The sequence below is a fragment of the Vicugna pacos genome, unplaced genomic scaffold (genome assembly GCF_048564905.1).
Source record: "Vicugna pacos unplaced genomic scaffold, VicPac4 scaffold_20, whole genome shotgun sequence".
In the NCBI taxonomy this organism is placed as follows: domain Eukaryota; kingdom Metazoa; phylum Chordata; class Mammalia; order Artiodactyla; family Camelidae; genus Vicugna; species Vicugna pacos.
In genome coordinates this window covers 76,616,693-77,702,555 of record NW_027328741.1, presented here as the reverse complement: position 1 = coordinate 77,702,555, position 1,085,863 = coordinate 76,616,693, and the positions used below count along the sequence as shown (strand labels likewise).

General features: G+C 43.7%; 5 protein-coding genes and 13 long non-coding RNA genes across 30 annotated transcripts; 14 read left to right on the top strand and 4 right to left on the bottom strand.

Moving 5' to 3' along the window:
• Positions 1-35,928: 35,928 nt before the first annotated feature.
• LOC140694033 (uncharacterized) lies at positions 35,929-48,665 on the bottom strand. The gene is made up of 5 exons (XR_012069775.1): positions 48,410-48,665; positions 39,000-39,147; positions 37,712-37,771; positions 36,796-36,990; positions 35,929-36,049 (listed from the first exon to the last, which is right to left on the bottom strand). It is a non-coding gene; the product is annotated as an uncharacterized lncRNA (long non-coding RNA).
• A 25,888-nt stretch (positions 48,666-74,553) lies between these two features.
• On the top strand, positions 74,554-77,226 carry LOC140694039 (uncharacterized). The gene is made up of 3 exons (XR_012069781.1): positions 74,554-74,684; positions 76,642-76,762; positions 77,028-77,226. It is a non-coding gene; the product is annotated as an uncharacterized lncRNA (long non-coding RNA).
• Positions 77,227-84,462: 7,236 nt separating this feature from the next.
• On the top strand, positions 84,463-87,043 carry LOC140694036 (uncharacterized). Its single transcript, XR_012069778.1, has 3 exons — positions 84,463-84,720; positions 86,439-86,567; positions 86,911-87,043. It is a non-coding gene; the product is annotated as an uncharacterized lncRNA (long non-coding RNA).
• Positions 87,044-87,750: 707 nt separating this feature from the next.
• Positions 87,751-91,492, top strand: LOC140694041 (uncharacterized). The gene is made up of 3 exons (XR_012069783.1): positions 87,751-87,955; positions 89,724-89,833; positions 91,228-91,492. It is a non-coding gene; the product is annotated as an uncharacterized lncRNA (long non-coding RNA).
• An 11-nt stretch (positions 91,493-91,503) lies between these two features.
• On the top strand, positions 91,504-102,500 carry LOC140694038 (uncharacterized). The gene is made up of 3 exons (XR_012069780.1): positions 91,504-91,780; positions 99,045-99,204; positions 102,276-102,500. It is a non-coding gene; the product is annotated as an uncharacterized lncRNA (long non-coding RNA).
• A 385-nt stretch (positions 102,501-102,885) lies between these two features.
• Positions 102,886-332,782, top strand: LOC140694018 (uncharacterized). 5 transcript variants are annotated; one of them, XR_012069745.1, is made up of 5 exons: positions 102,886-103,161; positions 125,926-125,984; positions 126,217-126,334; positions 126,871-126,994; positions 127,255-127,530. XR_012069745.1 is itself a non-coding variant. In XM_072957507.1 (5 exons), exons 1-5 carry the CDS (start codon positions 163,159-163,161, stop codon positions 332,504-332,506), a joined length of 900 nt encoding a protein of 299 aa, XP_072813608.1. In that variant the 5' UTR covers positions 162,899-163,158; the 3' UTR covers positions 332,507-332,782. The 5 variants fall into 5 exon arrangements, 1 of the variants encoding a protein (XP_072813608.1); XR_012069744.1 differs by having other exon boundaries at positions 126,182-126,334; XM_072957507.1 differs by lacking the exons at positions 102,886-103,161; positions 125,926-125,984; positions 126,217-126,334; positions 126,871-126,994; positions 127,255-127,530 and adding exons at positions 162,899-163,316; positions 163,770-163,909; positions 168,348-168,566; positions 308,407-308,540; positions 332,258-332,782.
• Positions 332,783-413,974: 81,192 nt separating this feature from the next.
• LOC140694042 (uncharacterized) lies at positions 413,975-464,855 on the bottom strand. The gene is made up of 5 exons (XR_012069784.1): positions 464,773-464,855; positions 462,105-462,219; positions 427,497-427,594; positions 420,793-420,916; positions 413,975-414,205 (listed from the first exon to the last, which is right to left on the bottom strand). It is a non-coding gene; the product is annotated as an uncharacterized lncRNA (long non-coding RNA).
• A 21-nt stretch (positions 464,856-464,876) lies between these two features.
• Positions 464,877-1,005,222, bottom strand: LOC140694031 (uncharacterized). The gene is made up of 5 exons (XR_012069773.1): positions 1,005,032-1,005,222; positions 468,010-468,157; positions 466,722-466,781; positions 465,806-466,000; positions 464,877-465,059 (listed from the first exon to the last, which is right to left on the bottom strand). It is a non-coding gene; the product is annotated as an uncharacterized lncRNA (long non-coding RNA).
• LOC140694019 (uncharacterized) lies at positions 526,685-656,683 on the top strand. Its single transcript, XM_072957508.1, has 6 exons — positions 526,685-526,775; positions 529,952-530,125; positions 591,371-591,510; positions 595,947-596,165; positions 620,552-620,672; positions 656,330-656,683. Exons 2-6 carry the CDS (start codon positions 529,983-529,985, stop codon positions 656,652-656,654), a joined length of 948 nt encoding a protein of 315 aa, XP_072813609.1. The 5' UTR covers positions 526,685-526,775; positions 529,952-529,982; the 3' UTR covers positions 656,655-656,683.
• Positions 530,468-576,068, top strand: LOC140694021 (uncharacterized). 3 transcript variants are annotated; one of them, XM_072957511.1, is made up of 8 exons: positions 535,136-535,382; positions 536,753-536,922; positions 553,506-553,564; positions 553,762-553,914; positions 554,451-554,574; positions 564,961-565,070; positions 566,410-566,533; positions 575,820-576,068. In XM_072957511.1, exons 4-8 carry the CDS (start codon positions 553,802-553,804, stop codon positions 575,958-575,960), a joined length of 612 nt encoding a protein of 203 aa, XP_072813612.1. In that variant the 5' UTR covers positions 535,136-535,382; positions 536,753-536,922; positions 553,506-553,564; positions 553,762-553,801; the 3' UTR covers positions 575,961-576,068. The 3 variants fall into 3 exon arrangements, with proteins under 3 accessions (XP_072813613.1, XP_072813611.1, XP_072813612.1); XM_072957512.1 differs by lacking the exons at positions 535,136-535,382; positions 536,753-536,922 and adding an exon at positions 530,468-530,729 and having other exon boundaries at positions 553,797-553,914; XM_072957510.1 differs by lacking the exons at positions 535,136-535,382; positions 536,753-536,922 and adding an exon at positions 530,468-530,729.
• On the top strand, positions 559,061-560,845 carry LOC140694034 (uncharacterized). The gene is made up of 4 exons (XR_012069776.1): positions 559,061-559,207; positions 559,373-559,463; positions 559,742-559,862; positions 560,573-560,845. It is a non-coding gene; the product is annotated as an uncharacterized lncRNA (long non-coding RNA).
• Positions 576,114-588,116, top strand: LOC140694030 (uncharacterized). The gene is made up of 3 exons (XR_012069772.1): positions 576,114-576,384; positions 576,921-576,975; positions 587,867-588,116. It is a non-coding gene; the product is annotated as an uncharacterized lncRNA (long non-coding RNA).
• On the top strand, positions 657,966-682,314 carry LOC140694028 (uncharacterized). Its single transcript, XR_012069770.1, has 6 exons — positions 657,966-658,086; positions 658,294-658,462; positions 679,426-679,611; positions 680,163-680,306; positions 681,499-681,559; positions 682,090-682,314. It is a non-coding gene; the product is annotated as an uncharacterized lncRNA (long non-coding RNA).
• Positions 691,906-760,239, top strand: LOC140694026 (trafficking protein particle complex subunit 9-like). 7 transcript variants are annotated; one of them, XR_012069763.1, is made up of 4 exons: positions 711,135-711,409; positions 726,891-726,978; positions 735,864-735,980; positions 759,713-759,966. XR_012069763.1 is itself a non-coding variant. In XM_072957518.1 (3 exons), exons 2-3 carry the CDS (start codon positions 746,493-746,495, stop codon positions 759,959-759,961), a joined length of 297 nt encoding a protein of 98 aa, XP_072813619.1. In that variant the 5' UTR covers positions 742,533-742,752; positions 746,470-746,492; the 3' UTR covers positions 759,962-760,239. The 7 variants fall into 7 exon arrangements, 2 of the variants coding, with proteins under 2 accessions (XP_072813620.1, XP_072813619.1); XR_012069766.1 differs by lacking the exons at positions 726,891-726,978; positions 735,864-735,980 and adding an exon at positions 733,199-733,385 and having other exon boundaries at positions 759,713-759,968; XR_012069765.1 differs by lacking the exons at positions 726,891-726,978; positions 735,864-735,980; positions 759,713-759,966 and adding exons at positions 733,199-733,385; positions 733,938-734,115.
• Positions 1,005,223-1,025,949: 20,727 nt separating the features above from the next.
• LOC140693949 (uncharacterized) lies at positions 1,025,950-1,029,301 on the bottom strand. The gene is made up of 3 exons (XR_012069666.1): positions 1,029,119-1,029,301; positions 1,028,764-1,028,971; positions 1,025,950-1,025,999 (listed from the first exon to the last, which is right to left on the bottom strand). It is a non-coding gene; the product is annotated as an uncharacterized lncRNA (long non-coding RNA).
• A 1,913-nt stretch (positions 1,029,302-1,031,214) lies between these two features.
• Positions 1,031,215-1,041,235, top strand: LOC140694027 (uncharacterized). Its single transcript, XR_012069769.1, has 9 exons — positions 1,031,215-1,031,329; positions 1,033,288-1,033,408; positions 1,033,674-1,033,872; positions 1,035,465-1,035,581; positions 1,036,001-1,036,175; positions 1,036,294-1,036,385; positions 1,039,610-1,039,696; positions 1,040,031-1,040,190; positions 1,041,071-1,041,235. It is a non-coding gene; the product is annotated as an uncharacterized lncRNA (long non-coding RNA).
• Positions 1,041,236-1,043,108: 1,873 nt separating this feature from the next.
• Positions 1,043,109-1,048,163, top strand: LOC140694029 (uncharacterized). Its single transcript, XR_012069771.1, has 6 exons — positions 1,043,109-1,043,227; positions 1,043,578-1,043,703; positions 1,044,091-1,044,144; positions 1,044,421-1,044,615; positions 1,046,384-1,046,493; positions 1,047,889-1,048,163. It is a non-coding gene; the product is annotated as an uncharacterized lncRNA (long non-coding RNA).
• A 3-nt stretch (positions 1,048,164-1,048,166) lies between these two features.
• LOC140694020 (uncharacterized) lies at positions 1,048,167-1,084,215 on the top strand. The gene is made up of 10 exons (XM_072957509.1): positions 1,048,167-1,048,441; positions 1,055,703-1,055,862; positions 1,056,266-1,056,539; positions 1,058,936-1,059,216; positions 1,059,743-1,059,821; positions 1,080,762-1,080,788; positions 1,082,599-1,082,657; positions 1,082,890-1,083,007; positions 1,083,544-1,083,667; positions 1,083,949-1,084,215. The coding sequence occupies exons 3-8, from the start codon at positions 1,056,467-1,056,469 to the stop codon at positions 1,082,893-1,082,895; spliced, it is 525 nt and encodes a 174-aa protein (XP_072813610.1). The 5' UTR covers positions 1,048,167-1,048,441; positions 1,055,703-1,055,862; positions 1,056,266-1,056,466; the 3' UTR covers positions 1,082,896-1,083,007; positions 1,083,544-1,083,667; positions 1,083,949-1,084,215.
• The last annotated feature ends 1,648 nt before the right edge of the window (positions 1,084,216-1,085,863 follow it).

Genomic DNA, 1,085,863 nt, shown 5'->3' with positions numbered 1-1,085,863 from the left:
CTAGTTCAGAATTTGAATTGGTCTTAGTATTTTCAGAAGATGACCACTGAGCAGACCACTGGGAAAATCACCCAGCCACATGCAATGTGTGGGAAGCACTTAACTTAGGCTGCTAAGCCGCTGGGTGGGATACAAGCCAGAGAGAAGAAACATTTATTATAGAAGCCGCAGCTGATGAGAATGGAGCTACACTAACAGGAACAGCATGGGGGGAAGACACATAACAGTGTGATTACTTATCCTCTCCGTAACGCACAAGCAAATCTGCCACTGGAGCCACGACCCTCTTCCACTTATTTGCAATACAGAGACTATTTACTTTCAACAGTAGGGTACATTATCTAATGTAATTGAAATTATTATTAAGCACTGACATATTTACACAGAGCTTGGACATTCTAAAGCTTCCTTTGTCCCTTTTACTAATGCAAAAATGGAGCTAATTCACTTCTCATATAGGCTAGAGAAAATAAGTTTGCACTTGAAGTTAACTAAAGACTATAATGTACTGCAATTTAAGTGCCTAAAAGATAGTCTCTGTTTTGACCTGGTTCTAAAACTGGTGTAGAAATTATCTCAGCTGCTGGAGGAGCTTACCAGAGTCAGTCATCATGATTGCCACTTTCTCATATATGGCGTTCAGGGTCACCATGATGATAAAACTGATGAGGGAAGCAGTGATGGGCATGGCCCACCTGCACAGTCAGGTACTTTTGGATTGGGTCTGTTCCATTCAGGTTCTTGGGAAGTTTTGCAGAAAATACAATGAACACTGAAAGTCCATAGACAATGATCCCAATAACTGAAGCAATGGTCAACAGGACCTGACAACCCAAAAACCCAGCAGCATGAGACTCACAAATGATCGTATTTTTACACAGAAAACTTGCCCCCAACCCAGCTTAAACAGAAAACATGCATGTGTTGTAAACTTCACATAAACGTGAGAAGTGATATAAATCGCACGTAAATGCCATAAGAGACGTGAATATCAGGCATGTTAATTTTTAGTGGAGGAGGAATGGAAGATGTCAAAAAGAATGAGTGCATCCACTAATGTAACACGCTGGCAGCAGGAGCAGCTGTGTGCAGGGCATAGGGAATATATGGGAACTCCACTTTCTGTGAATTTTTCTGTAAACCTAAAACTGCACTAAAGAAGGAAGCCTGTTAAGTATATTTTAATGGGTGAAAATGGGGTAACTGGTGGCATGTTCTTTTGGAGGGAAGTCTGTGATAGCAGAACCAATGAAAGTATCCCTTCTACATCTGTAGAATTACTGAGGTTATGAACTAGTTGGAACCCATGAAGGGGATATGCTTCCTTTCAAGGGAGAACCTATCACTGATTCAGGGGTCAGCAGGTGCTAGCTGTCGTCTTCATTCTGAATAGAACCAGTGAAGCTGTGGACATGCCCTGAGGGAAAGAGTGGAAGTGACAGCAGGTCTCTGCTGATGAAAGCTACACATGCTTTTCATACTCCTTGAGATCTTAAAATGGCAGGTATTCCTACTCCCTGCATTTGCACAAGATTCATGTCCCTGATCCACTGTAGTTCTGACTGTGTGGACCCAAGGGCAGCGGGGGTGTCTGAAGCATAATTTGCACGTGGCTAATAGGGTTTCAGTTCCTCACTAGGCAGGTTTTTTTCTGGCCACTGAAGAATGCACATTAAAGATACCATTTTTAAACAGTTTTCCTTCCATCTACGTTCTTGGTCATAGTCCAGAAGCATGTACTCAGTGTCCCTGGCTGCTCCTGCTGGCTGCCCCAGAGAGAAAGCTACAAAGAATGTGAATTTCAGGACTAAGTGAACCACATCATGTTATTTACAGTAACAGCGGGCGGCTGGCTTGCACCTGCAGGGGAGAGCAGAGGGAGTGTTAACAAGCCCCTCCTGGAGCCACACTCCTACATCTGGATCCCAGTTCCGATGCTAGCTGTCCGGCCTTGTGCAAACTTCTTAACCTCTAGGGGCTTCAATCTCCTCACCCATATAATGGGGGGATAATAATAGCAATTTATAGGACTATTGTGATGAGTCAATTATTTACTAATTGTGAAAACAATTGGAACATTAACCACAGGCATGTGAAAAACTCTACCTAAATATAAGCTATGAATATGGTGACCAAAGACTTAAAAAGGTGTTTTTCTTAGTTTTTAAGCCATCAGTTTGTAGAGAAAGCATTTTATTTTCTCCTCTACTCTCTTTCATCATCCTTTTCTTCACAGTTAAGTCTTCATGCTTGTGAAAGGAATAACTCTTTGGTGTGTGTGTGATTAAATGTGAAAATTAGTTAAGGCTGAGAAAAATCTATTATAGAAGGTATATTAAGCCTTCCTCTCTTGTACAGCACATATAGGCCATTTAAATAGTAAGCATTTTTTTAAAGTCTGCATAATAATTTTTAATTATGTATTAAGTAAACATAATATTTAAGAATGCTTAAATGCTTACTATTGCTTCAGCACACATCTATTTTTAAAAATCCTCACAATCACCCTGTGGGGAAGGTAATATTATATCTCTTTTACAGATGTGGAAATAGAGCCACGTGGAGATGTTGCAATTTGCCCCAAATGAAGCAACTATTAAGTGAAAGTACTGAAATACTCAAACAGCCCAAAGACACACTAACTGTATATCACTGTCTCCTACATGGTCTGTAAAATCAATTCTAATTCATTTCAGAACTTTTACAAACTTGACACATTTCCATTTTTCTTCCAAGCACTTAATGGGTTCACTATTTCTTAAGAAACAGGAAAGCTTTCCATTCTCCTTCCTCAAGTTTCTTCTTATTTATCATCTTTTCTGATCATAAATTTAACATTTGCTCATTAAAGAAAATTTGAAAGTACTCAGTAGTGGACAGAACTGCTGTCCTGGATCTGTCCCCAGTCTTAGAAGAGGACCCAGAACTTGCTTTAGGATAAATAACCTCCCTTTTGTTTTTAGTCCTGTGATTTAACCTCGATTGACTCTTTCTGAAGCACCAGAAATAGATCTCAGTTGGTTTAAGACAAATAATACCCCTCATTCTATTGGCCTCGCACATGATTGGAGAATTGACAAATAACTCAGGAAAAGCCACTATTATGTGAGGAGATACATGCTGATGCCCATGTGAATCATAAGCTTCCTCTATCAAGAGAGGAAGCTGCCAAAAGAGACCTGTCTTGGTTTGGATGGATGATCTGGGATGCTGCGTGCCTAGAAGCAACATGCTGAGACATCTTTGGACACAGAATGAAGACAGGACAAAAGCAGCCCTTGACATCATCTAGGCTAGAGTATCTCTCCTTGACTGAAGCCAGACCTCAGACCTGAGGTTTTCATTTACAGGAACCAATAAATCCCATGGATCCCCATTTTTTGGTTGTCATTTAAACACATTGGAGATTGATTTTGTCACCTACAATCAAAAGACTCCAACTCTGAAAATGAATAAAAAATAATATAAGAATAATGCTTTGACCTATAGACATAATTCCTTCAGAACGGTGCATTGTTTGTATATTACAAATCATTTTATATATTAATTTAATTCTCCAATCTATCATAAGCATAACACTTTGACATGTCATAAAATATTTTCATGGACACACTTTTTCATGACTGCATACTATTCTAATTTGTGAAGAGTTGGAAGAATATTTTGGCTGAGATTTTATATATATATATATATATACACACATATAAAAGTATGTCTGTGACTTTCATCCATACTGACTTTTCCCTGCCATTTTGAAATAATTCCTGATTAAAAGTTTTTCAAAGCTGAATTAGTGGATTAAAACATATGAATATTTTTGTCTCGATATCAACTGCCAGACTGCTTTCTAAGAAGGCTTGAGGAGTACACCAGAAATTAACACAGCATTGTAAATCAACCATACTTCACAAAAATTATCCAGTAACCTAGGCATGGGATTGGTGATCACTGGCATTTCATCCCCATAAACAGAGCTGTGTCACTTGAGAGGTGGAAAACTATTTCATTTTGATGTGCACTGAGTGAATTACCATTGAAGTGTGCCATCAACTTTTTCTTTTGTGAATGTGTGTTCATCTTCTCTGCCTTCTACGCTTCTGAGATATTTTGATATTACCTTTGAAGTGTTCTGAACTCTCTATGTGTTGAAGGAATTAGCCCCTTGTCGGATTTGTAAACAAATAACATTCTCTGGTGTTTTGTTTAAAATTAGGATGCTCTGATGCATGGAAATCTTTGTATACTTTCCTCTGAAACTTACTGTTCATCTAGAGGTTGTATACTCATCCATATTTATTTCTAGTTTTTTTTTTCTAATTGTGTTACTTTTTAAATGTTTCTGGAATTTATCACAATATATGGTTCACTGTATGATTTCAATCTTTTCTTTTCCCCACAAGTAGCTAACAAGTGTTCCATTCACTGAATAACCTTTATTTATCTCCCTGATTTGTAATGCCTTCCATCTCTTATATTAAATTATTATTGATATCAGAGCCCATATCTGGACTTCCTGCCCTATTTTCTAATCTGGCTATTCTTGAACTAGTAAAACTCTCATTATCTTATTAATTATTATATTACTAATATGATTTTATTCACAATAAACCCAAATCAATTTTATAACTTCTGATATTTTGGAGATATGATCTTTTAATCTAGAATCATGTGATTAAAGCACTTTTATATCTTTCAGTAGTTTTTACTTTTATTTTTTGATAGTTCCTACTATCCTTTTGTTAGGCTATTCTTAGACATTTTACCTTGGTTGTTACACTTGGAAAATTTTAGAAATCTTAATGCCTCCATCTGGTCTCTTAATCAGACCCTGGAGAATCCTAAACCACTGATCTGATTTGAACAAATGAGGTGAAAAGAATTGGGGGAAGCACTGTGAGCAGAAGAGACTGTGGAACCTCCAGAGCGGTGCCCTGCGTTGGCTCAGATGTTCTCTGGAAAAAGTTTTCTCTATGAGACTACATAGTTCCCAGCTTGACTTTCAGTTTTCTCAGCATTTCACATTAGATTTTAAAAGTCTGTGGCAGGTTCTTACCCAGCAAAAGAGCACTTGCACAAAGGGTTATATGTATACACTTTCCCCAGGTGGTAAATGGAACACGCTCTTCTTCCTAATTAAAAAAACAAGTTTAGTCAATCAAGGGATTACAACAATGAAATGATATTTCTCCTAACTGGTCACTAAATCCTAAACATAATATAAAAAAAATTTTAAGACATAGCCTCCTTGTTTGTAAATGCATGGGTTTTTTCCTGTTTTTTTTCCTTTTCTTTCCTGTTAACGATGTCAAACACACAACAAAATATGTACAGTGTTCGTTTAAATACTATTTTTTGAAAATGCACATGTGAACAGTAAACTGTTTCCCTGCCATGGTCTGAGCACCTGACGAGGCCAAGATTTAAAGCTCTATTCCTTAGCTTGCCTTTGATTTCAGAAGTGAAGCTAGTGACAGCTTAGAGTCTGTGCAGGACAGAAAGTATCACAGGTGTCTGCAGCTAACTGGTCTCCACTGTGTGTTTCTTGGTTGAGCTTTATGTGTTAATTAGCTACAAATATGAATTTGAAGTGTTTCCATTTTAGAGTTTATATTTAGAATTTTTTAAGAGATGAAATCAGGAAGAATCAAGATTTAACTGGATTATAAGACCAGATATAGTATAATAATAGCTGTAACTAAGTACATGGCCCTTCCTCTGTGCCAGGAAGCCTTCCAAGTAGATTCAATACATTACTTCGACCCGTCCTTACCACTGTCATGAAGAAGCAACACTCTTATTCTTATTTTATAGGAAACTATGGCACAGAGAAGTTAAGTTGTCCAAGATCACTCAGGAAGCAAGCTGCTGTGTTCAAATATGAATTTAGGCAACTTCATTCCCAAGATCTCCCTACCACAACGCTGGCCTCTCTAAACAATGGAGCATGCTTTCACAAGTAAAGTAAAATACTTCAAATAAGAAACTAAAAAAAAATAATAAGGCAATTTTTAAATAAGGAAGAACGATAAAGTTAAATGAGTCTTCATCTTCAATTTTTCAACAAGCATGTTCCAATGAAAATTTAAACTTATTAGCTTGCAAATTTAAATTTAAACTTGGCAGTTTAAATGACCAAAAAACTTTTCTTCAGTATTTTTTGTATGCTGCCAATATGATAAGTTTTTGTTTTTCAGGACTCAAAAGCATTATGAACATCTAATTTTGTCTAAGATTCAGCTTTCATCTCTGAATGTACAGTCTTTCACCAACATATGCTTTTACCCCCATCTTCAGTTGTAAACAATGGTAACTATTCATAATGGGATTATTAGAAGCTTATTACATTGTAAAAGACAAATGTCACTTTCTATTGGTAGCTGAACCTCATTTTTTTCCATTTATAAAAAGAGGAGTTTGACTTGCTCCCTCCATATCTTTTCAGTGCCAACATTCTGTAGATCTGTGATTCAATTTATTAAATCTATATTTGGAGACATTTTCAGATACTCCTAGTAAAAGCATTTTTTCCCCAAGAGTTATTCATGCTCACAACCTACTCTCCTGCTGCTGCTGACTGCAAGCACCATCAGCTCTAAATTATCTCAGCTGATGGAAAGAAGCAATAATACAAATGACTCAAAAATCATCTTTTCATAGCTCTGGAATGTTGATACAAAGATATACAGTTTTATTTTTTTAATTTTGCAGCAGGAGTGGCAGCAATAAATTTACATTTCCAATTATGTAAAATGACTAGGTCAAACACTGCTCAAACACTGATGGCACCTCAAGATATGTTTCCCTGCTTCCTCTACCCTTTCTCTGACTTTAGGATGAGAGTCATGCTTCTTTGTGCACATCCCAATAGGAAGGGGGAGCAGTGACCGGGACTTAGTTCAAGACAAAGGGGCACCTAGTCTACGATGAAAAGGAGGCCGCAATAATGAAGGCGCATGTAAAAAAATGGGAGTCAACTATAAAAACCAATTTGTCTTTCCTTCTACATCTATGTCATTGCAGCTAATTTATATTTTGCATTTTTTATTGGTGTTATGAAAGGATACAAATCAATGCCTCTTTTCATATACAGTTTTACCAGTCTTTTTCTTTTCCCCCTTTTTACAGTTAATATGAAGGAAGGACCTCACTTCTCTTCTGTGTCCACCATTCCAGGCAGTGCTCCTTCAACTTGGCTGCACATTAGAATAACCAGAGGAGCTTTAAAAACTTCCCTATGCCAGAATGCACCGGAGGCCACTAAGTACCATCAGAGTTTGCAGTGATGGAATCCAGGCACCAACCTTTTTTTAGGTCCCCTGGTGATTCCAACATGCAGCCAAGGCTGACAAGTCCAGAAGTAAACAGACTCAAGTGCATCTAAACAGCGCCTGCTTTTCCTGGGTAATCTCATCTATCTCCACGTGGGGACACCGCGCCTCCTATTCTGGCCGGACTTGTTCTTCCTGCTCAACCGTGTCCCATTTGTACTCAAGTTCTGCCTGGCGCCGCTTCCAGAACTCCAAAAGTAAGGTTACTAACAGAGAGACAGAACAGCAGAATGTGGATCTTCAGTGATGACTGATGCTTCAGAAATCTGTACTTAATATTTATTACACTTAACACTTTGGTAAATGGTTAATAAAATCACATTTTATTTATAGGCGATACTAAAGAAAAAATGAGTTAATACCTTTTTTAAGAAAAAAGAATATGTAGATAATTTATTGAACTTTTGGAAACAGACTAGCTCTCTAGCTCAAGGGAAAGGTATTAACGTGATGGTCAGAGGCAGGTGACTGTGTCTGATGCTAAAGTACCTGCTACCAGCACATTATGCCCTCTAAAAACACAAATATCGGGGGGAAGGGTGGGTATAACTCAGTGATAGAGCACGTGCTAAGCATGTACAAGGTCCTGGGTTCAAGCCCCATTACCTCCATTAAAAAAAAGTAAAAAAATGCACAAGTAACTGTCACAATTTAAAAGCACTGCACGGTGCACCCTCCAAGCCTTCTCCTCACATCCCTCTGTCTCTTCTGTCCAAAGGACCTGAGGGTGGGGAAGGGGATGAGAATGCTTTAGTAGCCCTTGCATTTCTATTTTCCACCACCCCAGTCACACAAACTTAAAATAATATTCTTAAGTATGGAAAACTGCCATTTTTCTCAATCATCGGTAAAGTAATTTTTAGAAATCGTCATTGTGTTTTAAGACTCGTAAGTTTAAATAGTAGACAAAAACAACATGAAATGTTAATTGAAAATGTGGCTTCAGGGTAAATCCCCTAAGCCCTTCTTCCCAACAGACTGTTACCCCTAGGCCCCAACTCTAGAGAAATTGCAGAATAACCACTGTGCCCTCCACCGTTATACCTGAGTCTCTACAATGCTCTGAGAATAAAGAGGAAAAAGACACAGTCCCTGCTTCCGGGAGCTCCTTGGTGCACAGGACTCATCATGAAGTGATGGCTGAGAAGGCGTGTAAAGAGGGCTTGGATAACAGTCAGCAGAGGGTGCTCGGGGCAGAGAGCCGGAACTGTAGCCAAGGCTCTCCCAGAGGAGGGAACCACAGTGGTGAGATCTGAGATGCCCTAGAAGTGATCAGGTGAACGTATAATGTTAAGGCCATTTCTCCCTGGGGAGCTGTGCATGCAAAGGAGGGAGGCCAAACAAAGCCAGGTCCCTTCCAGGAACTGCAAATAGTCTACAAGCGAGCACAGGGTGTGGGAGGCAGATGAGGCAAACAGGTGGAGAGATCACAGGTGCACATCACAAAGGACTCTGTGTGCCTCCAAGGTAGAGGAGACATGCAAAGTGATCTAGAAAGAGACAAGATAGTGTCAGGGAGGACTATTGGCAGGTTCATGTGAAGGCCTGCTGAGGCCCTGCCAGGAGGAGAGAGAAGAAAACATTTCAGCAGGTGGACGGATTGGCCACAGGTGTGATGGAAGGGCAGGAAGAGGTCAAAGATGCCGGCCAGCTTTCTGGCTTTGGCAGTGTCTAAATTATAGTGCCATTCTGTGAAATAAGAAGGGCAAGAACCTCCTAGAGGAAAACATAGGCAAAACATTATCTGACATACATTGCAAAAATTTTCTCCTAGAAGAAATAAAAGCAAGAATAAACAAATGGGACCTAATGAAACTTACAAGCTTCTGCAGAGCAAAGGAAACCAGAAATAAAACAAGAAGAAAACCTATGGAATGGGAGAAAATTTTTGCAAGAGAAACCGACAAAGGCTGGATCTCCAAAATTTATAAGCAGCTCATACGACTCAATAAGAGAAAAATAAACAACCCAATCCAAAAATACACAGAAGACCTAAACAAGCAATTCTCCAAGGAAGACATTCAAATGATCAAAAAGCACATGAAAAAATGCTCAATATCACTAATCATCAGAGAAATGCAAATCAAAACTACAATGAGGTATCACCTCACACCAGTCAGAATGGCCGTCATTCAAAAATCCACAAATGACAAATGCTGGACAGGCTGTGGAGAAAGGGGAACCCTCCTACACTGCTGGTGGGAATGCAGTTTGGTGCAGCCACTATGGAAAACAGTGTGGAGATTCCTCAAAAGACTAGGAATAGACTTACCATATGACCCAGGAATCCCACTCTTGGGCTTGAATCCAGAAGGAAATCTACTTCAGAATGACACCTACACTCCAATGTTCATAGCAGCACTATTTACAATAGCCAAAACATGGAAACAGCCTAAATGTCCATCAACAGGTGACTGGATAAAGAAGATGTGGTATATTTATACAATGGAATATTACTCAGCCATAAAAACCGACAACATAATGTCATTTGCAGCAACATGGATGCTCCTGGAGAATGTCATTCTAAGTGAAGTAAGCCAGAAAGAGAAAGAAAAATACCATATGAGATCGCTCATATGTGGAATCTAAAGACTCATGGACAGAGAATACAGACTTGTGGTTACCAGGGGGTTAGATGGTGGGAAGGGATAGACTGGGATTTCAAAATTGTAGAATAGATAAATGAGATTATACTGTATAGCACAGGGAAATATACACAAAATGTTATGATAAATCACAGAGAAAAATTGTGACAATGAGTGTGTATATGTCCATGAATGACTGAAAAATTGTGCTGAACACTGGAATTTGGCACAACATTGTAAAATGATTATAAATGAATAAAAAATGTTAAAAAAAAAAAGAAGGGCAGGAAGAGGGGCAAGTCATGAGAGGAGACAACTGATTCAGTTCTGGCTGGGTGCCTGTGTGCTCCAGGAGAGATGTGCAGTAGGCAAATAAAAGTCTAGAAATCGGGAGGAAGTTCTAGGCTGAGCCAAGTAGATTTTCTGTTTCAAGAGGCTAATGGGTGTGAGTGGACAAGCTCACAAGAGGTGTATAGGGATAGCTCTCACCCTCCTGCATATGGGAAGAATTTGGGAGCCTTTAAAAAATAGTGCACCACAGCCTGGAGTGGGGCCTTTGTACTGTTTATTTTTTTTTAAATACTTCTTTCCTTTTTGTGGGGAGTATTGAGCTTTATTTATTTTAATGGAGGTACTGGGAATTGAACCCAGGTCCTCTTGCATGCTAAGCACGTGCTCTACCACTGAGCCATACCGTCCCCACCTTTTTTGTTTTTAGACATTAGCTCTACCGAGCAGTCAGGGTTGAGAATCAACCTGCAGAGAGCAGAGAGCCTTGGGGGTAGAGAACAAGGAGAAGCTGCCTAGAGTCCTGAAGACCCCACCAGGGGCAGCCGGAGACGCAGGGAGCCTCGGAAGTGCTGTGAGGAAAGTGAACCCAACACTCCCCAATAGCGAAGACGACAAACATATTTCAAGCACCCACTTCCCAGCAGTGTTTGTTCTGACTTTACTAGTTTTCCAGTAATACTCAGTGAGAATAGAAATTATCTGGACACAGGGATCAAATTCAAATGCTGATTATGACCATTCTTAGCTGCGTGATTACTGATTAAGTTACTCGTCTGCCACGTGTAAAACGGGGGACCTAGCACCGTGCTCGTGGGCTGCTGTGAGCGTAATGAAATGACATCTATAAAGGCGCTCCTGACTCTCAGAGGTAATTGCTACTATTGTCCCCATTTGGGACACCAAGAAACAGAGTCACAGAAAGCTTCAAACATTTGCCCAAGATGAGGGTTGGGATCAGGAATCAAGCCAATGACTTCTTGGATCCAGAGCCCAGGATCTTCTTACGAACAACACGGCACTGCCCAGGCTCCCTGCTCCAAAACCAGCCTCCCTTTGGCTCACTTCCATGGCAACTGCGCTGCACAGATGCCCTCACTGCCTGCCCGCCCGCCCGGTGTCTGACCCTGGCACTCCTCTCTCCGTCCCACACAGCGCTTCCTTGGGCACACCATCGCTCACGAGGCCATTGCTGTGGCTACTCGGATGTTTACATGGAAACGCAGGTGGCAGCCCAGCTTTTTGCTATAGATGCTGCTGTCAGTGGAGGCAAAGAGCTCACAGTTGGTGGGGGAGGCCACTTGTGGTCTCCTCCTTGGCTGGAGAGCTGGATGAAATCCAGTTTCCCTTTGCGACTTAGACATCCAGCATGAGAGATATGTAAGGCCATCTGGCCTCTCAACATAGAAATGATGCCCCCGCAGTCGTTCTTAACATTGTAATCTCCTGGCTCCACCAGGGAGCAGGGGCCATGGCCTGTTGTCCACCAAGTTTTGTTTCCTTGCACAACAGCTACAATGGGGTGAGTTAACACCGGACCAGAAAATCTACAAAGCCCTCGTGTACAATTTCCTGACACTTGCAGGTCACCCAAATACCCCAGATCCTCCAAGTAAACAACTAGTAAGAGGAACTGAGCTGGCTCGTCTGTCAGACCCCTGATGGCAGGACTGATTTGGCCTCTCCTGCTCTCGGGATGATCCGTTCTCCTTCTGTGTGCCCTTCCCCGAGTGAAAGGGACTGTTCTTTGTTTATGGGCTAGGGAGTATTTATGGCTGTCTGACCAGAACCTTCAAAAGTAGAGCTCTTGGTGAGAGTGGAAGCATGGCACCCACGTCTCATGAGCTCAGCTACTCAACAGCCTCATCTAGCCAAGACTGTGGCCAACACCAGGGGTCCATGCTGTTGGGTGTTGGGTCTGGAGAGCAATGCCTTCGCCACTGAGAAGCTGCCCCACCACTTGTGACCTTGTCCCCATCGAGGGGGAGGTGACGCATCCATGGGATGAAAGCCGCGAGGGCACTAGGTGACTGTGGACCAAGCTGTGACTGGCTGGTCCTGCCCCCCCATGTTATCCTCAAGTGCAGAAAATCCCCAAAAAGACCCCTGCTTGAGTGAATGGGTCACCTATAAACCAACTGTTCTTGAGCCGCCTAAGAAGCAACACAGTATATACAGTGAGCCACCCACTCACTGAAGTCCCCAAGGCTCACAGCTCCCTAATGTGACACCAGGTAATCCCAACAAACAGAAGACCCTTACTTTATAATTGACTTGAGAATTCTACTACCAACACTGCCTTCCACCTTCCACTTATGAAGTTCTTTCCACTCTATCCCCTGCTCTGCAATTGTGCAATCAGTCCAGAGCTCCTTCATGAGACAGGAGGGAAGGGGGAAGGGCACTGCCATTAAAAGAATGGCACAGCCATTAGCATCGAGACGGTGGAAAAGTCAACTCCCAGTAGATCTTGAGCTTCAATACACACTCACTGAAATACAGCAGGATGCTATATGGCACTCCCACAGGTGCCAGGACAGGTTCAAGGCTGACCATGAAAGGTCAAAGGGTGAGTGGTGGCCCAATTTCTGGTAATCGCAACACCTTCTCCAAAGCGGTTGGAATATTCCTCCCACTTATTAGCATATGAAGATACTGAGGGCATAAAAACTAACAACCACACCTCGTGGCTGCTCTCTCTGCTGAGGGAGACAGCCCACACTCTGTCTGTGGAGTGTGTATCTACTTTTCCTTTAAACTGGAGCACCCAACCCTCACGCCTCATGGCCTTTCTGTTGCCTTCTGAAACAGCCCACTCTGTCTGTGGAGTATATATCTCTCTGAATAAATCTACATTTACTGAATTGTGGCTCTCTCTTGGATTCGTTCCTGTGCAAACCAAGGACCCACACATCACGAGGTGCATCTCAGGGACCCAAATAAGACCTGGGATACGGCCATCCTCTCCCCCACATTTTCCTGTATCATATATTCCTTCCCAAAGGATCTCACCTTGTGCACTCCAAAGTAGACGGCACTCATGTGTCCTGACGTGGATCTGCTTCTGCGTTTATCATTTCTTATGTCCACTAGAATGTCATCTTCATGATGACAGGGATTTGGTTCTGTTCACAATGGAAGCACCAGCACATGACAGGTGCAGAAGAAGTATTAGCTGAATGAATGAGCTGTGGGAAGTCCTGGGAATTCAACCTGGAACCCCTAGCCACTTGGGCCCCAGCTCACTCCAGTTGCTCCCTCCTACTCATGGCTGACCTCTTGCCACCACTTTCTGCTCTGCCATCACCTGAGCCTGGATGAGCTGAGATGAGCACACACCACGGAGAGCATGGTGAATGGTTCACGTCGTTGCAACACACTCGCCCTCTGACTGCCAGGGGTTACTTAGGATGGACAAACTGAAGGGAGCACCATGTGCACCGCCCTAACCTACAACTCACTTGAAGCACCAGGAATGCACACATGGGAAGCGCAGGCCCTTTCCAACCTAAGGAGAGGGACTATGGGTGAGAAGAGGGTCTCTGTCAACTAACAGTCTCTTTACAAGCCAGTCTTAGAAAAGCTCTTTAAAGACACTTTTGGTATCTTCCTTGTGTTTCGGTAATCCCTCTAGATTTTGTCATTTTAATCTATGCATCAGAAATACAGATGCTCTTGAAATCTCTATTGATTTTCAATGAAGAAAATCCTCAATTTCCTTCTCTGCTAGGAAAATTACTGCACTTTATATAAAAAAAAGGCAGCTTCCTTTCATGAGTTTCTATCTTCAAACACCTAATTTCACAAGAATCAGTGAAGCAGGACATGAAAATCTCGCTGTGCTTTATCACCTACTGGTGGGCAGGAATGAAATGAATGAGTACTGATCTCATGAGATGGGAAGGCTGGGGCTGTCTTATTCCTGCTACAGATGGAAGGGTCCATATCTGTGAAGGGGAGGAAGGACCAAGGATGAGAAACCAACATTTTCTAACCCATTTCTCTTTTTCAGAGTCTCAGACAAAACACTGTGATTTTATAAACAAAACAAGAACATCTGCACCCTTTTAAAAGCACGCTACAACTTTACTACTACACACGGCACTCTGTCATTGACCTAAAGGCGAATGACAGCCAAGAAATTTGCGGGGATCTTATTCTGTGCTCATCCCTTTTGGTCTTTGGAAACTCAGGAAGTTTGCCTCCTCTCCCTGAGTGTCGTTTTTCTCATCCTTCAAATGGGAGTGTAACAGTCATTCATTTGCTCAGTGTCCATTCGACAACAGGAGACGGCTTATAAAAACAATAATAAAAAAAGCAAAACAGCATTTCTGATCTGTGCTTCTTCCTCCTCCTCCCTGAACATGAACTTACAGGCTAAAATGGCATCTTTCACTAAATCCCGAACGTAAGGAGCAGTTCTGATAAGGAAGTCACAGGACTGCAGGTGTAACCGAGAAATGACCCAGTGAAAAAGAATGAGTTGCCAGCAAATCCTCAAAACCCGTAAGGGTGCAAACCCTGGGAGTTACAGCCATGGGTGGGAGTTCCTTAGTTCCCCATTTCACAAAGCCGAGAACTTTGCAGGGCCCATGAAAGACACAGATAACCCAGTAAAACCACACCATGTTTTGGAGTACACCGGGGCCAAATCGCTGCTGACCTGCACTGCTGTGTGTCCCAGAGCAAGAGCCCTCGGCGGGGGTGACTGTATTTGAGGCTGGACAAGAACTTCCTGTTCTGTCTCTTTTGCTCTCTCTCTTCCTGCAATAAAACAACTGGTAGGACTCTGGTGGGGAGCACTGCACCCACATTCTCTGGGAAACCACACACCAGGCAGCTCTAACTGATCTGAGAGAGGACACGTCAATGAACATATATACACTAAAGTCAGGCAGAAGGCTGCCTGTGGCCTTGGGAATCCAAACTAGCTTGTCCTGTTAATCAGGATATTACACATCTAAAGAAAGTGTGCACCAGATGAAGACGATGCCTTAGACAGCGTCGGTGGTTATGTCCAGCAGTGTCTAAGGACAAGTCATGCTCTGGTAGATGGGAGCATTTTGGTTGCTTTAAGAGTTTGCTACTGAAGGGCTGGGACATTTCATTGGGACTTGAAACTCCAGACCTCTTTACTCACAAAGGCAGACAAGTTAGGTGAGCCAGGTCAGCCTTTATTCCAACTTCCTAACCAAAAGGCTATGAGGTCGAAAATATATTTCTCAGACTCTTCCGCAACAAGGATTCCAGATGTGGCTTTAAAAATTCCCATCAGAGACTGAGATTTGCAAATATTAACTACTATATATAAAAATAGCTAAAAAAACTAAATTTCTTCTGTATAGCACAGGGAACAATATTTAATATCTTATAATAAACTTTAGTAAAAAAATATGAAAAGGAATTCATACATATATATGTGAATATGAAAGACTGGAACATTGTGCTGTACATCAGAATTTGACACATTGTAACTGACTATACTTCAATTAAAATATATATATATATATAATGCCCATCAGCAGCATCTGAGTGTCACTGAAAGAAGAAACCCAGATGAATGGACGCTGAGGTGGTTGGATGAGCTACGTTATTTTGCTGGGGTGGATGCAGCCTGCATGGCAGAGATCTAGAAGGAATGCTCACAACAGCCACTCACTGATCTGAAAGTGAGTTAGGTTAACAGCTTTCTGAAATCCTCACTGCCCCTCCTGATGAGCCAAGTGTCTGGCGTTTCTCTGGAAATCACTAGGCGCAGTCTGGAACTCAAAGGTAAAAATTAAAAACTGCAGTCAGGTAGCAAAGAGACTGGCAGGACGCGTTGGACAAAAGTAGGTCAGAATCAACAAGGAATGGGGAGGGGATAGAATGTGTGTTGAGGACCCTGAATTCAGGGTTGGATTGTCTATGTTGAGGACTCTGAGTCAGTATGAGTAGATGGATTTGTGTGGACTATGGACTAAAATGGTGGCCATTGTTCAGATAAGTGTGATTTGGAGTATATTTATTTGAGGAGGGTTTTTTTTTTCCCCTTCAACATTGATCATTTCTAGGGAGCAGAATAATACTCTGCCACACAACATCTAAGTGCAAAAGAGATGCTATGGGATGATGGTGGTATGAAAAATTTCAGTACTGCAATTTCAAGCTTTCCTTAATGAGGTGCACAGCAGTAGGTACTTAAAATAAAATAAGGTACTTATATTAAAGACATCATCATATGTACATATCCTTTAAGATACACATATGGTGCTATAAGTGGGCCTGAAATGTGTTCTGCATTCTAAAATCCGATGAAATAAAATCAGTAGTTCAATATGCCTGTCGGCTCTAAAAACATGATGTAGCTCATGATCACAGAAAGCAAGATCAGCTAGGGAATTTGAGATTTGTCGTTTCCAGTGTCAAAGTTAATATTTTTTGCTTTACTTAAAAAGCATTTTTTTAATTAGGTCTGTCAGCATCCATTGGTATACGGGGTTCAGTAGATGTGTTCAGATGTTCCAGACAGTGAATCAGAGCAAAGACTGAGGTTTAGACAGTAGTTAAATGCCTCACCCGTGTGATCAGCATCCACAAACTGCTTTACTGAAAATCCTTAAAAGTGAGAACTTCATTAAAGCAACGATAAGTGAGGGGAAAAAATAGCTACAGACTAGTGGAAGTTTTATAACGTGTAAAAATGACAAAAGGCTATTCATGAGCATATTTTTAAAAACCCCTACACTTTAATAAGAAAAACAACAATCTGACAACAGGTTGTACACTGCTGTAGGAGAATCCATGCAGATGGACTCTTATGTGAATGGGGCTGGAGCTGTAGAATTAGTTAGTCTTGCAAGTAACTCAGTTAAACACAAATGCAAATGGGATACACTTCTAGAATATCTGAGGAAATATCTTGGAAAACTTACTCCTCTATGAAGCAATGACAATGGCAAAATTTGTCAAAATTAACCTCTGTAGAACTCTGGAAATTAAACCAAGACTTCCAGCAATCCGGGGAGTCTTTATTTGAGAAAGAAAAACAGCTAAATCTCCATAAAGATAGTGAGTTTTGAGGCATTGTAACTTGATCTACCCCATCCCTGTATCCTCACCTAAATGGTGGCCTTTATAAGCAATAGTCTCACAATCAAGGTAGGGGCAGAAGTGATTTAAAGTTACCCAAAAAATCCGCCCCCAGAGAGCTGTCACTATGTGACCTGTCACAAACTCATGCTGTGCAAACAGCCTGTCCCCAGAGTGTGTGTGGGAAAATATCAGCAGTGAGTATCTAACATTACAACTGCCTGAGGCAGTGGGACCAGTAGAGGCTAACTAGGTGCTGACTAGGAAACTTAGAAGGCAAAATTGAGTAATGAGAAGTTCTGGGGGTGAAGGTAGGGTTAAAAAGCTCCAAAAAATTCTGAGAATTGTAGAAGGCAATATACATGTGTGGCACATGGCAAGGAAAGATCTGAGAAAATCCTAAGCCTTCAACACTGGCTGAACTTGAGGTTCTGCATAAGCAAGAACTAAAGGCTACGGAAGAGCTGCTGACTGCATGCTGGTGCTGAGGGCATCCCTCAGCATGCGGACACACAGCCACCTGGCAACAGCTCAAACGATTGGCTCCAGGCATTGAAGGAAATCACTGTCCAATTATTACTACAGTGATGACAACTAGGCTTTCTTCACACACACTGATCTCATGGTCATGCATGATAAAGAAAACAGACTTTAAAGAATTTGTTCAGGAAAGTAACTAAATAAATAGCTGCAGCAGCAATGACAATGGAAGCAACAATAAACCCTTGAGATGAGGAAAATCTGGCTTTCAGATCTGCCACATTGTAATATTTTAAATGTCCAGTTTTCAAGAGAAAATTAGAAGATGTACAAAGAAACAGAAAAGTTTGGTCATAACAGATGGGGAAAAAGTAGTCAATAGAAACTCCCTGAGGTAGCCCAGACTGGACTTACTAGACAAAGATATAAATAAGCAATTACACACATGTTCAAAATACTAACAGAAACCATGCCTAAAGGATTAAATTATGTGCACATCTCATTGTACAGAGAATATCAATAAATAAAATTTATAATAAAAACCAACTAGAAATTCTAGAGATACAAATATGACTAAAATAAAAACTTCAATAAGAGGTTTCTCTGTAGATATGAACTTGTTGGAGAAAAAGTCAGTTAAATTAAAACTACTGAAATTATCCAGTCTGTGGAACAGAAAGAAAAAGGAATAAAAAAATAGAACACTGTGTCAGAGATAGGTGGGACACCATCAACAATATCAATACACACATAATGGGAGCGCCAGAAGGAGGGAGAGAAAAAAAGGGGCAGAAAGAATATATAAAGAAATAATGGCTGAAAACTTCCCAAATTTGATGACAGCATTAATTTGTACATCCCAGCAGTTCAACAAACTCCAAGTGCTATAAACGTAGAGACATCTAAAATAGGCACATCAGACTCAGTGTGTCAAAAGACAAGAATAAAGTATCTTGACAGCTGAAAGAGAAAAGTGGTTCAACATATAGAAAGGCTCCTCAGTAAGACAGTTGATTTCTCATCAAAAACCATGGAGACCAGAAGGCAGTGGATGGTATCGTCAAAGAGATAAAAGGAAAAGACTGTCACCAAGTATTTTATAGCCAGCAAAATGATTCTTTAAAAAAAATTAAAGGAGAAATTAAGACACTCCTACAAAGACAAAATCTGAAAGAATTCATTGCTAGCAGGCCTGCCCTACAAGAAATACTAAGGATAGTCCAGCAGGTGTAAATGAAAGGACACTTGCCTGAAAAATAAAGAGCACTACTACATGAGTAAAAAAATAAAACAGTATAAATCGAGTATTACATGTAAATGTTTTGTTCTATTTGATGTAAAGGACAACTGCATAAAACAATACTTATGAAACTGTGTAGATGAGCTTATAAATGCATAAAGGTGCAATTTGTATGACAGTGACAGCATGAGGAGGGGGAGGGAAAAGACTGATACCAAAGCAAAGTTTTTGTGTACTGTTGAAATTAAGTTGGTATTCATGTCAACTAGATTGCTTTAAAACAAGATGTAAATTATAATCTCCAGGGCAATGGAAGAGAAGGAGGAGGAGGAAGAGGAGGAGGAGAAGAAAAAGATAAAATAAACAAATTAAAATGACACACTTGAAAATGCTTACTTTGTACAAAAATGTGTAGTAATAGAGGAATGGGAAAAAAAGACATATAGAAAGTAGACAGCAGTTGTAACTTCAATCTGATAAGAAATTACATTAATGTAAATGAATTAAACATTCTAATCAAAATACTAAAGGCAGAAATAAATGGAATAGACAATAGATGAACAATAGAGAATAATCAACAAAAGGAATAGTTGGTTCTTTGAAAAGATCAATAAAATTGACAAATTTTATCTAGTACTGAAAAAAAAAAGAGAGAAGATTCAAATTACTAAAATGAGAAATGAAAGGAAGGATGTCACTACTGCCCTTACAAAAATAACAAGGAATGTAAGGGAATACCATGGATAATTATATAGCCAATACATGAGATAATGTAGATGAAATGGATAAATTCCTAGAAGGACATAAATGACTGAAGCTAATTCAAGGAGAAATAGAAAACTCAAATAATCCTACAGTAAGTAGTAACTGAAATAGCAATCCAAAACTTTCACACAAAGAAATGCTAGGCCCGTATGGCTTTGTTGGTGAATTCCATCAACTACTTAAAGAAAAAACAAAAACAAAAACAAAAACAAACAAAAAATGCTTCACAAATTCGTCTGAAAATAAAAAGGTGGGCACACTTCCCAATTCATTCAATGAGACTAGTATCACACTGATACGAAAACCAGACAAAGGGATCACAAGAAAACTAAAGACTATCTCTTATGAATATAAATGCAAAAAATCCTCAACAGAATACAAGCAAATCCAAAACAGTAACATATAAAATAGACCACCATTAAGTGGGATGTATCCAGGTATGCAAAGGCAGTACAACATACAAAACTCAATTCATGTAATACACCATATTAATAGAATAATGGATAAAAACTAGGAATAGAACTTCCTCAACTTGACAGAGAACATCTATGAAAAACCTGAAGCAAAGATCATACATAATGCAGAAGCACTGAATTATTCCCTCCCAAAATCAACATTGTACTAGAGGTTCTAGTCAAATCAATCAGACAAAGAAAATAAAGCCTCTAGATTAGAAAGAAAGAAATAAAACTGTTTTGATTCCAGATGACATGATATTATATATTGAAATCACAAGGAATCCACAAAGGAAAAATAGAAAAGAAAAAAAAATCCTCTTAGAATTAATAACCCAGTCTGACCAAAATTGTAAGACACAGATGAATATATGAAAAGTAATTACATTTCTATTCAACAGCAGTGAATAATCTAAAAATAAAATGAAGGAAACCTTTTCATTTACAATAGCATCAAAAAGAATAAAATAATTAGTAATATTAAGAAAAAATATGTGGAATACTGAGAAAAATATCTGAAACTTGTATATTGAAAACTAAAATACTACTGATAGAAGTTAAAAATGACCTAAAATAAATGGAAAGCTCTTCTGTGTTCATGGATCAGAAGCCTTATTATTGTTAGGATGGCCATTGTCCTCAAAATGACCTATACATTCAATGCAGCTCTGGCTTTTTGGCAGAAATGAACAAGCTGATCCTAAAACTAATATGTAAATGCAAGATACCCAAAACAGTCAAAACAATCTTGAAAAATAACAAAGTTTTGAAGTTTCCAAATTCAAAACTCACTAACAAAACTGTGATCCATACAGTGTGGTACTTGCAGAAAGGACAGAAAAATAGATTGAGAGAAAAGAACTAAGAGACCATAAACAAAGTCTTACATGCAGCCATTTAATTTTTGACAAAGGTGCCATGACAATCCAATGGGGAAAAATAATCTTTACAAAAATGATGCTGGGACACCTGTACATACACCTGGAAAGAAAGAAAACTGAACTTTTATCTTAACACCATTTATGGAAATTAACTCAAAATAAATCACAGACCTGAAACTATAAAACATTTAGAAAATGAACAATGAGGAAATCTTCAGGACTTTGGATTACAAATACTTGTAATATATGACACCAAAAGCACAAACAACAAAAGAAAAAATCAAGTAAACTGGACTTCAGTGAAATTAAAAACTTCTGTGCTTCAAAGGACTTCATCAAGAAAGTAAGAAGACAATCCACAGGATGGATGAAAATATTTCCAAAATTTTCCCTGATAAGGGACTTTTATCCAGAATAGACAAAGAAGACTTAAAACATGACAATACAAAGACAAATGTAATTAAAATGGGCAAAGAATTTGAATATATGTTTCTCCAAAGAAGACATACGAATGGGAACTAAGCACATAAAAAGATGTTCAACATCAGTAGGCATTAGGGAAACAGAAATCAAAATCACAATGACATACCACTTCATACCAACTAGGATGACAAATATATATGATATATGATATATAAATATGAATCTATAAACCCAGTAATAAAAAGTGTAGATGAGGATTTGGAGAAACTGGACTCCTCATACATTACTTCTGGACATATACAATGCTTCAGTCACTTTAAAAGCTATATTAGCAATTCCTCAAAATGTTAAAAGCAGAATACATCCCAGCAATTCCATTTTTTGATATATCCTGAAGAGAAGTGAAAATATGTGTTCACACAAAAACTTGTCCATGAGCATTTACAGCAGAATTATTCATCATCAACTGATGGATGGATAAGCAATGTGGTGTATTTATAACTATGGCATATTATTTGAATACAAAAAGGAATTTGGGTATTGATATATGCTACACTATGGATGAGTCTTGACAACGTCACACTAAATGAAAGACGATAATCAAAAAAGGCAGCATACTGTATGGTTCTACTTATATGAAATGCCTAGAACAGGCAAACCTGTAGAGGCAGAAAGTAGAGTGGTGGCTGTTGAGGGCTAAGGGAAAGGAAGGTTAGGGACTGACTTACTAAAGGGTACTGGTTCCTTTTGGGGGTGATGGCTACACAACCCTGAAATGTACATAAAACCCTAATGCACACTTTCAAAGGCTGCATTTTACGGTATGTGAATTATATCTCCATAAACCTGTTATTCTTGAAGCTGAGCCCACCTATGGAGCAACTGACACAGCACTGACTGTGGCATCCGAACGGGGAGTGACCCACCCACCCACCGCGAAGGAGAGCAGCACCTGACCCAGTGTTGGAGGGGTGCAGTCTTCTTGCCAATGGACACTGTGAGCAGCACAGATGAGGGGGCCAACAGAGCAAGCTGAGTTCATGAAACAGGGAGAAGACACAAAGACCTCTCAATAAAACCATTAAGAGCGTTCAGTCTCTAGGAGAACACATCTTTGTTTTTAAAATCTTTTTATACCTGATTTATTTTCTATTAGCTTTTTAATCTTTACTTTTTAAACAGTTCTATATGTTTACAATTCCCATTTCATTTTTAATTCTCTTGGATTTGATCTGTTATTGATTATTCACAGGTTTTAAATATTGTGTTTTGAGTTTTTTCTTCTTTGCATTAAGGTTTTAAAAAGACATCTCAACTCGATTCCTATTCTTCTTCAACTTGCTCTTCTATTATTGATTATACACTGTTTTCAAACCTTCTTTTCCTCCATTCTTTTAAAATTCTATTTCTCTCTCTCATTTTTAAGTTTTATTCCAGCATAGGCCTTAGATAGATAAAGAAATAAACCCCTTTAAGGGCCACAATAGATAACTGATACTCCTTAAGCCACAGTGCCAGAGAGATATGAGCAGTTGAAGAAGCAGAGAAAGTATTCCCAATTAAAAGAGAAAGAGAAATCCCCTGAAAGAATGATCAATGAAATAGATATTAATGGCCTATTAGATCAAGATTTCTAAAAAGAAGTGATCGAATTACTGAAGGAACTAAAAGAGATAGTATTTAGAGACATAAAATATGTCAAAAACAAAATAGTAGCTATAAAGAAGAGCCAAGTAGAATTGGTAAATTCATTGGCTGAAATGAGATCTGACCTAAAGGCAGTACAACTCAGGCTAGATAATGCAGAGGAACGAATAAGTGACCTAGAAGACAGGACAACAGAAAGCACACAATCAGAACAGTTGAGAGAAAAAAATAAAAAACCATGAAAACAATATATGGAACCTATGGGATAATATAAAGCATGCCAATCTATGCATCATAAGAGTTCCAGAAGGGGAAGAAAGAACAAAGGGGATGGAGAAGGTATTTAAAGAAATCATAACTGAAAAATTCCCAAACATAAAGAAAGAATCAGACACCCAAGTACAGGAGGCTCAGAGGTTCCCAAACAGGAAAAGCCTAAAGAGACACACACCAAGACATAACAAAATCAAGATGGCCAGACTGAAGGATAAAGAAATGATCCTAAAGGCAGCAAGAGAAAAACAAAGAGTGAGTTACAAGAGATGGCTCTCAGCTGATTTCTCTACAGAAACACTGTAGGCCAGAAGGGAGTGGAAAGATATATACAAAGTCCTGAATGAAAAAACAGATGCAGCCTAGGATACTTTCTGCAGCAAGGCTATCCTTTAGAACAGAGGGAGAGGTAATGAATTTCACAGAGAAGAAAAACTAAAAGACTTTAGCAACACTAAACCCATGCTAAAAGAAATATTGTGAGGTACACTCTAAATAAAAAAGAAGCAGGATGATACAGAAATGAGAGCTCATAACTGGAAAGGTGATAACTACCATGAATTACAAATAGAATGAACATGAAATTGTAAAAGAAGACATCTAAATCATTGAGTGGGAGAGGGAAGCAAGAAAATATAGAGTATTTTTTCTTTCTTCTTTTTTCTTAAATTTTTCATTCTAGGTAGGATGGGTTAGAGATTGCATTACTATCTGTTTAGTACACACAGTTACAGTAATTGCTTAACAGACTTACAAAAAAGTGTAACCACAAGCCAAAAACTTACAAGTGAGTAACAAAAACTAAATACAATCCAAGATAACAGAAAGGAAAATTACCATACCACAAAAGGAAGAAGAAAGGAACAAAGAAGAAATATGAAATCAACTGCAAATAAAAGTTCAAATAGCAATAAACACTCATTTATCATTAATTACTCTAAATGATAATGGACTAAATGCTCCAGTCAAAAGACAGAGTGGCAGACTGGATAATAAAGCAAAAAACTTCAATAAACTGCATACAAGAGACACATTTTAGGGAGAAGGACACATATAGATTGAGAGTGAATGGACGGAAAAGGATATTCCATGCAAATGGAAACTCCAAAAAAGCAGGTATAGCAGTTCTGATTTCAGACAAAATAGACTTTAAAACAAGGGCCATAAAGAAAGATAAATAAAGGCATTTTACAATGATTAAAGGAGCAATACAAGATGAGGATATTACAATCAATATATATGCATCCAACATGAGCACCTAAGTACATAAAACAACTACTAACAGAGATAAACGGGGAAATTGATGGGAATACAATCATTGTCAGAAGTTTTAACACCACATTAACATCACTAGACAGATCTTCCACACAAAAAATAAATAAGGCAACAGAGAAATTAAATGATACAATAGAAAAATTAGATTTAGTGGATATTTTCAGAGCATTACAACCCCCCAGAATAGGATATACATTCTTTTCAAGTGTGCGTGGAACATTTTCTAGGATTCATCATGTACTTGGTCACAAAAGAAGCCTCAAAAATTTTAAGAAGATAGAAATTATCTCAAGTATCCTTACTGACCACAATGCCATTGAAACTAGAAATCTCTTCAGAGAAACAAAGCATAAAAAAAAGGAAAGCATAGAGATTAAACAACATGCTATTAAAAAAAAATGGGTCAATGATGAAATCAAAGTTGAAATTAAGGAATACATTGAGACAAATGAAAATGAAAACAACCACAAAAAACTTATGGGACAAAGCAAAAGCAGTGCTAAGAGGAAAGTTTAGGGCGATACAGGCCTTCCTCAAAAATGAAGAACAATTTCAAAAAAACAATCTAACCCACCAGTTAAAAGAACTAGATACTGAAGAGTAAAAACACCCAAAAAGTCAGCAGAAGGAAGGAAATAATTAAGATCTGGGAGGAAATAAATAAAATAGAGATTAAAGAAATAGAGAAAATAATCAATCAAACCAAAAGCAATTTTTTGAAAGAGTAAATAAAATCGAGAACCTCTGGCCAAACTCACAAAGAAGAAAAAAGAGAGAGCACAAATTTGCAAAATAAGAAAGGAAAATGGAGAAATTACAACAAATAACATAGAAATATAGACTATCATATGAGAATATCATGAAAAACTACATAAAAAAAGGGATAACCTAGAGGAGATGGACACATTTCTGGAAACATACAGTCCACTAAAACTGAATCAAGAAGAAACTGACCACTTGAACAAAATGACCACTAGGAATGAAATCGAATTAACAATAAAAAAAATCCCTACAAATAAAATCCAGAACTGGACAGCTTCACCAGAGAATTCTACCACACATACAAAGAAGTACTCATACCAGGCCTTCTCAAACTCTTCCAGAAGATTGAAAAGAAGGAATATTCCCAAACTCATTCTATGAAGCCACAATCACCCTGATACCAAAACCAGGCAAAGACACCACCAAAAAAGAGAATTACAGAACAATATCACTGATGAACACAGATGCAAAAAAAGTCCTTACCAAAATACTAGCAAATAGAATTCTACAGCACATAAAAAAGATTATACAACATGCTCAAATGGGGTTCATCTCAGGGACACAAGGGTGGTTCAACATATGCAAATCAATCAATGTAATACTTCACATCAACAAGAGAAAGGACTAAAACCACATGATCATCTCAATAGATGCATAAAAACTTTTGATAAAATTCAACACCCATTTATGATAAAAATTCTCACCAAAGTGGGTATTGAGGGAACATAACTCAACATCATGAAAGCTATATATGACAAACCTACAGCCAGCATAGCACTGAACGGTGAAAACCTCAAAAGCTTCTCACTAAATTCTGGGACAAGACAAGGATGCCACTATCACCACTCTTATTCAACATAGACTTGGAAGTCCTGACCATAGCAATCAGGCAAGTAAGAGAAGTAAAAGGGGTCTAAATTGGAAAAGAAGAGGTAAAAGTGTCACTACATGCAGATAACATGACACTATATATAGAAAACCCTAAAAGGTCCACACCAAAACTACTAGAGCTGATCGAAGAATTTAGCAAGGTAGCAGGTTACAAGATTAATGTTCAAAAATCAGTTGCATTTCTTTACACTAATGATGAATCAACAGAAAAAGGAAGTAAAGAAATAAAACACTTTAAAATAGCACCCAAAGTAATAAAATTTCTAGGAATAAATCTAACCACAGAGGTGAGAGAATTTTACACAGAAAACTATAAACCATTGGCGAAGGTAATTGAAGAAGACTTTAAAAAATGGAAAGGTATCCCAAGCTCTTGGATTGCAAGAATCAATATTGTTAAAATGGTCACACTGCCCAGGGCAATATACAGATTTAATGCAATCCCTGTAAAATTACCCAAGACATATTTCATAGAACTAGAACAAATCACAATAAAATTTATATGGAACCATCAAAGACATAGAAATTCCAGGGTATTACTGAAGAAAAAAAAGAAAGAGCCTGGAGGAATAACTCTCCCAGACTTCAGACAATACTATAGAGTTACAGTCATCAAGACAGCATGGTATTGGTACAAAAACATACATATAGACCAATGGAACAGAATAGAGAGCCCAGAAATGAACCCAGAAACTTTTGGTCAACTAATCTTCGACAAAGGAGGCAAGAATATACAATGGAATAAAGACAGTCTCTTCAGCAAGATAAACATAAGACAAGATACAATAAACCTCCTAGAAGAAAATACAGGCAAAATATCTGACATACATCTCAGAAATGTTCCCTTAGGGCAGTCTACCCAAGCAATAGAAATAAAAGCAAGAATAAACAAATGGGACCTAAAGAAACTTACAAGATTCTGCACAGCAAAGGACACCATATGTAAAAAAAAAGACAACCTACAGAATGGGAGAATATTTTTGCAAATGAAACTGACAAAGGCTTGATCTCCAGAATATATAAGCAGCTCAAATGACTTAATAAGAAACAACCAAATAACCTAAACCAAAAATGGGCAGAAGACCTAAACAAGCAATTCTCCAAGGAAGACATACAAATGATCAATGGGCACATGAAAAAATGCTCAATGTCACTAATTATCAGAGAAATGCCAATCAAAACTACAATGAGGTATCACCTCAAACCAGTCATAATGGCCATCATTCAAAAATCCACAAATGACAAATGCTAGAGAGGCTGTGGAGAAAGGGGTACCTCCTACACTTCTGGTGGGAATGCAGTGTGGTGCAGCCACTGTGGAAAACAGTATTGAGTTCCCTCAAATGTCTAGGAATAGACTTGCCATATGACCCAGGAATCCTGCTCCTGGGCATGTATCCTGAAGGAACCCTACTTCAGGATGACACCTGCATCCCAATGTTCATAGCAGCACTATTTACAGTAGCCAAGACATGGATACAGCCTAAATGTCCATCAGCAGATGACTGGCTAAAGAAGTGGTATATTTATACAATGGAATACTACTCGGCCATAAAAACTGACAATTTAGGGCCATTTGCAGCAACATGGATGCTCCTGGAGAATGTCATTCTAAGTTAAGTAAGAACGGTAACAAGGAATAAAGACAATTACCCACAGGTACAGTTATTTTGATTAAAATATCCACACAGAAAGCAAGTCACCCCCACGACTGCTGCCAGGAGGAGCATCTGAGTGTAATAGCCCAGCCAAGCAAAGTAGAATCTGAACTTCTCTCCTTAGAATTTCCTGCAGAAAGACAGAAGGAAGTTTCAGAAGACACAAATAATCACTCTGTAGCTTCATCCTCATGTTAATTTATTTTTTTCTTTTTTGGGGGGCATAACTAGGTTTATTTATTTGTTTTTAAATGGAGGCATTGGGGATTGAACCCAGGACTTCATGCATGCTAGACATGCACTCTACCACTGAGCTATACCCTCCCTCCATCATATTAATTTCTGATTCTAAATCAAGGGGGCTTTAAGTTTAATCCTCCGACTCAATTCACTCTTAAAACATATGCGTTTTCATAGCAGCCCCCAAATTCTACCGTGAAATAAGAAGTGTTTTATGTATCATAGAAGTACAGATCACTGGCTCACCTGCTGAAGAGAGATAAATGAGAACAGAGCAAAGGAGAGGACGAGGCTGACTCCAGAGCAGATGCAGGGGATCATCACCACTCACTGGACAGTCTGGCACATTCAACAAATACCCCCAAAAATCATTCTTAACAGGCTTGATACAAGTGGACATCAACAAGTGGCTCAGTCATCTGCTCCTGCCTTATCTCGGGAATGTCCCTGGAGCAAATACATCGTAAACCACAGATAATAAGGAAATGGCTGATAATGATAACAACTGGGAGTGCAATGTCTGTCTGACAAAATATTTATAAAACTCATTGTGGGAATGGGAGAGGGCAGGAGGGATGTGACTGAGGAAGGCACTGCCCTGTATTCTTTGTATCTAGCACGTCTGTTGTTCCTAGGTTTTAAAACCTCTTCTCAGTTAACCTGGAGTAGATGGAACAGGCCAGGGAGGCAAGATTAGAAGAAAGGAGGCAGGGCATTAAGTGGTGCCAGGCTGATCCTAAAAGGGAGACCGACACAGACAGGCAGACACAGAGAGTTTAGGGATGAGGCGGAACAATGAGACGGCGGCTCAGGTGTGTCTTGCTGTTGCTGAAACTTCCCTCAACTGGCTCACTGATGACTCGGCAGTGCTGGGTAAAACCTGTGGATTTCCTCAGCTCTGAGTTCTCTCTGAGGCTTCCGGCTCAGTCTGGAGCTGAGATGAGTTCCGTGGGCTTAGCCTAAGGGGGACTCAGCTCTGAGAATAGCCTGGAATCCTGGAAAACTTCACGCAGGAACCCCGGAGGCTGGACCAGCACTCACAGGGCTGCTGTGAGACCAGCTCCATAGTCAGAGCCCTGGGCATGGACCATTCCATGGGGAAAAGGGCTGAGCCCGATGCCAAATCAGATAGGAGCGAAAAAGTGTGTTCATTCTCATGTGACTGGGCTTTGTGGCCTGGCTCACGGGTGGCAGGCTCAGGATGGTGTCTGGCAGAGAAAACCCTGGCAATGGGTTTGAGATGTCTTGGACTCTTTCTTGTTAAGCTTTTTGTAATACATTCTTATCAACTATCCATCCTGAAAATGCCAAATTCAAAACTGAAAGAATGTTAGAAGTTGCCTGCTCTAACTGCCCAATGGTAAACACACCCTGCTACAGTTAGAGAGCTGGTCAGGCAGCCTCTGCCTGGATATTTACAGTGACGGGGAGTTCATTACTTCCAAAGGTTACAAGTCGGCAGGAAGGTCAGACAGAATTTTTGAACCTTAAACAGATATCTGCCTCCTAGTCCTTGCTGAAAGGCAAGGAATAATGAGGATCCCTTCAAATGTAGTTTTGCCTGATTGTTATCTCTCTCTGTCAAAAGCACCCCAATTTTTTTTTCAAAATTCAGCTTTGATTTCTTTTTATCAAAGTAATGCCATACATTTAATAAAGAGTCAAACAGTTCTCGAACACCGATTGTAAAAAGGAGCAGTTCCCATCAACCGCCCCATTTCCTGGCCAGAAACAACCACGTTCAGCTCCTACTGCTGACTCTTGGAATACTTACTCCCTTTCTCTGACTAATATCCTTGTAACACAGCCTACTGACTTTTTCAGCTTTATGTATCACCTATTTAACTTTCTATTTTGGAAAATGAGGATTCAGCTCTCTTTCAAACCCCATCTCATCTACACACCCAAACCTTCATTCTTCCAACCTTTTGATACAATTACATTATAATTTTCATCAGCTCAGTATCCTTGATTTACATTATTATTACTCTGTACAGACTATTCAAAGCTGTAGCAATTTGTGCTAGTCTTACCTTTTCTTCCCTACTTCGTTTTCCTGGAGTTAATAATTGTCTTGGTTTTTCATAGCTTAGATTTCTGTGCACTTAATAATTCAACCTCAGACCTTCTCTTAACGAACAACTTTCACAATACTTTCCAATACATTGTCTACAAATTTCATCTCCTTGAATAAATCTCTTCAGATCTCCTTCCACATGGATTAACGACATGCTAGTCTTGTCACAGAGCTCATGGGGCCACTAGTGGGAAGTAACATGGGAATACATGGACCAGGATCAGGGAAAAGATCAACATAATTGCCTTAGCAATACATACTTAAAATTGTAGGAAAATTGTTTTCTTTACAAACACAAACACACACACAAACCCCAAAAGCCCATAAAGAATGATTAAAGAGTGGTCAAACCCATTGCCCTGCCTTCAAATTCTGTATAACATAAAACAAAAATAACAGAAGGAAGATATCATATAAATATGAATCTCAAGGGGGATTGGGTACACTCAGTGGCAGAGTGTGTGCTCAGCATGCTTAAGGTCCTAGATTCAATCTTCAGTACCTCCATTAGAAAAAAAAATTAAAAAGAAAAAAAATTATCAATTTTAAATATTTACATATTAACAAATATCCTCCTTTAAAACTGTGTTCTAAAGGATAACCCGGGTTAAGGAGAAAGTACCTCTTCATGACTGTGATCCTGCTGATAATTGAGGGAGGAAATTAGAGTATGACCACATGAAATAAAATTCCTTATGAAATAATGATCCCGGGTGACAATCATTATTGGCTGCTGTCATCACAAAAAAGAGAGTCGAATGTAATATTATGTACCTTATGACAGGAGTACAAAACTTCACATAACAATTATTTTTGCACAAAGTTGAACCTCAATCAGATCAAGCTTTTAGGGGAGGATTAAATCACTTGGCTAAAGCCAATACATAGGATGGAGAAACAAGTCTAACACCATAGGGGAGAATGAAATCAGCCAAACAGGAAATAGAGAAACCCCTCAGCAATTTCAAGGAAAATGAGAAACAGGAAAATTATAGATTAGAACGCACTTGAGAGATATGCTAGCTGCAATGTCTGAATCTTGTCTGGATCTTGATTTCAACCCCAAAACTACTTAAAAGTGTATTTTTGTGACAAGCAGGGAATTATTTTGTAACCCTAAAAAAAAGGAATATTCCAATTTTATTTGAAAGAGACCTTGTCATTTCACTAATGAAAGGTTAAGCTATGTAGGATTGTCTTCAAAATGACCCCATAGTGGGGGAGGGGAGGAGATGGAGATGAAAGATGCAACAACAGTGACTCTGAGTTTATAATTCTGGAGCTGGGTGACTGATAACACCCAGGCAGGCTGGCTGTACTGTTCTCTCTATTTCTGTACATGTTTGAATCTTTCCATAAAATGTGAAACAACAAATAGACTTCAGTGTTTTAAAACCCTCACTTTGAAGGTTAAGAGGTTTGCCCAAGTAGGTGGGCACCTGCATGGGGCACTGAGATAAGAAAGAACAGACACCTGGCTCCAGACCGACCTGGGGCTACCTTGACCCTCCTCTTCTCCTAACCATCCACAGCCAGCCCATAACTGCATCCCGTCAGCCCCACTCCCCAAATGCATTCCTCATTGGCTCCCACCATCTCTCAACTGGCCCAATCCAAGAGCCTCCTACCTGGCCTCCCTGCTTCCTGGGTCCCTGCCATACATTCTCCACATTATCTTTGCAAAATGTGAGTGAGAGAAAATTACTTAAGTGCTTAAGCTATCATGACTGCTTCTCACTGCGCTTAGAGTCTACACTCCTTTCCGTGCTCCTGATGCCCTTCTAAACCTCGCGTCTCATCACTCTCACCAGCGCTGGCTCCAGTGTCTCCACAAACCTGCTGAGCACATTTGTGCCTCGGGGCCAATGGACAAGCTGCCTCTATTCCATGGGTGACTTTTCCCAGATCTTCAAATTCCAGCCTCCTTATCGCCATCTCAGCTCACATGTAACCTACTCAAAGATAGCTTTCTTAACTCACTTCCCCCCAAGTCTCCCATCTCAACACTGTGTTATTTCTTCATTTCAATCTGACATTGTTTCCTTATTTGCACGATTATTTTTGTTTTCTCGGTTGTCCTTGGCCTCCATCCCCCCAGCAGACTTGCCCAAACAGCATAAGCCCCCGGGGAGCAGCCGGCGCTGGTGCTCTGAGAAGACACATGCTGAGTGCGACATTACAATCACGTGGTGTAGTGAAACGGTGTCGAACAGCAGATACAGAAAAGTAGTGAGAATTTCTCTCTTATTTTATAATTTAAATGAAATATAACATTTACTCCTATGTAATGAAGAATTTGGTAGGTCTTTGTTCCCAGTTCCTAGGCAGCAACCGCTAAAGCCTCGAAATTTCCCAAGATAAGACTGTCTTTGCTATTCATGGTGGAACCTTGGATGGCTTGTGTTCATGAGATGACTCAGGATGGGGACTGGCCAGCCAGAGACACCAACCATGTGATTAGAGGAGTGGGGCTTTGAGCTTTGTGACAAGTGAGTGGCCACCAGGAGAGGAAGGGGCTCAAAATTTAGGGCTAAGGAAAGGTTTGACTTACAGTTAGGGTTTGGGTTAGCCATGTCGGTAGTGACCCAATAAATCATGGCTTTGTAATAAAGCCTGCAGTAAAAACTTGGGGCAACGAAGCTCAGAGCTCCTGTGAGCTTCCTGGTTGGTAACACTCTTGGAGGACTGTCACACTCAGATGCCATGAGGACAACCCTGAGCCCTTCCCACTGGGGTGCTCTCCACAACAGCTCACCTGATGAGACCTAAGGGCTGCTGCTTGTCTGTGCTTCGAGGAGGAGCCCATTCCCTGTACAGAAGGCCCTGATCACTGGGGCAGCTGAGGTCCTCTGACGGAGGCTGAAGTGGCACTGGGAATCAGAAGCAAACAGGTGAGCGTCACTGTCACAAAATGTTCACATGTTCTGTTGATAAAATTTGGTGCTAACACTTCATGGTCATTTGTAAATAAGGGGCCCTCACTTGCCAGGAGGGATGGAGGTACCATATAATTTTTCATAATTCTCACCCAGGATTAATATTAACCCCTTGAGGGTCATTTGCAAACGTGGGTGGAAAGGAACGCTTGGATGTCACAGTCCTGGGACCACCGTGGGTACCTGGTGAGAGCCTTGCAGATGCTTAATGTTCTACAACCGGGCCAGTGTTCCACAGCAAAAATCTAGTCCACCCAAGTGCCCAAACTGCTGCAGTGGAGGGACACCTGATGGTCCAGCCCCCTCTTTGGACACCCGGAGGAACTTGGACCCTGACAGGTTAGGGGCAGGGTCAATTCTAAAACCCAGGCATTTTTGTCCCCACAATTCAGTAGTTATTCGGTGACAGCACATGGAATATAAACAACAAAGTAACTTGACATGATGTTATATATTTAGCTTACTCAAGAAACAAAGTTTAAATCCAGTCATTCTCCTTCCCACCTGACCTACTTTCCTTTCTCTTGTACTAGCACCAGATTATTACCCACCCAGCCTTAACAAGGGTCCTGACTCCACTTACCTCCCTCCCAAACACCACATGAGATGATTCCTCAGCCTGGATGTGGGACCAGCAATTACAAGAAGCTTTAGTGGAAAAGAACTGGTTATGCACAGATACCAACTAAACACTGTAGATTCCTGGTGTCCCACAATAGTAATCATGACAGCTGTTTGCAAGTGTCCCCAAAGTTCATTTAAGACTCTCACTGCTAATTTTGCTGGGACATAAATATGAAACATGTGGACTGCTGGGCTGGACTGCTAAGCTGGGTCTCTAATCCAGGAAGCTCAGTGTCTGCTCCCTGCACCCAGCTCCCTGTTCTGTTCATGCATATGCATCAAGAAGCTGTTTAGTGTCCATTTTAATATCTTAAACAGTGCATTTCAATATTGTCTTCATCCACAAATACGTGTACCACATAGTAGTAATGATCAATCTTAGTATTTGCTTTCTTTGGTCTTAGAGAGTCAGATAAATGGATAGCAAAGATAACAAAGTCATAGAGGGCTATAATATAGTATTTCCTTTATTTCAATGGCAGGATTTATTTAAAGAGCTTAGATATAACATCCTTGCATTTATGGCATCATTAAGCGTCTGAAGCTGTTACATTATAAAAACTTCATTTCTAGCGAGATGTTATCAGTTAGAGAAGAGCTCCTAAATTTGAGGGGTTGCTGTCATCTCAGACAGAGTCCCTAAAAAATGTCAGCAATCTGCAGTATTGCCATCATGACAAGAACCCAGACAGATGAAATTTGGAAAGCCCTGTGGCTTTCTAGTGTACAGACATAAAATGGTATTTCAGAGGGAAAAGCCTGAATTACAGAAAGTGATAAATGAAATGGTCTAACATGCATTTCCCTTTCAAAGAACTAATATGTCTTTTGTCGATAATAACATCTGTCAGTAATTATGAAAAGAGCTGACAGATGCATAGTACTTAATATAAGCCAGGGCAGTTGTATCACTGACACAGATTCATTAATCCCCATAGCATCTCTACGAGGTGGGTACTACAATTATCCCCATTTTATTGGTGAGGAACTTGATAGACACAGAGGGTAAATGACATTTACAAGGTCGACAGCGAGAAACCAACACAGGTGTTCCAGCTTGAGTCTACGCTCTTGGCCACTTCTCTTTTTTTTTTTTTTTTGGTGGTGGGGAGATAATAAGGTAATTCTGGTGGGGGGTGGGGAGGTAATTAGGGTTATATGTCTATTTTAGAGGACGTGATGGGGGCTGAACCCAGGACCTTATGCTTGCTAAGCATGTGCCCCATCACTTGAGCTGTGCCCTCCCCTCTAGAGTCTATGCTCTTAGCTGCTAATCCTCACTGTCCCACATGGTAACTGTGGGGGAAGTACAGTTCATTCATTCACTCGTTAAACTCAGCCTTCCCGGTGCCTGAGATTCAGCAGTGAACAAGACAACATGTTTCCTGCCTTAAATGAGCTTGTCGCCTCCTGATATATTATCTTCATTTTACCCAGGAAGAAACAAGGTCAAGAAGATTAGCCTTTTCCTGTTAACACCGGAGGATACATGAGGTGCTTTATTTCAATTCTGCCATTTGACTTACACCATGGGGAGGGAAAGCTGCCTTGCAAATCCTGGAGCTCACAAACCTGTTAATCCTGAATTTTTAACACTGTCCCTTACTTGATACTTGATCTGAGAAAGGATGAAGTAAACCTAAAAATGTTCTAAGAGAGCTTGTGGCTTATACAAGGTAACTAACCAGCCACTGTTTACTATCCTAACAGGAATCTGTAGGCATATTTCTTTTCTTTCTCTTTTTTCCTTTTTATGGGCAGCTTTTAAAAACCAAATCAAACCAACCAAACCAAATCACTGATAATTCAACAGCAGGTTCTAAATCACCCCCAAGACCGCAGCTAAACTCGGTTTAGACTTACAATGCGGTTTCTGGTGGTTGGATTGAAGAATGTATCTCTATCCTGAATATAAAAGTCTTTCATGGAGCTCTTCTCAAATAGGGCAATGAAAAACTCTTGTTCCAGTTGTTGATACTTTCATCCACTTGGAGGACTTTCATCAAACAGCGGAAGTTATCAAAGGCTGAGGACCGGGTTTTCAAATCATTGGGCTTCAGAGGCAATATTATGTGCAGTATCTCAGCGTATGTACAGAACACCTTCCACAGGGGGTGTACTTTTGCAAATACAAGCTTGTCATCCAAAACCTATATTGGGAGAATGAAAACACAAACCAGGAAAATATTTTCACATTTTTAGTATACAGATTTTTCCTACGTTGCTGGTAGTTAAAGCACTTGTGCAAACACACACATATGTCACACTGGTAAAAGTGAAGATATAATAAAAATAGATTTGCAATACATCATACATTTTTGCCTTAAAGATAATTTCTTTGTTGAAATTACTGAAAAGTTTTTTAAATTCCTTACAGTTCCTTCATAAAATAACCAATGTTGTAGATAAGGAAAAGCAAACTTGTTAATTTTTAGTCCAAATTAGTAACTAAAAATAGAAACACCAAAATATTCTTTGCAGTGGTATTGTAATGACAATTTTTTAAATTTCTGAAACCTAGAACTATTTACATATCTGTTCAATATATTGTTAAACAGCCATTAAAAGGGATTTAAAAGATTTATATTTATTGATATGGAATATATAATAAAAGGAGAAAACAAAAAAATGTGAAATAATAATTTTCCTTTTTGGAAGGGAAAAATATCTTCATTTGAACAAAAAAAAGTTTAGAAGGATTTTATGATCCTTTATATATAATTAAGGTACAGATGGTTTTTAATTCCACTGTTCTTTCACTTTCAATTTTGGGGGTAACTTTTTATAATAAAAAAATCTTTAAAAAGGTTCTTGCATAAATACATTAATAGATATATTTATGACTATATTCTCTGGCTATTAAAAAAGATCTCCTAGCTGTGGATCTGAAACTTACATTCCATAATGCAGATTCTGACTGACTCGCCTCCCAGCCCACAGCAAAGGCACGGCTAGTGTGACATGTTTCAAATACCATTCCAAGGAACATGCAGGCTCCCAGCCAATGGCTGCAAGGGGACTGACACTGATCTGGTTGCTCCCAGCTGCAGACCATCACAGATGAGGTTAGATCCACAGGCTCATATTTTCTCTGTCAAAAGAAATCAGAAAGTGTTAGGCTTTTACTTACACCAGGGAACAAGAATTTGTTTTTTTATGCAAAAAAATAACAACAAACCAATTTGAACCTGATGAAAAGACATTTACTCAAAACAGCACAGTAGCAATGAAGGTGCTCTGGCAGACAGGGACTTGTTGGATTCCTGTGAGTGCTGGACTCCTCACATGGAATTTCCTTGGCACTCCAGAAGGCCTGTGGTTGTCCTCATGGGTTTGTGGCCATAAGTGGCGCACAAAAGTCTCTGGCTTTGCCACAGTTTCAAAGCCTTTTTGGCTTATGAAAGGTTTTGCCCTCAAATGGAGTTTTCTTGAGTCCAGTCACTGATGTCATTTACCAGAGTTACAGTCCAGATCTGATATTCTAGACTCTTAATATCTTGCAGACATTCAAATGGTTCAGGTTTGGATGTGTATTCACCTCTGCAGGCCTGGACCAAATCCGATAAAGACACCCGGACAAGTTCAGCAAAATACAAAGAAATTTTTCTCTCTGCAAGACTGAAATGTCTGTGAAGCTATAAAAACATCTGCACCTACAAAAATAGGGAACCAACTCATCAATAACATATCTATCCATAATGCATGGACATTCAAAATAAATACTGTATTTACTCCTATTAAATTATATCTTGCTTTTGCCAAACTGTGTCCTAAACTGAAAGGAAAGTAGGTAAATGTAGAGAATTTTTTACCTTTTAAGAGAAAAAGGAACCCTCCTACTCGGTTGGTGGGAATGTAAATTGGTGCAGCCTCTATGGAGGACAGAAAAGAGGTTCCATAAAAAAATGAAAATAGACTTCCGTGTGATCCAGCAATCCCATTCATGGATATATGTTTGGAGAAAAATTTAATTCAAAAAGACACATGCACCCCAATGTTCACAGCAGCACAATTTAAAATAGCCAAGACACTGAAACAACCCAAATGTTCACTGACAGATGACTGGATAAAGAAGTTGTGGTATATTATATATATATATATATGTATATATACATGTATGCATATATATACACACGCATATATACACATGAACACACACACAAATGGAATACTGTTCAGCCACTAAAAAATAAAATAATGAAATTTGCAATAACATGGATGGACCTACAGGGTATTATGCTAAGTGAAATAAGTCAGAGAAAGAAAAACAAATATTCTATGTATTAACTTATATGTATATCTAAAAAATAAAACAAATTAATGACTATAATAAAACAGAAATAGACTCACAGGTACACAGAACAGACTGGTGGTTACCAATGGGGAGAAGGAGAAGAGGGGAGGCAGGAAGGGGTTAGGGGATTGAGAGGTAAAGAGTACTAAGTATAAAATGGATAGGTTACAGGGCTGTATCATACAGCACAGGGAAATATAGCCATTATTTTATGGTGACTTTAAGTGGAATATAATCTATAAAAATGTTGAGCCTCTGTTTTGTACACCTGAAACTAATATGATGCAAATCAACTACTCAATTACAAAATTTTTAATCAAAGTTTTCTTTTCATATTATTTGCAATAAGTTAGAAGCCAGCACTGTCAACAGAAACATAGTGCAAGTCACAATTTTCCAGTAATCCCATTTAGAAAATAAAAAGGAACAAGTGAAATTAATTCCAGTAATAATTACATTTATCCCAAAATATCCAATATACTATCATTTCAAAAGTGTGATTGACACTTTTAAAACTTATTAATAATATTTTACATTATTTTTGTTGTACAAAGTCTTGAAAATCTATTATGTATTTTCCACTTATAGAACATCTCAATTCACAATAGCCACATGTGGCTGGTGGCTACCATACTACACAGACCAGATTACACCATTCACACTTCTGATAAATTAACTGCTCTTACTTATTTAAAAAACTTGCAGAAAAGGGTTTAGATATTCCCTCTATCAAACAAAGCAACCTTGACAGGTGGGGATTATTTTCATTATAAAGTGAAAAATAAAGGTAAGAGAGCCATGCTTACATGTATGTTAAGGTAACAATACCTTCTTAATTCATTCAGGACTTTACAATCTTTCTTCATATGCCAAGGATTCACTGTCACTGCGCAATGTTTTTCACTACTATCATCTTTGTGATTGAGAGGCTTCTGATGACCCTGCTTTGTGCTTCTGTACATAAAGTAACAAAACAGAGAAAAAGACCTTATTAAAGATAATTTAGGGGGGAGGGTATAGCTCAAGTGAAAGATCATGTTCTTAGCATGCACAAGGGCCTGGGTTCAATCTCCAGTAATTCTTCTAAAAATAAAATAAATAAATAAAAACCTAATTACCACCCCCCAGCAAAAAATTAATTTATTACTTTAATTAAAAGTTTAAAAAAGATAATTTAGTGCAGGCTTATCAGGCTACAAGGGCTACAATGAATGCCCCCACCCATTAATTTAGAAGAAGTCTCACAGTATTTCTCAACATAAAGGCTAAAATATAATTGAGAACACTTCCTGATGGTCAGCATCATTTTAACAAAAATGTAGATAATTACGTCCCTGTTGTCAAATTTCTGTCAGAGTTGGGCATGGAACATTTAGTTAGTAAAAGTGACTTTGCAGCTCTCTTTGAAAGAAATGCTGAGAAATGATCTTTTCTGTTGGAAATTAGCCTGCTTTTAAATTCTTCAGTAGGCATAAGTGTTTACAAACCAGGCAGGAACTGGATTATATTTTACATATACTTTAGAAACTGATTTGAATTTTGCCCTCTACCTGCAAGGCTATTTCTTAGGTAATAACATAAGCAGGCCACTATACTAAATTTTGTTTCCCTGTTTGCTTAATCCTCACAACAACTCTGTAAGCTGCTATTATTACCCCCATATAACAGATAAAGAGCTTGAGGCAGAAAATAATTTGGGTAACTTGGTAAATGGTGGAGCTGGGTAAGACTGCAGCCAGTCTGACACTCAGGTCCATTCTTCTCACCAATGTCTGATACTGCTACCTACATTCAGCAATGACCACTAATTTCATATTTAAGTGTGTCATTTCTAAAAGTGCAAAGCTATATTAATACTGCTGTGTAAATTATCCGTTTGAGATGTGATTGCCAAAAAAAAAAAAAGAAATAAAATCAGGGTGCCACTGAGGGGGGGCAAACTGCATATGGACGGACACAAGGGGACTTTGTGAGGAAAAAGTTGCACAAATCTAGAAATAGCTAAAATGGCTGACTTGTACAATTATAATGTGTGAATTTTATGGCCTGTAAATTACACCATAATACAGATATTAAATTAAGAACCTGGGATACAAAATTAAGACTAAAACACATATATAAATCACACAAAGAACAACAGGCAAATATCATTATTTACTGCACCATTGTCCTTGATGCAGCTTCCTATCCTCACCCATTCCTGAAAGGATGATTCATTTTTAAAATAGTCTTTTAATTTATTCAGCAAATAATTTTTGATTGCCTACTATGTACCCAGGACTAGTCTAGGCAGTTGGAATAGATAAATAAACAATACAAAATCCTGTCCTCACGGAGCTTTGTTGGAGTCTAGCTGGGATGGGGGTGGAGATGACAATTCACACAACAGAGCAGCAGAGGAGGTGGCATGTTAGGAAAGAGGAACCATGGAAAAATCAAAAAAGGGCAAGGTAAAGAGAGTTTAGGGTATGGGATGAGGGTGATGTTGTATTAAATACCAGAGCAGGCCACACTGAGGACTGAGGTTAGAACTAAGACTTGGAGGTGAGAAGTCCCAGGTGGACGGAATAACCATCACCGAGGCCAGCGTGCACTTCGCATGTTCCAGAATGGGGGCACGGCTGGAGCTGCGGAGAAGGGTCAGTGCAGATCCTGTATGGCCTTGGAGGACGTTGTAAGGACTGTGGCTTTTACCCAGAGTGAAATGGGGAGGCACTGCAGAAGGACGACACAATCTAACTTAGGTTTTCGAGGCTCACTTGACTGCCAGGTGAGAATAGTCGAAACGGGTCAGAGATGAAAGGAGGGAAGCCTCTGAGAAGGGCTGTGCAGGAGGAGAGGACAGTGGCTCAGGGTAGGGAAGCAGCAGTGGAGGCAGGAACCATGGTGAGAAGTGGCTGGGTTCTGGATATGTTTTAAAGGCAGTGTTAAACCAGATCTATTGACAGAATTCATGTGGTATGTCAGTGAAAGTCAGAATAACTCCAAGTTTTTTGACCCAAGCAGCTGGATGGATTAAGTTTCCACTAACTGAATGGGGGAGGTTGCAGGAAGAACCAGTTTGGGGTGTAGGAGAACAAAGAGCTCAGTTTTTACACATGTTGCTTTTAAGATATCAGAGTTTCAAGTGAAGATGTCAAATCAGCAGAAGATTGTAAGAGTCCAGAGTTGGAGAGAAAAATTCTAGCAGGAGACAGAAATGTGGGAATCATGGGTCACACAGGTGGCACAGGAAGACATGAAACCCAGGTACTCAAACATTAAGATAACCTGGCATTAACCATAGAAGTTGTCCTTGAGGGCCTGCCTACTAGGTGTGGATATCAGTCCTATTTCCTGACCACTCGAGTTTTAAAAAGCAACTTACAAATTAATTCGTGCAAGACACTGCCTCCAGTGGGTGGGTCCAGAGCTGGAGTGGGAGAATTGGATGGTGCACACTACTCCCTACAGTAGAATGTGTGTGTGTGTGTGTGTACACATGTGTGTGTGCACAGGGGGATGAGATACACCTGGCTTAAGAAAAAGAGCTAGTAAGTCTAGAAGCTGAAAGATGAAAGAACATCCAGATATGGTAGAGGGAACAGGGGAAACACTGTGTACTGTAAGACATATCCCCATAATGCCATTTCCCACCATCCTTTCATCAGGAACACAGTTGGAAAGGGGGGAATTATGTAGATACGTGTGATGTACACAAACTTTCTGAGTATGTAACACAGAATATCTACATATGTAGCAAGTTAGTGATATTTATATATGCTTCAAGTTTAAAAACAAGTTCACAACAGAGGGAAAATAAAATACTGAGGAGTGGTAGAAGTATCATAGAAGGCCTTTCAATGCTCAGAATGGAAGCAAAAGCAGCTTCACCCAACAAAGAACGTCAATAAGAGTCAAGAATGTTTATATTTGCTTAAGAAATTGAGAGTTACAACTTCCTGCTTTAAAGAATTAACATAAGACAGATACCACACTATAAGCAACGTCTATACTGGAGCTTTCTTAAAGCTATTTTAGTTCCTGCTTGTTCTGATGTACTCCAGACACTCTGCAAAGAAAACCTTCTATTCAAAGGCTTAAAGGAATAAAATAAGAAATAACACTGCATTCTTTTCAGTGGTCTCTGTACTGAAAGTCACTTGCAAATACAGCACCCTGCCACAGGTCCACATTTTTAACAATAAAGACCTTTGCGCAATTTTTCAATTGCTATGTGACTTTGGGTCAGTCTCTCACTAAGAAGCAGAATGGAGTACCAGAAAATGACACATCAGGTCTAAAACTACAGATGTGGGAGATGAACCTACACCAGGAAACAGCTAAGTGGGAGGGTAAGGTTTACCTTTTAAGTTACCGTAAGTGCAGTTACACCTGCTCCCTGCTTCCCCTGTGAAGTGAAGAGCTAGTCTTTTCCAGAAAAGCTCTCATTCTGAGAACTGTCTTCTTTAAAATATTCGGAGATTCTCTTTTAAGGTTCTTGCACTTTTAAGCCTTTCCCCAACTCTACATCCTATAACAAGTGTAAAAATTATCCTATAGCCTATTGTTACAGAACATACTCTACAAAAGCTGAGGTTTCCCAGGGTTTGGATCCCAGAACTCTGCTACCAGATAATCCTAAAGCTTTCCTTCCATAACAGACTCTTCTGCCAATTCCCAGCTGTGGGCAAACTCGGCTTCTCAGATCAGGTAACTTTCTAACTCTGCCTACGAACACTCTGCTGCCAGGAAAGGAACTCTCAGACAGAAAGCACACAATGCCCCTAGTGAGGGTTGCCTCCTTCAATCAATCAAGATGCCATCACCAAGCAAATATTTAAACCTACTGCAAAACCTCTAAAGACATCTTACAAACAATATAGTTTGTATAGATGCATACTGTTTGCTCTGGAATAGTGATTTCCAATGGAAGGAACAAAGGACCACATGACCCAAGCAATTTTTTAAAACTGCACATAACCATCCCTCTTCACGTGAGGATTCAGGCAAGACGGTCTTACAGGCCTAGGTGTAACAGAATGACAGCACCTCTAGGAGTAGGTTGAAAAGCAGCGAGGTAGACTTCTAGTGAAAGGGGGTGATGTAATAGGCCCCATCGCCCACTTACCTACCAGCACAGGACAGTCATCTCAGATCGAGAACAAACACTTTGGGAAACAGAGGTTGTTTATATTTTTATGGTATTCTGGTGGAAATAATGCCCTGAGTCATGTGAAGTTGTGGCTGCAAAATTGAACAGGGGACTGGACATTTTCACATTCAGGACAAAAATAGCCCCTGGATAGCCACCATATCTGCTCTCCCCTTTGCCTGTTCACCCCAAAAGCTGCAGGACTCTCCTGCTTGCAATGACACCCACCACTTCTCACAAATTCTTGCCAAGTTCACATCAGCAGCTGGTGGTGTCAAAGTCACCATTTGTACTGCTATGAAGTCCCTCCATTTCTTTATATCCCTTCTATTTTCTCTGTTGTCTTCCTAGCTACACTTGCATTCACAAGATAGTTACCGCACTAACATTGCCTCTGTAATCAGTCCAGGATATAGGAAGTAGAGATTCAACTGTAACCAGTCCCAGAATACTTGTCATGCCACACTAGTGTCCCAAAAAATACTCTGGCATCCCTCATCTCACTCAAAGAACCACTGCATTACTTAGAGGTTGTAAAATTAGAGGGCTTTCTCTACTGGGAAACACTGTGGCTTGTGGTAGAGTTGTGATTTCAGTTTTTGCAACTACTTACAGGCAAAAAGACATGGCCCGCAAATTTTCTTCAAGCGTTTGGTATTTAAACTTTCATTAGATACAGAGCCGGTGGACTAACCGTAATCTATGAACATATGGTCATATTATCAAATAATGTTCATGTCTACCTTACAGACATGTAAGAACTTGGATTACACCTGCAAGCCTCTAGGACTTTAGAATTAGATGTGAAGCATCCTGTGAGATAAAAAACCTCCTATCCAGTCACAGAACACAATTATAGACAACATGACACTAATGTCACTGAATACATTAGTATAGTCCATGTATGGTTAAGTTACATCTCCAATTTCTCAGAGCTGGAAAGGAGATGTCTAGAAAAGCTGGAAAAGCCCAATTACCAAAACAGCTCAAAAGTTAATGCAGACTCCTGCACCTCCCAGAGCAGAGGGCGGAGGGGGCATTGCCCAACACTCTGTCCTCCCCCAGGATGTGGCATGTGGGGAAGCAGGCAGGAATGGGTGGCTGGGACTCGGAGGTGGAGAGGTGATGAAAGCAAGAGTGGAACTGCTCTGGTCCTAGAACAACAGAGCTGTAAAAAGCTCGGCTTCAGTTCAACCAACTCCCTCTCCCACTTTCCCTCCCACCTACGTGACAAACAGAGCACAGCCAGGCACTTTCTGCCCATGACGGTGACTACTAGTAGGAAAGGGACCAGGATAAAAGCATGTCCTATAAAAGATCAGTCTGATTTTAAGGCTATGTTATAAACAATGAACAGCACTGTCAGAGTGGGACACTTGTGTGGCGCTCAAGTAGGGAGGAGGAGGTTGAGGATCCATTTCCAGCACTTCCATGTCTTTTATCACTCCTATTTCTGACCTTTCCTTTGCCACTATTTGTAGCACTGCCATCACTGGCAGGTAAAGGGGCAGCAATGTGACTTGGCCGTTTGGCTGATGGGGCTACATTTCCCAGCAGTGGAATGAAAAGGCACTGGAAGAGGATCAGCTGGAAGATGTGAACTGCGGTCCTGGCCTGTGCCAAACACTAAACAGGTGACCCTGGGTTAGGCTTTTAGTCTCTCTGGGCTTCCGGCTGTTTACTTATAAAAGAAGGTTTTGTCATTGCACAAATATATCCAATATGAAATGTAACATGAAAGTCAAACATAATGACATCTCACCTGCTTGCTTCAGGGAACTGTACAAGCACTGAACACTATGTGAATGTAAACACAGTCTTAAGAAAACTATTGAGGTAAAGCACTAAACTGAACATGGAGATAAAGTTTTATGGATTTTCTTGGCTTTCTTTTTTAATTGCAACACTGAATTAATAGTTATTAGCTATAATCCACACCACCAGCACTGCGAATAAATAAAGAAGGTAAGCACTGCCTGGATGCCTGTTATTGCCCGATGCTAAGCAGGGTGAGGGGTATAAAGGAGGCTGAACAAGTGAGTCTTCTCCAGTTACCAGCTAAGTGAGGAGACACATTGGAAACCACCCAGGAATGGTACCAAGTCAGTACTCAAATCCAAGATTACAGACTACTGATCATAAACAGTACAGGAATACAAAGAGGAGCTAGAAGTATTTGGAATAAATAGGGAAGACTCTATGAAGGGGATGGGGCTCCAACTAGTTCTCAGGGCAATTCTAAGCTGTTTTAACTGAGGACTGGATAGGAAAAGGCTGGTGACTGCTGGTTTTTAATAAGGCACAGGTTACCCTAGGAGGCTAAGTTACATAATGATTGGAACAAATAAGGTAAGTCCAAAATGATGAAGGGTCGAGACTCCCTGGCTGAGATCTGGTTGTGTTAAGTCTTTGACTTGACTGTAGATGTTGGAGCGCCAAAACTCTAGGTTGACTGAAAGGGGGGGAGAGAATATCCAAGAATTCAGCAGAAGGAAAAATTCATATATCAGGGATGAAAGCTCTTCATCAGAGTATCAGCAATCAGAATAGACACTTGAAACCAAAAACATACAGTTCAAGAAGCTGACAAAATGTGGAGGGTGGTGAGAGAAAGATAAATCAAAGACCACTCCAAGCCTTGGTTTATTCAAGACCTGAAGAATGATTATCCCACTGAATAAGTGGAGACGCTGCAAGAAAAAAGATTATGAAATCAGCTTTAGACATGTTGAATCTGACGTATGAGCTAAGAGTAGGTTTTCTCTAAGAAGCTCAAAATTCAAAACTGAAGCACAGATGTTGAGTACAGGCTTAAGATGCAGATGGACAAGACATGATAAATCTCCTAAAAGAAAACATAGGCAAAACATTATCTGACATAAATCTTAGCAACATTCTCCTAGGGTAATCTACCCAGGCAATGGAAATAAGAGAAAAAAATAAACAAAAGGGACGTAATTAAACTCATAAATTTCTTCACAGCAAAGAAAACCATAAGTAAAACAAAAGGAAACAACAACCTACGAATGGGAGAAAATATTTGCAAATGATACGACTAACAGAGGCTTAATTTTCAGAATATATAAACAGCTCATACAACTTAATAACAAAAAAACAAACAACTCAATCTTAAAATAGGCAGAAGACCTAAACAAGCATTTCTCCAATGAAGACACAAATGGCCAATAAGCACATGAAAGAATGCTCGATATCACTAATAAACTGAGAAATTCAAATCAAAACTATAATGAAGTATCAGCTCCCATCAGTCAGAATGGCCGTCGCTCAGAAGTTCATGAATGATAAATGCTAGAGAGGCTGTAGAGTGAAGGGTACCCTCTTACACTGCTGGTGGGAATCTAGTTTGGTGTAGTCATTATGGAAAGCATGGAAGTCCCTGAAAAAACTAAAAGTAGACTTACCCTATGACCCAGCAATCCCACATCTGGGTATATAACTGGAAAGAACTCCAATGTGAAAAGATACCTGCACACCAGTATTCACAGCACCACTGTATACAATAGCCGAGACATGGAGGCAAGCCATATGTAGTAACAGATGACTGGATAAAGAAGTTGTGGCATATTAATACACTGGAATACTACTCTACCATGAATAGGACAAAATAAAAACATTTGCAGCAACATGGATGGAGCTAGAGATCGTCATTCTAAGTGAAAGCAGCCAGAAACAGAAAAATACCAAATGATACCACTCATATGTGCAATGTAAAAAAAGAGAGAAAAAGACACTGTGAACTCATCTACAAAACAGAAACAGACTTGCAGACTTAGTAAACAATCAAGGTTACCAGGGAAAGGGGATAGGAAGGGATAAATTTGGGAGTTCGAGATTTACAAATGTCAGCCACTATATATAAAAAGAGATTTTAAGTTAAGTTTCTTCTATATAGCACAGAAACCTATGTTCATTATCTAGCAATAACCTATAATGAAAAAGCCAATACAGCCACCAACTGAGGAAGCAAGAGAAGAAAGGAGAGTTAGTTATGCTGGGCTAGAGCCCACTTCTAAAATCCTTGTCAGCCACTGAGGCTGCCCCGAGTACAATGAGCTTTCCTCCCACGGACAGGCTGACATGACATACGTCCTGCAAACCTGGGGCAGCAGAGGCCGTCCCCAGGTCTGGCCCTAGGGGAGATGGGAGCAAGTCCACCTGCTCCCCTTGGGGCAGCACCCCTCCCTGCAGCCCCCGCCACCTGACTGCACCACGCCTGCCTCTCAGGAAACCACTGACTTGAAAACAACTGATCCACGAACCTGGGGCAGCGGCAGGGAGATGGGCAGCGACCTGGCAAGCTGGTAGACTTGCCCCCATCTCCCCCATGGCCTGTCCAGGGCTCGGCCTCTGCTGCTCCAGGCACAGTCCGCAGGTCAGCCTGCTCTCGGGAGGAGGGCACGGTGTGGTTGAAGGCAGTGGCGGGTTATGGGGTCTGCCCATGGGAGCCCTTGGATTTGCTTCAAACTCCCCAGCGCATGGCCTGAGCTTGGCCTCTGCTGCCTCAGGTTCGTGGAACTCAGGTTACAGGTCAGCCTGCTCCTGGAAGGCGGGTGCTGTACTGTCAGGGAAAGACGGCAGCTGCGATGGCGGGATTGGGGCTGCCCTGTGAGAGCGCGGGGGTTGCAACAATTTCCCGCTGCTGCTGCTGCAGCCATCCCAGCACACTGATCGCACCGAGCCCATCTCCCAGGAGCAGACTGACCTGTAACCTGAGTCCCACTAACCTGGGTCTTTAGAGGCCGCCCCTCAGGTCAGGCCGCGGGTAAGATGGGAGCAAATCCAGGGGCTCTCATGGGGCAGTCCCCATTCCATCCGAGGCCCCGCGACCGCACCGCACCCGCCTGCAAGGAGCAGGCCATCGTCTGAGGGCCAGTCGGAGATGCTCTGGAACCGTCCGGCGCCCTCCCAACTCCCGGGGCTGTACCTGCTCTCCTAAACCCGTGTATAAGCGGCGGCAAAAACGCGGTGTTCAGGAACTACTAATACCGGGGTTACCACGAACCACAGCGGCGGCTGGGTCCCGCCTCAGGGTCCTAACGGGACGCGCGGCCGGGACCTCACCTCCGCACCCCTCCCTGGGCGCCTCCTCAGCTGCACAGCCCAGGCGTCACCCGCCGGCTCCCCGAGCAGCGCGCCCCCACCAGCGCCCTCTTAACTGTCCGGCAGCGGCAGCCGAGCCGCGGGCAAGCGGCGGCCCAGGCCCCAGGCCGTGTTCCTCTTCCAGGAGCTGGTCCAGGAGCAACCGGCTGCCGCCAGCTTCCACGCGTTCTGGGTGGGTTCCGGCGTCCGCGCGTCTGTCCGTCTGCGCGTGCGCGCCCCTCCTCCTCCCGCCCGCAGCGCAAACTGCTCGGGTGGGTCTCCTGCTTTACCGGCCCTGGCCGCTGGGGCCGGGAGGAGCCAGGTGGGGCCCCTCCTGCTTGTCCCGCCGGGTCTCCATCCCCAGAGCCTTCACCCAGCCACCGACTGGGTCCTGGCATTGAACTAGAACCACGACTGCCCTAGGCCAGGCCTCACCCACCCAGCCCCACTTCCCCTGATCAACTTCCCCTCCCTGTTACTACCCTCCCACCACTGGCCAGGCCCAGTCTCCCACCAGACCTTGAAGACAGGGCTCCTTCTCCTCACACCATGGTCCCTGCCCTGACACTCCATCCTGCTAGGTCCTAACCTATGGCCCCTACACCCACAAGCTTACCCCTCATGCCTCAGCACAGGACACCCAACATCCTGAAATTATCCCCCTCACATCTCAGCCAGGTCATTTCCACTCTGATCGGGCCCCACACCTCTCAACCTGTACCCCCACACCATGGGATCCCCTTAAATCTGAGTGCACCCCTACCCTGAGCTCACTCACTCACCCTTCACCCTGTGGTTGGGGTGGGGAAATCCGTGCTCCAGTAATGATGACTACTGCCACCAGTGGGGGATCGAGCCTAGTGTGCACCTTCAGAGTTAATGTCTGAGGCTACAGGGTGAGGCAGGCTGGGATGAAGGTGGTTCCAATTCCCGCCTTGGCACCCTGATCCCCGCAGCCTGTGCCTGAACTGACCCGATGGGTCAGGTTGATCCCAGACTGCCAGCCACTGGCCTTGGGCTTTCGGTGGTTGATGGTCCTGATGGTGATCTGGACTCCTAGGGCGGAGGCACTGGGCACGCGGACCTTTGGGGTGGGGGAGTTCAGAGTATGCACTTAATCCCAGGGTTAGACAGCAGATGGTGGGCTGTGTGCATGGGGCTTTGTGCATGGCATGGACTCAGCACAGGTGGGTGCAGGGAACTTGTTCATTCACACCAGGCCAGAGGGAAGAGGGAAGGGAGATTTTAAAGTGTCAAAGTGAGGAAGCCAAAGCTTTAGAGCAAAGTAGGAAGGTGCACTGGCCAGGCCACCATGGATCTCGCCGCAACGCTTGTCCCTTGCATCAGGGGAGACTGGCAGTTGACTGGCCAATGAGACATCCCCTGCTGTGGTATAGTTTACAGGCAATTGAAGGGATTTTGAAAGGTAATTTTAATCCAATAATTTTCAGTTTCTCTGTGGTAGATTAGGTCCAAAATCATGGTGAATCTGGCAGGGATCCTGCCTGAAATCCAGCCTGGGACAGTGGAAGACCCACCCAGGAATCATCCACTTAGCTCTCACCAAAAGTCACTGTAATAGAGAAGAACAAATCTGACTCCATATTGGATCTGTTCCTTTTCCTTTAACCCTCTGCCGTGTTTTCTAGGCTTAGACTTGCAAGCTCTGCACTTTTTGTAAAACAGTGTTGCCTTTAGCCTGAAATAAACAGGAGAGCCTATTCTCAAAAGTCTGAGCTTTAAGGATATTAACACTTTGAACTCCTATAAAGATAACAAGTTTTAGAATAGAAAAAGTTTGTTTTGTTGTAGGTTTTGCAGGAACACCATGATCTGACCCACGTGGACAGCTGCAAAGGATTCCAAGAACAAAGAATTCCTACACCAACAAGTTTGCAACAACCAACCACAGCCCCTCCCCTTTTTAGTAGAAAAGGAGCCTGAAGTTGACATGGGGAAGATGGTTCTCCAAGATATTAGTCCGCCATTATCTTGGTTTACAGCTGTTTACGTAGACCAGGTCATAGTGCCTCTGTAATTCCTCTAACAAAACAAAAGTAGATTTCTATTCTACAACCTGTTGTCTTTATATAAGTGCAAAAGTGTTAATATCCTTAAAAAATCAAAGCCTTGAAAGTAGGCTCTTCTGTATATTTAAGGCTAAAGGCAAGATTGTTTTACAAAAGGTGCAGAGCTAGTAAAACTAAGCCTAGAAAAGAGGGCAAAGGGTTAAAGCCAAAAGGACAGATCTTCTATGGAGTCAGATTTTTTCTTTTCTATTATACTATATTCTATTTTTGTTTTAAGTATATAAGAATAAAGTTTAGCCTTTTCCCATTTTAAATTGTGCAATTTTAAGGAGCATTAATTGCATTCACAGTGCTGTGAGACCAGCACCACTTGTTTCAGACTATTTCCTTCCTCAAAGTAAAAGCTTGTATACAAAGAGCACCCCACGTCCTACCTCCCCTAGCCCATGACAAGCCCTAATCCCCTTTCTCTCTCTATGTCTTTACGTATCCTGGAGGTTCCCTATCAGTGAAATCGAATAAAAGGTGGCTTTTTTTTGGTTTGTCTGCCCACATATCTTAAGTAGGGACGGGTGAATTATTTTTTTTTTTGTTTTCACGTGAATTAGCATTTTTGTATTTTGAGAGGAAAGTCCAGATGGATTAAAGATGAGACGTACCAAATGAAGCCCTTTTAGTAACTCTGTGTATAATCTCGGGGTAGGCACTGCTGTTCTAACTGTGAAACCAGAGCCAGAAGGGAGATGCTTAGCTCTTCTTGTGGCAAAATAAATCCAAACAAAAGCAGAAAACAAAGGCCAAGAAAGACAGCTGGAAAGACAAACCACAGCCTGGAAAAACCTTTCCTCATGACCCAAGATCGGAAAAAAGCTTCACATCCTTGTGGTCCAAAAAGCTCTTGAAGCCCAGTGTTCTGAAAAGAAACAAAACACAAAGAGTCAGTTCCAACGAGAGGCAGTGCAGGTGGCCGGATTGTACTGGAGATGCTTGACCTCTCAGGTGAGGACACAGGCAGACAGACAGACTGCAGAGACAGCATTGGCCACCATCACCCTGGCAGGTCTTTAGCCCGGTGACAACCAGCCCTGGTGACAACGTGAGCAGGCAGAGGCCCCAGGAGGTAACCTGGAAGGAAGAGCAAATGGACGCTCCTCTCCAGCAGAACAAGGTGTAGGATACATCAAAGTGCCACAGGTGCATCCCTTCCCTAGCAGTGCTGAGCCTTAGAGAAGATCCCACCAAAGTGCTTGCACAATTTTCAAAGATAATGTTTCTTCAGTAACATGAATTCAAAATAATCAATATGTCGTCAAGGGATTTTCAGAAGTGACCTGCCCTGGACCCGTACAATACACACACATAAATACACACATATACACAAAAATATATACACACATACATACAGGAAAAGAGACAGACAGACTGAAACACAGAGAAGCAGGGGGAGACAGAGAAACAGAGAGAGAGACAACTCAGAGAGGCACTGAGAGACAGAGACAGAGAGAAGGAGCACTGGAGCTGGTAATGAGTGGAACTCACATACATTTTCACAAGTCAGTCTATGTGTCAGAACCTGGTCCCAAAGTCGATCCACCCTCCAGGGGAGGGTGTGGGGATCCCACAAGGGTGTGGGAACAGAAGGCAAAAAATAGGAAGCCATTGTGGGGCAGCCCACCACAGAGGCCGAGATGGGACACTGGGCCTGTATGTCAACATGACAGAATGACCTAGGAGGTTGTATGCCAGAGCGGACCATGTCAGAGTTGTATTTAATTTCAGTCTCACGACTGTGAGCGGGGAAGCAAGCAGCAAGGAAAGTGACTTTCTCCAGACCCCAGGGTAGACCCCGGCCTGTGTGGGGTGTGCTTTGCACTCCGCCAGCCCTCTGTGGGGTCTTTCCTTTGCTGAGTCTGTGCACGATCTCCCTGTGATGCCAGCCCGTGGGGGTGACAGATGCAATAGGTGTTTCTAGGTCTAGAGACAGGATGGCTTCTCTAGGAAGCAGGGGCCAGAATGATCCCCACTGTGCTGATGGGGGATTGGGGAGACCCTGAGAGGCACGTGGCTTGTCCAGGATGATAACACTGCTGAGTAGGGGGAGCCAGGTCTGAACCCAGCTGTGTCTTCAGAGCTGCGGCACTGGTTGCATCCAGGACTCCCCAGGGCTATGGGGGGGGGCTGAGTTGGTGTCACTGTGTGTGGACATGGCATGGAGTGAGAAATGAGAGATTGGAAGCCCAGAAAGGCCCTTGAGGAGCTTTGTGTCAGGAGGAAGCTTGGAGAAGTGGACCCCAGGAAGTGACCTCACTTCCCTGGTAATAGAGCCCAACAGAACTTGGAACCGAAGTCACCAGGCACCCGCTCTGTAGAGAAGTCCCTACTCAGCTCACCTGGTTGGAGACAGAGGCATGGTCTGCTGCATCCCATTATCCTGAGGCCACAGGCCCCGGAAAGCCCTCAGCGAGGGTCTCTACCAACGCTGCCGGCACTGGGTCAGGTCTCACCCAAGGCGCCTCTGGCCTTTTGGCCAGAGAGACCCAAAGGTAACACAGGGAGGCCCAGGGCAGGCCCCCCCAGGCTGGGCCACCACTCAGATCCCATCCAGGTAGCCACACGGCCCCATCCTGCCTGGTGGAGGTGGAGCAGTCATGTTGGGGATGGGTATCTGCCTCAAGAAAGAGCAGGACAGAGGCCTGGGGGCCCGGTCACGTAGACAGCCCAGGACAAAGCTGGCTGGCTGGGATGTGGAGAGCCGGGGAAGGGTCCTGCCGCCCGAGGTGGAGCCCATGCTCTCTGGGTATGCATTTTCCCTCCCGGATGTCTGAGCTGAACAAGGTTCCGGTCTGATCTAGCAGCAGAGGGTAGAGTCTACAGAATCAGGAGTGTTCCTGGCCGGGAAGGACTCTGAGACTTCCATGCTGGGTCAGCTGCTGGTCACTATCATTGCAGAGCCAGATACCACATGTTGAAAAGAAGCTGATGAATAAGAACACCAACGCCCCCTCCCCAAGTGAAGGACTGGTGTGTCACTCTTCTGAGGGCCAGCGCAGACTCCTGTTGGGTCTGGATATGGAGGGGTCCCCACCACCATGGCCCACAAATCAGTGGGGCAGGCCTCCGACCCAGACATCACCCAGGGCTCTCCCAGGGACCTACCCGGGGCTGACGGGTAGCTCAGCACACCCTGGTCTGACCTGGAGCACCGTGCCCACCTCGCTGCAAGTCAGGTGGAGGACCAGGAGCCCCCAAAGCAGAGACCAATGGTCAAAAAGGCAGGGCTGGTGTATGTGTGTAGGTGAGGGTGGGGCGAAGGCTGGGCCACACAGGGAGGTGTCCCTAGAGGCTACTGTTGGGACCAGTAAAAAGAATGGCCTCAGAACACCTGTCTGGAAAAATTCAGTCACAGAATACATCCTGTGGGCACTTTCTGGGTGGGAGCTGTCTGGAAAGCTCTGGGAAGATTTCTGTCCTTGTAGAGGCACATGGAAAGGGAGGCAGGTGCGTAAATTTTTCCTCTCTCACAGCATGAGGTCTTCCACAAGACTTAAAACTCTCTCCACTTCCAATAGTTACAGAGGAGGCAGGGGCAGGGGAAGATGTCAGAGACCAAAAATGGGACGAACTGGATCCAGCAGGAGACCTTGAGCTCCCTCCTGCCGCTCCTGCAACTCCTCCTGAACCTGCGTCTGCAGCTGGACTGCTGGGCAACGGAGAAACAGTTCAGGCATCACCACCACCTGGGGTAGAGCCCCCTCTGCACCCACCCACACCTTCTTCTCCAAAATGTTCTCCAAAATCCCACCGTCAGTCCCCCCACAAACTTGACGTCCCTTCCGCTGGAGATGTTTTTGTTTCATTTTCTTTAGTTTCCTTTGCTTGTTTCACATCATTTATGACATCCTTTATTTTTCTTTTTAGAGTTTCATGTAATAAAATGTAGACTTTTCCCCTTTTAAATTGTGAAATTCAGGAGCATTAGGGGCATTCACAATGTTGTGCGACCATCACTACCATCTAGTTTCACACTATTTCTTTCCTCAAAGTGAAACCTTGGATCCAGAGCATGCACTCCCCTCCCTCCTCACCCAGCCCCTGACAACCCCAAGTCCTCTTTCTCTTTGCGTGTCTTTACCTCTACTGGTTGTTCCCTGCCAATGAAATTTTAAAAAAGAATTTTTTCCTTCCTGCCCACATGTTTTCACCTGGGGCTGAGGATTTTTGTTTGTTTTCACTTGAAACATCATTTTTATTATTTTCAGGGGATATGCAGGGGGATTAAAGATGTGATGCACAAAATGAAGCCCTTTTGGTAACTCTTTGCATAATCTCAGGGTAGACACTGCTGTTCCCCCTGTGACACCACAGCCAGAAGACACAAGGGAGATGCTTAGCTCTTCCTGTGGCAAAAACAAAACCAAACGAATCAAAAAAATTAGTAAAAGCCCAGAAAAATTGCTTGAAAGGCAAACCACAACCTGGAAAATGCATTCCTCATAACCCAAGGTTGGAGAAATTTTTCCCATTCCTGTAGTCCAAAATCCTTTTGAAACTCAGTGTTCTAAACAGAAACAGAACAGACATGGGCAGTTCCAATGAGAGGCAATGCAGGTGGCCAGTGTGTATTAGAGATGCTTGACCTCTCAGGTGAGAACAGAGGCAGACGGAAACACTGCAGAGACAGCATCGGTCACCATCACACTGGCGGTTCTTTAGTCAGGTGACAACCAGCCCTGGTGACAATGTAAGCAGGCAGAGGCTCCAGCAGATCCCCTGGAGGGAAGAGTGAAGGGACGCTCCTCTTCAGGAGAACAGGGTGCAGGACGCATCAAAGGGCCACAGATGCATCTCTTCCTCAGAAGATCTGATACTTACAGTTCATCCCGCTAAAATCCTTACACACCTATTCAAAGATGCCTTTTCAAGGGTGTTCATCACAGCACTGGTTGAAACAGTCGGAATTAAAGCAACAATAATATTGATGGAGAGGGGATGGGGTCCATTCGTTCTGGTTCATGTGGATGAATGAATGCTGTTCAGTTGGAAAAGTGGGTGCCTGGTCTCAACCCAATGTCAAGGGAGGCCTCAGGGTGGAAGTATGCAGACCCACTCTCTGCATCCAGGGTCCCATCTGCACGACCACATGTGTGTGAAATCAATATAGATGGAAATTGATCTGATTGTGAGTGTGTGAGATACAGAGATGGAGAGAGACATACTGAGAGACACAGAGACTGAGACATAAGCACCAAATCATTCATGACAGACACCGCTGTGGGTGGGAGTTACAAATCACTTCTTTTTTAGGCAATATTTCAATTTTTTGTACTGTGTCTGTATTACTCTACTAATTCTAAAAGGATTAAAATCCTATGCTAATGTGACCCATTCATTACTCATCTATGGAGTAATTAAAGTACATTAATCCTATTTTTAAAAGAATTTAAAGCCTTCTCAGGACTCAGTTCCATTTCAGCTCAGTGGAAGCAGAGGTTCTCCAGGAGGTCGTGTCTCTTCTGAATCAGCATCCAATACAGGTGAGCAAGAAGTACCCGACTTGGACACTGAAGACTACAATAGATGAGAGAGTCTGTTGAGAGAAATTAAGACCTAAATTCAAAGAGAATAATCCCATATTCATGGAGCAGAAGGCTTCATTCTACTAAGATGACAAAGGTCCATGAATAGATCTAAGGATTCAAAGAATGCCTACCCTAATCCCAGGTGGTATTTTGCAGGAATTGACAATCAATCTAAAATTCACGTGGAAAATCCAGGGGGTCAGAATACATGAGTGAATCTTGAAAAAGAAGAACAAAGTTCGAGGAATGGAAAGTCAGATGGAACCCACGGTTAATACAAAACCTCTTTAAGCTGAAGATAACTGAGATTCAAAAGATGCAGAAGAAAACCTGTCATGGAAGCCAATTCTCTCCTTTCCCTTTTCCCTATTAAGTTAGGTTGATAAAAAAGCCTTTAACTTTCACCATTTAACATGGTAGGTACTTTTCTGGTTGGCTCCTGTGTGTGTATAAATAAAACGTTTCTCTCGTTCATCTCCTCTTTACTTCTGTGGGCTCTTTGGGAGGGACTCTGGATTATGGGGACCTGCTCTTTTCTCACCTTCTTTAGTGACATCTTTTGCCCATGGTGAAGATCTTAAAAAAAAGAAAAGTCTCATTGGTTTTGGGTCAGATTTGGAACATGTATACCTTTGGAGACCCCCTGGAGGAACAAGGGGGTTCAATACTGCCTGGAGAATTCACTTGTCAAAATGCCTAACAAGACGCTATTTGCAAGGTTTTTTTTTTTTTTAAAGATTCTTACCCTAAAACAAATCCCCTATCTAAACCTCTTGGATGATCAAATATAAAGAAAAAAGGAGAATCATGTCTGGCCTAAGAACACTTGCTTAACAAAACGGAAGGACAGAATCAGTTTCAGAGCAAAAATTAAAATGCATTTATACCATCAACCCTCCCACCCTTTTGTACACTGTCCTCATGTAATCTGCCAGATGGCCCCCTGGAGAACGCCCTTTGCCCGGAACTCGTGCTCATTTTCAGAGCTCGGCCATGTGGGAGGTTGGTCCCCAGGGCCTGAGAGGGGCTATGTGTGAAATCTTCTCTGCTGAGACCCAGCGGACTGAAGGGAACTGTGTTCTCTGAGGGAGAGAGAGCACACCGAGCCTCTGTGGAGGCATCTCTGAGATCCTCCCAAAGGCACACATCTCTAACTCTGGACACGGGAATTTTTGATTAGCATCTTAGTTGGAAATCTCCTCCTGGATAGAAAGAAGCAGATTCAAGATGTTGCAATTGGATGGGCAGGTCGGCCTCTCGAATTAGTCAATGAGGAGGACACGCAATTCTCTGCAGAAGTAGGAACACCCATCCCTGCTCGGCTGACGTCATGTACAGAGAAACAGACGCGACTCTAGGGGGAATTCAAAACCCACCAACCTTTCTTACCGACGTCAACATCCCCACTTTATTCTCCTGTCAGGTCTCTGCACAAAAACTGTGGCTCATCCCCAAATATCACATACCCATCACCCTGTACCACTCTGTGTCTGTGTCCAACTCGAGCATTAAGGCCTGTGACCGTTACTGTTAAATCGTGTCCCCATTTCTGCCCATCTCCCGCCATCATCCCAGTCCAACCTCGGTGTCTCTCTCCAGGTCAGCAGTACTCTTCCCACTGGCTTCCCATCAGCTTACCTTGCCCTGCTTCCATTGCTTATTCCACATACGTTACCCACAACGGTCTTATTAAAGTATGAATCAGATCAAGTTGTTCCGCATTGCAAAATACTTTTGTGATTTTCCATTGTATTCAGAAGGATATCCAGAGTTCCTACCAAGGCCCTATGTGATCCGGGCCCTCACCGATCTCTGCAGCCTCAGCTCTCACCGTTCTGCTCCAGCCCATCTTCACCGCCCCGATGGTCCCCACCAGGACAGCTGCGTTTCTAACTCCAAGTCTAGTACTTACACTTCTTCCGGCCTGGGAGGCTTTTCTTGTCTGTTACATACGTGGCTTATTCTTTTGCTTTATTCAGGACTTTGTTCAAATTATTTACCCTCAGAGAGGACTTATCTGACCAGATTATTTAGAATAGCACGCACATATTTCCTATTCAAACATTTTCCCTCCTAAAATGCTTTATGTTTCTTTGTGGCAATTATTAGTACCTGGCAGTACATCATATATTTATTTGCTTACTGGTTTACTGTCTGTCTTTCTTACTAGACCTATATTCATGGAACCACAAATAACTGTTTTAACCAGTAACTTTCAAACCACCTTTAAATGAATTCTTTTATAAGATGAGAATTTCAGAGGCTTCCACGGGTTGCTTAGGGGAAAAAAGAAAAAGGATTCAGGTTGAAATAATTTATTAAGGACCTGAGAGTTGGTTATTTATTTTATACATAGTAGTGTGTACCTGTTAATCCCAAACTCCTAATCTAGCAAAAGACCTAGCTGACTACTATTTTTAAAGGAATTTTTTTTCTTTTTAAACTGGGGTTGTTTGAGATCTCTTTTCTTCTTCATTATTTTTCTTTTTTTAAAGATTTTTTCTTATTATTTTTTTACATTGAGGTTCCGCAAATTGAATCCAGCATGTACTCTACCCCTTGAACTATACCATCCCCTCCAAAGACAATTATTTTTATACTTTGACAATACCATATTGAATTAAGATTTTTGTTCCATTTTCCCTTCATAGAGTTTATAACTGAGGGAGAGAGTCAGAGGAAGCCCTGGGCCAACCCTTCCTTCTCAGCGGGTCACTACACAGCAGAGGAGCTTGGCTGTCTCCAGGCCCAGCTCACCTTTCTGCTCTGAGGGCCGACTCAGGCCACTTCTCTTAAAAGCGGTGTGTTAGAAGCAGCAGAAAGCCAACTAGCGAGTAACAATGACTAAACTGACCCACCTGCAGTTGGACATCATCTGCTCTGAAACGAACCTCTTAAATTTCTTCTTATTAGTGGATGGTTTTCAAAAATATTCCCAAGGAGATGAATCTCACTCCATTTTTCTGGATTTCTTGGGCCTTCTATGACTTTAACTGCAGGCTTCATTTTCTGCACAACATCTGCAAGGAAGCCAGGCAGAAAACGTGAACAGACCCTGCAGGCCGCGGCTGAGGCCTCCCGTCAAACATCCTTGTTGTGCAGAGCCTACGTTCATGGGACCAGTTTCATTACTGCTGTAATTAGTTCTTGTCCAAGTGTCCCACCGGAAATGTTTCTAGATAGAACGTGGCCTGACGCAGATGAGCAGTGGGGATGTGGGGTGCAGATGACACACAGACTGGAAGGAGAAAAGGGAAATGTTTCTTCAGGCTTCAGTTTGGAAGATTTCTGATTTTTATATGGACATTAAACTTGGTCAGGCTGAAGCACCATTTGCTCTAAGACGGGGTGATGTACACGTATCCCTACAACTTCAAAAAATATGTTGAAGCTGGGCGTAACAGCCTAGGGGACAGACAGCTTTGAGTGACACCTCCGTTCCAGGATGCCTATGATCTAGGGCTCACAAAGAGGAAAAGAATACACATATTTTGCCTCTGTAGTTCTATGTGAAATTATTTTGACCCTTGCCGGATGGTGTAAGATCAGAGAGCATGTAGTCTTTCGTACATCGCAAAGACGACAAGTCTTCTTGATGAGTCAGCAGACTGTTTCCGATGGCCCGGGGTCTATGCCAGACATTAGCTGTCTAGACAAATACCACACAGCCCCCCATCCCTCAAGGAGATCACAGTGTGTCGTGGAAGATACAAAGTTAAATAGATTTTCAAAACAATGTGGTAAGAGTCACTTGGCATCATATATACTGTATGTTCAGAGGGGCTCTTGCACTGCCTGGGGCTGTGTTCTAGAAGGTAGGGAAGGTGTCAGAGAGGAAATGCTTTCTGCACTGACATCTGACGAATTCCAGCAAATCTCTAGACCAGGAGAGTGCGTGGTGGGGACGGGATTCTCAGCAGCTTGCGTGTCTCGTGCAGACCCCTGGTCATGTCTAAGAGCACTTTGCACTTAGGGAAGGAAGGTCAGTGAGGCTAGAGGCTGTGAGGAACTAACTGAAGCTGAGGCTGAAAAAAAGCAGCAACGAGGTGATGAGAAGGTGTGACGTTAAATCAGAGAGTGTGGACTTCCTCACACACGCAGCGTGGAATTCTTTGCGGTTTTAAGGAGGAGAGTGACACAGATTAGTCATTAAAAGTGAGGAAAGTGGATTGTTCACTCTAAAGTACAGCACTGGGGAGACTAGAAAGGGGTGGGAATTAATGCAGTGGGGAGCGAGGAGCAGGGACTTAGTTGGGGGACATTAAGGAATAGAATTGTAGTACTGACGGGGGTGAGGGAATGGAAAAGTAAAGGAAAACTCCCAGATGTTTGGCACAGAAAAGAGATGGGGTAGTGATGCCATTGTTTGAAAAAGTAAAACTAGTTCTGAGAGAGTGTAAATCCAGACAAACAGAGCTTGAGGTTTTTATGGGCTAATCAAATGGGAATGTCTACTTGTCAATTAGAAGTATATTTCTGGGACTGAACTGAGATGTCCATGCTGGAAAAGATTTGACAGTTAATCATTGGACAGAGAGCAGTTGAAGCCACGGGAATAAATGCCACCCACTGACAGTTTACCAAAGAAAAGGGAAGGAGGGCACTTCTGGTTCAGAAAATATGGCAGACCAGAATCTTGAAGACCCACTCACTTAAGACACATAAAAACGTAGGACAAAACGCCGCCAGTGTTTTTCTGTTTTTTTTTTAAGGGCACGTTTATTGTGGTATGATACCTGTACAATAAAATACACATATTTCACATGTACTACTTGGTGAATTTGATAAATGTCTACACCCAGAAAACCATAACCACGATCAAGATAGCTAACATTTCCATCACTCCCCAAGAGGGGCACTTTTCGAATCCCCATATTTATCCCTTCCCATCCCCTTCTCTCCCTGTGAACCGTAAGTTTGTTTCTCTATGTCTGTGGGTCTGTTTATCTTCTGTATTTAAGTTCATATGTTTCTTTTTTTGATTCCACATATAAGTGATATCATATGGCATTTTTCTCTTTTTCTGGTTTACTTCACTTAGAATGACTATCTCTATGTCCATCCATGTTGCTGCAAATGACATTATTTGTTTTTTCATGGCTGAGTAGTATTCCATTGTATAAATATACTACTACTTCTTTATCCAGTCACCTGTCAATGGACATTTGGGTTGTTGCCATGTCCTGGCTATTATAAAAACTGCTTCTGTGAGCATTGAGGTGCATGTGACTTTTTGAATTAGAGTTTTCTTCTGACATATGCCCGGGAATGGGAAGGCTGGATCATGAGTTAAGTCCATTTTCAGTTTTTAAAGGAACCTACACACTGACTTCTCTAGTGACAATGCAGCCCATATTGTGAAAGCAGAGCCATGCTCAGAAAGTAATGTGTATTTCTAAGGGCCAGACATGAAGTGCAGTGAGTGTGGCCTGTTCAAGAATCAGAGGGCAGTCTGCCAGGGCTGGAGGAGAGTGACAAGGGAAGTGTGGTACAGGTAGGAGTCAGACCATGTGGGGACATGGCAGGCTGGGATAAGGAGCCTGGACTTCCAGTAATCCCTTGGTAACCATGGGGCACTGGTTCCAGGACTCACCCTGAAGTCAACATCCATGGATGCTGACACCTCTTGTATAAAATGACATAGGACTTGCATGGGACTCATGTACATCCCCCCATCTACTTTTATATATATATACAAACTTTTTTTATTGAGTTATAGTCATTTTGCAAAGTTGTATCAAATTCCAGCATACGGCACAAGTTTTCAGTTATACATGAGTATACACATATATTTGTTGTCACTTTCTCTTTCACTGTGTCCTCCTGTGTACTTTAAGTTATCTCTAGATTACTCATGGTATCTAATACAACATGAATGCTATGTAAGTAGTTGCCTGTGTATGGCAAATTCAAGTGTTGCTTTTTGAAACTTTCTGTTTTTTCAACAATATTTTCAATCCACCGTTAGTTGAATCGGCTGGATAGGGAGGCCCTAGATATGGAGAATCCCCAAGCTCCTCCTTCCCACATCCTATATTTTCGCTGCAAGCACTGAAGGGGTCCAAACATAGAAGAGACCCATCTACCTGCTGGAAACCCTGAGGAATTCCGTCAGCGTATGTAGAGCAGGAGAGAAGGTTTAGGGCCAACTAGTGGGAAAGGAGGGCCTGCCTGGAGAGGATGGAGGAAGGACAGTAGTGGAAGCCATCACGTACTCTTACTGGAACTAGCTGATAGCAGTGAGGGACGCCAAGGAACTGGGTACACGTCACGTGTGGGGCGATCCTGGCCACCAGGTGCAGGGTTCACATAACTGGGACCCAGTTTGCAAGATCAAAATAACAAGGAGGCAAAGGGGCTGCCTCAGTCCCAGGATCCTGACAACGGCCACAGCGACGTGACCACAGCTAATGCGGTTCCTCTAGTAGAAAAAGGAAACTTTGAGACAAGATATTGCAGATTCCACCGCAGCCACACGGATAACTAGATCTCTAACCTGACAAAATGTAACCACCAGAAACAGGAATCTTTCCTTTTCTCTTCATTTGGAACTTTGGACAGGGAGTCACACATCTTTGACGGGAACCACCTATAAACCAATAGAGAGCTCACTTTTTCAGGAATAAGCATGGAGAAAAAGAGTGGGGTGATGGTTTAAAGCAGAAGTCAAAGTTGAAGCCCATCTGAGAAATGGTAAAAACATGTTTCTCAATGAATTCGAGTTATGGCAAAAAGAAGGACGAAGGTTAAGGAAATCTCTATTAATATCCATTCACCATAAAAGACTAGCCAGCCATAAAAAGACAACACCTTAAATTAATAATTTTTTTTTTTGGTGATGAAAAACAATGCCTTAATTTAAAACAAGGCTTGGGCCATCAACAACTCTCTGAGAATTGTTGACGAGGAGAACATAAATCTGCATATAGATATGTAAGTGTTCCAAGTCCACCACTCAAAAACAATTAGTCAATCATGTGTCCAGTTGATTGGGAAATCCCAATAAGTAAATAACTCAAAAGTGGGAAAGACATGGGATTAAATAGTGGTAGTGAGCAATGAAATCCAAGATGTATATACCTATATTTTCTTTGTTAATGTAACAAACTTAAAGCAACTGTCTAAAAAGTAGTAACTGGAGCACACAAACACACACACACACAATTTAGAACAACAGAGAGGTAAAATATGCTAAATTTATCATTATTGAGGAACAGGATCTAATAGATTATTTCATTTTTGAGACTCTTATAGGAATACTGGTCCAACTGCATAAAAATTTATGAACTTAGAGATGATTTATAAAGATTTAGAGAGAATTTTCTTTAAGAGGCAATATAGCTTCCAAATCACTGAAGAGAAAATTAACAATAAAAAAATTAATTAATCTAGGTAATATGGAGTAACACTGACCATATTTACCACCCTAAAATAAACCACAAAATGGATAAAATATATGAAGCAATGATTTTTAAGACACGTGGAAACCATCATCCACTAGGACCTTGCCTTGCCACCTCGATACCAAGGCTCCTAGGCCTCCTACTGCCATCACAAAGGATGTCCACCAGGAGGCGACATTTCCTTCCTCTGCTCCTACTGCAGAGCCAGTCCTGAGCAGTCCTTTTCCAGGTGTTGGCAGGCAGCTCCCAGAAGTGCTCTCGTGGGCCTTGGTCCCTTTTGGCCACCAGCAAAGGGATCAAGGATGAGCAGTGAGCCTCCTTCCTCATCCAAGACCTAGGAAACTATCTGACTTCTGAGCAGCCCTTCACTCTTGTCTGCTGTCTGGTACTCTCCACCCGGCTTCCCGAGTCCCCGGCACGGGCAGCCTGCACGCTGGCCACAGCCCATCAGAATCTGTTCCCCCGCCAAGAGGCCACGCATGATCATGAGCAGGGCTCCAGGCCTCTGGAGCAGCGCGGCTTGGACTGGGTCCTGGCCCTGGGCGCGTGAGCTCCATGCCCTTGTTTGAGTCAGTCAACATCTCTAAGCTACAGTTTCCTCATCAGTAAAATGAGGACATAATCAATATGGAAAAAAAACAGAATCTGAGGGGGACTAAATTTCTGGTGATTGAAGATAATTTTAATTTTGATTTATACAGCAAAGGACATCATACAATTTTTACTACATCGTATTTCTAAAGGACAGCTTCTACTATTAAAAGTAATGCATGCACTTACACACAAACACACGTGCAGACACACTGGCTCTAGTCCAAATACATCCCCACGGGCACACACACATGGAGTCATGTACCACCCACACACCCATAACATACGCACAACCACACACATCCTCAGGCGCACACACACACATAACATACAGAACCACATACATCCCCAGGTGCACGTGAGCACACACACACAGTCATGTACAACACACGTCCCCAGGTGCTCGCGTGCACACACACACGTCTTACACACTTTGGCGTTATTCTAAATCAATTTACAATTGAGGGTCACAGTGTCCATTGTTTTATCCACTCAGAAGATCCTGACTTTGGAGCGTGAAGCAGGAGCTCTCCTCTCTGGAGATGGTCTTTACCAATTACAGTCTCAGTAGAGCCAACATAACTGCTCTGGACCTTTGGAAGTGCAGGCCAGAGAATACCTGGGAGCTCACATCCTGTACATGTAAACATGTTAAGTGCAGTAGGTTCTAAAGTCCTGCCTTTACAAATATACGTTCATTATAAGGGGGAAGACCAGGTTCAAATTTAGAATTCCAAGACACAGGGGAGTCCGGCAAAGAAAGTGAGCGTGTGGGGAGAGCTGATTCCCAGTCTCTGACCACTAGCCTGATCCTTTTCTTCCCAATGCTGGGTCCATCCCTTGCCACAAGTGGCCTTGGATGTTCACAGGGGGACACTCAAAACTCACATTCGGGATCTGCTCATACCCTCCATACATACAGCTGCCCTTTGGCCTCTCTGTGAGTCCTGGGAATCTGAGCTTCCGGGAGAGCCGGTGCAGGCACTAGGAATGGGTCAGGGGCTGCTGAGACAGGGCATCTGGGGTCCTGGGCTTCTAGAGCATGGGATGGAGCCAATGACCCTGTCCCCTTGGCCCTGCTGACTCCACCCCATGGAGGGCGTGGCCAGAGGAAGTGTCAGGGCCAGAGGGACCCTCTGCAGTGCAGGACCCAGGGCAGCGGGCCCCCTTGCCGGGGTCTAAGAGCAGAAGGCCTAAGGAAAGGTCTGAAGAGGCTGTAAGGTATCTTCATTCCCATTAATTAAACAAAAATAAAAGCATACCACAGGCGAGAGTGGAAAGGGATTTGTTAGAACAAGGGAAGGCACTTGCCAAGGTCTGGCCATAGAGGGCTGGTGGGCTTGCCAGGTTGATGAGGAACCAAGAGGCTGTTAGTCCCCTCTGGGTCTAAACACCTCTTGAATTCCTCCGGGTGACACTGAAATGCAGTGAGACACGGAACTCTCTTAAGTTGTTAAAATCTTCATGGTGAACCATTCAACTCTCTCCTCATTCTTGGCTGCGAAAGCACGATAAACACAGGCCAGAAACTCATCAGCCTGTTGGTTGGTTCACTATCCGTCTGGCGCCTCCTCTTGTAGGAGCCATTATCACATCACCCAGGGCTGACCCGGCTCAGGATTATAGCTGATTTTCCACAGGTGGCATCACTTGCTAGTGACATGAAGCAGGCATGTTAGCCACATCCCAAACACTGAGGCTCCTCCTGGGAGGAGCCTTCAGACCCCCAGTCCAGCCTCTGCACCACGATGTTCCTTAGTGTCACTACCGGTTTGCTGCCTTGGCCTCTAGCTTTGACCAGATCCTCGCCAGATTGTCGATAAATATCACCCATATACCACACCTAAGCTTGCGGTCCAGATGTGACCATGGTTCTTATTTTCTTCCCATCGATGGATTGTTTGATCTTTGTGTAATCATGTCGACAGCAAGGCCAGTACAGCCCTCTTGAGGCCTCCCCGAGCCACCTCTGTGTATAACTGTCCTAGCACCCCAGGGGATCGGGTCTGAAGCCTGGCACTCAGACACGAGGATGTCAGCTGGAGAGACAGGAATCCACTCCTGCTGTGGCTTCTGCTGTGGCTCAATGTGGCCATAAAAACGGATCCCACAGGCCCTGACGTCACTTGACTCACTGCAGGGATGCTCCCACACTGCCGCGTTCCCCCAGAGACTGAGGGCTTTCTGCTTGTTCCGGAAGGCCCCACCCCCGAGGGGACACTGGGTCCAGTGGAGCGTCCAGCCTGCTTCCCCGCCAGCCCTTAGGGCCTTTGTGGGGCCTGGAACATCAACTAACCTCCCCTTAGGGACCCCTTTGTCCTTTGCAGCCAACAGACCTAGGTCATAAGCACTTTAACTCACCTGAGGGTGTTTTCCTCACTTCAGGGGCAGTGAGGACTGGGCTTCTTCACACTCCAAGTGCCCCCGGTCTGGATGCAGACAGTCTGGCTCTCCCCCGAGTCCTGCAGGTCCCGGCCACACCTCCTGCTGGTCACGGAGTCTGTGCTATATTCTCTTCCAGGACAACAGGTGCACTCTGCCCCCAGCCCCGTCCCCACCAGCAGTGGCAGAGGCGGAGGACAGGCGGGTGAGCTTGGGCCTGAGACACTGCCCTAAAATCAGTGCCCCAGAGGCCGCTGGTGACTAGAGGGACCACGGGGAAGAAGGCAGCATGGGATGGGAGGGGGAGGAAGGTTCAGGATAACGAGATGAAAAGGGGAACAGATAGCACCGTGAGGACCTCGACCATGAAAGGGAAGAAGATAGACAGTGGCAGCTGGAGCGGTGTTGGCGTTAAAAGCCGCGGGCTTTTTCATTTAATTTTATTAATTACCATTACATATAGTGACATATTTTTATTTGATTAAAGATTAGGTGCCATGTCATATAACAGGATATAGTATATTATTTATTAAATAATACATAATAGTAGATATACTAGCATGTTATGTTCTGTTTATTTATTATCAGATAGTATATAATACATATGTAGTTATTTATATACATAATATATAATTCATGCATCTATATAATATATAACACATAACAATGTAGGATTATGATTAATATGTTTTATAACAAGATTACATAACAATAATGTTGTAATATTATCCATTGTATACCTTCGTTCATGACACATTCTCACCTAAGGTGCCTGTCAGAAGTATTTATGTATTAAAATTAATATTATAAGAAACAGTTGTGAACCTATCACCCAACATCAGAACAGGACTATTGACAGTGACATACTGTGTCCTATCCTGCCCTAGGCCTCTTCTCACAGGAAGCAACCAGCATCCTGAATCCTGGCTTACACTTGCCTTGTGTTACTTTCACACACACAACATTTAAGATCAGTTAAAACAAATGAACTGCAGGTACATGCAACGAAGTGGATGTATCATACACCCTATGTTAAATTGAAAAAGTAAGCCCTAGAAGGTAGCCTATATTGTGCTATGCTTTTAACTGTGTATATATATGTCAATTACACTCACTAAATTAGAACAACTACAGCTAGAGTCCAGGTGGGAGAGGGACAGATAAAAGGTGAGGTGAGCAGATTTGCTGCAGGTGAACGAGTTCCCTTCAAGTAACATGTCATTCTCTCTGAAGCAGGAGGCAAGGCCATCTGCTGGGAGTCAGGGAAGAGACAGAGGGAAGCTTAGAGGTGTGCAGAGAGCATAGAATGTTGACACCACTGTGTGGCAAGTGGGGAAATGTGCTCACTAGAGAAATCCTGGAGGATTGCCTGGCAGTGGCAACATGCTGGGCATTGATTTGTAGTCTTAGAAATCTGTGCTGGGAGAGCCTGCTGCCTGCAGGCTCAGAACAAATAGAGCTGGGTGAACCGAGATGGAAGTCATCCTGGTGAGGAAATGAAAAGATCAAGGGTCAAGGGAGTTTTGTTTGTCATAAAGAGAGTGCTGACTGTGGATGCAGAGCTGGAAGGTGGGGAAGTGGAAGTAAGAGGAACATGGACAGGTAGGAAAGCAGAGGAGTCAGTGCATGATGCCCCAGTGAGGGTGAAGGAGGGCCAAGGAGGCTGGTGGAGAAGCAGCTGGATGGCTAGAGTTGGGCACATAAAGGAGAGAGGCTGGACCTGGGGTGGAGACATGCCCGGGTATGAGCCCGGGGGTAGGGTGAATGGGAGGTGTCTGGCTCAGGCTGATGGAGAAGAAGACCCTACAATGACCATACTGGGTGGTGGAGGGAGAATCAACATTGACGTCTTGATGGTAGGTGGTGAGGCAATACAGAGTTGGTGGTCCAGGTGCTCCTGACTGAGGCAGATGAGCAGGGAGGCCAGGGTGGCAGGCACTGCTAGGAATGGACTGGGTTTTCCAGGTGTTCCCAAGAGAGGAGGAGAAATCACCTCATGGGGGAAAGTGAGCACAAGGAGGTCAACCCAGGCTCCTGATCAAACGGAGAGTGTGAGGGGGCAAATCGTCAACTCCAGAGATGGTGGCCTAGGAATCAGGGACCATGGGTGAAGTGAGGGGACACTCAGAGAAGAGAGAGAGATGAGTCTTCTGGGTGTAGGGGGAAGAGAGGCCCCAGGACAAAGGAGCACAGGGGCACAGTGATGAGGATGGACTGGCTCTGTTGTGACACTGCAGGAATGGCTGGATCTTTGTCCTGAGGGCTTAGTTTGGGGGGTCTACTGGCCTCATGAGGGCCCCCCCTCTCAGCAGCCTGGACAGATGCTCCCGCTCCTGATAGCTCTGTGGCCACCACTGTTCCCGGAAGGGCTCTGCCTCCATCTTCTATCAGACATTCCTGCCCAGTCCCCGACTGCCAGCGAGGGAGCCTGGGCCTCACAGCCGTTTGCCGTGGAGGGACACAGGCTCCTTGGAGAAGCAGGCTGATCTTATTTTTCTCCGTAACCCACGGCCTAGCAAAGCGCCAGCCTATGAGTGGGCCATTCAGGGGCTCGGATACTTCTTAAATTAACTCAAAGCAGTAGAATAGCAGAGCTGGAGGAAGTGACCACTGAGCTCACAGAGTTCACTGCCCACACCCCCATTCTACAGATGAAGAAACAGAGGCCAAGCAGCCAAGGTCATGCTGCTCTTTAATGCTGGCCTCTGTTGGGCATACCAAGTGATGAGCTGCACTGAAGGGCCTGAGAGGGGGCTCTGGGGTCAGACAGCTTGGGTTCAAGTCCCACCCCTGCCATTTACTAGCTGTGTGATTAATGACTGTCCTTCCTGTAAAGTGCCACCTCATTTGTTTGTCATGAACACAGAGTTCCTTGAACAGCAGGACAGAATTCTTTAAAGGTTTGCTGTTGCTTTTGTTACTATTATCACCAAGTGAACCCTGAAATGAAGAACAAAGACAGCAAGATTTTTTATTTTAAAAGATTTTAAAATACGATGATGACTGTTTGATTTAATCTATTCAAGTTTGCATTTGACCATTATTAACAACTGCACAATGGATGACTTTTGAGGAAATGTTACTTCATGTCTTTAATTCTCACTAACTACACAGGCTATTCAACAGGAAGCAATTTTTTTTCCAGGAAGAGGGACAAAAAGTTAACAATATCTCTGTACCTCTCGGTTCCCAGTGTGTTGGTTGTGATCTGTCAACCCAACTTTGGGGAAATGCCCACTCCTCCTGAGCTCGCTGCACTGCCACGTGGCCTCCAGGGGGCGATTTACCCCCACACGAATCCAGTATCTTGGTTCATATCTTTGCTTCAGATCCCTCAAGGGCTGCCCATGCACCAGGGCCCCATCTGCCCCACCAGTCTCACCTGCTGGCCTCCAGGAAACTATCCTGGGTCTCAACCATCCTCTGTTCCTATGCCCGCCCCACTACTCTTCATTTTGTCCTTCAAGTGTGGGCTCCTGTGGCTTGCCACCAAGCAGGGGTCTCCCAGTCCTCCACCTTGGGGAACTGCATCGTCCTGCACAGTGCCTAGCGAAACTGTGTGGAGGCCGGAAGAATACAGAACAACAGGTGCTCAGAGGGGCTGCCTTTCCCACTGCAGGGGCCCTGGAGAGCTTTCTCCCAGCTGGTTATTCACAGGCGCTGAAGCTGTGGAATCTCGATCTTACCAATTTAAAGGGCATCATCACTAATTACAAAAGAAATCATTTTTTCAGTAGCAAAAGGAGAAAAGACTTTGTGCCCCATGCCCCCATCTTTCTTCCTCCGCCTTCAGAGGTGATTCTCACTCTCTGGGCAAGGGTAGAAAGCAACAAACAGAATATTATTTTTCAATGATTCTTCTTTCCCACTCTGAAGATTGCATCCCAAGACTGATGAAGGCTAGGATGGTTTGGCTTCCCTGTACTGAGTATTCGGAGGCTCAGGGTGGAGGGGGTTAGGGAGATAATTCAGCATTATGGAACCAAACAGAGACATTAAAAGGTTCTACTCTAAACAGAAAGGAAGCAGGATGCTATAGAAATGGGAAAACCATCATTGGAAATGAAATAACGAGTTACAAGACAATAAACATGAAGATGTAAAAAAGAAAAAGTATATCAAAATACAAAAAGGTGGGAAAGGGAGACGGTAGCAAGAAAAGATAGATTTTTTTCTCTTTCTTTTTCCTTTTTCTCATTATTCTTAGGATGTGTTGGAGCCTACGTGATTATCAGTCTAAAGGAAATAGATATGATAATGGGTTGATATACTTGAAAAATAGGGTAACCACAAATCAAAAGCATATAATAGAGTTAAAAAAAAACCAAAAAAGAAACAAACTCTAAATGGCTTAAAGACTTAAACATTAGACAAGACGCTAAAAAACTCTCAGAAGAAAACATAGGCAAAACATTATTTGACATATATCTCAGCAGTGTTTTCCTAGGGCAATCCACCCAAGCAACAGAAAATAAAAGCCAAAATAAACAAATGGGACCTAGTTACACCTATCAGCTATTTCAAAGCAATAGAAACCATAAGTAAAATGAAAAGACAACCTATGGAATGTGAGAAAATATTTGCAAAAGATGAGACTGAACATGGCTTAACTTGTAGACTATAAAAATAGTTCATACAACTTAATAAGAAAAAAAAAATAAACAACCCAATCCAAAAATGGGCAGAACAACTAAACAAGCAATTCTCCAATGAAGATATACAAATGGCCAATAGGCATATGAAAAAAAGGCACAATATCGCTAATTATCTTAGAAATGCAAATCAAAACTACAATAAGTTATCATATCACACTACTCAGAATGGCCACCATTCAAACATCCACTCACCATAGATGCTGGAGAGGCTTGGAGAAAAGGGAACCCTCCTACATTATTGCTGGGAATGTAGTTTGGTGAAGCCAATGTGGAAAACAATATGGAGATACCTCAAAAGACTAAAAAAAGACATCATTTGATCCAGCAATCCCACTCCTGGGCATATATCCAGAGGGAACCTTAATTTCAAAATATACCTGCACCCCAATGTTCACAGCAGCATTGTTTTCAATGACCAAGACATAGAAGCAACCTAAACGCCCACTGACAAATGACTGGATAAAGATGTAGTATTTAGATATAAAAGAATATTACTCAGTTGTAACAAAGAAGGAAATAATGCCATTTACAGCAACATGGATGGACTTGGAGATTATCACACTAAAGTGAAATAACTCAGACAGAGAAAGACAAGTAAAATATGATACCACTTATATGTGGAATTTTTAAAAAAGATACAAATAAACTTATTTACAAAACAAAAACAGACTCACAGACTTAGGAAACAAACTTAGGAGTTTGGGATTAACAATTACAAACTACTATATGTAAAACAGACAAACAGCAAGGATTCACTGTAGAACACAGGGGAAAATGTTCAGTATCTTGCAACCTATAATGGAAAAGAACCTGAAAAAGAATAGACTATGTATATGTACAACTGAATCACTATGCTGTATACCTGAAACTAACAAAACAGCTGTATATCTGAAACTAACTAAACATTGTAAATCAACCACATTTCAATTTAAAAAAAAAGATAAGCTCTAAATAGCTGTATTCGAAGAAAATCTTCAACTCTTACCTCCTACAAAAAGTAAAATGGGAAGCTTGAGCAGGACCAAATTATACTGAATGAGAGGTTACATACCTTCTCCAGCACGTGGCCCATGGTACACATACATCGTGTTTTCCTTCAGGTAAGAATGGCCCTTACTGCCCAGGGAGCGAGTCCTGCTGGGACAAGGCCTCTGTGGCAGTGGCCTCCTTGTCACCACTCCATCTCACCAGAAGGCCAGGGTTTTCAGAGGGGAGGGAACACAGAGCTCATACACTTCAGATATATTTCCTGAGAAAAACTGTGGAAAGACCAAATTCACCTGCAGTGCAGGAAACATGAGCACGACCCCTAAGCAGACTGACAAACCCGAAGCAAGTCGGCCCGATGTTCACATCGGAACCAGAACAAAAACCGTCTGGCCCCAGTTAAACGATCACCATCTCACCTGCAATGAACTGTTCGTACTCATTGTCAGGGATGTTTCTGTTGAGACTTGAGAGATCAAAAAAGTCAGACCAGGGAATCCGGACCTGGTGGATGTCCAGGCTCTGCCAATGGTAGAGGCGGCCCCAAGGGGGTATCACCAGCACCGACTCTTCCATTTTCAGCAGGGTCTTCAGGAGGAAGGCGATGTGGATACAGACGCCCCTACGGAGGCTGAAGCCCTCCGGAGGGTTGACATAACACAGAAGGTACCTGGCAGGGAGCAAAGGAGAGCGGGTCTTCAGGGCCAGGTCTCTGCACAGGAATCCCGGCTTAGATAGAACAGATACAATGGGAATCTCTTCACAGCACATGGCCTAGACTCAAGACACGTTCAGCAGCTTCTGGTTTGTATAGTGGAGGCACTGCCCACCGATCTCTGTGTGGCCAATTATTTCGAGTCCGGGAGCACATGCAGAAGACATCTTGGCATCTGTCTATCAACGCTAAGCACCTGACTAGTACCTGAGCACCCGTTCTCCAGGGGATCTCAAACTTCTTGGCCTAAAGACCCCTGTACACTCTTAAATACTGAGGACTTCAAAAGGCTGCTGTTTATGTGGGTTAAATCTATCAATAGTTCCTGTGTTAGAAGTTAAATAAGAACTTTAAAAAATGCTTATGAGTTCACTTAAAAATAATAACAACCTACTACATGATACCATTAATACTCTTAAGCAAAAAATAAGTATATTTTTCTAAACAAAAATCATTAATGAGAGGAATAGCAGTGATTTTAATTTCTGAGAATCTCTTTTGGACTGGTGAGAGCTTAATTCTATCTGCCTCTACATTACCTGTTTTGTGATATCACAGACTAGGTTTTCCCTGGAAAACCCCACAGGAAACTCGGGAGTGCAAGAGTGTGCAAAAGGCAGGTGACTTCCCGGCGTTCCTACGAAAATAGTCTTGCATCTCAGGGGCCTCGGACTCACTTTGATAACTGCTGCCCTACCCTAGGCGAGACTCTCCTACACAAGAGCCAGGCAAGTGTCCTGGCTTCTTTAATGAGTTACCGCAGCAACACCCCTCCCTTCTCTGTGTTAATGTTTCCCACAACCTCCATTACTGCAGATGAGGATGTAATCCTCAACTGAGGCCTCTAATCCCAGAAGACTACCAACCTTGAAAGGGAGGGCCCATCTACCATCTCTACACCCCGCACAGTCTATTTTGAGTCAAGCCCTAGATAACTGCTAATTGACACTGACCCTTGTCTTATTCCTGAGTTTTAGCGAAGGAGCCAACATCTGGATGGAACTGAAATTTCCCTGCTGATATACAAGGCTGATAAACCACCCTATTCCAACATCTGATTCTGGGGCTCTTCAAAACCCGGGTAAGGCCCCGCTTCATAAAAGACTGGTCCTCCACCTGCCCTTCCCAGGGGTTCTGGGAGGCCGCGGCCACGCAGGGCTACCCGGACTCGCGGTCCAAGCCCCAGAGCCCGAGGGGGAGGAAAGCCGGAGGCTGTGCCCCAGCCCTGTCCCCCCCGCCCCAACCCGCTCCCCGGCACCACAGCCCTCCCCGGCCGCCACACCAACCCGGATCCCACCCCGGTCCATGTCCACTGGCCCCGCCAACGGCGCTGCCGTACGTTTACCGTCTGTGAGACGCCGCCCCAGAAAGGATGTCGGCCGCCGACTGACGCGGCCAGAACTAGTGGCCCGGCCAAGCAAGCCGCCATCCCCAGCAGCAAACACCGCCATGGTCCCGGGCAGCTGCACACTTCCGGAGCCCGCTGCCTGCCCCAGAAGCGCACGCCAGCCCGCGAGGAGCGCGGCGTCTTTATCCATGGCAACGCCGCGGGGCCCTCCCCTAGCGCTTGCGTCTGCGTCCTCCCGAGGCTAGACGTGCGAGAGCAGAACTTTCGGAGCCAATGGGAGCAAGGGCGCGGCCAGGACGGGGGTGGAGGGAGGCTTATGGGGCAGCTGGGCGGGGCCGGGGCGGGCGGGGCCGCGCGGAGGTCCTCAGCTGCAGGTGGCACTGGCCGGAGGCTGGGGCAATGCTGCCAACAGTGGGCGGGGCGGCGGGGCAGCGGGGCGGGGGCACCCTCACCTGTCTGTGTACGGGGCTCAGCCTGGGCTCCACGGCCTCCGCTTGCACCGGAAGTGGACCCAGGCTACCGGTGGGCAAGATAGAGGACTGAGCCCAGGCAGGCACGGCTGGCCAGGTAGGGCACCTGAAGTGCAGATCCGCCAGGCCGGCTGCCGGCCTTGAATACGCGCTGCTAGGCAGTTTCCAAGAAGACGGGATCTGTCCCAAGAGGGGAGGTAGGGCAGGGTGCCAGATGCCTGGTTGGGTGCGGTCTTACAGGAGAGCCACGTTGAGAGGGTGCAGAGCAGCCCCTGTGTTGGCGGGGCTAGGAATTTGGGGTATAGGGTGGGGATGATGTGTGCCATTCCCTGTGGTCTCCCAAAGAACTCGCACCCCCAAGCAAAGGACCCTGCTCCCTCCACCCTTCACTGCATCCCCTGCCTTCCCCAGCACCACCGCCCCTGCCCCCGGAGTGTCCCATGACCTCTCCCCACACCAGGCACCGTCCCTGTTACAGGTACTTATCTCCTGGTGGTTCCAGCCCAAGGGTGGGGGCTGTATCTGACCAGTTAGGATGCCTGGAGCCTTTGTATGAAACCTCAGACTATAATGCAGGCGTGCACAGAGGCCCCTCAAACAGGATTCCCTGCATTCCCTCCCCACCACGCACCCACAGCGCAGCTGCCACACCAGGCCAAGCCTGCTGGAGGACCGCTGTTCCCTCTCCTCCTGTCCCTGATCAAGAGTGCACCGCCCACACTGCTGGGTATTTAGTGGGCCTTAGAAGAGCAGCTGGTATTTTCATGGACAAATATTTGCTCTTTTGGGAAGAGTTGAGTGCAAAGGGATGTAGGGTATGCCTTTTCTGTTGTCCTGGAACTGGTGACTAGGATGCAAACTTAAGTCAAAGCAGTTTTTAGAGAGAGCCGCAATATATCTTACCCAAAGATCACTGTTCCCCTACAAAGGCAACACCACCTGGCGGGTGGGGTCCTGGTCCCTCTTTCTGGAGGTTGGGCTTTGCACCCTCCAGCTGGGACAGAGCCCGAAACAGCTCTGAACACGCTCCAACAGGCTTTCCCAGCACAAACTGCCTTTATTTTGAATCTGGCTGAAGGAAGCAGCTGAGAAATCTGGGTAAATCTTCCTGGGTGTAACCATGCCTTTTGTGCTGAATGAAAGAGCGGCTCTCCACATGCTAACAGCTTAGAACTGAATGTGTGTCGAAGCCTTCATGCATGTAGCATGTTGGGAACAGCGTTTCATGGTGAGGGGAACTCTATAACTTACATGTGTATGGGGAAGCCCTCACTCCAACAGGCTTTTCCTGCACAAACTGCCTTTATTTCGAAATTGGCTCTTGCTGAGAAATCTTGGTAAGTGTTCTTAGGTGTAGCCATGCCCATTATGCTGGATGAAAGAGCGGCTCTACACTTTTTCACATCTCAGAAATGAGTGTGTGTTGAAGCCGTCATTCATGTAGCGTGTTGGGAACACAGAATTTAGTGGTGAGAACTATGTAAATTACATGTCTATGATGAAGCACCCTCTCAAGCCGGGTATTCCAGTGCATACTGCCTTTATTTCGAAACTGGCTTCTCAGAAGCCTGTGGTCTCCACTGCAGGTCTGTCTCCAAACCCAGGGCCAGCATGGTAACTCTGCTCCCCCTGTCTATTCTGGAAGTTCTAGGTGTCCTCCATGGCCCTTCCACCATTATGTTTTTGGAAAACCCCACAGATGGAATGGGCCTGAGAACAGGAGAGCTGGATGCCAGAAGCCACTGCCCAGTGTGAGGCTCCTGGGAGGGGCATCTCCTCTCCGTGGGCTCTGATCTAACCTCCCCTCTCCCCCACCCCCACCCCTCTCCTCCTGCATTTCCTGATTGATCCCTGGATAATGGTCCATACCAGGAATGACCTGGGAGAGGTTTTATGAGTCTTTAAGTGGAAAAAAAGAGAAATCTTTAGACAAGTTACTGAAAATAGCTTCCAGCTTTACCGACAAAGACCTCATTCCAATGTTTAAGGCTAGTTGACAGGGTGTCAAATTGCTTAACCACTCACATCTGAGCAAGTGCTACCTCTCTCTCCAGCTCCCCGCAGCATCCACCTGTGGCAACTTGGCCAAAAGAAGGCAAGAAAGCTCTTTCCCCTCGCCAGCACCAGCGTGGCTTTGGAGTCAGTGGAGGCTGAGAGAAAGAGCCCCGCCCTGAGGTTTGAGGGGCCTCCAGCCACAGCCAGAGGAGCGGGGGTTTTCAGAGTGGCCCAGCAGGGAAACCAGGCAAGGCCACGTGGCCCAAGTCTTCCCTGCCCAGAGAGCCCCATGAACTGCTTTGGGCCACACTCCCCGTTTGGGCCCCCTGCAAAAAGTTACCACGGGAGCCACACCTGAGAAGGCAGAAGGACAGCCCTTTAGCCTGGGGTCCCAGCAGGTGTGTCCTGTGAGACCTGTGGCCACATAAGTTCCTTGTCTCTCCAGGTCACTGAAGGGACTGTGCTGGGCATCTTGGTGGTCAGGGACATGGGAACACCTCTAAACTCTGAAGAAGGACAGAGAGACTCTTCCTGGAAGCAAGGATTCCAGGGAGACACCTTGCCCAGAACTGGGGGACTGTGTCCTGAGTAGACCCCTGGGAGGCAATGTGGGGCTGTGGGGTCCTCTTCTGAGAAGGAAGCAGGTGAGTTTTCCGGGGGTGGGGTCCTGCTTTGTCCAGACATGTCCTTGTGTAAGACTCATTTACAAACACCTCCAAGTCCACCTAGGGGTGGCTCCAGAGGTGGGGGTAGAGGAGGAGAGTGAAGGGTGCAGACTTAGGGCCCCCTGAGCCACCCAGGGAGCCAAGGGTCAGTGGGAACATCTTGGGAGTCTAGTGCAGGGGTGGAGGACGAGCACTAAGAACATGCCAAGTCATGCAATAAAGTGACCCGTGACCACGAGACACAGGTGGCCGTACACCAAAAGAGGCAGATAGAAATTTAGACCCAGGATCTGAGAACCTTGAGAGGGGCTGGAGGGTCCCAGGAACCCTCAGGAACAGCTCTTCTAGGGGCACAGACATCCCAATACACACATTTCTCATGGAAGCTTTTTGGGGTGCAGAGTGAGTTACCAGGATCCTGAACTTAGTATGGAATCCCACCCCCTTGTTCATCACAGTTCCTGGCAATAAATTGCTGTCATTTGTCCCTGGACATGCACAGGGGAGCTGACTGCTGTGGGGGTCACTGCAGGACTAGAATCTTCTGGTGTCTGCTCTGTGACCACAGAAACCCAGGGGGATTTCTCAACGGGAGAACCTGGAGACCATGCCTGCAAGGACCACCCTCATGGGATGGCCAAGGAGCTCGTGGTACCCAGGTCACCAAGTGACGAAGTTGTGAGGTTGCCTGGGGTATCCTGGGGCATGTAGATTTCTGAGGTCAGCACGTGGGCCCAGCACTGCTGGATGGTCTGCACAAAGAGGGGCCTGCCCTCCTGATGATGGCTCTTAACACCTGCAGGGAAACTGCTCCCAGGGCTCCTGGAGGTCCATATTGAGAGTGTCCTGCCAGCCTTGTGGGGTCACCTTCCCCTGATGCAGAAGCAGACCTCTCTCCCTTGAGGCCCAGGGGACACCTGGCTCAGGTGCCACCTGTGTGCCCTGGACACGCAGAGCCCCAGAGCTCTGGCACAGCCTGGGGTGTGGTGGTGTCCGGGCAAGAAAGGCCCTGGGAAGGGGGTCATTCAAGGGCAGAGGCCACTCTGCAGGGATGCTGGACCTGGCAGCAATGCACTGCTTCAGTACTCCCTTGGGTTGGGTCTCCAACCTGTGGGATGGAAGGGCCACTCCTTCCTGCGGTGCAGTCGGGGGAACTAGATCCATCGTCAAGGTCAGCCCTGAAAATGGAGGCTGCGCTACCTCCATTCCTGGAAAGAAAATCAGTCCCCTCCAGTCCAGGTGATTCAGAAAGTCATTCAGCAATGTTCGGGGCCCCCTCTTTAGGCTTTGAATTAGAGCTGAGCGGCTTAGGAGGCCAGATCCCTGTCCGTGGCTCCAGGAGCAGGCTTTCTGCTGGGGGACAGGATCCTCACAAACACCTGTGTCTTTGTGGGACACTCCCCTCTGACAAGCTGGGAGGCAGGGTGCGGTTGTGGGAAATCGTGTTTACATGAGCAGAGGGCCACCATGTGGTGGGGGCACAGGAGACTGTGAGAATGAGTCCCACAGCCTTTCTGGAATCAAAAAACTGGCAAATGTGAAAAAGTGTATAATTTGTTTTATTGAACAGGCTGCTTATGTACGTTTGGAGGACCAGGTTCAAGGACTCAGCATCCCTCCAGGACAATAGCCTCAAGAGAAGAACAGACAGAGCAGGAGGAAATCTGGGGTTTCTCCAAGGAATGAGGTGGAACAGGGATTTCTGCAGATTTGCAAGGAGTCCCCGACCACTGAGCATGGGGTTATAGCCCCACGAGACCCCTGTCATGTTTGGCTTGGGCTCTGGCTCTGGCCTGCTCATGTATTCTTCCAGCAGAGTTCCAGAAACTCAGAGGGTGGAATTAGAGGGGCTGCGTTTGGAACCTAGTGAGGAGTTGGAGGGTCCTTTATATTGAGTCCCTTCATCCTAATCACCGTAGCTGAAGCCCAACACCCCCCAGGCCCCCATGGTTGCCGTGGAGGGAGAACAAGCCTGGCAGGCGACCTAGGGGTCCCACTACTGTGTCCTTCCCTTGTCTTCGTTCCCTTTCACCCCGGAAGGTGTGATTGTCTCGTGTCATGGTGGCCTCCACAATGTCCCTCCCAGTAATCTCTCTTCTCCATCAGGTGGGGTTCCCAACCCCGCTCAGCCTTCTCTGCATGGATGCTGAAGGACCAGGCCCACCTGAAGTTCTGAGCTCGAGCAGTAAGGTGGAAACAAAGAAACCAATGGAAAAAAGAAGCAAGTGTTTGTGGCAAAGCTCCCCACCACAGAGAAGCTGCCCTGAGTGGAAGGGAGAGTGTGGGCATGCCCGTTTGTTTCCTATTTCCCAGTGCTCTTAGCTTTCTTATTGCCTACCTGCATGGTTACAACAAAATGATCTGCAAAACTGAAAATATTTACTCTCTCGCTTTTACAGAAAAGGCTGGCCAGCCTCTGGTCCGGTACCAGGCAAGAGATTGGAGTTCCTTTCCAGTTTGGAAACATCCTGGCAGGCCCAGGTTTGCAAAGGTCTTTAAGAGTAGTTACGGAGTCTTGCTTTTAAACTTTTTTACGGCTGTATATACTTGTGAGATGTGTTTGTGATGTATAATTCTGAGCCGGGATTTTCTCAAACTGTTTCTCACTTCTTATACCAGACATTCCTAAATTCCAAGTGGAACTGCATATTAAGGAAGCCATGGAATTTAGCAAAAGGATACAGATCTCATTTCCTTTTAAGCATCGATGTACCTCCATCATGGCAGTATTTGTTATGTGTTATTGATAGGGGAACTAAGTAGTAAACAGATTAATAGAAAATAGGGGATTTTAGGTACACAGGTTCATCTTTTCAACATTGTTTGTAATATTTGCAGTTTAAGATGACCATTCCTGAGAAAGAGGCAGCCTCTTAGAATGAAATAGCATTTCCTCTGAACCATAATTAATTTTTATTTTGTAGACAGCAGGAAGGGTAATAACACATCACACATTTGGGGACGTCAAAGAGAAAATGTAACTTTCTGGGAGCGCACTCCCCCGCCTCCCCCTGCCCTTTTTACTGTCCCATTCTCCCTGGAAGGCTCTTTCTTATCTTCTGCTCATGGCTCCAGTAACTCTTTCTTCCTCCTTGTTCCTCAGCTGGTAAGGTTAGTTTTCTACTTTGAACAAGCAAACAAGCCAACAGAAGAGAAATTTCACAAGCAACTCCCAGCACATCCGCTCGCCTTCTGATGCCTGTGACCTCACTCTCGGTGCCCCACCGCTTATTAAAAGTGGCATCGAAAGCCAGTTCCTCCAAAAGTCCCCGAGGCCCCATCCCTCCCATCTTCTCTGGGTTGTCACTCCCAAAACCATCCTCTCTTTCACTGCCTCATCTATTTTGTTCTCCTGCTAGTTGGCACCATCAGTATATAAACGTCCATCCTCTTAAACAAACAGCACTCCTTGACCCTAATTCACCCCCACCAATTGCCACCCTGTGTCTTTGCAGCAAATCTTTAAGGAGTTATTTAAACTCACTGTCTGCATCTTCTCTTGAGCCATCCCCTTTTACACCCACTCTGGCTTTTCGCCTGATCCCTCGCTCTATGGAAACTGCCCCATCAAGGCCATCAGTGACTCCATGTTGCTAAATATAGTGGTCAATTTTGACTCCTCATCATGCTTGGCCCCTCGGCAGCATTTGACCCAGCTCTTCCATCCCTCCTACCCCGTGTTCCTGCTTCACTCAACCTCCAGCCGATCGCAATGTGTGTTTCTGCTTTTGGCCTGCTGGCTGGTCCTTTGCCAATGTCTCCTGTTTTTTCCAAACATATACTGTGGGTGTTCCCCAGGGTGGGTTCCTGGGCCTCTCTTCTCTCTCTCTGCTATTCCTTTGGTGGAAGCAACCCAGCCTTGGAAATTGGCATGCCATCAATTTCTCGATTTCTCCAAAATTCCCTGATTTCCCCTTTCCATCTGAGCCTTTATCCCTGAGGCTCACATTCTTTTCCTTTCATTCATCTTGCTTTCTCATTCATACATATGTTCTACTATGTAATTACTTTTCCAAATTTTGAATCAGTACATATATATCATGTAAAATGCTCAAATATGTATTATTTCCACTAAGATGCTAATTCTACCTTAGAACATTTCTGCACTTCTGTATTTATGTGAAAAAAGTGAATAGTATTTCTACAAGCCTCATAGTTAAACACTGTGTTAGTTTGGGGCTATTATGTAACATGAAATAATGGTACATGAACATAGTCGTTTTTCATTTATTTTTATGTAACACCGAGATGAGGTTTTTGCCCTGAAGACTGGTTTTATTGAAATTTTACCTACGTTACGGACAGTCACTTTATGTGAAAGCCCTCATTTCTCCCCTTTTTTGATATATGTTCCATTTGGCTATATATAACATATACTTGGCATGAAACGAAATTCCCAAATCATTCACATAATACAATTAATATGTTTAAATTATATTTTTTAGATGTTAAAAAGAAAAAGAAAACAGATTCCTCTACCTATTAGGCACTTCTGTGGCAATATGTAATACACCCCTTAACCATGACATTGAAGAACTGAGCTGATACCAGCCCCTTTCCACCTGCTCAGCCCCACCTTTTCCCATCCCCTGTGGATGGAGAGGACATCCCTCCCATTGTCCAGGCCCAGATGTTGGAACCATGTCCTTTCTCTCTCTTTCTTTTACACTCACAGACAGCAAATGCAGCTTGTTAGAAAATTCTGGATATTCTGTCTTAATTAAATACCTGCTCTCTGCTCCCCGCCCTCCTAAGAGCCACCTTCAGCCCTTCCTGGATACCAATAGCCTTCTGTTTCCATCTTTGCTTTCCTACAATCTCTCATCCACACAGAGTCAGAGGGAGCCTGTAAAAACATACATTGGGGGTGGTGGGTGTTGCTCAGTGGTAGGGCGCATGCTTAGCATGCTTGAGATCCTGGGTTCAATCACCAGCACATTCATTAAAATAAATAAATTACCTCCCCCCAAAAAACACAAACACAAAAGCATAAGTTGGACTACATCACCCCTCCCCTCAAAACTCACTAAACGGGTCACCATGTCATTAGGAGCCAAAGTCGTCACAAAGGCCTCAGGACCCAGCGTGCTCTGCCTCTCTGCCCACACTCACCCCCTCACTCTGGGGGCCTCTGGCTCCGGCTCTTCCTTCTTCCTCCGGATCTATTCTGCTTCAAGTTCATTACTCCGTGAGATCTGCCAGGATTGCCTTAATCTCTCCTGCCTGCCTCCCACCCCACCGCCATCACCCGAGTTTGCTCATATCACTCTTTTTTAAAAATTTATCCAAACTCTTGCTACCCCAACATGCTGCCTGTTTCCTCTGCTAAAATTCTGAGCCCCCAGTGATGGGGAGTCATGTCTATTTTGTTGACTGATAAAGCCCGAGAGCCTTGGGAACGGTCTAGTTAGGAGATTCCCGTATGTAGTAGGAGCTTATACACATTTGCTGAATGAATGTAGATGCCCTGGTCCAATCTGATGGAGCACTTCTGTGACGTGCGCAAAGAATAACTCTCCTTTCCACCTGAGAGGGGGTGACAACTTCCCTGGTGATTAAAGGCAAGAATTTTTTGCTTTATGCTGTTAACCTTAGGCGGGGAGACTGGGGGATTTTCATATATATTTTTAAATTTGGTTCACTCTGCAGTTGGTCTTTGGTCTCTGTATAATTTGGAGAAACTCTTTATGAGTGATCATTCTTTGATCAGATTAAACAGGTTCCAGGGGGAAGGACCAAGCCTGTCCCATCAGCCATTCTATGTGTCTTGTCCTGGGACCCAGTGGATGCTCAGCATATAAGTGAACCGACAGGTGTGAGTGAAGAGATGGGAGCATCTCATTATTGTGGCGGATCTCTGTCCAATGCCTTGAGATTTGGGGAAGGGTTTACGAGTGCAGAAGGGAGAGGTCAGGTCCTCTGTGCTTTTCCTGAGTGCCCTGGACTTACCCATTCCCCCAGCCCCCTCTGGGTAGCCAAGCCAAGGAGCTGGGCCACCAGGGGTTGTGCTGATCAATAATCCACCTTCACCCCAATTCCGGGGGTAGGTACACATGGTTGTAGACACTGGAGTCAGGTCCTTGGAGGAATTCCTCACCGAACTATGTTTTGGACCTTTTATTTTTCTCTAGAACCTCCAGCTGAAGAAGATTGTCTTAGACACATGAAAGTTGAGGACACCTTCTGTCCCCTCGCAACCCAGGTGGGGCTGGGAGTCTGCTGTTTCTATAGCCGGTGGGCTCGTGTTGATTTGGGCATCACTGTGCCTGAATTCCTGCAGTACACTCGGTGGTAAGGATGGGGGTGCCTGGCAGGGAGGGAAGCGGGTTGGGAGACTGTACAGCTGGGCTGATGTTAACCTGGGGTGAGCGGGAGCTTGCTGATGCATGGCATCTCGGGGCAGGGAACTCTCCACACTCAAGAGGGGTTCCCACTCCCGCAGGGGCCCTTTGATCAGGGTGCTGGGCTGTCAGGGGACCACAGGGGTCCCAGTGAGGATTAGGGTGCCTTCAGGCAATGGGAAGTGTGGGGTCCAGTGGCAATTGAATTAACTGTGCACCCAAACCCAGCCCCCACCTCTTTCAGCCTGTTTCCTAATCTGCAAAACTGGAATGTTATTAAACATCTCGCGGGGTCATTGATGGGCTGGGACAGACTAGACAGTCAGGAGCTGGAATTCCTCTGTCCCCTGATTGTTTGCCTTCTTTCTGACTATTTGCTCTCACAAGCTCAGTCTCTCTGTCTCTCGCTCTTTCACTTCTAAGTTTCTCTCATGCTCTGGTTTCATTTGATTTCCAACCACCACCCCTCCCCTCCGCCAAACTCCAGATGAGTGAACTTGATTTCTATGTGTCAGTTCCAAATTCCCAGGAAAGATGCTCTGTCACCCTCTGGATCTGCTGTCCAACCCATGAGTTGTGGCCAGAGGAGCGAGTCCTTCTGGGACCAGCAGAGGGTCTCTGCCCAGCCCCCAGCCACCACTGTGGGAGCACATAGCTCTCCGTGGAGGAAGTACTGGCTGTGACCTTGTGTCACTAAGTGTGAATTTATGTCTTCTCTTGAACCACCTTCATCCTCCTAAACAAAGATGAAAATTAAACACTCCCGGGATTTGTGTCATGGAACACTCAGGGTGGGGGCTAATGGGGCTGGAATTTCTGCTGTATTTAAGGGGCTACACTGAATCCCCAATGAGAGCCTGCAAAGGGAACAGCACCGGCCCCACCCGGCACTTAGGACGCTGAGTCTGCGTGACGGTGAGCCAGGCTTCTGACCACAGCTCAGGGGTCTGGTCTGACCAATTAGCCTTTGAAACCAACCAGCTTTGGATTCCTCAATCCCACCCTGAGGTTTTACCTGAACCATCAGCTTCTGTATCTCTGAAGACAGATGCTGAGGACCCTTCACGTAAGCCGTTCGCACAGCCCTGTTCAGGCCTTTGTGCTGCACGGTCTGCCCGGCGAGCTGACCGAGGTTGGTATTTTACTGATGTTAGAAGTACTCTGGTTTCCCGATGTACTGTTTCACTGAACAAGCAACAGAAGCCACTTCTCGCTGATAAAAGCAGAAAAGGGACATAATGAAAAGATACTGGGAGTGGCCAGGACCGGAGCCAACCCAGGAGCTGTAGGAGGTGTTAGGGAGCCCCAGGCACCAGGCTGGGAGGGGTGCTACCGGGCCCCCTGCCACCCCAGAAGGGACCCCCTCCACCCGACCCTCCACCTCACTCACTGCAGGTTCATGTCCCAGCAGGGCCAGGTCACACTGAAGCCACCAGCACACACCTCAGTGGGGCAGCTGGCCCCGTCTGAGCTGCGGGCGTGCCTGGTGTGGGGAGAGGCCCAGTTAGAGGAAGGCGGTTCCCCTACTGTTCCGAGTTAAGGTGCAAGTCAGTGCCCATCACTCAGGAGAGCCAGGCTGGACGGACCTCATTGTAGTGACTAGGCTGTCTGAGTTCACTTATTATTTTCTATGTTTGAAGGCCCTGGAGGGAGAAAAAGTGAAGGTTCTAGTACTTATTTTGTGTTTCCCACGTACCAGGTGTGGTAAGCAAGCCACTTCAGACAAGGCCCGGAGCAACCACGTAAATAGGCCACGGAGCAAGTCGTGCAGTCAGGCCTCTGTGATCCCGAAACCCGTGTCCCCATCGGCTCCATAGTTACCAGTGGAAACTAGGGGGATTTATGGGACTGTGTGCTCCTGTGGGGGCTGGGATATGTGTGTTTAAGTCCACATCTTCAGAAACTCGGCTAGAACCACAGCCACTGATTGCACGGTGGCAGAGAAAGGGAGGATTCCAGCCTCTGGTCCAGCTCGTGTGGAGCTCAGAATTTCTTCCTCCTGTCCTGAAAATAACACCAGATCTGAGGGAGCTGCAAACCCACTGCTCTTCTTAGATCCCAGAAGACTGAGGGGGAAAGCTGCTCCCAAATCAGAGAGGTTGCAAAGGGAACAGCGGGCAGGCTTGGAGAGTCTCAGCTCCCAAGGCAGAACCTGCTTTTGTAAGAACCCTGGGGGCAGGCAGATTTAACAGTTCCCTGAGGCCAGCAGGAGGCTCAGTGTGGGGAAATCAGAGTGTGACAAGTCCAGGGGGCCAGTCAGAGGGGCCCCATGTTCTTTTTCATGTATTTTACATCCAGGACCATGTCCTGTTCTCAGAATGAAGGTCAGAGGATAACTCCTCATGCTTCCTGCCTGGATAGGAGAAAATAACTGTATTGAAATACACCCAGAACATTCTGTTTCATTGGGGGAAGTTGTTTTTTGTTTGTTTTTTTAATGAGAAATTATTTTACCAGAGCCTAACCAACCTGGGAGAAGGGAAATCCCTTCTGTGTCACCCAAATTGGGGTGGGGGGAAAGAGACACACTTGTGGAGGTCACAGCTCAGGGCACAGGCTCAATGAGAACTAATCACAGGACTGCAGATGCCCTGCTCTGTCCCGCTCCCCCAACACCTTACCTCCATGTCAGTAGGGCCCGTGTGTAATAATAGGAATAATACTAACAGAAGTAAATGTCTCAGGAGTGTCTAGGGAAAACCCAAAGACAGCGGGGAGATGAAAACAAGGACACACAGGCTGTTTTAGCCTCTCACACCAATAGCTGTAGCAAACTACACACAGCCCAGCCCCAGTAGATAAACAGACAACCTCACAGAAGAAATTATTTATTTTGGTTCTCTTACCCAGTGCATTCCATGGTGCATCCTCGCCTAGAATTGAGTGGAAGCAAGTCCATCTCAGAAGGGACATAACTGAAGAGGGATGGCTTCCCAGACTCTGAGGGGCAGAGAGAGCACCAGCCTGGGTTAGAGAAAGGTGAGGGGTGGGGTAGGGTGTGGGCTGCCTTCTTCCCCATATAAGGAACCTTCCTGAGGCCAGCACAGTAGGAGGGAGGGCCATGGGGTGGAAGCAGCCAGACTTCATCCTGAGAACTGTTGGGATGCCTCAAAGGGACCATTCAGGTGCCCAAACTGGGCCCTGATTGAGGGAGCCAGTCGGTCTGACTCAGAGCCCAGGACTGAGGTGGGCTCACAGCAGGCCGGTATTACTTGGCCGGATCCATTTCACTTCTCCGAAGCCCTGTGTAAAACATGAAGCGTGGACGGCCTGGTGAGCACAGCTCTGCCCTCAAGACCGGTTTCAACTCCTCTCTTCCCAGAGAACAGCATCTCTGAACCCGTCCTGGGTGACCTCACAGAGATCACCCTAGTGGCCCAGGCTAGTGACCGGGAACATGTACCTTCCTGCAGGCAACCCCTGACGTCCACTGATACATCATATACTGGCAAAGAGTGAGTCACTGTGCATTGGTCTAACAGCAGAGACTCTGCCAAAGGCCCAAGAGGTGGTGTGTGGGACATGCAGGGGTGCAGGAGTGTAAGCAGTGCAAAAGTGTAACTGGTGACAGGGGTGCAGGGGCTGTGGATGGCGCAGGCATTTCAGGGGATGTGGGGGTGGAGGGATGCAGAATTGCAGAGTGTAGCAGGGGTTCAGAGGTGCAGGGAGTGTAGGGATGCAGGGAAGTGCTCAGGGACGTGGCCAGGATTAGAAGGCAAGTTCACATCCTTGCAGTTAGCCTGACCCCGGGAGGCTATTGCAATGCTTTGGGGCGGCGGCGGCGGCGGTGGCGGTTGGGAGGCTGCCCGGGCAAGCCGGTCGATTTCTTCTCTTCCCTGCAGCCTGGCCTGGGGTGGGGCTTGGCCGGCGGAGATTCGCCAGATGTTGGACTCCAGGTAAGCTTGCTCCTGGGAGGTGGGGCGGTTAGGTCAGAGGGCGGTGGCAGCGGCAGAGGGGCGGAGCGGGTCTACCCCTGGCGAACGGGTGGAATAGCTGCCTTGTCCCGGCTGCTGGGCCTGGGAGCGGCCTCTTCTTCCCCAGGTCGCCGGACACTCCTGTCCCACTCAGCTTGCTGAGTGCGGAGTGGGGGCGGGGCCGTTAAGGTGCGGGACCCACGGGGGGAGGGAGGCTGCCGCGGAGGAGCCGATCAATTCGCTCCGCTCTCCCCGGAGGCGGAGCCAGGGGCGGCTTCTGCTGCCCTAGAGGCGGGACGCGGGTCTCCAGATGAACTTGCTCCTGGGAGGCGGCGGCGGAGGCGGCAGGGGCAGGGGATGTGTTCCAGGGAGTTGCTCCATTTCTTCTCTCCCCCACGGCCTGGCTTGGGGGCGACGTCTGCCGCCGGAGATTTGCCTGAGGTCCGACTCCAGGTGAGCTTGCTCCTGGGAGATGGGTGCGGTGCGGTCAGGGGGCTGGTAAGGTGGTGGCTGCAGGCATAGGGAGGCTGCCCCGGAGGAGATTGTGGATTAGCTCCATGTCTGCACCGCGTGGCCTGAAGGTGGCCTCTGCTGCTCCAGGTCCCCGGACACCCCTGTCCCACTTTGCCTGCTGGGGGCGGGAGGCAGGGTAGTCAGGGTGCAGGGTTGGCGGTGGTCGGGGGCCTGCAGCGGGGGAGCGGCCCATTTGCTCCCATCTTCCCCGCGTCTTGTCCTGGGGGCGGTCGCTGTTGCCCTGTGTTATGAGACGCGTGTATCCTAGTCGGCCTGACCCCGGGAGTTGGACTTGGTACTTTGGGAGTGGTGGCAGCAGCGGCAGGTTTTCCCATGGAACTTGTCCATTTGCTCCCACTTCCCCCCATGGTTTGCCCTGGGGGCGGTCCCTGTTGTCCCAAGTTCGTCGGACGTCCATCTCCAGGTCAGCCTGCTCCCTAGAGAAGGCCACTGTGAGGTCATGGGCAAGAGTGGTGGCTGCTGCGGGGGTAGGGGCTGCCTTGGGGAGCTGGTGGATTGGCTCCCGTCTCCCCGATGGCCTGGTGTGGGAGTGGCCTCTCCTGCCCCAGGTCACCAGACGCACCTGTCCTACTCAGCCTGCTGGGGGAGGGGCGCCCTGGGCGGTGCCGTTAAGGTGCGGGGCTGGCGATGGCGGGGGTAGAAGACCTGCAGCGCGGAGTCTGTCAATTTGCTCTCCTCTTCCCCGCGACCAATCCTGGGGGCGTCCTCTGCTGCCCAAGAAGCCGGATGCCCGTCTCCAGGTCAGCTTGCTCCTGGGAGACGGGCCCGATGTGGTCGAGGGGCAGAGGCAGTTGCGACGGCCGGCTGCCCCGCCTAATGGGGCCACTTCTTCTCCTCTCCCCTGACCTGGCCTGGGGACGTCCTCTCTGGCGCAAGATTCGCCTGACACCCCACACCTGGTCTGATTGCTCCTGGAAGGTGGGCGCGGTGAGATCAGGAGGTGGAGAGGACAGGGGCTGCCCATGGAGAGCTGGAGGATAAGCTCCAATCTCTCTGCAGGCCTGACGTGGGGGCGGCCTCTGCTGCCCCTCGTTCCCAGGTCACACTTCTCCGGGTCATATTTCCCCGGGGTTGCGGTAGGGTGCGGGGGCGTCGGGGTGTTGGCGGGGGTATGGAGCCTGCCGCTCGGGAGCTGGGGGTTTAGCTCCCATCTTTTCCGCAGATTGGCCTGAGGGCAGCCTCTGTTGCTCCAGGTCGCAAAGCAATTTCCCTGACAGCTTAGCCACCGGAGGTGGGCAGGATGGGCTGAGAGGGCTGAGGCAGCCGCCAAGGCAGCGACGGAGGGGGCTGTCCCTGGCCAGCTGGTCAATTTGTTCCCATCTCAACCTTTGCTGCCCCAGTTTCGCAGAACGCCCTTCTCCAGTTTATTCTTCTCCAGGGAGGTGGGCGCAGTGCATGCAGCCCGAGGTCTGGGCTCTCCCTTGGGAGGGGCAGAACTCTCTTGTTCTCCTTTGTCTTTATTCTTCAGCGAAGTGGTTACTGGACGCAATTCTTAATTCTGAGAAAGTGTAGCCTGTGTTATGGAAGAGCTGCTGGATAGTGAGGTTTCTGGGTGGATTTTCACATCAGCTGATGCCCCAGGCAGGCAGGAAAGCTATTACTCAGAGCTTCTTAGTCTGGGGTTGGGGATGGCCCCGCCATCCTCACCATGCTTTTTAAAAATGTGTTACTCCCCTCTTTTTCCTAGGTGACATTTTAGGTTATTGGGTCTCAGATTGCTGGCACACTCATCCCTGTTCTCAGACATCTTTTAAACTTGGGTGAAGTGATAAGTAGGGGAAGATGATTTACTGAAAGGTAAGAATACTTAAATTCGCATTAAAGCTACATTCTGTCAATCTTTCTAAAATGATTTTCCTCTGATTCTAAATCCACGACCTAGTGAATGTTGTACTCCTGTGTAAATCATTGATCTTCACATCACATTTGTTGAGTGGTCAACGAGATTTGTTAATTAGATTATTCCTGAAAGGAAAAGTTCAGGCTTTTCAGAATTCCTTGTCTGATGTCACCCAGGCAGTCACAGTAGAAGACAGAGCTGATATAAAAATCCCTCAGCTGCCTGAACTGCAAAGCTTCTGGGATTACTGATCCCTGAAATGCAGGTGACTCTTGATGATAATCTGGGGGATGGTTTAAATGATCAGATTCTTCCAGTCCTATAAATGGGTTCCGTGGCCCCAGCCCCGGGAGAACTGGACATAAGGGCCATATCGTGTGTGGTGGGATGGGAAGGCAAGGTGTAAGAGCTGGAATCACTGAGATTCCACACTCGCTAAACACAGACTCCAGAGCCTAATTGTTGTCAGGTTCTGTTCTGGATTTGAGAGTGTGTTCATACATGATTCTTGCCCTTCTGGAGTCACTGCCTGGGTGGAAGTAACCTTTACATAGATCTGTGGAGGATGACATTTAAGTAGATGGGCTGTTATGGTTCTCAATGTGCCCAGGCTTGCTCTTCCAGGCACTCGTGGGACTAACGCGAGTCATGTTATTCACTCATTCACTGATTTATTACCCTTGAATTGATCACTCGTCCCACAGTAAGTGAAACAAGGTAACAGGAAGCTGAGTTTTGTCCCCTCTCCTATCACTGATTGTTTTTCAGTCGGGCGCCCTGCGTATGCATTGTGAACGGTGGTATTTCGTGCCCAATGGGGCAGCACTGTCAGTTCTGAGAATCAGGGGAGACACATGGGTAGGACAGCACCCTGACACACATGGCACCCCCCATCCCGTGAGACAGAATTGTCGATGCTCAGGTGACCCGATGTAGACTGCGGTGCTAAACCTGAGCATGTTTAGTTATCCTGGTGGCTATGAAAATACAGACTACCAGTCGCTACCTCTGGAGACTCTGAGGGTGTGCACCCCAGAATTCTGCATTTTAAGAAGCACTTTAACGAATCCTGATGAAGAGATCTGAGTGTCCCACGGAGAAACACTGGTGTGCGAGGCACCAATATTGAGGATTCTCAGGGAACGATGTCTTTTTAGGATGGTCCATGGGCCCTCACTTTAGACTTTTGCCTTGGGTTTAATTGTATGTGTTCAGAAGTGATGTCTTTCAATTCCAGTGCATGTCAGCATGCTCTGTGTAGGGATTTACTCTCAGTAGATGGCAAAAACTATGATTCTTCAGGTCACCGAGCTACACTGTGAACGATATTTTATTTTGGTTTTCTTTGTAGCAATGCAGAGTCTCCCAAGAAGAGATTTAGACTCAACAGCTTTGTGTCAGACTTTGGAAGGCCGCTGCTGCCCAAGGTGTTCTCTGGCAGTGCAATGACGAATCTAGGTCCCTCTTTCACTGCTACATCAATGAAGTGGACCACTTGGACAAGGCCAAAGCTGGTATCCCTACCATAGCCCTTTACAGTGTTATTCGGCTCCAGGAAGCCATCAGATGCAGCAGGTGGCCAGAGGAGGAGCCGAACAGACTCATGAAATGTGACATCCCCAACTTTATCAACACGGACCAGAACTCTGCCTTTGTGGAAGATGATTTCCTGATTTTGTAACTACCGATTGTTCTAGAAAATAAGCCAGTTGCCCAGAACTCACACAAAGACTTGAATTGAGAAACGTGCTTTCTCAGGTATCTTTCTGAAGATGTGAAGTCTGTCTTTGTATGGAAGGAAGTCCCCTTTCACAAAACTGAATGTGTTTGTGTCTGAGAGAGGGAAATGGAGACAGAAAGACGAAGAAGCAGAAGAGAGCCCCCTCAGAAGAGATCTAGTTAAGGTGAGTTTTTGTGCCTTTAAAAAACATTTGGGGTTTTAGGGGGAACAAAGTATTTACACTGTCTTATTCTCCTCATTGGAAACCTTGGCCCCGTCGTCAGAGTCAGCGGCCTTGAACGGGGGTTGCACGCTGCGTTTCATCTGGCACTGCGACTTCCACGCTCTGCCTTTAGCACGTTGCTTTGCCTGTCAGGGTTGCCACCCTTTTAACTGTAAGGTGAGGAGTCTGGAGTAGATGATCCACCCCAGCTCTGCTGTTTTGCAAATTTCTGATTTCGTATTCGGATGAGTCTGGGATACACCCAGAGCAGTATAAACCAGGCCCTACCTCCTGCCTATTGCTGGGGCATCCCTCAGGTCTGTGCCTTCTACTCAACCCTTTACTGAGCCCAGCTTCTGTCAGGAGCCCAAGTGCCTACCGGGATGGCAGGGGACTTGTCTTTCGTGGTCACGGTGGCCAAGAATTCTATTGGTGTGCTGAAACAACTCTTCTGAGATCCTCCACCCACCCATGCTCAAACCTAATGACAGCACTACGGTTCCTTTCCTAGGAGGAGGATCAATCCATGGTGCATTTTATGACAATCCTGTCCCCAGGGATGCACGGAAGTTTATCAGCTGAGTGAGGGGAGGTGCCTCTGTGTCCCTGTATCTCTGTCTGCTCACAGTTCGCTGCCACCGGCTACTGAACAAGAAAAGTGCTATTCACCATGTTGTGTGTTTTCCAAATGTGTAGGTGATGGTCTTGTGGCTCGTGCGTGGGCTTTGATTTGGGATGGTGAAGGGCTTATAAATACCTCATCAACATGTATTCGAGGTGGCCTGGTGCCACACAGATTTGATTCATGAAGGCATCAAGCCTGCACACTGGTTTGGAAACAACTTGGTTTTGATCATTCACACTGCATGCATGACTCGCTGCTAATCTCTGGGTGGTTTTTTCAATTCAGATTTATTCACCCCATGTCTTGCTTAAGCTGAAAAATACATTTATTTCACCAGAATATTCTCTGATTCTTTGTTTACACACATCCAGTTTTTTTAATTCCTTTAAAAATGATTCTGTGTTTATAATGCCTCCTAATTTCTATCATCTCTATGTTGCCAGTGGCCTGAGACATGCACCAGATTTGATGCCAGAACAGTTCCACCAAAAGAAATCCCTTTGCCGTAATATCTTTTGAGGAAAATATTATTCTTTAAGGCTCTAACAGTAAATCGTAGAAGAAAGCATGGAACATTTCTTGTAGTTAATACATGTTCATGCGAAAAGAAATGATATTTTCATTAAACAATGTTGATTTTAATAACTTTTACAAATGTGAACATTATTATTCATAATTTAAGTAACCAGATAAAACCACAGTTATTTATTATGAAGATTGAAAACTATTTACACGGTCTCTTAATTAGAAGTAGCTTTATTAGAAGACTGAAGGGTATTTAAAAGATGGAAAAATACCCATGATGACACCATCATTTTTATTAACTAAATATCAAGAACTGTGCAGGGATAAGATTTAACCCTCTGCAAACTGCCAAGTTAGCATGAGGTAGTTTGTGGATGCTGCCAGAGGACAGGACACTCCCCCAGGATCAGAGACAAAGGACTTCCAGCCAGCACAGCAGGCAGCCTGTGGTTCAAGTTCATATTGGTTCCTGAGTTCCTTTCCTATTGCTGTTGTAACAAAGGAGCACAGACTCAGTGGCTTAAAGCAATACACATTCATCTTCTCACTGTTCTAGGGTGCAGTAGTGCAAAGTCAATGTCAGTGGGCTAAAACCAACGAGTGGCCAAGGCTAAGTTCCACACCGAGGCTCTTGGGAGGGATTCGTCATCCTACCTTTCCCAGCTTGCAGAGGTGCTCACACTCCTTTGCCCAGGGCCCTGTGTCACTGTGACCTCTGCTGCCACTTTACATCTCTGTCTCTGACTATATAGATATAGAGGAAGAGTCTTCTACATCTGGTATGGACACTTTTTCCTACATGGACATTGTATCCTTATTTATGTGCAGATGAAAACCCCTTCCCTCCAGGGTGCGGTGGCATCAGCTCACAAGATGACCACTCTGGGCTTTAATTGTCCTCTTTGTATTGTCATCAGGGAACTTCTATCTCCATAGTTAGCTCTGTGTTAATTTGTTGTTATATTTTACCCAGAATTACTGAAAGTTTTACTTAAAAGGGATCCTAATTAGCTCTGTTTACCTGTTTCCAGAGCTGAAAGCTTCAGTTCTAGAGTATCAGTTTGATTTTTCCTAAAAATACATTCCAGTATATTTCTCTGGTGAAAGTCTCTACCCTGTTATCTATTCTCCCATCATTTCCTTACTTTCTTGAATATATTAAAAGTATTTTATAGCCTTTATTGGTAACTCTGATGCCTACATCACCTGGGGTTTGCATCCTTTGTCTAATGCTCCTTATTCTCATGTTATCTGTCATATAGTCTGGACATGTTGCATGTCTAGAAATTCTTTATTACATGGCAGACATTGCAAATGAAAAATCCATGTTATCTTCCGTGAGAGCTTTTCTACCTTCCCGTTAGGCAGACAGTGTGAGGGACTGATCATGTCACTCCAATCAGGCGCTGAGGTGGATCAGGACTAAAGTGCCTTTTTTCTTAAAACAGCTTTGAGTTATACTTGGCAAAATAATTTTCACACGTTTAAAGTGTACAGCTTAATATGTTTTGACGTAAGTATATCCCCAAGGAACCATGACCACACTCAAGACAGTGAACATACCCATCACCCACAAAGCTTCTCTCCTGACTTTTGTTGTCCCTCCCTCCCTCCCCGTCTCTTCCCCTGGGAACCATTGATCTGCTTTCTATCACAACATATTGGTTTGCATTTTCAAGATCCTTATATGAATGGATTCATGCAGTATTTACTCTATGTTGTCTGACTTCTTTCATTCAGTGTAATTATTTTGAGAATCATCTGTGTTGCTGTATTAATAGCTTATTTGTCTTATAGTAGAGTATTGTTTAGTGCTGAGTTTTTACTGAAGAGTTTATTGTGAGCAGTGTTTGTATAGACTATCATTTCTTTCTGCATTTACTTCTTGATGGATGCATGGGTTATTTACAACTTGTGCTATTATAAATAAAATAGCAGTGAATATTTGGTTACAAGTCTTTGTATGGACATATGCTTTTCCTTTCTAAAGCACCAGATGAGGAATGTCTGGATTATATGGTACATAGGTGGTTACCTTTTTAAAAGAATCTGTTAAAGACTTTTCCAAAATGGTTGTACTATTGTAAATTCCTCGTGGTGTGTATCAGTTCTGGTTGCTCTACTTCCTTGCCAGCACCTTGAAAGGTCAGTCTTTCTAACTGTATTCATTCTAGTATGTATGTGAACTAGTATCTCACTGTGGTTTTTAAAAGTATTTCTCTAATGACTAATGACACCTTTAATCAGCATCTTTTCATATGCTTATTATCCATCTGGATATCTTTACTGAAGTGTGTTTTCTGGCCTCATTCATTCAGGTGTTTGAATTATTATTGAATTTTGAGACCTCTTTATTCTGGATCAGATACAAAGAGAGACCATTATCAGATATATGATCTGCAAATAGCTTCTGTCTATGGCTTGTCTTTTCATTTGCTTAGCAGTGTTTAGAAGAGCATTGAAGAGTCTTCATGTTCATAAAGTTCACTCTATCATTTTCTTTTTAAAATAGATGATACTTTTGGTGTCATAGAAAAGAAAAATTTGCCAAACCCAAGGCCATAAAGCTTAAGCCTATGCTTGTTCTCCTAGCTGTTTTATAGTTTTAGATTTCCTATTAAGATCTATGATCCATTTTGAGGTAAATTTTGTATATTTTGTGAGGTGTGGATCAAAGTTCATTTTTTTTTTTGCGTATCACCATCTAATTGTTCCAGCAATACATGCTGAAAAGATCCTTTCTCCACAGCATCCTTTTTGAGAATCAATTGTCTGTATAAGTCTTGGTTTAGTTCTGAACATTCTATTGTGTTCCATTTTTCTATTTTCCTGTTTTACACCAACACCATAATTTCTGATTACTGTAGCTTTATAAAAAAAAGTTTGAAAATCAGATAGTGCAAGTCTTCCAACTTTGTTTTTCTTGTTCAAAGTTGTTTTGGATTTTTGGGATCCTTTGAATTTTTATATGAATTATAGAATAAGTTTTTAAATTCCTTACATCCTGTTCTGCCAAAATTCCACCCATGTCTTTGGCCGTCTCCAAAGCCACATTTTCTGAAGAAGTCTCTCTAGATCCCAGGTGAAAGGAATTTCTCTTTCGTCTGTGCTCAAATCACATTTGATATTATTTGATTACATTTAATCATATTTGCCTGTATGTACTTGTCTGATCTTTCCAGCCATTTAGTAAATCTCAAAAGATTAGGAATCTTGACTTGGTTCCCTCTGTGTGCTGAGAAACTAGTTCTATGCTTTGCAGGAGTGAGCCCTGCAGTAAGAGGTATCTGCAGCACACATCTAGCTCATTGCTTGAATATTGTCAAGGAATTCTGCAGATTTAGAATTGTTTATTGATTGTTGTCTCCAAGACGGCTCAGTCTTTTTTATTTCTATTGCTACTGCTGCAGTTTCAAAGAACAATGGGCTAGTTATTTTCCAAATATCAAATCATACTCTAATTGTGTTGTCACGCAAATTATGTGCTGCTGTGTCTTAACAACCTGCTTAGTGTTCACAGGCTCCTTCACTCATGGAAAATTTGGGAGAATGTCATATCCTTAGAGATAGCAATGCTGTCTTTGGCGACCTGAGCAGCAGTATCTGAATTCACTCCTGCTGTTTTTCCAGTGTCCCCTCTAGACCTCCTCCAGCCCTCCATGGGGGGCCCTGCAGTTCTGCCCTAGAAAAGCCTGTTGCTTCTCAGGAAGACTTCCCTATGAAACATAATCATGTCCTTCTTGTGGGGACATTCAGTCCAGAGACCTGAAAGCAGGGGAAAATGTTTAGCCTGCTTTTGGTAGAACCTAAATTCTTCCATACTTGTTAGAAGCAATTTCAATGAGGAAACTGTTTTGGCATCTAACAAATCAGCATAAATGACTGATGAGGAAGATCAGCTTCCCCATCCCACTCAGTCGTCATGTTGATGTGACACACACATTGGCAAACATTTTCTCCTGTGAGCAACGTAAAGTTCAAGACGTTATGAATGGCTTTTTGTTTTTATTTCTTAGTCTTTCCACATTCACTGTGTCTCGTGAGATTATATGAATCCTGCTTATTTTCAGCCCAGCACTAAACTATTTAAAAGGATCACGTGTTTAAAAGGCTAGTGGACAATTTTTTAGAAGACAGAAATCCTTAGATTTTGGTCCCAGAGTTGAATCTTGGTTAGTGGTGAATGAAAATTCCCGTTAAAATTTTAAATTCAGTGATATAAAGTCTTAAAAATAGTTAAATATTAGTCAATTTCATTAAACACTATAAGAGTTATTTACCTTTAAGCCTGTTTCTGGGGCAATTTTGCAATGATTCCCTCCCTTTATCGATTCCCTCTTTATCAGAATCCTTGAGAGGCCCCTGTCATCATTGTCAGTATCATCATCATCATCATGGAACTGATTCTTCTGGAAGATTCTAGGAAAATAAAGAGATGGACGGGATTATGTGTAGGTCAGTGTGTGCATATACAATAAGAACAGCTGTCAGACATTAGATGCAAGATACCCATTTCATTTAGGGGAGAATGTGGTCATGAAATCCTGATGTGGTGAATGAAGGAAGCGGTGGGAACAGGATAGTCAATGGAAAGGAGGAGGAAGTGAGTGAATTGGAGAGCATAGATCCTTGGTTAGTTGATCAGCACATTGGTGAGAATGAGGGGAGTGTGATGGCAGAATCATGTCCCTCCCCGGCCACAGGGTAGCCACCTGTGACATGTTACTGTACATGGCAAAAGGGATGACAGATATTTTAGGATTAAAAATCTTAGAGGATTTCTGTCTCCTAAATTGTCTATTAGTTAGCCTTTAAACCCATGATACATTATTATAGATTAGTGCAGGGGCACAAATAAAAAGGATTCATATAATCTCACCAGAAAAACTGAATGTAGAAAGGATAAGGAAGAAAAACAAAAAGTCACTTATAAGTGCCTTGAACCATAAATTGCTCATGAGGAAATGTTACACAAGGTGAATGTCACAGCCACATACATACTGCCTGAGTGGGATGGGACAAGGGGATCCTGAGATGAGACAATAGGGTGAGTAGTCTGGATTGTCCAGGTGGGCTGAATGTAATCACAGGGGTCCTTAAAATGGAGGATATTTCCCAGCTGAGTTTAAAATCAGAGGGAGGTGTAGCGATGGAGCAATGTTCAGAAAGGCTGCTGACCATGAAAATGGAGGAAGTTGAGGGGCACAAGCTAAGGAAGGTGGGTGACCTCTGTAAACTGGAAAAAAAAAAAGGAAACATTCTCTTCTAGACCCTCTAGAAGGAAGGAACCCTGCTGGTTTCTTGAATTTATCCCAATGAGGACTGTGTTGGATCTCTGACATCCACAGCCATAAGCTGATAAGTCTGTGCTGGTTTAAGCTATTAAGCTTATGGGAATTTGTTACAGTGGTAATAGGAAAATAACATAGTGAGCGGTAGTGTAAGGGATTAAAGGTCTAGGATGGGGTGTGGAGAGAATTCTGACATTTACACCTAAAAAACAACCAGGTGAAGTGGGAAGGTGTTTTAAGGAAGACCTAACTGGCAGGGCTGTCAAGCAGACTGGAGTGAGCGAATCCTTGGAGTTAGAGGAATCAATTAAACCTCACAAGGAAAATAAGAAATAAAATGTAGCAGGGCTTCAGTGTTAGTAGATGTAGGAATGGAAATGGGCAGAGAGATATAAACATTATTTTGAAATTAGCTACAGGTTTGATGACTGCATGTTTGGGAGAGTTAGCCGATGTGTGGACTGAATGCATCCCCTCAAAATCCATATGTCGAAACCTCATCTCCCAGGGTGATGATATAGGGATGCGGGGCCTTTGGGAGGTGATTAGTGGGATAAAATGAGGTCATGAGAGTAGAGCCCTCATGAATGGTATTAGTGTTCTTATACAGGGCCCCAAAGTGCTTGCTTCTCTCTCCTCTCTGGGCCATGAAGATAGTGGGAAGACAGCCATCTTCGAGCTGGCAATCCTCTCCCAGATACATTGACCTTGAAAGCCTCAGCCTCCAAACCATAAGGAATATGCTGGTTGTTTAAGCCACCCGACCCACGGTAATTTGTTACAGAATCCCAGACTGACGAAGACAGTGGAGAATGCCACTGCGTTTTGCACTGATTGCCTGGAGAATGCTGAAACCCAGGGAAGTGGGCAGCACAGACGTTTACTCATTTAATCCTGCCAACACTGTAGGGGATAGAGTCTACATTTTCCTCGCTATTTAAAAGGTAAGGAAAAAGAGGCACAAATAATAACAATGACAACGACAACAACAACAACAACAGCAACAATAATTTGTCCAAGATTCACACAGAACTCCCTGGAGGGAGAGTGAGAATTAATACTTATGCAGGCTGGCCCCAGAGCCCCTGCTCATAACTACTAAGTCAGATCACCTTGCTTATTTAATCAGTTTTTTTCAACTGTGATATGAGTGTACTGTGTCCAGTAACTTATAATTTCAAAATACCTCACTGTAAGGGAAACATTAGTCGCAGGCATTACAACCCACAGAAAGCTAGACATACAAAAATAACTTGTTAGGGCAAGATAACCAATAATGTTTTTAAATATTATACCTGCTGACCCTTTGCAATAAAGTGTTTATTTATAATTCTGTCTGGCTACAGAATAACATCATAATCCTGCATGTGGCTGGTGGCTCCCGTGTTGGACAGCACGGGTCTAGAGAATTTAAATGACTTGCCCAGCCTTGCCCAGGAAGCTCGTGGTGGGATCAGAGCTATAGTCTGGGACTGTTCCTTCCTATCCAAGTCCCTCATGGAAGTTTAGAAGCTTCTCCTTTGGTGCCCAGCTGTCTATCCGTACTTATGACATCTTGTCAGGTGCCGCGGCCTGCTCCTGAACATCAGCCAGAACCCACTTCTGCTGTTTTTTGGCCAGGTAATACCTTCTAGCAACTTCCATTGCCTTCTTGGCATCAGTTTTTACATGGAAGGGTAGTGGCTAGAGAAGGAAATGTGTCCACATGACAGGTTTTTCATAAATATAGTAGGAGTGGTCAAGAGAAGAAAACCTCAGGAATACGAGTGGAAGCAGGTCATTTAATATACCAAATGCGTACTTTCAATGTATATTTGTGTTTCCGAGTCCACGCTTGTTCTACTCGTGCATTATAGGCCAACTCATCAGGAGACAAGGATTTGGGGCAAGAAATAGCGGCTTTAATTTGTAAAGCCAGCGGAGAAGATGGTAGACCAATGTCCTGGAGAACCATCATCCCAAGTCAGAATTCAGGCTCTTCTTATATTAAAAAGGGGAAGCGGGAATGCTTGGTTGTTGCAAACTTGGTGTATGAATTCTTTGTTGTTAGAATCCTTTGTTCTTGCAGCTCTTCACCTGGGTCAGATCCGTGTAAACCTCCAACAAGCAAATGTTATTTTCTATTCTGTATCTTGTTATCTTTATACGAATAGAAAAGTGATAATATCCTTCAAAGTCAGAGCCTTGAGAATAGGGTCTCCTGTATATTTCAGGATCTAGGCAACATTGTTTCACAAAAGGTGCAGAAACAGCAAGACTAAGCCTAGGAAACAGGGCACAGGTTTAAAGTCAAAGGAACAGATCTAATATGGAGTCAGATTTGTTCTTTCCTATTTCAGTAGTGCCATGGAGAAGGCACTGTGGGCAGCTTTCTGTAGGGTCCTGGAGGCTTTCTTTCTCAGCCTCTGTGCGCCTCTATTGAAAACCCGTCATCGCTATCTGGCCTGCTGGAAAACCAGTCCGCCTGTTTTGCCCTGAAGTTGTGTTCTGTTTATAACTCATCTCTACTCTTTGGAAAACAACTCAATAAAAACTCAGTTGGTTTCCCACCAGCCCTGAGTAGGGGTGAGGGATAGCATGTTATTATTTTATAAAAAAAATATATAAAAAAGTTCTAAAACAGCACTGGGCACATAGGAGAGAGACAATCAATGCTTCCTGGCTTAAATCGAAAATGATGACTCAGTGAGTCTATGGCTGCTGTATTTGCTGAACTAGTTACTCCTTTGCTCCATTACACATTTTTTTAACTGAAAAAGAAATATATGCATATGGTTAAAAAAATTCAAACAGAGCAAAAAATACTCAAGTGAAAGAAGTTTTCCCTCATCCTCTGTTCTTACACGCCTCCCTGGAGATGCCAATATTTACAATCCTTTGTGTGCTTTTCCAGATATGCTATGCAAGTTCCCACCAATGTATGTAAATTCCTTTAAAGTTTTACTTATTTTTAACTTAAAGGGATTTAAATCCTCAAGTGGCTTCTGCCACAGTAATAGAAAAGAAGAAATCTGACTCCATATTAGATCTGTTCCTTTGACTTTAACCCTGTGCTCTGTCTCCTAGGCTTCTTCTTGCTTATAAAACAATGTTGCCTAGAGCCTAAAATATACAGGAGAGCCTATTCTGAAGGCTCTGACCTTTAAGGGTATTTAACACTTTTCCAATCATATAAAGATAACACGTTGCAGAATAGAAAATAACGTTTGTTTTGTTGGAGGTTTACAGGGATCTGACCCAGGGAGATAGCTGCAAGAACAAAGGATTCTAACAAGAAGGAATTCCTACACCAAGAAGTTTGCAAAAACCAAGCACATAGGAAAGCAGCCTGAATTCTGACTTGGGGAGATGGTTTTCCAGAACATTAGTTTGCCATCTAGGTCTACAGAAACTTGCTATTCCATGCCCCAACACTTGGTCTCCCAACTTACTGGCCTGTCCTGCACTGAGGAGAATGAATTTGGACTCAATAACACTTCTACCTTCCTAGCAAGTTGGACACTGGGACTGAGGGCAGCTCTCCCACACACAGGGGCCTACGGTGAGCCCTTGATTATTCCCCGAGGTTGGGGTGTGATTTACCCAGGAGGGATGGGGACTCTACACCAACACTCAGGCAGTCTGCTCCTTCTGGGGCTCTGACATTTTACCTCCCGCTCCCTGCCAGCCCAACATTTGGGACAGTGGAGCTAAGGCAGAGATCGTGCCTGCCTGTTTCCCAGCGTGTAAAAGGGGAATATGTACTCTTCCCAAGGTAGTTCTGAGAAACAACACCTGCGGGTGCTTGGTTCCCTGAGCAACAGTAAACCTAGCTCCTTGTGGGGGCAACGGGTATGATACCCGTAGGGTTTCTGCAGAGACCTTAGCTGGAGGGCTGGGCCAGGGACGTAAAATATGAGCTGTGGGCAATGACGGGTAAGAGAAGGGTGTATAGGCAGTACTGCTGCCTCCTTCGGGGTGCCACAAGAGGTAAAACGCTTTCTCCCCATCTCTGTTACTCCCCTCCCAAATCCAGATAACTGCCTTCCCTCTGCTCCTCCTGTCCATGTGTCTCCCTCCACTTTTCCCCGCCTCCCCTCCTCCTCCCCTATTCTCCCTCCCTCGGTTCCCCTTCTCTCTCAGGACCCAGAGCGGATCGCTGGCCCTCCTGCGCATGCGCAGTTGCTGCCAGCTGGACCGCGGGTTGGAAGCTCCAGCTCCGAGCCGGGGATCGGCCCCAATGGCTTCTCAGCTCTGTCGCCCTGTAGGCCTTCGGCTACTGCCTGGGGCCGGGGCCTCTGGCTGTGGAATTGCAAGGTGAGGGGATATCGGGAAAGGGGTGAGGCGGCTGCGGGAGGGCGGTCGGCGTGTCACAGCCCCCCAGGGCGCCAGTCAGCGTGTGTTCAGCTGGATTGCTCGGGCCAGACCCCTCTGCCCGCGCCACCTGCCCCGGCGCCCCGGCCACAGCTGTCCAGGGCCAGGTGTGCCCCTGCCGCCTCTTGGCCCAGCCGGGCTCCCCTCAGTCCGCGGCTGGCGTCCGCTTCCCCTCTCCCGCCCGCGAGTCCTCCCCTCCCGGGCTTCCTCTCCTTGGCCGCCGACCCGTCCCCACCACTGGGCGGGCTGTGTCCCGGGCGGGCGGGGTCTGCACACCCGGACGGGGCGGGCGGCTTGGGCTGGGGCTGGGGCTGGCCTCCGAGCGGGGCTGCAGCCCGCGTCCCCCACCCCGCTCTCCCTGCCCCGCGACCCCGGGGCTGCCTTCCTCTCCCTTTCCCGATCCCTGAGGTCCAGATTAGCGGCGTGGGCGCTGCTCCCCAGGCTGAGAGCCCGCGGCTGTAACTCCCAGCTTCTCCTGGTGGAGTCGGGAAAAGGGAGCGGCAGTGCTGAGGGAGCTTCTGTCTCCTTGATCAGGATTTCTGCCCCAGGTAAGTACCTTGAACACTTTCAGGTGTTATGATGGCGGTGCTTGTTGATGTCACATGTTTTTATACTGAGAGGGATTACAGTGGTGAAAGCAGGGCTTGGTTCAGTTAAAAATGAGCTGAAGGCATGAGGCTGTCTCATCCTCCATCATTCACTCTCCCAGGGTGAAACGTGAGACCGTCGATCTTAAAAAGATACTTATAGTCCCTAACTAGTCCAGCCCAGCTATTGTGTGTTAACAGGAACAGCACAACCTGAGGCGTTGGAGACCCAGGGACATTGCACTCCTAAAGAGCTCCTGGCAAAATCTGGTTTGTTTCGTTTTTTTTGTTTGTTTGTTTTACTTAAATTGTGGGACAGACTAGTAGTATAGAGGGAAAAATAATTGGCAAGAAGGATTTTTTCATATAACAGCTTTATTGTGATATTGTTCACACACCATGAAGTCCACCCACTGGAATGTTACAATTCAGCAGCTTTTAGCATATTCACATTTGTGCAACCATTATTATTCCAGAACGTTTTCATCACATCAGAAAGACCAGTTGAAATGCATGACCTATCCACCCCTTCCCAGTGGTGGTTCTAAAGAAGTTTCTTGGCTGTTCCTGACCATAAATTAACTTGTTACATTCCATGAAATATCTGGGAGGAATTCTAATCAGAATTGCAATGAATCTGTCTATCAAAGCAGGAAGAATTAATGTCTTTATGGCATAAACTTCTTCTACACATGAATATATCTGGGACCCTATCTTTTCATCTGTCCAGAGCCAGGCCTATGGGAAATCCTCATTAATTCTTGGGTTTGTGAATGATGAGATTCAATACATCATTAGATGCAACTGTAGCCTTTCACTGAAGAGAAAAGTAACCTCGTAGAAGCCAAGTGATTCTCTGATGGTTAGAATGAGTGACCGCCAGTGCTGGAGTGTTCGAGTGGACTTGGTGCTTGCAGAGTTCTCCACCACCTACAGCTAAGGGGATTACCGTGTTCTTTTACTTTTTTTTATGGCGTTGCTTTTATTTTTACTTATTACATAAAATTATTTTTTATTGAAGTGTTGTAAATTTACCATGTTAGCTTCAGATGTACAGCAGAGATTCAGTTATAAGCTTATGCATATGTATATAAATGTTTTTCAGATTGTTTTTAGTACAACTCATTACAAGAAATTGAAAATAGTACCCTGTGCTATGTAGTAGGTCCTTGTCATTTATTTTATATTTATTAATGTGTATCTGTTAATCCTCCCTTTCCTGCCTGCTAACAACAGTTGGCTTTCTATGTCCATGAGTCTATTTCTAGCAGCACCGTTTTTGCTAGCAATATATGCTGGTTGGCTCTTTTCTGTTTCAGTAGTTCCATCTTATGTGTGGGCGTTTTTCTTCTGGTGGGCCTGTGTGTGGTTTGCACACGTGATAATAGAGATCTGTATTTGGGAGAACTCCAGGCCTCGTGTAGTCCCTCGTATGGAGCGCCCACTGAACTGATGCTTGAACTTGGAAAAAAACAGTAAATGTTGGAATTTCCACTATGGTTGAGACTTTCAGGTTTCTATAACCTCTTTAGCCCACCTAAATTTTGGCTGCACCCAATACTGGATAATTTGGTGGAACTTCATGGTATGGTGGTGTAGAGACAGGGCCTTGTATGCTTCTTCTCTTTCCTTTTTCTAACAATCATTTTCCTGGGCCTTCCAGGTACTCCCCCAGAAGGGCCCAGGGCTGGCTTGGTGCTGCACTGAGGCAATATTTGTTAATAAGTCCCTTTCCTCATCTCTTCTGAGCCTCCATTTCCTTCTCTGCACAATGAGGGCTTAGACTAGATAAGTGCTTTTCAGTTTCTTTTAAAGCCATGTTTCCTTTGAGAAACAGAAAATTCAAATCTCTCCTCCCATCACAACCCTTTAGATTTTGACACGTCCTCCAAGGAGTCACATAGCTCTTTGTGGTAAATTGATGTGATTGTGATTCCACGTGGCACAGAAAAGACTCTTCAGAGATTTATTGCAGGGAGAGGGCAGGAAAGGGGCAGTATGTCACACTTTCTTGTGTGAGCACTGGAGCAAAGGCTTGGGTTTAAATACAGTGTCTGATGTGGCATCTCTCTAATCTTGCACAATGTGATAAACCTCTATCCCTAGTTTCTTAATGTGTCAAGTTGGGGTGGTAATGTTTTAAGGCTTTTGTGAAACATTATACACATAAGCCATTTGTGTCTCGGTAGATACAAGACCTGCTAGAGAGTCGGAATTTCTTTAAAAATACATATATATTGTCCACATCACTCTGTCTGTGTGTATTTTGAAGTTCCTGGAGGGTGAGGGTTGAGTGTAATGTCCATCGTGGGACAGGTGGCCCATGGGTCTGTGTGCCTCAGATTGCCCCCTCCTCCCCAGTCCACTTCCTCTCAGTCCAGGATGAAGTTCCCTAGTAGATTTACCCAGAGGTCTTGTGGAAATGGCTCTTCATTTTATTGTTTCACCAAGGAGGGTTGCCATCATGATCTCTGTGGTCAGGTTTTGGTGACCTGAAGGCTATGCAATTGGGGATTTCTATTTTATAAAAAGAAAAAAATTACAAATACAAAATTAGACCTAGGTTGGTGGCAGGGGCTTTTGAAAGTGGGGACCATTAGCTTTTTTAGCTTCAGGTGCAGTGGCCTCTGGCCACGAGGACACATCCTCATGCTCTGAATTTGGAGGGACCAGTGGGTTCAGTGGGAATATTTACTGAGTGCATCTCATGGGCTGCGCATTGTCTTATTTGTACTGTGTGTTCCTTATTTGAGACGGTGAGCTGATTTAAACTCAATAGCCTCTTTAAAATAATAGACTTTTTATTTTTAGATGTAATGTAGATTCCCATGTAGTTGTAAGAGATAATATGGAGAGGGCCTATGGACTCTTTGCCCAATTTTCTTTAATGGTTCCATCTTGCAAAGTTGGGGTACTATTCATTCGTGACTCACTAACCCTTTTAGGTTTGTGTTATTGCCCTCATTTCTATTTATGAATAAACTGGTGTTGAGAGAAGCACACAGGTCTGCCCAGGTCATCCACGTGGTTAGTGAAGATTTGGGTGGAACGTGGGCTTGGCATTTCCAAGCAGTACCATTATGATTGTCTGTGGCAGGGAGCAGCATTCACTTTGCTTGTTTATTCATTCATTCAACAAACATTTATTGAATAAACTCTGTGGGTCAGATGCTTTCATAGGGTTATCTGATTCTTCAGCAGTATGGAGAATCAGGTAATGTTTTCTTTTTTTTTTTTTTTAATATGAGAAAAATATCTCTGAGAGGTTATAATCTCCCCAAAGGAAAAATAGCTCATAAATGAGGGATAGTACATTTGTACAGTTCCTTCTTCTTATGCAGGTGGTACCCTAGGCATTTTACATTTGCAAACTTCCATAATCCAGATATATTCTTGTAAGGCAAGTAGTTTTTTTTTAATTGAAGTATAGTCAAGTTTACAATGTTGTGTCAATTGCAAGGTGGTTTTTTTTGAATTTTGAATGGAGAAAATATTTTTTGAGGGGGTTAATTAAGTTTATTTATTTGTTTCATTTTTCTAAAATGAGGTACTGAGGATTGAGCCTAGGTCCTTGAACATGCTAAGCACGTGCTCTACCACTGAACTGTACCCTCCTCCCCAAAGCAAGTTTTCTTACCCATTATTCTGCACCTTAGGAGTTCAAATAAATTGGCGTTGAAATCCAGATATTTTGATCCTACTATGGTTCTTTGCATTATATCCTGCTGAGGGGTGGGGAAGCAGTTCCTTTATTCATTCATTTATTCAGCAGTTTTGAGCACCGACTTTGCATCAGGGCCTGCCTAGGTGCTTGGAAACAGAAAACAAGAAATGATCCTTTTCTGCAGGGGATGGAAGCCTAGACCAAAAGCTGGGTAATGTGATCTGAGCTTCAGTAGCCATGTGCAGACGCTGAGGACAAAATTATCCCCGATTTGCTTGGACTTCCCTTGCCTTCTGGCTGGTGCACACAAGGTCGCCGCATCCCAGTGAGGCCCGCAGCCCACAGCACAGTATGTACATCGATTTACCCTCCCTTCTCGGCAGGGCCTGCAACATGAACGCCCCTGACTACGTGCAGTGCGCTGAGGACCACCAGACTCTCCCGATTGTGGTCCAACCCGTAGGGATCATCTTAGAGAATTTCTTTTGCATCTATAATGGAATCTCCTTGGTGAGCCAGATCAGACCGTGCGGCTCCCAGTGGGCACTCTGTATCTACTATAGGTATCTCTATGCGCCCGAGAATGGATGGAGTGACTTCCAGACCCAACGCAATGTCATGGGCCTTGTCACCATTACTGACTGCCTCTTGGCCAAGACCTTCTAGAAGCTCCATGCACAGAGGAGCTGTATGACACCACGCTCTACGACTCTCAGCTCTTTGTCTTTGTGCTGTATGGGGAGGTGGCCGAGCAGCCGCACACCGACGTGGCCTTCAATCTACGAGGACTGCAGGGTGGTGGAGAAGAGGATCGACGACTTCACTGAGTCACTCTTCATCTTGCCCAAGTCCAAGTGGCTGGATGGGGACCCCGAAAATTCTGGGGAGAAGACCCCCCTCCTCTACATCCTATTTGAGAAGGAGGACTTCGTGGGACTGGACACAGACAGCAGGCAAGTCAACCTGAAGGCCGGGCCACCCTGGCTGTGTGACAGATTGCTTCCCTACATCCAGAATGGGATCATCAAGGAGGAGGGCTTTCTTGTAGCCAAGGCGGGAAGGAGGTGTAGCCCGCCGGTTTTCAGACGTTTAAAACTAAATCCGCCTTTGTTTCAGAGAGATCCTTTTAGGGTTAGTGTGGACACTTACTCCCCCTTTTCAGCCAGGACACTTGGGGGGACCCCTGGAGTTGCTGTCCAATAGAGTAGCCACAGCTACTGATGTTAGTAGTGCTGGGGAGGAGGCCGGTCTGAGCTGAGATGTGCTGTAGGTCAAATGCACATCAGACGCTGAAAATTGTCTAGTAAAAAGAATATAAACTATCTTGTTACTTTCTATATTGATTACACGTCAAAATGATAGTATTTTACATACAGTAGAATAAGTAAGGTCTGTTCTTAAAATCAGTTACTTGGGTTTTTTTTTGTTACATTTTAAACGTGGCAACTGGGAAACGTTATTTACATGACTCTCATTTCATTCCTGTTGGACAGCCTGTCCTGGGACAGTTTCATCCCTTTGCTTATAAATGAGACTCTGAATCCCGAGACGCAGAACGAGGTGCTGGTTGAGCTCAGGGTGGAGCCGATGTCTCCTGCCTCCCAGGCCCAGCACCAGCACGGCTCAGGCCCTCTCCCCTGCCTGACAGCCACCATGCCAAGTTAGGACATCAGAAACACTGCCAGGGGCTTCCGAATTAGCTCCTTACGCAGGGAAAGGCGTGTCACGGTGTATGGGACACAGCAGGGAAACATTCGTCCTCACTTTGTCCCTGTGATTAGGTCAAAGGCCCCACTCTGCCTTGGAAGTGCAGACGATCTCTTCTGGGCTGCCTAACCCCTCACCCTCTACTATGTTTCCCTGTGTATCTTTCAAGCTGTCCCTCGGGCAGAAGAGGGTGAGACGTCTTTGCCGAGAGGTGGTCCCCCTTTACTGGGGAGAGTGAGGTGAGCTGTGACCCCCCGGCCTACGGCCTCGGGCCTTGAGTCTGGAGAGCGCTCATGGCGGTCCCACAGGTGACGGTCGGAGGACATGGCACGTGCTGCCGGGCCCGCTGTGCAGGAGGGGCTCTGTGATTCTCTGTGATTCTAAGGTCAGATTCTACTTTCTTGTTGTTGGTAAGATGGAGGAGAAGATGCCAGAGAATTGATAAAAAGAAAATCCACACCAGTCCTGTGAATGACAGACACAGGGGATCCGTGTCCCACCTGCGTGTGGTGCCTGGCGGGCTCTGGAATAATTTTCACTTCCTCCCCGGACATTCCTCTATGGCTTAAGGAAGGGGAGAGGCATGTCGTGGCCATGATCTGTACTTGTCCTCACAGGGCCCTGTGATCTACATGCCCACACTACACTTCTGCTCCTTGGAGATGAGGTGTCAGGTTTAGGAAACTGGGCACTGCTGAGGGCATAGCTGCCAGAACCGTGCTACACCAAGGCTGGCTCCGTTCACCTCACCTGTCACCTCCTGTTGAGTCCTAAGGCGTCATTCAAGGTAGGTGCATCGGTGCAATGAAAGCAGGGACCTCCTTCACCCCCCGGAACAGACTGGTGGGTGATCAGTGGAAGCCTGGAGCCCTGCCCCAGCCCCACGCCAGTGCCTCCTATTTTGTCATAGGAGGCACTGGTGACATTTTTGCTCAGCAACTGCTTGGCTCTGATTCTGCAGAGCCAACAGAGAATGCCAGCTTGTTTTTGCCTTTTGAAGTCTGCCCTTGGGATTTGGCGGAGTAGCTGGATGTGTGCTTAGCCCATAGTGGTTGACACTGTCACCATTGTTTACCCAGAACCTCGTGTACCAGGCATGGCTGCCGGCATCAAAATACAGCAGCGCATTAAACCTCCCTCCTGGTGGGTCTGTCTGTTCTGGTACCATAAGGGCTCAGCCAGCATCTGAACGTCAGTGAGATAACGTGGCCAGTGAGCTCGGGTCAAGCACGTTCTCCTCCAGTGACTTTTACTCCATTGTTGCTTTTATTATTACACAGTCATTAATTTTTTAAACAATGCTTTGGTTCAGGAGCAGAACCTAATTCTCCCCTGTTCCTCATGGTGAGAGTGAGTAAAGTTGCCCAGCTTGAAATGCGACCACATTTTGTAGCTCAAAAGCTGTCTACACGCATCTAGGTGAAGTTTTGGTTTGGGGCGCTGACCACGTTGGGGTCCCCCGGCAGCATCGCTCCCCTCAGGCCCCTGCCTTCCCTGGATCAGGAGGTGAGGGTGGGTCTCACCGTCCCCGCGTCCCTGTCCTCATCACACTGACGTAATTTCTTGTAAATGCTGTCAAAGTCATTTTTGTTCTCGTGTGTTTCTAATTTTGGCTGTTCCTCTATTCCTTTTTCTATTTTCCTTTTTCCCTTATACCACCCCGTGAGCATGTTGTTGGGTCTGAAAATGTGGGCTATGCACACCCTGCATTGGAATAGCCAGATCGCCCTCTGTGCCGTCTCCATCGCTATAAAAAGCAAAAACTTAACAGTTGCCATGATTCGTATATTATCCTAGTCATCTTATTTTCTACTTTTTTGGAATTTTTGCTATGTTAGCACATCACCCACTGGAGTTTGATATCTGTTAAAGTCCTTGCTTTGAGGAACCTGTTAGTTCGTCCTTATATTTGGTAACAAATGCTCTCTTACTAATTTTGTTTATTTGTTTTGAAGAAGTGAGATGCGAATTGATTTAGGCGGCTGCTGAGGGATTTTTTTCATGGAGTATTTAAACTTGGAAAGTCAAAATCTGCAGCACCTTGCTTGATTCTGGCTTTTACACAAACGTGCTCGGCACACGGTTCCTGGCTGTCGCTGTGTGACGTGCGTGACGGCGCTTCCTGGCCGGCGGTCACTGGTGAGGAAGTGGCCGCCACGGAGGTGACAGCTGCAGGGGACGCTGTTGGAGGAAGCAGTCACCGGTTTTTTGTTTTTTGGTTTTTTTTTTTGCATTCACCTTCCCAGTGCCATTTACTTTACTTTGCATTCATAGAGGGGCAGGAGCGGGCCTAAAACCATGCCACTCTTTTGTTCCCTTTATGAGGCTGGTTTTTCTAAGTATCAGGAAAACATTGCCTTGTCCTAAGTAACTGGTTCCCTTGGATCTGGTGGACACAGGGACCGCTAAAGGGGACCGTAGCTTCCTCTCTGCTTCAGCCAGTGGGCATTCAGAGCCGGGTCTGTGGTTTGCCTCAGCAGCCGTGCAGGCCTCCCTGCACCGGCCTTTACTTTTACCCCTTTTTGGCAGTAAATAGCTGACTCTGTGTCTGTTGCAGCTGATGTCCACCACTGACGGCCGTGTCGTTATTTTGCGGTAGTGAGTCTCCAACACCCCTGTCAGCCATGAAGGGACCTTGCATTCTCACCCCGACCCTGGTTCATCTCACCCAGGGAAAGGGCTTGGCCACCACCGTCATGCTGGACATGAGGCCTTGTTTCTCCTTTCATGCTCTGGTCCAAATGTGGACACTTCATCCTTCACTGACTTGGTCTCGCTTGAGACAGTCCAGACTTTCTGAAAGAGTCCATCACATTCTGGGGGGGAACAGAACAGAAGTAAGAGTCGCAAGTAGGAGTCTAGGCTGTCTGGGTTGGCAAATGCAGGCTGGGATCTGTGATGGCCGGTCTGTGCCCTGGAAACTGGCCTTTCCCGTGACTCCCGAGAGAAAAGGGGTCGGAGCGAGAACAGACTTGCCTGGGTTCCTACCATCCTCATCTGCTCACTGACAGGAGTGTCAGCTAACTAGGAGCTCCCCCAGACCTCGGGCCCTTCAAACCTCAGATCACGGGAGATCCTTGAGTCCCTTCTTCTGGTCCTTCTTTGTGAGAATCCAGTGCCTTCTGAGGTGACTGGCAGCAGGAGATGCCTCCCCCTCCAGGGAACTCCCTTCGGAGGACTGTGACTCAGTGCACCTTGCTGTGAGCTTGTGGGTTTCCATCGTGCTCCCTGCAGAACCAGACTTGAGACTGGCTTAGTGACAGAAATAACAAGACTGATTCCAGGGCAGGGCCAGGTGGAGGGAACAGTGGAAATTGAATGTGACCTCAAACACCTAGGTGGGTGCTGGGGCTTTTACTAAAATGGGGAGCCTGGGAGGTACCTGCCAGGAATCGAAGTCTAGAGTAAATGGTGGACATAAGGCCTTTTTTTTTTGACATATGGCATTTTTAAGATGCCATTTGTCATCCAAGTTAGGACTTCCAAGAGGCACTCGTGTCTATGAGCCTGGGGCTCAGGTGAAGGAGCCGGACTAGAGATACACATTGGGATTCGTCATTCTTAGCTGGTGTTCACAGCCGTGCAAGTGGATCAGCTCATCTCAAGAGGTGCAGACTGTGTCTGAGGGGGGGCAGGGCTGTGCCTGGTTTGGAGGAAAGCCCGGACCATGCAGCTTTGGTGTGTCAGTCAGCGGCGTTTGTGATTTTCAGAGCAATGGCATTTATCCTTAAGGTTCTGGGGGGTGGGCAGGGCCACACAGGAAGAAATCTGAAGAGAGGGTTTTGGCCACGTGTGCGCGTCTTGGGACGATCCAGAGGCTGCAGGGTCCAGAAGGGGAAACTCCTCAGAAGCTGGAGTCGGAGTGGGGAGTTGGGAGAATGTAGTCACACTCTCCTGTGATGAAGGGAGGGAGGCCTAGGGAGTCCGCACCCTAGCGGACTCTCTTTCCCACGAACAAAAGGCAATCAGACAGAAGATTTGAGGTAAGAAGGGATGGGCGTTGGGAGAGGAGCCAACCTGGAGAACGGTGGTTGAACAATTCTTGAATAGTCTCCCTGAAACATAGAGTTAAAAAAAACCCAGACTCTTAAGAATATTGGTAGTGACTGGGGAGGAGGCAGTTGTTTTTCTGACCTCCTAAGGGTAAGGTATGTATCCGGGGATATACAGAAGAATCGGGCAGTCTGTTCCTGGGGCTTCACCCTTACCAGGGGGAACAGTGCAAGTTTAAAGGGGGAGAAGGGCAGCGGAGGGAAACTAACCAGGTCCCGTGTCACGTACCAGTCGGCCGCCCTACTTGCGTGTTGCATTCACATCCATGCCTCCCAAGTGGGCGGTGGCAGCCCCGTTTTGAAGATTGGGAAGCCTCCTCAGAGGTTTAAGGAATTGGTTCATTTAGCAGCTAGTAAATGCTGTAGCAGGATTCCAGCAGGGCCTTGTCAGACTTCAAGGGCATGTTCTCTCTACTAATTCCGGTTGTACCTGAAATGGTGAAGTGAGTCAGTTTCGGAGCCTTTCAGAGAAAGTACGCTTTAAGTGCCTCAGGACTGTTGCACAAAGCTCAGTGTTCTTTCATGGTTCGGAACCACCGCAATGCTTTTTGCCCCACAGATGTAAGGTCTTACTCCTTTGACGATGGCGTGGTTGTAAATGACATACAGGTGCAAAACCACACTTAGCAGCTTCTGAAGGGAAACTCTCCTGTTCTTCCTTGATCGGCTTTCTTCCACGGGATGTAACTGTGCTGCAGCTAAGGCCTGAGCTTTCCGTATGGAGTGAGGGTTTGATATCCAAATTTAGCATAAAACAGTCAGATGGAGAAAATCGAAGATGACAATATATTTTGGGGTTTCATTAGACAAGACATACTATCTGTTAATGGCTCATAAAGCTAATGAAATTGAGTACAGAACATTGCATTTCTTACTTTCTACTGAGAGCTGTCTTCCAACATAAGGTTCTCTGCTTTGGAACTTCAGCTCAGCCACTAGGGCGCCTGTCATTGTGTTGGTGTGATTGCATTTACACAGTGCATGTAATCTGGGCTTCCTTAGCCCCAAACACTCCAGTGCAGAATCATAGGCTGTAGCCATCACTTAGTTATACAAATACTTCTAAAACTATATGATACCAAAAAAAATAAATAAATAAAAATAAAGAGAGAGAGGGAGATTGCCTTTATCAAAGTTCCTTTGGATTTTAACTGCAAAGTGTTGTTGAGCAGCTCTGGTTTCCTTTGGATATGAATATATACATTTCTTTGCATGTAACTTGGATTTCAGGCTTGAACACCAAGCTCTTGTTTTCCATGAGCCACAAAAATCATAGCCAAATGACACACGTATGAAACAGTTTATTCTTTTTATCTGAGACAGAATCCTTGAATTTGGGACTTGAGCTGCGACTTTCCTGTTTGCTCTTCCCACCCCTCTTGTCAACTCACTCCTTTTTCCCACGTGGCCTCCAAGAGGTCATGGTCTCATAGGAGCAGGTGGACAAATACCAGTTGGTCGCCAAGCAGTGCTGCTGTAGACGGAGCCCAGCCAAGAGCTAAAGGACATCATCAGGGAGGACTTCCTGGAAGAAATTGGCTCTACATTCAGTTCTGGGAACAGAGTAAGAGTCAGCCAGGGGAAGGAATCAAGAGGGTGACTCAGGTGGCAGGAGCAGCCCGGGTAGAGGCCTGGAGGCTTGTGGGGTGGGGACTCGGGGAGACTGCCCTGTGTGGTCCAGGGTGGTGGGTGACCCTGCTTTGAAGGACACTGGAGAGGGCCTAGGGGTGGAGGGCTTTGGAGGAGCTTGGTTTTTACTAGAACTGACACAGAAGAGGCAGTGAAGGGTGTCAGCAGGAAGTGACCCTTAGGAGAGCAGCTCTGCCTGTCCTTTTGAGTCCCACCCCTTCATTCTTTTATTCACAACACACGCAATTCTGAGTGTCTAGGGGAGAGGGGGTGGACCCACAGTAGTAAGCAAAATGTACTTGCTTCTTGAGAGCTTAGCAGTGTCAGAAGTTGACTTAGATTAAAATGTTTTATTAACACAGCAGGGCACCTAATCCAAAGTGCGGAGGTTGGAGGGAAGGAAGACTTCCTTGACAAACAGTTAAAATGAGCCTGGAGGCTAGTGGGAAGTAGCAGCAGGTCACGGGGCCCCTGAGGTCACTGGGGACCTGGTACTGAGGTGAGGATGGACAAGCAGGGTCGGGGGTGGGGCTAGAACTCTACCAGGGAGCCTCTGATGGGTTTGAAGTGGGGGAGATGTAATCAAATTTGTGCTTTGGGAAGGCTGCCTTGGCTGTGTGTGTGTGTGTGTGTGTGTGTGTAGCGGGGAAGAGGGGGAGGGTGTCACCAACTGGGAGGGTCATTAGAAGACCATTCACAGGCTCGGAGGCCACCAGTGGGAGAGGGGCGTCGGGACTGCTTGGGGACCGCAGGGGCAGAGTGGATGCCGGGTTTCCTTGTGTGGAGGGCTTGTTAGCGGGGTCGCTCTAGCGACACATTGTGGCTGGAAGTAAACAGATGGAGGCCGCCAGGTGGACTTACCTCTTCTCTCCTTCCCTGCCTTGTGTGATGATCTTAGCTCTGCCAACATATGGAACAGAAGAGCTAAGTTCCAGAGTAGCCCAGGACTTTGCTGGGCTCGTTCAAGTGAGAGCAGATAGGATTTAGGCTTGTGTTGAGATCTGTAAGTTAACTTAGCTAGAAACGTCCTGTCTTTTGGATTTTCATAGGGGTAGTAATTCTTGATAAAGATTGCTTTCTTGGTGAGAGGAATTTTAATACAACTGATGTCTTTCTCAAAAAATATCTTATCTTTTAAGAAATTTAATATTCAAAATAATAGGAATATTTTAAAATGATAAACTAAGGCTTTCGTGTAGTTTCTTTGGTTTCTGAGTTGATGTGTAGGTAGACCCTTTGCATTACATAATAGCACATCTTTGACAGTATTTAAAGAGCTGTTAGTGAGCGCCCCCAATTTGAAAGCATCATTAAAGCTTGCTCTGAAATAGTGAAGTCATATAGGTCTTGTTTGCAGAAGCCAGATATTTGGTTTATAATCTGCAGCATAGCTCCCTTTATAAAATAATAATAGATTCAAAATTAACAAAGTGGAAAATAATTGATTTTTTTAAAAAAATGAAACATAAACTTTCTTGTGCTATTGTTGCAACTGGAAATTTTGAAAAGAAAAATCCTATTGTAATATCATCTAAGTGAAATACATATATGTCTGTCACATTTGAATAGTAACTGCACAGTGGTTTTTGAAGTCAGGATCATTCCAGCTCAGATACTGGCAGTGATGGTTGCTGGTTTTCAATGGAAGAGCCTAAATTTGCTTTCTTAGCTTTATTCTTTCCTTTTCTTTTCTTTTCTTCTCTTTTCTTTTCTTTTCTCTCTCTCTCTCTTTTTTTTTTTTTTTTTGGGTAGTGCGAGGGTTGAGTAGTGCTGTGCCAGCATGATTTGGGGGCAATTTGTGGGCAGATGTCGTGCAGCAGCAGTGAGATATTTCCATGCATTTTACTTTCCGGACATCACCAGGGAACATGTGTGGTTTGTGCCTGCAGGATGGGATGCTGCAGGACTCCCTGGTCCATCAATGTTATGTCTTGGAGCTGCTCCGGTCAGTGAATGATTTTCTGTGGCTTGGAGCTAATGTGGTCTGATGCAGATGATCAGATGTGTAACTAAAGTACTGTTACTTGAAATAAGAGAAAAGCTAGCAAAAATGTCTCTAAAATACAGGATGAGGGAGGAGAATTGGCTGAGCTGCTTGCAGTGGGGAATATTCTCAGGTGACTCCCTCACTTTGTCTCCTGTCACTATCCCCCACAGCCCTGCATGGCAGTCCTACTGAAGCAACCATGCACTTTCTCAGAAACGCGCTGAATTTCCTTGTGCCTCTGATTGTTCACCTTTTTTTTTTGAAAGCACATCTTGCCCTTTGCTTAAATGCCATCCCTGCTAGCCACCACTTACACTCATTCTTCTGGACCTCGTCCATATATAGCTGCTGAATGAAAGAACAAAATGTAGTATCTCCATTTAGTGGAATATTATTCAGACATAAGAGTGAATAAAAAAGAAAAAATAAATAAAGGGGAATATGAAAAAAGCCATCTGCTCTGGGTAGTCCACCCTGACTGCTCAACCCGGCCTTTTCCCTTTGAAACCCCACCCCTTATACCCCACTCTACTATTTTTGATAGTATTTACCACCTTCTAATAAAGTTTAACATTTTCAGAAAAAAAGAGACATGCTGATACCACTTCAACATGGGAAAGCCTTGATAACAGCACGTTAACTGAAAGGAACCAGACACAAACGGCCACATATTGTTGATTTCAGTGATCTTAGAAATGCCCAGAATTGGCTCATGCAGTGGCAGAGAGCAGATGATGGTTGCAAGGGGCTGGGTGGAGGGGGGTTGTGGAGTGACTGCTAGTGACAGGGGTGTTCTATTGGGGTGATGAAGTGTTCTGGAAATAGATGGTGGTGAGGGCTGCACAACCGTGAGTGTGCAGAAGACTGCTGAGCGCTGTCTCTGGGAGTGCTTGTTGTTGGGGCGGCTTTATTTTGTTCTCAACCTGTAATGTGAAGGGTCATCTTGTGCTGAGACCATTCAACTCCTGTGAGTGGTAAGGCTAAGAGACTTTGCAGAGTCATGTTTCTTTTTTCCCCCTTGCTGAGTGTAGGCAAAAATGGTTTAAGCCTGAGAAAGTGCTCCATATGCAGAAATGTCTTTCAGTTTTGGCTGGTGTAAAAATCTTGTGAGCTTTTTAATCATTTAGGACAGTCTGTAGGGGGAAACAGCCTGTGAAGCCTGGGTGAGACTTGGAAGAGCCGCGCTACCCTCCCAGACACGGGTGGGGATTTCACCCCCATTCAGGCAGTGAAGGGCCAAGACCCGTGAGAGGAGTTGACAGTCATGAATATTTATGTGTATCCGCTGCTTCATCTTGGATATTAATTTCTAGCTGAGTCATTTTGTGGCGGCAGCCTCATCCTACATCAGGAATTTATAGTATCTGCTCTTTGAGGTGAAGAGCTGACAGACTTGATTATTTAACAGTCTATCTTGTATTGATATCTCAGATTCCTTTGTCAATCACAAAACAGCAGAAATACAGACGTCCTTTAATGCCGATGTGACCTGGAGCAGGTTTAGTTTCTGTACCTCAGTGACCTTATCTGCGTGTGGGGAAGATGATAACAGTGCTTCCCTCAGAGGGGCTGGTGAGAGGAGACTGAGAAGCACAAATGGAAGACTTACACGAGATGCTCATGAATGACAAAATTTAGTGCTCTCAGCCTGGTGAGGCCTCAGGGGCAGAGATGTCAGAACAGAGCAGTCCTAGCCGGAGTTCGATCCGCATTGGCAGGTTTTATGATCACTATCACCACTGTGGGTTATCAGGTAGTTTTAAGACTTGGTAATATGAATTCATGAATAATGTTAAAGACTAGACAACTCAGATCCGGTTTACATAGTTCTCAAGATTTCCTGTGAGAAATGGATATTTTTTCCCCATCTTAAATCTGAGTGGATTCTCTAAAAAAATTCTGTAGTCCTCCATCTTTTTCCTTTAATTCTCCTTTTTTTTAAATAAAAGTTTTTAAATGGAGTTACTGGGGACTGAACTGAGGGCCTCATGCGTGCTGAGCACATACTCTCTCAACTGAGGTATACTCTCCCCCATAATTTTTTTAAACTTTACTTTCTTAGTATTCAGAGGTTAGAGGCCTCTAATTCTTTTTTTGGAGACTTGTCCATAAACCGGTAAATCTAAAATTAATGGACAAAATTTGGTTTATTAAAAAAATCATTAGAACTTTTATCAATCCATTCAAAAGGAAATGCTTATTGAGTTAAAATGCTTCTCCTTTATGGTGATTTCTAATTTTTGGTCTAGCTTAACTTATTAAAAGTAATCCTCATCATCATAATGACCAAGCTTGCTGTGAGTGGACACCTACCAAAGGCTAAACTGTTTTTCTCATGTTTTACTTCAAAGCAGGTGTTTGACGGTAGGTATCAATGTCTCCTTTTTGCAGCTGAGGGATTGAGAGGTGGGCAGCTTGTCCCAAATCAAACGCAGCTGGCGGTGCCTAGCTCGGTGCTGGAACCCAGGCTGCACAGGATGCATTCTCAATTTCTCCTCTGATCAGCCTCCCGTTGAGTGGTTTCCCGAACTCCTGTGAGTCCATAAATGACCGATTTTGGTGATCTCAGCCTGATGAGGCCTTCAAAGGAGAGACACCAGTGAGAATGTGAGACAGAGCGGCATAAATTAAAATTGTACATTTTCACAAATGTTGCATTCTCAGGTAATGACTTAAATAGTTTATGTTTTCTTTATATTAGTGCTATGTAAGCACTAAAAACAAAACATTAAAAATGATTATAGTGCAAAATAGGAGTGGGCTTTGAAAGTCCAATCATTGCTAATGATGTTGCTTGTTTTTCTCTAGTGGTGCTTATTGACAGAATAATTTACAATGACTGAATTTGTTTTATGTATGTAGTCTTAGTATGGAGGAAAAGTTTGTCAGTGCATATTGAAAGTAAAATCTTTACTCTTTTCTTTCCTGATGATAAATATGTACGTTGTTTCCATGGCTTAAGTATATTTCCTCATTTGTGAAATTTGAGTGATGCCGTTTACCATGTCTGACTGTGAGAGGTAGACGCCTTGTATACAAAGCATCCAAGAGCTGCTTAGTAAAAATGTGCTGTCACAATGACAGATAGTTTAGAAGGATCAACTGTGAATACTAAAGAGGGTGGCTTGTTTCTGATGCATATTCAATATGGATATATATGAATATGGCTTAAAGTAACAAGGATTCAGGGTTTTGTGTGTGTGTGTGCGTGCAGTATGAAGTTTTAATGAAATCTGTATCATTCTATTGAGACAGGGACTAGTTAAATTGACTTAAGCAGACGACCTTGAAGATTATTTACACAGAATGTGTATTGTTACAACTCAGTGTTCATGCTGCCGTGTAACTATACACTCAGACATTTAAATTCTAGGACTCTGACCAGAAGAATTAAGTTTAGAAAAATCCACATTGATCATTTTCAGGGAATAAGCTTCTCTCTTTTGTGATTAAAGAAAATTTTGATTTATTTTTCTGCACTCTTAATAGGTTTTAAAATATCAAAACATTGATTTGACATGTCAGCTTTTTTAATAGAAAAAAGCTCATGCTGTTTTAATATGTAAATAAATGTTTTTGTATTTCAATACACTTCTATGATTTCCTGGCTCTTTGAGAAGTATTTTGCAAGATACTTAGATTACCTCCTGTTGGAAAAATACAGACATGACTTTTATGAATATAGGCCTAGTACAGGTCTGTTGGTTTTTGCTACAGTGCAAGACATGAGGACTAGGAGAGCAGTATGTGCTACATAAGCTTTTAGTTATCTGATTCTTGTTTCTGATCCACAGGCAATTTTTGTGTTGCACCTTTCCAGGCAACCAGGAAGGCCTTTTAAGCCATAGGTGGCGCTGTTACACCTTCTTACAGTCTTAACTTTCCTGTTTGTAAAGGAAGTCTTAAACAACGTTTTTTTTTTTTTTTGATTCCTTTGCTTAGTGCTTCAGGGTAGCACAATGTCCATTATGTCTGACTAACTGGAACTATTATTCTGCTTATGTCTTAGTTTTATTCTATCATCTCGCTGTGAACATTTCAGACTTCCTGTGCAAACAGTTGCAACATCGGACTTTTCTTGCAGTGTTAGAAACCAGTGAGCCGGGATTTTATAAAAGAGCTAGAAGCGGCCTCTGGAGCACCTTAAAGCTGAAAAGTGTACTGAGTTCCCTAAGTATTATCCCCACCGCTGTGTGTCAATGGGTGGTAGGAGATTTGGTACATATACAAAGGGGTGTGGTGTTTTGAATTGGGTTTGCGTGCACGCGCTGCCACTGAGCTACGTGATCCTGAGTCAGTTCTTTCTGAGTTTTTCCCTCGTCTGTGAGATGGGGACACTCATTTCTGCTTTGTAGAATTGTGAGAATTAGAAATTATGTAAAGTGTTTAGCACAGTGTGTATGACAAGAGGGCTCATAATCTTAACTGCTGTTTGGTGTGAAGCCATCATTTGATAGTCTTTGGCAATTACTGAGAAACAGGAAAATAAGAAAAGCTGGTTTTATGATGAAAGATATTTGAGGAGGTTCCATAGTTCCTATACACATAATTTAGCATCAGCAGAGTCAGGACAGTTACACAGTCGCCCTGAACCAATGTTAAGCCACAGAATTTTTGTTACTTCATATATGTTGGGGCTTAAGGGGACCCAATACTTATACACATGTTGTGTCCAGCAGCCAACTGAGAGATGACAAAGAAGAACAGGCAGGCGATAAATGTCTCCTTTATTACTGATGAAGCCACGTTCTCCATGAAATTCAGGGCTGTGGGAGAGTGAGTGTCATGACACTATGTCCCAGAATTAGAGACTTACGCAGTCCCAGGTAACTCTGGTCCACAGCGAGCATTCCCTTGAGAGATTCTGACCCATAATGCACAGGACTGTCTTGCCATGGAACTGAGCATCCCGGCTGCTTCCTAAAGGTGGCCAACACTGGAGGGGAAGGAAAGCTTTCATATGCCCTGCTTGTCTCCCCGGACTCACACCTCAATCTGTTAGTGTGAGGAGGGCTAGCCGTGGGCCAGTGGTCAGGGGTGTGAAGGGAGAAGCAGTCTCCCATGGACCAGAGGAGTGGGGAGGAGGGAATCCCCCCTCAGATTAAACAGGTGGTGGCTTGAAACAGAAGGGTGCTCCTCAAGAGTTTATAAGAGGGGAAATAAGGATTTCCTTTGGGACTCAGAATAGTCATGAAACACAGAAGATGATTAGATGGGAGACTTGTAAATCACTTTCTTATTAAATTGAAATTTGTTGGGCACCAAAAATGTGCTACATTCTTTTCTGAGAGTTTTACAGAAATGAATCCTCCAATTTTCACAACAAGTGAGTAAGAAAGATTTGATTGTTATCCCAGGTTTACAGTGTGGAAATTGAGGCACACAGAGGGTAAGTAATTTGGCCAAGGTAACAGAGCTAGTAAGTGGCAGAGCTGGGATTTAAATCCTGGCTATCTGGTTTCCAGGCTCCCAGGGATGGGCTTTGGGTGTTTACAGGTATCTGCATCCCTGGATCTCTGTACCTCTGCATCAGTTAGACCAGAAAGGACAGGGAAAGTGGAGTTATACAGGTACTCACAGTCGTGTTTCAGCCACTGTCCATGGAGTGTGCCCCGTGATTGGCATTAATTGTTTTCCAGGCAGTAGATCTGTTCTTATAACAGAAATTTAGTCCATTGAGTTAATCTAGAAACCCTTCCTGCTCTGCTTCTGTCCACGCTTGCCATGTGACTGCCTGCCCGAGATTGGGCCGTGGAGGAGAATCTGTACTCATGGTTGAACTCTGATATTTCAATCTGGTTTGTAGTTTCACATCTCCTGTTACATTAATAAATTAAATTTCTGGTTTTCTTGCATCAGTGTGTCATAAGTTTGCTTAATGTGAAACCAGTCCATGGGAGCCGAGGGGTGCTGACGGTATAATTTCTGAGCATGTGGCATTTCTACCCGTGCAGAAATGGCTGGAGGATGTCCACCTTCCTCACTGATTTCTCCCAGCAGCAGGGTCCTCTCCCACCCCCGGATGTGAGGATGGGATCTCTCTGAGTAGGCCATTCAGAGGCCGAGTCCACCAATCAGATGAAGTACCTGGAAGTGGGTTTAATAGAAGAAAAGGGCTTCCAGGTAGTCCGATGGGCTGTTTGAGTCCGTTTGGTGAAAAGATGTCCACTCTCTGTGGTTGAGCTGCTTCTTTGCTGTTTAAAAGTCTGTATTACATGAAGGGATTTTAAAAAGCAGAAAGGTGTGATTTCAGGTGGTACATCCGCACCGGTGAGTAGTGCTGGATGACCGCCTGTGTGAGAAATAGACAGAGTCTTACAAACTTCATAAAACAGCTTTTAAAGCTCTTCCATCTGAGTGCACTTCGTATGGGGTCCAGTTCATGACTGGTCGCGCTGAGAGGGCACGTAACTGATGATGGCAGAAAGGACACGGAGGCATCAAAAAGTCCCAGACATGTTCTGTGTTTAGAGGATGGGGCACAGAGTAACATATTTGAGCTGGTTTTTCATTGAACACTTTTGAGTATTTTCTAGGACTCCCCAATCCCCCATGGTTCCATGCAGCTGGGTGTCCCCTCAGTGCAGCTGTCAGCGCTTGCCCTGGGCTGACGCGGTGTCACGGGGAGCAGGACGGTCAGTGTCCCCGGCTCCTCCGAGCTCCGTCTCCTCATCCGCAGAGCCGGGTTTCTCATCCGTGTCTACTTAGTAGGATTGCTGAGAATCACACGTGATGGTTGTCAGGTGTGATTTGTGGTTGTCTCTGTGATTGGCGTATAGTCAATATTTGATAGAAACACATGTTTTTTATTATAATTGTGGCTCCTAGATTGCAGTGGTTTTTAGTCTGCATTTATTTTTTTATATAAATTTATTCTTATTTTTAAGTAAGCACTTGTATTTATTTATTTTCATGAAGGTACTGGGGATTGAAGCCAGGAACATGTGCGTGCACAACAGGTGCTCTACAATGGAGTAATACGCACCCTCCTTGTCTGCACTTAAAAATAAATATTTCAATACACAAAATATTTCTTAAACACCATCATGGGTCCTATTTTCTGCATAGACAATTGAATACATATGCCATCTCAATAAGAATAAATGTCATAGGGACATACCTTTCTAAATCTGTTTACGTGTTTTAAAACGATCATAGCTAGTGAAAAACACGAGTCTTGGATCCACTACTTCTTAGGGTCTGCTTTGCCATCATGGGGAATTACATTCTACAGAGAAGGCTAATTGGATCTCATTGATATTTGGATGATTTTGCAATGTTCAAGGCTTTCAAAAGCTGACCGTTTTGTATTTTAAACTAACTACAAAGTTATCTTCTAGAAGTTGTAAGTCCTTAGCTTGTGAAGTGCCCAGTAATTCAGTTTGTATATGTCTGTGTCTCTGTGAACGTGTATGTGTGTGATTTCAGGAATGTAGCAATAAGTTCCATATAGCCTTCTGAAATCTTTCTCCTCCAGTTCAAGGTGTAGGTATATATTTACACAAATAAATTGATACTCTTTTGTGATTTGGCATATTGGTGGGAATAAGAGGTTCTCATAATTGTTTCAGAAGGGTTGGGGAGCATGAGCTTAGAAAATGGGAGGAGATAGAGGCAGGGAGGTTCTTTAAACTTTGTGCAAGATGAGAAACAGTAGCTTTTCTTTTTTCTTCTAAAGCAAACTGGCACTGAATTGTAACATACTAATACTCAGAATTGCTTTTCTGATCAGAGACAAGTGCCTCAGATTTTTCAAGGCAACATGAATGATGAAATGTGTTTTAGCAGTTATCTTTAAAAGTAGTTTTATTTTTCAAGTATAAGTCTATAGACTGTTCTTTTTTTCCAGCTGTACAAGAATTTCTCATTGATCCAGGTACGTGATCAATGTGTTTAGTTTCTTTGGGTTATTTATTTTTTTTTAAGTGCTTGATTCATTCTGGTGTGAATGAATGTTTAAAATTTCTGGATTTTGATCTTTAAAACTTGCTGATTTATCAGAACTGCAAAAAACCTGATGTTTGTTCCTTGTTTGGTGGGGCAACCTATTGATTTATGTTGTCTGTTATAGAGGGAAATTCTTCCTCTAGCCTGTAGATAATTAAGTGAATGGTTTGCAGTGTGCCTTAAAAATTATTTGAATGCATTGAGCATGTTTGTCCAGTGAATTTTGGATTGAGTCATAATAATGACTTTGCTTTGATTCTGTGGCTTTTGTCCTCTCCACAAGAATTTGAATTCTCTGTTGCATTTTGTATTCGTGTTCTTAACAGGGGAAGGAATTTTGCATTTTTTACAGAGGTGGGTTTTCCTATCCCCTCTGAATTCCTTCTGTAATTGATACAGCGAAAATCTGTTATTGCAGTGCTTAATTATTTCATAAAAAATTTTTTGGCTTAATCAGAAACAATGACAAAGAATGATAATAAAAAATACGAAAACCTTCCTTCCTTTGAAGAATAGAAATGAGGTGGTCAGGCTCACGCATGCTTTGTACCTGACACACTTACTCTCATGTCATTGTGTATCATGAGTCGGAGATGGAGTTGCTTCAGGTTTATAGATTTTTGTTTTAACATTTGTGTTGAATTCATTCTCTAGGCATGATGATTCCTGTTGCCTTTGTGGAAAGTGTAGATGAAGGGAAACAAATGCTTTGTTTTGTTTTCAGGAGGCCTGAGATGCTGATGAGAAAAGAGTAGAGGGTGGGCTGAGGAAAATAGTGATAGACCCTCACCTCCAGGCTGAAATTGATGAACAAAGAAATCAATTAAGTGTATTGGTATTTGACTAATAGAAGTCAGACAGCCCAGACTGTCTAGTTATGCCCAAAGGAAAGTACTGAATTCACCTGCAGAATTAGGTGCTTTACCATGTAGAAGCAGCTTAGAGCAATCAGAAAAATCAGTCTTATGATGAGATATAAAAAGAATATAATATCTTTTATTTCTGAAACTTTTCTACATTAAGTTGTGTAGAGCTAAAATTAAGTTTCAAGCACCAGGAGTTAAGAGTTTAGGTGGTTCTGTGGGATCGTTATTCAGGGATGTGTCTAGACCCTGCTGGAGTGGCCGAAGCTGGCAGGAAAAGATCCAGAGCCAGGATTTTTCATCCTAGGATGTCCTCCATAATGGTTCCATGTGGGAGCCCATGATTGAGTTAACAAGTTGTAACACATCCCAGCTGCCTGTCAACTTTAAGAAAAAAAATGTGCTTATTAACTGCTTTAAAGCAAACACCTGTGCATACTCACTCCTGTCTCCTTGCCATAAAAAGCAGAGACAATGCCTTGCTTGCATATTTGAGGTTATAGATAGCACACTGCTTATTGCATAACAATGACCCAGGCCCTCAGCTATAAACGCCAGGCCTGCGTGGTGTTAGATAGTCCATTATCCCCAAAACAGGGACCAGGCTGGTCTGGTGGTCTGCTTTGTAATGAACATGTCTAAAAAATGTATCTTGTTCCCCTCAGCCCATGACTTCCCTAAAGGTAAACTAAGCCTTAGTACTCATGGTGGAGTCTACAATCTCTGTCTCATCCCTTCTTTCCCCAAGTTCCTGCCTACTATCTCACAACTGTTATTGACTTTTTACTTTGATTATACACAATAAATATGGGAGCATTTGAGAGACTCGTGGATTTGGCTCCCTAATCCCTCTCGCTTTCTTTCCTTTTTCCGCAGTCTTGAGAAATTCATTCCGTGTCGGTAAGACTTCCGCCAGCCAGAACCCACAGTTCCAGGTGAGAAGGATGCAGGCTTTATCCCTCCTACCCGAGGGAGAGAGAGGAGATAATTGAGATATGCTCCCCTGTGGTCCCTTCCTGCCCCAGGGCCACTCCAGTTCACCTGCAGCCTTCTGGCCTCTGCTCACAGGGCCTCTGTCCCAGGATTGACCGCAGCCTTTTATTCCCTTGTCAACATTCCCTGTGCCTTTCAGAGGTTGCTCTCTTCTCTGCAATTCAACCCTGGCAGATGTGATGGTGGTCAGCGTGCTGATGGGCAGTTACTTGGGGACTCCCAGGAGCCATGCTGATTCTCCTGAGTCATTCGGGGTTACAGAACTGTCAAGCACTGCAGGAAGCCCATTCACGTGAGTTCAACACAGCATTACATCACTTTCATTTTATTTTTGAATTTTCAGTGGAGAAATTATTTGTAGCACACTGTTCCAGATTTTAGGCCGCCTGCTTTCCTCACCACCATTTCCTTGTTGGCTCTGGTGCTTGTTTTAAGAACCAGGTTTCTTCTCTGGTCATTTGTAGCACCTGGGCTTGCCGAATCCTTGATTTGCATTTGAAGCAGAATGCTTCTTCGTGATGTCAAACTGATTTTCCTTGTCATGTCTGAATATTTCTTGTACACTCAGCAACAGTTTCAAGTGAAATGCTCTTGTCCAATTTCGGTTAACTAATATTTGCTGATCTCCTGCTTTCATGCTGAGGGCAGTTTCTTCTTCCTGTAATAAATGTTAGCAATTTGCATTTACTATGGAAGGTACTAATCCGAGGTGCTTTTGTTCTTAACAGTTTTAATACAAATCACCCATTAAAATGTACAGCGGATTTTACTCTATGCCCAGAAATGTGCATCCCAGTCAATCTTAGAATATTTTCGTCCCCCCAACAGGAAACCCAGTACGCATAAGCAGACATTATCAACTTCCCCATCCTCCCCAAGCCCCAGGGAGCCACTCTTCTGTCTCTGTGGATTTGCCTGTGCTGAACATTTCATGCAAATCGAGTCACTTCATGTAAGTGGAACCGTCTATTTTGACTGACTTCTTTCACACTGAGTAACGTTTTCAATGTTTGTCCACGTTGTGACCTGGGTCAGTACTCTATGCTTTGCTATTGCTGAATAATATTTCACTGTATGGCTGGGCCCCTTTGTTTACCCATTCATCACGTGATAGACATTTGGGTTGTTTCTGTTTTTTGGCTCTGAAAATTAATGGCGAAAAGTAATGGTGAATATTCCTGTAGGAGTTTTTATGTTAACATTTGTTTTCAGTTCTCTTACTTGTGTGCCCAGGAAGCAGAATTGCTGGATCATTCAGAAGCCAAATGTTCAACTCTCTGAGGACGTGCCAGGATGTTTTCCAAAGTGGTCACGCTGTGTTACATCCTCACCAGCAATGGCTGCGGGCTCCGCTTCCTCTGTGTCCTCATTAGTGCTTGTTAATCTTTTTTTGATTTTAACCTATTGTAGTGAATGTGAAGCGGTTTCTCCTAGTTGTTTTGACTTGATTTCCTTTAGAGCTAATGTTATTGAACACCGTTTCATTGTGCTTATTGGCCATTTGTATATTTTCCTTGAAAAATATCTTTTCAGATTCTTTTTTCATTTTTTAATTGAGTTGCCTTTTTATTGTTGAGCTGTGGAATTTTTTTTTTGATACACAAATTCCTTATCAGATAAATGATTTGAAAAAATTTTCTCCTGAGTGTTGTTTTTTCACTTTCTGGATGGTGTTTTTTGAAGCAAAGTTTTAAAGTTTAATGAACTCCAATTTATCTCTGTTTTCATTTTTCCTTGTGCTTTTGGGGTAATATTTAATATCTGATGTATTTTATTAAAACTTGTATATATAAAATAACTTAATTCTTAGGACCGTTCTAGGAGATGGGTGCGGTTGTTGTCCCCAGTCTATGCATCGGAGACTGAGATGCAGAGAATTTGACTGACATATTAGTGTCAAAGCTACCCAGTGCTGTGGGAATTCAGACCCTCATGTTTTTCCCTAGCATCTGAGCTCAACACCACCATGCTCCAATCTTTCCAGGAAACGTTAATGAAAAAATCTTTACTTTTTTGATTTCTTGTTAGATTTTTTTCTTATTGGGGACCTCAAATTCTCATTTTCTTTTCGGATATCAGTGTCGATTTATTTTAGGTCTCATGTAGGGAGAAGCATTGCTATCAGTTAACTTCTTTATTACTCACTCTCCAGTGATGATTGTTGCTAGTTGATCTAATCAAGTCATGCTTAAGTCTTTCCTGCTCATGACACTAACATCAGAGTCATGACTTATAGAATGCTCAAAGAAGAAAGTACTTGATTGATTTTATTTTGCCAACCAATCAAACCAATCAAATAAAACCCTGGTGTTGACACAGACTATAAGCCCTCCAGAATAGGGTCACTGTCTTCATTGTGTTTCATTTGTTGGGTCACAGTGTCTGGATAGTGTCTTGCTGTCCAGCAGTTTTGTGAGGATACGGTGCTCGTGAATCATTGTAAGGACAGAAATTTGACAACAGACTGTGTTGTTCATTTCACGACGGAAAAGGTAATATAGAATTACTGTTCAGATCTGTTTTAAAATTAAGCTTTGAATTTTGAGAATAGTTCAAGAAGCCATACAAAGCTCTTTTTCACTAATTTTAGATCTATCTTAGACACATTATGTTTACATAGCAGAGTAACTTATCAAGTAGATTTGACAAAGGAGTGTTATATTGATTATTTGTTTTAGTTGAAATATTCTACCAGGGATAAAGTCATAAGTGCCCATAAATGAACAAATATATTTGTATTTAAATGCAACATGGGAGCAGACTACATATGTTTCTATATAATATATATGACTGTGTGTTTTAATCTTTCTGTCAGTGTTTTAATAGTTTTTCAGCAATTTTGTAACTTTAGAATTCTTCTAAAAAAATCACCCCCAATTCTAGTGCAGTTTGTACTGTGTATCCTGTCTTATGCATGGGATTCCACTGTCCCCTCAGTGAGGAATTTCCTCTCCTATTGTGTTAGGAGCAGAGTTAAAGGAACTGTGATTTCTAGGCCTTTGCTCTCCATGTGTTTGCAGTTGGCTCTCAGTCACGATTTTCCCTTTCCAGAGTTTTCATTGTTAAATTAGAATTTCTGAAAATAACTATTAATATGTTGCATTGGTCTCCCTAGAAACTTGACGTCTTTGTGCTTTTCAGTTTTCAATTTATGAAAAATGCAAATGCACTCTTGTTTTTAAGTTGTCCTTTTTCAATAGATATTTATCTCTTAATTGATAGAATAATTTTTCCCAATGAATGAATTGGTGTGCATGTTTTAAAGGATAACTTACTTTTTATTTTTCTTATTGTAACAGTAATATTCATTGTAGAGAATTTAGTAAATAAGGATTAACACAGTAATAACTTCACAATGGCCTCTAATCTCACCTGGAGATACAGTTGTAAGGTTTGAAATTGAGAATTATAAGTCCTCTCAAATTTTTCTTTTTCAAGTACGTATAGGTTACTGAGATCCTCGAATTCCCATATGAATTGTAGCAGCAGATAGTCAGTTTCTGCAGAGGAGCCCGCTGGGATTGTGATCGAGACCACGTTGAATATACGGATCGCTCTGGGGAGCACTGCCATTCCAAGAGCACTTTCTTTTGATAGGGGAATGTGTGTGGAGTGTCTGTCCTGGTATTTAGGTCTTCTTTAACTTTTTTTTTTTCAACAATGCTTTGAGTTTACAGAGTATTATTTTACTTTAATTATCTTTGCCTTTATATTGAGGACAAGTGTGCAAGGTACCGGGATCAGAAGTGTATTTGAGCCCCGCAACTTGCTGCCACCATGGACGCTGCGCTCTTGCTTCACCCGCTGTACAATCTTGCACAGAGTACGACGTCAGTAACTCTCTCTTGAATGAATGATTATATGATTGTTGGATGATGCTTGAGAGTCCTTGTGATGATTTTTTTCCCCAGCCTTTCCCCAGTTCTTAACTATGCCCTTTCTCTTCCTAAACTCCAGCCTGGGTTTCAGCCTGCCTGTGGCATTGATTTTCCTTGTCTGTGGACTCTTCCTTTCACTGGTTCCCGATAATGTTACATGTGGGCTGTGGAAACTTGCTAGATGTCAAGAAAGAGCTAATCCATTGTAGGCCAGTATTTTTAGAGTCTGTTATTGTTTTATTGATTGAAATTAAATGAGGCTGCCCCCTGAGCCCTCCCATGAGCACTTTTGACCTTCCTACAGCTGATACTGCTCTAGTTGCTGCATGTGCCCTTTCCCCAGCCTTGATTTTGTAATTGAATAAGTCACCATCACGGGAGCCCTCTCTTTAAAAGATAAAGAGAACATTTGCTCCTTTTCCCTGTTTGGGGACTTCAATGAGATGAGATCCCAGATAAAGAATGGAGCCCCACCTCTTTCTGACCCCCGCTGTTTCCGTTCCTTTCTTCAGGGGAAAAGAGTACAATTCAACAGTACAAAGATTGATTGTGAGCTAATGAGATAGACAAGACAACCGATCATTTATTAAATAACCTTTCATGATAGAAACAAATGTATTATACACACAAACAGCACACAAAGCACTGTAGTACCATGGTTACAATCGTGGGTCCGAGTTCGTGTCCTGCTCTGGAGAGACCAGTCCTGTGAGATGGAGAACTGGTAAGTCGGCTTAGCCTCTCCAGAACTGGTTTTCTGTCCTGCAGAGACGGGGCTCGCTAGGCGTCCCCCCCGTAGAGGTGCTGTGGGGTGTAAATGACGCGCGTGGGCAGCCTGAGCACAGCTGCTCATTCCTCGTAAGTGCAGGGTAGCATAGCTTTTGCGGTGATGGCTTTATGACCGCCCCATGTAGACTGCCAGTGCTCTGAAGGGATGCCTTGTGGTTTGGAGATGGGATTCTCACTTCTGTAAATACCCAAGTATAGTGTTATTGGGTCCTGCTGATTTCAGTCTATTCTTTAGAAAGTACATATTGTAGATATATTTTTCAAGCATGCGTGCTTTTTTTCTTTTACTATTTAAAGTTCTACCCTCTCATCTCTTGGTGTTACTTTTCATGGAATCCAGGAAACAGTCCTAAGCTACCTGCCTCTTCACACTTTTCCGTGGTGGTTTCCTTCCCTGATTAGAAGAGGGTTTTGCATAGGAAATTTTATTTGTTCCCCTTTTCTTGGAGTCTCTCTCTCTGTCTGCCCATCTCTCACCTCTCAATCTGTCCATTTCTCAACCCACTGCTTCTTCTGACATGTTCCAAAACGCATTTCAGGTAGCTTACAGAAGAACAGATACCAAATAAACAGGTGAGAAAATGGGGCCCAGTTCAGACAGTGAGGCTAGGAGGCGAGCCTGTGTGAGGGTTGCAGGCGTGAGACACATGCCTCTGCCATGTGACTTATAAGATCGACAGCAGCAGTGTGCTTCAAGCTCCCAGCAGACACAGGGAAGCAGGATTTGAGGGAGATGCTTACTGGCTGTGAAATAAATAAGTGACTTAGGAGAAGCCCAGCCTTTCCAGCTACTAAGGCTTAGGAGAATATTTTGAGTGTCTTCCAAAATCAGAGTATGGCATCTTTTCTTTTTTCAGAGTTCTATGTATAGTTGGTTACATTCTGTACCTGGAAATTTCTCCAAAACTGCTTCCCACGTGAGTCCCATGGCTCGGGGATTGGGTGGTTCTGCTCATTGATGGGGGTTGGCCAGAAACAGAAAATGAGAGCCTCAAAGGGGCCTGGGATTTGTCAGTTATGTTTTGTCAGTGCTGTAGGGTTCAAGAAATGCTTTCACCGTTTCTCTCCATCTGAGGCGGCAGCGTAATCTCTTACCAGCATCAGGAGCTCAGGGCCACGCGATGGTGGGGGCTGACTGCACTGCCGTCAAGACAGCTGAGCTAGTCACTGCAGGTGTGGTTCTTTTACATACTGCATTTCATGTTCTTTACTAGAATGTTTCAACAGGGAGTTAATTAACTGAGTTAATTAACATTTAATAAATATGATCTTTGTTGAAAAGACAGTTATAGGCAGAATATAAGCTGTGAAGCCTTTAAAAACGGTTTCATTACTGAAATTTCATTTGGGGAGATACACGGTTTATCTTATATATGGCTCTCTTTTAAAGTAACAAAGAAACAAGACAGAAAAGGCAGAGGATGATTTCTGTTCTTCCTCTCGGCTTGCAGGTGCCCTCACCCCCAGTAGCATCAATCAAGACACCAGCACTGACACTGGCCGTGCTCAGAACTGCCTCAGCCCTGAAGACACTGCTGACAAATAGAAGGGGGCCACGCCCTGTTACAGCAGGTGCTCTCACTTTGTGGGTCCTTATGTAACTTCGTGGTGTTAATCAGGATCGCCCGTCCTACATTGTGTGATGCTGCTGCTTTGTCTCCTAGTTACTTGTTTCTCTAAGTATTCTTGTATTATTCTCCAATGCATAGTACTACACACCTAAAAATGCTTTTTTTCAGATGAAAAAGAATGTGCATTTAAAATAATAACTCTGAAAAAGGGGGCAAAAAAGGCTATCATTGTCCCGCTATTCAAAGATAATAATTAACACGTTAACGTATATTTTCATCAGTGTGGATCACCTCTGTCATAAAAAACCAGAGAGCACTCTGTGACTGTTTACTGTGTGGACACCTCCATTTTCCATTCGGCTTTTTATATGTTTTTCTACAATATTCTATCTCCTCTGGCATGATTTTTGATGACCAGTATAGCATTCTGTCTTGTGGAGGCATTGTCCATTTTACTTCGGACTTAAATAAACTTTTAAATTCCAAGTATACTTAACTGAAATACTGAAAAGAGAACTGTGGTGGTAGAGGAAGGCCCTACCTCCCTTCCCCTTATTTCCGAAGAGTAAAAACTGTTGAAAATTTGATATATATGTTTCATGACCTTTATGCCTACGACATACATATATACACACATATGAGAATTCCATGTATACGTGTGTGTATATATGCTTTATTTAAAAATGAGACCATACTATATGTTTTTCTGCAGCTCGCTTTAATCACTCAGGTGTATATCATAGACGTCCTCCCACTCCAGACTCACACGGTCCTTTCAGATAGAGTGGAGGGGTCTCCTGATTTGCGGGTGTGGTCTCTTTCCCACGCACACCTTTGGTGAGAGAATGCTGTGGACAAGGCCCTGGACCACGGCGAAACGCCGGCTCCCTCATTGCTCGCAGCTCGTCGTGATTTAACGCATCATTGTCTTGATGGTGGACAGTTAAGTTTTCTCCATTTTCCACTGTCAGAAAGGATATTTGACTGGCATCCTTCTTGTACAGACATTCCTGTGATCTTTTATGAGTATTCCTTTAGTTAAGGCTTCTGGAAATTTAGTCCCTGGATGTGACATTTACATTCATCACAGACTCCATTCAAGTAACTCTAGAAATTCCTTCCATAGGGGAATGAAAAGATGCACAATTACTTATGTAACCAATTCTCTATTGCTGGATATGATTTCACTTCAGTTTTTCTTCCCACCATTGTAAACAGTGCTGTGTAAATGCCCTGATGGGTACATCTTTTTGGACTAAATTTGTTTTTTCCTAGAGGAAACGATTCGTAGAAGTGGTGTTGAGTCAGTGTGTACGTACGTTTTTCAGAGTTTACATATCCATTGACATGTCGTCCTCTGATAATGTCGCTCATGGTTTCTTCTCCCACAGATGGACACTAGATAGAATATCTTTTAAAAATATTTGCCAATATGATGAGCAAAAGTGCTTTTTCATTGTTTTAGTTTGCATTTGATGACCAGTGAGGTATTGAGCATTTTTCACTCATTAGCCATTTGACTTTTTTAAAATGAATGATTCCTTTTTTCCATTGCACACATTTAAGTGAAGGAGCTTCTTGTTGCTTTGTGACAGCTCTCTGTATGTTATGAACATTAACTTCTTGTCTTCAACAACATGTATCACAGAGCTTTTTCTTGTCATTTCTTGCCTTTCATTTTGTTTAGGAGGATTTTAATTTTGGTAGTGTCTCAAAATATTCTTATGATAATAAATGTATTCCTTATGTGTTTTATCTTTGAAATTTTTCTTAAAAATAATTTCTTATACTGGAATAAATCTCCTCTGTAGGTTTTTTTTAATCTCTAAGATGGAGATGATAATAGTACTTGTTAATGTAAGGGTAAGTTGAGTTAATAAGAGCAAAGTGTTGTATTTGCTGTTATTAGTACTTTTTTATATTTACATCACTGTCTGTAAATTATCTTGTGGTCCTTATGAGAGGAATAGTATTTATTCTTTCTAGGTGATTGTCTGATTGTCTCAGGACAATTACTGAAGTCATACTTTTCTCTTTGATTTGAAATCCCACCTTTACAAAATACTTATGTACACTAGAGTCTCTTTTTGAGCTCATGGTTCCCTTCTGTCAATCTGCCTTTCTTACTCCAGCACCATAACTTACATATTGTAAAAATTTATTTAATAATTGGCAGTCTGAATTTTTTTTCATTCTTTTCTTCCATCCCAAATTTTCTTGTCTAGTATTATGATTTTATTATTCCTGAAGAATTCCAAAATATTTTGTTCAAGTTAAAAAAAAATCAGATTGGGGTTGTCATGGGAGTTTTCAGTAAGTTTTGAATTATTCTGATGAGAACTTACATCTTTACAAAACTGCTCTCCTCCATGCAATTTGTTGATGTCTCTACATTCTCACCTCTTACTTTACCCCTCAGTACAGCCCTGAAGTTTCCCCATTTAGAACATGGGCATTATTTTTTAACTTATTCCAGATTATTGTTTATGTTTTTGTCAATTTTGTAAGTGAAAATTTTTTGCTATTATATTTTTAAACGCTTAAAACTGAAATTTAGAAAGGAAGATTCGGTTTGTATATACTCACTTTGTAATTTGTCATTTAAAATTGTAAGTATTAAGTAGTTGTTCCAGAATCCTTTCTTTTTTGTTTTTAAAAATTTGTGTCGAAGATTCTCAAAATGTTCATAGCTAAGTAGTATAGGTGCGGAGACAGATGGAGAGAGGTAGTGTGGCTCATGTACAAACTGTGAGCAGTTTCATGGCTGCCTTTAGGCTGGAGAAACCACAGAAGAGCCCAGGTTAGACAAGGAATGGCTTTGTATGCACTTGAAAGCCAGCTTTCCTGCCTGTATGGTGAAGCCTGGTGGGCGTGGCAGGTAGATGATCAAGGTCTGATCAAGGTCATTTGCTGCACAGAGCGCTGTGTCTGTGAGAAATGGTGACCATTGCCACGGCAAATGCTTGGTGCCAGGAACAATGCAGGGGAGCTGGGGAGCCTGTGTTAAGGATTTTCCAGTCCTGGGAGTGGGAAGATCAGACTCTGCATTCAGATCTGAGTTTGAATTAATCCTCTTTAGTTTACTGGACCTCTGACTTTTGTCAAGTTATGCATCCTGTTTGAACTCCTGCTTTGTTGTCTCTCAAAACAGAAGAATTACAGCCTGCTGCTAGAGTGTTTGATCAGGGTAAATGATTTGTGTCTATAAGATGCCACGTACAGTCACAAGCTCAGTGAGCAATGAGCTGTCCCCTCTTCTCCTGCAACTCAGTGCTCGATAAGTCATCAGCAGAAAGCGAGTCCCTAATTTGTATGTGGTGCAAGGAAGAACAAAACTAACGTCTTGCCTTTCCCTGGCAGTATTCTTACTTCTTTGCTTCATGTACCTCTTTCCTCCTTCACTCTCCCCTTTCACCTCCTCCACCAAGAGCCCGAGACTCTCTCAGAACACTAGATTCAAATTATTTAAATGTTGGCTCATTCCCATGAAATGACAGTGACTTAAAAAAACTGTACACATCCCAGAATTCATTGTATTTGATTTACACACACACACACGTGCACACACACACACACACACACACACATCAGGCTACCTCCCATTTACTGAGGGAGAAGGGCCACTTTTTCTGAGTTTTCATTTACTCAGCGTGAGAGCAGTCTCTTAAGCAGAATTTCACCTGGCTTCGTGCATGGTTTTTTAAATTGGATTTCTGCTTTTTGTCCATAAAAATATTCTCCTATTAGAAGACAGGAAGTGGAGACATAGATATTCTGCTGAGATATTGGTGTTATCATATTTGAGTTTTAATGGACATAAGGCGGCATAGAGTCATACATTATTATGGATGAGAATCCATGATGATGTAACTTGGACAAGAATCTGGGTCTCCTGCCATCGTGTCCATGCGGGTGAAGAGGCAACTGGGTGGGGGATGGCAGGGAACCTTCTTGCTTGAGTTCCAGGTTCTTGTTAGTTTTCATTGCTCAGCTGCCTTTAGTTTATGTCCATGAGGCCTCTCATGGGAAGGTCACTATGTCCTGAGAGACTGAGTTACTAATCAGCAGAAAGCTCTGGACCCACTCATATTTTCCAGAGTTTTTCTGCTGACCTGCTGACACTTTATATAAATGAGACCTAACAAACTACTGGATATAAAATCCTTATTGTTATCATTTGCCCTCGAGTTCCATAGGAATGGAGTGCTGTCTCAGGCTGTCTAAGGCTAGATCTGAACAAAGATAGGGTGATAGGCTCTGCTGCTGGACCCTCCCCAGTCGAATGGGATTTCCACCTTAGTTTTTAGAATCAGGCAGATGAGTTCAAATCTTGTCTTTACCAGTTATTAGCTTTGTGACCTTGGGGAAATAACTACTTTTTTGGTTCCAATTTTCTTTATCTGTAAATAAGTTCAGTATTTATTTTAGGGTTTTTGTTTTAGAATTGAATGTGCTAATTCCCTAATTTATTCCTCAAATACTGATCACATGGTTCTATGCTGGTGCCTTAGTAGTTGATTGCTAAGGGACTCAACAGTGAGAATGGGGATGGGGCCCCCTGGATCATACAGCTTATATTCCAGGATATGCTTGTAAAAGACAAGATTGCAGTGGATTTTTAGTAAATGACCATTCCTTTCCTAATCCCCATTGATTGTGTATATATCTTTATACTAATATATGAACAATTTTTTTTGCAGTTTAAATCTCTTTGTAGTATTTAAAGAATGTAGCTATAACAAAAATACGTGAAATAAAATGACTTGACTTTTATTTTCCTTTCAATAAGCAAAACAAAATAAAATAGAAAAGAAAAGAAAAAGTATTGAAGGAGTAGAAATAATTTTATTTCCGTGGAATCAACTCCCTATGTTAGGTTTTTCCATTGTGTTGTTCAACATCATATAAAATTGACAGGTTGTGACTTCAGTGTTGATAGCTAGGTGAGTATAGTTTCTTTTTGTGGTTGTCTTTGATGAATTATTTGCACTAGATCATAAATGATGTGCATGTTACATATTGGAAACGAGGAAACATTGGAGAGATACTACCTCCAATGCAGTCATTTTGTTACCGAGTCCAAACTCGTTCTGCTCGCCGCATGACAGGCCAATAAACCGGGAGATGAGGTGTTGGAGCAAGGAATAGTGACTTCACTTGCAATGCTGGCAGACCCAGAAGACGGCAGACTGATGTCCTGGAGAACTATCTTCCCCAAGTAAGAATTCAGTCTCCTTTTATACTAAAAAGGGGGGGGGTTGTGGTTGGTTGTTGCATACTTCTTGCTTTATGAATTGTTTGTCCTTTGAATCCGCTGTTCTTGCAGCTGTCCATGTGGATCAAATCATGGTACCCCTGTAAAACCTCCAAAAAAACAAAGGCTATTCTCTATTATGCAACTTGCCATCTCTACAGAAGTGCAGATGAGCTAACATTTTTAAAGATCAGGGCCAGGAGAATAGGCTTTCCTGCAGATTTCAGGCTAAAGGCAACTTTCTTTTTCAAATGGTGCAGAGCTACCAAGTCTGAGCCTAGGAAACAGGGCACAGGTTTAAACTCAAAGGAACAGATTTAACATAGGGTAAAAACTGTTACATTTTATTACAATTCCGTTTCCAGCTTCATAGATAATATTAGTAAGAAATATGAGCAATTTTGTATTTTTGCTTCTTAATAACCGATAAGTGTACCAACTATATTTTGTGAGCAGGGATGCTGTGCAGGCATTGGGGTGACAGCAAACTCTTGTAGGGGGTGGCCGACCCTGCAACATCTCTGATGCCCCGTGAGTTTTGGTGAGGGTCCCCGTAGCCAGGGGCTCTCTTCAGGAACCAGCATATGGGCATTGACCTCTGGAGACCTCTTTTCGGCTGCAGGAATTTTTTCAGATATTGAGATTGAAAAATCACTCCAGCTGGGAATAATTAGGGAAAAAAAAGAAAAGGAAAAGGGTTTGGAGTAGAGTAGAAGAGTAGGACTTAAGATCACGGAGCCTGAGTGCTTGGCAGCGGGGCCTCGGGAGAGAGGGGAGCAGAGGTGGGGAGGGGCCTGGCTCCGGAACCAGCTCCTGTAATTGTCCCTGCAAGCAAGCCACATAGCTTTAAATTGGCCTGGGCCACCTCTCTGGGCTGGATATCACCCTGGGCAGAACCGTGGTATCTGTAAAGTAAAATGACTTCACAACTATTGCACAGAGCTGCAGGTGTAAGAGAGCCTAAGCCTGTCTCAGTGCAGGGGACAAGCGGAAAGGAATGGCAAAATTTCCACTGACAATTGAAATTTTGTTAAATAGCCTGCTACAGTTGTTTGCATCACTTGAATGAATGCAGGCATATTTCTGTGGGCATTTATAGGTTCACTGAACCCCACCAGCCCCTCTTGCCCCCATCGGAGATGGGCTTTCTCAAGCACAGTGCCCCTCCTGCTTGGGTGGAAAACGGTGCTGGTCCTTGCCTGGGGCCGGGCTGCTGCAGGGCACTGAATCCCCGAGGCACGGCCTGTGAGACACGACAGGAACATCTCTGCTCTTGACTGGGTGCCTCCGTTTCCCCTGCAGTGTAAAAATGCCGGTGACTGAGTTAGAAGCATGCTTCCAAGCTGTCCATGTCCTTGGCATCCAGAAGCGGAGCCTGGAAGCTTTCGAATTTATCCAGAATGCGGTTTACATTCACCTTCAGCAGGTGAGTGTATGTCCTTACACAAGTGGAGGAATTACTGCAGTTTTCCTGGAACTTTCTCACTACAAGTCCATTTGATTTTTCTGTGGTAGGATTCAGTATGGCCTGCTAAAAACTCTGGAGTGAGATCTTGAAACCCTGATGAAGAGCATTATTTATTTCATTTCTCTATATGATACTCTTTTACTTTTAAAATTCAGAATTTTTGGTTGTTTCAAAAATTTTTTGGGGGGGTTGGAGAATCATGTTTACTCTTACCATCTTTGCAACCTGTTGCTTTGTGCCTCTCACCTGTCTTCTGTCACTTGTGAGGCGGTTCCATTTGTGACCCTGTCCGGGTTGTTCATGTTATAAAACATAAAGCCTGTAAAAGTACAGTCCCTTTTCCTCCGAAGACATTCCACAAATACTCCTTTAACCTGGGTGTGGTTTTAAGAAGACAGAATCTTTAGAACATGTCCTTGCAGGTTGCTAGTGCAAAATCCCAAAATCAATAGTCTAGCTCAACATCTAAAATCTTTCTAATTTACCTTGGAATTGTATGGATAAGTGAAGCAGTTTGCTAAGAACTCAGACCAGGTTTAGAATACAGGTTGGTGTAGCTCAGCAGGTCCTCCCAAGCTGATGCTCTGCCAGAGGGCGGGGCCGAGGGGAGAGGGTGGGTCCTGCCCTCCCTGAGTTGACAATTTCATGGCAAAGACTTTCACCTGGTGAAGAACTTGGAGTTTCTTCTAAGAAGAGTGGGTCTTAAAAGAGTCCAAAAAGCGCGGGAGTGGCACAGTCCCATTTGTCTCAAGTAGGGGAGAGCGGCTGTGGGGCCACTTAGGAGACTCGTGAGTCCAGGTGGGCAGTGTTGGTGGCTTCCACTTGAGCGGTGGGACGGTCAGTGTTTAAAAGCGAACATATTGAAGGCATGTTTAGATGGTAAAAAGGAAAGGATGAAGGCTGGCTGTGAATGCAGGATGGAGTAAGGCCCAGGTTTCTGGGTGGATTAATGAGGTAAATGATGGTCCTTCTGTGCTCTGAGGAGGGAAAGCTGCAGAGGGAGTTCTGCGGAAAACTGATGAGTTCAGCTGTGGGTAAAGTGAAAGGTTGTTAGATGTGTGGTCTGGGAGCTCAGGTGAGAGCCAGTAGTGAGTAGGGGGAGGTGAGAGGGACTTTCAAATAATTTTGTATTGTGAACATACAAATAAGTATGAGTAATGACACATTTAACACCTCTATATTCTGGATTTAAAGCCCAGTAACATTTTGCTATACTGACTGCAGAGGTTCTTAATATTTTTTAATAGAAATAAGTAGAAACAAAATAGTGGAGTTAGTGAGCATCTTAGAGTAGATGTGTGTCCTTGTATGTATTTTTATACCTCATCTGTTTATAACCATAATCTACAAAAAGTTATCTTGCTTAGCATAAGAGTTAAACACAGGGACGTGACACACATTGTTGGGGGTTGAAGCTGATCTTCTCGGGCAAATTATGGACCCTCTCTTTGCCTTAGTTGCATCGTCTGTGACTGCCCCAGGGCCCCTCATCACAGCTGATTTCCTAGAGTAGATGTTGGGAGGGAGGCTGCTGAAGGGAGTAAGAGGTGGCAACTGCTAGGGATATTGAAGGGAGACAAAAACAGATTAAAGCCGATAAACTGAGTACAAATACCCTCTAAATAGAAGGAATCCCGCAGTGTTTTGAGCCGCTTATCATAAGGGAAAGAAAATCACGTGGATCCAAAGCTCTTGAGCATATGAGTATTGTGGGTGGGAGGGTGTCATTATAAAAGTGTTGAGAAAAGGCCTCTTTGTTTTCCTTGACATTACCAGTAAGGATGGGGAGCAGAAGCGAAACCCTCTGCTTCACAGTTGAAGGTGCTGTTTTGTGCGAAACTGACCAAAGTTTGGAAACCAGTCATCAGCGATGCTGGCAAATGAAGAGGCTTCTGGATTGGGTGGGGCACTTGCTGTGACTTCCAGGTGACCTGCTGGCTGGGGGCTGTGTGGCGGGCAGTAGTTTTGCAGTGTAGCCCGGGCATAATCCCTAGCTCTGATGCTGCTGGTCTGATTAACAGACCTGGGCGCACACTGTCCTAATGGGGCAGCTCGGGATGTGGCCCTGCCGTGCTGAGAGCGAGAAGAGGGCTCCCCTGAGGAGGTGTCCCTGCGGAGAGTGGAAACGTACTCCTGCAGGGGAGGAAGAGCCTCTGAGCAGCGGGCCGGATGCACAGGCAAGACCAGCATGAGCACTGATGTTTCCGGGAGCCGGAAGTCATACAGTGGCCCAAACGGCCTTGTTCCTGAGAGACTGGAGGGAATAGATGCTGAAAAGGCAGGCTAGGGTCAGACCCTGTGGTGGGTTATGAGTGACAGGAGAGGATTGTTCAGGCAGGCATGAGACAACTTTGTGGGCGTCCCAGCTGGGGCGTCACGCCGAAGGGAAGAGCAGAGTTATAGACTTTGCCACTTATTAGCTGTGTGACTTTGAGCAATATCACCCCACCTCTCTCTCTATATATCTTCATCTGTAAAGTGACACAGTGACAAGGTCGTGTCATCAGAAGTATTAGCTTAGCTCTGATCCTCTTTGTCGACTCCTGTCAGTGCTTCCCTGCAAGGTTCTGCAACGGCTGCTTTTACCCTGAGACGGGAGGGCATAGAGGGACACTGTAATACCCGAGGGCAGGAAGGGGTTGCTTTAAAAGCAGACATGTAACAGCCTGCAGCTGCAGACTTGCAGGCAGTTTGGTTGACGGTCCTTGAGAGGACTTTGGAGGCCTTAGCATCGTCTTAAGTCTTGTTTCCCCTTGGGGACCGGATTTGCCTTTGGGGATTGATGTTGAAGATTTGAGCTTCTGCAAAGCTGTTTTCAGAGATGTGTATATACGTAAAATATCATATAAAATAAAATGATTTATTTAACGTGTGTGAATTTGTAGCTGTTAGGAACAGCTCTGTTGGCCTGGTCTCCACGGAGGACACCAAGGGTCAGCAGAGCGTGCAGGAGGGCAGGCAGCCTGCAGTGCTTCTGCGGGGTGTTCTCCCCAGCAGGGCGCTCTGCTGAGTTGAGTCTTCTACGAGTTTTGTTGCCAGAGGAGCAGACAGCAAATTAATGAGTTCTAGAGGGATTGTATAATGACAGGAAGAAATAGGAACCCGGAGATTTTCCGGACTAAAACACGCTTTGGTTCCTGATTCAGTGTGTTCCATTACAGAATTGATGAGTTGTGTCTATTCTGGAACGTCATTGAAATAAACGTTCAGCCTATATGTTAAGGGCTTTGTTTTATTTGGCTGGAGGACTCGAGCCGGGATGACAGCCTCTCAGATCACTCTGAGGGACTGCTCCCAAGAGGTAGGGGAGGAGCTAGGATATATAGAAGCTTACAACAAAGAGTAGGTAATTGGAACAATAAAATATTGCTTGTTATCTAAAGAAAACCAGATATCTCAAGTTCAAGTATTTACTGCTTTTCTATGTATGGTGAGAAGCAAACATTTGAGTCATTGAATTCATTCCTTTGGCAAGCCCCTGGCTATCTAGGGCCAGTATCCTGTCCTTTCTTACTCTGAGTCTGCTCAGAGGGCACCACTGTGAGTGGCTGAGAGGCCGGGCTGTAGGCATGTACTCGCTGGGGGTTGGCAGCAGCCGCTGATGACTCGGATTCAGCATTCTTTGTTTACTGTCATGGTTGCAGTATTTTCATGCACATTGTAGTATTTTCATTCACAGTGCTCCCACTTGGTCCTAAATTTGACCAATATTTTGAGAGAAATTTCATGACCAATTTTGTCCCACGGTGCTAGGATGGCTCATTCCTAGTTCAGGTGAAGAATCTTCTAAGTTGCCATTCAAGGTGTAAGTTTTTTTTTCTCAGGCCCTGTTGATACTAAAAGTTCTCTGGATCACCTGTCTTACTAGTCTATTATGATACAGAAAGTGTTTACCCATCTTTGCTCATTCCCATACCTAGAATCACACTATTATATTTATTTTATTCAGGGTTATAAATTTTATCTGTTTCTTCAAGATGTTTAGCCATCATCAATCTTGTGGGCCTAGTTACACATTGGGAAATGTAACAGACAACAATTTTATAAAATAGACAGGATATAAGTAATACAGCTAGTAACGTTAATAAAGTCACGAGTAAGAATTTAATAGTCGAGAAGTTGTATTTTTGGGTTAAAATTTTGCTTGTGTTTCTGAGTTTGATCCTATGAGAAAGTTCATATTTATGGTCAGGGTCAGAGCCGGTATTAAGTGGCCAGTTGAAATCTCCCACCTTGTAAGATCAACAGTGGCCTAAACAGAACTATAAATTCTTTTTAGAATAACGTTTCTGAGGGCTATCTAATTAGAGCCTTGGAGTAGGGAAACCCACCAAGGTAACACAGAAGTACTAGACATAGGTAATTTATCATAAACTTAACAAGTGGAGTAGATCATAATAAAAGGTTGGAGAAATTATCAAAGTAATTGGTATACAGTCCTGGTCCGGTGTCTTGGGTCAGCTGTCTAGCTCAGATGTCGTCTTCTTCTCATCCTGGTCTGGTAGCTTTTTCTCCATTTGGGCATTGTTTTAAGGTGAGCAGCACTCGATAGGCCAGTGCACTGCAGGGGATGTTTCAGATAGGAAATGAATCCGAGACTCCGTTTCCTTCAGCTTTGGTGTGTATGGTCTGGTAAAGAGTACCTGAAAAAGGGTCCTTCCATTCAGGTTGGAGACAGTTCTTTAAGTCATGCCTGTTGCAGTATGTATAATCCCCTGGCTGCAGGTCATGGGGCATTGGAACTTTACCCAAGGATAGATTTCTGAGCTTCAGAAACAAACCTAGAGTATCCTTTTCATAATTCAATTAAACCGTACAGTAATGTGACATAACAGCAAGGAATGATCTGGGAAGTGTCTTAGTAAATATGGACCTCAATTAACAAAACTAGAATTTAATATCCACTAAAATATAATTTATTTTCTCTCTTAAGTTACCCTCAGTTTTCTCAAATATAGCCAAATCAAGATTAATTTTTTACAAGTTAAGTCTGATTATTTGATCATATAGGCTTTTTTAAATTGGCTGTGTTGGAAGTTTTAATACGGAGTCTCAGGGTAGAATGTTAAGGTTTGCTAAGGCCAAGAAAGACACGTCAAGGCTTTTCATGGGTTTCTGCCTTACAGATTTAGGTAAATTCTTTTCTCTTTAAAATCCTTAAAATATCTTTATACTCCTATATCTGTTAGGAGATGATCTCCCTAATATGTTTGATAGAGCCACTGGGGACCTAAGTGTTTTTAGTCTCTTGAGGGATCAGATAGAGAGAAAAGATAAGTGTTCCAAGTGTGATTACATAGGTATAATTTATCAAATTGCTGTGAACCATAACTAGCTTAAGGAGAAGAGATTCTTTATGTCTGGGAAACAGGTTAAAAGGCAGTAGTATTTCAAACAATATCAAAAATTATAACCATATTCAGCTGGTTAATCAGTCCCATGTAACTAATTCTTTTAATGAGAGTTTTCATTAGAACTTTAAAATTTCTTACCCAGTTTAGTTCAGTGCTGTAGTTTGAAATTTATTAGAAATCAGTAAATCTCCTTGAAGAGAAAGCATTTTGCAAAACCATCAGAAGAAAACAATTAACTGTCTATAAATGACAAAAGATTTAAAAGCATGGTTAAACACCGTTACACTATAATCAATAAAGAAACCTGTTCACTATACCCATAATTATCACTGGTAACATTTCAGATAAACCAGAATTTTAGGGAGTCCATGTAATTTCTACAATACCTATATTAATAATATTTCTCATTCAATATAACCTTAGAAGTTTTATGATTCATTTGACAATTCCATGTTATTTAAAATGCCAAATGAAACTTTATAGTTAAAAATCTCTCTTTGGGATGTTTCAGGGGCCTTCTGTAGCATCCCAAACTTAACTGGAGATTAAAAGAATTTTAATTAATTAAATTAATTTTTATTTAATTAATTAGAATTTTATATTTGGGGAGCTTTTTGAAAGATTTCAGAACACTTGATCAGATAAACATATAGATCACTGTAATGTAGTACTAATTCATTAACAAGAAAATATGTCAAATGTAAAGGCAGAACAGATCAGCTAAGTGGTATAAGAAGTTTTACAATCTGTTACTGAAGGTGGATTAATATTTTAAGAAAAATTTTTCCTCTTAACAGAGAGAAAACCAAATCTAATCTTGTTCCAGCTAACTTCTAAGATTCATTTACGTTGCCCAATTTGTTTCTAAACTTAGCCAATTCTGACCACGTACAAAACTTTCCTCAGGTTTCCTTTTCCACAAGCCTTCCACAGCTTTCTATATTAGTGTGTCCTTTATTTTGTCTTCCATTCAGAGGTAACCAGCTTCAGGAGAAAGTCACTATTTTTCATTAACAAAATATAATTCCATTCTTATATCTTCCTTTACGCATTTATATTACTTTCCTAGGATACTGAGATCATTCCCTTACTAATAGAGACTATTTCAGTGTGGCACCAACCATTTATTAATATTTCTATATACCTTTAGTTTCACTGTAAGAGGAAGTTAAATGTTAAGTAATTCGTATTTCAATGTTATTTTATCTGAAAATGGCATAGCTATTTAATAAAATCTTGTCATTTAACTTAATTTAGCACAACACTAGAATTTAAAGATACCAAACACTTAGAGATTATCTTAAACATACATTTTAAAAATATATTTTAAATATTTACCCAAAGCTTTCATCTCATTTGCATTTAATTTACTTAAAATTTTACCACAGCACATTACTTTTATTTTTTTTTTGACAAATCTGCAACATATATAACAGGATCTTATTTGACTTTCATTAAATCTAGGTACAGTAAAGGTATTATACATAATATTGATGACTTTAAAGATGTCTATATTAATTAGAACATACTTAAACTAAACAATATCAAATATTATCTTAATATTGAATATTTTCCATTTCACATGACGCTGAAAGTCAATTTGTTCAGTTGTTATTTTAAAAATACTTAATGTTTAAGCTCTTATATTTTTACGTCAATTAAGCAGAGCTCTATGACTTTGAATTTTTTTTCTTTAGCAGTAGAAATATCTCACTTCTATAATGTGTACACAGGCTTATAATCAGAAAAAAGCTAGAGATCTCATAGCTTCACTTTAAAACTTACTTATAAGATAGGTATAATAATAGTTGGAGTAAGCTGAATTTGCTTGCTCAAATCATTAAGGCTTACTATTTATGAAACAGACAGTTAAAATTTCTTCACAATGTCTGAAGGACCCTTCAGAGTTCTGAGTTCTAATATGCCAAAAATTTCTTGGCCTTAAGGTTTATTTCGTTGAGCTAATTAGACTCAGTCCTAGGTCACTGTTTGTTGTATTTATATTTCTGATGTGCAAGACAAAGACACTGTCTTCCAGGTCCCCAGAGAACTGCTCTCTCACCCAGGCCGTATTTTATCTCCTTAAATGGCATTTTTGTATCAGTGAGAAGAGCTGTAAACAAAGAATTCCATGTTTTAAAACTTTAAGGCTTACTTAAATATGTCTTCCAAAACTTGCATAAGGCATTTAGTAAGATCTCTTTTCCTTGTGTTATAAGTTAAACCCAGGGTAAACCTGTATTTTTTTATTAGCCACTCAAATTAGTTTTTAGTTTTACATTATATTGGACGGCTTATGTAACTATATTGGTTTATTTTAATTTGTTCAATTAATATTTTCAGAGGGACAGATATGTGCCTAGCCTTATAATACCAAGAAGGGGAAGTGTTTTTCCTCTTAAACATATGTATCCCACGACACAAGCAAACGTTTTGTATAAAGATCATTTAAATATACCAATTTCACAAACTTTTATCTCAATTTTATTAAATCTTATACCTTTAATTTTTATATTTATTAAGTTTAATCAATAATTCTTATTTCTAGAAGGAGTGCCAGAAACCTTTTTTTGTGTGTGTGTGCATTGTATATAATTTTATAGAAGTCTTTAGGATGCCCAAGATTCAGCCAAAGAGCTTAGGCACTTCTCAGTTTTTAATTTCATTAATTGGTCTGTTATCCCAATTATTGATCAAGTATTTCAGTCTATATATACATATATTTCAAACTGTGGTAAGTAAAATGGGCTTGTTTGAACTTTAATCTTGGGGGGGAGTAGGTGAACTCTTTGGCCCTTTTTTTTTTAACTTTACGTTGTGTAGTATCAAAACCCTGTATGTAAATCCAAAAATGTCCATTTTATTTATTTGATTCAAAATAACCATATAAAAATATTTATCCTTTTGGGATAAGCCACTTATTTTTTTTTCGACATTTTTACAATCATTTTTCCAGTTATTCAACCTAATTAACATTAATTATTCTAAGTTTTTATCAGCATATCTAGAAACATTTATCAGAAAGGAAAACACAAACGTAGCTTTTCAAACCAGTTTTATTTTTTTAACTAAGTTCTTAGGTTAACCATTAGATATATTTTTCTACATTTAAACTTGATTTTAATAGAAACCATAAAACAACTGTTTATAATGAGATCTCTTTAAACTTTCACCAATTAAAAAGTTTTTCCAAATTAAAAAATCCATCATATGGCCGTCAATTTATATACAAATATAATATATATATAGTGATTTTAAACCAATAAGATGAAGAGGCACTTCCACATGAGAGTCGGGGTGTTGCCTAAATAAAATTCAAAGGTTTACTCTCCAAAAGCTAAAAGCCTTTGTGGTCCAGGCTGATGCAGCAAAGTTTAAGATGGCAAAATATCTGAAAATTGGTACAATCAAGGAATTGCTTAGAATCCCAATTTATTTGCGTGGCCACCATATGTACGCAATACTTGAAACTTTTGTATGGTGGAGTCCAAGGTTTCCTTTAAAAAATAAACTAAACATACATATACATACATACACACACTTAAAACACCCAGTGAAAGATAAAACATTTACATTTCAAGGACACAGGAAGAGAAATCCAAGTTACCCCTAAAGGGGATTTTGTTTTTATAAGTTCAGAATTCCAAAAAATGTTTTTATCAGGCCTGGTTAGTTATTTTCAGAGTGAGTTTTTTTTTTTTTCTTATTCCCAATTAATGTTGTAAATTTTGTATGTACATAAACCTGGCTGGGGTAATAGTTGGAGACTGGCAATCTGTCATTTCTTTTTCTTTTCTTTTCTGTTCTGTATTTTTTTTTTTTTTTGAAAGTTCTATTCCCCATTGTAAGGTCGGGTTCTCAGAATAAATTTGCTAGTAAGATTTCCCACAGGGACAACTCTGTGTCATGAAGTCTTTGTGTCTACCGCTCCTGGAAGATTCTCTGTCACCCGAGAAAGCTGTTACCAGCCAGGAGGATGGTCCGAATTTTGGAGTTGAAAGTTTCCTCATAAGAGTTTTACTTTTATCCTGAAAAATTCAATGGAGGTAACCAAATTGAGGAAAATATTAGACCAGACTCTTACCTAACCACTCAGTCCTGAACCCAGTGTCTTTCAACTTGGACTCACTCAGGATGTCTCCACTGGGTGAGTATTTTCCTCATATGTTTCCACCAGCCCCACTTTGGACATATCCTCAAGGTGGATATTTCCTGTTATCTTTCAACCAGGCCCCACTCAATATGTCTCCACTGGGTGGGTAATTCACCTCAGGTTCTTTCAACTGGAGGGCCACGTACCTGGATACACCGCCAGATAAAACTTAGGATCATCAACCAATATGTGAGATCCGAGAACCTAGAGAGACTCACCCAAATTCATCTGGACTTCCCGAGGAGGTGGATGGGCACAAAGGGCCACTGCTGGTACCAAGGCTCCGGTTACTTGGAGAGTTCAGGTGGAGAGAAATCTGCTGTGGTGCTTCATGGTGTCCAAAACTGTTGACTGAAATACATGTGCAGCCTAAAAGTTAAGAGTTATGTTTCATTTGGCGGGAGGACTCGAGCCAGGATGACAGCCTGTCAGAACTCTCTGAGGGACTGCTCCCAAGAGGTTGAGGCAGAGCTAGGATATATAGGAGCTTTACAACAAAGACCAGGTTGTTGGAACAATAAAAGATTGCTTGTTATCTAAAGAAAGCCAGGTATCTCAAGTTCAAGAATTTAGTACTTTTGTATGTGTGAGAGGAAGCAAATATTTGGACACACTGAATTCATTTTTTAGACAAGCACCTAGCTATCTCGGGCCAGTAGCCTGTCCTTTCTTATTCTGAGTCTGCTCAGATGACACCATTGTGAGTTGCTGTAGCAGCTGAGCTGCAGGCCTGTCCTAGCTGGGGGGTGGCGGCAGCCTTTAATGACTTGGTTTCAGTATTCTTTGTTTACTGTCATGGTTGCAGTATTCTCATTCACATTGTAGTATTTTCGTTCACAGACTGATTATGGATAATCTGCAACCTTGGAAAGCAACTGAGATGGAATTACTGCAGGTACCTTCTGCTTTAATAAGCCATGTGCAAACATAAACAGGGAGGAAGCATACACTTGGATTTGGAGGTGTAGGAAAGGGATCCTGCACATTGCAGGAGAACGCAATGCAGAATTCCTTACGTCCACCTTTCTTTACTGTAGTGGTTTCTGAGAACAGTTTATGGTAATTAACCAACATTGACAAACTGCACAAATTGCATTTAAGAGCTGGCCGGCTGAAACTTGTGTATTGGAGAGGTGGAATTCAAAGGCAAGTGGTCAGGTGGATTGGAGAGAGATGGAGCCAAGGCCTGGGCCCAGATTCCGGTTTAAATTGCCATTTCTTCACCATAGGGCCTTGGAATAGAATTCAAAATCTCTTAACCTGTTGGTGAATCTGTGAAATGGGCATAATATTCGTTTCACCCTGGGATTGTTGTAAGATCTAAAGAGTATTATAGCACACATGAAGCACTTAACCCACTGGCACTTAGCAGTGTTCACTGTGTGGGGCCGCCCCGCTTAGCATGTGTCAGAGCCGTAAAGGCAGCATTTGTCTGTTGAGGATGCACTTGCAGCCCCTTGGCTAGGTTATGAATTTGGTGATTTCCTATAATCCTTGTAATTCTATGTGCCATGGACAGTTATTTTCATGGACAGATGAGGAATCTCATGGTAAAAAGACTGTATAATTTGCCCAAAATCAGACCATAATTTTGGGTGCAGAGGCCTCGGTTCAGCATGGGCCCCTGGGCCTTCTGCCCTCTCTGTTCAGCACCAGAGCCAGATATGGAGTCGGCTGTTTCCCTGCCCAGAATATACGGCAGGCCGCAAGACACATCTGGCCCTGTGCTGCTTGAGCAAAAACTCCGAAGGAGAGACAGTTACAAAAGGGATAAACATAAAAACAGACGACAGCAAATTGTGATCAGCTCTGAGAAGGAAAGGAACATGTCTCGCCGTGCAGAGCTGGAAGCTTTCCCGTCTGGGCTGCTCTGGGGGTGTTCATCTCAGCTAAACAAGTTCTGCTGCTGCACCAAGGCAGGAAGGCAGGGCGCGTGTGGGCAGGTAGACAGGGCCTCGTTGATCTTACTCATTCCCCATTAAGCGACAGTTGTCTCGGGCACTTAACTAATAAACAGATGTTGGCCATAATCATCACGCACTTTGCTTGGTAGTTTTATTGGCCCCAGCATTGAGATGAGGTCATTGAAGCTGGGGAGTTTGCTGCATGCCCGTGATTACCTTGCAAATACCCCGACTGTTCTTTCAATCTAGACTGGTGTGGCTGTCATGTCCCAGCCCTGTGAATGGCATCGTGTAGCTTCTCCCAAGTGGCCCAAATGACTGACATTGATATGCTTAATTCGTTGGAAATAGTATGTGACAATAATAGAAAAAGGTAGTAAGAAATTGTTTGGAAAACTGGAAGAAACCTTTTCTTCCCCAGCTGGGGGAGCGTAACCCGTATCACTCACCCTACTCACTGCCTGTCACCTCCTCCCAGCCGACTCCGTGTTCATAAGCCACACTGAGTCTTGGGAGAACATTTTGTCTCATGACACTTTTGACTAGGACCTGCAACTTCTTTGTCCCTGGTTAACTCTCTCTTCAAAGCCATTCAACTTTTTTGCAGGCTCCTCCACTCAGATGTAAGAATAGCCTCTTTAAACTTCTTGATGCAGCTCCTTAATGAAGATCTTGTGATGGAAACCTAGCCAAAACTGGGATGTATGCATCTAGTGACTGCAAACTAAGCACTTTGTTAGTTCAGAATCAGAGGGGTGAGTGACTCAGGAAATGCTTTTTTAAGGTAACAAGGGGAAAGTGAAAGGACGCTTGCTGTGTAAGAAAGAAACATCTCAATCACAGCCAGTAAGGCACCTGTGTTCAGGATGGGGTGTGGCGAGTGCAGAGTTTTCACAAAGAAAATAGTGGTGTGATGGGAGCGAGGACAGTTGGGTACTTTACTGGGGAGGAAAAAAGTGGGCTGAACATTTCCTTGTTGAACAAGAGGATTGTGACATGATGTGCTTGTATTTTGGAGAGAAGGGTTTTGTGGGGACAAGCCTAGGAGTACGCTGTATGTCTGGGGAGTCAGCACAACAGAGAAACACAGAGAACCGGGCAGACCCCAAGACCCATGCTGGGGGAGAGACTGCCCACCAATTGGAGGCCTGGAGGCTGCTTCTGTCCCTTAGCTGTGGCCTCAGACCTCCCTTCACAGCCCAGTCCTGTTGATACAAGAATAAAAAACGTTGGGCATGAGAAGGGCTGTGTCCCAGGCTTTCATTGAGCCCCTGGGATGTGCCCCACCAGATTTTGTTCCTTAACTTCATGCAGTAAAGAATTCAAGAGCAAGCCAGTGTTGAGTAAAGGTAGATTTATTCAGAGAGATACATTGATAGGCAAGAGAAACTTCACGAGGTGTGGGGGTTTGATGCTCATATTAGAAGTAGGTACACACTCCACACATTGTGGGCCTTCCCCAAAGAGGGAGAGAGAGTGGTGACCGCGAGGTGGCGCTGTGTTGCTTGTTTTCTTGGGCTTGGTGGTTTCATATGCTAATAAGTAGAAGGACCAGCCTTAGGGCAAGGGGCTAGGTTTCCCAGGGAGTTGGCCATTTCCCACCCTTTGACCTTTTGTGGCTAGCATTGGGACTGCCATGTTGCCTGGGGCATGTTATTCACCAAGTTACTATTACAATGGATGTTTACTGAAGCTCAAGATCTGCTAGAAGTTAAATCTCTTCATCCTGAGCCTCAAGGCCTATTGGGGTTTGAATCCTTTAACATTTTGATGTTAATTGCTGTGGCCTTCCTTGAATGGCTGTGCTCTTCCCCCTTCCATCCTGTCTCACTGTGATGACACAGAGACAGCAAAGGTCTGGCCCTACCTGTGCTCCTGCATTTAAAGGTGGGAGGTGTGAGGTGGGCTTATGATGACCCTGAATGGTAAGAAAAATGTTTCAGATTTTCCTACGTGAGACATGGGGACCTGACAGCAACCTCCGCAGATTTATCTCACGGGCTTTATCGCTTGTGTTGTTATAGAAACAACAGGCAAGCCAAGAAACAAGTATAACTCACAAGGTTGTAGTACTGAGATTTATTTCACTGGCACGCTCAGAGGGGCTTCATTTCCAAAGCTCTGAGCACCTCCAAGACGTGCACATGAGGTTTTATAGGGTTAATTACAAGTATGGGGCTATTAACCAATAAGGCTCAAACAACAAAAAGCAAGGAATCAGTACACTGAAGCTTATCAATTTGGAACAGATCCCGTTACTGACAATTGTTGTCCTTGGATTTACGTGTTAGCTTATTAGCCCATTAAACTGACACTAAACTTCAGGTTTACCAGGTAGCTCAGCAAAACTTAGATCAGTAAACCGACACTTATCACACTTAGATTTGTGACTTAGCTTGTTAGCCCAGCTGGGGTTTTCCTTCACAGTGTCACTTATATTTTTTATTTTTCTTTTTATCTTTTTTTAAGTATTTAACCCAAATTTAATATCAGGGTTTTTTGGGAAAGAAATTTCTCTTTATCTTTTCTTTGGGGTTCTTTTGGGGGGGAGGTAATTAGATGTATTTATCTGTTGGTGGAGGCCCTGGGGCTTGAACCCAGGACCCCGTGCACGCTAAGCACATGCTCTACCACCCGCCCCTTCATCATTTTCTTTTTGCTTTAGCTGCCAAGAATCTTACAGCTGAATTTGTAGTCGGCCTTTAACACTTGCTCTGACTTCATGGAATCCATTTTTATGAGTTTATCTCCCCCTGGTTTCATTTAAGTATTGAATCTCCATTTTCTCTTCACTCTCCGTTTTGCATTTTTGTTGTTATGGTTGTTAAGCTGTGTTTAACAGAATTGTTTAAATTCTCTTTTAGCAAGAGGCTGAATGTAAATAAATATGTAAGCAAACAGCACAATTAAATGCTTTTATACATTCTGAGCTGTTTAGTAGTAACTTAAAAACCGAATTGAATATTAAAGTGATAGCATTTTAAAAATATTTTTTAATTTTTCATAAAAATATAGCTGATTTAAAATATGATATTAGTTTCAGGTGTACAATGGATGCTCCATTTATAGTTACTGTAAAACATTGTCTGTATTCCCTGTGTTGTAAGATACATCCCTCTAGCGTGTTTACATTACATGTTGCAGTTTGTATAAGAAAGTTGGGTAACGCAGAGTCTGGAACGTGGCTGTGTATGACTCAGGTTCACGCTCACCCTGCCTGTCAGAGCTCAGGCCTTCACTCCTTTCTGCAGGGGAGCGAGTGGAGGCAGCTCTCATCAGCGCTGTCACCAGCCTCTGAGTGGCAGTGACAGCAGTGACTGTGTGTGGACGTGCAAATTGTTTTTCCAAGAGCTTTATATGCGTTTCTGCATTTAATAATTAAAGCCCTCCTGTGAGGAAGCGTTTTTAATGCATAATACATTTTATTTTGATATTGATAGATTTCAAACCTCTGGAAAATTTACAGTAGTACAATAAACGCTTAGATACAGTTCACCTTATAGGGCACTATTTGGCTTTCTGTGTCTGGCTTATTTTAGCATAAAATTTCAAGGTTCATCCATATTGTAGCCTGAATCAGTACTTTATTCTTTTTGTTTGATAATATCCTTTTCCATTTTTTTTGGTTTTAGTCTATTTAAAAATATTTTCATTGAAGTCTAGTCAGTTTATAATGTTGTGTCAGTTTCTTGTCTACAGCAAAAGACTTCAGTTAAAAAGGAACATACCTGCATTCATTTTCATACTGTTTTTAAACATAAGTTACTATAAGATATTAAATATATTCTCCTGTGCTATACAGTATAAACTTGCTGTTTATTCTTTACATACTCAGTAACTGCAAATCTTGAACTCCCAATTTATTCCTTCCCACACCCTCCCCCCTCTGGTAACCACAGTTTGTTTTCTGTGACTCTGTGTCTGTTTCTGTTCTGTAGATAAGTTTATTTTTTTGTTTCTTTCTTTTTTTTTTTTAGATTCCACATGTCAGCAATCTCATATGGTATTTTCCTTTCTCTTTCTGGCTTACTTCACTTAGAATGACATTCTCCATGTCCATTGATGTTGCTGCAAATGGCATTATTTTATTATTATTTTATGGCTGAATAGTAGTCTATTGGACAAATATGCTACAACCTCTTTATCCAGCCATCTGTCAGTGGACATTTCGGTTGTTTCCATGTCTTGCTATTGTAAATAGTGCTGCTGTGAACATTGGGGTGTAGGTGTCTTTTTTAATTAGGGTTCCTTCTGGATATATGCCCAGGAGTGGGATTGCTGGGTCATCTGGGAGGTCAAGGTTTTGTCTTTTGATGAACCTCTATACATTTTTCCACAATGGCTCCACCAAACTGCATTCCCACCACAGTGTAGGAGGGTTCCCAATTCTCCGCAGCCTCTCCAGTATTTATTGTCTGTGAACTTCTCAATGATGGCTATTCTGACTGGTGAGAGGTGATATTTGATTGCAGTTTTGATTTGCATTTCTCTGATAATGATATTGAACATTTTTTCATGTGCCTACTGGCCATTTGTGCGTCTTCATTGGAGAAATGTTTCTTTAGGACTTCTGCCATTTTTTGAATTGAATTGTTTGTTTTCCTTTCTTATTAAGTGTAAAAGCTGTTTACATATTCTGGGAATTAAGCCCCTAGCAGTTTCATTTATTGCAAATATTTTCTCCCATTCCATAGGTTGGTTGTATTTTTGTTTTGCTTACTGTTTCCTTAGCTGTGCAAAAGTTTGTAAGTTTAATTAGATCCCTCTTGTATATTTTTGGTTGTTTTTCTATTGCTTGAGTAGACTGCTCTAGGAAAACATTGCTGAGATGTATGTCACATGTTTTGCCTATGGTTGCTTCTAAGAGGTTTATAGTGTCTTGTCTATATGTTTAATTCTTTAACACATTTTGAATTCATTTTTGTGTATGCTGTGAGGGAGTAGTCTAACTTCATTGATTTACATGCAGCTGTGCTGTTTTCCCTGCACCATTTGCTGAAGAGGCTGTCTTTACTCCATTGTATGTTCTCACCTCCTTTGTCAAAGTTTCAATGACCAAAAGTTTGTGGGCCTATTCTTGGTAAATGTGTTTATCCGTTCATTGATGGATGGATATTGTTAGTAACTTTTGGCTACTCTGAATGATACTGCTATGAATATTGATGTGAAATTTTTATGAGAATATGTTTTCATTCTGTTGGCTGTACAGTTGGCCCTGCATATCTGTAGTTTCCACTACATGGATCCAGATGGCTGATTGTAAAGGGACTCGAACATCCTTGGATTATGGTATCCAGGGTGTGGGGTTCCTGAAACCAACCCCCCAAAGGTATTGAGGGATGACTCTACATATAGGAGTGGAATTGCTGAGCCATATAACTCTAAGCTTTTGAGGAAATACCAGGCTTCTCCAAAGAAGTTGCACAATTGTCCTTTTCCCCTGGCCGCATATGAGGTTTCTCTGCCTCCTGAACGACATTTGTTATTGTCCGTGATTTGGTAATAACCATCCTAGTGGGTGTAAAATGAGATCTCATTTTGATTTTGATTTGTCTAGTGATGTTGAGCATCTTTTCATATGCTTATTGGCCATTTGTATATGTATCTAAATTCGTGGTAAATTTAAAAATTGGGTCTGTTTTATTGTATTGTTCAGTTGTAAGAATTCGTTATATATCCTGGATGCTACTCTCTTATTAGATACATGTTTTGCAAAATTGTTCTTCTATTCTGCACATTGTCTTTCACTATATTTTTTTTAAACATTAAAACAATTTCTTTACAGGGGAGGTAGTTAGATGTAATGATTTATTTTATTTTTCTTGCTAAGCACGCACTCTCTGACTTGAGATACCCATTTCCCCTGTCATTTGACTTTCTTGATGATGTCCTTTGTAAGAAAAGGGTTTTAATTTTGATGAAGTCCAGTTTATCTGCTTTTTTCTTCTATCACTTGTGCTCTTGGTATTGTATCCAGGAAACCAAAGCCTATCCTAGGACCACAAAGATTTATACTGTGTCTTCTTTTAGAAAGTTTATAGGTTTAATTTTTACATTTCTGTCTGTGATCTACTTTGTTTTAATTTTTATTTGTTATATAAAATATGGGTGTTCAGATTCCAGATTGATTCTTTTGCCTGCAGACACCCAGCTGTCCCTGCACAATTTGTTGAATAGACTATTCTTTCAATGGGGTGTTTTTGGCCCCCTAGTGGAAAACTGTCTGTAAATGTAAGTTTTTCCCCGTGGGTTTTTATTGTGTCTCATAGATTTATTTATCCAAACTTATGCCAGCAACATACTGACTTATTACTATAGCATTTTAGTACCTTTTAAAGTGAGTCCTCCAACTTTACTCTTCTTTTGCAAGGTTGTTTTGGCTATCCTGGGCCCCTTGCACGTCCATATTAATTTTGGGATCAGTTTTTCAATTTTTGCAAAGAAGTCAGCTGGAATTTTGATAGGGATTCCACTGTATATGTAGATCATTTTGAGGAGTCTTAATATTTTTAATAATACTGTCTATCATTCCATGGAAATGGGATGTCTTCCATATACGTAGATCTTTTAAAATTTATTTTGGTGATACTTCAAAAAGTTCAATGTACAAATCTTGTAAATTTTTGTTAAATGTATCTCTCATTTTATTTTTAATGCTGCTGTAATTGGAAATGCTGAGTTTCTTATGGGTGGGACTATATATCAATCTTCTTATTTCTAGAATTCCTTAACAGCAATTACCCTAGTTATATATTTGCTACTTAAATCTATCCACAACAATTCCCCACCCCGTGTTATAAGAAACCAAGACCCAAGTTAAGCTACCTGAACACCTATGTGGAAATGTGAAATGAGACCCTTGGGTGGGGCTTTGTGCAGATGATACTGGAGCTTATTCAGGATGGCTTCATCGTAATTCCTTTTAAACAACTCTTTCGGTGTATTTAGTCAGATACATTAAGAACATGCCCTTTTGATGTGCGGAGTAGCTAAGACTATGATTTTCAAATAATTTCTAATGAGAGTGTTGTTCTTGAAACCTAATTTGCATCAATCTTTGAAGATTTATGTTTCAGGGGCTTTGACTAAAGAACACCTGTCTTTAATCAATAACGACAACTAAATGCTCAAGCAACATGTAAGAGCTTGAGCAAACTGCCCCTACCCCATAGTGCTGGGTGGCTGCAGCTGCAACTGGAGTCAGCGCTTACCTATCCCAGTACGCTTGTGCTGATCTGCTCAAAGTGGTTCGTCCAACAGTTTGTCAGTAGTCTGTTGGACAGAGTCATTAAAAATTGATTGAAGGTTGCTGGAATGCAATATAATCTTATTAATATTAATTAAGCACATATTGAGTGCTTATTGTATGATGGAATTGTCCCTCAGCCTCACATGAATATTATTTCTCATAAAACCTCACATATTTCCTTGTTAATCTCACTTTACAGATAAGGAGACAGACAATTAGGTCTTCTCTCTTTTGGGGGAGCTCATTATCAATGATGGGAAGTTATAAGGAAAAAGATATTGATTCATCATGAGAAAACATTTTTCTGAGGGTCAGCAAAGAAGAAGATGAACACTGAAGAAGGTGATCATTGTTCAAGTGAGACAAGCCCTGGGTTGTGCGGAGTCAGCATCCCTGTCCTAGAGAAGGCACGTGTAGAGCTGCGTACTGGGTGAGGCGGCGCGGCCGCGCAGGGAACGCGGATGCTGGGCCGTTGGGCTGTGCTCAGGCCCGGTGGGGCTTTCTCCTAAGGGCAGTGGGCCATCATTGACAGATTTTATGTTGGAGAGTGGGGTGCTCTCGTAGTTCACTTTTGTCTTGTAGAATGCTTGGAAACATTTAGAAGGCTTGGCAGGAGGTGATGTGATGAGTCAGAGTAGGGTGGCTGAGAGGTGTAGCAGTGTTCAATTTTCAAGTTGTTTTCAGGCCCAGGCTTGTGGCTCAGTAGCCGTGTCAGTTTGAATGACGCACTCAAGGAAGTGAAACAATTTATCAAATCAATTGAAGCAGTGATGTACCCAATTCCCAGGACTGTTGTGGAGATCCAGTGAGATAACGTTTGCAGTGTGCAGCATGGTCCCAGCACAGAGTCAGTGCTGAGTGAGTGACAGTGAGTATCTGGTAGGTCAGGTGTGGGTGGTGGGACTCGGTGTCTGAGGATATCTGGGCCCTGAAGGAGGGGTCCATTCACATCTGTGAGTGGTGGGTCTGAGTTGGGAGAGGCACGGAGAACTTAGCCCCGGACCAGAGGCCCTGTGCAGGACGGCTATTGGAGGAGCACCGTGAAGTCAGCTCTTTGCAGGTGGAGTTGGAGGTGCCCTTGTGACATCTAAGTGCAGTGTCACGAGCTGAAAGAGGAGGTCTGGGCCCAGGCTGTGCATTTTCGAATAATGTCAACTCCTGAGGACACCGAAGTATTGATCACTGAACGGAAGTCATACTTTACAGGACAAATGAATAGTAGTATCACCTCTGTCATCAAAGCTCACGTCTATTTATTCATCACTCAGTTTGCTAATTGGGTACTTACAGAGCTCACTTCACCGTCCTCCCGTGGGCTCAGGCTCCACAGAAAAGAGCTGGTGTGTCTTCCTCTTTTCCAGAAGAAGACACATTTAGCTTGTAGCCTTCTGTACCTCGCCAGACTTAGGATATTAGTTTGTTGGTTTAATTGTATTTTCTGTTGGCCATGTCTTGACAGGAGAGAAATTTTACCTCATGGTCATGTTTCAATTAGCTGTTACTGAGAATTGCTGATCTGATACATAGTGTATGTATTATATTAACTTTGTAGGGTAGTTATCATTTTTCTGTCTTTGCCCTTTAATTTTGATTGCACCTTCAGTGTTCTATCCTTTTTGGGGCCTTATTTTTTTTTAATTAAAAAATGTCTGTTAACAGTTAAGAAAACAAAAACAAAGAAAAAATGCACATGGGAGCTAAATTTAGAAAATGTCTAGTGTGTTTTCTATCTCGGCAATGGAGGGTTCTAGAAACTCGTGAAAACTTTCATTACACAAGTTCCTTAAAATGCTGATTAAGAAATAAAACCTTCCTTCCTCATCTTTCAAGCTGCACAACTAATTGTCAAGAAAGTGAGGGGAAATTCTCAGAAGCCAAGACAAATGAGAAAGCAGGGTTTCTGGGAGATATGCGAGCCTTAGAATCCCTGGGGTGCTGGTTCGATCCTGAACTGATTTTCAGTTGCCTTGACAGGAGGGCAGGATGTGAGCCCCAGGCCTCTGACACTAGGAGTTGGATGGGGGATCATATTATGGGCCAAGCCCATCCTGAGGATCTTGGTTTACTAAAGGGTGAAATAGGAAAAAAAAAATTCCTCAAGGCAAGAAAATAAGGAAAGTCAATTTTGTTGGAAGAGGGGAAAAATAACAAATCCAAAGTAAGGATATAGTTTAAAGTTGTTCTGGCATTAGAGTGACCACAAACACCTGGCAGAAAAGCACAGCTACTCCTTGATTGATAAGTTGTGTTTTGAATGAATCAGTGAACAGCCATTCTGAAAAAGGCCTCCAGAGTCTTGTGGATCAAGATACTGGACAGCAAACACCTCCCTTCCAAGGTCTCATTCAAATAACCAGAAAGGTTTTAAAGGAAAGAAGCCATGATCATAGTTCTATTTATTAACATTTCTATATGCTACGAATTCAGAGGTGACTATGTAGTTGTCTCCTCTATTATGGACCTTACTTTCTCTTTGGGGAGACAAAATGACATAGTTGGTAATCTTGGTGGAGGGAGGTGTTAGTCTGTTGCACTTAGCCAGGAGAGGAGATTAAGAAAACAGTGAAGGGTGGGTGAAATTTTTAGCTGAGGACAGTCTTGTTTACTTGGCTTTTAATTGCAGGCTCAATGAGCTGTCACTGGAGGGAATAGATCTTACAGAGGATGGACTTAGCTCAGGCCTCATTGGAATGGACAAATGAACCTGGAGAAAGACAGTCAAATCTGTGCAGACATTAAAGTTCACTTGAACGTGCTGCATCCCTTAGCCAAAGATAGGACAAATATGCAGCAATTCTTGAGGACAGAAGAGTGGTTTTTAAGGTTCTCCAAGAATGAATCCCATGGAACCGAGATGGCCAGTTGTCAAACTGAGACTTTGTTCTTTGGACGGTGTACCCAGCAAGGGTATTGGCCTTTTATATGTTTCCATTTGTCTTTAATACATGTCTGTTAATGAGGACATGGGCACAAATGTTTGACACCTTGTCGAGGCGATTTTGGATACCTGCCTAGAAGCACGGGCACAGTTGCGGCTGCTTCATACATCTTGCAGCCCGTCCCTTTCCCCGGCTCCGTGATCACGGCAGAGTGGTTCCTTGTTGACCTGTCCGTTTCCTCTGTGACATCATAACCCATGAAAAGACCGGAGCATATTAACTTGGCTTTGTTAAAGTCAAAGAAACAGATCAAATATGGAGTCAGATTTGTTCTTTCCTATTTCAGTAGTACCATGGAGATGGCAGTTTGGGCAGCTTTTTGTAGTGTCCTGGAGGCTTTCTCTCTCAGCTTCTGGGCGCCTCTATTGAAAACCCTTCATTGCTGTCTGGCCTGCTGGTAATGCACACTGCCTGTTTTGCCCTGAAGATGTGTTCTGTTTATAAACTCATCTCTACTCCTTGGAAAACAACTCAAGAAAAACTCAGTTGGTTTTCCACCAGCCATGGGCAGGGGTGAGGTAAACCGTGTTATTATTTCATAAAATAATAGTAATAATAGTAATAGTAATAGTACTAGAAATAATAATAGTATTATAATAATAATAATAATATAAAAGAAGTCTTAAAACAGGACTGAGCACATTGGAGAGAGTCAAAAAATGCTTTCTGGCTTAAATCAAAAGTGATGACTTAGTGATTCCATGGCTGCTGTATTTGCTAAGCTAGTTACTCCTTTGCTCCATTACACATTATTTTAACTGAAAAAGAAATGCAAGCAAATGGTTAAAAAAAAAACTCAAACAGAGCACAAAAATACACAAGTGAAAGAAGTTTTCCCTCATCCTCTGTTCTTTCAGCCCTGTCTGGAGATGCCACTGTTTACTATCTTTTGGGTGCTTTTCCAGATATGCTTTGCACATTCCCACCTATGTATGTAAATTCCTTTAAAATTTTAGTTATTTTTAACTTAAAGAGATTTAAATCCTCAAGTGGCTTCTGCCCGGGTAATAGAACAGAACAAATCTGACTCCATATTAGATCTGTTCCTTTGAATTTAACCCTATGCTCTGTCTCCTAGGCTTCATCTTGCTTGTAAAAAATTGTTGCCTAGAGCCTGAAATAAACAGGAGACCCTATTCTGAAGGCTCTGACCTTTAAGGATATTTAACACTTTTTCATTCATTAAAAGATAGCAAATTGCAGAATAGAAAATAACGTTTGTTTTGTTGGAGATTTACAGGGATCTGACCCACGCAGATAGCTGTAAGAACAAAGGATTCTAACAAGAAGGAATTCCTACACTAGGAAGTTTGCAACAACCAAGCGCGTAGGAAAGGAGCCTGAATTGTGACTTGGGGAGATGGTTTTCCAGAACATTAGTTTGCCAACTAGGTCTACAGAAACTTGCTATTCCAAGCCCCAACATCTGGTTTCCAAACTTATTGGCCTGTCCTGCACTGAGGAGAATGAATTTGGACTTGGTAACACTCCTATCTACCTAGAAAGCTGGGCACTGGAGCTGAGTGTTATGGAAAGAGGCCAGCCAAGAAACAAGCACCAATCGGAGTGCTGGAGTACTCAGAATTATTATGCCGGCGGGCTCAGAGGGGCTTCTGCTCCGAAGTTCTGAGCACCTCCAAGACGTGCACATGAGGTTTTAAATACTTCAATACAAGTAAGGGGATATTAGCCAATAAGACTTAAAGAACAAAAAGCAAGGAATCAGTACACTGGAGCTTATCAATTTGTAATAGATCACGTTACTGACACTTGTTGAGCTTGGAATTACGAGTTAGGTTGTTAGGCCAATAAACTGACACTAAACTTCAGATTTACGAGATAGCCCAGCAGAACTTAGATCAGTAAACCGACACTTATCACACTTAGATTTGTGACTTAGCTTGTTAGCCCAGCTGGACTTTTCCTTCACATGAGGACAGCTCTCCCACCCCCAGGAAACCACTGTGAGCCCTTGATGTTTCCACTAGGGTGGGGTATGGTTTACCCAGGAGGGATGGGGACTATGCACCAACACTCAGGCAGTCTGCTCTGTCTGGGGCTCTGATCTTGTACCACACCACTCCCCCCAGCCCAACACCTGGGACAGTGGAGCTAAAGCAGTGATCCTTCCTGCCTGTTTCCCAGCGTGTAAAAGGGGAATATGTGCTCTTCCCAAGGAAGTTCTGAGCGACAACACCTGCGGGTGCTTGGTTCTCAGAGCAACAGAAAACCCAGCTCCGCATGGGGGCAACGGGTGTGATCCCCGTAGTGTTTCTGCAGAAGCATCTGATGGAGGGCTGGATCAGGGAGGTAAAACATGAGCTGCGGGACTTGAACTGTTACAGAAGGGTACAGAGGTAGGTCTGCCATCTCAGGGTGCCCTAGAGGTAAAGCTTTTTCTCTCCAACTCCGCTACGACACTCCCCTATCCAGACCCATCCCTTCTCTGCTCTTCCTGTCCATCTGTATCCCTCCACTTTTCCCCTCTTCTCCACCCGCTCCCATCTTCTCCCTCCCTCGCTGTCCCACCTTCTCTCGCAGAATTCAGAGAGGATCCATGTCCCTCCTGCGCATGCGCTGTCGGTGCCTGGTGGTCCCCTGGTTCGAAGCTCCATGTCCGAGCCGGGGATTGGCCCCAAATGCTTCTCAACTCTGTCCCCCTTTAGGCCTTTGGTTCCTGCCTGGGGCCGGGGCTTCTGGCTGTGGAAGTGCAAGGTGGGGGGCTCCCGGGAAAGGGTTCAGGCGGCTTCGGGAGGGTGATCCGCCTTTCACAGCCCCCAAGGGCGCCAGTCAGCCCGTGTTCAGCTGAATTTCTCTGGCCAGACCCTTCTGACAGCACCACCTGCCCCGGCGCCCCGGCCACAGCTGTCCAGGTCCAGGTGTGCGCCTGCCACCTCTCACGCAGCCGGGATCCCCTCAGTCCACGGCTGGCGTCCCCTTCCCCTCTCCCGCCCGCGAGTCCTCTCCTGCCGGGCTTCCTCTCCTCGGCCGCCTGCCCGTCCCCACCAATGGGCGGGCTGTTTCCCGGGCGGGCGTGGTCTGCGGACCTGGACGGGAGCGGGCGGCTTATGCTGGTGCTGGGGCTGGCCTCCGAGCGGGGCTGCAGCCCGCACCCCCCCTTTCCCTCCCCCCTAGGGCTGCCCTCCTTTCCCTTTCACCCTCCCTCAGGACCAGCTCAGTGGCGTGTGTGCTGCTCCCCGGGCTGAGAGCCTCTGGCTGTAGCGCCCAGCTTCACCTGGTGGAGTCGGGAAAAGGGAGCATCAGTGCTGAGCAAGCTTCTGTCTCCTCCCTCAGTGTTTCTGCCGCAGGTAAGTACCTTGAACACTTTCAGGTGTTATGATGGCGGTGCTTGTTGATGTCACGTGTTTTTATAGTGAGAGGGATTAACAGTGGTGAAAGCAGGTCTTGGTCCTGTTAAAAATGAGCTGAAGGCATGAAGCTGTGATATCCTCCTTCCTTCCCTCTCCAAGGGTGAAACGTGTGACCGTCGATTTTAAAAAGACAGTTACAGTCCCTAACTAGCCCAGCCCAGCTAGTGTGTGTTAACAGGAACAGCATCACCAGAGGCCTTGGAGACCCAGGGATATTGCAGTCCTAAAGAACTCCTGGCACAGTTTGGTTTGTATTGGTTTTTTGTTTTTCTTAAATTGTGGGACAGACTAGTGGTATAAAAAGAAAAATATTTGTCAAGAAATATTTTTTCATATAACAGCGTTATTGTGATATAGTTCACACACCATGAATTCCATCCATTTAAATGGTAAAATTCAGCAGCTTTTAGCATATTCACAGTTGTGCAACCATTATTATTCCAGAACGTTTTTATCACTTCAGAAAGAGCAGTGGAAATTAATGACCTATCCACGCCTCCCCAGTGGTGGTTCTAAAGAAATTTCTTGGCTAATCTTGACCATAAATTCACTTGTTACATTCCAAGAAAAATCTGGTAGGAATTCTAATCAGAATTGCAATGAATCTGTCTATCAAAACAGGAAGAATTAACGTCTTTATGGCACAAACTTCTTCTACCCATGAATATATTTCGGACCCTTTATTTTCCTCTGTCCAGAGCCTGGCCCATGGGAAGTCCTCACTACTTGTTGGGCTTGTGAATGATGAGATTCTATACATCGTTAGTTGCAGCTGTAGCCTTTCACAGAAGAGAAAAGAAACCTCAGTGAAACAAGTGACTCTCTGATGGTCAGAAAGAGTGACAGCCATTGCTGGAGTGATCCAGTGGACTTGGTGTTTGCAACCAGAATTCTCCACCACCTACAGCTAAGGGGATTAGAGTGTTCTTTTATTTTTTCTTAATGGCGTTGCTTTTATTTTTACTTATTTTTTAAATTATTTTTTATTTAAGTGTAGTCAATTTACAATGTTAGTTTCAGGTGTACAGCAGAGATTCAGTTATAAACATATGCATATGTATATACATATGTTTTAGATTGTTTTTAGTATAACTCATTACAAGAAATTGAATATAGTTCCCTGTGTTATATAGCAGGTCCTTGTCATTTATTTTATATTTACTAATTTGTATCTGTTAATCCCTCCTTTCCTGCCTGCTAAATACAGTTTGCTTTCTATGTCCATGAGTCCATTTATAGGAGCACCATTTTTCCTAGTAATATATGCTCTTTGGCTGCTTTCAGTTTCAGTAATTCCATCTTATCTGTGGGCGCTTTTCTTCTGGTGGCCTTTATGTGGTTTGCACACGTGGTAATAGAGATATTTATTTGGGAGAACTCCAGGCCTCTGTAGTCCCTGGTACAGAATGCCCACTGAATTGATGATTGAACTGGGAAAAAAGCACAGTAAATGCTGGAATTTCCACTATGGTTGAGAATTCCAGGTTTCAATAACCTGTTTAGACAACCTTAATATTGGCTGCACCCATACTGGGTAATTTGGTGGAAATTCATGGTATGGTGGTGTAGAGACGGGGCCTTATATTCTTCTTCTCTTTCTATTTTCTAACACTCATTCTCCTGGGCCTTCCAGATCCTCCCCCAGAAGTGCCCAGGGCTGGCTTGGTGCTGCACTGAGGCAATATTTGTTAATAACGCCCTTTCCTCTTCTCCTCTGAGCCTCCGTTTCTTTCTGTGCACAATGAGCGCTTAGACTAGATAAATACTTTTCAGTTTCTTTTAAAGCCATGTTTCCTTTGAGAAACAGAAAATGCAAATATCTCCTCTCAACCCAACCCTTTAGATTTTGGTATGTCCTCCAAGGAGTGACATAGCTCTTTGTGAAAAATTGATGTGATTTTGATTGCAGGTGACACAGAAAAGACTCTTCAGAGATTTATTGCAGGGAGAGGGCAGGAAAGAGGCAGTATGTGACACTTTCTAGTGTGAGCAACGGAGCAGGGACTTGGATTTAAATACGGTGTCTGACGTGGCCTCTCTCTAATCTTGTAGAATGTGATAAACTTCTCTACCTCAGTTTCTTGATGTGTCAAGTTGGGGTGATAATATTTTAAGGCTTCTGTGAAACATTATACAAATAAGACATTTGTGTCTCGGTAGAAACAAGATCTGCTAGGGATTCAGGGATTTGTTTAAAAAAAATTCTTGTCCATAGCACTCTGTCTGTGTGTATTTAGACGTTCCTGGAGGGTGAGGGTGAGTCTAAAGTCCATTGTGGGACAGGTGGCCCATATTTCTCCGTGTCCCAGTTTACCCCCTACTCCCCAGTCCTCTTCCTCAGTCCAGGATGAAGTTCCCTAGTAGATTTACACAGAGGTCTTGTGGAAATGGCTTTTCATTTTATTGTTTCACCAAGAAGGGCTGCCATCATGATCTCTGTGGTCAGGTTTTGAAGGGCTGCCATCATGATATCTGGTAAGAATTCTATGCAATTTGGAGTTCCAATTTAATGAAAAGAAAAAAATTACAAATAGAAAATTAGAACAAGGGTGGTGACAGGGGCTCTTTTAAGTGGACACCATTAACTTTGTTAGCTTCAGGTGCTGTGGCCTGTTGCCACGAGGACCCATCCTCTTTCTCTGAAGTTGGAGGGACTAGTGGGCTCAGTGGGAATGTTAACTGAGTGTATCTCATGGGCTGGGCATTGTCCTATTTGTACTGTGTGTTCCTTATTTGAGACAGTGAGCTCACCTAACCTCGATAACCTCTTTAAAATATTAGACTTTTAATTTTGAGATGTAATGTAGATCCCCATGTGGTAGTAAGAGATTATATGGAGAGGGCCTATGGGCCCTTTGCCCAGTTTTCCTTAATGGTTCCATTTTGCAGTGTTGGGGTACAATTCATTACTGACTCACTAACAATTTGAGGTTTGTGTTATTGCCCTTATTTCTATTCACGATTAAACTGGGGCTTCGAGAAGCACACAGGCCTGTCCAGGTCACCCACATTGTTAATGCAGAGTCGGGTGAACGTGGGCTTGGGATTTCCAGGCAGTACCATTATGATGGTTTGTGGCAGGGAGCAGCATTCACTTTGCTTGTTTATTCATTCATTCAACAAACATTTATTGAGTAAACTCTGTGGGTCAGATGCTTTCATAGAGTTATCTGATTCTTCAGCAGTACTGAGAATCAGGTAATGTTTATATTTTTTAATCTGAGAAAATTAGCTCTGAGAGGTTGTAACCACCCCAAAGGAAGTATAACTCATAAAGGAGGGATAGAACATGTGTACAGTCACCTCCTTTTATGCAGGTGGTACCCTATGCATTTTACATTTTCAAACATCCGTAATCCAGATATATTCTTGTAAGGCAAGGCTTTTTTTTTTTAATTGAAGTATAGTCAAGTTTACAATGTTGTGTCAATTGCAAGGTGTTTTTTGACTTTTGAATTAAAAAATACTTTTTCAGCTGGGTAATTAGGTGTATTTACTTGTTTCATTTTTAAAATGAGGTACTGGGGTTTGAACCCAGGACCTCGTACATGCTAAGCATATGCTCTACCAATGAACAGTACCCTCTACCCCAAGGCAAGTTTTCTTATCCATTATTATGAAGCTTAGGAGTTCAAATAAATTGAATAGGAATCCAGATCTTTTGATCCTACTGTGGTCCTTTTCTTTATATTCTGCTGAAGGGGGTTGGGGAAGCATTTCCTTTGTTCATTTCTTTATTCAGCATTATTGAGCAGTGACTTTGCATCAGGGCCTTGCTAGGTGCTTGGAAATAGAAAATAAGAAATGACCTTTCTCTGCAGAGGCAGGAAGCCTAGACCAAAAGCTGGGTAATGTGATCGAGCTACAGTAGCCATATGCAGACTCTGAGGACAAACTGTACCCTTGGATTTGCTTTGGCTTCCCTTGTCTTCTGGCTGGTACACACCAGGTCACCGCAACCCAGATGGGCCCGTAGCACACAGCAGAGAATGTACCTCGATCTCCTCTCCCCTCTCGGCAGGGCCTGCAACATGAGCATCCCTGACTACGTGCAGTGTGCTGAGGACCACCAGACTTGTCCCGTTGTGGTCCAATCCATAGAGATCATCTCAGAGGAGAATTTCTTTTGCATCTATCAGCTACTCACCTCGGTTAGCCATATCAGCCCTTGTGGCTCCCAGTGGACACTCTGTATCCACTACAGGCACCGCTATGTGCCCGAGAATCGGTGGAGCGTCTTCCAGAAACACCCCACGGTCGTGGGCCTTGTCACCATTACCGAATGTCTCTCTGCCAAGGCCTTCGAGAAGCTCCACATGCAGAGGAGCTGTATGGCACATCGCTTAATGACTCTCAGCTTTTTGTCTTTGTGCAGCATGGGGAGGTAGCCGAGCAGACGCGCACCGACGTTGCCTTCAATCTAAGAGTACTGCAGGGTGGTGGAGAAGAGGATCGAGGACTTCACTGAGTCACTCTTCATCTTGCTCAAGTCCAAGTGGCTGGATGGTGGCCCCAAGAATTCTGGGGACAAGATCCCCCTCCCCTGCATCCCGTTTGAGAAGGAGGACTTCATGGGACTGGACACAGACAGCAGGTAAGTTTACCTGGAAGCCAGTCCACCTTGGCTGTGTGCTGGATTGCTTCCCTACATCCAGAAAGGGATCAGCAAGGAAGAAGTCAATCTTGTAGCCAAGGGGGGAGGGAGGTGCAGCCCGCCGGTTTCCAGACATTTCAAAGTGAATCCGCCTTTATTTCAGAGAGATCCTTTTAGGGTTAGTGTGGACACTTACTCCCGCTTTACAGCCAGGAACATGGTGGGACCCCTGGAGTTGCTGTCCAATAAAGTAGCCAAAGCCACTGATGCTAGGAGCACTGGGGAGGAGGCTGGACTCAGCTGAGATGTGCTGTAGGTCAAATGCACACCAGACGCTGAGGCTTGTCTAGTAAAAGTACATAAACTATCTCTTTACTTCCTATATTGATTACATGTCAAAATAATAGTATTTTACATACAGTAGATTAAGTAAGATCTGTTCTTAAAATCACATTCTAGTATTTGTTTTTTGTTTGTTGGTTTGTTTCTTTGTTTCAAATTTTAAACGTGGCAACTGGGAAACTTTCTTTACATGGCTCTCATTTCATTTCTGTTGGGCAGCCTGTCCTGGTACATGCTCATCCCTTTGCTTATAGATGAGATGCTGAGCCCCGAGAGGCAGAACGAGGCGCTGGTTGAGCTGCGGCTGGAGCCGCTGTCACCTGCCTCCCAGGCCCAGCACCTTTTCAGCTCAGGCCGTCTCTTCCTGCCCGACAGCCACCATGCCAAGTTAGGACATCAGAAACACCGCCAGGGACTTCCTAATGAACTCCTTATGCAGGGAAAGGCGTATCACGGTGTATGGGACAGAGCAGGGAAATGTTCATTCCCACTTTGTCCCTGTGATTAAGTCAATGGCCCCACTTTGCCTCGGAAGTACAGATGAGCTCTTCTGGGCTGCCTACACCCCACCTTCTGCTCTGTTTCCCCATATATCTATCGTGTTGTCGCTCGGGCTGAAGAGGGTGAGATGCCTTTGCCGAGACGTGGTCCCCCTTTGCTGGGGTGAGTGAGGGAAGCTGTGTCCCCCCGGCCTACGGCCTCGGTCCTTGAGTCTGGAGAGGGCTCATGGTGGTCCCACAGGTGGCGGTCAGAAGACCTGGCATGTGCTACCGGGCCCTCTTTGGAGGTGGTGCTCTGTGATTCTTGAACTTACCTAAGATCAGATCCTACTTTCTGGTTGTTGGTAAGTTGGAGGAGAAGATGCTAGAGAATTAATAAAAAGAATGTCTAGACCAGCCCTGTGAGTGAGAAGCACAGGGAACACTAGTCCCACCTGCGAGAGCCCACCTAGCAGGCTCTGGATGAATTTTCTGTTCCTCCCCGGAAATACCTCTATGGCTTAAGGAAGAGGAGAGGCATGTCGTGGCCATTATCTGTACTTGTCCTCACAGGGCCCTGTGATCTTCATGCTCGCACTCCCCATCTGCTTCTTGGAGATGAGTTGACATGTTTAGGAGCCTGGGCACTGCTGAGGGCATAGCTCCCAGCACCGTGCTACACAGAGTCTGGCTCTGTTCACCTCACCTGTCAACTCCTGCTGAGGCCCCAGACATTAGTCAAGGTAGGTGCATCAGCGAAACCTAAGCAGGGACCACCTTCTCCCCCTGGACAGAGTAGTGAGTGAGCAGTGGAAGCCTGGAGCCCTGCCCCAGCCCCCACGCCAGTGCCACTTCTTTTGTCATAGGAGGCACTGGTGACATTTTTGCTCAACAAATGCTTGTCTCTGAGTCTGCAGACCCACCAGAGAATGCCAGCTTGTTTTTGCCTTTTGAAGTCTGCCCTTGGGACTTGGCGGAGTAGCCGGATGTGTACTTAGCCCACATTGGTTCAGCGCATTGAACATGCCTCCTTGTGGGTCTGTCTATTGTGGTACCATAAGGGCTCAGCCAGCATCTGAACGTCATTGAGATAACGCGGCCAGTGAGCTAGGGTCAAGCATATTCTCCTCCAGTCACTTTTATTCCATTGTTTCTTTTACTATTCCACAGTCATTAATTTTTTAAACAATGCTTTGGTGTAGGAGCAGAGCCTCATTCTCTCCTGCTACTCTTGGTGGAAGTGAGTAAAACGGTCCAGACTGAAATGCGACAACAATTTGTAGCTCAAAAGCTGCCTAGACGCTTGTAGGTCGAATTTTGTTTAGGGGAGCTGAACACGTTGTGGTCCCCCGGCAGCGCCGCTCCCCTCAGGCCCCTGCTTTCCCTTGAGCAGGAGGTGAGGTTGGGCCTCACCATCCCCGTGTCCCTGGCCTCACACACTCACATAAATTCTTGTACATGCAGTCAAAATCATTTTTGTTCTTGTGTGATTCTAATTTTCTCTTGTTCCTCTTTTCCTTTTTCTTTACTCCTTTTTCACTTGTACTGCCCAGTGAGCATGTTGTTGCTTCTGAAAATGTGGGCTGTGCACACCCTGCATTGGAAATAGCCAGATTGCCCTCCGTACAGTCTCCATCACTTTAAAAAGCAACAATTTAACAGCTGTTTTGATCCATCTATTATCTTAGTCATTTTTTATTTTCTAATTTTTTGGAATATTTGCTTTGTTAGCTCATCACCCACTGGTGTTTGATACCTGTTGAAATCCTTGCTTTTGAGGAACATGTTTGGTCCTCCTTTTATTTGGTGACAAATGCGCCCTTATTAAATTTGTTTCATTGTTTTGAAGAAGTAAGTTGCGAATTGATTTTGTCGGGTGCTCAGGGATTCTTTTCATGGAGTATTTACACTTGTAAGGTCAAACTCTGCAGCATTTTGCTCGATTCCTGCTTTTACACAAACGTGCTCGGCACGCGGTTCCTGGCTGTCGCTGTGTGACGTGCATGACGGCGCTTCCTGGCCGGCGGTCACTGGTGAGGAAGTGGCCGCCACGGAGGTGACAGCTGCAGGGGACGCTGTTGGAGGAAGCGGTCACCGTTTGGTTCTTTAACATTTTTTTTTTTTGCATTCAACTTCCCCGTGCCATTTACTTTACTTTGCCTTCATAAAGGGGCAGAATTGGGTCTAAAATCCATGACACTATTTGTTCCCTTTACGAGGCTGGTTTTTCTGGGTATCAGGACAACATGACCTTCTCCTAAGTAGCTGGCTCACCTGGATCTGTTGGACACAGGGACAGCTAAAAGGGCCGTAGCTTCCTCTCTGCTCCAGCCAGTGGGCATTCAGAGCTGGGTCTGTGGTTTGCCTCAGCAGCCGTGCAGACCTCCCTGCCCCGGCCTTTACTTTTAACCCATGTTTGTAGTAAATAGCTGAATCCGTTTCTGTTGCAGCTGACGTTCACCACTGACGGCCGTGTCATTAGTTTGTGGTAGTCAGTCTCCAACACCCCAGACAACCATGAAGGAAGATGATTTGGCCGACCTAGGACCCTGGATTCTCACCCTCACCATGGTTCATCTCACCCGGTGGAAGGGTTTGGCCACCACCATCATGCTGACCATGAGGCCTTGTTTCTCCTTTCATGCTCTGGTCCAAATGTGGACACTTCATTTTTCACTGAATTTGTCTTGCTTGAGACAGGCCAGAATATCTGAATGAGTCCATCACATTCTGGGTGGGGAACAGAACAGAAGTAAGTGTCGCAAGTAGATGGAGTCTAGGCTGTCCGGGTTGGCAAATGCAGGCTGGGATCTGTGATGGCTGCGCTGTACACTGGACACAGGCCTTTCCCGTGGCTCCTTAGAGCCCATGAGTTGAAGTGATAACAGCCTTGCGTGGATTCCCCCATCCTCATTTGCTCACTGGCAAGTGTGTCTGCTAATTAGGAGCTCCCCCAGACCTCGGGCCCTTCAAAGCTCAGACCATGGGAGAACCTTGAGTCCCTTCTCCTGGACATCCTGTGTGAGAATCCACTGCCTTCTGAGGTGAACAGCGGCAGGAGATGCCTCCCCCTCCAGGGAGCACCCTACGGAGGACTGTTAGTGCACCATGCTGTGAGCTTGTGTGTTTCCGGCCATGGTCCCTACAGAACTACAGTTGAGATGGGCTTATTGATGGAAATAACAGGACTGATTCCAGGGCAGGGCCTGGGGGAGGGAACAGTGGAAATTGAATGTGACCTCAGACACCTCGGTGAGTGCTGGGGCTGTTACTAAAATGGGGAGTCTGGGAGATACCTGCCAGGAATGGAATTCTAGAGTAAATGGTGGACATGAGGCATTTTTAAGATGCCATTTGTCATCCAAATTAGGACTTCAAAGAGGCACTCGGCTCTATGAGCCTGGGGCTCAGGTGAAGGAGCCGGACTAGAGATACACGTTGGGAGTTGTCATTCTTAGCTGGTGTTCACAGCCTTGCATGTGAATTAGATCATCTCGAGAGCTGCAGACTGAGGCTGAGGGGGGGCAGGGCTGTGTCTTGGTTGGAGGAATGCCCAGACCATACAGCTTTGGTGTGTCAGTCAGTGGCGTTTGCCATTTTCAAAGCAATGCCAGTTATCCTTAAGGGGCCAGGGGCTGGGCAGGGCCAGCCAGGAAGAAATCTGAAGGGAGGGTCGTGGCCACGTGTGCGTCTTGGGAAGGTGCAGAGTCTGCAGGGTACGGGAGGGTAGACTCCTCAGATGCTAGAGTTGCAGTGAGGAATGGGGAGAAGTTAGTCACAATCACCTGTGAGGGAGGGAGGGAGGCCTAGGGAGTCCCCACCCTACCGGACTCGCTTTCCCATGAACAGAAGGCAGTCAGACAGAGGATCTGAGGTGAGAAGGGATGGGCACTGGGAGGGGAGCCAACCTGGAGAATGGTGCTTGCAAAATTCTGGAATAGTCTCCCTGAAAAATAGAGTTAAAAATACCCAGACTCTTAAGAACATTGTTAGTGACTTGGGAGGAGGCAGTTGTTTTTCTGGCCTCCTAAGGGTAAGGCATGTATCCAGGGATACACAGAAGATACGGGCAGTCTGTTCCGGGGGCTTGATCGTTACCGGGGGAACAGTGCAAGTTTAAAGGGGGAAAAGGGCAGCGGAGGGAAACTAGCCAGGCCCCGTGTCAGGTACCAGTCGGCCGCCCTACTTGCGTGTTGCATTCACATCCATGCCTCCCAGGTGGGCGCTGACAGCCCCCTTTTGGGGATTGGGAAGCCTTCTCAGAGGGGTTAAAGAATTGGTCCATTTAGTGACTAGTAAATGCTGTAGCAGGATTCAAGCAGGGCCTTGTCAGAATTCAAGGGCATGTTCTCTCTACTGTTTCCAGTACTTCCCTGTTATACCTGGAATGGTGAAGTGGGTCAGTTTTGGAGCCTTTCAGAAAAAGTATGATTTAAGCGCCTCTGGACTGTTTCACAAAGCTCAGCATTCTTTGATGGTTCTGAAGCACGCAGTGATTTTCGCCCCAGAGAGGTAACGTCTAACTCCTTTGATGATGACGTGGTTGCAAATGGTGTACAGGTGCAAAACCAGACTTTGCAGCTTCTGAAAGGAAACTCTCCAGTTCTCCCTTGGTCGGCTTTCTTCCTCGGGATGTATCTGTGCTGCAGCATAGGCCTGAGCTTTCCATATGGAGTGAGAGTTTAATATCCGATGTTAGCATAAAACGGTCAGATGAAGAAAATCGACGTTGACAATTTATTTTTGGGTTCCATTAGTCAAGATATACTATCAATTAATGACCCATATAGCAAATGAAATTGAGTACAGGACATTGCATTTCTTACTTTCTATTTAGAGTTCTCTTACAGAATAATGTTGCCTGCTTTGGAACATCAGCTCCACCACTCACGGCACCTATCAGTGTGTTGGTGTGATTGCATTTACAGAGTGAATGTAATCTGGGCTTCCTCAGCCCCAAACACTTCAGTGCAGAATCACGGGCTGTAGACGTCTGTTAGTCACGCAAATACTTCTAAAATTATATGATTCCAGAAAAGAAAGAAGAGAGAGAGAGAGATTGCCTTTATCAAATTTCCTTTCAGTTCTAACTGAAAACTGTTGTTGAGCAGCTCTGGTTTCCTTTGGATAAGAATATATACATTTCTTTGCATGTAACCTGGGTTTTGGGCTAGAACACCAAGTTCTTGCTGTCCACAAGCCACAAAAATAGTAGCCAAATTGCACACGTGTGAAATAGTTTATACTTTTTTCTGAGAAAGTATCCTTGAATTTGGGACTTGGGCTGTGATTTCTGCTTTTTGCTTCCCCCACCTGTCTTGTAAACTCTCACTCCTTCCCACGTGGTTCCCAAGTGTTCGTGGTCTCAAAGGAGCGGGCAAACACCCAGTTGGTCACCATGTACTGCTGCTATTGATAGAGCCCAGTCAAGACCTAAAGGACATTATCAGAGAGGACTTCCTGAAAGAAATGGGCTCTAAATTCAGTTGTGAGGACAGAGTAAGAGTCAGCCAGGAGAAGGAGTCAAGAATGTGGCTCAGGTCGCAGGTGCAGACCGGGCAGAGGCCTGGAGGCTTTTGGCGTGGGGACCCGGGGAGAGTGCCCTGTGCGGTCCAGGGTGGAGGGAGCCCCTGCTGGGGAGGACACTGGAGAGAGTCCGGGATGTAGGGCTTTGGAAGAAGTTGAGTTTTACTAGAACTGACACAGTAGGCAGTGAAGGGTGTCAACAGAAGTGACCCTCAGGAAAGGTACTTCTGGTTTTGCTTCTGATATACTACAGACAAAAGGGTCGGGACGGGCGAGAGCAGGTATGTCTGTCCCTTTGAGATCCAACCCGTCATTCATTTATTCATAACACGTGCACTTCAGTGAGTCTAGGGGAGAGAGAGTGTAGCCACATAAATAAGCAAAATGTATTTGCTTCTTGAGAGCTTAGCATTGTCAGAAGTTGACTTAGCCTAGAATGTTCTAGGAAGAGAGGAACAAATTGTGGAGGTTGGAGGGAGGGAAGGCTTCCTTGGGAAACAGTCAAAATGAACCTGGAGGCAAGTGGGAAGTAGGAGCAGGTCAGGGGGCTCCTGAGGTAACTGGGGACCTATGTACTGAGATGAGGCTGGGCGAGCAGGGTCTTGGGTGGGGCTAGAACTTTACCAGGGAGCCTCTGAACTGTTTGAAGTGGGGTTGATGTAATCAAATTTGTGCTTTGGGAAGGCTGTCGTGGCTTTGTGTGTGTGTGTAGCGGGAAAGAGGTGGAGGGTGCCACCAACTGGGGGATCATTTGAAGACCATTCACAGGCTGGGATATGGGCTTCGGGGCTACTTGGGGACGGCAGGGGCAGTGTGGATGCCGGCTTTCCTTATGGGGGACTTGTTAGCGGGGCTGCCCTAGAGGCACCTTGTTGCTGGAAGAAAACTGATGGAGGCTGCCAGGTGGACATTCCTCTTCTCTCCTTCCCTGCCTAGTGTGATGATCTTAGCTCAGCCAACATTTGGAACAAAAGAGCTAATCTCCAGGGTTGCCCAGGCCTTTGTAGAGCTCCTTCGAGTGAGATCTGATAGGATTTAGGTTTGTGTTCAGATCTGGATGTTCACTTAGTTAGAAACATCCTGTCATTTCGATTTCCATAGGGGTTTTTATTCCTGATAAAGATTGCTTTCTTGGTGAGAGGAAAATTATTACAGCTGTTGTCTTTTTCAAAAAAAATCATATGTTTTAAGAGCTTTAATATTCAAAAGAATAGGAATATATAAAATATTTAAGGAAGTCTTTGGTGTAGTTTTTTGCTTTCTGAGCTAATGTGGAGTTAGAGCCTTTGCATTACTTAATAGCACATCCTTGTCAGTATTTAAAGAGCTGTTAGTGAGCACCCCAGGACCCACCTCTCAAAGAATCGTTAAAGTTTTCTCTGAAATAGTGAGGTCATAAAGGTCTTGTTTTCAGAAATCAAAAGGTTTTAAATACGCACCATAGCTCCATTTATAAAATAATAATAAGTTCAAAATTAAGAAAATGGAGGATAATTGATTTTTTTTAAAGCCTAAACATAAACTTTCTTGTGCTAATGTTGCAACTGGAAATTTTGAAAAGAAAAATCCTACTGCAATATCATCTACGTGGTATATATATATGAGTTTCACGTTTGAAAAGTAACTGCGCAGTGGTTTTCAAAGTCAGGAGCATTCCAGCTCAGATACTGGCAGTGATGGTTGCTGGTTTTCAATGGAAGAGCCTAAATTTGCCTTCTTAGCTTTTTTTTTTTTGTACTGAGAAGGTTGAGTAGTGCTTTGCCAGGATGATTTTCGGGCAATTTGAGGGAAGATGTCATGTTCCAGCAGTGAGATATTTCCATGCATTTTATTTTCTGGACATCACCAGGGCACATGTGGGGTTTGTGCCTGCAGGCTGGAATGCTGCAGGACTCCCTAATCCATCACCATTATGTCCTGGTGCTGCTCCGGTCAGTGAATGATTTTCTGTGACTTGGAGGTAATGTGGTCTGATGGTGATGATCAGACGTGCAGTTAAATGCTATTAATTGAAATAAGAGTAACCTAGAAACATTGCTCTAACAATACAGGATGAGGGAGGAGGATTGGCTGAGCTGCTTGCAGTGGGGTGCCTTCTCAGGTGACTCCCTCACCGTGATTCCTGCCAATATCCGCCCCAGCCCTGCACGGTAGTCCTGCCGAAGCAAGCAAGCACTTTGCTCAGAAACGCACTGAATTTCCTTGTGCCTCTGTTGGTTGGCTTTTTTTTGAAAGCACATTTTGCCCTTTGCTTAAATGCCATCCATGCTAGTCATCCCTTACACTCATTCTTCTGGACCTCGTCCATACATAGCTGCTGAATGGATGAACAGAATGTAGTATCTCCATGTAGTGGAACATTATTCACACGTAAGAGTGAATAAAAAGAAAAAAAAAGAGGAAAATGAAAAATGCCACCTGTTTTGGGAAGTCCACCCTGACTGTTCAACCCACACTTTTCCCTTTGAAACCCAATCACTTATGCTCCACTCTACTCTTTTTGATAGTACTTACCAACTTCTAATAATCTTTAACGTTTCCAAAAAAAATAAATAAATAAAGAGATGCTGATGCCACTTCAAAATATACAAGCCTTGCTAACAGCATGTTAATTGAAAGGAAGCAGACACAAACGGCCACATATTGTTGATTTCAGTGATCTGAAAAGCCCAGAAAAGGCACATGCAGAGGCAGAGAGCAGGTGATGGTTGGAAGGGGCTGGGTGGAGGGGGATTACGGGGTGAATGCTAGTGATAGGGGGATTCTTTTGGGCTGATGAAGTGTTCTGGAAATAGAAGGTGTTGAGGGCTGCACAACCGTGATTGTGCAGAAGACTGCTGAGCGCTGTGTCTGGGAGTGCCTGTTGTTGGGGCATCTTTATTTTGTTCACATCCTGCAATGTGAAGGGCCATCTTCTGCTGTGGTCATTCTACTCCTGTGAGTGGTGAGGGTCAGAGACTTTGTAGAGTCCTGTTTCTTTTCTCCCTCTGGCTGAGTGTAGGCAAATAAATTTAAGCCTGGGAAATTGCTCCATCTGCAGAAATGTCTTTCAGTTTTGCCTGGTGTAAAAATCTTGAGAGATTTTAACCGTTGAGGTTAGTCTGTGGGGGTAAATAGCCTATGAAGCCTGGGTGAGCCCGGGAAGAGCCGCGCTTCCCTCCCAGACACGGGTGGGGATTTCACCCCCTTTCAGGCAGTGAAGGGCCCAGACCCGTGGGCAGACTTGACAATCGTGAATATTTACGTGTATCCGCTGCTTCATCTTGGATATTAATTTCAAGCTGAGTCAGTTTGTGGCGGCAGCCTCATCCTACAACAGGAATTTATAGTATCTGCTCTTTGAGGTGAAGACCTGACAGACTTGATTATTTAACAGTCTGCTTTGAATTGATATCTCAGATTCCTTTGTCAAAAGCAAAACAGCAGAAATACAGACGTCCTTTAATTCCAATGTGGCCTGGAACGGGTTTAGTGTCTGTGCCTCAGTGGCCTTATCTGCGGGTGGGGAAGATGATAACAGTGCTTCCCTCAGAGGAGCTGGTGAGGGGAGTGTGAGAAGCACAAATGGAAGACTTACACGAGATGCTCATAAATGACCGAATTTAGTGCTCTCCGCCTGGTGAGGCCTTAGGGGCAGAGATGTCAAAACAGAGCAGTCCTAGACGGAACTCGATACGTGATGGTAGTTGTTATGATCAGTATCACCACTGTGGGTTATCAGGTAGTTTTAAGACTTGGTAATATGATTTCATGAATAATGTTAAAAGACTAGACATCTCAGATCCAGTTTACATAGTCCTCAAGATTTCTTCTGAGAATTGGATGGTTTCTTCCCCATCTTAAATCTGAGATGTGTCTCTAAAAATTTCCGTATTCCTCCATCCTTTTGCTTTAATTCTCTATTTCTTAAAAAACAAAGTTTTTAGATGGAGTTACTGGGGACTGAACTGAGGGCCTCATGCATGCTAAGTACATACTCTCCCAAATGAGGTATAATCTCTTCCCTGATTTTTTTTAAAATTTACATCTTAATTTTCAGAGGTTAGAGGCCTCTAATTATTTTTCTGGAGACTTGTCCATGAACCTGTAAATCTACAATTAATGGACAAAATTTGGTTTATTAAAAAAAATCTATAGAATATTCTGCAGTCCATCCAAAAGGAAATGCTCATGGACTTAGAATGTTTCTCCTTTAAGGTGATTTCTCCTGTTTGGTCGAGCTTAATTTGTTAACAGCCATCCTCATCATCATAATGACCAAACTCGCTGTGAGTGGACGCCTAACTGAGGCTAAAATGCTTTGCTCATGTTTTACTTCATAGCAAGTGTTTGATTGTAGGTATCAGTGTCTCCTTTTTTGTAGCTGAGGGATTGAGAGATGGGTCAGCTTGCCCCAAATCACACGCAGCTGGCGGTGGCTAGCTCGATGCTGGAATCCAGGATGCACAGGATGAATTCTCAATTGCTCCTCTAATCAGCTTCCCGTTGAGTGTTTTCCCGAACTCCTGTGAGCCCATAAATGACCGATTTTAGCTATCTCAGCCTGATGAGGTCTTCAAAGGAGAGACACCAGTGAGAATGAGAGGCAGAGTGGCATAAATTAAAATTGTACATTTTCACAAGTGTTTTATTCTCAGGTAATGACTTTAAAGGTAATATTTTTTTAATTTAGTGCTTTGTGAGAACTAAAAACAAAACATTTAAAATAATTATTGTGCAAGAGAGAAGTGGTCTTTGAAAGTCCAACTGTTGCTAATGATGTTACTTGTTTTTTCTAGTGGTGCTTATTTACTGAAAAATTTCCAAACACTGAATTTGTTTTATGTAGTCTTAGTATGAAAGAAAACTTTGTCAGTGAGTATTGTAAGTAAAATCCTTACTCTTTTCTTTCCTGATGATGAATATCTTAGTTGTTTACATGGCTTAAGTATATTTCGTCATTTGTGAAATTTGAGTAATATGGTTTACCTTGTCTGACTGTGAGAGCTGGACGCCTTGTATACAAAGCACCGTAGAGGTGCTTAATAAAAATGTGCTGTCACAGTGACTGATAGTTTAGAAGTATCAACTCTGAATACTAAAAAGGGTAGCTTATTTCTGATGCATATTCAATATGTATATATATGATATACATTATTATGGCTTAAAGTAACTAGGATTGTTTTTTTTTAAGTGCAGTATGAAGCTTTAATGAAATCTGTGTCATTCTAGTGAGACAGGGACTACTTAAATTGCCTTAAGCAGACGACCTTGAAGATTATTTACACAGAATGTGTATTGTTACAGCTCAGAATTCATGTTGCCGTGTAACCATCCATCAGACATTTAATTTCTCGGGATTCTGACCAGAACCATTAAGTTTAGAAAAATCCACATTGATTATTATCAGGGAATAAGCTCCTCTCTTTTGTGACTAAAGAAAATTTTGATTTTTTTCTGCACTCTTTTCAGGTTTTAAAATTTCAAAATTTTGATTTGACATGTCACTTTTTTAATAGAGAGAATAAAGCTCATGCTGTTTTAATATGTAAATAAATGTTTTTGTATTTCAATACCCTTCTATGATTTCCTGGCTCTTTGAGAAGTATTTTGCAAGATACTTAGATTACCTACTGTTGGAAAAATACAGACGTGACTTTTATGAATATAAGCGTAGTACAGTTCTGTTGGTTTTTACTACAGTGCAAGACATGAGACCTAGGAGAGCTTTGCTGCTGATTGCCAGGAGGACAGATCTCAGGTCTCAGTCTCCCCTGGTGTAAAATGAAGTGGCTGGACTGGATTCTTTCCTCTTCTAAGATGAGCTTCCATGAGCCTATGTCTTTTGTTTATATTTAGGAGTATTAGCAATATCAGATTAAATACTGAATACCCCTCCATCCCCCCGAAGCAAAGTGCAGTATATGCTACATAAGCTTCTAGTTATCTGATTCTCGTTTCTCATCTTACAGTCAATTTTTGTGTTGCATGTTTCCCGGCAACCTGGAAGATCTTTTTAGCCATAGGTGGCGCTGTTGCAACTTTTTACAGTCTTAATTTTTCTGTTTGTAAAATAAGGCTTAAACAATGTGATTTTATTTTGATTCCTTTGCTTAATGCTTCAGAATAGCACAACGTCCATTATGTCTTTCTACCTGGAAAATTTTTTCTGCTTATATCATAGTTTTATTCTTTTATCTCGCTGTGAACATTTCAGACTTGCTGTGCAAACAATGGCAAAATCGGGCTTTTCTTCTAGTGTTAGAAACCAGTGAGCCGGGATATTTTAAAACAGCTAGAAGCTGCCTCTGGAGCACCATAAAGCTGAAACGTGTGTTGAGTTCCCTGAGTATTGACCCCGCCGCTGTATGTTAATTGGTGGGAGTTGATTTGGTACATATATGATGGGGTGTAGTTTCTTGACTTGGGTTTGCCTGCACGTGCTGACACTGAACCACGTGATCCTGAGTCAGCTCGTTCTGAGTTTTCCCCTCGTCTGTGAGAAGGGGACACTCATATCTGCTTTGTAGAATTGTGAGAATTAGTAATTATGTAACATGTTTACCACAGTGGGTATGTCAAGAGAGCTCATAAACTTTAGCTGCTGTTTTGTGTGCAGCCATCATTTTATAGTCTTTGGTAATTACAAAGAAACAAGAAAATAAGAAAAGCTGATTTTATGATGAAAGATTTTTGAGGAGGTTCCATAATTCCTACACCCATAATTTAGCATCAGCAGAGTCAGAACTGTTACACAGTCGCCCTGGACCAACTTTAAGCCACAGAAATTTTTGTTACTTCATATATGTTGGGGCCTAAGGGGAACCAATACTTATACACATGTTGTCTCCAGCAGCCAACTGAGAGATGACACAAGAGTAGGCAGGTGATAAATGTCTTCTTTGTTACTGATGAAGCCACGTTCTCCATGAACTTCAGGGCTGTGGATAAATGAGTGTCATGATACTGTGTCCCAGAAGTAGAGACTCACCCTGTCCCAGGTATCTCTGGGCCACAGCAAGCCTTCCCTTGAGAGAATGTGCCCCATCATGCACAGGGCTGTTCTGCAATGCAGCTGAGCATCCAGGGTGCTTCCCTAGGGTAGTCAACACTGGAGGGAAAGGAAGGGTTTCACATGCCCTGCTTGTCTCCCCGGAATCACAACTCAATCTGTTAATGTGAGGAGGGCTAGCTGTGGGCCAGGCGTCAGGGCTGTGAAGGGAGTAGCACTCTGCATGGCCCAGAGGAGTCGGGAGGAGGTATCCCTTCCATCAGTTTAAACAGGTGGTGGGATGGAACAGAAGGGTGCATCCCATGAGTTTATAAAAGGAGAAATAAGAATATCCTTTGGGTATTAGTCTAGCCAGGAAACACAGAAGATGATTAGGAAGGAGACTTGTAAACCACTGTAATATTAATTTGACATTTGTTGAGCACCCAAAATGTGCTACATTCTTTTCTGAGCGTTTTACAGAAATGAATCCTTCAATCTTCTCAACAAGCGAGTAAGGAAGGTTTGATTGTTATCCCAGTTTTACAGTGTGGAAATTGAGGCACACAGAGGGTAAGTTGACCAAGGTCACAGAACTAGTAAGTGGCAGAGCAAGTATTTTAACCCTGGCTGTATGGTATTGTGGCTCCCAGAATGGGCTTTGGGTGTTTAGATGTATCTGCATCCCTCGATTTCTGTACGTCTGTGCATCAACTAGCCCAGAAAGGACAGGGAAAGGAGAGTTACACAGGTGCTCACAGTCGTGTCTCGGCAACTGTCCACGAAGAGTGCACCGTGATTAGAATTAATTGTTTTCCAGGCAGCAGATCTGTTGGTATAACAGAAATTTAGTCCATTGAATTCATCTAGAAATCCTTCCTGCTCTGCTTCTGTCCACACTTGCCATGTGACTGCCTGCCCGTGTTTGGGCCGTGGAGGAGAACATATACTCATGGTTGAACTCTGATATTGCAGTCTGGTTCATAGTTTCACATCTTCTGTTACATTAATAAGTTAAATTTCTGGTTTTCTTGCATCAGTGTCTCATGAGTTTGGTTAATGTGAAACCAGTCCATGGGAGCCCAGGGGTTATGATGGTATAAATTTTTAGCACGTTGTGGCACTTCTAGCCATGCAGACATGACTGGGGGATGTACGCCTTTCTCACTGATTTCTCCCAACAGCAGGGTCCTCTCACGGATGTGAGGCTGGGAGCTCTCTGAGTAGCTCAGTCAGAGGCCAAGTCCACCAATCCGAAAATGATGAAGTACCTGGAAGTGGGTTTAATAAAAGTAAAGGGCTTCCAGGTAGTCCGATGGGCTGTTCAAGAAATTTGGTGAAAAGCTGTCCACTGTCTGTGGTTTAGCTGCTTCTTTGCTGTTGAAAAGTCTGGAGTAGATGAAGGGATTTTAAAAAGCAGAAAGGAGTGATTTCAGGTGGTACGTCCACACCGGTGAGAAGTGATGGATGACCGCCTGTGTGAGGCACAGACAGAGTCTTACAAACTTCATAAACCAGCTTCAAATGCTCTGCCATCTGAGTGCGCTTCATATGGGGTCCAGTTCATCACTGGTCACGCTGTGAGGGCAAGTAACTGACGATGGCAGAAAGGACACGGAGGCATCTAAAAGGTCTCACTCATGTTCCCTGTTTAAAGAATGTGGCACAGTGTATTATATTTGAGCTGGTTTTTCACTGAACAGTTTTTAGTGTTTTCTGGGACTCCCCAGTGCCCCAAGGTTCCATGCAGCTGGGTGTCCCCTCATTGCAGCTCCGTCAGCGCTTGCCCTGGGCTGATGTGGTGTCACGGGAAGCAGGACGGTCAGCGTCCCCGGCTCCTCTGAGCTCCGTCTCCTCATCTGCAGAGCCTGGTTTCTCATCCGTGTCTACTTAGTAGGGTTGCTGAGAATCACACGTGATGGTTATCAGGTGTGATTTCTGGTTGTCTCTGCGATTGGCAAATAGCCAATAATTGACAGAAACTCTTGTTTTTTTTTATTGTAATTGTGTCTCCTAGATTGCAGTGGTTTTTAGTCTGCATTTTTTTATAACTTTACTCATTTTTAAATATGCCCTTATTTTATTTATTTATTTTTTGAGGTACTGGGGACTGAAGCCAGGACATTGTGCATGCTATGCAGGTGCTCTACAACTGAGTAATACCCACCCTCCTTTTCTGCACTTAAAAATAAATATTGCAATACACAAAATAGCTCTTAAACTCCATGATGGGACCTGGTCTCTGTATAGGCAAATGAACACGTATACTATTTCGATAAGAATAAATGCTGTTGAGACATACGTTTCTGAATCTGTTAATGTGCTTAAAAACGATCATAGCTAGTGATAAACACGAGACTTAGATCCAGGACTTTTTAGGGTATGTTTTGCCATCATGGGAAATTACATTCTACCGAGAAGGCTAATTGGGTCTCTTTGATATTTGGATGGTTTAGCAAGTGATCAAGGCTTTCCAAAGCTGACAGTTTTGTATTTTAAACTAACTACAAAGTTATCTTCTAGAAGATGGAAATACTAAGTTTGTGAATTTCCCAGTAATCCAGGGGGTATGTGTCTGTGTCTGTGTCTGTGTGAACGTTTGTGTGTGTGATTTCAGGAATGTAGAAATAAGTTCCATATAGACTTCTGATATCTTTCTCTTCCAGTTCAAGGTTTAAGCATATACTTACACAAATAAATTGATTTTCTTTTGTCATTTGGCATATTGGCGGGAATAAGAGGTTCTCATACTTGTTTCAGAAGGGTTGGGAAGCATGAGCTTAGAAAACGGGAGGAGAAAGAGGCAGGGAGACACTTCACACTTTGTGCAGTATATGAGAAACAGTAGCTTTTCTTTTCTCTTTTCTTCTAAAGCAAACTGGCTCTGAATTGTAACACACTATTACTCAGAATTGCTTTTCTAATCAGATACAAGTGCCTCAGATTTTTCAAGGCAACATGAATGATGAAATGTGTTTTAGCATTTATCTTTAAAAGTAGTTTTATTTCTCAAGTAAAAGACTATAGCCTGTTTCTTCCAGCGTCTCAAGAAATTCTCATTGATCTATGTACATGTTCTATGTGCTTATTTTCTTTTTTTTTTTAAGTGCTTGTTTCATTGTGGTGTGAATGAATGTTTAAAATTTCTGGATTTTGATCTTTAGAAAATGCTGATTTATCATAACTGTTAAAAACCTGATTGTTCTTTGGTCCTTGTTTGGTGGGGCACCCTATTGATTACTCTTGTCTGTTAAAGAGAGAAATTCTTCCTCTAGCCTGCAGATCATTAAGTGTATGGTTTGCAGTATGCCTTTAAATTTCATTGAATGCATTGAACATGATTGTCCAGTGAATTTTGAGTTGACTCATAGTAATGACTTTGCTTTGATTCTGTGGCTTTTGCTCCTCTCCACAAGAGCTTGAATTCTCTGTTGCATTTTGTATACGTGTTCTTCACAGTGGAAGAAATTTTGCATTTTTTACAGAGGTGGTTTTTCCTAACACCTCTGAATGCCTTTTGTAATTGATACAACAAAAATCTGTTATTTCAATGCTTAATTATTTCATACACTAGTTTTTGGCTTAATCAGAAACAATGACAGAGTGATAATAAAAAATAGGAAAACTTTCCTTCCTTTGAAGAATAGAAATCAGGTGGTCAGGCTCACCCATGCTTTGTGCCTGACACACTTAATCTCATGTCATTGTGTATCATGATTCGGAGATGGAGTTGCTTCAGGTTTATTGATTTTTGTTTTAACATTTGTGTTGAATTCTTTCTCCAGGCTTATGTATCCTGTTGGGTTTGTTGAAACTGTATAAGGGAAACAAAAGCTTTTCTTGGTTTCCGGAGTCCTGAGTTGCTGATGATAAAGAGTTGAGGTTGGGCTGAGGAACAGAGTGACACTCCCTCTGCTCCCAGCTGAAATTGATGAACAATGAAATCAATTAAGTGTATCGGTATTTGACCAATAGAAGTTAGCGAGCCCAAACTGGCTAGTTATGCCCAAAGAAAGTACTGAATTCACCTGCAGAATTAGGTGCTTTACCAAGAAGAAGCAGCTTAGAGCAATCAGAAAAATCAGTCCTATGATGAGATATAAAGTAAATATAATATCTTTTATTTCTGAAACTTTTCTACGTTAAGTTGTGTAGAGCTAAAATTAAGTTTCAAGCACCAGGAGTTAACAGTGTGGGTGGTTCTGTATGATCATTATTCAGGAATGTGCCTAGACTCTGCTAGAGTGGCTGAAGCTGGCAGGAAAAGACCTAGAGCCAGGATTTGTCACCTTAGGGTGTCCTCCATAATGGTTCCATGTGGGAGCCCATGATTGGGTTAACAAATTGTAACAGACCCCAGCCACCTGTCAAATTTAAGAAGAAAACGTATGCTTAGTAACTGCTTTGCAAGCAAGTGCCTGTGCATACTCACTCCTGTCTCCTTGCCTTAAAAACAGAGATAATGCTTTGCTTGCGTAGATGATGTTTTAGATAGCACTCTGCTCATCGCAAAGCAATGACCCAGGCCCACAGCTATAAAGGCTGGGCTTGTGTGCAGTTAGATACTCTATTATCCCCCAAGCAAGGACCTAGCTGGTCTGGTGGTCTGCTTTGTAATTCACATGTCTAAAGAATGTATCTTATTCCCCTCACCCCATGACTTACCTAAAGATACACTAAGCCTTTGTACTCATGGTGGATTCTACAATCTCTGTCTCATCCTTCTTTCCCCAAGTTCCTGCTTACTATCACACAACTGTTAATGACGTTTTCCTTTGATTATACACAATAAATATGGGATCATTTGAGAGGCTCGTGGAGTTGGGTCCCTACGCCCTCTCTCTTTCGTGACTTTTTCCACAGAGTCTTGAGTATTCATTCCCTGTACGTAAGACTTCTTCCAGCCAGAACCCACAGTTCCAGGTGAGAAGGATGCAGGCTTTATCTCTCCTACCCGAGGGAGAGAGAGTAGAAAATTGAGATCTGCTCTTCCGTGGTCCCTTCCTGCCCCAGGTCTGCTCCAGTTCACCTGCAGCCTTCTGGCCTCTGCTCACACTGCCTCTGTCCCAGGACTGACAGCAGCCTTTTCTTCCCTGGTAAACATTTCCTGTGCCTTTTAGAAGTTGGTCTCTTCTCTGCAATACAACCCTGGCAGATGTGATGGTGGTAAACGTGCTGGTGGGCAGTCACTTGGGGACTGCCAGGAGCCATGCTGATTCTCCTGAGTCTCTCATTCGGGGTTACAGAACTGTCGAGCAGCAGAGGAAGCCCTTTAACGTGAGGCCAGCTCAGCATTGCATCACTTTCATTTTATTTTTGAATTTTCAGTGGAGAAATTATTTGTAGCAAACTGTTCCAGATTTTTGGCTGCCTGCTTTCCTCACCACCATTTCCTTGTTGGCTCTGGTGCTTGTTGTAAGAACCAGGTTTCTTCTCTGGTTATTTCTAGCAGCTGGGCTTGCCGAAGCCTTGATCTGCATTTGAAGCAGAATGCTTCTTCGTGATGTCAAGCTGATTTTCCTATTTCTGAATATTTCGTGTACACTCAGCAACTCTTTCAAGTGAAATGCTCTTGTCCAATTCTGTTAACCCATATTTGCCGATCTCCTGCTTTCATGCTGAGGGCAGTTTCTTCTTCCTGTAATAAAAGTTAGCAATTTGCATTTACTATTTGAAGGTTCTGGCCCTAGGTGCTTTTGTCCTTAACAGTTTTAATACAATTCACCCATTAAAATGTGCAGCGGTTTTTACTCAAAGCCCAGAATTGTGCATCGCAGTCAATCTTAGAATATTTTCATCCCCCAACAGGAAGCCCTGTATGCACAAGCAGTCATTCCCATCTTCCTCATCCTCCCCCAGCCCCAGGCAGCCATTGTTCTCTCTCTATGGATTTGCCTGTGCTGGACATTTCATGTAAAACAAGTTATTTCATGTAAATGGAACTGTCTATTGTGACTGACGACTTCTTTCACACTGAGGAAATTTTTCAATGTTTTTCCAGGTTGTGGCCTGGGTCAGTACTCTATGCTTTGCTATTGCTGAATTATATTCTACTGTATATCTGGGCCCTACTGTTTACCCATTCATCAGGTGATAGTCATTTGTGTTGTTTCTGCTTTTTGTTTGTGAAGAGTAATGGCGCCGTGAATACTCCTGTAGGAATTTTTATGTGGACATTTGTTTTCAGTTCTCTTACTTGTGTGACCAGAGAGCAGAAATGCTGGGTCATTCATAAACCAAATGTTCAACTCTCTGAGGACCTGCCAGGCTGTTTTCTAAAGTGGCCACGCTGTGTTACATCCTCACCAGCAAGGGCTGCGCGCTCCGCTTCCTCTGTGTCTTCATTAGTGCTTGTTACACCTTTTTTTTATTATAACCTATTGTAGTAAGTGTGAAGCGGTTTCTCCTAGTGGTTTTGACTTGATTTCTTTTACAGCTAATGATATTGAACATCGTTTGATTGTGCTTATTGGCCATTTGTATATTTTCTTTGAAAAATACATTTTCAGATACTTTATACACATTTTAATTGAGTTCTCTTTTTCTTGTTGAGTTGTAGGAGTTTTTTCTTTTATTTGAAGATACAAATACTTAATCAGATAAATAATTTGAAAAAATTTTCTCCTCTCTGTTGTTTTTTCACCTTCTGGATGGTGTCCTTTGAAGCAAATTTTTAACATTTGATGAACTCCAATTTATCACTGTTTTCTTTGTTCCTTGAGCATTTGGGGTAATATTTAAAATCTGAGGTATTTTATTTAAACTTTTATATAAAAAATAACCTAATTCTTAAGACCGTTCTAGGAGATGGGTGCTGTGGTTGTCCCCAGTCTATGGATAGGAGACTGAGGTGCAGAAAATTTCACTGAAATATCAGTGTCACAGCTACCCAGTGCTGTGGGATTTCAGACCCTCATGTTTGTCCCCAGCATTTGTGATCTTCACCACCATGCTCCACTACTGCCTGGAATCATTAATGAAAAAGTTTTCCTTTTTTGATTTCTTGATTGTTTGTTTTCTCATTGGGGAACTCACCTCTTCATTTTCCTTGCAGAGATCTGTGTAGGTTTATTTTAGATCTCATGTACTTATTTATTACACAGGCTCCAGTGATGATTGTGCCTAGTTGTTCTAATCAATTCATACTCAAGTCTTTCCTGCTCATGACACTAAAAAGAGAGTCATGATTTACATAATGCTCAAAGAAGAATGTACTTGAGTGATTTTATTTTTCTAACCAATCAAACAAATCAAATAAAAACCCGGTGTTGGAACAGATTATAAGCCCTGCAGAATAGGGTCACTGTCTTCCTTGTGTTTCATTTGATTTGTCCCAGTGTCTGGATAGTGCCTTGCTGTCCAGCAGTTTTGTGAGTATACGGTGCTCGTGAATCATTGTAAGGAAAGAATTTTGACAACAGACTGTGTTGTTCATTTCACAAGGGAAAAGATCATATAGAAATACTGCTCAGATTTATTTTAAAATTAAGCTTGGTGTTTTGAGAAGGGTTCAAGAAACCATACAAAAATCTTTTTCACTAATTTTAAATCTATCTTAGACACATTATGCATACATAGCAGAGTAACTTATCAACTAGTTTTGACAAGAGGAGTGTATTATTGATTATCTATTTTAGTTGAAATATTCTGCCTGGGATAAAGTAATCAGTGCCCATAAATGAACAAATATGTTTGTATTTCTATGCAACATGGGAGCAGACTTCATATGTTTCTATATAATATATATGACTGTGTGTTTTAATCTGTCTGTCAGTGTTTTAATAGTTTTTCAGCAATGTTGTAACTTTAGAATTCTTCTATGGAAATCACCCCCAATTCTAGTGCAGTTTGTACTGTGTATCCTGTCTTATGCATGGGATTCCACTGTCCCCTCAGTGATGAATTTCCTCTCCTATTGAGTTAGTAGCAGAGTTAAAGGAACAGTGATTTCTAGGCCTTTGCTCTCCATGTGTTTGCAGTTGGCTGTCAATCAAGATTTTCTCTTTCTTGAGTTTTCATTGTTCAATTAGAATTTTGGAAATAACAATTAATATGTTGCAACACTCTCCCTAGAAACTTGATGTGTTTGTGCTTTTCAGTTTCCAATTTACAAAAAATGTAAATTCACTCCTGTTTTTAAATAGTCCTTTTTCACTAGATATTTGTTTACTTCTTTATAGTCAAAATATTTTCTTCCCAATGAATGAATCGGTTTGCATGTTTTAAAAGATACTTTACTTTTTAAATTTCTTATTCTAACAGGTATATTCGTTGTACAGAATTTAGAAAATAAGGATAAACACAATTATAACTTAAAAATGGCCTCTAATCTCACCTGGAGATACAGTTGTAAGGTTGGAAATTGAGAATTACAAGTCCTCTCAAACTCTTCTTCTATTTCAAGTACGGTTTGGTTACTGAGATCCTCGAATTCTCATATGAATTGTAGCAGCAGATAGTCAGTTTCTGCAGAGGAACCCACTGGGATTGTGATCGAGTCCACGTTGAATATATGGATCGCTCTGGGGAGCACTGCCATCCCAAGAATGCTGTCATTTGATTCAGGAATGTGCGTGGTGTGTCTGTCCAGGTATTTAGGTATTCTTTAATTTTTTTCAGCATTGCATAGAGTTTACATTGGATTATTTTACTATATATTTTGCCTTTATACTGAGGACAAGTGTGCAAGGTACCGGGATCAGAAGTGTATTGGAGCTCCGCAACTTGCTGCCACCATGGACGCTCTGCTCTTGCTTCGCCCACTGTACAATGTTGCACAAAATAGGACCTAAGTAACTCTCCCTTGAAAGAATGATTATATGATTGCTGGATGATGCTTGAGATTCCTTGTGATGATGTCTTTTTCCCAGAATTTCGCCTCTTCTTAACTATGCCCTTTCCCTTCCTTTCCTCCAGCCTGTGTTTCAGCCTGCCTGTGGCATTGATTTTCCTTGTCTGTGGACTCTTCCTTTCACTAGTTCGTGATAATGTTACATGTGAGATGTGGAAACTTGCTAGATGTCAAGAAAGAGCAAATCCATTGCATGCTAGATTTTTTAGAGTGTGTTATTGTATTATCGATTGAAATTAAATCAGGCTGACCCATTGAGCCATCCCCTGAGCTCTTTTTGCCTTCCTACAGGTGATACTGCTCTCGTTGCTGCATGTGCCCTTCCCCCAGACTTGGTTTTGGAGTTGAGTAAGTCACCATCACTGGAGCCCTCTCTTTAAGTGATGACGAGAACATTTGCTCTATCTCCTTGTTTGGGGACTTCGATGAGATGAGGCAACAGATAAAGAATGGAGCCCCACCTCATTCTGATCCCCGCTCTTTCCGTTCCTTTCTCCATGGGAAGAGTACAATTCAAAAATATAAAGATTGTGAGCTAATGAGATAGACAAGACAACCGATCATTTATTAAATACCCTTTCATGCCAGAAACAAATGTATTATACACACAAAAAGCACATAAAATACGGTAGTACTGTGGTTACAAACGTGGGTCCGAGTTCGAGTCCTGGTCTGGAGTGACAAGTCCTGTGAGATGGAGAATTGATAGGTCGGCTTAGCCTCTCTTGGACTTGTTTTCTGTCCTGCAGAGATGGGGCTCGCTAGGCGTCCCTCCCCCGTAGAGGTGCTGAGGGGTGTAAAAGACACGTGTAGGCAGACCGAGCACAGCTGCTCTTTCCTCGTAAGTGCAGGATAGCATCGCTTTTGCGGTGATGGCTTTATGACCACACCGTGTAGACTCTCAGTGCTCCAAAGGGATGCCTTGCAGATTGGAGATGGGATTCTCACTTCTGTAAATACCCAAGGATTGTGTTATTGGGCCTTGCTGATTTGACTCTATTCTTTAGAAAGTACATAATGTAGATATATTTTTCAAACATGCATGAATTTTTTCTTTTATTATTTATAGTTCTACCCTCTCATCTCTTGGTGTGACTTTTCATGGAATCCAGGAAACAGTCCTAAGCAACCTGCCTCTTCACACTTCTTTGTGGTGGTTTCCTTCCCTGACTAGAAGAGGGTTTTGCATAGGTAATTTTGATTGCTCCCCTTCTCTTGGAGACTCTCCGTTTTTCTGCCCATCTCTCACCTGTCCATCTGTCCATTTCTCTACCCACTCATTCTTCTGACTTGTTTCAATAAGCATTTCAGGCAGCTTACAGAAGAACAGATACCAAATAAACAGGTGAGAAAATGGGGCCAATTTCATACAGTGAGGCTAGGAGTTGAGCCTGTGTGAGAGTTGCAAGCGTGAGACACACGCCTCTGCCTTGTGACTTATAAGATAGACAACATCAATGTGCCTGAAGCTCCCAGCAGACACAGGGAAACAGGGTTTGTGGGAGATGCTCATTGGCTGTGAAATAAATAAGTGGCTTAGTAGAAGCCCAGCCTTTCCAAGTACTAAGGCTTAGGAGAATATTTTAGTGTCTTCCAAAATCAGATTATTGCATCTTTTCTTTTTCAGAGTTTTATGTATAGTTGGTTTACATTCTATACCTGGAAATTTCTCCAAAACTGCTGCCCACGTGAGTCCCATGACTCGGGAATGGGGTGGTTCTGCTCATTGACGGGTGTTGGCCAGAAACGGAAAATGACAGCCTCAAAGGAGCCTGGGATTTATCAGTTATGTTTTGTCAGTGCTGTAGATTTCAGAAAATGCTTTCACCTTTTCTTTCCATCTGAGGCAGCAGCGCGCTCTCTTACCAGCATCAGGAGCTCAGGGCCACGGGATGATGGGGGCTGACTGCACTGCCGTCAAGACAGCTGAGCTAGTCACTGCAGGTGTGGTTCTTTTACATACTGCAGTTCATGCTCTTTACTAGAATGTTTCAACAGGGAGTTAATTAACTGAGTTAATTAACATTTTATAAATATGATGCTTTGTTGAAAAGACAGTCATAGGCAGAATATAAGTTGTGATCACTTTAAAAATGGTTTCATTACTGAAATTTCAGTAGGAAAGATCCAGTTTATCTTATTTCTGCCTCTCTTTAAAAGTAACAAAGAAACAAGACAGAAAAAGCAGAGGATGATTTCTGTTCTTCCTCTCGGCTTGCAGGTGCCCTCACCTCCAGTGGCATCCATCCAGACACCAGCACTGACACTGGCCGTGCTCAGAACTGCCTCAGCCCTGAAGACACATCTGACAAATGGAAGGGGGCCGCGCCCTGTTACAGCAGGTGCTCTCACTTTGTGGGTCCTTATGTAACTGTGCGGTGTTATTCAGGATCGCCCTTTCTACACTTTGTGACGCTGCTGCGGTGTCTCCTAGTTATTTGTTTCTGTAAGTACTCGTGTAATTTTCCAATGTGTGGTACTAGACATCTAAAAATGCATTTTTCAGATGAAAAATAGTGTGTATTTAATATAAATGTCTGAAAAAAGGGTCAAAAGGATCTATCCTGGTGCCAGTACTCAGAGATAATAATTAACACATTAACATCTATTTTCTGTTCTTTTCATCAGTGTGTATTACCTCTGTCATAAAAACCAGCGAGCAATGTGTGCCTGTATACTGTGTGGAGACCTCCATTTTCCATTCGGCTTATTACACATTTTTCTACAATATTCTATCTCCCCTGGCATGATTTTTAATGACTAGTATAGCATTCTGTCTTGTGGAGTCCTCGTCCATTTTACTTTGGACTTAAATAAACTTTTAAATTCCAAGTATACTTAACTGAAATTCTGAAAAGAGATCTGTTGTGGTACCGAAAGTCCCCTACATCCCTTCCCCTTTTTTCCTGAGAGTAAAAACTGCTGACAATGTGGAGTATATATTTCATGACCTTTATGCCTATGTCATATAAATAAACACATACATACACGTATATGAGAAATCTATGTCTATGTGTGTGTATATATGCTTTATTGAAAAATAAGGCCATACTATATGTTTTCTGCAGCTCGGTTTATTCACTCAGGTATATATCACAGACGTCCTCTCCCTCCAGACTCACCCGGTCCTTTCAGATAGAGTAGAGGGTTTTCCTGATATGCAGGTTTGGTCTCTTGTGTAAGGACACCTTTCGTGGGAGCGTACTGTGGACAAGGCCTTGGACCACGCCGAAACACCGGAACTTTAGTGCCCACAGCTCACCATGATTTACCGCATCATTGTCTTGATGGTGGACACTTAAGTTTTCTCCATTTTCCACTGTCAGAAAGGGTGTTTGACTGGCATACTTCTTATACAAACATTCCTGTGATCTTGTATGAGTATTATTTTCGTTAAGTTTTCTGGAAATTTAGTCCTTGGATGTGACAACTACATAAATCACAGGCTCCTTTCAAGTGAATCTAGAAATTCCTTCTCCTGTGGGACATGAAAAGATGTAGAATAACTTATATAACCAATTCTCTATCGCTGGATATGATTTCACTTCAGCTTTTCTTCTCACCATTGTAAACAGTGCTGTGTAAATGCTCTGATAAGTACATCTTTTTGAACTGAATTTTTCTAAATGAAACGATTCCAAAATGTGGAGTTCAGCCTGTGTGTACACACGTTTTTCAGAGTTTACATATCCATTGACATGTCATCCTCCAAAAGATCGCTCACAGTTTGTTCTCTCAAAGATGGACACTAGCTAGAATATCTTTTAAAAATATGTGCCAATATGATGAGCAAAAGTACTTTTTCATTGTTTTAATTTGCACTTGATGACCAGTGAGGTATTGAGCATTTTTCACTCATTAGCCATCTGACTTTTAAAAAGTGAATGATCTCTTTTGTCCTTTGCACACATTTAAGTGAGGCAGCTTCTTGTTGCTTTGTGACAGCTCTATGTATATTATGAACATTAACCCCTTGTCTTCATCAACATGTATCAGAGAGCTTTTCCTTGTCATTTTTTGCCTTTCATTTTGTTCAGTAGGTTCATTATTGTTGTGGCCCAAAATAATCTTAAGATTGTAAATGTCTTCTTTTTGGGTTTTATTCCTGATATTATTCTTAGAAATACTTTCTTATAATGGTATAAATTTCTTCTGTAGGTTTTTTTAATCTCTAAGATGGAGATGATGATGGTACTTGTTATAGTGAAGAGAAGTTGAATTAATATGAGCAAAGAATTATATTCACTGTTATTAGTACTTTCTAATATTCACATCACATTCTGTAATTTTTCTTGCGGTCATTATGACTGGAATAGAATTTGTTTTTTCCAGGGGATTCTCTGATTGTCCCAAGACAATTATTGAATTCCTACTTTGCTTTTTAACTTGAAATCCCACCTGTAAAGAATACTTATGTACACTAGAGTCTCTTTTTGAGCTCATGGTTTATTTTTATCAATCTTACTTTCTTACACTAGCACTATATCTTACATATTGTAAACATTTATTTAATATCTGACAGTGCGATTTTTTGATTCTCTTTTCGATCCCAAATTTTCTTGGTTAGTATTATGACTTTATTATTCCTGAAGAATTCTAATATAATTTTTCAAGTTAAAAAAAAAAAGAAGTGCTGTCGTGGGATTTTTTAGTACTTTTGAATTATCTTTAGGAGAACGTACATTTTTACAAAACTGCTTTCCTCCATACAAAATGTTGATGTCTCTACTTTCACACCTCTTACTTTACCCAACAGTACAGTCGTGTACTTCCTCCATGTACAACATGGGCATTGTTTTTGAGTTTATTCCAGATTATTGTTGATGTTTTTGTTAATTATTTAAGTCAGAATTTTTTGCTATTGTATATTTTAACTGTTAAAACTGACACCTAGGAAGGCAGATTCGGTTTGTAAATACTCACTTTGTAACTTCTCATTTAAATTGTAAGTATTAAGTACTTGTTACAGAATCCTTTCTTTTCTGTTTTTAAAAATTTGTTTCCAAGTTTCTCAAAATGGTCATAGCAAAGTAGTATAGGTGGGGACAGAGATGGAGAGAGGTAGTGTGGCTCATGTACAAACTGTGAGCACTTTCATGGCTGTGTTTATGCTGGAAAAGCCACTGAAGAGTCCAGGATAAAACAGGGGTGGCTTTGTATGCAGTTGAAAGCCAGCTTTCTTGCCTGGTGAAGCCTGGTGGGCGTGACAGATAGATGATCAAGGTCAAATGGAGGTTATTGGCTGCACAGAGCGCTGTGTCTGAGAACTGGAGAATATCACCATGGGAAATGCTTGGTGCCAGGAACAAAGCAGAGGAGCTGGGGACGCTGTGTGTTAAGGAATTTCCAGCCCTCGGAGTGGGAAGATCAGACTCTGCATTCAGATCTGAGTTTGAATTCATCCTCTTTAGTTTACTTGTCCTCTGACTTTTGTCAAGCTATATACCCTCTTTCACTTCCTGTTTTCTTATCTCTCAAAATAGGAGAATTACAGCCTGCTGCTAGATTGTTTGATCAGGTTAAATAATTAGTGTCTATAAGATGCCACGTACAGTCACAAGCTCAGTGAGAAATGGGCTGTCACCTGTTCTTCTGCAACTCAGTGCTTGACAAGACATGTGGGAAAGCCAGTCCCTAATTTGTGTGTGATGCAAGTAGGAACAAAATTAATGTCTTGCCTTTCCCTAGCAGTATACTTTCAGCTTTGCTTCATTTACTTCTTTCCTCCTTTCCTTTCCCCTTTCCCATCCTCCACCAAAAGATCCTGAGACTCTCTCAGAATACTAGATTCAAATTACTTTAAAGGTTGGCTCATCCTCATGAAATGATAGTAACATAAAAAAAATCTGTGCACATCCCAGAATACATTGTATTTGATTTACACACACACGTGTGCACACATACACACACACAATCAGGCTACCTTCCACTTGCAGAGGGATAAGGACCACTTTTTCTGAGTTTTCACTCACTGAGCTTGAGAACAATGTCTCTTACACAGACTTTCACCAGGCTTCGTGCATGGTGTTTTTAATTGAATTTCGGCTTTGTGGCCATAGATATAGTCTCCTAATAGAAGAGAGAAAGTGGAGACATAGACATTCCGCTGAGATATTGGTGTCATCATATTTTAGTTGGAAAGGACTTAAGACAGCATAGAGTCGTAATATTATATGGGTGAGAATCCATGATGTTGTAACTTGGACAAGAACATGGACCTTCTGCCGTCTTGTCCACAAAGGTGAAGAGGCAACTGGGCAGGGGATGGTAGGGATCCTTCTTGCTTGAGTTCCATGTTCTTGCTAGTTTTCATTGCTCAGTTGCCTTTAGTTTATGTCCATGAGGCCTCTCATGGGAAGGTCACTCTGTCCTGATAGATTGAGTTATCAGCAAAAAGCTCTGGACCCACTCATATTTCCCAGAGTTTTCTGCTGACCTGCTGACACTTTATATAATTGAGACCTAAGAAACTACTGAATATAAAATCCTTATTGTTATTGTTTGCCCTCGAGTTCCATAGGAAGGGGTGCTGTCTCAGGCTGTCTAAAGCCAGATCTGAACAAAGATAGGGTGACAGGCTGTGCTGCTGGTCCTCCACAGTTGAAGGGGATTTCCAACTTAGCTTTATATTCAAGGCAGATGAGTTCAAATCTTGCCTTTACCAGTTATTATCTTTGTGAATTTGGGGAGAAACTGTACTTTTTTGTGTCCAAATTTGTTTATCTGTAAGTAAGTTCAGTATTTATTTTAAGGTTTCTGTTTTAGAATTGAATGAGCTAATACTCTCATTTATACCTAAAATAGTGATCTCATGGTTCTATGCTGGTGCCTTGGTAGTTGATTACTAAGGGACTCCGCAGTGAGATTGGGGGTGGGGGACCCTGGATAATAGAGCTTATATTCCAGGATATGCTTGTAAAAGACTGGATGTGCAGTGGATTTTTAGTAAATATCTACTCCTTTCCTAATCTGCATTGATTGTGTATATATCTTTATACTAATATATGAACAATTTTTATTGCAATTTAAATATCTTTGTACTATTTACAATATCTAGTTATAAAAATAAATGAAATAAAAAGATTTGAATTTATTTTCTTTTCAATAAGCAAAACAAAATAAAATAGAAAAGAAAAAAGTTTTGAAGGAGTAGAAATAATTTTATTTCTGTGGAATCAATTCCTTGTAATAGGTTTTTTGTTCATGTTGTTAAAAAGCATATAAAATTGATAGGTTGTGAAATACTGGAAATGAGGAAACAGTGGAGACATACTACCTCTAAGGCAGTCAATTTGTTACCAAGTCCAAACTCGTTCTGCTTGCTGCATGACAGGCCAATTAATCGGGAGATGAGATGTTGGAGTAAGGAAAAGAGACTTTATTTGTAAAGCTGGCAGACCCAGAAAATGGCATATTGTTATCCAGTAGAACTCTCTTCCCCAGGGCAGAATTCAGTCTCCTTTTATACTAAAAAGTGGCGGGGATGTGGCTGGTTGTTGCAAACTTCTTGCTGTATGAATTGTTTGTCCTTGAAATCCTTTGTTCCTGCAGCTGTCCATGTGGGTCAAATTATGGTGCCCCTGTAAAACCTCCAAAAAAAAGAAAGGTTATTCACTATTTTACAACTTGCCATCTATACATAAGTGTAGAAGAGCAAATATCCTTAAAGATCAGAGCCCGGAGAATAGACCCTCCTGGATATTTCAGGCTAAAGGCAACTTTCTTTTACAAAAGGTGCAGAGATAGCAAGTCTGAGCCTAGAAAACAAGGTACAGGATTAAAGCCAAATGAACACATCTAACATGGAGTGAAATTTGTTCTTTCTATTACAATTTCTTTTTCTCCCTCATAAATAATTTTAGTAAGAAACATGAGCAATTTTTTTATTTTTGCTTCTTAATAAAGGACTACAACTACAATTTAGTGAGCAGGGATGCTGTGCGTGCCTTGGTGTCACAGCAAACTCTTGTTGGTGGTGGTCGACCCTGCAACATGCCTGATGCCCCATGAGTGTTGGTGAGGGTCCCCCTAACCAGGGGCTCTATTCAGGAACCACCATATGCGCGTTGACCTCTGGCACCTCTTTTTCAGCTGCAGGAAATTTTTTCAGATTCTATGATAGAAAAATCACTCCAGCTAGGGATAATCAGGGAATAAAGGAAGAGGAAAAGGGCTTGAAGTAGAGTAGAAGAGAAAGACAGAAGCTCAGGGAGCCTGGGGGCTTGGCAGCGCTGCCTCGGGAGAGAGAGGAGCAGAGGTGTGGATGGGACCGGCTACGGAACCAGCTCCTGCAGCTTTCCCTGCACCCAAGCCACACAGCTTTTAATAGGGCCCAGGACTCTCTCCTGGCTGGATGTCACCCTGGGCAGAACCTTGAGAATCGAAGGTAAGGGGTGGGCAGCACTCACCTAGGGGGTCACTGAGGACTTTGGTCAAGTCCACATTGACTTTTCCAGTCATGTGCCTTCACCTGTTCTTTATCTCAGGATCTGAGAAGCAGGAGCAAGGAACTCAGGGAGAGATCCAGGAAGATATCTGACTGTGTTAAGAGACGACAGTCACAGTGACACTGGGAGCGAAGACACTTGCATCAAAGTAAAATAACTTCACAACTATTGCATCAGAGCTGCATGTGTGAGAGAGCCTAAGCCTGTCTCAGAGTGCAGGGGACAAGCGGAATGGAATGGTAAAATTAACACTGACAATTGAAATTTTGTTAAATAGCCTGCTACAGTTAATTTTATCACTTCAATGTATGCAGGTGTATTTCTATGAGCATTTATAGGTTCACACAACCCCACCAGCCCCTCTTGCCCCCATGGGGGATGGGATTTCTCAAGCACAGTGCCCCTCCTGCTTGCTTGGGCCACGCTGCGGGTCCTCACCTGGGGCCAGACTGCTACAGTACACTGAGTCCCCGAGGCACGGCCTGGGATACATGACAGGAACAACTGTGCTCTTGGCTGAGGGCCTCCATTTCCCCCTGCAGTGTAAGAATGCCGGTGACTCAGTTAGAAGCATGCATCCAAGCCGTCCTTCCGTGTCATCACCATCTAGAAGCGGTGCCTGAATCTTCTGAATTTCTGCAGAATGTGGTTTACAATCACCTTGAACAAGTGAGTGTGTGTCCTCTTTCAAGTGGAGGAGTTACTGCCGTTTTCCTGGAACTTACTCACCACTAGTCCATCTGATTTTTCTGTGCTAGGATTCAGTATGGTCTGCTAATAACTCTGCAGTCAGATCTAGAAACCCTGATGAAGAGGATTATTTATTTTCTTTCTTTATATGATAGTATTTTACTTTCAAATTTCTGAGTTTTCAGTTCTTGGAGGAATTTTTTCGGGGGTTGGAGAAACAACTTTGCTCTTACCATCTTTGTGACCTGTTGCTATATGCGTCTCACCTGTCTTCTGTCACTTGTGAGGCGGTTCCATTTGTGACCCTGTCCTGGTTGTTCATGTAATAAAACATAAAATCTGTAAAAGTACAGTCCCTTTTACTCCGAAGACATTCCACAAATACTCCTTTAATCTGGGTATGGTTTTAAGAAGACACAATAATTAGAATATATACTTGCAGGTTGCCAGTGCAAAATCCCCAAATTAATAGTCAAGCTCAACATCTAAAATCTTTCTAATCTACCATGGATTTGTATGGATAAGTGAAGTAGTTTGCTAAGAACTCAATCCTCCCAAGCAGATGCTCTGCCAGATGGTGGAGCCGAGGGACGAGGGTGTGTCCTGCCCTTCCTGAGCTGACAGTTTCATGGCAAAGACCTTCACCAGGTGAAGAAATTGAAGTTTCTTCTAAGAACAGTGGGTCTGAAATGAGTCCAAAAGCGTGGGAGAGACACAATCACATTTGTCTCAAGTAGGGGAGAGTGGCTGTGGGGCCACTTGGGAGACTCATGAGTCCAGGTGGGCATTGTAGTTGGCTTCCACTTGAGCGGTGGGACGGTCAGTGGGTAAAAGCGAACAGATTGAAGGCATGTTTAGATGGTAAAGAGGAAAGGATCAATGATTTCTGTGAAGGTAGGATGGAGTAAGGCCCAGGTTTCTGGGTGGATTAATGAGTTAAATAATGGTCCTGCTGTGTTCTGAGGAGGGAAAGCAGCAGAGGGAGTTCTGGGGGAAAACTGATGAGTTCAGCTGTGGGTAAAGTGAAAGGCTGTTAGATGTGTGGTCTGGGAGCTCTGGTGAGAGCCAGTAGTGAGTAGGGGGCGGGGAGAGAGACTTTCAAATCATTTTGTCTTGTGAAAATACATACAAGAATGAGTAATGACACAACCCCTGTATATTCTGGATTTAAAACCCAGTAACATTTTGCTATATTGACTGCAGGGGTTCTTAATTTTTTAATAGAAATAAAATAGATAGAAACAAAATAGTGGAGTTAATGAATATCTTAGAGTTGATGTGTGTCCTTGTATGTATTTTCATACCTCATCTGTTTATAAACATAATCTACAAAAAGTTAACTTGCTTAGCATTAGAGTTAAACAGAGGGACGTGACACACTCTGTTGGTGGCTCAAGGTGATTTCTTGGGCAAATTATGTAGCCTCTCTGTGCCTTAGTTGCATCTTCTGTGACTGCCCCCGTGCCCCTCATCACAGCTGATTTCCTAGACTAGATGTTGGGAGGGAGGCTGCTGAAGGGAGTAAGAGGTGGCAACTGCTAGGGTCACTGAAGAGAGAGACAAAAACAGATTAAAGCCGAGAAACTGAGTGCTAATACCCTCAAAGGAGAAAGAATCCCTTAGTTTTTTGAGCCACTTAGCCTAAGAGAAAGAAAATCATGTGGATCCAAAGCTCTTGAGCATATGAGTATTGTGGGTGGGAGGGTTTCATCAGAAAAGGGTTGAGAAAAGGCCTTTTGGTTTCCCTTTACGTTTCCAGTAAGGATGAGGTGCAGAAGAAAAACCGCCCGTTTCACAGTTGAAGGTGCTGTTTTGTGCGAAACTGACCGAAGGTTGGAAACCATTCATCAGTGGTGCTGGCAAAAGAAGAGACTGCTGGATTGGGTGGGGCACTTGCTGTGACTTCCAGGTGACCTGCTGGCTGGGGGCTGTGAGGCAGGCAGTAGGTTTGCAGTGTGACCTGGGTATAATCCCTGGCAGTGAGGCTGCTGATCTGACTAGCAGAACTGGGCAGACACCGTCCTAACGGGGCTGCTAGGGATGAGGCCTGGGATACCTGCCATGCTGAGGGCGAGAGGAGAGCTCCCCTGAGGTTGTGTCCCTGTGAAGATTAGAAACGTCCTCCTGCAGGGGAGGAAGAGCCTCTGAGCAGCGGGCCGGATGCACAGGCAAGACCAGCCTGAGCACGGAGATTTCAGGAAGCCGGAATTCATACAGGCCCGAACAGCCTTGTTCCTGAGAAACTGGAGGGAAAAGATGCTGCAAATGCAGGCTAAGTTCAGACACTATTGTGTGTCATGAGTGATAGGAAAAGACTGTTCAGGCAGCCACGAGAGAACCCTGTGGTTGTCCCAGTTGGGCGTCACACAGGAGGGAGGAGCAGAGTTATATACTTTGCCACTTATTAGCTGTGTGACTTTGAGCAATATCACCCCACTTCTCTCTCTATATATCTACATCTGTAAAGAGACACAGTGACAAGCTCGTGTCATCAGAATGCTTTGTTTAGCTCTGATCCCCTTTGTCCAGTCCTGTCAGTGCTGCCCTGCAAGGTTCTGCAGCGGCTGCTCTTGCCCTGTGATGGGAGGGCATAAAAGGGCATTGTAGCACCCGAGGGCAGAAAGGGGTTGCTTTAAAAGCAGACATGTAGCCTCCTGCAGCTGCAGACCTGCAGGCAGTTTGGTTCATGGTCGTGGAGAGGACTTTGGAGGCCTTAGCGTCGTCTTAAGACTTGTTTTCCCTTGGGACCTGATTTGCCTTTGCAGATTAATGTTGAAGATTTGGGCTTCTGGCAAAGCTGTTTTCAGAGATGGGTATATACGTAAAATATCATATAAAATAAAATGATTTATTTAACGTGAGCGACTTTGCAGCTGTTGGGAAGAGCTGTGTTGGCCTGGTCTCCACGGAGGACACCAAGGGTCAGCAGAGCGTGCGGGAGGGAAGGCAGCCTGCAGTGCTTCTGCGGGGGGTTCTCCCCAGCATGGTGCTCTGCTGAGTTGACTCTTCTATGAGTTTGGTTGCCAGAGGAGCAGACAGCAAAGTAATGAGTTCTGGAGGGATTGTATAATGACAGGAAGAAATAGGAACCTGGAGATTTTCTGGACTAAAACACGCTTTTGGTTCCTGATTCAGTGTGTTCCATTACAGAATTGATGAGTTGTGTCTATTCTGGGACTTCATTGAAATAAACGTTCAGCCTAAATGTTAAGGGATTTGGTTTATTTGGCTGGAGGACTCGAGCCGGGATGACAGCCTCTCAGATCACTCTGAGGGACTGCTCCCAAGAGGTAGGGGAGGAGCTAGGATAAATAGAATCTTTACAACAAAGATCAGGTAATTGGAACAATAAAATATTGCTTGTTATCTAAAGAAAACCAGATATCTCAAGTTCAAGTATTTAGTGGTTTTCTATGTATGGTGGGAAGCAAACATTTGGGTCATTGAATTCATTCCTTTGGCAAGCCCCTGGCTATCTAGGGCCAGTATCCTGTCCTTTCTTACTCTGAGTCTGCTCAGAGGGCACCAATGTGAGTGGCTGAGAGGCCGGGCTGTAGGCATGTACTCGCTGGGGGTTGGCAGCAGCCGCTGATGACTCGGATTCAGCATTCTTTGTTTACTGTCATGGTTGCAGTATTTTCATGCACATTGTAGTATTTTCATTCACAGTGTTCCCCCTTGGTCCTAAATTCGACCAATATTTTGAGAGACATTTCATGACCAATTTTGTCCCACGTTGCTAGGATGGCTCATTCCTAGTTCAGGTGAAGAATCTTCTGAGTTGCCATTCAAGGTGTTAGTTTTTTTTATCAGGCCCTGTTGATACTAAAAGTTCTCTGGATCACCTGTCTTACTACTCTATTATGATCCAGGAAGTGTTTAACCTTCTTTGCTCATTCCCATACCTAGAATCACACTATTATATTTATTTTATTCAGGGTTATAAATTTTATCTGTTTCTTCAAGATGTTTAGCCATCATCAATCTTGTGGGCCTAGTTACACATTGGGAAATGTAACAGACAACAATTTTATAAAATAGACAGGATATAAGTAATACAGCTAGTAACGTTAATAAAGTCACGAGTAAGAATTTAATAGTCGAGAAGTTGTATTTTTGGGTTAAAATTTTGCTTGTGTTTCTGAGTTTGATCCTATGAGAAAGTTCATATTTATGGTCAGGGTCAGAGCAGGTATTAATTGGCCAGTTGAAATCTCCCACCTTGTAAGATCAACAGTGGCCTAAACAGAACTATAATTTCTTTTTAGAATAATGTTTCTGAGGGCTACCTAGTTAGAGCCTTGTATTAGGGAAACCCACCAAGGTAACACAGAAGTACTAGACATAGGTAATTTATCATAAACTTAACAATTGGAGTAGTTCATAATCAAAGGTTGGAGAAATTATCAAAGTAATTGGTATACAGTCCTGGTCCGGTGTCTTGGGTCAGCAGTCTAGCTCAGATGTCGTCTTCTTCTCATCCTGGTATGGAAGCTTTTTCTCCATTTGGGCATTGTTTTAAGGTGAGCAGCGCTCTATAGGCCAGTGCACTGCAGCGGCTGTTTCAGATAGGAAATGAATCCGAGACTCCGTTTCCTTCAGCTTTGGTGTGTATGGTCTAGTTAAGAGTATCTGAAAAAGGGTCTTTCCATTCAGGTTGGAGACAGTTCTTTAAGTCATGCCTGTTGCAGTATGCATAATCCCTTGGCTGCAGGTCATGGGGCATTGGAATTTTACCCAAGGATAGATTACTGAGCTTCAGAATCAAACCTAGAGTATTCTTTTCATAATTCAATTAAACTGTACAGCAGTGTGACATAACAGCAAGGAATGATCTGGGAAGTGTCTTAGTAAATATGGACCTCAATTAACAAAACTAGAATTTAATATCGACTAAAATATAAATTTTTTCTCTCTAAAGTTACCCTCAGTTTTCTCAAATATAGCCAAATCAAGATTAATTTCTTTACAAATTAAATCTGATTATTTGATCATATAGGCTTTTTAAATTGACTGTGTTGGAAGTTTTAATACGGAGTCTCAGGGTAGAATGTTAATAAGGTTTTCTAAGGCCAAGAAAGCCACGTCAAGGCTTTTCATGGATTTTTGCCTTACAGATTTAGGTAAATTCTTTTCTCTTTAAAATCCTTAAAATACCTTTATACTCCTATATCTCTTAGGAGATGATCTCCCTAATTTGTCTGATAGAGCCACTGGGGACCTAAGTATTTTTAGTCTTTTGAGGGATCAGATAGAGAGAAAAGATAACTGTTCCAAGTCTGTATACATAGTTATAATTTATCAAATTGCTGTGAACCATAACTAGCTTAAGGAGAAGAGATTCTTTATGTCTGGGAAACAGGTTAAAAGGCAGTAGTATTTCAAACAATATCAAAAATTATAACCATATTCAGCTGGTTAATCAGTCCCATGTAACTAATTCTTTTAATGAGAGTTTTCATTAGAACTTTAAAATTTCTTACCCAGTTTAGTTCAGTGCTGTAGTTTGAAATTTATTAGAAATCAGTAAATCTCCTTGAAGAGAAAGCATTTTGCAAAACCATCAGAAGAAAACAATTAACTGTCTATAAATGACAAAAGATTTAAAAGCATGGTTAAACACCGTTACACTATAATCAATAAAGAAACCTGTTCACTATACCCATAATTATCACTGGTAACATTTCAGATAAACCAGAATTTTAGGGAGTCCATGTAATTTCTACAATACCTATATTAATAATATTTCTCATTCAATATAACCTTAGAAGTTTTATGATTCATTTGACAATTCCATGTTATTTAAAATGCCAAATGAAACTTTATAGTTAAAAATCTCTCTTTGGGATGTTTCAGGGGCCTTCTGTAGCATCCCAAACTTAACTGGAGATTAAAAGAATTTTAATTAATTAAATTAATTTTTATTTAATTAATTAGAATTTTATATTTGGGGAGCTTTTTGAAAGATTTCAGAACACTTGATCAGATAAACATATAGATCACTGTAATGTAGTACTAATTCATTAACAAGAAAATATGTCAAATGTAAAGGCAGAACAGATCAGCTAAGTGGTATAAGAAGTTTTACAATCTGTTACTGAAGGTGGATTAATATTTTAAGAAAAATTTTTCCTCTTAACAGAGAGAAAACCAAATCTAATCTTGTTCCAGCTAACTTCTAAGATTCATTTACGTTGCCCAATTTGTTTCTAAACTTAGCCAATTCTGACCACGTACAAAACTTTCCTCAGGTTTCCTTTTCCACAAGCCTTCCACAGCTTTCTATATTAGTGTGTCCTTTATTTTGTCTTCCATTCAGAGGTAACCAGCTTCAGGAGAAAGTCACTATTTTTCATTAACAAAGTATTATTCCATTCTTACATCTTCCTTTACGCATTTATATTACTTTCCTAGGATACTGAGATCATTCCCTTACTCATAGAGACTATTTCTGTGTTACACCAACCATTTATTAATATTTCTAAACACCTTTAGTTTCACTGTAAGAGGAAGTTAAATGTTAAGTAATTCATATTTCAATCATTTTATCTGAAAATGGCATAGATATTTAATAAAATCTTGTCATTTAACTTAATTTAGCACAACTCTAGAATTTAAAGATATCAAACATTTAGAGATTATTTTAAGCATACATTTTAAAAATATATTTTAAATATTTACCCAAAGCTCTCATCTCATTTGCATTTAATTTACTTAAAATTTTACCACAGCACATTACTGTTATTTTTTTTTGACAAATCTGCAACAGATATAACAGGATCTTATTTGACTTTCATTAAACCTAGGTACAGTAAAGGTATTATAGTTAAGATGGATGATTTTAAAGATGTCTATATTTATTAGAACATACTTAAACTAAACAATATCAAATATTACCTTAATATTGAATATTTTCCAATTCACATGACACTGAAAGTCAATTTGTTAAGTTTTTATTTTAAAAATACTTAATTTTTAAGCTCTTATATTTTTACATCAATTAAGCAGAGCTCTTTGACTTCGAAATTTTTTTTTTTAGCAGTAGAAATATCACACTTCTATAATCTGTATGCAGGCTTATAAACAGACAAAAGCTAGAGATCTCATAGCTTCACTTTAAAACTTACTTATATTTATAATAATAGTTGGAGTAAGCTGAATTTGCTTGCTCAAATCACTAAGGCTTACTATTTATGAAACAGATAATTAAGATTTCCTCACAAAGTCTGAAGGACCCGTCAGAGTTCTGAGTTCTAAAATGCCAAAAATTTCATGGCCTCAAGTTTTATTTCGTTGAGCTAATTAGGCTCAGTCCTAGGTCACTGTTTGTTGTATTTATATTTCTGATCTGCAAGACAAAGACACTCTCTTCCAGGTCCCGAGATAACTGCTCTGTCACCCAGACCCAATTTTATCTCCTTAATTGGCATTTTTGTATCAGTGAGAAGAGCTGTAAACAAAGAATTCCATGTTTTAAAACTAAGGTTTTCTTTATTTTGTCTTCCAAAGCTTGCATAAGACATTTATTAAGGTCTCTTTTCCTTAAGTTATAAGTTAAACCCAGGGTAAACCTATATTTTTTTTTTAGCTACTCAAATTACTTTTTAGATTTACGTTATATTGGACGTCTCAAGTAACTATATTGGTTTCCTTTAATTTGTTCAATTAATATTTTCAGAGGGACAGACATGTGCCCAGCCTTATAATACCAAGAAGGGGAAGCGTTTTTCCACTGAAACATATCTATCCCACAACATAAGCAAAAGGTTTATATAAAGACCATCTAAATATACCAATTTCACAAACTTTTATCTCAATTTTATTAAATCTTATACCTTTAATTTTTATATTTATTAAGTTTAATCAATAATTCTTATTTCTAGAAGGAGTGACAGAAACCTTTTTTTTGTGGGTGTACATTGTATATAATTTTATAGAAGTCTCTAGGATGCCCAAGTTTCAGCCAAAGAGCTTAGGGCCTTCTCGATTTTTAATTTCATTAATTGGTCTGTTGTCCCAATCCTTGATCAAGTATTTCAGTCTACATATAAATATATTTTAAACTGTGGTAAATAAAACGGACTTGTTTGAACTTTAATGTTGGGGGGGAGTAGGTGAACTCTTTGGCCCTTTTTTTTTAACTTTACGTAGTGTAGTATCAAAACCCTGTATGTAAATCCAAAAATGTCCATTTTATTTATTTGATTCAAAATAACCATATAAAAATATTTATCCTTTTGGGATAAGCCACTTATCTGTTTTTTTGACATTTTTACAATCCTTTTTCCAGTTATTCAACCTAATTAACATTAATTATACTAAGTTTTTATTAGCATCTCTAGAAACATTTATCAGAAAGGAAAAACAAAAATGTAGCTTTTCAAACCAGTTATATTTTTATATCTGAGTTCTTAGGTTAACCATTAGATATATTTTTCTGCATTTAAACTTTATTTTAATAGGTACCAATAAAACAGCCGTTTATAATGAGATCTCTTTAAATTTTCACCAATTAAAAAGTTTTTCCAAATTAAAAAATCCATCATATGGCCATCAATTTATATATATATCGATATATATAGTGATTTTAAACCAATAAGATGAAGAGGCCCTTCCACATGAGAGTCGGGGTGTTGCCTAAATAAAATTCAAAGGTTTACTCTCCAAAAGCTTAAAGCCTTCGTGGTCCAGGCTGATGCAACAAAGTTTAAGATGGCAAAATATCTGAAAATTGGTACAAAGAATTGCTTAGAATCCCAATTTATTTGCGTGGCCATCGTATGTACACAATACTTGAACCTTTTGTATGGCAGAGTCCAAGGTTTCCTTTAAAAACTAAACTAAACATATATATACTTACATGCACACACTTAAAACATCCAGAGAAAGATAAAACGTTTACATTTCAAGGACACAGGAAGAGAAATCCAAGTTCCCACTAAAGGGGATTTTGTTTTTATAAGTTCAGAATGCCAAAAAATGTTTTTATCAGGCCTGGTTATTTCCAGAGTGAGTTTTTTTTTTTTTCTTATTCCCGATTAATGTTGTAAGTTTTGTATGTACATAAATCTGGCTGGGGTTTTACTTGGAGACTGGCAATCTGTCATTTCTTTTTCTTTTCTTTTCTGTTCTGTATTTTTTTTTTTTTGAAAGTTCTATTCCCCATTGTAAGGTCGGGTTCTCAGAATAAATTTGCTAGTAAGATTTCCCACAGGGACAACTCTGTGGCATGAAGTCTTTGTGTCTACCACTCCCGGAAGATTCCCTGTCACCCGAGAATGCTGTTACCAGCCAGGAGGATGGTCCAAAATTTGGAGTTGAAAGTTTCCTCATAAGAGTTTTACTTTTATCCTGAAAAATTCAATGGAGGTAACCAAATTGAGGAAAACATTAGACCAGCCTCTTACCTAACCACTCAGTCCTGAACCCAGTGTCTTTCAACTTGGACCCACTCGGGATGTCTCCACTGGGTGGGTAATTCACCTCAGTTTCTTTCAACTGGAGGGCCACGTACCTGGATACACCGCCAGATAAAACTTAGGATCATCAACCAATATGTGAGATCTGAGAACCAGGAGAGACTCAGCCAAATTCATCTGGACCCCCCGAGGAGGCGGATGAGCACAAAGGGCCACTGCTGGTACCAAGGCTCTGGTTACTTGGAGAGATCAGGTGGAGAGAAATCTGCTGTGGTGCTTCATGGTGTCCAAAACTGTTGACTGAAATAAACGTGCAGCCTAAAAGTTAAGAGTTATGTTTTATTTGGCGGGAGGACTCGAGCCAGGATGACCGTCTCTCAGAACTCTCTGAGGGACTGCTCCCAAGAGGTTGAGGAAGAGCTAGGATATATAGGAGCACTACAACAAAGACCAGGTTGTTGGAACAATAAAAGATTACTTGTTATCTAAAGAAAGCCAGGTATCTCAAGTTCAAGAATTTAGTGATTTTGTATGAATGGGAGGAAGCAAATATTAGGACTCACTGAATTCATTTTTTAGACAAGCACCTAGCTATCTCGGGCCAGTAGCCCGTCCTTTATTATTCTGAGTCTGCTCAGAGGGCACCATTGTGAGTTGCTGCAGTGGCTGGGCTGCAGGCCTGTCCTCGCCGGGGAGTGGCGGAAGCCTTTAATGACTTGGTATCAGTATTCTTTGTTTACTGACATGGTTGCAGTATTCTCATTCACATTGTAGTATTTTCGTTCACAGACCGAATATGGATAATCTGCAAACTTGGAAAGCAACCGAGATGGAATTACTGCAGATACCTTCTGCTTTAATAAGCCGTGTGCAAACATAAACATGGAGGAAGCATACACTTGGATTTGGAGGTGTAGGAAAGGGATCCTGCACATTGCAGGAGAACGCAATGCAGAATTCCTTAAGTCCAACTTTCTTTACTGTAGTGGTTTCTGAGAACAGTTTATGGTAATTAAACAACATTGACAAACGGTGGCACACATTGCTTTTAAGAGATGGCCGGCTGCAAACTTTTATATTGGACAGGTGGAATTCATAGGCAAGTGGTCAGGTGGATGGGAGAGAGATGGAGCCAAGGCCTGGGCCCAGATTCCGGTTTAAATTGCCATTTCTTCACCATAGGGCCTTGGAATAGAATGCATACTCTCAACCTGTTGGTGAATCTGTGAAATGGGCATGATAATATTCATTTCTTCCTGGGATTGTTGTAAGATCTAAAGAGTATTATAGCACACATGAAGCATTTAACACCCTGGCACTTAGCAGTGTTCACTGTGTGGGGCCGCCCCGCTTAGCGTGCATCAGAGCCGTAAAGGCAGCATTTGTCTGTTGAGGATGCACTTGTAGCCCCTTGGCTAGGTTGTGAATTTGTTGATTTCCTTTAATACTTGTAACTCTGTGTGACATGGGCAGTTATTTTCATGGACAGATGAGGAATCTCAGGGTAAAGAAGACTGTGTAATTTGTCCAAGGTCAGACCACAATTTTGGGTGCAGGGGCCTCAGTTCAGCATGGGCCCCTGGGCCTTCTGCTCTCTCCGTTCAGCACCAGAGCCAGATATGGGGTTGGCTGTTTCCCTGCCCAGAATATCCGGCAGGACCCAAGACACACCTGGCCCTGTGCTGCTTGAGCAAAAACTCCGGAGGAGAGGGAGTTACAAAAGGGATAAACATAAAAACATACGACAGCAAACTGTGATCAGCTCTGAGAAGGAAAGGAACACGTCTCGCCGTACAGAGCTGGGAGCTTTCCCGTCTGGGCTGCTCTGGGGGTGTTCATCTCAGCTAAACAAGTTCTGCTGTTGCAGCAAGGCAGGAAGGCAGGGCGCGTGTGGGCAGGTAGACAGGACCTCATTGATCGTACTCATTCCCCATTAAGCGGCAGCTTTCACGGGCACTTACCTAGTAAACATTGGCCATAATCTTCACGCAATTTGCTTGGTAGTTTTATTGACCCCAGCTTTGAGATGAGGTCATTGAAGCTGGGGAGTTTGCTGCATGCCCGTGATTACCTTGCAAAAACCCCCACTGGTCTTTCAACCCAGACTGGTGTGGCTCTCATGCCCCATCCCTGTGAATGGCATCGTGTAGCTTCTCCCAAGTGGCCCAAATGACTGACATTGATATGCTTAATTCGTAGGAAATGGTATGTGGCAATAAGAGAAAAAGGTAGTAAGAAATTGTTTGGAAAACAAGAAAAAACCTATTCTTCCCCAGCTGGGGGAGCGTAACCTGTATCACCCACCCTAATCACTGCCTGTCACCTCCTCCCTGAGGATTCTGTGTTCAGAAGCCACTCTGAGCCTTGGGAGAACATTTTTCCTCATGACACTTTTGACTAGGACCCGCGACATCTCTGTCCCTGGTTAACACTCTCTTCAAAGCCGTTTAAATTTTTTGCAGGTTCCTCCACTCTGATGTAAGAATACCCTGTATAACTTCTTGATGCAGCTCCTTAATGAAGATCTTGTGATGGAAACCTAGCCAAAACTGGGATGTATGCACATAGTGACTGCAACTTCAGCACATTGTGAGTTCATAATCAGAGGGGTGGGTGACTCAGGAAAGGCTTTTTTAAGGTAACAAGGGGAAAGTGAAAGGACGCTTGCTGTGTGAGAAAGAAACATCTCGGTCACAGCCAGCAAGACACCTGTGTTCATGATGGGGTGTGGCGAGTGCAGAGTTCTCACAAAGAAAGAAGTGATGTGATGGGAGGGAGGACAGTTGGGTAATTTATTGGGGAGGAAAAAAGTGGGCTGAATATTTCCTGGTTGAACAAGAGGATTGTGACATGTTGTGCTTGTATTTTGGAGAGAAGGGTTTTGTGGGGACAGGCCTAGGAGTACGCTGTATGGCTGGGGAGTCAGCACAACAGAGAAACACAGAGAACCGGGCAGACCCCAAGGCCCAAGCTGGGGGAGAGGCTGCCCGCAAATTGGAACCCTGGAAGCTGGTTCTGTCCCTTAGCTGGGGCCTCAGACGTCACTTCACAGCCCAGTCCTGTTGATACAAGAATAAAAACGTTGGGCATGAGAAGGGCTGTGTCCCAGGCTTTTGTTGAGCCCCTGGGATGTGCCCCACCAGATTTTGTTCTTTGACTTCATGCAGTAAAGAATTCAAGAGCAAGCCAGTGTTGAGTAAAGGTATATATATTCAGACAGATACATTGAAATGCAAGAGAAACGTCACGAGGTGTGGGGGTTTCATGCACAGATTAGAAGTAGGTACACACCCCACAGACAGAAGGTCTGTCTTCTCCAAAGAGGGAGAGAGAGTGGTGACCGCGAGGTGGCGCTGTGTTGCTTGTTTTCTTGGGCTTGGTGGTTTCATATGCTAATAAGTAGAAGGACCAGCCTTAGGGCAAGGGGCTAGGATTCCCAGGGAGTTGGCCATTTCCCACCCTTTGACCTTTTGTGGCTATCATTGGGACTGCCATGGTGCCTGGGGCATGTTATTCACCAGGTTACTATTACAATGGATTTTTACTGAATCTCAAGATCTGCTAGAAGTTAAATCTCTTCATCCTGAGCCTCAAGGCCTATTGGGGGTTGAATCCTTCACCATTTTGATGTCAATTGCTGCGGCCTTCCTTGAATGGCTGTGCTCTTCCCCCTTCCATCCTGTATCACTGTGATGACACAAAGACAGCAAAGGCCGGGGCCTAACCGTGCTCCTGCATTTAACGGCAGGAGGTGTGGTGTGGGCTTATAATGACTCTGAGTGGTGAGAAGGTTGTTTCAGATTTTCCCACGTGAGACATGGGGATTTACCAGCAGCCTCCCCAGATTTATCTCACGGGCATTATCGCTTGTGTTGTTATGGAATCAAAAGGCCAGCCAAGAAATAAGAATCACACAGAGGGTTGGAGTACTGAGATTTATTACGCTGGCGGGCTCAGAGGGGTTTCTTTTCCAAAGCTCTGAGCACCTCCAAGACGTGCACATGAGGTTTTATAGGGTTAATTACAAGTATGGGGCTATTACCCAATAAGGCTCAAACAACAAAAAGCAAGGAATCAATACACTGAAGCTTATCAATTTGGAACAGATCACGTTACTGACAACTGTTGACCTTGGATTTTCGGGTTAGCTTATTAGCCCAGTAAACTGACACTAAACTTCAGATTTACCAGGTAGCCCAGCAAAACTTAGATCAGGAAACCGACACTTATCACACTTTGATTTGTGACTTAGCTTGTTAGCCCAGCTGTGGTTTTCCTTCAGTGTCACTTATCTTTTGAATTTTTCTTTTTTTCTTTTTTTTAATATTTAATCCAAATTTAATATCAGGGTTCTTTGGGAAAGAAATTTCTCTTTTTCTTTTCTTTGGTGATCTTTTAGGGGGGCAGTTAATTAGATGTATGAACCTGTTAGTGGAAGCCCTGGGGCTTCAACCCAGGACCCCGTGCACGCTAAGCACACGCTCTACCACCCGCCCCATCATCTTTTCTTTTTGGTTTCGCTGCCAAGAATCCTACAGCTGAATTTCTAGTCAGCCTTAACACTTGCCCTGACTTCATGGAATCCATTTTTATGAGTTTACTTCCCCCTGGTTTCATTTAAGTATTGAATCTTCATTTTCTCTTCACTCTCAGTTTTGCCTTTTTGTTGTTATGGTTGTTAAGCTGTGTTTAACAGAATTGTTTAAATTCTCTTTTAGCAAGAGGCTGAATGTAAATAAATATGTAAGCAAACAGCACAATTAAATGCTTTTATACATTCTGAGCTGTTTAGTAGAAACTTAAAAACCGAATTGAATATTAAAGTGATAGCATTTTAAAAATATTTTTTAATTTTTCATAAAAATATAGCTGATTTAAAATATGATATTAGTTTCAGGTGTACAATAGATGCTCCATTTATAGTTACTGTAAAACATTGTCTGTATTCCCTGTGTTGTAAGATACATCCCTCTAGCGTGTTTACATTACATGTTGCAGTTTGTATAAGAAAGTTGGGTAACGCAGAGTCTGGAACGTGGCTGTGTATGACTCAGGTTCACGCTCACCCTGCCTGTCAGAGCTCAGGCCTTCACTCCTTTCTGCAGGGGAGCGAGTGGAGGCAGCTCTCATCAGCGCTGTCACCACCCTCTGAGTGGCAGTGACAGCAGTGACTGTGTGTGGACGTGCAAATTGTTTTTCCAAGAGCTTTATATGCGTTTCTGCATTTAATAATTAAAGCCCTCCTGTGAGGAAGCGTTTTAAGTTTTTAATGCATAATACAATTTATTTTGATATTGATAGATTTCAAACCTCTGGAAAATTTACAGGAGTAGTACAATAAACGCTTAGATACAGTTCACTTTAAAGGGCACTATTTGGCTTTTTGCGTCTGGCTTATTTTAGCATAAAATTTCAAGGTTCATCCATAATTGTAGCCTGAATCAGTACTTTATTCTTTTTGCTTGATAATATCCTTTTCCTTTTTTTTTTCGTTTTTGGTCTATTTAAAAATATTTTCATTGAAGTCTTGTTAGTTTATAATTTTGTGTTAGTTTCTTGTGTACAGCACAACACTTCAGCTAAATAGGAACCTACCTGTATTCATTTTCATCCTCTTTTTAAACATAAGTTACTATAAGATATTAAATATATTCTCCTGTGCTATACAGTATAAACTTGCTGTTTATTCTTTACATACTCAGTATCTGCAAATCTTGAACTCCCAGTTTATTCCTTCCCACACCCTCTCCCCACTGGTAACCATAGTTTGGTTTCTATGTCTCTGTGTCTGTTTCTGTTCTGTAGATAAGTTTATTTTTTTGTTTCTTTCTATTTTTTTTTTTAGAGTCCACATGTGAGCAATCTCATATGGTATTTTCCTTTCTCTTTCTGGCTTACTTCACTTAGAATGACATTCTCCAGGTCCATTGATGTTGCTGCCAATGTCATTATTTTATTATTATTTTATGGCTGAATAGTAGTCTATTGGACAAATATGCTACAACCTCTTTATCCAGTCATCTCTCAGTGGACATTTCGGTTGCTTCCATGTCTTGATATTGTAAATAGTGCTGCTGTGTACATTGGGGTGTAGGTGTCTTTTTCAATTAGGGTTCCTTCTGGATATATGCCCAGGAGTGGGATTGCTGGGTCATCTGGGAGGTCAATTTTATGTCTTTAGAGGAACATCTATACACTTTTCCACAATGGCTCCACCAAACTGTATCCCCACCACAGTGTAGGTGTGTTCCCAATTCTCCGCAGACTTTCCAGTATTTATTGTCAGTGAACTTCTGAATGATGGCTATTCTGTCTGGTGAGAGGTGATACTTGATTGCAGTTTTGATTTGCATTTCTCTGATAATGATATTGAATATTTTTTCATGTGGCTACTGGCCATTTGTACGTCTTCATTGGAGAAATGTTTCTTTAGGACTTCTGCCAATTTTTGAATTGAATTGTATGTTTTTCTTATTAAGTGTAAAAGCTGTTTACATATTCTGGGAATTAAGCCCCTAGCAGTTTCATTTATTGTAAATATTTTCTCCCATTCCATAGGTTGGTTGTCTTTTTGTTTTGCTTACTGTTTCCATAGCTGTGCAAAAGCTTGTAAGTTTAATTAGATCCCTCTTGTCTATTTTTGGTTGTTTTTCTATTGCTTGAGTAGACTGCTCTAGGAAAACATTGCTGAGATGTATGTCAGATGTTTTGCCTATGGTTGCTTCTAAGAGGTTTATAGTGTCTTGTCTACATGTTTAAGTCTTTAACACATTTTGTATTCATTTTTGTATATTCTGTGAGGGAGTAGTCTAACTTCAATGATTTACATGCAGCTGTTAAGTTTTCCCTACACCATTTGCTGAAGAGGCTGTCTTTACTCCATTGTATTTTCTCACCTCCTTTGTCAAAGTTTCAATGACCAAAAGTTTGTGGGCCTATTCTTGGTAATTTTGTTTATCCGTTCATTAATGGATGGATATTGTTAGTAACTTTTGGCTACTCTGAATGATACTGCTATGAATATTGATGTGAAATTTTTTATGAGAATATGTTTTCATTCTGTTGGCTGTACATTTGCCCCGCCATATCTGTAGTTTCCACTACATGAATCCAGATGGTTGATTGTAAAGGGACTCGAACATCCTTGGATTATGGTATCCAGGGTGTGGGGTTCCTGAAACCAACCCCCCAAGGATATTGAGAGATGACTCTATATGTAGGAGTGGAATTGCTGAGACATATAACTCTAAGCTTTTGAGGAAATACCAGACTTCTCCAAAGAAGCTGCAACATTGTTCCTTTCCCCTGGCCACATATGAGGTTTCTCTGCCTCCTGAACGACATTTGTTATTGTCCATGTTTTGGTTATAACCATCCTCGTGGGTGTAAAATGAGATCTCATTTTGTTTTTGACTTCCCTAGTGATGCTGAGCATCTTTTCATATGATTATTGGCCATTTGTATATCTATTTAAATTCGTGGTAAATTTAAAAATTGGGTGTATTTTTTGTATTGTTCAGTTGTAAGCATTCGTTATATATCCTGGATACTACTCTCTTATTAGATACATGCTTTGCAAAATTTTTCTTCTATTCTGCACATTGTCCTTTAACTATATTTTTTTTAAACATTAAAACAATTTCTTTACAAGGGAGGTAGTTAGATGTAAAGATTTATTTTATTTTTTTGCAAAGCACGCACTCTCTGACTTGAGATACCCTTTTCCCCTGTCATTTCACTTTCTTGATGATGTCCTTTGTAAGAAAAAGGTTTTAGTTTTGATGAAGTCCAGTTTATCTGCTTTTTCCTTCTATCACTTGTGCTCTTGGTTTTGTATCTAGGAAACCAAAGCCTATCCTAGGCCCACAAAGATTTATACTGTGTCTTCTTTTAGAAAGTTTATAGGTTTAATTTTTACATTTCTGTCTGTGATCTATTTTCAATTAATTTTATTTGTTATATAAAATATGGGTGTTCAGATTCCAGATTGATTCTTTTGCCTGCAGATACCCAGCTGTCCCTGAACCATTAGTTGAATAGAGTATTCTTTCAATGGAGTGTTTTTGGCCCCCTAGTGGAAAAGTGTCTGTAAATGTAAGTTTTTCCCCGTGGGTTTTTATTGTGTCTTTTAGATTTATTTATCCAAACTTATGCCAGTATCATACTGACTTAGTACTATAGCATTTTAGTACACTTTAAAGTGAGTCCTCCAACTTTACTCTTCTTTTTCAAGGTTTTTTTTGCTGTCCTGGGCCCCTTGCACGTCCATGTGAATTTTGGGATCAGTTTTTCAATTTTGCATAGAAGTCAGCTGGAATTTTGATAGGGATTCCACTGAATATATAGTTCACTTTGAGGATTCTTAATATTTTTAATAATATTGTCAATCATTCCATGATAATGGGATGTCTTCCATATATGTAGATCTTTTAAAATTTCTTCTGGTGATACTTCAAAAAGTTCAATGTACAAATCTTGTAAATTTTTGTTAAATGTATTTCTCACTTTATTTTTAATGCTGTTGTAAATGGAAAGGCTGAATTTCTTATGGGTGGGACTATGTATCAATCTTCTTATTTCTAGAATTCCTTCACAACAAATACCCTTGGTATATATTTGCTACATAAACCTATCCACAACTATTTCCCGCCCCATGTTATAAGAAACCAAGACCCAAGGTAAGCTACTTGAAAACACCTATGTGGAAGTGAGAAATGAGACCCTTGGGTGGGTCTTTGTGCAGATGATACTGAGAGCTTATTCTGAATGGCTTCTTCTTAATTACTTTTAAACAACCCTTTCAGTGTATTTAGTCAGATACATTAAGATTATGCCCTTTTGATGTGCGGAGTAGCTAAGACTATAATTTTCAAATAATTTCTAATGAGAGTGTTGTACTTGAAACCTAATTTGTATCAATCTTTGAAGATTTATGTTTCAGGAGCTTTGACTAAAGAACAACTGTCTTTATTCTATAAAGAGAACTAAATGCTCAAGCAACATGTAAGAGTTTGAGCAAACTGCCCCCGCCCCGTAGTGCTGGGTGGCTGCAGCTGTAACTGGAGTCAGCACTTACCTCTCCCAGTATGCTTGTGCTGATCTGCTCAAAGTGGTTCGTCCAACAGTTTGTCAGTAGTCTGTTGGACAAGTCATAAAACATTGATTGAAGGTTGCTAGAATGCAATATATTCTTATTAATATTAAGTAAGCACATATTGAATGCTTACTGTATGATGGAATTGTCCCTCAGCCTCACATGAATATTATTTCTCTTGAAACCTCACATATTTCCTTGTTATTCTCACTTTACAGATAAGGAGACTGAGAATTAGGTCTTCTCTCTTTTGGGGGGAGCTCATTATTAATGATGGGCATTGTAAGGAAAAAGATATTGATTCATCATGAGAAAACATTTTTGTGAGAGTCAGCAATGAAGAAGATGAACACTGAAGAAGGTGATCATTGTTCGAGTGAGACAAGCCCTGGGTTGTGTGGTGTCAGCATCCCTGTCCTAGACACGGCACGTGTAGAGCTGCGTGGTGGGTGAGGCGGCGCGACCGTGCAGGGAAAGCGGATGCTGGGGCCTTAGGCTGTGCTCAGGCCTGGTTGGGCTTTCTCCTAAGGGGAGTGAACCATCATTGACAGATTTTAAGTAGGAGAGTGGGGTGCTCTCATAGTTCATATTTGTCTTCTAGAATGTTTGGAAACATTTAGAAGGCTTGGCAGGAGATGATGTGATGAGTCAGAGTAGGGTGGCTGCGAGGTGTAGCAGTGTCCAATTTTCAAGTGGTTTTCAGGCCCAGGCTTGTGGCTTAGTAGCCGTGTCAGTTTGAATGACGCACGCAAGGAAGTGAAACAATTTATCTAATCAATTGAAGCAGTGATGTACCCAATTCCCAGGACTATTGTGGAGATCCAGTGAGATACACTGTGCAGTGTGCAGCGTGGTCTCCAGCAGAGAGTCAGTGCTGAGTGAGTGCCAGTGAGTATCTGGTAGGTCAGTTGAGGGTAGTGGGACTCGGTGTCTGAGGATATCTGGTCCCTGAAGGAGGGGTCCATTCACATCTGTGAGTGATGGGCCTGAGTTGGGAGACGCAGGGAGACCTTACCCTCCGACCAGGGGCCCTGGTAAGGACGGCTATGGGAGGAACACCGTGAAGTCAGCTCTTTGCATGTGGAGTTGGAGCTGCCTTTGAGACAACTAACTGCAGTGTCACGAGCTTAAAGAGGAGATCTGGGCCCAGGTTGTGCATTTTCCTAAAATCTCAACTTCTAAGGACGCCGAAGTATTGATCACTGAACTTGAAGTCATACTTTAAAGGACAAACGAATAGTAGTATTATCTCTGTCATCAAAGCTCACGTCTATTTATTCATCACTCACTTTGCTAATTGGGTACTTACAGAGCTCACTTCACCGTCCTCCCGTGGGCTCAGGCTCCACAGACAAGAGCTGGTGAGACTCCCTCTTTTCTAGAATAAGACACATTTAGCTTGTAGACTTCTGTACCTCGCCAGACTTAGGAAATTAGTTTGTTGGTTTAATTGTATTTTCTGTTGGCCATGTCCTGACAGGAGAGAAATTTTACCTCATGGTCATGTTTCAATTAGCTGTTACTGAGAATTGCTGATCTGATACATAGTGTATGTATTACATTAACTTTGTAGAGTAGTTATCATTTTTCTGTCTTTGCGCTTTAATTTTGTTTGCCCCTTCAGTGTTCTATTCTTTTTGGGGCCTTATTTTTTTTTAATTAAAAAATGTCTGTTAGCAGTTAAGAAAAAAAAAGCAAAGAAAAAATGAACATGAGAGCTAAATTTAGAAAATGTCTAGTGTGTTTTCTGTCTCGGCAATGGAGGGTACTAGAAACTCCTGAAAACCTTCATTACACAAGTTCCTTAAAATGCTGATTGAGAAATAAAACCTTCCTTCCTCATCTTTCAAGCTGCACAACTCATTGTCAAGAAAGTGAGGGAAAATTCTCAGAAGCCAAGACAAACGAGAAAGCAGGGTTTCTGAGAGATACGTGAGCGTTAGAAGCCGTGGTGTGCTGGTTGGCTCCTGAACTGATTTTCAGTTGCCTTGACAGGAGGGAAGGATGTGAGCCCCAGACATCTCACACTAGGAGTTGGATGGGTGATCATATAATGGGCCAAGCCCATCCTGAGAATCTTGCTTTACTAAAGGGTGAAATAGGAAAAAAAAATTCCTCAAGACAAGAAAGTAAGAAAAGTCAATTTTGTTGGAAGAGGGGAAAAATAACAAATCCAAAGTAAGGATATAGTTTAAAGCTGTTCTGGCATGAGAGTGACCACAAACTCCTGGCAGAAAAGCACAGCTACTCCTTGATTGATAAGTTGTATTTTGAATGAATCAGTGAACAGCTATTCCGAAAAAGGCCTCCAGAGTCTTGTGGATCAAGATACTGGACAGCAAACACCTCTCTTCCAAGGTCTCATTCAAATAACCAGAAAGGTTTTAAAGGAAACTAACAATAATCTGAGTTGTATTTATTGACATTACTATATGCTAAGAATTCAGAGGTGACTATGGAGTTGTCTCCTCTTTTATGGACCTTATTTTCTCTTTGGGGAGAAAAATGACATAGTTGGGTATCTTGGTGGAGGGAGGTGTTAGTCTGTTGCAATTAGCCAGGAGAGGAGATTAAGAAAACAGTGAAAGATGGGTGAACTTTTTAGCTGAGGACAGTCTTGTTCACTTGGCTTTTAATTGCAGGCTCAATGAGCTGTCACTGGAGGGACTAGATCTTACGGAGGATGGACTTAGCTCAGGCCTCTTTTGAATGGACAAGTGAACCTGGAAAAAGACAGTCAAATCTGTGCAGACATTAAAGTTCACTTGAACGTGCTGCATCCCTGAGCCAAAGATAGGACAAATATGCAGCAATTCTTGAGGACAGAAGAGTGGTTTTTAAGGTTCTCCAAGAATGAATCCCATGGAACCGAGATGGCCAGTTGTCAAACTGAGACTTTGTTCTTTGGACGGTGTACCCAGCAAGGGTATTGGCCTTTTATATGTTTCCATTTATCTTTAATACATGTCTGTTGATGAGGACATGGGCACAAATGTTTGACACCTTGTCGAGGAGATTTTGGATACCTGCCTAGAAGCACGGGCACAGTTGTGGCTGCTTCATACATCTTGCAGCCCATCCCTTTCCCCGGCTCCGTGATCACGGCAGAGTGGTTCCTTGTTGACCTGTCCGTTTCCTCTGTGACATCATAACCCATGAAAAGACCGGAGCATATTAACTTGGCTTTGTTAAAGTCAAAGAAACAGATCAAATATGGAGTCAGATTTGTTCTTTCCTATTTCAGTAGTACTATGGAGATGGCAGTTTGGGCAGCTTTTTGTAGTGTCCTGGAAGCTTTCTCTCTCAGCTTCTGGGTGCCTCTATTGAAAACCCTTCATTGCTGTCTGGCCTGCTGGTAATGCACACTGCCTGTTTTTCCCTGAAGATGTGTTCTGTTTATAAACTCATCTCTACTCCTTGGAAAACAACTCAAGAAAAACTCAGTTGGTTTTCCACCAGCCATGGGCAGAGGTGAGGTAAACCGTGTTATTATTTCATAAAATAATAGTAATAATAGTAATAGTCATAGTAGTAGTACTTGTAGTAATAGTAATAATAATAATAATAATAATAATAATAATAATAATAATAATAATATTAATAGAAGTCTTAAAACAGGACAGAGCACATTGGAGAGAGTCAAAAAATGCTTTCTGGCTTAAATCAAAAGTGATGACTAGTGATTCCATGGCTGCTGTATTTGCTAAGCTAATTACTCCTTTGCTCCATTACACATTTCTTTTATCTGAAAAAGAAATACAAGGAAATGGTTTAAAAAAAACTCAAACAGAGCACAAAAATACACAAGTGAAAGAAGTTTTCCCTCATCCTCTTTTCTTTCAGCCCTCTCTGGAGATGCCTCTGTTTACTATCCTTTGGGTGCTTTTCCAGATATGCTTTGCACATTCCCACCTATGTATGTAAATTCCTTTAAAATTTTAGTTATTTTTAACTTAAAGGGATTTAAATCCTCAAGTGGCTTCTGGCCGGGTAATAGAACAGAACAAATCTGACTCCATATTAGATTTGTTCCTTTGAATTTAACCCTGTGCTCTGTCACCTAGGCTTCATCTTGCTTGTAAAACAATGTTGCCTAGAGCCTGAAATAAACAGGAGACCCTATTCTGAAGGCTCTGACCTTTAAGGATATTTAACACTTTTTCATTCATTAAAAGATAGCAAATTGCAGAATAGAAAATAACGTTTCTTTTGTTGGAGGTTTACAGGGATCTGACCCACGCAGATAGCTGCAAGAACAAAGGATTCTAACAAGAAGGAATTCCTACACTAAGAAGTTTGCACTAACCAAGCACATAGGAAAGGAGCCTGAGCTGTGACTTGGGGAGATGGTTTTCCAGGACATTAGTTTGCCATCTAGGTCTACAGATACTTGCTATTCCATGCCCCAACATCTGGTCTCCCAACTTATTGGCCTGTCCTGCACTGAGGAGAATGAATTTGGACTTGGTAACACTCCTATCTACCTAGAAAGCTGGGCACTGGAGCTGAGTGTTATGGAAACAGGCCAGCCAAGAAAAAAGCACCAATCGGAGTGTTGGAGTACTCAGAATTATTATGCCGGTGGGCTCAGAGGGGCTTCGGCTCCGAAGTTTTGAGTACCTCCAAGACGTGCACATGAGGTTTTAAAGGCTTAATTACAAGTAAGGGGGGATTAGCCAATAAGGCTCAAAGAACAAAAAGCAAGGAATAAGTACACTGGAGCTTATCAATTTGTAACAGATCACATTACTGACACTTGTTGAGCTTGGAATTACGAGTTAGGTTGTTAGGCCAATAAACTGACAGTAAACTTCAGATTTACGAGATAGCCCAGCATAATTTAGATCAGTAAACTGACACTTATAACACTTAGATTTGTGACTTAGCTTGTTAGCCCAGCTGGACTTTTCCTTCACTTGAGGACAGCTCTCCCACACCCAGGGAACTACTGTGAGCCCTTGATGTTTCCTCTAGGGTGGGTATGGTTTACCCAGGAGGGATGGGGACTATGCACCAACACTCAGGCAGTCTGCTCTGTCTGGGGCTCTGATCTTGTACCATCCCGCTCCCCGCCAGCCCAACACCTGGGACAGTGGAGCTAAGGCAGAGATCCTGCCTGCCTGTTTCCCAGCGTGTAAAAGGGGAATATGTGCTCTTCCCAAGGTAGTTCTGAGCGACAACACCTGCGGGTGCTTGGTTCTCAGAGCAACAGAAAAACCAGCTCCGCGTGGGGGCAACGGGTGTGATCTCCCTAGGGTTTCTGCAGAAGCATCGGACGGAGGGTTGGATCACGGTGGTAAAATTGAGCTGCGGGGCTTGAAGGGTAACAGAAGGGTACAGAGGCAGGTCTGCCGCCTAGGGGTGCCCCAGAGGTAAAGCTTTTTTTCTCCAACTCCGCTAAGACCCTCCCTTCTCCAGAGCCCTTCCTTCTCTCTGCTCATCCTGTCCATCTGTATCCCGCCAATTTTCCCGTCCTCTCCACCCGCTCCCATCTTCTCCCTCCCTCGCTGTCCCACCTTCTCTCACAGAACCCAGAGAGGATCGCTGGCCCTCCTGCGCATGCGCAGTCAGTGCCAAGTGGTCCGCTGGTTGGGAGCTCCATATCCGAGCCTGGGATCGGGCCCAAAGGCTTCTCAACTACGTCGCCCGGTAGGCCTTTGGTTCCTGCCTGGGGCCGGGGCCTCTGACTGTGGAAGTGCAAGGTGGGGGGCTCCCAGGAAAGGGGTCAGGCGGCTGCGGGAGGGCGGTCCGCCTGTCACAGACCCCAAGGGCGCTAGTCAGCCCGTGTTCAGATGAATTGCTCAGGCCAGACCCCTCTGCCAGCGCCACCTGCCCCGGCGCACCGGCCACAGTGTCCAGGGCCTGGTGTGCACCTGCCACCTCTCACCCAGCCGGGATCCCCTCAGTCCGCGGCTGGCGTCCCATTCCCCTCTCCCTCCCGCTAGCCCTCTCCTCCCGGGCTTCCTCTCCTCGTCCGCCGGCCCGTCCCCGCCCCTGGGCGGGCTGTGTCCCGGGCGGGCGGGGTCTGCGGACCCGGACGGGGGCGGGCGCCTGGGACTGGGGCTGGGGCTGGCCTCCGAGCGGGGCTGCAGCCCGCGTCCCCCACCCCGCTCTCCCTGCCCCGCGACCCCGGGGCTGCCCTGCTCTCCCTTTCCCGCTCCCTGAGGACCAGCTCTGTGGCGTGGGCGCTGCTACCTGGGCTGAAAGCCTCCGGCTCTAACGCCCAGCTTCTTCTGGTGGAGTTGGGAAAAGGGAGCGTCACTGCTAAGCGAAGTTCTGTCTCCCCCCTCCATGTTTCTGCCGCAGGTAAGTACCTTGAACACTTTCAGGTGTTATGATGGAGGTGCTTGTTGATGTCACGTGTTTTTATAGTGAGAGGGATTGCAGTGGTGAAAGCAGGGCTTGGTTCTGTTAAAAATGTGCTGAAGGCATGAGGCTGTGACATCCTCCTTCCTTCCCTCTCCCAGGGTGAAAGGAGTGATCCTCGATTTTCAAAAGATAGTTACAGTCCCTAACTAGCCCAGCCCAGCTAGTGTGTGTTAACAGGAATAGCACCACCAGAGGCCTTGGAGACCCAGGGATATTGCAGTCCTAAAGTGCTCCTGGCATAGTTTGGCTTGTTTAGGTTTTTTGTTTTTCTTAAATTGTGGGACAGACTAGTGTATAAACTGAAAAATAATTGTCAAGAAATAATTTTCATAGGACAGTTTTATTGTGATATATTTCACACACCATGAATTCCATCCATTTAAATGGTACAATTCAGCAGCTTTTTGCATATTCACAGTGGTGCATGCATTATTATTCCAGAACGTTTTCATCACTTCAGAAAGACCAGTGGAAATGAATGACCTATCCACCCCTCCCAAGTGGTGGTTCTAAAGAAATTTCTTGGCTATTCCTGACCATAAATTAACTTGTTATATTCCAAGAAAAATCTGGTAGGAATTCTAACCAGAATTGAAATGAATCTGTCTATCAAAACAGGAAGAATTTATACCTTTATGGCATAAACTTCTTCTAACCATGAATATATCTGGGACCCTATCTTTTCATCTGACCAGAGCCTGGCCCATGTGAAGTCCTCACTATTTTTTGGGCTTGTGAATGATGAGATTCTATACATCGTTAGTTGCAACTGTAGCCTTTCACAGAAGAGAAAAGTAACCTCAGTGAAGCAAGTGACTCTCTGATGGTCAGAAAGAGTGACAGCCAGTGCTGGAGTGATCCAGTGGACTTGGTGTTTGCAGCTAGATTTCTCGACCACCTACAGTTAAGGGGATTAGAGAGTTCTTTTATTTTTTCTTAATGGCATTGCATTTATTTTAACTTATTTTTTAAAATTATTTTTTATTTAAGTGTAGTCAATTTACAATGTTAGTTTCAAGTGTACAGCAGAGATTCAGTTATAAACATATGCATATGTATATATATATATGTTTTAGATTGTTTTTAGTATAAATCACTACAAGAAATTGAATATAGTTCCCTGTGTTATGTACCAGGTCCTTGTCATTTATTTTATATTTACTAATTTGTATCTGTTAATCCCCCCTTTCCTGCCTGCTAAACACAGTTTGCTTTCTATGTCCATGAGTCCATTACTAGGAGCACCGTTTTTCCTAGTAATATATGCTCTTTTGCTGCTTTCAGATTCAGTAATTCCATCTTATCTGTGGGCGCTTTTCTTCTGGTGGCCTTAATGTGGTTTGCACACGTGGTAATAGAGATCTGTATTTGGGAGAACCCCAGGCCTCGTGTAGTCCCTGGTACAGAGTGCCCACTGAATTGATGCTTGAACTGGGAAAAAAGCACAGTAAATGTTGGAATTTCCACTATGGTTGAGAATTCTATAACCTCTTTTGACAAACTTAATATTGGTTGCACCCATTCTGGGTAATTTGGTGGAAATTCATATTATGGTGGTGAAGAGACGGGGCCTTGTATGCTTCTTCTCTTTCTGTTTTCTAACACTCATTCTCCTGGGCCTTCCAGATCCTCCCCTAGAAGTGCCAGGTCTGGCTTGGTGCTGCGCTGAGGCAATATTTGTTAATAAGGCCCTTTCCTCATCTCTTCTGAGCCTCCGGTTCTTTCTCTGCACAATGAGGGCTTAGACTAGATAACTACTTTTCAGTTTCTTTTAAAGCCATGTTTCCTTTGAGAAACAGAAAATGCAAATATCTCCTCTCAAACCAACCCTTTAGATTTTGAAAAATCCTCCAAGGAGTGACATAGCTCTTTGTGGAAAATGAATGTGATTGTGATTCCAGGTGACACAGAAAAGACTATTCAGAGATTGATTGCAGGGAGAGGGCAGGAAAGGGGCAGTATGTCACACTTTCTAGTGTGAGCACTGGAGCAGGGGCTTGGATTTAAATACGGTGTCTGACGTGGCCTCTCTCTAATCTTGTAGAATGTGATAAACTACTCTACCTCAGTTTCTTGATGTGTCAAGTTGGGGTGATAATATTTTAAGGCTTTTGTGAAACATTATGCACATAAGCCATTTGTGTATGGGTAGAAACAAGACCTGCTAGGGATTCAGGGATTTGTTTAAAAAAAAAAAATCTTGTCCATAGCACTCTGTCTGTGTGTATTTAGTAGTTCCTGAAGGGTGAGGGTGAGTCTAAAGTCCATCGTGGGACAGGTGGCCCATGATTCTCTGTGCCCCTGAATGCCCCCTCCTCCCCAGTCCTCTTCCTCAGTCCAGGATGAAGTTCCCTAGTAGATTTACTCAGAGGTCTTGTGAAAATGGCTATTCATTTTATTGTTTCACCAAGAAGGGCTGCCATCATGATCTCTGTGGTCAGGTTTTGAAGGGCTGCCATCATGATATCTGGTAAGAATTCTATGGAATTGGGTGTTTCTATTTAATGAAAAGAAAAAAATTACAAATAGAAAATTAGAACAAGGATGGTCACATGGGCTCTTGGAAGTGGACACCATTAGAAGTTGGAGGGACTAGTGGGCTCAGTGGGAATGTTAACTGAGTGTATCTCATGGGCTGGGCATTGTCCTATTTGTACTGTGTGTTCCTTATTTGAGACAGTGAGCTCACCTAACCTCGAAAACCTCTTTAAAAAATTAGACTTTTTATTTTGAGATGTAATGTAGATTCCCATGTGGTAGTAAGAGATAATATGGAGAGAGCCTATGGACTCTTTGCCCAGTTTTCCTTAATGGTTCCATCTTGCAATATTGGGGTACAATTCATTACTGACTCACTAACAATTTGAGGTTTGTGTTATTGCCCTCATTTCTATCCACGGTTAAATTGGGGCTTAGAGAAGCACACAGGCCTGCCCAGGTCACCCACATTGTTAGTGCAGAGTCTGGTGAACGTGGGCTTGGGATTTCCAGGAAGTATCATTATGATGGTCTTTGGCAGGGAGCAGCATTCACTTTGCTTGTTTATTCATTCATTCAAAAAACATTTATTGAGTAAATTCTGTGGGTCAGATGCTTTCTTAGGGTTATCTGATTCTTCAGCAGTACTGGGAACCAGGTAATGTTTATATTTTTTAAACTGAGAAAATTAGCTCTGAGAGGTTATAACTCCCCCAAAGGAAGAATAGCTCATAAAGGGGGGATAGTACATTTGTACAGTCACCACTTTTTATGCAGGTGGTACCCTAGGCATTTTACATTTGCAAACATCCGTAATCCAGATATATTCTTGCAAGGCAAGGATTTTTTTTTAATTGATGTATAGTCAAGTTTACAATGTTGTGTCAATTGCAAGGTGTTTTTTGACTTTTGAATTAAAAAATACTTTTTCAGGAGGGAAATTAGGTGTATTTATTTGTTTGATTTTTTAAAATGAGGTACTGGGGTTTGAACCCAGGACCTCGTACATGCTAAGCATGTGCTCCACCAATGAACAGTACCCTCTACCCCAAGGCAAGTTTTCTTATCCATTACTATGAAGCTAAGGGGTTCAAATAAATTGAATAGAATTCCAGATCTTTTGATCCTACTGTGGTCCTTTTCTTTATATTCTGCTGAAGGGGTTTGGGGAAAGCATATCCTTTGTTCATTTCTTTATTCAGCATTTTTGAGTAGTGACTTTATATCAGAGCCTTGCTAGGTGCTTGGAAATATAAAATAAGAAATGACACTTCTCTGCAGGGGCAGGAAGCCTAGACCAAAAACTGGGTAATGTGATCCGAGCTACAGTAGCCATGTGCAGACTATGAGGACAAACTGTACCCCCGGATTTGCTTTGGCTTCCCTTGCCTTCTGTCTGGTACACACCAGGTCACCGCAACCCAGATGGGCCCATAGCACACAGCAGAGTATGTACCTCGATCTCCTCTCCTGTCTCGGCAGGGCCTGCAACATGAGCATCCCTGACTACGTGCAGTGTGCTGAGGACCACCAGACTCTTCCCGTTGTAGTCCAAACCATGGAGATCATCTCAGAGGAGAATATCTTTTGCATCTATCAGCTACTCACCTCGGTGAGCCATATCAGCCCATGTGGCTCCCAGTGGACACTCTGTATCCACTACAGGCACCGCTATGTGCCCGAGAATGGGTGGAGCGTCTTCCAGAAACACTGCAAGGTCGTGGGCCTTGTCACCATTACCGATTGTCTCTCTGCCAAGGCCTTGGAGAAGCTCCACGTGCAGAGGAGCTGTATGGCACCTCGATAATGACTCTCAGCTCTTTGTCTTTGTACTGCATGTGGAGGAAGTCGAGCAGCCGCGCACCGACGTTGCCTTCAAATTTAGAGGACTGCAGCGTGGTGGAGAAGAGGATCGAGGACTTCACTGAGTCACTCTTCATCTTGCTCAAGTCCAAGTGGCTGGATGGTGGCCCCAAGAATTCTGGGGACATGATTCCCCTCCTCTGCATCCTGTTTGAGAAGGAGGACTTCATGGGACTGGACACAGACAGCAGGTAAGTTTACCTGGAGGCCAGTCCACCCTGGCTTTGTGCCGGATTGCTTCCCTACATCCAGAAAGGGATCAGCAAGGAAGAAGTCTGTCTTGTAGCCAAGGGGGGATGGAGATGCAGCCCGCCGGTTTACAGACATTTCAAAGTGAATCCGCCTTTGTTTCAGAGAGATCCTTTTAGGGTTAGTGTGGACACTTACTCCCGCTTTACAGCCATGACCATGGTGGGACCCCTGGGGTTGCTGTCCAATAAAGTAGCCAAAGCCACTGATGCTAGGAGCACTGGGGAGGAGGCTGGACTGAGCTGAGATGTGCTGTAGGTCAAATGCACATCAGACACTGAGGCTTGTCTAGTAAAAGTATATAAACTATCTCTTTACTTCCTATATTGCTTACATGTCAAAATGATAGTATTTTACATACAGTAGATTAAGTAAGATCTGTTCTTAAAATCAGTTCCTAGTATTTGTTTTTTGTTTGTTGGTTTGTTTCTTTGTTTACCATTTTAAACGTGGCAAATGGGAAACGTTATTTACATGGCTCTCATTTCATTTCTGTTGGGCAGCCTGTCCTGGGACAGTCTCATCCCTTTGCTTATAGATGAGATGCTGAACCCCGAGAGGCGGAACGAGGAGCTGGTTGAGCTGGGGCTGGAGCCGGTGTCTCCTGCCTCCCAGGCCCAGCACCTATTCTGCTCAGGCCTTCTCTTCTTGCCCGACAGCCTCCATGCCAAGTTAGGACATCAGAAACACCGCCGGGGAATTCCGAATGAACTCCTTATGCAGGGAAAGGCGTATCACGGTGTATGGGACAGAGCAGGGAAATGTTCATTCTCACTTTTTCCCTGTGATTAAGTCAACGGCCCCACATTGCCTCGGAAGTACAGACGAGCTCTTCTGGGCTGCCTACCCCCCCAACTTCAGCTCTGTTTCCCGGTGTATCTGTTGTGCTGTCCCTCGGGCAGAAGAGGGTGAGTTGCCTTTTCCGAGACGTGGAAACCTTTGCTGGGGAGAGTGAGGGAAGCTGTGTTCCCCCGGCCTACGGCCTCTGTCCTTGAGTCTGGAGAGGGCTCATGGTGGTCCCACAGGTGACGGTCGGAGAACCTGGCACATGTTTCTGGGCCTGCTGTGAAGGAAGTGCTCTGTGACTCTTGAACTTAGCTAAGATCAGATCCTACTCTCTGGTTGTTGGTAAGTTGGAGGAGAAGATGCTAGAGAATTGAAAAAAAAGAATGTCTAGACCAGCCCTGTGAGTGAGAAGCACAGGGGACACGAGTCCCACCTGCGAGAGACAATGTAGCGGGCTCTGGATGAATTTTCTGTTCCTCCCAGACATACCTCTATGACTTAAGGAAGGGGAGAGGCATGCTGTAGCCATGATCTGTACTTGTCCTCTCAGGGCCCTGTGATCTACATGCCCGCACTCCCCATCTGCTTCTTAAGATGAGCTGGCATGTATAGGAGCCTGGGCACTGCTGAGGGCATAGCTGCCAGCACCGTGCTACACCAAGTCTGGCTCCGTTCACCTCTCCTGTCAACACCTGCTGAGGCCCCAGGCATTAGTCAAGGTAGGTGCATCGGTGCAACATAAGCAGGGACCACTTCTCCCCCTGGACAGACTGGTGAGTGAGCAGTGGAAGCCTGGAGCCCTGCCCCAGCCCCCACGCCAGTGCCTCCTCTTTTGTCATAGGAGGCACTGGTGATATTTTTGCTCAACAAATGCTTGTCTCTGAGTCTGCAGCCCCACCAGAGAATGCCAGATTGTTTTTGTCTTTTGAAGTCTGCCCTTGGGACTTGGCGGAGTATCCGGATGTGTAATTAGCCCACAGTGGTTGACACTGTCCCCATTGTTTACCCAGAACCTCGTGTACCAGGCATGGCTCCCAGTATCGAAATACAGCAGCGCATTAAACCTCCCTCCTTTTGGGTCTGTCTGTTCTGTTACCATAAGGGCTCAGCCAGCTTCTGAACGTCAGTGAGATAACGCGGCCAGTGAGCTCGGGTCAAGCACATTCTCCTCCAGTCACTTTTACACCATTGTTGCTTTTAGTATTCCACAGTCATTAATTATTTAAACAATTCTTTGGTACAGGAGCAGAGCCTAATTCTCTCCTGCTACTCTTGGTGGAAGTGAGTAAAACGGTCCAGACTGAAATGCGACCACAATTTGTAGCTCAAAAGCTGCCTTGAAGCTTGTAGGTGGAATTTTGGTTAGGGGCGCTGACCACGTTGGGGTCCCCTGGCAGCGCCGCTCCCCTCAGGTCCCTGCTTTCCCTGGAGCAGGGGGTGAGGGTGGGTCTCACCATCCCCTCGTCCCTGGCCTCACACACTCACGTAAATTCTTGTACATGCTGTCAAAATCATTTTTGTTCTTGTGTGTTTCCAATTTTCTCTTGTTCCTCTTTTCCTTTTTCTTTATTCCTTTTTCATTTGTACAGCCCAGTGAGCATGTTGTTGCATCTGAAAATGTGGGCTGTGCACACCCTGCATTGGAAATAGCCAGATTGCCCTCCATACTGTCTCCATCGCTTTAAAAAGCAAAATCTTAATATCTGTCTTGATCCATGTATTATCCTAGTCATTTTGTATTTTCTAATGTTTTGGAATATTTGCTTTGTTAGCACATTACCCACTGGTGTTAGATACCTGTTAAAATCCTTGCTTTGAGGGACCTGTTTGGTCCTCCTTTTATTTGGTGACAAATGCGCCCTTATTAAATTTGTTTGATTGTTTTGAAGAAGTAAGATGCGAATTGATTTAGTCGGCTGCTCAGGGATTCTTTTCATGGAGTATTTAAATTTGTAAGGTCAAACTCTGCAGCATTTTGCTCGATTCCTGCTTTTACACAAACGTGCTCGGCACGCGGTTCCTGGCTGTCGCTGTGTGACGTGCGTGACGGCGCTTCCTGGCCGGCGGTCACTGGTGAGGAAGTGGCCGCCACGGAGGTGACAGCTGCAGGGGACGCTGTTGGAGGAAGCGGTCACCGTTTGGTTCTTTAATTTTTTTTTTGCATTCAACTTCCCCGTGCCATTTACTTTACTTTGCCTTCATAAAGGGGCCGAATTGGGTCTAAAATCCATGACACTATTTGTTCCCTTTACGAGGCTGGTTTTTCTGGGTATCAGGACAACATGACCTTCTCCTAAGTAGCTGGCTCACCTGGATCTGTTGGACACAGGGACAGCTAAAAGGGCCGTAGCTTCCTCTCTGCTCCAGCCAGTGGGCATTCAGAGCTGGGTCTGTGGTTTGCCTCAGCAGCCGTGCAGACCTCCCTGCCCCGGCCTTTACTTTTAACCCATGTTGGCAGTAAAGAGTTGAATCCGTTTCTGTTGCAGCTGACATCCACCACTGACAGCCGTGTCGTTAGTTTGTGGTAGTCAGTCTCCAACACCCCAGACAACCGTGAAGGAAGATGATTTGGCCGACCTAGGACCCTGGATTCTCACCCTCACCATGGTTCATCTCACCCGGTGGAAGGGTTTGGCCACCACCATCATGCTGACCATGAGGCCTTGTTTCTCCTTTCATGCTCTGGTCCAAATGTGGACACTTCATTTTTCACTGAATTTGTCTTGCTTGAGACAGGCCAGAATATCTGAATGAGTCCATCACATTCTGGGTGGGGAACAGAACAGAAGTAAGTGTCGCAAGTAGATGGAGTCTAGGCTGTCCGGGTTGGCAAATGCAGGCTGGGATCTGTGATGGCTGGGCTGTACACTGGACACAGGTCTTTCCCGTGGCTCCCGAGAGCCCAGGAGTTGGAGTGATAACAGCCTTGCGTGGGTTCCCCCATCCTCATTTGCTCACTGGCAAGTGTGTCTGCTAATTAGGAGCTCCCCCAGACCTCGGGCCCTTCAAAGCTCAGACCACGGGAAAATCTTGAGTCCCTTCTCCTGGGCCTCCTGTGTGAGAATCCAGTGCCTTCTGAGGTGACCAGCGGCAGGAGATGCCTCCCCCTCCAGGGAGCACCCTACGGCGGACTGTTAGTGAACCATGCTGTGAGCTTGTGTGTTTCCGGCCATGGTCCCTGCAAAACCACACTTGAGATCAGCTTATTGGCGAAAATAACAGGACTGATTCCAGGGCAGGGCCGGGGGGAGGGAACAGTGGAAATTGAATGTGACCTGAGACAACTAGGTGGGTGCTGAGGCTGTTACTAAAATGGGGAGTCTGGGAGGTACCTGCCAGGAATCGAATTCCAGAGTAAATGGTGGACATGAGGCATTTTTAAGATGCCATTTTTCATCCAAGTTAGGACTTCAAAGAGGCACACGGCTCTATGAGACTGGGGCTCAGGTGAAGGAGCTGGACTAGATATACAAGTTGGGAGTCGTCATTCTTAGCTGGTGTTCACAGCCTTGCATGTGAATTAGATCATCTCGAGAGCTGCAGACTGAGGCTGAGGGAGGGGAGGGCTGTGCCTCGGTTGGAGGAAAGCCCAGACCATGCAGCTTTGGTGTGTCAGCCAGCGGCGTTTGTCATTTTCAGAGCAATCCCATTTATCCTTAAGGGGCCTGGGGGTCAGCAGGGCCAGCCAGAAAGAAATCCAAAGGGAGAGTCTTGGCCACGTGTGCGTCTTAGGAAGGTGCAGAGCCTGCAGGATACGGAAGGTTAGAATCCTCAGAAGCTGGAGTTGGAGTGGGGAGAAGGTATTCACAGTCACCTGTGAGGGAGGGAGGGAGGCCTAGGGAGTCCCCACCCTACCGGACTCGCTTTCCCATGAACAGGAGGCAGTCAGACAGAGGATCTGAGGTGAGAAGGATGGGCACTGGGAGGGGAGCCAACCTGGAGAATGGTGCTTGGAAAGTTCTGGAATAGTCTCCCTGAAAAATAGAGTTAAAAATACCCAGACTCTTAAGATTATTGTTAGTGACTTGGGAGGAGGCAGTTGTTTTTCTGGCCTCCTAAGTGTAAGTCATGTATTCAGGGATACACAGAAGATACGGGCAGTCTGTTCCGGGGACTTGATCCTTACCAGGGGGATCAGTGCAAGTTTAAAGGGGCAGAAGGGCAGCGGAGGGAAACTAGCCAGGCCCCGTGTCAGGTAGCAGTTGGCCGCCCTACTTGCGTGTTTCATTCACATCCATGACTCCCAGGTGGGCGCTGACAGCCCCCTTTTGGGGATTGGGAAGCCTTCTCAGAGGGGTTAAGGAATTGGTTTGTTTAGCGGTTGATAAATGCTGTAGCAGGATTCAAGCAGAGCCTTGTCAGACTTCAAGGGCATGTTCTCTCTACTGTTTCCAGTACTTCCCTGTTATACCTGGAATGGTGAAGTGGGTCAGATTTGGAGCCTTTCAGAAAAAGTATGATTTAAGTGCCTCAGGACTGTTTCACAAAGCTCAGCATTCTTTGATGGTTCTGAAGCATGCAGTGCTTTTCGCCCCACAGAGGTAACGTCTAACTCCATTGTCGATGATGTGGTTGCAAATGATATACAGGTGTAAAACCACACTTCGCAGCTTCTAAAGGGAAACTCTCCAATTCTCCCTTGGTCGGCTTTCTTCCATGGGGTGTAACTGTGCTGCAGCATAGGCCTGAGCTTCCGTATGGAGTGAGGATTTAATATCCGATGTTAGCATAAAATGGTCAGATGAAGAAAACCGACATTGACAATTTATTTTTGGGTTTCATTAGTCAAGATATACTATCAGTTAATGGCCCATATAGCAAATGAAATTCAGTATAGGACATTGCATTTCTTCCTTTCTATTTAGAGTTCTCTTACAGAATATGGTTGCCTGCTTTGGAACATCAGTTTCACCACCACGGCACCTATCAGTGTGTTGGTGTGATTGCATTTACAGAGTGAATCTAATCTGGTCTTCCTCAGCCCCAAACACTCCAGTGCAGAATCACGGGCTGTAGCCATCTGTTAGTCACGCAAATACTTCTAAAATTATATGATGCCAGAAAAGAAAGAAGAGAGAGAGAGATAGATTGCCTTTATCAAAGTTCCTTTCAGTTCTAACTGCAAACTGTTGTTGAGCAGCTCTGGTTTCCTTTGGATATGAATATATACATTTCTTTGCATGTAACCTAGGTTTTGGACTAGAACACCAAGTTCTTGCTGTCCACAAGCCACAAAAATAGTAGCCAAATTGCACACGTGTGAAATAGTTTATACTTTTTTCTGAGAAAGTATCCTTGAATTTGGGACTTGGACTGTGATTTCTGCTTTTTGCTTCCCTCAACCGTCTTGTAATCTCTCACTCCTTCCCACGTGGTTCCCAAGTGTTCGTGGTCTCAAAGGAGCGGGCAAACACCCAGTTGGTCACCATGTACTGCTGCTATAGATAGAGACCAGACAAGACCTAAAGGACATTATCGGAGAGGAATTCCTGGAAGAAATGGGCTCTACATTCAGTTGTGAGGACAGAGTAAGAGTCAGCCAGGAGAAGGAGTCAAGAATGTGGCTCAGGTCGCAGGTGCAGCCCGGGCAGAGGCCTGGAGGCTTTTGGCGTGGGCACCCGTGGAGAGTGCCCTGTGCGGTCCAGGGTGGAGGGAGCCCCTGCTGGGGAGGACACTGGAGAGAGTCCGGGATGTAGGGCTTTGGAAGAAGTTGAGTTTTACTAGAACTGACACAGTAGGCAGTGAAGGGTGTCAACAGAAGTGACCCTCAGGAAAGGTACTTCTGGTTTTGCTTCTGATATTCTACAGACCGAAGGATCGGGACGGGCGAGAGCAGTTATGTCTGTCCCTTTGAGACCCAACCGGTCATTCATTTATACATTACACGTGCACTTCTGTGAGTCTAGGGGAGAGAGCGTGTAGCCACATTAGTAAGCAAAATGTATTTGCTTCTTGAGAGCTTAGCATTGTCAGAAGTTGACTTAGCATAGAATGTTCTAGGAAGAGAGGAACAAATTGTGGAGGTTGGAGGGAGGGAAGGCTTCCTTGGGAAACAGTCAAAATGAGACTGGAGCAAGTGGGAAGTAGGAGCAGGTCAGGGGCCCCTGTGGTCACTGGGGACCTGTGTACTTAGGTGAGGATGGGCGAGCAGGGTCTGGGGTGGGGCTAGAACTCTAACAGGGAGCCTCTAAAGGGTTTGAAGTGGGGGTTGATGTAATCAAATTTGTGATTTGGGAAGGCTGCCGTGGCTCTCTGTGTTTGTATAGCGGGGAAGAGGGGGTGGGTGCCACCAACTGGGGGATCATTAGAAGACCATTCACAGGCTGGGATATGGGCATCGGGGCTACTTGGGGATGGCAGGGGCAGTGTGGATGCCGGCTTTCCTTATTGGGGGACTTGTTAGCGGGCCGACCTAGAGGCATTTTGTGGCTGGAAGAAAACTGATGGAGGCCGCCAGGTGGATTTTCCTCTTCTCTCCTTCCATGCCTAGTGTGATGATCTTAGCTCAGCCAACATTTGGAAAAAAAGAGCTAATTTCCAGGGTTGCCCAGGACTTTGTAGAGCTCCTTCGAGTGAGATCTGATAGGATTTAGGTTTGTGTTCAGATCTGGATGTTCACTTAGCTAGAAACGTCCTGTCATTTCGATTTCCATAGGGGTTTTTATTCCTGATAAAGATTGCTTTCTTGGTGAGAGGAAATTTAATACAGCTGTTGTCTTTTTCAAAAAAATCATATCATTTAAGAACTTTAATATTCAAAAGAATAGAAATATATAAAATATTTAAGGAAGTCTTTGGTGTAGTTTCTTTGCTTTCTGAGCTAATGTGGAGTTAGAGCCTTTGCATTACTTAATAGCACATCCTTGTCAGTATTTAAAGAGCTGATAGTGGGCGCCCCAGGCCCCACCTCTCAAAGAATCGTTAAAGTTTTCTCTGAAATAGTGAGGTCATAAAGGTCTTGTTTTCAGAAATCAAACTGTTTATAATACGCAGCATAGCTACATTTATAAAATAATAATTAGTTCAAAATTAAGAAAGTGGAGGATAATTGATTTTTTTAAAGCCTATACATAAACTTTCTTGTGCTAATGTTGCAACTGGAAATTTTGAAAAGAAAAATCCTACTGCAATATCATCTACATGGAATACATATATGAGTTTTACGCTTGAAAAGTAACTGCGCAGTGGTTTTCAAAGTCAGGAGCATTCCAGCTCAGATACTGGCAGTGATGGTTGCTGGTTTTCAATGAAAGAGCTTAAATTTGCCTTCTTAGCTTTTTTATTTTTGTATTGAGAGGGTTGATTAGTACTTTGCGAGCATGATTTTGGGGCAAATTGAGGGCAGATTTCGTGTAAAAACAGTGAGATATTTCCATGCATTTTATTTTCTGGACATCACCAGGGCACATGTGGGGTTTGTGCCTGCAGGCTGGAATGCTGCAGGACTCCCTAATCCATCACCATTATGTCCTGGAGCTGCTCAGGTCATTGAATGCTTTTCTGTTGCTTGGAGGAAAGGTGGTCTGATGGAGATGATCAGATGTGCAGTTAAAGTGCTATTACTTGAAATAAGAGTAACCTAGAAACATTGCTCTAACAATACAGGATGAGGGAGGAGAATTGTCTGAGCTACTTGCAGTGGGGAGTCTTCTCATGTTTCTCCCACACCGTGACTCCTGCCAATATCCGCCACAGTCCTGCACGGTAGTCCTGCCGAAGCAAGCAAGCACTTTGCTCAGAAACGCACTGAATTTCCTTGTGCCTCTGTTTGTTGGCTTTTTTTTGAAAGCACATTTTGCCCTTTGCTTAAATGCCATCCATGCTAGTCAACTCTTACACTCATTTTTCTGGAACTCGTCCATAAATAGCTGCTGAATGGATGAACAGAATGTAGTATCTCCATGTAGTGGAAGATTATTCACACGTAAGAGTGAATAAAAAAGAAAAAAAAAAGAGGAAAATGAAAAAGGCCACCTGTTTTTGGAAGTCCACCCTGACTGTTCAACCCACACTTTTCCCTTTGAACCCCAATCACTTATGCTCCACTCTACTCTTTTTGATAGTGCTTACCACCTTCTAATAATCTTTAACGTTTTCAAAAAAAAAAAAAGAAAGAGATGCTGATACCACTTCAAAATATACAAGCCTTGATAACAGCTTGTTAATTGAAAGGAAGCAGACACAAACGGTCAAATATTGTTGATTTCAGTGATCTGAAATGCCCAGAAAAGGCACATGCAGAGGCAGAGAGCAGGTGTTGGCTGGAAGGGGCTGGTTGGAGGGGGATTAGGGAGTGACCGCTAGTGATAGGCGGATTCTTTAGGGGTGATGGAGTGTTCTGGAAATAGAAGGTGATGGGTGCTACACAACCGTGATTGTGCAGAGGACTGCTGAGCGCTGTGTCTGGGAGTGCCTGTTGTTGGGGAATCTTTATTTTGTTCTCATCCTGCAATGTGAAGAGACATCTTCTGCTGTGGCTGTTCTACTCCTGTGAGTGGTGAGGGTCAGAGACTTTGCAGAGTCATGTTTCTTTTTTCCCCCTGGGTGAGTGTAGGCAAAAAAAGATTTAAGCCTAAGAAAGTGCTCCATCTGCAGAAATGTCTTTTTGTTTTGCATGATGTAAAAACCTTGAGAGCTTTTAATCGTTGAGGCCAGTCTGTGGGAGGAAATAGCCCGTGAAGCCTGTTTGAGCCCGGGAAGCACCGTGCATCTCTCCCAGACACGGGTGGGGATTTCACCCCCGTTCAGGCAGTGAAGGGCCCAGACCCGTGAGCAGACTTGACAATCGTGAATATTTACGTGTATCCGCTGCTTCATCTTGGATATTAATTTCAAGCTGAGTCAGTTTGTGGCAGCAGCCTCATCCTACATCAGGAATTTATAGTATCTGCTCTTTGAGGTGAAGACCTGACAGACTTGATTATTTAACAGTCTGCCTTGAATTGATATCTCAGATTCCTTTGTGAAAAGCAAAACAGCAGAAATACAGACGTCCTTTAATGCCAATGTGACCTGGAACGGGATTAGCCTCTGTGCCTCAGTCGCCTTATCTGTGAGTGGGTAAGATGATAACAGTGCTTCCCTCAGAGGAGCTGGTGAGGGGAGAGTCAGAAGCACAAATGGAGGACTTACACGAGGTGCTCATGAATGACCTAGTTTAGTGCTGTCAGTCTGGAGAGGCCTGAGGGGCAGAGATGTCAGAACAGAGCAGTCCTAGCCGGAGCTCGATCCTTGATGGCAGCTGTTATGATCAGTATCACCACTGTTGATTATCAGGTAGTTTATGACTTGGTAATATGAATTCATGAATAATGTTAAAGAACTAGATATCTCAGATCCAGTTTACATAGTCCTCAAAATTTCCTCTCAGAAATAGATGGTATCTTCCCCATCTTAAATCTGAGATGAGTCTCTAAAAAAGTCTGTATTCCTCCATCTTTTTGCTTTAATTCCCCATTTCTTAAAAAACAAAGTTTTTAAATGGAGTTACTGGGGACTGAACTGAGTGCCTCATGCATGCTAAGCACATACTCTCCCACATGAGGTATAACCTCCTCCCTGATTTTTTTTTAATTTACTTTCTTAATTTACGGAGTTTAGAGGCCTCTAATTCTTTTTCTGGAGACTTGTCCATGAACCTGTAAATCTATAATTAATGGACAAAATTTGGTTTATTAAAAAAATCAATAGAATATTGTGCAATCCATCCAAAAAGAAATGCTCATTGACTTAAAATGTTTCTCCTTTAAGGTGATTTCTCCTTTGTGGTCTAGCTTAATTTATTAACAGGCATCCTCATCATCATAATGACCAAACTCGCTGTGAGTGGACACCTACCTAAGGTTAAAATGCTTTCCTCATGTTTTAGTTCATAGCAGGTGTTTGATTGTAGGTATCAGTGTCTCCTTTTTTGCAGCTGAGGGATTGAGAGATGGAGCAGCTTGTCCCAAATTACACGCAGCAGGCTGTGGCTAGCTCGGTGCTGGAACCCAGGCTGCACAGGATGCTTTCTTAATTGCTCCTCTAATCAGCCTCCCGTTAAGTGGTTACCCAAACACCTGTGACTCCATAAATGGCCGAGTTTAGTGATCTCAGCTTGATGATGCCTTCAAAGGAGAGACACCATTGAGAAGGTGAGACAGAGTGGCAGAAATTACAATTGTTTATTTTCACAAATTTATAATTCTCAGGTAATTACTTAAAAAGTTAATTTTATATTTTAGTGCTCTGTAAGCACTAAAAACAAAACATTAAAAATAATTATAGTGCAAAGAGAAGTGGGCTCTGCAAGTCCAACCACTGCTATTGATGTTACTTGTTTTTCTCTAGTGGCCCTTATTGACAGAAATACTTACAAAGACTGAATTGGTTTTATGTAGTCTTAATATGGAAGAAAAGATTGTCAGTGAATATTGTAAGTAAAGTCTTTACTCTTTTCTTTCCTGTTGATGAATATGTAAGTTGTTTTCATGGCTTAAGTACATTTCCTCATTTGTGAAATTTTAGTAATATTGTTTAATTTGTCTGACTGTGAGAGTTAGACGCCTTGTATACAAAGAACACAAGAGGTGCTTAATAAAAGTGCTGTCACAATGACAGATATTTTAGATTGATCAACTCTGAATACTAAAGAGTGTCGCTTATTTCTGATGCATATTTAATATGTATATGTATGATATATTTGAATATGGTTTAAAGTAACAAGGATTCATTTTTTTTTGGTGTAGTATGAAGTTTTAATGAAATCTGTATCATTCTAGTGAGACAGGGACTAGTTAAATTGCCTTAATCAGATGACCTTGAAGATTATTTACACAGAATATGTATTGTTACAAATCAGAATTTATGTTGCCGTGTAACCATCCACTCAGATATTTAAATTTGTGGGATTCAGACCAGATCAATTAAGTTTAGTAAAATCCACATTAATCATTTTCAGGGAATAAGCTCCTCTCTTTTGTGATTAAAGACAATTTTGATTTTTTTCTACACTCTTAACAGGTTTAAAATATCAAAACATTGATTTGACACATTACATTTTTAATAGAGAGAATAAAGCTCATGCTGTTTTATTATGTAAATAAATATTTTTGTATGTCGACAAACTTGTATGATATCCTGGATCTTTGAGAAGTATTTTGCAAGATATTAGATAACCTACTGTTGGAAAAATACAAACGTGACTTTTATGAACATAGGCGTAGTACAGATCTGTTGGTTTTTGCTACAGTGCAAGACATGAGGCCTAGGATGCCTTTGCTGCCGATTGCCAGGAGGACACATTCCATGTCTCAGTTTCCCCTCCTGTAAAATGAAGTGGCTGAACTGGATTCTTTCCTCTTCTAAGATGAGTTTCCATGAGCCTATGTCTTCTGTTTATATTCAGGAGTATTAGCAGTATCAAATTAAATACTGAATATCCCTCCCTTCCCCCGAATCAAAGTGCAGTATATGCTACATAAGCTTTTAGTTATCTGATTCTCCTTTCTGATCCTACAGGCAATTTTTGTGTTGCATCTTTCCCGGCAACCTGGAAGGTCATTTTAGCCATAGGTGGCACTGTTGCACATTCTTACAGTCTTCACATTCCTGTTTGTAAAAGAAGGCTTAAATAACTTTATTTTATTTTGATTTCTTTACTTAATGCTTCAGAAGAGCCCAATGTCTTTTATGTGTGTCTACCTGGAAAAGTTATTCTGCTTATATCTTAGATTTATTGTCATCTCACTGTGAACATTTCAGACTTGCTGTGCAAGCAATGGGAAAATCGGGCTTTTCTTCTAGTGTTAGAAACCAGTGAGCCGGGATTTTATAAAACAGCTAGAAGCGGCATCTGGACGACCTTAAAGGTGAAAAGTGTATTGAGTTCCCTGAGTTTTGACCCCGCCGCTGTGTGTTAATTGGTGGTAGGAGATTTGGTACATATACGAAGGGGTGTAGTTTTTTGACTTGGGTTTGGTTGCACGTGCTGCCACTGAGCCACGTGAGCCTGAGACAGTTCGTTTTGAGTTTTTCCCTCGTCTGTGAGATGGGGACATTCATATATGAATTGTAGAATTGTGAGAATTAGAAATTATGTGCAGTGTTTACCACAGTGAGTATGTCAAGAGGGCTCTTAAACTTTAGCTGCTGTTTTGTGTGAAGCCATCATTTGGGAGTCTTTGGCAATTACTAAGAAACAGGAAAATAAGAAGAGCTGTTTTTATGATGAAAGATATTTGAGGAGGTTCCATAGTTCCTATACCCATAATTTAGCATCAGCAGAGTCAGGACAGTTACACAGTCGCCCTGAACCAATGTTAAGCCACAGAATTATTTGTTGCTTCATATATTTTGGGGCTTAAGGAGATCCAATACTTATACACATGTTGTCTCCAGCAGCCAACTGAGAGATGACACAAAAGAGTAGACAGGCGATAAATGTCTTCTTTGTTACTGATGAAGCCACGTTCTTCATGAACTTCAAGGCTGTGGGAAAATGCGTGTCATGATACTGTGTCCCAGAAATACAGACTCACCCTGTCCCATGTAGCTCTGGGCCACAGCGAGCCTTCCCTTGAGAGGACCTGCCCCTTCATGCACAGGGCTTTCCTACCATGGAGCTGAGCATCCCAGGTGCTTCCCAATGGTGACCAACACTGGAGTGAAAGGAAGGGTTTCACATGCCCTGCTTGTCTCCCCGGACTCACACCTCACTCTGTTAGTGTGATGAGTGCTAGCTGTGGGCCAGGGGCCAGGGGTGTGAAGGGAGAAGCACTCTCCATGGCCCAAAAGAGTGGTTAGGAGGCATCCCCTCCCTCAGTTTAAACAGGTGGTGGGGTGGAACATAAGGGTACTCCCCAATTGTTTATAAAAGGAGAAATAAGGATGTTCTTTGGGACTTAGGCTAGCCAGGAAACACATAAGATGATTAGAGGGGAGACTTGTAAATCACTTTGATATTAAGTTGACATTTGTTGAACACCCAAAATGTGCTACATTCTTTTCTGAGCATTTTACAGAAATGAATCCTTCAATCTTCTCAACAAGCGAGTAAGGAAGGTTTGATTGTTATCCCAGTTTTACAGTGTGGAAATTGAGGCACACAGAGGGTAATTAAGTTGGCAAAATCACAGAACTAGTAATTGGCAGAGCTGGTATTTAAACCCTGGCTGTCTGGTTTTGAGGCTCCCAGAGATGGGCTTTTTGTGTTTAGCGTTATCAGCATCCCTGAATCTTTGTACCTCTGTGCATCAGTTAGCCTATAAAGGACAGGGAAAGGAGAGTTACATGGGTGCTCATAGTCATGTCTTGCCGCTGTCCACGGAGAGTGCACCGTGATTGGCGTTAATTGTCTTCTGGGCAGTAGATCTGTTCGTATAATAGAAATTTAGTTCATTGAGTTAATCTAGAAACCCTTCCTGCTCCGTTTCTGTCCATGCTTGCCATGTGACTGCCTGCCCGTTATTGGGCAGTGGAGGAGAAAATGTACTCATGGTTGAACTCTGATATTTCAGTCTGGTTCATAGATTCACGTCTTCTGTTACATTAATAAGCTAAGTTTCTGGTTTTCTTGCATCAGTGTCTCATGACTTTGGTTAATGTGAAACCAGTCCATGGGAGCCCAGGGGTGATGACGGTATAATTTCTGAGCACGCTGTGGCACTTCTACCCATGCAGACGTGGCTGAAGGATGTCCACCTTCCTCACTGATTTCCCCCAACAGCAGGGTCCTTTCCCACCCCTGGATGTGAGGTTGGGAGCTCTCTGAGTAGGCCAGTCAGAGGCCCAGTTAACCAATCAGAAAATGATGAAGTACCTGGAAGTGGGTTTAATAGAAGAAAAGGGCTTCCAGGTAGTCAGATGGGCTGTTCGAGTCCATTTGGTGAAAAGCTGTCCACTGTCTGTGGTTTAGCTGCTTCTTTGCTATTGAAAAGTCTGGAGTAGATGAAGGGATTTTAAAAAGCAGAAAGGAATGATTTCAGGTGGTACGTCCACACTGGTGAGAAGTGATGGATGACCACCAGTGTGAGGCATAGACAGAGTCTTACAAACTTCATAAAACAGCATTAAAAGCTCTGCCATCTGAGTGCACTTCATATGGGGTCCAGATCATCACTGGTGACGCAGTGAGGGCAAGTAACTGATGATGGCAGAAAGAACATGGACGCATCAAATAGGTCTCGTTCACGTTCCCTGTTTAAGGGATGCGGCACAGTGTAATATATTTGAGCTGGTTTTTCACTGAAAAATTTTTAGTGTTTTCTGGGACTCCCCAGTACCCCAAGGGTCCATGCAGCTGGGTGTCCCCTCAGTGCAGCACTGTCAGCGCTTGCCCTGGGCTGACGCGGTGTCACACGGAGTAGGACGGTCAGCGTCCCCGGCTCCTCTGAGCTCCGTCTCCTCATCCGCAGAGCCGGGTTTCTCATCCGTGTCTACTTAGTAGGGTTGTTGAGAATCACACGTGAAGCTTCAGGGGTGACTTGTGGTTGTCTGTGTGATTGGCATATAGTGAATATTTGATAGAAACACTTGTTTTTTTAGTATAATTGTAGTACCTAGGTTGCAGTGGTTTTTAGTCTGCGTTTTTTTATAACTTTATTCTTATTTTTTTTGTTTTGCAACTTTGTTTATTTATTTTTATTTTTATTTTTTAACATTTTTTTATTGATTTATAATCATTTTACAGTGTTGTGTCAAATTCCAGTTTTCAGCACAATTTTTCAGTCATTCATGGAAATATACACACTCATTGTCACATTTTTTTCTCTGTGATTTATCATAACATTTTGTGTATATTTCCCTGTGTTTTTTCTTTTTTTTACATTTTTTATTGATTCATAATCATTTTACAGTGCTGTGTCAAATTCCAGTGTTCAGCACAATTTTTCAGTCATTCATGGACATATACACACTCATTGTCACATTTTTTTCTCTGTGATTTATCATAACATTTTGTGTATATTTCCCAGTGCTATACAGTGTAATCTTGTTTATTTATTCTACAATTTTGAAATCCCAGTCTATCCCTTCCCACCCTCTACCCCCCCCGGTAACCACAAGTCTGTATTCTCGGTCCATGAGTCTATTTCTGTCCTGTATTTATGCTTTGTTTTTGTTTGTTTTTGTTTTTTAGATTCCGCATATGAGCGATCTCATATGGTATTTTTATTTCTCTTTCTGGCTTACTTCACTTAGAATGACATTCTCTAGGAGCATCCATGTTGCTGCAAATGGCATTATGTTGTTGGTTTTTATGGCTGAGAAGTATTCCATTGTATAAATATACCACATCTTCTTTATCCAGTCACCTGTTGATGGACATTTAGGTAGTTTCCATGTTTTGGCTATTGTAAATAGTGCTGCTATGAACATTGGGGTGCAGGTGTCATCCTGAAGTAGTTTTCCTTCTGGGTACAAGCCCAGGAGTGGGATTCCTGGGTCATATGGTAAGTCTATTCCTAGTCTTTTGAGGAATCTCCACACTGTCTTCCATAGTGGCTGCACTATTCTTATTTTTAAATATGCACTTAGTTTATTTATTTTTTTGGAGGTACTGGGGACTGAAGCCAGGACATTGTGCATGCTATGCAGGTGCTCTACAACTGAGTAAAACACACCCTCCTTTTCTGCACTTGAATATAAATATTGCTATACACAAAATAGCTCTTAAACACCATCATGGGACCTAGTCACTGTATAGACAATTGAACACGTATGCTATTTCAATAGGAATAAATGTTGATGAGACATACATTTCTGAATCTGTTAATGTGCTTAAAAACGATCATAGGTAGTGATAAACACGAATCTTTGATCCAGTACTTCTTAGGGTCTGTTTTGCCATCAAGGAAAATTACATTCTACAGAGAAGGCTAATTGGGTCTCTTTGATATTTGGATGGTTTAACAGATGATGAAGACTTTCAAAAGCTGAAAGTTTTGTATTTTAAATTAACTACAAAGTTATCTTCTACAAGTTGTAAGTACTAAGCTTGTGAAGTGCTCAGTAATCCAGGGGGTATGTGTCTGTGTCTGTGTGAACGTTTGTGTGTGTGATATCAGGAAGATAGAAAGAAGTTCCATATAGACTTCTGATAACTTTCTCCTCCATTTCAAGGTGTAGGCATATATTTACATAAATAAATTGATATTCTTTTGTCATTTGGCATGTTGGGAATAAGACTTTCTCATACTTGTTTCAGAAGGGTTAGGGAGGTTGAGCTTAGGAAATGGGAGGATATAGAGACAGGGAGGTTCTTTAAACTGTGCAGAATGAGAAATAGTAACTTTTCTCTTTTCTTCTAGAGCCAACTGGCACTGAATTGTAACATAATATTACTCAGAATTGCTTTTCTGATCAGATACAAGTACCTCAGATTTTTTAAGGCAACATGAAAGATGAAATATGTTTTACCATTTATCTTTAAAAGAAGTTTTATTTTTCAAGTAAAAGGTTATAGCCTGTTCTTTCTTCCAGCGGTACAAGAAATTCTCATTGATCTATCTAAATGACCTCTGTGCTTAGATTCTTTGTGTTTTTTTTTTTTCTTTAAGTGCTTGTTTCATTGTGGTTTGAATGAATGTTTAAAATTTCTGGATTTTGATCTTTAGAACATGCTGATTTATCAAAACTGTTAAAAACCTGATTGTTCTCTGCTCCTGGTTTGGTGGGACAACCTACTGATTTCTGTTGTCTGTTCAAGAGGGAAATACTTCCTCTAGCCTGCAGATCATTAAGTGAATGGTTTGCAGTGTGCCTTTAAAATTATTTGTATGCATTGAGCATGTTTGTCCAGTGAAATTTAAATTGACTCATTGTAATGACTTTGCTTTGATTCTGTGGTTTTGATCCTCTCCACAAGAATTTGAATTCTCTGTTGCATTTTGTATACGTGTTCTTAACAGGGGAAGAAATTTTACATTTTTTACAGAGGTGGGTTTTCCTATCCCCTCTGAATGCCTTCTAAAATTGATACATTAAAAATCTGTTATTGCAGTGCATAATTATTTCATAAACTATTTTTTGGCATAATCAGAAACAATGACCAAGAATGATAATAAAAAATACGAAAATCTTCCTTCCTTTGAAGAATAGAAATCAGGTAGTCAGGCTCCCTCATGCTTTGTGCCTGACACAATTACTCTCATGTCATTGTGTATCATGATTCGGAGATGGAGTTGCTTCAGGTTTATAGATTTTTGTTTTAAAATTTGTGTTGAATACTTTCTCCAGACTGATGTTTCCTGTTGGGTTTGTGGAAAGAGTAGAAGGGAAAAAAATACTTTGTTTTGTTTTCAGGAGGCCTGAGTTGATGAGAAAAGTGTTGAGGGTGGGCTGAGGAAAAGAGTGACACTCCCTCTCTTCCTGGTTGAAATTGATGAACAAAGAAATCAATTAAGTATATCGATATTTGACCAATAGAATTTAGCGAGCCCAAACTGGCTAGAAATGCACAACGGAAATTACTGAATTCAGCTGCAGAATGAGGTGCTTTACCAAGTAGAAGCAGCAGAGAGCAATCAGAAAAATCAGTAATATGATGAGATATAAAAGGAATATTATATCTTTTATTTCTGAAACTTTTCTACGGAAAGTTGTGTAGAGCTAAAATTAAGTTTCAAGCATCAGGAGTTAAGAGAGTGGGTGGTTCCGTAGGATCGTTATTCTTGGATGTGCGTAGACCCTGCTAGAGTGGCTGAAGATGGCAGGAAGAGACCCACATCCAGGATTAGTCATCCTAGGGTGTCCTCCATAATGGTTCCATGTGGGAGCCCATGATTGGGTTAACAAATTATAACACAGCACAGTCGCCTCTGAACTTTAAGAAGAAAAAATATGCTTTGGTACTGCTTTGCAAGCAAGTTCCTGTGCATCTTCACTCCAGTCTCCTTTCCTTAAAAAGCAGAGACAATGCTTTGCTTGTGTAGTTGAGGTTTTAGGTAGCACTCTCCTGGTTGCAAAGCAAGGACCGAGACCCTCAGCTATAAACGCTGGGCTTGTGTGTTGTTAGTCTATTATCCTCAAAACAAAGACCTGGCTGGTCTGGTGGTGTGCTTTGTAATGAACATATCTAAAAGTGTATCTTGTTCCCCTCACCCCATGACTTCCCTAAACATACACTAATCCTTTGTACTCATTGTATATTCTACAATCACTGCCTCATCCTGTCTTTCCCGAATTTCCTCCTTACTATCTCACAACTGTTAACGAATTTTTCCTTTGATTATACACAATAAATATGGGAACATTTGAGAGGCTCATGGAGATGGCTCCCTAATCCCTCTCGATTTCTTGACTTTTTCCACAGAGTCTTGAATAATCATTCCGTGTCAGTAAGACTTCTGCCAGCCAGAACCCACAGTTCCAGGTGAGAAGGATGCAGGCTTTATCTCTCCTACCGGAGGGAGAGACAGAAGAGAATTGAGATATGCTCCCCCGTGATCCCTTCCTGCCCCAGGTCTACTGCAGTTCACCTGCAGCCTTCTGGCCTCTGCTCACACTGCCTCTGTCCCAGGACTAAACTCATCCTTTTCTTCCCTTGTCAACATTTCCGGTACCTTTCAGAACTTGGTCTCTTCCCTGCAATTCAAACCTGGCAGATGTGATGGTGGTCAGCGTGCTGGTGGGCAGTCCTTTGGGGACCCCCAGGAGCCATGCTGATTCTCCTGAGTCTATCAATCTGGGTTACAGAACAGTCGAGCACCGAAGGAAGCCCATTCACGTGATGTCAACACAGCATTTCATCACTTTCATTTTATTTTTAAATTTTCGGTGGAGAAAATATTTGTAGCAAACTCTTCCAGATATTCGCCGCCTGCTTTCCTCACCACCATTTCCTTGTTGGCTCTGGTGCTAGTTTTATGAATCAGGATTCTTCTCTGCTCATTTCTGGCAGCAGGGCTTGCCGAATCCTTGATCTGCATTTGAAACAGAATGCTTCTTCGTGATGTCAAGGTGATTCTCCTATTTCTGAATATTTCGTGTACACTCAGCAACTCTTTCAAGTGAAATGCTCTTGTCCAATTTCGGTTAACTCACATTTGCTGATCTCCTGCTTTCATGCTGAGGGCAGTTTCTTTTTCCTCTAATAAAAGTTATCAATTTGCATTTACTCTGGAAGGTACTGCCCCGAGATGCTTTTGTTCTTAACAGTTTTAATACAATTCACCCATTAAAATGTACATCGGTTTTTACTCTATGCCCAGAATTGTGCATCCCATTCAATCTTAGAACATTTTCATCCCCCCAACAGGATGCCCCGTATGCATAAGCAGACATTCCCATCTTCCCCATCCTCCCCCAGCCCCAAGGAGCCACTTTTCTCTCTGTGGATTTGCCTGTGCTGGACATTTAATGTAAATCGAGTCACTTCATGTAAGTGGAACCGTCTATTGTGACCGACTATTTTCACACTGAGTAACGTTTTCAATGTTTGTCCATGTTGTGGCCTGAGTCACTATTCTATGCTTTGCTATTGCTGAATAACATTCCACTGTATGGCTGGGCCCCTCTGTTTACCCATTCACCAGGTGATAGGCATTTGGGTTGTTTCTGCTTTTTGGCTGTGATGAGTAATGTCGCCGTGGACACTCATGTGGGATTTTTTATGTGGATATCTGTTTTCACTTCTCTTTCGTGTGTGCCCAGAGAGCAGAATTGCTGGGTAAGTCAGAAACGAAATGTTCAACTCTCTGAGGCCCTGCCAGGCTGTTTTCCAAAGTGGCCACGCTGTGTTACATCCTCACCAGCAAGGGCTGTGCGCTCCACTTCCTCTGTGTCCTCATTAGTGCTTGTTACCATTTTTTTTATTATACCCTATTGTAGTGAGTGTGAAGCGGCTTCTCCTAGTGGTTTTCACTTGATTTTCCTTACAGCTAATGCTATTGAACATCATTTCATTGTGCTTATTGGACATTTCTATGTTTTTCTTGAAAAATACCTTTTCAGAATATTTATTAATTTTTTAATTGAGTTGCCTTTTTATTGTTGAGTTGTAGGGGGTTTTTTTCTTCATTTGGAGATACAAATTCCTTATGAGATAAATGATTTGAAAAAATTTTCTCTAGTGTGTTGTTTTTTCACTTTCTGAATGGTGCCCTTTGAAGCAAAGTTTTAAATTTTGATGAACTCCAATTTATCTCTGTTTTCTTTGTTCCATGTGTTTTGGGGTATTATTTTAAATCTGAAGTATTTTATTTAAGCTTTTATGTATAAAATATCTAAATTTGTAGAAACAGTCTAGGAGATGGGTGCGGTTGTTTTCCCCCGTCTTTGGATAGGAGACTGAGGTGCAGAAAATTTCACTGAAATATCAGTGTCACAGCTACCCAGTGCTGTGGGAGTTCAGACCCCTCATGTTTTTCCCCAGAATATGTGATCTTCACCACCATGCTCCACTACTGCCTGGAATCATTAATGAAAACATCTTTCCTTTTTTGATTTCTTGTTAGTTTGTTTTCTCATTAGGGACCTCATCTCCTCATTTTCCTTTCAGATATCAGTGTAGATTTATTTTAGGTCTCATGTAGGCAGAAGCATTGCTGTCAGTTAACTTCTTTATTACTCACTCTCCAGTGATGATTGTTGCTAGTTGACCTAATCAAGTCATGCTTAAGTCTTTCCTGCTCATGACACTAAAAACAGTCATGACTTACAGAACGCTCAAAGAAGAAAGTACTTGATTGATTTTATTTTGCTACCCAATCAAACCAATCAAGTAAAAACCCTAGTGTTGACACAGACTATAAGCCCTCCAGAATAGGGTCACTGTCTTCCTTGTGTTTCATTTATTTGGTCACAGTGTCTGGATAGTGCTTTGCTGTCCAGCAGTTTTGTGAGGATACTGTGCTCGTGAATATTTGTAAGCACAGAATTTTGACAACAGACTGTGTTGTTCATTTCACAAGGGAAAAGATAATATAGAAATACTGCTCAGATCTATTTTAAAATTAAGCTTGGAAATTTGAGAAGAATTCAAGAAGCCATACAAAGCTCTTTTTCACTAATTTTAGATCTATCTTAGACACTTTATGGTTACATAGCAGAGTAACTTATCAAGTAGATTTGACAAGAGGAGTGTTATATTGATTATTTGATTTAGTTGAAATATTCTACCAGGGATAAAGTCATAAGTGCCCATAAATGAACAAATATGTTTGTATTTCTATGCAACATGGGAGCAGACTACATATGTTTCTATATAATATATATGACTGTGTGTTTTAATCTGCCTGTCAGTGTTTTTTATAGTTTTTCAGCAATGTTATAACTTCAGAATTCTTCTAAGTTATTCACTCCCGATATTACTGCAGTTTGTACTGTGTATTCTATCTTATGGATGGGATTCCACTGTCCCCTCAGTGAGGAATTTCCTCTCCTATTCCGTTAGTAGCAGAGTTAAAGGAACTGTGATTTCTAGGCCTTTGCTTTCCATGTGTTTGCAGTTGGCTGTAAATCACGAATTTCCCTTTCTTGAGTTTTCATTTTTCAATAAGAATTTTTAAAATAATTGTTAATATGTTTCACCAGTCTCCCTAGAAACTTGATGTGTTTGTGCTTTTCAGTTTTCAATTTATGAAAATTGTAAATGCACACTTGTTTTTAAGTAGTCCTTTTTCACTAGATATTTGTTTACTTCTTTAGAGTTAAAATAATTTTTTCCCAATGAATGAATCGGTGTTCATGTTTTAAAAGATAACTTACTTTTTATTTTTCTTATTCTAACAGGTATATTTGTTGTACAGAATTTAGAAAATAAGGATAAACAAAATAATAACTTAAAAATGGCCTCTAATCTCACTTGGAGATACAGATGTAAGGTTTGAAATTGAGAATTACAAGTCCTCTCACGTTGTACTTCTCTTTCAAGTACGTTTTGGTTACTGAGACCCTCGAATTCCCATATGAATTGTAGCAGCAGCTAGTCAGTTACTGCAGAGGAGCCCGCTGGGATTGTGATCGAGACCACGTTGTATGTATGCATCGCTCTGGAGAGCACTGCCATCCCAAGAATGCTGTCATCTGATCCAGGAATCTGCGTGGTGTGTCTTTCCAGGTATTTAGGTATTCTTTAATTTTTTTCAGCAATGTGTATGGTTTACATAGTATTATTTTATTTATTTTTTGCCTTTATACTGAGGACAAGTGTGCAAGGTACCAGGATTAGAATTGTATTATAGCCCCGCAACTTGCTGCCACCATGGACGCTGCGGTCTCTCTTTGCCCTTTGTAAAATCTCGCACAAAATAGGACCTAAGTAACTCTCTCTTGAAAGAATGATTATATAATTGCTGGATGATGCTTGAGAGTCCTTGTGATGATGTCTTTTTCCCAGACTTTCCTCTCTTCTTAACTATGCCCTTTCCCTTCCTTTCTTCCAGCCTGGGTTTCAGCGTGCCTGTGGCATTGATTTTTCTTGTCTGTGGACTCATCCTTTCACTAGTTCATGATAATGTTACATGTGGGCTGTGGAAACTTGCTAGATGTCAAGAAAGAGCAAATCCATTGCATGCTAGATTTTTTAGAGTGTGTTATTGTATTATCGATTGAAATTAAATCAGGCTGACCCATTGAGCCATCCCCTGAGCTCTTTTCGCCTTCCTACAGGTGATACTGCTCTCGTTGCTGCATGTGCCCTTCCCCCAGACTCGGTTTTGGAGTTGAGTAAGTCACCATCACTGGAGCCCTCTCATTAAAAATGAAGAAAACCTTTGCTCCTTCTCCCTGGTTGGGGACTTGGATGAGATGAGGTAACAGATAAAGAATGGAGCCCCACCTCATTCTGACCACCGCTCTTTCCGTTCATTTCTCCAGGGGAAGGGTACAATTCAAAAATATAAAGATTGTGAGCTAATGAGATAGACAAGACAACCGATCATTTATTAAATATCCTTTCATGCCAGAAACAAATGTATTATACACACAAAAAGCACATAAATTACGGTAGTACTGTGGTTACAAACGTGGGTCCGAGTTTGATTCCTGCTCTGGAGTGACAAGTCCTGTGAGATGGAGAAATGGTAGATCGGCTTAGCCTCCCTTGGACTTGTTTTCTGTCCTGCAGAGATGGGGTTCGCTAGGCATCCCTACCCCTTAGAGGTGCTGTGGGGTGTAAATGACGTGAGTGGGCAGCCCGAGCACACCTGCTCGTTCCTCGTAAGTGCAGGATAGCACAGCTTTTGCGGTGATGCCTTTATGACCACACCGTGTAGACTCTCAGTGCTCCGAAGGGATGCCTTGTGGATTGGAGATGGGATTCTCACTTCTGTAAATACCCAAGAATTGGGTTATTGGGACTTGCTGATTTGAATCTATTCTTTAGAAAGTACATAATGTAGATATATTTTTCAAACATGCATGCTTTTTATCTTTTATTATTTATACTTCTACCCTCTCATCTCTTGGTGTGACATTTCATGGAATCCAGGAAACAGTCCTAAGCAACCTGCCTCTTCACACTTCTTTGTGGTGGTTTTCTTCCCTGACTAGAAGAGGGTTTTGCATAGGAAATTTTGTTTGCTCCCCTTCTCTTGGAGTCTCCCTGTTTGTCTGCCCATCTCTCACCTGTCCATCTGTCCATTTCTCTACCCACTCATTCTTCTGACTTGTTCCAAGAAGCATTTCAGGCAGCTTACAGAAGAACAGATACCAAATAAACAGGTGAGAAAATGGGGCCAATTTCAGACAGTGAGGCTTGCAGTTGAGCCTGTGTGAGATTTGCAGGCGTGAGACACACGCCTCTGCCTTGTGCCTTATAAGATAGACAGCATCAATATGCCTGAGGCTCCCAGCAGACACAGGGAAACAGGGTTTGTGGGAGATGCTTACTGTCTGTGAAATAAATAAGTGGCTTAGGAGAAGCCCAGACTTTCCAACTACTAAGGCTTAGGAGAATATATTGTGTGTCTTCCAAAATCAGATTATTGCATCTTTTATTTTCAGAGTTTTATGTATAGTTGGTTTACATTCTATACCTGGAAATTTCTCCAAAACTGCTGCCCACGTGAGTCCCATGACTCGGGAATGGGGTGTTCTGCTCATTGACGGGTGTTGGCCAGAAACGGAAAATGACAGCCTCAAAGGAGCCTGGGATTTATCAGTTATGTTTTGTCAGTGCTGTAGATTTCAGAAAATACTTTTACCATTTCTCTCCGCCTGAGGAAGCAGCGTGCTCTCTTCCCAGCATCAGGAGCTCAGGGCCACGTGATGGTGGGGGCTGACTGCACTGCCGTCAAAACAGCTGTGCTAGTCACTGCAGGTGTGGTGCTTACACGTAGTGCATTTCATGTTCTTTAATAGGTTTCAACAGGTAGTTAATTAACTGAGTTAATTAACATTTAATAAATATAATGCTTTGTTGAAAAGACAGTTATAGGCAGAATATAATTTGTGAACAATATAAAAACTGTTTCAATACTGAAATTTCAGTAGGGAAGATTCAGTTTATCTTATTTCCGCCTCTCTTTAAAAGAGAAAAGAAACAAGACAGAAAAAGCAGAGGATGATTTCTGTTCTTCCTCTCGGCTTGCAGGTGCCTTCACCTCCAGTGGCATCCATCCAGACACCAGCACTGACACTGGCCGTGCTCAGAACTGCCTCAGCCCTGAAGACACAACTGACAAATGGAAGGGGGACGCGCCCTGTTACAGCGGGTGCTTTCAATTTTTGAGTCCTTATGTAACTGCGCGGTGTTATTCAGGATCACCCATTCTGCACTGTGTGACGGTGCTTCGGTGTCTCCTAGTTATTTGTTTCTGTAAGTACTCATGTATTTTTTCCAATGTGTGTTACTAGACATCTAAAAATGCATTTTTCAGATGAAAAATAATGTGTATTTAATATAAAATTCTGAAAAAAGGGTCAAAAGGGTCTATCCTGTTCCCAGTATTCAGAGATGATAATTAACACTTTAAAATCTATTTTCTGTTCTTTTCATCAGTGTGTATTAACTCTGTCATAAAAACCAGCAAGCACTGTGTGCCTGTTTGCTGTGTGGAGACCTCCATTTTCCATTCAGCTTATGACAATTTTTTTTACAGTATTCTATCTCCGCTGGCATGATTTTTAATGACCATTATAGCATTCTGTCTTGTGGAGTCCTCGTCCATTTTACTTTGGACTTAAGTAAACTTTTATATTCCAAGTAAACTTAACTGGAATACTGAAAAGAGAACTGTGGTGGTACCGAAAGTCCCCTACTTCCTTCCCCTTTTTTCCTGAGAGTAAAAACTGCTGACAATGTGGAGTATATATTTCATGACCTTTATGCCTATGTCATATATATATACACATACATAAACGTATATGAGAAATCTATGTATATGTGTGTGTATATATGCTTTATTGAAAAATAAGGCCATACTATATGTTTTCTGCAGCTCGGTTTATTCACTCAGGTATATATCACAGACGTCCTCTCCCTCCAGACTCACCCGGTCCTTTCAGATAGAGTAGAGTGGTCTCCTGATGTGCAGGTTTGGTCTCTTGTGTAAGGACACCTTTCGTGGGAGAGAACTGTGGACAAGGCCTTGGACCACGCCGAAACACCGGAACTTTAGTGGCCACAGCTCACCGTGATTTACCGCATCATTGTCTTGATGGTGGACACTTAAGTTTTCTCCATTTTCCACTGTCAGAAAGGGTGTCTGACTGGCATCCTTCTTGTACAAACATTCCTGTGATCTTGTATAAGTATTCCTTTAGTTAAGGTTTCTGGAAATTTAGTCCTTGGATGTGACAACTACATAAATCACAGGCTCCTTTCAAGTGAATCTAGAAATTCCTTCTCCTGTGGGGAATGAAAAGATGTAGAATAACTTATGTAACCAATTCTCTATCCGTGGGTATGATTCCACTTCAGCTTTTCTTCCCACCAATGTAAACAGTGCTGTGTAAATTCTCTGATGAGTACATCTATTTGAACTGATTCTTTTTGTAAATGAAACGATTCCTAAAAGTGAAGTTCAGCCTGTGTGTACACACGTTTTCCAGGGTTTACATATCCATTGACATGTCGTCCTCCAAAAGATCACTCACAGTTTGTTGTCTCAAAGATGGACACTAGCTAGAATATCTTTTAAAAATATTTGCCAATATGATGAGCAAAATGATTTTCATTGTTTTAGTTTGCACTTTATGACCAGTGTGCTATTGAGCATTTTTCACTCATTAGCCATCTGACTTTTAAAAAGTGAATGATCCCTTTTGTCCTTTGCAAATATTTAAGTGAGGGAGCTTCTTGTTGCTTTGTGACAGCTCTATGTATATTATGAACATTAGCCCCTTGTCTTCATCAACATGTATCACAGAGCTTTCCCTTGTCATTTTTTGCCTTTCATTTTGTTCAGTAGGTTCATTTTTGTTATGGCCCAAAATAAACTTTAGATAGTAAATGTCTTCTTTTTCGGTTTTATTCTTGATATTATTCTTAGAAATGCTTTCTTATAATGGTATAAATTTCTTCTGTAGGTTTTCTTAATCTCTAAGATGGAGATGATAATAGTGCTTGTCATAGTGAGGAGAAGCTGAATTGATATGAGCAAAGAGTTGTATTTGCTCTTATTAGTACTTTCTAATATTTACATCACTTTCTGTAATTTTTCTTGCGGTCATTTTGACCGGAATAGAATTTGTTTTTTCAAGGGGATTCTGTGATTGTCCCAAGACAATTATTGAATTCCTACTTTGCTCTTTAATTTGAAATCCCACCTGTAAAAATACTTATGTAAACTAGAGTCTCTTTTTGAGCTCATGATTTATTTCTGTCAATCTTACTTTCCTACACTAGCACTATATCTTACATATTGTAAAAATTTATTTAATATCTGACAGTGCAAATTTTTTGATTTGCTTTTCGATCCCTATTTTTCTTTGCTAGTATTATGACTTCATTTTTCCTGAAGAATTCTAATATAATTTTTTCAAGTTAAAAAAAAGGATAAGTGTTGTCATGGGATTTTTTAGTAATTTTGAATTATCTTTAGGAGAACGTACATCTTTACAAAACTGTTTTCTTTCATACAAAGTTTGATGTCTCTACTTTCACACTTCTTACTTTACCCCTCAGTACAGTCCTGTACTTCCTCCATATACAACATGGGCATTGTTTTTGAGTTTATTCCAGATTATTGTTGATGTTTTTGTTAATTTTTTAAGTGAGAAATTTTTGCTATTATATTTTTTAACTGTTAAAACTGACACCTAGGAAGGCAGATTCGGTTTGTAAATACTCACTTTGTAACTTCTCATTTAAAATTGTAAGTATTAAGTACTCGATACACAATCCTTTCTTTTCTGTTTTTAAAAATTTGTTTCCAAGATTCTCAAAATGGTCGTAGCTAAGTAGTATAGGTGGGGAGAGAGATGGAGAGAGGTAGTGTGGCTCATGTACAAACTGTGAGCACTTTCATGGCTGCCTTTATTCTGGAAAAGCTGCTGAAGAGTCCAGGTTAGACCAGGGGTGGCTTTGTATGCACTTGAAAGCCAGCTTTCCTGCCTGTATGTTGAAGCCTGGTGGGCGTGGCAGGTAGATGATCAAGGTCGAATGGAGGTTATTGGCTGCACAGAGCGCTGTGTCTGAGAACTGGAGACCATCGCCATGGGAAATGCTTGGTGCCAGGAACAATGCAGAGGAGCTGGGGACCCTGTGTGTTAAGGATTTTCCAGCCCTCGGAGTGGGAAGTTCAGACTCTGCATTCAGATCTGAGTTTGAATTCATCCTCTTTAGTTTACTTATCCTCTGACTTTGGTCAAGCTATATACCCTCTTTCACTTCCTGTTTCCTTGTCTCTCAAAGTAGGAGAATTACAGCCTGCTGCTAGAGTGTTTGATCAGGTTAAATAATTAGTGTCTATAAGATGTCACGTACAGTCACAAGCTCAGTGAGAAAAGGGCTGTTGCCTGTTCTTCTGCAACTCAGTGCTTGACAAGACATGTGGGAAAGCCAGTCCGTAATTTGTGTGTGATGCAAGTAGGAACAAAAATAATGTCTTGCCTTTCCCTATCAGTACTCTTACAGCTTTGCTTCATTTACATCTTTCCTCCTTTCCTTTCCTCTTTCCCATCCTCCACCAAAAGAGCCTGAGACTCTCTCAGAATAATAGATTCAAATTAATTTAAAGGTAGGCTCATTCTCACGAAATAATAGTAACATAAAAAAAAATCTGTGCACATCCCAGAATACGTTGTATTTGATTTACACACACACACGTGTGCACACACACACACACACACAATCAGGCTACCTCCCACTTGCAGAGGGAGAAGGACCACTTTTTCTGAGTTTTCACTCACTGAGCGTGAGAACAATGTCTCTTACACAGACTTTCACCAGGCTTCGTGCATGGTGTTTTTAATTGAATTTCGGCTTTGTAGCCATAGATATAGTCTCCTAATAGAAGAGAGAAAGTGGAGACATAGACATTCTGCTGAGATATTGGTGTTATCATATTTTAGTTGGAACGGACTTAAGACAGCATAGAGTCATAACATTTCATGGGTGAGAATCCATTATGTTGTCACTTGGACAAGAACCTGGATCTTCTGCCATCTTGTCCACGTGGGTGAAGAGGCAACTGGGCAGGGGATGGCAGGCATCCTTCTTGCTTGAGTTCCATGTTCTTGCTAGTTTTCATTGCTCAGCTGCCTTTAGTTTATGTACATGAGGCCTCACATGGGAAGGTCACTCTGTCCTGATAGAATGAGTTTCTTATCAGCAAAAAGCTCTGGACCCACTCATATTTCCCAGAGTTTTCTGCTGATCTGCTGACACTTTATATAATTGAGACTTAAGAAAATACTGAATATAAAATCCTTTTTGTTATTGTTTGCCCTCGAGTTCCATAGGAATGAGGTGCTGTCTCAGGCTGTCTAAAGTTAGATCTGAACAATGATAGGGTGATAGGTTGTGCTGCTTTACCTCCAAAGTCAAAGGGGATTTCCACCTTAGCTTTTAGAATCAGGCAGATTAGTTCAAATCTTGCCTTTACCAATTATTATCTTTGTGTCTTGGGGGAGAAACTGTACTTTTTTGTGTCCAAATTTGTTTATCTGTAAATAAGTTCAGTATTTATTTTAAGGTTTCTGTTTCAGAATTGAATGAGCTAATACTCTCATTTATACCTAAAATAGTGATTGCATGGTTCTATGCTGGTGCCTTGGTAGTTGATTACTAAGGGACTCCGCAGTGAGAATGGGGGTGGGGGACTCCGGGGTAATAGAGCTTATATTCCAGGATATGCTTGTAAAAGACTGGATGTGCAGTGGATTTTTAGTAAATATCTACTCCTTTCCTAATCTGCATTGATTGTGTCTATATCTTTATACTAATATATGAACAATTTTTATTGCAATTTAAATATCTTTGTAGTACTTACAATATGTAGCTTTAAAAATACGTGAAATAAAATGATTTGACTTTTATTTTCTTTTCAATAAACATAACAAAACAAAATAAAAAGAAGAAAGTGTTTGAAGGAGTAGAAATAATTTTATTTCTTGGAATCAATTCCGTATAATAGGTTTTTTGTTCGTGTTGTTAAACAGCATATAAAACTGATAAGTTGTGACATTCTGGAAATGAGGAAACAGTGGAGACATACTACCTCTAATGCAGTCACTTTGTTACCAAGTCCAAACTCGTTCTGCTTGCTGCATGACAGGCCAATAAATCGGGAGATGAGATGTTGGAGTAAGGAATAGTGACTTTATTTGAAAAGACGGCAGACCCAGAAAATGGCATATTGATATCCAGTAGAACTCTCTTCCCCAAGGCAGAATTCAGTCTCCTTTTATACTAAAAAGCGGCGGGGATGTGGCTGGTTGTTGCAAACTTCTTGCTGTACGAATTGTTTCTATTTGAAACCCTTTGTTCCTGCAGCTGTTCATGTGGGTCAAATTATGGTGCCCCCGTATAACCTCCAAAAAAAAGAATTTTTTTGCAACTTGCCATCTGTACATAAGTGTAGAAGAGCTAATATCCTTAAAGATCAGAGCCCGGAGAATAGGCCCTCCTGGGTATTTCAGGCTAAAGGCAACATTCTTTTACAAAAGTGCAGAAACAGCAAGTCTGAGCCTAGAAAACAAGGTACAGGTTTAAAGTCAGACGAACACATCTAACATGGAGTGAAATTTGTTCTTTTCTATTAGAATTACTTTTTCTACCTCATAAATAATTTTAGTAAGAAACATGAGCAATTTTTTTATTTTTGCTTCTTAATAAAGGACTACAACTACACTTTAGTGAGCAGGGATGCTGTGCGTGCTTTGGGGTCACAGCAAACTCTTGTTGGGGGTGCTCGACCATGCAACATGTCTGATGCCCCGTGAGTGTTGGTGAGGGTCCCCCTAACCAGGGGCTCTCTTCAGGAACCACCATATGGGCATTGACCTCTGGAGACCTGTTTTTCAGCTGCAGGAAAATTTTTCAGAATCTGTGATGGGAAAATCACTCCAGCTGGGGATAATCAGGGAATAAAGGAAGAGGAAGAGGGCTTGAATTAGAGTAGAAGAGAAAGACAGAAGATCAGGGAGACTGGGGGCTTGGCAGCGGGGCCTCGGGAGAGAAAGTAGCAGAGAAATGGAAGTGACCGTCTACGGAACCAGCTCCTGCACCTTTCCCCGCACCCAAGCCACACAGCTCTTAATTGGACCCAGGAATCTCTCCTGTCTGGATGTCACCCTGGGCAGAACCTTGAGAATCGAAGGTAAGGGGTGGGCAGCACTCACCTAGCGAGTCACTGAGGACTTTGATCAAGTCCACATTGACATTCCCAGTCATATGCCTTCACCTGTTCTTTATCTCAGGATCTGAGAAGCAGGAGCAAGGAACACAGGGAGAGATCCAGGAAGACATCTGACTGTGTTAAGAGACGACAGTCACAGCGACACTGGGAGTGAAAACACTTGTAGCAAAATAAAATAACTTCACAACTTTTGCATCAGAGCTGCATGTGTGAGAGAGCCTAAGCCTGTCTCAGAGTGCAGGGGACAAGAGGAAAGGAATGGTAAAATTAACACTGATAATTGAAATTTTGTTAAATAGCCTGCTACAGTTAATTTTATCACGTGAATGTATGCAGGTTTATTTCTATGAGCATTTATAGGTTCACACAACCCCACCAGCCCGTCTTGCCCCCATCGGGGATGGGATTTCTCAAGCACAGTGCCCCTCCTGCTTGCGTGGACCACGCTGCGGGTCCTCGCCTGGGGCCGCACTGCTACAGGACACTGAGTCCCCGAGGCACGATCTGGGATACATGACAGGAACATCTGTGCTCTTGGCTGAGGGCCTCCGTTTCACCCTGCTGTGTAAGAATGCCGGTGACTCAGTTAGAAGCATGCATCCAAGCCGTCCTTCCGTGTCATCACCATGTAGAAGCAGTGTCTGAATCTCCTGAATTTCTGCAGAATGCGGTTTACAGTCACCTTCAACAAGTGAGTGTGTGTCCTCTTTCAAGTGGAGGAATTACTGCCGTTTTCCTGGAACTTACTCACCACTAGTCCATCTGATTTTTCTGTGCTAGGATTCAGTATGGCCTGCTAATAACTCTGCAGTCAGATCTAGAAACCCTGATGAAGAGGATTATTTATTTTCTTTCTTTAGATGATAGAATTTTATTTTCAAAATTGTGAGTTTTCTGTTCTTGGAGGAATTTTTTCGGGGGTTGGATAAACAACTTTGCTCTTACCATCTTTGTGACCTGTTGCTATATGCGTCTCACCTGTCTTCTGTCACTTGTGAGGCGGTTCCATTTGTGACCCTGTCCTGGTTGTTCATGTAATAAAACATAAAATCTGTAAAAGTACAGTCCCTTTTACTCCGAAGACATTCCACAAATACTCCTTTAATCTGTGTGTGGTTTTAACAAGACACAATCATTAGAACATATACTTGCAGGTTGCCAGTGCAAAATCCCCAAATCAATTGTCTAGCTCAACATCTAAAATCTTTCTAATCTACGTTGGATTTGTATGGATAAGTGAAGTTGTTTGCTAAGAACTCAAGACCAGGTTTATAATACAGGCTGATTTAGCTCAGCAGGTCCTCCCAAGCTGAAGCTCTGCCAGAGGGCGGGGCCAAGGGGAGAGGGCGGGTCCTGCCCTCCCTGAGCTGACAGTTTCATGGCAAAGACCTTCACCAGGTGAAGAAATTGAATTTCTTCTAAGAAAATTGGGTCTGAAGAGTCCAAAAAGCACGGGAGTGACACAATCCCATTTGTCTAAAGTAGGGAAGAGTGGCTGTGGGGCCACTTGGGAGACTCATGAGTCCAGGTGCGCAGTGTTGGTGGCTTCCACTTGAGTGGTAGGACAGTCAGTGGGTAAAAGTGAACAGATTGAAGGCATGTTTTGATGGTTAAAATGAAAGGATCAATGCTGTCTGTGAAGGTAGGATGGAGTAAGGCCCAGGTTTCTGGGTGGATTAATGAGTTAAATAATGGTCCTGCTGTGTTCTGAGGACGGAAAGCTGCAGAGGGAGTTCTGGGGGAAAACTGATGAGTTCAGCTGTGGGTAAAGTGAAAAGGTATTAGATGTGTGATCTGGGAGCTCTGGTGAGAGCCAGTAGTGAGTAGGGGGCGGGGAGAGAGACTTTCAAATCATTTTGTCTTCTGAACATACATATAAGAATGAGTAATGACATAACCCCTCTATATTCTGGATTTAAAACCCAGTAACATTTTGCTATATAGGTTGCAGGGGTTCTCAATTTTTTAATAGAAATAAAATAAATTGAAACAAAACAGTGGAGTTTATGAACATCTTAGAGTTGATGTGTGTCCTTGTATGTATTTTGATTTCTCATCTGTTTATAAACATAATCTACAAAAAGTTAACTTGCTTAGCATTAGAGTTAAACAGAGGGACGTGACACACTCTGTTGGTGGCTCAAGGTGATTTCTTGGGCAAATTATGTAGCCTCTCTGTGCCTTAGTTGCATCTTCTGTGACTGCCCCCGGGCCCCTCATCACAGCTGATTCCCTAGAATAGATGTTGGGAGGGAGGCTGCTGAAGGGAGTAAGAAGTGGCAGCTGCTAGGAACACTGAAGAGAGAGACAAAAACAGATTAAAGCCAAGAAACTGAGTGCTAATACACTCAAAGGAGAAAGAATCCCGCAGTGTTTTGAGCCCCTTAGCATAAGGGAAACAAAGTCACGTGGATCCAAACTCTTGAGCATATGAGTATTGTGGGTGGGAGGGTGTTATCAGAAAAGGGTTGAAAGAGGCCTTTTAGTTTCCCTTAACGTTTCCAGTAAGGATGGGGCACAGAAGCGAAAACCACCCGCTTCACAGTAGAAGGTGCTGTTTTGTGCAAAACTGACGAAGGTTGGAGACCAGTGATCAGTTGTGCTGGCAAATGAAGAGACTTCTGGATTGGGGCACTTGCTGTGACTTCCAGGTGACCTGCTGGCTGGGGGCTGTGAGGCGGGCAGTAGGTTTGCAGTGTGACCTGGGCATAATCCCTGGCTCTGAGGCCCCTGCAAGTTTCTGCAGCAGCTGCTCTTGCCCTGCGATGGGAGGGCATAAAAGGGCATTGTAGCACACGAGGGCAGGAAGGGGCTGCTTTAAAAGCAGACATGTAGCCTCCTGCAGCTGCAGACCTGCCGGCAGTTTGGTTCATTGTCATGGAGTGGACTTTGGAGGCCTTAGTGTCGTCTTAAGACTTGTTTTCCCTTTGGGACCGGGTTTGCCTTTGCATATTAATATTGAAGGTTTGGGCTTCTGGCAAAGCTGTTTTCACAGATGGGTATATACGTAACATATCGTATAAAATAAAACGTTTTTATTTAATATGTGGGACTTTGCAGTTTTTGGAAACAGCTCTTTTGACCTGGTCTCCACGGAGGACACTAGCGGTCGGCAGAGCGTGCGGGAGGGCAGGCGGCCTGCAGTGCTGCTGCGGGGGGTTCTCCCCAGCATGGCGCTCTGCTGAGTTCACTCTTCTATGAGTTTGGTTGCCAGAGGAGCAGACAGCATAGTAATGAGTTCTGGTGGGATTGTATAATGACAGGAAGTAAGAGGGAGCCGTAGTTCTTCGGGACTACTACACTCTTTTGGTTCCTGATCCAGTGTGTCCCATTACACAATTGATGAGTTGTGTCTATTTTGGGACTTGATTGAAATAAACGTGCAGCCTGAATGTTAAGAGTTATGTTTTATTTGTCAGGAGGACTCGAGCCAGGATGACCGCCTCTCGGAACACTCTGAGGGACTGCTCCCAAGAGTAGGGGAGAAGCTAGGATTATATAGGAGCTTTACAACAAAGACCAGGTAGTCAGAACAATAAAACATTGCTTGTTATCTAAAGAAAGCCAGGTATCTCACGTTCAAGAATTTAGTGCTTTTCAATATATGGGAGGAAGCCAACATTTGGGGTCACTGAATATATTCTTTAGACAAGCACCTAGCTATCTAGGGCCAGTAATCTGTCCTTTCTTATTCTGAGTCTGCTCAGAGGGCACCGTTGTGAGTGGCTGCAGGCCTGTTTTCACTGGGGTGCGGCAGCAGTCGCTGATGACTTGTTTTCAGCATTCTTTGTTTAGTGACATGGTTGCAGTATTTTCATTCACATTGTAGTATTTTCGTTCACAGAAAATTATGATATTACCCTGATTATGGATAATCTGGAACCTTGGAAAGGAACCGAGATGGAATTACTGCAGGTAACTTCTACTTTAATAAGCCGTGTGCAAACATGAACACGGAGGAAGCATACAAAAGGATTCGGTGGTGAATGGGAAGGGTTTCTGCACGTTACAGGAGAAGGCAAGGCAGAATTCCTCTTCTTTGTGGGCAGGGACGTGAGTCCAACTTTCCTTTCTGAAGTGCTTTCTGAGAACAGTTTATGGTAATTAAGGAAAATAGACAAACGGTGGCACACATTGCATTTAAGAGCTGGCCGGTTTCAAACTTGGGTATTGGACAGGTGGATTTCATAGGCAAGTGGTCAGGTGGATGGGACAGAGATGGAGCCCAGGCCTGGGGCCATATTCACGTTGAAATCGCCATTACCTCACCATAGCACCTTGGACTAGAATGTAACCACTCTTAACCTGTTGGTGAATCTGTGAAATGGGCATGATAATATTCGTTACTTTCTGGGATTGTTGTAAGTTCTAAAGGGTATTATAGCACACATGAAACACTTAACACACTGGCACTTAGCAGTTTACACTTTGTGCAGCCACCAAGCTTGGCGTGTGTCAGAGCCGTAAAGGCAGTATTTATCTGTTGAGGATGCACTGGTAGCCCCTTGGCTAGGTTGTGAATTTGGTGATTTCCTTTAATACTTGTAACTCTGTGTTCCATGGGCAGTTATTTTCATAGACAGATGAGGAATCTCAGGGTAAAAAAGACTGTAATTTGCCCAAAGTCAGACCATAATTTTGGGTGCAGGGGCCTCGGTTCAGCATGGGCCCCTGGGACTTGTGCCTTCTCCGTTCAGCACCAGAGCCAGATGTGGGCTCGGCTGTTTCCCTGCCCAAAATATCCGGCAGGCCGCAAGACACAACTGGCCCCGTGCTGCTTGAGCAAAATCTCCGGAGGAGAGGCAGTTACAAAAGGGATAAACATAAAAACAGACGACAGCAAACTGTGATCAGCTCTGAGAAGGAAAGGAACACGTCTCGCCGTGCAGAGCTGGGAGCTTTCCCGTCGGGCTGCTCTGGGGGCGTTCATCTCAGCTTAACAAACTCTGCTGCTGCACCAAGGCAGGAAGGCAGGGCGCGTGTGGCCAGGTAGACAGGGCCTCATTGATCGTACTCATTCCCCATTAAGCGACAGCTCTCATGGGCACTTAACTAATAAACAGATGTTGGCCATAATCGTCACGCATTTTGACTGGTAGCTTTATTGGCGCCAACTTTGAGAGGAGGTCATTGAAGCTGGGGAGTTTGCTGCATGCCCGTGATTACCATGGAAATATTCCCACTGGTCTTTCAACCTAGACTGGTGTGGCTGTCATGTCCCGGCCCTGTGAATGGCATCGTGTAGCTTCTCCCAATTGCCCCAAATAACTTACATTGATATGCTTAATTCGTAGGAAATGGTATGTGGTAATAAGGGAAAAAAGGCAGTAAGAAATTGTTTGGAAAACTAGAAAAATACCTATTCTTTCCCAGCTGGGGGAGCGTACCCTGTATCACCCACCCTAATCACTGCCTGTCACCTCCTTCCTGCCGACTCCATGTTCAGAAGCCACTCTGAGCCTTGGGAGAACATTTTGCCTCATGAAACTTTTGACTAGGACCCGTGACTTCTCTGTCCCTGGTTAACTCTCTCTTCAAAGCCATGTAAATTTTTTGCAGGCTCCTCCACTCAGATGTAAGAATAGCCTCTTTAAACTTCTTGATGCAGCTCCTTAATGAAGATCTTGCGATGGAAACCTAGCCAAAACCTGGGAGGTATGCACATAGTGACTGCAACCACAGCACTTTGTGAGTTCAGAATCAGTGGGGTGGGTGACTCAGGAAAGGCTTTTTTAAGGTAATAAAGGGAAAGAGAAAGGACGCAGGCTATGTGAGAAAGAAACATCTCGGTCACAGCCAGCAAGACACCTGTGTTCAGGATGGGGTGTGGCGAGTGCAGAGTTCTCACAAAAAAACTGATGTGAAGGGAGGGAGGACAGTTGGGTACATTATTGGGGAGGAAAAAAGTGGGCTGAACATTTCCTGGTTGAACAAGAGGATTGTGACATGATGTGCTTGTATTTTGGAGAGAAGGGTTTTGTGGGGACAGGCCTAGGAGTACGCTGTCTGGCTGGGGAGTCAGCACAACAGGGAAACACAGAGAACCGGGCAGACCCCAAGACCCATGCTGGGGGAGAGGCTGCCTGCAAGCTGGAGCCCTGGAGGCTGCTTCTGTCCCTTAGCTGGGGTCTCAGACCTCCCTTCACAGACCAGTCCTGTTGATACAAGAATAAAAAACGTTGGGCATGAGAAGGGCTGTGTCCCAGGCTTTTGTTGAGTCCCTGGGATGTGCCCCACCAGATTTTGTTCCTTGACTTCATGCAGTAAAGAATTCAAGAGCAAGCCAGTGTTGAGTAAAGGTATATTTATTCAGAGAGATACATTGATAGGCAAGAGAAACTTCACGAGGTGTGGGGGTTTGATGCTCAGATTAGAAGTAGGTACACACTTCACAGACAGAGTGTGGGCCTTCACCAAAGAGGGAAAGAGTGGTGACCGCGAGGTGGCGCTGTGTTGCTTGTTTTCTTGGGCTTGGTGGTTTCATATGCTAATAAGTAGAAGGACCAGCCTTAGGGCAAGGGGCTGGGATTTCCAAGGAGTTGGCCATTTCCCACCCTTTGACCTTTTGTGGCTATCATTGGGACTGGCTTGGTGCCTGGGGCATGTTATTCACCACGTTACTATTACAATGGGTGTTTACTGAATCTCAAGATCTGCTAGAAGTTAAATCTCTTCATCCTGAGTCTCAAGACCTATTGGGGTTTGAATCCTTCACCATTTCTATGTTAATTGCGGTGGCCTTCCTTGAATGGCTGTGCTCTTCCCCGTTCCATCCTGTCTCACTGTGATGACACAGAGACAGCAAAGGCCAGGCCCTACCTCTGCTCCTGCATTTAAAGGCTGCAGGTTTGGGGTGGGCTTATGATGACTCTGAGTGTTGAGAAGGATGTTTCAGATTTTCCCACGTGAGACATGGGGACCTGCCAGCAGCCACTGCAGATTTATCCCACGGGCATTATCCCTTGTGTTGTTATGGAAACAACAGGCCAGCCAAGAAACAAGAATCACTCAGAGGGTTGGAGTATTGAGATTTATTACATTGGCGGGCTCTGAGGGGCTTCTTTTCCAAAGCTCTGAGCCCCTCCAAGATGTGCACATGATGTTTTATACGGTTAATTACAAGTATGGGACTATTAGCCAATAAGGCTCAAACAACAAAAAGCAAGGAATCAGTACACTGAAGCTTATCAATTTGGAACAGATCCCGTTACTGACAATTGTTCACCTTGGATTTTCGGGTTAGCTTATTAGCCCAGTAAACTGACACTAAACTTCAGATTTACCAGGTATCCCAGCAAAACTTAGATCAGTAAACCGACACTTATCACACTTAGATTTGTGACTTAGCTTGTTAGACCAGCTGTGGTTTTCCTTCACAGTGTCACTTATCTTTTCTATTTTTCTTTTTTGCTTTTTTTAAGTATTTAATCCAAATTTAATATCAGGGTTTTTTGGGAAAGAAATTTCTCTTTTTCTTTTCTTTGGTGATCTTTTATGGGGGCAAGTAATTAGACGTATTTATCTGTTAGTGGAAGCCCTGGGGCTTGAACCCAGGACCCCGTGCACGCTAAGCACACGCTCTACCACCCGCCCCATCATCTTTTCTTTTTGGTTTAGCTGCCAAGAATCCTACAGCTGAATTTCTAGTCAGCCTTTAACACTTGCTCTGACTTCATGGAATCCATTTTTATGAGTTTATCTCCCCCTGGTTTCATTTAAGTATTGAATCTCCATTTTCTCTTCATTCTCAGGTTTGCCTTTTTGTTGTTAAGGTTGTTAAGCTGTTTTTAAAAGAATTGTTTAAATTCTCTTTAGCAAGAGGCTGAATGTGAATAAATATGTAAACAAACAGCACAATTAAATGCTTTTATACATTCTAAACTATTTAGTAGTTACTTAAAAACCGAATTGAATATTAAAGTGATAACATTTTAGAAATATTTTTTAATTTTTTAGAAAGATATAGCTGATTTAAAATATGATATTAGTTTCAGGTGTACAATAGATGCTCCATTTATAGTTACTGTAAAACATTGTCTGTATTCCCTGTGTTGTAAGGTACATCCCTCTAGCGTGTTTACATTACATGTTGCAGTTTGTGTAAGAAAGTTGGGTAATGCAGAGTCTGGGACGTGGCTGTGTCTGACCCAGGTTCACGCTCACCCTGCCTGTCAGAGCTCAGGCCTTCACTCCTGTCTGCAGGGGAGCGAGTGGAGGCAGCTCTCATCAGTGCTGGCACCACCCTCTGAGTGGCAGTGACAGCAGTCACTGTGTGTGGACGTGCAAAGTGTTTTTCCAAGAGCTTTATATGCGTTTCTGAATTTAATAATAAAAGCCCTCCTGTGAGGAAGCGTTTTAAGCTTTTAATGTATAATACATCTTATTTTGATATTGATAGATTTCAAACCACCAGAAAATTTAAAGGAGTAGTAAAATAAAACCTTAAATACAGTTCACCTTAAAGGGCACTATTTGACTTTTTGTGTCTGGCTTTTTAGCATAAAGTTTCAAGGTTCATCCATATTGTAGCCTGAATTAGTACTTTATTCTTTTTGTTTGATAATATCATTTTCCTTTTTTTCGTTTTTGGTCTATTTAAAAATATTTTCATTGAAGTCTAGTCAGTTTATAATTTTGTGTCAGTTTCTTGTGTGCAGCACAACATTTCAGTTAATTAGGAACATACCTGTATTCATTTTCATACTCTTTTTAAACACAAGATACTATGAGATATTAAATATATTCTCCTGTGCTATACAGTATAAACTTGCTGTTTATTTGTTACATACTCAGTATCTGCAAATCTTGAACTCCCAATTTATTCCTTCCCACACCCTCTCCCCTCTGGTAACCATAGTTTGGTTTCTATGACTCTGTGTCTGTTTCTGTTCTGTAGATAAGTTTATCTTTTTGTTTCTTTCTTTTTTTTTTAGATTCCACCTGTGAGCAATCTCATATGGTATTTTCCTTTCTCTTTATAGCTTACTTCACTTAGAATGACATTCTCCACGTCCATTGATGTTGCTACAAATTGCATTATTTTATTATTATTTTATGGCTGAATAGTAGTCTATTGGACAAATATGCTACAACCTTTTTATCCAGTCATCTCTCAGTGGACATTTCGGTTGTTTCCATGTCTTGCTATTGTAAATAGTGCTGCTGTGAACATTGGGGTGTAGGTGTCTTTTTGAATTAGGGTTCCTTCTGGATATATGCCCAGGAGTGGCATTGCTAGTTCATATGGGAGGTGAATTTTTTGTCTTTAGAGGAACATCTATACACTTTTCCACAATGGCTCCACCAAACTGAATTCCCTCCACAGTGTAGGAGTGTTCCCAATTCTCCGCAGCCTCTCCAGTATTTATTGTCAGTGAACATCTGAATGATGCCTATTCTGACTGGTGAGAGGTGATACTTGATTGCAGTTTTGATTTGCATTTCTCTGATAATGATATTGAACATTTTTTCATGTGGCTACTGGCCATTTGTACGTCTTCATTGGAGAAATGTTTCTTTAGGACTTCTGCCAATTTTTGAATTGATTGTTTGTTTTTTTTCATATTAACTGTAAAAGCTGCTTACATATTCTGGGAATTAAGCCCCTAGCAGTTTCATTTATTGCAAATATTTTCTCCCATTCCATAGGTTGGTTGTCTTTTTGTTTTGCTTACTGTTTCCATAGCTGTGCAAAAGCTTGTAAGTTTAATTAGATCCCTCTTGTATATTTTTGGTTGTTTTTGTATTGCTTGAGTAGACTGATCTAGGAGAACATTGCTGAGATGTATGTCAGATGTTTTGCCTATGGTTGCTTCTAAGAGGTTTATAGTGTCTTGTTTACATGTTTAAGTCTTTAACAGATTTTAATTCTTTTTTGTGTATGCTGTGTGGCAGTAGTCTAGCTTCAATGATTAACATGCAGCTGTTCAGTTTTCCCTACACCATTTGCTGAAGAGGCTGTCTTTACTCCATTGTATGTTGTCACCTCCTTTGTCAAAGTTTCAATGACCAAAAGTTTGTGGGCCTATTCTTGGTAATTTTGTTTATCCGTTCATTGGTGGATGGATATTGTTAGTAACTTTTGGCTACTCTGAATGATACTGCTATGAATATTGATGTGAAATTTTTTATGAGAATATGTTTTCATTCTTTTGGCTGTACATTTGCCCCGCCATATCTGTAGTTTCCACTACATGGATCTAGATGGCTGATTGTAAAGGGACTCGAACATCCTTGGATTATGGTATCCAGGGTGTGGGGTTCCTGAAACCAACCACCCAAGGGTATTGAGGGATGACTCTACATATAGGAGTGGAATTGCTGAGCCATACAACTCTGAGCTTTTGAGGAAATACCAGACTTCTCCAAAGAAGCTGCAGCATTGTCCCTTTCCCCTGGCCGCATATGAGGTTTCTCTGCCTCCTGAATGACATTTGTTATTGTCCATGTTTTGGTTATAACCATCCTAGAGGGTGTAAAATGAGATCTCATTTTGTTCTTGATTTCGCTAGTGATGCTGAGCATCGTTTCATATGCTTATTGGCCATTTGTATATCTATATAAATTCATGGTAAATTTAAAAATTGTGTCTATTTTCTTGTATTGCTCAGTTGAAAGCATTCGTTATATATCCTGGATACTACTCTCTTATTAGATACATGCTTTGCAAAATTTTTCTTCTATTCTGCAAACTGTCTTTTCACTATATTTTTTTAAACATTAAAACAATTTCTTTACAGGGGAGGTAGATAGATGAAATGATTTATTTTATTTTTCTTACTAAGCACGCCCTCTCTGACTTGAGATAACCATTTCCCCTGTCATTTCACTTTCTTGCTGATGTCCTTTGTAATAAAAAGGTTTTAATTTTGGTGAAGTCCAGTTTATCTGCTTTTTCCTTCTATCACTTGTGCTCTTGGTTTTGTATCTAGGAAACCAAAGCCTATCCTAGGCCCACAAAGATTTATGCTGTGTCTTCTTTTAGAAATTTTATAAGTTTAATTTTTACATTTCTGTCTGTGATCTATTTTGAATTAATTTTATTTGTTATATAAAATATGGGTGTTCAGATTCCAGATTGATTCTTTTGCCTGCAGATACCCAGCTGTCCCTGCACCATTTGTTGAATAGGCTATTCTTTCAATGGAGTGTTTTTGGCCCCCAGGTGGAAAACTGTCTGTAAATGAAAGTTTTCCCCGTGGGTTTTTATTGTGTCTCTTAAATTTATTTATCCAAACTTATGCCAGTATCATACTGACTTAGTACTATAGCATTTTAGTACACTTTAAAGTGAGTCCTCCAACTTTACTCTTCTTTTTCAAGGTTGTTTTTGCTGTCCTGGGCCCCTTGCACGTCCATATGAATTTTGGGTTCAGTTTTTCAATTTTTGCAATGAAGTTGGCTGGAATTTTGATAGGGATTCCACTGAATATATAGATCACTTTGAGGAGTCTTAACATTTTTAATAATATTGTCAATCATTCCATGAAAATGGAATGTCTTCCATATATGTAGATCTTTTAAAATTTATTTTGTTGATACTTCAAAAAGTTCAATGTACAAATCTTGTAAATTTTTGTTAAATGTATCTCTCACTTTATTCTTAATGCTGTTGTAAAAGGAAAGGCTGAGTTTCTTATGGGTGGTACTATATATCAATCTTCTTATTTCTAGAATTCCTTCACAGCAAATACCCTAGGTATATATTTGCTACATAAATCTATCCACAACTATTCCCCGCCCCGTGTTATAAGAAACCAAGACCCAAGGTAAGCTACTTGAAAACACCTATGTGGAAGTGAGAAATGAGACCCATGGTTGGGGCTTTGTGCAGATGATACTGAGAGCTTATTCAGAATGGCTTCTTCTTAATTACTTTTAAACAACCCTTTCAGTGTATTTAGTCAGATACATTAAGATTATGCCCTTTTGATGTGCGGAGTAGCTAAGACTATAATTTTCAAATAAATTCTAGTGAGAGTGTTGTACTTGAAACCTAATTTGCATCAATCTTTGAAGAATTATGTTTCAGGAGATTTGACTAAAGAACACCTATCTTTATTCTATAACGAGGACTAAATGCTCAAGCAACATGTAAGAGTTTGAGCAAACTGCCCCCGCCCCGTAGTGCTGGGTGGCTGCAGCTGTAACTGGAGTCAGTGCTTACCTCTCCCAGTACGCTAGTGCTGATCTGCTCAAAGCGGTTCATCCAACAGTTTGTCAGTAGCCTGTTGGACAAAGTCATAAAACATTGATTGAAGATTGCTAGAATGCAATATATTCTTACTAATATTAAGTAAGCACACATTGAGTGCTTACTGTATGATGGAATTGTCCCTCAGCCTCACATGAATATTATTTCTCTTAAAACCTCATATATTTCCTTGTTATTCTCACTTTACAGATAAGGAGACTGAGAATTAGGTCTTCTCTCTTTTGGGGGGAGCTCAATATCAATGATGGGAAGTTGTAAGGAAAAAGATATTGATTCATCATGAGAAAACATTTTTGTGAGAGTCAGCAATGAAGATGAACACTGAAGAATGTGATCATTGTTCGAGTGAGACAAGCCCTGGGTTGTGTGGAGTCAGCATCCCTGTCCTGGACACGGCACGTGTAGAGCTGCGTGCTGGGTGAGGCAGCGCGGCCACGCAGGGAACGCGGATGCTGGGGTCTTAGGCTGTGCTCAAGCCCGGTGGGGCTTTCTCCTAAGGGCAGTGCACCATCATTGACAGATTTTAAGTAGGAGAATAGGCTGCTCTCGTAGTTCACATTTGTCTTGTAGAATGCTTGGAAAAGTTTAGAAGGCTTGGCAGGAGGTGATGTGCTGAGTCAGAGTAGGGTGGCTGCGAGGTGTAGCAGTGTTCAATTTTCAAGTTGTTTTCAGGCCCAGGCTTGTGGCTTAGTAGCCGTGTCAGTTTGAATGACACACACAAGGAATTGAAACAATTTATCTAATCAGTTGAAGCAGTGATGTACCCAATTCCCAGGACTGTTGTGGAGATCCAGTGAGATACACTGTGCAGTGTGCAGCGTGGTCTCCAGCACAGAGTCAGTGCTGAGTGAGTGCCAGTGAGTATCTGGTAGGTCAGTTGAGGGTGGTGGTTCTCTGTGACTGAGGATATCTATTCCCTGAAGGAGGGGTCCATTCACATCTGTGAGTAATGGGCCTGAGTTGGGAGACGCAGGGAGACCTTACCTTCCGACCAGGAGCCCTGGGCAGGACGGCTATGGGAGGAGCACCGTGAAGTCAGCTCTTTGCAGGTTGAGTTGCGAGTGCCCTTGAGATATCTACGCAGAGTCACGAGCTTAAAGAGCAGGTCTGGGCCCAGGCTGTGCATTTTCCTAAAATCTCAACTCCTGAGGACACCGATGTATTGATCACTGAACGTGAAGTCATACTTTAAAGGACAAATGAATAGTAGTATCATCACTGTCAACAAAGCTCACGTCTATTTATTCATCACTCACTTTGCTAATTGGGTACTTACAGAGCTCACTTCACCGTCCTCCCGTGGGCTCCGGCTCCACAGAGAAGAGCTTGTGTGTCTCCTTCTTTTCCAGAAGAAGACACATTTAGCTTGTAGCCTTCTGTACCTCGCCAGACTTAGGATATTAGTTTGTTGGTTTAATTGTATTTTCTGTTGGCCATGTCCTGACAGGAGAGAAATTTTACCTCATGGTCATGTTTCAATTAGCTGTTACTGAGAATTGCTGATCTGATACATATTGTATGTATTATATTAACTTTGTAGAGTAGTTATCATTTTTCTGTCTTTGCCCTTTAATTTTGTTTGCCCCTTCAGTGTTCTATCCTTTTTGGGGCCTTATTTTTTTTTAATTAAATAATGTCTGTTAGCAGTTAAGAAAACAAAAGCAAAGAAAAAATGCACATGAGAGCTAAATTTAGAAAATGTCTAGTGTGTTTTCTGTCTCGGCAATGGAGGGTTGTATAACCTCTTGGAAACCTTCATTAGACAAGTTTCTTAAAATGCTGATTGAGAAATAAAACCTTCCTTCCTCATCTTTCAAGCTGCACAACTCATTGTCAAGAAAGGGGAAATCCTCAGAAGCCAAGACAAACGAGAAAACAGGGATTCTGGGAGATAAGTGAGCGTTAGAATCCGTGGTGTGCTGGTTGGCTCCTGAACTGATATTCAGTTGCCTTGACAGGAGGGCAGGAGTTTAGCCCCAGGCCTCTCACACTAGGAGTTGGATGGGTGATCATATAATGGGCCTTGCCCATCCTGAGAATCTTGGTTTACTAAAGGGTGAAAGAGGAAAAAGAAAATTCCTCAAGACAAGAAAGTAAGGAAAGTCAATTTTTTGGAAGAGGGGGAAAATAACAAATCCAAAGTAAGGATATAGTTTAAAGCTGTTCTGGCATGAGAGTGACCACAAACTCCTGGCAGAAAAGCACAGCTACTCCTTGATTGATAAGTTGTATTTTGAATGAATCAGTGAACAGCTATTCCGAAAAAGGCCTCCAGAGTCTTGTGGATCAAGATACTGGACAGCAAACACCTCTCTTCCAAGGTCTCATTCAAATAACCAGAAAGGTTTTAAAGGAAAGTAGCAATAATCTGAGTTCTATTTATTGACATTACTATATGCTAAGAATTCAGAGGTGACTATGGAGTTGTCTCCTCTTTTATGGACCTTACTTTCTCTTTGGGGAGAAAAATGACATAGTTGGGTATCTTGGTGGAGGGAGGTGTTAGTCTGTTGCAATTAGCCAGGAGAGGAGATTAAGAAAACAGTGAAGGGTGGGTGAACTTTTTAGCTGAGGACAGTCTTGTTCACTTGGCTTTTAATTGCAGGCTCAATGAGCTGTCACTGGAGGGAATATAGATCTTACGGAGGATGGGCTTAGCTCAGGCCTCTTTGGAATGGACAAGTGAACCTGGAGAAAGACAGTTAAATCTGTGCAGACATTAAAGTTCACTTGAACGTGTTCCATCCCTGAGCCAAAGATAGGACAAATATGGAGCACTTCTTGAGGGCAGAGGAGTGGTTTTTAAGGTTCTTCAAGAATGAATCCCAGGGAACCGAGATGGCCAGTTGTCAAATTGAGACTTTGTTCTTTGGACGGTGTACCCAGCAAGGGTATTGGCCTTTTATATGGTTCCATTTGTCTTTAATACATGTCTTTTGATGAGGACGTGGGCACAAGTGTTTGACACCTTGTCGAGGCGATTTTGGATACCTGCCTAGAAGCACGGGCACAGTTGCGGCTGCGTCATACATCTTGCAGCCCATCCCTTTCTCCGGCTCTGTAATCACGGCAGAGTGGTTCCTTGTTGACCTGTCCATCTCCTCTGTCACATCATAACCCATGAAAAGACCGGAGCATATTAACTTGGCTTTGTTAAAGTCAAAGGTACAGATCAAATATGGAGTCAGATTTGTTCTTTCCTATTTCAGTAGTGCCATGGAGAAGGCAGTTTGGGCAGCTTTTTGTAGTGTCCTGGAGGCTTTCTCTCTCAGCTTCTGGGCGCCTCTGTTGAAAACCCTTCATAGCTGTCTGGCCTGCTGGAAAAGCACTCTGCCTGTTTTACCCTGAAGATGTGTTCTGTTTATAAACTCATCTCTACTCCTTGGAAAACAACTCAAGAAAACCTCAGTTGGTTTTTCACCAGCCATGGGCAGGGGTGAGATAAACCATGTTATTATTTCATAAAATAATAGTAATAATATTAATATTAGTAGTAGTAGTAGTAATAATAATAATAGTAATAATTATATTAAAAGAATTCTTAAAACACGACTGCACATTGGAGAGAGTCAATAAATGCTTTCTGGCTTAAATCAAAAGTGATGACTCAGTGATTCCATGGCTGCTGTATTTGCTATGCTAGTTACTCCTTTGTTCCATTACACAGTTTTTTTAACTGAAAAAGAAATACAAGCAGATGGTTAAAAAAAAAACTCAAACAGAGCACAAAAATACACAAGTGAAAGAAGTTTTCCCTCATCTTCTGTTCTTTCAGCCCTCTCTGGAGATGCCACTGTTTGCTATCCTTTGGGTGCTGTTCCAGATATGCTTTGCACATTCCCACCTATGTATGTAAATTCCTTTAAAATTGTAGTTATTTTTAACTTAAACTGATTTAAATTCTCAAGTGGCTTCTGGCCGGGTAATAGAACAGAACAAATCTGACTCCATATTAGATCTGTTCCTTTGAATTTAACCCTATGCTCTGTCTCCTAGGCTTCATCTTGCTTGTAATCAATGTCGCCTGGAGCCTGAAATATACAGGAGAGCCTATTCTGAAGCCTCTGACCTTTAAGGATATTTAACACTTTTTCATTCATTTAAAGATAGCAAATTGCAGAATAGAAAATAACGTTTCTTTTGTTGGAGGTTTGCAGGGATCTGACCCACGCAGATAGCTGCAAGAAGAAAGGATTCTAAAAAGAAGGAATTCCTACACTAAGAAGTTTGCAACAACCAAGCACATAGGAAAGGATCCTGAATTGTGACTTGGGGAGATGGTTTTCCAGGACATTAGTTTGCCATCTAGGTCTACAGAAACTTGCTATTCCATGCCCCAACATCTGGTCTCCCAACTTATTGTCCTGTCCTGCACTGAGGAGAAAGAATTTCGACTTGGTAACACTCCTATCTACCTAGAAAGCTGGGCACTGGAGCTGAGTGTTATGGAAACAGGCCAGCCTAGAAAAGCACCAATCGGGGTGTTGGTGTACTCAGAAGTATTATGCCGGTGGGCTCAGTGGGGCTCCTGCTCTGAAGTTCTGAGCACCTCCAAGACGTGCACATGAGGTTTTAAAGGCTTAATTACAAGTAAGGGGGAATTAGCCAATAAGGCTCAAAGAACAAAAAGCAAGGAATCAGTACACTGGAGCTTATCAATTTGTAGCAGATCACATTACTGACACTTGTTGAGCTTGGAATTACGAGTTAGGTTGTTAGCCCAATAAACTGACACTAAACTTCAGATATATGAGATAGCCCAGCAGAATTTAGATCATTAAACCGACACTTATCACACTTAGATTTGTGACTTAGCTTGTTAGCCCAGCTGGACTTTTCCTTCACATGAGGACAGCTCTCCCACACCCAGGGAACTACTGTGAGCCCTTGATGTTTCCACTAGGGTTGGGTATGGTTTACCCAGGAGGGATGGGGACTATGCACCAACACTCAGGCAGTCTGCTCTGTCTGGGGCTCTGATCTTGTACCATCCCGCTCCCCGCCAGCCCAACACCTGGGACAGTGGAGCTAAGGCAGTGATCCTGCCTGCCTGTTTCCCAGCGTGTAAAAGGGGATTATGTACCTTTCCAAGGTAGTTCTGAGCGACAACACCTGCGGGTGCTTGGTTCTCAGAGCAAGAGAAAACCCAGGTCCGCGTGGGGGCAATGGGTGTGATCCCCATAGAGTTTCTGCAGAAGCATCCCATGGAGGGCTGGATCAGGGAGGTAAAATTTGAGCTGCGGAACTTGAAGGGTTACAGAAGGGTACAGAGGCAGGTCTGCCGCCTAGGGGTGCCCCAGAGGTAAAGCTTTTTCTCTCCAACTCCGCTAAGACCCTCCCCTCTCCAGATCCCTCCCTACTCTATGCTCATCGTGTCCATCTGTATCTCTCCAATTTTCCCGTCCTCTCCACCCGCTCCCATCTTCTCCCTCCCTCCCTCCCTGTCCCACCTTCTCTCACAGAACCCAGAGAGGATCGCTGGCCCTCCTGCGCATGCGCAGTCAGTGCCAAGTGGTCCGCTGGTTGGAAGCTCTATATCTTAGCCGGGGATCGGGCCCAAAGGTTTCTCAACTCTGTCGCCCGGTAGGACTTTGGTTCCTGTCTGGGGCCGGGGCCTCTGGCTGTGGAAGTGCAAGGTGGGGGGCTCCCGGGAAAGTGGTCAGGCGGTTGCGGGAGGGCGGTCCGCCTGTCACAGTCCCCAAGGGCGCCAGGCAGCCCGTGTTCAGATGAATTGCTCAGGCCAGACCCCTCTACCCGCGCCACCTGCCCCGGCGCCCCGGCCACAGCTGCCAAGGGCCAGGTGTGCCCCTGCCACCTCTCACCCAGCCGGGATCCCCTCAGTCCGCGGCTGGCGTCCCCTTCCCCTCTCCCGCCCGCGAGTCCTCTCCTCCCTGGCTTCCTCTCCTTGGCCGCCGGCCCGTTCACGCCCCTGGGAGGGCTGTGTCCGGGCGGGCGGGGACTGCGGACCCGGACGGGGCGGGGGGCTGGGGCTGGGGCTGGGGCTGACCTCCGAGCAGGGCTGCAGCCCGCGTCCCTCCCCTTTCCCTCCCCCCCGGGGCAGCCCTCCTCTCCCTTTCCCGCTCCCGGAGGACCAGCTCAGTGGCCTGGGCACTACTCCCTGGGCTGAGAACCTCCGGCTGTAACGCCCTGCTTCTCCAGTTGGAGTCGGAAAAAGGGAGCCTCAGTGCTGAGCGAGCTTCTGTCTCCTCCCTCAGTTTTTCTGCTGCAGGTAATTACTTTTAACACTTTCAGGTGTTATCATGGCTGTGCTTGTTGATGTCACGTGTTTTTATAGTGAGAGTGATTACAGTGGTGAAAGCAGGGCTTGGTTCTGTTAAAAATGAGCTGAAGGCATGAGGCTGTGACATCCTCCTTCCTTCCCTCTCCCAGGGTGAAAGGAGTGATCCTCGATTTTCAAAAGATAGTTACAGTCCCTAACTAGCACAGCCCAGCTAGTGTGTGTTAAGAGGAACAGCACCACCAGAGGCCTTGGAGACCCAGGGATATTGCAGTCCTAAAGAGCTCCTGGCACAGTTTGGTTTGTTTTGGTTTTTTGTTTTTCTTAAATTGTGTGATAGACTAGTGGTATAAACAGAAAAATAATTGTCAAGAAATATTTCTTCATGTAACAGTGTTATTGTGATATAGTTCACACACCATGAATTCCATCCATTTAAATGGTACAATTCAGCAGCTTTTAGCATATTCACAGTTGTGCAACCATTATTATTCCAGAACGTTTTCATCACTTCAGAAAGACCAGTGGAAATGAATGACCTATCCACCCCTCCGAAGTGGTGGTTCTAAAGAAATTTCTTGGCTATTCCTGATCATAAATTAACTTGTTACATTCCAAGAAAAATCTGGTAGGAATTCTAATCAGAATTGCAATGAATCTGTCTATCAAAACTGGAAGAATTAATGTCTTTATGGCATAAACTTCTTCTACCCATGAATATATCTGGGACCCTATCTTTTCATCTGTCCAGTGACTGGCCCATGGGAAGTCCTCACTACTTGTTGTACTTGTGAATGATGAGATTCTATACATTGTTAGTTGCAACTGTAGCCTTTCACAGAAGAGAAAAGTAACCTCAGTGAAGCAAGTGACTCACTGATGGTCAGAAAGAGTGACAGCCAGTGCTGGAGTGATCCAGTGGACTTGGTGCTTGCAACCAGAATTCTCCACGACATACAGTTAAGGGGATTAGAGTGTTCTTTTATTTTTTCTTAATGGCGTTGCTTTTATTTTTACTTATTTTTTTAAATTCTTTTTTATTTAAGTTTAGTCAATTTACAATGTTAGTTTCAGGTGTACAGAAGAGATTCAGTTATAAACATATGCATATGTATATATATGTTTTAGATTGTTTTTAGTATAACTCATTACAAGAAATTGAATATAGTTCCCTGTGTTATACAGCAGGTCCTTGTCATTTATTTTATATTTACTAATTTGTATCTGTTAATCCCCCCTTCCCTGCCTGCTAAACACAGTTTACTTTCTATGTTCATGAGTCCATTTATAGGAGCACCGTTTTTCCTAGTAATATATGCTCTTTGGCTGCTTTCAGTTTCAGTAATTTCATCTTATCCTTGGGTGCTTTTATTCTGGTGGCCTTTATGTGGTTTGCACACGTGGTAATAGAGATCTGTATTTGGGACAAATTCAGGCCTCTGTAGTCCCTGGTACAGAGTGCCCACTGAATTGATGCTTGAACTGGGAAAAAGGCACAGTAAATTTTGGAATTTCAACTATGGTTGAGAATTCCAGGGTTCTATAACCTGTTTAGACAACCTTAATATTGGCTGCACCCATACTGGGTAATTTGGTGGAAATTCATGGTATGGTGGTGTAGAGACAGGGAATTGTATGCTTCTTCTCTTTCTGTTTTATTACACTCATTCTCCTGGGCCTCCCAGATCCTCCCCCAGAAGGGCCCAGGGCTGGCTTGGTGCTGCGCTGAGGCAATATTTGTTAATAAGGCCCTTTCCTCTACTCATCTGAGCCTCCGGTTCTTTCGCTGCACAATGAGGGCTTAGACTTGATAAGTACTTTTCAGTTTCTTTTAAAGCCATGTTTCCTTTGAGAAACAGAAAATGCAGATCTCTCCTCTCAGCCCAACCCTTTAGATTTTGATAAGTCCTCCAAGGAGTGACATAGCTCTTTGTGGAATATGAATGTGATTGTGATCCCAGGTGAAACAGAAAAGACTCTTCAGAGATTGATTGCAGGGAGAGGGCAGGAAAGGGGCAGTATGTCACACTTTCTAGTGTGAGCACTGGAGCAGGGGCTTGGATTTAAATATGGTGACTGACGTGGCCTCTCTCTAATCTTGTAGAATGTGATAAACTTCTCTACCTCAGTTTCTTGATGTGTCAAGTTGGGGTGATAATATTTTAAGGCTTTTGTGAAACATTATACACATAAGCCATTTGTGTCTCGGTAGAAACAAGACCTGCTAGGGATTCAGGGATTTGTTTAAAAAAAATCTTGTCCATAGCAGACTGTCTGTATATTAAGTTCCTTGAGGGTGAGGGTGAGTCTGAAGCCCATTGTGGGACAGGTGGGCCATAGTTCTCTGTGCCCCAGTTTACCCCCTCCTCCCCAGTCCTCTTCCTCAGTCCAGGATGAAGTTCCCATGTAGATTTTCTCAGAGGTCTTGTGGAAATAGCTTTTCATTTCATTGTTTCACCAAGAAGTTCTGCCATCATGATCTCTTTGGTCAGGCTTTGAAGGGCTGCCATCATGATATCTGGTAAGAATTCTATGGAATTGGGAGTTTCTATTTAATGAAAAGGAATAAAAATTACAAATAGAAAATTAGAACAAGGGTGGTTTCAGGGGCTCTTTGAAATGGACACCATTAGCTTTGTTAGCTTCAGGTGCTGTGGCCTGTTGCCACGAGGACCCATTCTCTTGCTTTGAAGTTGGAGGTACCAGTGGGTCCAGTGGGAATGATAACTGAGTGTATCTCATGGGCTGGGCATTGACCTATTTGTACTGTGTGTTCCTAATTTGAGACAGTGAGCTCACCTAACCTCAATAACCTCTTTAAAAAATTAGACTTTTTATTTTGAGATGTAATGTTGATTCCCATGTGGCAGTAAGAGATTATATGGAGAGGGCTTATGGATCCTTTTGCCCAGTTTTCCTTCATGGTTCCATCTTGCAATGGTGAGGTACAATTCATTACTGACTCACTAACAATTTGAGGTTTGTGTTATTGCCCTCATTTCTATTCATGATTAAACTGGGGCTTAGAGAAGCACACAGGCCTACCCAGGTCACCCACTTTGTTAGTGCAGAGTCGGGTGAACGCGGGCTTGGGATTTCCAGGCAGTACCATTATGATGGTCTGTGGCAGGGAGCAGCATTCACTTGCTTGTTTATTCATTCATTCAACAAACATTTATTGAGTAAACTCTGTGGGTCATATGCTTTCTTTGGCTTATCTGATTATTCATCACTACTGAGAATCAGGCAATGTTTATATTTTTTAATCTGAGAAAATTAGCTCTGAGAGGTTATAACCCTCCGAAAGGAAGTATAGCTCATTAAGGAGGGATAGTACATTTGTACAGTCACCTCTTTTTATGCAGGTGGTACCCTAGACATTTTACATTTGCAAACATCCGTAATTCAGATATATTCTTGTAAGGCAAGGATTTTTTTTTTAATTGAAGTATAGTCAAGTTTACAATGTTGTGTCAATTGCAAGGTGTTTTTTGACTTTTGAATTAAAAAATACTTTTTCAGGAGGGTAATTACGTGTATTTATTTGTTTCATTTTTTAAAATGAGTTACTGGGTTTTGAACCCAGGACCTCGTACATGGTAAAAATGTGCTGTACCACTGAACTGTATCCTCTTCCCCTAGGCAAGTTTTCTTATCCATTATTATGAAGCTTAGGGGATCAAATAATTTGTATACAAATCCAGATCTTTTAATCCTACTGCGGTCCTTTTCTTTATATTCTGCTGAAGGGGTTTGGGGAAAGCATTTTCTTTGTTCATTTTTTATTCAGCATTTTTGAGCAGTGACTTTGCATCAGGGCCTTGCTAGGTGCTTGGAAATAGAAAATAAGAAATGACCCTTCTCTGCAGAGGCAGGAAGCCTAGACCAAAAGCTGAGTAATATGATCCGAGATACATTAGCCATGTGCAGACTCTGAGGACAAACTGTACCCCCGGATTTGCTTTGGCTTCCCTTGCCTTCTGGCTGGTACACACCAGGTCACAGCAACCCAGATGGGCCCGTAGCACACAACAGAGTATGTACCTCGATCTCCTCACCCCTCTCGGCAGGGCCAGCAACATGAGCATCCCTGACTACGTGCAGTGTGCTGAGGACCACCAGACTCGTCCCGTTGTGGTCCAACCAATGGAGATCATCTCAGAGGAGAATTTCTTTTGCATCTATCAGCTACTCACCTCGGTGTGCCATATCAGCCCATGCGGCTCCCAGTGGACATTGTGTATCCACTACAGGCACCACTATGTGCCCGAGAATGGGTGGAGCGTCTTCCAGACACACCGCAAAGTCGTGGGCCTTGTCACCATTACCGAATGTCTCTCTGCCAAGGCCTTGGAGAAGCTGCACGTGCAGAGGGGCTGTATGGCACCGCGCTTAATGACTCTCAGCTCTTTGTCTTTGTGCTGCATGGGGAGGTAGCCGAGCAGCCGTTCACCGACGTGTCCTTCAATCTACGAGGACTGCAGGGTGGTGGAGAAGAGGATCGAGGACTTCACTGAGTCACTCTTCATCTTGCTCAAGTCCAAGTGGCTGGATGGTGGCCACAAGAATTTTGGGGCAAGATTCCCCTCCTCTGCATCCTGTTTGAGAAGGAGGACTTCATGGGACTGGACACAGACAGCAGGTAAGTTTACCTGGAGGCCAGTCCACCCTGGCTTTGTGCCGGATTGCTTCCCTACATCCAGAAAGGGATCAGCAAGGAAGAAGTCTGTCTTGTAGCCAAGGGGGGAGGGAGGTGCAGCCCGCTGGTTTACAGACATTTCAAAGTGAATCCGCCTTTGTTTCAGAGAGATCCTTTTAGGGTTAGTGTGGACACTTACTCCCGCTTTACAGCCAGGACCATGGTGGGAACCCTGGAGTTGCTGTCCAATAAATTAGCCAAAGCCACTGATGCTAGGAGCACTGGGGAGGAGGCTGGACTGAGCTGAGATATGCTGTAGGTCAAATGCACATCAGACGCTGAGGCTTGTCTAGCAAATGTATATAAACTATCTCTTTACTTCCTACATTGATTACATGTCAAAATGATAGTATTTTACATACAGTTGATTAAGTAAGATCTGTTCTTAAAATCAGTTTCTAGTATTTGTTTTTTGTTTGTTGGTTTGTTTTTTTGTTTACTATTTTATACGTGGCAACTGGGAAACTTTCTTTACATGGCTCTCATTTCATTTCTGTTGGGCAGCCTGTCCTGGGACAGTCTCATTCCTTTGCTTTTGGATGAGATGCTTAACCCCGAGAGGCGGAACGGGGCACTGGTTGAGCTGGGGCTGGAGCCGGTGTCTCCTGCCTCTCAGGCCCAGCACCTGTTCGGCTCAGGCCCTCTCTTCTTGCCCGACAGCCACCATGCCAAGTTAGGACATCAGAAACACCGCCAGGGACTCCCGAATGAACTCCTTATGCAGGGAAAGGCGTATCACGGTGTATGGGACAGAGCAGGGAAATGTTCATTCTCAGTTTGTCCCTGTGATTAAGTCAAAGTCCCCACTTTGCCTCGGAAGTACAGACGAGCTCTTTTGGGCTGCCTACCCCCCCACCTTCTGCTCTGTTTCCCGGTGTATCTATCGTGCAGTCCCTCGGGCAGAAGAGGGTGAGATGTCTTTGCCGAGAAGTGGTCCCCCTTTGCTGGGGAGAGTAAGGGAAGCTGTGTCCCCCCGTCCTATGGCCTCTGTCCTTGTGTCTGGAGAGGGCTCATGGTGGTCCCACAGGTGACGGTCCGAGAACCTGGCACATGCTGCTGGGCCCGCCGTGAAGGCAGTGCTCTGTGATTCTTGAACTTACCTAAGATCAGATCCTACTTTCTGGTTGTTGGTAAGTTGGAGGAGAAGATGCTAGAGAATTGATAAAAAGAATATCTAGACCAGCCCTGTGAGTGAGAAGAGAAGTGGACCCGAGTCCCACCTGCGAGAGCCCACCTAGCGGTCTCTGGATGAATTTTCTGTTCCTCCCAGATATACCTGTATGGCTTAAGGAAGGGGAGAGGCTTGTCGTGGCCATGATCTGTGCTTGTCCTCACAGGGCCCTGTGATCTACATGCCCGCACTCCCCTTCTGCTTCTTGGGGATGTGCTGGTATGTTTAGGAGCCTGGGCACTGCTGAGGGCATAGCTCCCAGCACCGTGATACACCGAGTCTGGCTCTGTTCACCTCACCTGTCAACACCTGCTGAGGCCCCAGGCATTAGTCAAGGTAGGTGCATCGGTGCAACGTAAGCAGGGACCACCTTCTCCCCCTGGACAGACTGGTGAGTGAGCAGTTGAAGCCTTGAGCCCTGCCCCAGCCCCCACGCCAGTGCCTCCTCTTTTGTCATAGGAGTCACTGGTGACATTTTTACTCAACAAATGCTTGTCTCTGAGTCTGCAGAGCCACCAAAGAATGCCAGCTTGTTTTTGTCTTTTGAAGTCTGCCCTTGGGACTTGGCGGAGTAGCCGAATGTGTACTTAGCCCACAGTGTTTGACACTGTCACCATTGATTACCCAGAACTTCATGTACCAGGCATGGCTCCCGGCATCAAAATACAGCAGCGCATTAAATCTCCCTCCTTGTGGGTCTGTCTGTCCTGGTACCATAAGAGCTCAGCCAGCTTCTGAACGTCAGTGAGATAACGCGGCCAGTGAGCTCAGGTCAAGCACATTCTCCTCCAGTCATTTTACCACATTGTTGCTTTTAGTATTCCACAGTCATTAGTTTTTTAAACAATGCTTTGGTGAAGGAGCAGAGCCTAATTCTCTCCTGCTACTCTTGGTGGAAGTGAGTAAAACGGTCCAGAATGAAATGCGACCACAATTTATAGCTCAAAATCTACCTAGACGCTTGTAGGTGGAATTTGGGTTAGGGGCGCTGACCACATTGGGGTCGTCCGGCAGCACCGCTCCCCTCAGGCCCCTGCTTTCCCTGGAGCAAGAGGTGAGGGTGGGTTTCACCATCCCCGCGTCCCTGGCCTCACACACTCACGTAAATTCTTGTACATGCTGTCAAAATCATTTTTGTTCTTGTGTGTTTCTAATTTTCTCGTCTTCATCTTTTCCTTTTTCTTTATTCCTTTTTCACTTGTACTGCCCAGTGAGCATGTTGTTGCATCTGAAAATGTGGGCTGTGCACATCCTGCATTGGAAATAGCCAGATTGCCATCCGTGCTGTCTCAATCATTTTAAAAAGCAAAAACTTAACAGCTGTCTTGATCCATGTATTATCCTCGTCATTTTGTATTTTCTTAATTTTTGGAATATTTACTTTGTTTGCACATTACCCACTGGTTTTTGATACCTGTTAAAATCCTTGCTTTGAGGAACCTGTTTGGTCCTCTTTTTATTTGGTGACAAATGCGCCCTTATTAAATTTGTTTCATTGTTTTGAAGAAGTGAGATGCGAATTGATTTAGGCGGCTGCTGAGGGATTCTTTTCATGGAGTATTTAAACTTGTAAAGTCAAATTTTGCGGCAACTTGCATGATTTCTGCTTTTATACAAACGTGCTCGGCACGAGGTTCCTGGCTGTCGCTGTGTGACGTGCGTGACGGCGCTTCCTGGCCGGTGGTCACTGGTGAGGAAGTGGCCGGCTCGGGGGTGAGCATCTGCAGGGGACGCTGTTGGAGGAAGCGGTCACCGTTTGGTTCTTTTTTTTTTTTTTTTTTGCATTCAACTTCCCCGTGCCATTTACTTTACTTTGCCTTCATAAAGGGGCCGAATTGGGTCTAAAATCCATGCCACTATTTTGTTCCCTTTACGAGGCTGGTTTTTCTGAGTATCAGGACAACATGGCCTTCTCCTAAGTAGCTGGCTCACCTGGATCTGTTGGACACAGGGACAGCTAAAAGGGCCATAGCTTCCTCTCTGCTTCAGCCAGTGGGCATTCAGAGCTGGGTCTGTGGTTTGCCTCAGCAGCCGTGCAGACCTTCCTACCCAGGGATTTACTTTTAACCCATGTTTGTAGTAAATAGCTGAATCCGTTTCTGTTGCAGCTGACGTTCACCACTGACGGCCGTGTCATTAGTTTGTGGTAGTCAGTCTCCAACACCCCAGACAACCATGAAGGAAGATGATTTGGCCGACCTAGGACCTTGGATTCTCACCCTCACCATGGTTCATCTCACCCGGTGGAAGGGTGTGGCCACCACCATCATGCTGACCATGAGGCCTTGTTTCTCCTTTCATGCTCTGGTCCAAATGTGGACACTTCATTTTTCACTGAATTTGTCTCGCTTGAGACAGGCCAGAATATCTGAATGAGTCCATCACATTCTGGGTGGGGAACAGAACAGAAGTAATTGTCGCAAGTAGATGGAGTCTAGGCTGTCCGGGTTGGCAATTGCAGGCTGGGATCTGTGATGGCCGGGCTGTACCCTGGACACAGGCCTTTCCCGTGGCTCCCATGAGCCCAGGAGTTGGAGTGAGAACAGCCTTGCCTGGGTTCCCACATCCTCATCTGCTCACTTTCAAGTGTGTCTGCTAATTAGGAGCTCCCCCAGACCTCGGGCCCTTCAAAGCTCAGACCACGGGAGAACCTTGAGTCCCTTCTCCTGGGCCTCCTGTGTGAGAATCCAGTGCCTTCTGAGGTGTCCAGTGGCAGGAGATGCCTCCCCCGCCGGGGAGCACCCTACGAAGGACTGTTATTCAGTGCACCATGCTGTGAGCTTGTGGGGTTCCGACCATGGTCCCTGCAGAACCACACTTGAGATGGACTTATTGTCATAAATAACAGGACTGATTGCAGGGCAGGGCCGGGGGGAGGGAAGAGTGGAAATTGAATGTGACCTCAGACAACTAGGTGGGTGCTGGGGCTGTTACTAAAATGGGGAGTCTGGGAGATACCTGCCAGGAATCGAATTCCAGAGTAAATGGTGGACATGAGGCATTTTTAAGATGCCATTTTTCATCCAAGTTAGGACTTCAAAGAGGCACTCGGTTCGATGAGCCTGGGGCTCAAGTGAAGGAGCCGGACTAGAGATACACGTTGGGAGTCGTCATTCTTAGCTGGTGTTCACAGCCTTGCATGTGAATTAGATCTTCTCGAGGGCTGCAGACTGAGGCTGAGGGGGGGCAGGGCTGTGCCTGGGTTGGAGGAAAGCCCAGACCATGCAGCTTTGGTGTGTCAGTTAGTTGCATTTGCCATTTTCAGAGCAATGCTATTTATCCTTAAGGGGCCAGGGGGTGGGCAGGGCCAACCAGGAAGAAATCTGCAGGGAGGGTCGTGGCCACATGTGCGTCTTGGTAAGGTGCAGAGGCTGCAGGGTCTGGGAGGGTAGAGTCCTCAGAAGCTGAAGTTGGAGTGGGGAGTGGGGAGAATGTAATCACAGTCACCTGTGAGGGAGGGAGGGAGGCCTAGGGAGTCCCCACCTTACCGGACTCTCTTTCCCATGAACAGAAGGCAGTCAGACAGAGGATCTGAGGTGAGAAGGGATGGGCAAAGGGAGGGGAGCGAACCTGGAGAATGGTGCTTGGAAAGTTCTGGAGTAGTCTCCCTGAAAAATAGAGTTAAATATACCCAGACTCTTAAGAACATTGTTAGTGACTTGGGAGGAGGCAGTTGTTTTTCTGGCCTCCTAAGGGTAAGGCATGTATCCAGGGATACACAGAAGATACGGCAGTCTGTTCCGGGGGCTTGATCGTTACCGGGGGAACAGTGCAAGTTTAAAGGGGCAGAAGGGCAGCAGAGGGCAACTAGCCAGGCCCCGGGTCAGGTACCAGTCGGCCGCACTACTTGCGTGTTGCATTCACATCCATGCCTCCCAGGTGGGCAGTGGCAGCCCCCTTTTGCAGATTGGGAAGCCTTCTCAGAGGGGTTAAGGAATTGGTCTGTTTAGCGGCTAGTAAATGCTGTAGCAGGATTCAAGCAGGGCCTTGTCAGACTTCAAGGTCATGTTCTCTCTACTGTTTCCAGTACTTCCCTGTTATACCTGGAATGGTGAAGTGGGTCAGTTTTGGAGCCTTTCAGAAAAAGTATGATTTAAGTGCCTCAGGACTGTTTCACAAAGCTCAGCGTTCTTTGATGATTCTGAAGCATGCAGTGCTTTTCGCCCCACAGAGGTAACGTCTAACTCCTTTGAAGATGACGTGGTTGCAAATGATGTACAGGTGCAAAACCAGACTCTGCAGCTTCTGAACGGAAACTCTCCAGTTCTCCCTTGGTCAGCTTTCTTCCGCGGGATGTAACTTTGCTGCAGCGTAAACCTGAGCTTTCCGTATGGAGTGAGTGTTTAATATCCAAAGTTAGCATAAAACGGTCAGATGAAGAAAACCGACGTTGACAATTTATTTTTGGGTTCCATTAGTCAAGATATACTATCAATTAATGACCCATATAGCAAATGAAATTCAGTATAGGACATTGCATTTCTTGCTTTCTATTTAGAGTTCTCTTACAGAATAAGGTTGCCTGCTTTGGAACATCAGCTTCACCACCACGGCACCTATCAGTGTGTTGGTGTGATTGCATTTACAGAGTGAATCTAATCTGGGCTTCCTAAGCCCCAAACACTCCTGTGCAAAATCACGGGCTGTAGCCATCTGTTAGTCACGCAAATACTTCTAAAATTATATGATTCCAGAAAAGAAAGAAGAGAGAGAGAGAGATTGCCTTTATCAAATTTCCTTTCAGTTCTTACTGCAAACTGTTGTTGAGCAGCTCTTGTTTCCTTTGGATATGAATATATACATTTCTTTGCATGTAACCTAGGTTTTGGACTAGAACACCAAGTTCTTGGTGTCCACAAGCCACAAAAATAGTAGCCAAATTGGACCCGTGTGAAATAGTTTATACTTTTTTCTGAGAAAGTATCCTTGAATTTGGGACTTGGGCTGTGATTTTTGCTTTTTGATTCCCCCACCCGTCTTGTAATCTCTCACTCCTTCCCACGTGGCCCCCAAGGGTTCGTGGTCTTATTAGGAGCAGGCACCCAGTTCGTCTCCATATATTGCCGCTATAGATAGAGCCCAGACAAGACTTAAGGACATTATCAGAGAGGACTTCCTGGAAGAAATGGGCTCTAAATTCAGTTGTGAGGACAGAGTAAGAGTCAGCCAGGAGAAGGAGTCAAGAATGTGGTTCAGGTCGCAGGTGCAGCCCGGGCAGAGGCCTGGAGGCTTTTGGCGTGGGGACCCGGGGAGAGTGCCCTGTGCAGTCCAGGGTGGAGGGAGCCCCTGCTGGGGAGGACACTGGAGACAGTCCGTGGTGTAGGGCTTTGGAAGAAGTTGAGTTTTACTAGAACTGACACAGTAGGCAGTGAAGGGTGTCAACAGAAAGTGACCCTCAGGAAAGGTACTTCAGGTTTTGCTTCTGATATTCTACAGACAGAAGGATCGGGATGGGCGAGAGCAGGTATGTCTGTCCCTTTGAGATCCAACCTGTCATTCATTTATTCATAACACGTGCACTTCTGTGAGTATAGGGGAGAGAGGTTGTAGCCACGATAATAAGCAAAATGTATTTGCTTCTTGAGAGCTTAGCATTGTCAGAAGTTGACTTAGCCTAGAAAGCTCTAGGAAGAGAGGAACAAATTGTGGAGGTTGGAGGGAGGGAAGGCTTCCTTGGGAAACAGTCAAAATGAGCCTGGAGGCAAGTGAGATGTAGGAGCATGTCAGGGGACCCCTGAGGTCACTGGGAACCTGTGTACTGAGGTGAGGCTGGGCAAGCAGGGTCTGGGGTGGGGCTAGAACTCTAACAGGGAGCCTCTGAAGCATTCGAAGTGGGGTTGATGTAATCAAATTTGTGATTTGGGAAGGCTGCCGTGGCTCTGTGTGTGTAGCGGGGATGAGGGGGTGGGTGCCACCAACTGGGGGATCATAAGAATACCATTCACAGGCTGGAATATGGGCATCGGGGCTACTTGGGGACGGCAGGGGCAGTGTGGATGCTGGCTTTCTTTATGGGGGGCTTGTTAGCGGGGCCGCCCTTGAGGCACCTTGTGGCTGTAAGAAAACTGATGGAGGCTGCCAGGTGGACTTTCGTCTTCTCTCTTTCCCTTCCTTGTTTGATGATCTTAGCTCAGCCAACATTTGGAACAAAAGAGCTAATTTCCAGGGTTGCCCAGGACTTTGTTGAGCTCGTTCGAGTGAGATCTGATTGGATTTAGGTTTGTGTTCAGATCTGGATGTTCACTTAGCTAGAAACGTCCTGTCATTTCGATTTCCATAGGGGTTTTTATTCTTGATAAAGATTGCTTTCTTGGTGAGAGGAAATTTAAAACAGCTGTTGTCTTTTTCAAAAAATCCTCTTTTAAGAATTTTAATATTCAAAAGAATACGAATATATAAAATATTTAAGGAAGTCTTTGGTGTGGTTTCTTTGCTTTCTGAGCTAATGTGAAGATAGAGCCTTTGCATTACTTAATAGCACATCCTTGTCAGTATTTAAAGAGCTGTTAGTGAGCGCCCCAGGTCCCACCTCTCAAAGAATCGTTAAAGTTTGCTCTGAAATAGTGAGGTCATAAAGGTCTTGTTTTCAGAAATCAAACGGTTTATAATACACAGCATAACTCCATTTATAAAATAATAATAAGTTCAAAACTAAGAAAGTGGAGGATAAATGATTTTTTTAAAGCCTAAACATAAATTTTCTTGTGCTAATGTTGCAAGTGGAAATTTTGAAAAGAAAAATCCTACTGCAATATCATCTATTTGGAATACATATATGAGTTTCACGTTTGAAAAGTATCTGCGCAGTGGTTTTCGAAGTCAGGAGCATTCCTGCTCAGATACTGGCAGTGATGGTTGCTGGTTTTCAATGGGAGAGCCTAAATTTGCCTTCTTAGCTTTTTGTTTTTTTTATAGTGAGAGGGTTGAGTAGTGCTTTGCCAGCATGATTTTGGGGCAATTTGAGGGCAGATGTCGTGTGCCAGCAGTGAGAAATTTCCATGCATTTTATTTTCTGGACATCACCAGGGCACATGTGGGGTTTGTGCCTGCAGGCTGGAATGCTGCAGGACTCCCTGATCATTCACCTTTATGTCCTGGAGCTGCTCCGGTCAGTGAATGATTTTCTGTGGCTTGGAGATAATGTGGTCTGATGGAGATGATCAGATGTGCAGTTAAAATGCTATTACTTGAAATAAGAGTAACCTAGAAACATTTCTCTAACAATACAGGATGAGGGAGGAGGATTGGCTGAGCTGCTTGCAGTGGGGAGTCTTAGTTGACTCCCTCACCGTGACTCCTGCCAATATCCACCCCAGCCCTGCACGGTAGTCCTGCCGAAGCAAGCAAGCACTTTGCTGAGAAACAGACTGAATTTCCTTGTGCCTCTCTTTGTTGGATTTTTTTGAAAGCACATTTTGCCCTTTGCTTCAATGCCATCCATGCTAGTCACTTCTTACACTCATTTTTCCGGCCTCGTCCATAAATACCTGCTGAATGGATGAACAGAATGTAGTATCTCCATATAGTGGAACATTATTCACACGTAAGAGTGAATAAAAAAGACAAAAAAGAAGAGAAAAATGAAAAATGCCACCTGTTTTGGGAAGTCCACTTTGACTGTTCAACCCACACTTTTCCCTTTGAAACCCAATCACTTATGCTCCACTCTACTCTTTTTGATAGTACTTACCACCTTCTAATAATCTTTAACGTTTTCAAAAAAAAAAAAAGAAAGAGATGCTGATACCACTTCAAAATGTACAAGACTTGATAACAGCATGTTAATTGAAAGGAAGCAGACACAAATGGCCACATATTGTTGATTTCAGTGATATGAAAAGCCCAGAATAGGCACATGCAGAGGCAGAGAGCAGGTGATGGTTGGAAGGAGCTGGTTGGAGGGGGATTAGGGAGTGACTGCTAGTGACAGGGGGATTCTTTTGGGGTGATGAAGTGTTCTGGAAATAGAAGGTGATGAGGGCTGCACAACCTTGAGTGTGCAGAAGACTGCTGAGCACTGTCTCTGGGAGTGCCTGTTGTCGGGGCATCTTTATTTTTTTCTCATCCTGCAATGTGAAGAATCATCTTCTGCTCTGGCCATTCTACTCCTGTGAGTGGTGCGGGTCAGAGACTTTGTAGAGTCATGTTTCTTTTTTCCCCCTGGCTGAGTGTAGGCAAAAAAGATTTAAGCCTGAGAAAGTGCTCCATCTGCAGTAATGTCTTTTAGATTTGCATGGTGTAAAAATCTTGAGATCTTTTAATCATTGAGGCCAGTCTGTGGGGGGAAATACCCCGTGAAGCCTGGGTGAGCCGGGGAAGAGCCGCGCTTCTCTCCCAGACACGGGTGGGGATTGCACCCCCGTTCAGGCAGTGAAGGGCCCAGACCCGTGAGCAGACTTGACAATCGTGAATATTTACGTGTATCCGCTGCTTCATCTTGGATATTAATTTCAAGCTGAGTCAGTTTGTGGCGGCAGCCTCATCCTACATCAGGAATTTATAGTATCTGCTCTTTGAGGTGAAGACCTGACAGACTTGATTATTTAACAGTCTGCCTTGAATTGATATCTCAGATTCCTTTGTCAAAAGCAAACAGCAGAAATACAGAATTCCTTTAATGCCAATGTGACCTGGAACGAGTTTAGTCTCTGTGCCTCAGTGGCCTTATCTGTGAGTGGGAAAGATGATAACAGTGCTTCCCTCAGAGGAGCTGGTGAGGGGAGAGTCAGAAGCACAAATGGAGGACTTACAAAAGATGCTCTTGAATGACCGAATTTAGTGCTCTCAGCCTGGTGAGGCCTGAGGGGCAGAGATGTCAGAACAGAGCAGTCCTAGCCGGAGCTCGATCCGTGATGGAAGCTGTTATGATCAGTATCACCACTGTGCGTTATCAGGTAATTTTAAGACTTGGTAATATGAATTCTTGAATAATGTTAAAGGACTAGACATCTCAGATCCAGTTTACATAGTCCTCAAGATTTCTTCTGAGAAATGGATGGTTTCTTCCCCATCTTAAATCTGAGATGAGTCTCTAAAAAATTCTGTATTCCTCCATCTTTTTGCTTTAATTTTCCATTTCCTAAAAAACCATGTTTTTAAATGGAGTTAATGGGGACTGAACTGAGTGCCTCATGCATGTTAAGCACTTACTCTCCCAAATGAGGTATAATCTCCTCCGTGATTTTTGTTAAAATTTACTTTCTTAGTTTACAGAGGTAAGAGGCCTCTAATTCTTTTTCTGGAGAATTGTCCATGAACCTGTAAATCTATAATTAATGGACAAAATTTGGTTTATTAAAAAATCATTAGAATATTCTACAATTCATCCAAAAAGAAATGCTCATTGACTTAAAATGTTTCTCCTTTAAGGGGATTTCTCCTGTTTGGTCTAGCTTAATTTGTTAACAGCCATCCTCATCATCATAATGACCAAACTCACTGTGAGTGGACACCTACCTAAGGCTAAAATGTTTTCCTCATGTTTTAATTCATAGCAGGTGTTTGATTGTAGGTATCAGTGTCTCCTTTTTTGCAGCTGAGGGATTGAGAGATGGAGCAGCTTGTCCCAAATTACACGCAGCAGGCTGTGGCTAGCTCGGTGCTGGAACCCAGGCTGCACAGAATGCATTCTTAATTGCTCCTCTTATCAGCCTCCCGTTAAGTGGTTACCCGAACACCTGTGACTCCATAAACGGCCGAGTTTAGTGATCTCAGACTGATGAGGCCTTGAAAGGAGAGACACCATTGAGAAGTTGAGACAGAGTAGCAGAAATTAAAATTGTTAATTTTCACAAATTTTTAATTCTCAGGTAATTACATAAAAAGTTATTTTTTTATTTTAGTGCTCTGTAAGCACTAAAAACAAAACATTAAAAATAATTATAGTGCAAAAGAGAAGTGAGCTCTTAAAGTCCAACCACTGCTAATGATGTTGCTTGTTTTTCTCTTGTGGCCCTTTTTGACAGATATACTTACAAAGACTGAATTGGTTTTATGTAGTTTTAATATGGAAGAAAATATTGTCAGTGAATATTGTAAGAAAAGTCTTTACTCTTTTCTTTCCTGTTGATGAATATGTACTTTATTTTCATGGCTTAAGTACATTTCCTCATTTGTGAAATTTGAGTAATATCGTTTAATTTGTCTGACTGTGAGAGGTAGATGCCTTGTATACAAAGAACCCAAGAGGTGCTTAATAAAAGTGTGCTGTCACAATGACAGATATTTTAGAAGGATCAACTCTGAATACTAAAGAGTGTCGCTTATTTCTGATACATATTCAATATGTATTTGTATGATATATTTGAATATGGTTTAAAGTAACAAGGATTCATTTTTTTTTTTTGGTGTAGTATGAAGTTTTAATGAAATCTGTATCATTCTAATGAGACAGGGACTAGTTAAATTGCCTTAATCAGATGACCTTGAAGATTACTTACACAGAATATGTATTGTTACAAATCAGAATTTATGTTGCCGTGTAACCATCCACTCAGACATTTAAATTCATGGGATTCTGACCAGATCCGTTAAGTTTAGTAAAATCCATATTGATCATTTTCAGGGAATAAGCTCCTCTATTTTGTGATTAAAGAAAATTTTGATTTTTTTCTACATTCTTAACAGGTTTAAAATATCAAAACATTGATTTGACATGTCACTTTTTTAATAGAGAGAATAAAGCTCATGCTGTTTTATTATGTAAATAAATGTTTTTGTATGGCAACAAAATTGTATGATATCCTGTCTCTTTTAGTATTTTGCAAGATACTTAGATAACCTACTGTTGGAAAAATACAAACGTGAATTTTATGAATATAGGCCTAGTACAGATCTGTTGGTTTTTGCTACAGTGCAAGACATGAGGCATAGGAGAACTTTGCTGCTGATTGCCAGGAGGACAGATCCCATGTCTCAGTTTCCCCTCCTGTAAAATGAAGTGGCTGAACTGGATTCTTTCCTCTTCTAAGATGAGTTTCCATGAGCCTATATCTTCTGTTTATATTCAGGAGTATTAGCAATATCAGATTAAATACTGAATATCCCTCCTTTCCCCCGAATCAAAGTGCAGCATGTGCTATATAAGTTTTATTTATCTGATTCTCGTTACTGATCCTACAGGCAATTTTTGTGTTGCATCTTTCCTGGTAACCTGGAAGGTCATTTTACCCATAGGTGGCACTGTTGCACCTACTTACAGTCTTAACTTTCCTGTTTGTAAAAGGAGGCTTAAACAACGTTATTTTATTTTGATTACTTTACTTAATGCTTCAGAATAGCCCAATGTCCATTATGTCTGTCTAACTGGAAAAGTTATTCTGCTTATATCTTAGATTTATTCTGTCATCTCACTGTGAACATTTCAGACTTGCTGTGCAAGCAATGGGAAAATCGGGCTTTTCTTCTAGTGTTAGAAACCAGTGAGCCGGGATTTTATAAAACAGCTAGAAGCGGCATCTGGACGACCTTAAAGGTGAAAAGTGTATTGAGTTCCCTGAGTTTTGACCCCGCCGCTGTGTGTTAATTGGTGGTAGGAGATTTGGTACATATACGAAGGGGTGTAGTTTTTGATATGGTTTGCCTGCACGCGCTGCCACTGAGCCACTTGAGCCTGAGTCAGTTCGTTTTGAGTTTTTCCCTCGTCTATGAGATGGGGACATTCGTATCTGATTTGTAGAATTGTGAGAATTAGAAATTATGTGCAGTGTTTACCACAGTGTGTATGTCAAGAGGGCTCTTAAACTTTAGCTGCTGTTTTGTGTGAAGCCATCATTTGAGAGTCTTTGGCAATTACTAAGAAACAGGAAAATAAGAAGAGATGGTTTTATGATGAAAGATATTTGAGGAGGTTCCATAGTTCCTATACCCATAATTTAGCATCAGCAGAATCAGAACTGTTACACAGTCGCCCTAAACCAACGTTAAGCCACAGAATTATTTGTTACTTCATATATTTTGGGGTTTAAGGAGATCCAATACTTATACATATGTTGTCTCCAGCAGCCTACTGAGAGATGACACAAAAGAGTATACAGGCAATAAATGTCTTCTTTGTTACTGATGAAGCCACGTTCTCCATGAACTTCAAGGCTGTGGGAAAATGCGTGTCATGATACTGTGTCCCAGAAATACAGACTCACCCTGTCCCATGTAGCTCTGGGCCACAGCAAGCCTTCCCTTGAGAAGACCTGCCCTTTCATGCACAGGGCTTTCCTGACATGGAGCTGAGCATCCCGCGTGCTTCCCAATGGTGACCAACACTGGAGTGAAAGGAAGGGTTTCACATGCCCTGCTTGTCTCCCCGGACTCACACCTCACTCTGTTAGTGTAATGAGTGCTAGCTGTGGGCCAGGGGCCAGGGGTGTGAAGGGAGAAGAACCCTCCATGGCCCAGAGGAGTGGTTAGGAGACATCCACTCCCTCAGTTTAAACAGGTGGTTGGATGGAACATAAGGGTGCTCCCCAAGAGTGTGTAAAAGGAGAAATAAGGATTTTATTTGGGACTTAGGCTAGCCAGGAAACAGATAAGATGATTAGAGGGGAGACTTGTAAAACAATTTGATATTAAGTTGACATTTGTTGAACACCCAAAATGTGCTACATTCTTTTCTGAGCATTTTACAGAAATGAATCCTTCAATCTTCTCAACAAGCGAGTAAGGAAGGTTTGATTGTTATCCCAGTTTTACAGTGTGGAAATTGAGGCACACAGAGGGTAATTAAGTTGGCAAAATCACAGAACTAGTAATTGGCAGAGCTGGTATTTAAACCCTGGCTGTCTGGTTTTGAGGTTCCCAGAGATGGGCTTTGGGTGTTTAGCATTATCGACATCCCTGAATCTTTATACCTCTGTGCATCAGTTAGCCTAGAAAGGACAAGGAAAGGAGTGTTACACAGGAGCTCATAGTCATTTCTTGCCGCTGTCCACGGAGAGTGCACCGTGATTGGCGTTAATTGACTTCTGGGCAGTAGATCTGTTCGTATAATAGAAATATAGTCCATTGAATTAATCTAGAAACCCTTCCTGCTCCGTTTCTGTCCATGCTTGCCATGTGACTGCCTGCCTGCCCGTGATTGGGCCGTGGAGGAGAAAATGTACTCATGGTTGAACTCTGATATTTCAGTCTGGTTCATAGATTCACGTCTTCGGTTACATTAAAAATTTAAGTTTCTGGTTTTCTTGCATCAGTGTCTCATGAGCTTGGTTAATGTGAAACCAGTCCATGGGAGCCCAGGGATGATGACGGTATAATTTCTGAGCACGTTGAGGCACTTCTACCCGTGCAGACGTGGCTGGAGGATGTCCAGCTTCCTCACTGATTTCCCCCAACAGCATGGTCCTCTCCCACCCCTGGATGTGAGGTTGGGAGCTCTCTGAGTAGGCCAGTCAGAGGCCGAGTCCACCAATCAGAAAATGATGAAGTACCTGGAAGTGGGTTTAATAGAAGACAAGGGCTTCCAGGTTGTCACATGGGCTGTTCGAGTCCATTTGGTGAAAAGCTGTCCACTGTCTGTGGTTGAGCTACTTCTTTGCTGTTGAAAAGTCTGGAGTAGATGAAGGGATTTTAAAAAGCAGAAAGGAATGATTTCAGGTGGTACGTCCACACCGGTGAGAAGTGATGAATGACCGCCTTTGTGAGTCATAGACAGTCTTACAAACTTCATAAACCAGCTTTAAAAGCTCTTCCATCTGAGTGCACTTCATATGGGGTCCAGATCATCACTGGTCGCACTGTGAGGGCAAGTAACTGATAATGGCAGAAAGGACATGGAGGAATCAAAAAGGTCTCAGTCACTTTCCCTGTTTAAAGGATGCAGCACAGTGTAATATATTTTAGCTGGTTTTTCACTGAAAAGTTTTTAGTGTTTTCTGGGACTCCCCAGTGCCCCAAGGTTCCATGCAGCTGGGTGTCCCCTCAGTGCAGCTCTGTCAGCGCTTGCCCTGGGCTGACGCGGTGTCACGGGGAGCAGGACAGTCAGCGTCCCCGGCTCCTCCAAGCTCCGTCTCCTCATCCGCAGAGCCGGGTTTCTCATCCGTGTCTACTTAGTGGGGTTGCTGAGAATCACACGTGATGCTTCAGGTGTGACTTTTGGTTGTTTCTGTGATTGGCATATAGTTAATATTTGATAGAAACACTTGTTTTTTTAGTATAATTGTAGCACCTAGATTGCAGTGGTTTTTAGTCTGCATTTTTTATAACTTTATTCTTATTTTTAAATATGCACTTATTTTTATTTATTTTTTTTGGAGGTACTGGGGACTGAAGCCAGGACATTGTGCATGCTAAGCAGGTGCTCTACAACTGAGTAATACACACCCTCCTTTTCTGCACTTGAAGGTAAATATTGCTATACACAAAATAGCTCTTAAACACCATCATGGGACCTAGTCACTGTATAGACAATTGAACACGTATACTATTTCAATAGGAATAAATGTTTTTGAGACATACATTTCTGAATCTGTTAATGTGCTTAAAAACGATCATAGGTAGTGATAAACACGAATCTTTGATCCAGTACTTCTTAGAGACTATTTTGCCATCAAGGGAAATTACATTCTACAGAGAAGGCTAATTGGGTCTCTTTGATATTTAGATGGTTTAGCAGATGATGAAGGCTTTCAAAAGCTGACAGTTTTGTATTTTAAAGTAACTACAAAGTTACCTTCTACAAGTTGTAAGTACTAAGCTTGTGAAGTGCCCAGTAATCCAGGGGGTATGTGTCTGTGTCTGTGTCTGTGTCTGTGTGAACGTTGGTGTGTGTGATTTCAGGAAGGTAGAAAGAAATTCCATATAGACTTCTGATACCTTTCTCCTCCATTTCAAGGTGTTGGCATATATTTACACTAATAAATTGATATTCAGTTGTCATTTGGCATATTGGGAATAAGACTTTCTCATACTTGTTTCAGAAGGATTAGGGAGCATGAGCTTAGGAAATGGGAGGAGATAGAGGCAGGGAGGTTCTTTAAACTTTGTGCAGAATTAGAAACAGTAACTTTTCTCTTTTCTTCTAAAGCAAACTGGCACTGAATTGTAACATACTATTACTCAGAATTGCTTTTCTGATCAGATACATGTACCTCAGATTTTTAAATGCAACATGAATGATGAAATGTGTTTTAGAAGTTATTTTTAAAAGTAGTCTCTTTTCAAGTAAAAGGCTATATCCTGTTCTTTCTTCTAGCGGTACAAGAAATTCTCATTGTTCTGTTGTAATGATCTATGTGCTTACTTTCTTTTTTTTTTTTTCTTTAAGTGCTTTTTTCATTGTGGTTTGAATGAATGTTTAAAATTTCTGGATTTTGATCTTTAGAATATGCTGATTTCTCAGAACTGTTAAAAACCTGATTGTTCACTGCTCCTTGTTTGGTGGGGCACCCTATTGATTTCTGTTGTCTGTTAAAGAGTGAAATTCTTCCTCTAGCCTGCAGATCATTAAGTGAATGGTTTGCAGTGTGCCTTTAAAATTATTTGTATGCATTGAGCATGTTTGTCCAGTGAATTTTAAATTGACTCATTGTAATGACTTTGATTTGATTCTGTGTCTTTTGCTCCTCTCCACAAGAATTTGAATGCTCTGTTGCATTTTGTATACGTGTTCTTAACAGGGGAAGAAATTTTGCATTTTTTACAGAGGTGGGTTTTCCTATCCCCTCTGAATGCCTTCTAAAATTGATACAATAAAAATCAGTTATTGCAGTGCATAAATATTTCATAAATTATTTTTTGGCATAATTAGAAACGATGACCAAGAATGATAATAAAAAATACGAAAACCTTCCTTCCTTTGAAGAATAGAAATCAGGTAGTCAGGCTCCCTCATGCTTTGTGCCTGACACACTTAATCTCATGTCATTGTGTATCATGATTCGGAGATGGTATTGTTTCAGGTTTATAGATTTTTGTTTTAACATTTGTGTTGAATTCTTTCTCCAGGCTGATGTTTCCTGTTGGGTTTGTGGAAAGAGTAGAAGGGAAAAAAATACTTTGTTTTGTTTTCAGGAGGCCTGAGTTGATGGGAAAAGAGTTGAGGGTGGGCTGAGGAAAAGAGTGACACTCCCTCTCCTCCTGGTTGAAATTGATGAACAAAGAAATCAATTAAGTATATCGATATTTGACCAAAAGAAGTTAGCGAGCCCAAACTGGCTAGAAATGCACAATGGAATTTACTGAATTCAGCTTCAGAATGAGGTGCTTTACCAAGTAGAAGCAGCTTAGAGCAATCAGAAAATCAGTAATATGATGAGATATAAATGGAATATTATATCTTTTATTGCTGAAACTTTTCTACGTTAAGTTGTGTAGAGCTAAAATTAAGTTTCAATCACCAGGAGTTAAGAGAGTGAGTGGTACTGTAGGATCGTTATTCACGGATGTGCCTAGACCCTGATAGAGTGGCTGAAGATGGCAGGAAAAGACCCACATCCAGGATTTTCATCCTAGGGTGTCCTCCATAATGGTTCCATGTGGAAGCAGATGATTGGGTTAACAAATTGTAACACACCCCAGTCGCCTCTGAATTTTAAGAAGAAAAAATATGCTTTGATACTGCTTTACAAGCAAGTTCCTGTGCATCCTCACTCCAGACTCCTTGCCTTAAAAAGCAGAGACAATGCTTTGCTTGTGTAGTTGAGGTTTTAGATAGCACTCTGCTGGTTGTAAAGCAAGGACCGAGACCCTCAGCTATAAACGCTGGGCTTGTGTGTTGTTAGATAATGTATTATCCCCAAAACAAGGACCTGGCTGGTCTGGTGGTGTGCTTTTTAATGAACATATCTAAAAATGTATCTTGTTCCCCTCACCCCATGACTTCCCTAAAGATACACTAATCCTTTGTACTCATTGTGTATTCTACAATCTCTGCCTCATCCTGTCTTTCCCGAATTTCCTCCTTACTATCTCACAACTGTTAACGAAGTTTTCCTTGGATTATACCCTATAAATATGGGAGCATTTGAGAGGCTCATGGAGATGGCTCCCTAATCCCTCTCGATTTCTTGACTTTTTCCACAGAGCCTTGAATAATGATTCCTTGTCAGTAAGACTTCTTCCAGCCAGAACCCACAGTTCCAGGTGAGAAGGATGCAGGCTTTATCTCTCCTACCGGAGGCAGAGACAGAAGAGAATTGAGATATGCTCCCCCGTGATCCCTTCCTGCCCCAGGTCTACTGCAGTTCACCTGCAGCCTTCTGGCCTCTGCTCAGAGGGCCTCTGTCCCAGGACTGACCTCAGCGTTTTCTTCCCTTGTCAATATTTCCTGTGCCTTTCAGAACTTGGTCTCTTCTCTGCAATTCAAACCTGGCAGATGTGATGGTGGTCAGCGTGCTGGTGGGCAGTCCTTTGGGGACCCCCAGGAGCCATGCTGATTCTCCTTAGTCTCTCAATCGGGGTTACAGAACAGTCGAGCACCGAAGGAAGCCCATTCTCGAGATGTCAACAGAGCATTTCATCACTTTCATTTTATTTTTCAATTTTTGGTGGAGAAATTATTTGTAGTGAACTGTTCCAGATATTTGCCGCCTGCTTTCCTCATCACCATTCCTTGTTGTCTCTGGTGCTAGTTTTATAAACCAGGTTTCTTCTCTGGTCATTTCTGGCAGCTGGGCTTGCCGAATCCTTGATCTGTATTTGAAACAGAATGCTTCCTCGTGATGTCAAGGTGATTTTCCTATTTCTGAATATTTCGTGTACACTCAGCAACTGTTTCAAGTGAAATGCTCTTGTCCAATTTCGGTTAACTCACATTTGCTGATCTCCTGCTTTCATGCTGAGAGCAGTTTCTTTTTCCTCTAATAAAAGTTAGCAATTTGCATTTACTATGGAAGATACTGGCCCAAGGTCCTTTTGTTCTTAAGAGTTTTAATACAATTCACCCATTAAAATGTACATCGGTTTTTACTCTATGCCCAGAATTGTGCATCCCATTCAATCTTAGAATATTTTCATCCCCCCAACAGGATGCCCCGTATGCATAAGCAGACATTCCCATCTTCCCCATCCTCCCCCAGCCCCAAGGAGCCACTTTTCTCTCTGTGGATTTGCCTGTGCTGGACATTTCATGTAAATCGAGTCACTTCATATAAGTGGAAACGTCTATTGTGACTGACTTCTTTCACACTGAGTAACGTTTTCAATATTTGCTCATGTTGTGGCCTTAGTCACTATTCTATGCTATGCTATTGCTGAATAACATTCCACTCTATGGCTGGGCCCCACTGTTTACCCATTCATCAGGTGATACGCATTTGGGTTGTTTCTGTTTTTGGCTGTGATGAGTAATGTCGCCGTGAACACTCATGTGGTATTATTTATGTGGATATTTGTTTTCAGTTCTCTTACGTGTGTGCCCAGAGAGCAGAATTGCTGGGTAAGTCAGAAACGAAATGTTCAACTCTCTGAGGCCCTGCCAGGCTGTTTTCCAAAGTGGCCACGCTGTGTTACATCCTCACCAGCAAGGGCTGCGTGCTCCGCTTCCTCTGTGTCCTCTTTAGTGCTTGTTACGCTTTTTTTTTATTATACCCTATTGTAGTGAGTGTGAAGCGGTTTCTCCTAGTGGTTTTGACTTGATTTCCCTTACAGCTAATGCTATTGAACATCATTACATTGTGCTTTATGGACATTTGTATATTTTCCTTGAAAAATACCTTTTCAGATACTTTATTAACCTTTTAATTGAGTTGCCTTTTTATTGTTGAGTTGTAGGGTTTTTTTTTCTTCATTTTGAGATACAAATTCCTTACCAGATAAGTGATTTGAAAAAATTTTCTCCTCTGTGTTGTTGTTTCACTTTCTGGATGGTGCCCTTTGAAGCAAAGTTTTAAATTTTGATGAACTGCAATTTGTCTCTGTTTTCTTTGTTTCTTGTGCTTTTGGGGTATTATTTAAACTCTGAGGTATTTTATTTAAGCTTTTATATATAAAATAACTTAATTCTTAGGACCGTTATAGGAGATGGGTGCAGTTGTTGTCCCCAGTCTATGGATAGGAGACTGAGATGCAGAAAATTTCACTGAAATGTCAGTGTCACATCTACCTAGTGCTGTGGGATTTCAGACCCTCATGTTTGTCCCCAGCATTTGTGATCTTCACCACCATGCTCCACTACTGCCTGGAATCGTTAATGAAGATGACTTTCATTTTTTGATTTCTTGTTAGTTTGTTTTCTCATTGGGGACCTCATCTCCTTATTTTCCTTTCGGATATCAGTGTAGATTTATTTTAGGTCTCATGTAGGCAGAAGCATTGCTATCAGTTAACTTCTTTATTACTCACTCTCCAGTGATGATTGTTGCTAGTTGACCTAACCAAGTCATGCTTAAGTCTTTCCTGCTAATGACACTAAAAACAGTCATGACTTATAGAATGCTCAAAGAAAGTACTTGATTGATTTTATTTTGCTACCCAATCAAACCAATCAAGTAAAAACCCCAGTGTTGACACAGACTATAAGCCCTCCAGAATAGGATCACTGTCTTCCTTCTGTTTCATTTATTTGGTCACAGTGTCTGGATAGTGACTTGCTGTCCAGCAGTTTTGTGAGGATATGGTGCTCGTGAATCATTGTAAGCACAGAATTTTGACAACAGACTGTGTTGTTCATTTCACAAGGGAAAAGATCATCTAGAAATACTGCTCAGATCTATTTTAAAATTAAGCTTGGAATTTTGAGAAGAATTCAAGAAACCATACAAAGCTCTTTTTCACTAATTTTAGATCTATCTTAGACACATATGGTTACATAGCAGAGTAAGTTATCAAGTACATTTGACAATAGGAGTGTAATATTGATTATTTGTTTTAGTTGAAATATTCTACCTGGGATAAAGTAATCAGTGCCCATAAATGAACAAATATGTTTGTATTTCTATGCAACATGGGAGCAGAGTTCATGTTTCTATATAATATGTATGACTGTGTGTTTTAATCTGTCTGTCAGTGTTTTTATAGTTTTTCAGCAATGTTGTAACTTCAGAATTCTTCTAACATATTCACTCCCGATACTACTGCAGTTTGTACTGTGTATCCTATCCTATGCATGGGATTCCACTGTCCCCTCAGTGAGGAATTTCCTCTCCTATTGAGCTAGTAGCAGAGTTAAAGGAACAGTGATTTCAAGGCCTTTGCTCTCCACGTGTTCGCAGTTTCCTGTCAATCACGATTTTCTCTTTCTTGTGTTTTCATTGTGCAATTAGAATTTTTGAAAATAATTATTAATATGTTTCACCAGTCTCCCTAGAAATTTGATGTGTTTGTGCTTTTCAGTTTTCAATTTATGAAAATTGTAAATGCAGACTTGTTTTTAAGTAGTCCTTTTTCACTAGATATTTGTTTACCTCTTTATAGTTAAAATAATTTTCCCCAATGAATGAATCGGTGTGCATGTTTTAAAAGATACTTTAGTTTTTATTTTTCTTATTCTAACAGGTATATTCGTTGTACAGAATTTAGAAAATAAGGATAAACACAATAATACCTTAAAAATGGCCTCTAATCTCACTTGTAGATACAGTTGTAATGTTTGAAATTGAGAATTACAAGTCCTCTCACTTTGTTCTACTCTTTCAGGTACGTTTTGGTTACTGAGACCCTCGAATTCCCATATGAATTGTAGCAGAAGCTAGTCAGTTATTGCTGAGGAGCCCGCTGGGATTGTGATCAAGACCACGTTGTATGTGTGCTTCACTCTGGGGAGCACTGCCATCCCAAGAATATTGTCATGTGATCCAGGAATTTGCGTGGTTTGTCTTTCCAGGTATTTAGGTCTTCTTTAATTTATTTCAGCAATGTGTATGGTTTACATAGTATTATTTTACTTTAATGTTTGCCTTTATACTGAGGACAATTGTGCAAGGTACCAAGATTAGAATTGTATTATAGCCCCGCAACTTGCTGCCACCATGGACGCTGTGGTCTCTCTTTGCCCTTTGTAAAATCTCGCACAAAATAGGACCTAAGTAACTCTCTCTTGAAAGAATGATTATATGATTGCTGGATGACGCTTGAGAGTCCTTGTGATGATGTCTTTTTCCCAGACATTCCCCTCTTCTTAAATATGCCCTTTCTCTTCCTTTCCTCCAGCCTGGGTTTCAGCCTGCCTGTGGCATTGATTTTCCTTGTCTGTGGACTCTTCTTTTCACTAGTTCATGATAATGTTACATGTCGGCTGTGGAAACTTGCTAGATGTCAAGAAAGAGCAAATCCATTGCATGCTAGTATTTTTAGAGTGTGTTATTGAATTATCAATTGAAATTAAATCAGGCTGACCCATTGAGCCATCCCCTGAGCTCTTTTCGCCTTCCTACAGGTGATACTGCTCTCGTTGCTGCATGTGCCCTTCCCCCAGACTTAGTTTTGGAGTTGAATAAATCACCATCACTGGAGCCCTCTCTTTAAAAGATGAAGAGAACATTTGCTCCTTCTCCCTGCTTGGGGACTTGGATGAGATGAGGTAACAGATAAAGAATGAAGCCCCACCTCATTCTGACCACTGCTCTTTCCGTTCATTTCTCCAGGGGAAGAGTACAATTCAAAAATATAAAGATTGTGAGCTAATGAAATATACAAGACAACCGATCATTTATTAAATACACTTTCATGCCAGAAACAAATGTATTATACACACAAAAAGCACATAAATTACGGTAGTACTGTGGTTACAAACGTGGGCCGAGTTCGAGTCCTGCTCTGGAGTGACAAGTCCTGTGAAATGGAGAACTTGTAGGTCGGCTTAGCCTCTCCCGGACTTTTTTCTTTCCTGCAGAGACAGGGCTCGCTAGTCATCCCTCCCCCGTAGAGGTGCTGTGGGTTGTAAACGACGCGCGTGGGCAGGCCAAGCACAGCTGCTCGTTCCTCGTAAGTGCAGGATAGCACAGCTTTTGCGGTTACGGCTTTATGATCGCACCGTGTAGACCCTCAGTGCTCCGAAGGGATGTCTTGCGGATTGGAGATGGGATTCTCACTTCTGTAAATACCCAAAGATTGTGTTATTGAGCCTTCCTGATATAAATCTATTCTTTAGAAAGTACATAATGTAGATATATTTTTCAAACATGCATGCTTTTTTTCTTTTATTATTTATACTTCTACCCTCTCATCTCTTGGTGTGACATTTGATGGAATCCAGGAAACAGTCCTAAGCCACCTGCCTCTTCACACTTCTTCGTGATGGTTTTCTTCCTTGACTAGAAGAGGGTTTTGCATAGGAAATTTTGTTTGCTCCCCTTCTCTTGGAGTCTCCCTGTTTGTCTGCCCATCTCTCACCTGTCCATCTGTCCATTCCTCTACCCACTCATTCTTCTGACTTGTTCCAAGAAGCACTTCAGGCAGCTTACAGAAGAACAGATACCAAATAAACAGGTGAGAAAATGGGGCCAAGTTCACAAATTGAGGCTCGGAGTTGAGCCTGTGTGAGAGTTGCAGGCGTGAGACACACGCCTCTGCCTTGTGACTTATAAGATAGACAGCATCAATTTGCCTGAGGCTCCCAGCACACACAGGGAAGCAGGGTTTGTGGGAGATGCTCACTGGCTGTGAAATAAATAAGTGGCTTAGGAGAAGCCCAGCCTTTCCAAATACTAAGACTTAGGAGAATATTTTGAGTGTCTTCCAAAATCTGAGTATTGCATCTTTTCTTTCTCAGAGTTTTATGTATAGTTGGTTAACATTCTATAACTGGAAATTTCTCCAAAACTGCTGCCCACGTGAGTCCCATGACTCGGGAATGGGGTGGTTCTGCTCATTGACGGGTGTTGGCCAGAAACGGAAAATGACAGCCTCAAAGGAGCCTGGGATTAAGCAGTTATGTTTTGTCAGTGCTGTAGATTTCAGAAAATGCTTTTACCGTTTCTCTCCATCTGAGGAAGCAGCGTGCTCTCTTCCCAGCATCAGGAGTTCAGGGTCTCGGGATGGTGGGGGCTGACTGCACTGCCGTAAAGACAGCTGAGCTAGTCACTGCATGTGTGGTGCTTTCACGTAGTGCATTTCATGTTTTTTAAAAGGTTTCAACATGTAGTTAATTAACTGAGTTAATTAACATTTAATAAATATGAGGCTTTTTTGAAAAGACAGTTATAGGCAGAATATAAGTTGTGAACACTTTAAAAATGGCTTCATTACTGAAATTTCAGTAAGGAAGATTCAGTTTATCTTATTTACGCCTCTCTTTAAAAGTAACAAAGAAACAAGACAGAAAAAGCAGAGGATTACTTCTGTTCTTCCTCTCGGCTTGCAGGTGCCCTCACCTCCAGTGGCATCCATCCAGACACCAGCACTGACACTGGCCGTGCTCAGAAATGCCTCAGCCCTGAAGACACAACTGACAAATGGAAGGGAGCCGCGTCCTGTTACAGCGGGTGCTCTCACTTTGTGGGTCCTTATGTAACTGCGTGGTGTTATTCAGGATCGCCCTTTCTACACTGTGTGACGGTGCTGCGGTGTCTCCTAGTTATTTGTTTCTGTAACTACTCATGTATTTTTTCCAATGTGTGGTACTAGACATCTAAAAATGCATTTTTCAGATGAAAAATAATGTGTATTTAATATAAAAGTCTGAAAAAAGAGTCAAAAGGGTCTATCCTGGTCCCAGTACTCAAAGATAATAATTAACACTTTAACATCTATTTTCTGTTCTTTTTATCAGTGTGTATCAGCTCTGTCATAAAAACCAGCGAGCACTGTGTGCCTGTTTACTGTGTGGAGACCTCCATTTTCCATTCGGCTTATTACACATTTTTCTACAATATTCTATCTCCCCTGACATGATTTTTAATGACCAGTATAGCATTCTCTTTTGTGGAGGCATCGTCCATTTTACTTTGTACTTAAGTAAACTTTTAAATTCCAAGTATACTTAATTGAAATTCTGAAAAGAGAACTGTGGTGGTACCGAAAGTCCCCTACTTCCCTTCCCCTTTTTCCTGAGAGTAAAAGCTGCTGACAATGTGGAGTATATATTTCATGACCTTTATGCCTTTGTCATATATATATACACACATACATACACGTATATGAGAAATCTATGTATATGTGTGTGTATATATGCTTTATTGAAAAATAAGGCCATACTATATGTTTTCTGTAGCTCGGTTTATTCACTAATGTATATATCATAGACCTCCTCCCACTCCAGACTCACCCGGTCCTTTCAGATAGAGTAAAGGGGTCTCCTGATGTGCAGGTTTGGTCTCTTGTGTAACGACACTTTTCGTGGGAGAGTACTGTGGACAAGGCCTTGGACCACGCTGAAATGCTGCAACTTTAGTGCCCACAGCTCTCCGTGATTTACCGCATCATTGTCTTGATGGTGAACACTTAAGTTTTCTCCATTTTCCACTGTCAGAAAGGGTGTTTGACTGGCATCCTTCTTGTACAAACATTCCTGTGATCTTGTATGAGTATTCCTTTAGCTAAGATTTCTGGAAATTTAGTCCTTGGATGTGACAACTTCATACATCACAGGATGCTTTCAAGTGAATCTTGAAATTCCTTCTCCTGTGGGGAATGAAAAGATGTAGAATAACTTATGTAACCAATTCTCTATCGCTGGATATGATTTCACTTCAGCATTTCTTCCCACCATTGTAAACAGTGCTGTGCAAATGTTCTGATGAGTACATCTTTTTGAACTGATTTTTTCTAAATGTAACGATTCCTAAAAGTGGAGTTCAGCCTGTGTGCACACACGTTTTTCAGAGTTTACATATCCATTGACATGTCATCCTCCAAAAGATCGCTCACAGTTTGTTGTCTCAAAGATGGACACTAGCTATAATATCTTTTAAACATATTTGCCAATATGACGAGCAAAATGATTTTCATTATTTTAGTTTGCACTTGATGACCAGTGAGGTTTTGAGCATTTTTCACTCATTAGCCATCTGACTTTTAAAAAGTGAATGATCCCCTTTGTCCTTTGCAAACATTTAAGTGGGGGAGCTTCTTGCTGCTTTGTGACAGCTCAATGTGTATTATGAACATTAACCCCTTGTCTTCATCAACATGTATCAGAGAGCTTTTACTTGTCATTTCTTGCCTTTCATTTTGTTCAGTAGGTTCATTATTGTTGTGGCCCAAAATAATCTTAAGATAGTAAATGTCTTATTTTTGAGTTTTATTCTTAGAAATGCTTTCTTATAATGGTATAAATTTCTTCTGTAGGTTTTTTTAATCTCTAAGATGGAGATGATAATGGTACTTGTTACAGTGAGGAGAAGCTGAATTGATATGAGCAAAGAGTTGTATTTGCTCTTATTAGTACTTTCTAATATTTACATCATTTTCTGTAATTTTTCTTGTGGTCATTTTGACGGGAATAGAATTTGTTTTTTCCAGGTATTCTCTGATTATAACAAGACAATTATTAAATTCATACTTTGCTTTTTAATTTGAAATCCCACCTGTAAAAAATACTTATGTATACTAGAGTCTCTTTTTGAGCTCATGATTTATTTCTGTCAATCTTACTTTCTTACTCTAGCACTATATCTTACATATTGTAAAAATTTATTTAATATATTACAGTGCGAATTTTTTGATTCTTTTTTTGATCCCTAAATTTCTTGGCTTGTATTATGACTTTATTATTCCTGAAGAATTCTAATATAATTTTTTCAAGTTAAAAAAAAACAGATAAGTGTTGTCATGGGATTTTTTAGTAATTTTGAATTATCTTTAGGAGAACGTACATCTTTAAAACTGCTTTCCTCCATACAAAAGGTTGATGTCTCTACTTTCACACTTTTACTTTACCCCTCAGTACAGTCCTGTACTTTCTCCATGTACAACATGGGCATTGTTTTTGAGTTTATTCCAGATTATTGTTGATGTTTTTGTTAATTTTTTAAGTGAGAAATTTTTGCTATTATATTTTTTAACTGTTAAAACTGACACCTAGGAAGGCAGATTCGGTTTGTAAATACTCACTTTGTAACTTCTCATTTAAAATTGTAAGTATTAAGTACTTGTTACAGAATCCTTTCTTTTCTGTTTTTAAAAATTTGTTTCCAAGATTCTCAAAATGGTCATAGCTAAGTAGTATAGGTGGGGAGACAGATGGAGAGAGGTAGTGTGGCTCATGTACAAACTGTGAGCACTTTCATGGCTGCCTTTATGCTGGAAAAGCTGATAAACAGTCCAGCTTAAACCAGGGTGGCTTTGTATGCACTTGAAAGCCAGCTTTCCTGCCTGTATGGTGAAGCCTGGTAGGCGTGGCAGGTAGATGATCAAGGTCGAATGGAGGTTATTGGCTGCACAGAGCACTGTGTCTGAGAATTGGAGACCATCGCCATGGGAAATGCTTGGTGCCAGGAACAATGCAGAGGAGCTGGGGAACCTTGTGTTAAGGATTTTCCAGCCCTGGGAGTGGGAATATCAGACTCTGCATTCAGATCTGAGTTTGAATTCATCCTCTTTAGTTTTCTTGTCCTCTGACTTTTGTCAAGCTATATACCGTCTTTCACTTCCTGTTTTCTTGTCTCTCAAATTAGGAGAATTACATCCTGCTGCTAGAGTGTTTGATCAGGTTAAATAATTTGTGTCTATAAGATGTCACATACAGTCACAAGCTCAGTGAGAAATGGGCTGTCGCCTGTTCTTCTGCAGCTCAGTGCTTGACAAGACATGGGGGAAAGCCAGTCCCTAATTTGTGTGTGATGCAAGTAGGAACAAAATTAATGTCTTGCCTTTCCCTAGCAGTATACTTACAGCTTTGCTTCATTTACTTCTTTCCTTCTTTCCTTTCCCCTTTCCCATCCTCCACCAAAAGAGCCTCTCAGAAAAATAGATTCAAATTACTTTAAAGGTTGGCTCATCCTCATGAAATGATAGTATCATAAAAAAAACTGTGCAAATCCCAGAATATATTTTATATGATTTACACACACACATGTGCGTGCAAACACACACACACACAAAATCAGTCTACCTCCCACTTGCAGAGGGAGAAGGTCCACTTTTTCTGAGTTTTCATTCACAGAGAGTGAGAACAATGTCTCTTACACAGACTTTCACCAGGCTTCGTGCATGGCGTTTTTAATTGAATTTCTGTTTGTGGCCATAGATATAGTCTCCTAATAGAAGAGAGAAAGTGGAGACATAGACATTCCGCTGAGATATTGGTGTCATCATATTTTAGTTGTAAAGGACTTAAGACAGCATAGAGTCACAACATTTTATGGGTGAGAATCCATGATGTTGTAACTTAGACAAGAACCTGGGTCTTCTGCCATCTTGTCCACGCGGGTGAAGAGGCAACTGGGCAGGGGATAGTAGGGATCCTTCCTGCTTCACTTCCATGTTCTTGCTAGTTTTCATTTCAGCTGCCTTTAGTTTATGTTCATGAGGCCACTCATGGGAAGGTCACTCTGTCCTGATAGATTGAGTTTCTTATCAGCGAAAAGCTCTGGACCCACTCATATTTCCCAGAGTTTTCTGCTGACCTGCTGACACTTTATATAATTGAGACCTAAGAAACTACTGAATATAAAATCCTTATTGTTATCATTTCCCCTCGAGTTCCATAGGAATGGGGTGCTGTCTCAGGCTGTCTAAAGCCAGATCTGAACAAAGATAGGGTGATGGGCTGTGCTGCTGGACCTACACAGTCGAAGGGGATTTCCACCTTAGCTTTATAATCAGGCAGATTAGTTCAAATCTTGCCTTTACCAATTATTATCTTTGTGTCTTGGGGGAGAAACTGTACTTGTTTGTGTCCAAATTTGTTTATCTGTAAATAAGTTCAGTATTTATTTTAAGGTTTCTGTTTTAGAATTGAATGAGCTAATTCATTCATTTATACCTAAAATAGCGATCGCATGGTTCTATGCTGGTGCCTTGGTAGTTGATTACTAAGGGAATCGGCAGTGAGAATGGGGGTGGGGGACCCCTGGATAATAGAGCTTATATTCCAGGATATGCTTGTAAAAGACTGGATGTGCAGTAGATTTTTAGTAAATATCTACTCCTTTCCTAATCTGCATTGATTGTTTATATATCTTTATACAAATATATTAACAATTTTTATTGCAATTTAAATATTTTTGTAGTATTTACATTATGTAGCTATAAAAATACATGAAATAAAATGATTTGACTTTTATTTTCTTTTCAATAAGCAAAACAAAATAAAATAGAAAAGAAAAAAGTCTTGAGGGAGTAGAAATAATTTTATTCCTGTGGAATCAATTCCGTATAATAGGTCTTTGTCATGTTGTTAAACAGCATATAAAATTGATAGGTTGTGACATACTGGAAATGAGGAAACAGTGGAGACATACTACCTCTAATGCAGTCATTTTGTTACCAAGTCCAAACTCGTTCTGCTTGCTGCATGACAGGCCAATAAATGGGGAGATGAGATGTTGGAGTAAGGAATAGTGACTTCATTTGAAAATCTGGCAGACCCAGAAAATGGCATATTGATATCCAGTAGAACTCTCTTCCCCAAAGCAGAATTCAGTCTCCTTTTATACTAAAAAGCGGCGGGGATGTGGTTGGTTGTTGCAAACTTCTCGCTGTACGAATTGTTTGTCCTTGGAATCCTTTGTTCCTGCAGCTGTCCATGGTGGGTCAAATTAAGGTGCCCCCGTAAAACCTCCAAATAAAAGAAAGTTTATTATCTATTTTGCAACTTGCCATCTGTACATAAGTGTAGAAGAGCTAATATCCTTAAAGATCAGAGCCCGGAGAATAGGCTGTCCTGGATATTTCAGGCTAAAGGCAACTTTTCTTTACAAAAGGTGCAGAGATAGCAAGTCGGAGCCTAGAAAACAAGGTACAGGTTTAAAGCCAAACGAACACATCTAACATGGAGTCAAATTTGTTCTTTTCTTTTACAATTTCTTTTTCTAACTCATAAATAATTTTAGTAAGAAACATGAGAAATTTTTTTTATTTTTGCTTCTTAATAACGGATTACAACTACACTTTAGTGAGCAGGGATGCTGTGCGTGCCTTGGGGTCACAGCAAACTCTTGTTGGGGGTGGTCGACCCTGTAACATACCTGATGTCCCGTGAGTGTTGGTGAGGGTCCCCCTAACCAGGGGCTCTCTTCAGGAACCACCATATGGGCATTGACCTCTGGAGACCTCTTTTTCAGCTGCAGGAAATTTTTTCAGATTTTGTGATGGAAAAATCTCTCCAGCTGCAGATAATCAGGGAATAAAGGAAGAGAAAAAGGGCTTGAAGTAGAGTAGAAGAGAAGGACAGAATATCAGGGAGCGTGGGGGCTTGGCAGCGGGGCCTCGGGAGAGAGAGGAGCAGAGGTGTGGAGGGTCCCGGCTACGGAACTAGCTCCTGCACCTTTCCCCGCACCCAAGCCACACAGCTTTTAATTGGGCCCAGGACTCCCTCCTGTCTGGATGTCACCCTGGGCAGAACTTTGAGAATCGAAGCTAAGGGGTGGTCAACACTCACCTAGGGGGTCACTGAGGACTTTGCTCAAGTCCACATTGACTTCCAGTCATGTGCCTTCACCTGTTCTTTATCTCAGGATCTGAGAAGCAGGAGCAAGGAACTCATGGAGAGATCCAGGAAGATATCTGACTGTGTTAAGAGACGACAGTCACAGTGACACGTGGAGCGAAGACACTTGCAGCAAAGTAAAATAACTTCACAACTATTGCATCAGAGCTGCAAGTGTGAGAGAACCTAAGCCTGTCTCAGAGTGCAGGGGACAAGAGAAAAGGAATGGTAAAATTAACACTGACATTTGAAATTTTGTTAAAAAGAATGCTACTGTTAATTGTATCACTTGAATGTATGCAGGTGTTTTTCTATGAGCATTCATAGGTTCACAAAACCCCACCAGCCACTCTTGCTCCCATCTGGTGTGGGCTTTCTCAAGCACAGTGCCCTTCCTGCTTGGGTGGGCCACGCTGCTGGTCCTCGCCTGGGGCCGGACTGCTACAGGACACCGAGTCCCCGAGGCACGACCTGGGATACATGACAGGAACATCTCTGCTCTTGGCTGAGGGCCTCCGTTTCCCCCTGCAGTGTAAGAATGCCGGTGACTCAGTTAGAAGCATGCATCCAAGCCATCCTTCCGTGTCATCACCATCTAGAAGCGGTGCCTGAATATTCTGAATTTCTGCAGAATGTTGTTTACAATCACCTTGAACAAGTGAGTGTGTGTCCTCTTTCAAGTGGAGGAATTACTGCCATTTTCCTGGAACTTACTCACCAGTAGTCCATCTGATTTTTCTGTGCTAGGATTCAGTATAGCCTGCTAATAACTCTGCAGTCAGATCTTGAAACCCTGATGAAGAGGATTATTTATTTTCTTTCCTTATATGATAGTATTTTACTTTCAAAATTCTGAGTTTTCTGTTCTTGGAGGAATTTTTTTGGGGTTTGGAGAAACAACTTTGCTCTTACCATCTTTGTGACCTGTTGCTATATGCATCTCACCTGTCTTCTGTCACTTGTGAGGCGGTTCCATTTGTGACCCTGTCCGGGTTATTCATGTTATAAAACATAAAATCTGTAAAAGTACAGAACCCTTTTACTCCGAAGACATTCCACAAATACTCCTTTAATCTGGGTGTGGTTTTAACAAGACACAAACATTAGAACATATACTTGCAGGTTGCCAGTGCAAAATCCCCAAATGAATAGTCTAGCTCAACATCTAAAATCTTTCTTATCTACCTTGGATATGTATGGATAAGTGAAGCAGTTTGCTAAGAACCCAAGACCAGGTTTAGGATACAGGCTGATGTAGCTCAGCGGGTCCTCCCAAGCTGATGCTCTGCCAGAGAGTGGGGTTGAGGGGAGAGGGCGTGCCCTGCCCTCCATGAGCTGACAGTTTCATGGCAAACACCTTCACAAGGTGAAGAAATTGGAGTTCCTTCTATGAACAGTGGGTCTGAAAAGAGCCCAAAGAGCATGGGAGTGACACAATCCCATTTGTCTCAAGTAGGGGAGAGTGGCTGTGGGGCCACTTGGGAGACTCGTGAGTCCAGGTGGGCAGTGTTGGTGGCTTCCACTTGAGCGGTGGGACGGTCAGTGGGTAAAAGCGAACAGATTGAAGGCATGTTTAGATGGTAAAAAGAAAGATTTAAAGCTGTCTGTGAAGGTAGGATGGAGTAAGGCCCAGGTTTCTGGGTGGATTAATGAGTTAAATGATGGTCCTGCTGTGTTCTGAGGAGGGAAAGCTGCAGAGGGATTTCTGGGGGAAAACTGATGAGTTCAGCTGTGGGTAAAGTGAAAGGTTGTTAGATGTGTGGTCTGGGATCTCAGGTGAGAGCCAGTAGTGAGTAGGGAGAGGGGAGAGAGACTTTCAAATAATTTTATCTTGTGAACATACATATAAGGATGAGTAATGACACACTTAACCCCTCTATATTCTGTATTTAAAACCCAGTAACATTTTGCTATATTGGTTGCAGGGGTTCTAAATTTTTTAATACAAATAAAATAAATAGAAACAAAATAGTGGAGTTAATGAATATCTTAGAGTTGATGTGTGTCCTTGTATGTATTTTGATTTCTCATCTTTATAAACATAATCTACAAAAAGTTAACTTGCTTAGAATAAGAGTTAAACACAGGGACATGACACACTCTGTTGGGGGTTGAAGGTGATATCTTTGGCAAATTATATAGCCTCTCTTGGCCTTTGTTGCATCTTCTGTGAATGCCCCCGTGCCCCTCATCACAGCTGATTTCCTAGACTAGAAGTTGGGAGGGAGGCTGCTGAAGAGAGTAAGAGGTGGCAACTGCTAGGAACAAAGAAGACAAAGACAAAAACAGATTAAAGCCGAGAAACTGAGTCCTAATACCCTCAAAGGAAAAATAATCCCGCAGTGTTTTGAGCCACTTATCGTAAGGGAAACAAAATCACGTGGATCCAAATCTCTTGAGCATATGTGTATTGTGGGTGGGAGGGTATCATCAGAAAAGGGTTGAGAAGAGGCTTTTTGGTTTCCCTTAACGTTTTCAGTAAGAATGGGGTGCAGAAGCAAAAACCACCCGCTACACAGTAGAAGGTGTTGTTTTGTGCGAAACTGACCAAAGTTTGGAAACCAGTCATCAGTGGTGCTGGGAAATGAAGAGGCTTCTGGATTGGGTGGGGCACTTGCTGTGACTTCCAGGTGACCTGCTGGCTGGGGTCTGTGAGGCGGGCAGTAGGTTTGCAGTGTGACCTGGGCATAATCCCTGGCTCTGAGGCTGCTGGTCTGACTAGCAGACCTGGGCAGATGCAGTCCTATTGGGGCATCTCGCGATGTGGCCTGGGACACCTGCCATGCTGAGGGCGAGAGGAGGGATCCCCTAAGGGGGTGTCCCTGTGAAGAGTAGAAACGTCCTCCTGCAGGGGAGGAAGAGCCTCTGAGCAGCGGGCCGGATGCACAGGCATATGTGTATTGCAGCCTGAGCACGGAGATTTCGGGGACCTGGAAGTCATAAAGTGGCCCGAACAGCCTTGTTCCTGAGAAACTGGAGGGAAAAGATGCTGCAAATGCAGGCTAATTTCAGACCCTGTGGTGGGTCATGAGTGATAGGAAAGAACTGGTCAGGCAGGCACGAAAGAACCCTGTGGTTGTCCCAGTTGGGGCGTCACACCAGAGGGAGGAGCAGAGTTATAGACTTTGTCACTTTTTATCTGTGTGACTTTGAACAATAACACCCCACCTCTCTCTATATATATCTTCATCTGTAAAGTGACAGAGTGACAACTCGTGTCATCAGAAGGCTTAGTTTAGCTCTGATCCTCATTGTCCAGTCCTGTCAGTGCTGCCCTGCAAGGTTCTGCAGTGGGTGCTCTTACCCTGAGATGGGAGGGCGTAGAAGGGCATTGTAGCACCCGAGGGCAGGAAGGGGTTGCTTTAAAAGCAGACATGTAGCCTCCTGCAGCTGCAGACCTACAGGCAGTTTGGTTTATGGTCGTGGAGAGGACTTTGGAGGTCTTAGCATCGTCTTAAGACTTGTTTTCCCTTGGGGACCTGATTTGCCTTTGCAGATTAATGTTGGGCTTCTGGCAAAGCTGTTTTCAGAGATGGGTATATATGTAACATATAGTATAAAATGAAAGGTTTTATTTAATATTTGGGACTTTGTAGCTGTAGGGAACAGCTCTGTTGGCCTGGTTTCCACGGAGGACACTAGCAGTCGTCAGAGCGTGCGGGAGGGCAGGCAGCCTGTAGTGCTGCTGCGGGGGTTCTCCCCAGCAGGACGCTCTGCTGAGTTGACTCTTCTCTGAGTTTGGTTGCCAGAGGAGCAGACAGCAAAGTAATGAGTTCTGGTGGGATTGTATAATGACAGGAAGAAAGAGGGAGCCGTAGTTCTTAGGGACTACTACACTCTTTTGGTTCCTGATCCAGTGTGTCCCATTACACAATTGATGAGTTGTGTCTATTCTGGGACTTGATTGAAATAAACGTGCAGCCTGAATATTAAGAGTTATGTTTTATTTGTCAGAAGGACTCGAGCCAGGATGACCGCCTCTCAGAACACTCTGAGGGACTGCTCGCAAGAGTAGGGGAGAAGCTAGGATTATATAGGAGCTTTACAACAAAGACCAGTTAGTCAGAACAATAAAACATTGCTTGTTATCTAAAGAAAGCCAGGTATCTCAAGTTCATGAATTTAATGCTTTTCAATATATGGGAGGAAGCCAACATTTGGGCTGACTGAATATATACTTTAGACAAGCACCTAGCTATCTAGGGCCAGTAATCTTCCTTTCTTATTCTGAGTCTGCTCAGAGGGCACCATTGTGAATGGCTGCAGGCCCGTCTTCACTGGGGGGTGGCGGCAGCCGCTGATGACTTGTTTTCAGCATTCTTTGTTTAGTGACATGGTTGCAATATTTTCATTCAATTTGTAGTGTTTTCATTCACAGAAAATTATGGTATTACCCTGATTATGGATAATCTGGAAGCTTGGAATGGAACCGAGATGGAATTACTGCAGGTAACTTCTACTTTAATAAGCCATGTGTAAACATGAACACGGAGGAAGCATACAAAAGGATTCAGTGGTGAATGGGAAGGGTTTCTGCACGTTACAGGAGAAGGCAAGGCAGAATTCTTCTTCTTTGTGGGCAGGTATGTGAGTCCAACTTTCCTTTCTGAAGTGCTTTCTGAGAACTGTTTATGGTAATGAACCAACATTGACAAACGGTGACACACATTGCATTTAAGAGCTGGCTGGCTTCAACTTGGGTATTGGACAGGTGGAATTCATAGTCAGTGGTCAGGTGGATGGGACAGAGATGGAGCCCAGGCCTGGGCCCATATTCAGGTTGAAATCGCCATTTACTCACCATAGCGCCTTGGACTTGAATGTAACCTCTCTTAAACTGATGGTGAGTCTGTGAAATGGGCATGATAATATTCGTTACTTCCTGGGCTTGTTGTAAGTTCTGAAGATTATTATAGCACACATGAAGCACTTAACACACTGACACTTAGCAGTGTACACTTTGTTCGACCACCACGCTTGGTGTGTGTCAGAGCCTTAAAGGCAGCATGTGTCTGTTTAGGATGCACTGGTAGCCCCTTGGCTAGTTTGTGAATTTGGTGATTTCCTTTAATACTTGTAACTCTGTGTGCCATGGGCAGTTATTTTTATGGACAGATGAGGAATCTCAGGGTAAAAAAGACTGTGTAATTTGCCCAAAGTCAGACCATAATTTTGTGTGCAGGGGCCTCGGTTCAGCATGGGCTCCTGGGCCTTCTGCTCTCTCCGTTCAGCACCAGAGCCAGATGTGGGCTCGGCTGATTCCCAGCCCAGAATATCCGGCAGGCCACAAGACACACCTGGTCCTGTGCTGCTTGAGCAAAATCTCCGGAGTAGAGGCAGTTACAAAAGGGATAAACATAAAAACAGACGACAGCAAATTGTGATCAGCTCTGAGAAGGAAAGGAACACGTCTGGCCGTGCAGAGCTGGGAGCTTTCCCGTCGGGGCTGTTCTGGGGGCGCTCATCTCAGCTAAACAAGCTGTGCTGCTGCACCAAGGCAGGAAGGCAGGGCGCGTGTGGCCAGGTAGACAGGGCCTCGTTGATCGTACTCATTCCCTATTAAGTGGCAGGTGTCACAGGCACTTAACTAATAAACAGATGTTGGCCAGAATCATCACGCATTTTGCTTCGTAGTTTTATTGGAGCCAACTTTGAGAGGAGGTCATTGAAGCTGGGGAGTTTGCTGCATGCCCGTGATTACCATGGAAATACCCCCACTGGTCTTTCAACCTAGACTGGTGTGGCTGTCATGTCCCAGCCCTGTGAATGGCATCGTGCAGCTTCTCCCAAGTGGCCCAAATGACTGACATTGATATGCTTAATTCGTAGGAAATGGTATGTGGCAATAAGAGAAAAAGGTAGTAAGAAATTGGAAAACTAGAAAATAACCAATTCTTCCCCTGCTGGGGGACCGTACCCTGTGTCTCTCACCCCACTCACTGCCTGTCACCTCCTCCCTGCCGACTCCGTGTTCAGAAGCCACTCTGAGCCTTTGAAGAACATTTTGCCTCATGACACTGTTGACTAGGACCTGCGACCTCTCTGTCCCTGGTTAACTCTCTCTTCAAAGCCATTTAAATTTCTTGCAGGCTCCTCCACTCAAATGTAAGAATAGCCCCTTTAAACTTCTTGATGCAGCTCCTTAATGAAGATCTTGGGAAGGAAACCTAGCCAAAACCTGGGAGGTATTCACAGAGTGAATGTAACCTGAGCATTTTTTGACGTTCAGAATCAGAGCGGTGGGAGACACAGGAAGGCCTTTTTAAGTTAGAAAGTGGAAAGAGAAAGGACTCAGGATATTTGAGACTGAAACATCTTGGTCCCAGCCAGCAAGGCACCTGCGTTCAGGATGGTGTGTGGGGAGTGCAGAGTTCTCAAAAAGAAAGAAGTGGTGGGATGGCAGGGAGGACATTTAGGTACTTAACTGGGGAAGGAAAAAGTTGGCTGAACAATTCATGGTTGAACAAGAGGATTGTGACATGATGTGCTTGTATTTTGGAGAGAAGGGTTTTGTGGAGCCAGGCCTAAGGAGAAATCTCTCTGACTGGGGAGTCAGCACAACAAAAAAACACAGAGAACCAGGCAGACCCCATGGCCCCTGATGGGGGAGAGGCTGCCCACCAATTGGAGACCTGGAGGCTGCTTCTGTCCCTTAGCTGGGGTCTCAGACCTCACTTCACATCCCAGTCCTGTTGATACAAGAAAAAATATGTGGGGCATGAGAAGGGCTGTGTCCCAGGCTTCCGTTGAGCCCCTGGGATGTGCCCCACCAGATTTTGTTCCTTGGCTTCATGCAGTAAAGAATTCAAGAACAAGCCAGTGTTGAGTAAAGGTAGATTTATTCAGAGAGATACATTGACAGGCATGAGAAACGTCACGAAGTATGGGGGTTTGATGCTCAGATTAAAAGTAGGCACACACTCCACAGAAATAGTGTGGGCCTTCTCTGAAGAGGTAGAGAGAGGGGTTCCTGGGATGTGGCTCTGTGTTGCTCCTTTTCTTGGGCTTCGTGGTTTCATATGCTAATAAGTAGAAGGACCAGCCTTAGGGCAAGGGGCTGGGATTCCAGGGAGTTGGCCATTTTCCACCCTTTGACCTTTTGTGGCTAGCCTTGTGACTGCCATGGTGCCTGGGGCCGTGTTATTCACCATGTTACTATTACAATGGGTGTATAATGAAGCTCAGGATCTACTAGAAGTTAAATCTCTTCATCCTGAGCCTCAAGACCTATTGGGGGTTGAATTCTTCACCATTTTGATGTTAATTGCTGTGGTCTTTCTTGAATGGCTTGCTCTGCCCCCTTCCATCCTGTCTCACTGTGATGACACAGAGAGAGCAAAGGCCGGGCCCTGCGTGTGTTCCTGCATTTCACAGCGGGAGATGTGGGGTGGGCTGAGGATGACTCTGAGTGGTGAGAAATATGTTTCAGATTTTCCCACATGAGACATGGGGACCTGCCAGCAGCCATCGCAGATTTATCTCACGGGCATTATCGCTTGTGTTGTTACGGAAACAACAGGCCAGCCAAGAAATAAGCAGCACTCAGAGGGTGGGAGTACTGAGATTTATTATGCCAGCGGGCTCAGAGGGGCTTCTGTTCCCAAGCCCTGAGCACATCCAAGACATGCACATGAGGTTTTATAGGGTTAATTACAAGTATGGGGCTTTTAGCCAATAAGGCTCAAACAACAAAAAGCAAGGAATCAGTACACTGAAGCTTATCAATTTGGAACAGATTACGTTACTGACAATTGTTGACCTTGGATTTACGAGTTAGCTTGTTAGCCCAGTAAACTGACACTGAACTTCAGATTTACGAGTTAGCCCAGCAAAACTTAGATCAGTAAACCGACACTTATCACACTTAGATTTGTGACTTAGCTTGTTAGCCCAGCTGGGGTTTTTGTTCACAGTGTCACTCATCTTTTCTATTTTCCTTTTATTTTTAAAGTATTTAATCCAAATTTAATATCAGGATTTTTTTGGAAAGAAATTTCTCTTTTTCTTTTCTTTGGGGCTCTTTTGGGGGGTAGGAAATTAGGTATATTTATCTGTTAGTGGAGGCCCTGGGGCTTGAACCCAGGACCCTGTGCACACTAAGCACACGCTCTACCACCTGCCCCATCATCTTTTTCTTTTTGCTTTAGCTGCCAAGAATCTTACAGCTGAATTTCTAGTCGGCCTTTAACACTTGCCCTGACTTCATGGAATCCATTTTTATGAGTTTACCTCCCCCTGGTTTCATTTAAGTATTGAATCTCCATTTTCTCTTCACTCTCAGTTTTGCCTTTTTGTTGTTATGGTTGTTAAGCTGTGTTTAAAAAATTGTTTAATTTCTCTTTTAGCAGGAGGCTGAAGTAAATAAATATGTAAACAAACATCACACTTAAATGCTTTTATATATTCTAAGCTGTTTAGTAGTTAATTAAAAACCAAATTGAATATTAAAGGGATAACATTTTTAAATTATTTTTTAATTTTTTATAAAGACATAGCTGATTTAAAATATATGTTTCAGGTGTACAATAGATGCTCCATTTATAGTTACTGTAAAACATTGTCTGTATTCCCTGTGTTGTAAGATACATCCCTCTAGAGTGTTTACATTACATGTTGCAGTTTGTATAAGAAAGTTGGGTAACGCAGAGTCTGGGACGTGGCTGTGGCTGACCCAGGTTCACGCAAACCCTGCCTGTCAAAGCTCAGGCCTTCACTCCTGTCTGCAGGGGAGCGAGTGGAGGCAGCTCTCATCAGCGCTGGCACCACACTCTGAGTGGCAGTGACAGCAGTGACTGTGTGTGGACGTGAAAATTGTTGTTCCAAGAGTTTTACATGCTTTTCTGCATTTAATAATTAAAGCCCTCCTGTGAGGAAGGGTTTTAAGTTTTTAATGAATAATACATTTTATTTTGATATTGATAGACTTCAAAACTCCGGAAAATTTACAGGAGTAGTACAATAAATGCTTAGATACAGTTCACCCTAAAGGGCACTATTTGCCCTTTTGTGACGGGCTTATTTTAGCATAAATTTTCGAAGTTCATTCATATTGTAGCCTGAATCAGTACATTATTCTTTTTGTTTGATAATATCCTTTTCCTTTTTTTTCGTTTTTGGTCTATTTAAAAATATTTTCATTGAAGTCTAGTCAGTTTATAGTGTTGCATCAGTTTCTTGTGTACAGCACAAAACTTCAGTTAAATAGGAACATACCTGCATTCATTTTCATATTCTTTTTAAACATAAGTTACTATAAGTTATTAAATATATTCTCCTGTGCTATACAGTATATACTTGCTTTTTATTGTATACATACTCAGCATCTGCAAATCTTGAACTCCCAATTTATTCATTCCACACCCTCTCCCCTCTGGTAACCATAGTTTGGTTTCTATGTCTCTGTGTCTGTTTCTGTTCTGTAGATAAGTTTATCTTTTTTTTCCTTTGTTTTTGTTTTTGTTTTTTGTTTGTTTTAGATTCCACATGTGAGCGATCTCATATGGTATTTTTCTTTCTCTTTCTGGCTTATTTCACTTAGAATGTCATTCTCCTGGTCCATTCATATTGCTGCAAATGGCATTATTTTATTATTATTTTATTGCTGAATAGTAGTCTATTGGACATATATACTACAACCTCTTTATCCAGTCGTCTGTCAGTGGACATTTAGGTTGTTTCCATGTCTTGATATTGTAAATAATGCTGCTGTGAACATTGGGGTGAAAGTGTCTTTTTGAATTACGTTTCCTTTCGGATATATGCCCTGGAGTGGGATTGCTGTGTCATCTGGGCCCCCAAGGTTTTGTCTTTTGAGGAACCTCTATACAGTTTTCCATAATGGCTCCACCAAACTGCATTCCCACCACAGTGTAGGAGTGTTCCCAATTCTCCACAGCCTCTCCAGCATTTAGTGTCTATGAACTTCTGAATGATGGCTATTCTGACTGGTGAAAGGTGATACTTGTTTGCAGTTTTGATTTGCATTTCTCTGATAATGATATTGAGCATTTTTTCATGTGCCTATTGGCCATTTGTATGTCTTCATTGGAGAAATGTTTCTTTAGGTCTTCTGCCCATTTTTGGATTGAATTGTTTGTTTTTCTTTTTTATCAAGTGTAAAAGCTGTTTACATATTCTGGGAATTAAGCCCTTGTCACTTTCATTTAATGCAACTATTTTCTCCCACTCCATAGGTTGTCTTTTTGCTTTAATTTTTGTTTTCTTTTCTGTGCAAAAGCTTGTAAGTTTAATTAGAACCCACTTGTATATTTTTGCTTGTATTTCTATTGCTTGAGTAGACTGCTCTTGGAAAATATTGTTGAGATATATGTCAGATGTTTTGCCTATGTCTTCTTCTAAGAGGTTTATAGTTTCTTGTCTACAATTTTAAGTCTTTAAGCCATTTTGAATTCATTTTTTTGTATGTTGTGAGGGGGTAGTCTAACTTCATTGATTTACATGCAGCTGTGCAGTTTTCCCTGCACCATTTGCTGAAGAGGCTGTCTTTGCTCAATTGTATGTTCTCACCTCCTTTGTCAAAGATTCAATTACCAAAAGTTTGTGGGACTATTCTTGGTAATTTTGTTTATCCATTCATTGATGGATGGATATTTTTAGTGACTTTTAGCTACTCTGAATGATACTGCTATGAATATTAATGTGCAAGTTTTTGTGAGAATACATTTCCATTCTGTTGGCTGTACAGTTGGCCCACCATATCTGTAGTTTCCACTTCATGGATCCAGATGGCTGATTGCAAAGGGACTTGATCATCCTTGGATTATGGTATCCAGGGTGGGGGGTTCCTGAAACCAACCCCCCGAGGACACTGAAGGATGACTCTACATGTAGGAGTGGAATTGCTCAGCCACATAACTCTAACCTTTTGAGGAAACATCGGGCTCTTCCAAAGAAGCTGCACCATTGCCCCTTTCCAACGGCTGCATATTGAGGGTATCCATTTCTCTGCCTCCTGACTGACACTTGTTATTGTCCATGTTTTGATTATAACCATCCTAGTGAGTTTAAAATGAGATCTCATTTTGATTTTGATTTTGCTAGTGATGCTGACCATCTTTTCAGATGCTTATTGGCCAATTGTGTATCTATTTAAATCCTTGGCAAATTAAAAAATTGGGTCGATTTTCTTTGTATTGTTCAGTTGTAAGCATTTGTTTTATATCCTGGATACTAGTCTCTTATTAGATATATGCTTTGCAAGATTTTTCTCCTATTCTGCAGATTGTCATTTCACTTTAATTTTTTTAAACATTAAAACAATTTCTTTATAGGGGAGGTAATTAGATTTATTCATTTTGTTTTTCTTCCTTAGCACGCACTCTATCATTTGAGCTACCCCTTTCCCCTTTCATTTCACACTCTTGATGTTGTCCTTTGTAACAAATGATTTTAATTTGATGAAGTCCATTTTATCTATTTTGTTTTATCACTTGTGCTCTTGGTATTGTATCTAGGAAGCCATAGCCTATCCTATGACCACAAAGATTCATACTATGTCTTCTTTTAGAAAGTTCATATATTTAGTTTTTACGTTTCTGTCTGTGATCCATTTTGAATTAATATTTGTTATATAAAATACGGGGTCCAGATTCCAGATTCATTCTTTTGCCTTCAGATACCCAGGTGTCTCTGCTCCATTTGTTGGATAGACTATACTTTCAATGGAGTGTTGTTGGCACATTTCTGGAAAACTGACTGTAAATGTAAGTTTCCCCCCAGGATTTTTTATTATGTCTCATAGATTTCTGCATCCAAACTTATGACAGAAGCATAATGACTTGAGTGCTATAGATTTGCTGTAACCTTTGAGTGAGTCCTCCAAATTTGCTCTTCTTTTTCAAGATTGTTTTGGCTGACCTGGGTCCCTTGCTTTCAATATGAATTTTGGGATCAGTTTTTCAATTTTTGCAAAGAAGTCAGCTGGAATTTTGATAGGGATTCCATTAAATATGTAGATTACTTTGGGAAGTCTTAACATTTTTAACAATATTTTCTACCATTCCATGATCATGGGATGCCTTCCATATATGAAGATATTTTAAATTTTTTTTGGTGATACTTCAAAATATTCAATGTACAAATCTTGTAAACTTTTGTTAAATGTATCTCTCATTTTATTTTTTATGCAGTTGTAAATGGAACGGCTTAGCTTCATAAGGGTGGGACTATATATATCAATTTATTTATTTCTAGGATTCCTACATAGCAAATACACTAGGTTTATATTTGCTACATTGATCTATCCACAATTCTTCCCACCCCCATGTCATAAGAAACCAAGACCCAGCTTAAGCCATCTGAACACCTATGTGGAAGTGAGAAATGAGACCTTTGGGTGGGGTTTGTGTAGATGATACTGAGATCTTATTCAGGATGGCTTCATCTTAATTTCTTTTAAACAATCCTTTCAGAGTACATAGTCAGATACATTAGGAAAATGCTGTTTTGATGTGCGGAGGAGCTAAGACTATAATTTTCAAGTAATTTCTAGTGAGAGTGTTGTACTTGAAACATAATTTGCATCAATCTTTGAAGATTTATGTTTCAGGAGCTTTGAGTAAATAATACCTGTCTTTATTCAATAACTACAACTAAATGCTCAAGCAACATGTAAGAGTTTGAGCAAACTGCTCCCGCCCCGTAGTGCTGGTTGGTTGCAGCTGTAACTGGAGTCAGCGCTTACCTCGCCCAGTACACTTGTGCTGATCTGCTCAAAACAGTTCGTCCAACAGTTTGTCGGTAGTCTTTTAGACAAAGCCATAAAGCATTGATTTAAGGTTGCTGGAATGTAATCTATTCTTATTAATATTAAGTAAGCACATATTGAGTACTTACTGTATGTTGGGAATTGTCCCTCAGCCTCACATGAATATTACTTCTAATAAAACCTCTCATATTTCCCTGTTATTTGCACTTTACAGATAAGGAGACTGAGGATTAGGTCTTCTCTCTTTTGGGGGGAGCTCATTATCAATGATGGGAAGTTGTAAGGAAAAAGATATTGATTCATCCAGAGAAAATATTTTTCTGAGATTCAGTATTGAAGAAGGTAACCACTGAAGAGGGTGATCATTGTTTGAGTGAGACGAGCCCCGGGTTGTACGGAGTCAGCATCCCTGTCCTGGACGCTGCACGTGTAGAGCTGCGTGGTGGGTGAGGCAGCGCGGCCGCGCAGGGAAAGCGGATGCCGGGCCGTTGGGCTGTGCTCAGGCCCGGTGGGGCTTTCTCCTAAGAGCAGTGGACCGTCATTGACAGATTTTAAGTAGGCTAGTGCGATGCTCTCGTAGATCACTTTTGTCTTGTAGAATGCTTAGAAACATTTAGAAGGCTCGGCAGGAGGTGATGTGATGAGTCAGAGTAGGGTGGCTGCGAGGTGTAGCAGTGTTCAATTTTCAAGTGATTTTCAGTCCCAGGTTTGTGGCTCAGTAGCCGTGTCACTTTGGATGACACACCCAAGGAAGTGAAACAATTTATCTAATCAATAGAAGCAGTGATGTACCGAACTCCCAGGACTGCTGTGTAGATCCAGTGAGATAACGTGTGCACAGTGTGCAGCATGGTCCCCAGCACAGAGTCAGTGCTGAGGGAGTGCCAGTGAGTACCTGGTAGGACAGGTGTGGGTGGTGGATCTCGTTGACTGAGGAAATTTGCCCCTGAAGGAGGGGTCTTGTCACATCTGTGAGTGATTGGCCTGAGCTGGGAGAGGCAGGGAGACCTTGCCCCCGACCAAGGGCCCTGGGCAGGATGGCTATGGGAGGAACACCGTGAAGTTAGCTCTTTGCAGGTGGAGTTGGAGGTGCCCTTGAGACATCTAAGTGCAGTGTCACAATCACAGAAGTGGTCTGGTCCCGGGCTGTGCATTTTCCTGCTGAGATATTGATCTCTGAACGCGAAGACATACTTTACAGGACAAGTGACTAGTAGTATCATCTCTCATCAAAGCTCACATCTCTTTATTCATCACTCACTTTGCTAATTGGGTACTTACAGAACACACTTCACTGTCCTCCCCTGGGCTCAGGCTCCACAGAGAAGAGCTGGTGAGTCTCCCTCTTTTCCAGAAGAAGACACACTTAGCTGGTAGACATCTATACCTCGCCAGACTTAGAATTTTAGGTTGTTGATTTAATTCTATTTTCTGTTGGTCATCTCCTGACAGGAGAGACGTTTCACCTCATGGTCAGGTTTCAATTAGCTGTTACTGAGAATTGCTGGTCTGATCCATAGTGTATTTATTCTATTAACTTTGTAGAGTACTTATCATTTTTCTGTCTTTGCTCTTTAATTTTGTTTGCCCCTTCAATTTTCTATCTTATTTGGGACCTTATTTTATTTTTTAATTAAAAAATGTCTATTAGCAGTTAACAAAACAAAAGCAAAGAAAAAATGCACATGATAGCTAAATTTAGAAAATATCTTGTGTGTTTTCTGTCTCAGCAATGGAGGGTTCTAGAAACTCGTGAAAAGCTTCATTACATAAGTTCCTTTAAATTCTGATTAAGAAATAAAACCTTCCTTCCTCATCTTTCAAGCTGCACAGCTAATTGTCAAGAAAGTGAGGGGAAATTCTCAGAAGCCAAGACAAACCAGAAAGCAGGGATTCTGGGAGATACGTGAGCCTTAGAAGCCCTGGGGTGCCGGTTGGCTCCTGAACTGAGTTTCAGTTGCCCTGGCAGGAGGGCAGGAGGTGAGCCTGTGGCCTCTCACACTGGGAGTTGGATGGCTGTTCTTATATAAGGCCAAGCACATCCTGAGAATCCTGCTTTATAAAAGGTTGAATTAGAAAGAAAAGAATAAAAGCATTCCTCAAGGCAAGGAAGTAAGGAAAGTAAAATTTTTTGGAAGCGGGAAAAAATAACATATCCAAAGTAAGGATTTAGTTTAAAGCTGTTCTGGCATGAGAGTGACCACAAACCCATGGCAGATAATCACAGCTCCTCCCGGAAAGAGAAGGTGTGTTTTGAATGAATCAGTGGACAGCCATTCTGAAAAAGGCCTCCAGAGTCTTCTGGATCAAGATACTGGACTCAAACACCTCCCTTCCATGGTCTCATTTAAATAACCAGAAAGGTTTTAAAGGAAAGAAGCCATAATCATAGTTCTATTTATTGACATTACTTTATGCTAGGAATTCAAAAGTGACTATGGAGTTGTCTCCTCTTTTATGGACCTTACTTTCTATTTGACATAGTTGGGGAACTTGGTGGAGGGTGGTGTTAGTATGTTGCAATTAACCAGGAGAGGAGTTTAAGAAAGCAGTGAAGGGTTGGTGACATTTTTCGCTGAGGACAGTCCTGTTCAGTTGGCTTGTAATTACAGGCTCGTTGAGTTGTCACTGGAGGGAATTAATCTTAAGGTATTTGGACTTAACTCAGGCCTCTTCAGAATGGACAAGTGAACCTGGACAAAGACAGTCAAATCTGTGCAGACATTGAAGTTCACTTCAACATGTGGTATCCATGAGCCAAAGATAGGACTAGTAGGCAGCACTTCTTGAGGACAGAGGAGTGGTTTTTAAGGTTCTTCAAGAATGAATCCCAAGGTACCGGGATGGCCAGTTGTCAAACTGTGACTTTGCTCTTTGGACGGTGTATCCACCAAGGGTATTGGCCGTTTATAAGTTTCCATTTCTCCTTAATACATGTCAGGTTATGAGGACGTGGGCATAAACATTTCACACCTTGTCAAGGTGACTTTGGGTACCTGCCTAGAATCATGGGCACAGTTGCAGCTGCGTCATACATCTTGCCGCACATCCCGCTCCCCGGCTCCGTGATCACGGCAGAGTGGTTCCTTATTGAGCTGTCCATCTCCTCTGTGACATCGTAACCAAACAAAAGATTGGAGAGTATTAGCTTGGCTTTTTTCTTTTCTAACATTCCCTTCAAATTATGATGACTGATAGTGGACCCAGTTACGTTTGCAGATGATTTACAAGTAGGGCTGTCAGTACAAACCTTGTAATCCCCGCTGTGTGATCTAGAGAAGAAAGTTACACTCTTTCCAAATTGTTTTGATGCACTTATGTGGGAAAATGATGTATGTTTGAATATGTATTTCCTCTCTTAATCATCATGGCTAGAGATGAATATTTGTAGACATGGAATGAGTACTCTGTATTTGAACTGTATGGTCCCCTAAATTCTCCCCAGCTTTTTAAAGTCATCACTGGAGTGCTACCTCCAGAGTGCCGCAAAGCATCCAACACTGCCTGCTCTTCGGACACTGTAAGTTTCCAAGTTGGAGAAGGCTGCTGGCTGGTGAGGCATTCTCTCGCACATCTCTGGTTGGGTGATGTGAGCTGAGAACACAAGAATTGGCAGACAGTAACTAACCACGATCACGTCCATTTCTGGAACACTCATGGAGGATTTTACACCTATGCTAGTGGAATACGTTATTTCATTTAGTTTTCCCAAAAATCATAATTAGATTTTATCACCTGTATTAAAAAGGAAACTGTCAAAGCGAGTGACGTGCAGACTTTGGACTGGAACACGGGTCTTTCTGATCCCTGTCTCTGTTCCCTCCCCGGCCTATCCTTGCAAATGACCAGGAGACTCTTCCTCAGTCTTGAGTTTCCCTCTGATGTTACCGCTCTCTTTGTTTCTAAGAGAGGAAAACAAGTCTAAACTTACTTTCCAGTTGGAAATGGAATGGAGAGTTAACGTTGGAAGCCGGGAGAATCTGTCCTGTGATGAAGTGGTCTCCGAGCCACTTCCACTGGGATGTCACATCACTGTCTGGGCCCCTTGCTCAGCCTGTGCACAGGTGACAGCGCAGTTGTGCCGAGCAGTCCTCCCGGACAGGGCAGTGGGTTGGAAATGAGTTTGGGGATTTGGTTTCATTACACAAGTTCCTGAGGGCCTTGACCTGGCACTTCGAGTGGGAGCATTCCCTGTCCCACAGACTGTGCTCTGGGCCCGTGCAGACCTGACGTGGCCTCAGCCTGAGTCTCAGGGCCCATGGTGATGAGGAGCATTTTAGCCCAGGGTCTGCCGGAGGCTCTGAGACTACTGGGCTGTGGGACTTTGTCCAGGATGATAATAATTCCTCCCCGAGTTTCAGATTTCCTTGCCTGTGAGCCGGGGTAGTAGTTGTTTTTGAGATGATTGTAATGATTCAGTAATGGGCGCAGCGTGTGCTGACAGGTAGCTGGGTGCTTTAGGAGCAGAAGTCGCAGTCACTCTGTCAGCCTCTCCCTGTGCGCTCTGTGCTTTGAGAAGTTGTGTGTTTGGTGAAAGTCCCGCCCAGACCCTAGGGTCTAGATGAACTGTTGTTCCTTTACTTTCCCTTCCTTTTCCTCTTTCCCTTCTCTGTGTCCCATGTTTAGGTAGCAGATTCCTCTATTTCAGGGAATAAGGGCTTTTCTAGTAAAGGGACAGGTGGAATGCGGAGAGGTGGGGCCCAGAGGGGGTCTGGAGTGTCTGCACAGTGCTGCTTCCCTGCGTTTCTGCATCCGGTCCCATCAGTGCACTAAGTCAGCCTTCCTCTTCCTTCCTGTGTCATCGGGTCTCTGTTTTAAGGGAAAACCATTTTTATGGGTCTTTTTTCACTTACGTGTTTCATTCAGATGGTTGTTGCTTTTCTCCCTGTGCTTCAGCGTTCTGAGGAGAAAATTCAGCCGTGCAGCATCCTCTCCGAGCTCTACGAGTTGATCGGCTTCCACTGCAAGTCCACCTTCTTCAAGCGGGTGGCCCCCGTGCGGCACGCGGCCCCCGGCATCCCGGAGCCTGGCGGGAAGGCCTGCTCCCGACTCCTCCTGCAGACGCTTCCTGGCTACAGTCTGTCACTGGACTTGCAGGACTTCAGCAAATGTGTTGGAACTAAAACATTGTTTCAGCCCCATTAACCATGCCTGGTTTGGGCCCTGCTGTCCTGCCTCATCAGGGTGAATCTTGATTCATTTAGAACAGGGCTCAGCAGACTTTTCCTTTCAAGGGCTTGGGGGTAAATATTTCAGGGTCTGAAAACCTCCTGATCTCTGGTGCAGCTGCTCAGCTCTACTGTTTAGATGCCAGAACAGCCAGATAGTCCACACACCCATAGAGCTTTATTAACAGCGGTGGCTGGGGCTGGATTGGGTGTATGAACTGCAGTTTGCCCCCACAGCCTCCTCAATATTGACACCTGCACCAGAGTGTACATTTGTGACAATGGGTGAACTTACACTGACATGTCATCATCACCCATAGCCCATAGTTGACACTAGGATTTACACATTGTGTTGTGCACTCTGTGGGTTTGGACAGATGTACAATGACATGTATCCACCATCACAGCATCATACAGAGTCGTCTGTCTTAGTGACCTTAAAATGCTCCGTGCTGCACCTCATTCATTGCTCTTTCCCCTCTAGCCTCTGGCAGCCACTGATCTTTCAGTCTCTGTGTTTTTCCCTTTCCCAGAACAACATACAGTTGGAATCAGACAGTTGCTGAAACTTCCCAGATTGGCTTCTTTCACTTGGTAATATGCATTTAAGGTTCCTCCATGTCTTTCCATTCCTTGATAACTCATTTCATTTTAGCACCAAATAATAGTCCATTTTCTGGCGGGACCACAGTTTATTTATCCATTCACCTACTGAAGAAGAGCTTAGTTGCTTCTGAATCCTGTTGAGTATGAATAAAGCTGCTATTAACATCTGTATGCAGATTTGTGTGTGAACATAAGTTTCCATTTCATCGAGTAAACACCAAGGAGCACAGTTGCCGGATCATATGTTAGAATTACGTCTAGCTCTGTAAAAAATTGCCAGACCGTCTTCCAAAGTACCTGGGCCATTTTTCATTCCCACCAACAATGCATTATAATTTCTGGTGCTCCACATCCTCACCAGCATTCGGTGCTGTCAGTGTTCTGCATTTTGGCAGTTCTGACAGGTGTGCAGTGGTATCTCGCTGTTTCAGTCTGCATCCCCTTGATGACAGGTGCTGTGGAGCATCTTTCCAAAGGCTTCTTTGGCATCCAGATTTCTTCTTTGATGAGGTGTGTGTTCAGGCATTTTGCTCATTTTTTAATCAGGTTATTCATCCTTCTTGTTGAGTGTAAAGAAATTTTGTTATATTCTGGATTTCAGCCCTTTATCAGTGTGTCCCTGCCCTTCACCTTCAGTGCCAGAGTTGTCCTTTGGGTCTCAGTGGAGTGTCAGATCTTCAAAGAGATTCCCTGTCTTCCCTCAGCCTAAATACTGTCCTTGTATTTTTCACTTTCATTGACTCATTTTGTTCTTTTTAAATAGCATTTCCCATAATTTGTAAGTATATTAAAGAGAAAAGGGCAATGATTGAACACCACCTGCCCCACCAGGCTGTGTGCCCTGTGAGAGCAGAGGCCCTGTCCCCACTCACCGTTTCCCATGACAGCACATGGCACATGTCCATGTAAAAGTGTGTAACGTGGGGCCAAACCTGATGAGCAGCTATGACGACATGTGTTGTCTACCATTTATTGAGTAGACTTTGTTTCTGATCTTAATTATTAAATCATATGAATGAAACTTGGTTGTTTTGAAAAATAAAACAACAAAGCACACCTCAATGTGATTGGTAATTTCTACTTAGATTTCTGACCCAGGAGGGGATGTTCACCATCATTTTGTGGAGGAGGTTGGGAAGGTAAAGTAAGAGAGTGAGATCAAATAAAGTAAAAATGATAAGAGTCACTTGGCTTTATTTTCACTGAAATAAAAGTTATTTTAAACCTTATCTCAGCTGTTGTTCTGTTGTTTTAAACATTTCTCATAGAATTAAATGGAAGCCCACTAAACCCTGAAAGGGAAACTGTGTGCTCAGGTCCTGAAAAATGTTTATGTCTATTTCTTGAGATACAAATTTCCCTGCTGGTTACAGAAATTCGAGGCGGGAACACACAGTGCACTGCATGTGTCTGCCGGCTTCACGGGCTGCTCAGTGTCAATTTCATTATCTTGGGTTACAGTTTAGGACGCATTTCCATGAGAAATATTGCTCAGACTTTTCCTGAATGAAGGATTGAATTTTCCACAGGAAATATTATGAATGAGAGTGACAAGGCACAAGGGATTCCCATAAAGGAAAAGTTGATGTAATAAACTCTCACTATGGTGAATATTTTTAATAAAAGCCAGTTGAAAATTTTATCACTAGGTCAAATGGCACAAAACCGTCTGAAGAAAAAAGATTCAAATTTTAAAGAAGAAGTGGTTTGAATCAAGTAGATATTATGATATCTAAACAATTTGTTGTAAGAACTTATACTCAGTCTTATCATAATTGCCAGTGGTAGGAAGTGGATCATTATTTATTTATTAAAAAAAAATCCACAAGGTGCTATTTGCCCCATTCTTGATGCGGCAGTCCTGTGGTTAGTTAAGTTGGGACATTTAGGAAACTTAGCTAGGTTTTCCGGACATTGATTTCAGCCACTTTATCTTTACTACAATCTCTTCTTTTGTGTCGGCATATTGTCCATACATATATATGGGGAGGAACAACCTCCAACTCGGTTTTACAGTGCAAACCGCAGGAACTTCAAACCGGCACTACGAAACAGACTGAGAAACCAGAGTAAGTGTTTCTCCTGCAACCCGTTCCCTTTGTGCTGGATGAACGAAATTCTCTCCACATGCTCAGTCTGAGAGATAAGTGTGTGTGAAAGCCGTCCTTCAGCTAGCTTGAAGGGAACACAAAGTTTCTTTTCAGTTGCAAACTCCACTCCATACATATATATGGGGAGGTACAAGCTCCAACTCGGTTTTACAGTGAAAACGGCAGGCACTTCAAACCGGCACTAGGAAACAGACTGAGAAACCAGAGAAAGGGTTTCACCTGAAAACCGTTCCCTTTGTGCTGGATGAAAGAACGTCTCTCCACATGCTCAGTTCTGAGAGATAAGTGTGTGTGAAAGCCGTCCTTCAGCTAGCTTGAAGGGAACACAAAGTTTCTTTTCAGTTGCAAACTCCACTCCATACATATATATGGGGAGGTACAAGCTCCAACTCGGTTTTACAGTGAAAACGGCAGGCACTTCAAACCGGCACTAGGAAACAGACTGAGAAACCAGAGTAAGGGTTTCTCCTGCAACCCGTTCCCTTTGTGCTGGATGAACGAACGTCTCTCCACATGCTCAGTTCTGAGAGATAAGTGTGTGTGAAAGCCGTCCTTCAGCTAGCTTGAAGGGAACACAAAGTTTCTTTTCAGTTGCAAACTCCACTCCATACATATATATGGGGAGGTAAAAGCTCCAACTCGGTTTTACAGTGAAAACCGCAGGCACTTCAAACCGGCACTAGGAAACAGACTGAGAAACCAGAGTAATGGTTTCTCCTGTAACCCGTTCCCTTTGTGCTGGATGAACGAACGTCTCTCCACATGCTCAGTTCTGAGAGATAAGTGTGTGTGAAAGCCGTTCTTCACCTAGCTTGAAGGGAACACAAAGTTTCTTTTCAGTTGCCAACACCACTCCATCCATATATATGGGGAAGTACAAGCTCCAACTCGGTTTTACAGTGAAAACGGCAGGCACTTCAAACCGGCACTAGGAAACAGACTGAGAAACCAGAGTAATGGTTTCTCCTGCAACCCGTTCCCTTTGTGCTGGATGAAAGAACGTCTCTCCACATGCTCAGTTCTGAGAGATAAGTGTGTGTGAAAGCCGTCCTTCACCTAGCTTGAAGGGAACACAAAGTTTCTTTTCAGATGCAATCTCCACTCCATACATATATATGGGGAGGTACAAGCTCCAACTCGGTTTTACAGTGAAAACGGCAGGCACTTCAAACCGGCACTAGGAAACAGACTGAGAAACCAGAGTAAGGGTTACTCCTGCAACCCGGTCCCTTTGTGCTGGATGAACGAACGTCTCTCCACATGCTCAGTTCTGAGAGATAAGTGTGTGTGAAAGCCGTCCTTCACCTAGCTTGAAGGGAACACAAAGTTTCTTTTCAGTTGCCAACTCCAATCCATACATATATATGGGGAGGTACAAGCTCCAACTCGGTTTTACAGTGAAAACGGCAGGCACTTCAAACCGGCACTAGGAAACAGACTGAGAAACCAGAGTAAGGGTTTCCCTGCAAACCGTTCCCTTTGTGCTGGATGAACGAACGTCTCTCCACATGCTCAGTTCATAGAGATAAGTGTGTGTGAAAGCCGTCCTTTAGCTAGCTTGAAGGGAACACAAAGTTTCTTTTCAGTTGCAAACTCCACTACATACATATATATGGGGAGATACAAGCTCCAACTCGGTTTTACAGTGAAAACGGCAGGCACTTCAAACCGGCACTAGGAAACAGACTGAGAACCCAGAGTCAGTGTTTCTCCTGCAACCCGTTCCCTTTGTGCTGGATGAACGAATGTCTCTCCACATGCTCAGTTCTGAGAGATAAGTGTGTGTGAAAGCCGTCCTTCATCTAGCTTGAAGGGAACACAAAGTTTCTTTTCAGTTGCCAAATCCATTCCATACATATATATGGGGAGGTACAAGCTCCAACTCGGTTTTACAGTGAAAACGGCAGGCACTTCAAACCGGCACTAGGAAACAGACTGAGAAACCAGAGTAAGGGTTTCTCCTGAAACCCGTTCCCTTTGTGCTGGATGAAAGAACGTCTCTCCACATGCTCAGTTCATAGAGATAAGTGTGTGTGAAAGCCGTCCGTCACCTAGCTTGAAGGGAACACAAAGTAACTTTTCAGTTGCCAACTCCACTCCATGCATATATATGGGGAGGTACAAGCTCCAACTCGGTTTTACAGTGAAAACGGCAGGCACTTCAAACCGGCACTAGGAAACAGACCGGGAAACCATAGTCAGTGTTTCTCCTGCAAACCGTTCCCTTTGTGCTGGATGAACGAACGTCTCTCCACATGCTCAGTTCTGAGAGATAAGTGTGTGTGAAAGCCGTCCTTCACCTAGCTTGAAGGGAACACAAAGTTTCTTTTCAGTTGCAAACTCCACTCCATACATATATATGGGGAGGTACAAGCTCCAACTCGGTTTTACAGTGAAAACGGCAGGCACTTCAAACCGGCACTAGGAAACAGACTGAGAAACCAGAGTAAGGGTTTCTCCTGCAACCCGTTCCCTCTGTGATGGATGAACGAACGTCTCTCCACATGCTCAGTTCTGAGAGATAAGTGTGTGTGAAAGCCGTCCTTCACCTAGCTTGAAGGGAACACAAAGTTTCTTTTCAGTTGCAAACCTCACTCCATACATACATATGGGGATGTACAAGCTCCAACTCGGGTTTACAGTGAAAACGGCAGGCACTTCAAACGGGCACTAGGAAACAGACTTAGAATCCAGAGTAAGGGTTTCTCCTGCAACCCGTTCCCTTTGTGCTGGATGAACGAACGTCTCTCCACTTGCTCAGGTCTGAGAGAAAAGTGTGTGTGAAAGCCGTCCTTCACCTAGCTTGAAGGGAACACAAAGTTTCTTATCAGTTGCAAACCCCACTCCATACATATATATGGGGAGGTACAAGCTCCAACTCGGTTTTACAGTGAAAACGGCAGGCACTTCAAACCGGCACTAGGAAACAGACTGAGAAACCAGAGTAAGGGTTTCTCCTGCAACCCGTTCCCTTTGTGCTGGATGAACGAACGTCTCTCCACATGCTCAGTTCTGAGAGATAATCGTGTGTGAATGCCGTCCTTCACCTAGCTTGAAGGGAACACAAAGTTTCTTTTCATTTGAAAACTCCACTCCATACATATATATGGGGAGGTACAAGCTCCAACTCGGTTTTACAGTGAAAACGGCAGGCACTTCAAACCGGCACTAGGAAACAGACTGAGAAACCAGAGTAAGGGTTTCTCCTGCAACCCGTTCCCTTTGTGCTGGATGAACGAACGTCTCTCCACATGCTCAGTTCTGAGAGATAATTGTGTGCGAAAGCCGTCCTTCACCTAGCTTGAAGGGAACACAAAGTTTCTTTTCAGTTGCAAATTCCACTCCATACATATATATGGGGAGGTACAAGTTCCAAATCGGTTTTACAGTGAAAGCGGCAGGCACGTCAAACCGGCACTAGGAAACAGACTGAGAAACCAGAGTAAGGGTTTCCCTGTAACCCGTTCCCTTTGTGCTGGATGAACGAACGTCTCCCACTTACTCAGTTCTGAGAGATAAGTGTGTGTGAAAGCCGTCCTTCACCTAGCTTGAAGGGAACACAAAGTTTCTTTTCAGTTGCAAACCCCACTCCATACATATATATGGGGAGGTTCAAGCTCCAACTCGGTTTTACAGTGAAAACGGCAGGCACTTCAAACCGGCACTAGGAAACAGACTGAGAAACCAGAGTAAGAGTTTCTCCTGCAACCCGTTCCCTTTGTGCTGGATGAACGAACGTCTCTCCACATGCTCAGTTCTGAGAGAAAAGTGTGTGTGAAAGCCGTCCTTCACCTAGCTTGAAGGGAACACAAAGTTTCTTTTCAGATGCCAACTCCACTCCATACATATATATGGGGAGGTACAAGTTCCAACTCGGTTTACAATGAAAACGGCTGGCACTTCAAACCGGCACTAGGAAACAGATTGAGAAACCAGAGTCAGTGTTTCTCCTGCAACCCGTTCCCTTTGTGCTGGATGAACGATCGTCTCTCCACATGCTCAGTTCTGAGAGATAAGTGTGTGTGAAAGCCGTCCTTCACCTAGCTTGAATGGAACTCAAAGATTCTTTTCAGTTTTAAACTCCACTCCATACATATATATGGGGAGGTACAAGCTCCAACTCGGTTTTACTGTGAAAACGGCAGGCACAACAAACCGGCACTAGGAAACAGACTGAGAAACCAGAGTAAGGGTTTCTCCTGCAACCCGTTCCCTTTGTGCTGGATGAGCGAAATTCTCTCCACATGCTCAGTTCTGAGAGATAAGTGTGTGTGAAAGCCGTCCTTCACCTAGCTTGAAGGGAACACAAAGTTTCTTTTCAGTTGCAAACCCCACTCCATACAAATATATGGGGAGGTACAAGCTCCAACTCGGTTTTACAGTGAAAACGGCAGGCACTTCAACCCGGCACTAGGAAACAGACTGAGAAACCAGAGTAATTGTTTCTCCTGCATCCCGTTCCATTTGTGCTGGATGAACGAACGTCTCCCCTCATGCTCTGTTCTGAGAGATAATTGTGTGTGAAAGCCGTCCTTCACCTAGCTTGAGGGGAACACAAAGTTTCTTTTCAGTTGCCAACTCCACTCCATACATATATAGGGGGAAGTACATGCTCCAAATCGGTTTTAAAGTGAAAACGGCAGGCACTTCAAACCGGCACTAGGAAACACACTGAGAAACCAGAGTAAGGGTTTCTCCTGCAACCCGTTCCCTTTGTGCTGGATGAACGAACGTCTCTCCACATGCTCAGTTCTGAGAGAAAAGTGTGTGTGAAAGCAGGCCTTCACCTAGCTTGAAGGGAACACAAAGTTTCTTTTCAGTTGCAAACCCCACTCCATACATATATATGGGGAGGTTCAAGCTCCAACTCGGTTTTACAGTGAAAACCGCAGGCACTTCAAACCGGCACTAGGAAACAGACTGAGAAACCAGAGTAATGGTTTCTCCTGTAACCCGTTCCCTTTGTGCTGGATGAACGAACGTCTCTCCACATGCTCAGTTCTGAGAGATAAGTGTGTGTGAAAGCCGTTCTTCACCTAGCTTGAAGGGAACACAAAGTTTCTTTTCAGTTGCCAACTCCACTCCATCCATATATATGGGGAAGTACAAGCTCCAACTCGGTTTTACAGTGAAAACGGCAGGCACTTCAAACCGGCACTAGGAAACAGACTGAGAAACCAGAGTAATGGTTTCTCCTGCAACCCGTTCCCTTTGTGCTGGATGAACGAACGTCTCTCCACATGCTCAGTTCTGAGAGATAAGTGTGTGTGAAAGCCGTCCTTCACCTAGCTTGAAGGGAACACAAAGTTTCTTTTCAGATGCAATCTCCACTCCATACATATATATGGGGAGGTACAAGCTCCAACTCGGTTTTACAGTGAAAACGGCAGGCACTTCAAACCGGCACTAGGAAACAGACTGAGAAACCAGAGTAAGGGTTACTCCTGCAACCCGGTCCCTTTGTGCTGGATGAACGAACGTCTCTCCACATGCTCAGTTCTGAGAGATAAGTGTGTGTGAAAGCCGTCCTTCACCTAGCTTGAAGGGAACACAAAGTTTCTTTTCAGTTGCCAACTCCAATCCATACATATATATGGGGAGGTACAAGCTCCAACTCGGTTTTACAGTGAAAACGGCAGGCACTTCAAACCGGCACTAGGAAACAGACTGAGAAACCAGAGTAAGGGTTTCCCTGCAAACCGTTCCCTTTGTGCTGGATGAACGAACGTCTCTCCACATGCTCAGTTCATAGAGATAAGTGTGTGTGAAAGCCGTCCTTTAGCCAGCTTGAAGGGAACACAAAGTTTCTTTTCAGTTGCAAACTCCACTCCATACATATATATGGGGAGATACAAGCTCCAACTCGGTTTTACAGTGAAAACGGCAGGCACTTCAAACCGGCACTAGGAAACAGACTGAGAAACCAGAGTAAGGGTTTCCCCTGAAACCCGTTCCCTTTGTGCTGGATGAAAGAACGTCTCTCCACATGCTCAGTTCATAGAGATAAGTGTGTGTGAAAGCCGTCCGTCACATAGCTTGAAGGGAACACAAAGTAACTTTTCAGTTGCCAACTCCACTCCATGCATATATATGGGGAGGTACAAGCTCCAACTCGGTTTTACAGTGAAAACGGCAGGCACTTCAAACCGGCACTAGGAAACAGACCGGGAAACCATAGTCAGTGTTTCTCCTGCAAACCGTTCCCTTTGTGCTGGATGAGCGAAATTCTCTCCACATGCTCAGTTCTGAGAGATAAGTGTGTGTGAAAGCCGTCCTTCAACTAGCTTGAAGGGAACACAAAGTTTCTTTTCAGTTGCAAACCCCACTCCATACATATATATGGGGAGGTACAAGCTCCAACTCGGTTTTACAGTGAAAACGGCAGGCACTTCAACCCGGCACTAGGAAACAGACTGAGAAACCAGAGTAATTGTTTCTCCTGCATCCCGTTCCATTTGTGCTGGATGAACGAACGTCTCCCCTCATGCTCAGTTCTGAGAGATAAGTGTGTGTGAAAGCCGTCCTTCACCTAGCTTGAGGGGAACACAAAGTTTCTTTTCAGTTGCCAACTCCACTCCATACATATATAGGGGGAAGTACATGCTCCAACTAGGTTTTACAGTGAAAACGGCAGGCACTTCAAACCGGCACTAGGAAACACACTGAGAAACCAGAGTAAGGGTTTCTCCTGCAACCCGTTCCCTTTGTGCTGGATGAACGAACGTCTCTCCACATGCTCAGTTCTGAGAGAAAAGTGTGTGTGAAAGCAGGCCTTCACCTAGCTTGAGGGGAACACAAAGTTTCTTTTCAGTTGCCAACTCCAGTCCATACATATATATGGGGAGGTACAAGCTCCAACTCGGTTTTACAGTGAAAACGGCCGGCACTTCAAACCGGCACTAGGAAACAGACTGAGAAACCAGAGTAAGGGTTTCTCCTGCAACCGGTTCCCTTTGTGCTGGATGAAGGAACGTCTCTCCACATGTTCAGTTCTGAGAGATAAGTGTGTGTGAAAGCCGTCCTTCACCTAGCTTGAAGGGAACACAAAGTTTCTTTTCAGTTGCAAACTCCACTCCATACATAAATATGGGAATGTACAAGCTCCAACTCGGTTTTACAGTGAAAACGGCACGCACTTCAAACCGGCACTAGGAAACAGACTAAGAAACCAGAGTAATTGTTTCTCCTGCATCCCGTTCCATTTGTGCTGGATGAACGAACGTCTCTCCTCATGCTCAGTTCTGAGAGATAAGTGTGTGTGAAAGCCGTCCTTCACCTAGCTTGAAGGGAACACAAAGTTTCTTTTCAGTTGCAAACCCCACTCCATACATATATATGGGGAGGTTCAAGCTCCAACTCGGTTTTACAGTGAAAACGGCAGGCACATCAAACCGGCACTAGGAAACAGACTGAGAAACCAGAGAAAGGGTTTCTCCTGCAAACCGTTTCCTTTGTGCTGGATGAACGAACGTCTCTCCACATGCTCAGTTCTGAGAGATAAGTGTGTGTGAAAGCCGTTCTTCACCTAGCTTGAAGGGAACACAAAGTTTCTTTTCAGTTGCCAACTCCACTCCATCCATATATATGGGGAAGTACAAGCTCCAACTCGGTTTTACAGTGAAAACGGCAGGCACTTCAAACCGGCACTAGGAAACAGACTGAGAAACCAGAGTAATGGTTTCTCCTGCAACCCGTTCCCTTTGTGCTGGATGAACGAACGTCTCTCCACATGCTCAGTTCTGAGAGATAAGTGTGTGTGAAAGCCGTCCTTCACCTAGCTTGAAGGGAACACAAAGTTTCTTTTCAGATGCAATCTCCACTCCATACATATATATGGGGAGGTACAAGCTCCAACTCGCTTTTACAGTGAAAACGGCAGGCACTTCAAACCGGCACTAGGAAACAGACTGAGAAACCAGAGTAAGGGTTACTCCTGCAACCCGGTCCCTTTGTGCTGGATGAACGAACGTCTCTCCACATGCTCAGTTCTGAGAGATAAGTGTGTGTGAAAGCCGTCCTTCACCTAGCTTGAAGGGAACACAAAGTTTCTTTTCAGTTGCCAACTCCAATCCATACATATATATGGGGAGGTACAAGCTCCAACTCGGTTTTACAGTGAAAACGGCAGGCACTTCAAACCGGCACTAGGAAACAGACTGAGAAACCAGAGTAAGGGTTTCCCTGCAAACCGTTCCCTTTGTGCTGGATGAACGAACGTCTCTCCACATGCTCAGTTCATAGAGATAAGTGTGTGTGAAAGCCGTCCTTTAGCTAGCTTGAAGGGAACACAAAGTTTCTTTTCAGTTGCAAACTCCACTCCATACATATATATGGGGAGATACAAGCTCCAACTCGGTTTTACAGTGAAAACGGCAGGCACTTCAAACCGGCACTAGGAAACAGACTGAGAAACCAGAGTAAGGGTTTCTCCTGAAACCCGTTCCATTTGTGCTGGATGAAAGAACGTCTCTCCACATGCTCAGTTCATAGAGATAAGTGTGTGTGAAAGCCGTCCGTCACATAGCTTGAAGGGAACACAAAGTAACTTTTCAGTTGCCAACTCCACTCCATGCATATATATGGGGAGGTACAAGCTCCAACTCGGTTTTACAGTGAAAACGGCAGGCACTTCAAACCGGCACTAGGAAACAGACCGGGAAACCATAGTCAGTGTTTCTCCTGCAAACCGTTCCCTTTGTGCTGGATGAGCGAAATTCTCTCCACATGCTCAGTTCTGAGAGATAAGTGTGTGTGAAAGCCGTCCTTCAACTAGCTTGAAGGGAACACAAAGTTTCTTTTCAGTTGCAAACCCCACTCCATACATATATATGGGGAGGTACAAGCTCCAACTCGGTTTTACAGTGAAAACGGCAGGCACTTCAACCCGGCACTAGGAAACAGACTGAGAAACCAGAGTAATTGTTTCTCCTGCATCCCGTTCCATTTGTGCTGGATGAACGAACGTCTCCCCTCATGCTCAGTTCTGAGAGATAAGTGTGTGTGAAAGCCGTCCTTCACCTAGCTTGAGGGGAACACAAAGTTTCTTTTCAGTTGCCAACTCCACTCCATACATATATAGGGGGAAGTACATGCTCCAACTAGGTTTTACAGTGAAAACGGCAGGCACTTCAAACCGGCACTAGGAAACACACTGAGAAACCAGAGTAAGGGTTTCTCCTGCAACCCGTTCCCTTTGTGCTGGATGAACGAACGTCTCTCCACATGCTCAGTTCTGAGAGAAAAGTGTGTGTGAAAGCAGGCCTTCACCTAGCTTGAGGGGAACACAAAGTTTCTTTTCAGTTGCCAACTCCAGTCCATACATATATATGGGGAGGTACAAGCTCCAACTCGGTTTTACAGTGAAAACGGCCGGCACTTCAAACCGGCACTAGGAAACAGACTGAGAAACCAGAGTAAGGGTTTCTCCTGCAACCCGTTCCCTTTGTGCTGGATGAAGGAACGTCTCTCCACATGTTCAGTTCTGAGAGATAAGTGTGTGTGAAAGCCGTCCTTCACCTAGCTTGAAGGGAACACAAAGTTTCTTTTCAGTTGCAAACTCCACTCCATACATAAATATGGGAATGTACAAGCTCCAACTCGGTTTTACAGTGAAAACGGCACGCACTTCAAACCGGCACTAGGAAACAGACTAAGAAACCAGAGTAATTGTTTCTCCTGCATCCCGTTCCATTTGTGCTGGATGAACGAACGTCTCTCCTCATGCTCAGTTCTGAGAGATAAGTGTGTGTGAAAGCCGTCCTTCACCTAGCTTGAAGGGAACACAAAGTTTCTTTTCAGTTGCAAACCCCACTCCATACATATATATGGGGAGGTTCAAGCTCCAACACGGTTTTACAGTGAAAACGGCAGGCACATCAAACCGGCACTAGGAAACAGACTGAGAAACCAGAGAAAGGGTTTCTCCTGCAAACCGTTCCCTTTGTGCTGGATGAACGAACGTCTCTCCACATGCTCAGTTCTGAGAGATAAGTGTGTGTGAAAGCCGTCCTTCACCTAGCTTGAAGGGAACACAAAGTTTCTTTTCAGATGCCAACTCCACCCCATACATATATATGGGGTGGTACAAGCTCCAACTCGGTTTTACAGTGAAAACGGCAGGCACTACAAACCGGCACTAGGAAACAGACTGAGAAACCAGAGTAAGGGTTTCTCCTGCAACCCGTTCCCTTTGTGCTGGATGAGCGAACTTCTCTCCACATGCTCAGTTCTGAGCGATAAGTGTGTGTGAAAGCCGTCCTTCACCTAGCTTGAAGGGAACACAAAGTTTCTTTTCAGTTGCAAACCCCACTCCATACATATATATGGGGAGGTTCAAGCTCCAACTAGGTTTTACAGTGAAAACCGCAGGCACTTCAAACCGGCACTAGGAAACAGACTGAGAAACCAGAGTAATGGTTTCTCCTGTAACCCGTTCCCTTTGTGCTGGATGAACGAACGTCTCTCCACATGCTCAGTTCTGAGAGATAAGTGTGTGTGAAAGCCGTTCTTCACCTAGCTTGAAGGGAACACAAAGTTTCTTTTCAGTTGCCAACTCCACTCCATCCATATATATGGGGAAGTACAAGCTCCAACTCGGTTTTACAGTGAAAACGGCAGGCACTTCAAACCGGCACTAGGAAACAGACTGAGAAACCAGAGTAATGGTTTCTCCTGCAACCCGTTCCCTTTGTGCTGGATGAACGAACGTCTCTCCACATGCTCAGTTCTGAGAGATAAGTGTGTGTGAAAGCCGTCCTTCACCTAGCTTGAAGGGAACACAAAGTTTCTTTTCAGATGCAATCTCCACTCCATACATATATATGGGGAGGTACAAGCTCCAACTAGGTTTTACAGTGAAAACGGCAGGCACTTCAAACCGGCACTAGGAAACAGACTGAGAAACCAGAGTAAGGGTTACTCCTGCAACCCGGTCCCTTTGTGCTGGATGAACGAACGTCTCTCCACATGCTCAGTTCTGAGAGATAAGTGTGTGTGAAAGCCGTCCTTCACCTAGCTTGAAGGGAACACAAAGTTTCTTTTCAGTTGCCAACTCCAATCCATACATATATATGGGGAGGTACAAGCTCCAACTCGGTTTTACAGTGAAAACGGCAGGCACTTCAAACCGGCACTAGGAAACAGACTGAGAAACCAGAGTAAGGGTTTCCCTGCAAACCGTTCCCTTTGTGCTGGATGAACGAACGTCTCTCCACATGCTCAGTTCATAGAGATAAGTGTGTGTGAAAGCCGTCCTTTAGCTAGCTTGAAGGGAACACAAAGTTTCTTTTCAGTTGCAAACTCCACTCCATACATATATATGGGGAGATACAAGCTCCAACTCGGTTTTACAGTGAAAACGGCAGGCAATTCAAACCGGCACTAGGAAACAGACTGAGAAACCAGAGTAAGGGTTTCTCCTGAAACCCGTTCCCTTTGTGCTGGATGAAAGAACGTCTCTCCACATGCTCAGTTCATAGAGATAAGTGTGTGTGAAAGCCGTCCGTCACATAGCTTGAAGGGAACACAAAGTAACTTTTCAGTTGCCAACTCCACTCCATGCATATATATGGGGAGGTACAAGCTCCAACTCGGTTTTACAGTGAAAACGGCAGGCACTTCAAACCGGCACTAGGAAACAGACCGGGAAACCATAGTCAGTGTTTCTCCTGCAAACCGTTCCCTTTGTGCTGGATGAGCGAAATTCTCTCCACATGCTCAGTTCTGAGAGATAAGTGTGTGTGAAAGCCGTCCTTCACCTAGCTTGAAGGGAACACAAAGTTTCTTTTCAGTTGCAAACCCCACTCCATACATATATATGGGGAGGTACAAGCTCCAACTCGGTTTTACAGTGAAAACGGCAGGCACTTCAACCCGGCACTAGGAAACAGACTGAGAAACCAGAGTAATTGTTTCTCCTGCATCCCGTTCCATTTGTGCTGGATGAACGAACGTCTCACCTCATGCTCAGTTCTGAGAGATAAGTGTGTGTGAAAGCCGTCCTTCACCTAGCTTGAGGGGAACACAAAGTTTCTTTTCAGTTGCCAACTCCACTCCATACATATATAGGGGGAAGTACATGCTCCAACTAGGTTTTACAGTGAAAACGGCAGGCACTTCAAACCGGCACTAGGAAACACACTGAGAAACCAGAGTAAGGGTTTCTCCTGCAACCCGTTCCCTTTGTGCTGGATGAACGAACGTCTCTCCACATGCTCAGTTCTGAGAGAAAAGTGTGTGTGAAAGCAGGCCTTCACCTAGCTTGAGGGGAACACAAAGTTTCTTTTCAGTTGCCAACTCCAGTCCATACATATATATGGGGAGGTACAAGCTCCAACTCGGTTTTACAGTGAAAACGGCCGGCACTTCAAACCGGCACTAGGAAACAGACTGAGAAACCAGAGTAAGGGTTTCTCCTGCAACCGGTTCCCTTTGTGCTGGATGAAGGAACGTCTCTCCACATGTTCAGTTCTGAGAGATAAGTGTGTGTGAAAGCCGTCCTTCACCTAGCTTGAAGGGAACACAAAGTTTCTTTTCAGTTGCAAACTCCACTCCATACATAAATATGGGAATGTACAAGCTCCAACTCGGTTTTACAGTGAAAACGGCACGCACTTCAAACCGGCACTAGGAAACAGACTAAGAAACCAGAGTAATTGTTTCTCCTGCATCCCGTTCCATTTGTGCTGGATGAACGAACGTCTCTCCTCATGCTCAGTTCTGAGAGATAAGTGTGTGTGAAAGCCGTCCTTCACCTAGCTTGAAGGGAACACAAAGTTTCTTTTCAGTTGCAAACCCCACTCCATACATATATATGGGGAGGTTCAAGCTCCAACACGGTTTTACAGTGAAAACGGCAGGCACATCAAACCGGCACTAGGAAACAGACTGAGAAACCAGAGAAAGGGTTTCTCCTGCAACCCGTTCCCTTTGTGCTGGATGAACGAACGTCTCTCCACATGCTCAGTTCTGAGAGATAAGTGTGTGTGAAAGCCGTCCTTCACCTAGCTTGAAGGGAACACAAAGTTTCTTTTCAGATGCCAACTCCACCCCATACATATATATGGGGTGGTACAAGCTCCAACTCGGTTTTACAGTGAAAACGGCAGGCACTACAAACCGGCACTAGGAAACAGACTGAGAAACCAGAGTAAGGGTTTCTCCTGCAACCCGTTCCCTTTGTGCTGGATGAGCGAACTTCTCTCCACATGCTCAGTTCTGAGCGATAAGTGTGTGTGAAAGCCGTCCTTCACCTAGCTTGAAGGGAACACAAAGTTTCTTTTCAGTTGCAAACCCCACTCCATACATATATATGGGGAGGTTCAAGCTCCAACTCGGTTTTACAGTGAAAACGGCAGGCACATCAAACCGGCACTAGGAAACAGACTGAGAAACCAGAGAAAGGGTTTCCCCTGCAACCCGTTCCCTTTGTGCTGGATGAACGAACGTCTCTCCACATGCTCAGTTCTGAGAGATAAGTGTGTGTGAAAGCCGTCCTTCACCTAGCTTGAAGGGAACACAAAGTTTCTTTTCAGATGCCAACTCCACCCCATACATATATATGGGGTGGTACAAGCTCCAACTCGGTTTTACAGTGAAAACGGCAGGCACTACAAACCGGCACTAGGAAACAGATTGAGAAAGCAGAGTCAGTGTTTCTCCTGCAACCCGTTCCCTTTGTGCTGGATGAAGGATCGTCTCTCCACATGCTCAGTTCTGAGAGATAAGTGTGTGTGAAAGCCGTCGTTCACCTATCTTGAAGGGAACACAAAGTTTCTTTTAAGTTGTAAACACCACTACATACATATATATGGGGAGGTACAAGCTCCAACTCGGTTTTACAGTGAAAACGGCAGGCACTACAAACCGGCACTAGGAAACAGACTGAGAAACCAGAGTAAGGGTTTCTCCTGCAACCCGTTCCCTTTGTGCTGGATGAGCGAAATTCTCTCCACATGCTCAGTTCTGAGAGATAAGTGTGTGTGAAAGCCGTCCTTCACCTAGCTTAAAGGGAACACAAAGTTTCTTTTCAGTTGCAAACCCCACTCCATACATATATATGGGGAGGTACAAGCTCCAACTCGGTTTTATAGTGAAAACGGCAGGCACTTCAACCCGGCACTAGGAAACAGACTGAGAAACCAGAGTAAGGGTTTCTCCTGCAAACCGTTCCCTTTGTGCTGGATGAACGAACGTCTCTCCAAATGCTCAGTTCTGAGAGATAAGTGTGTGTGAAAGCCGTCCTTCACCTAGCTTGAGGGGAACACATAGTTTCTTTTCAGTTGCCAACTCCACTCCATACATATATAGGGGGAGGTACATGCTCCAACTCGGTTTTACCGTGAAAACGGCAGGCACTTCAAACCGGCACTAGGAAACATACTGAGAAAGCAGAGTAAGGGTTTCTCCTGCAACCCGTTCCCTTTGTGCTGGATGAACGAATGTCTCTCCACATGCTCAGTTCTGAGAGATAAGTGTGTGTGAAAGCAGTCCTTCACCTAGCTTGAGGGGAACACAAAGTTTCTTTTCAGTTGCCAACTCCTCTCCATACATATATATGGGGAGGTACAAGCTCCAACTCGGTTTTACAGTGAAAAAGGCAGGCACTTCAAACCGGCACTAGGAAACAGACTGAGAAACCAGAGTAAGGGTTTCTCCTGCAACCGGTTCCCTTTGTGCTGGATGAAGGAACGTCTCTCCACATGTTCAGTTCTGAGAGATAAGCGTGTGTGAAAGCCGTCCTTCACCTAGCTTGAAGGGAACACAAAGTTTCTTTTCAGATGCCAACTCCACTCCATACATATATATGGGGAGGTACAAGCTCCAACTCGGTTTTACAGTGAAAACGGCAGGATCTTCAAACCGGCACTAGGAAACAGATTGAGAAACCAGAGTCAGTGTTTCTCCTGCAACCCGTTCCCTTGGTGCTGGATGAACGATCGTCTCTCCACATGCTCAGTTCTGAGAGATAAGTGTGTGTGAAAGCCGTCCTTCACTTAGCTTGAAGGGAACTCAAAGTTTCTTTTCAGTTTTAAACTCCACTCCATACATATATATGGTGAGGTACAAGCTCCAACTCGGTTTTACTGTGAAAACGGCAGGCACTTCAAACCGGCACTAGGAAACAGACTGATAAACCAGAGTAAGGGTTACCACTGCAACCCGTTCCCTTTGTGCTGGATGAACGAACGTCTCTCCACATGCTCAGTTCTGAGAGAACAGTGTGTGTGAAAGCCGTACTTCACCTAGCTTGAAGGGAACACAAAGTTTCTTTTCAGATGCCAACTCTACTCCATACATATATATGGGGAGGTACAAGCTCCAACTCGGTTTTACAGTGAAAACGGCAGGCACTTCAAACCGGCACTAGGAAACAGACTGATAAACCAGAGTAAGGGTTACCCCTGCAACCCGTTCCCTTTGTGCTGGATGAACGAACGTCTCTCCACATGCTCAGTTCTGAGAGAACAGTGTGTGTGAAAGCCGTACTTCACCTAGCTTGAAGGGAACACAAAGTTTCTTTTCAGATGCCAACTCCACTCCATACATATATATGGGGAGGTACAAGCTCCAACTCGGTTTTACAGTGAAAACGGCAGGCTCTTCATACCGGCACTAGGAAACAGATTGAGAAACCAGAGTCAGTGTTTCTCCTGCAACCCGTTCCCTTGGTGCTGGATGAACGATCGTCTCTCCACATGCTCAGTTCTGAGAGATAAGTGTGTGTGAAAGCCGTCCTTCACTTAGCTTGAAGGGAACTCAAAGTTTCTTTTCAGTTTTAAACTCCACTCCATACATATATATGGTGAGGTACAAGCTCCAACTCGGTTTTACTGTGAAAACGGCAGGCACTACAAACCGGCACTAGGAAACAGATTGAGAAACCAGAGTCAGTGTTTCTCCTGCAACCCGTTCCCTTTGTGCTGGATGAACGAACGTCTCTCCACATGCTCAGTTCTGAGAGAAAAGTGTGTGTGAAAGCAGGCCTTCACCTAGCTTGAGGGGAACACAAAGTTTCTTTTCAGTTGCCAACTCCACTCCATACATATATATGGGGAGGTACAAGCTCCAACTCGGTTTTATAGTGAAAACGGCAGGCACTTCAACCCGGCACTAGGAAACAGACTGAGAAACCAGAGTAAGGGTTTCTCCTGCAAACCGTTCCCTTTTTGCTGGATGAACGAACGTCTCTCCACATGCTCAGTTCTGAGAGATAAGTGTGTGTGAAAGCCGTCCTTCACCTAGCTTGAGGGGAACACAAAGTTTCTTTTCAGTTGCCAACTCCACTCCATACATATATAGGGGGAGGTACATGCTCCAACTCGGTTTTACAGTGAAAACGGCAGGCACTTCAAACCGGCACTAGGAAACAGACTGAGAAACCAGAGTAAGGGTTTCTCCTGCAACCCGTTCCCTTTGTGCTGGATGAACGAATGTCTCTCCACATGATCAGTTCTGAGAGATAAGTGTGTGTGAAAGCAGTCCTTCACCTAGCTTGAGGGGAACACAAAGTTTCTTTTCAGTTGCCAACTCCACTCCATACATATATATGGGGAGGTACAAGCTCCAACTCGGTTTTACAGTGAAAACGGCAAGCACTTCAAACCGGCACTAGGAAACAGAATGAGAAACCAGAGTAAGGGTTTCTCCTGCAAACGGTTCCCTTTGTGCTGGATGAAGGAACGTCTCTCCACATGTTCAGTTCTGAGAGATAAGCGTGTGTGAAAGCCGTCCTTCACCTAGCTTGAAGGGAACACAAAGTTTCTTTTCAGTATTCAACTCTACTCCATACATATATATGGGGAGGTACAAGCTCCTACTCGGTTTTACAGTGAAAACGGCAGGCACTTCAAACCGGCACTAGGAAACAGACTGATAAACCAGAGTAAAGGTTACCCCTGCAACCCGTTCCCTTTGTGTTGGATGAACGAACGTCTCTCCACATGCTCAGTTCTGAGAGATAATTGTGTGTGAAAGCCGTCCTTCACCTAGATTGAATGGAACACAAAGTTTCTTTTCAGTTGCAAATTCCACTCCATATATATATATGGGGAGGTACAAGCTCCAACTCGGTTTTACAGTGAAAACGGCAGGCACTTCAAACCGGCACTAGGATACAGACTGAGAAACCAGAGTAAGGGTTTCTCCTGCAAACCGTTCCCTTTGTGCTGGATGAACAAACGTCTCTCCAAATGCTCAGTTCTGAGAGATAAGTGTGTGTGAAAGCCGACCTTCACCTAGCTTGAAGGAAACACAAAGTTTCTTTTTAGTTGCAAACCCCACTCCATACATATATATGGGGAGGTACAAGCTCCAACTCAGTTTTACAGTGAAAACGGCAGGCACTTCAAACCGGCACTAGGAAACAGACTGAGAAACCAGAGTAAGGGTTTCTCCTGCAACCCGTTCCCTTTGTGCTGGATGAACGAACGTCTCTCCACATGCTCAGTTCTGAGAGATAAGTGTGTGTGAAAGCCGTCCTTCACCTAGCATGAAGGGAACACAAAGTTTCTTTTCAGTTGCAAACTCCACTCCATACATCTATATGGGCAGGTACAAGCTTCAACTCGGGTTTACAGTTAAAACGGCAGGCACTTCAAACCGGCACTAGGAAACAGACTGAGAAACCAGAGTAAGGGTTTCTCCTGCAACCCGTTCCCTTTGTGCTGGATGAACGAAAGTTTTTCCAAATTCTCAGTTCTGAGAGATAAGTGTGTGTGAAAGCCGTCCTTCACCTAGCTTGAAGGGAACACAAAGTTTCTTTTCAGTTGCAAACTCCACTCCATACATATATATGGGGAGGTACAAGCTCCAACTCGGTTTTACAGTGAAAACGGCAGGCACTTCAAACCGGTACTAGGAAACAGACTGAGAAACCAGAGTCAGTGTTTCTCCTGCAACCCGTTCCCTTTGTGCTGGATGAAAGAACATCTCTCCACATGCTCAGTTCTGAGAGATAAGTGTGTGTGAAAGCCGTCCTTCACCTAGCTTGAAGGGAACACAAAGTTTCTTTTCAGTTGTTAACCCCACTCCATACATATATATGGGGTTGTACAAGATCCAACTCGGTTTTATAGTGAAAACGGCAGGCACTTCAAACCGGCACTAGGAAACAGACTGAGAAACCAGAGTCAGTGTTTCTCCTGCAACCCGTTCCCTTTGTGCTGGATGAACGAACGTCTCTCCACATGCTCAGTTCTGAGAGATAAGTGTGTGTGAAAGCCGTCCTTCACCTAGCTTGAAGGGAACACAAAGTTTCTTTTAAGTAGCAAATTTCACTCCATACATATATATGGGGAGGTACAAGCTCCAACTCGGTTTTACAGTGAAAACGGCAGGCACTTCAAACCGGCACTAGGAAACACACTGAGACACCAGAGTAAGGGTTTCTCCTGCAACCCGTTCCCTTTGTGCTGGATGAACGAACGTCTCTCCACATGCTCAGTTCTGAGAGAAAAGTGTGTGTGAAAGCCGTCGTTCACCTAGCTTGAAGGGAACACAAAGTTTCTTTTAAGTTGTTAACTCCACTCCATACATATATATGGGGAGGTACAAGCTCCAACTCGGTTTTACTGTGAAAACGGCAGGCACTACAAACCGGCACTAGGAAACAGACTGAGAAACCAGAGTAAGGGTTTCTCCTGCAACCCGTTCCCTTTGTGCTGGATGAGCGAAATTCTCTCCACATGCTCAGTTCTGAGAGATAAGTGTGTGTGAAAGCCGTCCTTCACCTAGCTTGAAGGGAACACAAAGTTTCTTTTCAGTTGCAAACCCCACTCCATACATATATATGGGTAGGTACAAGCTCGAACTCGGTTTTACAGTGAAAACGGCAGGCACTTCAACCCGGCACTAGGAAACAGACTGAGAAACCAGAGTAAGGGTTTCTCCTGCAACCCGTTCCCTTTGTGCTGAATGAACGAACGTCTCTCCACATGCTCAGTTCTGAGAGATAAGTGTGTGTGAAAGCCGTCCTTCACCTAGATTGAAGGGAACACAAAGTTTCTTTTCAGTTGCAAATTCCACTCCATATATATATATGGGGAGGTACAAGCTCCAACTCGGTTTTACAGTGTAAACGGCAGGCACTTCAAACCGGCACTAGGATACAGACTGAGAAACCAGAGTAAGGGTTTCTCCTGCAAATTGTTCCCTTTGTGCTGGATGAACGAACGTCTCTCCAAATGCTCAGTTCTGAGAGATAAGTGTGTGTGAAAGCCGTCCTTCACCTATCTTGAAGGAAACACAAAGTTTCTTTTCAGTTGTAAACCCCACTCCATACATATATATGGGGAGGTACAAGATCCAACTCGGTTTTATAGTGAAAACGGCAGGCACTTCAAACCGGCACTAGGAAACAGACTGAGAAACCAGAGTCAGTGTTTCTCCTGCAACCCGTTCCCTTTGTGCTGGATGAACGAACGTCTCTCCACATACTCAGTTCTGAGAGATAAGTGTGTGTGAAAGCCGTCCTTCACCTAGCTTGAAGGGAACACAAAGTTTCTTTTAAGTTGCAAATTTCACTCCATACATATATATGGGGAGGTACAAGCTCCAACTCGGTTTTACAGTGAAAACGACAGGCACTTCAAACCGGCACTAGGAAACACACTGAGACACCAGAGTAAGTGTTTCTCCTGCAACCCGTTCCCTTTGTGCTGGATGAACGAACGTCTCTCCACATGCTCAGTTCTGAGAGATAAGTGTGTGTGAAAGCCGTCCTTCACCTAACTTGAGGGGAACACAAAGTTTCTTTTCAGTTGCCAACTCCACTCCATACATATATAGGGGGAGGTACAAGCTCCAACACGGTTTTACAGTGAAAACGGCAGGCACTTCAAACCGGCACTAGGAAACAGACTGAGAAAACAGAGTAAGGGTTTCTCCTGCAACCCGTTCCCTTTGTGCTGGATGAACGAACGTCTCTCCACATGCTCAGTTCTGAGAGATAAGTGTGTGTGAAAGCCGTCCTTCACCTAGCTTGAAGGAAACACAAAGTTTCTTTTCAGTTGCAAACCCCACTCCATACATATATATGGGGAGGTACAAGCTCCAACTCGGTTTTACAGTGAAAACGGCAGGCACTTCAAACCGGCACTAGGAAACAGACTGAGAAACCAGAGTAAGGGTTTCTCCTGCAACCCGTTCCCTTTGTGCTGGATGAACGAACGTCTCTCCACATGCTCAGTTCTGAGAGATAAGTGTGTGTGAAAGCCGTCCTTCACCTAGCATGAAGGGAACACAAAGTTTCTTTTCAGTTGCAAACTCCACTCCATACATCTATATGGGCAGGTACAAGCTTCAACTCGGGTTTACAGTTAAAAAGGCAGGCACTTCAAACCGGCACTAGGACACAGACTGAGAAACCAGAGAAAGGGTTTCTCCTGCAACCCGTTCCCTTTGAACTGGATGAACGAAAGTTTTTCCAAATTCTCAGTTCAGAGAGATAAGTGTGTGTGAAAGCCGTCCTTCACCTAGCTTGAAGGGAACACAAAGTTTCTTTTCAGTTGCAAACTCCACTCCATACATATATATGGGGAGGTACAAGCTCCAACTCGGTTTTACAGTGAAAACGGCAGGCACTTCAAACCGGCACTAGGAAACAGACTGAGAAACCAGAGTAAGGGTTTCTCCTGCAACCCGTTCCCTTTGTGCTGGATGAACGAACGTCTCTCCACATACTCAGTTATGAGAGATAAGTGTGTGTGAAAGCCGTCCTTCAACTAGCTTGAGGGGAACACAAAGTTTCTTTTCAGTTGCCAACTCCACTCCATACATATATAGGGGGAGGTACAAGCTCCAACTCGGTTTTACAGTGAAAACGACAGGCACTTCAAACCGGCACTAGGAAACAGACTGAGAAAACAGAGTAAGGGTTTCTCCTGCAACCCGTTCCCTTTGTGCTGGATGAACGAACGTCTCTCCACATGCTCAGTTCTGAGAGATACGTGTGTGTGAAAGCAGTCCTTCACCTAGCTTGAGGGGAACACAAAGTTTCTTTTCAGTTGCCAACTCCACTCCATACATATATATGGGGAGGTACAAGCTCCAACTCGGTTTTACAGTGAAAACGGCAGGCACTTCAAACCGGCACTAGGAAACAGACTGAGAAACCAGAGTAAGGGTTTCTCCTGCAACCGGTTCCCTTTGTGCTGGATGAACGAATGTCTCTCCACATGTTCAGTTCTGAGAGATAAGTGTGTGTGAAAGCCGTCCTTAACCTAGCTTGAAGGGAACACAAAGTTTCTTTTCAGTTGCAAACTCCACTCCAAACATATATATGGGGAGGTCCAAGCTCCAACTCGGTTTTACAGTGAAAACGGCAGGTACTTCAAACCGGTACTAGGAAACAGACAGAGAAACCAGACTAAGGGTTTCTCCTGCAACCCGTTCCCTTTGTGCTGGATGAACGAACGTCTCTCCACATGCTCAGTTCTGAGAGAAAAGTGTGTGTGAAAGCCGTCCTTCACCTAGATTGAAGGGAACACAAAGTTTCTTTCCAGTTGCCAACTCCACTACATACATATATATGGGGGGGTAGAAGCTCCAACTCTTTTTTACAGTGAAAACGGCAGGCACTTCAAACCGGCACTAGGAAACAGACTGAGAAACCAGAGTAAGGGTTTCTCCTGCAACCCGTTCCCTTTGTGCTGGATGAACGAACGTCTCTCCACATGCTCAGTTCTGAGAGATAAGTGTGTGTGAAAGCCGTCCTTCACCTAGCTTGAAGGGAACACAAAGTTTCTTTTCAGTTGCAAACTCCACTCCATACATATATATAGGGAGGTACAAGCTCCAACTCGGTTTTACAGTGAAAACGGCAGGCACTTCAAACCGGCACTAGGAAACAGACTGAGAAACCAGAGAAAGAGGTTCTCCTGCAACCCGTTCCCTTTGTGCTGGATGAACGAACGTCTCTCCAGTTGCTCATTTCTGAGAGTTACGTGTGTGTGAAAGCCATCCTTCACCTAGCTTGAAGGGAACACAAAGTTTCTTTTCAGTTGCAAACTCCACTCCATACATATATATGGGCAGGTACAAGTTCCAACTCGGTTTTACAGTGAAAACGGCAGGCACTACAAACCGGCACTAGGAAACAGACTGAGAAACAAAAGTAAGGGTTTCCCCTGCAACCCGTTCCCTTTGTGCTGGATGAAAGAACGTCTCTCCACATGCTCAGTTCTGAGAGATAATTGTGTGTGAAAGCCGTCCTTCACCTAGATTGAAGGGAACACAAAGTTTCTTTTCAGTTGCCATCTCCATTCCATACATATATATGGGGAAGTACAAGCTCCAACTCGGTTTTACAGTGAAAACGGCAGGCACTTCAAACCGGCACTAGGAAACAGACTGAGAAACCAGAGTAAGGGTTTCTCCTGCAACCCGTTCCCTTTGTGCTGGATGAAAGAACGTCTCTCCACATGCTCAGTACTGAGAGATAATTGTGTGTGAAAGCCGTCCTTCACCTAGCTTGAAGGGAACACAAAGTTTCTTTTCAGTTGCCATCTCCATTCCATACATATATATGGGGAGGTACAAGCTCCAACTCGGTTTTACAGTGAAAACGGCAGGCACTTCAAACCGGCACTAGGAAACAGACTGAGAGACCAGAGTAAGGGTTTCTCCTGCAACCCGTTCCCTTTGTGCTGGATGAACGAACGTCTCTCCACATGCTCCGTTCTGAGAGATAAGTGTGTGTGAAAGCCGTCCTTCACCTAGCTTGAAGGGAACACAAAGTTTCTTTTCAGTTGCAAACTCCAATCCATACATATATATGGGGAGGTAGAAGCTCCAACTCGATTTTACAGTGAAAACGGCAGGCACTTCAAACCGGCACTTGGAAACAGACTGAGAAACCAGAGTAATGGTTTCTCCTGCAACCCGTTCCCTTTGTGCTGGATGAACGAACGTCTCTCCAAATGCTCAGTTCTGAGAGATAAGTGTGTGTGAATGCCGTCCTTCAGCTAGCTTGAAGGGAACACAAAGTTTCTTTTCAGTTGCAAACTCCACTCCATACATATATATGGGAAGGTACAAGCTCCAACTCGGTTTTACAGTGAAAACGGCAGGCACTTCAAACCGGCACTAGGAAACAGACTGAGAAACCAGAGTCAGTGTTTCTCCTGCAACCCGTTCCCTTTGTGCTGGATGAACGAACGTCTCTCCACATACTCAGTTCTGAGAGATAAGTGTGTGTGAAAGCCGTCCTTCACCTAGCTTGAAGGGAACACAAAGTTTCTTTTAAGTTGCAAATTTCACTCCATACATATATATGGGGAGGTACAAGCTCCAACTCGGTTTTACAGTGAAAACGGCAGGCACTTCAAACCGGCAATAGGAAACAGACTGAGAAACCAGAGGCAGTGTTTCTCCTGCAACCCGTTCCCTTTGTGCTGGATGAACGAACGTCTCTCCACATGCTCAAATCTGAGAGATAAGTGTGTGTGAAAGCCGTCCTTCACCTAGCTTGTAGGGATCACAAAGTTTCTTTTCAATTGCAAACCCCACTACATACATATATATGGGGAGGTACAAGCTCCAACTCGGTTTTACAGTGAAAACGGCAGGCACTTCAAACCGGCACTAGGAAACAGACTGATAAACCACAGTAAGGGTTTCTCCTGCAACCCGTTCCCTTTGTGCTGGATGAACGAAAGTCTCTCCACATGCTCAGTTCTGAGAGATAAGTGTGTGTGAAAGCCGTCCTTCACCAAGCTTGATGGGAACACAAAGTTCTTTTCAGTTGCCAACTCCACTCCATACATATATATGGGGAGGTACAATCTCCAACTCGGTTTTACAGTGAAAACGGCAGGCACTTCAAACCGGCACTAGGAAACAGACTGAGAAACCAGAGTAAGGGTTTCTCCTGCAACCCGTTCCCTTTGTGCTGGATGAAAGAACGTCTCTCCACATGCTCAGCTCTGAGAGTTTATTGTGTGTGAAAGCCGTCCTTCACCTAGCTTGAAGGGAACACAAAGTTTCTTTTCAGTTGCAAACTCCACTCCATACATATATATGGGGAGGTACAAGCTCCAACTCGGTTTTACAGTGAAAACGGCAGGCACTTCAAACCGGCACTAGGAAACAGACTGAGAAACCAGAGTAAGGGTTTCTCCTGCAACCCGTTCTCTTTGTGCTGGATGAACGAACGTCTCTCCACATGCTCAGTTCTGAGAGTTTAGTGCGTGTGAAAGCCTTCCTTCACCTAACTTGTAGGGAACACAAAGTTTCTTTTCAGTTGCAAACTCCACTCCATACATATATATGGTGAGGTACAAGCTCCAACTCGGTTTTACAGTGAAAACGGCAGGCACTTCAAACCGGCACTAGGAAACAGACTGAGAAACCAGAGTAAGGGTTTCTCCTGCATACCGTTCCTTTTGTGTTGGATGAACGAACGTCTCTCCACATGCTCAGTTCTGAGAGATAAGTGTGTGTGAAAGCCGTCCTTCACCTAGCTTGAAGGGAACACAAAGTTTCTTTTCAGTTGCAAACCCCACTCCATACATATATAAGGGGAGGTACAAGCTCCAACTCGGTTTTACTGTGAAAACGGCAGGCCCTTCAAACCGGCACTAGGAAACAGACTGAGAAAACAGAGTCAGTGTTTCTCCTGCAACCCGTTCCCTTTGTGCTGGATGAAAGAACGTCTCTCCACATGCTCAGTTCTGAGAGATAAGTGTGTGTGAAAGCCGTCCTTCACCCAGCTTGAAAGAAACACAAAGTTTCTTTTCAGTTGTAAACCCCACTCCATACATATATATGGGGAGGTACAAGATCCAACTCGGTTTTACAGTGAAAATGGCAGGCACTTCAAACCGGCACTAGGGAACAGACTGAGAAACCAGAGTAAGGGTTTCTCCTGCAAACCGTTCCCTTTGTGCTGGATGAACGAACGTCTCTCCACATGCTCAGTTCTGAAAGATAAGTGTGTGTGAAAGCCGTCCTTCACCTAGCTTGAAGGGAACTCAAAGTTTCTTTTCAGTTGCAAACTCCACTCCATACATATATATGGGGAGGAACAAGCTCCAACTCGGTTTTACAGTGAAAACGGCAGGCACTTCAAACCGGCACTAGGAAACAGACTGAGAAACCAGAGTTACTGTTTCTCCTGCAACCCGTTCCCTTTGTGCTGGATGAACGAACGTCTCTCCACATGCTCATTTCTGAGAGAAAATTGTGTGTGAAAGCCGTCCTTCACATAGCTTGAAGGGAACACAAAGTTTCTTTTCAGTTGCAAACTCCACTCCATACATATATATGGGGAGGTACAAGCTCAAACTCGGTTTTACAGTGAAAACGGCAGGCACTTCAAACCGGCACTAAGAAACAGACTGAGAAACCAGAGTAAGGGTTTCTCCTGCAACCCGTTCCATTTTTGCTGGATGAACGAACGTCTCTCCACATGCTCAGATATGAGAGATAAGTGTGTGTGAAAGACGTCTTCAACTAGCTTGTAGGGATCACAAGTTTCTTTTCAGTAGCAAACCCCACTCCATACATATATATGGGGAGGTACAAGCTCCAACTCGGTTTTACAGTGAAAACGGCAGGCACTTCAAACCGGCACTAGGAAACAGACTGAGAAACCAGAGGCAGTGTTTCTCCTGCATCCCGTTCCCTTTGTGCTGGATGAATGAACGTCTCTCCACATGCTCAGTTCTGAGAAATAAGTGTGTGTGAAAGCCGTCCTTCACCTAGCTTGAAGGGAACACAAAGTTTCTTTTCAGTTGCAAACTCCACTCCATACATAAATATGGGGGGGTAGAAGCTCCAACTCGGTTTTACAGTGAAAACGGCAGGCACTTCAAACCGGCACTAGGAAACAGACTGAGAAACCAGACTAATGGTTTCTCCTGCAACCCGTTCCTTTTGTGCTGGATGAACGAACGTCTTTCCACATGCTCAGTTCTGAGAGATAAGTGTGTGTGAAAGCCGTCCTTCACCTAGCTTGAAGGGAACACAAAGTTTCTTTTCAGTTGCAAACTCCACTCCATACATATATATAGGGAGGTACAAGCCCCAACTCGGTTTTACAGTGAAAACGGCAGGCACTTCAAACCGGCACTAGGAAACAGACTGAGAAACCAGAGTAAGGGTTTCTCCTGCAACCCGTTCCCTTTGTGCTGGATGAACGAACGTCTCTCCACTTGCTCAGTTCTGAGAGTTACGTGTGTGTGAAAGCCATTCTTCACCTAGCTTGAAGGGAACACAAAGATTCTTTTCAGTTGCAAACTTCACTCCATACATATATATGGGGAGGTACAAGTTCCAACTCGGTTTTACAGTGAAAACGGCAGGCACTTCAAACCAGAACTAGGAAACAGACTGAGAAACCAGAGTAAGGGTTTCTCCTGCAACCCGTTCCCTTTGTGCTGGATGAAAGAACGTCTCTCCACATGCTCAGTTCTGAGAGATAATTGTGTGTGAAAGCCGTCCTTCACCTCGCTTGAAGGGAACAGAAAGTTTCTTTTCAGTTGCCATCTCCATTCCATACATATATATGGGGAAGTACAAGCTCCAACTCGGTTTTACAGTGAAAACGGCAGGCACTTCAAACCGGCACTAGGAAACAGACTGAGAAACCAGAGTAAGGGTTTCTCCTGCAACCCGTTCCCTTTGTGCTGGATGAACGAACGTCTCTCCACATGCTCCGTTCTGAGAGATAAGTGTGTGTGAAAGCCGTCCTTAACCTAGCTTGAAGGGAACACAAAGTTTCTTTTCAGTTGCAAACTCCAATCCATACATATATATGGGGAGGTACAAATCAAACTCGGTTTTATAGTGAAAACGGCAGGCACTTCAAACCGGCACTAGGAAACAGACTGAGAAACCAGAGTAAGGGTTTCTCCTGCAACCCGTTCCCTTTGTGCTGGATGAACGAACGTCTCTCCACATGCTCCGTTCTGAGAGATAAGTGTGTGTGAAAGCCGTCCTTCACTTAGCTTGAAGGGAACACAAAATTTCTTTTCAGTTGCAAACTCCACTCCATACATATATATGGGGAGGTACAAGCCCAAACTCTGTTTTACAGTGAAAACGGCAGGCACTTCAAAACGGCACTAGGAAACAAACTGAGAAACCAGAGTCAGTGTTTCTCCTGCAACCCGTTCCATTTGTGCTGGATGAAAGAACGTCTCTCCACATGCTCAGATCTGACAGATAAGTGTGTGTGAAAGCCGTCTTCACCTAGCTTGTAGGGATCACAAAGTTTCTTTTCAGTAGCAAACCCCACTCCATACATATATATGGGGAGGTACAAGCTCCAACTCGGTTTTACAGTGAAAACGGCAGGCACTTCAAACCGGCACTAGGAAACAGACTGAGAAACCAGAGTAAGGGTTTCTCCTGCAACCCGTTCCCTTTGTGCTGGATGAACGAACGTCTCTCCACATGCTCAGTTCTGAGAAATAAGTGTGTGTGAAAGCCGTCCTTCACCTAGCTTGAAGGGAACACAAAGTTTCTTTTCAGTTGCAAACCCCACTCCATACATACATATGGGGGGGTAGAAGCTCCAACTCGGTTTTACAGTGAAAACGGCAGGCACTTCAAACCGGCACTAGGAAACAGACTGAGAAACCAGACTAAGGGTTTCTCCTGAAACCCGTTCCCTTTGTGCTGGATGAACGAACGTCTCTCCACATGCTCAGTTCTGAGAGATAAGTGTGTGTGAAAGCCGTCCTTCACCTAGCTTGAAGGGAACACAAAGTTTCTTTTCAGTTGCAAACTCCACTCCATATATATATATAGGGAGGTACAAACCCCAACTCGGTTTTACAGTGAAAACGGCAGGCCCTTCAAACCGGCACTAGGAAACAGACTGAGAAACCAGAGTAAGAGGTTCTCCTGCAACCCGTTCCATTTGTGCTGGATGAACGAACGTCTCTCCACTTGCTCATTTCTGAGAGTTACGTGTGTGTGAAAGCCATTCTTCACCTAGCTTGAAGGGAACACAAAGATTCTTTTCAGTTGCAAACTCCACTCCATACATATATATGGGGAGGTACAAGTTCCAACTCGGTTTTACAGTGAAAACGGCAGGCACTTCAAACCGGCACTAGGAAACAGACTGAGAAACCAGAGTAAGGGTTTCTCCTGCAAACCGTTCCCTTTGTGCTGGATGAAAGAACGTCTCTCCACATGCTCAGTTCTGAGAGATAATTGTGTGTGAAAGCCGTCCTTCACCTAGCTTGAAGGGAACAGAAGTTTCTTTTCAGTTGCCATCTCCACTCCATACATATATATGGGGAGGTACAAGCTCCAACTCGGTTTTACAGTGAAAACGGCAGGCACTTCAAACCGGCACTAGGAAACAGACTGAGAAACCAGAGTAAGGGTTTCTCCTGCAACCCGTTCCCTTTGTGCTGGATGAACGAACGTCTCTCCACATGCTCAGTTCTGAGAGATAAGTGTGTGTGAAAGCCGTCCTTCACCTAGCATGAAGGGAACACAAAGTTTCTTTTCAGTTGCAAACTCCACTCCATACATCTATATGGGCAGGTACAAGCTTCAACTCGGGTTTACAGTAAAAACGGCAGGCACTTCAAACCGGCACTAGGAAACAGACTGAGAAACCAGAGTAAGGGTTTCTCCTGCATACCGTTCCTTTTGTGCTGGATGAACGAACGTCTCTCCACATGCTCAGTTCTGAGAGATAAGTGTGTGTGAAAGCCGTCCTTCACCTAGCTTGAAGGGAACACAAAGTTTCTTTTCAGTTGCAAACCCCACTCCATACATATATATGGGGAGGTACAAGCTCCAACTCGGTTTTACTGTGAAAACGGCAGGCACTTCAAACCGGCACTAGGAAACAGACTGAGAAAACAGAGTCAGTGTTTCCCCTGCAACCCGTTCCCTTTGTGCTGGATGAAAGAACGTCTCTCCACATGCTCAGTTCTGAAAGATAAGTGTGTGTGAAAGCCGTCCTTCACCTAGCTTGAAGGGAACACAAAGTTTCTTTTCAGTTGCAAACTCCACTCCATACATATATATGGGGAGGAACAAGCTCCAACTCGGTTTTACAGTGAAAACGGCAGGCACTTCAAACCGGCACTAGGAAACAGACTGAGAAACCAGAGTTACTGTTTCTCCTGCAACCCGTTCCCTTTGTGCTGGATGAACGAACGTCTCTCCACATGCTCAGTTCTGAGAGAAAAGTGTGTGTGAAAGCCGTCCTTCACATAGCTTGAAGGGAACACAAAATTTCTTTTCAGTTGCAAACTCCACTCCATACATATATATGGGGAGGTACAAGCTCCAACTCGGTTTTACAGTGAAAACGGCAGGCACTTCAAACCGGCACTAGGAAACAGACTGAGAAACCAGAGAAAGGGTTTCTCCTGCAACCCGTTCCCTTTGTGCTGGATGAACGAACGTCTCTCCACATGCTCAGATATGAGAGATAAGTGTGTGTGAAAGCCGTCTTCACCTAGCTTGTAGGGATCACAAGTTTCTTTTCAGTAGCAAACCCCACTCCATACATATATATGGGGAGGTACAAGCTCCAACTCGGTTTTACAGTGAAAACGGCAGGCACTTCAAACCGGCACTAGGAAACAGACTGAGAAACCAGAGTAAGGGTTTCTCCTGCATCCCGTTCCCTTTGTGCTGGATGAATGAACGTCTCTCCACATGCTCAGTTCTGAGAAATAAGTGTGTGTGAAAGCCGTCCTTCACCTAGCTTGAAGGGAACACAAAGTTTCTTTTCAGTTGCAAACTCCACTCCATACATAAATATGGGGGGGTAGAAGCTCCAACTCGGTTTTACAGTGAAAACGGCAGGCCCTTCAAACCGGCACTAGGAAACAGACTGAGAAACCAGAGTAAGGGTTTCTCCTGCAACCCGTTCCATTTGTGCTGGATGAACGAACGTCTCTCCACTTGCTCAGTTCTGAGAGTTACGTTTGTGTGAAAGCCATTCTTCACCTAGCTTGAAGGGAACACAAAGATTCTTTTCAGTTGCAAACTTCACTCCATACATATATATGGGGAGGTACAAGTTCCAACTCGGTTTTACAGTGAAAACGGCAGGCACTTCAAACCGGAACTAGGAAACAGACTGAGAAACCAGAGTAAGGGTTTCTCCTGCAACCCGTTCCCTTTGTGCTGGATGAACGAACGTCTCTCCACATGCTCAGTTCTGAGAGATAATTGTGTGTGAAAGCCGTCCTTCACCTAGCTTGAAGGGAACAGAAAGTTTCTTTTCAGTTGCCATCTCCATTCCATACATATATATGGGGAAGTACAAGCTCCAACTCGGTTTTACAGTGAAAACGGCAGGCACTTCAAACCGGCACTAGGAAACAGACTGAGAAACCAGAGTAAGGGTTTCTCCTGCAACCCGTTCCCTTTGTGCTGGATGAACGAACGTCTCTCCACATGCTCCGTTCAGAGAGATAAGTGTGTGTGAAAGCCGTCCTTAACCTAGCTTGAAGGGAACACAAAGTTTCTTTTCAGTTACAAACTCCAATCCATACATATATATGGGGAGGTACAAATCAAACTCGGTTTTATAGTGAAAACGGCAGGCACTTCAAACCGGCACTAGGAAACAGACTGAGAAAGCAGAGTAAGGGTTTCTCCTGCAACCCGTTCCCTTTGTGCTGGATGAACGAACGTCTCTCCACATGCTCAGTTCTGAGGGTTTATTGTGTGTGAAAGCCGTCCTTCACCTAGCTTGAAGGGAACACAAAGTTTCTTTTCAGTTGCAAACTCCACTCCATACATATATATGGGGAGGTACAAGCTCCAACACGGTTTTACAGTGAAAACGGCAGGCACTTCAAACCGGTACTAGGAAACAGACTGAGAAACCAGACAAAGGGTTTCTCCTGCAACCCGTTCCCTTTGTGCTGGATGAACGAACGTCTCTCCACATGCTCCGTTCTGAGAGATAAGTGTGTGTGAAAGCCGTCCTTCACTTAGCTTGAAGGGAACACAAAATTTCTTTTCAGTTTCAAACTCCACTCCATACATATATATGGGGAGGTACAAGCCCAAACTCTGTTTTACAGTGAAAACGGCAGGCACTTCAAAACGGCACTAGGAAACAAACTGAGAAACCAGAGTCAGTGTTTCTCCTGCAACCCGTTCCATTTGTGCTGGATGAAAGAACGTCTCTCCACATGCTCAGATCTGACAGATAAGTGTGTGTGAAAGCCGTCTTCACCTAGCTTGTAGGGATCACAAAGTTTCTTTTCAGTAGCAAACCCCACTCCATACATATATATGGGGAGGTACAAGCTCCAACTCGGTTTTACAGTGAAAACGGCAGGCACTTCAAACCGGCACTAGGAAACAGACTGAGAAACCAGAGTAAGGGATTCTCCTGCAACCCGTTCCCTTTGTGCTGGATGAACGAACGTCTCTCCACATGCTCCGTTCTGAGAGATAAGTGTGTGTGAAAGCCGTCCTTCACTTAGCTTGAAGGGAACACAAAATTTCTTTTCAGTTGCAAACTCCACTCCATACATATATATGGGGAGGTACAAGCCCAAACTCTGTTTTACAGTGAAAACGGCAGGCACTTCAAAACGGCACTAGGAAACAAACTGAGAAACCAGAGTCAGTGTTTCTCCTGCAACCCGTTCCATTTGTGCTGGATGAAAGAACGTCTCTCCACATGCTCAGATCTGACAGATAAGTGTGTGTGAAAGCCGTCTTCACCTAGCTTGTAGGGATCACAAAGTTTCTTTTCAGTAGCAAACCCCACTCCATACATATATATGGGGAGGTACAAGCTCCAACTCGGTTTTACAGTGAAAACGGCAGGCACTTCAAACCGGCACTAGGAAACAGACTGAGAAACCAGAGTAAGGGTTTCTCCTGCAACCCGTTCCCTTTGTGCTGGATGAACGAACGTCTCTCCACATGCTCAGTTCTGAGAAATAAGTGTGTGTGAAAGCCGTCCTTCACCTAGCTTGAAGGGAACACAAAGTTTCTTTTCAGTTGCAAACCCCACTCCATACATACATATGGGGGGGTAGAAGCTCCAACTCGGTTTTACAGTGAAAACGGCAGGCACTTCAAACCGGCACTAGGAAACAGACTGAGAAACCAGACTAAGGGTTTCTCCTGCAACCCGTTCCCTTTGTGCTGGATGAACGAACGTCTCTCCACATGCTCAGTTCTGAGAGATAAGTGTGTGTGAAAGCCGTCCTTCACCTAGCTTGAAGGGAACACAAAGTTTCTTTTCAGTTGCAAACTCCACTCCATACATATATATAGGGAGGTACAAACCCCAACTCGGTTTTACAGTGAAAACGGCAGGCCCTTCAAACCGGCACTAGGAAACAGACTGAGAAACCAGAGTAAGAGGTTCTCCTGCAACCCGTTCCATTTGTGCTGGATGAACGAACGTCTCTCCACTTGCTCATTTCTGAGAGTTACGTGTGTGTGAAAGCCATTCTTCACCTAGCTTGAAGGGAACACAAAGATTCTTTTCAGTTGCAAACTCCACTCCATACATATATATGGGGAGGTACAAGTTCCAACTCGGTTTTTCAGTGAAAACGGCAGGCACTTCAAACCGGCACTAGGAAACAGACTGAGAAACCAGAGTAAGGGTTTCTCCTGCAAACCGTTCCCTTTGTGCTGGATGAAAGAACGTCTCTCCACATGCTCAGTTCTGAGAGATAATTGTGTGTGAAAGCCGTCCTTCACCTAGCTTGAAGGGAACAGAAGTTTCTTTTCAGTTGCCATCTCCACTCCATACATATATATGGGGAGGTACAAGCTCCAACTCGGTTTTACAGTGAAAACGGCAGGCACTTCAAACCGGCACTAGGAAATAGACTGAGACACCAGAGTAAGGGTTTCACCTGCAACCCGTTCCCTTTGTGCTGGATGAACGAACGTCTCTCCACATGCTCAGTTCTGAGAGATAAGTGTGTGTGAAAGCCGTCCTTCACCTAGCATGAAGGGAACACAAAGTTTCTTTTCAGTTGCAAACTCCACTCCATACATCTATATGGGCAGGTACAAGCTTCAACTCGGGTTTACAGTTAAAACGGCAGGCACTTCAAACCGGCACTAGGAAACAGACTGAGAAACCAGAGTAAGGGTTTCTCCTGCATACCGTTCCTTTTGTGCTGGATGAACGAACGTCTCTCCACATGCTCAGTTCTGAGAGATAAGTGTGTGTGAAAGCCGTCCTTCACCTAGCTTGAAGGGAACACAAAGTTTCTTTTCAGTTGCAAACCCCACTCCATACATATATATGGGGAGGTACAAGCTCCAACTCGGTTTTACTGTGAAAACGGCAGGCCCTTCAAACCGGCACTAGGAAACAGACTGAGAAAACAGAGTCAGTGTTTCCCCTGCAACCCGTTCCCTTTGTGCTGGATGAAAGAACGTCTCTCCACATGCTCAGTTCTGAGAGATAAGTGTGTGTGAAAGCCGTCCTTCACCTAGCTTGAAGGGAACACAAAGTTTCTTTTCAGTTGCAAACCCCACTCCATACATATATATGGGGAGGTACAAGCTCCAACTCGGTTTTACTGTGAAAACGGCAGGCCCTTCAAACCGGCACTAGGAAACAGACTGAGAAAACAGAGTCAGTGTTTCCCCTGCAACCCGTTCCCTTTGTGCTGGATGAAAGAACGTCTCTCCACATGCTCAGTTCTGAGAGATAAGTGTGTGTGAAAGCCGTCCTTCACCTAGCTTGAAGGAAACACAAAGTTTCTTTTCAGTTGTAAACCCCACTCCATACATATATATGGGGAGGTACAAGCTCCAACTCGGTTTTACAGTGACAACGGCAGGCACTTCAAACCGGCACTAGGAAACAGACTGAGAAACCAGAGTAAGGGTTTCTCCTGCAACCCGTTCCATTTTTGCTGGATGAACGAACGTCTCCCACATGCTCAGATCTGAGAGATAAGTGTGTGTGAAAGCCGTCTTCACCTATCTTGTAGGGATCACAAAGTTTCTTTTCAGTAGCAAACCCCACTCCATACATATATATGGGGAGGTACAAGCTCCAACTCTGTTTTACAGTGAAAACGGCAGGCACTTCAAACCGGCACTAGGAAACAGACTGAGAAACCAGAGTAAGGGTTTCTCCTGCAACCCGTTCCTTTGTGCTGGATGAACGAACGTCTCTCCACATGCTCAGTTCTGAGAAATAAGTGTGTGTGAAAGCCGTCCTTCACCTAGCTTGAAGGGAACACAAAGTTTCTTTTCAGTTGCAAACTCCACTCCATACATACATATGGGGGGGTAGAAGCTCCAACTCGGTTTTACAGTGAAAACGGCAGGCACTTCAAACCGGCACTAGGAAACAGACTGAGAAACCAGACTTAGGGTTTCTCCTGCAACCCGTTCCCTTTGTGCTGGATGAACGAACGTCTCTCCACATGCTCAGTTCTGAGAGATAAGTGTGTGTGAAAGCCGTCTTTCACCTAGCTTGAAGGGAACACAAAGTTTCTTTTCAGTTGCAAACTCCACTCCATACATATATATAGGGAGGTACAAGCCCCAACTCGGTTTTACAGTGAAAACGGCAGGCACTTCAAACCGGCACTAGGAAACAGACTGAGAAACCAGAGTAAGAGGTTCTCCTGCAACCCGTTCCGTTTGTGCTGAATGAACGAACGTCTATCCACTTGCTCAGTTCTGAGAGTTACGTGTGTGTGAAAGCCATTCTTCACCTAGCTTGAAGGGAACACAAAGATTCTTTTCAGTTGCAAACTCCACTCCATACATATATATGGGGAGGTACAAGTTCCAACTCGGTTTTACAGTGAAAACGGCAGGCACTTCAAACCGGAACTAGGAAACAGACTGAGAAACCAGAGTAAGGGTTTCTCCTGCAACCCGTTCCCTTTGTGCTGGATGAACGAACGTCTCTCCACATGCTCAGTTCTGAGAGATAAGTGTGTGTGAAAGCCGTCCTTCACCTAGCTTGAAGGGAACACAAAGTTTCTTTTCAGTTGCAAACTCCACTCCATACATATATATGGGGAGGTACAAGCTTCAACACGGTTTTACAGTGAAAACGGCAGGCACTTCAAACCGGTACTAGGAAACAGACTGAGAAACCAGAGTAAAGGTTTCTCCTGCAACCCGTTCCCTTTGTGCTGGATGAACGAACGTCTCTCCACATGCTCAGTTCTGAGAGATAAGTGTGTGTGAAAGCCGTCCTTCACCTAGCTTGAAGGGAACACAAAGTTTCTTTTCAGTTGCAAACTCCACTCCATACATATATATGGGGAGGTACAAGCTCCAACACGGTTTTACAGTGAAAACGGCAGGCACTTCAAACCGGCACTAGGAAACAGACTGAGAAACCAGAGTAAGGGTTTCTCCTGCAACCCGTTCCCTTTGTGCTGGATGAACGAACGTCTCTCCACATGCTCAGTTCTGAGAGATAAGTGTGTGTGAAAGCCGTCCTTCACTTAGCTTGAAGGGAACACAAAGTTTCTTTTCAGTTGCAAACTCCACTCCATACATATATATGGGGAGGTACAAGCTCCAACTCGGTTTTACAGTGAAAACGGCAGGCACTTCAAACCGGCACTAGGAAACAGACTGAGAAACCAGAGTAAGGGTTTCTCCTGCAACCCGTTCCCTTTGTGCTGGATGAACGAACGTCTCTCCACATGCTCAGTTCTGAGAGATAAGTGTGTGTGAAAGCCGTCCTTCACCTAGCTTGAAGGGAACACAAAGTTTCTTTTCAGTTGCAAATTCCACTCCATACATATATATGGGGAGGTACAAGCTCCAACTCGGTTTTACAGTGAAAACGGCAGGCACTTCAATCCGGCACTGGGAAACAGACTGAGAAACAAGAGTAAGGGTTTCTCCTGCAACCCGTTCCCTTTGGGCTGGATGAACGAACGTCTCTCCACATGCTCAGTTCTGAGAGATAAGTGTGTGTGAAAGCCGTCCTTCACCTAGCTTGAAGGGAACACAAAGTTTCTTTTCAGTTGCAAACTCCACTCCATACATATATATGGGGTGGTACAAGCTCCAACTCGGTTTTATAGTGAAAACGCAGGCACTTCAAACCGGCACTAGGAAAAAGACTGAGAAACCAGAGTAAGGGTTTCTCCTGCAACCCGTTCCCTTTGTGCTGGATGAAAGAACGTCTCTCCACATGCTCAGTTCTGAGAGATAAGTGTGTGTGAAAGCCGTCCTTCACCTAGCTTGAAGGGAACACAAAGTTTCTTTTCAGTTGCAAACTCCACTCCATACATATATATGGGGAGGTACAAGCTCCAACTCGGTTTTACAGTGATAACGGCAGGGACTTCAAACAGGAACTAGGAAACAGACTGAGAAACCAGACTAAGGGTTTCTCCTGCAACCCGTTCCCTTTGTGCTAGATGAACGAAAGTCTCTCCACATGCTCAGTTCTGAGAGATAAGTGTGTGTGAAAGCCGTCCTTCACCTAGCTTGAAGGGAACACAAAGTTTCTTTTCAGTTGCAAACTCCACTCCATACATATATATGAGGAGGTACAAGCTCCAACTCGATTTACAGTGAAAACGGCAGGCACTTCAAGCCGGCACTAGAAACAGACTGAGAAACAAGAGTAAGGGTTTCTCCTGCAACCCGTTCCCTTTGTGCTGGATGAACGAACGTCTCTCCCCATGCTCAGTTCTGAGAGATAAATGTGTGTGAAAGCCGTCCTTCACCTAGCTTGAAGGGAACACAAAGTTTCTTTTCAGTTGCATACTCCACTCCATACATATATATGGGGAGGTACAAGCTCCAACTCGGTTTTACAGTGAAAACGGCAGGCACTTCAAACCGGCACTAGGAAACAGTCTGAGAAACCAGAGTAAGGGTTTCTCCTGCAACCCGTTCCATTTGTGCTGAATGAACGATCGTCTCTCCACATGCTCAGTTCTGAGAGATAAATGTGTGTGAAAGCCGTACTTCACCTAGCTTGAAGGGAACACAAAGTTTCTTTTCATTTGCAAACCCCACACCATATTTATATATGGGTACGTACAAGCTCCAAATCGGTTTACAGTGAAAACGGCAGGCACTTCATACCGGCACTTGGAAACAGACTGTGAAACCAGAGTAAGGGTTTCTCCTGCAACCAGTTCCCTTTGTGCTGGAAGAACGAACGTCTCTCCACATGCTCAGTTCTGAGAGATAAGTGTGTGTGAAAGCCGTCCTTCACCTAGCTTGAAGGGAACACAAAGTTTCTTTTCAGTTGCAAACTCCACTCCATACATATATATGGGGAGGTTCAAGCTCCAACACGGATTTACAGTGAAAACGGCAGGCACTTCAAGCCGGCACGAGGAAACAGATTGAGAAACCAGAGGAAGGGTTTCTCCTGCAACCCGTTCCCTTTGTGCTGGATGAACGAACGTCTCTCCACATGCTCAGTGCTGAGAGATAAGTGTGTGTGAAAGCCGTCCTTCACCTAGCTTGAAGGGAACACAAAGTTTCTTTTCAGTTGCAAACTCCACTCCATACATATATATGGGGAGGTACAAGCCCCAACTCGGTTTTACAGTGTAAACGGCAGGCACTTCAAACCGGCACTAGGAAACAGACTGAGAAACCAGATTAAAGGATTCTCATGCAACCCGTTCCATTTGTGCTGGATGAACGAACGTCTCTCCACATGCTCAGTTCTGAGAGATAAGTGTGTGTAAAAGCCGTCCTTCACCTAGCTTGAAGGGAACACAAAGTTTCTTTTCAGTTGCAAACACCACTCCATACATATATATGGGGAGGTACAAGCACCAACTCGGTTTTACAGTGAAAAAGGCAGGCAATTCAAACCGGCACTAGGAAACAGTCTAAGAAACCAGAGTAAGGGTTTCACCTGCAACCCGTTCCCTTTGTGCTGGATGAACGAATGTAACTCCACATGCTCAGTTCTGAGAGATAAGTGTGTGTGAAAGCCGTTCTTCACCCAGCTTAAAGAGAACACAAAGTTTCTTTTCAGTTGCAAACTCCACTCCATACATATATATGGGGAGGTACAAGCTCCAACTCGGTTTTACAGTGAAAACGGCAGGCACTTCAAACCGGCACTAGGAAACAGAATGAGAAACAAGAGTCAGTGTTTCTCCTGCAATTTGTTCCCTTTGTGCTGGATGAACGAACGTCTCTCCACATGCTCAGTTCTGAGAGATAAGTGTGTGTGAAAGCGGTCCTTCAACTAGCTTGAAGGGAACACAAAGTTTCTTTTCAGTTGCAAACTCCCCTCCATATATATATATGGGGAGGTTCAAGCTCCAACTCGGTTTTACAGTGAAAACGGCAGGCACTTCAAACCGGCACTAGGAAACAGACTGAGAAACCAGAGGAACGGTTTCTCCTGCAACCCGTTCCCTTTTTGCTGGATGAACGAAAGTCTCTCCACATGCTCAGTTCTGAGAGATAAGTGTGTGTGAAAGCCGTACTTCACCTAGCTTGAAGGGAACACAAAGTTTCTTTTCAGTTGCAAACTCCACTCCATACATATATATGGGGAGGTACAAGCTCCAACTCGGTTTTACAGTGAAAACGGCAGGCACTTCTAACCGGCACTATGTAACAGACTGAGAAACCAGAGTCAGTGTTTCTCCTGCAATTTGTTCACTTTGGGCTGGATGAACGAATGTCTCTCCACATGCTCAGTTCTGAGAGATAAGTGTGTGTGAAAGCCGTCCTTCACCTAGCTTGAAGGGAACACAAAGTTTCTTTTCAGTTGCAAACTCCACTCCATACATATATATGGGGAGGTACAAGCTCCAACTCGGTTTTACAGTGAAAACGGCAGGCACTTCAAACCGGCAATAGGAATGAGACTGAGAAACCAGATTAAGGGTTTCTCCTGCAACCCGTTCCCTTTGTGCTGGATGAACGAAAGTCTCTCCACATGCTCAGTTCTGAGAGATAAGTGTGTGTGAAAGCCGTACTTCACATAGCTTGAAGGGAACACAAAGTTTCTTTTCAGTTGCAAACTCCACTCCATACATATATATGGGGAGGTACAAGCACCAACTCGGTTTTTCAGTGAAAACGGGAGGCACTTCAAACCGGCACTTGGAAACGGACTGAGAAACCAGAGTAAGGGTTTCTCCTGCAACCCGTTCCCTTTGTGCTGGATGAACGAACGTCTCTACACATGCTCAGTTCTGAGGGTTTATTGTGTGTGAAAGCCGTCCTTCACCTAGCTTGAAGGGAACACCAGGTTTCTTTTCAGTTGCAAACTCCACTCCATACATATATATAGGGAGGTACAAGCCCCAACTCGGTTTTACAGTGAAAACGGCAGGCACTTCAAACCGGCACTAGGAAACAGACTGAGAAACCAGACTAAGGGTTTCTCCTGCAACACGTTCCCTTTGTGCTGGATGAACGAACGTCTCTCCACATGCTCAGTTCTGAGAGATAAGTGTGTGTGAAAGCCGTCCTTCACGTAGCTTGAAGGGAACACAAAGTTTCTTTTCAATTGCAAACTCCACTCCATACATATATATGGGGAGGTACAAGCTCCAACACGGTTTTACAGTGAAAACGGCAGGCACTTCAAACCGGCGCTAGGAAACAGACTGAGAAACCAGAGTAATTGTTTCTCCTGCAACCCGTTCCATTTGTGCTGAATGAACGAAAGTGTCTCCACATGCTCAGTTCTGAGAGACAAGTGTGTGTGAAAGCCGTCATTCAGCAAGCTTGAAGGGAACACAAAACTTCTTGTCAATTGCCAACTTCACTCTATAGATATATATGGGGAGGAACAAGCTCGAACTCGGTTTTACAGTGCAAAACTTAGGAAATTCCAACCGGCCCTAGGAAGCAGACTGAGAAACCAGAGTAAGTGTTTCTCCTGCAACTCGTTCCCTTTTTGCTGGATGAACGAACGACTCTCCACATGCTCATTTCTGAGAGACAATTGTGTGTGAAAGCCGTCCTTCACCTAGCTTGAAGGGAACACAAAATTTCTTGTCAATTGCAAAATCCAATCCATATATATATATGTTGAGGAACAAGCTCCAACTCGGATTTACAGTGCTAACCGCAGGAACTTCTAACCGACACAAGGAAACAGACTGAGAAACCAGAGTAAGTGTTTCTCCTACTACACGTTCCATTTTTGCTAGATGAACGAAAGTCCCTCCACATGCTCAGTTCTGAGAGAAAAGTGTGTGTGAAAGCCGTCCTTCACCTAGCTTGAAGGGAACAGAAGTTTCTTTTCAGTTGCCATCTCCACTCCATACATATATATGGGGAGGTACAAGCTCCAACTCGGTTTTACAGTGAAAACGGCAGGCACTTCAAACCGGCACTAGGAAACAGACTGAGAAACCAGAGTAAGGGTTTCTCCTGCAACCCGTTCCCTTTGTGCTGGATGAACGAACGTCTCTCCACATGCTCAGTTCTGAGAGATAAGTGTGTGTGAAAGCCGTCCTTCACCTAGCATGAAGGGAACACAAAGTTTCTTTTCAGTTGCAAACTCCACTCCATACATCTATATGGGCAGGTACAAGCTTCAACTCGGGTTTACAGTAAAAACGGCAGGCACTTCAAACCGGCACTAGGAAACAGACTGAGAAACCAGAGTAAGGGTTTCTCCTGCATACCGTTCCTTTTGTGCTGGATGAACGAACGTCTCTCCACATGCTCAGTTCTGAGAGATAAGTGTGTGTGAAAGCCGTCCTTCACCTAGCTTGAAGGGAACACAAAGTTTCTTTTCAGTTGCAAACCCCACTCCATACATATATATGGGGAGGTACAAGCTCCAACTCGGTTTTACTGTGAAAACGGCAGGCACTTCAAACCGGCACTAGGAAACAGACTGAGAAAACAGAGTCAGTGTTTCCCCTGCAACCCGTTCCCTTTGTGCTGGATGAAAGAACGTCTCTCCACATGCTCAGTTCTGAAAGATAAGTGTGTGTGAAAGCCGTCCTTCACCTAGCTTGAAGGGAACACAAAGTTTCTTTTCAGTTGCAAACTCCACTCCATACATATATATGGGGAGGAACAAGCTCCAACTCGGTTTTACAGTGAAAACGGCAGGCACTTCAAACCGGCACTAGGAAACAGACTGAGAAACCAGAGTTACTGTTTCTCCTGCAACCCGTTCCCTTTGTGCTGGATGAACGAACGTCTCTCCACATGCTCAGTTCTGAGAGAAAAGTGTGTGTGAAAGCCGTCCTTCACATAGCTTGAAGGGAACACAAAATTTCTTTTCAGTTGCAAACTCCACTCCATACATATATATGGGGAGGTACAAGCTCCAACTCGGTTTTACAGTGAAAACGGCAGGCACTTCAAACCGGCACTAGGAAACAGACTGAGAAACCAGAGAAAGGGTTTCTCCTGCAACCCGTTCCCTTTGTGCTGGATGAACGAACGTCTCTCCACATGCTCAGATATGAGAGATAAGTGTGTGTGAAAGCCGTCTTCACCTAGCTTGTAGGGATCACAAGTTTCTTTTCAGTAGCAAACCCCACTCCATACATATATATGGGGAGGTACAAGCTCCAACTCGGTTTTACAGTGAAAACGGCAGGCACTTCAAACCGGCACTAGGAAACAGACTGAGAAACCAGAGTAAGGGTTTCTCCTGCATCCCGTTCCCTTTGTGCTGGATGAATGAACGTCTCTCCACATGCTCAGTTCTGAGAAATAAGTGTGTGTGAAAGCCGTCCTTCACCTAGCTTGAAGGGAACACAAAGTTTCTTTTCAGTTGCAAACTCCACTCCATACATAAATATGGGGGGGTAGAAGCTCCAACTCGGTTTTACAGTGAAAACGGCAGGCACTTCAAACCGGCACTAGGAAACAGACTGAGAAACCAGAGTAAGGGTTTCTCCTGCAACCCGTTCCATTTGTGCTGGATGAACGAACGTCTCTCCACTTGCTCAGTTCTGAGAGTTACGTTTGTGTGAAAGCCATTCTTCACCTAGCTTGAAGGGAACACAAAGATTCTTTTCAGTTGCAAACTTCACTCCATACATATATATGGGGAGGTACAAGTTCCAACTCGGTTTTACAGTGAAAACGGCAGGCACTTCAAACCGGAACTAGGAAACAGACTGAGAAACCAGAGTAAGGGTTTCTCCTGCAACCCGTTCCCTTTGTGCTGGATGAACGAACGTCTCTCCACATGCTCAGTTCTGAGAGATAATTGTGTGTGAAAGCCGTCCTTCACCTAGCTTGAAGGGAACAGAAAGTTTCTTTTCAGTTGCCATCTCCATTCCATACATATATATGGGGAAGTACAAGCTCCAACTCGGTTTTACAGTGAAAACGGCAGGCACTTCAAACCGGCACTAGGAAACAGACTGAGAAACCAGAGTAAGGGTTTCTCCTGCAACCCGTTCCCTTTGTGCTGGATGAACGAACGTCTCTCCACATGCTCCGTTCAGAGAGATAAGTGTGTGTGAAAGCCGTCCTTAACCTAGCTTGAAGGGAACACAAAGTTTCTTTTCAGTTACAAACTCCAATCCATACATATATATGGGGAGGTACAAATCAAACTCGGTTTTATAGTGAAAACGGCAGGCACTTCAAACCGGCACTAGGAAACAGACTGAGAAAGCAGAGTAAGGGTTTCTCCTGCAACCCGTTCCCTTTGTGCTGGATGAACGAACGTCTCTCCACATGCTCAGTTCTGAGGGTTTATTGTGTGTGAAAGCCGTCCTTCACCTAGCTTGAAGGGAACACAAAGTTTCTTTTCAGTTGCAAACTCCACTCCATACATATATATGGGGAGGTACAAGCTCCAACACGGTTTTACAGTGAAAACGGCAGGCACTTCAAACCGGTACTAGGAAACAGACTGAGAAACCAGACAAAGGGTTTCTCCTGCAACCCGTTCCCTTTGTGCTGGATGAACGAACGTCTCTCCACATGCTCCGTTCTGAGAGATAAGTGTGTGTGAAAGCCGTCCTTCACTTAGATTGAAGGGAACACAAAATTTCTTTTCAGTTGCAAACTCCACTCCATACATATATATGGGGAGGTACAAGCCCAAACTCTGTTTTACAGTGAAAACGGCAGGCACTTCAAAACGGCACTAGGAAACAAACTGAGAAACCAGAGTCAGTGTTTCTCCTGCAACCCGTTCCATTTGTGCTGGATGAAAGAACGTCTCTCCACATGCTCAGATCTGACAGATAAGTGTGTGTGAAAGCCGTCTTCACCTAGCTTGTAGGGATCACAAAGTTTCTTTTCAGTAGCAAACCCCACTCCATACATATATATGGGGAGGTACAAGCTCCAACTCGGTTTTACAGTGAAAACGGCAGGCACTTCAAACCGGCACTAGGAAACAGACTGAGAAACCAGAGTAAGGGATTCTCCTGCAACCCGTTCCCTTTGTGCTGGATGAACGAACGTCTCTCCACATGCTCCGTTCTGAGAGATAAGTGTGTGTGAAAGCCGTCCTTCACTTAGCTTGAAGGGAACACAAAATTTCTTTTCAGTTGCAAACTCCACTCCATACATATATATGGGGAGGTACAAGCCCAAACTCTGTTTTACAGTGAAAACGGCAGGCACTTCAAAACGGCACTAGGAAACAAACTGAGAAACCAGAGTCAGTGTTTCTCCTGCAACCCGTTCCATTTGTGCTGGATGAAAGAACGTCTCTCCACATGCTCAGATCTGACAGATAAGTGTGTGTGAAAGCCGTCTTCACCTAGCTTGTAGGGATCACAAAGTTTCTTTTCAGTAGCAAACCCCACTCCATACATATATATGGGGAGGTACAAGCTCCAACTCGGTTTTACAGTGAAAACGGCAGGCACTTCAAACCGGCACTAGGAAACAGACTGAGAAACCAGAGTAAGGGTTTCTCCTGCAACCCGTTCCCTTTGTGCTGGATGAACGAACGTCTCTCCACATGCTCAGTTCTGAGAAATAAGTGTGTGTGAAAGCCGTCCTTCACCTAGCTTGAAGGGAACACAAAGTTTCTTTTCAGTTGCAAACCCCACTCCATACATACATATGGGGGGGTAGAAGCTCCAACTCGGTTTTACAGTGAAAACGGCAGGCACTTCAAACCGGCACTAGGAAACAGACTGAGAAACCAGACTAAGGGTTTCTCCTGCAACCCGTTCCCTTTGTGCTGGATGAACGAACGTCTCTCCACATGCTCAGTTCTGAGAGATAAGTGTGTGTGAAAGCCGTCCTTCACCTAGCTTGAAGGGAACACAAAGTTTCTTTTCAGTTGCAAACTCCACTCCATACATATATATAGGGAGGTACAAACCCCAACTCGGTTTTACAGTGAAAACGGCAGGCCCTTCAAACCGGCACTAGGAAACAGACTGAGAAACCAGAGTAAGAGGTTCTCCTGCAACCCGTTCCATTTGTGCTGGATGAACGAACGTCTCTCCACTTGCTCATTTCTGAGAGTTACGTGTGTGTGAAAGCCATTCTTCACCTAGCTTGAAGGGAACACAAAGATTCTTTTCAGTTGCAAACTCCACTCCATACATATATATGGGGAGGTACAAGTTCCAACTCGGTTTTTCAGTGAAAACGGCAGGCACTTCAAACCGGCACTAGGAAACAGACTGAGAAACCAGAGTAAGGGTTTCTCCTGCAAACCGTTCCCTTTGTGCTGGATGAAAGAACGTCTCTCCACATGCTCAGTTCTGAGAGATAATTGTGTGTGAAAGCCGTCCTTCACCTAGCTTGAAGGGAACAGAAGTTTCTTTTCAGTTGCCATCTCCACTCCATACATATATATGGGGAGGTACAAGCTCCAACTCGGTTTTACAGTGAAAACGGCAGGCACTTCAAACCGGCACTAGGAAATAGACTGAGACACCAGAGTAAGGGTTTCTCCTGCAACCCGTTCCCTTTGTGCTGGATGAACGAACGTCTCTCCACATGCTCAGTTCTGAGAGATAAGTGTGTGTGAAAGCCGTCCTTCACCTAGCATGAAGGGAACACAAAGTTTCTTTTCAGTTGCAAACTCCACTCCATACATCTATATGGGCAGGTACAAGCTTCAACTCGGGTTTACAGTTAAAACGGCAGGCACTTAAAACCGGCACTAGGAAACAGACTGAGAAACCAGAGTAAGGGTTTCTCCTGCATACCGTTCCTTTTGTGCTGGATGAACGAACGTCTCTCCACATGCTCAGTTCTGAGAGATAAGTGTGTGTGAAAGCCGTCCTTCACCTAGCTTGAAGGGAACACAAAGTTTCTTTTCAGTTGCAAACCCCACTCCATACATATATATGGGGAGGTACAAGCTCCAACTCGGTTTTTCTGTGAAAACGGCAGGCCCTTCAAACCGGCACTAGGAAACAGACTGAGAAAACAGAGTCAGTGTTTCCCCTGCAACCCGTTCCCTTTGTGCTGGATGAAAGAACGTCTCTCCACATGCTCAGTTCTGAGAGATAAGTGTGTGTGAAAGCCGTCCTTCACCTAGCTTGAAGGGAACACAAAGTTTCTTTTCAGTTGCAAACCCCACTCCATACATATATATGGGGAGGTACAAGCTCCAACTCGGTTTTACTGTGAAAACGGCAGGCCCTTCAAACCGGCACTAGGAAACAGACTGAGAAAACAGAGTCAGTGTTTCCCCTGCAACCCGTTCCCTTTGTGCTGGATGAAAGAACGTCTCTCCACATGCTCAGTTCTGAGAGATAAGTGTGTGTGAAAGCCGTCCTTCACCTAGCTTGAAGGAAACACAAAGTTTCTTTTCAGTTGTAAACCCCACTCCATACATATATATGGGGAGGTACAAGCTCCAACTCGGTTTTACAGTGACAACGGCAGGCACTTCAAACCGGCACTAGGAAACAGACTGAGAAACCAGAGTAAGGGTTTCTCCTGCAACCCGTTCCATTTTTGCTGGATGAACGAACGTCTCCCACATGCTCAGATCTGAGAGATAAGTGTGTGTGAAAGCCGTCTTCACCTATCTTGTAGGGATCACAAAGTTTCTTTTCAGTAGCAAACCCCACTCCATACATATATATGGGGAGGTACAAGCTCCAACTCTGTTTTACAGTGAAAACGGCAGGCACTTCAAACCGGCACTAGGAAACAGACTGAGAAACCAGAGTAAGGGTTTCTCCTGCAACCCGTTCCTTTGTGCTGGATGAACGAACGTCTCTCCACATGCTCAGTTCTGAGAAATAAGTGTGTGTGAAAGCCGTCCTTCACCTAGCTTGAAGGGAACACAAAGTTTCTTTTCAGTTGCAAACTCCACTCCATACATACATATGGGGGGGTAGAAGCTCCAACTCGGTTTTACAGTGAAAACGGCAGGCACTTCAAACCGGCACTAGGAAACAGACTGAGAAACCAGACTTAGGGTTTCTCCTGCAACCCGTTCCCTTTGTGCTGGATGAACGAACGTCTCTCCACATGCTCAGTTCTGAGAGATAAGTGTGTGTGAAAGCCGTCTTTCACCTAGCTTGAAGGGAACACAAAGTTTCTTTTCAGTTGCAAACTCCACTCCATACATATATATAGGGAGGTACAAGCCCCAACTCGGTTTTACAGTGAAAACGGCAGGCACTTCAAACCGGCACTAGGAAACAGACTGAGAAACCAGAGTAAGAGGTTCTCCTGCAACCCGTTCCGTTTGTGCTGAATGAACGAACGTCTATCCACTTGCTCAGTTCTGAGAGTTACGTGTGTGTGAAAGCCATTCTTCACCTAGCTTGAAGGGAACACAAAGATTCTTTTCAGTTGCAAACTCCACTCCATACATATATATGGGGAGGTACAAGTTCCAACTCGGTTTTACAGTGAAAACGGCAGGCACTTCAAACCGGAACTAGGAAACAGACTGAGAAACCAGAGTAAGGGTTTCTCCTGCAACCCGTTCCCTTTGTGCTGGATGAACGAACGTCTCTCCACATGCTCAGTTCTGAGAGATAAGTGTGTGTGAAAGCCGTCCTTCACCTAGCTTGAAGGGAACACAAAGTTTCTTTTCAGTTGCAAACTCCACTCCATACATATATATGGGGAGGTACAAGCTTCAACACGGTTTTACAGTGAAAACGGCAGGCACTTCAAACCGGTACTAGGAAACAGACTGAGAAACCAGAGTAAAGGTTTCTCCTGCAACCCGTTCCCTTTGTGCTGGATGAACGAACGTCTCTCCACATGCTCAGTTCTGAGAGATAAGTGTGTGTGAAAGCCGTCCTTCACCTAGCTTGAAGGGAACACAAAGTTTCTTTTCAGTTGCAAACTCCACTCCATACATATATATGGGGAGGTACAAGCTCCAACACGGTTTTACAGTGAAAACGGCAGGCACTTCAAACCGGCACTAGGAAACAGACTGAGAAACCAGAGTAAGGGTTTCTCCTGCAACCCGTTCCCTTTGTGCTGGATGAACGAACGTCTCTCCACATGCTCAGTTCTGAGAGATAAGTGTGTGTGAAAGCCGTCCTTCACTTAGCTTGAAGGGAACACAAAGTTTCTTTTCAGTTGCAAACTCCACTCCATACATATATATGGGGAGGTACAAGCTCCAACTCGGTTTTACAGTGAAAACGGCAGGCACTTCAAACCGGCACTAGGAAACAGACTGAGAAACCAGAGTAAGGGTTTCTCCTGCAACCCGTTCCCTTTGTGCTGGATGAACGAACGTCTCTCCACATGCTCAGTTCTGAGAGATAAGTGTGTGTGAAAGCCGTCCTTCACCTAGCTTGAAGGGAACACAAAGTTTCTTTTCAGTTGCAAATTCCACTCCATACATATATATGGGGAGGTACAAGCTCCAACTCGGTTTTACAGTGAAAACGGCAGGCACTTCAATCCGGCACTGGGAAACAGACTGAGAAACAAGAGTAAGGGTTTCTCCTGCAACCCGTTCCCTTTGGGCTGGATGAACGAACGTCTCTCCACATGCTCAGTTCTGAGAGATAAGTGTGTGTGAAAGCCGTCCTTCACCTAGCTTGAAGGGAACACAAAGTTTCTTTTCAGTTGCAAACTCCACTCCATACATATATATGGGGTGGTACAAGCTCCAACTCGGTTTTATAGTGAAAACGCAGGCACTTCAAACCGGCACTAGGAAAAAGACTGAGAAACCAGAGTAAGGGTTTCTCCTGCAACCCGTTCCCTTTGTGCTGGATGAAAGAACGTCTCTCCACATGCTCAGTTCTGAGAGATAAGTGTGTGTGAAAGCCGTCCTTCACCTAGCTTGAAGGGAACACAAAGTTTCTTTTCAGTTGCAAACTCCACTCCATACATATATATGGGGAGGTACAAGCTCCAACTCGGTTTTACAGTGATAACGGCAGGGACTTCAAACAGGAACTAGGAAACAGACTGAGAAACCAGACTAAGGGTTTCTCCTGCAACCCGTTCCCTTTGTGCTAGATGAACGAAAGTCTCTCCACATGCTCAGTTCTGAGAGATAAGTGTGTGTGAAAGCCGTCCTTCACCTAGCTTGAAGGGAACACAAAGTTTCTTTTCAGTTGCAAACTCCACTCCATACATATATATGAGGAGGTACAAGCTCCAACTCGATTTACAGTGAAAACGGCAGGCACTTCAAGCCGGCACTAGAAACAGACTGAGAAACAAGAGTAAGGGTTTCTCCTGCAACCCGTTCCCTTTGTGCTGGATGAACGAACGTCTCTCCCCATGCTCAGTTCTGAGAGATAAATGTGTGTGAAAGCCGTCCTTCACCTAGCTTGAAGGGAACACAAAGTTTCTTTTCAGTTGCATACTCCACTCCATACATATATATGGGGAGGTACAAGCTCCAACTCGGTTTTACAGTGAAAACGGCAGGCACTTCAAACCGGCACTAGGAAACAGTCTGAGAAACCAGAGTAAGGGTTTCTCCTGCAACCCGTTCCATTTGTGCTGAATGAACGATCGTCTCTCCACATGCTCAGTTCTGAGAGATAAATGTGTGTGAAAGCCGTACTTCACCTAGCTTGAAGGGAACACAAAGTTTCTTTTCATTTGCAAACCCCACACCATATTTATATATGGGTACGTACAAGCTCCAAATCGGTTTACAGTGAAAACGGCAGGCACTTCATACCGGCACTTGGAAACAGACTGTGAAACCAGAGTAAGGGTTTCTCCTGCAACCAGTTCCCTTTGTGCTGGAAGAACGAACGTCTCTCCACATGCTCAGTTCTGAGAGATAAGTGTGTGTGAAAGCCGTCCTTCACCTAGCTTGAAGGGAACACAAAGTTTCTTTTCAGTTGCAAACTCCACTCCATACATATATATGGGGAGGTTCAAGCTCCAACACGGATTTACAGTGAAAACGGCAGGCACTTCAAGCCGGCACGAGGAAACAGATTGAGAAACCAGAGGAAGGGTTTCTCCTGCAACCCGTTCCCTTTGTGCTGGATGAACGAACGTCTCTCCACATGCTCAGTGCTGAGAGATAACTGTGTGTGAAAGCCGTCCTTCACCTAGCTTGAAGGGAACACAAAGTTTCTTTTCAGTTGCAAACTCCACTCCATACATATATATGGGGAGGTACAAGCCCCAACTCGGTTTTACAGTGTAAACGGCAGGCACTTCAAACCGGCACTAGGAAACAGACTGAGAAACCAGATTAAAGGATTCTCATGCAACCCGTTCCATTTGTGCTGGATGAACGAACGTCTCTCCACATGCTCAGTTCTGAGAGATAAGTGTGTGTAAAAGCCGTCCTTCACCTAGCTTGAAGGGAACACAAAGTTTCTTTTCAGTTGCAAACTCCACTCCATACATATATATGGGGAGGTACAAGCTCCAACTCGGTTTTACAGTGAAAACGGCAGGCACTTCAAACCGGCACTAGGAAACAGACTGAGAAACAAGAGTCAGTGTTTCTCCTGCAATTTGTTCCCTTTGTGCTGGATGAACGAACGTCTCTCCACATGCTCAGTTCTGAGAGATAAGTGTGTGTGAAAGCGGTCCTTCAACTAGCTTGAAGGGAACACAAAGTTTCTTTTCAGTTGCAAACTCCCCTCCATATATATATATGGGGAGGTTCAAGCTCCAACTCGGTTTTACAGTGAAAACGGCAGGCACTTCAAACCGGCACTAGGAAACAGACTGAGAAACCAGAGGAAGGGTTTCTCCTGCAACCCGTTCCCTTTTTGCTGGATGAACGAAAGTCTCTCCACATGCTCAGTTCTGAGAGATAAGTGTGTGTGAAAGCCGTACTTCACCTAGCTTGAAGGGAACACAAAGTTTCTTTTCAGTTGCAAACTCCACTCCATACATATATATGGGGAGGTACAAGCTCCAACTCGGTTTTACAGTGAAAACGGCAGGCACTTCTAACCGGCACTATGTAACAGACTGAGAAACCAGAGTCAGTGTTTCTCCTGCAATTTGTTCACTTTGGGCTGGATGAACGAATGTCTCTCCACATGCTCAGTTCTGAGAGATAAGTGTGTGTGAAAGCCGTCCTTCACCTAGCTTGAAGGGAACACAAAGTTTCTTTTCAGTTGCAAACTCCACTCCATACATATATATGGGGAGGTACAAGCACCAACTCGGTTTTTCAGTGAAAACGGGAGGCACTTCAAACCGGCACTTGGAAACGGACTGAGAAACCAGAGTAAGGGTTTCTCCTGCAACCCGTTCCCTTTGTGCTGGATGAACGAACGTCTCTACACATGCTCAGTTCTGAGGGTTTATTGTGTGTGAAAGCCGTCCTTCACCTAGCTTGAAGGGAACACCAGGTTTCTTTTCAGTTGCAAACTCCACTCCATACATATATATAGGGAGGTACAAGCCCCAACTCGGTTTTACAGTGAAAACGGCAGGCACTTCAAACCGGCACTAGGAAACAGACTGAGAAACCAGACTAAGGGTTTCTCCTGCAACACGTTCCCTTTGTGCTGGATGAACGAACGTCTCTCCACATGCTCAGTTCTGAGAGATAAGTGTGTGTGAAAGCCGTCCTTCACGTAGCTTGAAGGGAACACAAAGTTTCTTTTCAATTGCAAACTCCACTCCATACATATATATGGGGAGGTACAAGCTCCAACACGGTTTTACAGTGAAAACGGCAGGCACTTCAAACCGGCGCTAGGAAACAGACTGAGAAACCAGAGTAATTGTTTCTCCTGCAACCCGTTCCATTTGTGCTGAATGAACGAAAGTGTCTCCACATGCTCAGTTCTGAGAGACAAGTGTGTGTGAAAGCCGTCATTCAGCAAGCTTGAAGGGAACACAAAACTTCTTGTCAATTGCCAACTTCACTCTATAGATATATATGGGGAGGAACAAGCTCGAACTCGGTTTTACAGTGCAAAACTTAGGAAATTCCAACCGGCCCTAGGAAGCAGACTGAGAAACCAGAGTAAGTGTTTCTCCTGCAACTCGTTCCCTTTTTGCTGGATGAACGAACGACTCTCCACATGCTCATTTCTGAGAGACAATTGTGTGTGAAAGCCGTCCTTCACCTAGCTTGAAGGGAACACAAAATTTCTTGTCAATTGCAAAATCCAATCCATATATATATATGTTGAGGAACAAGCTCCAACTCGGATTTACAGTGCTAACCGCAGGAACTTCTAACCGACACAAGGAAACAGACTGAGAAACCAGAGTAAGTGTTTCTCCTACTACACGTTCCATTTTTGCTAGATGAACGAAAGTCCCTCCACATGCTCAGTTCTGAGAGAAAAGTGTGTGTGAAAGCCGTCCTTCACCTAGCTTGAAGGGAACACAAAATTTCTTTTCAGTTGCAAACTCCACTCCGTTCATATATATGGGGAGGTACAAGCTCCAACTCGGCTTTACAGTGAAAACGGCAGTCACTTCAAACAGGCACTAGGAAACAGACTGAGAAACCAGAGTAAGGGTTTCTCCTGCAACCCGTTCCCTTTGTGCTGGATGAACGAACGTCTCTCCACATGCTCAGTTCTGAGAGATAAGTGTGTGTGAAAGCCGTCCTTCACCTAGCTTGAAGGGAACACAAATTTCTTTTCTGTTGCAAAATCCACTCCATACATATATAAGGGGAGGTACAAGCTCCAACTCGGTTTTACAGTGAAAACGGCAGGCACTTCAAACCGGCACTAGGAAACAGACTGAGAAACCAGAGTAAGGGTTTTTCCTGCAAACTGTTCCCTTTTTGCTGGATGAACGAACTTCTCTCCACATGCTCAGTTCTGAGAGATAATTGTGTGTGAATGTCGTCCTTCAACTAGCTTGAAGGGAACACAAAGTTTCTTTTCAGTTGCCAACTCCACTCCATACAAATATAAGGGGAGGTACAAGCTCCAACTCGGTTTTACAGTGAAAACGGCAGGCACTTCCAACCGGCACTAGGAAACAGACTGAGAAACCAGAGTAAGGGTTTCTCCTGCAACCCGTTCCCTTTGTGCTGGATGAACGAACGTCTCTCCACATGCTCAGTTCTGAGAGATAAGTGTGTGTGAAAGCCGTCCTTCACCTAGCTTGAAGGGAACACAAAGTTTCTTTTCAGTTGCCAACTCCACTCCATACATATATATGGGGAGGTACAAGCTCCAACTCCGTTTTACAGTGAAAACGGCAGGCACTTCAAACCGGCACTAGGAAACAGACTGAGAAACCAGAGAAAGGGTTTCACCTGCAACCCGTTCCCTTTGTGCTGGATGAACGAACGTCTCTCCACATGCTCAGTTCTGAGAGATAATTGTGTGTGAAAGCCGTCGTTCACATAGCTTGAAGGGAACACAAAGTTTCTTTTCAGTTGCAAACCCCACTCCATACATATATATGGGGAGGTACTAGCTCCAACTCGGTTTTAGAGTGAAAACGGCAGGCACTTCAAACCGGCACTAGGAAACAGACTGAGAAACCAGTGTAAGGGGTTCTCTTGCAACCCGTTCCCTTTGTGCTGGATGAACGAACGTCTCTCCACATGCTCAGTTCTGAGAGATAAGTGTGTGTGAAAGCCGTCCTTCACCTAGCTTGAAGGGAACACAAAGTTTCTTTTCAGTTGCATACTCCACTCCATACATATATATGGGGAGGTACAAGCTCCTACTCGGTTTTACAGTGAAAACGGCAGGCACTTCACACCGGCACTAGGAAACATACTGAGAAACCAGTGTAAGGGTTTCTCCTGCAACCCGTTCCCTTTGTGCTGGATGAACGAATGTCTCTCCACATGCTCAGTTCTGAGAGATAAGTGTGTGTGAAAGCCGTCCTTCACCTAGCTTGAAGGGAACACAAAGTTTCTTTTCAGTTGCAAACTCCACTCCATACATATATATGGGTGGTACAAGCTCCAAATCGGTTTTACAGTGAAAACGACAGGCACTTCAAGCCGGCACTAGAAACAGACTGAGAAACCAGAGTAAGGGTTTCTCCTGCAACCCCTTCCCTTTGTGCTGGATGAACGAACGTCTCTCCACATGCTCATTTCTGAGAGATATGTGTGTGTGAAAGCCGTCCTTCACCTAGCTTGAAGGGAACACAAAGTTTCTTTTCAGTTGCAAACGCCACTCCATACATATATATGGGGAGGTACTAGCTCCAACTCGGTTTTACAGTGAAAACGGCAGGCACTTCAAACCGGCACTAGGAAACAGACTGAGAAACCAGAGTAAGGGTTTCTCCTGCAACCCCTTCCCTTAGTGATGGATGAACGAACGTCTCTCCACATGCTCAGTTCTGAGAGATAAGTGTGTGTGAACGCCGTCCTTCACCTAGCTTGAAGGGAACACAAAGTTTCTTTTCAGTTGCATACCCCACTCCATACATATATATGGGGAGGTACGAGCTCCAACTCGGTTTTACAGTGAACACGGCAGGCACTTCACACCGGCACTAGGAAACAGACTGAGAAACCAGAGAAATGGTTTCTCCTGCAACCCGTTCCGTTTGTGCCGAATGAACGAACGTCTCTCCACATGCTCAGTTCTGAGAGATAAATGTGTGTGAAAGCCGTCCTTCACCTAGCTTGAAGGGAACACAAAGTTTCTTTTCAGTTGCCAACTCTCCTCCATACATATATAAGGGTAGATACAATCTCCAACTCGGTTTTAAAGTGAAAACGGCAGACACTTCAAACCGGCACATGGAAACAGACTGAGAAACCAGAGAAAGGGTTTCTCCTGCTACCGGTTCCCTTTGTGCTGGATGAACGAACGTCTCTCCACATGCTCAGTTCTGAGAGATATGTGTGTGTGAAAGCCGTCCTTCACCTAGCTTGAAGGGAACACAAAGTTCCTTTTCAGTTGCAAACCCCACTCCATACATTTATATGGGGAGGTACAAGCTCCAACTCGGTTTTACAGTGAAAACGGCAGGCACTTCAAACCGGCACTAGGAAACAGACTGAGAAACCAGAGAAAGGGGTTCTCTTGCAATCAGTTCCCTTTGTGCTGGATGAACGAACGTCTCTCCACATGCTCAGTTCTGAGAGATAAGTGTGAGTGAAAGCCGTCCTTCACCTAGCTTGAAGGGAACACAAAGTTTCTTTTCAGTTGCATACTCCAATCCATACATATATATGGGGAGGTACAAGCCCCAACTCGGTTTTACAGTGAAAACGGCAGGCACTTCAAACCGGAAATAGGAAACAGACTGAGAAACCAGTGTAAGGGTTTCTCCGGCAACCAGTTCCATTTGTGCTGGATGAACGAACGTCTCTCCACATGCTCAGTTCTGAGAGATAAGTGTGTGTGAAAGCCGTCCTTCACCTAGCTTGAACGGAACACAAAGTTTCTTTTCAGTTGCAAACCCCACTCCATACATTTATATGGGGAGGTACAAGCTCCAACTCGGTTTTACAGTGAAAACGGCAGGCACTTCAAGCCGGCACTAGAAACAGACTGAGAAACAAGAGTAAGGGTTTCTCCTGCAACCCGTTCCCTTTGTGCTGGATGAACGAAAGTCTCTCCCCATGCTCAGTTCTGAGAGATAAATGTGTGTGAAAGCCGTCCTTCACCTAGCTTGAAGGGAACACAAAGTTTCTTTTCAGTTGCATACTCCACTCCATACATATATATGGGGAGGTACAAGCTCCAACTCGGTTTTACAGTGAAAACGGCAGGCACTTCAAACCGGCACTAGGAAACAGTCTGAGAAACCAGAGTAAGGGTTTCTCCTGCAACCCGTTCCATTTTTGCTGAATGAACGATCGTCTCTCCACATGCTCAGTTCTGAGAGATAAATGTGTGTGAAAGCCGTCCTTCACCTAGCTTGAAGGGAACACAAAGTTTCTTTTCATTTGCAAACCCCACACCATATTTATATATGGGTAGGTACAAGCTCCAAATCGGTTTACAGTGAAAACGGCAGGCACTTCAAACCGGCACTTGGAAACAGACTGTGAAACCAGAGTAAGGGTTTCTCCTGCAACCCGTTCCCTTTGTGCTGGAAGAACGAACGTCTCTCCACATGCTCAGTTCTGAGAGATAAGTGTGTGTGAAAGCCGTCCTTCACCTAGCTTGAAGGGAACACAAAGTTTCTTTTCAGTTGCAAACTCCACTCCATACATATATATGGGGAGGTTCAAGCTCCAACACGGATTTACAGTGAAAACGGCAGGCACTTCAAGCCGGCACGAGGAAACAGATTGAGAAACCAGAGGAAGGGTTTCTCCTGCAACCCGTTCCCTTTGTGCTGGATGAACGAACGTCTCTCCACATGCTCAGTACTGAGAGATAAGTGTGTGTGAAAGCCGTCCTTCACTTAGCTTGAAGTGAACACAAAGTTTCTTTTCAGTTGCAAACTCCACTCCATACATATATATGGGGAGGTACAAGCCCCAACTCGGTTTTACAGTGAAAACGGCAGGCACTTCAAACCGGCACTAGGAAACAGACTGAGAAACCAGATTAAAGGATTCTCATGCAACCCGTTCCATTTGTGCTGGATGAACGAACGTCTCTCCACATGCTCAGTTCTGAGAGATAAGTGTGTGTATAAGCCGTCCTTCACCTAGCTTGAAGGGAACACAAAGTTTCTTTTCAGTTGCAAACTCCACTCCATACATATATATGGGGAGGTACAAGCACCAACTCGGTTTTACAGTGAAAAAGGCAGGCAATTCAAACCGGCACTAGGAAACAGTCTAAGAAACCAGAGTAAGGGTTTCTCCTGCAACCCGTTCCCTTTGTGCTGGATGAACGAATGTAACTCCACATGCTCAGTTCTGAGAGATAAGTGTGTGTGAAAGCCGTTCTTCACCCAGCTTAAAGAGAACACAAAGTTTCTTTTCAGTTGCAAACTCCACTCCATACATATATATGGGGAGGTACAAGCTCCAACTCGGTTTTACAGTGAAAACGGCAGGCACTTCAAACCGGCACTAGGAAACAGAATGAGAAACAAGAGTCAGTGTTTCTCCTGCAATTTGTTCCCTTTGTGCTGGATGAACGAACGTCTCTCCACATGCTCAGTTCTGAGAGATAAGTGTGTGTGAAAGCGGTCCTTCAACTAGCTTGAAGGGAACACAAAGTTTCTTTTCAGTTGCAAACTCCCCTCCATACATATATATGGGGAGGTTCAAGCTCCAACTCGGTTTTACAGTGAAAACGGCAGGCACTTCAAACCGGCACTAGGAAACAGACTGAGAAACCAGAGGAGGGGTTTCTCCTGCAACCCGTTCCCTTTTTGCTGGATGAACGAAAGTCTCTCCACATGCTCAGTTCGGAGAGATAAGTGTGTGTGAAAGCCGTACTTCACCTAGCTTGAAGGGAACACAAAGTTTCTTTTCAGTTGCAAACTCCACTCCATACATATATATGGGGAGGTACAAGCTCCAACTCGGTTTTACAGTGAAAACGGCAGGCACTTCTAACCGGCACTATGTAACAGACTGAGAAACCAGAGTCAGTGTTTCTCCTGCAATTTGTTCCCTTTGTCCTGGATGAACGAATGTTTCTCCACATGCTCAGTTCTGAGAGATAAGTGTGTGTGAAAGCCGTCCTTCACCTAGCTTGAAGGGAACACAAAGTTTCTTTTCAGTTGCAAACTCCACTCCATACATATATATGGGGAGGTACAAGCTCCAACTCGGTTTTACAGTGAAAACGGCAGGCACTTCAAACCGGCAATAGGAATGAGACTGAGAAACCAGATTAAGGGTTTCTCCTGCAACCCGTTCCCTTTGTGCTGGATGAACGAACGTCTCTCCACATGCTCAGTTCTGAGAGATAAGTGTGTGTGAAAGCCGTACTTCACATAGCTTGAAGGGAACACAAAGTTTCTTTTCAGTTGCAAACTCCACTCCATACATATATATGGGGAGGTACAAGCACCAACTCGGTTTTTCAGTGAAAACGGGAGGCACTTCAAACCGGCACTTGGAAACGGACTGAGAAACCAGAGTAAGGGTTTCTCCTGCAACCCTTTCCCTTTGTGCTGGATGAACGAACGTCTCTACACATGCTCAGTTCTGAGAGATAAGTGTGTGTGAAAGCCGTCCTTCACCTAGCTTGAAGGGAACACAAGGTTTCTTTTCAGTTGCAAACTCCACTCCATACATATATATGGGTAGGTACAAGCTCCAACTCGGATTTACAGTGAAAACGGCAGGCACTTCAAACCGGCGCTAGGAAACAGACTGAGAAACCAGAGTAATTGTTTCTCCTGCAACCCGGTCCCTTTGTGCTGGATGAACGAACGTCTCTCCACATGCTCAGTTCTGAGAGACAAGTGTGTGTGAAAGCCGTCCTTCAGCAAGCTTGAAGGGAACACAAAACTTCTTGTCAATTGCCAACTTCACTCTATAGATATATATGGGGAGGAACAAGCTCGAACTCGGTTTTACAGTGCAAAACTTAGGAAATTCCAACCGGCCCTAGGAAGCAGACTGAGAAACCAGAGTAAGTGTTTCTCCTGCAACTCGTTCCCTTTTTGCTGGATGAACGAACGTCTCTCCACATGCTCATTTCTGAGAGACAATTGTGTGTGAAAGCCGTCCTTCACCTAGCTTGAAGGGAACACAAAATTTCTTGTCAATTGCAAAATCCAATCCATATATATATATGTTGAGGAACAAGCTCCATCTCGGATTTACAGTGCTAACCGCAGGAACTTCTAACCGACACAAGGAAACAGACTGAGAAACCAGAGTAAGTGTTTCTCCTACTACACGTTCCGTTTTTGCTAGATGAATGAAAGTCTCTCCACATGCTCAGTTCTGAGAAATTTGTGTGTGTTAAAGCCATCCTTCAACGAGATTGAAGGGAACACAAAGTTTCTTGTCAGTTGCAAACTCCAATCCATACATATATATGGGGAGGTACAAGCTCCAACTCGGCTTTACAGTGAAAACGGCAGGCACTTCAATCCGGCACTAGGAAGCAGACTGAGAAAACAGAGTAAGGGTTTCTCCTGTAACCCGTTCCCTTTGGGCTGGATGAACGAACGTCTCTCCACATGCTCAGTTCTGAGAGATAAGTGTGTGTGAAAGCCGTCCTTCACCTAGCTTGAAGGGAACACAAAGTTTCTTTTCAGTTGCAAACTCCACTCCATACATATATATGGGGAGGAACAAGCTCCAACTCGGTTTACAGTGAAAACGGCAGGCACTTCAAACCGGCACTAGGAAACAGACTGAGAAACCAGAGTAAGGGTTTCTCCTGCAACCCGTTCCCTTTGTGCTGGATGAACGAACGTCTCTCCACATGCTCAGTTCTGAGAGATAAGTGTGTGTGAAAGCCGTCCTTCACCTAGCTTGAAGGGAACACAAAGTTTCTTTTCAGTTGCAAACTCCACTCCGTACATATATATGGGTCGGTTCATGCTCCAACACGGATTTACAGTGAAAACGGCAGGCACTTCCAACCGGCGCTAGGAAACAGACTGAGAAACCAGAGTAAGGGTTTCTCCTGCAACCCGTTCCCTTTGTGCTGGATGAACGAAAGTCCCTCCACATGCTCAGTTCTGAGAGAAAAGTGTGTGTGAAAGCCGTCCTTCACCTATCTTGAAGGGAACACAAAATTTCTTTTCAGTTGCAAACTCCACTCCGTTCATATATATGGGGAGGTACAAGCTCCAACTCGGCTTTACAGTGAAAACGGCAGTCACTTCAAACCGGCACTAGGAAACAGACTGAGAAACCAGAGTAAGGGTTTCTCCTGCAACCCGTTCCCTTTGTGCTGGATGAACGAACGTCTCTCCACATGCTCAGTTCTGAGAGATAAGTGTGTGTGAAAGCCGTCCTTCACCTAGCTTGAAGGGAACACAAATTTCTTTTCTGTTGCAAAATCCACTCCATACATATATATGGGGAGGTAAAAGCTCCAACTCGGTTTTACAGTGAAAACGGCAGGCACTTCAAACCGGCAATAGGAATGAGACTGAGAAACCAGATTAAGGGTTTCTCCTGCAACCCGTTCCCTTTGTGCTGGATGAACGAAAGTCTCTCCACATGCTCAGTTCTGAGAGATAAGTGTGTGTGAAAGCCGTACTTCACATAGCTTGAAGGGAACACAAAGTTTCTTTTCAGTTGCAAACTCCACTCCATACATATATATGGGGAGGTACAAGCACCAACTCGGTTTTTCAGTGAAAACGGGAGGCACTTCAAACCGGCACTTGGAAACGGACTGAGAAACCAGAGTAAGGGTTTCTCCTGCAACCCGTTCCCTTTGTGCTGAATGAACGAAAGTGTCTCCACATGCTCAGTTCTGAGAGACAAGTGTGTGTGAAAGCCGTCATTCAGCAAGCTTGAAGGGAACACAAAACTTCTTGTCAATTGCCAACTTCACTCTATAGATATATATGGGGAGGAACAAGCTCGAACTCGGTTTTACAGTGCAAAACTTAGGAAATTCCAACCGGCCCTAGGAAGCAGACTGAGAAACCAGAGTAAGTGTTTCTCCTGCAACTCGTTCCCTTTTTGCTGGATGAACGAACGACTCTCCACATGCTCATTTCTGAGAGACAATTGTGTGTGAAAGCCGTCCTTCACCTAGCTTGAAGGGAACACAAAATTTCTTGTCAATTGCAAAATCCAATCCATATATATATATGTTGAGGAACAAGCTCCAACTCGGATTTACAGTGCTAACCGCAGGAACTTCTAACCGACACAAGGAAACAGACTGAGAAACCAGAGTAAGTGTTTCTCCTACTACACGTTCCATTTTTGCTAGATGAACGAAAGTCCCTCCACATGCTCAGTTCTGAGAGAAAAGTGTGTGTGAAAGCCGTCCTTCACCTAGCTTGAAGGGAACACAAAATTTCTTTTCAGTTGCAAACTCCACTCCGTTCATATATATGGGGAGGTACAAGCTCCAACTCGGCTTTACAGTGAAAACGGCAGTCACTTCAAACAGGCACTAGGAAACAGACTGAGAAACCAGAGTAAGGGTTTCTCCTGCAACCCGTTCCCTTTGTGCTGGATGAACGAACGTCTCTCCACATGCTCAGTTCTGAGAGATAAGTGTGTGTGAAAGCCGTCCTTCACCTAGCTTGAAGGGAACACAAATTTCTTTTCTGTTGCAAAATCCACTCCATACATATATAAGGGGAGGTACAAGCTCCAACTCGGTTTTACAGTGAAAACGGCAGGCACTTCAAACCGGCACTAGGAAACAGACTGAGAAACCAGAGTAAGGGTTTTTCCTGCAAACTGTTCCCTTTTTGCTGGATGAACGAACTTCTCTCCACATGCTCAGTTCTGAGAGATAATTGTGTGTGAATGTCGTCCTTCAACTAGCTTGAAGGGAACACAAAGTTTCTTTTCAGTTGCCAACTCCACTCCATACAAATATAAGGGGAGGTACAAGCTCCAACTCGGTTTTACAGTGAAAACGGCAGGCACTTCCAACCGGCACTAGGAAACAGACTGAGAAACCAGAGTAAGGGTTTCTCCTGCAACCCGTTCCCTTTGTGCTGGATGAACGAACGTCTCTCCACATGCTCAGTTCTGAGAGATAAGTGTGTGTGAAAGCCGTCCTTCACCTAGCTTGAAGGGAACACAAAGTTTCTTTTCAGTTGCCAACTCCACTCCATACATATATATGGGGAGGTACAAGCTCCAACTCCGTTTTACAGTGAAAACGGCAGGCACTTCAAACCGGCACTAGGAAACAGACTGAGAAACCAGAGAAAGGGTTTCACCTGCAACCCGTTCCCTTTGTGCTGGATGAACGAACGTCTCTCCACATGCTCAGTTCTGAGAGATAATTGTGTGTGAAAGCCGTCGTTCACCTAGCTTGAAGGGAACACAAAGTTTCTTTTCAGTTGCAAAACCCACTCCATACATATATATGGGGAGGTACTAGCTCCAACTCGGTTTTAGAGTGAAAACGGCAGGCACTTCAAACCGGCACTAGGAAACAGACTGAGAAACCAGTGTAAGGGGTTCTCTTGCAACCCGTTCCCTTTGTGCTGGATGAACGAATGTCTCTCCACATGCTCAGTTCTGAGAGATAAGTGTGTGTGAAAGCCGTCCTTCACCTAGCTTGAAGGGAACACAAAGTTTCTTTTCAGATGCAAACTCCACTCCATACATATATATGGGTGGTACAAGCTCCAAATCGGTTTTACAGTGAAAACGACAGGCACTTCAAGCCGGCACTAGAAACAGACTGAGAAACCAGAGTAAGGGTTTCTCCTGCAACCCCTTCCCTTTGTGCTGGATGAACGAACGTCTCTCCACATGCTCATTTCTGAGAGATATGTGTGTGTGAAAGCCGTCCTTCACCTAGCTTGAAGGGAACACAAAGTTTCTTTTCAGTTGCAAACGCCACTCCATACATATATATGGGGAGGTACTAGCTCCAACTCGGTTTTACAGTGAAAACGGCAGGCACTTCAAACCGGCACTAGGAAACAGACTGAGAAACCAGAGTAAGGGTTTCTCCTGCAACCCCTTCCCTTAGTGATGGATGAACGAACGTCTCTCCACATGCTCAGTTCTGAGAGATAAGTGTGTGTGAACGCCGTCCTTCACCTAGCTTGAAGGGAACACAAAGTTTCTTTTCAGTTGCATACCCCACTCCATACATATATATGGGGAGGTACGAGCTCCAACTCGGTTTTACAGTGAACACGGCAGGCACTTCACACCGGCACTAGGAAACAGACTGAGAAACCAGAGAAATGGTTTCTCCTGCAACCCGTTCCGTTTGTGCCGAATGAACGAACGTCTCTCCACATGCTCAGTTCTGAGAGATAAATGTGTGTGAAAGCCGTCCTTCACCTAGCTTGAAGGGAACACAAAGTTTCTTTTCAGTTGCCAACTCTCCTCCATACATATATAAGGGTAGATACAATCTCCAACTCGGTTTTAAAGTGAAAACGGCAGACACTTCAAACCGGCACATGGAAACAGACTGAGAAACCAGAGAAAGGGGTTCTCTTGCAATCAGTTCCCTTTGTGCTGGATGAACGAACGTCTCTCCACATGCTCAGTTCTGAGAGATAAGTGTGAGTGAAAGCCGTCCTTCACCTAGCTTGAAGGGAACACAAAGTTTCTTTTCAGTTGCATACTCCAATCCATACATATATATGGGGAGCTACAAGCTCCAACTCGGTTTTACAGTGAAAACGGCAGGCACTTCAAACCGGAAATAGGAAACAGACTGAGAAACCAGTGTAAGGGTTTCTCCGGCAACCAGTTCCCTTTGTGCTGGATGAACGAACGTCTCTCCACATGCTCAGTTCTGAGAGATAATTGTGTGTGAAAGCCGTCCTTCACCTAGCTTGAACGGAACACAAAGTTTCTTTTCAGTTGCAAACCCCACTCCATACATTTATATGGGGAGGTACAAGCTCCAACTCGGTTTTACAGTGAAAACGGCAGGCACTTCAAGCCGGCACTAGAAACAGACTGAGAAACAAGAGTAAGGGTTTCTCCTGCAACCCGTTCCCTTTGTGCTGGATGAACGAAAGTCTCTCCCCATGCTCAGTTCTGAGAGATAAATGTGTGTGAAAGCCGTCCTTCACCTAGCTTGAAGGGAACACAAAGTTTCTTTTCAGTTGCATACTCCACTCCATACATATATATGGGGAGGTACAAGCTCCAACTCGGTTTTACAGTGAAAACGGCAGGCACTTCAAACCGGCACTAGGAAACAGTCTGAGAAACCAGAGTAAGGGTTTCTCCTGCAACCCGTTCCATTTTTGCTGAATGAACGATCGTCTCTCCACATGCTCAGTTCTGAGAGATAAATGTGTGTGAAAGCCGTCCTTCACCTAGCTTGAAGGGAACACAAAGTTTCTTTTCATTTGCAAACCCCACACCATATTTATATATGGGTAGGTACAAGCTCCAAATCGGTTTACAGTGAAAACGGCAGGCACTTCAAACCGGCACTTGGAAACAGACTGTGAAACCAGAGTAAGGGTTTCTCCTGCAACCCGTTCCCTTTGTGCTGGAAGAACGAACGTCTCTCCACATGCTCAGTTCTGAGAGATAAGTGTGTGTGAAAGCCGTCCTTCACCTAGCTTGAAGGGAACACAAAGTTTCTTTTCAGTTGCAAACTCCACTCCATACATATATATGGGGAGGTTCAAGCTCCAACACGGATTTACAGTGAAAACGGCAGGCACTTCAAGCCGGCACGAGGAAACAGATTGAGAAACCAGAGGAAGGGTTTCTCCTGCAACCCGTTCCCTTTGTGCTGGATGAACGAACGTCTCTCCACATGCTCAGTACTGAGAGATAAGTGTGTGTGAAAGCCGTCCTTCACTTAGCTTGAAGGGAACACAAAGTTTCTTTTCAGTTGCAAACTCCACTCCATACATATATATGGGGAGGTACAAGCCCCAACTCGGTTTTACAGTGAAAACGGCAGGCACTTCAAACCGGCACTAGGAAACAGACTGAGAAACCAGATTAAAGGATTCTCATGCAACCCGTTCCATTTGTGCTGGATGAACGAACGTCTCTCCACATGCTCAGTTCTGAGAGATAAGTGTGTGTATAAGCCGTCCTTCACCTAGCTTGAAGGGAACACAAAGTTTCTTTTCAGTTGCAAACTCCACTCCATACATATATATGGGGAGGTACAAGCACCAACTCGGTTTTACAGTGAAAAAGGCAGGCAATTCAAACCGGCACTAGGAAACAGTCTAAGAAACCAGAGTAAGGGTTTCTCCTGCAACCCGTTCCCTTTGTGCTGGATGAACGAATGTAACTCCACATGCTCAGTTCTGAGAGATAAGTGTGTGTGAAAGCCGTTCTTCACCCAGCTTAAAGAGAACACAAAGTTTCTTTTCAGTTGCAAACTCCACTCCATACATATATATGGGGAGGTACAAGCTCCAACTCGGTTTTACAGTGAAAACGGCAGGCACTTCAAACCGGCACTAGGAAACAGAATGAGAAACAAGAGTCAGTTTTTCTCCTGCAATTTGTTCCCTTTGTGCTGGATGAACGAACGTCTCTCCACATGCTCAGTTCTGAGAGATAAGTGTGTGTGAAAGCGGTCCTTCAACTAGCTTGAAGGGAACACAAAGTTTCTTTTCAGTTGCAAACTCCCCTCCATACATATATATGGGGAGGTTCAAGCTCCAACTCGGTTTTACAGTGAAAACGGCAGGCACTTCAAACCGGCACTAGGAAACAGACTGAGAAACCAGAGGAGGGGTTTCTCCTGCAACCCGTTCCCTTTTTGCTGGATGAACGAAAGTCTCTCCACATGCTCAGTTCGGAGAGATAAGTGTGTGTGAAAGCCGTACTTCACCTAGCTTGAAGGGAACACAAAGTTTCTTTTCAGTTGCAAACTCCACTCCATACATATATATGGGGAGGTACAAGCTCCAACTCGGTTTTACAGTGAAAACGGCAGGCACTTCAAACCGGCACTATGTAACAGACTGAGAAACCAGAGTCAGTGTTTCTCCTGCAATTTGTTCCCTTTGTCCTGGATGAACGAATATTTCTCCACATGCTCAGTTCTGAGAGATAAGTGTGTGTGAAAGCCGTCCTTCACCTAGCTTGAAGGGAACACAAAGTTTCTTTTCAGTTGCAAACTCCACTCCATACATATATATGGGGAGGTACAAGCTCCAACTCGGTTTTACAGTGAAAACGGCAGGCACTTCAAACCGGCACTTGGAAACGGACTGAGAAACCAGAGTAAGGGTTTCTCCTGCAACCCTTTCCCTTTGTGCTGGATGAACGAACGTCTCTACACATGCTCAGTTCTGAGAGATAAGTGTGTGTGAAAGCCGTCCTTCACCTAGCTTGAAGGGAACACAAGGTTTCTTTTCAGTTGCAAACTCCACTCCATACATATATATGGGTAGGTACAAGCTCCAACTCGGATTTACAGTGAAAACGGCAGGCACTTCAAACCGGCACTAGGAAACAGACTGAGAAACCAGACTAAGGGTTTCTCCTGCAACCCGTTCCCTTTGTGCTGGATGAACGAACGTCTCTCCACATGCTCAGTTCTGAGAGATAAGTGTGTGTGAAAGCCGTCCTTCACGTAGCTTGAAGGGAACTCAAAGTTTCTTTTCAATTGCAAACTCCACTCCATACATATATATGGGGAGGTACAAGCTCCAACACGGTTTTACAGTGAAAACGGCAGGCACTTCAAACCGGCGCTAGGAAACAGACTGAGAAACCAGAGTAATTGTTTCTCCTGCAACCCGGTCCCTTTGTGCTGGATGAACGAAAGTCTCTCCACATGCTCAGTTCTGAGAGACAAGTGTGTGTGAAAGCCGTCCTTCAGCAAGCTTGAAGGGAACACAAAACTTCTTGTCAATTGCCAACTTCACTCTATAGATATATATGGGGAGGAACAAGCTCGAACTCGGTTTTACAGTGCAAAACTTAGGAAATTCCAACCGGCCCTAGGAAGCAGACTGAGAAACCAGAGTAAGTGTTTCTCCTGCAACTCGTTCCCTTTTTGCTGGATGAACGAACGTCTCTCCACATGCTCATTTCTGAGAGACAATTGTGTGTGAAAGCCGTCCTTCACCTAGCTTGAAGGGAACACAAAATTTCTTGTCAATTGCAAAATCCAATCCATATATATATATGTTGAGGAACAAGCTCCATCTCGGATTTACAGTGCTAACCGCAGGAACTTCTAACCGACACAAGGAAACAGACTGAGAAACCAGAGTAAGTGTTTCTCCTACTACACGTTCCGTTTTTGCTAGATGAATGAAAGTCTCTCCACATGCTCAGTTCTGAGAAATTTGTGTGTGTTAAAGCCATCCTTCAACGAGATTGAAGGGAACACAAAGTTTCTTGTCAGTTGCAAACTCCAATCCATACATATATATGGGGAGGTACAAGCTCCAACTCGGCTTTACAGTGAAAACGGCAGGCACTTCAATCCGGCACTAGGAAGCAGACTGAGAAAACAGAGTAAGGGTTTCTCCTGTAACCCGTTCCCTTTGGGCTGGATGAACGAACGTCTCTCCACATGCTCAGTTCTGAGAGATAAGTGTGTGTGAAAGCCGTCCTTCACCTAGCTTGAAGGGAACACAAAGTTTCTTTTCAGTTGCAAACTCCACTCCATACATATATATGGGGAGGAACAAGCTCCAACTCGGTTTACAGTGAAAACGGCAGGCACTTCAAACCGGCACTAGGAAACAGACTGAGAAACCAGAGTAAGGGTTTCTCCTGCAACCCGTTCCCTTTGTGCTGGATGAACGAACGTCTCTCCACATGCTCAGTTCTGAGAGATAAGTGTGTGTGAAAGCCGTCCTTCACCTAGCTTGAAGGGAACACAAAGTTTCTTTTCAGTTGCAAACTCCACTCCGTACATATATATGGGTCGGTTCATGCTCCAACACGGATTTACAGTGAAAACGGCAGGCACTTCCAACCGGCGCTAGGAAACAGACTGAGAAACCAGAGTAAGGGTTTCTCCTGCAACCCGTTCCCTTTGTGCTGGATGAACGAAAGTCCCTCCACATGCTCAGTTCTGAGAGAAAAGTGTGTGTGAAAGCCGTCCTTCACCTATCTTGAAGGGAACACAAAATTTCTTTTCAGTTGCAAACTCCACTCCGTTCATATATATGGGGAGGTACAAGCTCCAACTCGGCTTTACAGTGAAAACGGCAGTCACTTCAAACCGGCACTAGGAAACAGACTGAGAAACCAGAGTAAGGGTTTCTCCTGCAACCCGTTCCCTTTGTGCTGGATGAACGAACGTCTCTCCACATGCTCAGTTCTGAGAGATAAGTGTGTGTGAAAGCCGTCCTTCACCTAGCTTGAAGGGAACACAAATTTCTTTTCTGTTGCAAAATCCACTCCATACATATATATGGGGAGGTACAAGCTCCAACTCGGTTTTACAGTGAAAACGGCAGGCACTTCAAACCGGCACTAGGAAACAGACTGAGAAACCAGAGTAAGGGTTTCTCCTGCAAACTGTTCCCTTTTTGCTGGATGAACGAACGTCTCTCCACATGCTCAGTTCTGAGAGATAAGTGTGTGTGAAAGCCGTCCTTCACCTAGCTTGAAGGGAACACAAAGTTTCTTTTCAGTTGCAAACCCCACTCCATAAATATATATGGGGAGGTACAAGCTCCAACTCGGTTTTTCAGTGAAAACGGCAGGCACTTCAATCCGGCATTAGGAAACAGACTGAGAAACCAGAGTAAGGGTTTCTCCTGCAACCCGTTCCCTTTGTGCTGGATGAACGAACGTCTCTCCACATGCTCAGTTCTGAGAGATGAGTGTGTGTGAAAGCCGTCCTTCACCTAGCTTGAAGGGAACACAAAGTTTCTTGTCAGTTGCAAACTCCACTCCATACATATATATGGGGAGGAACAAGCTCGAACTCGGTTTTACAGTGCAAACCGAAGGAACTTCCAACCGGCAGTAGGAAACAGACTGAGAAACCAGAGTAATTGTTTCTCCTGCAACCCGTTCCCTTTGTGCTGAATGAACGAAAGTCTCTCCACATGCTCATTTCTGAGAGACAAGTGTGTGTGAAAGCCGTCCTTCAGCAAGCTTGAAGGGAACACAAAATTTCTTGTCAATTGCCAACTTCACTCTATAGATATATATGGGGAGAAATAAGCTCTAACTCGGCTTTACAGTGCAAACCTCAGGAACTTCAAACCGGCATTAGGAATCAGACTGAGAATCCAGAGTAATTGTTTCTCCTGCAACCCGTTCCCTTTGTGCTGGATGAACGAACGTCTCTCCACATGCTCAGTTCTGAGAGATGAGTGTGTGTGAAAGCCGTCCTTCACCTAGCTTGAAGGGAACACAAAGTTTCTTGTCAGTTGCTATCTCCGCTCCATACATATATATGGGGAGGAACAAGCTCGAACTCGGTTTTACAGTGCAAACCGTAGGAAATTCCAACCGGCCCTAGGAAGCAGACTGAGAAACCAGAGTAAGGGTTTCTCCTGCAACCCGTTCCCTTTGTGCTGGATGAACGAACGTCTCTCCACATGCTCATTTCTGAGAGACAATTGTGTGTGAAATCCGTCCTTCACCTAGCTTGAAGGGAACACAAAATTTCTTGTCAATTGCAAACTCCACTCCATATATATATATGTTGAGGAACAAGCTCCAACTCGGCTTTACAGTGCAAACCGCAGGAACTTCTAACCGACACTAGGAAACAGACTGAGAAACCAGAGTAATTGTTTCTCCTACTATACGTTCCCTTTTTGCTAGATGAATGAAAGTCTCTCCACATGCTCAGTTCTGAGAATTTTGTGTGTGTGAAAGCCATCCTTCACCTAGCTTGAAGGGAACACAAAGTTTCTTGTCAGTTGCAAACTCCACTCCATATATATATATGGGGAGGAACAAGCTCCAACTCTGTTTTACAGTGCAAACCACAGGGACTTCAATCCGGCACTAGGAAGCAGACTGAGAAACCAGTGTAAGTGTTTCTCCTGCAACCCGTTCCCTTTCTGCTGGATGAAAGAACGTCTCTCCACATGCTCAGTTCCGTGAGATATGTGTGTGTGAAAGCCGTCCTTCACCTAGCTTGAACGGAACACAAGGTTTCTTGTCAGTTACAAACTCCTCTCCATTCGTATATATGGGGAAGAACAAGCTCCAACCCGGTTTTACAGTGAAAACGGCAGGCACTTCAAACCGGCACTAGGAAACAGACTGAGAAACCAGAGTAAGGGTTTCTCCTGCAACCCGTTCCCTTTGTGCTGGATGAACGAACGTCTCTCCACATGCTCAGTTCTGAAATTTAAGTATTTATGAAACCCGTCCTTGAACTTGCTTTTTGGGAACACACACTTTCTTTTCAGTTTAAAGCTACACATTTGGAGTGACTTTCGTACATCTAGCACAGTTGAAACTTGTTTCTGGTGGAACCCTCACCCTGCTTTCTCAGACTTTTTCTTAGTGCCGATTTTAAATTCCTGCGATTTTCAATATTAAACAGAGTTGGAGCTTTTACCTCCCCTTATATGTGTTTCTTGTCTAGTTTCCAAATGAAAAGCATCTTTTTTCCCACAAAGCTTGGTGTTTTTTTTTTTCACACACACTTCTCTGTTATAATTGAGCATGTTTATTGTCATTCGTCTATCTATCATTAAGTGAATTTTTGTCAATTTTAACACTTACTCTTGTTCTGATTATGTTTCCAAACCTGCTTAGACGTTCATGCAGTTTTCACTGTTAAATCGATTTCGAGTTATTACCTCCCAATACATATCTATATAGTTTTTTTCCAGTAGAAAAAACTATGTGTTCACAACATGCTTTGTGATTCACGGATTTCACACAAACTTTATTCTCAGAGTTCTGCATTTGAGCAGACGTCCTTTCATCTAACCTAAAGTGACTGGGTTGCAGTTGATTCACTTACTCTGGTTTCTCAGTATGTTTTTTGTGTCAATTTGAAGTTCATGCAATTTTCACTGTAAAACAGGGTTGAGCTATTTCCCCCATATATATGTATGTAGATTGTTTTCCCAGTGAATTAAACTCTGTGTTCCCTTCAAGCTAGTTTATTGATGGCTTCCACACAGTCTGAACTCTCAGTACTGAGCAAATGGAGTTACGTTTGTTCATATAGGATAAAAAGAATAGGTACCACTAGAAACTCATATTCTGTTGTCGCAGTATATTTAATATTTTTGGTTTGAATTTCATGATGTTTTCACTGTATAACCTAGTTGAAAAGTGTACCTGCCAATGTATATTTATGTAGTGTGTTCCTCACTGTAAACAAAGTATTTGATCCCGAGAAGATTTGTGATTTTCGGCTTTCACACACATTCAATTTTTGAAACTGAGTATATGAGGTGGGATTCGTTCATCTAAACTAAACAGAATGGATTCCTGTAAATACACTTACTGTGGGGTCTGAATATGTTTCCTAATTCCGGTTTGAAATTGATGCATTTTTCACTTTAAAACCAATTTGGAGCTAGTACCATCCCGTATATATATATATACAGTGTAGTTTCCTGCTGAATAAAACTTTGTTTTCCCAAAAAACTAGCTAATTGATGACTTTTACACTGACCTAAATCTCAGAATTAACATGTGGAGAGATATTCGTTCATCTAACCTTAAGGGAATGTCTTGCAGTAGAAACGCTAACTTGGTTTCTCAGTATGTTTCCTAGTGCCGGTTTTAATTTCATGCAGTTTTCACTGTAAAACCGAGTTGGAAATATTTCCTTCCCATATGTATTTATATAGTGTAGTTTTCCAGTGTAAAGAAAGTGTGTGTTCCAAACAAGCTAGTTGGTTGACGGCTTTCACACACACTTAACTCTCAGAATTGAGCATGAGGTGTGAATTTTTTCATCTAACATGAAGGGAATGTGTTGCAGTTGAAACATTTACTCTGGTTTCTCAGTATGTTTCCTATTGCCGTTTTGAAGTTCATACACTTTTCACTTTAGACACGAGTTGGAGCTTGTATCTCCCTATATATAGAGAGAGAGAGATTAGTTTCCCACTGGATAGAATCTGAGTGTTCCCAAGTTGCTTGATGATTGACGGCTTTCACACACAATTAATTCTCAGAATTGAGCATGTAGAGAGACGTTCATTCTTTTAGCAAAAAGATAATGGTTTGCAGTAGAAAGAATTACCCTGGTTTCTCAGGATGTTTCCTAGTGTCCTTTTAAAGTTCATATATTTTTCAGTGTAAACCCGAGTTGGAGGTAGTACGCCAATATATATGTATATATGTAGTGTCGTTCTTCACTCTTTAGAAACTATGTTTTCCCTTCAAGCTAAGTGATGTTTTACATTTGCACACATTCATCCCTCATAACTGAGCATGTGTAGACGCTTTCGTTCAATTATGATAAAGGGAATTCTTTGCAATTGAAACACTTACACGGGTTTCTCAGTCTGTTTCCTCATGCCGGTTTGAAGTTCATGCAGTTTTCACTGTAAAACCGTGTTGGGGCTAGTACCTCCCCATATAAAATCATGTCATGTATTTTCCCCATGAAAAAGATTGTGTTTCCCCAACAAGCTAGGTGTTTGACGGCTTTCACACTCACTTTCTCTCAGAATTGAGCATGTTAAGATACGTTCTTTCATCTTGCATAAAGAGAAGAGGTAGCACTTGAAATATTTACTCTGTTTTCTCAGTATGTTTCCTAGTGGCGGTTTGAAATTCATGCAGTTTTCAGTGTAAAAACGACTTGGAGCTATTACCTTCCAATATAGATATATGTAGTGTATTTCCCCACTCAAAGGAAACTATGTTTTCCCTACAAGCTAAGTTATAGTTTACATTCACCCTTATTCAACACTCAGAACTGAGCATGTGGAGAGGTATTCTTTCAACTAGCTTAAAGGGAATGATTTGCAGTAGAAACACTTACTTTGTTTTCTCAGTATGTTTCCTAATTCGAGTTTGCAGTTCATGCAGTTTTAACTGTAAAACCAATTTGGAACTAGTACCTCCCCATATATAGGTATTTAGTGTTGTTTCCCACTGAAAAGAATTTGTGTGTTCCCAAAAGTTAGCTTCCTAACGGGTCTCACACTCATTTAACTCTCAGAATTGAGCATGTGTTGAGACGTTCATTCATATAGCATAAAGGGGATAGTTAGTAATAGAAACACTTACTCTGGTTTCTTAGTATATTAACTAGTGCTGGTCTGAACTTCATGCATTTTGCACTTTTGAACCGACTTGGAACTAGTACCTCCTCATTTATATGTATGTAGTGTATTTCCCCAATCAAAAGTAACTGTGTGTTCCCTACAAGCTAAGTGATAGATGGCTTTCGCACAGAGTCTGCTCTCAGAACTGAGCATGGGGTGAAGCGTTAGTTCATCTAGGATGAAGGGAATGGGTTGCAGTTGAACCACTTATCTGGATTCTCAGTTGTTTCCTAGTGCCAGTTTGAAGTTCATTCAGTTTTCATTGTAAAATCGACTTCGGGCTAGTACCTCCCCGTATATATGTATGTAGTTAGTTCGGCACTCAAAAGACACTGTGTTCCCTACAAGCTAAGTGATAGATGGTATTCGCTAGCATTAAACTCAAAACAGAGCATGTGGACAGGCTATCGTTCATCTAGTATAAAGGGAATGGGTTGCACTAGAAATAATTACTCTTGTTTCTTAGTATGTTTCCTAGTGTCGGTAAATTTGCTGCAGGTTTCACGGTGAAACACTTGGACCTAGTACCTCTCCATATATATGAATATATTGTAGTTTTCCACTCAAAAGAATATGTTTGTTTCCAACAAGCTAGGTGACTGTCGGCTTTCACACACACTTAACTCTCAGAATTGAGCATGTGGAGTCTGGTTCGTTCATCTAGCATAAAGGGAATGGGTAGCATAAGAAACACTTACTCTGATTTCTCAGTATGTTTCCTATTGCCGGTTTGAAGTTCATGCAGTTTTCACTGTAAAATCGACTTGGAGCTAGTACCTCCCCATATATATATGTAGTGTAGTTCCCCAGTCAAAAGAAACTGTGTGTTCCCTACAAGACTAGTGATAGATGATTTTGCACACATTCAACCCTCAGAACTGAGCCTGTGGAGAGACGTTCGTTCATGTATGATGAAGGGAATGATTAGCTGTAGAAGCACTTACTGTGGTTTCTCAGTATATTTCCTCGTGCCGGTTTGAATTTCATGCATTTTTAACTGTAAAACAGAGTTGGAGCTAGTACCTCCCCATATATATTTATATAGTGTCATTCCCAACTCAAAAGAAACTGTGTGTTCCCAAAAAGTTAGGTGATTGACGGCATTCACGCACACTTAAGTCTCAGAATAGAGCATTTTAAGATACGTTCATTCATCTACCATAAAGGGAATGGGTTGCATTAGAAAGACTTACTCTGGTTTCTCAGTTTCGTTCCTAGTGCTGGTTTGAATTTCATGCAGTTTTCACTGTAAAGTTGACTTGGAAATATTACCTCCCATATATATGTGTATATTGTTTTTCTCCGCTCAAAAGGATCTGTGTGTTCCCTACAAGCTAACCGATAGATGGCTTTTGAACACATTCATCTCTCAGAACTGAGCATGGAGAGAGGCGTTCATTCATCTAGGATGAGGGCAATGGGTTGCAGTAGAATCACTTAGTCTGGTTTCTCATTATTTTTCCTAGGTCCGGTTTGAATTTCATGCAATTTCCACTGTAAAACCAAGTTGGTGCTAGTATCTCACCATATAGATATTGTGTAGTTTCCAATAGAAAAGAAACTGTGTTTTCCCAACAAGCTAGTTGTTTGATGGCTTTCACACACATTCAACTCTCAGAATTGAACATGTGTAGAGGCATTCGTTCATGTAGCATAAATGGATTTTGTAACTTTAGAAACACTGCGATTTGTACGTATGTTTTCTAGTGCTGGTTTGAAGTTCATGCAGTTTTCAGTGTAAAATCGTGTTGGAGCTACTAGCTATCCATATATATATATATATATATATATATATATATATATATATATATATATATATATATATATTTAGTTTAGTTCCACACTCTAAAGAAACTGTGTGTTCACAACAAGATAGGTCATTGACCGATTACACGCACATTCAACTCTCAGAATTGAGCATGTGGAGACGCGTTCGTTAATGTCGCATAAAGGGATTGAGGAGCCATAGAAACACTTAATGTGATTTCTCAGTATGCTTCTTAGTGTGAGTTTCAAGTTCATGCACTTTTCTCTGTTAAACCGAGTTGGAGCTAGTACCTCCCCATATATATTTATGTCGTGTATTTTCCCACTGAAAAGAAACTGTGTGTTCTCAACTAGCTAGGTGATTGACGGCTTTCACACACACTCAGCTGTCAGAATTGAGCATGTGGAGAGGCGTTCGTTCATCTAGCATAAATGGAATTTGAAAGCGATTATAATGACCTATGTTGGTATTAAAACAGTAAAGGGAGGATTAATTTAGAGCCTGTATAGTTATGATCAGCATACATGACAGAATTTCATTTTCAGCATAAATTTCTTTTTTTAACGTTCAGAAAACTTAATTCTTTCCTGTAACTGGATATAGATAGTGAATGTTTTAAAGTCTTTGAGCAACTGCTTTAAATTAGAATTGTTACTTTGCTTCTGGTCTTTAACCTAAGGGAATATCCAGAATTCCAGTGGCAGTTCAAAGCAAGGGCCTGAAACTTGCCTATTACTTGTTTTAAGTACAGTAAGAATAACTGTATACTAGGGTACTGTGGATAACTGAAGGGCTGCTTGGATATGTTGTATGTAAGTTATATTTTCAAAAATTATTAATATCATGAAAATCAATCAACCTTGGTGATCTATTTGGTATAATTTAATCTTTAATAACGTAAATTTTGATAGCCCTTTTATTTATGTAACTTATGAAAAATAAGTTGGCTTTATATAACTATTTTTTAAATAAATGATTAAATTTTGGGTTTTTTATCATTTGCTTATTAAAAATAGGATATTAATTACACAATATCTATTTTCCTTCAAGTTCATACATTTTTCCCAAAACTATCTTGACTTGTTTAGATAAGTTAACCCATAGTCTGATTTATTTTAAACACTCAGAATGTTCTTATGTATGTTGCTTTATTAGAGAGCAAGAATTCCTTATTATTTTTAATAAAATATACTTGCAGGAAACTATACTGGGATTCTTTCATTCACAGAGTCAAGCAATGATTCCTGTTTTGTTAGATCAGGTGTCTAGGTCTCTCAACTTCCAAAAGATTACATGGACAAAGTTAAAAACGCCATTAATGATCTACTAAGAAAGTTTATTGTGTTCCTTGATTAAAAGTATAAATATGGGTCAGCCTTAAATTCGGATGTAAAACTGTTATGAATTACATGAGTCTTCTCCAAAATTCTTTTTTTAAACATTTTTTATTGATTTATAATCATTTTACAATGTTGTGTCTAATTCCAGTGTTCAGCACAATTTTTCAGTCATTCATGGACAATAACACACTCATTATCACATTTTTTCTCTGTGAGTTATCATAACATTTTGTGTATATTTCCCTGAAAAATTCTTTAATTTGGGCTTTAAACCCTCCAGTAAAATACTGGTTTGAAGGAAGAAGAAAGTTGAGAAATGATTCAATCCAAATTCTATGGGAATAAACAAAGCTAAATGTTTCAGTCATTATTTGAAGCAGAACAGATATGTTTTCTGCACCATATGATTTTAATATTATTCATCTGAACATACGGTATAGACACCATGAGACCACAAGCCAACAAACAAGATGTCAGGTAAAGCAAGAAAAACAACTGAGGGGATTTTCTACTGCAAAATTTCCCCTAACTCGAACTGTAATAGAGAACAAATCTGACGCCACATTGGATCTGTTCCTTTAGTTTGAAGCACTGTGCCCTGTTTTCCAGGCTTAATCTTGCTGGCTCTGCACCTTTTGTAAAACAACGTTGCCTTTAGCCTAATACCTACAGGAAAGCCTATTCTTGGGGCTCTGACCTTTAATGATGTTAGCACTTCTGCACTTATGCAGGGATGGCAAGTTGCAAAATAGAGAATAACCTTTGTTTTGTTGGAGATTTACAGGGACACCACAGCCTGACACACATGGATGACTGCAAGAACAAAGAATGCCTGCAGCAAGAAGTTTGCACAGCCAACCACACTCCCTCCCCTTTTTAGCTTAAAAGGGGCCTGAATTCTGACTTGGGCAAGATGATTCTCCAGGACATTAGTCCCCCATCTTCTTGGTCTGCCAGCTTTCTGAATAAAGTTACTATACCTTGCTCCAAAACCTTGTCTCCTGATTTATTTTTTTATCGCTGTTGTGTAGCGAGCAGAACAAGTTTGGCCTCGGTAACAGAACAGCTTTGTCATTTCGTCTGATGTGAAATCTCTCTGGGTGTACACGTGCTTGCCTGGTGGTGGTGGTGGTAGTAGGCAAAAATATTTCACTTCTCCTGATTTCAATAGGCTAAAATTTCCTGCTATTTAAGTCAACTCTAGACTTTTACAGAATCACCTGCAGATGTGCTTCTGGAAGCTAGAAAAATTCCAACAATGAAAATAATTGTATTGTCTCCAGACAAGATACTTTTCCTCAAAACTGAGTAGCTGTGAGACACAATTCAGGAGTACAGATAGATGCAGTGTGCTTCATTTCCCATGTTGTTCCAACACAATTTTCCAGTTATATCAAAGTAAATTAAAATCAGTCTTCAATAGCAGATGCTCTGGCATGATACAACAATGTCAATTCCACATATTGAGCCAGAGCAGCTTTAGAGTAAATAATTTTATACCAAATCCTGCTTGATGTCCTGTCTTCTCCCTGGTGGCTAATTCCTTCTTCTGTCTTCCTAAAAGTTCTCCTGTTATGGGAAGTTAGCCTTTACTGTGCACATTCAATTGAGAAGACACAAATTAAATATAGGAGGGGATGACATGCATATTTAATTCTTACTTATACATAAATACAAACACACAGGACCTGTGTCTTGGAAGACGTCACTTCCTAATATGGGCAAGAGGATGGTCTATAGTTCAATCAATGATCTAAAATCAGTTTTCTAGGATATAATAAAGCAATGCCTGAGTTATAAGACAGAACAACCCCTGGATATGAAACAGTGGCACCAATCAGTGGGGGCACATGTGTGCACACACACACCCATGCACACAGAGCAGCCTTGGAGACACTCCATCTGTGCTGATGGAGCAAAGTCATGCTGGGGAGGTGAGGAAAAAGTGCCTAATACAATCAAACCAGGACACCTGAGGAATGGGTCATAGGAGTCAATTAAATTTTCTGGTTAGCTGTAGGTCAAACAAAAACACTTTTAGTTTCAAACGTCATTATTAAAAATTTTGTTAAAGCACAGGAGCCTGTTTTCCTGCCTTGCTTAGTGTCATATGCCATATTAAACATGACAGATTCATGCTTCTCTGACTGTGGAATGGGAAAGGCCTTGCTGTCCTATTCTGAATATTAGTCTATGTTTTGCAGCACAGTGGATACTGAAAATGGGGCAATTTGAGTGAATGGGAATGGACATAACCTAGCAGTCATTGACTGTGTGTGATCTGCCAACTTTCTCCAAAAAGAAGGGGTAGCAAGCAAATCAGATTAATTCAGGGATCTTGGGGTGGGGAGTCGGGTGGGCTGACAGCTGGGTGGTCTCATGTAGCTGTTTTACTGTGTAAAATAGTGACTATGAGCCACAGTGACACATTGTCAAATTCTTGTGCCTGTAGCTGTGATACCTGGCCAAGTCTGTGCAGCCAATTTTATCGATGGTGCATAATGAAAATAACTAACCTTCCCTGAGGACCATCTTATGTGAAATCCATTCATTGTCTCACTGAATTCCCTAAGCACACTTTTTGGTACATAACAGTCTTAAAATATGAAGCAGGGATAAAATGAAGCTCTGAAGTGTTGAAGCCTTGCCCGAAATCATGCAGTTGGGAAGACGCGGTGCTGGGAGCTAAGCTCGAGCCAGACTACAGAACCTGAAGGGCCCAGCAAGTCCCCTCACCCAGGAACCTGGCCCACAGCCACTGCCAGGTCCTGTTCTGTTTCTATGAGTGCTCATGGGAAAGTGCCAGGGACTTAGCGTAAATATGACTTGATTAAGAAATTCAAACTGGGATAGCCTTTTGTTTGGGACTGCAACCTGGGAGTGAAACTGGCAGTGAAGTAAGGGAGGAAACAGCCCTGGTTGTAAGAACATTTCTAGGGAAGAAGGCTCCCTGATGGGCTGGCATGGGAATCGCTGTGGTTGTGAGCCCCCTGTTGCCCTGTGGGGGTGTGGGCAGGGAAGGAGAGAGACTGTTCAAACTGGTCATAGTCACTACAGTTTGTAAACAGCTGAGTTCTGTTCTCTCACAGCTCAGACACATTCAGGACATGAGGCTGCTTAGCTAATGACCAACAGTGGGTAGCAAAGGCCAAGAGTGGGGTGGGGAGGAGAGATGGGACCACCTTCTAGAAGAACCTCTGCCCCAGGGGTCCAGGAATGTAATGAATGATTGGGGATTCACAAAGGGTTTATATGACCTCATCAGGTAGTTCCTACTTTAAACTGAGAGTCTGGAATATATGGTAAAATACGGTGGAATGACTGCTCTTATTTTAGGTTCTGCAAAAACTTAAACAGATGGATTTCTATCTCCATTATACAAGCACTGCTGGGTAACCTTTAGAGCCATGTGTGGATCAAACGAGTGAGTACTTATTAATACTATTACCATGCTTCTACTGAATTAACACTTCTGCAACAGTATAATGGCCACGCTTCTTAACAACTGCCTCTGTAAGAGCTCTTGTAAGTCATAAATAATAATTATAAAGAAAATATATTAAAATAATAACAATTACATTTACAACAAATATGTTGTTTATAGCGATGTCAGTGTTAGCATCTGCCTCTCATATTAAACAATGCCCAACACTGGATTCCTTAGGAAGTAATGCCAATGCATGTTTGGACTTTTTAAAGTCTTCAACCCATGAAGACTTTTTACTCACATTGGTCCACCACAGCCAGAATTGCTGTTCCTTGCATGGTGGGCTGCCATGCTGCGATGTCCTGGGCTTTTTCTGGTACCATGCGTCTATACAGGGTAGTCAAGTTTCCACATACCCACTCTGATTTGCAATATATTGTTCTCCAGAGCCAACAGATTGGCCACTGGAAAGAGGCCACAGATAAGGTGGTGAACCCAAACTGAATACCTGTTGAAGGAATGGACACACAACATGGAGTGGTGGATGGATGGAAGGACAGCATCAATTCCTTTACTCCTGTAAAGAGAGAGGGGCAAATGGTGAACTAAATCCCAAAGAGAAAAGACATTCATGGTAATAATAATGTTCAACAGTGAAAGAATCCAAACAAAAGGCAAATATAAAATCTCTCGGAAGAAGACACATTACAACCTGTTTCTTTCACGTATATACCCTTAGTAGGAATAACATACTTAAAAATCTTCAGCCAATCATAGTTATTTTCTGGTAACAAACTTGGGAATCTTGAAGCATATTATTCACTCTCAGTGTTGAAATAATACAATCTTGGAAGATGATTTGTCATTGAGGATTAAGAAAAAGAATATTGTGGTTGTATATAAGAATTTAAAAAGGAATAAGGAATGTACTTTTGGGAAAGCTCTGCATAGAGAATGTTGGAGGAAATGCACTGAAAATAGGCAAGTGAGCAAGCTCCCTTGAGTCTGGGAAGGTGAGTGCAGCACATTCAGAGAGTCTATGAAGTTATTACAAGTCACAGAAAGGTATGCAATTAAAGTGTCTTCCTAAGCAAAATATCCTTCTTCAGGAATTTTTATCTTGATATTTCTATGGTCTGTGTGGTCACAGGAAGTCAAAGTTATGGTGGTGGCTTAGAAGTTCTTTTCTCTCTGTCTGTAATTTACAGGGCATTGCTACAGATGGGGCAGCAGAGATCTGCGGTAAGCTGTTCCATGGGGTGGGGGAGCAGTTAGAAATGATAAGGCCAGAGATCTAAAAGACTTTTAGACCCTAACTGGCAGACTTTTAAGTAAACTACCACAGGTATGTAACTAAGACAGTGGATGAAAGGCAAGTTTGTAGTCCCTTTAGTGTTACTGCTCAGTCAAGGGATAGGGACCACTCTGGCCAGGAACGGCAAGACCGTGGATTGGGTGGATGAGTAGGAGGAGCTGACATTTGCTTCTGACCTGAGAGGCAGGGGTGTGTTGCCGAAAAACCGACAGTGCTGGAAAGAAGCCTCATGTCCCCAGCCTAAAAGGAGATGTCATATTCAGGGAAGTCACAGAGAAAGAACCAGAGTTAGTGATGCCACAGGGTCAGCAGCGTGGCAGCAGTGATGTCAGTATCTGTTTCCATAACCCACCTAACCCTACATGAACAAGTCTGCCTACAGGGGGCGGGTAAGTATCAGAAAAATGTGGAGTAGGTGCAGCCACTGGCAAATTGGCAAGTGGACATCTTAATGAAATGCACTGCTCACAGTCACCATATTGGAAAGAGGGCCCCACACTGTCAGATCCCTTTCTAATTCAAGAGAAACTAGAAATTAAGACTTCATTAGCAATCATCCCTGTTCAAACCCAGAAAAGATATCATTTATAATGACAACCAAGGCACAGACTATTCAGAAATAAATTAATGAAAAATGTTAAAATGATTCTGATAAATGACTTAAAAAAGAAAAAAAATGATGATTGAATGAACAATAGAATGCACCATCCTCTTCAGTTGGCAGACTCAAATTTGGGGGACATAGAACATTTTTTCTCCAAAATAAATTTAGTATCTGAATGCAAATTTACTTAATAAACCCGAATGGATTTAAGAAAAATTTCTGAAAGGTGATCCTAAATTACTTCCAGAAATATACACAAATATACAAATAAAATAATGAGGAGAGATGTTTGAATTTGTAATATTAGGCACACTCTGGAAAAGGAAAAAATAGGACCAACTGTAGGAGATATTAATCTATGGTCATGGAAACAGTATAGAAATAGTGCACTGAGAGTATGAATGAAATAGAATACATTTCAAGAATAGATGTGGATATTTAAGAGATTTTAGTAATATTATAAAACTGACACTTAAAATCAGTGGATTCAGGTACTGGTGTAATTAACTAAATCATTAGAAGGCCTGGTACATTGTCCGCACTTTTGACATTAAAATAAATTCCAGAAAATTTTTTAATTAAAAATAAAACACTAGAAATAACCCAACATGATTTAATCTGTTCAGATAGTCAAGCGAGAAGAACTTTCTAAAAAGCTTTTGGAACAAATACCAACAAGAGCAAAGGCCTAGCAACACAGCAAGGCCAGAAACGCCCCCTGTAAAACAAAACTGACCCTTGCCCAACCCTCTCTCACTGCCCTGTATTGCTCTCTGATACTTTCTATACTTTCTTCTTCCCTTTAAAGTCCAGTATCTTGGAGAAGTGCCTGCGCTGATGACTCCTCCAGGGCTCAGAGCCCTGCATCCCCCACGGCCCTCACCGCGGCACTGAGAAAGGAGTTGCACTGCCTGTGGCTGCGTGTTTCAAACCAGTGGGCATTTTCAGCTCCTGTTTATTTGATTACCAGGTAGCTTTTGCCGTGGACAAATATTTTCCTCTCAGTGGAATGTTTTCCCCCCTTAATTTTTGTTTTAATTAAATAAATATTAAAAGCCCAGGCAGAAAAGTGTGTGTGCACATATGCACACACACAGATACACACAGATCTGTTTTTTAAAAGCTACCTAAGTGTAGTCCTCCTCCGCCTTTTCCTCAGTTTAGACAATTAGAGGTGGGCTTTAGCCCTTGCTTTTATGCCCCACACAACCCCCTTTCTCACTACGCTCCTTTTATTCAGTGTTCAAATCCCTCTTAAGCCAGGTTACAGCCTTCTCTGTGTTGCCTCAACTCGTTTTCTCTCAACTGCACTGCTATTCTTCTTTCTCTTGGTGGACCTCTCTTCTCCCATTTGCCATGTACATGGCCCTTTTCCCCAAGGCCTCGTCTTCAGTCCTCCACCTGGCAGGACTGAATCGCCCCCACAGCCTCACCCACAGCTCCTCTGAGCTCCTGACTGGTGAAACCAGCTTAACAATGGACATCACCCCTTAGATGTCCCATAGACACTTCACACTCCAAATGTCACACACAGAACCATCTCCTCGAAACCAGCTCCTCCCCTTACACTCCCCCTGCAGATCTGCTCTCTGGATGGGTCACTGAAAGTCAACTCAGCAGCTCTGCGGCCCGCCGCCCCGGTCCTGCAGTCCCCACTGCAGCAGTCACCACTTATGCCGCCCATGTCTCTCTCCTTCTGCCCACGGCCTCTCTGCAGGCATGTGCCAATTGTTGACTGGGTTACCTGGGTTGGTCCCCGAAATATCCTTTCCCCCAAAATATGGGCCTCCCCCCAAAAATAGTATCTTCCATTCTGCTGCCAGAATAACCAGATATTCTGCAACACAAACATTATGCAATTCTCTTACAAATATTCCAATATATCCCTGCTTCCTTAAGGATATATTGAAGTCTAAGCACACAAGGCCCATCGTGACAGAGGCCTTGTGCACCTGATATTCCCACCTATGGATCCTTTGTTCTAGCTCTACTTGTTGTTCTTCAGTCTGGCCAAGCCACTTCATGCTGTGTACACATATATGTCTCTACCTCTCTGCATGAAGTGTCCACTCCCTCTACCACAAAATTGAGAGCTAACTTCCTTTCACCTTTCAAGATTCAGTTCAAATATTTCCAGCTCTAGGAAGTCCAATTTGTGTTCACCTGCTTAGCAATCCATTAACTACTTGCCATGCCTCGCCTGGCCTGGGAAGTGCAGACACCAAGTCTTACCTGTCTTGGTCTCCCCAGCAGTTGATGCAGTGTTTGGCATAGCAGTACTCAATGTTTGTTGGTTGGATAAATGAATGAATCAGTAAAGAGATGAGAGGTCTAAAATCGCCCCCAGTTACTCAGCTGCCATTTTGGAAAGTTTATTCTGCGGAGTTAAGGAAATGTCAGTGCAGGTGGTGGGCAGTCAGAACAGAGGTGAGGGCGTGGGGGAGACAGGCCTGTTCCTGGAGAGCGCAGGAGAGGAGTGGGTGGGAGAGCACTGGAGAGATAGGGAAAGGAGGGGGCGGGTGCAAGGAGATGTTGAAGAACAACTGATATTAAATGCAGTAAATTAAATGGAGAACATAATATATGAAGGGAAGATCAAGTTAACACAGCAAGGGTGGAAAAGGCAGTACCAGAGATGCAGAGCTCTCACTTCATCCCTCACAGCATTCCACTTATGGCACCCGCCCTCTGGGAAGGCAGCGTCAAATTCTTGAGAGACTGGTGTTTGTGCTGTGGGTGCTCTAAGTACAAAACGGTATCTTATGGCTTCCAGATTTTAAGACTGATAGATTATTTCTCTTATGTCCCATGTCTGAGTTCTCAGGCAGCAGGATCATTCACTGGTGGGGGGAGAGATATTGTGGTTAACAACTCAGGGTTACTCTAATAATCTCAAAGGACAGTGGGGAATTCATGAAAACAAATAGAAGAGAAATTTCACCCAGAAAAAACCATTTGCCATATAGAACCTTGTGGGGGCATTGGGGGCAATGTTACCGCCACCTCATCTAATAGTTGTATGTGAGTGTGTTGAAACTCCAAGCTCAAGTCACTTAAACACGTAGGAGAACCAGGGTCCAGGCTGTGGTGCTCCAGACATGGACGGGAAGATGAAAAGTCTGACTACTGCCTCCGACAGGATCACTACAGTCGGGGAGCACAATGGACATGGACACGATCATGCACCATCAAGACAAGAATCAAGTACAATTCATGCCTAGACAGGAGAGCAGATAATCTCTAAAAAGTGGAGGGGTCCCTGTCAAGGCTTGGCAAGAGTCCTTCCAGGCAGAAAAGCAGAGAAAGGTAATTCAGGCGAAGGAGACTAGGGTTGGTGGCTGCGTGCAAGGCCTAACGAAGCACGGGTGGAGGGCTCCAGGGTCATCTATCAGTAGCTGTTCCCCTTCAGCAGCTAAGAGGCATAACTAAAAGGCAGGTGGAGTGTCATTAATGATCATGGGGAAAACTGGGTGGAGGAAACTGAGGTCAGGAGATCACCACCAAAGGCAATTTATTTTAGAGGAACAAAAATAATTCAAAAAGCACTTGGAAATTCTATCTCCCATGAATGAAAAGAACACAAAATAAGTTTCACTCCAGCATTGAATACAGAATAACAGACTTCCTACTCTCAGAAATGGATTGAATCTTCTAATTCGTCAGGGATTATTTAGATAATAGGAAAACGAATAAATCTGAAAAATCTCTCTAGAATAGCTGTTACTCCATCCTGTTATGTAGGGTAGAGTTAGGCTGAATTATTTAATTGGTATTTTAATGAGACTATAAAGTTCTAAAAGCCCTATCAATTTCTCCCAAAAGCGTACAATTTTTCCTTTCATGACATTTATTTGACTTAATTAGAACAATAACTTTTTTCCAAGGCTTTTTTTGTGTGTGTTAAAATACCTAATGATATGCTGCCCCCAGAATGTTGTTGTTATTATTAATGCTGATAATACCCCCAATAAGACATATTTACCATTATGACTCATTTTGGAATAACAGGTCATTGGCTTAAAGTCCTTTTGAAAATAAGAAGAATAAACGAACATAATTTCTATACCAGGGACAGCAGCTGCACCCTTCATGGAACCTGGTCACTAAACACAGCAAAATCAAAGATGAAACTCAAATCAGACACCAGGCCACAAAGCATAGCTGACTGAAGATGCCACAATATGACCTTTCATTCACCGAGGGAACCAGATGCATTTCTATGTATAATGTATATTTTTAAAAGCAATTATTTTATATATAGAATGTAATTTAGGAAAAAGAAAACTCCATCTGTAGACTTATAAACAGGAAGCACAAAGGGTGCCTTTGCAGACAAGAACTTGCATGCATAAATGCAAAGCCTATTGACAAAAATCCTTTCCTGTCTCCTAAGTTTAAAAAAAAAAAACTACTTCAAGGCAGTGGTGAGCTGAAAGGTTTCAGATACAAAACGTGCACATCAACAGCCTTCTAGTAGATAAAAGTGCACCATGCATAATAGAAAAGATAACGTTTCCTATGGAAATCTATTTTGAGATGCAACAATTTAAAGGCAACTGAGAGCTCAAAACCAAGTTCAACCAAGAGGAACAGAGCCCAAGCAAATGTACGGAAATGGACAAAGACATTGGAGAAGGAGGGGATCTGTGTTCTACCAATACTCCAGATCAGCAAATTCATCCTGAATTCAAGCCAGTGATGTGTCATGAGGTCACTCAAGGAACCAGGCAGAAACCATCAGCCAGAAGAAATAGGAACAATATCAAAGGCAGGTGTGAGATGTGGAAGGGGTGACCCTGTGCACCTTGCTGCAATGAGGCAGGATGCGCTTGCGGGCTTTCTGTACAGGCTGACTGGCTCACATGACTCTGTTTAGAAGGATATCAGCCAACAGCTGTGCCACACGGGCTACAGCCTGAGCTGAGTCACATCTAGTAACGGTTCTGAGTTCATCCTTAGACGACATGACCAGAAGGATCTGAGAATCAATGGTGGAGACATATCTGAATAAGTATTCCATTTCATTCCTTGGCAGTAAATCTTCAGCTTTGTACAACATAAATATTGACAAAGATATACACAGGCACCCTATTTGAAAGCCTGACTGCATAATTGCATCTAATGGAAAAAAGCGGGCTCCGTTTCGGTATGCTAGGACATTGTTTGGCTTGGTAACCGATGCTTCTGAGACCCAAAGCATACTCTAGTATAACCGACAGCACAGAAATCTCCACTGATGACTTACTCATTTCAGGGTATTCATAAAATAACCCCAGTTTGCTCATGGGATACAGATGGTTTTCCCGTTCCCATCGTGGGTTGGTCTGTTCTGCTCCCGAAATTGTGGCATCATTAGATTCATGATCCAGCTGTCAAACAGATCAAATTATAAGGCAGGATATTATCAGACCAAGGTCATAAAAGTATTACTGATATCTCAAGCTGAACACATCATCTTCCCAAGAATTTAATTTCTTGTTTTCAGGATAAATTTCTTTTTATTGCTGCCTCCCTACCCTCAAATATTGTGAAAACTAGTCCTGACTACGTGCCTTGGGTTTACCAAAATTGTAACGACTACTACTACTTTATCTCCTACCTCCTTTTCAGGTGGGCATTTTAGCTTTTAGAAGATGCCTTCCCTCATTTGTCTTTTTTACCCCCACTTTTCTGCTATTATCCACCATGGCCTTTCCAGTCTGAAAATCGTCAGAGAAAATAAGTAAAAGAAAGAAATACAGGTTCTGTGAGCTGGTGATAAGTGCTGTGGAGGAAAATAAAGGAGAGTGAAGAATGTGTGCTAGGGAGGAGTGGGGATGGGGCAGTGACCTTTGAATAAGGCAAAGACGGGAGCAAAGGGGTTTGCAGAGAATGGGCAGAGGAAACAGTGATCACAGGCCTGGAGGTCCCTCACGCTGGACAGACAGCATGGAGACTGGTGTGGGCCACAGTGAATAGGAAATAAGTGGTGGTTTTGGGGGTGGAGCCTTAGAGGCTGCCGTGAGGATGTGGGCATTTTTCCCTTTGAAGGAATTGCGGAGCCCTGGAGGGTCACCGAGCAAAAAAGTGATACTCTAATTTGGATAGAACAGGTCCAAGACCCTAATATAAGCTGAACAAATCAAGGGCCAAAGAAGTGACATGCCACCTCAAATTCAGTGCAGAGCTTGAAAGAAACACAGCCTCGACTCGCAGCCCAATGCTCTGCCCCCTTCTGGATGCTGTCCCACAGAGCTGTCTCTAACGTTATGTTTTTTCCTCACTCAGAGGCTTGTGGGCCAACTGAATGCTTCCCCCTTTTTCAAATGGCAATTTGTCCTGAAAGGAAATCAGAGTTGGCAGTGAAACAAGGCATGGACCTGTAGCCTACAGAGCTGTTGTCTCTGAAAGCAACAGGTGGCACGTGGTTTACTCGTGGAGTTCAGCAGAAGAGACAGAGCAACAACAGACAACTTAGCATCTGGCTGAGCTTCGGCTGACTGCACTGCACGTTTGGATGGATTTCAAATTTGGACAGTGAGGCGGCTTCACACGAAAGGCAGGTGTATACATCATACATGCCCACACGTCTGTATGCATACACACGTAGACACACACAGAGCATATGATGTGACTTGTAAAGAGCTGCCTCTGCTTGGTTTCCCACGGCCTCTAATTTCAGCATTAACCTTTCATTGGCCATGCTCCCAGGTCTGCTACGAGATTTCTTTGCAATGGAACATGCCCTTCGCTTCACAATCTTTCCCCACTTCTTTCAATGACATTAGGGGAAGAGCAGGGAGCCCTGGGAAATGCTGGGGATATGGACTCGAGATACCGCTGAATCTGAATCCACACTTCATGGCTTATTTGTTATTTAACTTTATTTACATTCAAAATGCAATTGTTGCAGATCTCAGAAGATGATTTACACTCACTGCTATGGCAGAATGTTGCGGTTAGTAGACTCACCACTGGATCCTCTTATTCAACACGTTCTTCCAATATTTCAGATATTACTGTATCACAAATGCCCATTTCTATATTTTGATATCTGCTTTTCAGTATAATTATCTTCCTTCTTTATTCTCTAAATCTTATGGTTTTAAAACATTTTTCTGAGAAGTGTTCCACAGGCACTTTACATATGATAATTTGATAAAGAGATCCTGGAGATCAAAACCACATTTAAATCCTGAGATAAACTCAACTGTGTCATATACATGGCTAGGTTTAGTCTGCTTACTTTGTTACTTTGTTTAGTAATTTTTGTTTCAAACAACAAGATCCTTCTGTATAGCACAGGGATCTACACTCAATAACTTTTAATAGCCTTTAGTGGAAAAGTATATGACAAGGAATATATATATATAGTCCAAGAATTAAACAAGAATTGACACAATATTGTAAACCAACTATAGTTTCAACAAAAAAAGTTGAAATAAAATTGAGAGATGAAACTTCCACTGCCCAGGCTGCTATGAGGATGAAAAAATTCAAAGCAGGCCAGGTATTTCAACCCCCCTGACACAGCAAAACCCCATGTGGGGTCTTCCTTTTGAGCAGCACAGGCTAACCGGCTGTGGTCACCTGTAAATAAGGTTGAAGTCACTTAGACCCTTGGCTTGGGATCACCATGGCCACAGGGGTGGGGGTCACTGTAGCACCTACGAAAATGACGGGGCCAGCCTGCTGCTGAAGCCACTCCCCAGGCTGCAGCCCAGAGCGCTGCAGGCAGGTCTGTGGTCCGGCCGGGGGCGCACAGCTCCACAGCCCCTCGGAGCCCTGCAGTGCGGGTGGCGCTGGGACCGCACTCGTCCATTACCCTCCCTGGAACCCAGACTCTGGATTCTCCTGGGGGAATTTTTCTCTGCCTCATACTTCCTGTCTCAGCCACTTGTGGAATCCGGTCCATGCCCCAGGGAAGAAGGGCTTTTACCCTCTGGGACCCAAATCCATCACGGTTTGGATCCAGAATGAAACGTCCATGTTAACTCACCTGGCGCTCCCTTCTTGTGCTGAACTGCCCTCCCCCGTCGATGGCATTAGGTCATATTAGAAGTCCCGACTTGCTTGTCCTTAGCTAAGACTCTGAGCCTCTTGCTCAGTGTTCCTGAGTGGAATCACTCATCTGTGGCAGAAAAGCTTGGGCTGTCGTCTACCCATCATTGTCCACGGTCTTTTGGGCTTTCTGTTGGTTTAAGGTTCTTGTGCAGGGATATCAATTTGCACATGAGAAGCAACTGTAGACATTTTAAAAAATACAGACACTGGATCCTCCCCCCTCTCCTGCCAAGGCTGGAAGCTTTCTCCCTCTAGCAGGGGTTACACAATCATTTGCTTGGGAATTGACCACACATATTGGCATAATCATAGTATATTGCCCTTTACTCTGTGCTTGCCACGTGGCATTTTCTACTTCATGTTGTCTTTGTACCTTCATTATCACATTTAATCCCTGCATTATAGATTATCACCATTTCTGTTGAGGACACTCCTACTTGCTAATCTTGAATACAAGTATCTTTGATTCTCTTAAACTATTTCATTCCTGAGTTTCCTGTTCCTGAATTTAAAGAGTGAATTATGGACGCATGTATTTAAGATTCTCTTATTATATGTATCTGACTCATCCTCTAACCAAATCATATCTGGAGAAGAGAAATTTTCTCTTTTAAACATTTGCTTTTTCTTATTATATAGTAGTGCATACACACAGTGGAAAATGTAGAAACATATAAAGTAAGAAAATTACAGCAATACATTATCTAAACACCAAAGGACTATGCTATGTCATTTTGGGCATTTAACTATTTTTCTTTATATTTTATCATAAAATTTCCCTAGGAAAGTTGCTTAACCCTGGAATTGTACTAGCCTTTTGTCCAGTACAGAATAACATTCCCAGAAATGACCCCAACATCAAAATAGTATGTGAGGCTGGGAAGGCCACAGGGCACTCAGCTTATTGTCTGAGTCCTACAAAGAATGCTGTTAATTCACTGATGTTACGCATTCGATGCCTGTGAGTCATTCACTCACTCAGCTGGCTCGGACTGAGACCTACTTTATACCAGGTGCCGATCCAAGTGCTGGGGAGACCCCAGAGGGAGCCTGGATCACGGCATCACTGTCCTTAATTTGCTCCCAGAATCCTACTCAAGAACCCTACATGGGATGGGGGGGCGGAGGCAGGTGAGATATGGTGAAATTCATTTCATTATGTTCCTTTAGACATATTTAAAAAGCATGAAAATAGTCGCTAATTTTGGTAAGTTTTCTTTTCCTTTCCTATGTATTTTTGAGGATGGGTATAGTTTTGGTGCAGCAAGAGTAATTGATAGATCTTTGGTTTGTTAGGATTTTATATGAAAAATTAAGAAGGAAACTGCACTTATACAAAGAGAAGAGGCAGTGAGGAAACAACAAGCCACCCTCGAACTTGGCTACAATTCAGAATTCCTGGTTTTCAAAAAAGGGAAACATAATTCAAAATAAATTCCCTAAATATTTTAGCCCATAGTAGAAATACATGGAGGCAAAGTTCAGCTCACTGGAACCTAGAACAATGTGCTTACTTAAGCGAAGGTATAAACAGACCACAGATACTATAATGCATCCTTTATTTTAAACTAGTTCATGTGAGCAAGTTTCATTTCACATAAATTGCTAAGTAACAGTTTTGGAAATATATCCTTCTTGATTGGTAAAAATAGCTCACGGATTACCAGATTCAACAAAATTTAGTATTAAATAATTTACTTATTTCCTTCAGGAAATTATTTTGAGTAATCTGAGTTAAGTGTTTCCTCTATCTGATCTATTACTTTTCACAGAGAAAAGTAGTATTATTTGCACATGACCTACTTTTACTCCTCTGGAAATATCTGACTGTGAGCTCAGGTTAAGGGTTGTCTACTGCACAGTAGGGAAAAAAAAGTTTCATTTCACAGCGGAGATCAGAATCATTTTTTTGAGGGGCGTGGTGAGCTGGGGGACAAGGGAAATGCCTTTGTTTCGAGACAGACGCCAGGAATCCACACTGAAGCTGAAAGATGAAGCCCTTGTGAAGAAATGTGGAAGGACACACTGACACGAAAATGTGTTCACTCTGCAAAAACAGAAAGAAAGAAAGAAAAAATAATTTAACTGCCCTATAAAGAGAATGGACAGAAACTTGGTAATAAGGGAGAGAGAAGGAAGGTTAAGAAAGGGAGGAGAAACAATGAAAGGAAACTTGGATGCGGTGGGCAGAATACCAGGTTTCTGGAGCCTACAATGAAGGATGATAAGAAAAAAAGTACAGTTTAAAAAAAGTTACAAAGTTTAAAATAGTTTAAAAATTAAAAAACAAAGTTAAAAAAATAAAATTTTATAGTGGCATGGAAGATTTTAAAATGATGGAGGTTTTTTATTTCAAAATTCAAGTTGTTTGAGTTTCTCCCCCATGCTACAAACAACAATAACACCTGCTTGTGTAAGTGGTTTTGGGGGACACCACAGAGAGGGACGAGCTCTGCAGTTAGGTTGGCCAGGAGCATAATGCTGGTGTGGAAGGCAAGACAGAAGAGAGATCAACAGTTTCATGAAAACAGATACTCAAAGCCAGAAATTATCTTAAAAAGGTTAGTGTGGTAGGCAGAAAAATGTTCCCCGCCAATATGTCTATGTCCTCATCCACAGAACATAGGAAGATGTCAGATTCCCTGGCAAAGGGGCCTATGGTTGCAGATGTGGTTAAGGTTGCTAACCAGTCGACTCTAAGAGAGACCAGCTGGATTATAGATTTGGGCTCAGTGTAATCACCAGGGTCGTTAAAGGAGGAAGAAGGAGGCAGAAGAGGGGAGAGAGGAGAGGAGATCTGACCACAGGTTCAGAGTCAGAGGCACACAACCATGCTGACCTTGAGACAGAGAAAAGAGGTCACAGGCCAAGAGACGCAGGTGGCCTCTGGAAGACAGAAAAGTCAAAGATACATTTTCCCCTGAGGCCTTCAGAAACAGCCGTGTCAACACTTTGACTTCATCAGGCTTCTGCGTTCAAGAACCCTACAAGGTTAAATTTGTGTTGTTTAGTGGAGACTTTTTCTTTTTTCTTCCTACTACCATGATGTTTGGGGATACTAGTTACAACAGCAACAGAAAGCGAATACAGTAAGCTCTTTGAAATGTTCAGAAATTGCAGATAACACTGGACTGTCCACTTTGATGTGGGATTGGTCTTATGTGAAAATCAAAAGGACAGTGTGACCTTTGCTAACATCTGCTTTTCTCATTTTTAGGAAGAGAACAGTAAGTCAAAACCTCTGTTGTTATTATTTTAGACAGTGTCTCTTAAAACATTATGTAACCCTGTGCCTTAGGACCCTAAGAGAGTCTCTGTTCTTAGAAGAACCTGGATTCAGAGAGATAGGGTCTTACATCTGAGTCCCACAGTGGTCTCTTATTGGCAATGAGAGCTTGGGCAAATCAGTTACCCTCTTTAAGCCACAGGATCTTCATTTGCAAAAGGAAGATAAGAATAAGGATTGTTTGGGTGATTAAATTGTACACACACACACATGCACACATACATATATGTACAACATTTAATACAGTGACTAGCACATACTAGGCACTCAACAAATTCCTGTTATGGATTTTTAAATGCATATATAAAAGGAGGAGAATTTTGCAGGAAGTTGTAGGAAAACTTAGTTCATGGCCCCAAAAAGGGCTCTGATCAGTCAGTCCCCAGTGCTGTGCTAATAAGCAGAGACTATAGCACTTGAGGATTTATGTTAAACATAAAAAGGAAGGTATTTAAACATAATTATTAAACAGCAGGTACATTTATAATGTTGGCTGGATCATCTTATCTGGAGAGCTTTAATAAGCAGAGAGTCTCCCCTGTTCTAGAGATGGCCACGCAGGAAAATGACGTGGGTGGGTGGGCCGTTCTCACCCCAAGATCACATGACTGAGTACTCACGGAAGTAACACCTCTTGTATGTTATTCCAGATGGACTGTCCTCCCATGATTATTGTCAGCTGTGTCATCAGTTCAAGGAGACAGCCACTTGAGTCACACTGGAATATTAGAAAGAAAATCTCATTTAAATTTTGGATAGCTCTAACATGAAATAAAGTCATTATTTTATGCCTAAAATATCTAAGGAACAGAGAGTAAAGACACTCTTCATTGGGCAACTAAGAGAAAACCTGAAACAGGTTAGACTGTCAGAACACAAAGCTGTATTCACACCTCTTTATTTCTGTATTTTTACAGCCAATACACCAGATCTCACAGATAAGTCACAAATCTGCCCTTAAAGAATGTGTTGTAGAAACACGAGGAGTAGTAGTTGACAAAGTGGAACAAGAACACCTTCATGGCTGGGTTGTTCTCATAGTCAGTCTGGTCCTTGGGAGCTCTGCAGCTAGAATAAAGAAAAGTTAAGTCTGCAAAATTGTGAACGGCTTTGAGACCCTAATCAAAGCCACGGACACATGAGTTAACACGCTAAATATGTATATATATATATATATATATATATATACACACACAATTCACACTGTTTTCATATCAGCTCTTTTGAATTTCTTAACATATCCACTATGTTAATTCCAACTGTACACACTGTTGTAAGAGTTTCTCCCACTAAGAACGAAATATCCCACAAGGCAAAAAAAAAAGTCACCCGTTCCTTAAAATTTATAAGCACAAAAGTATCTAATGGGCAAGAAATTTCCTTTGTCAGGTGTAATTTGAAAGAAAGCTACTTCTAAACATCCTGCTAAATAATATTCTCTTGTCTCCCTGAACGGCAGTAAGGTAGGACTATTGAAGAAGACAAACAAAACACGGGGCAACTTGCTAGAAGCATTTGGGGAACATAAAACGGGTCATCCTTCTAGTTCAGAATTTGAATTGGTCTTAGTATTTTCAGAAGATGACAACTGAGCAGACCACTGGGAGAACCACCCAGCCACATGCAACGTGTGGGAAGCACTTAACTTAGGCCGCTAAGCCGCTGGGTGGGATACAAGCCAGAGAGAAGAAACATTTATTATAGAAGTCGCAGCTGATGAGAATAGAGCTACACTAACGGGAACAGCATGGGGGGAAGACACATAACAGTGTGATGAATTGTCCTCTCCGTAACGCGCAAGCAAATCTGCCACTGGAACCACGACCCTCTTCCACTTATTTGCAATACAGAGACTATTTACTTTCAACAATAGGGTACATTATCTAATGTAATTGAAATTATTATTAAGCACTGACATATTTACACAGAGTTTGGACATTCTAAAGCTTCCTTTGTCCCTTTTACTAATGCAAAAATGGAGCTAATTCACTTCTCACATAGGCTAGAGATAATACGTTTACACTTGAAGTTAACTAAAGACTGTAATGTACTGCAATTGAAGTGCTTAAAAGATAGTCTCTGTTTTGACCTGGTTCTAAAACTAGTGTAGAAATTATCTCAGCTGCAGGAGGACCTTACCAGAGTCAGTCATCATGATTGCCACTTTCTCATATATGGCGTTCAGGGTCACCATGATGATAAAACTGATGAGGGAAGCAGTGATGGGTGTGGCCCACCTGCACAGTCAGGTACTTTTGGATTGGGTCTGTTCCATTCAGGTTCTTGGGAAGTTTTGCAGAAAATACAATGAACACTGAAAGTCCTTAGACAATGATCCCAATAACTGAAGCAATGGTCAACAGGACCTGACAACCCAAAAACCCAGCAGCATAAGACTCACTAATGATCGTATTTTTACACAGAAAACTTGCCCCCAACCCAGCTTAAACAGAAAACATGCATGTGTTGTAAACCTCACATAAACGTGAGAAGTGATATAAATCGCACGTAAATGCCATGAGACGTGAATATCAGGCATGTTAAATTTTAGGGGAGGAGGAATGAAAGATGTCAAAAAGAATGAGTGCATCCAGTAATGTAACATGCTGACAGCAGGAGCAGCTGTGTGCAGGGCATAGGGAATATATGGGAACTCCACTTTCTGTGAATTTTTCTGTAAACCTAAAACTGCACTAAAGAAGGAAGCCTGTTAAGTATATTTTAATGGGTGAAAATGGGGTAACTGGTGGCATGATATTTTGGAGGGAAGTCTGTGATAGCAGAACCAATGAAAGTATCCCTTCTACATCTGTAGAATTACTTAGGTTATGAACTAGTTGTAACCCATGAAGGGGATATGCTTCCTTTCAAGGGAGAACCTATCACTGATTCAGGGGTCAGCAGGTGCTAGCTATCGTCTTCATTCTGAATAAAACCAGTGAAGCTGTGGACATGCCCTGAGGGAAACAGTGGAAGTGACAGCAGGTCTCTGCTGATGAAAGCTTCACATGCTTTTCATACTCCTTGAGATCTTAAAATGGCAGGTATTCCTACTCCCTGCATTTACATAAGTTTCATGTCCCTGATCCCCTGTAGTTCTGACTGTGTGGACCCAAGGGCAGCGGGGGTGTCTGAAGCATAATTTGCACGTGGCTGATAGGGTTTCAGTTCCTCACTTGGCAGGTTTTTTCCTGCCCATTGAAGAATGCACATTAAAGATCCCATTTTTAAACTGTTTTCCTTCCATCTACCTTCTTGGTCATAGTCCAGAAGCATGTACTCAGTGTCCCTGGCTGCTCCTGATGACTGCCCCAGACAGAAAGCTACAAAGAATGTGAATTTCAGGACTAAGTGAACCACATCATGTTATTTACAGTAACAGCGGGTGGCTGGCTTGCACCTGCAGGGGAGAGCAGAGGGAGTGTTTACAAGCCCCCCCTGGAGCCACACTCCTGCATCTGGATCCCAGCTCCGATGCTAGCTGTGAGGACTTGTGGAAATTTCTTAACCTCTAGGGGCTTCAATCTCCTCACCCATATAATGGGAGGATAATAATAGCAATTTATAGGACCATTGTGATGAGTCAATTAGTTACTAATTGTGAAAACAATTGGAACATTAACCGCAGGCATGTGAAAAACTCTACCTAAGTATTAGCTATGAATATGGTGACCAAAGTCTTTTTTTAATTATTATTATTTTTTTTTACATTTTTTATTGATTCATAATCATTTTACAGTGTTGTGTCAAATTCCAGTTTTCAGCACAATTTTTCAGTCATTCATGGACATATACACACTCATTGTCACATTTTTTTCTCTGTGATTTATCATAACATTTTCTGTATATTTCCCTGTGCTATACAATGTTATCTTGTTTATCTATTCTACAATTTTGAAATCCCAGTCTATCCCTTCCCACCCTCTACCCCCCCCGTAACCACATGTCTGTATTCTCTGTCCATGAGTCTATTTCTGTCCTGTATTTATGCTTTGTTTTTGTTTGTTTTTGTTTTTTAGATTCCACATATGAGCGATCTCATATGGTATTTTTCTTTCTCTTTCTGGCTTACTTCACTTAGAATGACTTTCTCTAGGATCATCCATGTTGCTGCAAATGGCATTATGTTGTCAGTTTTTATGGCTGAGTAGTATTCCATTGTATAAATATACCACATCTTCTTTATCCAGTCACCAGTTGATGGACCAAAGTCTTAAAAAGGCGTTTTTCTTAGTTTTTAAGCCATCAGTTTGTAGAGAAAGCATTTTATTTTCTCCTCTACTCTCTTTCATCATCCTTTCCTTCACAGTTAAGTCTTCATGCTTGTGAAAGGAATAACTTTTTGGTGTGTGTGTGATTAAATGTGAAAATTAGTTAAGGCTGAGAAAAATGTATTATAGAAGGTATATTAAGCCTTCCTCTCTTGTACAGCACATATAGGCCATTTAAATAGTATGCATTTTTTAAAAGTCTGCATAATAATTTTTTAATTATGTATTAAGTAAACATAAAAGTTAAGAATCCTTAAATGCTTACTATTGCCTCAGCACACATCTATTTTTCAAAATCCTCACAATTACCCTGTGGGGAAAGTAATATTATATCTCTTTTACAGATGAGGAAATAGAGCCACATGGAAATGATGCAATTTGCCCCAAATGAAGCAACTTTTATGTGAAAGTACTGAAATACTCAAAGAGCCCAAAGACACACTAACTGTATAGCACTGTCTCCTACATGGTCTGTAAAATCAATTCTAATTCATTTCAGAACTTTTACAAACTTGAAACATTTCCATTTTTCTTCCAAGCACTTAATGGGTTCAATATTTCTTAAGAAACAGGAAAGCTTTCCATTCTCCTTCCTTAAGTTTCTTATTTATCATCTTTTCTGATCATAAATTTAACATTTGCTCATTAAAGAAAATTTGAAAGCACTCAGTAATGGACAGAACTTCTGTCCTGTATCTGTCCCCAGTCTTAGAAGAGGACCCAGAACTTGCTTTAGGATAAGTAACCTCCCTTTCGTTTTTAGTCCTGTGATTTAACCTCGATTGACCCACTCTTTCTGAAGCACCAGAAGTAGATCTCAGTTGGTTTAAGACAAATAATACCCCTCATTGTATTGGCCTCGCACATGATTGGAGAATTGGCAAATAACCCAGGAAGAGCCACTATTATGTGAGGAGATATGTGCTGGTGCCCATGTGAATCATAAGCTTCCTCTATCAAGAGAGAAAGGGGCCAAAAGGGACCTGTCTTGGTTTGGATGGATGATCTGGGATGCTGCGTGCCTAGAAGCATCATGCTGAGACATCTTTGGACACAGAATGAAGACAGGACAAAAGCAGCCCTTGACATCATCTGGGCTAGAGTATCTCTCCTTGACTGAAGCCAGACCTCAGACTGGAGGTTTTCATTTACAGGAACCAATAAATCCCATGCATCCCCATTTTTTGGTTGTTATTTAAACACATTGGAGATTGATTTTGTCACCTGCAATCAAAAGACCCCAACTCTGAAAATGAATAAAAAATAAAATAAGAATAATTGCTTCAAACTTTAGACATAATTCCTTCAGAACGGTGCATTGTTTGTATATTACAAATCATTTTATATATTAATTTTATCCTCAAATCTATCATAACTCTTTGACATGTCATAAAATATTTTCATGGACACACTTTTTCATGACTGCATACTATTCTACTTTGGGAAGGGTTGGAAGAATATTTTGGCTGAGATTTTATATATATATTTATACACATATATATAAAAGTATGTCTGTGACTTGCATCCATACTGACTTTTCCCTTCCATTTTGAAATAATTCCTGATTAAAAGTTTTTCAAAGCTGAATTAGTGGATTAAAACATATGAGTATTTTTGACTCTTGATATCAACTGCTAGACTGCTTTCTAAGAAGGCTTGAGGAGTACACCAGAATTTAACACAGCATTGTAAATCAACCATACTTCACAAAAATTATCCAGTAACTAGGCATGGTATTGGTGATCACTGGCATTTCATCCTCATAAACAGAGCTGTGTCACTTGAGAGGTGGAAAACTATTTCATTTTGATGTGCACTGAGTGAATTACCATTGAAGTGTGACATCTATTTTTTCCTTTGTGAATGTGTGTTCATCTTTTCGGCCTTCTGCGCTCCTGAGATTTTTTGATGTTACCTTTGAAGTGATCTGAACTCTCTATGTATTGAAGGAATTAGCCCCTGGTCGGATTTGTAAACAAATAACATCCTCTGGTGTTTTGTTTAAAATTAGGATGCTTCTGATGCATGGAAATCTTTGTAAACTTTCCTCTGAAACTTACTGTTCATCTAGAGGCTGTATACTCATCCATATTTATTTCTAGTTTTTTTTTTCTAATTGTGTTACTTTTTAAGTGTTTCTGGAATTTATCACAATATATGGTTCACTGTATGATTTAAATCTTTTCTTTTCCCCCCAAGTAGCTAACAAGTGTTCTATTCACTGAATAACCTTTATTTATCTCCCTGATTTGTAATGCCTTCCATCTCTTATATTAAATTATTATTGATATCAGAGCCCATATCTGGACTTCCTGCCCTATTTTCTAATCTGGCTATTCTTGAACAAGTAAAACTCTCATTATCTTATTAATTATTATATTACTAATATTATTTTATTCACAATAAACCCAAAAGAATTTTATAATTTCTGATACTTTGGAGATATGATCTTTTAATCTAGAATCATGTGATTAAAGCACCTTTTATACCTTTCAGTAGTTTTTACTTTTATTTTTTGATAGTTCCTACTATCCTTTTGTTAGGCTATTTTTGGATATTTTACCTTGGCTGTTACACTTGGAAAATTTTAGAAATCTTAATGCCTCCAACTGGTCTCTTAATCAGACCCTGGAGAATCCTAAACCACTGATCTGATTTGAACAAATGAGGTGAAAAGAATTGGGTGAAGCACTGTGAGCAGAAGAGACTGTGGATCCTCCAGAGTGGCACCCTGCATTGGCTCAGATGTTCTCTGGAAAAAGTTTTCTCTATGAGACTACATAGTTCCCAGCTTGACTTTCAGTTTTCTCAGCATTTCACATTAGATTTTAAAAGTCTGTGGCAGGTTCTTACCCAGAAATAGAGCACTTGCACAAAGGGTTATATGTATACACTTTCCCCAGGTGGTAAAGGGAACACGCTCTTCTTCCTAATTAAAAAAACAAGTTTAGTCAATCAAGGGATTACACCAATGAAATGATATTTTTCCTAACTGGTCACTAAATCCTAAACATAATATAAAAAAATAATAATTTTCAGACATAGCCTCATTGTTTGTAAATGCATGGGTTTTTTTGTTTTTTTTTTCTTTTTCTTTTCTGTTAACGATGTCAAACGCACAACAAAATATGTACAGTGTTCGTTTTAATACTATTTTTTGAAAATTCACATGTGAACAGTAAACTGTTTCCCTGCCATGGTCTGAACACCTGACCAGGCCAAGCTTTAAAGCTCTATTCCTTAGCTTGCCTTTGATTTCAGAAGTGACGGTAGTTACAGCTTAGAGTCTGTGCAGGACAGAAAATATCACAGCTGTCTGCAGCTAACTGGTCTCTACTGTGTGTTTCTTGGTTGAACTTTATGTGTTAATTAGCTACAACTATGAAGTTTAAGAATTTCCATTTTAGAGTTTATATTTAGAATTTTTTAAGAGATGAAATCAGTAAGACTCAAGATTTACCTGGATTATAAAACCAGATATAGTATAATAATAGCTGTAACTAAGTACATGGCCCTTCCTCTCTGCCAGGAGGCCTTCCAAGTAGATTCTGTACATTACTTCGACCCGTCTTTACCACTGTCATGAAGAAGCAACTCTCTTATTCTTATTTTATAGGAAACAATGGCACAGAGAAGTTAAGTTGTCCAAGATCACTCAGGAAGCAAGCTGCTGTGTTCAAATATGAATTTAGGCAACTTCATTCGCAAGATCTCACTACCACGACACTGGCCTCTCTAAACAATGGAGCATGCTTTCGCAAGTAAAGTAAAATACTTCAAATAAAAAACTAAAAAAAAAATAAGGCAATTTTTTAAATAAGGAAGAATGATAAAGTTAAATGAGTCTTCATCTTCAATTTTTCAACAAGCATGTTTCAATGAAAATTTAAACTTATTAGTTGGCAATTTTAAATTTAAACTTGGCAGTTTAAATGACCAAAAAACTTTTCTTCAGTATTTTTTGTATGCTGCCAATATGATAAGTTTTTGTTTTTCAGGACTCAAAAGCATTATGAACATCTAATTTTGTCTTAGTTTCAGCTTTCATCTCTGAATGTACAGTCTTTCACCAACATACGCTTTTACCCACATCTTCAGTTGTAAACAATGGGAACTATTCATAATGGGGATTATTAGAAGCTTATTACATTGTAAAAGACCAATGTCACTTTCTATTGGTAGCTGAACCTCATTTTTGTTCATTTATAAAAAGAGGAGTTTGACCTACTCCCTCCATATCTTTTCAGTGCCAACATTCTGTAGATCTGTGATTCAATTTATTAAATCAATATTTGGAGACATTTTCAGATGATCCTAGTAAAAGCATTTTTTTCCCAAGGGTTATTCATGCTCACAACCTACTGTCCTGTTGCTGCTGACCGCAAGCACCATCAGCTCTAAATTATCTCAGCTGATGGAAAGAAGCAATAATACAGATGACTCAAAAATCATCTTTTCATAGCTCTGGAATGTTGATACAAAGATATATAGTTTTATTTTTTTTAATTTTGCAGCAGGAGTGGCAGCAATAAATTTACATTTCCAATTATGTAAAATGCCTAGCTCAAACACTGCTCAAATACTGATGGCACCTCAACAAATGTTTCCCTGCTTCTTCTACCCTTTCTCTGACTTTAGGATGAGAGTCATGCTTCTTTGTGCACATCCCAATAGGAAGGGGGAGCAGTGACCGGGACTTAGTTCAAGACAAAGGGGCACCTAGTCTACGATGAAAAGGAGGCCGCAATAATGAAGGTGCATGTGAAAAAATGGGAGTCAACTATAAAAACCAATTTGTCTTTCCTTCTACATCTGTGTCATTGCAGCTAATTTATATTTTGCATTTTTTTATTGGTGTTATGAAAGGATACAGATCAATGCCTCTTTTCATATACACTTATACCAGTCTTTTTCTTTTCCCCTTTTTTCTGTTATTATGAAGGAAGGACCTCACTTCCCTTCTGTGTCCACCATTCCAGGCAGTGCTCCTTCAACTTGGCTGCACATTAGAATAACCAGAGGAGCTTTAAAAACTTCCCTATGCCAGAATGCACCCCAGGCCACTGAGTACCATCAGAGTTTGCAGTGATGGAATCCAGGCACCAACATTTTTTAAGGTCCCCTGGTGATTCCAACATGCAGCCAAGGCTGACAAGTCCAGAAGTAAACACACTAAAGTGCATCTAAACAGCACCCGCTTTTCCTGGGTAATCTCATCTATCTCCACGTGGGGACAACGTGCCTCCTATTCTGGCCAGACTTGTTCTTCCTGCTCAACCGTGTCCCATTTGTACTCAAGCACTGCCTGGCGCCGATTCCAGAACTCCAGAAGTAAGGTGACTAACAGAGAGAGAGAACAGCAGAATGTGGATCTTCAGTGATGACTGATGCTTCAGAAATCTGTACTTAATATTTATTACACTTAACACTTTGGTAAATGGTTAATAAAATCACATTTTATTTATAGGCGATACTAAAGAGAAAAATGAGTTAATACCTTTTTTTTAAGAAAAAAGAAAATGAAGATAATTTATTGAACTTTTGGAAACAGACAAGCTCTCTAGCTCAAGGGAAAGGTATTAACGTGATGGTCAGAGGCAGGTGACTGTCTGATGCTAAAGTACCTGCTTCCAGCATATTATGCCCACTAAAAACACAAATATCGGGGGGAAGGGTGGGTATATCTCAGTGGTAAAGCACGTTCTAAGCATGCACAAGGTCCTGGGTTCAAGTCCCATTACCTCCATTAAAAAAATTAAAAAAAAAGCACAAGTAACTGTCACAATTTAAAAGCAATGCACGGTGCACCCTCCAAGCCTTCTCCTCACATCACTCTGTCTCTTCTGTCCAAAGGATCTGAGGGTGGGGAAGGGGATGAGAATACTTTAGTAGCCCCTGCATTTCTATTTTCCACCACCCCAGTCACACAAACTTAAAATAATATTCTTAAATATGGAAAACTGCCATTTTCCTCAATCATCGGTAATTTTTAGAAATCATCATTCTGTTTTAAGACTCGTAATTTTAAATAGTAGACAAAAACAACATGAAATGTTAATTGAAAATGTGGCTTCAGGGTGAATCCCCTAAGCCCTTCTTCCCACCAGACTGTTACCCCTAGGCCCCAACTCTAGAGAAATTGCAGAATAACCACTGTGTCCTCCACCATTGTACCTGAGTCTCTACAATGCTCTGAGAATAAAGAGGAAAAAGACACAGTCCCTGCTTCCGGGAGCTCCTAGGTGCACAGGACTCATTGTGAAATGATGGCTGAGGAGGCGTGTTAAGAGGGCTTGGATAACAGTCAGCAGAGGGTGCTCGGGGCAGGGAGCCGGAACTGTAGCCAAGGCTCTCCCAGAGGAGAGAACCACTGTGGTGAGCTCTGAGATGCCCTAGAATTGATCAGGTGAACTTATAATGTTAAGGCCATTTCTCCCTGGGGAGCTGCACATGCAAAGGAGGGAGGCCAAAGAGAGCCAGGTCCCTTCCAGGAACTGCAAATAGTCTAGAAGTGAGCACAGGGTGTGGGAGGCAGGTGAGGCAACCAGGTGGAGAGATCACAGGGGCACATCACAAAGGGCTCTGTGTGCCTCCAAGGTAGAGGAGACATGCAAAGTGATCTAGAAAGAGACAAGATAGAGGCAGGGAGGACTATTGGCAGGTTCATGTGAAGGCCTGCTGAGGCCCTGCCAGGAGGAGAGAGAAGAAAACATTTCAGCAGGTGGACGGATTGGCCACAGGTGTGATGGAAGGGCAGGAAGGGGACAAAGATGCCGACTAGCTTTCTGGCTTTGGCAGTGTCTAATTTATAATGCCATTCCCTGAAATAAGAAAGGCAGGAACCTCCTAGAGGAAAACATAGGCAAAACATTATCTGACATACATTTCAAAAATTTTCTCCTAGAAGAAATAAAAGCAAGAAAAAACAAATGGGCCCTAATGAAACTTACAAGCTTCTGCAGAGCAAAGGAAACCAGAAATAAAACAAGAAGAAAACCTATGGAATGGGAGAAAATTTTTGCAAGTGAAACCGACAAAGGCTTGATCTCCAAAATATATAAGCAGCTCATACGACTCAATAAGAAAAAAATAAACAACCCAATCCAAAAATGAGCAGAAGACCTAAACAAGCAACTCTCCAAGGAAGACATACAAATGATCAAAAAGCACATGAAAAAATGCTCAATATCACTAATTATCAGAGAAATGCAAATCAAAACTACAATGAGGTATCACCTCACACCAGTCAGAATGGCCGTCATTCAAAAATCCAAAAATGACAAATGCTGGAGAGACTGTGGAGAAAGGGGAACCCTCCTACACTGCTGGTGGGAATGCAGTTTGGTGCAGCCACTATGGAAAACAGTGTGGAGATTCCTCAAAAGACTAGGAATAGACTTACCATATGACCCAGGAATCCCACTCCTGGGCTTGTATCCAGAAGGAAATCTACTTCAGGATGACACCTGCACCCCAATGTTCATAGCAGCACTGTTTACAATAGCCAAAACATGGAAACAACCTAAATGTCCATCAACAGGTGACTGGATAAAGAAGACGTGGTATATTTATACAATGGAATACTGCTCAGCCATAAAAACTAACAACATAATGCCATTTGCAGCAACATGGATGCTCCTGGAGAATGTCATTCTAAGTGAAGTAAGCCAGAAAGAGAAAGAAAAATACCATACGAGATCACTCATATGTGGAATCTAAAAAACAAAAACAAACAAAAACAAAGCATAAATACAGGACAGAAATAGACTCATGGATAGAGAATACAAACTTGTGGTTACCAGGGGGGTAGAGGGTGGGAAGGGATAGACTGGGATTTCAAAATTGTAGAATAGATAAACAAGATTACACTGTATAGCACAGGGAAATATACACAAAATGTTATGATAAATCACAGAGAAATAAATGTGACAATGAGTGTGTATATGTCCATGAATGACTAAAAAATTGTGCTGAACACTGGAATTTGACACAACCTTGTAAAATGATTATAAATGAATAAAAAATGTTAAAAAAAAAAGAAGGGCAAGAAGAGGGGCAAGTCATGAGAGGAGACAACTGATTCAGTTCTGGCTGGGTGCCTGTGGGCTCCAGGAGAGATGTGCAGTAGGCAAATAAAAGTCTAGAAATCGGGAGAAAGTTCTAGGCTGAGCCAAGTAGTTTTCCTGTTTCAAGAGGCTAATTGGTGTGAGTGGACAAGCTCACAAGAGGTGTAAAGGGATAGCTCTCACCCTCCTGCATATGGGAAGCATCTGGGAGCCTTTAAAAAATAGTGCACCACAGCCTGGAGTGGGGCCTTTGTACTGTTTATTATTTTTTAAATACTTCTTTTATTTTTGTGGGGAGTATTGAGCTTTATTTATTTTAATGGAGGTACTGGGAATTGAACCCAGGACCTCTTGCATGCTAAGCACGTGCTCTACCACTAAGCCATACCCTCCCCACCTTTTTTTGTTTTTAGACGTTAGCTCTACCCAGCAGTCAGGGTTGAGAATCAACCTGCAGAGAGCAGAGAGCCTTGGGGTTAGAGAACAAGGAGAAGCTGCCCAGAGCCCTGTAGACCCCACCAGGGGCAGCCGGAGATGCAGGGAGCCTCGGAAGGGCTATGAGGAATGTGAACTCAACACTCCCCAATGGCAAAGACGTCAAACATGTTTCAAGCACCCACTTCCCAGCAGTGTTTGTTCTGACTTTACTAGTATTCCAGTAATACTGAGTGAGAATAGAAATTATCTGGACACAGGGATCAAATTCAAATGCTGATTATGACCATTTTTAGTTGCATGATTACTGATTAAAAATTACTCGTCTGCCACGTGTAAAACGGGGGACCTAGCACAGTGCTCGTGGGCTGCTGTGAGCGTAATGAAATGACATCTATAAAGGCGCTCCTGGCTCTCAGAGGTAATTGCTACTATTGTCCCCATTTGGGACACCAAGAAACAGAGGCACAGAAAGCTTCAAACATTTGCCCAAGATGAGGGTTGAGGTCAGGAATCAAGCCAATGACTTCTTGGATCCAGAGCCCAGGATCTGCTTACGAACAACACGGCACTGCCCAGGCTCCCTGCTTCAAAACCAGCCTCCCTTTGGCTCAGTTCCATGGCACCTGCACTGCACAGATGTCCTCACTGCCTGCCTGCCCTCCCGGTGTCTGACCCCGGCACTCCTCCCTCTGTCCCACACAGCGCTTCCTTGGGCACACCATCGCTCACGAGGCCATTGCTGTGGCTACTCGGATGTTTACACGGAAACGCAGGTGGCAGCCCAGCTTTTTGCTATACATGCTGCTGTCAGTGGAGGCAAAGAGCTCACAGTTGGTGGGGGAGGCCACTTGTGGTCTCCTCCTTGGCTGGAGAGCTGGATGAAATCCAGTTTCCCTTTGCAACTTAGACATCCAGCATGAGAGATATGTAAGGCCATCTGGCCTCTCAACATAGAAATGATGCCCCCGCAGTCGTTCTTAACATTGTAATCTCCTGGCTCCACCAGGGAGCACAGGCCATGGCCTGTTGTCCACCAAGTTTTGTTTCCTTGCACAACAGCTACAATGGGGTGAGTTAACACCGGACCAGAAAATCTACAAAGCCCTCGTGTACTATTTCCTGACACTTGCAGGTCACCAAAATACCCCAGATCCTCCAAGTAAACAACTAGTAAGAGGAACTGAGCTGGCTCGTCTGTCAGACCCCTGATGGCAGGACTGATTTGGCCTCTCCTGCTCTCGGGATGATCCGTTCTCCTTCTGTGTGCCCTTCCCCGAGTGAAAGGAACTGTTCTTTGTTTATGGGCTAGGGAGTATTTATGGCTGTCTGACCAGAACCTTCAAAAGTAGAGCTCTTGGTGAGAGTGGAAGCATGGCACCCACGTTTCATGAGCTCAGCTACTCAACAGCCTCATCTAGCCAAGACTGTGGCCAACACCAGGGGTCCATGCTGTTGAGTGTTGGGTCTGGAGAGCAATGCCTTCGCCACTGAGAAGCTGCCCCACCACTTGTGACCTTGTCCCCATCGAGGGGGAGGTGACGCATCCATGGGATGAAAGCCGCGAGGGCACTAGGTGACTGTGGACCAAGCTGTGACTGGCTGGTCCTGCCCCCCATGTGACCCATGTTATCCTCAAGTGCAGAAAATCCCCAAAAAGACCCCTGCTTGAGTGAATGGGTCACCTATAAGCCAACTGTTCTTGAGCCGCCTAAGAAGCAACACAGTATATACAGTGAGCCACCCACTCACTGAAGTCCCCAAGGCTCACAGCTCCCTAATGTGACACCAGGTAATCCCAGCAAACAGAAGACCCTTACTTTATAATTGACTTGAGAATTCTACTACCAACACTGCCTTCCACCTTCCACTTATGAAGTTCTTTCCACTCTATCCCCTGCTCTGCAATTGTGCAATCAGTCCAGAGCTCCTTCATGAGACAGGAGGGAAGGGGGAAGGGCACTGCCATTAAAAGAATGGCACAGCCATTAGCACCGAGACGGTGGAAAAGTCAACTCCCAGTAGATCTTGAGCTTCAATACACACTCACTGAAATACAGCAGGATGCTATATGGCACTCCCACAGGTGCCAGGACAGGTTCAAGGCTGACCATGAAAGGTCAAAGGGTGAGTGGTGGCCCAATTTCTGGTAATCGCAACACCTTCCCCAAAGCGGTTGGAATATTCCTCCCACTTATTAGCATATGAAGATACTGAGGGCATAAAAACTAACAACCACACCTCGTGGCTGCTCTCTCTGCTGAGGGAGACAGCCCACACTCTGTCTGTGGAGTGTGTATCTACTTTTCCTTTAAACTGGAGCACCCAACCCTCACGCCTCATGGCCTTTCTGTTGCCTTCTGAAACAGCCCACTCTGTCTGTGGAGTATATATCTCTCTGAATAAATCTACATTTACTGAATTGTGGCTCTCTCTTGGATTCGTTCCTGTGCAAACCAAGGACCCACACATCACGAGGTGCATCTCAGGGACCCAAATAAGACCTGGGATACGGCCATCCTCTCCCCCACATTTTCCTGTATCATATATTCCTTCCCAAAGGATCTCACCTTGTGCACTCCAAAGTAGACGGCACTCATGTGTCCTGACGTGGATCTGCTTCTGCGTTTATCATTTCTTATGTCCACTAGAACGTCATCTTCATGAGGACAGGGATTTGGTTCTGTTCACAATGGAAGCACCAGCACATGACAGGTGCAGAAGAAGTATTAGCTGAATGAATGAGCTGTGGGAAGTCCTGGGAATTCAACCTGGAACTCCTAGCCACTTGGGCCCCAGCTCACTCCAGTTGCTCCCTCCTACTCATGGCTGACCTCTTGCCACCACTCTCTGCTCTGCCATCACCTGAGCCTGGATGAGCTGAGATGAGCACACACCACGGAGAGCATGGTGAATGGTTCACGTCGTTGCAACACACTCGCCCTCTGACTGCCAGGGGTTACTTAGGATGGACAAACTGAAGGGAGCACCATGTGCACCGCCCTAACCTACAACTCACTTGAAGCACCAGGAATGCACACATGGGAAGCGCAGGCCCTTTCCAACCTAAGGAGAGGGACTATGGGTGAGAAGAGGGTCTCTGTCAACTAACAGTCTCTTTACAAGCCCAGTCTTAGAAAAGCTCTTTAAAGACACTTTTGGTATCTTCCTTGTGTTTCGGTAATCCCTCCAGATTTTGTCATTTTAATCTATGCATCAGAAATACAGATGCTCTTGAAATCTCTATTGATTTTCAATGAAGAAAATCCTCAATTTCCTTCTCTGCTAGGAAAATTACTGCACTTTATATAAAAAAAGGCAGCTTCCTTTCATGAGTTTCTATCTTCAAACACCTAATTTCACAAGAATCAGTGAAGCAGGACATGAAAATCTCGCTGTGCTTTATCACCTACTGGTGGGCAGGAATGAAATGAATGAGTACTGATCTCATGAGATGGGAAGGCTGGGGCTGTCTTATTCCTGCTACAGATGGAAGGGTCCATATCTGTGAAGGGGAGGAAGGACCAAGGATGAGAAACCAACATTTTCTAACCCATTTCTCTTTTTCAGAGTCTCAGACAAAACGCTGTGATTTTATAAACAAAACAAGAACATCTGCACCCTTTTAAAAGCACGCTACAACTTTACTACTACACATGGCACTCTGTCATTGACCTAAAGGCGAATGACAGCCAAGAAATTTGCGGGGATCTTATTCTGTGCTCATCCCTTTTGGTCTTTGGAACCTCAGGAAGTTTGCCTCCTCTCCCTGAGTGTCGTTTTTCTCATCCTTCAAATGGGAGTGTAACAGTCATTCATTTGCTCAGTGTCCATTCGACAACAGGAGACGGCTTATGAAAACAATAATAAAAAAAGCAAAACAGCATTTCTGATCTGTGCTTCTTCCTCCTCCTCCCTGAACATGAACTTACAGGCTAAAATGGCATCTTTCACTAAATCCCGAACGTAAGGAGCAGTTCTGATAAGGAAGTCACAGGACTGCAGGTGTAACCGAGAAATGACCCAGTGAAAAAGAATGAGTTGCCAGCAAATCCTCAAAACCCGTAAGGGTGCAAACCCTGGGAGTTACAGCCATGGGTGGGAGTTCCTTAGTTCCCCATTTCACAAAGCCGAGAACTTTGCAGGGCCCATGAAAGACACAGATAACCCAGTAAAACCACACCATGTTTTGGAGTACACCGGGGCCACATTGCTGCTGACCTGCACTGCTGTGTGTCCCAGAGCAAGAGCCCTCGGCGGGGGTGACTGTATTTGAGGCTGGACAAGAACTTCCTGTTCTGTCTCTTTTGCTCTCTCTCTTCCTGCAATAAAACAACTGGTAGGACTCTGGTGGGGAGCACTGCACCCACATTCTCTGGGAAACCACACACCAGGCAGCTCTAGCTGATCTGAGAGAGGACACGTCAATGAACATATATACACCAAAGTCAGGCAGAAGGCTGCCTGTGGCCTTGGGAATCCAAACTAGCTTGTCCTGTTAATCAGGATATTACACATCTAAAGAAAGTGTGCACCAGATGAAGACGATGCCTTAGACAGCGTCGGTGGTTATGTCCAGCAGTGTCTAAGGACAAGTCATGCTCTGGTAGATGGGAGCATTTTGGTTGCTTTAAGAGTTTGCTACTGAAGGGCTGGGACATTTCATTGGGACTTGAAACTCCAGACCACTTTACTCACAAAGGCAGACAAGTTAGGTGAGCCAGGTCAGCCTTTATTCCAACTTCCTAACCAAAAGGCTATGAGGTCGAAAATATATTCCTCAGACTCTTCCGCAACAAGGATTCCAGATGTGGCTTTAAAAATTCCCATCAGAGACTGAGATTTGCAAATATTAACTACTATATATAAAAATAGCTAAAAAAACTAAATTTCTTCTGTATAGCACAGGGAACAATATTTAATATCTTATAATAAACTTTAGTAAAAAATATGAAAAGGAATTCATACATATATATGTGAATATGAAAGACTGGAACATTGTGCTGTACATCAGAATTTGACACATTGTAACTGACTATACTTCAATTAAAATATATATATATATATAATGCCCATCAGCAGCATCTGAGTGTCACTGAAAGAAGAAACCCAGATGAATGGACGCTGAGGTGGTTGGATGAGCTACGTTATTTTGCTGGGGTGGATGCAGCCTGCATGGCAGAGATCTAGAAGGAATGCTCACAACAGCCACTCACTGATCTGAAAGTGAGTTAGGTTAACAGCTTTCTGAAATCCTCACTGCCCCTCCTGATGAGCCAAGTGTCTGGCGTTTCTCTGGAAATCACTAGGCGCAATCTGGAACTCAAAGGTAAAAATTAAAAACTGCAGTCAGGTAGCAAAGAGACTGGCAGGACGCGTTGGACAAAAGTAGGTCAGAATCAACAAGGAATGGGGAGGGGATAGAATGTGTGTTGAGGACCCTGAATTCAGGGCTGGATTGTCTATGTTGAGGAATCTGAGTCAGTATGAGTAGATGGATTTGTGTGGACTATGGACTAAAATGGTGGCCATTGTTCAGATAAGTGTGATTTGGAGTATATTTATTTGAGGAGGGTTTTTTTTTTTCCCCTTCAACATTGATCATTTCTAGGGAGCAGAATAATACTCTGCCACACAACATCTAAGTGCAAAAGAGATGCTATGGGATGATGGTGGTATGAAAAATTTCAGTACTGCAATTTCAAGCTTTCCTTAATGAGGTGCACAGCAGTAGGTACTTAAAATAAAATAAGGTACTTATATTAAAGACATCATCATATGTACATATCCTTTAAGATACACATATGGTGCTATAAGTGGGCCTGAAATGTGTTCTGCATTCTAAAATCCGATGAAATAAAATCAGTAGTTCAATATGCCTGTCGGCTCTAAAAACATGATGTAGCTCATGATCACAGAAAGCAAGATCAGCTAGGGAATTTGAGATTTGTCGTTTCCAGTGTCAAAGTTAATATTTTTTGCTTTACTTAAAAAGCATTTTTTTAATTAGGTCTGTCAGCATCCATTGGTATACGGGGTTCAGTAGATGTGTTCAGATATTCCAGACAGTGAATCAGAGCAAAGACTGAGGTTTAGACAGTAGTTAAATGCCTCACCCGTGTGATCAGCATCCACAAACTGCTTTACTGAAAATCCTTAAAAGTGAGAACTTCATTAAAGCAACGATAAGTGAGGGGAAAAAATAGCTACAGACTAGTGGAAGTTTTATAACGTGTAAAAATGACAAAAGGCTATTCATGAGCATATTTTTAAAAACCCCTACACTTTAATAAGAAAAACAACAATCTGACAACAGGTTGTACACTGCTGTAGGAGAATCCATGCAGATGGACTCTTATGTGAATGGGGCTGGAGCTGTAGAATTAGTTAGTCTTGCAAGTAACTCAGTTAAACACAAATGCAAATGGGATACACTTCTAGAATATCTGAGGAAATATCTTGGAAAACTTACTCCTCTATGAAGCAATGACAATGGCAAAATTTGTCAAAATTAACCTCTGTAGAACTCTGGAAATTAAACCAAGACTTCCAGCAATCCGGGGAGTCTTTTTGAGAAAGAAAAACAGCTAAATCTCCATAAAGATAGTGAGTTTTGAGGCATTGTAACTTGATCTACCCCACCCCTGTATCCTCACCTAAATGGTGGCCTTTATAAGCAATAGTCTCACAATCAAGGTAGGGGCAGAAGTGATTTAAAGTTACCCAAGAAATCCGCCCCCAGAGAGCTGTCACTATGTGACCTGTCACAAACTCATGCTGTGCAAACAGCCTGTCCCCAGAGTGTGTGTGGGAAAAAATCAGCAGTGAGTATCTAACATTACAACTGCCTGAGGCAGTGGGACCAGTAGAGGCTAACTAGGTGCTGACTAGGAAACTTAGAAGGCAAAATTGAGTAATGAGAAGTTCTGGGGGTGAAGGTAGGGTTAAAAAGCTCCAAAAAATTCTGAGAATTGTAGAAGGCAATATACATGTGTGGCACATGGCAAGGAAAGATCTGAGAAAATCCTAAGCCTTCAACACTGGCTGAACTTGAGGTTCTGCATAAGCAAGAACTAAAGGCTACGGAAGAGCTGCTGACTGCATGCTGGTGCTGAGGGCATCCCTCAGCATGCGGACACACAGCCACCTGGCAACAGCTCAAACGATTGGCTCCAGGCATTGAAAGAAATCACTGTCCAATTATTATTACAGTGATGACAACTAGGCTTTCTTCACACACACTGATCTCATGGTCATGCATGATAAAGAAAACAGACTTTAAAGAATTTGTTCAGGAAAGTAACTAAATAAATAGCTGCAGCAGCAATGACAATGGAAGCAACAATAAACCCTTGAGATGAGGAAAATCTGGCTTTCAGATCTGCCACATTGTAATATTTTAAATGTCCAGTTTTCAACAGAAAATTAGAAGATGTACAAAGAAACAGAAAAGTTTGGTCATAACAGATGGGGAAAAAGTAGTCAATAGAAACTCCCTGAGGTAGCCCAGACACTGGACTTACTAGACAAAGATATAAATAAGCAATTACACACATGTTCAAAATACTAACAGAAACCATGCCTAAAGGATTAAATTATGTGCACATCTCATTGTACAGAGAATATCAATAAATAAAATTTATAATAAAAACCAACTAGAAATTCTAGAGATACAAATATGACTAAAATAAAAACTTCAATAAGAGGTTTCTCTGTAGATATGAACTTGTTGGAGAAAAAGTCAGTTAAATTAAAACTACTGAAATTATCCAGTCTGTGGAACAGAAAGAAAAAGGAATAAAAAAAAATAGAACACTGTGTCAGAGATAGGTGGGACACCATCAACAATATCAATACACACATAATGGGAGCACCAGAAGGAGGGAGAGAAAAAAAGGGGCAGAAAGAATATATAAAGAAATAATGGCTGAAAACTTCCCAAATTTGATGACAGCATTAATTTGTACATCCCAGCAGTTCAACAAACTCCAAGTGCTATAAACGTAGAGACATCTAAAATAGGCACATCAGACTCAGTGTGTCAAAAGACAAGAATAAAGTATCTTGACAGCTGAAAGAGAAAAGTGGTTCAACATATAGAAAGGCTCCTCAGTAAGACAGTTGATTTCTCATCAAAAACCATGGAGACCAGAAGGCAGTGGATGGTATCGTCAAAGAGATAAAAGGAAAAGACTGTCACCAAGTATTTTATAGCCAGCAAAATGATTCTTTAAAAAAAATTAAAGGAGAAATTAAGACACTCCTACAAAAACAAAATCTGAAAGAATTCATTGCTAGCAGGCCTGCCCTACAAGAAATACTAAGGATAGTCCAGCAGGTGTAAATGAAAGGACACTTGCCTGAAAAATAAAGAGCACTACTACATGAGTAAAAAAATAAAACAGTATAAATCGAGTATTACATGTAAATGTTTTGTTCTATTTGATGTAAAGGACAACTGCATAAAACAATACTTATGAAACTGTGTAGATGAGCTTATAAATGCATAAAGGTGCAATTTGTATGACAGTGACAGCATGAGGAGGGGGAGGGAAAAGACTGATACCAAAGCAAAGTTTTTGTGTACTGTTGAAATTAAGTTGGTATTCATGTCAACTAGATTGCTTTAAAACAAGATGTAAATTATAATCTCCAGGGCAATGGAAGAGAAGGAGGAGGAGGAAGAGGAGGAGGAGAAGAAAAAGATAAAATAAACAAATTAAAATGACTCACTTGAAAATGCTTACTTTGTACAAAAATGTGTAGTAATAGAGGAATGGGAAAAAAAGACATATAGAAAGTAGACAGCAGTTGTAACTTCAATCTGATAAGAAATTACATTAATGTAAATGAATTAAACATTCTAATCAAAATACTAAAGGCAGAAATAAATGGAATAGACAATAGATGAACAATAGAGAATAATCAACAAAAGGAATAGTTGGTTCTTTGAAAAGATCAATAAAATTGACAAATTTTATCTTGTACTGAAAAAAAAAAGAGAGAAGATTCAAATTACTAAAATGAGAAATGAAAGGAAGGATGTCACTACTGCCCTTACAAAAATAACAAGGAATGTAAGGGAATACCATGGATAATTATATAGCCAATACATGAGATAATGTAGATGAAATGGATAAATTCCTAGAAGGACATAAATGACTGAAGCTAATTCAAGGAGAAATAGAAAACTCAAATAATCCTACAGTAAGTAGTAACTGAAATAGCAATCCAAAACTTTCACACAAAGAAATGCTAGGCCCGTATGGCTTTGTTGGTGAATTCCATCAACTACTTAAAGAAAAAACAAAAACAAAAACAAAAACAAACAAAAATGCTTCACAAATTCGTCTGAAAATAAAAAGGTGGGCACACTTCCCAATTCATTCAATGAGACTAGTATCACACTGATACGAAAACCAGACAAAGGGATCCCAAGAAAACTAAAGACTATCTCTTATGAATATAAATGCAAAAAATCCTCAACAGAATACAAGCAAATCCAAAACAGTAACATATAAAATAGACCACCATTAAGTGGGATGTATCCAGGTATGCAAAGGCAGTACAACATACAAAACTCAATTCATGTAATACACCATAATAATAGAATAATGGATAGAAACTAGGAATAGAACTTCCTCAACTTGACAGAGAACATCTATGAAAAACCTGAAGCAAAGATCATACATAATGCAGAAGCACTGAATTATTCCCTCCCAAAATCAACATTGTACTAGAGGTTCTAGTCAAATCAATCAGACAAAGAAAATAAAGCCTCTAGATTAGAAAGAAAGAAATAAAACTGTTTTGATTCCAGATGACATGATATTATATATTGAAATCACAAGGAATCCACAAAGGAAAAATAGAAAAGAAAAAAAAATCCTCTTAGAATTAATAACCCAGTCTGACCAAAATTGTAAGACACAGATGAATATATGAAAAGTAATTACATTTCTATTCAACAGCAGTGAATAATCTAAAAATAAAATGAAGGAAACCTTTTCATTTACAATAGCATCAAAAAGAATAAAATAATTAGTAATATTAAGAAAAAATATGTGGAATACTGAGAAAAATATCTGAAACTTGTATATTGAAAACTAAAATACTACTGATAGAAGTTAAAAATGACCTAAAATAAATGGAAAGCTCTTCTGTGTTCATGGATCAGAAGCCTTATTATTGTTAGGATGGCCATTGTCCTCAAAATGACCTATATATTCAATGCAGCTCTGGCTTTTTGGCAGAAATGAACAAGCTGATCCTAAAACTAATATGTAAATGCAAGATACCCAAAACAGTCAAAACAATCTTGAAAAATAACAAAGTTTTGAAGTTTCCAAATTCAAAACTCACTAACAAAACTGTGATCCATACAGTGTGGTACTTGCAGAAAGGACAGAAAAATAGATTGAGAGAAAAGAACTAAGAGACCATAAACAAAGTCTTACATGCAGCCATTTAATTTTTGACAAAGGTGCCATGACAATCCAATGGGGAAAAATAATCTTTACAAAAATGATGCTGGGACACCTGTACATACACCTGGAAAGAAAGAAAACTGAACTTTTATCTTAACACCATTTATGGAAATTAACTCAAAATAAATCACAGACCTGAAACTATAAAACATTTAGAAAATGAACAATGAGGAAATCTTCAGGACTTTGGATTACAAATACTTGTAATATATGACACCAAAAGCACAAACAACAAAAGAAAAAATCAAGTAAACTGGACTTCAGTGAAATTAAAAACTTCTGTGCTTCAAAGGACTTCATCAAGAAAGTAAGAAGACAATCCACAGGATGGATGAAAATATTTCCAAAATTTTCCCTGATAAGGGACTTTTATCCAGAATAGACAAAGAAGACTTAAAACATGACAATACAAAGACAAATGTAATTAAAATGGGCAAAGAATTTGAATATATGTTTCTCCAAAGAAGACATACGAATGGGAACTAAGCACATAAAAAGATGTTCAACATCAGTAGGCATTAGGGAAACAGAAATCAAAATCACAATGACATACCACTTCATACCAACTAGGATGACAAATATATATGATATATGATATATAAATATGAATCTATAAACCCAGTAATAAAAAGTGTAGATGAGGATTTGGAGAAACTGGACTCCTCATACATTACTTCTGGACATATACAATGCTTCAGTCACTTTAAAAGCTATATTAGCAATTCCTCAAAATGTTAAAAGCAGAATACATCCCAGCAATTCCATTTTTTGATATATCCTGAAGAGAAGTGAAAATATGTGTTCACACAAAAACTTGTCCATGAGCATTTACAGCAGAATTATTCATCATCAACTGATGGATGGATAAGCAATGTGGTGTATTTATAACTACGGCATATTATTTGAATACAAAAAGGAATTTGGGTATTGATATATGCTACACTATGGATGAGCCTTGACAACGTCACACTAAATGAAAGACGATAATCAAAAAAGGCAGCATACTGTATGGTTCTACTTATATGAAATGCCTAGAACAGGCAAACCTGTAGAGGCAGAAAGTAGAGTGGTGGCTGTTGAGGGCTAAGGGAAAGGAAGGTTAGGGACTGACTTACTAAAGGGTACTGGTTCCTTTTGGGGGTGATGGCTACACAACCCTGAAATGTACATAAAACCCTAATGCACACTTTCAAAGGCTGCATTTTACGGTATGTGAATTATATCTCCATAAACCTGTTATTCTTGAAGCTGAGCCCACCTATGGAGCAACTGACACAGCACTGACTGTGGCATCCGAACGGGGAGTGACCCACCCGCCCACCGCGAAGGAGAGCAGCACCTGACCCAGTGTTGGAGGGGTGCAGTCTTCTTGCCAATGGACACTGTGAGCAGCACAGATGAGGGGGCCAACAGAGCAAGCTGAGTTCATGAAACAAGGAGAAGACACAAAGACCTCTCAATAAAACCATTAAGAGCGTTCAGTCTCTAGGAGAACACATCTTTGTTTTTAAAATCTTTTTATACCTGTTTTATTTTCTATTAGCTTTTTAATCTTTACTTTTTAAACAGTTCTATATGTTTACAGTTCTCATTTCATTTTTAATTCTCTTGGATTTGATCTGTTATTGATTATTCACAGGTTTTAAATATTGTGTTTTGAGTTTTTTCTTCTTTGCATTAAGGTTTTAAAAAGACATCTCAACTCGATTCCTATTCTTCTTCAACTTGCTCTTCTATTATTGATTATACACTGTTTTCAAACCTTCTTTTCCTCCATTCTTTTAAAATTCTATTTCTCTCTCTCATTTTTAAGTTTTATTCCAGCATAGGCCTTAGATAGATAAAGAAATAAACCCCTTTAAGGGCCACAATAGATAACTGATACTCCTTAAGCCACAGTGCCAGAGAGATATGAGCAGTTGAAGAAGCAGAGAAAGTATTCCCAATTAAAAGAGAAAGAGAAATCCCCTGAAAGAATGATCAATGAAATAGATATTAATGGCCTATTAGATCAAGATTTCTAAAAAGAAGTGATCGAATTACTGAAGGAACTAAAAGAGATAGTATTTAGAGACATAAAGTATGTCAAAAACAAAATAGTAGCTATAAAGAAGAGCCAAGTAGAATTGGTAAATTCATTGGCTGAAATGAGATCTGACCTAAAGGCAGTACAACTCAGGCTAGATAATGCAGAGGAACGAATAAGTGACCTAGAAGACAGGACAACAGAAAGCACACAATCAGAACAGTTGAGAGAAAAAAATAAAAAACCATGAAAACAATATATGGAACCTATGGGATAATATAAAGCATGCCAATCTATGCATCATAAGAGTTCCAGAAGGGGAAGAAAGAACAAAGGGGATGGAGAAGGTATTTAAAGAAATCATAACTGAAAAATTCCCAAACATAAAGAAAGAATCAGACACCCAAGTACAGGAGGCTCAGAGGTTCCCAAACAGGAAAAGCCTAAAGAGACACACACCAAGACATAACAAAATCAAGATGGCCAGACTGAAGGATAAAGAAATGATCCTAAAGGCAGCAAGAGAAAAACAAAGAGTGAGTTACAAGAGATGGCTCTCAGCTGATTTCTCTACAGAAACACTGTAGGCCAGAAGGGAGTGGAAAGATATATACAAAGTCCTGAATGAAAAAACAGATGCAGCCTAGGATACTTTCTGCAGCAAGGCTATCCTTTAGAACAGAGGGAGAGGTAATGAATTTCACAGAGAAGAAAAACTAAAAGACTTTAGCAACACTAAACCCATGCTAAAAGAAATATTGTAAGGTACACTCTAAATAAAAAAGAAGCAGGATGATACAGAAATGAGAGCTCATAACTGGAAAGGTGATAACTACCATGAATTACAAATAGAATGAACATGAAATTGTAAAAGAAGACATCTAAATCATTGAGTGGGAGAGGGAAGCAAGAAAATATAGAGTATTTTTTCTTTCTTCTTTTTTCTTAAATTTTTCGTTCTAGGTAGGATGGGTTAGAGATTGCATTACTATCTGTTTAGTACACACAGTTACAGTAATTGCTTAACAGACTTACAAAAAAGTGTAACCACAAGCCAAAAACTTACAAGTGAGTAACAGAAACTAAATACAATCCAAGATAACAGAAAGGAAAATTACCATACCACAAAAGGAAGAAGAAAGGAACAAAGAAGAAATATGAAATCAACTGCAAATAAAAGTTCAAATAGCAATAAACACCCATTTATCATTAATTACTCTAAATGATAATGGACTAAATGCTCCAGTCAAAAGACAGAGTGGCAGACTGGATAATAAAGCAAAAAACTTCAATAAGCTGCATACAAGAGACACATTTTAGGGAGAAGGACACATATAGATTGAGAGTGAATGGACGGAAAAGGATATTCCATGCAAATGGAAACTCAAAAAAAGCAGGTATAGCAGTTCTGATTTCAGACAAAATAGACTTTAAAACAAGGGCCATAAAGAAAGATAAATAAAGGCATTTTATAATGATTAAAGGAGCAATACAAGATGAGGATATTACAATCATTAATATATATGCATCCAACATGAGCACCTAAGTACATAAAACAACTACTAACAGAGATAAACGGGGAAATTGATGGGAATACAATCATTGTCAGAAGTTTTAACACCACATTAACATCACTAGACAGATCTTCCACACAAAAAATAAATAAGGCAACAGAGAAATTAAATGATACAATAGAAAAATTAGATTTAGTGGATATTTTCAGAGCATTACAACCCCCCAGAATAGGATATACATTCTTTTCAAGTGTGCGTGGAACATTTTCTAGGATTCATCATGTACTTGGTCACAAAAGAAGCCTCAAAAATTTTAAGAAGATAGAAATTATCTCAAGTATCCTTACTGACCACAATGCCATTGAAACTAGAAATCTCTTCAGAGAAACAAAGCATAAAAAAAAGGAAAGCATAGAGATTAAACAACATGCTATTAAAAAAATGGGTCAATGATGAAATCAAAGTTGAAATTAAGGAATACATTGAGACAAATGAAAATGAAAACAACCACAAAAAACTTATGGGACAAAGCAAAAGCAGTGCTAAGAGGAAAGTTTAGGGCGATACAGGCCTTCCTCAAAAATGAAGAACAATTTCAAAAAAACAATCTAACCCACCAGTTAAAAGAACTAGATACTGAAGAGTAAAAACACCCAAAAAGTCAGCAGAAGGAAGGAAATAATTAAGATCTGGGAGGAAATAAATAAAATAGAGATTAAAGAAATAGAGAAAATAATCAATTAAACCAAAAGCAATTTTTTGAAAGAGTAAATAAAATCGAGAACCTCTGGCCAAACTCACAAAGAAGAAAAAAGAGAGAGCACAAATTTGCAAAATAAGAAAGGAAAATGGAGAAATTACAACAAATAACATAGAAATATAGACTATCATATGAGAATATCATGAAAAACTACATAAAAAAAGGGATAACCTAGAGGAGATGGACACGTTTCTGGAAACATACAGTCCACTAAAACTGAATCAAGAAGAAACTGACCACTTGAACAAAATGACCACTAGGAATGAAATCGAATTAACAATAAAAAAAATCCCTACAAATAAAATCCAGAACTGGACAGCTTCACCAGGGAATTCTACCACACATACAAAGAAGTACTCATACCAGGCCTTCTCAAACTCTTCCAGAAGATTGAAAAGAAGGAATATTCCCAAACTCATTCTATGAAGCCACAATCACCCTGATACCAAAACCAGGCAAAGACACCACCAAAAAAGAGAATTACAGAACAATATCACTGATGAACACAGATGCAAAAAAAAGTCCTTACCAAAATACTAGCAAATAGAATTCTACAGCACATAAAAAAGATTATACAACATGCTCAAATGGGGTTCATCTCAGGGACACAAGGGTGGTTCAACATATGCAAATCAATCAATGTAATACTTCACATCAACAAGAGAAAGGACTAAAACCACATGATCATCTCAATAGATGCATAAAAGCTTTTGATAAAATTCAACACCCATTTATGATAAAAATTCTCACCAAAGTGGGTATTGAGGGAACATAACTCAACATCATGAAAGCTATATATGACAAACCTACAGCCAGCATAGCACTGAACGGTGAAAACCTCAAAAGCTTCTCACTAAATTCTGGGACAAGACAAGGATGCCACTATCACCACTCTTATTCAACATAGACTTGGAAGTCCTGACCATAGCAATCAGGCAAGTAAGAGAAGTAAAAGGGGTCTAAATTGGAAAAGAAGAGGTAAAAGTGTCACTACATGCAGATAACATGACACTATATATAGAAAACCCTAAAAGGTCCACACCAAAACTACTAGAGCTGATTGAAGAATTTAGCAAGGTAGCAGGTTACAAGATTAATGTTCAAAAATCAGTTGCATTTCTTTACACTAATGATGAATCAACAGAAAAAGGAAGTAAAGAAATAAAACACTTTAAAATAGCACCCAAAGTAATAAAATTTCTAGGAATAAATCTAACCACAGAGGTGAGAGAATTTTACACAGAAAACTATAAACCATTGGCGAAGGTAATTGAAGAAGACTTTAAAAAATGGAAAGGTATCCCAAGCTCTTGGATTGCAAGAATCAATATTGTTAAAATGGTCACACTGCCCAGGGCAATATACAGATTTAATGCAATCCCTGTAAAAGTACCCAAGACATATTTCATAGAACTAGAACAAATCACAATAAAATTTATATGGAACCATCAAAGACATAGAAATTCCAGGGTATTACTGAAGAAAAAAAAGAAAGAGCCTGGAGGAATAACTCTCCCAGACTTCAGACAATACTATAGAGTTACAGTCATCAAGACAGCATGGTATTGGTACAAAAACATACATATAGACCAAAGGAACAGAATAGAGAGCCCAGAAATGAACCCAGAAACTTTTGGTCAACTAATCTTCGACAAAGGAGGCAAGAATATACAATGGAATAAAGACAGTCTCTTCAGCAAGATAAACATAAGACAAGATACAATAAACCTCCTAGAAGAAAATACAGGCAAAATATCTGACATACATCTCAGAAATGTTCCCTTAGGGCAGTCTACCCAAGCAATAGAAATAAAAGCAAGAATAAACAAATGGGACCTAAAGAAACTTACAAGATTCTGCACAGCAAAGGACACCATATGTAAAAAAAAAGACAACCTACAGAATGGGAGAATATTTTTGCAAATGAAACTGACAAAGGCTTGATATCCAGAATATATAAGCAGCTCAAATGACTTAATAAGAAACAACCAAATAACCTAAACCAAAAAATGGGCAGAAGACCTAAACAAGCAATTCTCCAAGGAAGACATACAAATGATCAATGGGCACATGAAAAAATGCTCAATGTCACTAATTATCAGAGAAATGCAAATCAAAACTACAATGAGGTATCACCTCAAACCAGTCATAATGGCCATCATTCAAAAATCCACAAATGACAAATGCTAGAGAGGCTGTGGAGAAAGGGGAACCTCCTACACTTCTGGTGGGAATGCAGTGTGGTGCAGCCACTGTGGAAAACAGTATTGAGTTCCCTCAAATGTCTAGGAATAGACTTGCCATATGACCCAGGAATCCTGCTCCTGGGCATGTATCCTGAAGGAACCCTACTTCAGGATGACACCTGCATCCCAATGTTCATAGCAGCACTATTTACAGTAGCCAAGACATGGATACAGCCTAAATGTCCATCAGCAGATGACTGGCTAAAGAAGTGGTATATTTATACAATGGAATACTACTCAGCCATAAAAACTGACAATTTAGGGCCATTTGCAGCAACATGGATGCTCCTGGAGAATGTCATTCTAAGTTAAGTAAGAACGGTAACAAGGAATAAAGACAATTACCCACAGGTACAGTTATTTTGATTAAAATATCCACACAGAAAGCAAGTCACCCCCACGACTGCTGCCAGGAGGAGCATCTGAGTGTAATAGCCCAGCCAAGCAAAGTAGATTCTGAACTTCTCTCCTTAGAATTTCCTGCAGAAAGACAGAAGGAAGTTTCAGAAGACACAAATAATCACTCTGTAGCTTCATCCTCATGTTAATTTATTTTTTTCTTTTTTGGGGGGCATAACTAGGTTTATTTATTTGTTTTTAAATGGAGGCATTGGGGATTGAACCCAGGACTTCATGCATGCTAGACATGCACTCTACCACTGAGCTATACCCTCCCTCCATCATATTAATTTCTGATTCTAAATCAAGGGGGCTTTAAGTTTAATCCTCCGACTCAATTCACTCTTAAAACATATGCGTTTTCATAGCAGCCCCCAAATTCTACCGTGAAATAAGAAGTGTTTTATGTATCATAGAAGTACAGATCACTGGCTCACCTGCTGAAGAGAGATAAATGAGAACAGAGCAAAGGAGAGGACGAGGCTGACTCCAGAGCAGATGCAGGGGATCATCACCACTCACTGGACAGTCTGGCACATTCAACAAATACCCCCAAAAATCATTCTTAACAGGCTTGACACAAGTGGACATCAACAAGTGGCTCAGTCATCTGCTCCTGCCTTATCTCGGGAATGTCCCTGGAGCAAATACATCGTAAACCACAGATAATAAGGAAATGGCTGATAATGATAACAACTGGGAGTGCAATGTCTGTCTGACAAAATATTTATAAAACTCATTGTGGGAATGGGAGAGGGCAGGAGGGATGTGACTGAGGAAGGCACTGCCCTGTATTCTTTGTATCTAGCACGTCTGTTGTTCCTAGGTTTTAAAACCTCTTCTCAGTTAACCTGGAGTAGATGGAACAGGCCAGGGAGGCAAGATTAGAAGAAAGGAGGCAGGGCATTAAGTGGTGCCAGGCTGATCCTAAAAGGGAGACCGACACAGACAGGCAGACACAGAGAGTTTAGGGATGAGGCGGAACAATGAGACGGCGGCTCAGGTGTGTCTTGCTGTTGCTGAACCTTCCCTCAACTGGCTCACTGATGACTTGGCAGTGCTGGGTAAAACCTGTGGATTTCCTCAGCTCTGAGTTCTCTCTGAGGCTTCCGGCTCAGTCTGGAGCTGAGATGAGTTCCGTGGGCTTAGCCTAGGGGGGACTCAGCTCCGAGAATAGCCTGGAATCCTGGAAAACTTCACGCAGGAACCCCGGAGGCTGGACCAGCACTCACAGGGCTGCTGTGAGACCAGCTCCATAGTCAGAGCCCTGGGCATGGACCATTCCATGGGGAAAAGGGCTGAGCCCGATGCCAAATCAGATAGGAGCGAAAAAGTGTGTTCATTCTCATGTGACTGGGCTTTGTGGCCTGGCTCACGGGTGGCAGGCTCAGGATGGTGTCTGGCAGAGAAAACCCTGGCAATGGGTTTGAGATGTCTTGGACTCTTTCTTGTTAAGCTTTTTGTAATACATTCTTATCAACTATCCATCCTGAAAATGCCAAATTCAAAACTGAAAGAATGTTAGAAGTTGCCTGCTCTAACTGCCCAATGGTAAACACACCCTGCTACAGTTAGAGAGCTGGTCAGGCAGCCTCTGCCTGGATATTTACAGTGACGGGGAGTTCATTACTTCCAAAGGTTACAAGTCGGCAGGAAGGTCAGACAGAATTTTTGAACCTTAAACAGATATCTGCCTCCTAGTCCTTGCTGAAAGGCAAGGAATAATGAGGATCCCTTCAAATGTAGTTTTGCCTGATTGTTATCTCTCTCTGTCAAAAGCACCCCAATTTTTTTTTCAAAATTCAGCTTTGATTTCTTTTTATCAAAGTAATGCCATACATTTAATAAAGAGTCAAACAGTTCTCGAACACCGATTGTAAAAAGGAGCAGTTCCCATCAACCGCCCCATTTCCTGGCCAGAAACAACCACGTTCAGCTCCTACTGCTGACTCTTGGAATACTGACTCTCTTTCTCTGACTAATATCCTTGTAACACAGCCTACTGACTTTTTCAGCTTTATGAATCACCTATTTAACTTTCTATTTTGGAAAATGAGGATTCAGCTCTCTTTCAAACCCCATCTCATCTACACACCCAAACCTTCATTCTTCCAACCTTTTGATACAATTACATTATAATTTTCATCAGCTCAGTATCCTTGATTTACATTATTATTACTCTGTACAGACTATTCAAAGCTGTAGCAATTTGTGCTAGTCTTACCTTTTCTTCCCTACTTCGTTTTCCTGGAGTTAATAATTGTCTTGGTTTTTCATAGCTTAGATTTCTGTGCACTTAATAATTCAACCTCAGACCTTCTCTTAACGAACAACTTTCACAATACTTTCCAATACATTGTCTACAAATTTCATCTCCTTGAATAAATCTCTTCAGATCTCCTTCCACATGGATTAACGACATGCTAGTCTTGTCACAGAGCTCATGGGGCCACTAGTGGGAAGTAACATGGGAATACATGGACCAGGATCAGGGAAAAGATCAACATAATTGCCTTAGCAATACATACTTAAAATAGTAGGAAAATTGTTTTCTTTACAAACACAAACACACACACAAACCCCAAAAGCCCATAAAGAATGATTAAAGAGTGGTCAAACCCATTGCCCTGCCTTCAAATTCTGTATAACATAAAACAAAAATAACAGAAGGAAGATATCATATAAATATGAATCTCAAGGGGGATTGGGTACACTCAGTGGCAGAGTGTGTGCTCAGCATGCTTAAGGTCCTAGATTCAATCTTCAGTACCTCCATTAGAAAAAAAAATTAAAAAGAAAAAAAAATTATCAATTTTAAATATTTACATATTAACAAATATCCTCCTTTAAAACTGTGTTCTAAAGGATAACCCGGGTTAAGGAGAAAGTACCTCTTCGTGACTGTGATCCTGCTGATAATTGAGGGAGGAAATTAGAGTATGACCACATGAAATAAAATTCCTTATGAAATAATGATCCCGGGTGACAATCATTATTGGCTGCTGTCATCACAAAAAAGAGAGTCAAATGTAATATTATGTACCTTATGACAGGAGTACAAAACTTCACATAACAATTATTTTTGCACAAAGTTGAACCTCAATCAGATCAAGCTTTTAGGGGAGGATTAAATCACTTGGCTAAAGCCAATACATAGGATGGAGAAACAAGTCTAACACCATAGGGGAGAATGAAATCAGCCAAACAGGAAATAGAGAAACCCCTCAGCAATTTCAAGGAAAATGAGAAACAGGAAAATTATAGATTAGAACGCACTTGAGAGATATGCTAGCTGCAATGTCTGAATCTTGTCTGGATCTTGATTTCAACCCCAAAACTACTTAAAAGTGTATTTTTGTGACAAGCAGGGAATTATTTTGTAACCCTAAAAAAAAGGAATATTCCAATTTTATTTGAAAGAGACCTTGTCATTTCACTAATGAAAGGTTAAGCTATGTAGGATTGTCTTCAAAATGACCCCATAGTGGGGGAGGGGAGGAGATGGAGATGAAAGATGCAACAACAGTGACTCTGAGTTTATAATTCTGGAGCTGGGTGACTGATAACACCCAGGCAGGCTGGCTGTACTGTTCTCTCTATTTCTGTACATGTTTGAATCTTTCCATAAAATGTGAAACAACAAATAGACTTCAGTGTTTTAAAACCCTCACTTTGAAGGTTAAGAGGTTTGCCCAAGTAGGTGGGCACCTGCATGGGGCACTGAGATAAGAAAGAACAGACACCTGGCTCCAGACCGACCTGGGGCTACCTTGACCCTCCTCTTCTCCTAACCATCCACAGCCAGCCCATAACTGCATCCCGTCAGCCCCACTCCCCAAATGCATTCCTCATTGGCTCCCACCATCTCTCAACTGGCCCAATCCAAGAGCCTCCTACCTGGCCTCCCTGCTTCCTGGGTCCCTGCCATACATTCTCCACATTATCTTTGCAAAATGTGAGTGAGAGAAAATTACTTAAGTGCTTAAGCTATCATGACTGCTTCTCACTGCGCTTAGAGTCTACACTCCTTTCCGTGCTCCTGATGCCCTTCTAAACCTCGCGTCTCATCACTCTCACCAGCGCTGGCTCAAGTGTCTCCACAAACCTGCTGAGCACATTTGTGCCTCGGGGCCAATGGACAAGCTGCCTCTATTCCATGGGTGACTTTGCCCAGATCTTCAAATTCCAGCCTCCTTATCGCCATCTCAGCTCACATGTAACCTACTCAAAGATAGCTTTCTTAACTCACTTCCCCCCAAGTCTCCCATCTCAACACTGTGTTATTTCTTCATTTCAATCTGACATTGTTTCCTTATTTGCACGATTATTTTTGTTTTCTCGGTTGTCCTTGGCCTCCATCCCCCCAGCAGCCTTGCCCAAACAGCATAAGCCCCCGGGGAGCAGCCGGCGCTGGTGCTCTGAGAAGACACATGCTGAGCGCGACATTACAATCACGTGGTGTAGTGAAACGGTGTCGAACAGCAGATACAGAAAAGCAGTGAGAATTTCTCTCTTATTTTATAATTTAAATGAAATATAACATTTACTCCTATGTAATGAAGAATTTGGTAGGTCTTTGTTCCCAGTTCCTAGGCAGCAACCGCTAAAGCCTCGAAATTTCCCAAGATAAGAGTGTCTTTGCTATTCATGGTGGAACCTTGGATGGCTTGTGTTCATGAGATGACTCAGGATGGGGACTGGCCAGCCAGAGACACCAACCATGTGATTAGAGGAGTGGGGCTTTGAGCTTTGTGACAAGTGAGTGGCCACCAGGAGAGGAAGGGGCTCAAAATTTAGGGCTAAGGAAAGGTTTGACTTACAGTTAGGGTTTGGGTTAGCCATGTCGGTAGTGACCCAATAAATCATGGCTTTGTAATAAAGCCTGCAGTAAAAACTTGGGGCAACGAAGCTCAGAGCTCCTGTGAGCTTCCTGGTTGGTAACACTCTTGGAGGACTGTCACACTCAGATGCCATGAGGACAACCCTGATCCCTTCCCACTGGGGTGCTCTCCACAACAGCTCACCTGATGAGACCTAAGGGCTGCTGCTTGTCTGTGCTTCGAGGAGGAGCCCATTCCCTGTACAGAAGGCCCTGATCACTGGGGCAGCTGAGGTCCTCTGACGGAGGCTGAAGTGGCACTGGGAATCAGAAGCAAACAGGTGAGCGTCACTGTCACAAAATGTTCACATGTTCTGTTGATAAAATTTGGTGCTAACACTTCATGGTCATTTGTAAATAAGGGGCCCTCACTTGCCAGGAGGGATGGAGGTACCATATAATTTTTCATAATTCTCACCCAGGATTAATATTAACCCCTTGAGGGTCATTTGCAAACGTGGGTGGAAAGGAACGCTTGGATGTCACAGTCCTGGGACCACCGTGGGTACCTGGTGAGAGCCTTGCAGATGCTTAATGTTCTACAACCGGGCCAGTGTTCCACAGCAAAAATCTAGTCCACCCAAGTGCCCAAACTGCTGCAGTGGAGGGACACCTGATGGTCCAGCCCCCTCTTTGGACACCCGGAGGAACTTGGACCCTGACAGGTTAGGGGCAGGGTCAATTCTAAAACCCAGGCATTTTTGTCCCCACAATTCAGTAGTTATTCGGTGACAGCACATGGAATATAAACAACAAAGTAACTTGACATGATGTTATATATTTAGCTTACTCAAGAAACAAAGTTTAAATCCAGTCATTCTCCTTCCCACCTGACCTACTTTCCTTTCTCTTGTACTAGCACCAGATTATTACCCACCCAGCCTTAACAAGGGTCCTGACTCCACTTACCTCCCTCCCAAACACCACATGAGATGATTCCTCAGCCTGGATGTGGGACCAGCAATTACAAGAAGCTTTAGTGGAAAAGAACTGGTTATGCACAGATACCAACTAAACACTGTAGATTCCTGATGTCCCACAATAGTAATCATGACAGCTGTTTGCAAGTGTCCCCAAAGTTCATTTAAGACTCTCACTGCTAATTTTGCTGGGACATAAATATGAAACATGTGGACTGCTGGGCTGGACTGCTAAGCTGGGTCTCTAATCCAGGAAGCTCAGTGTCTGCTCCCTGCACCCAGCTCCCTGTTCTGTTCATGCATATGCATCAAGAAGCTGTTTAGTGTCCATTTTAATATCTTAAACAGTGCATTTCAATATTGTCTTCATCCACAAATACGTGTACCACATAGTAGTAATGATCAATCTTAGTATTTGCTTTCTTTGGTCTTAGAGAGTCAGATAAATGGATAGCAAAGATAACAAAGTCATAGAGGGCTATAATATAGTATTTCCTTTATTTCAATGGCAGGATTTATTTAAAGAGCTTAGATATAACATCCTTGCATTTATGGCATCATTAAGCGTCTGAAGCTGTTACATTATAAAAACTTCATTTCTAGCGAGATGTTATCAGTTAGAGAAGAGCTCCTAAATTTGAGGGGTTGCTGTCATCTCAGACAGAGTCCCTAAAAAATGTCAGCAATCTGCAGTATTGCCATCATGACAAGAACCCAGACAGATGAAATTTGGAAAGCCCTGTGGCTTTCTAGTGTACAGACATAAAATGGTATTTCAGAGGGAAAAGCCTGAATTACAGAAAGTGATAAATGAAATGGTCTAACATGCATTTCCCTTTCAAAGAACTAATATGTCTTTTGTCGATAATAACATCTGTCAGTAATTATGAAAAGAGCTGACAGATGCATAGTACTTAATATAAGCCAGGGCAGTTGTATCACTGACACAGATTCATTAATCCCCATAGCATCTCTACGAGGTGGGTACTACAATTATCCCCATTTTATTGGTGAGGAACTTGATAGACACAGAGGGTAAATGACATTTACAAGGTCGACAGCGAGAAACCAACACAGGTGTTCCAGCTTGAGTCTACGCTCTTGGCCACTTCTCTTTTTTTTTTTTTTTTGGTGGTGGGGAGATAATAAGGTAATTCTGGTGGGGGGTGGGGAGGTAATTAGGGTTATATGTCTATTTTAGAGGACGTGATGGGGGCTGAACCCAGGACCTTATGCTTGCTAAGCATGTGCCCCATCACTTGAGCTGTGCCCTCCCCTCTAGAGTCTATGCTCTTAGCTGCTAATCCTCACTGTCCCACATGGTAACTGTGGGGGAAGTACAGTTCATTCATTCACTCGTTAAACTCAGCCTTCCCGGTGCCTGAGATTCAGCAGTGAACAAGACAACATGTTTCCTGCCTTAAATGAGCTTGTCGCCTCCTGATATATTATCTTCATTTTACCCAGGAAGAAACAAGGTCAAGAAGATTAGCCTTTTCCTGTTAACACCGGAGGATACATGAGGTGCTTTATTTCAATTCTGCCATTTGACTTACACCATGGGGAGGGAAAGCTGCCTTGCAAATCCTGGAGCTCACAAACCTGTTAATCCTGAATTTTTAACACTGTCCCTTACTTGATACTTGATCTGAGAAAGGATGAAGTAAACCTAAAAATGTTCTAAGAGAGCTTGTGGCTTATACAAGGTAACTAACCAGCCACTGTTTACTATCCTAACAGGAATCTGTAGGCATATTTCTTTTCTTTCTCTTTTTTCCTTTTTATGGGCAGCTTTTAAAAACCAAATCAAACCAACCAAACCAAATCACTGATAATTCAACAGCAGGTTCTAAATCACCCCCAAGACCGCAGCTAAACTCGGTTTAGACTTACAATGCGGTTTCTGGTGGTTGGATTGAAGAATGTATCTCTATCCTGAATATAAAAGTCTTTCATGGAGCTCTTCTCAAATAGGGCAATGAAAAACTCTTGTTCCAGTTGTTGATACTTTCATCCACTTGGAGGACTTTCATCAAACAGCGGAAGTTATCAAAGGCTGAGGACCGGGTTTTCAAATCATTGGGCTTCAGAGGCAATATTATGTGCAGTATCTCAGCGTATGTACAGAACACCTCCCACAGGGGGTGTACTTTTGCAAATACAAGCTTGTCATCCAAAACCTATATTGGGAGAATGAAAACACAAACCAGGAAAATATTTTCACATTTTTAGTATACAGATTTTTCCTACGTTGCTGGTAGTTAAAGCACTTGTGCAAACACACACATATGTCACACTGGTAAAAGTGAAGATATAATAAAAATAGATTTGCAATACATCATACATTTTTGCCTTAAAGATAATTTCTTTGTTGAAATTACTGAAAAGTTTTTTAAATTCCTTACAGTTCCTTCATAAAATAACCAATGTTGTAGATAAGGAAAAGCAAACTTGTTAATTTTTAGTCCAAATTAGTAACTAAAAATAGAAACACCAAAATATTCTTTGCAGTGGTATTGTAATGACAATTTTTTAAATTTCTGAAACCTAGAACTATTTACATATCTGTTCAATATATTGTTAAACAGCCATTAAAAGGGATTTAAAAGATTTATATTTATTGATATGGAATATATAATAAAAGGAGAAAACAAAAAAATGTGAAATAATAATTTTCCTTTTTGGAAGGGAAAAATATCTTCATTTGAACAAAAAAAAGTTTAGAAGGATTTTATGATCCTTTATATATAATTAAGGTACAGATGGTTTTTAATTCCACTGTTCTTTCACTTTCAATTTTGGGGGTAACTTTTTATAATAAAAAAATCTTTAAAAAGGTTCTTGCATAAATACATTAATAGATATATTTATGACTATATTCTCTGGCTATTAAAAAAGATCTCCTAGCTGTGGATCTGAAACTTACATTCCATAATGCAGATTCTGACTGACTCGCCTCCCAGCCCACAGCAAAGGCACGGCTAGTGTGACATGTTTCAAATACCATTCCAAGGAACATGCAGGCTCCCAGCCAATGGCTGCAAGGGGACTGACACTGATCTGGTTGCTCCCAGCTGCAGACCATCACAGATGAGGTTAGATCCACAGGCTCATATTTTCTCTGTCAAAAGAAATCAGAAAGTGTTAGGCTTTTACTTACACCAGGGAACAAGAATTTGTTTTTTTATGCAAAAAAATAACAACAAACCAATTTGAACCTGATGAAAAGACATTTACTCAAAACAGCACAGTAGCAATGAAGGTGCTCTGGCAGACAGGGACTTGTTGGATTCCTGTGAGTGCTGGACTCCTCACATGGAATTTCCTTGGCACTCCAGAAGGCCTGTGGTTGTCCTCATGGGTTTGTGGCCATAAGTGGCGCACAAAAGTCTCTGGCTTTGCCACAGTTTCAAAGCCTTTTTGGCTTATGAAAGGTTTTGCCCTCAAATGGAGTTTTCTTGAGTCCAGTCACTGATGTCATTTACCAGAGTTACAGTCCAGATCTGATATTCTAGACTCTTAATATCTTGCAGACATTCAAATGGTTCAGGTTTGGATGTGTATTCACCTCTGCAGGCCTGGACCAAATCCGATAAAGACACCCGGACAAGTTCAGCAAAATACAAAGAAATTTTTCTCTCTGCAAGACTGAAATGTCTGTGAAGCTATAAAAACATCTGCACCTACAAAAATAGGGAACCAACTCATCAATAACATATCTATCCATAATGCATGGACATTCAAAATAAATACTGTATTTACTCCTATTAAATTATATCTTGCTTTTGCCAAACTGTGTCCTAAACTGAAAGGAAAGTAGGTAAATGTAGAGAATTTTTTACCTTTTAAGAGAAAAAGGAACCCTCCTACTCGGTTGGTGGGAATGTAAATTGGTGCAGCCTCTATGGAGGACAGAAAAGAGGTTCCATAAAAAAATGAAAATAGACTTCCGTGTGATCCAGCAATCCCATTCATGGATATATGTTTGGAGAAAAATTTAATTCAAAAAGACACATGCACCCCAATGTTCACAGCAGCACAATTTAAAATAGCCAAGACACTGAAACAACCCAAATGTTCACTGACAGATGACTGGATAAAGAAGTTGTGGTATATTATATATATATATATATGTATATATACATGTATGCATATATATACACACGCATATATACACATGAACACACACACAAATGGAATACTGTTCAGCCACTAAAAAATAAAATAATGAAATTTGCAATAACATGGATGGACCTACAGGGTATTATGCTAAGTGAAATAAGTCAGAGAAAGAAAAACAAATATTCTATGTATTAACTTATATGTATATCTAAAAAATAAAACAAATTAATGACTATAATAAAACAGAAATAGACTCACAGGTACACAGAACAGACTGGTGGTTACCAATGGGGAGAAGGAGAAGAGGGGAGGCAGGAAGGGGTTAGGGGATTGAGAGGTAAAGAGTACTAAGTATAAAATGGATAGGTTACAGGGCTGTATCATACAGCACAGGGAAATATAGCCATTATTTTATGGTGACTTTAAATGGAATATAATCTATAAAAATGTTGAGCCTCTGTTTTGTACACCTGAAACTAATATGATGCAAATCAACTACTCAATTACAAAATTTTTAATCAAAGTTTTCTTTTCATATTATTTGCAATAAGTTAGAAGCCAGCACTGTCAACAGAAACATAGTGCAAGTCACAATTTTCCAGTAATCCCATTTAGAAAATAAAAAGGAACAAGTGAAATTAATTCCAGTAATAATTACATTTATCCCAAAATATCCAATATACTATCATTTCAAAAGTGTGATTGACACTTTTAAAACTTATTAATAATATTTTACATTATTTTTGTTGTACAAAGTCTTGAAAATCTATTATGTATTTTCCACTTATAGAACATCTCAATTCACAATAGCCACATGTGGCTGGTGGCTACCATACTACACAGACCAGATTACACCATTCACACTTCTGATAAATTAACTGCTCTTACTTATTTAAAAAACTTGCAGAAAAGGGTTTAGATATTCCCTCTATCAAACAAAGCAACCTTGACAGGTGGGGATTATTTTCATTATAAAGTGAAAAATAAAGGTAAGAGAGCCATGCTTACATGTATGTTAAGGTAACAATACCTTCTTAATTCATTCAGGACTTTACAATCTTTCTTCATATGCCAAGGATTCACTGTCACTGCGCAATGTTTTTCACTACTATCATCTTTGTGATTGAGAGGCTTCTGATGACCCTGCTTTGTGCTTCTGTACATAAAGTAACAAAACAGAGAAAAAGACCTTATTAAAGATAATTTAGGGGGGAGGGTATAGCTCAAGTGAAAGATCATGTTCTTAGCATGCACAAGGGCCTGGGTTCAATCTCCAGTAATTCTTCTAAAAATAAAATAAATAAATAAAAACCTAATTACCACCCCCCAGCAAAAAATTAATTTATTACTTTAATTAAAAGTTTAAAAAAGATAATTTAGTGCAGGCTTATCAGGCTACAAGGGCTACAATGAATGCCCCCACCCATTAATTTAGAAGAAGTCTCACAGTATTTCTCAACATAAAGGCTAAAATATAATTGAGAACACTTCCTGATGGTCAGCATCATTTTAACAAAAATGTAGATAATTACGTCCCTGTTGTCAAATTTCTGTCAGAGTTGGGCATGGAACATTTAGTTAGTAAAAGTGACTTTGCAGCTCTCTTTGAAAGAAATGCTGAGAAATGATCTTTTCTGTTGGAAATTAGCCTGCTTTTAAATTCTTCAGTAGGCATAAGTGTTTACAAACCAGGCAGGAACTGGATTATATTTTACATATACTTTAGAAACTGATTTGAATTTTGCCCTCTACCTGCAAGGCTATTTCTTAGGTAATAACATAAGCAGGCCACTATACTAAATTTTGTTTCCCTGTTTGCTTAATCCTCACAACAACTCTGTAAGCTGCTATTATTACCCCCATATAACAGATAAAGAGCTTGAGGCAGAAAATAATTTGGGTAACTTGGTAAATGGTGGAGCTGGGTAAGACTGCAGCCAGTCTGACACTCAGGTCCATTCTTCTCACCAATGTCTGATACTGCTACCTACATTCAGCAATGACCACTAATTTCATATTTAAGTGTGTCATTTCTAAAAGTGCAAAGCTATATTAATACTGCTGTGTAAATTATCCGTTTGAGATGTGATTGCCAAAAAAAAAAAAAGAAATAAAATCAGGGTGCCACTGAGGGGGGGCAAACTGCATATGGACGGACACAAGGGGACTTTGTGAGGAAAAAGTTGCACAAATCTAGAAATAGCTAAAATGGCTGACTTGTACAATTATAATGTGTGAATTTTATGGCCTGTAAATTACACCTTAATACAGATATTAAATTAAGAACCTGGGATACAAAATTAAGACTAAAACACATATATAAATCACACAAAGAACAACAGGCAAATATCATTATTTACTGCACCATTGTCCTTGATGCAGCTTCCTATCCTCACCCATTCCTGAAAGGATGATTCATTTTTAAAATAGTCTTTTAATTTATTCAGCAAATAATTTTTGATTGCCTACTATGTACCCAGGACTAGTCTAGGCAGTTGGAATAGATAAATAAACAATACAAAATCCTGTCCTCACGGAGCTTTGTTGGAGTCTAGCTGGGATGGGGGTGGAGATGACAATTCACACAACAGAGCAGCAGAGGAGGTGGCATGTTAGGAAAGAGGAACCATGGAAAAATCAAAAAAGGGCAAGGTAAAGAGAGTTTAGGGTATGGGATGAGGGTGATGTTGTATTAAATACCAGAGCAGGCCACACTGAGGACTGAGGTTAGAACTAAGACTTGGAGGTGAGAAGTCCCAGGTGGACGGAATAACCATCACCGAGGCCAGCGTGCACTTCGCATGTTCCAGAATGGGGGCACGGCTGGAGCTGCGGAGAAGGGTCAGTGCAGATCCTGTATGGCCTTGGAGGACGTTGTAAGGACTGTGGCTTTTACCCAGAGTGAAATGGGGAGGCACTGCAGAAGGACGACACAATCTAACTTAGGTTTTCGAGGCTCACTTGACTGCCAGGTGAGAATAGTCGAAACGGGTCAGAGATGAAAGGAGGGAAGCCTCTGAGAAGGGCTGTGCAGGAGGAGAGGACAGTGGCTCAGGGTAGGGAAGCAGCAGTGGAGGCAGGAACCATGGTGAGAAGTGGCTGGGTTCTGGATATGTTTTAAAGGCAGTGTTAAACCAGATCTATTGACAGAATTCATGTGGTATGTCAGTGAAAGTCAGAATAACTCCAAGTTTTTTGACCCAAGCAGCTGGATGGATTAAGTTTCCACTAACTGAATGGGGGAGGTTGCAGGAAGAACCAGTTTGGGGTGTAGGAGAACAAAGAGCTCAGTTTTTACACATGTTGCTTTTAAGATATCAGAGTTTCAAGTGAAGATGTCAAATCAGCAGAAGATTGTAAGAGTCCAGAGTTGGAGAGAAAAATTCTAGCAGGAGACAGAAATGTGGGAATCATGGGTCACACAGGTGGCACAGGAAGACATGAAACCCAGGTACTCAAACATTAAGATAACCTGGCATTAACCATAGAAGTTGTCCTTGAGGGCCTGCCTACTAGGTGTGGATATCAGTCCTATTTCCTGACCACTCGAGTTTTAAAAAGCAACTTACAAATTAATTCGTGCAAGACAATGCCTCCAGTGGGTGGGTCCAGAGCTGGAGTGGGAGAATTGGATGGTGCACACTACTCCCTACAGTAGAATGTGTGTGTGTGTGTGTGTACACATGTGTGTGTGCACAGGGGGATGAGATACACCTGGCTTAAGAAAAAGAGCTAGTAAGTCTAGAAGCTGAAAGATGAAAGAACATCCAGATATGGTAGAGGGAACAGGGGAAACACTGTGTACTGTAAGACATATCCCCATAATGCCATTTCCCACCATCCTTTCATCAGGAACACAGTTGGAAAGGGGGGAATTATGTAGATACGTGTGATGTACACAAACTTTCTGAGTATGTAACACAGAATATCTACATATGTAGCAAGTTAGTGATATTTATATATGCTTCAAGTTTAAAAACAAGTTCACAACAGAGGGAAAATAAAATACTGAGGAGTGGTAGAAGTATCATAGAAGGCCTTTCAATGCTCAGAATGGAAGCAAAACAGCTTCACCCAACAAAGAACGTCAATAAGAGTCAAGAATGTTTATATTTGCTTAAGAAATTGAGAGTTACAACTTCCTGCTTTAAAGAATTAACATAAGACAGATACCACACTATAAGCAACGCCTATACTGGAGCTTTCTTAAAGCTATTTTAGTTCCTGCTTGTTCTGATGTACTCCAGACACTCTGCAAAGAAAACCTTCTATTCAAAGGCTTAAAGGAATAAAATAAGAAATAACACTGCATTCTTTTCAGTGGTCTCTGTACTGAAAGTCACTTGCAAATGCAGCACCCTGCCACAGGTCCACATTTTTAACAATAAAGACCTTTGCGCAATTTTTCAATTGCTATGTGACTTTGGGTCAGTCTCTCACTAAGAAGCAGAATGGAGTACCAGAAAATGACACATCAGGTCTAAAACTACAGATGTGGGAGATGAACCTACACCAGGAAACAGCTAAGTGGGAGGGTAAGGTTTACCTTTTAAGTTACCGTAAGTGCAGTTACACCTGCTCCCTGCTTCCCCTGTGAAGTGAAGAGCTAGTCTTTTCCAGAAAAGCTCTCATTCTGAGAACTGTCTTCTTTAAAATATTCGGAGATTCTCTTTTAAGGTTCTTGCACTTTTAAGCCTTTCCCCAACTCTACATCCTATAACAAGTGTAAAAATTATCCTATAGCCTATTGTTACAGAACATACTCTACAAAAGCTGAGGTTTCCCAGGGTTTGGATCCCAGAACTCTGCTACCAGATAATCCTAAAGCTTTCCTTCCATAACAGACTCTTCCGCCAATTCCCAGCTGTGGGCAAACTCGGCTTCTCAGATCAGGTAACTTTCTAACTCTGCCTACGAACACTCTGCTGCCAGGAAAGGAACTCTCAGACAGAAAGCACACAATGCCCCTAGTGAGGGTTGCCTCCTTCAATCAATCAAGATGCCATCACCAAGCAAATATTTAAACCTACTGCAAAACCTCTAAAGACATCTTACAAACAATATAGTTTGTATAGATGCATACTGTTTGCTCTGGAATAGTGATTTCCAATGGAAGGAACAAAGGACCACATGACCCAAGCAATTTTTTAAAACTGCACATAACCATCCCTCTTCACGTGAGGATTCAGGCAAGACGGTCTTACAGGCCTAGGTGTAACAGAATGACAGCACCTCTAGGAGTAGGTTGAAAAGCAGCGAGGTAGACTTCTAGTGAAAGGGGGTGATGTAATAGGCCCCATCGCCCACTTACCTACCAGCACAGGACAGTCATCTCAGATCGAGAACAAACACTTTGGGAAACAGAGGTTGTTTATATTTTTATGGTATTCTGGTGGAAATAATGCCCTGAGTCATGTGAAGTTGTGGCTGCAAAATTGAACAGGGGACTGGACATTTTCACATTCAGGACAAAAATAGCCCCTGGATAGCCACCATATCTTCTCTCCCCTTTGCCTGTTCACCCCAAAAGCTGCAGGACTCTCCTGCTTGCAATGACACCCACCACTTCTCACAAATTCTTGCCAAGTTCACATCAGCAGCTGGTGGTGTCAAAGTCACCATTTGTACTGCTATGAAGTCCCTCCATTTCTTTATATCCCTTCTATTTTCTCTGTTGTCTTCCTAGCTACACTTGCATTCACAAGATAGTTACCGCACTAACATTGCCTCTGTAATCAGTCCAGGATATAGGAAGTAGAGATTCAACTGTAACCAGTCCCAGAATACTTGTCATGCCACACTAGTGTCCCAAAAAATACTCTGGCATCCCTCATCTCACTCAAAGAACCACTGCATTACTTAGAGGTTGTAAAATTAGAGGGCTTTCTCTACTGGGAAACACTGTGGCTTGTGGTAGAGTTGTGATTTCAGTTTTTGCAACTACTTACAGGCAAAAAGACATGGCCCGCAAATTTTCTTCAAGCGTTTGGTATTTAAACTTTCATTAGATACAGAGCCGGTGGACTAACCGTAATCTAGGAACATATGGTCATATTATCAAATAATGTTCATGTCTACCTTACAGACATGTAAGAACTTGGATTACACCTGCAAGCCTCTAGGACTTTAGAATTAGATGTGAAGCATCCTGTGAGATAAAAAACCTCCTATCCAGTCACAGAACACAATTACAGACAACATGACACTAATGTCACTGAATACATTAGTATAGTCCATGTATGGTAAAGTTACATCTCCAATTTCTCAGAGCTGGAAAGGAGATGTCTAGAAAAGCTGGAAAAGCCCAATTACCAAAACAGCTCAAAAGTTAATGCAGACTCCTGCACCTCCCAGGGCAGAGGGCGGAGGGGGCATTGCCCAACACTCTGTCCTCCCCCAGGATGTGGCATGTGGGGAAGCAGGCAGGAATGGGTGGCTGGGACTCGGAGGTGGAGAGGTGATGAAAGCAAGAGTGGAACTGCTCTGGTCCTAGAACAACAGAGCTGTAAAAAGCTCGGCTTCAGTTCAACCAACTCCCTCTCCCACTTTCCCTCCCACCTACGTGACAAACAGAGCACAGCCAGGCACTTTCTGCCCATGACGGTGACTACTAGAAGGAAAGGGACCAGGATAAAAGCATGTCCTATAAAAGATCAGTCTGATTTTAAGGCTATGTTATAAACAATGAACAGCACTGTCAGAGTGGGACACTTGTGTGGCGCTCAAGTAGGGAGGAGGAGGTTCAGGATCCATTTCCAGCACTTCCATGTCTTTTATCACTCCTATTTCTGACCTTTCCTTTGCCACTTTTTGAAGCACTGTCATCACTGGCAGGTAAAGGGGCAGCAATGTGACTTGGCCGTTTGGCTGATGGGGCTACATTTCCCAGCAGTGGAATGAAAAGGCACTGGAAGAGGATCAGCTGGAAGATGTGAACTGCGGTCCTGGCCTGTGCCAAACACTAACCAGGTGACCCTGGGTTAGGCTCTTAGTCTCTCTGGGCTTCTGGCTGTTTACTTATAAAAGAAGGTTTTGTCATTGCACAAATATATCCAATATGAAATGTAACATGAAAGTCAAACATAATGACATCTCACCTGCTTGCTTCAGGGAACTGTACAAGCACTGAACACTATGTGAATGTAAACACAGTCTTAAGAAAACTATTGAGGTAAAGCACTAAACTGAACATGGAGATAAAGTTTTATGGATTTTCTTGGCTTTCTTTTTTAATTGCAACACTGAATTAATAGTTATTAGCTATAATCCACACCACCACCACTGCGAATAAATAAAGATGGCAAGCACTGCCTGGATGCCTGTTATTGCCCGATGCTAAGCAGGGTGAGGGGTATAAAGGAGGCTGAACAAGTGAGTCTTCTCCAGTTACCAGCTAAGTGAGGAGACACATTGGAAACCACCCAGGAATGGTACCAAGTCAGTACTCAAATCCAAGATTACAGACTACTGATCATAAACAGTACAGGAATACAAAGAGGAGCTAGAAGTATTTGGAATAAATAGGGAAGACTCTATGAAGGGGATGGGGCTCCAACTAGTTCTCAGGGTAATTCTAAGCTGTTTTAACTGAGGACTGGATAGGAAAAGGCTGGTGACTCCTGGTTTTTAATAAGGCACAGGTTATCCTAGGAGGCTAAGTTACATAATGATTGGAACAAATAAGGTAAGTCCAAAATGATGAAGGGTCGAGACTCTCTGGCTGAGATCTGGTTGTGTTAAGTCTTTGACTTGACTGTAGATGTGGGAGCACCAAAACTGTAGGTTGACTGAAAGGGGGGGAGAGAATATCCAAGAATTCAGCAGAAGGAAAAATTCATGTATCAGGGATGAAAGCTCTTCATCAGAGTATCAGCAATCAGAATAGACACTTGAAACCAAAAACATACAGTTCAAGAAGCTGACAAAATGTGGAGGGTGGTGAGAGAAAGATAAATCAAAGACCACTCCAAGCCTTTGTGTATTCAAGACCGAAAGAATGATTATCCCACTGAATAAGTGGAGACGCTGCAAGAAAAAAGATTATGAAATCAGCTTTAGACATGTTGAATCTGACGTATGAGCTAAGAGTAGGTTTTCTCTAAGAAGCTCAAAATTCAAAACTGAAGCACAGATGTTGAGTACAGGCTTAAGATGCAGATGGACAAGACATGATAAATCTCCTAAAAGAAAACATAGGCAAAACATTATCTGACATAAATCTTAGCAACATTCTCCTAGGGTAATCTACCCAGGCAATGGAAATAAGAGAAAAAATAAACAAAAGGGACATAATTAAACTCATAAATTTCTTCACAGCAAAGACAATCATAAGTAAAACAAAAGGAAACAACAACCTACGAATGGGAGAAAATATTTGCAAATGATACGACTAACAGAGGCTTAATTTTCAGAATATATATAACAGCTCATACAACTTAATAACAAAAAAACAAACAACTCAATCTTAAAATAGGCAGAAGACCTAAACAAGCATTTCTCCAATGAAGACACAAATGGCCAATAGGCACATGAAAGAATGCTCGATATCACTAATAAACTGAGAAATTCAAATCAAAACTATAATTAAGTATCAGCTCCCATCATTCAGAATGGCCATTGCTCAAAAGTTCATGAATGATAAATGCTAGAGAGGCTGTAGAGTGAAGGGTACCCTCTTACACTGCTGGTGGGAATCTAGTTTGGTGTAGTCATTATGGAAAGCATGGAAATCCCTGAAAAAACTAAAAGTAGACTTACCCTATGACCCAGCAATCCCACATCTGGGTATATAACTGGAAAGAACTCCAATGTGAAAAGATACCTGCACACCAGTATTCACAGCACCACTGTATACAAGAGCCGAGACATGGAGGAAAGCTAAATGTAGCAACAGATGACTGGATAAAGAAGTTGTGGCATATTTATACACTGGAATACTACTCTACCATGAATAGGACAAAATAAAACCATTTGCAGCAACATGGATGGAGCTAGAGATCGTCATTCTAAGTGAAAGCAGCCAGAAACAGAAAAATACCAAATGATACCACTCATATGTGCAATGTAAAAAAAGAGAGAAAAAGACACTGTGAACTCATCTACAGAACAGAAACAGACTTGCAGACTTAGTAAACAATCAAGGTTACCAGGGAAAGGGGATAGGAAGGGATAAATTTGGGAGTTCGAGATTTACAAATGTCAGCCACTATATATAAAAAGAGATTTTAAATTAAGTTTCTTCTATATAGCACAGAAACCTATGTTCATTATCTAGCAATAACCTATAATGAAAAAGCTGATACAGCCACCAACTGAGGAAGCAGGAGAAGAAAGGAGAGTTAGTTATGCTGGGCTAGAGCCCACTTCTAAAATCCTTGTCAGCCACTGAGGCTGCCCCGAGTACAATGAGCTTTCCTCCCACGGACAGGCTGACATGACATGCGTCCTGCAAACCTGGGGCAGCAGAGGCCGTCCCCAGGTCTGGCCCTAGGGGAGATGGGAGCAAGTCCACCTGCTCCCCTTGGGGCAGCACCCCTCCCTGCAGCCCCCGCCACCTGACTGCACCACGCCTGCATCTCAGGAAACCACTGACTTGAAAACAACTGATCCACGAACCTGGGGCAGCGGCAGGGAGATGGGCAGCGACCTGGCAAGCTGGTAGACTTGCCCCCATCTCCCCCATGGCCTGTCCAGGGCTCGGCGTCTGCTGCTCCAGGCACGGTCCGCAGGTCAGCCTGCTCTCAGGAGGAGGGCACGGTGTGGTTGAAGGCAGTGGCGGGTTATGGGGTCTGCCCATGGGAGCCCTTGGATTTGCTTCAAACTCCCCAGCGCATGGCCTGAGCTTGGCCTCTGCTGCCTCAGGTTCGTGGAACTCAGGTTATAGGTCAGCCTGCTCCTGGAGGGCGGGTGCTGTGCTGTCAGGGAAAGGCGGCAGCTGCGATGGCGGGATTGGGGCTGCCCTGTGAGAGTGCGGGGGTTGCAACAATTTCCCGCTGCTGCTGCAGCCATCCCAGCACACTGATCGCACCGAGCCCATCTCCCAGGAGCAGACTGACCTGTAACCTGAGTCCCACTAACCTGGGTCTTTAGAGGCCGCCCCCAAGGTCAGGCCGCAGGTAAGATGGGAGCAAATCCATGGGCTCTAATGGGGCAGTCCCCATTCCATCCGAGGCCCCGCGACCGCACCGCACCCACCTGCAAGGAGCAGGCCATCGTCTGAGGGCCAGTCGGAGATGCTCTGGAACCGTCCGGCGCCCTCCCAACTCCCGGGGCTGTACCTGCTCTCCTAAACCCGTGTATAAGCGGCGGCAAAAACACGGTGTTCAGGAACTACTAATACCGGGGTTACCACGAACCACAGCGGCGGCTGGGACCCGCCTCATGGTCCTAACGGGACGCGCGGCCGGGACCTCACCTCCGCACCCCTCCCTGGGCGCCTCCTCAGCTGCACAGCCCAGGCTTCCCCCGCTGGCTCCCCGAGCAGCGCGCCCCCACCAGCGCCCTCTTAACTGTCCGGCAGCGGCAGCCGAGCCGCGGGCAAGCGGCGGCCCAGGCCCCAGGCCGTGTTCCTCTTCCAGGAGCTGGTCCAGGAGCAACCGGCTGCCGCCAGCTTCCACGCGTTCTGGGTGGGTTCCGGCGTCCGCGCGTCTGTCCGTCTGCGCGTGCGCGCCCCTCCTCCTCCCGCCCGCAGCGCAAACTGCTCGGGTGGGTCTCCTGCTTTACCGGCCCTGGCCGCTGGGGCCGGGAGGAGCCAGGTGGGGCCCCTCCTGCTTGTCCCGCCGGGTCTCCATCCCCAGAGCCTTCACCCAGCCACCGACTGGGTCCTGGCATTGAACTAGAACCACGACTGCCCTAGGCCAGGCCTCACCCACCCAGCCCCACTTTCCCTGCTCAACTTCCCCTCCCTGTTACTACCCTCCCACCACTGGCCAGGCCCAGTCTCCCACCAGACCTTGAAGACAGGGCTCCTTCTCCTCACACCATGGTCCCTGCCCTGACACTCCATCCTGCTAGGTCCTAACCTATGGCCCCTACACCCACAAGCTTACCCCTCATGCCTCAGCACAGGACACCCAACATCCTGAAATTATCCCCCTCACCTCTCAGCCAGGTCATTTCCACTCTGATCGGGCCCCACACCTCTCAACCTGTACCCCCACACCATGGGATCCCCTTAAATCTGAGTGCACCCCTACCCTGAGCTCACTCACTCACCCTTCACCCTGTGGTTGGGGTGGGGAAATCCGTGCTCCAGTAATGATGACTACTGCCACCAGTGGGGGATCGAGCCTAGTGTGCACCTTCAGAGTTAATGTCTGAGGCTACAGGGTGAGGCAGGCTGGGATGAAGGTGGTTCCAATTCCTGCCTTGGCACCCTGATCCCCGCAGCCTGTGCCTGAACTGACCTGATGGGTCAGGTTGATCCCAGACTGCCAGCCACTGGCCTTGGGCTTTCGGTGGTTGATGGTCCTGATGGTGATCTGGACTCCTAGGGCGGAGGCACTGGGCACGCGGACCTTTGGGGTGGGGGAGTTCAGAGTATGCACTTAATCCCAGGGTTAGACATCAGATGGTGGGCTGTGTGCATGGGGCTTTGTGCATGGCATGGACTCAGCACAGGTGGGTGCAGGGAACTTGTTCATTCACACCAGGCCAGAGGGAAGAGGGAAGGGAGCTTTTAAAGTGTCAAAGTGAGGAAGCCAAAGCTTTAGAGCAAAGTAGGAAGGTGCACTGGCCAGGCCACCATGGATCTTGCCGCAACGCTTGTCCCTTGCATCAGGGGAGACTGGCAGTTGACTGGCCAATGAGACATCCCCTGCTGTGGTATAGTTTACAGGCAATTGAAGGGATTTTGAAAGGTAATTTTAATCCAATAATTTTCAGTTTCTCTGTGGTAGATTAGGTCCAAAATCATGGTGAATCTGGCAGGGATCCTGCCTGAAATCCAGCCTGGGACAGTGGAGGACCCACCCAGGAATCATCCACTTAGCTCTCACCAAAAGTCACTGTAATAGAGAAGAACAAATCTGACTCCATATTGGATCTGTTCCTTTTCCTTTAACCCTCTGCCGTGTTATCTAGGCTTAGACTTGCAAGCTCTGCACTTTTTGTAAAACAGTGTTGCCTTTAGCCTGAAATAAACAGGAGAGCCTATTCTCAAAAGTCTGAGCTTTAAGGATATTAATACTTTGCACTCCTATAAAGATAACAAGTTGCAGAATAGAAAAAGTTTGTTTTGTTGCAGGTTTTGCAGGAACACCATGATCTGACCCACGTGGACAGCTGCAAAGGATTCCAAGAACAAAGAATTCCTACACCAACAAGTTTGCAACAACCAACCACAGCCCCTCCCCTTTTTAGTAGAAAAGGAGCCTGAAGTTGACATGGGGAAGATGGTTCTCCAAGATATTAGTCCGCCATTATCTTGGTTTACAGCTGTTTACGTAGACCAGGTCATAGTGCCTCTGTAAATCCCCTAACAAAACAAAAGTAGTTTTCTATTCTACAACCTGTTGTCTTTATATAAGTGCAAAAGTGTTAATATCCTTAAAAAATCAAAGCCTTGAAAGTAGGCTCTTCTGTATATTTAAGGCTAAAGGCAACATTGTTTTACAAAAGGTGCAGAGCTAGTAAAACTAAGCCTAGAAAAGAGGGCAAAGGGTTAAAGCCAAAAGGACAGATCTTCTATGGAGTCAGATTTTTTCTTTTCTATTATACTATATTCTATTTTTGTTTTAAGTATATAAGAATAAAGTTTAGCCTTTTCCCATTTTAAATTGTGCAATTTTAAGGAGCATTAATTGCATTCACAGTGCTGTGAGACCAGCACCACTTGTTTCAGACTATTTCCTTCCTCAAAGTAAAAGCTTGTATACAAAGAGCACCCCACGTCCTACCTCCCCTAGCCCATGACAAGCCCTAATCCCCTTTCTCTCTCTATGTCTTTACGTATCCTGGAGGTTCCCTATCAGTGAGATCGTATAAAAGGTGGCTTTTTTTTGGTTTGTCTGCCCACATATCTTAAGTAGGGACGGGTGAATTATTTTTTTTGTTGTTTTCACGTGAATTAGCATTTTTGTATTTTGAGAGGAAAGTCCAGATGGATTAAAGATGAGACGTACCAAATGAAGCCCTTTTAGTAACTCTGTGTATAATCTCGGGGTAGGCACTGCTGTTCTAACTGTGAAACCAGAGCCAGAAGGGAGATGCTTAGCTCTTCTTGTGGCAAAATAAATCCAAACAAAAGCAGAAAACAAAGGCCAAGAAAGACAGCTGGAAAGACAAACCACAGCCTGGAAAAACCTTTCCTCATGACCCAAGATCGGAAAAAAGCTTCACATCCCTGTGGTCCAAAAAGCTCTTGAAGCCCAGTGTTCTGAAAAGAAACAAAACACACAGAGTCAGTTCCAACGAGAGGCAGTGCAGGTGGCCGGTTTGTACTGGAGATGCTTGACCTCTCAGGTGAGGACACAGGCAGACAGACAGACTGCAGAGACAGCATTGGCCACCATCACCCTGGCAGGTCTTTAGCCCGGTGACAACCAGCCCTGGTGACAACGTAAGCAGGCAGAGGCCCCAGGAGGTACCCTGGAAGGAAGAGCAAATGGACGCTCCTCTCCGGCAGAACAAGGTGTAGGATGCATCAAAGTGCCACAGGTGCATCCCTTCCCTAGCAGTGCTGAGCCTTAGAGAAGATCCCACCAAAGTGCTTGCACAATTTTCAAAGATAATGTTTCTTCAGTAACATGAATTCAAAAAAATCAATATGTCGTCAAGGGATTTCAGAAGTGACCTGCCCTGGACCCGTACAATACACACACATAAATACACACATATACACATAAATATATACACACATACATACAGGAAAAGAGACAGACAGACTGAAACACAGAGAAGCAGGGGGAGACAGAGAAACAGAGAGAGAGACAACTCAGAGAGGCACTGAGAGACAGAGACAGAGAGAAGGAACACTGGAGCTGGTAATGAGTGGAACTCACATACATTTTCACAAGTCAGTCTATGTGTCAGAACCTGGTCCCAAAGTCGATCCACCCTCCAGGGGAGGGTGTGGGGATCCCACAAGGGTGTGGGGATCCCACAAGGGTGTGGGAACAGAAGGCAAAAAATAGGAAGCCATTGTGGGGCAGCCCACCACAGAGGCCGAGATGGGACACTGGGCCTGTATGTCAACATGACAGAATGACCTAGGAGGTTGTATGCCAGAGCGGACGATGTCAGAGTTGTACTTAATTTCAGTCTCACGACTGTGAGCGGGGAAGCAAGCAGCAAGGAAAGTGACTTTCTCCAGACCCCAGGGCAGACCCCGGCCTGTGTGGGGTGTGCTTTGCACTCCACCAGCCCTCTGTGGGTTCCTTCCTTTGCTGAGTCTGTGCACGATCTCCCTGTGATGCCAGCCCGTGGGGGTGACAGATGCAATAGGTGTTTCTAGGTCTAGAGACAGGATGGCTTCTCTAGGAAGCAGGGGCCAGAATGATCCCCACTGTGCTGATGGGGGATTGGGGAGACCCTGAGAGGCACGTGGCTTGTCCAGGATGATAACACTGCTGAGTAGGGGGAGCCAGGTCTGAACCCAGCTGTGTCTTCAGAGCTGTGGCACTGGTTGCATCCAGGACTCCCCAGGGCTATGGGGGGGGCTGAGTTGGTGTCACTGTGTGTGGACATGGCATGGAGTGAGAAATGAGAGATTGGAAGCCCAGAAAGGCCCTTGAGGAGCTTTGTGTAAGGAGGAAGCTTGGAGAAGTGGACCCCAGGAAGTGACCTCACTTCCCTGGCAATAGAGCCCAACAGAACTTGGAACCGAAGTCACCAGGCACCCGCTCTGTAGAGAAGTCCCTACTCAGCTCACCTGGTTGGAGACAGAGGCATGTTCTGCTGCATCCCATTATCCTGAGGCCACAGGCCCCGGAAAGCCCGCAGCGAGGGTCTCTACCAACGCTGCCGGCACTGGGTCAGGTCTCACCCAAGGCGCCTCTGGCCTTTTGGCCAGAGAGACCCAAAGGTAACACAGGGAGGCCCAGGGCAGGCCCCCCCAGGCTGGGCCACCACTCAGATCCCATCCAGGTAGCCACACGGCCCCATCCTGCCTGGTGGAGGTGGAGCAGTCATGTTGGGGATGGGTATCTGCCTCAAGAAAGAGCAGGACAGAGGCCTGGGGGCCCGGTCACTTAGACAGCCCAGGACAAAGCTGGCTGGCTGGGATGTGGAGAGCCGGGGAAGGGTCCTGCCGCCCGAGGTGGAGCCCATGCTCTCTGGGTATGCATTTTCCCTCCCGGATGTCTGAGCTGAACAAGGTTCCGGTCTGATCTAGCAGCAGAGGGTAGAGTCTACAGAATCAGGAGTGTTCCTGGCCGGGAAGGACTCTGAGACTTCCATGCTGGGTCAGCTGCTGGTCACTATCATTGCAGAGCCAGATACCACATGTTGAAAAGAAGCTGATGAATAAGAACACCAACGCCCCCTCCCCAAGTGAAGGACTGGTGTGTCACTCTTCTGAGGGCCAGCGCAGACTCCTGTTGGGTCTGGATATGGAGGGGTCCCCACCACCATGGCCCACAAATCAGTGGGGCAGGCCTCCGACCCAGACATCACCCAGGGCTCTCCCAGGGACCTACCCGGGGCTGACGGGTAGCTCAGCACACCCTGGTCTGACCTGGAGCACCGTGCCCACCTCGCTGCAAGTCAGGTGGAGGACCAGGAGCCCCCGAAGCAGAGACCAAAGGTCATAAAAGCAGGGCTGGTGTATGTGTGTAGGTGAGGGTGGGGCGAACGCTGGGCCACACAGGGAGGTGTCCCTAGAGGCTACTGTTGGGACCAGAAAAAAGAATGGCCTCAGAACACCTGTCTGGAAAAATTCAGTCACAGAATACATCCTGTGGGCACTTTCTGGGTGGGAGCTGTCTGGAAAGCTCTGGGAAGATTTCTGTCCTTGTAGAGGCACATGGAAAGGGAGGCAGGTGCGTAAATTTTTCCTCTCTCACAGCATGAGGTCTTCCACAAGACTTAAAACTCTCTCCACTTCCAATAGTTACAGAGGAGGCAGGGGCAGGGGAAGATGTCAGAGACCAAAAATGGGACGAACTGGATCCAGCAGGAGACCTCGAGCTCCCTCCTGCCGCTCCTGCAACTCCTCCTGAACCTGCGTCTGCAGCTGGACTGCTGGGCAACGGAGAAACAGTTCAGGCATCACCACCACCTGGGGTAGAGCCCCCTCTGCACCCACCCACACCTTCTTCTCCAAAACGTTCTCCAAAATCCCACCGTCAGTCCCCCCACAAACTTGACGTCCCTTCCGCTGGAGATGTTTTTGTTTCATTTTCTTTAGTTTGCTTGTTTCACATCATTTATGACATCCTTTATTTTTCTTTTTAGAGTTTCATGTAATAAAATGTAGACTTTTCCCCTTTTAAATTGTGCAATTCAGGAGCATTAGGGGCATTCACAATGTTGTGCGACCATCACTACCATCTAGTTTCACACTATTTCTTTCCTCAAAGTGAAACCTTGGATCCAGAGCATGCACTCCCCTCCCTCCTCACCCAGCCCCTGACAACCCCAAGTCCTCTTTCTCTTTGCGTGTCTTTACCTCTACTGGTTGTTCCCTGCCAATGAAATTTTAAAAAAGAATTTTTTCCTTCCTGCCCACATGTTTTCACCTGGGGCTGAGGATTTTTGTTTGTTTTCACTTGAAACAGCATTTTTATTATTTTCAGGGGATATGCAGGGGGATTAAAGATGTGATGCACAAAATGAAGCCCTTTTGGTAACTCTGTGCATAATCTCAGGGTAGACACTGCTGTTCCCCCTGTGACACCACAGCCAGAAGACACAAGGGAGATGCTTAGCTCTTCCTGTGGCAAAAACAAAACCAAACGAATCAAAAAAATTAATAAAAGCCCAGAAAAATTGCTTGAAAGGCAAACCACAACCTGGAAAATGCATTCCTCATAACCCAAGGTTGGAGAAATTTTTCCCATTCCTGTAGTCCAAAATCCTTTTGAAACTCAGTGTTCTAAACAGAAACAGAACAGACATGGGCAGTTCCAATGAGAGGCAATGCAGGTGGCCAGTGTGTGTTAGAGATGCTTGACCTCTCAGGTGAGAACAGAGGCAGACGGAAACACTGCAGAGACAGCATCGGTCACCATCACACTGGCGGTTCTTTAGTCAGGTGACAACCAGCCCTGGTGACAATGTAAGCAGGCAGAGGCTCCAGCAGATCCCCTGGAGGGAAGAGTGAAGGGACGCTCCTCTTCAGGAGAACAGGGTGCAGGACGCATCAAAGGGCGACAGATGCATCTCTTCCTCAGAAGATCTGATACTTACAGTTCATCCCGCTAAAATCCTTACACACCTATTCAAAGATGCCTTTTCAAGGGTGTTCATCACAGCACTGGTTGAAACAGTCGGAATTAAAGCAACAATAATATTGATGGAGAGGGGATGGGGTCCATTCTTTCTGGTTCATGTGGATGAATGAATGCTGTTCAGTTGGAAAAGTGGGTGCCTGGTCTCAACCCAATGTCAAGGGAGGCCTCAGGGTGGAAGTATGCAGACCCACTCTCTGCATCCAGGGTCCCATCTGCACGACCACATGTGTGTGAAATCAATATAGATGGAAATTGATCTGATTGTGAGTGTGTGAGAGACAGAGATGGAGAGAGACATACTGAGAGACACAGAGACTGAGACATAAGCACCAAATCATTCATGACAGACACCGCTGTGGGTGGGAATTACAAATCACTTCTTTTTTAGGCAATATTTCAATTTTTTGTACTGTGTCTGTATTACTCTACTAATTCTAAAAGGATTAAAATCCTATGCTAATGTGACCCATTCATTACTCATCTATGGAGTAATTAAAGTACATTAATCCTATTTTTAAAAGAATTTAAAGCCTTCTCAGGACTCAGTTCCATTTCAGCTCAGTGGAAGCAGAGGTTCTCCAGGAGGTCGTGTCTCTTCTGAATCAGCATCCAATACAGGTGAGCAAGAAGTACCCGACTTGGACACTGAAGACTACAATAGATGAGAGAGTCTGTTGAGAGAAATTAAGACCTAAATTCAAAGAGAATAATCCCATATTCATGGAGCAGAAGGCTTCATTCTACTAAGATGACAAAGGTCCATGAATAGATCTAAGGATTCAAAGAATGCCTACCCAAATCCCAGGTGGTATTTTGCAGGAATTGACAATCAATCTAAAATTCACGTGGAAAATCCAGGGGGTCAGAATACATGAGTGAATCTTGAAAAAGAAGAACAAAGTTCGAGGAATGGAAAGTCAGATGGAACCCACGGTTAATACAAAACCTCTTTAAGCTGAAAATAACTGAGATTCAAAAGATGCAGAAGAAAACCTGTCATGGAAGCCAATTCTCTCCTTTCCCTTTTCCCTATTAAGTTAGGTTGATAAAAAAGCCTTTAACTTTCACCATTTAACATGGTAGGTACTTTTCTGGTTGGCTCCTGCGTGTGTATAAATAAAACGTTTCTCTCGTTCATCTCCTCTTTACTTCTGTGGGCTCTTTGGGAGGGACTCTGGATTATGGGGACCTGCTCTTTTCTCACCTTCTTTAGTGACATCTTTTGCCCATGGTGAAGTTCTTAAAAAAAAGAAAAGTCTCATTGGTTTTGGGTCAGATTTGGAACATGTATACCTTTGGAGACCCCCTGGAGGAACAAGGGGGTTCAATACTGCCTGGAGAATTCACTTGTCAAAATGCCTAACAAGACGCTATTTGCAAGGTTTTTTTTTTTAAAGATTCTTACCCTAAAACAAATCCCCTATCTAAACCTCTTGGATGATCAAATATAAAGAAAAAAGGAGAATCATGTCTGGCCTAAGAACACTTGCTTAACAAAACAGAAGGACAGAATAAGTTTCAGAGCAAAAATTAAAATGCATTTATACCATCAACCCTCCCACCCTTTTGTACACTGTCCTCATGTAATCTACCAGATGGCCCCCTGGAGAAGGCCCTTTGCCCGGAACTCGTGCTCATTTTCAGAGCTCGGCCAAGCGGGAGGTTGGTCCCCAGGGCCTGAGAGGGGCTATGTGTGAAATCTTCTCTGCTGAGACCCAGTGGGCTGAAGGGAACTGTGTTCTCTGAGGGAGAGAGAGCACACCGAGCCTCTGTGGAGGCATCTCTGAGATCCTCCCAAAGGCACACATCTCTAACTCTGGACACGGGAATTTTTGATTAGCATCTTAGTTGGAAATCTCCTCCTGGATAGAAAGAAGCAGATTCAAGATGTTGCAATTGGATGGGCAGGTCGGCCTCTCGAATTAGTCGATGAGGAGGACACGCAATTCTCTGCAGAAGTAGGAACACCCATCCCTGCTCGGCTGACGTCATGTACAGAGAAACAGACGCGACTCTAGGGGGAATTCAAAACCCACCAACCTTTCTTACCGACGTCAACATCCCCACTTTATTCTCCTGTCAGGTCTCTGCACAAAAACTGTGGCTCATCCCCAAATATCACATACCCATCACTCTGTACCACTCTGTGTCTGTGTCCAACTCGAGCATTAAGGCCTGTGACCGTTACTGTTAATTCGTGTCCCCCTTTCTGCCCGTCTCCCGCCATCATCCCAGTCCAACCTCGGTGTCTCTCTCCAGGTCAGCAGTACTCTTCCCACTGGCTTCCCATCAGCTTACCTTGCCCTGCTTCCATTGCTTATTCCCCATACGTTACCCACAACGGTCTTATTAAAGTATGAATCAGATCAAGTTGTTCCGCATTGCAAAATACTTTTGTGATTTTCCATTGTATTCAGAAGGATATCCAGAGTCCCTACCAAGGCCCTATGTGATCCGGGCCCTCACCGATCTCTGCAGCCTCAGCTCTCACCGTTCTGCTCCAGCCCATCTTCACCGCCCCGATGGTCCCCACCAGGACAGCTGCGTTTCTAACTCCAAGTCTAGTACTTACACTTCTTCCGGCCTGGGAGGCTTTTTTGTCTGTTACATACGTGGCTTATTCTTTTGCTTTATTCAGGACTTTGTTCAAATTATTTACCCTCAGAGAGGACTTATCTGACCAGATTATTTAGAATAGCATGCACATATTTCCTATTCAAACATTTTCCCTCCTAAAATGCTTTATGTTTCTTTGAGGCAATTATTAGTACCTGGTAGTACATCATATATTTATTTGCTTACTGGTTTACTGTCTGTCTTTCTTACTAGACCTATATTCATGGAACCACAAATAACTGTTTTAACCAGTAACTTTCAAACCACCTTTAAATGAATTCTTTTATAAGATGAGAATTTCAGAGGCTTCCACGGGTTGCTTAGGGGAAAAAAGAAAAAGGATTCAGGTTGAAATAATTTATTAAGGACCTGAGAGTTGGTTATTTATTTTATACATAGTAGTGTGTACCTGTTAATCCCAAACTCCTAATCTAGCAAAAGACCTAGCTGACTACTATTTTTAAAGGAATATTTTTTCTTTTTAAACTGGGGTTGTTTGAGATCTCTTTTCTTCTTCATTATTTTTCTTTTTTTAAAGATTTTTTCTTATTATTTTTTTACATTGAGGTTCCGCAAATTGAATCCAGCATGTACTCTACCCCTTGAACTATACCATCCCCTCCAAAGACAATTATTTTTATACTTTGACAATACCATATTGAATTAAGATTTTTGTTCCATTTTCCCTTCATAGAGTTTATAACTGAGGGAGAGAGTCAGAGGAAGCCCTGGGCCAACCCTTCCTTCTCAGCGGGTCACTACACAGCAGAGGAGCTTGGCTGTCTCCAGGCCCAGCTCACCTTTCTGCTCTGAGGGCCGACTCAGGCCACTTCTCTTAAAAGCGGCGTGTTAGAAGCAGCAGAAAGCCAACTAGCGAGCAACAATGACAAAACTGACCCACCTGCAGTTGGACATCATCTGCTCTGAAACGAACCTCTTAAATTTCTTCTTATTAGTGGATGGTTTTCAAAAATATTCCCAAGGAGATGAATCTCACTCCATTTTTCTGGATTTCTTAGGCCTTCTATGACTTTAACTGCAGGCTTCATTTTCTGCACAACATCTGCAGGGAAGCCAGGCAGAAAACGTGAACAGACCCTGCAGGCCGCGGCTGAGGCCTCCCGTCAAACATCCTTGTTGTGCAGAGCCTACGTTCATGGGACCAGTTTCATTACTGCTGTAATTAGTTCTTGTCCAAGTGTCCCACCGGAAATGTTTCTAGATAGAACGTGGCCTGACGCAGATGAGCAGTGGGGATGTGGGGTGCAGATGACACACAGACTGGAAGGAGAAAAGGGAAATGTTTCTTCAGGCTTCAGTTTGGAAGATTTCTGATTTTTATATGGACATTAAACTTGGTCAGGCTGAAGCACCATTTGCTCTAAGACGGGGTGATGTACACGTATCCCTACAACTTCAAAAAATATGTTGAAGCTGGGCGTAACAGCCTAGGGGACAGACAGCTTTGAGTGACACCTCCGTTCCAGGATGCCTATGATCTAGGGCTCACAAAGAGGAAAAGAATACACATATTTTGCCTCTGTAGTTCTATGTGAAATTATTTTGACCCTTGCCGGATGGTGTAAGATCAGAGAGCATGTAGTCTTTCGTACATCGCAAAGACGACAAGTCTTCTTGATGAGTCAGCAGACTGTTTCCGATGGCCCGGGGTCTATGTCAGACATTAGCTGTCTAGACAAATACCACACAGCCCCCCATCCCTCAAGGAGATCAGAGTGTGTCGTGGAAGGGAAAAATTTAAATAGGTTTTCAAAACAATTTGGTAAGAGTCACTTTGCATCATATATACTATATGTTCAGAGGGGCTCTTGCACTGCCTGGGGCTGTGTTCTAGAAGGTAGGGAAGGTGTCAGAGAGGAAATGCTTTCTGCACTGACATCTGACGGATTCCAGCAAATCTCTAGACCAGGAGAGTGCGTGGTGGGGACGGGATTCTCAGCAGCTTGCGTGTCTTGTGCAGACCCCTGGTCATGTCTAAGAACACTTTGCACTTAGGGAAGGAAGGTCAGTGAGGCTAGAGGCTGTGAGGAACTAACGGAAGCTGAGGCTGAAAAAAAGCAGCAACGAGGTGATGAGAAGGTGTGACGTTAAATCAGAGAGCGTGGACTTCTTCACACACGCAGCGTGGAATTCTTTGCGGTTTTAAGGAGGAGAGTGACACAGATTAGTCATTAAAAGTGAGCAAAGTGGATTGTTCACTCTAAAGTACAGCACTGGGGAGACTAGAAAGGGGTGGGAATTAATGCAGTGGGGAGCGAGGAGCAGGGACTTAGTTGGGGGACATTAAGGAATAGAATTGTAGTACTGATGGGGGTGAGGGAGTGGAAAAGTAAAGGAAAACTCCCAGATGTTTGGCACAGAAAAGAGATGGGACAGTGATGCCATTGTTTGAAAAAGTAAAACTAGTTCTGGGCGAGTGTAAATCCAGACAAACAGAGCTTGAGATTTTTATGTGCTAACCAAATGTGAATGTCTACTTGTCAATTAGAAATATATTTCTGGGACTGAACTGAGATGTCCATGCTGGAAAAGATTTGACAGTTAATCATTGGACAGAGAGCAGTTGAAGCCATGGGAATAAATGCCACCCACTGACAGTTTACCAAAGAAAAGGGAAGGAGGGCACTTCTGGTTCAGAAAATATGGCAGACCAGAATCTTGAAGACCCACTCACTTAAGACACATAAAAACGTAGGACAAAATGCTGCCAGTGTTTTCCTGTTTTTTTTTTAAGGGCACGTTTATTGTGGTATGATACCTGTACAATAAAATACACATATTTCACATGTACTACTTGGTGAATTTGATAAATGTCTACACCCAGAAAACCATAACCACGATCAAGATAGCTAACATTTCCATCACTCCCCAAGAGGGGCACTTTTCGAATCCCCATATTTATCCCTTCCCATCCCCTTCTCTCCCTGTGAACCGTAAGTTTGTTTCTCTATGTCTGTGGGTCTGTTTATCTTCTGTATTTAAGTTCATATGTTTCTTTTTTTGATTCCACATATAAGTGATATCATATGGCATTTTTCTCTTTTTCTGGTTTACTTCACTTAGAATGACTATCTCTACGTCCATCCATGTTGCTGCAAATGACATTATTTGTTTTTTCATGGCTGAGTAGTATTCCATTGTATAAATATACTACTACTTCTTTATCCAGTCACCTGTCAATGGACATTTGGGTTGTTGCCATGTCCTGGCTATTATAAATACTGCTGCTGTGAGCATTGAGGTGCATGTGACTTTTTGAATTAGAGTTTTCTTCTGACATATGCCCGGGAATGGGAAGGCTGGATCATGAGTTAAGTCCATTTTCAGTTTTTAAAGGAACCTCCACACTGACTTCTCTAGTGACAATGCAGCCCATCTTGTGAAAGCAGAGCCATGCTCAGAAAGTAATGGGTATTTCTAAGGGCCAGACATGAAGTGCAGTGAGTGTGGCCTGTTCAAGAATCAGAGGGCAGTCTGCCAGGGCTGGAGGAGAGTGACAAGGGAAGTGTGGTACAGGTAGGAGTCAGACCATGTGGGGACATGGCAGGCTGGGATAAGGAGCCTGGACTTCCAGTAATCCCTTGGTAACCATGGGGCACTGGTTCCAGGACTCACCCTGAAGTCAACATCCATGGATGCTGACGCCTCTTGTATAAAATGACATAGGACTTGCATGGGACTCATGTACATCCCCCCATCTACTTTTATATATATATACAAACTTTTTTTATTGAGTTATAGTCATTTTGCAAAGTTGTATCAAATTCCAGCATACAGCACAAGTTTTCAGTTATACATGAGTATACACATATATTTGTTGTCACTTTCTCTTTCACTGTGTCCTCCTGTGTACTTTAAGTTATCTCTAGATTACTCATGGTATCTAATACAACATGAATGTTATGTAAGTAGTTGCCAGTGTATGGCAAATTCAAGTGTTGCTTTTTGAAACTTTCTGTTTTTTCAACAATATTTTCAATCCACCGTTAGTTGAATCTGCTGGATAGGGAGGCCCTAGATATGGAGAATCCCCAAGCTCCTCCTTCCCACATCCTATATTTTCACTGCAAGCACTGAAGGGGTCCAAACATAGAAGAGACCCATCTACCTGCTGGAAACCCTGAGGAATTCCGTCAGCGTATGTAGAGCAGGAGAGAAGGTTTAGGGCCAACTAGTGGGAAAGGAGGGCCTGCCTGGAGAGGATGGAGGAAGGACAGTAGTGGAAGCCATCACGTACTCTTACTGGAACTAGCTGACAGCAGTGAGGGACGCCAAGGAACTGGGTACACGTCACGTGTGGGGCGATCCTGGCCACCAGGTGCAGGGTTCACATAACTGGGACCCAGTTTGCAAGATCAAAATAACAAGGAGGCAAAGGGGCTGCCTCAGTCCCAGGATCCTGACAACGGCCACAGCGACGTGACCCCAGCTAATGCGGTTCCCCTAGTAAGCCAGAAAAACGAAACTCTGAGCCAAGATATTGCAGATTCCACTGCAGCCATATGGATAACTAGATCTCTAACCTGACAAAATGTAACCACCAGAAACAGGAATCTTTCCTTTTCTCTTCCTTTGGAACTTTGGACAGGGAGTCACAAATCTTTGACGGGAACCACCTATAAACCAATAGAGAGCTCACTTTTTCAGGAATAAGCATGGAGAAAAAGAGTGGGGTGATGGTTTAAAGCAGAAGTCAAACTTGAAGCCCATCTGAGAAATGGTAAAAACATGTTTCTCAATGAATTCGAGTTATGGCAAAAAGAAGGAGGAAGGTTAAGGAAATCTCTATTAATATCCATTCACCATAAAAGACTAGCCAGCCATAAAAAGACAACACCTTAAATTAATAATTTTTTTTTTTGGTGATGAAAAACAATGCCTTAATTTAAAACAAGGCTTGGGCCATCAACAACACTCTGAGAATTGTTGACGAGGAGAACATAAATCTGCATATAGATATGTAAGTGTTCCAAGTCCACCACTCAAAAACAATTAGTCAATCATGTGTCCAGTTGATTGGGAAATCCCAATAAGTAAATAACTCAAAAGTGGGAAAGACATGGGATTAAATAGTGGTAGTGAGCAATGAAATCCAAGATGTATATACCTATATTTTCTTTGTTAATGTAACAAACTTAAAGCAACTGTCTAAAAAGTAGTAACTGGAGCACACAAACACACACACACACACAATTTAGAACAACAGAGAGGTAAAATATGCTAAATTTATCATTATTGAGGAACAGGATCTAATAGATCATTTCATTTTTGAGACTCTTATAGGAATACTGGTCCAATTGCATAAAAATTTATGAACTTAGAGATGATTTATAAAGATTTAGAGAGAATTTTCTTTAAGAGGCAATATAGCTTCCAAATCACTGAAGAGAAAATTAACAATAAAAAAATTAATTAATCTAGGTAATATGGAGTAACACTGACCATATTTACCACCCTAAAATAAACCACAAAATGGATAAAATATATGAAGCAATGATTTTTAAGACACGTGGAAACGATCATCCACTAGGACCTTGCCTTGCCACCTCGATACCAAGGCTCCTAGGCCTCCTACTGCCATCACAAAGGATGTCCACCAGGAGGCGACATTTCCTTCCTCTGCTCCTACTGCAGAGCCAGTCCTGAGCAGTCCTTTTCCAGGTGTTGGCAGGCAGCTCCCAGAAGTGCTCTCGTGGGCCTTGGTCCCTTTTGGCCACCAGCAAAGGGATCAAGGATGAGCAGTGAGCCTCCTTCCTCATCCAAGACCTAGGAAACTATCTGACTTCTGAGCAGCCCTTCACTCTTGTCTGCTGTCTGGTACTCTCCACCCGGCTTCCCGAGTCCCCGGCATGGGCAGCCTGCACGCTGGCCACAGCCCATCAGAATCTGTTCCCCCGCCAAGAGGCCACGCATGATCATGAGCAGGGCTCCAGGCCTCTGGAGCAGTGCGGCTTGGACTGGGTCCTGGCCCTGGGCGCGCGAGCTCCATGCCCTTGGTTGAGTCAGTCAACATCTCTAAGCTACAGTTTCCTCATCAGTAAAATGAGGACATAATCAATATGGAAAAAAAAACAGAATCTGAGGGGGACTAAATTTCTGGTGATTGAAGATAATTTTAATTTTGATTTATACAGCAAAGGACATCATACAATTTTTACTACATCGTATTTCTAAAGGACAGCTTCTACTATTAAAAGTAATGCATGCACGTACACACAAACACACGTGCAGACACACTGGCTCTAGTCCACATACATCCCCACGGGCACACACACATGGAGTCATGTACCACCCACACACCCATAACATACGCACAACCACACACATCCTCAGGCGCACACACACACATAACATACAGAACCACATACATCCCCAGGTGCACGTGAGCACACACAAACACACAGTCATGTACAACACACGTCCCCAGGTGCGCGCGTGCACACACACACGTCTTACACACTTTGGCGTTATTCTTAATCAATTTACAATTGAGGGTCACAGTGTCCATTGTTTTATCCACTCAGAAGGTCCTGACTTTGGAGCGTGAAGCAGGAGCTCTCCTCTCTGGAGATGGTCTTTACCAATTACAGTCTCAGTAGAGCCAACATAACTGCTCTGGACCTTTGGAAGTGCAGGCCAGAGCATACCTGGGAGCTCACATCCTGTACATGTAAACATGTTAAGTGCAGTAGGTTCTAAAGTCCTGCCTTTACAAATATACGTTCATTATAAGGGGGAAGACCAGGTTCAAATTTAGAATTCCAAGACACAGGGGAGTCCGGCAAAGAAAGTGAGCGTGTGGGGAGAGCTGATTCCCAGTCTCTGACCACTATCCTGATCCTTTTCTTCCCAATGCTGGGTCCATCCCTTGCCACAAGTGGCCTTGGATGTTCACAGGGGGACACTCAAAACTCACATTCGGGATCTGCTCATACCCTCCAAACATACAGCTGCCCTTTGGCCTCTCTGTGAGTCCTGGGAATCTGAGCTTCCGGGAGAGCCGGTGCAGGCACTAGGAATGGGTCAGGGGCTGCTGAGACAGGGCATCTGGGGTCCTGGGCTTCTAGAGCATGGGATGGAGCCAATGACCCTGCCCCCTTGGCCCTGCTGACTCCACCCCATGGAGGGCGTGGCCAGAGGAAGTGTCAGGGCCAGAGGGACCCTCTGCAGTGCAGGACCCAGGGCAGCGGGTCCCCTTGCCGGGGTCTAAGAACAGAAGGCCTAAGGAAAGGTCTGAAGAGGCTGTAAGGTATCTTCATTCCCATTAATTAAACAAAAATAAAAGCATACCACAGGCGTGAGTGGAAAGGGATTTGTTAGAACAAGGGAAGGCACTTGCCAAGGTCTGGCCATAGAGGGCTGGTGGGTTTGTCAGGTTGATGAGGAACCAAGAGGCTGTTAGTCCCTTCTGGGTCTAAACACCTCTTGAATTCCTCCGGGTGACACTGAAATGCAGTGAGACACGGAACTCTCTTAAGTTGTTAAAATCTTCATGGTGAAACATTCAACTCTCTCCTCATTCTTGGCTGCGAAAGCACGATAAACACAGGCCAGAAACTCATCAGCCTGTTGGTTGGTTCACTATCCGTCTGGCGCCTCCTCTTGTAGGAGCCTTTATCACATCACCCAGGGCTGACCCGGCTCAGGATTATAGCTGATTTTCCGCAGGTGGCATCACTTGCTAGTGACATGAAGCAGGCACATTAGCCACCTCCCAAACACTGAGGCTCCTCCTGGGAGGAGCCTTCAGACCCCCAATCCAGCCTCTGCACCACGATGTTCCTTAGTGTCACTACCGGTTTGCTGCCTTGGCCTCTAGCTTTGACCAGATCCTCGCCAGATTGTCGATAAATATCACCCATATACCACATCTAAGCTTGCGGTCCAGATGTGACCATGGTTCTTATTTTCTTCCCATCGATGGATTGTTTGATCTTTGTGTAATCATGTCGACAGCAAGGCCAGTACAGCCCTCTTGAGGCCTCCCCGAGCCGCCTCTGTGTATAACGGTCCTAGCACCCCAGGGGATCGGGTCTGAAGCCTGGCACTCAGACACGAGGATGTCAGCTGGAGAGACAGGAATCCACTCCTGCTGTGGCTTCTGCTGTGGCTCAATGTGGCCATAAAAACGGATCCCACAGGCCCTGACGTCACTTGACTCACTGCAGGGATGCTCCCACACTGCCGCGTTCCCCCAGAGACTGAGGGCTTTCTGCTTGTTCCGGAAGGCCCCACCCCCGAGGGGACACTGGGTCCAGTGGAGCGTCCAGCCTGCTTCCCCGCCAGCCCTTAGGGCCTTTGTGGGGCCTGGAACATCAACTAACCTCCCCTTAGGGACCCCTTTGTCCTTTGCAGCCAACAGACCTAGGTCATAAGCACTTTAACTCACCTGAGGGTGTTTTCCTCACTTCAGGGGCAGTGAGGACTGGGCTTCTTCACACTCCAAGTGCCCCCGGTCTGGATGCAGACAGTCTGGCTCTCCCCCCAGTCCTGCAGGTTCCGGCCACACCTCCTGCTGGTCACGGAGTCTGTGCTGTATTCTCTTCCAGGACAACAGGTGCACTCTGCCCCCCGCCCCGTCCCCACCAGCAGTGGCAGAGGTGGAGGACAGGCGGGTGAGCTTGGGCCTGAGACACTGCCCTGAAATCAGTGCCCCAGAGGCCGCTGGTGACTAGAGGGACCACGGGGAAGAAGGCAGCATGGGATGGGAGGGGGAGGAAGGTTCAGGATAACGAGATGAAAAGGGGAACAGATAGCACCGTGAGGACCTCGACCATGAAAGGGAAGAAGATAGACAGTGACAGCTGGAGCGGTGTTGGCGTTAAAAGCTGCGGGCATTTTCATTTAATTTTATTAATTACCATTACATATAGTGACATATTTTTATTTGATTAAAGATTAGGTGCCATGTCATATAACAGGATATAGTATATTATTTATTAAATAATACATAATAGTAGATATACTAGCATGTTATGTTCTGCTTATTTATTATCAGATAGTATATAATACATATGTAGTTATTTATATACATAATATATAATTCATGCATCTATATAATATATAACACATAACAATGTAGGATTATGAATATTATATTTTATAACAAGATTACATAACAATAATGATGTAATATTATCCATTGTATATCTTGGCTCATGACACATTCTCACCTTAGGTGCCTGTCAGAAGTATTTATGTATTAAAATTAATATTATAAGAAACAGTTGTGAAACTATCACCCAGCACCAGAACAGGACTATTGACAGTGACATACTGTGTCCTATCCTGCCCTAGGCCTCTTCTCACAGGAAGTAACCAGCATCCTGAATCCTGGCTTACACTTGCCTTGTGTTACTTTCACACACACAACATTTAAGATCAGTTAAAACAAATGAACTGCAGGTACATGCAACGAAGTGGATGCATCATACACCCTATGTTAAATTGAAAAAGTAAGCCCAAGAAGGTAGCCTATAGTGTGCTAAGCTTTTAACTGTGTATATATATGTCAACTAAACTCACTAAATTAAGAACAACTACAGCTAGAGTCCAGGTGGGAGAGGGACAGATAAAAGGTGAGGTGAGCAGATTTGCTGCAGGTGAGCGAGTTCCCTTCAAGTAACATGTCATTCTCTCTGAAGCAGGAGGCAAGGCCATCTGCTGGGAGTCAGGGAAGAGACAGAGGGAAGCTTAGAGGTGTGCAGAGAGCATAGAATGTTGACACCACTGTGTGGCAAGTGGGGAAATGTGCTCACTAGAGAAATCCTGGAGGATTGCCTGGCAGTGGCAACATGCTGGGCATTGATTTGTAGTCTTAGAAATCTGTGCTGGGAGAGCCTGCTGCCTGCAGGCTCAGAACAAATAGAGCTGGGTGAACCGAGATGGAAGTCATCCTGGTGAGGAAATGAAAAGATCAAGGGTCAAGGGAGTTTTGTTTGTCATAAAGAGAGTGCTGACTGTGGATGCAGAGCTGGAAGGTGGGGAAGTGGAAGTAAGAGGAACGTGGACAGGTAGGAAAGCAGAGGAGTCAGTGCATGATGCCCCAGTGAGGGTGAAGGAGGGCCAACGAGGCTGGTGGAGAAGCAGCTGGATGGCTAGAGTTGGGCACATAAAGGAGAGAGGCTGGACCTGGGGTGGAGACACGCCCGGGTATGAGCCCGGGGGTAGGATGAATGGGAGGTGTCTGGCTCAGGCTGACGGAGAAGACCCTACAATGACCATACTGGGTGGTGGAGGGAGAATCAACATTGACGTCTTGATGGTAGGCGGTGAGGCAATACAGAGTTGGTGGTCCAGCTGCTCCTGACTGAGGCAGATGAGCAGGGAGGCCAGGGTGGCAGGCACTGCTAGGAATGGACTGGGTTTTCCAGGTGTTCCCAAGAGAGGAGGAGAAATCACCTCATGGGGGAAAGTGAGCACAAGGAGGTCAACCCAGGCTCCTGATCAAACGGAGAGTGTGAGGGGGCAAATCGTCAACTCCAGAGATGGTGGCCTAGGAAGCAGGGACCATGGGTGAAGTGAGGGGACACTCAGAGAAGAGAGAGAGATGAGTCTTCTGGGTGTAGGGGGAAGAGAGGCCCCAGGACAAAGGAGCACAGGGGCACAGTGATGAGGATGGTCTGGCTCTGTTGTGACACTGCAGGAATGGCTGGATCTTTGTCCTGAGGGCTTAGTTTGGGGGGGCTACTGGCCTCATGAGGGCCCCCCTCTCAGCAGCCTGGACAGATGCTCCCGCTCCTGATAGCTCTGTGGCCACCACTGTTCCCGGAAGGGCTCTGCCTCCATCTTCTATCAGACATTCCTGCCCAGTCCCCGACTGCCAGCGAGGGAGCCTGGGCCTCACAGCCGTTTGCCGTGGAGGGACACAGGCTCCTTGGAGAAGCAGGCTGATCTTATTTTTCTCCGTAACCCACGGCCTAGCAAAGCGCCAGCCTATGGGTGGGCCATTCAGGGGCTCGGATACTTCTTAAATTAACTCAAAGCAGTAGAATAGCAGAGCTAGAGGAAGTGACCACTGAGCTCACAGAGTTCACTGCCCACACCCCCATTCTACAGATGAAGAAACAAAGGCCAAGCAGCCAAGGACATGCTGCTCTTTAATGCTGGCCTCTGTTGGGCATACCAAGTGATGAGCTGCACTGAAGGGCCTGAGAGGGGGCTCTGGGGTCAGACAGCTTGGGTTCAAGTCCCCCCCCCTGCCATTTACTAGCTGTGTGATTAATGACTGTCCTTCCTGTATAGTGCCACCTCATTTGTTTGTCATGAACACAGAGTTCCTTCAACAGCAGGACAGAATTCTTTAAAGGTTTGCTGTTGCTTTTGTTACTATTATCACCAAGTGAACCCTGAAATGAAGAACAAAGACAGCAAGATTTTTTATTTTAAAAGATTTTAAAATACGATGATGACTGTTTGATTTAATCTATTCAAGTTTGCATTTGACCCTTATTAACAACTGCACAATGGATGACTTTTGAGGAAATGTTACTTCATGTCTTTAATTCTCACTAACTACACAGGCTATTCAACAGGAAGCAATTTTTTTTCCAGGAAGAGGGACAAAAAGTTAACAATATCTCTGTACCTCTCGGTTCCCAGTGAGTTGGTTGTGATCTGTCAACCCAACTTTGGGGAAATGCCCGCTCCTCCTGGGCTAGCTGCACTGCCACGTGGCCTCCAGGGGGCGATTTACCCCCACAGGAATCCAGTATCTTGGTTCATATCTTTGCTTCAGATCCCTCAAGGACTGCCCATGCACCAGGGCCCCATCTGCCCCGCCAGTCTCACCTGCTGGCCTCCAGGAAACTATCCTGGGTCTCAACCATCCTCTGTTCCTATGCCCGCCCCACTACTCTTCATTTTGTCCTTCAAGTGTGGGCTCCTGTGGCTTGCCACCAAGCAGGGGTCTCCCAGTCCTCCACCTTGGGGAACTGTATCGTCCTGCACAGTGCCTAGCGAACCTGTGTGGAGGCCGGAAGAATACAGAACAACAGGTGCTCAGAGGGGCTGCCTTTCCCAATGCAGGGGCCCTGGAGAGCTTTCTCCCAGCTGGTTATTCACAGGCGCTGAAGCTGTGGAATCTCGATCTTACCAATTTAAAGGGCATCATCACTAATTACAAAAGAAATCATTTTTTCAGTAGCAAAAGGAGAAAAGACTTTGTGCCCCATGCCCCCATCTTTCTTCCTCCGCCTTCAGAGGTGATTCTCACTCTCTGGGCAAGGGTAGAAAGCAACAAACAGAATATTATTTTTTAATGATTCTTCTTTCCCACTCTGAAGATTGCATCCCAAGACTGATGAAGGCTAGGATGGTTTGGCTTCCCTGTACTGAGTATTCAGAGGCTCAGGGTGGAGGGGTTTAGGGAGATAATTCAGCATTATGGAACCAAACAGAGACATTAAAAGGTTCTACTCTAAACAGAAAGGAAGCAGGATGCTATAGAAATGGGAAAACCATCATTGGAAATGAAATAACGAGTTACAAGACAATAAACATGAAGATGTAAAAAAGAAAAAGTATATCAAAATACAAAAATGTGGGAAAGGGAGACGGTAGCAAGAAAAGATAGATTTTTTTCTCTTTCTTTTTCCTTTTTCTCATTATTCTTAGGATGTGTTGGAGCCTACGTGATTATCAGTCTAAAGGAAATAGATATGATAATGGGTTGATATACTTGAAAAATAGGGTAACCACAAATCGAAAGCATATAATAGAGTTGAAAAAAAAAACCAAAAAAGAAACAAACTCTAAATGGCTTAAAGACTTAAACATTAGACAAGACGCTAAAAAACTCTCAGAAGAAAACATAGGCAAAACATTATTTGACATATATCTCAGCAGTGTTTTCCTAGGGCAATCCACCCAAGCAACAGAAAATAAAAGCCAAAATAAACAAATGGGACCTAGTTACACCTATCAGCTATTTCAAAGCAATAGAAACCATAAGCAAAATGAAAAGACAACCTATGGAATGTGAGAAAATATTTGCAAAAGATGAGACTGAACATGGCTTAACTTGTAGACTATAAAAATAGTTCATACAACTTAATAAGAAAAAAAAATAAACAACCCAATCCAAAAATGGGCAGAACAACTAAACAAGCAATTCTCCAATGAAGATATACAAATGGCCAATAGGCATATGAAAAAAAGGCACAATATCGCTAATTATCTTAGAAATGCAAATCAAAACTACAATAAGTTATCATCTCACACTACTCAGAATGGCCACCATTCAAACATCCACTCACCATAGATGCTGGAGAGGCTTGGAGAAAAGGGAACCCTCCTACATTATTGCTGGGAATGTAGTTTGGTGAAGCCAATGTGGAAAACAATATGGAGATACCTCAAAAGACTAAAAAAAAGACATCATTTGATCCAGCAATCCCACTCCTGGGCATATATCCAGAGGGCACCTTAATTTCAAAATATACCTGCACCCCAATGTTCACAGCAGCATTGTTTTCAATGACCAAGACATAGAAGCAACCTAAACGCCCACTGACAAATGACTGGATAAAGATGTAGTATTTAGATATAAAAGAATATTACTCAGTTGTAACAAAGAAGGAAATAATGCCATTTACAGCAACATGGATGGACTTGGAGATTATCACACTAAAGTGAAATAACTCAGACAAAGGCAAGTAACATATGATACCACTTATATGTGGAATTTTTAAAAAAGATACAAATAAACTTATTTACAAAACAAAAACAGACTCACAGACTTAGAAAACAAACTTAGGAGTTTGGGATTAACAATTACAAACTACTATATGTAAAACAGACAAACAGCAAGGATTCACTGTAGAACACAGGGGAAAATGTTCAGTATCTTGCAACCTATAATGGAAAAGAACCTGAAAAAGAATAGACTATGTATATGTACAACTGAATCACTATGCTGTATACCTGAAACTAACAAAACAGCTGTATATCTGAAACTAACTAAACATTGTAAATCAACCACATTTCAATTTAAAAAAAAAGATAAGCTCTAAATAGCTGTATTCGAAGAAAATCTTCAACTCTTACCTCCTACAAAAAGTAAAATGGGAAGCTTGAGCAGGACCAAATTATACTGAATGAGAGGTTACATACCTTCTCCAGCACGTGGCCCATGGTACACATACATCGTGTTTTCCTTCAGGTAAGAATGGCCCTTACTGCCCAGGGAGCGAGTCCTGCTGGGACAAGGCCTCTGTGGCAGTGGCCTCCTTGTCACCGCTCCATCTCACCAGAAGGCCAGGGTTTTCAGAGGGGAGGGAACACAGAGCTCATACACTTCAGATATATTTCCTGAGAAAAACTGTGGAAAGACCAAATTCACCTGCAGTGCAGGAAACATGAGCACGGCCCCTAAGCAGACTGACAAACCCGAAGCAAGACGGCCCGATGTTCACATCGGAACCAGAACAAAAACCGTCTGGCCCCAGTTAAACGATCACCATCTCACCTGCAATGAACTGTTCGTACTCATTGTCAGGGATGTTTCTGTTGAGACTTGAGAGATCAAAAAAGTCAGACCAGGGAATCCGGACCTGGTGGATGTCCAGGCTCTGCCAATGATAGAGGCGGCCCCAAGGGGGTATCACCAGCACCGACTCTTCCATTTTCAGCAGGGTCTTCAGGAGGAAGGCGATGTGGATACAGACGCCCCTACGGAGGCTGAAGCCCTCCGGAGGGTTGACATAACACAGAAGGTACCTGGCAGGGAGCAAAGGAGAGCGGGTCTTCAGAGCCAGGTCTCTGCACAGGAATCCCGGCTTAGATAGAACAGATACAATGGGAATCTCTGCACAGCACATGGCCTAGACTCAAGACACGTTCAGCAGCTTCTGGTTTGTATAGTGGAGGCACTGCCCACCGATCTCTGTGTGGCCAATTATTTCGAGTCCGGGAGCACATGCAGAAGACATCTTGGCATCTGTCTATCAACGCTAAGCACCTGACTAGTACCTGAGCACCCGTTCTCCAGGGAATCTCAAACTTCTTGGCCTAAAGACCCCTGTACACTCTTAAATACTGAGGACTTCAAAAGGCTGCTGTTTATGTGGGTTAAATCTATCAATAGTTCCTGTGTTAGAAGTTAAATAAGAACTTTAAAAAATGCTTATGAGTTCACTTAAAAATAATAACAACCTACTACATGATACCATTAATACTCTTAAGCAAAAAATAAGTATATTTTTCTAAACAAAAATCATTAATGAGAGGAATAGCAGTGATTTTAATTTCTGAGAATCTCTTTTGGACTGGTGAGAGCTTAATTCTATCTGCCTCTACATTACCTGTTTTGTGATATCACAGACTAGGTTTTCCCTGGAAAACCCCACAGGAAACTCGGGAGTGCAAGAGTGTGCAAAAGGCAGGTGACTTCCCGGCGTTCCTACGAAAATAGTCTTGCATCTCAGGGGCCTCGGACTCACTTTGATAACTGCTGCCCTACCCTAGGCGAGACTCTCCTACACAAGAGCCAGGCAAGTGTCCTGGCTTCTTTAATGAGTTACCGCAGCAACACCCCTCCCTTCTCTGTGTTAATGTTTCCCACAACCTCCATTACTGCAGATGAGGATGTAATCCTCAACTGAGGCCTCTAATCCCAGAAGACTACCAACCTTGAAAGGGAGGGCCCATCTACCATCTCTACACCCCGCACAGTCTATTTTGAGTCAAGCCCTAGATAACTGCTAATTGACACTGACCCTTGTCTTATTCCTGAGTTTTAGCGAAGGAGCCAACATCTGGATGGAACTGAAATTTCCCTGCTGATATACAAGGCTGATAAACCACCCTATTCCAACATCTGATTCTGGGGCTCTTCAAAACGCGGGTAAGGCCCCGCTTCATAAAAGACGGGTCCTCCACCTGCCCTTCCCAGGGGTTCTGGGAGGCCGCGGCCACGCAGGGCTACCCGGACTCGCGGTCCAAGCCCCAGAGCCCGAGGGGGAGGAAAGCCGGAGGCTGTGCCCCAGCCCTGTCCCCCCCGCCCCAACCCGCTCCCCGGCACCACAGCCCTCCCCGGCCGCCACACCAACCCGGATCCCACCCCGGTCCATGTCCACTGGCCCCGCCAACGGCGCTGCCGTACGTTTACCGTCTGTGAGACGCCGCCCCAGAAAGGATGTCGGCCGCCGACTGACGCGGCCAGAACTAGTGGCCCGGCCAAGCAAGCCGCCATCCCCAGCAGCAAACACCGCCATGGTCCCGGGCAGCTGCACACTTCCGGAGCCCGCTGCCTGCCCCAGAAGCGCACGCCGGCCCGCGAGGAGCGCGGCGTCTGTATCCATGGCAACGCCGCGGGGCCCTCCCCTAGCGCTTGCGTCTGCGTCCTCCCGAGGCTAGACGTGCGAGGGCAGAACTTTCGGAGCCAATGGGAGCAAGGGCGCGGCCAGGACGGGGGTGGGGGGAGGCTTATGGGGCAGCTGGGTGGGGCCGGGGCGGGCAGGGCCGCGCGGAGGTCCTCAGCTGCAGGTGGCACTGGCCGGAGGCTGGGGCAATGCTGCCAACAGTGGGCGGGGCGGCGGGGCAGCGGGGCGGGGGCACCCTCAACTGTCTGTGTGCGGGGCTCAGCCTGGGCTCCGCGGCCTCCGCTTGCACCGGAAGTGGACCCAGGCTACCGGTGGGCAAGATAGAGGACTGAGCCCAGGCAGGCACGGCTGGCCAGGTAGGGCACCTGAAGTGCAGATCCGCCAGGCCGGCTGCCGGCCTTGAATACGCGCTGCTAGGCAGTTTCCAAGAAGACGGGATCTGTCCCAAGAGGGGAGGTAGGGCAGGGTGCCAGATGCCTGGTTGGGTGCGGTCTTACAGGAGAGCCACGTTGAGAGGGTGCAGAGCAGCCCCTGTGTTGGCGGGGCTAGGAATTTGGGGTATAGGGTGGGGATGATGTGTGCCATTCCCTGTGGTCTCCCAAAGAACTCGCACCCCCAAGCAAAGGACCCTGCTCCCTCCACCCTTCACTGCATCCCCTGCCTTCCCCAGCACCACCGCCCCTGCCCCCGGAGTGTCCCATGACCTCTCCCCACACCAGGCACCGTCCCTGTTACAGGTACTTATCTCCTGGTGGTTCCAGCCCAAGGGTGGGGGCTGTATCTGACCAGTTAGGATGCCTGGAGCCTTTGTATGAAACCTCAGACTATAATGCAGGCGTGCACAGAGGCCCCTCAAACAGGATTCCCTGCATTCCCTCCCCACCACGCACCCACAGCGCAGCTGCCACACCAGGCCAAGCCTGCTGGAGGACCGCTGTTCCCTCTCCACCTGTCCCTGATCAAGAGTGCACCGCCCACACTGCTGGGTATTTAGTGGGCCTTAGAAGAGCAGCTGGTATTTTCATGGACAAATATTTGCTCTTTTGGGAAGAGTTGAGTGCAAAGGGATGTAGGGTATGCCTTTTCTGTTGTCCTGGAACTGGTGACTAGGATGCAAACTTAAGTCAAAGCAGTTTTTAGAGAGAGCCGCAATATATCTTACCCAAAGATCACTGTTCCCCTACAAAGGCAACACCACCTGGCGGGTGGGGTCCTGGTCCCTCTTTCTGGAGGTTGGGCTTTGCACCCTCCAGCTGGGACAGAGCCCGAAACAGCTCTGAACACGCTCCAACAGGCTTTCCCAGCACAAACTGCCTTTATTTTGAATCTGGCTGAAGGAAGCAGCTGAGAAATCTGGGTAAATCTTCCTGGGTGTAACCATGCCTTTTGTGCTGAATGAAAGAGCGGCTCTCCACATGCTAACAGCTTAGAACTGAATGTGTGTCGAAGCCTTCATGCATGTAGCATGTTGGGAACAGCGTTTCATGGTGAGGGGAACTCTATAACTTACATGTGTATGGGGAAGCCCTCACTCCAACAGGCTTTTCCTGCACAAACTGCCTTTATTTCGAAATTGGCTCTTGCTGAGAAATCTTGGTAAGTGTTCTTAAGTGTAGCCATGCCCATTATGCAGGATGAAAGAGCGGCTCTACACTTTTTCACATCTCAGAAATGAATGTGTGTTGAAGCCGTCATTCATGTAACGTGTTGGGAACACAGAATTTAGTGGTGAGAACTATGTAAATTACATGTCTATGATGAAGCACTCTCTAGAGCCGGGTATTCCAGTGCATACTGCCTTTATTTCGAAACTGGCTTCTCAGAAGCCTGTGGTCTCCACTGCAGGTCTGTCTCCAAACCCAGGGCCAGCATGGTAACTCTGCTCCCCCTGTCTATTCTGGAAGTTCTAGGTGTCCTCCATGGCCCTTCCACCATTATGTTTTTGGAAAACCCCACAGATGGAATGGGCCTGAGAACAGGAGAGCTGGATGCCAGAAGCCACTGCCCAGTGTGAGGCTCCTGGGAGGGGCATCTCCTCTCCGTGGGCTCTGATCTAACCTCCCCTCTCCCCCACCCCCACCCCTCTCCTCCTGCATTTCCTGATTGATCCCTGGATAATGGTCCATACCAGGAATGACCTGGGAGAGGTTTTATGAGTCTTTAAGTGGAAAAAAAAGAGAAATCTTTGGACAAGTTACTGAAAGTAACTTCCAGCTTTACCGGGAAAGACCTCATTCCAATGTTTAAGGCTAGTTGACAGGGTGTCAAATTGCTTAACCACTCACATCTGAGCAAGTGCTACCTCTCTCTCCAGCTCCCCGCAGCATCCACCTGTGGCAACTTGGCCAAAAGAAGGCAAGAAAGCTCTTTCCCCTCGCCAGCACCAGCGTGGCTTTGGAGTCAGTGGAGGCTGAGAGAAAGAGCCCCCGCCCTGAGGTTTGAGGGGCCTCCAGCCACAGCCAGAGGAGCGGGGGTTTTCAGAGTGGCCCAGCAGGGAAACCAGGCAAGGCCACCTGGCCCAAGTCTTCCCTGCCCAGAGAGCCCCATGAACTGCTTTGGGCCACACTCCCCGTTTGGGCCCCCTGCAAAAAGTTACCACGGGAGCCACACCTGAGAAGGCAGAAGGACAGCCCTTTAGCCTGGGGTCCCAGCAGGTGTGTCCTGTGAGACCTGTGGCCACATAAGTTCCTTGTCTCTCCAGGTCACTGAAGGGACTGTGCTGGGCATCTTGGTGGTCAGGGACATGGGAACACCTCTAAACTCTGAAGAAGGACAGAGAGACTCTTCCTGGAAGCAAGGATTCCAGGGAGACACCTTGCCCAGAACTGGGGGACTGTGTCCTGAGTAGACCCCTGGGAGGCAATGTGGGGCTGTGGGGTCCTCTTCTGAGAAGGGAGCAGGTGAGTTTTCCGGGGGTGGGGTCCTGCTTTGTCCAGACATGTCCTTGTGTAAGACTCATTTACAAACACCTCCAAGTCCACCTAGGGGTAGCCCCAGAGGTGGGGGTAGAGGAGGAGAGTGAAGGGTGCAGACATAGGGCCCCCTGAGCCACCCAGGGAGCCAAGGGTCAGTGGGAACATCTTGGGAGTCAGGGGTGGAGGACGAGCACTAAGAACATGCCAAGTCATGCAATAAAGTGACCCATGACCACGAGACACAGGTGGCCGTACACCAAAAGAGGCAGATAGAAATTTAGACCCAGGATCTGAGAACCTTGAGAGGGGCTGGAGGGTCCCAGGAACCCTCAGGAACAGCTCTTCTAGGGGCACAGACATCCCAATACACACATTTCTCATGGAAGCTTTTTGGGGTGCAGAGTGAGTTACCAGGATCCTGAACTTAGTATGGAATCCCACCCCCTTGTTCATCACGGTACCTGGCAATAAATTGCTGTCATTTGTCCCTGGACATGCACAGGGGAGCTGACTGCTATGGGGGTCACTGCAGGACTAGAATCTTCTGGTGTCTGCTCTGTGACCACAGAAACCCAGGGGGATTTCTCAACGGGAGAACCTGGAGACCATGCCTGCAAGGACCACCCTCATGGGATGGCCAAGGGGCTCGTGGTACCCAGGTCACCAAGTGACGAAGTTGTGAGGTTGCCTGGGGTATCCTGGGGGCATGTAGATTTCTGAGGTCAGCACGTGGGCCCAGCACTGCTGGATGGTCTGCACAAAGAGGGGCCTGCCCTCCTGATGATGGCTCTTAACACCTGCAGGGAAACTGCTCCCAGGGCTCCTGGAGGTCCATATTGAGAGTGTCCTGCCAGCCTTGTGGGGTCACCTTCCCCTGATGCAGAAGCAGACCTCTCTCCCTTGAGGCCCAGGGGACACCTGGCTCAGGTGCCACCTGTGTGCCCTGGACACGCAGAGCCCCAGAGCTCTGGCACAGCCTGGGGTGTGGTGGTGTCCGGGCAAGAAAGGCCCTGGGAAGGGGGTCATTCAAGGGCAGAGGCCACTCTGCAGGGATGCTGGACCTGGCAGCAATGCACTGCTTCAGTACTCCCTTGGGTTGGGTCTCCAACCTGTGGGATGGAAGGGCCACTCCTTCCTGCGGTGCAGTCGGGGGAACTAGATCCATCGTCAAGGTCAGCCCTGAAAATGGAGGCTGCGCTACCTCCATTCCTGGAAAGAAAATCAGTCCCCTCCAGTCCAGGTGATTCAGAAAGTCATTCAGCAATGTTCGGGGCCCCCACTTTAGGCTTTGAATTAGAGCTGAGCGGCTTAGGAGGCCAGATCCCTGTCCGTGGCTCCAGGAGCAGGCTTTCTGCTGGGGGACAGGATCCTCACAAACACCTGTGTCTTTGTGGGACACTCCCCTCTGACAAGCTGGGAGGCAGGGTGCAGTTGTGGGAAATCGTGTTTACATGAGCAGAGGGCCACCATGTGGTGGGGGCACAGGAGACTGTGAGAATGAGTCCCACAACCTTTCTGGAATCAAAAAACTGGCAAATGTGAAAAAGTGCATAATTTGTTTTATTGAACAGGCTGCTTATGTACGTTTGGAGGACCAGGTTCAAGGACTCAGCATCCCTCCAGGACAATAGCCTCAAGAGAAGAACAGACAGAGCAGGAGGAGATCTGGGGTTTCTCCCAGGAATGAGGTGGAACAGGGATTTCTGCAGATTTGCAAGGAGTCCCCGACCACTGAGCATGGGGTTACAGCCCCACGAGCCCCTGTCATGTTTGGTTTGGGCTCTGGTTCTGGCCTGCTCATGTATTCTTCCAGCAGAGTTCCAGAAACTCAGAAGGTGGAATTAGAGGGGCTGCGTTTGGAACCTAGTGAGGAGTTGGAGGGTCCTTTATGTTGAGTCCCTTCATCCTAATCACCGTAGCTGAAGCCCAACAGCCCCCAGGCCCCCATGGTTGCCGTGGAGGGAGAACAAGCCTGGCAGGCGACCTAGGGGTCCCACTACTGTGTCCTTCCCTTGTCTTCGTTCCCTTTCACCCCGGAAGGTGTGATTGTCTCGTGTCATGGTAGCCTCCACAATGTCCCTCCCAGTAATCTCTCTTCTCCATCAGGTGGGGTTCCCAAACCCGCTCAGCCTTCTCTGCATGGATGCTGAAGGACCAGGCCCACCTGAAGTTCTGAGCTCGAGCAGTAAGGTGGAAACAAAGAAACCAATGGAAAAAAGAAGCAAGTGATTGTGGCAAAGCTCCCCACCACAGAGAAGCTGCCCTGAGTGGAAGGGAGAGTGTGGGCATGCCCGTTTGTTTCCTATCTCCCAGTGCTCTTAGCTTTCTTATTGCCTACCTGCATGGTTACAACAAAATGATCTGCAAAACTGAAAATATTTACTCTCTCGCTTTTACAGAAAAGGCTGGCCAGCCTCTGGTCCGGTACCAGGCAAGAGATTGGAGTTCCTTTCCAGTTTGGAAACATCTTGGCAGGCCCAGGTTTGCAAAGGTCTGTAAGAGTAGTTACGGAGTTTTGCTTTTAAACTTTTTTACGGCTGTATATACTTGTGAGATGTGGTTGTGATGTATAATTCTGAGTCGGGATTTTCTCAAACTGTTTCTCACTTCTTATACCAGACATTCCTAAATTCCAAGTGGAACTGCATATTAAGGAAGCCATGGAATTTAGCAAAAGGATACAGATCTCATTTCCTTTTAAGCATCGGTGTACCTCCATCATGGCAGTATTTGTTATGTGTTATTGATAGGGGAACTAAGTAGTAAACAGATTAATAGAAAATAGGGGATTTTAGGTACACAGGTTCATCTTTTCAACATTGTTTGTAATATTTGCAGTTTAAGATGACCATTCCTGAGAAAGAGGCAGCCTCTTAGAATGAAATAGCATTTCCTCTGAACCATAATTAATTTTTATTTTGTAGACAGCAGGAAGGGTAATAACACATCACACATTTGGGGACGTCAAAGAGAAAATGTAACTTTCTGGGAGCGCACTCCCCCGCCTCCCCCTGCCCTTTTTACTGTCCCATTCTCCCTGGAAGGCTCTTTCTTATCTTCTGCTCATGGCTCCAGTAACTCTTTCTTCCTCCTTGTTCCTCAGCTGGTAAGGTTAGTTTTCTACTTTGAACAAGCAAACAAGCCAACAGAAGAGAAATTTCACAAGCAACTCCCAGCACATCCGCTCGCCTTCTGATGTCTGTGACCTCACTCTCGGTGCCCCACTGCTTATTAAAAGTGGCATCGAAAGCCAGTTCCTCCAAAAGTCCCCGAGGCCCCATCCCTCCCATCTTCTCTGGGTTGTCACTCCCAAAACCATCCTCTCTTTCACTGCCTCATCTATTTTGTTCTCCTGCTAGTTGGCACCATCAGTATATAAACGTCCATCCTCTTAAACCAACAGCACTCCTTGACCCTAATTCACCCCCACCAATTGCCACCCTGTGTCTTTGCAGCAAATCTTTAAGGAGTTGTTTAAACTCACTGTCTGCATCTTCTCTTGAGCCATCCCCTTTTACACCCATTCTGGCTTTTCGCCTGATCCCTCGCTCTAAGGAAACTGCCCTGTCAAGGCCATCAGTGACCCCATGTTGCTAAATATAGTGGTCAATTTTGACTCCTCATCATGCTTGGCCCCTCGGCAGCATTTGACCCAGCTCTTCCATCCCTCCTACCCCGTGTTCCTGCTTCACTCAACCCCCAGCTCATCTCTCTGTCTGTTTCTGATTTTGGCCTGCTGGCTGGTCCTTTGCCAATGTCTCCTGTTTTTTCCAAACATATACTGTGGGTGTTCCCCAGGGTGGGTTCCTGGGCCTCTCCTCTCTCTCTCTGCTATTCCTTTGGTGGAAGCAACCCAGCCTTGGAAATTGGCATGCCATCAATTTCTCGATTTCTCCAAAATTCCCTGATTTCCCCTTTCCATCTGAGCCTTTATCCCTGAGACTCACATCACATTCTTTTCCTTTCATTCATCTTGCTTTCACATTCATACATATGTTCTACTATGAAATTACTTTTCCAAATTTTGAATCAGTACATATATATCATGTAAAATGCTCAAATATGTATTATTTCCACTAAGATGCTAATTCTACCTTAGAACATTTCTGCACTTCTGTATTTATGTGAATAAAGCGAATAGTATTTCTACAAGCCTCATAGTTAAACACTGTTAGTTTGGGGCTATTATGTAACATGAAATAATGGTACATCAACATAGTCGTTTTTCATTTATTTTTATGTAACACCGAGATGAGGTTTTTGCCCTGAAGACTGGTTTTATTGAAATTTTACCTACGTTACGGACAGTCAGTTTATGTGAAAGCCCTCATTTCTCCCCTTTTTGATATATGCTCCATTTGGCTATATATAACATATAACTTGGCATGAAACAAAATTCCCAAATCATTCACATAATACAATTAATATGTTTAATTATATTTTTTAAATGTTAAAAAGAAAAAGAAAACAGATTCCTCTACCTATTAGGCACTTCTGTGGCAATATGTAACACACCCCTTAACCATGACATTGAAGAACTGAGCTGATACCAGCCCCTTTCCACCTGCTCAGCCCCACCTTTTCCCATCCCCTTTCCCATCCGGAGAGGACATCCCTCCCATTGTCCAGGCCCAGATGTTGGAACCATGTCCTTTCTCTCTCTTTCTTTTACACTCACAGACAGCAAATCCAGCTTGTTAGAAAATTCTGGATATTCTGTCTTAATTAAATACCTGCTCTCTGCTCCCCGCCCTCCTAAGATCCACCTTCAGCCTTTCCTGGATACCAATAGCCTTCTGTTTCCATCTTTGCTTTCCTACAATCTCTCATCCACACAGAGTCAGAGGGAGCCTGTAAAAACATACATTGGGGGTGGTGGGTGTTGCTCAGTGGTAGGGCGCATGCTTAGCATGCTTGAGATCCTGGGTTCAATCACCAGCACATTCATTAAAATAAATAAATTACTTCCCCCCAAAAAACACAAACACAAAAGCATAAGTTGGACTACATCACCCCTCCCCTCAAAACTCACTAAACGGGTCACCATGTCATTAGGAGCCAAAGTCGTCACAAAGGCCTCAGGACCCGGCGTGCTCTGCCTCTCTGCCCACACTCTCCCCCTCACTCTGGGGGCCTCTGGCTCCGGCTCTTCCTTCTTCCTCCGGATCTATTCTGCTTCAAGTTCATTACTCCGTGAGATCTGCCAGGATTGCCTTATTCTCTCCTGCCTGCCTCCCACCCCACCGCCATCACACGAGTTTGCTCATATCACTCTTTTTTAAAAATTTATCCAAACTCTTGCTACCCCAACATGCTGCCTGTTTCCTCTGCTAAAATTCTGAGCCCCCATGATGGGGAGTCATGTCTATTTTGTTGACTGATAAAGCCCGAGTGCCTTGGGAACGGTCTAGTTAGGAGATTCCCGTATGTAGTAGGAGCTTATACACATTTGCTGAATGAATGTAGATGCCCTGGTCCAATCCGATGGAGCACTTCTGTGACGTGCTCAAAGAATAACTCTCCTTTCCACCTGAGAGGGGGTGACAACTTCCCTGGTGATTAAAGGCAAGAATTTTTTGCTTTATGCTGTTAACCTTAGGCGGGGAGACTGGGGGATCTTCATATATATTTTTAAATTTGGTTCACTCTGCAGTTGGTCTTTGGTCTCTGTATAATTTTGAGAAACTCTTTATGAGTGATCATTCTTTGATCAGATTGAACAGGTTCCAGGGGGAAGGACCAAGCCTGTCCCATCAGCCATTCTATGTGTCTTGTCCTGGGACCCAGTGGATGCTCAGCATGTAAGTGAACCGACAGGTGTGAGTGAAGAGATGGGAGCATCTCATTATTGTGGCGGATCTCTGTCCAATGCCTTGAGATTTGGGGAAGGGTTTACGAGTGCAGAAGGGAGAGGTCAGGTCCTCTGTGCTTTTCCTGAGTGCCCTGGACTTACCCATTCCCCCAGCCCCCTCTGGGTAGCCAAGCCAAGGAGCTGGGCCACCAGGGGTTGTGCTGATCAATAATCCACCTTCACCCCAATTCCGGGGGTAGGTACACATGGTTGTAGACACTGGAGTCAGGTCCTTGGAGGAATTCCTCACCGAACTATGTTTTGGACCTTTTATTTTTCTCTAGAACCTCCAGCTGAAGAAGATTGTTTTAGACACATGAAAGTTGAGGACACCTTCTGTCCCCTCGCAACCCAGGTGGGGCTGGGAGTCGGCTGTTTCTATAGCCGGTGGGCTCGTGTTGATTTGGGCATCCCTGTGCCTGAATTCCTGCAGTACACTCGGTGGTAAGGTTGGGGGTGCCTGGCAGGGAGGGAAGCGGGTTGGGAGACTGTACAGCTGGGCTGATGTTAACCTGGGGTGAGCGGGAGCTTGCTGATGCATGGCATCTCGGGGCAGGGAACTCTCCACACTCAAGAGGGGTTCCCACTCCCGCAGGGTCCCTTTGATCAGGGTGCTGGGCTGTCAGGGGACCACAGGGGTCCCAGTGAGGATTAGGGTGCCTTCAGGCAATGGGAAGTGTGGGGTCCAGTGGCAATTGAATTAACTGTGCACCCAAACCCAGCCCCCACCTCTTTCAGCCTGTTTCCTAATCTGCAAAACTGGAATGTTATTAAACATCTCACGGGGTCATTGATGGGCTGGGACAGACTAGACAGTCAGGAGCTGGAATTCCTCTGTCCCCTGATTGTTTGCCTTCTTTCTGACTCTTTGCTCTCACAAGCTCAGTCTCTCTGTCTCTCGCTCTTTCACTTCTAAGTGTCTCTCATGCTCTGGGTTCATTTGATTTCCAACCACCGCCCCTCCCCTCCGCCAAACTCCAGATGAGTGAACTTGATTTCTATGTGTCAGTTCCAAATTCCCAGGAAAGATGCTCTGTCACCCTCTGGATCTGCTGTCCAACCCATGAGTTGTGGCCAGAGGAGCGAGTCCTTCTGGGACCAGCAGAGGGTCTCTGCCGAGCCCCCAGCCACCACTGTGGGAGCACATAGCTCTCCGTGGAGGAAGTACTGGCTGTGACCTTGTGTCACTAAGTGTGAATTTATGTCTTCTCTTGAACCACCTTCATCCTCCTAAACAAAGATGAAAATTAAACACTCCCGGGATTTGTGTCATGGAACACTCGGGGGGGGGGCTAATGGGGCTGGAATTTCTGCTGTATTTAAGGGGCTACACTGAATCCCCAACGAGAGCCTACAAAGGGAACAGCACCGGCCCCACCCGGCACTTAGGGCGCTGAGTCTGCATGACGGTGAGCCAGGCTTCTGACCACAGCTCAGGGGTCTGGTCTGACCAATTAGCCTTTGATACCAACCAGTTTTGGATTCCTCAATCCCACCCTGAGGTTTTACCTGAACCATCAGCTTCTGTATCTCTGAAGACAGATGCTGAGGACCCTTCACGTAAGCCGTTCGCACAGCCCTGTTCAGGCCTTTGTGCTGCACGGTCTGCCCGGCGAGCTGACCGAGGTTGGTATTTTACTGATGTTAGAAGTAGTCTGGTTTCCCGATGTACTGTTTCACTGAACAAGCAACAGAAGCCACTTCTCGCTGATAAAAGCAGAAAAGGGACATAATGAAAAGATACTGGGAGGGTGTGTGGAGTGGCCAGGACCGGAGCCAACCCAGGAGCTGTAGGAGGTGTTAGGGAGCCCCAGGCACCAGGCTGGGAGGGGTGCTACCGGGCCCCCTGCCACCCCAGAAGGGACCCCCCTCCACCCGACCCTCCACCTCACTCACTGCAGGTTCATGTCCTGGCAGGGCCAGGTCACACTGAAGCCAACAGCACACACCTCAGTTGGGGAGCTGGCCCCGTCTGAGCTGCGGGCGTGCCTGGTGTGGGGAGAGGCCCAGTTAGAGGAAGGCAGTTCCCCTACTGTTCCGAGTTAAGGTGCAAGTCAGTGCCCATCACTCAGGAGAGCCAGGCTGGACGGACCTCATTGTGGTGACTAGGCTGTCTGAGTTCACTTATTACTTTCTACGTTTGAAGGCCCTGGAGGGAGAAAAAGTGAAGGTTCTAGTACTTATTTTGTGTTTCCCACGTACCAGGTGTGGTAAACAAGCCACTTCAGACAAGGCCCGGAGCAACCACGTAAATAGGCCACGGAGCAAGTCGTGCAGTCAGGCCTCTGTGGTCCCGAAACCCGTGTCCCCATCGGCTCCATAATTACCAGTGGAAACTAGGGGGATTTATGGGACTGTGTGCTCCTGTGGGGGCTGGGATATGTGTGTTTAAGTCCACATCTTCAGAAACTCGGCTAGAACCACAGCCACTGATTGCACGGTGGCAGAGGAAGGGAGGATTCCAGCCTCTGGTCCAGCTCGTGTGGAGCTCAGAAGTTCTTCCTCCTGTCCTGAAAATAACACCAAATCTGAGGGAGATGCAAACCCACTGCTCTTCTTAGATCCCAGAAGACTGAGGGGGAAAGCTGCTTCCAACCCAGAGAGGTTGCAAAGGGAACAGCGGGCAGGCTTGGAGAGTCACAGTTCCCAAGGCAGAACCTGCTTTTGTAAGAAACCCGGGGGCAGGCAGATTTAACAGGTCCCTGAGGCCAGCAGGAGGCTCAGTGTGGGGAAATCAGAGTGTGACAACTCCAGGGGGGCAGTCAGAGGGGCCCCATGCTCTTTTTCATGTATTTTACATCCAGGACCATGTCCTGTTCTCAGAATGAAGGTCAGAGGATAACTCCTCATGCTTCCTGCCTGGAGAGGAGAAAATAACTGTATTGAAATACACCCAGAACATTCTGTTTCATTGGGGGAAGTTGTTTTTTGTTTGTTTTTTTAATGAGAAATTATTTTACCAGAGCCTAACCAACCTGGGAGAAGGGAAATCCCTTCTGTGTCACCCGAATTGGGGTGGGGGGAAAGAGACACACTTGTGGAGGTCACAGCTCAGGGCACAGGCTCAATGAGAACTAATCACAGGACTGCAGATGCCCTGCTCTGTCCCGCTCCCCCAACACCTTACCTCCATGTCAGTAGGGCCCGTGTGTAATAACAGGAATAATACTAACAGAAGTAAATGTCTCAGGAGTGTCTAGGGAAAACCCAAAGACAGCGGGGAGATGAAAACAAGGACACACAGGCTGTTTTAGCCTCTCACACCAATAGCTGTAGCAAACTACACACAGCCCAGCCCCAGTAGATAAACAGACAACCTCACAGAAGAAATTATTTATTTTGGTTCTCTTACCCAGTGCATTCCATGGTGCATCCTCGCCTAGAATTGAGTGGAAGCAAGTCCATCTCAGAAGGGACATAACTGAAGAGGGATGGCTTCCCAGACTCTGAGGGGCAGAGAGAGCACCAGCCTGGGTTAGAGAAAGGTGAGGGGTGGGGTAGGGTGTGGGCTGCCTTCTTCCCCATATAAGGAACCTTCCTGAGGCCAGCACAGTAGGAGGGAGGGCCATGGGGTGGAAGCAGCCAGACTTCATCCTGAGAACTGTTGGGATGCCTCAAAGGGACCATTCAGGTGCCCAAACTGGGCCCTGATTGAGGGAGCCAGTCGGTCTGACTCAGAGCCCAGGACTGAGGTGGGCTCACAGCAGGCCGGTATTACTTGGCCGGATCCATTTCACTTCTCCGAAGCCCTGTGTAAAACATGAAGCGTGGACGGCCTGGTGAGCACAGCTCTGCCCTCAAGACCGGTTTCAACTCCTCTCTTCCCAGAGAAAAGCATCTCTGAACCCGTCCTGGGTGACCTCACAGAGATCACCCTAGTGGCCCAGGCTAGTGACCGGGAACATGTACCTTCCTGCAGGCAACCCCTGACGTCCACTGATGCATCATATACTGGCAAAGAGTGATTCACTGTGCATTGGTCTAACAGCAGAGACTCTGCCAAAGGCCCAAGAGGTGGTGTGTGGGACATGCAGGGGTGCAGGAGTGTAAGCAGCGCAAAAGTGTAACTGGTGACAGGGGTGCAGGGGCTGTGGAGGGCGCAGGCATTTCAGGGGATGTGGGGGTGGAGGGATGCAGAATTGCAGAGAGTAGCAGGGGTGCAGAGGTGCAGGGAGTGTAGGGATGCAGGGAGGTGCTCAGGGACCTGGCCAGGATAAGAAGGCAAGTGCACATCCTTGCAGTCAGCCTGACCCCGGTAGGCTATTGCAATGCTTTTGGGCGGCGGCGGCGGCGGTGGCGGTTGGGAGGCTGCCCGGGCAAGCCGATCGATTTCTTCTCTTCCCTGCAGCCTGGCCTGGGGTGGGGCTTGGCCGCCGGAGATTCGCCAGATGTTGCACTCCAGGTAAGCTTGCTCCTGGTAGGTGGGGCGGTTAGGTCAGAGGGCGGTGGCAGCGGCAGAGGGGCGGAGCGGGTCTACCCCTGGTGAACGGGTGGAATAGCTGCCTTGTCCCGGCTGCTGGGCCTGGGAGCGGCCTCTTCTTCCCCAGGTCGCCGGACACTCCTGTCCCACTCAGCTTGCTGAGTGCGGAGTGGGGGCGGGGCCGTTAAGTTGCGGGACCCACGGGGGAAGGGAGGCTGCCGCGGGGGAGCCGATCAATTCGCTCCGCTCTCCCCAGAGGCGGAGCCAGGGGCGGCTTCTGCTGCCCTAGAGGCGGGACGCGGGTCTCCAGATGAACTTGCTCCTGGGAGGCGGCGGCGGAGGCGGCAGGGGCAGGGGATGTGTTCCAGGGAGTTGCTCCATTTCTTCTCTCCCCCACGGCCTGGCTTGGGGGCGACGTCTGCCGCCGGAGATTTGCCTGAGGTCCGACTCCAGGTGAGCTTGCTCCTGGGAGATGGGTGCGGTGCGGTCAGGGGGCTGGTAAGTTGGTGGCTGCAGGCATAGGGAGGCTGCCCCGGAGGAGATTGTGGATTAGCTCCATGTCTGCACCGCGTGGCCTGAAGGCGGCCTCTGCTGCTCCAGGTCCCGGGACACCCCTGTCCCACTTTGCCTGCTGGGGGCGGGAGGCAGGGTAGTCAGGGTGCAGGGGTGGCGGTGGTCGGGGGCCTGCAGCGGGGGAGCGGACCATTTGCTCCCATCTTCCCCGCGTCTTGTCCTGGGGGCGGTCGCTGTTGCCCTGTGTTATGAGACGCGTGTATCCTAGTCGGCCTGACCGCGGGAGTTGGACTTGGTACTTTGGGGGTGGTGGCAGCAGCGGCAGGTTTTCCCATGGAACTTGTCCATTTGCTCCCACTTCCCCCCATGGTTTGCCCTGGGGGCAGTCCCTGTTGTCCCAAGTTCGTCGGACGTCCATCTCCAGGTCAGCCTGCTCCCTAGAGGAGGCCACTGTGAGGTCATGGGCAAGAGTGGTGGCTGCTGCGGGGGTAGGGGCTGCCTTGGGGAGCTGGTGGATTGGCTCCCGTCTCCCCGATGGCCTGGTGTGGGAGTGGCCTCTCCTGCCCCAGGTCACCAGACGCACCTGTCCCACTCAGCCTGCTGGGGGAGGGACGCCCTGGGCGGTGCCTTTAAGGTGCGGGGGTGGCGATGGCGGGGGTAGAAGACCTGCAGCGCGGAGCCTGTCAATTTGCTCAACTCTTCCCCGTGACCAATCCTGGGGGCGTCCTCTGCTGCCCAAGAAGCCGGATACCCGTCTCCAGGTCAGCTTGCTCCTGGGAGACGGGCCCGATGTGGTCGAGGGGCAGAGGCAGTTGCGACGGCCGGCTGCCCAGCCTAATGGGGCCACTTCTTCTCCTCTCCCCTGACCTGGCCTGGGGACGTCCTCTCTGGCGCAAGATTCGCCTGACACCCCACACCTGGTCTGATTGCTCCTGGAAGGTGGGCGCGGTGAGATCAGGAGGTGGAGAGGACAGGGGCTGCCCCTGGAGAGCTGGAGGATAAGCTCCAATCTCTCTGCAGGCCTGACGTGGGGGCGGCCTCTGCTGCCCCTCGTTCCCAGGTCACACTTCTTCGGGTCATATTTCCCCGGGGTTGCGGTAGGGTGCGGGGGCGTCGGGGTGTTGGCGGGGGTATGGAGCCTGCCGCTCGGGAGCTGGGGGTTTAGCTCCCATCTTTTCCGCAGATTGGCCTGAGGGCAGCCTCTGTTGCTCCAGGTCGCAAAGCAATTTCTCTGACAGCTTAGCCACCGGAGGTGGGCAGGATGGGCTGAGAGGGCTGAGGCAGCCGCCAAGGCAGCGACAGAGGGGGCTGTCCCTGGCCAGCTGGTCAATTTGTTCCCATCTCACCCTTTGCTGCCGCAGTTTTGCAGAACGCCCTTCTCCAGTTTATTCTTCTCCAGGGAGGTGGGCGCAGTGCATGCAGCCCGAGGTCTGGGCTCTCCCTTGGGAGGGGCAGAACTCTCTTGTTCTCCTTTGTCTTTATTCTTCAGCGAAGTGGTTACTGGACGCAATTCTTAATTCTGAGAAAGTGTAGCCTGTGTTATGGAAGAGCTGCTGGACAGTGAGGTTTCTGGGTGGATTTTCACATCAGCTGATGCCCCAGGCAGGCAGGAAAGCTATTACTCAGAGCTTCTTAGTCTGGGGTTGGGGATGGCCCCGCCATCCTCGCCATGCTTTTTAAAAATGTGTTACTCCCCTCTTTTTCCTAGGTGACATTTTAGGTTATTGGGTCTCAGATTGCTGGCACACTCATCCCTGTTCTCAGACATCTTTTAAACTTGGGTGAAGTGATAAGTAGGGGAAGATGATTTACTGAAAGGTAAGAATACTTAAATTCGCATTAAAGCTACATTCTGTCAATCTTTCTAAAATGATTTTCCTCTGATTCTAAATCCACGACCTAGTGAATGTTGTACTCCTGTGTAAATTATTGATCTTCACATCACATTTGTTGAGTGGTCAACGAGATTTGTTAATTAGATTATTCCTGAAAGGAAAAGTTCAGGCTTTTCAGAATTCCTTGTCTGATGTCACCCAGGCAGTCACAGTAGAAGACAGAGCTGATATAAAAATCCCTCAGCTGCCTGAACTGCAAAGCTTCTGGGATTACTGATCCCTGAAATGCAGGTGACTCTTGATGATAATCTGGGGGATGGTTTAAATGATCAGATTCTTCCAGTCCTATAAATGGGTTCCGTGGCCCCAGCCCCGGGAGAACTGGACATAAGGGCCATATCGTGTGTGGTGGGATGGGAAGGCAAGGTGTAAGAGCTGGAATCACTGAGATTCCACACTCGCTAAACACAGACTCCAGAGCCTAATTGTTGTCAGGTTCTGTTCTGGATTTGAGAGTGTGTTCATACGTGATTCTTGCCCTTCTGGAGTCACTGCCTGGGTGGAAGTAACCTTTACATAGATCTGTGGAGGATGACATTTAAGTAGATGGGCTGTTATGGTTCTCAATGTGCCCAGGCTTGCTCTTCCAGGCACTCGTGGGACTAACGCGAGTCATGTTATTCACTCATTCACTGATTTATTACCCTTGAATTGATCACTCGTCCCACAGTAAGTGAAACAAGGTAACAGGAAGCTGAGTTTTGTCCCCTCTCCTATCACTGATTGTTTTTCAGTCGGGCGCCCTGCGTATGCATTGTGAAACGGTGGTATTTCGTGCCCAATGGGGCAGCACTGTCAGTTCTGAGAATCAGGGGAGACACATGGGTAGGACAGCACCCTGACACACATGGCACCCCCCATCCCGTGAGACAGAATTGTCGATGCTCAGGTGACCCGATGTAGACTGCGGTGCTAAACCTGAGCATGTTTAGTTATCCTGGTGGCTATGAAAATACAGACTACCAGTCGCTACCTCTGGAGACTCTGAGGGTGTGCACCCCAGAATTCTGCATTTTAAGAAGCACTTTAACGAATCCTGATGAAGAGATCTGAGTGTCCCACGGAGAAACACTGGTGTGCGAGGCACCAATATTGAGGATTCTCAGGGAACGATATCTTTTTAGGATGGTCCATGGGCCCTCACTTTAGACTTTTGCCTTGGGTTTAATTGTATGTGTTCAGAAGTGATGTCTTTCAATTCCAGTGCATGTCAGCATGCTCTGTGCAGGGATTTACTCTCAGTAGATGGCAAAAACTATGATTCTTCAGGTCACCGAGCTACACTGTGAACGATATTTTATTTTGGTTTTCTTTGTAGCAATGCAGAGTCTCCCGAGAAGAGATTTAGACTCAACAGCTTTGTGTCAGACTTTGGAAGACCGCTGCTGCCCAAGGTGTTCTCTGGCAGTGCAATGACGAATCTAGGTCCCTCTTTCACTGCTACATCAATGAAGTGGACCACTTGGACAAGGCCAAAGCTGGTATCCCTACCATAGCCCTTTACAGTGTTATTCGGCTCCAGGAAGCCATCAGATGCAGCAGGTGGCCAGAGGAGGAGCCGAACAGACTCATGAAATGTGACATCCCCAACTTTATCAACACGGACCAGAACTCTGCCTTTGTGGAAGATGATTTCCTGATTTTGTAACTACCGATTGTTCTAGAAAATAAGCCAGTTGCCCAGAACTCACACAAAGACTTGAATTGAGAAACGTGCTTTCTCAGGTATCTTTCTGAAGATGTGAAGTCTTTGTATGGAAGGAAGTCCCCTTTCACAAAACTGAATGTGTTTGTGTCTGAGAGAGGGAAATGGAGACAGAAAGACGAAGAAGCAGAAGAGAGCCCCCTCAGAAGAGATCTAGTTAAGGTGAGTTTTTGTGCCTTTAAAAAACATTTGGGGTTTTAGGGGGAACAAAGTATTTACACTGTCTTATTCTCCTCATTGGAAACCTTGGCCCCGTCGTCAGAGTCAGCGGCCTTGAACGGGGGTTGCACGCTGCGTTTCATCTGGCACTGCCACTTCCACGCTCTGCCTTTAGCACGTTGCTTTGCCTGTCAGGGTTGCCACCCTTTTAACTGTAAGGTGAGGAGTCTGGAGTAGATGATCCACCCCAGCTCTGCTGTTTTGCAAATTTCTGATTTCGTATTCGGATGAGTCTGGGATACACCCAGAGCAGTATAAACCAGGCCCTACCTCCTGCCTATTGCTGGGGCATCCCTCAGGTCTGTGCCCTCTACTCAACCCTTTACTGAGCCCAGCTTCTGTCAGGAGCCCAAGTGCCTACCGGGATGGCAGGGGACTTGTCTTTCGTGGTCACGGTGGCCAAGAATTCTATTGGTGTGCTGAAACAACTCTTCTGAGATCCTCCACCCACCCCTGCTCAAACCTAATGACAGCACTACGGTTCCTTTCCTAGGAGGAGAATCAATCCATGGTGCATTTTATGACAATCCTGTCCCCAGGGATGCACGGAAGTTTATCAGCTGAGTGAGGGGAGGTGCCTCTGTGTCCCTGTATCTCTGTCTGCTGACAGTTCGCTGCCACCGGCTACTGAACAAGAAAAGTGCTATTCACCATGTTGTGTGTTTTCCAAATGTGTAGGTGATGGTCTTGTGGCTCGTGCGTGGGCTTTGATTTGGGATGGTGAAGGGCTTATAAATACCTCATCAACATGTATTCGAGGTGGCCTGGTGCCACACAGATTTGATTCATGAAGGCATCAAGCCTGCACACTGGTTTGGAAACAACTTGGTTTTGATCATTCACACTGCATGCATGACTCGCTGCTAATCTCTGGGTGGTTTTTTCATTTCAGATTTATTCACCCCATGTCTTGCTTAAGCTGAAAAATACATTTATTTCACCAGAATATTCTCTGATTCTTTGTTTACACACATCCAGTTTTTTTAATTCCTTTAAAAATGATTCTGTGTTTATAATGCCTCCTAATTTCTATCATCTCTATGTTGCCAGTGGCCTGAGACATGCACCAGATTTGATGCCGGAACAGTTCCACCAAAAGAAATCCCTTTGCCTTAATATCTTTTGAGGAAAATATTATTCTTTAAGGCTCTAACAGTAAATTGTAGAAGAAAGCATGGAACATTTCTTGTAGTTAATACATGTTCATGCGAAAAGAAATGATATTTTCATTAAACAATGTTGATTTTAATAACTTTTACAAATGTGAACATTATTATTCATAATTTAAGTAACCAGATAAAACCACAGTTATTTATTATGAAGATTGAAAACTATTTACACGGTCTCTTAATTAGAAGTAGCTTTATAAGAAGACTGAAGGGTATTTAAAAGATGGAAAAATACCCATGATGACACCATCATTTTTATTATCTAAATATGAAGAACTGTGCAGGGATAAGATTTAACCCTCTGCAAACTGCCAAGTTAGCATGAGGTAGTTTGTGGATGCTGAGCAGTGTTTGTATAGACCATCATTTCTTTCTGCATTTACTTCTTGATGGATGCATGGGTTATTTACAACTTGTGCTATTATAAATAAAATAGCAGTGAATATTTGGTTACAAGTCTTTGTATGGACATATGCTTTTCCTTTCTAAAGCACCAGATGAGGAATGTCTGGATTATATGGTACACAGGTGTTTACCTTTTTAAAAGAATCTGTTAAAGACTTTTCCAAAATGGTTGTACTATTGTAAATTCCTCGTGGTGTGTATCAGTTCTGGTTGCTCTACTTCCTTGCCAGCACCTTGTAAGGTCAGTCTTTCTAACTGTATTCATTCTAGTATGTATGTGAACTAGTATCTCACTGTGGTTTTTAAAAGTATTTCTCTAATGACTAATGACACCTTTAATCAGCATCTTTTCATATGCTTATTATCCATCTGGATATCTTTACTGAAGTGTGTTTTCTGGCCTCATTCATTCAGGTGTTTGAATTATTATTGAATTTTGAGACCTCTTTATTCTGGATCAGATACAAAGAGAGACCTTTATCAGATATATGATCTGCAAATAGCTTCTGTCTATGGCTTGTCTTTTCATTTGCTTAGCAGTGTTTAGAAGAGCATTGAAGAGTCTTCATGTTCATAAAGTTCACTCTATCAGTTTCTTTTTAAAATAGATGATACTTTTGGTGTCATAGCAAAGAAAAATTTGCCAAACCCAAGGCCATAAACCTTAAGCCTATGCTTGTTCTCCTAGCTGTTTTATAGTTTTAGATTTCCTATTAAGATCTATGATCCATTTTGAGGTAAATTTTGTATATTTTGTGAGGTGTGGATCAAAGTTCATTTTTTTTTTTTGCGTATCACGATCTAATTGTTCCAGCAATACATGCTGAAAAGATCCTTTCTCCACAGCATCCTTTTTGAGAATCAATTGTCTGTATAAGTCTTGGTTTAGTTCTGAACATTCTATTGTGTTCCATTATTCTATTTTCCTGTTTTACACCAACACCATAATTTCTGATTACTGTAGCTTTATAAAAAAAGTTTGAAAATCAGATAGTGCAAGTCTTCCAACTTTGTTTTTCTTGTTCAAAGTTGTTTTGGATTTTTGGGATCCTTTGAATTTTTATATGAATTATAGAATAAGTTTTTAAATTCCTTACATCCTGTTCTGCCAAAATTCCACCCATGTCTTTGGCCGTCTCCAAAGCCACATTTTCTGAAGAAGTCTCTCTAGATCCCAGGTGAAAGGAATTTCTCTTTCGTCTGTGCTCAAATCACATTTGATATTATTTGATTCCATTTAATCATATTTGCCTGTATGTACTTGTCTGATCTTTCCAGCCATTTAGTAAATCTCAAAAGATTAGGAATCTTGACTTGGTTCCCTCTGTGTGCTGAGAAACTAGTTCTATGCTTTGCAGGAGTGAGCCCTGCAGTAAGAGGTATCTGCAGCACACATCTAGCTCATTGCTTGAATATTGTCAAGGAATTCTGCAGATTTAGAATTGTTTATTGATTGTTGTCTCCAAGACGGCTCAGTCTTTTTTATTTCTATTGTTACTGTTGCAGTTTCAAAGAACAATGGGCTAGTTATTTTGCAAATATCAAATCATACTCTAATTGTGTTGTCACGCAAATTATGTGCTGCTGTGTCTTAACAACCTGCTTAGTGTTCACAGGCTCCTTCACTCATGGAAAATTTGGGAGAATGTCATATCCTTAGAGATAGCAATGCTGTCTTTGGCGACCTGAGCAGCAGTATCTGAATTCACTCCTGCTGTTTTTCCAGTGTCCCCTCTAGACCTCCTCCAGCCCTCCATGGGGGGCCCTGCAGTTCTGCCCTAGAAAAGCCTGTTGCTTCTCAGGAAGACTTCCCTATGAAACATAATCATGTCCTTCTTGTGGGGACATTCAGTCCAGACACCTGAAAGCAGGGGAAAATATTTAGCCTGCTTTTGGTAGAACCTAAATTCTTCCATACTTGTTAGAAGCAATTTCAATGAGGAAACTGTTTTGGCATCTAACAAATCAGCATAAATGACTGATGAGGAAGATCAGCTTCCCCATCCCACTCAGTCGTCATGTTGATGTGACACACACATTGGCAAACATTTTCTCCTGTGAGCAACATAAAGTTCAAGACGTTATGAATGGCTTTTTGTTTTTATTTCTTAGTCTTTCCACATTCACTGTGTCTCGTGAGATTATATGAATCCTGCTTATTTTCAGCCCAGCACTAAACTTTTTAAAAGGATCACGTGTTTAAAAGGCTAGTGGACAATTTTTTAGAAGACAGAAATCCTTAGATTTTGGTCCCAGAGTTGAATCTTGGTTAGTGGTGAATGAAAATTCCCGTTAAAATTTTAAATTCAGTGATATAAAGTCTTAAAAATAGTTAAATATTAGTCAATTTCATTAAACACTATAAGAGTTATTTACCTTTAAGCCTGTTTCTGGGGCAATTTTGCAATGATTCCCTCCCTTTATCGATTCCCTCTTTATCAGAATCCTTGAGAGGCCCCTGTCATCATTGTCAGTATCATCATCATCATCATCATGGAACTGATTCTTCTGGAAGATTCTAGGAAAATAAAGAGATGGACGGGATTATGTGTAGGTCAGTGTGTGCATATACAATAAGAACAGCTGTCAGACATTAGATGCAAGATACCCATTTCATTTAGGGGAGAATGTGGTCATGAAATCCTGATGTGGTGAATGAAGGAAGCGGTGGGAACAGGATAGTCAATGGAAAGGAGGAGGAAGTGAGTGAATTGGAGAGCATAGATCCTTGGTTAGTTGATCAGCACATTGGTGAGAATGAGGGGAGTGTGATGGCAGAATCATGTCCCTCCCCGGCCACAGGGTAGCCACCTGTGACATGTTACTGTACATGGCAAAAGGGATGACAGATATTTTAGGATTAAAAATCTTAGAGGATTTCTGTCTCCTAAATTGTCTATTAGTTAGCCTTTAAACCCATGATACATTATTATAGATTAGTGCAGGGGCACAAATAAAATGGATTCATATAATCTCACCAGACAAACTGAATGTAGAAAGGATAAGGAAGAAAAACAAAAAGTCACTTATAAGTGCCTTGAACCATAAATTGCTCATGAGGAAATGTTACACAAGGTGAATGTCACAGCCACATACATACTGCCTGAGTGGGATGGGACAAGGGGATCCTGAGATGAGACAATAGGGTGAGTAGTCTGGATTGTCCAGGTGGGCTGAATGTAATCACAGGGGTCCTTAAAATGGAGGATATTTCCCAGCTGAGTTTAAAATCAGAGGGAGGTGTAGCGATGGAGCAATGTTCAGAAAGGCTGCTGACCATGAAAATGGAGGAAGTTGAGGGGCACAAGCTAAGGAAGGTGGGTGACCTCTGTAAACTGGAAAAAAAAAAGGAAACATTCTCTTCTAGACCCTCTAGAAGGAAGGAACCCTGCTGGTATCTTGAATTTATCCCAATGAGAACTGTGTTGGATCTCTGACATCCACAGCCATAAGCTAATAAGTCTGTGCTGGTTTAAGCTATTAAGCTTATGGGAATTTGTTACAGTGGTAATAGGAAAATAACATAGTGAGCGGTAGTGTAAGGGATTAAAGGTCTAGGATGGGGTGTGGAGAGAATTCTGACATTTACACCTAAAAAACAACCAGGTGAAGTGGGAAGGTGTTTTAAGGAAGACCTACCTGGCAGGGCTGTCAAGCAGACTGGAGTGAGCGAATCCTTGGAGTTAGAGGAATCAATTAAACCTCACAAGGAAAATAAGAAATAAAATGTAGCAGGGCTTCAGTGTTAGTAGATGTAGGAATGGAAATGGGCAGAGAGATATAAACATTATTTTGAAATTAGCTACAGGTTTGATGACTGCATGTTTGGGAGAGTTAGCCGATGTGTGGACTGAATGCATCCCCTCAAAATCCATATGTCGAAACCTCATCTCCCAGGGTGATGATATAGGGATGCGGGGCCTTTGGGAGGTGATTAGTAGGCTAAAATGAGGTCATGAGAGTAGAGCCCTCATGAATGGTATTAGTGTTCTTATACAGGGCCCCAAAGTGCTTGCTTCTCTCTCCTCTCTGGGCCATGAAGATAGTGGGAAGACAGCCATCTTCGAGCTGGCAATCCTCTCCCAGATACATTGACCTTGAAAGCCTCAGCCTCCAAACCATAAGGAATATGCTGGTTGTTTAAGCCACCCGACACACGGTAATTTGTTACAGAATCCCAGACTGACGAAGACAGTGGAGAATGCCACTGTGTTTTGCACTGATTGCCTGGAGAATGCTGAAACCCAGGGAAGTGGGCAGCACAGACGTTTACTCATTTAATCCTGCCAACACTGCAGGGGATAGAGTCTACATTTTCCTCGCTATTTAAAAGGTAAGGAAAAAGAGGCACAAATAATAACAATGACAATGACAACAACAACAACAGCAACAATAATTTGTCCAAGATTCACACAGAACTCCCTGGAGGGAGAGTGAGAATTAATACTTATGCAGGCTGGCCCCAGAGCCCCTGCTCATAACTACTAAGTCAGATCACCTTGCTTATTTAATCAGTTTTTTTCAACTGTGATATGAGTGTACTGTGTCCAGTAACTTATAATTTCAAAATACCTCACTGTAAGGGAAACATTAGTCTCAGGCATTACAACCCACAGAAAGCTAGACATACAAAAATAACTTGTTAGGGCAAGATAACCAATAATGTTTTTAAATATTATACCTGCTGACCCTTTGCAATAAAGTGTTTATTTATAATTCTGTCTGGCTACAGAATAACATCATAATCCTGCATGTGGCTGGTGGCTCCCGTGTTGGACAGCACGGGTCTAGAGAATTTAAATGACTTGCCCAGCCTTGCCCAGGAAGCTCGTGGTGGGATCAGAGCTATAGTCTGGGACTGTTCCTTCCTATCCAAGTCCCTCATGGAAGTTTAGAAGCTTCTCCTTTGGTGCCCAGCTGTCTATCCATACTTATGACATCTTGTCAGGTGCCCCGGCCTGCTCCTGAACATCAGCCAGAACCCACTTCTGCTCTTTTTTGGCCAGGTAATACCTTCTAGCAACTTCCATTGCCTTCTTGGCATCAGTTTTTACATGGAAGGGTAGTGGCTAGAGAAGGAAATGTGTCCACATGACAGGTTTTTCATAAATAAAGTAGGGGTGGTCAAGAGAAGAAAACCTCAGGAATACGAGTGGAAGCAGGTCATTTAATATACCAAATGCGTACTTTCAATGTATGTTTGTGTTTCCGAGTCCACGCTTGTTCTACTCGTGCATTATAGGCCAACACATCAGGAGACAAGGATTTGGGGCAAGAAATAGCGGCTTTAATTTGTAAAGCCAGCGGAGAAGATGGTAGACCAATGTCCTGGAGAACCATCATCCCAAGTCAGAATTCAGGCTCTTCTTATATTAAAAAGGGGAAGCGGGAATGCTTGGTTGATGCAAACTTGGTGTATGAATTCTTTGTTTTTAGAATCCTTTGTTCTTGCAGCTCTTCACCTGGGTCAGATCCGTGTAAACCTCCAACAAGCAAATGTTATTTTCTATTCTGTATCTTGTTATCTTTATACGAATGGAAAAGTGATAATATCCTTCAAAGTCAGAGCCTTGAGAATAGGGTCTCCTGTATATTTCAGGATCTAGGCAACATTGTTTCACAAAAGGTGCAGAAACAGCAAGACTAAGCCTAGGAAACAGGGCACAGGTTTAAAGTCAAAGGAACAGATCTAATATGGAGTCAGATTTGTTCTTTCCTATTTCAGTAGTGCCATGGAGAAGGCACTGTGGGCAGCTTTCTGTAGGGTCCTGGAGGCTTTCTCTCTCAGCCTCTGTGCGCCTCTGTTGAAAACCCGTCATCGCTATCTGGCCTGCTGGAAAACCAGTCCGCCTGTTTTGCCCTGAAGTTGTGTTCTGTTTATAACTCATCTCTACTCCTTGGAAAACAACTCAATAAAAACTCAGTTGTTTTCCCACCAGCCCTGAGCAGAGGTGAGGGATAGCATGTTATTATTTTATAAAAAAAATATATAAAAAAGTTTTAAAACAGCACTGGGCACATAGGAGAGAGACAATCAATGCTTCCTGGCTTAAATCGAAAATGATGACTCAGTGAGTCTATGGCTGCTGTATTTGCTGAACTAGTTACTCCTTTGCTCCATTACACATTTATTTTAACTGAAAAACAAATATATGCATATGGTTAAAAAAATTCAAACAGAGCAAAAAATACTCAAGTGAAAGAAGTTTTCCCTCATCCTCTGTTCTTACACGCCTCCCTGGAGATGCCAATGTTTACAATCCTTTGTGTGCTTTTCCAGATATGCTATGCAATTTCCCACCAATGTATGTAAATTCCTTTAAAGTTTTACTTATTTTTAACTTTAAGGGATTTAAATCCTCAAGTGGCTTCTGCCACAGTAATAGAAAAGAAGAAATCTGACTCCATATTAGATCTGTTCCTTTGACTGTAACCCTGTGCTCTGTCTCCTAGGCTTCTTCTTGCTTGTAAAACAATGTTGCCTAGAGCCTAAATTATACAGGAGAGCCTATTCTGAAGGCTCTGACCTTTAAGGGTATTTAACACTTTTCCAATCATATAAAGATAACACGTTGCAGAATAGAAAATAACGTTTGTTTGGTTGGAGGTTTACAGGGATCTGACCCAGGGAGATAGCTGCAAGAACAAAGGATTCTAACAAGAAGGAATTCCTACACCAAGAAGTTTGCAAAAACCAAGCACATAGGAAAGCAGCCTGAATTCTGACTTGGGGAGATGGTTTTCCAGGGCATTAGTTTGCCATCTAGGTCTACAGAAACTTGCTATTCCATGCCCCAACACTTGGTCTCCCAACTTACTGGCCTGTCCTGCACTGAGGAGAATGAATTTGGACTCAATAACACTTCTACCTACCTAGCAAGTTGGACACTGGGACTGAGGGCAGCTCTCCCACACACAGGGGCCTACGGTGAGCCCTTGATTATTCCCCGAGGTTGGGGTGTGGTTTACCCAGGAGGGATGGGGACTCTACACCAACACTCAGGCAGTCTGCTCCTTCTGGGGCTCTGACATTTTACCTCCCGCTCCCTGCCAGCCCAACATTTGGGACAGTGGAGCTAAGGCAGAGATCGTGCCTGCCTGTTTCCCAGCGTGTAAAAGGGGAATATGTACTCTTCCCAAGGTAGTTCTGAGAAACAACACCTGCGGGTGCTTGGTTCCCTGAGCAACAGTAAACCTAGCTCCTTGTGGGGGCAACGGGTATGATACCCGTAGGGTTTCTGCAGAGACCTTAGCTGGAGGGCTGGGCCAGGGACGTAAAATATGAGCTGTGGGCAATGACGGGTAAGAGAAGGGTGTATAGGCAGGACTGCTGCCTCCTTCAGGGTGCCACAAGAGGTAAAACGCTTTCTCCCCATCTCTGTTACTCCCCTCCCAATTCCAGATAACTGCCTTCCCTCTGCTCCTCCTGTCCATGTGTCTCCCTCCACTTTTCCCCGCCTCCCCTCCTCCTCCCCTATTCTCCCTCCCTCGGTTCCCCTTCTCTCTCAGGACCCAGAGCGGATCGCTGGCCCTCCTGCGCATGCGCAGTTGCTGCCAGCTGGACCGCGGGTTGGAAGCTCCAGCTCCGAGCCGGGGATCGGCCCCAATGGCTTCTCAGCTCTGTCGCCCTGTAGGCCTTTGGCTACTGCCTGGGGCCGGGGCCTCTGGCTGTGGAAGTGCAAGGTGAGGGGATATCGGGAAAGGGGTGAGGCGGCTGCGGGAGGGCGGTCGGCGTGTCACAGCCCCCAGGGCGCCAGTCAGCGTGTGTTCAGCTGGATTGCTCGGGCCAGACCCCTCTGCCCGCGCCACCTGCCCCGGCGCCCCGGCCACAGCTGTCCAGGGCCAGGTGTGCCCCTGCCGCCTCTTGGCCCAGCCGGGCTCCCCTCAGTCCGCGGCTGGCGTCCGCTTCCCCTCTCCCGCCCGCGAGTCCTCCCCTCCCGGTCTTCCTCTCCTTGGCCGCCGACCCGTCCCCACCACTGGGCGGGCTGTGTCCCGGGCGGGCGGGGTCTGCACACCCGGACGGGGCGGGCGGCTTGGGCTGGGGCTGGGGCTGGCCTCCGAGCGGGGCTGCAGCCCGCGTCCCCCACCCCGCTCTCCCTGCCCCGCGACCCCGGGGCTGCCTTCCTCTCCCTTTCCCGATCCCTGAGGTCCAGATTAGCGGCGTGGGCGCTGCTCCCCAGGCTGAGAGCCCGCGGCTGTAACTCCCAGCTTCTCCTGGTGGAGTCGGGAAAAGGGAGCGGCAGTGCTGAGGGAGCTTCTGTCTCCTTGATCAGGATTTCTGCCCCAGGTAAGTACCTTGAACACTTTCAGGTGTTATGATGGCGGTGCTTGTTGATGTCACATGTTTTTATACTGAGAGGGATTACAGTGGTGAAAGCAGGGCTTGGTTCAGTTAAAAATGAGCTGAAGGCATGAGGCTGTCTCATCCTCCATCATTCACTCTCCCAGGGTGAAACGTGAGACCGTCGATCTTAAAAAGATACTTATAGTCCCTAACTAGTCCAGCCCAGCTATTGTGTGTTAACAGGAACAGCACAACCCGAGGCGTTGGAGACCCAGGGACATTGCACTCCTAAAGAGCTCCTGGCAAAATCTGGTTTGTTTTGTTTTTTTTGTTTGTTTGTTTTACTTAAATTGTGGGACAGACTAGTAGTATAGAGGGAAAAATAATTGGCAAGAAGGATTTTTTCATATAACAGCTTTATTGTGATGTTCACACACCATGAAGTCCACCCACTTGAATGTTACAATTCAGCAGCTTTTAGCATATTCACATTTGTGCAACCATTATTATTCCAGAACGTTTTCATCACATCAGAAAGACCAGTTGAAATGCATGACCTATCCACCCCTTCCCAGTGGTGGTTCTAAAGAAGTTTCTTGGCTGTTCCTGACCATAAATTAACTTGTTACATTCCATGAAATATCTGGGAGGAATTCTAATCAGAATTGCAATGAATCTGTCTATCAAAGCAGGAAGAATTAATGTCTTTATGGCATAAACTTCTTCTACACATGAATATATCTGGGACCCTATCTTTTCATCTGTCCAGAGCCAGGCCTATGGGAAATCCTCATTAATTCTTGGGTTTGTGAATGATGAGATTCAATACATCATTAGATGCAACTGTAGCCTTTCACTGAAGAGAAAAGTAACCTCGTAGAAGCCAAGTGATTCTCTGATGGTTAGAATGAGTGACCGCCAGTGCTGGAGTATTCGAGTGGACTTGGTGCTTGGAGAGTTCTCCACCACCTACAGCTAAGGGGATTACCGTGTTCTTTTACTTTTTTTTTATGGCGTTGCTTTTATTTTTACTTATTATATAAAATTATTTTTTATTGAAGTGTTGTAAATTTACCATGTTAGCTTCAGATGTACAGCAGAGATTCAGTTATAAGCTTATGCATATGTATATAAATGTTTTTCAGATTGTTTTTAGTACAACTCATTACAAGAAATTGAAAATAGTACCCTGTGCTATATAGTAGGTCCTTGTCATTTATTTTATATTTATTAATGTGTATCTGTTAATCCTCCCTTTCCTGCCTGCTAACAACAGTTTGCTTTCTATGTCCATGAGTCTATTTCTAGCAGCACCGTTTTTGCTAGCAATATATGCTGGTTGGCTCTTTTCTGTTTCAGTAGTTCCATCTTATGTGTGGGCGTTTTTCTTCTGGTGGGCCTGTGTGTGGTTTGCACACGTGATAATAGAGATCTGTATTTAGGAGAACTCCAGGCCTCGTGTAGTCCCTCGTATGGAGCGCCCACTGAACTGATGCTTGAAATTGGAAAAAAACAGTAAATGTTGGAATTTCCACTATGGTTGAGACTTCCAGGTTTCTATAACCTCTTTAGCCCACCTAAATTTTGGCTGCACCCAATACTGGATAATTTGGTGGAACTTCATGGTATGGTGGTGTAGAGACAGGGCCTTGTATGCTTCTTCTCTTTCCTTTTTCTAACAATAATTTTCCTGGGCCTTCCAGGTACTCCCCCAGAAGGGCCCAGGGCTGGCTTGGTGTTGCACTGAGGCAATATTTGTTAATAAGTCCCTTTCCTCATCTCTTCTGAGCCTCCATTTCCTTCTCTGCACAATGAGGGCTTAGACTAGATAAGTGCTTTTCAGTTTCTTTTAAAGCCATGTTTCCTTTGAGAAACAGAAAATTCAAATCTCTCCTCCCATCACAACCCTTTAGATTTTGACACGTCCTCCAAGGAGTCACATAGCTCTTTGTGGTAAATTGACGTGATTGTGATTCCACGTGGCACAGAAAAGACTCTTCAGAGATTTATTGCAGGGAGAGGGCAGGAAAGGGGCAGTATGTCACACTTTCTTGTGTGAGCACTGGAGCAAAGGCTTGGGTTTAAATACAGTGTCTGATGTGGCATCTCTCTAATCTTGCACAATGTGATAAACCTCTATCCCTAGTTTCTTAATGTGTCAAGTTGGGGTGGTAATGTTTTAAGGCTTTTGTGAAACATTATACACATAAGCCATTTGTGTCTCGGTAGATACAAGACCTGCTAGAGAGTCGGAATTTCTTTAAAAATACATATATATTGTCCACATCACTCTGTCTGTGTGTATTTTGAAGTTCCTGGAGGGTGAGGGTTGAGTGTAATGTCCATCGTGGGACAGGTGGCCCATGGGTCTGTGTGCCTCAGATTGCCCCCTCCTCCCCAGTCCTCTTCCTCTCAGTCCAGGATGAAGTTCCCTAGTAGATTTACACACAGGTCTTGTGGAAATGGCTTTTCATTTTATTGTTTCACCAAGGAGGGTTGCCATCATGATCTCTGTGGTCAGGTTTTGGTGACCTGAAGGCTATGCAATTGGGGATTTCTATTTTATAAAAAGAAAAAAAATTACAAATACAAAATTAGACCTAGCTTGGTGGCAGGGGCTTTTGAAAGTGGGGACCATTAGCTTTTTTAGCTTCAGGTGCAGTGGCCTCTGGCCACGAGGACACATCCTCATGCTCTGAATTTGGAGGGACCAGTGGGTTCAGTGGGAATATTTACTGAGTGCATCTCATGGGCTGCGCATTCTCTTATTTGTACTGTGTGTTCCTTATTTGAGACGGTGAGCTGATTTAAACTCAATAGCCTCTTTAAAATAATAGACTTTTTATTTTTAGATGTAATGTAGATTCCCATGTAGTTGTAAGAGATAATATGGAGAGGGCCTATGGACTCTTTGCCCAATTTTCTTTAATAGTTCCATCTTGCAAAGTTGGGGTACTATTCATTCATGACTCACTAACCCTTTTAGGTTTGTGTTATTGCCCTCATTTCTATTTATGAATAAACTGGTGTTGAGAGAAGCACACAGGTCTGCCCAGGTCACCCACGTGGTTAGTGAAGATTTGGGTGGAACGTGGGCTTGGCATTTCCAAGCAGTACCATTATGATGGTCTGTGGCAGGGAGCAGCATTCACTTTGCTTGTTTATTCATTCATTCAACAAACATTTATTGAATAAACTCTGTGGGTCAGATGCTTTCATAGGGTTATCTGATTCTTCAGCAGTATGGAGAATCCGGTAATGTTTTCTTTTTTTTTTTTTAATATGAGAAAAATATCTCTGAGAGGTTATAATCTCCCCAAAGGAAAAATAGCTCATAAATGAGGGATAGTACATTTGTACAGTTCCTTCTTCTTATGCAGGTGGTACCCTAGGCATTTTACATTTGCAAACTTCCATAATCCAGATATATTCTTGTAAGGCAAGAAGTTTTTTTTTAATTGAAGTATAGTCAAGTTTACAATGTTGTGTCAATTGCAAGGTGGTATTTTTTGAATTTTGAATGGAGAAAATATTTTTTGAGGGGGTTAATTAAGTTTATTTATTTGTTTCATTTTTCTAAAATGAGGTACTGAGGATTGAGCCTAGGTCCTTGAACATGCTAAGCACGTGCTCTACCACTGAACTGTACCCTCCTCCCCAAAGCAAGTTTTCTTACCCATTATTCTGCACCTTAGGAGTTCAAATAAATTGGCGTTGAAATCCAGATATTTTGATCCTACTATGGTTCTTTGCATTATATCCTGCTGAGGGGTGGGGAAGCAGTTCCTTTATTCATTCATTTATTCAGCAGTTTTGAGCACCGACTTTGCATCAGGGCCTGCCTAGGTGCTTGGAAACAGAAAACAAGAAATGATCCTTTTCTGCAGGGGATGGAAGCCTAGACCAAAAGCTGGGTAATGTGATCTGAGCTTCAGTAGCCATGTGCAGATGCTGAGGACAAACTTATCCCCGATTTGCTTGGACTTCCCTTGCCTTCTGGCTGGTGCACACCAGGTCGCCGCATCCCAGTGAGGCCCGCAGCCCACAGCACAGTATGTACATTGATTTAACCTCCCTTCTCGGCAGGGCCTGCAACATGAACGCCCCTGACTACGTGCAGTGCGCTGAGGACAACCAGACTCTCCCGATTGTGGTCCAACCCGTGGGGATCATCTTAGAGAATTTCTTTTGCATCTATAATGGAATCTCCTTGGTGAGCCAGATCAGACCGTGCGGCTCCCAGTGGGCACTCTGTATCTACTATAGGTATCTCTATGCGCCCGAGAATGGATGGAGTGACTTCCAGACCCACCGCAATGTCATGGGCCTTGTCACCATTACTGACTGCCTCTTGGCCAAGACCTTCTAGAAGCTCCACGCACAGAGGAGCTGTATGGCACCACGCTCTACGACTCTCAGCTCTTTGTCTTTGTGCTGTATGGGGAGGTGGCCGAGCAGCCGCAAACCGACGTGGCCTTCAATCTACGAGGACTGCAGGGTGGTGGAGAAGAGGATCGACGACTTCACTGAGTCACTCTTCATCTTGCCCAAGTCCAAGTGGCTGGATGGGGACCCCGAAAATTCTGGGGAGAAGACCCCCCTCCTCTACATCCTATTTGAGAAGGAGGACTTCGTGGGACTGGACACAGACAGCAGGCAAGTCAACCTGAAGGCCGGGCCACCCTGGCTGTGTGACAGATTGCTTCCCTACATCCAGAATGGGATCATCAAGGAGGAGGGCTTTCTTGTAGCCAAGGCGGGAAGGAGGTGTAGCCCGCCGGTTTTCAGACGTTTAAAATTAAATCCGCCTTTGTTTCAGAGAGATCCTTTTAGGGTTAGTGTGGACACTTACTCCCCCTTTTCAGCCAGGACACTTGGGGGGACCCCTGGAGTTGCTGTCCAATAGAGTAGCCACAGCTACTGTTGTTAGTAGTGCTGGGGAGGAGGCCGGTCTGAGCTGAGATGTGCTGTAGGTCAAATGCACATCAGACGCTGAAACTTGTCTAGTAAAAAGAATATAAACTATCTTGTTACTTTCTATATTGATTACACGTCAAAATGATAGTATTTTACATACAGTAGAATAAGTAAGGTCTGTTCTTAAAATCAGTTACTTGGTTTTTTTTTGTTATATTTTAAACGTGGCAACTGGGAAACGTTATTTACATGACTCTCATTTCATTCCTGTTGGACAGCCTGTCCTGGGACAGTTTCATCCCTTTGCTTATAAATGAGACTCTGAATCCCGAGACGCAGAACGAGGTGCTGGTTGAGCTCAGGGTGGAGCCGATGTCTCCTGCCTCCCAGGCCCAGCACCAGCACGGCTCAGGCCCTCTCCCCTGCCTGACAGCCACCATGCCAAGTTAGGACATCAGAAACACTGCCAGGGGCTTCCGAATTAGCTCCTTACGCAGGGAAAGGCGTGTCACGGTGTATGGGACACAGCAGGGAAAAATTCGTCCTCACTTTGTCCCTGTGATTAGGTCAAAGGCCCCACTCTGCCTTGGAAGTGCAGACGATCTCTTCTGGGCTGCCTAACCCCTCACCCTCTACTATGTTTCCCTGTGTATCTTTCAAGCTGTCCCTCCGGCAGAAGAGGGTGAGACGTCTTTGCCGAGAGGTGGTCCCCCTTTACTGGGGAGAGTGAGGTGAGCTGTGTCCCCCCGGCCTATGGCCTCGGGCCTTGAGTCTGGAGAGCGCTCATGGCGGTCCCACAGGTGACGGTCGGAGGACATGGCACGTGCTGCCGGGCCCGCTGTGCAGGAGGGGCTCTGTGATTCTCTGTGATTCTAAGGTCAGATTCTACTTTCTTGTTGTTGGTAAGATGGAGGAGAAGATGCCAGAGAATTGATAAAAAGAAAATCCACACCAGTCCTGTGAATGACAGACACAGGGGATCCGTGTCCCACCTGCGTGTGGTGCCTGGCGGGCTCTGGAATAATTTTCACTTCCTCCCCGGACATTCCTCTATTTCTTAAGGAAGGGGAGAGGCATGTCGTGGCCATGATCTGTACTTGTCCTCACAGGGCCCTGTGATCTACATGCCCACACTACACTTCTGCTCCTTGGAGATGAGGTGTCAGGTTTAGGAAACTGGGCACTGCTGAGGGCATAGCTGCCAGAACCGTGCTACACCAAGGCTGGCTCCGTTCACCTCACCTGTCACCTCCTGTTGAGTCCTAAGGCGTCATTCAAGGTAGGTGCATCGGTGCAATGAAAGCAGGGACCTCCTTCACCCCCTGGACAGACTGGTGGGTGATCAGTGGAAGCCTGGAGCCCTGCCCCAGCCCCACACCAGTGCCTCCTATTTTGTCATAGGAGGCACTGGTGACATTTTTGCTCAGCAACTGCTTGGCTCTGATTCTGCAGAGCCAACAGAGAATGCCAGCTTGTTTTTGTCTTTTGAAGTCTGCCCTTGGGATTTGGCGGAGTAGCTGGATGTGTGCTTAGCCCATAGTGGTTGACACTGTCACCATTGTTTACCCAGAACCTCGTGTACCAGGCATGGCTGCCGGCATCAAAATACAGCAGCACATTAAACCTCCCTCCTGGTGGGTCTGTCTGTTCTGGTACCATAAGGGCTCAGCCAGCATCTGAACGTCAGTGAGATAACGTGGCCAGTGAGCTCGGGTCAAGCACGTTCTCCTCCAGTGACTTTTACTCTATTGTTGCTTTTACACAGTCATTAATTTTTTAAACAATGCTTTGGTTCAGGAGCAGAACCTAATTCTCCCCTGTTCCTCTTGGTGGGAGTGAGTAAAGTTGTCCAGCTTGAAATGCGACCACATTTTGTAGCTCAGAAGCTGTCTACACGCATCTAGGTGAAGTTTTGGTTTGGGGCGCTGACCACGTTGGGGTCCCCCGGCAGCAACCCTCCCCTCAGGCCCCTGCCTTCCCTGGATCAGGAGGTGAGGGTGGGTCTCACCGTCCCTGCATCCCTGTCCTCATCACACTGACGTAATTTCTTGTAAATGCTGTCAAAGTCATTTTTGTTCTCGTGTGTTTCTAATTTTGGCTGTTCCTCGATTCCTTTTTCTATTTTCCTTTTTCCCTTATACCACCCCGTGAGCATGTTGTTGGGTCTGAAAATGTGGGCTGTGCACATCCTGCATTGGAATAGCCAGATCGCCCTCTGTGCGGTCTCCATCGCTATAAAAAGCAAAAACTTAACAGTTGCCATGATTCGTATATTATCCTAGTCATCTTATTTTCTACTTTTTTGGAATTTTTGCTATGTTAGCACATCACCCACTGGAGTTTGATATCTGTTAAAGTCCTTGCTTTGAGGAACCTGTTAGTTCGTCCTTATATTTGGTAACAAATGCTCTCTTACTAATTTTGTTTATTTGTTTTGAAGAAGTGAGATGCGAATTGATTTAGGCGGCTGCTGAGGGATTTTTTTCATGGAGTATTTAAACTTGGAAAGTCAAATTCTGCAGCACCTTGCTTGATTCTGGCTTTTACACAAACGTGCTCGGCACGAGGTTCCTGGCTGTCGCTGTGTGACGTGCGTGACGGCGCTTCCTGGCCGGCGGTCACTGGTGAGGAAGTGGCCGGCTCGGGGGTGGGCAGCTGCAGGGGACGCTGTTGGAGGAAGCAGTCACCGGTTTTTTGTTTTTTGGGTTTTTTTTTTTGCATTCACCTTCCCAGTGCCATTTACTTTACTTTGCATTCATAGAGGGGCAGGAGCGGGCCTAAAACCATGCCACTCTTTTGTTCCCTTTATGAGGCTGGTTTTTCTAAGTATCAGGAAAACATGGCCTTGTCCTAAGGAGCTGGTTCACTTGGATCTGGTGGACACAGGGACCGCTAAAGGGGACCGTAGCTTCCTCTCTGCTTCAGCCAGTGGGCATTCAGAGCCGGGTCTGTGGTTTGCCTCAGCAGCCGTGCAGGCCTCCCTGCACCGGCATTTACTTTTACCCCTTTTTGGCAGTAAATAGCTGACTCTGTGTCTGTTGCAGCTGATGTCCACCACTGACGGCCGTGTGGTTATTTTGCGGTAGTGAGTCTCCAACACCCCTGTCAGCCGTGAAGGGACCTTGCATTCTCACCCCGACCCTGGTTCATCTCACCCAGGGAAAAGGCTTGGCCACCACCGTCATGCTGGACATGAGGCCTTGTTTCTCCTTTCATGCTCTGGTCCAAATGTGGACACTTCATCCTTCACTGACTTGCTCTCGCTTGAGACAGTCCAGACTTTCTGAAAGAGTCCATCACATTCTGGGGGGGAACAGAACAGAAGTAAGAGTCGCAAGTAGGAGTCTAGGCTGTCTGGGTTGGCAAATGCAGGCTGGGATCTGTGATGGCCGGTCTGTGCCCTGGAAACTGGCCTTTCCCGTGGCTCCCGAGAGAAAAGGGGTCGGAGCGAGAACAGACTTGCCTGGGTTCCTACCATCCTCATCTGCTCACTGACAGGAGTGTCAGCTAACTAGGAGCTCCCCCAGACCTCGGGCCCTTCAAAGCTCAGACCACGGGAGATCCTTGAGTCCCTTCTTCTGGTCCTTCTTTGTGAGAATCCAGTGCCTTCTGAGGTGACTGGCAGCAGGAGATGCCTCCCCCTCCAGGGAACTCCCTTCGGAGGACTGTGACTCAGTGCACCTTGCTGTGAGCTTGTGGGTTTCCATCGTGCTCCCTGCAGAACCAGACTTGAGACTGGCTTAGCGACAGAAATAACAAGACTGATTCCAGGGCAGGGCCAGGTGGAGGGAACAGTGGAAATTGAATGTGACCTCAAACACCTAGGTGGGTGCTGGGGCTGTTACTAAAATGGGGAGCCTGGGAGGTACCTGCCAGGAATCGAAGTCTAGAGTAAATGGTGGACATAAGGCCTTTTTTTTTGACATATGGCATTTTTAAGATGCCATTTGTCATCCAAGTTAGGACTTCCAAGAGGCACTCGTGTCTATGAGCCTGGGGCTCAGGTGAAGGAGCCGGACTAGAGATACACATTGGGATTCGTCATTCTTAGCTGGTGTTCACAGCCGTGCAAGTGGATCAGCTCATCTCAAGAGGTGCAGACTGTGTCTGAGGGGGGGCAGGGCTGTGCCTGGTTTGGAGGAAAGCCCGGACCATGCAGCTATGGTGTGTCAGTCAGCGGCGTTTGTGATTTTCAGAGCAATGGCATTTATCCTTAAGGTTCTGGGGGGTGGGCAGGGCCACACAGGAAGAAATCTGAAGAGAGGGTTTTGGCCACGTGTGCGCGTCTTGGGACGATCCAGAGGCTGCAGGGTCCAGAAGGGGAAACTCCTCAGAAGCTGGAGTCGGAGTGGGGAGTTGGGAGAATGTAGTCACACTCTCCTGTGATGAAGGGAGGGAGGCCTAGGGAGTCCGCACCCTAGCGGACTCTCTTTCCCACGAACAAAAGGCAATCAGACAGAAGATTTGAGGTAAGAAGGGATGGGCGTTGGGAGAGGAGCCAACCTGGAGAACGGTGGTTGAACAATTCTTGAATAGTCTCCCTGAAACATAGAGTTAAAAAAACCCAGACTCTTAAGAATATTGATAGTGACTGGGGAGGAGGCAGTTGTTTTTCTGACCTCCTAAGGGTAAGGTATGTATCCGGGGATATACAGAATAATCGGGCAGTCTGTTCCTGGGGCTTCACCCTTACCAGGGGGAACAGTGCAAGTTTAAAGGGGCAGAAGGGCAGCGGAGGGAAACTAGCCAGGTCCCGTGTCACGTACCAGTCGGCCGCCCTACTTGCGTGTTGCATTCACATCCATGCCTCCCAAGTGGGCGGTGGCAGCCCCGTTTTGAAGATTGGGAAGCCTCCTCAGAGGTTTAAGGAATTGGTTCATTTAGCAGCTAGTAAATGCTGTAGCAGGATTCCAGCAGGGCCTTGTCAGACTTCAAGGGCATGTTCTCTCTACTAATTCCGGTTGTACCTGAAATGGTGAAGTGAGTCAGTTTCGGAGCCTTTCAGAGAAAGTACGCTTTAAGTGCCTCAGGACTGTTGCACAAAGCTCAGTGTTCTTTCATGGTTCGGAACCACCGCAGTGCTTTTTGCCCCACAGATGTAAGGTCTTACTCCTTTGACGATGGCGTGGTTGTAAATGACATACAGGTGCAAAACCACACTTAGCAGCTTCTGAAGGGAAACTCTCCTGTTCTCCCTTGATCGGCTTTCTTCCACGGGATGTAACTGTGCTGCAGCTAAGGCCTGAGCTTTCCGTATGGAGTGAGGGTTTGATATCCAAATTTAGCATAAAACAGTCAGATGGAAAAAATCGAAGATGACAATATATTTTGGGGTTTCATTGGACAAGACATACTATCTGTTAATGGCTCATAAAGCTAATGAAATTGAGTACAGAACATTGCATTTCTTACTTTCTACTGAGAGCTGTCTTCCAACATAAGGTTCTCTTCTTTGGAACTTCAGCTCAGCCACTAGGGCGCCTGTCATTGTGTTGGTGTGATTGCATTTACACAGTGCATGTAATCTGGGCTTCCTTAGCCCCAAACACTCCAGTGCAGAATCATAGGCTGTAGCCATCCCTTAGTTATACAAATACTTCTAAAACTATATGATACCAAAAAAAAAATAAATAATAAAAATAAAGAGAGAGAGGGAGAGTGCCTTTATCAAAGTTCCTTTGGATTTTAACTGCAAAGTGTTGTTGAGCAGCTCTGGTTTCCTTTGGATATGAATATATACATTTCTTTGCATGTAACTTGGATTTCAGGCTTGAACACCAAGCTCTTGTTTTCCATGAGCCACAAAAATCATAGCCAAATGACACACGTATGAAACAGTTTATTCTCTTTATCTGAGACAGAATCCTTGAATTTGGGACTTGAGCTGCGACTTTCCTGTTTGCTCTTCCCACCCCTCTTGTCACCTCACTCCTTTTTCCCACGTGGCCTCCAAGAGGTCATGGTCTCATAGGAGCAGGTGGACAAATACCAGTTGGTCGCCAAGCAGTGCTGCTGTAGATGGAGCCCAGCCAAGAGCTAAAGGACATCATCAGGGAGGACTTCCTGGAAGAAATTGGCTCTACATTCAGTTCTGGGGACAGAGTAAGAGTCAGCCAGGGGAAGGAATCAAGAGGGTGACTCAGGTGGCAGGAGCAGCCCGGGTAGAGGCCTGGAGGCTTGTGGGGTGGGGACTCGGGGAGACTGCCCTGTGTGGTCCAGGGTGGTGGGTGACCCTGCTTTGAAGGACACTGGAGAGGGCCTAGGGGTGGAGGGCTTTGGAGGAGCTTGGTTTTTACTAGAACTGACACAGAAGAGGCAGTGAAGGGTGTCAGCAGGAAGTGACCCTTAGGAGAGCAGCTCTGCCTGTCCTTTTGAGTCCCACCCCTTCATTCTTTTATTCACAACACACGCAATTCTGAGTGTCTAGGGGAGAGGGGGTGGACCCACAGTAGTAAGCAAAATGTACTTGCTTCTTGAGAGCTTAGCAGTGTCAGAAGTTGACTTAGATTAAAATGTTTTATTAACACAGCAGGGCACCTAATCCAAAGTGCGGAGGTTGGAGGGAAGGAAGACTTCCTTGACAAACAGTTAAAATGAGCCTGGAGGCTAGTGGGAAGTAGCAGCAGGTCACGGGGCCCCTGAGGTCACTGGGGACCTGGTACTGAGGTGAGGATGGACAAGCAGGGTCGGGGGTGGGGCTAGAACTCTACCAGGGAGCCTCTGATGGGTTTGAAGTGGGGGAGATGTAATCAAATTTGTGCTTTGGGAAGGCTGCCTTGGCTGTGTGTGTGTGTGTGTGTGTGTGTGTAGCGGGGAAGAGGGGGAGAGTGTCACCAACTGGGAGGGTCATTAGAAGACCATTCACAGGCTCGGAGGCCATCAGTGGGAGAGGGGCGTCGGGACTGCTTGGGGACCGCAGGGGCAGAGTGGATGCCGGGTTTCCTTATGTGGAGGGCTTGTTAGCGGGGTCGCTCTAGCGACACCTTGTGGCTGGAAGTAAACAGATGGAGGCCGCCAGGTGGACTTACCTCTTCTCTCCTTCCCTGCCTTGTGTGATGATCTTAGCTCTGCCAACATATGGAACAGAAAAGCTAAGTTCCAGAGTAGCCCAGGACTTTGCTGGGCTCGTTCAAGTGAGAGCAGATAGGATTTAGGCTTGTGTTGAGATCTGTAAGTTAACTTAGCTAGAAACGTCCTGTCTTTTGGATTTTCATAGGGGTAGTAATTCTTGATAAAGATTGCTTTCTTGGTGAGAGGAAATTTAATACAACTGATGTCTTTCTCAAAAAATATCTTATCTTTTAAGAAATTTAATATTCAAAATAATAGGAATATTTTAAAATGATAAACTAAGGCTTTCGTGTAGTTTCTTTGGTTTCTGAGTTGATGTGTAGGTAGACCCTTTGCATTACATAATAGCACATCTTTGACAGTATTTAAAGAGCTGTTAGTGAGCGCCCCCAATTTGAAAGCATCATTAAAGCTTGCTCTGAAATAGTGAAGTCATATAGGTCTTGTTTGCAGAAGCCAGATATTTGGTTTATAATCTGCAGCATAGCTCCCTTTATAAAATAATAATAGATTCAAAATTAACAAAGTGGAAAATAATTGATTTTTTTTAAAAAATGAAACATAAACTTTCTTGTGCTATTGTTGCAACTGGAAATTTTGAAAAGAAAAATCCTATTGTAATATCATCTAAGTGAAATACATATATGTCTGTCACATTTGAATAGTAACTGCACAGTGGTTTTTGAAGTCAGGATCATTCCAGCTCAAATACTGGCAGTGATGGTTGCTGGTTTTCAATGGAAGAGCCTAAATTTGCTTTCTTAGCTTTATTCTTTTCTTTTCTTATATTTTCTTTTCTTTTCTTTTCTTCTCTTTTCTTTTCTTTTCTCTCTCTCTCTCTTTTTTTTTTTTTTTTTGGGTAGTGCGAGGGTTGAGTAGTGCTGTGCCAGCATGATTTGGGGGCAATTTGTGGGCAGATGTCGTGCAGCAGCAGTGAGATATTTCCATGCATTTTACTTTCCGGACATCACCAGGGAACATGTGTGGTTTGTGCCTGCAGGATGGGATGCTGCAGGACTCCCTGGTCCATCAATGTTATGTCTTGGAGCTGCTCCGGTCAGTGAATGATTTTCTGTGGCTTGGAGCTAATGTGGTCTGATGCAGATGATCAGATGTGTAACTAAAGTACTGTTACTTGAAATAAGAGAAAAGCTAGCAAAAATGTCTCTAAAATACAGGATGAGGGAGGAGAATTGGCTGAGCTGCTTGCAGTGGGGAATATTCTCAGGTGACTCCCTCACTGTGTCTCCTGTCACTATCCCCACAGCCCTGCATGGCAGTCCTACTGAAGCAACCATGCACTTTCTCAGAAACGCGCTGAATTTCCTTGTGCCTCTGATTGTTCACTTTTTTTTTGAAAGCACATCTTGCCCTTTGCTTATATGCCATCCCTGCTAGCCACCACTTACACTCATTCTTCTGGACCTCGTCCATATATAGCTGCTGAATGAAAGAACAAAATGTACTATCTCCATTTAGTGGAATATTATTCAGACATAAGTGTGAATAAAAAAGAAAAAATAAATAAAGGGGAATATGAAAAAAGCCATCTACTCTGGGTAGTCCACCCTGACTGCTCAACCCGGCCTTTTCCCTTTGAAACCCCACCCCTTATACCCCACTCTACTATTTTTGATAGTATTTACCACCTTCTAATAAAGTTTAACATTTTCAAAAAAAAAGAGACATGCTGATACCACTTCAACATGGGAAAGCCTTGATAACAGCACGTTAACTGAAAGGAACCAGACACAAACGGCCACATATTGTTGATTTCAGTTATCTTAGAAATGCCCAGAATTGGCTCATGCAGTGGCAGAGAGCAGATGATGGTTGCAAGGGGCTGGGTGGAGGGGGGTTGTGGAGTGACTGCTAGTGACAGGGGTGTTCTATTGGGGTGATGAAGTGTTCTGGAAATAGATGGTGGTGAGGGCTGCACAACCGTGAGTGTGCAGAAGACTGCTGAGCGCTGTCTCTGGGAGTGCTTGTTGTTGGGGCGGCTTTATTTTGTTCTCATCCTGTAATGTGAAGGGTCATCTTGTGCTGAGACCATTCAACTCCTGTGAGTGGTAAGGCTAAGAGACTTTGCAGAGTCATGTTTCTTTTTTCCCCCTTGCTGAGTGTAGGCAAAAATGGTTTAAGCCTGAGAAAGTGCTCCATATGCAGAAATGTCTTTCAGTTTTGGCTGGTGTAAAAATCTTGTGAGCTTTTTAATCATTTAGGACAGTCTGTAGGGGGAAACAGCCTGTGAAGCCTGGGTGAGACTTGGAAGAGCCGCGCTACCCTCCCAGACACGGGTGGGGATTTCACCCCCATTCAGGCAGTGAAGGGCCAAGACCCGTGAGAGGAGTTGACAGTCATGAATATTTATGTGTATCCGCTGCTTCATCTTGGATATTAATTTCTAGCTGAGTCATTTTGTGGTGGCAGCCTCATCCTGCATCAGGAATTTATAGTATCTGCTCTTTGAGGTGAAGAGCTGACAGACTTGATTATTTAACAGTCTATCTTGTATTGATATCTCAGATTCCTTTGTCAATCGCAAAACAGCAGAAATACAGACGTCCTTTAATGCCGATGTGACCTGGAGCAGGTTTAGTTTCTGTACCTCAGTGACCTTATCTGCGTGTGGGGAAGATGATAACAGTGCTTCCCTCAGAGGGGCTGGTGAGAGGAGACTGAGAAGCACAAATGGAAGACTTACACGAGATGCTCATGAATGACAAAATTTAGTGCTCTCAGCCTGGTGAGGCCTCAGGGGCAGAGATGTCAGAACAGAGCAGTCCTAGCCGGAGTTCGATCCGCATTGGCAGGTTTTATGATCACTATCACCACTGTGGGTTATCAGGTAGTTTTAAGACTTGGTAATATGAATTCATGAAAAATGTTAAAGACTAGACAACTCAGATCCGGTTAACATAGTTCTCAAGATTTCCTGTGAGAAATGGATATTTTTTCCCCATCTTAAATCTGAGTGGATTCTCTAAAAAAATTCTGTAGTCCTCCATCTTTTTCCTTTAATTCTCCTTTTTTTTAAATAAAAGTTTTTAAATGGAGTTACTGGGGACTGAACTGAGGGCCTCATGCGTGCTGAGCACATACTCTCTCAACTGAGGTATACTCTCCCCCATAATTTTTTTAAACTTTACTTTCTTAGTATTCAGAGGTTAGAGGCCTCTAATTCTTTTTTTGGAGACTTGTCCATAAACCGGTAAATCTAAAATTAATGGACAAAATTTGGTTTATTAAAAAAATCATTAGAACTTTTATCAATCCATTCAAAAGGGAATGCTTATTGAGTTAAAATGTTTCTCCTTTATGGTGATTTCTAATTTTTGGTCTAGCTTAACTTATTAAAAGTAATCCTCATCATCATAATGACCAAGCTTGCTGTGAGTGGACACCTACCAAAGGCTAAACTGTTTTTCTCATGTTTTACTTCAAAGCAGGTGTTTGACGGTAGGTATCAATGTCTCCTTTTTGCAGCTGAGGGATTGAGAGGTGGGCAGCTTGTCCCAAATCAAACGCAGCTGGCGGTGCCTAGCTCGGTGCTGGAACCCAGGCTGCACAGGATGCATTCTCAATTTCTCCTCTGATCAGCCTCCCGTTGAGTGGTTCCCGAACTCCTGTGAGTCCATAAATGACCGATTTTGGCGATCTCAGCCTGATGAGGCCTTCAAAGGAGAGACACCAGTGAGAATGTGAGACAGAGCGGCATAAATTAAAATTGTACATTTTCACAAATGTTGCATTCTCAGGTAATGACTTAAATAGTTTATGTTTTCTTTATATTAGTGCTATGTAAGCACTAAAAACAAAACATTAAAAATGATTATAGTGCAAAATAGGAGTGGGCTTTGAAAGTCCAATCATTGCTAATGATGTTGCTTGTTTTTCTCTAGTGGTGCTTATTGACAGAATAATTTACAATGACTGAATTTGTTTTATGTATGTAGTCTTAGTATGGAGGAAAAGTTTGTCAGTGCATATTGAAAGTAAAATCTTTACTCTTTTCTTTCCTGATGATAAATATGTACGTTGTTTCCATGGCTTAAGTATATTTCCTCATTTGTGAAATTTGAGTGATGCCGTTTACCATGTCTGACTGTGAGAGGTAGACGCCTTGTATACAAAGCATCCAAGAGCTGCTTAGTAAAAATGTGCTGTCACAATGACAGATAGTTTAGAAGGATCAACTGTGAATACTAAAGAGGGTGGCTTGTTTCTGATGCATATTCAATATGGATATATATGAATATGGCTTAAAGTAACAAGGATTCAGGGTTTTGTGTGTGTGTGCGCGTGCAGTATGAAGTTTTAATGAAATCTGTATCATTCTATTGAGACAGGGACTAGTTAAATTGACTTAAGCAGACGACCTTGAAGATTATTTACACAGAATGTGTATTGTTACAACTCAGTGTTCATGCTGCCGTGTAACTATACACTCAGACATTTAAATTCGTAGGACTCTGACCAGAAGCATTAAGTTTAGAAAAATCCACATTGATCATTTTCAGGGAATAAGCTTCTCTCTTTTGTGATTAAAGAAAATTTTGATTTATTTTTCTGCACTCTTAATAGGTTTTAAAATATCAAAACATTGATTTGACATGTCAGCTTTTTTAATAGAAAAAAGCTCATGCTGTTTTAATATGTAAATAAATGTTTTTGTATTTCAATACACTTCTATGATTTCCTGGCTCTTTGAGAAGTATTTTGCAAGATACTTAGATTACCTCCTGTTGGAAAAATACAGACATGACTTTTATGAATATAGGCCTAGTACAGGTCTGTTGGTTTTTGCTACAGTGCAAGACATGAGGACTAGGAGAGCAGTATGTGCTACATAAGCTTTTAGTTATCTGATTCTTGTTTCTGATCCACAGGCAATTTTTGTGTTGCACCTTTCCAGGCAACCAGGAAGGCCTTTTAAGCCATAGGTGGCGCTGTTACACCTTCTTACAGTCTTAACTTCCCTGTTTGTAAAGGAAGTCTTAAACAACGTTTTTTTTTTTTTTTTTTGATTCCTTTGCTTAGTGCTTCAGGGTAGCACAATGTCCATTATGTCTGACTACCTGGAACTATTATTCTGCTTATGTCTTAGTTTTATTCTATCATCTCGCTGTGAACATTTCAGACTTCCTGTGCAAACAGTTGCAACATCGGACTTTTCTTGCAGTGTTAGAAACCAGTGAGCCGGGATTTTATAAAAGAGCTAGAAGCGGCCTCTGGAGCACCTTAAAGCTGAAAAGTGTACTGAGTTCCCTAAGTATTATCCCCACCGCTGTGTGTCAATGGGTGGTAGGAGATTTGGTACATATACAAAGGGGTGTGGTGTTTTGACTTGGGTTTGCGTGCACGCGCTGCCACTGAGCTACGTGATCCTGAGTCAGTTCTTTCTGAGTTTTTCCCTCGTCTGTGAGATGGGGACACTCATTTCTGCTTTGTAGAATTGTGAGAATTAGAAATTATGTAAAGTGTTTAGCACAGTGTGTATGACAAGAGGGCTCATAATCTTAACTGCTTTTTGGTGTGAAGCCATCATTTGATAGTCTTTGGCAATTACTGAGAAACAGGAAAATAAGAAAAGCTGGTTTTATGATGAAAGATATTTGAGGAGGTTCCATAGTTCCTATACACATAATTTAGCATCAGCAGAGTCAGGACAGTTACACAGTCGCCCTGAACCAATGTTAAGCCACAGAATTTTTGTTACTTCATATATGTTGGGTCTTAAGGGGACCCAATACTTATACACATGTTGTGTCCAGCAGCCAACTGAGAGATGACAAAGAAGAACAGGCAGGCGATAAATGTCTCCTTTATTACTGATGAAGCCACGTTCTCCATGAAATTCAGGGCTGTGGGAGAGTGAGTGTCATGACACTATGTCCCAGAATTAGAGACTTACGCAGTCCCAGGTAACTCTGGTCCACAGCGAGCATTCCCTTGAGAGATTCTGACCCATAATGCACAGGACTGTCTTGCCATGGAACTGAGCATCCCGGCTGCTTCCTAAGGGTGGCCAACACTGGAGGGGAAGGAAAGCTTTCATATGCCCTGCTTGTCTCCCCGGACTCACACCTCAATCTGTTAGTGTGAGGAGGGCTAGCCGTGGGCCAGTGGTCAGGAGTGTGAAGGGAGAAGCAGTCTCCCATGGACCAGAGGAGTGGGGAGGAGGGAATCCCCCCTCAGTTTAAACAGGTGGTGGCTTGAAACAGAAGGGTGCTCCTCAAGAGTTTATAAGAGGGGAAATAAGGATTTCCTTTGGGACTCAGAATAGTCATGAAACACATAAGATGATTAGATGGGAGACTTGTAAATCATTTTCTTATTAAATTGAAATTTGTTGGGCACCAAAAATGTGCTACATTCTTTTCTGAGAGTTTTACAGAAATGAATCCTCCAATTTTCACAACAAGTGAGTAAGAAAGATTTGATTGTTATCCCAGGTTTACAGTGTGGAAATTGAGGCACACAGAGGGTAAGTAATTTGGCCAAGGTAACAGAGCTAGTAAGTGGCAGAGCTGGGATTTAAATCCTGGCTATCTGGTTTCCAGGCTCCCAGGGATGGGCTTTGGGTGTTTACAGGTATCTGCATCCCTGGATCTCTGTACCTCTGCATCAGTTAGACCAGAAAGGACAGGGAAAGTGGAGTTATACAGGTGCTCACAGTCGTGTCTCAGCCACTGTCCATGGAGTGTGCCCCGTGATTGGCATTAATTGTTTTCCAGGCAGTAGATCTGTTCTTATAACAGAAATTTAGTCCATTGAGTTAATCTAGAAACCCTTCCTGCTCTGCTTCTGTCCATGCTTGCCATGTGACTGCCTGCCCGAGATTGGGCCGTGGAGGAGAATCTGTACTCATGGTTGAACTCTGATATTTCAATCTGGTTTGTAGTTTCACATCTCCTGTTACATTAATAAATTAAATTTCTGGTTTTCTTGCATCAGTGTGTCATAAGTTTGCTTAATGTGAAACCAGTCCATGGGAGCCCAGGGGTGCTGACGGTATAATTTCTGAGCATGTGGCATTTCTACCCGTGCAGAAATGGCTGGAGGATGTCCACATTCCTCACTGATTTCTCCCAGCAGCAGGGTCCTCTCCCACCCCCGGATGTGAGGATGGGATCTCTCTGAGTAGGCCATTCAGAGGCCGAGTCCACCAATCCGAAAATGATGAAGTACCTGGAAGTGGGTTTAATAGAAGACAAGGGCTTCCAGGTTGTCAGATGTGCTGTTCGAGTCCATTTGGTGAAAAGCTGTCCACTGTCTGTGGTTGAGCTGCTTCTTTGCTGTTTAAAAGTCTGTATTACATGAAGGGATTTTAAAAAGCAGAAAGGTGTGATTTCAGGTGGTACATCCGCACCGGTGAGTAGTGCTGGATGACCGCCTGTGTGAGGAATAGACAGAGTCTTACAAACTTCATAAAACAGCTTTTAAAGCTCTTCCATCTGAGTGCACTTCGTATGGGGTCCAGTTCATGACTGGTCGCGCTGAGAGGGCACGTAACTGATGATGGCAGAAAGGACACGGAGGCATCAAAAAGGTCCCAGACATGTTCTGTGTTTAGAGGATGGGGCACAGAGTAACGTATTTGAGCTGGTTTTTCATTGAACACTTTTGAGTATTTTCTAGGACTCCCCAATCCCCCATGGTTCCATGCAGCTGGGTGTCCCCTCAGTGCAGCTCTGTCAGCGCTTGCCCTGGGCTGACGCGGTGTCACGGGGAGCAGGACGGTCAGTGTCCCCGGCTCCTCCGAGCTCCGTCTCCTCATCCGCAGAGCCGGGTTTCTCATCCGTGTCTACTTAGTAGGATTGCTGAGAATCACACGTGATGGTTGTCAGGTGTGATTTGTGGTTGTCTCTGTGATTGGCGTATAGTCAATATTTGATAGAAACACTTGTTTTTTATTATAATTGTGGCTCCTAGATTGCAGTGGTTTTTAGTCTGCATTTATTTTTTTATATAAATTTATTCTTATTTTTAAGTAAGCACTTGTATTTATTTATTTTCATGAAGGTACTGGGGATTGAAGCCAGGAACATGTGCGTGCACAACAGGTGCTCTACAATGGAGTTATACCCACCCTCCTTGTCTGCACTTAAAAATAAATATTTCAATACACAAAATATTTCTTAAACACCATCATGGGTCCTATTTTCTGCATAGACAATTGAATACATATGCCATCTCAATAAGAATAAATGTCATAGGGACATACCTTTCTAAATCTGTTTACATGTTTTAAAACGATCATAGCTAGTGAAAAACACGAGTCTTGGATCCACTACTTCTTAGGGTCTGCTTTGCCATCATGGGGAATTACATTCTACAGAGAAGGCTAATTGGATCTCATTGATATTTGGATGATTTTGCAATGTTCAAGGCTTTCAAAAGCTGACCGTTTTGTATTTTAAACTAACTACAAAGTTATCTTCTAGAAGTTGTAAGTCCTTAGCTTGTGAAGTGCCCAGTAATTCAGTTTGTATATGTCTGTGTCTCTGTGAACGTGTATGTGTGTGATTTCAGGAATGTAGCAATAAGTTCCATATAGCCTTCTGAAATCTTTCTCCTCCAGTTCAAGGTGTAGGTATATATTTACACAAATAAATTGATACTCTTTTGTGATTTGGCATATTGGTGGGAATAAGAGGTTCTCATAATCGTTTCAGAAGGGTTGGGGAGCATGAGCTTAGAAAATGGGAGGAGATAGAGGCAGGGAGGTTCTTTAAACTTTGTGCAAGATGAGAAACAGTAGCTTTTCTTTTTTCTTCTAAAGCAAACTGGCACTGAATTGTAACATACTAATACTCAGAATTGCTTTTCTGATCAGAGGCAAGTGCCTCAGATTTTTCAAGGCAACATGAATGATGAAATGTGTTTTAGCAGTTATCTTTAAAAGTAGTTTTATTTTTCAAGTATAAGTCTATAGACTGTTCTTTTTTTCCAGCTGTACAAGAATTTCTCATTGATCCAGGTACGTGATCAATGTGTTTAGTTTCTTTGGGTTATTTATTTTTTTTAAGTGCTTGATTCATTCTGGTGTGAATGAATGTTTAAAATTTCTGGATTTTGATCTTTAAAACTTGCTGATTTATCAGAACTGCAAAAAACCTGATGTTTGTTCCTTGTTTGGTGGGGCAACCTATTGATTTATGTTGTCTGTTGTAGAGGGAAATTCTTCCTCTAGCCTGTAGATAATTAAGTGAATGGTTTGCAGTGTGCCTTAAAAGTTATTTGAATGCATTGAGCATGTTTGTCCAGTGAATTTTGGATTGAGTCATAATAATGACTTTGCTTTGATTCTGTGGCTTTTGTCCTCTCCACAAGAATTTGAATTCTGTTGCATTTTGTATTCGTGTTCTTAACAGGGGAAGGAATTTTGCATTTTTTACAGAGGTGGGTTTTCCTATCCCCTCTGAATTCCTTCTGTAATTGATACAGCGAAAATCTGTTATTGCAGTGCTTAATTATTTCATAAAAAATTTTTTGGCTTAATCAGAAACAATGACAAAGAATGATAATAAAAAATACGAAAACCTTCCTTCCTTTGAAGAATAGAAATGAGGTGGTCAGGCTCACGCATGCTTTGTACCTGACACACTTACTCTCATGTCATTGTGTATCATGAGTCGGAGATGGAGTTGCTTCAGGTTTATAGATTTTTGTTTTAACATTTGTGTTGAATTCATTCTCTAGGCATGATGATTCCTGTTGCCTTTGTGGAAAGTGTAGATGAAGGGAAACAAATGCTTTGTTTTGTTTTCAGGAGGCCTGAGATGCTGATGAGAAAAGAGTAGAGGGTGGGCTGAGGAAAATAGTGACAGACCCTCATCTCCAGGCTGAAATTGATGAACAAAGAAATCAATTAAGTGTATTGGTATTTGACTAATAGAAGTCAGACAGCCCAGACTGTCTAGTTATGCCCAAAGGAAAGTACTGAATTCACCTGCAGAATTAGGTGCTTTACCATGTAGAAGCAGCTTAGAGCAATCAGAAAAATCAGTCTTATGATGAGATATAAAAAGAATATAATATCTTTTATTTCTGAAACTTTTCTACATTAAGTTGTGTAGAGCTAAAATTAAGTTTCAAGCACCAGGAGTTAAGAGTTTAGGTGGTTCTGTGGGATCGTTATTCAGGGATGTGTCTAGACCCTGCTGGAGTGGCCGAAACTGGCAGGAAAAGATCCAGAGCCAGGATTTTTCATCCTAGGATGTCCTCCATAATGGTTCCATGTGGGAGCCCATGATTGAGTTAACAAGTTGTAACACATCCCAGCCGCCTGTCAACTTTAAGAAGAAAAAATGTGCTTATTAACTGCTTTAAAGCAAACACCTGTGCATCCTCACTCCTGTCTCCTTGCCATAAAAAGCAGAGACAATGCCTTGCTTGCATATTTGAGGTTATAGATAGCACACTGCTTATTGCACAGCAATGACCCAGGCCCTCAGCTATAAACGCCAGGCCTGCGTGGTGTTAGATAGTCTATTATCCCCAAAACAGGGACCAGGCTGGTCTGGTGGTCTGCTTTGTAATGAACATGTCTAAAAAATGTATCTTGTTCCCCTCAGCCCATGACTTCCCTAAAGGTAAACTAAGCCTTAGTACTCATGGTGGAGTCTACAATCTCTGTCTCATCCCTTCTTTCCCCAAGTTCCTGCCTACTATCTCACAACTGTTATTGACTTTTTACTTTGATTATACACAATAAATATGGGAGCATTTGAGAGACTCGTGGATTTGGCTCCCTAATCCCTCTCGCTTTCTTTCCTTTTTCCGCAGTCTTGAGAATTTCATTCCGTGTCGGTAAGACTTCCGCCAGCCAGAACCCACAGTTCCAGGTGAGAAGGATGCAGGCTTTATCCCTCCTACCCGAGGGAGAGAGAGGAGATAATTGAGATATGCTCCCCTGTGGTCCCTTCCTGCCCCAGGGCCACTCCAGTTCACCTGCAGCCTTCTGGCCTCTGCTCACAGGGCCTCTGTCCCAGGATTGACCGCAGCCTTTTATTCCCTTGTCAACATTCCCTGTGCCTTTCAGAGGTTGCTCTCTTCTCTGCAATTCAACCCTGGCAGATGTGATGGTGGTCAGCGTGCTGATGGGCAGTTACTTGGGGACTCCCAGGAGCCATGCTGATTCTCCTGAGTCATTCGGGGTTACAGAACTGTCAAGCACTGCAGGAAGACCATTCACGTGAGTTCAACACAGCATTACATCACTTTCATTTTATTTTTGAATTTTCAGTGGAGAAATTATTTGTAGCACACTGTTCCAGATTTTAGGCCGCCTGCTTTCCTCACCACCATTTCCTTGTTGGCTCTGGTGCTTGTTTTAAGAACCAGGTTTCTTCTCTGGTCATTTGTAGCAGCTGGGCTTGCCGAATCCTTGATTTGCATTTGAAGCAGAATGCTTCTTCGTGATGTCAAACTGATTTTCCTTGTCATGTCTGAATATTTCTTGGACACTCAGCAACAGTTTCAAGTGAAATGCTCTTGTCCAATTTCGGTTAACTAATATTTGCTGATCTCCTGCTTTCATGCTGAGGGCAGTTTCTTCTTCCTGTAATAAATGTTAGCAATTTGCATTTACTATGGAAGGTACTAATCCGAGGTGCTTTTGTTCTTAACAGTTTTAATACAAATCACCCATTAAAATGTACAGCGGATTTTACTCTATGCCCAGAAATGTGCATCCCAGTCAATCTTAGAATATTTTCTTCCCCCCAACAGGAAACCCAGTACGCATAAGCAGACATTATCAACTTCCCCATCCTCCCCAAGCCCCAGGGAGCCACTCTTCTGTCTCTGTGGATTTGCCTGTGCTGAACATTTCATGCAAATCGAGTCACTTCATGTAAGTGGAACCGTCTATTTTGACTGACTTCTTTCACACTGAGTAACGTTTTCAATGTTTGTCCATGTTGTGGCCTGAGTCAGTACTCTATGCTTTGCTATTGCTGAATAATATTTCACTGTATGGCTGGGCCCCTTTATTTACCCATTCATCACGTGATAGTCATTTGGGTTGTTTCTGTTTTTTGGCTCTGAAAATTAATGGCGAAAAGTAATGGTGAATATTCCTGTAGGAGTTTTTATGTTAACATTTGTTTTCAGTTCTCTTACTTGTGTGCCCAGGAAGCAGAATTGCTGGATCATTCAGAAGCCAAATGTTCAACTCTCTGAGGACGTGCCAGGATGTTTTCCAAAGTGGTCACGCTGTGTTACATCCTCACCAGCAATGGCTGCGGGCTCCGCTTCCTCTGTGTCCTCATTAGTGCTTGTTAATCTTTTTTTGATTTTAACCTATTGTAGTGAATGTGAAGCGGTTTCTCCTAGTTGTTTTGACTTGATTTCCTTTAGAGCTAATGTTATTGAACACCGTTTCATTGTGCTTATTGGCCATTTGTATATTTTCCTTGAAAAATATCTTTTCAGATTCTTTTTTCATTTTTTAATTGAGTTGCCTTTTTATTGTTGAGCTGTGGAATTTTTTTTTTGATACACAAATTCCTTATCAGATAAATGATTTGAAAAAATTTTCTCCTGAGTGTTGTTTTTTCACTTTCTGGATGGTGTCTTTTGAAGCAAAGTTTTAAAGTTTAATGAACTCCAATTTATCTCTGTTTTCATTTTTCCTTGTGCTTTTGGGGTAATATTTAATATCTGATGTATTTTATTAAAACTTGTATATATAAAATAACTTAATTCTTAGGACCGTTCTAGGAGATGGGTGTGGTTGTTGTCCCCAGTCTATGCATCGGAGACTGAGATGCAGAGAATTTGACTGACATATTAGTGTCAAAGCTACCCAGTGCTGTGGGAATTCAGACCCTCATGTTTTTCCCTAGCATCTGAGCTCAACACCACCATGCTCCAATCTTTCCAGGAAACGTTAATGAAAAAATCTTTACTTTTTTGATTTCTTGTTAGATTTTTTTCTTATTGGGGACCTCAAATTCTCATTTTCTTTTCGGATATCAGTGTCGATTTATTTTAGGTCTCATGTAGGGAGAAGCATTGCTATCAGTTAACTTCTTTATTACTCACTCTCCAGTGATGATTGTTGCTAGTTGATCTAATCAAGTCATGCTTAAGTCTTTCCTGCTCATGACACTAACAGCAGAGTCATGACTTATAGAATGCTCAAAGAAGAAAGTACTTGATTGATTTTATTTTGCCAACCAATCAAACCAATCAAATAAAACCCTGGTGTTGACACAGACTATAAGCCCTCCAGAATAGGGTCACTGTCTTCATTGTGTTTCATTTGTTGGGTCACAGTGTCTGGATAGTGCCTTGCTGTCCAGCAGTTTTGTGAGGATACGGTGCTCGTGAATCATTGTAAGGACAGAATTTTGACAACAGACTGTGTTGTTCATTTCACGACGGGAAAGGTAATATAGAATTACTGTTCAGATCTGTTTTAAAATTAAGCTTTGAATTTTGAGAATAGTTCAAGAAGCCACACAAAGCTCTTTTTCACTAATTTTAGATCTATCTTAGACACATTATGTTTACATAGCAGAGTAACTTATCAAGTAGATTTGACAAAAGGAGTGTTATATTGATTATTTGTTTTAGTTGAAATATTCTACCAGGGATAAAGTCATAAGTGCCCATAAATGAACAAATATATTTGTATTTAAATGCAACATGGGAGCAGACTACATATGTTTCTATATAATAAATATGACTGTGTGTTTTAGTCTTTCTGTCAGTGTTTTAATAGTTTTTCAGCAATTTTGTAACTTTAGAATTCTTCTATGGAAATCACCCCCAATTCTAGTGCAGTTTGTACTGTGTATCCTGTCTTATGCATGGGATTCCACTGTCCCCTCAGTGAGGAATTTCCTCTCCTATTGTGTTAGGAGCAGAGTTAAAGGAACTGTGATTTCTAGGCCTTTGCTCTCCATGTGTTTGCAGTTGGCTCTTGGTCACGATTTTCCCTTTCCAGAGTTTTCATTGTTAAATTAGAATTTCTGAAAATAACTATTAATATGTTGCATTGGTCTCCCTAGAAACTTGACGTCTTTGTGCTTTTCAGTTTTCAATTTATGAAAAATGCAAATGCACTCTTGTTTTTAAGTTGTCCTTTTTCAATAGATATTTATCTCTTAATTGATAGAATAATTTTTTCCCAATGAATGAATCGGTGTGCATGTTTTAAAGGATAACTTACTTTTTATTTTTCTTATTGTAACAGTAATATTCATTGTAGAGAATTTAGTAAATAAGGATTAACACAGTAATAACTTCACAATGGCCTCTAATCTCACCTGGAGATACAGTTGTAAGGTTTGAAATTGAGAATTATAAGTCCTCTCAAATTTTTCTTTTTCAAGTACGTATTGGTTACTGAGATCCTCGAATTCCCATATGAATTGTAGCAGCAGATAGTCAGTTTCTGCAGAGGAGCCCGCTGGGATTGTGATCGAGACCACGTTGAATATACGGATCGCTCTGGGGAGCACTGCCATTCCAAGAGCACTTTCTTTTGATAGGGGAATGTGTGTGGAGTGTCTGTCCTGGTATTTAGGTCTTCTTTAACTTTTTTTTTTTCAACAATGCTTTGAGTTTACAGAGTATTATTTTACTTTAATTATCTTTGCCTTTATATTGAGGACAAGTGTGCAAGGTACCGGGATCAGAAGTGTATTTGAGCCCCGCAACTTGCTGCCACCATGGACGCTGCGCTCTTGCTTCACCCGCTGTACAATCTTGCACAGAATACGACCTCAGTAACTCTCTCTTGAATGAATGATTATATGATTGTTGGATGATGCTTGAGAGTCCTTGTGATGATTTTTTCCCCAGCCTTTCCCCAGTTCTTAACTATGCCCTTTCTCTTCCTAAACTCCAGCCTGGGTTTCAGCCTGCCTGTGGCATTGATTTTCCTTGTCTGTGGACTCTTCCTTTCACTGGTTCCCGATAATGTTACATGTGGGCTGTGGAAACTTGCTAGATGTCAAGAAAGAGCTAATCCATTGTAGGCCAGTATTTTTAGAGTTTGTTATTGTTTTATTGATTGAAATTAAATGAGGCTGCCCCCTGAGTCCTCCCGTGAGCACTTTTGACCTTCCTACAGCTGATACTGCTCTAGTTGCTGCATGTGCCCTTTCCCCAGCCTTGATTTTGTAATTGAATAAGTCACCATCACTGGAGCCCTCTCTTTAAAAGATAAAGAGAACATTTGCTCCTTTTCCCTGTTTGGAGACTTCGATGAGATGAGATCCCAGATAAAGAATGGAGCCCCACATCTTTCTGACCCCTGCTGTTTCCGTTCCTTTCTTCAGGGGAAAAGAGTACAATTCAACAGTATAAAGATTGATTGTGAGCTAATGAGATAGACAAGACAACCGATCATTTATTAAATAACCTTTCATGATAGAAACAAATGTATTATACACACAAACAGCACACAAAGCACTGTAGTACCATGGTTACAATCGTGGGTCCGAGTTCGTGTCCTGCTCTGGAGAGACCAGTCCTGTGAGATGGAGAACTGGTAAGTCGGCTTAGCCTCTCCAGAACTGGTTTTCTGTCCTGCAGAGACGGGGCTCGCTAGGCGTCCCCCCCGTAGAGGTGCTGTGGGGTGTAAATGATGAGCATGGGCAGCCTGAGCACAGCTGCTCATTCCTCGTAAGTGCAGGGTAGCATAGCTTTTGCGGTGATGGCTTTATGACCGCCCCATGTAGACTGTCAGTGCTCTGAAGGGATGCCTTGTGGTTTGGAGATGGGATTCTCACTTCTGTAAATACCCAAGTGTAGTGTTATTGGGCCCTGCTGATTTCAGTCTATTCTTTAGAAAGTACATATTGTAGATATATTTTTCAAGCATGCGTGCTTTTTTTCTTTTACTATTTAAAGTTCTACCCTCTCATCTCTTGGTATTACTTTTCATGGAATCCAGGAAACAGTCCTAAGCTACCTGCCTCTTCACACTTTTCCGTGGTGGTTTCCTTCCCTGATTAGAAGAGGGTTTTGCATAGGAAATTTTATTTGTTCCCCTTTTCTTGGAGTCTCTCTCTCTGTCTGCCCATCTCTCACCTCTCAATCTGTCCATTTCTCAACCCACTGCTTCTTCTGACATGTTCCAAAACGCATTTCAGGTAGCTTACAGAAGAACAGATACCAAATAAACAGGTGAGAAAATGGGGCCCAGTTCAGACAGTGAGGCTAGGAGGCGAGCCTGTGTGAGGATTGCAGGCGTGAGACACATGTCTCTGCCATGTGACTTATAAGATCGACAGCAGCAGTGTGCTTCAAGCTCCCAGCAGACACAGGGAAGCAGGATTTGAGGGAGATGCTTACTGGCTGTGAAATAAATAAGTGACTTAGTAGAAGCCCAGCCTTTCCAGCTACTAAGGCTTAGGAGAATATTTTGAGTGTCTTCCAAAATCAGAGTATGGCATCTTTTCTTTTTTCAGAGTTCTATGTATAGTTGGTTACATTCTATACCTGGAAATTTCTCCAAAACTGCTTCCCACGTGAGTCCCATGGCTCGGGAATTGGGTGGTTCTGCTCATTGATGGGGGTTGGCCAGAAACAGAAAATGAGAGCCTCAAAGGGGCCTGGGATTTGTCAGTTATGTTTTGTCAGTGCTGTAGGGTTCAAGAAATGCTTTCACCGTTTCTCTCCATCTGAGGCGGCAGCGTAATCTCTTACCAGCATCAGGAGCTCAGGGCCACGGGATGGTGGGGGCTGACTGCACTGCCGTCAAGACAGCTGAGCTAGTCACTGCAGGTGTGGTTCTTTTACATACTGCATTTCATGTTCTTTACTAGAATGTTTCAACAGGGAGTTAATTAACTGAGTTAATTAACATTTAATAAATATGATCTTTGTTGAAAAGACAGTTATAGGCAGAATATAAGCTGTGAAGTCTTTAAAAACGGTTTCATTACTGAAATTTCATTTGGGGAGATACACGGTTTATCTTATATATGGCTCTCTTTTAAAGTAACAAAGAAACAAGACAGAAAAGGCAGAGGATGATTTCTGTTCTTCCTCTCGGCTTGCAGGTGCCCTCACCCCCAGTAGCATCAATCAAGACACCAGCACTGACACTGGCCGTGCTCAGAACTGCCTCAGCCCTGAAGACACTGCTGACAAATAGAAGGGGGCCACGCCCTGTTACAGCAGGTGCTCTCACTTTGTGGGTCCTTATGTAACTGCCTGGTGTTAATCAGGATCGCCCGTCCTACATTGTGTGATGCTGCTGCTTTGTCTCCTAGTTACTTGTTTCTCTAAGTATTCTTGTATTATTCTCCAATGCATAGTACTACACACCCAAAAATGCTTTTTTCAGATGAAAAAGAATGTGCATTTAAAATAATAACTCTGAAAAGGGGGGCAAAAGAGGCTATCCTTGTCCCGCTATTCAAAGATAATAATTAAGACGTTAACGTATATTTTCATCAGTGTGGATCACCTCTGTCATAAAAAACCAGAGAGCACTCTGTGACTGTTTACTGTGTGGACACCTCCATTTTCCATTCGGCTTTTTATATGTTTTTCTACAATATTCTATCTCCTCTGGCATGATTTTTGATGACCAGTATAGCATTCTGTCTTGTGGAGGCATTGTCCATTTTACTTCGGACTTAAATAAACTTTTAAATTCCAAGTATACTTAACTGAAATACTGAAAAGAGAACTGTGGTGGTACAGGAAGGCCCTACCTCCCTTCCCCTTATTTCCGAAGAGTAAAAACTGTTGAAAATTTGATATATATGTTTCATGACCTTTATGCCTATGACATACATATATACACACATATGAGAATTCCATGTATACGTGTGTGTATATATGCTTTATTTAAAAATGAGACCATACTATATGTTTTTCTGCAGCTCGCTTTAATCACTCAGGTGTATACCATAGACGTCCTCCCACTCCAGACTCACCCGGTCCTTTCAGATAGAGTGGAGGGGTCTCCTGATTTGCGGGTGTGGTCTCTTTCCCACGCACACCTTTGGTGAGAGAATGCTGTGGACAAGGCCCTGGACCACGGCGAAACGCTGGCTCCCTCATTGCTCGCAGCTCGTCGCGATTTACCGCATCATTGTCTTGATGGTGGACAGTTAAGTTTTCTCCATTTTCCACTGTCAGAAAGGATATTTGACTGGCATCCTTCTTGTACAGACATTCCTGTGATCTTTTATGAGTATTCCTTTAGTTAAGGCTTCTGGAAATTTAGTCCCTGGATGTGACATTTACATTCATCACAGACTCCATTCAAGTAACTCTAGAAATTCCTTCCATAGGGGAATGAAAAGATGCACAATTACTTATGTAACCAATTCTCTATTGCTGGATATGATTTCACTTCAGTTTTTCTTCCCACCATTGTAAACAGTGCTGTGTAAATGCCCTGATGGGTACATCTTTTTGGACTAAATTTGTTTTTTCCTAAAGGAAACGATTCCTAGAACTGGTGTTGAGTCATTGTGTACGTACGTTTTTCAGAGTTTACATATCCATTGACATGTCGTCCTCTGAAAATGTCGCTCATGGTTTCTTCTCCCACAGATGGACACTAGATAGAATATATTTGAAAAATATTTGCCAATATGATGAGCAAAAGTGCTTTTTCATTGTTTTAGTTTGCATTTGATGACCAGTGAGGTATTGAGCATTTTTCACTCATTAGCCATTTGACTTTTTTAAAATGAATGATTCCTTTTATCCTTTGCACACATTTAAGTGGGGGAGCTTCTTGTTGCTTTGTGACAGCCATTTGTATGTTATGAACATTAACTTCTTGTCTTCAACAACATGTATCACAGAGCTTTTTCTTGTCATTTCTTTCCTTTCATTTTGTTTAGGAGGATTTTTATTTTGGTAGTGTCTCAAAATATTCTTATGATAATAAATGTATTCCTTATGTGTTTTATCTTTGAAATTATTCTTAAAAATAATTTCTTATACTGGAATAAATCTCCTCTGTAGGTTTTTTTTTAATCTCTAAGATGGAGATGATAATAGTACTTGTTAATGTAAGGGTAAGTTGAGTTAATAAGAGCAAAGTGTTGTATTTGCTGTTATTAGTACTTTTTTATATTTACATCACTGTCTGTAAATTATCTTGTGGTCCTTATGAGAGGAATAGTATTTATTCTTTCTAGGTGATTGTCTGATTGTCTCAGGACAATTACTGAAGTCATACTTTTCTCTTTGATTTGAAATCCCACCTTTACAAAATACTTGTGTACACTAGAGTCTCTTTTTGAGCTCATGGTTCCCTTCTGTCAATCTGCCTTTCTTACTCCAGCACCATAACTTACATATTGTAAAAATTTATTTAATAATTGGCAGTCTGAATTTTTTTCATTCTTTTCTTCCATCCCAAATTTTCTTGTCTAGTATTATGATTTTATTATTCCTGAAGAATTCCAAAATATTTTGTTCAAGTTAAAAAAAATCAGATTGGAGTTGTCATGGGAGTTTTCAGTAAGTTTTGAATTATTCTGATGAGAACTTACATCTTTACAAAACTGCTTTCCTCCATGCAATTTGTTGATGTCTCTACATTCTCACCTCTTACTTTACCCCTCAGTACAGCCCTGAAGTTTCTCCATTTAGAACATGGGCATTATTTTTTAACTTATTCCAGATTATTGTTTATGTTTTTGTCAATTTTGTAAGTGAAAATTTTTTGCTATTATATTTTTAAATGCTTAAAACTGAAATTTAGAAAGGAAGATTCGGTTTGTAAATACTCACTTTGTATTTTGTCATTTAAAATTGTTAGTATTAAGTAGTTGTTCCAGAATCCTTTCTTTTTTGTTTTTAAAAATTTGTGTCGAAGATTCTCAAAATGTTCATAGCTAAGTAGTATAGGTGGGGAGACAGATGGAGAGAGGTAGTGTGGCTCATGTACAAACTGTGAGCAGTTTCATGGCTGCCTTTAGGCTGGAGAAACCACAGAAGAGCCCAGGTTAGACAAGGAATGGCTTTGTATGCACTTGAAAGCCAGCTTTCCTGCCTGTATGGTGAAGCCTGGTGGGCGTGGCAGGTAGATGATCAAGGTCTGATCAAGGTCATTTGCTGCACAGAGCGCTGTGTCTGTGAGAAATGGTGACCATTGCCATGGCAAATGCTTGGTGCCAGGAACAATGCAGGGGAGCTGGGGAGCCTGTGTTAAGGATTTTCCAGTCCTGGGAGTGGGAAGATCAGACTCTGCATTCAGATCTGAGTTTGAATTAATCCTCTTTAGTTTACTGGACCTCTGACTTTTGTCAAGTTATGCATCCTGTTTGAACTCCTGCTTTGTTGTCTCTCAAAACAGAAGAATTACAGCCTGCTGCTAGTGTGTTTGATCAGGGTAAATGATTTGTGTCTATAAGATGCCACGTCCAGTTACAAGCTCAGTGAGCAATGAGCTGTCCCCTCTTCTCCTGCAAATCAGTGCTCGATAAGTCATCAGCAGAAAGCGAGTCCCTAATTTGTATGTGGTGCAAGGAAGAACAAAAGTAACGTCTTGCCTTTCCCTGGCAGTATTCTTACTTCTTTGCTTCATGTACCTCTTTCCTCCTTCACTCTCCCCTTTCACCTCCTCCACCAAGAGCCTGAGACTCTCTCAGAACACTAGATTCAAATTATTTAAATGTTGGCTCATTCCCATGAAATGACAGTGACTTAAAAAAACTGTACACATCCCAGAATTCATTGTATTTGATTTACACACACACACACGTGCACACACACACACACACACATCAGGCTACCTCCCATTTGCTGAGGGAGAAGGGCCACTTTTTCTGAGTTTTCATTTACTCAGCGTGAGGGCAGTCTCTTAAGCAGAATTTCACCTGGCTTCGTGCATGGTTTTTTAAATTGGATTTCTGCTTTTTGTCCATAAAAATATTCTCCTATTAGAAGACAGGAAGTGGAGACATAGATATTCTGCTGAGATATTGGTGTTATCATATTTGAGTTTTAATGGACATAAGGCGGCATAGAGTCATACATTATTATGGATGAGAATCCATGATGATGTAACTTAGACAAGAATCTGGGTCTCCTGCCATCGTGTCCACGCGGGTGAAGAGGCAACTGGGTGGGGGATGGCAGGGAACCTTCTTGCTTGAGTTCCAGGTTCTTGTTAGTTTTCATTGCTCAGCTGCCTTTAGTTTATGTCCATGAGGCCTCTCATGGAAAGGTCACTATGTCCTGAGAGACTGAGTTACTAATCAGCAGAAAGCTCTGGACCCACTCATATTTTCCAGAGTTTTTCTGCTGACCTGCTGACACTTTATATAAATGAGACCTAACAAACTACTGGATATAAAATCCTTATTGTTATCATTTGCCCTCGAGTTCCATAGGAATGGGGTGCTGTCTCAGGCTGTCTAAGGCTAGATCTGAACAAAGATAGGGTGATAGGCTCTGCTGCTGGACCCTCCCCAGTCAAATGGGATTTCCACCTTAGTTTTTAGAATCAGGCAGATGAGTTCAAATCTTGTCTTTACCAGTTATTAGCTTTGTGACCTTGGGGAAATAACTACTTTTTTGGTTCCAATTTTCTTTATCTGTAAATAAGTTCAGTATTTATTTTAGGGTTTTTGTTTTAGAATTGAATGTGCTAATTCCCTAATTTATTCCTAAAATACTGATCACATGGTTCTATGCTGGTGCCTTAGTAGTTGATTGCTAAGGGACACAACAGTGAGAATGGGGGTGGAGCCCCCTGGATCATACAGCTTATATTCCAGGATATGCTTGTAAAAGACAGGATTGCAGTGGATTTTTAGTAAATGTCCATTCCTTTCCTAATCCCCATTGATTGTGTATATATCTTTATACTAATATATGAACAATTTTTTTGCAGTTTAAATCTCTTTGTAGTATTTAAAGAATGTAGCTATAACAAAAATACGTGAAATAAAATGACTTGACTTTTATTTTCCTTTCAATAAGCAAAACAAAATAAAATAGAAAAGAAAAGAAAAAGTATTGAAGGAGTAGAAATAATTTTATTTCCGTGGAATCAACTCCCTATGTTAGGTTTTTCCATTGTGTTGTTCAACATCATATAAAATTGACAGGTTGTGACTTCAGTGTTGATAGCTAGGTGAGTATAGTTTCTTTTTGTGGTTGTCTTTGATGAATTATTTGCACTAGATCATAAATGATGTGCATGTTACATATTGGAAATGAGGAAACATTGGAGACATACTACCTCCAATGCAGTCATTTTGTTACTGAGTCCAAACTCGTTCTGCTCGCCACATGACAGGCCAATAAACCGGAAGATGAGGTGTTGGAGCAAGGAATAGTGACTTCACTTGCAATGCTGGCAGACCCAGAAGACGGCAGACTGATGTCCTGGAGAACTATCTTCCCCAAGTAAGAATTCAGTCTCCTTTTATACTAAAAAGGGGCGGGGTTGTGGTTGGTTGTTGCATACTTCTTGCTTTATGAATTGTTTGTCCTTTGAATCCGCTGTTCTTGCAGCTGTCCATGTGGATCAAATCATGGTACCCCTGTAAAACCTCCAAAAAAAAAAGGCTATTCTCTATTATGCAACTTGCCATCTCTACAGAAGTGCAGATGAGCTAACATTTTTAAAGATCAGGGCCAAGAGAATAGGCTTTCCTGCAGATTTCAGGCTAAAGGCAACTTTCTTTTTCAAATGGTGCAGAGCTACCAAGTCTGAGCCTAGGAAACAGGGCACAGGTTTAAACTCAAAGGAACAGATTTAACATAGGGTAAAAACTGTACATTTTATTACAATTCCGTTTCCAGCTTCATAGATAATATTAGTAAGAAATACGAGCAATTTTGTATTTTTGCTTCTTAATAACCGATAAGTGTACCAACTATATTTTGTGAGCAGGGATGCTGTGCAGGCATTGGGGTGACAGCAAACTCTTGTAGGGGGTGGCCGACCCTGCAACATCTCTGATGCCCCGTGAGTGTTGGTGAGGGTCCCCGTAGCCAGGGGCTCTCTTCAGGAACCAGCATATGGGCATTGACCTCTGGAGACCTCTTTTTCGGCTGCAGGAATTTTTTTCAGATATTGAGATTGAAAAATCACTCCAGCTGGGAATAATTAGGGAAAAAAACAAAAGGAAAAGGGTTTGGAGTAGAGTAGAAGAGTAGGACATAAGATCACGGAGCCTGAGTGCTTGGCAGAGGGGCCTCGGGAGAGAGGGGAGCAGAGGTGGGGAGGGGCCTGGCTCCAGAACCAGCTCCTGTAATTGCCCCCGCACGCAAGCCACATAGCTTTAAATTGGCCTGGGCCACCTCTCTGGGCTGGATAACACCCTGGGCAGAACCGTGGTATCTGTAAAGTAAAATGACTTCACAACTATTGCACAGAGCTGCAGGTGTAAGAGAGCCTAAGCCTGTCTCAGAGTGCAGGGGACAAGCGGAAAGGAATGGCAAAATTTCCACTGACAATTGAAATTTTGTTAAATAGCCTGCTACAGTTGTTTGCATCACTTGAATGAATGCAGGCATATTTCTGTGGGCATTTATAGGTTCACTGAACCCCACCAGCCCCTCTTGCCCCCATCGGAGATGGGCTTTCTCAAGCACAGTGCCCCTCCTGCTTGGGTGGAAAACGCTGCTGGTCCTTGCCTGGGGCCGGGCTGCTGCAGGGCACTGAATCCCCGAGGCACGGCCTGTGAGACACGACAGGAACATCTCTGCTCTTGACTGGGTGCCTCCGTTTCCCCTGCAGTGTAAAAATGCCGATGACTGAGTTAGAAGCATGCTTCCAAGCTGTCCATGTCCTTGGCATCCAGAAGCGGAGCCTGGAAGCTTTCGAATTTATCCAGAATGCGGTTTACATTCACCTTCAGCAGGTGAGTGTATGTCCTTACACAAGTGGAGGAATTACTGCAGTTTTCCTGGAACTTTCTCACCACAAGTCCATTTGATTTTTCTGTGGTAGGATTCAGTATGGCCTGCTAAAAACTCTGGAGTGAGATCTTGAAACCCTGATGAAGAGCATTATTTATTTCATTTCTCTATATGATACTCTTTTACTTTTAAAATTCAGAATTTTTGGTTGTTTCAAAAATTTTTGGGGGGGTTGGAGAATCATGTTTGCTCTTACCATCTTTGCAACCTGTTGCTTTGTGCCTCTCGCCTGTCTTCTGTCACTTGTGAGGCGGTTCCATTTGTGACCCTGTCCGGGTTGTTCATGTTATAAAACATAAAGCCTGTAAAAGTACAGTCCCTTTTCCTCCGAAGACATTCCACAAATACTCCTTTAACCTGGGTGTGGTTTTAAGAAGACAGAATCTTTAGAACATGTCCTTGCAGGTTGCTAGTGCAAAATCCCAAAATCAATAGTCTAGCTCAACATCTAAAATCTTTCTAATTTACCTTGGAATTGTATGGAAAATTGAAGCAGTTTGCTAAGAACTCAGACCAGGTTTAGAATACAGGCTGGTGTAGCTCAGCAGGTCCTCCCAAGCTGATGCTCTGCCAGAGGGCGGGGCCGAGGGGAGAGGGCGGGTCCTGCCCTCCCTGAGGTGACAATTTCATGGCAAAGACTTTCACCTGGTGAAGAACTTGGAGTTTCTTCTAAGAAGAGTGGGTCTTAAAAGAGTCCAAAAAGCGCGGGAGTGGCACAGTCCCATTTGTCTCAAGTAGGGGAGAGTGGCTGTGGGGCCACTTAGGAGACTCATGTGTCCAGGTGGGCAGTGTTGGTGGCTTCCACTTGAGCGGTGGGACGGTCAGTGTTTAAAAGCGAACATATTGAAGGCATGTTTAGATGGTAAAAAGGAAAGGATGAAGGCTGTCTGTGAATGTAGGATGGAGTAAGGCCCAGGTTTCTGGGTGGATTAATGAGGTAAATGATGGTCCTTCTGTGCTCTGAGGAGGGAAAGCTGCAGAGGGAGTTCTGCGGAAATCTGATGAGTTCAGCTGTGGGTAAAGTGAAAGGTTGTTAGATGTGTGGTCTGGGAGCTCAGGTGAGAGCCAGTAGTGAGTAGGGGGAGGTGAGAGGGACTTTCAAATAATTTTGTATTGTGAACATACAAATAAGTATGAGTAATGACACATTTAACACCTCTATATTCTGGATTTAAAGCCCAGTAACATTTTGCTATACTGACTGCAGAGGTTCTTAATATTTTTTAATAGAAATAAGTAGAAACAAAATAGTGGAGTTAGTGAGCATCTTAGAGTAGATGTGTGTCCTTGTATGTATTTTTATACCTCATCTGTTTATAACCATAATCTACAAAAAGTTATCTTGCTTAGCATAAGAGTTAAACACAGGGACGTGACACACATTGTTGGGGGTTGAAGCTGATCTTCTCGGGCAAATTATGGACCCTCTCTTTGCCTTAGTTGCATCGTCTGTGACTGCCCCAGGGCCCCTCCTCACAGCTGATTTCCTAGAGTAGATGTTGGGAGGGAGGCTGCTGAAGGGAGTAAGAGGTGGCAACTGCTAGGGATATTGAAGAGAGACAAAAACAGATTAAAGCCGATAAACTGAGTACAAATACCCTCTAAATAGAAGGAATCCCGCAGTGTTTTGAGCCGCTTATCATAAGGGAAAGAAAATCACGTGGATCCAAAGCTCTTGAGCATATGAATATTGTGGGTGGGAGGGTGTCATTATAAAAGTGTTGAGAAAAGGCCTCTTTGTTTTCCTTGACATTACCAGTAAGGATGGGGAGCAGAAGCGAAACCCTCTGCTTCACAGTTGAAAGTGCTGTTTTGTGTGAAACTGACCAAAGTTTGGAAACCAGTCATCAGCGATGCTGGCAAATGAAGAGGCTTCTGGATTGGGTGGGGCACTTGCTGTGACTTCCAGGTGACCTGCTGGCTGGGGGCTGTGTGGCGGGCAGTAGTTTTGCAGGGTAGCCCGGGCATAATCCCTGGCTCTGATGCTGCTGGTCTGATTAACAGACCTGGGCGCACACTGTCCTAATGGGGCAGCTCGGGATGTGGCCCTGCCGTGCTGAGAGCGAGAAGAGGGCTCCCCTGAGGAGGTGTCCCTGCGGAGAGTGGAAATGTACTCCTGCAGGGGAGGAGGAGCCTCTGAGCAGCGGGCCGGATGCACAGGCAAGACCAGCATGAGCACTGATGTTTCCGGGAGCCGGAAGTCATACAGTGGCCCAAACGGCCTTGTTCCTGAGAGACTGGAGGGAATAGATGCTGAAAAGGCAGGCTAGGGTCAGACCCTGTGGTGGGTTATGAGTGACAGGAGAGGATTGTTCAGGCAGGCATGAGACAACCCTGTGGGCGTCCCAGCTGGGGCGTCACGCCGAAGGGAAGAGCAGAGTTATAGACTTTGCCACTTATTAGCTGTGTGACTTTAAGCAATATCACCCCACCTCTCTCTATATATATCTTCATCTGTAAAGTGACACAGTGACAAGGTCGTGTCATCAGAAGTATTAGCTTAGCTCTGATCCTCTTTGTCGACTCCTGTCAGTGCTTCCCTGCAAGGTTCTGCAATGGCTGCTTTTACTCTGAGACGGGAGGGCGTAGAGAGACACTGTAATACCCGAGGGCAGGAAGGGGTTGCTTTAAAAGCAGACATGTAACAGCCTGCAGCTGCAGACCTGCAGGCAGTTTGGTTGACGGTCCTTGAGAGGACTTTGGAGGCCTTAGCGTCGTCTTAAGTCTTGTTTCCCCTTGGGGAACGGATTTGCCTTTGGGGATTGATGTTGAAGATTTGAGCTTCTGCAAAGCTGTTTTCAGAGATGGGTATATACGTAAAATATCATATAAAATAAAATGATTTATTTAACGAGTGCGAATTTGTAGCTGTTAGGAACAGCTCTGTTGGCCTGGTCTCCACGGGGGACACCAAGGGTCAGCAGAGCGTGCAGGAGGGCAGGCAGCCTGCAGTGCTTCTGCGGGGTGTTCTCCCCAGCAGGGCGCTCTGCTGAGTTGAGTCTTCTACGAGTTTTGTTGCCAGAGGAGCAGACAGCAAATTAATGAGTTCTAGAGGGATTGTATAATGGCAGGAAGAAATAGGAACCCGGAGATTTTCCGGAGTAAAACACGCTTTGGTTCCTGATTCAGTGTGTTCCATTACAGAATTGATGAGTTGTGTCTATTCTGGAACGTCATTGAAATAAACGTTCAGCCTATATGTTAAGGGCTTTGTTTTATTTGGCTGGAGGACTCGAGCCGGGATGACAGCCTCTCAGATCACTCTGAGGGACTGCTCCCAAGAGGTAGGGGAGGAGCTAGGATATATAGAAGCTTACAACAAAGACCAGGTAATTGGAACAATAAAACATTGCTTGTTATCTAAAGAAAACCAGATATCTCAAGTTCAAGTATTTACTGCTTTTCTATGTATGGTGAGAAGCAAACATTTGGGTCATTGAATTCATTCCTTTGGCAATCCCCTGGCTATCTAGGGCCAGTATCCTGTCCTTTCTTACTCTGAGTCTGCTCAGAGGGCACCACTGTGAGTGGCTGAGAGGCCGGGCTGTAGGCATGTACTCGCTGGGGGTTGGCAGCAGCCGCTGATGACTCGGATTCAGCATTCTTTGTTTACTGTCATGGTTGCAGTATTTTCATGCACATTGTAGTATTTTCATTCACAGTGCTCCCACTTGGTCCTAAATTCGACCAATATTTTGAGAGAAATTTCATGACCAATTTTGTCCCACGGTGCTAGGATGGCTCATTCCTAGTTCAGGTGAAGAATCTTCTGAGTTGCCATTCAAGGTGTTAGTTTTTTTTGTCAGGCCCTGTTGATACTAAAAGTTCTCTGGATCACCTGTCTTACTAGTCTATTATGATACAGAAAGTGTTTACCCATCTTTGCTCATTCCCATACCTAGAATCACACTATTATATTTATTTTATTCAGGGTTATAAATTTTATCTGTTTCTTCAAGATGTTTAGCCATCATCAATCTTGTGGGCCTAGTTACACATTGGGAATTGTAACAGACAACAATTTTATAAAATAGACAGGATATAAGTAATACAGCTAGTAACGTTAATAAAGTCACGAGTAAGAATTTAATAGTCGAGAAGTTGTATTTTTGGGTTAAAATTTTGCTTGTGTTTCTGAGTTTGATCCTATGAGAAAGTTCATATTTATGGTCAGGGTCAGAGCAGGTATTAATTGGCCAGTTGAAATCTCCCACCTTGTAAGATCAACAGTGGCCTAAACAGAACTATAAATTCTTTTTAGAATAACGTTTCTGAGGGCTATCTAGTTAGAGCCTTGGAGTAGGGAAACCCACCAAGGTAACACAGAAGTACTAGACATAGGTAATTTATCATAAACTTAACAAGTGGAGTAGTTCATAATCAAAGGTTGGAGAAATTATCAAAGTAATTGGTATACAGTCCTGGTCCGGTGTCTTGGGTCAGCTGTCTAGCTCAGATGTCGTCTTCTTCTCATCCTGGTCTGGTAGCTTTTTCTCCATTTGGGCATTGTTTTCAGGGGAGCAGCACTCGATAGGCCAGTGCAGTGCAGGGGATGTTTCAGATAGGAAATGAATCCGAGACTCCGTTTCCTTCAGCTTTGGTGTGTATGGTCTGGTAAAGAGTACCTGAAAAAGGGTCCTTCCATTCAGGTTGGAGACAGTTCTTTAAGTCATGCCTGTTGCAGTATGTATAACCCCTGGCTGCAGGTCATGGAGCATTGGAACTTTACCCAAGGATAGATTTCTGAGCTTCAGAAACAAACCTAGAGTATCCTTTTCATAATTCAATTAAACCGTACAGTAATGTGACATAACAGCAAGGAATGATCTGGGAAGTGTCTTAGTAAATATGGACCTCAATTAACAAAACTAGAATTTAATATCCACTAAAATATAATTTATTTTCTCTCTTAAGTTACCCTCAGTTTTCTCAAATATTGCCAAATCAAGATTAATTTTTTTACAACTTAAGTCTGATTATTTGATCATATAGGCTTTTTTAAATTGGCTGTGTTGGAAGTTTTAATACGGAGTCTCAGGGTAGAATGTTAAGGTTTGCTAAGGCCAAGAAAGCCACGTCAAGGCTTTTCATGGGTTTCTGCCTTACAGATTTAGGTAAATTCTTTTCTCTTTAAAATCCTTAAAATATCTTTATACTCCTATATCTGTTAGGAGATGATCTCCCTAATTTGTTTGATAGAGCCACTGGGGACCTAAGTGTTTTTAGTCTCTTGAGGGATCAGATAGAGAGAAAAGATAAGTGTTCCAAGTGTGATTACATAGGTATAATTTATCAAATTGCTGTGAACCATAACTAGCTTAAGGAGAAGAGATTCTTTACGTCTGGGAAACAGGTTAAAAGCCAGTAGTATTTCAAACAATATCAAAAATTATAACCATATTCAGCAGGTTAATCAGTCCCATGTAAGTAATTCTTTTAATGAGAGTTTTCATTAGAACTTTAAAATTTCTTACCCAGTTTAGTTCAGTGCTGTAGTTTGAAATTTATTAGAAATCAGTAAATCTCCTTGAAGAGAAAGCATTTTGCAAAACCATCAGAAGAAAACAATTAACTGTCTATAAATGACAAAAGATTTAAAAGCATGGTTAAACACCGTTACACTATAATCAATAAAGAAACCTGTTCACTATACCCATAATTATCACTGGTAACATTTCTGATATGCCAGAATTTTAGGGAGTCCATGTAATTTCTACAATACCTATATTAATAATATTTCTCATTCAATATAACCTTAGAAGTTTTATGATTCATTTGACAATTCCATGTTATTTAAAATGCCAAATGAAACTTTATAGTTAAAAATCTCTCTTTGGGATGTTTCAGGGGCCTTCTGTAGCATCCCAAACTTAACTGGAGATTAAAAGAATTTTAATTAATTAAATTAATTTTTATTTAATTAATTAGAATTTTATATTTGGGGAGCTTTTTGAAAGATTTCAGAACACTTGATCAGATAAACATATAGATCACTGTAAAGTAGTACTAATTCATTAACAAGAAAATATGTCAAATGTAAAGGCAGAACAGATCAGCTAAGTGGTATAAGAAGTTTTACAATCTGTTACTGAAGGTGGATTAATATTTTAAGAAAATTTTTTCCTCTTAACAGAGAGAAAACCAAATCTAATCTTGTTCCAGCTAACTTCTAAGATTCATTTACGTTGCCCAATTTGTTTCTAAACTTAGCCAATTCTGACCATGTACAAAACTCTTCCCTCAGGGTTCCTTTTCCACAAGCCTTCCACAGCTTTCTATACTTATATTAGTGTGTCCCTTATTTTGTCTTCCATTCAGAGGTAACCAGCTTCAGGAGAAAGTCACTATTTTTCATTAACAAAGTATTATTCCATTCTTACATCTTCCTTTACGCATTTATATTACTTTCCTAGGATACTGAGATCATTCCCTTACTAATAGAGACTATTTCAGTGTGGCACCAACCATTTATTAATATTTCTATATACCTTTAGTTTCACTGTAAGAGGAAGTCAAATGTTAAGTAATTCGTATTTCAATGTTATTTTATCTGAAAATGGCATAGCTATTTAATAAAATCTTGTCATTTAACTTAATTTAGCACAACACTAGAATTTAAAGATACCAAACACTTAGAGATTATCTTAAACATACATTTTAAAAATATATTTTAAATATTTACCCAAAGCTCTCATCTCATTTGCATTTAATTTACTTAAAATTTTACCACAGCACATTACTTTTATTTTTTTTTTGACAAATCTGCAACAGATATAACAGGATCTTATTTGACTTTCATTAAACCTAGGTACAGTAAAGGTATTATACATAATATTGATGACTTTAAAGATGTCTATATTAATTAGAACATACTTAAACTAAACAATATCAAATATTATCTTAATATTGAATATTTTCCATTTCACATGACGCTGAAAGTCAATTTGTTCAGTTGTTATTTTAAAAATACTTAATGTTTAAGCTCTTATATTTTTACGTCAATTAAGCAGAGCTCTATGACTTTGAATTTTTTTTCTTTAGCAGTAGAAATATCTCACTTCTATAATGTGTACACAGGCTTATAATCAGAAAAAAGCTAGAGATCTCATAGCTTCACTTTAAAACTTACTTATAAGATAGGTATAATAATAGTTGGAGTAAGCTGAATTTGCTTGCTCAAATCACTAAGGCTTACTATTTATGAAACAGACAGTTAAAATTTCTTCACAAAGGCTGAAGGACCCTTCAGAGTTCTGAGTTCTAATATGCCAAAAATTTCTTGGCCTTAAGGTTTATTTTGTTGAGCTAATTAGACTCAGTCCTAGGTCACTGTTTGTTGTATTTATATTTCTGATGTGCAAGACAAAGACACTGTCTTCCAGGTCCCCAGAGAACTGCTCTCTCACCCATGCCGTATTTTATCTCCTTAAGTGGCATTTTTGTATCAGTGAGAAGAGCTGTAAACAAAGAATTCCATGTTTTAAAACATTAAGGCTTACTTAAATATGTCTTCCAAAACTTGCATAAGGCATTTAGTAAGATCTCTTTTCCTTGTGTTATAAGTTAAACCCAGGGTAAACCTGTATTTTTTTATTAGCCACTCAAATTAGTTTTTAGTTTTACATTATATTGGACGGCTTATGTAACTATATTGGTTTATTTTAATTTGTTCAATTAATATTTTCAGAGGGACAGATATGTGCCTAGCCTTATAATACCAAGAAGGGGAAGTGTTTTTCCTCTTAAACATATGTATCCCACAATATAAGCAAAAGTTTTGTATAAAGACCATTTAAATATACCAATTTCACAAACTTTTATCTCAATTTTATTAAATCTTATACCTTTAATTTTTATATTTATTAAGTTTAATCAATAATTCTTATTTCTAGAAGGAGTTCCAGAAACCTTTTTTTGTGTGTGTGTGCATTGTATATAATTTTATAGAAGTCTCTAGGATGCCCAAGTTTCAGCCAAAGAGCTTAGGCACTTCTCAGTTTTTAATTTCGTTAATTGGTCTGTTATCCCAATTATTGATCAAGTATTTCAGTCTGTATATACATATATTTCAAACTGTGGTAAGTAAAATGGGCTTGTTTGAACTTTAGTCTTGGGGGGGAGTAGGTGAACTCTTTGGCCCTTTTTTTTTTAACTTTACGTTGTGTAGTATCAAAACCCTGTATGTAAATCCAAAAATGTCCATTTTATTTATTTGATTCAAAATAACCATATAAAAATATTTATCCTTTTGGGATAAGCCACTTAATTTTTTTTTCGACATTTTTACAATCATTTTTCCAGTTATTCAACCTAATTAACATTAATAATTCTAAGTTTTTATTAGCATATCTAGAAACATTTATCAGAAAGGAAAAACACAAACGTAGCTTTTCAAACCAGTTTTATTTTTTTAACTAAGTTCTTAGGTTAACCATTAGATATATTTTTCTACATTTAAACTTGATTTTAATAGAAACCATAAAACAACTGTTTATAATGAGATCTCTTTAAACTTTCACCAATTAAAAAGTTTTCCAAATTAAAAAGTCCATCATATGGCCGTCAATTTATATACAAATATAATATATATATAGTGATTTTAAACCAATAAGATGAAGAGGCCCTTCCACATGAGAGTCGGGGTGTTGCCTAAATAAAATTCAAAGGTTTACTCTCCAAAAGCTAAAAGCCTTTGTGGTCCAGGCTGATGCAACAAAGTTTAAGATGGCAAAATATCTGAAAATTGGTACAATCAAAGAATTGCTTAGAATCCCAATTTATTTGCGTGGCCACCATATGTACACAATACTTGAAACTTTTGTATGGTGGAGTCCAAGGTTTCCTTTAAAAAATAAACTAAACATACATATACATACATACACACACTTAAAACACCCAGAGAAAGATAAAACATTTACATTTCAAGGACACAGGAAGAGAAATCCAAGTTACCCCTAAAGGGGATTTTGTTTTTATAAGTTCAGAATGCCAGAAAATGTTTTTATCAGGCCTGGTTAGTTATTTTCAGAGTGAGTTTCTTTTTTCTTATTCCCAATTAATGTTGTAAATTTTGTATGTACATAAACCTGGCTGGGGTAATAGTTGGAGACTGGCAATCTGTCATTTCTTTTTCTTTTATTTTCTGTTCTTTATTTTTTTTTTGAAAGTTCTATTCCCCATTGTAAGGTCGGGTTCTCAGAATAAATTTGCTAGTAAGATTTCCCACAGGGACAACTCTGTGTCATGAAGTCTTTGTGTCTACCACCCCTGGAAGATTCTCTGTCACCCGAGAAAGCTGTTACCAGCCAGGAGGATGGTCCGAATTTTGGAGTTGAAAGTTTCCTCATAAGAGTTTTACTTTTATCCTGAAAAATTCAATGGAGGTAACCAAATTGAGGAAAATATTAGACCAGACTCTTACCTAACCACTCAGTCCTGAACCCAGTGTCTTTCAACTTGGACTCACTCAGGATGTCTCCACTGGGTGAGTATTTTCCTCATATGTTTCCACCAGCCCCACTTTGGACATATCCTCAAGGTGGATATTTCCTGTTATCTTTCAACCAGGCCCCACCCAATATGTCTCCACTGGGTGGGTAATTCACCTCAGGTTCTTTCAACTGGAGGGCCACGTACCTGGATACACCGCCAGATAAACTTAGGATCATCAACCAATATGTGAGATCCGAGAACCAAGAGAGACTCACCCAAATTCATCTGGACTCCCCGAGGAGGTGGATGGGCACAAAGGGCCACTGCTGGTACCAAGGCTCCGGTTACTTGGAGAGTTCAGGTGGAGAGAAATCTGCTGTGGTGCTTCATGGTGTCCAAAACTGTTGACTGAAATACATGTGCAGCCTAAAAGTTAAGAGTTATGTTTCATTTGGCGGGAGGACTCGAGCCGGGATGACAGCCTGTCAGAACTCTCTGAGGGACTGCTCCCAAGAGGTTGAGGCAGAGCTAGGATATATAGGAGCTTTACAACAAAGACCAGGTTGTTGGAACAATAAAAGATTGCTTGTTATCTAAAGAAAGCCAGGTATCTCAAGTTCAAGAATTTAGTACTTTTGTATGTGTGAGAGGAAGCAAATATTTGGACACACTGAATTCATTTTTTAGACAAGCACCTAGCTATCTCGGGCCAGTAGCCTGTCCTTTCTTATTCTGAGTCTGCTCAGATGACACCATTGTGAGTTGCTGTAGCAGCTGAGCTGCAGGCCTGTCCTAGCTGGGGGGTGGCGGCAGCCTTTAATGACTTGGTTTCAGTATTCTTTGTTTACTGTCATGGTTGCAGTATTCTCATTCACATTGTAGTATTTTCGTTCACAGACTGATTATGGATAATCTGCAACCTTGGAAAGCAACCGAGATGGAATTACTGCAGGTACCTTCTGCTTTAATAAGCCGTGTGCAAACATAAACAGGGAGGAAGCATACACTTGGATTTGGAGGTGTAGGAAAGGGATCCTGCACATTGCAGGAGAACGCAATGCAGAATTCCTTAAGTCCAAGTTCTTTACTGTAGTGGTTTCTGAGAACAGTTTATGGTAATTAACCAACATTGACAAACTGCACAAATTGCATTTAAGAGCTGGCCGGCTGAAATTTGTGTATTGGAGAGGTGGAATTCAAAGGCAAGTGGTCAGGTGGATTGGAGAGAGATGGAGCCAAGGCCTGGGCCCAGATTCCGGTTTAAATTGCCATTTCTTCACCATAGGGCCTTGGAATAGAATTCAAAATCTCTTAACCTGTTGGTGAATCTGTGAAATGGGCATAACATTCGTTTCACCCTGGGATTGTTGTAAGATCTAAAGAGTATTATAGCACACATGAAGCACTTAACCCACTGGCACTTAGCAGTGTTCACTGTGTGGGGCCGCCCCGCTTAGCATGTGTCAGAGCCGTGAAGGCAGCATTTGTCTGTTGAGGATGCACTTGTAGCCCCTTGGCTAGGTTATGAATTTGGTGATTTCCTATAATCCTTGTAATTCCATGTGCCATGGACAGTTATTTTCATGGACAGATGAGGAATCTCATGGTAAAAAGACTGTATAATTTGCCCAAAATCAGACCATAATTTTGGGTGCAGAGGCCTCGGTTCAGCATGGCCCCCTGGGCCTTCTGCCCTCTCTGTTCAGCACCAGAGCCAGATATGGAGTCGGCTGTTTCCCTGCCCAGAATATCCGGCAGGCCGCAAGACATATCTGGCCCTGTGCTGCTTGAGCAAAAACTCCGAAGGAGAGACAGTTACAAAAGGGATAAACATAAAAACAGACGACAGCAAATTGTGATCAGCTCTGAGAAGGAAAGGAACACGTCTCGCCGTGCAGAGCTGGGAGCTTTCCCGTCGAGGCTGCTCTGGGGGTGTTCATCTCAGCTAAACAAGTTCTGCTGCTGCACCAAGGCAGGAAGGCAGGGCGCGTGTGGCCAGGTAGACAGGGCCTCGTTGATCGTACTCATTCCCCATTAAGCGGCAGCTTTCACGGGCACTTACCTAGTAAACAGATGTTGGCCATAATCAACACGCACTTTGCTTGGTAGTTTTCTTGGCCCCAGCATTGAGATGAGGTCATTGAAGCTGGGGAGTTTGCTGCATGCCCGTGATTACCTTGCAAATACCCCGACTGTTCTTTCAATCTAGACTGGTGTGGCTGTCATGTCCCAGCCCTGTGAATGGCATCGTGTAGCTTCTCCCAAGTGGCCCAAATGACTGACATTGATATGCTTAATTCGTTGGAAATAGTATGTGACAATAATAGAAAAAGGTAGTAAGAAATTGTTTGGAAAACTGGAAAAAACCTTTTCTTCCCCAGCTGGGGGAGCGTAACCCGTATCACTCACCCTACTCACTGCCTGTCACCTCCTCCCCGCCGACTCCGTGTTCATAAGCCACACTGAGCCTTGGGAGAACATTTTGCCTCATGACACTTTTGACTAGGACCTGCAACTTCTTTGTCCCTGGTTAACTCTCTCTTCAAAGCCATTCAACTTTTTGCAGGCTCCTCCACTCAGATGTAAGAATAGCCTCTTTAAACTTCTTGATGCAGCTCCTTAATGAAGATCTTGTGATGGAAACCTAGCCAAAACTGGGATGTATGCATATAGTGACTGCAACCTCAGCACTTTGTTAGTTCAGAATCAGAGGGGTGAGTGACTCAGGAAATGCTTTTTTAAGGTAACAAAGGGAAAGTGAAAGGACGCAGGCTGTGTGAGAAAGAAACATCTCAATCACAGCCAGTAAGGCACCTGTGTTCAGGATGGGGTGTGGCGAGTGCAGAGTTCTCACAAAGAAAATAGTGGTGTGATGGGAGCGAGGACAGTTGGGTACTTTATTGGGGAGAAAAAAAGTGGGCTGAACATTTCCTTGTTGAACAAGAGGATTGTGACATGATGTGCTTGTATTTTGGAGAGAAGGGTTTTGTGGGGACAAGCCTAGGAGTACGCTGTCTGGCTGGGGAGTCAGCACAACAGAGAAACACAGAGAACCGGGCAGACCCCAAGACCCATGCTGGGGGAGAGACTGCCCACCAATTGGAGCCCTGGAGGCTGCTTCTGTCCCTTAGCTGTGGCATCAGACCTCCCTTCACAGCCCAGTCCTGTTGATACAAGAATAAAAAACGTTGGGCATGAGAAGGGCTGTGTCCCAGGCTTTCATTGAGCCCCTGGGATGTGCCCCACCAGATTTTGTTCCTTAACTTCATGCAGTAAAGAATTCAAGAGCAAGCCAGTGTTGAGTAAAGGTAGATTTATTCAGAGAGATACATTGAAATGCAAGAGAAACGTCACGATGTGTGGGGGTTTGATGCTCATATTAGAAGTAGGTACACACTCCACAGATTGAGGGCCTTCCCCAAAGAGGGAGAGAGAGTGGTGACCGCGAGGTGGCACTGTGTTGCTTGTTTTCTTGGGCTTGGTGTTTTCATATGCTAATAAGTAGAAGGACCAGCCTTAGGGTAAGGCGCTGGGATTCCCAGGGAGTTGGCCATTTCCCACCCTTTGACCTTTTGTGGCTAGCATTGGGACTGCCATGTTGCCTGGGGCATGTTATTGACCAAGTTACTAATACAATGGATGTTTACTGAAGCTCAAGATCTGCTAGAAGTTAAATCTCTTCATCCTGAGCCTCAAGGCCTATTGGGGGTTGAATCCTTTAACATTTTGATGTTAATTGCTGTGGCCTTCCTTGAATGGCTGTGCTCTTCCCCCTTCCATCCTGTCTCACTGTGATGACACAGAGACAGCAAACGTCTGGCCCTACCTGTGCTCTTGCATTTAACTGCGGGAGGTGTGAGGTGGGCTTATGATGACCCTGAATGGTGAGAAAAATGTTTCAGATTTTCCTACGTGAGACATGGGGACCTGACAGCAACCTCCGCAGATTTATCTCACGGGCATTATCGCTTGTGTTGTTATAGAAACAACAGGCAAGCCAAGAAACAAGTATAACTCACAGGGTTGTAGTACTGATATTTATTATGCTGGCACGCTCAGAGGGGCTTCTTTTCCAAAGCTCTGAGCACCTCCAAGACGTGCACATGAGGTTTTATAGGGTTAATTACAAGTATGGGGCTATTAGCCAATAAGGCTCAAACAACAAAAAGCAAGGAATCAGTACACTGAAGCTTATCAATTTGGAACAGATCCCGTTACTGACAATTGTTGTCCTTGGATTTACGTGTTAGCTTATTAGCCCATTAAACTGACACTAAACTTCAGGTTTACCAGGTAGCTCAGCAAAACTTAGATCAGTAAACCGACATTATCACACTTAGATTTGTGACTTAGCTTGTTAGCCCAGCTGGGGTTTTCCTTCACAGTGTCACTTATCTTTTTTATTTTTCTTTTTATCTGTTTTTAAGTATTTAACCCAAGTTTAATATCAGGGTTTTTTGGGAAAGAAATTTCTCTTTATCTTTTCTTTGGGGTTCTTTTGGTGGGAAGGTAATTAGATGTATTTATCTGTTAGTGGAGGCCCTGGGGCTTGAACCCAGGACCCCGTGCACGCTAAGCACATGCTCTACCACCCGCCCCTTCATCATTTTCTTTTTGCTTTAGCTGCCAAGAATCTTACAGCTGAATTTGTAGTCGGCCTTTAACACTTGCCCTGACTTCATGGAATCCATTTTTATGAGTTTATCTCCCCCTGGTTTCATTTAAGTATTGAATCTCCATTTTCTCTTCACTCTCCGTTTTGCCTTTTTGTTGTTATGGTTGTTAAACTGTGTTTAAAAAAATTGTTTAAATTCTCTTTTAGCAAGAGGCTGAATGTAAATATGCAAACAAACAGCACAATTAAATGCTTTTATATATTCTAAGCTGTTTAGTATTTACTTAAAAACCGATTTGAATATTAAAGTGATAACATTTTAAAAATATTTTTTAATTTTTTATAGAGATATAGCTGATTTAAAATATGATATTAGTTTCAGGTGTACAATAGATGCTCCATTTATAGTTACTGTAAAACATTGTCTGTATTCCCTGTGTTGTAAGATACATCCCTCTAGCGTGTTTACATTACATGTTGCAGTTTGTATAAGAAAGTTGGGTAACGCAGAGTCTGGAACGTGGCTGTGTATGACTCAGGTTCACGCTCACCCTGCCTGGCAGAGCTCAGGCCTTCACTCCTTTCTGCAGGGGAGCGAGTGGAGGCAGCTCTCATCAGCGCTGGCACCACCCTCTGAGTGGCAGTGACAGCAGTGACTGTGTGTGGACGTGCAAATTGTTTTTCCAAGAGCTTTATATGCGTTTCTGCATTTAATAATCAAAGCCCTCCTGTGAGGAAGCGTTTTAAGTTTTTAATGCATAATACATTTTATTTTGATATTGATAGATTTCAAACCTCTGGAAAATTTACAGGAGTAGTACAATAAACGCTTAGATACAGTTCACCTTAAAGGGCACTATTTGGCTTTCTGTGTCTGGCTTATTTTAGCATAAAATTTCAAGGTTCATCCATATTGTAGCCTGAATCAGTACTTTATTCTTTTTGTTTGATAATATCCTTTTCCATTTTTTTTGGTTTTAGTCTATTTAAAAATATTTTCATTGAAGTCTAGTCAGTTTATAATGTTGTGTCAGTTTCTTGTCTACAGCACAAGACTTCAGTTAAAAAGGAACATACCTGCATTCATTTTCATACTGTTTTTAAACATAAGTTACTATAAGATATTAAATATATTCTCCTGTGCTATACAGTATAAACTTGCTGTTTATTCTTTACATACTCAGTAACTGCAAATCTTGAACTCCCAATTTATTCCTTCCCACACCCTCCCCCCTCTGGTAACCACAGTTTGGTTTCTGTGACTCTGTCTGTTTCTGTTCTGTAGAGAAATTTATCTTTTTGTTTCTTTCTTTTTTTTTTTTTTTTTTTGATTCCACATGTCAGCAATATCATGTGGTATTTTCCTTTCTCTTTCTGGCTTACTTCACTTAGAATGACATTCTCCATGTCCATTGATGTTGCTGCAAATGGCATTATTTTATTATTATTTTATGGCTGAATAGTAGTCTATAGGACAAATATGCTACGACCTCTTTATCCAGCCATCTGTCAGTGGACATTTCGGTTGTTTCCATGTCTTGCTATTGTAAATAGTGCTGCTGTGAACATTGGGGTGTAGGTGTCTTTTTTAATTAGGGTTCCTTCTGGATATATGCCCAGGAGTGGGATTGCTGGGTCATCTGGGAGGTCAAGGTTTTGTCTTTGATGAACCTCTATACATTTTTCCACAATGGCTCCACCAAACTGCATTCCCACCACAGTGTAGGAGGGTTCCCAATTCTCCGCAGCCTCTCCAGTATTTATTGTCTGTGAACTTCTGAATGATGGCTATTCTGACTGGTGAGAGGTGATATTTGATTGCAGTTTTGATTTGCATTTCTCTGATAATGATATTGAACATTTTTTCATGTGCCTACTGGCCATTTGTGCGTCTTCATTGGAGAAATGTTTCTTTAGGACTTCTGCCAATTTTTGAATTGAATTGTTTGTTTTTCTTTCTTATTAAGTGTAAAAGCTGTTTACATATTCTGGGAATTAAGCCCCTAGCAGTTTCATTTATTGCAAATATTTTCTCCCATTCCATAGGTTGGTTGTCTTTTTGTTTTGCTTACTGTTTCCATAGCTGTGCAAATGTTTGTAAGTTTAATTAGATCCCTCTTGTATATTTTTGGTTGTTTTTCTATTGCTTGAGTAGACTGCTCTAGGAAAACATTGCTGAGATGTATGTCACATGTTTTGCCTATGGTTGCTTCTAAGAGGTTTATAGTGTCTTGTCTACATGTTTAATTCTTTAACACATTTTGAATTCATTTTTGTGTATGCTGTGAGGGAGTAGTCTAACTTCATTGATTTACATGCAGCTGTGCAGTTTTCCCTGCACCATTTGCTGAAGAGGCTGTCTTTACTCCATTGTATGTTCTCACCTCCTTTGTCAAAGTTTCAATGACCAAAAGTTTGTGGGCCTATTCTTGGTAAATTTGTTTATCCGTTCATTGATGGATGGATATTGTTAGTAACTTTTGGCTACTCTGAATGATACTGCTATGAATATTGATGTGAAATTTTTATGAGAATATGTTTTCATTCTGTTGGCTGTACAGTTGGCCCTGCATATCTGTAGTTTCCACTACATGGATCCAGATGGCTGATTGTAAAGGGACTCGAACATCCTTGGATTATGGTATCCAGGGTGTGGGGTTCCTGAAACCAACCACCCAAGGGTATTGAGGGATGACTCTACATATAGGAGTGGAATTACTGAGCCATATAACTCTAAGCTTTTGAGGAAATACCAGACTTCTCCAAAGAAGTTGCACAATTGTCCCTTTCCCCTGGCCGCATATGAGGTTTCTCTGCCTCCTGAATGACATTTGTTATTGTCCATGATTTGGTAATAACCATCCTAGTGGGTGTAAAATGAGATCTCATTTTGATTTTGATTTGTCTAGTGATGTTGAGCATCTTTTCATATGCTTATTGGCCATTTGTATATGTATCTAAATTCGTGGTAAATTTAAAAATTGGGTCTGTTTTATTGTATTGTTCAGTTGTAAGAATTCGTTATATATCCTGGATGCTACTCTCTTATTAGATACATGTTTTGCAAAATTGTTCTTCTATTCTGCACATTGTCTTTCACTTTATTTTTTTTAAACATTAAAACAATTTCTTTACAGGGGAGGTAGTTAGATGTAATGATTTATTTTATTTTTCTTGCTAAGCACGCACTCTCTGACTTGAGATACCCATTTCCCCTGTCATTTGACTTTCTTGATGATGTCCTTTGTAAGAAAAGGGTTTTAATTTTGATGAAGTCCAGTTTATCTGCTTTTTTCTTCTATCACTTGTGCTCTTGGTATTGTATCCAGGAAACCAAAGCCTATCCTAGGACCACAAAGATTTATACTGTGTCTTCTTTTAGAAAGTTTATAGGTTTAATTTTTACATTTCTGTCTGTGATCTACTTTGTTTTAATTTTTATTTGTTATATAAAATATGGGTGTTCAGATTCCAGATTGATTCTTTTGCCTGCAGATACCCAGCTGTCCCTGCACAATTTGTTGAATAGACTATTCTTTCAATGGGGTGTTTTTGGCCCCGTAGTGGAAAACTGTCTGTAAATGTAAGTTTTTCCCCGTGGGTTTTTATTGTGTCTCATAGATTTATTTATCCAAACTTATGCCAGCATCATACTGACTTATTACTATAGCATTTTACTACCTTTTAAAGTGAGTCCTCCAACTTTACTCTTCTTTTGCAAGGTTGTTTTGGCTATCCTGGGCCCCTTGCACGTCCATATTAATTTTGGGATCAGTTTTTCAATTTTTGCAAAGAAGTCAGCTGGAATTTTGATAGGGATTCCACTGTATATGTAGATCATTTTGAGGAGTCTTAATATTTTTAATAATACTGTCTATCATTCCATGGAAATGGGATGTCTTCCATATATGTAGATCTTTTAAAATTTATTTTGGTGATACTTCAAAAAGTTCAATGTACAAATCTTGTAAACTTTTGTTAAATGTATCCCTCATTTTATTTTTAATGCTGCTGTAATTGGACATGCTGAGTTTCTTATGGGTGGGACTATATATCAATCTTCTTATTTCTAGAATTCCTTAACAGCAATTACCCTAGTTATATATTTGCTACTTAAATCTATCCACAACTATTCCCCGCCCCGTGTTATAAGAAACCAAGACCCAAGTTAAGCTACCTGAACACCTATGTGGAAATGTGAAATGAGACCCTTGGGTGGGGCTTTGTGCAGATGATACTGGAGCTTATTCAGGATGGCTTCATCGTAATTACTTTTAAACAACCCTTTCGGTGTATTTAGTCAGATACATTAAGAACATGCCCTTTTGATGTGCGGAGTAGCTAAGACTATGATTTTCAAATAATTTCTAGTGAGAGTGTTGTTCTTGAAACCTAATTTGCATCAATCTTTGAAGATTTATGTTTCAGGTGCTTTGACTAAAGAACCCCCACCTGTCTTTAATCAATAACGATAACTAAATGCTCAAGCAACATGTAAGAGCTTGAGCAAACTGCCCCCACCCCGTAGTGCTGGGTGGCTGCAGCTGCAACTGGAGTCAGCGCTTACCTATCCCAGTACGCTTGTGCTGATCTGCTCAAAGTGGTTCGTCCAACAGTTTGTCAGTAGTCTGTTGGACAAAGTCATTAAAAATTGATTGAAGGTTGCTGGAATGCAATATATTCTTATTAATATTAATTAAGCACATATTGAGTGCTTATCGTATGATGGAATTGTCCCTCAGCCTCACATGAATATTATTTCTCATAAAACCTCACATATTTCCTTGTTAATCTCACTTTACAGATAAGGAGACTGACAATTAGGTCTTCTCTCTTTCGGGGGAGCTCATTATCAATGATGGGAAGTTATAAGGAAAAAGATATTGATTCATCATGAGAAAACATTTTTCTGAGGGTCAGCAAAGAAGAAGATGAACACTGAAGAAGGTGATCATTGTTCAAGTGAGACAAGCCCTGGGTTGTGCGGAGTCTGCATCCCTGTCCTAGAGAAGGCACGTGTAGAGCTGCGTACTGGGTGAGGCGGCGTGGCCGCGCAGGGAACGCGGATGCTGGGCCGTTGGGCTGTGCTCAGGCCTGGTGGGGCTTTCTCCTAAGGGCAGCGGACCATCATTGACAGATTTTATGTTGGAGAGTGGGGTGCTCTCGTAGTTCACTTTTGTCTTGTAGAATGCTTGGAAACATTTAGAAGGCTTGGCAGGAGGTGATGTGATGAGTCAGAGTAGGGTGGCTGCGAGGTGTAGCAGTGTTCAATTTTCAAGTGGTTTTCAGGCCCAGGCTTGTGGCTCAGTAGCCGTGTCAGTTTGAATGACGCACTCAAGGAAGTGAAACAATTTATCTAATCAATTGAAGCAGCGATGTACATAATTCCCAGGACTGTTGTGGAGATCCAGTGAGATAACGTTTGCAGTGTGCAGCAAGGTCCCAGCACAGAGTCAGTGCTGAGTGAGTGCCAGTGAGTATCTGGTAGGTCAGGTGTGGGTGGTGGGACTCGGTGTCTGAGGATATCTGGGCCCTGAAGGAGGGGTCCATTCACATCTGTGAGTGATGGGTCTGAGTTGGGAGAGGCACGGAGAACTTAGCCCCCGACCAGAGGCCCTGGGCAGGACGGCTATTGGAGGAGCACCGTGAAGTCAGCTCTTTGCAGGTGGAGTTGGAGGTGCCCTTGTGACATCTAAGTGCAGTGTCACGAGCTGAAAGTGGAGGTCTGCGCCCAGGCTGTGCATTTTCGAATAATGTCAACTCCTGAGGACACCGAAGTATTGATCACTGAACGGAAGTCATACTTTACAGGACAAATGAATAGTAGTATCACCTCTGTCATCAAAGCTTACGTCTATTTATTCATCACTCAGTTTGCTAATTGGGTACTTACAGAGCTCACTTCACCGTCCTCCCGTGGGCTCAGGCTCCACAGAAAAGAGCTGGTGTGTCTTCCTCTTTTCCAGAAGAAGACACATTTAGCTTGTAGCCTTCTGTACCTCGCCAGACTTAGGATATTAGTTTGTTGGTTTAATTGTATTTTCTGTTGGCCATGTCCTGACAGGAGAGAAATTTTACCTCATGGTCATGTTTCAATTAGCTGTTACTGAGAATTGCTGATCTGATACATAGTGTATGTATTATATTAACTTTGTAGAGTAGTTATCATTTTTCTGTCTTTGCCCTTTAATTTTGATTGCCCCTTCAGTGTTCTATCCTTTTTGGGGCCTTATTTTTTTTAATTAAAAAATGTCTGTTAACAGTTAAGAAAACAAAAACAAAGAAAAAATGCACATGGGAGCTAAATTTAGAAAATGTCTAGTGTGTTTTCTTTCTCGGCAATGGAGGGTTCTAGAAACTCGTGAAAACTTTCATTACACAAGTTCCTTAAAATGCTGATTAAGAAATAAAACCTTCCTTCCTCATCTTTCAAGCTGCACAACTAATTGTCAAGAAAGTGAGGGAAAATTCTCAGAAGCCAAGACAAATGAGAAAGCAGGGTTTCTGGGAGATATGCGAGCCTTAGAATCCCTGGGGTGCTGGTTTGATCCTGAACTGATTTTCAGTTGCCTTGACAGGAGGGCAGGATGTGAGCCCCAGGCCTCTGACACTAGGAGTTGGATGGGGGATCATATTATGGGCCAAGCCCATCCTGAGGATCTTGGTTTACTAAAGGGTGAAATAGGAAAAAAAAAAATTCCTCAAGGCAAGAAATTAAGGAAAGTCAATTTTGTTGGAAGAGGGGAAAAATAAGAAATCAAAAGTAAGGATATAATTTAAAGTTGTTCTGGCATTAGAGTGACCACAAACACCTGGCAGAAAAGCACAGATACTCCTTGATTGATAAGTTGTGTTTTGAATGAATCAGTGAACAGCCATTCCGAAAAAGGCCTCCAGAGTCTTGTGGATCAAGATACTGGACAGCAAACACCTCCCTTCCAAGGTCTCATTCAAATAACCAGAAAGGTTTTAAAGGAAAGAAGCCATAATCATAGATCTATTTATTAACATTTCTATATGCTACGAATTCAGAGGTGACTATGTAGTTGTCTCCTCTATTATGGACCTTACTTTCTCTTTGGGGAGACAAAATGACGTAGTTGGTAATCTTGGTGGAGGGAGGTGTTAGTCTGTTGCAATTAGCCAGGAGAGGAGATTAAGAAAACAGTGAAGGGTGGGTGAAATTTTTAGCTGAGGACAGTCTTGTTCACTTGGCTTTTAATTGCAGGCTCAATGAACTGTCACTGGAGGGAATAGATCTTACGGAGGATGGACATAGCTCAGGCCTCATTGGAATGGACAAATGAACCTGGAGAAAGACAGTCAAATCTGTGCAGACATTAAAGTTCACTTGAACGTGCTGCATCCCTGAGCCAAAGATAGGACAAATATGCAGAAATTCTTGAGGACAGAAGAGTGGTTTTTAAGGTTCTCCAAGAATGAATCCCATGGAACCGAGATGGCCAGTTGTCAAACTGAGACTTTGTTCTTTGGACGGTGTACCCAGCAAGGGTATTGGCCTTTTATATGTTTCCATTTGTCTTTAATACATGTCTGTTGATGAGGACGTGGGCACAAATGTTTGACACCTTGTCGAGGCGATTTTGGATACCTGCCTAGAAGCACGGGCACAGTTGCGGCTGCTTCATACATCTTGCAACCCATCCCTTTCCCCGGCTCCGTGATCACGGCAGAGTGGTTCCTTGTTGACCTGTCCGTTTCCTCTGTGACATCATAACCCATGAAAAGACCGGAGCATATTAACTTGGCTTTGTTAAAGTCAAAGAAACAGATCAAATGTGGAATCAGATTTGTTCTTTCCTATTTCAGTAGTACCATGGAGATGGCAGTTTGGGCAGCTTTTTGTAGTGTCCTTGAGGCTTTCTCTCTCAGCTTCTTTGCGCCTCAATTGAAAACCCTTCATTGCTGTCTGACCTGCTGGTAATGCACACTGCCTGTTTTGCCCTGAAGATGTGTTCTGTTTATAAACTCATCTCTACTCCTTGGAAAACAACACAAGAAAAACTCAGTTGGTTTTCCACCAGCCATGGGCAGTGGTGAGGTATACCATGTTATTATTTCATAAAATAATAGTAATAATAGTAATAGTAATAGTACTAGAAATAATAATAGTATAATAATAATAATAATAATAATAATTATTATTATTATAATAAAAGAAGTCTTAAAACAGGACTGAGCACATTGGAGAGAGTCAATAAATGCTTTCTGGCTTAAATCAAAAGTGATGACTTAGTGATTCCATGGCTGCTGTATTTGCTAAGCTAGTTACTCCTTTGCTCCATTACACATTATTTTAACTGAAAAAGAAATGCAAGCAAATGGTTAAAAAAAAAAACTCAAACAGAGCACAAAAATACACAAGTGAAAGAAGTTTTCCCTCATCCTCTGTTCTTTCAGCCCTCTCTGGAGATGCCACTGTTTACTATCTTTTGGGTGCTTTTCCAGATATGCTTTGCACATTCCCACCTATGTATGTAAATTCCTTTAAAATTTTAGTTATTTTTAACTTAAAGAGATTTAAATCCTCAAGTGGCTTCTGCCCGGGTAATAGAACAGAACAAATCTGACTCCATATTAGATCTGTTCCTTTGAATTTAACCCTATGCTCTGTCTCCTAGGCTTCATCTTGCTTGTAAAAAATTGTTGCCTAGAGCCTGAAATACACAGGAGAGCTTATTCTGAAGCTCTGACCTTTAAGGATATTTAACACTTTTTCATTCATTAAAAGATAGCAAATTGCAGAATAGAAAATAACGTTTGTTTTGTTGGAGATTTACAGGGATCTGACCCACGCAGATAGCTGTAAGAACAAAGGATTCTAACAAGAAGGAATTCCTACACTAAGAAGTTTGTAACAACCAAGCACGTAGGAAAGGAGCCTGAATTGTGACTTGGGGAGATGGTTTTCCAGAACATTAGTTTGCCAACTAGGTCTACAGAAACTTGCTATTCCAAGCCCCAACATCTGGTTTCCAAACTTATTGGCCTGTCCTGCACTGAGGAGAATGAATTTGGATTTGGTAACACTCCTATCTACCTAGAAAGCAGGGCACTGGAGCTGAGTGTTATGGAAACAGGCCAGCCAAGAAACAAGCACCAATCGGAGTGCTGGAGTACTCAGAATTATTATGCCGGCGGGCTCAGAGGGGCTTCTGCTCCGAAGTTCTGAGCACCTCCAAGACGTGCACATGAGGTTTTAAAGACTTCAATACAAGTAAGGGGATATTAGCCAATAAGACTCAAAGAACAAAATGCAAGGAATCAGTACACTGGAACTTATCAATTCGTAATAGTTCACATTACTGACACTTGTTGAGCTTGGAATTACGAGTTAGGTTGTTAGCCCAATAAACTGACACTAAACTTCAGATTTACGAGATAGCCCAGCAGAACTTAGATCAGTAAACCGACACTTATCACACTTAGATTTGTGACTTAGCTTGTTAGCCCAGCTGGACTTTTCCTTCACATGAGGACAGCTCTCCCACCCCCAGGAAACCACTGTGAGCCCTTGATGTTTCCACTAGGTTGGGGTATGGTTTACCCAGGAGGGATGGGGACTATGCACCAACACTCAGGCAGTCTGCTCTGTCTGGGGCTCTGATCTTGTACCACAACACTCCCCGCCAGCCCAACACCTGGGACAGTGGAGCTAAGGCAGTGATCCTTCCTGCCTGTTTCCCAGCGTGTAAAAGGGGAATATGTACTCTTCCCAAGGAAGTTCTGAGCGACAACACCTGCGGGTGCTTGGTTCTCAGAGCAACAGAAAACCCAGCTCCACATGGGGGCAACGGGTGTGATCCCCGTAGTGTTTCTGCAGAAGCATCTGATGGAAGGCTGGATCAGGGAGGTAAAACATGAGCTGCGGGACTTGAACGGTTACAGAAGGGTACAGAGGTAGGTCTGCCATCTCAGGGTGCCCTAGAGGTAAAGCTTTTTCTCTCCAACTCCGCTACGACACTCCCCTATCCAGACCCATCCCTTCTCTGCTCTTCCTGTCCATCTGTATCCCTCCACTTTTCCCCTCTTCTCCACCCGCTCCCATCTTCTCCCTCCCTCGCTGTCCCACCTTCTCTGGCAGAATCCAGAGAGGATCCATGTCCCTCCTGCGCATGCGCTGTCGGTGCCTGGTGGTCCGCTGGTTCGAAGCTCCATGTCCGAGCCGGGGATTGGCCCCAAATGCTTCTCAACTCTGTCGCCCGTTAGGCCTTTGGTCCCTGCCTGGGGCCGGGGCTTCTGGCTGTGGAAGTGCAAGGTGGGGGGCTCCCGGGAAAGGGTTCAGGCGGCTTCGGGAGGGTGATCCGCCTTTCACAGCCCCCAAGGGCGCCAGTCAGCCCGTGTTCAGCTGAATTTCTCTGGCCAGACCCTTCTGACAGCACCACCTGCCCCGGCGCCCCGGCCACAGCTGTCCAGGTCCAGGTGTGCGCCTGCCACCTCTCACGCAGCCGGGATCCCCTCAGTCCACGGCTGGCGTCCCCTTCCCCTCTCCCGCCCGCGAGTCCTCTCCTGCCGGGCTTCCTCTCCTCGGCCGCCTGCCCGTCCCCACCAATGGGCGGGCTGTTTCCCGGGCGGGCGTGGTCTGCGGACCTGGACGGGAGCGGGCGGCTTATGCTGGTGCTGGGGCTGGCCTCCGAGCGGGGCTGCAGCCCGCACCCCCCCTTTCCCTCCCCCCTAGGGCTGCCCTCCTTTCCCTTTCACCCTCCCTCAGGACCAGCTCAGTGGCGTGTGTGCTGCTCCCCGGGCTGAGAGCCTCTGGCTGTAGCGCCCAGCTTCACCTGGTGGAGTCGGGAAAAGGGAGCATCAGTGCTGAGCAAGCTTCTGTCTCCTCCCTCAGTGTTTCTGCCGCAGGTAAGTACCTTGAACACTTTCAGGTGTTATGATGGCGGTGCTTGTTGATGTCACGTGTTTTTATAGTGAGAGGGATTAACAGTGGTGAAAGCAGGGCTTGGTTCTGTTAAAAATGAGCTGAAGGCATGAAGCTGTGATATCCTCCTTCCTTCCCTCTCCAAGGGTGAAACGTGTGACCGTCGATTTTAAAAAGACAGTTACAGTCCCTAACTAGCCCAGCCCAGCTAGTGTGTGTTAACAGGAACAGCATCACCAGAGGCCTTGGAGACCCAGGGATATTGCAGTCCTAAAGAACTCCTGGCACAGTTTGGTTTGTATTGGTTTTTTGTTTTTCTTAAATTGTGGGACAGACTAGTGGTATAAAAAGAAAAATATTTGTCAAGAAATATTTTTTCATATAACAGCGTTATTGTGATATAGTTCACACACCATGAATTCCATCCATTTAAATGGTAAAATTCAGCAGCTTTTAGCATATTCACAGTTGTGCAACCATTATTATTCCAGAACGTTTTTATCACTTCAGAAAGAGCAGTGGAAATTAATGACCTATCCACGCCTCCCCAGTGGTGGTTCTAAAGAAATTTCTTGGCTAATCTTGACCATAAATTCACTTGTTACATTCCAAGAAAAATCTGGTAGGAATTCTAATCAGAATTGCAATGAATCTGTCTATCAAAACAGGAAGAATTAACGTCTTTATGGCACAAACTTCTTCTACCCATGAATATATTTCGGACCCTATATTTTCCTCTGTCCAGAGCCTGGCCCATGGGAAGTCCTCACTACTTGTTGGGCTTGTGAATGATGAGATTCTATACATCGTTAGTTGCAGCTGTAGCCTTTCACAGAAGAGAAAAGAAACCTCAGTGAAACAAGTGACTCTCTGATGGTCAGAAAGAGTGACAGCCATTGCTGGAGTGATCCAGTGGACTTGGTGTTTGCAACCAGAATTCTCCACCACCTACAGCTAAGGGGATTAGAGTGTTCTTTTATTTTTTCTTAATGGCGTTGCTTTTATTTTTACTTATTTTTTAAATTATTTTTTATTTAAGTGTAGTCAATTTACAATGTTAGTTTCAGGTGTACAGCAGAGATTCAGTTATAAACATATGCATATGTATATACATATGTTTTAGATTGTTTTTAGTATAACTCATTACAAGAAATTGAATATAGTTCCCTGTGTTATATAGCAGGTCCTTGTCATTTATTTTATATTTACTAATTTGTATCTGTTAATCCCTCCTTTCCTGCCTGCTAAATACAGTTTGCTTTCTATGTCCATGAGTCCATTTATAGGAGCACCATTTTTCCTAGTAATATATGCTCTTTGGCTGCTTTCAGTTTCAGTAATTCCATCTTATCTGTGGGCGCTTTTCTTCTGGTGGCCTTTATGTGGTTTGCACACGTGGTAATAGAGATATTTATTTGGGAGAACTCCAGGCCTCTGTAGTCCCTGGTACAGAATGCCCACTGAATTGATGATTGAACTGGGAAAAAAGCACAGTAAATGCTGGAATTTCCACTATGGTTGAGAATTCCAGGTTTCAATAACCTGTTTAGACAACCTTAATATTGGCTGCACCCATACTGGGTAATTTGGTGGAAATTCATGTTATGGTGATGTAGAGACGGGGCCTTATATTTTTCTTCTCTTTCTATTTTCTAACACTCATTCTCCTGGGCCTTCCAGATCCTCCCCAAGAAGTGCCCAGGGCTGGCTTGGTGCTGCACTGAGGCAATATTTGTTAATAACGCCCTTTCCTCTTCTCCTCTGAGCCTCCGTTTCTTTCTGTGCACAATGAACGCTTAGACTAGATAAATACTTTTCAGTTTCTTTTAAAGCCATGTTTCCTTTGAGAAACAGAAAATGCAAATATCTCCTCTCAACCCAACCCTTTAGATTTTGGTATGTCCTCCAAGGAGTGACATAGCTCTTTGTGAAAAATTGATGTGATTTTGATTGCAGGTGACACAGAAAAGACTATTCAGAGATTTATTGCAGGGAGAGGGCAGGAAAGAGGCAGTATGTGACACTTTCTAGTGTGAGCAACGGAGCAGGGACTTGGATTTAAATACGGTGTCTGACGTGGCCTCTCTCTAATCTTGTAGAATGTGATAAACTTCTCTACCTCAGTTTCTTGATGTGTCAAGTTGGGGTGATAATATTTTAAGGCTTCTGTGAAACATTATACAAATAAGACATTTGTGTCTCGGTAGAAACAAGATCTGCTAGGGATTCAGGGATTTGTTTAAAAAAAATTCTTGTCCATAGCACTCTGTCTGTGTGTATTTAGACGTTCCTGGAGGGTGAGGGTTAGTCTAAAGTCCATTGTGGGACAGGTGGCCCATATTTCTCCGTGTCCCAGTTTACCCCCTACTCCCCAGTCCTCTTCCTCAGTCCAGGATGAAGTTCCCTAGTAGATTTACACAGAGGTCTTGTGGAAATGGCTTTTCATTTTATTGTTTCACCAAGAAGGGCTGCCATCATGATCTCTGTTTTCAGGTTTTGAAGGGCTGCCATCATGATATCTGGTAAGAATTCTATGCAATTTGGAGTTCCAATTTAATGAAAAGAATAAAATTACAAATAGAAAATTAGAACAAGGGTGGTGACAGGGGCTCTTTTAAGTGGACACCATTAGCTTTGTTAGCTTCAGGTGCTGTGGCCTGTTGCCACGAGGACCCATCCTCTTGCTCTGAAGTTGGAGGGACTAGTGGGCTCAGTGGGAATGTTAACTGAGTGTATCTCATGGGCTGGGCATTGTCCTATTTGTACTGTGTGTTCCTTATTTGAGACAGTGAGCTCACCTAACCTCGATAACCTCTTTAAAATATTAGACTTTTAATTTTGAGATGTAATGTAGATTCCCATGTGGTAGTAAGAGATTATATGGAGAGGGCCTATGGGCCCTTTGCCCAGTTTTCTTAATGGTTCCATCTTGCAGTGTTGGGGTACAATTCATTACTGACTCACTAACAATTTGAGGTTTGTGTTATTGCCCTTATTTCTATTCACGATTAAACTGGGGCTTCGAGAAGCACACAGGCCTGTCCAGGTCACCCACATTGTTAATGCAGAGTCGGGTGAACGTGGGCTTGGGATTTCCAGGCAGTACCATTATGATGGTTTGTGGCAGGGAGCAGCATTCACTTTGCTTGTTTATTCATTCATTCAACAAACATTTATTGAGTAAACTCTGTGGGTCAGATGCTTTCATAGAGTTATCTGATTCTTCAGCAGTACTGAGAATCAGGTAATGTTTATATTTTTTAATCTGAGAAAATTAGCTCTGAGAGGTTATAACCCCCCCAAAGGAAGTATAACTCATAAAGGAGGGATAGAACATGTGTACAGTCACCTCCTTTTATGCAGGTGGTACCCTATGCATTTTACATTTTCAAACATCCGTAATCCAGATATATTCTTGTAAGGCAAGGCTTTTTTTTTTAATTGAAGTATAGTCAAGTTTACAATGTTGTGTCAATTGCAAGGTGTTTTTTGACTTTTGAATTAAAAAATACTTTTTCAGCTGGGTAATTAGGTGTATTTACTTGTTTCATTTTTAAAATGAGGTACTGGGGTTTGAACCCAGGACCTCGTACATGCTAAGCATATGCTCTACCAATGAACAGTACCCTCTACCCCAAGGCAAGTTTTCTTATCCATTATTATGAAGCTTAGGAGTTCAAATAAATTGAATAGGAATCCAGATCTTTTGATCCTACTGTGGTCCTTTTCTTTATATTCTGCTGAAGGGGGTTGGGGAAGCATTTCCTTTGTTCATTTCTTTATTCAGCATTTTTGAGCAGTGACTTTGCATCAGGGCCTTGCTAGGTGCTTGGAAATAGAAAATAAGAAATGACCTTTCTCTGCAGAGGCAGGAAGCCTAGACCAAAAGCTGGGTAATGTGATCGAGCTACAGTAGCCATATGCAGACTCTGAGGACAAACTGTACCCTTGGATTTGCTTTGGCTTCCCTTGTCTTCTGGCTGGTACACACCATGTCACCGCAACCCAGATGGGCCCGTAGCACACAGCAGAGAATGTACCTCGATCTCCTCTCCCCTCTCGGCAGGGCCTGCAACATGAGCATCCCTGACTACGTGCAGTGTGCTGAGGACCACCAGACTCGTCCCGTTGTGGTCCAATCCATAGAGATCATCTCAGAGGAGAATTTCTTTTGCATCTATCAGCTACTCACCTCGGTTAGCCATATCAGCCCTTGTGGCTCCCAGTGGACACTCTGTATCCACTACAGGCACCGCTATGTGCCCGAGAATCGGTGGAGCGTCTTCCAGAAACACCCCAAGGTCGTGGGCCTAGTCACCATTACCGAATGTCTCTCTGCCAAGGCCTTCGAGAAGCTCCACATGCAGAGGAGCTGTATGGCACATCGCTTAATGACTCTCAGCTTTTTGTCTTTGTGCAGCATGGGGAGGTAGCCGAGCAGACGCGCACCGACGTTGCCTTCAATCTAAGAGTACTGCAGGGTGGTGGAGAAGAGGATCGAGGAATTCACTGAGTCACTCTTCATCTTGCTCAAGTCCAAGTGGCTGGATGGTGGCCCCAAGAATTCTGGGGACAAGATCCCCCTCCCCTGCATCCCGTTTGAGAAGGAGGACTTCATGGGACTGGACACAGACAGCAGGTAAGTTTACCTGGAAGCCAGTCCACCTTGGCTGTGTGCTGGATTGCTTCCCTACATCCAGAAAGGGATCAGCAAGGAAGAAGTCTGTCTTGTAGCCAAGGGGGGAGGGAGGTGCAGCCCGCCGGTTTCCAGACATTTCAAAGTGAATCCGCCTTTATTTCAGAGAGATCCTTTTAGGGTTAGTGTGGACACTTACTCCCGCTTTACAGCCAGGAACATGGTGGGACCCCTGGAGTTGCTGTCCAATAAAGTAGCCAAAGCCACTGATGCTAGGAGCACTGGGGAGGAGGTTGGACTCAGCTGAGATGTGCTGTAGGTCAAATGCACACCAGACGCTGAGGCTTGTCTAGTAAAAGTACATAAACTATCTCTTTACTTCCTATATTGATTACATGTCAAAATAATAGTATTTTACATACAGTAGATTAAGTAAGATCTGTTCTTAAAATCACATTCTAGTATTTGTTTTTTGTTTGTTGGTTTGTTTCTTTGTTTCAAATTTTAAACGTGGCAACTGGGAAACTTTCTTTACATGGCTCTCATTTCATTTCTGTTGGGCAGCCTGTCCTGGTACATGCACATCCCTTTGCTTATAGATGAGATGCTGAGCCCCGAGAGGCAGAACGAGGCGCTGGTTGAGCTGCGGCTGGAGCCGCTGTCACCTGCCTCCCAGGCCCAGCACCTTTTCAGCTCAGGCCGTCTCTTCCTGCCCGACAGCCACCATGCCAAGTTAGGACATCAGAAACACCGCCAGGGACTTCCTAATGAACTCCTTATGCAGGGAAAGGCGTATCACGGTGTATGGGACAGAGCAGGGAAATGTTCATTCCCACTTTGTCCCTGTGATTAAGTCAATGGCCCCACTTTGCCTCGGAAGTACAGATGAGCTCTTCTGGGCTGCCTACCCCCCACCTTCTGCTCTGTTTCCCCATATATCTATCGTGTTGTCCCTCGGGCTGAAGAGGGTGAGATGCCTTTGCCGAGACGTGGTCCTCCTTTGCTGGGGTGAGTGAGGGAAGCTGTGTCCCCCCGGCCTACGGCCTCGGTCCTTGAGTCTGGAGAGGGCTCATGGTGGTCCCACAGGTGGCGGTCAGAAGACCTGGCATGTGCTACCGGGCCCGCTTTGGAGGTGGTGCTCTGTGATTCTTGAACTTACCTAAGATCAGATCCTACTTTCTGGTTGTTGGTACGTTGGAGGAGAAGATGCTAGAGAATTAATAAAAAGAATGTCTAGACCAGCACTGTGAGTGAGAAGCACAGGGGACACTAGTCCCACCTGCGAGAGCCCACCTAGCAGGCTCTGGATGAATTTTCTGTTCCTCCCCGGAAATACCTCTATGGCTTAAGGAAGAGGAGAGGCATGTCGTGGCCATGATCTGTACTTGTCCTCACAGGGCCCTGTGATCTACATGCCTGCACTCCCCATCTGCTTCTTGGAGATGAGTTGACATGTTTAGGAGCCTGGGCACTGCTGAGGGCATAGCTCCCAGCACCGTGCTACACAGAGTCTGGCTCTGTTCACCTCACCTGTCAACTCCTGCTGAGGCCCCAGACATTAGTCAAGGTAGGTGCATCAGCGAAACCTAAGCAGGGACCACCTTCTCCCCCTGGACAGAGTGGTGAGTGAGCAGTGGAAGCCTGGAGCCCTGCCCCAGCCCCCACGCCAGTGCCACTTCTTTTGTCATAGGAGGCACTGGTGACATTTTTGCTCAACAAATCCTTGTCTCTGAGTCTGCAGACCCACCAGAGAATGCCAGCTTGTTTTTGCCTTTTGAAGTCTGCCCTTGGGACTTGGCGGAGTAGCCGGATGTGTACTTAGCCCACAGTGGTTCAGCGCATTGAACCTGCCTCCTTGTGGGTCTGTCTATCGTGGTACCATAAGGGCTCAGCCAGCATCTGAACGTCATTGAGATAACGCGGCCAGTGAGCTAGGGTCAAGCACATTCTCCTCCAGTCACTTTTACTCCATTGTTTCTTTTACTATTCCACAGTCATTAATTTTTTAAACAATGCTTTGGTGCAGGAGCAGAGCCTCATTCTCTCCTGCTACTCTTGGTGGAAGTGAGTAAAACGGTCCAGACTGAAATGCGACAACAATTTGTAGCTCAAAATCTGCCTAGACGCTTGTAGGTCGAATTTTGGTTAGGGGAGCTGAACACGTTGTGGTCCCCCGGGAGCGCCGCTCCCCTCAGGCCCCTGCATTCCCTGGAGCAGGAGGTGAGGTTGGGCCTCACCATCCCCGTGTCCCTGGCCTCACACACTCACATAAATTCTTGTACATGCAGTCAAAATCATTCTTGTTCTTGTGTGATTCTAATTTTCTCTTGTTCCTCTTTTCCTTTTTCTTTACTCCTTTTTCACTTGTACTGCCCAGTGAGCATGTTGTTGCTTCTGAAAATGTGGGCTGTGCACACCCTGAATTGGAAATAGCCAGATTGCCCTCCGTACAGTCTCCATCACTTTAAAAAGCAACAATTTAACAGCTGTTTTGATCCATCTATTATCTTAGTCATTTTTTATTTTCTAATTTTTTGGAATATTTGCTTTGTTAGCTCATCACCCACTGGTGTTTGATACCTGTTGAAATCCTTGCTTTTGAGGAAAATGTTTGGTCCTCCTTTTATTTGGTGACAAATGCGCCCTTATTAAATTTGTTTGATTGTTTTGAAGAAGTAAGATGCGAATTGATTTTGTCGGCTGCTCAGGGATTCTTTTCATGGAGTATTTAAACTTGTAAGGTCAAACTCTGCAGCATTTTGCTCGATTCCTGCTTTTACACAAACGTGCTCGGCACGCGGTTCCTGGCTGTCGCTGTGTGACGTGCATGACGGCGCTTCCTGTCCGGCGGTCACTGGTGAGGAAGTGGCCGCCACGGAGGTGACAGCTGCAGGGGACGCTGTTGGAGGAAGCGGTCACCGTTTGGTTCTTTAATTTTTTTTTTTTGCATTCAACTTCCCCGTGCCATTTACTTTACTTTGCCTTCATAAAGGGGCCGAATTGGGTCTAAAATCCATGACAATATTTGTTCCCTTTACGAGGCTGGTTTTTCTGGGTATCAGGACAACATGACCTTCTCCTAAGTAGCTGGCTCACCTGGATCTGTTGGACACAGGGACAGCTAAAAGGGCCGTAGCTTCCTCTCTGCTCCAGCCAGTGGGCATTCAGAGCTGGGTCTGTGGTTTGCCTCAGCAGCCGTGCAGACCTCCCTGCCCCGGCCTTTACTTTTAACCCATGTTGGCAGTAAAGAGTTGAATCCATTTCTGTTGCAGCTGACATCCACCACTGACAGCCGTGTCGTTAGTTTGTGGTAGTCAGTCTCCAACACCCCAGACAACCGTGAAGGAAGATGATTTGGCCGACCTAGGACCCTGGATTCTCACCCTCACCATGGTTCATCTCACCCGGTGGAAGGGTTTGGCCACCACCATCATGCTGACCATGAGGCCTTGTTTCTCCTTTCATGCTCTGGTCCAAATGTGGACACTTCATTTTTCACTGAATTTGTCTCGCTTGAGACAGGCCAGAATATCTGAATGAGTCCATCACATTCTGGGTGGGGAACAGAACAGAAGTAAGTGTCGCAAGTAGATGGAGTCTAGGCTGTCCGGGTTGGCAAATGCAGGCTGGGATCTGTGATGGCTGGGCTGTACACTGGACACAGGCCTTTCCCGTGGCTCCTGAGAGCCCATGAGTTGAAGTGATAACAGCCTTGCGTGGATTCCCCCATCCTCATCTGCTCATTGGCAAGTGTGTCTGCTAATTAGGAGCTCCCCCAGACCTCGGGCCCTTCAAAGCTCAGACCATGGGAGAACCTTGAGTCCCTTCTCCTGGACATCATGTGTGAGAATCCACTGCCTTCTGAGGTGAACAGCGGCAGGAGATTCCTCCCCCTCCAGGGAGCACCCTAAGGAGGACTATTAGTGAACCATGCTGTGAGCTTGTGTGTTTCCGGCCATGGTCCCTACAGAACTACAGTTGAGATGGGCTTATTGATGGAAATAACAGGACTGATTCCAGAGCAGGGCCTGGGGGAGGGAACAGTGGAAATTGAATGTGACCTCAGACACCTCGGTGGGTGCTGGGGCTGTTACTAAAATGGGGAGTCTGGGAGATACCTGCCAGGAATGGAATTCTAGAGTAAATGGTGGACATGAGGCATTTTTAAGATGCCATTTGTCATCCAAATTAGGACTTCAAAGAGGCACTCGGCTCTATGAGCCTGGGGCTCAGGTGAAGGAGCCGGACTAGAGATACACGTTGGGAGTCGTCATTCTTAGCTGGTGTTCACAGCCTTGCATGTGAATTAGATCATCTCGAGAGCTGCAGACTGAGGCTGAGGGGGGGCAGGGCTGTGTCTTGGTTGGAGGAAAGCCCAGACCGTACAGCTTTCGTGTGTCAGTCAGTGGCGTTTGCCATTTTCAAAGCAATGCCAGTTATCCTTAAGGGGCCAGGGGCTGGGCAGGGCCAGCCAGGAAGAAATCTGAAGGGAGGGTCGTGGCCACGTGTGCGTCTTGGGAAGGTGCAGAGGCTGCAGGGTACGGGAGGGTAGACTCCTCAGATGCTAGAGTTGCAGTGAGGAATGGGGAGAAGTTAGTCACAATCACCTGTGAGGGAGGGAGGGAGGTCTAGGGAGCCCCACCTTACCGGACTCGCTTTCCCATGAACAGAAGGCAGTCAGACAGAGGATCTGAGGTGAGAAGGGATGGGCACTGGGAGGGGAGCCAACCTGGAGAATGGTGCTTGCAAAATTCTGGAATAGTCTCCCTGAAAAATAGAGTTAAAAATACCCAGACTCTTAAGAACATTGTTAGTGACTTGGGAGGAGGCAGTTGTTTTTCTGGCCTCCTAAGGGTAAGGCATGTATCCAGGGATACACAGAAGATACGGGCAGTCTGTTCCGGGGGCTTGATCGTTACCGGGGGAACAGTGCAAGTTTAAAGGGGGAGAAGGGCAGCGGAGGGAAACTAGCCAGGCCCCGTGTCAGGTAGCAGTCGGCCGCCCTACTTGCGTGTTGCATTCACATCCATGCCTCCCAGGTGGGCGCTGACAGCCCCCTTTTGGGGATTGGGAAGCCTTCTCAGAGGGGTTAAAGAATTGGTCCATTTAGTGACTAGTAAATGCTGTAGCAGGATTCAAGCAGGGCCTTGTCAGAATTCAAGGGCATGTTCTCTCTACTGTTTCCAGTACTTCCCTGTTATACCTGGAATGGTGAAGTGAGTCAGATTTGGAGCCTTTCAGAACAAGTATGATTTAAGCGCCTCTGGACTGTTTCACAAAGCTCAGCATTCTTTGATGGTTCTGAAGCACGCAGTGATTTTCGCCCCAGAGAGGTAACGTCTAACTCCTTTGATGATGACATGGTTGCAAATGGTGTACAGGTGCAAAACCAGACTTTGCAGCTTCTGAAGGGAAACTCTCCAGTTCTCCCTTGGTCGGCTTTCTTCCTCGGGATGTATCTGTGCTGCAGCATAGGCCTGAGCTTTCCATATGGAGTGAGAGTTTAATATCCGATGTTAGCATAAAACGGTCAGATGAAGAAAATTGACGTTGACAATTTATATTTGGGTTTCATTAGTCAAAATATACTATCAGTTAATGACCCATATAGCAAATGAAATTGAGTACAGGACATTGCATTTCTTACTTTCTATTTAGAGTTCTCTTACAGAATAATGTTGCCTGCTTTGGAACATCAGCTCCACCACTCACGGCACCTATCAGTGTGTTGGTGTGATTGCATTTACAGAGTGAATGTAATCTGGGCTTCCTCAGCCCCAAACACTTCAGTGCAGAATCACGGGCTGTAGACGTCTGTTAGTCACGCAAATACTTCTAAAATTATATGATTCCAGAAAAGAAAGAAGAGAGAGAGAGAGATTGCCTTTATCAAATTTCCTTTCAGTTCTAACTGAAAACTGTTTTTGAGCAGCTCTGGTTTCTTTGGATAAGAATATATACATTTCTTTGCAGGTAACCTGGGTTTTGTGCTAGAACACCAAGTTCTTGCTGTCCCCAAGCCACAAAAATAGTAGCCAAATTGCACACGTGTGAAATAGTTTATACTTTTTTCTGAGAAAGTATCCTTGAATTTGGGACTTGGGCTGTGATTTCTGCTTTTTGCTTCCCCCACCTGTCTTGTAATCTCTCACTCCTTCCCACGTGGTTCCCAAGTGTTCGTGGTCTCAAAGGAGCGGGCAAACACCCAGTTGGTCACCATGTACTGCTGCTATTGATAGAGCCCAGTCAAGACCTAAAGGACATTATCAGAGAGGACTTCCTGAAAGAAATGGGCTGTACATTCAGTTGTGAGGACAGAGTAAGAGTCAGCCAGGAGAAGGAGTCAAGAATGTGGCTCAGGTCGCAGGTGCAGCCCGGGCAGAGGCCTGGAGGCTTTTGGCGTGGGGACCCGGGGAGAGTGCCCTGTGCGGTCCAGGGTGGAGGGAGCCCCTGCTTGGGAGGACACTGGAGAGAGTCCGGGGTGTAGGGCTTTGGAAGAAGTTGAGTTTTACTAGAACTGACAAAGTAGGCAGTGAAGGGTGTCAACAGAAGTGACCCTCAGGAAAGGTACTTCTGGTTTTGCTTCTGATATACTACAGACAAAAGGGTCGGGACGGGCGAGAGCAGGTATGTCTGTCCCTTTGAGATCCAACCCGTCATTCATTTATTCATAACACGTGCACTTCAGTGAGTCTAGGGGAGAGAGAGTGTAGCCACATAAATAAGCAAAATGTATTTGCTTCTTGAGAGCTTAGCATTGTCAGAAGTTGACTTAGCCTAGAATGTTCTAGGAAGAGAGGAACAAATTGTGGAGGTTGGAGGGAGGGAAGGCTTCCTTGGGAAACAGTCAAAATGAACCTGGAGGCAAGTGGGAAGTAGGAGCAGGTCAGGGGGCTCCTGAGGTCACTGGGGACCTATGTACTGAGATGAGGCTGGGCGAGCAGGGTCTGGGGTGGGGCTAGAACTCTACCAGGGAGCCTCTGAACTGTTTGAAGTGGGGTTGATGTAATCAAATTTGTGCTTTGGGAAGGCTGTCGTGGCTTTGTGTGTGTGTGTAGCGGGAAAGAGGTGGAGGGTGCCACCAACTGGGGGATCATTTGAAGACCATTCACAGGCTGGGATATGGGCTTCGGGGCTACTTGGGGACGGCAGGGGCAGTGTGGATGCCGGCTTTCCTTATGGGGGACTTGTTAGCGGGGCTGCCCTAGAGGCACCTTGTTGCTGGAAGAAAACTGATGGAGGCTGCCAGGTGGACATTCCTCTTCTCTCCTTCCCTGCCTAGTGTGATGATCTTAGCTCAGCCAACATTTGGAACAAAAGAGCTAATCTCCAGGGTTGCCCAGGCCTTTGTAGAGCTCCTTCGAGTGAGATCTGATAGGATTTAGGTTTGTGTTCAGATCTGGATGTTCACTTAGTTAGAAACATCCTGTCATTTCGATTTCCATAGGGGTTTTTATTCCTGATAAAGATTGCTTTCTTGGTGAGAGGAAAATTATTACAGCTGTTGTCTTTTTCAAAAAAAATCATATGTTTTAAGAGCTTTAATATTCAAAAGAATAGGAATATATAAAATATTTAAGGAAGTCTTTGGTGTAGTTTCTTTGCTTTCTGAGCTAATGTGGAGTTAGAGCCTTTGCATTACTTAATAGCACATCCTTGTCAGTATTTAAAGAGCTGTTAGTGAGCACCCCAGGCCCCACCTCTCAAAGAATCGTTAAAGTTTGCTCTGAAATAGTGAGGTCATAAAGGTCTTGTTTTCAGAAATCAAATGGTTTTAAATACGCACCATAGCTCCATTTATAAAATAATAATAAGTTCAAAATTAAGAAAATGGAGGATAATTGATTTTTTTTAAAGCCTAAACATAAACTTTCTTGTGCTAATGTTGCAACTGGAAATTTTGAAAAGAAAAATCCTACTGCAATATCATCTACGTGGTATATATATATGAGTTTCACGTTTGAAAAGTAACTGCGCAGTGGTTTTCAAAGTCAGGAGCATTCCAGCTCAGATACTGGCAGTGATGGTTGCTGGTTTTCAATGGAAGAGCCTAAATTTGCCTTCTTAGCTTTTTTTTTTTTTTGTACTGAGAAGGTTGAGTAGTGCTTTGCCAAGATGATTTTCGGGCAATTTGAGGGCAGATGTCGTGTTCCAGCAGTGAGATATTTCCATGCATTTTATTTTCTGGACATCACCAGGGCACATGTGGGGTTTGTGCCTGCAGGCTGGAATGCTGCAGGACTCCCTAATCCATCACCATTATGTCCTGGAGCTGCTCCGGTCAGTGAATGATTTTCTGTGACTTGGAGGTAATGTGGTCTGATGGTGATGATCAGACGTGCAGTTAAATGCTATTAATTGAAATAAGAGTAACCTAGAAACATTGCTCTAACAATACAGGATGAGGGAGGAGGATTGGCTGAGCTGCTTGCAGTGGGGTGTCTTCTCAGGTGACTCCCTCACCGTGATTCCTGCCAATATCCGCCCCAGCCCTGCACGGTAGTCCTGCCGAAGCAAGCAAGCACTTTGCTCAGAAACGCACTGAATTTCCTTGTGCCTCTGTTTGTTGGCTTTTTTTTGAAAGCACATTTTGCCCTTTGCTTAAATGCCATCCATGCTAGTCATCCCTTACACTCATTCTTCTGGACCTCGTCCATACATAGCTGCTGAATGGATGAACAGAATGTAGTATCTCCATGTAGTGGAACATTATTCACACGTAAGAGTGAATAAAAAAGAAAAAAAAAAGAGGAAAATGAAAAATGCCACCTGTTTTGGGAAGTCCACCCTGACTGTTCAACCCACACTTTTCCCTTTGAAACCCAATCACTTATGCTCCATTCTACTCATTTTGATAGTACTTACCAACTTCTAATAATCTTTAACGTTTCCAAAAAAAATAAATAAATAAAGAGATGCTGATGCCACTTCAAAATATACAAGCCTTGCTAACAGCATGTTAATTGAAAGGAAGCAGACACAAACGGCCACATATTGTTGATTTCAGTGATCTGAAAAGCCCAGAAAAGGCACATGCAGAGGCAGAGAGCAGGTGATGGTTGGAAGGGGCTGGGTGGAGGGGGATTACGGAGTGAATGCTAGTGATAGGGGGATTCTTTTGGGCTGATGAAGTGTTCCGGAAATAGAAGGTGTTGAGGGCTGCACAACCGTGATTGTGCAGAAGACTGCTGAGCGCTGTGTCTGGGAGTGCCTGTTGTTGGGGCATCTTTATTTTGTTCACATCCTGCAATGTGAAGGGCCATCTTCTGCTGTGGTCATTCTACTCCTGTGAGTGTTGAGGGTCAGAGACTTTGTAGAGTCCTGTTTCTTTTCTCCCTCTGGCTGAGTGTAGGCAAATAAATTTAAGCCTGGGAAATTGCTCCATCTGCAGAAATGTCTTTCAGTTTTGCCTGGTGTAAAAATCTTGAGAGCTTTTAACCGTTGAGGCTAGTCTGTGGGGGTAAATAGCCTATGAAGCCTGGGTGAGCCCGGGAAGAGCCGCGCTTCCCTCCCAGACACGGGTGGGGATTTCACCCCCTTTCAGGCAGTGAAGGGCCCAGACCCGTGGGCAGACTTGACAATCGTGAATATTTACGTGTATCCGCTGCTTCATCTTGGATATTAATTTCAAGCTGAGTCAGTTTGTGGCGGCAGCCTCATCCTACAACAGGAATTTATAGTATCTGCTCTTTGAGGTGAAGACCTGACAGACTTGATTATTTAACAGTCTGCTTTGAATTGATATCTCAGATTCCTTTGTCAAAAGCAAAACAGCAGAAATACAGACGTCCTTTAATTCCAATGTGGCCTGGAACGGGTTTAGTGTCTGTGCCTCAGTGGCCTTATCTGCGGGTGGGGAAGATGATAACAGTGCTTCCCTCAGAGGAGCTGGTGAGGGGAGTGTGAGAAGCACAAATGGAAGACTTACACGAGATGCTCATAAATGACCGAAGTTAGTGCTCTCCGCCTGGTGAGGCCTTAGGGGCAGAGATGTCAGAACAGAGCAGTCCTAGCCGGAGCTCGATCCGTGATGGTAGCTGTTATGATCAGTATCACCACTGTGGGTTATCAGGTAGTTTTAAGACTTGGTAATATGATTTCATGAATAATGTTAAAAGACTAGACATCTCGGATCCAGTTTACATAGTCCTCAAGATTTCTTCTGAGAATTGGATGGTTTCTTCCCCATCTTAAATCTGAGATGAGTCTCTAAAAATTTCCGTATTCCTCCATCCTTTTGCTTTAATTCTCTATTTCTTAAAAAACAAAGTTTTTAGATGGAGTTACTGGGGACTGAACTGAGGGCCTCATGCATGCTAAGTACATACTCTCCCAAATGAGGTATAATCTCTTCCCTGAATTTTTTTAAAATTTACATCTTAATTTTCAGAGGTTAGAGGCCTCTAATTATTTTTCTGGAGACTTGTCCATGAACCTGTAAATCTACAATTAATGGACAAAATTTGGTTTATTAAAAAAATCTATAGAATATTCTGCAGTCCATCCAAAAGGAAATGCTCATGGACTTAGAATGTTTCTCCTTTAAGGTGATTTCTCCTGTTTGGTCGAGCTTAATTTGTTAACAGCCATCCTCATCATCATAATGACCAAACTCGCTGTGAGTGGACGCCTAGCTGAGGCTAAAATGCTTTGCTCATGTTTTACTTCATAGCAAGTGTTTGATTGTAGGTATCAGTGTCTCCTTTTTTGTAGCTGAGGGATTGAGAGATGGGTCAGCTTGCCCCAAATCACACGCAGCTGGCGGTGGCTAGCTCGATGCTGGAATCCAGGCTGCACAGGATGAATTCTCAATTGCTCCTCTAATCAGCTTCCCGTTGAGTGTTTTCCCGAACTCCTGTGAGCCCATAAATGACCGATTTTAGCTATCTCAGCCTGATGAGGTCTTCAAAGGAGAGACACCAGTGAGAATGAGAGGCAGAGTGGCATAAATTAAAATTGTACATTTTCACAAATGTTTTATTCTCAGGTAATGACTTTAAAGGTAATATTTTTTTAATTTAGTGCTTTGTGAGAACTAAAAACAAAACATTTAAAATAATTATTGTGCAAGAGAGAAGTGGTCTTTGAAAGTCCAACTGTTGCTAATGATGTTACTTGTTTTTTCTAGTGGTGCTTATTTACTGAAAAATTTCCAAACACTGAATTTGTTTTATGTAGTCTTAGTATGAAAGAAAACTTTGTCAGTGAGTATTGTAAGTAAAATCCTTACTCTTTTCTTTCCTGATGATGAATATCTTAGTTGTTTACACGGCTTAAGTATATTTCGTCATTTGTGAAATTTGAGTAATATGGTTTACCTTGTCTGACTGTGAGAGCTGGACGCCTTGTATACAAAGCACCGTAGAGGTGCTTAATAAAAATGTGCTGTCACAGTGACTGATAGTTTAGAAGTATCAACTCTGAATACTAAAAAGGGTAGCTTATTTCTGATGCATATTCAATATGTATATATATGATATACATTATTATGGCTTAAAGTAACTAGGATTGTTTTTTTTTAAGTGCAGTATGAAGCTTTAATGAAATCTGTGTCATTCTAGTGAGACAGGGACTACTTAAATTGCCTTAAGCAGACGATCTTGAAGATTATTTACACAGAATGTGTATTGTTACAGCTCAGAATTCATGTTGCCGTGTAACCATCCATCAGACATTTAATTTCTCGGGATTCTGACCAGAACCATTAAGTTTAGAAAAATCCACATTGATTATTATCAGGGAATAAGATCCTCTCTTTTGTGACTAAAGAAAATTTTGATTTTTTTCTGCACTCTTTTCAGGTTTTAAAATTTCAAAATTTTGACTTGACATGTCACTTTTTTAATAGAGAGAATAAAGCTCATGCTGTTTTAATATGTAAATAAATGTTTTTGTATTTCAATACCCTTCTATGATTTCCTGGCTCTTTGAGAAGTATTTTGCAAGATACTTAGATTACCTACTGTTGGAAAAATACAGACGTGACTTTTATGAATATAGGCGTAGTACAGTTCTGTTGGTTTTTACTACAGTGCAAGACATGAGACCTAGGAGAGCTATGCTGCTGATTGCCAGGAGGACAGATCTCAGGTCTCAGTCTCCCCTGGTGTAAAATGAAGTGGCTGGACTGGATTCTTTCCTCTTCTAAGATGAGCTTCCATGAGCCTATGTCTTTTGTTTATATTTAGGAGTATTAGCAATATCAGATTAAATACTGAATACCCCTCCATCCCCCCAAAGCAAAGTGCAGTATATGCTACATAAGCTTCTAGTTATCTGATTCTCGTTTCTCATCTTACAGTCAATTTTTGTGTTGCATGTTTCCCGGCAACCTGGAAGGTCTTTTTAGCCATAGGTGGCGCTGTTGCCACTTTTTGCAGTCTTAATTTTTCTGTTTGTAAAATAAGGCTTAAACAATGTGATTTTATTTTGATTCCTTTGCTTAATGCTTCAGAATAGCACAACGTCCATTATGTCTTTCTACCTGGAAAAATTTTTCTGCTTATATCATAGTTTTATTCTTTTATCTCGCTGTGAACATTTCAGACTTGCTGTGCAAACAATGGCAAAATCGGGCTTTTCTTCTAGTGTTAGAAACCAGTGAGCTGGGATATTTTAAAACAGCTAGAAGCTGCCTCTGGAGCACCATAAAGCTGAAAAGTGTGTTGAGTTCCCTGAGTATTGACCCCGCCGCTGTGTGTTAATTGGTGGGAGTTGATTTGGTACATATATGATGGGGTGTAGTTTCTTGACTTGGGTTTGCCTGCACGTGCTGACACTGAACCACGTGATCCTGAGTCAGCTCGTTCTGAGTTTTCCCCTCGTCTGTGAGAAGGGGACACTCATATCTGCTTTGTAGAATTGTGAGAATTAGTAATTATGTAACATGTTTTCCACAGTGGGTATGTCAAGAGAGCTCATAAACTTTAGCTGCTGTTTTGTGTGCAGCCATCATTTTATAGTCTTTGGTAATTACAAAGAAACAAGAAAATAAGAAAAGCTGATTTTATGATGAAAGATATTTGAGGAGGTTCCATAATTCCTACACCCATAATTTAGCATCAGCAGAGTCAGAACTGTTACACAGTCGCCCTGGACCAACGTTAAGCCACAGAAATTTTTGTTACTTCATATATGTTGGGGCCTAAGGGGAACCAATACTTATACACATGTTGTCTCCAGCAGCCAACTGAGAGATGACACAAGAGTAGGCAAGTGATAAATGTCTTCTTTGTTACTGATGAAGCCACGTTCTCCATGAACTTCAGGGCTGTGGATAAATGAGTGTCATGATACTGTGTCCCAGAAGTAGAGACTCACCCTGTCCCAGGTATCTCTGGGCCACAGCAAGCCTTCCCTTGAGAGAATGTGCCCCATCATGCACAGGGCTGTTCTGCAATGCAGCTGAGCATCCAGGGTGCTTCCCTAGGGTAGTCAACACTGGAGGGAAAGGAAGGGTTTCACATGCCCTGCTTGTCTCCCCGGAATCACAACTCAATCTGTTAATGTGAGGAGGGCTAGCTGTGGGCCAGGCATCAGGGCTGTGAAGGGAGTAGCACTCTGCATGGCCCAGAGGAGTGGGGAGGAGGTATCCCTTCCATCAGTTTAAACAGGTGGTGGGATGGAACAGAAGGGTGCATCCCATGAGTTTATAAAAGGAGAAATAAGAATATCCTTTGGGTATTAGTCTAGCCAGGAAACACAGAAGATGATTAGGAAGGAGACTTGTAAACCACTGTAATATTAATTTGACATTTGTTGAGCACCCAAAATGTGCTACATTCTTTTCTGAGCGTTTTACAGAAATGAATCCTTCAATCTTCTCAACAAGCGAGTAAGGAAGGTTTGATTGTTATCCCAGTTTTACAGTGTGGAAATTGAGGCACACAGAGGGTAAGTTGACCAAGGTCACAGAACTAGTAAGTGGCAGAGCAAGTATTTTAACCCTGGCTGTATGGTATTGTGGCTCCCAGAATGGGCTTTGGGTGTTTAGATGTATCTGCATCCCTCGATTTCTGTACGTCTGTGCATCAACTAGCCCAGAAAGGACAGGGAAAGGAGAGTTACACAGGTGCTCACAGTCGTGTCTCGGCAACTGTCCACGAAGAGTGCACCGTGATTAGAATTAATTGTTTTCCAGGCAGCAGATCTGTTGGTATAACAGAAATTTAGTCCATTGAATTCATCTAGAAATCCTTCCTGCTCTGCTTCTGTCCACACTTGCCATGTGACTGCCTGCCCGTGTTTGGGCCGTGGAGGAGAACATATACTCATGGTTGAACTCTGATATTGCAGTCTGGTTCATAGTTTCACATCTTCTGTTACATTAATAAGTTAAATTTCTGGTTTTCTTGCATCAGTGTCTCATGAGTTTGGTTAATGTGAAACCAGTCCATGGGAGCCCAGGGGTTATGATGGTATAAATTTTTAGCACGTTGTGGCACTTCTAGCCATGCAGACATGACTGGGGGATGTACGCCTTTCTCACTGATTTCTCCCAACAGCAGGGTCCTCTCACGGATGTGAGGCTGGGAGCTCTCTGAGTAGCTCAGTCAGAGGCCAAGTCCACCAATCCGAAAATGATGAAGTACCTGGAAGTGGGTTTAATAAAAGTAAAGGGCTTCCAGGTAGTCCGATGGGCTGTTCAAGAAATTTGGTGAAAAGCTGTCCACTGTCTGTGGTTTAGCTGCTTCTTTGCTGTTGAAAAGTCTGGAGTAGATGAAGGGATTTTAAAAAGCAGAAAGGAGTGATTTCAGGTGGTACGTCCACACCGGTGAGAAGTGATGGATGACCGCCTGTGTGAGGCACAGACAGAGTCTTACAAACTTCATAAACCAGCTTCAAATGCTCTGCCATCTGAGTGCGCTTCATATGGGGTCCAGTTTATCACTGGTCACGCTGTGAGGGCAAGTAACTGACGATGGCAGAAAGGACACGGAGGCATCAAAAAGGTCTCACTCATGTTCCCTGTTTAAAGAATGTGGCACAGTGTATTATATTTGAGCTGGTTTTTCACTGAACAGTTTTTAGTGTTTTCTGGGACTCCCCAGTGCCCCAAGGTTCCATGCAGCTGGGTGTCCCCTCATTGCAGCTCCGTCAGCGCTTGCCCTGGGCTGATGTGGTGTCACGGGAAGCAGGACGGTCAGCGTCCCCGGCTCCTCTGAGCTCCGTCTCCTCATCTGCAGAGCCTGGTTTCTCATCCGTGTCTACTTAGTAGGGTTGCTGAGAATCACACGTGATGGTTATCAGGTGTGATTTCTGGTTGTCTCTGCGATTGGCAAATAGCCAATAATTGACAGAAACTCTTGTTTTTTTTTTATTGTAATTGTGTCTCCTAGATTGCAGTGGTTTTTAGTCTGCATTTTTTTATAACTTTACTCATTTTTAAATATGCCCTTATTTTATTTATTTTTTTTTGAGGTACTGGGGACTGAAGCCAGGACATTGTGCATGCTATGCAGGTGCTCTACAACTGAGTAATACCCACCCTCCTTTTCTGCACTTAAAAATAAATATTGCAATACACAAAATAGCTCTTAAACTCCATCATGGGACCTGGTCTCTGTATAGGCAAATGAACACGTATACTAATTCAATAAGAATAAATGCTGTTGAGACATACGTTTCTGAATCTGTTAATGTGCTTAAAAACGATCATAGCTAGTGATAAACACGAGACTTAGATCCAGGACTTTTTAGGGTATGTTTTGTCATCATGGGAAATTACATTCTACCGAGAAGGCTAATTGGGTCTCTTTGATATTTGGATGGTTTAGCAGGTGATCAAGTCTTTCCAAAGCTGACAGTTTTGTATTTTAAACTAACTACAAAGTTATCTTCTAGAAGATGGAAATCCTAAGTTTGTGAATTTCCCAGTAATCCAGGGGGTATGTGTCTGTGTCTGTGTCTGTGTGAACGTTTGTGTGTGTGATTTCAGGAATGTAGAAATAAGTTCCATATAGACTTCTGATATCTTTCTCTTCCAGTTCAAGGTTTAAGCATATACTTACACAAATAAATTGATTTTCTTTTGTCATTTGGCATATTGGCGGGAATAAGAGGTTCTCATACTTGTTTCAGAAGGGTTGGGAAGCATGAGCTTAGAAAACGGGAGGAGAAAGAGGCAGGGAGACACTTCACACTTTGTGCAGTATATGAGAAACAGTAGCTTTTCTTTTCTCTTTTCTTCTAAAGCAAACTGGCTCTGAATTGTAACACACTATTACTCAGAATTGCTTTTCTAATCAGATACAAGTGCCTCAGATTTTTCAAGGCAATATGAATGATGAAATGTGTTTTAGCATTTATCTTTAAAAGTAGTTTTATTTCTCAAGTAAAAGACTATAGCCTGTTTCTTCCAGCGTCTCAAGATATTCTCATTGATCTATGTACATGTTCTATGTGCTTATTTTCTTTTTTTTTTAAGTGCTTGTTTCATTGTGGTGTGAATGAATGTTTAAAATTTCTGGATTTTGATCTTTAGAAAATGCTGATTTATCATAACTGTTAAAATCCTGATTGTTCTTTGGTCCTTGTTTGGTGGGGCACCCTATTGATTACTCTTGTCTGTTAAAGAGAGAAATTCTTCCTCTAGCCTGCAGATCATTAAGTGTATGGTTTGCAGTATGCCTTTAAATTTCATTGAATGCATTGAACATGATTGTCCAGTGAATTTTGAGTTGACTCATAGTAATGACTTTGCTTTGATTCTGTGGCTTTTGCTCCTCTCCACAAGAGCTTGAATTCTCTGTTGCATTTTGTATACGTGTTCTTCACAGTGGAAGAAATTTTGCATTTTTTACAGAGGTGGTATTTCCTAACACCTCTGAATGCCTTCTGTAATTGATACAACAAAAATCTGTTATTTCAATGCTTAATTATTTCATACACTAGTTTTTGGCTTAATCAGAAACAATGACAGAGTGATAATAAAAAATAGGAAAACTTTCCTTCCTTTGAAGAATAGAAATCAGGTGGTCAGGCTCACCCATGCTTTGGGCCTGACACACTTAATCTCATGTCATTGTGTATCATGATTCGGAGATGGAGTTGCTTCAGGCTTATTGATTTTTGTTTTAACATTTGTGTTGAATTCTTTCTCCAGGTTTATGTATCCTGTTGGGTTTGTTGAAACTGTAGAAGGGAAACAAAAGCGTTTTTTGGTTTCCGGAGTCCTGAGTTGCTGATGATAAAGAGTTGAGGTTGGGCTGAGGAACAGAGTGACACTCCCTCTGCTCCCAGCTGAAATTGATGAACAATGAAATCAATTAAGTGTATCGGTATTTGACCAATAGAAGTTAGCGAGCCCAAACTGGCTAGTTATGCCCAAAGAAAGTACTGAATTCACCTGCAGAATTAGGTGCTTTACCAAGAAGAAGCAGCTTAGAGCAATCAGAAAAATAAGTCCTATGATGAGATATAAAATAAATATAATATCTTTTATTTCTGAAACTTTTCTACGTTAAGTTGTGTAGAGCTAAAATTAAGTTTCAAGCACCAGGAGTTAACAGTGTGGGTGGTTCTGTATGATCATTATTCAGGAATGTGCCTAGACTCTGCTAGAGTGGCTGAAGCTGGCAGGAAAAGACCTAGAGCCAGGATTTGTCACCTTAGGGTGTCCTCCATAATGGTTCCATGTGGGAGCCCATGATTGGGTTAACAAATTGTAACAGACCCCAGCCACCTGTCAAATTTAAGAAGAAAACGTATGCTTAGTAACTGCTTTGCAAGCAAGTGCCTGTGCATACTCACTCCTGTCTCCTTGCCTTAAAAACAGAGATAATGCTTTGCTTGCGTAGATGATGTTTTAGATAGCACTCTGCTCATCGCAAAGCAATGACCCAGGCCCACAGCTATAAAGGCTGGGCTTGTGTGCAGTTAGATACTCTATTATCCCCCAAGCAAGGACCTAGCTGGTCTGGTGGTCTGCTTTGTAATTCACATGTCTAAAGAATGTATCTTATTCCCCTCACCCCATGACTTACCTAAAGATACACTAAGCCTTTGTACTCATGGTGGATTCTACAATCTCTGTCTCATCCTTCTTTCCCCAAGTTCCTGCTTACTATCACACAACTGTTAATGACGTTTTCCTTTGATTATACACAATAAATATGGGATCATTTGAGAGGCTCGTGGAGTTGGGTCCCTACGCCCTCTCTCTTTCGTGACTTTTTCCACAGAGTCTTGAGTATTCATTCCCTGTACGTAAGACTTCTGCCAGCCAGAACCCACAGTTCCAGGTGAGAAGGATGCAGGCTTTATCTCTCCTACCCGAGGGAGAGAGAGTAGAAAATTGAGATCTGCTCTTCCGTGGTCCCTTCCTGCCCCAGGTCTGCTCCAGTTCACCTGCAGCCTTCTGGCCTCTGCTCACACTGCCTCTGTCCCAGGACTGACAGCAGCCTTTTCTTCCCTGGTAAACATTTCCTGTGCCTTTTAGAAGTTGGTCTCTTCTCTGCAATACAACCCTGGCAGATGTGATGGTGGTAAACGTGCTGGTGGGCAGTCACTTGGGGACTGCCAGGAGCCATGCTGATTCTCCTGAGTCTCTCATTCGGGGTTACAGAACTGTCGAGCAGCAGAGGAAGCCCTTTAACGTGAGGCCAGCTCAGCATTGCATCACTTTCATTTTATTTTTGAATTTTCAGTGGAGAAATTATTTGTAGCAAACTGTTCCAGATTTTTGGCTGCCTGCTTTCCTCACCACCATTTCCTTGTTGGCTCTGGTGCTTGTTGTAAGAACCAGGTTTCTTCTCTGGTTATTTCTAGCAGCTGGGCTTGCCGAATCCTTGATCTGCATTTGAAGCAGAATGTTTCTTCGTGATGTCAAGCTGATTTCCCTATTTCTGAATATTTCGTGTACACTCAGCAACTCTTTCAAGTGAAATGCTCTTGTCCAATTCTGTTAACCCATATTTGCCGATCTCCTGCTTTCATGCTGAGGGCAGTTTCTTCTTCCTGTAATAAAAGTTAGCAATTTGCATTTACTATTTGAAGGTTCTGGCCCTAGGTGCTTTTGTCCTTAACAGTTTTAATACAATTCACCCATTAAAATGTGCAGCGGTTTTTACTCAAAGCCCAGAATTGTGCATCGCAGTCAATCTTAGAATATTTTCATCCCCCAACAGGAAGCCCTGTATGCACAAGCAGTCATTCCCATCTTCCTCATCCTCCCCCAGCCCCAGGCAGCCATTGTTCTCTCTCTATGGATTTGCCTGTGCTGGACATTTCATGTAAAACAAGTTATTTCATGTAAATGGAACTGTCTATTGTGACTGACTTCTTTCACACTGAGTAACTTTTTCAATGTTTTTCCAGGTTGTGGCCTGGGTCAGTACTCTATGCTTTGCTATTGCTGAATTATATTCTACTGTATATCTGGGCCCTACTGTTTACCCATTCATCAGGTGATAGTCGTTTGTGTTGTTTCTGCTTTTTGTTTGTGAAGAGTAATGGCGCCGTGAATACTCCTGTAGGAATTTTTATGTGGACATTTGTTTTCAGTTCTCTTACTTGTGTGACCAGAGAGCAGAAATGCTGGGTCATTCATAAACCAAATGTTCAACTCTATGAGGACCTGACAGGCTGTTTTCTAAAGTGGCCACGCTGTGTTACATCCTCACCAGCAAGGGCTGCGCGCTCCGCTTCCTCTGTGTCTTCATTAGTGCTTGTTACACCTTTTTTTTTATTATAACCTATTGTAGTAAGTGTGAAGCGGTTTCTCCTAGTGGTTTTGACTTGATTTCTTTTACAGCTAATGATATTGAACATCGTTTGATTGTGCTTATTGGCCATTTGTATATTTTCTTTGAAAAATACATTTTCAGATACTTTATACACATTTTAATTGAGTTCTCTTTTTCTTGTTGAGTTGTAGGAGTTTTTTCTTTTATTTGAAGATACAAATACTTAATCAGATAAATAATTTGAAAAAATTTTCTCCTCTCTGTTGTTTTTTCACCTTCTGGATGGTGTCCTTTGAAGCAAATTTTTAACATTTGATGAACTCCAATTTATCACTGTTTTCTTTGTTCCTTGAGCTTTTGGGGTAATATTTAAAATCTGAGGTATTTTATTTAAACTTTTATATAAAAAATAACTTAATTCTTAAGACCGTTCTAGGAGATGGGTGCTGTGGTTGTCCCCAGTCTATGGATAGGAGACTGAGGTGCAGAAAATTTCACTGAAATATCAGTGTCACAGCTACCCAGTGCTGTGGGATTTCAGACCCTCATGTTTGTCCCCAGCATTTGTGATCTTCACCACCATGCTCCACTACTGCCTGGAATCATTAATGAAAAAGTTTTCCTTTTTTGATTTCTTGATTGTTTGTTTTCTCATTGGGGAACTCACCTCTTCATTTTCCTTGCAGAGATCTGTGTAGGTTTATTTTAGATCTCATGTACTTATTTATTACACAGGCTCCAGTGATGATTGTGCCTAGTTGTTCTAGTCAATTCATACTCAAGTCTTTCCTGCTCATGACACTAAAAAGAGAGTCATGATTTACATAATGCTCAAAGAAGAATGTACTTGAGTGATTTTATTTTTCTAACCAATCAAACAAATCAAATAAAAACCCAGTGTTGGAACAGATTATAAGCCCTGCAGAATAGGGTCACTGTCTTCCTTGTGTTTCATTTGATTTGTCACAGTGTCTGGATAGTGCCTTGCTGTCCAGCAGTTTTGTGAGTATACGGTGCTCGTGAATCATTGTAAGGAAAGAATTTTGACAACAGACTGTGTTGTTCATTTCACAAGGGAAAAGATCATATAGAAATACTGCTCAGATTTATTTTAAAATTAAGCTTGGTGTTTTGAGAAGGGTTCAAGAAACCATACAAAAATCTTTTTCACTAATTTTAAATCTATCTTAGACACATTGTGCATACATAGCAGAGTAACTTATCAACTAGTTTTGACAAGAGGAGTGTATTATTGATTATCTATTTAAGTTGAAATATTCTACCTGGGATAAAGTAATCAGTGCCCATAAATGAACAAATATGTTTGTATTTCTATGCAACATGGGAGCAGACTTCCTATGTTTCTATATAATATATATGACTGTGTGTTTTAATCTGTCTGTCAGTGTTTTTATAGTTTTTCAGCAATGTTGTAACTTTAGAATTCTTCTATGGAAATCACCCCCAATTCTAGTGCAGTTTGTACTGTGTATCCTGTCTTATGCATGGGATTCCACTGTCCCATCAGTGAGGAATTTCCTCTCCTATTGAGTTAGTAGCAGAGTTAAAGGAACTGTGATTTCTAGGCCTTTGCTCTCCATGTGTTTGCAGTTGGCTGTCAATCAAGATTTTCTCTTTCTTGAGTTTTCATTGTTCAATTAGAATTTTGGAAATAACAATTAATATGTTGCAACACTCTCCCTAGAAACTTGATGTGTTTGTGCTTTTCAGTTTCCAATTTACAAAAAATGTAAATTCACTCCTGTTTTTAAATAGTCCTTTTTCACTAGATATTTGTTTACTTCTTTATAGTCAAAATATTTTCTTCCCAATGAATGAATCGGTTTGCATGTTTTAAAAGATACTTTACTTTTTAAATTTCTTATTCTAACAGGTATATTCGTTGTACAGAATTTAGAAAATAAGGATAAACACAATTATAACTTAAAAATGGCCTCTAATCTCACCTGGAGATACAGTTGTAAGGTTTGAAATTGAGAATTACAAGTCCTCTCAAACTCTTCTTCTATTTCAAGTACGGTTTGGTTACTGAGATCCTCGAATTCTCATATGAATTGTAGCAGCAGATAGTCAGTTTCTGCAGAGGAACCCACTGGGATTGTGATCGAGTCCACGTTGAATATATGGATCGCTCTGGGGAGCACTGCCATCCCAAGAATGCTGTCATTTGATTCAGGAATGTGCGTGGTGTGTCTGTCCAGGTATTTAGGTATTCTTTAATTTTTTTCAGCATTGCATAGAGTTTACATTGGATTATTTTACTATATATTTTGCCTTTATACTGAGGAAAAGTGTGCAAGGTACCGGGATCAGAAGTGTATTGGAGCTCCGCAACTTGCTGCCACCATGGACGCTGTGCTCTTGCTTCGCCCATTGTACAATGTTGCACAAAATAGGACCTAAGTAACTCTCCCTTGAAAGAATGATTATATGATTGCTGGATGATGCTTGAGATTCCTTGTGATGATGTCTTTTTCCCAGAATTTTGCCTCTTCTTAACTATGCCCTTTCCCTTCCTTTCCTCCAGCCTGTGTTTCAGCCTGCCTGTGGCATTGATTTTCCTTGTCTGTGGACTCTTCCTTTCACTAGTTCGTGATAATGTTACATGTGAGATGTGGAAACTTGCTAGATGTCAAGAAAGAGCAAATCCATTGCATGCTAGATTTTTTAGAGTGTGTTATTGTATTATCGATTGAAATTAAATCAGGCTGACGCATTGAGCCATCCCCTGAGCTCTTTTTGCCTTCCTACAGGTGTTACTGCTCTCGTTGCTGCATGTGCCCTTCCCCCAGACTTGGTTTTGGAGTTGAGTAAGTCACCATCACTGGAGCCCTCTCTTTAAATGATGACGAGAACATTTGCTCTATCTCCTTGTTTGGGGACTTCGATGAGATGAGGCAACAGATAAAGAATGGAGCCCCACCTCATTCTGATCCCCGCTCTTTCCGTTCCTTTCTCCATGGGAAGAGTACAATTCAAAAATATAAAGATTGTGAGCTAATGAGATAGACAAGACAACCGATCATTTATTAAATACCCTTTCATGCCAGAAACAAATGTATTATACACACAAAAAGCACATAAAATACGGTAGTACTGTGGTTACAAACGTGGGTCCGAGTTCGAGTCCTGGTCTGGAGTGACAAGTCCTGTGAGATGGAGAATTGATAGGTCGGCTTAGCCTCTCTTGGACTTGTTTTCTGTCCTGCAGAGATGGGGCTCGCTAGGCGTCCCTCCCCCGTAGAGGTGCTGAGGGGTGTAAAAGACACGTGTAGGCAGACCGAGCACAGCTGCTCTTTCCTCGTAAGTGCAGGATAGCATCGCTTTTGCGGTGATGGCTTTATGACCGCACCGTGTAGACTCTCAGTGCTCCAAAGGGATGCCTTGCAGATTGGAGATGGGATTCTCACTTCTGTAAATACCCAAGGATTGTGTTATTGGGCCTTGCTGATTTGACTCTATTCTTTAGAAAGTACATAATGTAGATATATTTTTCAAACATGCATGAATTTTTTCTTTTATTATTTATAGTTCTACCCTCTCATCTCTTGGTGTGACTTTTCATGGAATCCAGGAAACAGTCCTAAGCAACCTGCCTCTTCACACTTCTCCGTGGTGGTTTCCTTCCCTGACTAGAAGAGGGTTTTGCATAGGTAATTTTGATTGCTCCCCTTCTCTTGGAGACTCTCTGTTTTTCTGCCCATCTCTCACCTGTCCATCTGTCCATTTCTCTACCCACTCATTCTTCTGACTTGTTTCAATAAGCATTTCAGGCAGCTTACAGAAGAACAGATACCAAATAAACAGGTGAGAAAATGGGGCCAAGTTCATACAGTGAGGCTAGGAGTTGAGCCTGTGTGAGTGTTGCAAGCGTGAGACACACGCCTCTGCCTTGTGACTTATAAGATAGACAACATCAATGTGCCTGAAGCTCCCAGCAGACACAGGGAAACAGGGTTTGTGGGAGATGCTCATTGGCTGTGAAATAAATAAGTGGCTTAGTAGAAGCCCAGCCTTTCCAAGTACTAAGGCTTAGGAGAATATTTTAGTGTCTTCCAAAATCAGATTATTGCATCTTTTCTTTTTCAGAGTTTTATGTATAGTTGGTTTACATTCTATACCTGGAAATTTCTCCAAAACTTCTGCCCACGTGAGTCCCATGACTCGGGAATGGGGTGGTTCTGCTCATTGACGGGTGTTGGCCAGAAACGGAAAATGACAGCCTCAAAGGAGCCTGGGATTTATCAGTTATGTTTTGTCAATGCTGTAGATTTCAGAAAATGCTTTCACCTTTTCTTTCCATCTGAGGCAGCAGCGCGCTCTCTTACCAGCATCAGGAGCTCAGGGCCACGGGATGGTGGGGGCTGACTGCACTGCCGTCAAGACAGCTGAGCTAGTTACTGCAGGTGTGGTTCTTTTACATACTGCAGTTCATGCTCTTTACTAGAATGTTTCAACAGGGAGTTAATTAACTGAGTTAATTAACATTTTATAAATATGATGCTTTGTTGAAAAGACAGTCATAGGCAGAATATAAGTTGTGATCACTTTAAAAATGGTTTCATTACTGAAATTTCAGTAGGAAAGATCCAGTTTATCTTATTTCCGCCTCTCTTTAAAAGTAACAAAGAAACAAGACAGAAAAAGCAGAGGATGATTTCTGTTCTTCCTCTCGGCTTGCAGGTGCCCTCACCTCCAGTGGCATCCATCCAGACACCAGCACTGACACTGGCCGTGCTCAGAACTGCCTCAGCCCTGAAGACACATCTGACAAATGGAAGGGGGCCGCGCCCTGTTACAGCAGGTGCTCTCACTTTGTGGGTCCTTATGTAACTGCGCGGTGTTATTCAGGATCGCCCTTTCTACACTTTGTGACGCTGCTGCGGTGTCTCCTAGTTATTTGTTTCTGTAAGTACTCGTGTAATTTTCCAATGTGTGGTACTAGACATCTAAAAATGCATTTTTCAGATGAAAAATAGTGTGTATTTAATATAAATGTCTGAAAAAAGGGTCAAAAGGATCTATCCTGGTGCCAGTACTCAGAGATAATAATTAACACATTAACATCTATTTTCTGTTCTTTTCATCAGTGTGTATTACATCTGTCATAAAAACCAGTGAGCAATGTGTGCCTGTATACTGTGTGGAGACCTCCATTTTCCATTCGGCTTATTACACATTTTTCTACAATATTCTATCTCCCCTGGCATGATTTTTAATGACTAGTATAGCATTCTGTCTTGTGGAGTCCTCGTCCATTTTACTTTGGACTTAAATAAACTTTTAAATTCCAAGTATACTTAACTGAAATTCTGAAAAGAGATCTGTTGTGGTACCGAAAGTCCCCTACATCCCTTCCCCTTTTTTCCTGAGAGTAAAAACTGCTGACAATGTGGAGTATATATTTCATGACCTTTATGCCTATGTCATATAAATAAACACATACATACACGTATATGAGAAATCTATGTCTATGTGTGTGTATATATGCTTTATTGAAAAATAAGGCCATACTATATGTTTTCTGCAGCTCGGTTTATTCACTCAGGTATATATCACAGACGTCCTCTCCCTCCAGACTCACCCGGTCCTTTCAGATAGAGTAGAGGGTTTTCCTGATATGCAGGTTTGGTCTCTTGTGTAAGGACACCTTTCGTGGGAGCGTACTGTGGACAAGGCCTTGGACCACGCCGAAACACCGGAACTTTAGTGGCCACAGCTCACCGTGATTTACCGCATCATTGTATTGATGGTGGACACTTAAGTTTTCTCCATTTTCCACTGTCAGAAAGGGTGTTTGACTGGCATACTTCTTATACAAACATTCCTGTGATCTTGTATGAGTATTATTTTCGTTAAATTTTCTGGAAATTTAGTCCTTGGATGTGACAACTACATAAATCACAGGCTCCTTTCAAGTGAATCTAGAAATTCCTTCTCCTGTGGGGCATGAAAAGATGTAGAATAACTTATGTAACCAATTCTCTATCGCTGGATAAGATTTCACTTCAGCTTTTCTTCTCACCATTGTAAACAGTGCTGTGTAAATGCTCTGATAAGTACATATTTTTGAACTGAATTTTTCTAAATGAAACGATTCCAAAATGTGGAGTTCAGCCTGTGTGTACACAAGTTTTTCAGAGTTTACATATCCATTGACATGTCATCCTCCAAAAGATCGCTCACAGTTTGTTCTCTCAAAGATGGACACTAGCTAGAATATCTTTTAAAAATATGTGCCAATATGATGAGCAAAAGTACTTTTTCATTGTTTTAATTTGCACTTGATGACCAGTGAGGTATTGAGCATTTTTCACTCATTAGCCATCTGACTTTTAAAAAGTGAATGATCTCTTTTGTCCTTTGCACACATTTAAGTGAGGCAGCTTCTTGTTGCTTTGTGACAGCTCTATGTATATTATGAACATTAGCCCCTTGTCTTCATCAACATGTATCAGAGAGCTTTTCCTTGTCATTTTTTGCCTTTCATTTTGTTCAGTAGGTTCATTTTTGTTGTGGCCCAAAATAATCTTAAGATTGTAAATGTCTTCTTTTTGGGTTTTATTCCTGATATTATTCTTAGAAATACTTTCTTATAATGGTATAAATTTCTTCTGTAGGTTTTTTTAATCTCTAAGATGGAGATGATGATGGTACTTGTTATAGTGAAGAGAAGTTGAATTAATATGAGCAAAGAATTATATTCGCTGTTATTAGTACTTTCTAATATTCACATCACATTCTGTAATTTTTCTTGCGGTCATTATGACTGGAATAGAATTTGTTATTTCCAGGGGATTCTCTGATTGTCCCAAGACAATTATTGAATTCCTACTTTGCTTTTTAACTTGAAATCCCACCTGTAAAGAATACTTATGTACACTAGAGTCTCTTTTTGAGCTCATGGTTTATTTGTATCAATCTTACTTTCTTACACTAGCACTATATCTTACATATTGTAAACATTTATTTAATATCTGACAGTGCGATTTTTTGATTCTCTTTTCGATCCCAAATTTTCTTGGTTAGTATTATGACTTTATTATTCCTGAAGAATTCTAATATAATTTTTCAAGTTAAAAAAAAAAAGAAGTGCTGTCGTGGGATTTTTTAGTACTTTTGAATTATCTTTAGGAGAACGTACATTTTTACAAAACTGCTTTCCTCCATACAAAATGTTGATGTCTGTACTTTCACACCTCTTACTTTACCCCACAGTACAGTCCTGTACTTCCTCCATGTACAACATGGGCATTGTTTTTGAGTTTATTCCAGATTATTGTTGATGTTTTTGTTAATTATTTAAGTCAGAATTTTTTGCTATTGTATATTTTAACTGTTAAAACTGACACCTAGGAAGGCAGATTCGGTTTGTAAATACTCACTTTGTAACTTCTCATTTAAAATTGTAAGTATTAAGTACTTGTTACAGAATCCTTTCTTTTCTGTTTTTAAAAATTTGTTTCCAAGATTCTCAAAATGGTCATAGCTAAGTAGTATAGGTGGGGAGACAGATGGAGAGAGGTAGTGTGGCTCATGTACAAACTGTGAGCACTTTCATGGCTGTGTTTACGCTGGAAAAGCCGCTGAAGAGTCCAGGATAAAACAGGGGTGGCTTTGTATGCAGTTGAAAGCCAGCTTTCTTGCCTGGTGAAGCCTGGTGGGCGTGACAGGTAGATGATCAAGGTCGAATGGAGGTTATTGGCTGCACAGAGCGCTGTGTCTGAGAACTGGAGAATATCGCCATGGGAAATGCTTGGTGCCAGGAACAAAGCAGAGGAGCTGGGGACCCTGTGTGTTAAGGAATTTCCAGCCCTCAGAGTGGGAATGTCAGACTCTGCATCCAGATCTGAGTTTGAATTCATCCTCTTTAGTTTACTTGTCCTCTGACTTTTGTCAAGCTATATACCCTCTTTCACTTCCTGTTTTCTTATCTCTCAAAATAGGAGAATTACAGCCTGCTGCTAAATTGTTTGATCAGGTTAAATAATTTGTGTCTATAAGATGCCACGTACAGTCACAAGCTCAGTGAGAAATGGGCTGTCACCTGTTCTTCTGCAACTCAGTGCTTGACAAGACATGGGGGAAAGCCAGTCCCTAATTTGTGTGTGATGCAAGTAGGAACAAAATTAATGTCTTGCCTTTCCCTAGCAGTATACTTTCAGCTTTGCTTCATTTACTTCTTTCCTCCTTTCCTTTCCCCTTTCCCATCCTCCACCAAAAGATCCTGAGACTCTCTCAGAATAGTAGATTCAAATTACTTTAAAGGTTGGCTCATCCTCATGAAATGATAGTAACATAAAAAAAATCTGTGCACATCCCAGAATACATTGTATTTGATTTACACACACACGTGTGCACACATACACACACACAATCAGGCTACCTTCCACTTGCAGAGGGATAAGGACCACTTTTTCTGAGTTTTCACTCACTGAGCTTGAGAACAATGTCTCTTACACAGACTTTCACCAGGCTTCGTGCATGGTGTTTTTAATTGAATTTCGGCTTTGTGGCCATAGATATAATCTCCTAATAAAAGAGAGAAAGTGGAGACATAGACATTCCGCTGAGATATTGGTGTCATCATATTTTAGTTGGAAAGGACTTAAGACAGCATAGAGTCGTAATATTATATGGGTGAGAATCCATGATATTGTAACTTGGACAAGAACATGGACCTTCTGCCGTCTTGTCCACAAAGGTGAAGAGGCAACTGGGCAGGGGATGGTAGGGATCCTTCTTGCTTGAGTTCCATGTTCTTGCTAGTTTTCATTGCTCAGTTGCCTTTAGTTTATGTCCATGAGGCCTCTCATGGGAATGTCACTCTGTCCTGATAGATTGAGTTTCTTATCAGCAAAAAGCTCTGGACCCACTCATATTTCCCAGAGTTTTCTGCTGACCTGCTGACACTTTATATAATTGAGACCTAAGAAACTACTGAATATAAAATCCTTATTGTTATTGTTTGCCCTCGAGTTCCATAGGAAGGGGTGCTGTCTCAGGCTGTCTAAAGCCAGATCTGAACAAAGATAGGGTGACAGGCTGTGCTGCTGGTCCTCCACAGTTGAAGGGGATTTCCACCTTAGCTTTTAGAATCAGGCAGATTAGTTCAAATCTTGCCTTTACCAATTATTATCTTTGTGTCTTGGGGGAGAAACTGTACTTTTTTGTGTCCAAATTTGTTTATCTGTAAGTAAGTTCAGTATTTATTTTAAGGTTTCTGTTTTAGAATTGAATGAGCTAATACTCTCATTTATACCTAAAATACTGATCTCATGGTTCTATGCTGGTGCCTTGGTAGTTGATTACTAAGGGACTCCGCAGTGAGATTGGGGGTGGGGGACCCCTGGATAATAGAGCTTATATTCCAGGATATGCTTGTAAAAGACTGGATGTGCAGTGGATTTTTAGTAAATATCTACTCCTTTCCTAATCTGCATTGATTGTGTATATATCTTTATACTAATATATGAACAATTTTTATTGCAATTTAAATATCTTTGTAGTATTTACAATATCTAGTTATAAAAATACGTGAAATAAAAAGATTTGAATTTATTTTCTTTTCAATAAGCAAAACAAAATAAAATAGAAAAGAAAAAAGTTTTGAAGGAGTAGAAATAAGTTTATTTCTGTGGAATCAATTCCTTGTAATAGGTTTTTTGTTCATGTTGTTAAAAAGCATATAAAATTGATAGGTTGTGAAATACTGGAAATGAGGAAAGAGTGGAGACATACTACCTCTAAGGCAGTCAATTTGTTACCAAGTCCAAACTCGTTCTGCTTGCTGCATGACAGGCCAATTAATCGGGAGATGAGATGTTGGAGTAAGGAAAAGAGACTTTATTTGTAAAGCTGGCAGACCCAGAAAATGGCATATTGTTATCCAGTAGAACTCTCTTCCCCAGGGCAGATTTCAGTCTCCTTTTATACTAAAAAGTGGCGGGGATGTGGCTGGTTGTTGCAAACTTCTTGCTGTATGAATTGTTTGTCCTTGAAATCCTTTGTTCCTGCAGCTGTCCATGTGGGTCAAATTATGGTGCCCCTGTAAAACCTCCAAAAAAAAGAAAGGTTATTCACTATTTTACAACTTGCCATCTATACATAAGTGTAGAAGAGCAAATATCCTTAAAGATCAGAGCCCGGAGAATAGACCCTCCTGGATATTTCAGGCTAAAGGCAACTTTCTTTTACAAAAGGTGCAGAGATAGCAAGTCTGAGCCTAGAAAACAAGGTACAGGATTAAAGCCAAATGAACACATCTAACATGGAGTGAAATTTGTTCTTTCTATTACAATTTCTTTTTCTCCCTCATAAATAATTTTAGTAAGAAACATGAGCAATTTTTTTATTTTTGCTTCTTAATAAAGGACTACAACTACAATTTAGTGAGCAGGGATGCTGTGCGTGCCTTGGTGTCACAGCAAACTCTTGTTGGTGGTGGTCGACCCTGCAACATGCCTGATGCCCCATGAGTGTTGGTGAGGGTCCCCCTAACCAGGGGCTCTATTCAGGAACCACCATATGTGCGTTGACCTCTGGCACCTCTTTTTCAGCTGCAGGAAATTTTTTCAGATTCTATGATAGAAAAATCACTCCAGCTAGGGATAATCAGGGAATAAAGGAAGAGGAAAAGGGCTTGAAGTAGAGTAGAAGAGAAAGACAGAAGCTCAGGGAGCCTGGGGGCTTGGCAGCGCTGCCTCGGGAGAGAGAGGAGCAGAGGTGTGGATGGGACCGGCTACGGAACCAGCTCCTGCAGCTTTCCCTGCACCCAAGCCACACAGCTTTTAATAGGGCCCAGGACTCTCTCCTGGCTGGATGTCACCCTGGGCAGAACCTTGAGAATCGAAGGTAAGGGGTGGGCAGCACTCACCTAGGGGGTCACTGAGGACTTTGCTCAAGTCCACATTGACTTTTCCAGTCATGTGCCTTCACCTGTTCTTTATCTCAGGATCTGAGAAGCAGGAGCAAGGAACTCAGGGAGAGATCCAGGAAGATATCTGACTGTGTTAAGAGACGACAGTCACAGTGACACTGGGAGCGAAGACACTTGCATCAAAGTAAAATAACTTCACAACTATTGCATCAGAGCTGCATGTGTGAGAGAGCCTAAGCCTGTCTCAGAGTGCAGGGGACAAGCGGAATGGAATGGTAAAATTAACACTGACAATTGAAATTTTGTTAAATAGACTGCTACTTTTAATTTTATCACTTCAATGTATGCAGGTGTATTTCTATGAGCATTTATAGGTTCACACAACCCCACCAGCCCCTCTTGCCCCCATGGGGGATGGGATTTCTCAAGCACAGTGCCCCTCCTGCTTGCTTGGGCCACGCTGCGGGTCCTCACCTGGGGCCAGACTGCTACAGTACACTGAGTCCCCGAGGCACGGCCTGGGATACATGACAGGAACAACTGTGCTCTTGGCTGAGGGCCTCCATTTCCCCCTGCAGTGTAAGAATGCCGGTGACTCAGTTAGAAGCATGCATCCAAGCCGTCCTTCCGTGTCATCACCATCTAGAAGCGGTGCCTGAATCTTCTGAATTTCTGCAGAATGTGGTTTACAATCACCTTGAACAAGTGAGTGTGTGTCCTCTTTCAAGTGGAGGAGTTACTGCCGTTTTCCTGGAACTTACTCACCACTAGTCCATCTGATTTTTCTGTGCTAGGATTCAGTATGGCCTGCTAATAACTCTGCAGTCAGATCTAGAAACCCTGATGAAGAGGATTATTTATTTTCTTTCTTTATATGATAGTATTTTACTTTCAAATTTCTGAGTTTTCAGTTCTTGGAGGAATTTTTTCGGGGGTTGGATAAACAACTTTGCTCTTACCATCTTTGTGACCTGTTGCTATATGCGTCTCACCTGTCTTCTGTCACTTGTGAGGCGGTACTATTTTTGACCCTGTCCGGGTTGTTCATATTTTAAAACATAAAATCTGTAAAAGTACAGTCCCTTTTACTCCGAAGACATTCCACAAATAATCCTTTAATCTGGGTATGGTTTTAAGAAGACACAATAATTAGAATATATACTTGCAGGTTGCCAGTGCAAAATCCCCAAATTAATAGTCAAGCTCAACATCTAAAATCTTTCTAATCTACCATGGATTTGTATGGATAAGTGAAGTAGTTTGCTAAGAACTCAATCCTCCCAAGCTGATGCTCTGCCAGATTGTGGAGCCGAGGGACGAGGGTGTGTCCTGCCCTTACTGAGCTGACAGTTTCATGGCAAAGACCTTCACCAGGTGAAGAAATTGAAGTTTCTTCTAAGAACAGTGGGTCTGAAATGAGTCCAAAAGCGTGGGAGAGACACAATCACATTTGTCTCAAGTAGGGGAGAGTGGCTGTGGGGCCACTTGGGAGACTCATGAGTCCAGGTGGGCAGTGTTGTTGGCTTCCACTTGAGCGGTGGGACGGTCAGTGGGTAAAAGCGAACAGATTGAAGGCATGTTTAGATGGTATAGAGGAAAGGATCAATGATTTCTGTGAAGGTAGGATGGAGTAAGGCCCAGGTTTCTGGGTGGATTAATGAGTTAAATAATGGTCCTGCTGTGTTCTGAGGAGGGAAAGCAGCAGAGGGAGTTCTGGGGGAAAACTGATGAGTTCAGCTGTGGGTAAAGTGAAAGGCTGTTAGATGTGTGGTCTGGGAGCTCTGGTGAGAGCCAGTAGTGAGTAGGGGGCGGGGAGAGAGACTTTCAAATCATTTTGTCTTGTGAAAATACATACAAGAATGAGTAATGACACAACCCCTGTATATTCTGGATTTAAAACCCAGTAACATTTTGCTATATTGACTGCAGGGGTTCTTAATTTTTTAATAGAAATAAAATAAATAGAAACAAAATAGTGGAGTTAATGAATATCTTAGAGTTGATGTGTGTCCTTGTATGTATTTTCATACCTCATCTGTTTATAAACGTAATCTACAAAAAGTTAACTTGCTTAGCATAACTGTTAAATAGAGGGACGTGACACACTCTGTTGGTGGCTCAAGGTGATTTCTTGGGCAAATTATGTAGCCTCTCTGTGCCTTAGTTGCATCTTCTGTGACTGCCCCCGTGCCCCTCATCACAGCTGATTTCCTAGACTAGATGTTGGGAGGGAGGCTGCTGAAGGGAGTAAGAGGTGGCAACTGCTAGGGTCACTGAAGAGAGAGACAAAAACAGATTAAAGCCAAGAAACTGAGTGCTAATACCCTCAAAGGAGAAAGAATCCCTTAGTTTTTTGAGCCACTTAGCCTAAGAGAAAGAAAATCATGTGGATCCAAAGCTCTTGAGCATATGAGTATTGTGGGTGGGAGGGTTTCATCAGAAAAGGGTTGAGAAAAGGCCTTTTGGTTTCCCTTTACGTTTCCAGTAAGGATGAGGTGCAGAAGAAAAACCACCCGTTTCACTGTAGAAGGTGCTGTTTTGTGCGAAACTGACCGAAGGTTGGAAACCATTCATCAGTGGTGCTGGCAAAAGAAGAGACTTCTGGATTGGGTGGGGCACTTGCTGTGACTTCCAGGTGACCTGCTGGCTGGGGGCTGTGAGGCGGGCAGTAGGTTTGCAGTGTGACCTGGGTATAATCCCTGGCAGTGAGGCTGCTGATCTGACTAGCAGAGCTGGGCAGACACCGTCCTAACGGGGCTGCTCGGGATGAGGCCTGGGACACCTGCCATGCTGAGGGCGAGAGGAGAGCTCCCCTGAGGTTGTGTCCCTGTGAAGATTAGAAACGTCCTCCTGCAGGGGAGGAAGAGCCTCTGAGCAGCGGGCCGGATGCACAGGCAAGACCAGCCTGAGCACGGAGATTTCAGGAAGCCGGAATTCATACAGGCCCGAACAGCCTTGTTCCTGAGAAACTGGAGGGAAAAGATGCTGCAAATGCAGGCTAAGTTCAGACACTATTGTGTGTCATGAGTGATAGGAAAAGACTGTTCAGGCAGCCACGAGAGAACCCTGTGGTTGTCCCAGTTGGGCGTCACACAGGAGGGAGGAGCAGAGTTATATACTTTGCCACTTATTAGCTGTGTGACTTTGAGCAATATCACCCCACTTCTCTCTCTATATATCTACATCTGTAAAGAGACACAGTGACAAGCTCGTGTCATCAGAATGCTTTGTTTAGCTCTGATCCCCTTTGTCCAGTCCTGTCAGTGCTGCCCTGCAAGGTTCTGCAGCGGCTGCTCTTGCCCTGTGATGGGAGGGCATAAAAGGGCATTGTAGCACCCGAGGGCAGAAAGGGGTTGCTTTAAAAGCAGACATGTAGCCTCCTGCACCTGCAGACCTGCAGGCAGTTTGGTTCATGGTCGTGGAGAGGACTTTGGAGGCCTTAGCGTCGTCTTAAGACTTGTTTTCCCTTGGGGACCTGATTTGCCTTTGCAGATTAATGTTGAAGATTTGGGCTTCTGGCAAAGCTGTTTTCAGAGATGGGTATATACGTAAAATATCATATAAAATAAAATGATTTATTTAACGTGAGCGACTTTGCAGCTGTTGGGAAGAGCTGTGTTGGCCTGGTCTCCACGGAGGACACCAAGGGTCAGCAGAGCGTGCGGGAGGGAAGGCAGCCTGCAGTGCTTCTGCGGCGGGTTCTCCCCAGCATGGTGCTCTGCTGAGTTGACTCTTCTCTGAGTTTGGTTGCCAGAGGAGCAGACAGCAAAGTAATGAGTTCTGGAGGGATTGTATAATGACAGGAAGAAATAGGAACCTGGAGATTTTCTGGACTAAAACACGCTTTTGGTTCCTGATTCAGTGTGTTCCATTACAGAATTGATGAGTTGTGTCTATTCTGGGACTTCATTGAAATAAACGTTCAGCCTAAATGTTAAGGGATTTGGTTTATTTGGCTGGAGGACTCGAGCCGGGATGACAGCCTCTCAGATCACTCTGAGGGACTGCTCCCAAGAGGTAGGGGAGGAGCTAGGATAAATAGAATCTTTACAACAAAGATCAGGTAATTGGAACAATAAAATATTGCTTGTTATCTAAAGAAAACCAGATATCTCAAGTTCAAGTATTTAGTGGTTTTCTATGTATGGTGGGAAGCAAACATTTGGGTCATTGAATTCATTCCTTTGGCAAGCCCCTGGCTATCTAGGGCCAGTATCCTGTCCTTTCTTACTCTGAGTCTGCTCAGAGGGCACCACTGTGAGTGGCTGAGAGGCCGGGCTGTAGGCATGTACTCGCTGGGGGTTGGCAGCAGCCGCTGATGACTCGGATTCAGCATTCTTTGTTTACTGTCATGGTTGCAGTATTTTCATGCACATTGTAGTATTTTCATTCACAGTGTTCCCCCTTGGTCCTAAATTCGACCAATATTTTGAGAGACATTTCATGACCAATTTTGTCCCACGGTGCTAGGATGGCTCATTCCTAGTTCAGGTGAAGAATCTTCTGAGTTGCCATTCAAGGTGTTAGTTTTTTTTATCAGGCCCTGTTGATACTAAAAGTTCTCTGGATCACCTGTCTTACTACTCTATTATGATCCAGGAAGTGTTTAACCTTCTTTGCTCATTCCCATACCTAGAATCACACTATTATATTTATTTTATTCAGGGTTATAAATTTTATCTGTTTCTTCAAGATGTTTAGCCATCATCAATCTTGTGGGCCTAATTACACATTGGGAAATGTAACAGACAACAATTTTATAAAATAGATAGGATATAAATAATACAGCTAGTAACGTTAATAAAGTCACGAGTAAGAATTTAATAGTCGAGAAGTTGTATTTTTGGGTTAAAATTTTGCTTGTGTTTCTGAGTTTGATCCTATGAGAAAGTTCATATTTATGGTCAGGGTCAGAGCAGGTATTAATTGGCCAGTTGAAATCTCCCACCTTGTAAGATCAACAGTGGCCTAAACAGAACTATAATTTCTCTTTAGAATAATGTTTCTGAGGGCTACCTAGTTAGAGCCTTGTATTAGGGAAACCCACCAAGGTAACACAGAAGTACTAGACATAGGTAATTTATCATAAACTTAACAATTGGAGTAGTTCATAATCAAAGGTTGGAGAAATTATCAAAGTAATTGGTATACAGTCCTGGTCCGGTGTCTTGGGTCAGCAGTCTAGCTCAGATGTCGTCTTCTTCTCATCCTGGTCTGGTAGCTTTTTCTCCATTTGGGCATTGTTTTAAGGTGAGCAGCGCTCTATAGGCCAGTGCACTGCAGGGGCTGTTTCAGATAGGAAATGAATCCGAGACTCCGTTTCCTTCAGCTTTGGTGTGTATGGTCTAGTTAAGAGTATCTGAAAAAGGGTCTTTCCATTCAGGTTGGAGACAGTTCTTTAAGTCATGCCTGTTGCAGTATGCATAATCCCCTGGCTGCAGGTCATGGGGCATTGGAATTTTACCCAAGGATAGATTACTGAGCTTCAGAATCAAACCTAGAGTATTCTTTTCATAATTCAATTAAACTGTACAGCAGTGTGACATAACAGCAAGGAATGATCTGGGAAGTGTCTTAGTAAATATGGACCTCAATTAACAAAACTAGAATTTAATATCGACTAAAATATAATTTTTTTCTCTCTAAAGTTACCCTCAGTTTTCTCAAATATAGCCAAATCAAGATTAATTTCTTTACAAATTAAATCTGATTATTTGATCATATAGGCTTTTTAAATTGGCTGTGTTGGAAGTTTTAATACGGAGTCTCAGGGTAGAATGTTAATAAGGTTTTCTAAGGCCAAGAAAGCCACGTCAAGGCTTTTCATGGATTTTTGCCTTACAGATTTAGGTAAATTCTTTTCTCTTTAAAATCCTTAAAATACCTTTATACTCCTATATCTCTTAGGAGATGATCTCCCTAATTTGTCTGATAGAGCCACTGGGGACCTAAGTATTTTTAGTCTTTTGAGGGATCAGATAGAGAGAAAAGATAACTGTTCCAAGTCTGTATACATAGTTATAATTTATCAAATTGCTGTGAACCATAACTAGCTTAAGGAGAAGAGATTCTTTATGTCTGGGAAACAGGTTAAAAGGCAGTAGTATTTCAAACAATATCAAAAATTATAACCATATTCAGCTGGTTAATCAGTCCCATGTAACTAATTCTTTTAATGAGAGTTTTCATTAGAACTTTAAAATTTCTTACCCAGTTTAGTTCAGTGCTGTAGTTTGAAATTTATTAGAAATCAGTAAATCTCCTTGAAGAGAAAGCATTTTGCAAAACCATCAGAAGAAAACAATTAACTGTCTATAAATGACAAAAGATTTAAAAGCATGGTTAAACACCGTTACACTATAATCAATAAAGAAACCTGTTCACTATACCCATAATTATCACTGGTAACATTTCTGATATGCCAGAATTTTAGGGAGTCCATGTAATTTCTACAATACCTATATTAATAATATTTCTCATTCAATATAACCTTAGAAGTTTTATGATTCATTTGACAATTCCATGTTATTTAAAATGCCAAATGAAACTTTATAGTTAAAAATCTCTCTTTGGGATGTTTCAGGGGCCTTCTGTAGCATCCCAAACTTAACTGGAGATTAAAAGAATTTTAATTAATTAAATTAATTTTTATTTAATTAATTAGAATTTTATATTTGGGGAGCTTTTTGAAAGATTTCAGAACACTTGATCAGATAAACATATAGATCACTGTAAAGTAGTACTAATTCATTAACAAGAAAATATGTCAAATGTAAAGGCAGAACAGATCAGCTAAGTGGTATAAGAAGTTTTACAATCTGTTACTGAAGGTGGATTAATATTTTAAGAAAATTTTTTCCTCTTAACAGAGAGAAAACCAAATCTAATCTTGTTCCAGCTAACTTCTAAGATTCATTTACGTTGCCCAATTTGATTCTAAACTTAGCCAATTCTGACCACGTACAAAACTTTCCTCAGGGTTCCTTTTCCACAAGCCTTCCACAGCTTTCTATACTTATATTAGTGTGTCCCTTATTTTGTCTTCCATTCAGAGGTAACCAGCTTCAGGAGAAAGTCACTATTTTTCATTAACAAAGTATTATTCCATTCTTACATCTTCCTTTACGCATTTATATTACTTTCCTAGGATACTGAGATCATTCCCTTACTAATAGAGACTATTTCTGTGTGACACCAACCATTTATTAATATTTCTAAACACCTTTAGTTTCACTGTAAGAGGAAGTTAAATGTTAAGTAATTCATATTTCAATCATTTTATCTGAAAATGGCATAGATATTTAATAAAATCTTGTCATTTAACTTAATTTAGCACAACTCTAGAATTTAAAGATATCAAACATTTAGAGATTATTTTAAGCATACATTTTAAAAATATATTTTAAATATTTACCCAAAGCTCTCATCTCATTTGCATTTAATTTACTTAAAATTTTACCACAGCACATTACTGTTATTTTTTTTTTGACAAATCTGCAACAGATATAACAGGATCTTATTTGACTTTCATTAAACCTAGGTACAGTAAAGGTATTATAGTTAAGATGGATGATTTTAAAGATGTCTATATTTATTAGAACATACTTAAACTAAACAATATCAAATATTAACTTAATATTGAATATTTTCCAATTCACATGACACTGAAAGTCAATTTGTTAAGTTTTTATTTTAAAAATACTTAATTTTTAAGCTCTTATATTTTTACATCAATTAAGCAGAGCTCTTTGACTTCGAAATTTTTTTTTTTTAGCAGTAGAAATATCTCACTTCTATAATCTGTATGCAGGCTTATAAACAGACAAAAGCTAGAGATCTCATAGCTTCACTTTAAAACTTACTTATATTTATAATAATAGTTGGAGTAAGCTGAATTTGCTTGCTCAAATCACTAAGGCTTACTATTTATGAAACAGATAATTAAGATTTCCTCACAAAGTCTGAAGGACCCGTCAGAGTTCTGAGTTCTAAAATGCCAAAAATTTCATGGCCTCAAGTTTTATTTCGTTGAGCTAATTAGGCTCAGTCCTAGGTCACTGTTTGTTGTATTTATATTTCTGATCTGCAAGACAAAGACACTCTCTTCCAGGTCCCCAGATAACTGCTCTGTCACCCAGACCCAATTTTATCTCCTTAATTGGCATTTTTGTATCAGTGAGAAGAGCTGTAAACAAAGAATTCCATGTTTTAAAACTAAGGTTTTCTTTATTTTGTCTTCCAAAGCTTGCATAAGACATTTATTAAGGTCTCTTTTCCTTGAGTTATAAGTTAAACCCAGGGTAAACCTATATTTTTTTTTTAGCTACTCAAATTACTTTTTAGATTTACGTTATATTGGACGTCTCAAGTAACTATATTGGTTTCCTTTAATTTGTTCAATTAATATTTTCAGAGGGACAGACATGTGCCCAGCCTTATAATACCAAGAAGGGGAAGCGTTTTTCCACTGAAACATATCTATCCCACAACATAAGCAAAAGGTTTATATAAAGACCATCTAAATATACCAATTTCACAAACTTTTATCTCAATTTTATTAAATCTTATACCTTTAATTTTTATATTTATTAAGTTTAATCAATAATTCTTATTTCTAGAAGGAGTGACAGAAACCTTTTTTTTGTGGGTGTACATTGTATATAATTTTATAGAAGTCTCTAGGATGCCCAAGTTTCAGCCAAAGAGCTTAGGCCCTTCTCGATTTTTAATTTCATTAATTGGTCTGTTGTCCCAATCCTTGATCAAGTATTTCAGTCTACATATAAATATATTTTAAACTGTGGTAAATAAAACGGACTTGTTTGAACTTTAATGTTGGGGGGGAGTAGGTGAACTCTTTGGCCCTTTTTTTTTAACTTTACGTAGTGTAGTATCAAAACCCTGTATGTAAATCCAAAAATGTCCATTTTATTGATCTCATTCAAAATAACCATATAAAAATATTTATCCTTTTGGGATAAGCCACTTATCTGTTTTTTTGACATTTTTACAATCCTTTTTCCAGTTATTCAACCTAATTAACATTAATTATACTAAGTTTTTATTAGCATCTCTAGAAACATTTATCAGAAAGGAAAAACAAAAATGTAGCTTTTCAAACCAGTTATATTTTTATATCTGAGTTCTTAGGTTAACCATTAGATATAATTTTCTGCATTTAAACTTTATTTTAATAGGTACCAATAAAACAGCCGTTTATAATGAGATCTCTTTAAACTTTCACCAATTAAAAAGTTTTTCCAAATTAAAAAATCCATCATATGGCCATCAATTTATATATATATAAATATATATATATATATATATAGTGATTTTAAACCAATAAGATGAAGAGGCCCTTCCACATGAGAGTCGGGGTGTTGCCTAAATAAAATTCAAAGGTTTACTCTCCAAAAGCTTAAAGCCTTCGTGATCCAGGCTGATGCAACAAAGTTTAAGATGGCAAAATATCTGAAAATTGGTACAATCAAAGAATTGCTTAGAATCCCAATTTATTTGCGTGGCCACCGTATGTACACAATACTTGAATCTTTTGTATGGCAGAGTCCAAGGTTTCCTTTAAAAACTAAACTAAACATATATATACTTACATGCACACACTTAAAACATCCAGAGAAAGATAAAACGTTTACATTTCAAGGACACAGGAAGAGAAATCCAAGTTCCCACTAAAGGGGATTTTGTTTTTATAAGTTCAGAATGCCAAAAAATGTTTTTATCAGGCCTGGTTATTTCCAGAGTGAGTTTTTTTTTTTTCTTATTCCCGATTAATGTTGTAAGTTTTGTATGTACATAAATCTGGCTGGGGTTTTACTTGGAGACTGGCAATCTGTCATTTCTTTTTCTTTTCTTTTCTGTTCTTTATTTTTTTTTTTTGAAAGTTCTATTCCCCATTGTAAGGTCGGGTTCTCAGAATAAATTTGCTAGTAAGATTTCCCACAGGGACAACTCTGTGGCATGAAGTCTTTGTGTCTACCACTCCTGGAAGATTCCCTGTCACCCGAGAATGCTGTTACCAGCCAGGAGGATGGTCCAAAATTTGGAGTTGAAAGTTTCCTCATAAGAGTTTTACTTTTATCCTGAAAAATTCAATGGAGGTAACCAAATTGAGGAAAACATTAGACCAGCCTCTTACCTAACCACTCAGTCCTGAACCCAGTGTCTTTCAACTTGGACCCACTCGGGATGTCTCCACTGGGTGGGTAATTCACCTCAGTTTCTTTCAACTGGAGGGCCACGTACCTGGATACACCGCCAGATAAAACTTAGGATCATCAACCAATATGTGAGATCTGAGAACCAGGAGAGACTCAGCCAAATTCATCTGGACCCCCCGAGGAGGCGGATGAGCACAAAGGGCCACTGCTTGTACCAAGGCTCTGGTTACTTGGAGAGTTCAGGTGGAGAGAAATCTGCTGTGGTGCTTCATGGTGTCCAAAACTGTTGACTGAAATAAACGTGCAGCCTAAAAGTTAAGAGTTATGTTTTATTTGGCGGGAGGACTCGAGCCAGGATGACCGTCTCTCAGAACTCTCTGAGGGACTGCTCCCAAGAGGTTGAGGAAGAGCTAGGATATATAGGAGCTTTACAACAAAGACCAGGTTGTTGGAACAATAAAAGATTACTTGTTATCTAAAGAAAGCCAGGTATCTCAAGTTCAAGAATTTAGTGATTTTGTATGAATGGGAGGAAGCAAATATTAGGACTCACTGAATTCATTTTTTAGACAAGCACCTAGCTATCTCGGGCCAGTAGCCCGTCCTTTCTTATTCTGAGTCTGCTCAGAGGGCACCATTGTGAGTTGCTGCAGTGGCTGGGCTGCAGGCCTGTCCTCGCCGGGGAGTGGCGGAAGCCTTTAATGACTTGGTATCAGTATTCTTTGTTGACTGACATGGTTGCAGTATTCTCATTCACATTGTAGTATTTTCGTTCACAGACCGAATATGGATAATCTGCAAACTTGGAAAGCAACCGAGATGGAATTACTGCAGATACCTTCTGCTTTAATAAGCCGTGTGCAAACATAAACATGGAGGAAGCATACACTTGGATTTGGAGGTGTAGGAAAGGGATCCTGCACATTGCAGGAGAACGCAATGCAGAATTCCTTAAGTTCAACTTTCTTTACTGTAGTGGTTTCTGAGAACAGTTTATGGTAATTAAACAACATTGACAAACGGTGGCACACATTGCTTTTAAGAGATGGCCGGCTGCAAACTTTTATATTGGACAGGTGGAATTCATAGGCAAGTGGTCAGGTGGATGGGAGAGAGATGGAGCCAAGGCCTGGGCCCAGATTCCGGTTTAAATTGCCATTTCTTCACCATAGGGCCTTGGAATAGAATGCATACTCTCAACCTGTTGGTGAATCTGTGAAATGGGCATGATAATATTCATTTCTTCCTGGGATTGTTGTAAGATCTAAAGAGTATTATAGCACACATGAAGCATTTAACACCCTGGCACTTAGCAGTGTTCACTGTGTGGGGCCGCCCCGCTTAGCGTGCGTCAGAGCCGTAAAGGCAGCATTTGTCTTTTGAGGATGCACTTGTAGCCCCTTGGCTAGGTTGTGAATTTGTTGATTTCCTTTAATACTTGTAACTGTGTGACATGGGCAGTTATTTTCATGGACAGATGAGGAATCTCAGGGTAAAGAAGACTGTGTAATTTGCCCAAAGTCAGACCATAATTTTGGGTGCAGGGGCCTCAGTTCAGCATGGGCCCCTGGGCCTTCTGCTCTCTCCGTTCAGCACTACAGCCAGATATGGAGTTGGCTGTTTCCCTGCCCAGAATATCCGGCAGGACCCAAGACACACCTGGCCCTGTGCTGCTTGAGCAAAAACTCCGGAGGAGAGGGAGTTACAAAAGGGATAAACATAAAAACATACGACAGCAAACTGTGATCAGCTCTGAGAAGGAAAGGAACACGTCTCGCCGTGCAGAGCTGGGAGCTTTCCCGTCTGGGCTGCTCTGGGGGTGTTCATCTCAGCTAAACAAGTTCTGCTGTTGCAGCAAGGCAGGAAGGCAGGGCGCGTGTGGGCAGGTAGACAGGGCCTCATTGATCGTACTCATTCCCCATTAAGCGGCAGCTTTCACAGGCACTTAACTAGTAAACATTGGCCATAATCTTCACGCAATTTGCTTGGTAGTTTTATTGACCCCAGCTTTGAGATGAGGTCATTGAAGCTGGGGAGTTTGCTGCATGCCCGTGATTACCTTGCAAATACCCCCACTGGTCTTTCAACCTAGACTGGTGTGGCTGTCATGCCCCATCCCTGTGAATGGCATCGTGTAGCTTCTCCCAAGTGGCCCAAATGACTGACATCGATATGCTTAATTCGTAGGAAATGGTATGTGGCAATAAGAGAAAAAGGTAGTAAGAAATTGTTTGGAAAACAAGAAAAAAACCTATTCTTCCCCAGCTGGGGGAGCGTAACCTGTATCACCCACCCTAATCACTGCCTGTCACCTCCTCCCTGAGGATTCTGTGTTCAGAAGCCACTCTGAGCCTTGGGAGAACATTTTTCCTCATGACACTTTTGACTAGGACCCGCGACATCTCTGTCCCTGGTTAACACTCTCTTCAAAGCCGTTTAAATTTTTCGCAGGTTCCTCCACTCTGATGTAAGAATAGCCTGTATAACTTCTTGATGCAGCTCCTTAATGAAGATCCTGTGATGGAAACCTAGCCAAAACTGGGATGTATGCACATAGTGACTGCAACTTCAGCACATTGTGAGTTCATAATCAGAGGGGTGGGTGACTCAGGAAAGGCTTTTTTAAGGTAACAAGGGGAAAGTGAAAGGACGCTTGCTGTGTGAGAAAGAAACATCTCGGTCACAGCCAGCAAGACACCTGTGTTCAGGATGGGGTGTGGCGAGTGCAGAGTTCTCACAAAGAAAGAAGTGATGTGATGGGAGGGAGGACAGTTGGGTAATTTATTGGGGAGGAAAAAAGTGGGCTGAACATTTCCTGGTTGAACAAGAGGATTGTGACATGACGTGCTTGTATTTTGGAGAGAAGGGTTTTGTGGGGACAGGCCTAGGAGTACGCTGTATGGCTGGGGAGTCAGCACAACAGAGAAACACAGAGAACCGGGCAGACCCCAAGGCCCAAGCTGGAGGAGAGGCTGCCCGCAAATTGGAACCCTGGAAGCTGGTTCTGTCCCTTAGCTGGGGCCTCAGGCCTCACTTCACAGCCCAGTCCTGTTGATACAAGAATAAAAAACGTTGGGCATGAGAAGGGCTGTGTCCCAGGCTTTCGTTGAGCCCCTGGGATGTGCCCCACCAGATTTTGTTCTTTGACTTCATGCAGTAAAGAATTCAAGAGCAAGCCAGTGTTGAGTAAAGGTATATATATTCAGACAGATACATTGAAATGCAAGAGAAACGTCACGAGGTGTTGGGGTTTCATGCACAGATTAGAAGTAGGTACACACCCCACAGACAGAAGGTCTGTCTTCTCCAAAGAGGGACAGAGAGTGGTGACCACGAGGTGGCGCTGTGTTGCTTGTTTTCTTGGGCTTGGTGGTTTCATATGCTAATAAGTAGAAGGACCAGCCTTAGGGCAAGGGGCTAGGATTCCTAGGGAGTTGGCCATTTCCCACCCTTTGACCTTTTGTGGCTATCATTGGGACTGCCATGTTGCCTGGGGCATGTTATTCACCAGGTTACTATTACAATGGATGTTTACTGAAGCTCAAGATCTGCTAGAAGTTAAATCTCTTCATCCTGAGCCTCAAGGCCTATTGGGGGTTGAATCCTTCACCATTTTGATGTCAATTGCTGTGGCCTTCCTTGAATGGCTGTGCTCTTCCCCCTTCCATCCTGTATCACTGTGATGACACAAAGACAGCAAAGGCCGGGCCCTAACCGTGCTCCTGCATTTAACAGCAGGAGGTGTGGTGTGGGCTTATGATGACTCTGAGTGGTGAGAAAGATGTTTCAGATTTTCCCACGTGAGACATGGGGACTTAACAGCAGCCTCCCCAGATTTATCTCACGGGCATTATCGCTTGTGTTGTTATGGAAACAAAAGGCCAGCCAAGAAATAAGAATCACACAGAGGGTTGGAGTACTGAGATTTATTACGCTGGCGGGCTCAGAGGGGTTTCTTTTCCAAAGCTCTGAGCACCTCCAAGACGTGCACATGAGGTTTTATAGGGTTAATTACAAGTATGGGGCTATTACCCAATAAGGCTCAAACAACAAAAAGCAAGGAATCAGTACACTGAATCGTATCAATTTGGAACAGATCACGTTACTGACAACTGTTGACCTTGGATTTTCGGGTTAGCTTATTAGCCCAGTAAACTGACACTAAACTTCAGATTTACCAGGTAGCCCAGCAAAACTTAGATCAGGAAACCGACACTTATCACACTTTGATTTGTGACTTAGCTTGTTAGCCCAGCTGTGGTTTTCCTTCAGTGTCACTTATCTTTTGAATTTTTCTTTTTTTCTTTTTTTTTAATATTTAATCCAAATTTAATATCAGGGTTCTTTGGGAAAGAAATTTCTCTTTTTCTTCTCTTTGGTGATCTTTTAGGGGGGCAGTTAATTAGATGTATTTACCTGTTAGTGGAAGCCCTGGGGCTTCAACCCAGGACACCGTGCACGCTAAGCACACGCTCTACCACCCGGCCCATCATCTTTTCTTTTTGGTTTCGCTGCCAAGAATCCTACAGCTGAATTTCTAGTCAGCCTTAACACTTGCCCTGACTTCATGGAATCCATTTTTATGAGTTTACTTCCCCCTGGTTTCATTTAAGTATTGAATCTTCATTTTCTCTTCACTCTCAGTTTTGCCTTTTTGTTGTTATGGTTGTTAAGCTGTGTTTAACAGAATTGTTTAAATTCTCTTTTAGCAAGAGGCTGAATGTAAATAAATATGTAAGCAAACAGCACAATTAAATGCTTTTATACATTCTGAGCTGTTTAGTAGTAACTTAAAAACCGAATTGAATATTAAAGTGATAGCATTTTAAAAATATTTTTTAATTTTTCATAAAAATATAGCTGATTTAAAATATGATATTAGTTTCAGGTGTACAATAGATGCTCCATTTATAGTTACTGTAAAACATTGTCTGTATTCCCTGTGTTGTAAGATACATCCCTCTAGCGTGTTTACATTACATGTTGCAGTTTGTATAAGAAAGTTGGGTAACGCAGAGTCTGGAACGTGGCTGTGTATGACTCAGGTTCACGCTCACCCTGCCTGTCAGAGCTCAGGCCTTCACTCCTTTCTGCAGGGGAGCGAGTGGAGGCAGCTCTCATCAGCGCTGTCACCACCCTCTGAGTGGCAGTGACAGCAGTGACTGTGTGTGGACGTGCAAAGTGTTTTTCCAAGAGCTTTTTATGCGTTTCTGCATTTAATAATTAAAGCCCTCCTGTGAGGAAGCGTTTTAAGTTTTTAATGCATAATACATTTTATTTTGATATTGATAGATTTCAAACCTCTGGAAAATTTACAGGAGTAGTACAATAAACGCTTAGATACAGTTCACTTTAAAGGGCACTATTTGGCTTTTTGTGTCTGGCTTATTTTAGCATTAAATTTCAAGGTTCATCCATAATTGTAGCCTGAATCAGTACTTTATTCTTTTTGCTTGATAATATCCTTTTCCTTTTTTTTTCATTTTTGGTCTATTTAAAAATATTTTCATTGAAGTCTTGTTAGTTTATAATTTTGTGTTAGTTTCTTGTGTACAGCACAACACTTCAGCTAAATAGGAACCTACCTGTATTCATTTTCATCCTCTTTTTAAACATAAGTTACTATAAGATATTAAATATATTCTCCTGTGCTATACAGTATAAACTTGCTGTTTATTCTTTACATACTCAGTATCTGCAAATCATGAACTCCCAGTTTATTCCTTCCCACACCCTCTCCCCACTGGTAACCATAGTTTGGTTTCTATGTCTCTGTGTCTGTTTCTGTTCTGTAGATAAGTTTATTTTTTTGTTTCTTTCTATTTTTTTTTTTAGATTCCACATGTGAGCAATCTCATATGGTATTTTCCTTTCTCTTTCTGGCTTACTTCACTTAGAATGACATTCTCCAGGTCCATTGATGTTGCTGCCAATGTCATTATTTTATTATTATTTTATGGCTGAATAGTAGTCTATTGGACAAATATGCTACAACCTCTTTATCCAGTCATCTCTCAGTGGACATTTCGGTTGCTTCCATATCTTCATATTGTAAATAGTGCTGCTGTGTACATTGGGGTGTAGGTGTCTTTTTCAATTAGGGTTCCTTCTGGATATATGCCCAGGAGTGGAATTGATGGTTCATATGGGAGGTCAATTTTATGTCTTTAGAGGAACATCTATACACTTTTCCACAATGGCTCCACCAAACTCTATCCCCACCACAGTGTAGGTGTGTTCCCAATTCTCCGCAGACTTTCCAGTATTTATTGTCAGTGAACTTCTGAATGATTGCTATTCTGACTGGTGAGAGGTGATACTTGATTACAGTTTTGATTTGCATTTCTCTGATAATGATATTGAATATTTTTTCATGTGGCCACTGGCCATTTGTACGTCTTCATTGGAGAAATGTTTCTTTAGGACTTCTGCCAATTTTTGAATTGAATTGTATGTTTTTCTTATTAAGTGTAAAAGCTGTTTACATATTCTGGGAATTAAGCCCCTAGCAGTTTCATTTATTGTAAATATTTTCTCCCATTCCATAGGTTGGTTGTCTTTTTGTTTTGCTTACTGTTTCCATAGCTGTGCAAAAGCTTGTAAGTTTAATTAGATCCCTCTTGTATATTTTTGGTTGTTTTTCTATTGCTTGAGTAGACTGCTCTAGGAAAACATTGCTGAGATGTATGTCAGATGTTTTGCCTATGGTTGCTTCTAAGAGGTTTATAGTGTCTTGTCTACATGTTTAAGTCTTTAACACATTTTGTATTCATTTTTGTATATTCTGTGAGGGAGTAGTCTAACTTCAATGATTTACATGCAGCTGTTAAGTTTTCCCTACACCATTTGCTGAAGAGGCTGTCTTTACTCCATTGTATTTTCTCACCTCCTTTGTCAAAGTTTCAATGACCAAAAGTTTGTGGGCCTATTCTTGGTAATTTTGTTTATCCGTTCATTGATGGATGGATATTGTTAGTAACTTTTGGCTACTCTGAATGATACTGCTATGAATATTGATGTGAAATTTTTTATGAGAATATGTTTTCATTCTGTTGGCTGTACATTTGCCCCGCCATATCTGTAGTTTCCACTACATGAATCCAGATGGTTGGTTGTAAAGGGACTCGAACATCCTTGGATTATGGTATCCAGGGTGTGGGGTTCCTGAAACCAACCCCCCAAGGATATTGAGAGATGACTCTATATGTAGGAGTGGAATTGCTGAGACATATAACTCTAAGCTTTTGAGGAAATACCAGACTTCTCCAAAGAAGCTGCAACATTTTTCCTTTCCCCTGGCCACATATGAGGTTTCTCTGCCTCCTGAACGACATTTGTTATTGTCCATGTTTTGGTTATAACCATCCTAGTGGGTGTAAAATGAGATTTCATTTTGTTTTTGACTTCCCAATGATGCTGAGCATCTTTTCATATGATTATTGGCCATTTGTATATCTATTTAAATTCGTGGTAAATTTAAAAATTGGGTGTATTTTTTTTTTGTATTGCTCAGTTGAAAGCATTCGTTATATATCCTGGATACTACTCTCTTATTAGATACATGCTTTGCAAAATTTTTCTTCTATTCTGCACATTGTCTTTTAACTATATTTTTTTAAACATTAAAACAATTTCTTTACAAGGGAGGTAGTTAGATGTAAAGATTTATTTTATTTTTTTGCAAAGCACGCACTCTCTGACTTGAGATACCCTTTTCCCCTGTCATTTCACTTTCTTGATGATGTCCTTTGTAAGAAAAAGGTTTTAGTTTTGATGAAGTCCAGTTTATCTGCTTTTTCCTTCTATCACTTGTGCTCTTGGTTTTGTATCTAGGAAACCAAAGCCTATCCTAGGCCCACAAAGATTTATACTGTGTCTTCTTTTAGAAAGTTTATAGGTTTAATTTTTACATTTCTGTCTGTGATCTATTTTCAATTAAATTTATTTGTTATATAAAATATGGGTGTTCAGATTCCAGATTGATTCTTTTGCCTGCAGATACCCAGCTGTCCCTGAACCATTAGTTGAATGGAGTATTCTTTCAATGGAGTGTTTTTGGCCCCCTAGTGGAAAAGTGTCTGTAAATGTAAGTTTTTCCCCGTGGGTTTTTATTGTGTCTTTTAGATTTATTTATCCAAACTTATGCTAGTATCATACTGACTTAGTACTATAGCATTTTAGTACACTTTAAAGTGAGTCCTCCAACTTTACTCTTCTTTTTCAAGGTTGTTTTTGCTGTCCTGGGCCCCTTGCACGTCCATGTGAATTTTGGGATCAGTTTTTCAATTTTGCATAGAAGTCAGCTGGAATTTTGATAGGGATTCCACTGAATATATAGTTCACTTTGAGGATTCTTAACATTTTTAATAATATTGTCAATCATTCCATGAAAATGGGATGTCTTCCATATATGTAGATCTTTTAAAATTTATTCTGGTGATACTTCAAAAAGTTCAATGTACAAATCTTGTAAACTTTTGTTAAATGTATCTCTCACTTTATTTTTAATGCTGTTGTAAATGGAAAGGCTGAATTTCTTATGGGTGGGACTATGTATCAATCTTCTTATTTGTAGAATTCCTTCACAACAAATACCCTTGGTATATATTTGCTACATAAATCTATCCACAACTATTCCCCGCCCCGTGTTATAAGAAACCAAGACCCAAGGTAAGCTACTTGAAAACACCTATGTGGAAGTGAGAAATGAGACCCTTGGGTGGGTCTTTGTGCAGATGATACTGAGAGCTTATTCTGAATGGCTTCTTCTTAATTACTTTTAAACAACCCTTTCAGTGTATTTAGTCAGATACATTAAGATTATGCCCTTTTGAAGTGCAGAGTAGCTAAGACTATAATTTTCAAATAAATTCTAGTGAGAGTGTTGTACTTGAAACCTAATTTGCATCAATCTTTGAAGATTTATGTTTCAGGAGCTTTGACTAAAGAACAACTCTCTTTATTCTACAATGAGAACTAAATGCTCAAGCAACATGTAAGAGTTTGAGCAAACTGCCCCCGCCCTGTAGTGCTGGGTGGCTGCAGCTGTAACTGGAGTCAGCACTTACCTCTCCCAGTATGCTTGTGCTGATCTGCTCAAAGTGGTTCGTCCAACAGTTTGTCAGTAGTCTGTTGGACAAAGTCATAAAACATTGATTGAAGGTTGCTAGAAGGCAATATATTCTTATTAATATTAAGTAAGCACATATTGAATGCTTACTGTATGATGGAATTGTCCCTCAGCCTCACATGAATATTATTTCTCTTGGAACCTCACATATTTCCTTGTTATCCTCACTTTACAGATAAGGAGACTGAGAATTAGGTCTTCTCTCTTTTGGGGGGAGCTCATTATTAATGATGGGCAGTTGTAAGGAAAAAGATATTGATTCATCATGAGAAAACATTTTTGTGAGAGTCAGCAATGAAGAAGATGAACACTGAAGAAGGTGATCATTGTTCGAGTGAGACAAGCCCTGGGTTGTGCGGAGTCAGCATCCCTGTCCTAGACACGGCACGTGTAGAGCTGCGTGGTGGGTGAGGCGGCGTGGCCGTGCAGGGAAAGCGGATGCTGGGGCCTTAGGCTGTGCTCAGGCCTGGTTGGGCTTTCTCCTAAGGGGAGTGAACCATCATTGACAGATTTTAAGTAGGAGAGTGGGGTGCTCTCATAGTTCATATTTGTCTTCTAGAATGTTTGGAAACATTTAGAAGGCTTGGCAGGAGATGATGTGATGAGTCAGAGTAGGGTGGCTGCGAGGTGTAGCAGTGTCCAATTTTCAAGTGGTTTTCAGGGCCAGGCTTGTGGCTTAGTAGCCGTGTCAGTTTGAAGGACACACGCAAGGAAGTGAAACAATTTATCTAATCAATTGAAGCAGTGATGTACCCAATTCCCAGGACTATTGTGGAGATCCAGTGAGATACACTGTGCAGTGTGCAGCGTGGTCTCCAGCAGAGAGTCAGTGCTGAGTGAGTGCCAGTGAGTATCTGGTAGGTCAGTTGAGGGTAGTGGGACTCGGTGTCTGAGGATATCTGGTCCCTGAAGGAGGGGTCCATTCACATCTGTGAGTGATGGGTCTGAGTTGGGAGACGCAGGGAGACCTTACCCTCCGACCAGGGGCCCTGGTAAGGACGGCTATGGGAGGAACACCGTGAAGTCAGCTCTTTGCATGTGGAGTTGGAGCTGCCTTTGAGACAACTAACTGCAGTGTCACGAGCTTAAAGAGGAGATCTGGGCCCAGGTTGTGCATTTTCCTAAAATCTCAACTCCTAAAGACGCCGAAGTATTGATCACTGAACGTGAAGTCATACTTTAAAGGACAAACGAATAGTAGTATTATCACTGTCATCAAAGCTCACGTCTAATTATTCATCACTCACTTTGCTAATTGGGTACTTACAGAGCTCACTTCACCGTCCTCCCGTGGGCTCAGGCTCCACAGAAAAGAGCTGGTGAGACTCCCTCTTTTCTAGAATAAGACACATTTAGCTTGTAGACTTCTGTACCTCGCCAGACTTAGGAAATTAGTTTGTTGGTTTAATTGTATTTTCTGTTGGCCATGTCCTGACAGGAGAGAAATTTTACCTCATGGTCATGTTTCAATTAGCTGTTACTGAGAATTGCTGATCTGATACATAGTGTATGTATTATATTAACTTTGTAGAGTAGTTATCATTTTTCTGTCTTTGCCCTTTAATTTTGTTTGCCCCTTCAGTGTTCTATTCTTTTTGGGGCCTTATTTTTTTTTAATTAAAAAATGTCTGTTAGCAGTTAAGAAAAAAAAAGCAAAGAAAAAATGCACATGAGAACTAAATTTAGAAAATGTCTAGTGTGTTTTCTGTCTCGGCAATGGAGGGTTCTAGAAACTCCTGAAAACCTTCATTACACAAGTTCCTTAAAATGCTGATTGAGAAATAAAACCTTCCTTCCTCATCTTTCAAGCTGCACAACTCATTGTCAAGAAAGTGAGGGAAAATTCTCAGAAGCCAAGACAAACGAGAAAGCAGGGTTTCTGAGAGATACGTGAGCGTTAGAAGCCGTGGTGTGCTGGTTGGCTCCTGAACTGATTTTCAGTTGCCTTGACAGGAGGGAAGGATGTGAGCCCCAGACCTCTCACACTAGGAGTTGGATGGGTGATCATATAATGGGCCAAGCCCATCCTGAGAATCTTGCTTTACTAAAGGGTGAAATAGGAAAAAAAAATTCCTCAAGACAAGAAAGTAAGGAAAGTCAATTTTGTTGGAAGAGGGGAAAAATAACAAATCCAAAGTAAGGATATAGTTTAAAGCTGTTCTGGCATGAGAGTGACCACAAACTCCTGGCAGAAAAGCACAGCTACTCCTTGATTGATAAGTTGTGTTTTGAATGAATCAGTGAACAGCTATTCCGAAAAAGGCCTCCAGAGTCTTGTGGATCAAGATACTGGACAGCAAACACCTCTCTTCCAAGGTCTCATTCAAATAACCAGAAAGGTTTTAAAGGAAACTAACAATAATCTGAGTTGTATTTATTGACATTACTATATGCTAAGAATTCAGAGGTGACTATGGAGTTGTCTCCTCTTTTATGGACCTTATTTTCTCTTTGGGGAGAAAAATGACATAGTTGGGTATCTTGGTGGAGGGAGGTGTTAGTCTGTTGCAATTAGCCAGGAGAGGAGATTAAGAAAACAGTGAAAGATGGGTGAACTTTTTAGCTGAGGACAGTCTTGTTCACTTGGCTTTTAATTGCAGGCTCAATGAGCTGTCACTGGAGGGACTAGATTTTACGGAGGATGGACTTAGCTCAGGCCTCTTTTGAATGGACAAGTGAACCTGGAAAAAGACAGTCAAATCTGTGCAGACATTAAAGTTCACTTGAACGTGCTGCATCCCTGAGCCAAAGATAGGACAAATATGCAGCAATTCTTGAGGACAGAAGAGTGGTTTTTAAGGTTCTCCAAGAATGAATCCCATGGAACCGAGATGGCCAGTTGTCAAACTGAGACTTTGTTCTTTGGACGGTGTACCCAGCAAGGGTATTGGCCTTTTATATGTTTCCATTTGTCTTTAATACATGTCTGTTGATGAGGACATGGGCACAAATGTTTGACACCTTGTCGAGGCGATTTTGGATACCTGCCTAGAAGCACGGGCACAGTTGTGGCTGCTTCATACATCTTGCAGCCCATCCCTTTCCCCGGCTCCGTGATCACGGCAGAGTGGTTCCTTGTTGACCTGTCCGTTTCCTCTGTGACATCATAACCAATGAAAAGACCGGAGCATATTAACTTGGCTTTGTTAAAGTCAAAGAAACAGATCAAATATGGAGTCAGATTTGTTCTTTCCTATTTCAGTAGTACCATGGAGATGGCAGTTTGGGCAGCTTTTTGTAGTGTCCTGGAGGCTTTCTCTCTCAGCTTCTGGGTGCCTCTATTGAAAACCCTTCATTGCTGTCTGGCCTGCTGGTAATGCACACTGCCTGTTTTGCCCTGAAGATGTGTTCTGTTTATAAACTCATCTCTACTCCTTGGAAAACAACTCAAGAAAACCTCAGTTGGTTTTCCACCAGCCATGGGCAGGGGTGAGGTAAACCGTGTTATTATTTCATAAAATAATTGTAATAATAGTAATAGTCATAGTAGTAGTACTTGTAGTAATAGTAATAATAATAATAATAATAATAATAATAATAATAATATTAATAGAAGTCTTAAAACAGGACAGAGCACATTGGAGAGAGTCAAAAAATGCTTTCTGGCTTAAATCAAAAGTGATGACTAGTGATTCCATGGCTGCTGTATTTGCTAAGCTAATTACTCCTTTGCTCCATTACACATTTCTTTTATCTGAAAAAGAAATACAAGGAAATGGTTTAAAAAAAACTCAAACAGAGCACAAAAATACACAAGTGAAAGAAGTTTTCCCTCATCCTCTGTTCTTTCAGCCCTCTCTGGAGATGCCTCTGTTTACTATCCTTTGGGTGCTTTTCCAGATATGCTTTGCACATTCCCACCTATGTATGTAAATTCCTTTAAAATTTTAGTTATTTTTAACTTAAATGGATTTAAATCCTCAAGTGGCTTCTGGCCGTGTAATATAACAGAACAAATCTGACTCCATATTAGATTTGTTCCTTTGAATTTAACCCTGTGCTCTGTCACCTAGGCTTCATCTTGCTTGTAAAACAATGTTGCCTAGAGCCTGAAATAAACAGGAGACCCTATTCTGAAGGCTCTGACATTTAAGGATATTTAACACTTTTTCATTCATTAAATGATAGCAAATTGCAGAATAGAAAATAACGTTTCTTTTGTTGGAGGTTTACAGGGATCTGACCCACGCAGATAGCTGCAAGAACAAAGGATTCTAACAAGAAGGAATTCCTACACTAAGAAGTTTGCACTAACCAAGCACATAGGAAAGGAGCCTGAATTGTGACTTGGGGAGATGGTTTTCCAGGACATTAGTTTGCCATCTAGGTCTACAGAAACTTGCTATTCCATGCCCCAACATCTGGTCTCCCAACTTATTGGCCTGTCCTGCACTGAGGAGAATGAATTTGGACTTGGTAACACTCCTATCTACCTAGAAAGCTGGGCACTGGAGCTGAGTGTTATGGAAACAGGCCAGCCAAGAAAAAAGCACCAATCGGAGTGTTGGAGTACTCAGAATTATTATGCCGGTGGGCTCAGAGGGGCTTCGGCTCCGAAGTTTTGAGTACCTCCAAGACGTGCACATGAGGTTTTAAAGGCTTAATTACAAGTAAGGGGGGATTAGCCAATAAGGCTCAAAGAACAAAAAGCAAGGAATCAGTACACTGGAGCTTATCAATTTGTAACAGATCACATTACTGACACTTGTTGAGCTTGGAATTACGAGTTAGGTTGTTAGGCCAATAAACTGACAGTAAACTTCAGATTTACGAGATAGCCCAGCATAATTTAGATCAGTAAACTGACACTTATCACACTTAGATTTGTGACTTAGCTTGTTAGCCCAGCTGGACTTTTCCTTCACATGAGGACAGCTCTCCCACACCCAGGGAACTACTGTGAGCCCTTGATGTTTCCACTAGGGTGGGTATGGTTTACCCAGGAGGGATGGGGACTATGCACCAACACTCAGGCAGTCTGCTCTGTCTGGGGCTCTGATCTTGTACCATCCCGCTCCCCGCCAGCCCAACACCTGGGACAGTGGAGCTAAGGCAGAGATCCTGCCTGCCTGTTTCCCAGCGTGTAAAAGGGGAATATGTGCTCTTCCCAAGGTAGTTCTGAGCGACAACACCTGCGGGTGCTTGGTTCTCAGAGCAACAGAAAACCCAGCTCCGCGTGGGGGCAACGGGTGTGATCTCCCTAGGGTTAATGCAGAAGCATCGGACGGAGCCTTGGATCACGGTGGTAAAATTGAGCTGCGGGGCTTGAAGGGTAACAGAAGGGTACAGAGGCAGGTCTGCCGCCTAGGGGTGCCCCAGAGGTAAAGCTTTTTTTCTCCAACTCCGCTAAGACACTCCCTTCTCCAGAGCCCTTCCTTCTCTCTGCTCATCCTGTCCATCTGTATCCCTCCAATTTTCCCGTCCTCTCCACCCGCTCCCATCTTCTCCCTCCCTCACTGTCCCACCTTCTCTCACAGAACCCAGAGAGGATCGCTGGCCCTCCTGCGCATGCGCAGTCAGTGCCAAGTGGTCCGCTGGTTGGGAGCTTCATATCCGAGCCGGGGATCGGGCCCAAAGGCTTCTCAACTACGTCGCCCGGTAGGCCTTTGTTTCCTGCCTGGGGCCGGGGCCTCTGACTGTGGAATTGTAAGGTGGGGGGCTCCCAGGAAAGGGGTCAGGTGGCTGCGGGAGGGCGGTCCGCCTGTCACAGACCCCAAGGGCGCTAGTCAGCCCGTGTTCAGATGAATTGCTCAGGCCAGACCCCTCTGCCAGCGCCACCTGCCCCGGCGCCCCGGCCACAGTGTCCAGGGCCTGGTGTGCACCTGCCACCTCTCACCCAGCCGGGATCCCCTCAGTCCGTGGCTGGCGTCCCCTTCCCCTCTCCCTCCCGCTAGTCCTCTCCTCCCGGGCTTCCTCTCCTAGTCCGCCGGCCCGTCCCCGCCCCTGGGCGGGCTGTGTCCCAGGCGGGCGGGGTCTGCGGACCCGGACGGGGGCGGGCGCCTGGGACTGGGGCTGGGGCTGTCCTCCGAGCGAGGCTGCAGCCCGCGTCCCCCTCCCCGCTTTCCCTGCCCCGCGACCCCGGGGCTGCCCTGCTCTCCCTTTCCTGCTCCCTGAGGACCAGCTCTGTGGCGTGGGCGCTGCTCCCTGGGCTGAAAGCCTCCGGCTCTAACGCCCAGCTTCTCCTGGTGGAGTTGGGAAAAGGGAGCGTCACTGCTAAGCGAGGTTCTGTCTCCCCCCTCCATGTTTCTGCCGCAGGTAAGTACCTTGAACACTTTCAGGTGTTATGATGGAGGTGCTTGTTGATGTCACGTGTTTTTATAGTGAGAGGGATTGCAGTGGTGAAAGCAGGGCTTGGTTCTGTTAAAAATGTGCTGAAGGCATGAGGCTGTGACATCCTCCTTCCTTCCCTCTCCCAGGGTGAAAGGAGTGATTGTCGATTTTAAAAAGATAGTTACAGTCCCTAACTAGCCCAGCCCAGCTAGTGTGTGTTAAGAGGAACAGCACCACCAGAGGCCTTGGAGACCCAGGGATATTGCAATCCTAAAGTGCTCCTGGCATAGTTTGGCTTGTTTAGGTTTTTTGTTTTTCTTAAATTGTGGGACAGACTAGTGTATAAACTGAAAAATAATTGTCAAGAAATAATTTTCATAGGACAGTTTTATTGTGATATAGTTCACACACCATGAATTCCATCCATTTAAATGGTACAATTCAGCAGCTTTTTGCATATTCACAGTGGTGCATGCATTATTATTCCAGAACGTTTTCATCACTTCAGAAAGAGCAGTCGAAATGAATGACCTATCCACCCCTCCCAAGTGGTGGTTCTAAAGAAATTTCTTGGCTATTCCTGACCATAAATTAACTTGTTATATTCCAAGAAAAATCTGGTAGGAATTCTAACCAGAATTGAAATGAATCTGTCTATCAAAACAGGAAGAATTTATACCTTTATGGCATAAACTTCTTCTACCCATGAATATATCTGGGACCCTATCTTTTCATCTGACCAGTGACTGGCCCATGGGAAGTCCTCACTACTTTTTGGGCTTGTGAATGATGAGATTCTATGCATCGTTAGTTGCAACTGTAGCCTTTCACAGAAGAGAAAAGTAACCTCAGTGAAGCAAGTGACTCTCTGATGGTCAGAAAGAGTGACAGCCAGTGCTGGAGTGATCCAGTGGACTTGGTGTTTGCAGCTAGATTTCTCGACCACCTACAGTTAAGGGGATTAGAGGGTTCTTTTATTTTTTCTTAATGGCATTGCATTTATTTTTACTTATTTTTTAAAATTATTTTTTATTTAAGTGTAGTCAATTTACAATGTTAGTTTCAAGTGTACAGCAGAGATTCAGTTATAAACATATGCATATGTATATATATATGTTTTAGATTGTTTTTAGTATAAATCACTACATGAAATTGAATATAGTTCCCTGTGTTATGTAGCAGGTCCTTGTCATTTATTTTATATTTACTAATTTGTATCTGTTAATCCCCCCTTTCCTGCCTGCTAAACACAGTTTGCTTTCTATGTCCTTGAGTCCATTACTAGGAGCACCGTTTTTCCTAGTAATATATGCTCTTTTGCTGCTTTCAGTTTCAGTAATTCCATCTTATCTGTGGGCGCTTTTCTTCTGGTGGCTTTAATGTGGTTTGCACACGTGGTAATAGAGATCTGTATTTGGGAGAACCCTAGGCCTCGTGTAGTCCCTGGTACAGAGTGCCCACTGAATTGATGCTTGAACTGGGAAAAAAGCACAGTAAATGTTGGAATTTCCACTATGGTTGAGAATTCTATAACCTCTTTTGACAAACTTAATATTTGCTGCACCCATTCTGGGTAATTTGGTGGAAATTCATGTTATGGTGGTGAAGAGACGGGGCCTTGTATGCTTCTTCTCTTTCTGTTTTCTAACACTCATTCTCCTGGGCCTTCCAGATCCTCCCCTAGAAGTGCCAGGTCTGGCTTGGTGCTGCGCTGAGGCAATATTTGTTAATAAGGCCCTTTCCTCATCTCTTCTGAGCCTCCGGTTCTTTCTCTGCACAATGAGGGCTTAGACTAGATAACTACATTTCAGTTTCTTTTAAAGCCATGTTTCCTTTGAGAAACAGAAAATGCAAATCTCTCCTCTCAAACCAACCCTTTAGATTTTGAAAAGTCCTCCAAGGAGTGACATAGCTCTTTGTGGAAAATGAATGTGATTGTGATTCCAGGTGACACAGAAAAGACTCTTCAGAGATTGATTGCAGGGAGAGGGCAGGAAAGGGGCAGTATGTCACACTTTCTAGTGTGAGCACTGGAGCAGGGGCTTGGATTTAAATACGGTGTCTGACGTGGCCTCTCTCTAATCTTGTAGAATGTGATAAACTTCTCTACCTCAGTTTCTTGATGTGTCAAGTTGGGGTGATAATATTTTAAGGCTTTTGTGAAACATTATGCACATAAGCCATTTGTGTATGGGTAGAAACAAGACCTGCTAGGGATTCAGGGATTTGTTTAAAAAAAAAAATCTTGTCCATAGCACTCTGTCTGTGTGTATTTAGTAGTTCCTGAAGGGTGAGGGTGAGTCTAAAGTCCATCGTGGGACAGGTGGCCCATGATTCTCTGTGCCCCTGAATGCCCCCTCCTCCCTAGTCCTCTTCCTCAGTCCAGGATGAAGTTCCCTAGTAGATTTACTCAGAGGTCTTGTGAAAATGGCTATTCATTTTATTGTTTCACCAAGAAGGGCTGCCATCATGATCTCTGTGGTCAGGTTTTGAAGGGCTGCCATCATGATATCTGGTAAGAATTCTATGGAATTGGGTGTTTCTATTTAATGAAAAGAAAAAAATTACAAATAGAAAATTAGAACAAGGATGGTCACATGGGCTCTTGGAAGTGGACACCATTAGAATTTGGAGGGACTAGTGGGCTCAGTGGGAATGTTAACTGAGTGTATCTCATGGGCTGGGCATTGTCCTATTTGTACTGTGTGTTCCTTATTTGAGACAGTGAGCTCACCTAACCTCGAAAACCTCTTTAAAAAATTAGGCTTTTTATTTTGAGATGTAATGTAGATTCCCATGTGGTAGTAAGAGATAATATGGAGAGGGCCTATGGACTCTTTGCCCAGTTTTCCTTAATGGTTCCATCTTGCAATATTGGGGTACAATTCATTACTGACTCACTAACAATTTGAGGTTTGTGTTATTGCCCTCATTTCTATCCACGATTAAATTGGGGCTTAGAGAAGCACACAGGCCTGCCCAGGTCACCCACATTGTTAGTGCAGAGTCTGGTGAACGTGGGCTTGGGATTTCCAGGAAGTATCATTATGATGGTCTTTGGCAGGGAGCAGCATTCACTTTGCTTGTTTATTCATTCATTCAAAAAACATTTATTGAGTAAATTCTGTGGGTCAGATGCTTTCTTAGGGTTATCTGATTCTTCAGCAGTACTGAGAACAAGGTAATGTTTATATTTTTTAAACTGAGAAAATTAGCTCTGAGAGGTTATAACTCCCCCAAAGGAAGAATAGCTCATAAAGGGGGGATAGTACATTTGTACAGTCACCACTTTCTATGCAGGTGGTACCCTACGCATTTTACATTTGCAAACATCCGTAATCCAGATATATTCTTGAAAGGCAAGGATTTTTTTTAATTGATGTATAGTCAAGTTTACAATGTTGTGTCAATTGCAAGGTGTTTTTTGACTTTTGAATTAAAAAATACTTTTTCAGTAGGGAAATTAGGTGTATTTATTTGTTTAATTTTTTAAAATGAGGTACTGGGGTTTGAACCCAGGACCTCGTACATGCTAAGCATGTGCTCCACCAATGAACAGTACCCTCTACCCCAAGGCAAGTTTTCTTATCCATTACTATGAAGCTAAGGGGTTCAAATAAATTGAATAGAATTCCAGATCTTTTGATCCTACTGTGGTCCTTTTCTTTATATTCTGCTGAAGGGGTTTGGGGAAAGCATATCCTTTGTTCATTTCTTTATTCAGCATTTTTGAGTAGTGACTTTATATCAGAGCCTTGCTAGGTGCTTGGAAATATAAAATAAGAAATGACACTTCTCTGCAGGGGCAGGAAGCCTAGACCAAAAACTGGGTAATGTGATCCGAGCTACAGTAGCCATGTGCAGACTCTGAGGACAAACTGTACCCCCGGATTTGCTTTGGCTTCCCTTGCCTTCTGTCTGGTACACACCAGGTCACCGCAACCCAGATGGGCCCATAGCACACAGCAGAGTATGTACCTCGATCTCCTCTCCTGTCTCGGCAGGGCCTGCAACATGAGCATCCCTGACTACGTGCAGTGTGCTGAGGACCACCAGACTCTTCCCGTTGTAGTCCAAACCATGGAGATCATCTCAGAGGAGAATTTCTTTTGCATCTATCAGCTACTCACCTCGGTGAGCCATATCAGCCCATGTGGCTCCCAGTGGACACTCTGTATCCACTACAGGCACCGCTATGTGCCCGAGAATCGGTGGAGCGTCTTCCAGAAACACTGCAAGGTCGTGGGCCTTGTCACCATTACCGACTGTATCTCTGCCAAGGCCTTGGAGAAGCTCCACGTGCAGAGGTACTGTATGGCACCTCGATAATGACTCTCAGCTCTTTGTCTTTGTACTGCATGTGGAGGAAGTCGAGCAGCCGCGCACCGACGTTGCCTTCAAATTTAGAGGACTGCAGGGTGGTGGAGAAGAGGATCGAGGACTTCACTGAGTCACTCTTCATCTTGCTCAAGTCCAAGTGGCTGGATGGTGGCCCCAAGAATTCTGGGGACAAGATCCCCCTCCCCTGCATCCCGTTTGAGAAGGAGGCCTTCATGGGACTGGACACAGACAGCAGGTAAGTTTACCTGGAGGCCAGTCCACCCTGGCTTTGTGCCGGATTGCTTCCCTACATCCAGAAAGGGATCAGCAAGGAAGAAGTCTGTCTTGTAGCCAAGGGGGGATGGAGATGCAGCCCGCCGGTTTACAGACATTTCAAAGTGAATCCGCCTTTGTTTCAGAGAGATCCTTTTAGGGTTAGTGTGGACACTTACTCCCGCTTTACAGCCATGACCATGGTGGGACCCCTGGGGTTGCTGTCCAATAAAGTAGCCAAAGCCACTGATGCTAGGAGCACTGGGGAGGAGGCTGGACTGAGCTGAGATGTGCTGTAGGTCAAATGCACATCAGACACTGAGGCTTGTCTAGTAAAAGTATATAAACTATCTCTTTACTTCCTATATTGATTACATGTCAAAATGATAGTATTTTACATACAGTAGATTAAGTAAGATCTGTTCTTAAAATCAGTTTCTAGTATTTGTTTTTTGTTTGTTGGTTTGTTTCTTTGTTTACCATTTTAAACGTGGCAAATGGGAAACGTTATTTACATGGCTCTCATTTCATTTCTGTTGGGCAGCCTGTCCTGGGACAGTCTCATCCCTTTGCTTATAGATGAGATGCTGAACCCCGAGAGGTGGAACGAGGAGCTGGTTGAGCTGGGGCTGGAGCCGGTGTCTCCTGCCTCCCAGGCCAGCACCTATTCTGCTCAGGCCCTCTCTTCTTGCCCGGCAGCCTCCATGCCAAGTTAGGACATCAGAAACACCGCCAGGGACTTCCGAATGAACTCCTTATGCAGGGAAAGGCGTATCACGGTGTATGGGACAGAGCAGGGAAATGTTCATTCTCACTTTTTCCCTGTGATTAAGTCAACGGTCCCACATTGCCTCGGAAGTACAGACGAGCTCTTCTGGGCTGCCTACCCCCCCAACTTCAGCTCTGTTTCCCGGTGTATATGTTGTGCTGTCCCTCGGGCAGAAGAGGGTGAGATGCCTTTTCCGAGACGTGGAAACCTTTGCTGGGGAGAGTGAGGGAAGCTGTGTTCCCCCGGCCTACGGCCTCTGTCCTTGAGTCTGGAGAGGGCTCATGGTGGTCCCACAGGTGACGGTCGGAGAACCTGGCACATGTTTCTGGGCCCGCTGTGAAGGAAGTGCTCTGTGACTCTTGAACTTAGCTAAGATCAGATCCTACTCTCTGGTTGTTGGTAAGTTGGAGGAGAAGATGCTAGAGAATTGATAAAAAGAATGTCTAGACCAGCCCTGTGAGTGAGAAGCACAGGGGACACGAGTCCCACCTGCGAGAGACAATGTAGCGGGCTCTGGATGAATTTTCTGTTCCTCCCAGACATACCTCTATGACTTAAGGAAGGGGAGGGGCATGCTGTAGCCATGATCTGTACTTGTCCTCACAGGGCCCTGTGATCTACATGCCCGCACTCCCCATCTGCTTCTTAAGATGAGCTGGCATGTATAGGAGCCTGGGCACTGCTGAGGGCATAGCTGCCAGCACCGTGCTACACCAAGTCTGGCTCCGTTCACCTCTCCTGTCAACACCTGCTGAGGCCCCAGGCATTAGTCAAGGTAGGTGCATCGGTGCAACATAAGCAGGGACCACTTCTCCCTCTGGACAGACTGGTGAGTGAGCAGTGGAAGCCTGGAGCCCTGCCCCAGCCCCCACGCCAGTGCCTCCTCTTTTGTCATAGGAGTCACTGGTGGCATTTTTACTCAACAAATGCTTGTCTCTGAGTCTGCAGCCCCACCAGAGAATGCCAGATTGTTTTTGTCTTTTGAAGTCTGCCCTTGGGACTTGGCGGAGTATCCGGATGTGTAATTAGCCCACAGTGGTTGACACTGTCCCCATTGTTTACCCAGAACCTCGTGTACCAGGCATGGCTCCCAGTATCGAAATACAGCAGCGCATTAAACCTCCCTCCTTTTGGGTCTGTCTGTTCTGGTACCATAAGGGCTCAGCCAGCTTCTGAACGTCAGTGAGATAACGCGGCCAGTGAGCTCGGGTCAAGCACATTCTCCTCCAGTCACTTTTACCCCATTGTTGCTTTTAGTATTCCACAGTCATTAATTATTTAAACAATTCTTTGGTACAGGAGCAGAGCCTAATTCTCTCCTGCTACTCTTGGTGGAAGTGAGTAAAATGGTCCAGACTGAAATGCGACCACAATTTGTAGCTCAAAACCTGCCTTGAAGCTTGTAGGTGGAATTTTGGTTAGGGGCGCTGACCACGTTGGGGTCCCCCGGCAGCGACACTCCCCTCAGGTCCCTGCTTTCCCTGGAGCAGGGGGTGAGGGTGGGTCTCACCATCCCCTCGTCCCTGGCCTCACACACTCACGTAAATTCTTGTACATGCTGTCAAAATCATTTTTGTTCTTCTGTGTTTCTAATTTTCTCTTGTTCCTCTTTTCCTTTTTCTTTATTCCTTTTTCAATTGTACTGCCCAGTGAGCATGTTGTTGCATCTGAAAATGTGGGCTGTGCACACCCTGCATTGGAAATAGCCAGATTGCCCTCCATACTGTCTCCATCGCTTTAAAAAGCAAAATCTTAATATCTGTCTTGATCCATGTATTATCCTAGTCATTTTGTATTTTCTAATGTTTTGGAATATTTGCTTTTTAGCACATTACCCACTGGTGTTAGATACCTGTTAAAATCGTTGCTTTGAGGGACCTGTTTGGTCCTCCTTTTATTTGGTGACAAATGCGCCCTTATTAAATTTGTTTGATTGTTTTGAAGAAGTAAGATGCGAATTGATTTAGTCGGCTGCTCAGGGATTCTTTTCATGGAGTATTTAATCTTGTAAGGTCAAACTCTGCAGCATTTTGCTCGATTCCTGCTTTTACACAAACGTGCTCGGCACGCGGTTCCTGGCTGTCGCTGTGTGACGTGCGTGACGGCGCTTCCTGGCTGGCGGTCACTGGTGAGGAAGTGGCCGCCACGGAGGTGACAGCTGCAGGGGACGCTGTTGGAGGAAGCGGTCACCGTTTGGTTCTTTAATTTTTTTTTTTTTTGCATTCAACTTCCCCGTGCCATTTACTTTACTTTGCCTTCATAAAGGGGCAGAATTGGGTCTAAAATCCATGACACTATTTGTTCCCTTTACGAGGCTGGTTTTTCTGGGTATCAGGACAACATGACCTTCTCCTAAGAAGCTGGCTCACCTGGATCTGTTGGACACAGGGACAGCTAAAAGGGCCGTAGCTTCCTCTCTGCTCCAGCCAGTGGGCATTCAGAGCTGGATCTGTGGTTTGCCTCAGCAGCCGTGCAGACCTCCCTGCCCCGGCCTTTACTTTTAACCCATGTTGGCAGTAAAGAGTTGAATCCGTTTCTGTTGCAGCTGACATCCACCACTGACAGCCGTGTCGTTAGTTTGTGGTAGTCAGTCTCCAACACCCCAGACAACCGTGAAGGAAGATGATTTGGCCGACCTAGGACCCTGGATTCTCACCCTCACCATGGTTCATCTCACCCGGTGGAAGGGTTTGGCCACCACCATCATGCTGACCATGAGGCCTTGTTTCTCCTTTCATGCTCTGGTCCAAATGTGGACACTTCATTTTTCACTGAATTTGTCTCGCTTGAGACAGGCCAGAATATCTGAATGAGTCCATCACATTCTGGGTGGGGAACAGAACAGAAGTAAGTGTCGCAAGTAGATGGAGTCTAGGCTGTCCGGGTTGACAAATGCAGGCTGGGATCTGTGATGGCTGGGCTGTACACTGGACACAGGTCTTTCCCGTGGCTCCCGAGAGCCCAGGAGTTGGAGTGATAACAGCCTTGCGTGGGTTCCCCCATCCTCATCTGCTCACTGGCAAGTGTGTCTGCTAATTAGGAGCTCCCCCAGACCTCGGGCCCTTCAAAGCTCAGACCACGGGAAAATCTTGAGTCCCTTCTCCTGGGCCTCCTGTGTGAGAATCCAGTGCCTTCTGAGGTGACCAGCGGCAGGAGATGCCTCCCCCTCCAGGGAGCACCCTACGGCGGACTGTTAGTGAACCATGCTGTGAGCTTGTGTGTTTCCGGCCATGGTCCCTGCAAAACCACACTTGAGATCAGCTTATTGGCGAAAATAACAGGACTGATTCCAGGGCAGGGCCGGGGGGAGGGAACAGTGGAAATTGAATGTGACCTGAGACAACTAGGTGGGTGCTGAGGCTGTTATTAAAATGGGGAGTCTGGGAGGTACCTGCCAGGAATCGAATTCCAGAGTAAATGGTGGACATGAGGCATTTTTAAGATGCCATTTTTCATCCAAGTTAGGACTTCAAAGAGGCACTCGGCTCTATGAGACTGGGGCTCAGGTGAAGGAGCTGGACTAGAGATACAAGTTGGGAGTCGTCATTCTTAGCTGGTGTTCACAGCCTTGCATGTGAATTAGATCATCTCGAGAGCTGCAGACTGAGGCTGAGGGAGGGGAGGGCTGTACCTCGGTTGGAGGAAAGCCCAGACCATGCAGCTTTGGTGTGTCAGCCAGCGGCGTTTGTCATTTTCAGAGCAATCCCATTTATCCTTAAGGGGCCTGGGGGTCAGCAGGGCCAGCCAGAAAGAAATCCAAAGGGAGAGTCTTGGCCACGTGTGCGTCTTAGGAAGGTGCAGAGGCTGCAGGATACGGAAGGTTAGAATCCTCAGAAGCTGGAGTTGGAGTGGGGAGAAGGTATTCACAGTCACCTGTAAGGGAGGGAGGGAGGCCTAGGGAGTCCCCACCCTACCGGACTCGCTTTCCCATGAACAGGAGGCAGTCAGACAGAGGATCTGAGGTAAGAAGGATGGGCACTGGGAGGGGAGCCAACCTGGAGAATGGTGCTTGGAAAGTTCTGGAATAGTCTCCCTGAAAAATAGAGTTAAAAATACCCAGACTCTTAAGAATATTGTTAGTGACTTGGGAGGAGGCAGTTGTTTTTCTGGCCTCCTAAGTGTAAGTCATGTATCCAGGGATACACAGAAGATACGGGCAGTCTGTTCCGGGGGCTTGATCCTTACCAGGGGGATCAGTGCAAGTTTAAAGGGGCAGAAGGGCAGCGGAGGGAAACTAGCCAGGCCCCGTGTCAGGTAGCAGTCGGCCGTCCTACTTGCGTGTTTCATTCACATCCATGACTCCCAGGTGGGCGCTGACAGCCCCCTTTTGGGGATTGGGAAGCCTTCTCAGAGGGGTTAAGGAATTGGTTTGTTTAGCGGTTGATAAATGCTGTAGCAGGATTCAAGCAGAGCCTTGTCAGACTTCAAGGGCATGTTCTCTCTACTGTTTCCAGTACTTCCCTGTTATACCTGGAATGGTGAAGTGGGTCAGATTTGGAGCCTTTCAGAAAAAGTATGATTTAAGTGCCTCAGGACTGTTTCACAAAGCTCAGCGTTCTTTGATGGTTCTGAAGCATGCAGTGCTTTTCGCCCCACAGAGGTAACGTCTAACTCCATTGTTGATGATGTGGTTGCAAATGATATACAGGTGTAAAACCACACTTCGCAGCTTCTAAAGGGAAACTCTCCAATTCTCCCTTGGTCGGCTTTCTTCCACGGGGTGTAACTGTGCTGCAGCATAGGCCTGAGCTTCCGTATGGAGTGAGGATTTAATATCCGATGTTAGCATAAAATGGTCAGATGAAGAAAACCGACATTGACAATTTATTTTTGGGTTTCATTAGTCAAGATATACTATCAGTTAATGGCCCATTTAGCAAATGAAATTCAGTATAGGACATTGCATTTCTTCCTTTCTATTTAGAGTTCTCTTACCGAATAAGGTTGCCAACTTTGGAACATCAGTTTCACCACCACGGCACCTATCAGTGTGTTGGTGTGATTGCATTTACAGAGTGAATCTAATCTGGTCTTCCTCAGCCCCAAACACTCCAGTGCAGAATCACGGGCTGTAGCCATCTGTTAGTCACGCAAATACTTCTAAAATTATATGATGCCAGAAAAGAAAGAAGACAGAGAGAGAGAGATTGCCTTTATCAAAGTTCCTTTCAGTTCTAACTGCAAACTGTTGTTGAGCAGCTCTTGTTTCCTTTGGATATGAATATATACATTTCTTTGCATGTAACCTAGGTTTTGGACTAGAACACCAAGTTCTTGCTGTCCCCAAGCCACAAAAATAGTAGCCAAATTGGACCCGTGTGAAATAGTTTATACTTTTTTCTGAGAAAGTATCCTTGAATTTGGGACTTGGACTGTGATTTCTGCTTTTTGCTTCCCTCAACCGTCTTGTAATCTCTCACTCCTTCCCACGTGGTTCCCAAGTGTTCGTGGTCTCAAAGGAGCGGGCAAACACCCAGTTGGTCACCATGTACTGCTGCTATAGATAGAGACCAGACAAGACCTAAAGGACATTATCGGAGAGGAATTCCTGGAAGAAATGGGCTCTACATTCAGTTGTGAGGACAGAGTAAGAGTCAGCCAGGAGAAGGAGTCAAGAATGTGTCTCAGATCGCAGGTGCAGCCCGGGCAGAGGCCTGGAGGCTTTTGGCGTGGGCACCCGTGGAGAGTGCCCTGTGCGGTCCAGGGTGGAGGGAGCCCCTGCTGGGGAGGACACTGGAGAGAGTCCGGGATGTAGGGCTTTGGAAGAAGTTGAGTTTTACTAGAACTGACACAGTAGGCAGTGAAGGGTGTCAACAGAAGTGACCCTCAGGAAAGGTACTTCTGGTTTTGCGTCTGATATTCTACAGACCGAAGGATCGGGATGGGCGAGAGCAGGTATGTCTGTCCCTTTGAGACCCAACCGGTCATTCATTTATACATTACACGTGCACTTCTGTGAGTCTAGGGGAGAGAGCGTGTAGCCACATTAGTAAGCAAAATGTATTTGCTTCTTGAGAGCTTAGCATTGTCAGAAGTTGACTTAGCCTAGAATGTTCTAGGAAGAGAGGAACAAATTGTGGAAGTTGGAGGGAGGGAAGGCTTCCTTGGGAAACAGTCAAAATGAGACTGGAGCAAGTGGGAAGTAGGAGCAGGTCAGGGGCCCCTGTGGTCACTGGGGACCTGTGTACTTAGGTGAGGATGGGCGAGCAGGGTCTGGGGTGGGGCTAGAACTCTAACAGGGAGCCTCTAAAGGGTTTGAAGTGGGGGTTGATGTAATCAAATTTGTGATTTGGGAAGGCTGCCGTGGCACTCTGTGTTTGTATAGCGGGGAAGAGGGGGTGGGTGCCACCAACTGGGGGATCATTAGAAGACCATTCACAGGCTGGGATATGGGCATCGGGGCTACTTGGGGATGGCAGGGGCAGTGTGGATGCCGGCTTTCCTTATTGGGGGACTTGTTAGCGGGCCGACCTAGAGGCATTTTGTGGCTGAAAGAAAACTGATGGAGGCCGCCAGGTGGATTTTCCTCTTCTCTCCTTCCCTGCCTAGTGTGATGATCTTAGCTCAGCCAACATTTGGAACAAAAGAGCTAATTTCCAGGGTTGCCCAGGACTTTGTAGAGCTCGTTCGAGTGAGATCTGATCGGATTTAGGTTTGTGTTCAGATCTGGATGTTCACTTAGCTAGAAACGTCCTGTCATTTCGATTTCCATAGGGGTTTTTTACTTCATAAAGATTGCTTTCTTGGTGAGAGGAAATTTAATACAGCTGTTGTCTTTTTCAAAAAAATCATATCATTTAAGAACTTTAATATTCAAAAGAATAGGAATATATAAAATATTTAAGGAAGTCTTTGGTGTAGTTTCTTTGCTTTCTGAGCTAATGTGGAGTTAGAGCCTTTGCATTACTTAATAGCACATCCTTGTCAGTATTTAAAGAGATGATAGTGGGCGCCCCAGGCCCCACCTCTCAAAGAATCGTTAAAGTTTTCTCTGAAATAGTGAGGTCATAAAGGTCTTGTTTTCAGAAATCAAACGGTTTATAATACGCAGCATAGCCACATTTATAAAATAATAATTAGTTCAAAATTAAGAAAGTGGAGGATAATTGATTTTTTTAAAGCCTATACATAAACTTTCTTGTGCTAATGTTGCAACTGGAAATTTTGAAAAGAAAAATCCTACTGCAATATCATCTACGTGGAATACATATATGAGTTTTACGCTTGAAAAGTAACTGCGCAGTGGTTTTCAAAGTCAGGAGCATTTCAGCTCGGATACTGGCAGTGATGGTTGCTGGCTTTCAATGAAAGAGCCTAAATTTGCCTTCTTAGCTTTTCTATTTTTGTATTGAGAGGGTTGATTAGTGCTTTGCGAGCATGATTTTGGGGCAAATTGAGGGCAGATGTCGTGTAAAAACAGTGAGATATTTCCATGCATTTTATTTTCTGGACATCACCAGGGCACATGTGGGGTTTGTGCCTGCAGGCTGGAATGCTGCAGGACTCCCTAATCCATCACCATTATGTCCTGGAGCTGCTCAGGTCATTGAATGCTTTTCTGTTTCTTGGAGGAAAGGTGGTCTGATGGAGATGATCAGATGTGCAGTTAAAGTGCTATTACTTGAAATAAGAGTAACCTAGAAACATTGCTCTAACAATACAGGATGAGGGAGGAGAATTGTCTGAGCTACTTGCAGTGGGGAGTCTTCTCATGTTTCTCCCACACCGTGACTCCTGCCAATATCCGCCACAGTCCTGCACGGTAGTCCTGCCGAAGCAAGCAAGCACTTTGCTCAGAAACGCACTGAATTTCCTTGTGCCTCTGTTTGTTGGCTTTTTTTTGAAAGCACATTTTGCCCTTTGCTTAAATGCCATCCATGCTAGTCAACTCTTACACTCATTTTTCTGGAACTCGTCCATAAATAGCTGCTGAATGGATGAACAGAATGTACTATCTCCATGTAGTGGAAGATTATTCACACGTAAGAGTGAATAAAAAAGAAAAAAAAAAGAGGAAAATGAAAAAGGCCACCTGTTTTTGGAGTCCACCCTGACTGTTCAACCCACACTTTTCCCTTTGAAACCCAATCACTTATGCTCCACTCTACTCTTTTTGATAGTGCTTACCACCTTCTAATAATCTTTAACGTTTTCAAAAAAAAAAAAGAAAGAGATGCTGATACCACTTCAAAATATACAAGCCTTGATAACAGCTTGTTAATTGAAAGGAAGCAGACACAAACGGTCAAATATTGTTGATTTCAGTGATCTGAAATGCCCAGAAAAGGCACATGCAGAGGCAGAGAGCAGGTGATGGCTGGAAGGGGCTGGTTGGAGGGGGATTAGGGAGTGACTGCTAGTGATAGGCGGATTCTTTAGGGGTGATGAAGTGTTCTGGAAATAGAAGGTGATGAGTGCTACACAACCGTGAGTTTGCAGAAGACTGCTGAGCGCTTTGTCTGGGAGTGCCTGTTGTTGGGGCATCTTTATTTTGTTCTCATCCTGCATTGTGAAGAGCCATCTTCTGCTGTGGCTGTTCTACTCCTGTGAGTGGTGAGGGTCAGAGACTTTGCAGAGTCATGTTTCTTTTTTCCCCCTGGGTGAGTGTAGGCAAAAAGAGATTTAAGCCTAAGAAAGTGCTCCATCTGCAGAAATGTATTTTTGTTTTGCATGGTGTAAAAACCTTGAGAGCTTTTAATCGTTGAGGCCAGTCTGTGGGAGGAAATAGCCCGTGAAGCCTGTTTGAGCCCGGGAAGCACCGTGCATCTCTCCCAGACACGGGTGGGGATTGCACCCCCGTTCAGGCGGTGAAGGGCCCAGACCCGTGAGCAGACTTGACAATCGTGAATATTTACGTGTATCCGCTGCTTCATCTTGGATATTAATTTCAAGCTGAGTCAGTTTGTAGCGGCAGCCTCATCCTACATCAGGAATTTATAGTATCTGCTCTTTGAGGTGAAGACCTGACAGACTTGATTATTTAACAGTCTGCCTTGAATTGATATCTCAGATTCCTTTGTCAAAAGCAAAACAGCAGAAATACAGACGTCCTTTAATGCCAATATGACCTGGAACGGGATTAGCCTCTGTGCCTCAGTCGCCTTACCTGTGAGTGGGTAAGATGATAACAGTGCTTCCCTCAGAGGAGCTGGTGAGGGGAGAGTCAGAAGCACAAATGGAGGACTTACACGAGGTGCTCATGAATGACCTAGTTTAGTGCTGTCAGTCTGGTGAGGCCTCAGGGGCAGAGATGTCAGAACAGAGCAGTCCTAGCCGGAGCTCGATCCGTGATGGCAGCTGTTATGATCAGTATCACCACTGTTGATTATCAGGTAGTTTATGACTTGGTAATATGAATTCATGAATAATGTTAAAGAACTAGATATCTCAGATCCAGTTTACATAGTCCTCAAAATTTCCTCTGAGAAATAGATGGTATCTTCCCCATCTTAAATCTGAGATGAGTCTCTAAAAGTCTGTATTCCTCCATCTTTTTGCTTTAATTCCCCATTTCTTAAAAAACAAAGTTTTTAAATGGAGTTACTGGGGACTGAACTGAGTGCCTCATGCATGCTAAGCACATACTCTCCCACATGAGGTATAACCTCCTCCCTGATTTTTTTTAATTTACTTTCTTAATTTACGGAGTTTAGAGGCCTCTAATTCTTTTTCTGGAGACTTGTCCATGAACCTGTAAATCTATAATTAATGGACAATATTTGGTTTATTAAAAAAATCAATAGAATATTGTGCAATCCATCCAAAAAGAAATGCTCATTGACTTAAAATGTTTCTCCTTTAAGGTGATTTCTCCTTTGTGGTCTAGCTTAATTTATTAACAGGCATCCTCATCATCATAATGACCAAACTCGCTGTGAGTGGACACCTACCTAAGGCTAAAATGCTTTCCTCATGTTTTAGTTCATAGCAGGTGTTTGATTGTAGGTATCAGTGTCTCCTTTTTTGCAGCTGAGGGATTGAGAGATGGAGCAGCTTGTCCCAAATTACACGCAGCAGGCTGTGGCTAGCTCGGTGCTGGAACCCAGGCTGCACAGGATGCTTTCTTAATTGCTCCTCTAATCAGCCTCCCGTTAAGGGGTTACCCAAACACCTGTGACTCCATAAATGGCCGAGTTTAGTGATCTCAGCTTGATGATGCCTTCAAAGGAGAGACACCATTGAGAAGGTGAGACAGAGTGGTAGAAATTACAATTGTTTATTTTCAGAAATTTATAATTCTCAGGTAATTACTTAAAAAGTTAATTTTATATTTTAGTGCTCTGTAAGCACTAAAAACATAACATTAAAAATAATTATAGTGCAAAAGAGAAGTGGGCTCTGAAAGTCCAACCACTGCTATTGATGTTACTTGTTTTTCTCTAGTGGCCCTTATTGACAGAAATACTTACAAAGACTGAATTGGTTTTATGTAGTATTAATATGGAAGAAAAGATTGTCAGTGAATATTGTAAGTAAAGTCTTTACTCTTTTCTTTCCTGTTGATGAATATGTAAGTTGTTTTCATGGCTTAAGTACATTTCCTCATTTGTGAAATTTTAGTAATATTGTTTAATTTGTCTGACTGTGAGAGTTAGACGCCTTGTATACAAAGAACACAAGAGGTGCTTAATAAAAGTGTGCTGTCACAATGACAGATATTTTAGATTGATCAACTCTGAGTACTAAAGAGTGTCGCTTATTTCTGATGCATATTTAATATGTATATGTATGATATATTTGAATATGGTTTAAAGTAACAAGGATTCATTTTTTTTTGGTGTAGTATGAAGTTTTAATGAAATCTGTATCATTCTAGTGAGACAGGGACTAGTTAAATTGCCTTAATCAGATGACCTTGAAGATTATTTACACAGAATATGTATTGTTACAAATCAGAATTTATGTTGCCGTGTAACCATCCACTCAGATATTTAAATTCGTGGGATTCTGACCAGATCAATTAAGTTTAGTAAAATCCACATTGATCATTTTCAGGGAATAAGCTCCTCTCTTTTGTGATTAAAGAAAATTTTGATTTTTTTCTACACTCTTAACAGGTTTAAAATATCAAAACATTGATTTGACACATTACTTTTTTAATAGAGAGAATAAAGCTCATGCTGTTTTATTATGTAAATAAATATTTTTGTATGTCGACAAACTTGTATGATATCCTGGATCTTTGAGAAGTATTTTGCAAGATATTAGATAACCTACTGTTGGAAAAATACAAACGTGACTTTTATGAACATAGGCGTAGTACAGATCTGTTGGTTTTTGCTACAGTGCAAGACATGAGGCCTAGGATGCCTTTGCTGCCGATTGCCAGGAGGACACATTCCATGTCTCAGTTTCCCCTCCTGTAAAATGAAGTGGCTGAACTGGATTCTTTCCTCTTCTAAGATGAGTTTCCATGAGCCTATGTCTTCTGTTTATATTCAGGAGTATTAGCAGTATCAAATTAAATACTGAATATCCCTCCCTTGCCCCGAATCAAAGTGCAGTATATGCTACATAAGCTTTTAGTTATCTGATTCTCCTTTCTGATCCTACAGGCAATTTTTGTGTTGCATCTTTCCCGGCAACCTGGAAGGTCATTTTAGCCATAGGTGGCACTGTTGCACCTTCTTACAGTCTTAACATTCCTGTTTGTAAAAGAAGGCTTAAATAACTTTATTTTATTTTGATTTCTTTACTTAATGCTTCAGAAGAGCCCAATGTCTTTTATGTGTGTCTACCTGGAAAAGTTATTCTGCTTATATCTTAGATTTATTCTGTCATCTCACTGTGAACATTTCAGACTTGCTGTGCAAGCAATGGGAAAATCGGGCTTTTCTTCTAGTGTTAGAAACCAGTGAGCCGGGATTTTATAAAACAGTTAGAAGCGGCATCTGGACGACCTTAAAGGTGAAAAGTGTATTGAGTTCCCTGAGTTTTGACCCCGCCGCTGTGTGTTAATTGGTGGTAGGAGATTTGGTACATATACGAAGGGGTGTAGTTTTTTGACTTGGGTTTGGTGGCATGTGCTGCCACTGAGCCACGTGAGCCTGAGACAGTTCGTTTTGAGTTTTTCCCTCGTCTGTGAGATGGGGACATTCATATATGAATTGTAGAATTGTGAGAATTAGAAATTATGTGCAGTGTTTACCACAGTGTGTATGTCAAGAGGGCTCTTAAACTTTAGCTGCTGTTTTGTGTGAAGCCATCATTTGGGAGTCTTTGGCAATTACTAAGAAACAGGAAAATAAGAAGAGCTGTTTTTATGATGAAAGATATTTGAGGAGGTTCCATAGTTCCTATACCCATAATTTAGCATCAGCAGAGTCAGGACAGTTACACAGTCGCCCTGAACCAATGTTAAGCCACAGAATTATTTGTTGCTTCATATATTTTGGGGCTTAAGGAGATCCAATACTTATACACATGTTGTCTCCAGCATCCAACTGAGAGATGACACAAAAGAGTAGACAGGCGATAAATGTCTTCTTTGTTACTGATGAAGCCACGTTCTTCATGAACTTCAAGACTGTGGGAAAATGCGTGTCATGATACTGTGTCCCAGAAATACAGACTCACCCTGTCCCATGTAGCTCTGGGCCACAGCGAGCCTTCCCTTGAGAGGACCTGCCCCTTCATGCACAGGGCTTTCCTGCCATGGAGCTGAGCATCCCAGGTGCTTCCCAATGGTGACCAACACTGGAGTGAAAGGAAGGGTTTCACATGCCCCGCTTGTCTCCCCGGACTCACACCTCACTCTGTTAGTGTGATGAGTGCTAGCTGTGGGCCAGGGGCCAGGGGTGTGAAGGGAGAAGCACTCTCCATGGCCCAAAAGAGTGGTTAGGAGGCATCCCCTCCCTCAGTTTAAACAGGTGGTGGGATGGAACATAAGGGTACTCCCCAATTGTTTATAAAAGGAGAAATAAGGATGTTCTTTGGGACTTAGGCTAGCCAGGAAACACATAAGATGATTAGAGGGGAGACTTGTAAATCACTTTGATATTAAGTTGACATTTGTTGAACACCCAAAATGTGCTACATTCTTTTCTGAGCATTTTACAGAAATGAATCCTTCAATCTTCTCAACAAGCGAGTAAGGAAGGTTTGATTGTTATCCCAGTTTTACAGTGTGGAAATTGAGGCACACAGAGGGTAATTAAGTTGGCAAAATCACAGAACTAGTAATTGGCAGAGCTGGTATTTAAACCCTGGCTGTCTGGTTTTGAGGCTCCCAGAGATGGGCTTTTTGTGTTTAGCGTTATCAGCATCCCTGAATCTTTGTAACTCTGTGCATCAGTTAGCCTATAAAGGACAGGGAAAGGAGAGTTACATGGGTGCTCATAGTCATGTCTTGCCGCTGTCCACGGAGAGTGCACCGTGATTGGCGTTAATTGACTTCTGGGCAGTAGATCTGTTCGTATAATAGAAATTTAGTTCATTGAGTTAATCTAGAAACCCTTCCTGCTCCGTTTCTGTCCATGCTTGCCATGTGACTGTCTGCCCGTTATTGGGCAGTGGAGGAGAAAATGTACTCATGGTTGAACTCTGATATTTCAGTCTGGTTCATAGATTCACGTCTTCTGTTACATTAATAAGCTAAGTTTCTGGTTTTCTTGCATCAGTGTCTCATGACTTTGGTTAATGTGAAACCAGTCCATGGGAGCCCAGGGGTGATGACGGTATAATTTCTGAGCACGCTGTGGCACTTCTACCCATGCAGACGTGGCTGAAGGATGTCCAGCTTCCTCACTGATTTCCCCCAACAGCAGGGTCCTCTCCCACCCCTGGATGTGAGGTTGGGAGCTCTCTGAGTAGGCCAGTCAGAGGCCCAGTTAACCAATCAGAAAATGATGAAGTACCTGGAAGTGGGTTTAATAGAAGAAAAGGGCTTCCAGGTAGTCAGATGGGCTGTTCGAGTCCATTTGGTGAAAAGCTGCCCACTGTCTGTGGTTTAGCTGCTTCTTTGCTATTGAAAAGTCTGGAGTAGATGAAGGGATTTTAAAAAGCAGAAAGGAATGATTTCAGGTGGTACGTCCACACTGGTGAGAAGTGATGGATGACCACCAGTGTGAGGCATAGACAGAGTCTTACAAACTTCATAAAACAGCATTAAAAGCTCTGCCATCTGAGTGCACTTCATATGGGGTCCAGATCATCACTGGTGACGCAGTGAGGGCAAGTAACTGATGATGGCAAAAAGAACATGGACGCATCAAAAAGGTCTCGTTCACGTTCCCTGTTTAAGGGATGCGGCACAGTGTAATATATTTGAGCTGGTTTTCCACTGAAAAATTTTTAGTGTTTTCTGGGACTCCCCAGTACCCCAAGGGTCCATGCAGCTGGGTGTCCCCTCAGTGCAGCACTGTCAGCGCTTGCCCTGGGCTGACGCGGTGTCACACGGAGTAGGACGGTCAGCGTCCCCGGCTCCTCTGAGCTCCGTCTCCTCATCCGCAGAGCTGGGTTTCTCATCCGTGTCTACTTAGTAGGGTTGTTGAGAATCACACGTGAAGCTTCAGGGGTGACTTGTGCTTGTCTCTGTGATTGGCATATAGTGAATATTTGATAGAAACACTTGTTTTTTTAGTATAATTGTACCTAGGTTGCAGTGGTTTTTAGTCTGCGTTTTTTTATAACTTTATTCTTATTTTTTTGTTTTGCAACTTTGTTTATTTATTTTTATTTTTATTTCTTAACATTTTTTATTGATTTATAATCATTTTACAGTGTTGTGTCAAATTCCAGTGTTCAGCACAATTTTTCAGTCATTCATGGAAATATACACACTCATTGTCACATTTTTTCTCTGTGATTTATCATAACATTTTGTGTATATTTCCCAGTGCTATACAGTGTAATCTTGTTTATTTATTCTACAATTTTGAAATCCCAGTCTATCCCTTCCCACCCTCTACCCCCCCCCCCCCGGTAACCACAAGTCTGTATTCTCGGTCCATGAGTCTATTTCTGTCCTGTATTTATGCTTTTTTTTTTTGTTTTTGTTTTTTAGATTCCGCATATGAGTGATCTCATATGGTATTTTTATTTCTCTTTCTGGCTTACTTCACTTAGAATGACATTCTCTAGGAGCATCCATGTTGCTGCAAATGGCATTATGTTGTCGGTTTTTATGGCTGAGAAGTATTCCATTGTATAAATATACCACATCTTCTTTATCCAGTCACCTGTTGATGGACATTTAGATAGTTTCCATGTTTTGGCTATTGTAAATAGTGCTGCTATGAACATTGGGGTGCAGGTGTCATCCTGAAGTAGTTTTCCTTCTGGGTACAAGCCCAGGAGTAGGATTCCTGGGTCATATGGTAAGTCTATTCCTAGTCTTTTGAGGAATCTCCACACTGTCTTCCATAGTGGCTGCACTATTCTTATTTTTAAATATGCACTTAGTTTATTTTTTTTTTGGAGGTTCTGGGGACTGAAGCCAGGACATTGTGCATGCTAATCAGGTGCTCTACAACTGAGTAAAACACACCCTCCTTTTCTGCACTTGAATATAAATATTGCTATACACAAAATAGCTCTTAAACACCATCATGGGACCTAGTCACTGTATAGACAATTGAACACGTATGCTATTTCAATAGGAATAAATGTTGATGAGACATACATTTCTGAATCTGTTAATGTGCTTAAAAACGATCATAGGTAGTGATAAACACGAATCTTTGATCCAGTACTTCTTAGGGTCTGTTTTGCCATCAAGGGAAATTACATTCTACAGAGAAGGCTAATTGGGTCTCTTTGATATTTGGATGGTTTAGCAGATGATGAAGACTTTCAAAAGCTGAAAGTTTTGTATTTTAAATTAACTACAAAGTTATCTTCTACAAGTTGTAAGTACTAAGCTTGTGAAGTGCTCAGTAATCCAGGGGGTATGTGTCTGTGTCTGTGTGAACGTTTGTGTGTGTGATATCAGGAAGATAGAAAGAAGTTCCATATAGACTTCTGATAACTTTCTCCTCCATTTCAAGGTGTAGGCATATATTTACATAAATAAATTGATATTCTTTTGTCATTTGGCATGTTGGGAATAAGACTTTCTCATACTTGTTTCAGAAGGGTTAGGGAGGTTGAGCTTAGGAAATGGGAGGATATAGAGATAGGGAGGTTCTTTAAACTGTGCAGAATGAGAAATAGTAACTTTTCTCTTTTCTTCTAGAGCAAACTGGCACTGAATTGTAACATAATATTACTCAGAATTGCTTTTCTGATCAGATACAAGTACCTCAGATTTTTTAAGGCAACAAGAAAGATGAAATATGTTTTAGCATTTATCTTTAAAAGAAGTTTTATTTTTCAAGTAAAAGGTTATAGCCTGTTCTTTCTTCCAGCGGTACAAGAAATTCTCATTGACCTATCTAAATGACCTCTGTGCTTAGATTCTTTGTGTTTTTTTTTTTTTCTTTAAGTGCTTTTTTCATTGTGGTTTGAATGAATGTTTAAAATTTCTGGATTTTGATCTTTAGAACATGTTGATTTATCAAAACTGTTAAAAACCTGATTGTTCTCTGCTCCTGGTTTGGTGGGACAACCTACTGATTTCTGTTGTCTGTTCAAGAGGGAAATTCTTCCTCTAGCCTGCAGATCATTAAGTGAATGGTTTGCAGTGTGCCTTTAAAATTATTTGTATGCATTGAGCATGTTTGTCCAGTGAAATTTAAATTGACTCATTGTAATGACTTTGATTTGATTCTGTGGTTTTGATCCTCTCCACAAGAATTTGAATTCTCTGTTGCATTTTGTATACGTGTTCTTAACAGGGGAAGAAATTTTGCATTTTTTACAGAGGTGGGTTTTCCTATCCCCTCTGAATGCCTTCTAAAATTGATACATTAAAAATCTGTTATTGCAGTGCATAATTATTTCATAAACTATTTTTTGGCATAATCAGAAACAATGACCAAGAATGATAATAAAAAATACGAAAACCTTCCTTCCTTTGAAGAATAGAAATCAGGTAGTCAGGCTCCCTCATGCTTTGTGCCTGACACAATTACTCTCATGTCATTGTGTATCATGATTCGGAGATGGAGTTGCTTCAGGTTTATAGATTTTGTTTTAAAATTTGTGTTGAATACTTTCTCCAGACTGATGTTTCCTGTTGTGTTTGTGGAAAGAGTAGAAGGGAAAAAAATACTTTGTTTTGTTTTCAGGAGGCCTGAGTTGATGAGAAAAGTGTTGAGGGTGGGCTGAGGAAAAGAGTGACACTCCCTCTCCTCCTGGCTGAAATTGATGAACAAAGAAATCAATTAAGTATATCGATATTTGACCAATAGAATTTAGCGAGCCCAAACTGGCTAGAAATGCACAACGGAAATTACTGAATTCAGCTGCAGAATGAGGTGCTTTACCAAGTAGAAGCAGCAGAGAGCAATCAGAAAAATCAGTAATATGATGAGATATAAAAGGAATATTATATCTTTTATTTCTGAAACTTTTCTACGGAAAGTTGTGTAGAACTAAAATTAAGTTTCAAGCATCAGGAGTTAAGAGAGTGGGTGGTTCCATAGGATCGTTATTCTCGGATGTGCGTAGACCCTGCTAGAGTGGCTGAAGATGGCAGGAAGAGACCCACATCCAGGATTAGTCATCCTAGGGTGTCCTCCATAATGGTTCCATGTGGGAGCCCATGATTGGGTTAACAAATTATAACACAGCACAGTCGCCTCTGAACTTAAAGAAGACAAAATATGCTTTGGTACTGCTTTGCAAGCAAGTTCCTGTGCATCTTCACTCCAGTCTCCTTTCCTTAAAAAGCAGAGACAATGCTTTGCTTGTGTAGTTGAGGTTTTAGGTAGCACTCTGCTGGTTGCAAAGCAAGGACCGAGACCCTCAGCTATAAACGCTGGGCTTGTGTGTTGTTAGTCTATTATCCCCAAAACAAAGACCTGGCTGGTCTGGTGGTGTGCTTTGTAATGAACATATCTAAAAGTGTATCTTGTTCCCCTCACCCCATGACTTCCCTAAACATACACTAATCCTTTGTACTCATTGTATATTCTACAATCTCTGCCTCATCCTGTCTTTCCCGAATTTCCTCCTTACTATCTCACAACTGTTAACGAATTTTTCCTTTGATTATACACAATAAATATGGGAACATTTGAGAGGCTCATGGAGATGGCTCCCTACTCCCTCTCGATTTCTTGACTTTTTCCACAGAGTCTTGAATAATCATTCCGTGTCGGTAAGACTTCTGCCAGCCAGAACCCACAGTTCCAGGTGAGAAGGATGCAGGCTTTATCTCTCCTACCGGAGGCAGAGACAGAAGAGAATTGAGATATGCTCCCCCGTGATCCCTTCCTGCCCCAGGTCTACTGCAGTTCACCTGCAGCCTTCTGGCCTCTGCTCAGTGGGCCTCTGTCCCAGGACTAAACTCATCCTTTTCTTCCCTTGTCAACATTTCCGGTACCTTTCAGAACTTGGTCTCTTCCCTGCAATTCAACCCTGGCAGATGTGATGGTGGTCAGCGTGCTGGTGGGCAGTCCTTTGGGGACCCCCAGGAGCCATGCTGATTCTCCTTAGTCTCTCAATCTGGGTTACAGAACAGTCGAGCACCGAAGGAAGCCCATTCTCGAGATGTCAACAGAGCATTTCATCACTTTCATTTTATTTTTAAATTTTCGGTGGAGAAAATATTTGTAGCAAACTCTTCCAGATATTCGCCGCCTGCTTTCCTCACCACCATTTCCTTGTTGGCTCTGGTGCTAGTTTTATGAATCAGGATTCTTCTCTGCTCATTTCTGGCAGCAGGGCTTGCCGAATCCTTGATCTGCATTTGAAGCAGAATGCTTCTTCGTGATGTCAAGGTGATTCTCCTATTTCTGAATATTTCGTGTACACTCAGCAACTGTTTCAAGTGAAATGCTCTTGTCCAATTTCGGTTAACTCACATTTGCTGATCTCCTGCTTTCATGCTGAGGGCAGTTTCTTTTTCCTCTAATAAAAGTTAGCAATTTGCATTTACTCTGGAAGGTACTGCCCCGAGATGCTTTTGTTCTTAAGAGTTTTAATACAATTCACCCATTAAAATGTACATCGGTTTTTACTCTATGCCCAGAATTGTGCATCCCATTCAATCTTAGAACATTTTCATCCCCCCAACAGGATGCCCCGTATGCATAAGCAGACATTCCCATCTTCCCCATCCTCCCCCAGCCCCAAGGAGCCACTTTTCTCTCTGTGGATTTGCCTGTGCTGGACATTTAATGTAAATCGAGTCACTTCATGTAAGTGGAACCGTCTATTGTGACCGACTACTTTCACACTGAGTAACGTTTTCAATGTTTGTCCATGTTGTGGCCTGAGTCACTATTCTATGCTTTGCTATTGCTGAATAACATTCCACTGTATGGCTGGGCCCCTCTGTTTACCCATTCACCAGGTGATAGGCATTTGGGTTGTTTCTGCTTTTTGGCTGTGATGAGTAATGTCGCCGTGGACACTCATGTGAGATTTTTTATGTGGATATCTGTTTTCAGTTCTCTTTCGTGTGTGCCCAGAGAGCAGAATTGCTGGGTAAGTCAGAAACGAAATGTTCAACTCTCTGAGGCCCTGCCAGGCTGTTTTCCAAAGTGGCCACGCTGTGTTACGTCCTCACCAGCAAGGGCTGTGCGCTCCACTTCCTCTGTGTCCTCATTAGTGCTTGTTACCATTTTTTTTATTATAACCTATTGTTGTGAGTGTGAAGCTGCTTCTCCTAGTGGTTTTGACTTGATTTTCCTTACAGCTAATGCTATTGAACGTCATTTCATTGTGCTTATTGGACATTTCTATGTTTTTCTTGAAAAATACCTTTTCAGAACATTTATTAATTTTTTAATTGAGTTGCCTTTTTATTGTTGAGTTGTAGGGGGTTTTTTTCTTCATTTGGAGATACAAATTCCTTATGAGATAAATGATTTGAAAAAATTTTCTCTAGTGTGTTGTTTTTTCACTTTCTGAATGGTGCCCTTTGAAGCAAAGTTTTAAATTTTGATGAACTCCAATTTATCTCTGTTTTCTTTTTTCCATGTGTTTTGGGGTATTATTTTAAATCTGAAGTATTTTATTTAAGCTTTTATGTATAAAATATCTAAATTTGTAGAAACAGTCTAGGAGATGGGTGCGGTTGTTTTCCCCCGTCTTTGGATAGGAGACTGAGGTGCAGAAAATTTCACTGAAATATCAGTGTCACAGCTACCCAGTGCTGTGGGAGTTCAGACCCCTCATGTTTTTCCCCAGAATATGTGATCTTCACCACCATGCTCCACTACTGCCTGGAATCATTAATGAAAACATCTTTCCTTTTTTGATTTCTTGTTAGTTTGTTTTCTCATTGGGGACCTCATCTCCTTATTTTCCTTTCGGATGTCAGTGTAGATTTATTATAGGGCTCATGTAGGCAGAAGCATTGCTATCAGTTAACTTCTATATTACTCACTCTCCAGTGATGATTGTTGCTAGTTGACCTAATCAAGTCATGCTTAAGTCTTTCCTGCTCATGACACTAAAAACAGTCATGACTTACAGAACGCTCAAAGAAGAAAGTACTTGATTGATTTTATTTTGCTACCCAATCAAACCAATCAAGTAAAAACCCCAGTGTTGACACAGACTATAAGCCCTCCAGAATAGGGTCACTGTCTTCCTTGTGTTTCATTTATTTGGTCACAGTGTCTGGATAGTGCTTTGCTGTCCAGCAGTTTTGTGAGGATACTGTGCTCGTGAATATTTGTAAGCACAGAATTTTGACAACAGACTGTGTTGTTCATTTCACAAGGGAAAAGATAATATAGAAATACTGCTCAGATCTATTTTAAAATTAAGCTTGGAAATTTGAGAAGAATTCAAGAAGCCATACAAAGCTCTTTTTCACTAATTTTAGATCTATCTTAGACACTTTATGGTTACATAGCAGAGTAACTTATCAAGTAGATTTGACAAGAGGAGTGTTATATTGATTATTTGATTTAGTTGAAATATTCTACCAGGGATAAAGTCATAAGTGCCCATAAATGAACAAATATGTTTGTATTTCTATGCAACATGGGAGCAGACTACATATGTTTCTATATAATAAATATGACTGTGTGTTTTAATCTGCCTGTCAGTGTTTTTTATAGTTTTTCAGCAATGTTATAACTTCAGAATTCTTCTAAGTTATTCACTCCCGATATTACTGCAGTTTGTACTGTGTATTCTATCTTATGGATGGGATTCCACTGTCCCCTCAGTGAGGAATTTCCTCTCCTATTCCGTTAGTAGCAGAGTTAAAGGAACTGTGATTTCTAGGCCTTTGCTTTCCATGTGTTTGCAGTTGGCTGTAAATCACGAATTTCCCTTTCTTGAGTTTTCATTTTTCAATAAGAATTTTTAAAATAATTGTTAATATGTTTCACCAGTCTCCCTAGAAACTTGATGTGTTTGTGCTTTTCAGTTTTCAATTTATGAAAATTGTAAATGCACACTTGTTTTTAAGTAGTCCTTTTTCACTAGATATTTGTTTACTTCTTTAGAGTTAAAATAATTTTTTCCCAATGAATGAATCGGTGTTCATGTTTTAAAAGATAACTTACTTTTTATTTTTCTTATTCTAACAGGTATATTTGTTGTACAGAATTTAGAAAATAAGGATAAACAAAATAATAACTTAAAAATGGCCTCTAATCTCACTTGGAGATACAGATGTAAGGTTTGAAATTGAGAATTACAAGTCCTCTCACGTTGTACTTCTCTTTCAAGTACGTTTTGGTTACTGAGACCCTCGAATTCCCATATGAATTGTAGCAGCAGCTAGTCAGTTACTGCAGAGGAGCCCGCTGGGATTGTGATCGAGACCACGTTGTATGTATGCATCGCTCTGGAGAGCACTGCCATCCCAAGAATGCTGTCATCTGATCCAGGAATCTGCGTGGTGTGTCTTTCCAGGTATTTAGGTATTCTTTAATTTTTTTCAGCAATGTGTATGGTTTACATAGTATTATTTTATTTATTTTTTGCCTTTATACTGAGGACAAGTGTGCAAGGTACCAGGATTAGAATTGTATTATAGCCCCGCAACTTGCTGCCACCATGGACGCTGCGGTCTCTCTTTGCCCTTTGTAAAATCTCGCACAAAATAGGACCTAAGTAACTCTCTCTTGAAAGAATGATTATATGATTGCTGGATGATGCTTGAGAGTCCTTGTGATGATGTCTTTTTCCCAGACTTTCCTCTCTTCTTAACTATGCCCTTTCCCTTCCTTTCTTCCAGCCTGGGTTTCAGCGTGCCTGTGGCATTGATTTTTCTTGTCTGTGGACTCATCCTTTCACTAGTTCATGATAATGTTACATGTGGGCTGTGGAAACTTGCTAGATGTCAAGAAAGAGCAAATTCATTGCATGCTAGATTTTTTAGAGTGTGTTATTGTATTATCGATTGAAATGAAATCAGGCTGACCCATTGAGCCATCCCCTGAGCTCTTTTCGCCTTCCTACAGGTGATACTGCTCTCGTTGCTGCATGTGCCCTTCCCCCAGACTCGGTTTTGGAGTTGAGTAAGTCACCATCACTGGAGCCCTCTCATTAAAAGATGAAGAAAACCTTTGCTCCTTCTCCTTGGTTGGGGACTTGGATGAGATGAGGTAACAGATAAAGAATGGAGCCCCACCTCATTCTGACCACCGCTCTTTCCGTTCATTTCTCCAGGGGAAGGGTACAATTCAAAAATATAAAGATTGTGAGCTAATGAGATAGACAAGACAACCGATCATTTATTAAATATCCTTTCATGCCAGAAACAAATGTATTATACACACAAAAAGCACATAAATTACGGTAGTACTGTGGTTACAAACGTGGGTCCGAGTTCGATTCCTGCTCTGGAGTGACAAGTCCTGTGAGATGGAGAAATGGTAGATTGGCTTAGCCTCTCTTGGACTTGTTTTCTGTCCTGCAGAGATGGGGTTCGCTAGGCATCCCTACCCCGTAGAGGTGCTGTGGGGTGTAAATGACGTGAGTGGGCAGCCCGAGCACACCTGCTCGTTCCTCGTAAGTGCAGGATAGCACAGCTTTTGCGGTGATGCCTTTATGACCACACCATGTAGACTCTCAGTGCTCCGAAGGGATGCCTTGTGGATTGGAGATGGGATTCTCACTTCTGTAAATACCCACGAATTGGGTTATTGGGCCTTGCTGATTTGACTCTATTCTTTAGAAAGTACATAATGTAGATATATTTTTCAAACATGCATGCTTTTTATCTTTTATTATTTATACTTCTACCCTCTCATCTCTTGGTGTGACATTTCATGGAATCCAGGAAACAGTCCTAAGCCACCTGCCTCTTCACACTTCTTTGTGGTGGTTTTCTTCCCTGACTAGAAGAGGGTTTTGCATAGGAAATTTTGTTTGCTCCCCTTCTCTTGGAGTCTCCCTGTTTGTCTGCCATCTCTCACCTGTCCATCTGTCCATTTCTCTACCCACTCATTCTTCTGACTTGTTCCAAGAAGCATTTCAGGCAGCTTACAGAAGAACAGATACCAAATAAACAGGTGAGAAAATGGGGCCAATTTCAGACAGTGAGGCTTGCAGTTGAGCCTGTGTGAGATTTGCAGGCGTGAGACACACGCCTCTGCCTTGTGCCTTATAAGATAGACAGCATCAATATGCCTGAGGCTCCCAGGAGACACAGGGAAACAGGGTTTGTGGGAGATGCTTACTGTCTGTGAAATAAATAAGTGGCTTAGGAGAAGCCCAGACTTTCCAACTACTAAGGCTTAGGAGAATATATTGAGTGTCTTCCAAAATCAGATTATTGCATCTTTTCTTTTTCAGAGTTTTATGTATAGTTGGTTTACATTCTATACCTGGAAATTTCTCCAAAACTGCTGCCCACGTGAGTCCCATGACTCGGGAATGGGGTGGTTCTGCTCATTGACGGGTGTTGGCCAGAAACGGAAAATGACAGCCTCAAAGGAGCCTGGGATTAAGCAGTTATGTTTTGTCAGTGCTGTAGATTTCAGAAAATGCTTTTACCGTTTCTCTCCATCTGAGGAAGCAGCGTGCTCTCTTCCCAGCATCAGGAGTTCAGGGTCTCGGGATGGTGGGGGCTGACTGCACTGCCGTAAAGACAGCTGAGCTAGTCACTGCATGTGTGGTGCTTTCACGTAGTGCATTTCATGTTTTTTAAAAGGTTTCAACATGTAGTTAATTAACTGAGTTAATTAACATTTAATAAATATGAGGCTTTTTTGAAAAGACAGTTATAGGCAGAATATAAGTTGTGAACACTTTAAAAATGGCTTCATTACTGAAATTTCAGTAAGGAAGATTCAGTTTATCTTATTTACGCCTCTCTTTAAAAGTAACAAAGAAACAAGACAGAAAAAGCAGAGGATTACTTCTGTTCTTCCTCTCGGCTTGCAGGTGCCCTCACCTCCAGTGGCATCCATCCAGACACCAGCACTGACACTGGCCGTGCTCAGAAATGCCTCAGCCCTGAAGACACAACTGACAAATGGAAGGGAGCCGCGTCCTGTTACAGCGGGTGCTCTCACTTTGTGGGTCCTTATGTAACTGCGTGGTGTTATTCAGGATCGCCCTTTCTACACTGTGTGACGGTGCTGCGGTGTCTCCTAGTTATTTGTTTCTGTAACTACTCATGTATTTTTTCCAATGTGTGTTACTAGACATCTTAAAATGCATTTTTCAGATGAAAAATAATGTGTATTTAATATAAAATTCTGAAAAAAGGGTCAAAAGGGTCTATCCTGTTCCCAGTATTCAGAGATAATAATTAACACTTTAAAATCTATTTTCTGTTCTTTTCATCAGTGTGTATTACCTCTGTCATAAAAAGCAGCAAGCACTGTGTGCCTGTTTGCTGTGTGGAGACCTCCATTTTCCATTCAGCTTATGACAATTTTTTTTACAGTATTCTATCTCCGCTGGCATGATTTTTAATGACCATTATAGCATTCTGTCTTGTGGAGTCCTCGTCCATTTTACTTTGGACTTAAGTAAACTTTTATATTCCAAGTAAACTTAACTGGAATACTGAAAAGAGAACTGTGGTGGTACCGAAAGTCCCCTACTTCCTTCCCCTTTTTTCCTGAGAGTAAAAACTGCTGACATTGTGGAGTATATATTTCATGACCTTTATGCCTATGTCATATATATATACACATACATAAACGTATATGAGAAATCTATGTCTATGTGTGTGTATATATGCTTTATTGAAAAATAAGGCCATACTATATGTTTTCTGCAGCTCGGTTTATTCACTCAGGTATATATCACAGACGTCCTCTCCCTCCAGACTCACCCGGTCCTTTCAGATAGAGTAGAGTGGTCTCCTGATGTGCAGGTTTGGTCTCTTGTGTAAGGACACCTTTCGTGGGAGAGAACTGTGGACAAGGCCTTGGACCACGCCGAAACACCGGAACTTTAGTGGCCACAGCTCACCGTGATTTACCGCATCATTGTCTTGATGGTGGACACTTAAGTTTTCTCCATTTTCCACTGTCAGAAAGGGTGTCTGACTGGCATCCTTCTTGTACAAACATTCCTGAGATCTTGTATAAGTATTCCTTTAGTTAAGGTTTCTGGAAATTTAGTCCTTGGATGTGACAACTACATAAATCACAGGCTCCTTTCAAGTGAATCTAGAAATTCCTTCTCCTGTGGGGAATGAAAAGATGTAGAATAACTTATGTAACCAATTCTCTATCCGTGGGTACGATTCCACTTCAGCTTTTCTTCCCACCAATGTAAACAGTGCTGTGTAAATTCTCTGATGAGTACATCTATTTGAACTGATTCTTTTTGTAAATGAAACGATTCCTAAAAGTGAAGTTCAGCCTGTGTGTACACACGTTTTCCAGGGTTTACATATCCATTGACATGTCGTCCTCCAAAAGATCGCTCACAGTTTGTTGTCTCAATGATGGACACTAGCTAGAATATCTTTTAAAAATATTTGCCAATATGATGAGCAAAATGATTTTCATTGTTTTAGTTTGCACTTTATGACCAGTGTGGTATTGAGCATTTTTCACTCATTAGCCATCTGACTTTTAAAAAGTGAATGATCCCTTTTGTCCTTTGCAAATATTTAAGTGAGGGAGCTTCTTGTTGCTTTGTGACAGCTCTATGTATATTATGAACATTAGCCCCTTGTCTTCATCAACATGTATCACAGAGCTTTCCCTTGTCATTTTTTGCCTTTCATTTTGTTCAGTAGGTTCATTTATGTTATGGCCCAAAATAAACTTTAGATAGTAAATGTCTTCTTTTTCGGTTTTATTCTTGATATTATTCTTAGAAATGCTTTCTTATAATGGTATAAATTTCTTCTGTAGGTTTTCTTAATCTCTAAGATGGAGATGATAATAGTGCTTGTCATAGTGAGGAGAAGCTGAATTGATATGAGCAAAGAGTTGTATTTGCTCTTATTAGTACTTTCTAATATTTACATCACTTTCTGTAATTTTTCTTGCGGTCATTTTGACCGGAATAGAATTTGTTTTTTCAAGGGGATTCTGTGATTGTCCCAAGACAATTATTGAATTCCTACTTTGCTCTTTAACTTGAAATCCCACCTGTAAAAATACTTATGTACACTAGAGTCTCTTTTTGAGCTCATGATTTATTTCTGTCAATCTTACTTTCCTACACTAGCACTATATCTTACATATTGTAAAAATTTATTTAATATCTGACAGTGCAAATTTTTTGATTTGCTTTTCGATCCCTATTTTTCTTTGCTAGTATTATGACTTCATTTTTCCTGAAGAATTCTAATATAATTTTTTCAAGTTAAAAAAAAACAGATAAGTGTTGTCATGGGATTTTTTAGTAATTTTGAATTATCTTTAGGAGAACGTACATCTTTACAAAACTGTTTTCCTCCATACAAAGGTTGATGTCTCTACTTTCACACTTCTTACTTTACCCCTCAGTACAGTCCTGTACTTCCTCCATATACAACATGGGCATTGTTTTTGAGTTTATTCCAGATTATTGTTGATGTTTTTGTTAATTTTTTAAGTGAGAAATTTTTGCTATTATATTTTTTAACTGTTAAAACTGACACCTAGGAAGGCAGATTCGGTTTGTAAATACTCACTTTGTAACTTCTCATTTAAAATTGTAAGTATTAAGTACTCGATACAGAATCCTTTCTTTTCTGTTTTTAAAAATTTGTTTCCAAGATTCTCAAAATGGTCATAGCTAAGTAGTATAGGTGGGGAGAGAGATGGAGAGAGGTAGTGTGGCTCATGTACAAACTGTGAGCACTTTCATGGCTGCCTTTATGCTGGAAAAGCTGCTGAAGAGTCCAGGTTAGACCAGGGGTGGCTTTGTATGCACTTGAAAGCCAGCTTTCCTGCCTGTATGGTGAAGCCTGGTGGGCGTGGCAGGTAGATGATCAAGGTCGAATGGAGGTTATTGGCTGCACAGAGCGCTGTGTCTGAGAACTGGAGACCATCGCCATGGGAAATGCTTGGTGCCAGGAACAATGCAGAGGAGCTGGGGACCCTGTGTGTTAAGGATTTTCCAGCCCTCGGAGTGGGAAGTTCAGACTCTGCATTCAGATCTGAGTTTGAATTCATCCTCTTTAGTTTACTTGTCCTCTGACTTTGGTCAAGCTATATACCCTCTTTCACTTCCTGTTTTCTTGTCTCTCAAAGTAGGAGAATTACAGCCTGCTACTAGAGTGTTTGATCAGGTTAAATAATTAGTGTCTATAAGATGTCACGTACAGTCACAAGCTCAGTGAGAAAAGGGCTGTTGCCTGTTCTTCTGCAACTCAGTGCTTGACAAGACATGGGGGAAATCCAGTCCGTAATTTGTGTGTGATGCAAGTAGGAACAAAAATAATGTCTTGCCTTTCCCTAGCAGTACTCTTACAGCTTTGCTTCATTTACATCTTTCCTCCTTTCCTTTCCTCTTTCCCATCCTCCACCAAAAGAGCCTGAGACTCTCTCAGAATAATAGATTCAAATTAATTTAAAGGTAGGCTCATTCTCACGAAATAATAGTAACATAAAAAAAAATCTGTGCACATCCCAGAATACGTTGTATTTGATTTACACACACACACGTGTGCACACACACACACACACACACACACAATCAGGCTACCTCCCACTTGCAGAGGGAGAAGGACCACTTTTTCTGAGTTTTCACTCACTGAGCGTGAGAACAATGTCTCTTACACAGACTTTCACCAGGCTTCGTGCATGGTGTTTTTAATTGAATTTCGGCTTTGTAGCCATAGATATAGTCTCCTAATAGAAGAGAGAAAGTGGAGACATAGACATTCTGCTGAGATATTGGTGTTATCATATTTTAGTTGGAACGGACTTAAGACAGCATAGAGTCATAACATTTCATGGGTGAGAATCCATTATGTTGTCACTTGGACAAGAACCTGGATCTTCTGCCATCTTGTCCACGTGGGTGAAGAGGCAACTGGGCAGGGGATGGCAGGCATCCTTCTTGCTTGAGTTCCATGTTCTTGCTAGTTTTCATTGCTCAGCTGCCTTTAGTTTATGTACATGAGGCCTCACATGGGAAGGTCACTCTGTCCTGATAGAATGAGTTTCTTATCAGCAAAAAGCTCTGGACCCACTCATATTTCCCAGAGTTTTCTGCTGATCTGCTGACACTTTATATAATTGAGACTTAAGAAAATACTGAATATAAAATCCTTATTGTTATTGTTTGCCCTCGAGTTCCATAGGAATGAGGTGCTGTCTCATGCTGTCTAAAGTTAGATCTGAACAATGATAGGGTGATAGGTTGTGCTGCTTTACCTCCAAAGTCAAAGGGGATTTCCACGTTAGCTTTTAGAATCAGGCAGATTAGTTCAAATCTTGCCTTTACCAATTATTATCTTTGTGTCTTGGGGGAGAAACTGTACTTTTTTGAGTCCAAATTTGTTTATCTGTAAATAAGTTCAGTATTTATTTTAAGGTTTCTGTTTCAGAATTGAATGAGCTAATACTCTCATTTATACCTAAAATAGTGATTGCATGGTTCTAAGCTGGTGCCTTGGTAGTTAATTACTAAGGGACTCCGCAGTGAGAATGGGGGTGGGGGACTCCGGGGTAATAGAGCTTATATTCCAGGATATGCTTGTAAAAGACTGGATGTGCAGTGGATTTTTAGTAAATATCTACTCCTTTCCTAATCTGCATTGATTGTGTATATATCTTTATACTAATATATGAACAATTTTTATTGCAATTTAAATATCTTTGTAGTACTTACAATATGTAGCTTTAAAAAATACGTGAAATAAAATGATTTGACTTTTATTTTCTTTTCAATAAGCATAACAAAACAAAATAAAAAGAAGAAAATGTTTGAAGGAGTAGAAATAATTTTATTTCTTGGAATCAGTTCCGTATAATAGGTTTTTTGTTCGTGTTGTTAAACAGCATATAAAACTGATAAGTTGTGACATTCTGGAAATGAGGAAACAGTGGAGACATACTACCTCTAATGCAGTCACTTTGTTACCAAGTCCAAACTCGTTCTGCTTGCTGCATGACAGGCCAATAAATCGGGAGATGAGATGTTGGAGTAAGGAATAGTGACTTTATTTGAAAAGACGGCAGACCCAGAAAATGGCATATTGATATCCAGTAGAACTCTCTTCCCCAAGGCAGAATTCAGTCTCCTTTTATACTAAAAAGCGGCGGGGATGTGGCTGGTTGTTGCAAACTTCTTGCTGTAGGAATTGTTTCTATTTGAAACCCTTTGTTCCTGCAGCTGTTCATGTGGGTCAAATTATGGTGCCCCCGTATAACCTCCAAAAAAAAGAATTTTTTTGCAACTTGCCATCTGTACATAAGTGTAGAAGAGCTAATATCCTTAAAGATCAGAGCCCGGAGAATAGGCCCTCCTGGGTATTTCAGGCTAAAGGCAACATTCTTTTACAAAAGGTGCAGAAACAGCAAGTCTGAGCCTAGAAAACAAGGTACAGGTTTAAAGTCAGACGAACACATCTAACATGGAGTGAAATTTGTTCTTTTCTATTAGAATTACTTTTTCTACCTCATAAATAATTTTAGTAAGAAACATGAGCAATTTTTTTATTTTTGCTTCTTAATAAAGGACTACAACTACACTTTAGTGAGCAGGGATGCTGTGCGTGCTTTGGGGTCACAGCAAACTCTTGTTGGGGGTGCTCGACCCTGCAACATGTCTGATGCCCCGTGAGTGTTGGTGAGGGTCCCCCTAACCAGGGGCTCTATTCAGGAACCACCATATGGGCATTGACCTCTGGAGACCTGTTTTTCAGCTGCAGGAAAATTTTTCAGAATCTGTGATGGGAAAATCACTCCAGCTGGGGATAATCAGGGAATAAAGGAAGAGGAAAAGGGCTTGAATTAGAGTAGAAGAGAAAGACAGAAGATCAGGGAGCCTGGGGGCTTGGCAGCGGGGCCTCGGGAGAGAGAGTAGCAGAGAAAAGGAAGTGACCGTCTACGGAACCAGCTCCTGCACCTTTCCCCGCACCCAAGCCACACAGCTCTTAATTGGACCCAGGAATCTCTCCTGTCTGGATGTCACCCTGGGCAGAACCTTGAGAATCGAAGGTAAGGGGTGGGCAGCACTCACCTAGCGAGTCACTGAGGACTTTGATCAAGTCCACATTGACATTCCCAGTCATATGCCTTCACCTGTTCTTTATCTCAGGATCTGAGAAGCAGGAGCAAGGAACACAGGGAGAGATCCAGGAAGACATCTGACTGTGTTAAGAGACGACAGTCACAGCGACACTGGGAGTGAAAACACTTGTAGCAAAATAAAATAACTTCACAACTATTGCATCAGAGCTGCATGTGTGAGAGAGCCTAAGCCTGTCTCAGAGTGCAGGGGACAAGAGGAAAGGAATGGTAAAATTAACACTGATAATTGAAATTTTGTTAAATAGCCTGCTACAGTTAATTTTATCACGTGAATGTATGCAGGTTTATTTCTATGAGCATTTATAAGTTCACACAACCCCACCAGCCCGTCTTGCCCCCATCAGGGATGGGATTTCTCAAGCACAGTGCCCCTCCTGCTTGCGTGGACCACGCTGCGGGTCCTCGCCTGGGGCCGCACTGCTACAGGACACTGAGTCCCCGAGGCACGATCTGGGATACATGACAGGAACATCTGTGCTCTTGGCTGAGGGCCTCCGTTTCACCCTGCTGTGTAAGAATGCCGGTGACTCAGTTAGAAGCATGCATCCAAGCCGTCCTTCCGTTTCATCACCATGTAGAAGCAGTGTCTGAATCTTCTGAATTTCTGCAGAATGCGGTTTACAGTCACCTTCAACAAGTGAGTGTGTGTCCTCTTTCAAGTGGAGGAATTACTGCCGTTTTCCTGGAACTTACTCACCACTAGTCCATCTGATTTTTCTGTGCTAGGATTCAGTATGGCCTGCTAATAACTCTGCAGTCAGATCTAGAAACCCTGATGAAGAGGATTATTTATTTTCTTTCTTTAGATGATAGAATTTTATTTTCAAAATTGTGAGTTTTCTGTTCTTGGAGGAATTTTTTCGGGGGTTGGATAAACAACTTTGCTCTTACCATCTTTGTGACCTGTTGCTATATGCGTCTCACCTGTCTTCTGTCACTTGTGAGGCGGTTCCATTTGTGACCCTGTCCTGGTTGTTCATGTAATAAAACATAAAATCTGTAAAAGTACAGTCCCTTTTACTCCGAAGACATTCCACAAATACTCCTTTAATCTGTGTGTGGTTTTAACAAGACACAATCATTAGAACATATACTTGCAGGTTGCCAGTGCAAAATCCCCAAATCAATTGTCTAGCTCAACATCTAAAATCTTTCTAATCTACGTTGGATTTGTATGGATAAGTGAAGTTGTTTGCTAAGAACTCAAGACCAGGTTTATAATACAGGCTGATTTAGCTCAGCAGGTCCTCCCAAGCTGAAGCTCTGCCAGAGGGCGGGGCCAAGGGGAGAGGGCGGGTCCTGCCCTCCCTGAGCTGACGGTTTCATGGCAAAGACCTTCACCAGGTGAAGAAATTGAAGTTTCTTCTAAGAAAATTGGGTCTGAAGAGTCCAAAAAGCGCGGGAGTGACACAATCCCATTTGTCTAAAGTAGGGAAGAGTGGCTGTGGGGCCACTTGGGAGACTCATGAGTCCAGGTGCGCAGTGTTGGTGGCTTCCACTTGAGTGGTAGGACAGTCAGTGGGTAAAAGCGAACAGATTGAAGGCATGTTTTGATGGTTAAAATGAAAGGATCAATGCTGTCTGTGAAGGTAGGATGGAGTAAGGCCCAGGTTTCTGGGTGGATTAATGAGTTAAATAATGGTCCTGCTGTGTTCTGAGGACGGAAAGCTGCAGAGGGAGTTCTGGGGGAAAACTGATGAGTTCAGCTGTGGGTAAAGTGAAAAGGTATTAGATGTGTGATCTGGGAGCTCTGGTGAGAGCCAGTAGTGAGTAGGGGGCGGGGAGAGAGACTTTCAAACCATTTTGTCTTCTGAACATACATATAAGAATGAGTAATGACATAACCCCTCTATATTCTGGATTTAAAACCCAGTAACATTTTGCTATATAGGCTGCAGGGGTTCTCAATTTTTAATAGAAATAAAATAAATTGAAACAAAACAGTGGAGTTAATGAACATCTTAGAGTTGATGTGTGTCCTTGTATGTATTTTGATTTCTCATCTGTTTATAAACATAATCTACAAAAAGTTAACTTGCTTAGCATAACTGTTAAATAGAGGGACGTGACACACTCTGTTGGTGGCTCAAGGTGATTTCTTGGGCAAATTATGTAGCCTCTCTGTGCCTTAGTTGCATCTTCTGTGACTGCCCCCGGGCCCCTCATCACAGCTGATTCCCTAGAATAGATGTTGGGAGGGAGGCTGCTGAAGGGAGTAAGAGGTGGCAACTGCTAGGGACACTGAAGAGAGAGACAAAAACAGATTAAAGCCAAGAAACTGAGTGCTAATACACTCAAAGGAGAAAGAATCCCGCAGTGTTTTGAGCCCCTTAGCATAAGGGAAACAAAATCACGTGGATCCAAACTCTTGAGCATATGAGTATTGTGGGTGGGAGGGTGTTATCAGAAAAGGGTTGAAAGAGGCCTTTTGGTTTCCCTTAACGTTTCCAGTAAGGATGGGGCACAGAAGCGAAAACCACCCGCTTCATAGTAGAAGGTGCTGTTTTGTGCAAAACTGACGAAGGTTGGAGACCAGTGATCAGTTGTGCTGGCAAATGAAGAGACTTCTGGATTGGGGCACTTGCTGTGACTTCCAGGTGACCTGCTGGCTGGGGGCTGTGAGGCGGGCAGTAGGTTTGCAGTGTGACCTGGGCATAATCCCTGGCTCTGAGGCCCCTGCAAGTTTCTGCAGCAGCTGCTCTTGCCCTGCGATGGGAGGGCATAAAAGGGCATTGTAGCACACGAGGGCAGGAAGGGGCTGCTTTAAAAGCAGACATGTAGCCTCCTGCAGCTGCAGACCTGCCGGCAGTTTGGTTCATTGTCGTGGAGTGGACTTTGGAGGCCTTAGTGTCGTCTTAAGACTTGTTTTCCCTTGGGGACCGGGTTTGCCTTTGCATATTAATATTGAAGGTTTGGGCTTCTGGCAAAGCTGTTTTCACAGATGGGTATATACGTAACATATCGTATAAAATAAAATGTTTTTATTTAATATGTGGGACTTTGCAGTTTTTGGGAACAGCTCTTTTGACCTGGTCTCCACGGAGGACACTAGCGGTCGGCAGAGCGTGCGGGAGGGCAGGAGGCCTGCAGTGCTGCTGCGGGGGGTTCTCCCCAGCATGGTGCTCTGCTGAGTTCACTCTTCTATGAGTTTGGTTGCCAGAGGAGCAGACAGCATAGTAATGAGTTCTGGTGGGATTGTATAATGACAGGAAGAAAGAGGGAGCCGTAGTTCTTCAGGACTACTACACACTTTTGGTTCCTGATCCAGTGTGTCCCATTACAGAATTGATGAGTTGTGTCTATTTTGGGACTTGATTGAAATAAACGTGCAGCCTGAATGTTAAGAGTTATGTTTTATTTGTCAGGAGGACTCGAGCCAGGATGACCGCCTCTCGGAACACTCTGAGGGACTGCTCCCAAGAGTAGGGGAGAAGCTAGGATTATATAGGAGCTTTACAACAAAGACCAGGTAGTTAGAACAATAAAACATTGCTTGTTATCTAAAGAAAGCCAGGTATCTCACGTTCAAGAATTTAGTGTTTTTCAATATATGGGAGGAAGCCAACATTTGGGCTCACTGAATATATTCTTTAGACAAGCACCTAGCTATCTAGGGCCAGTAATCTGTCCTTTCTTATTCTGAGTCTGCTCAGAGGGCACCGTTGTGAGTGGCTGCAGGCCTGTTTTCACTGGGGTGCGGCAGCAGTCGCTGATGACTTGTTTTCAGCATTCTTTGTTTAGTGACATGGTTGCAGTATTTTCATTCACATTGTAGTATTTTCGTTCACAGAAAATTATGATATTACCCTGATTATGGATAATCTGGAACCTTGGAAAGGAACCGAGATGGAATTACTGCAGGTAACTTCTACTTTAATAAGCCGTGTGCAAACATGAACACGGAGGAAGCATACAAAAGGATTCGGTGGTGAATGGGAAGGGTTTCTGCACGTTACAGGAGAAGGCAAGGCAGAATTCCTCTTCTTTGTGGGCAGGGACGTGAGTCCAACTTTCCTTTCTGAAGTGCTTTCTGAGAACAGTTTATGGTAATTAAGGAACGTAGACAAACGGTGGCACACATTGCATTTAAGATCTGGCCGGTTTCAAACTTGGGTATTGGACAGGTGGATTTCATAGGCAAGTGGTCAGGTGTATGGGACAGAGATGGAGCCCAGGCCTGGGGCCATATTCACGTTGAAATCGCCATTACCTCACCATAGCACCTTGGACTAGAATGTAACCACTCTTAACCTGTTGGTGAATCTGTGAAATGGGCATGATAATATTCGTTACTTTCTGGGATTGTTGTAAGTTCTAAAGGTTATTATAGCACACATGAAACACTTAACACACTGGCACTTAGCAGTTTACACTTTGTGCGGCCACCAAGCTTGGCGTGTGTCAGAGCCGTAAAGGCAGTATTTATCTGTTGAGGATGCACTGGTAGCCCCTTGGCTAGGTTGTGAATTTGGTGATTTCCTTTAATACTTGTAACTCTGTGTTCCATGGGCAGTTATTTTCATAGACAGATGAGGAATCTCAGGGTAAAAAAGACTGTAATTTGCCCAAGGTCAGACCATAATTTTGGGTGCAGGGGCCTCGGTTCAGCATGGGCCCCTGGGACTTGTGCCTTCTCCGTTCAGCACCAGAGCCAGATGTGGGCTCGGCTGTTTCCCTGCCCAAAATATCCGGCAGGCCGCAAGACACAACTGGCCCCGTGCTGCTTGAGCAAAATCTCCGGAGGAGAGGCAGTTACAAAAGGGATAAACATAAAAACAGACGACAGCAAACTGTGATCAGCTCTGAGAAGGAAAGTAACACGTCTCGCCGTGCAGAGCTGGGAGCTTTCCCGTCGGGCTGCTCTGGGGGCGTTCATCTCAGCTTAACAAACTCTGCTGCTGCACCAAGGCAGGAAGGCAGGGCGCGTGTGGCCAGGTAGACAGGGCCTCATTGATCGTACTCATTCCCCATTAAGCGACAGCTCTCACGGGCACTTAACTAATAAACAGATGTTGGCCATAATCGTCACGCATTTTGACTGGTAGCTTTATTGGCGCCAACTTTGAGAGGAGGTCATTGAAGCTGGGGAGTTTGCTGCATGCCCGTGATTACCATGGAAATATTCCCACTGGTCTTTCAACCTAGACTGGTGTGGCTGTCATGTCCCGGCCCTGTGAATGGCATCGTGTAGCTTCTCCCAAGTGGCCCAAATGACTGACATTGATATGCTTAATTCGTTGGAAATAGTATGTGACAATAATAGAAAAAGGTAGTAAGAAATTGTTTGGAAAACTAGAAAAATACCTATTCTTTCCCAGCTGGGGGAGCGTACCCTGTATCACCCACCCTAATCACTGCCTGTCACCTCCTTCCTGCCGACTCCATGTTCAGAAGCCACTCTGAGCCTTGGGAGAACATTTTGCCTCATGAAACTTTTGACTAGGACCCGTGACTTCTCTGTCCCTGGTTAACTCTCTCTTCAAAGCCATGTAAATTTTTTGCAGGCTCCTCCACTCAGATGTAAGAATAGCCTCTTTAAACTTCTTGATGCAGCTCCTTAATGAAGATCTTGCGATGGAAACCTAGCCAAAACCTGGGAGGTATGCATATAGTGACTGCAACCACAGCACTTTGTGAGTTCAGAATCAGTGGGGTGGGTGACTCAGGAAAGGCTTTTTTAAGGTAATAAAGGGAAAGAGAAAGGACGCAGGCTATGTGAGAAAGAAACATCTCGGTCACAGCCAGCAAGACACCTGTGTTCAGGATGGGGTGTGGCGAGTGCAGAGTTCTCACAAAAAAAGAACTGATGTGAAGGGAGGGAGGACAGTTGGGTACTTTATTGGGGAGGAAAAAAGTGGGCTGAACATTTCCTGGTTGAACAAGAGGATTGTGACATGATGTGCTTGTATTTTGGAGAGAAGGGTTTTGTGGGGACAGGCCTAGGAGTACGATGTCTGGCTGGGGAGTCAGCACAACAGGGAAACACAGAGAACCGGGCAGACCCCAAGACCCATGCTGGGGGAGAGGCTGCCTGCAAGCTGGAGCCCTGTAGGCTGCTTCTGTCCCTTAGCTGGGGTCTCAGACCTCCCTTCACAGACCAGTCCTGTTGATACAAGAATAAAAAACGTTGGGCATGAGAAGGGCTGTGTCCCAGGCTTTTGTTGAATCCCTGGGATGTGCCCCACCAGATTTTGTTCCTTGACTTCATGCAGTAAAGAATTCAAGAGCAAGCCAGTGTTGAGTAAAGGTATATTTATTCAGAGAGATACATTGATAGGCAAGAGAAACTTCACGAGGTGTGGGGGTTTGATGCTCAGATTAGAAGTAGTTACACACTTCACAGACAGAGTGTGGGCCTTCACCAAAGAGGGAAAGAGTGGTGACCGCGAGGTGGCGCTGTGTTGCTTGTTTTCTTGGGCTTGGTGGTTTCATATGCTAATAAGTAGAAGGACCAGCCTTAGGGCAAGGGGCTGGGATTTCCAAGAAGTTGGCCATTTCCCACCCTTTGACCTTTTGTGGCTATCATTGGGACTGCCATGGTGCCTGGGGCATGTTATTCACCACGTTACTATTACAATGGGTGTTTACTGAATCTCAAGATCTGCTAGAAGTTAAATCTCTTCATCCTGAGCCTCAAGACCTATTGGGGTTTGAATCCTTCACCATTTCTATGTTAATTGCGGTGGCCTTCCTTGAATGGCTGTGCTCTTCCCCCTTCCATCCTGTCTCACTGTGATGACACAGAGACAGCAAAGGCCAGGCCCTACCTGTGCTCCTGCATTTAAAGGCTGCAGGTTTGGGGTGGGCTTATGATGACTCTGAGTGTTGAGAAGGATGTTTCAGATTTTCCCACGTGAGACATGGGGACCTGCCAGCAGCCACTGCAGATTTATCCCACGGGCATTATCCCTTGTGTTGTTATGGAAACAACAGGCCAGCCAAGAAACAAGAATCACTCAGAGGGTTGGAGTATTGAGATTTATTACGTTGGCGGGCTCTGAGGGGCTTCTTTTCCAAAGCTCTGAGCCCCTCCAAGATGTGCACATGATGTTTTATACGGTTAATTACAAGTATGGGACTATTAGCCAATAAGGCTCAAACAACAAAAAGCAAGGAATCAGTACACTGAAGCTTATCAATTTGGAACAGATCCCGTTACTGACAATTGTTCACCTTGGGTTTTCGGGTTAGCTTTTTAGCCCAGTAAACTGACACTAAACTTCAGATTTACCAGGTATCCCAGAAAAACTTAGATCAGTAAACCGACACTTATCACACTTAGATTTGTGACTTAGCTTGTTAGACCAGCTGTGGTTTTCCTTCACAGTGTCACTTATCTTTTCTATTTTTCTTTTTTGCTTTTTTTAAGTATTTAATCCAAATTTAATATCAGGGTTTTTTGGGAAAGAAATTCCTCTTTTTCTTTTCTTTGGTGATCTTTTATGGGGGCAGGTAATTAGACGTATTTATCTGTTAGTGGAAGCCCTGGGGCTTGAACCCAGGACCCCGTGCACGCTAAGCACACGCTCTACCACCCGCCCCATCATCTTTTCTTTTTGGTTTAGCTGCCAAGAATCCTACAGCTGAATTTCTAGTCAGCCTTTAACACTTGCTCTGACTTCATGGAATCCATTTTTATGAGTTTATCTCCCCCTGGTTTCATTTAAGTATTGAATCTCCATTTTCTCTTCATTCTCAGGTTTGCCTTTTTGTTGTTAAGGTTGTTAAGCTGTTTTTAAAAGAATTGTTTAAATTCTCTTTAGCAAGAGGCTGAATGTGAATAAATATGTAAACAAACAGCACAATTAAATGCTTTTATACATTCTAAACTATTTAGTAGTTACTTAAAAACCGAATTGAATATTAAAGTGATAACATTTTAGAAATATTTTTTAATTTTTTAGAAAGATATAGCTGATTTAAAATATGATATTAGTTTCAGGTGTACAATAGATGCTCCATTTATAGTTACTGTAAAACATTGTCTGTATTCCCTGTGTTGTAAGGTACATCCCTCTAGCGTGTTTACATTACATGTTGCAGTTTGTGTAAGAAAGTTGGGTAATGCAGAGTCTGGGACGTGGCTGTGTCTGACCCAGGTTCACGCTCACCCTGCCTGTCAGAGCTCAGGCCTTCACTCCTGTCTGCAGGGGAGCGAGTGGAGGCAGCTCTCATCAGTGCTGGCACCACCCTCTGAGTGGCAGTGACAGCAGTCACTGTGTGTGGACGTGCAAAGTGTTTTTCCAAGAGCTTTATATGCGTTTCTGAATTTAATAATAAAAGCCCTCCTGTGAGGAAGCGTTTTAAGCTTTTAATGTATAATACATCTTATTTTGATATTGATAGATTTCAAACCACCAGAAAATTTAAAGGAGTAGTAAAATAAAACCTTAAATACAGTTCACCTTAAAGGGCACTATTTGACTTTTTGTGTCTGGCTTTTTAGCATAAAGTTTCAAGGTTCATCCATATTGTAGCCTGAATTAGTACTTTATTCTTTTTGTTTGATAATATCATTTTCCTTTTTTTCGTTTTTGGTCTATTTAAAAATATTTTCATTGAAGTCTAGTCAGTTTATAATTTTGTGTCAGTTTCTTGTGTGCAGCACAACATTTCAGTTAATTAGGAACATACCTGTATTCATTTTCATACTCTTTTTAAACACAAGATACTATGAGATATTAAATATATTCTCCTGTGCTATACAGTATAAACTTGCTGTTTATTTGTTACATACTCAGTATCTGCAAATCTTGAACTCCCAATTTATTCCTTCCCACACCCTCTCCCCTCTGGTAACCATAGTTTGGTTTCTATGACTCTGTGTCTGTTTCTGTTCTGTAGATAAGTTTATCTTTTTGTTTCTTTCTTTTTTTTTTAGATTCCACCTGTGAGCAATCTCATATGGTATTTTCCTTTCTCTTTATAGCTTACTTCACTTAGAATGACATTCTCCACGTCCATTGATGTTGCTACAAATTGCATTATTTTATTATTATTTTATGGCTGAATAGTACTCTATTGGACAAATATGCTACAACCTCTTTATCCAGCCATCTGTCAGTGGACATTTCGGTTGTTTCCATGTCTTGCTATTGTAAATAGTGCTGCTGTGAACATTGGGGTGTAGGTGTCTTTTTGAATTAGGGTTCCTTCTGGATATATGCCCAGGAGTGGCATTGCTAGTTCATATGGGAGGTCAATTTTTTGTCTTTAGAGGAACATCTATACACTTTTCCACAATGGCTCCACCAAACTGAATTCCCTCCACAGTGTAGGAGTGTTCCCAATTCTCCGCAGCCTCTCCAGTATTTATTGTCAGTGAACTTCTGAATGATGCCTATTCTGACTGGTGAGAGGTGATACTTGATTGCAGTTTTGATTTGCATTTCTCTGATAATGATATTGAACATTTTTTCATGTGGCTACTGGCCATTTGTACGTCTTCATTGGAGAAATGTTTCTTTAGGTCTTCTGCCAATTTTTGAATTGATTGTTTGTTTTTTTTCATATTAACTGTAAAAGCTGCTTACATATTCTGGGAATTAAGCCCCTAGCAGTTTCATTTATTGCAAATATTTTCTCCCATTCCATAGGTTGGTTGTCTTTTTGTTTTGCTTACTGTTTCCATAGCTGTGCAAAAGCTTGTAAGTTTAATTAGATCCCTCTTGTATATTTTTGGTTGTTTTTCTATTGCTTGAGTAGACTGATCTAGGAGAACATTGCTGAGATGTATGTCAGATGTTTTGCCTATGGTTGCTTCTAAGAGGTTTATAGTGTCTTGTTTACATGTTTAAGTCTTTAACAGATTTTAATTCTTTTTTGTGTATGCTGTGTGGCAGTAGTCTAGCTTCAATGATTAACATGCAGCTGTTAAGTTTTCCCTACACCATTTGCTGAAGAGGCTGTCTTTACTCCATTGTATGTTGTCACCGCCTTTGTCAAAGTTTCAATGACCAAAAGTTTGTGGGCCTATTCTTGGTAATTTTGTTTATCCGTTCATTGATGGATGGATATTGTTAGTAACTTTTGGCAACTCTGAATGATACTGCTATGAATATTGATGTGAAATTTTTTATGAGAATATGTTTTCATTCTTTTGGCTGTATATTTGGTCCGCCATATCTGTAGTTTCCAATACATGGATCTAGATGGCTGATTGTAAAGGGACTCGAACATCCTTGGATTATGGTATCCAGGGTGTGGGGTTCCTGAAACCAACCACCCAAGGGTATTGAGGGATGACTCTACATATAGGAGTGGAATTGCTGAGCCATACAACTCTGAGCTTTTGAGGAAATACCAGACTTCTCCAAAGAAGCTGCAGCATTGTCCCTTTCCCCTGGCCGCATATGAGGTTTCTCTGCCTCCTGAATGACATTTGTTATTGTCCATGTTTTGGTTATAACCATCCTAGTGGGTGTAAAATGAGATCTCATTTTGTTCTTGATTTCGCTAGTGATGCTGAGCATCGTTTCATATGCTTATTGGCCATTTGTATATCTATATAAATTCATGGTAAATTTAAAAATTGTGTCTATTTTCTTGTATTGCTCAGTTGAAAGCATTCGTTATATATCCTGGATACTACTCTCTTATTAGATACATGCTTTGCAAAATTTTTCTTCTATTCTGCAAACTGTCTTTTCACTATATTTTTTTAAACATTAAAACAATTTCTTTACAGGGGAGGTAGATAGATGAAATGATTTATTTTATTTTTCTTACTAAGCACGCCCTCTCTGACTTGAGATAACCATTTCCCCTGTCATTTCACTTTCTTGCTGATGTCCTTTGTAATAAAAAGGTTTTAATTTTGGTGAAGTCCAGTTTATCTGCTTTTTCCTTCTATCACTTGTGCTCTTGGTTTTGTATCTAGGAAACCAAAGCCTATCCTAGGCCCACAAAGATTTATGCTGTGTCTTCTTTTAGAAATTTTATAAGTTTAATTTTTACATTTCTGTCTGTGATCTATTTTGAATTAATTTTATTTGTTATATAAAATATGGGTGTTCAGATTCCAGATTGATTCTTTTGCCTGCAGATACCCAGCTGTCCCTGCACCATTTGTTGAATAGGCTATTCTTTCAATGGAGTGTTTTTGGCCCCCAGGTGGAAAACTGTCTGTAAATGAAAGTTTTCCCCGTGGGTTTTTATTGTGTCTCTTAAATTTATTTATCCAAACTTATGCCAGTTTCAAACTGACTTAGTGCTATAGCATTTTAGTACACTTTAAAGTGAGTCCTCCAACTTTACTCTTCTTTTTCAAGGTTGTTTTTGCTGTCCTGGGCCCCTTGCACGTCCATATGAATTTTGGGTTCAGTTTTTCAATTTTTGCAATGAAGTTGGCTGGAATTTTGATAGGGATTCCACTGAATATATAGATCACTTTGAGGAGTCTTAACATTTTTAATAATAATGTCAATCATTCCATGAAAATGGAATGTCTTCCATATATGTAGATGTTTTAAAATTTATTTTGTTGATACTTCAAAAAGTTCAATGTACAAATCTTGTAAATTTTTGTTAAATGTATCTCTCACTTTATTCTTAATGCTGTTGTAAAAGGAAAGGCTGAGTTTCTTATGGGTGGTACTATATATCAATCTTCTTATTTCTAGAATTCCTTCACAGCAAATACCCTAGGTATATATTTGATACATAAATCTATCCACAACTATTCCCCGCCCCGTGTTATAAGAAACCAAGACCCAAGGTAAGCTACTTGAAAACACCTATGTGGAAGTGAGAAATGAGACCCATGGTTGGGGCTTTGTGCAGATGATACTGAGAGCTTATTCTGAATGGCTTCTTCTTAATTACTTTTAAACAACCCTTTCAGTGTATTTAGTCAGATACATTAAGATTATGCCCTTTTGATGTGCGGAGTAGCTAAGACTATAAGTTTCAAATAAATTCTAGTGAGAGTGTTGTACTTGAAACCTAATTTGCATCAATCTTTGAAGAATTATGTTTCAGGAGATTTGACTAAAGAACACCTATCTTTATTCTATAACGAGGACTAAATGCTCAAGCAACATGTAAGAGTTTGAGCAAACTGCCCCCGCCCCGTAGTGCTGGGTGGCTGCAGCTGTAACTGGAGTCAGTGCTTACCTCTCCCAGTACGCTAGTGCTGATCTGCTCAAAGCGGTTCATCCAACAGTTTGTCAGTAGCCTGTTGGACAAAGTCATAAAACATTGATTGAAGATTGCTAGAATGCAATATATTCTTACTAATATTAAGTAAGCACACATTGAGTGCTTACTGTATGATGGAATTGTCCCTCAGCCTCACATGAATATTATTTCTCTTAAAACCTCATATATTTCCTTGTTATTCTCACTTTACAGATAAGGAGACTGAGAATTAGGTCTTCTCTCTTTTGGGGGGAGATCATTATCAATGATGGGAAGTTGTAAGGAAAAAGATATTGATTCATCATGAGAAAACATTTTTGTGAGAGTCAGCAATGAAGATGAACACTGAAGAATGTGATCATTGTTCGAGTGAGACAAGCCCTGGGTTGTGTGGAGTCAGCATCCCTGTCCTGGACACGGCACGTGTAGAGCTGCGTGCTGGGTGAGGCAGCGCGGCCACGCAGGGAACGCGGATGCTGGGGTCTTAGGCTGTGCTCAAGCCCGGTGGGGCTTTCTCCTAAGGGCAGTGCACCATCATTGACAGATTTTAAGTAGGAGAATAGGCTGCTCTCGTAGTTCACATTTGTCTTGTAGAATGCTTGGAAAAGTTTAGAAGGCTTGGCAGGAGGTGATGTGCTGAGTCAGAGTAGGGTGGCTGCGAGGTGTAGCAGTGTTCAATTTTCAAGTGGTTTTCAGGCCCAGGCTTGTGGCTTAGTAGCCGTGTCAGTTTGAATGACACACACAAGGAATTGAAACAATTTATCTAATCAGTTGAAGCAGTGATGTACCCAATTCCCAGGACTGTTGTGGAGATCCAGTGAGATACACTGTGCAGTGTGCAGCGTGGTCTCCAGCACAGAGTCAGTGCTGAGTGAGTGCCAGTGAGTATCTGGTAGGTCAGTTGAGGGTGGTGGTACTCTGTGACTGAGGATATCTGGTCCCTGAAGGAGGGGTCCATTCACATCTGTGAGTAATGGGCCTGAGTTGGGAGACGCAGGGAGACCTTACCCTCCGACCAGGAGCCCTGGGCAGGACGGCTATGGGAGGAGCACCGTGAAGTCAGCTCTTTGCAGGTTGAGTTGCGAGTGCCCTTGAGATATCTACGCAGAGTCACGAGCTTAAAGAGGAGGTCTGGGCCCAGGCTGTGCATTTTCCTAAAATCTCAACTCCTGAGGACACCGATGTATTGATCACTGAAAGTGAAGTCATACTTTAAAGGACAAATGAATAGTAGTATCATCACTGTCAACAAAGCTCACGTCTATTTATTCATCACTCACTTTGCTAATTGGGTACTTACAGAGCTCACTTCACCGTCCTCCCGTGGGCTCCGGCTCCACAGAGAAGAGCTTGTGTGTCTCCTTCTTTTCCAGAAGAAGACACATTTAGCTTGTAGCCTTCTGTACCTTGCCAGACTTAGGATATTAGTTTGTTGGTTTAATTGTATTTTCTGTTGGCCATGTCCTGACAGGAGAGAAATTTTACCTCATGGTCATGTTTCAATTAGCTGTTACTGAGAATTGCTGATCTGATACATAGTGTATGTATTATATTAACTTTGTAGAGTAGTTATCATTTTTTTGTCTTTGCCCTTTAATTTTGTTTGCCCCTTCAGTGTTCTATCCTTTTTGTTGCCTTATTTTTTTTTAATTAAATAATGTCTGTTAGCAGTTAAGAAAACAAAAGCAAAGAAAAAATGCACATGAGAGCTAAATTTAGAAAATGTCTAGTGTGTTTTCTGTCTCAGCAATGGAGGGTTGTATAACCTCTTGGAAACCTTCATTAGACAAGTTTCTTAAAATGCTGATTGAGAAATAAAAGCTTCCTCCCTCATCTTTCAAGCTGCACAACTCATTGTCAAGAAAGGGGAAATCCTCAGAAGCCAAGACAAACGAGAAAACAGGGATTCTGGGAGATAAGTGAGCGTTAGAATCCGTGGTGTGCTGGTTGGCTCCTGAACTGATTTTCAGTTGCCTTGACAGGAGGGCAGGGATTTAGCCCCAGGCCTCTCACACTAGGAGTTGGATGGGTGATCATATAATGGGCCTTGCCCATCCTGAGAATCTTGGTTTACTAAAGGGTGAAAGAGGAAAAAGAAAATTCCTCAAGACAAGAAAGTAAGGAAAGTCAATTTTTTGGAAGAGGGGGAAAATAACAAATCCAAAGTAAGGATATAGTTTAAAGCTGTTCTGGCATGAGAGTGACCACAAACTCCTGGCAGAAAAGCACAGCTACTCCTTGATTGATAAGTTGTGTTTTGAATGAATCAGTGAACAGCTATTCTGAAAAAGGCCTCCAGAGTCTTGTGGATCAATATACTGGACAGCAAACACCTCTCTTCCAAGGTCTCATTCAAATAACCAGAAAGGTTTTAAAGGAAAGTAGCAATAATCTGAGTTCTATTTATTGACATTACTATATGCTAAGAATTCAGAGGTGACTATGGAGTTGTCTCCTCTTTTATGGACCTTACTTTCTCTTTGGGGAGACAAAATGACATAGTTGGGTATCTTGGTGGAGGGAGGTGTTAGTCTGTTGCAATTAGCCAGGAGAGGAGATTAAGAAAACAGTGAAGGGTGGGTGAACTTTTTAGCTGAGGACAGTCTTGTTCACTTGGCTTTTAATTGCAGGCTCAATGAGCTGTCACTGGAGGGAATAGATCTTACGGAGGATGGGCTTAGCTCAGGCCTCTTTTGAATGGACAAGTGAACCTGGAGAAAGACAGTCAAATCTGTGCAGACATTAAAGTTCACTTGAACGTGTTCCATCCCTGAGCCAAAGATAGGACAAATATGGAGCACTTCTTGAGGGCAGAGGAGTGGTTTTTAAGGTTCTTCAAGAATGAATCCCAGGGAACCGAGATGGCCAGTTGTCAAATTGAGACTTTGTTCTTTGGACGGTGTACCCAGCAAGGGTATTGGCCTTTTATATGGTTCCATTTGTCTTTAATACATGTCTTTTGATGAGGACGTGGGCACAAGTGTTTGACACCTTGTCGAGGCGATTTTGGATACCTGCCTAGAAGCACGGGCACAGTTGCGGCTGCGTCATACATCTTGCAGCCCATCCCTTTCTCCGGCTCTGTAATCACGGCAGAGTGGTTCCTTGTTGACCTGTCCATCTCCTCTGTCACATCATAACCCATGAAAAGACCGGAGCATATTAACTTGGCTTTGTTAAAGTCAAAGGTACAGATCAAATATGGAGTCAGATTTGTTCTTTCCTATTTCAGTAGTGCCATGGAGAAGGCAGTTTGGGCAGCTTTTTGTAGTGTCCTGGAGGCTTTCTCTCTCAGCTTCTGGGCGCCTCTGTTGAAAACCCTTCATAGCTGTCTGGCCTGCTGGAAAAGCACTCTGCCTGTTTTACCCTGAAGATGTGTTCTGTTTATAAACTCATCTCTACTCCTTGGAAAACAACTCAAGAAAACCTCAGTTGGTTTTTCACCAGCCATGGGCAGGGGTGAGATAAACCATGTTATTATTTCATAAAATAATAGTAATAATATTAATATTAGTAGTAGTAGTAGTAATAATAATAATAGTAATAATTATATTAAAAGAATTCTTAAAACACGACTGCACATTGGAGAGAGTCAATAAATGCTTTCTGGCTTAAATCAAAAGTGATGACTCAGTGATTCCATTGCTGCTGTATTTGCTATGCTAGTTACTCCTTTGTTCCATTACACAGTTTTTTTAACTGAAAAAGAAATACAAGCAAATGGTTAAAAAAAAAACTCAAACAGAGCACAAAAATACACAAGTGAAAGAAGTTTTCCCTCATCTTCTGTTCTTTCAGCCCTCTCTGGAGATGCCACTGTTTGCTATCCTTTGGGTGCTGTTCCAGATATGCTTTGCACATTCCCACCTATGTATGTAAATTCCTTTAAAATTTTAGTTATTTTTAACTTAAACGGATTTAAATCCTCAAGTGGCTTCTGGCCGTGTAATATAACAGAACAAATCTGACTCCATATTAGATTTGTTCCTTTGAATTTAACCCTATGCTCTGTCTCCTAGGCTTCATCTTGCTTGTAATCAATTTCGCCTGGAGCCTGAAATATACAGGAGAGCCTATTCTGAAGCCTCTGACCTTTAAGGATATTTAACACTTTTTCATTCATTTAAAGATAGCAAATTGCAGAATAGAAAATAACGTTTGTTTTGTTGGAGGTTTGCAGGGATCTGACCCACGCAGATAGCTGCAAGAAGAAAGGATTCTAACAAGAAGGAATTCCTACACTAAGAAGTTTGCAACAACCAAGCACATAGGAAAGGATCCTGAATTGTGACTTGGGGAGATGGTTTTCCAGGACATTAGTTTGCCATCTAGGTCTACAGAAACTTGCTATTCCATGCCCCAACATCTGGTCTCCCAACTTATTGGCCTGTCCTGCACTGAGGAGAAAGAATTTCGACTTGGTAACACTCCTATCTACCTAGAAAGCTGGGCACTGGAGCTGAGTGTTATGGAAACAGGCCAGCCTAGAAAAGCACCAATCGGGGTGTTGGTGTACTCAGAAGTATTATGCCGGTGGGCTCAGTGGGGCTCCTGCTCTGAAGTTCTGAGCACCTCCAAGACGTGCACATGAGGTTTTAAAGGCTTAATTACAAGTAAGGGGGAATTAGCCAATAAGGCTCAAAGAACAAAAAGCAAGGAATCAGTACACTGGAGCTTATCAATTTGTAGCAGATCACATTACTGACACTTGTTGAGCTTGGAATTACGAGTTAGGTTGTTAGCCCAATAAACTGACACTAAACTTCAGATATATGAGATAGCCCAGCAGAATTTAGATCATTAAACCGACACTTATCACTCTTAGATTTGTGACTTAGCTTGTTAGCCCAGCTGGACTTTTCCTTCACATGAGGACAGCTCTCCCACACCCAGGGAACTACTGTGAGCCCTTGATGTTTCCACTAGGGTTGGGTATGGTTTACCCAGGAGGGATGGGGACTATGCACCAACACTCAGACAGTCTGCTCTGTCTGGGGCTCTGATCTTGTACCATCCCGCTCCCCGCCAGCCCAACACCTGGGACAGTGGAGCTAAGGCAGTGATCCTGCCTGCCTGTTTCCCAGCGTGTAAAAGGGGATTATGTACCTTTCCAAGGTAGTTCTGAGCGACAACACCTGCGGGTGCTTGGTTCTCAGAGCAAGAGAAAACCCAGGTCCGCGTGGGGGCAATGGGTGTGATCCCCATAGAGTTTCTGCAGAAGCATCCCATGGAGGGCTGGATCAGGGAGGTAAAATTTGAGCTGCGGAACTTGAAGGGTTACAGAAGGGTACAGAGGCAGGTCTGCCGCCTAGGGGTGCCCCAGAGGTAAAGCTTTTTCTCTCCAACTTCGCTAAGTCCCTCCCCTCTCCAGATCCCTCCTTACTCTATGCTCATCGTGTCCATCTGTATCCCTCCAATTTTCCCGTCCTCTCCACCCGCTCCCATCTTCTCCCTCCCTCCCTCCCTGTCCCACCTTCTCTCACAGAACCCAGAGAGGATCGCTGGCCCTCCTGCGCATGCGCAGTCAGTGCCAAGTGGTCCGCTGGTTGGAAGCTCTATATCCTAGCCGGGGATCGGGCCCAAAGGTTTCTCAACTCTGTCGCCCGGTAGGACTTTGGTTCCTGTCTGGGGCCGGGGCCTCTGGCTGTGGAAGTGCAAGGTGGGGGGCTCCCGGGAAAGTGGTCAGGCGGTTGCTGGAGGGCGGTCCGCCTGTCACAGTCCCCAAGGGCGCCAGGCAGCCCGTGTTCAGATGAATTGCTCAGGCCAGACCCCTCTACCCGCGCCACCTGCCCCGGCGCCCCGGCCACAGCTGCCAAGGGCCAGGTGTGCCCCTGCCACCTCTCACGCAGCCGGGATCCCCTCAGTCCGCGGCTGGCGTCCCCTTCCCCTCTCCCGCACGCGAGTCCTCTCCTCCCTGGCTTCCTCTCCTTGGCAGCCGGCCCGTTCACGCCCCTGGGAGGGCTGTGTCCGGGCGGGCGGGGACTGCGGACCCGGACGGGGCGGGGGGCTGGGGCTGGGGCTGGGGCTGACCTCCGAGCAGGGCTGCAGCCCGCGTCCCTCCCCTTTCCCTCCCCCCCGGGGCAGCCCTCCTCTCCCTTTCCCGCTCCCGGAGGACCAGCTCAGTGGCCTGGGCACTGCTCCCTGGGCTGAGAACCTCCGGCTGTAACGCCCTGCTTCTCCAGTTGGAGTCGGAAAAAGGGAGCCTCAGTGCTGAGCGAGCTTCTGTCTCCTCCCTCAGTTTTTCTGCTGCAGGTAAGTACTTTTAACACTTTCAGGTGTTATCATGGCTGTGCTTGTTGATGTCACGTGTTTTTATAGTGAGAGTGATTACAGTGGTGAAAGCAGGGCTTGGTTCTGTTAAAAATGAGCTGAAGGCATGAGGCTGTGACATCCTCCTTCCTTCCCTCTCCCAGGGTGAAAGGAGTGATCCTCGATTTTCAAAAGATAGTTACAGTCCCTAACTAGCACAGCCCAGCTAGTGTGTGTTAAGAGGAACAGCACCACCAGAGGCCTTGGAGACCCAGGGATATTGCAGTCCTAAAGAGCTCCTGGCACAGTTTGGTTTGTTTTGGTTTTTTGTTTTTCTTAAATTGTGTGATAGACTAGTGGTATAAACAGAAAAATAATTGTCAAGAAATATTTCTTCATGTAACAGTGTTATTGTGATATAGTTCACACACCATGAATTCCATCCATTTAAATGGTACAATTCAGCAGCTTTTAGCATATTCACAGTTGTGCAACCATTATTATTCCAGAACGTTTTCATCACTTCAGAAAGACCAGTGGAAATGAATGACCTATCCACCCCTCCGAAGTGGTGGTTCTAAAGAAATTTCTTGGCTATTCCTGATCATAAATTAACTTGTTACATTCCAAGAAAAATCTGGTAGGAATTCTAACCAGAATTGAAATGAATCTGTCTATCAAAACTGGAAGAATTAATGTCTTTATGGCATAAACTTCTTCTACCCATGAATATATCTGGGACCCTATCTTTTCATCTGTCCAGTGACTGGCCCATGGGAAGTCCTCACTACTTGTAGTACTTGTGAATGATGAGATTCTATACATTGTTAGTTGCAACTGTAGCCTTTCACAGAAGAGAAAAGTAACCTCAGTGAAGCAAGTGACTCTCTGATGGTCAGAAAGAGTGACAGCCAGTGCTGGAGTGATCCAGTGGACTTGGTGCTTGCAACCAGAATTCTCCACCACATATAGTTAAGGGGATTAGAGTGTTCTTTTATTTTTTCTTAATGGCGTTGCTTTTATTTTTACTTATTTTTTTAAATTCTTTTTTTATTTAAGTTTAGTCAATTTACAATGTTAGTTTCAGGTGTACAGAAGAGATTCAGTTATAAACATATGCATATGTATATATATGTTTTAGATTGTTTTTAGTATAACTCATTACAAGAAATTGAATATAGTTCCCTGTGTTATACAGCAGGTCCTTGTCATTTATTTTATATTTACTAATTTGTATCTGTTAATCCCCCCTTCCCTGCCTGCTAAACACAGTTTACTTTCTATGTTCATGAGTCCATTTATAGGAGCACCGTTTTTCCTAGTAATATATGCTCTTTGGCTGCTTTCAGTTTCAGTAATTTCATCTTATCTGTGGGTGCTTTTATTCTGGTGGCCTTTATGTGGTTTGCACACGTGGTAATAGAGATCTCTATTTGGGACAAATTCAGGCCTCTGTAGTCCCTGGTACAGAGTGCCCACTGAATTGATGCTTGAACTGGGAAAAAGGCACAGTAAATTTTGGAATTTCAACTATGGTTGAGAATTCCAGTGTTCTATAACCTGTTTAGACAACCTTAATATTGGCTGCACCCATACTGGGTAATTTGGTGGAAATTCATGGTATGGTGGTGTAGAGACAGGGAATTGTATGCTTCTTCTCTTTCTGTTTTATTACACTCATTCTCCTGGGCCTCCCAGATCCTCCCCCAGAAGGGCCCAGGGCTGGCTTGGTGCTGCGCTGAGGCAATATTTGTTAATAAGGCCCTTTCCTCTACTCATCTGAGCCTCCGGTTCTTTCTCTGCACAATGAGGGCTTAGACTTGATAAGTACTTTTCAGTTTCTTTTAAAGCCATGTTTCCTTTGAGAAACAGAAAATGCAAATCTCTCCTCTCAGCACAACCCTTTAGATTTTGATAAGTCCTCCAAGGAGTGACATAGCTCTTTGTGGAATATGAATGTGATTGTGATCCCAGGTGAAACAGAAAAGACTCTTCAGAGATTGATTGCAGGGAGAGGGCAGGAAAGGGGCAGTATGTCACACTTTCTAGTGTGAGCACTGGAGCAGGGGCTTGGATTTAAATATGGTGACTGACGTGGCCTCTCTCTAATCTTGTAGAATGTGATAAACTTCTCTACCTCAGTTTCTTGATGTGTCAAGTTGGGGTGATAATATTTTAAGGCTTTTGTGAAACATTATACACATAAGCCATTTGTGTCTCGGTAGAAACAAGACCTGCTAGGGATTCAGGGATTTGTTTAAAAAAAATCTTGTCCATAGCAGACTGTCTGTGTGTATTTTAAGTTCCTGGAGGGTGAGGGTGAGTCTGAAGCCCATTGTGGGACAGGTGGGCCATAGTTCTCTGTGCCCCAGTTTACCCCCTCCTCCCCAGTCCTCTTCCTCAGTCCAGGATGAAGTTCCCTTGTAGATTTTCTCAGAGGTCTTGTGGAAATAGCTTTTCATTTTATTGTTTCACCAAGAAGTTCTGCCATCATGATCTCTTTGGTCAGGCTTTGAAGGGCTGCCATCATGATATCTGGTAAGAATTCTATGGAATTGGGAGTTTCTATTTAATGAAAAGGAATAAAAATTACAAATAGAAAATTAGAACAAGGGTGGTTTCAGGGGCTCTTTGAAATGGACACCATTAGCTTTGTTAGCTTCAGGTGCTGTGGCCTGTTGCCACGAGGACCCATTCTCTTGCTTTGAAGTTGGAGGTACCAGTGGGTCCAGTGGGAATGATAACTGAGTGTATCTCATGGGCTGGGCATTGACCTATTTGTACTGTGTGTTCCTAATTTGAGACAGTGAGCTCACCTAACCTCAATAACCTCTTTAAAAAATTAGACTTTTTATTTTGAGATGTAATGTTGATTCCCATGTGGTAGTAAGAGATTATATGGAGAGGGCTTATGGATCCTTTTGCCCAGTTTTCCTTCATGGTTCCATCTTGCAATGGTGAGGTACAATTCATTACTGACTCACTAACAATTTGAGGTTTGTGTTATTGCCCTCATTTCTATTCATGATTAAACTGGGGCTTAGAGAAGCACACAGGCCTACCCAGGTCACCCACTTTGTTAGTGCAGAGTCGGGTGAACGTGGGCTTGGGATTTCCAGGCAGTACCATTATGATGGTCTGTGGCAGGGAGCAGCATTCACTTGCTTGTTTATTCATTCATTCAACAAACATTTATTGAGTAAACTCTGTGGGTCATATGCTTTCTTTGGCTTATCTGATTATTCATCACTACTGAGAATCAGGCAATGTTTATATTTTTTAATCTGAGAAAATTAGCTCTGAGAGGTTATAACCCTCCGAAAGGAAGTATAGCTCATTAAGGAGGGATAGTACATTTGTACAGTCACCTCTTTTTATGCAGGTGGTACCCTAGACATTTTACATTTGCAAACATCCGTAATTCAGATATATTCTTGTAAGGCAAGGATTTTTTTTTAATTGAAGTATAGTCAAGTTTACAATGTTGTGTCAATTGCAAGGTGTTTTTTGACTTTTGAATTAAAAAATACTTTTTCAGGAGGGTAATTACGTGTATTTATTTGTTTCATTTTTTAAAATGAGTTACTGGGTTTTGAACCCAGGACCTCGTACATGGTAAAAATGTGCTGTACCACTGAACTGTATCCTCTTCCCCTAGGCAAGTTTTCTTATCCATTATTATGAAGCTTAGGGGATCAAATAATTTGGATACAAATCCAGATCTTTTAATCCTACTGTGGTCCTTTTCTTTATATTCTGCTGAAGGGGTTTGGGGAAAGCATTTTCTTTGTTCATTTTTTATTCAGCATTTTTGAGCAGTGACTTTGCATCAGGGCCTTGCTAGGTGCTTGGAAATAGAAAATAAGAAATGACCCTTCTCTGCAGAGGCAGGAAGCCTAGACCAAAAGCTGGGTAATATGATCCGAGATACATTAGCCATGTGCAGACTCTGAGGACAAACTGTACCCCCGGATTTGCTTTGGCTTCCCTTGCCTTCTGGCTGGTACACACCAGGTCACAGCAACCCAGATGGGCCCGTAGCACACAGCAGAGTATGTACCTCGATCTCCTCCCCCCTCTCGGCAAGGCCAGCAACATGAGCATCCCTGACTACGTGCAGTGTGCTGAGGACCACCAGACTCGTCCCGTTGTGGTCCAACCAATGGAGATCATCTCAGAGGAGAATTTCTTTTGCATCTATCAGCTACTCACCTCGGTGTGCCATATCAGCCCATGCGGCTCCCAGTGGACATTCTGTATCCACTACAGGCACCACTATGTGCCCGAGAATGGGTGGAGCGTCTTCCAGACACACCGCAAAGTCGTGGGCCTTGTCACCATTACCAACTGTCTCTCTGCCAAGGCCTTGGAGAAGCTGCACGTGCAGAGGGGCTGTATGGCACCGCGCTTAATGACTCTCAGCTCTTTGTCTTTGTGCTGCATGGGGAGGTAGCCGAGCAGCCGTTCACCGACGTGTCCTTCAATCTACGAGGACTGCAGGGTGGTGGAGAAGAGGATCGAGGACTTCACTGAGTCACTCTTCATCTTGCTCAAGTCCAAGTGGCTGGATGGTGGCCACAAGAATTTTGGGGCAAGATTCCCCTCCTCTGCATCCTGTTTGAGAAGGAGGACTTCATGGGACTGGACACAGACAGCAGGTAAGTTTACCTGGAGGCCAGCCCACCCTGGCTTTGTGCCGGATTGCTTCCCTACATCCAGAAAGGGATCAGCAAGGAAGAAGTCTGTCTTGTAGCCAAGGGGGGAGGGAGGAGCAGCCCGCTGGTTTACAGACATTTCAAAGTGAATCCGCCTTTGTTTCAGAGAGATCCTTTTAGGGTTAGTGTGGACACTTACTCCCGCTTTACAGCCAGGACCATGGTGGGAACCCTGGAGTTGCTGTCCAATAAATTAGCCAAAGCCAATGATGCTAGGAGCACTGGGGAGGAGGCTGGACTGAGCTGAGATATGCTGTAGGTCAAATGCACATCAGACGCTGAGGCTTGTCTAGCAAATGTATATAAACTATCTCTTTACTTCCTACATTGATTACATGTCAAAATGATAGTATTTTACATACAGTTGATTAAGTAAGATCTGTTCTTAAAATCAGTTTCTAGTATTTGTTTTTTGTTTGTTGGTTTGTTTTTTTGTTTACTATTTTATACGTGGCAACTGGGAAACTTTCTTTACATGGCTCTCATTTCATTTCTGTTGGGCAGCCTGTCCTGGGACAGTCTCATTCCTTTGCTTTTGGATGAAATGCTTAACCCCGAGAGGCGGAACGGGGCACTGGTTGAGCTGGGGCTGGAGCCGGTGTCTCCTGCCTCTCAGGCCCAGCACCTGTTCGGCTCAGGCCCTCTCTTCTTGCCCGACAGCCACCATGCCAAATTAGGACATCAGAAACACCGCCGGGGACTTCCGAATGAACTCCTTTTGCAGGGAAAGGCGTATCACGGTGTATGGGACAGAGCAGGGAAATGTTCATTCTCAGTTTGTCCCTGTGATTAAGTCAAAGTCCCCACTTTGCCTCGGAAGTACAGACGAGCTCTTTTGGGCTGCCTACCCCCCCACCTTCTGCTCTGTTTCCCGGTGTATCTATCGTGCTGTTCCTCGGGCAGAAGAGGGTGAGATGTCTTTGCCGAGAAGTGGTACCCCTTTGCTGGGGAGAGTAAGGGAAGCTGTGTCCCCCCGTCCTATGGCCTCTGTCCTTGTGTCTGGAGAGGGCTCATGGTGGTCCCACAGGTGACGGTCCGAGAACCTGGCACATGCTGCTGGGCCCGCCGTGAAGGCAGTGCTCTGTGATTCTTGAACTTACCTAAGATCAGATCCTACTTTCTGGTTGTTGGTAAGTTGGAGGAGAAGATGCTAGAGAATTGATAAAAAGAATATCTAGACCAGCCCTGTGAGTGAGAAGAGAAGTGGACCCGAGTCCCACCTGCGAGAGCCCACCTAGCGGTCTCTGGATGAATTTTCTGTTCCTCCCAGATATACCTGTATGGCTTAAGGAAGGGGAGAGGCTTGTCGTGGCCATGATCTGTGCTTGTCCTCACAGGGCCCTGTGATCTACATGCCCGCACTCCCCTTCTGCTTCTTGGGGATATGCTGGTATGTTTAGGAGCCTGGGCACTGCTGAGGGCATAGCTCCCAGCACCGTGCTACACCGAGTCTGGCTCTGTTCACCTCACCTGTCAACACCTGCTGAGGCCCCAGGCATTAGTCAAGGTAGGTGCATCGGTGCAACGTAAGCAGGGACCACCTTCTCCCCCTGGACAGACTGGTGAGTGAGCAGTTGAAGCCTTGAGCCCTGCCCCAGCCCCCACGCCAGTGCCTCCTCTTTTGTCATAGGAGTCACTGGTGACATTTTTACTCAACAAATGCTTGTCTCTGAGTCTGCAGAGCCACCAAAGAATGCCAGCTTGTTTTTGTCTTTTGAAGTCTGCACTTGGGACTTGGCGGAGTAGCCGAATGTGTACTTAGCCCACAGTGTTTGACACTGTCACCATTGATTACCCAGAACCTCATGTACCAGGCATGGCTCCCGGCATCAAAATACAGCAGCGCATTAAATCTCCCTCCTTGTGGGTCTGTCTGTCCTGGTACCATAAGAGCTCAGCCAGCTTCTGAACGTCAGTGAGATAACGCGGCCAGTGAGCTCAGGTCAAGCACATTCTCCTCCAGTCACTTTTACCACATTGTTGCTTTTAGTATTCCACAGTCATTAGTGTTTTAAACAATGCTTTGGTGAAGGAGCAGAGCCTAATTCTCTCCTGCTACTCTTGGTGGAAGTGAGTAAAACGGTCCAGAATGAAATGCGACCACAATTTGTAGCTCAAAATCTGCCTAGACGCTTGTAGGTGGAATTTGGGTTAGGGGCGCTGACCACGTTGGGGTCGTCCGGCAGCACCGCTCCCCTCAGGCCCCTGTTTCCCTGGAGCAAGAGGTGAGGGTGGGTTTCACCATCCCCGCGTCCCTGGCCTCACACACTCACGTAAATTCTTGTACATGCTGTCAAAATCATTTTTGTTCTTGTGTGTTTCTAATTTTCTCGTCTAAATCTTTTCCTTTTTCTTTATTCCTTTTTCACTTGTACTGCCCAGTGAGCATGTTGTTGCATCTGAAAATGTGGGCTGTGCACATACTGCATTGGAAATAGCCAGATTGCCATCCGTGCTGTCTCAATCATTTTAAAAAGCAAAAACTTAACAGCTGTCTTGATCCATGTATTAACCTCGTCATTTTGTATTTTCTTAATTTTTGGAGTATTTACTTTGTTTGCACATTACCCACTGGTTTTTGATACCTGTTAAAATCCTTGCTTTGAGGAACCTGTTTGGTCCTCTTTTTATTTGGTGACAAATGCGCCCTTATTAAATTTGTTTCATTGTTTTGAAGAAGTGAGATGCGAATTGATTTAGGCGGCTGCTGAGGGATTCTTTTCATGGAGTATTTAAACTTGTAAAGTCAAATTCTGAGGCAACTTGCACGATTCCTGCTTTTATACAAACGTGCTCGGCACGCGGTTCCTGGCTGTCGCTGTGTGACGTGCATGACGGCGCTTCCTGGCCGGCGGTCACTGGTGAGGAAGTGGCCGGCTCGGGGGTGAGCATCTGCAGGGGACGCTGTTGGAGGAAGCAGTCACCGTTTGGTTCTTTAATTTTTTTTTTTTTTGCATTCAACTTCCCCGTGCCATTTACTTTACTTTGCCTTCATAAAGGGGCCGAATTGGGTCTAAAATCCATGCCACTATTTTGTTCCCTTTACGAGGCTGGTTTTTCTGAGTATCAGGACAACATGGCCTTCTCCTAAGTAGCTGGCTCACCTGGATCTGTTGGACACAGGGACAGCTAAAAGGGCCATAGCTTCCTCTCTGCTTCAGCCGGTGGGCATTCAGAGCTGGGTCTGTGGTTTGCCTCAGCAGCCGTGCAGACCTTCCTACCCAGGGATTTACTTTTAACCCATGTTGGTAGTAAATAGCTGAATCCGTTTCTGTTGCAGCTGACGTTCACCACTGACGGCCGTGTCATTAGTTTGTGGTAGTCAGTCTCCAACACCCCAGACAACCATGAAGGAAGATGATTTGGCCGACCTAGGACCTTGGATTCTCACCCTCACTATGGTTCATCTCACCCGGTGGAAGGGTGTGGCCACCACCTTCATGCTGACCATGAGGTCTTGTTTCTCCTTTCATGCTCTGGTCCAAATGTGGACACTTCATTTTTCACTGAAATTGTCTCACTTGAGACAGGCCAGAATATCTGAATGAGTCCATCACATTCTGGGTGGGGAACAGAACAGAAGTAAGTGTCGCAAGTAGATGGAGTCTAGGCTGTCCGGGTTGGCAATTGCAGGCTGGGATCTGTGATGGCCGGGCTGTACCCTGGACACAGGCCTTTCCCGTGGCTCCCATGAGCCCAGGAGTTGGAGTGAGAACAGCCTTGCGTGGGTTCCCACATCCTCATCTGCTCACTTTCAAGTGTGTCTGCTAATTAGGAGCTCCCCCAGACCTCGGGCCCTTCAAAGCTCAGACCACGGGAGAACCTTGAGTCCCTTCTCCTGGGCCTCCTGTGTGAGAATCCAGTGCCTTCTGAGGTGGCCAGTGGCAGGAGATGCCTCCCCCGCCGGGGAGCACCCTACGGAGGACTGTTATTCAGTGCACCATGCTGTGAGCTTGTGGGGTTCCGGCCATGGTCCCTGCAGAACCACACTTGAGATGGACTTATTGTCATAAATAACAGGACTGATTGCAGGGCAGGGCCGGGGGGAGGGAAGAGTGGAAATTGAATGTGACCTCAGACAACTAGGTGGGTGCAGGGCCTGTTACTAAAATGGGGAGTCTGGGAGATACCTGCCAGGAATCGAATTCCAGAGTAAATAGTAGACATGAGGCATTTTTAAGATGCCATTTTTCATCCAAGTTAGGACTTCAAAGAGGCACTCGGTTCGATGAGCCTGGGGCTCAAGTGAAGGAGCCGGACTAGAGATACACGTTGGGAGTCGTCATTCTTAGCTGGTGTTCACAGCCTTGCATGTGAATTAGATCTTCTCGAGGGCTGCAGACTGAGGCTGAGGGGTGGCAGGGCTGTGCCTGGGTTGGAGGAAAGCCCAGACCATGCAGCTTTGGTGTGTCAGTTAGCTGCATTTGCCATTTTCAGAGCAATGCTATTTATCCTTCAGGGGCCAGGGGGTGGGCAGGGCCAACCAGGAAGAAATCTGCAGGGAGGGTCGTGGCCACATGTGCGTCTTGGGAAGGTGCAGAGGCTGCAGGGTCTGGGAGGGTAGAGTCCTCAGAAGCTGAAGTTGGAGTGGGGAGTGGGGAGAATGTAGTCACAGTCACCTGTGAGGGAGGGGGGGAGGCCTAGGGAGTCCCCACCTTACCGGACTCTCTTTCCCATGAACAGAAGGCAGTAAGACAGAGGATCTGAGGTGAGAAGGGATGGGCAAAGGGAGGGGAGCCAACCTGGAGAATGGTGCTTGGAAAGTTCTGGAGTAGTCTCCCTGAAAAATAGAGTTAAATATACCCAGACTCTTAAGAACATTGTTAGTGACTTGGGAGGAGGCAGTTGTTTTTCTGGCCTCCTAAGGGTAAGTCATGTATCCAGGGATACACAGAAGATACGGGCAGTCTGTTCCGGGGGCTTGATCGTTACCGGGGGAACAGTGCAAGTTTAAAGGGGCAGAAGGGCAGCGGAGGGAAATTAGCCAGGCCCCGGGTCAGGTACCAGTCGGCCGCCCTACTTGCGTGTTGCATTCACATCCATGCCTCCCAGGTGGGCAGTGGCAGCCCCCTTTTGCAGATTGGGAAGCCTTCTCAGAGGGGTTAAGGAATTGGTCTGTTTAGCGGCTAGTAAATGCTGTAGCAGGATTCAAGCAGGGCCTTGTCAGACTTCAAGGTCATGTTCTCTCTACTGTTTCCAGTACTTCCCTGTTATACCTGGAATGGTGAAGTGGGTCAGTTTTGGAGCCTTTCAGAAAAAGTATGATTTAAGTGCCTCAGGACTGTTTCACAAAGCTCAGCGTTCTTTGATGATTCTGAAGCATGCAGTGCTTTTCGCCCCACAGAGGTAACGTCTAACTCCTTTGAAGATGACATGGTTGCAAATGATGTACAGGTGCAAAACCAGACTCTGCAGCTTCTGAACGGAAACTCTCCAGTTCTCCCTTGGTCAGCTTTCTTCCGCGGGATGTAACTTTGCTGCAGCGTAAACCTGAGGTTTCCGTATGGAGTGAGTGTTTAATATCCAAAGTTAGCATAAAACGGTCAGATGAAGAAAACCGACGTTGACAATTTATTTTTGGGTTCCATTAGTCAAGATATACTATCAATTAATGACCCATATAGCAAATGAAATTCAGTATAGGACATTGCATTTCTTGCTTTCTATTTAGAGTTCTCTTACAGAATAAGGTTGCCTGCTTTGGAACATCAGCTTCACCACCACGGCACCTATCAGTGTGTTGGTGTGATTGCATTTACAGAGTGAATCTAATCTGGGCTTCCTAAGCCCCAAACACTCCTGTGCAAAATCACGGGCTGTAGCCATCTGTTAGTCATGCAAATACTTCTAAAATTATATGATTCCAGAAAAGAAAGAAGAGAGAGAGAGAGATTGCCTTTATCAAATTTCCTTTCAGTTCTAACTGCAAACTGTTGTTGAGCAGCTCTTGTTTCCTTTGGATATGAATATATACATTTCTTTGCATGTAACCTAGGTTTTGGACTAGAACACCAAGTTCTTGGTGTCCACAAGCCACAAAAATAGTAGCCAAATTGGACCCGTGTGAAATAGTTTATACTTTTTTCTGAGAAAGTATCCTTGAATTTGGGACTTGGGCTGTGATTTTTGCTTTTTGATTCCCCCACCCGTCTTGTAATCTCTCACTCCTTCCCACGTGCCCCCAAGGGTTCGTGGTCTTATTAGGAGCAGGCACCCAGTTGGTCTCCATATATTGCCGCTATAGATAGAGCCCAGACAAGACTTAAGGACATTATCAGAGAGGACTTCCTGGAAGAAATGGGCTCTAAATTCAGTTGTGAGGACAGAGTAAGAGTCAGCCAGGAGAAGGAGTCAAGAATGTGGCTCAGGTCGCAGGTGCAGCCCGGGCAGAGGCCTGGAGGCTTTTGGCGTGGGGACCCGGGGAGAGTGCCCTGTGCAGTCCAGGGTGGAGGGAGCCCCTGCTCGGGAGGACACTGGAGACAGTCCGTGGTGTAGGGCTTTGGAAGAAGTTGAGTTTTACTAGAACTGACACAGTAGGCAGTGAAGGGTGTCAACAGAAAGTGACCCTCAGGAAAGGTACTTCAGGTTTTGCTTCTGATATTCTACAGACAGAAGGATCGGGATGGGCGAGAGCAGGTATGTCTGTCCCTTTGAGATCCAACCTGTCATTCATTTATTCATAACACGTGCACTTCTGTGAGTATAGGGGAGAGAGGGTGTAGCCACGATAATAAGCAAAATGTATTTGCTCCTTGAGAGCTTAGCATTGTCAGAAGTTGACTTAGCCTAGAAAGCTCTAGGAAGAGAGGAACAAATTGTGGAGGTTGGAGGGAGGGAAGGCTTCCTTGGGAAACAGTCAAAATGAGCCTGGAGGCAAGTGAGAGGTAGGAGCATGTCAGGGGACCACTGAGGTCACTGGGAACCTGTGTACTGAGGTGAGGCTGGGCAAGCAGGGTCTGTGGTGGGGCTAGAACTCTAACAGGGAGCCTCTGAAGCATTCGAAGTGGGGTTGATGTAATCAAATTTGTGATTTGGGAAGGCTGCCGTGGCTCTGTGTGTGTAGCGGGGATGAGGGGGTGGGTGCCACCAACTGGGGGATCATAAGAATACCATTCACAGGCTGGAATATGGGCATCGGGGCTACTTGGGGACGGCAGGGGCAGTGTGGATGCTGGCTTTCTTTATGGGGGGCTTGTTAGCGGGGCCGCCCTTGAGGCACCTTGTGGCTGTAAGAAAACTGATGGAGGCTGCCAGGTGGACTTTCGTCTTCTCTCTTTCCCTTCCTTGCTTGATGATCTTAGCTCAGCCAACATTTGGAACAAAAGAGCTAATTTCCAGGGTTGCCCAGGACTTTGTTGAGCTCGTTCGAGTGAGATCTGATTGGATTTAGGTTTGTGTTCAGATCTGGATGTTCACTTAGCTAGAAACGTCCTGTCATTTCGATTTCCATAGGGGTTTTTATTCTTGATAAAGATTGCTTTCTTGGTGAGAGGAAATTTAAAATAGCTGTTGTCTTTTTCAAAAAATCCTCTTTTAAGAATTTTAATATTCAAAAGAATACGAATATATAAAATAATTAAGGAAGTCTTTGGTGTGGTTTCTTTTCTTTCTGAGCTAATGTGAAGTTAGAGCCTTTGCATTACTTAATAGCACATCCTTGTCAGTATTTAAAGAGCTGTTAGTGAGCGCCCCAGGTCCCACCTCTCAAAGAATCGTTAAAGTTTGCTCTGAAATAGTGAGGTCATAAAGGTCTTGTTTTCAGAAATCAAACGGTTTATAATACACAGCATAACTCCATTTATAAAATAATAATAAGTTCAAAACTAAGAAAGTGGAGGATAAATGATTTTTTTAAAGCCTAAACATAAATTTTCTTGTGCTAATGTTGCAAGTTGAAATTTTGAAAAGAAAAATCCTACTGCAATATCATCTATTTGGAATACATATATGAGTTTCACATTTGAAAAGTATCTGCGCAGTGGTTTTCGAAGTCAGGAGCATTCCTGCTCAGATACTGGCAGTGATGGTTGCTGGTTTTCAATGGGAGAGCCTAAATTTGCCTTCTTAGCTTTTTGGTTTTTTTATAGTGAGAGGGTTGAGTAGTGCTTTGCCAGCATGATTTTGGGGCAATTTGAGGGCAGATGTCGTGTGCCAGCAGTGAGAAATTTCCATGCATTTTATTTTCTGGACATCACCAGGGCACATGTGGGGTTTGTGCCTGCAGGCTGGAATGCTGCAGGACTCCCTGATCATTCACCTTTATGTCCTGGAGCTGCTCCGGTCAGTGAATGATTTTCTGTGGCTTGGAGATAATGTGGTCTGATGGAGATGATCAGATGTGCAGTTAAAATGCTATTACTTGAAATAAGAGTAACCTAGAAACATTTCTCTAACAATACAGGATGAGGGAGGAGGATTGGCTGAGCTGCTTGCAGTGGGGAGTATTAGTTGACTCCCTCACCGTGACTCCTGCCAATATCCACCCCAGCCCTGCACGGTAGTCCTGCCGAAGCAAGCAAGCACTTTGCTCAGAAACAGACTGAATTTCCTTGTGGCTCTCTTTGTTGGATTTTTTTGAAAGCACATTTTGCCCTTTGCTTCAATGCCATACATGCTAGTCACCTCTTACACTCATTTTTCTGGCCTCGTCCATAAATACCTGCTGAATGGATGAACAGAATGTAGTATCTCCATATAGTGGAATATTATTCACACGTAAGAGTGAATAAAAAAGACAAAAAAGAAGAGGAAAATGAAAAATGCCACCTGTTTTGGGAAGTCCACTTTGACTGTTCAACCCACACTTTTCCCTTTGAAACCCAATCACTTATGCTCCACTCTACTCTTTTTGATAGTACTTATCACCTTCTAATAATCTTTAACGTTTTCAAAAAAAAAAAAAAAAAGAAAGAGATGCTGATACCACTTCAAAATGTACAAGACTTGATAACAGCATGTTAATTGAAAGGAAGCAGACACAAATGCCCACATATTGTTGATTTCAGTGATATGAAAAGCCCAGAATAGGTACATGCAGAGGCAGAGAGCAGGTGATGGTTGGAAGGAGCTGGTTGGAGGGGGATTAGGGAGTGACTGCTTGTGACAGGGGGATTCTTTTGGGGTGATGAAGTGTTCTGGAAATAGAAGGTGATGAGGGCTGCACAACCGTGAGTGTGCAGAAGACTGCTGAGCACTGTCTCTGGGAGTGCCTGTTGTCGGGGCATCTTTATTTTTTTCTCATCCTGCAATGTGAAGAATCATCTTCTGCTCTGGCCATTCTACTCCTGAGAGTGGTGCGGGTCAGAGACTTTGTAGAGTCATGTTTCTTTTTTCCCCCTGGCTGAGTGTAGGCAAAAAAGATTTAAGCCTGAGAAAGTGCTCCATCTGCAGAAATGTCTTTTAGATTTGCATGGTGTAAAAATCTTGAGATCTTTTAATCATTGAGGCCAGTCTGTGGGGGGAAATACCCCGTGAAGCCTGGGTGAGCCGGGGAAGAGCCGCGCTTCTCTCCCAGACACGGGTGGGGATTGCACCCCCGTTCAGGCAGTGAAGGGCCCAGACCCGTGAGCAGACTTGACAATCGTGAATATTTACGTGTATCCGCTGCTTCATCTTGGATATTAATTTCAAGCTGAGTCAGTTTGTGGCGGCAGCCTCATCCTACATCAGGAATTTATAGTATCTGCTCTTTGAGGTGAAGACCTGACAGACTTGATTATTTAACAGTCTGCCTTGAATTGATATCTCAGATTCCTTTGTCAAAAGCAAACAGCAGAAATACAGAATTCCTTTAATGCCAATGTGACCTGGAACGAGTTTAGTCTCTGTGCCTCAGTGGCCTTATCTGTGAGTGGGAAAGATGATAACAGTGCTTCCCTCAGAGGAGCTGGTGAGGGGAGAGTCAGAAGCACAAATGGAGGACTTACAAAAGATGCTCCTGAATGACCGAATTTAGTGCTCTCAGCCTGGTGAGGCCTGAGGGGCAGAGATGTCAGAACAGAGCAGTCCTAGCCGGAGCTCGATCCGTGATGGAAGCTGTTATGATCAGTATCACCACTGTGCGTTATCAGGTAATTTTAAGACTTGGTAATATGAATTCTTGAATAATGTTAAAGGACTAGACATCTCAGATCCAGTTTACATAGTCCTCAAGATTTCTTCTGAGAAATGGATGGTTTCTTCCCCATCTTAAATCTGAGATGAGTCTCTAAAAAATTCTGTATTCCTCCATCTTTCTGCTTTAATTTTCCATTTCCTAAAAAACCATGTTTTTAAATGGAGTTAATGGGGACTGAACTGAGTGCCTCATGCATGTTAAGCACTTACTCTCCCAAATGAGGTATAATCTCCTCCGTGATTTTTGTTAAAATTTACTTTCTTAGTTTACAGAGGTAAGAGGCCTCTAATTCTTTTTCTGGAGACTTGTCCATGAACCTGTAAATCTATAATTAATGGACAAAATTTGGTTTATTAAAAAATCATTAGAATATTCTGCAATTCATCCAAAAAGAAATGCTCATTGACTTAAAATGTTTCTCCTTTAAGGGGATTTCTCCTGTTTGGTCTAGCTTAATTTGTTAACAGCCATCCTCATCATCATAATGACCAAACTCACTGTGAGTGGACACCTACCTAAGGCTAAAATGTTTTCCTCATGTTTTAATTCATAGCAGGTGTTTGATTGTAGGTATCAGTGTCTCCTTTTTTGCAGCTGAGGGATTGAGAGATGGAGCAGCTTGTCCCAAATTACACGCAGCAGGCTGTGGCTAGCTCGGTGCTGGAACCCAGGCTGCACAGAATGCATTCTTAATTGCTCCTCTTATCAGCCTCCCGTTAAGTGGTTACCCGAACACCTGTGACTCCATAAACGGCCGAGTTAGTGATCTCAGACTGATGAGGCCTTGAAAGGAGAGACACCATTGAGAAGTTGAGACAGAGTGGCAGAAATTAAAATTGTTCATTTTCACAAATTTTTAATTCTCAGGTAATTACATAAAAAGTTATTTTTTTTTATTTTAGTGCTCTGTAAGCACTAAAAACAAAACATTAAAAATAATTATAGTGCAAAAGAGAAGTGAGCTCTTAAAGTCCAACCACTGCTAATGATGTTGCTTGTTTTTCTCTTGTGGCACTTTTTGACAGAAATACTTACAAAGACTGAATTGGTTTTATGTAGTTTTAATATGGAAGAAAAGATTGTCAGTGAATATTGTAAGAAAAGTCTTTACTCTTTTCTTTCCTGTTGATGAATATGTACGTTATTTTCATGGCTTAAGTACATTTCCTCATTTGTGAAATTTGAGTAATATCGTTTAATTTGTCTGACTGTGAGAGGTAGATGCCTTGTATACAAAGAACCCAAGAGGTGCTTAATAAAAGTGTGCTGTCACAATGACAGATATTTTAGAAGGATCAACTCTGAATACTAAAGAGTGTCGCTTATTTCTGATAAATATTCAATATGTATTTGTATGATATATTTGAATATGGTTTAAAGTAACAAGGATTCATTTTTTATTTTTTTGGTGTAGTATGAAGTTTTAATGAAATCTGTATCATTCTAGTGAGACAGGGATTGGTTAAATTGCCTTAATCAGATGACCTTGAAGATTATTTACACAGAATATGTATTGTTACAAATCAGAATTTATGTTGCCGTGTAACCATCCACTCAGACATTTAAATTCGTGGGATTCTGACCAGATCCGTTAAGTTTAGTAAAATCCATATTGATCATTTTCAGGGAATAAGCTCCTCTATTTTGTGATTAAAGAAAATTTTGATTTTTTTCTACATTCTTAACAGGTTTAAAATATCAAAACATTGATTTGACATGTCACTTTTTTAATAGAGAGAATAAAGCTCATGCTGTTTTATTATGTAAATAAGTGTTTTTGTATGGCAACAAAATTTTATGATATCCTGGCTCTTTTAGTATTTTGCAAGATACTTAGATAACCTACTGTTGGAAAAATACAAACATGAATTTTATGAATATAGGCCTAGTACAGATCTGTTGGTTTTTGCTACAGTGCAAGACATGAGGCATAGGAGAACTTTGCTGCTGATTGCCAGGAGGACAGATCCCATGTCTCAGTTTCCCCTCCTGTAAAATGAAGTGGCTGAACTGGATTCTTTCTTCTTCTAAGATGAGTTTCCATGAGCCTATATCTTCTGTTTATATTCAGGAGTATTAGCAATATCAGATTAAATACTGAATATCCCTCCTTTCCCCCGAATCAAAGTGCAGCATGTGCTATATAAGTTTTATTTATCTGATTCTCGTTACTGATCCTACAGGCAATTTTTGTGTTGCATCTTTCCTGGTAACCTGGAAGGTCATTTTACCCATAGGTGGCACTGTTGCACCTACTTACAGTCTTAACTTTCCTGTTTGTAAAAGGAGGCTTAAACAACGTTATTTTATTTTGATTACTTTACTTAATGCTTCAGAATAGCCCAATGTCCATTATGTCTGTCTAACTGGAAAAGTTATTCTGCTTATATCTTAGATTTATTCTGTCATCTCACTGTGAACATTTCAGACTTGCTGTGCAAACAATAGCAAAATCGGGCTTTTCTTCTAGTGTTAGAAACCAGTGAGCCGGGATTTTATAAAACAGCTAGAAGCGGCATCTGGAGGACCTTAAAGGTGAAAAGTGTATTGAGTTCCCTGAGTTTTGACCCCGCCGCTGTGTGTTAATTGGTGGTAGGAGATTTGGTACATATACGAAGGGGTGTAGTTTTTGATATGGTTTGCCTGCACGCGCTGCCACTGAGCCACTTGAGCCTGAGTCAGTTCGTTTTGAGTTTTTCCCTCGTCTATGAGATGGGGACATTCGTATCTGATTTGTAGAATTGTGAGAATTAGAAATTATGTGCAGTGTTTACCACAGTGTGTATGTCAAGAGGGCTCTTAAACTTTAGCTGCTGTTTTGTGTGAAGCCATCATTTGAGAGTCTTTGGCAATTACTAAGAAACAGGAAAATAAGAAGAGATGGTTTTATGATGAAAGATATTTGAGGAGGTTCCATAGTTCCTATACCCATAATTTAGCATCAGCAGAGTCAGAACTGTTACACAGTCGCCCTAAACCAACGTTAAGCCACAGAATTATTTGTTACTTCATATATTTTGGGGTTTAAGGAGATCCAATACTTATACATATGTTGTCTCCAGCAGCCTACTGAGAGATGACACAAAAGAGTATACAGGCAATAAATGTCTTCTTTGTTACTGATGAAGCCACGTTCTCCATGAACTTCAAGGCTGTGGGAAAATGCGTGTCATGATACTGTGTCCCAGAAATACAGACTCACCCTGTCCCATGTAGCTCTGGGCCACAGCGAGCCTTCCCTTGAGAAGACCTGCCCTTTCATGCACAGGGCTTTCCTGCCATGGAGCTGAGCATCCCGCGTGCTTCCCAATGGTGACCAACACTGGAGTGAAAGGAAGGGTTTCACATGCCCTGCTTGTCTCCCCGGACTCACACCTCACTCTGTTAGTGTAATGAGTGCTAGCTGTGGGCCAGGGGCCAGGGGTGTGAAGGGAGAAGAACCCTCCATGGCCCAGAGGAGTGGTTAGGGGACATCCACTCCCTCAGTTTAAACAGGTGGTTGGATGGAACATAAGGGTGCTCCCCAAGAGTGTGTAAAAGGAGAAATAAGGATTTTATTTGGGACTTAGGCTAGCCAGGAAACAGATAAGATGATTAGAGGGGAGACTTGTAAAACAATTTGATATTAAGTTGACATTTGTTGAACACCCAAAATGTGCTACATTCTTTTCTGAGCATTTTACAGAAATGAATCCTTCAATCTTCTCAACAAGCGAGTAAGGAAGGTTTGATTGTTATCCCAGTTTTACAGTGTGGAAATTGAGGCACACAGAGGGTAATTAAGTTGGCAAAATCACAGAACTAGTAATTGGCAGAGCTGGTATTTAAACCCTGGCTGTCTGGTTTTGAGGTTCCCAGAGATGGGCTTTTTGTGTTTAGCATTATCGACATCCCTGAATCTTTATACCTCTGTGCATCAGTTAGCCTAGAAAGGACAGGGAAAGGAGTGTTACACAGGAGCTCATAGTCATGTCTTGCCGCTGTCCACGGAGAGTGCACCGTGATTGGCGTTAATTGACTTCTGGGCAGTAGATCTGTTCGTATAATAGAAATATAGTCCATTGAATTAATCTAGAAACCCTTCCTGCTCCGTTTCTGTCCATGCTTGCCATGTGACTGCCTGCCCGTGATTGGGCCGTGGAGGAGAAAATGTACTCATGGTTGAACTCTGATATTTCAGTCTGGTTCATAGATTCACGTCTTCTGTTACATTAAACATTTAAGTTTCTGGTTTTCTTGCATCAGTGTCTCATGAGCTTGGTTAATGTGAAACCAGTCCATGGGAGCCCAGGGATGATGACGGTATAATTTCTGAGCACGTTGAGGCACTTCTACCCGTGCAGACGTGGCTGGAGGATGTCCAGCTTCCTCACTGATTTCCCCCAACAGCATGGTCCTCTCCCACCCCTGGATGTGAGGTTGGGAGCTCTCTGAGTAGGCCAGTCAGAGGCCGAGTCCACCAATCAGAAAATGATGAAGTACCTGGAAGTGGGTTTAATAGAAGACAAGGGCTTCCAGGTTGTCACATGGGCTGTTCGAGTCCATTTGGTGAAAATCTGTCCACTGTCTGTGGTTGAGCTACTTTTTTGCTGTTGAAAAGTCTGGAGTAGATGAAGGGATTTTAAAAAGCAGAAAGGAGTGATTTCAGGTGGTACGTCCACACCGGTGAGAAGTGATGAATGACCGCCTTTGTGAGTCATAGACAGTCTTACAAACTTCATAAACCAGCTTTAAAAGCTCTTCCATCTGAGTGCACTTCATATGGGGTCCAGATCATCACTGGTCGCACTGTGAGGGCAAGTAACTGATAATGGCAGAAAGGACACGGAGGCATCAAAAAGGTCTCAGTCACTTTCCCTGTTTAAAGGATGCAGCACAGTGTAATATATTTTAGCTGGTTTTTCACTGAAAAGTTTTTAGTGTTTTCTGGGACTCCCCAGTGCCCCAAGGTTCCATGCAGCTGGGTGTCCCCTCAGTGCAGCTCTGTCAGCGCTTGCTCTGGGCTGACGCGGTGTCACGGGGAGCAGGACAGTCAGCGTCCCCGGCTCCTCCGAGCTCCGTCTCCTCATCCGCAGAGCCGGGTTTCTCATCCGTGTCTACTTAGTAGGGTTGCTGAGAATCACACGTGATGCTTCAGGTGTGACTTTTGGTTGTCTCTGTGATTGGCATATAGTTAATATTTGATAGAAACACTTGTTTTTTTAGTATAATTTTAGCACCTAGATTGCAGAGGTTTTTAGTCTGCATTTTTTATAACTTTATTCTTATTTTTAAATATGCACTTATTTTTATTTATTTTTTTTGGAGGTACTGGGGACTGAAGCCAGGACATTGTGCATGCTAAGCAGGTGCTCTACAACTGAGTAATACACACCCTCCTTTTCTGCACTTGAAGGTAAATATTGCTATACACAAAATAGCTCTTAAACACCATCATGGGACCTAGTCACTGTATAGACAATTGAACACGTATACTATTTCAATAGGAATAAATGTTTTTGAGACATACATTTCTGAATCTGTTAATGTGCTTAAAAACGATCATAGGTAGTGATAAACACGAATCTTTGATCCAGTACTTCTTAGAGACTGTTTTGCCATCAAGGGAAATTACATTCTACAGAGAAGGCTAATTGGGTCTCTTTGATATTTAGATGGTTTAGCAGATGATGAAGGCTTTCAAAAGATGACAGTTTTGTATTTTAAATTAACTACAAAGTTACCTTCTACAAGTTGTAAGTACTAAGCTTGTGAAGTGCCCAGTAATCCAGGGGGTATGTGTCTGTGTCTGTGTCTTTGTCTGTGTGTGTGTGATTTCAGGAAGGTAGGAAGAAATTCCATATAGACTTCTGATACCTTTCTCCTCCATTTCAAGGTGTTGGCATATATTTACACTAATAAATTGATATTCAGTTGTCATTTGGCATATTGGGAATAAGACTTTCTCATACTTGTTTCAGAAGGATTAGGGAGCATGAGCTTAGGAAATGGGAGGAGATAGAGGCAGGGAGGTTCTTTAAACTTTGTGCAGAATTAGAAACAGTAACTTTTCTCTTTTCTTCTAAAGCAAACTGGCACTGAATTGTAACATACTATTACTCAGAATTGCTTTTCTGATCAGATACATGTACCTCAGATTTTTAAATGCAACATGAATGATGAAATGTGTTTTAGCAGTTATTTTTAAAAGTAGTCTCTTTTCAAGTAAAAGGCTATATCCTGTTCTTTCTTCTAGCGGTACAAGAAATTCTCATTGTTCTGTTGCAATGATCTATGTGCTTACTTTCTTTTTTTTTTTTTTTAAGTGCTTTTTTCATTGTGGTTTGAATGAATGTTTAAAATTTCTGGATTTTGATCTTTAGAATATGCTGATTTCTCAGAACTGTTAAAAACCTGATTGTTCACTGCTCCTTGTTTGGTGGGGCACCCTATTGATTTCTGTTGTCTGTTAAAGAGTGAAATTCTTCCTCTAGCCTGCAGATCATTAAGTGAATGGTTTGCAGTGTGCCTTTAAAATTATTTGTATGCATTGAGCATGTTTGTCCAGTGAATTTTAAATTGACTCATTGTAATGACTTTGATTTGATTCTGTGTCTTTTGCTCCTCTCCACAAGAATTTGAATTCTCTGTTGCATTTTGTATACGTGTTCTTAACAGGGGAAGAAATTTTGCATTTTTTACAGAGGTGGGTTTTCCTATCCCCTCTGAATGCCTTCTAAAATTGATACAATAAAAATCAGTTATTGCAGTGCATAAATATTTCATAAATTATTTTTTGGCATAATCAGAAACAATGACCAAGAATGATAATAAAAAATACGAAAACCTTCCTTCCTTTGAAGAATAGAAATCAGGTAGTCAGGCTCCCTCATGCTTTGTGCCTGACACACTTAATCTCATGTCATTGTATATCATGATTCGGAGATGGTATTGTTTCAGGTTTATAGATTTTTGTTTTAACATTTGTGTTGAATTCTTTCTCCAGGCTGATGTTTCCTGTTGGGTTTGTGGAAAGAGTAGAAGGGAAAAAAATACTTTGTTTTGTTTTCAGGAGGCCTGAGTTGATGGGAAAAGAGTTGAGGGTGGGCTGAGGAAAAGAGTGACACTCCCTCTCCTCCTGGTTGAAATTGATAAACAAAGAAATCAATTAAGTATATCGATATTTGACCAAAAGAAGTTAGCGAGCCCAAACTGGCTAGAAATGCACAATGGAAATTACTGAATTCAGCTTCAGAATGAGGTGCTTTACCAAGTAGAAGCAGCTTAGAGCAATCAGAAAATCAGTAATATGATGAGATATAAATGGAATATTATATCTTTTATTGCTGAAACTTTTCTACGTTAAGTTGTGTAGAGCTAAAATTAAGTTTCAATCACCAGGAGTTAAGAGAGTGAGTGGTACTGTAGGATCGTTATTCACGGATGTGCCTAGACCCTGATAGAGTGGCTGAAGATGGCAGGAAAAGACCCACATCCAGGATTTTCATCCTAGGGTGTCCTCCATAATGGTTCCATGTGGAAGCAGATGATTTGGTTAACAAATTGTAACACACCCCAGTCGCCTCTGAATTTTAAGAAGAAAAAATATGCTTTGATACTGCTTTACAAGCAAGTTCCTGTGCATCCTCACTCCAGACTCCTTGCCTTAAAAAGCAGAGACAATGCTTTGCTTGTGTAGTTGAGGTTTTAGATAGCACTCTGCTGGTTGTAAAGCAAGGACCGAGACCCTCAGCTATAAACGCTGGGCTTGTGTGTTGTTAGATAATGTATTATCCCGAAAACAAGGACCTGGCTGGTCTGGTGGTCTGCTTTTTAATGAACATATCTAAAAATGTATCTTGTTCCCCTCACCCCATGACTTCCCTAAAGATACACTAATCCTTTGTACTCATTGTGTATTCTACAATCTCTGCCTCATCCTGTCTTTCCCGAATTTCCTCCTTACTATCTCACAACTGTTAACGAAGTTTTCCTTTGATTATACCCTATAAATATGGGAGCATTTGAGAGGCTCATGGAGATGGCTCCCTAATCCCTCTCGATTTCTTGACTTTTTCCACAGAGCCTTGAATAATCATTCCTTGTCGGTAAGACTTCTTCCAGCCAGAACCCACAGTTCCAGGTGAGAAGGATGCAGGCTTTATCTCTCCTACTGGAGGCAGAGACAGAAGAGAATTGAGATATGCTCCCCCGTGATCCCTTCCTGCCCCAGGTCTACTGCAGTTCACCTGCAGCCTTCTGGCCTCTGCTCAGAGGGCCTCTGTCCCAGGACTGACCTCAGCGTTTTCTTCCCTTGTCAATATTTCCTGTGCCTTTCAGAACTTGGTCTCTTCTCTGCAATTCAAACCTGGCAGATGTGATGGTGGTCAGCGTGCTGGTGGGCAGTCCTTTGGGGACCCCCAGGAGCCATGCTGATTCTCCTTAGTCTCTCAATCGGGGTTACAGAACAGTCGAGCACCGAAGGAAGCCCATTCTCGAGATGTCAACAGAGCATTTCATCACTTTCATTTTATTTTTCAATTTTTGGTGGAGAAATTATTTGTAGTGAACTGTTCCAGATATTTGCCGCCTGCTTTCCTCATCACCATTCCTTGTTGTCTCTGGTGCTAGTTTTATAAACCAGGTTTCTTCTCTGGTCATTTCTGGCAGCTGGGCTTGCCGAATCCTTGATCTGTATTTGAAACAGAATGCTTCCTCGTGATGTCAAGGTGATTTTCCTATTTCTGAATATTTCGTGTACACTCAGCAACTGTTTCAAGTGAAATGCTCTTGTCCAATTTCGGTTAACTCACATTTGCTGATCTCCTGCTTTCATGCTGAGAGCAGTTTCTTTTTCCTCTAATAAAAGTTAGCAATTTGCATTTACTATGGAAGATACTGGCCCAAGGTCCTTTTGTTCTTAAGAGTTTTAATACAATTCACCCATTAAAATGTACATCGGTTTTTACTCTATGCCCAGAATTGTGCATCCCATTCAATCTTAGAACATTTTCATCCCCCCAACAGGATGCCCCGTACGCATAAGCAGACATTCCCATCTTCCCCATCCTCCCCCAGCCCCAAGGAGCCACTTTTCTCTCTGTGGATTTGCCTGTGCTGGACATTTCATGTAAATCGAGTCACTTCATATAAGTGGAAACGTCTATTGTGACTGACTTCTTTCACACTGAGTAACGTTTTCAATATTTGCTCATGTTGTGGCCTTAGTCACTATTCTATGCTATGCTATTGCTGAATAACATTCCACTCTATGGCTGGGCCCCACTGTTTACCCATTCATCAGGTGATACGCATTTGGGTTGTTTCTGTTTTTGGCTGTGATGTGTAATGTCGCCGTGAACACTCATGTGGTATTATTTATGTGGATATTTGTTTTCAGTTCTCTTACGTGTGTGCCCAGAGAGCAGAATTGCTGGGTAAGTCAGAAACGAAATGTTCAACTCTCTGAGGCCCTGCCAGGCTGTTTTCCAAAGTGGCCACGCTGTGTTACATCCTCACCAGCAAGGGCTGCGTGCTCCGCTTCCTCTGTGTCCTCTTTAGTGCTTGTTACGCTTTTTTTTTTATTATACCCTATTGTAGTGAGTGTGAAGCGGTTTCTCCTAGTGGTTTTGACTTGATTTCCCTTACAGCTAATGCTATTGAACATCATTACATTGTGCTTTATGGACATTTGTATATTTTCCTTGAAAAATACCTTTTCAGATACTTTATTAACCTTTTAATTGAGTTGCCTTTTTATTGTTGAGTTGTAGGGTTTTTTTTTCTTCATTTTGAGATACAAATTCCTTACCAGATAAGTGATTTGAAAAAATTTTCTCCTCTGTGTTGTTGTTTCACTTTCTGGATGGTGCCCTTTGAAGCAAAGTTTTAAATTTTGATGAACTGCAATTTGTCTCTGTTTTCTTTGTTTCTTGTGCTTTTGGGGTATTATTTAAACTCTGAGGTATTTTATTTAAGCTTTTATATATAAAATAACTTAATTCTTAGGACCGTTATAGGAGATGGGTGCAGTTGTTGTCCCCAGTCTATGGATAGGAGACTGAGATGCAGAAAATTTCACTGAAATGTCAGTGTCACATCTACCTAGTGCTGTGGGATTTCAGACCCTCATGTTTGTCCCCAGCATTTGTGATCTTCACCACCATGCTCCACTACTGCCTGGAATCGTTAATGAAAATGACTTTCATTTTTTGATTTCTTGTTAGTTTGTTTTCTCATTGGGGACCTCATCTCCTTATTTTCCTTTCGGATATCAGTGTAGATTTATTTTAGGTCTCATGTAGGCAGAAGCATTGCTATCAGTTAACTTCTTTATTACTCACTCTCCAGTGATGATTGTTGCTAGTTGACCTAACCAAGTCATGCTTAAGTCTTTCCTGCTAATGACACTAAAAACAGTCATGACTTATAGAATGCTCAAAGAAAGTACTTGATTGATTTTATTTTGCTACCCAATCAAACCAATCAAGTAAAAACCCCAGTGTTGACACAGACTATAAGCCCTCCAGAATAGGATCACTGTCTTCCTTCTGTTTCATTTATTTGGTCACAGTGTCTGGATAGTGACTTGCTGTCCAGCAGTTTTGTGAGGATATGGTGCTCGTGAATCATTGTAAGCACAGAATTTTGACAACAGACTGTGTTGTTCATTTCACAAGGGAAAAGATCATATAGAAATACTGCTCAGATCTATTTTAAAATTAAGCTTGGAATTTTGAGAAGAATTCAAGAAACCATACAAAGCTCTTTTTCACTAGTTTTAGATCTATCTTAGACACATATGGTTACATAGCAGAGTAAGTTATCAAGTACATTTGACAATAGGAGTGTAATATTGATTATTTGTTTTAGTTGAAATATTCTACCTGGGATAAAGTAATCAGTGCCCATAAATGAACAAATATGTTTGTATTTCTATGCAACATGGGAGCAGAGTTCATGTTTCTATATAATATGTATGACTGTGTGTTTTAATCTGTCTGTCAGTGTTTTTATAGTTTTTCAGCAATGTTGTAACTTCAGAATTCTTCTAACATATTCACTCCCGATACTACTGCAGTTTGTACTGTGTATCCTATCTTATGCATGGGATTCCACTGTCCCCTCAGTGAGGAATTTCCTCTCCTATTGAGCTAGTAGCAGAGTTAAAGGAACAGTGATTTCAAGGCCTTTGCTCTCCACGTGTTCGCAGTTTCCTGTCAATCACGATTTTCTCTTTCTTGTGTTTTCATTGTGCAATTAGAATTTTTGAAAATAATTATTAATATGTTTCACCAGTCTCCCTAGAAATTTGATGTGTTTGTGCTTTTCAGTTTTCAATTTATGAAAATTGTAAATGCAGACTTGTTTTTAAGTAGTCCTTTTTCACTAGATATTTGTTTACCTCTTTATAGTTAAAATAATTTTCCCCAATGAATGAATCGGTGTGCATGTTTTAAAAGATACTTTAGTTTTTATTTTTCTTATTCTAACAGGTATATTCGTTGCACAGAATTTAGAAAATAAGGATAAACACAATAATACCTTAAAAATGGCCTCTAAGCTCACTTGTAGATACAGTTGTAATGTTTGAAATTGAGAATTACAAGTCCTCTCACTTTGTTCTACTCTTTCAGGTACGTTTTGGTTACTGAGACCCTCGAATTCCCATATGAATTGTAGCAGAAGCTAGTCAGTTATTGCTGAGGAGCCCGCTGGGATTGTGATCAAGACCACGTTGTATGTGTGCTTCACTCTGGGGAGCACTGCCATCCCAAGAATATTGTCATGTGATCCAGGAATTTGCGTGGTTTGTCTTTCCAGGTATTTAGGTCTTCTTTAATTTATTTCAGCAATGTGTATGGTTTACATAGTATTATTTTACTTTAATTTTTGCCTTTATACTGAGGACAATTGTGCAAGGTACCAAGATTAGAATTGTACTATAGCCCCGCAACTTGCTGCCACCATGGACGCTGTGGTCTCTCTTTGCCCTTTGTAAAATCTCGCACAAAATAGGACCTAAGTAACTCTCTCTTGAAAGAATGATTATATGATTGCTGGATGACGCTTGCGAGTCCTTGTGATGATGTCTTTTTCCCAGACATTCCCCTCTTCTTAAATATGCCCTTTCTCTTCCTTTCCTCCAGCCTGGGTTTCAGCCTGCCTGTGGCATTGATTTTCCTTGTCTGTGGACTCTTCTTTTCACTAGTTCATGATAATGTTACATGTGGGCTGTGGAAACTTGCTAGATGTCAAGAAAGAGCAAATCCATTGCATGCTAGTATTTTTAGAGTGTGTTATTGAATTATCAATTGAAATTAAATCAGGCTGACCCATTGAGCCATCCCCTGAGCTCTTTTTGCCTTCCTACAGGTGATACTGCTCTCGTTGCTGCATGTGCCCTTCCCCCAGACTTAGTTTTGGAGTTGAGTAAATCACCATCACTGGAGCCCTCTCTTTAAAAGATGAAGAGAACATTTGCTCCTTCTCCCTACTTGGGGACTTGGATGAGATGAGGTAACAGATAAAGAATGAAGCCCCACCTCATTCTGACCACTGCTCTTTCCGTTCATTTCTCCAGGGGAAGAGTACAATTCAAAAATATAAAGATTGTGAGCTAATGAAATATACAAGACAACCGATCATTTATTAAATACACTTTCATGCCAGAAACAAATGTATTATACACACAAAAAGCACATAAATTACGGTAGTACTGTGGTTACAAACGTGGGCCGAGTTCGAGTCCTGCTCTGGAGTGACAAGTCCTGTGAAATGGAGAACTTGTAGGTCGGCTTAGCCTCTCCCGGACTTTTTTCTTTCCTGCAGAGACAGGGCTCGCTAGTCATCCCTCCCCCGTAGAGGTGCTGTGGGTTGTAAACGACGCGCGTGGGCAGGCCAAGCACAGCTGCTCGTTCCTCGTAAGTGCAGGATAGCACAGCTTTTGCGGTTACGGCTTTATGATCGCACCGTGTAGACCCTCAGTGCTCCCAAGGGATGTCTTGCGGATTGGAGATGGGATTCTCACTTCTGTAAATACCCAAAGATTGTGTTATTGAGCCTTGCTGATATAAATCTATTCTTTAGAAAGTACATAATGTAGATATATTTTTCAAACATGCATGCTTTTTTTCTTTTATTATTTATACTTCTACCCTCTCATCACGTGGTGTGACTTTTGATGGAATCCAGGAAACAGTCCTAAGCCACCTGCCTCTTCACACTTCTTCGTGATGGTTTTCTTCCTTGACTAGAAGAGGGTTTTGCATAGGAAATTTTGTTTGCTCCCCTTCTCTTGGAGTCTCCCTGTTTGTCTGCCCATCTCTCACCTGTCCATCTGTCCATTTCTCTACCCACTCATTCTTCTGACTTGTTCCAAGAAGCACTTCAGGCAGCTTACAGAAGAACAGATACCAAATAAACAGGTGAGAAAATGGGGCCAAGTTCACAAATTGAGGCTCGGAGTTGAGCCTGTGTGAGAGTTGCAGGCGTGAGACACACGCCTCTGCCTTGTGACTTATAAGATAGACAGCATCAATGTGCCTGAGGCTCCCAGCACACACAGGGAAGCAGGGTTTGTGGGAGATGCTCACTGGCTGTGAAATAAATAAGTGGCTTAGGAGAAGCCCAGACTTTCCAAATACTAAGACTTAGGAGAATATTTTGAGTGTCTTCCAAAATCTGAGTATTGCATCTTTTCTTTTTCAAAGTTTTATGTATAGTTGGTTAACATTCTATACCTGGAAATTTCTCCAAAACTGCTGCCCACGTGAGTCCCATGACTCGGGAATGGGGTGGTTCTGCTCATTGACGGGTGTTGGCCAGAAACGGAAAATGACAGCCTCAAAGGAGCCTGGGATTAAGCAGTTATGTTTTGTCAGTGCTGTAGATTTCAGAAAATGCTTTTACCGTTTCTCTCCATCTGAGGAAGCAGCGTGCTCTCTTCCCAGCATCAGGAGTTCAGGGTCTCGGGATGGTGGGGGCTGACTGCACTGCCGTAAAGACAGCTGAGCTAGTCACTGCATGTGTGGTGCTTTCACGTAGTGCATTTCATGTTTTTTAAAAGGTTTCAACATGTAGTTAATTAACTGAGTTAATTAACATTTAATAAATATGAGGCTTTTTTGAAAAGACAGTTATAGGCAGAATATAAGTTGTGAACACTTTAAAAATGGCTTCATTACTGAAATTTCAGTAAGGAAGATTCAGTTTATCTTATTTACGCCTCTCTTTAAAAGTAACAAAGAAACAAGACAGAAAAAGCAGAGGATTACTTCTGTTCTTCCTCTCGGCTTGCAGGTGCCCTCACCTCCAGTGGCATCCATCCAGACACCAGCACTGACACTGGCCGTGCTCAGAAATGCCTCAGCCCTGAAGACACAACTGACAAATGGAAGGGAGCCGCGTCCTGTTACAGCGGGTGCTCTCACTTTGTGGGTCCTTATGTAACTGCGTGGTGTTATTCAGGATCGCCCTTTCTACACTGTGTGACGGTGCTGCGGTGTCTCCTAGTTATTTGTTTCTGTAACTACTCATGTATTTTTTCCAATGTGTGGTACTAGACATCTAAAAATGCATTTTTCAGATGAAAAATAATGTGTATTTAATATAAAAGTCTGAAAAAAGAGTCAAAAGGGTCTATCCTGTTCCCAGTATTCAAAGATAATAATTAACACTTTAACATCTATTTTCTGTTCTTTTCATCAGTGTGTATCAGCTCTGTCATAAAAACCAGCGAGCACTGTGTGCCTGTTTACTGTGTGGAGACCTCCATTTTCCATTCGGCTTATTACACATTTTTCTACAATATTCTATCTCCCCTGGCATGATTTTTAATGACTAGTATAGCATTCTGTCTTGTGGAGTCCTCGTCCATTTTACTTTGGACTTAAATAAACTTTTAAATTCCAAGTATACTTAACTGAAATTCTGAAAAGAGATCTGTTGTGGTACCGAAAGTCCCCTACATCCCTTCCCCTTTTTTCCTGAGAGTAAAAACTGCTGACAATGTGGAGTATATATTTCATGACCTTTATGCCTTTGTCATATATATATACACACATACATACACGTATATGAGAAATCTATGTATATGTGTGTGTATATATGCTTTATTGAAAAATAAGGCCATACTATATGTTTTCTGTAGCTCGGTTTATTCACTAACGTATATATCATAGACCTCCTCCCACTCCAGACTCACCCGGTCCTTTCAGATAGAGTAAAGGGGTCTCCTGATGTGCAGGTTTGGTCTCTTGTGTAACGACACCTTTCGTGGGAGAGTACTGTGGACAAGGCCTTGGACCACGCTGAAACGCTGCAACTTTAGTGCCCACAGATCTCCGTGATTTACCGCATCATTGTCTTGATGGTGAACACTTAAGTTTTCTCCATTTTCCACTGTCAGAAAGGGTGTTTGACTGGCATCCTTCTTGTACAAACATTCCTGTGATCTTGTATGAGTATTCCTTTAGCTAAGGTTTCTGGAAATTTAGTCCTTGGGTGTGACAACTTCATACATCACAGGATGCTTTCAAGTGAATCTTGAAATTCCTTCTCCTGTGGGGAATGAAAAGATGTAGAATAACTTATGTAACCAATTCTCTATCGCTGGATATGATTTCACTTCAGCATTTCTTCCCACCATTGTAAACAGTGCTGTGCAAATGTTCTGATGAGTACATCTTTTTGAACTGATTTTTTCTAAATGTAACGATTCCTAAAAGTGGAGTTCAGCCTGTGTGCACACACGTTTTTCAGAGTTTACATATCCATTGACATGTCATCCTCCAAAAGATCGCTCACAGTTTGTTGTCTCAAAGATGGACACTAGCTATAATATCTTTTAAACATATTTGCCAATATGACGAGCAAAATGATTTTCATTATTTTAGTTTGCACTTGATGACCAGTGAGGTTTTGAGCATTTTTCACTCACTAGCCATCTGACTTTTAAAAAGTGAATGATCCCTTTTGTCCTTTGCAAACATTTAAGTGTTGGAGCTTCTTGCTGCTTTGTGACAGCTCAAAGTGTATTATGAACATTAACCCCTTGTCTTCATCAACATGTATCAGAGAGCTTTTACTTGTCATTTCTTGCCTTTCATTTTGTTCAGTAGGTTCATTATTGTTGTGGCCCAAAATAATCTTAAGATAGTAAATGTCTTCTTTTTGGGTTTTATTCTTAGAAATGCTTTCTTATAATGGTATAAATTTCTTCTGTAGGTTTTTTTAATCTCTAAGATGGAGATGATAATGGTACTTGTTACAGTGAGGAGAAGCTGAGTTGATATGAGCAAAGAGTTGTATTTGCTCTTATTAGTACTTTCTAATATTTACATCATTTTCTGTAATTTTTCTTGTGGTCATTTTGACGGGAATAGAATTTGTTTTTTCCAGGTATTCTCTGATTGTAACAAGACAATTATTAAATTCATACTTTGCTTTTTAATTTGAAATCCCACCTGTAAAAAATACTTATGTATACTAGAGTCTCTTTTTGAGCTCATGATTTATTTCTGTCAATCTTACTTTCTTACTCTAGCACTATATCTTACATATTGTAAAAATTTATTTAATATATTACAGTGCGAATTTTTTGATTCTTTTTTCGATCCCTAAATTTCTTGGCTTGTATTATGAATTTATTATTCCTGAAGAATTCTAATATAATTTTTTCAAGTTAAAAAAAAACAGATAAGTGTTGTCATGGGATTTTTTAGTAATTTTGAATTATCTTTAGGAGAACGTACATCTTTAAAACTGCTTTCCTCCATACAAAAGGTTGATGTCTCTACTTTCACACTTTTACTTTACCCCTCAGTACAGTCCTGTACTTTCTCCATGTACAACATTGGCATTGTTTTTGAGTTTATTCCAGATTATTGTTGATGTTTTTGTTAATTTTTTAAGTGAGAAATTTTTGCTATTATATTTTTTAACTGTTAAAACTGACACCTAGGAAGGCAGATTCGGTTTGTAAATACTCACTTTGTAACTTCTCATTTAAAATTGTAAGTATTAAGTACTTGTTACAGAATCCTTTCTTTTCTGTTTTTAAAAATTTGTTTCCAAGATTCTCAAAATGGTCATAGCTAAGTAGTATAGGTGGGGAGACAGATGGAGAGAGGTAGTGTGGCTCATGTACAAACTGTGAGCACTTTCATGGCTGCCTTTATGCTGGAAAAGCTGATAAACAGTCCAGCTTAAACCAGGGTGGCTTTGTATGCACTTGAAAGCCAGCTTTCCTGCCTGTATGGTGAAGCCTGGTAGGCGTGGCAGGTAGATGATCAAGGTCGAATGGAGGTTATTGGCTGCACAGAGCACTGTGTCTGAGAATTGGAGACCATCGCCATGGGAAATGCTTGGTGCCAGGAACAATGCAGAGGAGCTGGGGAACCTTGTGTTAAGGATTTTCCAGCCCTGGGAGTGGGAATATCAGACTCTGCATTCAGATCTGAGTTTGAATTCATCCTCTTTAGTTTTCTTGTCCTCTGACTTTTGTCAAGCTATATACCGTCTTTCACTTCCTGTTTTCTTGTCTCTCAAATTAGGAGAATTACATCCTGCTGCTAGAGTGTTTGATCAGGTTAAATAATTTGTGTCTATAAGATGTCACATACAGTCACAAGCTCAGTGAGAAATGGGCTGTCGCCTGTTCTTCTGCAGCTCAGTGCTTGACAAGACATGGGGGAAAGCCAGTCCCTAATTTGTGTGTGATGCAAGTAGGAACAAAATTAATGTCTTGCCTTTCCCTAGCAGTATACTTACAGCTTTGCTTCATTTACTTCTTTCCTTCTTTCCTTTCCCCTTTCCCATCCTCCACCAAAAGAGCCTCTCAGAAAAATAGATTCAAATTACTTTAAAGGTTGGCTCATCCTCATGAAATGATAGTATCATAAAAAAAACTGTGCAAATCCCAGAATATATTTTATATGATTTACACACACACATGTGCGTGCAAACACACACACACACAAAATCAGTCTACCTCCCACTTGCAGAGGGAGAAGGTCCACTTTTTCTGAGTTTTCATTCACAGAGAGTGAGAACAATGTCTCTTACACAGAATTTCACCAGGCTTCGTGCATGGTGTTTTTAATTGAATTTCTGTTTGTGGCCATAGATATAGTCTCCTAATAGAAGAGAGAAAGTGGAGACATAGACATTCCGCTGAGATATTGGTGTCATCATATTTTAGTTGTAAAGGACTTAAGACAGCATAGAGTCGCAACATTTTATGGGTGAGAATCCATGATGTTGTAACTTAGACAAGAACCTGGGTCTTCTGCCATCTTGTCCACGCGGGTGAAGAGGCAACTGGGCAGGGGATAGTAGGGATCCTTCCTGTTTCACTTCCATGTTCTTGCTAGTTTTCATTTCAGCTGCCTTTAGTTTATGTTCATGAGGCCACTCATGGGAAGGTCACTCTGTCCTGATAGATTGAGTTTCTTATCAGCGAAAAGCTCTGGACCCACTCATATTTCCCAGAGTTTTCTACTGACTTCCTGACACTTTATATAATTGAGACCTAAGAAACTACTGAATATAAAATCCTTATTGTTATCGTTTCCCCTCGAGTTCCATAGGAATGAGGTGCTGTCTCAGGCTGTCTAAAGCCAGATCTGAACAAAGATAGGGTGATGGGCTGTGCTGCTGGACCTACACAGTCGAAGGGGATTTTCACCTTAGCTTTATAATCAGGCAGATTAGTTCAAATCTTGCCTTTACCAATTATTATCTTTGTGTCTTGGGGGAGAAACTGTACTTTTTTGTGTCCAAATTTGTTTATCTGTAAATAAGTTCAGTATTTATTTTAAGGTTTCTGTTTTAGAATTGAATGAGCTAATTCATTCATTTATACCTAAAATAGCGATCGCATGGTTCTATGCTGGTGCCTTGGTAGTTGATTACTAAGGGAATCGGCAGTGAGAATGGGGGTGGGGGACCCCTGGATAATAGAGCTTATATTCCAGGATATGCTTGTAAAAGACTGGATGTGCAGTAGATTTTTAGTAAATATCTACTCCTTTCCTAATCTGCATTGATTGTTTATATATCTTTATACAAATATATTAACAATTTTTATTGCAATTTAAATATTTTTGTAGTATTTACATTATGTAGCTATAAAAATACATGAAATAAAATGATTTGACTTTTATTTTCTTTTCAATAAGCAAAACAAAATAAAATAGAAAAGAAAAAAGTCTTGAGGGAGTAGAAATTATTTTATTTCTGTGGAATCAATTCCGTATAATAGGTCTTTGTCATGTTGTTAAACAGCATATAAAATTGATAGGTTGTGACATACTGGAAATGAGGAAACAGTGGAGACATACTACCTCTAATGCAGTCATTTTGTTACCAAGTCCAAACTCGTTCTGCTTGCTGCATGACAGGCCAATAAATGGGGAGATGTGATGTTGGAGTAAGGAATAGTGACTTCATTTGAAAATCTGGCAGACCCAGAAAATGGCATATTGATATCCAGTAGAACTCTCTTCCCCAAAGCAGAATTCAGTCTCCTTTTATACTAAAAAGCGGCGGGGATGTGGTTGGTTGTTGCAAACTTCTCGCTGTACGAATTGTTTGTCCTTGGAATCCTTTGTTCCTGCAGCTGTCCATGGTGGGTCAAATTAAGGTGCCCCCGTAAAACCTCCAAATAAAAGAAAGGTTATTATCTATTTTGCAACTTGCCATCTGTACATAAGTGTAGAAGAGCTAATATCCTTAAAGATCAGAGCCCGGAGAATAGGCTGTCCTGGATATTTCAGGCTAAAGGCAACTTTTTTTTACAAAAGGTGCAGAGATAGCAAGTCGGAGCCTAGAAAACAAGGTACAGGTTTAAAGCCAAACGAACACATCTAACATGGAGTCAAATTTGTTCTTTTCTTTTACAATTTCTTTTTCTAACTCATAAATAATTTTAGTAAGAAACATGAGAAATTTTTTTTATTTTTGCTTCTTAATAACGGATTACAACTACACTTTAGTGAGCAGGGATGCTGTGCGTGCCTTGGGGTCACAGCAAACTCTTGTTGGGGGTGGTCGACCCTGTAACATACCTGATGTCCCGTGAGTGTTGGTGAGGGTCCCCCTAACCAGGGGCTCTCTTCAGGAACCACCATATGGGCATTGACCTCTGGAGACCTCTTTTTCAGCTGCAGGAAATTTTTTCAGATTTTGTGATGGAAAAATCTCTCCAGCTGCAGATAATCAGGGAATAAAGGAAGAGGAAAAGGGCTTGAAGTAGAGTAGAAGAGAAGGATAGAATATCAGGGAGCGTGGGGGCTTGGCAGCGGGGCCTCGGGAGAGAGAGGAGCAGAGGTGTGAAGGGTCCCGGCTACGGAACTAGCTCCTGCACCTTTCCCCGCACCCAAGCCACACAGATTTTAATTGGGCCCAGGACTCCCTCCTGTCTGGATGTCACCCTGGGCAGAACTTTGAGAATCGAAGCTAAGGGGTGGTCAACACTCACCTAGGGGGTCACTGAGGACTTTGCTCAAGTCCACATTGACTTTTCCAGTCATGTGCCTTCACCTGTTCTTTATCTCAGGATCTGAGAAGCAGGAGCAAGGAACTCATGGAGAGATCCAGGAAGATATCTGACTGTGTTAAGAGACGACAGTCACAGTGACACGTGGAGCGAAGACACTTGCAGTAAAGTAAAATAACTTCACAACTATTGCATCAGAGCTGCAAGTGTGAGAGAACCTAAGCCTGTCTCAGAGTGCAGGGGACAAGAGAAAAGGAATGGTAAAATTAACACTGACATTTGAAATTTTGTTAAAAAGAATGCTACTGTTAATTGTATCACTTGAATGTATGCAGGTGTTTTTCTATGAGCTTTCATAGGTTCACAAAACCCCACCAGCCACTCTTGCTCCCATCTGGTGTGGGCTTTCTCAAGCACAGTGCCCTTCCTGCTTGGGTGGGCCACGCTGCTGGTCCTCGCCTGGGGCCGCACTGCTACAGGACACTGAGTCCCCGAGGCACGACCTGGGATACATGACAGGAACATCTCTGCTCTTGGCTGAGGGCCTCCGTTTCCCCCTGCAGTGTAAGAATGCCGGTGACTCAGTTAGAAGCATGCATCCAAGCCATCCTTCCGTGTCATCACCATCTAGAAGCGGTGCCTGAATATTCTGAATTTCTGCAGAATGTTGTTTACAATCACCTTGAACAAGTGAGTGTGTGTCCTCTTTCAAGTGGAGGAATTACTGCCGTTTTCCTGGAACTTACTCACCAGTAGTCCATCTGATTTTTCTGTGCTAGGATTCAGTATGGCCTGCTAATAACTCTGCAGTCAGATCTTGAAACCCTGATGAAGAGGATTATTTATTTTCTTTCCTTATATGATAGTATTTTACTTTCAAAATTCTGAGTTTTCTGTTCTTGGAGGAATTTTTTTGGGGTTTGGAGAAACAACTTTGCTCTTACCATCTTTGTGACCTGTTGCTATATGCGTCTCACCCGTCTTCTGTCACTTGTGAGGCAGTTCCATTTGTGACCCTGTCCGGGTTATTCATGTTATAAAACATAAAATCTGTAAAAGTACAGAACCCTTTTACTCCGAAGACATTCCACAAATACTCCTTTAATCTGGGTGTGGTTTTAACAAGACACAAACATTAGAACATATACTTGCAGGTTGCCAGTGCAAAATCCCCAAATGAATAGTCTAGCTCAACATCTAAAATCTTTCTTATCTACCTTGGATATGTATGGATAAGTGAAGCAATTTGCTAAGAACCCAAGACCAGGTTTAGGATACAGGCTGATGTAGCTCAGCGGGTCCTCCCAAGCTGATGCTCTGCCAGAGAGTGGGGTTGAGGGGAGAGGGCGTGCCCTGCCCTCCATGAGCTGACAGTTTCATGGCAAACACCTTCACAAGGTGAAGACATTGGAGTTTCTTCTATGAACAGTGGGTCTGAAAAGAGCCCAAAAAGCATGGGAGTGACACAATCCCATTTGTCTCAAGTAGGGGAGAATGGCTGTGGGGCCACTTGGGAGACTCGTGAGTCCAGGTGGGCAGTGTTGGTGGCTTCCACTTGAGCGGTAGGATAGTGGGTAAAAGCAAACAGATTGAAGGCATGTTTAGATGGTAAAAAGAAAGATTTAAAGCTGTCTGTGAAGGTAGGATGGAGTAAGGCCCAGGTTTCTGGGTGGATTAATGAGTTAAATGATGGTCCTGCTGTGTTCTGAGGAGGGAAAGCTGCAGAGGGATTTCTGGGGGAAAACTGATGAGTTCAGCTGTGGGTAAAGTGAAAGGTTGTTAGATGTGTGGTCTGGGATCTCAGGTGAGAGCCAGTAGTGAGTAGGGAGAGGGGAGAGAGACTTTCAAATCATTTTATCTTGTGAACATACATATAAGGATGAGTAATGACACACTTAACCCCTCTATATTCTGTATTTAAAACCCAGTAACATTTTGCTATATTGGTTGCAGGGGTTCTTAATTTTTTAATACAAATAAAATAAATAGAAACAAAATAGTGGAGTTAATGAATATCTTAGAGTTGATGTGTGTCCTTGTATGTATTTTGATTTCTCATCTTTATAAACATAATCTACAAAAAGTTAACTTGCTTAGAATAAGAGTTAAACACAGGGACATGACACACTCTGTTGGGGGTTGAAGGTGATATCTTTGGCAAATTATATAGCCTCTCTTTGCCTTTGTTGCATCTTCTGTGAATGCCCCCGTGCCCCTCATCACAGCTGATTTCCTAGACTAGAAGTTGGGAGGGAGGCTGCTGAAGGGAGTAAGAGGTGGCAACTTCTAGGAACAAAGAAGACAAAGACAAAAACAGATTAAAGCCGAGAAACTGAGTCCTAATACCCTCAAAGGATAAATAATCCCGCAGTGTTTTGAGCCACTTATCGTAAGGGAAACAAAATCACGTGGATCCAAATCTCTTGAGCATATGTATATTGTGGGTGGGAGGGTATCATCAGAAAAGGGTTGAGAAGAGGCTTTTTGGTTTCCCTTAACGTTTTCAGTAAGAATGGGGTGCAGAAGCAAAAACCACCCGCTACACAGTAGAAGGTGTTGTTTTGTGCGAAACTGACCAAAGTTTGGAAACCAGTCATCAGTGGTGCTGGGAAATGAAGAGGCTACTGGATTGGGTGGGGCACTTGCTGTGACTTCCAGGTGACCTACTGGCTGGGGTCTGTGAGGCGGGCAGTAGGTTTGCAGTGTGACCTGGGCATAATCCCTGGCTCTGAGGCTGCTGGTCTGACTAGCAGACCTGGGCAGATGCAGTCCTATTGGGGCATCTCGCGATGTGGCCTGGGACACCTGCCATGCTGAGGGCGAGAGGAGGGATCCCCTAAGGGGGTGTCCCTGTGAAGAGTAGAAACGTCCTCCTGCAGGGGAGGAAGAGCCTCTGAGCAGCGGGCCGGATGCACAGGCAAGAGTAGCCTGAGCACGGAGATTTCGGGGACCTGGAAGTCATAAAGTGGCCCGAACAGCCTTGTTCCTGAGAAACTGGAGGGAAAAGATGCTGCAAATGCAGGCTAATTTCAGACCCTGTGGTGGGTCATGAGTGATAGGAAAGAACTGGTCAGGCAGGCACGAAAGAACCCTGTGGTTGTCCCAGTTGGGGCGTCACACCAGAGGGAGGAGCAGAGTTATAGACTTTGTCACTTTTTATCTGTGTGACTTTGAACAATAACACCCCACCTCTCTCTATATATATCTTCATCTGTAAAGTGACAGAGTGACAACTCGTGTCATCAGAAGGCTTAGTTTAGCTCTGATCCTCATTGTCCAGTCCTGTCAGTGCTGCCCTGCAAGGTTCTGCAGTGGGTGCTCTTACCCTGAGATGGGAGGGCGTAGAAGGGCATTGTAGCACCCGAGGGCAGGAAAGGGTTGCTTTAAAAGCAGACATGTAGCCTCCTGCAGCTGCAGACCTACAGGCAGTTTGGTTTATGGTCGTGGAGAGGACTTTGGAGGTCTTAGCATCGCCTTAAGACTTGTTTTCCCTTGGGGACCTGATTTGCCTTTGCAGATTAATGTTGAAGATTTGGGCTTCTGGCAAAGCTGTTTTCAGTGATGGGTATATATGTAACATATAGTATAAAATGAAAGGTTTTATTTAATATTTGGGACTTTGTAGCTGTAGGGAACAGCTCTGTTGGCCTGGTTTCCACGGAGGACACTAGCAGTCGTCAGAGCGTGCGGGAGGGCAGGCAGCCTGTAGTGCTGCTGCGGGGGTTCTCCCCAGCAGGACGCTCTGCTGAGTTGACTCTTCTCTGAGTTTGGTTGCCAGAGGAGCAGACAGCAAAGTAATGAGTTCTGGTGGGATTGTATAATGACAGGAAGAAAGAGGGAGCCGTAGTTCTTAGGGACTACTACACTCTTTTGGTTCCTGATCCAGTGTGTCCCATTACACAATTGATGAGTTGTGTCTATTCTGGGACTTGATTGAAATAAACGTGCAGCCTGAATATTAAGAGTTATGTTTTATTTGTCAGAAGGACTCGAGCCAGGATGACCGCCTCTCAGAACACTCTGAGGGACTGCTCGCAAGAGTAGGGGAGAAGCTAGGATTATATAGGAGCTTTACAACAAAGACCAGTTAGTCAGAACAATAAAACATTGCTTGTTATCTAAAGAAAGCCAGGTATCTCAAGTTCATGAATTTAATGCTTTTCAATATATGGGAGGAAGCCAACATTTGGGCTGACTGAATATATACTTTAGACAAGCACCTAGCTATCTAGGGCCAGTAATCTTCCTTTCTTATTCTGAGTCTGCTCAGAGGGCACCATTGTGAATGGCTGCAGGCCCGTCTTCACTGGGGGGTGGCGGCAGCCGCTGATGACTTGTTTTCAGCATTCTTTGTTTAGTGACATGGTTGCAATATTTTCATTCAATTTGTAGTGTTTTCATTCACAGAAAATTATGGTATTACCCTGATTATGGATAATCTGGAAGCTTGGAATGGAACCGAGATGGAATTACTGCAGGTAACTTCTACTTTAATAAGCCATGTGTAAACATGAACACGGAGGAAGCATACAAAAGGATTCAGTGGTGAATGGGAAGGGTTTCTGCACGTTACAGGAGAAGGCAAGGCAGAATTCTTCTTCTTTGTGGGCAGGTATGTGAGTCCAACTTTCCTTTCTGAAGTGCTTTCTGAGAACTGTTTATGGTAATGAACCAACATTGACAAACGGTGACACACATTACATTTAAGAGCTGGCTGGCTTCAACTTGGGTATTGGACAGGTGGAATTCATAGGCAGTGGTCAGGTGGATGGGACAGAGATGGAGCCCAGGCCTGGGCCCATATTCAGGTTGAAATCGCCATTTACTCACCATAGCGCCTTGGACTTGAATGTAACCTCTCTTAAACTGATGGTGAGTCTGTGAAATGGGCATGATAATATTCGTTACTTCCTGGGCTTGTTGTAAGTTCTGAAGATTATTATAGCACACATGAAGCACTTAACACACTGACACTTAGCAGTGTACACTTTGTTCGACCACCACGCTTGGTGTGTGTCAGAGCCTTAAAGGCAGCATGTGTCTGTTTAGGATGCACTGGTAGCCCCTTGGCTAGTTTGTGAATTTGGTGATTTCCTTTAATACTTGTAACTCTGTGTGCCATGGGCAGTTATTTTTATGGACAGATGAGGAATCTCAGGGTAAAAAAGACTGTGTAATTTGCCCAAAGTCAGACCATAATTTTGTGTGCAGGGGCCTCGGTTCAGCATGGGCTCCTGGGCCTTCTGCTCTCTCCGTTCAGCACCAGAGCCAGATGTGGGCTCGGCTGATTCCCAGCCCAGAATATCCGGCAGGCCACAAGACACACCTGGTCCTGTGCTGCTTGAGCAAAATCTCCGGAGTAGAGGCAGTTACAAAAGGGATAAACATAAAAACAGACGACAGCAAATTGTGATCAGCTCTGAGAAGGAAAGGAACACGTCTGGCCGTGCAGAGCTGGGAGCTTTCCCGTCGGGGCTGTTCTGGGGGCGCTCATCTCAGCTAAACAAGCTGTGCTGCTGCACCAAGGCAGGAAGGCAGGGCGCGTGTGGCCAGGTAGACAGGGCCTCGTTGATCGTACTCATTCCCTATTAAGTGGCAGGTGTCACAGGCACTTAACTAATAAACAGATGTTGGCCAGAATCATCACGCATTTTGCTTCGTAGTTTTATTGGAGCCAACTTTGAGAGGAGGTCATTGAAGCTGGGGAGTTTGCTGCATGCCCGTGATTACCATGGAAATACCCCCACTGGTCTTTCAACCTAGACTGGTGTGGCTGTCATGTCCCAGCCCTGTGAATGGCATCGTGCAGCTTCTCCCAAGTGGCCCAAATGACTGACATTGATATGCTTAATTCGTAGGAAATGGTATGTGGCAATAAGAGAAAAAGGTAGTAAGAAATTGGAAAACTAGAAAATAACCAATTCTTCCCCTGCTGGGGGACCGTACCCTGTGTCTCTCACCCCACTCACTGCCTGTCACCTCCTCCCTGCCGACTCCGTGTTCAGAAGCCACTCTGAGCCTTTGAAGAACATTTTGCCTCATGACACTGTTGACTAGGACCTGCGACCTCTCTGTCCCTGGTTAACTCTCTCTTCAAAGCCATTTAAATTTCTTGCAGGCTCCTCCACTCAAATGTAAGAATAGCCCCTTTAAACTTCTTGATGCAGCTCCTTAATGAAGATCTTGGGAAGGAAACCTAGCCAAAACCTGGGAGGTATTCACAGAGTGAATGTAACCTGAGCATTTTTTGACGTTCAGAATCAGAGCGGTGGGAGACACAGGAAGGCCTTTTTAAGTTAGAAAGTGGAAAGAGAAAGGACTCAGGATGTTTGAGACTGAAACATCTTGGTCCCAGCCAGCAAGGCACCTGCGTTCAGGATGGTGTGTGGGGAGTGCAGAGTTCTCAAAAAGAAAGAAGTGGTGGGATGGCAGGGAGGACATTTAGGTACTTAACTGGGGAAGGAAAAAGTTGGCTGAACAATTCATGGTTGAACAAGAGGATTGTGACATGATGTGCTTGTATTTTGGAGAGAAGGGTTTTGTGGAGCCAGGCCTAAGGAGAAATCTCTCTGACTGGGGAGTCAGCACAACAAAAAAACACAGAGAACCAGGCAGACCCCATGGCCCCTGATGGGGGAGAGGCTGCCCACCAATTGGAGACCTGGAGGCTGCTTCTGTCCCTTAGCTGGGGTCTCAGACCTCACTTCACATCCCAGTCCTGTTGATACAAGAAAAAATATGTGGGGCATGAGAAGGGCTGTGTCCCAGGCTTCCGTTGAGCCCCTGGGATGTGCCCCACCAGATTTTGTTCCTTGGCTTCATGCAGTAAAGAATTCAAGAACAAGCCAGTGTTGAGTAAAGGTAGATTTATTCAGAGAGATACATTGACAGGCATGAGAAACGTCACGAAGTATGGGGGTTTGATGCTCAGATTAAAAGTAGGCACACACTCCACAGAAATAGTGTGGGCCTTCTCTGAAGAGGTAGAGAGAGGGGTTCCTGGGATGTGGCTCTGTGTTGCTCCTTTTCTTGGGCTTCGTGGTTTCATATGCTAATAAGTAGAAGGACCAGCCTTAGGGCAAGGGGCTGGGATTCCAGGGAGTTGGCCATTTTCCACCCTTTGACCTTTTGTGGCTAGCCTTGTGACTGCCATGGTGCCTGGGGCCGTGTTATTCACCATGTTACTATTACAATGGGTGTATAATGAAGCTCAGGATCTACTAGAAGTTAAATCTCTTCATCCTGAGCCTCAAGACCTATTGGGGGTTGAATTCTTCACCATTTTGATGTTAATTGCTGTGGTCTTTCTTGAATGGCTTGCTCTGCCCCCTTCCATCCTGTCTCACTGTGATGACACAGAGAGAGCAAAGGCCGGACCCTGCGTGTGTTCCTGCATTTAACAGCGGGAGATGTGGGGTGGGCTGAGGATGACTCTGAGTGGTGAGAAATATGTTTCAGATTTTCCCACATGAGACATGGGGACCTGCCAGCAGCCATCGCAGATTTATCTCACGGGCATTATCGCTTGTGTTGTTACGGAAACAACAGGCCAGCCAAGAAATAAGCAGCACTCAGAGGGTGGGAGTACTGAGATTTATTATGCCAGCGGGCTCAGAGGGGCTTCTGTTCCCAAGCCCTGAGCACATCCAAGACGTGCACATGAGGTTTTATAGGGTTAATTACAAGTATGGGGCTTTTAGCCAATAAGGCTCAAACAACAAAAAGCAAGGAATCAGTACACTGAAGCTTATCAATTTGGAACAGATCCCGTTACTGACAATTGTTGACCTTGGATTTACGAGTTAGCTTGTTAGCCCAGTAAACTGACACTGAACTTCAGATTTACGAGTTAGCCCAGCAAAACTTAGATCAGTAAACCGACACTTATCACACTTAGATTTGTGACTTAGCTTGTTAGCCCAGCTGGGGTTTTTGTTCACAGTGTCACTCATCTTTTCTATTTTCCTTTTATTTTTAAAGTATTTAATCCAAATTTAATATCAGGATTTTTTTGGAAAGAAATTTCTCTTTCTTTTCTTTGGGGCTCTTTTGGGGGGTAGGTAATTAGGTATATTTATCTGTTAGTGGAGGCCCTGGGGCTTGAACCCAGGACCCTGTGCACACTAAGCACACGCTCTACCACCTGCCCCATCATCTTTTTCTTTTTGCTTTAGCTGCCAAGAATCTTACAGCTGAATTTCTAGTCGGCCTTTAACACTTGCCCTGACTTCATGGAATCCATTTTTATGAGTTTACCTCCCCCTGGTTTCATTTAAGTATTGAATCTCCATTTTCTCTTCACTCTCAGTTTTGCCTTTTTGTTGTTATGGTTGTTAAGCTGTGTTTAAAAAATTGTTTAATTTCTCTTTTAGCAGGAGGCTGAAGTAAATAAATATGTAAACAAACATCACACTTAAATGCTTTTATATATTCTAAGCTGTTTAGTAGTTAATTAAAAACCAAATTGAATATTAAAGGGATAACATTTTTAAATTATTTTTTAATTTTTTATAAAGACATAGCTGATTTAAAATATATGTTTCAGGTGTACAATAGATGCTCCATTTATAGTTACTCTAAAACATTGTCTGTATTCCCTGTGTTGTAAGATACATCCCTCTAGAGTGTTTACATTACATGTTGCAGTTTGTATAAGAAAGTTGGGTAACGCAGAGTCTGGGACGTGGCTGTGGCTGACCCAGGTTCACGCAAACCCTGCCTGTCAAAGCTCAGGCTTTCACTCCTGTCTGCAGGGGAGCGAGTGGAGGCAGCTCTCATCAGCGCTGGCACCACACTCTGAGTGGCAGTGACAGCAGTGACTGTGTGTGGACGTGAAAATTGTTGTTCCAAGAGTTTTACATGCTTTTCTGCATTTAATAATTAAAGCCCTCCTGTGAGGAAGGGTTTTAAGTTTTTAATGAATAATACATTTTATTTTGATATTGATAGACTTCAAAACTCCGGAAAATTTACAGGAGTAGTACAATAAATGCTTAGATACAGTTCACCCTAAAGGGCACTATTTGCCCTTTTGTGACGGGCTTATTTTAGCATAAATTTTCAAAGTTCATTCATATTGTAGCCTGAATCAGTACATTATTCTTTTTGTTTGATAATATCCTTTTCCTTTTTTTTTCGTTTTTGTTCTATTTAAAAATATTTTCATTGAAGTCTAGTCAGTTTATAGTGTTGCGTCAGTTTCTTGTGTACAGCACAAAACTTCAGTTAAATAGGAACATACCTGCATTCATTTTCATATTCTTTTTAAACATAAGTTACTATAAGTTATTAAATATATTCTCCTGTGCTATACAGTATATACTTGCTGTTTATTGTATACATACTCAGCATCTGCAAATCTTGAACTCCCAATTTATTCATTCCACACCCTCTCCCCTCTGGTAACCATAGTTTGGTTTCTATGTCTCTGTGTCTGTTTCTGTTCTGTAGATAAGTTTATCTTTTTGTTCCTTTTTTTTGTTTTTTTTTTTTTTTGTTTTAGATTCCACATGTGAGCGATCTCATATGGTATTTTTCTTTCTCTTTCTGGCTTATTTCACTTAGAATGTCATTCTCCTGGTCCATTCATATTGCTGCAAATGGCATTATTTTATTATTATTTTATTGCTGAATAGTAGTCTATTGGACATATATACTACAACCTCTTTATCCAGTCATCTGTCAGTGGACATTTAGGTTGTTTCCATGTCTTGATATTGTAAATAATGCTGCTGTGAACATTGGGGTGAAAGTGTCTTTTTGAATTACGTTTCCTTACGGATATATGCCCTGGAGTGGGATTGCTGTGTCATCTGGGCCCCCAAGGTTTTGTCTTTTGAGGAACCTCTATACAGTTTTCCACAATGGCTCCACCAAACTGCATTCCCACCACAGTGTAGGAGTGTTCCCAATTCTCCACAGCCTCTCCAGCATTTAGTGTCTATGAACTTCTGAATGGTGGCTATTCTGACTGGTGAAAGGTGATACTTGTTTGCAGTTTTGATTTGCATTTCTCTGATAATGATATTGAGCATTTTTTCATGTGCCTATTGGCCATTTGTATGTCTTCATTGGAGAAATGTTTCTTTAGGTCTTCTGCCCATTTTTGGATTGAATTGTTTGTTTTTCTTTTTTATCAAGTGTAAAAGCTGTTTACATATTCTGGGAATTAAGCCCTTGTCACTTTCATTTAATGCAACTATTTTCTCCCACTCCATAGGTTGTCTTTTTGCTTTAATTTTTGTTTTCTTTTCTGTGCAAAAGCTTGTAAGTTTAATTAGAACCCACTTGTATATTTTTGCTTGTATTTCTATTGCTTGAGTAGACTGCTCTTGGAAAATATTGTTGAGATATATGTCAGATGTTTTGCCTATGTCTTCTTCTAAGAGGTTTATAGTGTCTTGTCTACAATTTTAAGTCTTTAAGCCATTTTGAATTCATTTTTTTGTATGTTGTGAGGGGGTAGTCTAACTTCATTGATTTACATGCAGCCGTGCAGTTTTCCCTGCACCATTTGCTGAAGAGGCTGTCTTTGCTCCATTGTATGTTCTCACCTCCTTTGTCAAAGATTCAATTACCAAAAGTTTGTGGGACTATTCTTGGTAATTTTGTTTATCCATTCATTGATGGATGGATATTTTTAGTGACTTTTAGCTACTCTGAATGATACTGCTATGAATATTGATGTGCAAGTTTTTGTGAGAATACATTTCCATTCTGTTGGCTGTACAGTTGGCCCACCATATCTGTAGTTTCCACTTCATGGATCCAGATGGCTGATTGCAAAGGGACTTGATCATCCTTGGATTATGGTATCCAGGGTGGGGGGTTCCTGAAACCAACCCCCCGAGGACACTGAAGGATGACTCTACATGTAGGAGTGGAATTGCTCAGCCACATAACTCTAACCTTTTGAGGAAACATCGGGCTCTTCCAAAGAAGCTGCACCATTGCCCCTTTCCAACGGCAGCATATTGAGGGTATCCATTTCTCTGCCTCCTGACTGACACTTGTTATTGTCCATGTTTTGATTATAACCATCCTAGTGAGTTTAAAATGAGATCTCATTTTGATTTTGATTTCGCTAGTGATGCTGACCATCTTTTCAGATGCTTATTGGCCAATTGTGTATCTATTTAAATCCTTGGCAAATTAAAAAATTGGGTCGATTTTCTTTGTATTGTTCAGTTGTAAGCATTTGTTTTATGTCCTGGATACTAGTCTCTTATTAGATATATGCTTTGCAAGATTTTTCTCCTATTCTGCAGATTGTCATTTCACTTTAATTTTTTTAAACATTAAAACAATTTCTTTCTAGGGGAGGTAATTAGATTTATTCATTTTGTTTTTCTTCCTTAGCACGCACTCTATCATTTGAGCTACCCCTTTCCCCTTTCATTTCACACTCTTGATGTTGTCCTTTGTAACAAATGATTTTAATTTGATGAAGTCCATTTTATCTATTTTGTTTTATCACTTGTGCTCTTGGTATTGTATCTAGGAAGCCATAGCCTATCCTATGACCACAAAGATTCATACTATGTCTTCTTTTAGAAAGTTCATATATTTAGTTTTTACGTTTCTGTCTGTGATCCATTTTGAATTAATATTTGTTATATAAAATACGGGGTCCAGATTCCAGATTCATTCTTTTGCCTTCAGATACCCAGGTGTCTCTGCTCCATTTGTTGGATAGACTATACTTTCAATGGAGTGTTGTTGGCACATTTCTGGAAAACTGACTGTAAATGTAAGTTTCCCCCCAGGATTTTTTATTGTGTCTCATAGATTTCTGCATCCAAACTTATGACAGAAGCATAATGACTTGAGTGCTATAGATTTGCTGTAACCTTTGAGTGAGTCCTCCAAATTTGCTCTTCTTTTTCAAGATTGTTTTGGCTGACCTGGGTCCCTTGCTTTCAATATGAATTTTGGGATCAGTTTTTCAATTTTTGCAAAGAAGTCAGCTGGAATTTTGATAGGGATTCCATTAAATATGTAGATTACTTTGGGAAGTCTTAACATTTTTAACAATATTTTCTACCATTGCATGATCATGGGATGCCTTCCATATATGAAGATATTTTAAATTTTTTTTGGTGATACTTCAAAATATTCAATGTACAAATCTTGTAAACTTTTGTTAAATGTATCTCTCATTTTATTTTTTATGCAGTTGTAAATGGAACGGCTTAGCTTCATAAGGGTGGGACTATATATATCAATTTATTTATTTCTAGGATTCCTACATAGCAAATACACTAGGTTTATATTTGCTACATTGATCTATCCACAATTCTTCCCACCCCCGTGTCATAAGAAACCAAGACCCAGCTTAAGCCATCTGAACACCTATGTGCAAGTGAGAAATGAGACCTTTGGGTGGGGTTTGTGTAGATGATACTGAGATCTTATTCAGGATGGCTTCATCTTAATTTCTTTTAAACAATCCTTTCAGAGTACATAGTCAGATACATTAGGAAAATGCTGTTTTGATGTGCGGAGGAGCTAAGACTATAATTTTCAAGTAATTTCTAGTGAGAGTGTTGTACTTGAAACATAATTTGCATCAATCTTTGAAGATTTATGTTTCAGGAGCTTTGAGTAAATAATACCTGTCTTTATTCAATAACTACAACTAAATGCTCAAGCAACATGTAAGAGTTTGAGCAAACTGCTCCCGCCCCGTAGTGCTGGTTGGTTGCAGCTGTAACTGGAGTCAGCGCTTACCTCGCCCAGTACACTTGTGCTGATCTGCTCAAAACAGTTCGTCCAACAGTTTGTCGGTAGTCTTTTAGACAAAGCCATAAAGCATTGATTTAAGGTTGCTGGAATGTAATCTATTCTTATTAATATTAAGTAAGCACATATTGAGTACTTACTGTATGTTGGGAATTGTCCCTCAGCCTCACATGAATATTACTTCTAATAAAACCTCTCATATTTCCCTGTTATTTGCACTTTACAGATAAGGAGACTGAGGATTAGGTCTTCTCTCTTTTGGGGGGAGCTCATTATCAATGATGGGAAGTTGTAAGGAAAAAGATATTGATTCATCCAGAGAAAATATTTTTCTGAGATTCAGTATTGAAGAAGGTAACCACTGAAGAGGGTGATCATTGTTTGAGTGAGACGAGCCCCGGGTTGTACGGAGTCAGCATCCCTGTCCTGGACGCTGCACGTGTAGAGCTGCGTGGTGGGTGAGGTGGCGCGGCCGCGCAGGGAAAGCGGATGCCGGGCCGTTGGGCTGTGCTCAGGCCCGGTGGGGCTTTCTCCTAAGAGCAGTGGACCGTCATTGACAGATTTTAAGTAGGCTAGTGCGATGCTCTCGTAGATCACTTTTGTCTTGTAGAATGCTTAGAAACATTTTGAAGGCTCGGCAGGAGGTGATGTGATGAGTCAGAGTAGGGTGGCTGCGAGGTGTAGCAGTGTTCAATTTTCAAGTGATTTTCAGTCCCAGGTTTGTGGCTCAGTAGCCGTGTCACTTTGGATGACACACCCAAGGAAGTGAAACAATTTATCTAATCAATAGAAGCAGTGATGTACCGAACTCCCAGGACTGCTGTGTAGATCCAGTGAGATAACGTGTGCACAGTGTGCAGCATGGTCCCCAGCACAGAGTCAGTGCTGAGGGAGTGCCAGTGAGTACCTGGTAGGACAGGTGTGGGTGGTGGATCTCGTTGACTGAGGAAATTTGCCCCTGAAGGAGGGGTCTTGTCACATCTGTGAGTGATTGGCCTGAGCTGGGAGAGGCAGGGAGACCTTGCCCCCGACCAAGGGCCCTGGGCAGGATGGCTATGGGAGGAACACCGTGAAGTTAGCTCTTTGCAGGTGGAGTTGGAGGTGCCCTTGAGACATCTAAGTGCAGTGTCACAATCACAGAAGTGGTCTGGTCCCGGGCTGTGCATTTTCCTGCTGAGATATTGATCTCTGAACGCGAAGACATACTTTACAGGACAAGTGAATAGTAGTATCATCTCTCATCAAAGCTCACATCTCTTTATTCATCACTCACTTTGCTAATTGGTTACTTACAGAACACACTTCACTGTCCTCCCCTGGGCTCAGGCTCCACAGAAAAGAGCTGGTGAGTCTCCCTCTTTTCCAGAAGAAGACACACTTAGCTGGTAGACATCTATACCTCGCCAGACTTAGAATTTTAGGTTGTTGATTTAATTCTATTTTCTGTTGGTCATCTCCTGACAGGAGAGACGTTTTACCTCATGGTCAGGTTTCAATTAGCTGTTACTGAGAATTGCTGGTCTGATCCATAGTGTATTTATTCTATTAACTTTGTAGAGTACTTATCATTTTTCTGTCTTTGCTCTTTAATTTTGTTTGCCCCTTCAATTTTCTATCTTATTTGGGACCTTATTTTATTTTTTTAATTAAAAAATGTCTATTAGCAGTTAACAAAACAAAAGCAAAGAAAAAATGCACATGATAGCTAAATTTAGAAAATATCTTGTGTGTTTTCTGTCTCAGCAATGGAGGGTTCTAGAAACTCGTGAAAAGCTTCATTACATAAGTTCCTTTAAATTCTGATTAAGAAATAAAACCTTCCTTCCTCATCTTTCAAGCTGCACAGCTAATTGTCAAGAAAGTGAGGGGAAATTCTCAGAAGCCAAGACAAACCAGAAAGCAGGGATTCTGGGAGATACGTGAGCCTTAGAAGCCCTGGGGTGCCGGTTGGCTCCTGAACTGAGTTTCAGTTGCCCTGGCAGGAGGGCAGGAGGTGAGCCTGTGGCCTCTCACACTGGGAGTTGGATGGCTGTTCTTATATAAGGCCAAGCACATCCTGAGAATCCTGCTTTATAAAAGGTTGAATTAGAAAGAAAAGAATAAAAGCATTCCTCAAGGCAAGGAAGTAAGGAAAGTAAAATTTTTTGGAAGCGGGAAAAAATAACATATCCAAAGTAAGGATTTAGTTTAAAGCTGTTCTGGCATGAGAGTGACCACAAACCCATGGCAGAAAATCACAGCTCCTCCCGGAAAGAAAAGGTGTGTTTTGAATGAATCAGTGGACAGCCATTCTGAAAAAGGCCTCCAGAGTCTTCTGGATCAAGATACTGGACTCAAACAGCTCCCTTCCATGGTCTCATTTAAATAACCAGAAAGGTTTAAAAGGAAAGAAGCCATAATCATAGATCTATTTATTGACATTACTTTATGCTAGGAATTCAAAGGTGACTATGGAGTTGTCTCCTCTTTTATGGACCTTACTTTCTATTTGACATAGTTGGGGAACTTGGTGGAGGGTGGTGTTAGTATGTTGCAATTAACCAGGAGAGGAGTTTAAGAAAGCAGTGAAGGGTTGGTGACATTTTTCGCTGAGGACAGTCCTGTTCAGTTGGCTTGTAATTACAGGCTCGTTGAGTTGTCACTGGAGGGAATTAATCTTAAGGAATTTGGACTTAACTCAGGCCTCTTCAGAATGGACAAGTGAACCTGGAGAAAGACAGTCAAATCTGTGCAGACATTGAAGTTCACTTCAACATGTGGTATCCATGAGCCAAAGATAGGACTAGTAGGCAGCACTTCTTGAGGACAGAGGAGTGGTTTTTAAGGTTCTTCAAGAATGAATCCCAAGGTACCGGGATGGCCAGGTGTCAAACTGTGACTTTGCTCTTTGGACGGTGTATCCACCAAGGGTATTGGCCGTTTATAAGTTTCCATTTCTCCTTAATACATGTCAGGTTATGAGGACGTGGGCATAAACGTTTCACACCTTGTCAAGGTGACTTTGGGTACCTGCCTAGAATCATGGGCACAGTTGCGGCTGCGTCATACATCTTGCCGCACATCCCGCTCCCCGGCTCCGTGATCACGGCAGAGTGGTTCTTTATTGAGCTGTCCATCTCCTCTGTGACATCGTAACCAAACAAAAGATTGGAGAGTATTAGCTTGGCTTTTTTCTTTTCTAACATTCCCTTCAAATTATGATGACTGATAGTGGACCCAGTTACGTTTGCAGATGATTTACAAGTAGGGCTGTCAGTACAAACCTTGTAATCCCCGCTGTGTGATCTAGAGAAGAAAGTTACACTCTTTCCAAATTGTTTTGATGCACTTATGTGGGAAAATGATGTATGTTTGAATATGTATTTCCTTTCTTAATCATCATGGCTAGAGATGAATATTTGTAGACATGGAATGAGTACTCTGTATTTGAACTGTATGGTCCCCTAAATTCTCCCCAGCTTTTTAAAGTCATCACTGGAGTGCTACCTCCAGAGTGCCGCAAAGCATCCAACACTGCCTGCTCTTCGGACACTGTAAGTTTCCAAGTTGGAGAAGGCTGCTGGCTGGTGAGGCATTCTCTCGCACATCTCTGGTTGGGTGATGTGAGCTGAGAACACAAGAATTGGCAGACAGTAACTAACCACGATCACGTCCATTTCTGGAACACTCATGGAGGATTTTACACCTATGCTAGTGGAATACGTTATTTCATTTAGTTTTCCCAAAAATCATAATTAGATTTTATCACCTGTATTAAAAAGGAAACTGTCAAAGCGAGTGACGTGCAGACTTTGGACTGGAACACGGGTCTTTCTGATCCCTGTCTCTGTTCCCTCCCCGGCCTATCCTTGCAAATGACCAGGAGACTCTTCCTCAGTCTTGAGTTTCCCTCTGATGTTACCGCTCTCTTTGTTTCTAAGAGAGGAAAACAAGTCTAAACTTACTTTCCAGTTGGAAATGGAATGGAGAGTTAATGTTGGAAGCCGGGAGAATCTGTCCTGTGATGAAGTGGTCTCCGAGCCACTTCCACTGGGATGTCACATCACTGTCTGGGCCCCTTGCTCAGCCTGTGCACAGGTGACAGAGCAGTTGTGCTGAGCAGTCCTCCCGGACAGGGCAGTGGGTTGGAAATGAGTTTGGGGATATGGTTTCATTACACAAGTTCCTGAGGGCCTTGACCTGGCACTTCGAGTGGGAGCATTCCCTGTCCCACAGACTGTGCTCTGGGCCCGTGCAGACCTGACGTGGCCTCAGCCTGAGTCTCAGGGCCCGTGGTGATGAGGAGCATTTTAGCCCAGGGTCTGCCGGAGGCTCTGAGACTACTGGGCTGTGGGACTTTGTCCAGGATGATAATAATTCCTCCCCGAGTTTCAGATTTCCTTGCCTGTGAGCCGGGGTAGTAGTTGTTTCTGAGATGATTGTAATGATTCAGTAATGGGCGCAGCGTGTGCTGACAGGTAGCTGGGTGCTTTAGGAGCAGAAGTCGCAGTCACTCTGTCAGCCTCTCCCTGTGCGCTCTGTGCTTTGAGAAGTTGTGTGTTTGGTGAAAGTCCCGCCCAGACCCTAGGGTCTAGATGAACTGTTGTTCCTTTACTTTCCCTTCCTCTTCCTCTTTCCCTTCTCTGTGTCCCATGTTTAGGTAGCAGATTCCTCTATTTCAGGGAATACGGGCTTTTCTAGTAAAGGGACAGGTGGAATGCGGAGAGGTGGGGCCCAGAGGGGGTCTGGAGTGTCTGCACAGTGCTGCTTCCCTGCGTTTCTGCATCCGGTCCCATCAGTGCACTAAGTCAGCCTTCCTCTTCCTTCCTGTGTCATCGGGTCTCTGTTTTAAGGGAAAACCATTTTTATGGGTCTTTTTTCACTTACGTGTTTCATTCAGATGCTTGTTGCTTTTCTCCCTGTGCTTCAGCGTTCTGAGGAGAAAATTCAGCCGTGCAGCATCCTCTCCGAGCTCTACGAGTTGATCGGCTTCCACTGCAAGTCCACCTTCTTCAAGCGGGTGGCCCCCGTGCGGCACGCGGCCCCCGGCATCCCGGAGCCTGGCGGGAAGGCCTGCTCCCGACTCCTCCTGCAGACGCTTCCTGGCTACAGTCTGTCACTGGACTTGCAGGACTTCAGCAAATGTGTTGGAACTAAAACATTGCTTCAGCCCCATTAACCATGCCTGGTTTGGGCCCTGCTGTCCTGCCTCATCAGGGTGAATCTTGATTCATTTAGAACAGGGCTCAGCAGACTTTTCCTTTCAAGGGCTTGGGGGTAAATATTTCAGGGTCTGAAAACCTCCTGATCTCTGGTGCAGCTGCTCAGCTCTACTGTTTAGATGCCAGAACAGCCAGATAGTCCACACACCCATAGAGCTTTATTAACAGCGGTGGCTGGGGCTGGATTGGGTGTATGAACTGCAGTTTGCCCCCACAGCCTCCTCAATATTGACACCTGCACCAGAGTGTACATTTGTGACAATGGGTGAACCTACACTGACATGTCATCATCACCCATAGCCCATAGTTGACACTAGGATTTACACATTGTGTTGTGCACTCTGTGGGTTTGGACAGATGTACAATGACATGTATCCACCATCACAGCATCATACAGAGTCGTCTGTCTTAGTGACCTTAAAATGCTCCGTGCTGCACCTCATTCATTGCTCTTTCCCCTCTAGCCTCTGGCAGCCACTGATCTTTCAGTCTCTGTGTTTTTCCCTTTCCCAGAACACCATACAGTTGGAATCAGACAGTTGCTGAAACTTCCCAGATTGGCTTCTTTCACTTGGTAATATGCATTTAAGGTTCCTCCATGTCTTTCCATTCCTTGATAACTCATTTCATTTTAGCACCAAATAATAGTCCATTTTCTGGCGGGACCACAGTTTATTTATCCATTCACCTACTGAAGAAGAGCTTAGTTGCTTCTGAATCCTGTTGAGTATGAATAAAGCTGCTATTAACATCTGTATGCAGATTTGTGTGTGAACATAAGTTTCCATTTCATCGAGTAAACACCAAGGAGCACAGTTGACGGATCATATGTTAGAATTACGTCTAGCTCTGTAAAAAATTGCCAGACCGTCTTCCAAAGTACCTGGGCCATTTTTCATTCCTACCAACAATGCATTATAATTTCTGATGCTCCACATCCTCACCAGCATTCGGTGCTATCAGTGTTCTGCATTTTGGCAGTTCTGACAGGTGTGCAGTGGTATCTCGCTGTTTCAGTCTGCATCCCCTTGATGACAGGTGCTGTGGAGCATCTTTCCAAAGGTTTTTTGGCATCCAGATTTCTTCTTTGATGAGGTGTGTGTTCAGGCATTTTGCTCAATTTTTAATCAGGTTATTCATCCTTCTTGTTGAGTGTAAAGAAATTTTGTTATATTCTGGATTTCAGCCCTTTATCAGTGTGTCCCTGCCCTTCACCTTCAGTGCCAGAGTTGTCCTTTGGGTCTCAGTGGAGTGTCAGATCTTCAAAGAGATTCCCTGTCTTCCCTCAGCCTAAATACTGTCCTTGTATTTTTCACTTTCATTGACTCATTTTGTTCTTTTTAAATAGCATTTCCCATAATTTGTAAGTATATTAAAGAGAAAAGGGCAATGATTGAACATCGCCTGCCCCACCAGGCTGTGTGCCCTGTGAGAGCAGAGGCCCTGTCCCCACTCACCGTTTCCCATGACAGCACATGGCACATGTCCATGTAAAAGTGTGTAACGTGGGGCCAAACCTGATGAGCAGCTATGACGACATGTAATGTCTACCATTTATTGAGTAGACTTTGTTTCTGATCTTAATTATTAAATCATATGAATGAAATTTGGTTGTTTTGAAAAATAAAACAACAAAGCACACCTCAATGTGATTGGTAATTTCTACTTAGATTTTTGACCCAGGAGGGGATGTTCACCATCATTTTGTGGAGGAGGTTGGGAAGGTAAAGTAAGAGAGTGAGATCAAATAAAGTAAAAATGATAACAGTCAGTTGGCTTTATTTTCACAGAAATAAAAGTTATTTTAAAACCTATCTCAGCTGTTCTGTTGTTTTAAACATTTCTCATAGAATTAAATGGAAGCCCACTAAACCCTGAAAGGGAAACTGTGTGCTCAGGTCCTGAAAATTGTTTATGTCTATTTCTTGAGATACAAATTTCCCTGCTGGTTACAGAAATTCGAGGCGGGAACACAACAGTGCACTGCATGTGTCTGCCGGCTTCACGGGCTGCTCAGTGTCAATTTCATTTTCTTGGGTTGCAGTTTAGGACGGATTTCCATGAGAAATATTGCTCAGCCTTTTCCTGAATGAAGGATTCAATTTTCCACAGGAAATATTATGAAAGAGAGTGACAAGGCAAAAGGGTTTCCCATAAAGGAATAGTTGATGTAATAAAATCTCACTATGGAGAATATTTTTAATAAAAGCCAGTTGAAAATTTTATCACTAGGTCAAATGGCACAAAACCGTCTGAAGAAAAAAGATTCAAATTTTATAGAAGAAGTGGTTTGTATCAAGTAGAAATTATGATTTCTACACTATATGTTGTAAGAACTTATAATCAGTCTTATCATAATTGCCGGTGATAGGAAGTGGATCATTATTTATTTATTAAAAAAAAATCCACAAGGTACTATTTGCCCCATTCTTGATGCGGCAGTCCTGTGGTTAGTTAAGTTGGGACATTTAGGAAAATTAGCTAGGTTTTCCGGACATTGATTTCAGCCACTTTATCTTTACTACTATCTCTTCTTTTGTGTCGGTATATGGTCCATACATATATATGGGGAGGAATAATTTCCAACTCGGTTTTACAGTGCAAACCGCAGGAATTTCAACCCGGCACTACGAAACAGACTGAGAAACCAGAGTAAGGGTTTCTCCTGCGACCCGTTCCTTGGTGCTGGATGAACGAACGTCTCTACACATGCTCAGTTCTGAGAGATAACTGTGTGTGAAAGCCGTCCTTCACCTAGCTTGAAGGGAACACAAAGTTTCTTTTCAGTTGCCAACGCCATTCCATACATACATATGGGGAGGTACAAGCTCCAACTCGGTTTTACAGTGAAAACGGCAGGCACTTCAAACCGGCACTAGGAAACAGACTGAGAAACCAGAGTAAGGGTTCCTCCTGCAACCCGTTCCCTTTCTGCTGGATGAACGAACGTCTCTACACATGCTCAGTTCTGAGAGATAAGTGTGTGTGAAAGCCGTCCTTCACTTAGGTTGACGGGAACACAAAGTTTCTTTTCAGTTGCCAACTCCACTCCATACATATATATGGGGAGGTACAAGCTCCAACGCGGTTTTACAGTGAAAACGGCAGGCACTTCAAACCGGCACTAGGAAACAGACTGAGAAACCAGAGTAAGGGTTTCTCCTGCAACCCGTTCCCTTTGTGCTGGATGAACGAACGTCTCTCCACATGCTCAGTTCTGAGAGATAAGTGTGTGTGAAAGCCGTTCTTCACCTAGCTTGAAGGGAACACAAAGTTTCTTTTCAGTTGCCAACTCCACTCCATACATATATATGGGGAGGTACAAGCTCCAACTCGGTTTTACAGTGAAAACGGCAGGCACTTCAAACCGGCACTAGGAAACAGACTGAGAAACCAGAGTCAGGGTTCCTCCTGCAACCCGTTCCCTTTGTGCTGGATGAACGAACTTCTTTCCACATGCTCAGTTCTGAGAGATAAGTGTGTGTGAAAGCCGTCCTTCACCTAGATTAAAGGGAACACAAAGTTTCTTTTCGGTTGCCAACTCCACTCCATACATATATATGGGGAGGTACAAGCCCCAACTCGGTTTTACAGTGAAAACGGCAGGCACTTCAAACTGGCACTAGGAAACAGACTGAGAAACCAGAGTAAGGGTTTCTCCTGCAACCCGTTCCCTTTGTGCTGGATGAACGAACGTCTCTCCACATACTCAGTTCGGAGAGTTAAATGTGTGTGAAAGCCGTCCTTCACCTAGCTTGAAGGGAACACAAAGTTTCTTTTCAGTTGCCAACTCCACTCCATACATATATATGGGGAGGTACAAGCTCCAAATCGGTTTTACAGTGAAAACGGCAGGCACTTCAAACCGGCACTAGGAAACAGACTGAGAAACCAGAGTAAGGGTTTCTCCTGCAACCCGTTCCCTTTGTGCTGGATGAACGAACGTCTCTCCACATGCTCAGTTCTGAGAGATAAGTGTGTGTGAAAGCCGTCCTTCACCTAGTTTGAAGGGAACACAAAGTTCCTTTTCAGTTGCCAACTCCACTCCATACATATATATGGGGAAGTACAAGCTCCAACTCGGTTTTACAGTGAAAACGGCAGGCACTTCAAACCGGCACTAGGAAACAGACTGAGAAACCAGAGTCAGGGTTTCTCCTGCAACCCGTTCCCTTTGTGCTGGATGAACGAACGTCTCTCCACATGCTCAGTTCTGAGAGATAAGTGTGTGTGAAAGCCGTCCTTCACCTAGCTTGAAGGGAACACAAAGTTTCTTTTCAGTTGCCAACTCCACTCCATACATATATATGGGGAGGTACAAGCTCCAACTCGGTTTTACACTGAAAACGGCAGGCACTTCAAACAGGCACTAGGAAACAGACTGAGAAACCAGAGTCAGGGTTTCTCCTGCAACCCGTTCCCTTTGTGCTGGATGAACGAACGTCTCTCCACATGCTCAGTTCTGAGAGATAAGTGTGTGTGAAAGCCGTCCTTCACCTAGCTTAAAGGGAACACAAAGTTTCTTTTCAGTTGCCAACTCCACTCCATACATATATATGGGGAGGTACAAGCTCCAACTCGGTTTTACACTGAAAACGGCAGGCACTTCAAACAGGCACTAGGAAACAGACTGAGAAACCAGAGTCAGGGTTTCTCCTGCAACCCGTTCCCTTTGTGCTGGATGAACGAACGTCTCTCCACATGCTCAGTTCTGAGAGATAAGTGTGTGTGAAAGCCGTCCTTCACCTAGCTTAAAGGGAACACAAAGTTTCTTTTCAGATGCCAACTCCAATCCATTCATATATATGGGGAGGTACAAACTCCAACTCGGTTTTACAGTGAAAACGGCAGGCACTTCAAACCGGCACAAGGAAACAGACTGAGAAACCAGAGTCAGGGTTTCTCCTGCAACCCGTTCCCTTTGTGCTGGATGAACGAACGTCTCTCCACATGCTCAGTTCTGAGAGATAAGTGTGTGTGAAAGCCGTCCTTCACCTAGCTTGAAGGGAACAGAAAGTTTCTTTTCAGTTGCCAACTCCACTTCATACATATATATGGGGAGGTACAAGCTCCAACTCGGTTTTACACTGAAAACGGCAGGCACTTCAAACCGGCACTAGGAAACAGACTGAGAAACCACAGTCAGGTTTTCTCCTGCAAACCGTTCCCTTTTTGCTGGATGAACGAACGTCTCTCCACATGCTCAGTTCTGAGAGATAAGTGTGTGTGAAAGCCGTCCTTCACCTAGCTTGAAGGGAACACAAAGATTCATTTCAGTTGCCAACTCCACTCCATACATATAAATGGGGAGGTACAAGCACTAACTCGGTTTTACACTGAAAACGGCAGGCACTTCAACCTGGCACTATGAAACAGACTGAGAAACCAGAGTCAGGGTTTCTCCTGCAACCCGTTCCCTTTGTGCTGGATGAACGAACGTCTCTCCACATGCTCAGTTCTGAGAGATATGTGTGTGTGAAAGCCGCTTTCACCTAGATTAAAGGGAACACAAAGTTTCTTTTCAGTTGCCAACTCCACTCCATACATATATATGGGGAGGTACAAGCTCCAACTCGGTTTTACAGTGAAAACGGCAGGCACTTCAAACCGGCACTAGGAAACAGACTGAGAACCCAGAGTCAGGGTTTCTCCTGCAACCCGTTCCCTTTGTGCTGGATGAACGAACGTCTCTCCACATGCTCAGTACTGAGAGAGATGTGTGTTTGAAAGCCGTCCTTCACCTAGCTTGAAGGGAACACAAAGTTTCTTTTCAGTTGTCAACTCCACTCCATACATATATATGGGGAGGTACAAGTTCCAACTGGGTTTTACACTGAAAATGGCAGGCACTTCAAACCGGCACTAGGAAACAGACTGAGAAACCAGAGTCAGGTTTTCTCCTGCAACCCGTTCCCTTTTTGCTGGATGAACGAACGTCTCTCCACATGCTCAGTTCTGAGAGATAAGTGTGTGTGAAAGCCGTCCTTCACCTAGCTTGAAGGGAACAGAAAGATTCTTTTCAGTTGCCAACTCCACTCCATACATATATATGGGGAGGTACAAGCTCCAACTCGGTTTTACACTGAAAACGGCAGGCACTTCAAAACGGCACTATGAAACAGACTGAGAAACCAGAGTCAGGGTTTCTCCTGCAACCCGTTCCCTTTGTGCTGGATGAACGAACCTCTCTCCACAAGCTCAGTTTTGAGAGATAAGTGTGTGTGAAAGCCGTCCTTCACCTAGCTTGAAGGGAACACAAAGTTTCTTTTCAGTTGCCAACTCCACTCCATACATATATATGGGGAGGTACAAGCTCCAACTCGGTTTTACACTGAAAACGGCAGGCACTTCAAACCGGCACTATGAAACAGACTGAGAAACCAGAGTCAGGGTTTCTCCTGCAACCCGTTCCCTTTGTGCTGGATGAACGATCGTCTCTCCACATGCTCAGTTCTGAGAGATTGTGTGTGAAAGCCGTCCTTCACCTAGCTTGAAGGGAACACAAAGTTTCTTTTCAGATGCCAACTCCAATCCATTCATATATATGGGAAGGTACAAACTCCAACTCGGTTTTACAGTGAAAACGGCAGGCACTTCAAACCGGCACTAGGAAACAGACTGAGAACCCAGAGTCAGGGTTTCTCCTGCAACCCGTTCCCTTTGTGCTGGATGAACGAACGTCTCTCCACATGCTCAGTTCTGAGAGATAAGTGTGTGTGAAAGCCGTCCTTCACCTAGATTGAAGGGAACACAAAGTTTCTTTTCAGTTGCCAACTCCACTCCATACATATATATGGGGAGGTACAAGCTCCAACTCGGTTTTACAGTGAAAACGGCAGGCACTTCAAACCGGCACTAGGAAACAGACTGAGAAACCAGAGTCAGGTTTTCTCCTGCAACCCGTTCCCTTTATGCTGGATGAACGAACGTCTCTCCACATGCTCAGTTCTGAGAGATAAGTGTGTGTGAAAGCCGTCCTTCACCTAGCTTGAAGGGAACAGAAAGATTCTTTTCAGTTGCCAACTCCACTCCATACATATATATGGGGAGGTACAAGCTCCAACTCGGTTTTACACTGAAAACGGCAGGCACTTCAAAACGGCACTATGAAACAGACTGAGAAACCAGAGTCAGGGTTTCTGCTGCAACCCGTTCCCTTTGTGCTGGATGAACGAACGTCTCTCCACATGCTCAGTTCTGAGAGATAAATTTGTGTGAAAGATATCCTTCACCTAGCTTGAAGGGAACACAAAGTTTCTTTTCAGTTGCCAACTCCACTCCATACATATATATGGGGAGGTAGAAGCTCCAACTCGGTTTTACAGTGAAAACGGCAGGCACTACAAACCGGCACTAGGAAACAGACTGAGAAACCAGAGTCAGGGTTTCTCCTGCAACACGTTCCCTTTGTGCTGGATGAACGAACGTCTCTCCTCATACTCAGTTCTGAGAGACAAGTGTGTGTGAAAGCCGTCCTTCACCTAGCTTGAAGGGAACACAAAGTTTCTTTTCAGTTGCCAACTCCACTCCATACATATATATGGGGAGGTACAAGCTCCAACTCGGTTTTACAGTGAAAACGGCAGGCACTTCAAACCGGCACTAGGAAACAGACTGAGATACCAGAGTAAGGGTTTCTCCTGCAACCCGTTCCCTTTGTGCTGAATGAAGGAACGTCTCTCCACATGCTCAGTTCTGAGAGATAAGTGTGTGTGAAAGCCGTCCTTCAACTAGCTTGAAGGGAACACAAAGTTTCTTTTCAGTTGCCAACTCCACTCCATACATATATATGGGGAGGTACAAGCCCCAACTCAGTTTTACAGTGAAAACGGCAGGCACTTCAAACCGGCACTAGGAAACATACTGAGAAACCCGAGTCAGTGTTTCTCCTGCAACCCGTTCCCTTTATGCTGGATGAAAGAACGTCTCTCCACATGCTCAGTTCTGAGAGATAAGTGTGTGTGAAAGCCGTCCTTCACCTAGCTTGAAGGGAACACAAAGTTTCTTTTCAGTTGCCAACTCCACTCCATACATATATATGGGGAGGTACAAGCTCCAACTCGGTTTTACAGTGAAAACGGCAGGCACTTCAAACAGGCACTAGGAAACAGACTGAGAACCCAGAGTCAGGGTTTCTCCTGCAACCCGTTGCATTTTTGCTGGATGAACGAACGTCTCTCCACATGCTCAGTTCTGAGATATAAGTGTGTGTGAAAGCCATCCTTCACCTAGCTTGAAGGGAACACAAAGTTTCTTTTCAGTTGCCAACTCCACTCCATACATATATATGGGGAGGTACAAGCTCCAACTCGGTTTTACAGTGAAAACGGCAGGCACTTCAAACCGGCACTAGGAAACAGACTGAGAAACCAGAGACAGGGTTTCTCCTGCAAACCGTTCCCTTTGTGCTGGATGAACGAACGTCTCTCCACATGCTCAGTACTGAGAGATAAGTGTGTGTGAAAGCCGTCCTTCACCTAGCTTGAAGGGAACACAAAGTTTCTTTTCAGTTACAAACTCCACTCTATACATATATATGGGGAGGTACAAGCTCCAACTCGGTTTAACACTGAAAACGGCAGGCACTTCAAACCGGCACTAGGAAACAGACTGAGAAACCAGAGTCAGGGTTTCTCCTGCAACCCGTTCCCTTTGTGCTGGATGAACGAACGTCTCTCCACATGCTCAGTTCTGAGAGATAAGTGTGTGTGAAAGCTGTCCTTCACCTAGCTTGAAGGGAACACAAAGTTTCTTTTCAGTTGCCAAATCCACTCCATACATATATATGGGGAGGTACAAGCTCCAACTCGGTTTTACAGTGAAAACGGCAGGCACTTCAAACCGGCACTAGGAAACAGACTGAGAAACCAGAGTCAGGGTTTCTCCTGCAACCCGTTCCCTTTGTGCTGGATGAACGAACGTCTCTCCACATGCTCATTTCTGAGAGATAAGTGTGTGTGAAAGCCGTCCTTCACCTAGCTTGAAGGGAACACAAAGTTCCTTTTCAGTTGCCAACTCCACTCCATACATATTTATGGGGAGGTACAAGCTCCAACTCGGTTTTACAGTGAAAACGGCAGGCACTTTAAACCGGCACAAGGAAACAGACTGAGAAAACAGAGTCAGGGTTTCTCCTGCAACCCGTTCCCTATGTGCTGGATGAACGAACGTCTCTCCACATGCTCAGTTCTGAGAGATAAGTGGGTGTGAAAGCCGCCCTTCAACTAGCTTGAAGGGAACACAAAGTTCCTTTTCATTTGCCAACTCCACACCATAAATATATATGGGGAGGTACAAGCTCCAACTCGGTTTTACAGTGAAAACGGCAGGCACTTCAAACCGGCACTAGGAAACAGACTGAGAAACCAGAGTAATGGTTTCTCCTGCAACCCGTTCCCTTTGTGCTGGATGAACGAACGTCTCTCCACATGCTTGTTCTGAGAGATAAGTGTGTGTGAAAGCCGTCCTTCACCTAGCTTGAAGGGAACACAAAGTTTCTTTTCAGTTGCAAACTCCACTACATACATATATTTGGGGAGGTACAAGCTCCAACTCGGTTTTACAGTGAAAACGGCAGGCACTTCAAAACGGCATTAGGAAACCAGAGTCAGGCTTTCTGCTGCAACCCGTTCCCTTTGGGCTGGATGAACGAAAGTCTCTCCACATGCTCAGTTCTGAGAGATAAGTGTGTGTGAAAACCGTCCTTCACCTAGCTTGAAGGGAACACAACGTTTCTTTTCAGTTGCCAACTCCACTCCATACATATATATGGGGAGGTACAAGCTCCAACTCGGTTTTACAGTGAAAACGGCAGGCACTTCAAACCGGCACTAGGAAGCAGACTGAGAAACCAGAGTCAGTGTTTCTCCTGCAACCCGTTCCCTTTGTGCTGGATGAACGAACGTCTCACCACATGCTCAGTTCTGAGAGATAAGTGTGTGTTAAAGCCGTCCTTCACCTAGCTTGAAGGGAACACAAAGTTTCTTTTCAGTTGCCAACTCCACTCCATACATATATATGGGGAGGTACAAGCTCCAACTCGGTTTTACAGTGAAAACGGCAGGCACTTCAAACCGGCACTAGGAAACAGACTGAGAAACCAGAGTAAGGGTTTCTCCTGCAAACCGTTCCCTTTGTGCTGGATGAACGAACGTCTCTCCACATGCTCAGTTCTGAGAGATAAGTGTGTGTGAAAGCCGTTCTTCACCTAGCATGAAGGGAACACAAAGTTTCTTTTCAGTTGCCAACTCCACTCCATAAATATATATGATGGGTATAAGCTCCAACTCGGTTTTACAGTGAAAACGGCAAGCACTTCAAACCGGCACTAGGAAACAGACTGAGAAACCAGAGTCAGGGTTTCTCCTGCAATCCGTTCCCTTTGTGCTGGATGAACGAACGTCTCTCCACATACTCAGTTCTGAGAGATAAGTGTGTTTGAAAGCCGTCCTTCACCTACCTTGAAGGGAACACAAAGTTTCTTTCAGTTGCCAACACCACTCCATACATATATATGGGGAGTTACAAGCCCCAACTCGGTTTTACAGTGAAAACGGCAGGCACTTCAAACCGGCACTAGGAAACAGACTGAGAAACCAGAGTCAGGGTTTCTCCTGCAACCCGTTCCCTTTGTGCTGGATGAACGAACGTCTATCCACATGCTCAGTTCTGAGAGATAAGTGTGTGTGAAAGCCGTCCTTCACCTAGCTTGAAGTGAACACAAAGTTCCTTTTCAATTGCCAACACCACTCCATACATATATATGGGGAGGTACAAGCTCCAACTCGGTTTTACAGTGAAAACGTCAGGCACTTCAAACCGGCAATAGGAAACAGACTGAGAAACCAGAGTCAGGGTTTCTCCTGCAACCCGTTCCCTTTGTGCTGGATGAACGAACGTCTCTCCACATGCTCAGTTCTGAGAGATAAGTGTGTTTGAAAGCCGTCCTTCAACTAGCTTGAATGGAACACAAAGTTCCTTTTCATTTGCCAACTCCACACCATACATATATATGGGGAGGTACAAGCTCCAACTCGGTTTAACAGTGAAAACGTCAGGCACTTCAAACCGGCACTAGGAAACAGACTGAGAAACCAGAGTCAGGGTTTCTCCTGCAACCCGTTCCCTTTGTGCTGGATGAACGAACGTCTCTCCACATGCTCTGTTCTGAGAGATAAGTGTGTGTGAAAGCCGTCCTTCACCTAGCTTGAAGGGAACAGAAAGTTTCTTTTCAGTTGCAAACTCCACTCCATATATATATATGGGGAGGTCCAAGCTCCAACTCGGTTTAACAGTGAAAAAGGCAGGCACTTCAAACCGGCACTAGGAAACCAGAGTCAGGGTTTCTGCTGCAACCCGTTCCCTTTGGGCTGGATGAACGAACGTCTCTCCACATGCTCAGTTCTGAGAGATAAGTGTGTGTGAATGCCGTCCTTCAACTAGCTTGAATGGAACACAAAGTTTCTTTTCAGTTGCCAACTCCACACCATACATATATATGGGGAGGAACAAGCTCCAACTCGGTTTTACAGTGAAAACTTCAGGCACTTCAAACCGGCACTAGGAAACAGACTGAGAAACCAGAGTCAGGGTTTCTCCTGCAAACCGTTCCCTTTGTGCTGGATGAACGAACGTCTCTCCACATGCTCTGTTCTGAGAGATAAGTGTGTGTGAAAGCCGTCCTTCACCTAGCTTGAAGGGAACACAAAGTTTCTTTTCAGTTGCAAACTCCACTCCATACATATATATGGGGAGGACCAAGCTCCAACTCGGTTTTACACTGAAAACGGCAGGCACTTCAACCTGGTACTATGAAACAGACTGAGAAACCAGAGTCAGGGTTTCTCCTGCAACCCGTTCCCTTTGTGCTGGATGAACGAACGTCTCTCCACATGCTCAGTTCTGAGAGATATGTGTGTGTGAAAGCCGCCTTCACCTAGCTTGAAGGGAACACAAAGTTTCTTTTCAGTTGCCAACTCCACTCCATACATATATATGGGGAGGTACAAGCTCCAACTCGGTTTTACAGTGAAAACGGCAGGCACTTCAAACCGGCACTAGGAAACAGACTGAGAAACCAGAGTCAGGGTTTCTCCTGCAACCCGTTCCCTTTGTGCTGGATGAACGAACGTCTCTCCACATGCTCAGTTCTGAGAGATAAGTGTGTGTGAAAGCCGTCCTTCACCTAGCTTGAAGGGAACAGAAAGTTTCTTTTCAGTTGTCAACTCCACTCCATACATATATATGGGGAGGTACAAGCTCCAACTCGGTTTTACACTGAAAACGGCAGGCACTTCAAACCGGCACTAGGAAACAGACTGAGAAACCAGAGTCAGGTTTTCTCCTGCAACCCGTTCCTTTTTTGCTGGATGAACGAACGTCTCTCCACATGCTCAGTTCTGAGAGATAAGTGTGTGTGAAAGCCGTCCTTCACCTAGCTTGAAGGGAACAGAAAGATTCTTTTCAGTTGCCAACTCCACTCCATACATATATATGGGGAGGTACAAGCTCCAACTCGGTTTTACACTGAAAACGGCAGGCACTTCAAAACGGCACTATGAAACAGACTGAGAAACCAGAGTCAGGGTTTCTCCTGCAACCCGTTCCCTTTGTGCTGGATGAACGAACCTCTCTCCACAAGCTCAGTTTTGAGAGATAAGTGTGTGTGAAAGCCGTCCTTCACCTAGCTTGAAGGGAACACAAAGTTTCTTTTCAGTTGCCAACTCCACTCCATACATATATATGGGGAGGTACAAGCTCCAACTCGGTTTTACACTGAAAACGGCAGGCACTTCAAAACGGCACTATGAAACAGACTGAGAAACCAGAGTCAGGGTTTCTCCTGCAACCCGTTCCCTTTGTGCTGGATGAACGAACGTCTCTCCACATGCTCAGTTCTGAGAGATTGTGTGTGAAAGCCGTCCTTCACCTAGCTTGAAGGGAACACAAAGTTTCTTTTCAGATGCCAACTCCAATCCATTCATATATATGGGAAGGTACAAACTCCAACTCGCTTTTACAGTGAAAACGGCAGGCACTTCAAACCGGCACTAGGAAACAGACTGAGAACCCAGAGTCAGGGTTTCTCCTGCAACCCGTTCCCTTTGTGCTGGATGAACGAACGTCTCTCCACATGCTCAGTTCTGAGAGATAAGTGTGTGTGAAAGCCGTCCTTCACCTAGCTTGAAGGGAACACAAAGTTTCTTTTCAGTTGCCAACTCCACTCCATACATATATATGGGGAGGTACAAGCTCCAACTCGGTTTTACACTGAAAACGGCAGGCACTTCAAACCGGCACTAGGAAACAGACTGAGAAACCAGAGTCAGGGTTTCTCCTGCAACCCGTTCCCTTTGTGCTGGATGAACGAACGTCTCTCCACATGCTCAGTTCTGAGAGATAAGTGTGTGTGAAAGCCGTCCTTCACCTAGCTTGAAGGGAACATAAAGTTTCTTTTCAGTTGCCAACTCCACTCCATACATATATATGGGGAGGTACAAGCTCCAACTCGGTTTTACAGTGAAAACGGCAGGCACTTCAAACCGGCACTAGGAAACAGACTGAGAAACCAGAGTCAGGTTTTCTCCTGCAACCCGTTCCCTTTATGCTGGATGAACGAACGTCTCTCCACATGCTCAGTTCCGAGAGATAAGTGTGTGTGAAAGCCGTCCTTCACCTAGCTTGAAGGGAACAGAAAGATTCTTTTCAGTTGCCAACTCCACTCCATACATATATATGGGGAGGTACAAGCTCCAACTCGGTTTTACACTGAAAACGGCAGGCACTTCAAAACGGCACTATGAAACAGACTGAGAAACCAGAGTCAGGGTTTCTGCTGCAACCCGTTCCCTTTGTGCTGGATGAACGAACGTCTCTCCACATGCTCAGTTCTGAGAGATAAATTTGTGTGAAAGATGTCCTTCACCTAGCTTGAAGGGAACACAAAGTTTCTTTTCAGTTGCCAACTCCACTCCATACATATATATGGGGAGGTAGAAGCTCCAACTCGGTTTTACAGTGAAAACGGCAGGCACTACAAACCGGCACTAGGAAACAGACTGAGAAACCAGAGTCAGGGTTTCTCCTGCAACCCGTTCCCTTTGTGCTGGATGAACGAACGTCTCTCCACATGCTCAGTTCTGAGAGATAAGTGTGTGTGAAAGCCGTCCTTCACCTAGCTTGAAGGGAACATAAAGTTTCTTTTCAGTTGCCAACTCCACTCCATACATATATATGGGGAGGTCCAAGCTCCAACTCGGTTTTACAGTGAAAACGGCAGGCACTTCAAACCGGCACTAGGAAACAGACTGAGAAACCAGAGTCAGGTTTTCTCCTGCAACCCGTTCCCTTTATGCTGGATGAACGAACGTCTCTCCACATGCTCAGTTCTGAGAGATAAGTGTGTGTGAAAGCCGTCCTTCACCTAGCTTGAAGGGAACAGAAAGATTCTTTTCAGTTGCCAACTCCACTCCATACATATATATGGGGAGGTACAAGCTCCAACTCGGTTTTACACTGAAAACGGCAGGCACTTCAAAACGGCACTATGAAACAGACTGAGAAACCAGAGTCAGGGTTTCTGCTGCAACCCGTTCCCTTTGTGCTGGATGAACGAACGTCTCTCCACATGCTCAGTTCTGAGAGATAAATTTGTGTGAAAGATGTCCTTCACCTAGATTGAAGGGAACACAAAGTTTCTTTTCAGTTGCCAACTCCACTCCATACATATATATGGGGAGGTAGAAGCTCCAACTCGGTTTTACAGTGAAAACGGCAGGCACTACAAACCGGCACTAGGAAACAGACTGAGAAACCAGAGTCAGGGTTTCTCCTGCAACACGTTCCCTTTGTGCTGGATGAACGAACGTCTCTCCTCATGCTCAGTTCTGAGAGACAAGTGTGTGTGAAAGCCGTCCTTCACCTAGCTTGAAGGGAACACAAAGTTTCTTTTCAGTTGCCAACTCCACTCCATACATATATATGGGGAGGTACAAGCTCCAACTCGGTTTTACACTGAAAACGGCAGGCACTTCAAACCGGCACTAGGAAACAGACTGAGAAACCAGAGTCAGGGTTTCTCCTGCAACCCGTTCCCTTTGTGCTGGATGAACGAACGTCTCTCCACATGCTCAGTTCTGAGAGATAAGTGTGTGTGAAAGCCGTCCTTCACCTAGCTTGAAGGGAACATAAAGTTTCTTTTCAGTTGCCAACTCCACTCCATACATATATATGGGGAGGTACAAGCTCCAACTCGGTTTTACAGTGAAAACGGCAGGCACTTCAAACCGGCACTAGGAAACAGACTGAGAAACCAGAGTCAGGTTTTCTCCTGCAACCCGTTCCCTTTATGCTGGATGAACGAACGTCTCTCCACATGCTCAGTTCTGAGAGATAAGTGTGTGTGAAAGCCGTCCTTCACCTAGCTTGAAGGGAACAGAAAGATTCTTTTCAGTTGCCAACTCCACTCCATACATATATATGGGGAGGTACAAGCTCCAACTCGGTTTTACAGTGAAAACGTCAGGCACTTCAAACCGGCAATAGGAAACAGACTGAGAAACCAGAGTCAGGGTTTCTCCTGCAACCCGTTCCCTTTGTGCTGGATGAACGAACGTCTCTCCACATGCTCAGTTCTGAGAGATAAGTGTGTTTGAAAGCCGTCCTTCAACTAGCTTGAATGGAACACAAAGTTCCTTTTCATTTGCCAACTCCACACCATACATATATATGGGGAGGTACAAGCTCCAACTCGGTTTAACAGTGAAAACGTCAGGCACTTCAAACCGGCACTAGGAAACAGACTGAGAAACCAGAGTCAGGGTTTCTCCTGCAACCCGTTCCCTTTGTGCTGGATGAACGAACGTCTCTCCACATGCTCTGTTCTGAGAGATAAGTGTGTGTGAAAGCCGTCCTTCACCTAGCTTGAAGGGAACAGAAAGTTTCTTTTCAGTTGCAAACTCCACTCCATATATATATATGGGGAGGTCCAAGCTCCAACTCGGTTTAACAGTGAAAAAGGCAGGCACTTCAAACCGGCACTAGGAAACCAGAGTCAGGGTTTCTGCTGCAACCCGTTCCCTTTGGGCTGGATGAACGAACGTCTCTCCACATGCTCAGTTCTGAGAGATAAGTGTGTGTGAAAGCCGTCCTTCAACTAGCTTGAATGGAACACAAAGTTTCTTTTCAGTTGCCAACTCCACACCATACATATATATGGGGAGGAACAAGCTCCAACTCGGTTTTACAGTGAAAACTTCAGGCACTTCAAACCGGCACTAGGAAACAGACTGAGAAACCAGAGTCAGGGTTTCTCCTACAAACCGTTCCCTTTGTGCTGGATGAACGAACGTCTCTCCACATGCTCTGTTCTGAGAGATAAGTGTGTGTGAAAGCCGTCCTTCACCTAGCTTGAAGGGAACACAAAGTTTCTTTTCAGTTGCAAACTCCACTCCATACATATATATGGGGAGGACCAAGCTCCAACTCGGTTTTACACTGAAAACGGCAGGCACTTCAACCTGGTACTATGAAACAGACTGAGAAACCAGAGTCAGGGTTTCTCCTGCAACCCGTTCCCTTTGTGCTGGATGAACGAACGTCTCTCCACATGCTCAGTTCTGAGAGATATGTGTGTGTGAAAGCCGCCTTCACCTAGCTTGAAGGGAACACAAAGTTTCTTTTCAGTTGCCAACTCCACTCCATACATATATATGGGGAGGTACAAGCTCCAACTCGGTTTTACAGTGAAAACGGCAGGCACTTCAAACCGGCACTAGGAAACAGACTGAGAAACCAGAGTCAGGGTTTCTCCTGCAACCCGTTCCCTTTGTGCTGGATGAACGAACGTCTCTCCACATGCTCAGTTCTGAGAGATAAGTGTGTGTGAAAGCCGTCCTTCACCTAGCTTGAAGGGAACAGAAAGTTTCTTTTCAGTTGTCAACTCCACTCCATACATATATATGGGGAGGTACAAGCTCCAACTCGGTTTTACACTGAAAACGGCAGGCACTTCAAACCGGCACTAGGAAACAGACTGAGAAACCAGAGTCAGGTTTTCTCCTGCAACCCGTTCCTTTTTTGCTGGATGAACGAACGTCTCTCCACATGCTCAGTTCTGAGAGATAAGTGTGTGTGAAAGCCGTCCTTCACCTAGCTTGAAGGGAACAGAAAGATTCTTTTCAGTTGCCAACTCCACTCCATACATATATATGGGGAGGTACAAGCTCCAACTCGGTTTTACACTGAAAACGGCAGGCACTTCAAAACGGCACTATGAAACAGACTGAGAAACCAGAGTCAGGGTTTCTCCTGCAACCCGTTCCCTTTGTGCTGGATGAACGAACCTCTCTCCACAAGCTCAGTTTTGAGAGATAAGTGTGTGTGAAAGCCGTCCTTCACCTAGCTTGAAGGGAACACAAAGTTTCTTTTCAGTTGCCAACTCCACTCCATACATATATATGGGGAGGTACAAGCTCCAACTCGGTTTTACACTGAAAACGGCAGGCACTTCAAAACGGCACTATGAAACAGACTGAGAAACCAGAGTCAGGGTTTCTCCTGCAACCCGTTCCCTTTGTGCTGGATGAACGAACGTCTCTCCACATGCTCAGTTCTGAGAGATTGTGTGTGAAAGCCGTCCTTCACCTAGCTTGAAGGGAACACAAAGTTTCTTTTCAGATGCCAACTCCAATCCATTCATATATATGGGAAGGTACAAACTCCAACTCGCTTTTACAGTGAAAACGGCAGGCACTTCAAACCGGCACTAGGAAACAGACTGAGAACCCAGAGTCAGGGTTTCTCCTGCAACCCGTTCCCTTTGTGCTGGATGAACGAACGTCTCTCCACATGCTCAGTTCTGAGAGATAAGTGTGTGTGAAAGCCGTCCTTCACCTAGCTTGAAGGGAACACAAAGTTTCTTTTCAGTTGCCAACTCCACTCCATACATATATATGGGGAGGTACAAGCTCCAACTCGGTTTTACACTGAAAACGGCAGGCACTTCAAACCGGCACTAGGAAACAGACTGAGAAACCAGAGTCAGGGTTTCTCCTGCAACCCGTTCCCTTTGTGCTGGATGAACGAACGTCTCTCCACATGCTCAGTTCTGAGAGATAAGTGTGTGTGAAAGCCGTCCTTCACCTAGCTTGAAGGGAACATAGTTTCTTTTCAGTTGCCAACTCCACTCCATACATATATATGGGGAGGTACAAGCTCCAACTCGGTTTTACAGTGAAAACGGCAGGCACTTCAAACCGGCACTAGGAAACAGACTGAGAAACCAGAGTCAGGTTTTCTCCTGCAACCCGTTCCCTTTATGCTGGATGAACGAACGTCTCTCCACATGCTCAGTTCCGAGAGATAAGTGTGTGTGAAAGCCGTCCTTCACCTAGCTTGAAGGGAACAGAAAGATTCTTTTCAGTTGCCAACTCCACTCCATACATATATATGGGGAGGTACAAGCTCCAACTCGGTTTTACACTGAAAACGGCAGGCACTTCAAAACGGCACTATGAAACAGACTGAGAAACCAGAGTCAGGGTTTCTGCTGCAACCCGTTCCCTTTGTGCTGGATGAACGAACGTCTCTCCACATGCTCAGTTCTGAGAGATAAATTTGTGTGAAAGATGTCCTTCACCTAGCTTGAAGGGAACACAAAGTTTCTTTTCAGTTGCCAACTCCACTCCATACATATATATGGGGAGGTAGAAGCTCCAACTCGGTTTTACAGTGAAAACGGCAGGCACTACAAACCGGCACTAGGAAACAGACTGAGAAACCAGAGTCAGGGTTTCTCCTGCAACCCGTTCCCTTTGTGCTGGATGAACGAACGTCTCTCCACATGCTCAGTTCTGAGAGATAAGTGTGTGTGAAAGCCGTCCTTCACCTAGCTTGAAGGGAACATAAAGTTTCTTTTCAGTTGCCAACTCCACTCCATACATATATATGGGGAGGTACAAGCTCCAACTCGGTTTTACAGTGAAAACGGCAGGCACTTCAAACCGGCACTAGGAAACAGACTGAGAAACCAGAGTCAGGTTTTCTCCTGCAACCCGTTCCCTTTATGCTGGATGAACGAACGTCTCTCCACATGCTCAGTTCTGAGAGATAAGTGTGTGTGAAAGCCGTCCTTCACCTAGCTTGAAGGGAACAGAAAGATTCTTTTCAGTTGCCAACTCCACTCCATACATATATATGGGGAGGTACAAGCTCCAACTCGGTTTTACACTGAAAACGGCAGGCACTTCAAAACGGCACTAGGAAACAGACTGAGAAACCAGAGTCAGGGTTTCTGCTGCAACCCGTTCCCTTTGTGCTGGATGAACGAACGTCTCTCCACATGCTCAGTTCTGAGAGATAAATTTGTGTGAAAGATGTCCTTCACCTAGCTTGAAGGGAACACAAAGTTTCTTTTCAGTTGCCAACTCCACTCCATACATATATATGGGGAGGTAGAAGCTCCAACTCTGTTTTACAGTGAAAACGGCAGGCACTACAAACCGGCACTAGGAAACAGACTGAGAAACCAGAGTCAGGGTTTCTCCTGCAACACGTTCCCTTTGTGCTGGATGAACGAACGTCTCTCCTCATGCTCAGTTCTGAGAGACAAGTGTGTGTGAAAGCCGTCCTTCACCTAGCTTGAAGGGAACACAAAGTTTCTTTTCAGTTGCCAACTCCACTCCATACATATATATGGGGAGGTACAAGCTCCAACTCGGTTTTACACTGAAAACGGCAGGCACTTCAAACCGGCACTAGGAAACAGACTGAGAAACCAGAGTCAGGGTTTCTCCTGCAACCCGTTCCCTTTGTGCTGGATGAACGAACGTCTCTCCACATGCTCAGTTCTGAGAGATAAGTGTGTGTGAAAGCCGTCCTTCACCTAGCTTGAAGGGAACATAAAGTTTCTTTTCAGTTGCCAACTCCACTCCATACATATATATGGGGAGGTACAAGCTCCAACTCGGTTTTACAGTGAAAACGGCAGGCACTTCAAACCGGCACTAGGAAACAGACTGAGAAACCAGAGTCAGGTTTTCTCCTGCAACCCGTTCCCTTTATGCTGGATGAACGAACGTCTCTCCACATGCTCAGTTCTGAGAGATAAGTGTGTGTGAAAGCCGTCCTTCACCTAGCTTGAAGGGAACAGAAAGATTCTTTTCAGTTGCCAACTCCACTCCATACATATATATGGGGAGGTACAAGCTCCAACTCGGTTTTACACTGAAAACGGCAGGCACTTCAAAACGGCACTATGAAACAGACTGAGAAACCAGAGTCAGGGTTTCTGCTGCAACCCGTTCCCTTTGTGCTGGATGAACGAACGTCTCTCCACATGCTCAGTTCTGAGAGATAAATTTGTGTGAAAGATGTCCTTCACCTAGCTTGAAGGGAACACAAAGTTTCTTTTCAGTTGCCAACTCCACTCCATACATATATATGGGGAGGTAGAAGCTCCAACTCGGTTTTACAGTGAAAACGGCAGGCACTACAAACCGGCACTAGGAAACAGACTGAGAAACCAGAGTCAGGGTTTCTCCTGCAACACGTTCCCTTTGTGCTGGATGAACGAACGTCTCTCCTCATGCTCAGTTCTGAGAGACAAGTGTGTGTGAAAGCCGTCCTTCACCTAGCTTGAAGGGAACACAAAGTTTCTTTTCAGTTGCCAACTCCACTCCATACATATATATGGGGAGGTACAAGCTCCAACTCGGTTTTACACTGAAAACGGCAGGCACTTCAAACCGGCACTAGGAAACAGACTGAGAAACCAGAGTCAGGGTTTCTCCTGCAACCCGTTCCCTTTGTGCTGGATGAACGAACGTCTCTCCACATGCTCTGTTCTGAGAGATAAGTGTGTGTGAAAGCCGTCCTTCACCTAGCTTGAAGGGAACAGAAAGTTTCTTTTCAGTTGCAAACTCCACTCCATATATATATATGGGGAGGTCCAAGCTCCAACTCGGTTTAACAGTGAAAAAGGCAGGCACTTCAAACCGGCACTAGGAAACCAGAGTCAGGGTTTCTGCTGCAACCCGTTCCCTTTGGGCTGGATGAACGAACGTCTCTCCACATGCTCAGTTCTGAGAGATAAGTGTGTGTGAAAGCCGTCCTTCAACTAGCTTGAATGGAACACAAAGTTTCTTTTCAGTTGCCAACTCCACACCATACATATATATGGGGAGGAACAAGCTCCAACTCGGTTTTACAGTGAAAACTTCAGGCACTTCAAACCGGCACTAGGAAACAGACTGAGAAACCAGAGTCAGGGTTTCTCCTACAAACCGTTCCCTTTGTGCTGGATGAACGAACGTCTCTCCACATGCTCTGTTCTGAGAGATAAGTGTGTGTGAAAGCCGTCCTTCACCTAGCTTGAAGGGAACACAAAGTTTCTTTTCAGTTGCAAACTCCACTCCATACATATATATGGGGAGGACCAAGCTCCAACTCGGTTTTACACTGAAAACGGCAGGCACTTCAACCTGGTACTATGAAACAGACTGAGAAACCAGAGTCAGGGTTTCTCCTGCAACCCGTTCCCTTTGTGCTGGATGAACGAACGTCTCTCCACATGCTCAGTTCTGAGAGATATGTGTGTGTGAAAGCCGCCTTCACCTAGCTTGAAGGGAACACAAAGTTTCTTTTCAGTTGCCAACTCCACTCCATACATATATATGGGGAGGTACAAGCTCCAACTCGGTTTTACAGTGAAAACGGCAGGCACTTCAAACCGGCACTAGGAAACAGACTGAGAAACCAGAGTCAGGGTTTCTCCTGCAACCCGTTCCCTTTGTGCTGGATGAACGAACGTCTCTCCACATGCTCAGTTCTGAGAGATAAGTGTGTGTGAAAGCCGTCCTTCACCTAGCTTGAAGGGAACAGAAAGTTTCTTTTCAGTTGTCAACTCCACTCCATACATATATATGGGGAGGTACAAGCTCCAACTCGGTTTTACACTGAAAACGGCAGGCACTTCAAACCGGCACTAGGAAACAGACTGAGAAACCAGAGTCAGGTTTTCTCCTGCAACCCGTTCCTTTTTTGCTGGATGAACGAACGTCTCTCCACATGCTCAGTTCTGAGAGATAAGTGTGTGTGAAAGCCGTCCTTCACCTAGCTTGAAGGGAACAGAAAGATTCTTTTCAGTTGCCAACTCCACTCCATACATATATATGGGGAGGTACAAGCTCCAACTCGGTTTTACACTGAAAACGGCAGGCACTTCAAAACGGCACTATGAAACAGACTGAGAAACCAGAGTCAGGGTTTCTCCTGCAACCCGTTCCCTTTGTGCTGGATGAACGAACCTCTCTCCACAAGCTCAGTTTTGAGAGATAAGTGTGTGTGAAAGCCGTCCTTCACCTAGCTTGAAGGGAACACAAAGTTTCTTTTCAGTTGCCAACTCCACTCCATACATATATATGGGGAGGTACAAGCTCCAACTCGGTTTTACACTGAAAACGGCAGGCACTTCAAAACGGCACTATGAAACAGACTGAGAAACCAGAGTCAGGGTTTCTCCTGCAACCCGTTCCCTTTGTGCTGGATGAACGAACGTCTCTCCACATGCTCAGTTCTGAGAGATTGTGTGTGAAAGCCGTCCTTCACCTAGCTTGAAGGGAACACAAAGTTTCTTTTCAGATGCCAACTCCAATCCATTCATATATATGGGAAGGTACAAACTCCAACTCGCTTTTACAGTGAAAACGGCAGGCACTTCAAACCGGCACTAGGAAACAGACTGAGAACCCAGAGTCAGGGTTTCTCCTGCAACCCGTTCCCTTTGTGCTGGATGAACGAACGTCTCTCCACATGCTCAGTTCTGAGAGATAAGTGTGTGTGAAAGCCGTCCTTCACCTAGCTTGAAGGGAACACAAAGTTTCTTTTCAGTTGCCAACTCCACTCCATACATATATATGGGGAGGTACAAGCTCCAACTCGGTTTTACACTGAAAACGGCAGGCACTTCAAACCGGCACTAGGAAACAGACTGAGAAACCAGAGTCAGGGTTTCTCCTGCAACCCGTTCCCTTTGTGCTGGATGAACGAACGTCTCTCCACATGCTCAGTTCTGAGAGATAAGTGTGTGTGAAAGCCGTCCTTCACCTAGCTTGAAGGGAACATAGTTTCTTTTCAGTTGCCAACTCCACTCCATACATATATATGGGGAGGTACAAGCTCCAACTCGGTTTTACAGTGAAAACGGCAGGCACTTCAAACCGGCACTAGGAAACAGACTGAGAAACCAGAGTCAGGTTTTCTCCTGCAACCCGTTCCCTTTATGCTGGATGAACGAACGTCTCTCCACATGCTCAGTTCCGAGAGATAAGTGTGTGTGAAAGCCGTCCTTCACCTAGCTTGAAGGGAACAGAAAGATTCTTTTCAGTTGCCAACTCCACTCCATACATATATATGGGGAGGTACAAGCTCCAACTCGGTTTTACACTGAAAACGGCAGGCACTTCAAAACGGCACTATGAAACAGACTGAGAAACCAGAGTCAGGGTTTCTGCTGCAACCCGTTCCCTTTGTGCTGGATGAACGAACGTCTCTCCACATGCTCAGTTCTGAGAGATAAATTTGTGTGAAAGATGTCCTTCACCTAGCTTGAAGGGAACACAAAGTTTCTTTTCAGTTGCCAACTCCACTCCATACATATATATGGGGAGGTAGAAGCTCCAACTCGGTTTTACAGTGAAAACGGCAGGCACTACAAACCGGCACTAGGAAACAGACTGAGAAACCAGAGTCAGGGTTTCTCCTGCAACCCGTTCCCTTTGTGCTGGATGAACGAACGTCTCTCCACATGCTCAGTTCTGAGAGATAAGTGTGTGTGAAAGCCGTCCTTCACCTAGCTTGAAGGGAACATAAAGTTTCTTTTCAGTTGCCAACTCCACTCCATACATATATATGGGGAGGTACAAGCTCCAACTCGGTTTTACAGTGAAAACGGCAGGCACTTCAAACCGGCACTAGGAAACAGACTGAGAAACCAGAGTCAGGTTTTCTCCTGCAACCCGTTCCCTTTATGCTGGATGAACGAACGTCTCTCCACATGCTCAGTTCTGAGAGATAAGTGTGTGTGAAAGCCGTCCTTCACCTAGCTTGAAGGGAACAGAAAGATTCTTTTCAGTTGCCAACTCCACTCCATACATATATATGGGGAGGTACAAGCTCCAACTCGGTTTTACACTGAAAACGGCAGGCACTTCAAAACGGCACTAGGAAACAGACTGAGAAACCAGAGTCAGGGTTTCTGCTGCAACCCGTTCCCTTTGTGCTGGATGAACGAACGTCTCTCCACATGCTCAGTTCTGAGAGATAAATTTGTGTGAAAGATGTCCTTCACCTAGCTTGAAGGGAACACAAAGTTTCTTTTCAGTTGCCAACTCCACTCCATACATATATATGGGGAGGTAGAAGCTCCAACTCTGTTTTACAGTGAAAACGGCAGGCACTACAAACCGGCACTAGGAAACAGACTGAGAAACCAGAGTCAGGGTTTCTCCTGCAACACGTTCCCTTTGTGCTGGATGAACGAACGTCTCTCCTCATGCTCAGTTCTGAGAGACAAGTGTGTGTGAAAGCCGTCCTTCACCTAGCTTGAAGGGAACACAAAGTTTCTTTTCAGTTGCCAACTCCACTCCATACATATATATGGGGAGGTACAAGCTCCAACTCGGTTTTACACTGAAAACGGCAGGCACTTCAAACCGGCACTAGGAAACAGACTGAGAAACCAGAGTCAGGGTTTCTCCTGCAACCCGTTCCCTTTGTGCTGGATGAACGAACGTCTCTCCACATGCTCAGTTCTGAGAGATAAGTGTGTGTGAAAGCCGTCCTTCACCTAGCTTGAAGGGAACATAAAGTTTCTTTTCAGTTGCCAACTCCACTCCATACATATATATGGGGAGGTACAAGCTCCAACTCGGTTTTACAGTGAAAACGGCAGGCACTTCAAACCGGCACTAGGAAACAGACTGAGAAACCAGAGTCAGGTTTTCTCCTGCAACCCGTTCCCTTTATGCTGGATGAACGAACGTCTCTCCACATGCTCAGTTCTGAGAGATAAGTGTGTGTGAAAGCCGTCCTTCACCTAGCTTGAAGGGAACAGAAAGATTCTTTTCAGTTGCCAACTCCACTCCATACATATATATGGGGAGGTACAAGCTCCAACTCGGTTTTACACTGAAAACGGCAGGCACTTCAAAACGGCACTATGAAACAGACTGAGAAACCAGAGTCAGGGTTTCTGCTGCAACCCGTTCCCTTTGTGCTGGATGAACGAACGTCTCTCCACATGCTCAGTTCTGAGAGATAAATTTGTGTGAAAGATGTCCTTCACCTAGCTTGAAGGGAACACAAAGTTTCTTTTCAGTTGCCAACTCCACTCCATACATATATATGGGGAGGTAGAAGCTCCAACTCGGTTTTACAGTGAAAACGGCAGGCACTACAAACCGGCACTAGGAAACAGACTGAGAAACCAGAGTCAGGGTTTCTCCTGCAACACGTTCCCTTTGTGCTGGATGAACGAACGTCTCTCCTCATGCTCAGTTCTGAGAGACAAGTGTGTGTGAAAGCCGTCCTTCACCTAGCTTGAAGGGAACACAAAGTTTCTTTTCAGTTGCCAACTCCACTCCATACATATATATGGGGAGGTACAAGCTCCAACTCGGTTTTACACTGAAAACGGCAGGCACTTCAAACCGGCACTAGGAAACAGACTGAGAAACCAGAGTCAGGGTTTCTCCTGCAACCCGTTCCCTTTGTGCTGGATGAACGAACGTCTCTCCACATGCTCAGTTCTGAGAGATAAGTGTGTGTGAAAGCCGTCCTTCACCTAGCTTGAAGGGAACATAAAGTTACTTTTCAGTTGCCAACTCCACTCCATACATATATATGGGGAGGTACAAGCTCCAACTCGGTTTTACAGTGAAAACGGCAGGCACTTCAAACCGGCACTAGGAAACAGACTGAGAAACCAGAGTCAGGTTTTCTCCTGCAACCCGTTCCCTTTATGCTGGATGAACGAACGTCTCTCCACATGCTCAGTTCTGAGAGATAAGTGTGTGTGAAAGCCGTCCTTCACCTAGCTTGAAGGGAACAGAAAGATTCTTTTCAGTTGCCAACTCCACTCCATACATATATATGGGGAGGTACAAGCTCCAACTCGGTTTTACACTGAAAACGGCAGGCACTTCAAAACGGCACTATGAAACAGACTGAGAAACCAGAGTCAGGGTTTCTGCTGCAACCCGTTCCCTTTGTGCTGGATGAACGAACGTCTCTCCACATGCTCAGTTCTGAGAGATAAATTTGTGTGAAAGATGTCCTTCACCTAGCTTGAAGGGAACACAAAGTTTCTTTTCAGTTGCCAACTCCACTCCATACATATATATGGGGAGGTAGAAGCTCCAACTCGGTTTTACAGTGAAAACGGCAGGCACTACAAACCGGCACTAGGAAACAGACTGAGAAACCAGAGTCAGGGTTTCTCCTGCAACACGTTCCCTTTGTGCTGGATGAACGAACGTCTCTCCTCATGCTCAGTTCTGAGAGACAAGTGTGTGTGAAAGCCGTCCTTCACCTAGCTTGAAGGGAACACAAAGTTTCTTTTCAGTTGCCAACTCCACTCCATACATATATATGGGGAGGTACAAGCTCCAACTCGGTTTTACAGTGAAAACGGCAGGCACTTCAAACCGGCACTAGGAAACAGACTGAGATACCAGAGTAAGGGTTTCTCCTGCAACCCGTTCCCTTTGTGCTGAATGAAGGAACGTCTCTCCACATGCTCAGTTCTGAGAGATAAGTGTGTGTGAAAGCCGTCCTTCAACTAGCTTGAAGGGAACACAAAGTTTCTTTTCAGTTGCCAACTCCACTCCATACATATATATGGGGAGGTACAAGCCCCAACTCGGTTTTACAGTGAAAACGGCAGGCACTTCAAACCGGCACTAGGAAACATACTGAGAAACCAGAGTCAGTGTTTCTCCTGCAACCCGTTCCCTTTATGCTGGATGAAAGAACGTCTCTCCACATGCTCAGTTCTGAGAGATAAGTGTGTGTGAAAGCCGTCCTTCACCTAGCTTGAAGGGAACACAAAGTTTCTTTTCAGTTGCCAACTCCACTCCATACATATATATGGGGAGGTACAAGCTCCAACTCGGTTTTACAGTGAAAACGGCAGGCACTTCAAACAGGCACTAGGAAACAGACTGAGAAACCAGAGTCAGGGTTTCTCCTGCAACCCGTTCCATTTGTGCTGGATGAACGAACGTCTCTCCACATGCTCAGTTCTGAGATATAAGTGTGTGTGAAAGATGTCCTTCACCTAGCTTGAAGGGAACACAAAGTTTCTTTTCAGTTGCCAACTCCACTCCATACATATATATGGGGAGGTTCAAGCTCCAACTCGGTTTTACAGTGAAAACGGCAGGCACTTCAAACCGGCACTAGGAAACAGACTGAGAAACCAGAGACAGGGTTTCTCCTGCAAACCGTTCCCTTTGTGCTGGATGAAAGAACGTCTCTCCACATGCTCAGTACTGAGAGATAAGTGTGTGTGAAAGCCGTCCTTCACCTAGCTTGAAGGGAACACAAAGTTTCTTTTCAGTTACAAACTCCACTCTATACATATATATGGGGAGGTACAAGCTCCAACTCGGTTTTACACTGAAAACGGCAGGCACTTCAAACCGGCACTAGGAAACAGACTGAGAAACCAGAGTCAGGGTTTCTCCTGCAACCCGTTCCCTTTGTGCTGGATGAACGAACGTCTCTCCACATGCTCAGTTCTGAGAGATAAGTGTGTGTGAAAGCTGTCCTTCACCTAGCTTGAAGGGAACACAAAGTTTCTTTTCAGTTGCCAAATCCACTCCATACATATATATGGGGAGGTACAAGCTCCAACTCGGTTTTACAGTGAAAACGGCAGGCACTTCAAACCGGCACTAGGAAACAGACTGAGAAACCAGAGTCAGGGTTTCTCCTGCAACCCGTTCCCTTTGTGCTGCATGAACGAACGTCTCTCCACATGCTCAGTTCTGAGAGATAAGTGTGTGTGAAAGCCGTCCTTCACCTAGCTTGAAGGGAACACAAAGTTCCTTTTCAGTTGCCAACTCCACTCCATACATATATATGGGGAGGTACAAGCTCCAACTCGGTTTTACAGTGAAAACGGCAGGCACTTCAAACCGGCACTAGGAAACAGACTGAGAAAACAGAGTCAGGGTTTCTCCTGCAACCCGTTCCCTATGTGCTGGATGAACGAACGTCTCTCCACATGCTCAGTTCTGAGAGATAAGTGGGTGTGAAAGCCGCCCTTCAACTAGCTTGAAGGGAACACAAAGTTCCTTTTCATTTGCCAACTCCACACCATAAATATATATGGGGAGGTACAAGCTCCAACTCGGTTTTACAGTGAAAACGGCATGCACTTCAAACCGGCACTAGGAAACAGACTGAGAAACCAGAGTAATGGTTTCTCCTGCAACCCGTTCCCTTTGTGCTGGATGAACGAACGTCTGTCCACATGCTTTGTTCTGAGAGATAAGTGTGTGTGAAAGCCGTCCTTCACCTAGCTTGAAGAGAACACAAAGTTTCTTTTCAGTTGCAAACTCCACTGCATACATATATATGGGGAGGTACAAGCTCCAACTCGGTTTTACAGTGAAAACGTCAGGCACTTCAAAACGGCACTAGGAAACCAGAGTCAGGCTTTCTGCTGCAACCCGTTCCCTTTGGGCTGGATGAACGAAAGTCTCTCCACATGCTCAGTTCTGAGAGATAAGTGTGTGTGAAAACCGTCCTTCACCCAGCTTGAAGGGAACACAACGTTTCTTTTCAGTTGCCAACTCCACTCCATACATATATATGGGGAGGTACAAGCTCCAACTCGGTTTTACAGTGAAAACGGCAGGCACTTCAAACCGGCACTAGGAAGCAGACTGAGAAACCAGAGTCAGTGTTTCTCCTGCAACCCGTTCCCTTTGTGCTGGATGAACGAACTTCTCACCACATGCTCAGTTCTGAGAGATAAGTGTGTGTTAAAGCCGTCCTTCACCTAGCTTGAAGGGAACACAAAGTTTCTTTTCAGTTGCCAACTCCACTCCATTCATATATATGGGGAGGTACAAGCTCCAACTCGGTTTTACAGTGAAAACGGCAGGCACTTCAAACCGGCACAAGGAAACAGACTGAGAAACCAGAGTAAGGGTTTCTCCTGCAAACCGTTCCTTTGTGCTGGATGAACGAACGTCTCTCCACATGCTCAGTTCTGAGAGATAAGTGTGTGTGAAAGCCGTTCTTCACCTAGCATGAAGGGAACACAAAGTTTCTTTTCAGTTGCCAACTCCACTCCATACATATATATGATGGGTATAAGCTCCAAATCGGTTTTACAGTGAAAACGGCAAGCACTTCAAACCGGCACTAGGAAACAGACTGAGAAACCAGAGTCAGGGTTTCTCCTGCAATCCGTTCCCTTTTTGCTGGATGAACGAACGTCTCTCCACATACTCAGTTCTGAGAGATAAGTGTGTTTGAAAGCCGTCCTTCACCTACCTTGAAGGGAACACAAAGTTTCTTTCAGTTGCCAACACCACTCCATACATATATATGGGGAGTTACAAGCCCCAACTCGGTTTTACAGTGAAAACGGCAGGCACTTCAAACCGGAACTAGGAAACAGACTGAGAAACCAGAGTCAGGGTTTCTCCTGCAACCCGTTCCCTTTGTGCTGGATGAACGAACGTCTCTCCACATGCTCAGTTCTGAGAGAAAAGTGTGTTTGAAAGCCGTCCTTCAACTAGCTTGAATGGAACACAAAGTTCCTTTTAATTTGCCAACTCCACACCATACATATATATGGGGAGGTACAAGCTCCAACTCGGTTTAACAGTGAAAACGTCAGGCACTTCAAACCGGCACTAGGAAACAGACTGAGAAACCAGAGTCAGGGTTTCTCCTGCAACCCGTTCCCTTTGTGCTGGATGAACGAACGTCTCTCCACATGCTCTGTTCTGAGAGATAAGTGTGTGTGAAAGCCGTCCTTCACCTAGCTTGAAGGGAACACAAAGTTTCTTTTCAGTTGCCAAATCCACTCCATACATATATATGGGGAGGTACAAGCTCCAACTCGGTTTTACAGTGAAAAAGGCAGGCACTTCAAACCGGCACTAGGAAACACACTGAGAAACCAGAGTCAGGGTTTCTCCTGCAACCCGTTCCCTTTGTGCTGGATGAACGAACGTCTCTCCACATGCTCAGTTCTGAGAGATAAGTGTGTGTGATAGCAATCCTTCACCTAGCTTGAAGGGAACACAAAGTTTCTTTTCAGTTGCCAACTCCACTCCATACATATATATGGGGAGGTCCAAGCTCCAACTCGGTTTTACAGTGAAAACGGCAGGCACTTCAAACCGGCACTAGGAAACCAGAGTCAGGCTTTCTGCTGCAACCCGTTCCCTTTGGGCTGGATGAACGAACGTCTCTCCACATGCTCAGTTCTGAGAGATAAGTGTGTGTGAAAGCCGTCCTTCACATATCTTGAAGGGAACACAAAGTTTCTTTTCATTTGCCAACTCCACTCCATACATATATATGGGGAGGTACAAGTTCCAAATCGGTTTTACAGAGAAAACGGCAGGCACTTCAAACCGGCACTAGGAAACAGACTGAGAAACCAGAGTCAGGGTTTCTCCTGCAAACCGTTCCCTTTGTGCTTAATGAACGAACGTCTCTCCTCATGCTCAGTTCTGAGAGATAAGTGTGTGTGAAAGCCGTCCTTCACCTAGCTTGAAGGGAACACCAAGTTTGTTTTCAGTTGCCAACTCCACTCCATACATATATATGGGGAGGTACAAGCTCCAACTCGGTTTTACAGTGAAAACGGCAGGCACTTCAAACCGGCACAAGGAAACAGACTGAGATAAAAGAGTAAGGGTTTCTCCTGCAACCCGTTCCTTTGTGCTGGATGAAAGAACGTCTCTCCACATGCTCAGATCTGAGAGGTAAGTGTGTGTGAAAGCCGTCCTTCACCTAGCTTGAAGGGAATACAAAGTTCCTTTTCAGTTGCCAACTCCACTCCATACATATATATGGGAAGGTACAAGCTCCAACTCGGTTTAAGAGTGAAAACGGCAGGCACTTCAAACAGGCACTAGGAAACAGACTGAGAAACCAGAGTCAGGGTTTCTCCTGCAACCCGTTCCCTTTGTGCTGGATGAACGAACGTCTCTCCACATGCTCAGTTCTGAGATATAAGTGTGTGTGAAAGCAATCCTTCACCTAGCTTGAAGGGAACACAAAATTTCTTTTCAGTTGCCAACTCCACTCCATACATATATATGGGGAGGTACAAGCTCCAACTCGGTTTTACAGTGAAAACGGCAGGCACTTCAACCCGGCACTAGGAAACAGACTGAGAAACCAGAGACAGGGTTTCTCCTGCAAACCTTTCCCTTTGTGCTGGATGAACGAACGTCTCTCCACATGCTCAGTTCTGAGAGATAAGTGTGTGTGAAAGCCGTCCTTCACCTAGCTTGAAGGGAACACAAAGTTTCTTTTCAGTTACACACTCCACTCTATACATATATATGGGGAGGTACAAGCTCCAACTCGGTTTTACACTGAAAACGGCAGGCACATCAAACCGGCACTAGGAAACACAATGAGAAACCAGAGTCAGGGTTTCTCCTTCAACCATTTCCCTTTTTGCTGGATCAACGAACGTCTCTCCACATGCTCAGTTCTGAGAGATAAGTGTGTGTGAAAGCCGTCCTTCACCTAGCTTGAATGGAACACCAAGTTTCTTTTCAGTTGCCAACTCCACTCCATACATATATATGGGGAGGTACAAGTTCCAACTCGGTTTTACAGTGAAAACGGCAGGCACTTCAAACCGGCACTAGGAAACAGACTGAGAAACCAGAGTCAGTGTTTCTCCTGCAACCCGTTCCCTTTGTGCTGGATGAATGAACGTCTCACCACATGCTCAGTTCTGAGAGATAAGTGTGTGTGAAAGCCGTCCTTCACCTAGCTTGAAGGGAACACAAAGTTTCTTTTCAGTTGCCAACTCCACTCCATACATATATATGGGGAGGTACAAGCTCCAACTCGGTTTTACAGTGAAAACGGCAGGCACTTCAAACCGGCACTAGGAAACAGACTGAGAAACCAGAGTAAGGGTTTCTCCTGCAACCCGTTCCCTTTGGGCTGGATGAACGAACGTCTCTCCACATGCTCAGTTCTGAGAGATAAGTGTGTGTGAAAGCCGTCCTTCACCTAGCTTGAAGGGAACACAAAGTTTCTTTTCAGTTGCCAACTCCACTCCATACATATATATGGGGAGGTACAAGCTCCAACTCGGTTTTACAGTGAAAACGGCAGGCACTTCAAACCGGCACTAGGAAACAGACTGAGAAACCAGAGTCAGGGTTTCTCCTGCAACCCGTTCCCTTTGTGCTGGATGAACGAACGTCTCTCCACATGCTCAGTTCTGAGAGATAAGTGTGTGTGAAAGCCGTCCTTCACCTAACTTGTAGTGAACACAAAGTTCCTTTTCAGTTGCCAACACCACTCCATACATATATATGGGGAGGTACAAGCTCCAACTCGGTTTTACAGTGAAAACGGCAGGCACTTCAAACCGGCACTAGGAAACAGACTGAGAAACCAGAGTCATTGTTTCTCCTGCAACCCGTTCCCTTTGTGCTGGATGAACGAACGTCTCTCCACATGCTCAGTTCTGAGAGATAAGTGTGTGTGAAAGCCGTCCTTCAACTAGCTTGAAGGGAACACAAAGTTCCTTTTCAGTTGCCAACTCCACTCCATACATATATATGGGGAGGTCCAAGCTCTAAATCGGTTTTACAGTGACAACGTCAGGCACTTCAAACCGGCACTAGGAAACCAGAGTCAGGCTTTCTGCTGCAACCCGTTCCCTTTGGGCTGGATGAACGAACGTCTCTCCACATGCTCAGTTCTGAGATATAAGTGTTTGTGAAGTCGTCCTTCACCTAGCTTGAAGGGAACACAAAGTTTCTTTTCAGTTGCAAACTCCACTCCATACATATATATGGGGAGGTACAAGCTCCAACTCGGTTTTACAGTGAAAACGGCAGGCACTTCAAACCGGCACTAGGAAACAGACTGAGAAACCAGAGTCAGGGTTTCTCCTGCAACCCGTTCCCTTTGTGCTGGATAAAGGAACGTCTCCCCACATGCTCAGTTCTGAGAGACAAGTGTGTGTGAAAGCCGTCCTTCACCTAGCTTGAAGGGAACACAAAGTTTCTTTTCAGTTGCCAACTCCAATCCATACATATATATGGGGAGGTACAAGCTCCAACTCGGTTTTACAGTGAAAACGGCAGGCAATTCAAACCGTAAATAGGAAACAGACTGAGAAACCAGTGTAAAGGTTTCTCCTACAACCCGTTCCCTTTGTGCTGGATGAACGAACGTCTGTCCACATGCTCAGTTCTGAGAGATAAGTGTGTGTGAAAGCCGTCCTTCACCTAGCTTGAAGGGAACACAAAGTTTCTTTTCAGTTGCCAACTCCACTCCATACATATATATGGGGAGGTACAAGATCCAACTCGGTTTAAGAGTGAAAACGGCAGGCACTTCAAACAGGCACTAGGAAACAGACTGAGAAACCAGAGTCAGGGTTTCTCCTGCAACCCGTTCCCTTTGTGCTGGATGAACGAACGTCTCTCCACATGCTCATTTCTGAGAGATAAGTGTGTGTGAAACCATCCTTCACCTAGCTTGAAGGGAACACAAAGTTTCTTTTCAGTTGCCAAATCCACTCCATACATATATATGGGGAGGTACAAGCTCCAACTCGGTTTTACAGTGAAAACGGCAGGCACTTCAAACCGGCACTAGGAAACAGACTGAGAATCCAGAGACAGGGTTTCTCCTGCAACCCGTTCCCTTTGTGCTGGATGAACGAACGTCTCTCCACATGCTCAGTTCTGAGAGATAAGTGTGTGTGAAAGCCGTCCTTCACCTAGCTTGAAGGGAACACAAAGTTTCTTTTCAGTTACAAACTCCACTCTATACATATATATGGGGAGGTACAAGCTCCAACTCGGTTTTACACTGAAAACGGCAGGCACTTCAAACCGGCACTAGGAAACACAATGAGAAACCAGAGTCAGGGTTTCTCCTTCAACCCGTTCCCTTTGTGCTGGATCAACGAACGTCTCTCCACATGCTCAGTTCTGAGAGATAAGTGTGTGTGAAAGCCGTCCTTCACCTATCTTGAAGGGAACACAAAGTTTCTTTTCAGTTGCAAACTCCACTCCATACATATATATGGGGAGATACAAGCTCCAACTCGGTTTTACAGTGGAAACTGCAGGTACTTCAAACCGGCACTAGGAAACAGACTGAGAAACCAGAGTCAGGGTTTCTCCTGCAACCCGTTCCCTTTGTGCTGGATCAACGAACGTCTATCCACATGCTCAGTTCTGAGAGATAAGTGTGTGTGAATGCCGTCCTTCACCTAGCGTGAAGGAACACAAGTTTCTTTTCAGTTGCCAACTCCACTCCATACATATATATGGGGAGGTACAAGCTCCAACTCGGTTTTACAGTGAAAACGGCAGGCACTTCAAACCGGCAATAAGAAACAGACTGAGAAACCAGAGTCAGGGTTTCTCCTGCAACCGGTTCCCTTTGTGCTGGATGAACGAACGTCTCTCCACATGCTCAGTTCTGAGATATAAGTGTGTGTGAAAGCAATCCTTCACCTAGCTTGAAGGGAACACAAAATTTCTTTTCAGTTGCCAACTCCACTCCATACATATATATGGGGAGGTACAAGCTCCAACTCGGTTTTACAGTGAAAACGGCAGGCACTTCAACCCGGCACTAGGAAACAGACTGAGAAACCAGAGACAGGGTTTCTCCTGCAAACCTTTCCCTTTGTGCTGGATGAACGAACGTCTCTCCACATGCTCAGTTCTGAGAGATAAGTGTGTGTGAAAGCCGTCCTTCACCTAGCTTGAAGGGAACACAAAGTTTCTTTTCAGTTACACACTCCACTCTATACATATATATGGGGAGGTACAAGCTCCAACTCGGTTTTACACTGAAAACGGCAGGCACATCAAACCGGCACTAGGAAACACAATGAGAAACCAGAGTCAGGGTTTCTCCTTCAACCATTTCCCTTTGTGCTGGATCAACGAACGTCTCTCCACATGCTCAGTTCTGAGAGATAAGTGTGTGTGAAAGCCGTCCTTCACCTAGCTTGAATGGAACACCAAGTTTCTTTTCAGTTGCCAACTCCACTCCATACATATATATGGGGAGGTACAAGTTCCAACTCGGTTTTACAGTGAAAACGGCAGGCACTTCAAACCGGCACTAGGAAACAGACTGAGAAACCAGAGTCAGTGTTTCTCCTGCAACCCGTTCCCTTTGTGCTGGATGAATGAACGTCTCACCACATGCTCAGTTCTGAGAGATAAGTGTGTGTGAAAGCCGTCCTTCACCTAGCTTGAAGGGAACACAAAGTTTCTTTTTAGTTGCCAACTCCACTCCATACATATATATGGGGAGGTACAAGCTCCAACTCGGTTTTACAGTGAAAACGGCAGGCACTTCAAACCGGCACTAGGAAACAGACTGAGAAACCAGAGTAAGGGTTTCTCCTGCAACCCGTTCCCTTTGGGCTGGATGAACGAACGTCTCTCCACATGCTCAGTTCTGAGAGATAAGTGTGTGTGAAAGCCGTCCTTCACCTAGCTTGAAGGGAACACAAAGTTTCTTTTCAGTTGCCAACTCCACTCCATACATATATATGGGGAGGTACAAGCTCCAACTCGGTTTTACAGTGAAAACGGCAGGCACTTCAAACCGGCACTAGGAAACAGACTGAGAAACCAGAGTCAGGGTTTCTCCTGCAACCCGTTCCCTTTGTGCTGGATGAACGAACGTCTCTCCACATGCTCAGTTCTGAGAGATAAGTGTGTGTGAAAGCCGTCCTTCACCTAACTTGTAGTGAACACAAAGTTCCTTTTCAGTTGCCAACACCACTCCATACATATATATGGGGAGGTACAAGCTCCAACTCGGTTTTACAGTGAAAACGGCAGGCACTTCAAACCGGCACTAGGAAACAGACTGAGAAACCAGAGTCATTGTTTCTCCTGCAACCCGTTCCCTTTGTGCTGGATGAACGAACGTCTCTCCACATGCTCAGTTCTGAGAGATAAGTGTGTGTGAAAGCCGTCCTTCAACTAGCTTGAAGGGAACACAAAGTTCCTTTTCAGTTGCCAACTCCACTCCATACATATATATGGGGAGGTCCAAGCTCTAAATCGGTTTTACAGTGACAACGTCAGGCACTTCAAACCGGCACTAGGAAACCAGAGTCAGGCTTTCTGCTGCAACCCGTTCCCTTTGGGCTGGATGAACGAACGTCTCTCCACATGCTCAGTTCTGAGATATAAGTGTTTGTGAAGCCGTCCTTCACCTAGCTTGAAGGGAACACAAAGTTTCTTTTCAGTTGCAAACTCCACTTCATACATATATATGGGGAGGTACAAGCTCCAACTCGGTTTTACAGTGAAAACGGCAGGCACTTCAAACCGGCACTAGGAAACAGACTGAGAAACCAGAGTCAGGGTTTCTCCTGCAACCCGTTCCCTTTGTGCTGGATAAAGGAACGTCTCCCCACATGCTCAGTTCTGAGAGACAAGTGTGTGTGAAAGCCGTCCTTCACCTAGCTTGAAGGGAACACAAAGTTTCTTTTCAGTTGCCAACTCCAATCCATACATATATATGGGGAGGTACAAGCTCCAACTCGGTTTTACAGTGAAAACGGCAGGCAATTCAAACCGTAAATAGGAAACAGACTGAGAAACCAGTGTAAAGGTTTCTCCTACAACCCGTTCCCTTTGTGCTGGATGAACGAACGTCTCTCCACATGCTCAGTTCTGAGAGATAAGTGTGTGTGAAAGCCGTCCTTCACCTAGCTTGAAGGGAACACAAAGTTTCTTTTCAGTTGCCAACTCCACTCCATACATATATATGGGGAGGTACAAGATCCAACTCGGTTTAAGAGTGAAAACGGCAGGCACTTCAAACAGGCACTAGGAAACAGACTGAGAAACCAGAGTCAGGGTTTCTCCTGCAACCCGTTCCCTTTGTGCTGGATGAACGAACGTCTCTCCACATGCTCATTTCTGAGAGATAAGTGTGTGTGAAACCATCCTTCACCTAGCTTGAAGGGAACACAAAGTTTCTTTTCAGTTGCCAAATCCACTCCATACATATATATGGGGAGGTACAAGCTCCAACTCGGTTTTACAGTGAAAACGGCAGGCACTTCAAACCGGCACTAGGAAACAGACTGAGAATCCAGAGACAGGGTTTCTCCTGCAACCCGTTCCCTTTGTGCTGGATGAACGAACGTCTCTCCACATGCTCAGTTCTGAGAGATAAGTGTGTGTGAAAGCCGTCCTTCACCTAGCTTGAAGGGAACACAAAGTTTCTTTTCAGTTACAAACTCCACTCTATACATATATATGGGGAGGTACAAGCTCCAACTCGGTTTTACACTGAAAACGGCAGGCACTTCAAACCGGCACTAGGAAACACAATGAGAAACCAGAGTCAGGGTTTCTCCTTCAACCCGTTCCCTTTGTGCTGGATCAACGAACGTCTCTCCACATGCTCAGTTCTGAGAGATAAGTGTGTGTGAAAGCCGTCCTTCACCTATCTTGAAGGGAACACAAAGTTTCTTTTCAGTTGCAAACTCCACTCCATACATATATATGGGGAGGTACAAGCTCCAACTCGGTTTTACAGTGGAAACTGCAGGTACTTCAAACCGGCACTAGGAAACAGACTGAGAAACCAGAGTCAGGGTTTCTCCTGCAACCCGTTCCCTTTGTGCTGGATCAACGAACGTCTATCCACATGCTCAGTTCTGAGAGATAAGTGTGTGTGAATGCCGTCCTTCACCTAGCGTGAAGGAACACAAGTTTCTTTTCAGTTGCCAACTCCACTCCATACATATATATGGGGAGGTACAAGCTCCAACTCGGTTTTACAGTGAAAACGGCAGGCACTTCAAACCGGCAATAAGAAACAGACTGAGAAACCAGAGTCAGGGTTTCTCCTGCAACCGGTTCCCTTTGTGCTGGATGAACGAACGTCTCTCCACATGCTCAGTTCTGAGAGATAAGTGTGTGTGAAAGCCGTCCTTCACCTAGCTTGAAGTGAACACAAAGTTCCTTTTCAGTTGCCAACTCCACTCCATACATATATATGGGGAGGTACTAGTTCCAACTCGGTTTTACAGAGAAAACGGCAGGCACTTCAAACCGGCACTAGGAAACAGACTGAGAAACCAGAGTCAGGGTTTCCCTGCAACCCGTTGCCTTTGTGCTGGATGAACGAACGTCTCTCCACATGCTCAGTTCTGAGAGATAAGTGTGTGTGAAAGCCGTCCTTCACCTAGCTTGAAGGGAACACAAAGTTTCTTTTCAGTTGCCAACTCCACTCCATACATATATATGGGGAGGTACAAGCTCCAACTCGGTTTTACAGTGAAAAGGGAAGGCACTTCAAACCGGCACTAGGAAACAGACTGAGAAACCAGAGTCAGTGTTTCTCCTGCAACCCGTTCCTTTGTGCTGGATGAACGAACGTCTCACCACATGCTCAGTTCTGAGAGATAAGTGTGTGTGAAAGCCGACCTTCACCTAGCTTGAAGGGAACACAAAGTTTCTTTTCAGTTGCAAACTCCACTCCATATATATATATGGGTAGATACAAGCTCCAACTCGGTTTTACAGTGAAAACGGCAGGCACTTCAAACCGGCACTAGGAAACAGACTGAGAAACCAGAGTAAGGTTTTCTCCTGCAACCCGTTCCCTTTGTGCTGGATGAAAGAACGTCTCTCCACATGCTCAGTTCTGAGAGTTAAGTGTGTGTGAAAGCCGTCCTTCACCTACCTTGAAGGGAACACAAAGTTTCTTTCAGTTGCCAACACCACTCCATACATATATATGGGGACTTACAAGCCCCAACTCGGTTTTACAGTGAAAAGGGAAGGCACTTCAAACCGGCACTAGGAAACAGACTGAGAATCCAGAGTCAGGGTTTCTCCTGCATCCCGTTCCCTTTGTGCTGGATGAACGAACGTCTCTCCACATGCTCAGTTCTGAGAGATAAGTGTGTGTGAAAGCTGTCCTTCACCTAGCTTGAAGGGAACACAAAGTTTCTTTTCAGTTGCAAAATCCACTCCATACATATATATGGGGAGGTACAAGCTCCAACTCGGTTTTACAGTGAAAACGGCAGGCACTTCAAACCGGCACTAGGAAACAAACTGAGAAACCAGAGTCAGGGTTTCTCCTGCAACCCGTTCCCTTTGTGCTGGATGAACGAACGTCTCTCCACATGCTCAGTTCTGAGAGATAAGTGTGTGTGAAAGCCGTCCTTCACCTAGCTTGAAGGGAACACAAAGTTTCTTTTCAGTTGCCAACTCCACTCCATACATATATATGGGGAGGTACAAGCTCCAACTCGGTTTTACAGTGAAAACGGCAGGCACTTCAAACCGGCACTAGGAAACACACTGAGAAACCAGAGTCAGGGTTTCTCCTGCAACCCGTTCCCTTTGTGCTGGATGAACGAACGTCTCTCCACATGCTCAGTTCTGAGAGATAAGTGTGTGTGAAAGCAATCCTTCACCTAGCTTGAAGGGAACACAAAGTTTCTTTTCAGTTGCCAACTCCACTCCATACATATATATGGGGAGGTCCAAGCTCCAACTCGGTTTTACAGTGAAAACGGCAGGCACTTCAAACCGGCACTAGGAAACCAGAGTCAGGTTTTCTGCTGCAACCCGTTCCCTTTGGGCTGGATGAACGAACGTCTCTCCACATGCTCAGTTCTGAGAGATAATTGTGTGTGAAAGCCGTCCTTCACATATCTTGAAGGGAACACAAAGTTTCTTTTCAGTTGCCAACTCCAATCCATACATATATATGGGGAGGTACAAGTTCCAAATCGGTTTTACAGAGAAAACGGCAGGCACTTCAAACCGGCACTAGGAAACAGACTGAGAAACCAGAGTCAGGGTTTCTCCTGCAACCCGTTCCCTTTGTGCTGGATGAACGAACGTCTCTCCTCATGCTCAGTTCTGAGAGATAAGTGTGTGTGAAAGCCGTCCTTCACCTAGCTTGAAGGGAACACCAATTTTTTTTTCAGTTGCCAACTCCACTCCATACATATATATGGGGAGGTACAAGCTCCAACTCGGTTTTACAGTGAAAACGGCAGGCACTTCAAACCGGCACAAGGAAACAGACTGAGATAAAAGAGTAAGGGTTTCTCCTGCAACCCGTTCCTTTGTGCTGGATGAAAGAACGTCTCTCACATGCTCAGATCTGAGAGATAAGTGTGTGTGAAAGCCGTCCTTCACCTAGCTTGAAGGGAATACAAAGTTCCTTTTCAGTTGCCAACACCACTCCATACATATATATGGGAAGGTACAAGCTCCAACTCGGTTTAAGAGTGAAAACGGCAGGCACTTCAAACAGGCACTAGGAAACAGACTGAGAAACCAGAGTCAGGGTTTCTCCTGCAACCCGTTCCCTTTGTGCTGGATGAACGAACGTCTCTCCACATGCTCAGTTCTGAGATATAAGTGTGTGTGAAAGCAATCCTTCACCTAGCTTGAAGGGAACACAAAATTTCTTTTCAGTTGCCAACTCCACTCCATACATATATATGGGGAGGTACAAGCTCCAACTCGGTTTTACAGTGAAAACGGCAGGCACTTCAACCCGGCACTAGGAAACAGACTGAGAAACCAGAGACAGGGTTTCTCCTGCAAACCTTTCCCTTTGTGCTGGATGAACGAACGTCTCTCCACATGCTCAGTTCTGAGAGATAAGTGTGTGTGAAAGCCGTCCTTCACCTAGCTTGAAGGGAACACAAAGTTTCTTTTCAGTTACACACTCCACTCTATACATATATATGGGGAGGTACAAGGTCCAACTCGGTTTTACACTGAAAACGGCAGGCACATCAAACCGGCACTAGGAAACACAATGAGAAACCAGAGTCAGTGTTTCTCCTTCAACCATTTCCCTTTATGCTGGATGAACGAACGTCTCTCCACATGCTCAGTTCTGAGAGATAAGTGTGTGTGAAAGCCGTCCTTCACCTATCTTGAAGGGAACACAAAGTTTCTTTTCAGTTGCCAACTCCACTCCATACATATATATGGGGAGGTACAAGCTCCAACTCGGTTTTACAGTGAAAACGGCAGGCACTTCAAACCGGCACTAGGAAACAGTCTGAGAAACCAGAGTCAGTGTTTCTCCTGCAACCCGATGCCTTTGTGCTGGATGAACGAACGTCTATCCACATGCTCAGTTCTGAGAGATAAGTGTGTGTGAAAGCAATCCTTCACCTAGCTTGAAGGGAACACAAAGTTTCTTTTCAGTTGCCAACTCCACTCCATACATATATATGGGGAGGTCCAAGCTCCAACTCGGTTTTACAGTGAAAACGGCAGGCACTTCAAACCGGCACTAGGAAACCAGAGTCAGGCTTTCTGCTGCAACCCGTTCCCTGTGGGCTGGATGAACGAACGTCTCTCCACATGCTCAGTTCTGAGAGATAAGTGTGTGTGAAAGCCGTAATTCACCTTGCTTGAAGGGAACACAAAGTTTCTTTTCAGTTGCAAATTCCACTCCATACATATATATGGGAAGGTACAAGCTCCAACTCGGTTTTACAGTGAAAACGGCAGGCACTTCAAACCGGCACTAGGAAACAGACTGAGAAACCAGAGTAAGGGTTTCTCCTGCAACCCGTTCCCTTTGTGCTGGATGAACGAACGTCTCTCCACATGCTCAGTTCTGAGAGGTAAGTGTGTGTGAAAGCCGTCCTTCACCTAGCTTGAAGGGAACACAAAGTTTCTTTTCAGTTACAAACTCCAATCTATACAAATATACGGGGAGGTACAAGCTCCTACTCGGTTTTACACTTAAAACGGCAGACACTTCAAAACGGCACTAGGAAACACAATGAGAAACCAGAGTCAGGGTTTCTCCTTCAAACCGTTCCCTTTGTGCTGGATCAACGAACGTCTCTCCACATGCTCAGTTCTGAGAGATAAGTGTGTGTGAAAGCCGTCCTTCACCTATCTTGAAGGGAACACAAAGTTTCTTTTCAGTTGCCAACACCACTCCATACATATATATGGGGAGGTACAAGTTCCAACTCGGTTTTACAGTGAAAACGGCAGGCACTTCAAACCGGCACTAGGAAACAGACTGAGAAACCAGAGTCAGGGTTTCTCCTGCAACCCGTTCCCATTGTGCTGGATCAACGAACGTCTCTCCACATGCTCAGTTCTGAGAGATAAGTGTGTGTGAATGCCGTCCTTCACCTAGTTTGAAGGAACACAAGTTTCTTTTCAGTTGCAAACTCCACTCCATACATATATATGGGGAGGTACTAGTTCCAACTCGGTTTTACAGAGAAAACGGCAGGCACTTCAAACCGGCACTAGGAAACAGACTGAGAAACCAGAGTCAGGGTTTCTCCTGCAACCCGTTGCCTTTGTGCTGGATGAACGAACGTCTGTCCACATGCTCAGTTCTGAGAGATAAGTGTGTGTGAAAGCCGTCCTTCACCTAGCTTGAAGGGAACACAAAGTTTCTTTTCAGTTGCCAACTCCACTCCATACATATATATGGGGAGGTACAAGCTCCAACTCGGTTTTACAGTGAAAAGGGAAGGCACTTCAAACCGGCACTAGGAAACAGACTGAGAATCCAGAGACAGGGTTTCTCCTGCAACCCGTTCCCTTTGTGCTGGATGAACGAACGTCTCTCCACATGCTCAGTTCTGAGAGATAAGTGTGTGTGAAAGCCGTCCTTCACCTAGCTTGAAGGGAACACAAAGTTTCTTTTCAGTTACAAACTCCACTCTATACATATATATGGGGAGGTACAAGCTCCAACTCGGTTTTACACTGAAAACGGCAGGCACTTCAAACCGGCACTAGGAAACACAATGAGAAACCAGAGTCAGGGTTTCTCCTTCAACCCGTTCCCTTTGTGCTGGATCAACGAACGTCTCTCCACATGCTCAGTTCTGAGAGATAAGTGTGTGTGAAAGCCGTCCTTCACCTATCTTGAAGGGAACACAAAGTTTCTTTTCAGTTGCAAACTCCACTCCATACATATATATGGGGAGGTACAAGCTCCAACTCGGTTTTACAGTGGAAACTGCAGGTACTTCAAACCGGCACTAGGAAACAGACTGAGAAACCAGAGTCAGGGTTTCTCCTGCAACCCGTTCCCTTTGTGCTGGATCAACGAACGTCTATCCACATGCTCAGTTCTGAGAGATAAGTGTGTGTGAATGCCGTCCTTCACCTAGCGTGAAGGAACACAAGTTTCTTTTCAGTTGCCAACTCCACTCCATACATATATATGGGGAGGTACAAGCTCCAACTCGGTTTTACAGTGAAAACGGCAGGCACTTCAAACCGGCAATAAGAAACAGACTGAGAAACCAGAGTCAGGGTTTCTCCTGCAACCGGTTCCCTTTGTGCTGGATGAACGAACGTCTCTCCACATGCTCAGTTCTGAGAGATAAGTGTGTGTGAAAGCCGTCCTTCACCTAGCTTGAAGTGAACACAAAGTTCCTTTTCAGTTGCCAACTCCACTCCATACATATATATGGGGAGGTACTAGTTCCAACTCGGTTTTACAGAGAAAACGGCAGGCACTTCAAACCGGCACTAGGAAACAGACTGAGAAACCAGAGTCAGGGTTTCCCTGCAACCCGTTGCCTTTGTGCTGGATGAAAGAACGTCTCTCCACATGCTCAGTTCTGAGAGATAAGTGTGTGTGAAAGCCGTCCTTCACCTAGCTTGAAGGGAACACAAAGTTTCTTTTCAGTTGCCAACTCCACTCCATACATATATATGGGGAGGTACAAGCTGCAACTCGGTTTTACAGTGAAAAGGGAAGGCACTTCAAACCGGCACTAGGAAACAGACTGAGAAACCAGAGTCAGTGTTTCTCCTGCAACCCGTTCCTTTGTGCTGGATGAACGAACGTCTCACCACATGCTCAGTTCTGAGAGATAAGTGTGTGTGAAAGCCGACCTTCACCTAGCTTGAAGGGAACACAAAGTTTCTTTTCAGTTGCAAACTCCACTCCATATATATATATGGGTAGATACAAGCTCCAACTCGGTTTTACAGTGAAAACGGCAGGCACTTCAAACCGGCACTAGGAAACAGACTGAGAAACCAGAGTAAGGTTTTCTCCTGCAACCCGTTCCCTTTGTGCTGGATGAAAGAACGTCTCTCCACATGCTCAGTTCTGAGAGTTAAGTGTGTGTGAAAGCCGTCCTTCACCTACCTTGAAGGGAACACAAAGTTTCTTTCAGTTGCCAACACCACTCCATACATATATATGGGGACATACAAGCCCCAACTCGGTTTTACAGTGAAAAGGGAAGGCACTTCAAATCGGCACTAGGAAACAGACTGAGAATCCAGAGTCAGGGTTTCTCCTGCATCCCGTTCCCTTTGTGCTGGATGAACGAACGTCTCTCCACATGCTCAGTTCTGAGAGATAAGTGTGTGTGAAAGCTGTCCTTCACCTAGCTTGAAGGGAACACAAAGTTTCTTTTCAGTTGCCAAATCCACTCCATACATATATATGGGGAGGTACAAGCTCCAACTCGGTTTTACAGTGAAAACGGCAGGCACTTCAAACCGGCACTAGGAAACAGACTGAGAAACCAGAGTCAGGGTTTCTCCTGCAACCCGTTCCCTTTGTGCTGGATGAACGAACGTCTCTCCACATGCTCAGTTCTGAGAGATAAGTGTGTGTGAAAGCCGTCCTTCACCTAGCTTGAAGGGAACACAAAGTTTCTTTTCAGTTGCCAACTCCACTCCATACATATATATGGGGAGGTACAAGCTCCAACTCGGTTTTACAGTGAAAACGGCAGGCACTTCAAACCGGCACTAGGAAACACACTGAGAAACCAGAGTCAGGGTTTCTCCTGCAACCCGTTCCCTTTGTGCTGGATGAACGAACGTCTCTCCACATGCTCAGTTCTGAGAGATAAGTGTGTGTGAAAGCAATCCTTCACCTAGCTTGAAGGGAACACAAAGTTTCTTTTCAGTTGCCAACTCCACTCCATACATATATATGGGGAGGTCCAAGCTCCAACTCGGTTTTACAGTGAAAACGGCAGGCACTTCAAACCGGCACTAGGAAACCAGAGTCAGGTTTTCTGCTGCAACCCGTTCCCTTTGGGCTGGATGAACGAACGTCTCTCCACATGCTCAGTTCTGAGAGATAAGTGTGTGTGAAAGCCGTCCTTCACATATCTTGAAGGGAACACAAAGTTTCTTTTCAGTTGCCAACTCCAATCCATACATATATATGGGGAGGTACAAGTTCCAAATCGGTTTTACAGAGAAAACGGCAGGCACTTCAAACCGGCACTAGGAAACAGACTGAGAAACCAGAGTCAGGGTTTCTCCTGCAACCCGTTCCCTTTGTGCTGGATGAACGAACGTCTCTCCTCATGCTCAGTTCTGAGAGATAAGTGTGTGTGAAAGCCGTCCTTCACCTAGCTTGAAGGGAACACCAAGTTTGTTTTCAGTTGCCAACTCCACTCCATACATATATATGGGGAGGTACAAGCTCCAACTCGGTTTTACAGTGAAAACGGCAGGCACTTCAAACCGGCACAAGGAAACAGACTGAGATAAAAGAGTAAGGGTTTCTCCTGCAACCCGTTCCTTTGTGCTGGATGAAAGAACGTCTCTCACATGCTCAGATCTGAGAGATAAGTGTGTGTGAAAGCCGTCCTTCACCTAGCTTGAAGGGAATACAAAGTTCCTTTTCAGTTGCCAACACCACTCCATACATATATATGGGAAGGTACAAGCTCCAACTCGGGTTAAGAGTGAAAACGGCAGGCACTTCAAACAGGCACTAGGAAACAGACTGAGAAAACAGAGTCAGGGTTTCTCCTGCAACCCGTTCCCTTTGTGCTGGATGAACGAACGTCTCTCCACATGCTCAGTTCTGAGATATAAGTGTGTGTGAAAGCAATCCTTCACCTAGCTTGAAGGGAACACAAAATTTCTTTTCAGTTGCCAACTCCACTCCATACATATATATGGGGAGGTACAAGCTCCAACTCGGTTTTACAGTGAAAACGGCAGGCACTTCAACCCGGCACTAGGAAACAGACTGAGAAACCAGAGACAGGGTTTCTCCTGCAAACCTTTCCCTTTGTGCTGGATGAACGAACGTCTCTCCACATGCTCAGTTCTGAGAGATAAGTGTGTGTGAAAGCCGTCCTTCACCTAGCTTGAAGGGAACACAAAGTTTCTTTTCAGTTACACACTCCACTCTATACATATATATGGGGAGGTACAAGGTCCAACTCGGTTTTACACTGAAAACGGCAGGCACATCAAACCGGCAATAGGAAACACAATGAGAAACCAGAGTCAGTGTTTCTCCTTCAACCATTTCCCTTTGTGCTGGATGAACGAACGTCTCTCCACATGCTCAGTTCTGAGAGATAAGTGTGTGTGAAAGCCGTCCTTCACCTATCTTGAAGGGAACACAAAGTTTCTTTTCAGTTGCCAACTCCACTCCATACATATATATGGGGAGGTACAAGCTCCAACTCGGTTTTACAGTGAAAACGGCAGGCACTTCAAACCGGCACTAGGAAACAGTCTGAGAAACCAGAGTCAGTGTTTCTCCTGCAACCCGATGCCTTTGTGCTGGATGAACGAACGTCTATCCACATGCTCAGTTCTGAGAGATAAGTGTGTGTGAAAGCAATCCTTCACCTAGCTTGAAGGGAACACAAAGTTTCTTTTCAGTTGCCAACTCCACTCCATACATATATATGGGGAGGTCCAAGCTCCAACTCGGTTTTACAGTGAAAACGGCAGGCACTTCAAACCGGCACTAGGAAACCAGAGTCAGGCTTTCTGCTGCAACCCGTTCCCTGTGGGCTGGATGAACGAACGTCTCTCCACATGCTCAGTTCTGAGAGATAAGTGTGTGTGAAAGCCGTAATTCAGCTAGCTTGAAGGGAACACAAAGTTTCTTTTCAGTTGCAAACTCCACTCCATACATATATATGGGAAGGTACAAGCTCCAACTCGGTTTTACAGTGAAAACGGCAGGCACTTCAAACCGGCACTAGGAAACAGACTGAGAAACCAGAGTAAGGGTTTCTCCTGCAACCCGTTCCCTTTGTGCTGGATGAACGAACGTCTCTCCACATGCTCAGTTCTGAGAGATAAGTGTGTGTGAAAGCCGTCCTTCACCTAGCTTGAAGGGAACACAAAGTTTCTTTTCAGTTACAAACTCCAATCTATACAAATATATGGGGAGGTACAATCTCCTACTCGGTTTTACACTTAAAACGGCAGACACTTCAAAACGGCACTAGGAAACACAATGAGAAACCAGAGTCAGGGTTTCTCCTTCAAACCGTTCCCTTTGTGCTGGATCAACGAACGTCTCTCCACATGCTCAGTTCTGAGAGATAAGTGTGTGTGAAAGCCGTCCTTCACCTATCTTGAAGGGAACACAAAGTTTCTTTTCAGTTGCCAACACCACTCCATACATATATACGGGGAGGTACAAGTTCCAACTCGGTTTTACAGTGAAAACGGCAGGCACTTCAAACCGGCACTAGGAAACAGACTGAGAAACCAGAGTCAGGGTTTCTCCTGCAACCCGTTCCCATTGTGCTGGATCAACGAACGTCTCTCCACATGCTCAGTTCTGAGAGATAAGTGTGTGTGAATGCCGTCCTTCACCTAGTTTGAAGGAACACAAGTTTCTTTTCAGTTGCAAACTCCACTCCATACATATATATGGGGAGGTACTAGTTCCAACTCGGTTTTACAGAGAAAACGGCAGGCACTTCAAACCGGCACTAGGAAACAGACTGAGAAACCAGAGTCAGGGTTTCTCCTGCAACCCGTTGCCTTTGTGCTGGATGAACGAACGTCTGTCCACATGCTCAGTTCTGAGAGATAAGTGTGTGTGAAAGCCGTCCTTCACCTAGCTTGAAGGGAACACAAAGTTTCTTTTCAGTTGCCAACTCCACTCCATACATATATATGGGGAGGTACAAGCTCCAACTCGGTTTTACAGTGAAAAGGGAAGGCACTTCAAACCGGCACTAGGAAACAGACTGAGAAACCAGAGTCAGTGTTTCTCCTGCAACCCGTTCCCTTTGTGCTGGATGAACGAACGTCTCACCACATGCTCAGTTCTGAGAGATAAGTGTGTGTGAAAGCCGAACTTCACCTAGCTTGAAGGGAACACAAAGTTTCTTTTCAGTTGCAAACTCCACTCCATATATATATATGGGTAGGTACAAGCTCCAACTCGGTTTTACAGTGAAAACGGCAGGCACTTCAAACCGGCACTAGGAAACAGACTGAGAAACCAGAGTAAGGGTTTCTCCTGCAACCCGTTCCCTTTGTGCTGGATGAAAGAACGTCTCTCCACATGCTCAGTTCTGAGAGTTAAGTGTGTGTGAAAGCGGTCCTTCACCTACCTTGAAGGGAACACAAAGTTTCTTTCAGTTGCCAACACCACTCCATACATATATATGGGGACTAACAAGCCCCAACTCGGTTTTACAGTGAAAACGGCAGGCACTTCAAATCGGCACTAGGAAACAGACTGAGAATCCAGAGTCAGGGTTTCTCCTGCATCCCGTTCCCTTTGTGCTGGATGAACGAACGTCTCTCCACATGCTCAGTTCTGAGAGATAAGTGTGTGTGAAAGCTGTCCTTCACCTAGCTTGAAGGGAACACAAAGTTTCTTTTCAGTTGCCAAATCCACTCCATACATATATATGGGGAGGTACAAGCTCCAACTCGGTTTTACAGTGAAAACGGCAGGCACTTCAAACCGGCACTAGGAAACAGACTGAGAAACCAGAGTCAGGGTTTCTCCTGCAACCCGTTGCCTTTGTGCTGGATGAACGAACGTCTCTCCACATGCTCAGTTCTGAGAGATAAGTGTGTGTGAAAGCCGTCCTTCACCTAGCTTGAAGGGAACACAAAGTTTCTTTTCAGTTGCCAACTCCACTCCATACATATATATGGGGAGGTCCAAGCTCCAACTCGGTTTTACAGTGAAAATGGCAGGCACTTCAAACCGGCACTAGGAAACACACTGAGAAACCAGAGTCAGGGTTTCTACTTCAACCCTTTCCCTTTGTGCTGGATCAACGAACGTCTCTCCACATGCTCATTTCTGAGAGATAAGTGTGTGTGAAAGCCGTCCTTCACCTAGCTTGAAGGGAACACAAAGTTTCTTTTCAGTTGCCAACTCCACTCCATACATATATATGGGGAGGTACAAGCTCCAACTCGGTTTTACAGTGAAAAAGGCAGGCACTTCAAACCGGCACTAGGAAACAGACTGAGAAACCAGAGTCAGGGTTTCTCCTGCAACCCGTTCCCTTTGTGCTGGATGGACGAACGTCTCTCCACATGCTCAGATCTGAGAGATAAGTGTGTGTGAAAGCCGTCCTTCACCTAGCTTGAAGGGAATACAAAGTTCCTTTTCAGTTGCCAACACCACTCCATACATATATATGGGAAGGTACAAGCTCCAACTCGGTTTAAGTGTGAAAACGGCAGGCACTTCAAACAGGCACTAGGAAACAGACTGAGAAACCAGAGTCAGGGTTTCTCCTGCAACCCGTTCCCTTTGTGCTGGATGAACGAACGTCTCTCCACATGCTCAGTTCTGAGATATAAGTGAGTGTGAAAGCAATCCTTCACCTAGCTTGAAGGGAACACAAAATTTCTTTTCAGTTGCCAACTCCACTCCATACATATATATGGGGAGGTACAAGCTCCAACTCGGTTTTACAGTGAAAACGGCAGGCACTTCAACCCGGCACTAGGAAACAGACTGAGAAACCAGAGACAGGGTTTCTCCTGCAAACCTTTCCCTTTGTGCTGGATGAACGAACGTCTCTCCACATGCTCAGTTCTGAGAGATAAGTGTGTGTGAAAGCCGTCCTTCACCTAGCTTGAAGGGAACACAAAGTTTCTTTTCAGTTACACACTCCACTCTATACATATATATGGGGAGGTACAAGCTCCAACTCGGTTTTACACTGAAAACGGCAGGCACATCAAACCGGCACTAGGAAACACAATGAGAAACCAGAGTCAGGGTTTCTCCTTCAATCATTTCCCTTTGTGCTGGATCAACGAACGTCTCTCCACATGCTCAGTTCTGAGAGATAAGTGTGTGTGAAAGCCGTCCTTCACCTATCTTGAAGGGAACACAAAGTTTCTTTTCAGTTGCCAACTCCACTCCATACATATATATGGGGAGGTACAAGTTCCAACTCGGTTTTACAGAGAAAACGGCAGGCACTTCAAACCGGCACTAGGAAACAGTCTGAGAAACCAGAGTCAGTGTTTCTCCTGCAACCCGTTGCATTTGTGCTGGATGAACGAACGTCACTCCTCATGCTCAGTTCTGAGAGATAAGTGTGTGTGAAAGCCGACCTTCACCTAGCTTGAAGGGAACACAAAGTTTCTTTTCAGTTGCCAACTCCACTCCATACATATATATGGGGAGGTACAAGCTCCAACTCGGTTTTACAGTGAAAACGGCAGGCACTTCAAACCGGCACAAGGAAACAGACTGAGATAAAAGAGTAAGGGTTTCTCCTGCAACCCGTTCCTTTGTGCTGGATGAAAGAACGTCTCTCCACATGCTCAGTTCTGAGAGATAAGTGTGTGTGAAAGCCGCCTTCACCTAGCTTGAAGGGAATACAAAGTTCCTTTTAAGTTGCCAACACCACTCCATAAATATATATGGGGAGGTACAAGCTCCAACTCGGTTTAAGAGTGAAAACGGCAGGCACTTCAAACAGGCACTAGGAAACAGACTGAGAAACCAGAGTCAGGGTTTCTCCTGCAACCCGTTCCCTTTGTGCTGGATGAACGAACGTCTCTCCACATGCTCAGTTCTGAGATATAAGTGTGTGTGAAAGCAATCCTTAACCTAGCTTGAAGGGAACACAAAATTTCTTTTCAGTTGCCAACTCCACTTCATACATATATATGGGGAGGTACAAGCTCCAACTCGGTTTTACAGTGAAAACGGCAGGCACTTCAAACCGGCACTAGGAAACACACTGAGAAACCAGAGTCAGGGTTTCTACTTCAACCCTTTCCCTTTGTGCTGGATCAACGAACGTCTCTCCACATGCTCATTTCTGAGAGATAAGTGTGTGTGAAAGCCGTCCTTCACCTAGCTTGAAGGGAACACAAAGTTTCTTTTCAGTTGCCAACTCCACTCCATACATATATATGGGGAGGTACAAGCTCAAACTCGGTTTTACAGTGAAAAGGGAAGGCACTTCAAACCGGCACTAGGAAACAGACTGAGAAACCAGAGTCAGTGTTTCTCCTGCAACCCGTTCCCTTTGTGCTGGATGAACGAACGTCTCACCACATGCTCAGTTCTGAGAGATAAGTGTGTGTGAAAGCCGACCTTCACCTAGCTTGAAGGGAACACAAAGTTTCTTTTCAGTTGCAAACTCCACTCCATATATATATATGGGTAGGTACAAGCTCCAACTCGGTTTTACAGTGAAAACGGCAGGCACTTCAAACCGGCACTAGGAAACAGACTGAGAAACCAGAGTAAGGGTTTCTCCTGCAACCCGTTCCCTTTGTGCTGGATGAAAGAACGTCTCTCCACATGCTCAGTTCTGAGAGTTAAGTGTGTGTGAAAGCGGTCCTTCACCTACCTTGAAGGGAACACAAAGTTTCTTTCAGTTGCCAACACCACTCCATACATATATATGGGGACTAACAAGCCCCAACTCGGTTTTACAGTGAAAACGGCAGGCACTTCAAATCGGCACTAGGAAACAGACTGAGAATCCAGAGTCAGGGTTTCTCCTGCATCCCGTTCCCTTTGTGCTGGATGAACGAACGTCTCTCCACATGCTCAGTTCTGAGAGATAAGTGTGTGTGAAAGCTGTCCTTCACCTAGCTTGAAGGGAACACAAAGTTTCTTTTCAGTTGCCAAATCCACTCCATACATATATATGGGGAGGTACAAGCTCCAACTCGGTTTTACAGTGAAAACGGCAGGCACTTCAAACCGGCACTAGGAAACAGACTGAGAAACCAGAGTCAGGGTTTCTCCTGCAACCCGTTGCCTTTGTGCTGGATGAACGAACGTCTCTCCACATGCTCAGTTCTGAGAGATAAGTGTGTGTGAAAGCCGTCCTTCACCTAGCTTGAAGGGAACACAAAGTTTCTTTTCAGTTGCCAACTCCACTCCATACATATATATGGGGAGGTCCAAGCTCCAACTCGGTTTTACATTGAAAACGGCAGGCACTTCAAACCGGCACTAGGAAACCAGAGTCAGGCTTTCTGCTGCAACCCGTTCCCTTTGGGCTGGATGAACGAACGTCTCTCCACATGCTCAGTTCTGAGAGATAAGTGTGTGTGAAAGCCGTAATTCACCTAGCTTGAAGGAAACACAAAGTTTCTTTTCAGTTGCAAACTCCACTCCATACATATATATGGGAAGGTACAAGCTCCAACTCGGTTTTACAGTGAAAATGGCAGGCACTTCAAACCGGCACTAGGAAACAGACTGAGAAACCAGAGTCAGGGTTTCTCCTGCAACCCGTTCCCTTTGTGCTGGATGAACGAACGTCTCTCCTCATGCTCAGTTCTGAGAGATAAGTGTGTGTGAAAGCCGTCCTTCACCTAGCTTGAAGGGAACACAAAGTTTCTTTTCAGTTGCCAACTCCACTCCATACATATATATGGGGAGGTACAAGCTCCAACTCGGTTTTACAGTGAAAACGGCAGGCACTTCAAACCGGCACAAGGAAACAGACTGAGATAAAAGAGTAAGGGTTTCTCCTGCAACCCGTTCCTTTGTGCTAGATGAAAGAACGTCTCTCCACATGCTCAGTTCTGAGAGATAAGTGTGTGTGAAAGCCGTCCTTCACCTAGCTTGAAGGGAATACAAAGTTCCTTTTCAGTTGCCAACACCACTCCATACATATATATGGGGAGGTACAAGCTCCAACTCGGTTTAAGAGTGAAAACGGCAGGCACTTCAAACAGGCACTAGGAAACAGACTGAGAAACCAGAGTCATGGTTTCTCCTGCAACCCGTTCCCTTTCTGCTGGATGAACGAACGTCTCACCACATGCTCAGTTCTGAGATATAAGTGTGTGTGAAAGCAATCCTTCACCTAGCTTGAAGGGAACACAAAATTTCTTTTCAGTTGCCAACTCCACTTCATACATATATATGGGGAGGTACAAGCTCCAACTCGGTTTTACAGTGAAAACGGCAGGCACTTCAAACCGGCACTAGGAAACACACTGAGAAACCAGAGTCAGGGTTTCTACTTCAACCCTTTCCCTTTGTGCTGGATCAACGAACGTCTCTCCACATGCTCATTTCTGAGAGATAAGTGTGTGTGAAAGCCGTCCTTCACCTAGCTTGAAGGGAACACAAAGTTTCTTTTCAGTTGCCAACTCCACTCCATACATATATATGGGGAGGTACAAGCTCAAACTCGGTTTTACAGTGAAAAAGGCAGGCACTTCAAACCGGCACTAGGAAACAGACTGAGAAACCAGAGTCAGGGTTTCTCCTGCAACCCGTTCCCTTTGTGCTGGATGGACGAACGTCTCTCCACATGCTCAGATCTGAGAGATAAGTGTGTGTGAAAGCCGTCCTTCACCTAGCTTGAAGGGAATACAAAGTTCCTTTTCAGTTGCCAACACCACTCCATACATATATATGGGAAGGTACAAGCTCCAACTCGGTTTAAGTGTGAAAACGGCAGGCACTTCAAACAGGCACTAGGAAACAGACTGAGAAACCAGAGTCAGGGTTTCTCCTGCAACCCGTTCCCTTTGTGCTGGATGAACGAACGTCTCTCCACATGCTCAGTTCTGAGATATAAGTGAGTGTGAAAGCAATCCTTCACCTAGCTTGAAGGGAACACAAAATTTCTTTTCAGTTGCCAACTCCACTCCATACATATATATGGGGAGGTACAAGCTCCAACTCGGTTTTACAGTGAAAACGGCAGGCACTTCAACCCGGCACTAGGAAACAGACTGAGAAACCAGAGACAGGGTTTCTCCTGCAAACCTTTCCCTTTGTGCTGGATGAACGAACGTCTCTCCACATGCTCAGTTCTGAGAGATAAGTGTGTGTGAAAGCCGTCCTTCACCTAGCTTGAAGGGAACACAAAGTTTCTTTTCAGTTACACACTCCACTCTATACATATATATGGGGAGGTACAAGCTCCAACTCGGTTTTACACTGAAAACGGCAGGCACATCAAACCGGCACTAGGAAACACAATGAGAAACCAGAGTCAGGGTTTCTCCTTCAACCATTTCCCTTTGTGCTGGATCAACGAACGTCTCTCCACATGCTCAGTTCTGAGAGATAAGTGTGTGTGAAAGCCGTCCTTCACCTATCTTGAAGGGAACACAAAGTTTCTTTTCAGTTGCCAACTCCACTCCATACATATATATGGGGAGGTACAAGTTCCAACTCGGTTTTACAGAGAAAACGGCAGGCACTTCAAACCGGCACTAGGAAACAGTCTGAGAAACCAGAGTCAGTGTTTCTCCTGCAACCCGTTGCATTTGTGCTGGATGAACGAACGTCACTCCTCATGCTCAGTTCTGAGAGATAAGTGTGTGTGAAAGCCGTCCTTCACCTAGCTTGAAGGGAACACAAAGTTTCTTTTCAGTTGCCAACTCCACTCCATACATATATATGGGGAGGTACAAGCTCCAACTCGGTTTTACAGTGAAAACGGCAGGCACTTCAAACCGGCACAAGGAAACAGACTGAGATAAAAGAGTAAGGGTTTCTCCTGCAACCCGTTCCTTTGTGCTGGATGAAAGAACGTCTCTCCACATGCTCAGTTCTGAGAGATAAGTGTGTGTGAAAGCCGCCTTCACCTAGCTTGAAGGGAATACAAAGTTCCTTTTAAGTTGCCAACACCACTCCATACATATATATGGGGAGGTACAAGCTCCAACTCGGTTTAAGAGTGAAAACGGCAGGCACTTCAAACAGGCACTAGGAAACAGACTGAGAAACCAGAGTCAGGGTTTCTCCTGCAACCCGTTCCCTTTGTGCTGGATGAACGAACGTCTCTCCACATGCTCAGTTCTGAGATATAAGTGTGTGTGAAAGCAATCCTTCACCTAGCTTGAAGGGAACACATAATTTCTTTTCAGTTGCCAACTCCACTTCATACATATATATGGGGAGGTACAAGCTCCAACTCGGTTTTACAGTGAAAACGGCAGGCACTTCAAACCGGCACTAGGAAACACACTGAGAAACCAGAGTCAGGGTTTCTACTTCAACCCTTTCCCTTTGTGCTGGATCAACGAACGTCTCTCCACATGCTCATTTCTGAGAGATAAGTGTGTGTGAAAGCCGTCCTTCACCTAGCTTGAAGGGAACACAAAGTTTCTTTTCAGTTGCCAACTCCACTCCATACATATATATGGGGAGGTACAAGCTCCAACTCGGTTTTACAGTGAAAACGGCAGGCACTTCAAACCGGCACTAGGAAACAGACTGAGAAACCAGAGTCAGGGTTTCTCCTGCAACCCGTTCCCTTTGTGCTGGATGGACGAACGTCTCTCCACATGCTCAGATCTGAGAGATAAGTGTGTGTGAAAGCCGTCCTTCACCTAGCTTGAAGGGAATACAAAGTTCCTTTTCAGTTGCCAACACCACTCCATACATATATATGGGAAGGTACAAGCTCCAACTCGGTTTAAGTGTGAAAACGGCAGGCACTTCAAACAGGCACTAGGAAACAGACTGAGAAACCAGAGTCAGGGTTTCTCCTGCAACCCGTTCCCTTTGTGCTGGATGAACGAACGTCTCTCCACATGCTCAGTTCTGAGATATAAGTGTGTGTGAAAGCAATCCTTCACCTATCTTGAAGGGAACACAAAATTTCTTTTAGGTTGCCAACTCCACTCCATACATATATATGGGGAGGTACAAGCTCCAACTCGGTTTTACAGTGAAAACGGCAGGCACTTCAACCCGGCACTAGGAAACAGACTGAGAAACCAGAGACAGGGTTTCTCCTGCAAACCTTTCCCTTTGTGCTGGATGAACGAACGTCTCTCCACATGCTCAGTTCTGAGAGATAAGTGTGTGTGAAAGCCGTCCTTCACCTAGCTTGAAGGGAACACAAAGTTTCTTTTCAGTTACACACTCCACTCTATACATATATATGGGGAGGTACAAGGTCCAACTCGGTTTTACACTGAAAACGGCAGGCACATCAAACCGGCAATAGGAAACACAATGAGAAACCAGAGTCAGTGTTTCTCCTTCAACCATTTCCCTTTGTGCTGGATGAACGAACGTCTCTCCACATGCTCAGTTCTGAGAGATAAGTGTGTGTGAAAGCCGTCCTTCACCTATCTTGAAGGGAACACAAAGTTTCTTTTCAGTTGCCAACTCCACTCCATACATATATATGGGGAGGTACAAGCTCCAACTCGGTTTTACAGTGAAAACGGCAGGCACTTCAAACCGGCACTAGGAAACAGTCTGAGAAACCAGAGTCAGTGTTTCTCCTGCAACCCGATGCCTTTGTGCTGGATGAACGAACGTCTATCCACATGCTCAGTTCTGAGAGATAAGTGTGTGTGAAAGCAATCCTTCACCTAGCTTGAAGGGAACACAAAGTTTCTTTTCAGTTGCCAACTCCACTCCATACATATATATGGGGAGGTCCAAGCTCCAACTCGGTTTTACAGTGAAAACGGCAGGCACTTCAAACCGGCACTAGGAAACCAGAGTCAGGCTTTCTGCTGCAACCCGTTCCCTGTGGGCTGGATGAACGAACGTCTCTCCACATGCTCAGTTCTGAGAGATAAGTGTGTGTGAAAGCCGTAATTCAGCTAGCTTGAAGGGAACACAAAGTTTCTTTTCAGTTGCAAACTCCACTCCATACATATATATGGGAAGGTACAAGCTCCAACTCGGTTTTACAGTGAAAACGGCAGGCACTTCAAACCGGCACTAGGAAACAGACTGAGAAACCAGAGTAAGGGTTTCTCCTGCAACCCGTTCCCTTTGTGCTGGATGAACGAACGTCTCTCCACATGCTCAGTTCTGAGAGATAAGTGTGTGTGAAAGCCGTCCTTCACCTAGCTTGAAGGGAACACAAAGTTTCTTTTCAGTTACAAACTCCAATCTATACAAATATATGGGGAGGTACAATCTCCTACTCGGTTTTACACTTAAAACGGCAGACACTTCAAAACGGCACTAGGAAACACAATGAGAAACCAGAGTCAGGGTTTCTCCTTCAAACCGTTCCCTTTGTGCTGGATCAACGAACGTCTCTCCACATGCTCAGTTCTGAGAGATAAGTGTGTGTGAAAGCCGTCCTTCACCTATCTTGAAGGGAACACAAAGTTTCTTTTCAGTTGCCAACACCACTCCATACATATATACGGGGAGGTACAAGTTCCAACTCGGTTTTACAGTGAAAACGGCAGGCACTTCAAACCGGCACTAGGAAACAGACTGAGAAACCAGAGTCAGGGTTTCTCCTGCAACCCGTTCCCATTGTGCTGGATCAACGAACGTCTCTCCACATGCTCAGTTCTGAGAGATAAGTGTGTGTGAATGCCGTCCTTCACCTAGTTTGAAGGAACACAAGTTTCTTTTCAGTTGCAAACTCCACTCCATACATATATATGGGGAGGTACTAGTTCCAACTCGGTTTTACAGAGAAAACGGCAGGCACTTCAAACCGGCACTAGGAAACAGACTGAGAAACCAGAGTCAGGGTTTCTCCTGCAACCCGTTGCCTTTGTGCTGGATGAACGAACGTCTGTCCACATGCTCAGTTCTGAGAGATAAGTGTGTGTGAAAGCCGTCCTTCACCTAGCTTGAAGGGAACACAAAGTTTCTTTTCAGTTGCCAACTCCACTCCATACATATATATGGGGAGGTACAAGCTCCAACTCGGTTTTACAGTGAAAAGGGAAGGCACTTCAAACCGGCACTAGGAAACAGACTGAGAAACCAGAGTCAGTGTTTCTCCTGCAACCCGTTCCCTTTGTGCTGGATGAACGAACGTCTCACCACATGCTCAGTTCTGAGAGATAAGTGTGTGTGAAAGCCGAACTTCACCTAGCTTGAAGGGAACACAAAGTTTCTTTTCAGTTGCAAACTCCACTCCATATATATATATGGGTAGGTACAAGCTCCAACTCGGTTTTACAGTGAAAACGGCAGGCACTTCAAACCGGCACTAGGAAACAGACTGAGAAACCAGAGTCAGGGTTTCTCCTGCAACCCGTTCCCTTTGTGCTGGATGAACGAACGTCTCTCCACATGCTCAGTTCTGAGATATAAGTGAGTGTGAAAGCAATCCTTCACCTAGCTTGAAGGGAACACAAAATTTCTTTTCAGTTGCCAACTCCACTCCATACATATATATGGGGAGGTACAAGCTCCAACTCGGTTTTACAGTGAAAACGGCAGGCACTTCAACCCGGCACTAGGAAACAGACTGAGAAACCAGAGACAGGGTTTCTCCTGCAAACCTTTCCCTTTGTGCTGGATGAACGAACGTCTCTCCACATGCTCAGTTCTGAGAGATAAGTGTGTGTGAAAGCCGTCCTTCACCTAGCTTGAAGGGAACACAAAGTTTCTTTTCAGTTACACACTCCACTCTATACATATATATGGGGAGGTACAAGCTCCAACTCGGTTTTACACTGAAAACGGCAGGCACATCAAACCGGCACTAGGAAACACAATGAGAAACCAGAGTCAGGGTTTCTCCTTCAACCATTTCCCTTTGTGCTGGATCAACGAACGTCTCTCCACATGCTCAGTTCTGAGAGATAAGTGTGTGTGAAAGCCGTCCTTCACCTATCTTGAAGGGAACACAAAGTTTCTTTTCAGTTGCCAACTCCACTCCATACATATATATGGGGAGGTACAAGTTCCAACTCGGTTTTACAGAGAAAACGGCAGGCACTTCAAACCGGCACTAGGAAACAGTCTGAGAAACCAGAGTCAGTGTTTCTCCTGCAACCCGTTGCATTTGTGCTGGATGAACGAACGTCACTCCTCATGCTCAGTTCTGAGAGATAAGTGTGTGTGAAAGCCGTCCTTCACCTAGCTTGAAGGGAACACAAAGTTTCTTTTCAGTTGCCAACTCCACTCCATACATATATATGGGGAGGTACAAGCTCCAACTCGGTTTTACAGTGAAAACGGCAGGCACTTCAAACCGGCACAAGGAAACAGACTGAGATAAAAGAGTAAGGGTTTCTCCTGCAACCCGTTCCTTTGTGCTGGATGAAAGAACGTCTCTCCACATGCTCAGTTCTGAGAGATAAGTGTGTGTGAAAGCCGCCTTCACCTAGCTTGAAGGGAATACAAAGTTCCTTTTAAGTTGCCAACACCACTCCATACATATATATGGGGAGGTACAAGCTCCAACTCGGTTTAAGAGTGAAAACGGCAGGCACTTCAAACAGGCACTAGGAAACAGACTGAGAAACCAGAGTCAGGGTTTCTCCTGCAACCCGTTCCCTTTGTGCTGGATGAACGAACGTCTCTCCACATGCTCAGTTCTGAGATATAAGTGTGTGTGAAAGCAATCCTTCACCTAGCTTGAAGGGAACACATAATTTCTTTTCAGTTGCCAACTCCACTTCATACATATATATGGGGAGGTACAAGCTCCAACTCGGTTTTACAGTGAAAACGGCAGGCACTTCAAACCGGCACTAGGAAACACACTGAGAAACCAGAGTCAGGGTTTCTACTTCAACCCTTTCCCTTTGTGCTGGATCAACGAACGTCTCTCCACATGCTCATTTCTGAGAGATAAGTGTGTGTGAAAGCCGTCCTTCACCTATCTTGAAGGGAACACAAAGTTTCTTTTCAGTTGCCAACTCCACTCCATACATATATATGGGGAGGTACAAGCTCCAACTCGGTTTTACAGTGAAAACGGCAGGCACTTCAAACCGGCACTAGGAAACAGACTGAGAAACCAGAGTCAGGGTTTCTCCTGCAACCCGTTCCCTTTGTGCTGGATGGACGAACGTCTCTCCACATGCTCAGATCTGAGAGATAAGTGTGTGTGAAAGCCGTCCTTCACCTAGCTTGAAGGGAATACAAAGTTCCTTTTCAGTTGCCAACACCACTCCATACATATATATGGGAAGGTACAAGCTCCAACTCGGTTTAAGTGTGAAAACGGCAGGCACTTCAAACAGGCACTAGGAAACAGACTGAGAAACCAGAGTCAGGGTTTCTCCTGCAACCCGTTCCCTTTGTGCTGGATGAACGAACGTCTCTCCACATGCTCAGTTCTGAGATATAAGTGTGTGTGAAAGCAATCCTTCACCTATCTTGAAGGGAACACAAAATTTCTTTTAGGTTGCCAACTCCACTCCATACATATATATGGGGAGGTACAAGCTCCAACTCGGTTTTACAGTGAAAACGGCAGGCACTTCAACCCGGCACTAGGAAACAGACTGAGAAACCAGAGACAGGGTTTCTCCTGCAAACCTTTCCCTTTGTGCTGGATGAACGAACGTCTCTCCACATGCTCAGTTCTGAGAGATAAGTGTGTGTGAAAGCCGTCCTTCACCTAGCTTGAAGGGAACACAAAGTTTCTTTTCAGTTACACACTCCACTCTATACATATATATGGGGAGGTACAAGGTCCAACTCGGTTTTACACTGAAAACGGCAGGCACATCAAACCGGCAATAGGAAACACAATGAGAAACCAGAGTCAGTGTTTCTCCTTCAACCATTTCCCTTTGTGCTGGATGAACGAACGTCTCTCCACATGCTCAGTTCTGAGAGATAAGTGTGTGTGAAAGCCGTCCTTCACCTATCTTGAAGGGAACACAAAGTTTCTTTTCAGTTGCCAACTCCACTCCATACATATATATGGGGAGGTACAAGCTCCAACTCGGTTTTACAGTGAAAACGGCAGGCACTTCAAACCGGCACTAGGAAACAGTCTGAGAAACCAGAGTCAGTGTTTCTCCTGCAACCCGATGCCTTTGTGCTGGATGAACGAACGTCTATCCACATGCTCAGTTCTGAGAGATAAGTGTGTGTGAAAGCAATCCTTCACCTAGCTTGAAGGGAACACAAAGTTTCTTTTCAGTTGCCAACTCCACTCCATACATATATATGGGGAGGTCCAAGCTCCAACTCGGTTTTACAGTGAAAACGGCAGGCACTTCAAACCGGCACTAGGAAACCAGAGTCAGGCTTTCTGCTGCAACCCGTTCCCTGTGGGCTGGATGAACGAACGTCTCTCCACATGCTCAGTTCTGAGAGATAAGTGTGTGTGAAAGCCGTAATTCAGCTAGCTTGAAGGGAACACAAAGTTTCTTTTCAGTTGCAAACTCCACTCCATACATATATATGGGAAGGTACAAGCTCCAACTCGGTTTTACAGTGAAAACGGCAGGCACTTCAAACCGGCACTAGGAAACAGACTGAGAAACCAGAGTAAGGGTTTCTCCTGCAACCCGTTCCCTTTGTGCTGGATGAACGAACGTCTCTCCACATGCTCAGTTCTGAGAGATAAGTGTGTGTGAAAGCCGTCCTTCACCTAGCTTGAAGGGAACACAAAGTTTCTTTTCAGTTACAAACTCCAATCTATACAAATATATGGGGAGGTACAATCTCCTACTCGGTTTTACACTTAAAACGGCAGACACTTCAAAACGGCACTAGGAAACACAATGAGAAACCAGAGTCAGGGTTTCTCCTTCAAACCGTTCCCTTTGTGCTGGATCAACGAACGTCTCTCCACATGCTCAGTTCTGAGAGATAAGTGTGTGTGAAAGCCGTCCTTCACCTATCTTGAAGGGAACACAAAGTTTCTTTTCAGTTGCCAACACCACTCCATACATATATACGGGGAGGTACAAGTTCCAACTCGGTTTTACAGTGAAAACGGCAGGCACTTCAAACCGGCACTAGGAAACAGACTGAGAAACCAGAGTCAGGGTTTCTCCTGCAACCCGTTCCCATTGTGCTGGATCAACGAACGTCTCTCCACATGCTCAGTTCTGAGAGATAAGTGTGTGTGAATGCCGTCCTTCACCTAGTTTGAAGGAACACAAGTTTCTTTTCAGTTGCAAACTCCACTCCATACATATATATGGGGAGGTACTAGTTCCAACTCGGTTTTACAGAGAAAACGGCAGGCACTTCAAACCGGCACTAGGAAACAGACTGAGAAACCAGAGTCAGGGTTTCTCCTGCAACCCGTTGCCTTTGTGCTGGATGAACGAACGTCTGTCCACATGCTCAGTTCTGAGAGATAAGTGTGTGTGAAAGCCGTCCTTCACCTAGCTTGAAGGGAACACAAAGTTTCTTTTCAGTTGCCAACTCCACTCCATACATATATATGGGGAGGTACAAGCTCCAACTCGGTTTTACAGTGAAAAGGGAAGGCACTTCAAACCGGCACTAGGAAACAGACTGAGAAACCAGAGTCAGTGTTTCTCCTGCAACCCGTTCCCTTTGTGCTGGATGAACGAACGTCTCACCACATGCTCAGTTCTGAGAGATAAGTGTGTGTGAAAGCCGAACTTCACCTAGCTTGAAGGGAACACAAAGTTTCTTTTCAGTTGCAAACTCCACTCCATATATATATATGGGTAGGTACAAGCTCCAACTCGGTTTTACAGTGAAAACGGCAGGCACTTCAAACCGGCACTAGGAAACAGACTGAGAAACCAGAGTAAGGGTTTCTCCTGCAACCCGTTCCCTTTGTGCTGGATGAAAGAACGTCTCTCCACATGCTCAGTTCTGAGAGTTAAGTGTGTGTGAAAGCGGTCCTTCACCTACCTTGAAGGGAACACAAAGTTTCTTTCAGTTGCCAACACCACTCCATACATATATATGGGGACTAACAAGCCCCAACTCGGTTTTACAGTGAAAACGGCAGGCACTTCAAATCGGCACTAGGAAACAGACTGAGAATCCAGAGTCAGGGTTTCTCCTGCATCCCGTTCCCTTTGTGCTGGATGAACGAACGTCTCTCCACATGCTCAGTTCTGAGAGATAAGTGTGTGTGAAAGCTGTCCTTCACCTAGCTTGAAGGGAACACAAAGTTTCTTTTCAGTTGCCAAATCCACTCCATACATATATATGGGGAGGTACAAGCTCCAACTCGGTTTTACAGTGAAAACGGCAGGCACTTCAAACCGGCACTAGGAAACAGACTGAGAAACCAGAGTCAGGGTTTCTCCTGCAACCCGTTGCCTTTGTGCTGGATGAACGAACGTCTCTCCACATGCTCAGTTCTGAGAGATAAGTGTGTGTGAAAGCCGTCCTTCACCTAGCTTGAAGGGAACACAAAGTTTCTTTTCAGTTGCCAACTCCACTCCATACATATATATGGGGAGGTCCAAGCTCCAACTCGGTTTTACAGTGAAAACGGCAGGCACTTCAAACCGGCACTAGGAAACACACTGAGAAACCAGAGTCAGGGTTTCTACTTCAACCCTTTCCCTTTGTGCTGGATCAACGAACGTCTCTCCACATGCTCATTTCTGAGAGATAAGTGTGTGTGAAAGCCGTCCTTCACCTAGCTTGAAGGGAACACAAAGTTTCTTTTCAGTTGCCAACTCCACTCCATACATATATATGGGGAGGTACAAGCTCCAACTCGGTTTTACAGTGAAAAAGGCAGGCACTTCAAACCGGCACTAGGAAACAGACTGAGAAACCAGAGTCAGGGTTTCTCCTGCAACCCGTTCCCTTTGTGCTGGATGGACGAACGTCTCTCCACATGCTCAGATCTGAGAGATAAGTGTGTGTGAAAGCCGTCCTTCACCTAGCTTGAAGGGAATACAAAGTTCCTTTTCAGTTGCCAACACCACTCCATACATATATATGGGAAGGTACAAGCTCCAACTCGGTTTAAGTGTGAAAACGGCAGGCACTTCAAACAGGCACTAGGAAACAGACTGAGAAACCAGAGTCAGGGTTTCTCCTGCAACCCGTTCCCTTTGTGCTGGATGAACGAACGTCTCTCCACATGCTCAGTTCTGAGATATAAGTGAGTGTGAAAGCAATCCTTCACCTAGCTTGAAGGGAACACAAAATTTCTTTTCAGTTGCCAACTCCACTCCATACATATATATGGGGAGGTACAAGCTCCAACTCGGTTTTACAGTGAAAACGGCAGGCACTTCAACCCGGCACTAGGAAACAGACTGAGAAACCAGAGACAGGGTTTCTCCTGCAAACCTTTCCCTTTGTGCTGGATGAACGAACGTCTCTCCACATGCTCAGTTCTGAGAGATAAGTGTGTGTGAAAGCCGTCCTTCACCTAGCTTGAAGGGAACACAAAGTTTCTTTTCAGTTACACACTCCACTCTATACATATATATGGGGAGGTACAAGCTCCAACTCGGTTTTACACTGAAAACGGCAGGCACATCAAACCGGCACTAGGAAACACAATGAGAAACCAGAGTCAGGGTTTCTCCTTCAATCATTTCCCTTTGTGCTGGATCAACGAACGTCTCTCCACATGCTCAGTTCTGAGAGATAAGTGTGTGTGAAAGCCGTCCTTCACCTATCTTGAAGGGAACACAAAGTTTCTTTTCAGTTGCCAACTCCACTCCATACATATATATGGGGAGGTACAAGTTCCAACTCGGTTTTACAGAGAAAACGGCAGGCACTTCAAACCGGCACTAGGAAACAGTCTGAGAAACCAGAGTCAGTGTTTCTCCTGCAACCCGTTGCATTTGTGCTGGATGAACGAACGTCACTCCTCATGCTCAGTTCTGAGAGATAAGTGTGTGTGAAAGCCGTCCTCACCTAGCTTGAAGGGAACACAAAGTTTCTTTTCAGTTGCCAACTCCACTCCATACATATATATGGGGAGGTACAAGCTCCAACTCGGTTTTACAGTGAAAACGGCAGGCACTTCATACCGGCACAAGGAAACAGACTGAGATAAAAGAGTAAGGGTTTCTCCTGCAACCCGTTCCTTTGTGCTGGATGAAAGAACGTCTCTCCACATGCTCAGTTCTGAGAGATAAGTGTGTGTGAAAGCCGCCTTCACCTAGCTTGAAGGGAATACAAAGTTCCTTTTAAGTTGCCAACACCACTCCATACATATATATGGGGAGGTACAAGCTCCAACTCGGTTTAAGAGTGAAAACGGCAGGCACTTCAAACAGGCACTAGGAAACAGACTGAGAAACCAGAGTCAGGGTTTCTCCTGCAACCCGTTCCCTTTGTGCTGGATGAACGAACGTCTCTCCACATGCTCAGTTCTGAGATATAAGTGTGTGTGAAAGCAATCCTTCACCTAGCTTGAAGGGAACACAAAATTTCTTTTCAGTTGCCAACTCCACTTCATACATATATATGGGGAGGTACAAGCTCCAACTCGGTTTTACAGTGAAAACGGCAGGCACTTCAAACCGGCACTAGGAAACACACTGAGAAACCAGAGTCAGGGTTTCTACTTCAACCCTTTCCCTTTGTGCTGGATCAACGAACGTCTCTCCACATGCTCATTTCTGAGAGATAAGTGTGTGTGAAAGCCGTCCTTCACCTAGCTTGAAGGGAACACAAAGTTTCTTTTCAGTTGCCAACTCCACTCCATACATATATATGGGGAGGTACAAGCTCCAACTCGGTTTTACAGTGAAAAGGGAAGGCACTTCAAACCGGCACTAGGAAACAGACTGAGAAACCAGAGTCAGTGTTTCTCCTGCAACCCGTTCCCTTTGTGCTGGATGAACGAACGTCTCACCACATGCTCAGTTCTGAGAGATAAGTGTGTGTGAAAGCCGACCTTCACCTAGCTTGAAGGGAACACAAAGTTTCTTTTCAGTTGCAAACTCCACTCCATATATATATATGGGTAGGTACAAGCTCCAACTCGGTTTTACAGTGAAAACGGCAGGCACTTCAAACCGGCACTAGGAAACAGACTGAGAAACCAGAGTAAGGGTTTCTCCTGCAACCCGTTCCCTTTGTGCTGGATGAAAGAACGTCTCTCCACATGCTCAGTTCTGAGAGTTAAGTGTGTGTGAAAGCGGTCCTTCACCTACCTTGAAGGGAACACAAAGTTTCTTTCAGTTGCCAACACCACTCCATACATATATATGGGGACTAACAAGCCCCAACTCGGTTTTACAGTGAAAACGGCAGGCACTTCAAATCGGCACTAGGAAACAGACTGAGAATCCAGAGTCAGGGTTTCTCCTGCATCCCGTTCCCTTTGTGCTGGATGAACGAACGTCTCTCCACATGCTCAGTTCTGAGAGATAAGTGTGTGTGAAAGCTGTCCTTCACCTAGCTTGAAGGGAACACAAAGTTTCTTTTCAGTTGCCAAATCCACTCCATACATATATATGGGGAGGTACAAGCTCCAACTCGGTTTTACAGTGAAAACGGCAGGCACTTCAAACCGGCACTAGGAAACAGACTGAGAAACCAGAGTCAGGGTTTCTCCTGCAACCCGTTGCCTTTGTGCTGGATGAACGAACGTCTCTCCACATGCTCAGTTCTGAGAGATAAGTGTGTGTGAAAGCCGTCCTTCACCTAGCTTGAAGGGAACACAAAGTTTCTTTTCAGTTGCCAACTCCACTCCATACATATATATGGGGAGGTCCAAGCTCCAACTCGGTTTTACATTGAAAACGGCAGGCACTTCAAACCGGCACTAGGAAACCAGAGTCAGGCTTTCTGCTGCAACCCGTTCCCTTTGGGCTGGATGAACGAACGTCTCTCCACATGCTCAGTTCTGAGAGATAAGTGTGTGTGAAAGCCGTAATTCACCTAGCTTGAAGGAAACACAAAGTTTCTTTTCAGTTGCAAACTCCACTCCATACATATATATGGGAAGGTACAAGCTCCAACTCGGTTTTACAGTGAAAATGGCAGGCACTTCAAACCGGCACTAGGAAACAGACTGAGAAACCAGAGTCAGGGTTTCTCCTGCAACCCGTTCCCTTTGTGCTGGATGAACGAACGTCTCTCCTCATGCTCAGTTCTGAGAGATAAGTGTGTGTGAAAGCCGTCCTTCACCTAGCTTGAAGGGAACACAAAGTTTCTTTTCAGTTGCCAACTCCACTCCATACATATATATGGGGAGGTACAAGCTCCAACTCGGTTTTACAGTGAAAACGGCAGGCACTTCAAACCGGCACAAGGAAACAGACTGAGATAAAAGAGTAAGGGTTTCTCCTGCAACCCGTTCCTTTGTGCTGGATGAAAGAACGTCTCTCAAACATGCTCAGTTCTGAGAGATAAGTGTGTGTGAAAGCCGTCCTTCACCTAGCTTGAAGGGAATACAAAGTTCCTTTTCAGTTGCCAACACCACTCCATATATATATATGGGGAGGTACAAGCTCCAACTCGGTTTAAGAGTGAAAACGGCAGGCACTTCAAACAGGCACTAGGAAACAGACTGAGAAACCAGAGTCATGGTTTCTCCTGCAACCCGTTCCCTTTCTGCTGGATGAACGAACGTCTCACCACATGCTCAGTTCTGAGATATAAGTGTGTGTGAAAGCAATCCTTCACCTAGCTTGAAGGGAACACAAAATTTCTTTTCAGTTGCCAACTCCACTTCATACATATATATGGGGAGGTACAAGCTCCAACTCGGTTTTACAGTGAAAACGGCAGGCACTTCAAACCGGCACTAGGAAACACACTGAGAAACCAGAGTCAGGGTTTCTACTTCAACCCTTTCCCTTTGTGCTGGATCAACGAACGTCTCTCCACATGCTCATTTCTGAGAGATAAGTGTGTGTGAAAGCCGTCCTTCACCTAGCTTGAAGGGAACACAAAGTTTCTTTTCAGTTGCCAACTCCACTCCATACATATATATGGGGAGGTACAAGCTCAAACTCGGTTTTACAGTGAAAAAGGCAGGCACTTCAAACCGGCACTAGGAAACAGACTGAGAAACCAGAGTCAGGGTTTCTCCTGCAACCCGTTCCCTTTGTGCTGGATGGACGAACGTCTCTCCACATGCTCAGATCTGAGAGATAAGTGTGTGTGAAAGCCGTCCTTCACCTAGCTTGAAGGGAATACAAAGTTCCTTTTCAGTTGCCAACACCACTCCATACATATATATGGGAAGGTACAAGCTCCAACTCGGTTTAAGTGTGAAAACGGCAGGCACTTCAAACAGGCACTAGGAAACAGACTGAGAAACCAGAGTCAGGGTTTCTCCTGCAACCCGTTCCCTTTGTGCTGGATGAACGAACGTCTCTCCACATGCTCAGTTCTGAGATATAAGTGAGTGTGAAAGCAATCCTTCACCTAGCTTGAAGGGAACACAAAATTTCTTTTCAGTTGCCAACTCCACTCCATACATATATATGGGGAGGTACAAGCTCCAACTCGGTTTTACAGTGAAAACGGCAGGCACTTCAACCCGGCACTAGGAAACAGACTGAGAAACCAGAGACAGGGTTTCTCCTGCAAACCTTTCCCTTTGTGCTGGATGAACGAACGTCTCTCCACATGCTCAGTTCTGAGAGATAAGTGTGTGTGAAAGCCGTCCTTCACCTAGCTTGAAGGGAACACAAAGTTTCTTTTCAGTTACACACTCCACTCTATACATATATATGGGGAGGTACAAGCTCCAACTCGGTTTTACACTGAAAACGGCAGGCACATCAAACCGGCACTAGGAAACACAATGAGAAACCAGAGTCAGGGTTTCTCCTTCAACCATTTCCCTTTGTGCTGGATCAACGAACGTCTCTCCACATGCTCAGTTCTGAGAGATAAGTGTGTGTGAAAGCCGTCCTTCACCTATCTTGAAGGGAACACAAAGTTTCTTTTCAGTTGCCAACTCCACTCCATACATATATATGGGGAGGTACAAGTTCCAACTCGGTTTTACAGAGAAAACGGCAGGCACTTCAAACCGGCACTAGGAAACAGTCTGAGAAACCAGAGTCAGTGTTTCTCCTGCAACCCGTTGCATTTGTGCTGGATGAACGAACGTCACTCCTCATGCTCAGTTCTGAGAGATAAGTGTGTGTGAAAGCCGTCCTTCACCTAGCTTGAAGGGAACACAAAGTTTCTTTTCAGTTGCCAACTCCACTCCATACATATATATGGGGAGGTACAAGCTCCAACTCGGTTTTACAGTGAAAACGGCAGGCACTTCAAACCGGCACAAGGAAACAGACTGAGATAAAAGAGTAAGGGTTTCTCCTGCAACCCGTTCCTTTGTGCTGGATGAAAGAACGTCTCTCCACATGCTCAGTTCTGAGAGATAAGTGTGTGTGAAAGCCGCCTTCACCTAGCTTGAAGGGAATACAAAGTTCCTTTTAAGTTGCCAACACCACTCCATACATATATATGGGGAGGTACAAGCTCCAACTCGGTTTAAGAGTGAAAACGGCAGGCACTTCAAACAGGCACTAGGAAACAGACTGAGAAACCAGAGTCAGGGTTTCTCCTGCAACCCGTTCCCTTTGTGCTGGATGAACGAACGTCTCTCCACATGCTCAGTTCTGAGATATAAGTGTGTGTGAAAGCAATCCTTCACCTAGCTTGAAGGGAACACATAATTTCTTTTCAGTTGCCAACTCCACTTCATACATATATATGGGGAGGTACAAGCTCCAACTCGGTTTTACAGTGAAAACGGCAGGCACTTCAAACCGGCACTAGGAAACACACTGAGAAACCAGAGTCAGGGTTTCTACTTCAACCCTTTCCCTTTGTGCTGGATCAACGAACGTCTCTCCACATGCTCATTTCTGAGAGATAAGTGTGTGTGAAAGCCGTCCTTCACCTAGCTTGAAGGGAACACAAAGTTTCTTTTCAGTTGCCAACTCCACTCCATACATATATATGGGGAGGTACAAGCTCCAACTCGGTTTTACAGTGAAAACGGCAGGCACTTCAAACCGGCACTAGGAAACAGACTGAGAAACCAGAGTCAGGGTTTCTCCTGCAACCCGTTCCCTTTGTGCTGGATGGACGAACGTCTCTCCACATGCTCAGATCTGAGAGATAAGTGTGTGTGAAAGCCGTCCTTCACCTAGCTTGAAGGGAATACAAAGTTCCTTTTCAGTTGCCAACACCACTCCATACATATATATGGGAAGGTACAAGCTCCAACTCGGTTTAAGTGTGAAAACGGCAGGCACTTCAAACAGGCACTAGGAAACAGACTGAGAAACCAGAGTCAGGGTTTCTCCTGCAACCCGTTCCCTTTGTGCTGGATGAACGAACGTCTCTCCACATGCTCAGTTCTGAGATATAAGTGTGTGTGAAAGCAATACTTCACCTATCTTGAAGGGAACACAAAATTTCTTTTCAGTTGCCAACTCCACTCCATACATATATATGGGGAGGTACAAGCTCCAACTCGGTTTTACAGTGAAAACGGCAGGCACTTCAACCCGGCACTAGGAAACAGACTGAGAAACCAGAGACAGGGTTTCTCCTGCAAACCTTTCCCTTTGTGCTGGATGAACGAACGTCTCTCCACATGCTCAGTTCTGAGAGATAAGTGTGTGTGAAAGCCTTCCTTCACCTAGCTTGAAGGGAACACAAAGTTTCTTTTCAGTTACACACTCCACTCTATACATATATATGGGGAGGTACAAGCTCCAACTCGGTTTTACACTGAAAACGGCAGGCACATCAAACCGGCACTAGGAAACACAATGAGAAACCAGAGTCAGGGTTTCTCCTTCAACCATTTCCCTTTGTGCTGGATCAACGAACGTCTCTCCACATGCTCAGTTCTGAGAGATAAGTGTGTGTGAAAGCCGTCCTTCACCTATCTTGAAGGGAACACAAAGTTTCTTTTCAGTTGCCAACTCCACTCCATACATATATATGGGGAGGTACAAGTTCCAACTCGGTTTTACAGAGAAAACGGCAGGCACTTCAAACCGGCACTAGGAAACAGTCTGAGAAACCAGAGTCAGTGTTTCTCCTGCAACCCGTTCCCTTTGTGCTGGATGAACGAACGTCTATCCACATGCTCAGTTCTGAGAGATAAGTGTGTGTGAAAGCAATCCTTCACCTAGCTTGAAGGGAACACAAAGTTTCTTTTCAGTTGCCAACTCCACTCCATACATATATATGGGGAGGTCCAAGCTCCAACTCGGTTTTACAGTGAAAACGGCAGGCACTTCAAACCGGCACTAGGAAACCAGAGTCAGGCTTTCTGCTGCAATCCGTTCCCTTTGGGCTGGATGAACGAACGTTTCTCCACATGCTCAGTTCTGAGAGATAAGTGTGTGTGAAAGCCGTAATTCACCTAGCTTGAAGGGAACACAAAGTTTCTTTTCAGTTGCAAACTCCACTCCATACATATATATGGGAAGGTACAAGCTCCAACTCGGTTTTACAGTGAAAACGGCAGGCACTTCAAACCGGCACTAGGAAACAGACTGAGAAACCAAGGTCAGGGTTTCTCCTGCAACCCGTTCCCTTTGTGCTGGATGAACGAACGTCTCTCCTCATGCTCAGTTCTGAGAGATAAGTGTGTGTGAAAGCCGTCCTTCACCTAGCTTGAAGGGAACACAAAGTTTCTTTTCAGTTGCCAACTCCACTCCATACATATAAATGGGGAGGTACAAGCTCCAACTCGGTTTTACAGTGAAAACGGCAGGCACTTCTAACCGGCACAAGGAAACAGACTGAGATAAAAGAGTAAGGGTTTCTCCTGCAACCCGTTCCTTTGTGCTGGATGAAAGAACGTCTCTCCACATGCTCAGTTCTGAGAGATAAGTGTGTGTGAAAGCCGTAATTCACCTAGCTTGAAGGGAACACAAAGTTTCTTTTCAGTTGCAAACTCCACTCCATACATATATATGGGAAGGTACAAGCTCCAACTCGGTTTTACAGTGAAAACGGCAGGCACTTCAAACCGGCACTAGGAAACAGAATGAGAAACCAGAGTAAGGGTTTCTCCTGCAACCCGTTCCATTTGTGCTGGATGAACGAACGTCTCTCCACATGCTCAGTTCTGAGAGGTAAGTGTGTGTGAAAGCCGTCCTTCACCTAGCTTGAAGGGAACACAAAGTTTCTTTTCAGTTACAAACTCCAATCTATACAAATATATGGGGAGGTACAAGCTCCTACTCGGTTTTACACTGAAAACGGCAGACACTTCAAAACGGCACTAGGAAACACAATGAGAAACCAGAGTCAGGGTTTCTCCTTCAACCCGTTCCCTTTGTGCTGGATCAACGAACGTCTCTCCACATGCTCAGTTCTGAGAGATAAGTGTGTGTGAAAGCCGTCCTTCACCTATCTTGAAGGGAACACAAAGTTTCTTTTCAGTTGCCAACACCACTCCATACATATATATGGGGAGGTACAAGTTCCAACTCGGTTTTACAGTGAAAACGGCAGGCACTTCAAACCGGCACTAGGAAACAGACTGGGAAACCAGAGTCAGGGTTTCTCCTGCAACCCGTTCCCATTGTGCTGGATCAACGAACGTCTCTCCACATGCTCAGTTCTGAGAGATAAGTGTGTGTGAATGCCGTCCTTCACCTAGTTTGAAGGAACACAATTTCTTTTCAGTTGCAAACTCCACTCCATACATATATATGGGGACGTACTAGTTCCAACTCGGTTTTACAGAGAAAACGGCAGGCACTTCAAACCGGCACTAGGAAACAGACTGAGAAACCAGAGTCAGGGTTTCTCCTGCAACCCGTTGCCTTTGTGCTGGATGAACGAACGTCTCTCCACATGCTCAGTTCTGAGAGATAAGTGTGTGTGAAAGCCGTCCTTCACCTAGCTTGAAGGGAACACAAAGTTTCTTTTCAGTTGCCAACTCCACTCCATACATATATATGGGGAGGTACAAGCTCCAACTCGGTTTTACAGTGAAAAGGGAAGGCACTTCAAACCGGCACTAGGAAACAGACTGAGAAACCAGAGTCAGTGTTTCTCCTGCAACCCGTTCCCTTTGTGCTGGATGAACGAACGTCTCACCACATGCTCAGTTCTGAGAGATAAGTGTGTGTGAAAGCCGACCTTCACCTAGCTTGAAGGGAACACAAAGTTTCTTTTCAGTTGCAAACTCCACTCCATATATATATATGGGTAGGTACAAGCTCCAACTCGGTTTTACAGTGAAAACGGCAGGCACTTCAAACCGGCACTAGGAAACAGACTGAGAAACCAGAGTAAGGGTTTCTCCTGCAACCCGTTCCCTTTGTGCTGGATGAAAGAACGTCTCTCCACATGCTCAGTTCTGAGAGTTAAGTGTGTGTGAAAGCCGTCCTTCACCTACCTTGAAGGGAACACAAAGTTTCTTTCAGTTGCCAACACCACTCCATACATATATATGGGGACTTACAAGCCCCAACTCGGTTTTACAGTGAAAACGGCAGGCACTTCAAATCGGCACTAGGAAACAGACTGAGAATCCAGAGTCAGGGTTTCTCCTGCATCCCGTTCCCTTTGAGCTGGATGAACGAACGTCTCTCCACATGCTCAGTTCTGAGAGATAAGTGTGTGTGAAAGCTGTCCTTCACCTAGCTTGAAGGGAACACAAAGTTTCTTTTCAGTTGCCAAATCCACTCCATACATATATATGGGGAGGTACAAGCTCCAACTCGGTTTTACAGTGAAAACGGCAGGCACTTCAAACCGGCACTAGGAAACAGACTGAGAAACCAGAGTCAGGGTTTCTCCTGCAACCCGTTCCCTTTGTGCTGGATGAACGAACGTCTCTCCACATGCTCAGTTCTGAGAGATAAGTGTGTGTGAAAGCCGTCCTTCACCTAGCTTGAAGGGAACACAAAGTTTCTTTTCAGTTGCCAACTCCACTCCATACATATATATGGGGAGGTCCAAGCTCCAACTCGGTTTTACAGTGAAAACGGCAGGCACTTCAAACCGGCACTAGGAAACCAGAGTCAGGCTTTCTGCTGCAACCCGTTCCATTTGGGCTGGATGAACGAACGTCTCTCCACATGCTCAGTTCTGAGAGATAAGTGTGTGTGAAAGCCGTAATTCACCTAGCTTGAAGGGAACACAAAGTTTCTTTTCAGTTGCAAACTCCACTCCATACATATATATGGGAAGGTACAAGCTCCAATTCGGTTTTACAATGAAAACGGCAGGCACTTCAAACCGGCACTAGGAAACAGACTGAGAAACCAGAGTCAGGGTTTCTCCTGCAACCCGTTCCCTTTGTGCTGGATGAACGAACGTCTCTCCTCATGCTCAGTTCTGAGAGATAAGTGTGTGTGAAAGCCGTCCTTCACCTAGCTTGAAGGGAACACAAAGTTTCTTTTCAGTTGCCAACTCCACTCCATACATATATATGGGGAGGTACAAGCTCCAACTCGGTTTTACAGTGAAAACGGCAGGCACTTCAAACCGGCACAAGGAAACAGACTGAGATAAAAGAGTAAGGGTTTCTCCTGCAACCCGTTCCTTTGTGCTGGATGAAAGAACGTCTCTCCACATGCTCAGTTCTGAGAGATAAGTGTGTGTGAAAGCCGTCCTTCACCTAGCTTGAAGGGAATACAAAGTTCCTTTTCAGTTGCCAACACCACTCCATACATATATATGGGGAGGTACAAGCTCCAACTCGGTTTAAGAGTGAAAACGGCAGGCACTTCAAACAGGCACTAGGAAACAGACTGAGAAACCAGAGTCAGGGTTTCTCCTGCAACCCGTTCCCTTTCTGCTGGATGAACGAACGTCTCTCCACATGCTCAGTTCTGAGATATAAGTGTGTGTGAAAGCAATCCTTCACCTAGCTTGAAGGGAACACAAAATTTCTTTTCAGTTGCCAACTCCACTTCATACAAATATATGGGGAGGTACAAGCTCCAACTCGGTTTTACAGTGAAAACGGCAGGCACTTCAAACCGGCACTAGGAAACACACTGAGAAACCAGAGTCAGGGTTTCTACTTCAACCCTTTCCCTTTGTGCTGGATCAACGAACGTCTCTCCACATGCTCATTTCTGAGAGATAAGTGTGTGTGAAAGCCGTCCTTCACCTAGCTTGAAGGGAACACAAAGTTTCTTTTCAGTTGCCAACTCCACTCCATACATATATATGGGGAGGTACAAGCTCCAACTCGGTTTTACAGTGAAAACTGCAGGCACTTCAAACCGGCACTAGGAAACAGACTGAGAAACCAGAGTCAGGGTTTCTCCTGCAACCCGTTCCCTTTGTGCTGGATGGACGAACGTCTCTCCACATGCTCAGATCTGAGAGATAAGTGTGTGTGAAAGCCGTCCTTCACCTAGCTTGAAGGGAATACAAAGTTCCTTTTCAGTTGCCAAAACCACTCCATACATATATATGGGAAGGTACAAGCTCCAACTCGGTTTAAGTGTGAAAACGGCAGGCACTTCAAACAGGCACTAGGAAACAGACTGAGAAACCAGAGTCAGGGTTTCTCCTGCAACCCGTTCCCTTTGTGCTGGATGAACGAACGTCTCTCCACATGCTCATTTCTGAGATATAAGTGTGTGTGAAAGCAATCCTTCACCTAGCTTGAAGGGAACACAAAATTTCTTTTCAGTTGCCAACTCCACTCCATACATATATATGGGGAGGTACAAGCTCCAACTCGGTTTTACAATGAAAACGGCAGGCACTTCAACCCGGCACTAGGAAACAGACTGAGAAACCAGAGACAGGGTTTCTCCTGCAAACCTTTCCCTTTGTGCTGGATGAACGAACGTCTCTCCACATGCTCAGTTCTGAGAGATAAGTGTGTGTGAAAGCCGTCCTTCACCTAGCTTGAAGGGAACACAAAGTTTCTTTTCAGTTACACACTCCACTCTATACATATATATGGGGAGGTACAAGCTCCAACTCGGTTTTACACTGAAAACGGCAGGCACATCAAACCGGCACTAGGAAACACAATGAGAAACCAGAGTCAGGGTTTCTCCTTCAACCATTTCCCTTTGTGCTGGATCAACGAACGTCTCTCCACATGCTCAGTTCTGAGAGATAAGTGTGTGTGAAAGCCGTCCTTCACCTATCTTGAAGGGAACACAAAGTTTCTTTTCAGTTGCCAACTCCACTCCATACATATATATGGGGAGGTACAAGTTCCAACTCGGTTTTACAGAGAAAACGGCAGGCACTTCAAACCGGCACTAGGAAACAGTCTGAGAAACCAGAGTCAGTGTTTCTCCTGCAACCCGTTGCCTTTGTGCTGGATGAACGAACGTCTCTCCTCATGCTCAGTTCTGAGAGATAAGTGTGTGTGAAAGCCGTCCTTCACCTAGCTTGAAGGGAACACAAAGTTTCTTTTCAGTTGCCAACTCCACTCCATACATATATATGGGGAGGTACAAGCTCCAACTCGGTTTTACAGTGAAAACGGCAGGCACTTCAAACCGGCACAAGGAAACAGACTGAGATAAAAGAGTAAGGGTTTCTCCTGCAACCCGTTCCTTTGTGCTGGATGAAAGAACGTCTCTCCACATGCTCAGTTCTGAGAGATAAGTGTGTGTGAAAGCCGTCCTTCACCTAGCTTGAAGGGAACACAAAGTTTCTTTTCAGTTGCCAACTCCACTCCATACATATATATGGGGAGGTCCAAGCTCCAACTCGGTTTTACAGTGAAAACGGCAGGCACTTCAAACCGGCACTAGGAAACCAGAGTCAGGCTTTCTGCTGCAACCCTTTCCCTTTGGGCTGGATGAACGAACGTCTCTCCACATGCTCAGTTCTGAGAGATATGTGTGTGTGAAAGCCGTAATTCACCTAGCTTGAAGGGAACACAAAGTTTCTTTTCAGTTGCAAACTCCACTCCATACATATATATGGGGAGGTACAAGCTCCAACTCGGTTTTACAGTGAAAACGGCAGGCACTTCAAACCGGCACTAGGAAACAGACTGAGAAACCAGAGTCAGGGTTTCTCCTGCAACCCGTTCCCTTTGTGCTGGATGAACGAACGTCTCTCCTCATGCTCAGTTCTGAGAGATAAGTGTGTGTGAAAGCCGTCCTTCACCTAGCTTGAAGGGAACACCAAGTTTGTTTTCATTTGCCAACTCCACTCCATACATATATATGGGGAGGTACAAGCTCCAACTCGGTTTTACAGTGAAAACGGCAGGCACTTCAAACCGGCACAAGGAAACAGACTGAGATAAAAGAGTAAGGGTTTCTCCTGCAACCCGTTCCTTTGTGCTGGATGAAAGAACGTCTCTCCACATGCTCAGTTCTGAGAGATAAGTGTGTGTGAAAGCCGTCCTTCACCTAGCTTGAAGGGAATACAAAGTTCCTTTTCAGTTGCCAACACCACTCCATACATATATATGGGGAGGTACAAGCTCCAACTCGGTTTAAGAGTGAAAACGGCAGGCACTTCAAACAGGCACTAGGAAACAGACTGAGAAACCAGAGTCAGGGTTTCTCCTGCAACCCGTTCCCTTTGTGCTGGATGAACGAACGTCTCTCCACATGCTCAGTTCTGAGATATAAGTGTGTGTGAAAGCAATCCTTCACCTAGCTTGAAGGGAACACAAAATTTCTTTTCAGTTGCCAACTACACTTCATACATATATATGGGGATGTACAAGCTCCAACTCGGTTTTACAGTGAAAACGGCAGGCACTTCAAACCGGCACTAGGAAACACACTGAGAAACCAGAGTCAGGGTTTCTTCTTCAACCCTTTCCCTTTGTGCTGGATCAACGAACGTCTCTCCACATGCTCATTTCTGAGAGATAAGTGTGTGTGAAAGCCGTCCTTCACCTAGCTTGAAGGGAACACAAAGTTTCTTTTCAGTTGCCAACTCCACTCCATACATATATATGGGGAGGTACAAGCTCCAACTCGGGTTTACAGTGAAAACGGCAGGCACTTCAAACCGGCACTAGGAAACAGACTGAGAAACCAGAGTCAGGGTTTCTCCTGCAACCTGTTCCCTTTGTGCTGGATGGACGAACGTCTCTCCATATGCTCAGTTCTGAGAGATAAGTGTGTGTGAAAGCCGTCCTTCAACTAGCTTGAAGGGAACACAAAGTTTCTTTTCAGTTGCCAAATCCACTCCATACATATATATGGGGAGGTACAAGCTCCAACTCGTTTTTACAGTGAAAACGGCAGGCACTTCAAACCGGCACTAGGAAACCAGAGTCAGGCTTTCTGCTGCAACCCATTCCCTTTGGGCTGGATGAACGAACGTCTCTCCACATGCTCAGTTCTGAGAGATAAGTGTGTGTGAAAGCCGTCCTTCACCTAGCTTGAAGGGAACACAAAGTTTCTTTTCAGTTGCAAACTCCACTCCATACATATATATGGGAAGGTACAAGCTCCAACTCGGTTTTACAGTGAAAACGGCAGGCACGTCAAACCGGTACTAGGAAACAGACTGAGAAACCAGAGTCAGGGTTTCTCCTGCAACCCGTTCCCTTTGTGCTGGATGAACGAACGTCTCTCCTCATGCTCAGTTCTGAGAGATAAGTGTGTGTGAAAGCAATACTTCACCTTGCTTGAAGGGAACAAAAAGTTTCTTTTCAGTTGCCAACTCCACTCCATACATATATATGGGGAGGTACAAGCTCCAACTCGGTTTTACAGTGAAAACCGCAGGCACTTCAAACCGGCACTAGGAAACAGACTGAGAAACCAGAGTAAGGGTTTCTCCTGCAACCCGTTCCCTTTGTGCTGGATGAACGAACGTCTCTCCTCATGCTCAGTTCTGAGAGATAAGTGTGTGTGAAAGCCGTCCTTCACCTAGCTTGAAGGGAACACAAAGTTTCTTTTCAGTTGCCAACTCCACTTCATACATATATATGGGGAGGTACAAGCTCCAACTCGGGTTTACAGTGAAAACGGCATGCACTTCAAACCGGCACTAGGAAACAGACTGAGATAACAGAGTATGGGTTTCCCTGCAACACGTTCCCTTTGTGCTGGATGAAAGAACGTCTCTCCACATGCTCAGATCTGAGAGATAAGTGTGTGTGAAAGCCGTCCTTCACCTAGCTTGAAGGGAACACAATGTTTCTTTTCAGTTGCCAACTCCACTCCATACATATATATGGGGAGGTACAAGCTCCAACTCGGTTTAAGAGTGAAAACGGCAGGAACTTCAAACAGGCACTAGGAAACAGACTGAGAAACCAGAGTCAGGGTTTCTCCTGCAACCCGTTCCCTTTGTGCTGGATGAACGAACGTCTCTCCACATGCTCAGTTCTGAGATATAAGTGTGTGTGAAAGCCATTTTTCACCTAGGTTGAAGGGAACACAAAGTTTCTTTTCGGTTGCCAACTCCAATCCATACATATATATGGGGAAGTACAAGCTCCAATTCGGTTTTACAGTGAAAACGGCAGGCACTTCAAACCGGCACTAGGAAACAGATTGAGAAACCAGAGACAGGGTTTCACCTGCAACCCGTTCCCTTTGTGCTGGATGAATGAACGTCTCTCCACATGCTCAGTTCTGAGAGATAAGTGTGTGTGAAAGCCGTCCTTCACCTAGCTTGAAGGGAACACAAAGTTTCTTTTCAGTTACACACTCCACTCTATACATATATATGGGGAGGTACAAGCTCCAGCTCGGATTTACACTGAAAACGGCAGGCACTTCAAACCGGCACTAGGAAACACACTGAGAAACCAGAGTCAGGGTTTCTCCTTCAACCCGTTCCCTTTGTGCTGGATCAACGAACGTCTCTCCACATGCTCAGTTCTGAGAGATAAGTGTGTGTGAAAGCCGTCCTTCATCTAGCTTGAAGCGAACACAAAGATTCTTTTCAGTTGCCAACTCCACTCCATACATATATATGGGGAGGTCCAAGCTCCAACTCGGTTTTACAGTGAAAACGGCAGGCACTTCAAACCGGCACTAGGAAACCAGAGTCAGGCTTTCTGCTGCAACCCGTTCCCTTTGGGCTGGATGAACGAACGTCTCTCCACATGCTCAGTTCTGAGAGATAAGTGTGTGTGAAAGCCGTCCTTCACATATCTTGAAGGGAACACAAAGTTTCTTTTCAGTTGCCAACTCCACTCCATACATATATATGGGGTGGTACAAGTTCCAAATCGGTTTTACAGAGAAAACGGCAGGCACTTCAAACCGGCACTAGGAAACAGACTGAGAAACCAGAGTCAGGGTTTCTCCTGCAACCCGTTCCCTTTGTGCTGGATGAACGAACGTCTCTCCTCATGCTCAGTTCTGAGAGATAAGTGTGTGTGAAAGCCGTCCTTCACCTAGCTTGAAGGGAACACCAAGTTTGTTTTCAGTTGCCAACTCCACTCCATACATATATATGGGGAGGTACAAGCTCCAACTCGGTTTTACAGTGAAAACGGCAGGCACTTCAAACCGGCACAAGGAAACAGACTGAGATAAAAGAGTAAGGGTTTCTCCTGCAACCCTTTCCTTTGTGCTGGATGAAAGAACTTCTCTCCACATGCTCACATCTGAGAGATAAGTGTGTGTGAAAGCCGTCCTTCACCTAGCTTGAAGGGAATACAAAGTTCCTTTTCAGTTACCAACACCACTCCATACATATATATGGGAAGGTACAAGCTCCAACTCGGTTTAAGAGTGAAAACGGCAGGCACTTCAAACAGGCACTAGGAAACAGTCTGAGAAACCAGAGTCAGGGTTACTCCTGCAACCCGTTCCCTTTGTGCTGGATGAACGAACGTCTCTCCACATGCTCAGGTCTGAGATATAAGTGTGTGTGAAAGCAATCCTTCACCTAGCTTGAAGGGAACACAAAATTTCTTTTCAGTTGCCAACTCCACTCCATACATATATATGGGGATGTACAAGCTCCAACTCGGTTTTACAGTGAAAACGGCAGGCACTTCAACCCGGCACTAGGAAACAGACTGAGAAACCAGAGTCAGGGTTTCTCCTGCAACCCGTTCCCTTTGTGATGGATGAACGAACGTCTCTCCTCATGCTCAGTTCTGAGAGATAAGTGTGTGTGAAAGCCGTCCTTCACCTAGCTTGAAGGGAACACAAAGTTTGTTTCCAGTTGCCAACTCCACTCCATACATATATATGGGGAGGTACAAGCTCCAACTCGGTTTTACAGTGAAAACGGCAGGCACTTCAAACCGGCACTAGGAAACAGACTGAGATAACAGATTAAGGGTTTCCCCTGCAACCCGTTCCCTTTGTGCTGGATGAAAGAACGTCTCTCCACATGCTCAGTTCTGAGAGATAAGTGTGTGTGAAAGCCGTCCTTCACCTAGCTTGAAGGGAATACAAAGTTCCTTTTCAGTTGCCAACACCACTCCATACATATATATGGGGTGGTACAAGCTCCAACTCGATTTAAGAGTGAAAACGGCAGGCACTTCAAACAGGCACTAGGAAACAGAATGAGAAACCAGAGTCAGGGTTTCTCCTGCAACCCGTACCCTTTGTGCTGGATCAACGAACGTCTATCCACATGCTCAGTTCTGAGATATGTGTGTGTGTGAAAGCAATACTTCACCTTGCTTGAAGGGAACAAAAAGTTTCTTTTCAGTTGCCAACTCCACTCCATACATATATATGGGGAGGTACAAGCTCCAACTCGGTTTTACAGTGAAAACGTCAGGCACTTCAAACCGGCACTAGGAAACAGACTGAGAAACCAGAGTCATGGTTTCTCCTGCAACCCGTTCCCTTTGTGCTGGATGAACAAACGTCTCTCCACATGCTCTGTTCTGAGAAATAAGTGTGTGTGAAAGCCGTCCTTCACCTAGCTTAAAGGTAACACAAAGTTTCTTTTCAGTTGCAAACTCCACTCCATACATATATATGGGGAGGTCCAAGCTCCAACTCGGTTTTACAGTGATAACGGCAGGCACTTCAAACCGGCACTAGGAAACCAGAGTCAGGCTTTCTGCTGCAACCCGTTCCCTTTGGGCTGGATGAAAGAAAGTCTCTCCACATGCTCAGATCTGAGAGATAAGTGTGTGTGAAAGCCGTCCTTCACCTAGCTTGAAGGGAACACAAAGTTTCTTTTCAGTTGCCAACTCCACTCCATACATATATATGGGGAGGTACAAGCTCCAACTCGGTTTAAGAGTGAAAACGGCAGGAACTTCAAACAGGCACTAGGAAACAGACTGAGAAACCAGAGTAAGGGTTTCTCCTGCAACCCGTTCCCTTTGTGCTGGATGAACGAACTTCTCTCCACATGCTCAGTTCTGAGATATAAGTGTGTGTGAAAGCCATTTTTCAACTAGGTTGAAGGGAACACAAAGTTTCTTTTCGGTTGCCAACTCCACTCCATACATATATATGGGGAAGTACAAGCTCCAATTCGGTTTTACAGTGAAAACGGCAGGCACTTCAAACCGGCACTAGGAAACAGACTGAGAAACCAGAGACAGGGTTTCTCCTGCAACCCGTTCCCTTTGTGCTGGATGAATGAACGTCCCTCCACATGCTCAGTTCTGAGAAATAAGTGTGTGTGAAAGCCATTTTTCAACTAGGTTGAAGGGAACACAAAGTTTCTTTTCGGTTGCCAACTCCACTCCATACATATATAAAAGTGGAAGTACAAGCTCCAACTCAGTTTTACAGTGAAAACTGCAGGCACTTCAAACCGGCACTAGGAAACAGACTGAGAAACCAGATTAAGGGTTTCTCCTGCAACCCGTTCCCTTTGTGCTGGATCAACGAACGTCTCTCCACATGCTCAGTTCTGAGAGATAAGTGTGTGTGAATGCCGTCCTTCACCTAGCTTGAAGGAACACAAGTTTCTTTTCAGTTGCCAACTCCACTCCATACATATATATGGGGAGGTACAAGTTCCAACTCGGTTTTACAGTGAAAACGGCAGGCACTTCAAACCGGCACTAGGAAACAGACTGAGAAACCAGAGTCAGGGTTTCTCCTTCAAACCTTTCCCTTTGTGCTGGATCAAAGAACGTCTCTCCACATGCTAATTTCTGAGAGATAAGTGTGTGTGAAAGCCGTCCTTCACCTAGCTTGAAGGGAACACAAAGTTTCTTTTCAGTTGCCAACTCCACTCCATACATATATATGGGGAGGTACAAACTCCAACTCGGTTTTACAGTGAAAACGGCAGGCACTTCAAACAGGCACTAGGAAACAGACTGAGAAACCAGAGTCAGGGTTTCTCCTGCAACCCGTTCCCTTTGTGCTGGATGAACGAACGTCTCACCACATGCTCAGTTCTGAGAGATAAGTGTGTGTGAAAGCCGTCCTTCACCTAGCTTGAAGGGAACACAAAGTTTCTTTTCAGTTGCCAACTCCAATCCATACATATATATGGGGAGGTACAAGCTCCAACTCGGTTTTACAGTGAAAACTGCAGGCACTTCAAACCGGCACTAGGAAACAGACTGAGAAACCAGAGTAAGGGTTTCTCCTGCAACCCGTTCACTTTGTGCTGGATGAACGAACGTCTCTCCACATGCTCAGTTCTGAGAGATAAGTGTGTGTGAAAGCCGTCCTTCACCTAGATTGAAGGGAACACATAGTTTCTTTTCAGTTGCCAAATCCACTCCATACATATATATGGGGAGGTACAAGCTCCAACTCGGTTTAAGAGGGAAAACGGCAGGCACTTCAAACAGGCACTAGGAAAGAGACTGAGAAACCAGAGTCAGGGTTTCTCCTGCAACCCGTTCCCTTTGTGCTGGATGAACGAACGTCTCTCCACATGCTCAGTTCTGAGATATAAGTGTGTGTGAAAGCCGTCCTTCACCTAGCTTGAAGGGAACACAAAGTTTCTTTTCAGTTGCAAACTCCACTCCATACATATATATGGGAAGGTACAAGCTCCAACTCTGTTTTACAGTGAAAACGGCAGGCACGTCAAACCGGCACTAGGAAACAGACTGAGAAACCAGAGTCAGGGTTTCTCCTGCAACCCGTTCCCTTTGTGCTGGATGAACGAACGTCTCTCCTCATGCTCAGTTCTGAGAGATAAGTGTGTGTGAAAGCCGTCCTTCACATAGCTTGAAGGGAACACAAAGTTTGTTTCCAGTTGCCAACTCCACTCCATACATATATATGGGGAGGTACAAGCTCCAACTCTGTTTTACAGTGAAAACGGCAGGCACTTCAAACCGGCACTAGGAAACAGACTGAGATAACAGATTAAGGGTTTCTCCTGTAACCCGTTCCCTTTGTGCTGGATGAAAGAACGTCTCTCCACATGCTCAGTTCTGAGAGATAAGTGTGTGTGAAAGCCGTCCTTCACCTAGCTTGAAGGGAATACAAAGTTCCTTTTCAGTTGCCAACACCACTCCATACATATATATGGGGAGGTACAAGCTCCAACTCGGTTTAAGAGTGAAAACGGCAGGCACTACAAACAGGCACTAGGAAACAGAATGAGAAACCAGAGTCAGGGTTTCTCCTGCAACACGTACCCTTTGTGCTGGATCAACGAACGTCTCTCCACATGCTCAGTTCTGAGATATATGTGTGTGTGAAAGCAATACTTCAACTTGCTTGAAGGGAACAAAAAGTTTCTTTTCAGTTGCCAACTCCACTCCATACATATATATGGGGAGGTACAAGCTACAACTCGGTATTACAGTGAAAACCGCAGGCACTTCAAACCGGCACTAGGAAACAGACTGAGAAACCAGAGTCATGGTTTCTCCTGCAACCCGTTCCCTTTGTGCTGGATGAAGAAACGTCTCTCCACATGCTCTGTTCTGAGAGATAAGTGTGTGAGAAAGCCGTCCTTCACCTAGCTTAAAGGGAACACAATGTTTCTTTTCAGTTGCAAACTACACTCCATACATATATATGGGGAGGTCCAAGCTCCAACTCGGTTTTACAGTGAAAACGGCAGGCACTTCAAACCGGCACTAGGAAACCAGAGTCAGGCTTTCTGCTGCAACCCGTTCCCTTTGGGCTGGATGAACGAACGTCTCTCCACATGCTCATTTCTGAGAGATAAGTGTGTGGGAAAGCCGTCCTTCACCTAGCTTGAAGGGAACACAAAGTTTCTTTTCAGTTGCAAACTCCACTCCATACATATATATGGGGAGGTACAAGCTCCAACTCGGTTTTACAGTGAAAACGGCAGGCACTTCAAACCGGCACTAGGAAACAGACTGAGAAACCAGAGTCAGGGTTTCTCCTGCATCCCGTTCCCTTTGTGCTGGATGAACGAACGTCTCTCCACATGCTCAGTTCTGAGATATAAGTGTGTGTGAAAGCCATTTTTCACCTAGGTTGAAGGGAACACAAAGTTTCTTTTCGGTTGCCAACTCCACTCCATACATATATATGGGGAAGTACAAGCTCCAATTCGGTTTTACAGTGAAAACGGCAGGCACTTCAAACCGGCACTAGGAAACAGACTGAGAAACCAGAGACAGGGTTTCTCCTGCAACCCGTTCCCTTTGTGCTGGATGAATGAACGTCTCTCCACATGCTCAGTTCTGAGAGATAAGTGTGTGTGAAAGCCGTCCTTCACCTAGCTTGAAGGGAACACAAAGTTTCTTTTCAGTTACACACTCCACTCTATACATATATATGGGGAGGTACAAGCTCCAGCTCGGATTTACACTGAAAACGGCAGGCACTTCAAACCGGCACTAGGAAACAGACTGAGAAACCAGAGACAGGGTTTCTCCTGCAACCCGTTCCCTTTGTGCTGGATGAATGAACGTCTCTCCACATGCTCAGTTCTGAGAGATAAGTGTGTGTGAAAGCCATCCTTCACCTAGCTTGAAGGGAAAACAAAGTTTCTTTTCAGTTGCCAACTCCACTCCATACATATATATGGGGAGGTACAAGCTCCAACTCGGTTTTACACTGAAAACTGCAGGCACTTGAAACCGGCACTAGGAAACAGACTGAGAAACCAGAGTCAGGGTTTCTCCTGCAACCCGTTCCCTTTGTGCTGGCTGAACGAACGTCTCTCCACATGCTCAGTTCTGAGAGATATGTGTGTGTGAAAGCCGTCCTTCACCTAGTTTGAAGGGAACACAAAGTTTCTTTTCAGTTGCAAACTCCACTCCATACATATATAAAAGTGGAAGTACAAGCTCCAACTCAGTTTTACAGTGAAAACTGCAGGCACTTCAAACCGGCACTAGGAAACAGACTGAGAAACCAGATTAAGGGTTTCTCCTGCAACCCGTTCCCTTTGTGCTGGATCAACGAACGTCTCTCCACATGCTCAGTTCTGAGAGATAAGTGTGTGTGAATGCCGTCCTTCACCTAGCTTGAATGGAACACAAAGTTTCTTTTCAGTTGCCAACTCCAGTCCATACATATATATGGGGAGGTACAAGCTTCAACTCGGTTTTACAGTGAAAACGGCAGGCACTTCAAACCGGCACTAGGAAACAGACTGAGAAACCAGAGTCAGGGTTTCTCCTGCAACCCGTTCCCTTTGTGTTGGATGAACGAACGTCTCTCCACATGATCAATTCTGAGAGATAATTGTGTGTGAAAGCCGTCCTTCACCTAGCTTGAAGGGAACACAAAGTTTCTTTTCAGTTGCCAACTCCACTCCATATATATATATGGGGAGGTACAAGCTCCAACTCGGTTTTACAGTGAAAACGGCAGGCACTTCAAACCGGCACTAGGAAAGAGACTGAGAAACCAGAGTAAGGTATTCTCCTGCAAACCGTTCCCTTTGTACTGGATCAACGAAAGTCTCTCCACATGCTCAGTTCTGAGAGAAAATTGTGTGTGAAAGCCGTCCTTCACCTAGCTTGAAGGGAACACAAAGTTTCTTTTCAGTTGCCAACTCCACTCCATACATATATATGGGGAGGTACAAGCTCCAACTCGGGTTTACAGTGAAAACGGCAGGCACTACAAACCAGCACTAGGAAACAGACTGAGAAACCAGAGTCAGGGTTTCTCCTGCAACCCGTTCCCTTTGTGCTGGATGAACGAACGTCTCTCCACATGCTCAGTTCTGAGAGATAAGTGTGTGTGAAAACCGTACTTCACCTAGCTTGAAGGGAACACAAAGTTTCTTTTCAGTTGGCAACTCCACTCCATACATATATATGGGGAGGTACAAGCTCCAACTCGGTTTTACAGTGAAAACGGCAGGCACTTCAAACCGGCACTAGGAAACAGACTGAGAAACCAGAGTAAGGGTTTCTACTGCAACCCTTTCCATTTGTGCTGGATGAACAAACGTCTCTCCACATGCTCAGTTCTGAGAGATAAGTGTGTGTGAAAGCCGTCCTTCACCTAGCTTGAAGGGAACACAAAGTTTCTTTTCAGTTGCCAACTCCACTCCATACATATATATGGGGAGGTACAAGCTCCAACTCTGTTTTACAGTGAAAACGGCAGGCACTTCAAACCGGCTCTAGGAAACAGACTGAGAAACCAGAGACAGGGTTTCTCCTGCAGCCCGTTCCCTTTGTGCTGGATGAACGAACGTCTCTCCACATGCTCAGTTCTGGGCGATAAGTGTGTGTGAAAGCCGTCCTTCACCTAGCTTGAAGGGAACACAAAGTTTCTTTTCAGTTGCAAACTCCACTCCATACTTATATACGGGGAGGTACAAGCTCCAACTCGGTTTTACAGTGAAAACGGCAGGCACTTCAAACCGGCTCTAGGAAACAGACTGAGAAACCAGAGTCAGGGTTTCCCTGCAACCCATTCCCTTTGTGCTGGATGAACGAACGTCTCTCCACATGCTCAGTTCTGAGAGATAAGTGTGTGTGAAAGCCGTCCTTCACCTAGCTTGAATGGAACACAAAGTTTCTTTTCAGTTGCCAACCCCACTCCATACATATATATGGGGAGATACAAGCCCCAACTCGGTTTTACAGTGAAAACGGCAGGCACTTCAAACCGGCAATAGGAAACAGACTGAGAAACCAGAGCCAGGGTTTATCCTGCAACACGTTCCCTTTGTGCTGGATGAACGAACGTCTCTCCACATGCTCATTTCTGAGAGATATGTGTGTGTGAAAGCCGTCCTTCACCTAGCTTGAAGGGAACACAAAGTTTCTTTTCAATTCCAACTCCACTCCATACATATATATGGGGAGGTACAAGCTCCAACTCGGTTTTACAGTGAAAACGGCAGGCACTTCAAACCGGCACTAGGAAACAGACTGAGAAACCAGAGTCAGGGTTTCTCCTGCAACCCGTTCCCTTTGTGCTGGATGAACGAACGTCTCTCCACATGCTCATTTCTGAGAGATAAGTGTGTGTGAAAGCCGTCCTTCAACTAGCTTGAAGGGAACACAAAGTTTCTTTTCAGTTGCCAACTCCACTCCATACATATATATGGGGAGGTACAAGCTCCAACTCGGTTTTACAGTGAAAACGGCAGGCACTTCAAACCGGCACTAGGAAACAGACTGAGAAACCAGAGTAAGGGTTTCTCCTGCAACCCTTTCCCTTTGTGCTGGATGAACGAACGTCTCTCCACATGCTCAGTTCTGAGAGATAAGTGTGTGTGAAAGCCGTCCTTCACCTAGATTGAAGGGAACACAAAGTTTCTTTTCATTTGCCAACTCCACTCCATACATATATATGGGGAGGTACAAGCTCCAACTCGGTTTTACAGTGAAAACGGCAGGAACTTCAAACCGGCTCTAGGAAACAGACTGAGAAACCAGATTAAGGGTTTCTCCTGCAACCCGTTCCCTTTGTGCTGGATCAACGAACGTCTCTCCACATGCTCAGTTCTGAGAGATAAGTGTGTGTGAATGCCGTCCTTCACCTAGCTTGAATGGAACACAAAGTTTCTTTTCAGTTGCCAACTCCAGTCCATACATATATATGGGGAGGTACAAGCTTCAACTCGGTTTTACAGTGAAAACGGCAGGCACTTCAAACCGGCACTAGGAAACAGACTGAGAAACCAGAGTCAGTGTTTCTCCTGCAACCCGTTCCCTTTGTGTTGGATGAACGAACGTCTCTCCACATGATCAATTCTGAGAGATAATTGTGTGTGAAAGCAGTCCTTCACCTAGCTTGAAGGGAACACAAATTTTCTTTTCAGTTGCCAACTCCACTCCATATATATATATGGGGAGGTACAAGCTCCAACTCGGTTTTACAGTGAAAACTGCAGGCACTTCAAACCGGCACTAGGAAAGAGACTGAGAAACCAGAGTAAGGTATTCTCCTGCAAACCGTTCCCTTTGTACTGGATCAACGAAAGTCTCTCCACATGCTCAGTTCTGAGAGAAAATTGTGTGTGAAAGCCGTCCTTCACCTAGCTTGAAGGGAACACAAAGTTTCTTTTCAGTTGCCAACTCCACTCCATACATATATATGGGGAGGTACAAGCTCCAACTCGGGTTTACAGTGAAAACGGCAGGCACTACAAACCGGCACTAGGAAACAGACTGAGAAACCAGAGTCAGGGTTTCTCCTGCAACCCGTTCCCTTTGTGCTGGATGAACGAACGTCTCTCCACATGCTCAGTTCTGAGAGATAAGTGTGTGTGAAAACCGTACTTCACCTAGCTTGAAGGGAACACAAAGTTTCTTTTCAGTTGCCAACTCCACTCCATACATATATATGGGGAGGTACAAGCTCCAACTCGGTTTTACAGTGAAAACGGCAGGCACTTCAAACCGGCACTAGGAAACAGACTGAGAAACCAGAGTAAGGGTTTCTACTGCAACCCTTTCCATTTGTGCTGGATGAACAAACGTCTCTCCACATGCTCAGTTCTGAGAGATAAGTGTGTGTGAAAGCCGTCCTTCACCTAGCTTGAAGGGAACACAAAGTTTCTTTTCAGTTGCCAACTCCACTCCATACATATATATGGGGAGGTACAAGCTCCAACTCTGTTTTACAGTGAAAACGGCAGGCACTTCAAACCGGCTCTAGGAAACAGACTGAGATACCAGAGACAGGGTTTCTCCTGCAGGCCGTTCCCTTTGTGCTGGATGAACGAACGTCTCTCCACATGCTCAGTTCTGGGCGATAAGTGTGTGTGAAAGCCGTCCTTCACCTAGCTTGAAGGGAACACAAAGTTTCTTTTCAGTTGCAAACTCCACTCCATACTTATATACGGGGAGGTACAAGCTCCAACTCGGTTTTACAGTGAAAACGGCAGGCACTTCAAACCGGCACTAGGAAACAGACTGAGAAACCAGAGTCAGGGTTTCCCTGCAACCCGTTCCCTTTGTGCTGGATGAACGAACGTCTCTCCACATGCTCAGTTCTGAGAGATAAGTGTGTGTGAAAGCCGTCCTTCACCTAGCTTGAATGGAACACAAAGTTTCTTTTCAGTTGCCAACCCCACTCCATACATATATATGGGGAGATACAAGCCCCAACTCGGTTTTACAGTGAAAACGGCAGGCACTTCAAACCGGCAATAGGAAACAGACTGAGAAACCAGAGCCAGGGTTTATCCTGCAACACGTTCCCTTTGTGCTGGATGAACGAACGTCTCTCCACATGCTCATTTCTGAGAGATATGTGTGTGTGAAAGCCGTCCTTCACCTAGCTTGAAGGGAACACAAAGTTTCTTTTCAATTCCAACTCCACTCCATACATATATATGGGGAGGTACAAGCTCCAACTCGGTTTTACAGTGAAAACGGCAGGCACTTCAAACCGGCACTAGGAAACAGACTGAGAAACCAGAGTCAGGGTTTCTCCTGCAACCCGTTCCCTTTGTGCTGGATGAACGAACGTCTCTTCACATGCTCATTTCTGAGAGATAAGTGTGTGTGAAAGCCGTCCTTCAACTAGCTTGAAGGGAACACAAAGTTTCTTTTCAGTTGCCAACTCCACTCCATACATATATATGGGGAGGTACAAGCTCCAACTCGGTTTTACAGTGAAAACGGCAGGCACTTCAAACCGGCACTAGGAAACAGACTGAGAAACCAGAGTAAGGGTTTCTCCTGCAACCCTTTCCCTTTGTGCTGGATGAACGAACGTCTCTCCACATGCTCAGTTCTGAGAGATAAGTGTGTGTGAATGCCGTCCTTCACCTAGATTGAAGGGAACACAAAGTTTCTTTTCATTTGCCAACTCCACTCCATACATATATATGGGGAGGTACAAGCTCCAACTCGGTTTTACAGTGAAAACGGCAGGCACTTCAAACCGGCTCTAGGAAACAGACTGAGAAACCAGAGTCAGGGTTTCTCCTGCAACCCGTTCCCTTTGTGCTGGATGAACGAACGTCTCTCCACATGCTCAGTTCTGAGAGATAAGTGTGTGTGAATGCCGTCCTTCACCTAGCTTGAATGGAACACAAAGTTTCTTTTCAGTTGCCAACTCCAGTCCATACATATATATGGGGAGGTACAAGCTTCAACTCGGTTTTACAGTGAAAACGGCAGGCACTACAAACCGGCACTAGGAAACAGACTGAGAAACCAGAGTCAGTGTTTCTCCTGCAACCCGTTCCCTTTGTGTTGGATGAACGAACGCCTCTCCACATGATCAATTCTGAGAGATAATTGTGTGTGAAAGCCGTCCTTCACCTAGCTTGAAGGGAACACAAAGTTTCTTTTCAGTTGCCAACTCCACTCCATATATATATATGGGGAGGTACAAGCTCCAACTCGGTTTTACTGTGAAAACGGCAGGCACTTCAAACCGGCAGTAGGAAAGAGCCTGAGAAACCAGAGTAAGGTATTCTCCTGCAAACCGTTCCCTTTGTACTGGATCAACGAAAGTCTCTCCACATGCTCAGTTCTGAGAGAAAATTGTGTGTGAAAGCCGTCCTTCACCTAGCTTGAAGGGAACACAAAGTTTCTTTTCAGTTGCCAACTCCACTCCATACATATATATGGGGAGGTACAAGCTCCAACTCGGTTTTACAGTGAAAACGGCAGGAACTTCAAACCGGCTCTAGGAAACAGACTGAGAAACCAGATTAAGGGTTTCTCCTGCAACCCGTTCCCTTTGTGCTGGATGAACGAACGTCTCTCCACATGCTCAGTTCTGAGAGATAAGTGTGTGTGAAAGCCGTACTTCACCTAGCTTGAAGGGAACACAAAGTTTCTTTTCAGTTGCCAACTCCACTCCATACATATATATGGGGAGGTACAAGTTCCAACTCGGTTTTACAGTGAAAACGGCAGGCACTTCAAACCGGCACTAGGAAACAGACTGAGAAACCAGAGTAAGGGTTTCTACTGCAACCCTTTCCATTTGTGCTGGATGAACAAACGTCTCTCCACATGCTCAGTTCTGAGAGATAAGTGTGTGTGAAAGCCGTCCTTCACCTAGCTTGAAGGGAACACAAAGTTTCTTTTCAGTTGCAAACTCCATTCCATACATATATATGGGGAGGTACAAGCTCCAACTCTGTTTTACAGTGAAAACGGCAGGCACTTCAAACCGGCTCTAGGAAACAGACTGAGAAACCAGAGACAGGGTTTCTCCTGCAGCCCGTTCCCTTTGTGCTGGATGAACGAACGTCTCTCCACATGCTCAGTTCTGGGCGATAAGTGTGTGTGAAAGCCGTCCTTCACCTAGCTTGAAGGGAACACAAAGTTTCTTTTCAGTTGCAAACTCCACTCCATACTTATATACGGGGAGGTACAAGCTCCAACTCGGTTTTACAGTGAAAACGGCAGGCACTTCAAACCGGCACTAGGAAACAGACTGAGAAACCAGAGTCAGGGTTTCTCCTGCAACCCGTTCCCTTTGTGCTGGATGAACGAACGTCTCTCCACATGCTCAGTTCTGAGAGATAATTGTGTGTGAAAGCCGTCCTTCACCTAGCTTGAAGGGAACACAAAGTTTCTTTTCAGTTGCCAACTCCACTCCATACATATATATGGGGAGGAACAAGATCCAACTCGGTTTTACAGTGAAAACGGCAGGCACTTCAAACCGGCACTAGGAAACAGACTGAGAAACCAGAGTCAGGGTTTCCCTGCAACCCGTTCCCTTTGTGCTGGATGAACGAACGTCTCTCCACATGCTCAGTTCTGAGAGATAAGTGTGTGTGAAAGCCGTCCTTCACCTAGCTTCAATGGAACACAAAGTTTCTTTTCAGTTGCCAACCCCAATCCATACATATATATGGGGAGATACAAGCCCCAACTCGGTTTTACAGTGGAAACGGCAGGCACTTCAAACCGGCACTAGGAAACAGACTGAGAAACCAGAGCCAGGGTTTATCCTGCAACACGTTCCCTTTGTGCTGGATGAACGAACGTCTCTCCACATGCTCATTTCTGAGAGATATGTGTGTGTGAAAGCCGTCCTTCACCTAGCTTGAAGGGAACACAAAGTTTCTTTTCAATTCCAACTCCACTCCATACATATATATGGGGAGGTACAAGCTCCAACTCGGTTTTACAGTGAAAACGGCAGGCACTTCAAACCGGCACTAGGAAACAGACTGAGAAACCAGAGTCAGGGTTTCTCCTGCAACCCGTTCCCTTTGTGCTGGATGAACGAACGTCTCTCCACATGCTCATTTCTGAGAGATAAGTGTGTGTGAAAGCCGTCCTTCAACTAGCTTGAAGGGAACACAAAGTTTCTTTTCAGTTGCCAACTCCACTCCATACATATATATGGGGAGGTACAAGCTCCAACTCGGTTTTACAGTGAAAACGGCAGGCACTTCAAACCGGCACTAGGAAACAGACTGAGAAACCAGAGTAAGGGTTTCTCCTGCAACCCTTTCCCTTTGTGCTGGATGAACGAACGTCTCTCCACATGCTCAGTTCTGAGAGATAAGTGTGTGTGAAAGCCGTCCTTCACCTAGCTTGAAGGGAACACAAAGTTTCTTTTCAGTTGCAAACTCCACTCCATACATATATATGGGGAGGTACAAGCTCCAACTCTGTTTTACAGTGAAAACGGCAGGCACTTCAAACCGGCTCTAGGAAACAGACTGAGAAACCAGAGACAGGGTTTCTCCTGCAGCCCGTTCCCTTTGTGCTGGATGAACGAACGTCTCTCCACATGCTCAGTTCTGGGCGATAAGTGTGTGTGAAAGCCGTCCATCACCTAGCTTGAAGGGAACACAAAGTTTCTTTTCAGTTGCAAACTCCACTCCTTACATATATACGGGGAGGTACAAGCTCCAAATCGGTTTTACAGTGAAAACGGCAGGCACTTCAAACCGGCACTAGGAAACAGACTGAGAAACCAGAGTCAGGGTATCACCTGCAACCCGTTCCCTTTGTGCTGGATGAACGAACGTCTCTCCACATGCTCAGTTCTGAGAGATAAGTGTGTGTGAAAGCCGTCCTACACTTAGCTTGAAGGGAACACAAAGTTTCTTTTCAGTTGCCAACTCCACTCCATACATATATATGGGGAGGAACAAGCTCCAACTCGGTTTTACAGTGAAAACGGCAGGCACTTCAAACCGGCACTAGGAAACAGACTGAGAAACCAGAGTCAGGGTTTCCCTGCAACCCGTTCCCTTTGTGCTGGATGAACGAACGTCTCTCCACATGCTCATTTCTGAGAGATAAGTGTGTGTGAAAGCCGTCCTTCACCTAGCTTGAATGGAACACAAAGTTTCTTTTCAGTTGCCAACCCCACTCCATACATATATATGGGGAGATACAAGCTCCAACTCGGTTTTACAGTGAAAACGGCAGGCACTTCAAACCGGCACTAGGAAACAGACTGAGAAACCAGAGTCGTGGTTTCTCCTGCAACCCGTTCCCTTTGTGCTGGATGAACGAACGTCTCTCCACATGCTCAGATCTGAGAGATAAGTGTGTGTGAAAGCCGTCCTTCACCTAGCTTGAATGGAACACAAAGTTTCTTTTCAGTTGCCAACTCCACTCCATACATATATATGGGGAGATACAAGCCCCAACTCGGTTTTACAGTGAAAACGGCAGGCACTTCAAACCGGCACTAGGAAACAGACTGAGAAACCAGAGTCAGGGTTTCTCCTGCAACCCTTTCCCTTTGTGCTGGATGAACGAACGTCTCTCCACATGCTCAGTTCTGAGAGATAAGTGTGTGTGAAAGCCGTCCTTCACCTAGCTTGAAGGGAACACAAAGTTTCTTTTCAGTTGCAAACTCCACTCCATACATATATATGGGGAGGTACAAGCTCCAACTCGGTTTTACAGTGAAAATGGCAGGCACTTCAAACCGGCACTAGGAAAGAGACTGAGAAACCAGAGTAAGGGTATCTCCTGCAACCCGTTCCCTTTGTGCTGGATGAACGAACGTCTCTCCACATGCTCAGTTCTGATAGATAAGTGTGTGTGAAAGCCGTCCTTCACCTAGCTTGAAGGGAACACAAAGTTCCTTTTCAGTTGCAAACTCCACTCCATACAAATATATGGGGAGGTACAAGCTCCAACTCGGTTTTACAGTGAAAACGGCAGGCACTTCAAACCGGCACTAGGAAACAGACTGAGAAACCAGAGTCAGGGTTTCTCCTTCAACCCGTTCCCTTTGTGCTGGATGAACGAACGTCTCTCCACATGCTAATTTCTGAGAGATAAGTGTGTGTGAAAGCCGTCCTTCACGTAGCTTGAAGGGAACACAAAGTTTCTTTCAGGTGCCAATTCCACTCCATACATATATATGGGGAGGTACAAGCTCCAACTCGGTTTTACAGTGAAAACGGCAGGCACTTCAAACAGGCACTAGGAAACAGACTGGGAAACCAGAGTCAGTGTTTCTCCTGCAACCCGTTCCATTTGTGCTGGATGAACGAACGTCTCACCACATGCTCAGTTCTGAGAGATAAGTGTGTGTGAAAGCCGTCCTTCACCTAGCTTGAAGGGAACACAAAGTTTCTTTTCAGTTGCCAACTCCACTCCATACATATATATGGGGTGTACAAGCTCCAACTCGGTTTTACAGTGAAAACGGCAGGCACTTCAAACCGGCACTAGGAAACAGACTGAGAAACCAGAGTAAGGGATTTTCCTGCAACCCGATCCCTTTGTGCTGGATGAACGAACTTCTCTCCACATGCTCAGTTCTGAGAGATAAGTGTGTGTGAAAGCCGTCCTTCACCTAGCTTGAAGGGAACACAAAGTTTCTTTTCAGTAGCCAAATCCAATCCATACAAATATATGGGGAGGTTCAAGCTCCAACTCGATTTTATAGTGAAAACGGCAGGCACTTCAAACCGGCACTAGGAAACAGACTGAGGAATCAGAGTCAGGGTTTCTCCTGCAACCCGTTCCCTTTTTGCTGGATGAACGAACGTCTCTCCACATGCTCAGATCTGAGAGATAAGTGTGTGTGAAAGCCGTCCTTCACCTAGCTTGAAGGGAACACAAAGTTTCTTTTCAGTTGCAAAGTCCACTCCATACATATATATGGGGAGTTACAAGCTCCAACTCGGTTTTACAGTGAAAATGGCAGGCACTTCAAACTGGCACTAGGAAAGAGACTGAGAAACCAGAGTAAGGGTATCTCCTGCAACCCGTTCCCTTTGTGCTGGATGAACGAACGTCTCTCCACATGCTCAGTTCTGAGAGATAAATGTGTGTGAAAGCCGTCCTTCACCTCGCTTGAAGGGAACACAAAGTTTCTTTTCAGTTGCCAACTCCACTCCATACAAATATATGGGGAGGTACAAGCTCCAACTCGGTTTTTCAGTGAAAACGGCAGGCACTTCAAACCGGCACTAGGAAACAGACTGAGAAACCTGAGTCAGTGTTTCTCCTGCAACCCGTTCCATTTGTGCTGGATGAACGAACGTCTCTCCACATGCTCATTTCAGAGAGATAAGTGTGTGTGAAAGCCGTCCTTCACCTAGATTGTAGGGAACACAAAGTTTCTTTTCAGTTGCCAACTCCACTCCATACATATATATGGGGGTAACAAGCTCCAACTCGGTTTTATAGTGAAAACTGCAGGCACTACAAACCGGCACTAGGAAACAGACTGAGAAACCAGAGTCAGGGTTTCTCCTGCAATCCGTTCCCTTTGTGCTGGATGAACGAACGTCTCTCCACATGCTCAGTTCTGAGAGATAAGTGTGTGTGAAAGCCGTCCTTCACCTAGATTGAAGGGAACACAAAGTTTCTTTTCAGTTGCCAACTCCACTCCATACATATATATGGGGAGGTACAAGCTCCAACTCGGTTTTACAGTGAAAGCGGCAGGCACTTCAAACCGGCTCTAGGAAACAGAATGAGAAACCAGAGTCAGGGTTTCTCCTGCAACCCGTTCCCTTTGTGCTGGATGAACGAACGTCTCTCCACATGCTCAGTTCTGAGAGATAAATGTGTGTGAATGCCGTCCTTCACCTAGCTTGAATGGAACACAAAGTTTCTTTTCAGTTGCCAACTCCAGTCCATACATATATATGGGGAGGTACAAGCTTCAACTCGGTTTTACAGTGAAAACGGCAGGCACTTCAAACCGGCACTAGGAAACAGACTGAGAAACCAGAGTCAGTGTTTCTCCTACAACCCGTTGCCTTTGTGCTGGATGAACGAACGTCTCTCCACATGCTCAATTCTGAGAGATAATTGTGTGTGAAAGCCGTCCTTCACCTAGCTTGAAGGGAACACAAAGTTTCTTTTCAGTTGCAAACTCCACTCCATACATATATATGGGGAGGTACAAGCTCCAACTCGGTTTTACAGTGAAAACGGCAGGCACTTCAAACCGGCACTAGGAAACAGACTGAGAAACCAGAGTAAGGTATTCTCCTGCAAACCGTTCCCTTTGTACTGGATCAACGAAAGTCTCCCCACATGCTCAGTTCTGAGAGAAAAGTGTGTGTGAAAACCGTCCTTCACCTAGCTTGAAGGGAACACAAAGTTTCTTTTCAGTTGCCAACTCCACTCCATACATATATATGGGGAGGTACAAGCTCCAACTCGGGTTTACAGTGAAAACGGCAGGCACTTCAAACCGGCATTAGGAAACAGACTGAGAAACCAGAGTCAGGGTTTCTCCTGCAACCCGTTCCCTTTGTGCTGGATGAACGAACGTCTCTCCACATGCTCAGTTCTGAGAGATAAGTGTGTGTGAAAGCCGTCCTTCACCTAGATTGAAGGGAACACAAAGTTTCTTTTCATTTGCCAACTCCACTCCATACTTATATATGGGGAGGTACAAGCTCCAACTCGGTTTTACAGTGAAAACGGCAGGCACTTCAAACCGGCTCTAGGAAACAGAATGAGAAACCAGAGTCAGGGTTTCTCCTGCAACCCGTTCCCTTTGTGCTGGATGAACGAACGTCTCTCCACATGCTCAGTTCTGAGAGATAAATGTGTGTGAATGCCGTCCTTCACCTAGCTTGAATGGAACACAAAGTTTCTTTTTAGTTGCCAACTCCAGTCCATACATATATATGGGGAGGTACAAGCTTCAACTCGGTTTTACAGTGAAAACGGCAGGCACTTCAAACCGGCACTAGGAAACAGACTGAGAAACCAGAGTCAGTGTTTCTCCTACAACCCGTTGCCTTTGTGCTGGATGAACGAACGTCTCTCCACATGCTCAATTCTGAGAGATAAGTGTGTGTGAAAGCCGTCCTTCACCTAGCTTGAAGGGAACACAAAGTTTTTTTCAGTTACCAACTCCACTCCATATATATATATGGGGAGGTACAAGCTCCAACTCGGTTTTACAGTGAAAACGGCAGGCACTTCAAACCGGCACTAGGAAAGAGACTGAGAAACCAGAGTAAGGTATTCTCCTGCAAACCGTTCCCTTTGTACTGGATCAACGAAAGTCTCCCCACATGCTCAGTTCTGAGAGAAAAGTGTGTGTGAAAGCCGTCCTTCACCTAGCTTGAAGGGAACACAAAGTTTCTTTTCAGTTGCCAACTCCACTCCATACATATATATGGGGAGGTACAAGCTCCCACTCGGGTTTACAGTGAAAACGGCAGGCACTTCAAACCGGCACTAGGAAACAGACTGAGAAACCAGAGTCAGGGTTTCTCCTGCAACCCGTTCCCTTTGTGCTGGATGAACGAACGTCTCTCCACATGCTCAGTTCTGAGAGATAAGTGTGTGTGAAAGCCGTCCTTCACCTAGCTTGAAGGGAACACAAAGTTCCTTTTCAGTTGCCAACTCCACTCCATACATATATATGGGGAGGTACAAGCTCCAACTCGGTTTTACAGTGAAAACGGCAGGCACTTCCAACCGGCTCTAGGAAACAGACTGAGAAACCAGAGTCAGGGTTTCTCCTGCAACCCGTTCCCTTTGAGCTGGATGAACGAACGTCTCTCCACATGCTCAGTTCTGAGAGATAAGTGTGAGTGAATGCCGTCCTTCACCTAGCTTGAATGGAACACAAAGTTTCTTTTCAGTAGCCAACTCCAGTCCATACATATATATGGGGAGGTACAAGCTCCAACTCGGGTTTACAGTGAAAACGGCAGGCACTTCCAACCGGCACTAGGAAACAGACTGAGAAACCAGAGTCAGTGTTTCTCCTGCAACCCGTTTCCTTTGTGCTGGATGAACGAACGTCTCTCCACATGCTCAGATCTGAGAGATAAGTGTGTGTGAAAGCCGTCCTTCACCTAGCTTGAAGGGAACACAAAGTTTCTTTTCAGTTGCCAACTCCACTCCATACATATATATGGGGAGGTACAAGCTCCAACTCGGTTTTACAGTGAAAACGGCAGGCACTTCAAACAGGCACTAGGAAACAGACTGAGAAACCAGAGTCAGGGTTTCTCCTGCAACCCGTTCCCTTTGTGCTGGATGAACGAACGTCTGTCCACATGCTCAGTTCTGAGAGATAAGTGTGTGTGAAAGCCGTCCTTCACCTAGCTTGAAGGGAACACAAAGTTTCTTTTCAGTTGCAAACTCCACTCCATACATATATATGGGGAGGTACAAGCTCCAACTCGGTTTTACAGTGAAAATGGCAGGCACTTCAAACCGGCACTAGGAAAGAGACTGAGAAACCAGAGTAAGGGTATCTCCTGCAACCCGTTCCCTTTGTGCTGGATGAACGAACGTCTCTCCACATGCTCAGTTCTGATAGATAAGTGTGTGTGAAAGCCGTCCTTCACCTAGCTTGAAGGGAACACAAAGTTCCTTTTCAGTTGCAAACTCCACTCCATACAAATATATGGGGAGGTACAAGCTCCAACTCGGTTTTACAGTGAAAACGGCAGGCACTTCAAACCGGCACTAGGAAACAGACTGAGAAACCAGAGTCAGGGTTTCTCCTTCAACCCGTTCCCTTTGTGCTGGATGAACGAACGTCTCTCCACATGCTAATTTCTGAGAGATAAGTGTGTGTGAAAGCCGTCCTTCACGTAGCTTGAAGGGAACACAAAGTTTCTTTCAGGTGCCAATTCCACTCCATACATATATATGGGGAGGTACAAGCTCCAACTCGGTTTTACAGTGAAAACGGCAGGCACTTCAAACAGGCACTAGGAAACAGACTGGGAAACCAGAGTCAGTGTTTCTCCTGCAACCCGTTCCCTTTGTGCTGGATGAACGAACGTCTCACCACATGCTCAGTTCTGAGAGATAAGTGTGTGTGAAAGCCGTCCTTCACCTAGCTTGAAGGGAACACAAAGTTTCTTTTCAGTTGCCAACTCCACTCCATACATATATATGGGGTGTACAAGCTCCAACTCGGTTTTACAGTGAAAACGGCAGGCACTTCAAACCGGCACTAGGAAACAGACTGAGAAACCAGAGTAAGGGATTTTCCTGCAACCCGATCCCTTTGTGCTGGATGAACGAACTTCTCTCCACATGCTCAGTTCTGAGAGATAAGTGTGTGTGAAAGCCGTCCTTCACCTAGCTTGAAGGGAACACAAAGTTTCTTTTCAGTAGCCAAATCCAATCCATACAAATATATGGGGAGGTTCAAGCTCCAACTCGATTTTATAGTGAAAACGGCAGGCACTTCAAACCGGCACTAGGAAACAGACTGAGGAATCAGAGTCAGGGTTTCTCCTGCAACCCGTTCCCTTTGTGCTGGATGAACGAACGTCTCTCCACATGCTCAGATCTGAGAGATAAGTGTGTGTGAAAGCCGTCCTTCACCTAGCTTGAAGGGAACACAAAGTTTCTTTTCAGTTGCAAAGTCCACTCCATACATATATATGGGGAGTTACAAGCTCCAACTCGGTTTTACAGTGAAAATGGCAGGCACTTCAAACTGGCACTAGGAAAGAGACTGAGAAACCAGAGTAAGGGTATCTCCTGCAACCCGTTCCCTTTGTGCTGGATGAACGAACGTCTCTCCACATGCTCAGTTCTGAGAGATAAATGTGTGTGAAAGCCGTCCTTCACCTCGCTTGAAGGGAACACAAAGTTTCTTTTCAGTTGCCAACTCCACTCCATACAAATATATGGGGAGGTACAAGCTCCAACTCGGTTTTTCAGTGAAAACGGCAGGCACTTCAAACCGGCACTAGGAAACAGACTGAGAAACCTGAGTCAGTGTTTCTCCTGCAACCCGTTCCATTTGTGCTGGATGAACGAACGTCTCTCCACATGCTCATTTCAGAGAGATAAGTGTGTGTGAAAGCCGTCCTTCACCTAGATTGTAGGGAACACAAAGTTTCTTTTCAGTTGCCAACTCCACTCCATACATATATATGGGGGTAACAAGCTCCAACTCGGTTTTATAGTGAAAACTGAAGGCACTACAAACCGGCACTAGGAAACAGACTGAGAAACCAGAGTCAGGGTTTCTCCTGCAATCCGTTCCCTTTGTGCTGGATGAACGAACGTCTCTCCACATGCTCAGTTCTGAGAGATAAGTGTGTGTGAAAGCCGTCCTTCACCTAGATTGAAGGGAACACAAAGTTTCTTTTCAGTTGCCAACTCCACTCCATACATATATATGGGGAGGTACAAGCTCCAACTCGGTTTTACAGTGAAAACGGCAGGCACTTCAAACCGGCTCTAGGAAACAGAATGAGAAACCAGAGTCAGGGTTTCTCCTGCAACCCGTTCCCTTTGTGCTGGATGAACGAACGTCTCTCCACATGCTCAGTTCTGAGAGATAAATGTGTGTGAATGCCGTCCTTCACCTAGCTTGAATGGAACACAAAGTTTCTTTTCAGTTGCCAACTCCAGTCCATACATATATATGGGGAGGTACAAGCTTCAACTCGGTTTTACAGTGAAAACGGCAGGCACTTCAAACCGGCACTAGGAAACAGACTGAGAAACCAGAGTCAGTGTTTCTCCTACAACCCGTTGCCTTTGTGCTGGATGAACGAACGTCTCTCCACATGCTCAATTCTGAGAGATAAGTGTGTGTGAAAGCCGTCCTTCACCTAGCTTGAAGGGAACACAAAGTTTCTTTTCAGTTGCCAACTCCACTCCATATATATATATGGGGAGGTACAAGCTCCAACTCGGTTTTACAGTGAAAACGGCAGGCACTTCAAACCGGCACTAGGAAACAGACTGAGAAACCAGAGTAAGGTATTCTCCTGCAAACCGTTCCCTTTGTACTGGATCAACGAAAGTCTCCCCACATGCTCAGTTCTGAGAGAAAAGTGTGTGTGAAAACCGTCCTTCACCTAGCTTGAAGGGAACACAAAGTTTCTTTTCAGTTGCCAACTCCACTCCATACATATATATGGGGAGGTACAAGCTCCAACTCGGGTTTACAGTGAAAACGGCAGGCACTTCAAACCGGCACTAGGAAACAGACTGAGAAACCAGAGTCAGGGTTTCTCCTGCAACCCGTTCCCTTTGTGCTGGATGAACGAACGTCTCTCCACATGCTCAGTTCTGAGAGATAAGTGTGTGTGAAAGCCGTCCTTCACCTAGATTGAAGGGAACACAAAGTTTCTTTTCATTTGCCAACTCCACTCCATACTTATATATGGGGAGGTACAAGCTCCAACTCGGTTTTACAGTGAAAACGGCAGGCACTTCAAACCGGCTCTAGGAAACAGAATGAGAAACCAGAGTCAGGGTTTCTCCTGCAACCCGTTCCCTTTGTGCTGGATGAACGAACGTCTCTCCACATGCTCAGTTCTGAGAGATAAATGTGTGTGAATGCCGTCCTTCACCTAGCTTGAATGGAACACAAAGTTTCTTTTCAGTTGCCAACTCCAGTCCATACATATATATGGGGAGGTACAAGCTTCAACTCGGTTTTACAGTGAAAACGGCAGGCACTTCAAACCGGCACTAGGAAACAGACTGAGAAACCAGAGTCAGTGTTTCTCCTACAACCCGTTGCCTTTGTGCTGGATGAACGAACGTCTCTCCACATGCTCAATTCTGAGAGATAAGTGTGTGTGAAAGCCGTCCTTCACCTAGCTTGAAGGGAACACAAAGTTTCTTTTCAGTTGCCAACTCCACTCCATATATATATATGGGGAGGTACAAGCTCCAACTCGGTTTTACAGTGAAAACGGCAGGCACTTCAAACCGGCACTAGGAAAGAGACTGAGAAACCAGAGTAAGGTATTCTCCTGCAAACCGTTCCCTTTGTACTGGATCAACGAAAGTCTCCCCACATGCTCAGTTCTGAGAGAAAAGTGTGTGTGAAAGCCGTCCTTCACCTAGCTTGAAGGGAACACAAAGTTTCTTTTCAGTTGCCAACTCCACTCCATACATATATATGGGGAGGTACAAGCTCCCACTCGGGTTTACAGTGAAAACGGCAGGCACTTCAAACCGGCACTAGGAAACAGACTGAGAAACCAGAGTCAGGGTTTCTCCTGCAACCCGTTCCCTTTGTGCTGGATGAACGAACGTCTCTCCACATGCTCAGTTCTGAGAGATAAGTGTGTGTGAAAGCCGTCCTTCACCTAGCTTGAAGGGAACACAAAGTTCCTTTTCAGTTGCCAACTCCACTCCATACATATATATGGGGAGGTACAAGCTCCAACTCGGTTTTACAGTGAAAACGGCAGGCACTTCCAACCGGCTCTAGGAAACAGACTGAGAAACCAGAGTCAGGGTTTCTCCTGCAACCCGTTCCCTTTGAGCTGGATGAACGAACGTCTCTCCACATGCTCAGTTCTGAGAGATAAGTGTGAGTGAATGCCGTCCTTCACCTAGCTTGAATGGAACACAAAGTTTCTTTTCAGTAGCCAACTCCAGTCCATACATATATATGGGGAGGTACAAGCTTCAAGTCGGTTTTACAGTGAAAACGGCAGGCACTTCCAACCGGCACTAGGAAACAGACTGAGAAACCAGAGTCAGTGTTTCTCCTGCAACCCGTTTCCTTTGTGCTGGATGAACGAACGTCTCTCCACATGCTCAGATCTGAGAGATAAGTGTGTGTGAAAGCCGTCCTTCACCTAGCTTGAAGGGAACACAAAGTTTCTTTTCAGTTGCCAACTCCACTCCATACATATATAACGGGAGGTACAAGCTCCAACTCGGTTTTACAGTGAAAACGGCAGGCACTTCAAACCGGCACTAGGAAACAGACTGAGAAACCAGAGTCAAGGTTTCTCCTGCAACCCGTTCCATTTGTGCTGGATGAACGAACGTCTCTCCACATGCTCAGTTCTGAGAGATAAGTGTGTGTGAAAGCCGTCCTTCACCTAGCTTGAAGGGAACACAAAGTTTCTTTTCAGTTGCCAACTCCACTCCATACATATATATGGGGAGGTACAAGCTTCAACTCGGTTTTACAGTGAAAACGGCAGGCACTTCAAACCGGCTCTAGGAAACAGACTGAGAAACCAGAGTCAGGGTTTCTCCTGCAACCCGTTCCCTTTGTGCTGGATGAACGAACGTCTCTCCACATGCTCAGTTCTGAGAGATAAGTGTGTGTGAATACCGTCCTTCACCTAGCTTGAAGGGAACACAAAGTTTCTTTTCAGTTGCCAACTCCACTCCATACATATATATTGGGAGGTACAAGCTCCAACTCGGGTTTACAGTGAAAACGGCAGGCACTTCAAACCGGCACTAGGAAACAGACTGAGAAACCAGAGTCAGGGTTTCTCCTGCAACCCGTTCCCTTTGTGCTGGATGAACGAAAGTCTCTCCACATGCTCAGTTCTGAGAGATAAGTGTGTGTGAAAGCCGTCCTTCACCTAGCTTGAAGGGAACACAAAGTTTCTTTTCAGTTGCCAACTCCACTCCATACATATATATGGGGAGGTACAAGCTTCAACTCGGTTTTACAGTGAAAACGGCAGGCACTTCAAACCGGCTCTAGGAAACAGACTGAGAAACCAGAGTCAGGGTTTCTCCTGCAACCCGTTCCCTTTGTGCTGGATGAACGAACGTCTCTCCACATGCTCAGTTCTGAGAGATAAGTGTGTGTGAATACCGTCTTTCACCTAGCTTGAAAGGAACACAAAGTTTCTTTTCAGTAGCCAACTCCAGTCCATACATATATATGGGGAGGTCCAAGCTTCAACTCGGTTTTACAGTGAAAACGGCAGGCACTTCAACCCGGCACTAGGAAAGAGACTGAGAAACCAGAGTCAGTGTTTCTCCTGCAACCCGTTCCCTTTGTGCTGGATGAACGAACGTCTCTCCACATGCTCAGTTCTGAGATATAAGTGTGTGTGAAAGCCGTCCTTCAACTAGCTTGAAGGGAACACAAAGTTTCTTTTCAGTTGCCAACTCCACTCCATACATATATATGGGGAGGTACAAGCTCCAACTCGGTTTTACAGTGAAAAAGGCAGGCACTTCAAACCGGCACTAGGAAAGAGACCGAGAAACCAGAGTAAGGCATTCTACTGCAAAACGTTTCCTTTGTACTGGATCAACGAAAGTCTCTCCACATGCTCAGTTCTGAGAGATAAGTGTGTGTGAAAGCCGTCCTTCACCTAGCTTGAAGGGAACACAAAGTTTCTTTTCAGTAGCCAACTCCACTCCATACATATATATGGGAAGGTACAAGCTCCAACTCGCTTTTACAGTGAAAACGGCAGGCACTTCCAACCGGCACTAGGAAAGAGACTGAGAAACCAGAGTCAGGGTTTCTCCTGCAACCCGTCCTTTGTGCTGGATGAACGAACGTCTCTCCACATGCTCAGTTCTGAGAGATAAGTGTGTGTGAAAGCCGTCCTTCACCTAGCTTGAAAGGAACACAAAGTTTCTTTTCAGTTGCAAACTCCACTCCATACAAAAATATGGGGAGGTACAAGCTCCAACTCGGTTTTACAGTGAAAACGGCAGGCATTTCAAACCGGCAATAGGAAACAGTCTGAGAAACCAGAGTCAGGGTTTCTCCTGCAACCCGTTCCCTTTGTGCTGGATGAACGAACGTCTCTCCACATGCTCATTTCTGAGAGAAAAGTGTGTGTGAAAGCCGTCCTTCACCTAGCTTGAAGGGAACACAAAGTTTCTTTTCAGTTGCCAACTCCACTCCATACATATATAACGGGAGGTACAAGCTCCAACTCGGTTTTACAGTGAAAACGGCAGGCACTTCAAACCGGCACTAGGAAACAGACTGAGAAACCAGAGTCAGGGTTTCTCCTGCAACCCGTTCCCTTTGTGCTGGATGAACGAACGTCTCTCCACATGCTCAGTTCTGAGAGATAAGTGTGTGTGAAAGCCGTCCTTCACCTAGCTTGAAGGGAACACAAAGTTTCTTCTCAGTTGCCAACTCCACTCCATACATATATATGGGGAGGTACAAGCTCCAACTCGGGTTTACAGTGAAAACGGCAGGCACTTCAAACCGGCACTAGGAAACAGACTGAGAAACCAGAGTCAGGGTTTCTCCTGCAACCCGTTCCCTTTGTGCTGGATGAACGAACGTCTCTCCACATGCTCAGTTCTGAGAGATAAGTGTATGTGAATACCGTCCTTCACCTAGCTTGAAGGGAACACAAAGTTTCTTTTCAGTTGCCAACTCCACTCCATACATATATATGGGGAGGTACAAGCTCCAACTCGGGTTTACAGTGAAAACGGCAGGCACTTCAAACCGGCACTAGGAAACAGACTGAGAAACCAGAGTCAGGGTTTCTCCTGCAACCCGTTCCCTTTGTGCTGGATGAACGAACGTCTCTCCACATGCTCAGTTCTGAGAGATAAGTGTGTGTGAAAGCCGTCCTTCACCTAGCTTGAAGGGAACACAAAGTTTTTTTCAGTTGCCAACTCCACTCCATACATATATATGGGGAGGTAAAAGCTCCAACTCGGTTTTACAGTGAAAACGGCAGGCACTTCAAACCGGCTCTAGGAAACAGACTGAGAAACCAGAGTCAGGGTTTCTCCTGCAACCCGTTCCCTTTGTGCTGGATGAACGAACGTCTCTCCACATGCTCAGTTCTGAGAGATAAGGGTGTGTGAATACCGTCCTTCACCTAGCTTGAATGGAACACAAAGTTTCTTTTCAGAAGCCAACTCCAGTCCATACATATATATGGGGTGGTACAAGCTTCAACTCGGTTTTACAGTGAAAACGGCAGGCACTTCAACCCGGCACTAGGAAACAGACCGAGAAACCAGAGTCAGTGTTTCTCCTGCAACCCGTTCCCTTTGTGCTGGATGAACGAACGTCTCTCCACATGCTCATTTCTGAGAGAAAAGTGTGTGTGAAAGCCGTCCTTCACCTAGCTTGAAGGGAACACAAAGTTTCTTTTCAGTTGCCAACTCCACTCCATACATATATAACGGGAGGTACAAGCTCCAACTCGGTTTTACAGTGAAAACGGCAGGCACTTCAAACCGGCACTAGGAAACAGACTGAGAAACCAGAGTCAGGGTTTCTCCTGCAACCCGTTCCCTTTGTGCTGGATGAACGAACGTCTCTCCACATGCTCAGTTCTGAGAGATAAGTGTGTGTGAAAGCCGTCCTTCACCTAGCTTGAAGGGAACACAAAGTTTCTTTTCAGTTGCCAACTCCACTCCATACATATATATGGGGAGGTACAAGCTCCAACTCGGGTTTACAGTGAAAACGGCAGGCACTTCAAACCGGCACTAGGAAACAGACTGAGAAACCAGAGTCAGGGTTTCTCCTGCAACCCGTTCCCTTTGTGCTGGATGAACGAACGTCTCTCCACATGCTCAGATCTGAGAGATAAGTGTGTGTGAAAGCCGTCCTTCACCTAGCTTGAAGGGAGCACAAAGTTTCTTTTCAGTTGCCAACTCCACTCCATACATATATATGGGGAGGTACAAGCTTCAACACGGTTTTACAGTGAAAACGGCATGCACTTCAAACCGGCTCTAGGAAGCAGACTGAGAAACCAGAGTCAGGGTTTCTCCTGCAACCCGTTCCCTTTGTGCTGGATGAACGAACGTCTCTCCACATGCTCAGTTCTGAGAGATAAGTGTGTGTGAATACCGTCCTTCACCAAGCTTGAAGGGAACACAAAGTTTCTTTTCAGTTGCCAACTCCACTCCATACATATATATGGGGAGATACAAGCTCCAACTCGGGTTTACAGTGAAAACGGCAGGCACTTCAAACCAGCACTAGGAAACAGACTGAGAAACCAGAGTCAGGGTTTCTCCTGCAACCCGTTCCCTTTGTGCTGGATGGACGAACGTCTCTCCACATGCTCAGTTCTGAGAGATAAGTGTGTGTGAAAGCCGTCCTTCACCTAGTTTGAAGGGAACACAAAGTTTCTTTTCAGTTGCCAACTCCACTCCATACATATATATGGGGAGGTACAAGCTTCAACTCGGTTTTACAGTGAAAACGGCATGCACTTCAAACCGGCTCTAGGAAACAGACTGAAAAACCAGAGTCAGGGTTTCTCCTGCAACCCGTTCCCTTTGTGCTGGATGAACGAACGTCTCTCCACATGCTCAGTTCTGAGAGATAAGTGTGTGTGAATACCGTCCTTCACCTAGCTTGAATGGAACACAAAGTTTCTTTTCAGTTGTCAACTCCACTCCATATATATATATGGGGAGGTACAAGCTCCAACTCGGTTTTACTGTGAAAACGGCAGGCACTTCAAACCGGCACTAGGAAAGAGACTGAGAAACCAGAGTAAGGGATTCTCCTGCAAACCGTTCCCTTTGTACTGGATCAACGAAAGTCTCGCCACATGCTCAGTTCTGAGAGAAAAGTGTGTGTGAAAGCCGTCCTTCACCTAGCTTGAAGGGAACACAAAGTTTCTTTTCAGTTGCCAACTCCACTCCATACATATATATGGGAAGGTACAAGCTCCAAATCGGGTTTACAGTGAAAACGGCAGGCATTTCCAACCGGCACTAGGAAACAGACTGAGAAACCAGAGTCAGGGTTTCTCCTGCAACCCGTTCCCTTTGTGCTGGCTGAACGAACGTCTCTCCACATGCTCAGTTCTGAGAGATAAGTGTGTGTGAAAGCCGTCCTTCACCTAGCTTGAAGGGAACACAAAGTTTCTTTTCAGTTGCAAACTCCACTCCATACTTATATATGGGGAGGTACAAGCTCCAACTCGGTTTTACAGTGAAAACGGCAGGCATTACAAACCGGCACTAGGAAACAGTCTGAGAAACCAGAGTCAGGGTTTCTCCTGCAACCCGTTCCCTTTGTGTTGGAAGAACGAACGTCTCTCCACATGCTCATTTCTGAGAGATAAGTGTGTGTGAAAGCCGTCCTTCACCTAGCTTGAAGGGAACACAAAGTTTCTTTTCAGTTGCCAACTCCACTCCATACATATATATGGGGAGGTACAAGCTCCAACTCGGTTTTACAGTGAAAACGGCAGGCACTTCAAACCGGCACTAGGAAACAGACTGAGAAACCAGAGTCAGGGTTTCTCCTGCAACCCGTTCCCTTTGTGCTGGATGAACGAACGTCTCTCCACATGCTCAGTTCTGAGATATAAGTGTGTGTGAATGCCGTCCTTCACCTAGCTTGAAGGGAACACAAAGTTTCTTTTCAGTTGCCAACTCCACTCCATACATATATATGGGGAGGTACAAGCTCCAACTCGGTTTTACAGTGAAAACGGCAGGCACTTCAAACCGGCACTAGGAAACAGACTGAGAAACCAGAGTCAGGGTTTCTCCTGCAACCCGTTCCCTTTGTGCTGGATGAACGAACGTCTCTCCACATGCTCATTTCTGAGAGAAAAGTGTGTGTGAAAGCCGTCCTTCACCTAGCTTGAAGGGAACACAAAGTTTCTTTTCTGTTGCCAACTCCACTCCATACATATATAACGGGAGGTACAAGCTCCAACTCGGTTTTACAGTGAAAACGGCAGGCACTTCAAACCGGCACTAGGAAACAGACTGAGAAACCAGAGTCAGGGTTTCTCCTGCAACCCGTTCCCTTTGTGCTGGATGAACGAACGTCTCTCCACATGCTCAGTTCTGAGAGATAAGTGTGTGTGAAAGCCGTTCTTCACCTAGCTTGAAGGGAACACAAAGTTTCTTTTCAGTTGCCAACTCCACTCCATACATATATATGGGGAGGTACAAGCTCCAACTCGGGTTTACTGTGAAAACGGCAGGCACTTCAAACCGGCACTAGGAAACAGACTGAGAAACCAGAGTCAGGGTTTCTCCTGCAACCCGTTCCCTTTGTGCTGGATGAACGAACGTCTCTCCACATGCTCAGTTCTGAGAGATAAGTGTGTGTGAAAGCCGTCCTTCACCTAGCTTGAAGGGAACACAAAGTTTCTTTTCAGTTGCCAACTCCACTCCATACATATATATGGGGAGATACAAGCTCCAACTCGGGTTTACAGTGAAAACGGCAGGCACTTCAAACCGACACTAGGAAACAGACTGAGAAACCAGAGTCAGGGTTTCTCCTGCAACCCGTTCCATTTGTGCTGGATGAACGAACGTCTCTCCACATGCTCAGTTCTTAGAGATAAGTGTGTGTGAAAGCCGTCCTTCACCTAGTTTGAAGGGAACACAAAGTTTCTTTTCAGTTGCCAACTCCACTCCATACATATATATGGGGAGGTACAAGCTTCAACTCGGTTTTACAGTGAAAACGGCATGCACTTCAAACCGGCTCTAGGAAACAGACTGAGAAACCAGAGTCAGGGTTTCTCCTGCAACCCGTTCCCTTTGTGCTGAATGAACGAACGTCTCTCCACATGCTCAGTTCTGAGAGATAAGTGTGTGTGAATACCGTCCTTCACCTAGCTTGAATGGAACACAAAGTTTCTTTTCAGTAGCCAACTCCAGTCCATACATATATATGGGGAGGTACAAGCTTCAACTCGGTTTTACAGTGAAAACGGCAGGCACTTCAACCCGGCACTAGGAAACAGACTGAGAAACCAGAGTCAGTGTTTCTCCTGCAAACCGTTCCCTTTGTGCTGGATGAACGAACGTCTCTCCACATGCTCAGTTCTGAGATATAAGTGTGTGTGAAAGCCGTCCTTCACATAACTTGAAGGGAACACAAAGTTTCTTTTCAGTTGTCAACTCCACTCCATATATATATATGGGGAGGTACAAGCTCCAACTCGGTTTTACTGTGAAAACGGCAGGCACTTCAAACCGGCACTAGGAAAGAGACTGAGAAACCAGAGTAAGGGATTCTCCTGCAAACCGTTCCCTTTGTACTGGATCAACGAAAGTCTCGCCACATGCTCAGTTCTGAGAGAAAAGTGTGTGTGAAAGCCGTCCTTCACCTAGCTTGAAGGGAACACAAAGTTTCTTTTCAGTTGCCAACTCCACTCCATACATATATATGCGAAGATACAAGCTCCAAATCGGGTTTACAGTGAAAACGGCAGGCATTTCCAACCGGCACTAGGAAACAGACTGAGAAACCAGAGTCAGGGTTTCTCCTGCAAACCGTTCCCTTTGTTCTGGCTGAACGAACGTCTCTCCATATGCTCAGTTCTGAGAGATAAGTGTGTGTGAATGCCGTCCTTCACCTAGCTTGAAGGGAACACAAAGTTTCTTTTCAGTTGCAAACTCCACTCCATACAAAAATATGGGGAGGTACAAGCTCCAACTCGGTTTTACAGTGAAAACGGCAGGTATTTCAAACCGGCACTAGGAAACAGTCTGAGAAACCAGAGTCAGGGTTTCTCCTGCAACCCGTTCCCTTTGTGCTGGAAGAACGAACGTCTCTCCACATGCTCATTTCTGAGAGATAAGTGTGTGTGAAAGCCGTCCTTCACCTAGCTTGAAGGGAACACAAAGTTTCTTTTCAGTTGCCAACTCCACTCCATACATATATATGGGGAGGTACAAGCTCCAACTCGGTTTTACAGTGAAAACGGCAGGCACTTCAAACCGGCACTAGGAAACAGACTGAGAAACCAGAGTCAGGGATTCTCCTGCAACCCGTTCCCTTTGTGCTGGATGAACGAACGTCTCTCCACATGCTCAGTTCTGAGAGATAAGTGTGTGTGAATGCCGTCCTTCACCTAGCTTGAAGGGAACACAAAGTTTCTTTTCAGATGCCAACTCCACTCCATACATATATATGGGGAGGTACAAGCTCCAACTCGGGTTTACAGTGAAAACGGCAGGCACTTCAAACCGGCACTAGGAAACACACTGAGAAACCAGAGTCAGGGTTTCTCCTGCAACCCGTTCCCTTTGTGCTGGATGAACGAACGTCTCTCCACATGCTCAGTTCTGAGAGATAAGTGTGTGTGAAAGCCGTCCTTCACATAGCTTGAAGGGAACACAAAGTTTCTTTTCAGTTGTCAACTCCAATCCATATATATATATGGGGAGGTACAAGCTCCAACTCGGTTTTACTGTGAAAACGGCAGGCACTTCAAACCGGCACTAGGAAAGAGACTGAGAAACCAGAGTAAGGGATTCTCCTGCAAACGGTTCCCTTTGTACTGGATCAAGGAAAGTCTCTCCACATGCTCAGTTCTGAGAGAAAAGTGTGTGTGAAAGCCGTCCTTCACCTAGCTTGAAGGGAACACAAAATTTCTTTTCAGTTGCCAACTCCACTCCATACATATATATGGGAAGGTACAAGCTCCAAATCGGGTTTACAGTGAAAACGGCAGGCATTTCCAACCGGCACTAGGAAACAGACTGAGAAACCAGAGTCAGGGTTTCTCCTGCAACCCGTTCCCTTTGTGCTGGATGAACGAACGTCTCTCCACATGCTCAGTTCTGAGAGATAAGTGTGTGTGAAAGCCGTCCTTCACCTAGCTTGAAGGGAACACAAAGTTTCTTTTCAGTTGCCAACTCCACTCCATACATATATATGGGGAGGTACAAGCTCCAACTCGGGTTTACTGTGAAAACGGCAGGCACTTCAAACCGGCACTAGGAAACAGACTGAGAAACCAGAGTAAGGGATTCTCCTGCAAACCGTTCCCTTTGTACTGGATCAACGAACGTCTCGCCACATGCTCAGTTCTGAGAGAAATGTGTGTGTGAAAGCCGTCCTTCACCTAGCTTGAAGGGAACACAAAGTTTCTTTTCAGTTGCCAACTCCACTCCATACATATATATGCGAAGATACAAGCTCCAAATCGGGTTTACAGTGAAAACGGCAGGCATTTCCAACCGGCACTAGGAAACAGACTGAGAAACCAGAGTCAGGGTTTCTCCTGCAAACCGTTCCCTTTGTGCTGGCTGAACGAACGTCTCTCCATATGCTCAGTTCTGAGAGATAAGTGTGTGTGAATGCCGTCCTTCACCTAGCTTGAAGGGAACACAAAGTTTCTTTTCAGTTGCAAACTCCACTCCATACAAAAATATGGGGAGGTACAAGCTCCAACTCGGTTTTACAGTGAAAACGGCAGGTATTTCAAACCGGCACTAGGAAACAGTCTGAGAAACCAGAGTCAGGATTTCTCCTGCAACCCGTTCCCTTTGTGCTGGAAGAACGAACGTCTCTCCACATGCTCATTTCTGAGAGATAAGTGTGTGTGAAAGCCGTCCTTCACCTAGCTTGAAGAGAACACAAAGTTTCTTTTCAGTTGCCAACTCCACTCCATACATATATATGGGGAGGTACAAGCTCCAACTCGGTTTTACAGTGAAAACGGCAGGCACTTCAAACCGGCACTAGGAAACAGACTGAGAAACCAGAGTCAGGGATTCTCCTGCAACCCGTTCCCTTTGTGCTGGATGAACGAACGTCTCTCCACATGCTCAGTTTTGAGAGATAAGTGTGTGTGAATGCCGTCCTTCACCTAGCTTGAAGGGAACACAAAGTTTCTTTTCAGTTGCCAACTCCACTCCATACATATATATGGGGAGGTACAAGCTCCAACTCGGGTTTACAGTGAAAACGGCAGGCACTTCAAACCGGCACTAGGAAACAGACTGAGAAACCAGAGTCAGGGTTTCTCCTGCAACCCGTTCCCTTTGTGCTGGATGAACGAACGTCTCTCCACATGCTCAGTTCTGAGAGATAAGTGTGTGTGAAAGCCGTCCTTCACATAGCTTGAAGGGAACACAAAGTTTCTTTTCAGTTGTCAACTCCAATCCATATATATATATGGGGAGGTACAAGCTCCAACTCGGTTTTACTGTGAAAACGGCAGGCACTTCAAACCGGCACTAGGAAACAGACTGAGAAACCAGAGTAAGGGATTCTCCTGCAAACGGTTCCCTTTGTACTGGATCAAGGAAAGTCTCTCCACATGCTCAGTTCTGAGAGAAAAGTGTGTGTGAAAGCCGTCCTTCACCTAGCTTGAAGGGAACACAAAATTTCTTTTCAGTTGCCAACTCCACTCCATACATATATATGGGAAGGTACAAGCTCCAAATCGGGTTTACAGTGAAAACGGCAGGCATTTCCAACCGGCACTAGGAAACAGACTGAGAAACCAGAGTCAGGGTTTCTCCTGCAACCCGTTCCCTTTGTGCTGGCTGAACGAACGTCTCTCCACATGCTCAGTTCTGAGAGATAAGTGTGTGTGAAAGCCGTCCTTCACCTAGCTTGAAGGGAACACAAAGTTTCTTTTCAGTTGCCAACTCCACTCCATACATATATATGGGGAGGTACAAGCTCCAACTCGGTTTTACAGTGAAAACGGCAGGCACTTCAAACCGGCACTAGGAAACAGACTGAGAAACCAGAGTCAGGGTTTCTACTGCAACCAGTTCCCTTTGTGCTGGATGAACGAACGTCTCTCCACATGCTCATTTCTGAGAGAAAAGTGTGTGGGAAAGCCGTCCTTCACCTAGCTTGAAGGGAACACAAAGTTTCTTTTCAGTTGCCAACTCCACTCCATACATATATAACGGGAGGTACAAGCTCCAACTCGGTTTTACAGTGAAAAAGGCAGGCACTTCAAACCGGCACTAGGAAACAGACTGAGAAACCAGAGTCAGGGTTTCTCCTGCAACCCGTTCCCTTTGTGCTGGATGAACGAACGTCTCTCCACATGCTCAGTTCTGAGAGATAAGTGTGTGTGAAAGCCGTCCTTCACCTAGCTTGAAGGGAACACAAAGTTTCTTTTCAGTTGCCAACTCCACTCCATACATATATATGGGGAGGTACAAGCTCCAACTCGGGTTTACTGTGAAAACGGCAGGCACTTCAAACCGGCACTAGGAAACAGACTGAGAAACCAGAGTCAGGGTTTCTCCTGCAACCCGTTCCCTTTGTGCTGGATGAACGAACGTCTCTCCACATGCTCAGTTCTGAGAGATAAGTGTGTGTGAAAGCCGTCCTTCACCTAGCTTGAAGGGAACACAAAGATTCTTTTCAGTTGCCAACTCCACTCCATACATATATATGGGGAGGTACAAGCTTCAACTCGGTTTTACAGTGAAAACGGCAGGCACTTCAAACCGGCTCTAGGAAATAGACTGAGAAACCAGAGTCAGGGTTTCTCCTGCAACCCGTTCCCTTTGTGCTGGATGAACGAACGTCTCTCCACATGCTCAGTTCTGAGAGATAAGTGTGTGTGAATACCGTCCTTCACAAAGCTTGAAGGGAACACAAAGTTTCTTTTCAGTTGCCAACTCCACTCCATACATATATATGGGGAGATACAAGCTCCAACTCGGGTTTACAGTGAAAACGGCAGGCACTTCAAACCGGCACTAGGAAACAGACTGAGAAACCAGAGTCAGGGTTTCTCCTGCAACCCGTTCCCTTTGTGCTGGATGAACGAACGTCTCTCCACATGCTCAGTTCTGAGAGATAATTGTGTGTGAAAGCCGTCCTTCACCTAGTTTGAATGGAACACAAAGTTTCTTTTCAGTTGCCAACTCCACTCCATACATATATATGGGGAGGTACAAGCTTCAACTCGGTTTTACAGTGAAAACGGCATGCACTTCAAACCGGCTCTAGGAAACAGACTGAGAAACCAGAGTCAGGGTTTCTCCTGCAACCCGTTCCCTTTGTGCTGGATGAACGAACGTCTCTCCACATGCTCAGTTCTTAGAGATTAGTGTGTGTGAATACCGTCCTTCACCTAGCTTGAATGGAACACAAAGTTTCTTTTCAGTAGCCAACTCCAGTCCATACATATATATGGGGAGGTCCAAGCTTCAACTCGGTTTTACAGTGAAAACGGCAGGCACTTCAACCCGGCACTAGGAAACAGACTGAGAAACCAGAGTCAGTGTTTCTCCTGCAACCCGTTCCCTTTGTGCTGGATGAACGAACGTCTCTCCACATGCTCAGTTCTGAGATATAAGTGTGTGTGAAAGCCGTCCTTCACCTAGCTTGAAGGGAACACAAACTTTCTTTTCAGTTGTCAAATCCACTCCATATATATATATGGGGAGGTACAAGCTCCAACTCGGTTTTACTGTGAAAACGGCAGGCACTTCAAACCGGCACTAGGAAAGAGACTGAGAAACCAGAGTAAGGGATTCTCCTGCAAACCGTTCCCTTTGTACTGGATCAACGAAAGTCTCGCCACATGCTCAGTTCTGAGAGAAAAGTGTGTGTGAAAGCCGTCCTTCACCTAGCTTGAAGGGAACACAAAGTTTCTTTTCAGTTGCCAACTCCACTCCATACATATATATGCGAAGATACAAGCTCCAAATAGGGTTTACAGTGAAAACGGCAGGCATTTCCAACCGGCACTAGGAAACAGACTGAGAAACCAGAGTCAGGGTTTCTCCTGAAACCCGTTCCCTTTGTGCTGGCTGAACGAACGTCTCTCCATATGCTCAGTTCTGAGAGATAAGTGTGTGTGAATGCCGTCCTTCACCTAGCTTGAAGGGAACACAAAGTTTCTTTTCAGTTGCAAACTCCACTCCATACAAAAATATGGGGAGGTACAATCTCCAACTCGGTTTTACAGTGAAAACGGCAGGTATTTCAAACAGGCACTAGGAAACAGTCTGAGAAACCAGAGTCAGGGATTCTCCTGCAACCCGTTCCCTTTGTGCTGGAAGAACGAACGTCTCTCCACATGCTCATTTCTGAGAGATAAGTGTGTGTGAAAGCCGTCCTTCACCTAGCTTGAAGGGAACACAAAGTTTCTTTTCAGTTGCCAACTCCAATCCATACATATATATGGGGAGGTACAAGCTCCAACTCGGGTTTACTGTGAAAACGGCAGGCACTTCAAACCGGCACTAGGAAACAGACTGAGAAACCAGAGGCAGGGTTTCTCCTGCAACCCGTTCCCTTTGTGCTGGATGAACGAACGTCTCTCCACATGCTCAGTTCTGAGAGATAAGTGTGTGTGAAAGCCGTCCTTCACCTAGCTTGAAGGGAACACAAAGTTTCTTTTCAGTTGCCAACTCCACTCCATACATATATATGGGGAGGTACAAGCTTCAACTCGGTTTTACAGTGAAAACGGCAGGCACTTCAAACCGGCTCTAGGAAACAGACTGAGAAACCAGAGGCAGGGTTTCTCCTGCAACCCGTTCCCTTTGTGCTGGATGAACGAACGTCTCTCCACATGCTCAGTTCTGAGAGATAAGTGTGTGTGAATACCGTCCTTCACCAAGCTTGAAGGGAACACAAAGTTTCTTTTCAGTTGCCAACTCCACTCCATACATATATATGGGGAGATACAAGCTCCAACTCGGGTTTACAGTGAAAACGGCAGGCACTTCAAACCGGCACAAGGAAACAGACTGAGAAACCAGAGTCAGGGTTTCTCCTGCAACCCGTTCCCTTTGTGCTGGATGAACGAACGTCTCTCCACATGCTCAGTTCTGAGAGATAAGTGTGTGTGAAAGCCGTCCTTCACCTAGTTTGAATGGAACACAAAGTTTCTTTTCAGTTGCCAACTCCACTCCATACATATATATGGGGAGGTACAAGCTTCAACTCGGTTTTACAGTTAAAACGGCATGCACTTCAAACCGGCTCTAGGAAACAGACTGAGAAACCAGAGTCAGGGTTTCTCCTGCAACCCGTTCCCTTTGTGCTGGATGGACGAACGTCTCTCCACATGCTCAGTTCTGAGAGATAAGTGTGTGTGAATACCGTCCTTCACCTAGCTTGAATGGAACACAAAGTTTCTTTTCAGTAGCCAACTCCAGTCCATACATATATATGGGGAGGTACAAGCTTCAACTCGGTTTTACAGTGAAAACGGCAGGCACTTCAACCCGGCACTAGGAAACAGACTGAGAAACCAGAGTCAGTGTTTCTCCTGCAACCCGTTCCCTTTGTGCTGGATGAACGAACGTCTCTCCACATGCTCATTTCTGAGATATAAGTGTGTGTGAAAGCCGTCCTTCACCTAGCTTGAAGGGAACACAAAGTTTCTTTTCAGTTGTCAACTCCACTCCATATATCTATATGGGGAGGTACAAGCTCCAACTCGGTTTTACTGTGAAAACGGCAGGCACTTCAAACCGGCACTAGGAAAGAGACTGAGAAACCAGAGTAAGGGATTCTCCTGCAAACCGTTCCCTTTGTACTGGATCAACGAAAGTCTCTCCACATGCTCAGTTCTGAGAGAAAAGTGTGTGTGAAAGCCGTCCTTCACCTAGCTTGAAGGGAACACAAAGTTTCTTTTCAGTTGCCAACTCCACTCCATACATATATATGCGAAGATACAAGCTCCAAATAGGGTTTACAGTGAAAACGGCAGGCATTTCCAACCGGCACTAGGAAACAGACTGAGAAACCAGAGTCAGGGTTTCTCCTGCAACCCGTTCCCTTTGTGCTGGCTGAACGAACGTCTCTCCATATGCTCAGTTCTGAGAGATAAGTGTGTGTGAATGCCGTCCTTCACCTATCTTGAAGGGAACACAAAGTTTCTTTTCAGTTGCAAACTCCACTCCATACAAAAATATGGGGAGGTACAATCTCCAACTCGGTTTTACAGTGAAAACGGCAGGTATTTCAAACCGGCACTAGGAAACAGTCTGAGAAACCAGAGTCAGGGTTTCTCCTGCAACCCGTTCCCTTTGTGCTGGAAGAACGAACGTCTCTCCACATGCTCATTTCTGAGAGATAAGTGTGTGTGAAAGCCGTCCTTCACCTAGCTTGAAGGGAACACAAAGTTTCTTTTCAGTTGCCAACTCCACTCCATACATATATATGGGGAGGTACAAGCTCCAACTCGGTTTTACAGTGAAAACGGCAGGCACTTCAAACCGGCACTAGGAAACAGACTGAGAAACCAGAGTCAGGGATTCTCCTGCAACCCGTTCCCTTTGTGCTGGATGAACGAACGTCTCTCCACATGCTCAGTTCTGAGAGATAAGTGTGTGTGAATGCCGTCCTTCACCTAGCTTGAAGGGAACACAAAGTTTCTTTTCAGTTGCCAACTCCACTCCATACATATATATGGGGAGGTACAAGCTCCAACTCGGGTTTACAGTGAAAACGGCAGGCACTTCAAACCGGCACTAGGAAACAGACTGAGAAACCAGAGTCAGGGTTTCTCCTGCAACCCGTTCCCTTTGTGCTGGATGAACGAACGTCTCTCCACATGCTCAGTTCTGAGAGATAAGTGTGTGTGAAAGCCGTCCTTCACATAGCTTGAAGGGAACACAAAGTTTCTTTTCAGTTGTCAACTCCAATCCATATATATATATGGGGAGGTACAAGCTCCAACTCGGTTTTACTGTGAAAACGGCAGGCACTTCAAACCGGCACTAGGAAAGAGACTGAGAAACCAGAGTAAGGGATTCTCCTGCAAACGGTTCCCTTTGTACTGGATCAAGGAAAGTCTCTCCACATGCTCAGTTCTGAGAGAAAAGTGTGTGTGAAAGCCGTACTTCACCTAGCTTGAAGGGAACACAAAGTTTCTTTTCAGTTGCCAACTCCACTCCATATATATATATGGGAAGGTACAAGCTCCAAATCGGGTTTACAGTGAAAACGGCAGGCATTTCCAACCGGCACTAGGAAACAGACTGAGAAACCAGAGTCAGGGTTTCTCCTGCAACCCGTTCCCTTTGTGCTGGCTGAACGAACGTCTCTCCACATGCTCAGTTCTGAGAGATAAGTGTGTGTGAAAGCCGTCCTTCACCTAGCTTGAAGGGAACACAAAGTTTCTTTTCAGTTGCAAACTCCACTCCATACAAAAATATGGGGAGGTACAAGCTCCAACTCGGTTTTACAGTGAAAACGGCAGGCATTACAAACCGGTACTAGGAAACAGTCTGAGAAACCAGAGTCAGGGTTTCTCCTGCAACCCGTTCCCTTTGTGTTGGAAGAACGAACGTCTCTCCACATGCTCATTTCTGAGAGATAAGTGTGTGTGAAAGCCGTCCTTCACCTAGCTTGAAGGGAACACAAAGTTTCTTTTCAGTTGCCAACTCCACCCCATACATATATATGGGGAGGTACAAGCTCCAACTCGGTTTTACAGTGAAAACGGCAGGCACTTCAAACCGGCACTAGGAAACAGACTGAGAAACCAGAGTCAGGGTTTCTCCTGCAACCCGTTCCCTTTGTGCTGGATGAACGAACGTCTCTCCACATGCTCAGTTCTGAGATATAAGTGTGTGTGAATGCCGTCCTTCACCTATCTTGAAGGGAACACAAAGTTTCTTTTCAGTTGCCAACTCCACTCCATACATATATATGGGGAGGTACAAGCTCCAACTCGGTTTTACAGTGAAAACGGCAGGCACTTCCAACCGGCACTAGGAAACAGACTGAGAAACCAGAGTAAGGGTTTCTCCTGCAACCCGTTCCCTTTGTGCTGGATGAACGAACGTCTCTCCACATGCTCAGTTCTGAGAGATAAGTGTGTGTGAAAGCCGTCCTTCACCTAGCTTGAAGGGAACACAAAGTTTCTTTTCAGTTGCCAACTCCACTCCATACATATATATGGGGAGGTACAAGCTCCAACTCGGTTATACAGTGAAAACGGCAGGCACTTCAAACCGGCACTAGGAAACAGACTGAGAAACCAGAGTCAGGGTTTCTCCTGCAACCCGTTCCCTTTGTGCTGGATGAACGAACGTCTCTCCACATGCTCAGATCTGAGAGATAAGTGTGTGTGAAAGCCGTCCTTCACCTAGCTTGAATGGAACACAAAGTTTCTTTTCAGTTGCCAAACCCACTCCATACATATATATGGGGAGGTACAAGCCCCAACTCGGTTTTACAGTGAAAACGGCAGGCACTTCAAACCGGCACTAGGAAACAGACTGAGAAACCAGAGTCAGTGTTTCTCCTGCAACCCGTTCCCTTTGTGCTGGATGAACGAACGTCTCTCCACATGCTCATTTCTGAGAGATAAGTGTGTGTGAAAGCCGTCCTTCACCTAGCTTGAAGGGAACACAAAGTTTCTTTTCAGTTGCCAACTCCACTCCATACATATATATGGGGAGGTACAAGCTCCAACTCGGTTTTACAGTGAAAACGGCAGGCACTTCAAACCGGCACTAGGAAACAGACTGAGAAACCAGAGTCAGGGTTTCTCCTGCAACCAGTTCCCTTTCTGCTGGATGAACGAACGTCTCTCCACATGCTCAGTTCTGAGAGATAAGTGTGTGTGAAAGCCGTCCTTCACCTAGCTTGAAGGGAACACAAAGCTTCTTTTCAGTTGCCAACTCCACTCCATACATATATATGGGGGGTACAAGCCCCAACTCGGTTTTATAGTGAAAACGGCAGGCACTTCAAACCGGCACTAGGAAACAGACTGAGAAACCAGAGTCAGGGTTTCTCCTGCAACCAGTTCCCTTTGTGCTGGATGAACGAACGTCTCTCCACATGCTCAGTTCTGAGAGATAATTGTGTGTGAATACCGTCCTTCACCTAGCTTGAAGGGAACACAAAGTTTCTATTCAGTTGCAAACTCCACTCCATACATATATATGGGGTGGTACAAGCTCCAACTCGATTTTACAGTGAAAACGGTAGGCACTTCAAACCGGCACTAGGAAACATTCTGAGAAACCAGAGTCAGGGTTTCTCCTGCAACCCGTTCCCTTTGTGCTGGATGAACGAACGTCTCTCCACATGCTCATTTCTGAGAGATAAGTGTGTGTGAAAGCCGTCCTTCACCTAGCTTGAAGGGAACACAAAGTTTCTTTTCAGTTGCCAACTCCACTCCATATATATATATGGGGAGGTATAAGCTCCAACTCGGTTTTACAGTGAAAACGGCAGGCACTTCAAACCGGCACTAGGAAACAGACTGAGAAACCAGAGTAAGGGTTTCTCCAGCAACCCGTTCCCTTTGTGCTGGATGAACGATCGTCTCTCCACATGCTCAGTTCTGAGAGATAAGTGTGTGTGAAAGCCGTCCTTCACCTAGCTTGAAGGGAACACAAAGTTTCTTTTCAGTTGCCAACTCCATTCCATACATATATATGGGGAGGTAAAAGCTCCAACTCGGTTTTACAGTGAAAACGGCAGGCACTTCAAACCGGCACTAGGAAACAGACTGAGAATCCAGAGTCAGTGTTTCTCCTGCAACCCGTTCCTTTTGTGCTGGATGAACGAACGTCTCTCCACATGCTCATTTCTGAGAGATAAGTGTGTGTGAAAGCCGTCCTTCACCTAGCTTGAAGGGAACACAAAGTTTCTTTTCAGGTGCCAACTCCACTCCATACATATATATGGGGAGGTACAAGCTCCAACTCGGTTTTACAGTGAAAACGGCAGGCACTTCAAACCGGCACTAGGAAACAGACTGAGAAACCAGAGTCAGGGTTTCTCCTGCAACCAGTTCCCTTTCTGCTGGATGAACGAACGTCTCTCCACATGCTCAGTTCTGAGAGATAAGTGTGTGTGAAAGTCGTCCTTCACCTAGCTTGAAGGGAACACAAAGCTTCTTTTCAGTTGCCAACTCCACTCCATACATATATATGGGGGGTACAAGCCCCAACTCGGTTTTATAGTGAAAACGGCAGGCACTTCAAACCGGCACTAGGAAACAGACTGAGAAACCAGAGTCAGGGTTTCTCCTGCAACCAGTTCCCTTTGTGCTGGATGAACGAACGTCTCTCCACATGCTCAGTTCTGAGAGATAATACTGTGTGAAAGCCGTCCTTCACATAGCTTGAAGGGAACACAAAGTTTCTATTCAGTTGCAAACTCCACTCCATACATATATATGGGGTGGTACAAGCTCCAACTCGATTTTACAGTGAAAAAGGTAGGCACTTCAAACCGGCACTAGGAAACATTCTGAGAAACCAGAGTCAGGGTTTCTCCTGCAACCCGTTCCCTTTGTGCTGGATGAACGAACGTCTCTCCACATGCTCATTTCTGAGTGATAAGTGTGTGTGAAAGCCGTCCTTCACCTAGCTTGAAGGGAACACAAAGTTTCTTTTCAGTTGCCAACCCCACTCCATACATATATATGGGGAGGTATAAGCTCCAACTCGGTTTTACAGTGAAAACGGCAGGCACTTCCAACCGGCACTAGGAAACAGACTGAGAAACCAGAGTAAGGGTTTCTCCAGCAACCCGTTCCCTTTGTGCTGGATGAACGATCGTCTCTCCACATGCTCAGTTCTGAGAGATAAGTGTGTGTGAAAGCCGTCCTTCACCTAGCTTGAAGGGAACACAAAGTTTCTTTTCAGTTGCAAACTCCACTCCATACATATATATGGGGAGGTAAAAGCTCCAACTCGTTTTTACAGTGAAAACGGCAGGCACTTCAAACCGGCACAAGGAAACAGACTGAGAAACCAGAGTCAGGGTTTCTCCTGCAACCCGTTCCCTTTGTGCTGGATGAACGAACGTCTCTCCACATGCTCAGTTCTGAGAGATAAGTGTGTGTGAAAGCCGTCCTTCACCTAGCATGAAGGGAACACAAAGTTTCTTTTCAGTTGCCAACTCCATTCCATACAAATATATGGGGAGGTAAAAGCTCCAACTCTGTTTTACAGTGAAAACGGCAGGCACTTCAAACCGGCACTAGGAAACAGACTGAGAAACCAGAGTCAGTGTTTCTCCTGCAAACCGTTCCCTTTGTGCTGGATGAACGAACGTCTCTCCACATGCTCATTTCTGAGAGATAATTGTGTGTGAAAGCCGTCCTTCACCTAGCTTGAAGGGAACACAAAGTTTCTTTTCAGTTGCCAACTCCACTCCATACATATATATGGGGAGGTACAAGCTCCAACACGGTTTTACAGTGAAAACGGCAGGCACTTCAAACCGGCCTTAGGAAACAGACTGAGAAACCAGAGTCAGGGTTTCTCCTGCAACCAGTTCCCTTTCTGCTGGATGTACGAACGTTTCTCCACATGCTCAGTTCTGAGAGATAAGTGTGTGTGAAAGCCGTCCTTCACCTAGCTTGAAGGGAACACAAAGCTTCTTTTCAGTTGCCAACTCCACTCCATACATATATATGGGGGGTACAAGCCCCAACTCGGTTTTATAGTGAAAACGGCAGGCACTTCAAACCGGCACTAGGAAATAGACTGAGAAACCAGATTCAGGGTTTCTCCTGCAACCAGTTCCATTTGTGCTGGATGAACGAACGTCTCTCCACATGCTCAGTTCTGAGAGATAATTGTGTGTGAAAGCAGCCCTTCACCTAGCTTGAAGGGAAAACAAAGTTTCTATTCAGTTGCAAACTCCACGCCATACATATATATGGGGTGGTACAAGCTCCAACTCGATTTTACAGTGAAAACGGTAGGCACTTCAAACCGGCACTAGGAAACATTCTGAGAAACCAGAGTCAGGGTTTCTCCTGCAACCCGTTCCCTTTGTGCTGGATGAACGAACGTCTCTCCACATGCTCATTTCTGAGAGATAAGTGTGTGTGAAAGCCGTCCTTCACCTAGCTTGAAGGGAACACAAAGTTTCTTTTCAGTTGCCAACTCCACTCCATACATATATATGGGGAGGTACAAGCTCCAACTCGGTTTTACAGTGAAAAATGCAGGCACTTCAAACCGGCACTTGGAAACAGACTGAGAAACCAGAGTCAGGGTTTCTCCTGCAACCCGTTCCCTTTGTGTTGGATGAACGATCGTCTATCCACATGCTCAGTTCTGAGAGATAAGTGTGTGTGAAAGCCGTCCTTCACCTAGCTTGAAGGGAACACAAAGCTTCTTTTCAGTTGCCAACTCCACTCCATACATATATATGGGGGGTACAAGCCCCAACTCGGTTTTATAGTGAAAACGGCAGGCACTTCAAACCGGCACTAGGAAACAGACTGAGAAACCAGAGTCAGGGTTTCTCCTGCAACCAGTTCCCTTTGTGCTGGATGAACGAACGTCTCTCCACATGCTCAGTTCTGAGAGATAATTGTGTGTGAAAGCCGTCTTTAACCTAGCTTGAAGGGAACACAAAGTTTCTATTCAGTTGCAAACTCCACTCCATACATATATATGGGGTGGTACAAGCTCCAACTCGATTTTACAGTGAAAACGGTAGGCACTTCAAACCGGCACTAGGAAACATTCTGAGAAACCAGAGTCAGGGTTTCTCCTGCAACCCGTTCCCTTTGTGCTGGATGAACGAACGTCTCTCCACATGCTCATTTCTGAGAGATAAGTGTGTGTGAAAGCCGTCCTTCACCTAGCTTAAAGGGAACACAAAGTTTCTTTTCAGTTGCCAACTCCACTCCATACATATATATGGGGAGGTATAAGCTCCAACTCGGTTTTAGAGTGAAAACGGCAGGCACTTCAAACCGGCACTAGGAAACAGACTGAGAAACCAGAGTAAGGGTTTCTCCAGCAACCCGTTCCCTTTGTGCTGGATGAACGATCGTCTCTCCACATGCTCATTTCTGAGAGATAAGTGTGTGTGAAAGCCGTCCTTCACCTAGCTTGAAGGGAACGCAAAGTTTCTTTTCAGTTGCAAACTCCACTCCATACATATATATGGGGAGGTAAAAGCTCCAACTCGGTTTTACACTGAAAACGGCAGGCACTTCAAACCGGCACTAGGAAACAGACTGAGAAACCAGAGTCAGGGTTTCTCCTGCAACCCGTTCCCTTTGTGCTGGATGAACGAACGTCTCTCCACATGCTCAGTTTTGAGATATAAGTGTGAGTGAATGCCGTCCTTCACCTAGCTTGAAGGGAACACAAAGTTTCTTTTCAGTTGCCAACTCCTCTCCATACATATATATGGGGTGGTACAAGCTCTAACTCGGGTTTACAGTGAAAACGGCAGGCACTTCAAACCGGCACTAGGAAACAGACTAAGAAACCAGAGCCAGGGTTTCTCCTGCAACCGGTTCCCTTTGTGCTGGATGAACGAACGTCTCTCCACATGCTCAGTTCTGAGAGATAAGTGTGTGTGAAAGCCTTCCTTCACCTAGCTTGAAGGGAACACAAAGTTTCTTTTCAGTTGCCAAATCCACTCCATACATATATATGGGGAGGCACAAGCTCCAACTCCGTTTTACAGTGAAAACGGCAGGCACTTCAAACCGGCACTAGGAAACAGACTGAGAAACCAGAGTCAGGGTTTCTCCTGCAACCAGTTCCCTTTGTGCTGGATGAACGAACGTCTCTCCACATGCTCAGTTCTGAGAGATAATTGTGTGTGAAAGCCGTCCTTCACCTAGCTTGAAGGGAACACAAAGTTTCTTTTCAGTTGCCAACTCCATTCCATACATATATATGGGGAGGTAAAAGCTCCAACTCGGTTTTACAGTGAAAACGGCAGGCACTTCAAACCGGCACTAGGAAACAGACTGAGAATCCAGAGTCAGTGTTTCTTCTGCAACCCGTTCCTTTTGTGCTGGATGAACGAACGTCTCTCCACATGCTCATTTCTGAGAGATAAGTGTGTGTGAAAGCCGTCCTTCACCTAGCTTGAAGGGAACACAAAGTTTCTTTTCAGGTGCCAACTCCACTCCATACATATATATGGGGAGGTACAAGCTCCAACTCGGTTTTACAGTGAAAACGGCAGGCACTTCAAACCGGCACTAGGAAACAGACTGAGAAACCTGAGTCAGGGTTTCTCCTGCAACCAGTTCCCTTTCTGCTGGATGAACGAACGTCTCTCCACATGCTCAGTTCTGAGAGATAAGTGTGTGTGAAAGTCGTCCTTCACCTAGCTTGAAGGGAACACAAAGCTTCTTTTCAGTTGCCAACTCCACTCCATACATATATATGGGGGGTACAAGCCCCAACTCGGTTTTATAGTGAAAACGGCAGGCACTTCAAACCGGCACTAGGAAACAGACTGAGAAACCAGAGTCAGGGTTTCTCCTGCAACCAGTTCCCTTTGTGCTGGATGAACGAACGTCTCTCCACATGCTCAGTTCTGAGAGATAATACTGTGTGAAAGCCGTCCTTCACATAGCTTGAAGGGAACACAAAGTTTCTATTCAGTTGCAAACTCCACTCCATACATATATATGGGGTGGTACAAGCTCCAACTCGATTTTACAGTGAAAACGGTAGGCACTTCAAACCGGCACTAGGAAACATTCTGAGAAACCAGAGTCAGGGTTTCTCCTGCAACCCGTTCCCTTTGTGCTGGATGAACGAACGTCTCTCCACATGCTCATTTCTGAGTGATAAGTGTGTGTGAAAGCCGTCCTTCACCTAGCTTGAAGGGAACACAAAGTTTCTTTTCAGTTGCCAACCCCACTCCATACATATATATGGGGAGGTATAAGCTCCAACTCGGTTTTACAGTGAAAACGGCAGGCACTTCAAACCGGCACTAGGAAACAGACTGAGAAACCAGAGTAAGGGTTTCTCCAGCAACCCGTTCCCTTTGTGCTGGATGAACGATCGTCTCTCCACATGCTCAGTTCTGAGAGATAAGTGTGTGTGAAAGCCGTCCTTCACCTAGCTTGAAGGGAACACAAAGTTTCTTTTCAGTTGCAAACTCCACTCCATACATATATATGGGGAGGTAAAAGCTCCAACTCGTTTTTACAGTGAAAACGGCAGGCACTTCAAACCGGCACAAGGAAACAGACTGAGAAACCAGAGTCAGGGTTTCTCCTGCAACCCGTTCCCTTTGTGCTGGATGAACGAACGTCTCTCCACATGCTCAGTTCTGAGAGATAAGTGTGTGTGAAAGCCGTCCTTCACCTAGCATGAAGGGAACACAAAGTTTCTTTTCAGTTGCCAACTCCATTCCATACAAATATATGGGGAGGTAAAAGCTCCAACTCTGTTTTACAGTGAAAACGGCAGGCACTTCAAACCGGCACTAGGAAACAGACTGAGAAACCAGAGTCAGTGTTTCTCCTGCAAACCGTTCCCTTTGTGCTGGATGAACGAACGTCTCTCCACATGCTCATTTCTGAGAGATAATTGTGTGTGAAAGCCGTCCTTCACCTAGCTTGAAGGGAACACAAAGTTTCTTTTCAGTTGCCAACTCCACTCCATACATATATATGGGGAGGTACAAGCTCCAACTCGGTTTTACAGTGAAAACGGCAGGCACTTCAAACCGGCCTTAGGAAACAGACTGAGAAACCAGAGTCAGGGTTTCTCCTGCAACCAGTTCCCTTTCTGCTGGATGTACGAACGTTTCTCCACATGCTCAGTTCTGAGAGATAAGTGTGTGTGAAAGCCGTCCTTCACCTAGCTTGAAGGGAACACAAAGCTTCTTTTCAGTTGCCAACTCCACTCCATACATATATATGGGGGGTACAAGCCCCAACTCGGTTTTATAGTGAAAACGGCAGGCACTTCAAACCGGCACTAGGAAATAGACTGAGAAACCAGATTCAGGGTTTCTCCTGCAACCAGTTCCATTTGTGCTGGATGAACGAACGTCTCTCCACATGCTCAGTTCTGAGAGATAATTGTGTGTGAAAGCAGCCCTTCACCTAGCTTGAAGGGAAAACAAAGTTTCTATTCAGTTGCAAACTCCACTCCATACATATATATGGGGTGGTACAAGCTCCAACTCGATTTTACAGTGAAAACGGTAGGCACTTCAAACCGGCACTAGGAAACATTCTGAGAAACCAGAGTCAGGGTTTCTCCTGCAACCCGTTCCCTTTGTGCTGGATGAACGAACGTCTCTCCACATGCTCATTTCTGAGAGATAAGTGTGTGTGAAAGCCGTCCTTCACCTAGCTTGAAGGGAACACAAAGTTTCTTTTCAGTTGCCAACTCCACTCCATACATATATATGGGGAGGTACAAGCTCCAACTCGGTTTTACAGTGAAAAATGCAGGCACTTCAAACCGGCACTTGGAAACAGACTGAGAAACCAGAGTCAGGGTTTCTCCTGCAACCCGTTCCCTTTGTGTTGGATGAACGATCGTCTCTCCACATGCTCAGTTCTGAGAGATAAGTGTGTGTGAAAGCCGTCCTTCACATAGCTTGAAGGGAACACAAAGCTTCTTTTCAGTTGCCAACTCCACTCCATACATATATATGGGGGGTACAAGCCCCAACTCGGTTTTATAGTGAAAACGGCAGGCACTTCAAACCGGCACTAGGAAACAGACTGAGAAACCAGAGTCAGGGTTTCTCCTGCAACCCGTTCCCTTTGTGCTGGAAGAACGAACGTCTCTCCACATGCTCATTTCTGAGAGATAAGTGTGTGTGAAAGCCGTCCTTCACCTAGCTTGAAGGGAACACAAAGTTTCTTTTCAGTTGCCAACTCCAATCCATACATATATATGGGGAGGTACAAGCTCCAACTCGGGTTTACAGTGAAAACGGCAGGCACTTCAAACCGGCACTAGGAAACAGACTGAGAAACCAGAGGCAGGGTTTCTCCTGCAACCCGTTCCCTTTGTGCTGGATGAACGAACGTCTCTCCACATGCTCAGTTCTGAGAGATAAGTGTGTGTGAAAGCCGTCCTTCACCTAGCTTGAAGGGAACACAAAGTTTCTTTTCAGTTGCCAACTCCACTCCATACATATATATGGGGAGGTACAAGCTTCAACTCGGTTTTACAGTGAAAACGGCAGGCACTTCAAACCGGCTCTAGGAAACAGACTGAGAAACCAGAGGCAGGGTTTCTCCTGCAACCCGTTCCCTTTGTGCTGGATGAACGAACGTCTCTCCACATGCTCAGTTCTGAGAGATAAGTGTGTGTGAATACCGTCCTTCACCAAGCTTGAAGGGAACACAAAGTTTCTTTTCAGTTGCCAACTCCACTCCATACATATATATGGGGAGATACAAGCTCCAACTCGGGTTTACAGTGAAAACGGCAGGCACTTCAAACCGGCACTAGGAAACAGACTGAGAAACCAGAGTCAGGGTTTCTCCTGTAACCCGTTCCCTTTGTGCTGGATGAACGAACGTCTCTCCACATGCTCAGTTCTGAGAGATAAGTGTGTGTGAAAGCCGTCCTTCACCTAGTTTGAATGGAACACAAAGTTTCTTTTCAGTTGCCAACTCCACTCCATACATATATATGGGGAGGTACAAGCTTCAACTCGGTTTTACAGTTAAAACGGCATGCACTTCAAACCGGCTCTAGGAAACAGACTGAGAAACCAGAGTCAGGGTTTCTCCTGCAACCCGTTCCCTTTGTGCTGGATGGACGAACGTCTCTCCACATGCTCAGTTCTGAGAGATAAGTGTGTGTGAATACCGTCCTTCACCTAGCTTGAATGGAACACAAAGTTTCTTTTCAGTAGCCAACTCCAGTCCATACATATATATGGGGAGGTACAAGCTTCAACTCGGTTTTACAGTGAAAACGGCAGGCACTTCAACCCGGCACTAGGAAACAGACTGAGAAACCAGAGTCAGTGTTTCTCCTGCAACCCGTTCCCTTTGTGCTGGATGAACGAACGTCTCTCCACATGCTCAGTTCTGAGATATAAGTGTGTGTGAAAGCCGTCCTTCACCTAGCTTGAAGGGAACACAAAGTTTCTTTTCAGTTGTCAACTCCACTCCATATATCTATATGGGGAGGTACAAGCTCCAACTCGGTTTTACTGTGAAAACGGCAGGCACTTCAAACCGGCACTAGGAAAGAGACTGAGAAACCAGAGTAAGGGATTCTCCTGCAAACCGTTCCCTTTGTACTGGATCAACGAAAGTCTCTCCACATGCTCAGTTCTGAGAGAAAAGTGTGTGTGAAAGCCGTCCTTCACCTAGCTTGAAGGGAACACAAAGTTTCTTTTCAGTTGCCAACTCCACTCCATACATATATATGCGAAGATACAAGCTCCAAATAGGGTTTACAGTGAAAACGGCAGGCATTTCCAACCGGCACTAGGAAACAGACTGAGAAACCAGAGTCAGGGTTTCTCCTGCAACCCGTTCCCTTTGTGCTGGCTGAACGAACGTCTCTCCATATGCTCAGTTCTGAGAGATAAGTGTGTGTGAATGCCGTCCTTCACCTATCTTGAAGGGAACACAAAGTTTCTTTTCAGTTGCAAACTCCACTCCATACAAAAATATGGGGAGGTACAATCTCCAACTCGGTTTTACAGTGAAAACGGCAGGTATTTCAAACCGGCACTAGGAAACAGTCTGAGAAACCAGAGTCAGGGTTTCTCCTGCAACCCGTTCCCTTTGTGCTGGAAGAACGAACGTCTCTCCACATGCTCATTTCTGAGAGATAAGTGTGTGTGAAAGCCGTCCTTCACCTAGCTTGAAGGGAACACAAAGTTTCTTTTCAGTTGCCAACTCCACTCCATACATATATATGGGGAGGTACAAGCTCCAACTCGGTTTTACAGTGAAAACGGCAGGCACTTCAAACCGGCACTAGGAAACAGACTGAGAAACCAGAGTCAGGGATTCTCCTGCAACCCGTTCCCTTTGTGCTGGATGAACGAACGTCTCTCCACATGCTCAGTTCTGAGAGATAAGTGTGTGTGAATGCCGTCCTTCACCTAGCTTGAAGGGAACACAAAGTTTCTTTTCAGTTGCCAACTCCACTCCATACATATATATGGGGAGGTACAAGCTCCAACTCGGGTTTACAGTGAAAACGGCAGGCACTTCAAACCGGCACTAGGAAACAGACTGAGAAACCAGAGTCAGGGTTTCTCCTGCAACCCGTTCCCTTTGTGCTGGATGAACGAACGTCTCTCCACATGCTCAGTTCTGAGAGATAAGTGTGTGTGAAAGCCGTCCTTCACATAGCTTGAAGGGAACACAAAGTTTCTTTTCAGTTGTCAACTCCAATCCATATATATATATGGGGAGGTACAAGCTCCAACTCGGTTTTACTGTGAAAACGGCAGGCACTTCAAACCGGCACTAGGAAAGAGACTGAGAAACCAGAGTAAGGGATTCTCCTGCAAACGGTTCCCTTTGTACTGGATCAAGGAAAGTCTCTCCACATGCTCAGTTCTGAGAGAAAAGTGTGTGTGAAAGCCGTACTTCACCTAGCTTGAAGGGAACACAAAGTTTCTTTTCAGTTGCCAACTCCACTCCATACATATATATGGGAAGGTACAAGCTCCAAATCGGGTTTACAGTGAAAACGGCAGGCATTTCCAACCGGCACTAGGAAACAGACTGAGAAACCAGAGTCAGGGTTTCTCCTGCAACCCGTTCCCTTTGTGCTGGCTGAACGAACGTCTCTCCACATGCTCAGTTCTGAGAGATAAGTGTGTGTGAAAGCCGTCCTTCACCTAGCTTGAAGGGAACACAAAGTTTCTTTTCAGTTGCAAACTCCACTCCATACAAAAATATGGGGAGGTACAAGCTCCAACTCGGTTTTACAGTGAAAACGGCAGGCATTACAAACCGGTACTAGGAAACAGTCTGAGAAACCAGAGTCAGGGTTTCTCCTGCAACCCGTTCCCTTTGTGTTGGAAGAACGAACGTCTCTCCACATGCTCATTTCTGAGAGATAAGTGTGTGTGAAAGCCGTCCTTCACCTAGCTTGAAGGGAACACAAAGTTTCTTTTCAGTTGCCAACTCCACCCCATACATATATATGGGGAGGTACAAGCTCCAACTCGGTTTTACAGTGAAAACGGCAGGCACTTCAAACCGGCACTAGGAAACAGACTGAGAAACCAGAGTCAGGGTTTCTCCTGCAACCCGTTCCCTTTGTGCTGGATGAACGAACGTCTCTCCACATGCTCAGTTCTGAGATATAAGTGTGTGTGAATGCCGTCCTTCACCTATCTTGAAGGGAACACAAAGTTTCTTTTCAGTTGCCAACTCCACTCCATACATATATATGGGGAGGTACAAGCTCCAACTCGGTTTTACAGTGAAAACGGCAGGCACTTCCAACCGGCACTAGGAAACAGACTGAGAAACCAGAGTAAGGGTTTCTCCTGCAACCCGTTCCCTTTGTGCTGGATGAACGAACGTCTCTCCACATGCTCAGTTCTGAGAGATAAGTGTGTGTGAAAGCCGTCCTTCACCTAGCTTGAAGGGAACACAAAGTTTCTTTTCAGTTGCCAACTCCACTCCATACATATATATGGGGAGGTACAAGCTCCAACTCGGTTATACAGTGAAAACGGCAGGCACTTCAAACCGGCACTAGGAAACAGACTGAGAAACCAGAGTCAGGGTTTCTCCTGCAACCCGTTCCCTTTGTGCTGGATGAACGAACGTCTCTCCACATGCTCAGATCTGAGAGATAAGTGTGTGTGAAAGCCGTCCTTCACCTAGCTTGAATGGAACACAAAGTTTCTTTTCAGTTGCCAAACCCACTCCATACATATATATGGGGAGGTACAAGCCCCAACTCGGTTTTACAGTGAAAACGGCAGGCACTTCAAACCGGCACTAGGAAACAGACTGAGAAACCAGAGTCAGTGTTTCTCCTGCAACCCGTTCCCTTTGTGCTGGATGAACGAACGTCTCTCCACATGCTCATTTCTGAGAGATAAGTGTGTGTGAAAGCCGTCCTTCACCTAGCTTGAAGGGAACACAAAGTTTCTTTTCAGTTGCCAACTCCACTCCATACATATATATGGGGAGGTACAAGCTCCAACTCGGTTTTACAGTGAAAACGGCAGGCACTTCAAACCGGCACTAGGAAACAGACTGAGAAACCAGAGTCAGGGTTTCTCCTGCAACCAGTTCCCTTTCTGCTGGATGAACGAACGTCTCTCCACATGCTCAGTTCTGAGAGATAAGTGTGTGTGAAAGCCGTCCTTCACCTAGCTTGAAGGGAACACAAAGCTTCTTTTCAGTTGCCAACTCCACTCCATACATATATATGGGGGGTACAAGCCCCAACTCGGTTTTATAGTGAAAACGGCAGGCACTTCAAACCGGCACTAGGAAACAGACTGAGAAACCAGAGTCAGGGTTTCTCCTGCAACCAGTTCCCTTTGTGCTGGATGAACGAACGTCTCTCCACATGCTCAGTTCTGAGAGATAATTGTGTGTGAATACCGTCCTTCACCTAGCTTGAAGGGAACACAAAGTTTCTATTCAGTTGCAAACTCCACTCCATACATATATATGGGGTGGTACAAGCTCCAACTCGATTTTACAGTGAAAACGGTAGGCACTTCAAACCGGCACTAGGAAACATTCTGAGAAACCAGAGTCAGGGTTTCTCCTGCAACCCGTTCCCTTTGTGCTGGATGAACGAACGTCTCTCCACATGCTCATTTCTGAGAGATAAGTGTGTGTGAAAGCCGTCCTTCACCTAGCTTGAAGGGAACACAAAGTTTCTTTTCAGTTGCCAACTCCACTCCATATATATATATGGGGAGGTATAAGCTCCAACTCGGTTTTACAGTGAAAACGGCAGGCACTTCAAACCGGCACTAGGAAACAGACTGAGAAACCAGAGTAAGGGTTTCTCCAGCAACCCGTTCCCTTTGTGCTGGATGAACGATCGTCTCTCCACATGCTCAGTTCTGAGAGATAAGTGTGTGTGAAAGCCGTCCTTCACCTAGCTTGAAGGGAACACAAAGTTTCTTTTCAGTTGCCAACTCCATTCCATACATATATATGGGGAGGTAAAAGCTCCAACTCGGTTTTACAGTGAAAACGGCAGGCACTTCAAACCGGCACTAGGAAACAGACTGAGAATCCAGAGTCAGTGTTTCTCCTGCAACCCGTTCCTTTTGTGCTGGATGAACGAACGTCTCTCCACATGCTCATTTCTGAGAGATAAGTGTGTGTGAAAGCCGTCCTTCACCTAGCTTGAAGGGAACACAAAGTTTCTTTTCAGGTGCCAACTCCACTCCATACATATATATGGGGAGGTACAAGCTCCAACTCGGTTTTACAGTGAAAACGGCAGGCACTTCAAACCGGCACTAGGAAACAGACTGAGAAACCAGAGTCAGGGTTTCTCCTGCAACCAGTTCCCTTTCTGCTGGATGAACGAACGTCTCTCCACATGCTCAGTTCTGAGAGATAAGTGTGTGTGAAAGTCGTCCTTCACCTAGCTTGAAGGGAACACAAAGCTTCTTTTCAGTTGCCAACTCCACTCCATACATATATATGGGGGGTACAAGCCCCAACTCGGTTTTATAGTGAAAACGGCAGGCACTTCAAACCGGCACTAGGAAACAGACTGAGAAACCAGAGTCAGGGTTTCTCCTGCAACCAGTTCCCTTTGTGCTGGATGAACGAACGTCTCTCCACATGCTCAGTTCTGAGAGATAATACTGTGTGAAAGCCGTCCTTCACATAGCTTGAAGGGAACACAAAGTTTCTATTCAGTTGCAAACTCCACTCCATACATATATATGGGGTGGTACAAGCTCCAACTCGATTTTACAGTGAAAAAGGTAGGCACTTCAAACCGGCACTAGGAAACATTCTGAGAAACCAGAGTCAGGGTTTCTCCTGCAACCCGTTCCCTTTGTGCTGGATGAACGAACGTCTCTCCACATGCTCATTTCTGAGTGATAAGTGTGTGTGAAAGCCGTCCTTCACCTAGCTTGAAGGGAACACAAAGTTTCTTTTCAGTTGCCAACCCCACTCCATACATATATATGGGGAGGTATAAGCTCCAACTCGGTTTTACAGTGAAAACGGCAGGCACTTCAAACCGGCACTAGGAAACAGACTGAGAAACCAGAGTAAGGGTTTCTCCAGCAACCCGTTCCCTTTGTGCTGGATGAACGATCGTCTCTCCACATGCTCAGTTCTGAGAGATAAGTGTGTGTGAAAGCCGTCCTTCACCTAGCTTGAAGGGAACACAAAGTTTCTTTTCAGTTGCAAACTCCACTCCATACATATATATGGGGAGGTAAAAGCTCCAACTCGTTTTTACAGTGAAAACGGCAGGCACTTCAAACCGGCACAAGGAAACAGACTGAGAAACCAGAGTCAGGGTTTCTCCTGCAACCCGTTCCCTTTGTGCTGGATGAACGAACGTCTCTCCACATGCTCAGTTCTGAGAGATAAGTGTGTGTGAAAGCCGTCCTTCACCTAGCATGAAGGGAACACAAAGTTTCTTTTCAGTTGCCAACTCCATTCCATACAAATATATGGGGAGGTAAAAGCTCCAACTCTGTTTTACAGTGAAAACGGCAGGCACTTCAAACCGGCACTAGGAAACAGACTGAGAAACCAGAGTCAGTGTTTCTCCTGCAAACCGTTCCCTTTGTGCTGGATGAACGAACGTCTCTCCACATGCTCATTTCTGAGAGATAATTGTGTGTGAAAGCCGTCCTTCACCTAGCTTGAAGGGAACACAAAGTTTCTTTTCAGTTGCCAACTCCACTCCATACATATATATGGGGAGGTACAAGCTCCAACTCGGTTTTACAGTGAAAACGGCAGGCACTTCAAACCGGCCTTAGGAAACAGACTGAGAAACCAGAGTCAGGGTTTCTCCTGCAACCAGTTCCCTTTCTGCTGGATGTACGAACGTTTCTCCACATGCTCAGTTCTGAGAGATAAGTGTGTGTGAAAGCCGTCCTTCACCTAGCTTGAAGGGAACACAAAGCTTCTTTTCAGTTGCCAACTCCACTCCATACATATATATGGGGGGTACAAGCCCCAACTCGGTTTTATAGTGAAAACGGCAGGCACTTCAAACCGGCACTAGGAAATAGACTGAGAAACCAGATTCAGGGTTTCTCCTGCAACCAGTTCCATTTGTGCTGGATGAACGAACGTCTCTCCACATGCTCAGTTCTGAGAGATAATTGTGTGTGAAAGCAGCCCTTCACCTAGCTTGAAGGGAAAACAAAGTTTCTATTCAGTTGCAAACTCCACTCCATACATATATATGGGGTGGTACAAGCTCCAACTCGATTTTACAGTGAAAACGGTAGGCACTTCAAACCGGCACTAGGAAACATTCTGAGAAACCAGAGTCAGGGTTTCTCCTGCAACCCGTTCCCTTTGTGCTGGATGAACGAACGTCTCTCCACATGCTCATTTCTGAGAGATAAGTGTGTGTGAAAGCCGTCCTTCACCTAGCTTGAAGGGAACACAAAGTTTCTTTTCAGTTGCCAACTCCACTCCATACATATATATGGGGAGGTACAAGCTCCAACTCGGTTTTACAGTGAAAAATGCAGGCACTTCAAACCGGCACTTGGAAACAGACTGAGAAACCAGAGTCAGGGTTTCTCCTGCAACCCGTTCCCTTTGTGTTGGATGAACGATCGTCTATCCACATGCTCAGTTCTGAGAGATAAGTGTGTGTGAAAGCCGTCCTTCACCTAGCTTGAAGGGAACACAAAGCTTCTTTTCAGTTGCCAACTCCACTCCATACATATATATGGGGGGTACAAGCCCCAACTCGGTTTTATAGTGAAAACGGCAGGCACTTCAAACCGGCACTAGGAAACAGACTGAGAAACCAGAGTCAGGGTTTCTCCTGCAACCAGTTCCCTTTGTGCTGGATGAACGAACGTCTCTCCACATGCTCAGTTCTGAGAGATAATTGTGTGTGAAAGCCGTCTTTAACCTAGCTTGAAGGGAACACAAAGTTTCTATTCAGTTGCAAACTCCACTCCATACATATATATGGGGTGGTACAAGCTCCAACTCGATTTTACAGTGAAAACGGTAGGCACTTCAAACCGGCACTAGGAAACATTCTGAGAAACCAGAGTCAGGGTTTCTCCTGCAACCCGTTCCCTTTGTGCTGGATGAACGAACGTCTCTCCACATGCTCATTTCTGAGAGATAAGTGTGTGTGAAAGCCGTCCTTCACCTAGCTTAAAGGGAACACAAAGTTTCTTTTCAGTTGCCAACTCCACTCCATACATATATATGGGGAGGTATAAGCTCCAACTCGGTTTTAGAGTGAAAACGGCAGGCACTTCAAACCGGCACTAGGAAACAGACTGAGAAACCAGAGTAAGGGTTTCTCCAGCAACCCGTTCCCTTTGTGCTGGATGAACGATCGTCTCTCCACATGCTCATTTCTGAGAGATAAGTGTGTGTGAAAGCCGTCCTTCACCTAGCTTGAAGGGAACGCAAAGTTTCTTTTCAGTTGCAAACTCCACTCCATACATATATATGGGGAGGTAAAAGCTCCAACTCGGTTTTACACTGAAAACGGCAGGCACTTCAAACCGGCACTAGGAAACAGACTGAGAAACCAGAGTCAGGGTTTCTCCTGCAACCCGTTCCCTTTGTGCTGGATGAACGAACGTCTCTCCACATGCTCAGTTTTGAGATATAAGTGTGAGTGAATGCCGTCCTTCACCTAGCTTGAAGGGAACACAAAGTTTCTTTTCAGTTGCCAACTCCTCTCCATACATATATATGGGGTGGTACAAGCTCTAACTCGGGTTTACAGTGAAAACGGCAGGCACTTCAAACCGGCACTAGGAAACAGACTAAGAAACCAGAGCCAGGGTTTCTCCTGCAACCGGTTCCCTTTGTGCTGGATGAACGAACGTCTCTCCACATGCTCAGTTCTGAGAGATAAGTGTGTGTGAAAGCCTTCCTTCACCTAGCTTGAAGGGAACACAAAGTTTCTTTTCAGTTGCCAAATCCACTCCATACATATATATGGGGAGGCACAAGCTCCAACTCCGTTTTACAGTGAAAACGGCAGGCACTTCAAACCGGCACTAGGAAACAGACTGAGAAACCAGAGTCAGGGTTTCTCCTGCAACCAGTTCCCTTTGTGCTGGATGAACGAACGTCTCTCCACATGCTCAGTTCTGAGAGATAATTGTGTGTGAAAGCCGTCCTTCACCTAGCTTGAAGGGAACACAAAGTTTCTTTTCAGTTGCCAACTCCATTCCATACATATATATGGGGAGGTAAAAGCTCCAACTCGGTTTTACAGTGAAAACGGCAGGCACTTCAAACCGGCACTAGGAAACAGACTGAGAATCCAGAGTCAGTGTTTCTCCTGCAACCCGTTCCTTTTGTGCTGGATGAACGAACGTCTCTCCACATGCTCATTTCTGAGAGATAAGTGTGTGTGAAAGCCGTCCTTCACCTAGCTTGAAGGGAACACAAAGTTTCTTTTCAGGTGCCAACTCCACTCCATACATATATATGGGGAGGTACAAGCTCCAACTCGGTTTTACAGTGAAAACGGCAGGCACTTCAAACCGGCACTAGGAAACAGACTGAGAAACCAGAGTCAGGGTTTCTCCTGCAACCAGTTCCCTTTCTGCTGGATGAACGAACGTCTCTCCACATGCTCAGTTCTGAGAGATAAGTGTGTGTGAAAGTCGTCCTTCACCTAGCTTGAAGGGAACACAAAGCTTCTTTTCAGTTGCCAACTCCACTCCATACATATATATGGGGGGTACAAGCCCCAACTCGGTTTTATAGTGAAAACGGCAGGCACTTCAAACCGGCACTAGGAAACAGACTGAGAAACCAGAGTCAGGGTTTCTCCTGCAACCAGTTCCCTTTGTGCTGGATGAACGAACGTCTCTCCACATGCTCAGTTCTGAGAGATAATACTGTGTGAAAGCCGTCCTTCACATAGCTTGAAGGGAACACAAAGTTTCTATTCAGTTGCAAACTCCACTCCATACATATATATGGGGTGGTACAAGCTCCAACTCGATTTTACAGTGAAAACGGTAGGCACTTCAAACCGGCACTAGGAAACATTCTGAGAAACCAGAGTCAGGGTTTCTCCTGCAACCCGTTCCCTTTGTGCTGGATGAACGAACGTCTCTCCACATGCTCATTTCTGAGTGATAAGTGTGTGTGAAAGCCGTCCTTCACCTAGCTTGAAGGGAACACAAAGTTTCTTTTCAGTTGCCAACCCCACTCCATACATATATATGGGGAGGTATAAGCTCCAACTCGGTTTTACAGTGAAAACGGCAGGCACTTCAAACCGGCACTAGGAAACAGACTGAGAAACCAGAGTAAGGGTTTCTCCAGCAACCCGTTCCCTTTGTGCTGGATGAACGATCGTCTCTCCACATGCTCAGTTCTGAGAGATAAGTGTGTGTGAAAGCCGTCCTTCACCTAGCTTGAAGGGAACACAAAGTTTCTTTTCAGTTGCAAACTCCACTCCATACATATATATGGGGAGGTAAAAGCTCCAACTCGTTTTTACAGTGAAAACGGCAGGCACTTCAAACCGGCACAAGGAAACAGACTGAGAAACCAGAGTCAGGGTTTCTCCTGCAACCCGTTCCCTTTGTGCTGGATGAACGAACGTCTCTCCACATGCTCAGTTCTGAGAGATAAGTGTGTGTGAAAGCCGTCCTTCACCTAGCATGAAGGGAACACAAAGTTTCTTTTCAGTTGCCAACTCCATTCCATACAAATATATGGGGAGGTAAAAGCTCCAACTCTGTTTTACAGTGAAAACGGCAGGCACTTCAAACCGGCACTAGGAAACAGACTGAGAAACCAGAGTCAGTGTTTCTCCTGCAAACCGTTCCCTTTGTGCTGGATGAACGAACGTCTCTCCACATGCTCATTTCTGAGAGATAATTGTGTGTGAAAGCCGTCCTTCACCTAGCTTGAAGGGAACACAAAGTTTCTTTTCAGTTGCCAACTCCACTCCATACATATATATGGGGAGGTACAAGCTCCAACTCGGTTTTACAGTGAAAACGGCAGGCACTTCAAACCGGCCTTAGGAAACAGACTGAGAAACCAGAGTCAGGGTTTCTCCTGCAACCAGTTCCCTTTCTGCTGGATGTACGAAGGTTTCTCCACATGCTCAGTTCTGAGAGATAAGTGTGTGTGAAAGCCGTCCTTCACCTAGCTTGAAGGGAACACAAAGCTTCTTTTCAGTTGCCAACTCCACTCCATACATATATATGGGGGGTACAAGCCCCAACTCGGTTTTATAGTGAAAACGGCAGGCACTTCAAACCGGCACTAGGAAATAGACTGAGAAACCAGATTCAGGGTTTCTCCTGCAACCAGTTCCATTTGTGCTGGATGAACGAACGTCTCTCCACATGCTCAGTTCTGAGAGATAATTGTGTGTGAAAGCAGCCCTTCACCTAGCTTGAAGGGAAAACAAAGTTTCTATTCAGTTGCAAACTCCACTCCATACATATATATGGGGTGGTACAAGCTCCAACTCGATTTTACAGTGAAAACGGTAGGCACTTCAAACCGGCACTAGGAAACATTCTGAGAAACCAGAGTCAGGGTTTCTCCTGCAACCCGTTCCCTTTGTGCTGGATGAACGAACGTCTCTCCACATGCTCATTTCTGAGAGATAAGTGTGTGTGAAAGCCGTCCTTCACCTAGCTTGAAGGGAACACAAAGTTTCTTTTCAGTTGCCAACTCCACTCCATACATATATATGGGGAGGTACAAGCTCCAACTCGGTTTTACAGTGAAAAATGCAGGCACTTCAAACCGGCACTTGGAAACAGACTGAGAAACCAGAGTCAGGGTTTCTCCTGCAACCCGTTCCCTTTGTGTTGGATGAACGATCGTCTCTCCACATGCTCAGTTCTGAGAGATAAGTGTGTGTGAAAGCCGTCCTTCACCTAGCTTGAAGGGAACACAAAGCTTCTTTTCAGTTGCCAACTCCACTCCATACATATATATGGGGGGTACAAGCCCCAACTCGGTTTTATAGTGAAAACGGCAGGCACTTCAAACCGGCACTAGGAAACAGACTGAGAAACCAGAGTCAGGGTTTCTCCTGCAACCAGTTCCCTTTGTGCTGGATGAACGAACGTCTCTCCACATGCTCAGTTCTGAGAGATAATTGTGTGTGAAAGCCGTCTTTAACCTAGCTTGAAGGGAACACAAAGTTTCTATTCAGTTGCAAACTCCACTCCATACATATATATGGGGTGGTACAAGCTCCAACTCGATTTTACAGTGAAAACGGTAGGCACTTCAAACCGGCACTAGGAAACATTCTGAGAAACCAGAGTCAGGGTTTCTCCTGCAACCCGTTCCCTTTGTGCTGGATGAACGAACGTCTCTCCACATGCTCATTTCTGAGAGATAAGTGTGTGTGAAAGCCGTCCTTCACCTAGCTTAAAGGGAACACAAAGTTTCTTTTCAGTTGCCAACTCCACTCCATACATATATATGGGGAGGTATAAGCTCCAACTCGGTTTTAGAGTGAAAACGGCAGGCACTTCAAACCGGCACTAGGAAACAGACTGAGAAACCAGAGTAAGGGTTTCTCCAGCAACCCGTTCCCTTTGTGCTGGATGAACGATCGTCTCTCCACATGCTCATTTCTGAGAGATAAGTGTGTGTGAAAGCCGTCCTTCACCTAGCTTGAAGGGAACGCAAAGTTTCTTTTCAGTTGCAAACTCCACTCCATACATATATATGGGGAGGTAAAAGCTCCAACTCGGTTTTACACTGAAAACGGCAGGCACTTCAAACCGGCACTAGGAAACAGACTGAGAAACCAGAGTCAGGGTTTCTCCTGCAACCCGTTCCCTTTGTGCTGGATGAACGAACGTCTCTCCACATGCTCAGTTTTGAGATATAAGTGTGAGTGAATGCCGTCCTTCACCTAGCTTGAAGGGAACACAAAGTTTCTTTTCAGTTGCCAACTCCTCTCCATACATATATATGGGGTGGTACAAGCTCTAACTCGGGTTTACAGTGAAAACGGCAGGCACTTCAAACCGGCACTAGGAAACAGACTGAGAAACCAGAGCCAGGGTTTCTCCTGCAACCGGTTCCCTTTGTGCTGGATGAACGAACGTCTCTCCACATGCTCAGTTCTGAGAGATAAGTGTGTGTGAAAGCCTTCCTTCACCTAGCTTGAAGGGAACACAAAGTTTCTTTTCAGTTGCCAAATCCACTCCATACATATATATGGGGAGGCACAAGCTCCAACTCCGTTTTACAGTGAAAACGGCAGGCACTTCAAACCGGCACTAGGAAACAGACTGAGAAACCAGAGTCAGGGTTTCTCCTGCAACCAGTTCCCTTTGTGCTGGATGAACGAACGTCTCTCCACATGCTCAGTTCTGAGAGATAATTGTGTGTGAAAGCCGTCCTTCACCTAGCTTGAAGGGAACACAAAGTTTCTATTCAGTTGCAAACTCCACTCCATACATATATATGGGGTGGTACAAGCTCCAACTCGATTTTACAGTGAAAACGGTAGGCACTTCAAACCGGCACTAGGAAACATTCTGAGAAACCAGAGTCAGGGTTTCTCCTGCAACCCGTTCCCTTTGTGCTGGATGAACGAACGTCTCTCCACATGCTAATTTCTGAGAGATAAGTGTGTGTGAAAGCCGTCCTTCACCTAGCTTGAAGGGAAAACAAAGTTTCTTTTCAGTTGCCAACTCCACTCCATACATATATATGGGGAGGTATAAGCTCCAACTCGGTTTTAGAGTGAAAACGGCAGGCACTTCAAACCGGCACTAGGAAACAGACTGAGAAACCAGAGTAAGGGTTTCTCCAGCAACCCGTTCCCTTTGTGCTGGATGAACTATCGTCTCTCCACATGCTCATTTCTGAGAGATAAGTGTGTGTGAAAGCCGTCCTTCACCAAGCTTGAAGGGAACACAAAGTTTCTTTTCAGTTGCAAACTCCACTCCATACATATATATGGGGAGGTAAAAGCTCCAACTCGGTTTTACACTGAAAACGGCAGGCACTTCTAACCGGCACTAGGAAACAGACTGAGAAACCAGAGTCAGGGTTTCTCCTGCAACCCGTTCCCTTTGTGCTGGATGAACGAACGTCTCTCCACATGCTCAGTTCTGAGAGATAAGTGTGTGTTAAAGCCGTCCTTCAAATAGCTTGAAGGGAACACAAAGTTTCTTTTCAGTTGCCAACTCCACTCCATACATATATATGGGGAGGTACAAGCTCCAACTCGGTTTTACAGTGAAAACGGCAGGCACTTCAAACCGGCACTAGGAAACAGACTGAGAAACCAGAGTCAGGGTTTCTCCTGCAACCCGTTCCCTTTGTGCTGGATGAACGAACGTCTCTCCACATGCTCAGTTCTGAGAGATAAGTGTTTGTGAAAGCCTTCCTTCACCTAGCTTGAAGGGAACACAAAGTTTCTTTTCAGTTGCCAACTCCACTCCATACATTTATATGGGGAGGTACAAGCTCCAACTCGGTTTTACAGTGAAAACGACAGGCACTTCAAACCGGCACTAGGAAACATTCTGAGAAACCAGAGTCAGGGTTACTCCTGCAACCGGTTCCATTTGTGCTGGATGAACGAACGTCTCTCCACATGCTCAGTTCTGAGAGATAAGTGTGTGTGAAAGCCGTCCTTCACCTAGCTTGAAGGGAACACAAAGTTTCTTTTTAGTTGCCAACTCCACTCCATAGATATATAAGGGGAGGTACAAGCTCCAACTCGGTTTTACAGTGAAAACGGCAGGCACTTCAAACCGGCACTAGGAAACAGACTGAGAAACCATGGTAAGGCTTTCTCCTGCAACCCGTTCCCTTTGTGCTGGATGAACGAACGTCTCTCCACATGCTCAGTTCTGAGAGATAAGTGTGTGTAAAAGCCATCCTTCACCTAGCTTGAAGGGAAAACAAAGTTTCTTTTCAGTTGCCAACTCAAATCCATACATATATATGGGGAGGTACAAGCTCCAACTCGGTTTTACAGTGAAAACGGCAGGCACTTCAAACCGGTACTAGGAAACAGACTGAGAAACCAGTGTCTGGGTTTCTCCTACAACCCGTTCCCTTTGTGTTGGATGAACGAACGTCTCTCCACATGCTCAGTTCTGAGAGATAAGTGTGTGTGAAAGCCGTCCTTCACCTAGCTTGAAGGAAACACAAAGTTTCTTTTCAGTTGCCAACTCCACTCCATACATATATATGGGGAGGTAAAAGCTCCAAATCGGTTTTACAGTGAAAACGGCAGGCACTTCAAACCGGCACTAAGAAACAGACTGAGAAACCAGAGTCAGGGTTTCTTCTGCAACCCGTTCCCTTTGTGCTGGATGAACGAACGTCTCTCCACATGCTCAGTTCTGAGATATAAGTGTGAGTGAATGCCGTCCTTCACCTAGCTTGAAGGGAACACAAAGTTTCTTTTCAGTTGCCAACTCCTCTCCATACATATATATGGGGTGGTACAAGCTCCAACTCGGGTTTACAGTGAAAACGGCAGGCACTTCAAACCGGCACTAGGAAACACACTGAGAAACCAGAGACAGGGTTTCTCCTGCAACCGGTTCCCTTTGTGCTGGATGAACGAACGTCTCTCCACATGCTCAGTTCTGAGAGATAAGTGTGTGTGAAAGCCGTCCTTCACCTAGCTTGAAGGGAACACAAAGTTTCTTTTCAGTTGCCAAATCCACTCCATACATATATATGGGGAGGTACAAGCTCCAACTCGGTTTTACAGTGAAAACGGCAGGCACTTCAAACCGGCACTAGGAAACAGACTGAGAAACCACAGTCAGGGTTTCTCCTGCACCCCCTTCCCTTTGTGCTGGATGAACGAACGTCTCTCCACATGCTCATTTCTGAGAGATAAGTGTGTGTGAAAGCCTTCCTTCACCTAGCTTGAAGGGAACACAAAGTTTCTTTTCAGTTGCCACATCCAATCCTTGCATATATATGGGGAGGTACAAGCTCCAACTCGGTTTTACAGTGAAAAAGGCAGGCACTTCAAACCGGCACTAGGAAAGAGACCGAGAATCCAGCGTAAGGGATTCTACTGCAAAACGTTCCCTTTGTACTGGATCAACGAACGTCTCTCCACATGCTCAGTTCTGAGAGATAAGTGTGTGTGAATGCCGTCCTTCCCCTAGCTTGAATGGAACACAAAGTTTCTTTTAAGTTGCCAAATCCAGTCCATACATATATATGGGGTGGTACAAGCTTCAACTCGGTTTTACAGTGAACACGGCAGGCACTTCAAACCGGCACTAGGAAACAGACTGAGAAACCAGAGTCAGTGTTTCTCCTGCAACCCGTTCCCTTTGTGCTGGATGAACGAACGTCTCTCCACATGCTCAGTTCTGAGAGATAAGTGTGTGTGAAAGCCGTCCTTCACCTAGCTTGAAGGGAACACAAAGTTTCTTTTCAGTTGCCAACTCCACTCCATACATATATATGGGGAGGTACAAGCTCCAACTCGGTTTTACAGTGAAAAAGGCAGGCACTTCAAACCGGCACTAGGAAAGAGACCGAGAAACCAGAGTAAGGGATTCTACTGCAAAACGTTCCCTTTGTACTGGATCAACGAAAGTCTCTCCACATGCTCAGTTCTGAGAGATAAGTGTGTGTGAAAGCCGTCCTTCACCTAGCTTGAAGGGAACACAAAGTTTCTTTTCAGTAGACAACTCCACTCCATACATATATATGGGAAGGTACAAGCTCCAACTCGCTTTTACAGTGAAAACGGCAGGCACTTCCAACCGGCACTAGGAAACAGACTGAGAAACCAGAGTCAGGGTTTCTCCTGCAACCCGTCCTTTGTGCTGGATGAACGAAAGTCTCTCCACATGCTCAGTTCTGAGAGATAAGTGTGTGTGAAAGCCGTCCTTCACCAAGCTTGAAGGGAACACAAAGTTTGTTTTCAGTTGCAAACTCCACTCCATACAAAAATATGGGGAGGTACAAGCTCCAACTCGGTTTTACAGTGAAAACGGCAGGCATTTCAAACCGGCACTAGGAAACAGTCTGAGAAACCAGAGTCAGGGTTTCTCCTGCAACCCGTTCCCTTTGTGCTGGATGAACGAACGTCTCTCCACATGCTCATTTCTGAGAGAAAAGTGTGTGTGAAATCCGTCCTTCACCTAGCTTGAAGGGAACACAAAGTTTCTTTTCAGTTGCCAACTCCACTCCATACATATATAACGGGAGGTACAAGCTCCAACTCGGTTTTACAGTGAAAACGGCAGGCACTTCAAACCGGCACTAGGAAACAGACTGAGAAACCAGAGTCAGGGTTTCTCCCGCAACCCGTTCCCTTTGTGCTGGATGAACGAACGTCTCACCACATGCTCAGTTCTGAGAGATAAGTGTGTGTGAAAGCCGTCCATCACCTAGCTTGAAGGGAACACAAATTTTCTTTTCAGTTGCCAACTCCACTCCATACATATATATGGGGAGGTACAAGCTTCAACTCGGTTTTACAGTGAAAACGGCAGGCACTTCAAACCGGCTCTAGGAAACAGACTGAGAAACCAGAGTCAGGGTTTCTCCTGCAACCCGTTCCCTTTGTGCTGGATGAACGAACGTCTCTCCACATGCTCAGTTCTGAGAGATAAGTGTCTGTGAATACCGTCCTTCACCTAGCTTGAAGGGAATACAAAGTTTCTTTTCAGTTGCCAACACCACTCCATACATATATATGGGGAGGTACAAGCTCCAACTCGGGTTTACAGTGAAAACGGCAGGCACTTCAAACCGGCACTAGGAAACAGACTGAGAAACCAGAGTCAGGGTTTCTCCTGCAACCCGTTCCCTTTGTGCTGGATAAACGAACGTCTCTCCACATGCTCAGTTCTGAGAGATAAGTGTGTGTGAAAGCCGTCCTTCACCTAGCTTGAAGGGAACACAAAGTTTCTTTTCAGTTGCCAACTCCACTCCATACATATATATGGGGAGGTACAAACTCCAACTCGTGTTTACAGTGAAAACGGCAGGCACTTCAAACCGGCACTAGGAAACAGACTGAGAAACCAGAGTCAGGGTTTCTCCTGCAACACGTTCCCTTTGTGCTGGATAAACGAACGTCTCTCCACATGCTCAGTTCTGAGAGATAAGTGTGTGTGAAAGCCGTCCTTCACCTAGCTTGAAGGGAACACAAAGTTTCTTTTCAGTTGCCAACTCCACTCCATACATATATATGGGGAGGTACAAGCTCCAACTCGGTTTTACAGTGAAAACCGCAGGCACTTCAAACCGGCCTTAGGAAACAGACTGAGAAACCAGAGTCAGGGATTCTCCTGCAACCAGTTCCCTTTCCTCTGGATGAACGAACGTCTCTCCACATGCTCAGTTCTGAGAGATAAGTGTGTGTGAAAGCCGTCCTTCACCTAGCTTGAAGGGAACACAAAGCTTCTTTTCAGTTGCCAACTCCACTCCATACATATATATGGGGGGTACAAGCCCCAACTGGGTTTAATAGTGAAAACGGCAGGCACTTCAAACCGGCACTAGGAAATAGACTGAGAAACCAGAGTCAGGGTTTCTCCTGCAACCAGTTCCCTTTGTGCTGGATGAACGAACTTCTCTCCACATGCTCAGTTCTGAGAGATAATTGTGTGTGAAAGCCGTCCTTCACCTAGCTTGAAGGGAACACAAAGTTTCTATTCAGTTGCAAACTCCACTCCATACATATACATGGGGTGGTACAAGCTCCAACTCGATTTTACAGTGAAAACGGTAGGCACTTCAAACCGGCACTAGGAAACATTCTGAGAAACCAGAGTCAGGGTTTCTCCTGCAACCCGTTCCCTTTGTGCTGGATGAACGAACGTCTCTCCACATGCTCATTTCTGAGAGATAAGTGTGTGTGAAAGCCGTCCTTCACCTAGCTTGAAGGGAACACAAAGTTTCTTTTCAGTTGCCAACTCCACTCCATACATATATATGGGGAGGTATAAGCTCCAACTCGGTTTTACAGTGAAAAATGCAGGCACTTCAAACCGGCACTAGGAAACAGACTGAGAAACCAGAGTAAGGTTTTCTCCAGCAAACCGTTCCCTTTGTGCTGGATGAACGAACGTCTCTCCACATGCTCAGTTCTGAGAGATAAGTGTGTGTGAAAGCCGTCCTTCACCTAGCTTGAAGGGAACACAAAGTTTCTTTTCAGTTTCAAACTCCACTCCATACATATATATGGGGAGGTAAAAGCTCCAACTCGGTTTTACACTGAAAACGGCAGGCACTTCAAACCGGCACTAGGAAACAGACTGAGAAACCAGAGTCAGGGTTTCTCCTGCAACCCGTTCCCTTTGTGCTGGATGAACGAACGTCTCTCCACATGCTCAGTTCTGAGAGATATGTGTGTGTGAAAGCCGTCCTTCACCTAGCTTGAAGGGAACACAAAGCTTCTTTTAAGTTGCCAACTCCACTCCATACATATATATGGGGGGTACAAGCCCCAACTCGGTTTTATAGTGAAAACGGCAGGCACTTCAAACCGGCACTAGAAAACAGACTGAGAAACCAGAGTCAGGGTTTCTCCTGCAACCAGTTCCCTTTGTGCTGGATGAACGAACGTCTCTCCACATGCTCAGTTCTGAGAGTTAATTGTGTGTGAAAGCCGTCCTTCACCTAGCTTGAAGGGAACACAAAGTTTCTATTCAGTTGCAAACTCCACTCCATACATATATATGGGGTGCTACAAGCTCCAACTCGATTTTACAGTGAAAAGGGTTGGCACTTCATACCGGCACTAGGAAACATTCTGAGAAACCAGAGTCAGGGTTTCTCCTGCAACCCGTTCCCTTTGTGCTGGATGAACGAACGTCTCACCACATGCTCATTTCTGAGAGATAAGTGTGTGTGAAAGCCGTCCTTCACCTAGCTTGAAGGGAAAACAAAGTTTCTTTTCAGTTGCCAACTCCACTCCATACATATATATGGGGAGGTATAAGCTCCAACTCGGTTTTAGAGTGAAAACGGCAGGCACTTCAAACCGGCACTAGGAAACAGACTGAGAAACCAGAGTAAGGGTTTCTCCAGCAACCCGTTCCCTTTGTGCTGGATAAACGATCGTCTCTCCACATGCTCATTTCTGAGAGATAAGTGTGTGTGAAAGCCGTCCTTCACCTAGCTTGAAGGGAACACAAAGTTTCTTTTCAGTTGCAAACTCCACTCCACACATATATATGGGGAGGTAAAAGCTCCAACTCGGTTTTACACTGAAAACGGCAGGCACTTCAAACCGGAACTAGGAAACAGACTGAGAAACCAGAGTCAGGGTTTCTCCTGCAACCCGTTCCCTTTGTGCTGGATGAACGAACGTCTCTACACATGCTCAGTTCTGAGAGATATGTGTGTGTTAAAGCCGTCCTTCAACTAGCTTGAAGGGAACACAATGTTTCTTTTCAGTAGCCAACTCCACTCCATACATATATATGGGGAGGTACAAGCTCCAACTCGGTTTTACAGTGAAAACGGCAGGCACTTCAAACCGGCACTAGGAAACAGACTGAGAAACCAGAGTCAGGGTTTCTCCTGCAACCCGTTCCCTTTGTACTGGATGAACGAACGTCTCTCCACATGCTCAGTTCTGAGAGATAAGTGTGTGTGAAAGCCTTCCTTCACCTAGCTTGAAGGGAACACAAAGTTTCTTTTAAGTTGCCAACTCCACTCCATACATATATATGGGGAGGTACAAGCTCCAACTCGGTTTTACAGTGAAAACGACAGGCACTTCAAACCGGCACTAGGAAACATTCTGAGAAACCAGAGTCAGGGTTACTCCTGCAACCGGTTCCATTTGTGCTGGATGAATGAACGTCTCTCCACATGCTCAGTTCTGAGAGATAAGTGTGTGTGAAAGCCGTCCTTCACCTAGCTTGAAGGGAACACAAAGTTTCTTTTTAGTTGCCAACTCCACTCCATAGATATATAAGGTGAGGTACAAGCTCTAACTCGGTTTTACAGTGAAAACGGCAGGCACTTCAAACCGGCACTAGGAAACAGACTGAGAAACCATGGTAAGGCTTTCTCCTGCAAATCGTTCCCTTTGTGCTGGATGAACGAACGTCTCTCCACATGCTCAGTTCTGAGAGATAAGTGTGTGTGAAAGCCATCCTTCACCTAGCTTGAAGGGAAAACAAAGTTTCTTTTCAGTTGTCAACTCCAATCCATACATATATATGGGGAGGTACAAGCTCCAACTCGGTTTTACAGTGAAAACGGCAGGCACTTCAAACCGGTACTAGGAAACAGACTGAGAAACCAGTGTCTGGGTTTCTCCTACAACCCGTTCCCTTTGTGTTGGATGAACGAACGTCTCTCCACATGCTCAGTTCTGAGAGATAAGTGTGTGTGAAAGCCGTCCTTCACCTAGCTTGAAGGAAACACAAAGTTTCTTTTCAGTTGCCAAATCCACTCCATACATATATATGGGGAGGTACAAGCTCCAACTCGGTTTTACAGTGAAAACGGCAGGCACTTCAAACCGGCACTAGGAAACAGACTGAGAAACCACAGTCAGGGTTTCTCCTGCACCCCCTTCCCTTTGTGCTGGATGAACGAACGTCTCTCCACATGCTCATTTCTGAGAGATAAGTGTGTGTGAAAGCCGTCCTTCACCTAGCTTGAAGGGAACACAAAGTTTCTTTTAAGTTGCCACATCCAATCCTTGCATATATATGGGGAGGTACAAGCTCCAACTCGGTTTCACAGTGAAAAAGGCAGGCACTTCAAACCGGCACTAGGAAAGAGACCGAGAAACCAGAGTAAGGGATTCTACTGCAAAACGTTCCCTTTGTACTGGATCAACGAACGTCTCTCCACATGCTCAGTTCTGAGAGATAAGTGTGTGTGAATGCCGTCCTTCCCCTAGCTTGAATGGAACACAAAGTTTCTTTTAAGTTGCCAAATCCAGTCCATACATATATATGGGGTGGTACAAGCTTCAACTCGGTTTTACAGTGAACACGGCAGGCACTTCAAACCGGCACTAGGAAACAGACTGAGAAACCAGAGTCAGGGTTTCTCCTGCAACCCGTCCTTTGTGCTGGATGAACGAACGTCTCTCCACATGCTCAGTTCTGAGAGATAAGTGTGTGTGAAAGCCATCCTTCACCAAGCTTGAAGGGAACACAAAGTTTCTTTTCAGTTGCAAACTCCACTCCATACAAAAATATGGGGAGGTACAAGCTCCAACTCGGTTTTACAGTGAAAACGGCAGGCATTTCAAACCGGCACTAGGAAACAGTCTGAGAAACCAGAGTCAGGGTTTCTCCTGCAACCCGTTCCCTTTGTGCTGGATGAACGAACGTCTCTCCACATGCTCATTTCTGAGAGAAAAGTGGGTGTGAAAGCCGTCCTTCACCTAGCTTGAAGGGAACACAAAGTTTCATTTCAGTTGCCAACTCCACTCCATACATATATAACGGGAGGTACAAGCTCCAACTCGGTTTTACAGTGAAAACGGCAGGCACTTCAAACCGGCACTAGGAAACAGACTGAGAAACCAGAGTCAGGGTTTCCCCTGCAACCCGTTCCCTTTGTGCTGGATGAACGAACGTCTCTCCACATGCTCAGTTCTGAGAGATAAGTGTGTGTGAAAGCCGTCCTTCACCAAGCTTGAAGGGAACACAAAGTTTCTTTTCAGTTGCCAACTCCACTCCATACATATATAAGGGGAGGTACAAGCTCCAACTCGGGTTTACAGTGAAAACGGCAGGCACTTCAAACCGGCACTAGGAAACAGACTGAGAAACCAGAGTCAGGGTTTCTCCTGCAACCCGTTCCCTTTGTGCTGGATGAACGAACGTCTCTCCACATGCTCAGTTCTGAGAGATAAGTGTGTGTGAAAGCCGTCCTTCACCTAGCTTGAAGGGAACACAAAGTTTCTTTTCAGTTGCCAACTCCACTCCATACATATATATGGGGAGGTACAAGCTTCAACTCGGTTTTACAGTGAAAACGGCAGGCACTTCAAACCGGCTATAGGAAACAGACTGAGAAACCAGAGTCAGGGTTTCTCCTGCAACCCGTTCCCTTTGTGCTGGATGAACGAACGTCTCTCCACATGCTCAGTTCTGAGAGATAAGTGTGTGTGAATACCGTCCTTCACCTAGCTTGAAGGGAACACAAAGTTTCTTTTCAGTTGCCAACTCCACTCCATACATATATATGGGGAGGTACAAGCTCCAACTCGGGTTTACAGTGAAAACGGCAGGCACTTCAAACCGGCACTAGGAAACAGACTGAGGAACCAGAGTCAGGGTTTCTCCTGCAACCCGTTCCCTTTGTGCTGGATAAACGAACGTCTCTCCACATGCTCAGTTCTGAGAGATAAGTGTGTGTGAAAGCCGTCCTTCACCTAGCTTGAAGGGAACACAAAGTTTCTTTTCAGTTGCCAACTCCACTTCATACATATATATGGGGAGGTACAAGCTTCAACTCGGTTTTACAGTGAAAACGGCAGGCACTTCAAACCGGCTCTAGGAAACAGACTGAGAAACCAGAGTCAGGGTTTCTCCTGCAAACCGTTCCCTTTGTGCTGGATGAACGAACGTCTCTCCACATGCTCAGTTCTGAGAGATAAGTGTGTGTGAATACCGTCCTTCACCTAGCTTGAATGGAACACAAAGTTTCTTTTCAGTAGCCAACTCCAGTCCATACATATATATGGGGAGGTACAAGCTTCAACTCGGTTTTACAGTGAAAACGGCAGGCACTTCAACCCGGCACTAGGAAACAGACTGAGAAACCAGAGTCAGTGTTTCTCCTGCAACCCGTTCCCTTTGTGCTGGATGAACGAACGTCTCTCCACATGCTCAGTTCTGAGATATAAGTGTGTGTGAAAGCCGTCCTTCACCTAGCTTGAAGGGAACACAAAGTTTCTTTTCAGTTGCCAACTCCACTCCATACATATATATGGGGAGGTACAAGCTCCAACTCGGTTTTACAGTGAAAAAGGCAGGCACTTCAAACCGGCACTAGGAAAGAGACCGAGAAACCAGAGTAAGGGATTCTACTGCAAAACGTTCCCTTTGTACTGGATCAACGAAAGTCTCTCCACATGCTCAGTTCTGAGAGATAAGTGTGTGTGAAAGCCGTCCTTCACCTAGCTTGAAGGGAACACAAAGTTTCTTTTCAGTAGCCAACTCCACTCCATACATATATATGGGAAGGTACAAGCTCCAACTCGCTTTGACAGTGAAAACGGCAGGCACTTCCAACCAGCACTAGGAAACAGACTGAGAAACCAGAGTCAGGGTTTCTCCTGCAACCCGTCCTTTGTGCTGGATGAACGAACGTCTCTCCACATGCTCAGTTCTGAGAGATAAGTGTGTGTGAAAGCCGTCCTTCACCTTGCTTGAAGGGAACACAAAGTTTCTTTTCAGTTGCAAACTCCACTCCATACAAAAATATGGGGAGGTACAAGCTCCAACTCGGTTTTACAGTGAAAACGGCAGGCATTTCAAACCGGCACTAGGAAACAGTCTGAGAAACCAGAGTCAGGGTTTCTCCTGCAACCCGTTCCCTTTGTGCTGGATGAACGAACGTCTCTCCACATGCTCATTTCTGAGAGAAAAGTGTGTGTGAAAGCCGTCCTTCACCTAGCTTGAAGGGAACACAAAGTTTCTTTTCAGTTGCCAACTCCACTCCATACATATATAACGGGAGGTACAAGCTCCAACTCGGTTTTACAGTGAAAACGGCAGGCACTTCAAACCGGCACTAGGAAACAGACTGAGAAACCAGAGTCAGGGTTTCTCCTGCAACCCGTTCCCTTTGTGCTGGATGAAAGAACGTCTCTCCACATGCTCAGTTCTGAGAGATAAGTGTGTGTGAAAGCCGTCCTTCACCTAGCTTGAAGGGAACACAAAGTTTCTTTTCAGTTGCCAACTCCACTCCATACATATATATGGGGAGGTACAAGCTCCAACTCGGGTTTACAGTGAAAACGGCAGGCACTTCAAACCGGCACTAGGAAAAAGACTGAGAAACCAGAGTCAGGGTTTCTCCTGAACCCGTTCCCTTTGTGCTGGATGAACGAACGTCTCTCCACATGCTCAGTTCTGAGAGATAAGTGTGTGTGAAAGCCGTCCTTCACCTAGCTTGAAGGGAACACAAAGTTTCTTTTCAGTTGCCAAATCCACTCCATACATATATATGGGGAGGTACAAGCTTCAACTCGGTTTTACAGTGAAAACGGCAGGCACTTCAAACCGGCTCAAGGAAACAGACTGAGAATCCAGAGTCAGGGTTTCTCCTGCAACCCGTTCCCTTTGTGCTGGATGAACGAACGTCTCTCCACATGCTCAGTTCTGAGAGATAAGTGTGTGTGAATACCGTCCTTCACCTAGCTTGAATGGAACACAAAGTTTCTTTTCAGTAGCCAACTCCAGTCCATACATATATATGGGGAGGTACAAGCTTCAACTCGGTTTTACAGTGAAAACGGCAAGCACTTCAACCCGGCACTAGGAAACAGACTGAGAAACCAGAGTCAGGGTTTCTCCTGCAACCCGTTCCCTTTGTACTGGATGAACGAACGTCTCTCCACATGCTCAGTTCTGAGAGATAAGTGTGTGTGAAAGCCGTCCTTCACCTAGCTTGAAGGGAACACAAAGTTTCTTTTCAGTTGCCAACTCCACTCCATACATATATATGGGGAGGTAGAAGCTCCAACTCGGTTTTACACTGAAAACGGCAGGCACTTCAAACCGGCTCTAGGAAACAGACTGAGAAACCAGAGTCAGGGTTTCTCCTGCAACCCGTTCCTTTTGTGCTGGATGAACGAACGTCTCTCCACATGCTCAGTTCTGAGAGATAAGTGTGTGTGAATGCCGTCCTTCACCTAGCTTGAATGGAACACAAAGTTTCTTTTCAGTTGCCAACTCCAGTCCATACATATATATGGGGAGGTACAAGCTCCAACTCGGTTTTACAGTGAAAACGGCAGGCACTTCAAACCGGCACTAGGAAACAGACTGAGAAACCAGAGTCAGTGTTTCTCCTGCAACCCGTTCCCTTTGTGCTGGATGAACGAACGTCTCTCCACATGCTCAGTTCTGAGAGATAAGTGTGTGTGAAAGCCGTCCTTCACCTAGCTTGAAGGGAACACAAAGTTTCTTTTCAGTTGTCAACTCCACTCCATATATATATATGGGGAGGTACAAGCTCCAACTCGGTTTTACTGTGAAAACGGCAGGCACTTCAAACCGGCACTAGGAAAGAGACTGAGAAACCAGAGTAAGGGATTCTCCTGCAAACCGTTCCCTTTGTACTGGATCAACGAAAGTCTCTCCACATGCTCAGTTCTGAGAGAAAAGTGTGTGTGAAAGCCGTCCTTCACCTAGCTTGAATGGAACACAAAGTTTCTTTTCAGTTGCCAACTCCACTCCATACATATATATGCGAAGATACAAGCTCCAAATCGGGTTTACAGTGAAAACGGCAGGCATTTCCAACCGGCACTAGGAAACAGACTGAGAAACCAGAGTCAGGGTTTCTCCTGCAACCCGTTCCCTTTGTGCTGGCTGAACGAACGTCTCTCCATATGCTCAGTTCTGAGAGATAAGTGTGTGTGAATGCCGTCCTTCACCTAGCTTGAAGGGAACACAAAGTTTCTTTTCAGTTGCAAACTCCACTCCATACAAAAATATGGGGAGGTACAAGCCCCAACTCGGTTTTACAGTGAAAACGGCAGGCATTTCAAACCGGCACTAGGAAACAGACTGAGAAACCAGAGTCAGGGTTTCTCCTGCAACCCGTTCCCTTTGTGCTGGAAGAACGAACGTCTCTCCACATGCTCAGTTCTGAGAGATATGTGTGTGTGAAAGCCGTCCTTCACCTAGCTTGAAGGGAACACAAAGTTTCTTTTCAGTTGCCAACTCCACTCCATACATATATATGGGGAGGTACAAGCTCCAACTCGGTTTTACAGTGAAAACGGCAGGCACTTCAAACCGGCACTAGGAAACAGACTGAGAAACCAGAGTCAGGGATTCTCCTGCAACCCGTTCCCTTTGTGCTGGATGAACGAACGTCTCTCCACATGCTCAGTTCTGAGAGATAAGTGTGTGTGAATGCCGTCCTTCACCTAGCTTGAAGGGAATACAAAGTTTCTTTTCAGTTGCCAACTCCACTCCATACATATATATGGGGAGGTACAAGCTCCAACTCGGGTTTACAGTGAAAACGGCAGGCACTTCAAACCGGCACTAGGAAACAGACTGAGAAACCAGAGTCAGGGTTTCTCCTGCAACCCGTTCCCTTTGTGCTGGATGAACGAACGTCTCTCCACATGCTCAGTTCTGAGAGATAAGTGTGTGTGAAAGCCGTCCTTCACATAGCTTGAAGGGAACACAAAGTTTCTTTTCAGTTGTCAACTCCACTCCATATATATATATGGGGAGGTACAAGCTCCAACTCGGTTTTACTGTGAAAACGGCAGGCACTTCAAACCGGCACTAGGAAAGAAACTGAGAAACCAGAGTAAGGGATTCTCCTGCAAACGGTTCCCTTTGTACTGGATCAACGAAAGTCTCTCCACATGCTCAGTTCTGAGAGAAAAGTGTGTGTGAAAGCAGTCCTTCACCTAGCTTGAAGGGAACACAAAGTTTCTTTTCAGTTGCCAACTCCACTCCATACATATATATGAGAAGGTACAAGCTCCAAATCGGGTTTACAGTGAAAACGGCAGGCATTTCCAACCGGCACTAGGAAACAGACTGAGAAACCAGAGTCAGGGTTTCTCCTGCAACCCGTTCCTTTTGTGCTGGCTGAACGAACGTCTCTCCACATGCTCAGTTCTGAGAGATAAGTGTGTGTGAAAGCCGTCCTTCACCTAGCTTGAATGGAACACAAAGTTTCTTTTCAGTTGCCAAACCCACTCCATACATATATATGGGGAGGTACAAGCCCCAACTCGGTTTTACAGTGAAAACGGCAGGCACTTCAAACCGGCACTAGGAAACAGACTGAGAAACCAGAGTCAGGGTTTCACCTGCAACCCGTTCCCTTTGTGCTGGATGAACGAACGTCTCTCCACATGCTCAGTTCTGAGAGATAAGTGTGTGTGAAAGCCGTCCTTCACCTAGCTTGAAGGGAACACAAAGTTTCTTTTCAGTTGTCAACTCCACTCCATACATATATATGGGTAGGTACAAGCTCCAACTCGGTTTTACAGTGAAAACGGCAGGCACTTCAAACCGGCACTAGGAAAAAGACTGAGAAACCAGAGTCAAGGTTTCTCCTGCAACCCGTTCCCTTTGTGCTGGATGAACGAACGTCTCTCCACATGCTCAGTTCTGAGAGATAAGTGTGTGTGAAAGCCGTCCTTCACCTAGCTTGAAGGGAACACAAAGTTTCTTTTCAGTTGCCAACTCCATTCCATACATATATATGGGGAGGTAAAAGCTCCAACTCGGTTTTACAGTGAAAACGGCAGGCACTTCAAACCGGCACTAGGAAACAGACTGAGAATCCAGAGTCAGTGTTTCTCCTGCAACCCGTTCCCTTTGTGCTGGATGAACGAACGTCTCTCCACATGCTCATTTCTGAGAGATAAGTGTGTGTGAAAGCCGTCCTTCACCTAGCTTGAAGGGAACACAAAGTTTCTTTTCAGTTGCCAACTCCACTCCATACATATATATGGGGAGGTACAAGCTCCAACTCGGTTTTACAGTGAAAACGGCAGGCACTTCAAACCGGCACTAGGAAACAGACTGAGAAACCAGAGTCAGGGTTTCTCCTGCAACCAGTTCCCTTTCTGCTGGATGAACGAACGTCTCTCCACATGCTCAGTTCTGAGAGATAAGTGTGTGTGAAAGCCGTCCTTCACCTAGCTTGAAGGGAACACAAAGCTTCTTTTCAGTTGCCAACTCCACTCCATACATATATATGGGGGGTACATGCCCCAACTCGGTTTTATAGTGAAAACGGCAGGCACTTCAAACCGGCACTAGGAAACAGACTGAGAAACCAGAGTCAGGGTTTCTCCTGCAACCAGTTCCCTTTGTGCTGGATGAACGAACGTCTCTCCACATGCTCAGTTCTGAGAGATAATTGTGTGTGAAAGCCGTCCTTCACCTAGCTTGAAGGGAACACAAAGTTTCTATTCAGTTGCAAACTCCACTCCATACATATATATGGGGTGGTACAAGCTCCAACTCGATTTTACAGTGAAAACGGTAGGCACTTCAAACCGGCACTAGGAAACATTCTGAAAAACCAGAGTCAGGGTTTCTCCTGCAACCCGTTCCTTTTGTGCTGGATGAACGAACGTCTCTTCACATGCTCATTTCTGAGAGATAAGTGTGTGTGAAAGCCGTCCTTCACCTAGCTTGAAGGGAACACAAAGTTTCTTTTCAGTTGCCAAGTCCACTCCATATATATATATGGGGAGGTATAAGCTCCAACTCGGTTTTACAGTGAAAACGGCAGGCACTTCAAACCGGCACTAGGAAACAGACTGAGAAACCAGAGTAAGGGTTTCTCCAGCAACCCGTTCCCTTTGTGCTGGATGAACGATCGTCTCTCCACATGCTCAGTTCTGAGAGATAAGTGTGTGTGAAAGCCGTCCTTCACCTAGCTTGAAGGGAACACAAAGTTTCTTTTCAGTTGCCAACTCCACTCCATACATATATATGGGGAGGTACAAGCTCCAACTCGGTTTTACAGTGAAAACGGCAGGCACTTCAAACCGGCACTAGGAAACAGACTGAGAAACCAGACTCAGGGTTTCTCCTGCAACCAGTTCCCTTTCTGCTGGATGAACGAACGTCTCTCCACATGCTCAGTTCTGAGAGATAAGTGTGTGTGAAAGCCGTCCTTCACCTAGCTTCAAGGGAACACAAAGCTTCTTTTCAGTTGCCAACTCCACTCCATACATATATATGGGGGGTACAAGCCCCAACTCGGTTTTATAGTGAAAACGGCAGGCACTTCAAACCGGCACTAGGAAACAGACTGAGAAACCAGAGTCAGGGTTTCTCCTGCAACCAGTTCCCTTTGTGCTGGATGAACGAACGTCTCTCCAAATGCTCAGTTCTGAGAGATAATAGTGTGTGAAAGCCGTCCTTCACCTAGCTTGAAGGGAACACAAAGTTTCTATTCAGTTGCAAACTCCACTCCATACATATATATGGGGTGGTACAAGCTCCAACTCGATTTTACAGTGAAAACGGTAGGCACTTCAAACCGGCACTAGGAAACATTCTGAGAAACCAGAGTCAGGGTTTCTCCTGCAACCCGTTCCCTTTGTGCTGGATGAACGAACGTCTCTCCACATGCTCATTTCTGAGAGATAAGTGTGTGTGAAAGCCGTCCTTCACCTAGCTTGAAGTGAACACAAAGTTTCTTTTCAGTTGCCAACTCCACTCCATACATATATATGGGGAGGTATAAGCTCCAACTCGGTTTTACAGTGAAAACGGCAGGCACTTCAAACCGGCACTAGGAAACAGACTGAGAAACCAGAGTAAGGGTTTCTCCAGCAACCCGTTCCCTTTGTGCTGGATGAACGATCGTCTCTCCACATGCTCAGTTCTGAGAGATAAGTGTGTGTGAAAGCCGTCCTTCACCTAGCTTGAAGGGAACACAAAGTTTCTTTTCAGTTGCAAACTCCACTCCATACATATATATGGGGAGGTAAAAGCCCCAACTCGGTTTTACAGTGAAAACGGCAGGCACTTCAAACCGGCACTAGGAAACAGACTGAGAAACCAGAGACAGGGTTTCTCCTGCAACACGTTCCCTTTGTGCTGGATGAGCGAACGTCTCTCCACATGCTCAGTTCTGAGAGATAAGTGGGTGTGAAAGCCGTCCTTCACCTAGCTTGAAGGGAACACAAAGTTTCTTTTCAGTTGCCAACTCCACTCCATACATATATATGGGGAGGTACAAGCTCCAACTCGGTTTTACAGTGAAAACGGCAGGCACTTCAAACCGGCACTAGGAAACAGACTGAGAAACCAGAGTCAAGGTTTCTCCTGCAACCCGTTCCCTTTGTGCTGGATGAACGAACGTCTCTCCACATGCTCAGTTCTGAGAGATAAGTGTGTGTGAAAGCCGTCCTTCACCTAGCTTTAAGGGAACACAAAGTTTCTTTTCAGTTGCCAACTCCATTCCATGCATATATATGGGGAGGTAAAAGCTCCAACTCGGTTTTACAGTGAAAACGGCAGGCACTTCAAACCGGCACTAGGAAACAGACTGAGAAACCAGAGTCAGTGTTTCTCCTGCAACCCGTTCCCTTTGTGCTGGATGAACGAACGTCTATCCACATGCTCATTTCTGAGAGATAAGTGTGTGTGAAAGCCGTCCTTCACCTAGCTTGAAGGGAACACAAAGTTTCTTTTCAGTTGTCAACTCCACTCCATACATATATATGGGGAGGTACAAGCTCCAACTCGGTTTTACAGTGAAAACGGCAGGCACTTCAAACCGGCCTTAGGAAACAGACTGAGAAACCAGAGTCAGGGTTTCTCCTGCAACCAGTTCCCTTTCTGCTGGATGAACGAACGTCTGTCCACATGCTCAGTTCTGAGAGATAAGTGTGTGTGAAAGCCGTCCTTCACCTAGCTTGAAGGGAACACAAAGCTTCTTTTCAGTTGCCAAATCCACTCCATACATATATATGGGGGGTAGAAGCCCCAACTCGGTTTTATAGTGAAAACGGCAGGCACTTCAAACCGGCACTAGGAAATAGACTGAGAAACCAGAGCCAGGGTTTCTCCTGCAACCAGTTCCCTTTGTGCTGGATGAACGAACGTCTCTCCACATGCTCAGTTCTGAGAGATAATTGTGTGTGAAAGCCGTCCTTCATCTAGCTTGAAGGGAACACAAAGTTTCTATTCAGTTGCAAACTCCACTCCATACATATATATGGGGTGGTACAAGCTCCAACTCGATTTTACAGTGAAAACGGTAGGCACTTCAAACCGGCACTAGGAAACATTCTGAGAAACCAGAGTCAGGGTTTCTCCTGCAACCCGTTCCCTTTGTGCTGGATGAACGAACGTCTCTCCACATGCTCAGTTCTGAGAGATAAGTGTGTGTGAAAGCCGTCCTTCACCTAGCTTGAAGGGAACACAAAGTTTCTTTTCAGTTGCCAACTCCACTCCATTCATATATATGGGGAGGTATAAGCTCCAACTCGGGTTTACAGTGAAAACGGCAGGCACTTCAAACCGGCACTAGAAAACAGACTGTGAAACCAGAGTAAGGGTTTCTCCAGCAACCCGTTCCCTTTGTGCTGGATGAACGAACGTCTCTCCACATGCTCAGTTCTGAGAGATAAGTGTGTGTGAAAGCCGTCCTTCACCTAGCTTGAAGGGAACACAAAGTTTCTTTTCAGTTGCAAACTCCACTCCATACATATATATGGGGAGGTAAAAGCTCCAACTCGGTTTTACACTGAAAACGGCAGGCACTTCAAACCGGCACTAGGAAACAGACTGAGAAACCAGAGTCAGGGTTTCTCCTGCAACCCGTTCCCTTTGTGCTGGATGAACGAACGTCTCACCACATGCTCAGTTCTGAGAGATAAGTGTGTGTGAAAGCCGTCCTTCACCTAGCTTGAAGGGAACACAAAGCTTCTTTTCAGTTGCCAACTCCACTCCATACATATATATGGGGGGTACAAGCCCCAACTCGGTTTTATAGTGAAAACGGCAGGCACTTCAAACCGGCACAAGGAAACATACTGAGAAACCAGAGTCAGGGTTTCTCCTGTAACCAGTTCCCTTTGTGCTGGATGAACGAACGTCTCTCCACATGCTTAGTTCTGAGAGATAATTGTGTGTGAAAGCCGTCCTTCACCTAGCTTGAAGGGAACACAAAGTTTCTATTCAGTTGCAAACTCCACTCCATACATATATATGGGGTGGTACAAGCTCCAACTCGATTTTACAGTGAAAACGGTAGGCACTTCAAACCGGCACTAGGAAACATTCTGAGAAACCAGAGTCAGGGTTTCTCCTGCAACCCGTTCCCTTTGTGCTGGATGAACGAACGTCTCTCCACATGCTCATTTCTGAGAGATAAGTGTGTGTGAAAGCCTTCCTTCAGCTAGCTTGAAGGGAACACAAAGTTTCTTTTCAGTTGCCAACTCCACTCCATACATATATATGGGGAGGTATAAGCTCCAAATCGGTTTTACAGTGAAAACGGCAGGCACTTCAAACCGGCACTAGGAAACAGACTGAGAAACCAGAGTAAGGGTTTCTCCAGCAACCCGTTCCCTTTGTGCTGGATGAACGATCGTCTCTCCACATGCTCATTTCTGAGAGATAAGTGTGTGTGAAAGCCGTCCTTCACCTAGCTTGAAGGGAACACAAAGTTTCTTTTCAGTTGCTAACTCCACTCCATACATATATATGGGGAGGTAAAAGCTCCAACTCGGTTTTACACTGAAAACGGCAGGCACTTCAAACCGGCACTAGGAAACAGACTGAGAAACCAGAGTCAGGGTTTCTCCTGCAAACCGTTCCCTTTGTGCTGGATGAACGAACGTCTCTCCACATGCTCAGTTCTGAGAGTTTAGTGTGTGTGAAAGCCGTCCTTCACCTTGCTTGAAGGGAACACAAAGTTTCTTTTCAGTTGCGAACACCACTCCATACATATATATGGGGAGGTACAAGCTCCAACTCGGTTTTACAGTGAAAACGGCAGGCACTTGAAACCGGCACTAGGAAACAGACTGAGAAACCAGAGTAAGGGTTTCTCCTGCAACCCGTTCCCTTTGTGCTGGAGGAACGAACGTCTCTCCACATGCTCAGTTCTGAGAGATAAGTGTGTGTGAAAACCGTCCTTCACCTAGCTTGAAGGGAACACAAAGTTTCTTTTCAGTTGCCAACTCCACTCCATACATATATATGGGGAGGTACAAGCTCCAACTCGGTTTTACAGTGAAAACGGCAGGCACTTCAAACCGACACTAGGAAACAGACTGAGAAACCAGAGTCAGGGTTTCCCTGCAAAACTTTCCCTTTGTGCTGGATGAACGAACGTCTCTCCACATGCTCAGTTCTGAGAGATAAGTGTGTGTGAAAGCCGTCCTTCAGCTAGCTTGAAGGGAACACAAAGTTTCTTTTCAGTTGCCAACTCCACTCCATACATATATATGGGGAGGTACAAGCTCCAACTCGGTTTTACAGTGAAAACGGCAGGCACTTCAAACCGGCACTAGGAAACAGACTGAGAAACCAGAGTCAGGGTTTCTCCTGCAACCCGTTCCCTTTGTGCTGGATCAACGAACGTCTCTCCACATGCTCAGTTCTGAGAGATAAGTGTGTGTGAAAGCCGTCCTTCACCTAGCTTGAAGGGAACACAAAGTTTCTTTTAAGTTGCCAACTCTACTCCATACATATATATGGGGAGGTACAAGCTCCAAATCGGTTTTACAGTGAAAACGGCAAGCACTTCAAACCGGCACTAGGAAACAGACTGAGAAACCAGAGTCAAGGTTTCTCCTGCAACCGGTTCCATTTGTGCTGGATGAACGAACGTCTCTCCACATGCTCAGTTCTGAGAGATATGTTTGTGTGAAAGCCGCCCTTCAAATAGCTTGAAGGGAACACAAAGTTTATTTTCAGATGCCAACTCCATTCCATACATATATATGGGGAGGTACAAGCTCCAACTCGGTTTTACAGTGAAAACGGCAGGCACTTCAAACCGGCACTAGGAAACAGACTGAGAAACCTGAGACAGGGTGTCTACTGCAACCGGTTCCCTTTATGCTGGATGAACGAACGTCTCTCCACATGCTCATTTCTGAGAGATAAGTGTGTGTGAAAGCCGTCCTTCACCTAGCATGAAGGGAACACAAAGTTTCTTTTCAGTTGCCAACTCCACTCCATACATATATATGGGGAGGTACAAGCTCCAACTCGGTTTTACAGTGAAAACGACAGGCACTTCAAACCGGCACTAGGAAACAGACTGAGAAACCAGAGTCAGGGTTTCTCCTGCAACCCGTTCCCTTTGTGCTGGATGAACGAACGTCTCTCCACATGCTCAGTTCTGAGAGATAATTGTGTGTGAAAGCCGTCCTTAACCTAGCTTGAAGGGAACACAAAGTTTCTTTTCAGTTGCAAACTCCACTCCATACATATATATGGGGACGTACAAGCTCCAACTCGGTTTTACAGTGAAAACGGCAGGCACTTCAAACCGGCACTAGGAAACAGACTGAGAAACCAGAGTCAGGGTTTCTCCTGCAACCCGTTCCCTTTGTGCTGGATGAACGAACGTCTCTCCACATGTTCATTTCTGAGAGGTAAATGTGTGTGAAAGCCGTCCTTCACCTAGCTTGAAGGGAACACAAAGTTTCTTTTCAGTTGCCAACTCCACTCCATACATATATATGGGGAGGTAAAAGCTCCAACTCGGTTTTACAGTGAAAACGGCAGGCACTTCAAACCGGCACTAGGAAACAGACTGAGAAACCAGAGTAAGGGTTTCTCCTGCAACCCGTTCCCTTTGTGCTGGAGGAACGAACGTCTCTCCACATGCTCAGTTCTGAGAGATAAGTGTGTGTGAAAACCGTCCTTCACCTAGCTTGAAGGGAACACAAAGTTTCTTTTCAGTTGCCAACTCCACTCCATACATATATATGGGGAGGTACAAGCTCCAACTCGGTTTTACAGTGAAAACGGCAGGCACTTCAAACCGACACTAGGAAACAGACTGAGAAACCAGAGTCAGGGTTTCCCTGCAAAACTTTCCCTTTGTGCTGGATGAACGAACGTCTCTCCACATGCTCAGTTCTGAGAGATAAGTGTGTGTGAAAGCCGTCCTTCACCTAGCTTGAAGGGAACACAAAGTTTCTTTTCAGTTGCCAAATCCACTCCATACAAATATATGGGGAGGTACAAGCTCCAACTCGGTTTTTCAGTGAAAACGGCAGGCACTTCAAACCGGCACTAGGAAACAGACTGAGAAACCAGTGTCTGGGTTTCTCCTGCAACCCGTTCCCTTTGTGTTGGATGAACGAACGTCTCTCCACATGCTCAGTTCTGAGAGCTAAGTGTGTGTGAATGCCGTCCTTCACCTAGCTTGAAGGGAACACAAAGTTTCTTTTCAGTTGCCAACTCCACTCCATACATATATATGGGGAGGTACAAGCTCCAACTCGGTTTTACAGTGAAAAAGGCAGGCACTTCAAACCGGCACTAGGAAACAGACTGAGAAACCAGAGTCAGGGTTTCTCCTGCAACACGTTCCCTTTGTGCTGGATGAACGAACGTCTTTCCACACGCTCATTTCTGAGAGATAAGTGTGTGTGAAAGCCGTCCTTCACCTAGCCTGAAGGGAACACAAAGTTTCTTTTCAGTTGCCAACTCCACTCCATACATATATATGGGGAGGTACAAGCTCCAACTCGGTTTTACAGTGAAAACGGCAGGTACTTCAAACCGGCACTAGGAAACAGACTGAGAAACCAGAGACAGGGTTTCTCCTGCAACCCGTTCCCTTTGTGCTGGATGAACGAACGTCTCTCCACATGCTAAGTTCTGAGAGATAAGTGTGTGTGAAAGCCGTCCTTCACCTAGCTTGAAGGGAACACAAAGTTTCTTTTCAGTTGCCAACTCCACTCCATACATATATATGGGGAGGTACAAGCCCCAACTCGGTTTTACAGTGAAAACGGCAGGCACTTCAAACCGGCACTAGGAAACAGACTGAGAAACCAGAGTCAGGGTTTCTCCTGCAACCCGTTCCCTTTGTGCTGGATCAACGAACGTCTCTCCACATGCTGAGATCTGAGAGAAAAGTGTGTGTGAAAGCCGTCCTTCACCTAGCTTGAAGGGAACACAAAGTTTCTTTTCAGTTGCAAACTCCACTCCATACATATATATGGGGAGGTACAAGCTCCAACTCGGTTTTACAGTGAAAACGGCAGGCACTTCAAAACGGCACTAAGAAACAGACTGAGAAAGCAGAGTCAGGGTTTCTACTGCAACCCGTTCCCTTTGTGGTGGATGAACGAACGTCTCTCCACATGCTCAGTTCTGAGAGATAATTGTGTGTGAAAGCCGTCCTTCACCTAGCTTGAAGGGAACACAAAGTTTCTTTTCAGTTGCAAACTCCACTCCATACATATATATGGGGACGTACAAACTCCAACTCGGTTTTACAGTGAAAACGGCAGGCACTTCAAACCGGCACTAGGAAACAGACTGAGAAACCAGAGTCAGGGTTTCTCCTGCAACCCGTTCCCTTTGTGCTGGATGAACGAACGTCTCTCCACATGTTCATTTCTGAGAGGTAAATGTGTGTGAAAGCCGTCCTTCACCTAGCTTGAAGGGAACACAAAGTTTCTTTTCAGTTGCCAACTCCACTCCATACATATATATGGGGAGGTAAAAGCTCCAACTCGGTTTTACAGTGAAAACGGCAGGCACTTCAAACCGGCACTAGGAAACAGACTGAGAAACCAGAGTAAGGGTTTCTCCTGCAACCCGTTCCCTTTGTGCTGGAGGAACGAACGTCTCTCCACATGCTCAGTTCTGAGAGATAAGTGTGTGTGAAAACCGTCCTTCACCTAGCTTGAAGGGAACACAAAGTTTCTTTTCAGTTGCCAACTCCACTCCATACATATATATGGGGAGGTACAAGCTCCAACTCGGTTTTACAGTGAAAACGGCAGGCACTTCAAACCGGCACTAGGAAACAGACTGAGAAACCAGAGTCAGGGTTTCTCCTGCAACCCGTTCCCTTTGTGCTGGATGAACGAATGTCTCTCCACATGCTCATTTCTGAGAATTAAGTGTGTGTGAATGCCGTCCTTCACCTAGCTTGAAGGGAACACAAAGTTTCTTTTCAATTGCCAACACCACTCCATACATATATATGGGGAGGTACAAGCTTCAACTCGGTTTTACAGTGAAAACGGCAGGCACTTCAAAACGGCACTAGGAAACAGACTGAGAAACCAGAGTCAGGGTTTCTCCTGCAACCGGTTCCCTTTGTGCTGGATGAACGAACGTCTCTCCACATGCTCAGTTCTGAGAGATAAGTGTGTGTGAAAGCCGTCCTTCACCTAGCTTGAAGGGAACACAAAGTTTCTTTTCAGTTGCCAACTCCACTCCATACATATATATGGGGAGGTACAAGCTCCAACTCGGTTTTACAGTGAAAACGGCAGGCACTTCAAACCGGCACTAGGAAACAGACTGAGAATCCAGAGTCAGGGTTTCTCCTGCTCCCCCTTCCCTTTGTGCTGGATGAACGAACGTCTCTCCACATGATGAGTTCTGAGAAATAAGTGTGTGTGAAAGCCGTCCTTCACCTAGATTGAAGGGAACACAAAGTTTCTTTTCAGTTGCCAACTCCACTCCTTGCATATATATGGGGAGGTACAAGCTCCAACTCGGTTTTACAGTGAAAACGGCAGGCACTTCAAACCGGCACTAGGAAACAGACTGAGAAACCAGAGTCAGGGTTTCTCCTGCAACACGTTCCCTTTGTGCTGGATGAACGAACGTCTTTCCACATGCTCATTTCTGAGAGATAAGTGTGTGTGAAAGCCGTCCTTCACCTAGCTTGAAGGGAACACAAAGATTCTTTTCAGTTGCCAACTCCACTCCATAGATATATATGGGGATGTACAAGCTCCAACTCGGTTTTACAGTGAAAACGGCAGGCACTTCAAACCGGCACTAGGAAACAGACTGAGAAACCAGTGTCTGGGTTTCTCCTGCAACCCGTTCCCTTTGTGTTGGATGAACGAACGTCTCTCCACATGCTCAGTTCTGAGAGATAAGTGTGTGTGAATGCCGTCCTTCACCTAGCTTGAAGGGAACACAAAGTTTCTTTTCAGTTGCCAACTCCACTCCATACATATATATGGGGAGGTACAAGCTCCAACTCGGTTTTACAGTGAAAACGGCAGGCACTTCAAACTGGCACTAGGAAACAGACTGAGAAACCAGAGTCAGGGTTTCTCCTGCAACACGTTCCCTTTGTGCTGGATGAACGAACGTCTTTCCACATGGTCATTTCTGAGAGATAAGTGTGTGTGAAAGCCGTCCTTCACCTAGCCTGAAGGGAACACAAAGTTTCTTTTCAGTTGCCAACTCCACTCCATACATATATATGGGGAGGTACAAGCTCCAACTCGGTTTTACAGTGAAAATGGCAGGTACTTCAAACCGGCACTACGAAACAGACTGAGAAACCAGAGACAGGGTTTCTCCTGCAACCCGTTTCCTTTGTGCTGGATGAACGAACGTCTCTCCACATGCTCAGTTCTGAGAGATAAGTGTGTGTGAAAGCCGTCCTTCACCTAGCTTGAAGGGAACACAAAGTTTCTTTTCAGTTGCCAACTCCACTCCATACATATATATGGGGAGGTACAAGCCCCAACTCGGTTTTACAGTGAAAACGGCAGGCACTTCAAACCGGCACTAGGAAACAGACTGAGAAACCAGAGTCAGGGTTTCTCCTGCAACCCGTTCCCTTTGTGCTGGATCAACGAACGTCTCTCCACATGCTGAGTTCTGAGAGAAAAGTGTGTGTGAAAGCCGTCCTTCACCTAGCTTGAAGGGAACACAAAGTTTCTTTTCAGTTGCCAACTCCAATCCTTGCATATATATGGGGAGGTACAAGCTCCAACTCGGTTTTACAGTGAAAACGGCAGGCACTTCAAACCGGCACTAGGAAACAGACTGAGAAACCAGAGTCAGGGTTTCTACTGCAACCCGTTCCCTTTGTGCTGGATGAACGAACGTCTCTCCACATGCTCAGTTCTGAGAGATAAGTGTGTGTGAATGCCGTCCTTCACCTAGCTTGAAGGGAACACAAAGTTTCTTTTCAGTTGCCAACTCCACTCCATAGATATATATGGGGAGATACAAGCTCCAACTCTGTTTTACAGTGAAAACGGCAGGCACTTCAAACCGGCACTACGAAACAGCCTGAGAAACCAGTGTCTGGGTTTCTCCTGCAACCCGTTCCCTTTGTGTTGGATGAACGAACGTCTCTCCACATGCTCAGTTCTGAGAGATAAGTGTGTGTGAAAGCCGTCCTTCACCTAGCTTGAAGGGAACACAAAGTTTCTTTTCAGTTGCCAACTCTACTCCATACATATATATGGGGAGGTACAAGCTCCAACTCGGTTTTACAGTGAAAACGGCAGGCACTTCAAACCGGCACTAGGAAACAGACTGAGAAACCAGAGTCAGGGTTTCTCCTGCAACCCGTTCCCTTTGTGCTGGATCAACGAACGTCTCTCCACATGCTCAGTTCTGAGAGATAAGTGTGTGTGAAAGCCGTCCTTCACCTAGCTTGAAGGGAACACAAAGTTTCTTTTCAGTTGCCAACTCCACTACATACAAATATATGGGGAGGTACAAGCTCCAACTCGGTTTTACAGTGAAAACGGCAGGCACTTCAAACCGGCACAAGGAAACAGAATGAGAAACCAGTGTCTGGGATTCTCCTGCAACCCGTTCCCTTTGTGTTGGATGAACGAACGTTTCTCCACATGCTGAGTTCTGAGAGATAAGTGTGTGTGAAAGCCGTACTTCACCTAGCTTGAAGGGAACACAAAGTTTCTTTTCAGTTGCCAACTCCACTCCATACATATATATGGGGAGGTTCAAGCTCCAACTCGGTTTTACAGTGAAAACGGTAGGCACTTCTAACCGGCACTAGGAAACAGACTGAGAAACCAGAGTCAGGGTTTCTCCTGCAAACCGTTCCCTTTGTGCTGGATCAACGTACGTCTCTCCACATGCTCAGTTCTGAGATATAAGTGTGTGTGAATGCCGCCCTTCACCTAGCTTGAAGGGAACACAAAGTTTCTTTTCAGTTCCAACTCCACTCCATACATATATATGGGGAGGTACAAGCTCCAACTCGGTTTTACAGTGAAAACGGCAGGCACTTCAAACCGGCACTAGGAAACAGACTGAGAATCCAGAGTCAGGGTTTCTCCTGCAACCGGTTCCATTTGTGCTGGATGAACGAACGTCTCTCCACATGCTCAGTTCTGAGAGATAAGTGTGTGTGAAAGCCGTCCTTCACCTAGCTTGAAGGGAACACAAAGTTTCTTTTCAGTTGCCAACTCCACTCCATACAAATATAAGGGGAGGTACAAGCTCCAACTCGGTTTTACAGTGAAAACGGCAGGCACTTCAAACCGGCACTAGGAAACAGACTGAGAAACCAGAGTCAGGGTTCTCCTGCACCCCCTTCCCTTTGTGCTGGATGAACGAACGTCTCTCCACATGCTCAGTTCTGAGAGATAAGTGTGTGTGATTGCCGTACTTCACGTAGCTTGAAGGGAACACCAAGATACTTTTCACTTGCCAACTCCACTCCATACATATATATGGGGAGGTACAAGCTCCAACTCGGTTTTACAGTGAAAACGGCAGGCACTTCAAACCGGCACTAGGAAACAGACTGAGAATCCAGAGTCAGGGTTTCTCCTGCAACCGGTTCCATTTGTGCTGGATGAACGAACGTCTCTCCACATGCTCAGTTCTGAGAGATAAGTGTGTGTGAAAGCCGTCCTTCACCTAGCTTGAAGGGAACACAAAGTTTCTTTTCAGTTGCCAACTCCACTCCATACAAATATATGGGGAGGTACAAGCTCCAACTCGGTTTTACAGTGAAAACGGCAGGCACTTCAAACCGGCACTAGGAAACAGACTGAGAAACCAGAGTCAGGGTTCTCCTGCACCCCCTTCCCTTTGTGCTGGATGAACGAACGTCTCTCCACATGCTCAGTTCTGAGAGATAAGTGTGTGTGATTGCCGTACTTCACGTAGCTTGAAGGGAACACCAAGATACTTTTCACTTGCCAACTCCACTCCATACATATATATGGGGAGGTACAAGCTCCAACTCGGTTTTACAGTGAAAACGGCAGGCAGTTCAAACCGGCACTAGGAAACAGACTGAGAAACCAGAGTCAGGGTTTCTCCTGCAACCGGTTCCGTTTGTGCTGGATGAACGAACGTCTCTCCACATGCTCAGTTCTGAGAGATAAGTGTGTGTGAAAGCCGTCCTTCACCTAGCTTGAAGGGAAAACAAAGTTTCTTTTCAGTTGCCATCTCCACTCCATACATATATATGGGGAGGTACAAGCTCCAACTCGGTTTTACAGTGAAAACGGCAGGCACTTCAAACCGGCACTAGGAAACAGACTGAGAAACCAGAGTCGTGGTTTCTCCTGCAAACTGTTCCCTTTGTGCTGGATGAACGAACGTCTCTCCACATGCTCAGTTCTGAGAGATGTGTGTGTGTGAAAGCCGTCCTTCACCTAGCTTGAAGGGAACACAAAGTTTCTTTTCAGTTGCCAACTCCACTCCATACATATATATGGGGAGGTACAAGCTCCAACTCGGTTTTACAGTGAAAACAGCAGGCACATCAAAACGGCACTAGGAAACAGACTGAGAAACCAGAGTCAGGGTTTCTCCTGCAACCCGTTCCCTTTGTGCTGGATGAACGAACGTCTCTCCACATTCTCATTTCTGAGAGATAAGTGTGTGTGAAAGCCGTCCTTCACCTAGCTTGAAGGGAACACAAAGTTTCTTTTCAGTTGCCAACTCCAATCCATACATATATATGGGGAGGTACAAGCTCCAACTCGGTTTTACAGTGAAAACGGCAGGCACTTCAAACCGGCACTAGGAAACAGACTGAGAAACCAGAGTCAGGGTTTCTCCTGCAACCCGTTCCCTTTGTGTTGGATGAACGAACGTCTCTCCACATGCTCAGTTCTGAGAAATAATTGTGTGTGAAAGCCGTCCTTCACCTAGCTTGAAGGGAACACAAAGTTTCTTTTCAGTTGCAAACTCCACTCCATACATATATATGGGGAGGTACAAGCTCCAACTCGGTTTTACAGTGAAAACGGCAGGCACTTCAAACCGGCACTAGGAAACAGACTGAGAAACCAGAGTCAGGGTTTCTCCTGCAACCCGTTCCCTTTGTGCTGGATGAACGAACGTCTCTCCACATGCTCAGTTCTGAGAGATAAGTGTGTGTGAAAGCCGTCCTTCACCTAGCTTGAAGGGAACACAAAGTTTCTTTTCAGTTGCCAACTCCACTCCATACATATATATGGGGAGGTACAAGCTCCAACTCGATTTTACAGTGAAAACGGCAGGCACTTCAAACCGGCACTAGGAAACAGACTGAGAAACCAGAGTCAGGTTTTCTCCTGCAACCCGTTCCCTTTGTGCTGGATGAACGAACGTCTCTCCACATGCTCAGTTCTGAGAGATAAGTGTGTGTGAAAGCCGTCCTTCACCTAGCTTGAAGGGAACACAAAGTTTCTTTTCAGTTGCCACTCCAATCCATAGATATATATGGGGAGGTACAAGCTCCAACTCGGTTTTACAGTGAAAACGGCAGGCACTTCAAACCGGCACTAGGAAACAGACTGAGAAACCAGTGTCTGGGTTTCTCTTGCAACCCGTTCTCTTTGTGTTGGATAAACGAACGTCACTCCACATGCTCAGATCTGAGAGATAAGTGTGTGTGAATGCCGTCCTTCACCTAGATTGAAGGGAACACAAAGTTTCTTTTCAGTTGCAAACTCCACTCCATATATATATATGGGGAGGTACAAGCTCCAACACGGTTTTACAGTGAAAACGGCAGGCACTTAAAACCGGCACTAGGAAACAGACTGAGAAACCAGAGTCAGGGTTTCTCCTGCAACCCGTTCCCTTTGTGCTGGATGAACGAACGTCTCTCCACATGCTCAGTTCTGAGAGATAAGTGTGTGTGAAAGCCGTCCTTCACATAGCTTGAAGGGAACACAAAGTTTCTTTTCAGTTGCAAACTCCACTCCATACATATATATGGGGAGGTACAAGCTCCAACTCGGATTTACAGTGAAAACGACAGGCACTTCAAACCGGCACTAGGAAACAGACTGAGAAACCAGAGCCAGGGTTTCCCCTACAACCCGTTCCCTTTGTGCTGGATGAACGAACGTCTCTCCACATGCTCATTTCTGAGAGATAAGTGTGTGTGAAAGCCGTCCTTCACCTAGCTTGAAGGGAACACAAAGTTTCTTTTCAGTTGCCAACTCCACTCCATACATATATATGGGGAGGTACAAGCTCCAACTCGGTTTTACAGTGAAAACGGCAGGCACTTCAAACCGGCACTAGGAAACAGACTGAGAAACCAGAGTAAGGGTTTCTCCTGCAACCCGTTCCCTTTGTGCTGGATGAACGAACGTCTCTCCACATGCTCAGTTCTGAGAGATAAGTGTGTGTGAAAGCCGTCCTTCACCTAGCTTGAAGGGAACACAAAGTTTCTTTTCAGTTGCCAACTCCACTCCATACATATATATGGGGAGGTACAAGCTCCAACTCGATTTTACAGTGAAAACGGCAGGCACTTCAAACCGGCACTAGGAAACAGACTGAGAAACCAGAGTCGTGGTTTCTCCTGCAACCGGTTCCCTTTGTGCTGGATGAAGGAACGTCTCTCCACATGCTCAGTTCTGAGAGATAATTGTGTGTGAAAGCCATCCTTCACCTAGCTTGAAGGGAACACATAGTTTCTTTTCATTTGCCAACTCCACTCCATACATATATATGGGGAGGTACAAGCTCCAACTCGGTTTTTCAGTGAAAACGGCAGGCACTTCAAACCGGCACTAGGAAACAGACTGAGAAACCAGAGTCAGGGTTTATCCTGCACCCCCTTCCCGTTGTGCTGGATGAACGAACGTCTCTCCACATGCTCAGTTCTGAGAGATAAGTGTGTGTGAAAGACGTCCTTCACCTTGCTTGAAGGGAACACAAAGTTTTTTTTCAGTTGCCAACTCCATTCCATGCATATATATGGGGAGGTACAAGCTCCAACTCGGTTTTACAGTGAAAATGGCAGGCACTTCAAACCGGCACTAGGATACAGACTGAGAAACCAGAGTCTGTGTTTCTCCTTTAACCCGTTCCCTTTGTGATGGATGAACGAACTTCTCTCCACATGCTCAGTTCTGAGAGATAAGTGTGTGTGAAAGCCGTCCTTCACCTAGCTTGAAGGGAACAAAAAGTTACTTTTCAGTTGCCAACTCCACTCCATACAAATATATGGGGAGGTCCAAGCTTCAACTCGGTTTTTCAGTTAAAACGACAGGCACTTCAAACCGGCACTAGGAAACAGACTGAGAAACCAGAGACAGTGTTTCTCTTGCAACCCGTTCCCTTTGTGCTGGATGAACGAACGTCTCTCCACATGCTCAGGTCTGAGAGATAAGTGTGTGTGAAAGCCGTCTTTCACTTAGCTTAAAGGGAACACAAAGTTTCTTTTCAGTTGCCAACTCTACTCCATACATATATATGGGGAGGTACAAGCTCCAACTCGGTTTTACAGTGAAAACGGCAGGCACATCAAAACGGCACTAGGAAACAGACTGAGAAACCAGATTCCGGGTTTCTCCTGCAACCCGTTCCCTTTGTGCTGGATGAACGAACGTCTCTCCACATGCTCAGTTCTGAGAGATAAGTGTGTGTGAAAGCCGTCCTTCACCTAGCTGGAAGGGAACACAAAGTTTCTTTTCAGTTGCAAACTCCACTCTATACATATATATGGGGGGTACAAGCCCAAACTATGTTTTACAGTGAAAACGGCAGGCACTTCAAACCGGCACTAGGAAACAGACTGAGAAACCAGAGTCAGGGTTTCTCCTGCAACCCGTTCCCTTTGTGCTGGATGAACGAACGTCTCTCCACATGCTCAGTTCTGAGAGATAAGTGTGTGTGAATGCCGTCCTTCACCTAGCTTGAAGGGAACACAAAGTTTCTTTTCAGTAGCCAACTCCACTCCATACATATATATGGGGAGGTTCAAGCTCCAACTCGGTTTTACAGTGAAAACGGCAGGCACTTCAAACCGGCACTAGGAAACAGACTGAGAAACCAGAGTCAGTGTTTCTCTTGCAACCCGTTCCCTTTTTGCTGGATGAACGAACGTCTCTCCACATGCTCAGTTCTGAGAGATAAGTGTGTGTGAAAGCCGTCCTTCACCTAGCTTGAAGGGAACACAAAGTTTCTTTTGAGTTGCCAATTCTACTCCATACATATATATGGAGGGTACAAGCTCCAACTCGGTTTTACAGTGAAAACGGCAGGCACTTCAAACCGGCACTATGAAACAGACTGAGAAACCAGAGTAAGGGTTTCTCCTGCAACACGTTCCCTTTGTGCTGGATCAACGAACGTCTCTCCACATGCTCAGTTCTGAGAGATAAGTGTATTTGAAAGCCGTCCTTCACCTATCTTGAAGGGAACACAAACTTTCTTTTCAGTTGCCAACTCCACTCCATACATATATATGGGGAAGTAAAAGCTCCAACTCGGTTTTACAGTGAAAACGGCAGGCACATCAAACCGGCACTAGGAAACAGACTGAGAAACCAGAGTCAGGGTTTCTCCTGCAACCCTTTCCCTTTGTGCTGGATGAACGAAAGTCTCTCCACATGCTCAGTTCTGAGAGATAAGTGTGTGTGAAAGCCGTCCTTCACCTAGCTTGAAGGGAACACAAAGTTTCTTTTCAGTTGCCAACTCAACTCCATACATATATATGGGGAAGTCCAAGCTCCAACTCGGTTTTACAGTTAAAACGACAGGCACTTCAAACCGGCACTAGGAAACAGACTGAGAAACCAGAGACATAGTTTCTCTTGCAACCCGTTCCCTTTGTGCTGGATGAACGAACTTCTCTCCACATGCTCAGTTCTGAGAGATAAGTGTGTGTGAAAGCCGTCCTTCACCTAGCTTGAAGGGAACACAAAGTTACTTTTCAGTTGCCAACTCCACTCCATACAAATATATGGGGAGGTCCAAGCTCCAACTCGGTTTTTCAGTTAAAACGACAGGCACTTCAAACCGGCACTAGGAAACAGACTGAGAAACCAGAGACAGTGTTTCTCTTGCAACCCGTTCCCTTTGTGCTGGATGAACGAACGTCTCTCCACATGCTCAGGTCTGAGAGATAAGTGTGTGTGAAAGCCGTCCTTCACTTAGCTTAAAGGGAACACAAAGTTTCTTTTCAGTTGCCAACTCTACTCCATACATATATATGGGGAGGTACAAGCTCCAACTCGGTTTTACAGTGAAAACGGCAGGCACATCAAAACGGCACTAGGAAACAGACTGAGAAACCAGATTCCGGGTTTCTACTGCAACCCGTTCCCTTTGTGCTGGATGAACGAACGTCTCTCCACATGCTCAGTTCTGAGAGATAAGTGTGTGTGAAAGCCGTCCTTCACCTAGCTGGAAGGGAACACAAAGTTTCTTTTCAGTTGCAAACTCCACTCTATACATATATATGGGGGGTACAAGCCCAAACTAGGTTTTACAGTGAAAACGGCAGGCACTTCAAACCGGCACTAGGAAACAGACTGAGAAACCAGAGTCAGGGTTTCTCCTGCAACCCGTTCCCTTTGTGCTGGATGAACGAACGTCTCTCCACATGCTCAGTTCTGAGAGATAAGTGTGTGTGAATGCCGTCCTTCACCTAGCTTGAAGGGAACACAAAGTTTCTTTTCAGTAGCCAACTCCACTCCATACATATATATGGGGAGGTTCAAGCTCCAACTCGGTTTTACAGTGAAAACGGCAGGCACTTCAAACCGGCACTAGGAAACAGACTGAGAAACCAGAGTCAGTGTTTCTCTTGCAACCCGTTCCCTTTTTGCTGGATGAACGAACGTCTCTCCACATGCTCAGTTCTGAGAGATAAGTGTGTGTGAAAGCCGTCCTTCACCTAGCTTGAAGGGAACACAAAGTTTCTTTTGAGTTGCCAATTCTACTCCATACATATATATGGAGGGTACAAGCTCCAACTCGGTTTTACAGTGAAAACGGCAGGCACTTCAAACCGGCACTATGAAACAGACTGAGAAACCAGAGTCAGGGTTTCTCCTGCAACCCGTTCCCTTTGTGCTGGATGAACGAACGTCTCTCCACATTCTCATTTCTGAGAGATAAGTGTGTGTGAAAGCCGTCCTTCACCTAGCTTGAAGGGAACACAAAGTTTCTTTTCAGTTGCCCACTCCAATCCATACATATATATGGGGAGGTACAAGCTCCAACTCGGTTTTACAGTGAAAACGGCAGGCACTTCAAACCGGCACTAGGAAACAGACTGAGAAACCAGAGTCAGGGTTTCTCCTGCAACCCGTTCCCTTTGTGTTGGATGAACGAACGTCTCTCCACATGCTCAGTTCTGAGAAATAATTGTGTGTGAAAGCCGTCCTTCACCTAGCTTGAAGGGAACACAAAGTTTCTTTTCAGTTGCAAACTCCACTCCATACATATATATGGGGAGGTACAAGCTCCAACTCGGTTTTACAGTGAAAACGGCAGGCACTTCAAACCGGCACTAGGAAACAGACTGAGAAACCAGAGTCAGGGTTTTCCCTTCAACCCGTTCCCTTTGTGCTGGATGAACGAACGTCTCTCCACATGCTCAGTTCTGAGAGATAAGTGTGTGTGAAAGCCGTCCTTCACCTAGCTTGAAGGGAACACAAAGTTTCTTTTCAGTTGCCAACTCCACTCCATACATATATATGGGGAGGTACAAGCTCCAACTCGATTTTACAGTGAAAACGGCAGGCACTTCAAACCGGCACTAGGAAACAGACTGAGAAACCAGAGTCAGGTTTTCTCCTGCAACCCGTTCCCTTTGTGCTGGATGAACGAACGTCTCTCCACATGCTCAGTTCTGAGAGATAAGTGTGTGTGAAAGCCGTCCTTCACCTAGCTTGAAGGGAACACAAAGTTTCTTTTCAGTTGCCACTCCAATCCATAGATATATATGGGGAGGTACAAGCTCCAACTCGGTTTTACAGTGAAAACGGCAGGCACTTCAAACCGGCACTAGGAAACAGACTGAGAAACCAGAGTCAGTGTTTCTCTTGCAACCCGTTCCCTTTTTGCTGGATGAACGAACGTCTCTCCACATGCTCAGTTCTGAGAGATAAGTGTGTGTGAAAGCCGTCCTTCACCTAGCTTGAAGGGAACACAAAGTTTCTTTTGAGTTGCCAATTCTACTCCATACATATATATGGAGGGTACAAGCTCCAACTCGGTTTTACAGTGAAAACGGCAGGCACTTCAAACCGGCACTATGAAACAGACTGAGAAACCAGAGTAAGGGTTTCTCCTGCAACACGTTCCCTTTGTGCTGGATCAACGAACGTCTCTCCACATGCTCAGTTCTGAGAGATAAGTGTATTTGAAAGCCGTCCTTCACCTATCTTGAAGGGAACACAAACTTTCTTTTCAGTTGCCAACTCCACTCCATACATATATATGGGGAAGTAAAAGCTCCAACTCGGTTTTACAGTGAAAACGGCAGGCACATCAAACCGGCACTAGGAAACAGACTGAGAAACCAGAGTCAGGGTTTCTCCTGCAACCCTTTCCCTTTGTGCTGGATGAACGAAAGTCTCTCCACATGCTCAGTTCTGAGAGATAAGTGTGTGTGAAAGCCGTCCTTCACCTAGCTTGAAGGGAACACAAAGTTTCTTTTCAGTTGCCAACTCAACTCCATACATATATATGGGGAAGTCCAAGCTCCAACTCGGTTTTACAGTTAAAACGACAGGCACTTCAAACCGGCACTAGGAAACAGACTGAGAAACCAGAGACATAGTTTCTCTTGCAACCCGTTCCCTTTGTGCTGGATGAACGAACTTCTCTCCACATGCTCAGTTCTGAGAGATAAGTGTGTGTGAAAGCCGTCCTTCACCTAGCTTGAAGGGAACACAAAGTTACTTTTCAGTTGCCAACTCCACTCCATACAAATATATGGGGAGGTCCAAGCTCCAACTCGGTTTTTCAGTTAAAACGACAGGCACTTCAAACCGGCACTAGGAAACAGACTGAGAAACCAGAGACAGTGTTTCTCTTGCAACCCGTTCCCTTTGTGCTGGATGAACGAACGTCTCTCCACATGCTCAGGTCTGAGAGATAAGTGTGTGTGAAAGCCGTCCTTCACTTAGCTTAAAGGGAACACAAAGTTTCTTTTCAGTTGCCAACTCTACTCCATACATATATATGGGGAGGTACAAGCTCCAACTCGGTTTTACAGTGAAAACGGCAGGCACATCAAAACGGCACTAGGAAACAGACTGAGAAACCAGATTCCGGGTTTCTACTGCAACCCGTTCCCTTTGTGCTGGATGAACGAACGTCTCTCCACATGCTCAGTTCTGAGAGATAAGTGTGTGTGAAAGCCGTCCTTCACCTAGCTGGAAGGGAACACAAAGTTTCTTTTCAGTTGCAAACTCCACTCTATACATATATATGGGGGGTACAAGCCCAAACTAGGTTTTACAGTGAAAACGGCAGGCACTTCAAACCGGCACTAGGAAACAGACTGAGAAACCAGAGTCAGGGTTTCTCCTGCAACCCGTTCCCTTTGTGCTGGATGAACGAACGTCTCTCCACATGCTCAGTTCTGAGAGATAAGTGTGTGTGAATGCCGTCCTTCACCTAGCTTGAAGGGAACACAAAGTTTCTTTTCAGTAGCCAACTCCACTCCATACATATATATGGGGAGGTTCAAGCTCCAACTCGGTTTTACAGTGAAAACGGCAGGCACTTCAAACCGGCACTAGGAAACAGACTGAGAAACCAGAGTCAGTGTTTCTCTTGCAACCCGTTCCCTTTTTGCTGGATGAACGAACGTCTCTCCACATGCTCAGTTCTGAGAGATAAGTGTGTGTGAAAGCCGTCCTTCACCTAGCTTGAAGGGAACACAAAGTTTCTTTTGAGTTGCCAATTCTACTCCATACATATATATGGAGGGTACAAGCTCCAACTCGGTTTTACAGTGAAAACGGCAGGCACTTCAAACCGGCACTATGAAACAGACTGAGAAACCAGAGTAAGGGTTTCTCCTGCAACCCGTTCCCTTTGTGCTGGATCAACGAACGTCTCTCCACATGCTCAGTTCTGAGAGATAAGTGTGTGTGAAAGCCGTCCTTCACCTAGCTTGAAGGGAACACAAATTTTCTTTTCAGTTACCAACTCCACTCCATACATATATATGGGGAGTTACAAGCTCCAACTCGGTTTTACAGTGAAAACGGCAGGCACTTCAAACCGGCACTAGGAAACAGACTGAGAAACCAGAGTCAGGGTTTCTCCTACAACCCGTTCCCTTTGTGCTGGATGAACGAACGTCTCTACACATGCTCAGTTCTGAGAGATAAGTGTGTGTGAAAGCCGTCCTTCACCTAGCTTGAAGGGAACACAAAGTTTCTTTTCAGTTGCCAACTCCACTCCATACATATATATGGGGAGGTACAAGCTCCAACTCGGTTTTACAGTGAAAACGGCAGGCACTTCAAACCGGCACTAGAAAACAGACTGAGAAACCAGAGTCAGGGTTTCTCCTGCAACCCGTTCCCTTTGTGCTGGATCAACGAACGTCTCTCCACATGCTCAGTTCTGAGAGATAAGTGTGTGTGAAAGCCGTCCTTCACCTAGCTTGAAGGGAACACCAAGTTTCTTCTCAGTTGCAAACTCCACTCCATACATATATATGGGGAGGTTCAAGCTCCAACTCGGTTTTAAAGTGAAAACGGCAGGCACTTCAAACCGGCACTAGGAAAGAGACTGAGAAACCAGAGTAAGGGTTTCTCCTGCAACCCGTTCCCTTTGTGCTGGATGAACGAACGTCTCTCCACATGCTCATTTCTAAAATTTAAGTATTTATGAAACCCGTCCTTCAACTTGCTTTTTGGGAACACAAACTTTTTTTTCAGTTTAAAGCTACACATTTGGAGTGACTTTCGTTCATCTAGCACTGTTGAAACTTGTTTCTGGTGGAACCCTCACCCTGCTTTCTCAGACTTTTTCTTAGTGCCTATTTTAAATTCCTGCGATTTTCAATGTTAAACAGAGTTGAAGCTTTTACCTCCCCTTATATGTGTTTGTAGTCTAGTTTCCAAATGAAAAGCATCTTTTTTCCCACAAAGCTTGGTGTTTTTTTTTTTCACACACACTTCTCTGTAATAATTGAGCATGTTTATTGTCATTCGTCTATCTAGCATTAAGTGAATTTTTGTCAATTTTAACACTTACTCTTGTTCTGATTATGTTTCCAAAACTGCTTAGACGTTCATGCAGTTTTCACTGTTAAATCGATTTCGAGTTATTACCTCCCAATACATATCTATATAGTTTTTTTCCAGTAGAAAAAACTATGTGTTCACAACATGCTTTGTGATTCACGGATTTCACACAAACTTTATTCTCAGAGTTCAGCATTTGAGCAGGCGTCCTTTCATCTAACCTAAAGTGACTGGGTTGCAGTTGATTCACTTACTCTGGTTTCTCAGTATGTTTTTTGTGTCAATTTGAAGTTCATGCAATTTTCACTGTAAAACAGGGTTGAGCTATTTCCCCCATATATATGTATGTAGATTGTTTTCCCAGTGAATTAAACTCTGTGTTCCCTTCAAGCTAGTTTATTGATGGCTTCCACACAGTCTGAACTCTCAGTACTGAGCAAATGGAGTTACGTTTTTTCATATAGGATAAAAAGAATAGGTACCACTAGAAACTCATACTCTGTTGTCGCAGTATATTTAATATTTTTGGTTTGAATTTCATGATGTTTTCACTGTATAACCTAGTTGAAAACTGTACCTGCCAATGTATATTTATGTAGTGTGTTCCTCACTGTAAACAAAGTATTTGATCCCGAGAAGATTTGTGATTTTCGGCTTTCACACACATTCAATTTTTGAAACTGAGTATATGAGGTGGGATTCGTTCATCTAAACTAAACAGAATGGATTCCTGTAAATACACTTACTGTGGGGTCTGAATATGTTTCCTAATTCCGGTTTGAAATTGATGCATTTTTCACTTTAAAACCAATTTGGAGCTAGTACCATCCCGTATATATATATATATATATACAGTGTAGTTTCCTGCTGAATAAAACTTTGTTTTCCCAAAAAACTAGCTAATTGATGACTTTTACACTGACCTAAATCTCAGAATTAACATGTGGAGAGATATTCGTTCATCTAACCTTAAGGGAATATCTTGCAGTAGAAACGCTAACTTGGTTTCTCAGTATGTTTCCTATTGCCGTTTTGAAGTTCATACACTTTTCACTTTAGACACGAGTTGGAGCTTGTATCTCCCTATATATATATAGAGAGAGATTAGTTTCCCACTGGATAGAATCTGAGTGTTCCCAAGTTGCTTGATGATTGACGGCTTTCACACACAATTAATTCTCAGAATTGAGCATGTAGAGAGACGTTCATTCTTTTAGCAAAAAGATAATGGTTTGCAGTAGAAAGAATTACCCTGGTTTCTCAGGATGTTTCCTAGTGTCCTTTTAAAGTTCATATATTTTTCAGTGTAAACCCGAGTTGGAGGTAGTACGCCAATATATATGTATATATGTAGTGTCGTTCTTCACTCTTTAGAAACTATGTTTTCCCTTCAAGCTAAGTGATGTTTTACATTTGCACACATTCATCCCTCATAACTGAGCATGTGTAGACGCTTTCGTTCAATTACGATAAAGGGAATTCTTTGCAATTGAAACACTTACACGGGTTTCTCAGTCTGTTTCCTCATGCCGGTTTGAATTTCATGCAGTTTTCACTGTAAAACCGTGTTGGGGCTAGTACCTCCCCATATAAAATCATGTCATGTATTTTCCCCACGAAAAAGATTGTGTTTCCCCAACAAGCTAGGTGTTTGACGGCTTTCACACTCACTTACTCTCAGAATTGAGCATGTTAAGATACGTTCTTTCATCTTGCATAAAGAGAAGAGGTAGCACTTGAAATATTTACTCTGTTTTCTCAGTATGTTTCCTAGTGGCGGTTTGAAATTCATGCAGTTTTCAGTGTAAAAACGACTTGGAGCTATTACCTTCCAATATAGATATATGTAGTGTATTTCCCCACTCAAAGGAAACTATGTTTTCCCTACAAGCTAAGTTATAGTTTACATTCACCCTTATTCAACACTCAGAACTGAGCATGTGGAGAGGTATTCTTTCAACTAGCTTAAAGGGAATGATTTGCAGTAGAAACACTTACTTTGTTTTCTCAGTATGTTTCCTAATTCGAGTTTGCAGTTCATGCAGTTTTAACTGTAAAACCAATTTGGAACTAGTACCTCCCCATATATAGGTATTTAGTGTTGTTTCCCACTGAAAAGAATTTGTGTGTTCCCAAAAGTTAGCTTCCTAACGGGTCTCACACTCATTTAACTCTCAGAATTGAGCATGTGTAGAGACGTTCATTCATATAGCATAAAGGGGATAGTTAGTAATAGAAACACTTACTCTGGTTTCTTAGTATATTAACTAGTGCTGGTCTGAACTTCATGCATTTTGCACTTTTGAACCGACTTGGAACTAGTACCTCCTCATTTATATGTATGTAGTGTATTTCCCCAATCAAAAGTAACTGTGTGTTCCCTACAAGCTAAGTGATAGATGGCTTTCGCACAGAGTCTGCTCTCAGAACTGAGCATGGGGTGAAGCGTTAGTTCATCTAGGATGAAGGGAATGGGTTGCAGTTGAACCACTTATCTGGATTCTCAGTTGTTTCCTAGTGCCAGTTTGAAGTTCATTCAGTTTTCATTGTAAAATCGACTTCGGGCTAGTACCTCCCCGTATATATGTATGTAGTTAGTTCGGCACTCAAAAGACACTGTGTTCCCTACAAGCTAAGTGATAGATGGTATTTGCTAGCATTAAACTCAAAACAGAGCATGTGGACAGGCTATCGTTCATCTAGTATAAAGGGAATGGGTTGCACTAGAAATAATTACTCTTGTTTCTTAGTATGTTTCCTAGTGTAGGTAAATTTGCTGCAGGTTTCACGGTGAAACACTTGGACCTAGTACCTCTCCATATATATGAATATATTGTAGTTTTCCACTCAAAAGAATATGTTTGTTTCCAACAAGCTAGGTGACTGTCGGCTTTCACACACACTTAACTCTCAGAATTGAGCATGTGGAGTCTGGTTCGTTCATCTAGCATAAAGGGAAAGGGTAGCATAAGAAACACTTACTCTGATTTCTCAGTATGTTTCCTATTGCCGGTTTGAAGTTCATGCAGTTTTCACTGTAAAATCGACTTGGAGTTAGTACCTCCCCATATATATATGTAGTGTAGTACCCCAGTCAAAAGAAACTGTGTGTTCCCTACAAGACTAGTGATAGATGATTTTGCACACATTCAACCCTCAGAACTGAGCCTGTGGAGAGACGTTCGTTCATCTATGATGAAGGGAATGATTTGCCGTAGAAGCACTTACTGTGGTTTCTCAGTATATTTCCTCGTGCCGGTTTGAATTTCATGCATTTTTAACTGTAAAACAGAGTTGGAGCTAGTACCTCCCCATATATATTTATATAGTGTCATTCCCAACTCAAAAGAAACTGTGTGTTCCCAAAAAGTTAGGTGATTGACGGCATTCATGCACACTTAAGTCTCAGAATAGAGCATTTTAAGATACGTTCATTCATCTACCATAAAGGGAATGGGTTTCATTAGAAAGACTTACTCTGGTTTCTCAGTTTCGTTCCTAGTGCTGGTTTGAATTTCATGCAGTTTTCACTGTAAAGTTGACTTGGAAATATTACCTCCCATATATATGTGTATATTGTTTTTCTCCACTCAAAAGGATCTGTGTGTTCCCTACAAGCTAACCGATAAATGGCTTTTGAACACATTCATCTCTCAGAACTGAGCATGGAGAGAGGCGTTCATTCATCTAGGATGAGGGCAATGGGTTGCAGTAGAATCACTTAGTCTGGTTTCTCATTATTTTTCCTAGGTCCGGTTTGAATTTCATGCAATTTCCACTGTAAAACCAAGTTGGTGCTAGTATCTCACCATATAGATATTGTGTAGTTTCCAATAGAAAAGAAACTGTGTTTTCCCAACAAGCTAGTTGTTTGATGGCTTTCACACACATTCAACTCTCAGAATTGAACATGTGTAGAGGCATTCGTTCATGTAGCATAAATGGATTTTGTAACTTTAGAAACACTGCGATTTGTACGTATGTTTTCTAGTGCTGGTTTGAAGTTCATGCAGTTTTCAGTGTAAAATCGTGTTGGAGCTACTAGCTATCCATATATATATATATATATATATATATATATATATATTTAGTTTAGTTCCACACTCTAAAGAAACTGTGTGTTCACAACAAGATAGGTCATTGACCGATTACACGCACATTCAACTCTCAGAATTGAGCATGTGGAGACGCGTTCGTTAATGTCGCATAAAGGGATTGAGGAGCCATAGAAACACTTAATGTGATTTCTCAGTATGCTTCTTAGTGTGAGTTTCAAGTTCATGCACTTTTCTCTGTTAAACCGAGTTGGAGCTAGTACCTCCCCATATATATTTATGTCGTGTATTTTCCCACTGAAAAGAAACTGTGTGTTCCCAACTAGCTAGGTGATTGACGGCTTTCACACACACTCAGCTGTCAGAATTGAGCATGTGGAGAGGCGTTCGTTCATCTAGCATAAACGGAATTTGAAAGAGATTATAATGACCTATGTTGGTATTAAAGCAGTAAAGGGAGGATTAATTTAGAGCCTGTATAGTTATGATCAGCATACATGACAGAATTTCATTTTCAGCATAAATTTCTTTTTTTAACCTTCAGAAAACTTAATTCTTTCCTGTAACTGGATATAGATAGTGAATGTTTTAAAGTCTTTGAGCAACTACTTTAAACTAGAATTGTTACTTTGCTTCTGGTCTTTAACCTAAGGGAATATCCAGAATTCCAGTGGCAGTTCAAAGCAAGGGCCTGAAACTTGCCTATTACTTGTTTTAAGTACAGTAAGAATAACTGTATACTAGGGTACTGTGGATAACTGAAGGGCTGCTTGGATATGTTATATGTAAGTTATATTTTCAAAAATTATTAATATCATGAAAATCAATCAACCTTGGTGATCTATTTGGTATAATTTTATCTTTAATAATGTAAATTTTGATAGCCCTTTTATTTATGTAACATGAAAAATAAGTTGGCTTTATATAACTACTTTTTAAATAAATGATTAAATTTTGGGTTTTTTATCATTTGCTTATTAAAAATAGGATATTAATTACACAATATGTATTTTCCTTCAAGTTCATACATTTTTCCCAAAACTATCTTGACTTGTTTAGATAAGTTAACCCATAGTCTGATTTATTTTAAACACTCAGAATGTTCTTATGTATGTTGCTTTATTAGAGAGCAAGAATTCCTTATTATTTTTAATAAAATATACTTGCAGGAAACTATACTGGGATTCTTTCATTCACAGAGTCAAGCAATGATTCCTGTTTTGTTAGATCAGGTGTCTAGGTCTCTCAACTTCCAAAAGATTACATGGACAAAGTTAAAAACGCCATTAATGATCTACTAAGAAAGTTTATTTTGTTCCTTGATTAAAAGTATAAATATGGGTCAGCCTTAAATTCGGATGTAAAACTGTTATTAATTACATGAGTCTTCTCCAAAATTCTTTTTTTAAACATTTTTTATTGATTTATAATCATTTTACAATGTTGTGTCTAATTCCAGTGTTCAGCACAATTTTTCAGTCATTCATGGACAATAACACACTCATTATCACATTTTTTCTCTGTGAGTTATCATAACATTTTGTGTATATTTCCCTGAAAAATTCTTTAATTTGGGCTTTAAACCCTCCAGTAAAATACTGGTTTGAAGGAAGAAGAAAGTTGAGAAATGATTCAATCCAAATTCTATGGGAATAAACAAAGCTAAATGTTTCAGTCATTATTTGAAGCAGAACAGATATGTTTTCTGCACCATATGATTTTAATATTATTCATCTGAACATACGGTATAGACACCATGAGACCACAAGCCAACAAACAAGATGTCAGGTAAAGCAAGAAAAACAACTGAGGGGATTTTCTACTGCAAAATTTCCCCTAACTCGAACTGTAATAGAGAACAAATCTGACGCCACATTGGATCTGTTCCTTTAGTTTGAAGCACTGTGCCCTGTTTTCCAGGCTTAATCTTGCTGGCTCTGCACCTTTTGTAAAACAACGTTGCCTTTAGCCTAATACCTACAGGAAAGCCTATTCTTGGGGCTCTGACCTTTAATGATGTTAGCACTTCTGCACTTATGCAGGGATGGCAAGTTGCAAAATAGAGAATAACTTTTGTTTTGTTGGAGATTTACAGGGACACCACAGCCTGACACACATGGATGACTGCAAGAACAAAGAATGCCTGCAGCAAGAAGTTTGCACAGCCAACCACACTCCCTCCCCTTTTTAGCTTAAAAGGGGCCTGAATTCTGACTTGGGCAAGATGATTCTCCAGGACATTAGTCCCCCATCTTCTTGGTCTGCCAGCTTTCTGAATAAAGTTACTATACCTTGCTCCAAAACCTTGTCTCCTGATTTATTTTTTTATCGCTGTTGTGTAGCGAACAGAACAAGTTTGGCCTCGGTAACAGAACCAGCTTTGTCATTTCGTCTGATGTGAAATCTCTCTGGGTGTACACGTGCTTGCCTGGTGGTGGTGGTGGTAGTAGGCAAAAATATTTCACTTCTCCTGATTTCAATAGGCTAAAATTTCCTGCTATTTAAGTCAACTCTAGACTTTTACAGAATCACCTGCAGATGTGCTTCTGGAAGCTAGAAAAATTCCAACAATGAAAATAATTGTATTGTCTCCAGACAAGATACTTTTCCTCAAAACTGAGTAGCTGTGAGACACAATTCAGGAGTACAGATAGATGCAGTGTGCTTCATTTCCCATGTTGTTCCAACACAATTTTCCAGTTATATCAAAGTAAATTAAAATCAGTCTTCAATAGCAGATGCTCTGGCATGATACAACAATGTCAATTCCACATATTGAGCCAGAGCAGCTTTAGAGTAAATAATTTTATACCAAATCCTGCTTGATGTCCTGTCTTCTCCCTGGTGGCTAATTCCTTCTTCTGTCTTCCTAAAAGTTCTCCTGTTATGGGAAGTTAGCCTTTACTGTGCACATTCAATTGAGAAGACACAAATTAAATATAGGAGGGGATGACATGCATATTTAATTCTTACTTATACATAAATACAAACACACAGGACCTGTGTCTTGGAAGACGTCACTTCCTAATATGGGCAAGAGGATGGTCTATAGTTCAATCAATGATCTAAAAGCAGTTTTCTAGGATATAATAAAGCAATGCCTGAGTTATAAGACAGAACAACCCCTGGATATGAAACAGTGGCACCAATCAGTGGGGGCACATGTGTGCACACACACGCCCATGCACACAGAGCAGCCTTGGAGACACTCCATCTGTGCTGATGGAGCAAAGTCATGCTGGGGAGATGAGGAAAAAGTGCCTAATACAATCAAACCAGGACACCTGAGGAATGGGTCATAGGAGTCAATTAAATTTTCTGGTTAGCTGTAGGTCAAACAAAAACACTTTTAGTTTCAAACGTCATTATTAAAAATTTTGTTAAAGCACAGGAGCCTGTTTTCCTGCCTTGCTTAGTGTCATATGCCATATTAAACATGACAGATTCATGCTTCTCTGACTGTGGAATGGGAAAGGCCTTGCTGTCCTATTCTGAATATTAGTCTATGTTTTGCAGCACAGTGGATACTGAAAATGGGGCAATTTGAGTGAATGGGAATGGACATAACCTAGCAGTCATTGACTGTGTGTGATCTGCCAACTTTCTCCAAAAAGAAGGGGTAGCAAGCAAATCAGATTAATTCAGGGATCTTGGGGTGGGGAGTCGGGTGGGCTGACAGCTGGATGGTCTCATGTAGCTGTTTTACTGTGTAAAATAGTGACTATGAGCCACAGTGACACATTGTCAAATTCTTGTGCCTGTAGCTGTGATACCTGGCCAAGTCTGTGCAGCCAATTTTATCGATGGTGCATAATGAAAATAACTAACCTTCCCTGAGGACCATCTTATGTGAAATCCATTCATTGTCTCACTGAATTCCCTAAGCACACTTTTTGGTACATAACAGTCTTAAAATATGAAGCAGGGATAAAATGAAGCTCTGAAGTGTTGAAGCCTTGCCCGAAATCATGCAGTTGGGAAGACGCGGTGCTGGGAGCTAAGCTCGAGCCAGACTACAGAACCTGAAGGGCCCAGCAAGTCCCCTCACCCAGGAACCTGGCCCACAGCCACTGCCAGGTCCTGTTGTGTTTCTATGAGTGCTCATGGGAAAGTGCCAGGGACTTAGCGTAAATATGACTTGATTAAGAAATTCAAACTGGGATAGCCTTTTGTTTGGGACTGCAACCTGGGAGTGAAACTGGCAGTGAAGTAAGGGACGAAACAGCCCTGGTTGTAAGAACATTTCTAGGGAAGAAGGCTCCCTGATGGGCTGGCATGGGAATCGCTGTGGTTGTGAGCCCCCTGTTGCCCTGTGGGGGTGTGGGCAGGGAAGGAGAGAGACTGTTCAAACTGGTCATAGTCACTACAGTTTGTAAACAGCTGAGTTCTGTTCCCTCACAGCTCAGACACATGCAGGACATGAGGCTGCTTAGCTAATGACCAACAGTGGGTAGCAAAGGCCAAGAGTGGGGTGGGGAGGAGAGATGGGACCACCTTCTAGAAGAACCTCTGCCCCAGGGGTCCAGGAATGTAATGAATGATTGGGGATTCACAAAGGGTTTATATGACCTCATCAGGTAGTTCCTACTTTAAACTGAGAGTCTGGAATATATGGTAAAATACGGTGGAATGACTGCTCTTATTTTAGGTTCTGCAAAAACTTAAACAGATGGATTTCTATCTCCATTATACAAGCACTGCTGGGTAACCTTTAGAGCCACGTGAGGATCAAACGAGTGAGTACTTATTAATACTATTACCATGCTTCTACTGAATTAACACTTCTGCAACAGTATAATGGCCACGCTTCTTAACAACTGCCTCTGTAAGAGCTCTTGTAAGTCATAAATAATATTTATAAAGAAAATATATTAAAATAATAACAATTACAGTTACAACAAATATGTTGTTTATAGCGATGTCAGTGTTAGCATCTGCCTCTCATATTAAACAATGCCCAACACTGGATTCCTTAGGAAGTAATGCCAATGCATGTTTGGACTTTTCAAAGTCTTCAGCCCATGAAGACTTTTTACTCACATTGGTCCACCACACCCAGAATTGCTGTTCCTTGCATGGTGGGCTGCCATGCTGCGATGTCCTGGGCTTTTTCTGGTACCATGCGTCTATACAGGGTAGTCAAGTTTCCACATACCCACTCTGATTTGCAATATATTGTTCTCCAGAGCCAACAGATTGGCCACTGGAAAGAGGCCACAGATAAGGTGGTGAACCCAAACTGAATACCTGTTGAAGGAATGGACACACAACATGGAGTGGTGGATGGATGGAAGGACAGCATCAATTCCTTTACTCCTGTAAAGAGAGAGGGGCAAATGGTGAACTAAATCCCAAAGAGAAAAGACATTCATGGTAATAATAATGTTCAACAGTGAAAGAATCCAAACAAAAGGCAAATATAAAATCTCTCGGAAGAAGACACATTACAACCTGTTTCTTTCACGTATATACCCTTAGTAGGAATAACATACTTAAAAATCTTCAACCAATCATAGTTATTTTCTGGTAACAAACTTGGGAATCTTGAAGCATATTATTCACTCTCAGTGTTGAAATAATACAATCTTGGAAGATGATTTGTCATTGAGGTTTAAGAAAAAGAATATTGTGGTTGTATATAAGAATTTAAAAAGGAATAAGGAATGTACTTTTGGGAAAGCTCTGCATAGAGAATGTTGGAGGAAATGCACTGAAAATAGGCAAGTGAGCAAGCTCCCTTGAGTCTGGGAAGGTGAGTGCAGCACATTCAGAGAGTCTATGAAGTTATTACAAGTCACAGAAAGGTATGCAATTAAAGTGTCTTCCTAAGCAAAATATCCTTCTTCAGGAATTTTTATCTTGATATTTCTATGGTCTGTGTGGTCACAGGAAGTCAAAGTTATGGTGGTGGCTTAGAAGTTCTTTTCTCTCTGTCTGTAATTTACAGGGCATTGCTACAGATGGGGCAGCAGAGATCTGCGGTAAGCTGTTCCATGGGGTGGGGGAGCAGTTAGAAATGATAAGGCCAGAGATCTAAAAGACTTTTAGACCCTAACTGGCAGACTTTTAAGTAAACTACCACAGGTATGTAACTAAGACAGTGGATGAAAGGCAAGTTTGTAGTCCCTTTAGTGTTACTGCTCAGTCAAGGGATAGGGACCACTCTGGCCAGGAACGGCAAGACCGTGGATTGGGTGGATGAGTAGGAGGAGCTGACATTTGCTTCTGACCTGAGAGGCAGGGGTGTGTTGCCGAAAAACCGACAGTGCTGGAAAGAAGCCTCATGTCCCCAGCCTAAAAGGAGATGTCATATTCAGGGAAGTCACAGAGAAAGAACCAGAGTTAGTGATGCCACAGGGTCAGCAGCGTGGCAGCAGTGATGTCAGTATCTGTTTCCATAACCCACCTAACCCTACATGAACAAGTCTGCCTACAGGGGGCGGGTAAGTATCAGAAAAATGTGGAGTAGGTGCAGCCACTGGCAAATTGGCAAGTGGACATCTTAATGAAATGCACTGCTCACAGTCACCATATTGGAAAGAGGGCCCCACACTGTCAGATCCCTTTCTAATTCAAGAGAAACTAGAAATTAAGACTTCATTAGCAATCATCCCTGTTCAAACCCAGAAAAGATATCATTTATAATGACAACCAAGGCACAGACTATTCAGAAATAAATTAATGAAAAATGTTAAAATGATTCTGATAAATGACTTAAAAAAGAAAAAAAATGATGATTGAATGAACAATAGAATGCACCATCCTCTTCAGTTGGCAGACTCAAATTTGGGGGACATAGAACATTTTTTCTCCAAAATAAATTTAGTATCTGAATGCAAATTTACTTAATAAACCCGAATGGATTTAAGAAAAATTTCTGAAAGGTGATCCTAAATTACTTCCAGAAATATACACAAATATACAAATAAAATAATGAGGAGAGATGTTTGAATTTGTAATATTAGGCACACTCTGGAAAAGGATAAAATAGGACCAACTGTAGGAGATATTAATCTATGGTCATGGAAACAGTATAGAAATAGTGCACTGAGAGTATGAATGAAATAGAATACATTTCAAGAATAGATGTGGATATTTAAGAGATTTTAGTAATATTATAAAACTGACACTTAAAATCAGTGGATTCAGGTACTGGTGTAATTAACTAAATCATTAGAAGGCCTGGTACATTGTCCGCACTTTTGACATTAAAATAAATTCCAGAAAATTTTTTAATTAAAAATAAAACACTAGAAATAACCCAACATGATTTAATCTGTTCAGATAGTCAAGCGAGAAGAACTTTCTAAAAAGCTTTTGGAACAAATACCAACAAGAGCAAAGGCCTAGCAACACAGCAAGGCCAGAAACGCCCCCTGTAAAACAAAACTGACCCTTGCCCAACCCTCTCTCACTGCCCTGTATTGCTCTCTGATACTTTCTATACTTTATTCTTCCCTTTAAAGTCCAGTATCTTGGAGAAGTGCCTGCGCTGACGACTCCTCCAGGGCTCAGAGCCCTGCATCCCCCACGGCCCTCACCACGGCACTGAGAAAGGAGTTGCACTGCCTGTGGCTGCGTGTTTCAAACCAGTGGGCATTTTCAGCTCCTGTTTATTTGATTACCAGGTAGCTTTTGCCGTGGACAAATATTTTCCTCTCAGTGGAATGTTTTCCCCCCTTAATTTTTGTTTTAATTAAATAAATATTAAAAGCCCAGGCAGAAAAGTGTGTGTGCACATATGCACACACACAGATACACACAGATCTGTTTTTTAAAAGCTACCTAAGTGTAGTCCTCCTCCGCCTTTTCCTCAGTTTAGACAATTAGAGGTGGGCTTTAGCCCTTGCTTTTATGCCCCACACAACCCCCTTTCTCACTACGCTCCTTTTATTCAGTGTTCAAATCCCTCTTAAGCCAGGTTACAGCCTTCTCTGTGTTGCCTCAACTCGTTTTCTCTCAACTGCACTGCTATTCTTCTTTCTCTTGGTGGACCTCTCTTCTCCCATTTGCCATGTACATGGCCCTTTTCCCCAAGGCCTCGTCTTCAGTCCTCCACCTGGCAGGACTGAATCGCCCCCACAGCCTCACCCACAGCTCCTCTGAGCTCCTGACTGGTGAAACCAGCTTAACAATGGACATCACCCCTTAGATGTCCCATAGACACTTCACACTCAAAATGTCACACACAGAACCATCTCCTCGAAACCAGCTCCTCCCCTTACACTCCCCCTGCAGATCTGCTCTCTGGATGGGTCACTGAAAGTCAACTCAGCAGCTCTGCGGCCCACCGCCCCGGTCCTGCAGTCCCCACTGCAGCAGTCACCACTTATGCCGCCCATGTCTCTCTCCTTCTGCCCACGGCCTCTCTGAAGACATGTGCCAATTGTTGTCTGGGTTACCTGGGTTGGTCCCCGAAATATCCTTTCCCCCAAAATATGGGCCTCCCCCCAAAAATAGTATCTTCCATTCTGCTGCCAGAATAACCAGATATTCTGCAACACAAACATTATGCAATTCTCTTACAAATATTCCAATATATCCCTGCTTCCTTAAGGATATATTGAAGTCTAAGCACACAAGGCCCATCGTGACAGAGGCCTTGTGCACCTGATATTCCCACCTATGGATCCTTTGTTCTAGCTCTACTAGTTGTTCTTCAGTCTGGCCAAGCCACTTCATGCTGTGTACACATATATGTCTCTACCTCTCTGCATGAAGTGTCCACTCCCTCTACCACAAAATTGAGAGCTAACTTCCTTTCACCTTTCAAGATTCAGTTCAAATATTTCCAGCTCTAGGAAGTCCAATTTGTGTTCACCTGCTTAGCAATCCATTAACTACTTGCCATGCCTCGCCTGGCCTGGGAAGTGCAGACACCAAGTCTTACCTGTCTTGGTCTCCCCAGCAGTTGATGCAGTGTTTGGCATAGCAGTACTCAATGTTTGTTGGTTGGATAAATGAATGAATCAGTAAAGAGATGAGAGGTCTAAAATCGCCCCCAGTTACTCAGCTGCCATTTTGGAAAGTTTATTCTGCGGAGTTAAGGAAATGTCAGTGCAGGTGGTGGGCAATCAGAACAGAGGTGAGGGCGTGGGGGAGACAGGCCTGTTCCTGGAGAGCGCAGGAGAGGAGTGGGTGGGAGAGCACTGGAGAGATAGGGAAAGGAGGGGGCGGGTGCAAGGAGATGTTGAAGAACAACTGATATTAAATGCAGTAAATTAAATGGAGAACATAATATATGAAGGGAAGATCAAGTTAACACAGCAAGGGTGGAAAAGGCAGTACCAGAGATGCAGAGCTCTCTCTTCATCCCTCACAGCATTCCACTTATGGCACCCGCCCTCTGGGAAGGCAGCGTCAAATTCTTGAGAGACTGGTGTTTGTGCTGTGGGTGCTCTAAGTACAAAACGGTATCTTATGGCTTCCAGATTTTAAGACTGATAGATTATTTCTCTTATGTCCCATGTCTGAGTTCTCAGGCAGCAGGATCATTCACTGGTGGGGGGAGAGATATTGTGGTTAACAACTCAGGGTTACTCTAATAATCTCAAAGGACAGTGGGGAATTCATGAAAACAAATAGAAGAGAAATTTCACTCAGAAAAAACCATTTGCCATATAGAACCTCGTGGGGGCATTGGGGGCAATGTTACCGCCAACTCATCTAATAGTTGTATGTGAGTGTGTTGAAACTCCAAGCTCAAGTCACTTAAACACGTAGGAGAACCAGGGTCCAGGCTGTGGTGCTCCAGACATGGACGGGAAGATGAAAAGTCTGACTACTGCCTCCGACAGGATCACTACAGTCGGGGAGCACAATGGACATGGACACGATCATGCACCATCAAGACAAGAATCAAGTACAATTCATGCCTAGACAGGAGAGCAGATAATCTCTAAAAAGTGGAGGGGTCCCTGTCAAGGCTTGGCAAGAGTACTTCCAGGCAGAAAAGCAGAGAAAGGTAATTCAGGCGAAGGAGACTAGGGTTGGTGGCTGCGTGCAAGGCCTAACGAAGCACGGGTGGAGGGCTCCAGGGTCATCTATCAGTAGCTGTTCCCCTTCAGCAGCTAAGAGGCATAACTAAAAGGCAGGTGGGGTGTCATTAATGATCATGGGGAAAACTGGGAGGAGGAAACTGAGGTCAGGAGATCACCACCAAAGGCAATTTATTTTAGAGGAACAAAAATAATTCAAAAAGCACTTGGAAATTCTATCTCCCATGAATGAAAAGAACACAAAATAAGTTTCACTCCAGCATTGAATACAGAATAACAGACTTCCTACTCTCAGAAATGGATTGAATTTTCTAATTCGTCAGGGATTATTTAGAGAATAGGAAAACGAATAAATCTGAAAAATCTCTCTAGAATAGCTGTTACTCCATCCTGTTATGTAGGGTAGAGTTAGGCTGAATTATTTAATTGGTATTTTAATGAGACTATAAAGTTCTAAAAGCCCTATCAATTTCTCCCAAAAGCGTACAATTTTTCCTTTCATGACATATATTTGACTTAATTAGAACAATAACTTTTTTCCAAGGCTTTTTTTGTGTGTGTTAAAATACCTAATGATATGCTGCCCCCAGAATGTTGTTGTTATTATTAATGCTGATAATACCCCCAATAAGACATATTTACCATTATGACTCATTTTGGAATAACAGATCATTGGCTTAAAGTCCTTTTGAAAATAAGAAGAATAAACGAACATAATTTCTACACCAGGGACAGCAGCTGCACCCTTCATGGAACCTGGTCACTAAACACAGCAAAATCAAAGATGAAACTCAAATCAGACACCAGGCCACAAAGCATAGCTGACTGAAGATGCCACAATATGACCTTTCATTCACCGAGGGAACCAGATGCATTTCTATGTATAATGTATATTTTTAAAAGCAATTATTTTATATATAGAATGTAATTTAGGAAAAAGAAAACTCCATCTGTAGACTTATAAACAGGAAGCACAAAGGGTGCCTTTGCAGACAAGAACCTGCATGCATAAATGCAAAGCCTATTGACAAAAATCCTTTCCTGTCTCCTAAGTTTAAAAAAAAAAACTACTTCAAGGCAGTGGTGAGCTGAAAGGTTTCAGATACAAAACGTGCACATCAACAGCCTTCTAGTAGATAAAAGTGCGCCATGCATAATAGAAAAGATAACGTTTCCTATGGAAATCTATTTTGAGATGCAACAATTTAAAGGCAACTGAGAGCTCAAAACCAAGTTCAACCAAGAGGAACAGAGCCCAAGCAAATGTACGGAAATGGACAAAGACATTGGAGAAGGAGGGGATCTGTGTTCTACCGATACTCCAGATCAGCAAATTCATCCTGAATTCAAGCCAGTGATGTGTCATGAGGTCACTCAAGGAACCAGGCAGAAACCATCAGCCAGAAGAAATAGGAACAATATCAAAGGCAGGTGTGAGATGTGGAAGGGGTGACCCGGTGCACCTTGCTGCAATGAGGCAGGATGCGCTTGCGGGCTTTCTGTACAGGCTGACTGGCTCACATGACTCTGTTTAGAAGGATATCAGCCAACAGCTGTGCCACACGGGCTACAGCCTGAGCTGAGTCACATCTAGTAACGGTTCTGAGTTCATCCTTAGACGACATGACCAGAAGGATCTGAGAATCAATGGTGGAGACATATCTGAATAAGTATTCCATTTCATTCCTTGGCAGTAAATCTTCAGCTTTGTACAACATAAATATTGACAAAGATATACACAGGCACCCTATTTGAAAGCCTGACTGCATAATTGCATCTAATGGAAAAAAGCGGGCTCCGTTTCGGTATGCTAGGACATTGTTTGGCTTGGTAACCGATGCTTCTGAGACCCAAAGCATACTCTAGTATAACCGACAGCACAGAAATCTCCACTGATGACTTACTCATTTCAGGGTATTCATAAAATAACCCCAGTTTGCTCATGGGATACAGATGGTTTTCCCGTTCCCATCGTGGGTTGGTCTGTTCTGCTCCCGAAATTGTGGCATCATTAGATTCATGATCCAGCTGTCAAACAGATCAAATTATAAGGCAGGATATTATCAGACCAAGGTCATAAAAGTATTACTGATATCTCAAGCTGAACACATCATCTTCCCAAGAATTTAATTTCTTGTTTTCAGGATAAATTTCTTTTTATTGCTGCCTCCCTACCCTCAAATATTGTGAAAACTAGTCCTGACTACGTGCCTTGGGTTTACCAAAATTGTAACGACTACTACTACTTTATCTCCTACCTCCTTTTCAGGTGGGCATTTTAGCTTTTAGAAGATGCCTTCCCTCATTTGTCTTTTTTACCCCCACTTTTCTGCTATTATCCACCATGGCCTTTCCAGTCTGAAAATCGTCAGAGAAAATAAGTAAAAGAAAGAAATACAGGTTCTGTGAGCTGGTGATAAGTGCTGTGGAGGAAAGTAAAGGAGAGTGAAGAATGTGTGCTAGGGAGGAGTGGGGATGGGGCAGTGACTTTTGAATAAGGCAAAGACGGGAGCAAAGGGGTTTGCAGAGAATGGGCAGAGGAAACAGTGATCACAGGCCTGGAGGTCCCTCACGCTGGACAGACAGCATGGAGACTGGTGTGGGCCACAGTGAATAGGAAATAAGTGGTGGTTTTGGGGGTGGAGCCTTAGAGGCTGCCGTGAGGATGTGGGCATTTTTCCCTTTGAAGGAATTGCGGAGCCCTGGAGGGTCACCGAGCAAAAAAGTGATACTCTAATTTGGATAGAACAGGTCCAAGACCCTAATATAAGCTGAACAAATCAAGGGCCAAAGAAGTGACATGCCACCTCAAATTCAGTGCAGAGCTTGAAAGAAACACAGCCTCGACTCGCAGCCCAATGCTCTGCCCCCTTCTGGATGCTGTCCCACAGAGCTGTCTCTAACGTTATGTTTTTTCCTCACTCAGAGGCTTGTGGGCCAACTGAATGCTTCCCCCTTTTTCAAATGGCAATTTGTCCTGAAAGGAAATCAGAGTTGGCAGTGAAACAAGGCATGGACCTGTAGCCTACAGAGCTGTTGTCTCTGAAAGCAACAGGTGGCACGTGGTTTACTCGTGGAGTTCAGCAGAAGAGACAGAGCAACAACAGACAACTTAGCATCTGGCTGAGCTTCGGCTGACTGCACTGCACGTTTGGATGGATTTCAAATTTGGACAGTGAGGCGGCTTCACACGAAAGGCAGGTGTATACATCATACATGCCCACACGTCTGTATGCATACACACGTAGACACACACAGAGCATATGATGTGACTTGTAAAGAGCTGCCTCTGCTTGGTTTCCCACGGCCTCTAATTTCAGCATTAACCTATCATTGGCCATGCTCCCAGGTCTGCTACGAGATTTCTTTGCAATGGAACATGCCCTTCGCTTCACAATCTTTCCCCACTTCTTTCAATGACATTAGGGGAAGAGCAGGGAGCCCTGGGAAATGCTGGGGATATGGACTCGAGATACCGCTGAATCTGAATCCACACTTCATGGCTTATTTGTTATTTAACTTTATTTACATTCAAAATGCAATTGTTGCAGATCTCAGAAGATGATTTACACTCACTGCTATGGCAGAATGTTGTGGTTAGTAGACTCACCACTGGATCCTCTTATTCAACACGTTCTTCCAATATTTCAGATATTACTGTATCACAAATGCCCATTTCTATATTTTGATATCTGCTTTTCAGTATAATTATCTTCCTTCTTTATTCTCTAAATCTTATGGTTTTAAAACATTTTTCTGAGAAGTGTTCCACAGGCACTTTACATATGATAATTTGATAAAGAGATCCTGGAGATCAAAACCACATTTAAATCCTGAGATAAACTCAACTGTGTCATATACATGGCTAGGTTTAGTCTGCTTACTTTGTTACTTTGTTTAGTAATTTTTGTTTCAAACAAGATCCTTCTGTATAGCACAGGGATCTACACTCAATAACTTTTAATAGCCTATAGTGGAAAAGTATATGACAAGGAATATATAGATATAGTCCAAGAATTAAACAAGAATTAACACAATATTGTAAACCAACTATAGTTTCAACAAAGAAAGTTGAAATAAAATTGAGAGATGAAACTTCCACTGCCCAGGCTGCTATGAGGATGAAAAAATTCAAAGCAGGCCAGGTATTAGCAACCCCCCTGACACAGCAAAACCCCATGTGGGGTCTTCCTTTTGAGCAGCACAGGCTAACCAGCTGTGGTCACCTGTAAATAAGGTTGAAGTCACTTAGACCCTTGGCTTGGGATCACCGTGGCCACAGGGGTGGGGGTCACTGTAGCACCTACGAAAATGACGGGGCCAGCCTGCTGCTGAAGCCACTCCCCAGGCTGCAGCCCAGAGCGCTGCAGGAAGGTCTGTGGTCCGGCCGGGGGCGCACAGCTCCACAGCCCCTCGGAGCCCTGCAGTGCGGGTGGCGCTGGGACCGCACTCGTCCATCACCCTCCCTGGCACCCAGACTCGGGATTCTCCTGGGGGAATTTTTCTCTGCCTCACACTTCCTGTCTCAGCCACTTGTGGAATCCGGTCCATGCCCCAGGGAAGAAGGGCTTTTACCCTCTGGGACCCAAATCCATCATGGTTTGGATCCAGAATGAAACTTCCATGTTAACTCACCTGGCGCTCCCTTCTTGTGCTGAACTGCCCTCCCCCGTCGATGGCATTAGGTCATATTAGAAGTCCCGACTTGCTTTTCCTTAGCTAAGACTCTGAGCCTCTTGCTCAGTGTTCCTGAGTGGAATCACTCATCTGTGGCAGAAAAGCTTGGGCTGTCGTCTACCCATCATTGTCCACGGTCTTTTGGGCTTTCTGTTGGTTTAAGGTTCTCGTGCAGGGATATCAATTTGCACATGAGAAGCAACTGTAGACATTTTAAAAAATACAGACACTGGATCCTCCCCCCTCTCCTGCCAAGGCTGGAAGCTTTCTCCCTCTAGCAGGGGTTACACAATCATTTGCTTGGGAATTGACCACACATATTGGCATAATCATAGTATATTGCCCTTTACTCTGTGCTTGCCACGTGGCATTTTCTACTTCATGTTGTCTTTGTACCTTCATTATCACATTTAATCCCTGCATTATAGATTATCACCATTTCTGTTGAGGACACTCCTACTTGCTAATCTTGAATACAAGTATCTTTGATTCTCTTAAACTATTTCATTCCTGAGTTTCCTGTTCCTGAATTTAAAGAGTGAATTATGGACGCATGTATTTAAGATTCTCTTATTATATGTATCTGACTCATCCTCTAACCAAATCATATCTGGAGAAGAGAAATTTTCTCTTTTAAACATTTGCTTTTTCTTATTATATAGTAGTGCATACACACAGTGGAAAATGTAGAAACATATAAAGTAAGAAAATTACAGCCATACATTATCTAAACACCAAAGGACTATGCTATGTCATTTTGGGCATTTAACTATTTTTCTTTATATTTTATCATAAAATTTCCCTAGGAAAGTTGCTTAACCCTGGAATTGTACTAGCCTTTTGTCCAGTACAGAATAACATTCCCAGAAATGACCCCAACATCAAAATAGTATGTGAGGCTGGGAAGGCCACAGGGCACTCAGCTTATTGTCTGAGTCCTACAAAGAATGCTGTTAATTCACTGATGTTACGCATTCGATGCCTGTGAGACATTCACTCAGTCAGCTGGCTCGGACTGAGACCTACTTTATACCAGGTGCCGATCCAAGTGCTGGGGAGACCCCAGAGGGAGCCTGGATCACGGCATCACTGTCCTTAATTTGCTCCCAGAATCCTACTCAAGAACCCTACATGGGATAGGGGGGGCGGAGGCAGGTGAGATATGGTGAAATTCATTTCATTATGTTCCTTTAGACATATTTAAAAAGCATGAAAATAGTCGCTAATTTTGGTGAGTTTTCTTTTCCTTTCCTATGTATTTTTGAGGATGGGTATAGTTTTGGTGCAGCAAGAGTAATTGATAGATCTTTGGTATGTTAGGATTTTATATGAAAAATTAAGAAGGAAACTGCACTTGTACAAAGAGAAGAGGCAGTGAGGAAAAAACAAGCCACCCTCGAACTTGGCTACAATTCAGAATTCCTGGTTTTCAAAAAAGGGAAACATAATTCAAAATAAATTCCCTAAATATTTTAGCCCATAGTAGAAATACATGGAGGCAAAGTTCAGCTCACTGGAACCTAGAACAATGTGCTTACTTAAGCGAAGGTATAAACAGACCACAGATACTATAATGCATCCTTTATTTTAAACTAGTTCATGTGAGCAAGTTTCATTTCACATAAATTGCTAAGTAACAGTTTTGGAAATATATCCTTCTTGATTGGTAAAAATAGCTCACGGATTACCAGATTCAACAAAATTTAGTATTAAATAATTTACTTATTTCCTTCAGGAAATTCTTTTGAGTAATCTGAGTTAAGTGTTTCCTCTATCTGATCTATTACTTTTCACAGAGAAAAGTAGTATTATTTGCACATGACCTACTTTTACTCCTCTGGAAATATCTGACTGTGAGCTCAGGTTAAGGGTTGTCTACTGCACAGTAGGGAAAAAAAAGTTTCATTTCACAGCGGAGATCAGAATCATTTTTTTGAGGGGCGTGGTGAGCTGGGGGACAAGGGAAATGCCTTTGTTTCGAGACAGACCCCAGGAATCCACACTGAAGCTGAAAGATGAAGCCCTTGTGAAGAAATGTGGAAGGACACACTGACACGAAAATGTGTTCACTCTGCAAAAACAGAAAGAAAGAAAGAAAAAATAATTTAACTGCCCTATAAAGAGAATGGACAGAAACTTGGTAATAAGGGAGAGAGAAGGAAGGTTAAGAAAGGGAGGAGAAACAATGAAAGGAAACTTGGATGCGGTGGGCAGAATACCAGGTTTCTGGAGCCTACAATGAAGGATGATAAGAAAAAAAGTACAGTTTAAAAAAAGTTACAAAGTTTAAAATAGTTTAAAAATTAAAAAACAAAGTTAAAAAAATAAAATTTTATAGTGGCATGGAAGATTTTAAAATGATGGAGGTTTTTTATTTCAAAATTCAAGTTGTTTGAGTTTCTCCCCCATGCTACAAACAACAATAACACCTGCTTGTGTAAGTGGTTTTGGGGGACACCACAGAGAGGGACGAGCTCTGCAGTTAGGTTGGCCAGGAGCATAATGCTGGTGTGGAAGGCAAGACAGAAGAGAGATCAACAGTTTCATGAAAACAGATACTCAAAGCCAGAAATTATCTTAAAAAGGTTAGTGTGGTAGGCAGAAAAATGTTCCCCACCAATATGTCTATGTCCTCATCCACAGAACATAGGAAGAGGTCAGATTCCCTGGCAAAGGGGCCTATGGTTGCAGATGTGGTTAAGGTTGCTAACCAGTCGACTCTAAGAGAGACCAGCTGGATTATAGATTTGGGCTCAGTGTAATCACCAGGGTCGTTAAAGGAGGAAGAAGGAGGCAGAAGAGGGGAGAGAGGAGAGGAGATCTGACCACAGGTTCAGAGTCAGAGGCACACAACCATGCTGACCTTGAGACAGGGAAAAGAGGTCACAGGCCAAGAGACGCAGGTGGCCTCTGGAAGACAGAAAAGTCAAAGATACAGTTTCCCCTGAGGCCTTCAGAAACAGCCGTGTCAACACTTTGACTTCAGCAGGCTTCTGCGTTCAAGAACCCTACAAGGTTAAATTTGTGTTGTTTAGTGGAGACTTTTTCTTTTTTCTTCCTACTACCATGATGTTTGGGGATACTAGTTACAACAGCAACAGAAAGCGAATACAGTAAGCTCCTTGAAATGTTCAGAAATTGCAGATAACACCGGACTGTCCACTTTGATGTGGGATTGGGCTTATGTGAAAATCAAAAGGACAGTGTGACCTTTGCTAACATCTGCTTTTCTCATTTTTAGGAAGAGAACAGTAAGTCAAAACCTCTGTTGTTATTATTTTAGACAGTGTCTCTTAAAACATTATGTAACCCTGTGCCTTAGGACCCTAAGAGAGTCTCTGTTCTTAGAAGAACCTGGATTCAGAGAGATAGGTTCTTACATCTGAGTCCCACAGTGGTCTCTTATTGGCAATGAGAGCTTGGGCAAATCAGTTACCCTCTTTAAGCCACAGGATCTTCATTTGCAAAAGGAAGATAAGAATAAGGATTGTTTGGGTGATTAAATTGTACACACACACACATGCACACATACATATATGTACAACATTTAATACAGTGACTAGCACATACTAGGCACTCAACAAATTCCTGTTATGGATTTTTAAATGCATATATAAAAGGAGGAGAAATTTGCAGGAAGTTGTAGGAAAACTTAGTTCATGGCCCCAAAAAGGGCTCTGATCAGTCAGTCCACAGTGCTGTGCTAATAAGCAGAGACTATAGCACTTGAGGATTTATGTTAAACACAAAAAGGAAGGTATTTAAACATAATTATTAAACAGCAGGTACATTTATAATGTTGGCTGGATCATCTTATCTGGAGAGCTTTAATAAGCAGAGAGTCTCCCCTGTTCTAGAGATGGCCACGCAGGAAAATGACGTGGGTGGGTGGGCCGTTCTCACCCCAAGATCACATGACTGAGTACTCACGGAAGTAACACCTCTTTTATGTTATTCCAGATGGACTGTCCTCCCATGATTATTGTCAGCTGTGTCATCAGTTCAAGGAGACAGCCACTTGAGTCACACTGGAATATTAGAAAGAAAATCTCATTTAAATTTTGGATAGCTCTAACATGAAATAAAGTCATTATTTTATGCCTAAAATATCTAAGGAACAGAGAGTAAAGACACTCTTCATTGGGCAACTAAGAGAAAACCTGAAACAGGTTAGACTGTCAGAACACAAAGCTGTATTCACACCTCTTCATTTCTGTATTTTTACAGCCAATACACCAGATCTCACGGATAAGTCACAAATCTGCCCTTAAAGAATGTGATGTAGAAACACGAGGAGTAGTAGTTGACAAAGTGGAACAAGAACACCTTCATGGCTGGGTTGTTCTCATAGTCAGTCTGGTCCTTGGGAGCTCTGCAGCAAGAATAAAGAAAAGTTAAGTCTGCAAAGTTGTGAACGGCTTTGAGACCCTAATCAAAGCCACGGACACATGAGTTAACACGCTAAATATGTATATATATATATATATATATATATATATATATATATATATATACGCAATTCACACTGTTTTATATCAGCTGTTTTGAATTTCTTAACTTATCCACTATGTTATTTCCAACTGTACACAATGTTGTAAGAGTTTCTCCCACTAAGAACGCAATATCCCACAAGGCAAAAAAAAAAAAGTCACCCGTTCCTTAAAATTTATAAGCACAACAGTATCCAATGGTCAAGAACTGTCCTCTGTCAGGTGTAATTTGAAAGAAAGCTACTTCTCAACATCCTGCTAAATAAAATTCTCTTGTCTCCCTGAACGGCAGTAAGGTAGGACTATTGAAGAAGACAAACAAAACACGGGGCAACTTGCTAGAAACATTTGGGGAACATAAAACGATCATCCTCCTAGTTCAGAATTTGAATTGGTCTTAGTATTTTCAGAAGATGACCACTGAGCAGACCACTGGGAGAACCACCCAGCCACATGCAACGTGTGGGAAGCACTTAACTTAGGCCGCTAAGCCGCTGGGTGGGATACAAGCCAGAGAGAAGAAACATTTATTATAGAAGCCGCAGCTGATGAGAATGGAGCTACACTAACAGGAACAGCATGGGGGGAAGACACATAACAGTGTGATTAATTGTCCTCTCCGTAACGCGCAAGCAAATCTGCCACTGGAACCATGACCCTCTTCCACTTATTTGCAATACAGAGACTATTTACTTTCAACAATAGGGTACATTATCTAATGTAATTGAAATTATTATTAAACACTGACATATTTACACAGAGCTTGGACATTCTAAAGCGTCCTTTGTCCCTTTTACTAATGCAAAAATGGAGCTAATTCACTTCTCATATAGGCTAGAGAAAATAGGTTTGCAGTTGAAGTTAACTAAAGACTGTAATGTACTGCAATTCAAGTTCCTAAAAGATAGTCTCTGTTTTGACCTGGTTCTAAAACTTGTGTAGAAATTATCTCAGCTGCAGGAGGAGCTTACCAGAGTCAGTCATCATGACTGACACGTTCTCATATATGGCGTTCAGGGTCATGAAGATGATAAAACTGATGAGGGAAGCAGTGATGGGCGTGGCCCACCTGCACAGTCAGGTACTTTTGGATTGGGTCTGTTCCACTCAGGTTCTTGGGAAGTTTTGCAGAAAATACAATGAACACTGAAAGTCCGTAGACAATGATCCCAATAACTGAAGCAATGGTCAACAGGACCTGACAACCCAAAAACCCAGCAGCATGAGACTCACTAATGATCGTATTTTTACACAGAAAACTTGCCCCCAACCCAGCTTAAACAGAAAACATGCATGTGTTGTAAACTTCACATAAACGTGAGAAGTGATATAAATCGCACGTAAATGCCATAAGAGACGTGAATATCAGGCATGTTAAATTTTAGTGGAGGAGGAATGAAAGATGTCAAAAAGAATGAGTGCATCCACTAATGTAACACACTGGCAGCAGGAGCAGCTGTGTGCAGGGCATAGGGAATATATGGGAACTCCACTTTCTGTGAATTTTTCTGTAAACCTAAAACTGCACTAAAGAAGAAAGCCTATTAAGTATATTTTAATGGGTCAAAATGGGGCAACTGGTGGCATGTTCTTTTGGAGGGAAGTCTGTGATAGCAGAACAAATGAAAGTATCCCTTATACATCTGTAGAATTACTTAGGTTATGAACTAGTTGTAACCCATGAAGGGGATATGCTTCCTTTCAAGGGGGAACCTATCACTGATTCAGGGTTCAGCAGGTGCTAGCTGTCGTCTTCATTCTGAATAGAACCAGTGAAGCTGTGGACATGCCCTGAGGGAAACAGTAGAAGTGACAGCAGGTCTCTGCTGATGAAAGCTTCACATGCTTTTCATACTCCTTGAGATCTTAAAATGGCAGGTATTCCTACTCCCTGCATTTGCACAAGATTCATGTCCCTGATCCACTGTAGTTCTGACTGTGTGGACCCAAGGGCAGCGGGGGTGTCTGAAGCATAATTTGCACGTGGCTAATAGGGTTTCAGTTCCTCACTAGGCAGGTTTTTTTCTGGCCACTGAAGAATGCGCATTAAAGATCCCATTTTTAAACTGTTTTCCTTCCATCTACCTTCTTGGTCATAGTCCAGAAGCATGTACTCAGTGTCCCTGGCTGCTCCTGATGGGTGCCCCAGAGAGAAAGCTACAAAGAATGTGAATTTCAGGACTAAGTGAACCACATCATGTTATTTACAGCAGCGGGCGGCTGGTTTGCACCTGCAGGGGAGAGCAGAGGGAGTGTTTACAAGCCCCTCCTGGAGCCACACTCCTGCATCTGGATCCCAGCTCTGATGCTAGCTGTGGGGCCTTGTGCAAATTTCTTAACCTCTTGTGGCTTCAATCTCCTCACCCATATAATGGGGGAATAACAATAGCAATTCATAGGACTATTGTGATGAATCAATTATTTACTAATTGTGAAAAAATTTGGAACATTAACCGCAGGCATGTGAAAAACTCTGCGTAAGTATTAGCTACGAATATGGTGACCAAAGTCTTAAAAAGGTGTTTTTATTAGTTTTTAAGCCATCAGTTTGTAGAGAAAGCATTTTATTTTCTCCTCTACTCTCTTTCATCATCCTTTTCTTCACAGTTAAATCTTCATGCTTGTGAAAGGAATAACTTTTTGGTGTGTGTGTGATTAAATGTGAAAATTAGTTAAGGCTGAGAAAAATGTATTATAGAAGGTATATTAAGCCTTCCTCTCTTGTACAGCACATAAAGGCCATTTAAATAGTATGCATTTTTAAAAGTCTGCATAATAATTTTTTAATTATATATGAAGTAAACATAATAGTTAAGAATCCTTAAATGCTTACTATTGCTTCAGCACACATCTATTTTTCAAAATCCTCACAATCACCCTGTGGGGAAGGTAATATTATATCTTTTACAGATGAGGAAATAGAGCCACGTGGAGATGATGCAATTTGCCCCAAATCAAGCAACTATTCAGTGAAAGTACTGAAATACTCAAAGAGCCCAAAGACACACTAACTGTATAGCACTGTCTCCTACATGGTCTGTAAAATCAATTCTAATTCATTTCAGAACTTTTACAAACTTGACACATTTCCATTTTTCCTCCAAGCACTTAATGGGTTCACTATTTCTTAAGAAACAGGAAAGCTTTCCATTCTCCTTCCTCAAGTTTCTTCTTATTTATCACATTTTCTGATCATAAATTTAACATTTGCTCATTAAAGAAAATTTGAAAGTACTCAGTAGTGGACAGAATTGCTGTCCTGGATCTGTCCCCAGTCTTAGAAGAGGACCCAGAACTTGCTATAGGATAAGTAACCTCTATTTTGTTTATAGTCCTGTGATTTAACCTCGATTGACCCACTCTTTCTGAAGCACCAGAAGTAGATCTCAGTTGGTTTAAGACAAATAATACCCCTCATAGTATTGGCCTCGCACATGATTGGAGAATTGGCAAATAACCCAGGAAGAGCCACTATTATGTGAGGAGATACTTACTGGTGCCCATGTGAACCATAAGCTTCCTCTATTAAGAGAGGAAGCTGCCAAAAGAGACCTGTCTTGGTTTGGATGGATGATCTGGGATGCTGCGTGCCTAGAAGCAACATGCTGAGACATCTTTGGACACAGAATGAAGACAGGACAAAAGCAGCCCTTGACATCATCTAGGCTAGAGTATCTCTCCTTGACTGAAGCCAGACCTCAGACCTGAGGTTTTCATTTACAGGAACCAATAAATCCCATGCATCCCCATTTTTTGGTTGTTGTTTAAACACATTGGAGATTGATTTTGTCACCTACAATCAAAAGACTCCAAATCTGAAAATGAATAAAAAAAAATAAGAATAATGCTTTGACCTATAGACATAATTTCTTCAGAACGTTGCATTGTTTGTATATTACAAATCATTTTATATATTAATTTTATTCTCAAATCTATCATAAGCATAACACTTTGACATGTCATAAAATATTTTCATGGACACAATTTTTCATGGCTGCATACTATTCTACTTTGTGAATAGTTGGAAGAATATTTTGGCTGAGATTTTATATATGTCTGTGACTTGCATCCATAATGACTTTTCCCTGTCATTTTGAAATAATTCCTGATTAAAAGTTTTTCAAAGCTGAATTAGTGGATTAAAACATATGACTATTTTTGACTCTTGATATCAACTGTCAGACTGCTTTCTAAGAAGGCTTGAGGAGTACACCAGAAATTAACACAGCATTGTAAATCAACCATACTTCACAAAAATTATCCAGTAACCTAGGCATGGGATTGGTGATCACTGACATTTCATCCTCATAAACAGAGCTGTGTCACTTGAGAGGTGGAAAACTATTTCATTTTGATGTGCACTGAGTGAATTACCATTGAAGTGTGACATCTATTTTTTCCTTTGTGAATGTGTGTTCTTCTTCTCTGCCTTCTACGCTCCTGAGATATTTTGATGTTACATTTGAAGTGATCTGAACTCTCTATGTATTGAAGGAATTAGCCCCTTGTCGGATTTGTAAACAAATAACATCCTCTGGTGTTTTGTTTAAAATTAGGATGCTTATGATGCATGAAAATCTTTGTATAATTTCCTCTGAAACTTACTGTTCATCTAGAGGTTGTATACTCATCCATATTTATTTCTAGTTTTTTTTCTAATTGTGTTACTTTTTAAATGTTTCTGGAATTTATCATAATATATGGTTCACTGTATGATTTCAATCTTTTCTTTTCCCCCCAAGTAGCTAACAAGTGTTCCATTCACTGAATAACCTTTATTTATCTCCCTGATTTGTAATGCCTTCCATCTCTTATAGTAAATTATTATTGATATCAGAGCCCATATCTGGACTTCCTGCCCTACTTTCTAATCTGGCAATTCTTGAACTAGTAAAACTCTCATTATCTTATTAATTATTATATTGCTAATATGATTTTATTCACAATAAACCCAAATGAATTTTATAACTTCTGATATTTTGGAGATATGATCTTTTAATCTAGAATCATGTGATTAAAGCATCTTTTATATCTTTCAGTAGTTTACTTTTATTTTTTGATAGTTCCTACTATCCTTTTGTTAGGCTACTCTTAGATATTTTACCTAGGTTGTTACACTTGGAAAATTTTAGAAATCTTAATGCCTCCATCTGGTCTCTTAATCAGACCCTGGAGAATCCTAAACCACTGATCTGATTTGAACAATGAGGTGAAAAGAATTGGGGGAAGCACTGTGTGCAGAAGAGACTGTGGAACCTCCAGAGTGGCGCCCTGCGTTGGCTCAGATTTTCTCTGGAAAAAGTTTTCTCTATGAGACTACATAATTCCCAACTTGACTTTCAGTTTTCTCAGCATTTCACATTAGATTTTAAAAGTCTGTGGCAGGTTCTTACCAAGAAAAAGAGCACTTGCACAAAGGGTTATATGTATACACTTTCCCCAGGTGGTAAATGGAACACGCTCTTCTTCCTTATTAAAAAAACAAATTTAGTCAATCAAGGGATTACACCAATGAAATGCTATTTCTCCTTACTGGTCACTAAATCCTAAACATAAAAAGAATAATAATAATTTTCAGACATTGCCTCCTTGTTTGTAAATGCATGGGTTTTTTTCCTGTTTTTTTTTCCTTTTCTTTTCTGTTAACGATGTCAAACACACAACAAAATATGTACAGTGTTCGTTTTAATACTATTTTTTGAAAATGCACATGTGAACAGTAAACTGTCCCTGCCATGGTCTGAGCACCTGACGAGGCCAAGCTGTAAAGCTCTATTCCTTAGCTTGCCTTTGATTTCAGAAGTGAAGGTAGTGACAGCTTAGAGTCTGTGCAGGACAGAAATTATCACAGCTGTCTGCAGCTAACTGGTCTCCACTGTGTGTTTCTTGGTTGAGCTTTATGTGTTAATTTGCTACAACTATGAAGTTTAAGAGTTTCCATTTTAGAGTTTATATTTAGAATTTTTTAACAGATGAAATCAGTTAGACTCAAGATTTAACTGGATTATAAAACCAGATATAGTATAATAATAGCTGTAACTAAGTACATGGCCCTTCCTCTATGCCAGGAAGCCTTCCAAGTAGATTCTGTACATTACTTCGACCCGTCCTTACCACTGTCATGAAGAAGCAACTCTCTTATTCTTATTTTATAGGAAACTATGGCACAGAGAAGTTAAGTTGTCCAAGATCACTCAGGAAGCAAGCTACTGTGTTCAAATATGAATTTAGGCAACTTCATTCCCAAGATCTCACTACCACAACGCTGGCCTCTCTAAACAATGGAGCATGCTTTCACAAGTAAAGTAAAATACTTCAAATACAAAACTAAAAAAAAAAAGGCAATTTTTTAAATAAGGAAGAACTATAAAGTTAAATGAGTCTTCATCTTCAATTTTTCAACAAGCATGTTCCAATGAAAATTTAAACTAATTAGCTGGCAATTTTAAATTTAAACTTGGTAGTTTAAATGACCAAAAAACTTTTCTTCAGTATTTTTTGTATGCTGCCAATATGATAAGTTTTTTGTTTTTCAGGACTCAAAAGCATTATGAACATATAATTTTGTCTAAGATTCAGCTTTCATCTCTGAATGTACAGTCATTCACCAACATATGCTTTTACCCCCATCTTCAGTTGTAAACAATGGGAGCTATTCATAATGGGGATTATTAGAAGCTTATTACATTGTAAAAGACAAATGTCACTTTCTATTGGTAGCTGAACCTCATTTTTTTCCATTTATAAAAGAGGATTTTGACCTGCTTTCTCCATATCTTTTCAATGCCAACATTATGTTGATCTGTGATTCATTTATTAAATCTATATTTGGAGACATTTTCAGATGCTCCTAATAAAAGCATTTTTTCCAAGTGTTATTCATGCTCATAACCTTCTGTCCTGCTGCTGCTGACTGCAAGAACAAACAGCTCTAAATTATCTCAGCTGATGGAAAGAAGCAATAATACAAATGACTCAAAAATCATCTTTTCATAGCTCTGGAATGTTGATACAAAGATATATAGTTTTATTTTTTTTAATTTTGCAGCAGGAGTGGCAGCAATAAATTTACATTTCCAATTATGTAACATGACTAGCTCAAACACTGCTCAAACTCTGATGGCACCTCAACAAATGTTTCCCTGCTTCTTCTACCCTTTCTCTGACTTTAGGATGAGAGTCATGCTTCTTTGTGCACATCCCAACAGGAAGGGGTAGCAGTGACTGGGACTTAGTTCAAGACAAAGGGGCACTTAGTCTACTATGAAAACGAGGCCGCATGTGAAAAAATGGGAGTCAACTATAAAAACCAATTTGTCTTTCCTTCTACAACTATGTCATTGTAGCTAATTTATATTTTGCATTTTTTTGGTGTTATGAAGGGATACAAATCAATGCCTCTTATACACTTATACCAGTCTTTTTCTTTTCCCCCTTTTTACTGTTATTATGAAGGAAGGGCCTCACTTCTCTTCTGTGTCCACCATTCCAGGCAGTGCTCCTTCAACTTGGCTGCACATTAGAGTAACCAGAGGAGCTTTAAAAACTTCCCTATGCCAGAATGCACCCCAGGCCACTAAGTACCATCAGAGTTTGCAGTGATGGAATCCAGGCACCAACATTTTTTAAGGTCCCCTGGTGATTCCAACATGCAGCCAAGGCTGACAAGTCCAGAAGTAAACAGACTAAAGTGCATCTAAACAGCACCCGCTCTTCCTGGGTAATCTCATCTATCTCCACGTGGGGACACCGCGCCTCCTATTCTGGTCGGACTTGTTCTTCCTGCTCAACCGTGTCCCATTTGTACTCAAGTTCTGCCTGGCGCTGCTTTCAGAACTCCAATAGTAAGGTGACTAACATCGAGAGAGAACAGCAGAATGTGGATCTTCAGTGATGACTGATGCTTCAGAAATCTGTACTTAATATTTATTACACTTAACACTTTGGTAAATGGTTAATAAAATCACATTATATTTATAGGCGATACTAAAAAAATGAGTTAATGCCTTTTGTTTAAGAAAAAAGAAAATGTAAATAATTTATTGAACTTTTGGAAACAGACTAGCTCTCTAGCTCAGGGGAAAGGTATTAACGTGATGGTCAGAGGCAGGTGACTGTGTCTGATGCTAAAGTACCTGCTACCAGCACATTATGCCCACTAAAAACACAAATATCGGGGGGAAGGGTGGGTATAGCTCAGTGGTAGAGCACGTGCTAAGCATGTACAAGGTCCTGGGTTCAAGCCCCATTACCTCCATTAAAAAAAAAAGTAAAAAAAAGCACAAGTAACTGTCACAATTTAAAAGCACTGCACGGTGCACCCTCCAAGCCTTCTCCTCACATCCCTCTGTCTCTTCTGTCCAAAGAACCTGAGAGTGGGGAAGGGGATGAGAATGCTTTAGTAGCCCCTGCATTTCTATTTTCCACCACCACAGTCACACAAACTTAAAATAATATTCTTAAATATGGAAAACTGCCATTTTCCTCAATCATCGGTAAAGTAATTTTTAGAAATCGTCATTCTGTTTTAAGAATCGTAACTTTAAATAGCAGACAAAAACAACATGAAATGGTAATTGAAAATGTAGCTTCAGGGGAAATCCCCTAAGCCCTTCTTCCCACCAGACTGTTACCCCTAGGCCCCAACTCTAGAGAAATTGCAGAATAACCACTGTGCCCTCCACCATTGTACCTGAGTCTGTACAATACTCTGAGAATAAAGAGGAAAAAGACACAGTCCCTGCTTCCGGGAGCTCCTAGGTGCACAGGACTCATAGTGAAGTGATGGCTGAGGAGGCGTGTTAAGAGGGCTTGGATAACAGTCAGCAGAGGGTGCTCAGGGCAGAGAGCCGGAACTGTAGCCAAGGCTCTCCCAGAGGAGGGAAACACTGTGCTGAGTTCTGAGATGCCCTAGAAGTGATCAGGTGAATGTATAATGTTAAGGCCATTTCTCCCTGGGGAGCTGCGCATGCAAAGGAGGGAGGCCAAAGAGAGCCAGGTCCCTTCCAGGAACTGCAAATAGTCTACAAGCGAGCACAGGGTGCGGGAGGCAGATGAGCAACCAGGTGGAGAGATCACAGGTGCACATCTCAAAGGACTCTGTGTGCCTCCAAGGTAGAGGAGACATGCAAAGTGATCTAGAAAGAGACAAGATAGAGGCAGGGAGGACTATTGGCAGGTTCATGTGGAGGCCTGCTGAGGCCCTCTCAGGAGGAGAGAGAAGAAAACATTTCAGCATGTGGACGGATTGGCCACAGGTGTGATGGAAGGGCAGGAAGAAGTCAAAGATGCCGGCCAGCTTTATGGCTTTGGCAGTGTCTAAATTATAGTGCCATTCCCTGAAATAAGAAGGGCAAGAACCTCCTAGCGGAAAACATAGGCAAAACATTATCTGACATGCATTTCAAAAATTTTCTCCTAGAAGAAATAAAAGCAAGAATAAACAAATGGGACCTAATGAAACTTACAAGCTTCTGCAGAGCAAAGGAAACCGGAAATAAAACAAGAAGAAAACCTATGGAATGGGAGAAAATTTTTGCAAGTGAAACCGACAAAGGCTTGATCTCCAAAATATATAAGCAGCACATACGACTCAATGAGAAAAAAATAAACAACCCAATCCAAAAATGGGCAGAGGACCTAAATAAGAAACTCTCCAAGGAAGACATACAAATGATCAAAAAGCACATGAAAAAATGTTCAATATCACTAATTATCAGAGAAATGCAAATCAAAACTACAATGAGGTATCACCTCACACCAGTCAGAATGGCCGTCATTCAAAAATCCACAAATGACAAATGCTGGACAGGCTGTGGAGAAAGGGGAACCCTCCTACACTGCTGGTGGGAATGCAGTTTGGTGCAGCCACTATGGAAAACAGTGTGGAGATTCCTCAAAAGACTAGGAATAGACTTACCATATGACCCAGGAATCCCACTCCTGGGCTTGTACCCAGAAGGAAATCTACTTCAGGGTGCCACCTGCACCCCAATGTTCATAGCAGCACTATTTACAATAGCCAAAACATGGAAACAACCTAAATGTCCATCAACAGGTGACTGGATAAAGAAGATGTGGTATATTTATACAATGGAATACTACTCAGCCATAAAAACCGACAACATAATGCCATTTGCAGCAACATGGATGATCCTAGAGAATGTCATTCTAAGTGAAGTAAGCCAGAAAGAGAAAGAAAAATACCATATGAGATCACTCATATGTGGAATCTAAAAAAAAAAACAAACAAAAACAAAGCATAAATGCAGGACAGAAATAGACTCATGGACAGAGAATAGAGACTTGTGGTTACCAGGGGGGTAGAGGGTGGGAAGGGATAGACTGGGATTTCAAAATTGTAGAATAGATAAACAAGATTACACTGTATAGCACAGGGAAATATACACAAAATGTTATGATAAATCACAGAGAAAAAAATGTGACAATGAGTGTGTATATGTCCATGAATGACTGAAAAAATGTGCTGAACACTGGAATTTGACACAACATTGTAAAATGATTATAAATCAATAAAAAATGTTAAACAAAAAAAGAAGGGCAGGAAGAGGGGCAAGTCATGAGAGCAGACAACTGATTCAGTTCTGGCTGGGTGCCTGTGGGCTCCAGGAGAGATGTGCAGTAGGCAAATAAAAGTCTAGAAATCGGGAGAAATTTCTAGGCCGAGCCAAGTAGTTTTCCTGTTTCAAGAGCTAACGGGTGTGAGTGGACAAGCTCACAAGAGGTGTAAAGGGATAGCTCTCACCCTCCTGCATATGGGAAGCATCTGGGAGCCTTTAAAAAATAGTGCACCACAGCCTGGAGTGGGGCCTTTGTACTGTTTATTGTTTTTTAAACACTGTTTTCCTTTTTGGGCGGGATAGTTAGATTTATTTATTTTATTTGAGGTACTGGGAATTGAACCCAGGACCTCTTTCATGCTAAGCACATGCTCTAACACTGAGCCGAACCCTCCCCACTTTTTTTGTTTTTAGACATTAGCTCTACCGAGCAGTCAGGGTTGAGAATCAACCTCCAGAGAGCAGAGAGTCTTGGGGGTAGAGAACAAGGAGAAGCTGCCTAGAGTCCTGAAGACCCCACCAGGGGCAGCCGGAGACGCAGGGGACCTCGGACGGGCAGGGAGGAATGTGAACTCAACACTCCCCAATGGTGAAGATGACAAACATGTTTCAAGCACCCACTTCCCAGCAGTGTTTGTTCTGACGTTACTAGTTTTCCAGTAATACTGAGTGAGAATAGAAATAATCTAGACACAGGGATCAAATTCAAATGCTGATTATGATCATACTTAGCTGCGTGATTACTGATTAAAAGTTACTCGTCTGCCACGTGTAAAATGGGGGACCTAGCACCTTGCTCGTGGGCTGCTGTGAGCGTAATGAAATGACATCTATAAAGGCGCTCCTGACTCTCAGAGGTAATTGCTACTATTGTCCCCAATTGGGACACCAAGAAACAGAGGCACAGAAAGCTTCAAACATTTGCCCAAGATGAGGGTTGTGATCTGGAATCAAGCCAATGACTTCTTGGATCCAGAGCCTAGGATCTTCTTACGAACAACACGGCACTGCCCAGGCTTCCTGCTCCAAAACACTTCTCCCTTTGGCTCAGTTCCATGGTGCCTGCGCTGCACAGATGTCCTCACTGCCTGCCTGCCCTCCCGGTGTCTGACCCCGGCACTCCTCCCTCTGTCCCACACAGCACTTCCTTGGGCACACCATCGCTCATGAGGCCATTGCTGAGGCTACTCGGATGTTTACACGGAAATGCAGGTGGCAGACCAGCTTTTTGCTATAGATGCTGCTGTCAGTGGAGGCAAAGAGCTCACAGTTGGTGGGGGAGGCCTCTTGTGGTCTCCTCCTTGGCTGGAGTGCTGGATGAAATCCAGTTTCCCTTTGCAACTTAGACATCCAGTATGAGAGATATGTAAGGCCATCTGGCCTCTCAACATAGAAATTATGCCCCTGCAGTCGTTCTTAACATTGTAATCTCCTGGCTCCACCAGGGAGCAGAGGCCATGGCCTGTTGTCCACCAAATTTTGTTTCCTTGCACAACAGCTACAATGGGGTGAGTTAACACCAGACCAGAAAATCTACAAAGCCCTATTGTACTATTTCCTGACACTTGCAGGTCACCGAAATACCCCAGATCCTCCAAGTAAACAACTAGTAAGAGGAACTGAGCTGGCTCATCTGTCAGACCCCTGATGGCAGGACTGATTTGGCCTCTCCTGCTCTCGGGATGATCCGTTCTCCTTCTGTGTGCCCTTCCCCGAGGGAAAGGGACTGTTCTTTGTTTATGGGCTAGGGAGTATTTGTGGCTCTCTGACCGGAATCTTCAAAATAGAGCTCTTGGTGAGAGTGGAAGCATGGCACCCACGTCTCATGAGCTCAGCTCCCCAACAGCCTCATCTAGCCAAGACTGTGGCCAACACCAGGGGTCCATGCTGTTGAGTGTTGGGTCTGGAGAGCAATGCCTCCACCACTGAGAAGCTGCCCCACCACTTGTGCCCTTGTCCCCTTCGAGGGGGAGGTGACGCATCCATGGGATGAAAGCCGCGAGGGCACTAGGTGACTGTGGACCAAGCTGTGACTGGCCGGTCCTGCCCCCCATGTGACCCATGTTAGCCTCAAGTGCAGAAAATCCCCAAAGAGACCCCTGCTTGAGTGAATGGGTCACCTATAAGCCAACTGTCCTCGGGCCGCCTAAGAAGCAACACAGTATACACAGTGAGCCACCCACTCACTGAAGTCCCCAAGGCTCACAGCTCCCTAATGTGAGACCAGGTACCCCCAGCAAACAGAAGACACTTATTTTATAATTGACTTGAGAATTCTACTGCCAACACTGCCTTCCACCTTCCACTTATAAAGTTCTTTCCACTCTGTCCCCTGCTCTGCAATTGTGCAATCACTCCTGAGCTCCTTCATGAGACAGGAGGGAAGGGGGCCGGGCACAGCCATTAAAAGGATGGCACAGCCATTAGCACCTTAGACGGTGGAAAAGTCAACTCCCAGTAGATCTTGAGCTTCAATACACTCACTGAAATACAGCAGGATGCTAAAAGGCACTCCCACAGGTGCCAGGACAGGTTCAAGGCTGACCATGAAAGTTCAAAGGGTGAGTGGTGGCCCAATTCCTGGGAATCCCAACACCTTCCCCAAAGCGGTTGGAATAATCCTCACACTTATTAGCATATGAAAATCCTGAGTGCCTAAAAACTAACAACCACACCTCATGGCTGCTCTCTCTGCTGAGGGAGACAGCCCACACTATGTCAGAGGAGTGTGTAACTATTTTTACTTTAAACTGGAGCACCCAACCCCCACGCCTCATGGCCTTTCTATTGCCTTCTGAAACAGCCCACTCTGTCTGTGGAGTATATATCTCGCTGAATAAATCTACATTTACTGAACTGTGGCTCTCTCTTGGATTCATTCCTGTGCAAACCAAGGACCCACATTTCACGAGGTGCATCTCAGGGACCCAAATAAGTCCTGGGATACGTCCATTCTCTCCCCCACATTTTCCTGTATCATACATTCCTTCCCAAAGGATCTCACCTTGTGCACTCCAAAGTAGACAGCACTCATGTGTCCTGACCTGGATCTGCTTCTGCGTTTATCATTTCTTATGTCCACTAGAACGTCACCTTCATGAGGACAGGGATATGGTTCTGTTTACAAAGGAAACACCAGAACATCACAGGTGCTTGAGAAGTATTAGCTGAATGAATGAACTGTGGGAAGTCCTGGGAATTCAACTTGGAACTCCTAGCCACTTGGCTCCAAGCTGACTCCAGTTGCTCCCTCCTACTCATGGCTGACCTCTTGCCACCATTCTCTCCTCTGCCATCACCTGAGCCGGGATGAGCTGAGATGAGCACACACCCCGGAGAGCATGGTGAATGGTTCATGTCGTTGCAACACACTCGCCCTCTGACTGCCAGGGGTTATTTTCGATGGACAAACTGAAGGCAGCACCATGTGCACTGCCCTAACCTACAACTCACTTGAAGCACCAGGACTGCACACAGGGGAAACGCTGGCCCTTTCCAACCTAAGGAGAGGGACTATGGGTGAGAAGAGGGTCTCTGTCAACTAACACTCTCTTTACAAGCCCAGTCTTAGAAAAGCTCTTTAAAGACACTTTTGGTATCTTCCTTGTATTTCTGTAATCCCTCTAGATTTTGTCATTTTAATCTATGCATCAGAAATACAGATGCTCTTGAAATCTCTTTTGATTTTCAATGAAGAAAATCCTCAATTTACTTCTCTGCTAAGAAATTTACTGCACTTTATATTAAGAAAAGCAGCTGCCTTTCATGAGTTTCTATCTTCAAACACCTAATTTCACAAGAATCAGTGAAGCAGGACATGAAAATCACGCTGTGCTTTATCTCCTACAGGTGGGCAGGAATGAAATGAATGAGTACTGATCTCATGAGACGGGAAGGCTGGGGCTGTCTTATTCCTGCTACAGATTGAAGGGTCCATATCTGTGAGAGAGAGGATGGACCAAGGATGAGAAACCACCATTTTCTAACCCATTTCTCTTTTTCAGAGTCCCAGACAAAACAGTGTGATTGCATCAACAAAACAAGAACATCTACACCCTTTTAAATGCACGCTACAAGTTTACTACTACACACGGCACTCTGTCATTGACCTAAAGGCTGATGACAGCCAAGAAATTTGCAGGGATCTTATTCTGTGCTCATCCCTTTTTGTCTTTGGAACCTCAGGAAGTTTGCCTCCTCTCCTTGAGTGTCATTTTCCTCATCCTTCAAATGGAAGTGTAACAGTCATTCATTTACTCAGTGTCTATTCGACAACAGGAGACGGCTTATGAAAACAATAATTAAAAAAAAGCAAGACAGCAATTCTAATCTGTGCTTCTTCCTCCTCCTCCCTGAACATGAACTTACAGGCTAAAATGGCATCTTTCACTAAATCTCGAACTTAAGGAGCAGTTCTGATAAGGAAGTCACAGGACTGCCGCTTAACCGAGAAATGACCCGGTGAAAAAGAATGAGTTGCCAGCAAATCCTCAAAACCCTTAAGGGTGCAAACCCTGGGAGCTACAGCCATGGGTGGGAGTTCCTTAGTTCCCCATTTCACAAAGCCGAGAACTTTGCAGGGCACGTGAAAGACACAGATAGCCCAGTACAACTACACCATGTTTTGGAGTACACCGGGGCCACATCACTGCTGACCTGCACTGCTGTGTGGCCCAGAGCAAGAGCCCTGGGCGGGGGTGACTGTGTTTGAGGCTGGACAAGAACTTCCTGTTCTGTCTCTTTTACTCTCTCTCTTCCTGCAATAAAACAACCGGCAGCACTCTGGTGGGGAGCACTGTACCCACATTCTCTGGCAAACCACACACCAGACAGCTCTAGCTGATCTGAGAGAGGACTCTTCAATGAACATATATACACCAAAGTCAGGCAGAAGGCTGCCTGTGACCTTGGGAATCCAAACCAGCTTGTCCTGTTAATCAGGATATTACACATCTAAAGAAAGTGTGCACCAGATGAAGACGATGCTTTAGATAGCGTCGGTGGTTATGTCCAGCAGTGTCTAAGGACAAGTCATGCTCTGGTAGATGGAAGCATTTTGGTTGCTTTAAGAGTTTGCTACTGAAGGGCTGGGACATTTCATTGGGCCTTGAAACTCCAGACCCCTTTACTCACAAAGGCAGACAAGGAAGGCGAGCCAGCTCAGCCTTTATTCCAACTTCCTAACCAAAAGGCTATGAGGTTGAAAATATATTTCTCAGACTCTTCTGCAACAAGGGTTCCAAATGTGGCTTTAAAAATGCCCATTAGAGATTGAGATTTGCAAATATTAACTACTATATATAAAAATAGCTTAAAAAATAAATTTCTTCTGTATAGCACAGGGAACAATATTTAATATCTTGTAATAAACTTTAGTAAAAAAATATGAAAAGGAATTCATACATATATATGTGAATATGAAGGACTGGAACATTGTGCTGTACATCAGAAATTGACACATTGTAACTGACTATACTTCAATTAATATATATATATGTATATATATATAATGCCCATCAGCAGCATGTGAGTGTCACTTAAAGCAGAAACCCAGATGAATGGAGGCAGAGGTGGTGGGAGGAGCTACGTTATTTTGCTGGGGTGGATGCAGCCGGCATGACAGATATCTAGAAGAATGCTCACAATAGCCACTCACTTATCTGCAAGTGAGTTAGGTTAACAGCTTCCTGAAATCCTCCCCACCCCTCCTGATGAGCCAGGTGTCTGGAGTTTTTCTGGAAATCACTAGGCGCAGCCTGGAACTCAAAGGTAAAAATTAAAAACTGCAGTCAGGCAGCGAAGAGACCGGCAGGACGCGTTGGACAAAAGTAGGTCAGAATCAACAAGGAACGGGGAGGGGATAAAACGTGTGCTGAGGACCCTGAATTCAGGGGTGGATTGTCTATGTTGAGGACTCTGAGTCAGTATGAGTAGATGGATTGGTGTGGACTAAAATGGTGGCCATTGTTCAGATAAGTGTGTGATTTGGAGTATATTTATTTGAGGAGGGTTTTTTTTTCCCCGTTCAACATTGATCATTTCTAGGGAGCAGAAAAATACTCTATCACACAACATCTAATGCAAAAGAGAAGCTACGGGATGATGGTGGTATGAGAAATTTCAGTACTGCAGTTTCAAGCTTTCCTTAATGTGGTTAACAGCAGTAGGTACTTAAAATAAGGTACTTATTATAAAGACATCATCATATGTACATATCCTTAAAGATACACATATGGTGCTATAAGTGGGCCTGAAATGTGTTCTGCATTCTAAAATCCGATGAAATAAAATCAGTAGCTCAATATGCCTGTCGGCTCTAAAAACATGATGTAGCTCATGATCACAGAAAGCAAGATCAGCAAGGAAATTTGAGATTTGTCTTTTCCAGTGTCAAAGTTAGTATTTTTTGCTTTACTTAAAAAGCATACTTTTAATTAGGGCTGTTAGCATCCATTGGTATACGGGGTTCAGTAGATGTGTTCAGATGTTCCAGACAGTGAATCAGAGCAAAGACTGAGGATTAGACAGTAGTTAAATGCCTCACCCGTGTGATCAGCATCCACAAACTGGTATACTGAAAATCCTTAAAAGTGAGAACTTCATTAAAGCAACGAAAAGTGAGGGGAAAAAATAGCCACAGACTAGTGGAAGTTCATAACTTGTAAAAATGACAAAAGGCTACTCATGAGCATATTTTTAAAAAACCCTTCACTTTAATAAAAAAAACAACAATCTGACAACAGGTTGCACACTGCTCCCTGTAGGAGAAGCCATGCAGGTGGACTCTTATGTGAATGGGACTGGATCTGTAGAATTAGTTAGTCTTGCAAGTAACTCAGTTAAAAACAAATGCAAATGGGATACACTTCTAAAATATCTGAGTAAACATCTTGGAAAACTTACTTCTCTATGAAGCAATGACAATGGCAAAATTTGTCAAAATTAACCTCTGTAGAACTCTGGAAATTAAACCAAGACTTCCAGCAATCTGGGGACTGTTTATTTGAGAAAAAAAAAGCTAAATCTCCACAAATATAGTGAGTTTTGTGGCATTGTAACTTGATCTACCCCATCCCTGTATCCTAACCTAAATGGTGGCCTTTAAAAGCAATAGTCTCACAGTCAAGGTAGGGGCAGAAGTGATTTAAAGTTACCCAAGAAATCCGCCCCCAGAAAGCTGTCACTATTTGACCTATCACAAACTCATGCTGTGCAAACAGCCTGTCCCCAGAGTGTGTGTGGGAAACAATCAGCAGTGAGTATTTAACATTACAACCGCCTGAGGCAGCGGGACCAGTAGAGGCTAACTAGATACTGACTAGGAAACTTAGATGGCAAAATTGAGTAATGAGACGTTCTGGGGGTGAAGGTAGGGTTAAAAAGCTCCAAAAAATTTTGAGAATTGTAGAAGGCCGTACACATGTGTGGCACAGGGCAAGGAAAGATCTGAGACAACCTTAAGCCTTCAACTCTGGCTGAACTTTAGGTTCTGCACAAGCAAGAACTAAAGGCCACGGAAGAGCTACAGACTGCCTGCCGGTGCTGAGGGCATACCTCAGCACGCAGACACACAGCCACCTGGCATCAGCTCAAATGATAGGCTCCACGCATTGAAAGAAATTACTGTCAAATCATTATTACAGTGATGACAACTACGCTTTCTTCACACACACTATCTCATGGCCATGCATGATAAAGAATACAGACTTTACAGAATTTGTTCAGGACTGTAACTAAATAAATAGCTGCAGCAGCAATGACATTGGAAGCAGCAATAAACCCTTGAGATGAGGAAAATGTGGCTTTCAGATCTGCCGCATTGTAATACTTTAAATGTCCAGTTTCAACAGAAAATTTACATGATGTACAAAGAAACAGAAACGTTTGGCCATAAAAGAGGGGAAAAAGGAGTCAACAGAAACTCACTGAGGAAGCCCAGACACTGGACTTACTAGACAAAGACATAAATAAGCAATTACACATATGTTCAAAAAACTAACAGAAACCATGCCTAAAGAAATAAATTATGTGAACATCTCATTTTACAGAGAATATCAATAAAAAATTTATATTAAAAACCAACTAGAAATTCTAGAAATACAAATATAATGACTAAAATGAAAACTTCAATGAGTGGTTTCTCTGTAGATATGAACTTGTTGAAGAAAATGTCAGTAAACTTAAAATTACTGAGATTATCCACTCTGTGGAACAGAAAGAAAAATGAATGAAAAAAATGAACACTGTGTCAGAGATAGATGGGACACCATCAACAATACCAATATACACATAATGGGAGCGCAAGAAGGAAGGAGAGAAAAAAAGGGGCAGAAAGATTATATAAAGAAATAATGGCTGAAAACTTCCCAAATTTGATGAAAACTTTAATTTGTACATCCCCGCAGCTCAACAAATTCCATGTGGTATAAACGTAGAGACATCTAAAATAGGCATATCAGACTCAGTGTGTCAAAACACAAGAACAAAGGATCTTGACAGCAGAAAGACAAAAGTGGCTCAACATATAGAAAGGCTCCTCAGTAAGACAGTTGATTTCTCATCAAAAATCATGGAGACTAGAAGGCAGTGGGATGGTATCGTCAAAGTGATAAAAGGAAAAGACTGTCACCAACTATTTTATAGCCAGCAAAATGATTCTTTAAAAAAATTAAAGGAGAAATTAAGACACTCCTACAAAAACAAAATCTGAAACAATCCATTGCTAGCAGACCTACCCGACAAGAAATACTAAGGATAGTCCAGCAGGTGTAAATGAAAGGACACTCACCTGAAAAATAAAGAGCACTACTACATGAGTAAAAAAAATAAAACAGTATAAATTGAGTATTACATGTAAATGTTTTGTTCTATTTGATGTAAAGGACAACTGCATAAAACAATACTTATGAAACTGTGTAGATGCACTTATAAATGCATAAAGGTGTAATTTGTAAGACAGTGACAACATGAGGGGGGGAGGGAAAAGATTGATACCAAAGCAAAGTTTTGGTGTACTATTGAAATTAAGTTGGCATTCATGTGAACTAGATTGCTTTAAAACAAGATGTTAATTATAATCTCCAGAGCAATGGAGGAGAAGTAAGGAGGAGGAAGAGGAGGAGGAGGAAAAATATAAAATAAACAACAAATTAAAATGGCACACTTGAAAATGCCTACTTTGTACAAAAAAGTGTAGTAATAGAGGAATGGGGAAAAAAGACATATAGAAAGTAGATAGCAGATGTAACTTCAACCTGATAAGAAATTACATTAATGTAAATGAATTAAACATTCTAATCAAAATACTAAAGTCAGAAATAAAAGGAATAGAGAATAGATGAACAACAGAGAATAATCAACAAAAAGAAAAGTTGGTTCTTTGAAAAGATCAACAAAATTGACAAATTTTTAGCTAATATTAAAAAAAAAAGAGAGAAGATTCAAATTACTAAAATGAGAAATGAAAGGAAGGATGTCACTACTGCCCTTACAAAGATAACAAGGAATATAAGGGAATATTATGGATAATTATATAGCCAATGAATGAGATAATCTAGATGAAATGGATAAATTCCTAGAAGGACATAAATGGCTGAAGCTAATTCAAGGAGAAATAGAAAACTCAAATAATCCTACAGTAAGTAGTGACTGAAATAGCAATCCAAAACATTCACACAAAGAAATGCTAGGCCTGTATGGCTTTGCTGGTGAATTCCATTAACTACTTAAAGAAAAAACAAAAATAAAAACAAACAAAAAAAGAAAACAATGCTTCACAAACTCGTCTAAAAATAAAGAGGAGGGTACACTTCCCAATTCATTCAATGAGACTAGTATCACACTGATACCAAAACCAGACAAAAGCATCACAAGAAATCTAAAGACTATCTCTTATGAATATAAATGCAAAAATCCTCAACAGAATACAAGCAAATCCAATCCAGTAACATATAAAATAGACCACAATTAAGTGGGATGCATCCAGGTATGCAAAGGCAGTTCAACAAACAATAGTCAATTCATGTAATACGCCATATTAATAGAAAAATGGATAAAAACTAGAAATAGAAGAGAACTTCCTCAATTTGACAGAGAACATCTATGAAAAACCTGGAGTAAAGATCATACATATTGTTGAAAGACTGAATTATTTCCTCCCACAATCAACATTGTACTAGAGGTTCTAGTCAAAGCAAACAGACAAAGAAAATAAAGCCTCTAGATTAGAAAGAAACAAATAAAAGTGTTTCGATTCCAGATGACATGATATTATATATTGAAATCACAAGGAATCCACAAAGGAAAAAAAAAGAGAGACAAGAAAAAAATCCTATTAAAATTAATAACCCAGTCTGACCAAAATTGTAAGATATAAATCAATATATAAAAAACTAATTATATTTCTATACAACAGCAGTGAATAACCAAAAAATAAAATGGAGGAAACATTTTCATTTACAATAGCATCAAAAAGAATAAAATACTTAGGAATATTAAGAAAAACATGTGGAATACTGAAACTTGTATATAGAAAAATAAAATACTAGTGATAGAAGTTAAAAATGACCTTAAATAAATGGAAAGCTCTTCTGTGTTCATGGATCAGAAGCCTTATTATTGTTAGGATGGCCATTGTCCTCAAAATGACCTATAGATGCAATGCAACTCTGGCTTTTTGGCAGAAATGAACAAGCTGATCCTAAAACTAATATGGAAATGCAAGATACCCAGAATAGTCAAAACAATCTTGAAAAAGAACAAAGTTTTGAAGTTTCCAAATTCAAAACTCACTAACAAAACTCATCCACACAGTGTGGTACTTGCATAAAGGACAGAAAAATAGATTGAGAGAAAAGAACTGAGAGTCCATAAACAATCTCTTACACGTAACCATTTAATTTTTGAAAAAGGTGCCATGACAATCCAATGGGGAAAAAATAATCTTTACAAAAATGATGCTGGGACTCCTGCACATTCACCTGGAAAGAAAGAAAACTGAACTTTTATCTTAACATCATTTATGAAAGTTAACTGAAAATAAATCACAGACCTGAAACTATAAAACTTTTAGAAAATGAACAATGAGAAAATCTTCAGGACTTTGGATTACAAATACTTGTAATATATGACACCAAAAGCACAAACAACAAAAGGAAAAAATCAAGTAAACTGGACTTCAGTAAAATTAAAATCTTTTGTGCTTCAAAGGACTTCATAAAGAAAGTAAGAAGACAATCCACAGGATGGATGAAATTATTTCCAATATTTTCCCTGATAAGGGACTTTTATCCAGAATAGACAAAGAAGACTTAAAATGTGACAATACAAAGACAAATACAATAAAATTGGGCAAAGAATTTGAATACATATTTCTCCAAAAAACCTACGAATGGGAAATAAGCACATAAAAAGATGTTCAACATCAGTAGGCATCAGGGAAACAGAAATCAAAAGTACAATGACATGCCACTTCATACCAACTAGGATGACAAATATATATGATATAGGATATATAAATATGTATTTATAAACCCAGTAATAAATAGTGTTGATGATGATGTGGAGAAACTGGACTCCTCATACATTACTACTGGAAATATAAAATGGTGCAGTCACTTTAAAAACTACTTTAGCAATTCCTCAAAATGTTAAAAGTAGAATAAATCCCAGCAATTCCATTTTCTGATATATCGTCAAGAGAACTGAAAATATGTGTTCACACAAAAACTTGTCCATGAGCATTTACAGCAGAATTATTCATCATCAACTGATGGATGGACAAGCAATGTGGAGTATTTATAACAATGGCATATTATTTGAACACAAAAAGGAATTTGGGTACTGATATATGCTACACCATGGATGAGCCTAGAAAATGTCACACTAAATGAAAGATGACAAACAAATAAGGCGGCATACTGTATGTTTCTACTTATATGAAATGCCCAGAATAGGCAAATCCATAGAGGCAGAAAGTAGAGTGGTGGCTGCTGGGGGCTAAGGGAAAGGAAGGTTAGGGACTGACTTATTATAGGGTACCCGTTCCTTTTGGGGGTGATGGCTACAAAGCCCTGCAATGTACTTAAAACCCTAATGCACACTTTCAAATGCTGCATTTTATGGTATGTGAATTATATCTCCATAAAGCTGTTATTCTTGAAGCTGAGCCCACCTATGGAGCAAATGGCATATCACTGACTGTGACATCTGGAGGGGGAGTGACCCACCTGCTCACCACGAAGGAGAGCAGCACATGACCCAGTGTTGGAGGGGCACGATATTCTTGCTGACGGACACTGTGAGTAGCACAGACAAGGGGGCCAACAGAGCAAGCTGAGTTTGTGAAACAGGGTGAAGACACAAACACCTCTCAATAAAACCATTAAGAGTGCACAGTCTCTAGGAGAATGCATCTTTGTTTTTTAAATCTTTTTATACCTGTTTTATGTTCTATTACCTTATTAATCCTTAGTGTTTAAACAGTTCTCTACGTTTACACTTCTCATTTCATTTTTAATTCTCTTGGTTTTGATCTGTTATTGATTATTCACAGGTTTTAAATATTGTGTTTTGATATTTTTCTTCATTTTATTAAGGCTTTTAAAAGACATCTCAACTCGACTGCTATTCTGCTTCAACTTGCTCTTCTATTACTGATTATACACTGCTTTCAAACCTTCTTTTCCTCCATTCTTTTAAAATTCTCTCTCTCTCTCATTTTTAAGTTTTATTTCCACATAGGCTTTAGATAGATAAATGAATAAACTCCTTTAAGGACCACAATAGATAACTGATATACCTTAAGCCACAGTGCCAGAGAGATACGAGCAGTATGAAAAAGCAGAGGAAGTATTCCCAATTAAAAGAGCAAGAGAAATCCCCTGAAAGAACGATCAATGAAATAGACATTGATGGCCTACTAGATCAAGATTTCAAAAAAGAAGTGATTAAATTACTGAAGGAACTAAAAGAGATAGTGTTTAGAGACATAAAATATGTCAAAAACAAAATATGTAGCTATAAAGAAAAGCCAATTAGAATTGTTAAATTCATTGGCTGAAATGAGATCTGACCTAAAGGCTGTAAAAATCAGGCTAGATAAAGCAGAGGAACGAATAAGTGACCTAGAAGAGAGGACAACAGAAAGTACCCAATCAGAACAGCTGAGAGAAAAACAAATATAAAACAATGAAAGCAATGTAAGGAACCTATGGGATAATATAAAGCATGCCAATCTATGCATAATAGGGATTCCAGAAGGGGAAGAAAGAACAAAGGGGATGGAAAAGGTATTTAAAGAAATCATGACTGAAAACTGCCCAAACCTAAAGAAGGATTCAGACACCCAAGCACAGGAGGCTCAGAGGTTCCCAAACAGGAAGAGCCTAAAAAGACCCACACAAAGACATATCATAATCAAGATGGCCAGACTGAAGGATAAAGAAATGATTCTAAAGGCAGCAAGAGAAAAACAAAGAGTGAGTTAGAAGAGAAGGCTCTCAGCTGATTTCACTACAGAAGCACTACAGGCCAGAAGGAAGTGGCAAGATATATTCAAAGTTCTTAATGAAACAAAGGATGCAGCCTAGGATACTTTCTCCAGCAAGGCTATCCTTTAGAATAGAAGGAGAGATAAAGAATTTCACAGAGAAGCAAAAAACTAAAAGACTTTAGCAACACTAAACCCATGCAAAAAAAATATTGAAAGGTCTACTCTAAATAGAAAAGAAGCAGGATGCTACAGAAATGAGAACTCATAAATGGAAAGGTGATAACTACCATGAATTACAAATAGAATAAACATGAAACTGTAAAAGAAGATATCTAAATCATTGAGTGGGAGAGGGAAGCAAGAAAATATAGAGTATTTTTTCTTTCTTCTTTTTTTTTTTAATATTTTATTCTTGGTAGAATGGGTTTGAGATTACATTTCTATCTGTTTAGTACACACAGTTAGAGTAATTGGTTAACAAACTTACAAAAAAGTGTAACCACAAGCCAAAAACTTACAAGTGAGTCACAAAAACTAAATACAATCCAAGATGATACAAAACAAAGTTACCATACCACAAAAGGAAGAAGAAAGGAACGAAAAAGAAATACCAAATCAACTGCAAAAATAAGTTCAAAATAGCAATAAACACTCATCTATCATTAATTATTGTAAATGTTAATGGAATAAATCCTCCAGTCAAAAGACAGAGTGGCAGACTGGATAATAAAGCAAGAACCTTCAATATTCTGCATACAAGAGATACACTTTAGGGAGAAGGGCACATATATATTGAGAGTGAATGGACACAAAAGGATATTCCATGCAACTGGAAATGCCAAAAAAGCAGATGTAACAGTACTGATTTGAGACAAAATAGACTTTAAAACAAGGGTCATAAAGAAAGATAAACAAAAACATTTTATAATGATTAAGGGAGCAACACAAGATGAGGATATTACAATCATTAGTATATATGCACCCAACATGAGCACCTAAGTACATAAAACAACTACTAACAGAGATAAAGGGGGAAATTGATGGGAATACAATCATTGTCAGAAATTTTAACACCACATTAACATCACTAGACAGATCTTCCAGAAAGAAAATACCCTAGAATAGGATATATATTCTTTTTAAGTGCACGTGGAACATTTTCTAGGATTGATCATGTACTTGGTCACAAAAGAAGTCTCAACAATTTTAAGAACATAGAAATTATCTCAAGCAACTTTACTGACAACAATGCTGTTGAAACTAGAAATCAACTAAGGAGAAACAAAGGAGAAAAAAGGGAAAGCATAGAGATTAAACAACATGCTATTAAAAAACCAATGGGTCAATGATGAAATCAAAGTTGAAATTAAAGAATACCTTGAGACAAATGAAAATGAAAACACAACCACACAAAACTTTTGGGACGCAGCAAAAGCAGTGCTAAGAGGAAAGTTTAAGGTGATACAGGCCTTCCTCAAATAAGAACAATATCAAATAAACAATCTAACCCACCAGTTAAAAGAACTAGAAACAGAAGAGCAAAAACACCCAAAAGTCAGCAGAAGGAAGGAAACAATAAAGATCAGGGAGGAAATAAATAAAATAGAGATTAAAATAGATAAAGAAAATAATCAAACCAGAAGCTAGTTTTTTGAAAGAGTAAATTAAATCGACAAACCTCTGGCCAAACTCACAAAGAAGAAAAAAGAGAGAACACAAATTTGCAAAATAAGAAAGGAAAATGGAGAAATTACATCAAATAACATAGAAATACTGAATATCATATGAGAATATCATGAAAAACTACATGGAAAAAATGGATAACCTAGAGGAGATGGACAAGTTTCTGGAAACATACATACCACCAAGTCAGAATCAAGAAGAAACTGACCACTTGAACAACTTGATCACTAGGAATGAAATCGAATAAACAATAAAAAAAAATCCCTACAAATAGAAGTCCAGTACTGGACAGCTTCACCGGGTAATTCTAACACACACACAAAAAAGAACTCATACTAGTCCTTCTCAAACTCTTCCAGAAGATTGAAAAGAAGGAATATTCCCAGACACTTTCTATGAAGCCACCATCATCCTGATAGAAAAACCAGGCAAAGACACCACCAAAAAAGAGAATTACAGACCAATATCACTGATGAACACAGATGCAAAAGTTCCTTACCAAAATACTAGCAAATAGAATCCAACAGAACATAAAAAATGATTATACATCATGCTCAAATGGGGTTCATCTCAGGGACACAAGGGTGGTTCAACATATGCAAATCAATCACTGTAATACTTCACATCAACAAGAGAAAGGAGAAAAACCACATGATCATCTCAATTGATGCAGAAAAGTTTTTGATAAAATTCAACACCCATTTATGATAAAAATTCTCACAAAAGTGGGTATTGAGGGAGCATATCTCAACATCATAAAAGCTATATATGACAAACCTATAGCCAGCATAGTTCTCAACGGTGAAAAACCCAAAAGCTTCCCACTAAAATCTGGGACAAGACAAGGATGCCCACTATCACCACTCCTATTCAATATAGTCCTGGAATTCCTAGCCACAGCAATCAGGCAAGAGAAAAAAATAAAAGGGATCCAAATTGGAAAAGAAGAGGTAAAAGTGTCATTATATGCTGATGACATGTTACTATATATAGAAAACCCTTAAAGGGCCACAAAAAAGCTACTAGAGCTGATCGAAGAATTCAGCAAGGTAGCAGGTTACAAAATTAATGTTCAAAAATCAGTTGCATTTTTTTACACTAACGATAAATCAACAGAAAAAAAAAGTAAAGAAACAATCCCCTTTAAAATAGCACCCAAAGTAATAAAATATCTGGGAATAAATCTAACCAAGGAGGTGAAAGAATTATACACAGAAAAATATAAACCATTGATGAAGGAAATTAAAGAAGACTTTTAAAAAATGGAAAGATGTTTCATGCTCTTGGATTGGAAGATTCAATATTGTTAAAATTGTCACACTGCCCAAGGCAATCTACAGATTTAATGCAATCCCTATCTAATTACCCAGGACATATTTCACAGAACTAGAACAAATCATAATAAAATTTATATGGAACCATCAAAGACCTAGAATTGCTAAAGCATTACTGAAGAGAAAGAAAGAGGCTGGAGGAATAACTCTCCCAGACTTCAGACAATACTATAGAGCTACAGTCATCAAGACAGCATGGTATTGGTACCAAAACAGACCTATAGACCAATGGAACAGAATAGAGAACCCAGAAATGAACCCACAAACTTTTGGTCAACTCATCTTCGACAAAGGAGGCAAGAATATACAATGGAATAAAGACAGTCTCTTCAGCAAATGGTGTTGGGAAAACTGGACAGCAGCATGTAAATCAATGAAGCTAGAACACACCCTTACACCATATACAAAAATCAACTCAAAATGGATTAAATACTTAAACATAAGACAAGATACAATAAACCTCCTAGAGGAAAACATAGGCAAAACATTATCTGACATGCATTTCAAAAATTTTCTCCTAGAAGAAATAAAAGCAAGAATAAACAAATGGGACCTAATGAAACTTACAAGCTTCTGCAGAGCAAAGGAAACCGGAAATAAAACAAGAAGAAAACCTATAGAATGGGAGAAAATTTTTGCAAGTGAAACCGACAAAGGCTTGATCTCCAAAATATATAAGCAGCTCATACGACTCAATGAGAAAAAAATAAACAACCCAATCCAAAAATGGGCAGAGGACCTAAATAAGAAACTCTCCAAGGAAGACATACAAATGATCAAAAAGCACATGAAAAAATGTTCAATATCACTAATTATCAGAGAAATGCAAATCAAAACTACAATGAGGTATCACCTCACACCAGTCAGAATGGCCGTCATTCAAAAATCCACAAATGACAAATGCTGGACAGGCTGTGGAGAAAGGGGAACCCTCCTACACTGCTGGTGGGAATGCAGTTTGGTGCAGCCACTATGGAAAACAGTGTGGAGATTCCTCAAAAGACTAGGAATAGACTTACCATATGACCCAGGAATCCCACTCCTGGGCTTGTACCCAGAAGGAAATCTACTTCAGGGTGCCACCTGCACCCCAATGTTCATAGCAGCACTATTTACAATAGCCAAAACATGGAAACAACCTAAATGTCCATCAACAGGTGACTGGATAAAGAAGATGTGGTATATTTATACAATGGAATACTACTCAGCCATAAAAACCGACAACATAATGCCATTTGCAGCAACATGGATGATCCTAGAGAATGTCATTCTAAGTGAAGTAAGCCAGAAAGAGAAAGAAAAATACCATATGAGATCACTCATATGTGGAATCTAAAAAAAAAAACAAAGCATAAATGCAGGACAGAAATAGACTCATGGACAGAGAATAGAGACTTGTGGTTACCAGGGGGGTAGAGGGTGGGAAGGGATAGACTGGGATTTCAAAATTGTAGAATAGATAAACAAGATTACACTGTATAGCACAGGGAAATATACACAAAATGTTATGATAAATCACAGAGAAAAAAATATGACAATGAGTGTGTATATGTCCATGAATGACTGAAAAATTGTGCTGAACACTGGAATTTGACACAACACTGTAAAATGAGTATGAATTAATAAAAAATGTAAAAAAAAATACAAACCAATTTGAACCTGTTGAAAAGACATTTGCTCAAAACAGCACGGTAGCAATGAAGTTGCTCTGGCTGGCAGGGACTTATTGGATTCCTGTGAGTGCTGGACTCCTCACATGGAATTCCCTTGGCACTCCAGGACGCCTGTGGTTGTCCCCATGGGTTTGTGGCCATATGTGTCACACACAAGTCTCTGGCTTTGCCACAATTTCAATGCCTTTTTTGGCTTATGAAAGGTTTTGCACTCAAATGGAGTTTTCTTGAGTCCACTCACTGATGTCATTTACCAGATTTATAGTCCAGATCTGACATTCTGGACTCTTAAAATCTTGCAGACATTCAAATGTTTCAGGTTTGGATGTGTATTCACCTCTGGAGGCCTGGACCATATTTGATAAAGCCACCCGGACAAGTTCAGCAAAATGCAAAGAAATTTTTCTCTCTGCTAGACTGAAATGTCTATGAAGGTATAAAAACTTCTGCATCTACAAATGTAGGGAACCAACTCATCAATAACATATCTATCCGTAATGCATGGACATTTAAAAAAAATACTGTATTTACTCCTATCAAATTCTTTCTGGCTTTTGCCAAATTGTGTCCTAAACTGTAAGGAAAGTATATAAATTTAGAGAATTTTTGACCTTTTAAGAGAGAAAGGAACCCTCCTACTCGGTTGGTGGGAATGTAAATTGCACAGCCACTTTGGAGGACAGTATAGAGTTTCCATAAAAAACTGAAAATAGACTTCCGTGTGATCCAGCAATCCCATTCATGCGTATATTTCTGGAGAAAAATATAATTCAAAAAGACACATGCACCCCAATGTTCACAGCAGCACTATTTACAATAGCCAAAACACTGAAACAACCCAAGTGTTCACTGACAGATGACTGGATAAAGAAGTTGTGGTATATTTTATATATATATATATATATATATATATATACACATATATATATATACATATATGCATGTATATACACACAGATATACACACATGAACACACACACACAATGGAATACTGATCAGCCATAAAAAATAAAATAATGCCATTTGCAATATCATGGATGGACCTACAGGTTATTATGCATAGTGAAATAAGTCAGAGGAAGAAAAACAAATATTCTATGTATTAACTTATATGTATATATAAAAAATTGAACAAATTAATTACTATAATAAAACAGAAATAGACTCACAGGTATATAGAACAGACTGGTGGTTACCAATGGGGAGAAGGAGGAGAGGGGAGGCAGGGAAGGTGTAGGGTATTGAGAGGTAAAAATTACTATGTATAAATTGGATAGCTTACAGGGCTGTATCATACAGCACAGGGAAATATAGCCATTATTTTATGGTGACTTTAAATGGAATATAATCTATAAAAATTTTGAGCCTCTGTATTGCACACCTGAAAATATTATGATGTAAATCAACTATTCAATTACAAAATTTTTCATCAAAGTTTTCTTTTCATATTATTTGCAATAAGTTAGAAGCCAGAATTGTCAATAGAAACATAGTGTAAGTCACAATTTTCCAGTAATACCATTTAGAAAATAAAAAGGAACAAGTAAAATTAATTTCAGTAATAATTATATTTATCCCAAAATATCCAATATACTATCATTTCAAAAGAGTGATTGACACTTTTAAAACTTATTAATAAATATTTTACATTAGTTTTGTTGTATGAAGTCTTAAAAATCTATTATGTATTTTCCACTTATAGAACATCTCAATTCAAAATAGACACATGTGGCTAGTGGCTACTATACTAGACAGAGCAGATTACACCATTCACACTTCTGATAAATTACCTTCTGTTACTTATTTTAAAAACTTGCAGAAAAGGCTTTAGATATTCCCTATATCAAACAAAGCAACCTTGACGGGTGGGGAGTATCTTCATTATAAAGTGAAAAATAAAGGTAAGAGAGCAATGGTTACATGTATGTTAATGTAACAATACCTTCTTAATTCATTCAGGGCTTTACAATCTTTCTTCATATGCCAAGGATTCACTGTCACTGTACAATATTTTTCACTGTTATTATCTTTGGAATTGAGAGGCTTCTGATGAACCTGCTTTGTGCATCTGTACATAAAAGAAAACAACAAAACAGCTACAAGAGCTACAGTGAATGCCCCCCCATTAATTTAGAAGAAGTCTCACAGTATTTCCCAACATAAAGGCTAAAATATAATTCAGAACACTTTGTGATGGTCAGCATGATTTTAACAAAAAAGTAGATAATTACCTCCCTGGTGTCAAAGCTCTTTCAGAGGTGGGCACCCGAAATTTAGTAAAAATGATTTTGCATATATCTTTGAAAGAAATGCTAAGAAATGATCTTTTCTGTTGGAAATTAGCCTGCTTTTACATTCTGCAGTAGGCATACGTGTTTACAAACCAGGCAGGAACTGGATCATATTTTACACATACTTTAGAAACTGATTTGAATTTTGCTCTCTACCTGCAAGGCTATTTCTTACGTAATTACATAAGCTGGCCACTATACTAAATTTTGTTTCACTATTTGCTTAATCCTCACAACAACTCTGTAAGCTGCTATTATTACCCCCATATAACAGATAAAGAGCTTGAGGCAGAAAATAATTTGGGTAACTTGGTAACTGGTGGAGCTGGGTAAGACTGCAGCCAGTCTGACACTCAAGTCCATTCTTCTCACCGATGTCTGATACTGCTACCTACATTCAGCAATGAGAGCTGAATTCATATTTAAGTGTGTCATTTCTAAAAGCCAAAGCTCTATTAGTACTGCTGTGTAAATTATTCTTTTGAGATGTGATTGCCAAAAAAACAAAAACAAATAAAATCAGGGTGCCACTGAGTGGAGGGTGAACTGCATATGGATGGAAAAAAGGGGACTTTGTGAGGACACAGTTGCACAACTCTAGAAATATCTAAAATGGCTGATTTGTGCAATTATAATTTGTGAATTTTATGGCCTGTAAATTACACCTTAATACAGATATTAAATTAAGAAACTGGATACCAAATTAAGACTAAAACACATATATATATATCACACAAAGAACAACAGGCAAATATCATTATTTACTGCACCATTCTTTCATGCATCTTCCTTTCCTCACCCGTTCCTGAAAGGATGACTCATTTTATAATATTTTAAATTATTTAGCAAATAATTTTTGACAGGCTACTATGTACCCAGGACTAATCTAGGCACTTGGAATAGATCAATAAACAAAACAAAATTCCTGTCCTCACGGAGCTGGGTTGGAGTCTAGCTGGGGTGGGGGGTGGAGATGACAATTCACACGACAGAGAGGCAGAGGAAGTGGCATGTTAAGAAAGAGGAACCATGGAAAAAATAAAAAAAGGGCAAGGTAAAGAGAGTTTAGGGTATGGGATTATGGTGATGTTGTATTAAATACCAGAGCAGGCCACACTGAGGACTGAGGTTAGAAATAAGACTAGGAGGTGAGAAGTCCCAGGTAGACGGAATAACCATCACCGAGGCCAGCGTGCACCTCGCATGTTCCAGAATGGGGGCACTGCTGGAGCTGCGGAGAAGGGTCAGTGCAGATCCTGTATGGCCTTGGAGGACGTTGCAAGGACTGTGGCTTTTACCCGGAGTGAAATTGGGAGGCACTGCAGAATGACGACACAATCTAACTTAGGTTTTCAAGGCTCACTTGACTGCCGGGTGAGAATAGTCAAAACGGGTCAGAGATGAAAGGAGGGAAGTCTCTGAGAAGGGCTGTGCAGGAGGAGAGGACAGTGGCTCAGGGAAGGGAAGCAGCAGTGGAGGCAGGAGCCATGGTGAGAAGTGGCTGGGTTCTGGATCTGTTTTAAAGGCAGTGTTAAACCAGATCTATTGACAGAATTCATGTGGTATGTCAGTGAAAATCAGAATAACTCCAAGTTTTTTGACCCAAGCAGCTGGAAGGATTAAGTTTCCACTAACTGAATGGGGGATGTTGCAGAAAGGACCAGTTTGGGGGGTTGGACGACAAAGAGCTCAGTTTTTACACATGTTGATTTTAAGATATCAGAGTTCCAAGTGAAGATGTCAAATCAGCAGAACATTGTAAGAGTTCAGAGTTGGAGAGAAAAATTCTAGAGGGAGGCAGAAATGTGGGAATCATGGGTCACACAGGTGGTAGAGGAAGACATGAAACCCAGATACTCAAACATTAAGATAACCTGGCATTAACCATAGAAGTTGTCCTTGAGGGCCTGCCTACTAGGTGTGGATATCAGTCCTATTTCCCAACCACTCGAATTTTATAAAGGAACTTACAAATGAATTCGTGCAAGACACTGCCTCCAGTGGGTGGATCCAGAGAAGGAGTGGGAGAATGGGATGCTGCACGCTACTCCTTACGGCAGAATATATGTGTGTGTGTGTGTGTGTGTACGCATGTTTGTGTGCACAGGGGGATGAGACATACCTAGCTTAAGAAAAAGAGCTAGTAAGTCTAGAAGCCGAAAGATGAAAGAAAATCCAGATCTGGTAGAGGGAAGAGGGGAAACACTGTGTACTGAAAGACATATCCCCATACTGCCATTTCCCACCATCCTATCAGGAACACAGTTGGAAAGGGGGGAATTATGTAGATACGTGTGATGTACACAAACTTTCTGACTATGTAACACTGAACATCTACATATGTAGCAAGTTAATGATATTTATATCTGCTTCAAGTTTAATAACAAGTTCACAACAGAGGGAAAATAAAATATTGAGGACTGGTAGGAGTATCATAGAAGGACTTTCAACGCTCAGAATGGAAGCAAAATCAGCTTCACCCCACAAAGAATGTCATTAAGTGTCAAGAATGTTTATATTTGCTTAAGAAATTGAGAGTTACAGCTTCCTGCTTTAAAGAATTAACTTTAAGACAGATACCATACTATAAGCAACGTCTATACTGGAGCTTTCTTAAAGCTATTTTTAGTTTCTGCTTGTTCTGATGTACTCCAGACACTCTGCAAAGAAAACCTTCTTTTCAAAGGCTTAAAGGAATAAAAAAAGAAATAACACTGCATTCTTTTCAGTGTTCTATGTACTGAAAGACACTTGCAAATGAAGCACCCAGCCACAGGTCTACATTTTTAACAATAAAGTCGTTTGCGCAATTTTTCAATTGCTATGTGGCTTTGTGTCAGTCTCTCACTAAGAAGCAGAATGGAGTACCAGAAAATGACACATCAGGTCTATAACTACAGATGTGCGAGATGAACTTACACCAGGAAACAGCTAAGTGGGAGGGTAAGGTTTACCTTTTAAGTTACCGTAAGTGCAGTTACACCTGCTCCCTGCTTCCCCTGTGAAGTGAAGAACTAGTCTTTTCTAGAAAAGCTCTCATTCTGAGAACTGTCTTCTTTAAAATATTCGAAGATTCTCTTTTAAAGTTCTTTCATTTTTAAGTCTTTCCCCAACTCTACATCCCATAACAAGTGTAAAAATTATCCTAAAGCCTATTGTTACAGAACATACTCTACAAAAGCTGAGGTTTCCCAGGGTTTGGATCCCAGAACTCTGCTACCAGATAATCCTAAAGCTTTCCTTCCATAACAGAATCTTCTGCCAATTCCCAGCTGCGGGCAAATTCGGCTTCTCAGACCAGGTAACTTTCTAACTCTGCCTACGAACACTCTACTGCCAGGAAAGGAACTCTCAGACCGAAAGCACACAATGCCCCTAGTGAGGGTTGCCTCCTTCAATCAATCAAGATGCCATCACCAAGCAAATATTTAAACCAACTGCAAAACCTCTGAAGACATCTTACAAACAATATACTTTCTATGGAGGCATACTATTTGCTCTGGAATAGTGATTTCCAATGGAAGGAACAAAGGACCACATGACCCAAGCAATTTTTTAAAACTGCACATAACTATCCCTCTTCACGTGAGGATTCAGGCAAGCCCGTCTTACAGGCCTAGGTGTAACAGAATGAGAGCACCTCTAGGAGTAGGATGAAAAGCATCGAGGTAGACTTCTAGTGAAAGGGGGTGATGTAACAGGGCCCATCGCCCACTTACCTCCCACCACAGGACAATCATCTCAGATCGAGAACAAACACTTTGGGAAACAGAGGTTGTTTATATTTTTATGGTTTTCTGGTGGAAATAATGCCCTGAGTCATGTGAAGTTGTGGCTGCCAAATTGAACAGGGGACTGGACATTTTCACATTCAGGACAAAAATAGCCCCCGGATAGCCACCATATCTGCTCTCCCCTTTGCCTGTTCACCCCAAGAGCTGCAGGACTCTCCTGCTTGCAATGACACCCACCAATTCTCACAAATTCTTGCCAAGTTCACGTCATCAGCTGGTGGTGTCAAAGTCACTATTTGTACTGCTATGAAGTCCCTCCATTACTTTATATCCCTTCTATTTTCTCTCTTGTCTTCCTACCTACACTTGCATACACAAGATGGTTACTGCACTAACATTGCCTCTGTAATCAATCCAGGATATAGGAAGTAGAGATTCAACTGTAACCAGTCCCAGAATACTTGTCATGCCACTCTAGTGTCCCAAAAAATACTCTGGCATCCCTCATCTCACCCAAACAACCATTGCACTACTTAGAGGTTGTAAAATTAGAGGGCTTTCTCTACTGGGAAACACTGTGGCTTGTGGTAGAGTTGTGATTTCAGTTTTTGCAACTGGTTACAGGCAAAAAGACATGGTCCACAAAATTTCTTCAAGTGTTTGGAATTTAAACTTTCATTAGATACAGAGCCGGAGGACTAACCGTAATCTATGAACATATGGTCATATTATCAAATAATGTTCATGTCTACCTTACAGACATGTAAGAACTTGGATTACACCTGCAGCCTGTAGGCCTTTGGAATTGGATGTGAAGCATCCTGTGAAATAAAAACCTCCTATCCAGTCACAGAACACCTTAGAGGCAACATCACACTAATGTCACTGAATACATTAGTATAGTCCATGTATGGTTAAGTTACAAATCCAATTTCTCAGAGATGGAAAGGAGATGTCTAGAAAAGCTGGAAAAGCCCAATTACTAAAACAGCTCAAAAGTTAATGCAGACTCCTACACCTCCCAGAGCAGAGGGCGGAGGGGGCATTGCCCACCACTCTGTCCTTCCCCAGGACGTGGCATGTGGGGAAGCAGGCATGAATGGGTGGCTGGGACTCGGAGGTGGAGAGGTGATGAAAGCAAGAGTGGAACTGCTCTGGGCCTAGAACAACAGAGCTGTAAAATGCTCGGCTTCAGTACAACCCACTCCCTTTCCCACTTTCCCTCCCACCTATGTGACAAACAGAACATAACCAAGCACTTTCTGCCCATGATGGTGACTACTAGCAGGAAAGGGACCAAGATAAAAGCATGTCTTATAAAAGATGTCTGATTTTAAGGCTATGTTATAAACAATGATCAGAACTGTCAGAGTGGGACACTTGTGAGGCGCTCAAGTAGGGAGGAGGAGGTTGAGGATCCATTTCCAGCACTTAAATGTGTTTTATCACTCCTATTTCTGACCTTTCCTTTGCCACTATTTGTAGCACTGCCATCACTGGCAGGTAAAGGGGCAGCAATGTGACTTGGCCGTTTGGCTGATGGGGCTACATTTCCCAGCACTGGAATGAAAAGGCACTGGAAGACGATCAGCTGGATGATGTGAACTGTGGTCCTGGCCTGTGCCAAACACTAACCAGGTGACCCTGGGTTAGGCTCTTAGTCTCTCTGGGCTTCCGGCTGTTTACTTATAAAAGAAGGTTTTGTCATTGCACAAATATATCCAATATGAAATGTAACGTGAAAGTCAAACATAATGACAATTCACCTGCTTGCCTCAGGAAACTGTACAAGCACTGAACACTATGTGAATGTAAATACAGACTTAAGAAAACTATTGAGGTAAAGCGCTAAACTGAACATGGAGATAAAGTTTTATGGATTTTCTTGCCTTTCTTTTTTAATTGCAACACTGAATTAATAGTTATTAGCTATAATCCACACCACCACCCTGCGAATAAATACAGTAGGTAAGCACTGCCTGGATGCATGTTTTGTCCGATGCTAAGCAGGGTGAGGGGTATAAAGGAGGCTGAACAAGGTAGTCTTCTCCAGTTACCAGCTAAGTGAGGAAAAACATTGGAAACCACCCAGGGATGGTACCAAGTCAGTACTCAAAGCCAAGATTACAGGCTACTGATCATAAACAGTGCAGGAATACAAAGAGGAGCTAGAAGTATTTGGAGTAAATAGGGAAGACTCTATGAAGGGGATGGGGCTCCAACTAGTTCTCAGGGCAATTGTAATCTGTTTTAACTGAGGACTGGATAGGAAAAGGCTGGTGACTCCTGGATTTTAATAAGGCACATGTTACCATAGGAGGCTAAGTTACATAATAATTGGAACACATAAGCTAAGTACAAAATGATGATGGGTTGAGACTACCTGACTGAGATCTGGTTGTGTTAACTCTTTGACTTGACTCTAGATGTTGGAGAGCCAAAACTGTAGGTTGACTGAAAGGGGGGGAGAGAATATCCAAGAATTCAGCAGAAGGAAACAATAACGTATCAGGGATGAAAGCTCTTCATCAGAGTATCAGCAATCAGAATAGACACTTGAAACCAAAAACATACAGTTCAAGAAGCTGACAAAATATGGAGGGTGGTGAGAAAAAGATAAATCAAAGACCACTCCAAGCCTTTGGGTATTTAAGACCGGAAGAATGATTATCCCACTGAATAAGTGGAGACGCTGCAAGAAGAAAGATTATGAAATCAGCTTTAGACATGTTGAATCTGACGTATGAGCTAAGAGTAGGTTTTCTCTAAGAAGCTCAAAATTCAAAACTGAAGCACAGATTTAGAGTACAGGCTTAAAGATGCAGATGGACAAGACATGATAAATCTCCTAAAAGGAAACATAGGCAAAACATTATCTGACATAAATCTTAGCAACATTCTCCTAGGGTAATCTACCAAGGCAATGGAAATAAGAGAAAAAAATAAACAAAAGGGACGTAATTAAACTCATAAATTTCTTCACAACAAAGACAACCATAAGTAAAACAAAAGTAAACAACAACCTACGAATGGGAGAAAATATTTGCAAATTATACGACTAACAAAGGCTTAATTTTCAGAATATATAAACAGCTCATACAACTTAATAACAAAAAAAACAAACAGCTCAATCCTAAAATAGGCAGAAGACCTAAACAAGCATTTCTCCAATGAAGACACAATTGACCAATAGGCACAGGAAAAAATGCTCGATATCACTAATAAACCGAGGAATTCAAATCAAAACTACAATGAAGAATCAGCTCACACTAGTCAGAATGGCCATCGCTCAGAAGTTCATGAATGATAAATGCTAGAGAGGCTGTAGAGGGAAGGGTACACTCTTACACTGCTGGTAGAAATCTAGTTTGGTGTAGTCATTATGGAAAGCATGGAAATCCCTGATAAAACTAAAAGTAGACTTACCCTATGACCCAGCAATTCCACATCTGTGTACATAACTGGAAATAACTCCAATGTGAAAAGATACCTGCTCACCAGTATTCACAGCACCACTGTATACAAGAGCCGAGACATGGAGGCAAGTTAAATGTAGTAACAGATGACTGGGTAAAGAAGTTGCTGCATATTTATACACTGGAATACTACTCTACCATGAATAGGACAAAATAAAACCATTTGCAGCAACATGGATGGAGCTAGAGATGGTCATTCTAAGTGAAATCAGCCAGAAACAGAAAAATACCAAATGATACAACTCATATGTGCAATCTAAAAAAAGAGAGAAAAAGACAATGTAAACTCATCTGCAGAACAGAAACAGACTTGCAGACTTAGTAAACAATCTTAAGGTTACTAGGGAAAGGGGAGTTCGAGATTTACAAATGTTAGCCACTACATATAAAAAGAGATTTTAAATAAAGTTTCTTCTATATAGCACAGAAACCTATGTTCATTATCCAGCAATAACCTATAATGAAAAAGCCGATACAGCCACCAACTGAGGAAGCAAGAGAAGAAAGGAGAGTTAGTTACGCTGGGCTAGAGCCCACTTCTAAAATTCTTTTCAGCCACTGATGCTGCCCCGAGTACACTGAGCCTTCCTCCCAGGGACAGGATGACATGACATGTGTCCTGCAAACCTGGGGCAGCAGAGGCCGTCCACAGGTCTGGCCCTGGGGGAGATGGGAGCAAGTCCACCTGCTTCCCTTGGGGCAGCATCCCTCCCCGCAGCCTCCGCCACCTGACTGCACTGCGCCTGCCTCTCAGGAAACCACTGGCTTGAAAACAAGTGATCCACGAACCTGGGGCAGCGGCAGGGAGATGGGCAGCGACCTGGCAAGCTGCCCCCATCTTCCCCACGGCCTGTCAAGGGCTCGGCCTCTGCTGCTCCAGGCACGGTCCCCAGGTCAGCCTACTCCCGGGAAGAGGGCGCGGTGTGGTCGAAGGGAGTGGCGGGTTATGGAGTCTGACCATGGGGGCCCGTGGATTTGCTTCAAACTCCCCAGCGCACGGCCTGAGCTTGGCCTCTGCTGCCTCAGGTTCGTGGAACTCAGGTTACAGGTCAGCCTGCTCCTGGAAGGCGGGTGCTGTGCTGTCAGGGAAAGGTGGCGGCTGCTATGGCGGGATTGGGGCTGCCCTATGACAGCGCGGGGTTTGCGACCATTTCCCGCTGCCGCTGCAGCCATCCCAGCACACTGATCACACCGAGCCCATCTCCCAGGAGCAGACTGACCTGTAACCTGAGTCCCACGAACCTGGGTCTTTAGAGGCCGCCCCCAAGGTCAGGCCGCGGGTTAAGATGGGAGCAAATCCAGGGGCTCTCATGGGGCAGCCCCCATTCCATCCGAGGACCCGCGACCGCACCGCACCCGCCTCCCAGGAGCAGGCCATGATCTGAGGGCCAATAGGAGATGCTCCGGAGCCGTCCGGCGCCCTCCCACCTCCCGGGGCTGTACCTGATCTCCTAAACCCGGGTTTAAGCTGCGGCACAAACGCGAGGTCCAGGAACTACTAATAGCGGGGTTACCACGAACCACAGCGGCGGCTGGGACCCGCCTCAGGGTCCTAACGGGACGCGCAGCCGGGACCTCACCTCCGCACCCCTCCCTGGGCGTCTCTTCAGCCGCACAGCCCAGGCATCACCCGCCGGCTCCCCGAGCAGCGCGCCCCCACCAGCGCCCTCTTAACTGTCCGGCAGCGGCAGCCGAGCCGCGGGCAAGTGGCGGCCCAGGCCCCAGGCTGTGTTCCTCTTCCAGGAGCTGGTCCAGGAGCAACCGGCTGCCGCCAGCTTCCACGCGCTCTGGGTGGGTTCCGGCGTCCGCGCGTCTGTCCGTCTGCGCGTGCGCGCCCCTCCTCCTCCCGCCCGCAGCGCAAACTGCTCGGGTGGGTCTCCTGCTTTACCGGCCCTGGCCGCTGGGGCCGGGAGGAGCCAGGTGGGGCCCCTCCTGCTTGTCCCGCCGGGTCTCCATCCCCAGAGCCTTCACCCAGCCACTGACTGGGTCCTGGCACTGAACTAGAACCACGACTGCCCTGGGCCAGGCCACACCCCGCCAGCCCCACTTCCCCTGCACACCTTTTCCTCCCTGTTACTACCTTCCCACCCCTGGCCAGGCCCAGTCTCCCACCAGACCTTGAAGACACTGCTCCTTCTCCTCACACAGAGGTCCCTGCCCTGACACTCCATCCTGCTAGGTCCTAACCTATGGCCCCTACACCCACAAGCTTACCCCTCATATCTCAGCACAGGACACCCAACATCCTGAAATTGTCCCCCTCACCTCTCAACCAGGTCAGTTCCAATCTGATCGGGCCCCACACCTCTCAACCTGTACCCCCTCACCATGGGATCCCCTTCATTCTGAGTGCACCCCTACCCTGAGCTCACTCCCCCACCCCTCACCCTGTGGTTGAGGTGGGGAAATCCGTGCTCCAGTAATGATTACTACTGCCACCAGTGGGGGATCCAGCCTAGTGTGCACATTCATAGTTAATGTCTGAGGCTACAGGGTGAGGCAGGCTGGGCTGAAGGTGGTTCCAATTCCCGCCTTGGCACCCTGATTCCCACAGCCTGTGCCTCAACTGACCTGATGGGTCAGGTTGATCCCAGGCTGCCAGGCACTGGCCTTGGGATTTGGGTGGTTGATGGTACTGACGGTGATCTGGACCCCTAAGGCGGAGGCATTGGGCACGCGGACCTTTGGGGTGGGGGAGTTCAGAGTTTGCACTTGAGCCCAGGGGTAGACAGCAGATGGTGGGCTGTGTGCATGGGGCTGTGTGCATGGCCTGGTCTCAGCCCAGGTGGGTGCAGGGACCTTGTTCATTCACACCAGGCCAGAGGGAAGAGGGAAGGAAGCTGTCAAGGCATCAAAGTGAGGAAGCCAAAGTTTTAGAGCAAAGTAGGAAGGTGCACTGGCCAGGCCACCATGGATCTCACCGCGACGCTGGTCCCTTGCATCAGGGGAGACTGGCAGTTGACTGGCCAATGAGACATCCCCTGCTGTGGTATAGTTTACAGGCAATTGAAGGGATTTTGAGAGGTAATTTTAATCCAATAATTGTCACTTTCTCTGCAGTAGATTTGGTCCAAAGTCATGGTGAATCTGACAGGGATCCTGCCTGAACTCCAGCCTTGGACAGTGGAGGACCCACCCAGGAATCATCCACTTAGCTCTCACCAAAAGTCACTGTAATAGAGAAGAACAAATCTGACTCCATATTGGATCTGTTCCTTTTCCTTTAACACTCTGCCGTGTTTTCTAGGCTTAGACTTGCTAGTTATGCACCTTTTGTAAAACAATGTTGCCTTTAGCCTGAAATAAACAGGAGAGCCTATTCCCAAAACTCTGAGCTTTAAGGATATAAATACTTTGCACTCCTATAAAGATAACAAGTGGCAGAATAGAAAAAGTTTGTTTTGTTGCAGGTTTTGCAGAAACACCATGATCTGACCCACGTGGACAGCTGCAAAGGATTCCAAGAACAAAGAATTTCTACACCAACAAGTTTGCAACAACCAACCACAGCCCCTCCCCTTTTTAGTAGAAAAGGAGCCTGAAGTTGACATGGGGAAGATGGTTCTCCAAGATATTAGTCCGCCATTATCTTGTTTTGCAGCTGTTTACGTAGACCAGGTCATAGTGCCTCTGTAAATCCTCTAACAAAACAAAAGTAGTTTTCTATTCTACAACCTGTTGTCTTTATACAAGTGCAAAAGTGTTAATATCCTTAAAGATCAGAGCCTTGAAAGTAGGCTCTCCTGTATATTTAAGGCTAAAGGCAACATTGTTTTACAAAAGGTGCAGAGCTAGTAAAACTAAGCCTAGAAAAGAGGGCAAAGGTTTAAAGACAAAAGGACAGATCTTCTATGGAGTCAGATTTTTTTCTTTTCTATTATACTATATTCTATTTTTGTTTTAAGTATATAAGAATAAAGTTTAGCCTTTTCCCATTTTAAATTGTGCAACTTTAAGGAGCATTAATTGCATTCACAGTGCTGTGAGACCAACACCACTGGTTTCAGACTATTTCCTTCGTCAAAGTAAAATCCTGTATACAAAGTGCACCCCACGTCCTACGTCCCGCAGCCCATGACAAGCCCTAATCCCCTTTCTCTCTCTATGTCTTTACCTATCCTGGAGGTTCCCTATCAATGAAATCATATAAAAGTTGGCTTATTTTTGTTTGTCTGCCCACATATCTTAAGTAGGGATGGGTGAAATTTTAGCTTGTTTGTTTTCACGTGAATTAGCATTTTTGTATTTTGAGAGGAAAGTCCAGATGGATTAAAGATGAGACGTACCATATGAAGCCCTTTTAGTAACTCTGTGTATAATCTCGGGGTAGGCACTGCTGTTCTAAGTGTGAAATCAGAGCCAGAAGGGAGATGCTTAGCTCTTCTTGTGGCAAAATAAAACCAAACAAAAGCAGAAAACAAAGGCCAAGAAAGACAGCTGGAAAGACAAACCACAGCCTGGAAAAACCTTTCCTCATGACCCAAGGTCGGAGAAAAGCTTCACATCCCTGTGGTCCAAAACCCTCTTAAAGCCCAGTGTTCTGAAAAGAAACAAAACACACAGAGTCAGTTCCAACGAGAGGCGGTACATGTGGCCAGTGTCTGCTAGAGATGCTCGAACTCTCAGGTGAGGACACAGGTAGAAAGACAGACTGCAGAAACAGCATTGGCCACCATCACCCTGGCAGGTCTTTAGCCCGTTGACAACCAGCCCTGGTGACAACATGAGCAGGCAGAGGCCCCAGGAGGTACTCTGGAAGGAAGAGCAAATGGACGCTCCTCTCCAGCAGAACAAGGTGCAGGATACATCAAAATTCCACAGGTGCATTCCTTCCCTAGCAGTGCTGAGCCTTAGAGAAGATCCCTCCAAAGTGCTTGCACAATTTTCAAAGATAATGTTTCTTCAGTAACATGAATTCAAAATAATCAATATGTCATCAAGGGATTTTCAGAAGTGACCTGCCCAGGACCCGAACAATACACACACATAAATACACACATATACACATAAATATATACACACATACATACAGGAAAAGAGACAGACAGACTGAAACACAGAGAAGCAGGGGGAGACAGAGAAACAGACAGAGAGGCAAGTCAGAGAGAGAGGCACTGAGAGACAGAGACAGAGAGAAGGAACACTGGAGCTGGTAATGAGTGGAACTCACATACATTTTCACAAGTAAGTCTACGTGTCAGAACCTGGTCCCAAAGTCCATCCACCCTCCAGGTGAGGGTGTGGGGATCACACAAGGGTGTGGGAACAGAAGGCAAAAAATAGGAAGCCATTGACGGGCAGCCGAGGGCAGCACAGAGGCCGAGATGGGACACTGGGCCTGTATGTCAACATGACAGAATGACCTAGGAGGTTGTATTCCAGAGCCGACTATGTCAGAGTTGCATTTAATTTCAGTCTCACGACTGGGAGTGGGGAAGCAAGCAGCAAGGAAAGTGACTTTCTCCAGACACCAGGGGAGACCCCGGCCTGTGTGGCATGTGCTCTGCGCTCCGCCAGCCCTCTGTGGGGTCCTTCCTTTGCTGAGTCTGTGCACGAGCTCCCTTTGATGCCAGCCCGTGGGGGTGGCAGATGCAGTAAGTGTTTCTAGGTCTAGAGACAGGATGGCTTCTCTAGGAAGCAGGGGCCAGAATGATCCCCACTGTGCCGATGGGGGATTGGGGAGACCCTGAGAGTCACGTGGCTTGTCTAGGATGATAACACTGCTGAGTAGGGGGAGCCATGTCTGAACCCAGCTGTGTCTTCAGAGCTGCGGCACTGGTTGCATCCAGGCCTCCCCAGGGCTATGGAGGGGCTGAGTTGGTGTCACTGTGTGTGGACATGACATGGAGAGAGAAATGAGAGATTGGCAGCCCAGAAAGGCCCTTGAGGAGCTTTGTGTCAGGAGGAAGCTTGGATAAGTGGATCCCAGGAAGTGACCTCACTTCCCTGGCAATAGAGCCCAACAAAACTTGGAACCGAAGTCACCAGGCACCCACTCAGTAGAGAAGTCCCTACTCAGCTCACCTGGTTGGAGACAGAGGCATGTTCTGCTGCAACCCAATATCCCGAGGCCGCAGCCCCCGGAAAGCCCGCAGCAAGGGTCTCTACCAATGCTGCCGGCACTGGGTCAGGTCTCACCCAAGGCACCTCTGGCCTTTTGGCAAGAGAGACCCAAAGGTAACACAGGGAGGCCCAGGGCAGGCCCGCCCAGGCTGGGCCACCACTCAGATCCCACCCAGGTAGTCACACGGCCCCGTCCTGGCTGGTGGAGGTGGAGCAGTCATGTTGGGGATGGGTTTCTGCCTCCAGAAAGAGCAGGACAGAGGCCTGGGGGGCCCGGTCACATAGACAGCCCAGGACAAAGCTGGCTGGCTGGGATGTGGAGAGCCGGGGAAGGGTCCTGCCGCCCGAGGTGGAGCCCATGCTCTCTGGGTATGTATTTTCCCTCCCGGATGTCTGAGCTGAACAAGGTTCCGGTCTGATCTAGCAGCAGAGGGTAGAGTCGACAGAATCAGGAGTGTTCCTGGTCGGGAAGGACTCTGAGACTTCCATGCTGGTTCAGCTGCTGGTCACTATCATTGCAGAGCCAGATACCACATATTGAACAGAAGCTGATGAATAAGAACACCAACGCCCCCTCCCCAAGTGAAGGGCTGGTGTGCCACTCTTCTGAGGGCCAGCGCAGACTCCTGGTGGGTCTGGATATGGAGCGGTCCCCACCAACATGGCCCACAAATCAGTGGGGCAGGCCTCCGACCCAGACATCACCCAGGGCTCTCCCAGGGACCTACCCGGGGCTGACGGGTAGCTCAGCACACCCGGGTCTGACCTGGAACACCGTGCCCACCTCGCTGCAAGTCAGGTGGAGGACCAGGAGCCCCTGAAGCAGAGACCAAAGGTCAGAAAGGCAGGACTGGTGTATGAGTGTAGGTGAGGGAGGGGCGAGGGCTGGGCCACACAGGGAAGTGTCCCTAGAGGCTACTGTTGGGACCAGAAAAAAGAATGGCCTCAGACCACCTGTCTGGAAAAATTCAGTCACAGAACACATCCTGTGGGCACTTTCTGGGTGGGAGTTGTCTGGAAAGCTCTGGGAAGTTTTCTGTCCTTGAAGAGGCACATGGAAAGGGAGGTAGGTGCGTAAATTTTTCCTCTTTCACAGCATGAGCTCTTCCACAAGACTTAATACTGTCTCCACATCCAATAGTTACAGAGGAGGCAGGGGCAAGGGAAGATGTCAGAGGCCAGAAAAAGACGATCTGGATCCAGCAGGAGACACCGAGCTCCCTCCTGCCTCTCCTGCAGCTCCCGCTGAACCTTAATCTGCAGCTGAACTGCTGGGTAACGGAGAACCAGTTCAGGAAACACCACCACTTGGGGCAGAGCCACCTCTGCACCCACCCACAACTTCTTCTCCAAAATGATCTCCAAAATCCCATCATCAGTCCCCTCCCCCTCTCAAACTTCACGTCACTTCCGCTGGAGATGTTTTTGTTTCATTTTCTTTAGTTTCCTTTGCTTCTTTCACATGATTTATGACATCCTTTATTTTTCTTTTCAGAGTTTCATGTAATAAAATATAGACTTTTCCCCTTTTAAATTGTGCAATTCAGGAGCATTAGGGGCATTCACAATGTTGTGCGACCATCACTACCATCTAGTTTCACACTATTTCTTTCCTCAAAGTGAAACCTTGGATCCAGAGCACGCACTCCCCTTCCTCCTCACCCAGCCCCTGACAACCCCAAGTCCTCTTTCTCTTTGCGTGTCTTTACCTCTACTGGTTGTTCCATGCCAATGAAATTTTAAAAAAGGGTTTTTTCCTCCCTGCCCACATGTTTTAAGCTGGGGCTGAGGACTTTTGTTTGTTTTCACTTGAAACAGCATTTTTATTATTTTCAAGGGTTATCCAGGGGGATTAAAGATGTGATGCACAAAATGAAGCCCTTTTAGTAACTCTGTGCATAATCTCATGGTAGAAACTGCTGTTCCCCCTGTGACACCACAGCCAGAAGACACAAGGGAGATGCTTAGCTCTTCCTGTGGCAAAAACAAAACCAAACGAATCAAAAAAATTAGTAAAAGCCCAGAAAAATTGCTTGGAAGACAAACCACAACCTGGAAAATGCATTCCTCATAACGCAAGGTTGGAGAAATTTTTCCCATCCCTGTAGTCCAAAATCCTTTCGAAACCCAGTGTTCTAAACAGTAACAGAACAGGCATGGGCAGTTCCAATGAGAGGCAATGCAGGTGGCCAGTGTGTGTTCGAGATGCTTGACCTCTCAGGTGAGAACAGAGGCAGACGGAAACACTGCAGAGACAGCATTGGTCACCATCACACTGGCGGTTCTTTAGTCAGGTGACAACCAGCCCTGATGACAATGTAAGCAGGCAGAGGCTCCAGCAGATCCCCTGGAGGGAAGAGTGAAGGGACGCTCCTCTTCAGGAGAACAGGGTGCAGGACGCATCAAAGGGCGACAGATGCATCTCTTCCTCAGAAGATCTGATACTTACAGTTCATCCCGCTAAAATCCTTACACACCTATTCAAAGATGCCTTTTCAAGGGTGTTCATCACAGCACTGGTTGAAACAGTCGGAATTAAAGCAACAATAATATTGATGGAGAGGGGATGGGGTCCATTCGTTCTGGTTCATGTGGATGAATGAATGCTGTTCAGTTGGAAAAGTGGGTGCCTGGTCTCAACCCAATGTCAAGGGAGGCCTCAGGGTGGAAGTATGCAGACCCACTCTCTGCATCCAGGGTCCCATCTGCACGACCACATGTGTGTGAAATCAATATAGATGGAAATTGATCTGATTGTGAGTGTGTGAGAGACAGAGATGGAGAGAGACATACTGAGAGACACAGAGACTGAGACATAAGCACCAAATCATTCATGACAGACACCGCTGTGGGTGGGAATTACAAATCACTTCTTTTTTAGGCAATATTTCAATTTTTTGTACTGTGTCTGTATTACTCTACTAATTCTAAAAGGATTAAAATCCTATGCTAATGTGACCCATTCATTACTCATCTATGGAGTAATTAAAGTACATTAATCCTATTTTTAAAAGAATTTAAAGCCTTCTCAGGACTCAGTTCCATTTCAGCTCAGTGGAAGCAGAGGTTCTCCAGGAGGTCGTGTCTCTTCTGAATCAGCATCCAATACAGGTGAGCAAGAAGTACCCGACTTGGACACTGAAGACTACAATAGATGAGAGAGTCTGTTGAGAGAAATTAAGACCTAAATTCAAAGAGAATAATCCCATATTCATGGAGCAGAAGGCTTCATTCTACTAAGATGACAAAGGTCCATGTATAGATCTAAGGATTCAAAGAATGCCTACCCAAATCCCAGGTGGTATTTTGCAGGAATTGACAATCAATCTAAAATTCACGTGGAAAATCCAGGGGGTCAGAATACATGAGTGAATCTTGAAAAAGAAGAACAAAGTTCGAGGAATGGAAAGTCAGATGGAACCCACGGTTAATACAAAACCTCTTTAAGCTGAAAATAACTGAGATTCAAAAGATGCAGAAGAAAACCTGTCATGGAAGCCAATTCTCTCCTTTCCCTTTTCCATATTAAGTTAGGTTGATAAAAAAGCCTTTAACTTTCACCATTTAACATGGTAGGTACTTTTCTGGTTGGCTCCTGCGTGTGTATAAATAAAACGTTTCTCTCGTTCATCTCCTCTTTACTTCTGTGGGCTCTTTGGGAGGGACTCTGGATTATGGGGACCTGCTCTTTTCTCACCTTCTTTAGTGACATCTTTTGCCCATGGTGAAGTTCTTAAAAAAAAGAAAAGTCTCATTGGTTTTGGGTCAGATTTGGAACATGTATACCTTTGGAGACCCCCTGGAGGAACAAGGGGGTTCAATACTGCCTGGAGAATTCACTTGTCAAAATGCCTAACAAGACGCTATTTGCAAGGTTTTTTTTTTTTTAAAGATTCTTACCCTAAAACAAATCCCCTATCTAAACCTCTTGGATGATCAAATATAAAGAAAAAAGGAGAATCATGTCTGGCCTAAGAACACTTGCTTAACAAAACAGAAGGACAGAATCAGTTTCAGAGCAAAAATTAAAATGCATTTATACCATCAACCCTCCCACCCTTTTGTACACTGTCCTCATGTAATCTGCCAGATGGCCCCCTGGAGAAGGCCCTTTGCCCGGAACTCGTGCTCATTTTCAGAGCTCGGCCAAGCGGGAGGTTGGTCCCCAGGGCCTGAGAGGGGCTATGTGTGAAATCTTCTCTGCTGAGACCCAGTGGGCTGAAGGGAACTGTGTTCTCTGAGGGAGAGAGAGCACACCGAGCCTCTGTGGAGGCATCTCTGAGATCCTCCCAAAGGCACACATCTCTAACTCTGGACACGGGAATTTTTGATTAGCATCTTAGTTGGAAATCTCCTCCTGGATAGAAAGAAGCAGATTCAAGATGTTGCAATTGGATGGGCAGGTCGGCCTCTCGAATTAGTCGATGAGGAGGACACGCAATTCTCTGCAGAAGTAGGAACACCCATCCCTGCTCGGCTGACGTCATGTACAGAGAAACAGACGCGACTCTAGGGGGAATTCAAAACCCACCAACCTTTCTTACCGACGTCAACATCCCCACTTTATTCTCCTGTCAGGTCTCTGCACAAAAACTGTGGCTCATCCCCAAATATCACATACCCATCACCCTGTACCACTCTGTGTCTGTGTCCAACTCGAGCATTAAGGCCTGTGACCGTTACTGTTAATTCGTGTCCCCCTTTCTGCCCGTCTCCCGCCATCATCCCAGTCCAACCTCGGTGTCTCTCTCCAGGTCAGCAGTACTCTTCCCACTGGCTTCCCATCAGCTTACCTTGCCCTGCTTCCATTGCTTATTCCCCATACGTTACCCACAACGGTCTTATTAAAGTATGAATCAGATCAAGTTGTTCCGCATTGCAAAATACTTTTGTGATTTTCCATTGTATTCAGAAGGATATCCAGAGTCCCTACCAAGGCCCTATGTGATCCGGGCCCTCACCGATCTCTGCAGCCTCAGCTCTCACCGTTCTGCTCCAGCCCATCTTCACCGCCCCGATGGTCCCCACCAGGACAGCTGCGTTTCTAACTCCAAGTCTAGTACTTACACTTCTTCCGGCCTGGGAGGCTTTTCTTGTCTGTTACATACGTGGCTTATTCTTTTGCTTTATTCAGGACTTTGTTCAAATTATTTACCCTCAGAGAGGACTTATCTGACCAGATTATTTAGAATAGCATGCACATATTTCCTATTCAAACATTTTCCCTCCTAAAATGCTTTATGTTTCTTTGTGGCAATTATTAGTACCTGGTAGTACATCATATATTTATTTGCTTACTGGTTTACTGTCTGTCTTTCTTACTAGACCTATATTCATGGAACCACAAATAACTGTTTTAACCAGTAACTTTCAAACCACCTTTAAATGAATTCTTTTATAAGATGAGAATTTCAGAGGCTTCCACGGGTTGCTTAGGGGAAAAAAGAAAAAGGATTCAGGTTGAAATAATTTATTAAGGACCTGAGAGTTGTTTATTTATTTTATACATAGTAGTGTGTACCTGTTAATCCCAAACTCCTAATCTAGCAAAAGACCTAGCTGACTACTATTTTTAAAGGAACTTTTTTTCTTTTTAAACTGGGGTTGTTTGAGATCTCTTTTCTTCTTCATTATTTTTCTTTTTTTAAAGATTTTTTCTTATTATTTTTTTACATTGAGGTTCCGCAAATTGAATCCAGCATGTACTCTACCCCTTGAACTATACCATCCCCTCAAAAGACAATTATTTTTATACTTTGACAATACCATATTGAATTAAGATTTTTGTTCCATTTTCCCTTCATAGAGTTTATAACTGAGGGAGAGAGTCAGAGGAAGCCCTGGGCCAACCCTTCCTTCTCAGCGGGTCACTACACAGCAGAGGAGCTTGGCTGTCTCCAGGCCCAGCTCACCTTTCTGCTCTGAGGGCCGACTCAGGCCACTTCTCTTAAAAGCGGCGTGTTAGAAGCAGCAGAAAGCCAACTAGCGAGCAACAATGACAAAACTGACCCACCTGCAGTTGGACATCATCTGCTCTGAAACGAACCTCTTAAATTTCTTCTTATTAGTGGATGGTTTTCAAAAATATTCCCAAGGAGATGAATCTCACTCCATTTTTCTGGATTTCTTGGGCCTTCTATGACTTTAACTGCAGGCTTCATTTTCTGCACAACATCTGCAGGGAAGCCAGGCAGAAAACGTGAACAGACCCTGCAGGCCGCGGCTGAGGCCTCCCGTCAAACATCCTTGTTGTGCAGAGCCTACGTTCATGGGACCAGTTTCATTACTGCTGTAATTAGTTCTTGTCCAAGTGTCCCACCGGAAATGTTTCTAGATAGAACGTGGCCTGACGCAGATGAGCAGTGGGGATGTGGGGTGCAGATGACACACAGACTGGAAGGAGAAAAGGGAAATGTTTCTTCAGGCTTCAGTTTGGAAGATTTCTGATTTTTATATGGACATTAAACTTGGTCAGGCTGAAGCACCATTTGCTCTAAGACGGGGTGATGTACACATATCCCTACAACTTCAAAAAATATGTTGAAGCTGGGCGTAACAGCCTAGGGGACAGACAGCTTTGAGTGACACCTCCGTTCCAGGATGCCTATGATCTAGGGCTCACAAAGAGGAAAAGAATACACATATTTTGCCTCTGTAGTTCTATGTGAAATTATTTTGACCCTTGCCGGATGGTGTAAGATCAGAGAGCATGTAGTCTTTCGTACATCGCAAAGACGACAAGTCTTCTTGATGAGTCAGCAGACTGTTTCCGATGGCCCGGGGTCTATGTCAGACATTAGCTGTCTAGACAAATACCACACAGTCCCCCATCCCTCAAGGAGATCACAGTGTGTCGTGGAAGGGAAAAATTTAAATAGGTTTTCAAAACAATTTGGTAAGAGTCACTTTGCATCATATATACTATATGTTCAGAGGGGCTCTTGCACTGCCTGGGGCTGTGTTCTAGAAGGTAGGGAAGGTGTCAGAGAGGAAATGCTTTCTGCACTGACATCTGACTGATTCCAGCAAATCTCTAGACCAGGAGAGTGCGTGGTGGGGACGGGATTCTCAGCAGCTTGCGTGTCTTGTGCAGACCCCTGGTCATGTCTAAGAGCACTTTGCACTTAGGGAAGGAAGGTCAGTGAGGCTAGAGGCTGTGAGGAACTAACGGAAGCTGAGGCTGAAAAAAAGCAGCAACGAGGTGATGAGAAGGTGTGACGTTAAATCAGAGAGCGTGGACTTCCTCACACACGCAGCGTGGAATTCTTTGCGGTTTTAAGGAGGAGAGTGACACAGATTAGTCATTAAAAGTGAGCAAAGTGGATTGTTCACTCTAAAGTACAGCACTGGGGAGACTAGAAAGGGGTGGGAATTAATGCAGTGGGGAGCGAGGAGCAGGGACTTAGTTGGGGAACATTAAGGAATAGAATTGTAGTACTGATGGGGGTGAGGGAGTGGAAAAGTAAAGGAAAACTCCCAGATGTTTGGCACAGAAAAGAGATGGGACAGTGATGCCATTGTTTGAAAAAGTAAAACTAGTTCTGGGCGAATGTAAATCCAGACAAACAGAGCTTGAGATTTTTATGTGCTAACCAAATGTGAATGTCTACTTGTCAATTAGAAATATATTTCTGGGACTGAACTGAGATGTCCATGCTGGAAAAGATTTGACAGTTAATCATTGGACAGAGAGCAGTTGAAGCCACGGGAATAAATGCCACCCACTGACAGTTTACCAAAGAAAAGGGAAGGAGGGCACTTCTGGTTCAGAAAATATGGCAGACCAGAATCTTGAAGACCCACTCACTTAAGACACATAAAAACGTAGGACAAAATGCTGCCAGTGTTTTCCTGTTTTTTTTTTTTTAAGGGCACGTTTATTGTGGTATGATACCTGTACAATAAAATACACATATTTCACATGTACTACTTGGTGAATTTGATAAATGTCTACACCCAGAAAACCATAACCACGATCAAGATAGCTAACATTTCCATCACTCCCCAAGAGGGGCACTTTTCGAATCCCCATATTTATCCCTTCCCATCCCCTTCTCTCCCTGTGAACCGTAAGTTTGTTTCTCTATGTCTGTGGGTCTGTTTATCTTCTGTATTTAAGTTCATATGTTTCTTTTTTTGATTCCACATATAAGTGATATCATATGGCATTTTTCTCTTTTTCTGGTTTACTTCACTTAGAATGACTATCTCTACGTCCATCCATGTTGCTGCAAATGACATTATTTGTTTTTTCATGGCTGAGTAGTATTCCATTGTATAAATATACTACTACTTCTTTATCCAGTCACCTGTCAATGGACATTTGGGTTGTTGCCATGTCCTGGCTATTATAAATACTGCTGCTGTGAGCATTGAGGTGCATGTGACTTTTTGAATTAGAGTTTTCTTCTGACATATGCCCAGGAATGGGAAGGCTGGATCATGAGTTAATTCCATTTTCAGTTTTTAAAGGAACCTCCACACTGACTTCTCTAGTGACAATGCAGCCAATCTTGTGAAAGCAGAGCCATGCTCAGAAAGTAATGGGTATTTCTAAGGGCCAGACATGAAGTGCAGTGAGTGTGGCCTGTTCAAGAATCAGAGGGCAGTCTGCCAGGGCTGGAGGAGAGTGACAAGGGAAGTGTGGTACAGGTAGGAGCCAGACCATGTGGGGACATGGCAGGCTGGGATAAGGAGCCTGGACTTCCAGTAATCCCTTGGTAACCATGGGGCACTGGTTCCAGGACTCACCCTGAAGTCAACATCCATGGATGCTGACGCCTCTTGTATAAAATGACATAGGACTTGCATGGGACTCATGTACATCCCCCCATCTACTTTTATATATATATATATATACAAATTTTTTTATTGAGTTATAGTCATTTTGCAAAGTTGTTTCAAATTCCAGCATACAGCACAAGTTTTCAGTTATACATGAGTATACACATATATTTGTTGTCACTTTCTCTTTCACTGTGTCCTCCTGTGTACTTTAAGTTATCTCTAGATTACTCATGGTATCTAATACAACATGAATACTATGTAAGTAGTTGCCAGTGTATGGCAAATTCAAGTGTTGCTTTTTGAAACTTTCTGTTTTTTCAACAATATTTTCAATCCACCATTAGTTGAATCTGCTGGATAGGGAGGCCCTAGATATGGAGAGTCCCCAAGCTCCTCCTTCCCACATCCTATATTTTCACTGCAAGCACTGAAGGAGTCCAAACATAGAAGAGACCCATCTACCTGCTGGAAACCCTGAGGAATTCCGTCAGTGTATGTAGAGCAGGAGAGAAGGTTTAGGGCCAACTAGTGGGAAAGGAGGGCCTGCCTGGAGAGGATGGAGGAAGGACAGTAGTGGAAGCCATCACGTACTCTTACTGGAACTAGCTGACAGCAGTGAGGGACGCCAAGGATCTGGGTACACGTCACGTGTGGGGCGATCCTGGCCACCAGGTGCAGGGTTCACATAACTGGGACCCAGTTTGCAAGATCAAAATAACAAGGAGGCAAAGGGGCTGCCTCAGTCCCAGGATCCTGACAACGGCCACAGCGACGTGACCCCAGCTAATGCGGTTCCCCTAGTAAGCCAGAAAAACGAAACTCTGAGCCAAGATATTGCAGATTCCACTGCAGCCACATGGATAACTAGATCTCTAACCTGACAAAATGTAACCACCAGAAACAGGAATCTTTCCTTTTCTCTTCCTTTGGAACTTTGGACAGGGAGTCACACATCTTTGACGGGAACCACCTATAAACCAATAGAGAGCTCACTTTTTCAGGAATAAGCATGGAGAAAAAGAGTGGGGTGATGGTTTAAAGCAGAAGTCAAAGTTGAAGCCCATCTGAGAAATGGTAAAAACATGTTTCTCAATGAATTAGAGTTATGGCAAAAAGAAGGAGGAAGGTTAAGGAAATCTCTATTAATATCCATTCACCATAAAAGACTAGCCAGCCATAAAAAGACAACACCTTAAATTAATAATTTTTTTTTTTGGTGATGAAAAACAATGCCTTAATTTAAAACAAGGCTTGGGCCATCAACAACACTCTGAGAATTGTTGACGAGGAGAACATAAATCTGCATATAGATATGTAAGTGTTCCAAGTCCACCACTCAAAAACAATTAGTCAATCATGTGTCCAGTTGATTGGGAAATCCCAATAAGTAAATAACTCAAAAGTGGGAAAGACATGGGATTAAATAGTGGTAGTGAGCAATGAAATCCAAGATGTATATACCTATATTTTCTTTGTTAATGTAACAAACTTAAAGCAACTATCTAAAAAGTAGTAACTGGAGCACACAAACACACACACACACAATTTAGAACAACAGAGAGGTAAAATATGCTAAATTTATCATTATTGAGGAACAGGATCTAATAGATTATTTCATTTTTGAGACTCTTATAGGAATACTGGTCCAATTGCATAAAAATTTATGAACTTAGAGATGATTTATAAAGATTTAGAGAGAATTTTCTTTAAGAGGCAATATAGCTTCCAAATCACTGAAGAGAAAATTAACAATAAAAAAATTAATTAATCTAGGTAATATGGAGTAACACTGACCATATTTACCACCCTAAAATAAACCACAAAATGGATAAAATATATGAAGCAATGATTTTTAAGACACGTGGAAACGATCATCCACTAGGACCTTGCCTTGCCACCTCGATACCAAGGCTCCTAGGCCTCCTACTGCCATCACAAAGGATGTCCACCAGGAGGCGACATTTCCTTCCTCTGCTCCTACTGCAGAGCCAGTCCTGAGCAGTCCTTTTCCAGGTGTTGGCAGGCAGCTCCCAGAAGTGCTCTCGTGGGCCTTGGTCCCTTTTGGCCACCAGCAAAGGGATCAAGGATGAGCAGTGAGCCTCCTTCCTCATCCAAGACCTAGGAAACTATCTGACTTCTGAGCAGCCCTTCACTCTTGTCTGCTGTCTGGTACTCTCCACGCGGCTTCCCGAGTCCCCGGCACGGGCAGCCTGCATGCTGGCCACAGCCCATCAGAATCTGTTCCCCCGCCAAGAGGCCACGCATGATCATGAGCAGGGCTCCAGGCCTCTGGAGCAGTGCGGCTTGGACTGGGTCCTGGCCCTGGGCGCGCGAGCTCCATGCCCTTGGTTGAGTCAGTCAACATCTCTAAGCTACAGTTTCCTCATCAGTAAAATGAGGACATAATCAATATGGAAAAAAACAGAATCTGAGGGGGACTAAATTTCTGGTGATTGAAGATAATTTTAATTTTGATTTATACAGCAAAGGACATCATACAATTTTTACTACATCGTATTTCTAAAGGACAGCTTCTACTATTAAAAGTAATGCATGCACGTACACACAAACACACGTGCAGACACACTGGCTCTAGTCCACATACATCCCCACGGGCACACACACATGGAGTCATGTACCACCCACACACCCATAACATACGCACAACCACACACATCCTCAGGCGCACACACACACATAACATACAGAACCACATACATCCCCAGGTGCACGTGAGCACACACAAACACACAGTCATGTACAACACACGTCCCCAGGTGCGCGCGTGCACACACACACGTCTTACACACTTTGGCGTTATTCTTAATCAATTTACAATTGAGGGTCACAGTGTCCATTGTTTTATCCACTCAGAAGGTCCTGACTTTGGAGCGTGAAGCAGGAGCTCTCCTCTCTGGAGATGGTCTTTACCAATTACAGTCTCAGGAGAGCCAACATAACTGCTCTGGACCTTTGGAAGTGCAGGCCAGAGCATACCTGGGAGCTCACATCCTGTACATGTAAACATGTTAAGTGCAGTAGGTTCTAAAGTCCTGCCTTTACAAATATACGTTCATTATAAGGGGGAAGTCCAGGTTCAAATTTAGAATTCCAAGACACAGGGGAGTCCGGCAAAGAAAGTGAGCGTGTGGGGAGAGCTGATTCCCAGTCTCTGACCACTAGCCTGATCCTTTTCTTCCCAATGCTGGGTCCATCCCTTGCCACAAGTGGCCTTGGATGTTCACAGGGGGACACTCAAAACTCACATTCGGGATCTGCTCATACCCTCCATACATACAGCTGCCCTTTGGCCTCTCTGTGAGTCCTGGGAATCTGAGCTTCCGGGAGAGCCGGTGCAGGCACTAGGAATGGGTCAGGGGCTGCTGAGACAGGGCATCTGGGGTCCTGGGCTTCTAGAGCATGGGATGGAGCCAATGACCCTGCCCCCTTGGCCCTGCTGACTCCACCCCATGGAGGGCGTGGCCAGAGGAAGTGTCAGGGCCAGAGGGACCCTCTGCAGTGCAGGACCCAGGGCAGCGGGCCCCCTTGCCGGGGTCTAAGAGCAGAAGGCCTAAGGAAAGGTCTGAAGAGGCTGTAAGGTATCTTCATTCCCATTAATTAAACAAAAATAAAAGCATACCACAGGCGTGAGTGGAAAGGGATTTGTTAGAACAAGGGAAGGCACTTGCCAAGGTCTGGCCATAGAGGGCTGGTGGGTTTGTCAGGTTGATGAGGAACCAAGAGGCTGTTAGTCCCTTCTGGGTCTAAACACCTCTTGAATTCCTCCGGGTGACACTGAAATGCAGTGAGACACGGAACTCTCTTAAGTTGTTAAAATCTTCATGGTGAACCATTCAACTCTCTCCTCATTCTTGGCTGCGAAAGCACGATAAACACAGGCCAGAAACTCATCAGCCTGTTGGTTGGTTCACTATCCGTCTGGCGCCTCCTCTTGTAGGAGCCTTTATCACATCACCCAGGGCTGACCCGGCTCAGGATTATAGCTGATTTTCCGCAGGTGGCATCACTTGCTAGTGACATGAAGCAGGCACATTAGCCACCTCCCAAACACTGAGGCTCCTCCTGGGAGGAGCCTTCAGACCCCCAATCCAGCCTCTGCACCACGATGTTCCTTAGTGTCACTACCGGTTTGCTGCCTTGGCCTCTAGCTTTGACCAGATCCTCGCCAGATTGTCGATAAATATCACCCATATACCACATCTAAGCTTGCGGTCCAGATGTGACCATGGTTCTTATTTTCTTCCCATCGATGGATTGTTTGATCTTTGTGTAATCATGTCGACAGCAAGGCCAGTACAGCCCTCTTGAGGCCTCCCCGAGCCGCCTCTGTGTATAACTGTCCTAGCACCCCAGGGGATCGGGTCTGAAGCCTGGCACTCAGACACGAGGATGTCAGCTGGAGAGACAGGAATCCACTCCTGCTGTGGCTTCTGCTGTGGCTCAATGTGGCCATAAAAACGGATCCCACAGGCCCTGACGTCACTTGACTCACTGCAGGGATGCTCCCACACTGCCGCGTTCCCCCAGAGACTGAGGGCTTTCTGCTTGTTCCGGAAGGCCCCACCCCCGAGGGGACACTGGGTCCAGTGGAGCGTCCAGCCTGCTTCCCCGCCAGCCCTTAGGGCCTTTGTGGGGCCTGGAACATCAACTAACCTCCCCTTAGGGACCCCTTTGTCCTTTGCAGCCAACAGACCTAGGTCATAAGCACTTTAACTCACCTGAGGGTGTTTTCCTCACTTCAGGGGCAGTGAGGACTGGGCTTCTTCACACTCCAAGTGCCCCCGGTCTGGATGCAGACAGTCTGGCTCTCCCCCCAGTCCTGCAGGTTCCGGCCACACCTCCTGCTGGTCACGGAGTCTGTGCTGTATTCTCTTCCAGGACAACAGGTGCACTCTGCCCCCCGCCCCGTCCCCACCAGCAGTGGCAGAGGTGGAGGACAGGCGGGTGAGCTTGGGCCTGAGACACTGCCCTGAAATCAGTGCCCCAGAGGCCGCTGGTGACTAGAGGGACCACGGGGAAGAAGGCAGCATGGGATGGGAGGGGGAGGAAGGTTCAGGATAACGAGATGAAAAGGGGAACAGATAGCACCGTGAGGACCTCGACCATGAAAGGGAAGAAGATAGACAGTGACAGCTGGAGCGGTGTTGGCGTTAAAAGCTGCGGGCATTTTCATTTAATTTTATTAATTACCATTACATATAGTGACATATTTTTATTTGATTAAAGATTAGGTGCCATGTCATATAACAGGATATAGTATATTATTTATTAAATAATACATAATAGTAGATATACTAGCATGTTATGTTCTGCTTATTTATTATCAGATAGTATATAATACATATGTAGTTATTTATATACATAATATATAATTCATGCATCTATATAATATATAACACATAACAATGTAGGATTATGAATATTATATTTTATAACAAGATTACATAACAATAATGATGTAATATTATCCATTGTATATCTTGGCTCATGACACATTCTCACCTTAGGTGCCTGTCAGAAGTATTTATGTATTAAAATTAATATTATAAGAAACAGTTGTGAACCTATCACCCAGCACCAGAACAGGACTATTGACAGTGACATACTGTGTCCTATCCTGCCCTAGGCCTCTTCTCACAGGAAGTAACCAGCATCCTGAATCCTGGCTTACACTTGCCTTGTGTTACTTTCACACACACAACATTTAAGATCAGTTAAAACAAATGAACTGCAGGTACATGCAACGAAGTGGATGCATCATACACCCTATGTTAAATTGAAAAAGTAAGCCCAAGAAGGTAGCCTATAGTGTGCTAAGCTTTTAACTGTGTATATATATGTCAACTAAACTCACTAAATTAAGAACAACTACAGCTAGAGTCCAGGTGGGAGAGGGACAGATAAAAGGTGAGGTGAGCAGATTTGCTGCAGGTGAGCGAGTTCCCTTCAAGTAACATGTCATTCTCTCTGAAGCAGGAGGCAAGGCCATCTGCTGGGAGTCAGGGAAGAGACAGAGGGAAGCTTAGAGGTGTGCAGAGAGCATAGAATGTTGACACCACTGTGTGGCAAGTGGGGAAATGTGCTCACTAGAGAAATCCTGGAGGATTGCCTGGCAGTGGCAACATGCTGGGCATTGATTTGTAGTCTTAGAAATCTGTGCTGGGAGAGCCTGCTGCCTGCAGGCTCAGAACAAATAGAGCTGGGTGAACCGAGATGGAAGTCATCCTGGTGAGGAAATGAAAAGATCAAGGGTCAAGGGAGTTTTGTTTGTCATAAAGAGAGTGCTGACTGTGGATGCAGAGCTGGAAGGTGGGGAAGTGGAAGTAAGAGGAACGTGGACAGGTAGGAAAGCAGAGGAGTCAGTGCATGATGCCCCAGTGAGGGTGAAGGAGGGCCAACGAGGCTGGTGGAGAAGCAGCTGGATGGCTAGAGTTGGGCACATAAAGGAGAGAGGCTGGACCTGGGGTGGAGACACGCCCGGGTATGAGCCCGGGGGTAGGATGAATGGGAGGTGTCTGGCTCAGGCTGACGGAGAAGACCCTACAATGACCATACTGGGTGGTGGAGGGAGAATCAACATTGACGTCTTGATGGTAGGCGGTGAGGCAATACAGAGTTGGTGGTCCAGCTGCTCCTGACTGAGGCAGATGAGCAGGGAGGCCAGGGTGGCAGGCACTGCTAGGAATGGACTGGGTTTTCCAGGTGTTCCCAAGAGAGGAGGAGAAATCACCTCATGGGGGAAAGTGAGCACAAGGAGGTCAACCCAGGCTCCTGATCAAACGGAGAGTGTGAGGGGGCAAATCGTCAACTCCAGAGATGGTGGCCTAGGAAGCAGGGACCATGGGTGAAGTGAGGGGACACTCAGAGAAGAGAGAGAGATGAGTCTTCTGGGTGTAGGGGGAAGAGAGGCCCCAGGACAAAGGAGCACAGGGGCACAGTGATGAGGATGGTCTGGCTCTGTTGTGACACTGCAGGAATGGCTGGATCTTTGTCCTGAGGGCTTAGTTTGGGGGGGCTACTGGCCTCATGAGGGCCCCCCTCTCAGCAGCCTGGACAGATGCTCCCGCTCCTGATAGCTCTGTGGCCACCACTGTTCCCGGAAGGGCTCTGCCTCCATCTTCTATCAGACATTCCTGCCCAGTCCCCGACTGCCAGCGAGGGAGCCTGGGCCTCACAGCCGTTTGCCGTGGAGGGACACAGGCTCCTTGGAGAAGCAGGCTGATCTTATTTTTCTCCGTAACCCACGGCCTAGCAAAGCGCCAGCCTATGGGTGGGCCATTCAGGGGCTCGGATACTTCTTAAATTAACTCAAAGCAGTAGAATAGCAGAGCTAGAGGAAGTGACCACTGAGCTCACAGAGTTCACTGCCCACACCCCCATTCTACAGATGAAGAAACAAAGGCCAAGCAGCCAAGGACATGCTGCTCTTTAATGCTGGCCTCTGTTGGGCATACCAAGTGATGAGCTGCACTGAAGGGCCTGAGAGGGGGCTCTGGGGTCAGACAGCTTGGGTTCAAGTCCCCCCCCCTGCCATTTACTAGCTGTGTGATTAATGACTGTCCTTCCTGTATAGTGCCACCTCATTTGTTTGTCATGAACACAGAGTTCCTTCAACAGCAGGACAGAATTCTTTAAAGGTTTGCTGTTGCTTTTGTTACTATTATCACCAAGTGAACCCTGAAATGAAGAACAAAGACAGCAAGATTTTTTATTTTAAAAGATTTTAAAATACGATGATGACTGTTTGATTTAATCTATTCAAGTTTGCATTTGACCCTTATTAACAACTGCACAATGGATGACTTTTGAGGAAATGTTACTTCATGTCTTTAATTCTCACTAACTACACAGGCTATTCAACAGGAAGCAATTTTTTTTCCAGGAAGAGGGACAAAAAGTTAACAATATCTCTGTACCTCTCGGTTCCCAGTGAGTTGGTTGTGATCTGTCAACCCAACTTTGGGGAAATGCCCGCTCCTCCTGGGCTCGCTGCACTGCCACGTGGCCTCCAGGGGGCGATTTACCCCCACAGGAATCCAGTATCTTGGTTCATATCTTTGCTTCAGATCCCTCAAGGACTGCCCATGCACCAGGGCCCCATCTGCCCCGCCAGTCTCACCTGCTGGCCTCCAGGAAACTATCCTGGGTCTCAACCATCCTCTGTTCCTATGCCCGCCCCACTACTCTTCATTTTGTCCTTCAAGTGTGGGCTCCTGTGGCTTGCCACCAAGCAGGGGTCTCCCAGTCCTCCACCTTGGGGAACTGCATCGTCCTGCACAGTGCCTAGCGAACCTGTGTGGAGGCCGGAAGAATACAGAACAACAGGTGCTCAGAGGGGCTGCCTTTCCCAATGCAGGAGCCCTGGAGAGCTTTCTCCCAGCTGGTTATTCACAGGCGCTGAAGCTGTGGAATCTCGATCTTACCAATTTAAAGGGCATCATCACTAATTACAAAAGAAATCATTTTTTCAGTAGCAAAAGGAGAAAAGACTTTGTGCCCCATGCCCCCATCTTTCTTCCTCCGCCTTCAGAGGTGATTCTCACTCTCTGGGCAAGGGTAGAAAGCAACAAACAGAATATTATTTTTTAATGATTCTTCTTTCCCACTCTGAAGATTGCATCCCAAGACTGATGAAGGCTAGGATGGTTTGGCTTCCCTGTACTGAGTATTCAGAGGCTCAGGGTGGAGGGGTTTAGGGAGATAATTCAGCATTATGGAACCAAACAGAGACATTAAAAGGTTCTACTCTAAACAGAAAGGAAGCAGGATGCTATAGAAATGGGAAAACCATCATTGGAAATGAAATAACGAGTTACAAGACAATAAACATGAAGATGTAAAAAAGAAAAAGTATATCAAAATACAAAAATGTGGGAAAGGGAGACGGTAGCAAGAAAAGATAGATTTTTTTCTCTTTCTTTTTCCTTTTTCTCATTATTCTTAGGATGTGTTGGAGCCTACGTGATTATCAGTCTAAAGGAAATAGATATGATAATGGGTTGATATACTTGAAAAATAGGGTAACCACAAATCGAAAGCATATAATAGAGTTGAAAAAAAAAACCAAAAAAGAAACAAACTCTAAATGGCTTAAAGACTTAAACATTAGACAAGACGCTAAAAAACTCTCAGAAGAAAACATAGGCAAAACATTATTTGACATATATCTCAGCAGTGTTTTCCTAGGGCAATCCACCCAAGCAACAGAAAATAAAAGCCAAAATAAACAAATGGGACCTAGTTACACCTATCAGCTATTTCAAAGCAATAGAAACCATAAGCAAAATGAAAAGACAACCTATGGAATGTGAGAAAATATTTGCAAAAGATGAGACTGAACATGGCTTAACTTGTAGACTATAAAAATAGTTCATACAACTTAATAAGAAAAAAAAATAAACAACCCAATCCAAAAATGGGCAGAACAACTAAACAAGCAATTCTCCAATGAAGATATACAAATGGCCAATAGGCATATGAAAAAAAGGCACAATATCGCTAATTATCTTAGAAATGCAAATCAAAACTACAATAAGTTATCATCTCACACTACTCAGAATGGCCACCATTCAAACATCCACTCACCATAGATGCTGGAGAGGCTTGGAGAAAAGGGAACCCTCCTACATTATTGCTGGGAATGTAGTTTGGTGAAGCCAATGTGGAAAACAATATGGAGATACCTCAAAAGACTAAAAAAAAGACATCATTTGATCCAGCAATCCCACTCCTGGGCATATATCCAGAGGGCACCTTAATTTCAAAATATACCTGCACCCCAATGTTCATAGCAGCATTGTTTTCAATGACCAAGACATAGAAGCAACCTAAACGCCCACTGACAAATGACTGGATAAAGATGTAGTATTTAGATATAAAAGAATATTACTCAGTTGTAACAAAGAAGGAAATAATGCCATTTACAGCAACATGGATGGACTTGGAGATTATCACACTAAAGTGAAATAACTCAGACAAAGACAAGTAACATATGATACCACTTATATGTGGAATTTTTAAAAAAGATACAAATAAACTTATTTACAAAACAAAAACAGACTCACAGACTTAGAAAACAAACTTAGGAGTTTGGGATTAACAATTACAAACTACTATATGTAAAACAGACAAACAGCAAGGATTCACTGTAGAACACAGGGGAAAATGTTCAGTATCTTGCAACCTATAATGGAAAAGATCCTGAAAAAGAATAGACTATGTATATGTACAACTGAATCACTATGCTGTATACCTGAAACTAACAAAACAGCTGTATATCTGAAACTAACTAAACATTGTAAATCAACCACATTTCAATTTAAAAAAAAAGATAAGCTCTAAATAGCTGTATTCAAAGAAAATCTTCAAATCTTACCTCCTACAAAAAGTAAAATGGGAAGCTTGAGCAGGACCAAATTATACTGAATGAGAGGTTACATACCTTCTCCAGCACGTGGCCCATGGTACACATACATCGTGTTTTCCTTCAGGTAAGAATGGCCCTTACTGCCCAGGGAGCGAGTCCTGCTGGGACAAGGCCTCTGTGGCAGTGGCCTCCTTGTCACCGCTCCATCTCACCAGAAGGCCAGGGTTTTCAGAGGGGAGGGAACACAGAGCTCATACACTTCAGATATATTTCCTGAGAAAAACTGTGGAAAGACCAAATTCACCTGCAGTGCAGGAAACATGAGCACGGCCCCTAAGCAGACTGACAAACCCGAAGCAAGACGGCCCGATGTTCACATCGGAACCAGAACAAAAACCGTCTGGCCCCAGTTAAACGATCACCATCTCACCTGCAATGAACTGTTCGTACTCATTGTCAGGGATGTTTCTGTTGAGACTTGAGAGATCAAAAAAGTCAGACCAGGGAATCCGGACCTGGTGGATGTCCAGGCTCTGCCAATGGTAGAGGCGGCCCCAAGGGGGTATCACCAGCACCGACTCTTCCATTTTCAGCAGGGTCTTCAGGAGGAAGGCGATGTGGATACAGACGCCCCTACGGAGGCTGAAGCCCTCCGGAGGGTTGACATAACACAGAAGGTACCTGGCAGGGAGCAAAGGAGAGCGGGTCTTCAGAGCCAGGTCTCTGCACAGGAATCCCGGCTTAGATAGAACAGATACAATGGGAATCTCTGCACAGCACATGGCCTAGACTCAAGACACGTTCAGCAGCTTCTGGTTTGTATAGTGGAGGCACTGCCCACCGATCTCTGTGTGGCCAATTATTTCGAGTCCGGGAGCACATGCAGAAGACATCTTGGCATCTGTCTATCAACGCTAAGCACCTGACTAGTACCTGAGCACCCGTTCTCCAGGGAATCTCAAACTTCTTGGCCTAAAGACCCCTGTACACTCTTAAATACTGAGGACTTCAAAAGGCTGCTGTTTATGTGGGTTAAATCTATCAATAGTTCCTGTGTTAGAAGTTAAATAAGAACTTTAAAAAATGCTTATGAGTTCACTTAAAAATAATAACAACCTACTACATGATACCATTAATACTCTTAAGCAAAAAATAAGTATATTTTTCTAAACAAAAATCATTAATGAGAGGAATAGCAGTGATTTTAATTTCTGAGAATCTCTTTTGGACTGGTGAGAGCTTAATTCTATCTGCCTCTACATTACCTGTTTTGTGATATCACAGACTAGGTTTTCCCTGGAAAACCCCACAGGAAACTCGGGAGTGCAAGAGTGTGCAAAAGGCAGGTGACTTCCCGGCGTTCCTACGAAAATAGTCTTGCATCTCAGGGGCCTCGGACTCACTTTGATAACTGCTGCCCTACCCTAGGCGAGACTCTCCTACACAAGAGCCAGGCAAGTGTCCTGGCTTCTTTAATGAGTTACCGCAGCAACACCCCTCCCTTCTCTGTGTTAATGTTTCCCACAACCTCCATTACTGCAGATGAGGATGTAATCCTCAACTGAGGCCTCTAATCCCAGAAGACTACCAACCTTGAAAGGGAGGGCCCATCTACCATCTCTACACCCCGCACAGTCTATTTTGAGTCAAGCCCTAGATAACTGCTAATTGACACTGACCCTTGTCTTATTCCTGAGTTTTAGCGAAGGAGCCAACATCTGGATGGAACTGAAATTTCCCTGCTGATATACAAGGCTGATAAACCACCCTATTCCAACATCTGATTCTGGGGCTCTTCAAAACGCGGGTAAGGACCCGCTTCATAAAAGACGGGTCCTCCACCTGCCCTTCCCAGGGGTTCTGGGAGGCCGCGGCCACGCAGGGCTACCCGGACTCGCGGTCCAAGCCCCAGAGCCCGAGGGGGAGGAAAGCCGGAGGCTGTGCCCCAGCCCTGTCCCCCCCGCCCCAACCCGCTCCCCGGCACCACAGCCCTCCCCGGCCGCCACACCAACCCGGATCCCACCCCGGTCCATGTCCACTGGCCCCGCCAACGGCGCTGCCGTACGTTTACCGTCTGTGAGACGCCGCCCCAGAAAGGATGTCGGCCGCCGACTGACGCGGCCAGAACTAGTGGCCCGGCCAAGCAAGCCGCCATCCCCAGCAGCAAACACCGCCATGGTCCCAGGCAGCTGCACACTTCCGGAGCCCGCTGCCTGCCCCAGAAGCGCACGCCGGCCCGCGAGGAGCGCGGCGTCTGTATCCATGGCAACGCCGCGGGGCCCTCCCCTAGCGCTTGCGTCTGCGTCCTCCCGAGGCTAGACGTGCGAGGGCAGAACTTTCGGAGCCAATGGGAGCAAGGGCGCGGCCAGGACGGGGGTGGGGGGAGGCTTATGGGGCAGCTGGGTGGGGCCGGGGCGGGCAGGGCCGCGCGGAGGTCCTCAGCTGCAGGTGGCACCGGCCGGAGGCTGGGGCAATGCTGCCAACAGTGGGCGGGGCGGCGGGGCAGCGGGGCGGGGGCACCCTCAACTGTCTGTGTGCGGGGCTCAGCCTGGGCTCCGCGGCCTCCGCTTGCACCGGAAGTGGACCCAGGCTACCGGTGGGCAAGATAGAGGACTGAGCCCAGGCAGGCACGGCTGGCCAGGTAGGGCACCTGAAGTGCAGATCCGCCAGGCCGGCTGCCGGCCTTGAATACGCGCTGCTAGGCAGTTTCCAAGAAGACGGGATCTGTCCCAAGAGGGGAGGTAGGGCAGGGTGCCAGATGCCTGGTTGGGTGCGGTCTTACAGGAGAGCCACGTTGAGAGGGTGCAGAGCAGCCCCTGTGTTGGCGGGGCTAGGAATTTGGGGTATAGGGTGGGGATGATGTGTGCCATTCCCTGTGGTCTCCCAAAGAACTCGCACCCCCAAGCAAAGGACCCTGCTCCCTCCACCCTTCACTGCATCCCCTGCCTTCCCCAGCACCACCGCCCCTGCCCCCGGAGTGTCCCATGACCTCTCCCCACACCAGGCACCGTCCCTGTTACAGGTACTTATCTCCTGGTGGTTCCAGCCCAAGGGTGGGGGCTGTATCTGACCAGTTAGGATGCCTGGAGCCTTTGTATGAAACCTCAGACTATAATGCAGGCGTGCACAGAGGCCCCTCAAACAGGATTCCCTGCATTCCCTCCCCACCACGCACCCACAGCGCAGCTGCCACACCAGGCCAAGCCTGCTGGAGGACCGCTGTTCCCTCTCCACCTGTCCCTGATCAAGAGTGCACCGCCCACACTGCTGGGTATTTAGTGGGCCTTAGAAGAGCAGCTGGTATTTTCATGGACAAATATTTGCTCTTTTGGGAAGAGTTGAGTGCAAAGGGATGTAGGGTATGCCTTTTCTGTTGTCCTGGAACTGGTGACTAGGATGCAAACTTAAGTCAAAGCAGTTTTTAGAGAGAGCCGCAATATATCTTACCCAAAGATCACTGTTCCCCTACAAAGGCAACACCACCTGGCGGGTGGGGTCCTGGTCCCTCTTTCTGGAGGTTGGGCTTTGCACCCTCCAGCTGGGACAGAGCCCGAAACAGCTCTGAACACGCTCCAACAGGCTTTCCCAGCACAAACTGCCTTTATTTTGAATCTGGCTGAAGGAAGCAGCTGAGAAATCTGGGTAAATCTTCCTGGGTGTAACCATGCCTTTTGTGCTGAATGAAAGAGCGGCTCTCCACATGCTAACAGCTTAGAACTGAATGTGTGTCGAAGCCTTCATGCATGTAGCATGTTGGGAACAGCGTTTCATGGTGAGGGGAACTCTATAACTTACATGTGTATGGGGAAGCCCTCACCCCAACAGGGTTTTCCTGCACAAACTGCCTTTATTTCGAAATTGGCTCTTGCTGAGAAATCTTGGTAAGTGTTCTTAAGTGTAGCCATGCCCATTATGCAGGATGAAAGAGCGGCTCTACAATTTTTCACATCTCAGAAATGAATGTGTGTTGAAGCCGTCATTCATGTAGCGTGTTGGGAACACAGAATTTAGTGGTGAGAACTATGTAAATTACATGTCTATGATGAAGCACTCTCTCGAGCCAGGTATTCCAGTGCATACTGCCTTTATTTCGAAACTGGCTTCTCAGAAGCCTGTGGTCTCCACTGCAGGTCTGTCTCCAAACCCAGGGCCAGCATGGTAACTCTGCTCCCCCTGTCTATTCTGGAAGTTCTAGGTGTCCTCCATGGCCCTTCCACCATTATGCTTTTGGAAAACCCCGCAGATGGAATGGGCCTGAGAACAGGAGAGCTGGATGCCAGAAGCCACTGCCCAGTGTGAGGCTCCTGGGAGGGGCATCTCCTCTCCGTGGGCTCTGATCTAACCTCCCCTCTCCCCCACCCCCACCCCTCTCCTCCTGCATTTCCTGATTGATCCCTGGATAATGGTCCATACCAGGAATGACCTGGGAGAGGTTTTATGAGTCTTTAAGTGGAAAAAAAAGAGAAATCTTTAGACAAGTTACTGAAAGTAACTTCCAGCTTTACCGGGAAAGACCTCATTCCAATGTTTAAGGCTAGTTGACAGGGTGTCAAATTGCTTAACCACTCACATCTGAGCAAGTGCTACCTCTCTGTCCAGCTCCCCGCAGCATCCACCTGTGGCAACTTGGCCAAAAGAAGGCAAGAAAGCTCTTTCCCCTCGCCAGCACCAGCGTGGCTTTGGAGTCAGTGGAGGCTGAGAGAAAGAGCCCCGCCCTGAGGTTTGGGGGGCCTCCAGCCACAGCCAGAGGAGCGGGGGTTTTCAGAGTGGCCCAGCAGGGAAACCAGGCAAGGCCACCTGGCCCAAGTCTTCCCTGCCCAGAGAGCCCCATGAACTGCTTTGGGCCACACTCCCCGTTTGGGCCCCCTGCAAAAAGTTACCACGGGAGCCACACCTGAGAAGGCAGAAGGACAGCCCTTTAGCCTGGGGTCCCAGCAGGTGTGTCCTGTGAGACCTGTGGCCACATAAGTTACTTGTCTCTCCAGGTCACTGAAGGGACTGTGCTGGGCATCTTGGTGGTCAGGGACATGGGAACACCTCTAAACTCTGAAGAAGGACAGAGAGACTCTTCCTGGAAGCAAGGATTCCAGGGAGACACCTTGCCCAGAACTGGGGGACTGTGTCCTGAGTAGACCCCTGGGAGGCAATGTGGGGCTGTGGGGTCCTCTTCTGAGAAGGGAGCAGGTGTGTTTTCCGGGGGTGGGGTCCTGCTTTGTCCAGACATGTCCTTGTGTAAGACTCATTTACAAACACCTCCAAGTCCACCTAGGGGTGGCCCCAGAGGTGGGGGTAGAGGAGGAGAGTGAAGGGTGCAGACTTAGGGCCCCCTGAGCCACCCAGGGAGCCAAGGGTCAGTGGGAACATCTTGGGAGTCTAGTGCAGGGGTGGAGGACAAGCACTAAGAACATGCCAAGTCATGCAATAAAGTGATCCATGACCACGAGACACAGGTGGCCATACACCAAAAGAGGCAGATAGAAATTTAGACCCAGGATCTGAGAACCTTGAGAGGGGCTGGAGGGTCCCAGGAACCCTCAGGAACAGCTCTTCTAGGGGCACAGACATCCCAATACACACATTTCTCATGGAAGCTTTTTGGGGTGCAGAGTGAGTTACCAGGATCCTGAACTTAGTATGGAATCCCACCCCCTTGTTCATCACGGTACCTGGCAATAAATTGCTGTCATTTGTCCCTGGACATGCACAGGGGAGCTGACTGCTGTGGGGGTCACTGCAGGACTAGAATCTTCTGGTGTCTGCTCTGTGACCACAGAAACCCAGGGGGATTTCTCAACGGGAGAACCTGGAGACCATGCCTGCAAGGACCACCCTCATGGGATGGCCAAGGAGCTCGTGGTTCCCAGGTCACCAAGTGACGAAGTTGTGAGGTTGCCTGGGGTATCCTGGGGACATGTAGATTTCTGAGGTCAGCACGTGGGCCCAGCACTGCTGGATGGTCTGCACAAAGAGGGGCCTGCCCTCCTGATGATGGCTCTTAACACCTGCAGGGAAACTGCTCCCAGGGCTCCTGGAGGTCCATATTGAGAGTGTCCTGCCAGCCTTGTGGGGTCACCTTCCCCTGATGCAGAAGCAGACCTCTCTCCCTTGAGGCCCAGGGGACACCTGGCTCAGGTGCCACCTGTGTGCCCTGGACACGCAGAGCCCCAGAGCTCTGGCACAGCCTGGGGTGTGGTGGTGTCCGGGCAAGAAAGGCCCTGGGAAGGGGGTCATTCAAGGGCAGAGGCCACTCTGCAGGGATGCTGGACCTGGCAGCAATGCACTGCTTCAGTACTCCCTTGGGTTGGGTCTCCAACCTGTGGGATGGAAGGGCCACTCCTTCCTGCGGTGCAGTCGGGGGAACTAGATCCATCGTCAAGGTCAGCCCTGAAAATGGAGGCTGCGCTACCTCCATTCCTGGAAAGAAAATCAGTCCCCTCCAGTCCAGGAGATTCAGAAAGTCATTCAGCAATGTTCGGGGCCCCCACTTTAGGCTTTGAATTAGAGCTGAGCGGCTTAGGAGGCCAGATCCCTGTCCGTGGCTCCAGGAGCAGGCTTTCTGCTGGGGGACAGGATCCTCACAAACACCTGTGTCTTTGTGGGACACTCCCCTCTGACAAGCTGGAAGGCAGGGTGCAGTTGTGGGAAATCGTGTTTACATGAGCAGAGGGCCACCATGTGGTGGGGGCACAGGAGACTGTGAGAATGAGTCCCACAGCCTTTCTGGAATCAAAAAACTGGCAAATGTGAAAAAGTGCATAATTTGTTTTATTGAACAGGCTGCTTATGTACGTTTGGAGGACCAGGTTCAAGGACTCAGCATCCCTCCAGGACAATAGCCTCAAGAGAAGAACAGACAGAGCAGGAGGAGATCTGGGGTTTCTCCCAGGAATGAGGTGGAACAGGGATTTCTGCAGATTTGCAAGGAGTCCCCGACCACTGAGCATGGGGTTACAGCCCCACGAGACCCCTGTCATGTTTGGCTTGGGCTCTGGTTCTGGCCTGCTCATGTATTCTTCCAGCAGAGTTCCAGAAACTCAGAGGGTGGAATTAGAGGGGCTGCGTTTGGAACCTAGTGAGGAGTTGGAGGGTCCTTTATATTGAGTCCCTTCATCCTAATCACCGTAGCTGAAGCCCAACACCCCCCAGGCCCCCATGGTTGCCGTGGAGGGAGAACAAGCCTGGCAGGCGACCTAGGGGTCCCACTACTGTGTCCTTCCCTTGTCTTCGTTCCCTTTCACCCTGGAAGGTGTGATTGTCTCGTGTCATGGTGGCCTCCACAATGTCCCTCCCAGTAATCTCTCTTCTCCATCAGGTGGGGTTCCCAACCCCGCTCAGCCTTCTCTGCATGGATGCTGAAGGACCAGGCCCACCTGAAGTTCTGAGCTCGAGCAGTAAGGTGGAAACAAAGAAACCAATGGAAAAAAGAAGCAAGTGATTGTGGCAAAGCTCCCCACCACAGAGAAGCTGCCCTGAGTGGAAGGGAGAGTGTGGGCATGCCCGTTTGTTTCCTATCTCCCAGTGCTCTTAGCTTTCTTATTGCCTACCTGCATGGTTACAACAAAATGATCTGCAAAACTGAAAATATTTACTCTCTCGCTTTTACAGAAAAGGCTGGCCAGCCTCTGGTCCGGTACCAGGCAAGAGATTGGAGTTCCTTTCCAGTTTGGAAACATCTTGGCAGGCCCAGGTTTGCAAAGGTCTTTAAGAGTAGTTACGGAGTTTTGCTTTTAAACTTTTTTACGGCTGTATATACTTGTGAGATGTGGTTGTGATGTATAATTCTGAGCCGGGATTTTCTCAAACTGTTTCTCACTTCTTATACCAGACATTCCTAAATTCCAAGTGGAACTGCATATTAAGGAAGCCATGGAATTTAGCAAAAGGATACATATCTCATTTCCTTTTAAGCATCGATGTACCTCCATCATGGCAGTATTTGTTATGTGTTATTGATAGGGGAACTAAGTAGTAAACAGATTAATAGAAAATAGGGGATTTTAGGTACACAGGTTCATCTTTTCAACATTGTTTGTAATATTTGCAGTTTAAGATGACCATTCCTGAGAAAGAGGCAGCCTCTTAGAATGAAATAGCATTTCCTCTGAACCATAATTAATTTTTATTTTGTAGACAGCAGGAAGGGTAATAACACATCACACATTTGGGGACGTCAAAGAGAAAATGTAACTTTCTGGGAGCGCACTCCCCCGCCTCCCCCTGCCCTTTTTACTGTCCCATTCTCCCTGGAAGGCTCTTTCTTATCTTCTGCTCATGGCTCCAGTAACTCTTTCTTCCTCCTTGTTCCTCAGCTGGTAAGGTTAGTTTTCTACTTTGAACAAGCAAACAAGCCAACAGAAGAGAAATTTCACAAGCAACTCCCAGCACATCCGCTCGCCTTCTGATGCCTGTGACCTCACTCTCGGTGCCCCACCGCTTATTAAAAGTGGCATCGAAAGCCAGTTCCTCCAAAAGTCCCCGAGGCCCCATCCCTCCCATCTTCTCTGGGTTGTCACTCCCAAAACCATCCTCTCTTTCACTGTCTCATCTATTTTGTTCTCCTGCTAGTTGGCACCATCAGTATATAAACGTCCATCCTCTTAAACCAACAGCACTCCTTGACCCTAATTCACCCCCACCAATTGCCACCCTGTGTCTTTGCAGCAAATCTTTAAGGAGTTGTTTAAACTCACTGTCTGCATCTTCTCTTGAGCCATCCCCTTTTACACCCATTCTGGCTTTTCGCCTGATCCCTCGCTCTATGGAAACTGCCCTGTCAAGGCCATCAGTGACCCCATGTTGCTAAATATAGTGGTCAATTTTGACTCCTCATCATGCTTGGCCCCTCGGCAGCATTTGACCCAGCTCTTCCACCCCTCCTACCCCGTGTTCCTGCTTCACTCAACCTCCAGCCCATCTCTCTGTCTGTTTCTGCTTTTGGCCTGCTGGCTGGTCCTTTGCCAATGTCTCCTGTTTTTTCCAAACATATACTGTGGGTGTTCCCCAGGGTGGGTTCCTGGGCCTCTCCTCTCTCTCTCTGCTATTCCTTTGGTGGAAGCAACCCAGCCTTGGAAATTGGCATGCCATCAATTTCTCGATTTCTCCAAAATTCCCTGATTTCCCCTTTCCATCTGAGCCTTTATCCCTGAGACTCACATCACATTCTTTTCCTTTCATTCATCTTGCTTTCACATTCATACATATGTTCTACTATGAAATTACTTTTCCAAATTTTGAATCAGTACATATATATCATGTAAAATGCTCAAATATGTATTATTTCCACTAAGATGCTAATTCTACCTTAGAACATTTCTGCACTTCTGTATTTATGTGAATAAAGCGAATAGTATTTCTACAAGCCTCATAGTTAAACACTGTTAGTTTGGGGCTATTATGTAACATGAAATAATGGTACATCAACATAGTCGTTTTTCATTTATTTTTATGTAACACCGAGATGAGGTTTTTGCCCTGAAGACTGGTTTTATTGAAATTTTACCTACGTTACGGACAGTCAGTTTATGTGAAAGCCCTCATTTCTCCCCTTTTTGATATATGCCCCATTTGGCTATATATAACATATAACTTGGCATGAAACAAAATTCCCAAATCATTCACATAATACAATTAATATGTTTAATTATATTTTTTAAATGTTAAAAAGAAAAAGAAAACAGATTCCTCTACCTATTAGGCACTTCTGTGGCAATATGTAACACACCCCTTAACCATGACATTGAAGAACTGAGCTGATACCAGCCCCTTTCCACCTGCTCAGCCCCACCTTTTCCCATCCCCTTTCCCATCCGGAGAGGACATCCCTCCCATTGTCCAGGCCCAGATGTTGGAACCATGTCCTTTCTCTCTCTTTCTTTTACACTCACAGACAGCAAATCCAGCTTGTTAGAAAATTCTGGATATTCTGTCTTAATTAAATACCTGCTCTCTGCTCCCCGCCCTCCTAAGAGCCACCTTCAGCCTTTCCTGGATACCAATAGCCTTCTGTTTCCATCTTTGCTTTCCTACAATCTCTCATCCACACAGAGTCAGAGGGAGCCTGTAAAAACATACATTGGGGGTGGTGGGTGTTGCTCAGTGGTAGGGCGCATGCTTAGCATGCTTGAGATCCTGGGTTCAATCACCAGCACATTCATTAAAATAAATAAATTACTTCCCCCCAAAAAACACAAACACAAAAGCATAAGTTGGACTACATCACCCCTCCCCTCAAAACTCACTAAACGGGTCACCATGTCATTAGGAGCCAAAGTCGTCACAAAGGCCTCAGGACCCGGCGTGCTCTGCCTCTCTGCCCACACTCTCCCCCTCACTCTGGGGGCCTCTGGCTCCAGCTCTTCCTTCTTCCTCCGGATCTATTCTGCTTCAAGTTCATTACTCCGTGAGATCTGCCAGGATTGCCTTATTCTCTCCTGCCTGCCTCCCACCCCACCGCCATCACCTGAGTTTGCTCATATCACACTTTTTTAAAAATTTATCCAAACTCTTGCTACCCCAACATGCTGCCTGTTTCCTCTGCTAAAATTCTGAGCCCCCAGTGATGGGGAGTCATGTCTATTTTGTTGACTGATAAAGCCCGAGAGCCTTGGGAACGGTCTAGTTAGGAGATTCCCGTATGTAGTAGGAGCTTATACACATTTGCTGAATGAATGTAGATGCCCTGGTCCAATCCGATGGAGCACTTCTGTGACGTGCTCAAAGAATAACTCTCCTTTCCACCTGAGAGGGGGTGACAACTTCCCTGGTGATTAAAGGCAAGAATTTTTTGCTTTATGCTGTTAACCTTAGGCGGGGAGACTGGGGGATCTTCATATATATTTTTAAATTTGGTTCACTCTGCAGTTGGTCTTTGGTCTCTGTATAATTTTGAGAAACTCTTTATGAGTGATCATTCTTTGATCAGATTGAACAGGTTCCAGGGGGAAGGACCAAGCCTGTCCCATCAGCCATTCTATGTGTCTTGTCCTGGGACCCAGTGGATGCTCAGCATGTAAGTGAACCGACAGGAGTGAGTGAAGAGATGGGAGCATCTCATTATTGTGGCGGATCTCTGTCCAATGCCTTGAGATTTGGGGAAGGGTTTACGAGTGCAGAAGGGAGAGGTCAGGTCCTCTGTGCTTTTCCTGAGTGCCCTGGCCTTACCCATTCCCCCAGCCCCCTCTGGGCAGCCAAGCCAAGGAGCTGGGCCACCAGGGGTTGTGCTGATCAATAATCCACCTTCACCCCAATTCCGGGGGTAGGTACACATGGTTGTAGACACTGGAGTCAGGTCCTTGGAGGAATTCCTCACCGAACTATGTTTTGGACCTTTTATTTTTCTCTAGAACCTCCAGCTGAAGAAGATTGTCTTAGACACATGAAAGTTGAGGACACCTTCTGTCCCCTCGCAACCCAGGTGGGGCTGGGAGTCTGCTGTTTCTATAGCCGGTGGGCTCGTGTTGATTTGGGCATCCCTGTGCCTGAATTCCTGCAGTACACTCGGTGGTAAGGATGGGGGTGCCTGGCAGGGAGGGAAGCGGGTTGGGAGACTGTACAGCTGGGCTGATGTTAACCTGGGGTGAGCGGGAGCTTGCTGATGCATGGCATCTCGGGGCAGGGAACTCTCCACACTCAAGAGGGGTTCCCACTCCCGCAGGGTCCCTTTGATCAGGGTGCTGGGCTGTCAGGGGACCACAGGGGTCCCAGTGAGGATTAGGGTGCCTTCAGGCAATGGGAAGTGTGGGGTCCAGTGGCAATTGAATTAACTGTGCACCCAAACCCAGCCCCCACCTCTTTCAGCCTGTTTCCTAATCTGCAAAACTGGAATGTTATTAAACATCTCGCGGGGTCATTGATGGGCTGGGACAGACTAGACAGTCAGGAGCTGGAATTCCTCTGTCCCCTGATTGTTTGCCTTCTTTCTGACTATTTGCTCTCACAAGCTCAGTCTCTCTGTCTCTCGCTCTTTCACTTCTAAGTTTCTCTCATGCTCTGGTTTCATTTGATTTCCAACCACTGCCCCTCCCCTCCGCCAAACTCCAGATGAGTGAACTTGATTTCTATGTGTCAGTTCCAAATTCCCAGGAAAGATGCTCTGTCACCCTCTGGATCTGCTGTCCAACCCATGAGTTGTGGCCAGAGGAGCGAGTCCTTCTGGGACCAGCAGAGGGTCTCTGCCCAGCCCCCAGCCACCACTGTGGGAGCACATAGCTCTCCGTGGAGGAAGTACTGGCTGTGACCTTGTGTCACTAAGTGTGAATTTATGTCTTCTCTTGAACCACCTTCATCCTCCTAAACAAAGATGAAAATTAAACACTCCCGGGATTTGTGTCATGGAACACTCAGGGTGGGGGCTAATGGGGCTGGAATTTCTGCTGTATTTAAGGGGCTACACTGAATCCCCAACGAGAGCCTGCAAAGGGAACAGCACCGGCCCCACCCGGCACTTAGGGCGCTGAGTCTGCGTGACGGTGAGCCAGGCTTCTGACCACAGCTCAGGGGTCTGGTCTGACCAATTAGCCTTTGAAACCAACCAGCTTTGGATTCCTCAATCCCACCCTGAGGTTTTACCTGAACCATCAGCTTCTGTATCTCTGAAGACAGATGCTGAGGACCCTTCACGTAAGCCGTTCGCACAGCCCTGTTCAGGCCTTTGTGCTGCACGGTCTGCCCGGCGAGCTGAGGTTGGTATTTTACTGATGTTAGAAGTAGTCTGGTTTCCCGATGTACTGTTTCACTGAACAAGCAACAGAAGCCACTTCTCGCTGATAAAAGCAGAAAAGGGACATAATGAAAAGATACTGGGAGGATGTGTGGAGTGGCCAGGACCGGAGCCAACCCAGGAGCTGTAGGAGGTGTTAGGGAGCCCCAGGCACCAGGCTGGGAGGGGTGCTACCGGGCCCCCTGCCACCCCAGAAGGGACCCCCCTCCACCCGACCCTCCACCTCACTCACTGCAGGTTCATGTCCCGGCAGGGCCAGGTCACACTGAAGCCACCAGCACACACCTCAGTGGGGCAGCTGGCCCCGTCTGAGCTGCGGGCGTGCCTGGTGTGGGGAGAGGCCCAGTTAGAGGAAGGCGGTTCCTCTACTGTTCCGAGTTAAAGTGCAAGTCAGTGCCCATCACTCAGGAGAGCCAGGCTGGACGGACCTCATTGGGGTGACTAGGCTGTCTGAGTTCACTTATTACTTTCTACGTTTGAAGGCCCTGGAGGGAGAAAAAGTGAAGGTTCTAGTACTTATTTTGTGTTTCCCACGTACCAGGTGTGGTAAGCAAGCCACTTCAGACAAGGCCCGGAGCAACCACGTAAATAGGCCACGGAGCAAGTCGTGCAGTCAGGCCTCTGTGGTCCCGAAACCCGTGTCCCCATCGGCTCCATAGTTACCAGTGGAAACTAGGGGGATTTATGGGACTGTGTGCTCCTGTGGGGGCTGGGATATGTGTGTTTAAGTCCACATCTTCAGAAACTCGGCTAGAACCACAGCCACTGATTGCACGGTGGCAGAGGAAGGGAGTATTCCAGCCTCTGGTCCAGCTCGTGTGGAGCTCAGAAGTTCTTCCTCCTGTCCTGAAAATAACACCAGATCTGAGGGAGCTGCAAACCCACTGCTCTTCTTAGATCCCAGAAGACTGAGGGGGAAAGCTGCTTCCAACCCAGAGAGGTTGCAAAGGGAACAGCGGGCAGGCTTGGAGAGACACAGCTCCCAAGGCAGAACCTGCTTTTGTAAGAACCCCGGGGGCAGGCAGATTTAACAGGTCCCTGAGGCCAGCAGGAGGCTCAGTGTGGGGAAATCAGAGTGTGACAACTCCAGGGGGCCAGTCAGAGGGGCCCCATGCTCTTTTTCATGTATTTTACATCCAGGACCGTGTCCTGTTCTCAGAATGAAGGTCAGAGGATAACTCCTCATGCTTCCTGCCTGGAGAGGAGAAAATAACTGTATTGAAATACACCCAGAACATTCTGTTTCATTGGGGGAAGTTGTTTTTTGTTTGTTTTTTTAATGAGAAATTATTTTACCAGAGCCTAACCAACCTGGGAGAAGGGAAATCCCTTCTGTGTCACCCAAATTGGGGTGGGGGGAAAGAGACACACTTGTGGAGGTCACAGCTCAGGGCACAGGCTCAATGAGAACTAATCACAGGACTGCAGATGCCCTGCTCTGTCCCGCTCCCCCAACACCTTACCTCCATGTCAGTAGGGCCCGTGTGTAATAACAGGAATAATACTAACAGAAGTAAATGTCTCAGGAGTGTCTAGGGAAAACCCAAAGACAGCGGGGAGATGAAAACAAGGACACACAGGCTGTTTTAGCCTCTCACACCAATAGCTGTAGCAAACTACACACAGCCCAGCCCCAGTAGATAAACAGACAACCTCACAGAAGAAATTATTTATTTTGGTTCTCTTACCCAGTGCATTCCATGGTGCATCCTCGCCTAGAATTGAGTGGAAGCAAGTCCATCTCAGAAGGGACATAACTGAAGAGGGATGGCTTCCCAGACTCTGAGGGGCAGAGAGAGCACCAGCCTGGGTTAGAGAAAGGTGAGGGGTGGGGTAGGGTGTGGGCTGCCTTCTTCCCCATATAAGGAACCTTCCTGAGGCCAGCACAGTAGGAGGGAGGGCCATGGGGTGGAAGCAGCCAGACTTCATCCTGAGAACTGTTGGGATGCCTCAAAGGGACCATTCAGGTGCCCAAACTGGGCCCTGATTGAGGGAGCCAGTCGGTCTGACTCAGAGCCCAGGACTGAGGTGGGCTCACAGCAGGCCGGTATTACTTGGCCGGATCCATTTCACTTCTCCGAAGCCCTGTGTAAAACATGAAGCGTGGACGGCCTGGTGAGCACAGCTCTGCCCTCAAGACCGGTTTCAACTCCTCTCTTCCCAGAGAAAAGCATCTCTGAACCCGTCCTGGGTGACCTCACAGAGATCACCCTAGTGGCCCAGGCTAGTGACCGGGAACATGTACCTTCCTGCAGGCAACCCCTGACGTCCACTGATGCATCATATACTGGCAAAGAGTGATTCACTGTGCATTGGTCTAACAGCAGAGACTCTGCCAAAGGCCCAAGAGGTGGTGTGTGGGACATGCAGGGGTGCAGGAGTGTAAGCAGCACAAAAGTGTAACTGGTGACAGGGGTGCAGGGGCTGTGGAGGGCGCAGGCATTTCAGGGGATGTGGGGGTGGAGGGATGCAGAATTGCAGAGAGTAGCAGGGGTGCAGAGGTGCAGGGAGTGTAGGGATGCAGGGAGGTGCTCAGGGACCTGGCCAGGATAAGAAGGCAAGTGCACATCCTTGCAGTCAGCCTGACCCCGGTAGGCTATTGCAATGCTTTTGGGCGGCGGCGGCGGCGGTGGCGGTTGGGAGGCTGCCCGGGCAAGCCGATCGATTTCTTCTCTTCCCTGCAGCCTGGCCTGGGGTGGGGCTTGGCCGCCGGAGATTCGCCAGATGTTGCACTCCAGGTAAGCTTGCTCCTGGTAGGTGGGGCGGTTAGGTCAGAGGGCGGTGGCAGCGGCAGAGGGGCGGAGCGGGTCTACCCCTGGTGAACGGGTGGAATAGCTGCCTTGTCCCGGCTGCTGGGCCTGGGAGCGGCCTCTTCTTCCCCAGGTCGCCGGACACTCCTGTCCCACTCAGCTTGCTGAGTGCGGAGTGGGGGCGGGGCCGTTAAGTTGCGGGACCCACGGGGGGAGGGAGGCTGCCGCGGGGGAGCCGATCAATTCGCTCCGCTCTCCCCGGAGGCGGAGCCAGGGGCGGCTTCTGCTGCCCTAGAGGCGGGACGCGGGTCTCCAGATGAACTTGCTCCTGGGAGGCGGCGGCGGAGGCGGCAGGGGCAGGGGATGTGTTCCAGGGAGTTGCTCCATTTCTTCTCTCCCCCACGGCCTGGCTTGGGGGCGACGTCTGCCGCCGGAGATTTGCCTGAGGTCCGACTCCAGGTGAGCTTGCTCCTGGGAGATGGGTGCGGTGCGGTCAGGGGGCTGGTAAGGTGGTGGCTGCAGGCATAGGGAGGCTGCCCCGGAGGAGATTGTGGATTAGCTCCATGTCTGCACCGCGTGGCCTGAAGGCGGCCTCTGCTGCTCCAGGTCCCGGGACACCCCTGTCCCACTTTGCCTGCTGGGGGCGGGAGGCAGGGTAGTCAGGGTGCAGGGGTGGCGGTGGTCGGGGGCCTGCAGCGGGGGAGCGGACCATTTGCTCCCATCTTCCCCGCGTCTTGTCCTGGGGGCGGTCGCTGTTGCCCTGTGTTATGAGACGCGTGTATCCTAGTCGGCCTGACCCCGGGAGTTGGACTTGGTACTTTGGGGGTGGTGGCAGCAGCGGCAGGTTTTCCCATGGAACTTGTCCATTTGCTCCCACTTCCCCCCATGGTTTGCCCTGGGGGCGGTCCCTGTTGTCCCAAGTTCGTCGGACGTCCATCTCCAGGTCAGCCTGCTCCCTAGAGAAGGCCACTGTGAGGTCATGGGCAAGAGTGGTGGCTGCTGCAGGGGTAGGGGCTGCCTTGGGGAGCTGGTGGATTGGCTCCCGTCTCCCCGATGGCCTGGTGTGGGAGTGGCCTCTCCTGCCCCAGGTCACCAGACGCACCTGTCCCACTCAGCCTGCTGGGGGAGGGGCGCCCTGGGCGGTGCCTTTAAGGTGCGGGGGTGGCGATGGCGGGAGTAGAAGACCTGCAGCGCGGAGCCTGTCAATTTGCTCTCCTCTTCCCCGTGACCAATCCTGGGGGCGTCCTCTGCTGCCCAAGAAGCCGGATGCCCGTCTCCAGGTCAGCTTGCTCCTGGGAGACGGGCCCGATGTGGTCGAGGGGCAGAGGCAGTTGCGACGGCCGGCTGCCCCGCCTAATGGGGCCACTTCTTCTCCTCTCCCCTGACCTGGCCTGGGGACGTCCTCTCTGGCGCAAGATTCACCTGACACCCCACACCTGGTCTGATTGCTCCTGGAAGGTGGGCGCGGTGAGATCAGGAGGTGGAGAGGACAGGGGCTGCCCCTGGAGAGCTGGAGGATAAGCTCCAATCTCTCTGCAGGCCTGACGTGGGGGCGGCCTCTGCTGCCCCTCGTTCCCAGGTCACACTTCTTCGGGTCATATTTCCCCGGGGTTGCGGTAGGGTGCGGGGGCGTCGGGGTGTTGGCGGGGGTATGGAGCCTGCCGCTCGGGAGCTGGGGGTTTAGCTCCCATCTTTTCCGCAGAGTGGCCTGAGGGCAGCCTCTGTTGCTCCAGGTCGCAAAGCAATTTCTCTGACAGCTTAGCCACCGGAGGTGGGCAGGATGGGCTGAGAGGGCTGAGGCAGCCGCCAAGGCAGCGACGGAGGGGGCTGTCCCTGGCCAGCTGGTCAATTTGTTCCCATCTCAACCTTTGCTGCCGCAGTTTCGCAGAACGCCCTTCTCCAGTTTATTCTTCTCCAGGGAGGTGGGCGCAGTGCATGCAGCCCGAGGTCTGGGCTCTCCCTTGGGAGGGGCAGAACTCTCTTGTTCTCCTTTGTCTTTATTCTTCAGCGAAGTGGTTACTGGACGCAATTCTTAATTCTGAGAAAGTGTAGCCTGCGTTATGGAAGAGCTGCTGGACAGTGAGGTTTCTGGGTGGATTTTCACATCAGCTGATGCCCCAGGCAGGCAGGAAAGCTATTACTCAGAGCTTCTTAGTCTGGGGTTGGGGATGGCCCCGCCATCCTCACCATGCTTTTTAAAAATGTGTTACTCCCCTCTTTTTCCTAGGTGACATTTTAGGTTATTGGGTCTCAGATTGCTGACACACTCATCCCTGTTCTCAGACATCTTTTAAACTTGGGTGAAGTGATAAGTAGGGGAAGATGATTTACTGAAAGGTAAGAATACTTAAATTCGCATTAAAGCTACATTCTGTCAATCTTTCTAAAATGATTTTCCTCTGATTCTAAATCCACGACCTAGTGAATGTTGTACTCCTGTGTAAATTATTGATCTTCACATCACATTTGTTGAGTGGTCAACGAGATTTGTTAATTAGATTATTCCTGAAAGGAAAAGTTCAGGCTTTTCAGAATTCCTTGTCTGATGTCACCCAGGCAGTCACAGTAGAGGACAGAGCTGATATAAAAATCCCTCAGCTGCCTGAACTGCAAAGCTTCTGGGATTACTGATCCCTGAAATGCAGGTGACTCTTGATGATAATCTGGGGGATGGTTTAAATGATCAGATTCTTCCAGTCCTATAAATGGGTTCCGTGGCCCCAGCCCCGGGAGAACTGGACATAAGGGCCATATCGTGTGTGGTGGGATGGGAAGGCAAGGTGTAAGAGCTGGAATCACTGAGATTCCACACTCGCTAAACACAGACTCCAGAGCCTAATTGTTGTCAGGTTCTGTTCTGGATTTGAGAGTGTGTTCATACGTGATTCTTGCCCTTCTGGAGTCACTGCCTGGGTGGAAGTAACCTTTACATAGATCTGTGGAGGATGACATTTAAGTAGATGGGCTGTTATGGTTCTCAATGTGCCCAGGCTTGCTCTTCCAGGCACTCGTGGGACTAACGCGAGTCATGTTATTCACTCATTCACTGATTTATTACCCTTGAATTGATCACTCGTCCCACAGTAAGTGAAACAAGGTAACAGGAAGCTGAGTTTTGTCCCCTCTCCTATCACTGATTGTTTTTCAGTCGGGCGCCCTGCGTATGCATTGTGAAACGGTGGTATTTCGTGCCCAATGGGGCAGCACTGTCAGTTCTGAGAATCAGGGGAGACACATGGGTAGGACAGCACCCTGACACACATGGCACCCCCCATCCCGTGAGACAGAATTGTCGATGCTCAGGTGACCCGATGTAGACTGCGGTGCTAAACCTGAGCATGTTTAGTTATCCTGGTGGCTATGAAAATACAGACTACCAGTCGCTACCTCTGGAGACTCTGAGGGTGTGCACCCCAGAATTCTGCATTTTAAGAAGCACTTTAACGAATCCTGATGAAGAGATCTGAGTGTCCCACGGAGAAACACTGGTGTGCGAGGCACCAATATTGAGGATTCTCAGGGAACGATGTCTTTTTAGGATGGTCCATGGGCCCTCACTTTAGACTTTTGCCTTGGGTTTAATTGTATGTGTTCAGAAGTGATGTCTTTCAATTCCAGTGCATGTCAGCATGCTCTGTGCAGGGATTTACTCTCAGTAGATGGCAAAAACTATGATTCTTCAGGTCACCGAGCTACACTGTGAACGATATTTTATTTTGGTTTTCTTTGTAGCAATGCAGAGTCTCCCGAGAAGAGATTTAGACTCAACAGCTTTGTGTCAGACTTTGGAAGACCGCTGCTGCCCAAGGTGTTCTCTGGCAGTGCAATGACGAATCTAGGTCCCTCTTTCACTGCTACATCAATGAAGTGGACCACTTGGACAAGGCCAAAGCTGGTATCCCTACCATAGCCCTTTACAGTGTTATTCGGCTCCAGGAAGCCATCAGATGCAGCAGGTGGCCAGAGGAGGAGCCGAACAGACTCATGAAATGTGACATCCCCAACTTTATCAACACGGACCAGAACTCTGCCTTTGTGGAAGATGATTTCCTGATTTTGTAACTACCGATTGTTCTAGAAAATAAGCCAGTTGCCCAGAACTCACACAAAGACTTGAATTGAGAAACGTGCTTTCTCAGGTATCTTTCTGAAGATGTGAAGTCTGTCTTTGTATGGAAGGAAGTCCCCTTTCACAAAACTGAATGTGTTTGTGTCTGAGAGAGGGAAATGGAGACAGAAAGACGAAGAAGCAGAAGAGAGCCCCCTCAGAAGAGATCTAGTTAAGGTGAGTTTTTGTGCCTTTAAAAAACATTTGGGGTTTTAGGGGGAACAAAGTATTTACACTGTCTTATTCTCCTCATTGGAAACCTTGGCCCCGTCGTCAGAGTCAGCGGCCTTGAACGGGGGTTGCATGCTGCGTTTCATCTGGCACTGCGACTTCCACGCTCTGCCTTTAGCACGTTGCTTTGCCTGTCAGGGTTGCCACCCTTTTAACTGTAAGGTGAGGAGTCTGGAGTAGATGATCCACCCCAGCTCTGCTGTTTTGCAAATTTCTGATTTCGTATTCGGATGAGTCTGGGATACACCCAGAGCAGTATAAACCAGGCCCTACCTCCTGCCTATTGCTGGGGCATCCCTGAGGTCTGTGCCTTCTACTCAACCCTTTACTGAGCCCAGCTTTTGTCAGGAGCCCAAGTGCCTACCGGGATGGCAGGGGACTTGTCTTTCGTGGTCACGGTGGCCAAGAATTCTATTGGTGTGCTGAAACAACTCTTCTGAGATCCTCCACCCACCCCTGCTCAAACCTAATGACAGCACTACGGTTCCTTTCCTAGGAGGAGGATCAATCCATGGTGCATTTTATGACAATCCTGTCCCCAGGGATGCACGGAAGTTTATCAGCTGAGTGAGGGGAGGTGCCTCTGTGTCCCTATATCTCTGTCTGCTCACAGTTCGCTGCCACCAGCTACTGAACAAGAAAAGCGCTATTCACCATGTTGTGTGTTTTCCAAATGTGTAGGTGATGGTCTTGTGGCTCGTGCGTGGGCTTTGATTTGGGATGGTGAAGGGCTTATAAATACCTCATCAACATGTATTCGAGGTGGCCTGGTGCCACACAGATTTGATTCATGAAGGCATCAAGCCTGCACACTGGTTTGGAAACAACTTGGTTTTGATCATTCACACTGCATGCATGACTCGCTGCTAATCTCTGGGTGGTTTTTTCATTTCAGATTTATTCACCCCATGTCTTGCTTAAGCTGAAAAATACTTTTATTACACCAGAATATTCTCTGATTCTTTGTTTACACACATCCAGTTTTTTTAATTCCTTTAGAAATGATTCTGTGTTTATAATGCCTCCTAATTTCTATCATCTCTATGTTGCCAGTGGCCTGAGACATGCACCAGATTTGATGCCGGAACAGTTCCACCAAAAGAAATCCCTTTGCCGTAATATCTTTTGAGGGAAATATTATTCTTTAAGGCTCTAACAGTAAATCGTAGAAGAAAGCATGGAACATTTCTTGTAGTTAATACATGTTCATGCAAAAAGAAATGATATTTTCATTAAACAATGTTGATTTTAGTAACTTTTACAAATGTGAACATTATTATTCATAATTTAAGTAACCAGATAAAACCACAGTTATTTATTATGAAGATTGAAAACTATTTACACGGTCTCTTAATTAGAAGTAGCTTTATTAGAAGACTGAAGGGTATTTAAAAGATGGAAAAATACCCATGATGACACCATCATTTTTATTAACTAAATATGAAGAACTGTGCAGGGATAAGATTTAACCCTCTGCAAACTGCCAAGTTAGCATGAGGTAGTTTGTGGATGCTGCCAGAGGACAGGACAATCCCCCAGGATCAGAGACAAAGGACTTCCTGCCAGCACAGCAGGCAGCCTGTGGTTCAAGTTCATATTGGTTCCTGAGTTCCTTTCCTATTGCTGTTGTAACAAAGGACCACAGACTCAGTGGCTTAAAGCAATACACATTCATCTTCTCACTGTTCTAGGGTGCAGAAGTGCAAAGTCAATGTCAGTGGGCTAAAACCAACGAGTGGCCAAGGCTAAGTTCCACACCGAGGCTCTTGGGAGGGATTCGTCATCCTACCTTTCCCAGCTTGCAGAGGTGCTCACACTCCTTGGCCCAGGGCCCTGTGTCACTGTGACCTCTGCTGCCACTTTACATCTCTGTCTCTGACTATATAGATATAGAGGAAGAGTCTTCTACATCTGGTATGGACCCTTTTTCCTACATGGACATTGTATCCCTATTTATGTGCAGATGAAAACCCCTTCCCTCCAGGGTGTGGTGGCATCAGCTCACAAGATGACCACTCTGGGCTTTAAGTGTCCTCTTTGTATTGTCATCAGGGAACTTCTCTCTCCATAGTTAGCTCTGTGTTAATTTGTTGTTATATTTTACCCAGAATTACTGAAAGTTTTACTTAAAAGGGATCCTAATTAGCTCTGTTTACCTGTTTCCAGAGCTGAAAGCTTCAGTTCTAGAGTATCAGTTTGATTTTTCCTAAAAATACATTCCAGTATATTTCTCTGGTGAAAGTCTCTACCCTGTTATCTATTGTCCCATCATTTCCTTATTTTCTTGAATATATTAAAAGTATTTTATAGCCTTTATTGGTAACTCTGATGCCTACATCACCTGGGGTTTGCATCCTTTGTCTAATGCTCCTTATTCTCATGTTATCTGTCATATAGTCTGGACATGTTGCATGTCTAGAAATTCTTTATTACATGGCAGACATTGCAAATGAAAAATCCATGTTATCTTCCGTGAGAGCTTTTCTACCTTCCCGTTAGGCAGACAGTGTGAGGGACTGATCATGTCACTCCAATCAGGCGCTGAGGTGGATCAGGACTAAAGTGCCTTTTTTCTTAAAACAGCTTTGAGGTATACTTGGCAAAATAATTTTCACACGTTTAAAGTGTACAGCTTAATACGTTTTGACGTAAGTATATCCCCAAGGAACCATGACCACACTCAAGACAGTGAACATACCCATCACCCACAAAGCTTCTCTCCTGACTTTTGTTGTCCCTCCCTCCCTCCCCATCTCTTCCCCTGGGAACCATTGATCTGCTTTCTATCACAACATATTGGTTTGCATTTTCAAGATCCTTATATGAATGGATTCATGCAGTATCTACTCTATGTTGTCTGACTTCTTTCATTCAGTGTAATTATTTTGAGAATCATCTGTGTTGCTGTATTAATAGCTTATTTGTCTTATAGTAGAGTATTGTTTAGTGCTGAGTTTTTACTGAAGAGTTTATTGTGAGCAGTGTTTGTATAGACCATCATTTCTTTCTGCATTTACTTCTTGATGGATGCATGGGTTATTTACAACTTGTGCTATTATAAATAAAATAGCAGTGAATATTTGGTTACAAGTCTTTGTATGGACATATGCTTTTCCTTTCTAAAGCACCAGATGAGGAATGTCTGGATTATATGGTACATAGGTGTTTACCTTTTTAAAAGAATCTGTTAAAGACTTTTCCAAAATGGTTGTACTATTGTAAATTCCTCGTGGTGTGTATCAGTTCTGGTTGCTCTACTTCCTTGCCAGCACCTTGTAAGGTCAGTCTTTCTAACTGTATTCATTCTAGTATGTATGTGAACTAGTATCTCACTGTGGTTTTTAAAAGTATTTCTCTAATGACTAATGACACCTTTAATCAGCATCTTTTCATATGCTTATTATCCATCTGGATATCTTTACTGAAGTGTGTTTTCTGGCCTCATTCATTCAGGTGTTTGAATTATTATTGAATTTTGAGACCTCTTTATTCTGGATCAGATACAAAGAGAGACCTTTATCAGATATATGATCTGCAAATAGCTTCTGTCTATGGCTTGTCTTTTCATTTGCTTAGCAGTGTTTAGAAGAGCATTGAAGAGTCTTCATGTTCATAAAGTTCACTCTATCAGTTTCTTTTTAAAATAGATGATACTTTTGGTGTCATAGCAAAGAAAAATTTGCCAAACCCAAGGCCATAAAGCTTAAGCCTATGCTTGTTCTCCTAGCTGTTTTATAGTTTTAGATTTCCTATTAAGATCTATGATCCATTTTGAGATAAATTTTGTATATTTTGTGAGGTGTGGATCAAAGTTCATTTTTTTTTTTTGCGTATCACTATCTAATTGTTCCAGCACTACATGCTGAAAAGATCATTTCTCCACAGCATCCTTTTTGAGAATCAATTGTCTGTATAAGTCTTGGTTTAGTTCTGAACATTCTATTGTGTTCCATTATTCTATTTTCCTGTTTTACACCAACATCATAATTTCTGATTACTGTAGCTTTATAAAAAAAGTTTGAAAATCAGATAGTGCAAGTCTTCCAACTTTGTTTTTCTTGTTCAAAGTTGTTTTGGATTTTTGGGATCCTTTGAATTTTTATATGAATTATAGAATAAGTTTTTAAATTCCTTACATCCGGTTCTGCCAAAATTCCACCCATGTCTTTGGCCGTCTCCAAAGCCACATTTTCTGAAGAAGTCTCTCTAGATCCCAGGTGAAAGGAATTTCTCTTTCGTCTGTGCTCAAATCACATTTGATATTATTTGATTACATTTAATCATATTTGCCTGTATGTACTTGTCTGATCTTTCCAGCCATTTAGTAAATCTCAAAAGATTAGGAATCTTGACTTGGTTCCCTCTGTGTGCTGAGAAACTAGTTCTATGCTTTGCAGGAGTGAGCCCTGCAGTAAGAGGTATCTGCAGCACGCATCTAGCTCATTGCTTGAATATTGTCAAGGAATTCTGCAGATTTAGAATTGTTTATTGATTGTTGTCTCCAAGACGGCTCAGTCTTTTTTATTTCTATTGCTACTGCTGCAGTTTCAAAGAACAATGGGCTAGTTATTTTCCAAATATCAAATCATACTCTAATTGTGTTGTCACGCAAATTATGTGCTGCTGTGTCTTAACAACCTGCTTAGTGTTCACAGGCTCCTTCACTCATGGAAAATTTGGGAGAATGTCATATCCTTAGAGATAGCAATGCTGTCTTTGGCGACCTGAGCAGCAGTATCTGAATTCACTCCTGCTGTTTTTCCAGTGTCCCCTCTAGACCTCCTCCAGCCCTCCATGGGGGGCCCTGCAGTTCTGCCCTAGAAAAGCCTGTTGCTTCTCAGGAAGACTTCCCTATGAAACATAATCATGTCCTTCTTGTGGGGACATTCAGTCCAGAGACCTGAAAGCAGGGGAAAATGTTTAGCCTGCTTTTGGTAGAAACTAAATTCTTCCATACTTGTTAGAAGCAATTTCAATGAGGAAACTGTTTTGGCATCTAACAAATAAGCATAAATGACTGATGAGGAAGATCAGCTTCCCCATCCCACTCAGTCGTCATGTTGATGTGACACACACATTGGCAAACATTTTCTCCTGTGAGCAACGTAAAGTTCAAGACGTTATGAATGGATTTTTGTTTTTATTTCTTAGTCTTTCCACATTCACTGTGTCTCGTGAGATTATATGAATCCTGCTTATTTTCAGCCCAGCACTAAACTTTTTAAAAGGATCACGTGTTTAAAAGGCTAGTGGACAATTTTTTAGAAGACAGAAATCCTTAGATTTTGGTCCCAGAGTTGAATCTTGGTTAGTGGTGAATGAAAATTCCCGTTAAAATTTTAAATTCAGTGATATAAAGTCTTAAAAATAGTTAAATATTAGTCAATTTCATTAAACACTATAAGAGTTATTTACCTTTAAGCCTGTTTCTGGGGCAATTTTGCAATGATTCCCTCCCTTTATCGATTCCCTCTTTATCAGAATCCTTGAGAGGCCCCTGTCATCATTGTCAGTATCATCATCATCATCATGGAACTGATTCTTCTGGAAGATTCTAGGAAAATAAAGAGATGGACGGGATTATGTGTAGGTCAGTGTGTGCATATACAATAAGAACAGCTGTCAGACATTAGATGCAAGATACCCATTTCACTTAGGGGAGAATGTGGTCATGAAATCCTGATGTGGTGAATGAAGGAAACGGTGGGAACAGGATAGTCAGTGGAAAAGAGGAGGAAGTGAGTGAATTGGAGAGCATAGATCCTTGGTTAGTTGATCAGCACATTGGTGAGAATGAGGGGAGTGTGATGGCAGAATCATGTCCCTCCCTGGCCACAGGGTAGCCACCTGTGACGTGTTACTGTACATGGCAAAAGGGATGACAGATATTTTAGGATTAAAAATCTTAGAGGATTTCTGTCTCCTAAATTGTCTATTAGTTAGCCTTTAAACCCATGATACATTATTATAGATTAGTGCAGGGGCACAAATAAAAAGGATTCATATAATCTCACCAGACAAACTGAATGTAGAAAGGATAAGGAAGAAAAACAAAAAGTCACTTATAAGTGCCTTGAACCATCAATTGCTCATGAGGAAATGTTACACAAGGTGAATGTCACAGCCACATACATACTGCCTGAGTGGGATGGGACAAGGGGATCCTGAGATGAGACAATAGGGTGAGTAGTCTGGATTGTCCAGGTGGGCTGAATGTAATCACAGGGGTCCTTAAAATGGAGGATATTTCCCAGCTGAGTTTAAAATCAGAGGGAGGTGTAGCGATGGAGCAATGTTCAGAAAGGCTGCTGACCATGAAAATGGAGGAAGTTGAGGGGCACAAGCTAAGGAAGGTGGGTGACCTCTGTAAACTGGAAAAAAAAGGAAACATTCTCTTCTAGACCCTCTAGAAGGAAGGAACCCTGCTGGTATCTTGAATTTATCCCAATGAGAACTGTGTTGGATCTCTGACATCCACAGCCATAAGCTGATAAGTCTGTGCTGGTTTAAGCTATTAAGCTTATGGGAATTTGTTACAGTGGTAATAGGAAAATAACATAGTGAGCAGTAGTGTAAGGGATTAAAGGTCTAGGATGGGGTGTGGAGAGAATTCTGACATTTACACCTAAAAAACAACCAGGTGAAGTGGGAAGGTGTTTTAAGGAAGACCTACCTGGCAGGGCTGTCAAGCAGACTGGAGTGAGCGAATCCTTGGAGTTAGAGGAATCAATTAAACCTCACAAGGAAAATAAAAAATAAAATGTAGCAGGGCTTCAGTGTTAGTAGATGTAGGAATGGAAATGGGCAGAGAGATATAAACATTATTTTGAAATTAGCTACAGGTTTGATGACTGCATGTTTGGGAGAGTTAGCCGATGTGTGGACTGAATGCATCCCCTCAAAATCCATATGTCGAAACCTCATCTCCCAGGGTGATGATATAGGGATGTGGGGCCTTTGGGAGGTGATTAGTAGGCTAAAATGAGGTCATGAGAGTAGAGCCCTCATGAATGGTATTAGTGTTCTTATACAGGGCCCCAAAGTGCTTGCTTCTCTCTCCTCTCTGGGCCATGAAGATAGTGGGAAGACAGCCATCTTCGAGCTGGCAATCCTCTCCCAGATACATTGACCTTGAAAGCCTCAGCCTCCAAACCATAAGGAATATGCTGGTTGTTTAAGCCACCCGACACACGGTAATTTGTTACAGAATCCCAGACTGACGAAGACAGTGGAGAATGCCACTGCGTTTTGCACTGATTGCCTGGAGAATGCTGAAACCCAGGGAAGTGGGCAGCACAGACGTTTACTCATTTAATCCTGCCAACACTGTAGGGGATAGAGTCTACATTTTCCTCGCTATTTAAAAGGTAAGGAAAAAGAGGCACAAATAATAACAATGACAATGACAACAACAACAACAACAGCAACAATAATTTGTCCAAGATTCACACAGAACTCCCTGGAGGGAGAGTGAGAATTAATACTTATGCAGGCTGGCCCCAGAGCCCCTGCTCATAACTACTAAGTCAGATCACCTTGCTTATTTAGATCAGTTTTTTTCAACTGTGATATGAGTGTACTGTGTCCAGTAACTTATAATTTCAAAATACCTCACTGTAAGGGAAACATTAGTCGCAGGCATTACAACCCACAGAAAGCTAGACATACAAAAATAACTTGTTAGGGCAAGATAACCAATAATGTTTTTAAATATTATACCTGCTGACCCTTTGCAATAAAGTGTTTTTTTATAATTCTGTCTGGCTACAGAATAACATCATAATCCTGCATGTGGCTGGTGGCTCCCGTGTTGGACAGCACGGGTCTAGAGAATTTAAATGACTTGCCCAGCCTTGCCCAGGAAGCTCGTGGTGGGATCAGAGCTATAGTCTGGGACTGTTCCTTCCTATCCAAGTCCCTCATGGAAGTTTAGAAGCTTCTCCTTTGGTGCCCAGCTGTCTATCCGTACTTATGACATCTTGTCAGGTGCCCCGGCCTGCTCCTGAACATCAGCCAGAACCCACTTCTGCTCTTTTTTGGCCAGGTAATACCTTCTAGCAACTTCCATTGCCTTCTTGGCATCAGTTTTTACATGGAAGGGTAGTGGCTAGAGAAGGAAATGTGTCCACATGACAGGTTTTTCATAAATATAGTAGGAGTGGTCAAGAGAAGAAAACCTCAGGAATACGAGTGGAAGCAGGTCATTTAATATACCAAATGCGTACTTTCAATGTATGTTTGTGTTTCCGAGTCCACGCTTGTTCTACTCGTGCATTATAGGCCAACACATCAGGAGACAAGGATTTGGGGCAAGAAATAGCGGCTTTAATTTGTAAAGCCAGCGGAGAAGATGGTAGACCAATGTCCTGGAGAACCATCATCCCAAGTCAGAATTCAGGCTCTTCTTATATTAAAAAGGGGAAGCGGGAATGCTTGGTTGTTGCAAACTTGGTGTATGAATTCTTTGTTGTTAGAATCCTTTGTTCTTGCAGCTCTTCACCTGGGTCAGATCCGTGTAAACCTCCAACAAGCAAATGTTATTTTCTATTCTGTATCTTGTTATCTTTATACGAATGGAAAAGTGATAATATCCTTCAAAGTCAGAGCCTTGAGAATAGGGTCTCCTGTATATTTCAGGATCTAGGCAACATTGTTTCACAAAAGGTGCAGAAACAGCAAGACTAAGCCTAGGAAACAGGGCACAGGTTTAAAGTCAAAGGAACAGATCTAATATGGAGTCAGATTTGTTCTTTCCTATTTCAGTAGTGCCATGGAGAAGGCACTGTGGGCAGCTTTCTGTAGGGTCCTGGAGGCTTTCTCTCTCAGCCTCTGTGCGCCTCTATTGAAAACCCGTCATCGCTATCTGGCCTGCTGGAAAACCAGTCCGCCTGTTTTGCCCTGAAGTTGTGTTCTGTTTATAACTCATCTCTACTCCTTGGAAAACAACTCAATAAAAACTCAGTTGTTTTCCCACCAGCCCTGAGCAGGGGTGAGGGATAGCATGTTATTATTTTATAAAAAAAATATATAAAAAAGTTTTAAAACAGCACTGGGCACATAGGAGAGAGACAATCAATGCTTCCTGGCTTAAATCGAAAATGATGACTCAGTGAGTCTATGGCTGCTGTATTTGCTGAACTAGTTACTCCTTTGCTCCATTACACATTTATTTTAACTGAAAAAGAAATATATGCATATGGTTAAAAAAATTCAAACAGAGCAAAAAATACTCAAGTGAAAGAAGTTTTCCCTCATCCTCTGTTCTTACACGCCTCCCTGGAGATGCCAATGTTTACAATCCTTTGTGTGCTTTTCCAGATATGCTATGCAAGTTCCCACCAATGTATGTAAATTCCTTTAAAGTTTTACTTATTTTTAACTTTAAGGGATTTAAATCCTCAAGTGGCTTCTGCCACAGTAATAGAAAAGAAGAAATCTGACTCCATATTAGATCTGTTCCTTTGACTTTAACCCTGTGCTCTGTCTCCTAGGCTTCTTCTTGCTTGTAAAACAATGTTGCCTAGAGCCTAAAATATACAGGAGAGCCTATTCTGAAGGCTCTGACCTTTAAGGGTATTTAACACTTTTCCAATCATATAAAGATAACACGTTGCAGAATAGAAAATAACGTTTGTTTTGTTGGAGGTTTACAGGGATCTGACCCAGGGAGATAGCTGCAAGAACAAAGGATTCTAACAAGAAGGAATTCCTACACCAAGAAGTTTGCAAAAACCAAGCACATAGGAAAGCAGCCTGAATTCTGACTTGGGGAGATGGTTTTCCAGGACATTAGTTTGCCATCTAGGTCTACAGAAACTTGCTATTCCATGCCCCAGCACTTGGTCTCCCAACTTACTGGCCTGTCCTGCACTGAGGAGAATGAATTTGGACTCAATAACACTTCTACCTACCTAGCAAGCTGGACACTGGGACTGAGGGCAGCTCTCCCACACACAGGGGCCTACGGTGAGCCCTTGATTATTCCCCGAGGTTGGGGTGTGGTTTACCCAGGAGGGATGGGGACTCTACACCAACACTCAGGCAGTCTGCTCCTTCTGGGGCTCTGACATTTTACCTCCCGCTCCCTGCCAGCCCAACATTTGGGACAGTGGAGCTAAGGCAGAGATCGTGCCTGCCTGTTTCCCAGCGTGTAAAAGGGGAATATGTACTCTTCCCAAGGTAGTTCTGAGAAACAACACCTGCGGGTGCTTGGTTCCCTGAGCAACAGTAAACCTAGCTCCTTGTGGGGGCAACGGGTATGATACCCGTAGGGTTTCTGCAGAGACCTTAGCTGGAGGGCTGGGCCAGGGACGTAAAATATGAGCTGTGGGCAATGACGGGTAAGAGAAGGGTGTATAGGCAGGACTGCTGCCTCCTTCGGGGTGCCACAAGAGGTAAAACGCTTTCTCCCCATCTCTGTTACTCCCCTCCCAATTCCAGATAACTGCCTTCCCTCTGCTCCTCCTGTCCATGTGTCTCCCTCCACTTTTCCCCGCCTCCCCTCCTCCTCCCCTATTCTCCCTCCCTCGGTTCCCCTTCTCTCTCAGGACCCAGAGCGGATCGCTGGCCCTCCTGCGCATGCGCAGTTGCTGCCAGCTGGACCGCGGGTTGGAAGCTCCAGCTCCGAGCCGGGGATCGGCCCCAATGGCTTCTCAGCTCTGTCGCCCTGTAGGCCTTTGGCTACTGCCTGGGGCCGGGGCCTCTGGCTGTGGAAGTGCAAGGTGAGGGGATATCGGGAAAGGGGTGAGGCGGCTGCGGGAGGGCGGTCGGCGTGTCACAGCCCCCCAGGGCGCCAGTCAGCGTGTGTTCAGCTGGATTGCTCGGGCCAGACCCCTCTGCCCGCGCCACCTGCCCCGGCGCCCCGGCCACAGCTGTCCAGGGCCAGGTGTGCCCCTGCCGCCTCTTGGCCCAGCCGGGCTCCCCTCAGTCCGCGGCTGGCGTCCGCTTCCCCTCTCCCGCCCGCGAGTCCTCCCCTCCCGGGCTTCCTCTCCTAGGCCGCCGACCCGTCCCCACCACTGGGCGGGCTGTGTCCCGGGCGGGCGGGGTCTGCACACCCGGACGGGGCGGGCGGCTTGGGCTGGGGCTGGGGCTGGCCTCCGAGCGGGGCTGCAGCCCGCGTCCCCCACCCCGCTCTCCCTGCCCCGCGACCCTGGGGCTGCCTTCCTCTCCCTTTCCCGATCCCTGAGGTCCAGATTAGCGGCGTGGGCGCTGCTCCCCAGGCTGAGAGCCCGCGGCTGTAACTCCCAGCTTCTCCTGGTGGAGTCGGGAAAAGGGAGCCGCAGTGCTGAGGGAGCTTCTGTCTCCTTGATCAGGATTTCTGCCCCAGGTAAGTACCTTGAACACTTTCAGGTGTTATGATGGCGGTGCTTGTTGATGTCACATGTTTTTATACTGAGAGGGATTACAGTGGTGAAAGCAGGGCTTGGTTCAGTTAAAAATGAGCTGAAGGCATGAGGCTGTCTCATCCTCCATCATTCACTCTCCCAGGGTGAAACGTGAGACCGTCGATCTTAAAAAGATACTTATAGTCCCTAACTAGTCCAGCCCAGCTATTGTGTGTTAACAGGAACAGCACAACCTGAGGCGTTGGAGACCCAGGGACATTGCACTCCTAAAGAGCTCCTGGCAAAATCTGGTTTGTTTTGTTTTTTTTTTGTTTGTTTGTTTTACTTAAATTGTGGGACAGACTAGTAGTATAGAGGGAAAAATAATTGGCAAGAAGGATTTTTTCATATAACAGCTTTATTGTGATATTGTTCACACACCATGAAGTCCACCCACTTGAATGTTAGAATTCAGCAGCTTTTAGCATATTCACATTTGTGCAACCATTATTATTCCAGAACGTTTTCAACACATCAGAAAGACCAGTTGAAATGCATGACCTAACCACCCCTTCCCAGTGGTGGTTCTAAAGAAGTTTCTTGGCTGTTCCTGACCATAAATTAACTTGTTACATTCCATGAAATATCTGGGAGGAATTCTAATCAGAATTGCAATGAATCTGTCTATCAAAGCAGGAAGAATTAATGTCTTTATGGCATAAACTTCTTCTACACATGAATATATCTGGGACCCTATCTTTTCATCTGTCCAGAGCCAGGCCTATGGGAAATCCTCATTAATTCTTGGGTTTGTGAATGATGAGATTCAATACATCATTAGATGCAACTGTAGCCTTTCACTGAAGAGAAAAGTAACCTCGTAGAAGCCAAGTGATTCTCTGATGGTTAGAATGAGTGACCGCCAGTGCTGGAGTATTCGAGTGGACTTGGTGCTTGCAGAGTTCTCCACCACCTACAGCTAAGGGGATTACCGTGTTCTTTTACTTTTTTTTTTATGGCGTTGCTTTTATTTTTACTTATTATATAAAATTATTTTTTATTGAAGTGTTGTAAATTTACCATGTTAGCTTCAGATGTACAGCAGAGATTCAGTTATAAGCTTATGCATATGTATATAAATGTTTTTCAGATTGTTTTTAGTACAACTCATTACAAGAAATTGAAAATAGTACCCTGTGCTATATAGTAGGTCCTTGTCATTTATTTTATATTTATTAATGTGTATCTGTTAATCCTCCCTTTCCTGCCTGCTAACAACAGTTTGCTTTCTATGTCCATGAGTCTATTTCTAGCAGCACCGTTTTTGCTAGCAATATATGCTGGTTGGCTCTTTTCTGTTTCAGTAGTTCCATCTTATGTGTGGGCGTTTTTCTTCTGGTGGGCCTGTGTGTGGTTTGCACACGTGATAATAGAGATCTGTATTTGGGAGAACTCCAGGCCTCGTGTAGTCCCTCGTATGGAGCGCCCACTGAACTGGTGCTTGAACTTGGAAAAAAACAGTAAATGTTGGAATTTCCACTATGGTTGAGACTTCCAGGTTTCTATAACCTCTTTAGCCCACCTAAATTTTGGCTGCACCCAATACTGGATAATTTGGTGGAACTTCATGTTATGGTGGTGTAGAGACAGGGCCTTGTATGCTTCTTCTCTTTCCTTTTTCTAACAATCATTTTCCTGGGCCTTCCAGGTACTCCCCCAGAAGGGCCCAGGGCTGGCTTGGTGCTGCACTGAGGCAATATTTGTTAATAAGTCCCTTTCCTCATCTCTTCTGAGCCTCCATTTCCTTCTCTGCACAATGAGGGCTTAGACTAGATAAGTGCTTTTCAGTTTCTTTTAAAGCCATGTTTCCTTTGAGAAACAGAAAATTCAAATCTCTCCTCCCATCACAACCCTTTAGATTTTGACACGTCCTCCAAGGAGTCACATAGCTCTTTGTGGTAAATTGACGTGATTGTGATTCCACGTGGCACAGAAAAGACTCTTCAGAGATTTATTGCAGGGAGAGGGCAGGAAAGGGGCAGTATGTCACACTTTCTTGTGTGAGCACTGGAGCAAAGGCTTGGGTTTAAATACAGTGTCTGATGTGGCATCTCTCTAATCTTGCACAATGTGATAAACCTCTATCCCTAGTTTCTTAATGTGTCAAGTTGGGGTGGTAATGTTTTAAGGCTTTTGTGAAACATTATACACATAAGCCATTTATGTCTCGGTAGATACAAGACCTGCTAGAGAGTCGGAATTTCTTTAAAAATACATATATATTGTCCACATCATTCTGTCTGTGTGTATTTTGAAGTTCCTGGAGGGTGAGGGTTGAGTGTAATGTCCATCGTGGGACAGGTGGCCCATGGGTCTGTGTGCCTCAGATTGCCCCCTCCTCCCCAGTCCTCTTCCTCTCAGTCCAGGATGAAGTTCCCTAGTAGATTTACACACAGGTCTTGTGGAAATGGCTTTTCATTTTATTGTTTCACCAAGGAGGGTTGCCATCATGATCTCTGTGGTCAGGTTTTGGTGACCTGAAGGCTATGCAATTGGGGATTTCTATTTTATAAAAAGAAAAAAAATTACAAATACAAAATTAGACCTAGGTTGGTGGCAGGAGCTTTTGAAAGTGGGGACCATTAGCTTTTTTAGCTTCAGGTGCAGTGGCCTCTGGCCACGAGGACACATCCTCATGCTCTGAATTTGGAGGGACCAGTGGGTTCAGTGGGAATATTTACTGAGTGCATCTCATGGGCTGCGCATTGTCTTATTTGTACTGTGTGTTCCTTATTTGAGACGGTGAGCTGATTTAAACTCAATAGCCTCTTTAAAATAATAGACTTTTTATTTTTAGGTGTAATGTAGATTCCCATGTAGTTGTAAGAGATAATATGGAGAGGGCCTATGGACCCTTTGCCCAATTTTCTTTAATAGTTCAATCTTGCAAAGTTGGGGTACTATTCATTCGTGACTCACTAACCCTTTTAGGTTTGTGTTATTGCCCTCATTTCTATTTATGAATAAACTGGTGTTGAGAGAAGCACACAGGTCTGCCCAGGTCACCCACGTGGTTAGTGAAGATTTGGGTGGAACGTGGGCTTGGCATTTCCAAGCAGTACCATTATGATGGTCTGTGGCAGGGAGCAGCATTCACTTTGCTTGTTTATTCATTCATTCAACAAACATTTATTGAATAAACTCTGTGGGTCAGATGCTTTCATAGGGTTATCTGATTCTTCAGCAGTATGGAGAATCAGGTAATGTTTTCTTTTTCTTTTTTTTTTAATATGAGAAAAATATCTCTGAGAGGTTATAATCTCCCCAAAGGAAAAATGGCTCATAAATGAGGGGTAGTACATTTGTACAGTTCCTTCTTCTTATGCAGGTGGTACCCTAGGCATTTTACATTTGCAAACTTCCATAATCCAGATATATTCTTGTAAGGCAAGAAGTTTTTTTTTAATTGAAGTATAGTCAAGTTTACAATGTTGTGTCAATTGCAAGGTGGTTTTTTTTTTGAATTTTGAATGGAGAAAATATTTTTTGAGGGGGTTAATTAAGTCTATTTATTTGTTTCATTTTTCTAAAATGAGGTACTGTGGATTGAGCCTAGGTCCTTGAACATGCTAAGCACGTGCTCTACCATTGAACTGTACCCTCCTCCCCAAAGCAAGTTTTCTTACCCATTATTCTGCACCTTAGGGGTTCAAATAAATTGGTGTTGAAATCCAGATATTTTGATCCTACTATGGTTCTTTTCATTATATCCTGCTGAGGGGTGGGGAAGCAGTTCCTTTATTCATTCATTTATTCAGCAGTTTTGAGCACCGACTTTGCATCAGGGCCTGCCTAGGTGCTTGGAAACAGAAAACAAGAAATGATCCTTTTCTGCAGGGGATGAAAGCCTAGACCAAAAGCTGGGTAATGTGATCTGAGCTTCAGTAGCCATGTGCAGACGCTGAGGACAAAATTATCCCCGATTTGCTTGGACTTCCCTTGCCTTCTGGCTTGTGCACACCAGGTCGCCGCATCCCAGTGAGGCCCGCAGCCCACAGCACAGTATGTACATCGATTTACCCTCCCTTCTCGGCAGGGCCTGCAACATGAACGCCCCTGACTACGTGCAGTGCGCTGAGGACCACCAGACTCTCCCGATTGTGGTCCAACCCGTGGGGATCATCTTAGAGAATTTCTTTTGCATCTATAATGGAATCTCCTTGGTGAGCCAGATCAGACCGTGCGGCTCCCAGTGGGCACTCTGTATCTACTATAGGTATCTCTATGCGCCCGAGAATGGATGGAGTGACTTCCAGACCCACCGCAATGTCATGGGCCTTGTCACCATTACTGACTGCCTCTTGGCCAAGACCTTCTAGAAGCTCCACGCACAGAGGAGCTGTATGGCACCACGCTCTACGACTCTCAGCTCTTTGTCTTTGTGCTGTATGGGGAGGTGGCCGAGCAGCCGCACACCGACGTGGCCTTCAATCTACGAGGACTGCAGGGTGGTGGAGAAGAGGATAGACGACTTCACTGAGTCACTCTTCTTCTTGCCCAAGTCCAAGTGGCTGGATGGCGACCCCGAAAATTCTGGGGAGAAGACCCCCCTCCTCTACATCCTATTTGAGAAGGAGGACTTCGTGGGACTGGACACAGACAGCAGGCAAGTCAACCTGAAGGCCGGGCCACCCTGGCTGTGTGACAGATTTCTTCCCTACATCCAGAATGGGATCATCAAGGAGGAGGGCTTTCTTGTAGCCAAGGCGGGAAGGAGGTGTAGCTCGCCGGTTTTCAGACGTTTAAAACTAAATCCGCCTTTGTTTCAGAGAGATCCTTTTAGGGTTAGTGTGGACACTTACTCCCCCTTTTCAGCCAGGACACTTGGGGGGACCCCTGGAGTTGCTGTCCAATAGAGTAGCCACAGCTACTGTTGTTAGTAGTGCTGGGGAGGAGGCCGGTCTGAGCTGAGATGTGCTGTAGGTCAAATGCACATCAGACGCTGAAACTTGTCTAGTAAAAAGAATATAAACTATCTTGTTACTTTCTATATTGATTACACGTCAAAATGATAGTATTTTACATACAGTAGAATAAGTAAGGTCTGTTCTTAAAATCAGTTACTTGGTTTTTTTTTTGTTACATTTTAAACGTGGCAACTGGGAAACGTTATTTACATGACTCTCATTTCATTCCTGTTGGACAGCCTGTCCTGGGACAGTTTCATCCCTTTGCTTATAAATGAGACTCTGAATCCCGAGACGCAGAACGAGGTGCTGGTTGAGCTCAGGGTGGAGCCGATGTCTCCTGCCTCCCAGGCCCAGCACCAGCACGGCTCAGGCCCTCTCCCCTGCCTGACAGCCACCATGCCAAGTTAGGACATCAGAAACACTGCCAGGGGCTTCCGAATTAGCTCCTTACGCAGGGAAAGGCGTGTCACGGTGTATGGGACACAGCAGGGAAAAATTCGTCCTCACTTTGTCCCTGTGATTAGGTCAAAGGCCCCACTCTGCCTTGGAAGTGCAGACGATCTCTTCTGGGCTGCCTAACCCCTCACCCTGTACTATGTTTCCCTGTGTATCTTTCAAGCTGTCCCTCGGGCAGAAGAGGGTGAGATGTCTTTGCCGAGAGGTGGTCCCCCTTTACTGGGGAGAGTGAGGTGAGCTGTGTCTCCCCGGCCTACGGCCTCGGGCCTTGAGTCTGGAGAGCGCTCATGGCGGTCCCACAGGTGACGGTCGGAGGACATGGCACGTGCTGCCGGGCCCGATGTGCAGGAGGGGCTCTGTGATTCTCTGTCATTCTAAGGTCAGATTCTACTTTCTTGTTGTTGGTAAGATGGAGGAGAAGATGCCAGAGAATTGATAAAAAGAAAATCCACACCAGTCCTGTGAATGACAGACACAGGGGATCCGTGTCCCACCTGCGTGTGGTGCCTGGCGGGCTCTGGAATAATTTTCACTTCCTCCCCGGACATTCCTCTATGGCTTAAGGAAGGGGAGAGGCATGTCGTGGCCATGATCTGTACTTGTCCTCACAGGGCCCTGTGATCTACATGCCCACACTACACTTCTGCTCCTTGGAGATGAGGTGTCAGGTTTAGGAAACTGGGCACTGCTGAGGGCATAGCTGCCAGAACCGTGCTACACCAAGGCTGGCTCCGTTCACCTCACCTGTCACCTCCTGTTGAGTCCTAAGGCGTCATTCAAGGTAGGTGCATCGGTGCAATGAAAGCAGGGACCTCCTTCACCCCCCGGAACAGACTGGTGGGTGATCAGTGGAAGCCTGGAGCCCTGCCCCAGCCCCACGCCAGTGCCTCCTATTTTGTCATAGGAGGCACTGGTGACATTTTTGCTCAGCAACTGCTTGGCTCTGATTCTGCAGAGCCAACAGAGAATGCCAGCTTGTTTTTGCCTTTTGAAGTCTGCCCTTGGGATTTGGCGGAGTAGCTGGATGTGTGCTTAGCCCATAGTGGTTGACACTGTCACCATTGTTTACCCAGAACCTCGTGTACCAGGCATGGCTGCCGGCATCAAAATACAGCAGCGCATTAAACCTCCCTCCTGGTGGGTCTGTCTGTTCTGGTACCATAAGGGCTCAGCCAGCATCTGAACGTCAGTGAGATAACGTGGCCAGTGAGCTCGGGTCAAGCACGTTCTCCTCCAGTGACTTTTACTCCATTGTTGCTTTTATTATTACACAGTCATTAATTTTTTAAACAATGCTTTGGTTCAGGAGCAGAACCTAATTCTCCCCTGTTCCTCATGGTGAGAGTGAGTAAAGTTGCCCAGCTTGAAATGCGACCACATTTTGTAGCTCAAAAGCTGTCTACACGCATCTAGGTGAAGTTTTGGTTTGGGGCGCTGACCACGTTGGGGTCCCCCGGCAGCATCGCTCCCCTCAGGCCCCTGCCTTCCCTGGATCAGGAGGTGAGGGTGGGTCTCACCGTCCCCGCGTCCCTGTCCTCATCACACTGACGTAATTTCTTGTAAATGCTGTCAAAGTCATTTTTGTTCTCGTGTGTTTCTAATTTTGGCTGTTCCTCTATTCCTTTTTCTATTTTCCTTTTTCCCTTATACCACCCCGTGAGCATGTTGTTGGGTCTGAAAATGTGGGCTATGCACACCCTGCATTGGAATAGCCAGATCGCCCTCTGTGCCGTCTCCATCGCTATAAAAAGCAAAAACTTAACAGTTGCCATGATTCGTATATTATCCTAGTCATCTTATTTTCTACTTTTTTGGAATTTTTGCTATGTTAGCACATCACCCACTGGAGTTTGATATCTGTTAAAGTCCTTGCTTTGAGGAACCTGTTAGTTCGTCCTTATATTTGGTAACAAATGCTCTCTTACTAATTTTGTTTATTTGTTTTGAAGAAGTGAGATGCGAATTGATTTAGGCGGCTGCTGAGGGATTTTTTTCATGGAGTATTTAAACTTGGAAAGTCAAAATCTGCAGCACCTTGCTTGATTCTGGCTTTTACACAAACGTGCTCGGCACACGGTTCCTGGCTGTCGCTGTGTGACGTGCGTGACGGCGCTTCCTGGCCGGCGGTCACTGGTGAGGAAGTGGCCGCCACGGAGGTGACAGCTGCAGGGGACGCTGTTGGAGGAAGCAGTCACCGGTTTTTTGTTTTTTGGTTTTTTTTTTTGCATTCACCTTCCCAGTGCCATTTACTTTACTTTGCATTCATAGAGGGGCAGGAGCGGGCCTAAAACCATGCCACTCTTTTGTTCCCTTTATGAGGCTGGTTTTTCTAAGTATCAGGAAAACATTGCCTTGTCCTAAGTAACTGGTTCCCTTGGATCTGGTGGACACAGGGACCGCTAAAGGGGACCGTAGCTTCCTCTCTGCTTCAGCCAGTGGGCATTCAGAGCCGGGTCTGTGGTTTGCCTCAGCAGCCGTGCAGGCCTCCCTGCACCGGCCTTTACTTTTACCCCTTTTTGGCAGTAAATAGCTGACTCTGTGTCTGTTGCAGCTGATGTCCACCACTGACGGCCGTGTCGTTATTTTGTGGTAGTGAGTCTCCAACACCCCTGTCAGCCATGAAGGGACCTTGCATTCTCACCCCGACCCTGGTTCATCTCACCCAGGGAAAGGGCTTGGCCACCACCGTCATGCTGGACATGAGGCCTTGTTTCTCCTTTCATGCTCTGGTCCAAATGTGGACACTTCATCCTTCACTGACTTGGTCTCGCTTGAGACAGTCCAGACTTTCTGAAAGAGTCCATCACATTCTGGGGGGGAACAGAACAGAAGTAAGAGTCGCAAGTAGGAGTCTAGGCTGTCTGGGTTGGCAAATGCAGGCTGGGATCTGTGATGGCCGGTCTGTGCCCTGGAAACTGGCCTTTCCCGTGACTCCCGAGAGAAAAGGGGTCGGAGCGAGAACAGACTTGCCTGGGTTCCTACCATCCTCATCTGCTCACTGACAGGAGTGTCAGCTAACTAGGAGCTCCCCCAGACCTCGGGCCCTTCAAACCTCAGATCACGGGAGATCCTTGAGTCCCTTCTTCTGGTCCTTCTTTGTGAGAATCCAGTGCCTTCTGAGGTGACTGGCAGCAGGAGATGCCTCCCCCTCCAGGGAACTCCCTTCGGAGGACTGTGACTCAGTGCACCTTGCTGTGAGCTTGTGGGTTTCCATCGTGCTCCCTGCAGAACCAGACTTGAGACTGGCTTAGTGACAGAAATAACAAGACTGATTCCAGGGCAGGGCCAGGTGGAGGGAACAGTGGAAATTGAATGTGACCTCAAACACCTAGGTGGGTGCTGGGGCTGTTACTAAAATGGGGAGCCTGGGAGGTACCTGCCAGGAATCGAAGTCTAGAGTAAATGGTGGACATAAGGCCTTTTTTTTTTGACATATGGCATTTTTAAGATGCCATTTGTCATCCAAGTTAGGACTTCCAAGAGGCACTCGTGTCTATGAGCCTGGGGCTCAGGTGAAGGAGCCGGACTAGAGATACACATTGGGATTCGTCATTCTTAGCTGGTGTTCACAGCCGTGCAAGTGGATCAGCTCATCTCAAGAGGTGCAGACTGTGTCTGAGGGGGGGCAGGGCTGTGCCTGGTTTGGAGGAAAGCCCGGACCATGCAGCTTTGGTGTGTCAGTCAGCGGCGTTTGTGATTTTCAGAGCAATGGCATTTATCCTTAAGGTTCTGGGGGGTGGGCAGGGCCACACAGGAAGAAATCTGAAGAGAGGGTTTTGGCCACGTGTGCGCGTCTTGGGACGATCCAGAGGCTGCAGGGTCCAGAAGGGGAAACTCCTCAGAAGCTGGAGTCGGAGTGGGGAGTTGGGAGAATGTAGTCACACTCTCCTGTGATGAAGGGAGGGAGGCCTAGGGAGTCCGCACCCTAGCGGACTCTCTTTCCCACGAACAAAAGGCAATCAGACAGAAGATTTGAGGTAAGAAGGGATGGGCGTTGGGAGAGGAGCCAACCTGGAGAACGGTGGTTGAACAATTCTTGAATAGTCTCCCTGAAACATAGAGTTAAAAAAAACCCAGACTCTTAAGAATATTGGTAGTGACTGGGGAGGAGGCAGTTGTTTTTCTGACCTCCTAAGGGTAAGGTATGTATCCGGGGATATACAGAAGAATCGGGCAGTCTGTTCCTGGGGCTTCACCCTTACCAGGGGGAACAGTGCAAGTTTAAAGGGGGAGAAGGGCAGCGGAGGGAAACTAACCAGGTCCCGTGTCACGTACCAGTCGGCCGCCCTACTTGCGTGTTGCATTCACATCCATGCCTCCCAAGTGGGCGGTGGCAGCCCCGTTTTGAAGATTGGGAAGCCTCCTCAGAGGTTTAAGGAATTGGTTCATTTAGCAGCTAGTAAATGCTGTAGCAGGATTCCAGCAGGGCCTTGTCAGACTTCAAGGGCATGTTCTCTCTACTAATTCCGGTTGTACCTGAAATGGTGAAGTGAGTCAGTTTCGGAGCCTTTCAGAGAAAGTACGCTTTAAGTGCCTCAGGACTGTTGCACAAAGCTCAGTGTTCTTTCATGGTTCGGAACCACCGCAATGCTTTTTGCCCCACAGATGTAAGGTCTTACTCCTTTGACGATGGCGTGGTTGTAAATGACATACAGGTGCAAAACCACACTTAGCAGCTTCTGAAGGGAAACTCTCCTGTTCTCCCTTGATCGGCTTTCTTCCACGGGATGTAACTGTGCTGCAGCTAAGGCCTGAGCTTTCCGTATGGAGTGAGGGTTTGATATCCAAATTTAGCATAAAACAGTCAGATGGAGAAAATCGAAGATGACAATATATTTTGGGGTTTCATTAGACAAGACATACTATCTGTTAATGGCTCATAAAGCTAATGAAATTGAGTACAGAACATTGCATTTCTTACTTTCTACTGAGAGCTGTCTTCCAACATAAGGTTCTCTGCTTTGGAACTTCAGCTCAGCCACTAGGGCGCCTGTCATTGTGTTGGTGTGATTGCATTTACACAGTGCATGTAATCTGGGCTTCCTTAGCCCCAAACACTCCAGTGCAGAATCATAGGCTGTAGCCATCACTTAGTTATACAAATACTTCTAAAACTATATGATACCAAAAAAAATAAATAAATAAAAATAAAGAGAGAGAGGGAGATTGCCTTTATCAAAGTTCCTTTGGATTTTAACTGCAAAGTGTTGTTGAGCAGCTCTGGTTTCCTTTGGATATGAATATATACATTTCTTTGCATGTAACTTGGATTTCAGGCTTGAACACCAAGCTCTTGTTTTCCATGAGCCACAAAAATCATAGCCAAATGACACACGTATGAAACAGTTTATTCTTTTTATCTGAGACAGAATCCTTGAATTTGGGACTTGAGCTGCGACTTTCCTGTTTGCTCTTCCCACCCCTCTTGTCAACTCACTCCTTTTTCCCACGTGGCCTCCAAGAGGTCATGGTCTCATAGGAGCAGGTGGACAAATACCAGTTGGTCGCCAAGCAGTGCTGCTGTAGATGGAGCCCAGCCAAGAGCTAAAGGACATCATCAGGGAGGACTTCCTGGAAGAAATTGGCTCTACATTCAGTTCTGGGAACAGAGTAAGAGTCAGCCAGGGGAAGGAATCAAGAGGGTGACTCAGGTGGCAGGAGCAGCCCGGGTAGAGGCCTGGAGGCTTGTGGGGTGGGGACTCGGGGAGACTGCCCTGTGTGGTCCAGGGTGGTGGGTGACCCTGCTTTGAAGGACACTGGAGAGGGCCTAGGGGTGGAGGGCTTTGGAGGAGCTTGGTTTTTACTAGAACTGACACAGAAGAGGCAGTGAAGGGTGTCAGCAGGAAGTGACCCTTAGGAGAGCAGCTCTGCCTGTCCTTTTGAGTCCCACCCCTTCATTCTTTTATTCACAACACACGCAATTCTGAGTGTCTAGGGGAGAGGGGGTGGACCCACAGTAGTAAGCAAAATGTACTTGCTTCTTGAGAGCTTAGCAGTGTCAGAAGTTGACTTAGATTAAAATGTTTTATTAACACAGCAGGGCACCTAATCCAAAGTGCGGAGGTTGGAGGGAAGGAAGACTTCCTTGACAAACAGTTAAAATGAGCCTGGAGGCTAGTGGGAAGTAGCAGCAGGTCACGGGGCCCCTGAGGTCACTGGGGACCTGGTACTGAGGTGAGGATGGACAAGCAGGGTCGGGGGTGGGGCTAGAACTCTACCAGGGAGCCTCTGATGGGTTTGAAGTGGGGGAGATGTAATCAAATTTGTGCTTTGGGAAGGCTGCCTTGGCTGTGTGTGTGTGTGTGTGTGTGTGTGTAGCGGGGAAGAGGGGGAGGGTGTCACCAACTGGGAGGGTCATTAGAAGACCATTCACAGGCTCGGAGGCCACCAGTGGGAGAGGGGCGTCGGGACTGCTTGGGGACCGCAGGGGCAGAGTGGATGCCGGGTTTCCTTGTGTGGAGGGCTTGTTAGCGGGGTCGCTCTAGCGACACATTGTGGCTGGAAGTAAACAGATGGAGGCCGCCAGGTGGACTTACCTCTTCTCTCCTTCCCTGCCTTGTGTGATGATCTTAGCTCTGCCAACATATGGAACAGAAGAGCTAAGTTCCAGAGTAGCCCAGGACTTTGCTGGGCTCGTTCAAGTGAGAGCAGATAGGATTTAGGCTTGTGTTGAGATCTGTAAGTTAACTTAGCTAGAAACGTCCTGTCTTTTGGATTTTCATAGGGGTAGTAATTCTTGATAAAGATTGCTTTCTTGGTGAGAGGAATTTTAATACAACTGATGTCTTTCTCAAAAAATATCTTATCTTTTAAGAAATTTAATATTCAAAATAATAGGAATATTTTAAAATGATAAACTAAGGCTTTCGTGTAGTTTCTTTGGTTTCTGAGTTGATGTGTAGGTAGACCCTTTGCATTACATAATAGCACATCTTTGACAGTATTTAAAGAGCTGTTAGTGAGCGCCCCCAATTTGAAAGCATCATTAAAGCTTGCTCTGAAATAGTGAAGTCATATAGGTCTTGTTTGCAGAAGCCAGATATTTGGTTTATAATCTGCAGCATAGCTCCCTTTATAAAATAATAATAGATTCAAAATTAACAAAGTGGAAAATAATTGATTTTTTTAAAAAAATGAAACATAAACTTTCTTGTGCTATTGTTGCAACTGGAAATTTTGAAAAGAAAAATCCTATTGTAATATCATCTAAGTGAAATACATATATGTCTGTCACATTTGAATAGTAACTGCACAGTGGTTTTTGAAGTCAGGATCATTCCAGCTCAGATACTGGCAGTGATGGTTGCTGGTTTTCAATGGAAGAGCCTAAATTTGCTTTCTTAGCTTTATTCTTTCCTTTTCTTTTCTTTTCTTCTCTTTTCTTTTCTTTTCTCTCTCTCTCTCTTTTTTTTTTTTTTGGGTAGTGCGAGGGTTGAGTAGTGCTGTGCCAGCATGATTTGGGGGCAATTTGTGGGCAGATGTCGTGCAGCAGCAGTGAGATATTTCCATGCATTTTACTTTCCGGACATCACCAGGGAACATGTGTGGTTTGTGCCTGCAGGATGGGATGCTGCAGGACTCCCTGGTCCATCAATGTTATGTCTTGGAGCTGCTCCGGTCAGTGAATGATTTTCTGTGGCTTGGAGCTAATGTGGTCTGATGCAGATGATCAGATGTGTAACTAAAGTACTGTTACTTGAAATAAGAGAAAAGCTAGCAAAAATGTCTCTAAAATACAGGATGAGGGAGGAGAATTGGCTGAGCTGCTTGCAGTGGGGAATATTCTCAGGTGACTCCCTCACTTTGTCTCCTGTCACTATCCCCCACAGCCCTGCATGGCAGTCCTACTGAAGCAACCATGCACTTTCTCAGAAACGCGCTGAATTTCCTTGTGCCTCTGATTGTTCACCTTTTTTTTTTGAAAGCACATCTTGCCCTTTGCTTAAATGCCATCCCTGCTAGCCACCACTTACACTCATTCTTCTGGACCTCGTCCATATATAGCTGCTGAATGAAAGAACAAAATGTAGTATCTCCATTTAGTGGAATATTATTCAGACATAAGAGTGAATAAAAAAGAAAAAATAAATAAAGGGGAATATGAAAAAAGCCATCTGCTCTGGGTAGTCCACCCTGACTGCTCAACCCGGCCTTTTCCCTTTGAAACCCCACCCCTTATACCCCACTCTACTATTTTTGATAGTATTTACCACCTTCTAATAAAGTTTAACATTTTCAGAAAAAAAGAGACATGCTGATACCACTTCAACATGGGAAAGCCTTGATAACAGCACGTTAACTGAAAGGAACCAGACACAAACGGCCACATATTGTTGATTTCAGTGATCTTAGAAATGCCCAGAATTGGCTCATGCAGTGGCAGAGAGCAGATGATGGTTGCAAGGGGCTGGGTGGAGGGGGGTTGTGGAGTGACTGCTAGTGACAGGGGTGTTCTATTGGGGTGATGAAGTGTTCTGGAAATAGATGGTGGTGAGGGCTGCACAACCGTGAGTGTGCAGAAGACTGCTGAGCGCTGTCTCTGGGAGTGCTTGTTGTTGGGGCGGCTTTATTTTGTTCTCAACCTGTAATGTGAAGGGTCATCTTGTGCTGAGACCATTCAACTCCTGTGAGTGGTAAGGCTAAGAGACTTTGCAGAGTCATGTTTCTTTTTTCCCCCTTGCTGAGTGTAGGCAAAAATGGTTTAAGCCTGAGAAAGTGCTCCATATGCAGAAATGTCTTTCAGTTTTGGCTGGTGTAAAAATCTTGTGAGCTTTTTAATCATTTAGGACAGTCTGTAGGGGGAAACAGCCTGTGAAGCCTGGGTGAGACTTGGAAGAGCCGCGCTACCCTCCCAGACACGGGTGGGGATTTCACCCCCATTCAGGCAGTGAAGGGCCAAGACCCGTGAGAGGAGTTGACAGTCATGAATATTTATGTGTATCCGCTGCTTCATCTTGGATATTAATTTCTAGCTGAGTCATTTTGTGGCGGCAGCCTCATCCTACATCAGGAATTTATAGTATCTGCTCTTTGAGGTGAAGAGCTGACAGACTTGATTATTTAACAGTCTATCTTGTATTGATATCTCAGATTCCTTTGTCAATCGCAAAACAGCAGAAATACAGACGTCCTTTAATGCCGATGTGACCTGGAGCAGGTTTAGTTTCTGTACCTCAGTGACCTTATCTGCGTGTGGGGAAGATGATAACAGTGCTTCCCTCAGAGGGGCTGGTGAGAGGAGACTGAGAAGCACAAATGGAAGACTTACACGAGATGCTCATGAATGACAAAATTTAGTGCTCTCATCCTGGTGAGGCCTCAGGGGCAGAGATGTCAGAACAGAGCAGTCCTAGCCGGAGTTCGATCCGCATTGGCAGGTTTTATGATCACTATCACCACTGTGGGTTATCAGGTAGTTTTAAGACTTGGTAATATGAATTCATGAATAATGTTAAAGACTAGACAACTCAGATCCGGTTTACATAGTTCTCAAGATTTCCTGTGAGAAATGGATATTTTTTCCCCATCTTAAATCTGAGTGGATTCTCTAAAAAAATTCTGTAGTCCTCCATCTTTTTCCTTTAATTCTCCTTTTTTTTAAATAAAAGTTTTTTAAATGGAGTTACTGGGGCTGAACTGAGGGGCTCATGCTTGCTGAGCACATACTCTCACAACTGAGGTATACTCTCCCCCATAATTTTTTTAAACTTTACTTTCTTAGTATTCAGAGGTTAGAGGCCTCTAATTCTTTTTTTGGAGACTTGTCCATAAACCGGTAAATCTAAAATTAATGGACAAAATTTGGTTTATTAAAAAAATCATTAGAACTTTTATCAATCCATTCAAAAGGAAATGCTTATTGAGTTAAAATGTTTCTCCTTTATGGTGATTTCTAATTTTTGGTCTAGCTTAACTTATTAAAAGTAATCCTCATCATCATAATGACCAAGCTTGCTGTGAGTGGACACCTACCAAAGGCTAAACTGTTTTTCTCATATTTTACTTCAAAGCAGGTGTTTGACGGTAGGTATCAATGTCTCCTTTTTGCAGCTGAGGGATTGAGAGGTGGGCAGCTTGTCCCAAATCAAACGCAGCTGGCGGTGCCTAGCTCGGTGCTGGAACCCAGGCTGCACAGGATGCATTCTCAATTTCTCCTCTGATCAGCCTCCCGTTGAGTGGTTTCCCGAACTCCTGTGAGTCCATAAATGACCGATTTTGGCGATCTCAGCCTGATGAGGCCTTCAAAGGAGAGACACCAGTGAGAATGTGAGACAGAGTGGCATAAATTAAAATTGTACATTTTCACAAATGTTGCATTCTCAGGTAATGACTTAAATAGTTTATGTTTTCTTTATATTAGTGCTATGTAAGCACTAAAAACAAAACATTAAAAATGATTATAGTGCAAAATAGGAGTGGGCTTTGAAAGTCCAATCATTGCTAATGATGTTGCTTGTTTTTCTCTAGTGGTGCTTATTGACAGAATAATTTACAATGACTGAATTTGTTTTATGTATGTAGTCTTAGTATGGAGGAAAAGTTTGTCAGTGCATATTGAAAGTAAAATCTTTACTCTTTTCTTTCCTGATGATAAATATGTACGTTGTTTCCATGGCTTAAGTATATTTCCTCATTTGTGAAATTTGAGTGATGCCGTTTACCATGTCTGACTGTGAGAGGTAGACGCCTTGTATACAAAGCATCCAAGAGCTGCTTAGTAAAAATGTGCTGTCACAATGACAGATAGTTTAGAAGGATCAACTGTGAATACTAAAGAGGGTGGCTTGTTTCTGATGCATATTCAATATGGATATATATGTATATGGCTTAAAGTAACAAGGATTCAGGGTTTTGTGTGTGTGTGTGCGTGCAGTATGAAGTTTTAATGAAATCTGTATCATTCTATTGAGACAGGGACTAGTTAAATTGACTTAAGCAGACGACCTTGAAGATTATTTACACAGAATGTGTATTGTTACAACTCAGTGTTCATGCTGCCGTGTAACTATACACTCAGACATTTAAATTCGTAGGACTCTGACCAGAAGCATTAAGTTTAGAAAAATCCACATTGATCATTTTCAGGGAATAAGCTTCTCTCTTTTGTGATTAAAGAAAATTTTGATTTATTTTTCTGCACTCTTAATAGGTTTTAAAATATCAAAACATTGATTTGACATGTCAGATTTTTTAATAGAAAAAAGCTCATGCTGTTTTAATATGTAAATAAATGTTTTTGTATTTCAATACACTTCTATGATTTCCTGGCTCTTTGAGAAGTATTTTGCAAGATACTTAGATTACCTCCTGTTGGAAAAATACAGACATGACTTTTATGAATATAGGCCTAGTACAGGTCTGTTGGTTTTTGCTACAGTGCAAGACATGAGGACTAGGAGAGCAGTATGTGCTACATAAGCTTTTAGTTATCTGATTCTTGTTTCTGATCCACAGGCAATTTTTGTGTTGCACCTTTCCAGGCAACCAGGAAGGCCTTTTAAGCCATAGGTGGCGCTGTTGCACCTTCTTACAGTCTTAACTTTCCTGTTTGTAAAGGAAGTCTTAAACAACGTTTTTTGTTTTTTTTTTTTTTTTTGATTCCTTTGCTTAGTGCTTCAGGGTAGCACAATGTCCATTATGTCTGACTACCTGGAAATATTATTCTGCTTATGTCTTAGTTTTATTCTATCATCTCACTGTGAACATTTCAGACTTCCTGTGCAAACAGTTGCAACATCGGACTTTTCTTGCAGTGTTAGAAACCAGTGAGCCGGGATTTTATAAAAGAGCTAGAAGCGGCCTCTGGAGCACCTTAAAGCTGAAAAGTGTACTGAGTTCCCTAAGTATTATCCCCACCGCTGTGTGTCAATGGGTGGTAGGAGATTTGGTACATATACAAAGGGGTGTGGTGTTTTGACTTGGGTTTGCGTGCACGCGCTGCCACTGAGCTATGTGATCCTGAGTCAGTTCTTTCTGAGTTTTTCCCTCGTCTGTGAGATGGGGACACTCATTTCTGCTTTGTAGAATTGTGAGAATTAGAAATTATGTAAAGTGTTTAGCACAGTGTGTATGACAAGAGGGCTCATAATCTTAACTGCTGTTTGGTGTGAAGCCATCATTTGATAGTCTTTGGCAATTACTGAGAAACAGGAAAATAAGAAAAGCTGGTTTTATGATGAAAGATATTTGAGGAGGTTCCATAGTTCCTATACACATAATTTAGCATCAGCAGAGTCAGGACAGTTAGACAGTCGCCCTGAACCAATGTTAAGCCACAGAATTTTTGTTACTTCATATATGTTGGGGCTTAAGGGGACCCAATACTTATACACATGTTGTGTCCAGCAGCCAACTGAGAGATGACTAAGAAGAACAGGCAGGCGATAAATGTCTCCTTTATTACTGATGAAGCCACGTTCTCCATGAAATTCAGGGCTGTGGGAGAGTGAGTGTCATGACACTATGTCCCAGAATTAGAGACTTACGCAGTCCCAGGTAACTCTGGGCCACAGCGAGCATTCCCTTGAGAGATTCTGACCCATAATGCACAGGACTGTCTTGCCATGGAACTGAGCATCCCGGGTGCTTCCTAAGGGTGGCCAACACTGGAGGGGAAGGAAAGCTTTCATATGCCCTGCTTGTCTCCCCGGACTCACACCTCAATCTGTTAGTGTGAGGAGGGCTAGCCGTGGGCCAGTGGTCAGGGGTGTGAAGGGAGAAGCAGTCTCCCATGGACCAGAGGAGTGGGGAGGAGGGAATCCCCCCTCAGTTTAAACAGGTGGTGGCTTGAAACAGAAGGGTGCTCCTCAAGAATTTATAAGAGGGGAAATAAGGATTTCCTTTGGGACTCAGAATAGTCATGAAACACAGAAGATGATTAGATGGGAGACTTGTAAATCACTTTCTTATTAAATTGAAATTTGTTGGGCACCAAAAATGTGCTACATTCTTTTCTGAGAGTTTTACAGAAATGAATCCTCCAATTTTCACAAGTGAGTAAGAAAGATTTGATTGTTATCCCAGGTTTACAGTGTGGAAATTGAGGCACACAGAGGGTAAGTAATTTGGCCAAGGTAACAGAGCTAGTAAGTGGCAGAGCTGGGATTTAAATCCTGGCTATCTGGTTTCCAGGCTCCCAGGGATGGGCTTTGGGTGTTTACAGGTATCTGCATCCCTGGATCTCTGTACCTCTGCATCAGTTAGACCAGAAAGGACAGGGAAAGTGGAGTTATACAGGTGCTCACTGTCGTGTCTCAGCCACTGTCCATGGAGTGTGCCCCGTGATTGGCATTAATTGTTTTCCAGGCAGTAGATCTGTTCTTATAACAGAAATTTAGTCCATTGAGTTAATCTAGAAACCCTTCCTGCTCTGCTTCTGTCCACGCTTGCCATGTGACTGCCTGCCCGAGATTGGGCCGTGGAGGAGAATCTGTACTCATGGTTGAACTCTGATATTTCAATCTGGTTTGTAGTTTCACATCTCCTGTTACATTAATAAATTAAATTTCTGGTTTTCTTGCATCAGTGTGTCATTAGTTTGCTTAATGTGAAACCAGTCCATGGGAGCCCAGGGGTGCTGAGGGTATAATTTCTGAGCATGTGGCATTTCTACCCGTGCAGAAATGGCTGGAGGATGTCCACCTTCCTCACTGATTTCTCCCAGCAGCAGGGTCCTCTCCCACCCCCGGATGTGAGGATGGGATCTCTCTGAGTAGGCCATTCAGAGGCCGAGTCCACCAATCAGATGAAGTACCTGGAAGTGGGTTTAATAGAAGAAAAGGGCTTCCAGGTAGTCCGATGGGCTGTTTGAGTCCGTTTGGTGAAAAGATGTCCACTGTCTGTGGTTGAGCTGCTTCTTTGCTGTTTAAAAGTCTGTATTACATGAAGGGATTTTAAAAAGCAGAAAGGTGTGATTTCAGGTGGTACATCCGCACCGGTGAGTAGTGCTGGATGACCGCCTGTGTGAGGAATAGACAGTCTTACAAACTTCATAAAACAGCTTTTAAAGCTCTTCCATCTGAGTGCACTTCGTATGGGGTCCAGTTCATGACTGGTCGCGCTGAGAGGGCACGTAACTGATGATGGCAGAAAGGACACGGAGGCATCAAAAAGGTCCCAGACATATTCTGTGTTTAGAGGATGGGGCACAGAGTAATATATTTGAGCTGGTTTTTCATTGAACACTTTTGAGTATTTTCTAGGACTCCCCAATCCCCCATGGTTCCATGCAGCTGGGTGTCCCCTCAGTGCAGCTCTGTCAGCGCTTGCCCTGGGCTGACGCGGTGTCACGGGGAGCAGGACGGTCAGTGTCCCCGGCTCCTCCGAGCTCCGTCTCCTCATCCGCAGAGCCGGGTTTCTCATCCGTGTCTACTTAGTAGGATTGCTGAGAATCACACGTGATGGTTGTCAGGTGTGATTTGTGGTTGTCTCTGTGATTGGCGTATAGTCAATATTTGATAGAAACACTTGTTTTTTATTATAATTGTGGCTCCTAGATTGCAGTGGTTTTTAGTCTGCATTTATTTTTTTATATAAATTTATTCTTATTTTTAAGTAAGCACTTGTATTTATTTATTTTCATGAAGGTACTGGGGATTGAAGCCAGGAACATGTGCGTGCACAACAGGTGCTCTACAATGGAGTAATACCCACCCTCCTTGTCTGCACTTAAAAATAAATATTTCAATGCACAAAATATTTCTTAAACACCATCATGGGTCCTATTTTCTGCATAGACAATTGAATACATATGCCATCTCAATAAGAATAAATGTCATAGGGACATACCTTTCTAAATCTGTTTACGTGTTTTAAAACGATCATAGCTAGTGAAAAACACGAGTCTTGGATCCACTACTTCTTAGGGTCTGCTTTGCCATCATGGGGAATTACATTCTACAGAGAAGGCTAATTGGATCTCATTGATATTTGGATGATTTTGCAATGTTCAAGGCTTTCAAAAGCTGACCGTTTTGTATTTTAAACTAACTACAAAGTTATCTTCTAGAAGTTGTAAGTCCTTAGCTTGTGAAGTGCCCAGTAATTCAGTTTGTATATGTCTGTGTCTCTGTGAACGTGTATGTGTGTGATTTCAGGAATGTAGCAATAAGTTCCATATAGCCTTCTGAAATCTTTCTCCTCCAGTTCAAGGTGTAGGTATATATTTACACAAATAAATTGATACTCTTTTGTGATTTGGCATATTGGTGGGAATAAGAGGTTCTCATAATTGTTTCAGAAGGTTTGGGGAGCATGAGCTTAGAAAATGGGAGGAGATAGAGGCAGGGAGGTTCTTTAAACTTTGTGCAAGATGAGAAACAGTAGCTTTTCTTTTTTCTTCTAAAGCAAACTGGCACTGAATTGTAACATACTAATACTCAGAATTGCTTTTCTGATCAGAGGCAAGTGCCTCAGATTTTTCAAGGCAACATGAATGATGAAATGTGTTTTAGCAGTTATCTTTAAAAGTAGTTTTATTTTTCAAGTATAAGTCTATAGACTGTTCTTTTTTTCCAGCTGTACAAGAATTTCTCATTGATCCAGGTACGTGATCAATGTGTTTAGTTTCTTTGGGTTATTTATTTTTTTTAAGTGCTTGATTCATTCTGGTGTGAATGAATGTTTAAAATTTCTGGATTTTGATCTTTAAAACTTGCTGATTTATCAGAACTGCAAAAAACCTGATGTTTGTTCCTTGTTTGGTGGGGCAACTTATTGATTTATGTTGTCTGTTATAGAGGGAAATTCTTCCTCTAGCCTGTAGATAATTAAGTGAATGGTTTGCAGTGTGCCTTAAAAATTATTTGAATGCATTGAGCATGTTTGTCCAGTGAATTTTGGATTGAGTCATAATAATGACTTTGCTTTGATTCTGTGGCTTTTGTCCTCTCCACAAGAATTTGAATTCTCTGTTGCATTTTGTATTCGTGTTCTTAACAGGGGAAGGAATTTTGCATTTTTTACAGAGGTGGGTTTTCCTATCCCCTCTGAATTCCTTCTGTAATTGATACAGCGAAAATCTGTTATTGCAGTGCTTAATTATTTCATAAAAAATTTTTTGGCTTAATCAGAAACAATGACCAAGAATGATAATAAAAAATACGAAAACCTTCCTTCCTTTGAAGAATAGAAATGAGGTGGTCAGGCTCACGCATGCTTTGTACCTGACACACTTACTCTCATGTCATTGTGTATCATGAGTCGGAGATGGAGTTGCTTCAGGTTTATAGATTTTTGTTTTAACATTTGTGTTGAATTCATTCTCTAGGCATGATGATTCCTGTTGCCTTTGTGGAAAGTGTAGATGAAGGGAAACAAATGCTTTGTTTTGTTTTCAGGAGGCCTGAGATGCTGATGAGAAAAGAGTAGAGGGTGGGCTGAGGAAAATAGTGACAGACCCTCACCTCCAGGCTGAAATTGATGAACAAAGAAATCAATTAAGTGTATTGGTATTTGACTAATAGAAGTCAGACAGCCCAGACTGTCTAGTTATGCCCAAAGGAAAGTACTGAATTCACCTGCAGAATTAGGTGCTTTACCATGTAGAAGCAGCTTAGAGCAATCAGAAAAATCAGTCTTATGATGAGATATAAAAAGAATATAATATCTTTTATTTCTGAAACTTTTCTACATTAAGTTGTGTAGAGCTAAAATTAAGTTTCAAGCACCAGGAGTTAAGCGTTTAGGTGGTTCTGTGGGATCGTTATTCAGGGATGTGTCTAGACCCTGCTGGAGTGGCCGAAGCTGGCAGGAAAAGATCCAGAGCCAGGATTTTTCATCCTAGGATGTCCTCCATAATGGTTCCATGTGGGAGCCCATGATTGAGTTAACAAGTTGTAACACATCCCAGCTGCCTGTCAACTTTAAGAAGAAAAAGTGTGCTTATTAACTGCTTTAAAGCAAACACCTGTGCATCCTCACTCCTGTCTCCTTGCCATAAAAAGCAGAGACAATGCCTTGCTTGCATATTTGAGGTTATAGATAGCACACTGCTAATTGCACAGCAATGACCCAGGCCCTCATCTATAAACGCCAGGCCTGCGTGGTGTTAGATAGTCTATTATCCCCAAAACAGGGACCAGGCTGGTCTGGTGGTCTGCTTTGTAATGAACATGTCTAAAAAATGTATCTTGTTCCCCTCAGCCCATGACTTCCCTAAAGGTAAACTAAGCCTTAGTACTCATGGTGGAGTCTACAATCTCTGTCTCATCCCTTCTTTCCCCAAGTTCCTGCCTACTATCTCACAACTGTTATTGACTTTTTACTTTGATTATACACAATAAATATGGGAGCATTTGAGAGACTCGTGGATTTGGCTCCCTAATCCCTCTCGCTTTCTTTCCTTTTTCCGCAGTCTTGAGAAATTCATTCCGTGTCGGTAAGATTTCCGCCAGCCAGAACCCACAGTTCCAGGTGAGAAGGATGCAGGCTTTATCCCTCCTACCCGAGGGAGAGAGAGGAGATAATTGAGATATGCTCCCCTGTGGTCCCTTCCTGCCCCAGGGCCACTCCAGTTCACCTGCAGCCTTCTGGCCTCTGCTCACAGGGCCTCTGTCCCAGGATTGACCGCAGCCTTTTATTCCCTTGTCAACATTCCCTGTGCCTTTCAGAGGTTGCTCTCTTCTCTGCAATTCAACCCTGGCAGATGTGATGGTGGTCAGCGTGCTGATGGGCAGTTACTTGGGGACTCCCAGGAGCCATGCTGATTCTCCTGAGTCATTCGGGGTTACAGAACTGTCAAGCACTGCAGGAAGCCCATTCACGTGAGTTCAACACAGCATTACATCACTTTCATTTTATTTTTGAATTTTCAGTGGAGAAATTATTTGTAGCACACTGTTCTAGATTTTAGGCCGCCTGCTTTCCTCACCACCATTTCCTTGTTGGCTCTGGTGCTTGTTTTAAGAACCAGGTTTCTTCTCTGGTCATTTGTAGCAGCTGGGCTTGCCGAATCCTTGATTTGCATTTGAAGCAGAATGCTTCTTCGTGATGTCAAACTGATTTTCCTTGTCATGTCTGAATATTTCTTGTACACTCAGCAACAGTTTCAAGTGAAATGCTCTTGTCCAATTTCGGTTAACTAATATCTGCTGATCTCCTGCTTTCATGCTGAGGGCAGTTTCTTCTTCCTGTAATAAATGTTAGCAATTTGTATTTACTATGGAAGGTACTAATCCGAGGTGCTTTTGTTCTTAACAGTTTTAATACAAATCACCCATTAAAATGTACAGCGGATTTTACTCTATGCCCAGAAATGTGCATCCCAGTCAATCTTAGAATATTTTCTTCCCCCCAACAGGAAACCCAGTACGCATAAGCAGACATTATCAACTTCCCCATCCTCCCCAAGCCCCAGGGAGCCACTCTTCTGTCTCTGTGGATTTGCCTGTGCTGAACATTTCATGCAAATCGAGTCACTTCATGTAAGTGGAACCGTCTATTTTGACTGACTTCTTTCACACTGAGTAACGTTTTCAATGTTTGTCCACGTTGTGGCCTGGGTCAGTACTCTATGCTTTGCTATTGCTGAATAATATTTCACTGTATGGCTGGGCCCCTTTGTTTACCCATTCATCACGTGATAGACATTTGGGTTGTTTCTGTTTTTTGGCTCTGAAAATTAATGGCGAAAAGTAATGGTGAATATTCCTGTAGGAGTTTTTATGTTAACATTTGTTTTCAGTTCTCTTACTTGTGTGCCCAGGAAGCAGAATTGCTGGATCATTCAGAAGCCAAATGTTCAACTCTCTGAGGACGTGCCAGGATGTTTTCCAAAGTGGTCACGCTGTGTTACATCCTCACCAGCAATGGCTGCGGGCTCCGCTTCCTCTGTGTCCTCATTAGTGCTTGTTAAGCTTTTTTTGATTTTAACCTATTGTAGTGAATGTGAAGCGGTTTCTCCTAGTTGTTTTGACTTGATTTCCTTTAGAGCTAATGTTATTGAACACCGTTTCATTGTGCTTATTGGCCATTTGTATATTTTCCTTGAAAAATATCTTTTCAGATTCTTTTTTCATTTTTTAATTGAGTTGCCTTTTTATTGTTGAGCTGTGGAATTTTTTTTTTGATACACAAATTCCTTACCAGATAAATGATTTGAAAAAATTTTCTCCTGAGTGTTGTTTTTTCACTTTCTGGATGGTGTTTTTTGAAGCAAAGTTTTAAAGTTTAATGAACTCCAATTTATCTCTGTTTTCATTTTTCCTTGTGCTTTTGGGGTAATATTTAATATCTGATGTATTTTATTAAAACTTGTATATATAAAATAACTTAATTCTTAGGACCGTTCTAGGAGATGGGTGCGGTGGTTGTCCCCAGTCTATGCATCGGAGACTGAGATGCAGAGAATTTGACTGACATATTAGTGTCAAAGCTACCCAGTGCTGTGGGAATTCAGACCCTCATGTTTTTCCCTAGCATCTGAGCTCAACACCACCATGCTCCAATCTTTCCAGGAAACGTTAATGAAAAAATCTTTACTTTTTTGATTTCTTGTTAGATTTTTTTCTTATTGGGGACCTCAAATTCTCATTTTCTTTTCGGATATCAGTGTCGATTTATTTTAGGTCTCATGTAGGGAGAAGCATTGCTATCAGTTAACTTCTTTATTACTCACTCTCCAGTGATGATTGTTGCTAGTTGATCTAATCAAGTCATGCTTAAGTCTTTCCTGCTCATGACACTAACAGCAGAGTCATGACTTATAGAATGCTCATAGAAGAAAGTACTTGATTGATTTTATTTTGCCAACCAATCAAACCAATCAAATAAAACCCTGGTGTTGACACAGACTATAAGCCCTCCAAAATAGGGTCACTGTCTTCATTGTGTTTCATTTGTTGGGTCACAGTGTCTGGATAGTGCCTTGCTGTCCAGCAGTTTTGTGAGGATACGGTGCTCGTGAATCATTGTAAGGACAGAATTTTGACAACAGACTGTGTTGTTCATTTCACGACGGAAAAGGTAATATAGAATTACTGTTCAGATCTGTTTTAAAATTAAGCTTTGAATTTTGAGAATAGTTCAAGAAGCCATACAAAGCTCTTTTTCACTAATTTTAGATCTATCTTAGACACATTATGTTTACATAGCAGAGTAACTTATCAAGTAGATTTGACAAAGGAGTGTTATATTGATTATTTGTTTTAGTTGAAATATTCTACCAGGGATAAAGTCATAAGTGCCCATAAATGAACAAATATATTTGTATTTAAATGCAACATGGGAGCAGACTACATATGTTTCTATATAATATATATGACTGTGTGTTTTAATCTTTCTGTCAGTGTTTTAATAGTTTTTCAGCAATTTTGTAACTTTAGAATTCTTCTAAAAAAATCACCCCCAATTCTAGTGCAGTTTGTACTGTGTATCCTGTCTTATGCATGGGATTCCACTGTCCCCTCAGTGAGGAATTTCCTCTCCTATTGTGTTAGGAGCAGAGTTAAAGGAACTGTGATTTCTAGGCCTTTGCTCTCCATGTGTTTGCAGTTGGCTCTCAGTCACGATTTTCCCTTTCCAGAGTTTTCATTGTTAAATTAGAATTTCTGAAAATAACTATTAATATGTTGCATTGGTCTCCCTAGAAACTTGACGTCTTTGTGCTTTTCAGCTTTCAA

What these genes read in the sequence shown, in the direction of transcription:
- LOC140694018 (XM_072957507.1), top strand. Translation starts at nt 163,159, where the DNA reads ATGTCCCTCCTGCGCATGCGCTGTCGGTGCCTGGTGGTCCCCTGGTTC. An exon ending in CCTCAGTGTTTCTGCCGCAG is followed by an intron (nt 163,910 to 168,347) that starts GTAAGTACCTTG and finishes GTCTTTGTGCAG; the next exon opens with CATGGGGAGGTAGCCGAGCA. An exon ending in GGACTGGACACAGACAGCAG is followed by an intron (nt 168,567 to 308,406) that starts GTAAGTTTACCT and finishes CTCGGCTTGCAG; the next exon opens with GTGCCCTCACCTCCAGTGGC.
- LOC140694019 (XM_072957508.1), top strand. Translation starts at nt 529,983, where the DNA reads ATGCGCAGTTGCTGCCAGCTGGACCGCGGGTTGGAAGCTCCAGCTCCG. An exon ending in TCTGGCTGTGGAAGTGCAAG is followed by an intron (nt 530,126 to 591,370) that starts GTGAGGGGATAT and finishes ACCCTCCCTCAG; the next exon opens with GACCAGCTCAGTGGCGTGTG. An exon ending in GCCGCGCCCTGTTACAGCAG is followed by an intron (nt 620,673 to 656,329) that starts GTGCTCTCACTT and finishes CTGTCTCGGCAG; the next exon opens with GGCCTGCAACATGAGCATCC.
- LOC140694021 (XM_072957512.1), top strand. Translation starts at nt 553,802, where the DNA reads ATGGTGGTCAGCGTGCTGATGGGCAGTTACTTGGGGACTCCCAGGAGC. An exon ending in TGGAGAACTATCTTCCCCAA is followed by an intron (nt 565,071 to 566,409) that starts GTAAGAATTCAG and finishes TTTCCCCTGCAG; the next exon opens with TGTAAAAATGCCGATGACTG. An exon ending in TTTACATTCACCTTCAGCAG is followed by an intron (nt 566,534 to 575,819) that starts GTGAGTGTATGT and finishes GATTTCCCACAG; the next exon opens with GGACAACTCTGTGTCATGAA.
- LOC140694026 (XM_072957519.1), top strand. Translation starts at nt 692,178, where the DNA reads ATGGATAATCTGGAACCTTGGAAAGGAACCGAGATGGAATTACTGCAG. An exon ending in CCGAGATGGAATTACTGCAG is followed by an intron (nt 692,226 to 759,712) that starts GTAACTTCTACT and finishes CCTGTGCTTCAG; the next exon opens with CGTTCTGAGGAGAAAATTCA.
- LOC140694020 (XM_072957509.1), top strand. Translation starts at nt 1,056,467, where the DNA reads ATGACATCTTGTCAGGTGCCCCGGCCTGCTCCTGAACATCAGCCAGAA. An exon ending in TTCTGCTCTTTTTTGGCCAG is followed by an intron (nt 1,056,540 to 1,058,935) that starts GTAATACCTTCT and finishes TCCCAATTCCAG; the next exon opens with ATAACTGCCTTCCCTCTGCT. An exon ending in AGAATTTCTCATTGATCCAG is followed by an intron (nt 1,080,789 to 1,082,598) that starts GTACGTGATCAA and finishes CTTTTTCCGCAG; the next exon opens with TCTTGAGAAATTCATTCCGT.